Source organism: Camelus bactrianus, chromosome 20 (genome assembly GCF_048773025.1).
Source record: "Camelus bactrianus isolate YW-2024 breed Bactrian camel chromosome 20, ASM4877302v1, whole genome shotgun sequence".
Classification (NCBI taxonomy): domain Eukaryota; kingdom Metazoa; phylum Chordata; class Mammalia; order Artiodactyla; family Camelidae; genus Camelus; species Camelus bactrianus.
The window spans coordinates 37,066,977-38,162,285 of NC_133558.1; the positions used below are offsets into that span (position 1 = coordinate 37,066,977).

Genomic DNA, 1,095,309 nt, shown 5'->3' on the forward strand with positions numbered 1-1,095,309 from the left:
CAGTAACTGACTCAGAAGTGAGCCCGTCTGTGGGCCCTAAGAAGGATCATGAGCACGCCACGGGTTGGGTCACTGCTCAGCGCAGTCAGGACTTCCTCTCCCTGCAGGCTGTCTCAGCGCTGTGGGAGCCTGGAGATAAACCGGGCCATAACCAGTCCGCGTGTAAAACTGAAGGCTGACCCACAACCTGCGGCAGTCCGCCCAGGAAACCAAGCCCCTTATCCACAGTAAACAGCTCAGGAAGCCAGCCTGCTCTGGGTCAGAGCTGCAGGAAAAGCCAGACTGCCGTCTCTATGGACAATCCAGGAAGCTAAACAATAATTTCTGTAACCACCAGCCACTTGTTTGATAAACGACAGCTCCCAACCTAGGACCAACTAGTGAAAGAAAAAGCTCCGCCCTAAACAATCACGTAGGATGTTCTGCTTCTGGTGAGCCCGCCAGCAGCTTCCCCTGACCCCAGCCTCCGATCGGCGCACACTTGACACTCTTCTTTTCTTCCACCAGGAAGCTTTCCCACTCCTCTGTCTGCCCTTGAGTCTCTGCCAAAACGCAGGTGATGGAGGCGGATCCTCTGCTCTTCCCGTTTGGTTGGTCTTGGTTCATTTCCACAGCCGCGTGGGTAAGCCAGGCGAGCTGCCCGCGGGGAGGCATGGATACCTGTTCTGGTTTGTCCCCTAGTCATCGCTCAGGATGCCCCCATTCTGGTTATTAGCATTATTGTTTTTTAACTGTGACAGTTTGGGGACTGCCTGGCTGTGGATTCCTTTCATTACCTATCTGGTGAGGAGGAGGACAAAGGGTGCGGCACTAACATCTCTGGGACGCTTGCAGTGTGTCTGGTCCTCTGATGACCACTTCAATCTGGGTTTCCAGTTAAGACTCATTCTCTGCCCTGTAACCTGGGGCCTCTCTCTGTGACTCAGTTTTGCTGTCTGTGAAATGGACATGAGGATAAAGTCTGTGAGGATAGTATGAGATGACATACGTGTAACCAGGTCACTGCTGTGTTGAACGAAACTCAGTGCAATACAAACAAAATGTTTGTCTCTTCTTCCATGTGCTACATTTATAGCGTGCCGTATCATCTTCTAACTTTATTTTGGAGAGACCTCATTGATTTGGGATCATGTATACAAACTGAAATTAAGAAATCCCATCTAATCCAGACCAATTTAAAATTATAGTCTCTCATTCACTCTAATGCTAATTTCTTCCCCTGAAGTGTCGTTAACAGTCACTGATTTTTTAAATGGTCATTCTTCCTCCCCTGTTCCAAACAGCATGACTTGAGTTCCACTGTTCGCACCTAATGCTAAACAAAGTTATGTGGGACTCTGGTTTGGAAGCTTTGCCTACGTATCCTCATTTGAATGCAGAATTCAATCTAGTTCTAGTTTCTGCAAACAAAAACTTAGAAAAATAAAAACCTTGGCTTCTGCCATACCTTGGGGAAGGAGAGGGGAAGTCAGAAGCAGGCAAACATCAGGAAAATTACAAGTTTGATTCCAGACATGTATGCACGTGATTTGTACTAGAAAAGCTGCTCTAAACATCCTGGATTACTTTTAGTGCATCACTGGGCTCCATCCAGATTGTCTCAGCGTTAATTATATTCCTTCACCTCCTCCTCATGTCCATATCATTAGTTCCATTCATCTGGAGATGAGACTGAGTCCTGCACCTGGCAGTCCACTGCCCATGGGAGCAAGCAAAGGAATCCTGGGGGAAGCGGGTGGCTGACTCGCCCGTGTGCCCACTGCCTGGACCCTATACTGACAAGACTGCATCACCCTCTAAAACACCCTCACAGGCACTGGAATTTTACCATCCGGCATAGGTATCACCTACTTCCGCTTTACAGATGGGAATGTGGCTTGGCCAGTGAACACTGTAGCTGGAAAACAGAAATCTAAAATTAACATTGTCATCTCCTTTTCTGCTAAAAGGAGATCGAGACACAGAGACCTTATAAGGGGTGCCTGCAAGTTAATGAGACCAGCCAAACAGGGGTCTGAACCTCTTTTCTTCCATGGACACAGTTTTGCCAACATACCACGCTGAGAGGTCTGCACCCCTGGGGTTACTGTTCTCAGTTCTCAGCACGTGTGGGCCAGGAATCCTGGAGAAGGCGTCCAGTGAGACGCCTCCTGGGACCGCAGTCCATTTCTCAGCAGGAAAGAAGCTCTCTGGAAGCTCAGGACTGTGGGACCCACTGCTGACAATTCAGTGAAGTTTTCAATGACTTCAATCCCAGAGCTGGCAATTCAATTGAAGCTTTAAGGTGGAAACTGCTAAAGGAGGGACTCCCGTGCCTGGAGAGGGACGGAGCCTGCAACTGTTTCTCAAGGCAGCCCCAGGAAAGTGGTGCTTGCACTCCTGTAGGCCCACCTGTGAAACATCCCTAAGAGCGGGGGGAGGATTTCCTTTAAAAGGAATCATAATTGGTGATACACACACACACACACACGTGCGTGCGCACACACACACACACACACACACAGTGGAATGCTACTCAGCCATTAAAAAAGAATGAAATAATACAATTGCAGCAACATGGATGGACCTAGAGATGATCATATGAAGTGAAGTAAATCAGACAGAGGAGGACAAATATCAAATAATATCGCTTATATGTGGAATCTTAAAAATGACACAAATGAACTTATTTACAAAACAGAAACAGACTCACAGACACAAAAAACAAACTTATGGTTACCAAAGGGGAAAGACGGGGGAGGAATAAATTAGGAGTTTGGGATTAGCACATACAAACTACTACATATAAAACAGATAAACCACAAGGTCCTACTGTACAGCACAGGGAACTATATTCAATATCTTGTGCAAATATACAATGAAAAAGAATATGCAAAAAATATATGTATATGTATAACTGAATCACTCTACTGTACACCAGAAACTAACACAGCATTGTAAATCAACTCTGCTTCAGTAAAATAAAATTTTAAAGTCTAAGATCTGATTAAGGCTAAAAATAAAGTAAGCATCACGGGGCGGGGGGGGGGCGGTGTGCAGGCAGACAGGGCAGGTAGTTTGGTAAGTGGCTAAATTGTCTGTATCTGGTCTATGAGAAGACCCACAATTGTGTGAGCCCTACTCCACCTGCTGCCTCCAGGAAGGGGCGGTTCACCAGCACCAGTGAAGACCCTGCAAGTTACCCCCTGCCTTCCCAGTGGTCCTCAACATAACCTCCAGGATCTCAACAAAAATCAATGGCAAGCTTTAAAAAACTGCATTTTTCTTGTCTATGGGAGCAACAACTGTCAACTTCCTTTGCAATTTAAATGCTGAAACTTAACTCTATCGTTGACCACGTGTGGTTTTTGTCCGGGGGAGTGGTGTTTATCCGATACTGCCCCGGCTGGTACACATTTGCTGGGATGGGGTGGGGGCTGCTGTGGTCTGTCTCGGATGCCTCTGATTTAGAGCAAAGTCACCTTCACAATGAGAACGGATGGTAAACCAACGGGAAGTTGAGAGACCATCACATCTGACTGTTGATTTCAGCCAGTTTTCATTGTGAAGAGCGACTCCAATTTCAGAGTTCAAATTTGCCTTCAAAGGTCTTTTACATTTCAATTTCATAGCTCAAGTTAGACAAACTAAGTACATTACTCAATATTATAGAGATCAAAAACATTATGTTTCCTACAGTCGTTGACACGGAGCAACTGAACTTGTGATCTTTCTTGTGTGCTTCACCAAGGACACTTTCCCACAGTGGGCCCGCTCTCATGTAATAGTAATAGTTTCCTACAACTTGCTATTAAAATGAAAATACAAAACTATTTCCAGAACTAACGTTTCCAACAGAATTACATTTTTTCTTTTTCCTTTCATGACTCTGCTATACAAAGAAGAAAAAGAAATGTTTCATGAGAAACTACATGCAAAAAAAATTCTCAAAAGTAAATTCTTCAGATATTTAAGTACAAAATTAAGTTAATACTCATCTAACTACAAAACAAGCTTTTCTGAACATTAGTGATTAACAGTGTGTTATCCTGTGGATATTTACATAACAGACTAAGACCCCTATAGTTTGTTTATAATAAGTTGTATGAGAGATCAATTATTGTGCAAACTCCAAACTTATTCATTGATTTCTCATTTATTTTTTTAAACATCAACCACATGCCAGGTACTGTTCTGACTCCGCGGATACAGCCGTGAACGAAAAAAAAACTTCCCTCAGGAAATTGACTCTACAGGAGGGTATTTCTACTGTTGTCCTTTGCTTTTTAAATTTCTAGCCCCTTTATTCCAGCCCTAAAGCCCTCTAAAGCTGGCCTTTCGAGGGTCCTCCAGCGGGCTGCTTTGTTACACGGCTCAAGAGGACACGCACACTCAGATGCCAACCATGCCTCTGTCGTTGTACCACCCAGCGGTCCCACAGGTGGAGTCAGCCTCAGAATGTCCAACTGTCCTGAAGGAAGTGCATGGAATAGGGTCTACCTAATCCCTGGTCCCAGAGTATGGTGTCTACCTCCAAGCTGGCCCCAGTGATCCTCACTGCATGGTATCCAGGCCCCTGGGTAGTCAGCATGCACACCAAATCAGAGCAGATTTGTGTGACCAACAGAATATGGCAGATGAGATACTGAATGACTTCCAAGGCTGGTTCAGAGAAGCACTGCATTTTCTGCCTAGTTTCTTGAACTGCTCACTCTCGTAACCAGGGGCCATGATGTGAGGACACTTAAGCAGCCCTGTTGGAGAGGCCCACATGCAGAGGAGCTGAGGCCAGGGCTAATTCTGACAGTGAACACCTTGTAAGTGGAAACTTCAGCCCCAGTCCAGCTTTCGGATGACTGCAGCCCCGCCTGACAGCTAACAAGTCAGAACCATGCAGCTACGCTGCTCCCAAATTCCCCACTCTCACTGTCTGTGAGAGACAATAAATGATTTATTGCTATGTTAAACCACTGAGTTTCGGGGAGGTTTTCACAGAGGAATAGGTTAACTAAGACACGGAGTTAATGACAGCCAATCTTGCCAGTCTGAGACACTACCATCTCCTCCCATAAAGCCTCTGTTGGAGCATCTTCTTCCCAACATCAGGAAACACTCTATGGTGTTAATAACAAGTTGATAATGATAAACTAATAAATACAAAGTAATATGTAAAACACTTCTAAGATATTAATAGCATGTGTTTTTTCTGCTACAACATTAGTATTATTAAAGAATCTTTTCAAGTTAACAAACATTAGTTGTTTACCTGTATAAATCACTGGGCTGAACCTTCTATGAGGTGGACAGGGGAACAGAAAAGGGAGTCTCCCTTTAAATATCTTATAAAGTAACAAGGGAGACAAAATGTCATCTGCCTCCGAGTTGGAAGTAGAAAGAGGAAGAAAATTGCAAAGGAGAACAACTGCCCACGACTGATGGTGATGTTGGCTAGGCGGTCTTTTGAAATCCTCAAATAACAATAGTAATACAGACTCGTTTGTCGAGAGCCTGTCACATGCCAAACACTTATATATGATCTAATTCAACCTCAGAGCACCATCAAAGGTTCTGAAAGACCAAGCAGTTTTCCTAAGATCACCGGAAAGGGCTGAACTCCTGTCTCTGTGACGTCGAAGCCAACATTCCTCCCTCCACGGCCCACACTGAAAAGAAACAACTTCCCCGGGACTCAGAACGTCCACGTGCATGATCCCTGCGTCCTCCAGGGCCCTTGTGTCACCAATCTTCCCTCCAAAACAGGCCATTCGGATGTGTTGACAGCTTAGTTTTGATTTTAAAGGAGCCAGTGTGTCTTTAGACAAATCAGTTCCAGGAGGAGCGTTCTGGAAGAATGCTGTGGTAACATAATGACATCTAAAAATTTCCGAGGGAGACAGACGTTGTCAGAGGAGGCCCAGGGGATCTTGGTGAAAACATATTTTCCTGATGGTTCATATCTCAGCCCCCTGTCTTCTATCTGACTGACTGAGTCAACCCCAGGCGGACTCGAGCAACACCTATATTTTTATCTGGCATCATTCACTTTTCCACACTTGGCTTTTTATTTCAACAATTTAGCCCATGTCTTTGGGTGAAAAATGAGTAGGACTGTTTTCTTATCTACCCCTTACTTCTTTTAGTACTTTTTGAATTACAGTTTATATAGAATAAAACACACAGCTCTTAAGTGGACAGCTCAGTGTTATTTACATGTGATACATCTGTACGTCCACCACCGTGATCAAGACATGGACGAGACAAGATCAAGACATCAACCCAGAAAGCCCCTTGTGCCCTTCCGGTCAATAACACCACCCCCACCCCAGGGGGCGCTGCTGTTCTGATTCTGTCCCCACCCATTGTTTTGACTGTTCCTCAAATTCATATTCAGGAATTCGGCAACAGAATGAGATAAGCCATCTAAAGCATTATACATTTAAGCAGTTCCAAACACCGTATAGCCATGGATGACACTGGGAAGTTATTTAGGTCTTCTTTGCCTGTATCTGACTTAAGGTGGTATTTTTACCACCTTAAAAGTTTACACACCACAACTCAGACATAAGAAACATCCCTTCTTTATTATCTGTAACTGTGCTCAGCTTGCCCTCTTGCCCCAGCTCTCACGGATAGCAGAAGAAAAACACTGATAAGACAATTAAAACAAACTCAGTATCTTCTGGCTTAAAATAGCACATGTTGGTCTAAATGGATTTGGGGTGAATATTAATGCAACTAAAATTCCAGCGCCCAGTGAGGATTTCTCAGAGTCCTGGCTGGATGGCGGGGAGGTGTTCCCATCCTCAGGGTTGCAAGAGGTTTCAGACAAGAACCACGCCCCAGGTTTTGCTGGTCAGCTGCCGCCTCAGTCTCTGAAGGATGATGGGCTGTGAGGGGCTTCTTTCCGGCCCACTTACTTAGTCACCACCCTGGATATTCCTAAAATACCCCCTGGGCGGCCCCAGGCTCAGCACCACATTCCCTACGTGACCCGGAACCATCCTGTGACCCCCAGAGAAGCTGCGACTATGCCCCACACCAGGCACCCCCAGCCTTTCTGGGTGGTCCCACTGCCCACCCCTGCGCCAGGGCTCAGCCCTCAGGAGGGAGTCAGACCCCCCTGTCTGACCTCTTGGCCCTGCTACCCTGTGTTTCCCCCTCCTGTGTGAAGGGGCCCCTCCCTAAGTCCCACAGTCCAGCCTTCAAACCCTGCAGTTTACAGAAGTGTTCTCAACAGGGGCTGCACAGAGCATCACCCGGGAAACATTTCAGGCATCTGACACGTTTCCAGCCCAGATTTCTGGTAAAATGAGGATGGAGAGATCCTTCCGTGGCCCGGGAAGGCGAGCTGGGTGGAATTCCAGGGCGGTGAGAGAGGCCAGTGAGCAAGGAGCACTCGCTGGGAGAGAGAAAGTGTTGATTACTGACGGCAGTCAGGAAGGCGGGGAAGGCAGCGCGGTCTCCCTCACAGTTCAGCCCGGGCCAGCCGCCCTCCAAACACCCTGGGATTAGATAGCAGGAGAATTTCCCTGCTTTGGGAAGACGGGGGGTGGTCTTTGACAACCCTGTCATTTCGCCTCTTGTGGACTTTTCTTGTTTGAACCAGAATTTACCACCAGTTTTATCCCATCATGGATCTATGAACTTCAGAAAGGCGAAAAGGGACCGGTGTTTTCATTTAATCCACAGAAGATGGAGTCAGGTAGGGGATAAAAATGCAATGTAGACGTCTAGACGGGTTAGGTCAGAAGATTACGATGCTACCAGGAGAGGAAGGGGAAAGAGACTTCCCATTTACAGAGTTCCTTCTGGAGAAAAATGCCCTGCAGCAGAGACAGATCAAAGAATAATTTCCGGAGAAGAGAAATTCAAAAGACGTTCTTTCTAACCCTTGGCTAGGGCACTAAAAAAAAAAAATGAACCTTGAAAAGAATTCACCACATCGATAATTATCAGTTTAGTAAGACAGGAAACTTCCTGTTGACACCTTAATATTAAACAGAATGAAATGAATTGAGGTAAGAGAAGGCAATATAGTTGCTTCAATTTCATGCTTTTTGAAGACCGAGTTGGGTAATCCATGAAGACCCCAGCCCCCCAACACACACAAAAACTGTAACCACACAGATTGAGAAGTCAAGTCATCATAAATCAAAATAACCTTCAGAAAACAAACTCGGCGCACAAAGCCATAATTATCTGACATCGCATTCCTGCCAAAAAGTGGTTTTTGACCAAAGAAATTGGAGACGCTACGGACTATCACCAAAGTGGCGAAAGATATTCCTACATGATTAAACTTCTTAAAATCATCAATCGGAAATAAAATAATTGAAAAATTCAGGACACAACTTTTTCACTTTCACCTTTAGGAATGTGGGGCGGGAGAACACAGCGATAATTTAGAGAAGGTGTAAACCCACACGCCTGTCTTCTGACTTAACCGTCACAGCTGTCTGCTGGGTTTTCTTTTATATCATTGTTCATACTTCTGTTTAGCTTGTATTTCATGTTGGTGGTTTGTTTTGTTTTGTTTTCATGTTAATCAAGAAACTTTTCATTGTTGAAAGAAAACAAACCACCGAGAAATCCACTCCGGCTGACACGCACAGTTTTATCACAAGGAAATGGGTGGAACGGAATCCAAGGACAGAAGCGGAGCTGGCCCTGTAGGGGGCCGGGGCGCCCCCAAGAACCCGGCGGGGTTCTCTCTGCATCTCTCGGAGGCTGACTTGGCCTCTCTCTTCAGATCCCCCTCCACTCTCTTCTCCCTTTCCTTCTGCAGTGTAGATAACACATCGCCCTTGCTAACTAGGATGAAGGGGGAAGATGCCCACCTCTTGGACCACCTGTACTATCATCAGGGCTGAGCTGTTCTGACCTCCAGGAGAACGTTAGCTGGCCGCCCAGCAGTCCCCATAGCTTTTTAATACATACTTTTATCCCTCAAAGGGTGTTGCTGCCTCTCACAAAATAGGCATGAAGCAATGTGTACTGAAGGAATAAACACAAGGCAAGCTGAAATACATTTCAGGGAAATATTACTCAACGAGAACATTGCTGATTTTTCAGTTTAGTTTGTTTTCTGGCCCTTCCTCAAAGGGCTTTAAGATCTAATAGTTCTCTTGCAGATGACCCAACTAGTAATCTAGAAGCAGAGGTTACAAACATTGCTGGGCACGTCCCACAATTGTATTCCAAGCTTCCCGGCCAGCTGGGTTTACTTTCTACCAGTTAGTAACCTGGGGCTTCGGACTAGAGGCCAGCACAGGGCCAGGCTGGGGCATGACTGCTGAACCTTCAGGCCAAGGACGCCCAGCCAGCCAGCCAGCCAGCCAGCCGAGTTCCCAGTTTCTGTCTTTGACAACAGAGACACTGGCAGAATATAATACTGGCTCACAAATAAATTTTAAAACTTTGGAAATATAATTTTCTGCAGTCAAACTTTCAGTGGTTGTGGTGCTGAAGCTGTCACCAGAACATTCAAAAGATATTCATTTACTCCCCACCCTGCACCCAGCCTGGTGCCACATGTCAGAGACACAGCCTGGACCGCAGGGGCGTGAAACTTACATTCTAGCCGGGACCACAGATTCTACAGATGACCAGCTGCCAGATCCCACGTGGACAGTCTCCTGGGCACTCTGTGACTTCCACAGCTCTGCTAAGTCCCCCGTGGGCTTTTACTGTATTCCCTGAGGGCCACCGCCAAAGAAAATGGTAGACTTCACACATCTCTTTGTCGTGGGGTGACTGATGCGGAGGGATACAGGGAAAGATACTGTGGAAAGAGAATGGTGGGACATTCACAGTATTTTTTTTCCCCTTTCTCGTGTCTGTTGCAGCCTCTCCTGCGAGCCGGCCCGGTCCCTTGTAACTGTACATCCACAAGCAGGCAAAACTCTGAGAGAAGCTCACCTTGCTGGACAGTTTAAGTGGGAGCTGGGAGCTGCAATCTGAGGGTGGGATCCTCGCACTCTGAGTACCAGGTGGCACATGTCCTGGGGTCTGCATGAGCATTTAATACACGCAAAGCAGCAGAGCAGAGAGGCCTGGAGAACTGAGCTAGGACGCAAACAGCACCCAGCTTATCTGGGGCTGGGGGTGAACCTCAAAGCAAGGCCAAGCCTCCCCAGTCCGCACGGACGGCGGAACCGCCACCAGAAGACGGGGGACCCACTCGCAGTCTGAACCTCCCCGGGCAGATCACCTGCTAAAACCAAGCACACGAAATCAACAGTCTGCAGGTGATTTCAGCAGGAGGCAGAGTCCTGTCACCTAATATTTAAAGCATCGGTGCTGGGACTAGGGTGAGGTCAATGAGGCACTTGCTTTGGGTGGAAATTTTAAAGAATGGGGGACCCCAAAACTCAGTCATTGAGATAACTAATGGGAAAGCAATTCTTAAAGAGTCAACATCGATGTGGGGTAGGGCGGAGGGTATAGAGCGTGCTTAGCATGCACATGGTCCTGGGTTCAATCCCCAGTACCTCCTCCAAAAAAACCAATAAATAAACCTAATTACCTCCTTCCAACCCTTCCAATTTTTTTTAATTTAAAAAAAAAGCCAAAAATTTCATGAACTTTTAAATAATATTACATATATTTTAAATTTAATATTAAATTAATTTTATTTAAATAAAATTTAAATCAATTTAATTATTAATATTTAAATTAATTTTAAATAAAGCCAAGATCAGGATTTTTTTTTTCTTTTGCGTCAGACTCTAAGATGGCTCTGCATCATTTCTGATGCTGCGAGGAGACGGTGAGGGAGCCCCAGGGGTAATCTGGATAGCCCACCTCCCAGGGCCCCGAGCAGGGCAGGGCAGAGACGAAAGTAAACCCAGAGAAGCAAGCAGAGGGTGCCCAGTACACATCGGACTCGCAGGCACCAAGTGTCATAAAGACAGGCAGATGCCCGTCTGAAAACGGGGACGTGTTGAGAGGGTTTCTGTGGAGCAGGTAGACGCCCTGGCTCCATCCAGCAGGAGACCAGAGCTCCCAGGGAATTTGAATTAAGAGGATGGCGCTGAGGAAAGCTAAATGTAGTTAAGGAAGGAAGGATTAAATGAAAATCTGTATTCTGACCGATGGGACACTCTGCCAAGCAAACTGGTGTCGACTGAGGTAAAACGCATAAAAGTTGAGAGTTACAGTTTATTCGTCAGACTTTTTGAGGACTCAGCGCAGCACACAGCCTCTCAGATCGCTCGAAGAGATTGTTCCAAAGTGGCGAGGGAGGGGCCAGGATATATAAGTTTTTGTAACGAAGACCAGGTAGTGGGAACATCAAAAGATTACTGTTAATTAAAGAAAACCAAATATCTCAAATTAAGGAATTTAGTGCTTTTCTATGTAAGGAAGGTGCACAAGCCTGGGCTCACTGAAAGCATCCCTTTGACGTGCACCTGGCTGTCTAGGGCCACTGTCCTGTTCTTTCCCATCCTGAGTTCCCTCAGGGGGCACCGGTAGGGGTGGCAGCAGAGGCCAGGCTGCCTGCTTGTCTTCATCCTGAGATCCCCCCGCTCACCGTCAGGGGTGGTGACAGCGGCTGATGACTTGCTGGCCGCAGCATCCTTTGTTTACTGATATGGCTGGTAATACTTTTCATTCACACTGGCATCACCTTTCTCTCTGCTCCCTGGCCTAAGAGAGCGGGCAGGCAGAGCCAACACCAACTCACCCACATCCTCGCCAGCGACTGGAGGGCTCATCCTGGGAAGGACCCAGGAGTCCTAAAGGGAAGACCTGCCGATACTGCCTGTGGTGGTTTCAAATCTGACTATTTGGCGTCATTTCTGGAATTTTTGCCATCAGCTTCTTTGCTGTAAATATCTTTGCTGCAAACATTTTCACTGCATAACTAATTGGCTGTTAAAGCAATTTTGCCATGAAGGATAAAGTAACTGGTTTGACTGGTTTGGTTTCAAGTGTTTGCAATGCGTGAGCCTGTCTCCCAGGTTGTGAGGGTGCTGACGGCTTTACTGAGCTGACAGATGATGATGACCTGCCCCAAGATTTGGTTCCTTATTTTGAAACACACTCTCTTGGGAGAGAAAGAGACCCAGGGCCTCGAAGGCTCAGCGTGAATCCATGTTCCCCACAGAACTCTGGAACGGCTATAGGTGGATCATGTGACAACATGCCATGAACACCCAGCAGTGCAGAGGCCTTCACAATGTAATGAAAAGTTTGGTTACAAAGCCGCATCCTAGAGCTTAGAAACTGACGCCTCTCTTAGTGACGGAAGAAATGTAAGTGAAAGAAAGTGTGATAGCAAACAGGGAGACAAATCACAAGCAAAAAAAAAAAAAAAAAATATATATATATATATATATAAAAACACAAATATAACAAATATAAAGTATAAATATAAATATATATAGCAAATATAACAAATAAAGAATATAAATATAAATACATATAACAAATATAAAAAATATATATATGTATATATATATGTGTATGTATATAAAAATACTATGAACAAAAGACTTGGGAGACAAGTGCCTAAGCATAGCCCACAAAATAAGATCATTCATTCGTGCAGTGTTGCCATGAATCTGCACACACTTCAAATGTACTCAGAAATTTTGTATTTTACAATAAGGTCTCTTAGTTTTGTTATTCACTTTTCATGTTTCATTATCTCTTTTTAATAGTCTTTCTTTTTTGTTATTTTCTCTTTTATGGCAAAATTGCCTTACAACCAATTAGTTATGCAGTGAAAATGCTTCCAAATGGCTATTTAGTCCTTACATTTAAATACGAATAACTGGAGACACAAATCATCTCAGGATGGCCTGTAACATAAAAGACAAAGACCGAAACAATGAGGAAAAAAAAGGAACCTTGAACAGAGACAACGCAGGGAACGGAAGAAAACCTAAACACAAAGTTGAGAGAATCTACCCAAAGGGAGAACCAAAAATGTTAAACCCCAGAAATGCAAGAGAAGAGAATAAAAATGTAGACATGGGTCCAAGAGACTCAACATCTGATAACAGAATAAAGTATTACTTCACACAAGAACATGGATGAATTTCACAAACAAAAAGCTGACGAAGAGAAAGCAAGCATAGAAGGGAACTTATGGTATGATTTCATGTGTACAAAGTCAAAGCAGGTAAGATGAGTCCCCGGGGCTAGAGGTCAGGCGGCGGTCGCCTCTGAAGGCATGATCACCCGTGACGGGGGAGGGCCAAGGCCTGCTGGGCGCTGTCTCCTTCTTGACATGAGCCCTGGGCACACAGGTGCGTTCATCAATTAAAATCTAAGCTGTAGCTTCATCAATTGTGCATTTTTCTGTATATATGTTGTACTTCAATAAAAAATATATTTGGCATTTTTCATAGAACTAGAACAAACAGTTTTTTAATTTGTATGGAAACACAAGACCCCAAATAGCCAACACAATCTTGAGAAAGACGAATGGAGCTGGAGGAATCACAGTCCCCTGACTTCAGACTAGACAACAGAGCTACAGTAATCAAAACAGAATGGTACTGGCACAAAAGCAGACACATAAATCAGTGGAACAGGACAGAAAACTCAGAAATAAGCTCATGCACTTACGGTCCATTAATCTACCACAAAGGAGGTAAGAATGTACAATGGAGAAAAGACAGTCTCTTCAGTAAGTGGTGGTGGGAAAACTGGACAGTTACATGTAAAAGAATGAAATTAGAACATCTCTAACACCATATACAAAAATAAACTCAAAATGGATTAAAGACCCAAGGTAAGACTGGATACTCTAAAACTCCTAAAGGAAAACATAAGCAGAATACTCTAATATAAAACCGCAGCAATGTTTTCTTCGATCTGTCTCCTAGAGTAATGGAAACAAAAGCAAAAATAAGCAAATGGGACCTGATTAAACTGAAAATCTTTTGCTTTTAAGCAAAGGAAACCATAAACAAAACGAAAAGTCAACCTTACGGAATGAGAAAATAACTGCAAATGATGCAACTGACAAGGGATTAATTTCCAAAATATACAAACAGCTCATACAGCTTAGTATCAGAGAAACAAACAACCCAATCAAAAAATGGGCAGAAAACCCACATAAACATGTCTCCAAAGAAGACATACAGATGGCCAACAGGCACATGAAAAGATGCTTGATGTCGCTAATTATTAGAAAAATGCAAATCAAAACTATATATACGGAGGTATCATCTCACACCAGTCAAAGTGGTCATTAAAAAATTTTACAAATAATAAATGCTGGAGAGGGTATGGAGAAAAAGGAACCCTCCTATACTGTTGGTGGGAATGTAGTTTGGTGCAGCTATTAGGGATATAGTATAGAGAGATTCCTTAAAAAACTAAAAATAGACTTACCATATGATCCAGCAATCCCACTCCTGGGCATATATCTAGAGGTCTAATTAGAAAAGATACATGCACCCCAATGCTCATAGTAGCACTGTTTACAATGGCCAAGACATGGAAGCAACCTAAATGTCCATTGACACATGAATGGATAAGGAAGATGTGGTATATTTATACAAAGGAATACTACTCAGCCATTAAAAAGAATAAAATAATGCCATCTGCAGCAACATGGATGGACCTGGAGATTGTCATACTAAGTGAAGGAAGTCAGACAGAGAAAGACAAATATCATATGATGTACTTATATGTGGAATCTAAAAAATTATACAAATGAACTTATTTACAAAACAGAAACAGACTCACTGACATAGAAAACAAACTTATGGTTACCAAAGGGGAAAGATGGGGGGGAATAAATTTGGAGCTTGGGATTAACATATACACACTCCTATCCATAAAATAGATAAACAAGGACCTACTGTAGAGCACAGGGAACTATATTCAATATCTTCTAATAACCTATAATGGAAAAGAATCTGGAAAAGAAAAAAATATATATATATATATAACTGAATTACTTTGTTGTACACCTGAAACTAACACAACATTGTAAATCAACTACACTTCAATATTTTTTAAGTATCTAAAAAATCAAGTGAGAAAATCAATCCATGCATTTACATTACGATGTACCACCAATGACAATCAATGGTGTCCATTTTAGAAATCACACAGCTGTCTCTTTTTTTTTTTTTAAAGACTTGGGAACTGTCTTGAATAGATTCCTCCTGGCCACAAATGGGACATCCTAATTTGAACATTAAGGATACTAAGAATAATAAATAAAATGGAATAAAACAAACCTAATGTGTTTAAGTCCATGAGAATAAAAAGCAATTCTCATTTCACCACTGGACAGCGATGGGAAAACCAATCCATTCTTTTAAATAAAGGGAACAAATCAGGTCTTTCTTCTGCCGTTTCTTTACAGACTAAAACTCAGCGGGACTCCAGTGTTGATGAAGGGCTTTCTCTTTGTATCCCTCCAGCTAACCAGTTAAGGGGGAAGACAGACCTCTCATACCATCACTTTGCAATCCCTACTAAATTAGCGGAATGAAACAGAGCAAACGGGCATCACGTGCCGCGTGGTGGAAGCACTCACCGCCTCCTGTGGAACGGTCCTGCTGAGCGTCAGACCTGAATCCGGCCAAACCTCTACACCCAGCTGCCAATTTCCAGAAACAGACTGCACAGAGAAGCTCATTAAACAATACCACGGAGATGCAACCAGCAGAATCCAGACCGTGGGAAACTCCAAAGGACAAGTAACCAGTGTTCAGTGAAAAATTACAAGGGGAAAAAAGAAAGAGAAAGATGGAGGGGAACCTATAGATGTCAAGAGAATTAAGAGACACAACAACCAATTGTAATGGATGAAGCTTATTTGAGTTCTGATGCCAAGAACATTGTAAAAGATAGATGGATGGATGGATAGATGATAGATAGATAGGCAGACAGATAAGCAAATAAATAAGGCAATCAGAAATGTGAACCCTGTCTGGCGATTTGATGATATTAAGGAAATATTGCTTATTTTTGAGACCTGGTAATGGCACTGTGATTTTTCTAAGCATCTTCCTCCTTCGGAGACACACCAAGTTCAGACACAATTTGCTTGGGTGATCGGTAAAGACGGCGGAGTGGACTGGACGGAGGTACAGGGGTGCAGAAGAAACCACGACCTGATGGTTGTTACCCGGCTGATTCGCCCAGAGGCAGTCTCTCTATTCTTGGTTGTAACTTTCTGTAATCATATAGACCCTTTCTTATCTCACATGTTATAGTCTTGAAGGAAAAGGCCCTGTGGAAGCCTCTACACCTGCAAGCCCTCAACTGAAGCCTTGGCATCAAATCTGAGCCCCCCAAATTGTGGAGGAGCAGAGAGGAAGACGCTGCAGGGAAGCGGGGTGGGGGCGCTGCGTGAGCACCCCTCCCCTCCCGGCCCGTAGCCCCAGGCATCACTACCTCAAAAAGCTGTGTCAGAGCCAAAGCTCTGTGAAAATTAACTGCGTAAGGCCAAGTGTAATTAAAATGCCTACAATGTTACTGTTATTTTTTACATTTAGTAAGTGGTTTGTATTTTTTATTTTAATAAGTAGTGCCTTGGCGTTATTAAGTTTCTTTCTCCAAAGTCACATGGATAATTAAACAACAGAGCAATGCAGCTGTACTTTTATTTCTTGATCACAATTTTTCATTTCCCTGCTTCTCGCTCCTTCAAGAAACTCGTCCTTTGACGCCGTGTGGCTTCTGGGGAGCAATTATTCACATCGTAAGAGCGGTCATGAGATGCAGGTGCGCCAGTCAGAAGTTCCCATGCTCCAAACCACAGGAATCGGTCAATGTTGGGTCCAAGATCCAAGAAAAGTCAATCAGAGTTTTTTTCAGATACTGACACATGGGACTGGTCTCCTTCACGGCTGAACCGGGAAGACGCGAGTCCAGGGCTCCCTGCGGCTGCCTTTCTCAGTAGGTGGGGAGTCTCCCAGCGGAAGCTACGCCGTATCTTCACGGTAACATCAGAGGGTGAGCGGCGGGGAGGGTGGCCCGTGTCAAACAATGACTGCCTTACGGAGTAAGAGCTATTTCCTCATAAAAGGTATCCTTTGAGGCCAGATGTTGACAGCTTGCTAACAGCCTACATTCCTCACGCAGCGCCTTGGAGCAGCCTTGGGAAATTTGTTGACACATTCTTGTTTCAAGAGGCTTCCTTAGCCACCAAGTCCTGCCGGGAACCACTTCCTTCTGAAGAGGCTTTTGTGTCTTTGCTGGAGATGATTCAATTTTCTCCATGGAGGAGCCTTGCTGCCTGTTTACAAAAATAATGCCCACAGCCCAGCCTCCAAGATCCTGAAGCGATCATGGCAGCTTCGCTGATTTTCTTTCCAGATACGGTGCAAAAATGTTCTGGAACGCCTCTCTATTGGCTTTTTGGAAATCACAACCACAACCCAAGGCCACTAACGTTTTATCAGAGCTTTTGCAAATTCTGCAGAATCCTGTGAAACCTTTTTTCTGGGTACTCTGAATATGTCATTCATAAGAAACACGTTTCTTTGGAAATGGGCAACTGACGGCGGGGAACATGAATTGGCACTATGCCACTTTTCATGTCTTCTGGTCACTTCAAGGCAACCAAGCCTCTTATAAAGTCTATTTTCTATACTCTTGAATCTTCCTTCAGGGCTAAAGTTTCATAGAATGATATATATCAGAGAAAACCTACCGACCTCAGAGGGTTGTAATAAACAGGAAAGGGTACCGCGGTACCAAGGGTACCACAGTGACGTTTGGAAAGGCACGCTTCCCCCGCCTCTGAGCATCCCCAGAGAGGGAAGGCATCTTACAGTCCACAGCATCTTTCGTCACCATCAGGAAGAAGCAGTCACGATCCAGCTGTCATCGCCTGTCCATGCACAAACTTTGCTGTTAACCCTGGTGGCAGGACTGGCGACTCAGCTTCCAGGCAAAGGGCCACTTCAGAACCATCTGAGGAAGGCGTGTGCGTCCCGGTTACTGTCTGAAAACCTTCTGCTGAGACTTAAGAAAGCACCACACCAATCCTTGCAGAACAGGTATCCACATCTCGGAGGGAAATCCCAGAAGTCATCAGGAAATGGTGGGTAGAGAAGCAAGAACCTTGACAACTCTGTAAAAAGTGATTCAGCGATGATAAACTGAATGCAAAAAACAAGCAAAACTCTTAGGAACTCCTTAACCAATTGAATTTGCTTGTGTTTTCTTTCTTCTCTACGCACAACGCAGACACACCATAAAATAAACCAACGTTTAGCTAAGTCCAAAACAACTCTTTCCACATTTATACAATAAAAACGCTACGTGATGAGGCATTTAGTAATACTTTGATTGCACATTTTTTTCTTCCTTGGCGACACAGAAAATGATGGTGTATCTCACATTTGTTTAAGATTTGAGGGGATACAAGTCAGAAGAGGTCACTACCGTGGCTCACACCTAATTGGTTTTCAACAAACTGCGGAAGTTGTTGTCAGGGCTTAATAGTTGTCAAACCTGGCTGAATCAAGAGGCAACATTTGAGGATCATCTGCAAATTCATTGTGTACAAAATCCCCCGAGTCAAGTGTGGGACAGATGACACTGATTTATAACCTCCACATCCTCCACATCAAAGTGTAATTTGACCCACATTCTCCCTTGGCCTCTCTCCCTGGTTATCTTGTCTGTGTGATGGGGAGTGCAACAGCCTCAGGAGGCAGACGGAGCAAGAGAACTAGAAACCAGAACCACTCAAACCCGCTGGCTTCGCACCCATTACTCAGTCTGGTATGTCGATGAGCTTCTAGTATCTGTGATTTCATCTCACTGGAACTGCAAGGAATTCGGAAGAAAGGACCAACATCTGAGTATGGAAGATTGCCCCCAACACAGCCCCGTATCAGGAAAGCTACTCAAAGAATACAACATAAAGAGGAAAAGAAAATATCTAAAATCTCCACGTAGTCTGGGAAAACAAGTCACATTTATTAACACTATTTTAAATTGCATAAAAATACCTGTTATGATCAAGTGGATAAACAGAAGGATCGAAATGTGTGTCGAACCTTTATTTTATACAAACAGTGAAATGTGGGGTATTTTCCCTTCTGGATGGCAAAAGGCTTCTATTCAGCAGACGTTTACCTAAAGCAAAGCACATTTTATATTCTCAATAGTAAATTTCTACCTACCCTATACTGAATAATTTTTATTAAACCTTTCATAGAATTTAATAAGAACTGACAATGATTATCAATTCCAAAATAGAGCTTTCTGCCAAAAGTTATAGAACACATCAGCTCATTCCACATCAAAATTACTCTGCAGAATTTTCCTGGTATTTTCTGAAAACTGAGCCACATCCGTGTTGTGGAGACGACTGACCGCCAGAGGGCAGCAAAGCACCTCAATACTTTTCCTCCGCTGTCAGTCCGCCAAGTGAGGTCATGGAATCAGGGTGTGTTCCTCTGTTTATTTCTTGTAAGTCTTTCATTATATAACTAATAAAGTTACATTTTTTTAAAACCTGAAAGTATGAGGCATTAGAACGTTTGTCATGGATTTTTCTAAACGCTGTGTCTGAACACGCCCTCAAATTTCTCTTGGTGAATAATGTTCTGTTTTTCCTTGGATTGACATGTGAATGGAGGATGGAGGAGAAAGGCTCGCAGCCCTAACCACGCAGCCTGTTAAAAGCAAGGATCCTGTGCAAGACTGAGGCTGCAGTATGCGAGTCTGAGAAGCAAGAGAAAAGAATTCCCGGCGCCTCTGGCGTCCCATCCAAGTCCCATGTCAGAGGAAACGAAACTGTTGCTTAAGCTAATTCGTGACCCTCTCCGAGTGTAAAGTCCCTGCAAACTGACCAACAGTAAACCAGCGAGATGTGATGTGCTCGGAACACCCCTGAATAATCATTTTATTTTTACTGCGAATAAACAACTGCATCAATTTTTAAAAAATGTCTATTGATCATCTTAAAAAGATGAGAGCTGGGGTATCGCAGCCCTGATTTTTTCATAGGATTCTAAGTCATCCCCCTGGAATCAGAGACACACACACACACACACACACACACACACACACACACACACACACACGGGATGAGAGCGCAGAGGGCAGGGAGGGGAGGGCGCGCCACGCATCCTGCCCACATCCTCCGGGGTCACGTGGGGAGGCGGCTGGACCACTCTGAGGGTCACAAAGGCTGGATTCAAAACCGCAGCGTCAGGGAGAACAGACTCAGAGATGGGCCTGAGATCACTGCAAACCCAGTGAAGGTCGAGAAAAGGCCCTTTTATTAAATTCAAGAAGAAATCCCTGCCACGCAAGTGTTGTGACCCTGGGCACTAACTGAGGTGACCAGGGCAGCAGAGTTCCCCCAAAATAGGAGGAAATGGAACAGGCAACGGGCAGGTGAAAGGGTCTTGGCAAAAAGTCGGCAGCACAGATATAAAAGGCACTGAAAAGATTTAAAATTAAAATGTTGTGGGTTGAAGAGAGAAAACACTCCATGGTACCTTTCGGGGGCACCATCCCTCAGAAATGAATGGAAATGTATTTAAATAACAAAAACATATTTTGATAAGCCTCTGGTAGAGAGAATGCTGAAACTGTTCTTGGCAACCTCCACCTTCTTCTTTTCTTGTTGATTTAATTTTTACATCTGAGGATATTGAATTTAAAGGCTAACCAGATGATGGTTACAAGGCAGGAAGTCGGGAACCCGTAGTTTTTATTACCTGCTTGTCCTGTGATTGTGTTAGGCGGTTGGATAGAAATGAGCAGGGGGCAGGGGAAGGGGAACAATCCAGCAGATAACAGTAGCCAGGGCTCAGGATAAGGGGCTTCAAAGAGTTTTACTTTCTCTAAATGAGGGCCAACAAAGAAGCCGGTTAGAATCGGACGCTGCAGCAGCTCAGCAGAGAGAAGGACCTGACTTAACAGAACCCAATGTTCATTATAATGAAACTAGCATCGCGGTGTGGCCCCTCCGCAGGTTTTCCTGTGTGCATCCTGGGTGAGAGCACGGGCAAAGGAGACCAGCATGCTCGAACACTCAAGGGACGTGGGCTGTCCCTCTATCACCAGAGCGCCCTGCGCCAGGACACAGGACAGGACAATCAAAGGAGCTGCTCCACTTCCTTTCCTCTCTCGGGCTGGCCTGCCTTCAGTTCTCAAAGATGGACTCTACTAACTTTTGCTCTATTAGTCAAATTTTCTGTTTACATCACGCTTTCAGTCTCCCGTTTGAATTCCTTCTCTCAGGTAAGACAAAGAACCGAGGCCTTTTTCCCTCCTCGTGGTGACAGCTGGGACAGGTAGCTTAGCTTTGCTGACTCGCTCAGTTTCCTACAGCGTGAAAAATGGGGTTAGACTAAACGCAGCCTCCCAAAGCAGAGCCCGGGGGCATGTCCGCCTCCTGAGGGTCTAGCATGGGCTGTGTCTCACACGTGAATAACCAGGGCGTTCATTCATCGTGATCTTGTTTGCAGGTTACACAATTATTTGCTTAACTTTATTTTTAATACGGAAAACACTATTTGAAAACATGCCTCAATAAGGTCACACTGTACAGCACAGGGAGCTATATTCAATATCTTGTAGTAACTCCTGGTGAAAAAGAATATGAAAATGAATATATGTATGTTCATGTATGACTGAAGCACTGTGCTATACGCCAGAAACTGATACATTGTAAACTGACTATATATATATATAGTATACCCAAAAATGCCTAAAGTTGGAAATGAGCTAAATGCTCAACGACAGGAAATTCTTTTCCATTATTACAATACAGTAAGAGACTACCAGGCATTCACTTGAAATGACGTAGCTCATCCAGTGCTCGGGGAAAATGCTCAGGTGGGGTTGCTACAGGGAGAAAAGGAAGCTGCCAGATAGGCTGATCACACTTCTGTTTCAAACAAATGGCGACTCTTTGCTGTTGATAATGTTCATCGCTACTCGACAGGGTTGCTTTAAATTAAGAACTAGCCTAAAGCACAAAAATCCAACATTTAACAGCAGTTTCTGACCTGTGGGAGTGATTTTTCTGCCTTGTGTCTGGGCGAGTGTGCTTTGCCACAACATGAACAAAGACCCCTGATACCTTTTTGCAGCCTCTGAGTGTCCCAGCCCTACGGAAGCCGGTGCCAGGAAGCAAAGCTGGGGCCCCAGGTTCATCCACGAGGGCCCTGGGCGCCGTTTCCAAGCAGACGGAACCGCGTCCTTTGGCTCCCTGGCCTTTTGGCCTCCCTTGCAGAACAGCCCCCTCCCTGGGCTGCGGGCGGATATGAGTCAGGTCTCCAGGTCACCGCGGCACAAAGAGCACTTTCCCCTGGAAACGCTGGCCCGCCCCGCCCCCTGACCCGTCCACCACCTCACTCCACGTGGAGGCCCCCCTCCCCAGCCCGCCAGGTGGCCAAACACAGAGAAGTGGCAAATTCAGCCAAACTAGAAAGATACAGTCTTGCAAGTGAAAAAAGAAAAAAAGCATCAAATGATGTTAGGGTTTGTTTGTTTGTTTTTAAACTTAATAGATCAGTAATAACACGGGAAGGAAATTCACCCGGACATGAATCATGGTTCTCTCTCTGAAGTGGAACACTTAAGTTCCTTAAATGTTCTTATTTTTGCTTCTCTCTAGTTTCTACACAAAAGATATATGATTTTTTTAATTTTAAATAAAATGAATAAGTTACTTTGTCAAGGTAATGGAACCAATAACGTGGAATTCCACACAAGTAAGACCAAGAGAAGTAACAGATCTCTGAATGGTTTAAAATATTAGGATTTGATCAGAAGCTTCGTGGTGAATTTTTGCATGAGATGTGAACAGTGACACCTGGTAACGCGCAGCCCTGAGTGGAGAGACAAACTGTTTCCCGTAAACTGATGAAAGAATGGGAGACCCTTGACCTTTGGGGACCAGAAGCCTCTGTTTTCTAAGTCAGTGTCTCAGACAGCAGAGGTGTCAGTAACGGGTATCACGTGCTCGCACACTCGGCTCCTGTTCAATGCTCACAGCCGTGCCAGGTAGGTTTCAATACCTTCCTTTTCCTGACCTAGAAACCAAGGCTGCCAGGGGTTAAGGCATCCTGCACAAGTCACACCACTGGCAAATGTCAGAGGCGTCAGTACACGTCGTTTGGCTTCAGACTAGGTGGCTTCTGTTGTATCACAGTCACTGTGGGGGCTGTTCTGAGGTTGCTCACCTGTGACCTTACCAGTTGGTTCTGTTTCAGAAGATTTGCTTCTGGTGGTCAGAAGTGGATCCTAGGAGGACCCAACCCAGGTCTGAGAGGTAGGTACTGGGCAGTACATCTCAGTTTCTACTCACCTGGGACATCTGGGGTGAGATGGTCCTTCCTTGGATGAGTCTGTCCCACGCATTTCAAGGTGGTGAGCATCCCTGATCCCACTCTCCTAAAATCTGACTGGGACAATCCAAAATGCCCCCAGACGTTTCCAAACGCCCCTGGGGAAAGGGAGTATGCCGCCCCCTGATGAGAATTCCTGCAGGAATCTGAGAACTTCTGATTTAAAGCAATGCCCACATTGCTAATAGGTGACAACTCAGAACAGTAATCAGATCCAAGGAAGCTAATTACTGGAGCAGGGCAGATAATTTGAACTGGACTGACCTGGACTAATTTGGAGCTTGCACAGAGCATCAGAGCTGATGGCTGATGTAATCAGTACGCGTTCACTGGGTTGGCTGCCAAGATAAATGCATCATGAGCATAATGAGGTGGTATGATTTCATGAGAACGGAGAAAACAAACATCTAAATCTTTGACAAAGACTGAGTCCCTCTGAGTTGTCCCTCAAGTTGGCAGTGATGCTCTCTTTACTGGCTCAGACCCTTTTTTGGGGTTAAATTCTCTCTAACTGGCCGAGAGAACCATCAAGGCGGTACTAACGGATCCCGGCAGAAGTAGCAGCATGAGGTGCTGTAAATGAGAAGATCCAGGCAGTGGCCTGTCAGAGAGGAGGCGCACGAGAACGAGAAGCCTCGGCAATTCGCCCACCTGCACGGAAACTAGCCATTCCTTTTACCAGCTCGCAACGTCTTTGCCCAGATACCGTCGTTACCCAGGGCCATTTTCTCCTGGGTGTTGTTAACAGATGAATGACTTTCCTGGTTGACTAGGAGAGGGGATTGCGGGCCAGACCCTCTGGGGAGACCCTCCCCCGCCTCTATAAATCCACCTTATCTCCGTCTGTAGCCAACCATCTGAATCCCACAGGCAGCTGGTGAAAGGGCTTTGTGCTGCTCGGTCCTCCCATCTCAAGGTCTGCCCGGTTCCCAGACAGCTGAGCTGGGTGCCTCCTGTTTTTCTCTTGGATGGATTTGGGGCTACAATTTGCTTTGCCCTGAGTAAAGAGTACATGGCAAAAGCAGCTCTTTATCTGATTCTATCCAATTTGCTAGATGTTATCTCTCCTTCAAGAGCACAGGGAAAGATATTCAATATCTTGCAATAACCTTTAATGAAAACGAATATGAAAATGAATATCTGTATATGTATATATGCATGACTGGGACATGATGCTGTGCACCAGAAATTGACACGTTGTAACTGACTACACTTCAATTTTAAAAAATGCCCAGAAACAAACAAAAAGATTCAGAAATTCAAGCCGTCTGCTCTTTCCTGCCCAAGGCACCGTTGTTCACTATGGTTACTTGGGGGCAGCTTTTCAGGCTTATACAAGAGGGACTATACACGTTTAAAGAAAGTATTTGATTCCATTTTTACCCCTAAGTCACTGCAAACTGAATAGTCTAACAGCCCTGTGGGGTTGTATAAAATCTTTCCCCCAGAGAGGATGCCAGAGTGTTCAGGTCATCTCTCCAGAACCTGGCTCCTAGGTAACATTCCAGGAAATATTTTTCTGAGGCTCTTAAAATAGGTTCAATTACCTCCTTTAATCTCAGGAATCCTAAACAGTCAAGAGTCATATTTATCAGGAAAAACCAATGACAGCTCACCATCAACCTCTCTGTCCCCCAACGTCTCAAGTCTCTAATAATTTCAAATAGCTATCCACATTTGACCAAAATGACTCTCCAGGAATAAATCATCTTCTCTTCAGTGTTGTTCAGTGTTCTCTATATACAATCCTACATGACAGATTCCTTCCTGAGTTGAGAGCTAGGACTTTTTTTTTTTCTCTCCTGATGGATGATCAGGAAGATAATGAAGACTGTGCACCCTCAACTGACTCTTGATTCTCAGGTCAGCACTAAGCTTCATGCTCCAAAGAATGGTTTCATATGAGTCATTTTCTGGTATAAAAGTACTCTGACCCTTTAACGTCTTGGTTCTTGAATCTTTTTGTTTTCTCTTATTTTAATGGTTTTGCTCTTTTATTGCTTGAGATTTTTTTTCTTTTCTTTTCCTTTTTCTTTCTTTTTTTGATTGATGTATAGTCAGGTTACAATGTTGTATGATTTCTTGTGTATAGCATAATGTTTCAGTCATACATGTACATACATTTCTTTTCATATTCTTTTTCATTATAGGTTGCAACAAGATATTGAATATAGTTCCCTGTGCTCTACAGTATGAACTTGTTGTTTATCTATTTAATATATAGTAGTTAGTATCTGCAAATCTCAAACTCCTAATTTATCCCTTCCCACCCCCCTTTCCCCTCTGGTTTGTTTTCTATGTCTGTGAGTCTGCTTCTGTTTTGTAAGTAAGTTCATTTGTGTCTCTTTTTTAGATTCCACATATAAGTGATATCATATGGTATTTTTCTTTCTCTTTATGGCTTACTTCACTTAGAATGACAATTTCCAAATCCATCCATGTTGCTGCAAATGACATTACTTTATTCTTTTTTATGGCTGAATAGTATTCCATTGTATAAATATACCACAACTTCTTTATCCAGTCATCTGTTGATGGACATTTAGGTTGTGTCCATGTCTTGGCTATTGTAAATAGCTGCTATGAACATTGGGGTACATGTATCTTTTCAAATTAGAATTCCTTCCAGATATATGCCCAGGAGTGGGATTGCTGGATCATACAGTAACTATATTTTTAGTTTTTTAAGAAGTCTCCATACTGTTTTCCATGATGGCTGCATCAATTTACATTCCCACCAACAGTGTAAGAGGGTTCCCTTTTCATCACTTCCTGCTTGAGATGTTTTAACATAAGCTGTCTCCCCTCTGCTATGTCTGTAGGGAGGACATAAATATGGTGTTTAGGATTTTCTAAGATATTCCTAATCTAAGATGTATTCCTGATAGTTGAGTTCACGAATAAGCCAGAAGACCACCCAGGGTCATACACCCATGAGTCCTAACGTGGCAGTGAAAAGCTCTCCCAGTCCTCATTGGTCAAACCACACAGGTGGGGAGAGGGGAGCTGGGTTGCCACTGAGTAGTTCCATTCATCTGAGGATTTGACTCTGAACCTTTAGATAATCTGTAACAATCATTTCTTTCCCAGTCTGTTTTCATTTTGCCATAGCCCCCCCTCTTGGGGTAGGAAGACACCTCAGTACATGCGACGGTTTCAAGGTCTCCAGGAAAAATTCCAACCTCTGAAAAAGCGAAAAAAAAAAAAAAAAAGAAGAAGAAGAAGAAGAAAGAAAAGAAAATGGGAAGAAGAAATAAAACCTTTCTTACTGGCTTTCATGGAAGTCTAAAATGTCACAATGAGAAATGTATCCTTTGACTTAGGGATTTGTCTCGCTTGAAAATTCCTCGGAAGGATGAATGCAAACATGACTCTAACCTTGTAGCATTTACTCTTGTGTATTGTTGAGTTTATTGGATCCTTTTTCTGAAATCACATTTTGACAGAAGAAAAGGGATTTTTTAAAGGATGAAAGATATGAAAGCTGCAATGGGAGGGAACAAGTAGATGCCAGAGGGCTAAAAGGTGAGACGATCTGACTCAACAGACAAACCACGAGTGCGGCCCCGTCTTCCAAGGCTGAGTCTGTGCAGGCTTGTTCCTCCCGTGACACTTCTCTCTGCAGATCGGGAGGCCCACAGGGCCCGGGCAGGGGCAGGCTTTTAGCTTCGAAGGCCAAGTCTTACAACAGGAAACTCTGACGAGTGTCTGGTTGAGATCACGTCGATTCTCAGAGGCCGAGTATCAGGAGCACGCGCGGGCTGCTCTCCTTTGAAAAGAAATATGTTTTGTAAAGTGCAGCAACATCCAAACGTATAACCGAGCAGTGCCAAAAACGCAACTGAACCAGGAGGAGGGTGTCACGTCCAGTCGTATTTCTCTCCTCTTTTGCAGGCAATGCATCTTGGGGAGCCCTGCCCCTTCGTCAGGTTGCAAACAAAGGGAGAATTCTTCACTCCTGAGGCCATGTGGCAGGAGCAATTAGGTTGATGGGAGTTGGTTTGAACCCTAGGCCAGCACCTCTCAAGCAGACAAGCGCAGGTTTCTTCCAGATGAGTGTTTCCACAGCACCACGAGTGGAAAATTGTTTCATGGCAAGAAAAAGAGTGCAGTGAGTTTAGCAACTGATGGAGCAATGGCTGGTAAGGGGTTCCCTTCCCACTGGGCCAATTTGTGTTTGGCGGGAGAACTGGTCAACCACAGTAGACTAATGGCACTTCCAAGGTTTGAGGTGTTCTTTGTATTATTAAAAATGCACCTGTATACATTCTACCTTAATTTACTTAACAAAAAAAATAAAATAAAATCTTCTCAAAGACACACCTAGATTAGAAGCTTAGGGGGCAGGGTGTATCTCAGTGGTAGAGTGCATGCTTAGCATGCACGAGGTCCTGGGTTCAATCCCCAGTACCTCCATTAAATAAATGAATAAATAAACAAATAAATAAATCTAACTACCTCCCCTCTCTCCAAAAAAACCATGAACAACAGCAAGAAGTAATAAAATGAAAAACTGAATTCAAAAAAAATAGAAAAGCTTAAAATTTCAAGAATATGTAAGCTCTCTGTGATCTTACAAATAAATACAAAATTTAATGGCATATCAGAAACACGTAGTTCAGTAGCTTGCCCTTTTTACTTAAGTCAGCATCAAAATACTGAGAACTGATTTAAAATGCCACTATTCTTTGCTTATTCTGACTGTGTGATACCTGAAAAACTGCTCTCCAATGCTGATTCTTCAGTCAAAAGCCTCCTCCTTCCTTCTTGCTGCAATGACCCCAATTTCGTTTGCTGGTTCATCGCCCACGTGACTCAGAGTGTAAACCCTGGTTAGTCTGGACCCACAGTGATCATCTTATTTCCCTTGTTAGTGACTGGTTCAGGAGTGGTCACATGGCCCGGATCTGGCCATGAGACATGAGGGCAAGTCTTCTGGGGACTCCTGGAAAAAAATCTCCTCCCTCTCAAAAAGCAGAAATAAAACAGTCACATTCTTCCACAGGACAATTTTGTGTCTGGAAATGATGCTTTGAGACAGTGATGGGAGATGGCAAACCCCTCCCTGCCCACCGAGACCAGAGCGGAGAGGAAGATTCCGGAGGCTGAAGCCAGTGAGCTCGCCTTCTCTGGAACGTCTTCCTCTGAACTTCCTGTTGTAGGAGATAATAAACGTCCTCACTGTGTAAGCCCATTCATCCTGGTCTCTACTACTGGGGAGTGAAATTATTCTTAAAGGTGCATTATAATCGCCATGAACATTCGAGTCCAATTGCTTTAGTTGAAAGACGACTCGAGGAGACCGAGCATTTTCAGTCTGTGCTAATCTCAACACTCTGATCAGGATCTGCTCAGCAATCTCTGCTTGGACTCAGTAAGGTGGGGACGGGGCTGGTATTTGCAGAGTATTTATATTTTTGTATTTGAGAAAAGAGGTGACTCTAAAAGCGAAGATAAATAAGTCATTCTAGAAGAACCTCACCCTTTACAGTTATTCCTCATTTGTTGGTATATAACTTAACGATTCCTGGACTAAACACAAATAAAATGTTTCTGCTTCTACCGACTTTAAAGGTATATCCTGCAGGTACATAGATTAATCAAAAAGCGATAAAATGGCATTTTTAATAGTGATTTTAGATGGATGATGAAAGACACATTGATATTACTAGACTCATTTCAGTGGGAAAAACTAAACACTGAATGGTCTGATGTTTCTGTGGTTTGATTTGAAAGGGCTCTCGGTTAAGATGCATAAGTGGACACGCAGGGCAGTGACCGCTTTGTTTCCTGATTAAAATTCCGGGTGGTCATACTTGCAACCGGGTCCTCACTCCACACTTCCCACTCCCATGAAAGTTCATTCACACCTCCCTTTGTTTCAGAAGGATCTGCCTTCAGCTGCCAGGGAAAGTTTGTTTATAGTTCTTGGGAACATGAAGTTTTAAGGTCATTTCCTACCATTAATTCCCTGTCAGCAAGTGTCACCTGGGGCAGTTCCTGTCCCTGTTCTCAACAGTGCTGAGGAAGATGTTCTCAGTGGTCTCCAATTTTCAGTCCTCTACTACAATCTTCAAAAGTAAGTGCTGGTTTACCATTCATTTCACTTAACCGGGACTATTTGGGTAGGAAAATGTCAGCGTGATTCCTCTAGGATAAGTCTTGTATGTTCCTTGCTAAGACCATCACAACACAGTATTTTCTTCCATCTTTGGAAACAAACCAGGTTGAGTACAAATTGCTTAGAAGTCAATGCAAATGAGCACTAATTATAAATACAGAATATCTCCTATTAGCTGAACATCAAGAAACAATTGCTTTGGTCATCTTATTAGCTAGGCCCTTTGATTCAATTGAAAGCAGTCAATTAAGTTAAAAAAATTATCTTAATCATTGATGGCTTTGTAAAGAAGGGATAACCTATTAACAGAATGATTGCCTTCACTTTGATTGGATATTCAAGATCGTAAGGTCAAAGCTTATTGAAATTTTCCAGTAAATACATATTAAATCATAGACAGCCTTAAATATCTGATCTTGTTTGACATATTTGGTAGAAAAGAAAAAGCTTTTAAAACTCCTGAGTTGATATATTCAGCTATCAGAAGTCATTCTGCTCAGAATATCTCAACAGGGCATAACTGGCCTGTGGAATAGCAAATTGTCAGCGACTGTGTTTTATTTCCACCCCAAGCTGATTTTTTAAAACACGAAATTAGTTTTTCGTTTGTGTTTTGGTTTTGTCCCCACAGGCTACCTGTGTTAAGATGCTGGTGAGAAAAACTACAAAACAGCAGGGAAGACTAGGAGGACTATTTCAGTGAACGGAGAGACACATTATGTTCCTAAAGAGGAACATTTTCCAAAGGAAATTTGACAGAATGATTATAAAATGTATCAAGAAAAGCTAAACTGGCCTAAAGAGCCAAGCAAATTTCAAAACCGATAGTTAAAAAGGAGGAAGGACCCTCAGCAATGAAGGCACATTCGTAAGTTATAAGAATTAAATCACTGTGGCCATGGTATCAGAAGAACACAAATCAACTCAAAACAGGAAAGAACACTTCACAAATGCAAGAACAATTAAAAACCATCCTGCACATCACACAGCAGAAGGATTTCCAGATGTGAGAGGGATTTTAATGTAAAGTGTCTGAGGAAAAGCTGGAAGAAGGTGGGTGAAAAGGATTTTTCACTCTTGGGGTCCAGAGGATTTTTGAGGCATAAAAGCAGAAGACGTAAAGAAAAAAAAAAAAACAAAAACTGAGGTATGTGATTGCATACCATTGTAAATCTTCCTACCTTAAGAATAAAAACCTTGAACAAAATAAAATGGCAAACAACTGTAAAATACATGTTCGTATGTGTAACAGAGGGAGATCTTTCCAATAAACCAGGATGAAGTCAAGCTCCCCCAACAGACATATTGTCAAAGACATGACTCGATTGTTCACCAAAGAAGAATTACATAAATGGCCATAAATATACAAAAAAAAAAAAATTGCTCAACCTCAGTGATTTTCAAAGAAACACAAAATAAAACCACCACAGTGGGGAGGGTACAGCTCAAGTGGTAGAGCGCATGCTTAGCATGCACGAGGTCCTGGGTTCAGTCCCCAGTACCTCCTCTAAAAATAAATAAGTAAACCTAATTACCTCCTCCCACCTAAAAAATTAAAAAAATTAAACCACCACCACATATATGTACACAAAACCTAATATTCCAAGTGCTTGCATAGCTGATAAGTGTAATCATCTCCAGTCATTAAAAGTTGTTTCCTTTGAATTAATAGCCAGGGAAACGTTTATGATACATTCTAGTTGAAAAAGTCTATTACAAAACAGTTTAGCTGAATCACTGTAATTATTCAAGATATGCGCAGAAAAGACTGGAAGGTTCACAGGCGTTCTCTCCGGGCACTGGAGTGGGGTATACAAGGCACTTTGAAACGTCTTTTCATGGTTTTCTGTATTTGTCTTTTAATTTACTAATCAAAAAAGATGGTCTGGCGTCAGACTCTCTCGCCTGCATCCCTGCTCTCACGCGAGGTCACTTGATGCTTCTGTTCCAGGGCTGCCTGACTCAGACCCGGGTCTGGAATAAAAGCCTTTGTCCCCCAGCTCCTTCCTCACAGGGCTTAGCTTCCACACCCCTCCCAGAGCCCACACCGGGAGAACTCCTCAGAGCCTTCCTGCAAAATGTCCGATGCGTCAAATGTATGAAAATCAAGCAGTCAGATGCTGAAACACCCGGTCCCTCGGAGGAGGGCACCGCACATCACCAACGCAGAACTTCCCCCGACGGCCAATGTGATTTCTGCATTTTTCAAATGCTTCTACTTGGACCTTTTCAAAATAAACCGGAGAATCGGCCTTTATGAGCTTATATGGCAAGGTTGCTCTCTGAGATCCCGTCCCAAGGCTAAAGCATAAAATCTAGTTACGAGTTCTTGCCAAAGCATGAATCAGGGACAGTGTAATATTCTGAACTCTGGTCTTCTTCTTTTTTTTTTTCCATTCTCTAATATGTCTTCACATCACAGCCCAATTAATCAATCGCTCGTAATTAAACCGAGGGAAGGAGCGGGCCTGGCAGGAAGCTATTTGGCCGGGATCCGGGAGTCCTCATCTTCCACAGAACAATTACATCAGTTCCTCCCATTTCCAGGGAAGGGCCGGTTTTGCAGAGCCACAGACGGAAATAAGAGGCAGGAGGCAGCTTATTTACATATTTCTAATCAGGTTAATATACAGTGCTTTTATGGGAAGAGGAAATGCCCTAAAGACTTGAAAGGTCCTTTTAAAAACCGGCTTTCCCTTCCTCCAGGATCCACATCCCATGCTGACCACCACCTCTGCTCACCAGTTACATCAGCTGTAAAAAAAAAACCACCAAGTTCAAAGGCAAATGTGGCGAACAAGTGTGATACAGCCCAGAGTCTGGACGTTTCCACAGAAGTAAAATGCCCCGTGTTTGAAAAGATGAAAAAACGCATCATCACGCACTTCTTCAACCTCTGCAGTTTACAAAGTAGAGTCACTGCAGATCCGAAAGCAGAAAGAGGATTTAGAGTCTGAATGTGTGCACCGAGGTGGGGATGAAATGAGGGATGTCTTCAGAGTTGTCTGGCTTCGGTTCAGCCTCAGGACACAGCATCGCAGCCATCCTGCTGTTTCTTGAGGACAAACACCCCATCGGCTCACAGGTGCGCTAGGGCTCGGGTGCCCGGGGGTCCAGCAGGTGAGGGGCGGTCCGTGCCTCTTAGGTTTACCTCATCCCTTCCTCTTCTGCCCGGTCACCACCTCTCGGCAGCCCGAAATTTACCACGGTTCCCCAGGAAAGGACAGTTTGGGTTCAGGGGCGGGTTCACAACCCCCACACATGCTGGAGACGTGCAGAATCTGCTGTCTAGCCTCCCAGGGAGACCCGACGAGGGAGCCCCGCCCTCCACAGTGTCTCAGCCATCAGGAGGAAGGGGAGGCCAAGGAGACATGAGGCTTCCCTCCTTTTGGCCCCTAAATTCCTTTACCTCTCACCTGCTTCTCCTGGGCCAAAGTCCCAGGGCCATCAGAGAAGCGAAGACTCTGGCAGGCAAACAGGAAGGGTCTCCCTCATCCCCCATCGCTGTTCCACCAAGCTGGGGTGAGGCCCCTGGTCACCAGGGCATCCCTGTGAGGTAAGGGGCCAGAGGATGAAAGGGGGGCCAGCAACGAGAGATCGGCCCTGGGGACCGGTGCACACCTCCAAGGCACACATCCCTCCACAGAATCAATCTCTGGGTGCGCCCTACGCCAGAAAACGAGCTCCGTGGGGCCCAGCTACGCCCGTTCCTGGAAGGATACGACTTCCAATTGTGTGCTTACAAACAGATCCCTGCACAGATCCCTGCACAAATCCACACGTTTTGGAGATGCGTGAACCTCTTGCCCCTGTAACTGGACACAGAGCATAGGGTACTGGAGGGAGCATGTCCCAGCCAACCTAGGAGACTGGCTGAAGGGCAGGGCGGGTCCCCTCCTCACCCAGGCCTGTCCACTCGCCAACACATCAGTGTGTTCAGAAGGCACTGGCAGAGGGAACTCAGAGGAAATGTCCCGGTAAAGCAGCGAGAATATGATTGCAACACTAGTAGTGAAAGCAGGACCATATAAGGCAGGAGGCTCTCGTTTACGAGTGACAGATGCTCAACTCAAAAGGGAGTTTGTAACATAGGCCAAAAAGAGGAATTTATCAGCTAACAGAAATAGGCCAGCGTTTAAAAAAAAAAAAGCTGAGGCACATCTAGATTCAGAGGCTTCAAAAACATCATCTGGGTTTTGTCCATCTCTCACGTCTTGGCTTTTCTTCCTTCCCTACCTTGGCTTCGTCCTGCAGACCGCTTGTCCTGGCGAGGAAAGGCGGCTGTTGCCACAGTACCGGGCACTCTGGTTCTGCAGCATCTGAACTCCTCTGGGTTTAGGGAACCTTTCACCTCCTGAATCTCGGCGGGGCATCTCCCCACTGCAGATGCTAAAGATGTCAGATGCTGCATTTCCCAAAGTCCTTTGCAGCGCAGGCTCAGGCATGTATCCCGGAGACACCAACCAAACACAGCTGTCCTAAATTTGGAACTAGACGCAGGAAAAAAAAAAAAGTAAAGAAAGAGCAGGGAACGTGGAGCGGCCTTTGGCCCTAGGAGCTCAGGTTCCGGGTGGCGGCAGCAGCCCGGAGGTGGTGTCAGGGGTCCTGTGCTCAGGGTCAGCTCTGCAGGTCCCAGGCCTTCGTGCTCAGCCACGGTGGCAGCAGTGTCCTCACTGGGTATCTTCAGGGGCGTAACTGGGGGGCCACAGTCCCAGCTGTTGAACATACTAACTGATTCTCCTGCCATCTCAGGGACTCCTCTGATACCCAGGAACCATTATGTAAATTTCTTTTCTGCCTAAATCATCCCGGGTGGCTTTCTCTTGTTTGCAAATAAGAACCTGACTGCAAACAGCTGTCCCAGGGTCACACCGACCCAGCTTAACAACCTCAGATGAAAAGGAACTTCTCTCTTTTAAGTGTGTGTATCAGTCCAGGCAAGGATCTTTATTGGTCTTTTGAGATCACTATGCTGACTCTCCCCCAATTGTGTCGCCAGAGTAATGACTTTCTGATTGTCCCGGCCTGTGGGAGATGCTCATTTCTATGGCCAAGGTCAGTGTGCCTGTGACAGATGGCCTCACAAGTACCTTGTGGATGGAGGAGGTGACATTTCCCAAGGAAAACAGCTGTCTGTGGCAAAGGCTTTCCTTTTACATAGAACTCTCCCTGATTATTCACAAGTCTTTTAAAACTCACAGATAGCAAACTGCAAAGAATTGAGAAAGCAGGTCTTGTCTGCCAGTTCCACCTCTTCAGAAGAACAAAATAGGATGCCTTAAAGTGAAGAAATCAAGAACTGTGGTAAGCAGAAGGGAGCTTATGTGTGGAATTTCTCAAAATAGGCTATGTTATGTTTTCTTGTCTCTGAAGCTCTGAAAGTTTGCGGGAAAGACGTTCAGTCACATCGAGACATTATTAGGAAATCACTGCTTCTGAACAAAGTCCCCACTGCCCCCCCTCACCCATTTCAGGTCACCCTTGAATCTCGTGGGGTTCTTGGGAAGGTTCTCTATGGGAAGATGACTCTCCCAGTGGAAGTTTGTCAGGAAACCCATCTTTGCTGGGGGAAATGTGCATCTTCAATCACCACATGGCGGCACGTGCCCCAGAGAGCAGGAAGCCCTCCGTGTGCCGGGTACGGCTTTGCAGGATGCTAAACTCTCGGGAAGTCCAGGCTAGCCAGAGGCAGAAAGCCAGTTTAGAAGAAAAGTGGGAGAAAGTCCAAAGGGAATAGGACGGAAAGACTGTTAAGGAGCGAGAAAAGGAACATGCATTAATGGTATCAAAGTTGGCAAAACCCTAACATAAACAGTGATGACGGGATGCTGCGTCCCTGAGGAAGGAGTCAGTGCTCTCCAGATCTGCTCTCTGTGCTTCTCCACTTTGCTCACCGGCCAAGAAGGCTGATCTACAAGGCTGCACTGATCGGCTTCTGTTCGCTTGCTCCCAGTAGGTTCAGCCCATGGGAGGCACCAGAGTTACAGGGAAACGTAGGAGGAAAAGTGAGGTCTGAGATTTTGCTTCCCGCATCCTTCCCCATGAGGTCACAGCTCCCCTCGGGCAGTCTCCTCAGGACTCCCACTCTCTCCAGACCCCACTCACAGCCCCTTCAGGACCAGGGAGGAAGGCACTCTCTGCTGTGCCCTGCTCCATCCCTTGCTGGTTTCCCCAAGCCACTCCGACACTTTGTAAACACCTCCTTCACACAGTGGCTTTTACACCCTTGTTCGTTACAGCGTGTGAACATGCTCTTGGTTTCCTTCTGGGACCACGACTGATGCAGTCAGAACATTCTTTGAAAGACTTAGTGACTGATCACTAAGGCTTGGGGTGGGTAGGGGAGCAAATGCATAAATCCAAAGGCAAAAAGTGAACAAGTAGAATGGCGATGAGGATATCAGGTGCGGATGTGTTCCCATGTGGCATCCAAGTGGGGATGTTAAAGACCGCACGGGTGGAGGAGTCACCACTGGAGATGAAGTTTAGGAATTGTTCCCATGTAGGTACTTAATAAACCTTGGAAAGAAGACAGCATTGTTTAGGAAAACAGGGTGAGAAGAAATGATAAACTAATGAAAGTCTCAAAGAGCTTAAATCTCAAGTGGACAACTTAGAGAAACCTATATTTCATTCACCAACGTTTACAACTGAAATCCCTGTAAATGCTAGGTACCGTTTCTTTGGATCAAGGAAGTGCTTTGTCGGAGGCATCTGGTTTACTTATAGGTCAGTGTGCATTTCTATAGAAATCTTCATCACTGCTGCCATCACAGTGACGAAATGTTCCGTAGATAAACATGACCTCCAGAGGAAAGGATTACACATTCTTAATTAGAAGCAATTTCCTTTGGGAAATGCAGGTGTACCTTGGCTTGGAGATATCATGGGTTCAGGTCCAGACCACCTCAATGAAGCAATTATCACTATAAAGCAGGTCACAGGAATTTTTTGCTTTCCCAGTACATATAAAAGTTACGTTTACACTGTAGTCTGTTAAATGTGCAATGGCATTATGTCTAAAAATGACGTTCAGACATTAACTTACAAATATTTTACTGCTTAAAAAATGCTAACTATCACCTGAGCCTTCAGTGAGCCATGGTAGTAACATCAAAGGTCACTGATCACAGATCACTGTAACAAATAATAATGACACAGTCTGAAATACTGTGCGAATCACCAAAATGTGACCTAGAGACACAAAGGGAGCACACGCTGTTGGAAACATATCGGTGAGGGACTTGCCTGACATAGGGTTGCCGTGAACCTTCAATTTATAAAAACAAAACCCAGTGGTCTGTGCACGAGAATAAAGCAAAGCACAACGAAATGCACTATTCCTGAAATCATTAAAAACTAAAAATTATTTAAAGTCCTAAGTAAATCCAGTTAAATATATACGTCCTTTATGTATTTTTGGTTTTGTTTTGTTTTTGATATATTTTTATGGGAGTAGAGTAGGTTTACAATGCTGTGTCAGTTTCTGGTGTACAGCACCATGCTTCGGTCAGATAGGAACATTCATATTTTGTTTTCATATTCTTTTTCACTGTAAGTTACTACAAGATATTGAATATGGTTCCCTGTGGTCTACAGTATGAACTTGTTTATCTATTTGATGTTTATTAGTTAGTATCTGTAAATCTCGAACTCCCAATTTCCTTTATGTACTTTTAATCATATTTTTGTTTTCTTGTAGCACGTAGAACCATAGTAAAAGACAAAAGATGAATGAAACAATTAGCAAGCGGCCCTCAGAACAAGATTTGGGGAAAAAACCATCATAACTAGAAATGTAGATATCCATCAAGAAACGACCAGATGAAGAAATTGTGACATATTCATACGTCATTCTCACAATAAAAAGAAATTAACTGTTGATAGACTCAAAACCAGTGTAAGTCAAACATTCTGCTCAGTGAAAGTGGCCAGAAACAAAAAAGTGTATGATTCCACTTATACAAAATTCTAGAAGCGGCAAACTCATCTATAGTGAACCAACGGGGATTTCACTGGTTGCTGGGGTCATGGATCAGACAGAGAAACAAGCAGCAATGGCAGCTGGTGAGTTTCCCAAAACACCTGTTTAATGGGCAGAAGGCAGAATGCGGCTGACACGGAGCAGTGGGGGGGAGGGACCTGGAGGGATGTGGCCCGCGTGGCAGGGGTGGGGGGTTGTAAGAGGAAAGAATTGACTGGTTGATAGTGTGAATCTAAGATCGTGGTTGAAACGCATCCATTGGCTGCAACATTTGAGGGGACATCGACTACCTTTGTCAGAGCAGTTTCTGAAGAGCAGGACCATGGACACCAGTAGCCTGGGACTCCCTCAGTGAGGAAGGAATGGGGGAGGGAGGGTGGATGCAGACATGGGTTTCGGCGTCTTGCGTGAGAAAAGAAGATAAAGACACGACAGTAACCAGAAGGGGAGAAGAGGAAGGGGAGAGAATTTTTCTTTATGAGAGAAGCATGAGCATCTTTACACACAAAAGGGAATAAACAAGCAGAGAGGGAACAATTCGACACAGGAGGCCAAGGAGAGGCAGGCTCCAGGAAGGCTGAGTGGGTGGGTAGACAGATTTTTTGAAGAGGGACAACAAGGAGGGACATGGTGTATCTTATGGCCTCAATTTTATCAATAAATTAGGACGTGATGAAATTTGACGTGAGCTGTTGCAATAGGATAGGGGTCTTGGGAGGTTACAGATAAGACAAAACAAGGAGGGGTCACTGGAAACACTCTGGGCTAGTCTCAAAGGGAGATGACACATGACCTAGGATTTTCATCATCGAAGACCCAGGGGATGGAGAGTGCGGGTCCACTTCAGGAAGAGAGAATTAAATATAGATAAGATATAGATGAAAATAGATAATAAATAGATAAGTAGGCTTCAGCAAAATAACATGTACTCATTGTTGCTCCCCACCCTACTCTCCTGCCCAGAAATTTATATTCATACAAGTTAAATCTTTAAGATTAAAGGACGAGGGGATGGGGAGAAGAGGGCTCCAGGACCCCAAGGACCCACAGGGGATCACATAATGTTGTGTATGACCTTGATGAAAATAAACCAGAAGTTAGAAGACTGCTAAGCCTTGTGTGCCATTTAGACTGCAAACACACACACACACACACGTACACATGTGCACACACAGTGATCACAGACTGCACACCTTTTTCTTGGAGGGAGGAGGAGGTAATTAAGTTTGTTTGTGTGTTTATAGAGGAGGTGCTGGGGGTTGAACCCAGGACCTCATGCACGCTAAGCATGCGCTCTACCACTTGAGCTGTATCCTCCCCCTGCACACGTTTTTAATTCAATACAGCTCAGTGAGTTTTCTCATTCTTTTATAAAGCTGAGTATTTCCTATTCTTAATGTATCATCGTTCCTTGAACCAGAGAGTTGTTTTTTAAAGAGGATTTGTCTTTTGTCCACTTTTGAGTCATTTTTTTTTTTATTTTATGAGACTTGTTGATGGATATTTACATTGTTGTCAGGGCTTTTTCCCTTTATAGACAATGCTGCACTGAATAACTTTGTACTTATGGCCTTTTGCCTGGATACAAATGTATCTGGGAAATGAATTCCTGGAAATGGAATTGGCAGGCGATGGAGCAGGCGACCTCACATTTGATACCGTATCATTTTACACTCCCAGGCAAACATGAGGGCACCTCTCTCCTCACAACCTCCCCAACACGATATTTTAACAAAATTTTCTATCTTCACTAATCAGACAGGTTTAAAAATGGCATCTCAATGTAATTTCAGTTTAATCTGCATTCCTCTGTATGCAAGGATACTGAGCACCTTTCCATATATTTGGGAGTCACTTTGTGTTTCCTGTTCTGAGATCTGTCTATTCATTCCCTTTGCCCATGTATGTTCCTTTGGGCAGTCGGTCTTTTCCTTACTGATTTTTATAAACTCTTTATATATACCATAGATACTTACTATTCAAGAATTGTCTATCTGTGAATTTACCCCCTTGGTAAAATTTATTTGTAATCCTCAAATCAATGCTCCAAGTGCTTTTGTGCTCATTCACAGAGACGCACAGAGGGGTGAAAAATCCGAGTCACCCAGTGTGCATGTTCCCGGCTGAGGTCAAACAAGGCCATATCCTGCCTTCTTGTTTCAGCTCCCATGCTACAAAAAAGTGTTCCTTTCATGGTCGACTTAGTGCCACACTTTTCACATTTTTGTGGTTTTTTTTTTTAATTGAAGTGTAGTTAGTTAACAAAGTTGTACCAATTTCTGGTGTCCAGCACAATGCTTGTCATGCATGAACACACATATATTCATTTTCATATTCTTTTTCACTGTAAGCTATTACAAGATATTGAATATAGTTCCCTGTGGACACAGTATAAACTTGCTTATCAGACTTGTGGCGAATTTTGTCTTTTGAAGAAGGCGATGTTCTGTCGAAGTTCAGCAGGTGTTCTGAGTGGATGGCTGGGTCTGTGGGTGTCCCTCTTGGTGTATTCGTGGGAGAGGGTGAGCTAACAGCGTCCTTCCACTCCGCCATCTTGGCCGCTCCTCTCCATTGTTGTGTTTTTCTTAATTGGTGATTTGGCTATTGAAAATATTCCTTCTACGTGCAGTGCTAAAGTCTGTCTACAGTTCCTAAGAGCAAGAAGGCTGTGAAGTGCCCTGGGGACAAAATCTGTGTGTTTGATATGCTTCATTCAGTCATGAGCTATAGTGCTGGTGGCTATGAATATACTGCATCAGGTGTCCTTAAACAGAAACACACCTAAAACAGGTAAGGTTATTTACTGACTGGCTGACAAAAATACCATGACCAAAAGCTCGCAGGAAAAGACCGCTGTATCTCCTCAGGAGCAATGGCTCAGTATTTGATAGCACAGTGTGGCCGTGACTTCATAGAGCACAACTACCTAGAATAATGCAACCATTTGAGAAATTAGCTCTTCATGGCGTAAGTTGCAATAATCGTGTCTAGCTTGTCATCTGTCTTTTCATTTTGCTTATTTTTTGGCAGGGATGTTTTTATGTGGTCAAATTGATGAAGTTATATTTACTATGCACTTCTGGCTGTTGTGATTTAGTTAGAAGGGGGGAAAATGAGTGAATAGAAAAAGCACCTGAATCCAGGTGTTACCCATCGACTTGTCTGCAGACCTCTGCCCAAGCGGAAATGAGCGATCTCTCCAAACATTCAAATAAAGCCCACCCGACAGAGAGGTAAAGAGAGATTATACGACTGTTACTTCAAAGAGAAGCAACTGGACTCCCAGGGGTACTATTTCACTTCGTCCTTGAAATATTTATCTGGGAACGGCATGAGCTCATGGCCTCAGTTACGTGCATGAAATAAAGGAAAGCTTTCACTTCCGTTTCTACATCATTTGCAGTAGGAATATTTTTGGTGTTACCTTTACCTTCACTCAACATAAGCTACAAAAGTTGCTTTGGGTAATCATCATCCCACAAAAGAATGAAGAGGTACCTTCTGGCAAAGAGAGAGGTATTTTGTCAATTAACAGCTAAGAGAGTCCACAAGTTGTATTTCAATCAAGTTGCAAGTGGCAAGCTGACTCCAAATTGGGAGTCACACTTCCAGCACCTCAGCTCCTCAAATCTCAGGTGGTGGCTGCTTTTCAGGCTCCAGTAGCAAGTCCCTTACACAATAGCACCATGCAAACCTTCTCCTGGTCCACAGTCCCCTTTGCCAGTAACTTGACCTCAGCAACAGATATGCATCTGTGACCTACGTGCAAATTATTCCTGATGACAAGGATACAGAACGGTAAAAAGGAGACTAACAAAAGCATCTGATCTGACCAGCAGTCAAGTTTACCACCACTAGGGCAATAAGCAGACCACACCTGTCAGAGCTGGTGAGCTTTATTATGTATATGTGTTGGATTTCCCACATTTGTGCATTTTAATGCCCAGGCACTGCATGTGGAATGCCCAAGTCCTCCCTTCTAATTCACCATTGGTTATTCCAAAATACTTGTGTTTCATATGAGACAATAGCACGGTATTGTCTCCAGGTTCCCATAATTTTATAGACAAATCTAGTGGAGGTACTGCTGTTCTTTAAGAAGACAGGCTTATGAAGAGGCAGGTATCACTGGAGGTAAGGTTAGAGAGTAGGGTCTTAGGTCCCCCCAGCCTCCTTCCCTTTCTGCCAGCAACAGACTGAACTGTGTCCTCCCAGAATTCAGATGTTGAAGCCCTAACATCCAATGTGACTGCATTTGGTGATAGGCTTTTAGGAGGTAATTAAGGTTGAGGTCATAAGGGTGGGGCCCTAATCCGATAGGGTTGGTGGCTTCACCCATAAGACGAGGAAGAGCTAGCTTGCTCTCACTCTCTGGCTCTCTCCACTCGCACAGGGAGGAAAAGCCATGTGATTACAAATCACCATGGGCCGTCTGCAAGCTGGGAGGGAGCGCTCACCAGAACATGATGTGTGGCAGGACACAAATGTCTGCTGTCCAAGCCCCCAGTCTGTGGTGTTTGCTGCGGCAGTGCGAGCTGACTGGGGCACTGCCTCTGCTTGACTCAAGGGGCTGGTGCTCCCATGCTGGTTCTGAACACTTTTCCCCATGTGGCCCCCAGCCCCACCTCAATACACCCATGGTCCTAACCGTTTAAGCAACTTCCTCCTCCTCTTCTCACTGTTCTTGGAGCCCTGTTCTCTGAGGTGATGGATGATCTGATCAACTACTGCCTGCTACATTGTCACATTTATTTAATACCCTCCTAACCCAGGTACCTAGAGGTAGAGCAGATCTCCTGATACCTGTCCAAGTTCCTTGCACATATTTGATAATGGCCCAACAATCCTGACAACCCTGAGCTTCTCTGGAATCTGGCAAAAGAAGAGGACAAAGAAGCAATGAGCTGGGAGGGTCACCATCCAAGGCAAACTACCACCTTCATCATCTGGTCCCTGCTCCTGGGAACAGCCCAGTTCTCTGGCTTCCTATTCGACAGCCCTTCCACACACATCATTGCCTTCCTCAGTAACTTGAAGATGCTAATAATTTTTTAAAAGCTAAAATGTGATCACTTCAGATGCTGAAGCAGATCTTCTCATTAGAGAGTAAAGGGGCCTTTCAGACTCTCTCCCCATAGCTTGATGCTTTTATTCCAGTTACCCACATGTAAGTGAGTATGCATCTTGGTCCACAAATTCAAAGATGCAAGAAGTACCCATTTTAAAACTTTTTTTCCTGAGATTAAGCAAAATACAATTCCTAGCCCCTTTCCGGTCAATCTGTGGGGGCACTCGTCCCTCCAAAACCCTGCTCAGTTTGCAGTCACACCAGGATCCAAAAGGTCATGGAAGATTTGTGACAGTTTGTTGCAATGCCCTGACGTCCTCATTGGTGAATCCCCTGCCTTAAACAGGCATCTCTTAGATGCTTCTGCACCACCAATGGGTAGCGCACCTAAGTTACAGCTCACATGCACCCTGCTTTTCTCCTTTCATCTAAGGAAAAAAAATCTCTCCTCCTCAGACTGTCCTGAAAAGAGCTTAGCAGATTTGTCAAAGCCGAGGCTTTACAAAAACAAAAGCCAGGAAGAGAAATATCTCACTGACAACTTCTGTTTCCGGCCCAATTACAGAAACTTTCTCCAAGCCAAAAGAACATCAAAGGGCTTGGTTACCCTTGAGGAACAACAGAGAAAAGGGAAAATACAGAGAGAAAAAGTAATATTTTCCCATAGTATCCTGGTCCACAAAAAAACAGGTCCTGACAAGAAATATCTGACACGATTACTGGCAAGTTCTTTTTTTTTTAATTATTATTTTTTACATTGAAGTATAGTCAATGTGTCAATTTCTGGGGTACAGCATAATGTCCCAGTCATGCATATATATACACATATTCATTTTCATATTCTTTTTCTTCAAGGTTATCACAAATTATTGAATATAGTTCCTCGTAACAGCATCAGCCCAAGAGGAAAACTCACTCCCAGCTCTTAGTAATTCCCTAGAAGCCACTTCATCTCTCTGGACTACATCTTGTCTATTTATGCCTTCAACACACTTTCATAAGCACTCCTCTCCACAGGAATCTGGGGAGAGTGTGGTGTAGGTCTTGGGGCTTAAAGACATGCCTTGACCTCAAGCTACACAGAATCAGCACAGATCCGGTTGCCAGGACAGCCACGTGTCCAGGATGCTACAGGAGTGCCAAGGAAGGGAGTACGATGTGACCTGGTGCGAGCAGTGTGCACTGAGTCTCGCACAGTAGACGGCACCCAGGCCAGGGTGCTGGAAGGACAGCTCTAAGGGAGCAGCACCAGCAAGAAAAGTGATATATAAGGAGTCAGCAGGGACCCAGTCCCAGTGCTGCTCACCTCCACGGTGATGTCTCCTCATGGCAGTAAGGTAACTTGGAATAGCTTAAGGGAACGAAGTTATATGCTAAGATCTGCCTAGCAGCTTAAACAACACGTTAAACAACATTTTATTATCTTGCAGGTCTGCAGGTTACAAGTCTGACACAGATCTCATGGGGCTAAAGTCAAGGTGTTGGCAGAGCTGAGTTCCTTCTGGAATTTCTAGAGGAAAATCCATTTCCTTGCCTTTTCTGGCTTTCTTAGCACATGAGCCCCTTCTTCCTTCTTCAAAGCCAGCAAAGGCAAGTCAAGTCTTTCTCATACTGCATCACCATGACCTTTTCTGTCCCCTTCCCCTGATACAGGAAAATGAAGCATGGGAGGATGGCCATGTCCCAGGTCTTTGGCGAGTCCCTGGGAGGCACCACATCAAGTGAGGGTCCTTGGCTTCATGCAGGAAAGAATTCAAGAGCGAATCACGGTAGAGTGAAGGCAGATTTATTCAAGAGAGATGCATACTCCATAGACAGAGTGAGGGCCGCCTCAGAAGGCGAGAAAAAGGCCACAAGGTGTGGAGTTGCTGGTTTTTATGGGCTTGGTAATTTCATACGCTGACAACTAGCGGGATTATTCCAACTACTTTGGGGAAGGGGCTGGGATTCCTGGGAACTGGGCCACCACCCACTTTTTGACCCTTTATGGTCAGCCTTGGAACTGTCATGGCATCTGGGAGGTCATTCACCACGCTAATGTATTATAATGACTGTATAATGAAGCACAAGGTCTAACGGGAGTCAAATCTCCCGCCATCTTGATCCTCAAGGTCTACCGGGAGTTGAAACTCTCACCATCTTGATGCTAATGCCTGTGTCCTTCTTTTAATGGTTGTGCCCTGCCCCCTTCCCTCCTATCTCACATCCACTTAACAAATTTTTGTTACTGAAGTGAAATTCACGAAACATAAAATTACCATTTGAAAGTGTACAACTCACTGACATTTAACAGATTCACAATGTTGTGCAACCACCATTTATATCAAGTTCCAAAATATTTTAATTACCTAAAAACAAAACTCATTAAGCAGTCACTTCCCCCCTGCCCCAGTTCCTGACAACCACTCATCTTATTTCTGTCTCTACAGATTTACCTGTTCTGAGTACCTCATATAAATGGAATCCTACAATAGGTGACCTTTGGGGTCTGGCTTCTTTCACTGAGTGTGTTTTCAAGGTTCCATGTGTAGCACCTATCAGTACTACTTCATTGCTTTTTATGGCCGAATGGTATCCCAGTGTATGGCGAGGCCACACTTTGTCTATCTGTTCACCCTTGGATGAGCATTTGGGTGGTTTCCACTTTTAGCTCATGTGAATTGTGATGCTATGAGCATTTGCGTTCAAATGTTTGAGTGCCTGTTTTTAGTTCTTCCAAGTAGATTCTCAGGACTGGAATTGCTGGATCATATCAAAACTCTTTTGAAGAAACCACCAACCTATTTTCTCCAGCAACTTCATCATTTTACATTCTTTCCATTAATGCGTGAGGGTTCCAATCTCTCCAAGTCCTTGTCAACACCTCCTGGTTTTGGGGGGGGGGGTGTATTACAGTTAGTCTGCTGCGTGTGAGGTGGTATCTTCTTGTGCTTTTGATTTGTGTTTCCTTAGTGATTAATGATGCTGAGCATCTTTTCAAGATTTGCTTTTAAATAACTGAATTTGGAGGTGGTGAAAGATTTTAAAGGAAGTGAAAAGGAAGGTAGGAAAATCAGTTTTACAGATTGACTCTGATGAAGCCATGAACAAACCATGGGAGTGGGGAAAGAGAAGAGGAAACAAACTGGAGAAAAATTTAAAAAGTAAAATTGTCGGAATTTAGGGAACAGTTGACCTGCGTGTTAAAGGGAAGGGAGACGTCAAAGGGCTCCACCCTCCTCATCCATCCCTAACAGGGAAGGGCGGGGCCAGGTGGCCCAGACGCGCCCAGCACTGATGGTCTATCTCAGAGGGACTTGACCTCACAAATATCAAGAAGGCTTATGAGGTGAAATTTACCCAGAGCTCCATAAAATTGATGTTGCACTTATATATTACCTCCTTCTAAGAAAAAGCCCTTCTCAGGACAGGGACAGCTGAGACAGGACAACATTTAAGTGGAAACAATTGAACTTAATTATTTAAAAATTGTTAATTTAAGTAATTAATTTAAAGCAATGTAGCCCCTAAATATCAGTCATCGTGTTTTACATAACTTTCCACTAGTCAAGCACCAGGGATTGGTCACCTGGATTAAGCCTACTGCCCTGTCAAAATGGGAATATGGATTCTAATAGGAATTTTTAAACTCTGCACAATGACAATAAGCCAATGCTCCAATTCCCAATTAAAGATGTAAGAGTTTTATTTTAAAGTAGCATAATTCCCTGATAAGAAAGGCCAAGGTTACATTAGGATTAACCAATTATATAATGTGCAGTTTCTTTGATTTGGGTTCTGGTTCTCTCCATTCTTACAGAAAAATGCCAACGTTGTCACTCTTCAAAACTTAATTTAGCCCTGCCTTGATTAGAGCCCAAAAAGTTTCAGTAAGAATGATTCTTCCAAGCTCTACGTGAATCATCAGGAAATTGTTCATTCTACAATTCTTCTCTTCACAATTTAGGGATGAATTTAATCCATAAATAAATTTAAGTGATGTAATCTCAACAAAGAAGAGCACCTACTTTGAAAAAAAACAGAAGTGATAATTGTATCATCTGCCTTAAAGCTAAATAAAAACCATTTGATGGCGCCATGGTGAACACAGGATATTAGGTGCTACAACCCACCTAGTCACTATAAAACTGTCTTTTTTGAAAGACTGATGCCTCCTTTGGTTTTACCATCCTGTCACTAACATAGCAAAAGAATGAAAGGATTTTGCCCTCCATAAGCTGTATTAAAACATCTTTCATTTTCTCCAGTGCTTTTCTTCCATTCGTTCACAACTGTTTGTCATTTCTCTCTTGGCTTAGTCATCTTCAAAGCACACAATTCCATTCAACCATTAAATTGAATTACCATCCAACCAAGCAATTTATATTCCCTCAATCTTATTCCTAATAAGATATAAAATACACATTTTTCTAGGATTCAATGTGAACAGGAAATCATTTCCACTGAGGGTTCATAGGGAGGCCAGGATAAAAGTTACAGGTTGAACTGCACAGTCTGTAAAGAAAGGAATCAGAGGAAACATCTTCCTGATCTCGCCTCCCCAGCTCATATACCCAAACAACGTTTACCCTAACGGACCCTGCTCTTACTGAGGACTGCCGAGTTCCTGAACCAGTCCCATAGGGTAGGCAAGCATCGCAACTTCTGACTCTCCCATTCTTTCCATCTTCCAATTCCACTTTGCAGGATATTAGGGAATTATAAGATGTCCTTCTTTGCCCTAGCCACATTTCGTCTTAAAGTCCATTCTGTCTCATTATAGTACAGATACTCTAGCTCTCTTATGGTTGCCGTTTGCATGCAGTATCTTTTTCTATCTGTGGTGGAAAATAATAATATAAATGTTTGGTCTTTGTTCCTGGTATCTGGCATAGAGATCCTAAAACCCCTGGCACTCACTGTTTTTTGTATGCTAATGAAAGGACTCGGGTTGAGGGAGAGTGGTACCTAAATAGCTTCAGGATGGGAGCTGGTTGTTAAAAAACCAACTATATGATTAGAGGGCTTGAAATTTCAGCCCTAATCCCCAACCTCTGGAACTAGAGATGAAGTTCAGTCACCCATGCCAAGCAATTTAATCAGTCGTGCCCACACAAGTGAAATGGGTAAAACCCACGGGTGATGGGGTTTGGAGAGCTTCTGATTTGGTGAACACATCCATGTGCCAGGAGGGTGGCACAGCCTGCCTCCATGAGGACAGAGGCTCTTGTACTTGGGATACTCCCAGACCCCACTCTATGTACCTCTTCATCTGGCCATTTATTTGTATCTTTTATAATAAACTATAATTGTAAGTAGAGCACTTTCTTGAGTTCTAGGTTGTTCTACAAATTATTGAAACGAGATGGTGGGGGTGCTGGTCAGTGGAAACTCCAGATTTGCTGTCAGTTGAGCACTAGTGTGGGGTGCCCGGGAACCCATACTTGCAGCTAGGTTTGAAGTGGGAGAAGCTTTTGGGATTAAACCCTTTAACTTGTGGGAAAAAATGCTAACTTCAGATAGGTTGTGTCAGAATAGGATTGGATTGTTGGACACCCAGTTGATGTGAGAGGACTGGAGAATTGATGTGAGGGATAACATGCATTTGGCGTCCAAAAATACACACAGCATCCTTTTATTTCAACCCAGTTGTTGTGTGAGTCTAAAGCATGTCTGTTTTAGATATCAGATAGTTGGATCTTGTTTTTTTTATCGGTCTGATAATTACTACCTTCTGACTGGATTGTTCTATTCCTTCATATTTAACATTATTATTGATATACAGGCATACTTCAGAGATATCACGGGTTCAGTTCTAGGCCACCACAATAAAGTGAATGTCACAATTAAGTGAGTCATGGCAATTTTTTGCTTCTCCAGGGCATATGAAATGTTTGTGTTTACACTCTAATGTAGTCTTTTAAGACATAGCATTATGTTAAAAAAAATGGACATAATTCAGAAATACCTTACTGCTAAAAACTGCTAACCATCATCCGAGCCTTCATCAAGACATAATTTTTTTGCTGGTGGAGAGTTTCTCCTTGATGTTGGTGGCTGCTAACTGATCAGGGTTGTGGCTGCCGAGGTTTGGGGTGGCTGTGGCAATTTCTTAAAACAAGACAACAATGAAATTTGCCACATCAGCTGACTCCCTTTCACGATTTCTTTGCAGCATGCGATGCTGTTTGATAGCATTTCACCCAGAACAGAAATTCTTTCAGCATTGGAGTCAATCCTCTCAAACTCTGCTGCTGCTTCATCAGTTACATTTATGTAATATTCTGATCCTGTGTTGTCATTTCAACAATGTTCACAGTGTCTTCACCAGGAGTAGTTCCCATCGGAAGAAACCATGTTCTTTGCTCATCCAGAAGAAGCACCGCCTCGTCATTCAGGTTGTATCCTGAGATTTCAGCAATTCATTCACATCTTCAGACTCCACTTCTAATGCTGGCTTCTCTTGAGATTTCCACCACATCTGCAGTTACTTTGTCCACTAGGGTCTTGAACCCCTCAGTCGTCCATGAAGATGGGAGTCGATTTCTTCTAAACTCCTGCTAATGTCTGTTGGTATTCTGGCCTCTTCTCGTGAATCAAAAATGTTCTTAATGCATCTAGAAGGGTGAATCCTTTCCAGAAGGTTTTCAATTGACTTTGCCCAGATCCATTAGAGGAATCACTGTCTGTGGCAGCTGTATCCTTATGAAATCTTTCTTAAACAATGAGAATTGAAAGTCAAAATTACTCTTCAATTCATGGGGCTGCAGAATGAATGTTGCATTAACAGGCATGAAAACAACATGAATCTTATTGTCCATCTCCATCAGAGCTCTTGGGTGACCAGGTACATTGTCAATGAGCAGTAATATTTTGAAAAGAAATTTTTTCTGAGCAGTACATCTCAATAATAGGCTTAAAATAATCAGTAAATCATGTTGTAAACAGATATGCTGTCATCCAGGCTTTGCTGTCCCATGTATAGAGCACAGGCAGAGTGGATAGCCTAATTCTTAAGGGCCGTGGGATTTTCAGATTGGTATATGAGCAATTATATTTAAAGTCGCTTCAATTTAAGTCGCCAGCTGAGGAGGGGGCCAAGATGGCAGAGTAGTGCTTTAACTCCTAACAAGAGAGTCCATCTGTGTTTTGAAGCCAGGAATTGACTTCTCCTCTCTGGCTATGAAAGTCCTAGATGGCATCTTCTTCCCATAGAAGGCTGACACTCTGTTTTTCAGTGGAGCCACCTTCATGAGTGATCTGAGCTACATCTTCTGGACAACTTGCCGCAGCTCCTACATCAGCTCCTGCTGCTCCGCCTTGCACTGTACGTGATGGAGGCGGCTTCTTTCCTTAAACCTCATGAACCAGCCTCTCCTGGCTTCAGACTTTCCTTCTGCAGCTTCCTCACCTCTCTCAGCCTTCACAGAATTGAAGGGACTTAGGGCCTAGCTCTGGATGGGGCTTTGGCTTAAGAGAATGTTGTGGCTGGTTTGATCCTCTCTCCAGACACTAAATCTTTCTCCGTATCAGCAACAAGGCTGCTTCACTTTATGATTTATGTGTTCGCTGGAGTAGCACTTTGAATTTCCTTCAAAAACTATTCCTCTGCCTTCACAACTTGCCTAACTATTTGGCACAAGAGGAGTAGCTTTCTGCCTATCGTGGCTTTTGACGTGCCTTCCTCGCTAAGCTTAATCATTGCTTTTAAATCATAGCTTTTCACTTAAAGTGAGAGGCATGCAGCTCTTCCTTCCACTTGCACACTTAGAGGCCACTGAAGGATTATTAATTGGCCTGGTTTCAATATATTTGTGTCTTGGGGAATAGGGAGGCCCAAGGAAAGAGAGAGAGACAGGAAAATGGACTGTCAGCGGAGCAGTCAGAACCCACACGTTTACTGACTAAGTTCATGGTGTGGTTCTTGGTCCTCAAAACAACTACAATAGTAACATCAAAGATCGCTGATCACAGATCCCATAACAAATAGAATAATAATGAAAAAGCTTGAAATATTGTGAGAATCACCAAAGTGTGACAGAGACACAAAGTAAGCAAGTGCTGTTAGAAAAATGGCACCAGTCGACTTGCTCAATGCCAGGTTGCCACAAACCTTCAACTTGTAAAACCCGCGTTGAGTGCAATAAACACAGCACAACAAGACAGGTCATGCCTGTCGCTGGACTTATGTCTCATTTTGCTTTATAGTTTCCACAAATCCCTTGTCATTTTTGTTCCTCTGTTGTTCCTTTACTGTTTTTTTGCATTAAGCGGACATTTTCTTGCATATGATTTAAATTACTTTAATGATTTTTAAAAAGATTTTTTGTTACTTTATTAGTGCTTGCTCTAAGATAAATAATATTTTAACTTATTAGAATCTACTTCAGAATTATACTATATTTAAATCTATCTACCTATCTAATCTAGAATCTATATACACTTTCTATAATAAATAGAAGCTTTTCTCCAGTAGAGCTCCACTCTTATTCCCTAACTTTTTGTGTTATTATTATCAGATATATTAAAGCTATGTATGTTACAAACCCAAATTATGCAGTGCTATAGTTATTATTTTATATAATATGCCTAAGAGATAAAAAGGGGAAAATGTATTCAAAGAGTTTTCTATATTCACTGTCTGATTCACCAGTTCTGGTTCTCTTCATTTCTTTCTGTGGGTGGGGTACCATCTGATTTCATTTTCTTACTCCAAGACAGTTTCCTTTCCTCTCCCCCTACGCCTCTGTGCTGTTATTGCCAAATATATTATACTTCCATATGTTACAGGTCCAGTAATACAATTTCATAGTTACTGTTCTATGCAATTTTTAAATTAGTTAATAAACAAAACATGTAATTATGCTTTCTTTTATAGCTACCTACATATGTTACAGGTCCAATAATATAATTTCATACATACTGCTCTATGCAATTTTTAAATTAGTTAATAAACAAAACATATAATTACACTTTCTTTTACAGTTACCTACATAATTACCTTTACCACATACTTCATTTTCCTATGTGAAATCAAATGACTCTCTGGCTTAATTTCGTTTCAGCATGAAGAACATCTTTTAGTATTGCTTCTAAGCCAAGCATGCTGGCAGTGAATTATCTCAGTTTTTCTTCATCTGGAAGTTCTCTATTTTGCCTCCATTTTTGAAAGATAGTTTTGCTGGATAGAGGATTCTTGGATGACAATCTTTTTTTTTCTTTCATCACATTGAATATATTATCCCATTTTCTACTGGACTCCATTGTTTCTGGAAAAAAGCCAACTGTTAACTTTACTGGGATTCACTTACATGTGTTGAGTCATTTTTCTTGCTGCTTTCAAGATTTTCTCTTTTTGATTATGAGGTGTCTGAGTGCGAGTATTTTTGTGTTTAACCTTTTTGAGGTTCATTGAGCTTTTTAAAGAGTAGGTTAATGTTTTGTTTTTATAAAATCTGGGAAATTTTCACTCATTACTTCTTTGAATATTTTTCTGCCTCTTCTCTGTCCTCTCCTTTTGACATTCCCATTACACATCTTTGGTGCAATTAATGCTGTCCCTCCCACACTTCTCTGAGAATCTGTCCATTTATTTTTTCTTCTGACTCCATAATCTCTGTTAATCTAGATTCAAGTCTGCTGATTTTTTCTCCTGCCAACAAAAATACACTGTTGGATCCCTCTAGTTCCTATCAGAATAGTTCATTTGTTCCTGCCGATTCCTTTTCCTAAGCCCAGCAGTCCCATTCTGCCCTCCAGAGGTGACCTAAGCCTGACTCCCAGGTACATCCCTCCTGGGAGATTTCAGGACCTTGTCTCTACCAGCTTTCTTGGAAGTGTGGTCAGCATCTTTGGATTCAAACTACAACCATCTACTGTCTGTGAGGCAAATGCCATTATTCCTGTCTTAAATAAATGAGAAAATTTAAACAAAGAATAGAACAGTAATTTGTCCAGAAAATAAAGGACTGGGTCCCAGTTCTTCAGAGTTTTAACCAAGCCAGTTATTAAGTGTGTATAAGAATCAATTAGGAATTTGTTTAAAATCTGCGAACACTACCACAATAGGCAACTAGTTAAGGTTCAAAAGCACTTAGGAGAGAGAAACAGCCTAGCCAGGCAGATCCAGATGCAGAAAATAAAAAGAAGAGAAAACACCCTCATTTTCCAATAGAGACATTGTCACTACACTGGAGTCAAAAGAAAGGACTCCAAGCTGGGACTTCATGACCAGAGAGTTTTTACCCAGTAAGAACCAAGGAAGAACATCATCCTAGTAAGAACACTATCCTGAATATGACTGACTTTCCCAACTCAAACCACTTTAAAGAAAAGCCTGACAATTAGAACATTTACCCATCATTAGCAGAAATGAGAATTTCACAGCAACCACTTTAGATCACATCTGGAGTCGGATGAGTCCCCGAATTATTATTATTATTTTAATGTTACACCCTATCTTATTCCAACAAGGCTTAAGATTATTTCTGGAATTTATTTTGGTACAAACATTTACCAAGTGTCTGTGATGGCAGGTTTTTTAAAATATAAATGAACAGAACAAGGGCCTGCCCCCAATGACTTAGAAACAGGGAGTTGAACACATTGGTTCAAACCTGGCCTGTGGAATCAGGCAGCCCTAGGTCCTTTCCATATCAAGGTGAAAACTTGGACTGGTTATTTGACCTCTTCAATTCTCACCTTATTTGTAAAACAGAGAAAACCGTATCTTCTACTTTACTGGACTTAAGTTGTGGGAATTAAGTTGCATAATTCTCAAAATGTTAAAGATGTGACTGTCCTCCAAAACTACACTGAACGTGACCCAAAGAGTTATTTACCTCACAAAGGGTCACAAAACTGATTCAGAGGAGTATGGGAGAGACTGGTACACAGAACAAATGAAAGAAAGTGCTAGAATAAGATTGCTAAATTATTTTCTTAACTGGCTCTATCCTATAGAGTAATATAACTTGATATTATGGGTTATCTTTTCTATGGAAATTATTTGCATCTCTGCCATCCGAAAAAATTATCTGAAATGTATCGTTCAGTTACAAGTTGGCATCTAATTCCATCTGGGCCTGAATCAACAGTAAATAGGAAGTAGTTAACCACTGTATGTAAAAGTAGATAAAAATCACATTTCTTCTGTAAGCACAGGGAACTATGCTCAATATCTTGTAATAACCTTTAATGAAAAAGAATAGGAAAACGAATATATGTATGTATGTGCATGGCTGGGACATGATGCTGTACACCAGAAATTGATACATTGTAACTGACTATTCTCTAATTTAAAAAAAGAAAGTAAATAGGAAGTCAAACAAGGATGTATTCCTAGAGAATTAGATAGTCCTTGGGTGGTCCTGTTAGACAATATTCCAGCATGAAAGGACACACAGTCATCATTTTGCCTAACTGTCAAGTCTGGGGTAATTTTTCTTAATACACCTAAAGTGTTTAGCACAGTCTGCTACATACGAAGTCCTGAAAATATGACAGCGTATTTATTATTTCTGTCTTTATAATCCTAGCTCTGCTGCATCTCAGCTGGGTGGACTTCTGCAGTGTTCGCTCTCTGCCTTAGTTTTTTCATCTATAAAACAGGGATAATGGTGTTTTCTCCCTCATGGGGCTGGCATGAGGATTAAGGAAGCATGAGGTATGCACAGAAACACTGAGTGTCTGGCACGTAGTAATCACTAAATACCTAAAAGTGAGTGCCGTCATTCTCCAGGACACTTGATATCACTCTCCAGCCAACACCTTCACAATATAAGGAAGTGAAAAGGGGGGGAAATTGCTGTGATGTGGGGTCGATGGGCACAGCCGGTCAGAGGATGCCCAACGACTTTTTGCAGCTTGAACTTGGACTAAAGAACAGGCTATTTTTAGCTGCGCTGGGAAACCAGCTCACCCTTGCCTTAAATATTATTAAAATGGACCCGTTCCAGAGTCCTGAAGGCAAAGATAAATTTCATACTCTTGTTTGTCTACTTTTTGCCCTCATCCTGACGCAGTAATAATATGCAGCACATATTCACAGGTTACTTTGGGATCTGCCCGATGCTTCTAGACCAAACCTAGGTCTCTTGTGACCATGATATCTTTCCTGGGGATGAAAATATGAATTACTTTTACTAAGAGCAGCTTCCTCTATGTTTCACTGCCTTATTTGATGTAGACCGGAAAGCAAATGTTATCACCCACCACACACTCTACACAATCATAGCCCAAACAGCCAGGAAGCTACACTATTTTCAGATTTTCCCTTCTATGTGAGGAGCCTCTGGAATATGCACAGAGAAGACAAATTATCCTCTTCCCAGCAATCTTTTCCCGGCACTGGCACTCTGGGGAACACACTGTAGACCAACGATCAACTTATGCTGGTGTAAATAATACACCCGCTTGAGCGTTGTGGGTTTCTCTTTTCCATGAGTCATTATATGAAGGATTATAAATACCCAGAACCCAGAGTCAGTCCAGCTATTTTCCCAAAGCACACAAATATTGATAAAAATAAGTTTAGTGGCAGTTCTAGTGGGTACAAGTTACTAGGTGGCCTCCTGGAGTCATGTCTTTCCCCTCCCAGGTTGTGGTTCCTACATTGGATGCAGTTCTATGAAGCCAGAGAGCTCAGCGCACCATGACCATCCAAGAAGACGTGCATTTTAACAAGCACTTTTCAAGAGCGCAATGGGCTATAATGCATCACCCTGTCAACAGGTGATTTATGTTAAAAGGTTATCACCACCTTTTCAGTGATTCATCCTTCCCTATTTGTTTATTCATTTGTTGACTGTCTCTGACAATAGAAGCAATATTACCAATTTCAGATAATCTGTATATCATGGAAAAGCACAAGGGAATAGCCAAAAATTCTGCACAATTCCACCACCCAAATATAATCCTGGCAACATGTTTTTGTTCTGTGTGCTTCGAGAGTCTTTCGTGAGAGAATGAGAAAGAGACAGATCAGACTTTCATACATTCATTTGTTCATATGTTTGCAACCTTCCTGGCAGGTAAGGGTTCACTGCAATTAACTAAGTCTGCATAATAAGCCACTTCCAAATTTAGTGGCTTTAAAAACACGGATATTTATTTTGCTCACAAATCTGCAACGTGGGCAGGGCTTGATGGGGACAGTTTGTCTGTGCTTGACTCAGTGGCTGTGGGTGGGGTGGGGGTGGGGCTCTAGCACGGTAGCTTCAGGTGGGTTGGACTTCCTACATGTCAACTTAGGGTTCCCGAAGCTTGTGTACTGTCTGGGGTGGGGGACACTGTGTCACCTTTTATGACTTAGCTTTGGAAGTACACAGCATCACTCCCACCACATTCTACTCCTTAAAAACAGGTCACTAGTGCCAGCCCATAATCACGGGGAAAGCAGCCTGGAATCCGTCTTTTTAGAGGGAGCGTCAAAGAGTGTTTGAGCATGTTTTAAAACCTCAAGGAACTTAGCAACGAAATGAATAGTTGAATAAATAAATAGGGAAGCATGAACCACTTCTGAGAAAGGCTGTGAAAATCTTTTAACACTAGTCAATTGTTACTACTGTGTGACATTATAACATATCTGATTCTTGAAATGTACCTATTAAAGAAACGCATACCATGTGTGGCAGTAAACACCTGCTGGCTGAATGGACTTAGCCAGTCATGAGTATTTTCCTTTATCAATGAGTATTTTTATAGCATACTTTTAAGGGTTGCATTGTAAGTTTATCATAATTTATTTAACTAATTTCCAGTCACGCAATGTTAGATATTTGGACCATTTACTTTGTTGTATAGATAACTCTAGGATTACGCTTTTCTGTTTTCTTTTGATAATTACATAAGCATAGAATTTCTGGATGAAAGGGATATATATTTTTAAGTTTTTGAAAAGCTACTGCAAAAAAATGGCCTAGATTTTTTAACACTAGACTCCAGTTTTTTACAAAATTTTACAAAATTGAGCAGAAGACAGAGATTTCCCACATGGTCCTACATTACCAACAGTTGGTACATTTGTTGTAATTGATGTACCTGCACTGACACATCATAATCACTCAGAGTCTACAGTTTACACCAGGGTTCATCCTTGGGGTTGCACATTCTATGGGTTTGCACAACTGTGTAATGATATATATATCCATCATTGTAAAATCACACAGAGTATTTTCAGGATAGTGACATGTATCCACCATTATAGTAACAGACAGAACAGTTTCACTGCCTTAAAATTTCTCTATTCTCTGCCTTTTCTCCATCCCTCCCACCAAACCCTGGCAACCACTGACATTTCTACTGTCTCCATGGGTTTGTGTTTTCCAGAACGTCATAAAGTTGGAATCAAAAAGTATGTAGACTTCTCAGAATGGCTTCTTTCACTTAGTAATATTTATTAATGTTTCCTTCATGTTGTTTCATGGCCTGATAGCTCATTTCTTTTCAGCACTAATTAATATTCCATCAATACCATATGCCTTGTCTGAATGTACCAGTTTATTTATCCATTTACCTAACTGAAGAACATTTTGGTTGCTTTCAGGTTTTGACAATTATGAGTAAAGATGCTTTAACATCTATGTGCAGGTTTTTGTGTGAATATAATTTCTCAGCTCCTTTGGCTGTCTACCAGGGAGCATGATTGCTGGGTCACACGATAAGCCAATGTTTCGTTTTCTGAGAAACTGTCTTCCAAAGTAACTGTATCACTTTGTATTCCCAGCAGTAATGAATAAGAGTTCCCGTTGCTCCATATCCTCACCAGCATTTGGTGCTGTCAGTATTCTGGATTTTGGTCATTCTAGTAGATGTGCTGTTGTCTCTTCTTGTTGCAATATACATTTCTCTAATGATGTAGGACAGGGAGCATTTTTTGATATGCTTATTTTCCATTTGTATATCTTCTTTGGTGAGATCTTTGGCCCATTTTTTAATCAGGTTGTTTTGTTTTTTTAATTGTTGACCTTTAAGAGTTCTTTGTATATTTTGGATAACAGTCCTCTTTCAGATGTGTCTTTTGAAAATATTTTCCCCCAGTCTGTGGCTTGCATTTTCATTCTCTTGACAGTGTCTTTTACAAAACAGAAGTTTTACTTTTAATGAAATCCAGCTTATTGATAATTTATTTTCATGGACCACACCTTTGGTATTGTTTCTAAACAGTCTGTGCCAAATCCAAAGTCATCCAGATTGTCACTGTTATCTTCTACAAGTTTTATAGTTTTGCATCATACATTTAGGTCTGTGGTCCATTTCAAGTTAACTTTGGTGAACAGTGTATCATCTGTGTCTAGATTCATGTGCTGTCCAGTTGTTCCAGTTCCGTTTGCTGAAGAAACTATTTTTCCTCCACTGTATTATTTTTGCTCCTTTGCCAAAATTAATCTGACTATATTTATGTGGGTCTACTTCTGGGCTTTCTGTTCTGTTCCGTTAATCTGTCTGTCTATTCTTTTGCCAATACAATACTGTCTTCATTATTTTAGCTTTACAGTAAGTTTTGAAGTCAGATAGTGTCAGCCCTCCAACTTTGTTCTTGCCCCTCAATATTGTTTTGGTTATTCTGAGTCTTTTGCCTGTCCATATAAACTTTAGAATCAATTTACTGATCTCCACATAACTCGCTGGTATCTTGATTGGGAATGCACTGAATCTATAAGCCACGCTGGAAAGAACTGACATCTTGACAACATTGAGTTTTCCTACCTGTTAATATGGTATATACCCACTTATTTAGTTCTTCTGATTTCTTTCATCAGAATTTTGTAGCCTTACTCATACAGAGCTTGTACATATTTTGTTACATTTGTATCTAAGTATTTTATACTTTGGAGTGCTAATGTAAATGGTATTACGTTTTAAAATTTCAAATTCCACTTGTTCATTGCTGGTATATAGGGAACCAATTGACTTTTGTGTGTTAACTTTGCATCCCACAAACTTGTTATAATCACTTATGAGTTTCAAAAGATTTTTTGTTAGTTCTTTCAGATTTTCTCCACAATCATGTCATTTGAAAACACACAGTTTTACTTCTTTCTTCCTAACCTGAATACATTGTCTCTCCTCTTCTTGTCTTACTGCATTAGCTAGCACTTCCAGTGTGATGCTGAAAGGCAGCAGTAAGAGGAGACATCCTTGCCTTATTCTTGCTCTTAGTGAGAAAGCTTTGAATGTCTCAACTTTATGTATAACATTCGTTGCAGGTTTTTTGTCAATATTCTTTATCAAGTTGAGGAAGTTCAAGTTCCTAGTTTACTGAGAGCTTTTTTTTTTAAATCATAAACAGGTGTTACATATTATCATATGCTTTTTCTAAATCTATTGATAAGAGCATGTGATTTTTCCTTCTTTAGTCTGTGAATGTGTTGGATTACATTAATTGATTTAAACTGCTGAACTAGCCTTGCGTACCCGGGATAAATCCCACTTGGTCCTGGTATCTAATTCTGTGTATACATTATTGCATTTGACTTGTTAATACTTCACTGAGGATATTTGCATCTATGTTCATGAGAGATATTGGTCTATAGTTTTCTTGTAATGCCTTTTTCTGCTTTTGATAGAAGGGTGATGCTGCATTAAGAAGCATGCCCTCTGCTTCTATCTTCTGAAAGAAACTATAGATAATTGGTATAATTTCTTCTTTAGATGTTTGGTGGAATTTACTCCAACTGAGACTGGTTATTTCTGTTTTGGAAGGTTATTAATTATTGATTCAATTTCTTTAATACATATAGGCCTGTTCAGACGGTATATTTCTTTTTTTTAACATTTTTTATTGATTTATAATCATTTTACAATGTGTCAAATTCCAGTGTTCAGCACAATTTTTCAGTCATTCATGGACATATACACACTCATTGTCACATTTTTTTCTCTGTGAGTTATCATAACATTTTGTGTATATTTCCCTGTGCTATACAGTGTAATCTTGTTTATCTATTCTACAATTTTGAAATCCCAGTCAGATGGTATATTTCTTCTGTGAGTTTTGGCAGACTGTGTAGTTCAAGGTATTGATCCATTTAGGTTATCAAAATCGTGGGCATAGAGTTGTTCGTGGTATTTCTTTATTATCCTTTTAACATCCATAGGATCCTTAGTAATGTGCCATCTTTCATTACTGATATTGGCAATTTTTGTTGTCTCTTTTATGGAGGCTTATCAATTTTATTGATCTTTTCAGAGCACCAGGCTTTGGCTTCATTGCTATTATTTGGGGGGAAATACTGTTAAGTGTTAGATCATTTACAAACAAGAAAAATAAGTTTTATAGTTTATTTTCATTTATTCCTTCTTCGACATTCTTTTTTGTATAGACCTGAGCTGCTAACCTATATCATTTTCTTTCTCTCTAAAGAACTTGACATTTCTTGCAAGGCAAGTCTACTGGCAATAAATTCCCTCAATTTTTGTTTGTCTGAAAAAGTCTTCATTTCTGCTTCACTTTTGAAGGATGACTTCACAGGGTACTGAATTCTAGGTTGGTTGGGGAAGGGTATCTCTCAACAATTTAAATATTTCACTCCAGTCTCTTCTTGCTTGCATGGTTTCTGAGGAGATGTCAGATGTAATTCGTATCTCCACTGCTCCATAGGTAAAGTGTTTTTCCCCTCTGGCTTCTTTCAGGATTTTCCCTTAATCTTCAATTTTCTGTAGTTTGAAAGTAATATGCCTTGTTGTAGGTTTGGGAGGTTTTGGCAGGGTTTGCAGGTTGGTTGGTTTGTTTCTGCATTTACCCTGCTTGGTATTCGCTAACCTTCCTGGTTCTGTGGTTTAGTGTCTGAGATTAATCTGGGGAAATTCTCAGTCATTACTGTTTCAAATATTATTTCTGCTCCTTTCTTTTTCTGGCGTTTCCATTATGCATATATTATACTTTTTGTTGTTGTTCCACAATTCTTGGATATTCTGCTCTGTTTTATTTTCCAGTCTTTATTCTCTTTGTTTTTTGGTTTGGGCATCCTATCACTATAACCTCAAGCTCTGAGATTCTTTCCTCAACTATGTCCAGTTTATTAAAAGCCCATTAAAGTACTCTTCATTCTTGTTACAGTGTTTTTTAATCTCTATCATTCCTTTATTTTTTTCTTAGAATTTTCATCTCTCTGCTTACATTGCCCTTTGTTCCTACACACTGTCTACTTTATCCATTAGAGCTCTTAGTATGTTAATCATAGTTCTTTTAAATTCCTAGTGTGATCATCCCAACATCTCTGCCTTATGTGAGGCTGGTTCTGATGCTTCTTCTGTCTCTTTAAACTAATGTCTTTTCATGTGTCTTGTCATTTTTTTCTTGATAGCCTAGCATGATGTACTGGGCGAAAGAAACTGTTGTAAATAGACCTTCAGTGATGTAGTAGTGAGGTATAGCGGAAAGGGAAGCATTCTATAATCCTTTAATTAAGTTTCAGTGTTGTGTTTACTTGGATCACGATTCCTGCTGATATCTAATGCATAAGCTGCAGAAAATGTAATTAAAAAATAACAGGATCCATGTCAAAATAATGTCTGTTCTGACATCACTTTTCAAACCAGTCATGCTTCTCAATCTAGCATTATTTTTATTCCTTTCCCTATTAACTTCTTTGCTGTGGACAATTTTTTAAAGTGTGCATAACAATTTCTCTTACTTACCTATGAATGATACTAAATATATAAGATTTTACCCTGTGCCTCTCAATTTGCTTCCATTCTTTGGAATGAATTCCTTCCTATTGATCTATTTCTAATTTTGTTTAAAAGTATGGCCTGGTCTTGATATGTACTATAAATGGCTTTTGTTGGAACTGAAAATTTTATTTTCCACCCCAGCTTTCCTCTAGCTCTGCTTTCAATTAAAGTTCAATTTCACTCCATTGTTGGCCATATTATGAGATGTACTATATAAAAATCTAATTTGCATATACCGAAACATTAGAAGCACACCAGAGGCACTTTTTATTTATTTGAATTCTAAAATGATTCCCTTAGCCCACATCTGGTAGAATCATGTAATGTTCTTTTTTTTTTTTTTTCTTATCCTCTGAAATTCTCCTGTGAGCTATTAGCTTTAGATTAAATCATCCTCAAAGGCTCTGAAAAGAACCTTATCAAAGAGTCAAACCTTTAGCATCATGCTTTGTTTTATTCACACATAAGAAGTCAATATTCACATGAACAATTTAGCTTTACTTATTTCTACAAGCACAATGGCCTATTTAGACTTAAGAAAGTGAGAAGGACCAGTGATTTCTTGGAATTCTCTCTCTCTCACACACACACACACCCCCAAGGTCCTGTATATATCCTTCTTTGGTTATGACCCCTATGGTTGCACAGAGCAAACTAATTTAACCAAGTGAAAATTCATGTAACCACAGAGTCCAAGGGCAGATTTTCAGGCGCTGATGGACCAAGGAGTCTGGCAACATTGTTAACATTATCAGGCCTCAGTCTCAATCTTAATCTCTCTCTAGTTCACTCTTGCACAAGCATTTCCCTGCATGGGGTCAGGGTGGCCACCAGGACCTTTGGCCTTATAGCCTGCCAGCCTTGTGACCACAGTGGGAAAGACCGTTTCTCCCTGAAAAGTTCCAACAAAAGTTCTGGATGGTGCTAATCAGGTGTTCATCCTTGAACCAACCCCTGTGGCGAAGGGGTGAACCTTGTCCATGGAACAAGTCAGGCCATGCATGTCTCCTGGCTCCAGGCTCACCCAAACACTTGGACCAAGAGGGGAGGAGGGGTGTTTCCATGGGAAAAAATCAAACTGATTGCCAGAAAATGGCACTGTACTGTGGGAGGTACACAAAATAAATATCCGCTAGAATCCCTAGATAGTTTGGAGAATCAAGCATCCCTCCAAACCAGATCTGACTCTCAGCCCTCTTACTCAACTTCTGTGCTTAAATAGACCACATGATTCAGTCCACTAATCAGGTCAGCGAAAAACCTTTGAAGACTTGCACTGTGTTGAAATATGGTGCCTCCAAGTATTTCTCTTTTCAAAGGGTAGGCTGTCATCACACATACCAACACGGTAGCCTACCATAGTCATCACAGTGATAAGCGGGTCAGCACCAATGAAAAAGAAGGGTTAATCATTCCAGTTCAAGTTAAAGCAACGTATTTATCTCATCCATCTTCCAGTAAGAAAAAAAATTGTGAAGCATAAACTCAATAGTACAAAGAGAATCGTAGGCAAGATGACAGCAAAAAGATCTCGGAAGCTGGAAAGCAGATGGACAAGACTTGTGAAAGGTGAAAATGAGGCCAGCAGTGAGTGTAGGATCTAGGAGCAAGTCAAATCAAAGCAGAATGGATGCAAGCTTGGGGCTTGGAGTGGAGTGGCGTGGACGTGGGGATGAGGACAGAAGAATCTGATCAAAGTTAGGTGGAGAAACAGATAGACATCCAGACCTTCTTTCCAATCCAGAGTAGCCTGGGGGCTGGCTTATAGCACACAGGTGGAAGACTGGAGGTGTCCTCTCTGGAGGGGTCCCCGAATATAGGGACACTAGGCAGGGCTGAAAAATGTGGTCCTTAGGAGAGGTCTTTACTGAAAGGAGAGTCTCCAGCACCTTTTCTCTCAAGACTTCTAAATTTGATTTGTATATATATATAACTTGTTAGAGTCAGTTTACAATGTGTCAATTTCTGGTGTACAGCATAATGCTTCAGTCATTTCTTTCACAAATGATAGATGCTGGAGAGGGTGTAGAGAAAAGGGAACCCTCTTGCACTGTTAGTGGGAATGTAGTTTGGTGCAGCTTTTATGGAAAACAGTATGTAGATTCCTCAAAGGACTAAAAATAAGACTTATCATTTGATCCAACAATCCCACTCCTGGGCATATATTCAAAATGATACACACACACCCCAATGTTCACAGCAGCACTATTTACAAAAGCCAAGATACCAGAGAAGCAGTCTAAATGTCCATTGACAGATGAATGGATAAAGATGTGGTATATATATATACACACACAACAGAATATTACTCAGCCACAAAAAAGAATGAAATAATGCCATTTGCAGCAACATGGATGGACCTAGATATGGTCATAAAAAGTGAAGTAAGTCAGAGAGAGAAAGACAAATACCATATGATATTACTTATATGTGAAATCTTAAAAAAAATGACACAAATGAACTTATTTACAAAACAGAAAGATGCTCACAGACATAGAAAACAAACTTATGGTTACCAAAGGGGAAGGTGGGGAGGGATATATTAGGAGTTTGGGATAAATAGGTACAAACTACTACATATAAAATAGATAAACAACAAGGTCCTACTGTAGAGCACAGGAAACTACATTCAGTATTTTGTAATAACCTATAATGAAAAAGAATATGAAAAAGAAAATATATATGTATAACTGAATCACTGTACTGCACACCAGAAACTAACACATTGTAGACTGACTATACTTCAACCACAAAAAAAGTTTAAAAAAAAATTTCTCTACCGAGCAAAACTTGAAATTCCAGAGTTCCACAGACTTCCTGAGGCCCATTTATGAAACCACTGGACACCCACATATCACAAGTTAAGAACTCTTACTTTGGAGGAAATAATAAATACACAGACACATGGAAGAGCTTCTCTGCTCACCCGAGGAGCATTCAAGGAACAGGCTGGGACTGCGGGCACCGGGGGCGCCATGACAGGTCACTCTCCCAACCAGATCTCAAGGAGAGCAAGACTGTGAACCTCTGAAATTATTTCCTACCCTCACTGGTTCTGAGACCAGAGAGCAGTGCTCCTCTCCTGCACTCAGTAGTTCTCTTCGTTTCCAGGGTGAAGGAGAGCGAACCTCGGAGATCTCACTGCACCCATCCCATGTCCACAAGTTTCCTCCCCACTACCAATGCTGCTTGTAGTCGGAAAGTGTGTGTTTGTGGTTTCATCTTCTGGACCCAATGGCCAGAAAAGGTGAAAGAAACCCAAAAGAGATTTTTTTTTCCCCCATTAAAAATGATGACGGCCCCATGAAATTTGGTACATGAATGTTTGCACTTAGCATAGAAAGTCTTCAAAATGCTACGAAGGCAAACCAGAATTGGCCAGGAAAGCATTTTTTCCAGATTTTTCAAGGGGGTCATTTTCAGGGGTCCGTTTTAGATTTGTGAGGCACGCTAGAAAAGACACACACAGGAAAAAAAAACCCACTATATTATGAAATATTAGGTTAAGTACTGGTTTAGAGTGGCTTTGAAACAACAAGTTTTCACATTGACTGGCTGTTGAATTAAGAGTTTACACCAATTGCTCCTTTTATTGAGCTGTAATCCACAAAGAGCCTGATGCCAAGTTAAAGAGAAGCCAAGTCACATTAGTTATCAAATACAGAAGATTTAAAGTGCTCTTTTTTGCATGCTGACAGGCATCCCTACCTGAGAGCAAGAAATTAAGGAAGATTTTGCCAGACGCTCACACAACAGAAAAGAAACTCCATTTACTTTTCAGCCTTTCTAGAACTGATCAATTGCAAAGCTACCCTGTCCATCCCAATTTTTTTTTTTGAGAAACATAAAAAGCTACTTCAGAAAGTACTGATTTTTACCATATTTGGGCCTGTATTCCATTGAATTTCACTAAAGCCTTCTCAGTTTCTTTGCTCTTTCCAACAAAAGCCCTTGTAAACAGGAATATTCCGTGAAATTATTTTTCACTATCAAGAGATGGCCCTTCCATGTTTTCCCACATTAAACAGAAACAAAGAATCCTAGAAGAATTAAAAACTAAGAAGAGTAAAATCCGAAAAAGAATATATTGATCGCATGCAACGAATCATAGGGATGTGATAACAGACACCTCAAATCGTTTAGCACAGAAGAGGAGACCCCTCCAACGGCAGTTTAAGGAGCCACACACCTGTAGTCAGCATGACCTTCAGAATTACAGCTCAGAACCCAGCCATGCCGCCTTGCCAGCCCGCCTCGCCAGCCCACGTGCCCTCAGTCAGAGGCAAAGCGGAAGCACATGTTTAATCCTGTCAGTCATCTTTTAACTGACCTCCCTCAGTACCAGAACCTGGTAATTGGCAAGTGGCTGTTTAACAGTATTTTTTTTAAAGTGGGCAATGGCGATTGGAAACATAAATGAAATCTTCCACTAATTCAGAAAAGTCCATTTGCACGAATGTCATTAGCATTTTACCACCAAGGCTTTTTCTCTACTTGTTTACTGGTTTGCTAACTGGAAGATGGATCGAGGCCGTCAAACCTTTCAGAGTTAGAACTCGCTCCTGGATGGCCTCATCAGGACAGAAACTTACTTCAGCTCTGTAATCCCAGTCTTTTTGTGTCCTGCCTAGGGCCCCCATCCTTCAAATGTTTCAGGCTTCTTGTGGCTTCTGGACCCACACTCATCCACCTAGAAAAAAGTCAAGAACTCTATTTACCTTTCTTCTCTTCCAACAGCCTCCCCCTGATGGTCCTCTAAGGGCATAGCTGAAGTTCTTGGTTGCCCACACCAAACCCCAGTTTTATCTGGATCACCTGCTTCCTCCAAAGAGCCGAAGGCTTCACCAACCTTCCACGGCAGTCCCACCCCCTTGTTACTGATTGGTGTAGAAGTAGTCCTCTGATGCCCTTTTGACCTCTCACTTGCCAAGAGGTCTCCTTGTACCCGGGAAAGATACACTCTTCCAATACATACAGGAAAAAAGGACCCACAACCCTCTGGGTCATCCTGGAGCTGATACCTCGGATTGTCGTAGCCTCTCGTTACCCTCCACAAAGGTAAGGCCAAGAGGGTCACTGAGAAGCAAATCAGAGCTTAACAAACAGCACCTGCAATCTGCCCGCCCTCAGGGCATCTTGTGAAGGGAATGGATGAATCCCCAGTTGTTCAAGCCAGCTGGGTCGTGGTGCTCAGCTCCCTTCAGCAGACAGCAGCCGAACATATTCTGAGGGTAAATCTGGGGGACCTTTACCCAGAGGATATTCCTTCTTTGGTCTTTGTTCTTCATTAATATTCTCAAAAATTCCACCCCCAGGGTATCATAAGCAGTTAAATAAACCACAGAGGAAAACATCTCTAGGTCAGAACACTCATAAAATTTCCCTTCGTATCATCTGAAATAGACCAGATTTTCAAAAGGAAAAAAAAAAAATCTCAGTGTGTATGACTGGGAAAAGCTGGGAAAGTAAGCTGTACTAATTACTAATGATGTAAAGTAGCCCCTCTAGGGGGTGAGCTTGCAGGTAATAATATTTCATCTACACTTACATTCACGTTGGGACTTACAGGAAAAAAGTGAAAGTGCAACAGGGAGAGCTTAGTGGCAGAGTGTACGCTTAGCATGCACGAGGTCCTGGGTTCGATCCCCAGTCCCTCCATTAAATAAACCTAATTACCTCCCCCCTCAAAAAATAAAAAATAAATTTAAAAAACTTTTAAGGAAAAAAGGTGACAACTTAAAAACATAAATAAAAGAGAACTATCCAGAAGTCACAGAATTCAGGATAAAGTAAGGAGGCATACATTTAAAAAGAAAAAACAGCAAATATAACAAAAGGATACAGTCCTCCCCAACCAAGAGAGCTTCATACCGTTTGCTGGGGAGCTTTCATTTCTAAATAAGTCGTATTGGAAAGTCACCAATGGAAAAGGGCCAACAACCGCTTAATGACCAGTTGTAGATTATTAGCATTAAAATCCACAACTCATGCTTCTTCAAGTGGGCTCCTGAACATCGTGGGGGACTCTGCAGAGAGCTAGATCCCCCAGCTTACACGGGCAGCAGGCTCTTGGAAGGATGTACACGTGGAGCAAGAGCGACGCCCGGGTGCCGTGGGCTTCAGCTCGCTGCTGGGGTGACACAGCACACCCAGGGAGGAACAGAGGCCCAGCCAGCTCCCTGCCCTTCCCTGGAACATCTGGGTGAGTCCCACGCTGCTTTCTTTTGAACAGATGGAACTGATTCTTTAAGTGGAACTGACAGAGTCAAAGATGGAGTCTAATGTGGTAAGAAGCTGTTAAGAGATTAGCGCTGGCTTTTGGTGGAAAAACAATGAGGCCGAATTACAGACACATCTGCCACACACTCAGCAAACCATCAGAGGAAGCCAGAATTTCCTCCCATTTGGCTTCTTGGACCCTTTTCAATTTTCAAATAGAATATAGTGTCCTAGTTATTCCCTACATGCATTTTCTTTAAATAAACCCGGAACAAACTTAGAAGGCCTGACAGTGATTCCTAGAGGAACTCTCTTTATTTTTTTCCAACCACTTACCCAGCAGGGAGTCAGAGTCACACCCTCTATTTCTGTAGTGCTTTACAGCTTTCAAAATTCTTCAAAGGGCGTTCATCTGATAAAGAACAACAAGCTTCAGCTCTTTAACGTCTCTGCATAGAGCAATGCTGCAAAGCCAGGGCGTACATTCTTGTCTGCTGTCCCGTTCATTCATTCATTCAGTAAACATTGCCTACGACGCTCCAGACACAGTTCTAAACCCTGGGAACACAGCAGTGGGAAAAGAAATAGACAAAACCCCTGACCCCCTGTCACTGACATCTTCATCAACACAACATGACTGTTTTACATACTTCTGGTCAGTTATGGGCCCACAGATAGCAAATGGCTTAGTTTTCCTCTGTGCCGCATTAAGTATGAAAGGGGGTTTAAATAATTTTTTGAAGGCACAAGACCCCAAAACTGATATATCGAGAAGGATGAGCTCTCAACACTATGGGGAAAGCTTATTAATTCATGAGGGAATAAAAAAATCCAGCTCCTTTGAAGTATTTCTCAAGTAGGAGAGCAGATTTCCCATTCATCATCAATCTGGCAAAGAACAAGGAACATCCCAGGACTTCTTACAGCCATTCATCACACATAGATTTGCAGCCCAGACTGCATTTGTCTTCACTTGAATACGTACATCAACTCTTAGACATTAGTAAAATCATCTAAATTTTCTAGACTAAGCCCACACACCACACACACGTGCTCACATCTCGGAAAAGCAAAGTGAAGTTTGCTGTCAGCATTCTATAAGTTAATAATACGATATGCTTAAAACAGCACCTGGCAAAGAACAAGCATTCAAGAAATGTTACCTAGTATTATTATTTCACCACATTTAAAGATGAGAAAACGGAAGTCCGGAGAGGGAACTTGCCCAAGGTGCAAAGCTGGCAGGTGACTGAAGAGGGACCTGGTCCTTCTGGGGCTACTCCTGTCCAGTCCATCCTGCACACTGTGGAATCAGGTGGCCATATCATCTTAAGGAACAAGAATGGAGCAGGTAATCCAGCATCCATTAGTCATAAGCCTAACCCCTTGCTCCTTTAGAAAGGGGACAATAGGGTTCTGGAAATATCAGGCATAAGATCCTCCTTTTAGGGGAGAAGGGCCAAGGTCACAGTGACCAATGGGTCTGGGGAGGGTGACGTTCTCCCCTGGGGAGCCAGGACAAGTCTAAGGGAAACACTAGAGACAGACCTGCCAGCTTTGTGACTTGCCTGGGGATTTCACTTTTTCTGAAACTTACCAGACAAATGTCCTGGAAATGAGACAAAAACAAGGAGACAAGGAGGAAACATCGCAGCTATGAAACTCCTGATGTTTGGGAACCTCTTCACGCCCGGGTACTGGAAACCTGTCTCTGGAAGGTCTCTGGGAATGGGCACAGCTGGTGAGGGGGGAAGAGAAATAAGAGTCAAAGCTTCAGGGGAAAATCTGTCCTTCAGTTCCAATTGGTCATCTAAACATTTGATCTACGTTAGCCCTCTTCTCACCCTTCATATGGCTCCGTACTGCTAAACTTTTGTCAACACTGCTGACCTTGCTCAAGCACCATTCTCCCAGATTTGCTTTAATTACTGAAACACTTACCCAGTGGAATAGAGGCATGGCTAGTTAGCATTTCTAATTTTTTAGACCTACCCTGCTGGAGAATAGAAGGGACCTTGAGGGGGATGCATTTTTAGTTTAAAGGCATCTATCCCTTCCGAGGCTCAGTGATAGGGGGTTCATCACCCAAGGACACAGACTCTGTGCTACAACTGCCCACCATAAAGCCTACTGGGAGAGTATCTTCCCTGTCTGCAGCTGGCTCTGGGGGTTATAGGAAGAAAGGACTCTAACTCCAGTCTGCTGCATCTTTGGGACTATCGGAACCTCTTCACCCTGGAGGGGCTGTCAGACCTGGAACCACCTCCTGGAATGGTCCCTGCAGAGTGAGGATCAAAGTTTCATCTGCATGTGTGGTCTGACCATTGTCGCCCTGTACGTTCAGTCTCTCGTTTTCACCCTTGGTGGGGGGCTGCTACAGCCCTCCAAACACTGAAGGCTCACCCCTCTCATGCTGCTGCTTGTAAGTGGTTTCAATTTGTCTGAAAGCTGGATACTAGATAAGTTCTGGCTTTAGTTACAAAACCCAAAGGACGCTGGAGAGCCAGGCACGTGTGCCAAGCCACTCTGACCATGATCATTGAGGACCTGGTTTGCAACTATAATCCTTACAGTTTTAGAAAGGAATGTCACTAAGAGGCCAGAAAGAATCATCTGGTGTCACATGTGGTGGATTTATTGGTTAAAAAAAAAAAGTCTAATGATAAGAGAATTATGAACTCTTTGTGACTTAAAAGATGCAAAATCATCAAGCATCCTTCAGATGACAAAAAGCATATACAAAAGTTTAAGAGATTCTGTTGCCCTCTGTAAGTACCCCCATGAGCCCAGGGAAGACTTTGGACCCTTGAGAGAACTGTGTCGAGGAGATAATCCTCCGGGGACAGGAGGTGACAGATGTACTGAACCCTCCTTGAGAACTGCTTTTCCTCCAGCAGCACCAAGTCACGGAATAACGGAGCCGTGCGCCTTGGCAAAGCCCCTTGACTCACGCTAGTCCTCAAGTTCAAAAGAAGGTTAAGAGTCGTATAGTGCGCACAACCCATTACAGGCTATTTGTGGAAAAGCCTAATGTGTATTTTCCTTAAAGGACGAACATATGTTGAGGAGATGAAGTTGGCCATCTGCTGTTTAAAGGATCCACATCATAAACAAAGCGAGGAAGGGCAAAAGGACAGTTTCACAAACAAGTATTTGACTCAAGGGGAGACGTGCTGAGAGGACAGATGAAAATGATCTACGTGGAGCACTGAGTGAGGTCACAGTGCCCAAGGTGAAAGGAAAGTCCCGCCTGCTCCAGCGATGCGTTCACTTCCCTGCCGACCACAAGCCTACCCAGTAAGCCATGAAATTGCATCTGGAGGCAAACTGTGGCCAATTCCAGGAAGATCATTTATCACTTTCAGGACTGGCTTTTAAAAATTAAAAATAGGAAAGACTCCCTGAAAAACTAGATACTTCATGGTGGGACGAGTTTCACTGGAAGAAGAAAGAAGCTGCATTTAACTTGCTAGTTACAGAACTAGAGCTGATGTGAGGATTATCTAAAAGGACCTCCAAATATGTTAGTTGACCCCCTCCCCCAATGTTTTCAGATCCTGGCCTTCTGCACCCAGGGGCTACCTGGTGAGTGCTGTGAGGTGTTTCCGTACCTTCCAGAAAGAATGACACCCAGTCAGACTATCTCTGCTTCCTGATGGCATCTTCCTTGAACCCGCACCAAAATCCCCTACCACCAGCCCAAATCCCATAATAAGTGATTTCTAAACCCCCTTACTGAGATATCCCATCATGCCCTGTGGAGTGAAGCCGCCCTCGCTGGAAAGAACTGGTAAGTGCAAACTTTCTCCCACTGCAGGTGGATTTCTGGCCATCTCTGACTGGAGGGCACTAGCAGTGTAATAACAGACCAAAGTGCTGGTACCATCTTACAGTTCAAACGGAGGCAGGCAGCTCGCTTGCACTGTGTACATACGTATCACCCAAAAGCTAGCTAATATGGGAAGCCCAGCCAAATTTCTCTTTTAAGATTTATCCTGAATCATTCTTTAAAACGGTATCAAAAATCTCTAGTCAATGTATATTTGTAGCTTGTTTCCCCGTCTCTATGTCTAAGGAGGATTCTAGGTCATCCTTCCTCTCTGCACACGTTTCAGAGTAGGAGAGATGCTGACGGGCTTGTGGCTCAGCTCTGGGCCTTAGATGGTTCAATCCGGGCAGTGATGAGAACCACAAAGCAAATGATACTCGTGGGAGGTGAAATTAACCCGGGTGATCAATCAACCCAGGGGCTGGAAAATGGAGGCGGGAAGAGAGTCTGCATCAGTGGGGTTTAGAAGGGCCAATTTTGGAGGTGACTTTGGAGTCAGGAAAGTTAAGACTTTGAAGCAGCTGCAGTTGTGGAGAACTCAGATGTGTAAATGATGAGGGAAAATAAGTTTAAAGAAACGTTCCTGTGTTTTTATAAAATACCACCCACCCCTCCACCATCTCTCCCCGTTTGCCTTCTTAAAAATTATAAAAAACCTGGTCTTCTGGAGATTTAGAGAACAAACTAGTGGTTATCAGAGGGGAGAAGGAAGGGGGAGGGGCAAGGAAGGGGGAGAGGATTAAGAGATTTAAACTATTATGTATAAAATAAGCTACAAGGATGTATTACACAACACCGGGAAGCTAGGCAATATTTTATGATAACTATAAATGGAGTATAAAATTTTGAATTACTAGATTGCACACCTGTAACATACAATACTGCTCGGCAACTATACCTCAACAAAAAAGAAATTACATTGTGTGAAGCGCCCATGGGCGGCTGGACGCGGCGCTCGGGCTCAAGCTCGTCCCTCCCGAGACCACCACGGCTGTCGTCCCTCCGTCCTTGTCCAGTCATCTCAGGGGCCCTCCGGACCCCCGTCAACTGTACGGTAGCGATGACTCGAGGGCAGGTAAGCAAGCGACGGAGTTGGGAAGGGGCGTCTTCTCCTGGTGCCTTCCCGTGCAGCACGCCGTGATGACGTGGCGAGGGCGGGCTGGGGGCGGGGCGTAGCGCTCCGTGATGACGTATCGCCGGCGTGCTGGGTGGGGCGTAGCGCTCCGTGATGACGTGGTGCGGGCAGGCTAGGGGCGGGGCGCAGAGCCGGGGGGAAGCCGGATGAGGCTGGGGGCGGTCAAAATGGGAGTGGTGAGCATGATAAATGTGTGAAGCCTCTCAGCCATTGCTGACCCACCGTGGGCGCTCAGGGAAAGGTGCTGCTTGCTGTTAGGAGTCGCTCAGCCACGGAGCCGGGCTAGTCCCGGGCCGCTAGCTGTGTGGCCACTTAAGCTCTCTGGCTTAGGATGGGCCCCTGACTCGGCGCACGCGCGGTCCCCTGAAAGGCTTTGTTAAATGGAGGAACAGATTCCACTTTGGGAGGAGCAAGTCACCCAGGGCTGCAGGCCGAGCTTGGCCGAGAGAGAGAGAGAGAGAGAAGAGATGAGTGAAAGGAAGGCCCACGGACAACCTCATGGTCCCACACTGGCCTTCTGACCTTCTTGATGGCCACCATTCCTGCCCCACCCCTTCTTCCCCTTTCTGTCCTAAACATGTCTTTTGTCCCTTGGAAGAGCATCCCCAATTTACATCAACTGAAACAGAAGGAAAAAAGGAAAGAAGGAAAGAAAAGAAAGAAAAAGAAAAAGAAAGAAAAAGAGAAAGAAAGAAAGAGGAAGGAAAAGAGAGAGGAATGGAGGGAGGAAGAAAGAAAGACATTATTAAAAATTTTAAAAATAAAAAGCAACTTTCTCTTTTGGGACAGATGGTGGGAAAGGTTTCACTTTCTTTTAATTGCTGTTGGTGGTGTTTTGTTTTATTTTGTTTTAATCCTCCCCTCCCCACCAGTGACTGTGCCATAGGACAGCTCAGCCTTACACAAATTATATTGAAAAGTGGGCTCAATCATAAAAAAAGAATAAAATAATGTTGTTTGCAGCAACATGGATGGACCCAGAGATGACTGTACTGAGTGAAGTAAGTCAGACAGAGACAGACAAATACCATATTTCTATGTGGAATCTTAAAAAATGATACAAATGAACTTATCTACAAAAGAGAAACAGACTCACAGACATAGAAAACAAACATGGTTACCTGCGGAGGAAGGGGGTGGGGAGGGATGAATAAGGAGTTCTAAATTTTTCTTTTTCTTTCTGGCTTACTTCACTTAGAAATATGATCTCCAGGCCCATCTATGTTGCTGCAAATGGCATTATTTTATCCTTTTTTATGGCTGAGTAGTATTCCATTGTGTATATATACCACATTCTTCTTTATCCAGTCATCTGTCGATGGGCATTTGGGTTGTTTCCATGTCTTGGCTGTTGTAAATAGTGCTGCTGTGAACATTGGCATGCATGTAGTTTTTCAAATTAGAATTCCCTCTGGATATATACCCATGAGTGGGATTGCTGGATCATAGCGTAAGTCTATTTTTAGTTTTTTGAGGAATCTCCATACTGTTTTCTATAGTGGCTGCACAAAACTACATTCCCACCAACAGTGTAGGAGAGTTCCCTTTTCTCCACACCCTCTGCAGCATTTGTTTCTGGATATTTTAATGATGGCCATTCTGACTGGTGCGAGGTGATATCTCATTGTGCTTTTGATTTGCATTTCTCTGATAATTAGCGATATTGAGCCACATGAGAGCGGTTTTCCTGCACAACTGGTACTTCACCCTCTTTACTTCTCCAAAGAGGCAGAGTAACAGCAAACACTTAGACTTACTGGGCATCTGGGAAACAGCTAAGTGCTGTTCATATATTGAGTTGCTGAATCCTTATACTAACTCCACAAGGTCTGTGTCACAGCATCGAGGGGTCAGGAAACCTGCCTGGGGTCACAAAACCCACATGTGGCAGCAGCAGGGTCTGACCTTTGACCCACACCATCCAGTGCCAGTGCCCCGGCCAGGAGCCCTTGGGCCAGGCTGCCTGCATGTGGCAAGACATCAGGAAGTGTTTTCCGAGTCAAAGAATGAATGAACACTCAACAAAACAAATGCAAGGCAACCTATCTGGTGTGCAGTTAGCCAACCCAGCCACAGTGGTTGGCTTATCTGACATCCAGTTGCCTCAAATTCACCGCATTGGGAAGAATTTTTAGGCAGTCATCGCTCACTTTTTTCATTCATCCAACATTTTCTGCAGACTGTGCCAGGCTCAGGGCTGGAAGCACATGAGTTTGTGCCCTTGAGAGTCCACATCCTTCTGTGAGAGGAGCTTGCAGGTGCTCACCATTTGCATTGGGGGTGGGGAGTGTAGAAATACAAAACTAGCTGAAGTGTTGGCTTTTTCCCTGCTGAGCCATGACTGAGGAGTGGTTCAGTCCAGGGTGAGTCTCCCCTCCCCAGCTGGCACTTCCTGGAGACATTTTTGGTGTCACAACTTGGTGGTGCTGCATCAGGGTGGGTGGGACCAGGGAAGCTACCAAACATCCCACGGTGCCCAGGACAGGACAGGCTCCATGGCAAAGAGTTATATTGCCTCCCAAATGTGCCAAGATCGAGAAACCTGGTACCAAGTCCTGGAAACCTAATACACACTCCAGTGATTACAGACAACAAAATGGCACTATAAACACTCAACTTTGGTGGGGAGGGTACAGCTCAGTGGTAGAGCGTATGCTCAGCATGCATGAGGTCCTGGGTTCAATCCCTAATACTTCCATTAAAATAAATAAGTAAATAAACCTAATTACCTCCCCCTCAAAACAAACATTCAAGAAAACAAGCAAACAATAAATAAAATTTTTAAAAATTCAACTTGCTAAGAGACTAGACCTTAGTTGTTTCCAACACTAGAAGAAATGAGAACCATATGACGTTATAAAGGTGTTAAGTGATGCTGCAATTGTCATAGAAATACATCAGATCAATATGTTGTACACCTTAAACTTTCACAAGGTCGTGTATCAAATATAACTCAATTTTTTAAAATCAAAGATGAACCAAAAAAAAAAAAACCTCTCATTTAAAAGGGGGCTTCTCAGACTCCTTAGGGAAAAGGCCTGAGTAACACTGAGGAAAATAAACCGCAGCACTGATAAGGAAATAAACAAAGCAGCCACAGCAAAATAAAATCCAGTTTAAAATACACCTTGAATCTGCAGTCTTGGCAAGTTAATCTTATCACTGGGAATTGGGCAAGTGCTGTCCATCAGGCTCTCGGGCTGGAAGGAGGGAGATTCAATTTCCAGCCACCCCCAGAAGTGCCCTCGGGAAGCTCTGTTAGCTCGCCTGCGTGCCACAGGGCGGAGGTTTTAAAAGGAGAAACTGCTTCGTGGGAGGTGGAACAGACTTCTAAACCTGAGGTGGACAGGACACCTGGCTCAGAACACCCATCCTATTTCAGAGGTTAAAGATGGACCCAGAGACCAACCTGCAGACCAGGCCTCTGGAGAAGGGAGACATGGTGACTGACCCTTTCCTGACTGCACAGGACGCCCCCAGCATGGGCTGCTCTTGGGGCTCAAGGTGGAGGTCCTTACCCCCTAAATACTCCCACCCAACCCTCCAGGAGAGGATGCAGTCACTCACACAGGACAAAAGGGGGTAACAGACAGAACAGCATTAGCATCCCTGCATCCAGATCCCAGCTCTATTCAGTATCTTGTAGTGACTCACGGTGGAAAAGAGTATGACAATGAATATATGTGTGTTCATGTATGACTGAAGCATCGTGCTGGGCACCAGAAACAGACACAACACTGTAAACTGACTATACTTCAATAAAAAAAATATACAAAGAGATTAGTAAACATCTCCCTTCACACCTTTTGCTCTGTTTAGACCTGTCTACATCCCCCTCACAGCTCAAAAGCATGAAAACGTTGTCCTTCTTGAGCATTTTCATCTCTGATTGCCCCTACTTGGACCTCTGTTCCTTAAAATAATTCTATCCACAACCTCATCACTGCATCTGTCCCTCCCGATGCTAATCCATACAGATACACAGCATTTTCCAAAATGTGAACTTCGGGGGAAACACAGGATTAAACAACGTTCAACAGAAGTGAGATGTTTCATTTTAGCAGGATGCCGCAAAACTTTGGTTATGCATCACATTATGAGTCTCCAAGAGGGAACTCTAAACTTGCAGTATATTTTTCAAAGCTGTTGGAACTTTGGAACGCCCCTTTTCCTGGAGTATCTCTGGGTCCCAGTGGTCTGCAGATCACACGTTTGGAAATGCTACTGAAAGGGCTTGATGGAAATGAAATGGCTTCATTGCTAGAGAGGGAGCATCTTGGAGACTGTATCTCCAATAATCTCACATTGTCCGTTGATGTTGATCTGGAGTTTCAGTATGATACAACACTTAAACTTGAGCATGAAATTATCGGAGCTAAATGTGCCTATTGTACCCACTTAATTATATTATGATAAAAACATTTTGGCAACATCACAGCTAAAATAACTTCATAGACAGCAAAATCTGAATAACCTAAATTTCCCAGCATACCAAGTACCTGACTATATTGAGTCTTCCAGTTAATTTTAGCATAAAAATATTTATACTTTAGGCATAAAAATATTTTTACTATGTATAAAATCTTAAAGGTCTACTTAAAACATGTTTTTATGATTTGAACTATTTATTTATGCAGGATGTTTGTTTTATTCAGTGATAATTATACAGTCCTACAAAAGTGCAGGGTTCTGAGGGTTTGGCTTGACTCTTTCCTGATCCCCAACATATCCTAGAAGCTTTTTTTTTTTTTAAATCAACAAAAGCTAGTTTTCTGGACATTTGTGTTGCATCTCAGCATTTCTGGCAGGCTAATAATTCCCAGAACACCCGTATCCTATTGCTAATGAACCTGCAACATTGACCATCTTTAGATAAAGCAACTCTCTGTGTCACATAGACCTCCTTTTCTGACACTCCCCCACCAAAACCCCAGCCGCAGACAATTGGACCAGGCTGGGTAGCTCACCCAAGCTTCGCCAATCAGATTCCTTTTCATCAAAATTTGAAAATGGAAACTCAAAGTTGGAGTTGGTTGGACAATGGTGAGCACCTGCACTAAAGTAATATTTATTTTGGATCAAGGGATGCTGAAGTCACAAGCCAAATGACTCATCTATCAGGACACAGATTCAACCACTGGAATAAAGACAAAAATAAAATTGACTTAAACAAGATAAGAGATCATGCTTTTCTTTCCAGGTAATTTATTTTCTCTCTCAGGTAACAATCTGAACAGAAACTGTCCAAACTTGATATCGCAACTCCTCTTTGGCAGGGACCCAGGCTCTTCTGAATTTGTGGCCATCCATCCTTAGAGTCACATCACTGCCATATCCGTGATCAAGGCAGGATGGAGAAAGGAACATGCCCCTTTTCTCTAATCACAAAGTTGCAGACAGGGCTTCCACATCAAACCAGAACTTGGTCATGTGGCCACACCTGGGTATTAGAGAACAAGTAGTTATCTCTGTTTCAGGCTGGGAGAAAGGTGAGAAGGGAGGTGCTCAAAGAGAATCAGGAGCCAGGAATCTACATGCAGTAAGAAGCAGAAATGACACACAGAGAGAGACAGATGGAATCAGAGGACCAGGGAGTGGCTGTCTGTGACTTCCCAAGTCCTAGACATCTGTCTGTCCTTACTGAGATGGAAACCAGGTTCTGTGAAATTCTTCTGTAGCCTTTTGACCAGCCCCGTTGTTTCTAGAGCTAGATTGGGTCAGTTTATGTTTGTTGCAACTGAGACCTGCAGATAACATTCATTGCACTTACTGAGCACTTTGGGCTGAGTCACTAAAGCGAGGCAGGATCTGTGTGACCTGCGAGGAAGCTCAGCTGGAGGCAGGGACTCCATGCCTGGGGACACAGAGAGAAGTGGGTGGGTTGGTCTCACCGGAGTGGTTCAGTGTCTATCAGGCACAGGGATGGTAGATTCCGGAGGAGGCAGGAAGGCTGGCAGGTGGAAGGCAGTGAGTAACATCAGTAGAGATCCTGAACACTGATGAGGTCAAGGCACAGAGAAGGGCTGTAAAAGACTGCATGTTCTGTCCTCCCCAAATTCACCTGCCGAAACCCTAATCCCAATGTGATGGGAGTAGGAGAGGGAGGCCTTTGGGGTGATTAGGTCAGGAGAGTGGGACCCTCATGATGGGATTAGTGCCCTTATAAGACACCCAAGAAAGCTTGCTTCTCTGCTTCCCATCAGGGGAAGATACAAGGAGAAGGCAACCATCTGTGGATCAGAAGGTGGGCTCTCAGCGAGAACTAAATCTGCTGGCACCTTGATCTTGGACTCCTCAGCCTTCAGAACTATGAGAAATAAAGATCTGTTGTTTAAGCCACTTAGTCTGCTAGTTTGTTTCAGCTGCCTAAGCTGACTAACCTCCCAAAGACATGCAGAGTCTAAACAATCCTTTTCTCCTTCCAGGGAAAGGGAGTTGAAGGGCTCCAGCGAGCACGTAAATTACATCTTGACTAATTACATTTTTTGCTGAGTCATGTTGACCTCCGATTACTGGAAGAGCTCTGGCCGGTTGACTTGTTCGCTAGAGACGTAGCTATCACCACACCTTCTGACCTCATATGGCCCAAGCAGCCCGAATCAGGGCTGCTGTTGGGACTTAAAGCAAAGATGACGTCCACAAAGCAGCCCCTGTGACTGCAGAAGGGAAACCATTGAGAGAAACCAGTAAGTAATCCACACACGCGCTAATTCATATGAAGTAGAAAGCATTTAATATGCTGAAGTCACAGATTCTAGAGGTGGTACACCTGAAAGCAATCGTGGGCACTGACCTCAGAGCCAGGAATTCTGAAGTCCTCAAGGAGAGGTAAACCGACTTACTTTCAAAGCGCTCCGATTGTCAATCTTCCTCGGTAGGGTCCGGCCATCCAAGAAGGCTGCGGTCTTGCTCCCATTACATCCGCTGCTCAGCGAGTCCCTGCTTCTCTCACACGACTATCCAATCCTCTTAATTAGAGGACTTCATTAGTAACTGCCTCGCCCCGCCCCCCCAGCCGCTGGTTTCCCTGGTAACTGATGAGCCAACCGGACGTCAGTTCCGCCTATACGTGGACACCTCCTCCCCAGGTGGTGAAGGCTGCTATCGCGTCTGTCCTGCGGCTGCCGCACGCGATGGGGGGCCGCTCCAGGATCCTCCTTCAGACACGTAAGATACCCCCATTTATTAAACCACTGATGTCTCTGACGCTCCCTCCTGGCTCTTCCTTCCGCCTCAAGACCGGGCAACTACAAGACTTGCGAGCCTGCAGGGTGCAGACCAACATCCCCCCTGTGTTATTTCTACCCATTTTCCTGCTAGACTCGAAGTTTCTTGCCTTTGCAGCTGCGTGTGTGTCTTTACCGCAGCAAATGCCAGTTGGATGTATTTAGAAATAGGTAATTTTTAGTTGAATTCTAGAATCATAGGCTTCAGGTTCCACAGTTTTTTCCAACAAGCCTTGGACCTAATATTTGACAATGTGTATTCCTGCCTGTAAGAGGGGTTCAAGGCGGGGTAGGAAAGATATTTACTTCTACTCTGTTCCTGAAGACTCAAGAGATATGAAAGATCAAAAGCGGTGCACTCCTTTTACGCCTGCAGTTGGGAGGGGGACTTGTGATTAAATCATAGAAGAAGCCTGGGGGCCAAAGATAATTAGCAGAGGATCAGACCTTGGAGAGGCAACTGGGGTAACCCCCAGAGAGAGCCCACGCTAGGATGCTTTCGAGGGATGAGTTAAGGTTTATTAATACCAGTCATTAATTAATTTATTAATGCCATTCGATAATTAATCATCCCCAAAATTTAGGTGAGTAGTTCTCAACTGGATCGCACATTGGAATCCTGATGCCTAGGCTACAGTTGGGCCAATTGAGTAAAAGCCTCTGGGGGTGGAACCCAGGTGTTAGTCTTTAAAACTGTCTCCAGCTGATTCCAAAGTGCAGCCGATAATTGAGAACCACTGATGTAGGCAGTTTGGAGAAAGGTTGAGAAGATCAGGACATGTTTTTTCAAGCATTATTAAGTGAGTTTCAGAACTCAAGAGTCGGAAGGTGGAAGTATTGATCATCTTCAAGGGATGGTGCCCAGGTCCAGGTGAGACCTAGCAAGCCCCTTGGAGCGGCAGGTAACAAAACATCAAGCAGGGAGCAGGAATGTCTCAGCCGTTTAGGTTGTTTAAACAAAGGAGGTGTTCAGCAGACCCAGAATTTATTGGCTTCCTCTCTCCCTCAGGATGGTGCCTATCACATAATTCAGAATCTGGAGGATGGAGGGGAATCTGGAGGAATCCTACAGAATGGGAAAAGTTAAGGTAATGAAGACGCCGTGATTCAGAAGGGTCTTTTTTCTTTTTTTAACTGAAGTACAGTTGATTTACAATGTTCTGTTTGTTTCTGGTGCACAGCAGATTCAGTTACACATAACTTTATATATTCTTTTTCACATTCTGTTTCATTATAGTTTATTATAGGATATGAATCTGTTTTATATATAATAATGTGTATCTGTTAATCCCAAACTCATAATTTATCCCTCCTCCCCTTTCCCCTTTGGTAACCATATGTTTGTTTTCTATGTCTGTGTCTGTTTCTGTTTTGTAGAGAAGTTCACTTGTGTCTTTTTTTTTTGTTGATTCCACACGTAAGTGATATCATGTGATACTTGTCTTTCTCTCTCTGATTTGCTTAGTATGATAATTCCGAGGTCCATGCACGTTGCTGCCAATGGCATTGTTTCTTTTTATGGCTGAATAGTAGTCCATTGTACATATATATCAAATTTTCTGTATCCTGTCACCTGGAAATGGACATTTAGGTTGTTTTCGTGTCTTGACTATTATAAATAGTGTTGCTTGGAACATTGGGGTGCATGTTACCTTTTCAAATTGGAGTTTCCTCTGAATATATGCCCAGGAGAGGAATCCCTGGATTATAAAGTATCTCTATTTTTAGTTTTTTAAGGAATCTCCGTACTGTTTTCCATAGTAGCTGCACCAAAGTACATTGCCACCAACAGTGTAGGAGGGTTCCCTTTTCTGCACACTCTCTCCAGCATTTATCATTTGTAGACATTTTAATGAAGGCCATTCTGACCAGTATGAGGTGATACCTCATTGTAGTTTTGATTTGCATTTCTCTAATAATTAGCGATATTGAGCATTTTTTTCATGAGCCTATAGGCTATCTGTATGTCTTCTTTGGAGAACTGTCAATTTAGGTCTCCTGAACATTTTTTGATTGAGTGGTTTGCTTTTTTTTTGCTATTGAGACGTATGAACTGTTTGTGTATTTTGGAAATTAAGCTCTTGTCAGTTGCATTGTTTGCAAATATTTTCTCCCATTCTGTAGGTCTTTTCGTTTTGTTTGTGGTTTCCTTTGGTATGCAAAAGCTTAAAAGTTTAATTAGGGCTCATTTTGTTTATTTTTGCGTTTTTTTCTATTGACTTGGTAGACTTACCTAAGAAACACCGGTACAGTTTGAGAGTATTTTGTCTATGTTCTCTTCTAGAAAGTTCATGATGTCCTATCTTACATTTAAGTCTTTAAGCCATTTTGAGTTTATTTTTGTGTATGGTGTAAGGGAGTGTTCTAGCTCCATTGATTTACATGCTGCTGTCCAGTCTTCCCAACACCACTTGCTAAAGAGACTGTCTTTTCTCTATTGTATATTCTTGCCTCCTTTGTTGGTGATTAATTGACCATAAGTCTCTGGGTTCATTTCTGGGCTCTCTGTTCTGTTCCATTGATCCATACGTCTGCTTTTGGGCCAATAGCACGCTGTTTTGGTGACTGTAGCTCTGTGGTAGTGAAGAGTTTTTGCTTTCTGGAATCTGAGAGGGTTATTCCTCCAGCTTCATTTGTTCTTACTGCTTTGGCAGTTGTGGGTCTTTTGTGCTTCCATATAAATTTCAGGATTATTTATTCTGGTTCTGTGAAAAAAGTCCTGGGTAATTTTATAGGGATTGCATTAAATCTGTGGATTGTTTTGGGTAGTATGGCCGTTTTAACAATATCAATTCTTCCAATCCAAGAGCATGGATATCTTTCTGTTTCTTTAAATCATACTCAGTTTCCTTAAGCAATGTTTTATGATTCTCTGTGTGAAAGTCTTTCATCTTCTTGGTCAGGTTTATTCCTGAAGTATCTTATTTTTTATATGATTTTAAAAGGGATTTTTTTCTTTTTTTACTTTCCTTTTCTGATATTTCGTTATTAGTGTAAAGACACACAACAGATTTCTGTATGGTAATCTTGTATTCTGCTACCTTGCCAAATTCTTTTATCACTTTCAGTAGTTTTTGTGGGGTCTTTAGGGTTTTCTATATATAGTATTATGTCATCTGCATATAATGACAATTTAACCTCTTCCTTTCCAATTTGGATCTCTTGTTCCTTGTCTGAGTGCTGTGGCTAGGACTTCCAATACTATGTTGAATACAAGTGTTGAAATTGGGCATCCTTGTCTTGTTCCAGATTTGAGGGAGAAGGCTTCCAGCTCTTCATCGTTTGAGTGTTATGTTGGCTGTGAGTTTGTCATAAGTAGCTTTCATTCTGTTGAGATATGCCCCTGTGTACCCACTTTGGTAAGGGTTTTTTTATCATGAATGGATGTTGAATTTTGTTAAATGCTTTTTCTATATCTACTGGGAAGATCATGTGATTTTTGTCGTTTGTTGTTGCTGATATGGTGTATCATGCTGATTTGCATATAGAGCCACCCTTGTGTCCCTGGGATGACTGCAGCTTGATCGTGGTGTATGGTACGATTTTTTTTTATGCGTTATTGGATTCAGTTTGCCAATATTTTGTTGAGAATGTTTGCATCTATGTTCATCAAAGATATTAGCCTGTAATTTTCTTTTTTAGGATTGTCTTTGTCTGGTTTTGGTATCTGGGTGATGGTGGCTTCACAGAATAAGTTTGGAGGTCTTCTCTCCTCTTCAATCTTTTGGAAGAGTTTGAGAATGATCCGCATAAGTTCTTTTCTGTGTGTTTGGTAGAATTACCCAGTGAAGTCACCTGGTCCTGGACTTTAGTTTTCAGGGAGGTTTTGTTTCTGTTTTAATTACAGATTCATTTTACTTCTAGTGATCAGTCTGTTGAAATTACCTATTTCTTCTTGATTCAGTTTTGGTGGGCAGTGTATTTCTAGAAATGTGCCCATTTCTCCCAGATTGTCGTATTTATTGGCACGTAATTGTCCACGGTACTCTTAGGGCTTTTCGTATTTCTTCAGTATCGGTTGTTATTTCTCTAATTTCATTTCTTATTTCGTCTTTTGGGTCCTCTCTCTTTTCTGCTTGGTGAGCCTGGACGGAGGTTTGTCAATTTTGTTTACTCTCAGGGAACCAGCTCTTGGGTGTTCTTTGAATCCTTTTCTGTTGCTTTTTTAATCTGTATCTTTTAATTTCCTCTCTGATATTTTTTTTTCCATCGTACTCCTGAATTTAGGGTTTGTTTTTATTTTTCTGATTCTTTTAGGTGGTAGGTTAGGTTGTCTATTCGAGTTTTTTTTTTTTTTTTTTTGAGGAAGGCTTGTATCACTATGGACTTCCCTCTCAGGACTGTTTTTGCTGCATCCCATGGATTTTGTATGGTTGTGTTTTCATTGTAGTTTGTCTCAAAGTGTTTTTTAAGTTCCCTAGATTTAATTGTGATGCATTGGTTTTTGAGTAGCATGTTGTTTAGTCTCCATGTAATCAATTTTTTTCTCCTTTCACATTCTGTGGTTGATTTCTAGTTTCATCCCGTTGTGGTCAAAAAGATGCTTGAAATAATTTCTGTCCTCTTAAATTTGTTGAGGATTATTTTGTGTCCTATGTTATGTATCCTACAGAATGTTCCTTGTGCACTTGAACAAAAATGTATATTCTGGGGTTTGTTTTTTTTTTTTTGATGCAATGTCCTGAAAATATCAATTAAGTCTAATTATTCTATTGTGTCATTTAGTATCTCTGTTGCCTTATTGATTTTCCATCTGAAAGATCTGTCCATTGATGAAGAGCAATGTTAAAGTCTTTTATTGTTACTGTATTCCCATCCAGTTCTCCCTTTATGTCTGTTAGTATTTCTTTTATGTATTTAAGTGCTCCTCTATTGGATGCATGTATGTCAATGAGTGTTATACCCTCTTCTTGGTTTGCTCCTTTGATCATTATATAGTGTCCTCCTTTATCCTTCTTTACAGCCTTTTTACAGTCTATTTTGTCTGATATGAGTATTGCTACCCCTGCTTTCTTGTCATTTCCATTTGCATGAAATATCTTTTTCCATCCTCTACTTTAATCTATGTGTGTCCTTCGCCCCAAAGTGGATCTTTTGGAGGCAGCATATTGTAGGCTCTTGTTTTAGTATCTAATCTGCCACTGTTTTTTTAATTGAAGCATTTAGTCCATTGACATGTATGGTAACTATTAATAGATGTGTATTTATTGCCATTTTAAAGCTTATTTTCCATTTGACTTTGTATTTCTTTGTTGTTCCTTTCTTTTTCTTTTGTTTTTCTGTTTGTGATTTGATGATTTTCTTTTGTATTATGCTTGAGTTATCTTCTTTTTGGCTTACTTCAATCTATTATATGTTTTTGACTTGTGGTTAACCTGTTTTTCAAGTAACTTTGCCCCATACTGTATCTACTTGCTTTAGACTGGTAGTCACATAGGTTCAAATATATTCTTTAAAAAGATCTACGTTCTTACCCCCTCCTCCACACTTTATGATTTTGATGTCCTTTTTTACATCTTCATGTTTATCCTCTTGCTGTTCATTGTAGTTACTGCTTTCACAAAATTTTTGTAATTTTTTAAAAAAAATTCTATACTGTCTTATTTAAGTGCTTTACTTTCCAATTGTGATTTTTTCTTCCCTGTAGATTCTTGCTTCTTTTCTATTTAGGGAAGACTATCCAATATTTTTTAGAATCAGTTTTTAGGATGGGATAGACTTTGGGGATAGGTTTTATAGGACAGGATTTTTTTTAGGATAGTTTTAGACCTTTCAGCATTTTTTAGGATAGGTTTGCTGTATTCTTTTAGTTTTTGCTTGCCTAAGAAATGGTTTATCTCTTCTATTCTAAATGATACTCTTGCTGGGTAGAGAATCTTAGGTTGCAGGTTTTCTCTTTTATGACTTTGTAGATCCTGCCACTCCCCTCTGACCTGCAACATTTCTGTAGAGAAATCAGCTGATAACCTTATGGGGGTTCCCTTGTAACTAACTCTTTTTCTCTTGCTTCCTGTAGAATCCTCTCCTTAACTTTTACCATTTTAATTATAATGTCTTGGTATAGACATTGTTTGGGACCCTCTGTGTTTCCTGTACCTCGATATCTGTTTCCTTTGTTAGGTTTGGGAAGTTTTTGGTCATAATTTCTCCAAAAACGTTTTCAGTCCTCTTTTCTCCTTCTCCTTCTGGGATCCCTATTATGTGTCGATTGACTCACTTTATATTGTCCCATAAATCTTGTATATTCCTTTTGTTGTTTGCATTTTTCTTTATGTCTGCTCTTCTGATTGTGTGACTTCCATTACTCTCTCTTCCAGATCACTTATGCATTCTTCTGCATTATTTACTTTGTTATTCGTTGCCTTTAGTTAGGCTTTTGTCTCAGCAAATGAGTTTTCTAATTTTGTCTCCTCCTTATAGTTTCTACTTCCTTAGTACAGTCATCTGCATTTCTATTGATAACTTTAAACTTTTTTTCTTCAGTATTTTCATTACCTCCTTTTGAACTTGGGGTCTGGTAGACTGCACAGATCTGTTTCATTGTTTGTTCTTTCCTGGGATTTCTCTGTTCTTTTAATTGGAAGTGGTTGCTCTGCTTCCTTATATTTCTCTGATTCCATAAATTTAGGAGAAACAGTTTCTACTGTGTTCTTGGTGAGCTGTTTTTATGTGGGAGCATCTGTGTGTAGCCTGCATGAGTCTAGTATTTTTGTTGCGAGGGCTGTTTTTAGTATGGATGGCTGCCACGTCTTTCCCCTGTGTGTGCTGGGTGTTATCCCCGTGATGGGGGTGTGATTGGTGTTGTGGTGACCAGAGCGCGCACTGGATGTTGAGTGGGGCCTCCCCTTTGCTCTGCGATTCTCTCAGCCCTGGCAGGGGCAGGGTCTGCTCCCCAGTTGTTGGAGCAGAAGCCCCCAGATCTGTTTCTGAGCTGCAGTGTGAGGTGTGCGAGGCAGGAGCGCCCCCACTGGGAGAGGAGCCACTGAGCATCCCTCAGTAGAAACTGTCCACTGGGAAGGGCTCTGTGGGTTGCCCATCACCCGCTGTGTGTGCTCTCAAAGTGCACTGCTGTTGACATTGCCCTTGACCCCGCCTCAGCTGTGGGGCTACAGGCAATCAGACTGGATGTCCCTTGGGCGCTGTTCCCACAGACCTGCTGGTGCAGATCTGCTGTAGCTGGGCACCCGGACACACCATGGGGGCCACCGAGTCTGCCGAGACCCCAGCCCCACCCCCATGTGCATGTAGCTGCTAATGCCAGGGCCACCCCAGCCCCGGGAGTGCTAGTCACCTGCTCGGATGTCCCACAGGCACTGAGCTTACAAAGCCACTGGTGGTTTAAATCTGCCAGTGCTGCCAGGACGCAGTTCAGACTTCAGCCCTGCTTCTGAAGCCATGTGGGCCCTGGGGATGCGTTCTGATTTCAGCCCATCTCTGCATGGGGGCCACCCACGGGGTCCGTGGGCTCCCAGAGCTCTCAGAGGCAGGGCCACACCTGCTGTGAGCACACCAAGAATGAGGCTGTTATGATGCGGGCTGCCTCTCCCTTTGTGCATGCATGAACAATGGGGCTTCTCTGGTGGACCCGGGCCCCATCCTGCATACTCCCCCAGTTGTGGCTCAGACCACACCCCAGCCCCTTTGTGCTGTCTCTGCACAGCCAGCCCCAATATTATCCTTAAACATGTTTGCTGAAGCCCAAGTTTCAGCACCCAGCCACGATGCACACCAGCAGGTACACATCTCTGGCTAGGGACCTTCTGTGCCAGTCCCCCTCTGTTCTGCCTGGGGCAGGCTGGCTGCTCTGAGCCTCCTCTGAGCCTCTGAAGCTCCCTGTCTGTCCTGGCTGATCTGCCCGCTGGTGAAGGGGGTTGCCAGGGTAAGGGAAACTTCCCTCTTTCATAGCTTCCTCTTCGGGGCAAAGATCCCATCCTGATTCCTTTTTTTTTTTTTTTTTCTTCCTTCCATTCTATCTGGATACATGGTAGTCTTTCTTGCAGCTCTAGTTGTATGAGATCTGCCTGCATTCCATAGAATCGGTTAGAATTCTGTGAGAATTATTCCACATGTAGATGTATTTATGATGTATTTGTGGGAGGAGCTAAGCTCTGCATCCTTCTTTTCTGCCATCTTTATCTCTCCCTCCTCAGCAGTGTCTTTACAGCCAGTAAAGTGGGGCAAGAACTAACCTTAGAAGTAGAAGAAGATTGTAAACATTCAGCTGAAAGGAGTAGGGAAATAAAATATTATGGAATATCGCAAAGAAGGGGGCCAAAGTATTTCTGTTGCCACTAAGCTGGTAAGTTATTCAAGGCCTGGAATAGTCAGAAGCTGGGACAAAATGGCCAACAGGTGCATGAAAAGATGCTCAAGATCACTAACCATGAGGGAAATGCAAGTCAAAACTGCAGTGAGATATCACCACACATCCATTAGGATGGCTACTATCAAAAGCAAAACACAAAACAGAAAATAACAAATGTTGGCAGGAACGTGGAGAAATTGTAATCCGAGGGCACTGCAGATGGGAATGAAAAGGTACAGCCACTACAGAAAAGAGTATGGAGTTTTCTTCAAAAACTTAAAAATAGAACTACCATATGACCCAGCAGTTCTGCACATTGACTCAAAAGGAATTGAGGATATTTTGGAGAGATGCGTACATCTCTGTTTATAGTGGCATAATTCACAGTAGTCAAAAAATGGAAGCAGCCCAAATGCTCATTGATGGATGAATTGATATACAAAACATGGTCTATACATACAGTGGAATATTATTCAGCCCCGAAAAAGAAGGAATTTATGACACAAGCTACAGTCATGAATAAGCCTGAAGGATGTTATGCTAAGTGAAGCAAGCTAGTCCCCAAAAGTCAAATACTGTGTGATTCCACTTATATGAGGAATCTAGAGTAGTCATACTCATAAAAGCACAGGAGAATCGAGATTGCAAGGGCTTGCGGGAAGGGAGAAATAGGGAATTGTTGGTTAATGAGTACAGAATTTCAGTTTTGCAAGATGAAGAGACTTCTGGAGATTGGTTGCCCAACAATGTGATTATAATTAACACTACTGAGCTATATACATTACAGAATTTACCATCTTAACCATTTTTATGTGTATTTTGTCACATTAAATATGTGTGTGTATACATATGTATAAAACCAGATATTTTTATGTAAAAAAGGAAAAGTATAGTACAGTTAATATAAAATTAAATTTTGGAGTTAAGGGGGGTAAAAGTTAGCATAATCTCCTTCATGCATTGGTTTATTTGTGTGTGTGTATATATACATATATACACACACAGGCATGCTCAGGTCAAGAACCGTTGGAAGAAGAAATAGGAAACTAGTAAAATGGGATGGAATGCTGTGGAACTGAGACTTCTTGTGTGCATCTTTTTATAGTGTTAACTTTTGAATCATGTAAATACATTTCCCATTAAAAATATGATGTTAACAAAACTAAGAAACAGCAAAGCTGAGGACAGAGGAGAGCTGGTGGAGCAAAGGCTGGTCCTCCCAGAAGCCTTGGGAACCAGGACTGAACGGGCACTTCAACAGTGGCTCCTCGCTAAGTGTCAGCTGAGACAGATGTGAGATTAGAGGGAAACTCTCCTAGGAGATGAGGTGTGAAGGTCTGAGAATTCCAGAGCAGGAGGCAGTGGCTCCTGCAGGGGACCACAGAGGCCCAGCGTCCTGCTGAGGATGGAGGAATTCAGAGGATGGGGGACTGGAAATGTTGCAGATTTGCAAGATGTAAACGTGGGAACAGTAGTCCCAGGAGGGAGTGAAGCTCCTGTCAGCTGGTGGAGCAGGGAACGTGGGACTCAAAGGGGAAAGAGCAAAGAAGAAGTTGCAAATATTGGGCTAGATTCAAAGCGGAAGAATCCTGGAGTGTCTCCAGTGCCCCCTGCAAGAGGGATGAGTGTGTGTAGGCGCCCTCTCCCCGCAACGTGGAAGTGCGTGTCCCCGCCTGACATCTCCATGGACCAGCTCTCTCCGTGGCCATTCAGGCTGTGAGCTCACCCTGGCTTCCAGCTCAGCTGAACTGCATCCCGACGGGTGTGACGCCAGGAACACCTGCTCTCCCGTGTCGCCCTCCCCTCCGCCCGCAGGCAGTGCCGAGTCACCACCTGGGTCTTTGGCTGGCAGAGCAACTGGGTCCGATGAGGGGGAATATTCTTTATCCTGGAAAACGGCTCCAGGGTAGCCCACGTTCTTGTTGGAGACGTTTCCAGAAGCAGCGTTGCTAAGGCACCCGCCCTTAAAGCGCTGACACAGCCCGCTGGGCGGCAGGGTGCCAGGTGGGCGGCCACCGCGTCCGGCCCGCGCTGTGCGCGGTCGGACTCTCGCACGCCTGCCGGACAGCTAAGGAGGAATGAAATGCGCTCTCATAACTCTTACCTTTGAGTAAGTTACCCATTCATGCTCCTCTGATGTGAATTGTATTCTCACGTATGTTTAGAACGTGTTATCCTTTATGTTACGTTATCCTTATGTAATATGCTGTAATATTTCCCCCAGTCTGTCTTTTGACTTGGGGACAATTTGTGCTGGACAAACACTTATCCTTCTTCCCTTCATGGTGTTAGGTGTCTTGCTTAGGAAAGCCTTCCCCACTCTAAAAGTCTGTATTTTTAAATTCTCTCTTGTATTGTCAGACTTTTTCAGTTTCCCTCTGCATGGGGAACATTAGTCTTATTGTGAGGGAAAGTAGGTCTCTACCAGTTAAAATAAGGAAAACATTTCACAAAGTTGGGTATTTTCTTGTCTATTGGGTCCCCAAAGCCATTGTGGCTCTGGCCCCAGGTTCTCCGGGGGTGCTGTCATTTTCCTCATCGCTGTAATCTCAGAATACATCTCAAGCAACATCCCTTCCACCAAGTATGTGCGCAGCTGGATTTTCATGCCTTGGGCAGCCTGCGCTCTGTCCCGACACCCAGCCGGAGGCTGTTTTTGCAGCCTTAACAACAGTCTCCAGTCAACAGATCACACCGCCTGGGAGAACCGAACCCAAAAGGGACCTCAGCTGAACTCTTGTTGTTTGTCAGTTATCAACAGGGAGTGACTTCAGGATTTCACGTGACAAGTCGTTAAAACCATGCGCTGTACAGCCTCCTTTAAGGAAGACGCCTCCTAAAGTGCTTTATTCGGAAACATTAAGAAATGTTTCCAAAGTGGTGGATTCATCGACTTCAAAACAGGGCCAACTTTTAACTTCTCTTCTTATGTGATTTAGAGGCCCTGCCAGAATTTATTTACCCTGATCCCCATCTGTGGGAAGGGTTCTTCCTATGCCGTATTCTTTTAGGAGCAAAACAGAAAAATATAGGGGACAGGCTGCATCTTGGTGGTGAAAATTGCAAAACTGCTGGTAGGAACACCATCCTCTCAATAAACAGGTTCCCAAGCAACTCCCACCAGTTCAAGAAACATTCGTAAGGAGCAAACTGCTGTTCTCTTTTGCACTCTTCACTGTCCCCTGTACCTCCTACGGGCTGGAGAGCTGTTGGGTTGATCCTTCTAAAGGAGCAAGAAACAAAGAAAATGGAAATAGCATGAAAAGCCACTGTGCCTTTAAGTTATAAACTGTAGTCAGTTGTTTCCCACCCACGCCCCCCACCTCCCGCCGCCCGCCCACGTGTAGCAGAGCTCTGTCTCAGAGGAGGCACCCATGAAGATGATGAAACCCGGACCCTGCGCTCCTCCGTACAATCCCAGCTCTCCTTCCTGACTCTCGGACCCTCAATACCACACCTCCGTGTGATCTTTGTGTTTTTTTTTTCATCACCAGCACCTGGTGATAAGAACAACCGTTTCCAAATAGGTAGCCAGATTTAGCAGGTTAAGATGACAGGATTAAGTTTGAATTCTAGATACACAGTGAATAATATTTAGTATAAGAATGTCTTATGGAATGTTTGGGACTGACTGATACTAAAATTTTTCACCACTTATTCAGATTTTGCTGGTGTCCTGTATTTTATCTGGTAATTCTACTTACAAGGCAGCCCCCTTAGGAAAGCTGTGATAGATAAAAAGTCCTTTCTCATGATGAAATAAAGATCTGTCGCCTACTCACTGGTGGTCCTGTAGAATGTTATTGGCCCAGTTAAATGATTTGGCCCAGTTAAAGGGCCATAATTCCACAGCTTTTTTTTTTATTGAAGTATAGTTGATTTACAGTATTGTGTTAATTTCTGGTATACAGCATAGTGATTCAGTTATACATATACATTCCTTTTTATATTCTTTTTCATTATAGGTTATTACAAGATATTGAATATAGTTCCCTGTGCTATACTGTAGGACCTTGTTATGTATCTGTTTTATGTATAGTAGTTTGTATCTGCTATTCCCAAACTCGTAATGTATCCCTCCCACTTCCTTTCCACTTTGGTATCCATCAGTTTGTTTTCTATGTCTGTGAGTCTGTTTCTGTTTGGTAAATAAATTCACTTGTACCATTTTTTAGATTCCACATTTGAGTGGTATCATATGATACTTGTCTTTCTCTGTCTGACTTAACTTCACTTAGTGTGATCATCTCCAGGTCCATCCGTGTTGCTGCAAATGGCATTATTTCATTCCTTCTTATGGCTGAGTAGTATTTCATTGTATACATACACCACATCTTCATTATCCATTTATCTGTCAGTGGGCAGTTAGGTTGCTTCCATGTCTTGGCTATTGTAAATAATGCTGCTATAAACATTGGGGTGCATATGTCTTTTCAAATTAGTTTTCTCTAGGTATATGCCCAGAAGTGGGATTGCTGGATCATAGGGTAAGTCTGTTTTTAAATTTTTTTAAGGAAACTCCATACTGTTTTTCATAGTGGCTGCACTAAATTACATTCCTACCAGCAGTGTAGGTGGGTTCCCTTTTCTCCAGCATTTATCATTTGTGTACTTTTTAATGATGGTCATTCTGACTGGTGTGAGGTGACACCCCATTGTAGTTTTGTGTTTCTCTGATAATTAGTGATACCGAGCATAACTTTTCATGTGCCTCTTGGCCATCTGTGTGTCTTCACTGGAGAAATGTCTGTTTAGGTCTTCTGCCCATTTTCGGATTGGGTTCTTTTTTGTTGTTGCTACTAAGTTGTACAAACTGTTTATATATTCTGGAAATCAAACCCTTGTCAGTCACATCATTTGCAAATATTTTTTCCCATTCCATATGCTGTCATTTTGTTTTGCTTATGGTTTCCTTTGCTCTGCAAAAGCTTATAAGTTTAATTGGGTCTCATTTGTTTATTTGTGCTTTTATTTCTGTTGCCTGGGTAGACGCCCTAGGAGAACATTGCTATAATTTATGTCAGAGAATATTTTCCCAATGTTGTCTTCTAGGAGATTTATGGTGTTCTATCTTGTATTTCAGTCTTTAAACCATTTTGAGTTTATTTTTGTGTATGGTGTGAGGGAGTGTTCTAACTTCATTGATTTACACATGGCTGTCCAGCTTTCCCAACACCACTTTCTGAAGAAACTTGTCTTTACTCCATTGTACATTCTTGCCTCCTTTGTCAAAGAGTAATTGACCATAGGTGTGTAGGTTTATTTCTGGGCTCTCTGTTCTGTTTCATGGATCCATATGTCTGTTTTTGTGCCAATACCGTGCTTTTTGATTACTGTAGCTCTGTAGTATTGCCTGAAGTCTAGGAGGGTTGTGCCTTCATCTTTGCTCTTTTTTTTCCATATTGCTCTGGCAATTCTGAGTCTTGTAATTCCATATAAATTTGGGGATTATTTGTTCTAGTTCTGTGAAAAGTGTCCTGGGTAATTTGATAGGGATCACATTAAATCTGTAGATTGCTTTGGGTAATTTGGCCATTTAAACAATATTAATTCTTCAAATCTAAGAGCATCTTTCTATTTCTGTAAACTGTCTCCAGTTTCCTTTATCAATGTTTGATAGTCGCAATTCCATATTCTGAATAATGTTAACGGAAACCTAGAAAAGACTGTCTTCACAAGGGTAAACTACTCAGATTGCTGCTCTCCCTTTCTTGGGGGATGGGGAGGAATATCAGAGAAATGGTTAGAGGATCTTTAGCCACTGATTACTCTTAGATACATTCTGTGTCTAGGCGTCATGAAGTCGGATTCCTAAATCTGTCATTTTTGAAGCATGAAGAGCCTTCTGTAATATTCAGAGGTTTTACCAGTTATTTCTCAAATCCATTGAGTGTAACCTTGAGAGTATGTTTGAGAGAATCAATGTTAGTTGTTGGAAAATGATTTATCAGTCCACTTAGAAGTTTAAGAGAATTTTTTCATCAGATTTGCAGTAAGTAACCTGTTAACTGTGGTTAACTTGTTATCATTAAAGCTAACTTGTTATCCTTAAAGTAAGCAGTATCCAAGCTGTATCATTTCTTTTGCAAAAAATGAGTTTCCTTGGAATAATTAACTTGCAGGCACTTACATTAAAACATAAGATAAAATCTTACTCTTCTGTATTCTTGCGTCCATTCCCAATATGGTTCTGAGCTGTACCCTGCCGGAAGTGCCCGGGTGCCCACACCTTACAATGGTGAGGTACTGCAGTGGAGCAGGGCTTTCTCCAACTCCTCCATACTGGGCACTACATTTCTATTAAGGCAGTTCAAGGTCATTTACACGTCATCCAATGTCTACCATTGAGCAGTCAACCTACTTTTTTTTCTTATATGCTATAGATAAAGTTTATCTTATATCCTATCATTGGCTTTCTCATTCCCATTTATAAAACCCTATCTTTGCTTTTACCTATAGGTCGTCAGTCTTGCATGCCCAGATTGCTTTTGCACTCTTCTAAAGCTTCACCTGCCTTTTATTTGTTTTTAAATACTCCATGATATAGACACTCAAGCTTTGAGATGGATGATTGAGGATTCTTGGGTTGGATTAAAAACGAAAAGAGACCCCCCCAAGTGCATGGCGTGTATATATATGGGAGTGTGTGGGGAGGGTTCTTACCAGAAATTGTTTGGTCACCCTCACCACTCAGGTCAATTACCAGACAACGTGGGTGACCAGATGATCAGTCACTCCAGTGCATCTATTTCACAGGGAGGCCATGACTGGAGGGCAACTGACAAAGATAACGGGTCTTTGCAGTATTCTAGCTCCGTAGAAAAGTAGATAAGATTTACTTCGCATTTTCAAATCTGTGTTCTAGAATGTGTACTAGAATCAGGTGGTGGTTCTTCTTCAGCATTTTTTCACAAACCTGTTGGTAGGTGCACTTGAGAAATGTTGTAGTTCTGGCATTTGCAGCCATATATCCAGCTTGGGAGCAGTTTTCTCTCTGGCAGTAGGCAAGAAGAAGATGCTTTGCTCCAAAAGCTGTCCTTGATCTTAAGAGACCCAAGCACCACACGTCAAAGAGATAAGAGGCAACCATAAACCAAGATCACTGATTCTTGGCACAGAAAGTGGACTCCTCTGCTCACTTGGAACCATAATTCAGCCTAATCCTAAACAGCGTTTACACATGATCCTCTGAAGCCAAGGATTTCCCTGCAAAGCTGAGCATAGATCAGTTGCGTCGTTTGAATTGACTTCACGATGTTCAAGACCCACATTTCTTGTTGCTTCCCCACTGGCATCTTAAATCCTTCTGCTTTTGTCTTTCTAATCTCTCCCCAGGGGTAACTCTTAAGGATGTAATGTTTGCATAAACTAGGTGAATTCTGTGTTTTTAAAATACGCACTTTATGCTACTTTTTTTGTTGGTGGTGGTGGGGTAAGCAGGATGGGGAATATATTTTCAGGTTTTTTGTAAGTTGCTTAAGCACCCAATACTGATGAATAGGTGTGTGGCCAGGACACAAAAAATACATCTGAAAAATAATGGCTCACGCAGGTAGCGAGGTATCTACTGTGGAACAACCGTAGGCTTTGGTTCAGCCAGAACTGGACTGGTAAACAGGTTCCTCTATGTATTAACTGGTGGCCTTGGACATGTAGTTCTCAGAGCCTGGGCTTCATCAAATTCCTAAGCAGCAGTGTCAGATAATTCTGTTCTCAAAGGGTTGGATGAGAATTGAGAAAACGAGGTTTCTAGTGCAGAGACCTTCAGGAACAGCTGGTTCCAGTCATCCTTTCACTGCAATCCACAGTGTGTCAGGGAAGGGGTGGGAAGGAGTCAAGCTCTCCAAAATGGCTCCAGTACCTTTTGGCTTTTCTCTAAGAAGTAATGAAAATTGGAAAACAGCTCTGCCTGCCCCTGAAAGCCAACGTATGTATATAGTATGAAAAGTGAGATCTCAATTGTTTTTTTTTCCACGGTGGACGAAGGCACCAAACTTCATTTTTGTTAAATGTAAGTTTTTCAAGGAAATAATATCTTCTTTGTACAATACACTTTGAAAGCCATTATTGTTAGTAACAAAAGTCATATAAGCTAACTGAATGACATTTGCATGGTATAACACAGAAAAAGCAGGAGCAAAAATCATCTATAATCAAAGAATATCCTATTCTGTTTTTTTATAGGTACATATAGACATGCAGGCACAGGCATATATTTAAAAGAGAATTACATTGTATTTAGTATTTCATGAACTTCTTTAAAAGCCTTACATCTTTAGTGGCGAGGGTATAGCTCAAGTGGTAGAGCACATGCTTAGCGTGCACGAGGTCCCGGGTTATAAATTAACACAAATTTATAGGCAGGCTGGCTCACGGCTGCTGCAGAAATCCCCAAGTAGTGTCATTTCATTATGCATACAATTTCTTGGATGAAATTTGATTCCAAGTCCATAAAACAGTGCCTGTCAATGAGGTGTTTTCTAGGAAACGTGTTTCTCTGAAGCAGTTCCTCTGAATCGGAAAGCAATCTCACCGGCACAAATCCAATGTCAAACTGCGCTGGGACACAGTACGAGGAGGGGGCCCTCGGGGTGTATTTAATCTTACACCAAATTTACTTCCCCTGCTTCACCAGGGTATGAGCCTTTAGAATGCGGGTGCTGCATATGTCAGATCCCTTGGAAGAAAATTTGAATGAGATTAACCCCAACCAGTTAGCTAATTCCTGGGAGCGCCTAGGTCAGCAGAGGAGCATTTAGGTGCCAGTGACCACAGGCACGGGTGCCCAGCCATGAGAACTAGGTGTCCCCAGTGGAGAGAATCGAATGTGTCCGTGTGACAGCAGCATGGCGCCTCCTGGGTTACAGGGGGGAGGGACCTAGAGGAGGAGAACGAGGCAAGACAGCATTTAACCGAGACAGGGTGAGGTGGTTCTCCTTCGTTCCCCGTCCGTCCTCTCACCGTATTTGGGGAATGCTGCTCATTCGCTGCCCGGGGCCTCTCCGTTGACCCTTTTAGGGAGTCACTCATGCCCATGTGTACTCCAGTCTGTCTTTGTTTGTCCTTTCCGTGTTAGACAACGCTCCCGTGGCTTGGGGTAGACAATCTTTGCTGGGATGTTTGTGTTGCTTCTTCCCAGTATTTTTTTTTAATTGAAGCACAGTTGATTTACAATGTTGTGTTAGTTTCCGCTGTACAGCAAAGTGATTCAGATATATATATATATATACTTTTTCATTATAGGGTATTATAAGATATTGAATATAGTTCCCTGTGCTCTGCAGTAGGACCTTATGTTTATTCTGTATATAGTAGTGTGTATCTGCAAATCCTAGACTCCTAATTTATCCCTCCCCTTCCTTTCCCCCGCTGGTAACTATAAGTTTGGTTTCTATGTCTTTGAGTATGTTTCTGTTTTCTAAGTAAGTTTACTTGTGTCATTTTAAAAAAAAATTTCCACATATAAGTGATATCATGTCATATTTGTCTTTTTCTGACAGTATGAGAATCTTTAAGTCCATCCATGTTGTTGCAAATGGCATTGTTTTATTCTTTTTATGGCTGTGTAGTATTCCATTGTATAAATATACCACAGCTTCTTTATCCAGTCATCTGTTGATGGGCATTTAGGCTGCTTCCATGTCTTGGCTGTTGTAAATAGCGCTGCTGTGAACATTAGGGTGCGTGTATATTTTCGAATTAGAATTTTCTCTGGATATATGCCCAGGAGTGGGATTGCTAGATCATATGGTAGTCTTTTTTTAGTTTTTTAAGGAATCTCCTTACTGTTTTCCATAGTGGCTGCACCAAATTACATTCCTACCATCAGCGTATGTGGATTCCCTTTTCTCCACACAGTCTCTGGCATTTATCATTTGTGGACTTTTTAATGATGGCCATTCTGAATGGTACGAGGTGGTATCTCATTGTAGTTTTGATTTGTTTCTCTGAAAATTAGCAATGTTGACCCTTTCATGTGCCTGTTGGCCATCTGTATGTTGTCTTTGGAGAAATGTCTATTTAGTTCTGTGTATTTTTTTATTGGGTTGTTTGGTTTTTTTGTTATTAGTTATATGAGCTGTTTATATATTATGGAAATTAAGCCCTTGTCACATTGTTTGCAAATATTTCCTCCCATTCTGTAGGTTGTCTTTAGGGTGTCTTTTTGTTTTGTTCATGTTTTCCTTTACTGTGCAAAAACTTGCAAGTTTAATTAGGTTCCATTTGTTTATTTTTGCTGTTATTTCTATTGCCTTGGTAGACTGCCCTAGGGGAACATTGCTATGGTTTATGTCAGAGAATGTTTTGTCTGTGTTCTCTTCTAGGGGATTTATGATGTCACTCTTTAGTAGAGTTTTGAAGAAACATTCCTCTTCCAATCTAGGTGGTGTTGAACTAGTAATTGAATTTTTGGTGTGTCATACCTCAAACCATAGGATGATGAAAGGGACTTTGAAGTGTTTAAAATCAGTATCTTCATTACATAAAGAAGTTAGTGGATTAGAACAGTTTTTCTAACTGAGTACTATGGTAAGTGGCTGTCAAAGATGGCCCTCACCAACCCTTCCTCCTGGTAGTCATGGCCTGTGCAGCCCCCTGCCCTTAGGTGGGCGCTGGACCTGGTAATTTGCTTCTAAGGGAGAAGATGGCTGCAGTAGTAGGACATCATTTTTGTGCTCAGATGATGACACACTGTGACTGTCGTGTCAGACTCCACCGCCCTCTTGGCTTTCCTAGTGTGATGAAACAAGCCGCCATGTTGGAGGGGCCCACGTGGCGAGAACAGTTAGCGAGGACTGAGGCCCTTAGTCTCACAACCCATGAGGGCTGGAATCTTGACAGCCAACCAGCCAACCAACCAAGCAGTGAATCTGAAAGTAGACCCTGCCTCAAATGAAGTGTGACGCAGATGTCTGTGGCCCCAGCTGAAACTTTGACTGCAGCCTTGCAGTAAGAGACCCTGAAGCTTGGCCTGAATTCCTGTCCACAGAAAATGTGACATTAGTTGTTTGAAATCACCCACGTCGTAGGACAGTTGTTGTCCAGCAATGGAAGGCAATGTAAGTACCACCCCATTTCCAGTTTTAAAGACTGAAATAACTACGGATCAATAATTTACAATGCTTTTGGCCTTTTTTAGCTTAAGTGCGTACTTGGGGACACCAAAATGGAAGTACAGTATGACATCAAAAATTTAAAACAAAATAATAGTCACCCCAAAATTGATCAGTTTTATTCTTAGTAAGTTGATGGGTGATTTAGCTTCCTTTTTGTACTTTTATGTATTTACTGCATTTTCTGCAATTAACAAGTATAGAGTTGTAATAATCAGACATTGATAACACAATGTATCAGTGAATGTATAAAATACCCCACTCCCAAAATGGAGTCAGCGTAAATAAAAGTTCTTCACCGAATTAACTACTTTTCAAACATGGTTTGGCAAAAACCAAAGGATTCTGATATTGGTATATTAAACTGATACTTAAAAGATACAGAATATGAAAACGAATCTATGTATGTATATGCATGACTGGGAAGTTGTGCTGTATACCAGAAATTGACACATTGTAACTGACTATACTTCAATTAAAAAAAATAAATTTAAAAGATACAAATTCAGAGGTAGGTAAGAGTGAGCGAAAGAACACATGTATGAAAGTATGAACATGACTTGGACTATATTTGAGTGACAGAATCAGGACACATGCCTAGGACCACCTTGTAAAGCCCTATAGTGAAACTGACCAAAAATGAAGCAGGAAAACTTGATAGTACATCATTCCTTATGTATCTTTATTACACCTTTTTTGGTTAGGTCACATCATATGTCTCCACAGCTGAAATAAATTTTTGGAAACACTGCACCGTCACATACTGAAGAGTTCAAGCATTTATCTGCATACATTACTAGTGACCTTAAGCAAAATATAATATATTCCAAAGTCTAATTCGAGGAAGCCGTTCAGGATACCTATGTGGCAGCAGGAGGAATTGGGACCCTTTGGTAGCTAAGTGATGAAGCAACTTTACAGGGGAACTCATTACACATCTTGCAATGGTTGGAAGGAAAAGGGTGTTTAAATATTAGCTGCCTTGAATCAGACCATCTTACTCAGCAAACCAATTTTAGAAGGTCACTGCATTTTTGGAAGCAGATAATTTGATGAGACAATGGAAAACGAATGTAGTTTTGGAAGCCAAGTCATTTCCAGCACTCCAAAGGAAGAGTCTAAAGCTATCTCGAGATGAAGTTTGAGGCTCTGGAAAATGCAGATGTGGTGTGGTTCCTCAGAGGTCATGACCACACTGTCCTCATGAAGTCACCTTCTCAGACAGGAGCACAGAGTTCCTGGGGTAATGGTGAGGTGTACTGGGATGATTACTAGTCTCAGCATGAAAATATTTATTTACTTGGTCATTTTTAGCTATGTGAGCCTGGGCAAATAACAACCTCTCTAGCTTTGTTTAAATTTTTCATAAAATTCACATACTACTTATCTACTGTTTCAATAACTGGTTAGGAACCTCATATAAGACATATATTTGTGTCTTGAGCTTTGTAAACCAAAGAGCTTTGTAAACCAAAACTGACTTCAAAAAATCAATCTGGGCATAGTCAAGTGTACCTAAAAAAAAAAAAAAAAAAAAAAAAGCAAAAGCTTTCCCAGGAGAAACAATTCCAAATTAATCCATGATCATTGTAACGTTTATGTGTTATATCTGAAGACATTGCTTCAAACCGAGTCTGTTCCCTGAATTCACTGGTCAACTGTCAAGCAGGTGTTTTGTGACTCACTTGTCAACCAGAACATACGTCACCGACTGGTTGTTTTTGAAACAAACTTTTCGACACTAGCCATTAAAAATATAACCATGTACGTTTTTCTACCAAGTTGGCCCTTCTTTCAGAAACGTAGTCTTGATGTTAATCCATTTTTAACTCATGCCCACAGTCAGATCTGATAGGTATTTATCAACATACCACATTCCTAAGACTTACGCCTTCTTGAAAAGCCAGATTCCTCCCCTGCACACACACACACACACACACATCCCTCAATCTACTTAAATCTTTGATGCACAACCAATCCCAGCTGAAAGGCAGGCTCTTCACCCTGTCCGCCTCCCTAGCAGGTGACTATGACTGATTTCTCCATGGAGACTACCATAAGCACCATGAAAATTAATATAGACTTGGACCAGCCGAGACTCATTTTTAACGAAATGCTGAGGGCTCCCAAAAGTTCACATTCTTGCAACCCTGAGACAATGCCCCGAGTCTGAGTCCTTCTCGGTCATACACCTACTCCTGTGTGCTCATTATTGGAGCAGAGGAAGTAGGATTCTTGATAGCATCCTTCCATCCTGTGGGAAAATGATGGCCAAGAAGAGGTAGAAGAAAAGTGCAGAACAGTGATCACTAAAACAGGACGACGTGGGAAGAAAACAAGATGTCTGCTTATATTTTTATTTACACTTCATCTAAGAGGAGGAGGGGGAATCAACCTCCGTGGACGTCCTGCAGACCACAGTGGTGCGCCCTGTGGTGGTACCCACAGCATCCTCTCACGGGCTGCATCCCAGGTCACAGGAGGACAGGGTGGGAAAATCAACAGCTCCCAGCTCCTCACTTGGCTCTGGGCACGTACAGTCGACTGCGCTCTGTCTCCGTCAAGCTCAACAAATGTATAGATTTTATCTCTTTTTAATGATCTTTACAAAATGTAGCTTCAGTGGATCCCTGCAAATAAACTAGACTCAAGGCAGCACTTAAAATGCAAGGACCAAACAAGAAAACGGCAGAATGACACTTGTAGAACAAGCCCTTCACCAGCCACGTTGTGAGTTAAACTAGGGAGGGTCTCATCAGGTTTGACCAGACTGGCGCCAAAAACTTGTCAAGACTATTTGAAATAAGTATATAACCCTTCAGCAATGTTGTTACAGACAAATCTCACTCTTAAGATTATATTGAGCCTTGAGAAATTAGTGAAAAACATCCAATAGACACCCATTGGAAGTGTTTGCTCAGAAAACTCTCATTGATGGAAATAGGCCATCAAAGAAGTGTGGAGCCCACTGGCAGAGAAGTTAGGGTCTCAGGCTGTGGGAACTAAATTTCCTGGCCCTGGGACAAAAACAGCTCTACCTTAAGATGAATAATATTCTCAAAGAACGTTATGTTTTGACCCCAGGATAACTTTTGGAAACTTCTGAATCTCTTTTTATTCTCATCTCCTTTGCACCCTTTCATTTCAAATGATGAGGTACCATAAAAGTGTGGGTAAACAAGTAACAGAATTTCTTTGAACACATTTTGCTGTGCACGGGTTCCTCATTCAGCATGTTGGTGGTAGAAGCAAGGAAGACAGACCCTGTATTTTTGTTGTCCTTCATCCTAGCTAGCTAGTCAGCATTTCCGCAGACACCAGAATTATATAAAATCAACCGAAGCTGAACAATTTGGTGAAGTAGGTCAGATATTGTCAATAGTCATACGAACTATGTCTTGCGCACACAACTCATCCACGACTCTGTTGACTCCCAAGTGGGTTTTGGTAGCCATCAAGTCAACCCCAAGGGACTCAAGGGAACTTAGTTACTAAAGGAATGAAAGATAAAGTTAGTATCCTTGCCCCCTTTGTGGGCCCCCAGAGGTAAGTTCACAGCCAGCTGGCCGCATCATCGGACACACCCTGCAGCTTGGGCACCTGTGCGTGTATGGTTGGTGACGTCAGAGTGCTTTTTGACCAAAACAAGCACATGCATTTGAGCCTTTTGTCCAAGTAGTAAGTAACTGGACCTCATTATAATTTCCTTTGTTGCAAATATGTAAAGCAGGTTTTAAAATGATTAAAAAGCATTGTTTACTGTGGTTACCAGGGAAAGGGGGTGGGAAGGGCTAAATTTGGGAGTTTTAGAGATTTACAAATGTTAGTCACTATATAAAAAAATAGATAAAAAACCAGATTTCTTCTGTAGAGCACAGGGAACTATATTCAATATCTTGTTAACAACCTTTAATGAAAAAGAATATATGTATGTATGTGCATGACTGGGACGTGATGCTGTGCACCAGAGATTGACACAGTGTAACTGACTATACTTCAGTTTAAAAAAAATTGGAAAGGAAATGACCTTTCCTCAGCCTCCCTTCCTTTCCAGTCTTACAGGTCAATCCCCCACGGCCAGCAGGGCGCTTCCCAAGCTCCTCCACCCTGATGTGCTGTGAAAGGAACCACATCTGTGGTTGAGCTGGGCCCCTCTACTTTGCACTCCATTTTTTTCAAAAGAAGGTAACCCGTATGTGAGAATGAGTAGTTTTAAATTTTAAGACAAAAAAGTCCATTGCAGGATTCGGCTTCCTTAATGCTGAAGAACCATTTACTTCATTAGACAAGGAGCCTTTAGACCCAGGTGGCTCTAATGGCTTGGGGGCCTGGGAAAGCAAACCAAAATGAAATTCTGTAAATGCCTCCAGGTGACCAATGACAGTCACAAGATATTGAATATAGCTCCCTGTGTTATACAGGATGAAATTGCTGTTTATCTATTTTATATATATTAGTATCTGCAAATATCAAACTCCCAATTTATCCCTTCCCACCCTCTTCCCCCCTAGTCACCATAAGTTTGTTTTCTATGTCTGTCTGTTTCTGTTTTGTAAATAAGTTCATTTGTCTTTTTTTTTTTTTTTTTTTAGATTCCACATATGAGTGATATCACACGGTATTTTTCTTTCTTTCTGGCTTACTTCACTTAGAATGACGATCTCTAGGTCCATCCATGTTGCTGCAAATGGCATTGTTCTATTATTTTTTATGGCTGAGTAGTATTCCCTTGTATAAATGCACTACAGCTTCTTTATCCAGTCATCTGTCGATGGACATTTATGTTGTTTCCATGTCTTGGCTATTGTAACTAGTTCTGCTGTGAACATTGGGGTGCATGTATCTTTTTGAATTAAGATTCCTCTGGATATATGCCCAGGAGTGGGGTTGCTGGATCATATGGTAAGTCTATTTTTAGTCTTTTGAGGAACCTCCATACTGTTTTCCATAATGGCTGCACCAAACTACAATCCCTAGCTCTTTAGTGGGGTGGGGGAGGAGGGTTCAAGCAGGCTGAGCTGAAGTCATTCCCTTCCTTCTAATTATATTTGAGGCCGTTTTTATATTTAAGAAGATACTATCATTCGATTTTTAAATGTACACAGGCCAGAATAACACAACTACATTAACAAAACCAGGCACCTGTCACACATCCCCTGGTTTCAGCTCATGTTTCTTTAGTGATTTATTAACTTTTCCCCCTGAACATAAGAGGGCCAGGACCCTGTATAGCCTTACGATCACCAACAGTAGCTTGGCCCAAAATATGGGGGGGTGGATAGAGCTCAGTGGTAGAGCACGCACTTAGCATACACGAGGTCCTAGGTTCAACCCCCAGTACCGCCTTAAAAAAAAAAAAAAAAACTAATAAACAGACCTAATGACCTTCCCCCCAAAATAAAATGTTTGTAGAATGACTGATTAATGTTATTTTTATTATTTATTTGTTATATATTATATCCTTGTTTCATGTCCCCCAAACTTAGCCTGTCAGTTACTTAAAAGATACTGTACATATAACCTTTATTTAGAACCAACAAACAGAAAGTTCACTTTAAATAATCAGGTATTCCACATGTTCCAGTGAATATGTTTTATTAAATGCATACTAGTATCTTTCTATAGTATGTGAGTATACATAATAAATTAAAATGTATATATTTATTAAATATAGATATAATACCAGAACATGATTATTTCAGATGAGAAATCAAAATAAACCCATTTTTAAGTCTCTTTTGGTCACTCCAAATTGATATTGCTCATAAAAAAATACACTGATTTTTCCCGGGGGCGGGGGCAGGGTGGGGGGGATTAATTCGATCGCAATGTAGTTAGGGGACATGTTTTATTTCATAGCTTTCTACAAGCAAAATTGCTCTGATACAAAAATGAGTTCAATGATATGGGTGCTACTGTCCACTCAAGCAAAAGAAAACCTCACATTTATATGAATGCACTTTATCACGATATTCTTACAGGGTAACAGGTCTAATGTCCAGGACGTCTCTGGCCTCATGTCAAGCAACGGCACAGAAACGCGGCAAGAGTCTTGGAATCGCCTGGCATTGGCAGGTGCTTAAAGGAACTTCCTGTGAGTTCTGTGTCTGTCAGGTAGGACGGTAAGAACTGTGGTGGGTGTGTTTGTCTTTTTGCCCCACACCTCCCATCTTTCAGTTTACACTTAAGTCATCTCGGAATATATATACATATACATATATCCCTGTGGGTGTCTTTGGGCTTTTCAGAGTTTCCAGAAAAGCAAGAACGTGTCATGAGGTATCCTTAACGTCAGGCACTCGGCTGGAGTGCTGTCGGAGAGGAGGTGGACTTACCTGCAGGTGCGGTGACTGATCCTAGCGTGTGCGCCACGCGTTCCAGTGCAGAAATGACAGTGCATGTTGTGAATGCGCTCCCCCCTCGCCCGGGATGCGGCTTTCTCCCCAGAACATCGGACCAAAAATTATACAGATAAAATAAAAAGACCAATACACAAATAAGGCCATCCGCAGAATTTTAAACTCACCTCTTGGCAATATTTCACAATAATTTCTACAGCATATTGTACATCCTTCACACTTTTAAATATTAAACGCTCAAGGAAGGGGCCGCGGTGGAACCAACTGCACTATCTCTTGGAGGACTTGTCCAGTTTGCCGGCAGCTGGTTTCCTCTGGGGCGTGGGGATTCTGGAAGGCTTGCCCGTGGACGGCCGGGAGCTTGCCCGGGGTGTGGGCCTGTGTGTCGGCGGGGTGGCCTCCACGTCTGAGCACACGGACTGGATTTCTGAAATGTCGAAGTCTGATGCGTCACTGCCTCGGCGGCTGCTGGTCCGGCTGCCGGCCCGGCTGCCAGCCCGGCTGCCGGCTTTGCTTCCTGGGCGGCTGGGGGTCCTCCTGGGATCTGAGGAGAGAGGGCAGAAAAGGGGGGGGGTCACCCTTGAGACCGGGGTCCACCTGCAGTGGACTCTGGAAGCCCGGTGCCACGCTGAATCTCAGCAATTCTGCAGGACTCACAGGAGGCACTCAGGACATCCTCATGGGTTCAAGGAGGCAATAAGGAGCCTCTGCTTAAGTAGACAAAACACACCAACAGCCAGATTTGCAAACAGGGAAGCACGTCTGGGGCTACCCCACTTAGAACGGAACTTTGCTGGCCACACGGATGGATCGTGTAGACTGCTTTCCAGGCTGCCCCTCTGGCCTTCTGAGGCCGTCTACACTCTGTCTACGGAGTGTGTATCTCCGTGCATAAATACACTTTTACAGTTTTTTAAAAACAATTTCCAAAGCTGAGCATGTGTGACCCAGGGAAGTGTGCAGAGCCCGAGGATAAGCAATTCAAAACACAAAGGGATTTCAGAGCGAGGACCTGGAACTCTGAAGAAGCTTCTTGCCTGCTGCCCTCAGAACCCTGGGGGGGACAGTTCCCCTCTCTGTGAAGAACTCTCAGAAGCACTGGGGTCCGGGCCAGTGTGGCCGGGTCTTCCAGCCACCTGAGATAGAGCGCAGTGCAATTTCCAAGCAGACAGAAGAGGTCAGACCTTCCAGCCTGAAGGGCTGGGTCCTGCTGGAGTCTTCCTTCTGTTCTGCAGTCACTCTGTCATCACTCTTGTCATCTTTCTTTGGGACTTTCCAAAAGGGATTTCGAGGGGAGGGTGTGGCTCAGTGGTAGAGTGCGTACTTGGCATGCATGAGGTCCTGGGTTCAATCCCCAGTACTTCCATTAAAAATAAACAAAGCAAATAAATAAACTTAATCCCTCCTCCTCCAAAAAAAACCCCCCAAAAAACCCAAAAGGGATTTTTCGAGTCACTGATGCCAATGACTCACGTATCCCTGACTGCGGATGGAGGACCGGGACTACTGATCATTTCAGAGGAACACAGTGGCCTCGATCGGCGACAGCTCCCCCAAGGAGGAAATGGGACCGGAATTTTCAGACCGCACCACACAGCCATTAAGGAAGGAAGACCCCCACACTCACCAGCAAACTGGGTCCGCACTCGGGCAGCTGCCGTGGTGATCAGGCCGCTGTCCTCCCCGGAGTGGAAACCCTTCCCTGATAAATATCCAGGAAGTCGAAGCTTGCTTCCTTGGATGGGTGTTCCCTGCATTGAATCAGAGAAACGACATCTCAGGGTACTGTTCCCGGCCCATGATTCTCCACCGACAGCCCTGCACAGATGGGTGGAGGCCTCCGGCAGACACGCGGGAGGTGGAGGGGAGAAGCCTTGCAGGCAAACGAGGCATGGGGTTCCCGCTTGCTTTTTTCTCTCCACTAATTGCTCGCTCTCTCCCTGAATTCAAAGGGGACCTTCTAAAGGGAATGAATTCAGGCTGAAGAGAAAACACAAAAATGGAGATCCTCCCCAGGAAAACAAAACAGACAAACTGTGAGTACGTTAGTATCTTTCAGATTGCCGGTGGCTATTACACAGAGTTAAGAGCGTACAGCCAGAAAGATGGTGGTGACTGCACGGTACAGAGAGAAACACTGTACTCAGAAACACTGTGCTGGGCTGCCCTGCTGCCTGCAGTGCTTTTCGAGCTAGACAGACGCGAACAAGCAGAGACAGGAGTGTTGCCTAGAGAGTCATCGTTTAAACAAACATAACTAACTGCCCCCCCCCCCAAAGTGGCATTTTATAACTTGGTAGGATGTCCCTTCGTCTCTTGAATCTGTCACCTTCTGGGGTCTTTATACACTAGATACCTAGGCAACATTTAGGGGTGAGTTTTAAAAAAATTCTTACGGGACTTTGTAGAGAAATATCTAAAATCACATCTGTGAAGTTTCATTCTAAGGCTAAAATCACTGTACTTTTTCTAGATCACTATTAACATTTGGAAAATTCTCCCAAAGTTAAAAAAAATAAACAGATCCCCTGAGAAGTAAAAGGGTGTCACATTCCTCAAAGAACTCGCAGTCAGAGTTTAGAGGAAATAAATCTATACAAATTATATATGCATTTAAAAAAATATTTTTTCCTTAATCGTTTTAAATGGTTAATAAAATATATGTAGACCTTTTGTACACATCAGAGTTGCAATTAATGATAACATTAACAATGTTCATAATTTGTTTCTGTATTTTACACATACATTTAAGTATGGAATTTATATAGAACTTGTATCCGTCTAAGTTTTCAAGATACTCTCACACTTCTAACCACAAGTAGTCCTCACACTTACCTAGTCGCTTTTTCACAAACGTGAAAAGTGAGGGCCCGTGATGGTGAGTAATTTGCCCGAGATCTGAACGCTCTGACCCAGTGGAATCCTTAACTCAGAATCTCAACCATGCAGGAGGGAGTGAGGACCCTCAGTATGAAATACATCACAGGAGGGGGCAGAGTCCGTAATCCAAAAGGACCAAAATCATTCTCTTCAGCTGCCTTGATTGCCCTGATTTTTATTGTCACTATAAAATTATACTCTTGTTTTGTCTTACGAGGCTATTAGAAATGAAACCTAGTAGCCAAAATAATACGCTTAGACTTTCATTTGGGGGAGTTTCCACTTGTTAAAAATGTGAACTAACAGAGCAGTGGAGTAGATATTTAAAACAATGTGTCACCCAAGGTTCCGTCAGCCGTTTCTCAGTTTTGGCTACAACAGGTCCACAATAAGTGACGGACACCTCAGAGGTAACGTGACGCTAACACCGCCCACTTGAAGGGGTGGGGACGGGGTGGGAAAGAGTTGAAGAATGGGTTTCTGCCCCCAATTCTACCACCATCAGCAACAGTTCCATCACACCAGTCTGAGAGATGAGGGCCACGGCATTTTTCTCTGCTGACCTCTCATGACTGGGGTGAGGATTCAAGGATGTAAGAGTTCTGAAAAGCATAAAAGGCTTTCTAAAGGTCCTATATTACTTTGGTAAAGGGGCCTTGGCTTTAATGTAAAACACCTCCTTGGTTTAAAACTGTGAACTCATCTACAAAATAGAAACAGACTCACAGACACAGTAAATAATCGTATGGTTACCGAGAAGGGATAAATTTGGGAGTCTGAGATTTACAAATGTTAGCCACTAGATACAAAAGAAACTTTTTTTAAAAAAATCTACTTCTGTATAGCACAGGGAACTATGTTCAAAATCTTGTAATAACCTTTAATAAAAAAATGAATACATATGTATATGCATGGCTGGGACACTGTACTGTACACCAGAAATCTACACATTATAATTGACTATACTTAAATGAAAAAAATCTTATTTAGGGATCCCCTCCCACCCCCAAGCACAGTGATTCTAATCAAATATGTGATTATTTGGTGCCTTTGTCTGTCATTTGACAGACATTTCTTTAAAAGAATGTATGGTTGACTTTCAATTGAATGTGAATAATATGATATATGACTTAATCCTGGCAAATCTTATATCACCTAAGTATCTTATCTCCACAGATAAGCCATTAAAAAAAAACCGAGCACACTGAATGATAATCATGACTGAATGATAAAGATACAGGTACCTTTTGAAAATGACAGATAACTTTCTGCGTCCCTCAGCCCCCCGGCCCCTGCACTGATAACTTAAAGATTATGTCTCGTTTCTGGGGCAGAAATAAATGAACCAGACATTCAGAAGGACCTTGGCCTTAGTGAACACTCAATACACATTCTTTTCATTTAAGCGACTGTCTTGCAAATGACACGGCCTCCCTCTCTCCCCTCAAGGGGGTTATGTAACATTTCTTGCCCAAATTGTATCTAGAAGCCAAAGCACACCATCACCTTTCAAAGAAACATTGCTTAGGTCTGGGTATAATCTCCTGTACTGCACTCTCCCAGGACAGAGAAGCAAAATTAAGTATGAGGAAGAGGAAAAACAGAAAACAAACAAAAAACAAAGGAGGTACAGGGCCTGCGGGTGTGTCTACGTTAAGCTGACACCAAAGAGCCATAACCTGTTTTCTCTGTTCACCCCTGCCTCTGTCTTCCTGGAAACGCTGGGTCAAGACTTATTTTGGAGACGTCTGTAAAAAGCCCCAGTACCATCAGAAGTACATTTATTAAGAGGCAGTGTTAGTAGGTGATTGCTTCGATTAAAGGAGGCGGTTAGACTGCAAGCTGGAGCCTTACGATACCTCTGCAGACGACACGGTAAAGTCTGAGCACTCGGCTGGCTTACAGGGAGGTGACCCTTTGCTGTTGGTCAACCACGGTTTACCGTAATTGCGTGTTAAAGGATGGAGAATCTGTATGGAACAACGGCAAATCAAACAAACGTGAAGGAGAGCAGGTGACAACCAAGGCAGCAGAGAGAGACATTCATGGCCAAGAGTCACATTTCGTGGGAAGAATAATAATGCAAAAAAAAAAAAAAATCAATGGAAAGGTTTGAGGGCAAATTGTATATATGTCAAAATACAAAAATAAAAATAAATTGAAAAAAATGAAGCTTTAAAAAGAAAAACCAATCTGAAAAGTAACCAAAGCCCCTAAGGAGACAATCTCCAGGTGGGTCTCTCTCTAGATTGTAAATCCTTCCTTTGCCACATTGTGAGGAGGAGTGCATTTGGAGAAAGCGGGTACCCCAGCTTGAGGATGCTGGGGCCTTCGGGGGCGGCGGGGAGGGCACGCCTACCTTGGGTGTGCTGGTGGCAGGGACCTGCGGGGAGGCCGCCTGGCCGGCCTGGCTGGACACCGACGTCGATCGGCTGGGTGAGGCTCCCCGTGACGAGGGCCGCGATCTCCGGCCGCGGGGGCGGAAGGCCGCCATGCCCTGAGTGGTTCCATCCGCCAGGATGAACTTCTCCCGCAGCTCCACGTTGGTCCTGCCTTTGGCTGCATGGCGTCACCCACGACAAGGCACCCGGACGAGAGAGAGAGAGAGAAGGGGGAAAGACAGGCGCTCAGCCGCGGGCGGGGGGACCCCCCCACCACCCGGCCGCACAGACCACGGGGCGGGTTCCAAGGACACCCTCTCTGCCATGCCAACTCCCTCAGCGGAACAAAAAAAAATCAAATGCATTCCTGGACAATGCATTCCTTTTGGCGACAAGTCAGTCGGGGAGGGAAAAAAAAAAATAAAGTAGTGTTTATTCTAACACTAGACGCCAGCAAGGATAACCACTATTAAAGAGTCAGCGAGCGTGGCGATGAGGAAGAAGCTCATGCTCAGATACTGTTAATCCACCCGCCGCGGATGCCTGCTAGGTTTCGCCACCCTGTCCCCACCCCGAGGGGACAAGCCAGTAAAGCTGGGGCTGTGTCTTTTGCATGTCCTACTGAGGTGCGGGGAAGGCCAGTATTTTACCGATGGGGTTAATTACCATACAATTACACAGAACCAGAGATGGTTTGTTAATCAGAAGGACCACACGAAAACGTTCAGGTTTGTCACTTATATGGGCGCAGCTGTAATTTTTTTTTTTTTTTCTTTTTGGATGCCTTAAAAATTCTGGTCTTACAACATGCAATCACAAACACCAGACCCAAGGATCCGTGAGGGGATCGGTGATGCAACGCGCAGACCGACACACGTGCACGCGGAGGACTTGCCCCCGGGACGTGGCGTGCAGCGTGCGAGCGCGGGTTCGTCACCGCACCACCCCTGCACTGGCCACGCTCACTGCAGGGCTGTCAAATTTCCGGACACTGAAATTTGGAAGCACCAGCTCAGTTGGATGTGAGTTAAGCCATACGCGATGGATGAAGCGTGTTATTGTGAAACAAACGATTAAAAGCGAGGATGTAAACAGAGGGGAAGAGAAGAGGTCAGAGGGGAGAGGCCAAGAGAGGGGTCGCCAACCTAGAGTAGGCTGAGTGGTAGTAATTGAAGAGTTTGATTCCGAACGTAACATTTTACTCCCATGATGATGAACTAGAAAAAATGACAGGATACCAGTCACATTCAAGAATACTGTTAGCAAGAGCAGAAACAAAGTCAGCAGCTGACTACGCGAAGGTCACTCAGCCCGGGCCTTAGCACACAGCTCAGAAGAAGAGTCGCATGAGGGGAAAGCAGCGCTCAAAGGTCCGACTCGCGGAGAGAAAGGTACTTGGGAGACTTGGCCACGGCCCCGCTAACGTCCCTGAGCAGCCCCGGGGAACACGGCGCGCGCTCACTTGCTTGTTTCACAAATCGGACTGCACTATCTTAGCTGCATCGTTTTCAAAATGTAAAACAAAAGGGAGCCTTTTTCTTTTTGCTCCTTTTGTGGGTGTATGCGTGACTTGGCAGAGAGCAGGGGTGTGTAACCACCCAGGGTGGGTGGCCCTGCCAAGGAGGCTGGCTGGCGGGCTGCCTGGAACTCACTCCAGTATACTTGAGAGCTATGGTGTTCCACATGCATTTAAAATAATTTTTTGTTTTATTTTTATTTTGGGGGTGGGAATTAGATTTATTTATTTTTTAATGGAGGCACTGGGGATTGAACCTAGGACGTGTGCATGCTAAGCACATGCTTTACCACTGAGCTACACCCTCCCACCTTATACGTGCATATTTTTAATGCTCTAACTTGTGACTTCAAAATAAGAGTCAAGTTATCACTTTATTATTACTTTTTAAAAAATTTTAAACACTGCTCTCCTCACCTCCCCTTAATTTCATAAAAACGTTCACTTTTATACTTTTCATTATACGGTCTCTTCAATCCCTGTCACTCAACTTTCTTTCCTTTTAACTTTGCTATTTAATGACAGATGAACTTTCCCTGGTTGGTACAACTGCCCCTTTTGAAAACTGCAAGGGCGGGGGCCATCTCATCAAGAAAAAAATCTGTTCTAGTGTTTCCTGCCTACCAGTCCATTTTTCCAGGATTTTACCAACGAGAGGAACGTGGTTTACACGACTGCCACAAGTTCTCTGGGAACTTCAGACTGACAGACCCATGTGAAATGTCCCTCATTGTAAGGACCAAAACTAGACCCAATGTGTTTTTGACGCTGAGAAAATAATACAAAACATCCATTTTCACAGAGGTATTATCTTGACACAAGTATCTTCTTACCCCTGCAAGGATCGTTTTTCACTAAGAACTCATCCAGGGCCATCCATCCACCTCCGACCCGAACCATCACGGTACTTCGCAGGATTCGGACAAGTCGCAGTTGCTGGGAGTCTCCAAACTGTGAAGATGAAGACAGAAGACCCTCTAATTGTCAAGGGTAATTCTCAACTCAAGTGGGAGGTGCGATCTGCATAGGCACCCCACTCTAACTTCTTGCTTAGTTCACAGCGATTAGTAAAATCTCAGAAGAGAGGGGTTTGTGATGATCTGCGTTAGATTGGCTGCATGCTGATTTAGCCCAGAGTTTGAAAAAAAGACGAGGGTTACCACGTGTAATCCTGAAGCTCTCCTCTAAAAATGACCTCCTTTCTCCTGACAGAAATGACATTCGTAAGGCAGTAACCAAAAAAAAAGTTTCTAGAAATAACACAGCCTTGAAAAGCATCACTGGCCCCCTTGCCCAGGGCTTCTAAGGAATGAAATGATGCTACAGGAAATGTAACGAAGTCTGATTCTTCTTCATTAAAACTTCCTCTTACACCTAAAACTGCCACTGAAATCCATGGGAGAGATCTTCAGAAACTCATTCTGGTTTCTCTGAGCACTTCTGACTTAACGTAGTAAATGAACATGACTAACAGAGACTTCACAGTTAAATAAAACTCCTGCATCACTAATGATCTGGGGGACTAATCTGTTAAAGGCTGGATTAGTGTGCTGTTTTAGTTACTGTAAGATTAGAACGGTAACTGACACATAATTATACATCTAGAGCTTTCAAGTCTAAAAGGCTTTCTCCTAAGCTGTGCGTCCCAAAACTGCCGACACTGAGCAGCACGCCTTTTTCTTATCCTCTCAGTGGATCGCCCATCACCCGAACCCGCTACAGGTTCTGCAAGTCTTGAATGAATGTCTTGCCTGCATGTGGCTTCTGATCGTAAACGTTATTTATTACGAAAGCCCATGAGAAATGATCTTTATACTTTCAAATCATTTCTAATAAGCTCGAGTCCCACTTATAAAAACCACCATGCTGAATTTCCTGGTTGCCAACCCAGTGGATACCAGAGCAGAGAGAGAGTCAATCAGACATAAATAGCTTCTTTTTAAGGCAGGTAAGATACAGTGGTGACTATCTGTCTGGTCTCACGATGGAGAAACAGAAAACTAAGTAAAACCAATCTGCTACTTTTCCATAAAGTTGAATGCTGAGTTTCAGGAAAAACAAAGAACAAAGCCAACCATCCCAGACCCTGAAACTCAGAAGGACCTGGAAAGCATGTAAAATGCACAGTGGGTCTGCGTGTGTTTACGTCAAACCCTTTCATACTGCTCCCTCTGAGACAGTCTTTTAAGCCTTCAGACTTAAAGCTTTCCTGTATCTGAATCTGCTCTTGAAATGTACACTGAAATTTAAGAATCAAAATACAGATTTATTTTGTTAGAAAAAAAAATCTGGTGCTGCTAATAAGCAAAGGGAAAGGAGGGGGGTTAAAGAAAATTACCCTTAAGGAACCAGATAATTAGACGATACACTTTGGGTCCAAGATTATGTTCAAAAAAGTTTTAGGGAAATAAGTTATCTTCTACACATATTTCAAGTATCATAAAAGCGAAGGTTCAGTTTTATTTTGAGAAGGCATTCTCTAGACAACGAACACTGTCTTTAGAATCTTCCTAATTTTCTCAGCTAAATCCTGAGACAAAAAACAACAACAAAACCCTACGGCTGTTCTTTGTGCTTTCAGTGAATTAAACCTTTTGAGGTATTTCATCCTTTCCATAAACGAAAGATGCTGTCCCAACTACTAACTCAGAAAATAACACGACTGGAAAGGTAACTTAATGGAAACTAACAGAAATTTTTCAAAATGTCTACTCAAAATAACTGAAAAATTTTATTTGAAAAACCTAAGTTGTTTGCAGTCAATGAGGATAATAGATGATTTGAAACTTGAGATGGAAGATGGCTTAAAAACTGAGTGGGGGCGTAATATCCAACATGATATGGTCGGGTGCTATGAACAGCATGGTTCTTTTGAAAAGCGTGGAGTTAAAAAAACCGAAAAACAAAAACTCTTCTTTAAACATGGTGGTTTCTCTTGTCTTCAGTTCTAGAATTCTGATCGTGAGGCAGTGCCCCTGCGCAGTTGGTACTGGCTCAAATGGGAGGTCAAAATGGCAGAAAGTTGTGACTGAAATTTCACAGACGTTACAAGAGGTGATGTGGAGCTGGAGCTGACATCACTGAAAACCTCCAGTGTTGAACTTTCTGCTCAGGATGCTAAGCCCTACATCCCCAATGGGCAGCAGCTGCTTTGGGGAGAACGTATTACTAAAGCCGAGTGTCATGGAGATGTCCCATGGCTATGTCCTCCCACGTCACTCTGCCGGATGCTCCCTGTCTCTCCCTACCTGACCCCACACTGTACATCCTCGATGGTTAAACACCAGCGAGGCTGCCAAGAGACGTGTGGACAATCAAATCTGCATTGCAAGGAGTACTCGTCTGAGATCTACATGAATCGTATTATTAAAAATAGGAACTGAAAATGGCATTTGTCACACTGTACCAAGCTACAGTTCATTTGTAGCCAAGCTACAATTCATTATCTGGTTTGCTTAAAGGTAATCTCCTCATTTGAGACACAAGGCAGAGAGGAATCCAGGATCAAGGACCCTTAGAGCGTTTACAGAAACACCACGCCAACCAACAAGGTAGTAGCTGGGGGAACAGCACGGGGAAGATTGGCCAGGGCAAGCTTTGATGACCATGAATTAAAGTTAAAAAAAAAAATCATTGGGAACTTGAGAATACATTCCACTGGTTTATACCTGATTTCCCAGGAAGAACTGATAAAAAAAAAAAAATGAAAAATGGAAGAAAGACACAATTAGTTCAACAGGAAACTTTCTATATGATTCTAGAACACACACACGCTCACAGTTTGGGCTTCTGGATAAGAATATCCAGTTTAGAGATGTGCAGAGTACCCATTTTTCCCAACTTCAAACCAAATAATCAGAAAACTTGCTACCCAGATTTTCTGGAAAGTCTTTGGGTTTCAAATTTAAGTTAAAAATTCAACTAGGCAGATGAACATTGTCCCATGGGGAAATATAAAAGGAAAATGAATAATGTTTCATTTGTAAGTAACATACTGTATGAAGGAAACTCAGCACATTTCCTATCTACCTACTACAAACGAGATGTTCCAAAAAAGAAAAAAGACAGAGAAAGAGGGACAAAGTCACAAGGGTCTTCAAGTAATTGTTTTGAAGGTAACAATGGGCTATGGAGATTGAAATTTTTAAATATTTCTGCAAAAGTGGAAAACACTGCCTTTTTTCACATTTATAGAAATGAGTCAACATTTTAACTTCATTTCCTGGCTTGGAAGAGCTTTGTTACTGAAAATATAAGAACTTACCTCTAATTGCAGTAAAATATATTAAAGTAATAGGAAGGACCCTGAATATACAAGATGTGTCTTCCTGTGAATACTTTTCTCCTTAAAAGTAACGTATGTGTCAGAGAGATGTTCTGACGTACAAAACACAAGCTATCTTTGTATCACTTAAAATGACAAAAGTTGGAATTTCATAGATCATTAAATTTTGATAGAAGGTAAAAATAAAGAATTAGCGTTCCTGGGAAACAATGCAGCTCGAACTGCGTACAAATCTCAATTTTTATCCTGTGAAGGAACTGCACGGCTGTTTTGAAAACTTACCCTGTATTTGTTGTCTCCGATCTGTTCCACCTGGAATCGTTTCGCACACTTGCACTTAGCCACCTGCCTCGTCACCTGCCAGACACAAACGGTGGTATTCCCTTTAACATGACTTCGTGGGAGCCTGAAAACCTCGACATAGCAACTCAATAGGGACACCAAACAACTGCACGAATGGGGCGCGATGTTTGGGCAGGACACGCTGTCACCGTTGAAACGTGGTAGAAAGGGAATTGGTACCTCATCTTCAATTTTGTCGGCATCCGTGATGGGTTTGTAGGCATCCTTATTCGGGTGAAGAGCGGCTACAAACTCGTAGTAGTCGATGTACCCATCGCCATCGCGGTCAAAGATGTCTGCGACCGCGCTCATCTCCAGACGGCTGGTCGGGAACTCTGACATTTTCCAAACGACAGGAAGCAGTGTCACTGAAGTGTCACTGACATGTACAATTATAAGATATTCAAAGAATAACGGTAATAATTTGCTATAGGCACACATCGTCGGGGGATCCCCCACATCTATTTAATGAAGACGTCCATCACCTTATACAGTTCTCTTTCACTCTCTTTTGTGAGTGCAGATATTTAAATTCTAATCTCTCAGCAAAGTTCAGTTATACAAGACAGTGCTGTCAACCACAGTCGCCATGTTATATGTTAGATCCTCAGACCTTATTCATCTTAGAGCTAAAAATCTGCACCTTTTTACCAGACTCTCCCTCATTTCCCCACCTTCCAGCCCCTGGCAACCATTTTTCTACTTTCTGTGAGTTTGGCTTCTTGTTGACATTCCACGTACAAGTGATAACTAACATATTTTCTCAGCAAAGGTCATCCCAGAGCCCCACTGAAAGGTAAGATCTACTTACAATAAAATTTGAAAAGAGATTTTAAGTTTAGAAAAAGAGAAAGTAGCATTAACTTGTTACTTCTAACCCAAGACATTCTTGATTGTACATTTCAATCCTAGTGTGGTCAGTTATGTTACTAGGATGATCAAATAAATTAAAGTCCTTAAAAACTGAAACCCTGATTTACATCATACAAATACAACCACACTATCTATATATATGTGGCCTCAATTTATCTTGAATTACTATGAATTAGGGTGAATCTTATGAAACTGCTCTTTTTCTAGGCAAAGAACTATTTAATGTTAGCAAATTTCATGCGGGTCAACTACCACTTTATTCAGGGACTAGTTGTATGGAATTGACTTTAAGAATGGCTTCCAGTAACATCTGCCAGAGAAATCACAGACACGGCGAAACTGTTACACAAGATGACGACACAACCTTAAGAATTTTTCTAGCATTTTCATTTCCTACTGGTGACAATGCTAGATCAGAATGTGAACAGAATGAAGACGAAAGAGTCTGACTTGCATTTACTGATTCTCCATTTTATGTCAGGCAACACCACCTAAGAGTTAAGCGTTATTAGCCTCATGCCACCACAGGAGGACACAGCTCCAGAGGAGAGGAGTTGATCTGTGGTTACACAATTACTAAGCGTGCCTGACTCCAAAGCCGTGAATTTTAACCAAGGACCCCCCCCCCCAACCGCCCCTGCTTTTTTTTTTGGAGGGTAGCGACTTCATCGCCAAGTTTAAAGAGGATGCTGCATTGGTAACACAAGTTTACTGGCTCCACAGTTTTAAACTGGGCTCGTTTTCCTTACAGATTACATCAGTCACGGCCACCTCTCTCGGGACTTACTTGAGGAAAGAATTCCGTCAATAAATTCTTGTCGGGTTATTTTCCCATCCTGATCTTTGTCGATCCTCCTGAAAAAGTCCATCACTCGGGACTTCTTGTGATTCATCCATCGCATGTACTTTTTGCGCCAGATATCAAAGTCAAAGTTTGCAAATTCCCTCAGCTGCAAAGGAAAAAAGGCATTTTGGCCGAGTTAGCGTGATGCGCAGATTACATCTCGTACAACGCGAGTAAAGTTAGGTTTAATGATCCTCCAGATAACATATGCACCATTCCTTCAACGAGACGTATGATCTTGCAGAGGGGACCTGAAGGTTTTTTTCCTGTAAAGTATTACTTTGTTACTCTCTCTGTTTTTTCTTTACAAAGAGGGAAGACCAAGAAAACTCCTTGAACAGTTAAACTGAAATTTGACGATGCTGAGGTCACAAAGGTATGGCCCAAGGTGACACCAGCACTGGGTCCCTGGGGGGCTGGCCCAGCTCAACATCACCATTTAAGGCCTCGCTCTCTCTACCCCCAGCCACTCTCAACTCCCCTACTTCTAAAAACCTACCAATTCCAGAATCAGAGACTCTATACCTCAGGTCACAAAATATTCACGATGAAAAGATTTGCATTATAAATGATCATAGTTGCCAGGCGATGCTGCCAGCAGACGTATGTCAAGCCAGACTTTCTCCTAAGGAGTTAGTTTCTGTTTTATGTTAAAACATATTTGCGTTTTACTTCGATTCCCTCAATCCAGGTCCCACAGATCAGTTTTATTCCCCCCTACAAAAACATACACACTCGTTGCATTAATTTTAGAAGCCAGATATGCACTCAGACAGCAAAGAGTTCGCTTAGCTATTATCAGAAACATTGAAAAATCAAGATGCGGGCAGTGCGTTATGGCGGGCGAGGGCAAGGGACAACCCGGGGGCAGATGTCTGAGTTCCCGAACCTCCTCCAGTCTGTCCAGGGCGTCGTTTAGCTTCCTCCTCCTCTCCAGGGCCAGCAGCCAGACTTGCTGCCACTTGCTCACCAGGAGGTTGACCCGGGGGTTCTTGGTTTCGATTTGCGTCTGGGACCCAGAGGGATACAGGCTGGAAGCTGGGAAGCGTTTTCCTGTGAAAACAGAGCTTTAGTTATTAGCACGGAAAAGTGTCCATGGTTCTGAAACACATGAAGGCGTGACTTTCAGTGTTCCTAGTTAAGGCTGCACCAGCTTCATTGCTGGGGTGACAAGCAGAAACCCCCTAATTTAGATGACGCACGATGTCAGGGTCCAAACGTATTTTTACTTAACAAGGTTCACACGCGGCTCAGAGACAGTAGAGAAGAAATGTATTTTGACAGGAGCCTGGAATGCTCTCTCAATAAATTTAGGCTTAAAACGTTTTCTAGCCTAAAATGTGTGCTGTTTTAATGACAAAGATGTACCCCAGGATCTTCCTCTCCGCCACCACCAGGGCGATGCAAGGTCGGTGAGAATCAGTCCCAGCAAATCCAGCTGCACTTCTTGGAGAATGAGGCTGGGAGGAGGGCAGGTGGGGGCAGGGGGCACCGGGTGTTCGCTGGAGTCGGAGCAAGAAACGCTACAAATTTCCCATCAACCATGGAAGTGCACGTTTCAGATTCCAGCCCTCTTCCAAGTCCATTTTCCACCAAGATTGTGCGTTTCTTGTGCACGTTCCCACACCCTAATTTACCGCCTTACTAAAGTTTCCTCCGTCTTTCTGGCTGTTATTCACAAATGTGCGTAACTTCACAGAGCAATTTATCTCAGTGCATTTTCCTCGTCTGACTAAATGATGAGATGTGACCTAGAAAAATAAACTAACTGGCCTAAGGTTATGTAGGAAGTTAGGGTCCATGTGGAGATTTACCCAGAACTCCTAACTCCCAGGGGACTATGTAAAAATATTAATAGCTAATATTTATTGAGTGTTTAACCATATTCCAGGAAGTATGCTAAGGACTTGAGACACATTAGCTCATTTAGTCTTCGCCACAGTCCAATGAGGGTTTATAGTTCTCCTTTATAGATGAGGAAATTAAGGCTCAGGGAGGATTTAGGTGACGTGTCCATGGTTGTGTTTCCCAATGGGTGAGTGGTGGGAACAGCCAAGAGGTCTGTCTCCAGAGTTCGTAACCATGGTTACCTCGCCTCCTGGTGCAATCACAACTATGACAGATCCAGGATGGTTTTTCACTAAGGTACCATTCAGAAATACACAAAGCGGTGTAAATTGTGCTTGTTTTAAATCTTATCCAGGCTAGCTAGGATCGCACGGAATGTCATTTCGTGGGGCCAAGGTAGCCCGAGAAGTAAGTAAACAGAGCCTGATGTCATGGGAACACGACCGAAATCTATTCAGATTTCTTTATCGCTATATATTTATTTATCACTCATGAACAGTTAGGTCATGACCTTTATCCAGGTCACGGTCATCTCTGTTCCACTCCACTTTAAGGTTATTTCTATCACAGAAGCAAAAGGGGACAGTTTAGAGCGGGTGATGAGTCCCGATCTTGTTACCTGTCTAATTCCTTCCGGCTAATCTGAAAGAGACACCTCGAGCAAACCAAGTTACATATAGAGACCTAGATTTATCTTTTTATTTTTAAATAAGTGGCTATCAAACTTGAGCCCAGGGATTCTTTCAAGAAAACCTCATAGGGAACTCCTGGAGAATCACCGATTGCTCCAAAATTTCAAACACTAACTCAAAACAAAAGGAAACTAACTTCCTTGCTTAACCATCTTCATTTTATTTTTATTTATTTATTTATTGGTGGGGGGGGTTAATGCGATTTATTTGTGTATTTATTTTTGAATGGAAGTACTGGGGATTGAACCCAGGACCTTGTGCGTGCTAAGCACGCGCCCTACCATGGAGCTCTCCCCTCCTCGTTAACCACCTTCATTTTAAAGAAACTGGCCATTGCTTACTTCCTGCTCGCCCCTTGTCCAGGACAGGGATGTGGGACTGCAAGGCGGAAGGGTCTGCCGCCCGCCTCTTGTAGGTCTTGGTGACTTTATCCACGTCAGGCTGTTTCCTGGTCATTTCCTCCATGAAGGCCTGAAAGGAAAGACACGGGGTCAGTCAGATGCCGCTACACCAGAGGAAAGCATCTCTAGAAATGCACTAAAAACAAGAGGATAAAAGGACTGCACTGTCATTTCTGAATAAAAGAATAAAACAGCATGTTTCATCTAGAGGGGAAAAAAACCCTAACCACCATCATACAGCCTGTACTCATTTCTGAAGACCGCAGAAGGTGTCAGGTGGCCAGGAGCATTAACAGAGCGATTTGCTCTAGTCTGAAGACCACTCACGGGGTGCAGCGGTGGGCGTACCACCACCTGTCTGTGCACCAGCCAGGACCGAGCTTCCAGGCTCTCCCCGAAGCACCTCGGAGTGAGCGTCTGTCTGCAAAGGGGCAAGTCAGCGGGGGTGTCCCTAGGAGTTTCCTGTGGCACAGCTCACCCACGTGTCTGAAATGTTCACGACGGCGTTGACAGACGGGGACATCCAGCATCCACTTAAATGTGGATACACCTTCAGTGTTCCTGTCCATACAGACGCTCTGCCCAGGAGCGTCAATGCCATTCAGGTTAATTAACTTATCTTGCCCTGGATCTCACTTCCCGAGGCTTACTATCACGGTTGACTGGGTACCGGTGTGTCTAGAACACATGGCCAAGGCGGTGGCTTAGGTGACAAGTGATGGGGAAAGGAGGAGGGGGACACATGTGAGAAGTGAAGTAACACATGGCTGGAACGCCCGTTCCCTTGGAGGATGCTGATCACTCTCACGTATCGGGTGACAGAGAACACGGCCCAGACCCTCCGGGGCCGTCACGGGCACCCGTAACTTACACTTTAATTACAACGCGACAGCAGCGCTAACTGCTTTGCCAACCAAGCTGACGCTTAATGGTTCTCCCTGTAAATGCATAGTAAACAAACTAACAAGCAGACAGGTAAGTCAGGGTGACGCCCATCATTTCAGAGTTGAAAACAGGTAGGACACATAAGAGAAGTCTTTTTTTTTCTTTTTTTTTGGAGCAAGACAACATGTCCCCTTGAACATGGGATGTATCTGAACTGCTCACGGTCCTCTCGGGAGATGTTAGCAGCAGAGCACAGAAGATGCAAACAAGGGACGGTAAGCGAGGGAGGGCGAGGGCACCGAGAGAGCAGAAATGAAAGTCATGGAACCGAGGGGGAAGAGGCAGCGAAAAGCAGGAGGTGGGCTGGGAGCCCCTGAGACCCGGGCCCGGCTCCACGGGTGCCAGAAGGGAGGAGTGAGGGCCAGTCACACAGGGACAGGAGACACTGTTGAGACCAGGAGACAGAGGAGAGGTGGTTCAGGGCGGTGGTGGGACCAGAAACGCAGAGGAAGGAGTGGAGGAGCAGGTCTGTGGCCGGGAAGGGAAGATGCGCAGAGCCGTCTTCTGAGAAGACGGGGTCTGGGGAGCTGGGGGCGGACGACGGCTGCCCACCTGGTGCTCGGCGATGAGGGCCTTCACCTCCTCCATCTCCTGCGGGATGGGCTCCTTGTCCTTCTCACTCAGGGTCGTCTCTGCCCACTGCAGCCAGGCCAGCAGGGCTTCCAGCAGCTCCTGTTTGGCGATGAGCCCGGCCAGCGCGCTGGCCAACCTCTGCTGGTGCTGCTTCGCCCAGGCCAACACCTGGTGGGGAGACAGAAACTTCTATGAGTGTCTTCCATCTTAACCGATGTAAAGGACACACAATTGAAATGTCACCTGGGGTCGACCCTGGCTAGACGCACAATTCCAGTCTTTCTATTTTTTTTTTCCAAATTGAAGTATAGTTGGTTTACAATGTCGTTAATTCCTGGTGTACATACAGCATAGCGATTCAATTAGACAACATGTATGTAAATATTCCTTTTCAGATTCCTTTTCATTACAAGCCATTACAAGGTACTGAATACAGTTCCCTGTGCTCTACAGTAGGACCCTGTTGTTTAATTCCCATCAGTAGTACTAAGGACCAGCCTGTGGAGGATACAGGAGCCCCCTGCGATGCTAGGAGGTGGGAAGGGGTCACCCTTGGGAGCTTAGAGATGCCCTTTGCCTTCCAGTTTAAGTTCAGATAATGCATCCCCTGAAGGATCAAGGATGGTCACTCCATGTAGCAAGGAGCGGAAATAAAAATAGCTAAGATCTCAGATACAGGATGAATTCACCTATATGTGCAATTCATTCCATGAGCATATGCTGCTCTGAGAAACCTACTCAACGGACACGACAGGGAAGTGGGACAGACATTTTGAAAGGGAGCCAAATGCTGGCCTTTTCTTGTTTCAGGGACATAGCTGCAAAACGCCTTTAACTTTTTAAAGCAAAGGGGATTGCAGAGACAGGGGATGCATATTGGAACAGTCTCGTGAGGAACATTTCCCTCTCCAGGGGCCTCCTGTTACTCCAAGGCCATAAATGCATCGTTAACTGCTCAAGATTCCATGCCCCGCCCCCCCATGCCCATGACTCTCAAAGCCAGTGCCGCTGGAAAGATGGCCCGGGACACACTGACCTCCTCGAACCTGGCCCGGATGATGGTCATCCAGTGCTTGATGGTGGTGATGGAGTCCGGGTGGCAGAGGGCCAGGAGAGCGTCCCCCATGCTGGTGGCTTTATTGAGGGCAGCTCGCTTCTCCTCCAGTCTCTTCATGAATTCCTACAGCAGAAACAAAGACATAACTCAGCTGTGGGCACGGGCTGAAAACCAAACGCCGGTGACGTCCAACTGGACTGCTAGAGTTCAATCAACACACATGAGCTTCGATCGGTTTATTCCCAGCTGGAAAGCATCCTGTAAGTGAGGAATTCAGGGAGGAAAAGGGACAAAAATTGCATAAAGTGCCTTCTCACAGGATTTCAAAACACAAGTGTAGGATAATCTCTCTGTCACGTACCTCCTAGTCTGGCTCTTTGCACAGATGAAATGATTTGTTTACACACACAGCTGCTAGGTGCTCTGGTCCTCAAGATCCCAAGACTGTGTCTTATTCAATTTTGCATAATAAATGCTTTTTAACTGTTTCTTTCTGCATCTTTGCTGTTGCAGGGTCCAGGTTCAATGCCTCCGCTTACATGACCTACTTTAAAAAATCTTCTCATTCTTCCCAATAGAGGCCCCCGTTAAGTGAAAGAATAAAAAAACAACTAATAGGGAGATTGGAAACCAGAGGTTGATACCAGCTGTGCTTCGCCAAAGGCCAGCTGACCCCATCGTGCACTGATCACTCCCACACCGGGAGCCTGCATCCCTGCCGGAGCTCTGGGGACTGGGTACCAACATCCCCCTGCATCCCGGCCTCTTCCAGGATGAGTGCTGCCTCCGTGGTTTGTGCTCGCGTGGGAAAGAGCGCCATTGTTGCAAACTGGATTATTCTGAGACGTCTCTAGTCTTGTGACTAAGAAACTAAATATTCTGGTTTCCTTCTGCTGGTGAATATGTGAAGGGAGGCAGAGGACATGAAGAAGCACGCATGATGCTACTGCAAAATGTGATGATTACAAAGAAGCCCTTCCTATAACTGCGGGTAATTCTACGCTATTTAAAAACATTTAGAGATAAGTGGTTGTTAAAACTCCTATCCCTGCTCTGGATACCTGCCCCCTGCTATTTCTGGGGGGTTCCTGGCCCTGCTGGGAGGGTGCTGATACCACAGGTGGGCTCTGTTCTGTAGGGCACACGCGCAACCCTGGGCTTCGAGGGGCCCTCGGAGACCCAAACCCAAATACGTTCATGGAACTCAGTGCTGGTGATGGTCAGCCTATGGTAACATAATACAAACCAGATTTTCAAAATACTGAACTGAGTCAAACATTTACATAAATTTGATGTAATTCTCCTACTCTTACAGTCTACCTTCAACTTTTTAAAACCTGTTTCCTCTTAAGTTACTTACTTATTTATTTTCCATTAAAACTAGTGGTCATCTATCATTCATTTTTAGAATCTCTCTTTTTTTTAAATTGGCAGCACTGGGGATTGAACCCAGGACCTCATGCATGCTAGGCATGTGCCCTACCACTGGGCTCTACCCCCACCTCCTAGCTTCAGCTTTAAAAGGAGTACAGATCATTTGGCCCCTCCAGATAACGTTACACAAACTTGCATCCCTTTTATTAACAACAAGGCAATGAATACTCCGTTGCTACAAGTCAGGTAACCCATGGTGGAGAGAGCACGGTGACTTAAAATAAGAAGTCTTGGCAGACGATGTCATCCGTGCCACCCTGGAATTAATGACGCACGTCCAGCTTGACCTTGAAAGACAAGGTTATTCAGTGGTGTTAAACAGATCCTTTCAAGCTAGCAGGAAAAGCTGACATCAATACTACACTGAGGATTAGCATTGCAAATTCCTGACTTTGACTCTTTGACTCCCACTCTTTCCTCTGACTCTTCAAAGGTTTAAAAAAAAAAAAATCTGTTAAGAGCTATCTGAGAGGAGGAATACAGCCCAAGTGGTAGAGAGCATGCTTAGCATGCACAAGGTCACAAGGTCCTGGGTTCAATCCCCAGTACCTCCTCTAAATAAATAAACCTAATTACCACCCCTCGCACCAAAAAAAACAAAACTGAAAAGAGCTATCTGGACCACTCTCTTTAGGGTTTTGCTAGTTCTGTCTCGTCAGGAAAAATCTTGACCTGAAAACTCAGTGGCTAGATTTTTACTTGGTTAATTGTATCAACTTACATAACGCGCCCCCTCTTCCTTTTTTTTTTTTTTTTTTTTTTTACATAACCCATTTTTAATTTATACTTTATACTGTGGGTTACATCTCAAAAGAATTTAAAGTGGCTGGACTGAAAACACAATTGAAAGAGGCTTAGAAATAAAATTTGAAGACCAGTTATCAAACTACTTGCTTGTCTTGCTTACAAAGGTAACAATGATTAATTTACAATTTTAATGGTATAATTTTTATAAATGACACACTGCTTTGAAATGCACATACAAGTGCAACAAAATTGACCAGTTTTGGTCAGGAGCCAAATAACCCCCTAGAAAAATCCTAGAGATAGGAAACAGTGACTAATTTTAGAATAACTACCTTCTATAAAGAAAACATAAAAAGGCAGCTATACATACTTGTGCACAGGGGCACTGGGACACATCTACGTAAGCAAAAAAGTCCTCAAATGTACACGATCTTCCACTACTTCTCAGGAAGGAAAATGTCCACTCAGTTGATGTTTGCAATCACGAGCCCACTTTCGCTACTCTGTGTGGATTTCCCAGTTAGATCTCCCAAGCACTCATGTGACTCACTTTATGCTGATCGATGAGCGTGCGCAGAGCATCCTCATCGTCGGGGAGCGCGCCGTGGAAACGAAGTGTCTGCTCCGCTTCTGCCAGCCACTCCAGCAGGGCGTGTACCACCGAGTGAAATTCCTCTGCCTAACGGTTCACACACACCCGCCAAAAGAGATTCCCGAATATGTTTGTTAGTACGGGAGATTCTTCCTCTCAATGAAAAAAAAAAAAACGGTCTGAAATCTAAATTGGTTAATTATATGCATCGTTCCCATTAAAGAGACAAGAGATATATGGTGCTGCATTTCACAAATGTCAGAAGACATCCAATATGTCAAAAAGAAAGAAAGCCTACATGGTTACAATGAAGAATAATTCAGCATTTTAAGAATCTGATTTTAGGTGAATGGCTGTGCATCATATATTCAAGCTGAAAAAAAAATACTCAAACAGCACTTTCACGGGAAGATTAGAAAACTTCCCTCAGTGAGTTATTTAAATTCATCGTCGGGGAGGCGGGGGAGGCAACCAGGCAATGATGGGCTAAGAACTTCCTCTTCCACGACCCATGCTGGTTGAGACGGAGGTGGGGGGAGCCCCGTGGTCCTTCAGGAGAGTGGCTCCTGTTGGGATGCAGGACCCTCCTGAGCACCACCCAGCGGCCGGAACCCCAGGACTTCACCTGGCGCAGAGCTGCTTCTAGCCGAGTCTGCTTGGATACAGAGAGAGCACACACGCTCTCCCAGCGCGTGCTCAGCTCCTGCATCTGGACCCGGACCCAGGAGGAGTCGTCCCGGCTGCCCTCCATGAGCTCCCGGGCCGAGCGCTTCAGCGCCTGCACGCTGCTCGTCCGCTTCCCCAGCTCCTTCTGGAAGGCCTAGGAAGACGGTGTTTTACAAAATTAATCTGAAATCAGCCCGAAGAGCAAAACATACCCTTTGAAATACACCTGCGCACATCACATCGCGTACCGCTAAGATCTACAGTTGAATGACCCGGTTTCCACAGAACCGTCAGAAAATGAGACAAAACACGCTTACTCCTGTTAAGAGCACCATCAAGACCAGTCTCGCATCAATTTGCTCGATCTTGTAGCAGTCTCCCGAATGAACTATGTTTCAGAACGACACGCTGGATTTAAATAATGGTGGTCACCTTTCTTTTGTTTGTTGTGTCTGTTGGTTTAATTTTTAAACATTTTAAAAACTTCAGTATAATTGATTTAGTGTTGTGTTATTTTCAGGGGTACAGCAGAGTGATTCAGTTATACACACACAAACATATTTATATTCCTTTTCATATTCTTTTTCATTATAGGCTATTACAAGATATTGAATATAGCTCCCTGTGCTGTACAGTAGGACCTTGCTGTTTATCTATTTTGTATATAGTAGTGTGCATCTGCAAACCCTGAACTCCCAATTTATTCCTCCCTTCCCTTCCCCCCTGGTAATCATAAGTTTGTTTTCTATGTCTGTGAGTCTATTTCTGGTTTGCAGATAAGTTTGTGTCATTTTTTTAGATGCCACATATAAGTGATTTCATATGGTATTTTTCTTTCTCTGTTTGACTTACTTCACTTAGAATGATCATCTCCAGGTCCACCCATATTGCAGCAAATGGTATCGTTTTATTCTTTTTTATGGCTGAGTAGTATTCCTTTGTATAAATATACCACAAGTTCTTTATCCAGTCATCTGCTAATGGACACTTAGTTTTCTTCCACGTCTTGACTATTGTAAATAGTGCTGCTATGAACAGTGGGGTGCATGTATCTTTTCAAATTAGACTTCCCTCTGGATATAAGCCCAGGAGTGGGATTGCTGGATCATATGGTAAGTCTATCTTTAGTGTTTTAAGTAATCGCCATACTGTTTTCCCTAATGGCTGCATGGTCGCCCTTCTGTATTTCAGTTCCACACAAAGGTGCATCATTCTTTCTATGATTCTTTATTATGGTGTCTCAATTCTTCCTGAGTCACTAGTGTGCCTGCCCTGGGTGTGCGGGCCACCGTGCTGCTTTCTAGCTGTAAACACACCTAAGAGACTGACCAATAACTACACAGCCCTTGGAGACCCCGGCACCAGGGAAAGAGCAACTTTTTCTTCTGTAACATGCCTTCATCTTGTCTTTCACAGCACCCTGAGCACTAACCCACGATGTCAAATGTTAGAAGCTTGAATCCTTGTCTGTCACCTCGGAAGGAAAAGCTTTTTATTCTTCTCTCCCACTCAATTTTGATGAGCTTTGGTGTGCCAGGAGTTTAAAAATAGCTTCTTCTGGCCATTTCCGACCCAAGAGTCTATCTAGGCAACCAGATCTTTCACATAACCCAACTTTATAGATAAGATAAAATTAACGTATTTTTCTAAGAAATCATCACAAATGAATATGACCAGGCACGTTTCGTAGTTCTGGTTATATCTGGGGGTTTCTATTGTGATACTCGGATCATTCACAAAAGTGAGCCCGTCAAAAATAATGAAGTATAAAAATATAATAATCCAAGAACGGTGTGATGAATTCTTTGCTGATTTCATTCTGATAGTGTTAGGTGTGCCTGCAGACAGATACACACACACACACGGACAGAAAGTACAGTGTCTAACTGCTCCATCTGAGACAGGACTAGCCCACAGTTCTGAGCGGACCTGCCAGTGTGCTCTGCATACTCTAACTTTTTACTGGGCTTTCCAATTGTATTACTAATGCCGAATGATTAATCCATTTCTGTTGACCTCTCAAGACAAAAAAAAGAAAAACCTGGCACAAGTGCCTAGGGGAGTAAATATTTAGACACTGAGCTTATAAAAACAGCATTTATGTAAAAAGTAACATTACATTTTCATTACTTATTGAATGAATGCCAGGGGGGGAGAAAGTCTGTATTAATCATGCATAAAACATGTGTTCCAATATAGGCAAAGCCACATAACTGAAAGTTTTTAAAATTTTTCTAGGCCTGATCAATGTTCTTCATTTATTACTTTTATTTTCTGTTAACGTTCCGACGTCACAAACTCTCTTCTCCTATGGACATGAGATAATGGACCCAGAAAAGGGGAGATAAATGTACAAAAAGACCAACTATTTTAAAAAGAACAGGTAAGATCAAAATAACATACCCAAGGAAGTACAAAGAGACATTGTAAAACAGATTCTGTGAACTCAAAGATTATAGGGAAGCCATACATGAATTCATGAATTCAGTGCTATCAAGTGTCTGCACATAAAGCCAACTCTGAAACCACCTTTCCAGTTAGTACCAGGCCTCACGTTGTTTTCAAGGTTCTTTAAGTTGAAATACAGTGTTTGATCATAATTTAGGACCCTACACGCAGCATCAGTGGGATGTCTCAGTGTCGCCTTTGATTTGCACACGAGTAGAACACACGTATCAGTAGATGGCAGGGAAACCAGTTTTCTCGAGGTAATTAATAATCCAATAACGGCACAAACTGCTATCTCATACACGGCTACAGTTCAAGGGGCAAGGTTAACACTGGTTTTGGAAAAAATGAAGCAGCTGATCATGGCCCCCACGGATCATGTCACAAATCTGATGTTTAAGCGATGACCTGGTTCCAGGTCATGGGATGAATGATTTTAAATTATATTAATAATTATTTAAATTAATAACAAGCGATAGTAAAAATTATTTAAATGAATAAAAGATAGTAAAAATTATCTAAACGAGTAAGAAAAGGTAGTAAAACAGACAATGAAATCACTTTCCCAGCTCGGGAAAGGTGTTAGCCAGGGAAATTTAAAACCAAAGCATTTCAGTGATACCAAAGTAATCTCCCTACCTCACTTTTATTTTTAAATTTTTTATATGTTGAAATTTTAATAACAGAGCGAACATGTTTTTTAATTGAAGTATAATCAGTTACAACGTGTCAATTTCTGGTGTACAGCACAGTGTCCCCAGTCATGCATATACATACATATATTCATCTTCGTATTCTTTTTCATTAAAGGTTATTACAAGATACTGAACAGATATTTACAGTTCCCTGTGCTATACAGAAGAAATTTGTTTTTTATCTTTTTTTTATATAAAGTGGTTAACATTCCTTCCTCACTTTTAAAGCTGGCTCCCAGGTTCTGCTCAAACGTACACATATTTCCATATTAAAGACTGTTACATAGTATGGCTTATAGTCTCCCCATTTTATAAGGCTAAATTAAGTGGTTACAGCCCCCCCTACCCAGTTCAGAACAAACAAACGAGATAAAATTAAATGTCCGGATAACAATACCTTGTGATTGTCGATGAGGTTCATGACTAAGTCGATGTCCCCGTGGACAGGCTGGTCCTCGGCCAGCTGGGGTTCAACCCTGTACAGCCAGTCAATGAGGGCCTGCAGGGCGTCTGTGAATTGTCCAGAAAATAAGAGGGCCTCCTCCAGTTTGTTTTGTCTAGGGGGAAAAAAAAGAGGAAAAAAAAATCAACGTGAGCAATAAAAATGCCACCCTGTACATAAGAACACTTGAAATTCGTCTACGAAGGCTGAGCAGACCTCAAGCAGAAAAGCAGTATTTTCACTGCTGTTTCTCTGCTTTCCTCGGAAAACAACAAAACTTTCCTCAAGTTCCCTTTTCTCTTCCTTAAATACACAGCATCTGCTCCAGGACAATTCCCTCATCATCACCTCTGGAAATCACAGGCCTTTCGGTTTCTTCATAAAAATTTGCCTGTTCAATTGAAAAATCTATAATTTATGTTTTAAATTATTATAAGGGTGTATATATAGTCCCACAGATTTTCACACATGTATGTATTCGTGTGACATCATCAAGATCGGGATACAGAACAGTCTGTTGCCCCTGACGCCCCTCAGGCTGGCTCTGATGGTCACAGTCTGCTCCCACCTCTAACGCCTGCCACTCACGGACTTGTTCCTCATCACTGTGATTTTTGGTCTTTCCAAGACTGTCATACAAATTCTCATGAAATCACTTACGGGACATGGTAAAAAAGTACTGGAGAAGATTTTAAAGATTTTAAAAAACGAACACTATTAAAAAAAAACAAACAACTGCTTATAAAGCTCCCAAAACAGAGTCTCATATTCTGCTTAATCTTGATACTGATCAAAGTAATCAGACTAAGGGTCAAGGACAAGTTTGAAAACAATTAAGACAGTTGAACTTTTCTACTACTATTTTACGTTCTTAGTTGCTTAAAAAAATTTTTTTTAAAGCTTCGGCTCTTCATAGTTGCAGTGTACTGAGGACAAGGGAGACTGGGGAGAGGTGGGAGGGGTCAGACTGGTGGGACCCTGGCGTATCCCAGTCCACACCCAAGAGTAGGTCCCTAAAGGGTACAGAGCAGGGGTGGGGGTGGGGTGGGGTGGACAACAAGATTCCAGGTATATTTTAAGACGACGGGCCTGGTGGTGATGTGCAAGCGGGACTGAGGAGGGCGACAGCAGACCAGGACCCTGGTACCAGTCCAAAGGCAGGCGCTGGACTCGGGTCAGGGATGTCGGAGGCTGGGAGGAGGATGTCCTCTTCGAGTGAGCCAAGCACTTAAAAATGGATTAACAGACACACACTACTGTATATAAAATAGACAAACAACAAGGACCTACTGTAGAGCACGGGGACCTGTATTCAATTTCTTGTAATAACCTACAATGAAAAAGATCTGAAAAGAATATATATATATATATATATACGTGTATGTGTATGTATCACTGAATCACTCTGCTGCACACCTGAAACTAACACTGTAAATCAACTACACGCTGATAAAAAATAATAATGAACAGCAAAGACTTCTCGGTGTGGCCACCGTGTGCAGCATGGGGCATCGAGGATGAGCGGAAGTCCTCCAGCAAAGAAAGGAGAGAGTCTTCAAGGTCCCCACGCCTCCCGGCAAAGCACGGTGACCGTGGTGCTTGACGGGGTCTAGCAACGTGGGCGAGCGAGCAGCCCGCCGGCAGGGATGAGCGCCTCACCTTTCCACCGACTTCCCGCAGACCGTGTCCCACTTGTCCCTGAGCTCGCTCAGCATGTCGTCCAGCTTCAGGTTGTCGTCGGCTAGGGAGGTCTTCTCCTTCAGAGAACGCCCAGTCCTGTTGGTGGTGTCATAGACGGAGTGCTTGGCTCCCAGGGCTTTCTGGAACTCCTGCACATTCAACAAGAGGACAGCGTGCATTGCTACTCGGGACCGACACACAGAGAGCTCAGGGTCAGCGAAGGAGGCGTCCCTGGACACAGAAACGGAGTCCAAAGACGGGGGACATCGGCAGTAATCAAGTCGGGTGGTGCCGTGAGTCCTCTCCCCAGAAACACACCCGGGGAGAGAGGAGCCCCTGCACCTTCCATTGGAAGGATTAACTTTTTCCCGAAGCCCAGTGTCTGTAAGAACACCTCCTATTATTAAAAAAAAAAAAAGAATTTCAAAGCAAAACGTATGCTGAAACTCTTGCAGATATAAACCGCAAACAGTATAAACAGTTAGATAAAATGGAAAATCATTGAAAAATCATTGAAAAACCCAAGAGTTTGGAGAGGAAGCTGTAGCTAATTAATACTCTGAGTCAGTACGGGTCCAGTGCGGCCACAGGATGACCCAATAGTGTATAAATTTACTACACTTGGTTTTTATTATCAAACAGATTTGTTGCCACACAATTTGGATTTTCACAAAGACGCTACATGTACTTTATCTGTGAGCCAGGATGGGAGGCAAAGAAAAGCCACAACTCTGGGCTCCTGTGTTCGGACCCGCTCATTCCACGCCCCCCTTGGGAAGGCCACGCCCCTCCTCCCCACACCCACCATGTCCTACCCGGGTCTCCCAAGGTCTCCAGACGACTTGCCACCGTCCGACGGCCGCCTGGCTAATATGGTATCTATACTCCGCAGTTTCTCCAGGGTTAGGGCACCTTTCATGTGTGTGTGTGTGTATGTGCACGTGTGGGAGGGGTGAATTACAACCTTTCTGTATAACTCAGTTATATGCTTTTACAAAGCAGGGGTATTAGCTTTGCTGTAGGACCCTTATAACCATCTTATGTTTTGTGGGTCTTTGTAAGGATTTAATAGAAAAAATAAGACAACTGCCATTAAATATATAACCTCAGCGATGAGACGAAAAGAGGTCAACTTAATGGGCAGCTTAAAAACTCATAAAATGACAAGGAAACACTCATACAGTGACTTTCAATCCTGGTATCATGTCAGAATCACCCCAGGCAGTAAAAATGCTATGCAAATGTGTAATTTTCCAAAATAACCTTGAGGTTACAATTACCTACTACATTTTATTTCCTTAAAAAAAGCTACACATTTAATAATGCATCTTAATAATACTACACAATTTATTTTTCTTGTAGTAGGAGGCAATTATATCTGGGAATTTGGGGGCAATAAACACCATTACAATATCTCATTATTTCTGTAGTTTGTTTTCTGTAATGATTATTTTTTCACATTACTCTAAACAGAACACTAGCTTTAGAATCACAGTTTTGACCGAGATTTTATTCAGAGTAAATGTTATAGCTGAATACAGGATGGATGAAAACTTTTTCAAGACAAAAAAAGCACCCAAAGGATGAACAGAAAAGACCTCTTTTAAAAACCTGGCTTAATGGACCTTTTATCTTTATCTCAGAGAAATGGTGACTGGCAACAGGTCACACTAGGAAAAAAAGATTTCATCAAATAGAGTTCTTCACACGTTTTTATTTCCAGGATTCTCTAACTGAAATAGGCAATAAGCTTCCCTAAGACCACATGACACATCATCTAAGTTCAAGTTCAAATAAGGTGCTCTATTTTGAGAAGGGGGCGGTGCTGATCTCAGCCCTCTACTCTTGGTACTGGATGCGGCAGCTCCCGGGCCGAGGAGCCAGCAGACAGGCCACTCGTCAGCCCTCACCCACCCGAGAAAGGCCCTCCCCGTGTCCCCCCTTCCATCTAGGATTACGACCCCCAAGGTTAGTCCTGCCCACCAGTGGAAGCAACCAACCTGTGTGAAGATTGACAGCTAGAATTTTCTGACAATGATAAACTCACATCACCCAATTTTCCCCCTGCCTTTTAAACATCATCAGTTTCAAGCAGTGATTTCTCTGCAGGTGCCAAAAATCATAAAACGGTCTACAGGAACCCCATATCCTCACCCCAAGGGCTACTGAGCACTTTGCAAACAGAAAGAAAGACAGAAAGACCCAAATTCAGAAGAGTTGGGAGAATGGGGGGGATGCTCTTTGAAAGGCATGTGGTAGGAATTATATAAGGTAGAAAATACAGAAAACAATGTTTCTCTATCTTCTTGTCTACACGGGGAAGGCAGCGTCTTTGAGGGCAGGGATGGAATTTCATACACATACATGATGCCACTAATTTAGGAAGGGGCAAACCAACTTCCCCCACAGAACCGATGAAAGGAATCTCAATAGCAAAATATATACGACTTTTAGTGCAGAATTCTCTTTTGCGTGGCATTTCGTCTGTGAAAGAAATTACAAGACAAGACAGCGGTAGAGAACTGAAATGCCACCGTCTGGCCTCTACAAATCCTTTGTGCATCTTAGATCGCAGAAGACTTCCGGTTTTAATTTTGTACGTTTCCTTTTAACCATTAACCCAGGAATCAGAATGGAATGATCACCAGAGAGTAAAGATGCCACTGCCACTTGACCACAGGGCAGGGTAACTGGTTTTAAGTGTCGTATAGGTCCACGCTGGACAGCCTTTCTTCTCTAGTGATGAATGAACACACAATCAGGTTAGAATGTTAATTAGAAGTGACCTTGAGACCCACAACGACACAACGTCCTTTTCTTAATTGCAGACCTACCTTATGCTGTGCGAGTTGGGTTTTGATTTTGTCCGGGTCGTTGGCTATTTCCAGTTCAGAATCCAAAGACTTTTCCGACTCCTCCAGCCACTCCATCAGCTTACTCCATGCTTCGTGGAACTGTAAGAGAAATTCCCATCTTTGTCCAGAAGATGTGCAGGTACCCCCTGAAATGGCGTTTGAAATCTAGTACTTTTTAAAAACAGAAACTAGTATTAATAGAATTCTTAAAGATGATGAATTCAAAATTTTCCCCCAAGAAAAAAAGAAGGAGTATTTTCATCAGCAGATCACAACATGTCATGTTCACACGTGGCCCCTGTGGTCATGCCCACCATGGTCATTTTGTTGGTAACTCATTCAAAAATAGAAATGAACGTAGAAGACATTTAGGGAGCATCAGGCAGAATGACCTGCCCTTTCTTTTGCTTAATAAATAATAGAAACACTCCGAGAATTTTTTTTACCCCACTATCGTCTCCTGACAGATGTGCGTTTACCTCAAAGGTGTTCAATGCCTATGTTAAAAAAGAGTTATGAAAAAAGAAGAGGTAAGGATCAAGTCGTAAATTCATTTTAACAGAAAGAGGCCATCACGTCCCTGTTTAATGCAAAGCTCATTCAACCTCTTCCCTGCTGCCATCAAAATTTTCAAATTAACGTCTGTGCCTTTAACACCATCAGTTTTATATGTTAAGAGAACCCACAATACTTGAGTTCTCACAAAACAGAATTTTCTTTTGCATCGATGACCCTGAAATATTCCGGTGCCATACAGATTTGATTTCAGCCGTGGTCGCTTCTCTATTAATCATAAATAGTAGGGACTATTCTGGGACACCAAATTGGTTCTAAATTACTTCTTAAAGGGAATGGAAGTGAACAGATACACAACGCCAACTTGAGTCATTCAACTGAAGTCTGTTTTGTATCAAAGAACATTACTAATGAAATAAGAAGAAAGGCATTTAACAGTCAGCACAGTGGGAGCACAGGAGCACAGGGCTGGAAAGGTCCACGGGAGACCACATCCCTACAGACTGGCGTCCCCCACGCATCCCTCCTACAACTCCGGTCCGCTCACATGTGACAGCAGGGAGGCCAGAGCAGGCACATAAACTGCCCGAGTCAGAGAACTATGGCCAACATCCGAGCCAAACACTGAGATATCAGCATAAACAAAGGAAGAAAAGAAACAGCTAGTCATGGTGACAGGTCGTCCTGGGACACTTAAAAAACCATCAGAGACCGATTCTACTCCAGAGACTCTCTGACAACACTGAACACACCATACCTCCCCCTCAAAGAGGGACATGGGACATGTAACCCCATCACAGTGCGAGTGGTCATTTCTCAAGCCCTTAAACATCTCACGCTGTTAGCTTCCAACACTGAAACGCTGGACTCCCACGCCACCCTCTGCATGGCCCACGGGAGCCTCGCTCCCCAGACAATGGAGTCCAACACCAGTGACACACAAATGCAGCTGATCAGGGCAGGAAGAGTAATTACAAAATTCAGCCTCGGTATTATTACACAAAGCTCCTAATGAAATAAAATCAAAGCTATATGCCAAGCAAGGTGGGTGCACACCCCTCCTCCCTGGAGTACAGAGATGTGAAATTTTACTTCTCCGTGTTTAGAGCAGACCAGATAGAGGAAGGAAGAAAAGCTCCTTATGCGATTCCCCAGGTTAAGGGAAAAAAAAGAAGCCCCCAGAGATTCAAACAATTAATTTAAAGGTGGGATGGAGCTGTATCCAAATCCGAGAGAAGACATGAAGGTTTGCCCTCGAGTGTGCACATTCGAAGAGGGAAAGAGAACCAGCCCACTCAGACACAGCAGGTACCTTCAGAAAGCTGTCGGGGGTGGCGGGATGTGAACGTGAGAGAGTCTGGTTTAGGAACTGAGCCTCTTTCTGGGCCTGAATGATAACCGTGCATCTGTGAGATCGAGCTACGACCAGTCTTTGCAAGACGGGTCCCCAGGGCCTGACGTCACTGCCAGGTCAGAAGGTGATGTCACCATCCAAACTAAGGCCACAGCCCTTTCAGGAAATAAACACCTTGGCCCCGTGCCGTGATACTGTGACGCGAAGTACAGCCTGTGGTCAAAGTCCTTTAGTACCGTGACATGCATTTCAAAAGCTAGAAGTGACTTGCTTCCAAGTTCAGAGAACGTTTAGGAAGGTTTACCTGCTTGGCCCTCTTCCGTGCCTCGTCCAGAGACCTTCCTCTCTCCACTAAGCGCTGGACCACTTTCTCCCATCGACTCTGGACGCTGATGAGTAGGTTCTTAATGAGGACGACATCTTGTTTCTGACTGAAGTATTTCAGGTGGGTTCCAGTTTTGTCCAGCTCTATTATCTGCTCACGGTGAGAGTTTACTTCATTGGCAAAGACCTTCTCCAAAGAGAAAAAAAAAGGAGGGTGGGGAAGGGTTGCGATCAGAAACAAACGAAAAACGCATCTATCTTGAAAACGCTTCTGGTATCAGAAGCTGAAACTGCTTCAAAGGACGAAAGAAAAGTGTTCAAACCACCACGTTCAGGCTTTTGCCTTAAAGGGTGTGAGACGGGAGGGCGACCCACCTGAGACGGAGCCTACCTTGTGTTCGTCGATTTGAAACAAGACTGTGTCCAAGATAAGACTTGGCCGAGAAGCCACATTGAGGGTCTGCTCCGCCTGGGTGAGCCAGTTGATAAAGTCCTGGAGAGAATTGTGGAACTCCATGGCCAACGTCAGGGCCTCTTCCAGTTTAATCTGCAAAGACAGACTATTTAGTATTTCATGGTATTTTAAGTTTTGTTTTTCTTTTCTTTTTTCCATTTTAAGTGCTCTCTGGCAGGTTTTCTTCCTGTCCCTGCTTTATTCGTGCACAGTCCATCTCCCAAACAGTTGTGCAAATACTGGCAAATCAAGTCCCTAGAAGTGGAGTGAGAAGCATCTCACTGCAGAAAAAAAAAAAAAAAATTGATATGCACTCAAGTCGTGGTTTGGGAACAATTAAACCACAGAACAGAATTGCTAAACAGAATCTATAAAAAGAAGACTTGGATTGTGTATGATTCATTCTGTGGGTCAAAACACTATAAACACTATACACCGTAAGCTCAGTGTCAGTGAGGGCCTACAATCTGGTATTTCTAGCCTCTCGTTTTTCTTACAGCATTAAACAGTAATATTTTTAATCCCCTCTCACGGATTTTTATAAATGTAAGTGCTTATTAAATATACAATCATTTCACTCTCTCAGTTTCCCTTTCTCCCTCGCCGTTACAGACCATCTGCCTTTTGCCTAGTGAGCTTGATTAGAATTATTTAACCACCAAGTATTCGAGTGGTTCACGGATTTTAAAACACACCTGGTAACACTTGATCTATGCTACACCTTCATCTATGTTTCAATGGATGCCTTCAACTCTGCTCTCCTGGGGTAAGAGAGAATACTCTTTTTCAGCTGACCCCACGAGACGTCCAAACGCACACAAAAACAATATAAACACGGATCATTCAGCGTTCCACGGACAAGTCTACTCAGAGAAAAGGCAGAGCCCACGCAATGAAACAACGAACACGTTCCCTCTACACTATTCATCCAGGCACGTACTTTCCTTTCGTTGAGTTTGGTTTCCACCGATTCCCATTTTTCTTTCAGGTTATTGATGTCCTGGTCGATATTTGTCTCGGCAGATTTGGGGCATCTTGCAAGCATCTGCTGGCCTTTCTGCATCAGGTTCTTATATGTTTCTTCCTTCACGTGAAAGGCAGCACAGATTTCCTAAACAGAGATATCCCCCCAAAGTTAGACCATTTTTAAGACAGCACAGTCTCCGAGTTCTTTTTCCAGGTCATCAGCCCCAAGCCCTCATCATACACTCATCTCTGTCCAGCACACAGAATAATCCTGACACACCCAAGCTTTCCACTGCACGGAAGGAACACCTAAACCCGCGGCTGCACCCTGCCTACTGAGAAACCTCAGAGATGGCGCTGTCAGGAGTGAGAGTGCTGAGAGTTATAAGGCAGTATTTTTAAATGTTATCAAGAAAGGTATCAGCTCTGTGACCTTGGGCAAGTAACTTAACTTCCCTGAGCCTCCACTGCCACCTCTGTTAAGATGGGTTCTCTTAAGTTGCTCCTTGGAATGCAATATGATGACTGTAATTTTTTTTTGGTATAATTTAATTCTGAGCTCAGAAGACATGCAGTAGATAGATGATAAAGACCCAGTATAGTGAGACATTTAAGTTGATTGATGACTCACACTGTGGACTCACAGAAGCCAAATTGGTGGTACTATGAATATTAGTCTCATTTTCAATATTTTTAAAGCTTTCAACTAGAATGCAGTGAGTATCTTTTATAGAGAATACACAAAAAAAGAAAAAACCTGCTTAAACAAATTCAGAATTTAAGATAAATGAAACCAGTTATAGTCATGTAAAAAAACTGAGAATAGTTCTATTCCATTGATTATGAGTCAAATCGCAGCTCCCACTGAAAAATTATAAATGAACATTTTCAATTTTATATTTTTAATATTGAGATGTAACCCATAAAATTCACCATTTTACAGTGTAGCATTCACTGTTTTTTCAGTATATTCATAAAGATTTGAACCATCACTACTAATTCATTTCCGTTACCTCAAAACTTTGTAATTTCTTAAGCCTTAAAAAAAAAAAACACCCTTTCTAAACACATTTATAATATTCTTTGCCAAAAAGCTTTTAATCAAATCAAAGCCAAGCCTCTAAATATAGCTAAATCTTAGGAAAGTGTAATATTCCATGTTTTCCACTTTCCTTCATTCCTAACACAACCAAATCAAAAACACATTACTAAAATGGTATTGCAAATATCACTATTCTTTAGAGTTCTTTAAATCACGGAATTTCTAAAATCGGGCAAATGACATCATCAAATTCATTTTAAACGTCCCACCCAAACCAAATACGCTCATACGTACTATTTTTCTAAAATAAAATGTTCTAAAGATAAGCTCTTTGCGTTCCAACTTTTTACTTATACTCTTCTGAATTAAACTTTAAAGAAGTATTTGTTATTATTAGAGAATCACCCCAAGCATGTTTGTTCAAGAACTACTCATTAAACCTGTACCTCGTTGACACTGACAGCTAAGAAGTGCTTCCAGGAGACTAAGGAGGCACCTGGAAGACAGCCAGCTTCGATGGAAAAGAAAGACATGTGCTCCCAAGTTTAGTCAATTACTTTTCCAGTGAAACAGATGGGTCCCTCGCGGCACCAAAAAAACAATGACAATGAGAAAACCACCTAGACAATAATTTTCTAAAACAATGACTAAAGGATTCTAGAAAATTCTACCCTGGATTAATAGGTTTTTTTTTTCCTAAAACAATGACTAAAGGATTCTAGAAAATTCTACCCTGGATTAATAGGATTTTTTTTTTCTAAAACAATGACTAAAGGATTCTAGAAAATTCTACCCTGGATTAATAGGTTTTTTTTTTCTAAAACAATGACTAAAGGATTCTAGAAAATTCTACCCTGGATTAACAGGATTTATTTTAAGTGCTCACGGCAACTGTGACGTGAGTAAGACGTTAGCTCTGTTGTATTTCTTCACAACACCTACAAGGTGACACTTCCTCTCCAAATCACCAAATGCAAAATTATTCCCAGATAAGTGTAGTTCTACTTATTTGGGTTTTTTTGGGGGGGGGGCAGTGTTGGGACGGGAGAAATTAGATTTTTTAAAAAAATTGTTTTTTTATTTGTAACAGAGGTCCTGGGGATCGAACCCAGGCCCTTGTGCATGCTAAGCACGTGCTCTACCACTGAGCTATACCCTCCCCTCAAATGCAGTTTTCTTGGTAAGATCTTACAGTAACACCAGACATTACTAAAGGGTACAGACGCTCATGGGCAATGGCCCATTTCTTGCACCAAATCCCTCAGTACTTTTATTTCCTACAATGCTAATCCAGAGCATTTGACTATTAAAAAAAAGTCATCTGATGTGGGGGGAGGATGTAGCTCAGTGGTAGAATGCATGCCTAGCATGAAGAAGGTCCTGGGTTCAGTCCCTAGTACCTCCATTAAAAATAAATAAATCAATAAAGCTAATTACCCCCCCAACAAAAGAGTCATCTGATGCAAATTCACCAGTATAAAAATTAGAATATTTTGCAAAATCTGAAACACGACTGTCTTCTCTTAGAACTCTGCGAGCTGACTGAGAACGGGACATGAACAGGAAATGGATCACAGGTAGTCTGAATGTCACCTGTCAGTCCCTACTGCTACGAAAGAAAGCCAGTCTCAAGTTTCGCTGCTTTTCTTCCTTATCCTTAAGAGCCGACAGGACACACAACACAGGTGGGAACAGCCTGCAGGCAGAACACTCCAGATCGGACAGGTAGGCAGAAGCCGCCTCCTGTCCAAACCTGCTGGGCGTGAGACTGAAGACGCAGCCCCACCACCACGGAAAGGGGCAGACACGTAACTTTAACACAACAAGAACACGTTTTCCAGCCTTCCCGGAAACTAGGGACTATCCGCTCACGGCAATAACCTCTGAAGTCACTTCTGACTCCTTGAGGGGTTTTTCTTCTCACTCAGGTTGTAACAGTTTAGGATTCACCCCAATGCTCTATTACTATCCATACAATGTTTTTATGGGGGAAGGTTTGCTTCTGAAACCTGCCTAAACTTCTAAAACCCCTTTTCATTTGCTGACGCACTAAGCTTTAAAATAAAGAATAGGTTCTAAAAACCAAATTTCTTCTGTGTAGCACAGGGAACGATATTCAATATCTTGTCATAACCTTTAATGAAAAAGAACATGAAAATGAATATATGTATGTATATGCATGACTGGGACATGATGCTGAACACCAGGAATTGACACGTTGTAACTGACTATACTTCAATTAATTTTTTAAAATAAATAAATAAAAACAAAAAAATAAAAATAAAGGATAGGTTCTGACTTTAAGAACGTCATCAATCAACAGCGTGTCTGGCACTGACACACAGAGATGTCTGCCGTAAAACTGTGTATCCTTTCAACCTTCTCCCACGATTTATTTCTCACCAGGGCCAACACCAAACGGTCAGTTACTTAATCTGAGGCTAGAGCTGGAGGAAATACTGTACTCACCATGTGGGCATTAAGCTGCTCCCTGGCTGTTTCCGGTAAACCTCCCAGAGGCTTGGAGGCTAAGAGATGCCTCTCCGTGTCTGTCAGCCACTGCTGCAAGTCCTCGATCTCGCCGTGGAACCCTTTGGCCTGGAGTGAGAGAGAGAGGGAGCTTCAAGTGTGGGCCCCAAACACTATCATTTTCAAGCAGAAAAGGCGGCCAGCACAATCCCCGCCTGCTAAGCCCCTCGGCGCATTCTCAGCGACGGCAGGGCTGCTGGACGCCTGCCTTTCAGCCTCAGGAGAGCCAGCGATAAGGCTCTTAGGCTAAGAACGGGCGGGCTCATTGTCATCAGCTCTGTTCTCTACCCGACTCATTTTCACTCCCCACCCGGGGCGTACACAATTAACCAGGGGTCTGTCAGCCTGAACAGGGATGCTATGCCGTCCTGGCCTTGAAGGCTAAGGCAGTTTCCGACTTGATGGCTTTTTTTCACCTGGCGCAAGGCACCATCCAGCTGCTGCTTCCTCTGTTCTGTCTTTTCCAAAACATTTTGCCAGCGCTGATTTAGAACCTCCAGCTTGTTCTGAAGATTGCTCGCTTCTTCCCCTGCACTTGATTCAATTAAGTCATTTCCTGCTTTATTAACGGCTTCCACTGTGGACTGATGGGCCAATACGTCATTTTGGAGCACCTGAAGATATTAAGATAACACAATGTTTTATCAACGTTTACCAATGTTTACAAAATGTTTACCAATGTCGGTTGGTAACACGTTAACATCCCTTCTAACACAATTGTCTTGTTTCCTGGTTATGAAACATTCTGAAACAGAAATATCCTATACATAGAATCTTAATACTAATAAACTTTTTAAATGAGGGGCTTCTTTTCCTTAACTTTACAGCTTTATTGGATATACCTTCAGTCTACCCACATCCCCTGAAATGATTATGTTGAGAACATTGCCAGTTCTTCCCATCAGGAAAGCTTTACAATGGATGACATTAAGGATCTAGAGATTATAGTTAAAAGGTTCTAAAAGTATTCACTGGGTTCAGGCTCACTGAATTTTCACGTCATGAGTAAACAATTTAAAAGATACTTATGTCTATATATTCAAATGTAAAATGGATACATTGCCGTGCTTTGTAATCAGCAACTCTAAAAAGGAAACGGATTATCACAGTGTTCTTTTATCATCTCTGGATTTAAGGGTGTCAGAATCAACTGCTAAGTCAGCAGAGATCCCAGACGGCCCTAACACTAGAGGGAAAGGCGTTTCACCACACAGCGGGGACATCCAGGTCCAGCGTCCCAGGACTTAGCTGTTGTCTTACTAGAAAGTACGCACATGAAACACCTATGACAGATCCCAGTAAACGACGCCTTCCTATTCTATTACCCAGTGGAAATAGAAGAAGAGATGAATAATGATCCAGCAATCCCATTCCTGGGCATACATCCAGAGGGAACTCTAATTCAAAAAGATACATGCACCCCAATGTTCACAGCAGCACTATTTACAATAGCCAAGACATGGAAGCAACCTAAGTGTCCACTGACAGATGACTGGATAAAGAGGTTGTGATATATTTATACAACAGAATACTACTCAGCCATTAAAAAGAATAAAGTAATGCCATTTGCAGCAACATGGATGGACCTGCAGATCGTCAGTCTAAGTGAAGTAAGCCAGAAAGAGAAAGAAAAATACCATATGATATCAGTCATATGTGGAATCTAAAAAGAGAAAAAAAGAGGAAACTAATGAACTCATCTATGAAACAGAAACAGACTTGCAGACATAGCCAGCAATCTTTTGGTTACCAGGAGAAAGGGAGTGGGAAGGGATAAATTTGGGAGTTTGAGATTTGCAAATGTTAACCACTATATATAAACATAGATTTAAAAAAAATCGAATTTCTTCTGCATAACACAGGAAACTATATTCAATATCTTATAATAACCTTTAATGAAAAAGAATAGGAAAATGAATATATGTATGTATATGCATGACTGAGACATGATGCTGTGCACCAGAGACTGACACACTGTAACTGATTATACTTCAATAAAAAAGAAGAGATGAATAACACTTAAATGCAGCAGCATGGCGCTGGAATGGAAAGTGCAGAGAGCAACCACAAGGCTGAAACCAGTTTCCTGTACCAAGAAGAACGACACTTCAAAGAACAAATAGAGCTTAGTAATCACTTCCTTTCAAGAAGACTGTGTTATGCTTTTGGACACCAGAAGAAACTCTCCTCTGACATGAGTAAAAGTCAATGCTGACCCTGCTCTGCACTCCCAGACTCGGGCTGACAACAGGAAAGAAGAGAAGCATCGCCTGCCGCCCTGTGAAGGACGACATCCCACGCCGGAGACACCCAGACCAGGAGGACTTCAGCCAGGAGCACCGACCAGCTGCGATCGCTGGTTCTCGGCTACACTCACTCACGTTCCTCAGCACCTGGTGAGGCAGTGTTTTTCAAAGGCTCTAACATCAACTGAGTAAGGAGCCATCCTTCTAAAAAGCACGCGCTTTGATATGTTAACGGTAGGAACCGCTTTCAAAACGTAAGAGTTAAAATCCTCGTGGTCAAAACATCAAAGGGTCATTCTGCAACATTCATGCCTCTAAATGGTTGCAGCCCCGCTGCACAAGCCCCGGCCTGGGAGCCAGAGAAGAAGGCAGGACAGGGGTGAGAAAGCCCATCCCTTCCTCCGCAGCTGTGCCGGCAGCTCTGGGGCCTTTAACATTGACTTTGGAAATGGAAGGAGGGAATGGGGCATTCCTAACTGCTCAAAGACAGACACACAGAAACTAAAGGCCCCTAACTCAACCCCACCAAAATAACTGGACCACCTGCTCATTTCCCACCTCTACCGTATCCTGCACAGCTCCTGTCCCCGACGTACGTGACTTTAAGGACAACTAAGGACAGCTAAGTTGATGAAAATGTAAATGCCATAAACTCAACAGTGTGAGAATAAAGGTTCTGTTCACGTGCAGAGTGAGTCTGACTGGTCATTACTGCTCTGAGCAAAGGTGTGATACAGACATTCAAGAAAGATAAATGTTAGTGATCCGAAACAAGCCCTAATAGTTAATCAGACAAGGTTGGGCAAGGACTAGACAGAATGAGGTTAAAAAAAAGGAAGAAGAATTTAAATTAGGGACCAATTACTGTCGGAAAAGTACAAAAGAAAGAGAACTAAAGAATAGTCAAAAACTGTAGGTCATGCTCTTAAAGTGCAAAAAAACCCTTTGTTTTAAAACGCTATGAAACATAGATAGCATAGAAACAGTAAAATAATCAAATTTTTCTATTTGAGAATCAAGGAAAATTTATTTAAGATTAGGACTAGGGACTGAACTTTAAATAAGATGCCCCTACAATGTGAATGTTGAAAATTCTATGAAAGATTGTTGAACGTCAGGATAAACTCTACTGGGCATAACCTTTATTCCTCAAGCCTGGTGACTTCACAGAGGGGGAGTTTTCCACCAAGAATTGTCAACCAAATGCCCCGAAGATGGCAACAATATATAACTGTTTTGCGTGGATCTCTAGATAAAAATTTTCAACTTATAAGCCTTAAGTCAAGCACAGGACATGTGAAAATTCTTCTAAACCTAGTATTTTTCAAAACTAATTCAGAAAGGAAAGGACTAAGATACAAAAAGCCAATGAAAAGTAAGAGAAAGGAGGAAACAGGATAAACTCCAACACAATAAGAGATGTACAGACAGACAGAAATACGTAAGAGAAGCCAAAAAGCAGGCAGTGATGGAGGGGAGGGTGACCCGAGGAAACACACATCCTGCAGTGGAACTGTGACCTGGTCACGCCACAGCTTTTAAAACTACGCCACCTCAATCCAAGGACAGGTAGAACCAGGGATTTAAACCTCCAGGGTTGGGCATGCAATCCTCATAGAAACTGAGCCAGAAATTTGCCATTCTTGCCTTGACCAAAGAGATAAACACTGATTATAACCCTTTTAAGGAGGCGTGTTTTAGGTAGCTCAACCTTCAGTTGCCAATGTCCAATGTGAACTAGTGTTAAAATCATAAACGCACACAAAAGGGAGATGGACCAAACACATCCGGTGATGCTGTAAATGCAGGGAGTTTGCAGTAACAGCTACGTACGTGATGCTTGGCGAGCTCAATCTCGATGGCCTTGGGGTCTCCCCCGACGGGCTTCTGTTCACTGAGCAAGCCCTCGGTGTGCGTCAGCCAGGCCAGCAGCTCGTCCAGAGCGTGCTGGAACTGCCCCAGCGCTAGCAGAGCGCCCTCCAGCTTGTGCTGCGGGAAGAGCGACAGGAAGGGAATCAATCGCCACGTTCGAGATCATGGATGACACACGTTTATAAAACAAGAGCAAAAAGTCAATGGCATCATGCTGCGTCAGCCTGTAAGCAAATCCAAGGAACCTCAACCATCATATCCTTCTACATTTTAAGTCTTAAATGCTTTCAGGTTAAAAAAAAAAATGGCAGGAAAAACAGGAAAAGGTCTAATGAAATAAGAGAATCTAGGGGCTTCGGAAGTTGATCTACAGGATCGCCCAGTCTTACTTTTTAATAGTTATTTGACATTCATCAATGAAGCTGAAGCGTGATGATGTCCTAACAAAGGCCTTGGCATTTACCTGTCTGTTGATGATCCTCTCGCCCAGACTGTCCCATATCAACTTCAGCTCCATCAGTGGGTCCTGAACGGTGTGCTTGTCACTCTCCTCGGTTACTTTCTTCAGCAGAAGCTCGGCCTGATGGTTCAGCCTCTCCATCTCTATCTGTTGTTGGTAAGCCTCTGACTTAAATTGCTATTTTTTAGAAAAGAGAGACACAAGGAAAACTTGTCATATGTCAGGAACTTGTAAATAAACAAAAATTCTAGGGGCTAGGTCTTGATTCTAATTCACACTTCTTAGTGGGGTGGGGTGAAGGGGAATAAAAATCTAACAGAGTTTAGTGATGAAAACATTATAGATAAAAAATGATCAAAGAAATCTTTTATTTTTATGCAACATTTTCACATGGAAAGATGTTTTTCTTTATAATTCTGATACCTCACTTTTGTTCTCTACAATAAAAAATTAACACATTTTGGGGATTAGCACTATATATAACACTGCTATATATAAAATAGATAAACAACAAGGTCCTACTGAGTAGCATAGGGAACTACATTCAATAGCTTACAGTAATCTATAATAAAAAAGAATATATATAGTATATATATATATGTATAACTGACTCCCTACGCTGTACACCAGAAACTAACACAACATTGTAAATCAACTACACTCCGATAAAAAATAACAAATTTCAGGGCTTAACTTATTCTAATGTCTAATTATATACAGCCGGTGAGTTTTTAAATTATAGGAAAGAAGAAAACAAAATATATCTTGACATACATGAAACTCAGAAAAAATAAATCTCAAAGAAACTCAGTATTTCCTGCTCAAAACATACACACATCTTGCATCCACTGAACTTTATGTGTTTTCTGCAGCTATGCTGTGTTTATTAATATCTATTTATCCCTTGCTTCACCCACTGCTGGCTCGGAATAACATTACTCTCTCTCCTGGTGCTCACTGACATATATTTAATCATCTTGGCTTTGCCAACGAACACAGGTTAGCCAATGGTTGCTTGTAATGGGAAACTGTCCTTTCATAAAGTATTCATTTTATTCTGGAATAGTAAATTATTAAATAGTGAATAATTAATGGCTAAGCAGTCCCTTAATTTATTCAAGCAAATTAAAATAATTCAAAACTAATAACAAAGGTATAGTGAACACTTGCTGTATTCAAGCTGTTCTCAACAAACTTGTAAAGAAAATAATTTTACCCTCAAACAATCTAAGGACACAGAGGTGAGAATGGTTAGGTAACTGCTCCGGATGAAGGAGGATGCCATCTGAGACGCCTGGTTTCAGGGCAAGGACCCCAACCAGTCTGCGATATGCAAACCACTGAGATATTTGCAAACCCTTACATAATCTCTCCCCCCAACCTGTAACTCCCCCGCATCTGTAACCATACATAAGGGATATCAAGTATTTACTTCATAAGCAGCCAGAGTTAAAAAAAAAAACAACAAAACACAGTCTAATAATTATAACAGTAAAGTTCTCAAAAAGAAACATCTTTTCCAAACGAGATATTCTACAAGTACACTTAGAGATGAAAATGCTACAATTTTAAAGCCAGAGAGTAATTTTACGTAGAAATCTAGCAGAGTTCCTTGAAAGGGGTGTGATGTCTCTGAGACTTAAAATCAGGGAGGAAGTAGCTGATCCCACTTTGATAAGCGATCATCAGCACAGAGGAACTCAAAGGAAAAAGTCCAGCCTTTTTCACAGCTGGACATCAGGAACCACAAAAGAAAGAAAAATGACGGAGGAAAGCAGATGGCAAACAAACATTTACAAAACAAACGCTCTGGGAAACACTATTACCCCATCCACCCACGGGACCCTTCTTTTAGCCTGTTAGACGAACTGAGTTACTCTGAACACAAGGAAGAAAATGCAAATATCGCTGTATACGCATCAACAACATAATACACTACTGAATAATAAAGTTATAAAAATCCTCACAGTATGATCTACATATGTAAAACACACACACACACACACACACACACACACACACACACACACACACCCATGCCTCACCCTACCCTCAACCTGAGGATATCTGAAAGGCTATAATCACATCTCAAGAGTGGTTGCCTCTGGGTACACAACATTTTGGGTGGCTTTCAAAAAGCCACCTTTTTGCTTCTTTGCATTTTCTGATTTTTCCATGACGAACAGGCACTGATTTAGTAAGAAAAACTACTAGCATTTTACACCCTTTATTCAATGAGCACTTACACACTGCTCACTACATGCGGGCACAGTGTGAAACCAGTTTCATAATCAAAATGTGAAACTTCAAGTGTGGAGAGTAAATTAAGTTTGCGGAAAGCAGCCGGTGAATCAAGAACTTAAAAATGCAAAGTCTCTGATGAAGTTCTCGGCCCCTCCCCCTACCTTGAGCTCTTCGATCTGCTGCTTGACAGTTTCAAGGTCCGTCCCGATGGGAGACATGGAAGCCAGTTTACCACCTGCAATATCTACCCAGTCGAATATTGCCTGAAACACACAGTAGTTCATGTCAGTATCACAGCACATCCAAAAGGACTGCACCGCCTCAATTGTGATGGAAAATAGAATCATCAAGTCTATAAAGATGCTATGCCACGAGCCTGTTTTACAAATAAAGGCAGCAATATATGGAAAGTTATCTCAAACATGAGACATGTGAAGCCTCCAATTTTGCACCCAAATTTGCAAAAGAAATTCTATCTTAAATGGAATCTTAGAATATTGAGAACTTTTCAGTCCATTTGGGAAAAACTTTAATCAAGTCACCCCATGAAATAAAATTCTCTACACTCTCTTATGTCTGTCTGGAAGGCAGATTGTGTCAATACAGTGAAAGAAAAAGCCTCAAATCCATGTGTTTATTCAAATAATCACGAAGTTTATTGTTTGGCACTTGAGGAAACCATTTGTCTCACATAAACTTTTATGCATTATTTAGATTAGCATTAAAATCCTGCACATAGAAAGATTAGGACCATTATTCTGAATTGCAACAAAACTTCAAAATTTCCTATTTTCCTAGTTCTTTTTCAGTGATATAAACATTCTAAAAAAGACTCCACTCATATTCTTTTCCAGGTTGAAGACACAAAATTATTTTGTAATTTAATAAAAGTTGCTGGCCCATATAGGAAAGAAAAAAAAAAAAAAACCTTGGCAAATGTCTGGTATTTTCAAGTTATCAGTAATGAACCTCAGTACTTAAGTGGCAACTCGGAAAATAAAATGTATTTGACTTTACAATCAAACCTGGAAGACTCTGGAGGGTCTGCAGCTTTCAACATCCAGCTGCAGCCCTTCAAATGATCACGGTCCTTTGTCCCCACAGGTGATGTAACTAACCCACCGACCAGCAGGACCTGCGGGAGACCTTGTTTTCCAGTAGCGGGGATGAGACAAGCCACAGTGTCCGGCTGTGACCTCCTGAGGGCTAGTGGCCCCTGAGATTTCAGAGGCTGCAACGGGTGGCAGTGCCATCTTCAACCATGGGACAGACACAGCCCCAGTGACTCGCCAAACATATGTGAAAATCACCATCTGGCCCCACAGACGGAGCTGGAACCTGGCTGGTTACAGGCCATTGATAACGTAACCAATAAATAATCACTTTGCTTAAAAGCAGGAGGGAGGGCAAGGTTATAACAAGGTGTTACCTGTAGTGAATTTTTTTTTTTAATGTATTTCCAGAGTTCAAAACACTTTGCAGCTGGGCATGAAGCTGGGCTCATATTTATTTTTACAAATATAGAAACGAAGTAGCCTCATAAAAAGGAAAAGATGTTCTCATCTGAGCTTTAAAAATAATATTCTCTTGGTGTTATGGAAATACTTAGGACTTTTTCCATATGGTGGTTGGATAGAAGATTAAACTCCTGCCAGCTGGTTAGGAAATGGGACAACGTTAAGGAAGGTGGGGAAGAAATATCACCGAGTTGGCCTCGCCTGACAGGAGAATTTTTAATATAAAAAAAAAAAAGAAACTTCAAGACTGGTTAATGAACTGACCGAGAACCCTTTAGGGATGTGGAAAACAACTATTAAAAGGAATTATATATATGGGGAAAAAGAATACACTTTTTTACACGACAGATCATGACATAAAATAGACGTCTATTTGAATTCACGGGGACTGCTGGCTTCAAATCCAATTTCTTTACTTCTGACTTGAGCCCAGCTTGGTGGTATTTTTAGACAGTGTTTACGCCTTTCATCTTAATCCACTCAACTTCAGAGCAGAACTCAGACTCACCTCCACTCCACTGTCTGGTGTCAAGCCATTTAGGAAAAATACCGGGTGGGTATATTGACTTCCACTTTTAAAAAAAAAATTAGAATATTGCTTCTCAAAGTAAATCTCACAGAATGTGTGTGTGAAAATGTTCTGAGGTGTGTGTATAAATCTGTACTCATCACAAGGGTCAGAAACAGCTTCTAAAAGGCAAGAGGGGGAACGAAGCAGGTGAGGCAATAGCATCACACCTGCAGCTCTGGGGCGATCCCAGCGCACGACTCTGTGAGCATCACTTAACGCGACCCCTGCCCCACCCCCGGTGGACACTGCGACCCGTACCTGCAGTCCATCCTGGTACTGAACGGCGGCCTGCATCGCCTCCTCCAGCCTGTCCACCCGGTCTTTCCAAGCTTTATTTAGAGAATCCCACGCTGAATTTAACTACGATATAAATATTAGAACTCTTTCAGTGTCCTGTGTTAAGTGTTCAACCACTTCTATTAAATATGCTTTAGTGAACAAAATGCTTAAAAAAACCAAACTATTCTGATAAGCATAGACGGGAGCCGTACCTCGTCTATGCTCTTCTTGACGATGGGTTTGTCAGGCTCCCCACACGCGGCGATGAGTTCAGAACCCAGGTTAATGACCATGTCCAGCTCTTCCTGCAGTCCATCAATCTCCTCCCTTATGACCTGGGATAAGAAATGGCAGCCTTAAAAAAGGAAACCCTCCTACACTTGTTGGTGGGAATGCAAATTGGTGCAGCCACTGTGGAGGACAGTATGGAGGTTCCTTAAAAAACTAAAAATAGACTTATCCTATGGTCCAGCAATCCCACTCCGGGGCATATATCCAGAGAAAATGTAATTCAAAGAGACACATGCACCCCACTGTTCACAGCAGCACTATTTACAATGGCCAAGACGGGGAAACACCCCAAATGTCTATCAAGAGATGACTGGATAAAGAAGATGTGGTGCGCGCACACACACGCAAATGGAATACTACTCAGCCATAAAAAAGAATAAAGTAATGCCATTTGCAGCAACATGGATGGACCTGGAGATTGTCATTCTAAGTGAAGTCAGCCAGAAAGAGGAAGAAAAATACTATATGAGATCGCTCATATGTGGAATCTAAAAAGAAAGGACACAAATGAACTTATCTATAAAACAGAAACAGACTCACAGACATAGAGAACAAACTTATGGTTACCAGGGGTTAAAGGGGGTGGGAAGGGGTAAATTGGGAATTTGAAAATTGCACCTCTTGGGGAGTGATGGAAATGTGAGCTATCTTGATTGTGGTGGTGGCTTCATGGGTGTAGACATTTATCAAAATTCATCAAAGTGTACATCTGAAATATGTGTAGTTTGCTGTACAGGAACCAGACCACAACAAAGGTGTTAAAAAAAAAAAAGAAATGGTAGCTTTAGTTTTGAGCAAAACCACAGTGAAACTAAAAAGATGCCCACAGACATTAATGGTAGTTACTTCTACGACGTGCGACTGCAATCAATTTTTATTTTCTTCTTTCTATTCCTTAACTTTCTGCACTAAATTTTTCACCAAGAAAAAGAGAAGAACTACTTTAAAGAAAAAACTGTCCTTTGAGTAACAAATGTCAACTGTTTACTATAGAGACAATATTTAGGAAATAATTCCACATAACAAATACCAGAGTAAGTTTCTTAAAAAATACTGAAAAGCACAAAGACATTTTGTGTTTGTTTCTCAAACCAATGAGTTTGGCAATTCACTCTTACAACAGATGTAATTATCACATGAGTTCAAAGACTTCATGCAAATTACTGTATCTTCTTAGTAGATTTAGGATAGTCTAGCTCTGTATTTTCACTTTTACCCTGGCACAAGTAAACTACCAAAAACAAAACAAAAAAACTATGACAGAAATGCAGTCTTCTCCCTTTGCTTTCATCTTCTTTGTTAAATATATTTATTCATTTGAGATGCACTTATTTACCAAATATGAACCAAGCCCTCGAGCAGGGATTGGAGATGCAGAGAAAATGAGATCTGACTGTCCCACTCAAGGGGCCCTGACAGAGCATGGTCGATCGACCACAAGTCCTACTCTGTGTACAGTCCTTCGTGTGATGAGAATGTTATGGGGACAAACTCCGCTGAGTACGCAAGAAATAGGGAAAACAATGGCTTTGGAAACACAGGCATCGGCTCGACTGGGATGTAACCGGCTGGTACCCTGTCTAGGTAGCGTGGACTTTCAGCAGGAGGCAGTGCACACTCCGGAGGGGTGTAAATCAGCAGCAGAGTAAGGGCAGATCTAGAGGTCCGACCGGCACCAAGGTTAGAGGCTGGCGGGGAAAAAGCCTCTGCAGACGGGGGACCACTCAGATTACTTCAGAAGCCATGAAAAGAGATAAGGAGGCCCCGACATAAGGCAGAAGCATCGGGGATGGAGTGAAACTTCCTAAATACACATTCTTCCAGTGAAATCTGTGGGTGTCCTCTGTCTCCACCCACATCGCTATGCATTCCTCTTTCAGAATCAAATTTAATAGATTCAAAATATTTACCAAAGGAACCCAGGGATTCACGATACCACAACCGATTCTTTACCCCTAAATGGGATTTTTCTGCATACCTCTGCTGCTTCCTGCTGCTGCTTCACTACTGAGGGATCGATTCCAGGGTCTTCCAGGTCCCGGATGAAATCCTGGGTATCTTTGGTGGTAACCACCAGGGACATGTGATCACACCAGAACTTCTCTGCTAATTCCATCACATCCAAGAGTTTGGCTTCTCTTTCTTCCACCAGTGTGTGTATGTTCTCCCAGATGAAAACCATTTGGTCAAGCTTGTCCTGAACAGCTACAGAGCAAAACAGAATCAAAAAGACACCCCGTAAGCAATAAAGCAGAGCATTTTTGTCTACACAGGAATGGTGATTCAACTCACCAGGTTTCTAAACCTGGATCAAATCTGAGTTGAGCCCAGTCTACTGGGTATCGCTGGGCTCAATGGCCTTTCCAGACAAACTCAGGGTGTCCTGCTCCTCCTGAACCAAGGTTTCCTGACAAAAGATGATGCTCGGAGAGGCATGTGAGCTCAGAGCAGGGGGACCTGAGTTTACCAAGGCGGGCCTTACTGCTAAGAAAGAGAAATAACCACGCAAGTATGTGCCCTCCCAGTCAAGACTTGAGATGTTGGCTCAGTCCTGGGAACACAACAACGTGGGATACGTATTTTGGGCTTGCTTCCAGTGCACCCTCACCACGAATTTCCACTGACCTCTGCACAGGCTCTCCTCTTTGACCCCAGCTCATACCTTTAAGGTCCCAGTTGCCATTTCTGTGGCTATGGAATAGAGCGCCAGTTAGGTCAGTTGGCGTAGGCAGTGAGGAGGAAAAAACACCCCTAGGTTTGGTCTTCGGAGCATTATGCTTTAACCAACTGATTTGAAGGGCTTGGAGAACATGTGGCTTTTGTATTATGGGACATGATGTATTTAACCAACTGATGTCACCAACACAGGAAGACAGGAACAACAGCCCCTCCACCCAAGACACATTGGATCTGCGAAACCTTTTCTAAAACCGGGCGCGTTGATGGTGAGCACTCAGAATGGTCGTACGAGTCGAGACCGATGGTTCGCCCATCCCGACCAGCTTACCTTTGGCAGATGTGTCCTTGTCCGTGCCCTGGGACCGCGCGATCATCTCCTCTCCCCTCTGCCTGAGCGTCTCGTACAGGGGCTGCAGCTTCTCCATGTCCACCACCAACACGTTCTTGTTCTCGCTGATCTGCTCCCGGATCTTCTCCACCTCCGCCGAGATGGACGGGGGCTGCCTCAGGCGCTCCGCAATGCGCTCCAGGCTCTCCAGGGTCTGGTCGATCTTGTCGTGGAACTGGTGGTGACACAGAGCGATCGATCGATCATAAGGCAAAGGACCCGGGGTGCCAAGTGTGGCATTTAAGTGGAAAACATCTATTTCATGCCACAATCAAGAACTAAATAAACCTTAGTCCTTTTGTTAACAGCCCTCCGAAGAGCTACAACCAGCTGGCACGGGAAGACGTTTCTTAAAAATCACGACTTACACACACCTGTCTGTGTCACATGGCTAATGGAGGCTGGACTGCTTCTTGCAGATAACTGAGTGTATTCATTAAGAAATGGAATATGCTAATACATAACTGGGCCACCTGAGAGCAGCATCCTACATACTGCTTCACCTGATCACAATTCAAATTAAGTTTAAAAATTAGGGTCAGAGATTTGCAGATACTAACTACGATCTATTAAACAGAACAAGTCTCTACTGCATAGCACAGGGAACTCTATTCAATCTCTTGTAGTGACCTATAATGAAAAAGAGTATGAAAACAAACATACATGTGCATATGTGTGACTGGGACATTGTGCTGTACACCAGAAACTGGCATATTGTGACTGACCACACTTCACCAAAATAATTAAAATAAATAAAAATTAGGTTAAATAACCTCAGTCTGAGTCTATCAAAATTTACTGTTTATTCACATTTACTGATTATTTTGGCCTCCAAAAAAAGTAACATTATTAAATGTGAAACTCATGGGCAGTTTTGACCAGATTAAAGGGATTTCTTAAGTCACGAGTTTCCTGAACTAACAAATGTTAAAAAAAAAAAATTAAACAAAACAAAAACCACCCTGATATTGCAATGGAAGTTTGTATTTAACTCATAATCGGATTCATGAAGGAATTTTCAACTCCTGTTTGCAAAGGTACCGCAGACAACAGAGCAAAGTTATAAAACCTCGCTCATTTATCGAGGCCACGCCATCTTCCACACTGAAGGACTCGCCACTCAGGATTACAGACAGTGGACCACTCTAACGCCAGCAACTCTAATGATGAGAATCAAACCTTCACGACAACTCTGTAGATAACTGCAAATCAACTTCTTGAAAGAATTTATTTTCAATCAAGGGAAAAAAGAAGTCCAACTTTCTATTTTTTCCCTTCTGACTCAGCCTGCCATTCACAGTATTTCTTCTTACTGCCGTCCTGGGAGTGCTTTATCAGCAACGACAGTGACACTTTCTTTTATCTGTCCCAGTGGCAAACACTGACTTCCACTCCGGATGGACACTTACTTAGATATCTGGACAATGATGACAACTGTATGTTTCTTCAGTCACTGGAAATTATGTTTTATTTATATAGAAGGAGGCTGGGAGATACAAGGACTGGACGCAGGCAAGCATCGCACCTGGGACAGACACCAGTGCTCAGAGTCACCGCAGTGGGACCGTTTTAGCTGACACTGACCCAGGAGAGGCAGGACCCGGCGCCCCACGCTGCACCCCACCCCCAGCGTCGAGCATTACCTGCGTGGACTGGGCCATGGCTTCATCCAGCGCCACTGCCCGCTTCTTGACGTCCTCCTTGATCTGACTGTAGAGGCTGTCAGCCGCCATGTACTTCTCTCGGATGGAAAAGCCCTCCCTCGGGCTCAGTTCCAGCAACTGCGGCCCGGTCTTGTTCATCTTGTCGATGTGAGGCTTGTGCTCTGCGATCAGCTCTCGCAGTTGCTGTAACGAAGCAGACAGCATCTCAGTATCTTCGGGGCGCCTGTCCCCAGGTTATAGCTGTCAACACCCTGCCCCGGGGCACCCAGCTGGCAAGAAACTCCAAACACACACCCCACCCACCCCGTCCCCAGGCATGTAATGTACAGCTCTTCACCCGGAAGAGACACCCTCGACACAAAGATCACACAACAGTCTGGTCGTGTCCAAGTCCCTTCTAGGGCACACGTGAAGATGCTGGGGAGCTGAAATCACGGATCCCAATCCACTGAGCGCTTTCTCCCCAAAGCAGGACGTTATGATCAGGGTAGAAGCCAAGGGCCACATTACATAGAAGGATTACGAGCTCCCTGGGTCCCAACCTACAGACACCAAGCCACAACTCCCGGGGTTCCTTTCCGCACTTTCACGGTAGGCACCGAAAATTATTTAAAAGGATGGAAAGAAGGGAGAGGCAGGGAGGGGGAGGAAGGAAAAGGAAAGCAGCTCAGGAGAAGGCAGACACAATGCTGAGAGAAAAAACCACAGATAAAGCTAAGTCAGGCAGATGTAAGCCTATGAGGCACTGTGATTACACGTAAACCAGTTTAAAATGTGCACGTACGTATTACACTACATATGTATGAATCTATTCTATGTACGTATATGATACAGATAATACACATCTATAAACACATAAATAAATCTACTTATATTTATTTTTAAATCTTAATGGCTACAAGAGTAATCAGTCTTTCACACACACAGCTGCACACTGAGCATTACCTGTAAGGTATATTTATGCAAAAATACGTGACGTGAATATTTTGCATAATGTCATCTAATCAAGAGATACACTGATGTTGACAGTAATGAGTGAGTGTGGACTCACCCAAGTGGAGCCCCATTCCTTCCAGGCAGCTGGATCAATCTGGAACCTCCACATTGCATGGAACCTGGGGCCCCCCACTGCCTGCCTGCGGGGTCCTCTGAGGCCGGCCTCCTTGTGGCAATGGGGTGCCCTCTCTTACCCCACTATCCATGAGGGTCCCTAATCAGCACCTCCTTGTCCTCACCAGAGGGTGTACCTCCAAACTGTTTGCTACCCAGCCCCCAATAAAAGCTTCTCTGAGGGAAATTACATTTGGGGAAGATAGTCTAGAGAAAAGCTATCTTTTCCTGTAAAAGTTTCACCTTCTATCATTTATCAAAGAGAACCACCAGGAAGGCCACATACCTGGATTTTTATTAAAAGTGTTCACTCAAATCAGTCCTACGAATTATTTCCAAAGTGGTTAAGAAAATCGGTCCATTACATCATTAACGATCCCCAATGTAACACACTATTTTTGAAGTTTTTCTGAAGGTCGTCTCAAAACTCTTGGAAAAGAGCTAAATAAAAATAAATTCAACTTTACAAAAAAAAAAAAAAAAGGAGGAGGAAGGTGTCATCCACCCACTGTGCTGTGTGTAGCCCCTGGGTGGTCCAGGCTGAGAGTCCCCGTTTCTGTTTTACATCAGCACCTTCATGCTGTTCTACAGAACAGAGGTGGCGACAGTAATATCAGCTAATATGTAATCTCACAGAAAAGAAATGTGTTGCCCAAGTTCTGGTTTCCGTGTTCTCTAAGGTATGCTTGTAAAAATAAGCTCATGCTTTGATCATCAAGAGACTCTCAGTCAAATGAGGGATCTCGGCCGAGCTTCTTGAGTGGCCCAGCGTCTAAGGGGTGTCATCTCTGCAGCACCACCGCGGGCACCTGTGCCGGGAAGCGGTTGGATGCACCTTCCTAAGACCCTTCCACGACAGACAAGAAAAGAGCCAAGGGCAGCCTACTTGGCCACGGGTGTGCATGAAAGGGCCCAAGAGGAGGTGCCTTTGGCCTCACGTGTAACAAAATGATTCTTGGCAAGCATCCAAGAGCCCACTTGTGCCAGAGATGCTCAGTGTGACTTCGAGATATCTACCATCTGTACCCTGGTTCTTGGGGCCCTTTCATTCCTGGCTAGAACAACCTCGAAGATGCTCCCCAGCACAGCTGGACAGCAATGTGGTGAAGCTGCAGAAGAAACGCCGTTCTAGAAGGTGGCGAATAATCTGAACAATTTAGTTGGAACAATCTGAAGACTCGTCTAACAAAGTTACTCAGGTTCCCTTTGTAAGTAAAATCATACCCTTGTTTTGAGAGTTGAAAGATGAGGCAAAAAAGGAAAATTTATTTTCCGTTCAATAATGGTCCTTCCCGTACTATTTGATGTTAGGCTAGAAAAGAGCTGTTCAAATCCCACCTTGAAGTAGAAGAAACCCATGAAACATTTTATATTAAAAAAATCACTCAGTGGGGCGGCATCGGGATTTCTGCCAAAAATAATCTTTACACTAAAATTAAATTTAATTCTACATAGTTTATAAGGCTTCCTCCCACCGAACGATGCAGACAGAAGGCCATAAAATTTCCATTTTGCATTCAAGGGTTCTCTAAAGCTCTTCTAAACAAAACAAATACTGAGGGATCATCTCCAATGCCAATACATTAAAAAAGTAAACAAGTTAAGATTAATAAGTATGTAACATACTTCAAACAATGATGTAATACAGCCTGATTAAGCGTTGCACACATATGCACACAATGATTAGTCTCAGAGTACATCTTGTACAGATCTGGGAGAGCAATGAGGTTCCCAAGACCATAAATAACAGGAATTCCAGATTTTTCTGTTTCCCGACAGTCTTGAATCCTCTCACTCAAGACTTTGCAAAATTTTAAGCTACATTAACATTTAAGTGACTGCTGGAAGGAGGGCTTCATAATGCCATCTTGAAAGTTTCAAACATGGTGTATTTGTAGATAGATGTAAGTTACTCGATAGTTTACTCACGTAAACTTACAAGAGCAGAGAACTTCAAAAGATTTCCATGTATATAAGGTTAAAGGAAAAAAAAAAAAAAGAGGACGGGGAAATAACCTGTCTTTAAACTTCAGCATGTTTTCCTTTACACACAGTTAGATTTCATGACAACGCTACTCCAGCTACGCTATACTTTAATACTATAGTACACCTAACATTTACTTATGTACTTACTATAGAATGCTTACATATTTAATACTATGGTATAGAAATAGACTGTATTTGCTGTATCGTACGTTTTCCCCAAGCTCAATGGTCTTGTCTGTGTGACGTCCCTTCCCTGTATTTCTACCCCTTGTTCACATTCTAGGCGGCTCCAACCACCATGTATATAAAATATAAAACTTAATCAACGTGGAAGTTGAAAGCAATTCAACATGATCAGTTGGAAAGGACTTTAAATGCATCTCTCTCTAACATTTTTCTTGGAGGGGGGAGGTAATTAGGTTTATTTATCTGGTTAGTTATTTCAATGGAGGGACTGGGGATTGAACCCAGGACCTTGTGCATGCTAAGCATGTGCTCTAATCATTGAGCTATCCCCCACCCCCTCCTCTCTAACATGTTAAAATGAGGATTTTGAGCAGGGAAGGTATAGCTCAGTGGTTGAGTGTGTGCTTAGCACGCACAAGGTCCCGGGTTCAATTCCCAGTACCTCTATTAAAATAAAGTAATAAGCCTCGTTACACCCCCCCCAAAATAAAAATCTTTTTAAATAAAAAGAGGATTTGTGGTGGAGGGTATAGCTCAGTGGGAGAGTGTGTGTTTATTAGCATGCGTGAGGTCCTGGGTTCAACCCCCCATAATTCCATTAAAAATAAACAAATAAATAAATAAACAAACCTAATTACCTCCCCAAAAATAAAATAAAATGAAGATTTTGTTTTCGCACTCAGTTTATACTGAGTCTGCCCACAGGAGTCTTCCCACGGTAAAGCTGGACAGCAGGGCGGCAGGGCGAACGGCGCAGACCCAAAGGCAGCACCGCCCCGCCGTCCCCATCACACGAGGCGTCTGCATTCAGCACACCCCGAGCGTCGTGACTCCCTTTCCGTGGGGCCCCCCGCGCTCCCCGCGGCGCCGAGCTCACCCGGTGTTCCTCCTGCTGCTGCCGCAGGGTTTCGTACTCGAGGGCGGGGGCGGGAAGCTGGGCGATGATGCTCTGCGTGTCCATCAGCCACGGCCAAAGCTCTTCGTATGTTTCCCAGAACTGACTCGCCAGGGACTGGGCGCGTTCTAACTGCAGGTACCTCTCCGAGTTCACCTGGCAGATGGCGTCGTAGTTCTTCAGTACCTTGTCCAGCTTTTTCTAGAAGATGAGATGATAAGACGTGGTTAACTGGTCAGGCAGGCCAAGGAAGCAGCTCACGTCCCCGGGGATGCTCTGTCCAGGACCGCGCAACAGGCAGGTGTGGAGCGAGCGCTCGACTGTGCACGTTACATGAAGGAACCAACAGAGGCCATTCAGATTGTAACTGCTGCTATGCATACAAGTTCAGATTAAAGAAAGGCCCTCCATGTTGTTGCATATGGCAGGAATTCCCTCCTTTTTAAGGCTGAATACTAAATACTAGTCCACTGTATGCTAATGGGGTGCTCTTACTACAAAGAAAAAAAATTCAGATAAACAACAACAACCTACTGTACAGCACAGGGAACTATATTCAATATCTCATAATAACACATAATGGAAAAGGATCTGAAAAGAAAAAAAATATACAGGCATGTATACGTAAAACTGAATCACTTTGCCGTACACCTGAAACTAACACTGTAAATCAATTACACTTCAGTAAAAAATAAAATCTTAAAAATTTTCATATACACATGGAGAAACTAGGGAAAAGGCAGAAAACATCTTAACATTACAACAGGAGGAGCTCAGGCTTGGAGAACAGCCTTCAAGTGTTTATGCATGAGACAGGGGGCTCTCCAAACACAGTACGCAAAATTCTCCAGCCGTTCTTCTAGGTGAGAAAAGTAAGTCCCATATAAGCCTGGCAACCTTTATGTTACTTTCTGTTAAAACGTGAGGACTGTTTTCCACAACTGAAATTCTAAGAGGAACTGCTGGTCAGGGAAATTAATCACATAGATTAGAAGCATTATGCTATAATATGGATTCTAAGTAGGGCATTATGCTATATATGGCTTCCATGGGGTGGTCACAATAATCTTGGTTGTGGTATAAGTTCATTTCATAACTTAATAGCAGAAGACAAAGCCCAAAAGTAATCCAACCGACCACAGAGTAACACCGAAATTACTTCATGATCATCTGTATTTCTCATGTCAGAATCTTTGCAAAAATACTAAGGAAAGATTAAATTATATACAAGTGAACTGCCATTGTAGAGTATTTGATTTAAAAGAAGAATCCACATATAGTGTACATTCTATCATTTTGCTTATGGCATACCTTAAAAGCAATGCACACGCTTTTAAATATGACCTGAGGCATAGACATCTGTATATGTATTTCTGCCATGAGATATTTTCCTACCCAGAAGCATTAATATACATTAATTTCTTTAGGCTGTTCAGATGTCTGAAGATGAAGTGAACTAAACATTTTCATTTGTAGCTGGTTTCCCATCAACCAAAAGGATTATTAAAACTGCATACACTGAAAGCTTCCTTAATAATTCTGCTCATTTTTTCTCCTATGTGGATTACTATAACTTTACACAGAATGGATTTCAGCCAGAGAGGACCACATATTTGGGGTTTTGTTTCAGCTCCAGAGGCCCAAGTGTTCCTGAAGCGGAGAAACCACAGTTGACACATATCATAACAATTTACCCATGATAATCGCGATAATACAGCTAACATCAATTGAACGCTTAACGGGGGCCAGTTACTCAAGGACTCAACCCTTAAGAGCTTTGCCATCTATTAAAAAAGATTATCCCCTGGGTGTTTCCCTTAAGGCGTATTCCTTTCACTGTTATCCTATAAGCCTGAAAAACACTTTATTTAAAACTAATGATTTAGCTGTGGAAACCGCAGCTGTGGATAAAGGAAAAGTGCTTTTCTAGGGGAGTGTGTGCACCAGTCTCACACCCGCCACGGAGACGGGGCGTTACCTTCATCGACTGTTTTTCCTCTTCGCTGCACATGCTCATAATTTGGTGTCCAGACTCAACAAGCTCATCGATAACGTCCTTGTGCCGCAAAATCTCCATGGTGAATGCCTGTGTTTACCAAGACAAAGAGTTTTACAGCTAAAATAAAACCAACCAGGCAAAGCGGTTAGAACGACTTAGCAGGTTACACCAGACGTCTCGCAGACGCCATCACGGGAGCAAGCGTGTTGCCGGGACGCGGGGCACACGGACCAATCACGGATGCAACTGGGAATAAACGTGTGCCTTCACCTTCTGAACCTGCAGCTGAGCAGAGGTCTGGTCTTGCTCAAGCCTGATGTCACCCAGGGAAGTCAGTTTCTTCTCCATTTCAGTAATCCAGGATAACTCCGCATCGGCCGCCTGGTCAAACTAAACGAAAAGATAAATAATCCGGTCAGCAAGCTCCTGCAACTGGGGCCAGAAAAACGCCTAGCTACGTTTCTTTCAAATGTCCCTACTGCCCGGGTGGAAACTCTGAGCTCGCCGCTTCGTGACAATCTGAAATAATCCATGGTAAGGACTGTAGTTATTTTTTTTAAAAGGAGAACTTTCTGCAGAGAAATTAAACACAACCTCTTGAAATGGACTGAGACCCTAACAAGGCATTGATGATTTGAGGAGAGCTAACCCTGCTACCTTCTCTTTGGTAGAAGTAAGGCTTTCTCCCTAAAGATACAATCCAAATTGAACGGCTGTGAAAATCAATAGCTGGATAACATCTTCCAGTCACTTCACCCTTCACTTTAACCTGTATGATAGGCAGACAGCATTCTGCTAGCAAAGTACACGATTCCCAGCAAAAAGAATGAAATATTCCATTTATTATACTATGTGTGTATATGGAAAATATGTTCCCCTGTATGTAGCATATACCCCCAAACGTCTCATGTACAATTTTTTCTACATCTCATTTAATAACAACAGAAAGCATTTTCAAGACCATTCTTAAATATTTTAAGAGATTTTCTTATCCTGATCATAACAGTAAGGCATGGGGAGAAATTCATAAACTACAGAAAAATACACAGAAGAAAATTAAAACTCAGGAGTTAATACTGTTGGTATTTTAGTGAATCTTCTTCCAGCAGTTGAGACTTATAATAAAAGTCTCGGATAATATTGGATAAACAGTTTCATATCCTGCTTTTTAATTTATCATGAACACTTCCCATGTCACAGAAATGTGATTTTTTAAAAATAACATCATTGTATTCCAGCATACCTGAATATTTTCATTTAGGCTCCCTGCATTTTTTGCCATTATATAAACAACCCTGGAACGACTATCCTTGTATGTAAATCTCCGTTGGCATCTCTAATTAGTTCCTGAGGGTGGATTCCTAGAAGCTGACTTCCAAGTCAAAGAGCATGGAGATTTTCAGTAACTTGCATCAGATAAACCCCAAAGCCTCCCAGTTTTCATAAATGAGTAAAGTGGGTAAGGGACACCCCAGCACCAACCGTGAACGGTGACTAGAACGCCTCAGTGGGAGGAGTTAAGGGGGAATGGACATTGTGATTGTCAAGTCTGGCACAGCCAGAACCCCTCATTTTTCAAGAGCATCTGAAAATCCAGGCTGGGATGGGCGATAACCAGGTGAGGGGAGAGAAGGGTGAAGGTAAGAAACTAAACTGGAAAATAATTCATAAACAACTTAAATGTCCATCTACAGATGACTGGATAAAGAAGTTGTGGTATATATATATATACACACACACACACACACACACACACACACACACACACACACACACAATGGAATACTACTCAGCCATAAAAAATAATAAAATAATGTCCTTTGCAGCAGCATGGATGAAACTGTAGATCATCATTCTGAGTGAAGTCAGCCAGAAACAGAAAGAAAAATACCTATGATATCACTTATATGTGGAATCTTTAAAAAAAAATGACACAAATGAAGTTATTTACAAAACAGAAACAGACTCACAGACACAAAAAACAAACTTACGGTTACCAGGGGGGAAGAGGGTGGTGGAGAGAGAGAAATTGGAAGTTGGAGATTTACATATACTAACTAGTATATTTAAAATAGATACACGACAAGTTTCTACTGTACAGCACAGGGAACTATATTCAATATCTCGTAGTAACCTGCAATGAAAAAGACTGTGTATGCATATGGATAACTGAAACGTGGTGCTGCGTATCAGAAGTTGACACAACATTGTAAACTGACTATAATTCATACTTTTAAGACATGATGCAACACTCCAGATTCACAGGAAGACAGGGCAGACATACTTCTCCCTCTTCCACACAAGTACACCTCAGAGCCCTGAGCACTATCAGAGCCCTAAGCACTACACACACACACACACACACACACACACACACACACACAGAGCCTCTAGGCAGAGGGAGAAGAGAATGGAGCTGCTACAGACCGAGGAACAGCCCAGGGGCAAATTCCCAGTTCCCTGGGTTTTCTTTTCACCTCACATGACCTAGACTGGATGCTGGGGAAACTGGCCACCCAAAAGCACCAAGAGGCATGGGCCATGCCCCAGGAAAGCCTGGTCTCTCTGATCAAAGGAGCAGGAAAGGGCAGCCTGGCAGGACAGAAAACTTTCAGACACTATCTGCTCTACTCCAACCACACACCACGTAACAAAGCCCTGCCTCCCTACGCTCATGCCAACAAAGGCTGATGGGAGCCCTGATGCCCACCCTGCCAGGTGAGGTCAGCCAAAGCCAAAGAGGCAACCAGGGGGCCCTGGCTCCCAGGGTCTGTGGAGACCACGTGGGGAGCCTGGACCTCCACTCACCCAGCGTCCAGGGGCAGACCCTGCTTCTCTCCTCGGGAGTGGTAGCATCAGGGAAGGCCAGGCAGTCAGGATTCTCACGTCACTCAGTGGTACTGTGGCCCTGCACCACGGTGTCCAGGAGCTAAACCTCCCACTCCCACCAGCAGAAGTGAGGACCCCTTAGGGGTCGTGCGAGGTTGCCCAGGGGACCCGGGCTTCTGCCTCCCCAACACCGGGCAGCATCCCCGTAGCTTCCACCAGAGCTGGGTCACAGAAAGCCAACTGCAACAGGGAGCTTCATCAAGACCCAAAACTCACAACACCAAGAACCAAGAAGAATGTGAACTGAACAAAGGAGGGATACTAGCAGATGCTTATACCCAGCAGGTGCTCATCCCCAGAAGATGCTCATCCCTGGCAGGTGCTCATCCCTGGCAGGTGCTCATCCCCGGCAGGTGCTCATCCCCGGCAGGTGCTCACATCCAGATGCCCGGGATGTGAGGGCTGTCTGACAGCTCTTTAAGCAGCCAGGATGAAAATGCTTCAATGAGCAATGTCCAACACAGCTGAAACGACTGAAAACTTGGAAGTCCAAAGGGACAAAACCTGAAGTGTCAGCAAAGACTGAATGGAAACACTGGAACTTGGAAGTCTAACAACTGAAATAAAAGCCCAGGGGACGAGGTCAAAGAAGACAGAATCAGTGAAGAAAGAGACAGATCAACAGAAGTCGTCCAACCTGGATAACAGAAAACAGACTAACAACAGTAACGGAACTCAGGGCCTGAGAGATTATAATAAAAGAGCTAACATTCAAGTCACTGCCATCCCAGCAGGAGAAAGTGGCTGTGGCGGAAAAGTGCTCAAACTTTCTTGAAATCATAAAATGATAGAAACAGAGACCAGATTTGTGGTGGCCAGGAGCTGAGGCGGAGGGAGAGGTGGAGGGGAATGGATATGGCTACGAAAGGGCAGCCTGAGGCTCCTTGTGATGGAAACGTTCCGTATCTTGGCGGCGGCGGGATCAGCGTCCTGCTTGTGATACGGTACCAGAATCCTGCACGATGCTGCCATTGGGGAAACTGGGACAACGGTCCAACGGGACCTCTGCGTTATTTCTTACAACTGCATGTGAGTCTACGGTTATCATAAACAACTTAAAAAAAAAACACTCTGTGTGGGTAATTTCTCATCCGTAAGTCCTGTTTGCATTTTCTCTTTGAGATACACGCTACCCAGCTGCCCTTCAGAAAGGATGTATTGATTCACACTCCCCTAAGCGGTCCTCTCATCAACATGGGGCATAAGTTATTTTTTAAGTATTTTTTTCGAGCCTATCAGTGGACTTTCCTTAATTAAAAGGACGTAACCTGCCCCCAAAGCCTGGCATAAACAATGACAGCACGTATCAAGAACACGGTTAATAGCTTCAACCTCACGAAATAAAAAAATTAAAACTTATAGAAGTGAAAAAATTCGTAATAATACCACCGAATTATTGTGAAGATTTTCTCCCCTATACATCATGAACCCACCTGTTTTCACCTTTACCAAGTAACAGAGTAAATAAATACTGAAGCTGTTTGCAGGTCAATTTCTTTGGGGCAATAGTTTAGACAGAAAAAAATTCCAGTAATCATCGAAATACGGGCCCAAAGCAGAACTATAACAAGGGTTAAAGAAATATTTTGACATGTATCTTTAAAAACAAATCACCTAAGGACATGAAAGGGAAGATACGGTTCAAGGGACCTTTCCTTCAGCATCTCTGAAAGTGTTACCTGCACAAAATCTGAATATAAACCAACTTCAAACTAAAAGAGAGGCCAAGTCAGGCTGCTTTGAGACTCCTCCAGTGTCACACTGTCGCGTCTGCTGCGTGGACACGTGTCCTTCGAAAGCCACGCATCTAAGAGGGTCACAGAAAATCATAGCTTTAGAGTCATCAGAGTGGGCAACTCTCACATGAGGACAGTGCTTCGAAAATGACTCTGCACATTTGTGCGCTCAAATAGAAAGGTTTATTTTTCCTGTGTTTCCCTTAACCTCCTGCACTGGTTTTTGAAGCTGCCTCACGGTTTGTACGTAGTGTAAAACACACGTTTTGCTCGTGAATTCGTTACTTCCAAGGCTGCAGATGCAAGTCGGAACCACGTGGACTCCAGAAGGAATCCTGATAAGCCATTTGAAAAATTCTATCTTAATCTGGTTCAACAGTTGTTATGACATGACTTAAGTTTCAAATGGAACTACTCATGAGCAATTTTTGATCACCGGGAAAAAGAAAAAAAAATTCATCAACCAGTTCAGCAGCGTCAGCTGTGCAAAAAAGAAATCTTCCAAGCAGACAAATGGAAGTGTCTTCTCTGCACAGGTCGTGAACTTTTGGGCTGCACAGGATGAAACTCCAAGGCAAAATTCTACGTGATGCCCTCAAAGAGTACAAAACTGAGAAAAAAAAACAGTCCAGGCTTCTCCACCTGAGCACAAATGCTGCAAGAAGTTGGAATAAAATTTAACAGCACTGACTTGTTTCTTTCCTTCTACTGGTCCCTGAAAAAAACTCAAAGTGATGCCCCACCCCTCTAATTTGTGTCCAGGCTATTTTTAGTATTTATATGACAGTCCTAGTAAAGAAAGTCAGGCTCTTAGTGTTAATATTAGTTTAATACTAAGTCTCCTTTTCTTTAAAAAAAAAAAAAAAGTCTCCAACAACAACAAAAAAAACAAACAGTACAAGGATACCATCCAAGTTGCCAAAACAGAAAGCTGAAACTCAAACATGGTTTCTTTAACCAAGGCAAATATTTGCCTGCTGAAAGAAAACAAGACTTCAAGTGGAAGCTTCCCTTCTGCCTTTGAAATTTTTTTTTTCATTAAATGAGAAAAATATTTATTGCTGAGAAACAAAAGGAACACCCCCCAGGGTCTCCATGAAACGATTACGGTCGAGCAAGGCATGTTATTCCTGTCTGGGTCTCTTCCAAATGACTTGCCGTGTGTATTTCTAACAGACTATCAAAATGGCTTATTTCACACGTGAGTGACGTGGACAGCAAGCTCACTACACCAAATTTTCCATCTTTTTTGGGGAGGAGGGGGGTAATTAGGTTTAGTTTTTTGTTTATTTATTTTTAGAGAAGGTAGTGGGGTTTGAACCCAGAACCTCGTGCACGCTAGGCATGCACTTTACCACGTGAGCTATATCCTCCCCCGACTCTACACCAAATTTTAATAAGTTTGCTTGCTGCTCATAGAAGTAGCAAAAAACGGCTTCCAATGAATGGCAGACAATGTTAGCATCCCTAACTGCATTCGGGGGACGTATTTTAACGGGGGTGGTCAGTGGCATGTGACTATCAACCTGAGCTACTGAAGTTCCTATTAGAGGTGAACCAGCGTCCCAGAGATTTCCTACAAGCTGGTGAGAGACACTCCAACTGGCCAATCTCTAAATGTTCCTGGAAAACACTCTGAAACAGTAACAGGCAACATTCATCTGAACATACTGTTCTAAGTGCTTAAGATGCAGTAACATCTCCTTTGATCCTGACAACAGCTGTGTGATGTGGGTATTAGCACTAGTTCCATTCACAGCCCAGGAAGCCAAGGCAGAGAGAAGCGAACTGACCCACCAGAGGTTACCCGGGTTGAAGGAGAATTAATAACATGGCCGTGCTTGGGCTAACAGCTTGCTTATTCTTCCGCTTGCTCTCAAACTGGCCAACTAACCTGAAGGGCCGGTTGCTACTCTCAGCTCCAGGACCACTGTTAAAATGAAGCTATTAATTTTACTGTCACCGCTTTATTCCAGTAATCAAAAGCAGAAATCATTCTTGGTTTCTGAGTCGTTCCCCGAGGAAAAGGTCACAGAATTGCAATCTTACAAAACAGCCTGAATTACCAAGAAGACCATGCCTTGGGTACTTATAAGATAGAGATGGAAAGAGTGGCAACTACTAGCCTCTGCAGACTTGGTCACCTGGAGACACCATGATGCCACTCTGAACCTTATGAGAAGAAAATAATTCTGTTGGTGGTTATCGATGCTTTATTGTTTGAGCTGTGGCCGTATAACCACCCTGCCCCATCCCCAAAGTGGACTCACAGTTTTGAAGGCACTACCCTGCTGTGAGTCCCCTTTGCCTGGCAAAGTAATAAAGCTACCTCTTTTCTTCTATGCTCTTAAGACCCTGTCTCTGAGTTTCAATTCGGCTCGTCAGGGATGGGGGCCGACCTTTCAGCAACAAGGGCGTAAACACTGGGGCTGAGATTCGAACCACGGTGGTCTGACCCCTGCACTCGTGGTTACCCTGTCACATTGCTTGGGCTTGTCTACGGTTTGGGCTCAAGAACTCAAAAATAATCATGTGAGTTCACCAAAACTGGCTCAAATGCCACCACTGTCAAAAAAAAAAAAAAAAAAAAAAAAAAGCGGTAGGTTTTAATTTACTGTTTAAACTTTTCTCCAATCTCCGACACATCGCTTTTGTACTTATCTAGAAAGTTTCCCTTGAGTGGAAGCAGAGGTTTAAGTCAGACAGAGTGATAAGCAAACCTTTACCTCAAGGACATCCTTTTACTCCCTTCCCCTGGGGAGGACCTTATCACTTTCTTTTGATTAGCATTTCCTTCCATTTTGTTCCCTCATATTATTCATAATGCAGCTTGCATTCTCCCACGCCAACACCTGGACAGGCTAAACAAATCTCCCTTCCTTCTCATTCTTTAAAAGAAATAAACAGGTGTTATTTTTCTCCAAGGCTGATTTGTAACAACCCAATGAGCTGTTTATTTTAACTGCATTATGTGCCTCTATATTGGGGGATGATGATGGTGCAATAAAATAAGCCAGGCGACTGGAACAGCCAAAAAGTGCCTGGGATTCCCAGACCCAGTGAGATATAAGCTTGTAGCATCTTCTGATAACTCCACGTTTGTTAACTGTATATGAATAACTGCACGACAAGCTGCTCTGGGTTTAAACAATCCAGTGACCTGAATTCCAGCTGTACGTCTGTACAACATCTTAAAGTAAACATGCCTTTCCCCGTTTCCACGTGGCTCGTTTGGTTCAGTGTGCAATTCGAGAAAAGAAAACCAGCAGAGATGTAAGACCCTGCGTAGGCGTGACACACAAAACTATGTCCAGTTTCTAACTCAGATAACGGCATGTCCTGTCAGAGGAGGCAGCTGTTTTGTTTCTTTGTAAAGCACAACATCACTATTTACCAAGCTGCCTCCATCCAGTTTGATCTTTCCCAAAAGTTATGAATGGGCCCGATTTAAAAAAAAAAAAAAAAGCAAAATCAGTATCTTTTTCAGGATATCGGTGCCTGCAAATCGGAGAGCCAGATTTGGGGGCTTTTAACAGGAAGCACTGAATGCACACAGTCCCCACGCACTTGCTCGGGACTGAGGCTGTCCCATTATTTCCCAAATAACAATAAATGTCATTTGGATTTGCATAAGGCTGTTGGCCTTGTGAAATCAAACTTCAGTGACACAGCTTCTCACAACTGTTATTAGAATTAACATGAGAAATGTAAGCATGTCCAATCAGAACTTTTTGGAAAACTGAATTTGCAGGGTGGTTATGAAGTACATGCTAATCAGGTTATCTGTATGTTTCCTTCCCTAATCGCTTCCAACCTTAACCTTTTTCCATGTCTGACATCTTTCATGTCAAGGTTGGGAAGCCAATACCCTCTGAGATGACGGCCTGACCGTTCCCCTGAAGTCCCTCCACACCTGAATTTCAAAACGCAGGTTATCACCTTATAAAGGAGGTAGGTCTGTTCGTAAACAAGCTTAATGTCAAAAGATTGGAACATCTTAAGAGAAATCTGCTTGGAAAGCAGCACATTTGGGTATTTTAAATCTAGTTTCATTTCATCAGGTTATTCAGGGACAAATGATTAAATCTATACATTGGAAAATTCTCCAGTCATGTTCCAGGCACCCATCCTCACCCCATCACTTGTGGCTGGATAGGTGGGGGGAGGGATCTGGGAGGAGAAGCTGTCAATAAAACAAATAGATGGGCTGTGGTCAGATTATGTCCACGTTTCGGATGGAGAAGAAACAGAACAGCAGGTGATGCGTTTATATAACGTAAAACAAACAGTACAAAGTATGTGGCTGACATCCAAGTCTGAAGATTTTTTTTTTTTGCATCATTCTTTTTTTTAATATTCTTTTTTAAAAAAAATTTGGGGGGGTAATTAGGTTTACTTACTTTTTTTGGAGAAGGTACTGGGGATTAAACCCAGGATCTTGGCTATGCTAAGCCATGTGCTCTACGACTTGAGCTACACCCTCCCCCTTCTGCATCATTTTTTTTGTATTTCATGGAAGTATTATCATTGGGTAAACAGAAAACAAATGTTTTAGTATCAAACCGTCCTCTGGTCCTACCTAATTCCAAACATCTCTACGGGGGCAAGGTTATAAAATAATTTCAGTGACATATCAGCTCCTTATTAAACTTGAAAATTAGGGGTTTGGAAACTACTCTTTTGAGTGTAAAACTGAATTTCTGCCAAACCAGAAAGGCAGGTACCAGTTTGTTCTTAAATTTGCCTAGAGAGTAAGAGATGTTTCATGACCCTTTCAGTGCACAAGCCATGTCTCAAAGTCCTTATGGTTGGAAATACCTTTGTTACATACCTCCATCTTGCTAAAACAATGGGACCTTCCTTACGATTATTGAGGGAGATTATCAAAAAAAAAAAAAAATCACCCCATAGGACTTTCCCTCTCTATCTGATTTACACAGAGGCACTCCAATGAGGTAGAATGAGATCCAGATTAAGTTCTGGTTGAAATGCCTACGGGGACTGCAGTCAAGTCACCTCATCCCACACTGTCCACACCCCTCCCAGCTCTAAATGGTGCAGCTCAGCCTTACCGGAAAGGTCTATCTCTTTTTCTTTCCTTTTGTTTTTTTTTTTTTTTTTTTGGAATTGGTTTAAGTGCTTTTTGTTGGTTTTCTTTATTACTGGGAGGTTACTTCTCTGGGCAGACTTGCAGGCATGTCAAAGGAACGCACATGTAAGTGCAGAATAAATACATACGAACAACCAGAAGATGGTAATACAGGGATGCCCCTAATGTTAGCTGCATGACTTTCTGGCAGAAAGATGCTTTCCCTAAACCCTCTCCATTCTCTCTCACAAGGACGGCTTGGAGGATACAGACCACAGTGTTCACACTGTCTTTCTTCCATGAGTTTTTCTGTATTCGTTGAGAAAATCTTGAAACTTTCAATAAGGGATGATTTTATTAGGGGAAAAAAAACCCAATTATTGTTATTTTCCTAAAGATGTTCTGGGTTCTAGAAAAACACATACCGACCCGGTGACTTTCATGTTGAAAATATGTGCAAAACCTTGAATAGAACTGGGCGACAGTTTAATGACCTTGGCACAGGGCAGAGCTTTGAGCCTGCCACCTGCCCTCGTGGCTGCCTTCCTTCAAGGGACAAGCCAACCACAGTCTGCTTCTCAAGAAAAATCATACTCCCAAGAGGATAGGCTCTCTGTCTATTTAGAGAAGTCTTCAGTGCCAACCTTGAAAGGATAAAATACATTCTGGTGAAAAACATTCAACTATTTTCCAATAGTTGAATAAACTTCGTGAATCAACAGGCTTACTTCCCTGTGCTAATGAGGCACTCAAATTCCTCCAGACTTTGAAAACGGAGCCGTGCACACGCAGCCCTCGGGTATCAAGGCCTCCCTGGCAGAGCTGTCTCAGGCAGGCCTTTTGCTGGCATTATTTCATCTGTTTTGTGATGAGAGCACACTTTTTTTTCCAGAGAGCACACCACTGAAATGAGGAGCGAGGCATCAAGGCTTCGGAACTAGATAAATCACACTTCTACGGTCAGCTGCGAAAATGAATTTTGGATGCTCCCGCACCATCTGATTTGTGTTCCTTGCTTTTGGCTTGGACAAGTAAAAGCTTAGTCACCTACCTTCCCCAGCTCTGGCCTACAGTTCACGGCAAAACCACACCGACCCCGGCAGAGAAAGCCCGCAATGACAGTCTGATGACTTAATGAATACTCAGAGATTTCCATAAAAGTTAATCAAAACCTGTGTTACAAGCTTGGGTTTCCAGGACCCCACGCGTTGCCCACAGTGTCCTGAGAGGGCTGTGGTTCACGGCGGGGGCCTAGGAAACTCTGGAACTCTAAACCCTGTACGAGCTGCAGACGGGTCAGAAAGGATCATTTTTTCCCCCTTCAGTCATCTTCAGAGAAAGTCTCCATTACCAACACCACTGCTTCCTTTTTAGAAAGGACACAGCCTCTCCTGGCCACATAGGAAGATGCAGAGTTAATAACTCAAAATACTGACTCACACACAGAGGAGACTTAACCAGGGTGCAAAGTTACCATGAGCGATGTGCACCCGTGCCGATGAAAGGCATTCTGTCTGGAGAGCAGGGGGCAGGGCTGGTCCTCCAGGTGGATGACCTGGTGAGGACGAGGTTCGGGGACCCGGAGGCAGCCAGCCATCAGCTCACTACAGATCAGCTTTGCCTGGCACTCGGATGTCCTCGGAACCCCGCTGGATCCCTTTCCAATCCCTCCTCTTTTGTGAAGCATGACCAACAAGTGGTGACACTACCGATGGCAACCTCTGCCCGGGGGGCGGCTCTGGGAACACGGGGAGGAGAGGCCCTGCCTAGAGGCCCGCCCACCCGCCCGCCATACCTGCTGGGATCTCAGGACGGCCGCGTCCATCTCCTCCACCTTCTGCGTGATGGTGTCGCTCACCAGGCGGTAGCGCTCGTTGTCCTCGGCCACCATCTTCTCCAGCCCCTCCCGCGCCCTCCAGGGCACCAGCTCCAGCAGGGCGCTGCTCACTTCGTTAAGCGAGTCCAGCAGGGCTTTGCTGTTCTTGGCTTCCTTCTTCAGCTCCTGGAAACGGGAGGAAGGAAACGTCCACACCCGTGGGCAACGCTGAGGAGTCTGGACAGGCCCTTCCCCTAACTGTGCTCGGGGCTGAAGCCCTTCGCAGGCCAATGCGATGTGCTGGCGTGGTCCCCTACGTCTCAGTCAGCTCTATAAACCTCAGTTGCTTAAAGCTATTTTGCAGAAAAGAAAGTGTTTCCTGAGGTGTTCAAAAGAGCCAATCATTTGTCAACACCGCAGGAGTTTTATCTTTGAAATGTATGATAAATGTTTAAAAGTTGGGAACCCAAATCAAGCAAGTTCCACATGTATTCATTCTTTGCTCGCTGATAACCTCTCAGTAATCAGGTAGCAGAAAAGTAAAACAAAAAGTAAAGTCCAAGCCCAGAGTCAAGTCACCCTCAAAACGAGGACCCACGTCGGCTTTAAATCACGCCCGTGGAATCATTACAGGCTTGGTGAGCTGGACCCCAGCAACTTCCTCCTCCCCCGTGCTCCTCCTTCAGGGATGATGAAAACAGACGCCGAGACCCCTGAGAAGGATGATCAGCAGGGGGGAAAAGACACTATTGCAGCGTAATTAGAGAAGCCACCTCATGTTTTCCATCTGTCCTGTAGAGATACTGTTATTCTAACGAAGGTATGTATTCTCTCTAAAACAATGATCATTTTCCTTTTTTTTTCCCTCTGTTTTCATCATTCTGTTCCTAGGGTAATAAATTTGACTCCCACCCTAAGAGTCGAGAAACAAATGCAAACATGCCATTTTCATCTTTCGGGGCTCCTTGAAATACCAAGAGCTGATATGTTGTCCATTTCGGATGGGTCCCCGCCCACCAAGGCATCCCTCAGCACGTTAGAAATGACGTGTGATAAATACGGTCTCGTTCCTGTGCAAGTAACACTCCCCGAAAGGTAGCGAGAGGACCCCCCCCGCCCCGAGCACAAAGCAGAGCGTACTTTCTGCCTGGCGTGTGCCTGGCTGGCGGCGTCTCCCATCAGATCCTGCGTCTCGTAGGACAGCAACTCCACCTCCACCTTGTCCAGCCAGGCGCACACCTCCTCGTGTGTGGTGTGCAGCCGCCGCGCCAGCTGCAGGGCCTGCTCCAGGGTCCCGGCCACCTCCGTGCTCAGTCGGGTGATGTCTCGGTACCTGGCTTTAATGGCCTCCAACTTGTCTTGAATGATTAAAACTTCGTCACCTAAAATTTCAAAGGCATGTTACATCTCAGGAAAGGGGCTGGGGGTGTGTATAGCTCAGGCGGAGAATGTGTGCTCAGCATGCACGAGGTGCTGGGTTCGATCCCCAGCACCTCCATTAAATAAATAAATCTAATTACCCCCACCCCCCAAAAAAAAAAAAAAAAACGAAAGGGGAAGAGGGGGTCCTTTAGATACTGTGATACGCTGATGAGATTTTCGGGGCTGGGGGTGAGGAGACCTTTCTCTAAAGAGGTGCTGACCCCAGAAAAGCCCCTCCCTCAATTTGAATCTTTCCCAGGATTTTGCGGCGAAGGCAAACAGCTCTGAAAATGTAAATATAAAACCGGTAAAGGGCTGCGGTGCCTTCCGTGACATGGGAAGGACCGCCGTGGCACGATGCTTTCCGTGTTCAAGCACAGGGGCTAACCACAGCCTGGGGTCCAAACGCCGACTTTGTGGCTTATTATCTTGCACGAGACACAGAACCTCCGTGTCCCTGGTGACGCATCATTGCGTGAGGAGAAGGAGAGAACCTATTTCATAAGGTTGGGATAAAAATGCAATGAGTTTCTATCTGCAAAGTGTTTAGAACAGTGCCTGGCACATGTGTGCACATGTGTATAATCTATGTACGTGCGTGTGTGTTCATAATAAACTCTTCTGTGCTATTCCATTACGTCTTCTTGTGCCTCCATTTAATTTCAGACACACAGAGGAACTGTGTCCTGGGCTTCAGACTTCAGGGCAAGGCTCTAAATACTAAACCAAACCCCTCCAGTTCATAATGAACTGGTACTCGCCCCTTCCAAGTACATACACTGAATTCAGTATAGGTCCAGTGAGACTCTCCTATGCCCAGTGGAATGACTTAAACAAGCTAGGGTCTGTTTCCTTAGTGAGTTCAAGCATGGAGAATGAAGCCTCGGGCAGTCACACTGTGTGCCACGGAATGCCGTCTATCTTAAAATTAAAAAACAAAAAACCATCCACAACCTACGTGCTCATTTGAACAATTGCCTCCCGTAAGTGGAAAACTAACATAACTCCACCGAGGGAGCCTCTGACCACCTCCTGGGCCCCAGTGCTTGGCGTTATGAGTAATTCACAAAACTTCTGTTAAGAACTCAGTGAGATCATGAGAAAAAAAAAAAAAGTGAAATCATATTCCAAAAACCTCCTTGATCGGCCTTCAAAGCATTCTCCAGGATGAAGTCTTGGAGCGGCCCCCGAATTATAAACTGTTTTTTTTTTTTTTTTAAAACCCCGTCTCTAAAATATTTTGAAAGCAAGGCAAAATGCTCACTGCTCGATGATTTGTCTTAGAGACGTCTCACCTGTTGTCTGTTTAAGTAGTTCTAGACCATTCAGTAACGCCTGATCTACGTTTTGTTTTCTGAGTAGGATGTCCTCTTGCAGAACCTAAAACACAGGTACCATTTTACGTGGAGAAAAGAAATTTAAAGACGCATAGGCATTACCTGTTAACCCCAGAGAATTTTAATTAGGTTTCATTTGGACCAGACACCTCACATTTTCAAATACCCCTCACTGTTCTCGCGTTTACCCCGCCTTTCTCCACCACTGTGCCCCCGTCCTGTGTTCATAATTCACTCCCCTCTTCAGAAAACGTGGCCAAGTGGGGACATCAGAGGATTGGTTTATTATGTACGGGTCTGCGTATACAATGATGACATGACAAAACGAAAGGTGAAAAATCCACCGACTGGATCAATTCAGTCTCTTTTAAACGTGACTTCACTGGGAGTTTGGGGTTTGCAGATACTAACTACTTGTATGTATAAAACAGATAAACAGCAAGGCCCTACTGTAGAGCACGGGGAACCAAAACCAATACTTTGGAATGGCCTATAATGAAAAAAAATATGAAAATGTATAGATGTATAACTGAATCACTATGCTGTACACCAGAAATTAATACAGCATTGTAAATCGACTATACTTCAATAAAAAACTGTGTTTTAATTAAAAAAAATTTAATTAAAAAAAAGCAAAAAGAAATGATGGGTAACATAACCAAAAACTAAAAAAAATAAAAGTAATTGTAAACCCAGGCCAAGTCTTCTTTGGAGTGTGTAGCGAGTCATCTAAGTCATAACGAGGAACATAAAATAATACAGAAATCAGGAGAACTGAGAAAACAAAGATAACTGAAATGAACAAAAACGAAATAAATCAAAATACCCGAAGCTCGGCCTGCTGCGTGCCCAGCCCCACGGGGCCGTAGTCCTGGACCGAGAGCCTGCTCAGCCTGTCGTGTGCTTCGTGCAGCCAATTCATCAGCTCCACTTCGTCTTCCCCAAAAATCTTAGCATTGCACAGGGCCTGCTGGAGCAGCTCAGACCTGCAGCGGCTCTTCTCCTGCATCTCAATGTACCACACTTGACACGAGTCTAATTTCTGCTGCACCGAATCTTTATCCTCCCTGGAGCTCAAAACCTTTAAGGACTGGCCGATGCTAACGGCCTGGTGTAAATGTTTACTGTGACTGAGGATGTCATCTTCTAAGGCCTAAATGAAGTTGAGAAAAAGAGAAACGAAAAAGAAAAAAAAAAAAAAGAGAGAATGGACAAATAAAAATGGAAACATAAAGCAGAACAAAAGGATGGCTCATGAAGCGGGTCTACGTCTGCAGTGATGCAGACGGGATGCAAACGTATGTCATAAAACCACAAAGGAAATGGAAAACAGGGTCTCGCTGACACGGGGTGGGAAGCTCACTTTGTGCTGCGTGATCTGTTCCTCCAGCTTGGATGCCTGGGTTCCGATGGGCTCGCAATTTGCCAGCTTCTTCTCCACGGTCGTCAGCCACTCATTGAGCGGTTCTAAGGTTTCATGAAATTGCTGGGCTACCACTGAGATACCTTCCAACTGACGATTCCTATAAACGGGCCAAGATGCAGGGCATTCAGGAATGAGGAACGTGGGAGAGCAGTCAACAGAAATCCCCACTCGGGCCCTTGCAACCCACGCTGAGCAGTTTGTGCACAAAACATCTTGGGTTAGAATGAAAATCTCTCACATCTAAAAGGCACTTTAAAGGGGGGGAGGGTATAGCTCAAATGGTAGAGCACGTGCTTAGCATGCACGAGGTCCTGGGTTCAATCCCCAGGACCTCCACCAAAAAACCAAATAAATAAATAAACCTAACTACCTACCCCCTGCAAAAAAAAAAAAAAAAAAAAAAAATCTGTAAAAGATATTTTAAAATAGTTCCACTATTAAATAAAATTAGTTCTCTTATTAACTAAAATTATAGTTGAACACACCAACCTCCAGTGCCTGAATATTACAAACATTTTAAGTTACCTGGTTATAATTCTTACAGTGATAACAGTTATAATAATAGTAAAGTTGTAATCCCAAGAGCAGTAATAATGATGGTTAAGAATAGGTAATATTTACTGAACACACATCCTGTGCTTTATCATAAACTAACTTCAGGCAGAGCCCCAGTCACTGAGCTGGCTTTAATCAAATGGTCAAAATTGGATGCAAACAGCATTCACAGTGGATTATGGGTGGTTCCTCCTTTAAAAAGCACACTGGCAGGTATATTTCCCCAAAGCAATAGTTAATGATCCTTGGGCTAAGACATCACGAAAGAGGAGAAACATGCCCTCAGACTCTTGCTTGTCGTGTAGTTTGAAATGCTTTTCGAAAACTCACCGTTCCCTCCGTTAAAAAGGTACCTCGGAAGGTGAAACCTACCTCCACTGTCCTCAGTGTTTATCGAGGGCAAGTGATTTCCTGGCCTGTGTACAGAGGACCTGATTCAGTGCCCAGTCCTGCGACTTACTTCGATGGGGACCCAGAGTGGCTGTCTTGTCAGCACATTTAATTCTTAGGGAATTACATGATTTGAGAAATGAGCTTTCTATGGGGATGAAGGGAATTATGGAAAACTGGTACATGCCACTGAATACAATTTCTCTATCATTACATCGCCAACTACATGTGCATATATTTTAAAATATGCATAAATATGCACATATGTAAAAATATTCAGTTGAAATACACTTGATCTTCCAAAAATGAAAAAAATCACCATACTATTTTTGACTTCTGCATTATCATTTCCTATGACTCTTTTTGCTAAATTCTAATGTCCAATCATCTAGAATCAGTGGAAATTACTTTGTGATTAGGTTTAATTCACTATGATTTAAATTGTGAGGGAATCTATTGATCTGTGTGTGAATCATAATACGACCACCATCTTTCTCCAGTTCAATACCGCTGTGAGGAAGGGTTAGGAAAAGGCCAGAGATCGAGACACTCACTCATCTATTTACAAAAAGGACTGAGAGTCCCTCTCACGGCAGCCAGGGAACAAGGCCCTGGGGCTTCACACAGAAGGAATAATCTACTGACACACACGCAACTTCCATGATAACATGAAACTTCCACCTCCTTAAGAACACCTGAGTCGGTCCTAGAATGGTAAATCCTTCTACTCCGTACTTCAGGATTAGACAAACCCTTCTCTGCACCATTTTAGTTCCAGAGGAGGTAGGAATGTCTGGAGAATCTCCTTCTGTTCCACGGCTCTTCTATTTCCAACCCAACCAGCCTATGGAGCGACATTTCGATGCCGCTACAACGTGACACTGGTCAACGCGATACCAGGGAAGAAAACGAAGGGATGTAATCAAAGAGCATGGAGCGCAGATGCCCGGGGAGGGCCATGCTCCCGGCTTCCACCCTGGTAACATCACAGCGCCCTCCACCTGCCTCGTTGCCGAACCGACTCCCGCTCCTCCTGCAAAACAGAGCTCAGCTGTCACCTTCCCACCCCAGGCTGGCTCTTCTTATGAAAACTTCCACCGTGCCCTGAGTGCGGGTTTTGCTTTGAACCACCACATCTGTATCACCCGTCAGTGGCTATGTAGCCCTGCCAGCTGTGTCCTGTCTGCGGGCAGAGAGGATCCAGCCAGCTCACCCCGATGAGACGCGTGGCAGGCAGGCAGCGACTACCTAATACACAGATGAATGAATGACCCCCCCCCCCGGGGGGAAACACTTAAAGCGCTGGCATCTCTCTGGGGACCACAAGACATTTTACCACCAGAGGGATGAGGAGGGAGACACCACAGCCCTAGGTTCACAAGCATGATAAACACAGGAGAAGAGCAATTCAGAGGGAAGCACTACCCAAAGACAAGAAATCTGGATTAAAGCCACCGCTGCTCTTCCAGAAGACGGGAGGCACGGGGTTACCTCGTTTCGGCCTTACTGAGCAGCGCCTCCCATCTGCTGTCCAGCAGATTCAGCTGTTTCAGGATCTTCACTTTATCCGCGGGTTCTGCTGTGTCGGCAATTTTTTCTCCCTCCCGTTTGATCACCTCCACGGTGGATTTGCGGTCATCCAGCAACCTCTGGAGAAGCTGAGGGCAGAGCATTGAGTTTAAAAAAGAATTAACAAACAGAAAGGAAGCCGAGGAATAACTGTATCAACATGTGGAAGACATACGCTAAGTACTTTGGGTGTGCGATGGGTTCACACACAAAAAGGGTCTGAGAAGTAGGACTGAAAAAAAAACTCATTTTGTTTAATGATTCATTACTACTATTGTGTCAGACTCTGTGGTGGGGGCTTTTCGTAGTAAATGAAACTAACATCGGGGGAGGGGACAGCTCAGTGGGAGAGCGCGTGCTTAACACGCACGGGGTCCTGGGTTCAATCGGTAGTACCGCCATTAAAAATAACAATAATTAAATAAATAGAAAAACCTAATTATGTCTCTTCCCAAAAAATAATTTAAAAAATAAATAAGATTAAAAAATAAACGTAAAAACAGCTTTAAAAATAAAAAATAAAACTAATATCAATAAGGCCACTAAACCATTCATTACTTGTTTTTTAATATACAATAATGGCGTAGAAGGTGCCACGGGGGAGACTCCACTGCACTGAAAAGTGCAAAATCCCCATTACCGCAATGAAACGGGGATGCCCTAGGCTCCCAACCACTGTCTGTGCCACGGAGACAGAAAAGGCCACCACAAATCTTTGCTGCTTTCAGAACCTCTTCCCATGTTAGCCAATCCATCATAACAGACAGGGAAGCTGAGACTGGGACCAAGTTCACGAGCTACTGAGGCTAAAATGAGAGGCTCCTGGCTCCTTTTACAAGGTTGGACTGGCTCCTAAAGTCCTTTATGAGGGTGGAAACTAATAAGAGCCTTGAAATACCATCTCCAGAATGAAAACAGGGTGAAACGTGGCAGAAATCGCCAAAGCTGGCTAAATAAGACGAATATTTCAGGATTTAGCAGCAGCGGCAAAAAAAAAAAAAAAAGAATTCAATTTAATTCTTCATTGCAAGAAGGCTGGAATGGAATGCTTGACACAGGGAGCCAGAAATCGGATTACCTTCCTCCAAAGGAATCAGAACAAGTATTTCAGAGGACGAGTGCGGGGCACAGGCGCTGTGCTGAGAGTGGCAGAGAAGGCACAGGTGTACAGACCCCTGGGGACCCCCCCCCCCATCCTGACTGATGCTTACGGACTGACGGGCACGGACAGTCACCGGAAGTAACAAGCTGAAAGGGTGTCCTCTCCTGGTCACTCTGAGACCAAGACCACCCAGCAGGGGGGAGAGGAAAGTGTTCAAAGAGAAGGGGGGACACGCCCTCTCCTGACACAGGTTAGAGTCATTATACGAAGCACGACAGGTGGCTCAGCCAGTAAAAAGAACAATTAAGGAGATTACTTGGGGTAAACGTTACATCAGAGGCCCTAGCAATGAAGAAGGCAGAGTCAACAAACAGGTTCTGTCAGTTAGTCACAGGTTATCAACTCTGGGAGAATAATGAAAGTTTAAATTAAATCGTGAATGGTCACAGTTATATCACACCACGTCATAGAATATTATATCTATTTATTCTATTCATTAAGTATATTATAAAAATTATAAAATACATCATTATACTTTATTGTTATAAATTACATAAACTATAAATTATTTTATTACATATCATATACTAGTTTTTTCCAAAAATTACACAAATGCAGTGTGTTTCCTGTTATGTTTCTTTAATCCTCACCGCTAAATCTATTTCCAATAGGTTAATTTTCCCACATTATAAAGACTTGAGAGAATTTTTAGACAGAGTAGCACTGAATGTTAAAACTCAGTTAAGACTGTTAATCCTTTCCCTTCTTTTCAAAGAGAAACCTTGTCAATGTGCTGTGTGATAGGTGTCCCCCCCCCGCCTTCTGTCATTTCAAGTCACGGCTGATAAATTAATTCTGCAAAGGTCACTAAATGCTTCCTAACTGACCATGAAAGTTGTACGTGTGGCTCCAAGTAGTCACCATCCCTCTGAGGAGTGTCCTTCCAACCTGGTCCTGTGTTTGTGGTGTCAAAAGACACCAGAACCTACTGTCTAGCACAGGGAACTATATTCAGTTTCTTGTAATAATATATAATGGAAAAGACTCTGAAAAGAAAATACATATGTATGTACGTATGTGTATAACTGAATCACTTTGCTGTACACCTGAAACTAACATTGTAAATCAATTACACTTCAATTAAAAAAAAGTTTTTTTTTTAAAGACAGCAGAGCACGTCTCTCAGCATGTGTGAATTAGCTTTCTGCCTCATTAGTACAGGCTGAAGCGTAAGAAACTGCCCGTATTGAATCCAGAAAAAAGGCAACTTCACATGCAGCAACCAACTGTATGGGGGAACAAGGGTATTTCCTCTCCAAGTCACCTGTTCGGTGAGTGAGGTCTCCCGTGAGTTCTCTAGTTTTTAAAACTGCACACACACCCCCTCCACTCAGCACTTCCTGTCAGCCACCCTTACCTGTCACTTCCTAACCCTTATCTCCCTCCTGCTTTGTTTATCACTTGCTAATGTATCTCCACTGACTCGTTTACTTCGCTTATTGCCTCTCCCTGTTCCTCCCTTCCAACTAAACCTGAAACTCAATGAGGAACTCTGATCGTTTTTATTCGATCCTGTATCTCCAGCCCCTGGAACCATGGCTGACCTGCGGCAGATGGTCAATAAATGTTTGTTGAATGACTAACAGAATAATGCCTAGAGCATTGATAAGCAGTTACCTAGGATATCCTAGTCACATGGTAAATTCTTACTCTCATTAAGATTTAACATGGAACCAAACAAAAGCTCCCTTACCTTTTGCTCTTGTATCTGGGCCTTCACCACCTTGAACTCGGCGGACGGGGGCTTCTGATTGGCCACCAGCTCCTCGGTGTCCACCATCCAGCTGAGCAGGGACTCCAGTGCATCCTGGAACCTCCCGCAGTGCAGGAGGGCCTCCTGTAGCTGGGCTGCTCGCTGGGCAACCTGCACAGTCGTGGGGAGGGGGGTTCAAATGATCTGCTTTGTTCACAAAAATAAGATCCCCCCACCAGCCAGCACTGTCCATGCCCATCTTCCCATTTGGTCCCAAATTTTCTTTCCTTTTCCACTTCAAATGTACCCAAAGCACTGACAGTGGGCAGGACAGGGATGGGAAAGAGACAACTTAGCAAGTAAACCGAGGAGATAAGGTTACCACCCCAACTACTCAACGCAAAAGGGGAGATCTTTGAGGTCTCGGAAATGTCCAGTACCTTTATGATTAGCAATCAATGTTCAAATATTTTAAGGTTACTGAAACAAACAATGCCTTCTTCATTTTTCTCATTATCCCTGGGATTCATCTGTTACTTCCTACTGACGAGTATCAAGGACAATGATTTTTCAAGAGACTTGTATTTTTAAAAAAACATTATCGTACAGAGAATCAGAATTACATTTTGCAAGGCCAACTAACTACGAAGTAACCAATTAAACTCTGCAAGCTTTTAGCTCTCGAGTCCCTTCCTGACAATCCAGGGCCTTTGTCTTCCAGTAAACGGAGTCTCTGTGTCCTGCACAGAGATATCCAATAGCCCCTCTCAAAAGTCTCTTCTGCTTGGTCTGCAAAAGTCATTGGCAAGGTATTTTAAGTGGCATGGAGTATATTTCCACCTCACACTGCCGCCCAGTTGTGTTTGGGGACCACTGAGATATGAATCGGACTTTAAAGAAGGATCCCCTAGACACGGGAGCATATTTTCCAGTGTTTTCCGTCATGGTTTAGAAAAAGGTGGGAGCCACATCTTACAAGTAAAATGATATTTGGGGTTCACGATCTCTAGGGAGGAGGCAAACCTTTCATCCAGGGCAGACAGGCTCACAGGGGCTATGACCTGCACTGTGTGACCTATGATACAGTGCGGAGTGGGTGGCTGATGCCTGAAAATTAGGTTTCACATTAGAAGTGAGATTTCCGAGTTCTTCTGCAAGTCAGCTGACGATGTGGCGACAGGGGGCCCAGGCCCCTGGGTGGCACTGATCTGTGCCCTTCGAGGTGCACGTGCTCCCCCAGCCCAGGGCCGTCACAGCTGCATGGCCGGGTCCCTGCCCTGAGGGGGACCCTGTCCCACCCAGCTCGCTTCCTGCATTTATGCCGCCTACCGAGTCCCTCGGGCGTCAAGTGTGGGCCACCCAGGTCCCAGTGATGTCAAAGAGGGGATGGTTTTCGGGGAGCCTGGCTACTCTAAGTACAGTCGCAACAAACTCGAGAGCCACCAGCAGGAACGGCAACGAAGGGGGACGCAGACATCACCTTCTTATTGAGGGTCTTCCACCGCGTGCTGGCGTCGTCCAGGTCCCGCTCCAGAGCCTGGGTGCTGGCGCCCTTGGCTGCGCTCTGAATGAGGCCTTGACCCAGCCAGTTCACGTCCTGCTGCTTGACCTGCAAGGGTTCAATCTCTTCTTTTTGGAAGACCTGCAGTCGGAAGAGCAACAGTTACATGAATTGTAGGACCTAACAACCAGCCCACAGAACAGCTGCTCATCAGGAGATCAAGGCAAGTTCTGCTGCCTACTCACACGTTGCCGCCGCCCTGCGAAGAACAGTAAGAGAGTGAACTAAATACAAATTCACAGTGTTATCAAAACCACTCAGGAATAGTAAAGGATGATACCCAAGTGCATTTAATCAGATTACCTATGAAACCAAGAGAAGAGTACGTAAGACTTCTCTCCATCGCTTCATTATCACAGCACTAGGAATTTCCCATCATTCCAATTTAACTCTAGTAAAAAACATACAGAAAAAGCTAAGGAGCAAAATGATACGATGGGCCCTAACAGGCTCTCCAAGGATGCCTGCTGCTTGCTGGCAAATGACACTCAAATTGGAAGTGGGAGTCACGCACAAGATGATGAGGTGAACTGGAGGGGCCAAATATCGGGACAGGAACAGAAAAATGGTGCAGGCAGGCACTGGAATAGTGTGAATCCCTGCACATCCACCCTTCAGGGTCTGTCAAGACGCCAATGGGCTTGGCTTGCAAGAAGCACAGAGACCTCCCCTCCTGGACCTGATCACACATCACCAGCACAGCAACTCTGGTCGCTCTCTGGTCACCGCCTGCACGGTCAGTGGTTTTCCAGCACCCTCCCTAACGACTCTCCATCCCATTCAATTTGCAGGCCCTGTTGCCCATAACTGGCAAAAGACCTAATTAATGTGTTAGAGTAAAACACAAGTTTCATGAAAGCACAGATTCCTGTTTCCCTTATAGCAAGTCCCATACCCCAGACCCACCACAGTACCAAGCTTGTAATTATTTGCCAAATGATTACCAGTATAGAAAATTTTATTTATACCTTGAGGTGAATGGTGATAAATCCTCCATAGATAGTACAGGGGAGGCACATCGACTCTTTCATAGATAATACAAATGTTCTTAACATGGGGCTTGAAGGAGGCCGTGAGGGGAATCAGTTAGCTTAACTGAGGAAGGCAAGTTTCAGCTGGATGACAAGGCAAGACAAGGTGTGGGGCACTGAGTCATTACACTCCAGGCCACGATGTAAATACATCAACAGTCCAAGTGAATGAACAGTTAACACAGAATATTCGTAAACACGATAAAAGCAGACATCAAAATGGTACTTAAAGAAAAAAGTTATAAGCACAGTATGGAAACTAATTTTCAAAGACGCAGAGGCAGCAAGAGGTAAACTCCCCAGACTTTGGGCCAAGCCTAGCACACTGGATACATCCGTGTTACGGAGTGAATGAGGAAAGCAAGGAACAGCAAGCAAATAAGCAATCATCTCTTCTTAAAGTCCTCTCTTAGCAGAAAGCCCCAGTGTCTTCGTCCACAGAAAGTCCATACAATTTCCACACTGGTGAACTGTTTCTATATAACAATCCTAAATATACAAAGTCAATGACAGCTAAACAGGTAAGAATTCCCCAAATCATTGGGGAAAAAAACATACATTTTCATAATTTTTTTAAAAAAGGCATTAATTTCCCTAGTAAGTCAATAGAAACTTACAGCGAGGTAGCAAAAACAGAGTTTGGCGGTATGATTGATTCTACAATTTTTCTTTACCACTTTTTAAGTTACTACTTCTCGAACTAACAGCTGTAGACAGGTTTTTACTACTTACAGAAAAAGAGGGGGAGGAAGAAAACTGCTACATTTTTAATTCCAGGGACTTGTCTGGTATCTAAGAATTCAGGGGAAAGTTTTATTCTCCCTCGCAGCTCATTTTCAGGGCAAAAAGAAAAAAAAAACTAATAAAAATGATCCAGTAAATTGCCTTAACCTCTAGTCTTGGTTTTACAGAAATGAACAGAGGAGTTCTAGATGAGTTAGTGGTCATTTTCTAAACAGCTCCCCCCCCCCAAAATACACTAAGGGTTTAAAAAAAAAAGACATCCACTAATTTATATACTAAGAGTTTAATTACTTTCTACAAATCAACTGCAAAACCCTTCACAGGAAAAAAGGACCTTGCTGAGCTTTGAAACTAGCGTGCCATTTCACGCACACTCACAGAAAAGGGCATCGCTGATAAGAGCGATGATTTCACAGACTGAGAGGGAGCTTTTCTGGTATTGTCCGAATTCCTTATCTCTCGGTAACAAAATACCTAGGGAGAGAGCCACTCCCCCAAATGGAACCCACAAGCACACAAACACAAGAGAAGCTTAAAATAAAACGCAATTACCTCTGAGGCAAAGTTTACCAGAAGAGCCTAGGAGAAAAGGACCAAATATAGCTGAACTTCAATCTAAGTGGGAAGAAAAAAATTACAGGCTGGACAGACAACCTCTCCTTATGACAAGGCTGCACCCTTTACTTTCTTACCTCACTCACCACTCACAGAAAGTCTGGATCTGTCACGACTGCAGAATAGGGTACGGGAACGTCTCCCCTCCCACACACCCAGCCCCTGGGGGAACATTCTCAGCACATTTCCAAAGTCCTCACTCTGCGGGGAGCACTTCTCAGACCACAACAATATAACACTGTGCTTGTACTCTCATGACTAAGCCTGTTCGAGCTTAATAAATCCAATATAACTGCCCTTAAATGGCAGGGTCTTAGACCACAATTTGTGTAAAAGCCCAAGGTTGACATAAATTCACAGTGGAGGCATTCTAAGTGACGGGGGACAGCCACCATTTCCACCATCAGTAGCAGGACTCTATGAACAGCTGGGAATGATCCTTCTCAAAGGCGGTCCCCCCCTAGTTAATCTGTTGTCTTGGTCAACTGAGCAACAGCTACCATCTTGGAGGGTACCAGTCAAGCCCCGCCCCCAATAAAAGACCGGATTGATCATTATTAGAAACACCAGTGACCCCTTTACAACAGAACCACAGACTTTCGGCATCATAGTTCCCCATTCTCATTAATTACCTGACCAGAGGGAAAGCCATTACAGACGGTATCCAATATTCCCACCTGCGCCCGTGTTTTTCTGGGAGCCGCTTTCCTTTTTACCGCTCTGAATTTCGGGGAGCACTCCATACAGATCACCTCCATCTCCTGGGCAGAAAGGGACACCTCCATTTCCTCTTTAGGTGCGACGCTGGATTCTTCTGAATCATACTGTGTCAAGAGTGTCAGGTTTTCCACTAAACTTGCACTACCGTGATCTCCATCATTTCCCCCCAGATCAGGGTGAGAGAGAGCTAAGTCCTCGGGAGACCCTCCCATCAGCTCCCTCCTGTGTGCTGGGATGTGGCGTTCCCCCGATCTGTATGTCTTCCCTTCTTCTCCAGGGTTAGAAATACACTTGCTTTCCCCATCTCTTGGCACAGGAGATGGGTCACACTGAACGGTGCTCTCTTTGAAATCGTGCCTCAGGCAGCAATTTTCAGCGCAGATCCCCCTTGGACCGTGTGCATGTTTTCTTTCCTCTAGTGGGAAAGCCTCCTGTAAGATCAGTTTAAAGTTCTCAACGGGGTGGGCACTTCCACACGAAAGCAGGGGCATCTTCTGTTCACTGACGGAACTGGCAGAAAAAAAGGGTGTCTGTTGCTCCGCTGTGTGAATGTCTTCAGCCGAAGACAGGCTTCTCATGTGTGACTGGTCTCCGGTTAAAATGCCCTGTTTTTCTTCCCTCTCTGCCGGAGGGCTGCACAACCCGGAGTCCTCCTCCTCCGACGTGAGGGAGTTAGTCCCCCACCTGCACCTGCCCACCTTGGTTACAGCATCTGACACATCAGTAGGTTCCACAAAAGAGCTTTCACTTTTGTTCGCGTAATCCATCAGATTGGCTGGAACAAACATTCGCCAGGACCGTCTGTGCTCTCTCTTTTCCGCGTGGGGTTTGGCTTTGGGTAACCCTGCTGTTCGGACGATATCGCTGTTGAGCTTGAGGGCATCAAAGATCATCTTTTCATCTAGCTTGTGGGCTTCACGGCCTCTGAGCTCGAACACGCTGGAGGGAGCCAGGGCACCGTTGGAGCAGAGAGAGCTCACGTCCAGTGTTCGGTGACTGTAGGGCAGAGTCCTGTCTGTAAAATGCCTGGAGGACAGGCTCCCTTTGGAACCAGAGTCGATCTGCTCGTTCAGCCTGACCGTGTCATAGATGGAGCGCTGCGGGACGTAACAGTCCTCGATGTTCAGGTCCTCCTCTTCCTCACCCTTCCCCACACACGGGGGATTCTGACGTAAACAGTCCGGCCTGCTCAGTGGCTTCCCCATGACGAAGACAGTCAAAACAAATATTGCAGCTCTCGACACAGACAGCAGGAAATAAGGCAGAGCATCTTGCAGCAAAGCACGCTTCTGAACGCAACTATCAAGTGTCTTCAGCACCAAGACACATCTCAAATAGCACAGGTTGGAACCAACGAGCGGTTGAAGGCCAGCATCAGTGCACCAGTCTAAATGCAACTATCCCTTTACCTGGGTGTTTCAGAGTGAGTCTAAAAAATAAAGTGCCTCAAGAACAGAGAACAGAACTCTCCTTCCTCCCCCTCCCCCCAGCCTCCCAAGTTCCCTTTCACACACTCCAAAACACAGAAAAAAAAAAAAAAGAAAACAAATAAACACTTAACAGTGGCTCAAACACTCAGGACATTCCATTGTCAGTCCATTTCCCTTTTTATTCTAATTTTGCAGCTGAGATTTCCAGACTAAAATTTCCAAGCAAGCACTCCAGCAGGCTGAAGGCGACTTTCAGCAGCGCTCTGGTTGACTGTAATCCACTTAAAGATGGCTTGCAAAACTCCATCTCTTTCTTTTATAAATAAACCAAGGTTCCGAAACTTAAAAGGCAAACGCAGGGACCACGTATTGTTCAGAGGAAGGCACAGAACAAGTCTTCAGAGAAAAAAAATAAGTTAAGTCTAACGCTGTTAGAAAGTTAAACTTTTCTTCTCCTTGTTTTGGGAGTAGCTATAAATAATCCTGATTCAAAGGCAGTTTCTCTTCCCATATTAAGCTTCTTCGAGGCTATTCAGAACCACCCGAAGGGGGAAAAAATAGACTTTTTGGACGGCCAAGCCAGTACAATCCAGCAACCGTTTAAAGTAAACAGAAAGCCTGGTGCACTATAAATTCCCCTTTTTAAAAAAAAGCCATTTTCAGAGTCTTATCTGAGCCTCCTTAAGACGACTCATTCCACCTGAGGCAACTGCAGCACAGAAGAGCTCCGGGCTCCCTCTAAGGCACGGGCAGAGCTGGGAAAGCGCGCCGACTCCCGCGTCTGAAGGGGACCGACTGCGGCCGCAGCGCCGCTTGCATCGCAGCCGGAGCCGGAGGTAGGAGGAGGAGGCGGCGGCGGCGGCGGCGGCGGCCGCAGAGGAGGGCGGCCCGGAGGCCCCGAGCCCCGGCGCTCCGCGCCACGGGCCGCATCCGCTCCGCGCGCCCCTCGCTCCCGCTCGGCCGCTACGCGCTCCCGCGCCTGGGCTCCGCAGGCATCTCCCCGGACTCCCGGCGCGGCCCCGGCCCCCGCCAGCCCTTCAGGGGGAGGGACCTCGGGGCCGCGCCGCTGCGATGCAAACGCCTGCTGGTGACATCAGCGCGAAGCAGCCCCGGTGCTGGAACTGGGGAGAGGGCGGCGCGGGTTCACCGCTCGCCCGGCGCCACCGCCGGCTTCTAACCCGGGAGGGGAGGGGAGGGAGGGCTGGGGAGGGGAGGGGAGGGGAGAGATTGGGAGAGGAGGGGAGGGGAGGGGTTGGCGAGGATAGGGGTGGGGTCGGGAGGGGAGGGGTCGGGAAGGGAGGGACGGGCGAGCAAAGGCGGAACCTGACACCCGGAGCCCCGCCGGGGGCCGCGCCCACGTGGATCCTGAGCGGGGAGAGGAGCTAACCGGTCCCCATCCTTCTGCGGAAGCCACACTCCGTGCGCTGAGGTCGCGGGCTCCCAAACGTTTAATATCTGCGATGCAGAGCGCACAACACTTTGAAGCCGAAAATGTGTCATTTTTGTAAAAGCCCAAGTTCAAGTTCAACTGTTCGCCAAAGTAAATAATCCCTGAGGGCACGGAGCCCTGCGCACCGCTGACACGAATATTAGTAGTTAGTACTAACCATGCCGTCCTCCTGAGTTTGGTGCAGGACATGGGCGAAGATCAAGGGCAGTTAAGTGACTGCATATTTAATAAACAAAATCACATCCACAGATTTCTATCTATTAAACAAACACTCTTTAAAAGCACCGTTTAAAATAAACTCCGCAAGACAAACTTTAACCTTGTGTGGGGGGGGGAGGGGATTAATAGTTTTATTTAAATAAAATAAAATCTATCCATCCTTTACGAAATAAGCAACATTGTCAGAATAGCAGATAGAGGACAGATTTTTCCCCCCCAATCTCACAAGATAATCATTTGAACATAAGTAAAACTGTGCTGATCCCAAGTGAAGACAGTTCTAGTAAAAACAACCATTTCCTTTCCCTGGTGATTTTACAGAAAAGATGTGGGAGGGAACTTTTGTACCTTTCATAAGAAAATATTATTCCAAAATGATTTTTATAACCCTAAGAACTGAACCTTTTAAAAATAAAATCCATCTGTAACCAGAACTCTAGAGGTAACACACCCATTCAACAGTTATTAGATGCAACTCAGTACGTGGCCATCATTACGCTGGAAAAATATATACACAGCCATCTGTAAGGAAAAATATAAGCAACTACCCGGCAACGTCACAATAGCAATGCCCACTTTTCACAGTCAAGAAGTGAAATATTTCAACAAGCATGTGACCCCGTGGTGTTTGAGCACACAGGCTGTTCCGACGTGTTGATTACAAGACAGAAAAAGGTGCCCACAGTTACCATGTTTGAACAGTGGGTTGGACACAAGGCAAACACGAAAGGTTTGACCACTGACTGTCACTACCTTGCTATGTAAACCTGGAAAGCTACTTATTCCTGGCTCTGTGAACAGTAACATTTCCACAGAATGTGGACAGCTGCCTTTCTCCAAACATTCTGAGAGCCTCACTGAACTTTTCCTAAGAAAGAATGTCTCTGATTCAGCCCACCTTAGACTCCTAACTCTGAATCATGAGCACGATTCTGTTCCAGTCTTCCAGCCTTATGTAGAGCTAAGAAGACCGACCTCATGTTTGAGGCGGGCAGCACATTTTTAAAACTGCACAGATAATTCGTGCATAAATTCAACCACTCCTCAGACAGTGCCTCCTCTCTGCCAAACAGCCCGGTGAGCACTGGCCAAGTGCAGGTGCACCACCGTCCCTGCACAACTGATAGCACAGTGGAGGAAAGGGATGGGAGAAGGCGCGCAGTACGGCCAGGGAGCGGGGAAGGCTGCGGGAGAATGTCCTCCAGTAGATGATGTTTAAGTACACGCCATTTATTTAATAACTGAGTTCCTATTTCATTAAACTGATTTCAACTAACCCTACCAACGATGATCCCAATAGTTCTGATTCAAGATGAAATGTGTCCTATTAATATTATATTGGTATTTATGACAACCGCCTCAATATTTCTCTTTGTGACTTGGTATCAGATCCCAAAGATCTATCTGAATAACATAAAAGAACTCACAGTTAGGGCAGAACTGGACTGGTTTCTCTTTTCTTCCTAAATTTGATTTATAACTGCTCTAATGTTAATATAAGTAAGATGTATTAAACTGTTTTCAATATTAATCATGATGCCTAGATCTCTCATATTTTCGTGAAAGAAATACACAATGAATATAATGAGCAACGTTTTTCTGACGAGTCGTCAGTAAGCACTATTTCACACATACGGAAATCACAGTGTTAAACTGTTCTCAAAACGTAACTTGACCTACTCAACACAGCCTACGAGCAGCTGGATGTGATCCAGCTACGGTATCTTCTACAGGCAGGTGATTTTGGAAAAGCATAAAAATACTACCTGAATTATAGGCAGAATGGTACCCCTTTCTCGTTTTAAAGCTCTAAAATGAAATTAAATCTTTCAAAATGAAAGTTCCTGAAAAATCTTCCCACTAAGTACAATGACCCACTTGACAGAAAAGTTAAAAGGCCAAATTTATCCACTGAAACATGAAGTTTTTGGAGCTGAAAGGCTGGAGATATTAGGAAACTCAAGTGCAGTTAAGTGGGAAATATCTGTATGAGTAAATTATTATCCGTAAAGCCTGACAAAAATATCTTCCTAGCCTACCAGATGCTGAAATCCGGCTTAGAAGCCAAGCAAGAGATGTGTGGGGTCTTTGCTGTGAGCACAAAAACCAGGCCTTCGGAGCAACAATTTCTATTACTCTTTCTAAAACAGATATGCCATTAGCTAAGGAAAGCGGAAAGCATCCTATGTTTTTAGTTTTCAAACTGATAAACTTCTTCACAGAAATGGGTCAAGCGTTTTCAAGGCTATTCATCAGGTAAATATGCAATCACTATTTATTTCAGGGGGAAATAATTCCTATTTGAAGGAAAGCGGGGTATTCAGACCCCACAACAAAAGCAAACAAATTCAGACACTTAACAGGTTCACCGTGTGATCTTGCTGGGAATTCGTCTTGATAAACTCCTTTTCTTTCTCTGTTACCATCACAGCCTTTCCCTATCCGAACTATTATTAAATGAAGGATTAGAGACCTAGATAAACATTTAAAAAACGTCAGATTTGCTTATCAAGAAACCAACGTATAATTGCAAAAACAAAGCGAATCCCTCCCTCTCCGTTCCTGTCTCTCACACACATAGACAACCACATCTTTAAGCAACTTTGCAAATATGATCCCAGTGACCGTAAGGCAGCCCCTGCTGAGTACCAGGGAAATAGCTGTTATGTCTCAGAACTACTCTGAAGGCAGCTTATTTTATATTACGAAAAACCGTTACAAGATTTTATCCACGACATCAGGTTAAACTAAAGCTACCAGAGAGAGTCACGTCAAACGCGATTATATTTCAAAGTCTACCATGAAAATAGACCCAGTTCTTCAGCTCTTCTCTGCTTCATTTTTAGAAATTATTAAATAACAAAACACTAGTCTTTCACTCGATACAAATTACGCCACTTAGAAAAATGTTTACGCCTCCCTAAAATAGGATGTCAAAACTAACGGTCAACAAAAGCTTATAGCCCAACAAAAACGAAATTAAGATGGAACTGAGTTAATCTACGGCTTCGATCAAGAAAGCCACAATCGCTGAGACGAGGAAACGTCCAGCGCTGGTGGTGATGGTCACTGACCTCAGCCCAGCATCCACATATCTGTTCCCAGGGCAGTTTCACACACAGTCACCTCGTGGTCCCACAGCAGCCAGCTCTCCAGGACACGTTCCTCGGGTGAGCGTTCCTGCTGTTCTGGATTTAAATAAACAACGGCTGGTTGCTCAAAGCCACCCTAATCAGTTGATGGCAAAGACGATCTGAAAATTTCCCAGAGAAAATAGAAGAAATGCCACAGGAGGAATAAAGTTTGGCCAAAACACTGCCTTACATCCGCCAAAACAGCCAGGCTCTGACGCTCACCTGCGGTGGGACTCTGGGCAAGCCACTTACCCTCCCCAGGGGTCTGCTTCCTCACCGTAAGGTGGGGGTGACATCAACACCCACCTCTCACGGCTGCCAACAGGATTACAGGCAGTCTAGGGTCACACTTGACACACAGTCAGCCCACAATTAATGTTAACTGTCGTGACTGTGATTTTTAGACCCTATGCACGCAAGCATACACACACAAAATAAAATTAATGACTGTGCAAGCTGCTATCTTTATTTATCATAATATTCTTGGTTTTTGTTTGTTTGTTTTTACCTATGGCACTGGGATATGCCAAATGCAGGTGACTGTCCACTTGGCAAACCTTTATTTTAGTCACTGGGTCTCCAGACCCTGAAGGTATATCATGATATTCTTTGTTCCTGAATTTCATTAAAATCAATCAACTCCTTCCAAAATAATCAGAAAACAGACACACACAGTCTGAAGTGGCTGAAGAGGACACGATCACCTTATTTTTCTTCACAATCAAAGAAAACAGTCACCATAACCGTTAATGGTAATGATGCGTATTTAGTGTGTTTCAGTTTGCAAAATGCTTCCAAAGCAATGGTGAGGGAACCCTTCCTCCTTCCTAAATTTTTTTTAATGGAGGTGCTGGGGATTGAACCCAGGACCCTGTGCGTGCTTATCACAGGCTCTACCACTGAGTTACTCCCTCTTGCTTTTGCTTACTTTCCAAAGAATTCCCCACAAGCAGAGCCACATTTTCCACCAGACTCACAACTGGGGACCCAAAGAGCAGGACCAAAATGATCGCTTTTGCCCATTTTCTTACAAGTAGTGAAGCAGCGGAGAGATACAAAAATCTTTTTTTTTTCCCTACACAAATTCGCAGAAAATCCAGAGAAACGATAGCGTTTCACAAAGGCGCTGAGCGCGCTTAACTTTCATTAGTACAAAGACTGCTTGGTTACTGTCATTTAAGCCCTCAAGCTTTAGGGCTGCACAGAAAATTCCAGAGACTCACTCCTCAAATCCTCCCCCGTCTTTGAAGCAGCAACTGCCACAGAACTTGACTTTTCTCATAGAGAATTCTCTGATATGAAATCTTTCTTTTGCAAACCAGAAGTGTGAAAGTTTGATAGAGAAATGAAGGAAGTCAGGCCAACGGTGAGGCAGTGTCCCTCCCCGTCAGGAATCAAGACCTACATTCAGAATCACGGCTTTTGCAGTCCCGAAGGACCTGAGCTTCAAAGGCACTTTACAAACAGCAAACAACTGTAATAGGAACCAAGGAGGAGAAAGCAGCAGCAGCTACTTTGAAGTTCTTTTGCAAAATTCAGTCACCTAAAAATAAAGTTAATCAGGAGGAACAAAGGAAAACGCTTTGTCAAATACATCAGCACAAAATCTGGAAGTCTGTTTGATTTCTAGTCACTTCTCCTGGGAAACAGTATGGTTTTGCCAATTCTGTTTCTTCTTGATCCTATTTCATCCTTCATGTGCTAGTGGTGGGGCTTTTAACATCACACCAGCCTTTACTGGACTGCCGTCTCCTCCCTCTGCCCCATCACCAGGCATCACTGGGGGCCACCGGGTGTAGACGTCTCTTGGCACCAAGGCACTCACAGTCCCATCAGAAACATTTTACTCCCAGCCCTCTGGGATGTGAGCCCATGATTTTGGTTTTTGAAAACCTGGATAACAGCAGGGAACTCTGCCCTGCCTTTGAAAATAGGAACTTTGGGAAGAAATTAAATTAATAAGGCTAAGATGACGATTAAAAAAAGAAAAAAAGGGAAAGAGCAGGAAAAGACTAGAATTCACCATTAAAGAAAATGCTGGGAGGCAAACACAAAGAGGACAAGATTTTTATGGGATGAACAAGCCACCTCTGCAATCAAGTTCAAAGCACGGCCGTGGTCACTCAGGAGGTCAGCCGCAAGCAACACCAGAAACAGACGCCGGCTTTCTAACCATCCTTCGACCTCCTAACTCATCTCAGGCTTCATTCCACGAGGCCCAGATCCCCGGGAAGCTTGGAGCCACCCCCGTGCCTGGATACCGCCCCCTCCACGTACCCTCATCCAAGCTCCAGCACCACTGGAAGGTGCTACCTAACATGCCACCTCCTTCTGAATCCATCAGTACTTTCCTTGTTTTTTTTATTTAACTTAATTTTTTTTTTGAAGTATAGTCAGTTACCACCACTCAGGAAAAAAGAAGCACGCCCTACCTTGAACACATCAAGCTGTTGGTTAATCGTCTCCGTTTCCATCCCGACAGGGCCTTGAGACTCCTCATGCTCTTCCGCCTTCTGGAGCAGAGAGGAGAACTCGCCCAGTTTGCTGTAGAATTCCTCCAGACGCACGATGGTCCCTTCCACCTGCTCTCGTCTGGCTTGAGCGCGGTCCAGCAGTTTGTTGCACTGTTTGCTCAGCGCCTCCAGGTCCCGTTTGATTCCCACGAGGTCGGGAGAGGCCTCCTCTGTGGCCAGCAGCATCTTGCAGGCTTTGTTGGCGTTGGCGTTGCTCGCCATGAGCGCTTCCAGCTTCTGCAGGAAGGCCTGGATGTCCTCCTTCTGCCTCTGCAGTGTTTCCGCATCTCTCCCCACCGGGGCCATGCTGTCAAGGTCGTCGTCGAACTCGGCAAACTGAGAGAACATCTCCCGGATGGTGTTCTGGAAATGCCCAATGCCCTGCAGCTTGGTTTCTAAGAACGAGCACCTGTCACCCACCTGCTGGCTGAGCACACTGTGCTCCTGGGCCAACGTCTCCACCTGTAGTAACATGTCGGAGGTGCCCTTCGAGTCCGACGCCCCTGCCACGAGGTCCTGGGCGAGCCCTCTGGCCAGATCGACCTGCGGTTTCAAGGTCTGAAGCGCCTTCTGCTGGGTCTGCAATATGGTCAGGGACTTGCTGCTGTAAGCCTGGGGCCCCAGGGCGTCGTGGGCTGCTAGCTGTTCCTTTGCACCCTGAAGCTGCCTTCCAGCCTCTTTGGAAACTTCTTGAAACTCTTTAAACTTCTGGACCAGGTTCTCCAGGGAGGACTTTCTACTGTGCAGTTGCTCAGTGACCACGTCCACCTTCTGGAGCAGTGACTGTTCCTCCTCTGCAATCAACTCCTGGTCCACGTCGCAGACGCGGAGCAGGCTGCTGGCCGCGCCGTGTAACTGCTCCACCGTCCCAAAGTGCTGGTCCAGCTCCTTCTGCAGAGACGCCACCTGGGCAAGAGCCTTCTCCATCTCAGCGGGATCCAAGCCACACTGTATCTCCTCCAGGCAGCTCTGGCATCGGTCCGTCCACGGCCGGAGCGTCTGCACGAGCTCTTTGTGCTTGACGGCTTTTTCCAGCGCCCCTTTGGCCCTGTCTTCTCTCTCTTTCACCTGCTTATTAAGTCCATCCCAACTGGTTTTCATCGTGTTAAGTCGTGACTGCAGGGCGACCTTCTCTGACCCTTGCGTTTTCAGTAACAGACTTTCACCCTCCGCCATGGCTTTCTCATAAATATGGGACTGGGCGGTCAAAGTTCTCCGGAAGTCTTCCTGATCTTTGACTAATGACTCCAAGACCTCGAGTCGGGCAGAGATGGGGGGAGACTTGCTCTGCTCTTCCTTCTTGGTATCCAGCCAAGCCTGGAAATCCTGAGACGTCTGCTGAAACTGATGGGAGCTGGCACAGGCCGACTGAAGGTGCTGGACGTGGTTCTCTAAAAATGAAATCACAGACATGTTTGTTTCACATCATGGCGTCGAGCTAAGAAGCCCAGAGAAAAGCCACCAGATAAATGCACAGAACAGTCCGAAGGCAGAGGCTGTTCACACTGACTATGAAGACTACAGGGGAGCCTAAGTTATTGACAAAGGGGGGAAAAGTCACAACGGGAAGGAATGAAGGAGACCACCTACGCCAGGGCTGGGGCCACCTCCTCTCCAGGGCAGGGGAGCGACCACTGCGCGAAGCTCAAGGTGAGTGAACACTCCACCTCTTAGCAAATAGGACTTTTCCACTTGTGAGATTTCTACCCATCACAGAGGCCAATACAAGGCAGCGCATGGGAAGGACACGGGTCTGGATCCCAACCTAACCTCTCCGGAGCCGGAGGACCCAGGATGAATGATGAAACATCCAAGCCTCCTTTCCCCTAACGGGAGTTGTCAGCGTTGATCGAAGCTGTCGTGGGAATGAAATGACAGCACGCACCCATAGTTCCAAGCTCAGTGCCCTTCACTTAAGAGTGTTGATCATGATCATCGTCATCGTAAGGGCTCGTGTTTCTTACCCACATGTTGTCAACAAGAAACAGTTAGTCTGAAATGGCTGCTATGATTTGTAAGCAAACCCAATCAATTAACAAACACAAATAGCACCTAGTGATACTTTTCAAATAACAAACACAGCAGCCAGTGGGCTCTCCCCTGGCTGGCCCGTCTTGAGCCCAGTAATTCACTGCTGCTCCCGCAGACAAGCTTAGACACAGCGGCCATGGATTGATGGCCACGGGGTGATGGCCATGGGGCAATGGCCACAAAGTGATGGCCACAGTAAGCAAGAGAAGAAAACGTGCTTGATGCTTCTCTCTCACACGTGTCTCTGGAAAAGCTTCTATGACAGAGCCAGACAAGCTAAGCACTGGCAAGAAAACGATGCCCGGCCTTTTTAATAACCGTGCTCATTTCCGCTTCCCATGAAACAAGACTGTCACATAGCATAACCATTTCCACCTTTAAAAACCAACTTAGGAGATCTGGCATCTTAACAGGCCTCTATTACGTGGACTTTGCCGGGGTTCGGTCCCCCCGCATCCATGTGGACGCCCCCCCGACGCCATGCGTGCCCGTCTCTGTGGGCAGGTCCCCTGCAGGGGCCCGGATCAGCCCGCAGCTCAGAAACCAGCAGCTCACTGATCCCTACTTCCGGGAAGCACGTGCATTAAGAGCAGACACACAAACCTGCTTTTTGCTCGATATCCTTAAATGACTTTAAGATGCCTTCCAGCTGCCGACTGAGTTCTGCTTTCAAGTACTCCTCTTTAACCAGGGCCGACAGGTCATCGCACAGGGCCTGGGCCACCTGGATCTGCTTCGTTTGCTGCTCTATCTCCTGCTTCAGCTCGCGGGCGGCTTCCAGCTGCTGGTTCATTGCGTCAGGGAGGGGGCCCCCAGCCATGCTGCTGCTCAGTCTGTGATCCAAGTCACCCAGTCTGTCGGACAGGCTTCTCAGGAGGCCCTGGTACTGCGTGCTTTTAACAATGGCCTGGTCAATCCGGTCACATCTGTCAGTCAGTTGTCCTGTGAGGCTGTCCCACTTTTGGGTCACGGCTGCCAGTTGCTCCTTCACGATCCCGTGGAAAGAAGGGTGCTCCCCGGGCCTGCACAGGATGCCCTGACCAGCCGCTGTCAGCTGCTCGTACTGAGGTTTCCTGGTATCAAATTCTTGCAGCAGAATCTAAGGGAAAGAGGTAACGAGGGTGAGTGTACACATGAATGATGGGATAATTAATTACAGAAAACACAGCTGTAAGCTTCCAAACAGACAGGAATGGTAGATATTTATCTAGTTTTTGTTTGTTTGTTTGTTTTCTGTTACTGTTTCCTAGAGTGTATTTCAAAGGCACCGCAATTATCCTAACCTAATCCAAAGAGCAGTGGTGCTTCTAGAGATGACATTCTGCCTAAAATAATATTTAAAAAAAGAGAATAAATATTTTTGCTGCTCTGGGAAACATGAACTCTTACTCATTTTGTTCATTTATGTACGACCTTTCACATACAAGTGCTGCTTTGAGACAGGTTCACATCACACGAACACCAAATTTGATTTTTCCAACTTGTATTTTCCTTTTTGTAGGATTTTTTAAAATACTCTATAGCAACTGACACCACAGGAAATGCACAGTACCAACAGTGATTGTTAGGATGTAGTAACTCATGTGCATTGATTTACAAAGGTTCTTCTTAAACATAAGATTGATGTTTACAGTCTTTATTGAAAAGATCTAAGCTGATGGGAGCAGGGAGGGTGTAGCTCAAGTGGTAGAGCACATGCTTAGCATGCATGATGTCCTGGGTTCCGTCCCCAGTACCCTCCTCTAGAAATAAATAAGGAAGACTACTTACCTCCCCCACCAAGTTTTTTTTTAATTAAAAAAAAAAAAGATTTAGCCAATAAATCACATTGCTTCAAGGGTGCAGGCTCACACTGGCCCTACTTATGAAACAAACGATCTCCAAGTGCCCTTCTTTTAGTAGAATATTTTCTCTCTCCCTGGGAGACTACGGACAGTTCTCTCTCCTCAAATATTTGTTTGTATCTTTTGTTTCCATTCTATTCAGACTTAGAACATACAAGACCAGGACAGCACTGTGACTCTCAGTTATGAAGACTGATCTGTGTTTTCAGGGAGTACAGACCAGCCTCCTGCTCCAACAGCAACCACTCGGACGTCAAGAAAACTAACTGTAACCACGCGGGGCTTCTGCGATCACATCTGACTTACGGTTTCTGGATTTTTCTCCCCTTGTGAATTTATCAATTTATAATGAGACAAGTCTAACTAACCCTCCGGGTTTCAAGGTTCCTTTCCTGCCCCCCTAATTCTGTCTCCTCTTCTTAGCCTTCCCAACTCGGGGCTGTAATGCACAAGCTTTGTAAATTTCATTATCTACCACCACAATCAATGTGAATAAAACCTCAAAGGAATAATCTCTAAACAATAAAAAGCATATTAATAGTGTCTCATAAAAATGTCATTACTTACGCAATCACATTAATACTTCAAAGGTCCCTCTTTAACAGGGGCCGCACAAACTGCCATATGACGCTAACGATCAGGGGACCCGACCACTGGTGGGCTCAGTGGGCCACTCAGAGACGCTCAGAGCGTTAGCTCTCTGGGACTTTCCCACCAGCCTCACGACGAAACCTTATGGGCACGTGAAATACGACAAACACACTCCAAGGCAGGAAGAGAATATCTGGTCCAAGCAAATGCGGCTGTAATGGAAGCACCCATCCTGTGAAGTCAGGCAACACTCACCTGCACCTGCTGCCTTTGTGTGTTCAGCATATTGGGGTCGATGGACAAGGGCCCAAGGACACTGACCATCAGTTCTTTTTCGACGAGCCACTGTTTAAGTTGAGCCTCTACCGTCTGGAATTGGGTTAGATTATCTGAGGATTCTTGCAGTTTCTGTTGTCTGTCAACTGTTAACTGATTGAGCTCTTGCCACTTGGAATCTAAAACCCAAAGATAAAGGATGAGATGGGTTTGGTTTTTCATGCACCCAACGCAACTACATCTATGAAGACCGTAGGAAAGACAAAAATGAAACATGGTGGTGTCATTCCCTCTTCATAACGCTTCTTTGATCACTGATTAAGACCTAACTGCATTTGTGGATACAGATTTTTTTGGATCTGATGGATGTGTGTCAACTGAGGTGTAAGAAAAAAAAATCTGAATCTGATTTTGGAAGATAGTTCAGATTATGGAACATTCCTGAAAACCTCCTTCCTTCCAGAAGTCCAGCCGAGTCTGTTTACTCCACTGTAACAGACCTGCTAGAAACAACGGCAGATCTTCGATGACGCTCAACCATTCTTTTTGATGCAAACCACACATTAGCAACCAGCTGCTCCAGTGTTACACCAGGAAAATTCACCAACCCTTTAAACTCAACACTGGGTGGGAAAAAAAGCTTATGATCTTCCTATCAAAGCGGGTGGGTTTTTCCGTCTTAGATTTCTTTCTAAGGTTATCCTCGGGCACATTGTGGGATGCAATAATTCAGGACGCTCCTTCGTGCGTCTCCTAACTGTCCTATATCTCCATCACAAAACCTTAAACCCACCTGCCTTCCATCCCCAATACCCCAGTAACTCCGTGTTGGTCCTCATCGTGTTCTGCCCAGACCTGTAGTTCTCAAACTTCAGTTGTGTCAGAGTCCCCTGGAGGGACGACCACTGACACGCTGGCCCACCCCTAGCGTGACCCATGCAGCAGGTCCGAGGTGAGGCCCAATGGCTGCATTTCGAACACATCCCCAGGTGATGCTCCGCTCTTGCTCCCAGGAACACACTTCGGAGAACTGCAGACCCAGACTGCCGGCCTTGCATCCAGTTTCCCTGTGATTAGTGTTCCTCAACTGCAATTTATTTGGTTCTACTATCATTTCCCTAAGAAATCGCTTAAAGATGTCACTTCTGCGCTCAGACCCTTCAGTAATCCATTCCTCACCACCTGGATGGGGAAATCTGAATTCTTCTTCTTGACGTCCAAAGTCTCCCCATAACTGGCCCTCATCTGCTAGTCCGAGAGGGTCTGTCCAATGAAGGAAGCCGCTAGTCTAGCCCTGCCAATTTCCCCATCCTTATCCAAACCTGTTCACACAGGCCCCAGCCCCACCAGCTCCAGCCCCCACCCGTCCACCCCCACCTTCTTCACGGGTCCACTGTCCACTGGGTCTCACCCTCTGCCAGGACACCCTCCCTGCCCTTCTCCCTGAAGCCAGAGTGACTGATCATTGCCTGAACACACTGGTCACGCAATTAGTCACTCAACAGTCGCTTGTGGTGTGTGATTAGCTCCTTTGACAGATTTTTTTTTCACCTAGCATAATACATGGAAGAGCTGCTTTTAATAGAACCCAATCCCTGAAACCTTACCTAATGGCATCATTCTATATGGCATGTCTTAGTCAAACACAATCTGACAACAAAATAATGCAATTAAAGCCACAGAATGAGAAGGAGAAATATCCAAATCTCATCAGGAAGCTTTTTTGAAATATACATTCCTTACTCCCAGCCCTCTTCTAAAACACCTTGAGAATGCGCCAAGTAATTCTCATATTCCCGGTGAGACCCCCTGAATTAGAGACCAATTAATTGTAATGCAACAGGAGACTCTATCATTGGATTAAATATGTGTTGTAACATTAAGATCCCTTAGGAGGGCCCTTATCAAACTGAAACGTACTTAGAGACATCTAAATTTATCACAGCCTAGCTGACTCAAAAAGAAGGACAATATTTAGCTGAATACAATGGAACACTTGAAAGTCAAGTAATTCTTATTACAGTCACTGTAAACACGCAGCACTTACGACGTGCCAGGTGACGTTTGAGCTGCACACACGTTAACTCACTGAATTCTCCAAATGACACTGTGAAGTTGGGTGGGGATGAGCATCACTGTCTGACACTCATTTCCGTATCATTAAAATAATGAAAAGCAGTGATAAGATCATAGGGCTCGTGAAGGAAATTCTGCATCTACGAGGAAGAATTTACACCAGGAAGGGATGGAGATGGGAGGAGAACTCTGAATACAGAGTCCAAACCCCAGACTTCCTATGCCGGTTGGAGAAGAGACGGACTGCAAGAAGTTGGGGCTGGAGGGGCCCAGTAGAAACTTCACACAGGAGAAGGGACCCACGTTTTCCAGACGAACAAAAAGGAGTATCTACACTAAACTATAATACAGTAGAAAAAATTAGAAGCACAACTCTAGTTTAAAAAAATGCACCCCAATGTTCATAGTAGCACTATTTACAATAGCCAAGACATGGAAGCAACCTAAATGTCCATCGACAGATGACTGGACAAAGAAGTTGTGGTATATTTATACAATGGAATACTACTCAGCCATAAAAAAGAATAAAATAATGCCATTTGCAGCAACATGGAAGGACTTGGAGACGGTCATTCCAAGTGAAGTAAGTCAGACAAAGAAAAATACCATATGGTATCATTTATATGTGGAATCTTCGGGGAAAAAAAGACAAATGAACTTATTTATGAGACAGAAACAGACTCACAGACATTGAAAACAAACTTATGGTTATGGTGGGGGAGGGGGGTGGGAAGGGATAAATTGGGACTTTGAGATTTGCAGATACTAACATATGTAAAACAGATGAACAAGTTCATACTGAATAGCACAGGGAACTATATTCAATATTTTGTAGAAACTTATGGTGAAAAAGAATATGAAAATGAATATATATATGTTCATGTATGACTGAAGCATTGTGCTGTACACCAGAAATTAACACAGCATTGTAAACTGACTAGACTTCAATAAAATGTATATATATATACAAAAATCTAATTTAAAAGAAACCAACTTTAAGGAAAACGTGGTGCTCAAGGCAGAGCACCTACCTTCTTCACAAAAATCAATACTGTGCTGAGCAAGAAGAACACACGACAGGCTGAGCCCCAGGACCAGGCAATCTGAAGTGACATTGTGGAACATGCAAAAATAGGTTCTGAGACCTGAAAGCCAATCCCAAAGTAAGGGAGGCAGGTGGACAGATGTTTTCTGATAAGCATGATGACAAAAGAACACTGGAGCCTCCGTGCACGGCCGTGGGTGTCGGTAATAACGTACCTATTTCTGTCAACATCCGCTTCCACTTGGGGGCCTCCGGGGTCTCGGGGTTCTCCTCCAAGAGCTCAGTCAGTTTGTCCTTCAGCTCCTGCACTTTGTTTACATTTTGCTTCAGTTCTGCCTCGAATAACTAACAGAGGAAAAAACAAAAAAAGTAACCACATTAAAGCATGTCAACCTCCAGAGACAAAATCAGTCACAGCAGAGCATCTTTTCTTTCACGTGACCCAGAGGGGGAAATAAAACCACTGTTAAAGGCTGAAGTGCGCGCAGGACTTGGAGTCAGCAGCTAATTTCTACATGCCTTTCTTCTTCTTAACTAGTCTTCAAATATCTGATAAAAGAATCCTGGGGAGTGGGGGAGGGTCTAGCTCAGTGGTAGAGCACGTGCTTAGCATGCACAAGGTCCTGGGTTCAATCTCTAGTCCCTCCATTAAATAAATAAATAAACCTAATTACCTACCCCCCTTTAAAAAAAGGCTAAGTTAGTAATCTGTAGACATTTTTGTGAGTATTGCCACAGTCTAAAACCATTTTCCCAATCCTGACAGTTGCAGAAAGAACAGAATACTACTGAGCCATAAAAAAGAATAAAATAATGCCATTTGCAGCAACATGGATGGACCTGGAGATCGTCATTCTAAGTGAAGTGAGCCAGAAAGAGAAAGAAAAACACCATACGATATCAATTATATGTGGAATCTAAATAAAAAAGACGCAAATGAACCTATTTACAAAACAGAAACAGACTCACAGACACAGAAAACAAACTGATGGTTACCAGTGGGGGAAGTGGGTGGGAAGGGATAAAATGGGAGTTCAAGACTTGTAGATACTAACTACTATATATAAAATAGACAAACAGCAAGTTTCTACTGCATAGCACAGGGAACTATATTCAGTATCTTGCAGTAACCTATAACGAAAAAGAATATGAAAAGGAATCTATGTATGTACGTGTATGACTGAAACATGATGCTGTGCACCAGAAATTGACACCACATTGTAAACTGACTATACTTCAATTAAAAAAAAAGAAAGGAAATACACAGACTCCTCTACCTTCCACTGGACAGAAAAGCTGACACCCTCAGCTCTTCAATCAATCTTTTCCAATAGTGCGCTAGTTAAAATCCCGCACTGAAACTGACTTAAAGGTGGCAGAGTCACTCACACCCAACAGTTCACTCATCTTTATAACGTCTGTGAGCAGACACAGGTGACGGTCATCCCCCGTCTGTACAGAAAGGCGCCTTAAACATGGCTAGCCAACTATCTGCTGAAGGTTATGGAGCCAGAAATCCGAACCAGGTCCCAGGGCTCGGCTCTGCAGGCTAGAAAGGTACCCGCGGGCTCTACCTTGTTCTGCTCCACCTGACTCTTTACGGCTTCGGCATCCGTGGGTGCGGGTGCCTGGTGCCACTTTGCTGCAGTTCTGTTCATCTCATGCAGCCACTGCATCATCGCGCTCGAGTCTTCCTGCGCCTTCTGCAGTTTGGAGAGTTTGGTACTCAGTTCGGCTATTTTGTCCTTAAGTAAGAGGCCAAGATCTTCGTAGCCATGGCTTATGTCTGTCATGTCCTTTTTAATGGATGTTAATCCTAAACGTAAGAAAAAAAAATCATACGGACACATTTTCAGGGCCTTGAGAGGAGAGCTCTAGAAATAGAAATTTGCTTTATATGATGTTGCCTTCCGTTTTGTCAATATTAAGTCTACTAGGAGAAAGTCAGAGACTTTTTGGAACTAAAATGTGACATCCAGTGCTATGCAACGGCAAATCATTTAGGGACACTGCATCATACAGGTGAAGTGAGACAGATACTTTAAATGGAACAAAACACTCAAACAGTGAAATGTTACTTATTAATTCCTCAGGCATCAAATTCAAGAAAAAATAGCCCAAATCATGTTATCCCAAGTGACAAAATGTCTCAAGTTAACCAAAAAGAAGAAAACATAACCAAATGCCAAACTGAATGACTAGATCTCACTAATTTCAGATGAACAAAATAGCGTGGAATAAATACATTACTGATGGAGCACATGATCATACCAGTATCATTTTAACTCAAGCCTGAAATTTCGATATAACTACTGTTCATCCCACAAAGGATTTCCTCTTGGAAGAAACCAAACCACATTATTTTAATCAATAGGCATTTAATTTAATTTAATTTAATCAGTAAGTTGCTCTTTACCTTTATTTGCCAAAATTTCCTGAGTATCTGCGGCTGTTGCTTCACCATTTAATATCACTCCACCTGCAAAAATATTAACACTGAAGTCATATAGGTTCCTGTATGTCTATACATTAATAGCAGGCGGTGTTAAATCAAACCCCATACACAATCCTTTTCAACTGTCATTCTATTTGAAAATGCAAAGTACTGATTCAATTTCAAAATCACATGAAGGTCTAAAATGTAAAGACCAAGCTATATCCTCTCTTCTATATAAAATTTATTCTTTAATTGATTACCTGATCAACTTCAACAAGAGCGTTTCGGTAAGTTTAGATGATATACTTGGATCATTAAATATTAATTTAGAAGACAATTTTATGATAAAGTTGTTTTAATGCTCAAGTAATTTTAGGGGTAAGTTCCTGGTCGCTACGTGTGTTGCATGAAACACAAATGCCAGACGCATACACAAACGTCTGTCTTGGAAGGAACAAAAGATTGTTTGCTGCAGTTACACTGTGTGATCATGCGTTTACCAGAGGTGGAATGACGTGAAAAAACACAAAAGAGAAGTTGAAAGTGAAAAAAAAAAAAAGCCTACACCGTGTCCACACAGGGAGAGGAGGCACAGTGGCTGGGGGCCCCGGGCTCTGGTGCACGACTCGCCTGAACTTAAATCCCAGCCCCACTCATCACTCCCCCAGCGCCGGGACAGGCTCATCACCACCCCACCAAACTGAGCAAGATAGTAATACCCATCTCGGGAGACCACGGTGGGAATTAGAGACAGTTACCCTCTTGCCTAAGAAACAGGACTGCTCAGTGAGCAGCAGTCATTATTATTTCTCTTTAATTATATACTTAGCTGTACACTAGAAACTGACACACTGCAACTGACTATACTTCAATAAAAAAAAATCACATGCACATCCAGTACTGGTACCCTTTTCATAATCAGAATATTAAAGAATCAATTAGCCCTTCTCCTGTTGGTATGCATTGGTTCCCTACCCAAGACTCAAAGACATTTCTGCAAACTGACCACAGAACAGGTCTAAACAAACAAAAACACTGAAATATCTGAATCTTAATCTAAGTTTGGTCCCTTTCAAAAAAACAAATTGCACACAATGGCATTTTGGATGGAAGTGAAAATATCCTTGTAGAGGCTCAGGATTGGTTCCTACCACGCTTGGGAGTTGTCAAGAGGTGGAAAAAACACTTTTTACTTATTATAAGTATAAAGTGGGCACAAAGAATGAATATGAAACATGCTAGAATTCCTTTCCTTCTCTTAAAAAAAGACTTGACATTTCAGGAAATCTGATTAGGAAAGAAAGAAGAGACCATCTTCCACATATGCTATGAGGGTGCCCTGAAAAGGGATTAACAGAGCGGAATAAATGGTGGGTTGCAAGGGGTCCAGCTGGACCATCAGTCTCACAATAGGGCCAGCTGGGGGCTGGGCAGAGCAGATCAGCCACAGACGAGCCTCAGAAACTCTCAGAGCAAAGATGTGGGATCTGCCTTCTGCCCATTCTTGGGATTATTTTAAACCTGATATAATAATATAAACATGTTTGAAACTTAAAACTCTATCCACAACTTCAATTAATTTTAGAACCATTATCTATACGTGACTCCCCTTCTGGTGAGACGTGTGGTTCAGAGATAAGACTGTGATTCAGACGCGTTGGTGAACACGCGTTAGAACTACTTTCTCTGGGAACCGTGCAAGGAATAAAGAAGATGCGAATAAGTTAAGAAAGGTTCACCTGACAGAAAGGTACCTGCTTCCTTCCCTCACTGCCTTCCTCCCCGGGAGCCAAGCCTCATTTCTTTAGCAAATATTTGACACAGAATTTCTACATCTCCATCAATCAAGGTAAAAAGAAACAAACAGGAATCTGATCTTTCCCCTTCCCCAGTATAATGCTCCTTATTCTTACCCACTAATCTGGCTAACACTTTAAATTGTAGTCTTTAAGAAGATGAAACATAAATGACCTGAAATCTGACCAGCACACATACTTCTCCAGGGCAGCTTTTAGAGTGCTGTAGATGTCACTTTCCCTTGGGCTCTCTGAGGTCACGTATGCATTCATTTAAAAAAAATAACACACACAACTAAAATCAACGTAGGCGGGCCCAATTCTTACAGGTTTTGCTGTGAATGTCAACAAAGCACATACCTGATTTAACTGCGGCCAGGGCCTTTGCAGGGGTAGTCACAGCACTTATTAGGTTACATAGTGAGGTCCCACTGTGGCTGACTTTCTGGATCTCTGGTGTTTTTAAGCTCCACTTTTCTTGTAATTTCTTGAGATATAAAAACACATTATTTTTCAGTCTTTGTAACAGTTTCCAAGTTACACATTAGAATTCAGTTTCTTAAACATATCTTAAAACAGCACTGATTGTGGGTCCTGACTGATGGGGGAGTGGATGGAAGAAAAGGGCACCATGCCCATTTGTTCCAACAGCCCAGGTGACTGTTAGCACTGTTGGCAGTGAGGAGCGGGGTGGGGGGGGGGTCCATCCTGCATTCTGCTCTAGCCACAGTGGAAGCCAGGCTCATCCCAGCAGCCATGAGTTCCAAAGTAACTGTCAACTGAAAGTCTGCAAGACCGTCCCAGGTGACAGCCAAGCTACTAAAAGAAATGGACTAGAAATAATTTTTAAAAAATGGAAATTCAGAATTCCATTTAATAGTGAATTTTAACCATCAAAATTACAACAAATTTTAAAAAACACACAACTCCATCAATTCGGAGTGGAAAGGCTGCTGTAACTGGTGTTAAGTCTTTGCGACTTGAGTCAGACGACAAAAGACTCGTCCGCTATTCGTACTAGAGATTCAAATAACTCTCATCTTCAAATACTGGGTAGAGTGTGATACATCCAAGGTGGAGTAAAAGCCTCCACTGAAGAGAAGCATCTTTCATTTAACATTATGAGAAACAGTATTAAAAAATAACTGAAACTAAGTAGAGATGCGGTGGGGGAAGAAACTTGGAAGCCAGGACAATCAGCAATACAATTCTTTAAAAAAAAAAAAAAAAGCAAATTAACTGAAACTGTGTGTCCTTCCTCAAAAGGGTCAGTTAAGCCCGTGTCATGATTTCCATCTCTCACCAGAATACACTGATACATACATGAGGATCGAACATATGCAATATCAGATAAAAGGAAATCTCTCATTACTAACAGAGGCAAACGAGGAACTGGCATGAGATACAGACACTCACCTTCGTTTCCTCCAAAGATTTCTCTAAATCCTCTGCCCCAAAAGAAGGCTGCACCATGGGAACGCTTTCCGTGGTTTCCTTTATCCAGGACTTCAATGATTTAACAAGGACTTGAAAGGTGTTCATCTGCTCTTGACAAGAAGACACAGCTTCTTTTCTAGATCACAAAAATCATTGACGAAGTTAAGCCCCAAAAGGAGATACTGCAAAGGACTGACTACTAGTAAATAAACTATTATTATCCCCCTATTAGCCTTAATAGTACAAAAAAAAAATCTCCCCCCATGCACACTGCCACCCTCGGATACAGGAGGAAAGCTTTCAACAACAGGTGGCAGGTGGAGTCCGCTCAGCAGCTCCCTGTCTACTCCTCAGGTAACGTCTGCAGGTAAAGCTGCAGTTGAGAAATCTGTAACCCGTACGTAAAGGCACTCTGTAACACTACAGAAACCCTAAGGCCGCCGTATAAACAGTTTTAACATTATTTGGATTCGGTGAGCTTTGATCTGTCCAATTTACAGGATGCTTAATGCTTCACAGCCCGCACAGAACCAGGAGGGAAACACAGCGCCACTTAGTGGTGTCTACACAACACTACAGGCATTTTAGCGGACGGGTCAACAGGGTGCCTTGGAGAAGACAGGTGTTAAGTCTCCAAGAAGGAGGTGAGAGCTAGCGATGTGGAATTTGAATGGATGCCTCCCCCATGGATACTCAGAAAGCTAGCTCCACGGTGAACTATGTGGATCTCTCTGTACGCTCAGCGCCACGGAGGAAGGGCACACGCCCAGCACACGAACCGCTCTGAGGACAGTCAGGCGTGGTACCTGGCGGACACTGGTGGATGACCTGTGGATGGGGGACGACATGTGGATGGCGTGTGCGAGTGTGTGGGATGTTGGCACCTGAGAGTCACTGAACTAAGCACTGATGACGACTCTTCCCTAGGAAAACCAAGGACATCTCTTCCACACAATGTGAGCTAAATACAATGGAAACTCCGGCTCTGAGGGTGCAGACAACACCCAGAGATCCAGGCAGAGAATTCTGAAGAACCGAAGAAGAATAGCAGAAAGACAAAGGACGAGTTTCTATCTCTTGGGGGCCTTCTTATAAACTTCAGCAAAACCAGATATACATTCTAAAAGCACATGAGGTCAGAAATATAACAGCTCAGTCACCAGGCTCACGTCCCTGGATAGCTGTTTAGCTCAACTGAGGTTCATTCTCTTGTTTCTTATCTTGTTTGTTCATGGCATCATGTCTTATCTACAACTCTTCCAAAAGTAAACTATTTTCTAAAATGTTAAAAAAAAAAAAAAAGAAAACTGTTTTACAAAAAAAAAAAAAAAAAGCCATCCAGAACTATACTGGAATCTTGCATTGTTTCTGAACTGAGCCCAGAAAACAATGAACCGCAGGCTATATTTCTGCCTTCGCAAATAAAAATGTAATTGCCAAAGGCTTCAGACCACAGTGAGTTTAGATTAGTTTCAGGAAAACAATACGACAGCCACTGTTTTACATAATGCTTTCCATTTTCATGTAAGAAGTGCTGAATTCCCTTCCTAAATGTTTTAACAAAAATATACTTCATTTTAACAGCAAACAAATTATCAATATAAAAGCACTTATTAAGTAGCCCTAGGCTTATTCTCAAGTTTCAGAATTGTTTCCAGTATCTACAGAAGTAAATCCCAGTCACTCGTGCTCATTAGTGTCAAGCAGAACACAATCCAGTTCCTTCAGCGGTGCTTACTTTTCTCTGACAGCGTCCTCCATTTCCTTGAATTTCTTTGACAGATTATTTGTTTTTTCAAAAACCAGAGCCTTATCGCCTGGCAAACCGTGCCTGGAGATCTCCTTCAAGAGATTCTGCAAAACTTCTAGATCTTTCTTACGTTCCAGCAACTCAGAAGTTGATTCCTACAAAGCATGTAGATATTTCATTAATGCAGGATGTTGTGAGATCTTTAAATGGCATCGCGTGGAGATGTATGTCTGGGACCAGAGCAGTTCTACTCAAGAGTTTCACAGAACGATCCTACCTGGGGTCCGTCCTTGAAATATAAACAGGCAGGCTCTTTGAAAAAGAACACTGTAAACTTTACTAAATTTAAAAAAGCTCTCTTAACAATTCTATCCCTTTGTGGGTTCTGGCACGTGAGGGACGCACATTATCTATGATTTGCATAAAATGAGAGACGCTCGTTTCTAACCAAGCCTTCAAGGAGAAGGTGGGCTTTGAAGTTTTTAAAGGAGGAAAGCAGAGATCTTTACTATTTCATCAGCAATTAAAAAGATGCTAATTAATTACAATTCTGCCAATAAAAGCAAATATGAGCTTGTTGTAGCTGCTAATGTATCCGATCAGCCTTGCGAATCCCATGGAAGACATACCTGCATATACTGGGACAATTCAGTTACGTCCTTCCCCGGCACATCCGCCTCTGTGAGAGCCTGGGGTTTTGTTTCTAAGAACGTTTGGAGCTTTTCGGAGAGGTTCTCAAACAGCTCTACTTTGGTTTTCAGTTCCTCCATTTTGACAAGCTTTTCTTTGTGTTTGTGACTTGCTTCTGAGAACCGACGGGACAAGTCCTTCATCCTGGCTTGGAGCGAGGACGCAGTGGACGGGTCTGCGGTCTCCGTGAACGTCTTCACTTTCTCATTCATGGCATTTATGCTGCTCTGCCGACCCGCTATGTCCTGCTCCAGCATCTGCAATGAACCAGACACCCAGCGCGTTTTATACCATAAAGAGGGTTTCAGATACCATCACACCCAGAGTGTTAAAAATTACTCTTTGTAACCACAAAAGCTTGAAGCACCTGAGACTGAAGAAGCTAAGGGTTGGGACTGACCAACAAGGCTGATCTGTCCCCAGAGGAATCCCATCCCCGGTCCCCGCAGGAGAGCGGGGAAAAGCTGGCCCGCTGCCTGGGCGAGGCAGAAGGTGGCCGCCACGCAGCGACCCTGGGGATCTCCTGGGGCCCAGGGATTAGCCACGGTCCTGATTTTTAAAAGGCTGGACAACAACAAGACTGATCTGATTAACGTCTGTGCAGCTGGCAGAAGGCACGTCGAACAAGACAGGAGGCAGTGAGCGGTGACACTGTCTGTGATGAGTGAATGATATTCATGAAAAGTACACACAGGCCCTCCGGGCGCCTTCATAGAAAATTGCTCCACACGCTCAGCCCTGGCCAAGCACCCCTTTCCATGCCGTTATATTCAGGAAACATCTCTTTACATCTTAAATTTAGCCTAAATTTACCCAAAATTGGAGCTTATTAAGCTGTTTTTTTTCCCCATCTGAAAGTTGTTTTTTTTTTTTAAGTCACTTACGATGCTTTTACTGATGATGTCCTGCAGAGCGGTGGAGTTCAGAGGCACCTGGCCCTGCTCCCCCAGGGAGCGCTCCACACCCCCCATCCAGTCCAGCATCTCGTCCAGGCCGTCCTGCACACTCAGGGAGCGCGTCAGGGTCATCTGCAGTTTTTCATTTCGTTCACCAACAGACTTGGCCAGGTCATCGTATCTGCCAACAATGTCACCTGGTCCAAAAGGATGGGGGATGTTAACACAGAGTCCTCCCTGCCCTGTTCCTTTCAAAACATGCTAATAGGAATCACAAAATTCCCAGGCTAAAAGTGGAAAAGAAAGAGCGTTTAAATGATATGTGCATCATGCACCATCAGAGCACCACCAACACCTGAAAAAAGAAAGAAAGAAAAGGGGGAGAGGGTATAGCTCAGTGGTAGAGCGTGTGCTTAGAAAGCATGAGGTCCTGGGTTCAACCCCCAGCACCTCCATTAAAGATAAATAAATAAATGAACATAATTATCTCCCCCCCCAAAAAAAACAAACAGAAAGAATTAAATGAAAATGTGCAAAATCATTAATAAGGCAGCTCAAAAAAGTTTAACAGAAAGAAAAGATCGCAGTGGCAAATAAAAAGCTACAAATTTTCAACTAGTCAATACATATACACGTATCATCTGCATTTGAAAAAAGACTTTTGGGTGCATGAATATGTGAATTGTCCCAGAGAAATGGAAAGTGATCCAAACAGCCAACCTCTAGAGTAAATACTGGTTCTTAATCTGATATTTCAAATTAGCCACACTTGATAACTATATGGGAAAAAAAAAGGTGACTATTTCATACAAAGCTATTCTCAAGGAACAATACACAGTTATAAAGATTTCTCAAGAATTAACCTTTACATATAAAAATTATCACTCACACATACGTTTAAGTGTTTGTCATCCTTCACATCGTAAGCAAGGTACTCAAATGCACAGAGGTTGGCAGAGGCAAATGTAACATGGATGACAAGGAAAATTCATGTAAAAGAAATAAAGTTGAGATTATGCTTCTAAAACAACACAAATAGAATTTATTCAATAAGTTTAAGAGCAAACAAAAGGGAAAAATAAAGTTGACAGGTTAACCTAGCTCTGATGAGATTAAATTTACTTTCAATTCTAAAGACTGAAGATGCTAAAAACAAACAAACAAACAAAAAAACCCCAAAACAAAACAAAAACCTCTTTCTGGCTAGTTTGCATTCATACATAAAACTCTGTATTTTAACATCCTACATTCTACACTGAAAACCAATGAGAAGTTCAAAGAACAATGGTTTTTCATGCATTCACCTCTCTCCCTCTTTCTCTAGAAATCAATCTGTTTTTAATCAATTTATCACTTCTTGTCCAAGAATCTGAAAAGGATTTTCATTATTTCTGAATGTTTTTGTCTGCTACGCTGTATCATGTTTCAATGGAATAAAACTTTGACCTGAAAGATCTCTCTAAAAAGGAAAAAGCTTACCTGCTTGTGTTTGGCCCAAAGAACACAATCCATATAAACAAATCATACTTCTTTTTGGTGGTTCTAACATTATATCATGAGAAAACAGTTTGACAACTTTTCACTGAATTGAGATTATTAAGTGTGGGTGACTTAAAGGGACAATCACGCTCCTATTGTGAAAACAATGAAGCCCCCCAGAATGCAGATGAGGGAAGAGACAGCGTTTAACAGGCACCAAGATGTGGAGGGCAGACAAGTTGGGGGTCCAAGCAGGAGCCCTGACCCAAAAGCCACAGAGCAGATAATCTGAACTGCAGGTGATGATTGGCAGGTGAGCTGTTTCTCAAATGTGTGTCCACAGAGCAAGGCTGGTTATTCCTTGAGCCCTGGTGGGTGAGTTCCCAAGCAAAGTCAGCTATTTCAATAACAACGCACACGACATTGCCAGTCAACTATAATGTAATCGAAAAAAATTTTTAATTAACACACTGTGAGTGTTAGTTTATTTTTAGACTTCTTGGTGTTAAAATACTGTCACAGAGGTAAATTCATAATTTCAGTCATCAAACATTCTTTTAGAAAAAGGTACAAACACAATTGACTATAAGAATGTTATTTTCTTCAGTGGTTGCTTTTCTTAGACATCAAATAACCTCCTCTATATCCTAAACATACCTCTCATTTTCCTAGAAAACTATGCCAGAGAGCATTTTAGTTTTCCAGTAATGCAACATATGGATTTTAAACAAATAAAAGTGACCCTGTGTACAATTAACAATGGGAACAAATGTCAAAACGCCTGTTCAGATAACAGCATTCCACGTAATATAGTCTTTTTTCCTCCCCCAAGTCCTTGTGTAGCAATGGCTGCCAACGCAAGATGTCAAGACTGAGATACAGGGACAAAATGTGAGATCTTCCACTCATATTTTTATTTCATATGTTTGTTTTTATATTTTTGTGTCTTATAATTATAATGCATATAAGATAATAATATGTATATATAATTTATAAATACATGTGCATCCATGAATATCTCTACACACATGGGTGCATGATCAAAAGACTCTGAATGTAAGAATGGAAAAAAGGTTCCCCTTGTGTGGAGGGGTTTATTTATTTTGGGGGGGGGAGATAATTGGGTTTATTCACTGAATTATTTTCTTAATGGAGGTACAGGGGATTGAACCCAGGACCTCGTGCGTGCTGAGCACACGCTCTACCCCTGAGCTACACCCTCCCCCGTGGCGGGGTCTCAGAGGAGCAAAGTCTCACTCTTCTCTTCATCTAAAATTTCCACTCAGATTTTCATGCAAGCGCTCTTGGGGTGAAACATGTTACTCATATGCTGTGTTAAGTTTTTCATTTCATGCGTAGACATGTGTAATAACCACAAACCACACATTTATATATATAGAAAGCAGCAAAGTCAAAACAAAAAAATACAATAATGAGCAATGTTAACTGGTACCCACCGTGCACTTAGTTTAAACTAGATACTGTGAGTAGATAAAAAAATATATAAGGATAATATACAACAGCTGTTCTCTCAAGAAATGTACTCCACAGGGAAATAAAGAGTTTTTGCCTCATTTCCTAAATATGAACTAAGCACGTAAGGACCCTGCTCCCCAGACCCTCGTACACCTGCCACGGAAGATGTGCATGGCTTCTCCCAGACCTTCCTGCAGTGAAAGGACACGGCAACCCAGACTCCACTAGCGGTGTCTCTGTATCCCTTAAAGACCCCTCCCACCCGGAACGTGCCTGTGAGGCCGGAAACGAGGAAGTGGACACTCACCCAGCGTCTTCTGGATGTCGCTCTTGGCCGGCAGAAGAGAGCCCCTGGCATCTAAGAGCACTTCAGCAGTTTTTTTCAGTTTCTCGACAGCAACCTGCTGACTTGATATCTGTCCCTGCAGAGCCTGGAGGATGGAAGGCCTCAGTTAGACTCAGGAGGACTGAGTACCAGATTCCCAACATGAAAAAAAACAAGATTCACAGTGAGACAGTGAAACCGGACAGAGCCAACTTGTCCTCGGTGGAAACTTACACCGGAACTTGTGGAACAAGGTCAGTGGTACAGTGGCAGCGGGGGGCATTCAAATGCAGCCCTGAAACCCACCCTCCGCATACGGCCATAATACTGAGCCTGATTCCCGCTCCTGCGACCTCTCCCCTCAGCCTGGGAGCCCGTCAGGCTTTGTGCAAGAGCCCCCCTCCCACCAGAACACAGGGACAGACACGAAACCAACAAGCCGAAGACCTTCGGGGCCATTTCTGACTCAGGGTAAGGAGGTAGTTCAGGGCTTCATTTCGGTAGATCCTGACTCAGTGCGGAGTCGTATTTATTTCTGTCAATTCAACAGAAGGTGTAACAAATTCAGAAACGCGTGCAACGTTTTGTGAAAATACAAAAGTCCAAACAGACACCAACAGACCTCCCTGGGGGTGGCCCTGGGGAGGGGCCAGGAGAAAGCGTGGATTTGGGCAGAAGAGGAAAGAAAGGAAATGTCCCTGCAGGATGCACAGAAGGAAGAAAAACGGAGACAGAACACAGAGGAGGCGGGAGGGTCTCCTGCAAGCTGTGTGTGTGTGTGTGTGATAAGGAAACAGTTACAGGACTGGAAAGGCCTCAGCGTCGGGCTGAGGGGTTCACATCTCATCCGCCCACAACGGGGACATGTTCAAGGCCCTGGGGGAGGGCTGGGCGTGCTCATTGTCCTGTGGGAAGGCGAAATCAGTCACGCTGTGAGGGGCGTAGTAAGTGGGGAAGAAATGAAGCAGAGACACCTGTTCGGGGCAATTTCAGCAGCAAAAAAAGTGTGGAGGGCCTGCTGAGCCAGGAAAGCAGACCCGGTCTGGGTCTGGGGAAGAGTCCCCAGGACTTGATGATTGACTACCTAGCACTGTGGTCGCCACTAACGACAGGTGGCCTTCAAGTTTAAATGAACTGAAATCAAGTAAACCTAGATCCCCCGTTCCTCAGCTGGACAGGCCACGGCTCCAGTGCTAAGCAGCCAGGTGTGACCTGTGGGTACCACGCTGGACGGAGCAGACTGTAGAACGTGTCCATCACTGCAGAACGTCCTGCCGGGCACCCCCGCTTGAGAGGACAGCAACCAAGGGCGAGAGGCGACCAGAGAGAAGGAGGACCAAAGTTTTTGAGCCTTGGTAATTAGCCCAGTTTTTTTTTTTAAAGTAGGAACGAGTGGAGGAACGAAGGAGAGTGTATTTAGAGACAATGACTTGAATGTGCTTTCAGGACCCTCACATGGAAAGAGCCAAGCTGGAAGGGGAGGCGACTCAGGACGCGGGCGGGAACAGACGGAAAGCACTGAGGTCAAGACCCACGAGGATGCAGGGAGTACACAGACTCACGGAGGATGCTCATGTGTGAGTGACGTGGGAACGAGGGAGAGATGGAACCAATGAGGTTGAGGGGGATGGAAATGAGCCTGGGACGGGTCTGTCCCCAAAGCTTAAAGGAAGAGGGACGGTGAAAAAGGTTGGCAGAGTCAGCCGCTTCAGAGGGGATCGCGGAACCCTGACCTGCTTAGCAGAGGCCCCTGTGGCTCCATGAAGGAGCAGAGGCCCGGCCAGGATGCCGAGTCTGGCCCTGCATTCCCGACACCTCGGTCCACGCGGGCTGCCTGGCACTTCACCGGGGGTGCGTGAGCCCTTTCTAGCCTCACGTGCTATTTCAGGTTCAAAGTCCCACCTTTCCAACAGCAGATGGGCTCAGCCCTGGTGTGGGACCCAGTTCCCCGGGGCCCTTGAATGTTTCCATGTGGGAGTAAACCTAACTCCAACATCTCTTTCCCTTCATCACCACCCAGGTGGAACCTGGGGCTCTTCCGTCCTTCCCACACGCAAAGCATCCAGCGAGCCCTGACCAACTCACCCACTTAATATCATCTCCTGTTCCATCAGGCTTGCGCTCTGTGTTTCTGGGTCACTGCAGGATAATCTCCCGCATGAATGGAAACGCACCCTAATCACGCTCTCTGCGTCTGGTCTCTCCCCTGCTGCGGCCCCCGGTGGGTTTTATGGAGGACGCACGCCTAACCGTCTCACTCTCATACCTTCCCACTGCTTCCTAGTAAAGGGTATCCTGCAGCCTGCCATCAGTGGTCCGACAAAATCCATCCCTAATTCTATCTTCAGTCTCCTCTTTCTGCACCTGCCGTTCCAGAAACGTGTGTATGTCCGGAGGCCCAACAAACCATGACCAGGACAGGATCCGCGACCTGAATCCCAGAGCCGACAGCTGTGCCAAGAGGCCCGAGACTCCGCCTCAGACTGATCAGTCTGGGGAATTCTCCCACAGGTTTAATTACAGTTAAGTATCAGAAATTCTTCAAGACAGCGACGTTCCCCATAACCCACTGCAGTCTGAACCACACGGACAGCTTACTCGCCTCGCACGGCTATTTAGGAAATGAAATAAACTTAGAGGCCCCTCCCCCAAAATATTTTTTTTTAGAATGCGAGTTCTCCGAGGGCAGAGAGAGGGTTTTAACATCTTCGCGTCTTCACAAAACCTAACAGTGGGCCTAGCATGTATATGTCTCTGAACGAATAAATTTATGTTTATAAAAACATCCAGTTCCAGAGATGGCCCTACCATCCTGAAACTTAGAAACGGATTACAAAAGTGTATCTTCTTCACTTCTTCTCTTCCTAATTATGTTCAAGAGAGCCAAGAGTTTTGAGTTCCTGAACTAATGGTACCAGGTTTTAATTCAGCTACAGTGGTGGTTTATAACACCACTTTGGGGGTGGAGGGTGTAGCTCAGTGGCAGAGTACACATGTTACATGTACAAGGTCCTGGGTTCAATCCCCAGTGCCTCCGTTGAGGAAAAAAACAGTTCTCTGAAAAAAAATTAATACCACTTTGGAACAAAACTGCAAATTAAAGTGTTCATCTGTTGTTTTGAATGTATTTCAATAAATTAAAACAGGAGAGAAGCGTCTGAGGCAGGGCACACTGTAAGGCCGTGACCTGGTCTCCAGCCTGGGCCAGAGAAGGGTCAAGTCTCTAAAGCTGCGGGCACTCGTCCATCCTCTCCCGGAGGTCGGAGCAAGCCTGGAGCTGTCAGTCAGGGTGACCTGGCCAGTACCCGGCTCTGAACCCAGGCTTCCAGACGGGGCCCAGGATCCTGCCTTTCTGTGCTTCGCAAGGAATGAAGGCTTCATTTTGTCCGCTGGGTTCCCTGGAAGCAGATCTGGCTACTGTCATTACAGCCCAGTGGCATCAGAATGCTGACCACACCACCAACAGTTATTTGATAGTAATGCTGGTGTCCATGTGTCATTGGACAAAAATATTTCAAATGAAGCGCCTGGGTGCCCAACTCACATGCTTCATACAGCAGGGTCTAAGGAGAAGTTAGTGTCATAAATGCAGAAAAGACGGATTGTTCTGCAGTGGTCTTAAGTGTTTATATTATTGTTAAAGGAAAAATGGGAGGGTAGGCATGCACGAGGCCCTGGGTTCAATCCCCAGGACCTCCATTAAAAAATAAATAAAAAATAAAAATAAGCCTAGAATTAACCCATGCCTTTTTTTTTTCATTAAAAAGCCATAGCATTCATTTTGTTGGGTGTTTTTTTTTTTTTGCTTTAGTTACATTAAAATTACTTTTATACAGGAGGCAATCGGTTTTCTAATACAGATCTAACTGAAAATGTGTTCTCTCTACTGAATCTACTTTCCTATACGAACAATACCTAACTTCCTAATTCAGTGTAACCTGGACCATCTTAACAATTATTTCCAGCTCCCGGCTTTTCCTGTTAAAATCGTGGCCTCAATGTCACAACATCTCCTCTGCCGGACACAACACTGTCCTTGGACAAGTCATCCAGGTGGGACTGAAAACTTAATCAAGACAAGTCTGTTCTTATGCTTGTGGGAAAGAGAGAGAAACAAACAAACAAAAACCCCTCAGGACTGAAAATGCACCCCTGAAGGGAGGCGGCAACCCCTGGGGGCTACATCACCATCTATGTGGGACGCTGACCCGGGACCCAGGACATCGTCCTGGCACCTTGTGTGGGGTCAGGTAAACCAGCCCAGGAAAACGACAGTGCCCTCCACCCCTCACCCCAGCCCCCCTCCCTCCTCTCACCCAATGATCCTCGCCCTTCCTCTGCTTGGCCTCAACCCGCCACATTTCACTCCAGAGTACAACTTAGCTTTCTTCCAGCCGGAAGCCACTGGTCTCAGGCAATACCTAATATTAAGCTGAGTCAGTAGGGTACCTGTTTCCCTCGTTAACAGCACAGGAATGATTTTTGACTCTGTAACCAACAGGTGCAACCAAACTCTGAGAAGCAGTAGTTTAACTGGCAATACAGTGTTTATTTTCTCTCTAGGGCAGCAACCAGCTACTGCTACCCACCTGCTAAAAGGAAGCACGGAATAAATTTAAGAAAGGAAGCTTCCAAAGGCAAAATTATTGGCCAGGTGTAATAAGAATGAAATGTGTCAAAATCTTCTCCCCTTACGTTAGCATTTTAAAACAAGCTTGAAATGCAAAGAATATGGCCCTCACTCCATGGAATTTATTATCTCTGGGAAGATTTTTTTTTTTTTTAAGTGTGAGATAGTTGACATATAATATTATGTTAGTATCAGGTGTACAACATAATGATTTCACATTAGTAGATTTTGCAAAATGATCACCAACAATGTCTTGTTAATATCTGTCACTATACATAGTTACAAACTTTTTTCTAGAGCTTCCAAATGTAAAGATTAAATGTTAGAAAATAAAAGTGAGTTTACTGTAAATTAATAGATAAAACTACTGAAATTCTAATTTTAAAAAATAAAAATCAGGTAAGCTTGACATGTACAAAATGGACTAGACTCTCTCAGTGTGTGTGTGGCTGAGATCTGTACAGTTACAACATTCCCACGTTGAGTCTGCACTTTCAAAAGGGCAGGTAGTGTCCTGGAGAAGTGGGTTAGGTGATCAATCAAGTCTGTACGTCTGTGAATCGGGGCAGGCGGGGAATTCAACAGGAACTCACGCTGAGTGTGACAGGGGCACCCCCTCCGTCCCCTGTCCATTCGTGAACAGACATTCATCGAGGACCTAAGAGGCCCAGGCACTGTTCTAGGCCCTGGGGAGACAGCAGTGAACATGCGATGAACAAAATGAATCAGTCTAAAGACCATCAGTGGCCCAGACAGCGCTGGTCTCCGGGAAGGAGGAAGTGGTGGATACAAACCACAACAGCCACGTCCCACAAGCCAAACCACAGAGAAGAAATGATCTCATCGGAAAGAGAAGTGAACGGATGGTGGAGAACCAAGCAGTGTCCACCCCGCACTCCAGGGAGACGGACACTCTTCCCTTCCCTTGGGGGAATAATCACAGAAGTGGGGAGACGGAAGGTTTCCAGTGGGACGACGGTGGGGTGGGGTCCCTCCTTTGCTCACCTTGGTCTCTTCCAGTTGCCTCTGCAGGTTTTTAGGGTCCACAGCGATGGGCTCAGATAAGTGTTTGCTCGCTGCAGCCTCGCAGGCCTGGAGCCCGGAAAGAAGGCCACATGAAGCATCTTCATAGTGTTGGTATTTGTCCACCAGATCTTTGAGGTTATTCCCAAGGACGTTGCACTAAAAAAGCAAGAGAGATCCGGGTGGGGATTAAAATCCACTGCTTGATGTCGAATACCTGGGAGCCTATGCATTATATGACCTGCAACACACCAGGCTTCAACCAAAGCTAGTGAAAACAGTAGGGCTCAGTATGAAGACACAGCCTCTAACAAATCAAAAAGTCCCCGTAAAAACAAGGAGAGAGCTTAGGTTTATACCAGCTCAAACACACACACGTGCACAAGGGCTGAGTCTTCCCCCAAATGCGAGGATTCAGGTACCAATCAGCAGAGGCAGCTCGTCTTCCAGGGTTCAACCCCACGGGGGCCACACGCCAGGTGTACAGATTCGTATCTGGTGCCTCACGGACCACTTCTACATGCCGCACAAGACTGACTGACGCGAGGAGGGAGAACAAACTAGACCAGAGCGACGCCAAGGCCGAGAGACAACGACGCTCGTCAAGCCCAGCGGTGTAGCTGGGGCGCTCTGTTCAGCTCACATTGTAAACAGGGAAATGTTTCCTTAGTTTTGGGTTGTTTTAAACAAAACTCCTACTAGCCCACAAGGATAACAGAGGCTGAAACAGTCTGTTAGCAATTAAGTATTAAAATAATACACCGATCAAATGTATCTGTAAAGCAAAGACGTGGGAAGGGGAATTACCGGAGAGGAAGCTTGAGTTCAAACCGCAGCCCAGTCGGCTTAGAGCCAGAGTGCGAACGCCCCCTGGTGGTCACCTTGGGGAAATACAGCATCTTATACGTAGGGAAGCCCGGAAACCACCCAAAACCAAATACAGAACTGTACGTTGCTACTTTTTAAGCACATCTTTCCGAAGTAGCAGACGCATAAGACTGAGAGAAGTGGGATGAAAATATCTTATTTTCCCTGCTACAGCTTTCAAGCTTCTGACTCCAAAACGGAAGGTCAGGGGACAGTGGAAACTGCTGGCACAGACTCGCCATCCCTTTAGCAGCAGAAAATCAAACTACCTTGGTGTAGAGAGTCCGGAAGCGCTCGGTGGCGCGGTCCAGCCTGCCCTGGACCTCTCTTTGGGCGGCGGAGGCGTCCAGGTGGCCCCGCTCGGCCCCGCCGCACGAGCTGGCGGCTTCCAGCACTCTGTTCCCGGAGATGGTGATGTACCGCAGGTCCCCTTTGTGAGAGATGACGTCCTCCGAGAAACTCCGCTGCCTCTGCAGCTTGGCCATCAGGCCCCCGAGGTCGTCGGCGCCCGCCTCCAGGTTCTCCAGCTCCTGCTCCGCCTGCTGCAGCCAGAGCTCGAACTCGCCCGCGTCGCCGGCGAACTTGTCCAGCTCCTCCCACAGCGAGCGGCTCAGGCGCACCCGCGTCTCGGCCGCCGCCAGGGCGGCGTCGTACTGCGTCTGCAGCTCCCGCGCGGTGCTCTGCAGCTTCTCCCGGTCCTCCGGGGGCAGGTGGTGGCCCTGCTTCTCCAGCAAGGCCTGGGCCGCCTGGGTGGCCACGAGGACGGCCTGCTGCTGGGCGGCGATCTCCTCGTGCCGGGCCTGCGGGGGACAGCAGACGGCCAGGTGGTCAGAGGGGGCGCAGGGGCGGGGACGGGGGAACCTGCCGCCTCGAGTTCTCTCACCCCTGAGCCGGTCTGCAAAGCCGACTGAGCCCAGTTTTAAATCCAAACTCCATCCCTTACTGGATGTGCACCCTCCAGCAAGATACCTCACTTCTGGAAGTTATGGTTTCCCCGGGTGTAAAATGATAATAATGATAATAACCACCACCACCATTTCCGCATCAGGACAATGACAGCCTCACTCTACAGAGCGCTGGGGAGGGCGGCGTGAGTCCAGATGGGAGGAGCTCAGAAGATGCCTGGCCCCCTGTGACTGCTCCGTAAACCTTCGCTATTACTATTACTTCTGTGAATTCCTTACAACCGTGCTTCAGGTAGAACACCACATAAGTCAGACCAAGAAGGACAACTATCATATGATATCGCCTCTGTGTGGAATTGAAAAATAAAATTAAAAAAGATACAAATTCTATTTTCACGGGCATAGAAAACAAACTATGGTTACCAAAGGGGACAGGGCAGGGGAGGGATAAATTAGGGGTTGGGGCTTAACGGACTCTCATTTCTAGATACAAAATAGACAGCTTAGGGCCGCAACTGAGTCTATGAGCCCCCCAGGAGCCGAAACTGGCATATCCCCTCTACTTTAAGTTCTCGTTGCAAACAATAAAGGCTGTTTGCACCAAATAAAATAAAATAAAACAAAACAGATAAGCAACCAGGACCTACTGTCTAGCACAGGGAACTATATTCAATTTCTTGTAATAACCTATAATGGAAAAGAACCTGAAAAGAAAATTTATATACATGTATATGTATCATTGAATCACTTTGCTGTACACCTGAAACTAACAATGTAAATTAACTACACTTCAATAAAAAAAATCAAATACTCAAAAGTTAATAAAAAATAAAATAAATTTAAAAAATAGAAGAACGCCACAGCCATGAGTTTATTTCCCATTGTTCTTGACTTGCTTAGAACTCTCACAGTAACTTACATCGACATAATGACAGACCTAGAAAAAGGACTTGCCCCTCAATGGTCACTGAGGTCTGAAACGGTAACTCACGGGCTAAGTCCTTCCTGTCTTTACAGGCCTGAGAAGAGAATCTAACTCGAGTCATCTGTTTCAAACAACGCACCTTCATCTTCTGGTACTGCTGGTTCAGATTCTCCTCGGTGGTTCCAACTCGCCCGTCAACCTCCATCTCCAACACGTTACCATTAACTTCATCCTCTTCTCCAATCACTGACGTGCCATCCCCTTCTCGAAAATGCATCCCGTTCTGTTCCATCACCTGTTTCTGTTCCATGCCTGCCCTTTCAGAGTCTCTGTCAACACTGGACAACCAGTCCAAAAGGTTCTCTATTCTGCTTCTGTTCTCTTCCAGCTGTTTCACAGCTGCAACCTGGGCAGGGAAAGTTCACAGCAGGGATTCCTCAGTGTGGGCCAAGGCTTTCGTTTCAAGACATCCCCAATGCAAGTACTAAGATCTTTTAACATTAGAGTGGGGAACCTGAACACACACACACGCTGAAAACTGAACACACTGAAATTAAGCCTTTCAGCCACTGGCAGTCACTTTCAAGTTTTCATCATTCTTAAAAACACATTCCAAAATTTTTCATTGCCATCGATGAGACCACACACATTTCACACGCAGAAAGCCTCACAATGCCACGTAAACTTTTTTAAAAAGTTCAACCCAGCCTACAAACTACTATGTATAAAATAAATAAGCTACAAGGATGTATTGTACAGCACAGGGAAGAGGGCCAGTATGTTGTAACAGCCATACAGAGTATAACCTTTAAAAATTGTGAATCACTATGCTGTACACCTGAAACATGTAATACTGTACATCGACCCTACCTCAATTTAAGAAAAACATTTTTTTTTTAAGTTCAACAAAGCCAACTCTTCAAACTTTGTAGTTTGGTCAGTTACATCCATGAAAACCCAGAATTCTAGTCCCTGGTGCTAACTATACCCTTCGTGAATTGAGGTGCTATTACATCTATCATTTTCTTCTTTTTTTTTTAAACACCTGTCATTTTCAATAAAGCCCCAGAACAGGGCACCACATATTTGAATAAGGACCTTTTCCGTTTCTTCCTTGATCGCCGTCTTCACCACTTTCTCCAGCTCTTTTTTCGACTGTTCTGCCTTCAAATTAAGCTGTTCACACTTCATCTTTGCTTCTTTCAGTTTCTGCTCAATCAGAGCCTTGTCTTCTCCTGACAGCCTTTCCCCGCTCTCTTTTAAGAAGTTCTCTGTGTTTTTCACTATTTCCGCCAATGCCTGGGCACTTCCTTGCATGTCTTTCTGTAATTCCTGATAACATGAAAGAAAAAATAAATCTTAGTAAATTACTGCCCACTTCATTCCTCCAGAACTGCACTTCGAAAAGAGGGGGCGAGCAGAGGGGGACCCAGCACATACAGGTTAAAAAAGCATACTGAACAATATGTTAATTTGAGTTGGTTTTTAAAAATCACAATATTTAAGATCATTTGAAATCTTAAACGCAGCATGAAAGGTAGGAGATTTCACATTATCAAATGGATGTGGTCTGTAAAACACTGAAAACAAGAATGTACTGAGTATATAATCCAGGCAAATTCGTACACACCAGATTTTTTTTTTACATTACGTGAGTCCATTTATAAAAGCTTTTAAATATAAGGTAATATTATTTATTCTGTTTCTAAACATTTATTTTTAACATATACCTATTGCTCAGGATAAAAACAAATAGTTCTCTAAGTTATGAACAAAGCTGTTCCTAAGATAATTTCTATACTAAGATGGTTTCGTCGTCTACACGCCAGAGCTCTATGACATGTAATGTCTGCTCCGCCCTGGCAGGTAAGAAGCTCAAGGCTAAGGTCCCTCAACAGTCAGGGCTCCCCTCTGTCTAGATTTCTCGGTCAGTTTTTCTTTCCTTGTCCTTTACTTTACACTTTCAGTCCATATATTGTACTATGTTTGAGCCTTTGTATTATTTTTTCTCCATACTTTTTTAAGCCTCCCCAAGTTTTTCTGGGACGTATCTGAATTGAAAGAGATACTGTCCAGTTTTCCCAGCAGCACATATTGAAGAGACTGTCTTTTCCCCACTGTGTATTTTTGCCTCCTTTGTCATAGATTAATTGGCCTTATAAGCGTGGGTTTATTTCTGGGCTCTCTATTCTGTTCCATTGTTCTCGGTGTCTGTTTTTTGTGCCAGCACCATACTGTTTTGATTCCTACAGCTTTGCAGGATAGTTTGAAATCCAGGCACATGATAACTCTAGCTCTGCCGTTCCTAAAGGCTGCATTGGGTACCTGGAGTCTTTTGTGGTTCCATACACATTTGAGAATGATTTGCCCTAGTGCTGTGAAAAATGTCATGGGCATTTTGATAGGGATTGCATTGAATCTGCAGATTGCTTTGGGTAGGATGGCCATTTTAACAATATTGATTCTTCCAATCCATTAATACAACATATAAAATAAGTAAGGCACAAGGATATATTGTACAGCACAGGGAATACAGCCAACACTTCATAATAACTTTAAATGGAGTATAATCTACACAAATGTTGAATCACTGTGTTGTACACCTGAAATGAATATAATATGGTAAATCAACTATACTTTCACATAAACAAAATGTTTTTAAAGAAAGAGATACTCTTTACTGAGCAACGACTATGTGACAGCGACTGCTGGTCACTTCACACACAATATTTACTTGACTCTGACAATAACAAAGCAATGGGAGTGTAAGTAATGAAGACACTGAGGCTCGGAGAGATTAAGTCATAAACCCGACAACCTGCAGAATCTGGGAGTTGAACCAAGAGCTATCTCATTACAAGGAGATTGTTCTTTCTCCTGACACCAAAAGAAAGATTTCTTTCTCTGTCATGATTGTTTGCTCCTTCAAAAGAGCAAACTTCAGAGAAAGATGACAGGAATGAGAAGGAGCTGGGAAAGAGGAAGACCCCAAACTGAAGGCTATTTCTCCTGACTTCAGGTGAATGAGTTGGTCTCCAATGGATCCTGATTTTAACTCATCACACAAGGTTATTTCCACGATCAAACCTCCTTTATGTCTCCTCTACTCAATATCTCACCCCCAGAACAGTCCAGAAAACTACCTGGCTGGCTGCAGATGGAAATGTAACTCTCGGGATGAAGTTTCAAGCTCCGGCCTGGGGGAGGGGGGGCGGTCTTAGCTGTGCCTTGCCTCAGGAAAGCTAAAATGATGGCTCCCTCCCAATAAGCCCCACTGCTCTCCAACTACCCGTCATCGAACTTCCCATCGGCCAGACCCACTGATGCGAGACTCCGCCCTACCTCTTGCTTGGACTGGTATTTCTTCAACTCAGCCGTGCCGTCTCCGATCACGAAGGCCTCCTGGTGGCCTATCAGGCGGTTCTCGGTTTGGGTGAGGAGATCGCATATCCCCTGGAGCTTCTCCTTGTACTCCTGCTGGCGTTCTGCCACCATCTGAAATGGGCGAAACCAAAGCATCGGAAATGTGGCCACCGACTCAACTTCACTCAAACACATCCTGCAAGCTTCCCCTACACGAGCCTCCCTACGTATGCTGTAAACATGATGGCAGTGGGGTGCAGAGCACGCAGGCGACGTGGAAAGTGAGCGCGTGTCTCAGACACGAGGAGGGAGACCGTGTTTGGACGACACTGCTCAACAGAATACTGGCCATGCATAGGTGTCAGAGATGGAGCTTCTGACCGACAGACAGGAAGAGACGTTCCATTTTCTCAAGCTCTGGAAACCTGCGACACACACAATTAATTCTGCAAAAGGATATCAAAACAGAAGTTAGTCGTGATTTGTCTGTTAACATATTTGATACGTGTAGATAGGTTATCATGCTGGAGACAGAGCCTGTGCTTCTGAAAGTTAAAATAAAATAAAATAAAATAAAATAAAATAAAATAAAATAAAATAAAATAAAATAAAATAAAATAAAATAAAATAAAACAAAATAAAACAAAACAAAACAGGAGCACTGCATGCGAGATCACTATGTAATCACTCTAGCTAATTCCATTCCCACCTCTTTGCTCAGTAGTGCCATTAGTCATGGCACTGTAATAGAATTCGTTCAGTCTTTCTAAGAGATTAATTTAGTGATGACCTGCATCTTTCATTTTCCTATTATGTATACACTCGTTACTCATTCTCTAGTCACATATGACATTTACCAGGAGCTGGGCAAGGTCTTGAGGGTTCTGAACTCTTTCTTTTATCAATGTCCCCAGCACCACGGGGTAAGCACTGTTGCTCCTTCCAAGAGCCCAAAGAGAAAACTGGTTAAGGGACTTGCCCTGGGTCACACAGCGAGGGAGTGGTGAAACTGGGGTGTAACTCAGGCAGCCTGGCCCAGGGCCTGGCCCTAAACCTGCTATGACATTCCACCTCCCAGAGGTAAAAGACATCCTTAACCTTCTCCATCCGCACGTTCATCAGTTTATCCCTGGAAATTTCTCACTGCCTTCAGACTTCCTCCTCCTAGGAAAAAAAATCCAAACTCTCCCTTGAAAACAGTAGTTTTAGGGAGTCATGAAAATTAAAATGGACAAATGAAAGCATTACTGTGGGAAATAATACTTGCATCCGTGGCAGCATCTCTACCTTATACCCTGTCCATCAGTCTCCGTTCCAGAAAACCTTTCCTGTCTTCTCCTACCCGTGAGCCTTGGTGTCTACACCACAGGTTTCACACCGAAGAACTAAAAGCAGAGCATTCCAACTCCACAAAGAAAGGCAGACCTTCTGGTCATCGAGAGCTTGTTCGAGCTGTAACTGAGTCTCTAAATGTTCCACCTGGGTAGTTACTGATTCCCGGACGTCAAGAAAGCACTTCTGAGTCGTGTTTAAGAGCCTGAGCAGTTGTTTGCTTTGGGTGGGAGACAGGTCTTGTGCGTGTTCAGAGATGAAAAACTGCACATCAAAGGCAGTGGTCTCCAGCTGTGTTTTGCTGTGTCCAAGGTCTTTCAACACATTCTGCAAACAAAACGGTATGCGTCACCAACAGGGAGCTAAGCCATAATAGAAAGTTTGTATTAACTATAACATTTATTATAAAATATGCTTCTTATATCAGGAACTCAAGCTTCTGCCAACATTTTCTCCGTGATTCAATCAACCTATTCATTAGTAATAACTGATAGTGATGAAATTATTTAAATACTGAGACAATTAATATTCTATAAAAATAATCTCTTTCTGAATATTTTAACACTGGCAGAGACAGTTCCTTAAAATGTAACTCCGACAAAAGGGAAAGATCTCACTTGTGTACATTTAGCACACTGAAGGGAAATCGCAACATTAAAATACTATTTGCTGACGTTTACAGTATCCGTGTAACTGTGGTGGCACATAAACTAGACTATGGGGAACTTGCAACATAAATTTAACAGGGCAGAATTTTTGACTCGCAGGCCAGGTGTGTAACTGATCTCCATTCATGAATGTGCTGTTCAAGTCAAGAACTTGGAAGGGAAAAAAAAGCATGACAAAAGTGACTACTACTATGATGTATTTATGTGACTGACTTAAATTACTATGTCTTTATGCGACTGATACATAAATAAGTACACAAATACAAATCTCAACGTTCAGTGGAAGTATGAGTTGTATTAAGGCAGCAGGGACAGTGTCATAAAGCTGTGATGATTTCACAGCTGTGTCGCTATGAACAAACATCTCTTAGAAAGAAAGGAAAAGCTGGAAGCCTTTCTGCTAAAATCTGGAACAAGACAAGAATGCCCACTCTCACCACTTCCATTCAACACAGTATTGGAAGTCCTAGCCAAAGCAATCAGACAAGAAAAAAAAAAAACAAAAAAAACCCAGGATCCAAATAGGAAGAGAAGAGGTAAAATGGCCACTATATGCAGATGACATGATACTATATAGAAATATGAAAACGAATTTATGTATGTATGTGCATGACTGGGACATGGTGCTGTACACCAGAAATTGACACATTGTAATTGACTATACTTCAATAAAAAATAAATAAATAAAATAAGATACTACATAGAGAGAAAGAAAAGTTTATAGCTTTAGCAAAGTCACAAACATCTTTTCTAAACATGAACAACATTTCTAAACATGTTATATTAAATCCACAGGTTTTTTTTTTTTAACTTACTTGTCTTACTTATTTTGACACTTGCCTTGAGAAACTCCAAGCTTTTCTTTATACGTTCAGTGTCCCGAATGCTCACGGTCTCAATACCCTCCACAGACTGGCTCTTCTCTGATATCCAACTGGAGAATGACTTCAGTTTGTGCAGAAACTCCCCATGAGAAACTGCTAGTTTAGACTAGAAAATAAAACTGTGTGTTCATTTCGGTCTGTCCCCAAACTTCGAATTCCTACAAAACCTGATTATGTCTTAAGGGCTTAACAATTTAAAAATAAAATGCTTCATCCTGTGGCTAAATTTCCAACTTATCAATTTTCTTTCCAAACCCAAGTTGTGACCCTGTGGGAGACCTACCGTTTCAGAGTCGATGGCGAGTGTGATGCGGTTCATTCTTTCTGAGGATGTGGCCCTGAGGGAGGAGAAGGCTGTCTCTAAACTCTGGAGGCTCATACTCAGTTCCTTCAGAGGTCCCCTGGGGAAGTCACCAGGCAGAGACTTTAAAAAGTCCTCTGTCAACTTCATGTCTTTTCTTAAAATCACAGCCATTGGAGCCAACCCCAATTCAAAGGTCTGCAAAACATACATATCCCAGGATCCATTCAGTGAGCAACACTAAATGTAGCCAACATTCCAAACATAAAAGTGCTCTGCTTAATTTTCCAAATTAACACCAGCCCACTACCCTCCATAACTGGCAGCAGACAATTCTTACCTCTAACTGTTTCAGTTGGTTCTTCAAAGCTTCCAGGTTGCTGTCCGGAGACTGCTGGTTGTCCAAGGGGGGCTTCATATCTTGAAGCAAAGCCAAATACTGGGACATTTTTGACGTGTGCTGTAGACACTGCTGCAGCTCGCTGGCAAACTAAACACAAATTCAGACATTCTAATTCAACAGCCTTTATGCGGGGCTTGAAAGCAAAGAAGACAGATGGGGTTATTCCCAAATGTTCCATGCAGCTATTTTGTACAAAAGGTAAAGTCAACTTACTTGTTCCATCGAGCTGTCTCCAGAAGCCATTTCTTTTGACCCTGAAGCACATTCCAGGTGGTCTGGAGATTCAGGGCACGGATCCCCCAGCCTCTTATCTCCCGGCTGTGCTGATGCACCAACAGGAGGGTTTCCTGGCCCACCTCCTCTCACATTTTGTAAATGAAGGGGGCACTGGTCTCTTCCCTTGCTTGGAAGATCATCAAGTGTGTGTGGCTTCTCATCCACCATCCCGGAACCAGTGGGTGATTTTTGATTCAAGTCTCCAAACTGTCCTACTCTCTCTGAACATCCATCCGCAAGCAGTGTGGAGAAAATACTTTCAAGGTGCAGTCGCAGCCCTGTAGATGTAACACCTCTTTCCTCTGGTTCGCACTCCATCTGAGTCAATTCTTTCATCAGTTCAAACACTCCTGGCGTTTTTTGGCCACACTGATTTTGCTTAAGCACATCAAGCAGCAGCTCCGACTTCAGATCTGCAGTCCAGCGTGGATCATCTCTGCTCCCTGTTTTTAGTTCTGGTGAGTTATTCATGGGGGACACGACAGAATAGTCCCTGGTTTCAGAGTCGCCAGGAATATCAGATGCTTCGTTTATCAACTGTGCTGTGCAAACCCTTTTCATTAAGTTTTTTATTAAAATTTTAGTATCTGCATGGGCTGAAGGGTCTCCAGCCTCTTGAGGATTCAGATGACCATCTCTCAGTCGATCTTGTAAGATATCCTTCACATCCTCAACAAACACTGGAGACAGCTCAGGACTCGGAACCTCGTTTTCCTGGAGTCCTGGAGACGAGGCTCGTTCCGTTCTTGGTTGCTGAGCAATTATTTCTTCCTCATTGTTAATTTCTAAAGATGAGTAGCCGGTGCTTAAAGTGTCCCTGGAGTTGCTATTTATTATTCCACTTGTGCAAAGTTCTGACGGCACAGAATCAGCATGCTTCCCGAAGCCTCCCACACTTCCGAGAGGTAAGACTGAAGGCGTGCTTTCGTCAATTTCTGGTGTGAACTCGGGAATTCCTGTTCCTCCTTCTGAGATGCTTTCTTTAGAACAAAGATCCTTCCGTTGGACCATCTCATTCGGGGGAGAGGCTTCTTGCACGAGAGCTGCCTTCTCTTTGGCATCCTTAACTCCTAACTGTAAGTGATCCTTTGGGGGAGGGGGAGCTATTGGAAAACAGCCTGGGGCATCTTCATTTGGTTTCCACCCAGCTTCTGCTTTTACATTTCGAGCACAATGGTTTAAAAAAGCAAACAGATCCAGCTCTTCCTCAGGTCCATCAGTGAATGAATCTTTCTCAATACTTGGAGACCCTTCAGACACCGTGACGTCTGGAGCAATCTCATCGCTGATTCCATGGGAAGCTGCTGACTCAAATATTTCTTCAAGATTCTCAAACTGAACAGGACTTTGACTGACTACTGTTGGCAGATTCTTTGGTTCATCTTCAAAGGCCACTGTCGCTTTTTTAATGCTTCCTTTCTGATGTTCGCTCTCTGTGATCTGCGGGTGTGGAAACTGACTGCTGACTAAATCAAGGCTCTCCCTTGTGCTTTCCCTGGGCAAAGGTTGGAGATATTTATCATCTTCTACAGGATCTTCTAAAAGCACTTCTCCTTTATCCACGCCCATTTTACAAATCGAGGCTTCCTCTTCCATCAGGGTACCGGTCTTGTCATCTCTCTCTCTAATCGGATCGCCTCCACTTCCGTGATGACCTCTGTCAGTTACAGAGACTATGGGTGACAAACGGCCTTCCTCCGCAGGGTTTCCTAGGAAACCGGGCTCAGGACTAATGATTTCATCAGAAGATGGGTCAGTCGCTAGTGGCACCTTCTCAAAATCTGGACCGCTGCCTTTCAAAGGCTCCGCAGAGCCTGGCACTCGGGTCAACCTAGCCCCCGCGTTCTTCCGATCACCATCCAGCCCCGAAGCTATACTTCGGACACCGATGGGGCCAGAGTTGTTTTCCGACTCAGCAGCCTTCACAACAGGCAGCAGTGTATCCTTAAGGACCACCTCATGATTCCACAGATTTTCTTTGCTTTTCTGAACAGCCTCCGTCGTATATTCTGGGAGGCTGCTTCTTTCCATAACCGAGCTACTCTGACGACTCGATTCAAGCCATAAAACGTTTACACTTGGCTGTTTCTCTAAAGAACTCTGATCGTGCTTTTTATGCAGGAGAATCACTTCACTGCGACGTTGACTTCCGTGACCGTCTTCCTCCTCGAGTGCCGCGGTGGCACGTGCCTGGACATCCGTGTGGTCAGCCTGGTCCTGGCACGCGGGCTGTCCATCCTCACCTCCCGCTCCTTCGTCTTCAGTGTCACCACCGTCATCGTCATAATCGTCACTGTTTTCCAGATCATTACTGTCACACAGAGGGTCCCCATAACTTTCTTCACTCTGCACAGATTCTAAATGATCGGTATCAGATCTAAATTCTTGTCCAGTTACACTCTCCTCTTCTCTCCAGCAGCCAGCGTCCTCAGGTTTTAGTGCCGCTCGGAAGCTCCCTTCTCTTCCTACAACGTTGTGGTCAGTCCACGAGTCCGACTCCGCACCCTGCAGGCTATGTGTGCTGTCCCTTTCTGAGACGGTTTCCATCGCTGGTCCGTTCATCTCGGACAAGCCAACTGAATGGAAGTGTCTTCTTTCACCAGAATCTGGTTCCGCTTTCTCGGCACCGATGAGAAAATCCTGCAGGGATCCTACTGCCCCCTGGACCCCCATGGAATGTTCACTCCCTTTAGCGACATCGTAAAAAACCTCTCCAGGAGGGGCCGGCCCATCGTCTTCCTCTCCCAGGATGTCGCAGTCCTCAGGCTGCAGACCATCCCTGTCATCGCCCTCAAGAAGCAGAGAATCATGGTCATCGTCCTCAGACAAAGGAGTGTCATAGAAGTCATCCTCGCTGTCACTGTCTGTCTCTGTGTCGCTCTGCCGACCGACCAGCAGGGACGTTTCGTAGTCGCCAGCACTGGTGCTGGCCAATTCTCCCAACACCGATGGACCAGTGCGAGCCAGGCTGACGTGATCACCGCCGCCCCCCGGGGTCATGGCACAGGGGTCCTCCTCCACCGCGGACTCAGGCCACTTGTCCTGGGAAGCAGCGAGAACTTTTTCACCTTCACCATAAGTATCCGAACCATACTGATCATCCTGATGCTGCCCCTGAGGATGACTGGAAGCAAGATTTAGAGATTTCTGCACAGCGTGTTCCCCCTGTAAACTGATGTTAATCGCTGCAATGCCCAGAAACTCGTCTTGAAACTTGTCTCCCATTCCTGGATCCAGTAACGTGGTTTGGTCCTTGAACGGCAGTGAAGAGGCTTCACGCTTATTTCCACTGCTCCCTGTGGCGTGTACATCGCGTAAACTTCTCTGCTCGGTCCTCAGTTTATCGTGACTTAACAGGGCGCTTAGGCGGGGGGAGTAGTCAAAGATGGCTGGACCCCTGCTAATGTTATCTTCAGTCTCCATTTCATTCAAATCACAGATCCTACTAGTTTTTGCCTCCACCATAGGGCTTGTTATCAAATCACCTGCAAAGTTTTGAACATATTTAGAATGACCACATTCACCTGCATGTTCCTGTGTTTCCATGGGACTTTGCTTTTCACCATTTTTAAGTATGTTTTCAGAGCCTGGTCTCAGCACACTAACTCCAGCCAGTCGGGGCTGTGTGAGGTCTGATCCCAATCTGGGAACACACACACTGGAGGAGTTCTGAACTTTAGGATCGGCTGCTATCATACCTGCCGGATTTTCTGACTGGCCAAATTCACTCCTGATAGCGTTGCTTCCCATTTCATGAAATTCTTCATCTATGACATGTTTTCTGTTTTCAGGGATTTCTTGATGCTGGGGTTCTCTGCGAGGACATTTCTCCAGACTACTTGGTGAAGCTGCACCTTCATCCATTTCTTGACCTGAAGCATTATTCAGAAACACACCAGGGTGTCTTAAGACATCAGGACGTTCTTTTCCGGGCATGTCCTCATCAAATTCTGCAGCACAGCCTTCCAGGAGCATCCCGACTGCTTCGTCCAGGTCTCCATCGTACAGCAAGAGCCTCTGCCCGGTGTTGGCGTCCATGTAACTGTTGATCATCAAATAAGACAGGAATAATTTTTTAGTCTGTTCTGAGCTCTGAGTCTCCACTGGCTCCTCTCCCTCAAAGACATCCTCCTCCTGCCTGTAGTCCTGGACCATGGATGGCTGGAATTTACAAAAAGAGAGCCACCGTCTGGCATTTCTGCAAGCTTCCACGTCTCCCAAGTCTGGCATCTGATCAGGCAGTATTATACTTTTCAAAATCGCTGCTGTGCCGTGATCTATAATTCCCAGTTCCATAGCAACATCCAAATCGAGGACTTGAGAAGTTTCGGGAATATACAGAGCAGCTATCTTCTGCCTGCCGTCCAGGATCTTGTACGCCAGTTCGTTCGTAATCAGCTCCTGCTGCAAGGAAGATGACGTGGGGAAGATTTCTCCAGAGTGAGGCCAGATGAGGCCCACGTAGCCTCGCTGAGCCTCCAGGACCAGGAGAGCACTGCTGGGCGTTATTAAATCGCACTGGACCGCCTCGTCCACCGTCAAACGCTTGGCGGGGCTGGAGCGGATGATCCCGCCGGTTTCGACCTGGTAGGTGAGGATGCTGTTGGCCATGTCCCTGTCCATCAGCCCCTCCGCCACCGCCTCTTCCACTGTCAGCCGCTGGCCAGACGTGCCGCCGATCAGACCCCCCGAAAGCAGCTGTGCGCCCAGTAACCTAAACACGGTCTCGCGGTCGATGAGGCCTTCGTGAGCCGCCCTTAAAACGCTCACGCTTCTTCCACCTTTTAACGTGACCCTGCCTCCTTCTTGCGGCCTCACGGGCAGCAGCCGCACCCCGGTGTTTTCCTGCAAAATACTCCTTTGCATCATGGCTCCCAGAGACAGCTTCTCAGCGGTCGAGGGGTCGATGAGATCTTGGCTCGTGTTCTGCCTCTCCAGGACTTTGGAAAACAACGCCGAGGAAACCAAGCGCTGCTGGAAAGCCTTCTGCAGGGTTAGCTGTTCTCCCGTGGCTGGGCTGACCAGGCAGCCCGTGGACAGGAGCATGTCGAGAATTCTGACAGCCGTGGGCTCTGATATCACGCCTTCAGCCAGAGCCTCGAGCACCGGCAGCGTGGAGGACGACGGCACAGCGGAAATGATCTCCTTGGTCTCATTCAGCTCCTGGAGGCGGCTCAGAATTTGCTCATCAATAAGGCCGTGACTTTCAGCATCTTCGAGGCCAAAGCACTTCCTTGATTCTGGTGAGATGAGACCGGAAATCATCAGCTGCGTCTCCAGCAACCGGATTCCTGTGTCGTAATCGAGGAGGCCTCTTAAAACTGCCTGGAAGACGGAGAGGACCTCTCCTGTGGTCTGGTCAATGGTGCCCGCGATCACTTTCTCCAGCTACAAGGAAAACACGAAACTCTCAGTCGGTGACACGAGGGTGGACAGGGCATCGTGAAACTTCATTTTTTTTTTTTTTAATAAATAACACACATCAACAGAAAATCCTCTACTTACCGGGGCGCAGGCAGTGCTGTGAGTGTTAGGCAGCTCAAATGCACAAGTGATCTATGTCAGTGATCTATTCAACAGCACAGGATGTGATAAAAGCTTTGAAAACGACATGCATCTGTGAATTGAAAACTTAACATCGTGTACATTAACAAGGTTAGTGAGCACACAACGGAGGAGATGGTGAGGGTGAGGAAACAGGACGCACACCTAGAAGGCAAACCATGCTTTCTGCAACTGGATGAGATTAGTCTACCGACGTGAAAGAGAGTTTTATACCCCATGCTATCGATGTTTACAGCATACCGACTTTTGCACAGATAACTCAAAACTAACGAACCCGAAAAATTGGTACATACCCCCAAAATGCGACCCATAGTGCGTAAAATATTCCAGGGAGTAGGGAATTGAATATAAAGATAACTTTTTGAATATGGACTATTGCATTGAATATTGTGACTATGCAATGTCAAGTTTTAAAAGTTTAAGGATAGGCAAATTTTCAGTGATTTCTATTACAGTTTAAGAAAATGCTGGAGCATCCTTCACTGTCCAGTATGGTCCAGAATGACAAATAAATCTCCTGGTTATCTCTGAAAATCAGACACACCCCCGACCCTCCAACGTCACCTCTCGAGCGGACTCTCAGACTATTTCATACATCATATTTATACAGTAAAATACCTACAACAGCAGTAGAAGGATGGCTTTTAGAGAGAAGTTAGAAAAATGAATGCTTCTTTCTTTTTACCATGCAAGGCAGAGATTAAGATATCACAGAAACTGATGAGAGCAAGTGTAAGATTTTGCATTTTACCAACAACACTGAAATCTCCAGATACTTCCTCCCCTCCCCCACCTGCGTTTTTCCCACGAACCCCATTCAAGGTCATTTCTTGGTCACTGACATGTTATTTCTACAATCATGCGATTAAACTAAGAATCTTGAAACAGCGTCACGTTCTAAACAAGTAACATTACCTTCTCCTCTCCCTTTATGTCTTGTAAGGTTTGTGATTGCTGTAGTTGTTTGAGAGATTCATTAAATACATTAGAACTTTCTTGGAGCGTTTTCACTTGTTTTTCCAGTTCATTTCTTTCTTCATCTGTCATTCTAAAATAATCAGAAAGTATGAAAACAGGAATGCAAGTCTGCAAGTGATAAAAGAAGACATACTAGGCTCAATGATTTTGGTAAAGAATGCTTTTCTAAATAAGCACATGGTCATAAAATAAAATCTCGTGTAACCTCACACACAGATGGCTCGGGACACAGAGTGCACACGAAATTGCCGTGTATGAAAACTAAGCCTGGCCCTGACGGCCCTAAAAACATCCTGCCTGAAAAAGGGACTGAAGGAAAGAGTGTCAAGTAGTGTCCCAGCGCCTCTCTGGCATATCCAAAGTTCTAAAACAATAATGGACGTTGTCTGACAGGGGGAAGGAACCACTGTCAGCCCCAACGTGGAAACGGGACGGTAAGGCACCACGACTCAAGACAGATCTTGTTAAAGCAGCAGGAGGAACAGAAAGGAAATGTGTGAGGAAATTAACCCGACTTGGTAAGATGCGCTGCAGAATCATTCCAGGGTAAGTCTAGAGATGACAGCCAAAAAAGGATTTCAGAAAAGGGCAGATCCCTTGCCTGCCTGAGGCAGTAGCTGAAATACATGAAATGCCTTGTTGCACAAAGTAGGACCAAACCAGGAGACATCAAGTTGCCAAAGGTCTCAGCTAAGGACGCGTAGAACATGTCTACATATATTTTCCAAAAGCTAAGTCCTGGAGGAACTTGGCTTGGTGTGTTTACAACTCACTAACCACGGATCCTTAACTCTCTGAGTTAAGCAATCTCTTACCAGCGATCTGTTTTCTTATCAGCACTAGATGTGGATAAGAAGTACATTTTCAGGCTTTTGGTAAAGACGAAGGGCGACTAAAAATGACATTAATTAAATTGCTAAATTTATCACCTTAGGTTATTACATTTCGAAGTAAATGTGTGACCAAGTTCCATTTTCAAACTGCCAGTTGAAATTTACCACCTTCTGCCTTGCTGAGCGTTTATAAGACCACTTCCTTCCTTCGACTAGAAGAGCTAAGGAAAACCAACGTACTTGTCTCCGTGTTTAGCCAGAAATAGCTGCATGGTTTGAAGGGTTTCAGATAATTGTTCCTTCTTGATCGAGATTTCCTCACTGGAAATCTGCAAGGAAAAGAGAACACACTCAAACTCTTCCTTCGTAAAGACTTGAACAGAAATCTTCAAAAATTAATCCAGGGGGAGGAACTATCTCAGTGGTAGAGCGCGTGCTTAGCAGGCAGGTCCTGGGTTCAATCCCCAGTTCCTCCATTAAATTAAATTAAATTAAATTAAATTAAATTAAATTAAATTAAATTAAATTAAATTAAAATTAAAGAAACAAACAAATCTAATTCCAGGTTTGCATCAAGACCCACATAATGGGTCTATTTTCAAGCCAGTAACGCATCCGTTACTAGTCTGCAGGGCTGGATAAGGAGGAGGCTTTATGCAGAATGGATGACTGAGGAAGCTCCTCCCTCTGACCCTAATGCCATCATTTCCACTAGGAAATAATACATTATATCTTGCATCTGTCCCAGCCCAGCCACCAGTAAAGATTGTCACAGTCTTCCTAAAGACACGTGAATAAAAAAAAGGGCATCTTCCTCCCCTCCCCTGCCAAGCTCCTGGATGCAATGCTCCTTTTGAAAAAATTACAGTAGACATTATGTATTCATGTCTAGATCTGCAGATCAAGACTAAAATAATTTCTATTACCAAGACGTTCATTTGCCAAAGTCGCCTGTGACAGTCAGAGAAGTAAAAAATTGACTTGTTTGAGGGAAAGCAAACTGTTGTAATAGTCTCCCTTAAATCCTTTCTCAAGACCTAATATCGAAAGTCACTGCCATTCTCTGAAGTGAGCAGAAAGTACGATGGGACAGTGAAAAGGTCCATTCCCCCGGAAGTCTATTTCTCATGGTTACAGATAGTCATGAGGCCATACTGACTTTTTTAAGGCCACATTTATTATTCACATCAAATTACCTGAAATTCCCTTTAACAGAGGAACCATGAAGTGTTATTCAAGATTCGTCATTTATTCCATGATCTGCATGCGAAAGGTACCTGTCTACTTTCATGTCTGCTAAGTCTGAAACTAAAACTGATCTGTGAACTTGTGGAGAATTTAAAACTACAGAATGAGAAATCACGAAGGCTTTATAAACTACGTTCCCCAAAAGAAACTTGTTCTCCCCAGAAATCCTGGTGAAGATTTATGTCCCTGATTTAGCTCTTTTCCTATCTGGCAGAGGGGAAACCAAAAAAAAAAAAAGGTATTTTAAACTAAATATTTGCATAAAATTACTTTGAGGGTTTTGGGTTTAAAAGACCACCAGTAACTGCTTGCAAACTTATTTCTTCCACACTATATAAAAGACAGTGCGCTGGACCTGTGAGCTAAGCTGGCTTTATTTCAACTGAGTCAGAATTCGAGTAAATCCTCGGGTCTATAAGCCTCTCCAAGGGGGAGACCCAGGTAAGGCACAGCCGCCTCACAGGCAAAATGAGACAAGACACGAAGTCTTCTGCTGTTTACTGATGTCCACAGCACCCGCTTCCACTGATGACCAGTGAGGGACCCTGCAGAACCAGGAGGGGAAGATAACGATCTTATCTGTCATGGCCACGGGTCAGGCGGGAGCAGAAGGGCAAGGCAGGAAAAATACAAACGCCATTGCACTTGGCGGAAATTGATTTTTTAAAATATAGCGGCAGTTCCAGTGTTAGCACTGGTGGCATCAGGACTGCTTAACTTAACCCAGTGCCCTAAGAGCTTCAAGGGGGACGGTCCAAGGGACATTTAGGTCACGGAAAGAACCTAGAATTTCCGGGCGGGGACGGGGGGATGATTGGAGAACACTTCTTATGGAACAGAAAAGATCAGAAGGGCATTGGATCCTCAGAAATGTTAATATCTTGGTTTGTATTTTGTGGTTCTTGAAACATTCTGTTTATATCTCTAAGAATGAAACTGTGTTATCTTTGTGATACGGAGTGCGTGGATGTCCTCTGGGAACAGAACAGGACTCCGATCTTTGGCAACTCTCATCAAGATAATCCAGAAGGAGATCTAACTGTTAGGAAAAGCAGCCCTGCACACTGGTTTACTAACAGCAAGGCTAATATTTACATAGTTCAGGTTTGGAATCAGAGGCACCGTCTTCTGCCGCATACTGTGACTCCTTGGGCAAGTTCCCTAACCTCTCCGATCCTCATTATAATTGCCTATAAAAATTTAGGGACAACTAAAGAATTAAAGGGGTTTTTAGGTGGACTGCAGCAACTCAGTAAATTCTCCCCCCCTTCCCCAACTGTGATTATTAAACCAGGACTTCGGGGAATACCTTTTGCTTAAAGAGGGAAGCCTTTCCAGCCTTCTCCCCATCTCTCAATGTCTTGCTGATATTTGATACCCACTTCTGTAATTCTTTGGCTTTTTCAACATGCTCTTTCTTTTCTTCTTCCAGTGACTTCTGTCAGGTGTAAGTGATAAAAAAAAAAAAAAAAGATATATCCCAATAAATGACTAAGCTATTGAAGTGACCTCTCCGTAGAAATCAAGAATGTAAAAATAGTTTTGCATCACACACAGGTTACCGAGATGCTTTATTCATTCACTTAACCATGTGTATCACGTCACACACCAGATGTACTTCCAAAATGTTTATGTAGCAAAGGAAACTGTGACAGACAGTCTTGAATGATCAGTAGAACCTGCCAGCTGGTCTACCAACATGACACGTTTAAAAACTCAACTTTATTCATGAAGCACTGGGCGATCTCTGAATTGCTGCCTTTGCATTAGCATCACAAGCACAATTGTCTGGACAGAAAAGTATCAGACAATGGAAATCTGAAACAGTGGAGAAAGTCTGCACACGTAGGAAAATTACACAGAACGAAGAAAAATCATCTGCCTTCCTCCAACACATAACCCAGTCATGATGCTGCTTCCAATGACAAAGTCGTGACTAGAAATGGGAGACGGTGGTGAACAGGTAATAGGCAAAGAAGGTTATATACACACACACAGAAAAATCCCAAACTTTCATTTTTCAAGGCGATCTAAAACAATATAGCCTCACGGATGCTGGAACAAATGGGCACTTTTCCCTCGGATTCCACGACGCTTTCTGAAGTGCTCTGTTAGTGAGTGCAATGAATCGTTCAATAAATGGGAAGGAACCCTGACACCAGGCTGGATCTGGTCAGGAATGGAGGGCTCGGAAGGGGGGATGCTGGAAACCTGCTGGAGTTCCTCAAGCTTATCCCATACTCTAGGTAAAATATTTCTGAGTGTAGGTAAGAGTCAAAATACAAATCTCAAAGGTAAATGGAATTGGGGCAGTAAGTCTTTGGATATTTTCAGTTTAAAAAGTATTCTCTCCCCTCAGCAGTTAGCTCTTTCCAGCCCTCAAGAAAGCAACTGGTGCTTTGAGTATGTGATACAATTTCTGGACTGTGTGTTTCATCGTGGGAATTGGACCTGTTCCAGGTAATCTACACACGTCCTATCACGAAGCATAGTAGAGGCTGGAGATTCCTGTCATCAGGGGTTCAGACACTTCTAAGAGTTTCAGTCCCGTGTGGAAATCGAAATCGGCTTTTTCTAACGCTTCTTTGTATGTCAACTTTCTTTTTGTCTGCGGACACAGGATGTTTCTGATGTAGGACTTCTGGTCTTTGAGTTTTGTTGCAATGGAGACATCTATCATACCCACTTGGAGAGCCTCCTCTATGGACAACCGGGTCTGAGCCTGGGGCTCCATCAGCCCCCCTGTCAAGTACTGAAATTCCAAACACCGGACTCCCATGTCCTTACTTATGATGTTTGCATTCACAGCTTCCAACACTGACATCACTTTGTTAGTGACAGGATGACTGATCCCCGCCACCACCAACTCACACTGTCGCAGCTGCTGGGCAAAACCCTCGTCCAGCAGGCCTCTGTGCAGAGCCTCGGCCACGCGGTATCTCTTGCCGGTCAGGGGATCAAGGATGCCCCCGGTGCTGACCTGGGCTTCGAGGCATCGCAGGGCGGTGATCCGATCCACCAGATTCCTGCGGGAGGCCTTCAGGACTGAGATCCTCTCCCCACTGGATGTCAGCCAATACCCCGCAACGGGACTGTGCACATCCTTCTTGGGAACGAGCCGGCTGAGCAGGAAGTCCGCAAGCTCTGTGAGCGTGATAAGGCCCTCCTGGTACTTTCTGACCGAGGCTTTGTCGACAGTTCCCTGCTCTACCGCCTCATCAATGTTGAGCTGCAACCCGGTCTTAGCATCCCTCAACACGCGAGAAGGATGCCCGTAGGATTCAAAAAAGGTGGCCTCCTTCCACTGATACTGCAGCCCTGACAGCTCAAGATAGGTACTTTTGTCGATCAGGTTTCTCTGGAAAGCCTCGTACGTGGTCAGTTCTGCTCCCGTCTTGGTGTCTACGACCGAGATCCTGTGCGTTTTCGCCACATTGAGGTTGGAAATGTTCCTCTCCCCAAACGGAAGCAGCAAGCACTGGCAGTCGACGTCGAACACACACATGCGCAGTAATTCCGCGTAATACAGCGCTTGCTTGTTATTGGGATTAGGAAAGACCCTTGTGTTGCTGGACGGCTCGTGTAAAAACTGCAGGATGGCGTTATTCAACAAGCCCTGCTGCAGAGCGACTTCTGGAGGAACGCGAATGCCTCGCGCGGGGTCGATGACGCCCCCGCTGGCGATCTGCGCTTCCAACATATGTTTGCCCCTTTGCCTGTCAAGCATCCTATTTTCCATAGCTTGAAACACTGACAGCATCTTGGAGGAACACGGATACCCCAGGGCTGCCTTCTCTGCCTCAAGGAGCCGAATTCTGAATTCGGGGTCAATCACTCCCTGAAGAATTGCATCTTCAACCGAATAGGTCTGACCTGAAAGGGGATCGATTATGAAACCCGTGGCAGCCTGAGCTTCCAAAAAGGCCAACGCCATCATCTTGTCTATTACGATTTTCTTGGCTGCTGAAGAAAATGACATCTTTTCTTTTGTGGCTTCGAGGTAAAGCCCTGCAATGGCGGTGGCTTTGGTTAAAAACTTGCTGAGAGTCTTCTGAACCTCTTCGACCGTCTTAAGACCGCGTCGCAGCTGCTCGACTGTCTTCATGTCCAGAAGCTTAGCTTCGACCAACTGCCTGGCAGTCACAGGGTGCCGGAGCCCCTGGAATTGAAACTCATCGTCCCTGACTGAACACGCGAGATCTCCATCTACGTGCTGGAAGGTCTCTGGTTCTGAGCCCTTCTGAAGCTCTCCTCTCTTGAATCCACCCCCTTCAAGCATCCATCCCTCAGCACTGGAGCCGGGGTTCTTCCCTTGCTTTAAGGCTGTGACTTCTGTGTGCAAATCATACTGCTTGCTCTTAGCTATCTGTAACAGGAATTGATAAGGCGTTAAGAGTCATCTGAAGAACGCTATGTCACTTCACCCATTCTTAATCCAAATACGATTCCCAGAGCATCAAAGATGAGACAAGAGGAGAAAATGTTCAAGCCAAAGAGGGTTCAGGAGCAAGTAAATACTTTGGAGAGTCTGAACTTTAAACTTTAGATGACAATGAAGGTATGAAAGTGGTTTGTCTTAAGAAGAGATGAAATTTTGCTGACAGACAGAACTTGTTAGAAATTAAACTTAATGTCTTGGTTTTTCTAGCTTTTTTGTGGTCAAATTTTTCAGAATCTTGTCCCGTAGATACACAACAGTATAGTCCTCCCATCTGGGTTTTTAATCTCAAAGATTTAAGAGTGAAAGAATATAGTTTGGAGTAAAGATTCAAGTAAGTCACTAGAAAATGATAGTATTATTTTTTGTCAGAACTATGAAGAGCCGATCACATGCAACACTGTTAGGAAAAAGAAAAAAACTTGAATCTAGCAGAGAAAGGAGACAAGAGCAGAAACCTGATGGAGGGGAGCAGGCAAGGTCTCAGAATCCAGAGTATACCTCCAAGGGCGCCAAAAGCGCCACCAGGTCCACTTCACACTTGTCATCTTGATACCTGGCAGGTGGTCTGGAACCGTACAGAGCCTGATCTCTTAGCATCTCTATTTCTGACAGTCTTGTAAGAGGGTTCGTCTCATCAAAAGTTATCTGCAATTCGGTGCTTGTTTGAGAAAAGTACTCAGAGTAACACTGCTGGCTTTTCTCTTTCTCAGCTGGAACCCTCGGCAGCCTGACCTGGACCTCCTGCATCTGTTCAGCAACCCGACGCTGCCATCCCTCCTCGGACGGCTGCGGTTCCGGAGCCCAGCTCTGCAGAAGGGCCCTGGCCCCGGGGGGCCCGGCGGGCAGCGCTCCCGAACCCCGGGAGGAGAGGTCCCCAGGGGGCTGGCACCCCTTCGCGGCCGTCTCGGGATCTGGCTTGAGGGCGCCGTCTTCCGCTGGGCTCTGTTTTTGGATCTCACACTGGAGCAGCACCAGCTGATGCTCGTGCTCCTTCATCTGCTGGTCCATCTTGCGCTTCAGGTTCTCCACCTCCCGCTTCTGGGCGACCAGCTCGCCTTCGAGCTCGCGGCACTTGCGGTCGTGCGGCGCCTGCGCGCGGTACCGCCTGAGCTGCCGCTCAAGCTCGCGGAGGCTCGTTTCGCAGAGCCTGGCGTTCTCCTGCGCCCGGCAGTTTTCCCGCTGAAGGGACACAAAGTCGAGCTTGATGCCCGAGATGTCGTTCTCGGTGATGACTTCGGACTGCATCAGCTTCTCCATTTTCTTCCGAAACTCCTCCGCCGAGCGTTTGAATTTCTCGGATTCCTCCTGAAACAGAACCATCTTCCTGTGGGTCACCTGCTCCTCTATGGTCTTCAGGTGCAGCTCGTCTTGGACCTTCCTCAACCTGTCGTTCAGCTCCTGCACCTGCGCCTGCTGCTGCTGCACCTTCTGCTCCCCGAGGCGCTTCTCCTCCTGGGAGGCACTCAGCTCTGCGTTCAGGTTCCTCACCTCCTTCTCCGTCTTCTGGATAATGATGTTCTGCTGGTCACACTTCTGCTTAAATTCGCTCACTAAATTCTGGCTTTTGGCCAGGTCTTCTTCCAGGCACTTGATTCTCCTCTGGAAATCTTGTTCCGTTCTCGTCTGTTTGTGCAGATGCTCGTTTGTGTGGCGCAGCTGGTCTTTAAAACCGTCCGCCTGAATTTTCAGGGCTTCGCATCTTTGCTGGATGGCCTGTTTCTCTGAAACCACGTTGGCCGATTCGGCCTGAATCCGCTGCATCATTAATCTGGTTTCGTTGTTCTGCCTGGTGAGCTCGTCCACCTTCTGTTTCAGCACGTCTGCGCACTCGTTACTCTTCGCCAGCTCCTCCTGAAGCTTCCGGATTTTCTCGTGATTTTCTTTTTCGGCCTTAATATTTTGAAGCAACTGCGCGTGGCTTTTCTCAAACTGTGCTCTCAGGTGATCTGATTTTCTCCGGCAGGATCCCTCGTCACCCTGAAGAGGAGAGACCTGGGAATTTAATTGCTGGATGCTGCTCTCGGTGACAGCCTGGGTCCGAGTGATCCTGTCCGCCTCTCTCTGCAACTTCCCTTTCTCCTGCTGAAGAGATGCCAACTCTTGCTCATAGTTGTGCTTGAGCCTCCGGAGGTCATCGGCCTCCTGCATGGCCTCCTCGGCCCTCCCCGTGGTCCGGCTCAGCTGCCGGCCCAGCTCTCGGAGCTGCCGCGAGTACCCCTCCTCCGCCTGGTCCTTGGTTTCCAGCTCCCGCTGCAGGCGTCTCAGGGTTTGATTTGTTTCCTCCAGTTTCTCTTGGAGCAGGCGGGCCTTTTCCTCCGAGGACGCTTTCTCCAGCTGCAGGGAGCCGAGTTCATACTGCAGCTCCCGCACGTCCTTCTCGGCCTTCCTGTTGGCGGCCGTCAGCTCCTCCACCTGCTGCTGCAGGTCCCCCGCCTGCGCGGGCGCACAAGCCAGCGAGGAGGCGCTGTCTGCGCACGAATACTGCATCTCGGCTATTCGCCTCCGGGCTTCCGATTCGATCTTCTGCTTTTCTTTCAGCTGTTCCTCCGCCACCTGCGTCTGAAACGTGAGGTCCCGCTCCATCTGCTGGATCAGCTTCAGGAGCTCCTCCTCCTTGTCTCTCTTCCTCCTCAGCTCCTCCGTCAGCTTCTTTTGCTGATGCTCCAGGTCGTGGAGGCTGGAGTCTTTTCTCTTCAGGTGATCTTCCAGGGTCCTCCTGGTGAGGCTGTGCTCCTCCAGCTGGCTCCGGAAGCGCTGCAGGTTCTCCTCCACGGAAGCCCGCCGGGCCTCGGCCTCGGCCGTGAGCCGCCGCACGCGCTCCAGCTCGCGCCGCGCCGCCTCCCTCTCCTCCACGCTGGCCTCCAGCTCGCGCCGGTACCGCTGGGCCTCACTCTCCGCGCGCATCTTCTGCAGAGTGATGTCCGCCGCGTTCCGCTTCTGCTTCCTCAGCTCGTGCTCCGCCGCCTCCCGGACCCTGGGCAGCTCCTCCTCCACGCGGGACTTCTGCTTCTCCAGGTCGGCCACCATGCTCTCCAGCTCGCGGATCTTGCCCGTGAGCCTGCAGTTCTCCTGCACCGTCGCCTTCTGGCGCTCGAGCAGATCTGAGTACGCCCCGTGCTCGGAAGTCTCCTGACCCCTTTTCATCTACAAGAGACGTTCAGAAGCGTCAAAGCCCTTGGGTTCCAATCCAGCATCTTCAGACACCAACGCAAGGCTCCTAAAAGCACTGCTAAAAACCAGCGAAACCCAAGGCAGAGCAGGCACCACCACCATCACCATCACCACCACCACCGTCTTCAGAGAAGCAGCTTCAGAAAGCCAGCTATGGGAGAAGACCAAAAAAAAAAAAAAAAAAAAAACCAAAAAAACCTTCCTGGCAGGTTTTTCTAAACCGAGGAGTCTTTTTTTCTTCTTCTTCTTTTTCTGTCTCTTAAGAAGAATTTTTTTTTTTAAATTAGCTAGCTCAGGACTTCACAGCAAGAAATCAAGAAATAACCTTATAGCATGAGGAAACTGAGGTCCAAGGAGTTAGATAATTTTGACAAAGGAGGAACCAAAACTCTCACAACCGTATATACATGCTGCATCTTCTTTATCCATTCATCTAGTGATGTGCACTTAGGATGCTTCCGTATCTTGACAATTACAAATAATGATGCTGTTAAGAGCAAGGTGTATATATCTTTTGGAATTAATTCTTACTTTGTAGTTGGCTTTATTCCTTTGTAACTATGCAAGTTTAAAAAGCTAAAGCTCTAAATGTTCTTAGAAAGAATAAACTACATATATGTAAAATTTTTAAAATATGTACAGTATGTTGTGTATATGTATTTACATGCAACATATTGTATACGTGCAGTCAAACTGTAACAATTCTACCTAATAAAACTGAAAAAACAGAAACCAAAAACCTCTCACAACAGTGCTCTTTCTGCCCTCACACACAGCTTAGTCCTACAAGCTAAGAACATGCAATGTATAGGAACTGAATGACATTAAGAGAATTTAGTTTTCAGTGTCTACCCCAATGGAAATTTAAAATGATGTTTTCATCCTTCAGTCTTAGGATTGAAGAAACAAAATACAGAACTTTAGAACAGAGAGCCGAATCAGGAAATAATACTTAACATGAGGAAGGAGGAAAATTATATAAAAATTGGTAGTTTCAGCACATTCCTTACTATTTGCCTACGACAACTATACTCATCAGAATTGCTAATGCAAAGGCAGCTTTAGTCGCTGGTGGCTTTAGAAAAGATGTGCTTCATATACTCACAGATTTCATTGTTGCTGTTAATGACATGCCTCCTATGAATCCACCTTGACAAGTACCTTTAGATACTCCATAAACATAAAGATATTTGTTAAATACAGATGCTCAGCAATTTAGTGCCAATTAAGAAAATGTGGTCACTCTATTGATTACAGAATCAGTCTCAGCTGGGAGGGATCCACTGCGGGGACTACAGAACAATGTACTCAGGGCTACTTTATAATCACTGGTAGTAGTAATTCCTCTTTATTAATACTTAAGGTTATTAGTGTCATATCATCAACTCGCAATCATCAGAATTAGAATAATTTAAATCAAAATAGAGAAGTTATTCTAAACAGATTTTTTTTTCATTGCAAAGCCTTGGCAAATCTCAAGAATATAATTTGTATGATACCCCATTGCATCTTATTTTGCTTCCTCTAATTTCTTGACCCCCAAGAATCTGGGTAACAATTTCAGCTGTTTCCTTTGCTAATATGACTTTGAATGGGAATTTCATATAAAAAGAAATCTCATCACAGTCTGCAATATTCAGTGCTCTGTTTTCTGTTTTCTTATCAGGGTCACTCTGAGTGACACTGAAGCATTTTGTCTGCTTGGACATTAAGTATTCAGTATATTTTGAGTGGATGATTTCTAAAAAGGTTTTCCTCAATTCCTCATCAAATTTCTTTTAAAACTTAGCTGCTGCTAAGACGTTTGAGCCTCTTCATTTTTCTTCTTAGTCATGATCTGAGGTTTAAAAGAATGAAAATTCTCTCAGAAAAAAAATGTTGAAATCTCAGTGTCTGAGTTATTTTATGGACTGCTCATAATCTCACGTTGCCTGGATAACTGAAATTTTTTAGCAAATACTACAAAAGTTACTCGAAATAATTTAGTCCTGTTGCTGATTTGCTTTATTGTAGATCTCAAACTTATTCATATAAAAGTAGCTTCAAGTTTTATCTAAATGTTCTCCAAGGAGACACGTTCGCCTTTAAACTCAGCAATTAACATTTAATAAATTTTGCTGTCCACACAGACTAGAAAAATCTCTTTATCCACCTAATATCCATTACAGATACCCTATTAACATGTTTGTAACTAATTGAGTATTGTCTTTGAAATTAACTTGACTAACTTGACTCCCTCATGTTTATTATGGAAAATTCTACTCTCAGGCCAAGATTTCTCACATGAGTCTCCATGGACCCATTTCAAAAACACTACTGTTTGGAGTCTGAAAACTGAGCTATGACTCTTTTATAAGATATTCCGTATTAAGATCCTTAAGTAGTGAATTTTTAATAAAGAATTTTTTAAATTTTAAGTGATAACAGCCTCGGTGTGGTCTTCCATAAACTATGTTCTTTTCACTTTCAAGTCAATATAATTGTTCACATTTCAAAGGATGACAAGCATAATTTGGATGTATTTTAGGCTCTGTGACGTATCTCTTTTGGGTCTATCAACTTCTAGTATTCTACCACGTCAGGTAAACTGAGAAGGTGCCCATATATGTGCAATCAGATATACATTATAAAAAAGCAGAGGTCTTAAATCATTTTATTTTATGTTTAAGTACTAAATAGACAATTTAAAAGATCTGCATACCACTTAAAATGGGAGTCATAGCTCTTAAAAACTAAAAAATGTAAAAAAGAATTATGGACTTTTCCATAGATGAGAAGTGTAGGCTAATTATTCGGACACTCAAAATATTCTGGTTCTCCCTTCTAAGCCCAAAGGAAGCTAGTTATAAAGACTTGGCAAGCAGCTATGTTAGTGTTTTAGCGGCAGAAAACTGTTAACTCTGAACAGACAAAAATAGTTTACAAAAGCAGTCACACTTTTAGAAACTGAGACGTAATATCTATCAGACATTCACTGCCATTCTGGTTCTCTCATTATATGAATGGAATTATACTAAGTACAGTTGTCTTCAGGATTCCAACCACAGTCTAATCGAAATGGCAAATGCCCCACAGTTTACTGACTGGAGCACTCAGTTTACCATTTTTGTCTGTTCTGAGGTTAGGAATAGAAAAGCATATCAAGACACGCATGGATAGCATAATAGCTTCAAAATTAGATAAAATGGACTTTTATGAAAATATATTTTCATAAAGGACTCCTTATTCTTTCTATTTCTGAATATATATATATATATTTTTTTTTTAAATGCATAATCAAAGGTACTGAAGTCCTCCAAATTAAAATGGCATTTAAACAGTCTTTTTTAACATACACCATAATACCTTTTTGGCAAAAATTAAAACAAAAACAAAACAAAAAACCTCACAGTTCTTAAAAAGTATTAACTGTTTTGTATAAACACCTGCTACTTTTAACTTCATGGCTTTTATGTTTTAAATACTTGAAGATGTAAATTTTAAATGCACAAAACAGGGAGGGAGGGTTGAGCTCGGGTGGTAGAGAGCATGCTTGGCATGCACGGGGTCCTGGGTTCAATCCACAGTACCTCCACTGAATAAATAAATAAATCTAATTACCTCCTCCCACGAAAAAATTTTTTAACATTAAGAAAAGCACATAAGAATATGAATACGAATGCATGTATGTATATGCATAACTGGGACATTGTGCTGTACGCCAGAAACTGACACGTTGTAACTGACTGTACTTCAATTAAAAAAAATTTTTTTTAAAGCACAAAACAAATGTGTTTATGTAGCATTTCTGCAGACATCATAACAGCACTAACTAGACTTCAAAAAAGTGTACTTCTCAATTGTGCAATATCTGCAAATTCTGCCAAACTACCAACATTTCATAATTTACATAGAGCCATTTAAGACATCAGCCCTATTATCTCAGAGTCCTGGAGTGAAAATATATGTTTTTCAATTTGAGAACATCTTAATAACAAACCAAATTATTCTAGGCCTCTATTCTTTTTCACTGTAATTGTATCATTAAATAATCCCTTATATGTCAGCTATCAACCACGTGAACGTTATCATGAAATTTTCTTGTTTTCCCAGCCCATTTCGTGGTGCCCGTTCAGGGAGCTGTCCTTAGTTAATGGTTACCTCCTCCTCTTCCAGCCTCTTCAACGAGTCACCAGCAAATTTAATATATTGTGTCATAAGGGTGACCAGAGCAGTATACCGGGTCCTCAGGTCCATGAACTGCACAGAAGAAAAAAAAAACAAAAAACATCACCTCCAGTTGCCCTAAACGAGTTGAATGAGCACTGAGTAATAATTAAAATGCCAGCTAGGCTTTGAGACAGGGAGGGACACAGCCTCCCAGTAGCGACAGCTGGGTAGGAATGAGATGAGTGTTGTGCAAACCGCACTAAATGACAATCTTCTCTTAAATTTAATCATGACCTACACTTACTATTCTCTGCCACGAATTAATCTTGAATGCAGATTCTCAGAGCGTTCTTTAGAACCCTTAATAAAATATATTGTTACAGGTAGTGAGCTTTTAAATGGGAAGATGAAGTTGGGAAGGAGAGAGGTCAAGGTTGCTTAATATTACGAATGCACTGAACGTCACTGAATTGCACACTTAAGGATGGTTAAAATGGTAAATTTCCTGTTACGCATTTGTTATCACAATGCAAATGTACAAATACAAAATTGCTGGAGTGTTGCTTCTCTGTTTTGTGGCCTCCCCCGTCTCCCGCCCTCCCCTCACCTCTTGAATGACGAGATCCGCTGAGCTCTGCATCCTTCGCCGTTTCACTGGAGACTTCTGTTGTGAATCCACCATGGCCCGGTAGGTCATTGTTTGTAATTCGTAGTCCTGTATAAAGGAATAGGGAAGGTCAGAGGAATTAAAGCGAAGCACTAACACTTCATCCTACCGTGATCAGACGCAGAGAAATGGAGTCTCGTTTCACTGAATACCTTGACATAAAGTTGCAAGACTACATTTTCAAGAATCAGTACAACCTGAGATGCTTCAAAGTGGTAATAAAAATCAAACATTTAGGGGAGAGGGTATATAGCTCAGCAGTAGAGTGTGTGCTTAGCATGCACAAGGTCCTGGGTTCAATCCCCGGTACCTCCACTAAAAAATTAAATTAAATTAAAAATTAATTTAAAAATACATGAAAGAAACCTAATCACCGCCCGCAGAAACAACAAAAACAAACAAACAAAATCAAACATTTAGGGTGGTCAGGAGAGTTCTGAAGTCTCTTTAGAAGCTCGTGGAAAAATCCAGGGACAATGAGCTCATTCTGGTTCGCCTCTGAAAGGACCAGGGGTCATCCGGTGCCTCACATTTCACAAAGAATTATTAGACAAGTGGCAAAGAGGTTCAAGTGAAGATTCCCTGTTTTACTCTTAACCCAGACCAAACGATTTGCAAAGGTTTTAAAAGTGCACTGGAGAAACACATCCCTGAACATTAAATTTGACACAAGGTCGAGGAGGGTATAGCTCAGTGGCAGAGCACGTGCTCAGCATGTAGGAGGTCCTGGGTTCAATCTGGAGTGCCTCCACTACATAAATACATACATACATAAACAAAACTATTACCCCCCCCCAAAAAAAAACTTTAAAAAAAGGTTACTTAAAAAAAAATTGAAAAAAAACTGACGCAAGGAACTGGCCTTCTCACCTTGACTGCAGTGGAGTATTGTTCTGCGTATTTCTGACACTCGTCCATTTTGCTCTGTTTCATTTCTATTTCTGACACCAGCATCTATAAAGGCACAGTTTAGACGAGAAATGACCAGGAATTCTATGCTATCCAACAACTTAACATCTCGGGCACTAAGAAATATCTACATTACATTAAATCATAGCCCTTTGTGCTGAAATGTCATTTGTCTTATGGATAAAGTACAAACTTCCAAGAGTAAGCCACTAAGGGACACACCCTCTGGGGCTTCCAAAGCAGAAGTTACTAAACTCCAGGAATTATCCAAAAGTAGACTTGAAACCCTCGGCTCTCACCTCTTCCTGATCAAAAGAGATCTAGGAAGAACCAGCCCCTCAAGATGGAGCAAAAATCTCAAAGCGTTTAACTCTTTGTCAAAGGTGGCCGTTTAATTTTCGACAGCTATTTTTATTTACTGAGGAGCCCATAAAACCACTGCAGCCTGGGAAGTACCAGAGAGATTTCCATGCCTATGATTAAATGATTATCAGAGATTTGAAAACTGTCCCAACAGGCTACATTCTCTTCCTTATGCTTCAAAAATGACTTCCAAGAAATCAAAGTAGGTAATGCCTGTCAGTTTTAGTGCAGGATTTTAATATTAATGGCTTATTCCCTGCCTTCCTCGAAATAGTGGCTGACTTCCCTTCTCATCAAGAGAAAGGAAGGTAAGGGTCACGAGGGACCAGACGCAGACACAACCTCAGGACGTGGAACTGTTTTTACGCACCTTCTGTTGATTCAACTGTGTGGCAAGGGTTTTACTATTTTCAGGCTGATTTTCCTGAATCTTTCTCTGAGTCGTTTCCACCTGCTGGATCCAATCATCCAACGGGTGATAGGTGTCTCTGTAGTACTTCAGCGACTTGCCAATGCCTTCTAAGTCCCGTAACCTGAGAGATGAACAGAACAACAGTCACACTTTCCAACAGGCACCATTAGGAGGGTGGACGGGGGTGAGACAAAGTCACTGTACCAGGATGCAGTGAGCTATCAGCAGGGCTGGGTGTCAAGAATTCAAGGTCAACAGACTCGCAGGCAGTCAACAATCTTGTGGTAACCGGGGAAAGGGGGTGGGAAGGGATAAATTTGGGAGTTTGAGATTTACAAATGTTCGCCACTATACATAAAAGTAGATTTTTTTAAAAAAAAGTTTCTTCTGTATAGCACAGAGAACTATGTTCAATGTCTCATAATTTGGAAGTTAAATGTCTTGCTAACATATAAAAAAAGAAATATAATTAGGCAGAGCTCTTACACAATTAACTATATATCTTTATACGGGAATTAACTCTCTGGAATTAATTACAGATGGCAGTAAAAAGCGTACTACATGCAGACTGTACCTAGAATGCACAGAGAGAGATGAAGTCTGGGCTAAAACTGAATGGAAAGGGTACTAACCGGTTGTCAATCTGAACCTGGACATTCTGCCACCTCTCAACCAGCTGATCTGCTTTTTCCTTGTGCCAGTCAAAGTCAAGGTCACGCTCTTTGTAGGTTTTGAACATCTCATCGCTGATGGTCTTGGCTCTCTGCAGCTCATCCTCCAGCGCGTGGAAAACCTCTCTCTTTTCATCAACCTCAGATCGCCATTGCTAAGATTGGTGAAAGTCAAAAATGTGTCAGCCACTCATCGGGTAAACACATTGTTCACCTGAATTTTACAGTCCATATACAGATGACTGATACAAAATCAGACAATGGAAAGAATATATTTCACATACACAAATATTACATTACGTTAAACGTTATAAAATTGCCAATGTTTGACTCTACTTTTTAAAAAGATTTTTTTTTTTTGGTTTGCTTTTCTTTCCAGGGGGAGGTAATTAGGCTTATTTATTTATTTTTAATGGAGGTACTGGGGGTTGAACCCAGGACCTCATGCGTGCTAAGCATGCACTCTACCACTGAGCTACACCCTCCCCCTTATTTGACTGTATTTTGATGTAAAAAAAAAATCAATTTTATAAAGTCTGGCTTCATGGAATGTGCAGATCAATCAGATAAAATCTATTCCGTAAGTCAGCTACCTCAATAAGTCTTTTTCATTGTTTATTTCTTAAATATCTGCTAATCTTGTTTAAAAATGAATGCATGTCTTAAAAATCACTGACATAACTTTTCATGATTATTTTGCAAGAGATTCACTCAGTGCTTTACAAACAGAAGAACAGAAACAGACAAGCAGGACTGCCAGTCTTTTTCCCTCTTAGATCCAGTCCTCTGTGTACCTCCTCAATTTCTTAAAACACCTGCCTCTTTCAGCAAGAGAACCTCTTACAAATAATTTACTTTTCAGCATCAACTCCTCTTGCTGCCAACACGAACTGACGGTAAAAACCTACTATCGAAAAGAGTCACACCTGAAATGAGAAGAACTCCCCTAAAGCTAAAAATGACGGCACATTCTGATTCACAGGAAGCCACGGTTTTTATAGGGATACGAGATGGAAAGACCAGCAGTGCACACAAGTTGAGATGTTTCATGCCTGATGTCAAAGACCCAACTCGAGTGCCAGAGAAATACTTTTTTAGAGGACAATCTGGAAAAACAGCCAGCCATAAGACTCCTACCTTTAAAGTACTTATTAGATTCTCAATATTGTTCTTGTCAGCTATAACTGCTTCCTCTTCACACAGTTTTGTTTCATAGAGTTTTACAAGGGCTTCTGCAGCCTGACTGTTTTTTAACACCAGATTCACAGTTTTCAACCTGAAAAAGAGAATGAGACGATTGTCCCTGATGCCCTAGAAGGCAGTCTCGAGGCGCCACTGGGGCACAGGATCAAGGATGTTCTTTCTCTCATTTGTTACAAGACTAACATCTCACTCACTGTCTTCTAACGGGCACTTCTAACGCCCCAGCCCCCCCACGAGTGGTCTTTAGCGAGAGATTCCAAAATAAGACAGGCTTCTTTCAAACCCTGTTTACAGACCAAACTTGGGAGGAAAATCCTGTAGGCTGAGCTCCCAAAATTATAGGCAAAATGTGGGAAGATCCTACCTTATGCCCTAATCTCTGAATCTCTTCCCTTCCAACATGAGGAAGCATCATAAAGCCACAGAACTACTTAGTACGTTTGTTATGAAGACAAAAAGTCCTATTCTTAAAAATGGGTATTTTTAGATAAAACAGCATATATACACACACACACACACACACACACACACACACACACAAAACATGGCAACTGTAGGAAGCCAATTTATACTCTGTATATTGAGACCAGGGGCGCCTACTTCTCTATGTAGGTGGAGGACATGGAGTAAACTTGGGTCATGTTCTGAACGACCACGCTGAGCTCGGACCGCAAGGTGGGGACTGAGGAAGAGGCCGCCGCCTGGCTGAAAAATTCTTCGCACTTATTTGTGATCGTGGCCAGATCGTCCTTCAGTCGCTCTAGCTCTTTCTTCAGTTTCTATAAAACAGGGAACAAACTCAGGTGCTTTGCTGTCACTCCAGACGGAGCCTCTTTCTTCAAACACTTTGAAAATCCACATTTCACGTGATGATCGTTGACTTAAAGAGGCACGTATTCTCTACTTTATCAAAGAAAGCAAGCCATGGGATTCGAGTTTGATAGTCAGTCATTTCCCTTATGGCCCCTCCCCAAAATCTAACGGGAGCTTTTGCGTTGATAAATGCACAGGTGATAAACACATAGTGACTTTGTGCAAAGCCTTCACGGCCTCCACGGGTAAGAAAGGACCTGTCCCTGGGTTTCCCGAACTGAATCACGGACTCCTCATCCTCAGTCAGCAGCACACACATCGTCAGGGCTCACACAGTGACCCCTGAGCAGAGGGGAGCGCGTGTGAAGTCACAGGCGCTGACAATACAGGGCGTCAGGACGGTGACGTGTGCTGGCTTCGTCCCAGCACGTTTCCCGGCCTCACCTCCTGCTCCGTGATTCTGAACACGCTCTCGTGCACGTCGTCCCTCTCCAGGGGGGTGCGGATCTGTCTGATGAGACGGTCCTCACAGGTCTCCAGGCGGAGTCTGATGTTTCGCACTTCCGAGATGTACAGATTATACACCGATTCCTCTTGCTCCTCTGTGCAAGTAAACGTAATATTTAAAAATCAGCTTGGTCTCCATCTTTTGGATGCTCCTGTTCATGTGTTAATACGGCACTTTGATTACTATGGGGACACAGGAAGTCCAACTAACGTTACCAGGTTATCAACAACCCACCCCACAGATGCACACCTTGAAACCAGCAGACATCACAATTTACAAAGAGTTAATAAAGTTTCCCTAACGCCACTTACAGTACCAATGTCTGATTAGTGATGGCTAAGGAAAGTAACGTACTGTTCTGTTTTATGTTCACAAAAACGTGAATCATATTAATAGCAGACTAGTTATAAAAATTAAATTAAAATCCATTAAAAGGAAAGGAAAGGATTGCGTTAATGAATAATTTTTAAATAGGGTATTACTAACATAGGGTTGTTTTTTTTTTTTTTTTTTTTTTTTTTTGGTCTGTAAGCAGTATCAGGCATTTGGAATAAAAATTTTTATTTAACAAAAGTTAACCAGACACAATCTCTTCCTTTAACCCCTGTATAAAATCCAGGTTTGATTCTGGGAAATCTCTGCACCTTGCTCTCAATTTTGCTGTGAATCTAAAACTGCTCTAAAAAGAAGTTTTTAAAAAAAATCCAAGTTTGGTACATGGGAAAAATCACTGAACCTTTTCTGAAACTAAAAGGTCACCATTCTAAAATAATGCCATCTACAGCAACATGGATGGACCTGAGATGGTCATTCTAAGTGAAGTCAGCCAGAAAGGGAAAGAAGAATGCCATATGATATCACTCATTTGTGGAATCTAAAAAAAAAAAGACACAAACGAATTTATCTACAAAACAGAAACAGACTCACAGACATAGAGAACAAACTTATGGTTTCCAGGGGATAAAGCGGGTGGGAAGGGATAAATTGGGAATTCAAAAATTGCACCTCTTGGGGAGTGATGGAAATGTGAGCTATATCTTGACTGTGGTGGTGGTTTCATGGCTGTATACATCTATCAAAATTCATCAAGTTGTACATCTGAAATACGTGTAGTTTACTGTATAGGAACCATACCACAATAAAAGCGTTAAAAAATAAAATAAATAAAATTAAAATAAAGGTTAAAAAAAAGATCATCATTCTGAACACGACATTTCAAAATAGTGAAAATGTTCAAAAGCAGATTCATCAAGACTTCATAGTTTGTCACACTACCTGAGTGGGATCTTTTGATTAATTCATCATTCGGAAATAAATGAATCTGTTCCTGAATCTCCCTACCTCAGACACGCATTTAACGTCCAAGCAGCAGTGCCTACCTATCCCAGGCTGAGTGACAAAATATACCTAAGACTGAGTGTCCCACTGAGAGCAGAAAATAGCTCGGACCAAGCACCCATGGGGGGAAAAGGGCAGGAACTCCCACGCTTTACCTCTTTCTGCAGATTTCAGAAGTTCCTGGTAATACTGCTTACACACAGTGACCTCCTTTTCCAGCTGTGTTATATCTGAGCCAGAAAATATCTGGGACTCCTGGCTGTCTTCCAGGAAGTCTTCAAAGCGCGACTGCAGGTTACTCAGGACTTGCTGGTGTTCACCAGGTAACATTGTCTTTATCTAAAGCAGACCAGCGATCCAAGTAAGTAAGTGATTATGGTACTAAGAGCTAAATTTAAATAGGACAGATCTCAAGTCGGCCTCACGGTAGATGCCAGTTTATAGTAACAGTTATCAACAGAAAACCATTGGAAATTCATTTTTTCCTTTCATTAGCAATTTCAGGTTTTCAAAGACAAGGAGAAACAAGGCTATAAAATTTAATCAGTGAAATCAAAGGCCACCCATCTCTCTGTGCCCAAGCACTACCCTGTCTCCCTGGGAAAATGAAAGCTCTGAATGAAAGACATGATCTACAGATCCCTCCGTTCTTAGAAAAGGCCTCGCACACCGCAGACAGATAATGGATGTCCACTGAACGAGGGACTGTCCGTCAGCAGGGATCTGCTGGGCTCCTCCCACTGAGGAACAAACACAAAACCCACTCCTCAGAGCGACCCGGGGCCCCACACTGCTGCACAGGTCCGGCTGCTGGGGAGATTCATCCTTACTGAGGCCACATTGCTGGCTCGGATGCGGTCGATTTCACTGACAAGATAGTGCCAGGACACCACACTCTTCATGTTGGTGTGAGACTCATGCCACAGGGTCAGGACGTTCTGATACTGTTGCTCGATCCTGAAATACACGGAAGAACGCGCAGATGAAGCCTCTTCCCTCCCTCTGAGAACATGCTGCAGTGCTGTCTTTCTGTTTGTGAAACATCCCAGGTTTACTAGCCCTGGGCCCTTCAGACCCTCTGGGCGTGAAAAGGAACGGACTGCCTGTTTCACGCTGAGAGCCTCCAGCACGGGGCTGCGCTGGACCCCGTGCACACACACCTGTTTGCAAAGTCGACCGCGTCCTTGTTGGGCGGAGGGATGGTAAAGCACACGGAGGGGACCATGGCCTCGTTCCCGGTGGGGCTGATCACCTTCCACTTCGCGCGGTGGGAGTTGTTCGCCAAGACACACTCATCGTCTTTGAAAATGGTGATCTGGTTTTCAAGAACAGAATAACCCAGTGAGGTCCCTGTTGACCACTTTTCCATACTCAATCTTGGGGTTGTTTTTATTGTGTGTGTGTGTTTTTTTTTAATTGGAAATCTTTACCACTGGTGAGCAACATGACCTCATTTTTTAAATATATGAATAATGCCAGCAACTGGTCTGTTTCTCGGAGTTGGAGTACCTCGATCTGTCTGTAGTCACAGATGGCTCTGATCGGAATAGAAGTTTTGAGCGGACAGTCAGGACTCCTTGGCTTTAGCTGGATTATCGCTTTGGCTCTTCCCATCAGGCTTGCTATGGTGCTTTTATACTGCAAAAGCTCTTCTTTCTCCTCCTAGGTGAGAAAAAAGACGGATTTTAAAAAGTTGAACAACGTGTGCTCTGTGTTGTCTCAGGGACACACAAACGAGAAAGCACCAAAAGAAAAAGCACATAGGCAACGTCATCAGAAAAGTCTTCCCTGACCATCTTGGTCTCAACGATTTCAACCCCTCTGCTCCCTCTTCCGAGACCTCTCTCCCCGTTTTGCTTGGTGCTTTTCCTCCGTAGCATTTACCACCATCTAACACACGACATGTATTTTACTTCTTTATCCTGGTCATTACCTCCTCCCCTCCTCCAGGGTGTAAGCACCAGGAAAAAAGAGATTTTTTTCTTATTTATAAGTTTGTTTTCTTTTTTTATTTTCCATTTTATTCTTTTTGGGGGGGAGGGAGGAATTAGGTTTATTTATTTCTGTATTTTTATTACTTTTTTTTTTTTTTTACCTTTTTTTGTTTTTGTTTTGAGGGAGGAGGTAATTAGGGGTTTTTGTTTCTGTTTTTGTTTTTTTAAAGGTGATACTGGGGATTGAACCCAGGACCTCGTGCATTCTAGGCACGTGCTCTACCTCTGAGCTATGCCCTCCCCCTTCAGGGCAGAAACTCTTGTCTGTTTTGTTCCTGTCTCTAGTGCCTGGGACACAGAAAGTGTTTAACAAGTATTTACAGAATGAATGACTTAATACACACACACACACACACACACACACACAAAATGCTGTTAAAGTATTTTACAATATCCAGGCAATCACATAAAAAGCACTTCTGTTGTACTTGTAACCAGAAAACACTAAAACCGAGTATTTAAATGCTTGGTGGAGTGAGGTGGAAATTTCAAGAGGACCCATGAAATGTGAGGCTCTGCACGTGGAAAACATACTAAGACACGAATCTAGTCCCCACTGGACATGACAGTTGAAACACAAGTTTTCGAGTCAGTACCATGGACTCCTGAACGAGGTCCTCCAGCTTGTGGACGCTGCTCGACCTGTCACAGCTGTACTTCCGCTGGATGGCATCTTTTAGGTTCCGCAAGTAGTCAGTCACTTCTTTGGCATCGTTGAAAAACTGCGGAAAGGAAAATGGGCCGTTTAAGCGTCTGAAAGGTCAGCAAAGCGCAGAGCCGGCGAGCAGGGCACCAGGTCTCTGTGTGCACCCCTCACGCGCGGGGACAGAATCCACTCACGAGACCACGTGACCAACATATTTCCTTTAACCACACAACTCTTGGGCTTGGCTGATGATGAAAGATTGCTGACTGCCTGAAGCGTGCGTGTCTACTGCTGTTTTGGCCCTGTATTATTTTTACTGAGAGTCTATTCTGCTCTAGGGTCCAGTTGTTAAGTAGGGGTGAAATTCCAAGAATATTTTAAAACTTCCGAAGAACAGGGAAGAAAAAGCTCTCTGTAGTAAAATAGTTCCTTAACAAGAGAAGCATGTAGAAAAATTAAGTTTTTTTTCTAGATTAAATGGCAACAAACTCTCAAAAAAAAAAAAAGTTAAGATTTTCAGACATTTTAAGCAGTTTTTTTTTCTATATTACTTCTTTTTATTTTTATTTTTAGAATTGATGTATAGTCAGTTACAATGTGTCAATTTCTGGTGTCCAGCACAATGTCCCAGTCATGCATATACATACATGTATTCATTTTCTTATTCTTTTTCATTAAAGGTTATTATAAGATATTGAATATAGCCTCTTGTGCTGTACAGAACAAATTTGTTTTGTTAATCTATTTAAGCAGTTTTTAAAGTACTTCCTCCTTAAGTCAGAAAGAAAAAGAAAAATGTCATATGATATCGCTCATATGTGGAATCTAAAAAATAAAGGGGCACAAATGAACTACTTATTATTTGTAACTTAGATAACTGATTTCTTGAATATGTGTGAGCACATCTGACTGTCCTTTATGGTTGGATTACTGTATTCTGTTGATTCTTATTTGGTGGTTGGCTTTATTCCTTCGATAACTACGTAAGTTTAAAAAGCTAAAGCTCTAAACTGTTCTTCGAAACAATGATCATATGTAAACTAAATAACACATGTGCAATATATTGAATATATGTATTTACATGCAATATAATGTATATGTGCAAACTGTAATAATTCTACCTAATAAAACTGAAAAAGGGGGAAAAAGAGAAAATAATGCATCTGGTTGAATTTGTTAATCCTGAATTAATCATTATGTGCTGTATGCCAGAAACTGACACAACACTGTAAACCGACTATACTTCAATTTGAAAAAAATGAATTTAAAAAAAATCTGAAAAAAAATAAAATAAAGTAAAATAAAATATTTCCTCCTTCCTAGAATGCATCCGTTTATCCTAAAGGACAAGTAGCCCTTACATCCTACGAAGAAAAGATTTCGGTTTATTTCCCCTGAACACAGCACGTATGTGTCTTAACAATACGTGACGGCAGTATGTTCTGATTCAGCCGAAGCTGTGACAGCATCTCCTGATGTGGGGACCGTCTCCGTACCTCGAAGTAGGTGCCGTTGTCCTTTAAGTGCTGCTCCACGCACTGGCAGAGCTGCAGGATCCAGCTCCACTGCGTCTGCATCGCGGCGCGGTAAGCCTTGCAGAGAAAACACAGCCGTATGACCGTCTAGGGAGGAAGGACGCACAGCCTGCTTCTCCAGAACAAGACCCTCCTATCTACAGAGACCTCCTTTAACTGAGGAAGACCTGAAAATCAGGGCAGTGCGACATCCCTGTGTCTCAGAGCCAGCCCTCAGCGTGTCAACATCGATGTTTTAACTCAGTCCAGTCAATTTCTTTCCAACCTTAAATGTCTTGGTGATTTTTCTTAAAATAGACGAAGCTAACCTTGACTTTTTTACTGGAAAAAATCTACCTAATACTGGAAACGGAGACAAGCTACCTGGCTTTTCAGAAAACCACCTTCCACTCCTCCCCGCTGCAACAACACTTCACTGTGTGGAATCCTCACACGTGCCTCCTTCCGGCCACTTTCCTTCATCTTTCTTGTCTCCAAATGTTTATATTACTAGGTCACAAAATAGGCCTTCTGACGCAAAAACACAGTCTGGAGTTTTCTGTCTTTGCTTCCAAAACTAGACTGGAAGCTCTTGGTGGATGTGGGGGGTCATTTCATTGTCCGTTTCTACCCAGGACTGTCTAGGGGGCGGGTGGAGAAGGGCATATGCAATCCCACATCAGTGAAATTCTGGAATCCCAATAATTATAATACTCGGGATTTTTGTTTAAGATGTTTGTTACTGGAATTTTTTTATTTATTATCAGGTGCACCGTTTCACACGAGCAAAGATACTGTAGAAAAGACGCCTACTTGTTAGGGAAACATGAAACACCCTTTAAGACTTTAAGGTGCAATCCACTGGCTTCCAGAAGAGGGCGCCCTAGATGCGCTCACAACTGTCTTATGTCAGCCTGTCAGTCCTGGAAAAACTCACTCCCACGGAGCTAAGCCCAGGCAGGCTTCCTGCGTGGAATGCACAACGCAGCCCTGGAAACCTGGCCGCGCATCTTAATCGTATTAACCCGCTCCCTCCAATGAAGCTGCTTTGAGTAAATTGGCTATAAAAGGCGTATCGTGCGCGGTTAGACTATTAGCTGCATTTTCACATAAAGTATGAGATGGTGTTGACAATTAACTCTGCCCCATTACCCGCAAGACACTGGATGGGCCGAAGGAATCGTAATGATGACTAATACGACTTCATTTTATTCTTCAAGGAACTTTCAGTTAATTAGACTAACACCTCCGCATACAAGTAATGAGGTTCACTCCACATTTTCCATTCCCACCAGAACCCTCAACCTGCAGCACTTCCCAGCAGCTTTCCTCTCTCTAGGGAACATCCCACTTTCAATCTGTCCCCTTACAAACGCCATGTCCACACCCCTCATGACTCTGATCTCCTTTCCCTCGTGCCCCTCCTGCGCTTCCACGGCTTCAACATTCCTACACGGCACTTCCTGAGACGCAAAATCACCTATCTATCTGAGAGAAGGTCGCCTGTAACATTCCCCAAACTCCCCAATGAGGCCTAGAAGTTTCCTAATCTTCTGTGTCACAGTGACGTAGTTCAGAGAACAGAGGCCATCAGATTCCTTTCCTCAGCGGCAGGCCACGTTCCAAGCACAGCTTTGCTTTTTCCCCCCGACAATAAACCACATTTGTCCAAGCTGGGTGCTCCTCACCCCCTTCCACAACCCCCTTTGCATTAAGAAAGTCGCTAACTTGAAGCAGTGTAGACCTCAGGCCTGACACTTAGCCCCTGACTCCAGCCACCACCACATGGGCAGCCTCCACTTCTGGGCCTGAAATGTGTGCCTGGTGTTGTTCCCACGCGCGTCACAAAATCGGATCATGAACACAATTCCTCAATCAAATCACAGTAACTGTGGAGCTGGCTCCCTGAAGTCCATAAAACCCCACTCCTGGGCTCTCCGAGTACCTGGAGCCTACTGACACCCTGAGCTCCGACTCCCCACGGCAGGACCCTCCGTGTGCCTGCACTTCTGCAAGATAAACACATCTTCCCCGGATGTGTGTTCACCCTAACAACACTAACGGCCCCAGGAAATGGCTAGCCTCACACTACCCTGGGCGGACGGGCCTCACTGCACCGCTGCCCTCATCAGAGCCCTGAATCCCATCACTCAGAGGAGCCCCTGGCAAGTCTTGCCTCACTTACGACCCACCAGGTACCTGTGCGCGAAGTGACCTTGCGGCCCCTCCCCCAGTAACAGACCCTCCACATTCACCTCTTGTCCGTGTGGCCCGCTGCTGCCTGGAGCAGCGTCCCCATTAAACTGTTTCTTGTCCCTTAAACTTCCCCTTGTCTTTGGTAAATTCTTTTACCACCCGCAACACTGGCCCACTGCGTCCCCCGGCAGTAACGAGCACTTCCTGAGAACACACTGCAGACCAAGCCCTGGTCTAAGTCGTGAGAGTATATTATCCTCCCTCCCACTTCAGGTCAGTGGATGGGGCTGAGCCAGGTGACGGCACGGCTGCGACATCACCCAGTCGGGAAGAAGCCAGCGTCAAGTCAAGGCTGCCGAGTCAGCCCTCCGTAGTTACTGCAACACATCCCTCTGGCCACGGGGGCTCACAAAGTGCCTTCAGTGTAAGTGGTGAGTGAGTGGCACACTCAGAGCAGGAGGACTAAAGGCCAATCAGTACGACTTGTCAGAAACGGTCTTGTTGAGCCGGGTGGTGATAAAGCTGCACAGTTTGCACTTTTCGATTTATCAGCCAATCAAAGGCTCTGGAGGGTCATAATCAGATGCCCACGTTTGACCGACTTTCTGACCTACCTCAATGGTCAGTCGGGCAGGGTGATTTTCCACAAGCAGCTGCTCTGCTATCTCCTGGACAGATTTGATGTTTTCTTCTTTTTGATCAAGTTCTCTCATTAATTCCTAATGGAAAGAAAGAAGTAAGAAATGTGTTAAGAAAAAAAAAGACAGAACCTGCGTCTTTACGGTGCGGTGACGGAAGTCGCACTTACCGCGTGGTACTCTCTCTTCCGGGCTATGCTGGTGTTTCTCTCGCTCCAGTCGTAAGCAACCTCCTCCTCTTCTTTTTCATTCAACCAAATCAGTTCCTTAGTGGCACGAGTTACAAAATTATAGAGGGTATCCAGGTGCCGTTCCTGATTCCTGGATGTATTCTTTGTAAGGAGAATCATGGTAAGAATCGTGTCTTTGCCACCCAGGGACAGATAATAAGGGAAAAGGAAGGTTGAAAAGAACTTACCAAGAGCTTTGCATACTGACTCTCCAGTCTGTGCAACTTCTCTGCGTAAGTTAGCTTAAGAGGTGCGGTCATCTGGATCTACGTCGTGGGATGAAAAGAGGTTAGGAATTCTGACCTGTAGTCAGTATATCTATATTCCTGTTACAGAGTCTTTATAGGAAGGGCAAAACAAAAATGGAGATGAAGTATATACAGATTTGGGGGGGTGATAATTAGGTCTATTTATTTATTTATTTTAATGGAGGTGCTGGGGATTGAACCCAGGACCTCGTGCACGCTAAGCACGTGCTCTACCCCGAGCTATACCCTCCCCCTCATACAAATTTTAAATTCACATACCTCACTGATCTTCGCTTCTTTAAGGCTAGATTCAAATTCTTCAATAGCTCGGTGAACATTTTTATGATTCTCCAAATGGCTTTCAACACTTGGCAAATCTGATCCCCATTCAGTGCGGTCCAGTTGCATCTTTCAACAGAAAGATATCAGGTTAAAAAAAAACTGGTATCAAGACTGAGACTCTAAGGGGTAGAGCGCATGCTTAGCATGCACAAGGTTCTGGGTTCAATCCCCAGTACCTCCACTAAAAGTAAATAAATAAACTTAATTACCTCTCCCCCCCAAAAAAATTTAAAAAAATAAATAAAAGACCAAGACTCTCAGGCAAAGTAAGTATTTTTTTACCTGCATCTCATCGACCCAATTCAAAAGATCCTGAACAAATTTCATGTTGATCTCCTCTTCGGTTAAATTCTGATCCAGCAAAGATGACTTGAGAAGGGGCTTCCTGATCTGCATCAGTTTCAGAGTCTGCAGGGAATTCGCCTCGACTCCTGAGCTGAAGCTGGGAACTACTCCTGGTGGGACGCCGGGTGTGAAGGCGGGAGTGACGGCCGGGGTCAGGCGAGACGTCAGCCCCGAGGACAGGCCCGAGGTCACGCTGGACGGGGTCAGGGAGGGTGTCAGCCCCTGTGTCAAGCTCTGAGTGATGCCTGATATCATGAGCTTTGTCTGCTCGGTGGTCAGCACGCGGCCTTTGCTGTACACTGAGGAACATTCATTCCTTAGGGCCAGAATTTCATCACGCAGTTTTGCAACCCTGAAGAGAAACACACACGGGATGAGCTAGAATACAAGAAGCATTCTTCACAAAGGTGAACCCTAAGGGCAGCCAAGGACTCTAATGAACAGCAGCACATCAGTGCTGCTCCACAGCCGGAACAAAGGCCTCGCATTAACGCAGGATCTTGTAACGGGGGAGGGGGGCCGGGGAGGGGACCTGGGACCTCTGCACCTTCCACTCAGCTTTTCTGCAAACCTAAACTGCTCAAATAAACAAAGCCCATTTTTTCCTTAATTTGGGGTGGGGGGTAATTAGGTCTATTCATTTATTTTGATGGAGGTCCTGGGGATTGAACCCAGGACCTCGTGCATGCTAAGCACACATTCTATCTCTGAGCTATACCTTCCCCCTACAAAGTCTATTTTAAAATGGCATGTAATCACATTGATAAAAGTTTATGTCACGAATTTTCTCACTGAACGTTGTTACTATAAGCACTGCCCATATTATCACATAATCTTCAGAAATGTAACTGATAATGAACGTGATTACTCCACTATAATATTATTTTCCTATTATTTGACATGTAGGGGTCTAAATTTTTGTTATGATAAAATATTTTTGACTTAAAAGCTTTTTTTCTATGTTTTTAGATATTTTCTCTTTTTTCTGCTTTTTAAATATATCTTCTATATTAAGAATTAATACAGATTTCTAAAAGTGGAATTACTGGGTCAAAGCATCATTTATAATTTTCGCTTTATATATCTCATATATGTATAAATTTACATGTATTTTATTTACATATATATATATATAAAACACAACTAGAAAGGTTCCATTCCTACCCTGAAACCTACTTCTCAGAGACACAGACTTTTATACACATACATTTTTCCAGTATCTTGTTCCAAGATATTTTCATAAGATAGACAACTGAAAGACTGACTTAAAGGATACTTTCCTTGGATTTTCCCTTCTTCAAAAACCACACATGAATATTTCAACTATATGTTAGTTACTACAGTAGTAAATACTGCATGTGTCATAGAATTTTCCCCAGCACTTATCTTTGAAGAACAAAACCTACTTAACACACCAGCACATAACAGAATTAATGTGACACGCATTTTCAACAAAAAAGAGCCCGAGAAATGTACTTCATGGAAGGGTCACCCTCAGCGCTCTCCTCCCAAGCGCCAGGAAACGGTCACACAGAGGGCGCCGCTCTCACCTCTGCACCAGCTGGTCCGCCTGGTAGTATTTCCCATCGATAAGAATCTGTACATCAATGACGTGCTGGCGCAACAGGTTCTCACACTCAAGGACGTAGCCGGCAATTTCTGCTTCGTTCTGAAACTGCACCCCTGATTCTAATCTTTTCGAATCCTGTGTTTTAGAAGAACTCAGTATTAATTCTGTGAAACAAAGTTTTAAAACTAGCCTCAAATATAAAACTCAAAATATTGGGGCAGAAAGCTACTTGGGTGTTCTCTGTTTTCCCTTTTGGTTCAAAAATCTGTTTTCCGTCAAGAGAGCAAAGGGATCATAGTCTTTAACACACTTTAGGTTTCAGGAGACAGACTGACCCAATGTTAGGCAAAGTTTTAGCTCATCCGAAGGCACAGCCGCCTCCGCCACAACCCCAGCGGCTCCTGAAACTGACTTACAGACTGGAGAGCGTTGCGGGCAAGTATCAGTTTGTCTTCACAGATGACGCTGTCCCTCTGAACTCGGTTGGCAATTTGCTGCAACATTTCCAACCTAAGAGAAGGGACAGACAGAATAACGTAAAGCCTCTCCTTTGAAGTCGCAGTCTTCGCCACCCCTGGAAAAAGCAGCCCACCGGAAGCAAAACACGATCCCACGCCAGTGACTCCGTACCTGTGACCATCGACAGATTCATTGCCAAAGCTGATGCAGGAGTTGATCAGCGTCGGACCACAATGAACAGAGAGGAAATTTTCATTTGAATCGAGACTGGTTCGGGTGCTAGTCGTGTTACTGAACACAGAATCGCTGCTATGGTAGCTGTAACTACTGCTGTGCATTTTTACCCCTGAAATGATGCTCCTTCTTCGACAGTGAAAAGTAAACTAGAAAGCAGACGGTCTGCAAAAACTTCTACTTCTAACAGTGAAAAGGGGTGGCTGAATGTTACAACGTTAACGGCTCCTTAAATAGTCTCCAAGATGCATATTCCACACACAGCAAATAAATACGCTGATAGCTATTCAAAAGAGTCTCGCCTCCAGCCCTGTGTTTGCTGGCGGAGGGCTGCCTTTTGTAGCCTGCACGGAAGCCCGGCATGTACGAACAAGGCAGGTTGTTCGGGGCGTCACTGGAAAAGACTTGCCAAATATTTTCACCCAGAGTCATCCGCCTGCAACCGCCTCAAAAACAACTCAGATGTCTCACCGAAGCCCAGCGACCATTAGCAAAGGTGATTCTGGCAATACCAATTGTCAGCCAGAAGAATCCATCAGAGCCTGACCACAGCCTTCTGGAAAGGACCAGGTCGGTACTGAGCAACAGGGCTAAAACCTGGGACGGGAAAGCGCCTGCCAAAAGATGAGTGTGACAGTAAACCGAGTACAGACACTTCCAGGGTAACCACCAGGTCATTCGTTTATGAGGTTCAATGTCCTGAAAAAGTATCCACTTACCATTTACTTGCTCCCAAGGACGTTATGCCTTACTAAAGTTCCTTCGCATTTTTAAAAGCCAAGCACTAAGCAGAACATCAGTGTGATGCTTGCAAGTTCCATCTGTCTGTACTTGCTTTGTCTTTCTAGAGGTGATTGCCTGGCGTAAGAACGTTGTCTCTTTCTCTTTTGTCTTTCACGTGCTCCCACGCCACACAGCTATTATTTTGCAATACAGACTTCCTGCCAAAAAACTTGTTGCATCAAGAAAAATGAAGGCTTTATCTAGCCCAGCTCCGAAATATTTTCCTACGCCCAACGCTACAAAGCCAAACTGCTGCTTCTCCACTTGGAGGGAGATAACTGTTCTTTTCAGAAAGCAAAGGGGAATCCGAGAGCGCCCTGTCACGTATAGTCAGCGCACAGAAAAGCACAAATTACTAAGAGCAGCGCCTAACGCTTCTTCAGCAGCTGTGACGTGTCAGGAAACCGACGATTTTAGAGACACACTCATAACCCGCAAATGCGGTAGGTAGTATTATGTCCCGTTTACAAGCGAGGAGACTGAAGCTTTGAGAGCTCAGTGAACCTGAGATTCCCCCGCTTGCAAACCGAGCTAATAATTCATCCAGGACTGACTGGCTCCTGGACCCTGAACTCAACCACATGATCTTTTATTAACATATATTCAAACCCAGCTGCTACTCTGATGACGGACATCTGCCACGTACCCCCTCTGGCGTATTTGCCCTTATTTCGGAGGATAAGCTGAGTATTCTAACCACCCAGAATCATCTCCTCCATGAAAGGTCCCTCCTGGGTAGTCCTGGCGTGTTCTGGTTCTAGTGATCCAGCTGTGCAGGTACAATAATGTACTTTAAGAAGGGCATTAGATTCATCAGCAGTTTAATGAAGGCCTCACTACACAGACTTGCGCCTGCGTCTTCAATGCATCAGTGCATTCTTCTTTCATGTGGACGTGACGAGGGGGCCCTCAGGACCCCGAGGGCCCCCGTGGAGCAGGCCCGGTGTTAACTCTGCCAACACAAGAGATGACCAAAAAAAAAAGGGGGGGGGTTGTCTTCATGTAATGAAGGCTCACAGCTGTGGAACAGGCAGCCCTTACCCCAGCAATCACAGAAATGAACACAAAATTACAACCGAGATAAGGAACAACAGCTAGGAAGCAACAGCACGTGAACGAGGAAAGTTACAATCAAGACGCCTGGACCAGCCTGGGAGGCCGCGGGAAGTCTCTGGAGGAAACGACATGTGGGAGCTGAGATCTGAGAAAGATGAGGAGTCAAGAGAGATGGGGAGGGTGAAACTGACTTCCCTGCCGAAGGAACGCATGGTGCAAAGACCCCGTAAATGGGACAGGGTGGGCCCTGGCACATCAGGGCGACTCAGAGGCAGGCAGCGTGGCTGCCCCGCAGACATGGGAGGTGTGACACCAGGGGCCTGAGGGCTACGCCTGTCCTGGCCTCCAGGCTGTAAGACCAGCCCCATGGGCTCAGGCCACAAGCCCCATTCACTACGAGTCAGGCTGCGACACACAGACTACGATGGAGACAGATCCATCCCCCAACGTCTCCTGAGGGCTACACGGTACCTTCCTGGGCACGTGGGTGTAGTGGGAGAGACAGGTTGAGGTCAGTGATGACTTTCTGGAGTAAGTGCATTCGTGGACATGGGATGAGGGGAACGTGAGCTGGCATTTACTAAGTGTTCTCCAGATGCCACCTCACTGCCCTTCAAACAGAGGTCTTGCAGGGAAGGTATAGCTCAGTGGTAGGGCGCACGCTTAACATGCACGAGGTCCCGGGTTCAATCCCCAGTACCTCCGTTAAAGAATAAATACATAAATAAACCTAACCACCCACCCCCAAAAATAAAACAAACAAAAAAACAAATAGAGGTCTCATTGCCCCATGGGAAGAGGGCCACAGCCAAAAATGTAACAAGAAATAAACTAAGTTAACTGCTGATCTATGTATGAGTGTCCAGACCCAGGCCTTGGAGACTTAAATCAGTTTGAGAACTCCTCACTGGTAATCCTGATTGACTTTAAAACTGTAACCACCCATTACACATGGATGTGTGAATAGCTGTTGTATGTAACAGTCACATGTGTATATACTATGTATGTATAACAGTCACAGATGTATCACTGAATCACTTTGCTGAACACCTGAAACTAACATGGTACATCAACTACACTTCAATAAAAAATAAACAAATATATAAAACAACCAATCAAAAAAAAGCTGTAGCCACCATACTGAATGAGACTTCACGCGCCAACCGAGCCGAGCAGGCCCTCTCTGACATTTCTCCACTGAGTCAACTCCTCAAACCCCAAAGAAGAGCTTCTCGATGAGAAAATGAAGCAGCAGAAAGACCAAGGTCACACAGCCAAGCAAGTGGAAAAGGGAGATCAATGCTGGTCCCAGGCCAGCCAGCCTCCAGAGCTTAAGTTCTTCCCACGTGAGAAGAGCCCCCTCCCACGGCGACACCCGGGGCACAAAACACCCCCATCACCTTTCCACCTCGGGACGCAGAGCCTTCTCCCTCTCCAGCATGGCGATGATGAGCTTCCCCCATTCTTTTTCTATGTCGTTTGGGTGATAACCTTGAAGGAGTTTGATGCGTCCAAACTCTATCCAAATCTAGAGAAAAGGAAAAAAGGTTAACATGAAGCAAAGATGTCAGAACTTATGTTTTTTTAAATAAAGACAGATTATTAATAAAGATGATGTTGACAACACAAAGGAAGCTTCTGCTCACCTCCAATAATTTATACAGGCGTTTAATTTTTGATTTTTCTGTCTCCTTTGGTGGAATTTCTGTTTCTTTAAACTGTAAGTACTGATTATAAAGTGCCTGAAATGAAAGGGAAAATAAATAGAGAGACAAACTTCAAAGACCGGTTTTCATCATCACATCATGTGGACACTTCAGACGCAGTCTCCTCTGTCACCTGCATTCGGTGGACACTTGGGACACCAACAATTCCCAGCCAGCTGGTAACCAGATTGTGTGAGGTCTGAGAAGGGTGTGATTATTGCTGTGAGCCCAGATTCAACACGTGACACACAAGGATCTGGATAATAAAAACCACAGCAGTGTCTCCAGCAGCTCCACTATCAAACTCTTTTCGTCCAAACAAGAAGACTTATCCTTTAAAAGATGCATTTTCGGGGTGAGGGAAGCTGGTAGGGAGGGTATAGCTCAGGGGTAGAGCACGTGCTTTGCATGCACAAGGTCCTGGGTTCAATCCCCAGTACCTTCGTTAAAAAAAAAAAAAAAAAAAATTTTTTTTTTGAAGATGCACCTTCCAAATGCTGTACTTTTTTAGCTTTTAGGTTTTAGAAAAATAATCTGATGCAATTCCCATAATAGGGGGTGGGGGACATTCTCCTCTATTTCACGGTCTATCCTTGAAAACAGAATTCTTATCAGATAAATAGGAGTAAAATTTGGTTTTAATGTCCCATTGGCCAAATCAAGCAGCTCCTGTAGTGAATGAAGACACATGCTCTTGGTTGCTGCTACTGTCATGTAAGCTGAAACCATATAATTAAATTACTATCTAATTTATAGATATTAACTTAGGAATCTCTTAAATATGTTTATTATATTTATTTAAAAGGACCTTACTGAACTACATTCAATATCTTCTTATAACCTTTAATGGTAAAGAATATGAAAACAAATATATGTGTTATATATACATGACTGGGAAATTGTGTTGCACACCAGAAATTGACACATTGTAACTGACTGTGCTTCAATTTAAAAAGAGCACCTTATAAAAATTATGTTGATACAGTGTCACCACATTTAATAAGTAGAATGTAGACTAATTATTGCAAACTAATTCATGCTGCTTTAAAACAAGTCCCTGCAAATCTTCAGGCAGACAGATTTCCCCGAAGGATTCCATTCAAGGTTTTGCTGGCTAACAAAATTACTAGGTCTTTCCCCTCGATATATTTTTTTTTCCTGCGTCATGTTCTATTCTAGGCACCAGCAAGGAATCTGTGTGGTCACTCCAACTTCTTTAATTACTTAGAAATCTGCATTAATCAGAAGCCAGCATGAATTTGCCCAAATGTCTGGACAACAGGAATCCATCTGGAAGTAAGTGGAACTTGAAATCTGAAAAATTGTTTAAAACTCAGCAACGTTTCAGGATGTCCAGCGGTGAATAAGCGTGGAATGCCCCTATGTCTAAACACTGTTCTCAGTCTATGCGGTGACAGGGGAGGCAGGAAAGCGTTCCTGCCCAGGGAGCTCCCATCCGCATAGGGAGACGCCACACAAGCAATTCAGAGAACTCAGAGAGCAGCACATCAACACACGCCAAGGAACCACGTGCCAAGGACACACTCCCCGTGGCAACGGGAATAAAACTGTTCCGCAGATGTTCTGAACAGACACATGGACGCAATTAATAACTTTAACAGGGCCGATCCTGGGTGAGGTCTGTTTCTGTCATTCTAGTCCGATCAGGAAAACAAAGTCTACATTCAAGGAATGTAGAGCTAATAATTCACATTGTCCACGTCTCGAAAGAAAGCACAGTACTTTGCTACGAGAAACTACACACAAAACAGGACAACTCATTTTCATGGAAGTTTATGTATCTGTACTGTCTTTTAATGTTTCTCTAATGTCTTGGCCTCAGAGAGATGGACTGAGGTTCTCAGGTAGGAGTACATGTTTACCAAACCATGAACTCATTTACATTGCGAGTCAGGTCTGTACTTTCAAATTCATGGTGAAATATCATATGCACCTCCTGCCACACAACAGAAGCCTCCGGGGTGGTTTTTTTTAACAGGATGCGACCACAGGCACATGCCCAGCCATGGCCGTACTGGGACAGGCTTCCGACCCCTCCTGCCTGAGCCATCTGCCGGCTCCAGGCAGCTCCCGTGCACCAAAAACAACTTGGCAATGTCACTTCCAGAGACCCTCTCAAATTAAACCTTTAACTCTCAACAACTCAAACTTCAGGGACTATACACATTTCTTTCAGATATAAGGTAAATAAACAGATTAAGGTTTACTTCCACTTTCTCTGTATAATAGGAAATGAATAAATTTTTTTAAATGTATCTACTGATCAGTAGCTTGTCAAGGGCAATGCTTGTTGAACTTCGGAAATGAGAGGACCCGTCTGGCATTATTTGCAAGTTTCACCATAAGCCCCTCCCTCTCGACGTCTACAGGGGCACAGACCTTGAGTTCTACAGGATTATTAGGAAATGTTCTCTCGGACATCATGGTCACGTGGTGTCGGATCCACTGGACGAGGTAGTTCACCATATTCTGGTACTCAATCCATTTGACTTCCACATCCTGGAACAAGAAAATGGCAGAGAAGATGTGTTATCGTCCGCATCTGCAGATACTAACATTCACAGCACACATGACTGAGTCACAGGTCATTCTGCGGATGGACACGTCTTTAAGCCTGACAGGACCAGCTGGATGTTTTCTTACTTTCCACCCAGTTCCAACCCTTTCCACATAAACAGCTTTAAAAGCAGGCTATCCACATCTGACCACGAAGACTGGCTTAATGAGTGCCAATTCTGATCCAGGCCTTGTGGTGCCCAGAAGCACCAGGCTGAGAAGTCTTCTGAGGCTGCACTGAAATGTAGCAGGAAAAACACTGTGATCAATTTTGTTTTTTTTTCCCCAGGCACTCAATACACGGTGTAAGCCAGGGTAGTTTCCATCTCTGCCAGCCTTTCTCAAATCCACCTTAAATCTGAGACTCAAAGAGTTATGCAATATGTAGGAAATGAGATGGCGATGAAAGCTACGGGAGATGTGTATGGTGGGGTTATTCAAGTCCTCATTAAGAAAACTTTCTTTTTTAAATGGAGGACTGAAAGACTGTCACTTGTGATATTCAATTAAGTATTTGATGAGTGCGTATCCTGTTCAAAGCACCGTGCGAAGTGTTATAATAAGAACACAATACTTGAAGACAATACCTTTGAGCAGAGTTACTGTCTAGATGACGAGGCAAGAGAGAGTCATAATATAGACAGTTAAGCAAAAAGAAAAGCAGCATTTAACAAGCGTTGAGGTAACTGAAGCAGTTTGTATATGTGAGGCATTGAAATAAGCACCAAGCAAGCAAAACTTTGCCTCAGAAGGGTCACTCGAGGCTTCCTGGGAGAGGGAGTCCCTGAGCAGTTCTAACATGACCAGTAACTGCTGGTGGGTGCAGGAAGCAGCAGATAAAAGACGGGGGAGGTCCCAAGGGGAGTCAGGACTCTGAAACAGAAACACCCTGGACACCACAAACGGTTTGTGCTGGGACGTCACCGGTAAGACACAGGTAACTAACACATGCCGAGCTGTGGATGTCAGAATGGCCTGGCTGATTCCATCCGGTCAGCCGTGTGGAGCCTGGAATGTGTCCAGGCTAACCTGATGACAATGTGCAGAATTGACGGGAAGAGGAAAACAAATGGAGACAGAACCCCGAAAGACAGTTCACACCCTCATTCTATGCGAAGGGCTGAGAGTGAGGAACTGGGCGGACGCCGAGATCAAGCAAGGAATGGCCGCTAGAACCTTCTGAGGCAACGCTCAGCCCTGAATGACTGGCAGACACTGGAGGGAAGGAGGAGCGAGGGAGCAAGTCACTCGGGGATCAGCCTTCGGGACAAAGAACAAGAGGAGAGAATAGAAATATGCCTAGGACGACAGCACACAGAGGCGAAACAGGAGACCAGAGAGGGGAGCTCCTAGGTCCTCTAAGTGAAACAGGATGGAGGAGGGGTAGGGTATAGCTCAGTGGTAGAGCGCCTGCTTAGCATGCACAAGGACCTCCTCTAAAAATAAATAAACAAACCTAATTACCCCGCCCCCCCCCAAAAAAGGTGGCAACTCAGAATAAAGGAGGTATCTGCAGGAGGCGTGGGGCAGCCAGGGGGAGGGGGAGGGAGGGCTCCCCGCCAGACACACGACCCATGACAGCGTGTCCTGTTTTCCTCCAGAAACGCACAGGCACAAAACACACGGCTGCAATGAACTGCACAAACCTTGGGGACCAATAAAGAGCCCAAAGCTACGTGTCAAGAGACTTTGCCCTGCTATGAAGTAGCTCTGTTCCTTTGTTCAAATCAAATCACTTTCCTTCGAGCCTCACCTTTAAATCAGAAAACAGTTATCTCCTGGGGTCACCTAAGGCCATAAACCTGAAAGAGACTTCAGAAGGGGGATATTCTGCACGTGCAGAAGGACACCAAACAGAGCAGCTGCACAACAGCGGCAAGTGAAACCCTCTCACTGCAGCGGTTATGGCTTCTACTCATAAAGTGAGGGGGGAGGGCACAGCTCAAGCGGCAGAGCGCATGCTGAGCGCAGCACGGTCCTGGGTTGCATCCCCAGCACCTCCTCTAAAAATAAAATATGTAAGTAAGCCTAATTCCCAGTACCTCATCTAAAAATAAATAAGTAAACCTAATTACCTCCCCCTAAAAAAATAAAATATGTTTTTTAAATAAATAAAATTAAAATTTTAAAAAGTAGATAAAATGACATGCAACTCTCAACAGCCTACTATACTGACAACACAAATACATTTTTTTGTGTTCTACTTCAATTGTAATAGTGGAATGGCGCCCTTCAAATGCACATGGTATCAATTTATTGAAGAGTGTAATAACCCAAATCCTTTAAAAAATACGTGATATTTTAAAACTGTACCAAGCACTATCAGAGAATTCAGTCAACCGGTCTTTTCTGAGTGAACAGCTTCTGGGTAGAAAAATCAGTACTCACATTTGCACCAATGCCTTCTCCGCCCTCAGGGACTTTGGGGAATGCATCATAGAGAGATGACACGTAAGTTATTACTGACTTTTCATCAGGTGAGGAGACGTCAACATCTGAAAGCAGCGACATGAATTATTTCAAAATGCTGATAAATTTCTGCAGATCAGACTTTCAAGCCAGGCTCCATCTAATCGAGACGGTCACTCACCTTCAGGATCCAGAAGTCTTATGACACCGATTTTTTCGGCCACGTAAAAAGCGTGCTCTAAATTTGCAAGGTTGCTTTGAACAGCAACAGTATTCATGTCTATCAGGTCCGGCCTAGGAAAAAATTCACCGTGTTAATTACATCCCTAGCTTGCCAATTTGATATGAAATTCACATGTGTGTCTATTTATAGAACAACTCCTGCAAATACTAACACTACACCTGTGCTGAAATATAGAGATTTTCATCAAACCTCTAACATTGCCCACTTCTCTCAGAAACTTTAGTGGAAGCAACCTGAGCGTCCATCGACAGATAACTGGATAAAGAAGATGCAGTATATTTATACAATGGAATGCTACTTGGTCATAAAAAAATAATGAAATCATGCCATTTGCAGGCACATGGATGGACCTGGAGGTTATGATACTAAGTAAGTCAGAGAAAGACAAAATATCATATGATACCACTTATATGTGGAATCTAAAAAAATGACACAAATGAACTTATTTATAAACCAGAAGCAGACTCACAGGTATGGAAAACAAACTTACGGTTACCAAAGGGGAAAAGGGTCGGGGGATAAATTGGGAGTTTGGATTTGCAGACAAAGACTACTATATACGATAAAAGAGATAAACAACAAGGTCCTACTGTACGGCACAGGGCACTGATACAATGTATCAACATATCCCCTGTGCTATATAGGGTGTATATTACAAGATAGTGAATGTATCAGTATTCAGGGAATATATCACTATCTTGTAATAGCCCCATAATGAAAAAGAATATATATATGTGTAACTGAATCACTATGCTGTACACTGGAAACTAATAGAGCATTGTAAATCAATTAAACTTCAATTTTAAAAAAAGAGAGACACTTTTTTTGGCCAAAGCAAACGGAACAAGGAAAATAAAACAATCATAATGTATAAACTTTCAGCAAATTCTACAACTTCCTCGTAATCAGAATACATCGGAGTATCTGCCCCATTTAACTGATTTAAGCTCCACTCCTTCAATGGGATCCTTCTAACCCAACTAGCATCTCCTCGGCATTTCTTCCCGGACACAAAGATCTCACTCCCACTTCCCTGTCACTCCCACGGCACACCCCCCACCCCCCTGCAGGGCACCCTTTCCAGACACTGCTGTATTCCACAATCTAACTCATCCTGCGGGCAGAGATCAGGTCCTACCTCCTCTATGGGGCCCTCCCTAACCTCCTCAGCCCTCATTTTTCTCTCTGTTCTCTGAACTCCTTATACTCCTGGGCCTGGGCCCATTAATCTGGCATTTGGAATAATCACATTCTTCTTTGCCCTATAGATTCACTGTGTAATGTGCAGGTACATCTTGTTTCTCCCAACTGGTCAACTTCCAGGACTGCAAGAACCACATGGTATTAGTAAACTTTTGCACCTTACCCCTCTGCTGACATAGAGGGGCATCGACATTGCAGACGCTCAGTAGTACCTACAGATGAGTCGGTAAGTAGGTTGGTTAGTTAGTCAATTGAATCCTAAATGAAAGACCAAAGTAAGCACTAGCTTATAGCTTCACAAGCATTGTATTACACACACACACACACACACACACACACACACACACACACACACACACACACACACACACACTGTCATATACCAGAGACTGCACCTCTTTCTAATTAGTGAGACTTGTATGATCCTCTAAGCCACAGGGCTCACTGGAAGCGAGCTGTGTCTACATAATAGACAAGAAAAGACTTCCCAAATACTCCTTGAACAAACAGGGTACTTGGAAACTTAACGCAAGGCCAGAAGCCAGTCAGGAAACCTTCCTCTCAAAAAACAAAGCACTACAAGAATGCAGACATCCATGTGGAAACAGGAAAGCCTTCAACAAGAGCACTCCAAAAATCTCTGAGTTAAGAACCCGCTTCTCCACTTCCAAAGAAAGGCTCTCTCTACCCTCCCCAGGCATTCTGGTTTTCTCAAAATAGCCATTTGGGGATCTGCAGACAGAGTGGGAGGGCTTAGAGGCAGGGTGGGAGGGTGACATGCAATTACTCTGAGTACTATTAGCAGGCTGTTTACATGAGAAACTCTTTGAAAATATATCATTAATCTTAGGAAGGTAAACACCAATTTGCACTCTGATTTTTATCTGCTGAGAAAGCAGACCTCCAAAGAAGTCCACTTCCAGCTTTTAAAGCACTTTGAAGTGCTCAAAATCTTGAAATGTGACCACTATCTACCTACCTATTTCCTAGGAAACTATTAGGAAATTCCTTAGTGCTTTTCACCTTGCCACCACCGAGATCCCTGAGAAGGAATCCTACGTTGATTAGGGGAACAAGAAATCCACTGACAACAATAGAGGTAAATGACATACCTCTCAAAATAACACTTTTTACTCCCACGGAAGCATCTGAAAGAAGCTGCCAACCTCAAGATTACTAAACAGGTGTGTAAAACAGACTCGAGCAAAATAAACACCTGAAGTTCAAAAAACTGGTCTCCATAAAGCTCAGACATTCTGAAGGGACAAAAAGCAGCATTTCTGCGTTCGCCAAATCTCCCAACAAGAAGGGGCATGCTGTCCTGCAAGCCTGCCATTAGCGAGAAAACCAAACACTGAGTCATCCCCGAGAGAATGAATACAGTCATTGAACAACCCAGTTTCCAACTCAGAGAATAAAACAGAAAAGCTGCCTTCAGGATGACACAGTCCCTTCAGCACAAAGGCGGCTGTGTAATGCCCTGATTTGGGGTAAGTCACCTCTCCTAGCGTCATATTTAACACTTTAAAGGAAATAAGACTTCAGTGGTTTCCCTCCATTCAAATGACGCAGTGGACAAAAATGAACAAATAAGCAAGAAGTTTTTTAAGACCACTCTGAAAAAGCAGCAGGCGGAACGTGCTCAGAATCCCACCCCTCCTCCAGGGCCTCCTTTCAGCCCCCACCCTGCCTCTCTGTTTGTCTGAAGGTTCCAGAAGGTGCACATGCTGTGACCTGTCTACCTGCCTTCTAGAAGCTTCCAGAAGCTGCCTTCCTGGGACCACACAACCCTTACAAACAAACTTCAGCTTTCTCCCACCTCCAGGATATTTTCATTTTCACTCCAAAGGTTTCATTTCGCTGTAATTTCTCCTTTTTGTGGAACTTTAACTGGAAATTTGATTCCATCTTGGGTTTGACAAAGCAAAGACCGCTACACTGTGGGTAGCCACGTTCCTGAATTACAGACTAGACGGTCGAGCATTCACTCTTCTGATTTCCCCTGTTTTCTGGAAACCCTTCAAAATGATATAATGTAACCCTCTGCCACCTAAAATCCTATACACTAGTCTTGCATGGGGGGGAAAAAAAAGCCATTCCAACTCTTACTCGTATAAGGTAATCTTGTCTGAATGACCCAATCTTCTTGGATGGCACGTTCTAAAAACATTTATTTATATTTATATCCCACCTCTTCTTCATTAAATGATTAAAAACGGCTTACAAAGAAATAAAAACATGAAGTGATATGGTGATTTTTAAATCAGACGTACAAAACCAAGATAAGGCCAAAAAGTGTCACCCACTCATTCACACGCTGGAGCGCCTTTAATTTGTTCCCAAAATGTAGGACAAAAAGGTATCAAATAAAGCGGCTATTGCCACGATACAAAATAATTTTGGCTAAAAGTAGTTCTTATCTCTCCTACAATATCCATCTTAAAAGAGCATTCTCCCTGGAATAAGCAGATATATACACCCCCACAAGTATATACATATATGTTTATATGCATATACATATACACACAGGCGTTTATATACAGGTGTGTATGTGGATATATACACATACATACATAGTATGCACACTATATAGATGAATATACATGCTATTCACATGTATCTATATTCATACATGTATATTTTTTCATTTATCTGTAATACAAGATATCACCAGCCACCAACAGCCAAACTAGCAGAATATTAAAACTATATAAGAGATTTTTTGGTATCAACACCCCAAAGTAACTCTGCAGTCCTCAGACACTTTGCCAATATATTAGCTCACATAAGAACTAGACAGGGTTCCGAGAGAATGTGATTTACACAGAGTCATAAATGGCTGAAGACCAGCACAAGAGACACCCTAAAGCTTCCACGTTACATCAAGTCAAACTCCAAAGAGCCCAACTGCAAGGGACGTGACACAAAATCAAAACACCTGGAAAGTCCGTCCTTGGAAATGGACATTGGCACTCACTAGAAGGGACACTGATAAAAGCCAGCTGGGAGAATCCATTAGTGCAGACAGAAGATTACCAAATCCTAGTCAACAATCTTATGGTTACCAGGGAAAGGGGTGGGAAGGGATAAATTTGGGAGTTTGAGACTTGCAAATGTTAACCACTATATATAAAAATAGATTTAAAAAAAAAACCAAACTTCTTCTGTATATAGCACAGGGAACTATATTCAATATCTTGTCATAACCTTTAATGAAAAAGAATATGAAAAGGAATATATGTCTGTATATGCATAACTGGGACACTGTGCTGTACACCAGAAATTGACACATTGTAACTGATTATATACTTCAATTAAAAAAAAAAATTTTTTTAAAGCGCACATGGAACAAGACACGTCACAGCTCCTGCATCACCTAAACACACACACACACACGGTTTGGAGGTTTCCTGAGGGCTTTTCTGTGCTGAAAACAATCTGGAAAATAGGCATAGAGTGAAAACAACATACAAGCCATAAATGACAGCTTTTCAAATAGCATAAATTACTGCTCCTCGGTTCTGAACCCTCCCTTCTTCAGCTTGCGGTGAAGTTACCAGCTGGATGTCTTATAAAATAATAACAGTAACAAAAACCACAGCAGGAATTACTATATGTTGATACCTACTGTTGCAGCAGGCAATGCACTGAGGGCTTTAAAAGCATTATCTCATTGAATCCTCTCAACAGCCCTAAGCAGTAGGGTGTGTGATCATCCTGAACTTACAGAGGGAAAAAACTGAAGCTTAAGGCGCTTACATAACTTGAACACAAAGCAGAATCTGACAAGAGGCAGTCCGTACTTGAACCCAGGTCTGTCTCCGTGCAAAGCCCGGGCAATATGCTGCATTATAAACTGAGAACTAATCAAACAGGAACATCCAAGATGAAGCTGAGAAATTAAGATAAAGCACAGAGGCATTCTGGGGAAAATGATGGTGACAGTAACGCCCATGAAGAAACACAGGAAAGTGTACGTGTGAATGTGTGTGCGCACCAGCACACTCAGAAAAATAAACCCTAAGAAATAAGACGTAGTTCCAGCTTGTTACCAAAACAGTGCTCATCGGCATATACTATACAGACGGTTCCCACACTTGGAATGGGTTTATCCAGACTGAAGAAGGCTTGGTCATCTGATTTTTAACAAGGTTCGCCCCTTCCAGCAGGTGATTCTTATCAGGGAAGTTGGCAACTAAGCCAACTTAGAAATCCTCTTGTCTCTAATAAATCTTTCATTTTCTTTCAAAATTATTAACATTTTGTATTGGGAAAAAAAATCCTCACTAACATAATTCTATATAACAAGACAAAGACATATCACAGAAACAAATATGCCTTATGCCCCCAACCAGGAGACGGGGGACCTTTTCACTCTTTTCCAGTGTTGGTTTTTATTGTTTAAATCTAGCGGTAAAGAACATATTTAGGATTGGGGGTGGCGGCAATTCATGCTGGTCTAACTCTAGAATATACTATGAAATGATGGTGTCTGGGAAAGACACTATTTTGGTAACAGATTTTTTTTTAATTAAAATCCAAACCACTTATATAAACTTTGTGATTTGAGATATTTGATCACCTGAAAGGACACTGAGCAACAATTTTCCTTCTCAATCGGACAAAAAAAAAAAGAAAAAGAAAGTAGAATGGTGGGTGCCAGGTTCTGGGGGGTAGGAGGAGTGAGGAGTTACTGTTTAATGAGCGCAGAGTTTCAGTTTTGCAAGAGGAAGAGTTCTGGAGACGCATGGTGGTGATGACGGCTGACAGCACCGTGAAGGTACTTAATACCGTGAACTGTCCTCTTAAAAATGGTTAAGATGGTAAACTTTATGCTCTGCACCATGGTCCCTCAGATTCTGAGGCAGGCTGGCTCCAGGACCCCCCTAGATCCCCAAGTCCGAGGATGCTCAAGTCCCTAACCGTCCCCACGGTACTGGTGTTTCCGTATCAGTGGATTCAACCAACCCCAGATGGACTGTGTAGTATTTTTGATCAGCTGAATCGCAGATCTGGGACCTACGGATCCCAGAGGGCCAACCATGTATTTCATGTATATTTTAAAACTTGGACAGAACTGTTAAAGACAATTGTTACATACTTGAGGGGAAAGGTGATACTGTGGTGGGAAAAAAAATGAACAGGGCTGTGATTCAGGTGTCCTATGGTTCAGTCTGAACTTGCTGTGACTTTGAACACACATCCAGACACCTGGGTCTCAGTTCCCGTTCACAAAAAATGAAAATCTGAAATCACCAAGAATCATCTAGAATTCCAGTCATCCGGAGGGAGCATCCGGAAATGGGGGGGGAGGGGAGAGTGGGCATTTGGGGGGTTGCCGCTGCCATGAGATTTGAAGAATCCACTGACTTGTCCAAGGTCTCAGTAGAGGATTCTTGTGAAAGGACGTGTGAAACTTCATATAAAGAGCCATGGACACAGGGTAATGGGGTGCTGTTAAGAAAGACACTAATAGGTACTAATAGCATCCAATAGCTGCTATACTACTGAGAAGTACCCACTGGATACCTCAACTAACATTTTTTTTAAATTTTTAATTAAAATCTTTGAATTTAAATAAGTTTTTGATTAAATTCAAAAATTTAATAAAAATTTTTCATTAAAATTTAAAATTGAATTAAATTTAACTAAAAATTTTAAATTAATTTCATTAATTTTAATCAAAACTTAAATTATTTTTAATTTTTAATTAAAAATTTTAAATTCTTGAATTTTTTTAATTAAATTTTTTTAAATTTTTGAAGTACCTATTGTCAGGTGAACAATGTAACAAAATGTAATCAGAGAAGGCATAACTTGGTGCTTTAGTATGCTAATTACAGATAATTCTCCCATCAACCAAGGAGCAGTGCATCCACTCGCTCAGTATTTAACAAGCGTCTACCACATGCAGGGCACTGAGGCGCTAAGCGCAGGGGGCTGCGCAGACAGGGAGCAAGGAGCTCAATGCTCCAAGGGGAGCTGGGAGGAAACCAGGAGAGCACGTGGTGGAAGAGCCCCACGGGGACAGATGAGGCTGGATGGATGGCAGGGAGCCCAGTGATGCCGAATCTCACGAACTTCTTCCAAGATTTTGAATGTTTTGCCAAGAACTATGGAAAACCACTGAAATGCATGAAGGAGGATTCAGAGATTAAAGGGTCAGATCCGAGGACAGAAGGAGAAGAAACTTAGAGTGGTGAAAATGCCCCCCCAGAGTCCAGGCAGAGCCCAGGGTGCCTTGCAAAAAACAGGGCAGTGGTGGGGAGAGGGGGCGGATGGGAGATACCCAGAAGGTCAAATGCACGGAGCTTAGTTTTACAGCACTGGTTCCAGGAACCAGGGCGGAGGCCTGGACGAGAGTCCACACAGAGAAGAGAGAAAGGCAAACTGGGGACCTCGAAGAACCACCCCCCGCCCCTATCCACTGTCCTGCAGAAGGGGCCAAGTCTGGAAAGGGCGCTGAGCCACAACCGCCCCAGTACCAGGAGGAAAAGTAGGGCAAAAAAAGAAAAAGAGCATTTCACCAAGAAAAGACGGTCAGCAGGGCCAAATGCTGAGCAGCAGGATGAGGCCTGGAAAACATGCCCTGGATTCATCCACATTTACCCTGAAATCACTCGTGACCCTGGCAGAAGTGGTGTGGGCGGATTACGGCAGATGGGAGTGGAGGGAAGAAATGAACACGGAGGGTGTGGACAAAACTCTTGAGACGTTCAGCCTCTGAAGAAAGAAATGATGTAAGGCAGGAGATGGGAAAAAGCGTGGTTTTTTTTTTTAATTGTGTGTTATTTTCAAATGAACTTACTCACAAAACAGAAACAGACTCACAGACATAGAGAACAAACATATGATTACCAGTGGGGAAGGGGGTGGGAGGGGATAAACTGGGAGTTCGAGATTTGCAGATACAAACTACTATATATAAAATAGATAAACAACAAGTTTCTACTGTATAGCCCAGGGAACTATATTCAATATCTTGTAGTAACCTATAAAGAGAAAGAATGTGAAAAAAGTGTATGTATGCATATGCATAACTGAAACATGATGCTGTACACCAGAAATTGACACACTGTAACTAACTATAAAAATAAATAAATGGTGTGTTGTTTTATTAATAAAGAGGCTTCAGGGTGCTTACAATCTAATGAAGAAGATCTGCGGAGAGAGAAAAGTTTACTCTAGCGAGAAGGGAAGTTTCTGAGGTAGGAGTTGAGATGCGATCTAGGACAGGAGAGGAGGGGGACTGGCCTCAGACAGGTGGACAGAGGATTCCCGCCAAGCCAGCTACGTGGATGCAGAGGAAGGTGGGTTTGCATCTTTGGTAGCAAAAAGAAAGTCTTCCCACTTGCTGGCTTCAAAACCCTCTGGAAGCAGGAGTTGAGGTCATCAGGGAGGAGGTGAAGGTGGTATGAGGGAGAGAAGGGGTGGATTAACACGTGGGGAAAGAGGCCGCTGCTCAGAGCCACGTGAGCCAGGAGCCCGCCCTGAAGTCTAACTGTCTCCGCCATGCGTCACTGCCTAGGGACAGGCACAGACCAAGCAGACACCTGGGCTCACACAGGTCGGGCTCTGCTGGAAAACTGGTATGTACTCAGCAGCAGGCAGGAAACCGAAAGGGATTTTGTGGGAGTTTAAAAAAAAAAAAAGAGAGAGAGAGAAAAGAAAAAGAAAAAAATCCACTCCATTTACTTAGAGATTAGTCTAAGCATAACCGCTGCCCTCCAGAACACAGCTCACCAACTCTGCCACTGACATCTGTGCTCAGAGAGGTCACACAGTAAGAAAATACATTCAATGTGTCTATATACGCATGGCTGGGACCACTGTGCTGTACAGCAGAAATTGACACATTGTAACTGACTGTACTTCAATTTAAAAAAAATACATTCAGATGCCTCGCTTGTCCTCTGAGGGCAGGACAGCTAGCATAACAAATTCCTGAAGATGACTCTTTGGACTAAATCATGTTCAGGCTTAGCGTAATCTTACTGTTCTTATTGGTGGAAAAAGCATCTCCCCTCGGACCCGCCCCTCAGAGAAAAAAAAAAAAGATCTGGAACGTGGTCCTCCCCTTCCCCCTGCAAATAAACCTGAACGGGAAGGAGACCCACCCACGGCTGGGTGTAGCTACTGCTTTATGTTCATATTTGGGTACATTCTGTTGGAGAAACAAAGCTAACAGCCCCAACGTAGCAACAGGCTATGAAGGTGACTTTTTCTCTCCAAACTAGATGCCTGAATTTACTTCAAACATTCTTCTGATTTTTTTTTCTACAAAGGGACTCTCAACCAGCAACAAGGCAGAACGCAAAGGCTGAGAAACACTGTAATTCACAGCAAGCTTTGTTAGCGCTTCAAAATTAGAATCTAACGCTGGACATTTTTAAAAGCTACCTAATGAATTGCGACTCTGGCTTCCCAAAGAGCAATTAACCCCATAACAGCCTCATGGACTTTAATTAAAGCACAGAGAATGGGACTGATTTTGGTAGAGGAGTAACTTCTTCAGGGCCTACATTTAAGTGAACTTATGAGAGTAAACTGTAAGTAAATCTAGGAGTTAGATACCACCCTCTCCCGCAAAAAATAAAGGGGGGGGAGGGGTGCATCAACTTATTTACTCTGGTAGAAACTATTAAACTACTGCTGTCAGAGAGTAACATGAGACTCTGAGTCTAAAAATGAGCCCAAAGAAGAGATGCTGCAACAAAACAGAGGGACCTATTAAAGAGCAGCAGATGCTGGATTCAGAGTTCAGAGTGCTCACCATCACACCATGGAGCCATATGATCCAGCCATCTCACTCCTGGGCACATATCTGGAGGGAACTCTAATTCAAAAAGACACCTGCACCCCAGTGTTCACAGCAGCACTATTTACAATAGCCAAGACATGGAAGCAACCTAAGTGTCCATCGACAGATGACTGGATAAAGAAGTTGTAGTGTGTTTATACAATGGACTACTACTCAGCCATAAAAAAGAATAAAATAATGCCGTTTGCAGCAATATGGATGGACCTGGAGATGGTTATTCTAAGTGAAGTTAGTCAGAAAGAGAAAGAAAAATACCACAGGATATCACTTATATGTGAAATCTTAAAAAAAAAAAAAGACAAATGAACTTATTTACAAAACAGAAACAGACTTGCAGATATAGAAAACAAATTTATGGTTACTGGGGAGGAAGCAGGGGAGGGACACATTGGGAGTTCAAGATTTGCAGATTCTAACTACTATATATAAAACAGATAAACAAGTTTCTACTGTAGAGCACAGGGAACTATATTCAATATCTTGTAGTAACCTGTAACGAAAAAGAATATGAAAATGAATCTATGTATGTATGTGCATGTCTGGGACATGATGCTGTACACCAGAAATTGACACAACACTGTAAACTGACTATACTTCAATAAAAAAAAAAAAACAAGCAGATATTTCCTCTCAATATTTACATGCTAAACTGCATTCCCCAGTTGCAAGGAAAAATACACAGAAAAATACTAAAAGGAGTCAGCAAATGTGGACACTAACTCACTCGCTTGGCTACAGATGGATTAAAAGCAGCCATGTGAGTTCTTCAAGATTTTAAAGTGTGAGAATGCTTAGACGCTACCCATTTATGCTCTCAGAGTTCAACCGTTTTAAGTTTATTTATTAAGGGAAATAAGGAATTTGATTCTGACTCCCAAATTGAAAAGTTTATGACTTTAAAAACAATTAAGAACCATCAGGGCCCTGCCTGCGGCCACACACACCTTACCTGGTGTGCACGCCCACATCCTCACATGCGTATACACCCTCCTACCTCTGGTTCTGCAGCCTGAGGGCAGACCAGGTTCTGGCAGAAAAGAATCACCAAAGTCAACAGTAATCTTACTTCCTGTGGGAATATTTCAAACCCTACAGGGCCTCCTCCCAGTATTAAACTAGTCCAACCCAGTTTAGCCTGTAAGGTGTGACTGAATCCAAAGTACAGGCTGAATCACCACCTCCAGGTCCTATGAAACGAACTGACTCAGACCACAGCCCTCACTCTCACCTGCCCAATGAACATCTTTGAACACTTCCTATAACAAAACGTGATGGTCTCATTAAGTTCTAATTCAGAATGCAAATAATGAACCAAATAGTCGCTACTCAGCTCCACACTCGGACAAGTGAAAAACTCCTGAAGTAAGAGAATATTTACATTCCCGCTCCTGAACACAACCTATTCCAAAAATTGTTGAGTCTTGCTTGGGGGATATATTTAAAGCATGCTTGTGCAAAGAAATGCCAGGGGCCTTAAAAGGAGATTTAATAAATGAATGAAGGGCAAGCAGAAACTAGTGAGCAGAAAGAATCTCTTCATAACAGCCTCAGCATTTCAGGCCTGACATGCTTGGTGTCTTGTCGTGTGGCCACCCCAGGCTCGCCCGGCCCCAGGGCACTGCCGCGCGGTTCTCCCTGGCCTGTGGGCGTCCATTCGTGTCCCTGCCTGTCAGATGGGCCAGTTTTCCACGCTGAGCGATGCTGGGTGCTGCTGTGTTGGAGCTTGGCTTCCATCAGTGTTCCAGGGCAGACAGCTACTTGGAGAGGCTGATAAAGTCAGACCAGCTGGGGACTGAGCTTCAGGCTGGAAATAACTTATTTCCCACAGAAGAAAAAGGTCCATTTTACCGTGACTCTGAGCACATGTCAGTGACAGCACAGAGCTCTCGGCTGAACCTCGGCTCTACCACCTGCCCCTGAAGCACGTGGACCACCTACCGCCAGGAATTTCCTTCTATATCTGTCTTACGCTTGGCGGCTTATTAGCCGACTGGTGTCTAGAGGATACTTCTAGAATCCCTTGGCTACTGGGTCTCCGTTAATTCGGTTTGATCCTCTCTTGCTTTTAAGCTCCTTACTCATCAAATGCTCGTGACATCCTTTTGATCTAAGTCCGGCAAATCCAAGTCTTCTTTGTCATTCTTTGGAATGAAAAGCAAGGTGAGGGGCAACAGTGAGGCTTATTTATGAAGATTTCTTAACCGGTGTGGTTTTCAGTGAAAAGGTTTCAATAGGCTTGAAAGACAATTTAAACACTACAAACCAAACAAGCAGAAACGAGTGCAGATACATGCACTAGTATTTCTCTTATTTGAACCCTTTGCACTGAAAACCGAACATAGCAAATGGACGTTCCTAGGAGGAACTGGGAACAGAATTTCCTAAGTCGGAATTCATATAAAACCAATGCCTTTCTCAGTGACCTATTTAAACAGAACCTATAGAAAGCATCCCCTGCAATCTCTTCCACTAAATCCTATTACTTTATCCTTCTGCCTACCCATTGCCCAACCCAGGCTCTCCATCCTCTGGAGGAAAACATGATGCACTAAAACTACAGAAAAGCTCATTTGTGAATTTCCTCTTACTGCTACTGAGTGTTTGAATGTTCTCTCATCATCCACAATTTCCCTCACTATGTGAAGTTGTTGGCGACGCTGTTTTCAGAAATGGTGGATTCTAAGTCAAACAATTAATGTGGTCCCTTGATAATTTCTTACAAGGGACCAAGATCTTAGTTGGCCGTTATATATGGTACTATTTATTGGATAGGTCAGGGGTCCCTGGAGAAAGAGAACCAGGCATGGCTTTCTTGACATAAGAGATGCCATCTTGGTTCAAGCCATTTGGGGAGCTAAGCCTGGCCACCAAGCTTGCCCTTAAACAGGTCTCAGTAATAACGATCTTAAGGGAACAGAAGAATGCAGAAACAAGACTGTTACCAGGCAAGAGAAGTAACAGCAAAGATAATACACTGTAAAGACCTCCCGTTCTGTTTCAGTGGTAAAGACTGGCCTGAAGCCTCAACCACCAGATCAACTGGAACCTAAGGGAGAATGATGCTGACCTAGAATTTCTGACTTCAATCAACTAACTAAAGCTTGGACCCTGTCAACCGCCCAAGCCCCTTCATGAATATGCACATACCCTTAGCTTAAAATTTCCCTAATTTTGTTGTTCAGGGAGATCTCTGGCCAAAATCCCCAGCGTTCTCCGTACTTGCTGCCAGTAATAAATCCTGCGTTCTCCACTCTTTGGCTTGGCTGTGTCTTTTGGCTCGACGCCCACCCAGAGGCGAGCCCAGTTTTCGGGTAACAATTTCTTAAATTCATCAAGCATTTTCATATGTCTTTGCTGAATGCCGTTGGTCTCCAAGGATGCATTACCACAACTGCTCTGGGCAACAGTTCCATTATCTGGATATCCACGCTGTCTACGGGGAATTACGCATTTATACAGAAGTTTATGAGGACTTGAGAATCCAGAGCAATCATTTCCATTATGTGAAAGGCATGTGATCTGTACTAGCTACCCTTTTGAGCCTCAGTTTAACAATTTAACAATTTGACAACTTAATAAATTATTGATCAAATGGAAACAGAGCCATCTATTTTGCAGGATTGTGGTATTTAAAAAAAAAAAAAACAACAGAAACTGACGCATGGTCAACATCCTGCAACTATTTCTTGGGCACCTGCTACGTGATGGTTTCTTTTTACCTGCATGGAACATTTTTGTTGCATAACATCTACAAATTAGTCTCATTATGTAAATTTCTCTTCATTTGCATTTCACATGATAGTTCTTTGAAGAAACAGAATTTTAGAAAATTAAGTTTCTGTGGAACTTTTAAAACAACTACATTGTTAGTAAACGGCTATTCACTGGGGTTAGCAAACACTGGCTCTGATTTCAAAAGTCATATCTGTGTGGGACACTAATAGAAATAGGCTAGACAGTCCAAATTAATGTGCTTGACTAACAGCTTTTGACAGTATTTACATTAATATGGAATCCAAAGGATGTTAGTACTCTGCCCATTTCAGGCCAATATTTCTAAATCTTTGGATAACATCATGTACATTACGTACAGACGTTATTATGTATCTCTGTATCTGCGGTTTCTGCATCCTCAGATTCAACTAACCACAGATCAGAAATATTTGGGAAAAAAATTCCAGAAAGTTCCAAAAAGCAAAACTAGAACTTGCTGTGTGCTGGCAGCTATTTACACAGCATTTACATTGCATTAGATATCAAAAGCAACCTAGAGATGACTTAAAGTACGCAGAGGATGTGTATTGGTTACATGTGAACACTGCACCATTTCACATAGGGGACTGGAGCATCCTGGCACCTTGTAACCTGCAGGGGCCAAGAACCAAACCCCATGGATACCAAGAGACAACTATACACAAAAATCTTACTAAATCACTTATCACAAATTATACTGGCTTATTCTTAAATGACAAATACTATTTTCCTTCTCATCTCCAGAGAAATCGCCCACACTCTATCCAGGGCAGATGAACTGGCCAAACAGAGGCACCACACCCCTCTTTCCATCCACTGCCCCGATCATGAGGTTATTTCTTATGAAGCCCTCACGCCTTCTTAGCAACCTTCTCAAAAAAGTCTCCCATCTGCTCAGACTTGGCGTTTGAGTAGAAACCAACCCCGTGTACCACCTCAGATAATTTTTTAATTTTAATTTCAGAGGTCAAATAAAATTCATACAACTAATAAAACTTTTTATTTTAAAAAAAACCCCAAAGCCTAGTTAAGTGGGTATCTTTCCCCAGCAAATCCAAAGACATCGCAAAATTTACGAGAGTCATTATCAAGTAAAAACAACTGTTCAATGAAACACTGCTCTCTAACATGTGATTATTACTGTCCAATGGCCAGAAATCTGCTTACAAGGATTTCTCAGTCGTTCACAACTTTGCCTCTTTCGTCTTTAGAGTAAACCAAGGCATTCAATCACGAAAACTATGCGGAGTTGAGTGCCATCTGTTTAATTATTGCACACACTAGGAAAAAAGTAGTCAATTGTTTTTTTAAGTAAAAAGGAAGGTCCAAGGACTTTAAAAGAAAAAAAAAAAATACAGTTCTACAGATGAAAGGTTTCTTCTAATAAAAGAAACCATAGTAAAAGAAAGAAAGAAAGCAAGAAAAGAAACCACAGTAATATTTTTGGCACAAGACAATTTTACAAAACTTCAGCAAGGAAAAAATCTTTTAAGTATTTAAACCTGCTATTCAGTATTTTTACATGAATTCTAACAGAGGAAAAGCAAATCACTAGGAAATCAAAGTTCCAAGTTAACGCTAAACAACCTCCTAAAACGATCTCTCTGCCCAAAGAAAAGTTCAAGACAAATAACATTCGCAAGATCCAAATCCTCCCCTAAAGTGACGTGAGCTCTGTGACTAAATTAAACAGGAAATTTTAGGATCTTTGACACAGCAGTGACCCATTTAAGTACTTCGGAGAAAAACACACAGCAGGAATATACCAATTTGTACTCTTAATCCTTCCTGAGTATTGAAGAGGCAACGCCTAGAGAGCATGGTTTTTAAGAGACAGTGATTTTAGAAGGACAGCCGGCTTCTAAATGTTTTGCTTCTACCTAGAAAACTTCAAAAGGAGAGATCAGGGCACACCTTCAAAATGCATCACGGCACCAGCCCTTCGGTTTAACCATCCAAACACTGTCATTCAAAGGCTAAGGTTTCATCATTCTGGGTATCAAATGTGTCCAGCCTTCTGAGGGCTTGGGTTTTAGAAAGCCACGTGGGAAGAGCAGTGCGACCATCACGATGTCTGTACCAGGAAACCCTCCCAGCAGTGAGTCACTCAAGGGAAGCTGGCACCTTATTCTGGACAAGTGGAGGCGAGTCGATCCTGGTTTTCCTAATTTTTGTCTTTTTTTTTGGAAGTATAATCAGTTACAATGTGTCAGTTTCTGCTGTACAGCAGCATGTCCCAGTCATGCATGTACATACATGTATTCATTTTCATATTCTTTTTCATTGAAGGTTATTACAGGATATTGAATATAGTTCCCTGTGTCCTGATTTTTCTTTTTAACTCAGCAGCCTACACCTACTTCTACGGAATGCTGTTCTGTAAAGGAAGCAGATTATTACAATGTTTACAGGGGGCACGGGTGTGGACACGTGGGAGGCTCATTATAGGTTTCTAGGTGTCAAAGTCTCCAAAATAAAAAAAAAAAGAGGGAGAGAAGGGGAGGAGGCAGGGGAGAGAAACGAAAGGAAGAAAGGGAGAGAATAGGGGAGACGGGGTTTCCAGGCAAACAGACTGAATGAGACCTTAGCTCTGCACCTTGGCAAACCTGAGGTTCCCCACTTGCAAAGGTGGGTAACAGCAGCTCCTGCTCTAAGGGTCTCTGGGAGACGTGAAGGAGGTAACGCAACAGAAGGCCCTTAACAGAATGCCTCACATGCAGAAAGTTGTCAAAATATTAACTATCCCAGTGACTATCATTTTTGTCATAATCGAATACGTCTGTCAGTACGAGGCCTCTATTTACAAAGAGGTCCAGTTCTTCAACAACATGATACAATCTTTGCAAAACTAAGATAAATCACTGAGATCAAGAAATACATTGTTTCAGCCACTATATATAAACACAGATTAAAAAACACAAATTTCTTCTCTATAGCACAGAGAACTATATTCAGTATTTTGTAATAACCTTTAATGAAAAGGAATATGAAAACAAATACATGCATGCATATGCATGACTGGGACACTGTGCTGTACACCAGAAACTGACACATTGTAACTGACTGTACTTCAATGAAAAATATTTTTTCAAAAAGAAATACTTCGTTTCCAACCAAGATTTTCTGGGGATTTAGCTTCTTCTAAGGCAACAGGAGCGTGGACTCAGCAGCCAAGTGCTGGGGTTTGAATCCCAAGTCTGCCACTTGCTGGCTGGGTGACTTTAAGCAAGTGTTTACTCTGGTTTCATTTCTATCTGTAACCAGTGGAGGACAAGATTCCCTTATGGATGCTGTGAGGGTTAAATGAATTAATACATGTAAACTGCTTAGGACAGTAAGTGCTGTGTGAGTGTTAACTGGAGAGCTCATGGTTATCAGTTCTTACTGGGAAACTGTTTGCCACCCCAAACTTGGCCACTGTTAAACCCGGCTACTCACTAGAGTAACTAGGCAAGGGGGCTATGATTTGGAAGCTTGTGAGCTGAGTCTGAACTAAATCCTGACCTCACTAACCATCAAAGCTCCCTAGATATAATCTTGGTCCCCTCCTGGTAGAGTGTGTATCGGAGTTTACTGTCTGCTAAGTCACCGGCAAAATCCAAAGACGTACCATAGCTCTGTGTGTCTGATTTTTTAAAACATTTTTGTTTGTTTGTTTTGTTTTGATTTGGGGGGGGGGTAATTACATTTATTTATTTATTTTAATGGAGGCACTGGGGATTGAACCCAGGACCTCATGCATGCTACACACGCACTCTACCACCGAGCTATACCCTCCCCTCGTAGTGATTTTTTTTAATCGAACGTTTTATTATAAAATCACTGTAAATTTATAGGCAGTTGTAAGGAATAATACAGAGCAATCCTGTGTAGCCCTACCCAGTTCCCTCAAGACAGGAGGGAAGCAGGCAGGGCACAACCATGGAAGGAATGACACAGCCACTGAAGACAGGATGCAAACTGGTTGGAGCCAAGATGGAGGAAGGTCCAACTCCCAGTAGACCTGGAGGCCCAGGGTGGCGGAAGGCTCGACTTCCGGTCGATTTTCTTTTTACTTGTCTGTATTTGTTAATGTTCTGCCTTCCACATGCATTGCTTTTATAATAATAATAATAGCTTATTTTTAAATTTAGAAATGAAAGAAACACTTCTCATATTTGTCTAAGGAAAAAAAACATAACACCAAGTCCATACCTGTATTTATGAATGATGGCATTAAATAGTTTTCCATCTCTCCAGCAGGTAGTGAAATTCTCACACCGAATGCCCGCATAACCCTCTGTTGCCTGCTGGGTCCACAGTAACAGTCTCTCTTTCGCGGACATGTCCTCCGACTCTCCAGTAACATGGATATCAGATATCTGAACGTAATAACAGAAAAGGTTAAACCATTAGGAAGGAAGGAAGCTAAGGCAGATTAAGAACCTACTACGTGCCAAGCACTTTACAAGTGCTATTGTATTCCGTCCTTGTTGTAAGCCGAGTATATGTTCCCCATTTCTCATACAGGGGAAGTGAGTTTCAAAGAGGTTAATAGATTGAAAAGTCAGATTTAACCCAAGCATCTCAGTTTTTTTTCATATCGAAACATCCCAACACTGAAAGTTCCACATTCCTCTTTACTAATCAGATCTGTTAAAACAACTTAAGCGAATGTTTTACCACGTTCAAATGGATCAAAGTAGAGCCTACAAAGTGATCCTACGTTACTGCCCGCAGAGCAGAACTGGACCCAACAGGTGTTCTGCGTAAAGAACAAAGAAGGAAAACACATCTCTCCAGTGAACCACATTACAGAGCTGTTTGGCCTAAAGTCTAATTTTCTCATGAGTCCTCGCTCATCTTACGCAACATGAACCCTCCAGAAAATGACTTCCCTCTATACTTTGTATTCACTAATTTTTTGAAAAGTCTCTTCCATCAAATGATAATAAAACAGGTCACCAGTTCACACGACTTGCGTTTTCTCAAGCAGCCCTTTGGCAAGGGCCCTACTTAACCTGGATGATGGCATGAAGACCCAGTGGCCCTGGCAGGCCCCCACAGAGATTCCCAAACTGGGACTCACACCGACGGACAGCCGCTCCCTCAATCAGCATAGGCTACAAAGCCCTGTTGAGGGCCAGCGGGGGGCCAGCCAGGGTCAGGAGGAGCAAACAGAGCCAGGAAGCCAGGCGCAGGGAGGGGCTCAACCTGCAGCAGGAAAAAAAAATCCCTGAAGTCACAACACTGGTCTCACAGCTTTGAACGCGTCACTTCACATCTGTGAGTCAGCATCCTTATCTACCAAGGAGGAGGCAGGAGGCAGAAGCAGATAACATTTAAGACTCTTTTCAGAGAATATGAAAATGAATCTATGTATGTATATGCATGACTGGGACACTGTGCTGTACACCAGAAACTGACACATTGTAACTGACTGTACTTCAATTTTTAAAAATTGGGGGGAAAAAAGACTCTTTTCAGTCTGAAGTCTGAGAGACTGAGAGACTATAAATACAACATGGAAGGCAGAGGTCCAAACAGGCAGTCAAGCAACTGAAAGTAGAAAACTTCAAAATCCAGACTAAAGAAAGCCTTTACGCTGGGCGATGCTGGGCTCAAGCAGGAAGCCCTTTACTCCTACTGCGGCCACAGGAGCCAGAGGCCCGCCAACCCGGGGACCTGCAGCAGGGACGAGCAGCAGTTAAGTCCACACCAGACCCACCAGCCCTGACAGCAACCCCTGGGGGGCGGGGACACAGGCCCACCAGCCTCTCTCCATCCAGTACTGGGCAGGGCAGCCCTGCCATGGGAGCTCCCCTCCCAGCCACAGCCATAGATGGCCAGGATTTGAAAGTGGAACAGTGTTTCATGCACCTCAATTTTCACAGCAGCACTATTTACAACAGCCAAGACACGGAAACAACCTAAATGTCCATCGACAGATGACTGCATAAATAAGTTGTGGTATTATACACACACACACACACACACACACACACACACAATGGACTACTACTCAGCCATAAAAAATAATGAAATGATGCCATTTGCAGCAACATGGATGTCCCTAGAGATTGTCATTCTAAGTCAAGCAGGCCAGAAAGAGAAAGAAAAATTTCATACGGTATCACTTATATGTAGAATCTTAAAAAAAGGACACAAATGAACTTATTTACAAACAGAAATAGAGTCACAGACATAGAGAACACACTTACAGTTACCAGCAGGGAAAGGGGGTGGGAAGGGATAAACTGGGGGTCTGAAATTCGCACCTCTTGGGGAGTGAAGGAAATGTGAGCTATCTTGACTGTGGTGGTGGTTTCGTGGGCGTATACATCTACCAAAGTTCATCCAATTGTACATCTGAAGTATGTATAGTTCACTGTACAGGAACCATACAACAATAAAGGTGCTAAAGAAAGAAAGAAAGAAAGTGGAGCGGTGTCTCAAAGCAGTATCTCTCCTAGGAATCTGTCCTAATCTCCACGGCACAGGAAAGAACTGTGTGTGTAAACATGTTATATACAATATATGTGTAAAGGATCTCTCTCTCTCTCTTTTTTCAACATGGGGGAAGAAAAGAGCAGAAAACTACCCAACTTCCAGCTGATAGTCTAGCCTAGAATCACACTGCCAAGCCTCTCTGGCGCATCCCGGGAGTCCAAACCCCATCTCTCCCACCACCTCCATGTTCAGGTTAGTCACCTGCCCCAGGACTACGCTCTCGTCTGTAAAACTGGGTTGACAACAGTTATCACTGTGTTGTGAAAATTCAACAACACGGACCCAGAGTCATGCCTGGCACATGGTAAGTACGCGCTCAATTTGTTGGCCATTTTATTGCTGTGGTGGTTAGTACTCTTTTTGACAAAAGGAGAAGCAAAAAACTTGGCTTTATTAGTCTTCTGATTCTCTTAGGAAAAGGAGTGAAAGATAAGGTTTTTAAATTTGCTGCCTCCAGCGAACTGAAATCTTGGCAAGCCAGGTTCCGAGAAACCAGTCAAGGAGACTGCAAATGAAAAGCTGAACCCCTAGGTAAAATTTCACAACAGCTTTGACAGATTATAAAAATCAGTTGCCTCTGGAAACTCTGAGGACGCTGGATGAAGCTATGTGGGTGGTATTTACAGCTAAATAAAGAGGATGATAGCTGGGCAGAGGTGGGGACTGGTTTCTGCCGGGTCAAGAACATTCCACACTAGTCCAGTCACAAAGGTGGCTCCTATTGACAAAGGAAGCCAGCTCATTTTGACCAAAGGTAAGTTTAATAGGATGCAGTACAGCCCAGCACACCAGGGGAAGGATATTAAGGAAGAAGAGTTTAGAGGTCTGAAAATGGCTACATACCAACCAGGAGAAAATAATATTCTTTTTTTTTTAGGGGGTGGGTAATTAGGTTTATTTATTTAGTCACTTTTTTAATAGAGGTAATGGGGATTGAACCCAGGACCTCGTGCATGCTAAGCATGCATTCTACCACTGAGCTATACCCTCCCCCTAGAAAATAATACATTCTTACTAAATAAGTCCCCAGAAGTGGAATTTCAGAACGTTACTCTCACACACACTATAGGAGACCATTAGGCATGGATACGCTATTTTAAAGGCTATCATTTTAAAGTGTGTATTCAAACCTGTTAGGAACCAAACTTCAACATCTCAAAGACAGGTAACAAGTTAACTCCTTCAGCTTCTCCTGTGATTTCCAATTATTTGAGTATTACCCCCACGTGGAAATCAAGGCATTTTTAGATACAGTGTTACCATCAGCCACTATCTATATGAGTATGTCAAACTTTTTGTGATACAGTGACACCAAAAATAAAACTAAAATCAAACGCTAAGCACTGTGAGTCTGCAGCTGTCACTCAAGACTCCTATGGTAAAATGTGAGCATTCAGCAAAGTAGCATGAAGCCTCCACCCATGGCAGGCCAGGTCAGATTCTGGGAGGTAAGCAAGACTCCTCCCTTCAAATCCTGGAGGCACACAGAGATCAGAGAAGGTGTCAATTCTGCTGCCCGGGTTTAAATCCCACGTCCAACAATTAACGGGATTATGACCCAAGAGCGACTCACATTGTCTCTCCAAAATCCATTTTGCTCATCTGTAAAACTTAAATGATGACGTCATAATGTCTACATCCACATCTGTAATGGAGTATTACTCAGTCATAAAAAGAGGGAACTACTGACACAGGCAACAACTTGGATAAATGTCCAGGAACTTTTGTTGAGTGAGGAAAGTCAATCTTAGAGGTTATATATGCTTCTATGTATATATCATTCTGGAAATGACAGAATTACAGAAATGGGTAACAGATGGTTGCCAGGGGTTATGGTGAGAATGGGGGTGGGAGGGAGGTGGATGTGGCTACAAAAGGGCACCTTGACATGACTCGTGGTCATCTTGTGGTGACGGAAGTGACTTCTGTCTTTACTGTATCAATGTCAGTACTGTATCCATGTTGTGACATTGTTCCGTGATCTGGAAGGTGTTAGTTACCATCGAGGGGAAATTGCATAAAGTATAGACAGGATATCTCTGCATTATTTCTTGGGTTTTTTTTCTTGTTTTTTCTTTTTCTTTTTTCTTCTCCTTTTTTTTCTTCTTTTTTCTTTTCTTTGCTTTTTCTTTTGTTTTTTCTTTTTTTTTTTTTTTAATGGCGGTACTGGGGATTGAACCCAGGACCTCATGCATGCTAAACATGCACTCTACCACTGAGCTATCCCCTCTCCCCACCGCTTTATTTCTTGTAACTGAGTGTAAATCTACAACCATCTCCAAATAATAAACATCTAAATAAAATAAATAAGTAAATGTCTACCTCCCCGAGCGGTTCTAAAGATTGGATAAAATAATTCCCAGCAAGGGCTTAGCACAGTGCGCGGCAGGCAGAAAATCCCTACAACAAATACTAGCTTCTTCCACTGCAGTTTCATTAGCAGGATCTGCAGCTTTCAGCCTCCTCCCGACAATCCGTCAGCAAGCATCAAACACAAACAAAATGCTTTCAACCCGAGTTCCTTTCAGAAACTCGAAGCCCTCATTCCTCTCATCCAGGTCACTGCTGGCTGCCACCCAAGGGCAAGTTCTTCCTGCCACTGAGCCTCTCTGGCCGCATTTCATTTCTGCTTCAGCTCTCCTGACCCAGCTGACCTCCACTCCCAACTTTCCAGAAGGATCTATTCCATGGGAAACAAAGTCTCCTCCCCCTTCAAGACCGTGCGTGCACTGCATCTACCTTTATAATGAAGCAGGTCTCCCCACTGCATTAACCCAAGCCCCAGACACCACTAGGCCCACAGGCAGGGCAAGAGTTTTCTAACTCCCCCAATGATGCAAAACCAGTCGTTTTCACACCTCTACCCCAGGGGACAAAGACGCGTTTCCACCTGGCAGGCCATCTTGGGGGCCACCTTCTTCACCTTCTCAAAATGATGCCCACATTCCCCAAAGGTCAGACACCAGGCAGAGTGCATGCACCCGGCTCCATCCAGCACCCCATCCTCACCCCACCCTTTGTCTTCTCTCCACTTGGACCGTTGGCGCATCCTGCATCTCATAGCCTGGAACCAGACCGAGCCCACCTCGGGGACTTAACCTCCGACAGCAGGGTCCTGTTCTTCTAGTACGTGCTTTCCCTGCCTCCACCTAAACCAACGGGCAGGCCCGTCGACAGCTCACGTTCCTCGAGTGGCCCAGCTGTGCCCCAGTCTTTGAGCCTGGCTGTATCTCCACCTCCTCCTCTATCCGCTCGGTTCCGCGCAACCCATCACTTGGATACCCTCAGCTCCCTCACACCCTGTCCTGACGCTGCCACCACTCAGCCAAACCGCAACCTGATCATGGCCGCGGTACGCCGTCTCCACCCTTGCCCGCGGTAAAAACTGGTGTAGAGAAAGCCGCACCAGCCATGGACCACTGCCTCCGTGAGCCCCAGGTCTGATCCGGCCCGGCTCTCCAAGCGCCCCGGCCATCCTCCTCCGTGTCCTGGACGGCTGGGTGTCTGTCCCTCCCAGTCTCTCCGTCAGTGCTTCAGCACTTGCTGAAACTCCTACCCCACCACCTCTTCTTCCACGTTCAGCATCACTTTCGCGTCTCCTTCTTTACAGAGAGAACATCACACGCTGTTGGCCGTGAACCAGGCTTCCGCTCCTGTGACACCCCCCCCACCTCCTGGGGGTCTCGCTATCAGTTCACCCCCTCATCTGGGTCTTTGCTCTCAGTATGTAAAACTGCCCGAGTCTCTTCCACCCTAAAACAAATTAAAATAAATTACTTCCATCAACTCCCTTCCTTCCGCACTTATCACCGTCTCTCTCTCTCCTCTGTGAAGCAACTGGAAAAAAACAGTCCGTAATTTTTCATCTTCATGATCTTTACGCCTCACGCTGTTGAGACTTCGCTCCAATGCCAGTCCCTCCACGAAAACGAAGGAGGTGACCAGACAAAAGGGAAGAGCTCTTGCTCTATGCTCCGTTTTCCCAATAAGGACGGAAATCAGATCGTTTGTGGAACGTAACAGAGGAACGGGTTCAGGAGGAGACCGGGCACTGAACCATGTCGTGGGGGTCAGCTGTCACCTCCCCGTTACAGTCTCACTAACTCAAGGACACTCACGAGTGTCTGCCTGCACCACTGCTAGGCTGGGTCACAGCCCATCCTCACGGAGCTTCCAGTCCAGTGACAGAAAGACAACGTGGACAAGGAGTCCAGCCCCTCCAGTTTGAACCTGATCTCGCTGAGGCATGCGTCCCTGGGGGTCACTCCTCCCTGACTCTCCTGCCGTCCTGGCCAGCCCCCCGCTGCCCACCCTTTAATGCCGCTCCCGGGGCTCCGCCCCCAGCCCTCCTTTCTCGCTTTCCCAGGGATAATCGCAGCTCCTGCCCTGGCTCTGACCACCCCCTTCACACTGCAGACTCCCAGATCCTGACCTCCCACCCACACCTTCCCCAAAACTCAAGATCTGTAACTTCCAACTCCCTAGCAAATATCTCTGTTGAAATTGTGAAACTAACCACTGACAAAGCATTTAGTCAGACGTTGTGCAGAGCACTTCACGCGTATGCCCTCTTACCATCCTCACAACGTGAATCTCATTTTATAAACGTGAGAGAGGCACAGAGTGGCCACACGCCTCGCTCAAGTTCACACACCACTACTGACAGGTAAAGGAGAACTTGAACTTGAACCTACAGGCTTCAGGGCTGCTACCCTTAACAACCTTGCGGCATCTCACCATCTCTTCAAGCTGACTTTCTCTGGCCCCAGCCCATGCTTCCTTCCGTATTCCTAGCCCAGAGAAAGGCCCCACCTTCACCCAGCTGCCCCCAAATCAAAGGTCTGATCTGAAGTCACCCTTGATGCCTCTTCCCCGCCTGCACCTGCATCCAGTGGGTCCCACCACCCCAAGCAGCCACATCTCTCTTCCCTCCCCTTCCACACCCCCTCTAAAAACTCCTCATGCCCAGCCACACGGCTTCTACCTCCTGTCCCTGCAGAACACCCTCCCTGCTCCGTCTGCCCCTCCACTCCCCCTTCTCCTGGAGAAGCCTCGCTGACTCCACCTCCAGGGTCTGCGTGAGATGTTCCATCATCCCCAGTGCTTGCGGCGCACGTGCGTCCTGTTACGACAACAGCACATCTGCACATCACTATTACCTGTCGGTGTGTCCCATTCTCCCTCTAAGAGGCGCAAATATATTCAAAAGAACAGGGTCTTAAAGACACCTGCACCCCCATGTTCACAGCAGCACTATTTACAACAGCCAAGACACAGAAACAACTTACATGTCCATCAACAGAGGACTGGATAAAGAAGCTGTGATACATATATAAATGGAATGCTACTCAGCCATAAAAATAATAAAATAATGCCATTTGCAGCAACATGGATGGACCTGGAGAATGTCATTCTAAGTGAAGTAAGCCAGAAAGAGAAAGAACAATACTATATGATATCATTTATATATGGAATCTTAAAAAAAAAAAAAAGCCAAATGGACTTACTTACAAAACAGAAACAGATTCACAGACACAGAAAACAAACTTATGGTTACTGGGGGGGGGGGGAAGGGAGTGGGAAGGGATAAATTGGGAGTTCAAGATTTTCAGATACTAATATATATAAAATAGATAAACAAGTTTGTACTGTAGAGCACATGGAACCATATTCAGTATCTTGTAGTAACTTACGGTGAAAAAGAATATGAAAACGAATATATGTCTGCTCCTGTATGACTGAAACATCGTGCTGTGCACCAGAAATTGACGTAACATTGTAAACTGACTATACTTCAATAAAAATATATTTAAATTTTTTAAAAATTAAAAATTAAAACCTAAACACACAAAAATAAAAGGGTCTTGGTCCTCTCAGTACTAACGGTGCCCACCTCAGCTGGCGCCTGGCACATACTAGACGCTCAGTAAATGCCCAGTGAACCCAGGACTCCATGACTGAGCTGGGCACTCTGGGAACCTGCGTTAACTCACCAGACCATCAGGACATCCACATTCCTTCCTCTTTACCGTACACGCCAGGGTCCCACACGGGGAGGAGAGGCTTATTGACCTGCGCTGGACATGCGGTCCCCGACCAGCAAAACTGCCCCACTCCTAAAAGCAGGTGTGTGTCTGCTTCCTATTTACACAATAGAAATGATATACCTGACCACACTTCTCAAAAATTTATTTTGGCAATGTGTTAAAAGAACAAATATCTAGCATTAGTTCCCCCAAGTCCAAGGAGAGGGTGATGGGAGGAGGTCGACACACTTGAATTAAGACGCCTCCGTGTCGTAAGTCCAGTGCACACCCATGTCAGTCTCAACAGTATCTTTTAAGACACCATCGCAATGGGTCTAAAGTGATACCTCAGGAAAGCTTCCACCCTCCTCCAGAACTGAGTCTCGCTGTCAGAAACCTGAGGTTCGTATGAACTGTAACGTCTTGGTCTGCAACTCAAGAGCTTCCAAGTCTACTGATATTCAAAAAAATTCTTGTGGCTTATTTTAACTTTTCAACTGAACAGGCGACTTCACTGACCTTTTTTCAGGCTTAGCTGCTTTAAATGTGAAATACCAGTTAGCAGTGGATCACAGACGCTGCTTCAAGTTTACTTTTTTTTTTTTTTTTTGCTTTCAATTTACTTTTATTATCAGATACAACTCATTCCACTCCCGTAAGAAGATGGTAATTGGGTTAAAGGAAATTAGCAAACGCCCACGCTTGGCATACTCTTTGCTACACAGACAGACAACGCACAGGCCAAATCTTTATTCTGCTTGAGTTGCCAGGGTCTAATGTCCTTTCCTCCCCAAAGAGTAAAACATGGAACCTAGGGGTCCCACCATACAAGGTGGACAAGAAATGGCCCCGAGAATAAAGAGGCCACCATTTCTGTTTGTCTTTTCACTCCATGTAAGCAAGACCAAAAACTGGAATTTAAATAAAAGGAGGGGGGAGGGTATAGCTCGGTGGTAGAGTGTGCGCTGACCAGGCACAAGGTCCTGGGTTCAATCCCCAGCACCTCCATCATAGACAAACAAACAAACAGACCTAATTACACCCCCCAAAATACATAAATAAATAAATAAAAATAGTAATAAATACACTTTAAAAAACTGGAATAAAAAAAACTGAAAACAAACAAAAAATTGCTACCAACAGCAAAAGCCCTCACAGCCTTTCCTCCATTCGCCTCTCTGCCCACGGCCCCTCCAGCCTCACGCACAACTCTGCTGCCCCCGCTCCTCGCTCTTGGCCGAGCTGGGACAGCATCCTCTGATGGAAACCCTAAGAACTGGAACTGGAAACTGGAAGAAGAGGGTGCAGGGGCTGCGGGAGAGGCTGGCGGTGGGGGCGCGGGGACTGGCTATTGGATTCCAACACAGGAAACTTCAATTCCTGACCCCAGTGGACATTGCCAGACCCAGGCCTGCTCTCGGTGAATCAAAGATGAGCTAGTTTCACTGGGCAGCCCTGACCGCGTGCCTCAGAGAGCCTCCAGGGCCACAGGCTCAGCACACCGCTGAAGAACACAGTAAATTCCCACAAACAAGCAGATCACTGGGCTTCTGCAATCTGGGAGCCGAAGACACCAGCGCTGGAACTCAAAGCCTAAAAGGATGAGTTGCTCCAAGTCTTCTTAAACGGCCTCACGAGTGCCGAGTTGTCCTGCCAAATACATGCTCACCTGCGAGGGTCCCACAAACCTGGGGGAAAAGTTCCCAACACCAGGGGTGCGTTAGCTGCCCCAAGCCTGTCCTCAAGGGAGAAGAGGGTCTTCTAAGAGCCCCGTTTCCTCCCTTTCCCCACTACCAACGACTGAGATGAAGAAACCATTATCTTTACTCTGGACCACTTCCTCTAGTCTCCGGTGTCAACACCAACATCTTTTAAGACACAGTTACATGGGGGAAGGGGGTGGGGAATACAGCTCAAGTGGTAGAGCGCATGCCTAGCATGCACGAGGTCCTGGGTTCAATCCCCAGTGCCTCCTCCAAATATAAATAAATAAGTAAACATAATTACCTCTGCCTCATAAAACAAGCAAAAAAGTTAAAAAAAAAAAAAGTCTTAAAAAAAAAGACACAGGACAGACCTAGAATAACATGGGGCTCGGGAGAGCTCCCCCCTTCTTCTGGAACGAAGCCTCCGTGTCTGGACTAGTGACAGTCTCCTGGCTAGTCTCGCCGCACGGAGGCATGCCCTCCGCTCCCCTCCCGACTCAGCTGCTCCTTACTCCGCAGACACACAACTCCAGTTCAGTCTCGGCTGGTGGGTCCAGACTCGAGCCACTCTCTTTCTAGTCCACGATCAAACCACGTGGACTTCAAACCATGTGGACAAACCACGTGGACCACACACGCCCTCTCTCCTAGGGTCCTCTCTCCAAGCTCCTTCTCCCCTTGAAACATTCTCTCTCTACTCTGTCCAACGGGCACAGGCTAGATGCTCAGTAATTATCTGCTGAATAAGGGGCAGGAGGGAGGGAGGGAGAGAGGACGGAAGGAAAGGAAGAAGGAAGGGAGGGAGGATGGAAGGAAGGAAGGGAAGGGAAGGAAAGAAGGAAGGGTGGGAGGGAGAGAGGAAGGATGGAAGGGAGGGAGAGAGGAAGGATGGAAGGGAGGGAGGGATGGAGGGAGAGAGAGAGGACCAGAATCACATGTCATGTTTTCACTGGTATGAATGAGTTTTAACCTCTCATGTAAACCTTGTCATCTTAGAAAGTCAATCATTTCCAAGAACCTCACCATCCGATAATCACAGGACACCTGGACCACCGCACAGAAGTGCCCAGCAGAGACTCCTCAGTGAGAGCCCAACATTACCTAAGCTTCATCGGAATAATTTTTGTAAAACAATTTCATAAACCTGACACAGTACATGAGCCTTGAAATGTCCTTCCAGCAAAAGGAGACAAGCCCACGCGAATCCATCTCAGAGCGCACTGTGATTTCATTCACTGCCGACAGCAGGGTGACCCGCTCACTGCTCAGTGAATTGCAAATGCCTCACTGCGCCGGGGGGAGCTGAGGCTGCAAACCGGAAAGTCCTCTGAGCAAAGCCAATGCCACCAGACCACTGGGTGACAGCGACACTCTGTTTTTACAGATGTGGTCACAGTTCTGGCATGCAGGGAGTCCACAACGACTGCCAGCTTCCACCGATGAGTCACACGCTCCCTAAGAGGTGACTCACATTTGCATTTTATTTCCTCCTATGCCAGGCAAGCAATGCAACTTTTAAAAAATTTCTAAATAACAGTAACTTATGGAAAAGATTAAAACGTCTCATTAAATTGACTATTTGAATAATCTGTTGTACGACTGCAAAAGGCAACATCTTTGAAGTGAAGAAAACAAAAGAAATTCAGCTTGGAGAGGCTAGAATTCATCAAATTGTAGGGAAAAAAATTTAAGCCTCTCAACTTAGGAGTTCCTATTCCTGAGTCCTTTTTTCTCTGCCACATCTACAGCAACTCCCTACAATAATTTTGGAAGAAATTTTTTTTAAACACTTTTATTGTGGTATGATTCCTGTACAATAAACTACACATATTTCAGATGTACAATCTGATGAATCTGGATAGATGTATATACACCCAGGAAAGCACCGCCACGGTCAAGACAGCTAACGTTTCCATCACGCCCCAAGTGGTGCAAATTTCGAACTCCCCATTTATCCCTTCCCACTTCTGGGCATATATCTGGAGAAAATTATAATTCAAAAAGACATGCACCCCAATGTTCACAGCAGCACTATTTACAACAGCCAAGACACGGAAACAACCTAGTGTCCATCAACAGATGACTGGATAAAGAAGTTATGGTATATTTATACAATGGAATACTACTCGGCCACTAAAAATAATAAAATAATGCCATTTGCAGCAACATGGATGGACCTGGAGATCATCATTCTAAGTGAATTAAGCCAGAAAGAGAAAAATACCCTATAGTATCACTTTCATGTGGAATCTTTAAAAAAAAAAAAAGGACACAAATAAACTTAACTACAAAACAGAAACAGACTCAGAGACATAGAAAACAAACTTATGGTTACCAGAGGGGGAAGGGGGTGGGAAGGGATAAATCGGGAGTTCAGAAGAGTTTTATCTCTCAGTGAATCAGCTCATTTTACAGATGCAAAAACTGATTTAAGGGACACACAGGCTATGGAAGTAGCAGCCTGTCCAACAAGCTTCCTTGCAGAACACAAAACCCCTACTGTCCCAAGGGTTAGTGTTATCAAAGGAATTTCAATTCCTTCATATATTTTTGTCGAAATAAACAGAAGAGTTTATACTCTAGTTCTGGAGGGTTTTTTTGAGGTGGGTGGAGGTAATTAGGTTTATTTACTGACTTATTTTTAACACCTTTATTGTAGTATAATTTCTATACAGTAAACTACATATATTTCAGATGTACAATTTGGTGAATTTTGATAGATGTATGTACCTATGAAACCACTACCACAATCAAGATACCTGACATTTCCATCATTATTTTATTTTACAACTTTTATTTATTTTTAATGGAGGGACTGGGGATTGAACCCAGGACCTGGAGGGTAGTGACCTGACCCCACCACCAACTACGCCTCTGTTTCCTCTCACCGAGATGTTGAAAAACTAAGTGGATGTGCACACAGGGCTCAGGACGGCGCCTGCCCCACGGGGAGTGGAGGCACCTGCACTGGGGCAAGGATTCGTGCTTAAACTCTTTGGCTCATTCTTCTTGACACTGCAGTCAGACAAAAAGCAAATCCCATACTGAATCTGTCAAAACAGACAACTATTTCCAAGCCAGGATGTTTGCATCCAAAGACAATCTCGTCAAGGATGTTTTAACTATTTTGGCAGAAACAAATGTAATCAACAGATTTTTAGTGGCTGCTTCCAAGTTTCAAAAACGTGTGAAAATGCTCCACACAATATTTCTTAACTGCAAAGATAGCATGCGGATTTTGAAAATTCTATGCTGTTAAAAAAAATCGCTCCCCTAAAAGCAAAGTTCAATAGAGTTTTAAACGCAAAAAAAGTTGATGAAGTTGTGCTAATTTCTAACTTGATGGCTATCTTTAGCAAATGCTCACTTATTTATTCAGATACCAGGGTAAACTAACATAGGTACAATTATTTCCCTTGCACAGCAAAGGATTTTAAACTTCTGCACATCCTTCCTTTACCTGAAAAGATAGAGTCGTCCAAATGCTGATAGCCAAATTCTACACAACAATTTTACAACTAAAGTTTCACAAACTGTTTACGACATCCAAACGATGACTAAAATTTTTTTAAAAATCAGTAAATGCATTTTCACTAAAAAAAAGATGAAATGGTTCGGAAAGAATGAGTTAATGAGTCAACAGTAAACCAAATGACCTTTGCTCTCAAGATCTGCAGAGCCAAGCTACCCCAGAAAACCAGGAACATTTAGATTTTATCCTAGTCCTTGAATTCCAAGTAAGATTCTGTAGCCTAAGAGTCATAGAAGACTTGGTTAAAGAAAAAAATATTGAATAAATATTACAATTCAGTGAGGTTGAATGTTATCATATCATCTAACATTGTGAGATGGTTCTCAATTATTTTAAGTTTTTATAACATGAAACTCAATTAATGAAAATATCCAGCCCTTCAACACTCAGGTACTGACAATGGAATTTGTACAATATTTACATTCCTCCCCCAGCCTTCCCTCCTTGGCTTCTCTCCTTTACGTCCCTGCCCCCTTCACTGCAATTCTCCAAAGGATGAAAAGGAACATGAAACAGGTCAGTTTCAGGAGTTAACATGGCAACATGAGGCAGCAGGAAGTTAAAATTACAGCAGACAGTCCCCCTTTATCCACAGTTTGGCTTTCCGCAGTTTCGATGACCCACGGTCAACCACAGTCTGAAAACACAACATGAAAAATCCCAGAAATAAAGGCTTCTTAAATTTTAAGTTGTGCGCAGCTCTGAGCAGCGTGATGACATCTCACACCGTCCAGCTCCCTCCCTGCCTGGGATGTGAACCGTCCCTCGGTCCAGTGTCTCCGCCCACTAGTCACTCAGTAGCCACCTCGGTTGTGAGACTGTCACAGTACCACAGTGCTTGTGTTCACGGAACCCTTATTTTACTTAATCGTGGCCCCGAAGTGCAGGAGTAGTGGCACTGGCTATTCAGATATTCTCCTGCTGTGCCTAATTTATAGATTATCATGGTATGTATGTATGCATAGGAAAAAATACAGTATGTACATATAGGGTTCTGTACTATCTACAGTTTCAGGCATCCACTGGGGGTCTTGGAACATATCCCTTACAAATAAGGGAAGACAACGGTATCCATGATCATCACCCCCAAAGCCTAACTTTCAGGCGACTAAGGTTACAGCCATGGTCCCTGCCATTTGTCATGAACGCACAATGGGATGTAAGTGCTGCGTGTTGGTTCAATATGTAACCGGTACAATAATAATGTTTTGTAGAGAAATAAAAGAAGGGAGAGAGGGAGGAAGGGGTGAGAACACTAAACAAAAAGGTGTGCAGTGACACACGTGGCCTCGTAGAAATTTAAAACTGAAAGGGACGTATGTGGGGTGGGGCGGGGGACCGCGTCAGTTCAGAGTTCAGCTCGGTGGATAATCCCGGCTGAGACCCAAGCTCTCCCAGGTACGGGCTGGGTGACCTGAGCGGGTCATTTACATCTCCTGAGGCTCCGTTTCCTTCTCTGTCCATGGAGCTAACAACAGAACCGTTACTGGACGGTTAAACACAACGGCGGGGCGTCTGGCACGTGGTAGGACTCCACAAGGACCATTACTATCACTCGTGGTACCATCGTCAGGTCCAGCATCCTCCTTTTCTGGAAGATGAAGCTGAGACCCGGAGAGGCAAAGATGACACCCCAGGCACACAGCTCTCCAGCGGCAAAGCTTGGCGAGAACTCACTCCTCCTGCCCAGGGCCCGTGATCCACACCGCATGCCAGAAAACCAATGTGGAGAAGAGAATGAGGTGGGAAATGCTAAGCAAGGGTGAAGCTGGTTCTCAGAATTCAGTGTGTTTTCAAGAAACACGTGAGAGGGTGCCTAAAACACATGCAGTGTTCATGCACGTGCCACCAGGAGACATTCTGGTCCAGTTAAACCAGGAGGAGGGTGGTCTCAAAAGGCATCATCTGGAGAAGACTCCACTGCAGGGACCCGGGGGTCCGCTCATAGAAGCACTGTGCTGAGCTGCAGTCTAGACCATCAGAACCACCTATGCAGCCCCACCCTGATTTGGGATCGTGGGTTGATCCCAACATGCAGGCACCTGTACCTTTTAAATGCTCCTTAGGTGACACTCACATGTGGTCACGTAGGCAACCAACACCTGATAAACAGAGAAGACGATCACCTTTGCTGAGATCAACATAACAAGACTGGGAAGAGGTGGGGTTTGTGCAACTAATGGAAGAAGACAGCTTTGTGGGAAGGGCTCGAGGGCAGAGGCAGGAGACCCTGTCACAAGTCAGATAAAGCGGGGTCCCTGAAGGAGGTGCAGACAATGAGCTCACTGCTCCCCATCCCCAAACGTGGCCACCTCTCCACCTCTGTTGATAACACGCATTCTCCACAGGTGAACACCAGCTCCTAGAAACGTCACCCCTGCTCCAAGCTCGCAGCAACCTCCTTCCAAACTCTAACAGTGGATGAAAGTAGGATGCTGGGCCGTGGTTAAACTCAGCGACTCCCACTGGCTGTGTTGCCTTAAGGTTGCTATTTAACCTGAGCTTCTACTTCTTCATTCCCTAAAAGAGGAGCTATCTATTTGGCATATTTAATACAGTTGTTAGGATGACCGAAAGACACAATGTGTCTGAAAGCATTTTTTCAGTTCCAAAGCAACAGGCAAGTCTGAGATATTTCTGTTTTTACTTACACCTCCTTACCCTACTGAAGAGACAACATGCTATGAGACTTACAGTCAGTACATTCAGCCCCAAGGCAGGGCCGGCTGAGCCACCTCCACAGAATCCCTGAGCCTGGAGGGCTGCTCGAGGTCAGCTTACCATGGCAATGATTAAAGAGGAGATGGCTGTGGTATACATATACAATGGAATACTACTCAGTCATGAAAAAGAACAAACCAATGCCATTTACAGCAACGGGGATGGACCTGGAGATTGTCATTCTAAGTGAAGTCAGCCAGAAAGAGAGAAAAATACCGTATGATATCACTTACATGTGGAATCTAAAAAAATGACACAAACGAACATATTTACAAAACAGAAACAGACTCACAGACATAGAAAAGAAACTTATGATTACCAGAGGGGGAAAGGGGTGGGAAGGGATAAATTGGGAGTTCAAGATTTGCAGATACTAACTACCATATATAAAACAGATAAACAACAAGGTTCTACTGCATAGCACAGGGAACTAATTTCAATATCTTGTAGTAACCTATAATGAAAAAGAATATTAAAAGGAATATATGTATGTGTATGTGTGACTGAAATACGATGCTGTACACCAGAGACTGACACAACATTGTAACGGACTATACCTCAATTTAAAATAAATAAATTAGCATGGTCTTTCTTGAAGAAAGAAGGCTAAAAACTAAAAATAAAATATTGAATATTGATCTAAACATACCAACAAATAAATAAATGAGGAGGAGGTGGTCTGGTCACCTAGACTAAGAAGGACAAATATCACAGGAGCAGGGGAGTTCAAGTCAGAAACCTGAACTAAGTCAAAGGTGAAGATACGTTCCAAAAATTGTACACTAATCCACTTGGAGATTAACTCAAAAAACATTGAGCCCCACCCTGCACACAAATGGATGTGATTAAAATGGCTCAGATAGGGAAGATATCGTAAGACACTGAAGGGACAAGATCCTGCAAAGGAATGCTGGCTAACAGGCCATTTGTGGGCTGTAACACTGAGGAGGGAACTGCATGCTAGGAATACTAAGGAACTGCATCTAATTCTGCAGTGAAAAATGCAGACTCCCATGCAAGATAAAAAGCGCCGTGCACCGTCCAATGGAAGCTAATTAAGCAGAGTCAAGCAGCCAAGCCCCTCCAAGGTGATGGGGAAAAGTCACTAGGAGGAACAGCTCAGCTGTTGGTCCAACTCTATTTGCCATAGAATGGTCTGTATCTGGACCACAGGGAAGTGAGACGTTCAGCTCCTCAGATAAAATAAGGACTATCCCGTTCAGCGTCTCCCTGGGCGACGTGAGGCTCCGCTAAGTGCCTCTGCATCACGATCCTTGAACAAATCTGCCTGACAGGTTGACGACTTACTTTCACGTGTATTTTCCATTGACGTTTCAAAAATCATTAGACACACAAATGAGAAAGAAGGGGTAAAATCCTTGGCATGAGGAGAATACAAAGGTGGGGGGCAGAGGGGGGAGGCTTACATGCCACTTAGGAAACAGATTTTAAGAGTTTCCACCAATGAAAACAATTAAGGCTTCCTCGAAGCCAAATTCTGCAGGAAAACAGATGGAAAACACGTGAGCAAGGCTCGTGGTTACAGATAAACACAGAGCAGCCAAGCGGCTGCCTTTGGCTCTGACCTTCATGCCAGACCTACAGAGGTCCTGGCACAGAGCAGATGCTTTCTTTTTTAAATGTAACCACTGTATAATGTAAATAGAACGATGACATAACCGTGGCCAGGCGTGGCGGTGTATACAAACGGGAGCCGGCCTCCGGGGACCAGCAACCGTGGCCAAGGGTGATCCCGCAACCTGACTCTAATAAAACATCGGAGCACTGGGCAAAGGAGCCCTGCCCAGCGATGACCTTGTCATGAATGCTTCACATCACATCACCCACTTCGGGTGAAAGGCAGAGTCAGGATCAGCTTAAAGAAAAAGCCACCAACTGCCAACTAGTTAACACGTCGGGGAGGCTGCCTGAGTCACGCACTTCTCCAGCAAGTAAAGAAACATTCGCTGACGAGGAAAAACCTCAGCGAAGGAATTTGTCTAAAGCTAAATGTCCGTGTTAGGAAAAAAGATCGCCACTTCCTGGCAGTCTGTGTCTGAGTCATACTCAAATAATATGACCCGCTCACTGCCCAAGGGACTTCTGATTTTAGACAGGGGCCGGGGGGAATAACTCACGTAGCAAAGGGACAGAGTAGATTTGGGCAGTTTTCATCTGTGTCTGCCACCCCCAACATGCGCGCACACACGCACAGAACTGAGAGCAATTATGTGAGTGTCCCTCTGCATGGAAACTGGTTGAGACCCAGACTCTGGCTATTCAAGCTTACAGATCAGCAAGTCAGTACTGCTTGATAACATACTGTCTCCCACTACCTGTGTCATGAAGCTATTGTCTTGGGATTTTTTTGGGGGGGTGGGGGGGTGGGTAATAATTAGGTTTGTTTGTTTATTTGTTTATTTAAATGGAGATTCTGGAAACTGAACCCAGGCCCTCATGCCTGCTAAGCATGTGCTCTACCATTGAGTTACATCCTCACCCCAGCTATTATCTTGTCATATTGCTTTTTTTTTTAAATTATAATCAGTTTACAATGTTGCGTTAGTTTCTGGTGTACAGCATAGGGATTCAGTTATACATATACATATATATTCCTTTCCTATTCTGCTCCATTATAGGCAATCACAGGGTATTGAATATAGTTCCCTGTTCTGTACAGGAGGTCCTTGCTGTTTATATAACTGCTTTGGGATTAAACTTCTGTCCCCAAAGGCTATTCCCTAGGAAAAGTCAAAAAACACAAACAACGGAAATTCAAAAGATGTGCATTCTCTTAGAGCAGGGGTTTACTAAGTCTTCCAACCCTAACAAAAATGTATAGGGTTTGAAATACAGATGTGATTAAAGAATGTGGGTATCACCAAAAAATAAAATCATAACAATCAAACCTGAGGCTACAAAATACACTGCACCCAGAACTTCACAGCTTTCACATAAAAATAGCTTTCACAGGAAAATAACTTTTACAAAGGACAGACTGCAGAACCTCAGTCAGGCGGGGGCGTCTGGAGGCCTGATTTACACGTTAAACTCAGGGTCCCGTTACACTTACCTCATTTCCATCTGTGTCTCTGGAAGCAAAGGACACATCAGTACCGAGGGAGTGACATCTCTTTTGTTCAAACCGGAAACAGTGTGTGGCATGTGGGCAAAATCTCCCCGCATTTTGCTTTCCTTGAACCCTGCTATGGTGTTTGGCTGGGGCTTCAGAAAATCCACTTTCTTCAAGGGCTGTCTCTGCACCATGGGGAATGGAACTTAAGCTGGCTGCCTTTCGGGAAGAAAAAACATCAGCTCTTCTCTGGAATGTTATTTCCCTCGTGTTGACATCAGCCAAATGTTTCTTCCTCTCCGCCCGGGACGCAGCGCTGTCTTCTGAGAGCCTCTCCTGGAGGTCACTCACTTTTACTTGTGTTTCACCATGTGGGGCAGGAGACGTGTTTGCAGGGTGGGACCCCCCGCTCGCAGCCCCGGGCAGGAGTAGGACTTCTGTCTTCTCGTGCGGAAGCCCCTCTTCCAGGGGGAGGTGGGGGCTGGCAGACCCCTCCCGCCCCAGCCCCCTGGACGTGGACCGAGGGGCCGCCTGCTCTCTGGATGGCGGGATGCTGACTCCTCTGCCTTCATGTTCCTGGTTGGGATCCACTGACGCTGCGTCCCCTACAGTTTTCTTGGTCGTGTCTCTTCTGAAGTATCTTCTTCCTCCAGCAGGGTATCTTTCAGGGCTCAAAGGAGTTTTGGCAGGATCTAAAAACTGTTCTTCTTTCTCAGCCCTGACACATCCACAGACATTCCCCATCTGACTTGCAGGAAATCACAGCTCCAGACTCTCACTCATTTCAAAATCCGGGGCATTCTCAGATCTTCTCCATGCAGTCCGAGAAGTCCACTCGGACCTCTTATTCCTCAGACTTTAAGACCATCCTCTTCAGCATGAGGCCATTTTGCTTATGAGAAAGGCACACGCAAGAAACGCCGTGGCATCCTGCCCGGCCGGTCCCTGGGTCTCATTAGACACCGTGGCTTATTTCTGGCCACCAATCCTCTTAGACAAACACGGCTGCTCACTGTCAAATTACACGCTGGGGAGCTTTCAAGGCAGACCCTGAACTTTACTGCACGAAAAAATTCTGACCCTCACTTTAACTTTCAGTTTTCTGAAATGAGGTTACCCTAATGAAGTCTGCACTAACCTTTGGAACTGCTCGTGATTCAACAGATCTGAGCGCAAACAGAAAGCAAATGCCAGCCAGGAGACATTTAGCAAAGTGCCTTTCAAACTCAGTCTCAAAGTGCCTTTCCAACGTAGTTTCAAAAAGTCGCTACAATATAATTTTTTTTCTTAAGAAACACAAACTCATTTTGGTACTTGCCTCCCCCTAAAAGGCTCAAAAAACCTCTATAAATTGTATTAAGACTCATTCAAAATCAGCAGTTGGAAAAAAATAACAGGATGATTCAACAGCTGAAGGAAAGATAATGCTAAATGCCTAAAATACTCTATTCAAACTGTTTCTAAAATCAATCTTTTCAAATACTTTGTGATATTTTTCATATGATGTATTTCCAAGCCATTTCTTTTTTATGATCTTTAGGATTTTCATATAAGCACCTTGATAAATTTTATGACTTAAAACACGGAACACTTAGCCAAAAGAAACACCTGTGTGTTCTTATGCATGAATTAAGGCAGCTCAACTTTATGTGTAACTTTTATAATTGAACCCTAGTTAAATATTACACAATTTTACTAGGGCCTTGCTGTATAAATAGTAAGTCAGTTTGCAAGCTGATTATCGAATGTGTGCATATTTCTGACATTGAGTCACAGATACAGTAAAAAGGAAATTAGTAGGGCCTGACTGGACTTACACGTAAGCTGAAACCATGTGACTAATAAAAAAAATTGATAATTTCTCTAGGTTGTCTTCAGACTGATCAAAGGTGGAACTCATTGTATTTGTTCCAGTAAAAATATTCAATTAAACAGTCAAGTTAGCAATGTTGCTGGTATTTGTCAGTAACAGATCTGTATGGTAAGGTTTTCCCCTCATCACTTCCAGAGGAAATTAAACAATATTCATCAGCAAAAACTGAATATCCTAGAAGACAAACTGGCAAAAATAAAGCTTCCAGTTGATTTGATTTTCAGTGTCTTCACTGGCAATGGAACATCATTCAAGAGAACTTCACAATAAGGCTGGTATTTGTACAGACACGACAGAGACTCCACCAGGGGTCTGCACGCCCTCCTGGCCCTGCCAGACCCAGGAGCTGTCTGTTCGCAGGCCACTGCACACGGCTGTCTCTCCCAGAAATGGCCCAATTTTTAGCCTCTGTCTGTTAGCCAGCAATCATCTTGCAAAGCCTACTGTAATATCAGTGACAATCTCCTTTATTCTCTAAGAACTTTCTTTTTTTTTTTTTAATTCAAGTATAGTCAGTTACAATGTGTCAATTTCTGGTGTACAGCATCATGTTTCAGTCATATAGATATATTCCTTTTCATATTCTTTTTCATTATATGTTACTACAAGATACTGAATATAGTTCCCTGTGCTACACAGTAGAAACTGGTTGTTTATCTATTTTATATATAGCAGTTAGTATCTGCAAATCTCGAACTCCCAATTTATCCCTTCCCACCCCCTCTCTCCCTTGGTGACCATAAGTTTGTTTTCTGTATCTGTGAGTCTGTTTCTGTTTTGTAACTGAGTTCATTTGTGTCTTTCTTCTCATATCATATGGTATTTTTCCCTCTCTTTCTGGCTGACTTCACTTAGAATGACAATCTTCAGGTCCACTTCTATTGCTGCAAATGGAATGATTTTATTCTTTTTTATGGCTGAGTAGTATTCCATTGTATACATATACCACAGATTCTTCATCTGGTCACCTGCTCTAAGGCCTTCCTGATCCTACTCAATACCCTCCTCTACATCCCAGTAGATTCATCACCCTAGATTACAGTCAGTTTTACCAACATTTTCCCAAAAGACAGAATAGCATATTTTATTATCTTAGTATCTCTGGACCTAGGATATAGTAGTTAACACATGATTACTAGATTGATAATGCTTACTTCAGACAGCCCAACTAGAAAAGAGATGCAATTTGTGATGCTCATGACAAATATTTTAAAACAAATAAATATACTGGTCTTCTGAAATTACTTCCCTTATTTATGTAAAGTACAGAGTGAAAAAAAAGGCCCAGTCACTTGGAGTGGGGAAGATTACCACTGCTATAAATAACCTTCTATCTCAGCACAACCAGTAAAATTGTTCTAGTCTTAAGTTATCATAGTACTAAAAAAAAAGTTATTTCTTTAAATAAAAAGGAGTATTTCTATTTTACCAACACTTGATAGGTTCCATTTTTTAAATATATATTTTTTTGATATACAGTTTACAACATTGTGTCAATTTCTGGTGTACAACATAATGCTTCAGTCATATAGGAACATACATATATATTCGTTTTCATATTCTTTTTCACCATAAGTTACTACAAGGCATTGAATGTGGTTCCCTGCACTATACAGTATAAACATGTTGTTGATAGATTCCATTTTAAGTAAGTCTTGGTCTACTTTGTAAATATTGGTGACCATTTCACAGTCATAGTATCTTGTAATTCAGGTCCTAAAATACACTGGCTTCTGTAACACAGGCAACAGGATCACAGAAGAAGCAAAACTCCTCTTGGTCCTCCCAGGGCTGGTCCTCTTTGCTCCTCCAAAGACACCCGAACCCCAGAGAGCTTTCTTAACATGGAATCTTCTTCTGAATGACCTTTTGCTTTCAATGTCCTCAAACCTAAGGTCTACACAGACCGCCTCTCATGTCCAACCATTTCCTCACGTTGGATCTGCTACTTCCTGGTTTCTGCTCCCAGGAGGTTGGGAGCACCTTCTCCAAGGTCCCCCGTGTCTTCCTTCCAGACAAACCAGCACTCAACCTTAACTTCCCCGCACTCTCCAGTGGCCCTTCCCACTGCTCACCGTTCCTTCTTACTGGAAATTCTCGCCCCTTGGATTCACAAACACTACGTCTTCTTGTTGCTACAAGAACTGAAGTATGGGAGGAGGAGGGCATAGCTCAGTGGTAGAGCACATGCCTAGCACGCTCGAGGTCCTGGGTCCAGTCCCTAGTACTTCCATTAAAAATATAAACAAATAAGTAAACAAATAAACCCAGTTACCTCCTTCCCCCGCTTAAAAACAAAACAATTTAGAAGCAAGCATGTTGCTCCGTCTATTGGGCCAAGGTGCATGAAACTGACTAACCTCTAGGCTGATGAATCCATTGCAAGAGAAATAAAACTAGGGGAGAGGAGGGCTGTGGTGGGACCGATCAGGGTCTTAGAGAGAAAGGGAGACCGGCACTGATACTAGGGGCTTTCTTTGCAAGGTGAATGCTGGCTACCAGGCAGAGGTCCACCCATGTGCCTTTTCTGTTTCCCCAGATGACTCTCCCCTCCTGCACCCCAAACTGCTGTCCTTTGTCCTCTGCTCTTCTCCACACACACTCCCCCGGGGCCCTCTGAAGACCCCTCTCTCTGAGGGATTCAGCCATCACTGGTATTCTGGTAACTTTCAGGTTTATCATCTGCATCCGCGACTTCCCAGCTCTGCTCAAGCAGCATCTCCAACTGCTCAGCAGACAGAAGCCCTGGGTACCAACCCCCCGCCCCAGGCCATCAAACCCATGGAGAAGGTCATCAGTTTTCCCTTCACCATCACCGCCGTCTCCCTCAGGCGTCTGCGGGGCTCGTATCTCCAGGCTAACAGTTCAGACTCTCGTTAATCCCCCTCCTCCATCCGCCATGCCCTGCCCCAAAGCCCTCCCTTTCCTACTTCAAAACACCACCCCTGGATTCAACTTTTCATCCCACCTGAGTGCTGGACTTCACCCCTCATTCAGAGGGCACCACCCCAGCCTCTCAGCTTCTCCCCCTGACGATGGACTGTTCACTTCGGTGGATTTCACTAGAGTCCGCAGCCTGAGTTTCCTAAAACATGATGTTGCAGGCTAGGAGAGCTTCAGTGACCTGCTCCGCACTGTCAAGGCCACAGGTGAACAAGCGATCCAACAGTGACGCGCAGCTCCGTATCCCCACAGTGGTTCTCCCTCTGACATTCAAAACCCAGACCCCGCCTGTATCCTCGGCTGTCAGCTCCATTCCAACAGGCCTCTCGCCTCTCCAAGCAGGGCTCTTACAGTTTCAACCCTCCTAACCCTGGATCCCTGAGAAACCGGCTGAGAAACTCCACGTGAAGTCTGCCCTGGGGGCCGGTTCTACTTAGTCTGCAGCCAGTTCTGGTGACAAGGTCTGGGGTCTGGCTTGATGCCCAAATCCCTGCCCTGGTCAGTGCTCAGGGCCCCAGGGCCCTTCAGGATGGGGGTCCTCCAGGAATGAGGACCCACCGGCCTTCGGGGTCCTCCTCCAGTTCCTGGTACTGGATCTCCAGACATCAGAAGCCCAGCTGAGCTGACACTCACCTGTATTGGCCGCCCTGTCGCCTGGCTAGCTGACCCCTGGTTACCTGGTCTCCTGCTACCTCTGACTTCCAGGTCTGGGAACCTGCCAAGACGCTGCTTCCTGTAACTCTCCACACCTGTCAGATTTATCCTGTTCCCTAATGAGCCCCAGGTATATTATTTTCCACCATTCTCCTATAAACCCAGTATTCCAGTCAGATTTTTAAAAAATAAGAAGTAAGCCTTATTCCTTCCAAGAGCTGATTCAAAACGCCAGCTCCTTTTGGAAGCTGGCAAATTCTCTCTTCCTCCTTGCAGGCCCTCCTGCACAGGAGTCAATGAGTCAGACACACTGGGTACATCCTACAGGCCAGGCCCCGTGCGCTGCACACACAATGTCCTGTGGTTAGGCAAGCAGTCAAGGAACTACAGCAAGTTCTAAAATTAGGACTCATCTTGAATCAAATGAAGATGATTTTTTAATGCATCATTTTATAAAAACCAGAAATCAAAATGGGCCCTGGTTTATTAGATAATAATTCATAGCTGATAAATTTCCTTTTTCTCTCCTTAAATCTAGCCTGAGAAAGTGCGCCTCTACACGAAACATGCATAGTTCTAAGTCAGGAAAGTGCTTTATGAGAACTCTACCGCCATCTAGTGTCTGTCAAAACTAGCAGAAAATGGTTGACATAGTTGAGAAACCACAATGAAAACCATTCTAAATAAAAATTGAAATTTTTACGTACCTAAGTCAGGCGATACTGTCCAGTAAGCAAAAGAAAGGTGTCTTCATGCAATAAAAAAAAAAAAACTTTTGTCTTTCAACTTTGAGACAACGGAGATTGTCCTAAAAACATTTTAAGCTTTTGGGGTGCCAAGCTCACAAGCAGCAAGTCATTGAAAGGAACAATACAAATACATTGTTTAAGAAACAAAGCCTGAAATGTATTTTCTTCTGCTGGATGCAAAGTCATAATTCACCCTTCATACAAACCACTTTTCAATGAGCAACAAGAGGCTGAAAGAAATGACAATTCAGAAAAGCGGGCTTACCTGGAAGTGCAAAATTATTGTCCAAATTAACCCCAAAGTCAATTTGGGATTTCCGTCTGTTATGTCATCATTTCTGATATTCACTAATTTCACCTGTTTTGTATGTGAAGAAGAGATAAAACAGACTGTTTTTAAAACCAGTAACATGACCTATCTTCATCTACATAAAAATGATTCTAAATAACATAGTACAAAACCCAAATAATTTAAATTCCGGTAATCCTTAACATACTGTTTTACTCCCTTATTTTCACTCATTTTAGATTGTAAATTACAGAGTAACCACAAAGGAAAAATTGGTATTATTTTGGTTCTGTCTTCTACAGCAAGTATTAAATGTACACTCACTTGTCAAAACAAAAATACCACTCAAGCGTGAAGTCCTAAATATTTAAGATTTTAAAATTACAAATAATTTTGTCTTTTGAAAATAACCTTTATTTTACAATTAAGTAGGAAACTATTCTGAATCATCAAATAACTTTAACAACTTTCTCACAGTTCTGTCACAAAAAGTGTAAAAAAAAAAAAATCCTAGTATTATTATTCATTTTGTCTACCATAAATTGTTACCAAGATAAGCCCCTGGATTTTTGGAAGACTGTTCAAAGCTTTAAAAATAATATAACAATTGCACTTAAAGCTCATCAAATGTTAAATTATGCATTCAGGTACATAAATGTAATGATGATATTCACCATTTACTTCCTGGGAAAAGAATTAAATCCCATGAATTAAAGACAATGATACCCAACATTTTACTGCCTGGGCAAATCACTGCCAAAAATATTTCAACAAGGAGACATAATTAACCATTAATCCTTCTGGAAACTTGCAGAGAATGAACAAGAGTAAGGCAAATACCAGTAACATTTAAAATATAAGCGCTGAGTATTTGCTACAACGTAATAACTAAAAGCACTTTGCTGTTCACAAACAAGCACTAATATATCATTCTGTCTCCTCCTCCTCCTCACTCTCCTTTCTTTCCTTCCTACTCCATTAAAAAGCAGAACTGTTACCACCTCTGGTTTCTGTTTCCAGTAAGTCTGAATTCTCCTGAACTTCTCTCCTTTTTTCTCCTAACTGAAAATTACCAATCATTTGGCTTGTACCACTGTGAGCCACAGTGTTACCAAATCAAGGTCACGACTAATACCTTCCATTGTTCATTCAGTGTACATTTCATCATACATTGCAATGTGTTCATTCTTCTCCATGATTTCTTCTGAAACCTCAAGCCAGCTGGAGGCTGTTGTCAGAACGGTTCCAATTTTAACCACTTCTAAATTACCCAGTGGTAACTACTTATACAAAATAAGTGAGTGCCTCCTCACTACTAAGTATTGAAAATACACACACAAAGTCTCCTTAAAAGCATGAAACTCTCTTTTATAAAAATAAGGTAATTTAATGAACTGCGTATAAAAAATACTGCCTCCCCACTACTAAGAACTGTTCATAGACATTCCTAACATTCCGGTGCTACTAAAATGCCATTAACGTCCTAGGCAAAAAGCATTCCAATTCCACAGACAGAAAATCAGCAGCCCTTATTCAGACGGAAATGGGGCCACTTATAATTCCTCTGGGTTGACACTTGCTATTAACTTCCTCTTCTTTGGAGCAAATGTTTAAAAAACATTTAAAAATCTCTGTCTCACAAAAGCACAGGCTTAAGGATTATAATTCACAGTCAGGTTTAACCTTTTCATTCCCTGGCACAGTTCTGTGCAGGCTTATTCAGTCACGTGTGTTTATTTGACTATAACCTTTGAAAAACATCATACCTGGCGTCGTTTCAAATAGTCAAGTGCAATTTGTACATTCTGCAGTCTGTGAAAGCGCATCCGACCTTTCTCTCTGGGCTAAGAATAGAAAAATGCAGAGTATAAAACACACCATAGTTTCTGATGCCACTGACCATGCTACATGCTACGCATACCTAAGCTGTGTATATGTTATATATTATATATAACACAGTGTATCACTATATAGATAGACTGCCCATCTTAATATGCCAAAAGAGCATTTACTCTGTTTAGATAAATCCACTAAATTTTTTAGAGATATTTAAAATTTTTTTTTGTATTATCTGAAATTGAACCTAAACTGGGGATGTTTCTGAATAGGTTATATTTAAACAGATGCTAATTTATTCCAAATGTTTTATTTAAATACAAGGAGAAGAGAAAATACCATATTACATATAGACTTTCTGTATTCACTATACTATGTTTCTAGCCTACAGTTATTTAGCTATGGAGACACAAAAAGAATTAAATACCATCCCCCATTCTGCCTTCTCAACAAACCAACTATTATCGAGAGCGTGTTTTGTAATTATATATGTATGGCATGTTAATGAAAATGAAATAAAGTAGCATGCAGTTAGTATAAAAATCACCAAGAAGGAGAAAGACAGTGGAGTTTTATACTTAGCCATGACAGAGGAAGAGAGAAAAGCAATTAAAGCCATATAATATATTTCCTCTTTATTTCATTTTAGCTTTTTCTACAAAATCAGGGGGACTCTACTGGTTTGAACCTGCTTGGGGATGGGCATGGTTATCTGTGGTCTCAGGAAAACTGACAAACCATCATTCTTCCCCTCGGTGCTGTTTCCCTTAAGAAATATTACACATTAGTGGAAGGAAAACAGAAGGAAACAGAGCTGAGAAGATGTTTAACAAAAATACAAAGAATGGAGCTGAAAGTTACCACATAAGATCTTCCAAAGGGGGGTGGGGGGAGAAAAAAGAAAACTGACAGCTTAGCTACTCAAACATGAATTGTCTGCTGAAGCCAAAGGCAGCCCTCATAAAACAGACGGCAGGAAAAGAATGGGAAAACAAGCTCCACTTAACAGGAGAAACAATGGCGGTGAATTTCCCCACTGCGTCCATAAAAGCTCAAATTCCAGTGGAATCCGGGCACTGGGGACGTAATGACAAAAGCAGTACACCTGTCTCGCGAAGATGGGTTGTGTCAGCCGAGTGTCACGTGGATTAAACAGCTCTGGGAGTTCTGGGGGGGCGCTAGCATTTAAAATCTCTCCCCCACCCCCAGCAAAAAAATAAAACGATGCATACAAGATAGGTAAAGGATATCCATCCACTACCTGCTGCCAACAGGTAGGATTTAAAGCATAATCTTAAATGTTAAATAAATGCCCATAAGTTCCTTCCAATAAAGCAAGAGGTATGTTTGATGTCTCAACTCCAGCAGTGGAACAGACCAGCGTAAAAATCAGCCGGCTGATTGTAACAGTTCCATCCTCTAGAAAATGTTCGTAACATTGCTTAGCTAAAAACTATATATAATTCAAGCACATATGTTCAAATATCATGCAGTGCCCAGGTAATCTACAAAAATCAACTTTAAAGAGAAAATATTTCCTTGGTCCAATTTCTTGGCACACACGCAAACACATCTACATCACTGTGGGTTTGGGTCCTTTCTATAGTTTTTCACAAAGGAGCCGGAACCCGTGGGTTAATCTCCATCGCGTTAGCGCTCACCGCACAGTAACCGCTAGGTTAGTCGAGTTACGGGGGCGACACCTACCCCCTTATCCTCATCCTCCACATCCTCATGCTGCTCATATTCGCATGCTTCTGTGGCACTCACCAATCGTAAGGTCTTCAAAAAATCTCGCTCCCTTGGCTAATGAATATAACAGACAGAAGATAGGACAGCAGAGACACAAGACAGACCACAAATGAAAAGGAGAGCATGAACAGAACGTAATGAAGGGCAGGTAACCGAGAAGGGGGGTCATGTTCACAGCAGAACAAGATGGCACCTGTGGAGGGGGTTAGACCGTGTTTTCAGAAAGCCGTGTTTGTTTCCATTTGTGAGTCTTTTAATAGGTGGTTATAGTATGCATCCAACTTCTGCTAAGCCAAAACCAAAACAAAACCAAACCAAAAATCCAAAGGTAAAAAAAGAAATCAGAACAAAAGGAGTATTTTAATTACAGAACTGATTATATAAGCCAGGTAAGCGAAGTGTCTCAATCTCCCAAATTCACATCATCTGAAGTCCGGAGCGGCTTAGGGATCTAAACCAGAACTCTTTTCACAGGCAGAATTCACAGCTTAAAAGACAAATGCTGCAAAAATCTGACCAGTCTGTGCTGAAAACCCAATAGTCAGAGGGCAAAGAGGATGACACGTTCTTCAAAATAAACTAAGAACTTTTAAAACTTACCAAGGTGTCTCCTGAAAGAACCTCTAAAAGAGAGATCAAATTGTGTCCGTCCCTTAAGTCTTCGTAGAGGTCGTTCACGTGTTTTCGAACCTACAGAGAGAAAAGCAATTTAAAACGTTTGGTCCTAGAACCCAGGATCATTCTTAACACTCAAAAAAGAAAGAGGACGAGGAGAAAACATTCTTTGTGGGATCATTCACCCAGTGATTTTAAAAACACTTTCAGGATAAACTGGGAGTTCGAGATTTGCAAATATTTACTTTATATAAAATCGAGAAAAAAGCAAAATTCTTCTGTACAGCACAGGGAACTATATTCAATATCTTATAGTAACCTATAATGAAAAAGAATATGAAAAGGAATCTATATATGTACATGCATGACTGAGACATGATGCTGGACACCAGAAATTGACACATTGTAACTGACTATATACTTCAGTTTTTTTAAGAAGTCCAAAAAAACCCAAAAAACAAAAAAGCTTATACAGGATTTACATACAGAAACCTACACAACACAGATGAAAAAAAGAGAAAAGACTTAAAGAAAAAAAATATTTTATTCTCCCACTACTTAAAAAATTAAAATTAAAAACTAAATAAAAGTCAGTATCATATGAGTCATTCAGAAAGACAAGTAGAATTATTACTTCTTTTTTTTTTAACACATTAGAATAAATAAAAGCCTAGACAATGACCTGGAGTTATAATTTTTACAACACAAGCAATGCCTTGGCCTTAATCATGATTCCTGATAGAGTAACCAGCACCACTGAGCAAGAGGGGCGAGTTTTTACCCCCACGCCCTGCTGATGGTCTTCCTACTCTCCAGGCCCCAAGATCCAGGATGCCAAAGGTACACACTCTACACCTTAAAAATTCACAGATGTAAGCTGGGCAAATGGTACATGACTTCATACACTATTTTTTAAAAATTCTGTTGCGTCTATGATTATTTCAAAATTAAAATTTTTTTTAAATTCATGTATGTGAGGTTATAAGACCTCTGTCCAAAGTTCCTCTGCACAACATAGATGTTCTGTGTTGGAGGGTTTTCACAACCACATTGACAACAACACGAAGTTAACACTCAGCCTGTAACGACAGCCCCTCCCTCCGTTCCACAGGCCTGGTTTAACCTTGAGAGTTTAGAGCTCCGATCACCAAAGATTTCCCCAAAGCTCCACTCCGTCTGCCACGCGGGGACACCTCCTGCCAACACTCGGCCCACCGTGAGGGTTCTGCCAGACAGACAGCCAGCTGTCGGAGCAGCCTGGCAGGAGGGCCGTCCCTCCATGGGCTGGCCTGTTTCCACCTTCTCCCCTTGGAGTGATTCTGGGCTGCATTACTCTGTGCTGCTCCCAGAAGTGGTCTAGAAAGAGGCAGAGACCAGAATCCCACCTGCATCACATGGGCACAGCCCCGAAAGGAAGCAGGACCCTGTCGGCGCCCCCCTCCACCCAACCCCTGCCTCTTGGTTATAGAGAAAAGCTGACGTCTCCAGGCCGCCTTGAGTCACAGAAGAGCAGGCTCAAGCCATTGATGAGGACAAGCCTGCAGGCCCTGGGGGATGGCAACAATTCTGACCACCTACTCAGCGATGAACTGAGACCACTCCTCCGTTTCTCTTTAGAACCTTCATGGCTGAACAGAATCTTTGGAGATTTTTCTTTTTTTTGAGGAGGATGCTGGGTCCACCAGACTGTAGGCATTCTGATTAAAAATAACTTTTTTTTTTTTTATTACCAAGGCTGTTGCCCCCAGGATCATCCCCCGGCCCCTCCCTTGACTAGAAACCAATTACTCTTATCTAAGTCTCAGGAGACAGCTGCTGAGAAGAAACCAGAGCTGGTTAGAACGGAGGCCAAGATGGCAGAGGATCTGACGTCCAGTGGACCTTCAGCCTCATTATACGCTCACTGTAATGTATCAGCTGCTGAACGACACCCCCACCAGCACCATGACAGGTGACGGTTGCCGTGACAACAGCCGGAAAAGCCCACACAAGGAGTGACTGGCTCTGTAACACACCACGAGCAGGAACATGATGGTGCAAGCCTCCCATAAAAGTCCACGTGGCCCGACCTGGGCCGGCGCCGTCCCTGCTGCCCATCTTGGCGGACGGCTCCCCACTGGAGCGCGCCTTCCTCCCTCGAGCACTTTCCTTCCATTTCCGCTTCTGAGCAACAAGCAGCTGTTCACTTCGCCCCTCTGCCTCGCTGCGTGAATTCTTTCACAGCAGGCAGCAAGGACCCACACTTCGGTGGGCTTCCTAATTTAGGGGTCCCTCCATCCGCTAACAGCCCTAGCTGCTTCCTGTCTGCACGGCACACTCCGAACGTTTATATGTATGAGTCAAACTTCTCTGCCCTTGCAAAATGTCAAGTAAATAGACAGCACAAAGTCAAGGTCCAAAATATGATCAAAACGCTCTGACTACAAAAGAACCAGCAGGAAAGGGCCTAATAAAAACTGAAAGCAAGTCTTTGATGGTTAAGTCTTCTAATTCTAAAAATACCACTAAACTTTATCAGTTTAACTGACTATATTTTCTGCTATCTTTTATGGTCAGGAAATATTTTTTGATTAGTGAAGAAAAAATTCCCTTAAGTGTTTTCATATCAAATGCACCAGCTCTTATTACCCTGTGTTTTGGAATAAGTCACAGAACTTTTAATATACAATGAATTTAATGTTTAATTATCCATCTACACATCATTAACTACAAATAATACAAGTATTGAACTCAGGCTCAAGACCTCTAAGTAACAGCTACTGTCAATAGTACCTATAAAATGGCCAGCAAAACAAACTGAGTCAAATTACTTTTAATCAAGTGTCCCCATCTTCACAAATGACATTTTTATTTTGATTTCCTAATTCCCAAGGAAGATCAGCTGATTCTTCAGTGTCATAAGATAAATATATAAGTAAGTAGAAAGCTTAAAAAATACTTCATTTTTCTTAAAAAAAAGCGTATCATAACACATTTTAAATAATCCTGATTTTGAAAATCCATAAATATCCAAATAAGTTACAAAGAGATTATTCCTCCCATTAAATATTTACTTTCTACTCAGTAAATACCATTAAATGATAATCCCCTCAAGTATTCAATTATATTTCAGAGATGAATCAATTTCTAAGGATGTTTTCAGAAACATGTCTATGATATATATTCATGACACACATGCATGCAGATAATCAACTTAATGAAATGAATGCTAATACTTAATTTTCTATGTACATATAGACACTGTAAGAATTCACTTAGTCTCATCCCAAGCCATGAGCTTGAATTTATAAGGCTAAGGGCTATTTAAAAACAAGGCAGAAGAGTGTCCACCCATGGACGAATGGATAAAGATGTGGTGTGACCATATATAATGGAATATTACTTGGCTGTTAAAAATGAAATCTTGCCATTTGCAACAACATGGACCTTGAGGGAATTATTCTAAGTGAAAAGAGTCAGAGAAGAATAAATACCATAGGGTTTCACTCATCAGTGGAATCTAAAAAACAACAAATGAGCAAACAAAACAACATAGATACTGAGAACAGAATGGTGGTTGCCAGAGGGGAAGGGAGGTGGGGAGTGGGTGGAACAGGTGAAAGGGATCAAAAGGTATAAACTTTCAGTTGTAAAATATAAATCATGGGAATATAATGTACAGCATGGTGACTACAGTCAGTAACACTGTAGCACATACTCAGGAATGTAATGTACAGCATGGTCAATATTACAGTCAACAACATTGTAGCATGTACTCAAAAGATGCCAAGATAATAAATCCTGAAAGTTAGCTCTGTCTGGTGATGGGTGGTAACTAGACTTTTTGTGCTGATCATCTTGAGTGCATGCAAATACCAAATCATCATGTTCGACAACAGAAACCAATATAACATTATCTGTCAATTATACCTTGACTAAAAAAACAAGGCTAGAGAGCTGAGCTCGTGAACTTCACACACACCAGTGCATCTAAATCTCTGTCCTCCTCTGTGTCTCCAGTGTGCCCAGAAAGCAGACTCACTCTAAGAGCCTAAACATGGCCATGAGAGATCACACTGATAGAAACGTATTATGCAGCTCCCAACCCTCAGCCAGCGGCTTCATCTCTCAAAACAGACGACTTCATTGTACAGATCGGACATCCTCCGCATGCAAGGAGGGACAGTGGAACATGGCACACGATCGGGACTCCTGCCAGAGTCACATTTCAATCCAGATCCACTTCCTTTGTCTTTCTCACTCCAGGACGGTTCATGATGATGGGGTGTGAATCTGAACACTTATTTCACAGGAAAGCAATTTCACGACTCGCTTTGCCAGACTGAACCAAACCATCTGAATCAGGGAAACTTTCCGCAACAAAGTGTCCTTCTCCACCATCATATTTAGGCAACAATAAAGATCAAATTTGGCATGTTTACAGAAGAAGATGATTATGCTAAGCAAAACCAAGTTATTAGGAAAAGAGAAAACATGTTTTGGGGGGAAAAGAATTAGGAGTTTAGCTTTGCTTCTGTTCCAGTCTCGTGAACTGACACGAGCTGCCCAAACTCTCTGAGCCTCAACTGTCTGCAAAATAAATTTTGAAAATCTGCAAAATAGAAGTTTGAGAACTGAAGGTCTCTAGTTCAAACTACAGAACAAAACGTCTAGGATCTAAAAATAAAATTGTCATCGTTTAAAAAAATCAATGTGTCACCTTTAAAGAAAATATGTAAAAAGGAAAAGCTGCTCTTAAGCTTTGTGGCTTGATTTCTTAAGAATTTTAGGGGAAAAAAGTACAGAAATAGACTAATTTAACTTCTGTACTGCTTAAAAAAGCTGGAGTCATTGGTTATCATGTAATGTGGTTTATTTTTTCCTGTCTCAGGTGACTATTCCAAGGGTCCAGAGAAATACCGTATACAAAAAATGCTACACAAATGTAAGATATCATTATTACCATCTCTACCATCCTACATAAAACAAACATCCCCATTACTAACAATAATAAACAGAAATACATCCACAAGGGATTATTTCTAGGTACCTGACCCCTATCAGTGTTTTATCAATACTGACTTATCTTCCTCACCACAAAAGAATGGGCTAAAAGAGAATGTTAATTAAAAATTTAAAAACCAACATTATGGGGAAGAAGTGGTAATGAATGGGTGAGCCGGGTGCAAACAACTGGGGTTCGTGAGAAATAGCTGATCATGTGATCAATCTGGGGTGCAAAAAGGGAGGAATTAAACAGTTAAGCTGACACAGAAAAGCCTTTTATTTTGTCCAAAGTCTGAGTCATAGACACTTGGCCTCCACAGATGACTACACGAACTGCAGCCAACAGTCTGACTCTTCCGTACCCACTTTTTAATAAAACATTCTTTCTTCTCATTTTGGGTACGTGCTCTCCCTGTGGAGCAAAAAAGCTGTCTGAATAAATAGTGCCAGAGGGCGTGAGAAGCCAAGTGGAAGCACTCTGAGAGACTCTGGGATTAAATTATATAACTTGAATTACATAACAAGGACGAAGCATCATTTTCTGTACCTCATACAATTCTCCCAGAATTTTCCAGGGCTTTTTAGAAGTGTGGACTGCGCTGTACCAGCAGGTCACCCCTAGAGGGCACCGATCTTTTGCTGAAGAAGGGTTTCCTAAGGAAAGGAAAGGAAGTAGATGGGGGCGGGGGCTGGGGAGACAGATTCTAAAGAAGCCCCTGGTGATGATGACACAGGCGATTTTTCCAGTTTTATTTGTGACAGAGAATAGAGCAGATTATGCCAAATCTGTACTCTCTAAATGGCTTAACTGTTCAAAATACTACCCTAAAATTTTTATTCTGTGTTAACTTGTAACTGTTTGATCTTACATGGGTTAAATCAAATCCAACTTGGAAGATAAGGTCAACTAAATGACACAACAGAACAGTTGGACTTAATTGATATTTTTAGGATATTAGATCCCAAAGAAGCAGAATGCACATTCAAGTGCACGTGGAACATTCTCTAAGGGCAAGAACACGTACTTGGACATAAAAGAAGCCTCCACAAATTTAAGAGGATAGAAAGGATTTCAAGCATCTTTCCTGGCCACAGTGGCATGAAACTAGAAATCAACCAACACGGGGGGGAAAAAACGTGACGATAAGGTCATCAGTGAGCTGCATATTTAATGTTTAAGGATGCATTTTTCCCTAAAGTCTGCCTCTAGCGGTCGATGTGAATCTAGACAAATTCCACAAAAATGTTACTTCCCATATTTCGACTTACTGCTACAACGTCACTGAAGTTCAGGTCACTAGGTATTTGCTGAGCATCACATGCCAGGGCATTGATGCAAAGGTGAAGATGAAGGGTGAGCCACCGCTAGAAGCCTGCAGTCTGGGATGACAGAAATTAGACGGGAGTCTGAGGTCTAAGAAGTCCTCCCACGAGGGCAGGAGTGTTCTGGGTGCAGGGAGGAGGGAGGTGGGGGGGAAAGAGCCAGAATCAAGAGACAAGGCGAGGGTGCCTGCACCTGTAGGGTGAGTTCTCAGGAAGGAATGCAGCCATGAAACCAGGAACAAGGATGGGGAGGAAGCGGGGGTAAGGGGGGCTGGGCGTGGAGGGCGGCTTTTCTTTAAGGAGACCTGACTTCCCCTGAGCAAAGCAAAGACAGCCACTGAAGGCGTCCAAGCACAGTGAGGATGCATATCTCTGACCAGTATAAAAGCTTCTAGATTATCGTTTTTTTTAATTGAAGTGTAGTTGATGTACAATGTTGGTTTCAGGTGTACAGTAAAGTGATTCAGTTACATGTACATATACACTTTTTTTAGGTTCTTTTCCATTACATATTATTACAAGATATTGAATGTAGCTCCCTCTGCTAGACAGTAGGTCCTTGTTATTTATCTGTTCTATATACAGTAATGTGTATGTGTCAATCCCAAACTCCTAATTTATCCCTTCCTCCCTCTTCCCCTTTGGTCACCAAAGAAAAATACAGAATGCTTCACGAATCTGTCATCCTTGCACAGAGGCCATGCTAACCTTCTTGAGCAAAACACAGATACAGCCACCTAAGGTCCAATCTGTCAGCAATGAGGGAGGAAAGCTCCCTTGGCCGGGGGTGGGGGCGGGGAGTGGGGGAAGCAAACAGAAGCCACTGAATCAGTGAACCTGGGGTAAAATGCACGCCCTCCTGCACAGCAGCACAAAGCAAAACCATGAGGCACAGCAAGGACCCACAGCCCTACACCTGAAGGACACAGTATTCTGGAAACAACCACTATCTTTAGAAAGGCACATAAATAATCAAAGTAGGCTCGTCCCCAGTGAGAGCGCCTCAGTGCCTTGTACGATGGGGTAAAGAGAAGGGAAACAGCTTCAGGGAAAACGACGAGTTAGTGTTTTTCAAGGCAATTTTTTTCTTTTTTACTTCAAACAAATACACTCAGGAAAAACAGGGAACCACATTCTCCTGCGAGAGCTCCTTACAAGTTCTACTTCAAAAAATAAATATAAATAATCTATGAATATGTTACCCTATCAATTATTGATAAGTAAATTGATGCTTTAAGAATACACAGAAACGCTGAAAAACCATGTATTTGCTTAGGTAGTTGCCTTTTCTGAACAGCTGTTTACTACAAACTTATTTCAGTACCATTTCTTCAAGAGCTCTGACAGAATAAAACCACAGCTTAGACTCTTCCTAAATTACCATAAATTCATGATCAGAACAGGTAAATATAATGGAGAAATATCCTTATCTGATGTAATAAAAAAAGTGGTCATGCTTTTTTCTAGTCAATATGTTAGGTCAGCATTAAGGCTACACATAATTCATCTCTTTCACTGGTTTTTAATTATAAAATAAAAATATACATCATACATCTTAAGGTATTAATGAATAAAATAATGAACAGGCATATATCTGGAGAAAACTCCCAATTCAAAATGATGGGGGTTTTTTGGAATGGAATACTACTCAGCCTTAAAAAGAAATGAAATAATGCCATTTGCAGCAACATGAATGGAGCTAGAGATTATCATACTAAATGAAGAAAGTCAGACAAAGACAAATATCACATAAAATCATTATATGTGGAATCTTAGAAAATGATACAAATGAACTTACTTACAAAACAGAAACAGACTCACAGACATAGAAAACAAACTACAGTTACCAAAGGGGAAAGTGGGGAGATAAATTGGGAGTTTGGGATTAGCAGATACAAACTACTATATACAGAACAGATAAACAGCAAGGTCCTACTGTACAGCACAGGGAACCACATTCAACAGCTTATAATAACATACAATGGAAAAGCATAAGAAAAAGAATACTTATATGTGTAACTGAATCACTTTGCTGTACACCTGAAACTAACACAGCATCGTAAATCAACTATACTTGATTTTTTTAAATTTAATTAAAATTTTAAAAATAATGAAGAATTTTAAACAACTCGGTGTTGGCCCTAAACAGTACAAATAATCTGTCTACGTATTGGACCTGACTAGTTCTTTGACATAGAAGATTTCGCTTTTAAGCTTTCAGGGTAATGATCTACCATCAATTAAAAAAATGGGGGGAGGATATAGCTCAAGTGGCAGAGCACATGCTTAACATACACAAGGTCCTGGGTTCAATCCCCAGCACCTCCTCTAAAAATAAATAAATAAACCTAATCACCTCCCGCCACCAAAAAAAGAGAAACAAAGAAACAAAAGGCTTTCTCTAGCCTTTCAATACAAGGCAGAGCTATAGGTCATTAAATAAAATTAAAACATCTGTATCACTGATACACATTTTAAGATTTGGGGGTATCTGAGTTAAGTTTCAGCCAGGCAATTTCTACATCCTCTTCTATACAGTTTCACCACTGTCATATGAATCATTATAAACAAAGTTTATTTCAATTTTTAGACATTTTAAAGCATGAAGCCCTTTTCTATAACAATTTGCTCAGGATTTGGGTGAACTGGTTCCAGTTCAGTTTGGTTTCATTTGGGTCTACCTTTTCTGCCATTTCTTCCCTTCTGTCCACAGGAAGACACAAAAATCAATTTCTCCATGTGTCTTGCAGGTTTTTTGGTCGCCTGCAGAGCTGTATAGGTCTTGGTGTTGAGCGATTATGAATAACGTAATTGAAAGAGAAAAATAAACTCGGAAATCAGTGATTCTGCATGTTAATGATTTCATATCTGCCCACTGTTTTTTTGAGCTAATTTTCATTAAAGATGTGGTCTAAACAACCCCCACACTACAATGTCAAACAAACTGGTTAACAAAGGCATCAGCGTTATGCACTCCACATAGTCTTTAAAAAGCAAAGGCATGTTTTTTTAGTGGAGGTACTGGGGATTGAACCCAGGACCTCATGCATGCTTAGCATGCCTCAAGGAGGGGGTGTTTTGTTTTGCAGTTTTTATTTTTTTTTAATTGAAGTACAGTCAGTTTACCATGTTGTGTCAATTTCCAGTGTACAGAACCATGTTTCAGCCATACATATAGATACATATTTCATATTCTTTTTCACTGTAGGTTACAACAAGATATTGAATATAGTTTCCTACACTGTACAGTAGAAACTGGTTGTTTAATCTATTTTATATATAGCAGTTAGTATCTGCAAATCCCGAACTCCCAATTTATCCCTTCCCACCCCCTTTCACCAAGAGGGGTAATATTTTTACGTGCAACTAAATAATGTTTCTGCCTAGGAAGGAAACCCATCACTGAGGGGCAAACCCTCCTTTTAAAAGTTTTCCCAGTAATTCCCTTGCTCATCACCCACATAAACCTTTCTCTGAACCATTTACCACTTCAAGAAATCACTGTAAGTGCTACCTACTCTATCAAGAGCAGTTTTCAGTCATCACATAAGAAAAAGAGAAGGAGCCAATCCCTGGCATTTTTATGCTTACCTCTTTTCCCATTCACCTTCTCACAATTTGGGCAAAAGGAAGAAAAAAGCTAGGGAAAGTGGGGGTACCAATCACTTAACGTCTCTAATAAATAAATTTGGGAGTCTGAGATTTGCAAATGCTAACCACTATATATAAAAATAGATTAAAAAATTTTCTTCTGCATAGCACAGGGAACTCTATTCAATATCTTGTAATAACCTTTAATGAAAATGAATATGAAAACGAATATATGTATGTACATGCATGACTGGGACATGATGCTGTGCACCAGGAAGTGACACACTGTAACTGATTATACGTCAATAAAAAATTTTTAGTTTTTTTAATTTTAAATAATTAATAAGCTAGTCAGTGAAACAAAATTTTGATATAAATAGGTGAATACAGTGATGTCACAAGACAAATCAGGGCAACTACTCAGAACTATTATAATAGGTACACACTACATGAGTTCTTATGTGCTGAGTCCTAAAATCAGAACTAGACATAAAATGAGCCTGTTTGGGGGGGGAGGGTGTAGCTCAAGTGGTAGAGCGCATGCTTAGCACGTGCAAGGTCCTGGGTTCAATCCCCAGCACCTCCTCTATAAGTAAATAAATAGACTTAATTACCTCCCCCCAGAAAAATAAACAAATAAATACTTTTTCCTTAAAAAAATGAGCCTGTTCGACACAGGTAGCCTGTAACTATAGGATCAATGTCCTGTTCCTTTATCCCCAACGTTTTAAACAGGTTCCACTGTACTTTAAAATTCTAGCTTTTACTGGAAAAGCTTTGAAACAGAATTGTGTCTATGTTTCAATAAAAATCACATGAAATTATGTTTTTCAAATTTACATTAGTTCTTTTTAAATTATAGACATGACCAAAGTTCACAACCAGTTCCGAAACATACAGCTCCTCAATCAACCCCCACTTAACGACGCCAACTACTCAGTGAGGTTTTCAGATACATTATTAGAACCTGGAGATGCGCTCACGTAAATACATTCGGTTCCTACATAAAAATAAAGGTGGCACCTGGGACGGAGCAACCAATCCGTCTTTGCCCCTTCATGCCAAATCACCTCATCAGACTGATCTTCTTCTTAACGCCTGTCATCAATTTCACAGCAGCTCTAGCCATGGCTGGGGATAAGATGCAATCACTGTGGGGGCTGGGGGCAGGGCAGGGCAGAATTCCAGAGTAAGACCTCTGACCACTGAGAAGACAGCTGGAGGACCCTGAGCAGCTGCTGGGTGGGGAGAGAAGAGACCAGGAGGGGGGGTGGAGGGGCGTGACAAAATTTCCCCACTCTGCAATTCTAATTAAAATGCCAGTATGACACCTGCACACTGAATACCTCTGAGCTGAGTCATCTCCTTGGGGGCTTTTGTCAAACACCCTATGGGCTGTCAATTACACAGTTAATTCAACAACCACGTGGACCCCTGTCCCAGCTAAGAACTGTCCTCTCTCCTTTGGGCACCATTTAAAATATCTTTTATGAACATAGCTGTTTATAGCGAAATCTCAGCACACCCCAAAGAGCAAGAAACCAACTGAGTCCTCGAGGAGTAACTTGATCTGCCTCGTGGACCATGACCAGCAGGGACCTGCCACGTGCTGGACTGGCCGTAACACGAGCCAGCTCCGGGGGCAGGGGGTCCAAGCAGGGCGATCTTCTGGTCACCCCGACACCACCACTTCCTGGTGTCCCTTTCAGAACGCCGGGCGAGACCTTTCCAAGGCGGAGTAATGACCCAAGTGTTTGCTCCATCTCTCTGTCAGTCTCAAGGATGGGAAAATCTATGAGGTCTCTCAGGAGCACATTTTGTAGTTTTGAGGGCTTTCGAATACTGGGATAGTCTCTGATACTTCATTTGCAAACGAATTCACCCTTCTTTAAACATAAGTCCATCTCCCCGAGTCCTTACAAGTAAACAAAGGACAACAACTGGTTGCATCCTTTTCATTTAAACCTTTGAAATAACCCAGGATTACGATCAAGACAACTGTCACAGGGAGATGAACCCTGGGACTATTTTTAAAGACACCCCCAGATGCCGCAGTTCCGCTGCCTCTGTTCCCATCCCTGCTAATGCTTAAAATCTCTTCCCTGTTGAGACGTTTCCTTAAACCCAGATGAAACTCCAAGGCCCCCAAGTACCATGATTTGTATTTTCCAAAACAAAACCACTGCAAAACGTATCGAGGAAGCTGACATGTTTGGATGAAATCATAGATACCGGTTGATTCCATTACTTACTTAATGAAAAAAAAATTGACAGATGTTACATCATGCTGTTGTTAAACTTAATCTCTGCAACAGAATTGCATCTTCTGTGGGAGGAGTAAAACTTTCAAAGATGACATCGATTCCTTAAGAGCGATCAGCTCCTACATGACATTCGTTTGACAAATTTCCAGATTCCAGTCTGCTCAGCAGAGACCGAGCCCTTCCAGGTGTTCATGACCAGAATCAGAGGCGATGCCCACATAGGCAACAGCCCAAAACCGAAGTGACTTTCCCTCCAGCCCCTGTTCTGAGCACCCTCTCTTCTAAACGAGAGTAGGCTTGAGCCAGGTACCACCTAGCAAGTCAGGGGCCGCATTTCCAAAGATGAACCCGGGACACAGCTGTGGGTTTCCCACAAGACATGTAGGGCCTAAGAGGATTTGAAAAGAATGTCACTGAATGGCTGAGGTCACAACTCTCAAGTCCCCCTTGTCGTATTTCTCTGCTTGCACTCATTGTATTTCTTCTGCCTGAAATGCTGTTCTGTCTCCTCGCCTCTGGCCACTGAACTTCACTTTTCCTTCAAGGTCAAGCTCTGAGGTCATCCACCCCGCAAAGGCTCCCCCCCTCTTACGCACTCCCATATTCCTTGGTTTATACCAGGACACCAATCATCATTTTCCTTAAAGAATAGTTTTATGTGTGTGACATATATAAACAAAAGCCCCTTAAAAAGAGAGCCGTGTCTGAGGTCCTCACTGAAAATGCCTCCTGTTTTGCACAGGACCTCTCATCCAGTAGACATTCAAAGAACTTTTGTTCCATAAATAAAAGATCAGTCATCTGCACTTTGCCTGGGACCTTAGCCATGCCCTCAGTTGTGGGCCCAGTGATGGGGGAAAAAAGAGAGACTCAGGAAATAGATTCATGAACTCCTCCATCAAGCCACTTTCCAGTAGGGACACCGTTTTTGCCCCCAGGGCTCATGAAGCATCTATGAGACTTAATACCTGGCACCATGTCTTATCGCACAGTTGGAGCTAAATAAATGCTGCCGAATGACTACGGCACGGAGGAGAAACGTCCCCTTCCACGTGCCAAATCTTCTAAGTATCCCCCTGGCCCACCTTAATTGGTTTGAAATAAATGACTGACAGAATGAGAATGGTGTTCCGATAAATCAAATTTCAAGACTTAATAAAGAATCTTTTTGAAAAGTTTTTGATAAAAATAGGCACATGGATCAATGGAACAGAACAGAGGGTCCAGACATAGATGCACACATTTACAGACAATTGGTTTAGACCAAAGAACAAAAGCAAGTCAGTGTTGAATCTTTTTAACACATGACACTGGGAAACTAATTACTACGTGCAAAATGATTCTTTTGAACTTTTTCCTCAAAATGGATCAGAGACCCAAATATAAAAGCTGAAACTATAAAACTAGTAGCTGAAAACATAGGAGTATATCTGTGTGACCGTGCGTTAGGTGAAGATATCTTATACATGACACCAACAGCATAAGCGATTTTAAAGAAAACCCAATAATAAGGCATAGAACCCAAATAAAAAACAGGCAAAATCTGAAACAGACACTTCACCAAAGAAGATACACAAAACAGACAAGCAGCACATGAAGAGACTCAATGTCATTAGTTGTTACAGAAACACAAAGCAAAATCACAAGATAGCCTTTCACACCCACTAGGATAGCTAAAATCAAAAGGACAGACAGTAACAAGTACTAGCAAGGATTTAGAGAAACTGGAACCTCACACGTCACACAGCGTGGCAGCATGAAAACAGTGCAACCACTTTGGAAAACAGTTTGGCAGTTTCTTAAACTGGTAACCTAGGTTTGTCAGGTGACCCAACAATTTCATTCCTATTTCATTCAAAATAAATGAAAATGTGCCCATACAAAGACCTGGATGTTCATGTTTACAGCAGCATTGCTCATAGCAGCCAAAAAGTGGAAACAACCCAAATGCCAATCAACTCTTAAATGGGTAAACAAACTGTGATATATGCGTGGAATGGAATACTACTTGGCAGTAAAAAAGGAATAAAGAGACAGGCTACCGCAGAGATGAATCTCAAAAAAATCTATGCTAAGTGGGAGAAGCCAGAACCAAAAACACCATATATTATATGATGCTGTTTATGTGAAATCTCCAGATAGGGAAATCTATTGAGATAGAAAATTTATCAGTGATTTCCTAGGGCTGAGGGGAGTGGGGAGAACACAGCAATTGGAGACAGGGTTTCTTTTTATGGAGATGGAAGTGCTTTAAAATTAGACTGGTGATAACTGCATAGTTCTGTGAATTTGCTAAAAATTGTTCAACTTTTTACACTTAGAACAAGTGAATTTTATGGTCTGTAAAACAGACCTCCAAAAAGCTGCCCTTAAAAATATTTAACTCAAAAATAAAAAAATGTAACTCACACTCCGTTTGGGTTACTGAGTGGTAGCGATGTTTACACATGGGGAATGTTTACGCTTGTCACAGCAAGAAGTAATAATAGCAGAGGGCAGGGTATGGTTCAAGCGGCAGAGCGCATGCCTAGCCTGCATGAGGTCCTGGCTTCAATCCCCACTACCTCCTCTAAAAATACATAAATAAACCGAATTACCTCCCCTCACAAAAAAGAAAAAAAAAAAAGAATTAATAATAATGCCCAGAATACAGGACAGGATGTTCTTAAATAAATAAACCGAATTACCTCCCCTCACAAAAAAGAAAAAAAAAAAAAAGAATTAATAACAATGCCCAGAATACAGGACAGGATGTTCTTCTAACCTGGGAGTACACACAACTGAAATACGTTTTAAAAGGATAATTTGTAACTATTGAAAAAAGGTCCAAACATAATCAATTAATACTTAATTAAACAAAAGGACTGATCATAATACTCATAAAGCAAAAGCCGGCAATGCCAACCACAACTAAACCTTTCAAGTACCCCAAAGAGAAGATGTATGTTAAAAGAGCAAAAAGCAAATGGAACAGTAGGCTTCCAAGATGGCCCGCGCTCTGCCCATGGAGTGTGCATCTCCCTGAATAAATCTGCCTTTGCTCTACTATGGCTCCCTCTTAAATTCTTTCCTGTGTGAAGACAAGGACCTTCACCTGATGGGATGCATCCCGGGACTCGCCTGAGACCCGGGACAGGGCCACCCTCTCGCCCCATTTTTCCTGTATCAAGGCCACTCCTGTGAAGGAGACGATTTACCCGACTGCCTTACCTTCCCACAGCCAGTTAAGAGTGGGAAAGACTAAGATTTTACACAATGACATTATCTTGCTCTTTCTGATAATAAAAGTAATACATGTTCTTTGTAGAAAAACTGGAAAATCGTTAAGACTAATGGAGTTAAATTACAATGCAGGGAAGGAAACAAAAACAAAAACAAAAATCCAAACAGGTCAGTAACTAGCTTAACAGCTGAACATGACTAAGGCAGCAGGGAGGTGAAGGGCTGGAGATAATTTAAAGGGAGCTGAGCCACAGAGTAGGGAACTTTTGCCCACGTTCTTGTTGTCCAGCTATGATTACCTGGTAGATTTTCCTTCAACTCATGGTCTAACTCAACAGTCTTAACAATTTCAGATGTAAAAACTCAAAGAGAACACGGTAGAAAAAAAATATATATACACTACATAAAAACTGCGTAATATAAAAATGAAATAAAGGAAATGGAAGACCTTGATTGACAAGAGAAGTTTGCAGAAAGGGACAAAATAGCTTCTCCACATCGTTAAGAGCTGACATAGATGTTTTACACCATTCTGGGAGGCTGATCCCGAGATAAGCAGGGCGTGAGTTACAGTAAGCAAATTCTGGACAATGAAAGAAATAGCTCAGTTACAGCTCAAGCAGACCAAAGGTCTAAGTTGGCCATAAATTGGAAAATCAATGACCCATAAGAAAGGCTGTGAGAAAACATTTCTGCACTGACAACCAAATTAACTAGCTCCTGTCCAAATCCGGGATGCAAATTAACACAAAATTAATTAAATCTGCTTAAAAGCAGTCACTTTTAAAACCCTCCTGCAGGATTTCCCAAAGGGATGTTAATAGATACTTTTTGATAAAAAGAATCCATGACCAAGTGAATTTGTGAAACACTGGATTAAACAGGGTCCTTTACCACAGTGGTTCCGTCTCTCATATGCTAATATGCACCGTAAATCTCTTCAATCTGGGTAGGCTGCCTTCCAGCCGCTTTTGGCAATGGAAACTTTTCTTCCCCCCCCCCCCCCAAGCATCTCAAAACACTGGTGCTCCTGGGAGCCTGACTTGAAAAATGCTACTCTTCAGCCCCCTGACCCCACACAAAAAAAGTGTTTAGTTGATCTGGTCAAGTTTGGAAAATTTAATTTTAAAACCCAGCAGGAAATGTCTTCATCAGAAATTAAATTTACAAGACAAAAGTTTGGAATTTAACAACTGGGAAAAAACATTACAATTGCTCTGTTCTAGACTCGCAAATATAGAAAACAAACTAGTGGCTGGTGGGGGGGAGGGCAAGACAGGGGTAGGGGATGAAGAGGTACGAACTATTATATACAAAATAAATCAGCTACAAAGATATATTGTACCACATAGGGAATATAGCCAATATTTTACGATAACTACTAATGGAGTATAAGCTTTACAAATACCTGAAACTTTTACATTGTACATCAACTATATTTCAATTTTTAAAAATTGCTCTGGTGTATACAATGCTCAGTAAAATCAAAGTGTCTATAAATATAGTTTCTTACGGGATTTTTGTTTGTTTTTCTTTCTTTTTTTTTTTGTAGGGGAGGTAATTAGGCTTATTTATTTAATTACTTTTTCAATGGAGCTACTGGCAATTGAACCTGGAACCACCTGAGCTGTATACCCTCCCCTCCTTACGTGTTTTTAAGTTTATGTAAAAATAAAAAATGTTTAAAACCTTTGGGAACAATAACAAATTGTGAAATGTAAAAACAAAAATACATAACACAAACTCATTAACTTGGACAACATTTCTACCTTTCGAACTTGTCAAGGCCCCTCTGTGTTCTGTCTTTCTGGTAGAACTGCAATAAATCTAAGAGATGACATTTTTACACTATTCTTCAAGAAGTCAGTAAGGAGCAGTTTTTTGGAGATTTTAAAGTATCAGGGTTTTGTTTTGTTCTTAAATACTGGAAGGCCGCTAATGCTTTTATAGGAAACCTGAGTGACAGGTTCTCTGCTCAGGCGGAAGGTGGAAATGCTACGTTGTGTCTGTGGCTCTTTTGGGTCCTTGCTCTGTGATTACTTCATCTAGGCTACACCCCACCAGGGAAGTGATGGTTCACTAATAATCCAGGGGACTGCCAAGCACATACAGCATCTCACCTCCCACTGTGACACCCACTGGAGAGAAAACGGTGTTAGCCTGGGCCTGGGGCAGACTGAAAACACACCCCTTTACTTAGACGTCACTATTTAACAGGCATCCAACACCACAATGCAAAACCACCACTGCTGCACAGACGGGACATCTCCTCTTGTCAACCTGTAGCCAGTTTTATGACTCACATCCATAAAAATGCAGACAGCAGGCCCACAGCCACCACTGTTAGGGACGAGAGGAGGACAAACCTGATGATCTTCAAAGTCTCTAAAGAGGGCACCATTCTCTATTTTATGGATGGGAAAACAAAGGCTTAGAAAGGGTCCAGGTCACAGCTCTAGCGTGTGAGCCACAGCGCTCGGTCCAGGGGCCCCGAGCTCTCAATCATCACACGGTACCACTTCCCGGACCACGAGGGAAGATGCTGAGAAAAGTAGGAACAGCTTAGAAGAACCACCCAGCAGGACAGAGTCCAGGCATGACTTGCTTACTCCCATGCTGCCCTCCTACCCCCAACCAATGTTTCTTCTTGAGTCTCTCTGAGATTCCACCAGAGATTTCTTTTCCAGCAGGATGGCAGACTGCTCTGTTACTTATGGACCATGGTGAATCAATGCCCATCAGTCTTTGCCATCAGGACATCCCCCGATCCGTGCAGAGGCCAGCTGCCCCCCAAGTCCAGGATGGAGCATGGAGAGGCTGGAAATGCGAGTGTCAGCAGGACACATGCAGGAGCTGGGCCCCTGGGGACAGAGGGGGGGGGGCTAAGAAATGGATGGAGAAAAGAGTGAGGTTTGAAACCTAAACCTGCGTGGGGACAGGAAGGGCCCTCTTTCTCCTCTAAAGAATTATGGTCCATGATCTCCAGACTTCAGTTCCTCACATTCATACAAGAGGATGTGCAGAGACAGCGTCAGGGGGGCCAGCAAGAGGAGCACAGTTCCCTATTCCAGCCACACAGGGAAATGCAGTTCTCCAAACTGACCAACAGATGTCCCCACTCATATGTGAAGGACTCTACATGTATGGTATCAAAAAATGATACGGGCAAGGTATAGCTCAGTGGGGGAGCGCATGCATAGCATGCACAAGGTCCTAGATTCAATGCCCAGTATCCCCAGTAAAGAAAAAAAAAAGATCTGATCACAAAGCCCATGGGCTCCTTAAACTTTATTTGAAAGCTAACTATATTTCCATGATTTTTTTAAAACTCACACACAATAGTACTTGAACATTTTTACTAAGAAATTCTTTAAAATAATATATTTAGAAGTTTCTAATATAAGGCATGTAGGTTGCCAATAAATATGATTTCCCACACCCCCATAATGGACATTCAATTTAAAGGTTGGCACATTCCTGGGCCAATTTTGTTTTCATGACAATGGAATCCAAAAATGTTGGCAGGGAATGAATAAAGTGCATTGTAAGGAAGTAATTAAAATACAACATATTCTTGCCCATGTTATGTTTGTAGATATTTTAACATTTATTTCAGTTATTGATTCTCCCTCACAAATGCATCTCAACACCACGCATAAATATTAAGCAATGGCACTGCAGGAATGTGCTGTATTTCCTCTACAGCATATGATACACCTCTTGTAGGAAAATCCCAAAGCAAGGTAGAGTTTTTGCTACTTCCACTGGTGAAATGTATCTCTCTTTTAATTTAAAATAAAGTAGGTAACTAAACGGGTTGTTCAAAGTGGATATTTTACATGAATGCATCATAAGTGAAAAGATTAACATTAAGCTAGAGTTGTCTGATGTAAATTTAACCTATAAATTTGGAAAGATACATGCACCCCAGTGTTCATAGCAGCACTGTATACAACAGCCAAGACATGGAAACAGCCTAAATGTCCATCGGCAGAGGACTGGATAAAGAAGCTGTGGTATATTTATACAATGGAATACTACTCAGCCATAAAAATAATAAAATAATGCCATTTGCAGCAACATGAATGGACCTATAGGCTATCATACTAAGTGAAGTAAGTCAGAAAGAGAAACGAAAAAAACCACATGATATCACTTATATGTGGAATCTAAAAAAATGACACATGAACTTATTGATAAAATAGAAACAGAGTCACAGAGAAAACAAACTTGTGGTTACCAAAGGGGAAGGAGGGTAGGGATAAACCAGGAGTTAGAGATTAGTAGATACTAACTACTATGTATAAAATAGATAAACAACAAGGTCCTACTGTAGAGCACAGGAAATTATATTCAGTATCTTATAATAACCTATAATGGAAAAGAATATGAAGAATTATACACATATATAACTGAATCACTATGCTGTGTGCCTGAAACTAACACAACCTTGTAAATCAACTGTACTTCAACAAAACAACTAAATAAAAAAGGACCTATGATTTAAAAGTTCCTCAGAACATGTCACTCGATAGCAACTATTCCAGTGAAGTGACAAGACTCAGAGAAAGCACCAATAAAAGAGAGACTTGTCTGTCAGCTGTCCTTTCAAGACTACGAGGTGACTGAGCTGACCTGTCTGGTAAATGTAAATAACTACTTTACAGCTAAGAACACACAGCCTCAAAAGTGCCACATCACTTAAGGGCACAAATGAACTACTTATCATCCGTAACTCAGATGACTGATGTCCTGAACATGCGTGAGCACATCTGACCGCCCCTTATGGTGGGACCGCCACATCCTGTGGATTCTCGCCTTGCGGTTGGCTCTTCTCCTTTGATGACTATGTAAGTTTCAAAAGCTAAAGCTCTGATCTGTTCTTAGGAACAATGATCAGCACACATCTGTAAACTAAAAAAAAATGTGCAGTACATTGTACATATGTATTTACATGTAATATAATGTGTATGAGCAACTGTAATAACTCTGTCTAATAAAACTGGGGTGGGAAATGAAGGAAGTGAGACTATCACTTCGAAGAAAACAACTGAAAAAAAAAAAAAGCTGTATCACTTGACCAAGTTTGCACATCTTTAAACTCAGGCTTAGACTCCACAGTTGTTACCAGTTTTCTACCCATTGTGATTAGTGAGGGTGGTGTAGCTTTAACACACACGTGGACCCTTGCAGATGAAAGAACAGTTAAAATCCTGCGTGAAATTGACCTTATGACCCTGTCAACCACCTCAGTTAAATAAAACTCTTAAATACGTACTAGGAATGTGATACACAACATGACTGATACAATTAACACTGCTACATGTCCTATAGGAAACTCGTTAAGAGAATAAATCCTAAGATCCGATCATCAGAAAATTGTTTTCTTTTTATTTAGTATCTCTACGAGATGACGGATGTCCACTAAATCTACTGTGGTCATCATTTCCTGACGTGTGGGAGTCAGATCAATCTGCTGTACATGCCACACTTGTACAGGGCTGTATGCCAGTTATACCTCAGCAAAGCTGGAAGAGGAAAAAAACGGAAATTCTTTCAGCCAATGTCAGCGTCAGAACATGTCAGCTCCGTGAGTCAACGGCCCAGGCCGTCAGGCACTCAGTTCAGCATCTTTAGAAGTCAAGTCTTGCCTTTTCTCACAGCACAGACATTTCTTCTCCCTTCCATTAAGAATCAAATGACTCTATTATGTAGGCAACAGTTTCCAAACTCCTAGGCAAGTCCAATGTGACCCATCACGGCCTCTGACACCCCGACCACCTTCAGTGTCAAATTCTGCCCCTGCAGGGCATGGCCCCCTCACCCCTCTCTCATTACTGGCTTCTGCCTCCTTTGCTCCTTGGCTTCCTCTATCAGCCCCTTTTAAAGCCAGTTTCTGGGGGCAGGGTATAGCTCAGTGGTAGAGTGTGTACTTAGCATGCACAAGGTCCTGGGTCAATCCCCAGTACCTCCATTAAAATAGAAATAAACAAACAAATAAACCTAATAACCTCTCCACCAAAACAAAAAAAAAAAAAAAAAAGAAAAAGAAGTCTCCAGATTTTTCCTCAGGTTTGCAGCACAGCCAACCCTGACCAGGGCCTGGAAACAGGTTTTTCTATTAGATTCTCTGAAAAGGAATTTCTTAGATAACCTTCAAAGAAACCCAACTCCCCCTACAAGACAGGGCCCAGGGAGGGGAGGGTGTAGCTCAAGTGGTAGAGTGCATTCTTAGCAAGCATGAGGTCCTGGGTTCAATCCCCAGCGTCTCCTCTAAAAATAAACAAATAAACCTAATTACCTCCCCCCGTCAAAAACACAAATAAAAAAAATTTTAAAAAAAGTAACTTTACCAGAAATAAAAAAACTTTTTTAAAAAGACAGGGCTCAGGACACACCACCCTAAACTCAGCGCCTTGGCACACTGGATGTTTTCAGCCCAAGGAGCAGGGCAACAGCAGGTGCTGGACATCCCGCCTCCTCCCCCTCCCCTGGAGCAGGTCATGAGACCTTCATGGGAGAGATGCCCTCGCTGGACCCGGAGGAAGCGAGCATCGTTATCTCAGAAGGCAGAGGGACAGTGAGAGGAGTCCGAACACACAGGCCTGCCTAAGCTCCCCATTGATTACCCTTGGCTTTTGTCTGGTCACATTTCCCCATGACTCTCCACTCTTCATCAAATCTAGTACCAAAAACACTTAGATGTAACCATCTCTTCCGGTCCTCACCTCTTCCTGGATCACACAAAACTTTCATGAAATACGTTTGTACGCTTTTCTCTTGTTCATCTGTCTTTCGTGATAGAGCCCCGCCAAGAACCTGGAAGAATAGCAGGGAAAGGCCTCCTTCCTTCCCTACATGCAGTAAGGCTGCAGAGAACCCCCTTAATTTTGTCCACCTGTTAAGAGAGAATTTCCAAGCGAGAAAAATCTAGCTCAAGCCAACACCCTTCTAAATTCTGAACAGATGAAAGGAACAGTAGATAAGCGTGCAGAGCTAATTAGTAACCTTAGATACAGAAATGAATCTCCTTTATTAGTATGAGCGAACTTCATACGACCTACAAGAACCGGGAAAACATGAGAGGGACCAGAAGGATGACAGGAACGTGGTCCTTGCTGAGCCACCTGTTGACTTGGGGCCTCGGCTTCTATACCTAGAATGAAACAGGGGTCCTCAGCTTTAAACGAAGGATGTCATCACAAAGTTCTTTCTCTTCCACACTGACTTTCAGCTCGCTCCTCACAAAGCAACACTTTTACTTCCCTATCTAGGGTAGTCAGCAGGTCTATGTTACACCAAAAATGAAACAAAACAAAACAAGCAAACAAAAAATCCGCCCCCCACCACACACACACAAAACCTAGAAAAAAGTCCTCACCAAAAAAACAAAAACAAAAAAAAACCTAAAAACAAAAACAAAAAGAAATTCCCACCAAAAAAAAAAAAAAAAAAAAGAAACCAAACAACAAAAAAACTGAAAAAAAAATCCCCACCAAAAAAAAAAAAAAAAAAACCTAAAAAAAAAGAAGAGTTCTATATTATAACCTAGGAAGAAAAGCTGCGTTTGCTTTCAGAATCACTCATCCAGCAGCAAACCCCTCAGTGGTCTGAGGGGAACAGTGTATCAGACACTGAGATACACTGTTGAGTGAAACAGACACAGCCCTGTCCTCACGCACGTCGGGACGCGGACATATTTTCTGATGTGAAGCCCTATGTATCATGATTTAGACTACGTTTACACCACTGATCAAAGTGTTCAGTTTTTCTTCTTTGAAAATGCCTTAGTCAGTGCCCTTCTCCGGCTAAAAGGGTGACCCTTCAGGAACGCTGCTTGGCTTTTTCACATATACTTTCATCTGTATCTCTAAGTTCTTACAAAGTCTATTGATTAGAGAAGAATGCAAATAAAAATTTATGGCCATTTAAAGAGGCCAAACCATAACGGTAAAGGACTTGAAGTAATGCTGGGGGAAATTAGAGCGGGGGAAGAGCAATGCACCTGTCTTCTCCTGACTTCTCTGTCTTCACTTCTTGATCATTCTTCAACCATTTGACTGTCTAGGGTGGCAAGCTGTGCAGTATGATGTAGTTTTCCTGCGGACCCAGAAGGACCGAGGACTGACTCAGCTCTGCCACATCCCGCCCCTTCAGGCTGGGCAGGCACCCGTCTTCCCTGAGCCTCCTGAACATCACTGGTTATGCAAGGATTCAGCCAGACAACCTGCATACTGCATCCACCCAGGATCCAGCCCAGAGCAGGCACTCAAAAAATGGTAGTGATGGTAGCAGAAGGAACGACGAGAATAAGGAAATCAAGAGGAAGAAGAAAGTGTTAATGGAGGTGCTGGGGATTGAACCCAGGACCTCACGCATGCTAAGCACACACTCTACCACTGACCTATACCCACTCCTCAAGAGGAAGAAAAAGTATATTTGACCACAAGAAGGAACTAAAGTTATCTGATGGAATCACTGAGTAAAATTTGGGGGTTCTTAATTCGAAAAGGCAGTTCACCATTTTTATCAATAAACACTAAAATCACTTGTAATTGCTCCAACGACTCTCACAAGGAGAAAGGAAATGGTTTGTCTTCTTGCCATAAATTAACTTGAAGTTCAAAATATAGTTTACTATTTTAAAAAATATTTTTAAATTGAAGTATAGTCAGTTTACAATGTTGTATCAATTTCCGGTGTATAGCATCATGTCCCAGTCATGCATGTACATACATAGATTCCTTTTCATATTCTTTTTCATTATAGGTTACTACAAGATATTGAATATAGCTCCCTGTGCTATACAGTAGAAACTTGTTTATCCATTTACATATAGTAGTTAGTATCTGCAAATCCCAAACCCTAATTTATCTCTTCCCACCCCATTCTCCCCCTGGTAACCGTAAGTTTATTTTCTATTGGACTATTTTTTTAATTCATCAGGAATTTATCACAAAGAAATCATTAATTTTCACAATGAGAAGATATTCAGAATTTCTCAGTCCCAAGCTACTGTTCATCTACATGGAACCACATCAGACTCCTCTATGTTCTCTCTTACTGTCTTGAAATTGTCAAAATTACCAAATCAACTATTTTTCACATTTAGAAAAACCTGATTTGCTTCTAAGTCCTACACTTTGGGCCTTTACCCAGACATTTCCCAAAACAGCTATCAACCTTTCCCACACTGGATACACTATCTCTTATACCACAACAGAAATAACTCACATGTCACGTCGTATTTGTAAAGATATTAGACCAAAGTCCAAAGCCAAGCTCAGCCTCCCCCTCTAGGTTTAATTGCTCAACTCCAAATTCACCCTTAAGGTTTTAATGCAAGATCTGGAGTCGGGCAGACGGGGGTGTAATCCTCACTCCCTCCTCAGACAGTTGTCCAACCTACGTAATCCCTCTTAGCCTTATCTTCCACACGCATCCTGGGAATTATTACCCACATGACCTGGGGAAATTATAGACCCTCTCTGGGCATCAGTTTTATCATCTGTAATGCGGGGAATTAAGAATAGTCAGGACCTGCCTGTAAGAACTGTTGTGAGAGTTAAATACATTAAGACATGAAGTGACAGGTCCTGACACGTGGTTTGCTCTCAAATAGTGTCAGCGGTTAACGTTACGATCATGATCGGTGTCAGTACTAACACTGTGAAGTGCCTACCATGCAGCAGAGAGGCAACAGCTACTGCTGTTTTCTAAACCTTATCAGCACATTTGTTGGTTAGATCAAATGAGACTGATGGTTCATTACAGTATTTATCATTTCATCTACAACCAGTGCTCTCCTAGTCTGGCCCCAGCTCAGCAGTATCAGCATTTTGGGAGAAACCCAATTTCTGGGAAGTTGTTAGAAACGGAACTTTTCAGGCCCACCCCCAGATCCAGTGAACCAGAAGCCCTTGGGAGGGGCCGGATAATCTATTTTAACCAGCCCCCCATGTGAATCTGATGCAGCTGAAGTTTAAGAACCACGTGTGTAAGTCGAAGGTCTTGAAAAACTATCTGATTTGCAAAACTTCAGAACCAAAACCTGCATTATCCTTGCAGGAAACGTATCTCTCGTTAGCCCTTTGCAAAGTCAATGCTTCAAAAATTCTCCTATCTCACCTGTGCCCAGAGCTGATTAAGGGACTCACAAAACATGCAATGGGCAAGAGCACAGAGCAAACAGCTTTTTTTCTGGTCCCTAAAAGTCATCACTGTGTTCTCAGCTTGGGGACTTACATTTCCTTCCAGCCACCAAATCACAAAACAAAGAATAGTGTGAAAGATTCAATGCAGCCAGGAAGTTGCTGGCTTCACAATGTGCATAGGCTATCTATGCCATAAGTAAGTCAAGCCTTCCAAAGACCAGATGGGACAGAGATTAAAATGTAATAGTCAGTTAGGTGCCTCCCGCACGGTAACCAAACAGGTTAGTAACAGGGTGTGGTTCAACACTGGAATCCAGGCCTCTTGGTCTCCAAATACATTTGCATATCAATAAAGTGAAATTTAGACTGAACATCCTATTACACAGCGTGAAGGAATAAATTGACAGTACAGATAACCAGTGTTGAAGGACATATTTCCACTCTAAATTGGCAGTTACGTGGATCCAATGCAAGGAAGACACACTATATGAACTTCTCCAGACTCCAACCTGGTAAAAATTGTTCCTCCCCTTACATGATTTCTCCTGAATGTGGCTTCTCAGTCATGGCTCAAGTTGTAACTCTGGGTCCATGCAAACAATGAATTAAAAAGAATCTTCTAATCTGTAAAGGGTTCAGGAAAACACTGAGAAGGTACTTAGACCTTGGGCACCATCTGTTACATGATCACCTTACAAAGTTCTAGACAGCAAGACAGAACTGCGCGTGATCAGTCGTGACAAAACTAAATAAAAGTAAAACACAAGTTTATACTGTATAGCACAGGGAACTGTATTGTATTATAATATCTTGCAGTAACTTACAATTAAAAAGACCATGAAAACAAACATATGTATGTTCCTATATGACTGAAGTATTCTGCTGTACACCAGAAATTGACACATTGAAACCTGACTATACTTCAATAAAAATATATTTAAAAAAAAATTTTTTTAAATAGACCATGCTAAGAATTTGTAATTTAATTTTAAGACCAGTAGACAACCATTAAAGGGGTTTTTTTTAAATAACATTTTTATTGATTTATAATCATTTTACAATGTTGTGTCAAATTCCAGTGTTCAGCACAATTTTTCAGTCATACATGGACATATACACACTCAGAGAGCCCAGAAATGAACCCACAAACTTTTGGTCAACTCATCTTTGACAAAGGAGGCAAGAATATACAATGGAATAAAGACAGTCTTTTCAGCAAATGGTGTTGGGAAAACCGGACAGCAGCATGTAAAACAATGAAGCTAGAACACTCCCTTACACCTTATACAAAAATCAACTCAAAGTGGATCAAAGACTTAAACATAAGACAAGATACAATAAACCACCTAGAGGAAAACATAGGCAAAACATTATCTGACATACATCTCAAAAATTTTCTCCTAGAAGAAATAAAAGCAAGAATAAACAAATGGGACCTAATGAAACCTAGAACAAGCTTCTGCATTAAAGGGTTTTAAGTAAAGGAAAATAAATAAAACAAAAACAAAAATTCAAAATCAAAATAAATAAAACTAAAGAGTGACATAAGATCTTCTAGTGTATAAAGTACCACAGGTAGAATGGACATAAATAAATACTGTAAAATATGGAAGAAGGCTGTAAACTGTATTTTAGAACGATTCTCGGGGGTAAGATTTAGCTAACTGAAGTCTGTCACGGGTATTTCCAATAACAATCAGCTAATGTTTTAGTACTATTATTTAAATTACGCTAAAGACTAATCTGTAAGTGTTGCTGACAACAACAGTTCACCTCAAGAACATGATATTCAAGGTAAATAATCCAGTGTATCCAGTGTGTGAGGAGACTTGTCGAGGCAGCAGATGTGAGTGTGTTAACTAGACTTTATTCTTAAATCTATTCCGAAGAGTGATGAATCAAAAGGGAAAAGTTCTCTGCCAGACAATCAGTTTAAGGACAGTCTGAGTCACACAACTGAATGAGCAGACCGCTAAAATTCAAATACGTTTGGAAAAAAGCCACAGACGTCTCCTCACCAGCAAAATATACGTTTTAATTAAGCAATCTGTTTACTTTCAACAAATGTAATTTTAGCTCTGATAAATAAAATAAGGCTATATTAATTTTTTTCTGGAGAAAAAGCTCTATTAAAAAATCCAAACCAAGTATTTTAAGGAACAACGTTTACACATATGGTCATAAGCGTAACTTAAGCAATTATCTAAAAGTGCCACAATGTTTCCTTTTCTCAGTCATACAAACTTTTAAAAATCAACCACACCATATGGAATGGCAGAAAATATTTGCAAACTATGCCAATGACAAGGGCTTAATTTCCAGAATATACAAACAGCTCATACGAGTCAATGACAAGAAAACAAACAACCCAATCCAAAAATGGGCAGAAGATCTAAGCAAGCAATTCTCCAATGAAGACTTGTAATGGCCAATAGGCATGTGGAAAAAAAATGCTCAATATCATTAGTTATTAGAGAAATGCAAATCAAAACTACAATGAGGTATCACCTCACACCAGTCAGAATGGCCATCATTCAAAAGTCCACAAATGACAAATGCTGGAGAGGCTGTGGAGAAAGGGGAACCCTCCTACACTGCTGCTGGGAATGCAGTTTGCTGCAGCCACTATGGAAAACAGTATGGAGATTCCTCAAAAAACTAAAAATAGACTTACCATATGATCCAGAAATCCTACTCCTGGACATATATCCAGAGTGAACTCTAATTCAAAAAGATACATGCACCCCAATGTTCAGAGCAGCACTATTTACAACAGCCAAGACATGGAAGCAGCCTAAATGTTCCCTGACAGATGCCTGGATAAAGAAGTTGTGGTATATTTATACAATGGAATACTACTCAGCTGGACAGGGGAGCTGCGGCAAGTTTCCCCTTCCTTAAGTGAAGGAAGCACACCCTCACCTGAGTCAGCCCTCCCAGGGAGCTAAGCCAAGGGCAGAGTCTCCAGAATTTGGTCCCAACACACAGAACTCCAGGGCTGTGGGGGGTGGCCCAGGACACGGGGCAGACATCCCTCGCCCTTTCCTGCTTTGAACTCCCCCTTTCTTCTCTCTTTTCTCCTCCAGCCCCTCTTCCCTACGGTTTAAGGGGAAGGACTACAGTTAAACTGACAAAACAGACCAAATATGCACAGAATGACCCAAATGTTATCTCGGTGATTTGAGTCCCACTTTTCTCCTCTCCTTCCGCAGCCATCACTCTTTCACTCTGTGTTGACTCACTTCTCACGGTCACCCTTTCCCTGAACATTCATACAACGTGATCTCATTTTATTAAAGGCTCTTCAAATAACAGACTTTTCATTCACGGAAAAGGGACACGGTCAGGCAAGAAAGATACGGGACCTGCTTCCCTCCTGTCCCTGTTCCTCCCTGAATATGTTCCCTATTTCAGGTGAAAGATGGCAAAATCAATACAGGAGAAATATCTAATATTAAGATTTTTATCTAAAATCCATATACTTATTTTATAGTTCCTGCTGATCGGATGATGATCAAATGGCCACCTACAGCGAAAGTGTCCAGAATTTCTCTCATCATCACTTGGGTGGAACGCAGAGAGGCTCACACGAAGGCCGAACTGCCTCTGATTAATTCACAACACGAGTCTAAACAGCCTGGTGTCCCAGAACGTTTCGGGATGTTTAATTATTTTTCTTCACTTGAGGTTAACGCGGTAACTTCTAGCCATAAAAGTATAGAAGATTTAAAAACCATGTTCTCCCATGTTTGAGTTTTGTGTCAGAAACTTGAGAGCACAGCTCTAAGGATTACAAGGCAAGGCTGCTTTGAGCTGATTCCACAGCAAAACGGAACAAGAGGCTCAGGAGCGACAGTGAGGCAGCCAAGATGGCCATCCGGCTGTCCCCCTCTCTAAAGCAGCTCTTCGTTTAGTGGGAGTAAATTTTAACTTCTGACCTACTTCAAGAAACAAATAAGCTAATTTGATTAAAACCCTAACCAAGTGGACTGGCATCTAACTAATGACCTGTGCATAACATACTTACTTTCCTAATTCGTACTATGTTGCAGCGAAAGGAAGCCTTAAATCTTTGAGATTTGTCTTCTGATCAAAGAAAGAGGTCACATATTCCAGGTAAATCGAGATTTGAAGCCTTGCCGTCTGACTCTGCGGGCTATGTGTGTGTAACCACTGAGCTACACCACCTCGGAGGGCTGTCGGAAGTGAGTTCACATGCGTAATGCGGGTTACACACGATGAGAACACGCCTGCCAGGCACCAGGATGCGCCCTAGGGGTGAACAAGGCAGCCTCTGTCCTCAAACAGCTCAACCAGTGTTTTGAATTTTTAGCTAAAGGCAGCCTCCTAATGCTCATTCACCCCAATGACGGGCCGCTCCTAGGACGAGTGGTCCAGCCCGGCACGCCAGGGTCACAGCAGATCCTCAGTGGACACCTGTCTTGTGCCAGCTCCCAGGGGAGTCAGCACCAGCACCCCGCACCCCCACCCTCACATCAGCGCGTCTCTGCTCCAACCCGTGGAAGAGTCCCTCTCCCATGATATACGTGGAACACGCAGGGTGAGACCAAAGCCTGGGGGAGAGGGGGACACTGCTGGTCTGCCTTCATTAGAATTCACCATATGCTCCTCCCAAGAGCATCGTAAGGCAGACGGTCTCCATCTTTTATCTCCCGCCAACACCCCAGAAGATTCAGCCCCCAAAAGTAACAGAAGCTCCTTATGGAAGTGAGTCTCAGATGGCGTCGGGATGGCATGACCTCCCTGAAGGACATGTCAGAATCTGGGAAAAGGATTTTGTCAGACAGTGACGAGAGAGAGGACTAAAACTTCTCTCAGGCAATTCTGATATGCCTTCTGAAATAAACATCACTTTTAGAGAAGGTCGTTAGGTGCTGTTACATTATTAGCACCATCCCTCTATGCTCCATGCTGGTTTAAAGGAGATCTGGAGGACCGCTTAAGAATATAACATTAAAATAATGTTTCTGCGGGAGAAAACGCTTTCCAAGTCCCAAACAACAGACTTAACACAGTACCTTCTCTCCAACTTTAGGACTGTCCACAAAAGGGGGAAAAAGTGACTAAGAGTTCATTGTAATACGATAAAATAGATTTTTTTAAAGTTTCTGCTGTATAGCATAGAGAACTATGCTCAATATCTTATAATAACCTTTGATGAAAAAAAAAAGAAAATGAATATATGGAAAAAAAGCTAATTGTGAAATTCCATGCGCTCTTTAGTTGAGATTTAAAGAACACCTTCGGTCGGATCCAGTAATTCCATGAAATTGTATGTAAATTTTGTACACGTGTGTTTTTTTTGGAGAGCTTACATCAGCTTCTCAGTGACCGGTGGCACACAAGAATCTTAATTTAAGAACCATGACCATTAACTGCTTCACAGAGACACAAAGACTGAAGCATCACTTTTTGGGTTGTACTAAGTACAGGAAATAAACAGAGTCTAGGCTTCTGTCTCTATAATCCAACCTTATTCCTACCTAACTCTGCCACCCACATAAATCTGATGCCAAAACTTGGTTTGACTCTTCAGAGGAAGGAAAAAACTCTTACTGAGAATTGCAGCTTTTCTGTGACCAAATAAATCAATATTTACATATTCCTTAAACTGCTGAGATTTTTTTTTTTTGAGTCCTATCATGGAGAGGTTTTACTAACGTCGCAGAATGCCCTGCAATCACCGCGTACCCATCCTCCCGCCCCGCACCATTACCCACAGGCCACACACCAGATAACTACGGATGCCTGAAATGCACGTGAAATACGCTAGGAGTTAACCTTTCCAGTTGATAGTGATAGTTTCAGGGCTATCCAATCAGGAACAGCACGATACTCTACAGGAGGTAAACCCATCCCCAGATGCGAAAGAAATATGCACTGACCTTCATGAGATGCTGATTGATCCATTTTGTAAACGTTTTCTTTTGAACTTTGTCCCGTTCATCTGCAAAAAAAAAAAAAAAAAAAAAAAGATGTAAAATAAGGAAGTGTGAGGAGACTTTCACTGTGACTACGCACACAAACAAAAATAACGCGTTTCAAACTCCTGCTTAGCGCATGTGAATTCTCTTGTTGAATTCTGTGCGTTAAGGCCACCCGTAAGGAAGATCGGACTCTTCCCAGGGTGGCATTTGGCCATGTCGCTCCACTGAGGGAATGCCCTCTGCAGCTCTGCTGCAGAGCGCCCCCCTCCCACCGCTGCCACCACCGGAAGTGTCCTTGAACTTAGCATCCGTGAACTTCCTGAAGCACCTGACCACATGCTTCATCCCATCTGGTCTTCACAACCACAAGAGAGAGGGGGAGGCAGGGTCACTGCCATCTCACAGAAGAGGAACCCAAGACACCTCGAAAGGTGAAAAGACTCAGCCACGATCATCCAGCAAGACGCTTAAAGTTGCAATAAAAGGCAGGACTGAATCCAGGTCCCCTGGCTGGAAGGGGACACTGGGCTAATTACTGACCATGCTGCTTCTCTCCGAGAGTCCCCGTGTTGAACTGTCCGGTAAAAACGAAACGCCCCCAACTAGACCCTTGCCCACAGAGAGTGACACTGTCCTGGTTACTAGGCGGTGCAGAGAGGGGGTGAGAGGAGGCTGGTGATTTAAGGAGAAACAGTCCCAGAATTCATCACGTTACTATTTCAAAGTCTGCAACATCTAGAGATGCGTTTGAAGTCACGCCCCCTCGGCCCTCCTGCTCCCAGGTGGCTTCCTGTGGTCCTGTGTCCTCCCTGGCTCTCTCTGCATCTGGGAACAGTCCCTCTCCCTCCTCAGTGGTCCTCCTTCCTTCCCCTCCACAGTCCCACATCTCCAGCCCTTCCCTGGGGCCAAACAGCTCTCTCTCTTCATCTCTTTCACCCTCATTCTTCATCCCGGAGCCCCTAGAAACTACTTTAAATGGACAAAAGTTTCTTTGAAAATGCCTATTTTAATTATTAAAAGTATTTACAATAATTTCAGTATAAACCAAAACACTTAACTATGTCAACTGGGAAAAATACTGGGAAAAATACTGGTAAAATGAGACAAAGGTTACTAATATTAATACCAGAAAAACAAATAAAAAAGGAAAAGATGAACATCTTAAAGTATAACTGGGCAACAGCGGCAATGAAAACGTTTAAAAATTTATGAAATGAAATTAATGAAATTAGTTTTAAAAATGAAAAAAAAAATTAAACGCCCTCAGGTATTCAACCTCACTAGCAAATACTACAATAAAATAATACAAATAAGCTTTTCAGTCGAATTGTCAAGATTTTATGAAAAAAAGGTTCACATTGACAAAGGCATAGGGAACAGATACTCGTATTTTGCTAGTGGAAGTGTAATTTGGTTTCAGTCTTCTAGATCTGCACTGTCAATCGTAGCCACTAGTCACATACATGGTTACTTAACTTTAAACCAAAATTAACTAAAACAAAATAACATTGAACAACTCAGTTCCTTGGTTACACTGGCCACAATTCAAGTACGCACGAGCTAACAGTCCAGATACAGAACATCCCCACCATCGCAAAAGTCTCTATTGGACAGCCGTGCTCTAGGACAATTTGCCAATAAATATCAAAAGCCTTCAAAATATATACGCCCCTTTCCCAGCAAGTCCACTTCTAACATTTATCCTAAAACTGTAATTAGGGCTGTGCACAAAATGTATCTATGAGGACATAAATCAGAATGTTATTATTTCAAAATGAAAGTTTTGAAGGAAACCATAAAGGTTCCATGATAAGGAAGTAGATACATCAGTTTGAGGAAAGCAACCCCATGGTTCGTTCAAATTCGATTCTCTGCAAGGCTACCCAGTGATGGCATGTTACTAGAGCTGTCTCCCCTCTAAGGGCAACATGAAAGGGCAGGGGAGGGACCACGTCACCTCGTTTGTATTTCACAAGTATTTCTTCTTCAAAGTCCCCCCTGGAAACCCTTTCCACTTCTTATCCTCAGGAAGAACCAAAAGGCACCTAAACAGAGCCGATCGTTTGGTACTTACTGCCTGTAACAAACTCCTTCTCAGTGCCCCAAACGTCTCATCTCATTCTTGACTTAACACTGGGTATTAAAAATTGGAGATGTTGACCCGGAAGATAGAAGCTTGCTACATTTTAATATAAATACTCAGAACTTTGTTCAAACTGTTCAATCTGCCTGAGCCCCAATGTAAAATCCGCAGGCACTTTGCATATAGCTACTCTGCCAAGAACAATTGTATCAATCATTGTTAACCAACATTATCATCCACAAAATATTCATTAATTCCCTCTTTGGCCGTATCGGGGCATGATCTATACCTCAGTCGTCTAGTCTACCCAGTAGTAGGTGCCATGATGCTTTGATGCACTCAACAAACATGCCCATGATGTGAATTAATTATGCTTCCCAAGGATAATCCAAGTCAGGATAACAAGGCATAATTACTTATATAGATACAATACGTTACTACATCTCTTAAAGTAATGATGATGTAGTGAATGTCTTTCAGCCTTGCTCTTCTTAAAGAGTTCAGAATGAACCTCACTAACTAATTAGTATGTGAGGCAAGAACAAAGAAAGAGAAGCAGTCTATTAGTGCCAGCATCCCTCCCTCCCACCCTCATCCCAGCATCTACCCAGTCCTTTGATGAGCCCAGCACCATGGGATGCTGGGACCATCAGGCTGGACAGAAAGAGCAGCTGGTCCTTGCTCCCTGGAGCTCGTCCATTGGAGAGGGCACCTGACACAAGCAGTGTGACGGGCAGACAGCCGGGCAGAGGGCGTGCACTCACCAGGCAAGCGGCACAAGTGAGAGAAAGACCGCCCTGCCAGGGGCAGGCGGATGGGGCTCCAGACGATTAGCAGGGCGGAAGCCAGCCCTGTGCAGGCGTCTCCATCACAAAGACGCCCTGATCTAATAACTTCAGAATGAAAGAGAGCCCTCGCTCGAACCCACGTGTTATGACTCCCCCCAGAGTCACTTTCATACCCCCAAGAACTACCCCCTCAACTCCGTCTTTCAAACGGAAGTGCCGAGCACACGCCAAACACAGGCAGATGCTGGGGAACCTGGCCCTCCTGCTGGCTGCGGACTTTGGACCAGTGAGTGCAAACGAGGGGACCTCCGCAGCAAAGTCTAGCACTCCTGCCACATTTCAGCAGCGTTTTTCTAACCAACAGCAAAGAAAACAGAGTGGGGGCGGGGCGGGGGGAGTACTTCCTAGGTAATGTCCGTATTAGCACCATCCAATTAATAACCTGGGACCCTAACGTTAAATCATCAAGGAAAACACATTCAAGTGTATTACTAATTAAAAATCCTTACAGTTCAAGAAGAGACAGCTTCCATATCAACTTACAAAACATGAGACGAAGGCATCCCTGTGGCTATCTTCTCAAACTTTATGAATTCATTAAATCACCATGTAATAATATGAGCTCTAACGAGTTTACTCTGTCTCATTACATTTAACATATTGTGTGTATTACAGAAACTCCTCTTGGTATATAACAGTTAATAAAATATATTTGTTTTCTTTTTTTTAAATTGAAGCATAGTCAGTTACAATGCATCAATTTCTGGTGTACAGCATCCTGTTTCAGTCAAACATATACATACATGTATTCATTTTCTTTTTTTTCCATTATAGGTTACTGTAAGATACTGAATATAGTTCCCTGTTCTGTTTTCTAAATTAATTTTTAAAAAAGAAAAAACTGGTCCTGTATTGTAAGGAGCATGAAGAATAGAGCATACATTCTTTAAAACTAATCACTTATTAATTTCTTAGCCACATAGTATATCGAGAAAGCTGAGCTAATCAAATAATGAGATTCACTGAAATAATACAACCATAAAAAGGCTTTTCTGAACCCTGAGGTTTTGCTGTGGTGGTTGTTCCTGGAGGCTCAAAAGCACTGCTGAGACTATTAGATGGGTGCTAACCATTTGGCAGGGAAATACTGAGGTAATATCTGGGGCTTATGATCACAACTAAACCACTGAGTAAGGTACAAAGACTAACGCTAACTATGAAACACATGATTCAGAACTTCTGACACTGGTTTCTGGCCGTAACACCTAATCTCCTCTTTTAAACATGATAAACCCAGATGAGTGCCCTTCAGTTACACCAAGGGAAGTTCTGGAACACTCAGGCTCCCACGACCTACAGTAAAGAGAGGAGGTCACGTGGACTTGAAGGGCTCAACTTGCTTCCGAAAAGCAACTTACAATCAGGGAATCATTGAAGTCTAGGTGGCTGTGATTCGCCACTTTCCATACACATTATTTCAAAGGGGAGTATTCCAGGTGACACTACCTAATTTTCCAATTACAAGTCCCAGAATGGTTCCCTGGTTCATTTCAGTGAGGGATGTCTAACACCGAAATGTGTATTTAGGGCAACTTTGCTAAGACAACAGAAAGGAAAAATCACTCCTGAGATTGTAACCGATTCCATTGGTTTTACAGATGATCCAATTATTTTTCTCAATGAAGTTTTATTACGTTCCTCTACTGGAAAATTATTTCACTTACAGAGTATGTTTTAAATGGAATATACATTTATGGTCACCTTATAAAGTATAATGTGGCCGACAGATAAATAAGAAGGTCCTGCTGTAAAGCACAGGGAACTATATTCAACAGCTTGTAATCACCTATAATGAAAAAGAATATGAAAAAATATATATGTATGTATAATTGAATTACTATGCTGTACAACAGAAACTAATGCTATGTTGTAAATCACCTATATTTCAATAAAGTTTATTTAATTTTTAAAAATTTTTTAAAAAGGAACTTCTTATCAGGGTAGCTATGATAAGAAAATACATGAAAAGAAAGTATAACGTGGCTAAAAATCCTGTAATGACATAGAACACAAAGGATAACAGAATTTGAAAAAAAAAATTAAAAAGTACCAAAAAAGCACTGAGTATTACAATGGACACTGGTTTTCAGTAAAATCCATTCAAAGTTAAATCCACTTAGTATCACTCACAAAATAACTATTATTTCAACGCATATCTGATGCCCAAGAAAAGGAGGAATGTTCTGTCCGGGGAGCCTCAGGCTGTCCCAGCAGCCTGTCCAGATTTCTGAAAGGTGCCAAACTCCCTCTGTGCAAACCAGCTCAGGGACGGCGACTTCCCTCTCCCAGTTCTGAAACACGAAAGTCAGGGGACAGGTGGCACTACTAACCCATGCAGCACATCAGCCCCACCAGCCTCGCATTCCAGTCGTGGTCGTCTCTCCAGACCTGCCCCATCCTCCAGGGCAAATCTGTCCCGCAGCTCCCTGAACTTTCCATGCAAACTCCGAGGTGTCAGAGTCCTGTTCACTTTCAGAGTAGAAAGGAAAACACAGACTAGACACGCCCACTGACCAGCTGAAAACCAGTCAACTCTCCCTTTTAGACAAACATTAGAGAAGCCAGCCTCCTCCACCTTCCGCTACTGCTAAGAAGAAACTAAATGATCTGTTTATTTCTCCTTTTAATCTGAAAGCGGTTCAAAGAAGCCCCTTAAAAAGAGGGTTCTGATTTCCTAATTTTTTATTTTTTCAACAAGGCAAACCAACAGGAGGTCAGATTTCAGGGCTGCACTCTCATCACATTCCCCCTCTAGCCCCCCAGGCGGGATTCCTGGGGAATAAAAACCAACAACCAGCTCAGCCCGTTTAACTCATCCCTGAAATGTGCTCTGTGAGGGTGGCTTTTGGAAGCCGACTTTACAGGCTTGACATGTCTCCTTCGGGGAGAACACTGCTATCAAAATGTGTGCCTTTGCGTGTATTTCCCCTTGAAGCTCACAACAGCTCTCTGAGCTGGGCGGCACCTCTTTTCTCTTTTTAAAGATGCAAAAAACAAAGTTTGGGGAGATGAAGAAACTAGCCTGAGATGCCACCGCCTACGTAGAATCTTAAAATTTGATTTCAAACCTCGCTTTTTTCCCTACACCGTCGAATAATAGACAGGAAAAACAAGAAGGCCTCCATTTATGAGAATCTTGCTTCCGAGCATGAAGGAAACAAAACACGTCACGAAAGGAGAATCCTTGTTCTAAGGAAGCACCAGCCCAGCAGCCTCATCACTCCTATGTTTGTCTGAGACATTAGACAAACAGACTTGCCCGCACAGAAATTGTACAAACAGTAACTCCACAGACATCAAACAAAAAGTGATCACTACTTATATTTGGCAACGTGGCAGCAGCAAACTGGATCAGGTCAAGGGAAAAGACACTGCTCAGTTAACAGTGGCTTTGGACAGTGCTTTTTAACATCTAAGTATGACTTCGAACTCAACGCTAAATAGACTGTAAATGACAAAATGATACCAACTTCTGCAGAAGTATAAAGTGTTCTGCACTTTCCCTCCGTTTCCAGCTGCCTGTCTGAGAGCCCCCTACCTATTTCACTGAAAGAGGATGATTATAATAGCAAACATCCGAGAAGTACGAGCTCTGTGACAGGGCCTCTACTCGCTTACATGCAGGTAACTCACAGAGACTGCACATCATCCTCACACATCCCATAATGAGATGATGCTCACTCACAGGACCAGAAACACAGAGAGGTTAAACATTTGCCTAAGGTCACACAGCAGGGGGTGGAGCGAAGATGCAGTTTGCAAAAGCATACCCAGTATTATAATTTCATACCTGGAAAACAAAATGCTAACTTAAAAATAAATAAGTTAAACAACAAAAAGGAAAAAGTGAGGCTTGGTGAAATCTTGAGAGGTGAGGATACACAAGACATGAAATTCACTTTCTGCAGGTCAGTGATCCTCAGGAGTAGTGGAAGGGTCATCAGAGGAGGTTTACTAGATTTACTAGGAGGTCACATCAGAATTTAGGACCAGGATGAGATTTCTGCAATTATTAAAAAAGGTCAGGTGTGAATTTTAGAGAAGACTGGGAAACACTTGGCAAAAGGCCCTATCTACAAAAAGAAAGAGAGGGAGACTAGAAATCTCTTTCATTACAGGAGCAAAACTGGCTGGAAGAAGTCACTGGGATCAGTGAGAAGACCAGCTCCTGAACCTGATGGACAATGTCCAGCTGTGACCCAGGAGCTGGGTGACAGGGGTTCAGACCTGCGGCCATGGCCACCCCTCGCCCCCCTCAGCCCCCCAGGTCCCCTGTTACCTGCAGCCTCCCCCATCACTGGGGACCCCACGCCTCACCCCAGTACAAGTCTTGCCCACTTGACAGGATTTTCACCCACAGTGGCCTCGGCCAACATCACCCAGGACTGGAGGTTACAGACACGATGGGTAAGAGATGGGGGTCTCCACTCCCACTCAGGTTGAAAACTTGTACCAAAAACTCCCACAGAAACATCACCATGTTCCCATGAGTACAAAGCTACAACTGACATGCATTTTCCGGTTAATCCGTTGATCTATGTGTCCTGTGTCTGCAGGACCATCGATATACAAGAAGAAACTTAACATCTCCAAGCCAAGATACAACGCCACCACCATACTTTGTTAAAAGCAAGATTCTTTTCAGGAATATTCCACCAAAATTATGCCATTAATTTATTCATCATAAAAAAAAAGTTTGCAAAATATTCCAGGACCACAGATGAAAGTATACCAATGTTATTTCCCAGTGATTTCTAAGCTTAGTCTCAACTGCCAAGCCCCATATACGTCAAGCCTAGAGCTGGTCGTCCAGTGAGTCCTGCTCTGCCTGGCTCTGCCATCACTACTTTTCCCAACAGCAAATCTCTTGCATGGTGCAGAGACACAGTTTCACACTCTGCTGGAGACAGACCCTCTCATTTCATTCCCAAGGACCAGTTCTTGGCTTAAACAGCGTTCTTCCTCTTCTAAGAGAAAGAATAGCAGAAAACGTTCAAGGGCTGTCCTTTTCTTATCACTGGTTTTATCAATTTAAAATTCCCAATGTTAAATAAAGAAGTAAATAAATAAGCTTAATTACCCCCCCCAAAAAAATGCTTAAAATTTTTTTGGAAAATTATACAAAATTCCCAATGTTGATGATTTGCTTAGGTTTCATTTTCGTTTTTTTATAACTATTATTTGTTAAGATCTGACTCTAAATAAAATGAACTTTATTTTCTGTTGATCAGAGCATAATTAATCTACTGCTTCTGTGCTAAATCCAAGTATGGTTGAAAACTACATTTAAAAGGGAATTACTGGATAAACAGTAAGTTTATACTGTATAGAACAAGGAACTATATTCAGTATCTTGTAGTAACTTATAGTTAAAAAGAATATTAAAATGAATATATGTATGTTCCTATATGACTGAAAGATGGTGCTGTACACCAGAAATTGACACAACATTGTAAATTGACTAGACTTCAACAAAAATATATTAAAAAATTTGCAAAGGGAATTCTTGGCATATCTAAATTCTAATCTTGATAAAGAAGTTCTTCACATGTTCAGAAATCCTTCAACCTTCTGCCAAGGAAATGAAGACAGCGTAAACAGGAGACGGAACAGACAATGCATCTCTGACACACAGTATTATAAACCCTTCCGATTTCTGCTCCCTGGCAGGACATGAGGAAATTATACAATATTAGAAATGAGAATGAGAAGAATTTAAGAGAAACCATTTAGAAGAAAATACAGGAAATTATGTTTTAAAAATAGTCGGGTAGGAAGAAAAGTGTTATCAAAACTCGTTACAAAACCCAAAAGAAACTGAACATACAATGGCTGACAAATTTGAGGAAGCTATAAATGAAGTTAAAAACCAATGATGGGCAGGGGAGGGTACAGTGGTAGAGCACGCGCTTAGCATGCACAAGGTCTTGGGTTCGATCCCCAGTGCCTCCATTAAATAAATAAATAAATAAACCTGATTGCTCCCCCCAAAAAACAATGATGGACAAAGAAAATATATGCTACATATATAATACACACCAAGACCATCCAAAATGGATGGATAAATCCTGTCAGTAAGAAAACAAGACAGCCCCTCCCCAAATGATGCAAGCATACAATTCAAAGAAGGAACGCAAATGACCAATAGAGATTTGGGGGGCTGCTCCCCCAGCCTTCCAATCCGGAAAGGCGCCGAAAGCAAGGGACTTCCCACTAGCATAAATGTCTAAGAATGACAACAACTAACGCAGAGACAGAATGTCCCAAACAACACTGGTGGATGTGTACAATGGCAAAAAAAAAATTCTGAGGGCATTCTGGCAGTATTCATTACACATTAAAATGCATACCGTTTTCAGGGGAGGGTATAGCTCAGTGGTAGAGTGCATGCTTAGCGTGCATGAGGTCCTGGGTTCAATTCCCCAGTATCTCCATTAAAAATAAACACATAAACCTAATTAACTTCCCCCCCCCCAAAATGCATACCATTTTATGAACCAGCAATTCCACGTGGAGGAACTCTAAAGAAATGCTTGCATATATGTGATTCACATAGGAAGACACGTACTATAGCAAAATATCTCAAACCATTTAAATGTCAGTCACCAGGAGTCTGGATGATGAATTATACTTCACCCATCTTACAGAACACTAATAAGGGGAAACTTGCCCAGAGCGACATAAAAAGATTCCAAGATACACAGTTAAGGGGGAAAAATGCAAAATGATCAATATATATAAAGTCCATCAAATGGAGAAAGAGCACTTCCGTCAGAAGAGTAGCTAGAAGGGAGGGGCGGGTGTGATAACTTCCGATTTCTCTTTCCAGATGGAAGGGTGCAACCCGTTACAGGGAAGATATGTTTGTGCATTACTGTTAACAAGGACTGTGCGGAAAAAAGTGTTTCCAGGGTCTGTATTCATTTCTGTGTTTCACTCTCTGGTAGACTCTGGAGAAGACAGAGACAAAAGACAAAGGCCAGAGCACGGAGCACCCCCACTCAGATGGGAAAACAGAAACACCTCAGGTGGGGGCGATCTGCTCTGAGGCTGGGGTGGCAGAAGGGGGAGAGAGGAGGGAGGAGGGGAGGGGGAGGGGAGGGGACAGGAGGGAGAAGGAGAAAGGGGAGGGAGGAGGGGAGAAAGGTGGGGGGACGGGGAGGGAAAGGAGAGGACCGAGAGGCTGGGGGAAGAGGTGGACCCAGATAGCTCTAGGAGGATGGCTGCCCAGGCTGGGATCCAAAGTGATGAGGCTTTAGTGAGTCTCTGGGAGGAGAATCAGTAACTGAGAATATATTCCGAAACTGCCCTGCCCGGAGGGTATCCTCCTTTCACTTCCAGGGAACGAAACACAGCGTGGTGTTGCCCTGGTTGTCATGAACCCAGAAACAGGACAAGCGTGGAACGTGCTAAATAAGCCGAGGCACATCTGGTGCAGAACAGCAGATCCCGCAAATCCTCCCCGCAGATGCGGTTTTGCGTCTCTCCCGCCCCGCCCCCACCCGGGATCCGGGATCCGGGATCCGGGATCCGGGATCCGGGATCTGGTCACACGCCCCACGGTCAGCGTGGCGGCTGCGGATCCACACACAGCGCGAGCCCAGCATCCGATCGCCAGTATCCGCGGCCGGAACAACGAGGTCCTATCGGGCTCTGCTCTGCAGAGGAATTTACTGGTACCTGTGCTCACGACTGGCCAAGAATTGAATATAAAACTTCCCGAATCTTGCTTCTAATCTGCTTTCTCCTCGCTGAGCACCCTAAGGACACGTGAGCATGAAGGTGCCGGTTACGCTGGGGGACCCTGCGGGACTGTGGACGCCGGGCACCGTCAGGACGGAAAGTTTCTGCGATTCCGTCTGCTACACTGACTTCTCTCTCGTCCACGGAAATGACAGGGTGACTCATATGCACAGCATCTGCACTCCTCTGACACGGCCAGGCCAGACAGCGAGTCAGCGGCAGGGATAAAGAGGTGGGAACACCGAAGCCGACGACCCTGACCCACTGGAAAAAAATGTTAGCCTAGGCTCCTTTCGTAAGAAGATAGCCTCCTACCCAGTTTTTACTTAAATGTGGGGGTTTACAGCTCCATTACAGAAGCACCAAGCAGGCTTCAGAAGCCCCACATCAGGTGACCCACCCCAGGTGACCCATCCCATCCCGGAGGGGCTTCACAGCAGCTGCCTCTGTGGCTTCCACCCCCCACCCCCATCCCTCCACCACTGCACCCCCACCCCATCACCCCCACCACTGCACTCCCCACCCCCATCCCCACCACCACTGCACCTCCCCACCCCTCACCTCCACCCCCAACACCCCTCCCACAGGTGCTCCCAGGAGCACTGAAGAACAAAAGGAGAGGCACACAGATGACTAAGTGTCTGGGGTGCCAGAAGAGGGCTCCCCGAGGCTTACTTCCTCATGCACAGAGATCTTCAAACCTGTCTTAGCCATCCTCCCAACCTGCGCTCACCCAGAACAACACGGTAACACAGAGATCAAGTGGCTCCAACTGAAGTCAGAGTAGCAAAGCGTTCCCCCCGTTACCCACTATACTAGAGAGTAGCTCCTTGGGCTGGTCATTCCCACTCTCCACTTTCTACAGAACCCTTGCCTTGTCCACTTGCTTTTCTTCCTTGAAAACCAAAGGCCACATCTGAAGAAGTGGATCCTCTTCACAGAGATTCTTCCCCCCATTTTTAAATACTCCTTGCACCTTTATCATCTACAATGAGAACAGTGGTCCCCCACTTTGCAATTCCACGACCCCTCCCACCCATCTTTCTGAGAAAGCAAAATGTCCATCCTAGCCCCTAAAAAAAACACACATATATATAAGCAAATAGTCAATGCATACTTTCATTAATGATAAATTATATAATGAAAAATAAGGCTCATAAAGACAAATTGGACAAGCGTGTGCCAGTAACAGCACATGGTCACAAGGAAACTCCAGCTGACTGTGTGAAAAACAGGCACCCTGGGGTGTGCTGATGGGAGACCCCACCAGTATTATCTTTGGGAATTTGACATGAGTGATAAAGAAGCTTTTATTTTTTAATTTTTTTTCTATTGAAGTATAGTTAGTTAACAGTGTGGTGTCAATTTCTGATGTACAGCACCATGTTTCAGTCATACATGTACCTACATAGATTCCTTTTTATATTCTATTTCCACTAGTTACAAGATATTGAATACAGGTCGCCGTGCTATACAGTAGAAATTTGTTGTTTATCTATTTTATATATAGTAGTTAGTATCTGCAAATCTCGAACTCTCAGTTTATCCCTTCCCACTCCCTTCTCTGCCTCCCTCCCCGTCACCGTAAGTCATATGCATGATATCATATGGTATTTTTCTTTCTCCTTCTGGCTGACTTCACTTAGTATGAGGATCTCCAGGTCCAGTAAGTTTTTTAAATGTTCGTAACATACATGTGTTCTGACTCAGTAACTACGATGCTTGGCATTTATACAGCACTTCTGCACCAAGAAGTGTAAAGTTAACCTTATACTTTAAGCATTTTATATATTAGCTTTGCTCCACCTGCACAGTGGAGGACACTGAGGCACTGAGAAGTCATCTGGCCAAGGTCAGAAAGGAATACAGAAAGCAAGAAAAATAAGGTTATCTGCTTGCCTCCTGTCCCTGTTTCTCCCTGAATATGTTCAATATTTTGAATGAAGAATATAAGAAAACCCACACAGAAGAAATATTCCTTTCTAATGTTAAGATTTTCTGTCTAAAATTCATATACTTATTTTATATTTTCTAGTAACTGGATGAGTAGAGAATCTGAGACAAACCAGAGCAGCTGTACTCTTGACCACGGAGCCGCACCACCTCTGGAATAGAGTCTGCGGAAAGTCTAAAGTCCAGACTGCGATGTATGTCAGAAAATACTCATCTCAACGTTAAATATAATTTTTTCCGGATAATAAATACTAAAAATTTATAAAGGTATTATTCCTGATTACCTATTAACAGAAAAATGTGACTTAGTCTCAAAATCTGAGGATTGAAAAGCGATCAACTCAGTCACGGCATGGCCGTAAAAGGACCACACTTTCATGCAGTAACCACCACAGCGTCTCCATGACAACATCAGTATTTTTCTTCCCATTTTCCTTCGGGCATCCTTGTGAGAATTTTGTTTTGGGAACCCTTCCATCAGCACAATACTTCTTTTTTAAAATGTCCTCAACCTTCTCTTCCTCGCTGCTACTGGCGTCATCTTTTATTTTTTTAACTTTATGTATTTATTTTACAATATCGTATTTTTAAAACTGTAGTACAGTTGATGTACTATATTATATGTTGCAGGTATACAATATAGTAATGCACAATTTTTAAAGGTTGCACTCCTTTTATAGTTATTATAAGATATTGGCTATATTCCCCATGGTGTACAATACATCCGTGGAGCTGATTTTACACCTGATGGTTTGTAGCGTTTCTCCTCCACCTCCATCTTGCCCCTCCCCCTCCACTCTCCCCACCAGTTCCTTCTCTACATCTGTGAATCTGTCTCTTTTCTATTATATTCACTAGTTTGTTATATTTTTTTTAGATTCCATGTGTCAGTGATATCTTACAGTATTTGTCTTTCTCTGACTTATTTCACTTAGCATAATGCCCTCCAAATCCATCCATGCTGTGCACCAGAAACTAATACAACATTTTAAATCAAGCAAACAACCCATTTAAAATATAGGCGGAAAAACTGAACAGACATTTTTCCAAAAGAGGAAATGCAGATGGTCCACAACAACACGAAAAGGTGTTCAACATCACTAATATCAGGGAAACGCAGATCAAAAATCACCATGAAACACCATCTCACACCCGTCTGCTGCTGGTGTCATCTTAACCATGTGTGACTGACACTGAAATTCCAGACTCAGCCAGACTTTTCCAGAGCCGAGGAGTCTTTCCCAGAAGACAAGCTACTGGGTTCCCCTGCCCCCGGAGACCAGGGCACCAGCACGTGGCTCCCTAGCCAAAAATCAACAGAGCATTCAGCCCCTCTGCCTGGCTGCTGGAAGGAAATGTGTAAACTAAGATTCATTTCATTTATAAAGTACTTTCAAGGTCCCTAAGGCCAGAGGTGTTGGCTCAGGGATCTGCATCAGCTCTAATCTCGTCCTTAAAAAAATGGGGGTGGGGTGGCGGCGTACAGAAACGAGGTTAGTTTAAACTTCAGACATCACCTGACACCTAGAGACTAAAACACTCAGAGCAAACCACTAAAAATACACGCACTCGGGCTCCACTTTTTTGGTATGCAAATCTCTGTAATGAACTCAATTCATAAAGGCTTGAACTGCATCTCCTATGAAGCTTAGATTTACATGCACCTAAAGGTGGTATGAAACATCCCACTATTTCCAAACCTACTTTTTTTTTTTTTAAATAGGCCAGACTTTTTCAGAAGGTAGCATTCCAAGCATTCAACCGAGCACCTTTTGAGAATCCACGGCAGGGGAGCAGAATTTGCCAACCCCCAAATGTCTCTTTGGCATGTGGATTATTTCCAGCTGAAAACAATCAAGGCCCAAAAGACTCAGGAAGAAACTTTGACCCTCCTCCTAACTGAAGGATTTAGATAGAGGGCCTGTTCCCAGAACAGCGCTATCTGCACCAGAGCTATCTGCAGAGAACATGGGCTACGTGCAGTCGGGCCTGGAGATCAGAGTCCACGCTGTGTTCCACTGTCTCTGCCTGGCCCAGCAAACACTTACCCACCGAACATTCGCTTTTCCATCTTCATGTGAATTGCCTTCCTCCCGTCTGAAGTCCCAAACCACTTCCCGCAACATACTCTTCTGGTATTTGAGGTGAGGTTTTCAGCAAACTGAAGGCAAATTAGCGTTCCTGGTCTCTCTCCCATCTATACCTGGTATTAAACTGTTGTCTGACTTTTTCCTGTTAATCTGTCTCGTGTCAATTGAATTCTTTGACCAGCCAGAACCTAGCGTGGTAGAGGATTATTTCTTCCTCCCTAGAACCACACAGGGCCAGGCAAGGGCTAGGCTTGAGTCCCACAGCCCGCCTCCATCCAGCAGGAAAGAGGCTTGAAAGCTAGAATTGTCCACATTGTGTAAGGAACACTACGAAAGAATGATGCAAAAGGCCCTTAGCCTGACTGGATTTTTTAAACTGAGGTTTAACTAACAAAATAAAATAAATAAACGTGAAATGTTCAATTCAGAGAGTTCTGATGTTTTTTTTTTTTTCTTTTCAGTTTTCCTGCTTGAGTTTTGTGGGGGTTTTTTTAATTGAAGTATAGTCAGTTACAGTATGTTGTAATAACCTTTAATGAAAAAGAATATGGAAATGAATCTAGGTATGTATATCCATGACTGGGACACTGCTGTATCCAGAAACGGACACACTGTAATTCAGTCTTGACAACTGTTTGTATCCTATACCCAGAACCCCAAGATGTCAAACATCTCCACCACCCTGTACTCTCTGCAACCCAGTCCCACATCCCTCCTGGGGGCACGTGACTTTTATCATTAGAGTTCCACTTGTTCTAAAATTTCACATCAAAAGAATCTATTTGAGTCTAGCTTCTTTCACTCAGCATAACATTTTTTAGATTCATCCATGCCACTCCACGTATCACCCATTATTCATTCCGTGTGATTATGGAGAACTGTTTCACTGTATGGACAGACCAGTTTGCTTATTTATCCACCTGCCAGTGGATGTTAGGCACTTTCCAACTGTATAGTAGCAATTTGTGCTACTAGGAATAAGGTTGAGATTAATCTGTTGTGATTCATCTCTTTGATTTATATTCATATGTGGTTTTTTTTTAATTAAAGTATAGTCGATTTACAATGTTGTGTCAATTTCTGGTGTACAGCATCATGTTTCAGTCATACGTAGATTCCTTTCCATATTCTTTTTTCATTATAGGCTATTACAAGGTATTGAATATAGGTCCCCGTGCTGCACAGTAGGACCATGTTGTTTATGCTATATGTAATAGTGCCTGCAAATCCCAAACTTCCAATTTATCCCTCCCCACTCCTTTTCCCCACTGGTAACCATGTTTGTTTTCTATGTCTGTGAGGCTGTTTCTGTTTTGTAAGTAAGTTCATTTGTATCTTTTTCTTTCTTTCTTTCTTTCTTTCTTTCTTTCTTTCTTTCTTTCTTTCCTTTTTTTTTTTTTTGATTCCACATATAAGTAATACCATACAGTATTTTTCTTTCTCTTTCTGGCTTACTTCACTTAGAATAACATTCTCCAGATCCATCTATGTAGCTGCAAATGGCATTATTTTATTATTTTTATGGCTGAGTAGTATTCCATTGTATAAATATACCACAGCTTCTTTATCCAGTCATCTGTCAATGGACACTTAGGTCATTTCCTTGTCTTGGCTATTGTAAACAGTGCTGCTATGAACACTCGGGTGCATGTGTCTTTCTGAATTAGAGATTTTTTTTAATTTTTACCTTATGAAACGTATGTGTCTTCAGTGTAGAGGGCAGGAAGGTGAAGAGTGTACGTTTGGAACAAATAGGTGCCCAAAGAAGATACAGATCAGGGAGGAGGCACAATCCTGAGAGAATCAAAGGTGTAACACCAGGCATGGCTAAAGCATGGGGAGAACACAGAAGGACCCTGACGGCTGGGCCAGGACAGACGGCCTGTAAAGATGAGCCCCGTTAAGGAGCTGGGCCTCCGTGAGGATGGAAGGCATCAAGACAGTGACCAGAACTTCACTTTTCCTTCCAACCTCAGGCAGGTGGTTTGAAAGCACACCTGCTCTGAAGGCAGAAGGACCTGGCTTCATGTCCCCTCTCCTGCTACTAATTCTGTGGGCTGGAGCCAGTTGGTAAAGCTCCCTTAGAGATTTTTTTTCTTCATCTGTGAAATGGAGAAAATAACCACTCATTTCAAAAACCTGTGGAGAGGCTGAATGGAAGCAATGAAGGCCACAGCATTAAGGGAACTCTCAGCATAAAATGGGAGCCCCCTCAGTGCTGCGGGATGGATTTAATGCACTCACCGCCAACAGGTCCTGGAAGCTAAGTCACAGCATCCTCAAAAGTGCCCCGGCTGGCCCCTGCTCACCCCACACTGCCGCAGAAACTGCGGAGTTACCCCGGGGAACCAGTTTTTGAAGCTATTTTTAAATTGAGTTAACCCATTTTCTCTGGAGAAGATTTTTAGGGAGATGTGAAAAAGTTGAGTGCAAGTGAACAAAATGAGGTCGCAAGAAGACATGAATTGGGGCTACACATTCAACTAGACCTTGTTCCCAGGTCACTGCTACCGTGAAAAACAGAAAGCCTGCTTATCCAGAACAGGACGAGAATACAGCCACTTAAAACGCCCGCAAACTCAAAAACCCAGCCTGCAGCAGACAACACAGCAATGCTTCTTAAAACAGAACTTTTTGATTATATAAACCAATTCAGAAATCCACTTCTCCTGATAATGAAATCTTCAACTGCAAAAGAAACAAAACTTTCGGTGCCTTTCAGCAATACGGATGGACAATCAAAGTATCAGATAGTGATCTATGCCCTCCAAGTGACCTCTGGTCGAAGTCCTGTCACATTTATAAAGTGAAACTTTTTAAAGGATATTAATTCAACAGAAGAAATATAAAGCTTAGGTGCAGATGCTGACTCTTTAAAAAGTATAAGCAAAATACACCTGCTTTCAGAGTAAAAGCAGATTTTTGTCTCATGTCATACAATGCGTTTTCTATTTTTCATTGAGCTTTTTTTGAGGTACAGCTGATGTAAGGTATTATGTAAGTTACAGGTGTAACTTATACATAGTGCATAACAGTGATTCACAACTTTTAAAGGTTGTGTTCCATTTATAGTTATTGTAAAATGTTGGCTGTGTTCCCTGCCCTGTAGCATATTTATTTATACATAGTTTGTAATTCTTAATCCGTCACTCCTGTCTTGCCCCGCCCCGCTTCCTTCTCCCCTCACTAGTTTGTTCTCTACATCCGCACAACTTTTAAATTCTATTTCCGCAGATGGGGTCTGCGTGACTCATTCTCTTGAGAGTCTGCACTCTTCACTGAGAGATCCAGACTTAATTTAATTTACTTTAGCAGGTCATCCACCACAGGAACTTAAGAGTAAACGTGTTCACCTGACTCTGAACACAGACCATCTTCTTGATCATTTCCTGTGCCTCATGAATATTAATAAGCTAAATATATATGAAAGCTGAGATGGCTTAATTACAGTAACTGAGGATATAGCCCTAGAGAAAATCTAAGTGCTCTGTCAACACGGCCACCAAAATCCAAATGTCACATATATTAGATCTGGATTCACACAAACCAACGGTAAAAAAAAAAAAAAAAAAGTTTGAGCCATAAATATTTCAGTGTGAAAAGAGAAATGACTTCATGGTGCTAAGATAAATTTCTTAAACCTAAAAATACTTCTCAGTCAAAACTGCATACAGAAAAAAGTATTTCAATTAAGACATGCTTTTTCTTATAAGTCCTGAATGATTTCATCTAGGAACAAGTTATTCAGAGGTTGGAGACTTCAGAATCAGGAAGGAATCAAGAAACAGGATTATAAAGGAAATACGGTCAGATTATCCTTTCAATTTCACAAGTTTATGGTAATCCCAACCAATGCGTATTTTTTTCCAGCTGCAAAGTGTGCCCCTGAACTACAGAAAATACGCAGACATACTGAGTAGAGGGGACACCAGCAGAAGCAGCCCCCGGGTGACCAGACATGAGTGGGGTACCAGCATCAGTGAGGTCACACTGCACCCCAGACTTCGCCAAATGCTTTCAACAGTCACCCCACTTCACCCCACATCTGTTTTATGCTGTAGGTAGTAATTCACATGTAAAGATGAAAAAACTGACACAGCGGCAGATGAGAGTGGTTTATCCAGCATCACCTAGCTGGGAAGCAGGACCTGAACCTGGGTCTCTGTATAACCAAACCTCATCTTCTTGCTAAAACTACCAGCAAATAGACTGACTTAGACAACGCAAAGTTTAAGAACTCTGAAATGTTCACACCTCTGAAAATCAACTGTAATAAGGTAATATTTTGAAAAGTATTCCTATGTTCTCCTTTGCCTTTGGACATAAAATGTTCATCAGCCTAAAAAAAAAAGAAAGAAAAGAAAAATCATAGAAATGCTACAAAAGGATGGTTTTCAGCTTGCAAACTAGGATCACTTAGCAAGACTACCTAACTTTGCTAGCCATGCTAGTCTCTAGAGAGAGTTTTACAAATTACAAATTTATTCGTTTCCCCTTCCCTGCCTCCTTTTTATCAGGAGTTCAAAGAATTTTCCTCCAGGGTAGAAAAGATGGCCCTTCCAGCTGATACCAACTAGGTGAAAACGAGTGACAGGTTCCCTGTGGAGGTGGGTGGGCTGGTCCCTTAAATGGGGTCGGTGGTGGGCGTTAGGGGGTCTGCCCACGCCCTTGCTGGGCGGTGAGCAGGGGTCACTGCTTCAGCTTCCAACACCTGACAAGTGGCACTTGGTTTGTGGCCTTTTTGTATCTTACAGTTTCTAAGTGCCCCAACCCCTTCCTCCCAAAACAAGAACAATCTCGAATAAACAACCTAGCTTACCATCTAAAAGGATTAGAAAACGAAGAACAAACAAAATCTAAAGTTAGCAGAAGGAAAGAAATAACGAAGATCAGAGGAAAGAACTATGACTCCCCAGCTGCGCACGCGTGCAGGTAGGTTTCGCCCCGAGGGCTTCCTCGGTTTGAGGAGACGTTTGTCCAGGTGCCAGTGCGAGCGCCGGGGAAGGGGCCCCAGGTCCCAGCCCGTCTCCAGCTCTGACAGCACAGCCTCCGGGTGATGAAACAAGCAGAACATTGGGGGAGACGGGAGAGGAAGTCGGGGTGGGGCTTAGACCGACCTCCCCCGTCCAGGCTGCAGGGTGGGAGGAGCAGCTGGAGTGTAGCGGCGACCCCCGGCCTCCCTCCCTGTCTGGGACCCCGGGAAGGCGGCCGCCCCCGGCTCTGCGTGGTGCAGACCGAGGGGGCGCGGCAGCGAGGGCCGCGTGGGCCGGGGCGCCCGGAGCACCCCAGCCAGCCCTCCCGGGGCGCGGGCAGCGCCAGCAGGGCCCCGGGCCAAGGCACGGAAACAAAGCGCGCGGCCTGAGCCACGAGATCGGGCCCCACGTTCACTGGTTTCCGGCTTGGGAACCAGTGGCCAACAGAATGCCAGGGGTCAGGCCGAAAGGGGCATCGCCTGGGAGGCAGAGGCACTAAAAAAGCCAGGATCAAGACTCTGCGGGTGCGAGCACATTGCTTCCCCAGGGAGGTGAGGTCGCAGAAGCCACCTCTCTCCCCAGCGTGCCCAGGGGAAAGGCAGGAGGGCGGGCCACCGGTCAGACCAGCACCTTTAACCAGGAGAGACAGCTCAGCAGAGGCTGTCATGTCACCACAGGAGACTCAAGTGTCGCACTTTTTCTCTATTCATCAGAGGGCGGAACTTATGCAGACAACTCTAAGATGAAAGAAAAAAAATTTTTTTGCATTTCCGGGTTTAATTGTGAATTCCGTCTTTCCAGCCAACTCCACGGGCAGAAGAGAGTCCTGGTGTTCTCTCAAGAGAGGGACGCAAACCAAAGTTATGTAGCAACTGTATGTGGTACCGCGAAGAATCTGTCTCACAACCAGGTCCGTCTTGAGCCAGAAATGGCTAAAATATTCATTCAGACTATTTCAATTCTAAAACAAAGCAGGGGAAAAAGTCCTTCCAGGGAGGAAAGAAAAAAAAAAGAAGAAGAAAGTACACTTTTAGAATCTCAAACAATGCAACTTTGGACTAGTGTGACATGGTGACAGGCAGGCCCATTATGAACACACTGGAAACGGGATTGTTCTTTCTCAGGAAAGGCTTTGAGGGGTGAGACTGAAACAGTGATGGTCTGTACCCGGCCATGTGCAGTTGGCCAGTAAACAGCAGATGTCCCTCCAAACCCGAGCGCCTGGAACAATGCGGGAGGAAAGGCTGCAGGTTCCGTGTGAACACACATGTACATCCACACAGTCTCACTCTGCATTTTCTAACCATTTTCTGTCTGTGTTGCAACGTATCATGCAGACTAGCTCACTGTTCTCAAATTGACAGTGTGTGGCAGACCCTGCCGGTGACTCTCACCATATCCCTTAGTGACAGAAACGTGATTTTTGATGGGTCCCCCGGTTGCCTGGAATACAAACCACACTTCCCCAGCCGTACCTTCAGCAAGCATGGCCCAAAGGCCAAGGGCCAGTCGGTGAAATGAAAGCAGAAGTGTCAACTGCACCTTTTAGGGATTTTCTATGAAAGACACCTGGTTCCTCTTTTTTAGCCCTTCTTCCTTACTTCCTACCAGTTGGGAAGCTGACCTGATGGATAAGGTGCAAGCAGCCATCCTGGACCCGGACCACAAGGCAGCTACGCGAGGCGGCCGCAGGAGGCTGGGCTGGTGATGCTGGTGGAGTTAACCAGTATTCGTACTGTCAGCGCTCGGCCACCCGGACTGCCTCTGGCTGGACTTTTACACAGGAGACAAGGGAACTTCATTTCCTTTAAGTTGTTGTTACTTTGTTTTAATCTGCAAAATAGGGAGATTATAAGCTGATTCTAATCCTAACCAAAATAGTGTTTTCCAGCAAATCTGCGACAGAGAGCAATCTGAAATGGAAAATTTCCTAGAAGATTAACAGACACTATTTTACAAAGTGCAAAGTAAAGAATTTAGTATAATCAAGCCAACACAACTCTGTGCTCTCCCAAAGAAATAGCCCCCCTAATTTTTAGGTGGGTGCCTGATCACTAGGAACAAATACACACTCCCCAGGCTGCGCTGAGCTGGATATGGCCGCGCTCTGGCTAAGCTCCGGCCCATGAGATGTGAGCAGAAGTGCCCGTGCTACGTCAGGGGCGTGTCCTTAAAGGGAAAGGCGGTGCCTTCCTCAGTACATCCTCAGTCCAAATGGCTAGTGGCCGAATAGCTAAGAACCATGCGAGGCTATCAGCCAGGAAGGCAAAGTCCAGTGACAGAAGGACCCCGGGCCCTGCTCCAGGCAAGGCGGCTAACAAACCACTCCAAAACTGAGCTCTGTATAACAACCATCTCATTAGGCTCACGAATCCCGTAGGTCAGAAATTCACACCAGGCGCAGGGGGCCATCTTGTCTCTGTTCCATGATGTCTGAGTCTCAGCTCGTCAAACTCAACAGCCGGAATGGCTTGCCGGCTGGAGGCTGGAATCACACAGAGGCATCTTCACGCTTCTGTCTGGTGGTTGATGCTCACTATTAGCTGGGACCTCCTCCAGGGCAGAGCTGGGACCTCACTGGGGCCACCAGCCAGACCACTGACAGGTGGCCTTGACACGTGGCCTGACAGATTGGTGACCTCAGGGTTCTGGAAGCAAGTGTCCCAGGGAACAAGGCAGAAGCTGCACCACCTTTCCTGACCTAACTTGGCAAGTCCCCTAGCACCACTGACCCCACAGTCTGCTGGTGACAAATGTGCCAGGTGCCCCACAGACTGAACAGGGGAGACAAAGGCCTATTTCCTTCAATGGGAAAAGCAGCAAAGAAACTGCACACATGTTATAAAACCACAACCATCTGTGCCCCTAAGCATCACACCTGCCTGGACGCCCACCTCTGCACTGCCACCTGAGTGGAAATAAAAGCGATCATTTTTAGCCACTTGTTCTTGTGGGACCCCTGAGCAAATTTTAAAGACATTCTTATGCACCCCAACATTTAAAAATAAAGCCTCAAACACAAATAGCAACAATGTCTCTCTCTAGAAACTAATTTTATAAATACTAGAATGACTTTGTAGCTGTAATTTATTTTGCATTATCAGCTGTTGGCGTATTTTCTCCATCCAAAAGTATTATGGACTATCAGAAACCCCCAATACAGCGCAATCCTGCTGCTGCTGGGAGGCTGCCAATTCCCTTCCTGGTTTGGTGCACGGAGGGGTTTCTGAGCCCAGACAATAAAGATGCTGACGTAGCCAAGAACCTGCAGCCTGAAACCTAAGAGTTCTGGATGCGAACGTGACTGAACGGTCCTGAAGCCTCTCCTATCAGAGCCGCTCCCCCAAAGACCCTACTCTGGGCCAAGTGGAAGGCTTGTTTCCCCCCCCGCCCCTGGTCATCCACGTAGAACTAAGCAAAGCAAACCCTTAAATCAGTTCACAGTCTAATCACTTAGTACACATCGGATACATCATTATCCCTTTTTTTTTTTAATGAATGGACAATAGGATTTCACCTCCTCAAGCCCACTCAAAGCAAAGCATGTAAAAGTGTTAGAGCAGGCAGAGAGCTAGATACGAGCAGAGAAAGGAGGACTCAGGCCAAATGGCAGGAACTGGGCAGAAAGGAGGGGTACAGGCCAAATGCAGGAAACCCTACATCATGTAAGCACCAGGGGCCCCTGGGCAGAGAAAGACAAGCAGGAACCTCTGGGCTGATGAGCGGTCACACCGTTTGGGGTGACAAGTGGCCTGGAGGTCGAGAAAGAAAGGCGGGAAAAGGCAGGACTCTCCAGTGTCTGAATGGAACCTTTTGCTCATTATGCCCTCATTTCAATAAAATTAGCCTTGCCGATCAGAAGTGCCCATTATGCACCGACACCATGACACTTCCGATCCAGACTAAATTAGGAGAAAACCCCTCCTCCCCTCGGGAAGGTGGAGCTGGGATGAAAATCAGGGAATATGACCCCAAACCCTTCCCTCCCCAATGAATATTCCACCCATTCATTTTTACACCGGATGTAACCAACTTGCCAAAGACACTCAGGGCAGCCGCTCACCTGAGCCTGCCCTCTCTCCCCCTGAGAGTGTACCATCCATCCCTGAATAAATCCTCACTTTACTTTCTTACCCTCCCTGTCTCATCTCTGAATTGTTTCTGGGACGGGACAAGAACCTAGTCACCACCGGTAACAAAAGGATCACTGGTTCCTTTACGTCCCCACAAAACAAAAAAGAAAGGAAACTCTGAGAGCATGCTAGGAACCTGGGAGAGTCTGATCATCTCAAAATACATTCAAGACCGCACATGACTTTGAAATATGTACCGAGAGAATGCTTTAATATCTAAATCTCTGAATGCAGAATTCAGAAAAATACAGGCTTCAGAAACAGAGTTAAAATCAAGTTCTTCCACTTAACCAGCTACGTGAGCTGAGGGACTCGACTTAACCCTCCCTGAGCCCCAGGTGACACAGGTCTATTAGACGGAACCAAGTGCTAGGAGATGCCACAGGAAGACAGCCTGACCATTAACTCATAAGATGACTGTGCACCCCCAACCCCTCCACTGTCTCCTTCCCAAATCACAAAAAGTCCATCTCACGTCCCAAAGGTTGTATACAACCGTGCTGGGGTTTTAGCAGAGAACAGAGGCAGTATTCACTTAAACAGAAAAGCATGTATCTCCTTGACACAATGGCACAGTAATCAGATCATTTCATGAAATGCTGCAGCTGGATGACAAAAACTATATCCCTAAGAAAAGGCCAATAGATCTGCCTCTTCTCTGCTGTCTTTATTCGTCAATCCCAGCCTGGACCAAAAGACCACTGTTGCATCTGCAGACAGATGTGGTCCTCAAGGGGTCCGCACGGTGCTTCCTACTGGAGCAGACCAGAGACGGCACGGTGGTCACAGTGGACAAGGTGGCCAGCACTGCTTCTTCCACACGGTTTTGGGTTTCATCTCCCTCACAGGTTTCTACCTGTGTTTAACAACTAAGATTAAGAGCTGTGTTTGTCTAAAAACAGACTTACCCCATGATCCAGCAATAACACTCCTGGGCATATATCCAGAGGGAACTTTAATTTGAAAAGATACATGCACCCCAGTGTTCACAGCAGCACTATTTACAATAGCCAAGACATGGACACAACCTAAATGTCCATCGACAGATGACTGGATAAAGAAGATGTGCTATATTTATATAATAGAATAACTACTCGGCCATAAAGAAGAATGAAATAATGTCATTTGCATTCTATATGGATGGAACCAGAGATTATCATATTAAGTGAAGTAAATCAGAAAGAGAACGAAAAATTCCATATGATATCACTTATATGTGGAATCTAAAATAAAAGGACATAAATGAACTTATTTATGAAACAGAAACAGACTCACAGACATAGAAAACAAACTTATGGTTACCGAGGGTAAAGGGGGGGAGGATAACTGGGAGTTTGGGATTTGCAGATACTAACTACTATATATAAAACAGATAAACCACATTGTCCTACTGTACAGCACAGGGAACTATATTCAATACCTTGTAATAGCCTATAATGAAAAGAATATGAAAAGGAATATATATATGTATAACTGAATCACTATGCTGTACACCAGAAATTAACACAACACTGTAACTCAAGTATACTTCAGTTTAAAAAATTTATATATGTGTATGTGTGTGTGTGTGTGTGTGTGTGTGTGTGTGTGTGTGTGTGTGTGTGTGTGTGTGTGTGTATATGTTTGCCTTGAGGTTTAGGTACAGTTCATACAAGTAAATGCTTGGTTCTCTCCCTTTATTTCAAGTTTTCAAAATAGTAAGTTGGTTCCCTAGACTCTTCCAGGACTAGATGGCTAAAAGACAGATGGGGGGGGGGAGTAAGGGGGAAGCTTTATATTCCTAAATTTCTAGGTTTTGATGAGCTATATTTTGATTTTGAGTTAGAGAAAACACAAGAAAAGTGTAACAAGGAAACAGATGCTCCGTTTTGATCACAGAAAGTTAAGTAGGTGGATACAGTGGTCTGAATGTCTCTTATATTTTAGATTTTTGGTTCTGATATATATTCTGTAGTTTATAGTTAGTAAATCTCTGGTAAATCACATGCTAATTGCTAAAGGAAAATATGATGAAACCTGAAAAAAAAGTTTAAAAATGTTTTTGCCTTTTAGAAAATAATGTGCTGGCTTTTCCATTCTCCTTTAAGTAATGAGTTTTTAAAAATACTCTGCAAAAAAAAATATGACCTTGTTTTTCAATCTCATGCATTTTGTGAGAAAATATGGGAAGAATGTAAATAAAACATTCACACTAGTCATCACGGGAAAAGGAGGATTGCGTGAGAGAGAAACAACTTTAATTGGTCCACCTGTTCCAACAACTGTGTGTTACTTTCATTAATTGAAAGATGATTGACAGCAACAATTTACAAGGGAGACAATTTTTCAGAGTCCAAGAACGATGGGCGATTCCTTTGCTCTCAGATGTTGAAAGACTATCTACGCCTTGATAAGCCAGCAATGATGAGACAAAGGAGAATTTGCAGTGCCTCTGGGGGCCCTGCTGATGGACTGATTACTGAAAAGTTAGGAAAGACCACAAAATCACTTCATAAGCCTGGGGAGGGTAAGTGATAAGCTAATAGCTTTTATTTTGCACAAGAGGAGACCCTCAAGGGAAGAACTGACCCTCTCTATCAAAAAGGTTTGCACCGAAATTTAGATCTGCAAAGTTAACCACTATATACAAAAATAAATAAAAAACAAATTTCTTCTGTAGAGCACAAGGAACTATATTCAATACCTTATAATAACCTTTAATGAAAAAGAACATGAAAACGAATATATGTATATATATATGCATGACTGGGACACGATCTGTAGACCAGAAATTGACACATTATAACTGACTATACTTCAGTTAAAAAAAAAAAAAAAAAAAAACAGGTTTGCACTGGAGCTTTGAAATGTTTCCGTTTGCTTTCTTAAATGGTATTCCAATGACTTAAATTACTAAATTGTTTGGTATTTAAATATGGGATTTTTTTTAACACCTTTATTAAGAAATAAAGGAAATTATGTCTGTTTATCTAAATGGCCCAACCAGAAGGCTACCACCACTGGCTTTGAGTCACTGAAGGAGTCAGGGGAGGAAAAGAGGACAATAAGGTGCAGACACGTTACGCTGGCCTCGCCCCCACCCCCATCCACCACGGGCTCGCATCTAGACCCGTCTGAAGATTTTCCTCTCTGTTGTGATAGTGTGCATTCAAAAGGAACCTCACTCTAACAGAAAAATATCAAGAGAATATTAATTCTGAACCTCTGAACATGAACATTTTCAATGAAAATGCACCACATAAATACTTCAAATGCAAACATAACCTGCAGAAACAGAATCTAGAGATTCATCCGAAATCGATCTGCTAGGTAAATAAACACCAGTGTAGTAGAAACGATAACTCCCTTTAAAAAAAAAAGAATTACATAATTGTAATGACTCCAAGATGACTAACGGAATCAAAGGATGGTTCCATACACAGCGAGCATCACTGCAGGTGGCATCTGTCAGTCACGCCCTTCCTGGATCCCTCATCTTCCCATCACAGCAATAGTCCTGTTTTGGTTTTGGGGTTTTTTTTTGAGGTGGGTGATTAGGTTTATTTATTTATTTATTTTAATGGCAGCACTGGGGATTGAATCCAGGACCTCCTCATGCTAAGCACAGACTCTACCCACGGAGCTATACCCCTCCCCTCTCTGCAATAGTCTTTCTTTGAAAGATCAACCCTTCCAGGGTGCAGGGTTTCTTTGGAAGGATGATAAAAATATTCTAAAATTGATTACAGTGGTGGTTGCACAATTCTGTGAATATTCTAAAAACCACTGAATTGTACACTTTAAATGAGTGAAATGCACGTATGTGAATTATATCTCAGTAAAGCCACTACCAAAAAAAAAAAAAAACCAGAAAAAAAACAACTAGGGGGTAGTTAGTTCTTTATAAACACGTTCCTTACAGAAACAAAGATATAGAATAATTCATTCTTAAAATGAGACTCTGACTACAGAAAGATGACACTTCCAAGCAAGACGGCAGAAAAAGGACTTAATTGATGAACTTAGTACTAGAGAAGAGGCAACTCTGTCTTAATTTCTTACACAGGAAAAATGACACTTTCTCATTCCCTAACATTCCCTAAATTCAAGTAAAATCCACCCTGATCCATGAAGACGTGCAATCGCTGTATATTACAAATCTACTTACAGATACATTTGCAATTTTTACTTAAATTTTAATTTCGAAATAATTTCAGACTTACAAAAATTGTACAAAGAATTCCCATATACCCCTTCATCCACATGCCCCAAATGTTAAGACCTTCCTCCGTCATCATATTAGCAACCCACTGAAGTGACTTAAAATGCCTACAGTGATAGATCAGAAGAAGCAAAAAAAGTTATTAAAGAGAAATACTCCATTTCCATAAGTTATAAGCTTTCTTGGAGGCGAGGGGAGATTAAGAAGTCGACGTGAGCCTTCATCGGAAAATACACTCCTTTAATGGCTTCTCCCTGGCTAATCACTAAATGGAAACGCCAACTGCACACGCAAATGGAACGCCGCTGTCAGATGCTGATCAGGGGAGAGGGGACTGCAGTCTAGGGAATTAAAACTCGCTGCTGCCCTACAGGCAAGAGGTGGGGGCAAATACAATGCCTGCCCGTGCTCATAATCATCCTGGCACCAGACGTCAGTGTGTCAAATGAACACATGGTACGCTTTACATTTCCACGATGTTAATGTCAGTTATGTCTCAAAAAAGCTTAAAAACCATTCCTGCAACTTTTTAAAAAGAGAGATCCTTAAGCTTCACCTTCAAAGATGCATACAGATGTGGGGTGGGGTCCTGGCGTCTCAACCCCAGGTTACAAAGCTGTGACAAAAACAAGCTTGAACTCTCACAGTGGCTTAAACCTCCTTCTGACAACTTGGAAAAAGATGAATCAGGCTGCCACTCACTGAGCCCTCAAATCAAGAAATAAGATCTTAACATCACAATCACTTTTCACCAAATAATCATACACAGAAGCTTGACTTATGAACTGAATAGAGGGGGTGGGAACATGGCTCGGTTGCTGGAGCACATGCTGAACATGCGCAAGGTAAATGATTCGTCCCCAGTACCTCTATTTTTAAAAAAGAAAAAAAAGTGGGGGAGGGTACAGCATGCAGGAGGTCCTGGGTTCAATCCCCAGTACCTCTACTTAAACAAACAAACAAACCTAATTTCCTTGCCCCCCCACACACAAAAAAATTTTTTTAAAGCAGGCAGGAAAAATAAAAGAAAAAGAAACGAAAATAAACTAAATAGAGCTTTTGCTTTCAGTACTCATTAATGTATTAATGCACCTTACAGCTGAGCATCTAAAACCTCAAAAGGAATTTCTATTAGGTACCCAGTCTTCTGCCTGCTCACGGCACAGATGTCAACCTTAAGCATTAGTGAGAATATTTTAAAACACTCACTCACATAACTTGAAAGTTAAAAGCAGCTTTAGAAACCATCCTACGTGGCCTGCTCCCTTCTCCCGACCCCAGCAGAGACTCACACAACAGAAATGGGCTTCAGAAGTAGCTCCTCCAGGGTCCAGCACCAGAGCTGCCGTTGCAAACCTTGAATACGGAGACCCCCCCCCATTCACGTCTAGTACTGCACCCCTTAATGCAGTCTGTGCACGTCTGTCTCCATCAAGAGCATACTTCTCTGGAGACGGGCATCCTGCCTTAACTCCTTTGTACTCCCCTTTCAGGGTCACCCCCTCAATAAATGTCTGCCTAACAAGACACCATGAAAACAACAAGAAAGTGATTTTTCTTGATTATTTCATCACATTCATTCAACAAGCACTTATTTTAACACCTAGTCTGTCCTGGACCACGGATAAAACAAATTTATGAGAATAACTAACACCTTGGCAGAAATCAGTTCCTCCTTGTCTTTCCTTAGGAGTTTGGCCTCTGTGGCCATATGTTGTACCTTCTTTTAATGTATATATTTTATTGACGTATAGTCAGTTTACAATGTTGTGTCAATTTCTGGTGTACAGCACAATGCTTCAGTCATATAGGAGCACACATATATTCGTTTTCATATTCTCTTTCGCCATAAGTTACTACAAGATATTGAATATAGTTCCCATGTGTTGTAACTTTCTCCTTACATAGTCCAGACATATTCACATATGCATTAATTCATGCCTCATGGCTCTGATTATTTACCTAATCACGTCAAAGTGCTTCCTCTCTCTGCCTGGATCAAGCCAACAGGTCCTAGATTTTCCCTATGATCCATGTAAGAGAGAGAGAGAAATAGAGAGAAGTCTAACGGGGTCACCTTATAAACTACCATTTACTCCAAGAAATACTGGTCCGATCTCACAAGGACCTCTCCTGGTGTATCACGACGTGTTCAGACCATTCAAGAATGTACTCACATTAAATACTCAGTTACCTAAGATTTGGAAACATTTTGGTTACTCTAATGTGATTGAGCAGAATACACACACAGATTCATAACAATCCAACCTAACTAGCAGTGCTTACAGTTCAATAAGAAGAAGTCATCCGCTAATTTAACCATCTGTGCCTCAGTACCCTTCCTGATAGCCAAGGCCTTTCCCACCACACGCACACGCACACGCACACGCAGTCCCAGATGCCTCGGGAAGAGACAGAGACACCGCCGTGGCCTGACCCCTCCCACCTGGACAGCAGCCGCTCTCAAAGTCACTGCCCAATGGCCCTGCGCCGCCTAGCGGCCAGCCTGAAAAGTGCAAGTAGCCCACCTGCAAAGGAGCAAGCATATTTTCCAAGATTATTTTTTCGGTCAAACCACTTTAACAGCAAATAACGTTTGCTCTTCTGCTTGGCCACCTCCTTCGGTCACCGTCACTCTTCTCTAACTTCAGATGCCATCCCGGGCTTTGCCTTTCAGGCTCCCTCGGCACCGGAGGCCTGGGGTCCCCGGCTGCAGGATCAGGTCTCTCTGTACAAGCCCAGCTGCCCCGCCGCTCACTCACAGCACGATTTGGGACCGACGGCCCTGTATCCTCTGTCTCTGTAGTCCAGCAGAAAGCATACTGCCTAGTAGAGAGAAGTATTCAAGTATTCGTGTAGAAAGAAAGAAGACAATTAGGATAGGAGCGAGCAAGGAAGGAGATCAGGAAGGAAGCATGTCAGAAGAAGCAGGCAAAGGAAGATGTAAAAGACACTACATTCAGACTCAGCAAACCTGTGTGTGATCACCGGCCACCGGCTCGCTGCGTGGGCAGGGACAGCTCCCTCCCTGGGCCGGGGCTCCTCATCTGTAGGAATGACAGGGCTGTGGTCCAGGATCCCGGAGACCCCACGACCTCAAGGTCCCAATACCTTATTGTCTCAAATAAATGCGCGTCATGCTTTTGAGGGCCACACGGGAAACACCTATTTTCAATGAGATTTTCCAAAGCCCAGCCGCCACCGCCTTTACCACTTAACCTCTCTGCAGATGTCATTCCCCACCCAACCCCCAATTCTGTGTTTCAAACATAGTTTTCGTTTCATCACAGATGTGGCCATGGAGGTGCAATAACTCAGGACTTGTGAGTGTTCTCTTCAACGGACCACCCTAGAATTACGGTAAGACGTCAATGCAGGAAGAAGTCAGGCAACAGCTAGAACCTCCAGCAAAGAGAACGAATCCCACCCCACGACCCGGTAGAAATACCACCGGTCACAGAGGTGAGCCAGGCACCATAAAGGGGGAGGGGAGAGAACAGAGGTACGTGCACAAGTCAGATGGGAAACTGGCGGTTTCTGGGTCTCAAGGCAGAGGTGGTAAGTGGCAGCAGAAACCGCCCTGCTTCGGGAGTGGATGTCCAGCGATGGTGGAGGATGGATTGTGAGACCTGACGGAGATTCTGCAGCGCCACCAGACAGACCCAAGTCAAAGAAAAGACTAGTGTCTGGAAGATGCCTCCAAGGGTCTGAGTGAGACTTCAATTTTTGGTCCCTGACAACCAGCAGGAGGAGATTTTCTAGCCGTGGGGCTCCAGCAGCCTCCCGTCCACCTGCCCAAGCAGGAACAAAGGCATCCTTCCCTTCAAAGAAACACCAAAACCGAACCTTCTCTAAACACCTCAATAGCATTTCCTCTCCCGACTTACTGGGCCGATTTGGCTTGGGATCCACTCTATTTTCAGGAACCACATGCGGGCGGAGAAACTCTGGTCTGGGTCTGGCTCAGCTGAGCATGTGCACCACACACACCACGACCTCGTGGCCCCAAACCCACTGTCGGGGCTCACAGTGGAAGCTGGACCTTGTTTTCAAAGACCACTAACCGAAGCATGGCCACACACTGGGTGAACACGGGCTGGCCTGAGACTTTAAGTCAAAGGCCACTTACTTAGTATGACTTCTGTGGTAAAGGATGAAAAGCATTTTCTTGTAACACAAAAGCACGTGGGTATAATGGCCCCCACGTTTCATGACCTGCCCGGATCCTCAGTATCATGGTCATTCGTGGACAATGCACTGCCTCTGATAATATGCATTCTTTCAACACTTAATGAGCACCTACTGCATGCCAAGTACCAAGCAGGCTGGACACCGGGATACAAAGGTGGGTAAATCAGATCTGGCTTTGAAATCCTGGCTATCATGTTGTTCAGGAAGACAGCAGATACACAGGCCTTCCTCTGCCATTTCTGCAGTGTCTTTAACGGTCCTGGTCACTCAGGGAAATTCCAATTCTCTTAACTGAGAAACACAAGTGGAAAACTTGTTTTAAAAATCTAATGAGTCAGTGGTTTTTCTTCTATTTTGACGTGACTGGGGCTGTTAAGCTTCTCATGAACAACACAGTCACGAAGACCTATTATTATCACCACAAGCAGCTGCACCTTGTCAGAAATCAATATATTCCCTCAAACATTAGCTTAGTTTGGTTTCGATTTCAACTTCCTCGCATGAGGCCCTGAGTTGAAGGGTCAGGTAAGATCAGACACATTGGCACCAGGCATCCCCTATGGGATGCCAGCTCATTCATGCATTCATTGACTTTTGAAAATGAATATTTATTGAAAATCTGCTATGTTTTATCTGCTGAAGACACAAGAGCCAACGGGACAAAGAGCCCTGCCATTTGGAAGTAAATTCTAGCAGAGAGAGATGATAAGCAACAGCAGTAAACCTAGAAATAAGTATGTAGAGGGTTTTAAAAGTGGTAATGGGGGAGGGTATAGCTCAGTGGTAGAGCACATGCTTAGCATGTGCAAGGCCCTGGGTTCAATCCCCAGTACTGCCATTAAAGATTTTTAAAAACAAGGAATTACCTCCCCCCTAAATAAAATTTAAAAATAAGTTAGAATTTTAAAAATAAAATATAATTTTTTTAAAGTGATGATGGCTATGAAGAAAATGAGCTGGTTAGGAGAGACTGAGGGTGTCTAATTTGAAAAGACACATGCACCCCAGTGTTCACAGAGCACTATTTACAATAGCCAAGACATGGATGCAACCTAAATGTCCATCAAAAGATGACTAGACAAAGAAGTTGTGGTTTATTTATACAATGGAATACTACTTAGCCATAAAAAAGAAAAAATAATGCCATTTGCAGCAACATGTATGAACCTGAGATGGTCATTCTAAGTGAAGTAAGTAAGCCATATCACTCATACATGGAATCTTAAAAAAAAAAAAAGACACAAATGAACTTATTTACAAAACAGAAACAGACTCACATACTTATGGTGACCAGGGGGGAAAGAAGGTGAGAAGGGATAAATTGGGAGTTCAAGATTTGCAGATAGTAACTACCATATATAAAATAGATTTTTAAAAAACAGATTTCTTCTCTATAGCACAGGGAACTATATTCAATATCTTGCAGTAACCTATAATGAAAAAGACTATGAAAAGACTATGTATGTATATGTATGACTGAAACATGATGTTGTACACCAGAAATTGACACAATATTGTAAACTGACTATACTTCAATAAAAATGTTTTAAAAAGAGAGAGAGAGATTGAGAGTGTAGAGGTTGAAGGGGAGAAGGGGACAAGCTGGAATTTCAAATAAGATGACCAGAAAGTCCCTCCTGGAAGCTGGTGAGGGACTAAGACCTGAAAGAGATGGAGGCAGTAGCCATGCAGGCATCCGGGAGAAAGACATTCCAGGCAGAAGCAACAGCTACTGCTGAGGCCCCAAGACAGGGCATGCTGGTATGTTCCAGCAAGACCAAGGAGGCTGCTGCGTGTAGAAGGAAAAGGCTGAGGGGCAGAGTATTCAGCGATGAGGTCCAAGAGGTAACAGGAGAGCTGGAGGACCACGTAAGTCATTTCAGGGAGCTTCCGTTTGCCTCTCCCTGAAATGGGAAGCCACTGGAGGGATTCTGGCAGAGTCACAGATCTGACTTATGTTTTAAAAGACCCCCATTGCTGCTATATTGGAAAAAAATTCTCAACAAAGAATATTTACCAAGTGCTTATTCTTGAGTTATAAAAAAAAAAATGATTCCAACCCAGAATGGCCAACACAATACTGAAGAGTAACAAAGTCGGAAGACTGACACTACTCAACGTCAAGACTGAGGTTAGAAAGCTGCAGTGATGAAGACAGCAAGTACTGGAGAGAAAGCAGACCTGCAGATCAGCAGGACAGAACAGAAACCCTAGAAACAGAACAGCACAAATGCAGCTAACTGATCTTCGACAAAGAAGCAAAGGCAGCTCAACAGAGAAAGGACAATCTGTTCAACAAATAATGCTGGAACTGGACACTCACATGCAAAATACGCGAGTCCAGGCACAGATCGTTCACAAAAATTGACTGAAAATGGATCACAGACCTACATGTAAAACTAGAAAACGTCTGGAAGAAAACATAGAAGAAAATCTAAGTGACCTTGGATTTGGTGATGCCTTCTTTTTTTTTTTTTTTTAACATTTTTTATTCTGTTAACAACCCAAGAAAGAGAAAACCCATAAGGTGGACCTCAGTAAGGTTCAAAACTTCTATTCATTAAGAGAACAAAAAGACAAAGCCACAGACTGAGAGAAAACATTTGCAAAACACATTTCTGAACAAGGACCCTTATTCAAAATATACAAAGAACTCTTAAAACTCAACAGTAAGAAAGCAAACAACCCAACTGCAAAACAGGCGAAAGATCTGAACAGACACCTCCCCAAAGGAGAGAGACAAATGGAAAAGAAGCACATGCAGAGATGCTCCAAATCATATGGCATCAGGGAACACGAACCAAAACAACAACGAGATGCCACTACGCACCCGTTAGGGTGGCCAAACTCGAAAACACTGGACAACACCAGATGCTGACAAGTACACGGAGCAACAGAAACGCTCATTCACTTTTTTTAAACATTTTTTTATTGAGTTATAGTCATTTCACAATGTTGTGTCAAATTCATTGTTGACAGAAATGCAAACAGTGCAGCCAACGTGGAAGACAAGTTAGCAGTTTCTTCGAAAGTTAAACAGTCTTACCACGCAATCCGTTAACTACACTCATAGCTATTTACTCAAGTGAACTGAAAACAAGTGCACACAACAGTATGGGCACGAATGTTTATAGGAACTTTACTCATAATTGACAAAAAAATCGAAAGCAATCAAGAAGTCCTTCAACAGGTCAATGGTGTAAACATCCAGATAATGGAATATTATTCACGATTGAGGACACACATTTTTTAAATTTTTAAATGCTAAAAAAATATGAAGAAAGAAAGAAAAGAAAAAATGAGCTATCAAGCCACGGGAAGATACAGAGGAACCTTAATAATATATTGCTAAGTGAACAAAGCCAATCTGTAAAGGCTACCTACTGTATGAGGCCAACTATAGAACATTCTAGAAAAGGCAAACCTAAAGAGAAAGAGAAAAAGTGAGTGAGGGGAGGGAGGAAGAGAGGGATAAACAGGTGGAGCCCAGAGAAATTTTAGGGCCATTCTGGACGATACTGTCATGGTAGGTAAGAGACGTTACCCATTTGTCAGAACCCACAGGGCTTTACAACACCCTGATGGGAACTATGCATTTTGGTTAATAATAATAATACATCACTGCTGGTTCATCATTTATAATCACTGTACCACACAAATACAGAATGTTAACTGAACAACAAGGGACACTGTGGGGGAGAATGCGGTCTATGGGGACTCTCTGTATTTTATGCTCAACTTTTCTGCCAACTTAAAACTGCTCTAAAAGTCTATTAATCGAAAAAATGACTCCTGCCCTCCAAACGCGTAGCCTCACGGCACTTTATTATCCACATCCTGCCCACTTCCAAAACGGGGTTAAGACAACATACAGAAAAAGGGAACGAAAAGTAGAAATAAAACACCAAGCACCATGAGGAAGGAAAGCGATCGCAACTCTTTCAGAGGTTTTAGCTGAAGAGTTACTTCCCTATATCCCTTGGCTGACTTCCCTCCATCAGATGCCACCCGTCCGCCCACCGCCCCACGCATCCGCCCTTCACAGCGCCCGCCCCGAGCATAACTTCACAGGTGTGTGAGGATTCCATCAACGGCTGCTCCACATGGACCCCTCAAAACCAGATACAGGAGTTCAGGGATCCGACAGGAACCAGGAAGCAGGAAATCTAGTAAACCGCGGAACAGAGAAGTTAAATAACAGAAGATCCCAGCTGAAAAAGGCACAGCCAGGACTTTCACAGCTGGACTGCGACTCCAAGGCCTCGTGGTCTTGCTGCTGTGAAGGATGACATAATTTTTGTTCTGAATGTTATCTTCAAGCTGTCCAAGGCAGTGAGCGATGCCACCAATATGGCTTAGTGGTCAAGCTGGAAACCAGCCTGATTTAATCAAAAAGGAGATAATGGCTCCTAATTTCAAACCCTGTGAGTCAATGAAAACCCAGAGTGTGAGGGTTCCTATTTTATTGTGTACATCTTCCGGGGGCTGGGGCTCTGGTCCGCTACCGATACATCACTCCGCCACGCAGGATGTACTCCGTCCTGCAAAGTCATAAGGGCTTAAAAAGATAAGCTAGAATCTTCCCCAGATGAATTTTTGCTGGGCCTTTAAAACATGACTTAGAAAAAAAATTAATTTAATTAAATATTTTAAAAATGTGACTCGGTAAAACCTGCTGCCTTTAACATGTAAACAAGGAAATGACCAGCCAGGAAACTCAGTTATCGAGAAGTAAGGCAGAAGCTGGAGAAGCAAGAGCTCTATTGGGAGAGGGAGGGAGGGAGGGAGGGACGCATAGATGGAGCACAAGGGATTTTCAGGGCAACGAAATTAGTCTGTGTGATGCTATAGTGGTGGCTACACGTCATTATGCACTTGTCAAAACCCACAGAATGTACAACGTAAGAGTGAACCCTAATGTAAACTATGGAATTTGGTTGATAATAATGTGTGCATGTTGGTTCATCTATTGTACCAAATAAGCCACACTGATGAGGGATGTCGAGGGTGGGGAGTATATATGTGTGGGTGGGGAGGGCTATGTGCGAACTCTGTATTTTCTGCTCAATTCTGCTGCAAACCTGAAACTGCTCTAAAAAAATAAAGTCTATTAAAAACAACAACAAAAAGCATCTCTTCTGGACAACACATGCACAGCCTCAGACCTACCGCATCCCAAAATAACTTATCTTTTAAAATGACTCTGACCATGCAATTACCAGGCAATGTCTCAACCACATTCCTGATAGATAACAGATTCTCTTCAAAAGGGAATAGAATGATAAACATTACCTAAGAAAACCGGGTATCACTTTAGATGTTCATAACTTCTCTTCCACGGGGCCCCCCAATCGAGACCAATGCTAATCCTCACACTGGCATGTGACTAAAATTGTCTGCAAAGAGCAGATGTCCAAGTGACATTGTGGCCCTGTCTGAAATATAATAGTTAGAGAATGTGGTGTCATTTAAGGAGACACTATAATTTCCTGAATCGAACGTAAAGCGTTAAAACATGTGTGGAACATTCAATTGTAAAAATTATTATTTCTCACAATACTAAATGTACAAATGATCATCCAAGAAGTATAAAAGCCCTGGGTCAAAAAAAAATGTGACAATGAATATATGTATGTTCATGTATAACTGAAAAAGTGTGCTCTACACAGGAATTTGACACAACATTGTCAAATGACTGTAACTCAATAAAAAAAAATGTTTTTAAAAAAAAAAAGCCCCGGGTCGAAAGTATATGTTTTGGTTGTGAGTTATTTATGGGCAAAACTCGGAGACTCCATTTTCCTATCCAGAAATTAGACATATCGGCACACTGTGTGCCAGAAACACATTTACTCTCAACTCTGGGACAAAACTGCATCAAACACTGAAAGTCATTCCCAGTTTCTGGATCACAGGTGACTTCAGGAATCTGATAAAGTCTGTGGGCTTCCTTCTAAATGCACACAGCACGTGCAAACGAAAACAAAATTTTACCTACAGATGGAGGGAACACGTGACCTTTTAACGTCAGCTTAAAAATTTCTAACCTGGAGGTCTAGCTCAGTGGTAGAGTGTGTGCTTAGCACGCACGAGGTCCTGGGTTCCATTCCTGGCACCCCCATTAAAAACAACGAGTAGTAAATAAATAAACCTAAATTACCTCTCCCGCCTCACAAAAGCAAGCAAAAACAGAACACTTCAGCAAAAACCTGGAGGAAAACCCCACTGCAAGATTACATCAGAGTCACAGACAAGTGCCCTGGCCTGTAAGATAACAGGACGGAGATTTACACGCAAAGGGCTAATAGTCCAATGAGAAAAATACCAGTGTTACCAACAAAATGCCTCCGAAAGACAAAGTATAGTTGTTTTACAACGGCGTGTCAATTTCTGGTGGGCAGCAGAGTGATTCAGCTGTACACATATTAATGCCTTTTTGTATTCTTTTTCCTTACAGGCTATTACAGGGCATTGAATACAGTTCCCTGTGTTGTACAGTAGGACCTTGTTGTTTCTCTGTTTTATATATGGTAGGTAGAATCTGCAAATTTACGCCTCCACCACCCCCTTTTTAAAACTCCTAATTAGTTTTATTTTAGATTTATAAGTCTATCAAAAGCAAGCAATGAGAGCCAGGGTCAGTTAGTGGCAAGAACAATTAGAATCACAAGGAATTTTGTTACAGGGTGATCTGAAGCAGCATCACTCCCACATCCCTCAAGAAGGCGGCTGCCCCAGGGATGTGGTCTGTCAGTCACCGTGGTGGCCAGCCCCCCAAGGTCACCCCCCCAGGAGAGGCCCCGGGACTCCCCATCTTCTGCTGGTCACACCCTTATGCAGTCTTTTCTCACATGTGACCAACTGCATGTGGCCAAGTGGACATGTCACTTGGCGGTTAGGTTGCACAGGACGGAGCCTTCCTCTCGGTACCCATGCCCTACCCTTCTCCTGGGTCTCTGACCCCCTAGAAAGTCAGCTGCCGGGCTCTGGGCATATGAGGCTTCTGGGGACAGTGAGTGGGGTCCGGGAGCCTGGAGGCCGATTCTCTGAGGCCCCTGACGAGCCTGGAGATGCCACCTGATGAGAAACCAGGGGGCCACAAACTCCCAGCTAAGCCCCTCCTAGATTCCTGGTGAAATAGTGAAACTTCACTGCCCAAAGCTTCTAGATTGTTGAGTAATTCGTTACACAGAGCGGATAACTGATATCATTATCTTTGTCTTTTCTTTTCTTTTCTGAGTCTTCTTGGCCCTTAAAAGTAATTGGTCACCTAGAATTTGACACAACAGTGTAAAATGACTATAACGCAATAAAAAATGTTAAAAATAGAAAATTTAAAAAAAAGTATCAAAAAATAAAAAAAATTTTTTAATTAAAAAAAAAAAAATTGGTCACCAGTGAGCTTTTCTTACACTGTGTGTCCTATATAACCACCCTCCAATACCCACACCTTCTTCACTTCCTCCACCCAGACGTGGGTCCCTTGTATCTTACCATTACAAACGCCACAAAAGCCTACACACCCGTACACAAAGGGCAAAGCCTACACACCTCTGAACCACGGACCCCCACCCAAATGCACACAGGAGACATGCAGGTGATGTCAATGACCAGGTAAGCTGGGCAGAGTTTAAGGTAACAGGGATGTGGGGGGCCAGGTAACGATCATGATGATCTCAAGGGCGTATGTTCTGCTCAGTTTCTGCCAACTGTTGCCTTTTGAGTACGTGGACCCACTGTTACCAGATGACCTTTTTTCCCCAAGAAGCGCCTACATTCTGAATGTTCAAATAAAACGTCCCAATTTTTTAAATATTGGTTTAAAATTTTGCCACAGTACATGGGATAAAACATACCTGCAGTCCAGATTTAGCCTGTGAGCCACCAATTTCCACCCGCTACTCTAGATTTTTTTCCCTCTTTCCCCACCTTTCTCCCTTTTTCCCTTTTTAAATATATATATATTTTATTGAAGTCTAGTCAGTTTACAACGTTGCGTCAGTTTCTGGTGTACAGCACAATGCTTCAGCCATGCATGAACATCCATACATTCATTTTCATATACTCTAGATTAATGTCTCTAGAATTCCTCTGCTCAGAATCTTCAATGGTTGCCCATGATCACTTCACCCGGCTTTGACACACCTCTTCAGTATGACCTCAACTTACTTTTCCAGGCCTCCAATCTCATTCTGGAATGTCCTATCACAGCAGACCTTCTGCCCAACACCCTCCGGAAGAGCCTGTGTTGCCCACTCACGGCGTTCCCGTGCACACCCTACACACAATTGCCGGCTTCAGGGAGCTCGCGGGTTCCTGGGAAAGCGGGGCGCGCACAAGCCCTCAGCGTCCGCGGAAACGCGCGCGGCGGCACCTTGCACGGAGCGGAGGCAGAGCCGCCGGGCGGAGGGGCCGCGAGCGGCGCGAGGACACGCCACGGCTCAGCGCAGCACGCGGCGTCCCAGCGCTCCTCGGCCGGGGCCCGGGCGCTGCCCACTCGGCCCGCCGGCGCCTCAGCGCTCACAGACCTCGACGCCGCTTTGGTACCTGACCTTCAACGTCTCCTTCCTGCCTCTAAATGAAACTGCGGCCACCATAATTACGCATAGAACTGGTGTCCGTAGATACTTCGCTTATTAACTGAAAACCAGTCCATGACGCTTTATAAGATACGGTTCCAAAATACGAGCACCACTCTTAAAAACAGACGACAAAACACGTCCAGGTCCTGGTTTCTAAAACCAGCCTCCGAAAAAACGGAACCAAGGCTCCTGGGAGAAATGGCTGATTCCAGGACTGGGGTAGGAAATACACAAAATGAGCCTAGAACGTTCCGTAACGTCAGAAAAGTAAGGAAGTGGGACGTGTCAAAGGCAGGGAGGACCCTCCTGGTGTCCCACACTGGGGTAATTCTGACAACAAAATAAGTAACATCATGTTGGATTGTAACTCAAAGTATGAAATAAATATCGCTAAGTCCATACTGATCCAAATAAATGACCAGGTGGATACAAAGATAAATGGGGGAGAAGACACACATTTCCTTCCCAGAAGAATCCCAAGCGACGTACGCAGACCCTCTCCACTCGAGGGCGTGAGGCTCAACTCCCCACCCCTCGAGGATGGGCTGCGCATCCCATCCCAAGGTGCCAAGAATAACCTGCGTCCTAAGAACAGAGGATGCAGGGCTGGGGAGGGGAGGGGCCCGGCAAACACAGCCCCAGCCACGCCATCAAGGTGACCGACGCAGGAGGTCATCTTGGGAGCATGTGCCCTTGCTATGATGTGCTGAGAATGACACTTCACGAACCCTGTCGTCTTTCCTGTAGAAACTCACGAGAAAAACATCAGACAAACCCCAACGGAAAGACACACTACACCACACCCAACCAGAACTCCAAATGGTCAAGGTCATGAGGAATTGGGAAAATCTCAGAAAACGTCAGAGACTAGACAAGACTAAAGGGACAGGATAACTAAGCATAATGTGGTCTCCTCCAAAGGATCCTGGAGGAGAAACAGGGTTATTACGGAAAAAGTCATGAAATTCAAATCAAGGATGGAGGTTAGTTGAAGGTAATGGACCTGCGTTGGCCCATTAGCTGTGATAAACATACACACTAACATAAGACGTTAACAACAGAGGAAACTCTCTGTACTCTCTTTGCGGCGTTTCTGTAAACTAAAAACTATTCTAAAATTAAAAGTTCATTTCAAGGGATGCACAGCAATTCCAGGTCAGAGGTTGCCACCACGTGGGACTGGAAACCAGTTCAATGAACTTTTTTTTAGCATTATCAGTAACTTTTTTCTTTTACTGAAAAACAAAATCTAGGCAAGTATTTAAAACAAAATGTTAATATTCACTTAAACTTAGCGGTGAGATACCACTGCATTTTGTTCTAATATCTTTCGGTAATTTAAATTTCTTTTTTGAATTAAAAAATTTCAAGAAGGGGGAGGGAAGTCCATGTTAAGTTTTTAAAAAAATTTCAGAGGACTGACGTTATCTGAAATTCTTTTCTGAGCAAAAAAGAGGACTCTGGATTTAAGCTTTAGGCTAAAAGTATTTTTTAAAGATTAAAACACTAATGTAAATTTTTTTTTGGAGCAATGGAACTATTCTTTATTCTGAATGTTGTGGTGATTACACAAACCTATATATGTGGGGAAATTCATAGAATTGTACACCAAAAAATAAAATTTAATTTATGGATGTAAACTTTCAAGTTTAATTTTTCTTTAATCGAAGTATATAGTCAGTTTACAATGTGTCAATTTCTGGCGTACACTAACCTAAATTTTTTATTTTTTAAATCTTTAAAAATTTTTCTTGCTCACTAACCCTTTATCACATGTAGAGATTTTATTTTGAATAAAACCACAAAAACAAGTTGTTTATTCAAAGATCACAGTCAAATCAAGACCTGGAGGAAGGTTAAATTCTGAGCATACAGGCACCAAGACAGCTCACTCTGAAATGTTGACAATTACAGAAGTGGAAGGCCCAGGCAAACAGGAACACGCTCTCAAGGGGCCCTTTACGCTCTACAGATTAATGTACTAGAAACTGAGAATATCGCTCATCTTCGTGCAGAGGTGAACGTGCTGCCTTCACTGCTAAGTCTCCTCTCCTCGGCTCTGGCTCCTAACACTTTACTTGAATTAACCCTGGTTTCTCTATGTACAGAATAAACGGCAAGTAATTAGACCCAGAAACACAAGGTGTAGGAAAAACAAGGCATCTGTGTCTTAACGGGATCCAGCAACTAGGGAACAATGCTTCCCATCCAGACTCTGAGCCAGTTCAGAAATGAGATAAAACAGATGAGAAGTGAAGAGAACAAATGGACAAGAGGGGAGAAATAAGAAGGCAAACCAAGGACCAAAGTGTCACCTTTACTCCTCATAAGTCCTAAACTGGAGAACATGGCTCACCACAGACAAGGAGATGGTCTCCAAACACTGAGCTCCCCCCACCGGCAGAACAGACTCAGGTCCCCGTCACAGGCAGCAGGTGCCCTGGGGGTGGGATAGCCGGTCCCCAGAGCATCGGCAGCAGAGCCGAGCAGACTGAGGACAGAGGGATGGTGAGCACCACGCCTGCCTTCTCACCCCAAACCCACCCGTTGGGCTGAGCCCCCTTGACTCCCCCAAGAGGGGACGGGAGGCAGCAGTGCTAGACTGTGGAACCTCCACACACGAAGCAAAACACTGGGAACTGAGAGGAAGTCTTTCTCTCCAAAGGAATCACAATCACAAGGGAAACAATCACCACTTACCTCGCTGCAGCTTGTCAGGTGTTACAAACAATATTTTAAAATGCAAATGAAAAGTCTAACATTTTAAATATGCACACTCCTTGGCTCGTTATGTTAAGGATGGCCAACTGAGTCCCTGGATGTGAAAGCATGAAGGCTGAGTAGATCTAAGAAGAACTTGGATTCCAAGGGAGCCCTTCCTTCATCTCTGTCTCCTCTAAGCAATATCATGAATTTGGACACAAATAAAAATAAACTGTCCCGGCAGGAATGCAAGGAGGATGACAGACCTGGTGGCCTCCGGGTACCCAGTCTTCCTCGTTTGCCATTTTGCTCTTAACCTCGTTTCCTTACACGTGAAGGACTGAGCGGCTCAGGCCTCGTGGGCCCACGTTATCATCCTCTGTCTCGTCACCGTGTTACATTAACCCCCTCCGGGAATCGTCTGCTCGTCCTCCCCTCTCACCTGGGCGCCTGTCACACAGGAGTCAAAGCACGTGCCTGTGCGTCTTCAATTTTGGAAAAACAAAACTTGCTCCCGAGCCGTATCCACTCCCCCTCCAAGACGCGGAGTATGACAAGATGGAATCCTTACAACTTGCAGGCTCATTCCTTTTCTGTGATCCCTTGCATTCGATACATGTGTGTCTGTTCTCCTAGTGGGTGGGAGATCTGAATTCTCCTGAATTTAACTCTAATCTTGTCTGAGCCTGTTCCAGTGTCTGAGTTTCTGATCAGTTAATAACGAGAGCCAAAGACCTGCTGGTTGACCTCTGTGTTTATCACCAAGCCCCTTGGTTCCGGGTTATTCCTTCCCTTAATGTCACGCTCCGAGCATTCCCGTCCTAGGACATTTTTCACCCAAGATGCACCTAAGAATAGCAGGGTGTCCTACTGTCCCAAGCACTGACATCAAAGGTCCATCAGTGACAGGGCAGAAACCACCCGGAATGTGGGCCACGTGCTGCCCTTTTTTGAATTCGTGCGCTAGAGGATCGGAGGGCATGGCTGAGAAAATGGGTTCAGGAGGACTTTATGGACCGATTTTTAGGAATCTTCTGCTTCTTCTGGCCTTAGTCCACCACAGCAGGACATTAGTTCCCTGGAAAAGCAGGCTTGAAGTTGATCACTAGGCAGAGAGCCATTTCCCTGAAACTGTGATTTGTTGCATAGTGAAAACTATACCAGTTTGTAAGCTCTTCTTCATGGAAACATTCAAAGTTTCAAATGATAAAGTACCACCACAAGTAAGCCAGAAAGAAAAAGAAAAATACCATATGGTATCACTCATATGCAAAATCTAAAAAATTCTTAAACGACACAAATGAACTTATTTACAAAGTAGAAACAGACTCACAGACGTAGAAAACAAACATGGTTACCAGGGGTTCAGAAGGGGGTGGGAAGGGATAAATTGTGAGTTTGAGGTTTGCAGATACTACCAACTATATATAAAATAGATAAACAAATTCATACTGTAGAGCACAGGAAACTATATTCAGTATCCTGTAGTAACCTTTAATGAAAAAGAATATGAAAAGGAATATATGTATGTATATGTATGACTAACATATTACGCTGCACACCAGAAACTTACACAATGTTGTAAACTGACTGTACTTCAATAAAAAAAAATTTTTTTTTAAGATTTAGATAAACATTTAAAAGAATACAGTACCATCACAGACTTTGAACTAATAACAGTAACATTCACTGCATCACTGAGCTACCATGAGGCACTCTTGCAAGAAATCTACACGCACTCACTCATTCCCCTCACAACAGCTCTGTGAAGTGGTACAATTCCTCCTCCCATTTTGTAAGCGAGGGCCCTGAGGCACAAAGATGTTCAAACTGTTGGCACATGGCTGGTGCAGTGGACCCTGTGTCTGGGCTCACAGAGGGAACCTGCCTAAGGTAAATGTGCCTGGAATGAATAATATTCTATTCACAAAAATTGCATATGTAATTATTATTATCCTCTCTGCTTTCATTTCTGATAGTAACCTGATGCTCAGAGAGACAAAGTAATTTAATCAAGGTCACTTAAATCAAGACTCGACTTGGAAGGTCAGGATCTCTAAAACAAACTAGACTAAATGCTTCGCATTCCTAGACACTGCACAAAATGATACAAAATAGCTTAGGTACTTTATGGGCTTAAGCACTTCATTATTTAAGACAGGCTGCAATTCTCACCAGAGTCAGCACAGAAAAATATGAAAGACTGTAACAGACACCACAAAAGATAAAATTAGACTTCCATCTCTTCAGAAGGAAACCCAAAGCTTATAGAGAAGCATACTAATTAAACATGGGTATTTCTTGTCTTACTTCGAGATTATTAATGACCAAATAAATGCCAGGCTTTAAAAAAAGAAAGAAAGAAAGAAAGAAAAAGAAGTATGGCTATTAAGAGAGTCTAACATGTAACTGTTTAGTAATTTTCTCTGTACAAGTGAGTAATGTTAATGTGATAAAATGATTATTAGAAAAGGAGAAAAGACAACTTTCATGAAATATACACTCTTAAAAATCAGACTCCGAACAACACTTAAATTTAATTATGATGGTCATAAAGAAAAATGCTATTAAGTTCTTAGTCATCAAATATTTTCAGAAGCAAAAGCTTATCAAAAATTAAACTGTATAAAATATACTTCTATTAGCTGGTCCCAACTTTTGAAAAAGGGACTAGAATAATTTGTATAGTCAAGAGAATTCCGGTTATAGTGGCTATGGCACAATGCACAGAGGTTAAGAAACTTGAGTTCTGTCATTTATACATGGAACCTACATTTTTTTTTAAGTATAAACAGAATCAAGGTATGTTTCAACATCAAGATATACCTCTACAACAGTATAGTCCAATGAAATAATGGATGGACTGTGTTCTAACCAATTCTCCAATACTGAGCAATTAGAATCACTTCCAACTTTTCACTACTATTATAAACAGGGCTGTAACCGGTACCCTTTTTAAACTTTCACGTATACTGATGTTCCCTTCTAATAAATTCTTAAAAGTGAAATTTCAGTCAACATGAATATGTATGTTGTCCGGCAGAAAGAATCTATCATTTTTAGTCTTAGAAATACTGTCTAAAGTTGTGGTATATTTATACAACGGAATACTACTCAGCCATAAAAAAGAATAGAATAATGCCATTTGCAGCAACATGGATGGACCTGGAGATCGTCATTCTAAATGAAGTAAGCCAGAAAGAGAAAGAAAAATACCATACGATATCACTCACATGTGGAATCTAAAAAGGAAAAAAGAAAAAAGAGGACACTAATGAACTCACTAGAAAAGAAACAGACAGTAAACAGTCTTATGGTTACCAGGGAAAAGGGGTTGAAAGGGATAAATTTGGGAATTTGAGATTTGCAAATGTTAACCACTATATATAAAAATAGATTAAAAAAAGAAATTTCTTCTGTATAGCACAGGGAAATATATTCATTATCTTATAATCACCTTTAATGAAAAAGAAAATGAAAACAAATACATGTGTATATATATGCATGACCAGGACATGATACTGTACACGAGAAATTGACACACTGTAACTGACTATGCTTCAATTTAAAAAAAAAAAAGTATCCAGAAATACTGTCTGAAATAGCACAATATAAGTCTGGACTAATTTTTAAATATTTGTACATTATAACCATAAATACATAGATACGTATGTTTGTACGTGACATATGTGTATACATATACACAAATCTCTATTATATAAACAGTATCTTGTAAAATACTGTCCTTTTTTATTGTGGTAAAAAAATGTATAGCATAAAATTTACCATCTTAATCACTTTTAAGTGTACACAGTTCATTAGTGTTAAATATATTCACGTTGCTGTGCAGCGCATCCCCAGAACTTTTTCATATCACAGAACTGAAACCCTGTACCCATCAAACAGCAACTCCCCATTCCCGCCCCAAGCCCCACCCCGCCCACCGTCCCTGGTCACCACCCTTGTGCTGTTTCTAAGCAATTTGACTACTCTCGATACCACAAACAAGTGGGATCAAATGGGGTCTGTCTTCTTGTGACTGGCTTATTTCACCAGCATTGTGTCCCCAAGGTCCCGCCATGTTGTAGACGTGCCAGAACTTCCTTCCTTATTAAGACTGAGTATCATTCCAGTGTCTGTACAGCCACCTTCTGTTTATTCAGCCATCGATGGGCATGTGGGTTGCTCCCACCTCTTGGCTACTGTGAACAGTGCTGCTGTATAAAATATCATGCTTATTTACAAAGATCGATAAACACGGTAAAATTTTATGGTAGAAGTCCTTGGCACCAAGAATGCCAATTACGTCATTAAAGAGAGAGGAGAATTCCACTTGACGTGGTCTACAACATCAGCTTACTGTCTAGACCAGAACATGTGCCACTGGTGAGCACGTGCAACACATTTTAGAAAGAAATCACACACGAGGCAGGAAAAATTAACAAGCATCATGTCCCCTGGGTGGGGGCGGAAGGATAAGGAAGCCCAGCCCTTCCACCACTCAGCCCCCAGAGCTCCCACACGGAGCAGGGACTCACTCAGTCACTCGTGGGAACAGGACGTCCTCACCTGCCCTCACGAGGGGTCAGAGCCCTGCCCCTCCCATCCAGTCCCACCCGCTGTCCCCCCTGCACCGGCTGCTCCTGGGTGTTCAGATCACACTTCTTAGAGAAGGTCCTCCTGTTACTTTTCCTGCCACACTTTCACTCGCTGACATTGGGCACAGCCTTTATTTCTCCAGAGCTGAGCTTTCTGTCTTACCAGGAAGTAAGGTTAAAAAAATGGTTTTAATGGAAAAGAATCTGAAAATACGTGTGTGTGTGTGTGTGTGTGTGTGCGCGTGTGTATAATATAAATACCCGAATCGCTTTGCTGTCCACCTGAAACTAACATTGTAAATCAACTACACATCATTTAAAAAAATTAAAAATAAACAGAATGAATGAATAAAATAGGTAAAACTTTTTTAAAAAAAGGGTTCATCTAATCCTCTATGATTTCTCGCTTATAGTCACCATGGTAAGTTAACAGTTATGATGCCCATTTTACGAAAGAGGAAAACTGAGGCTCAGAATGTGTGAGTCATTTACCCGTGTGACAGAGTTTGAATAAACCAAGCCGTCTGGAACTTACATCTGTTAAGTTTCAAGCTCATGTTCTCTGTACTACCTTATGCTGCAGTAAACAAAATGTCTTGTTACTTCTAAGTCACTAACACCTATGATAGATAAAAGCCATTATTCTTCTCAAAACATCAAGTTTACACACTTTGAGCTTCTCATTTACTTTCCCTCCTCATTCAGAAATCCAGGGAGAACACACGCCTTCTTCCTCCTCTGGAGCTCCGTCTAAGAATGCGTCATCGGTAACTAAATACATCTGCTGTGTATTGACTTTCATTTGCTCGGAAAGAGACTCACGTCTGCTGGTTAGCAAGCTGGAAAGCAAACACGTTTACTGCATTATTTTCTAAATTACTCAGGAGCTTAAAACATACCACTAACCACGCTTCTGGGTGAAGGCTTCTACAGCTATCATAAGAAAAATAAAAACCAGTTTGTACCAGTCCACAAAACCTGAAAGTGTCCAATGATCACACTGCTCCAACCAAAGAAATCAGCTGGGTGCTTCCAAAAGAAGAAATCCCCGCTGCCCAGCCCTGGGCCAACACCACCAAAGGTCCCGCCCAACGAGAATGCTACAGATGAGATGGTACATCGTCAGCCTGATCCATTCCTCCAAGCCTGGGAAGGCTGAAGGTGGGAGGTGAGAAGCCGAGAGACCAGGGATGAAAATGAAACGCCCATCAAGGTCAAGAGAGCAGGAGGCCAGAAGGAGCTGCTCACAAGCTGCCTTAGATCCGGCCACTATGCACCTCTACACTAAGTCCTGTATCCCTTCATCCTTTCCAGGAAGGAGCCTGAGGGAGGCTCTGCACCTCGAACCAGACCAGACCAGTAAGGATACAATGCAGTAATGCAGACACTATTTCGTGTGTATTGCAGGAGAGAGCAGTCAGGTAAACATATGAATGTTCAGGAACCAGGAGGATACAAAGTAAGAAGGTGAAGAAGCCCGTGGTGTCAGGTGCAAATCGTGAGCATCACTATTAAACTTACGTCAGAAAAAAGGTGTCTGCCTCCTAGCTGTTGCCATTAAAGGGACCTAGACGCAGGGGTAACCGGGTAGCAACACGCACACCAAGCAGCCAGATCGTGATGTCTGAAAAGCGAATCCCCACTGAAATAAACTAGGACTCCCTGGAGAAGTAACTGACGGCAGATCTGGGGCAGGGAACGCACAAGGCAGAGCCCGAAACACCCTGTGCCAGAAAGCAAAGGAGTGCTTAAAGATTAATAAGAACATGGTGAAAAGGCACGGAAGGCAGCCTCGAGGGGCTCCCGCTAGCCCAGCGTGGGATGACTGAAGCATCAAACAGAAGAGAAATGGTGGTGGATTCTAACACACTGAATAAAAAAGGAACCCATGAGTCACCAGTGATGTTTAAAAAAGAAAAGGGAGGAAGAGAGGAAAGTCCTTCTTTACAGAAGAACGCCAGCTGATCAGTGAGAAAGATCTGGATCACAGTAACTGGATCAGGCAGGGTTCAGGGCACGCTCACCACTGGGTGAACGGTTCCTGGGGAGCAGGACAGACACAGCTCACTCACAGATGGTGCATGCATACAAGAGAGGAAAAGTACCCAAAAGGGACTTTTACAGCAGACAGATCTAGCAGACAGCACCTTAACTAGGAGACTGAATTTCACACCACCATCAGTGGGACGTGCGGCACGTGCCTGATATGGTGCAATAAGAAATACACACCATCAGCTCTAACGTTTTTCGTTTGGTTGGGTTTTTGTTTTTGTTTTTTGGGGGCGAGGGTAGGGGGGCATGGGGATTAGGTTTATTCATTTATTTATTTCAATGAAGGTACTGGGAATTGAACCCAGGACCTCGTGCACGCTCAGTATGTGTCCTACCCCTGAGCTGTACTCTCCCCCCAACCATTACCTCTAACATTTTTGCCAAAAAAATGTTTAACCTAAATCCAAGCATGAGGAAATAATAAAAATCCAGACTGTGGGACATTCTGTTGGACAACTGGGGAAGAGGGGGGCTTTTTCTAGAATAAATGAGACTAAAGACGTATACCAACCAGATGCAGCATACGATCCTATTTGGATCCAGGAGTCCTGGGAGTCAGGGGAGAGTGGTGGGGGCTGAAGGCTGGGGGAAATCAGGGAGGGATGTGTGTTACGTATGAGATGCTACCATAGACATTTTCTTAGGGATGAAGGCGGTGTGTCGGTTATGTTAGAGAACGCCTGTAATTTGTGTACTCAATTATTTAGGGACAAACTGTCATGATGTGTAAACAATTTTTAATGGTTCAGTAAAAACTAAAGATACAGAGACAGAGCACAAAGGCATCAAAATGTTAATAAATCAGCAAACCTAGGTGAAGGGTGTACACAGTGTTCCTTTAAGTCTTCTTTCAACTTTCCTCTAGATTTTATGTTTTTCAAAATAAAAGGGGTGGGGAGGATTTGCAGTCAAGATAGCAGGGCAGCAGGACCACGAGCTCGCCTCCTCTCCCAGTCACAGAAAAACCACGACTGACGGCGACACAGCCATCAACAGACGACTGGAACCTAGCAAAAAAGATCCTCTTCAACTGGAAACATAAAGAGGGAACCACAGCAGGATGGCAAACAACAAGTTTCTTCTGTAGAGCACAGGGAACTATATTCAATATCTTGTAGTAACTTGTGGTGAAGAAGAATACAAAAACGAATATATGTGTGTTCCTATATGACTGAAGTACCGTGCTGTGCACCAGAAATTGACATAACATGGTAAACTGACTATACTTCAATTAAAAGATAGATGATAGATAGATAGATAGATAGATAGATAGATAGATAGATAGATAGGGTCCAAGAATGAATAAAGAAAATGTGATGTATCCTTATACAGTGGAAGATTATTCTGCCATAGAAAAGGAAATCCTGCCATTTGCAACAACACAGATGAACACTGAGGGCATTATGCTAAGTAAAATAAGTCAGGCAGAGAAAGACACATATTATGCTACTCCTTTTATGTGTAATCTAAAAAAACCAAACTTGCAGAAACAGAGTAGGCTGATGGCTGCCAGAGGTGTGGGAAATGGTGGGGGATCCTGGTCGAAAGGCACACACTTTCAGTTGTAAGATGAGTGAGTTCTGGGGGTCTAATGTGCAGCGTGGCAGCTGTGGTCAACAACACTGCGTCATGTATCTCAAAGGTGCTGAGATACGTAACGGCATCACACAAAGAATGGTGCCTATGTGCGCTGATGGATGTGTTAACTCACCTTAACGTGGTCATTATTCACAATATATACAAATATTACATCCTCACCTTGTTCACCTTAAACTTACACAGCGGTACACGTCAATTACCACACCTCTCAGTAAAGATGGGGGAAGCACAGGAGTCCACGATCAGGGCACAAAAAATTAACTCTTGGAAAACAAAAATATAATAAAGAAGAAAATGTCAATGGCAGGGTTGGAAGATCAAACTGAGGAAATCACTCAGAAACTCAAACAAAAAGGAAAAAGTTGTAGAAAACAGAGGAGAGGAACAGAGCGCCTACAAACAACAGGACAGCAGAATGTGAAGGAAGAAAGTCAAAAACTCCCCAAATTTAAAAAACATAAATTTCCAGATGAATGGGACGATCAAGCACTGAGCACAGTGGGTAAAGAGAGCATCATGAAATGCCACAGTATTGGAGACCGGGACCCTGAAGGACCCTGAAACAGGGGTTCTTAACCCCGATGGCATAGCCAAATTACCAGGGAACTTTCCAGAAAAATACCAGTGTTTGGGCTCCACACCAGAGCCATTATTTTGAAATCTCTCATCCTAGGATTTGGTCAAAGTCCCCTGACAATTCTAAAGTGGAGCCAGGGTTGAGAATCTGTCCTAAAATTGTCCAGGAAGAAAAGAAAAGAAAAGAAAAAAAGAAGAAGAAAGAGAGAAAGAAATAGAAGGAAGGAGAATGACTGGAATTTCTTTTTTTTTAATTGAAGTATAGTTGGTTTACAATATTATGTTAGTTTCTGGAGTACAGCACAGTAATTCAGTTACACATACATATATACACACCTTCCTTTTCATCCTCTTTTTCAGAAAAAGAAAGATAAAAACCATATGGTATTACTTATATGTGGAATCTAAAAAGAAAAAAAAACTGACATAAATGAACTGATTTCTGCAACAGAAATAAATTCTGCGATTTCTTAACAGCAATAGTGAAAACCCAAAGACAAGAAACCAGCACTTTCAAAATTCAGAAGAGAAATGTATTTTCAACCTAGAGATTAGCTATCAAGTACAAGCATGTCCTAAAACTTCCAGACCCCTGAGGTCTCAGAGAATTTACCCTCCCTGCACCTTTCCTCTCCCTGCTACCTGAGAATGCAATTCACCAAAGTCCGGCTGCAAAGCAAGAAAGAGGAAGGTGTGAGACTCTGCAAACAGGGATCTAGCCCCGGGGCCAGGAACGGTCCCCCAGGGACGGTGGAGTGCCCCAGGGATAGAACCCAACTGATGAACAGAGAACAGTGTCCAAAAGTTATCTGATGTATCTGAATGTATTGGAGAGAAAATTTTAACAACTGGAGAACAATCTGGGGGTGGACGTGTGATAACCACACAGAAAACTAAGCAGAGCAGCAAGGCAATGATTAACTGGAGAGAACACAAAAGGTTTTCTGAGGAAGAGAAAGTCATATTTATTCCGTGCCTCAGCTGTGAATAGCACTTACTAAATCGTAAGTGTGAACACAGAATACTGACCTGGACGAATGAATGACAGAACCACACTGGGAGGGTGGAGTGTGATGTGTCTGATGGGGCGGGGGTGTGTGTGTAAGATAAACGCTCACCTTCCAGGGAAAGGGTCCAAAAGATAACACACAAAACAGAAACTCAACAAGTCCGCCTGAAAACACATTATGTCATAATGTGATTTAAATGTCAAAGGAAACAGCCAGAAGTCCGAAGTCCTTGTCTCCAGGTGCAAACAGTGGAAGGGCGCTGGGGTGCGGGGTTTAAGAAGGAACTGCCGGTTTCTGTAAACACGCGGTGCAGACCATTCCCTCGTAAACTGTGCGCATGAACGATGTAGGTAGCATTGGGAGTTGGAGACTTGCAGATACCAATATATAAAAAGTAGATAAACAACAAGTTTCTACCGTGTAGCACAGGGAACTGTATTCAATATCTCGCAGTAACCTCTGGTGAAAAAATATGAAAACAAATATATGTACGTTGATGTACGACTGAAGCATTGTGCTGTACGCCAGAAACTGACACGACATTGTAAACTGACTAGACTTCAATAAAAATACATATATTATATATACATAAAAAAACCTAAATTACAGAAAAGCACTCTATAAGCAGGTAGTTCTTTACTTACCATAACAGGAATTAATAGAAAATATCTGCATTAGTATGGTTTTAAAAATAGCAATATAAACATTTTCTTCAGAGATTTGGAAGCAATCACCAGAAAACCCAAAACACTGTTCCAGATGGCTTTCAGGACAGGGAAGGACAAGGTGGTGCTGAAACGCTTCATTTTCATTATAAATCCTCTGTACTGCTGGGCTTTCTAATGATGTGCATATAGTGTAATGCTTAAATAAAGCAAGTGTTTTAAAAATAATCAGAAAGAAGGGTTTGGGGGATAACCTGCTTTATTTGCTGACACTGGCTTTAGAGTTGACACAATTCTAGTTCACTTTTCTAGCCAACGTGTAGCTCACTGCCCCAGTTGTGGAAAAATGTACGATCATCTCTTTTTCCATCATAACACTGACAGGCATTTAGGTTATTTCCAAAGTTTCTCTATTAAAAGCAACAGCACGGTTTTAAAAAAAAACTCTTCTCTCTACTTGCACACATGGTATTTTCACCTGCTCGGTTGCCTTCACACTTTCTGTCTTCTGTTGCCCAAAGAATTTTTAACTCCTTACACTTAAAAAAAAAAAAAAAAAGGAAGGAAGGAAGGAAGGAAAGGAAAGAGAGGAAAGGAAAGGAAGGAAAGAGAGAAAGGAAAGAGAGAGAGAAAGAAAGAAAGAGAAAGAAAGAGAGAAAGAGAGAAAGAGAGAAAGAGAGAAAGAGAGAGAGAGAGAGAAAGAAAGAAAGAAAGAAAGAAAGAAAGAAAGAAAGAAAGAAAGAAAGAAAGAAAGAAAGAAAGAAAGAAAGAAAGAAAGAAAGACACTCCAGCCTTTATTTGGATTTCACTAGTTTTTCCATTAATGTCCTCTTTTTGTTCCAGGATCCCATCCAGAGTACAACAGAGCACTCATCCAGCAGCCACATCTTCCCAGTCTCAAGACTTGTTTTTCACTTACACTCAGAAGAACTTTGTTTAAGCAGTGTCAGCTATTAAACCCAAACAAATCATTTCAACCTCTCTGAGCCCTGGGTCCCTTTGCTGTTAAATAAGCAAATACCATTACTTGAGAATATCTAGTAAGATAATGCTATGAAAGATCTCCATAAACTATATTTTCCCCTCTGGGAGTATGTATTTGCTTAATATGTATTATTCACAAGCTAGACAAGGAACAGAAATATCTTCTTTTGTAAAACGTCTAGAAGAGAATTCAGTTTAAAGCCTCCTCTTTCTCTGGAACATGCAACTTCATCTTTATAATACCATGCAGAAAACCAAAGACTCTTGACATGCTCATAAAGGACTTGTATATAATGACATTTTTGAGAAACTCTAGGGGAAAAACTTGTAAGTCCAAAGAAACGATAATGTGAAACTTACTCAATGTTCTAATCTTACTGATGTATGTCACATAGTAAGTCTTAAGGGAGAAACTAAAGCTGATTTCTAATTTCTTTTTGGGGGGGGGTGTAATTCGGTTTGTTTGTTTGTTTATTTATTTATTTTAATGGAGTTTCTGGGGCTTGAACCCAGGACCTCAGGCATGCTAAGCACATGCTCTACCACTGAGCTACACCCTCTCCCCGCCCTGATTTCTAATTTCTTAATATCTACTCCTGCTTCTACTTCTTGATTATTTGTTTGACAATACTTAAGTTTTATATTTAAGAAATGGTCAGGAAATGGGTTTGAAAACTGAACATTGTAAGTAGAACGAATTATGACATGAATTAAATGACATAAGGAGAAATACATTTAAACGTTAGAACAGAAGTCTATAAAATATTAGAATGGCATTTTCTGGTCGCCATGGACAATGAGAGAAATTTTTCTCAACTTTCTGGATTCAAGTAAACTTATCTTAAAACTCTTGGGGAAAATGATTTACATCAATCTTTTAACTTTGGTAACAAGAATAAACTCCTGAGTTGCAGAGAACTAAGTACTACATTTAAAATAGATACACAGTAAGTTTCTTCTCTGTAGCACAGGAAACTATATTCAGTATCTTGTAGTAACCTATAATGAAAAAGAATATGAAAAGGAATATATGTATGTATACATATGACTGGGACATGATGCTGGACACCAGAAATCGACACATTGTAACTGACTACACTTCAATTTTAAAAAAATTTTTTTTATAAAGAATAAACTCCTTAGCAAACATCACTTTAACAAAGTGTAACATGTAAGATATTAATAACCATTTCTGTTTAGGTTTTTAATATCACCAGTGTTCTGACAAACTCAGAACATCCCAGTAACACTTAATCACTGAGAATTATACCAAATATTGATTCTTTACTGCTAGCGAGACTCTGAGGGCCTCGAGACAAAGATACCTTTGAGGACAAACATGAGTCCATGGGAACACACAAATTTATCTCACACAGCACAGGGCCCTACGTGTAGCACCAAGACCTTTCCCTGCTCCACACACACAACACCCATTGATACCCAGGGGGCCCTGATGCCAGCAAGGGGCACCATGTGGCCTCTCGCAAGGGGAAAAATTGATGTCTGCATTTGAATGGTGTTTGCCCCCTGGCTCCCAGCCAATCCAATACAAACATCACCATTCATGACGTGTGGGATAACTCTTTGTCTTCAGTGAATTCCAGACTTTTGAAAAGGTCAAAATTCAATTTGAAAAGAAGAAAATCATTATATTTAAGAAAGCCTGGAACATAGAGAGACTATCGCACAGTATTGTACAATAATGACAAATGACCCCCAAATCCTCCACTGTGGTTGCCATGGAAACCTACTCAATAGTGGCTGCCTTTGGGGGTGTCTGTGATCTGATAAGCATTACGCTAAATGCTTTACCTGTATCATCCCATGAAAAATCTTGTGAGTGGATAGGAATCATATTTTGCCGGTGAAGAAACTGAAATTTATAGAGACAGAAACTGGCAGAACCAAGATTATAAAACTCTTGTCATCTTTAAATACTATGGCATATCTGGGGAGGCTATAGCTAAGTGGTAGAGCGTGTGCTTAGCATGCACAGGGTCCTGGATTCAATCCCCTGTACCTCCATTAAATAAATAAACCTAATTACCTCTCCCCCCAAAAATAAAATGCAAATACTATGGCATTTCTGCTATTAATTCTAGAACATGAGCAATGACATTAACTATTCAGAAATATCCTTCCTTTGAAAATACTTTTAAAACTTATGCTACAGTCTTATTTGATACTTTATTTTCCAGAGGCAGTGGCTTTCTTTTTCTTCCCTTCCTTAATCTCTATAACAGTGACACGACCGCTTACAGACACCTTCAGTCTCTTAAGTGTTCAGGAGACTGCAAAACATAATAGGGAAGAATTTATAGGATCGTCTTGGATTAAATAATCTGAGGAGAAGCATCATCTATTTAAGTTCACCAGGGCGATTTTCTTTTGCATAAAATTATCAAACATCTATCAAACATCTCCCTGTCAGAGGCAGGACTCCCTTCAGTGAGAAAGCTGGGAGGAAATGCTGATATGAATCTTACCAGGAGACCAAATCGGCCAGCAAGTGGACACCCATCCTAAGAGGGCCAGAGCTCAAGCCCCGATGTGGTGGGGAGACCCAGACCTGCAGACTGCTCCAAGATGCCACCCTCTTCTGTTACAGATTTAAGGCAATTCTCTAGAACACAGTGCACAGAAGTTTCTGTGGTTCATGGGTAATCTAGAGGGCACAGGTGCGATTTCTTTGCAGCCCACCTTCCTAAAGTCGGAATCATGGCGCCGGAAACAGAGGTGGTTTTCCCATCAAATACACGCAAAGAACAGAGGTCGAGGGCTGTGATTCCATCTCGGTGACTCTCCAAACACCTGACCACATCCAGGCTTCCAAAGTATCACAACTGAGCTGCTTACTTTACCGCACGAATTTCAACATATCATTTACATTACAGATTTCATTCATGAAACCAAACTATCAAGACACAGGCCCCACTCGTGTGTGAATGAGTAAGTAGCAAAACAGGCCCAGGGCTCTAACTACAATTAGCTTTTACTCTGAGGATTGAACGGCTGATAATCGGACAGACCATCTGTGACTCGGCAATCTGTAGTATTTAGACAATTTCCAATCTGAACAGGTTACTGCAATGATTTTGGAATCCAGTTTTGGGGTAAGGTGTCATTAAATAAGATTAAAAAAATGTAAAAAAAAAAAAAGGTAGCTTTAAGGAAGTTATGGCCCTAGATACCCAGAGATAAACATTTTGGCACTAAGGAAGTTTCTCACTGATACACTAATTTAAAGAGAAGGAAGAAACAAACAGGGAATATGTCACTGCTTACCCCCAAAACTTATCAATCTCCCAGAGCTTTTAACTATATCTCAGTCTCTTCTGACAATTAGTTTGCAAAGATAAAATACAGATTTACCTGAAATTGCACTCCAGTCCTTCATTTCTCAAGGACCATATCACAGAAGAGACAGTGCCTTAAAGACCACACGGAAGGAGCTCCATTCAGTACATTTTTGCAGAGGACACGTGCATCACTGTATTAAACCAAATCTGATCCTCCACAGATCTGCTCAGAGCAAGTCTTTTAATTTGGCGATAATAATTATCAATAGTAATTGGTAATCCCTTACAGATAACATTTTTCCCCCACGACAAATTCATAAACAGCAGGATCAGCAACTTCTGCTACTGTACTTTTGCGTGTGAAAATTGAAATCTGGTTTCTATTCAATGCCCTATTTTCCCTTTTAAATTTTTCTTTGTGGAACATTTTTCCCAGCAGTATTTTACGTTGTTAACTATCTTTTAAGGGCCATGGTCTTGAAAGAACACCTCTTGAATGACACAGTCTGGATGGTTGGCTTTAAGTCAGCCATATCTGTTATTTCAAGATGAAACTGATTTTAACTGATTTTTGAATTCACTGTGCAAAAGTGTGTAAGTGGTATTGATCCCTTTGAATTCTGAATTATTTTCCATCCAATTTCCTTCTGGAGTATAAAATGTGGAGGGTTTTGATTAATAAAGATCATTTCTATATTTTTAACTTAACATTTTAATTTTAAATCTTTAAATAAATGTATACTTATTCATAAAATTGCTCAGATTATTTTTTAAGTGTTTAAAAGCAGTTCCAAATCAAAACTATAAGGTATATCTCCTCACACCAATCAGACCAGCCATCATGCAAAAGTCCACAAACAGTAAATGCTGGGAAGGGTGTGGAGAAAAGGGAGCCCCCTCATGCTGTTGGTAGGAATGTAGTTTGGTGCAGCCATTATGGAAAACAGTATGGAGATTCCTTAAAAAACTAAAAATAAACTTACCCTATGATCCAGCAATCCTACTCCTGGGCATGTATTTGGATAAAACTCTAATTTGAAAAGATACTTGCATCCCAAAGTACACAGTAGCACCATTTACAACAGCCAAGACATTGAAACAACCAACCCATATGTATGTCAACAGATGACTGGATAAAGATGTGGTATATATATACACATACGCACACACAGTGGAATACTACTCAGTCATAAAAGAGAATAAAATGCCATTTGCAGCAACATGGATGGACCTGGAGATTATCATTCTAAGTGAAGTCAGCCAGAAACAGAAAGGCAAGTATCATATGATAACACTCATATGTGGAATCTAAAAAAAGAAGAAAAAGACACAAATGAACTTATTTACAAAACAGAAACAGACTCACAGACACAGAAAACAAACTCATGGTTACCAGAAGGGAAAGAGGATGGATAGAAAGGGATAAATTGGGAATTCGGTATTTGCAGATACTAAATACTATATATAAAATAGATAAACAAGTTTATACTGTATAGCACAGGGAATTATATTCAATATCTTGTAGTAACCTTTAATGAAAAAGAACATGAAAAGGAATATATGTATGTATATGCATGACTGAAACATTATGCTGTACACCAAAAACTGATACATTATAAACTTACCATACTTCAATTAAAACAAACAAATAAATAAATAGTAAAATAAAACCAGTTCCAAATAACTGAGAGAGTTCTTAAGCTAACCTGATCCACAATTCAAAAACCATCAGGCAGTTCCTAAGGACACTGAATCATCTGAGACTGGAGAAACCAAGGGGCCAAGAGTTCCGATTTCCAATGTGGCTGAATGAACAAATAAAATATCTTCCTCATGACTCAGTCAGTTTATGTAGAAACAAGGTAAAACACAGCATCTTTGGAAAATCAGATTCAATATTTGAATATAAAATTTCCATGTTATTTTTAAAAAATGAAACTTAACTTGACATGATCTATTATTTGAAAATACTATCACCATGGAGTCAAAAGATGTCTCTGAGCCACTACAGGAGTTTTTCCAGCTCCTAAGTAAAAACAAGGACATTCACATTTAAACAGAACAAAAACTTCAGTATTTCCTAGTTAAGCAGGATGATTAAAGAATGAAATAACTAGTTAAACCATCAGTTTGGCTAAATGAGCTTTACCGAACAAAGCAAGGAGAGAATGTCACCCTGCAAAGAACTGGAATAAAACAGGCTGCCAACATTCTCTGAGAACCTAGCACGCTCAACACTGTTCAGAGAGTTCAACTTAATGTAATGGTCAAAACAGACGGGCACAAGTTCCCTCTGATTCTCATCTTAGAGATGAGGAAGCATGCACAGATGGGATATGCGCTGTGCCCAGAATTACACGGGGAGGGAGTGGCATATTTTATTCTAAAGCCACTACTGAATAACACATAAAAATATCTGGTGATTCAGAAAAGAGTAGACACATGAAAAAGATGCTCAATATCGCTAATTATCAGAGAAATGCAAATAAAAATCACCATAAGGTATCACCTTACACCAGTCAGAATGGCCATCATTCAAAAGTCCACAAATGACAAATGCTGGAGAGGCTGTGGAGAAAAGGGAACCCTCCTACACTGTTGGTGGGAATGTGGTTTGCTGCAACCACTTTGGAGAACAATATGGAGATTCCTCAAAAAACTAAAAACATACTTACCATATGACCCAGCAATTCCACTCCTGGGCATATATCCAGAGGGAACTCTAATTTGAAAAAAATATATGTATCCCTAATGTTCACAGCAGCACTATTTACAATAGCCAAGACATGGGAGTAACCTAAATGTGCATTGATAGATGACTGGATTAAGAAGCTGTGGTATATTTATACAATGGAATACTACTCAGCTATAAAAAAAGAATGAACTTCCATTTGCAGCAACATGGATGAATCTAGAGATTATCATACTAAGTGAAGTAAGTCAAGCAGAGAAAGGCAAATGTCATATGATATCACTTATATGTGGAATCTAAAAAAATGACACAAATGAACTTATTTATGAAACAGAAAGAGACTCACAGACATAGAAGACAAACTTATGGTTACCGAAGGGGAAAGGGGAGGAGGGATAAATTAGGAGTTTGGGATTAGCAGATACAAACTACTATATACAGATAAACAATAAGGTCCTACTATATAGCAGAGGGAACTATATTCAATATCTTGTAATAACCTATAATGATAAAGATTATAAAAAAGAATAGATATATATAACTGAATCACTATGCTATACACCAAAAACTAACACAAACTTGTAAATCAACAATACTTAAATTTTTTAAAAAAGAGTAGAATATTTAGGGTTAAATAGAGAATCCTCATTCTGAGTATGTGTACACCAGGTAGACACAGGATAGGGGTCCCAAATCTGCGCGTGAGAGACTCCTTCCACTGCCCTGTGACCCTGGGAGGGAGGGTGCCACCTCTCCCTCATGGGGATGGGGTAAGGGGGCAGGTCCTACCTCCTAGACAGCAGGCTTTCTGAATTCGTACGACTCAGAGGAACAGCACAACCACAAGCTGATTTAGACATTATCAATTTATTTTCTATGACAGCACTCACATCTTTAAAACACTTTAGAAGAAAAATAACTAAAAATCTCATCCTGTTTTTCCCCGCTTTCCCATAAATGAGGCAAAATTTACAAATACATATCCTGTGTAAACATTTAAAATAGGCTATCCTAAGAAACTGAAATTAATGTACAACTTACAAAACGTTCCAATAGAGACCGAGGGAATGGTGAGTGAGGCTGCCCCCAAACTCCACAACTGAACCCCATGAAACAAACGCACAACAGGAGAATTCATCACACACAGTCAAGGCAGAAGAACTCAGGACAAAATCTTCCAAGCAAAAGCTGAGAACGAGATTAGAAAATCGAGAAAAGATTGAAGAAAAGCTGGGGTCTAATAAATGGTATGAGCACAGCCCAAAGAAAGACGCCGTGACAGCGCCCGCTGGAGAAGTCCAGGGGCACAGAGAAGAGCAGGCGTCCACAGTGGTCCCCAGCCACGCCAGTGAGCAAGGCAGCCTGAGCAAGTGGGTGCATAAGGACGGCTGGGGCAGAGCCGGCTGTATCAGGCTGTCCCTCCTGGTGGTGAAGACCAGGATGCTGACGATGACAACAGCTCACTTTTACTGCACACCTAACTCTGCCAGGCACAACGTGAGGCCCTCTACACACATTATTTCCTTTAACCCTTATGCGGGGCCAGTGAGGCACTCCCCCCATTTTATAGATGAGGAAACCGAGGCTCACAGAAGCTCAAGTCACTTGCCCGAGGTCCCTCACAGAATCACTGCATAGCCATAATCTGGACCCAGATCAGAGCTCACAGGGTACGTTCTACGAAGCATTAAAATAATACACCTGTAAAGACTGCTAAGAGAAATTAAAGGAGATCTAAATAAATACTGTGTTCACAGATCAGAAGGCTCAATATTGGTCACATTCAATTTTCCCCAATTGATGTAGAGATTCAATACAATCACAATCAAAGTCGCAGCAAACATTTTTATGGAAATGAATAAGCCAATCAAAAAAATTATATGGAAATAGAAAGGGAAAGAAACGCCAAAACAATTTTGTAAAAGCACAAAACTGCAGGACTGGCGCTGCCTATTTGCAACACTTAAACCTATAATGGTGCAGTCAAGGAAAAAAAATTAGACCCATGGTTCAATGGGAAAGAACAGAGTCCAGAAAGACCCAACCATACGGGGTCAATACATCCTTAACAAAGGTGCCAATGTCACTCAATGGGGAAAAGTAGTCTTTTCAACAAATGGCGCTAGAAACACCAGCATACAGCACCATATACGAAAATGAATTCAAAATGGGCCACATTCCTCAATTCAACAGACAAAATTTTAAAAACTTCTCAAAGAAAATATGGGTGAAAATCTTAATGATCTTGGGTTGGACTTCTTAACTATGACATCAAAAGACGAATCAGAAAAGCAAACACTGAGGAACTGGACTTCATCAAAAGACAAATTTTGCTCTCCAAAAGGATGTAGGTAGTTGTCACTTCTGTGTACAGCATGCCTCTCCTATAGCTTTTCTGATGGGGGACACACACCGGGGTTCCACTCAGTCCACGTGACAGATGCATCCTTTCACTGTATGCGAATCAAATGACATCTGCTTTACACACCAGTGTCCTGAGACATCAGTGTCCTGAGGGCTCATCTCCCTAGAACAAGTCAGTCCCCCTCCACAGGGAGCATTAACAAGACTCGGTGCGTACACCCACAAAACTAAAACCAGACCCCAGGCTATGACGACTTCAGCCAGGTAACAGCCCACTGACTCCTAGCCACCCCCCCACATCCTAGTAAAATCTCTCTCCTTCCACCTATTTTTTAACTATAACAAACAGTACTTTTGAAAACCTCTACTCTGTTTAAGAAATCAATTGAAATTTCCCACACTGGTTTTTTGTTGTTCAAAGATACAAAAAGTCTCCTTCGGTCTGTTGGAATAGTTAACACCTGCTGCCAAATGCGCCAGCAAGCCTGGGAACAGACAGGGCAAGGAAAAAAAAAAAAAAAAAAGAATAGTTTGAAAAGAAAACCAAGTCGTGAATCCACAAAATCTGATACAGTGGAGGAAAAAAACCTTAAAATACGTTTTCCACACTCATAAAGGAAAAAAGAATGGGTAAGAAGGGGAGAAAATGGTCAACCATTTACCTAATATTTTGTGATCTTTTCCTAAATTAAAATGAAATATATGCAACTGAGTTTAACCAACATTTTTTAAACAAAGAAGACGAAGGCTATGGCTACTCAGAAGCAGCATGAAATGGCATTTTATTTACTAATTGCTATTCAGGTCAAATATTTAAATGATTTCCCGTAACCAGTAAGAAATATTCTACCATATTTTCCCTTAGTAAGTTTTAATTGAGAGGTTAAAAAAAAATGAAGCACTGATATTTTTATAATTAGCAGATGAAGCACAATCTAATAATAGAACCCGGACAACATTTTCTACCACTTGCTAGTGGTCTGTGTGTATCAGTCAGTGATGAGGATTTCAATGATTTCCGAATAATGGCTAGTTGGCAAAGGTGTTTCACGCAGCCCTAATATGATGGCAGACGCTGGACCCTGTGCTGTGGGCACCTTGGTGCTGCTCTGCCCTCCCCATCACCCACCGCCCTCTGAGCTGTCAGTCACTCAGCATCTGGGGGCACCTGGGAAGCGGGACGATGTGAAGACTACCTCTACCCACTGTTAGTTATTCCTCCCAAATCTCCCACCCTCTCTTAGAAGACACGACTCGCTCTTTTGCCCCCACGATTTACCGCTTTATGTCTCTCCTTCCATCTCCAGGATACCACCCCACCCCAAATTCCTTCAGTCTCTCCCCTCCGAGTCAGCCGCCTCCATCACAAGCATGCCAGGAATGGGGCTGGCCCCAGGGATCAACCCTGCACCGCCCCTCCCTGAGGGAAGCTAGCTTCTGGAGTGTTCTAGTCTCTTGGGGTGGAGGGCAGGGTGCTGTCTGAAAAGAGGGGTACAAACCTTTCCGTACCGTAGCACACAACCTTGTTTCCCCATCCAGCCATCTGGGTGGGAGCATAAATGAAATTTTTAAACACTGCCACCTTGTAATTAATTTATGATGCAGTGAAATATGAGAAACCCAACAATTCAGAGCCTCCAATACACCGTCCCTCAGAAAAGAAAAAAGGCCCATGATTAAACTACAAATTGACTGTTGGTTGGTATCAGCAAACATTAGCTTAACCTCCCACCTTCCACATGGACAGCTGGTGAAGCTATAGTAAATGCCCCCCTGATGACTCGCCTGTGACAATAGAAACCTTCAGTGACGTCTGCCACCTCAAATTACATAAGACCCAGAAAAGAGAGCAATATATTTTAGATAGATTTTCAGTCACAAGAGGATAACTTTTAAAAAAATCTTTCTTCTGGTTCACTTTCTCGTAATCAATTCCACGGGCCATTTCGATTTGGCAAACCTTTAGAGATTTTAAATATGACATTTTTATTTATCAATACTACTTCACTCCCTGTAGCACTTAATATGTGAGATTACAGAAAATGACAGAATGACCACCTGTACTTCCAGTAAACAGCTAGCGAGCACATTTTAGGCATTATTATTAATGTCGTATTTCTGTACAGCATGGTATCAGCCCCTCCAGACACCATGGTGTGTCACTGGTAATGCACTGAGATGATAATGTCAGTTACTCAACTGCAAGGTTAGTTGACTGTAATGTCAATTACAGCTGAGTAACTAACATCCTAATTGAAAGGCATATCTTGTTTAACCATGGGTAAGTTTGTGTATTTTACATTAAAAAATAAATATAATAATAATAGTAGTAATAATAATAATAATACTGTTTCCTATCTTTTAAGCACCTAATCCTTTGTAAACCCCCTTCTGAACTATGTGATCATTGCAATTAAAGCAGGAAGGGACATCAGAGGCAGCCCAGTGCAACCAAGTCACCAGATACACTAAGTACCATCACCACGCCCCAAAAAGTTAAATGATGTGCCCAAGGTCTCGCAGCAAGGAAGCAGCAGCATTATGCTAACTCCAGATAACTCGTCTTATTTCTCCTGACACACCGTGTTGCCTTCATTAAACAGAACAAGCGGCAGCACCCCTCGGGCTGGAAAGCCTCAGGTTTACAAGGGACCCTCCCCAGCCAAGCAGCCCCGCCTCCCCCTGCAGCTGCCACGGCCACCGCCGGGGAAGGCGCGGTGGGAGGCCGGTTCCCAGCCCCAAGGAGGCAGGAAACACTGGACCCCTGGCGTGTGGGGGCGGAAGCCAACAGTCTGGGCGGGCAGACAGGGGAGGGGTCAGGGAAGAGCCAGCTCTTCTCCTCCTGCTCCAGAAGGAACGGGGCCGGCTGGGCTGAGGAGGAGGGAGGACCTAACGCAGACCTTGCGCCCAGATGCTGACTTCGCCAGGGGGCCTACGGGTGTGCTCTTCCCAGAGAAGCACAGGAGAAGCCAGGGCTTCCCAGCACCGCTGAGGTCCAGAAAGCGCACTGATAGGAAACCTGGAAACAAACCCATTTGTACACTAGATACCGACTGTTCTTCCTTGAAAATGGAGGGGAGGGGCGAATGCGGTGCAGGAGCTGGTGATTAAACTGTGTCCATTTCATCCTCCCGTTTGCCAGGTAAATGCAGCGACCTGTCACGGGGCGTCCTCGCCGTCAGCGGGAGCCAGAATCTGACACATCAGTGACAAGATAAGGAACTCCTTGGTGGGAAAACAACAAATTCTGCCCTTCTAAATGATTATGGTAATGGATACAAGTCAAACAACATATATATTGTGTACATTATATCTACATAACAAAATACACGTCTAACAAGATATATATCTCAGCAGATAATACGGGAGGCCTTTTAGTTACTTAATTTTAAATTAAGCTTTTCTTTCTAATTGTTTATTTGAAACTAAAATTACTCTGAAAATTAAACCCTAATATAATACTAATAATATAAATCAATCATACTTCAACTAAATATAAAATAAAATAATTTTAAAATAAGTAAAATAAACTCAAATATTTTACCTGTTTTAAGTTATTCTAACTAGGATGAGAATTTACTAATAAATCTAAAATAATTTTTTTCATAAATAAGTCTAAAAATAGAAGAAAATACAAACCAAAAACATAAACTACATTCCACAAAAGGAGAAAATACCCTGTAATAAGGCTGATTAAGAGGCAAAAATTTTCAAAGGGCAGGACTACACTGATACCTCTTTGCCAAAAATCACTTTTAATCTTGTAAAACACACTAAATAAAGCTAATGTTTGAAATGTGAGACAGTATCAAAAACTTTAAATTCTTCTGTAAAACACTTAATTGAGACAATTAAAATATTTTGAGTATCTTCAAACTTCAGAGTATATTTAAACAAGCCTTGATGCAACCATACTCATTTCATGTGAGCTGTTCACTTACAAAGCAAAGATATTTTAAATCCTGTTTTAATATAGTTCATCCTTATGCAACTTAATACATATTTGCCTGAACGAAGCACAAATACTAAACACATTCCAGCTTTTCTCTCCCAACAGCCAACCTTTCTCAAATAATGTAAGTGAAATCGCCATCTTTCATTACTCATTTTTAAAAATTACTGAGCCTGAACATGCCTTCCGTATCACTAACTCAAAATAAGCCGATTCCCAAAGAGAAAATAAGTAAGAACATGAATGCAATCACTGTGAGGGTATCAACAGCCAAACTAAATTACTCATTATTATTTACTATTACATAGATCTACAAATATAAGTTTATATAAGGAAAGTGTGCTTTCTATGACTTCATTTTTAAAGTACAAAATTCATGTCTGTGAAAAACTAGCAAAGAAAATAAGCTCTTTTACTTTAAACCTTATTTTTACCATCTCACGAGGCATTTCTATATGAAATCTGAAGCTGTCTCACTAAGTAAACAAGAAGCAGAAAGCTGTCTTTGATCAAAATCCTCCCACAAGTGGAAGGAGAGAGAGAATGACAGAATGCTTCTATTTGGGGATGTCACTGCATTAAGAATTAGCAGGGATGGACCATCCTGGTGACAGAAACAGCACCTGCCACTAACCGTCCTTCGGAGCAGGATTTGACCCCTGAAGTCTGTGACAGACCAGGGAAGACACATCACTGCAGCAATCTCCTCCAACCCCGCCCACCCGGCAGAGTGCCTCCAACAGCGTTCGTCAAGTGACAGTTCCAACTGTGCTCTCAGAGGAAGCCAGCTTACTGACCACACAGCACAACCATCAAAAGCAAATCCTTCACCTCACAGGAGTCACAGTGGCCATCATTAAAATGTCCACAAACAATAAATGCTGGAGAGGGTGTGGAGCAAAGGGAACCCTCCTACACTGTTGGTGGGAATGTAGTTTGGTGCAGCCATTATGGAAAACAGTATGGAGATTCCTCAAAAAACTAAAATACACTTACTTTATGGTCCAGCCATCCCACCTAATTTTAAAAGTACATGCACCCCAATTTCACAGCAGCACTATTTACAATAGCCAAGACACAGAAACAACCTAAATGTCCATCAACAGATAGATGAATGGATAAAGAAGATGTGGTATATAATATATAAATGGAATACTACTCAGGCATGAAAAATAAAATAATGCCATTTGCAGCAACATGGATGGACCTGGAGATCATCATTCTAAGTGAAGTAAGCCAGAAAGAGAAAGAAAAATACTATAAGATATCACTTATATGTGGAATTTAAAAAAAAAAAAAGACATAAATGAACTTATGTATGAAACAAAAACAGACTCACAGACATAGAAAACAGACTTACTGTTACCAGGGGTGGGGAGGATAGGATAAATTGAGAGTTTGAGATTTACAGACACTAACTATTATGTATAAAACAGATTAACAACAAGGGAACTATATTCAACCTATAACCTGTAATGAAAAAGAACATGAAAATAAATATGTATGTATATGTATGACAGAAACGTTAAGCTGTATACCAGAAACTAACACATTGTAAGCTGACCATAATTCAATTAAAAAAAAAAGAAAGAAAAGAAAGCAAACCCTGAACAGTGGGAAACAAATTTTTCAGTCCCCAGACATCCGCCAGAACATAAGAGGACTCCAAAGCTGATTCTTGAGGTGTATTTTGGTCGAGGTAGCTCAGGCTATCTTAAGAAGATTCATTGCTCAATTGGAGTATTACCAAACAAAAATAGTCAGAGGCAAAATACATGCTGAAGTTTCATACAGTTTCATCTGTTTACTGGGACTCTCACCATGTTCCAAAAATGATATGAAGTGACTTACTAAATTACAGCCACATGTTATACATTAGAAGTGGGACCGTGGTAGACACAGTGCTGGCGGGAGACCCAGGAGCCGGAATCACAGCTCTGCCCGTCACTACGTCCCCATGTGACCTTGGGTGACGCTGGGCTGGTCCCTCCCCCTCTCCATGCACCCAATTCCTCATCTGTAAAATGGGGATGCTGGCAGTTACCTGGTGGGGCTGTCATGCATAATAACTTAACACGTGTAAAGCATCTAGAACAGCACGTGGCAAGTCGTAAATTCTACAGAACTGTCAGCCCAGAAGGAAAGGTGGGGAGGGAAGACCCTAGGAACAGAAACTGGGCGGATGCACACAGCCATCTATAACGTGCTATGTATATACGTCTTGTTTTTATTTTATCCACATGGGCCCATCACACCCAGGTGTATAAATTCAAATTTAAAACTGTGGGCACTGATCTCCGTTCTATTTTAACAGGACAAGACAGCTGTAGTGTATGATGTCTTTATCGGCCACATTAATTAGGCACTGGCTTCAGCGGACATGAGATCGGCCACCACATTCCAAACAGGAGTATGACTGATTCGGGCAATTTTTACAGCGGAAGTGCTCTGCTTTTAGAACTGTGTGAAAGGTCTGCGCATGTGTCCTTTAAAGACGATCCCCACAAAGGGGATGAAAGATCCCGGGAAGCCCGAAGCCCAGCATCCCGCCTCCCCTAACCCGAGGGCGTGGGGCCACCGCAGAGGCCGAGGGGAGGGCAAATGAGGTCAAGACGGAACAGCCAACCCTGAAAGTAACTTATAAAGTACTGTGAACTCCCAAGAGGGGAGGGTATAGCTCCGCGGGAGGGCCCGTGCTTAGCAGGCACGAGGTCCTGGGTTCAATCCCCAGTACCGGCAACGTAATAAATAAAAATAAACCTAACTGCCCCCTCAAAGAATATTGTAAACTTCCGATTTCCCACTCTTTCTACTTCAAATATTTTAGCCGATGATAACTCAAATAACAGTCTCAATTATATTCAAATAAAAAGCACTGCAAAATCGTTATATAAAAATGTATTTTCATCTATTAAATATTTGCTAGCACCTAAATAAATACAGACATCCAGGACACATTGGTTATTCCATCTGATTTAGGTATTGGGTAATAAAGTGATGGAGGTTTAAGGCCTCATGCTCCAACTCTGAACAAAACGAGGATTGAGTCATTTATTTCATTTTTCTTTTTTTCTCTGCTTTCCATGAGAACTTATGGTTCTAATAATAGAATGTCTATACTGGGCATCCCTGAGTTTTGATCACAGAGGTAACTTTAGGGTAGAAAAGGAACCAGTGTCATTCATGTCACCATTCCTCTTTCTCCCGATAACTGCCTGCTGACTCAGCTCCGGCTTGTAACACCGTTTAATGAATTCAGTTCTGTAACCGGAGGTAAACCCAAAGTCGCAGGCCGGAGGGTGTTAACGAACGGATAAAAATTTATGAACCTCAGAAAACTGCTTATCTGACACTTTTTAACTTTCCATAAAGCCAAACCAACGCAAAAAGCAGTGCAGTCCTCCTCCCAGAAACCGGTGAGACCCACGTGCCTCCAGCCCCTGGGGTCCGCCCCGCTTTAGGTGGAGAGGAGGCTGCGTCCACTTTACAAGACTCAGGAAAGGGGTCGGGTCGGGAGGGGCTGTGGCACGTGTGACAACCCTCATCGCTGTCCCTCAAGTATCAACACAGGCCTGCAGGTCAACTGCCTAGCGATAGCCTGCATTGTAATCGCTCCGGTCACTCATTTACAAGCATCCCGACAGTTTATCACAGAGCCTCACCCACAAAATAAACAGGAGCCGAGGAATCCCCCACCCGTGAGGGCTCAGGCAGGTCAGTTAGCAGGAGGCGCTCGACAAGCCTCAAAGTTCCCAGTCTGGCTGGTCTACATCTCCCTTAATCTCACTTTGTTGTGGTGGTGGGTTTTGGCGGGGAGGTGGGGAGGGGTTAGGTTTACTTATTTATTTGCTTATTTTAATGGAGGCACTGGGGATTGAACCCAGGACCTCCTGCAAGCTAAGTGCACCCTCTACCACTGAGCCATACCCACTCTCCTCCCTTAGTTCAAACTCCTATTTCCAGAAATACATTCGAAGTAGAAGAAACTGCAATAGACCACTTTTCTGCCTTTTATCTACTCTGCATGGTGTTCTCGCCACGTAGAAAGTGGGGCTTGTTAGCAAATACGTTCGTATTTAGTGTTCAAATTCTCTCCTACCGAAGATCTTGTGATTCCAAGGTCACATGGTTCTAAAAACCAAGGAGAAATGCAGTCTGTGAGATGCTGGGCAGAGAACTTAACCTGCCACCCAATGTCCAGACTCCTGACCCAAGGACACTGGGTGTAGTTTTAAGCCCCTTAAAAAAAAAATACAGGGAATTAAAGAGATACTGGGGAAAATGAGGGAAAAAAAAGAGAGAGAGGCCTGCAGTGAGGACTCTCACTCTTCACTCTGGCATCTCCCCTTCTAAAGAGAGCGTCCCTTCGCCTCACCTGGCCAGTTGGTCATTTTCTTGCATGAATATGAATTTAAATAGCCCTGAAGGCAACTTCAACCAACTGAGAAAACAATACAGCCTTTCCAAGAGAATCTAGGGGCCATTTGATTTTATTTTCCTTTCCCGATGAAGATGGAAGATGTTCTTTATACCCACGGACTGGACACTTGAAAAGCAATTTGTGAAAATAAGAATTCTGAGGGGACGTGGCGGGAGAGGCTTTAGGCTTCCTTCTCAGGAGCCTTACTATTCTAGCACTAAACTCTACGGCAAAATAGCAAATCCTATTTCCTTTGGGATGTTTTCCCCCATTTTAACTCAAAACAGCCAATACAAATTAGCCAAACTAGTCATTCTGTTATTGTTTAATTAAATCATGTTTATGTGTTAAGGAAATCATGATGACTTTTCTAAAGGTTAGTGGACACCATCTCTGGTCTCCATTATGATCAACTAAGAAAGGAAAGGTTGTGCTCTCTGGCATTTCACCAGAAAGTTCTAAAAGAAGTCTGTGGCAGGCAGAATACTGCTTCCCCAAAGATATCCACACCCTATTCTGCAGAACCTGCAAATACGTTACCGTACGTGGAAAAGAGACACTGCCAGTGCGATCAAGCTAAGGGCCGTGAGATGGGAGAGGAGCCTGGGTCACCTGGCTGGTCCAGTGTCATCCCAGGGAGGGGCCCCCACGAGAACAAAGCAGGAGGTCAGCGTGAGGGAAGATGCAAAGAACAGCAGTGGTGGGAGTGGCTTGTCAAGGAGCCAAGGGACGAGGGCAGTTTCTAGGACCCAGAAAAGGCAAGGAAACGGATTCTCCCCAACGACACCCCGAAGGAACAGTTCTGCTGACACCCAGAGCTCAGCCCCTGAGACCCACCGTGGACTCCTGACCACCAACGTGGCACGGTAACAAATTGGTGGTATTTAAGCCATTGGGTTGGTGGTCCTTTGGTGCAGAGCAGTTAACCTTTTCAAAGCTGAGTCCCTAAAGGACCACACACCCTTGTCTATAACTGCGCCAGACAGAGGCCTTGCCTTTTCTGCACAGTCAGAGCCCGGCGGATTCAGTATTCTTTAAAAATAACAGAGCTAATTTGCCCTGTTCAAGACGGAGGCCACCCCAAGGAGGTAAAAGCGAAGTGCCAAACTGTCATCAGATACAGTCCACGCGTGTCTTAAAACTGTCGTGACCTTCTGACATGACTCGGCAACTCAAGTCAGTATCAGAAAGGCCCACAGGCGCTCCAGCTGAAACGCAAATACTAACTTTCAAAATAACGGTCCAACACATGACTGTATGTAAAATAGATAAACAACAAGGGCCTGCTGTACAGCACAGGGAGCTATATTCAATTTCTTGTAATCACATATAACGGAAAAGAATCTGGAAAGATAATATATACACGTATGTATAATGTATCACTCAATCACTTTGCTGGGCACCTGAAACTAACACTGTAAATCAACAACACATCAATAAAAAATTTTTAAAAATAATAATGGTCAAGCACTCAACTGCCTTCCAACTGCTCACTGGACCTAATGCAACACACCCGTGAATAACGTGCTCAGGGGAGTGACTAAATGCTCCGATGCCTGCCGGAAGGGCAGCAGTGTTTACACAGCACAGACGAAACCTGCAGGAACTCGGGCTGCTGGGCCATGCAGACTTCACCGAGCACGGTCAGTCGGGACCAGGAGGAGGAGGAAGTTCAGTGCATGCATCTGGGTGCTTGGAAGGACAAAGACAACATGGTTGAGTGGAAAAAGCAATAAAGCAGAAATTCAGAGCTCCTGGGCTCCAGTTCTAAGCCCGGTTCTAACTAGTTCTGTGACCTTAGTATCTCTCAGCCTTGTTCTTCTCCGACATAAAAAATGCAAGAGCTAAATTATACAACCTCAGCTCTCCGATTCTGCTCTATTTCTCAGAATAAACGTGCTGTCACTACAAAAAAGAATCTTTCCTCTCTTCCTGCCCGACTATGATAACTTAGTTCTATCAAACTGATTCCAATTTAAATATCACATGAATAGAAATATCACGTTGATGTGACAATACAGAGATCGTCTGTGTCACGTCTTCTTCCTCCGGCTGTGCAGAGATGCTCACAGCTCAGGGTGGTACTAATGCGAAGGCAGCGCACGAACAAGGATCATGCTTTTCCCTCCCGTACTTTGACCAGCTGAGTCTGGAGCACCCATCAAACGGAACATAATGAACATGTGGATGAACTGTGCAGGAAGGACTTTGAGGGTTTTAAGTCTATATTTCCAAAACCCATCTAATGATGATAAAAGAAAATTTAAGCACAATTGATATGCACATGAGCCTTCTTTAAAGAGAAAAGGAAAACCTCCCACCTCTGGCCATGATGGAGGAACAGGAACTGGTTTTACCCTTCCACTGGACACAACTACTTTTGTCTCTAAAAAGAGAGACAAAATTTATGGAACCATCGTTTTCAGACATGTGACAATAGACAGAGCAGACACAGTGATTTCTGAAAAATGGGAGACAATTAAGGTGAGCCCAACCACCCCTAGCTTACTGCCTGGAGCGAGTTTCCAGGCTATGGTGCAGGCATGCGGTGGGGGACTAGGGTGAGCGATGGAGGGCGGTCTCCCCCAGAGGAGGAGAGAGTTAGCACAATGAGGTCAAGACCATCCGTCGGAAATTGCAGCACAGAGAACAGGAAAGAGCTGCATGAAGGCCAGCCGTGGAGATCCCCGAAGGGTGGCACTTACCTCCAGGAAGGAGCAGGCAGAACGCAAAAGGTGCTGCCCCAGCCGTGCAGAAAGCGAGCCGTGGGCTCAAGCCCACCTGGTCCTGCCAAACAGAGCTTCAGAAGCAAACCTCACAAGCATCAATCTAGTCTAACAAAACTCAGAAACCCTAAAAAGAACACTGCAAAAATTCAGCACCTAATTAAGTCAAATTAACCACATATGGCATCTATATAAAAAATTACCAGGCATGCAGTGAAACTGGAAAATGTGACCCATAATGTGGAGAAACAGTAACCAAAGAAACAGACCCAAAAAATGACACAGAAGACAGAAGGGCTAGACCAGAATACTAGAACAGCTATTATTAATATACTCCACGTGTCCCAAAAGACAGAAGAAACCAAGAGTATGTTAAGGAGAGACACAGAAGTGAGAAAAAACCCAAACTGAACATCTAGACATGAAAAATACACTCGATGGAGTTAACAACAGATTACACAAAAGAAAATATTCTTGAAACTTAAGACAGTAAGTCTACTTGGGTACATTAAGAAACCAAATTCAGAAAGTCTGAAAGCCCAAATTCCTCAGTAGAAGTTCACTCATTCAATCATTAAAAAAAAACAAAATAATTACTAGGCATCCACAATGTGCCAAGTCCCATGATAAGCACTGGAAACATTTAAAAGACTTTAAAAAGATTTTCTGTAGTTTCCCACCTTATCACAAGTATTCAATATTCCCTTCTTTGATGCTTCTATAAACAAACACGCAATCTCTTTTCCTTCGTCTTCCTACTGTATTTCCATATATCGGTTAGCATTAGGGACGGAATTCCTTATAATCCTGGGGTTACGTTCCATTCCAATCCACGGGGGAAAAGTTGTACTATATTTGGGCTCTCCTATCATTTCTTTACTCCTACTTGTCAGAGAAATGAAACATCAAGAAACAAGCTAAGGGACACAGGACATGCTGGCCTCACCAGGTAAGGATGTTAAGAGAGTCATGCATAGGACAGTTTATTCATACTGAATGACAGCATCTTAACTGTTCCATAATTCATCGTGCTGCTTCTCCTTTTAAAAAAAAAAAAAACGCAACACCACTTTTTCACCTTTGTGTATGTCATGGGCACGCAATACATTTTTAGTTAATCTGTTAAATAAATGAGTTAAAAAAAAAAAAAATGAAGCCAGAGAAAACAAAGACAGCACACTCCTTGGAGACCACAGTTCCATCTGCCTGACCTACTCGAGTCACTGCCTTCCTGCCCCACTGGACTCTGCCTGCAAGTCTCTGCTCAAATCAGCTGCTAAGAATGACAGCTGAGGTCACAATGAACCACCGCGGCCATACAAGACCACACAAACCGTAAGTCTGTAAATTGTTTATGAAAGTGCCAGATGGTCTGTTAAGTCAATGTTACTTAATACTCACAATGTTGCTTACAAACGATACCCATGTCAGAGTCACACAAAGGAAGCTTTTCTCAAACACCAGCACCGTTTCTTCACATACGTGCAAATATTTAATTATCTTCCTCTTTTAAACTTTCTGCTTTATTTGTGGTGGTATTTATATTTATTACAGAAGTAATAGATACTTTTTTTTAAATGTCACATAAAATATACCGAGATTTAAAAAAAGAATCTTACCCCCTGGAGTTCACCACTATTAACAGTTCAGTTTCTAACCTTCATCTCTCTCCTTACATTTCAATATAGAATTTTCTTTTTTCTTTTTTTTATAAAAATTCCATCCACATTAGTCCTCTGCCTTTTAATTTTTCTTTAGAACATATCAGGGAAATGTTCCAGGTCAAAAACCAGACATTTAATTCATTTTTTTATTAGTTCCTTTGTATTCCGAGGTATCAAAGTAAAATTTATTCAACCACCCCCTCCTGAGAGTCATTCAGGTTGTTTCCAACATTTTATATTATAAACAATGTCACAGTATGTATCACGAATTCGAGCAGCTACCTCTCTTCCCCAAAGATGGTTAACAATGTCAGAAGCACAAGTACTGTTTCCCATCCCTGCCAGTCCCTGTAGAAGACGGTAAAATTTAAAAAAAAAAAAAAAAAGCGTTGCTAACTTTTAAAAAAACATATATTTCTAACTTTTTTCTAAAATCCTTTAAATTTCTCCATAGACTTGCCCCCAGTCAAAAATTTGCCCGTGAAAATTTTATTATAGAAATGTTTGTAAATTCCAAACAACCAACTTAGAACACATATTCACTTAAAAGTTCTGTTTCAATAAAGATTAGATATTCCAGGCTAATGCAAAGCTGTATTTTTAATTTAAAAAATGGTAAAACAACATGATGGCTATACAATATATGTTGACCTTTTCTAGTCAATATAGAATAATTAAAATATATTATATTGGATCCATAAAAAAAGTTTAATAAATACATACCACAGGCTTGTTGCTATTGGAACACAATTTCCAAATCACAACCTTCCAACCACATAGTTACCTGCTGTCACAGGGGAGCTGAGGAGCCTGGACCAGCAAGGAAAGCACACCTGGGGCAGGGAGGATGCGGGGGAGGTAAAGGTATGCCCAGAGAAGGACAGATCAGCAACGGAGTCAGGCCCCCATTCGCCTAAAACCTCCACCTCCATCTTCCCAGAAACAGCAAGAGACAGGCTCCCTCTCCTCTTTCCTGACCCTCCTTCTGCACAACTCCCTCCCCTCAATGCATCACCACACACACCACCACATGCCCAACTGAGATGTGAGCAAACCCAGACTTTCTACCCCTTCCACTGCTGGCCCACTCGCTACATGGACCCGAACTGAGGTCATAAAGCATCATCACCAAAAGCAGAAGGGACGTCCTAGATCCCAGAAGATGCTCATTAGACAGGCCAGGGGCAAGGGTGAAAGTTGGGAGTGCTCAGTGGTCCAGATCCACCTGCCTGGAGCCTGAATCTTGGAATTAACAAGGAAACAGCCAGGTATCCTCATGCTGACGCAAGGCTGCAGCCAAACTGTCACTGAATCTTTCAAGATGGAGGATTTTTTTTTTAATGACTTTATTGTGTTCTGGTTCCTATACAGTAAACTACACATATTTCAGATATACACTTTGATGAATTTTGATAGATGTATATACCCATGAAACCACCACCACAATCAAGACAGCTCACATTTCCATCACTCCCCACAGGTGCAATTCTCGAATTCCCAGTTTATCCCTTCCCACCCCCTTTCCCCTCTGGTAACCGTAAGTGTGTTCTCTATGTCTGTGAGTCTGTTTCTGTTTTGTAGATAAGTTCATTTGTGTCCTTATTTTTTTCAGATTCCACATATAAGCGATATCATATGGCCTTTTTCTTTCTCTTTCTGGCTTACTTCACTTAGAATGACCATCTCCAGGTCCATCCATGTTGCTGCAAATGACATTATTTTATTATTTTTTATGGCTGAGTAGTATTCCATTGTATAAATATACTATATCCTCTTTATCCAGTCATCTGCTGATGGACATTTAGGTTACTTCCATGTCTTGGCTATTGTATATAGTGCTGCTGTAAACACTGGGGTGCATGTGTCTTTCTGAATTGTATTTTTCTAGGATGGAGGAATATTTTAACTGCTTATTATAAACCCAATTTATATTATGCCTGATCTATTTCTTAGAGCCCCAGAACAAGGATGAGCCTGTTGCATGCAACTTATCATCACCAACCTCCTGCCAAAGTCCATCAGCAAACACGACACTGAAAACCGAGCACCCCTCTCATCCTGTGTCTAGAACGACACTGTCACACTACTTCCAGCTCTGCTGCTCCGTCCTTATTTCACTCATTCCTTCTGCGTTCATTCCCTTACTAATTCTCCTGTAAGCCATGGCTTTTTCATTAAGTGACTGAGAGCCAATGAGAACACGACTTCTGTCTACCAGGATAGAAAAGGAGACAGAGCCGGTGGACGCGGAGATCAGGCCACGGTGTAGATCTTGCTTTTTGCTCCACTGACCCCTTCCGTCTCTGGACTTGTTTTCTCAAGCAGAAAAGGAAAGGAGGGGAAATCAGCACACTCACCACCATTTCTGTCTTTTCTCTGTATCAACCACCAGCCGTGGTAATACTTGAAAACAAGACAGGCAGGTGGGTGGAGGGGGAACCACGGCTCTGTTAACTGGCAGGGGTGGGGGAGTAAATAATAAAGGAACAGAAAAACAAATCAAACAGCTTACACAACCCCCCAAACTGAAGTCACTTCAAATCCAAAGGCCACAGTCCCTAATCCCAAGGGGATAGCTTCGCCCAAAGAATGGGCCACTGGGAATTTTCTGTTCACGTTCATTTCTAAAGTGAAGAATTCAAAGTACCACAAAAGAAAGCTTCCATTTAACCAGAGACAGAAGGAGGAAGCTTGGAGGGGATGACATGTGGCTTTCCCTCCAGTGGTACATGGTCTTCATTTAACTAAACACAAAAGAAACACAGACCCTGACATACAAGAACACACAGTGACTAAGACAGATGACAATTTAAAATCCTCCCCCAAAAGGCCATTTGCACACACTCAAAGGCACCAAGTTCATATATCGCTAATGCACTGGATGAGACTGGAAAAGGTTTTAAACTATCCAGTTTCTTCCAAAGTTCTACTTCAGTCAATGTTACAAAAAAATGTGACAATGAATATATATATGTTCATGTATGACTGAAAAAATTGTGCTCTACACTGGAATTTGACACAACATTGTAAAATGATTATAAATCAATAAAAAAAATTTTAAAAATAAATAGCATACCCTTAATGGCCAAAAAAAAAAAAAGTTACAGATAAGCCTAATTCCTCACAGTGCTGCTTAATTCAGTCCTATTAGCAAATAGTATGGTCTTGAAGACCAGCTCAAGTCATGAAACACAAACGCAGTGATTACAATCTGTATCAAAAGCCCCGAAGGCATTTTAAATCAGGTTTTCAAAAGAAATCAATAATAGTTTCAGAAAAAAATTAAAACTACGAATATGGTGATCATTTCAAATAATACGAGGTGGATGCCAAAAACAGGCAATGGAAAGTGATCAGAATGACGTCAAGGATGACCAGAGAGATCGCATCCACAACTCAACAAGAAAAACAAAATACCACTAACGTTCTCATATCCATCACCCTAAGGCCCTGATATACTTGCTGGCACACAAGAAATACTCAGTAAGTCTTTTCCAAATGAATAAACGATGAATTAATTCATTAAGGCAAATACTATAGGATGATTGGGCAACATTTGCTTTGTATATGAGCCCATCCAATACTAGCGAGTTAGTATCGAGAGCCAGGAGTGGAAACCAGACCTCTAAATTCTTAGCCATTGCTTCATTGTGGAATTTCTAGAATTCAGAGTGACTAGAATTTTTTAGTTGGATATACAACTCAAGAATCTACTCAATCATGAATTAGGCAGTAACTGATACAATAGTGGTTTATCTAATTCAAACGATTTTTTTCTTACCTTGAAAACTGAAGTTTGTAATTAGATCAAAAGATACCAATGTAATAATACTAACCAAATCCGTAAGGATAGAAAATTGCTTAAATGTTGTTATGACTTAATCACCCACTACGTAATAGAATCATTAAAAATATCTTGAAATAATACTTAATGGCATTAGAAAATGCCATGACATATTAAGTGGAAAAAGCAGGATACAGAACTTTACACACATGATCCAAATTTTTAAATGTTACATATTAAGGAGAAAAGAGAAATGGAAAAGGAGCGGAAATATGTCAGAATATTTAGTATATTTGGACAATGAACAACAGATTATTTTTTATTCATATTTTATACACTTCTTTATTTTCCAAAAATGTTAGCTAGTTTGGGTTATAGATTTTTCTTTTCATACTCCCTCAAACACTTACATAGTTCCTCCTTTTCCACTGAGTAAAACAGAAATTACATCGTTAATCAATGCGATAGTTTTTCTGTCTGAATGTAAAACCCTACAATTGTTAAGAGCTGCTTCAATTAACAATAGAAATAAAAGACAATGGAGTTTTTCCCTCAAGTCACTAAATCTCCAGTAGCCAGGAAGAGGATTTTTCACTGATGTTTATAGATTAAGGACAGCCCGAAACAATGCTGAACATATTTATCTCCTTCCTAAATACAGACTTCCACGAATAATTCCAGGACATATTACATAGCTGTTTGCTTAAACTGAGTCTATTCACCTCTCATCACATACATGACTTATAATACCATTAATAATATCTCTGAATTCTTATAAAAATGGTCCACAATTGCCTATATAGAGGGCACTGCAGACTGGCTGTCAGAACTCCAGTCCGCCACCTGCTCAATGCAATTTTGGGAACCTGGTTTCCTTGGTTATAAAACCGGAGAATTGGTGCTTATGTTACCTGTCTCAGAGAGGAGGCAGGAATGAAATTATATCACATATGAAAAAATATGACAAATATGTAAGGTGTTATAAACATTATGACCATTGATCTAACTCAGCATTGCCCACACCATGTTAAGGTCATCTCCTTCGGTGGGGAGGGTATAGCTCAGTGGTACAGCGCATGCTTAGCATGCACAAGGTCCTGGGTTCAATCCCCAGTGCCTCCATTAAATAAATGAATAAATAAACAAATAAATAAGCCTAATTACCTCCCTCCAAAAGAAAATAAATACTTGAAAAAACAGATATAAAAAAAAAGATTGTCTCCTTTGATGTTGACCTTTGCTGAGACACACCCAAAAATTTTTTCTCACTACTGAAGCCTCAGATTTGATAATATACTCATGGTATTAGCAGAGTTCTTAAAAATAGAGGATTAAAATGTACCACTTACAACACTGCCTACGAACACAATCTGCCTGGTTTATATTAAAGTATTGATTAAATCATTATGATAGTATCCTGCCCGCCATGCAAAGAGTGAAACGCAAGGTCAGACAGCCCAGATTGAAACGGTTAGATGCAGAAAACCCTCCACTGACACCACCCACCCTCGCCAACACCACAGAGCCTCCCCTGCCTGGTATCCTGCCTCCCTTCAGACGCCAGCCCCACCTGTGAGACTCCTGGATGCCCAGATTTCTCGTCTTGTGTGGCTCCTGCTTACACTGAGGAGTGGTGGCCCACCGTCCCTGCCCTCACCCACCTCTACTCTCCTAGGGGCTCCAAGTGATCGATTAGCATTTAGAATTCAACCACAGATTTCAAAATAGTGAAGCTCAATTTCTCCGGTTCCAGGTGTTTCATCTCTCCCCAGCCTTTGTACTGAGCAGAAATCATGATAGAGAGGCAGGGAGGGTGTAAATCACATGGTAATTTGTTCTCCTGAATCATTAGTCAATTTCTGATTCGAACTATGAGGTTGGGAACAATGTGGCTTGGGTGTTTTCAATGAAATGCTAATTACCAAAGTATTTTATGCTGTTTATTTTTATCATTTTAATTCTACTGAAGCACAAATTTAAATTTCTATTTAAAAATATTTCTATAGAGATTCTTAAATGGGAAAGCATGGAGATTAAGTACATCTGTTTTTCCACAAGAAACATAAAGAACCCTTGCATTCTGCCTTCTGTAATTTAGCATTCTTCAAGCCTTCTTTAGTTTTTCAAAGAAAAGGATAAAGACTAAGTTATCTGTAGGAGCTAAATTGTTATAGCTTCTGAGATTGCTTGAAAGACACATTCAAATACCACCACAAACACCTTGGTAAACATAAGCCCCTCCCTTAAAAAGATTGTAACATTCACACTATGTGCAAAATCCAGCTCTGAATTTCACCCACTCTGGCTTTTATCTACCAAGTATTTTCGATATTCTCTAGTTTCTGTTACGCAGATAAAGTTATCACAAAGATCACAAAAGGAACAGTAGTGTTCCAGCATTCATAAACATTTATGGGCCGTGGCTCTCCTAAAACACGCTAACAGAAAAATCACGTAATCTTGCTGTCCTTCATAAGTCATGGTTTTAAAACTCAAACATGATCACCTACCCGGTGCTTAACTCTAAGTGGTAAAACTTTGTGTTCTTAGACAATATACATATATATTCAGCATTACACCCCAGCTATAATCAAATCACCGTAACAAAAATTTTCAAAAAAATTATACAAACTACTTTCACTGTGGCCCTACTTGTGATTAACATTTGAAAAGAAGTAATTCAATACCCTAAGAGTTTAACTTTCACATGTTTTGCAAGACATGGATTGCTAATTTCAGCCTATCCTTAAAATAGAACAGTTCAACTAATTTTAGACTCAAGTGTTATAAAGCATCTCAGCTGCCAGTTAACTGGACACCTGACCTGCAGCAACAGAACATGCAGATACACCAAAGCAAACTGTCAGATTGCTGAACTCTGAGCGACCATATGCCAACTCTATGAAAGCCACATAATGTATGTACCCAAAACAAAATGATATTGATGAACACTATGCCCACATGAAAGGAAATCATAAGGGCCTTGTTTATTTACGTAACATCTGTAATATGCAATGGTTCAAAAGTGTCAAAAGGCATATATCCAGAAGGAACTCTAATTCGAAAAGATACATGCAAAGATACAGTGTTCAAAGCAGCACTACTTACCATAGCTAAGACATGGAAGCAACCTAAACGTCCAGTGACAGATGACTGGATAAAGAAGTTGTAGTATGTATATACAATGGAATACTACTCAGTCATAAAAAAGACTAAAATAATGGCATTTGCACCAACATGGATGGACCTGGAGACGTCATGCTAAGTGAAGTAAACCAGAAATAGAAAGAAAAATACCATATGATATCACTTATATGTGGAATCTTAAAAAAAAAAAAAAAAAAGGACACTAATGAACTCATCTACAAAAGAAGCAGACTTGAAGACGTAATAAACAAGCTTATGATTACCCGGGGGAGGAAAGGGAGTGGGAAGGGATAAAGCTGAGGGTCTGAGATTTGCAAATGTTAACCACTATATATAAAAATAGATTAAAAAAACAAATTTCTTCTGTATAGTGCAGGGAACTATAGTCAATATCTTGTAATAACCTTTAATGAAAAAGAAAATGAAAACAAATATATGTATATATATGCTTGACTGGGACATGATGCTGTACACCAGAAACTGACACATTGTAACTGACTATACTTCAATATAAAATGAATGAATGAATGAATGAATGAATGGAAAATAAATAAATAAATAAATAAAAGATACAGAAGACTTAAAACTCAACAATAAAAGAAAAAAACCCCAATGAAAAAGTGGACAAAAGATGTGAACAGACAACTCACCAAAGGAGACAGAGACGCAAATAAACATATGAAAAGATGCTCCACATCATATGTCACAGGGAAATGCAAATTAAAACTATATACCTATCAGAATGGCTAAAATCCAAAACACTGACAACACCAAATGCTGGTGAGGATGTGGTCAACAAGAACCCTCATTCACTGCTGGTGGAAATGAAAACCAGTACAGCCACTTTGGAAGACAGGGCGTTTAGCGGCTTCTCACAAGGTAAACACAGTCTCACCTACAATCCAGCAGTCACACTCCCCGGTATTTATTCAAATGAGTTGGAAACTTATGTCCACACTAAAAGCTGCACACAAATGTTTAGGGCAGCTTTATTCAAAACTGACAAAAGTTGAAAGCAACCAAGATGTCCTTCCAAAGATGAATGAATAAACTGTGGTACATCCATACAATGGAATATTATTCAGCAATAAAAAGAAATGAGCTAAATAAAAAGCCATGAAGAGACATGGAGGAACCTTCAATGCATATTTCTAAGTGAAAGAAACCAGTCTGAAGAGGCTACATACTGTATGAGTCCAACCACAGGAAGTTCTGGAGAAGATAAAACTACACAGAGACAATAAAAAGATCAGTGGTTGCCAGAGGTATGGGCATGGGGAAGATGAACAAGTAGAGCACAGGATTTTGGGGCTCTGAAACTATTCTATACGATACTGCAGTGGTGGACACATGACACGCATTTGTCAGCTCCCGTTGAACTGCACATATTCAACATAGTATTGGAAGTTGTAGCCACAGCAATCAAACAAGAAAAAGAAATCAAAGGAATCCAAATTGGAAAGGAAGAAGTAAAACTGTCACTGTTTTCAGACAACATGATACTATACACAGAAAATCTTATTAAAGATTCACCAAAAATAACTAGAGCTCATCAATGAATTTAGTAAAGTTGCAGGATACAAAATTAATATACAGAAATCTATTGCATTTCTATGCACTAACAATGAACTATCAGAAAGAGAAATTAAGGGGGAAAATTCCATTTATGATGACATCAAAAAGATAAAATACCTAGGAATAAACTTACCTAAAGAGGTCAAAGACTTATACTCAGACACTGTAAGTTGTTGATGAAAGAAACTGAAGATGGCACAAACAGACAGAAAGATACACTGTGTTTATGGAGTGGAAGAATTCATATTGTTAAATGACCACACTACCCAAGGCAATCTACAGATTCAGTGCAATCCCTTATCAAGATACCAATGCCATTTTTCAGAGAACTAGAACAAATAATTTTAAAATTGTATGGAAACCCTGAATAGCCAAACCAATCCTGAGAAAAAAGAACACAACTGGAGGAATGAAGCTTCCCAACTTCAGACTTTACTATAAGCTACAGCCATCAAAGCAGTGTGGGGCTGGCACAAAAACACACACACAGATCAATTGTACAGGAGAGAGAGCCCAGAAAGAAATGCACGATGTTACTAACATAAACTGGATCTTAGTTAATAATGACAAGTTGATACTGGTTCATCAATTAAAACAAAGGTACCACACGAATGCAAGATGTCAAAAGGTGAAACTGGGCGGGGGGTGGGGGGTGGGGAGAAGTATACAGGAACTCTGTACTGTCTGCTCAATTTTTCTGTAAAACTAGAACTACTCTAAAAATAGTCTTTAAAAAAAAAAAAAAGGCTACTATCCTAGGAGGAGTCGGAGGACTTGAGTTCCTAGGCCTACCTCACTTGTTGACTGACTATGTAATCTCTACTCTTCAAAATACTTCATATGCCCTATTTCATCCCACCTTTATTAACCCAGAAAGGGGGAGAGTGAGGAAGACCCTCACTGCCGGAATAATAAAATAAGCCACCAAACATTATTATTTTATGCCCAAAATCAAGGATACAAATTGTCGGGGGAGGGGATAGCTCAGTGGTAGAGTGCGTGCCTACCATGCGTGAGGTCCCGGGTTCAATTCCCAGTACGTCCATCAAAAAAATAAATAAGTAAGTAAACCTAATTACCTCCTCTGGCAAAAAAAGAAAAGAAAGAAAAAAATTATTTAAAAAAAGAAAGAAAGAAAAGAAAAGAATACAAATGGTCACACTAGCACAGCCAGCATGGAGAACCGTAATACTGAACACTGGGGCATGTTTTTAATTCACTGGGACAATAGTATCTTTGTATAATGTCTTTAATGCCAGGATTCACTGGGGAACATTTTCACCCACTAGAGAAAAATCAGGACTTTGTCAGTTCCCTTTGACGATTCTTTCCAGGAAACATCTCAGGCATCTATCAAAGGAGCCACATTCACTGGTGACATTTACAAACTTAATTCTTTTCAATATGAAAAAGAATATATATATGTATATGTGTATATAATATATATATATTATATATGTATATGTGTATATAATATATATATATATATAAAAAACTGAATCACTATGCTGTACAACAGAAACTAACACAACATTGTAAATGGATTAAACTTCAAAAAAAGCTTTATCCTTTTCAAAATTTCCTCAACCTCAATACACACTGGAAATGCTCACATTAAAATTTTATGTTCTTTTCATGCATACCCACTCATTAGAATTTACAATCCAGCTGAGATATAACAGTTCAACCTCCAAAGTCTATTTAATATTTGAATTGAAATATACCTCTGTGAATGTTTAAGCTATTAATTTTTATTTCATGTATCCATTTAACACACCTCAGAAAGTTCCAGTATTACTCAAAACATAATAAAAATATGCTCATAAAAACTATTTCTGCAACATTTCCTGGTCAAGGTAACAAAACTCAAAATATACAGTTAATGTCAAATACACACCTGATGTTCAGATGTCATTGCTGCTACTTTTAGCTATGTGATTTTAGGAAAGTTAACTTCTCTATGTCTCTATTTCCATATTGGTAAAATAACAGTAGATCTGGTTAAGATAAAGAGCTAGGAGATTTAGAAATCAGGGGGGAGGGTATAGCTCAAGTGGTAGAGTGCATGCGTGGCATGCATGAGGTCCTGGGTTCAATCCCCAGTACCTCCTCCAAGAGTAAATAAATAAACCTCATTACCTCCCCCCACCAAAAAAAAATTTTTTTTTCAAAGAAATGATAAGTAACTCATTTGCATCACCAAGGACTGTGCCTGTCACACAAGTAGGTCGGCGTATAAATGGTAGCTATTATTTTTACTGTTTTAAGTTAAAAACTAAAAGCTTAACACATAAATGCAAGAATGGCTTAGAACTTATAGTCAATGATCGTAACCACGGGCCTTCTCATATACCGAACAAAACTGCCTCTAGAAATTTGCTGAAGTTTATGTATAAAGAAATAGCAAATAAAAGGGTTTTTTTTTAAAGTAAAACCAAGCCAAAAAAAATTGCTGAAATATATTAAAAGGTTGGTTTTTAATTATTAATACTTACTTTTAAAAAGGATCTGAAACCAGTAATTTTATTTGCTTTCAGAAAACAGATTCACTGCTCTAAGATACCACATTTAAATCATGCTCAGAGGTTTCCCAACAAGAAGACCAGTAAGGTATTTCTTCAGGAGCCTACATTAAATAGAACGTCCCAGTTTTCTAGGTCACACTATCGCTGCATTTCCAAGGTCAAGCAAAACAGCAATGAGTCTATTTCTTTAACAAGTAAGGTCTAACAACGACCAATATTAAGAATTTGTTTCTAATGTTATGTCAAGTATACATCAATTTTAAAAAAGAGAAATTGTTTCAAAAACATATTTTCTACTAAAAATAGAGTTACCATGTGATCCAGCCATCCCAATCCTGGGCATATACCCAGAGAAAACTCTAATTCGAAAAGATACACGCACCCCAATGTTCACAGCAGCGCTATTTGCAATAGCCAAGGCTTGGAAGCAACCTAAATGTCCAGGGACGGATGACTGGATAAAGAAGTAACATACAATGGAAGTGAAAGTCAGCCAAAAAAAGAAAGACAAACACCACACGGTATCACTTACATGTGGAATCTAAAAAAAATGACACAAATGAACTTATTTACAAAACAGACACAGATTCACAGACATAGAAAACAAACTTACGGTTAATGCAGGGGAAAGGGGGGGCGGATAATTAGGAGTTTCGGATTAGCAGATACAGACTATTGTATGTAAAATAGATAAATAACAAGGTATCACTGTAGAGCACAGGGAACTATTTCAATATCTTGTAATAACCTATAATAAAAAGGAGTATGAAAAAGGATGTATATGTGTACAACTGAATCACTATGCTGTACACCAGAAACTAACACAACATTGTAAATCAACTATACCTCAACTAAAAATATACGTATTTTCTCATGAACACATAACCACAATTTTTTTTACAAACTAAAAAGAAAACGCTCCACGTTTCCTCGACTACGACTTCAACAGCGAAGTCGCTGCAGCCCCTCCTGTCCCCACACTCAGAGCCAATGGGACAGCCGTGTCCGTTTCTGAGGTTTCGCTCGCATCAGCTTCCATTCCAAGCATCCTAACTTTCCAGTGGCCTCCCACCCTGTCTCCCTGCTTCCTGAGTCTCGCCGCCCGCTCAGTCCTCCAGCCTGCTACCAGAGTCACCTTCCTAAAGCCTGTCTCACGGTCAACATCCTGCTGATGCTCATGAGAGCTCTGGAGAATAAACCCCAGCCCTGGTGCTGGCTGCAACATCACCCGAGGCTCTTTTCGATCTGGGCCAACATCACCCTCTATATTCACCCATGTCCATCCTCGCATAACCCCCGCCACCCCATTCCATCCCTAAAACCTACTAAAGCCTACCTGCACTTCAGCCAAACTTCCAAAATGGATTCCGTGGTTGTGCTAGCAAAGTGGAATAGCCCTTCTCCTGAGGGTTCCCTCCCTGGTACTTTCGCCCTCTCACGGGGTAAAATCTTACTCGATTCTAAGGACGGCGCTTTCCCCAACACCCACCCCAGGCAGAACTATTGGCTTCCTCTTCTGTGAGAGAAGAAAGTAAGATGGGAAACTATAGCAAAGGAAACTGCAGTAAAAGCATACACCAAAAATAAATATATAAATTTTTAAAAAGCCTTATCACTTAAAGAAATGCTATGCTATAGCAGACAGTTAGCTGGAATTCCTCTTTGGTAGTAGGTAGGTGATCTCTAAGTTAACTAAGAGCTGAGAAACTGACACTGACGACTTTCTTCAAGAGCTACTGTAGAGAGAGGAGTCCCAGATAACAGAACCAACTTGAGTTTCTTTTCAATTAACATGAAATACTAAATACTGTACCAGAAACTAACATGACGATTGTGAACCAACTATACTTCAATTAAAAAGTAAACAGAAACATTCTGAACGACAAATCTTCTCACTCAATTCACAGGGTTATAGAGTCAGGTAATCTTAATGCATTTTATACATTCTTCTACTCAGTTGCGGTGCTAAAACAGAAAGGAACACATGACAGCCGAGATACTCCATCTTCGTGTCACCTCTCTAGCTTCCCATGTTTCATAATCTCAGTCTCAAGAAGATGCTTTGTGGACCCTCCAGCTCCCCACAGAACCAGACTCCTGGGCACACATGACCCCAAGGCAGAAACACAAACACTTTTTTGCCTCCTACAGAATAACATTAAGACAACACATTGTTCTCATCACCTCTCCTTACATGTTGTTGTTTATTACCTGAAATCATCAACAAACCAGAAAAATTAGCATCTCCAAATCGCTCAAATGGAAAGTTTTTAAAAAGCATAAAGCTTTTGCGGAAAGACTCTGACTAAATAAACTTGCAGACATCTGTACAAGGCTAAGTTAGAACAAAAACAAAACAAAAAACTAAAGGAGCATGGGTGTGATGTTTTGTCTTCCAAGTTAAATTCACTAACAGTATCTAATAACTGGTTACATTCGATATGTGTTCCTTATGGTGTAAGGCAATGAACAAACTCTTTGGCCAATTTAAATCTAATTATTTGGTAGAAGTAACTTTTCAAATCCACACTGTAACATGAAACACCCAACTATGTCATTTGGAAAATCCCCGTCCATGGAGGGCTCAGACATTTTCTCCAGCTAAAACAAAGTCAAATACATTGTGTCATGGCTGTTACTGAGTCCAGACTTCAGGTTTCCAATCTCAGAACAGACATTGCTGGTTGCAAACGCAATACATATTCTTTCCTTATTCTTTACCAACAGAACTTGAATTTTGTTCAGGGCACTAAATGAGGCCAGCTAAAATGTCTGTATTTTCCTAGTTTGCTCAGCAGATCGCAGTGGCCCCTTAACAGGTCTGGCTAGTGAAATTCAAGCGAAAATTGCTAAGTGGGCTTCTGAAAAAGCTCTTTAAAAGGAGGCTGAACCAACTAGTCTGCATCTTTGGTCCTTTGTCCTTGCACCTCTTCTTCTTCCCATCTGGAATTGAGACGCAAAGGCTGGAACAGCAGCAGCCATGCTGAAATGACAGAAAGACCACACGATGCACTTCAAGTGGCAGAGAAGAATAGGGTAAGACTGGGTCCTGCTGGCAAACATAAGTATCCGACAGCCCTGCCATCCTACCTGGGGTATCTCAGTCCCCGAGAAAAAGAAAGCATCAACATCTGTTTTCTGCTACAACAGCCAGACACAATCTTGACTAACACTCATTACCAGACTAAGCCTATTTCATTTTCTAAAAGAAAAGAAGAAGCCCAGATTAATACTGTTATAACCAGCTACCATGTAACACTATCATGGCATAGCCCAGTTAAAGGTCACTTGTTACACAACTGACTATAAAGCCACACAAGCAGATGAAATCTGAAAGCAAGTTTTTGCAGAATCCTGAAGCCAGCTGAAAACCACCAAGGTCACACTGTGCAAAGGGGAGAAAATTTCTGGAAAACTTTATATACCAGCTTTCAAGTCAACTGGCACCAGAGTTAGTTTACACGATAAAAAGACCAGATTTTTACTATTCACATATCTACACAGGCTGTAAAATTGAACTGAAAATGCAAACTATGGCTGGAATAGCTCTCAGTTCCTTTTGACACCAGGCACAAAAGCAGAATTACATAGCCCTAATGAGAGAAGGGCCTAAAGCAATTATTCAACGTTTGCATGAAAAACAGAAAATGTTCCATTTTTTCTTAATCGAAGAGGGTTTTTTGGTGAGATCTGTGTGTATAATCATAAATAAGTAAGAAATCTGCCAGTCAATTTCCATGGAGAATAATAACCAAACACTTTTTATAGTCATCCGGGGATAACTGATTAATTTCAGGGTCAATGGAATAATATTCATTCAGTTAGACCAAAATAATCTTCCTTCTTTTTTAGCGAAGTCTAAAATATACAGAAGAAAATTTACTGAGTTCACACTAATGATCTCATTTTCACACTTAACATCAATTTTAAAAAGTACCAAAGTGTTGAGGAAATGAAATCTTCTAATGATAAGACTCAAACAGCAGACTTTCATAGATTAAAGTGAAAGCTATTTAATATTAATAATTTAATAATATATAATAATTAATTAGTTTCCTCATCCTGACAGGTGAGACAAGAAGGATGTTCTATATCTTCCATGTTAAGCAACTGAAAATATTTTGTAACTCATGGTAAATACACTGGATAATTCACTATAGATATAAAAGAAAAGCCATTGACATGGGCAATTTCTAGCATAAACAATCATAAAGAAATGTTTTATTTGTAAATAAACGTGTTTATTCACCCTGATTGTGGTATCAGCTGAAGTAATGTGACTTTTTTTTTAATCAGATGCCCTGAATAGCCTGCCTGCGAATATACTTTATAAGAGGACTGGAATATGAATTAGAACACTGCATCCTTCTGTCGCAAATAGCTCTTTCTGTGTTATTCTCATTCAACAAACAGTTGCCTATTTTCACTTAGAAGTAAAGGACGAAAGCAAGACACAAGAATAGACCACACCATAAATAATTAGGGCTCACTGGCTCGCCAGAGTTCTTGCCTTTCTATGGAAGGCTAGGTCCAAAGCCCAAGAAAGCTCTCAACTTCTAAACCTCACGTTCATAATCACCAACATTATAGATTATCGTAATTCTGACATTTCTGACAGACGGGTTCTGAATGTGTTCCAGCTGACTCCACCACTTACACATTCAACAGCTGGGGCATAAGGGTAACTTGGCAACCTGATAATACTCCAGCCAAATGCAAAGTCATTCTGTAACCAAGGAACTCTGTCAGGGATAAAAATCAAAATAACCTCTCCTCAGTCCAAATAGGAATGTAAAATGTTTTGAACAATGCAGGATTTCAGAAAAGGGAACCACCGTACTTTGGGAGGTTCGTGAACTGACACTCCCTATTCAAAGCCTACCATTCTTTTCTGATTAGATCAGCCCCACAGCGAGTCACCAGGATAACAGGCACTGCAGTGAAGTCATCGGACTGGACACTGATGGGAAATCATAACCGGCTTCAAAACACATCGGGAAACAATGATTTTTCCAGGTCTCCAGCTTTTCAAGTAATACGCTGGCCACTACTCTTACCTTCCTGCCCAACACCAAATGAAACATACCACAGCTATAAAGCCAAGCACAAATCCATGACCTCAGCATTTTAAAACCGCAGAGAAAATGAAGGAAACAACCCTGACTTTTTCAGTGAAACCTGGGACTATATGTTTGGAAAAGCGTACGTTTCAGTGTGATACTGATCATTCAGTTACAATTAAAAAGAAGTGTAGTCAAAATGGCCATGGCCTTCAGATCTTTAGTTTCCTTTTATTTCCAAAGGCAAATAACAAGCTTTTATAAAACGTCCGCTTCCTCAAGACCAGTCAAATCAGCACTTCAGTTATTTCTGTTTGCAAAGTCACCTGAAATCACCCACCTGTCACTGAGCTAAAACTTCATGGGACAAAAATTCATACAGCTAGGATTGTTTTCAAAAGTAAAACACGTATATACTTTAGAACTCTCAGGACTTTTTCCTTTCTGACCTTAAAGAGCATGGTATACGTCTTCCCTAAAGCTTATTAGTATATTAGTATATTGCAATGTTGCTCATTTTTAAAGTTCTGGGACAACTGATTGAGAACTTTATTTTAAAATGGACAGACAGATGTGAATATGAGTGCACTGCACGTGAACACACACACACAGATGCTACAAATGTGTGTTCACCTAAAATATCATAGCACTTGTTCAGTGGCGATATTACACACCAGAGTCTTAGCACAAAGGAATTCTGATTGTGCTGTTTACAGAATTGTACATGGGTTAAAAGAATATCGATAATAAAACATGTTCTGGAAGAAGATGAACTAAATTTGTAGGCAGATGTTGCACTTCTGGAGGATCTGGAATTTAATTATTCAGTACAGAATTCTGTGTTTCTACTTTCTACTAGCAGAAAACATGCATTTTTAACCATATAATCTCCATTCAATTTACAGAAATTGAGTTTCTTAAAACCATAGCAAATATTCAAAAGATGCAAAATCACTGGAATCCAACCTATGAAATAAGTCACTATTCACCATGAACATATTAAGGCCCCTGGGTGTGGACCCTTCCCAAGCCACAGTAAGGAGACCGTCTGCACACACTGAAAAATAATTTCCAGAGACAAAAAGACTTCAAGATGAGAAGGTACACTTTGTCTAAGGTTTTATTTAACTATGAAGTCAAAATAAACATAATACTAAAATATCAATATTTATCAGGTTGGCATAGAATTTCCTCAACATAAAGGATAGGCGGAAAAATATCTCAAAACATCCTCCTTCACGATGAAATTTCCAAGAGACTCACTGACTAAAGTCTTTCATCCATCACACCATCAAATAATATTTATGATGTGTAAGAATAGATATACAGTCACAAGTCATAAAGTTTTTTCAAATAATGCCATTTTAAGAAAAATGATTCGATGATGCTCTCAGTGGTGAAACAGTCATTTATTTAAGACCCCAAGAACCCTTTTGATAGGGTTAACCAATACTCCATACCAAGCAAGGGCAGCAATGCCTTAGTAATCCCACGGAGAATTAACCGTACCCACCCTCCCAGGAAGAATTATGATTATGCGTAGTGCTTAAAAGCTTTTGCAAGGCAGAGAAAATGCAACGTGCTTCTTAGAAATCGAACCCCTCCCCCGCGCTGTATTGCCCATCCTAGGGCGTCTCCGGACCGACGCCCACCCTACCACCCTCCCTGCCTCGGGGCACTGAATTCCATCCAAAAAAGACCTGGTCCATTCTCAAGACTGGCCCAGACACCTGTTTACTTGTGCCCAAGCAGTGGTGGCTCAGGTTAAGCAGAGGCAATGGTCACCCGCTCGCCGGTGCCAAGCCCCACCGCCCGAGCACGGGGGGAGCACATACCTTTGTACCTTTCCAGGACATCCTCGTAGGCCTGGAGGTACTCCTGCTCCTCCACGTACAGGTAAGCGGCTGGGGAGAGGTACCCCGCCATGCCCAAGTTTATCTAAGCGATGACTGGCCGATTCCCCTCTCCCACTCGTAACCCCGGACAGTATCGCAGTCAGCAAGACGCAGCCTTGGGAATGGAAAAGCGGAAGGCAGGCAGGCTGATGGGGCGCAGAGCCAGGGACGCAGAGCCGGGGCCGCGGGGGGCCGCGCACGCCGGAACCGGCCAAGGAGACGCCCAGGCCCCCTGGCTGGCCGCGGGTGCCGGGCCGCCCGGCCGCTGGGAGCCACCGTCCCTCTCGGGTTTCAGCAGCGGCCAATCTCGGCGAGCCCAGGGGCGGCGACCAGCAGCGCCACGCCGCGCGGAGGAGCCTGGAGGCCGGCGGGGGCGGGCGGGGGACAGCGGGAGCCGGGATCCTCGGAGGCCAAAGCGGCCGCCAGCCTGGCCCTGCGCTGGGAGCCTGCTCGGGGCCGGGAGGACGCGCGCTCTGCCTCCGCCCGGGATGCCGCGCGGCGCATCTGCGGCATTTCCTGGCCGCCGCGCCGCAGACACTCGCCCGCGCCCCGAAGGGAGGGAGGGAGGAGGGTGGGCGGAAGGGAGGGGGCGAAGCGGCGGTCAGCGCCCCGGCTGGCTCGGCTCCGACCCGCGTCGCCCGGCCCCTCCCGCAGGCAGCACCGCGGCGCCGGGCCCCCTCCCCGGCCCGCCCACCGGGTCCACCGCGCGGCCAAGCCCGCCCACCCCGGACACTGGCCGGCCGGCCCGGATCCCAGGGGCAAGGTTTCTATTTGGGACCCACAACAGGTGCCTGGGAAACAAAGCCGCGGGTCGCCGCCACTGGCGTGCGCAGCCACCAGCCGGTGGCACAGAAGGACCGGGTCACTGCGGCAGCGCGGAGCGAGGAGGGCCGGGGGTCCGCGCCCTGGGCGCATCTAGGGACGGGCGGGCAGTGGGGCGGGGGTGGGGGGGGGCCTCTGCAGGTGGCCTCGCACGGCAGGCCTGACAGCCTGGGGGCGCCTGCGCGCCCCGCAGCCCCGCGACCCGGAGACCAGACGCGGTCCCTCCCTTCCGCCCCCCAGAGCCGGGCGGCGCATCTGCCGCGCGCTCCGGGAAGGCAGCCACAGCCCGGGTCGATTCCCAACACCCGGGCTTACTCTGTCACCTCCCCCTTTATCCCTACCATTACTCACTCCACACTGCCCTGGTATCCACTGAATGTGAGTAAAATGGGTACAGTTCCCTTCACTTTGGCACATCACATACTGAAGTGGTGAGTTTAAGGGTCCCCTGGAGAAACAGACTGGTACTCAGACATGTTAGCTGTTTATTATTATTAGAAGAGCCATTGTTGGCCTCTGACTTCTGACAACTTCACCTCCGCCCACATCTCCCTCTCTACTTCTTCCCTTCATAAGTCCTGACCTTTTGTCCTTGGTGATTCTTTTGTCTTTGTCAATGTTGTGAATCAATCACCTTTCATTAACTCTTCGATGGGAATGAGTCCTCTAAAAAAAACTGTATACACGTGAATAAAACTTACTTAAGTTAGAATCAAGAGCTTTACTTCTTATCAGCAATTGGCCCATTTTGGTTACTCCAGAGGAAGCAAGACCACACCTCTCTTTTCTGTCCTGGCCACTGGTTCATGATCTGAGTCTGACCCCACGTCCCATGCAGCCTTTAGGATCACTGGAGTTTTCCTGCAACTTGGCACACATTTCTGTACGCATTAGTTCACGAAGTAATAAATACGCTTCGTCCTGGACACTTCCTTGAAATTATAGGGTTAGCAATTAGGTCCCAAAGAGTCACTCCATATACAGCCCACACATGTATAAACACGGATCTCAAAACTGTCTCCCTCAAAATGAGTAAGGTCACTGAGGGCCCAGTCTGAGCCTTCATCAGAAACTGACACCCAGTAGCGCCCAGTTTTATGAGTATAATCACAGCACACTTAAGTGATGTTAACTGTCCATTCAAGGAACCAGTCAAAATGAACAGAAGCAGCATATGGCACTGTCGGTACAAACAGCCTTTACTCCATGCATTTTGGAGTGATGATACTGGATCAATCTGCTAATAGTAACAGTGTATTTTCAGGGAAGCAGCGAAGGCAGGGCAGTTAAGAGGTAGGCCTCTGGAGCCAAGACTGCCTGAATTCGGATCCTAACTCTGCCACTTCCTACGACCTTGGGGAGAGTCTTCGCTCTCAGCAGACCTCGGGGCTGAAAAATGGAGAAGATAACAGTACCTACTTCCTGGGGTTGTTGGGAGCCTAAACAAGGTAACATATTAGGTGCTTCTGAGAACATTTGCCATCACAGTCAACTCTCACCAACAGAGCATCTTCCATGAGCCAAAGAATTTGCAAAATATTTTGCATTAACTACTTTGTTTAATCACCACAACCACAACCCTTTGATAGAGAAAATGAAGCTGAGAAGTGTTCAGTAAGTTGTCCAAGAAAACAAAACAATTAAAGTTCAAAATCTGACTCAGTCTAAGATCCCTCAATTCTAATGTCAAAGGATTCACATGGGACAAAGACCCAAGTTTTAAAACAGCACTGTCACTATCAAACCATGTACCTTTACAGGCACTTCCAGACTGAAAAACCCAACTTACAATACCCTGTAGATAAAAATAGCAGATCTGTTATATTGTTATGTTAAAGGCATTTATACAATGGGTACCACAAAGCCCTATCCTTACATTTTATCACATCATTCTCACCTTGACCCCGAGAGGCTAGAAGGGCATTTATGAGAGACTCTGATTTTTAAATAAAGACACGAAAATAAATGCAAAAGCGCTTTTAAAACTATAAAGTATCCGATGTGTGACCCCATCATCAGTAAGACTTTCTGAAATGTAAATCTGATGATGTCATTGCACTGCTTAAAAATTGTTCAGTGATTTCCCACCACTGACAGCATAAAGCGTCCAGTCTCCTCAGAATGGCCCGAAAGCATCCTCGCCGTTCCCGCTATCCCCTACATGTCCCCCACTGATGACTTGCAGTTTCCATCTGAGCCCATTTTCCTACTGTGTCCTGGAGCCCCATCCCTCTGAAGTGACCCTCCCTTTCACCCTAACTCCGTCAACCGCACCTCAAGTGATGGTCCCCTCAGAGCCTTTCTGGAGCCTCCCTCGCCTCCCCACTCCAGCAAGTTAATCAGCAAGTTAATCTGAGTTCTTTTAATACAGGTCCTCACAGCCATCACATCACAAATGATCTCTTTGTAACTGGCTCCCAGCACATCCCTTGTCAGGTTAGACTAGGACATATTTAAAGGCAGAATTCTGTGCTTATCTTCATTTTATTCCACGGGCTCAATAAATATGTATTAAACGTGAGTGACTGACGGAATCCCACAGACCACATGGTCTTTCTGACTCTAGACACTAGCACCTTCAATTCTATTTTTACAACCTAAGCGACAAATAAGAATCTCAAACTTTCAATTACTTTCTTACCAAGTAACAAACACTACGGACATCCTCACATCATTTTGTACCCTCACCCCGTCTCTTACTAGGGATGAACTTCACAGGCGGGCTGAGTTTCAGGCAAAATGTGAACATGTCTAATAAAATTAGAAGTTGAAGTCTTCGTGGTATGTTTTCACAGCATGAAATTCCCTCAGATGCCCTGTTCCCTCATGCTGGGTGACCTGTGGCAAATTTAACACCTAATATATCTGAATTTCATATTTTAGCCATGTTATGATTAAACAGATATTTGTAGCCTGGCCCCTGAGTGTACATTCCATGTGTAATTATTGTTATGATTTATGCAGTCAATTTGCCAATATTTATTTTAAACAAGGTGAGTAGTACCCTTCCATACCAGGGCTGCTCATTCTGTTTGTGGGGTTTTGTTCAGTTCTATTTTTTGAAGAATAAATATAATCTCCAAACTACGAAACTCTTGAGGTCGCAAGTGCACCACTGATTTCATGGCAAACGTTTTACAATGAGGAAGATGTGGCCCCTGCCCTCACGTAGCCTACAGCCCGTTTGTCCACTGCACCCCATCAGAACCCCCCATTCCTACACTCCCTCTCCACCGACGGGATTCTGACCCTAGTGCCAGCAGCTTCTCATGAGTCTGTCTAGTAGTTTATATGATCTCATTCCCCCAACAAACACCTCCCCTTCCTTCTCTCAGAGCCCTTCCTTCAGGGGGAGGGTTTGGCTCAGTGGTAGAGCGCGTGCCTAGCATGCATGAGGTCCTGGGTTCAATCCCCATTCCCTCCATTCAAATAAATAAATGAACCTAATTACCTGCCCCCACAAATATTTTTAAAAACTAAAAAAAAATTTTTAAAAAGAGCCCCTCCTTCACTACCAGAAGCAAAAGCAAACTCTCCATCCCTCCCACCTCCATCTAAACACTCAGGCCAGGAGAACCTTCTTCTTTCCATTAAAAATGCCAAGAACAAGCATCCTGTCTTGATGGCCCAGGCTTTTTACAAAGCCCAGTAACTTCCCATCACCCTGCTTTCACCATCTTCCCTTTCCGCTGAGGCAGATACCTGGTACCCGCACTGTTTCCTCCTCTCCCCTGCGAGGGTATCCTGACAGGGCCAGGAGTAAGGCCTGGGTGACTAAACATTTTCTGGTACTCACCCAGCTCTCCCCTCTCTCCCAGGCCACCCCCTCACTCTCACTTGGCTCCCAGACTGTCTCCATCCCCCACTCCGGTGCCACCCACCTCTTCAAAGGCCTGGGGTGAGACCAGCCAGCATCTCACAACAGAAGCCAGAAGAAACTCAAGGCTGTTGCCCCAGAAACCCAGACTAGAGACTGGCTGGCTGGGCGCTGTTTGTTTTTCCCGGAATCAGAAAACCCCACGGTGGGGACGCTAGGGGGACTCTCAGCCGCCATGGTGGCTGGGATCTGAGCTAGTCCCCTCCAGCCCCCCGGAAGGAAGACAGGTACCAAGTGTGCATCATGGTGGGAGGCAGAAACTGGGTGGGAAGGGCTCCAGAGTCGAGACTGGGAGAGGGCGGTGGGCGGGGAGTGTGTGGGGGGCCAGATCTGCTGCAAAAACCAACTCTGATAAACACCAGGCCTTTGGTGTTTGGCCTTTGGCCTTTGCAAGAGAGCCCCAAAAAACACACCCCAACCTATCCATTACCATGCCTGGGGGAAAACAATCATTGAGGGAGGGAGAGCCACCCCAGAACGCAAGTCGCACGCGCAGATCACAGACACACAAAGCACCCAGGCACCGCAGGCTGGAGGATTGATTTCCACAGGGGCTCATCTTTCAGCTGGGTAGAACAAGCCATCACTTCTGGGACTTACAGCCAGCGCAAGGGAACACCGGGTAACAACAGAAACACTGGCGCCTCCCATATATTAATTAATCAGGAATGCAGGATGGCTAAACTCTCAAAAGCACCAGAACAGAAGCTGCTACGAACAGGATGCTGACAGAGATGTTACATTTAAAAAAAAAAAAAAAAAACCCACCCAGAAACAGCATCTAGGTTGCTAGAACACCCTCTGCAGTCCTGGGTACCAGAACCCGGGGATCTACCCCTACTCTGAATCTGGTCAGTGTTCCTGGGCAAGAGTGGAAACGAAGCTTCCAGCAAACACACTGGGAATCACTGAGTGAATACTTTCAGATTGTCACGATGGCTACTGCACATATAGAGGAAACTTTAATGCAGATGCCTGTCAATATCCCCTTACATTTCCAAAATATCGATTCATCCAACCAGAAGACAGGGCCAAACAGCTTAGTCACCAGCAGGCAGCGCAAATCGCTCTTTCGATAAATCGGGACATAGAGTAAACATGGCCCTCCTCCCCTCCACCCACCTTGAGCACAGATCTCTGCCCGGCGCCTCAGCTCCCAGCCAGATACGGCCCCCCCTCCCCGGCACCCCTCCCCGGGGAGCAGATGGGTAAATTTCCGCAAATCTCCCCCTCCCCCCGGGCTCCATCCCCTCCCCACCCCAAGGCTCTTACCTGCTATCCTGAGCACTGCTCTCTCCGCGGGGTCCAACACCGAGCCCCCGTGGATCTTTCTCTTCGATCTCTCATGTTTAGGCAAATTCCAGGGTAAGGTGTCTCCGGGAGCTGGAGATGCAGAGCCGGATTTCTGACTGAAATCATCCTCGTCGGAAAAATCCGCAGAGGAAGACATGGAACAGCGATAGGACGCGTTGCCGGAACTCTACAGAGGACGACACGGAAAACAAGAGTCAGCAGCCAGACACTCGCGTCTGCCCGTGCGTTTCAGCAGCCCCGTCCCGGCCCCCACGCCGAGTCCGGCGTCCCGCACCATCCCCTGCGCGGAGGGGGTCCCCACCCCGGGGGCGGACGCCCAGGGCTCACCATCTCCCCTCCGCCGCCGCGCCGACACCAGCCACGACACCGGGGCGGTTCCGATTCATGGACGATTCACACACAAGTGTGTGGCCTGTGGGTCCGGCCACCGGCTCACAAATGACTGGCCCAACAATGAAGCCAGAATCAACAGCCTTCCTGTGCCGAATCTATAGTATCTGGCTCCCCCACCCGGCCGGGACACACATTTTCCATCACTAGACTGCTGGTTAATTCATTAGCGCAACTCACTCCAAGTCTCAAAAACAAAGCACAAATGCAGGATGTCGGGTCCCAATTCCTTTCCGTTCCAATTGCCTCCCCCACCCCGGAGTCTCCCCTCTGACCAGGTCTGAGCCTCTACGTCCTCTTTATTGGATTTTCTTCGTGAGAGAAAGCTGGTACCCCGAGCGGCGCGAGGAGGGAGGAAGGACCGATTGCCAGAAGAGCCTTTTCTTAAGACCCGGAGGACACAAAAGGCAGAATCCGAAGGCAGCGCCAATAAACAAACATCTGAACTCAGTTTAGAGTTCTTGGGATAATTTAAACTTCTAGCAAAGGAACAGCTGCCAGTGATGTAAATGAGAATGATGCAGTGCAGTGACAGGAAACAGCTCCTCTCCGCCCCGGGTCCTTACACGGTGAACCGAGAAACACGGTGCTCTGACCCTCGTGCTGTGCCCGCGCCCGGTCCTCCCTCCACGGAGCAGCAGGAGCAGCTCTGCAGGGCGTTACCTCACATCAAAGGGCTGTGTCCCCGCAGGGGAAAAGGCACCCAGACGTCGTTCCTTCCTCCTCGGTGGGGTTAAGTTTGTGATGATTTAGGGGGCCGCCGGCTTACCATGGAAACAAGGATGCTGACGGTCTGTGCTGTGGACGGGGTTCTCAGTAAGATCAAGCACCCAAGGGAAATCGCCACTTTCCCATGGAGAGCTCTGCTGAGGCTCACGCTCAGGAAGCAAACTGGAATTCCTGAAACGCCTCAGGTCCCTAAGAAGCGAGTGGCAGGCAGGAGCCAGTGCGGGCTGCTCCGATTGGAGCAGAAACCCTGGGCTGCTCACCAGACCAGTGACAACGGCAGCAAAAAACAGGCCGTGTGACAACATCCCAAGGCAGGTGGAATAGAGCGTAAGTGAACTGGGACCTCACCTTGGTCTATTCAGCCATGTCCCTATGCACTGTCAACACCACCATCTTTTTTAACTTCTGATTTTTTATTGAAGTCTAGTCAGTTTATAATGTGTTAATTTCAGGTGTACAGCATAGTGATTCAGTTTTGTATTTATATATATATATATATATATATATATATATATATATATATATATATATATATATATATATATATATATACACACATACACATTCCCTTTCAGATTCTTTTTCATTACAGGCTATTACGAGGCATTGAATATAGCTAGCTCCCTGTGCTATACCGTAGGACCTTGTCATTTATCTATTTTATATAACACCGTCATTTTAAAAGTACACATAACATTTCCTGGAAAATAAAGCATCCAAAATTTCTCTTTAGGTTTACTCCTTCCTCCAAAAGCAGTCTTCCATTTTCTTTTACATGACATGTCATCACTTTGGCTACTCTAATTAATTTATTTAGCTTTTGTGTGTTTTCCTCGTGGCAATAATGTATTCAGCAAATAAATAAGTAAAATTGATTTTCTGTATTCGCTGGAGTCCCCAGAGAGTGGTGAGTGGCAGCAAGTCAGGCTCGGCAGGCTACTTTCAACCTACTTTATTTTCCAGGCTTTGCTGAAAATTCACCTTGAGCTCTCTGGGGTTGTGTTGGCTGGATCCGTGGAAAGTGGGGACATTCTTAAAGACTTTCTCAAGAAGTGATTGGGTTCCCTTGGTTGCCTTCTGTCTTCCTGAAAGTGGCTTCCTACCTACCTGTCCTTACGTAAGGTCATCCTTTATCCGTGAGGTTCAATTTCTTGTAGTTGCCTGCACCCTTTCAGTGAGTATAGTAATTTGATTGTTTACCTCTACAGACAGATGTGGGGAGTAACTGTGAAAGGACTGCTCCTTTCCCAAAACCACTGGGGGCTGATTTTTGTAGAGAGAGTAAATGTTTTTAATGGGAGAGTCTCAGCTGATTGAACAGCAAAATGTGATTGATACCATGACATAAGACCCATTCATCACATGTAGCCAGATGGGAACAGGGACTCCCCTGGACCCAAGGGTGTTGGCTGGGGCCGCCTTCTCATCTGGAGGTATCCTTGGTAAATGGATAAAAGAGAAATGAAACAAGACAACCAGCAACACCTCTTTCAGCAACACAGAGGGAAATACAGACACACAGACAGAGGGAAATCATGCTGATGCACATGTGGTAAAGTCCCTCCCAAGCTACATGACTCAAGTGTTTTCGCACTATTCAGTTTTAAAAGCATTATTCAGTTCTTCCCCACAATAACTGTCATCAACACTTCTTACATATAAGGTAAATGATCCACCATTAGGCCCAATGGAACCTTGAAAATTGAGAATGGATTTAAATGACACTGCTTTGAAGTCCACTGATCCTCTAAAACTATTCTTTATTGATTTGAAATGACTTGCCGATTCACGTCACTACTTTAAAGGTTGTAAGTGTGAGTGTGAGAGGACTCAGACATAGAAAACAAACTATGGTTACCAAGGGGGAAAGGGCGGGGAGGGATAAATTAGGGGTTGGGGAGTAACAGATCCACACTACTGTATATAAAATAGATAAACAACAAGGACCTACTGTAGAGCACAGGGAACTCTATTCAATTTCTTGTGATAACATATAATGGAAAAGAATCTGCAAAGAAAATACATATAAAAAAAGTCAACAAAAAATTTTTAAAAAGAGTATAAGAGGATAGCTCTCCTTTCTTTTGGAAAAAGCAACCAGGTTCTCTAACCCGAAGTCCAGAGCCTTAACTTTGATCTGGGGCTTGGAAAGTAAGACAAAGCAGGACGGCCCTTGGGACCAGCAGAAGCTCCAAGTCCCTGTTAAAATAAATATATGTCCATCAACAGGAGATTGGTGAAATAAAGGACAATATATCCATACCAGGGACTACTCTGCAGTAATTAAACAAAAATGTTATTGAGCTACATTTAGCAAAGTGAAAAGAGTTCACATAGAATGATTCCTTTATGGGGAGGGTACGGCTCAGGGGTAGAGTGTGTGCCTAGCATGCACAAGGTCCTGGGTTCAATCCCCAGGACCTCCATATAAGTCAATAAATAAATAAAAAGCCTAATTACCTCCCTCCCCCAACAAAAAAAATTTTTTAAGAGTTTTTAAAAATGTTAATGGGAATTTTTTTTAAAGAATGATTCCTTGAATGTGTGAGGGGGAGGCATAGACAGATAGATGATTTACAGATAAACAGGTAGACAGGTGATCGGTAGTTAACTATTTACCAGCATGTAAACAGCAGTGATCTCTGGGTGATGACTAATATTATTAATGAATTTAATTTTATTCCTTACAGTGTTTTAATCCAAGACAAACAGGACACAAAAAGATGGCTAAAAAGAAAAAGACACTATATCAAGGATCAAAGAAAAAAATCTCAAAGGCTGTGGGAGGAAGTTACTATCTAAGATGGTGTTTTTAACTGTTCGGGGGCTCACTAACACCTCTGAAAAGTTGATGAAATCTGGGGAAACCTCTCGTTGACACAAAACACATAAGCAAACACACACAAGCTCTGCATATGATTTTATGGGGTTCACTGACCCACTGACCCCAGGTTAAGCTCCTAATTTTCACCATCAACTATCATCACCATGTGGCGTGTGTGCTGAGACCAAGAGAAACAGTTAAGAGTGCAGAGTATTCAGAAGAAAGGTAATTACGCTAGAAAGACAAAGCTGAGCTAGGTCATCATGTTTTTAACATTTGGCCTTTTTTTTTTTTAAACTATGTAAAGCCCTATTAAATCTTTTTTCTTTTTAATTGAAGTATAGTCGGTTACAATGTGTCAATTTCTGGTGTACAGCATCATGTCCCTGTCATGCATATACATACATATATTTGTTTTCATATTCTTTTTCATTAAAGGTTATTTTAAGATATTGAGTATAGTTCCCTGTGCTCTACAGAAGTTATATATATATATATATATATTATATATATGACTGAGACACCTCTGGACTGACATTAGATCTCTAGACCAAAAAAAAAAACCCACCAGGTTGTGAGAAACCAAAAATCCATGTATTGTGTCTCATTACAACCTAGCCATTAAGGCAGTTTCAACAATTGAATTAGATCACCAAAAGCTTTAAAATGATTTTCCGAAATGCCAACCCATTCACATGGTATAAAAACAACTCAAATCTCCTAAAGCCAGGATAATTACATAATGTGATATTTTTAGAAGGGGAACTAAACAATAACTTCGCTAACTGAAACCCCGGTGGGGGAGCTGAGGTAGATACAATGGACCTGCCTCCCCTGGAAACCGGCCAGGCTTAGCACCCTGGTCTGCAGGAAATTACCTCTGCACCCAGCATCCTCTAAGGGCGACGAGAAACAAGTGCAGAGATTAGGGCTTTCAAGTAGCCAGACTTCTAGAATCCCAGAGGCTGGACAGTGGACTTTCACAAACCCACGTGCTTGAGATTCATGAATATTTCTGTAAGCATATTTCCAAAAATTTAACCAAAAGAATAAAAAGCATCTGAGGAATCAGTAAGACAAATTCAGGCTGCGAGGTACTCTACAAGATAATTATCCTGGACTTCTCAAAAAAAAATAGGAAAAAGGTCAATGTCAGGAAACAGACACACCCCAGAAGCAGGGACTGTTTAAATGGAAAAAGACAAAGTGTAACAACCTTGATGGGAGTCTGTATTTCTTTTTGAGCTCAAAAGTCACATTAGGGATAACTGGGAGACTCTGAAAGTGGACCACGGATTGCCTTCAAATTTTCTGTACACCTAAATGTTTTCAAAATGAAGAGTTGCAAAGAAACACAAAATAAGGGCTTTTTTTTTTTTTAAGTGTTGCTCAGTCCAGGCCTGTTCTGACCAGATCAGATCCACCCAACCCACCCCATTCCAAGCACACGGTGACAGCACCCAGCTAAGTGACCTCTCGTCACATTTCCTCATAGACACTTGGAGAAGCATGGAAGCCGGACCGACAACAAGACCTCAGAGCAAGGTGGTCTGCCTGCCTCAGTCCTGAGCACAGTGGATGGAAGCCGAGAAAAGTGCCCCTGGGTTAGGCATTCAACACACAATCCAGTGAACACAAAAGCTGGTTTCATATCGCATCATTGATTGTATTTTATATAAACTGAAAAAAAGACATCAAAATTTCAAATAAGTGTACCACTGTATATAGCACAGGAAACTATATTCAATTTCTTGTAATAACATCTAATGGAAAAGAATCTGAAAAGAATATAAATGTATGTACCTATGTGTATAACTGAATCACTTTGCTGGACGCCTGAAACTAACATTGTAAATCAACTACACTTCAATAAAAAAATGTTTTAAAAATTCAGAATAAGTGAAGATCCAATTTTATTTAAAATTCCACTGCTTAGGTAAGTACAAAAACTCACTTCTTGCATAGGGTATAAAAATACATGATATGGCCCAAGACTATTCTTCCATACTCATTTTCTATTTGGAAATAAGTCAAAAAGCAAGGGCATGTTATCTGATTTTAGGGATGCCCAGGAAAACCATCCCTCTCACAAATCAAGAGATAACAGAAGAAAACAGTTAAGGAAAATGGGGGGGGGGGGGTTTAACCCCTTGAAGACAAAATGACTTACGGAAAACTTTGGGGATCATGTGCTTGTTTCTGTTTAAAATTTTTTCAGAGCGAGCTGAATCACGCAATTCAAGCACTCTTTCATCAGATAAGTAACTCTTTTTAAAATTATTTTATTTCTTTTAAAATTGAAGTATAGTCAGTTACAATGTGTCAGTTTCTGGTATATAGCACAATGTCAAATAAATAACTCTTAATCAGCCTCTCAACTGGAAACCACCTTTAAACAGTAAAGGCGGGAGGGGGCCTTTTTGGTGGGGTCTAGACTGGTTCTCAGTCTCTCCTTTGAGGGGAGACTTGCGGGAGCCTTAACTCAAAGAGGATGGGGAATCTGGTGGAGCTGGAGAAGAGAGGTCAGAGGGAGGGGAGGCTGGAAGGTTCCTGGATCTGATCAGGGAGAAGGTTTTGGGCAGAGAGTTAGGGAAGTCAAAGGTTTCTTTCTGGGTGGAAGGCCCAGTTCATCAGCCCCTGAAATGAGAGCACTGGGGTTTAGGACACAAATTCTGCAGGGTAGAAAGATTGTGCACTGGTTAGAGTGTTCCTTGGTGTTCTGTTTCTGGGCCGACAGGGCTCGCCAATGGGACACAGGGAGGAGGACCTCACCATCTTTCTCCTCCTGCTGGCTGAGACGCTCTGCAAGGTAAGTATCAAAGGCTCACTTCCCCAGCAGCCTGGCTTAGGATTCTAGGCAGTCTTGGCTCAGCTCCAAGACATTCTGCAAGACTTCCTTCCTTTCAGTTTAACCAGCAAGTTCTAACTCTGCACATCACTTACTGAGTGACTGCAGTCAGCGGCCATACGATGCATTTTCACTCATTATCTTATTTAATACTCTGGAACCCAATAAGGAAACATGTTTAGGGAGGGTAAGTCTCTTATACACAGTCATGCTGTGAGTAGAAGGCAGAGCCTGGATCTCCATCTTGGTCCTTTGGGCCCCAAAGCCTGTGTCATCAAGGGCCCTGGAACGTGGTCCCAGGCACTTGGAGGAACATCCCTCAACGATCTTACCAGGTATTTGGAGCCCCCAAAAGGATCAGACTAGTTCTGTGTTCAGTTCAGCCCAAAGCATGGAAGGTGACCCGGAGACAGGTATCTATCTGTTCACAATAAGGAAAAACCATCCAAAAAGATGCAACTGCTCATAAGAGGAAAGGTCAGCTTTGGGTGGCAGTGGGCTCCTTCCAACTGGAGGGACCAAGCCTTCCCTGAGGGGAACAGTTATCTCTCAACACCAAGATTCTCTGGTCCTGTGGGCTCTCACACCTCCATAATCCTCTCCCCCAATAAATTACAAATGAAAGAAAAACTGTGTTCAGTATCAAAACGCCACAGTTTTTGAAAACTGTAAAAAATCTTTCACATGTTTTTGCAAGTCCACCTTAACAAAATCATCTTAAAATTGGAGAAACAGAGGCATCAAGAACCGGTTTGTATTTGGGCATCAGCAAATAGACTTTCCAAACTGAGGAAGGACACTGTAAAGAATGTGCTTAAAAGAAAAGCAAAACAGAGCTCTGAAAGTAGCCCCACAAAACAGAAACATGTTAGGAAGACAATGAAAAACATCTTTACCTAGAGAATGCTTAATCTTCTGTTTCAAATGGATGTTTGTTTATGTCAATCAATTCAAAATATGTCTTAATAACCCACAAGCTTCTGCCTTGGAGGAGCTTAACAGCTAACTGGGAGAGTGAAGGTGATAAGTCAGCCAACGTATAATTAAATATTTTCATCTTGTCTTTACACATTACGCTGAAAAATACGGCTTCTAGTGGAATAATATACATATATACATAAAAATATGGCTTATCACACAAAGTCAATTAGGAGAGAGGGCTGGTTCAGGAACAGACTGGAGAATCTGTGGTCCTTTTGGAAGCCAGGATGGAGATGCAGGTGTTCCCTCAACACCTTCCTTCCTCCATCAGCGACATACCCAAACCTGTCCACACTGATAGAGCCACCCTGCAGATGCATGACGCTGGCCTGCCCACTTTTAAAAACAAATTAATAGCAAACATTTTTTTAAACTTTATTTATTTTATCTCTAGGGGAGAGGGAGGTAATTAGGTTTATTTATTTATTTATTTTTGGAGGAGGGACTGGGGACTGAACCCAGGACCTCCTGCACGCTAAGCATGCGCTCTACCACTTGAACTATACCCTCCCCTCAATGGCAAACATTTCTTAAAAATTGGGCACTTGACATGAAAATGCAGGTGTGCAATGTCAGTTCTAGCAGTAGTTTCCCCTTTTTTAGAAAGAACGTAACGCTATCCAGGCTGACACAGTCCCTACCTGGCCACGTTATCCATTTATGACACCTGCCCCTGCAGGCATCTGATTCTGCACCCCTGGCAGAAATGAAGGCACGGGTGATGTTGTTGCATTCAGAGATGAAGAAATGACAAGAGCGGGGGAATGCAGGGATACTGGTGATAAACAAAAAAAAGTGGATGGCGGTTTAAACATAAAGGAGAAGAGAACTGGAGAGGAGGAGACAAAACAAAACAAAAAGAAGAGGGCTCCCTAAAGATCTCAGTTAAATTAGTGTCAAGATGAAATGGGTGGCACCCTGTTCCTACTGACGTCCCAGTGCTGATCAATTCTGCTCCATCCCCCGCCAAGAACCAGGAAACGGACCCGCTAGGGGGCTCGGGCAGCACTGGCTCATAATCTCTGTGAATCGCGCTGGACCACCTCCCTCACCACTGCTGCTGAGTTGGCAGCTTTTGGTCCTGCCCCTACCTGCGGTCAAGCCTGCTCCCCCCAGGTTTCTCCTGTCCTTGTCTAGGTCACAGGGAAGCTGGGATACCAAGGACTCTAGACAGCCAGGACCTGCTCTGACTTCTGTTAGGGAAAAGACGTGGGCTCTGATCACTCACGCAGATCTCTCAGGTATTAGCCCAGGATGTTCTCAGAGACCGAGCCCCAGCCAGCATCTTCGCTGTCTGGTCGTAAGGTTAAAGACGTGCCCGACACGGTAGAGACTGGACATCGGGTAAACGCTTTATGACCCTGGGAAACTGCTGGGCCTTGCTGGGCTTTGTTTTCTTATCTGAGAAATGGGGAACAGTACATAAGACACAGGGCTGGTGTGGCAGAATCAGCAGTAAGAATAAGTCGATCTGCAAAGTGCTAAGAGCAACACGCAATGGGTAGAAACTTCAGCATCATGTGATGTGAGCTACTCACACTTGTGTGATCCGGGCACAGAGGACTAAGTCCAGCTGAGCCAATGTGACTGTCACTCCAGGAAATTCAAAACAATAAACAGAGACGCAGACACTGGAAGTTACTGGCACGAGGTCATGTGAATAGCCGCTCTCAGGAGGCGAGGTCCATGTCGTCCCCTCATGCTCCCTTCCCAACCTCGGTTTCTGAACCTTCAGTTCTTTGGGATACCCTTGTATCTGTCCAATACATTCCTCTCTTTCTATTCTTTTAAATTCAATTAGGGGTCGGCAGGAGAGTATAGCTCAGTGGTAGGGTACATGCCTAGCATGCAAGAGGTCTTGGGTTCAATCCCCAGGACCTCCATTTAAAGATAAATAAGTAAATAAATCTAATTCTGCCCCCCCCAAAAAATAAAAAAAAAAATGCAATTGTTTTTTCCTTTAAATTCATTGTCTCTGTTGTTGGAGATGACAATAACAAAAAACTTAGACAAATACATTATATAAAACAAGCAATTATACTCAGTTCTTCCCTGTTGAAACATAAGCAAGGCTATGTCTCTGTACCTTCATTTTCATTACCTGCCTTCATTAATGAGACTGCGAATAACAGCTTTTACACAGCTATTCTCTCCCTGCACTTACTGCTGCAATTAAGTGGCACAATTACTTTTCCATTTAAAAAAAGGTTGTTCTTATTGCACTGAAGCCAAGTCCCTGTAACTTTAAGTGCCTGAGGGCATTTCCATCGCCACTTCCTGAGGACAACGAAGTCTGTTCCATGTATGTTCAGCGAAAAATAACCCGGTGCCATAAGCCACAGCTGACTGGGACGTGAGGAGGTCCACTGCCTCAGGGCTGGCTTGCTGGAAAACGCTGCCCTCATAATGAGGATGCTTCGGGCTGGAGGGTGGACCCCGTCCAATCACAGCCTCCCTTCTGGGGAATAAGGGCTACGTGCATCCCAAATGCCCTTAACGAAGAGTTGAGTGTCCCTAAGATCTGCTGCCCATCCTGGTCTCTCAGCACTTGAGATGCATCCACGTGGTCCAGAGCCCCTGCATCTCCGCTAAGGGCCACCCCAGGTTTCCTTTGGTCTTTGAAACAGATCTCTCTTTCAGAAGGTCATGTGGGTCTGTCCCTTTCTCGCTCTATCCCTGGGGGAGGCTAGGCATCTGGGAAGGAAACAGAAACAGCCTGCACGCATCATACCTGACTTTTATCCTCCACGAATTTAAACCTGCTGAGGCTAAGTAGTTACAGTAAAAGGCAGAGGGCTCTGGGGAAGAAGACTTTCCCCAGCCTAAAAAAGAGGCCCTCGGGCTAGATGGAGCATCTGTGGATCCTGGAGGATGCTTCTTGAGTCCCAGAAGACGATCAGAGACAGTGGTGCCTAGTGTCCAGGGGGACGGGCCACGTGGTTAACCTCTCAAAAGACCCCTGTCCTGAGAGTGACCCACAGCATCCTCGGGGCCCGTGGAGCAGCCAGGGGGTTGGGGGGGACAGCACAACCTGCAGGCACACATGTTCCCTCCTATCCCGGCACCCTGACCTCGTATAGGACCGTGGAACCTTAACACAACTCTAAGAGCTCCGAGGTGGAGGAAGTGAGTTGCCAGGTGGGCAACCGGGAGTCAGACCCTAAGTTGAGAGGAAAAAAGAGAAAGTGATTTATCTCACAGCAGAGCTTACAGCCTAAGAGTCAAACTTGCTGTGTGCATGCATCCTGACTTTGGATCCCAGGCATAGGAGTGGCCCCCATGACCATCTGCTGAATGCACCCAGGGGCCCAGCAGCGGGTCCCGGGGGCGGAGAGACCCAGAGAAGACGTCCTGCCAAGCAGGGTGAGAAATGCCCTGAGTGTCTGTCTGTCTGTCTGTCTGTCTGTCTCTCACGCACACTCACACAACAAGACCACCTCCTCCCACCTCTCCTCCTTGCTCCAGCAGCATTTTTCATTTTAAGGCTCCTTTGGATGATTCTAGTACCAGAGAAGAGGGAGCGTGCTTGCTGACTGCCACCTCGTTCCAAAACGGGTATCAGGTAACTAACAAGGTGGCAGTGGGGAGAGGGGAGAAGGCTGTGGGGACTGACAAGTTCTCTAGTCGGTGCCCCAGAGCTGGGGAGAGCGTGGGGTGCTTAGACAGATAAGGTGGGAGCAGCAGCAGGTGAGGCTGGGGAAGCAGGTGGCGGGTGGAGGTCATGCAGCGCTGGAGCCTGACTGGACAGTGTAGGAGTCGGACTGCCAAGGAAGGTGGGTGGTAAGTGTGCGTCCTGATAGACTGGTGACCGTGACAGCCATGGAGGGACTGGACTGGGGAGTCTAACTCAGACAAGATTAGGTGGCAGTTACTGTGACTGTCCAGCAAATGATGACATTTGAACTGAACCACGGCCGTGAAGGATGGAAGGATGTTGGAGAAATACTGAGAGACTGGAAAAAGGGCAGGTGAGAGGCAGGCTGGGCTGCAGCTGCTGCAGCAGAGGTCAAGGCAGTGACCTGGAAGGAGCAAGAAGGTTGGGAGTCAGGCCTTGGTGTTCCCAGCGGGGAGCTAGAGAGGGGCCAGGGAGAAATGAGGGGGTCCCAGACCCATCATACAAGGAGGCACGAGGCAGCCAGCCCTCCAATGAGCCCCGGAATGAGTGCATGTTGATTCAGACTGGCTTAAGGAGAAGGCTGGCCACCCTCCAGGAGACCCTCATTTCCCTCCAACTTGGACCCTGGCCCTTGGCACTGCAGGGAGTGACCCAGGAGCTGCCCTGAGGGAAGCTGTGAGGCTCTGTGGACCAAAGCATCCTGCATCTGTCCCCGCCTCCCACATGGACCAAAGCATCCTGCATCTGTCTCCGCCTCCCACATGGACCAAAGCATCCTGCATCTGTCCCCGCCCCCCACATGGACCAAAGCATCCTGCATCTGTCCCCGCCTCCCACATGGACCAAAGCATCCTGCATCCATCCCCGCCTCCCACATGGACTAAAGAATCCTGCAACTGTCCCTGCCTCCCACATGGACCAAAGCATCCAGCATCTGTCCTCCCTCCCTCCTGCACACAAGAACAGGCATGTGCTACCAATCATGCTCACTGTCCTTTCACACAGAGATTGTACCGAAGAAGCTCATAGACCATAGACAGACATGCCATTTACATATATTTCTTGTGACGTTGTATGAGCCGTGATATTACATGACTTAAAAACCCCAAAACAATACTCATATTTTTCTGACTTTCATTGTCTCTAACAAGTAAACATGTCAACTCTCCCCCCTATGCTTTAAAAACAAATTCATTCCTTCTTCCACAGAGCCTTCTGCACAGTTCTTATCATTTATAATCCTGTGTCCCTCCACCCCATCACCCTTAGTCATATTGAACACTTAGGATTTGTGTGAATTCCAGTGTCCACTTTCCTCCCCTTCCCAGCTGCACTCCTGACCCCGAAATACTGCTTGAGGGTTTTTTCCTCCTCTCTTCCTCAACTGGTGCTTTCCCAGCCAGTCTGAGAGCTTCCACCAACAATAACAAAACACCAAGAATTTTTCTAAATTCCAGAAAACCACATGACAAATCCTATCAGAAACACAAACACAACATGGAATAAATGGGGAGCCCGTGTGGCCCACTATATTTCTTCCTGAACTGGTCCTGTGTCTGTATCCACAGTACAGCTGGATACAGCTGGAAAGTTAGCAGGTGAAGAATCCTGCTCTCTTAAAAAATCTATTCAATGAAAATCATTATTTATTAGTATGATGGTTAATTTTACACATCAACTTGGTAAGGTCATGGCACACAGTTTTTGGCAAAACATCAGTCTAGATGTTGCCGTGAAGGTACTTTTTTAAATATGGTTTTGAGTACAGCAACTCCATACTGTGGGTGGGCCTTGTCCAAGCAGTTGAAGGCCTTCAGAGCAAAGACTAAGGTTTTCTGACAAAGAAGAAATACTTCTCAAGAATGCAACACAGAAACCCAACCTGAGGTTCCAGCCTGACATCCTGCAGAATTCGGACTCAAGACTGCAACATCAACTCTTATGTGAATTTCCACCTGCTGACCTGTCCTGCAGGTTATAGATTTGCCAGCCCCATGAACACGTGAGATAATTCTTCCAAATAAATCCATGTGTGTGTGTCCCACAGGTTCTGTTTCTCTGAAGAACCCTAACTTTACTCACATCCCCCGCAATCCAAGGAAGGAGAAAAACCTAGTATAATTCACATTTCACGGGAAGGGAGACCAGGCAGGACTCTCACCAGACTGAGTGAGGGGCCATGGCGTTTCCTCCAGCCCCTTTGTTCAGCACCTCTTCTACCACAAGAACATGATTTATTCTCACTGACCTCATATTCTGAATGCGGTTGATCACACCTAATTCCTTGGCTGTTAGACAGTCTTAAAATGAGACACTGTGTGTAAAACATCTAACACAACACCTGCCCAGCACATGATACTCAGTACGTTTTTACAGCATTTCATTCTAAGAGAAAATGATAAACTGAAAACCAGATTAAAAGTACTTACAACGGCAGTGATTGTATTACAAAAAGTGTTATCATTCTGAGGACTCAAAAAAATGTTTTCACCTCCCTTCACACCCCCTGTACACTGATGCCTAAAATCCCAGCAAAAACAAAATTCAGTCTTTTGGTTTAAAGCCTTTTATGTCTGAGCCACCTTCTCGTAGACAGAAAATAGTAAGTGCTATCAGTCATTCACATTTTAGTATGAATAAGGTCATGAGCATAACTGCTGAGGGATATTTTGATAAAAGGAAGAGGGAACATGGAGGCTCCTACAGGTAAAGCAAAATTAACTCTATTTCCCCTAGGGCCAGTCCTGAGTCTCAGAGACACAGATTCAAGGAGCCAAATGAGTCTCTGTACTAACAGAACAACAGCCTGGCCCTAATTCAGAGTACAGCTCAAGAGAATACTGCCTGGGTGGGGCAGAGGCTGTTCATTTAAATGTGAAGATTGTCTCCTCGGCTTCCCTAGCGCAGAATTCAGGCTCTCACTCCCACTTTGCTGAGCCACAGAGGCAGACAGCCTCATCCTCTCACCTGCCTTCCCAGTTCTCCAGGGAGAACACAGTCTTTCTTGGGATCTAATGGAGTCAGATCTGCTACCAAACCCGGTGCCACAATGTCTGAACTTCTATTAGAGACTCACTCTGCAGGGTTCCTCGCCCTGTGACAGGCGTGTTAACGGAACAGACTTACTGGAGGGTTAATAAAATACATAAAGGCACCCTAAGCTATTAGTAAATTGGACAGTTTCCCCCCAGGTAAGAATGGTGTGGGTCACCTGAAAGCAATCAAAGCCAAGGGGAAAAGGCAGAAGACTGAAAAGGAGCACAACTGTTCACAGCCTTCTAACTTCTCTGCCGAACCGCCGCGAAGCAGGCGACCCACGGGTCAGGACTTCGGTTCCCAGCTGGGCCACTTACTGGTTTCGCGGCCCTGTGGCAAGTCCTAAGTCACAACTTCTGTGAACCCTGGATTTCTGGTCTAAGAATGGGAGTAACACCTGCCTCTCAGACTTGTTCTACAAAGGTAATACATCCAAGGGACTGAGGACCAAATCTAGCAAACAGGGGGACACTTTAAATGACAGCTATCATTTCAAAGAGCTGCCCCAAATCTGTCGACTGGGCAGAGAGTTCCTACAATCAGAGCTGCAAAGCCCTGGGCAAACTTCTAAGCCACTGGGAGGTTTTTAGTCCTTTTTTTTTTTTTTAATTATTAAAGTACAGTTGATTTACAATGTTGTGTTAGTTTCTAGTGCACAGCATATACTTTCAGTTATACACATATATATTCTTCTTCATATTCTTTCTCATTATAGGTTATTACAAAATATTGAATATAGTTCCCTGCGTTATACAGTAGGACCTTGTTGTTTACGTATAGTAGTGTGTACCTGTTAATCCCCAGTTCCTAATTTATCCCTCCCTCTCTTCCCCTTTGGTAACCATAAGTTTGTTTTCTATGTCTGTGAGTCTGTTTCTGTTTTGTAGATAAATTCATTTGTGTCCTTCTTTTAGATTCCACATATAAATGATATCACATAATATTTATGTTTCTCTGTCTGACTTATTTCACTTAAAATGATAATCTCTAAGTCCACGCATGTTGCTGCAAGGGGCATTATTTAATTCTTGTTTATGGCTAAGTAATATTCTATTGTATATACACCACATCTTCTTTATCCAATCATCTTGGATAGTGCTACTATGAACACTGGGGTGCATGTATCTTTTTGAATTAGAGTTTTCTCCAAATACATGCCCAGGAGTGAGATTGCTGGATCATAGGGTAACTCTATTTTTTAGTTTTTTAAAGAATCTCAATGCTGTTTTCTATAATGGCTGCACCAAATTATATTCTCACCAACAGTGTAGGAGGGTTCCCTTTTCTCTACATCCTCTCCAGCATTTATTGTTTGTGAACTATTTAATAATGTCCATTCTGACTGGAGTGAGGTAATACCTCACAGTAGTTTTGATTTGCATGTCTCTGACAATAGCAATGTTGAGCGTCTTTTCATGTGCCTGTTGGCCATCTGGATGTCTTCTTTGGAGATATGTCTATTTAGGTCTTCTGCCCATTTTTGGATTGGGTTGTTTGCTTTTTTATTTTTGAGTTGTGTGAGCTGTTTATATATTCTGGAACTTAAGCCCTTGTCAGTCGCATCATTTGCAAATATTTTCTCCTATTCTGTAGGCTGTCTTTTCGTTTTGTTTATGGTTTCCTTTCCTGTGCAAAAGCTTATAAATCTGATTAGGTCCCATTAGCCAGTCCTATCTTAATTCATAACTTAATTCAACTGGATTACTAAAAGGATTAGAAGTGATGGACAGAAAGCACGTAGTAGGTATTGAAAGAATGACAGCCATGCCATTCTTACTCCAAGTCCATTCTCTCCCTGTCCCTCAGCGGTCTCTCCCCTACAGAGGCTGGACTGAGTCTTTAAAAGCATCTCGGAGAATGTCATGCCCGCCCCCAAACCCTGCAGTGGCATCCTACTGCACCCCAAACCTTGTGCCCTCACAATCTGTCTTTAGACTTTTGCTCAAATGTCACCTTTTTAAAGAAAGTTCTTCCCTGACAACCTTATACTGTAACATTACCCTCCCCCATCACTCCACACCTCCCAACCAGCCGTGAACTTCCCCACAGCTCTGATCACCACCTGACACACTGTATCCATATACGTTCATCTGTGTGTTGTTTGTCTCCCCTGCTGGAAAATATGCTCCGGAAGTCCAGGGGCTTTGTTTTATTCCTGGTTTAGTCACCAGTTTCCCAGGGACCAACCCAGAGCATGCGCTCAGTAAATATTTGTGCAATGAAAAAATGAACTGAATGGAATCTGCAAAAGCATTTGTACCGCCTACCACACAGTAAGTGCTCAGTAAACACCGACTGCCTTCAAAAAGTCCCGTCCCTTCTGACTTCTCCTCCTGCTCCCCCCAATCAGTGCCTGTTTACTTGCCCTGAAGCTTGTCTTGGTTCAAAGCACAACAGAGTCTCACGACCCACAGTAGACGTTCCTGATCACACAGTGGAAGCGAAACCGTTCTCAGCAAGCTCACTGGGAGAACTAGAGACCCCAAGATCAGACGCAGCCCAGAGGGCTGGCAGGGCACCGTGCACCCTGCCCAGCCTCCCTACTCACCATCCAGGACTGTGGACAGGCCACCGAACCACTCTGAGCTCTGGTTTCCTAATCTAGAAAGAGGATCTGCTTCCTAGGGCTGCTGTCAAGACTACTAACAGGTGAGCTAATTAACACCCCCTGCCCAGCACAGAGCCCGGCTTACAGAGGAAGCGCTTCAGAAAAGCCAGCCAAGTGTTATTAGCATGACTCAGCACCAGCAAAGATGCTGTTGACGTGGAAGGTCTGTGTGTCTTTACAACTTTTCTTGTAGGAAAAAAGAACCACTTATTTATGGTTATCTCTGGAGCTACAGAGAGCTAATGATGTTCCAAAACAGGTTTTCACTGGATCTTAAGACAGGAAATAACGATAGTCCTTTGCTTATAAAAAGCAGCATTCTCATTTCCCAAGGCATTTCTCACTTCCTTGGTATCCTGAAATGTCCACACCTCAGACCTTCTGGTTCTTCTTGCTCTAATAACAAGATGAATTTGCCTGGAGTCATGGAGATTGCACGTATTCTAGAAACAAACGTAAGACATCTGTGTTGCCTGCTTAACACTCCCATAAATTCCAGAGACTATTATACAGGTTTTTTTCATGTAAAATGTCTGGGTTTTCTAAACTAATTTAAAACATGGGGGAGTCAGTTCATTTGATAAAACATATAAATACACATTTTTAATGTATATAAACCAGAAACTGACATATTGTAACTGACTATACTTTAATTTCTTTAAAAAGTATAGATATAAAAAATTTGAAATGTTTTAGCTATACTTGGCATATAAACAGAGAAACAACACAGCACAGAACAGAGAACGTTCAACCAGGAGGCCCTGTTTCCAGTTGTGAGTCTGAAAGTCACCAGGTACCTGATGTTTGGCCTCTCAGGTCACTTTCTGGGCCTCATTTCCTCCAAGTGACAATTCAGGCTGAATGATTTTTGAGGTCCCTCAATTGTCCACAACTTCATTATTTCTAAAGTTTTTTGATGCACAAGTTCCAGTATCTTTAATATCTTGTCCTCAAACTTATAAAGACCCTATTTATGTAACGTATTTATCCTGAATTAAGTTTAAAAGCTAATGAATTATGAAAAGATACATGCACCCCAATGTTCACAGCAGCACTATATACAATAGCCAAGACGTGGAAACAACCTAAATGTCCATTAGCAGATGAGTGGATAAAGAAGTTGTGGTATATTTATACAATGGAATATTACTCGGTCATAAAGAATAAAATCATGCCATTTGCAGCAACATGGATGGACCTGGAGATTGTCATTCTAAGTGAGGTAAGCCAGAAAGAGAAAAATATATATAATATAATACCACTCATATGTGGAATCTAGAAAAAGAAGAAAGAAGACACTAATGAACTCATCTACAAAACAGAAACAGACCCACAGACATAATAAACTACCTCATGGCTACTTGGGGAAAAGGAGTGGGAAGGGATAAATCTGGGAGTTTGAGATTTGCAGATATTAACTACTATATATAAAAACAGATAAACAAATTTTTTCTGTAGAGCACAGGGGACTATATTCAATATCTTGCAATAACCATTAATGAAAAAGAATATGAAAATGAATATATGTATGTATACACACTACTGGGACATGATGCTGTACACTAGAAATTGACACATTGTAACTGACTATACGTAAGCTAAAAAAAAAAAAAAAAAGAACACCTGCGGAAAAAAAAAGGTAAATGGAAAATATCCTCTCCTAATCCCATAACTCATCCTCCCCTTTGGAAGTAAGTGCCTTTTGCAATATAACATTTTTCAGCAAGTCTTTAATTCTCAAAAACAATAAATAAATAATAAATAAAACAGCTCAACAACCACAACTGCTGTTTCATAACTTATCTTGACTTTTTGGTATAAAAATATTACATCAATATTTTCTCCACTTGGGGTTTTATGTTCAGCTCCAAAGTGTAACAAATATTGTGCAATTAGGAAGTGGATTTGGCTCAGCTTGAAATGACAAATCTGTACTGAAATCTGAGATTTGAAAATAAGTGAGTCACTTAAGAACTTCTCAGTAGCCTATGTAAGCATGAGTTCAGCTGCGGGAAATGAAGGTCCTGTGTCATCTGCTTTAAGACTAAGAGATAAGCAGCAATGCCCACCCCCACCCACGTACTGCACAGCCCTAAGGAGAAATGAACTAGAAACGTACTAGATATGTAATACAAAGGGGATAAAAGTCATGTCCGGGCCCCCTGTCTGGGGGCGGGGGTCTACTTGGGCCCAGAAGCACAGCGGGAGCCAGGCTTTCCATGGCTATAGGGATGGAGGCTAGAGCTTTGGGGGACACACAGCTCTGATCTGAGAGACCTATTCTGGGAACTTCCTGAGTCCTACAAAAACAAGACAAGGGCTTCTCAGATATACTGCAGACTTGACATCCTAATATGCCTTCTCACTACACAATGCCTAAAATTACAGATAAAATAAACATAATGTAGTTTTTACTGCATCAGTGAGGTGGCAGGAAGGTGAGGTAAAGCCCCAGAAGCCAGAGAGACAGGAAGTTAAAGCACAAACACAGAGGTGAACCCGCTCATCCCTGTGACCTAAAGCTTCACCTTGATGGCCAAGCACCTGGGCGTGGAAGAGGGGAGAGCAAATCTGACTCCATGTTAGATCTGTTCCTTTGGTTCTAACCCTGGGCTCTGTTTTCTGTGCTGAGTCATGCTGGTTCCGCACCTTTTGTAAAAGAATGTTGCCTAGAGCCTGAAAAAGACAGGAGAGCCCACTCTCAAGACTCTGATCTGTAAGGGTGTAACACTTTTCCATTCATATAGAGGTAAAAAGCAGCAGAACAGAAAATAATACTTGTCTTGTTGGAGGTTTACAGCCATAACCTGACCATCTTCCCCAAGTCACAATTCACATATGGCTAGTGAACATATGAAAAGATGTTTTTGGCATCATTAGTGACCAGAGTAAACCAAATCCAACCCACAATAACATATTACATGTGTCCAATTGGCAAAAACTTTTAAAGTGTAACACAACTCTGTTACTAACGGCAAGTTCGTGTGCCCGCCGCACCAGGAGGCCAAACAAACTGAAACATGTAAGTTTGAAGCAGAGAGAGGTTTATTGCAGGGCCGAGTAAGGACAGGGTGGCACATGCCTAAGAAAACTCTGAACTCCCCAAAGGATTTCAACAAAGCACATTTAAAGGCCAGGTAAGGGAGGTGGGTCACAGGGTACATGATCAGCTCGTGCACAATCCTCTGACTGATTGATGTGGAAGTAACAGGGCAGTCAACACCATCAACCCCCAGGCGCCAAAAGATTTCGATCATTAAGTAGTTAATTCCTTCCCTTTGGTGGTGGTTTTAAGGCCTGAAAAACTCAGGAAATATACATGAGATACTATTATCTGGGTCCTTCAGAGAGGAGCTGCAGCAGAGGATGGGGGGGGGGTGTCCTGATCCTGGAAGGGCCCCCAGGGTCCTGCTTGGTTATAACTCTGGGCTGAAAAGAACATGGCTCCTGGTGATTGCTTCTCTGGGGCGGATGCAAGTACTCTGAAGAAAGGTTTGGTGTTACTCCCTAACATTTAACTTCCATGTATAGGCTACAACCTAGCCATTCAGCCAAGAACATACCCAAGAAAAACTCATGCACGTGCAGAATCAGAGACCTATCCACGAAAACCTGGAGCAGCCCTCAAACGAGTCCAGGTCTGGAAACCAACACCCACTCACAAGCGAGTCTGAACAAACTATGGGACCTTCACACATGAACACCCTACAGTCACACGCAGTAGTATGGGTGAGTACCAGCAACGTAGTCTTTCGTGCAAAAAAGTAAGTTCCAAATAATCAGATAAAGGAGGATCGTCCTTTTTTATTAAGCTCAAACCACTAAAACTTTTCACTATAAACTTTTGAGGATGACATAGAGATGCAACAAAATCTGGGAGAAAGGGAAAAGAAGAATGATAAAGGTGTTTGGGAATGACGGTTACCTTGAGTGGGGAGTCAGGCGGCTGGGAGAGGGGGCCCACAGGGTCAGACATAGATAGGTCACTGCCAGGATCCGAGCCTTTGCTGTGATGGGGGGGGGGGGTTGAGTGCTTATTGGGCTAATTCATCAATTAATTAAACCAGGCAGAGCACAAGCCAACGAGCATGGGTCAGATGGGTCAGATGGGTCAGCTGTCTTTCTTTCTTTTTATCCCAGCATCCCAGCTAAACCTCCAGTCAATCACAACTCCTTTGGTGTGGCATTTAACAGCTCAGAAAATCTTGTCAAAATATCCTCTCATTTAAGCCCTGTGACAATCCCATAAGGCACACACTGCCACGGTTCTCATTCTGTATCAAAGAAAACTCAGAGCAATGAAGTTACTGTTCCAGTTGAAGCCTAAATATTAAGCCTCTAAATTCTGTACTCTTCCCTACGTGAGCCTAAAGAACGCCTGTCCTTTTTTTGGGGGGGGGGGGTGATCGGGTTTTTATTTGTATTTATTTATCTTTAATGGAGTGACCGGGGATAGAACCCGGGACCTTGTGCATGCTAGACACGCACTCTACCGCTGAGCTATACTGTCCCCCAATGCCTGTCCTTTATAGTCCTTCCCACCACCCGCTTCAAATCATGTGATATTTAAGAGATAGGCAAGAAAAAATAAAATGAGTTCTCCAAATCACCAAAGGCAGATGTCCAAACTAAAACCCTAGAGAGAGAAGGTTCTTCGGAAGACCGGATCTGCTTCCTAACCACCCAAAGGAGCTCATGGTCACTGACACCATTTCCAGCTGCACATCAACACCTCTGGGCAAACTCTCACAGAGGTTCTAGGTGGACCCCAAGGCAGAGAGGCTGTCAGAGGTTCACAGGGCCTAGTCGCCCTTTCACAGGCTTTCTCCAGGCCACAGCAGACACATGTAATACATTTTTCCACTTAGTGTTTGAAAGGGCTTTATTATTTAAATAAATGTGGTTAAAATAATTTCTTGTAATTTTACATTTCATTTATGTACAATTATATAAAAGTTGAATTGCAACTGCCCAGAAATGATACACTTTGTATCATTTAATTAAAAGATCACTTTAAAAAAAAAAAAGTTGGGGGGTAGGAATTAATTAGGTTTACTTGTTTATTTATTTATTTTTTAAGGGAGGCACTGGGGATTGAACCCAGGACCTTGTGCATGCTAAGCATGTGCTCTATACCCTGCCCCCGCAAAGGATCACTTTTAAAGTTCAAGTTCCAGACTTCTTATTTTGGAATCAGTAATACACTTAGGTCGGCCTTTGAGGAGCTCACACTCCAAGCACTGACTGACTAGCATGTCTAGGGGATACACCCCGACCAGAAGCAAAGACTGCAGAGTATCTGTGTGGGTGGCAGAGGGCTGCCCACCCCCACCACCCAGGTCCAGCCCCAGAGGTGCTGGGCCCTCACCCTTCACATCGAGCACCCCTACCGCCCTTGGCTACTGCCCCAAATCCAAACCAAAGCACCTGTCCTGTCAAAGATGATCGTCCTCCTGCTACCTGAGCCTCCCCCACCGATGCCCTCCAGGCCAACTTCTTCCAGGTGTCCTGCAGAACCTTCACGCCACTGTCAACAAGCTCCACCCTCCTCAGAGACGGCCTGTCTTACCTCAATCGCGTGCTCTATCACAGGTTATTACAAAATACTGGGCAGAATGCCTGTATTGCTGGAAAGCTTAAGTCTTAGCTGAAGCAAAACTTAACTGGGCTGAGCCCACAGGTCACCCAGGTAGTCCTGTAGTATATGGCATACAGTGTTCATTTACATTTCTTTCCCCATGATGAGTAGATTTTCAAAAGCGTACCAAGAAAGGTACTTTTAGGTATATAAAATACTATCTACCTTGGTAACTTGCCATGGTAGCTCAGCCTGATTTTCCTTTCCTTTTTTTTTTTTTTTTTTTTGCAATTGAAGTATAGTCATTTTACAATGTTGTGTCAATTTCTGGTGTACAGCATAATATACAGTCGTATCATATACATACATATATTCGTTTTCATACTCTTTTTGATTACAGGTTACTACAAGATATTGACAATTCCCTGTGCTACACAGTAAAAACTTGTTGGTTACCTATTTTATATATAGGACTTTCCTTTTCTCCATTCCTCCTCACCCTGGTTTCTCACAACTTTCTTACTCCATGATGACTAAGCTGTGACTATTCAGATAAAAAAAGAGATCAGAGATTCGTTATTTAAGATGTATTGCAATCCCACAATTCCCCAGGGCTGAGGTTTAGAACACAAAGCCCAGTCTCCTTCTTCTAAGGGGATCATTCTTCTCATTAAAGTCAGAGTAGGGACAGGACTGCAATGAAGCGATGACTTTGCAAAGACAGTTTGAGTGTGTTTCTAAGAAAGCAGGTCTGTTCTGTTTTTCAACCTACCTGGCTCCACAATTAGTGAAAAAGACATTTTAAAATATCAGCTGATGAAATACTTATACAATGTCTAGTAACACAAACTACTCTCTTACTCAAAGTTATATACACCTAGGGAGATACAAAGAATCAGTGAAAATAACTAAGAACAAAAGGCAAACATTAAGCCACTCCCAGAAGAATCAGACGATGCCTGACACCCTGCTGATTCGTCTTCCACTCCGCCTCCATCTTCAGACCCAAAGCTTATCTTTATTATATTAAAAAAAGAAGCATCCAGGTTTTTAGGAGCAGACCATGGGCCAGACAATTCTAAGACCCTCCAACCACACTCAGTCTTTTTCTCCTGAGGATAGACCATAACCACTCAAAAGGCAGATCAACAATTCGATATTTAATCCAAATGATATTTTTTATTGGTTTTGAAAATCAAAAATGTCTATGATTCCTCAACAGTAGAAGAAATCAAGTCTTGTTCATACTTTAGTAAATGAGAAGCTAATCTTCTGTTTCACAGAGACCAGGGACAAGGGGGGTGGGGGGACACCACCCAACAAAAGGATGGAGAAGTTACCAAGAACGGATCCTAGCTAATGACTTTTCTGATTTCTCTTCTTTAAAACGCCAAAGAGCTGAAGAGCACGTGGAATTCCACTTTAAAATATATGTTCAAGTTAAATGTATAATTTTTGCCCTTCTGAACTCTTGAGACAAAGGTTTATGCTCAATAATGTTTAACCTTCTTGGAACGCAGGAGGAGAAAAGGCTGACAGTGCTATGTCACAGGTGCTTAGAGTCACAGTTCAAGGGACACAGTCACCCTGACAGCTAAGGAACAGGAGCGCATTTACAACACTTACGCTGCCTATTTAAAAAGAAGCTTTTTTTTTTTTTTTGGCCGCAGCAGCAAGTTATACAGATTAATAGCATGAAAGCACACGTCCTGTAAGGACACCATTGCTTCTTAAAGATCCACACTTAGCTATCCAGTTTTAGTGAAGATTAACAGAGTTGGTTTTTGGTTTTTCAGCTTTTTTACATTTGGCAAAGCAGCTGAAAATTATAATCGATTCTCAATTATCCACGCCTACCTCTAACAGGGCTTAGATAGAAATAAAACTCAAAGGAAGGAAGGAAGGAAGGAAGGAAGGAAGGAAGGAAGGAAGGAAGGAAGGAAGGAAATTCGCAGCTAACGATGGTTTCGAGCTGTCTTAAGCTTGTAACGAGCTAGAAACGTATCAGTTATCAGCTCACAGCCTTGTTTCGCAGCAGAGAAGTACCAGTGTGAGCAGCAGAATGAAAGCAATACTCTAGCTCTGGAAAACCACCTCCTGAGCAGAGTCCCATAATGGAACGTGATGTCAATATTAAAGATGAACTCAAATCGATCGGGCACCTCAGCAGCCTGCATTTCAGCCATCATCAAAATTTCATGAGCCCTGTGAGAAGGCACAAAGTGCAATTTGCTGGAATAAAGTAACCCTGGGATGGAAGAACTCCACTTACTAAGGAAAACTGTCAGCCTAGGCATCCTCTGCATTTCAGCAAGACAAAGTCACACTATGTGATGACATGTTGCCTCTGGGTCAGTTTCATTTCAGAAACGCTTCTATTTTCATATCAATAAGTCTACACAGAACAAAGATAGCCATCTCGGGGGAAATCAGCTTTTAGATATTAAAGTGTAAGAATATGCCTATATAATTGCGTCGTCTGTCTTGCAGTATTTGTTTAAATTTTAAAAAAGCACATTTTTAAACTATTCACCACGATGGTGTTATAAAATGTTTCAAGTAAAAAAGCTGACAGATAAGCAAACAGTCCTTTGTTAAGAGGAAAAAAGAAATACAAAGCATCAAAAGACAGCGATGAGAATGTTGCCCCCTTCCGTCTTTCTAAAAACCTTCTGATGCTAAATATCTGAAATCGGGCAATGTTATTAACAGAAATTTAAGCTCACTCTATGGAAAACAAAAGCCAGAAGAGGGACTTGAAGCCGAGTGATGATGATGTAAACTGTAAATAAAGATGTGTTTCTTTTTTTTTTTTTTAAGATGTGTTGTTTTTTGTTATGGGAAAACTTGAAGCTTATGCAATAATTCAAAATTGTAAAGAATGACCGTTTACACACACCCATCTTCAGCAGCTACCACCTCCCGGTCGGTGCTGTTTGGACGAGACCCCACCCCCGTTTCCTCTTCCCTCCCTCCCTCACCCCTCACCACACTGGATTATTTTTGAAGCAACCCCTAAGAATCTTATTATCTCATTACTAAATATTGTAGTCCATATCTCTTAAAGATAAGAACTGTTCTTAACAAAATCACAAAACCATTATCAATCAAAACATTAATATAAATTTCTTAATACCATCAAATACCCAATTGGTCCCCAATTTTCTCAAGAATTCTTTTTTACATTTGTTTTGTTCATCCAAACAAGCCTGACCCATGATGTTGGTTGGGGGGGGTCTCTTCAATCTCTTTTGACCTACAGATCACCCGCCTGCTTTTTAGTTCTTACAATTTATGTGTTGAAGAAATAGGAGTGTTTGCCCCAAACTTCCCCCAGAATCTGGATTTTGCTAACTGTATCTTCAGCATCATTTCAGACGTCGCTCCGCCCTCCGTCTCTTGTGTGCACCTCTCCTTAGCACTTAGATCATGTGTTACTCCCTCTGGTCAGCAGGAGGCACGTGATGTGTGGCTGTCTCTCCTGCAGGTGTCAGCAGTCGCTGCCCATCACTGTCCAGGTCACAGTTCCTTAGGGTTCGCAACATGTGACATCTCATTCCATCATTCCTTCCTCCCTCCGCAACTATCTGCTGACCGTGTAGATTAAGTCTTCCAGCAAACACACGATGATGCTTGATTCTTTCCCTTCACCATTTTCCAGAACGTGAGTTAGTTCATTTAGCATTCTCCAAAGGGCAGTAATGAGGGTGTGCTTGTTTTTTCAATAGCATAAGTCATGGATTTTACACACTGATGTGAGCCAGTCACTGCGGTAGTTATGCTTCCTGGTGGGGCAGTAGGAGCCTCTCCAAGTTTACTCCTGGTTCTTCCGAAGAGACCATGGTAATCTCTGATGCTTCCTTGTCTTCTCGTGTGACTAGATGTGCCGGGTTCCTTCTACCCTTCTCCTTCCAGACCTGAAATCAGCCATTTCTCCAGGGAGCCTGTGACAGCTGCTGAGTGCCCGGCGCCCCGCCCTCTATCCACCCGTGCACCCTCGAGCTGCTGGAGTGCTGGCCACTTATGCTCACAGCTGCCCCCTGTGCAAAGCACTCCCCTGGGCCACACCGAGCCTCCCCGCAATCCCTGCTCGGGAGTCCACAGCCAGTGACTAACGCCGGTGGCAACAAACGGCAGGTTTCCAGTCAAGACGAACTCTGTCCTGCAATTCATGCCCCAGAGCCAACGTGGGACCAGGGAGGGCCAAGCCCCACCCCAAGCCCGCACCCTGGCTCGCTGGCTCTGCCCCCACCCATCCTGCTCACCTTACTCCCCTCCTGACATTCTCCCTCCACAAATCACTTTCACAGCAGCGCCACTGACCCAAGATCCAAGGCTTAGTTTGTTTCTGTAAGAAATGACAAAGGGAATTATAGCCATTGTCTTGTAATAACCTACAGCTGAGTATAATCTGCAAAAATGCTGAATCACTATGCTGCACACCTGAAACTAACATAATACTGTAAGTCCACATATAAAACAGGGAAACAACAAGGTCCTACTATACAGCACAGGGAACTGTATTCAATTACTTTGTAATAGCCTATAATGAAAAAGAAAACGAAAAGGAATATATGTATGTATAACTGAATCACTAAGCTGTATGCTGGAAATAAACACATTGTAAATCAACTATACTTCGATGATAAAAAACATCGTAAGTCAACTATACGTCAATTTAAAAAGCTAATTTTTTTTAAAGAAATGGTATTTGGATACATAACATAGGCATCTCTACTAGACTGGTCACTGTTTCCAGTCCTGTTCAGTGGGCAGAGACAGGAAACACATTTTTTTAAAGAAAAAATTCATTATGAGCTCAAACTGACATTTCCAGTTCAATTTAGGGTTACAGGGATTTAGTTACCTAACTTCTCTGATTTCACACCTCATCTCCTCTCTCTCCCAACTGAAGATCCTGGCTCTGAACAACATCAGTGTATCTATTTGCTAAATAAAGTTAATAAACGGATTATGAAATAATACAATCTTTCGAATTGAAATACAGGTTTACAGTGTTAAAACGATGATCAATCTTGCTTATTCCAGAATATGTTTTAACTCACATTCCAATGCATTCTACAATAGCCTTTTTTTTTAAGTACAGTCAGTTATGTGTCAACTGCTGGTGTCCAGCACAATGTCCCAGTCATGCATGTACATACATACGTTCATTTTCATATTCTTTTTCATTAAAGGTTATTACAAGATATTGAATATAGTTCCCTGTGTTCTACAGAAGAAATCTGTTTTTCCACAATAGCCCCTAAAACTTCAACTAAGACTTCACATTAAGTAGTTTCTCATTTTTAAGGATAATGATACTAACCGTCATTTCACTCGTATGACACAGCGTCTTCCCTCGTGACATTCAATCACAGTCGCGCCCACACTGGCTGTATAAGGACATGTCCTCCAGTTAGTAAGTCTGTCTTTTTCTTTGCATTTGCTGCTTGTAATTATCTCTTATTTACCTTGTGCCGTTTTATGTAAAATAAAGTAAATGCGTCTTCTCTGATGTTCTTATCGTTTGAGCCCTTATTCTATGAACATTTATTGTTGTTCTTCTGCTTGTTTCCCTGCATTTACTGTTTAAACTCAATTTCTTTTCAATTGCAGTCAAATGCATAAAACATAAAATCTACCGTCTTAACTTTTTTAAAGTATAGTTCAGTAATATACAGCACATTCACCTTGTGGGGCAACCCATCTCCAAACTCTTAATCTCTCAAGACTGAAATGTCAGATTTACCCAACAACTCCCTGTTCCCTCCTCCCATCAGCCCCTGGTGAGACAGGAGGTGGGGGCAGTGCACCACCTTTAAAAGAACGACACGGCCTTCAAGGATACAACACGCACTGGTTAGAACCAACTAGCCCCAAGATGGCGGAGGATTCAACTTCCAGGAGACTCTGAGCCTCATTATAAGCTCGCTGCAATACACCAGCTGCTAAAAGACACACCCACAGGCCCCATGACAGTTCCTAGGCTGACCATGAAAGGCCCAAAAGTGGGTGGTGGCCCAATTCATGGAAATCGTCACCTCTTCCCCCAAAGAGTTGGAATAATCCTCCCACTCATTAGCATATGAAAATACCCAGCCCATAAAAGCTAACCACACCCACACCCCGAGGCCTCCTGGCCTTCTGAGACAGCCCACACTCTGTCTATGGAGTGTGAATCTCTATGAATAAATCTTCCTTCACTCTTGAATTCCTGCCTGCCTAAAACCAAGGACCCTCACTTGGCATGGCACGTCCCGGGGACTCACCCAAGCCTGGGACACAGCCATCCTCTCACGCCTGCATTCTCCTGCAACACTGGTACCCACCATTCTACTTTCTGTCTCTACAAGTTTGCTATTCTAGGGACCTCATACACTATCGGTCCTTTTGCGACTGGCTCGTTTCACTTAGCATAATGTCCGCAAGGTCCATCCGTGTAACATGTGAGTCAGAATTTCCTCCCATTTTAAGGCTGAATGATATTCCACTGCACGTACACACCACATTTTGTTTATTTATTATTCACTGATGCACACTTGGGTTGCTGCTACCTTTTGGCTAGCACAGATAATGCCGCTGTGAACATGGGTGCCCAAATGTCTCTTCAAGACCCTGCTTCCACTCCTTTGGGGTGTATATCCAGAAGTGAGATTGCTAGACCTTATAGTTTCTGCTTTTGATTTTTTTTTTTTTTTGAGAAACTGCCACACCATCTTCCATAGCAGCCGCACCATTTTACCTTCCCAGTAACAGTGCACAGAGTATTTAAATCTCCCTTGACCATCCGATTGACTTAGGGATCTGACCGTCGTCCACCACAGTGATGCTGAGCGACACGTGGCAGGGTCAATGCTGACAGGTCAGTGACATTCCCCAGCGTCAGAGCTGCTTCGCTACTTTGCCATTTGATAATGGAGCAGGATGTGCAGAGGCTGTGGCACGGGCTTGGTAGGAACAGACCAAAGCGGACTTGCCGATACATTGCTCCCAAGGGCGGCCAGTTCAGATCGTGCGGGCTGTGAGCACGCGCTCAAAGATAAACAGCCACTCCTTGGGAATGAGTCAGGATAGAACGCGTGTGATCCCTCCAGTCTACTGGACTCTGTAGCCTTGTTCCTGAAATCTCTCACCCAGCTCCCCAAACAGACTGCAGGGCCAAGGATGCCCGCCTCCATCCAGACTTACGACCTGGGTCCGCCCCTCACTGAGACTCGGCTTTGTCAGAACGGGTTAACGATATATGCTCCACCCAACGTACAAACTGGCCGTGCAGATTAAATGAGATAATGAGCGTGAACACACTTTTTAAAATGTGACACGTTCCTGCCAAGCAGCAGTCTTCCTGAAACATCCCTGTCATCTCCAGGACTGACCTCTCCTCTCCCAAGGCGCAAACTAAATTCTCTTTGGATATGCTCAACAGTTCCATTTCGCTAGTTTGATTTCCTCAAGCCACACTCATCACCTCACAACAGAAAAAAAAAGAGAGAGAGAGCGAGAAGGGAAAAAACCCCACAACATTGTAAACCGACCATATATCAATTATATATATAAAATATAACTTTATAAATATAGAGATATATAATATGGGGCATTACACTATAAAGAGAATCAGATGGATTTTTACAACTCACCAGGATGTGGGGCCAAGTGGTGACCCACAAGTCCAGTGACCCCTATTCCTGGGCTCTCAGAAGTCTGCCTGAGATCCCTCAACAGATAAAGTACATTATTTACTGGGCATGTTTCCCCTAACAAACGAATAGCCCTAGGGAATGCCTAATCTCACAATAGCTCGGCTGGCTTGTGTCAGCCCACCTGATCAGAGTCATAAACCCCACCACCCCTTCCTGGACGACCTTATAAAACACCCCAATAACCCGCCCTCAGTGCTCACACAGGCACTCCCGCCTGCGTGGCCTGCTGTGGTCTATGTCAGGGTAACCTAATAAAGCCCTTTCCTATTTTCATTCTTTGTCTTTGGTAAGTTCTTTTCCTACCCACGACACCGGCCCACCTTGTCTTGTCCCTGACACAGGAGGGGTCCAGCAGTGACATCTGGGAGAACTGAGAGTTAGATCGAGGAGAAAAGGTCCAGAGAGATGGAATCAGCCCAGAAAAGAAACAGCTCTTTGATTCTCAAGTACAATTAACTTGCTACCAATTCCAGCCAGTAAACAAAGGGAGCTCTCATCCCTGAAAGCACTGGAGGGAAGGGCAACCAGACAAGCTCGAGGTCTCTTAACAGCTCGATTTCTCAAGACTGAGAGGAACACAGAGCAGTGGGGCTGCTTCACCCTCTTCCAAGATGATGCAACAGGAAATCGTCTTTAGTTATAACCCACGAGATCTGGGGCCACGATCAAGGAGTCATTCCAGGCCAAGACGGCTGTCAAATAGATTTCCCAGGGAAACTCTGAGTGTGTCCTTTAAAAGAAAGACGTTTAGAATACATGTGTGTATATATATATATGTGTGCATGATTGGGACAATGTGCTGTACACCAGAAATTGACACATTGTAAACTGATGGTACTTCAATTAATAAATAATTAAATATAAAATAAAATAAAGAGGCTTATCCCCATCTTCCTGGAGCAATTTGAAGATCATTCAGGTGAGAGGCAACGTAATAAACTAGACCATCTTTGAAGGTGCTTTCTTTTTAGGGCTTTGATCCACAGTTGTCCATGAAAACTGGGAAAGCATGCGTGGCGATCTAGAAGTTTTTTTTAAGTTTCCTTCGTTCAGAGATTAAAGAATTTAAGGTTTTTAAGACAACGAGTGAGGCTGAGTAGAAGACAGACAGAAAGATTGGTGACAGGCCCTGCTGCGTCAAAGTGCTGACTGGGAAGAGAATCGTCAGCGGGGAGATGTGCCTAATGTCCTCCGAGGAGAACGCGTGAATCCCCTCCCCGAGTTCATCTGGTCTCATGAACCGTGTGAGAAACTAAACTCTACCCGCGTGAGCAGTGTTCATTTAACACAGTCCACCTCCCCTGCATGCTCCTGTGCACCAATTATTGTACACCTACTGAGAGCAGATTCATAATAAACGAAACCTTCTGCGAGGTTCTGGAAGGGAGACGTAGCAATGTGTAGCAAAGGCCAGTTAGTTGAAAGGACATAATTCCATAATAATCCTTTTGAGGCAGCTAGCAAAAGAAATCTGACTCTATTTATTCAACTAACTCTCTAGAAGTCCAAAGAGGAAGAGGAAACAAACATTTCCCCTAGAAGCGTCGTCTTTGCCAATTAATTAAGCCCAAGTAGGGTATGGGCTATAGGTCAAGCCTTCCAGAGGAAGTGACAGGTCCGGAGGTTATGCAAATAAAGCCGCCTGGGGTGAAGCGCTGCAGAAGGAAAGGGAAAGGGAGACCGCTTCACAACCGGAACCGAGCAACACCCTACTCCTCTACTCCTCGGTCAGCGCCATCGAGGGCACGTGTGGTCAGTCTCCTTGACGCTGCCGCAAGCTCCCAACTGCAAAGCCTGTTAACACTGATTTAAAAATATAAAAACTATGCAATGTTCCAAAATACCTGCAGCCTCTCCATGACCTCAGCTGCAATCAGAGAAGCAGAAAATTCTGCAAAGCCTGTTAACGCTGATTTAAAAATATAAAAACTATGCAATGTTCCAAAATACCTGCAGCCTCTCCATGACCTCAGCTGCAATCAGAGAAGCAGAAAATTGTCCCAAGACTCAAACACCAAAGCCAACAACTGAAGGAAATGGAGGGTGAGGTCAAGGAAGTGGCTAAGAGCAAGGCTGGGAAGGGGCCATCAGTGTCCTTTCCTGCAACTCTCTCCCGTCTCTACCTGACATGCCTTAGATGAACATCCTTAACTGCAAGTCAAGAGCCCTGGACTCTGCCTAAGGCATCAGTGTTTCTTTCCTTTTTTTTTTTTTTTTTCTTTTTTTTTTTTTTTTGGTGTACTCAAGGGTATGTTTTCTGTCACTGAAAACAACAGATGTATTCAGAAGTGTGTACTTTATTAAACTGTATTTCCCCCACCCCACCCCCTACCTCTGGCAACCACCCATCAGCTGTCAGCATCTGTACTTCTGAGGGAGGGGCAGGAAGTTAAAGGGAACCTCAGTCCCCTTCCTGACCGCTCAGCTCTGAAGGACCCCAACTCAGCCCCCAACTCCCTTCTCCATCAGTATTCACTTCCTAGGTCACCGGACCAGGCTCATGGATTTGATAACATCCACGTACAAACAACTCCATGATATCCAGAGCCTAGGGAATCTAGCAGATACTTCAGACTTCACATATCCAAACTGGAAGTGTGATTTCCATCTCTCAACCCAAACCCACTTCTGCGTTCAGACACCATATGTGGGAGATGCTCTAGACCAGGTGACGTGGTCCCCGGAGAAGTCAAGGTCTAGGGGAAGAACGGGAGGAAGGAAGGAATTACTGTCACTGCGTGTTCATTCCATGTGTCAGCTCATCCTCACCCCCCAGTGAGGTCGCCACTGTCATCGCCACTTCACAGCAGGAAGGCTGAGTCTCAAGGAGCTGAACAGCTGGGCAGAGATTACCACATAAGTTTTGTACTCTCCACGGTCCCCATCTGTCCCCTCTGAACCTGCCCATTCCTGCCCTGCTCTGTCCCCGGGATCCTGATGTCTGTCATGCACATCACCCAACACCCCACCCCCACAACGGAAAGGACCAGCAGGAGCTGGGAGGGCAGCACAGTGACTCCTACCTCCCAGCCCCCGGGCTCCTTTCCTGACTCCCTGGGTTCTGACCAGGTTGCACTTCTCAGCCCAGCCCCGCTCCTTACCAGGACCCAGTAGGACCACGGCCTTCTGCTGCCCCTGTAGGCCAGCAGTGGTAAGAGGGAGGGTCTACTTGAAGGCTGGGGATCAACCTCAGCCCCACCCATACTTCTGGAGATAGTCCTTCTGATACGAGCAGGACTATTTCTTTATTTTTTAATAGAGATACTGGGGATTGAACCCAGGACCTTGTGCATGTTAAGCATGCCCTCTGCCACTGAGCTACACCTTCTCCGCTCTGTCTCCCCAGTTCTTGTTTGTAGGAACTAGGCTTCATTCAGCCTCCTTGAGTTCCCTGAGGTCCAAAGGGCAGATTCAAACAGTTGTTAGTCAGGGAAGGGAGGAACAGCCAAGAAACAATAGCACAGCCTTGGCGCAGGGTCCTGGTTCCTCCTCAAGGAACAGATAGAACAATATCTTTAAGTTCTTCTGCAGGAACTAAGGCCCCCAACTCCCTCCTGCCTCTCGTTTACAGCTGGGCAGAATCTTCAGAGATGGTTTTTTGAGCGGACATTAGGTCCACCAGCTTGCCAGCATTCTGGTTAAAAGCAACTTTCCTTTTTGTTACTAAGTCTGTTGCCCCCAGGATCATATCCCAGCCCCTCCCTTGACTAGAAACCAATGACCCTTACCCGTCTCAGGAGAAGAAGCCAGAACTGGTTAGAACCAATGGACCCCAAGATGGCAGAGGATCTGACGTCCAGTGGACCTTGAGCCTCATTATATGCTCACTGTAATGTATTAGGTGCTAAACAACACACCCACCAGCACCATGACAGGTGATGGTTGCCATGACAACAGCCAGAAAAGCCCACACAAGGACAGAAAAGAAGGTGATTGGCTCCATCACACCAGCAGGAGGACATGATGGCGGAAGCCTCCCATAAAAGTCCACATGGCCGAGCCAGAGGTGGAGCTGTCCTGGCTGACGGCTCCACCCTCGAGAGCCTTTCTTTTCCTTTCCCCTTCCAAGCAATAAACTGGCTGTTCACTTTGTCTCTCTGCCTCTGCTGCACGAATTCTTTCACAGCCAGCAGCAAGGACCCACCCTCTGGTGGGCTTCCTAATAATTTAGGGGTCCCTCTGTCTGCTAACACCTCCATCAGACTCTCAGCGTGCCAACTGCTTCCTGCCAGACACACAAAGCAGGAGTTGAACCCAGGTCCCCCTTACGACCGAGCCTGCCTTCTTCACTGGAGTAACTGCTACCTGTGTTGGAGACGTGCACAAAGCGCGGAGGACCACAGCAAAACGCACCTCACTCTGATAAGAAGGATCGGAAAAGGCTTTTCTGAACCAGTCGCCTGATCATGAGCCTGTCAGTCCCAAGAGGTGAAACAGGCAAACAGGGAGTGAGGAGAGGCGTGAGGACTGTGTCTCATTACCCAGAGCAGTTACAGAGCCCGCTCACGAGACAGTGACGGTGCTTGAGAAACCTTCTCAGTGATGATCACTTACTTCTCCATCCTGATCCACTCGGGGAGATGAGAAGAGAGAATCAGCTCAATTCTGAGCAAGAGAACAAATGGTCTGTTCCCTCCCTTCAACAGATCCCCTGTCACTGAAGATAAACCTGACTCATTAGCATAATATACAACCCCTTGAGGATGTGCCCTGCCTGACCCTCGGGTCTCATCTACCAGCTCCCCCTCCTGTTGTCCCTCGAGCCTGCTGCTCCCCCCCACCCCATCATGCCTCTGTGTTTGCGTTCACGATCTCCTCGTCAGAGCTGCCTCCCTCCACGCCCCACCCGATAAACATCTCTTCCAGACTCATCTCAGGCATCTGCTTCTCTGCGAGTACTCCTGGCCCTGAGATGTTTCCCTAGTGCCTCATGCAGAGCCCCAGACAGCACGTCTGCAGCACAGACCGGCGCTGTGCTCACTCGTGGGCAGGTCTGTCCACCCACCCAGCTGTGAGGTCCTGGGAGCAGGTTGCCCAGTAAGTGCTTGGGCTCTGGAGGCCGGCTGCCTAGACCCACACCCTAGACTCTGCCCCCAACAACTAGGTCTACTTACACAAGTAACATACCCAAGCCTCAGTTTCGTCATCCAGAAAATGGGGATAATTAACAGCATCTATCTCCTAGGGCTGTTAAGGGACTCGTGTAGAATAATCCCTGTTTCATAGTAAGCCCTCTGTAATGGTTAGTTATTAATATGTATCTGCACATAACTTCTTTCCTGTATAAAAAAGCTGATGTCTGTTGAATGAATAAATGTTCTTACTATTACATTTTGCGCCACATAGATACCACATTCTCCTTGGCCCTTGTTTTATTAAATCATGAAGGGAAGACTCTTGTCTCTAAATAGGTGCTTAGTCCACAACTGGTGAAACGGGACCTTTTCTGTACAGGAGTTCAAGCTTCCTGCCATTCCGTTGGCCTGGTCACTGAGACATTCTCCTGGGCTCCCAGCAATCTCCACACGCATCTGCCACACATCTACCCACCAAAGGGCAGGTTGGCTTTAATAGTGTACAGAGGCGTATTATCACAGCACAGGAGGGACTCACAGGGAAACTTTTTTTCATGCTAACGCAGCACAAAATTACTGCAGTCATGAGAGACTTTGTAGAAGTTCTAAAATGTGAGTTTCTAAGCCCTGCATCCTTAACTGTCACAGCCCTGGCACAAAGGCCTGGTGGGAGAGCCCCAGCCAAGACAAAAGATCAGGAGGTGAGCAGGGTTGGGGACCAGCTCCCGAGTGGGCCCGGAACGGTCCAGGTAACTTCCTAGGTAAGGCAGCACCCCGGGGCACCAGGCTAAGGACAGTGTGGCCACCTGGGTGCAACATCGAGGCCACACCCTCCCCGCAAGGATTCATCAGTTTCCAGTCCCACCCCCCTACCTCGCAGCACCCGCCTCTCCAACGACTGCCCCCGGGGCTTCCTGTGAAACCACCGACCTCGCTCTCCGGAGGTCACGGCCACTTGTTAGGGACAATAAGAGGCTAACCTGATTATTTACAGTTAACCTGATGGTGTGTTAAGACGCAGAGAACGACCGCACCCTCTGGCAAGCATCTCCCACTCATAAAAGGCAGCGCTCCACTTACGGGCCTCCTGGCGGGGGCGCCTTGAACTGAGTGGTAGAAGTCGGGCTGCACGCGGCTGCTCTTCTTGAGTCTCCGCTTCCGGGCGGCGATCTCCTGCTCGCTCTGGTGGTGCAGCTCCACCGCCGGCTTCGCCTCTTCCAGCCGGGCGGCCGCGGCCGCCGCAGCGCGTCTCCGAAGGTGCCGCGGGCTGGCTCGGAAGCCCTGCGCGGGAAACACAAGCACAGAAGCGCAGGTTGGTCCCGAGCGTCCGGAGGTTCTCTGGGGCTAGTGTTAGTGCTGAAGGGCGCTCCAAAGGCACCAGCTCGGTGAGCTCATTTATGACTCCAAAGTGAGCTCAACGTGAGCAAGGCTTGTGCGTTCCGTAAAGGGTCCAGAATCATTTTCCATTCAGAGATGCTTTTAATCCAAAATGCCAGTTAAAAAAAAAATTTGGCAGAGAGGGGCAGGTATAGCTCAGTGGTACAGTGCATGTTTAGCATGCATGAGGTCCTGGGTTTAATCCCCAGTACCTCCATTAAATAAATAAATAGATCTAATTACCCCCCCCAAATAAATACATGAATAACAAATTTTTTTAATTAAAAAAAAAAACACTGGTGGGCACATTGCTTTCCTTATGTGTGTACAAGGCAGACTAAGTGTGAAGAGGGGGGTCTCCAGGTGGGCGTGAAGAGGGTCTGGGGACAGGACTGAGTATTACCCCAGGGAAAGGGCCACTCTGTCTCCCTGGGAGTGGACTCCGCAGGAAGCAAGGCAGGGGAGCAAGGCGTTGTCATAAAACACCTTCAAGTGAAGATCTACAACTAAACAGAGGGAGTGCATGGAGGGGAGGGTGTGCGTGTTGGGGTCAGGCGGGCCTGCGTCCAAATGCTGCCCTGTTCATTACAGTGCCACATTTATTAAACGTTTCTGGACACAGAAAACAAATTTATGGTTACGAGCCGGGCAAGGGAGTGGGAAGGGATAAATTGGGAGTTTAAGACATGCAGATCCTAACTACTATATATAAAATAGATATACAACAAGGTTCTTCTGTACAGCACGGGGAACTATATTCAATATCTTATAGTAACCTATAATGAAAAGGAATCTGAAAAAAATCTATGTATGTGTATGTATGACTGAAGCATTGTGCTGTACACCAGAAACTGACACAACACTGTAAACTGACTATACTTCAATAAAAGAAACACATAATACATTTAAAGATTTTTTAATTCATGATCTAATTTTTCTAACAGAAATGGATAACACTCCACTCACAGGGTTTTTAGGTTTTAAATAAGGCAACAGATGTAAAATTCTAAAGTACAGTATCTGGCAAATAGCAGGTACTCAATAAAACGTTGTTTTTCCTTCTCTTTTAAAGTAAGGTGAGTCTAAGTACATACTGGCTAGACAAGAAACAAGTTCAGCTGAGACATACTGTGCACCTGGGTGTGTGCAAATAGTTCTGGAAAATGATGTCTGTCCTCGTGTGGCTGACGATTTACTGCAGAACAGACTGGAATGTGCAGTGAAGGAAGAGGGGAAGGGGTGGTGGAGGGCACTCCATGGGGCAGGAGGAATCAATCCATGAAGCTGAGCTTAGTGGAGCCAGTGGCATTTGAAGTGAGTAGAATTTATGGTCCAAGGCAAGGGAAACAACATAAGGCAAGAATGAATAGGTAAATGATGTATGGATGGACAGACGGATGGATGGATGCATGGAATGTTTATGCAGCAATAAGCAATATTATTTGACGATGTGCCACGACTAGAACACAAGCCACACACGAAATCTGGTGAGAATTAGAGGGGACGAGGTGTCAAGACTACAAGGAGGGCTTCTCTGAGGTTGTAGGTCTTCTGAATTATAAAAGATGTATAAAGACTAAAGACTGCAGTAAAGGCATAAAGAACAGAGAGCATGAATTTCAGAGGGAGCAACAGGAGGAGGCGAGGCCATGTGGGGACTGAAGATCCACGTGCACAGGAAGGGTCTCGCGGAGGGACTCCGGGGAGGGCCTGCCGTCTGACCAGGGCGCCCTAGACACCAGACTGAGGACATGATGGAGAAAAAGATGGAAGTACGGGGTGACCTTCCAGTCGGAGGAACGCGGGTCTCAACAGAAATCAACAAGGAAGAAATGCAAAACTGAGGTCACACTTTGGGCACTTTCTTCTCTTCCCAAACCCCTCCTCTGTGTGCAGGCTCCGCGGGGGCCTCCCCTGCCCCAAATAGGCCCAGAACACGCCCGGCTCCCACGGAATCCAAGGGCTGCTGCAGCAGCCGTGGTGAAGAGGATGGAGGAGAAGGAGCCCGACGAGGCCCACACCGCGTTCCAGAGCAGAGTCACGCCGCACGGCTGCTTTTTACACAGCAAGCATTGCTGGTTCATTTTATTTTTTATTTTTATTTAATGGAGGTAATGGGGATCGAACCCAGAACCTCATGCATGCTAAGCACGTGCTCTACCATTGGGCCATTCCCTGCCCCCAAATGCTTTTTAAATTTGTAGGTTCCTGGACGCCCCAACACACGTACACCTTCCTTAGGAATTAGACTCACTCGGGGCGGGGCCCAGAATCTGCTCTTCCATCCAGCCCGCCTGGGCGTTGTTGCCGCTCCTGAACTGTAGAGGCGCTTAGTCACCACTAGGTGGCACTGATTCCCACAGCCCCCGCTCTCCTAGCTCAGAAGCCGGTGCGCTGGCAGAATTAAGTGTATTAGATCCCATACTAGCTTCCGTCCTAGTGGAGTGAGCTGAGCATGTTTCTTTGGTAAGAAAGCAGATTCTCCTTTGCTTATACTCTTAGGAGTAATATGCAACCGGATTTTGCTTAACTTCTATTATTATCAATAGTCCTTGGTGGCCCACAAATTCTAGAAACACAAAAACTACATAAAACTCAAAGTGACGAAAAAATTAAAACATGTTGGTACATTATGGAGAGCAATAACCCAATAAATCAACATCCCTTTATCTACTCGAGGAGAAAGTTTGCCAAGTACGCCCAAGAAGATACTCAAGCATCACTTAATAATGAAAATCAGAAACCGTTTTAAGCAGTCTTTCCTAAATTTCAGTCATTTTCATTCCACCTTCACATTTTCTTCAGATCTGAGCACATCATCCAGGTCTCTTTGATTTATCTTATATCCAAATACACTTGTACTATTTTAACATAACTTCTTATAAGCACGATAGTGTAGGACACAGACTGCCATCAGAAAAAATGTGGGTTCATATCCTGCCTCTGTTACTTCCTAGCTGTGTGATCTTAAATAGTTTCTTAACCATTTCGTCATCTGTAAAACAGAGATTAAAAATTGTACTTAATTGGGGAGAGGGGGTATAGCTCAGTGGTAAAGCACATACTTCAGCATGCACGAGGTCCTGGATTCAATCTCCAGTACCTCCACTAAAAAAAAAAAAAGCACATAATTTCATAGGGATGTTGAGAAGAATAAATCAATGAATGTATGTAAAGTACTTAGAAGTGTGCCTAGCAGGCAGTGATATGTAAGAGTTTACTTGTTGAATAAAAGATGTTCTTTTTAAAAATATGTATGTTTACTATATTTTTTAATTTTGGGAGGAGGAGTAAATAAGTTTTTATTTATTTGCATGGAGGTAGTGGGGATTGAACCCAAGACCTCATGCATGCTAGGCACATGCTATATACCACTGAGCTATACCCTCCCCGCCAAAAGGTGTTCTTAAAGACAAAAGTGAGTTCTTAATCAGATGTAAAAGGAAAAAGCATCCCACTGCAGGGGTGCCTCGCTGACAGATACCCGAGGTACCAGCCACCTGATTATCAGGAGAGAGTTCTTTCCCCAGAAGAGTCCCAGGCACTTGCTGTCCTGTGAGTCAAACTGTCTGGGCTCAGACCCAGCTCTCCCACTCACTAGGTGTGTGATCTTGGCCAAGTTACTCCTCCGGGCCTCACTTTCTTCATCTGCCAAATATAGATAATAACACCTCTCTCACAGAGTCCTGTGGTGTTTAAATGAGATCATCACACTAGCCTGTTAGAACAGTACACAGACGACAGTAATAGTCAACACACCATCCCCGTTACGATTACGGTTTCACTTCCACGAAGCTGCCGCAGTTCAGAGCCAGGATTACAAACACGGTAAACAGCAAGGAGTCATCACTGAGCAGTCACCTCGCTTTATTTCCCTAAACCACGGCATAGAATTATAGGTTTGTGGTTTATTACACTTGCTTTGTCCTAAGTCCTATAAAAAGTAAGCCCTGACTTTTAAAACAGAAGGCAATTTTCTTTTAAAACAGTAGGTGGCGCTCTTACAGGCGTTACTTAAGATTTGATGGTGTCAGTATAAAGTCCGTTTCTCTCTACCCATTTGATCTTGCCAGCAATGCCCTTCAACCTGTGGGTGATGGGCACTTGGGAGTCTCTTGGTAGTGGACTTCTGCCACTTTCAAGCCACCTCGTTTTATCAGCACCTCTAGGTAATAGGTAATAACTTCTCAGCTGCGGGGTGTTGATAACAGGCCAAGTCAGGGTGCTCCACGGCCCCTCTAGACCTCGCCCCTTAATAACCAGGTCCGGTCCCTGGGGACGCAAGTGGCCAGGATGCAACCGACTGCAACCAACTGCTCTCTACTTGGATGCTTGGACAATGAATGCCAACCGGGGGGCTTTAAGGACCGAAAACTACAGTAGGAGTTCATCAGCTGCTGCGCCCAAGACTTTCTGAAGCTTCCAACCACACGTCATCTTTTTTTTATCTTACTACATTTTTTGTGTGTAGGTGGTAGGTAATTAGGTTTACCTATGTATTTTATTTTTAGAGGCAGTAAGCATGCACCCTACCACTGAGCTATACCCTCCCCCTCAGACATTCAGTCTTGATTGTGATCTTTACCATTTATCTGCACTAAACTCTCTTTTGGTTTAAGTCCGAGTCCAATTCCACTGCCTGTAAACAAAACCCCTGCTGGACACTCTTTCTGTTAGATTTCAAGTGGCTATTTTCCTTGCACATTCAATATTCAGACTTAATCGGGCTGTTTGTGGAGACTGGGGATAAAAAAAAGGGGGGGATAAGGTATTAATAGCAGTGAGTTACTAAGCACTATTTAGGGGCAAAGCCTATGTGTCTACTTCACAGACAGGCAAACTGAGGCTTATAAGGATTACGTAATCTACCTAAGGCGAAAACTGGCCATTAGAAAAACTCAGGTCTCCAAACCAGTGTCCTTTCCACTTTGCTCTCAGGTAAAGAGATTACAAAGTAACGCTGCATTTCAGAGCAAATCTTCTACATATATTCACAGGCCTGGGCCCCAGGGAAGTGCCCAGGAAAGTATGTTGACTGATTAAAACAATAAATGTTGGGAAAGGTGTAGCTCAGTGGTAGAGTGCATGCTTAGCATGCACAAGGTCCTGGGTTCAATCCCCAGTACCTCCATTAAAGATAAATAAATGAATAAAAACCTAATTACCTCCCTCCCAAAAAAATGTAAAAAAAAAAATGTCTACAAACATTTTCGATAAGTCAGGCAGAAATTGAAAAAGTTAACATTTTCAGGTAAGAATTTTTATTATGTAAGATCAAACTACCACCAAGTTTACTGACAAAGTATCTGAACAAATGGAAACAACGCATGAATCACTGAGCTTTTATATATTTGTGGGTTATGTCTGCCTGAGGAACTAAGCTTTACAGGGACACAAGGTACAGACTTCCCATATTCAAGTATTATGAAGCTCAAGAAACTGATGTTTATAAAGCATATAATATCCCATCTCTGGGATGCACCTTGCCAAGTAAGGGTCCTTGGCCTCACGTGGTAAAGAATTCAAGTGCAAGCTATCCTCCAGTAAAAGTAGATTAATTTAGAGAGATACATACTCCAGACAGTGCGGGCTGTCTCAGAAGGCGAGAGAGAGAGAGAGAGAGAGAGACAGAGACGCAGAGACAGAGAGAGACAGAGAGACAGAGACAGAGCGAGAGAGCTTGTGTGACCATGAGGTGCGGTGTTGCTAGTTTTTATGGGCTTGGAAGCTTCATATGCTAACATGCAGGAGGATTATTCCAACTACTCTGGGGAAGGGGTGGAGATCCCCAGGAACTGGGCCACCGCCCTCACTCTGACCTTTCACGGGCAGCTTCAGAACTGTTCTGGCGCCTGTGGGTGTGTCGTTCACCAGGCTCGGACTTTATAGTGCATCTAATGATGCTCAGGGTCCGCTGGAGGGCAAACATCCTGCCACCTTGGTTCCTCCAGGTCCACTGGGGGTTGACTCCTCCCCCATCTTGGTGCTGGTGGCTGTGTCATTCCTTCAATAGTTGTGCCCTGCCCCCTTCCCTCCTGCCTTATGATGACAGCAAAAAAAAACTACTGTTAATCTTTGCAAAGTCTAAGGAATTCACTTCTGTCAGACAAGGTTTCACAGGTTAGTAATGTAACTGTGTTTCTTTCATATTGTATGATATGGTTACTAGTTCCTGGATCAGAAGCTCTGAGGAGCAGAGAAGACTTGATGTTTTGTCAACTGCAGATGAATTATGACTCAAATGCGGTTCTGTAAATCTCTTCCTGATGCCAATCATCCCCCTCGGGATATATGCCCCTCCCAGAGCCCCTGCTGCCTGGGGGAGTGTGTTTTGCACCACGCATGCCCCCACCGCCTCCTCCCATCCTGGCTACTAGGTCTTGATACATGGGCAACGTCCCTCCCTTTAGAGTTTGATGGAGAAATAGTAAGAGCTGGGGCCACTTAGCACGGAATTTGAAATCAACAAAACAAAACCAAAAAAAAAGCAAAAACAAAAACCATTCTGTAGACCAGTGCTTCTCAAATTTTACTGTGTACACGCATAGCCTAGGATTCTTACTAAGATGCAGATGGTGGGGCCTGAGACTCTGAATTCCTTTAACAAGAGTCCAGGGAACCCCAATGTTGCTGGTCTGCAGACCAAACTTTGGGGAACCAGGATGCAGACCCTGGTACAGGCAGAGGGAGAAAAATAACGAAACCACGCACTGAGGAGAGAAAATCAGCTGACGGAGAGAGGAGTGGCAGAAGCTGATGGCGTAAACCTGAGTCGAAGTTTCACCACTTCCCTCCGCCAAGGAGGCTGTACATCCACAACCAACCACAGCTCTGATCTCTGGGGAGCCTGACCCTGTGATGAGTCTTTTTCTTAAATTCTGTCAAATGACACACAGACCCTTACAACACGCCCTAAAATACAGCAGGTCTCTGACTCTGCACCCAAATGAGCCTGAGACACAAAACACGCCCTCCCTGGTCGGGGCGGGGGGAAAGCGCACAGGAGAGTCTGAGGTTGGAGCTAGCTGATACACCTCCTGTAAGGAGGTTAAAGTGGTTTTTCATTATAAATGTTAGATTAACCTAAGCAGGTTCATGGGGTCCACTCAGAAAATTAGCCAAATTCTCTCTCCCAGCCATCCTTCAAATCCACCAGAAGGAGTTTGTTTTCTCCCAACCCTACAGAAAATTTTGCATAGAACCTGTCGTTTGTCTGGTCGTTTTCAGATCATTAAAAAGTCCTCTCATCACTGACAGTGACAAAAAACAGGGCCATTCTGATGAGGTCATGCCACCCCCCCAAGGCTTCCTCTCGGGCAGGGTTTAAAGTGATTCCAGGCTCTTCCTCCCAAGAGATACACAAGAAATAACCCATCCATCCTTCACCAAAACACACTCTGGGAGGGCAGGCTGTTCCCCATGCAGCCATGGCCACTCGCTCCCCCACCAGAGCAGCCAGCCAGCCATGGTCTCTGGTCCTTTGCAATGATCACATCAACCTGGGCACCCTGAGGACCCCAGTCAAGCTTTCCTAGGGGTCTCCTTAAACTTGTTTCTCTAAGCTTCAGAGGGCGTGGGAGGAGACTCGGTGCACTGCTGAGACATTTCTCAAACACTGAACGAAAAATACGGCCAGCCATATCAGTACACAAAGGATGCTGTGGCCATCAAGTCATCAGCCACTGCTGCCACCCCACAACAGTGAGTGGGGGGATCTCAGGATGCAGACAAACAGGCTGCCCGGCCTCTGCTGCCACCTTCAACGGTGCCCCCTGGGGGAACTCAGGATGGGAAAGAACAGGACAGTGGCGCTAGACAGCCAGGTGCACATCAAAGGGATGATCTCAATGAGCCCAGACCTTTGCACCTTCCCATACACAGAAAAGTGCCAAATTCCTTAACTTGAACTACCTGGTCTTCTTTAATTAATAGTAACCTTTTGATGTTCCGATTACCTGATCTTTCTTGTAAAAACTCCTATATATCCTGGCCCCTCCCCCACCCCTTCAGAGCAGTTCCTCAGAGCGATCTGAGAGGCTGTCATCCTGGGCTTACATCCTCAGAAATGTCCACCAGATAAAACATAACTCTCAATTTCTAGGTTGTGCATTTTATTTCAGTCAACAGCTAATAGGGTAGCCACTCGGCACATGTCACTATTTGCATTTAGATTTTAATTCATTAAAATTCAACTAAAAATTCAGTTCCTCAGACGTGTGAGCCACAGTCCAAGTGCTCAGTGCCACATGTGGCCGGTGGTTTCTGTATTGGATGATGCCGGTAAAACATTTCCATTAACACAGAAAGTTTTACTGAACAGCAATGCTCTAAGCTTCCAATGCTGGATACCCAGCCTTTACCCACAGAGCCTAAAGTGGGTGACGGGAGACTATGAATGTCAGTGCAGGTGAACTGCTGTAGACAGCCACACCACAGTCTCCTATCTCAACACAACAGAAGTCAAGGTCCCGCTCGTGGCACTGTCACCCATGATCACCAAGGGGGACGGCCACTCTGCTCCACGCGGTCATTACGGCAGCCGGCACTTTCCACCTTGTGGCTCGTTACGTGCCCAGTGTCCCCTCCCCTCTGCGAGTTTGTGGGGGAAGAGCCGGGATTGTGTGTGGATGGTTTCAACGGGCACACAGCACACACTACTTCTCACAGCTCATCCATTCGAACCCGGGTCCATGGCCATCACTGAAGGTCAAGGGAAACAAAAACGCAGTAAGGCCACATGCCCTGGAGAAGAGAAGACAGATACTGGGGGGGGCACAGTGGACACTGCTACGGAGCTGGTCCCAAACCAAGTCCACAGCCACCCACCTCCTTTGCGAGCCCTCCTCTGCTCTCTGGCAATGTGATTCTTACCAAGTCCAACTCCAACAAAGACCCAAAGCGTGCACACGTCTTGTTACAGAGCCAAATATAATTCTGGGAAGGGGTCGGTAATTAGGTTTACTGTACTTAGTTGTTTCATTTTAAAGGAGGGGCTGGGGCTTGAACCGAGGACCTAGTGCATGCTAATCACACACTCTACCACTGAGCTGTACCCTGCCCCCACTCCCCGAGCCAAGCATAACTTGAGCCCCATCAATATAACACTTTTCCCACACTGTCCAGCTGGTGAGCCACATCCAACGCAAACTCTTTACAGGAGCACCAATAATAGTCATTTCTAGCTATGGAGCATTTCCCAAGTGCCAAATACAGTGCATGCTTTATTTCATGATTTCTGGTAGTATTCCTAGGAAGTAAATATTTTAATGCCATTTTACAGATTAAAAAAAAAAAGACATTTAGAAGTTTGCCTAAGCCTTAGCAGGTATCGGCTCTCGGATTGAAACTCTGGCAATCAGACCTGTCCTCTCCAGCCGGGTCAGCAAACTACAGCCCTCAGGCCAAGTCTGCCCCGCTATCTGTTTTTGCAAAGTTTAAATGGAACAGAGCCAGGTCCATTCAAGTTCCTTGCCTGTGGCTACTTCTGTCCTAGAAAGGAGCACAGTTAGGCGGCTGCCTCAGAGCTCACAAGCCCTGCAAAGTCATCGGTGGCCCATTACAATAAGATCTTTGCCACCCCCTGCTCTACAAGTATCATGCCAGATACTTGAACATCCCGCTTCCATCACAGACTGAAAAGTCATTCTGACTCGGAGTTTGGGTCCGCTGTCTGCGCGGATCATCACATCCACAGGCAGGGCTGTGAGATACACAGGTTAGTCAGTCTGATTTCCTCCGGTAGCCACCGCCACCCCGCCTGTTTGTGGTTTCAAAGGCAGATTAAACAACATGTGTTACACTGTTTCACCAGACACAGAGACGACACTCTCACAGAGGCACGTGCATTACTGTCTAATAATCACCCTGCGTTTTCCCTGATGATTTTTTAAAAAATATTTGGACTGGAACTACCGAGCAAAAGATGCGCACAAAATTTATCAACCCTCAGGTTGATACAACAGGTTTCACCCCTCCTCTACTCTCCCCACCTCCTTTGATTTTTAGAGACAAAGCCATCAGTACCAAGTGACAGTGGGTTTTATGGGCAGTGGCCGCCCACTGTGGTAATAAGGCTTATTAGTCTGTTGTAAATGGCCTGTGCTGTTTTTTCTTAGATGGAATTCATCAGCCTCGTGGTTTTTGTTTTGGGGGGGGGGGTGTTTGTATTTTGATTTGGTTTTGTTTTGTTTGAACCAAAATGAACCATAAAAAAAATATAAACATGCTTGGCTTTTAAGAGACTTTTAAGTATGGAACACACATTGCATTGATATTAAAATCAAGATAAAAGTAGGACAGAACCTGGGCGGGGTAGAGCTCAGTGGTAGAGCGCAGGCTTAGTGTACACAGTGTCCTGGGTTCTATCCCCAGTACCTCCGGTAAAAAGGTAAAAAAAAAAAAAAAAATGTAGGGTAGAAATTGCATCTACTTACATAAAACTATGACAAAGACATATTAGTGGATGCTGGAAGGCACAACCCAAAACCCCTACCTTCCTGGGCCAGCTACCAGGACTGCTGGCAGCCCCAGGCTTTTAGCTCATCCCCTTGCCTGAGAGCTCCCTGGGGGCAGAGCATCATGCCGCCTCCCCCAGGGCCCATGCTGGTCGGCAGAAATGCGGGTGGGGGTGGGGGAGTGTGCTTGCCTCTATTAGAAATGACTTATGCATCACAATTCAACTCCTCCTGCTGCCAGAGCCTGCATCCCTTGCTCCCTTTAAGTGCTCCCTCCCCAGGGCACCCTCCCCCTGCACAGAATCTCCATCTCACAGTCTCTTCCCACCCCCCCACCCACCCCCACCCCACCCCCCGGCAGCGGACCTGCCACAAACAAGAAGTCTGATTTCTCAAACAGTGCCCTCTACAACCAATGCGCCACAAACAGCCCATGACAGCAAAGAATCAGCCATCAAGAGCTTCCAGGGGACGGCAAATCCACTGGGACAAAAAATGACAGTCACAGCCAAACACTGGGCGGTGCCCACATCAAACACAGAAGCAGCAGGCGTCTGGGAAGAGAGGGGGGCACAGACAGAGTCCTAGAGGGAAGGTGCGGACAGGGACACCGGGAAGGCTGCCTGCGAAACAGGACAGCATCAGCCTAATCAGAGCTCAGCCAGAGCGCCGGGCACAGACATGCGCAATGACAGGCTCTATAAATAGCAAAGCCGGCAGCAAATCTCAGCCCAGCCTTCATAATTGCAGACCCGGGGGTCTCAGATGATGCTGTGCACGTGAGTGCTGTCTGTCTGCAGACTGAGCCGCCCACTCACACAGTAGCCAGGACCCTGTCTGCAAAATAAAAGAAGCACAGTTTAAAACACCAATACACCAGGGATAACATCCTTTTCAAGAAAGAAGCCAGATAATATAAAATAAGGAAGCACGTTTCATAGAGTGCTTACAACCTCCCAGCTGCTCAGACGCCAAACAGCACCCAAACAGCAAGATTACTGCCGTGTTGGACAGTCACACAGAGCAGTCGCAGGAAGGAAGACAGCACAAAGGGATGTGACTTGAAAAAGGGCTCAGGGAGGGAAAGAGGGGGAGATGGGTGAGGCCGTGCAGCCCCTAGTGTGCAGGATAAAACGGAGGTGGGGAAGGAAAGATGGAAAACAGGAAACGGGGGAGGGGGGCAGGAATCCAACATGTGCTAATTTGCAGCAAGTCACAGCAAAGTCCTAACAAGTGGACAAGTGGTCATTGTGTCTTTGCAAGGGGCCTCCTTAGTCTCTTCAATACCGGTTACAAAATCAGCATCTTTAAGAGACTAACGTCAATCTATCAGACAGCGCATCAGAAACAGCTCAGGACACAGGAGAGGGCGGTGGGCTACGACCAAGAGGACAAAAGACAAGACCCAGACCAGACGGAGAAGCAAACTGAACAGCAAACACCTGTGCACAGGAAGAGAGCTGGCTAAATTCATCCTATCAACAGCATCCCCAACAAGCTAGTCTCAAGGAAGAGCTCAGTCTTAAGGTCCAGCTTCATCACAGTAAGATAGTGTCTCTATGAGACATTCTGGAATTGAGGCTGATGGCTATCATGACTCAGGACAACTCAGGCACGAGACAGAGGGGGTCACACCAGTTCCGGCAGCAGGCAGGTGATGGGGAGGCCAGCCAGGCCTGCCGAGGGTCAGGAGCCTGTTCAGCAAGAGCCCGTGGGAGACTGCCAAAGCTGTGGGAGACCGCAGCCGGGGTGCAGGGGTGCCAGGGCACCGGGTGATTAGTTCAGGCAGAGCGGGACCTGGGTGGCCGTAAGGGGTAAAGGATCCATGGTCCCCGGGGTGTCCTCACCATTGCCCACTTCCCTCCCAGTCTGAGCTCTGGAACTTCCCCCAGGGTCTAGCAGCTCCTGACGCATCAGTGCCCACCTTCTACTGGTTGTTAAATCTTCTGACCATCATCCCTGCCAACGTATAAAGTTAACAAAAGCTGTTCAGGCTTTGGGGCTGGGGTTCAGGGCAGGATTTCAAGTCCCAAAGTGAGCCCCTGCACGCACACAGGCACATGGGGTCGTCATTTACCAAGCCCCAGGCCAAGGGTCAGGGTGCAAGCTTGTCAAAGTTCACCATCAAGCCCCAAGCACTTGCCTGGGAAACAAACCTAAGAATTCGAGGGGCAGAAGCTTCCAGCACACGGGGTTACGACTGGAAATGTCTCAGAAGCACGGACAGCCCCTACTGGGGACCCACAGAGCAGGAAGGACTGACCATTCCCGCCCACCATCTGAAGGCTGAATCTTTGCCCCCAAGAAACTCACTGAATGTGTATTTGGTCCAAGTTCAAGTCTTGAATGCTTGTCTGGCACTACGGTCCCTTCTCCAAGTCTTACTCTGAAGACATGTTTATCAGCAAGAAGGAAAAAAAAAAATGTTTTCACGACCTAATACCTTCTGATCATTTCTACTCAGTAAAGAGAGAGAAAAACAAAACCAGCCAATCAGAGACTGAGATGTGAGGCTGGTCCAGGCAGGGGGGCAGCTACAGCCCTACTTCCTGTTCATTTCTGCTGCCTTTGATGCACTTATCACAGGCACATCAGCGAGATCTGTGCATGAGGAGTCACCTTGGACCGGCTCCTTTTCCTGAGATGATGACACTGAACAGCCGCTATGAGCTTCAAACAGATTTGGTTACCCTCCCCTGCAGGTATCTGGGCAAGTGCTTTGAACTTTTTAACCCAGATCATATGATCCTGTTGACTCTCAGCAGACTGATTTAAGTGCTGTTTATTTTGGCGTGGCTTTTTTTTTTTTTTTAACAGCATTTATCACAGTTTGACTCTTTTAAAATGTATCCGTGGCTATGAGGGCAGGACCGAGGTTCTTTTTCCTGGGTACCCTTCATTGTTCCCACTTGCACACCTGTTCACGGTTCCCATTCAGTTTGGGGCTTGATTTTTTTTCTTTTTCAAAGACTATTTGTCTAGACGTTTCAGGGGAAAAAAATTAGAAACTTAAACCCTCCAAAAAGAATACACCATGTTCTTTTTAAAGCATGTAAGTAAATGTCCCTTGAAACACATTCTTCTAAGAGTAATACCTGGAAAATGAGTCAACAGCACCCTGATTTTTTTTCTGATGCTTATACAGGTATTTATAGATCAGTAATTTTTAACAAAAATTGATCTTGTTACATGTATTGCGCTGCACTTTGCTCTTTTTAGCAATAATGTAGATAGCAGTTCAGATGCACATTCTTTTTTTTATTGAAGTGTAGTCAGTTACAATGTGTCCATTTCTGCTGTACAGCACAATGTCCCAGTCATGCATATACACATATGTATTCATTTTCATATTTTTGTCATTAAAGGTTATTACAAGATATTGAAAAGTTCCCTGTGCTGTACAGCAGAAACTTTCTTTTTTTCAATGTGGTTGTTTATTTTAAAACAGAGAAACATAAAAATTTTTATAAAAACAAAAGGAATATACTCTATACTACATTACAATGAGATGACAGGTATAGTAAAATGCATGCCAATCACTGTAGCAAATAAATCCAAAAACACAGTGATTTGAACAAGATAGAAATTCATCTTCCTCGTGGCTAGTTTTTGTGGTTGACAGGTGGCTCTGACCCGTGAGGTCATCAAGGACCACAATCCAACTCCATCACTGCTCTGCCTTCCCTGCAGGTACTCCTGGTCCACAGGGTTGAACCTGGCTAACCACCGCCACAATTCCTCTCCAGAGTGGAGCAAAGAAAGGGACTACAGGAGACAAGCAGCTCCCTCCTGCGGACTTGACCTGGAACGAGCCTACGTCACTTCCACTTACCTCCAACTGGCCAGGACTTAACAATTCACTGCAGGAGAGGCTGAGAAATGGAGGCTGTAGCTGCTTCACCATATGCCCAGTTACAACAAGGGCATTTATACTACAAAACTAAGAGAAGAATGAATTGTGGGGGAAATTTCATCATCATTACTACAAAAATGAGTAAAAATTTTGCGCCAGAGTTTTATTGATTATCTTTAAAGGCACATAGAAGTTACCAAGTTATACAGTAAATTCTGCTATTTCATATTATAGAAAGACAAGAATTCCAAAACTGCCTTCAGTGATGATAGGAGGCCACGAGTAGCAGATATATTCAGGCAAATCAAACAAATAAAGGTGATGTTTCAATATTAAATGAAAAAGTAACTGCTCTTTTAAATTTGTGGAACAGAAAGAGCATTTTGAAAACGGATTTTTGGATATATTTTTATTAACACATGACTTTGTTCCCCTAAAAAAAGTAAGTTTATTATCTAGAAAATTTGTAATTTTACACATTTTAAAACCTGAAAACACAGTTCTTCAACTGTAGAACCACCCGAATGATTTTCAATGAGTTTTGGCATCTTTTGTTAAAAATATAAAAACCAACTGATCTTGGGAAAAAAATGAAAATTTACTAGTAAATTTTATTTTTAAATAATTTTGCATAATCAATGGAGGAAACTGAAAAATAAATGTCATAATTAGCCAGGACAGTTACCAGCACATGTTCTCCATTCAAATCTATTTTTTGTTATCTTTTTCAACTGTAACAATGGCTAAAACCAAACATTAACATAAATGGAGCTTAAAATAACTGACATTTAATTACTAAATCACATAGTGTTAAGCAAAGATTTTTTTGTTTGTTTTTGTTTGTTTTTGTGGAGGAGGTAATTGGGTTTATTCATTTTCAGAGAAGGTACCAGGGATTGAGCCCAGGTCCTTGTGCACGCTAAGCATGTGCTCTACCAGTCGAGCTACACCCTCCCCCTCTAAATAACTTCTCATTACAGTAAAAACAAATCAAGGTGGGTTCAATGAGAGGCTCTGTCCTTTCACGATGGTAAGACGCTGGCCCCACTCACCCCTTTGTGGTGAGAACACCTCCCACAGAAAAGGGGACATCACACTTCCATGAGCATCGTGGGAGAGTTCTCTGTGTGGCCATTTGAGTTTAAAGAAAAATCCAAAGTACAAATACTTGCTTTAAAAAAAATTATTTTCCTTAATCCTATGAGGTCAGAGAAGGAGGACCCCGACATTCCGTCTCCTGCCAAACTTTGAATTGGCTGACATATTTGGGTCTGCTTTTTTTTTTTTTCCAACCAGGATTGAGGATAATTCACTTGGGCACCCTAATGGTTGGCTAATCTAAAAAGCTTTCTTAGCCTAGGAATGTGGGGCCACCGGGTCACAAAAATATCCAGTCCAAATAGCACTGAGTAAGAAGGGTGTGACTTTCTCATCCAGACCCTGCAGAGACTGCAAAGCCAGCAGTCATGAGTCAGAGCTCACCCTGCGCTTCTCAGAGGCGGCACAAAATGAGAAAAGGGGACAAGCACCACCTTCCCAGGATGCCTGATGGTGGGGGGGGTGCAAAGTCTAGGACAGAGAAATGAGAAGAGAGGACGCCTGTGCTTAGGATGTAGACAGACCAAGAAACCACAGAAGAGTTGAGGAATAAAGGCGATCTGAAGGCCTGGGCATGGCCCGGGTGGGCCCTTGAAGGAGCCTTGGTCCACCCCCCTCCGACTGCAAGGCAGTTTGGAGCGTCAGTGAAAGCCTAGCCTAGCATTCCAGCACTGCTAGAACTCTCACCGGGGTCCCGTGCACACCGCCTTCAAGGAAAGCAGGCAGCAGCAGTGACTTCCACGCTGCGTGCCCTTGGAGATGCGGAGGGCACCTGGGCTGGAGAAACCACCTGATGGACTCCCTAGGGCTCTGTCCTGCCCCCACGGCCCCCACTCCCCACCAGAAAACAGAAGCGAGCTCTGTGGGGGGTTGTGGGGGGAGGAGAAGGCAGTCATTCTGATTTACAGGTAAGAATTAGCCATCTTATATCACAGCTGATACAGTGAAAAGGAAAAACACTTCTGAATTAAGGTTGTAACATCAGCAAATACATCCTGTCACCATTGAACAATATTCCTTCCCTTTGGAGTGATGCTGAACTCTTTAAAAAGACTACTTTTGATGGTTAATGCAATTCAAGAAGAAGCCGAGGTTAAGTATGCAAGGCTTCTCCAAAACTGTCCCTGCACGATTCAGCCTGACTAAACAGAATTTAATACATCGATAAGGAAGAGAAAACTGGCACATGAAATTTCTACCCAGAAAGCAGAGAACAAAGAACACACAAGAGGGAGGATGTAGCTCAGTGGTAGAGTGTGTGCTTAGTATGCACGAGGTCCTGGGTTCAATCCCCAGTCTCTCCATTGAAATAAATAAATTATTAAAAAAAAAAAAAAAGCACACACAAATCCCCTGGGATGCACTGTGGGTGGTACCATCTGTGGAGCAGTGAGAGAAGGATAGCGATGCTTACATGGCCCTGAATCCTTTCCGTGGCTACGGTGGGTCCCCAAAATTCTAAGTTCCTCCCTCTGTCATCCAAAGACAGACTGCCAGTTAAAAATTTTCCAGCCACTCAAGACGGGAACACATTCAAGCAAAACATAATCCCGTGTTCTATTTATATTTCTATCTGCAGGTGGAGGCACCGTGGAAAGAGCTTCGATTTCCCGCAAACCCCTCAACATAATTCTCCGCTTTCAGGTCAACCCATCTCCCATCAGACCTCGTCTCAGCCTCCCTGAGACTCCCTTCCATCCTGCATCTCTCTATCATCATTTCTGGACGCAGGAAGGCAAAACACAAATTTGCTGATACAAAAGGTGAATGATTATAAAGCTGCCAGAGCATTTTAGATTTTCATGCCCCTGAAAACTGTCTTTCTGACTTATCCTGACATACATCTTCCAAGTAAGCAGATTGAAAACGTGTGTTGCTGGAAAAGCAACTGGCATGTAAACGTATCAAATATAAATTAAATTCCCTCTGAAGGGAAACAGGACATTTACTCTCGGTTGCAAGTGCATTATTTAACACTCCCTCTCGCATTTTAGCATCTGGCACGTGGTATGAAAGCCCCTTCAGGGTCCATTCATCCATTTGCCATTCATCTTTCTTTTAGTCCGCTTTTGCTTGGGTTTCATTTATTCAATAATTCAAACTAAGATTTTCTGAGGCCAGCTGTGTGCAGCAGTGTCCTAAGCCCTGGCAACAAAAGAGAAGTGAGGCAGGGTACAGCTCAGCGGGAGAGCAAGTGTCTAGCATGCACAAGGTCCCAGGTTTGATCCCCAGTGCCTCCGTTAAAAAATAATAATAAATAAATAAATAGTGGTAAGCAGAACTATTTACAACAGCCAAGACACGAAAACAACCTAAATGTCCATCGACAGATGTCTGGATAAAGAAGTTGTGGTATATTTATACAATGGAATACTACTCAGCCATAAAAAAGAATAAAACCATGCCATTTGCATCAACATGGATGGACCCAGAGATCGTCATTCTAAGTGAAGTAAGCAAGAAAGAGAAAGAAAAATACCATATGACCTCATTTATATGTGGAATCTAAAAAAAGAAAGAAGATATAATGAACTCATCTACAAATAGAAAGAGACTCACAGACATGGTAAACAATCTTATGTTTACGGCGGGGGGAGGGAATGGGAAGGGATTAATTGAGTTCAAGATTTGCAGATACTAACATTACTTATATAAACTAGATAAACAGCAAGTTCATACTGTATAGCACAGGGAACTATATTCAATGTCTTGCAGTAACCTATAATGAAAAAGATTTTGAGAACAAATATACATGTATGTATATGTATGACTGGGACATGATGCTGTGCACCAGAAATTGATGCATTGTAACTGACTATAATTTTTTAAAAAAGAGAGAATGAAACATGAGAATCCTACCATTTTTTTAAAAGGAGAAATAAATAAATAAACCTGATTACCTCCCTCCTCACAAATAAAGCTTTAAAAAAAAAAAAAAAGGACACAGAACACGGCCTGGGGGCACCCAGTCCAGAGGGAACTCAGGCATGAAGCAAGGGCTGCCATGAAGGTAACAGGAAGTGTGCTCGGGAGACAGTGCAGGGCAACTGGGGAGGTGGTCAGTTCACGGGGGAAGGAACCACTGCCTGAGAGGCCAGGGTCACGGCTTCAAAAATGATTCAAGGGCAAGGAGAGGCCTGTTGGTCAGAGAGAGGATGAAAATAAATGATGAGCTAAGAGGTGAGAGCTGAGATGAGAACTCGGCAAGGTGTTATTCCACCTTTTTCTTCACTGACTCTGAGGTAGCGAGGTGATGACCCTGATGGTTTTTTTTAAAGAAGGCTGGAGACCATCCCCCTCAAGGTTTCCAAGTGGAAATCTTATTAACTGAGTCCACGGGAGGATGCACTCTCCCCAGCCTGGTGCATTCACGCCTCAGCTCAGACAGAGCGTACCTGGAGAATTTAAAGAAAACAGAGGGGACACATCACATAAAATACTAGGACCCAAGACTCAGTCATGACCGCATCCATGATTCCGCTATTAAAATGCAAGCTCATCCATGCAGAGTCACATCTCAAAAACTGTATCAGTTTAGTAGTAAACCTAAGCAGACACTGGCTTCAGAATAGGATGGACAAGAGGAGCAGGTGAGAGAGAGAATTAGTTAGAGACATGAGTACAGCAATGATGGGGTTAAAAGGGTACGGTACCCAAGACACACTGCCGATTTCACAGCCTGGTTTGGACCAGCCCTGGTACCCACAAAAGCTTTTCTCAACTGGCCCGGCTAATGCAGCATCAAACATTTTTTTTTTTTTTGCGTAGGTCATTGGACTGATTCAAATAATCAAACAGATCTCCCAATATATGATACCAAACGAACACCAATCCCAGAGAGTCTCATAAAGGAATAGCACCAAACTATAGGAAACAAAATAAGATAAGTCAACAGACACTGGGAAAGGTTAATGTTAAGTGCTATCTGAACCATTCTGGAGCTGAGAAGAACATGGGAAAATTCAAATTTGTATAAAGCAAATAACAGCACTGAGATAAAAACCTGACACAGATTAACCCAAAAAAGAAAACTTCAGACCCATCTCATATGGAACTATGAGTGCAAAACTCCTAGTGAAAATGCCAGCAAGTAGAATCAGCAGCCTATCAGAAGAACACACCATGATGAAATGGAATTTATTCCAGTAATTCAAGAAGAGCCCAGTGTTAGAAAATCCATTATGATATTTCATGGGTCTAAAGAAGGAAAAAACACACAGTCACACCCACTGGCACAGAACAAGCACTGGGGGGGAAATTTCAAAAGCAATTGATGAAGAACAGTAGGTAAAATAGAAACAGAGGCGTCATCAGGCTGGGAACTGTCAGGAAAGCAGGAAGTGTTTCAACAGAGGGGATTTAATACAGGGAATTGGTGGAACAGGAGCTGGAGGCCTGGAACAGAAAAAGAAGGTCACCTAGCAGCAATAAGGGCAGGAACCCGTTCCCAGCCGTAGAGTTAGGGGAGAAGAAGAGATTAGGTCACAAGAACGTGGGAGCTCAGAGGAGAGGCCCCACAAAGCTGGGGCTCAGGGCCGAGACAAGCGCACACTGCTCAGGTGCTGTCAGTCCCCAGGAGAGCAGAGCGGGGATCATACCTCTGGGGAGGGAGGGGGTACCTCGGAGGGGGAGTGGTGAGGCTGGTTCTCAAAGCCTAGCAAAAAAGCTACAGTCTGTGGTGAGAGCCTCTCCTGAGGCCCCTCTGACAAGAACGGAAGGGACGGGACATGCTCCTGCCCCCTCCTGCCCTCCAGGCTCCCTGGAGCGCCCCCTAGTGACAGATCCCAGCAGGAGCAGCTGTCAAGCATCTGGGAAACGCAGTCTGCAGAGTCCGGGCTCCACAGCCCAGCACAGTATTCCAGGGCAACCAAGGGTAAACGCCCAGCCCAGAGGGATGCTTCTGAAGCGTAATAAAATGCACTTATCTCATCCCAAAACCAGCTTACGCTTCACAGAGAAACATCAAAAACATTCTCGGGAAGTCGGGAACAGGAAAAGGATACCTTCTCATCGCTGCTATTTACCACTCGGCTGGAGGTCCTCGTCAATACAAGCGCACGAGGGAAATGAACAAGAAATCTAAACGCTGGAGAGGAGGACATACAATAATCTCTACTCTCATATGATATGTGTTGTACACCTGGAAAATCCAAAGAGGCTCCCCTGAGAAGTACCACAAACAGTAAAATAATCAAGTAGGTGAGAAGACTATGAGAGTAAGATAATGCAACCAATGGTTTTCATGCACAGAAACTGTAAACAGAAGACATCATGGAAAAGAGAGAAATGTAAATCACTTTTAATCACGACCAAAAAGATAAAATGCTAGAAATCATCTGAACCCAAAATGTGGAAGAACTACATGAAAAAAAACTCTTCCACCAAAGGAGAGTTGAACTAATAGAAAGACACATGGATTTTTTAGACAGGAAAACTCAAAATGAAAAGATTCAATTCTCCTTTAACAAAATTCACATTTAACATGGTCTCAAGTAAAAATACTAATTTTTTTCTTAGCATTAGACAATCTGAAAGAAATTTTAAATAATAGCAAAGCAAAGGTGTATTTCAGTAAGAAGAAAACAACACGTTATGAAGCCTCAATAATGAAAACAAACCATTATGGAGGGCCATAGGATAAAACTTACCAAAATGAAAACATACAGACTTTTGACCCATAATTGTTCTGAGTTCACCCCACAGATAACATTTGCACACACGAGAAATGGCTAGGTTTTACATTTAAGCACTGTTTATAATAACAAAAGATCAGACTACTCCCAAACGTCATTAATAGAATGGTTAATTAAATTATAGGTACGAGTTTGTTTTCTATGTCTGCTAGTGAGAACGGGTAAATTGGGAGTTCAAGATTTGCAGATACTAGCTACTATATACAACGTAGATAAACAACAAGTTTATACTGTAGCACACAGGGAACTATATTCAATATCTTGTTATAATGAAAAAGAATCTGAAAAGGAATCTATGTATGTACATGTATGACTGAAACATGATGCTGTACACCAGAGATTGACACATTGTAAACTGACTATACTTCAATTTTAAAAAATAAATTTAAAAAAGAGGAAAAAATAAATTATATAATGCATCTAATGGACTATTATGTAGCTATAAAAAGAAGTAAAATGCTCTCTATATGGAAAGCTCTCCAGGGTGATTAAGTGAATAAAACAAGATGCAAACAGGGCATACAGTTACTATCCATATAAAAAAAGAGGAAAATAAAATTTAAAATTTTACTTTTGTTTCCTTCTATATAGAAAAATAAATAATGAAAAGATTCACAAGAAGCTGATTATCTAAAAGATTTCCTAAAAAATGAAGAACAAGAAGGGGAGAAAGAATTCTCACTGACACATTTTTATATATTTAAATTTTGAATCATGTGAACATGTTACCCATGCAAAAATGAAAATATAAAAATTACAATAAATGAGCAATAACAGCAAATGCTGCCAAACTAAACGGAAGAGATACCAGCACACGGAAAGTTCCTCCTGTTACCTTTCCCCACTACCCCATTACTAAAATCTTATGCGTAGTGTCAGAAAACACACACACACACGCACACACACACACACGCACACACACACACACGCACAGAGCCAGATAATCCCAAGGGACCCTCTGACTCTACACTCAAGATACAGAAACTCAGGAAAATGCAGGTACCGCCAAAAAAGAGATCAAAGGAAGACAACACTAATTTCCATGAATGACAAATTTCTCGTCGGATCACACACCACTGCAAGATCAAAAAAAAAAGAGAGTTCCTCAAAGGAAGGGGCAGATCTTATTCAACTTGATTTTACTCCAAAGCTTCTGACCAAGGGTCCCCCTCAGTCAGTTGGGTTCCCTCCCCTGGTGAGACCCAGCCCTTCAGAGCTAATGGCCCAGAGTAAGCTGCCCTCTGGGCCCTGGTGGTCCCGGGATGTGCAAGGACAACAGCTAAGGAAAGCGGTGATGGTTTGCAGAGCCTCTGGCCTCATCATGTGGGTCCCAGTACCTACCCCAGGGCCAATGCCACCCTGGCCTTGGGATCTAGTCAAGCAGTTGCAGCCAAGGAATTAGTAGATTCCAGCTGCCAGACAGGCTGAAAGCAAGAGTCAGTAACACCTGAGAGCAGCAGCTTGAAGGAGACCCAGGCACCTCTTCCTTACCTTTTACAGGAAGTCCCTTGTCTGTACAGAATACTTCTCTGCACAAAAGGACCATGTGCAGAAGTCACATAAGAGATTTAGATTTCAGGCCCGGAAACTAACACATAAGATTAAAAAATCCTTAGTAACAGCTCCCCTTTCGCATAAAACCTTCAAGGACAGAATCCAAGAATTCCAGGCATGTCCCTTGCTTTGGTTTCTTTCTTTTTTTTTTTCCTTCCGTAAGTAATAAAAGACTACAAGTGGACTTCCACTCTGTGAGCATCCATTTGAGGCTAAGAATGGATGCTTTTGCCTCACAGGCTGATTTTTTATATCTTTGTCCAAAGGACATTCGCTGTATGAGACTGAATCTCCTACCACCAGTATTAGGAGTCATTTTCCCAATGTTCAGTCATTCATTTAAAAAAAAGATACCAAAAAGCAATAAAATATTCAAATAATTGCACAAATGTGGCTGAACAAAGACAGTAATTTTGCTGAAACCAGTTCCCAGGCAGACAGCTCTCAAAATATTCCTTTGTCAGGACTGAATGACATAATCCGAAATCCTGGCATAAAAACCTGCGTAGAGACAGCATTCATATCCTGTATGAAAGGGAAGGTAATATACTCAGTCAGAGATCTGAACAGACAAGGAACCCCGTATACTGTGGAATGCAAATCTCAGACACTTCCTGCGGCCTCCCTGTCAGTCTTTTATAACCTGAAATGAATTAAGCTGACGTGATTAGCCTCTAACTCCATCCAGCTGCACTCTGCCTTATGGAAAAGGCATTGTGACTGGAGTTGTGGGTAGAAGTTTGGGGAGGAAAGGTAAGGGGGATTGTGGGACCTCAAGGGCACCTAGGGGTGGGGCAGGCCTAGGTTAGCCCCCGAGGAAGTGTTCTGGGAGGCCAAAAACCAGCCTGACAGCAGTGGTACCCAGAGGTACCACTAGACACGTGGTACCCTAGCACATAGATGCTACCCATCCCTACAGCAGAGGATGAAGAAGAGGAGGGAAAAACAGCAGAACCGAACTTCGACAACTCTGGGTTTTCCAAATAAGCCCTAGTGACTCCAATTATTTTCCCCCACTTAATCCCATTCATCCATCCATCACATATTTACCAAACATCACAGTGAGTACCCGTCCCAGGCCAAATGCCACCCACAGCTACAGAGACTAGATGTAAACGACATGGTACCTGCCTTGGGAAGACAGGTGGGTAAGTCCCCACCCCTGGTGCCCTCACCCAGTCCCAGAGGGGAGAAGGTCTGGAAGCATGAAGGGAGGATTCTGAGATAAATGGAGGAAAGAGGCGATGTTTAATCCTCATTTGGGAGTATGAGGAGGAATTACCATACACACAACAAAGCAGTGGCACATTCCAGCACTAGCCACGGTATGGAAACACAGAAGGGGACAGTGACATGGAGCAGCCAGGCCTCGTCTGAGTTTAGGGTACCAGTGCATTCGGGATGGGTTGGAGCTGAGGGTTAGGAAAGGTGCGCTCATCCCGCAGGTAAACAAAGTGGAGGGTCCGATCTTACTCTTCCAACATATAGCAAGAGGCAGACAGGAAGCCAGAGGCAAGGAGACCAGAAAACAGACTATTCTGAGAACTGGTTCCTTCCCTGTTCCCAGTTCAGAGATTTTCATCTGTCACTATTACATTGTGGTTTTTCAGGGATTTTTTTTTTTTTTTTTTTTTTGGAGGAGGGAGGTAACTAGGTTCTTTTTTTTTTTTTTAATGGAGGTGCTAGGTACACACTCTACCGCTAAGCTGTATCCTCCCCCAGTGTTACACTGTATTCCATTAGATGCCACTCCTCTCTCCAGCCATTGCCCTTACCAGGTGACTATACAGTTCATCTCCCAGACAGGTACCTTTCTAAGAGTGAACGGGCACACCAATCAGACAGATGTTAAAACAACACGCCCAGAAACTCAAATTCTTTCTGGCCAATTCTTTCTGATCAAATCTGTCCGTCCCTGGGGGTGGTTAGCACAATGCATATTTTTGATCCAAGAAAAAAATGGCAACTCTTGCTTTTCCGTTCAGTTTCTGGGGTTTCTTTAAGTTACTTTTTGATAGGCTCTGAGTTTATAAATCCAAATATGTTGGCTGTGAATGGTTCAGCTCAGGATGGGGACAGTTTACTAATTTGTTACTCACCAGCCTACCAGTGCGTTTTACTGGGGCACCTCAAATGTCTCCATCATCCATATTGCAAATATCACCCATTCTGCGACCAATCTCAGGTTGGCTGCCCCCGGGGCTGGCCTTCCACACTGTCAGTTAACGCGTACTCAGGAAATACACATTTATTTGAATATTAATCTTAAAAACATAATTAGGGAAACTATACCCTCTTAAAACATATATATAACACATTTCAAAGTCAAACATCAATATCCACTAAAAGCATTTCCTACCATTTCTTTGAACAATAGAGATAACAAAGAGTTACTGAATGTATCTAGAATGGAATTTTTTTTTTAGTTGCCTGGATTATGCTCACACAGTCTCCCGATCAGCTGGCGGTATCTCTCCGTTTTCCTAAGCTACACACGCTGCTTCAGCTTTAATTAAAGGGCCCGTTGCCATAGTTTCTCAGAGAACAGCCCGCAGCATGCTTGAGTCCGTTATTTTCTGGAGGTTTCTAGAGAAATTGTAAACCAGCAGTAGCCAGCCCAAATTTCCCAGTTGTACCTCCCACCCAGCACAGTAGATGACTCAGCCAGATAGCTAGGTATTCTGAATCTTTCCAGGGAGTCTAAACAACGAGGAATGTTATTTAAAATTCAGCCTTTGGTTTCTTCTGTTCTGCCACGTCGGTCATGGAACCAGCAGACTGCAACTGAGTCAAAGACAGCAGAGCCACACCAAGGGGGGAATTCAGCGGAACGCCCACCCTGCCTGCATCTGTGCAAACACCAGCACATTTTCCTTTCTAATAATAATGGAGAAAATGCACCGTATTTTCATGTTATTATCATCATATTGCTTCCTTTTTTCTAAGAACTCAGAAATGCACATTCCAGTATGCTTGCAAAAAAAAAAAAAAAAAAGGCTCTCCCAGAAAATAGATTAAATCATGGAAATTCCTCCCTTAAGGATTTCAAAAATTAAAAAGTGGAGCTCAGAAAACCTTATTTCTTAAAGGGAAAACTTGATTCCAAGCTGGCCTCATAAACTGAGACTTAGATAAGAATTTTGTGGGCCCTAAAAAAACCCAAAAAGACAAAAAAAAGAAAGAAAGAAACCAACACCTTGATTCCATCAGTATCTCCACCCTGCTTTTTTTTTTAATTAATTTTAATTTTAATTTTCTTTTGCCGGGGGGTGGTGGTAATTGGGTTTATTTATTTTGATGGAGGTACTGGGGATCAAACCCAGGACCTCATGCAGGCTAAGCATGCACTCTACCACTGAGCTATAGCCTCCCCTCTCCATCCTGCTTTTTGATGGCAATCACCACACTCTCTCTGAGTCCTGAAAAGCCAGCTGAAAGACTACTCTGAGCTTTCAAGATCAAAGAATGTGAATTAACACTGACCCCTATAAAGCTTAGAAAGGCAAATGCCAGTTCAGCTCCTTTTAAGTGGCCCCACTCTCCTGCGTCTGAGGCTCTGAGCACCAGCTCTGCAGGTCAAAGAACCAGGGCTGGCATTTCAGCCCTGGGAGCCGCTGGACCTCAGGTGGGTGGTGATTAAATGAGATGGGACGTCTGTAAGGACAGGAAAGCACTCAGAAAATGGCGGCTATCATCACGCCCCATAACTAGGTCATCTCCAGGACAGGAAGTGGGGCAGGACGAGCTCCCACTATTTTCAGGAGAGCCTCACCCCACCCCCTCTGCCTGTCACTTTAGGAGTGAATGTAACGACTCCATCCCTGATCTTTCCAACTTAAATGTTGCACAAGCCATTTGACTTCCTCATTGCCTGTCACCAAACTTCCTTTCATTCTCTCTTTTCTACATACGATGAAGAGGTTCTAGAATGTATTTGAGAGATAGATGGGCCACGCTCCCAACCAGGAACACAGGGAATTTAAAGGCGCCTGGTGGGTGTTCGATTATAGGTGTTTACTAATGATTAAATGCACAGTGAAGGACCGGAGGTTCCTTCTGTCATAGCTACTATGCTTTGTGTCCCTTTATTTTTCAATCTGATAAGCCTATGTGGGTTTTTATTAATGTTTTTAATTTTTTTTTTTTTTTTTACTGGAGGTCCTTGGGTTTGAACCCAGGACCCTGTGCGTGCTAAGCACGCATGCTACCACTGAGCTATACCCCACCTCCAGGCTTATGTGTTTTAAAAAACACATATTTTTTTAATTTTGTTTTTATTGACGTGTAGTTGATTTACAATGTTAGTTTCAGGTGTATGGCAAAGCGATTCAGTTACACATAGACATACGTATTTTTCCTCCAGATTCTGTTCCACTATAGAAAAACCACATTATTTTGTCACGGATTCTCACAACATCCTGTAAAAAGATAGACCAGGTATTGCCATTTCTAGTTTACCAAGAGAGTGAATCTCAGAAATATGAAGTGACTTACCCAAGGTCAGCAAAGGAACAGGCTTGATCTCAGGTCTCCAATGCCTAAGTCAGGCGCCTCTACACAACCCACCGCTCCGTGTGGTCAGGGAACGGGACTCCTCCCCCCAGTGCACCTGTCCCGTGGCCCTATCGCCGCAGCACTGAGAAGGGAGGCTGAGAATCATCTCCCTGGGGAGTTTGTGTCCCTCTCTCCCCCCATGCATTCCTGAATCCACACTTCTTCAACTGCCAAAACAAGCAAACAAACTCAGAACAGGCACAGCAGCCTGAAGGGTTCCTCCTACCTCTGGGCTGCAGGAGAAAGATCTGAGAGGGTGTTTCAAGCTGTAGACTGTGGACTGGGGATGGCTGTGAATTATTATTTCTCCAAGTAGCACGGGTAATTTACAGAAGGTTCTCTATAACCTCCCACACCTGAGCCACAGTGGGAATTAAAGCTCAACCTCCTCTGCCAGGGCGCTGCCCAGGGCGACCCTAACCAGACAAGGAAATCACATCACCTGCCTGCAGGAGTTCCTAACCAGGGTCCACCTCTGCCCTGGGAATCCACAGACGAGCATGCAGAAGGCCCTTGCAGGCACTCGGAAATCTATACAAAAGTACCTATCTCTGTATCTCCAATTTTTCTAAAGCTGTGACCCACGGCTTTCATCAGAGTCTCAGAACGCCCCTCAGAGCTTAAGATCCCAAGAAAGGACTTCAGAACAGTAGAAATTACTTAGACTTCATTATTATTACTTAATTTTTAAAAATTGTAAGTTTCTATGTTTGTACCACTCAAAAAAAAAAAAGCTGGACAGTTTCACTAAATCTTCCCTAATATATTTGGGATTCCTTCGGGATGCTCTACAGCAGCTTTCAAAACAAATTAGTTGGAAATGCTCCCAGGTGCCGGCTGCCTCCTCCCTGCCGCAACGTGGGTCAGGGCAGGAATGTACACACTGGACACCTGTTAATGATCTCCAGAATTGGTCAGTTAGTTACGTGAAACTTGTTAACAGTCTGTTGCTTAATAACTTTTTTTTTTTAAGTATAGTTGATTTACAATGTTGTATTAGTTTCTGGTGTACAGCATAATGATTTAGTCATATATATATATATATTCTTTTTCATATTCTTTTTCATTATAGGTTATCACAAATTATTGAATAGAGCTCCCTGGGCTGTAAAGGGGAGGGATAAATTGGAAGTTGGGGATTAGTAGACACAAACCACTATATACAGAATAAACAACAAGCTGTTTAATTACTTCTTGATGCAAGAGTTCTATTCTCTTTGTAAATGACATCAGTAAACATGATGAAATGTATTGTTTTCTCTAAAATCTACTGGTAGCTCTCAGTCTCAATCTATTTGGTTTTCAAGATAGAGGGAAAGCCAGAAAAATCTGGAGAATGATGAGACTGAACAAAACGAAGAGAAATTGTTTTCAAATGACAAAATATTGAAGTTAGATTCCTAAAAATTCTGTGTAATGATCAAAGAGATGAAATCTTCAGTATTGTGTGAGTTATATGTAACCATACACAACCCTACCAGAATCATCTCACTAGATGGCAAAATGTTATGAGATTTTCCCAAAAGGAAATAAAAGGAGAAAAGCAATGGGCTTCAGGTGGAGGGGGACAGACTGATTAAAAACACACTGCGGTTCTGGTTACAGTAAATTAGGACAAGCACATGCCTCCCACTGAGCGCAGCTACATACCTGCACAGAGCGCACTGAGCAGATTCCGAGGATTCTGAAAAGAGTCACGAGGGGCTTGAAGTTAAAAAGCTAGAACTCTAAGGACCACCAAACCAGTGATGAGTCTCCATGTTTGACCTCCAGTGTCCTCCAGACTGAAGCCCAGAGCTGGGCACGGAGGCTTAAGCAGAGGCAGCCCCAGGAGCACCTCCTTATTCTGTCTTGACGAGTGAGGAAAGGAAATCTTCAGACTCAGAATGCAGGAATCCCTGCTTTTTCTCCTCTGAGTTCTCTTAAGCCCCAGCCCTCAATCAGTCCCACGGGCAGTGACATCAGAAGTCCACTGGAAGTAAAACCCTTAGGAAGGAGATCTTCCTCTCTGGCCCTAAGAAAGTGGACAAACTCCCACTGCTTTATATTGTTGCTCCCTCTTCCTGCCACATGGCCCTGGATGCAAACATATCCCTGAAGTGTGCAACATAACAGAAGAAACCCCAGCTTTCTGGCTGGCTGAACACAAAAGGAACCTGAAAGTACTACCAACCTTACAGAAATTAAAAGGAGTAAAAGAGAATCCTGTTAAGCCAACAAATTAAACAATTTAGAGAAAATGAACAAATTTCTAAAAGGCACGAATTACCAAACTGACTCAAGGAAAAACAGAAAATCTTAATAGGCATATACAAAGTAAAGAATTTGAATACCTTTCTTTTAAATTTTTTAAAAGTTTTTTTGGGGTTGTGGGGAGATAATTAGGTTTATTTATTTATTTATTTATTTATTCATTTATTTATTTTTAATGGAGGTACTGGGGATTGAACCCAGGACCTCATGCATGCTAAGTGTGCACTCTACCACTGAGCTATACCTTCCCTGCTGAATAGCTAAATTTTATTTTTATTTATTTATTTATTTTGAATACCTAAATTTTAAATTGATAATTTAAAACATTCCCAAACACCAGCTTCAAATAGCTTCACTGATGAATGGCATCAAATATTTAAAGAATTAATACCAATAATTCACAAACTCAGAAAATACAGAAAAACTCAAAGTGGACTGTAGTCTACATGTAAGAATCAGAACTGTAAAATCTCTAGAAAAAAAACAACAGAAAATTTTCATGACTTTGGGTGATACAATGTTCTCAGATATGACACCAAAAGAACGATAATAAAGGAAAACAACTGATAAATGTGACTTATTAAAAGTTTAAAATTCTTGCACTTAAAAACATACCATTAAGTAAATGAAAAGACAAACCACACACTGTAAGAAAGCATTTGCAAATCATGTATCTCTTAAAGGACTTGTATTCAGAACATATAAAGAACACTTACAACTCAATGGGAAGACACAGAACCAATTCGAAAATGGGCAAAGACTAGCCCTGGTGTGATTCATCCTGTACCACTGTTCCCTGGAACAGTAATCAAGTACCTCTCCGCCTGCTTTCCCGCCTAAGTGTGTGCCACCATCCATGGAATGCTACCACCACTCAATGGACATGGACATGAGGCCCCCTGGGGCCCCAGAACTAGCTATTTTGTTGTGAACTAAAGGCCAACAAAGATTATCACTTTAAGGTGCATAAAGATGAAAATGAGCAACTATCTTTAAAAATGGTCAGTTTAACCTTCCTACACTGTTGATGGGAATGTAGTCTGATACAGCCATTATGGAAAACAGTATGGAGATTCCTCAAAAGACTAAAAATAGACACTGTATGATCCAGCAATCGCACGCCTGGGCATATATGCGGAGGAAACTTTAATTCGAAAAGATACATGCATCCCAATGTTCATAGCAGCACTATTTACAATAGCTAAGACATGGAAGCAACCTAAATGTCTATCGACAGAGGACTAGATAAAGAAGATGTGGTATATTTATACAATGGAATACTACTCAGCCATAAAAAAAGAATAAAATAATGCCATTTGCAGCAACATGGATGGACTTGGAGATCATCATTCGAACTGAAATCAGCCAGAAAGAAGAAGAAAAATACCATATGACATCACTCATATGTGGAATCTTAGGAAAAAAAGACTTTTTTTTAAATTTACAAAAAAGAAACAGACTCACAGACAGAAAACAAACTTACGGTTACTGGGGGAATGGGGTGGGAAGGGATAAATTGGGAGTTCAAGACTTGCAGATACTAACTAATACATATAAAACAGATAAACAACAAGTTCATACTGTATAGCACAGGGAACTATATTCAGTATCTAATAATAACCTATAATGAAGAAGAACATGAAAACAAATATATGTATGTATATGTATGACTAAACTATTATGCTGTAATAATACCAGAAATTGACACAACATTGTAAACGGACTATACTTCAATTAAGAAAAAAAAAAGGTCAGTTTAGGGGCTGCTGCAAACAACGAATTGCACACTGTTGAAGCAGAGGCAATGAATTATGAAGGCATCTAAAGTAATACTGGCAACTTTGATAATATCTTTACAGCTAATGGTTTCCCCTGGGTACTTTGAAAGAACACCACCTACAGCCTTAAAGGTGAATTGTGGTTCAAGGCCTGTGCATATTTGTGGGCAGCACGTAGTAGCTGTGGAGGAAGATACAGAGTAAAAAGATGAAGAGGAGGAGGAGGTGAAACTTCTAAGTGTATCTGGAAAGCAGTCTGCCCCTGGAAATGGTAACAAGTTTCCCAGAAAAAAGCAAAACTTGCCGCTGATGAAACAATGATGATGATTTTGATGATAAAAAAGCTAAACAGCTCCAGTAAAAAAATCTATACGAGATACTCAAGCCAAAAATGCACAAAAACCAAACTAGAATGAAAAAGACTCAAAATCATCAGCACCAAAATCAAAAGGTCAAGAATACTAAAAAAAATGGGGGGGGGGGGTAAAAACCCTCCTAAAACACAGAAAGGACCTAGTTCTATAGAAGACATTAAAGCAAAAATGCAAGCAAGTATAGAAAAAGATGGTTATCTCCAAGAAGTGGGAACCAAACTCATCAGTTATGTGAAGAATGGCTCCAGATCACTGGCCAGGAGGCTATTCAAGATTTCCTGCAGTGGAGGAAATGTCTTTTAAGAAAATAATTTTAATAGTCTGTTAAAACCTTCCACCTTATTTCATTTCAATAACAGCTGATACCTGGCTGTACTTTTTTAAATTGAAGTACAGTCAATTTCCAGAGGAAACTCTAATTCAAAAAGATACATGCACCCCAATGTTCACAGCAGCACTATACACTGCACAATAATCTCTACTCTCAGATGATATGTGTTGTACACCTGGAAAATCCAAAGGGACTCCACTAAGAAGTACCACAAACTGTAAAATAATTAAGTAGGTGAGACGATTACAAGATTAAGATAATGCAACCAATAGTTTTCATGTACAGAAACTGTAAATAGAAGATATGATGGAAAAGAAACACCCACTTTTAATCACAAACAAAAAGAAAATACTAGAAATCATCTGAACCAAAAAAGAGGACGACAACCCATTATGAAGCCTCAATAATTCAAAGAGACCGTTTGGAGGGCCATAGGATAAAACTTACCAGAATGGAAGTATATAGACTTCTGCCAACAGGACTCTATTTCCCCCACTCCCTGTGACTTGCTTTGGCCAAAATAACATGTGAACAGAGGCAGAAGTACCAGCTGAGAGCCTAGACCACAAGAGGCCTCGTGCACTTCCACCCTTGCTGCTTTTGGAACCCGAATCTACCCACACATGAGCCAATCCGGGTTGGCTTCATGGAAGAGGACAGACCATGTCGAGACAAACTTCATTGGTCGAAGCTGACCAACGATGCACGACTGAGGGCCGGCTGTGATAAGCCAAGACTGACTCAGGTCAGTACAACTGCCCAGCTGAGCACAGCCTGAACTGCCCACCCCCAGAGCTGTGAGTAAACAGTTCCTGCCTGAACTGCTGTTCGTTGTCACAAAGCAGGAGCTAGCTGATACCCCAAAGAGGCAGACATGACTACTGGATGAATATAATGAACCAAGTGGCGGGGTTCTGTGAAGCTGTCCAGTAAGGACAGACCTCCCTTTACGCACAAGAATAGAAAAACAGTCAATGAGATTGACTCAGATCTGCTAATTGTTAAAAGTCCCTGCAGCAGAGGAATTAACTGCATGACCAAAGTGAGGATAATAGTGGAAGCTTCTCTGTAGAGTTGATTAAGGGATTTACCGAGCAGAAAGGCACGTGAAATGAAGTCAGAAAGTGCTGCCAGGCTGACACCTAGGAAAGGTTTAGGACAAGAGGTCAAGGTCAAGGGAAGCAAGAAACTCATTAAGAGCTCATGATGAGATGCAGAGACAGGCAGGTGTGTGGTCCAAGAGAGGTCTGTCAGAACTCAAGATCCGGGAGTTAGAGCAGTTAAAAGACATGATGAAATATGCACAGGTCAGATGAGTGGATAATTATAGAGCTGTACGTAGATATTTGTCCATTTCATCTAAGTTGTCACATTTCTTGGCATAAAGTTATACAGAATATTCCCTTTCCTTTTAATGTCTGTGCGTTCTACAGTTATAACCTCTCTTCCAAGTGTCATGCCAGTGGTGTGTGCTTTTCTTGATCGATCTAGCTTGATGTTCATAAACTTCGTTGGTCTTTTCCAAAAACAAACTTTGGCTTGGTTAATCTTCCCCATTGTATGTCTTTTCTTTATTTCATCAGTGTCTACTCTTATTTTTATTATTTCCTTCCTTCTACTAATTTTGCATTTACTTTTCCTTTCTTATCCTCTAGCTTCATGGAGTTGAAAATTTGTTAGATTTTAGGCCTTTCTTCTTTTCAATATAAGCATGTAAAGCAATACATTCTCCTCTGAGCATTGCTTTGGCTGCATCTCGTAATTCTGAGATGTTTTCACTTCCATTCAGTTCAAAATATTTTCTACTTTCTCTTATGGCTTCTTTTTTGATGAATTTTTTGGAGTATGTTATTTAATTTCCAAAAATTTGAGGTTTTCCTAATGCTATTATTGTTACTGATTCCTAGTTTGACTGTGTTATGATCAGAGAACATACTCTATATGATTTCAGTTCTTTAAAATGTATTGTGAACTGATTTACAGCCTAGAATGTAGTCTGTCACTGTGAATGTCATGTGTGTATGCTGTTCTAGAAATATCAAATAGGTCAAGATAGTTGATAGGGTTATTAAGATCACTTAACATCTTTACTGATTTTCTGTATGGATGTTCTATCTATTGCTGAGAGAAAGACATTAAAATCATCAACTATGATTACAAAATTGTCCATATTTCACTTTAATTATGACAATGTTTACTCCATGCATTTTAAGGCTCTGTATTAGGTATATACACATTTATGATGACATCTTCCTGAACAGTTAGTCTTTTTACTATTATGGAAAACCCCTCTTTATCTCTGGTAACACTATCTGCCTTGACATCTATTTTACTTGAAATTAATATAGACACTTCAGTCTTCTGCTTATTGTTTACCATCCTTTATGTTTTTCCATCCCTTCTCTATCAATCTATGTCTTTAAGTGCATCTCTTGTAAATAGCATACTATTTACACACTCTGATAATCTCTGTCTCTTAATTGGAGGGTTTAGCCCATTAATGTTTAGTATAATCATCGATATGATTGGATTTAGGTCCACCATCTTACTATCATTTTCAGTCTATCCCCTCTGTTTTTTCCTCTTTTGTTCCTTTGTCCCTTTCTTTGGATCATTGGTGTATTTTTTAGAATTCAGTATGGGTTCATCTATTGGCTTTGCATTGTTTTTGTTGATTTCTCTGAGGATTAAAATATGCATCCTTAACTTTTCATTCTACTTAGAGTTAATATACCACTTCATATAAAATGTGGAAACCTTGCAATCATATGGGAAGTCCATTTACTCCCCTGTACTTTTCTACACTATAGTTGCCAAACCTTGGTCATACATTACAAAACCCACAACACATTATAATTTTTGCTTTAAGCAATTATATATGTTTTAAAGAAATTAAGAGGAATAAAATTGTATTTTATATTTACTTTGGTATTTAGCATTCTGATGCTCTTGATTCAAATTTATCACCACATTTCTTATAACTAGTCAAAGAAAGACAACCAAAGCACACACATTTAGCCTGCACCTGGCATGAATGCATAAAAATACACACTGAAATTGTCCCGGTCTTTTCTCTTAAGATCATGACAATTAATGCAATACCACTTGGCACCAATTTGATTGTGAACAAAACATAAAATCAGGCACATAATACTGGTGACAAAGTCAATTTGTCACAAGATAATTCAGAATATACTTATGTTAATTTTTCAGATTACATATTGAAATTAAAACATTAAATATTAAAACTTTTGTTCAAAGTTCTCACATCAAAGTATAAAAATCTTTCCAATAATAAATTCAAATGTCGTGAAATATTTTCAGCTCATTTTAAAAAGTGCCTGAATCTGCGTATTTTTGAAGTAAACACAGGATGCTAACTAAGGCACAACTGTGAGTATGTCTGAAATAAAAAATGAAAAGCATCTGTCTCTTTCCCTTTAAAAGTAAAAGAGGGATACTGGAATATTTGAAAGTCAGAATCCATGAGAACTGAGAGTTAAACTGACTTTAGAAAACGTCAAGTATATTCACTTATTCCACAAACATGCAATGAGCATTATTCTGTACCAGACACTGAGCCAAAAACAAGGATTCAGATACTCATAGTCTTGAAGGAGGGACAAACAGAAAACCCAATTATTATGAGGAGGAGAGAGGTAAGAAAGTTTCCTGGAGACAACCTACGAACTGGGTTTGGAAGGAAGAGCAGGAGTCCGCCTTTTATGCCTGAATATTTTTTGCTTTAGTTAGGGTTGGGTGGGCAAAGAGAGAAAAGGAAGACGGAGAAGGGCTTTCTCGGTTGGAAATATCATGGACAACAACAATAATCCTAAAAGGTCTGTTTGGAGAATTACAAGAAGTGAAGACAAATGGTTAGACTAGAACCATCACCAAGGTGTCAGTACCAGGATCTCCCTGATGTCGTATTAAGAAGGTGGAACTTCATTACCGGGAAGGAAGAGGAAGTCCACTGGGCGATTTTAAGTGGATCTAAGGGAAAGCATTTAAGAATTTGAGGGGGTAAATATGGCTTCCCCAACCCTCTCTCCCTGCCCACCTCTATCACAGAAGCCCAGGAAAATAAAAGCTCATAGCCCAGGCTTCCCCTGCAGGGAGGGACGGCCTTGTAACAGTTCCGACCAGGGATGTGTAAGAAGAAATCTAACTGGAAAGGCTTCGGCCAAGATTTTGATTTCCTGATGAACACCCTTCCTTGGCTGGCTCTGCCCTTTCCCCCTCCTTCCTTCCTTGACTTTGGGCATGGCGTCTGGAACAGTGCCAGCCATCCTGCAACCACGGGGGAAGGCCGGGATTATCCCAATTACCCCAGCACTGACACACAAAAGCCTGCAGCATCTCTAGACTTCCTGCCGCCAGGGAACATTAATCCTGGTTATTAATAACCCATTTGGGGGAAAGGTATAGCTCAGTGGTAGAGTGCGTGCTCAGCATGCAGGAGGTCCTGAGTTTAATCCGTAACACCTCCACTTAAACAAACAAACAATCCAAATTGCCTCCCTCATCCCCCCCTTAAAAAAAAAAGCTAAAAAAAAATGATAACAACCCATCTTTTGTTGGGATCACTTAAATCTGAATGCCTCTCTGACTAATGGAAGTTTTAAGAATTAATTTTTATTTTAGAATGATCCTTATTAAACCAGCATGTATGGATTGGGGGTGGGGAGGCCGAGAGGTGTGCAGGTTGGAGGTGGGAGGCAGACGCGGAGAGGCTGGAACAAGTACGGGGTTTCTTTGGGGGATAAGGGAAATGTATTAAATTCTGTGATGAGATGTAGAGAAGGAACTAGTGGTTGCCAGCGGAGAGAGGGAAGGGGAAGGGGCAATATTGGGGGAAGGGATTAAGAAGTACAAACTCTCAGGTATAAAATAAGCTACAAGAATGTATTGTACATATGGGAATATAGCCAATATTTTATAATAACTGTAAGTGGAGCATAACCTTTAAAAACTGTGAATTACTATATTGCATACCTGTAACATGTAATACTGTACATCAACTATACTTCAATTAAAAAATATGATATTGTAAAATAAATACATAAATTTTTAAAAAATGGTAAAGATGGTAAAAAAAATGGGATCACAGAATTTGACATTTTAACAGATATCTACGATGATAAAAATGGAAGATTCAGTTTAAGTTCCAGATTAACTATGAATTAAGCAATTTTTGTTTTACTTGGTTAAAATCCTTCATTTCTTGGTATATCTTCATACATAGTGACAATCTGAAAATGATCTCCTTTTTTCCAATAAATACTTTAATAAAAATAAATAAATTCTGGGATGGCTGCACGACCTTGCAAACACACTAAAAATCACTGATTTGTGCACTGTAAATGGGGGAATGTATAGTGTGGGAATTCCACCTCAGTAAAGCCTTTTTAATAATTAGGCACAAGGGAATACGCTGGGACCATCAATATCTAAGTAGGAAGAGGGTCCAATGCAGGAAAAATGGGATCTGTGGCCAGAAAACAAGGCGGGGGGTTGCTTCAAGAGGGGATTGGTGGCCAAGAAAGTCCAACACAAGCATAGGTTCATGAAGTTAAAGATGGAAAGGTCTGATGTAGCAATTTGGGACTCACTGCTAAGCCAAGGGTGAGTGGCAGCAGCAGCAGAAGCCAGATGATACTAAATTGAGGAATAAATGAGAAGCGAGGAATAGGAGGTAACAGATAAAGAACCTCTCTGGAAACTTTTCTTGCCAAGAGAAGAGTATGGGGAGATGTGTGTTGTTTTCAGAAGGACATGTGATGTTTACGTGTAAGGAAGAGGAGTCATGAGAGAAGGAACAACAGACGGCTAACGGAACAGCCCCCAAGAAACAGGAATGACAAGGAATTCATGGCATAAGCATAAAATATGAGTAGGGAGGACACAGCAGTTTTTCACTGGGCTGGGAGGGAAGTTGAGGACGCCATTTAGCTTGCAGAGGCAAGAAGTTTAAGGTGCTACTACTTGATGGCACTGATGTCCTCTGTGAGTTGGGGACAGAAGTCACCGGCTGTGGGCGGGGTGGGAGGCCTGAGCATTTGAGGAGTACACAAACATTTAGAATAATTATTGTTGGCGAGGGATGCTTGAGGAAGAAGTTCAAGAGCAGGGACACATTTCAAACACTTTTAAAAAACCGTAATATATTTCGTAGCTGATAAAAAATGACCTTGTACATAATGAATTGCCTGCAAATGTATTATGCTCTGCATTGGGATTTATCATGACCACAAGGAACACACGAGCAGGTTGTCACAAATCCCTGGACATATGGTGCCTGCAGTCAAATATAACCCAGTGATGCTTGAGCACTGGACCTGAAACACACAGCACCCTGAAAGCATGCAACTTCCAGTTGACCAGTAAGCCCATAGCCAGTCACTGTCCCAGCCTCTGCAGCCAAGGCCACAAATTTTCACTCTTCCTGACAGAGAAAAAAGAGTGATCAGGCTGTTTGGCCGCAGTTGTTAGAAAAGAAATCAAAAGGCAGTTCTTTGCTTCTCTTGAGAAGGCTCACAGCAGGTGCCCTCCTAAGGCATTCAAACAAAATAATATGTCAAAGCCTCTGTCACCTGTCAAGTGGTACACGAAAGTTATTTCTATTACAGCTGGCACCTCCTTATATTTCCAGTTCGATATTCCTTCATGTGATCTCAAGAACCCTTTCTTCTAATCATATGGGTGTGTTCTGAGCGCTGAAAACAGGCGTGTATGTTCCTAAATTGATATCTATTCTCATGAGGTTCTGTTGGCCTGGAGGTTTGCTCTCAGCCCCTTTGTGTCTAGCCAGGTACTACTCAACCTGCATGCTACAGCATAAATATCACCTCCTCTTGGAAGGCTTCCCTGATCACACCAGCTAGGAGCAATCGCATCATCAGAATTATTCCAACCCTTTTGTACACGTGTTACTTGGCATTTATGCTAATTACATCTTTACCTTTACCTGCCTTAAGTTCCTAGAAGGCAGAAACCAAGTTTTCCAAGATGCCTTTTGAGCATGAAACCTGGCCTGCTACTCGAAGGGGCTTCAGAGATCATCTTCACGTTACCAGTGAGAACAGCCAGTCTGAGTCTCAGAGGCTGGGCCAAGGTCGCGCACTGAGGTAGTGGCGGAGCTGGAACCCCAAGCCAGGATTTTGAACTCTTATTCCTGTATTCATTTCATTAAGCCAGTACTTGCTATTAGCCTGGTTCTATTTTGTAATAGAAATCTTATAAAGAGTCCTTCTTAAGTCCTAAGGTTAGACAAAGATTCAGACTTCTCTGAAAAAGCTTTTGTTTCAACTTTCATCTAGATTGGACTGAAAAGGCTTAGATGCGTGGAAAAAAAAGAAAGTGAGTTTTTCCCTTTCTTCCTTTTCTTTTCTTTTGCTTTCAGCATTCTGTTTTGTCGCCATGTAGCTGGAGTCAGGGTAAATGATATGGCGGTGGTGACTCTGGTGAACAGGGTGAATTTGTCTTTTTCACAAACGTACTGGCTGTACTTGCACAGCACGGCCTCGGAGGCACCCATCACATCTGTGATTCATAGTTGGAAACCGCATAGCAGTTCAGTTACCGGAACAGAAGAAACCAGCAACTATAAAATTTCAGCCCTGACACTGGGAGTGACCTAGAAGCAATTGCCAAGGGCAGGGGCTAGTCCTCAGACCTTCTGTTACACCTACTCTCTGATATCACACCTCGCAAAGAATGAAAAACATAAATGTTTATTTTTAAAATAACTGAGGGAAGGGGGAGGGTACGGCTAAACGGTAGAGTGTGTGCTTGGCACGCACAAGGTCCTGGGTTCAATCCCCACTACCTCCATTAAAAAATAATAATAAAAATAAGTAAATAAACCTAATTACCCCCCCCCCAAAAAAAGAACACAAAAAAAAATTTTTTTAAATAAAAAAGCTAAAATAACTGAGGGGAACAAAATGAACACTATATCATGTGTAGAGTTCCACTTAAGACTGATTTAGTTAGTATAAACTAATTTAGACTTACAATGTAACTAACTCTAGACAAAGAATTTATTTACAAAGATAACCTAATTGTAAAAGACGGCAAAATAATAAACAATTATTTTCTCTAATCCACTAAATTGGATAATCCTTAATGAAAGATGCAATTTCTGTGAGAAGCTGTAAACTGTGGTTACTTTGCTGAGCATCCCTGGTTTGGTGCAGGGACTCTGGGAGTGTAGTGAGGCTGGGGCGGGGCAGGGCAGCATGGGGGTCTGTGTGGACCACCCTTTCACCCAGGATAACGTGGGTAACACTAGAAAAACCTAAAGGACTTGCCTATTGTTTTGTAAGGAATGTCTGCTAAAAATTCATTCAACTTCGCTTCTCTCCTTCATGGAGAATTTTGGGCATATGAGTCTCTGGGCTGTGAGTGACACAGTTAACCACCACCAGGCAAACAAACGTAGGCAGGGAGCTCCTGTCTCACCAAGTCCTTATCTGGCTATGTGACTCTCTGGGAACTGCTTAACTTAACTCCTTTGATCCCTTTACCTGAAACAGGAAGTGAAGATATTCACTCAATCCTCATGGACACAAAACACACTCCTCCCTCCCCTCCTGTCCAACAAGGCTTCCCTTATCCCACTGGGCTGGTGAACAGGGATCAAGTACCACTGGTCCCTCCGGGCGTCCTCCAAGGGCAGTCTGCGTAATTGTCTTCAGCCTCCCGTGGCACTCCCGAGGCTCTGTCTTGTAATCTAATGGTACCTCAATTACCCATATCGCTTTCTGAAATTTCCTTAAAACCAGGACTGCCACTGCCTGATTTCACCCCAGAAATCTAGGGTAACAGTTAAGCCTTGTGTAAAGTCACAGCACCAACATTATAAAAGGAAAAGTACATTTCTTAGAGACCCACAGACGTGGTTTCTAGACTGTGTCCCACATCAATGTGAAATCACTTCTCTTCATCAGCTGTGTACAAGGGTGTGTGTGTGTGTGTGTGTGGCACAAGTACTTTATATTCATACACAAAGCACCTACTTCTCCCTATCTGACAGGACATTTTCTCTGTCTGTGGATTGGGGTTACACTGTTGAGCCTTTGCTGGGTGGATTAATTAATAATTTCACATTCTCATGTACTATTACTAAAATGTAGAGAACTATTAAGTCCATCAAGATGAGTTTGCCAGTATGTGAAAATTAAAAGGGCTGTTGGTGGTTACGCCGCCCAAACATCACATAAATATTGCTATCATTTATTTCTAGCTCCAGGAGGAAGAAACTGAGTTGAAGAAAGGTGTTTATGAAACACTTAGTGAGGAGTAAAAAGCTAGAACCCCTCAGATGAGAGACGTGGCTTTTTTTTCCCTGCTGCAGAACTTCCCCAAAGCACACGGGGTCCTGATGCCACGGATCCGCTCCCCCCCCCCCCCCCCCCCGCCAGGGAAGTATCTCTTTCACTACCTGGGAAGAAACATTCTGAAATTTCCTGTCCAACTGGACTCCCCCCAGACGTCTGGATAGCAGAAGCAATACATTCCACCAAAAAAAAAAAAAAAAAAAAAGAACCCAGCCAAGTGCTAACTGAACTTCTTCATGTGTTCCAGGGCTTTCCCCAAGCTCCTTCACATTTCAAAATGAGTCAGCAGATCGCAAACCCATTCTCCTCACTTGACCACTAGAAAACTGCTGAAAGTGAATCATCTACTTACTGAGACTGGGATGGAGAATAGAATATTGAATGCGACTAGAAGTTGGGAGGAAAATCAAAACATTTTCTTTCATCCTTATTTTGCAGCAGCTACTGATAAAAAGCAACAAAAAGACTATCCATTATGCTGCACAAGTACTCATTTTTAATATGCTACAATCCAAAACATTCAGAGGTATTTCTCAAGGAGAAAATCCTGCAGGAAAGGGTATTTTGATAGAAACGAAGAAAAAAAAAATCCCTGTTTTCCCTAGGGGGAAATGTTTTATTTGCAGTGAACACAAAACAGTGATGATATAGGACATTCTCAGGATTTTCTCTTATGAAATAACATTCTTTGAGTAGCTTAACAAAGGAACTTGGGATAAAGGGGAACACGGGTGGCCTATCAACAAATTAAGCTAATGCTGCATTCAATTTTCTGAGAAAAAAGAATTCTAACCAAATCTATTTTGTTATAATTAATGATTTACATTTTTTAAGTTTTTAAAAATATTTTATACATTTTTTTTTTAACTCTCTTTTTTAAAGGAGGGACTGGGGATTGAACTCAGGACCTCGTGCATGCTAAGCATGCACTCAACCACTGAGCTACAACCTCTCCCACCCAGTGATTTCTGTTTCTGATGCAAAGTCTAGGGCAATTTTTTTTAAAATCTAGAAAGGTAAAATAAGAATTGGGATTCAGCAAATGTTGAGTTCTGAGCAATGTCCTGAGAATGTGCATTTTTCTTTTCTACCCAATACTGAGTTGTACTCGCCCTGGTATGGGAACTGGCATTCCTCGAGGAATTTATGACAAATATTATTACGAGCCCATGATTCAGCAGGCAGTGGGGATACAGCCCTAAACAAGAGAGATGTGGTCCATGCCCTCAAGGCGCTCACAGCAGAGCAGATGAGGTGCATACAAAGCACACACTGGATGTCAACCTGTCCCAGGAATCTGTGAAATGAGTTTCGACATTAAATAACCGCTCCCAGCCTTCCTAACCAAATGCCAGTTCATGACAAGTGCTCAACTCAGAGATAACTAAACAAGACGTAGTTCTATCTCAGTCCTCCGTCTGGACTTCAGCTGACATGCTTGATGGCTCATCTAAGAACCCATAACAGGATTTTTACTCTGGTTCTGTCATTTACGTGTACTGGACTGGTAACCTCTCAAAATCCTGAATTGTGATGTTCGCACCCAGACCATTGTTTATTTTTGTCACCTCTAAATGGGTTATTCTATTAAATGAATAGATATTCAAAAAGCATTGCTTCATAATAGACTTTATATTGTTTCCCGTAAATTTGATTTTTTTGGGGGGGGGAGAGTAATTAGGTTTATTTGGGGTTTATTTTTTTTTTTGGAGGTACTGGGGATTGAACCCAGGACTCTGTGCATGCTAAGCACGCGCTCTACCACTGACCTATACCCTCCCCTTTTCCCATAAATTTGAATTAATTAATCTAATAAAGACTTTAAAATTTTCAAAGAGACCTTCTATTTTACACATTTTTAATTCTATTTTACAATATGTAATTATAACTATCAAGTACTGAATACCTACTATAAACTGAGGGGTTTTTTTTTTTAACATAACTACTTGTCAACCCTGCCCTCCCCTACAGTCCTACTCGGTACTACTGGTCCCATTTTCCAGATGAGAAACTGAGGTGCTGAGGAGTTTAGTTTCCCAGCACCACACAGCTAGTTAGTGTAAAGCCAGGATGGAACCTCGGATTGTCTGACTGGTTACGTTACTATCTTCAGGGCCCTACGCTGAGAACAGAGTTCTCACCCCCTGGGCCACATACAGAATTACTCGTTGTGCAGCATTATAATGCTGTTATAATAATGCAGGGAGAGCTTTCAAGCAACCAGGGTCCAAAAATACATCTCGGGTGCAGTAACACATCGGATTCACTAGTGAAATGAAATGTGAAATAACTTCTCAGGTAAATGGCGAGTAAATGGAGGGTGTCTCATCTATGAAGTCTTTGCTAAGATGAGTAAACCGCACCAGCCTGGCTACCAGTAACCTCCTGGCTGTGTGAATCTCTCCCGAAAAGAGAGAAAGTCATCTCCCATCAAGTGGGGGCTGTCTTGGAAACTCAGAAACGCTGGGTCAGGGAGAGCTTGTGTTTCTTGTTTTGTTCTATTCTCCAGCCCAAACAGCCCTACAGCAGTTCCGCCCAATCGCGGCAGCCAGGTCACCTGTTCATGGAGGGATGGTCTGCGTTTGGAGAGTAAAGCCAGAAAAGATCACCACCACCGCCACTTTGCAAAAATCATCAGCTGTCCCCAGTAAAACATGGAGGGCTTTCTGGGTGAACAGGAGCCTAAAGTGAAATAAATGCATACGGATCAAATTGCTCTGCACTCTCTAAAAGCTCCTGAGCCTCGTTGGATACGCAACCACAGCCAGCTGACGGCACCCAGAAAGCTTCTATCGGTGCCTTACAGAGGCCAAAGGACCCTGAGATCCACCCCCGAGGCTAATTTCCTAAGACATGGCCACTTTCAGGGGCTGTCTTTCCCACCTTCTGGTACTACACAAGAAACCTGCTAAAACCGTTCGCTGGGCACTCATGTTGGGGAGTCGCTTAGAAAGAAACGCGGCCCTTTCGGCTTGAGGGCATCGCCATTCAACGCCCTACTGGTTTCCTAACTCGCATACGATTAATATTGTTACTCAGGAAAGAGAACTTCCTCTGACCTTGAGCGTGCGCGCTAAGTAAATTACCTCAGAACGATAGTGGTGAGATCTCAGAACAGCATCTGGGGAGAAAAAAGAAGAACGAGACTTCATTTAACTCCTTGTTCATCACCTGCCGAGTCACCGATGACTCACCTAGGGGACAAGGGTCAGGAAGGGGCGTTCTAGACGCCTCGAAGGCAGTGGGGACACCCTGCCGGGCGGGGTGGTTACTAGGCCAGCGGTCTCTAGGTGATTCCTCCGCGAGAAGTTTCAGGGAAAGTTCTAGGGGAGTTGGGGAGCGCCGGATCTCTATGCTTCACTTTCGGACCCCACGCTCCAGCCCTGGGTGGGTGGAGGGAGACTGCCGCAGCCCGGACTCCGTTCCGATCCCCAGCAGGGATTAAGCAAACTGACTCTAAGCATCTGCGTCCGTTTCTCCTCACCCGGCGCCCTACTCGTCGCGGCTACCCCAACCCCGGAGACGCAGGAGGGGGAGAGGGATGTCAGACACACAAACGCACTCGGCTGGGGGAGCGCGCGGGGATGGGGTCTGGGCGGCAGCGCGGAAAGGAGCCAGCCGCGCTTCCCTCTCCAAATCGGCTTAAAGCTTCCTCCCGGCCCGAGGAAGCCCGTCGCGGCGTGTCTTACCTCGGCTCCTTGAACGACCCGAAAAGACCGATTTCATCGGATGCCTCCCCTTCTGGAGCCTGCGGTGCCAGCAGCAGAAAAAGATGATGGTGGCGATGGTGCCCACCAGAAGCAACAAGAGGAAGAGGGCACATTGTATACTGTAGGGTCTCAGCAAGACGAGGAAAGCGGCGGCGATCATGGTGCGGGCGAGGCGGGGGCGGCTGGCGGCGGGGCTGGAGGGCGGCGGCACAGGCACCCGCGCGGGGCGCACGCGGAGCGGCGGGCACGGGCGAGCGCGGCTCAGCGCGTCATGCCCGGCGCTCGCGGCCCCGCGCCCGGCCCAATAGCTGCGCACCCGCGCCCGCCGCGCTACAAGAGTGATCCCAGGCTGCGGGCAGCACTGGCCATGACTCAGCAGACGGCGACCCGGCAGGCACTTGGCGGCGGGGAGCCCTCCCCGCCCTCCGCAGGCGCCCCCGCCCCCGTCTGTGCGCAGCCCCTGGGCGCAGCCCCGCCAGAGACGCGGCGGGCGGGGAGGGGCAGCGCTGCCGCCGCGGCGGCCACCTGGGCTCCACGCATCGTCCTGCGGCCACCGCCGGCCTCGGCATCCCCGAAGCCGGGAGCACGTGGGGCGGGGCGGGGCCGCGGCAGCCCGCGGCGGGCGGGAGTTGGGCGCCGCGGCGGGGGCTCGGCGGATGACATCACGGCCGGGCTGCGGCAGCGCGGGCGCGCGGACATGGCTGCGGCGGCTCCGGTGGCGGCCGCGGGCTGCGCCCGGGCCTGAGAGCCCAGCGCCCTCCAGCGGGGCAGCCCGCGGGGCCGCGCCGTCCCGGGGGTCACGGGCCGGGCGCCCCTCCGCTCTCGGAAACCCGGGTTGCCGCCTTTCCAGCCTCCCGTGGCCGATTGCTGGGGAGCCCGGCGATAGGGGGCGCCGCGGAGCCGGGGGGAAACTGTGAGGCGCTGGCGGGAGCCTGCAGGCGGTGCTGCCCCCCACCTCCCACCTCCCCGCGCCCCGCCCCGAGGCTGGGGCTCTGGAGGATGCAGCCGGGTGAGCTATTGTTTGCGGGGGGTTCCTCGCACGCCGAAGCCTGAGCCCCGGGCAGGGCCTTTCCTGGGCATCGGGGTCCCCCGGAACGGGAGGCCCGCCCCCTCCAGCCCCTCTGGACCCGGCGCGCTCCCCATTAGGGCACTCGGGTCTGCAGACATGAACTCTCCCACCCCTAACTTGGCGCTGTGTCGCAGCCGAGAAATGGGCACTTTGGATCCTCGTGCATCCCTGCGTTGACCATAAAGCCTTGACTCCTTTCGTGCACTTGAAGGGAGAGGCAATTTCAGATTTAGGGAACTGGCAGATGGAAGAAGTTGGAGATTGGTCTCTGTGTATTTTGAGGAGCAGTTTTTTAGGAGTGTGAGGAGATAATGATCTATCACATTCAAGACGCACACACTCCCTCTCTTCCCTCCTGCCCCCTCCCCTTTCTTCATAAGCAGCAAAAGGTATCCTGTAGTTGGCGTCCGGGAGGCTTTCCCGGGGTCGCTGGCGCAGTGCGGACGCGGGAGACGCGGCGGCGGCGGCGGCGGCGGCGCTGCAGTCGCCTCCCTGCGGCCACCAGGACACCTGGCCCGGGCTTGCTGCGGCAGCGGCCTCGGCCGGCCAGTGCTGTGCCCATCCTGCGGCTCCCAAGCCAGTGCTGCCTTTTCCTGTGTGGGGTTGGTTTTTGCTTGTTTTGTTTTCTTACTCGCATAATGAAACTGCAGTTAGAGCGGCAAGGAGCAAGCGGCATGACTGAATTTGTGCAGTTGCAAATAACCACTAAGGTGGACTCTTACTTTGGAAGACTTAGGAGATTGGAGAAATTGGGTCATAAAAAAGTAATTTGTAAAATTCAGGAGAACAGTTCAAGAATCTGACAATACTTAAGTTTTGTTACTTGCTTGTAGGATCTCAAAATCAGTGTGGTTTGCTAACAATACAAAATCAAGCGTACAGCTCTGCATAGAGGCTCAACCAGTGATGTTCTTAGGGCCTGCAACGTATTACCATGTGTAAGCATTAAAGGAAGCTCCAAAAGGCGTTGCCTAATGCATTTCTTAAATGCCAGAATCATTAAGATGGGAAACAAGAGATCGAGTTTTCTTACGTGCAACTTGTTTCCTAAAAAGAAATAAGAATTCTCTCATTCGGCTGTTCTGATTTGAAGCTGAAAGGGCCTTGCTTGCAGACTCTGTGTACAGTGAGGATGCTGGATCGGGGCGCTGCCTGCACTACAAGTCAGGTGGACTTCTTCGGTCCCTGGCACTCGGGCTGACGGGTAGAACCTCGTCGCGTGTAGGTAGCTCACAGGATTCATGATACCGCAGCCCACTGCAGTGAGCCCACATTCCCATCCGCTGTGGGGTGGTTTTTGAGGAGAGTTCCGGAGTCTGCCTTGCAGGGCACATCAGGACGGGAATTCTATACCGAATTGCCTCACAGTGGTCTGGTGGAGTAATTTAAAGCAACAGCAAAACTGAATTAACCTCCTGCAAACAGAGGGGGAGAAATAATTAACAGAAAGGTAGGAAGGTCGTCTTTACTTTCTATTTCTCATTGACTAAGGTTTGTGAGTGAGCTGAAATGGACTGCAGATCCTTGAAACACTCCACAGGCACAGCATAGTAACTAATTTGCCCCAAACTCTGCATTTATAACAACAAAAAGAAACTAAATAGCAATGATGGTTTTCTGAGCTATTACTTCAGTACACTTGTTACCATCCTGAGTCTTGCTGCAGCCATTTGTAAGTTTCAAGTACACACAAGAACATCATTTATCTCTTTTGGCAGCCAAATGCCGGACTGCCCTGCAGTCGGATTACAGATATTTCTTTTTAGATGCGTTCATTTCTGTTCTTTGCATCAGTTTTCTCAAGGATACTAGTAATAAGCAGACTAAGCCATTGAGAGAATGTGGTATTTAGGTTCCATTGTTATTTTCTGATTTGTTTGTTGCTAATTGATCATTTCCTTCTCCAAGTAATGGCATGTTATTAATTGTTTCTTACCTGTAAGTTTATGTGATGCTAATGCATTGCAGAATTCAATAAATATTAAATCAGCCAATCAGTCCTTTTCAGAATTTAATTTAGCAGAATTCATACCTTTTTCTTTCTGGTAGGTTTTCATTAAAAAAGAGTAATTGACATCAGCTCCAAGTTATACATTTAAAGTTTGGGGGTCAGGATGGAGGAGGATGGTCCACAGCCAAATCTTTCAGTCCAAGAAGTGAAAATCAAGATGGAAAGGTATATATAATGTTTTGACTTTTTATGATAGTTAGCAGTGTCACCCAAGAGAAGACAAAAGCATCGGGGAAAACAGTTAAGAGAGTTTGCTATCAGGTATGTGGAAGATGATCCACCAAGCCCTTTTACCCTTTAGAGTCTCAACCAGATTGAGAACACCCAGGAGAAACCAGAAGGAAATTAACACACTAACTTTATTCAGGGTAAAGTCAGGCTGAAGAGCATGGCTTGGGCTCAAGTCCAAAATGGCACATCTTGGTCCTTTTCCCTAACTCTGCACACCCTCCCAGTCACCCCTGAAGGACTACAGTCCTTCCCAACACAAGGGCAGGAAGGGCACAAATTCCTAATTGATGGGTTGGGAAGACACATCAGGAAGAAGAGACATCTCCATCCTAAGCTGTGTTGCGACCAATTCAGGGAGAAGGAGGAATTGCAGATGACTCATATTTTGAGCCCCAGTGCAGGAAGTTTTGGAGGAAAAGGTGACCGAGCCACACTGAGTTGCACACCCATTGCAGCAGGGGTGTCAGAGGGCATCCGTGTGAAACTGGACATCCGTGGAAACATGGGTGGAGAGGTCAGAACCAGAGACGGATAGGAGTCACCAGCATAAATTCTAGTTGAAGTCATGGACATGTACGAAATGACTAAGGAAGAGAAAGCGTGGAAAGAATGGAATCGTAGCTTCGGAGACGACATCCACTTGTAGACCGAAGAAAGGGGGAGCAGTAGCTCGGTGGGAAGTGCCCTGGTTGAGGGTCTTCCTAGAACAGAGGCACAGCCGGGGAAAGGAGGCTGTGGACGGAGGAGACCTCTGGACACCTTCCAGAGAACTGGCTCATCATAGTGGGAGAGGCTGAACCCAGACGGGAATGGGTTGGAGAGAGACCAGGGGGAAAAAAAGAGGCAAGAGGGCTGTCTACAGTCTTTGGAGAAATTTGATTCTAGAAGGCATGGGTAGAAATGCAACTGAGTAAAAGCCAACAAATGTCCTTTTGTCAGGATAGGGGTGCACTTGTCCTCACGCACCTGAGTCCCCCAGACGGTTCCTTCTGCTCTCAAGCTGCTTTTGACTCTGCAGAGTTAAAACTGACCCTGACTAGTGGTGATGGCTCCCTGCACCTGGGCTCCCTCCACCAACCCTGGCTAGCAGTGCTCAGAATAGAAAAATTTTTAAAGAAAACTAAGGAATACCTTGGAATGTAACCTAAGTTGTCCGTGAGTGTCTATTACAAACCTGCATGAATGTAGGAAATGAGTAGATTACAGACTGATAATCCCACAAAGACAGTACATTGGAATGTTACCCCCTTGAAAACAAAAAGGTTAGCTAAGAATGGCTCTCGCAATGAATTCTTTAATTGAAGTATAGTTGCTTTACAATGTTGTGTTAGTGTCAGGTGTAGAGCAAAGTGATTCAGTTATACACATACATATATATTCTTTTTCAGATTCTTTTCCATTATAGGTTATTACAAGATATTGAATACAGTTCCCTGTGCTCTACAGTAGGTCTTTGTTGGTTATCTATTTTATGTATAGTAGCATGTATATGTTAATCCCAAACTCCTGATTTATCCATCCCCACCACCCCTTTCCCCTTTGATAACCGTGTCTGAGTCTATTTCCAGTTTGTATATAAGTTCATTTGTATCATTTGTTTTAGATTACACATAAAAGTGATATCACATGATATTTCTGTCTCTATCTGACTTACTTCACTTATATGATAATCTCTAGGTCCATCCATGTTGCTGCAAATGGCATTATTTTATTCTTTTTTATGACTGAGTAGTATTCCATTGTATAAATATACCACCTTTTCTTTATCTAGTCACCTCTCGGTGGACACTTAGTTTGCTTCCAAGTCTTGGCTATTGTTCATAGTGCTGCTGTGAACATTGAGGTGCACGTATCTTTTTTGAGTTAGAGCTTTCTCTGGATAGATGTCCAGGAGTGGGATTTTTAGTGACAAGTTATTAGAAATAAATCATACTGATTTTGGACTGGTAAACTACTTGATCCTAGATGAAGATTTTTACTCTCAAAAATCAATGGCATTGAAGGAATTGGGAGGAATCGAGGAAACGTGTTGTATGCCTGTTTATTCCCAAATGGTTTTCATGACTGTCTGAGACCAGGGCCTGTGCCAACAATGTCTGTGTTCTGGTATTGAAAGGTCAAGGAGCTATGTGGTTTGGGAGAAACTACCGCATCTGCTGTAATCTTGGGGGCGATTTCCAGAGTCCAGAATCTTGGAGGGCGGGGGCCACCGCATGGATGGATCATTATTATCTTTTTAAATTCTGAGTTTTTGAAGGAAAAACAATTGTTATTTGCAATAGTATCAAATATTATTTTCAGCCACTATATCCCAGGAAAGGATTTATAATTATTTTACCATAATAAAAAACTTTTAAAATAACTTAAAGTTATCATTGTAAGAAAAAATATTGCCAACAGGATCATCCCAAATTGTTCTTTTAACATTTTGGAAATTTTAGAGCCTAATTAGGATTTCTTGTCCTACGATTTGCAAAATCCTTGATAAAGCTGGTGGGGGGAGGCGATGTTCTTTTTTGTGAGCATTACAGACTTTTCAAAAGTCTGCTGAGTTTGAGAGTTTAAAAAACATCAATAGAATTGAATTCATCTACTCTCTAATGCTTTGCAGACAGTTTTTAGAAAGTAGTCATTTATTATCCACAAGCAAATCGAATTCATTTATATAGTTTCCACATTGAGTGTGGGATTAGTCATGCAGCAAAATTCTGAGTCATTTGACCAGAAAATTTACTCATGGTTGTATGAACCGCCAGTGGAAAAGTGGAGAGCTCTTCATAAGTCAAATTACAAAGCTCTCGGAGTTATAAATCACGGAGCCGCCTTGTTCATTATGATTCAGAGAGCGTAAAGTATTTCCACCATTTCTAAAACGGGCAACTTGCGAAGCAAGTTTGAAAGCTGAAGTCATTGCTAAGTTCTTGATTAACTAATGTTTATGAATTAAATTCCAGATTGTCTTAATAAAATGACAGCAATATTTAGTAGCTAAATTATCTCCATTTCTTACAATAATGTTTTGTAGGACTTTTGCATTAAACGTTGGGTGGTAATAGATCTGTATGCTAATGCATCGCGGTGCGGAGAGCCTGAAGGAATGTCCCTAAAAGAGCAGAGGTAGCCAAGTGCACCAAGGAGCACGAGAATTGCAATGAGGAAAAGATGTTTCAATGACACACAGTTCCAGAGGGTATTGAAATTATCCCAGTGTCATGATATCCCACGGATCTAGGAACAGAAAGAAAAGCCAGTCTTAAAATGTCTTCGTGGCTCCAAAATACTTTTTGGCGTCAAATGGGAACGAGTAGCAAACAGACTAAATGAGAATAAAGTTTCTGTTTCAAAGAAGAAAGCCAAAAACCTAAAGTCTGCTCTTTCTGGCCCTGTCTCTTCTGTGGGAGTTTGTAACCAATTGATGAACAAGATTCTTGGGACCTGAAATTGTGTGTAAAACTGTGGGTCTCTTTAGGGGGACATGACCCATAGTTTTCACCAGGTTCTTAAGGAAAGAAACAGAGAATTATCAGAACCTTACACAAGTGCACAGATAACAAGGCTTCTGCAGCATCAAATCATTCTCCCACTGCATCAGCACCACATCACCTGAGTACCTCCCCTGAGACTGGGAGAAGGGGCTGGAGCACCATCAGTCTAGGATGAGCAGAGGAAGCCCTCAGCTCTAACCCACAGAGGTTCAGGGACATGTCCCCAATACACGCAGATGCCGCCCACCCTCCGACTGAGTGGAGACAGCGCGCTGTGAGTTTCCTTGTCCTCTTGCAAGATTGGGAGAGGGACAAATGAGTTCCCTCATTACCTTTCATTGGGATGTCGGTTCTAACTCTGAGAAGGGAGACCGCGTTAACTACCTAGGACCACTCCACAGGCTTCTGTCACGGGAAGAAGGGCTGACTTGATTCCTGGGCTGCCTTCAGGCCAGTTAAGTGTCCCAACTTCAATCTAGATGTTTGGCTGGATAAGCCCGTTTTTGAGCGAAAAACACTGGTCCTAAAATTTAGTCTTGAGCTCACAGTCTGCAAGGATCTCCACAGTCTTAAAGCTTAAAAGAGCGGCGGAAGGACTCCCAGAAACTATTCCTACACATCCTGGTGCATGTAGCAGCTTTCCTCCTAAATCTGCTCCACGCCACAGCTTGTAAGGCTTTTCAACATTCAGCCTTCCCCAGAGATCTGGGAACTGGATCCCGCCAGGATAACTGGGTTCCTGCCTGCGGTATGGAAGACCGCCCATCCATCCCATTATCTCTGATCTTCCACACTTGCCATGCCTTCCTCCAACTTCTCCCCCCACCATCACTACATTCTCAGGACGCTAGGTCCTAATGTCCCATCACTGGGATCATTCTGTCACACCACAAGGCTCGTTGTTTTCATCCTGTGACTTCCTCACTTCAAGTCCAGTTTCCAGGGTGTCCTGATCTCTCCATCTGGCTGGTTCTATTTCCTCCAAGTTCCCTTCTGACCCTATATGCTGGGAAGGGTTTAGTGGTAAAGCATCCACGCAGTCCACACAGAGACTTGCAACCAATGCCATTCCCTGAGGGTCCCAGATCCGTCTGGTCTAGCAGGCACTGTTCTTTGCACAATTTTGTTCTGTGGCCATCTGTAGTGAGGTGGGAACGCACCATGAGAAGATACTGCAGGGCCACAATTAGTGTCCCCCACCTCATGGTCATCTGCTGCATGGTGAGCTGTTGGGAGTCTGGGTCTTGGTGCCTGGATTCAGGGCATTAGCAGCACCCTGGGAGTTGGCTGGTATGACCACTGTTCACCTCTGCCCAACACTCAAGGGCACAGGACAACACGCTCTGGACTTCCTCATTGCGGAATGTAGTGTTGCTTCAACACGGTACCAAGGAATATTAGAGCAAGAAAATTATTGATAAGGGGGAAAGGGGCAAACCAGTTAAGATGATTTATTGAATAAATTATCTGAAATATGACTCAACAGTTAATTATGTTTAGACCTAAACTTTCTTCTTTTTTTAATTTATTTTTGGGAGGGGAGGTCATTAGGTCTATTTATTGATTTATCATTAGTTTATTTTTTATTTTTTAATGGAGGTACTGAGGATTGAACCCAGGACCTCATGCATGCTAAGCACATGCTCTGCCACTTGAGCTATACCTTCCCCCCAAACCTAAACTTTCAAGACTATTAAAGTACAAAATTAATAGAGATATTGGTAAATGGTAAACACCTACTTCATTAGGGTATGATATTAATATAGAGTGCAATGGGGCAGATAGTTCAAAGAGAAATTAGCTTGTCCTTCCACATTATAATTGATAGGATAACTTTCATATTTGAAAGTTGAATCGCTCCTGATTTTTATGCAGAGACATTGATTCTTCGCTCAGAATTATTACATTTTGTGAGTTTTTAAAATCGGTCTAAAACTTAATCACGTTCTAGAATACGGTTACTTGGAACCAAAAGGATAATGATTCCATCTGGCACTCAACTTTCAAGATGAATAGAATGTTCTCCATTAATTAAAAAAATGTTAAGTGGAAGATGATCTTACATGCCTTAACAGTTATCCTAAAACAGAACTTTTAATTGGCTCTGACTCTCCTTTCCACTTAACTCTGCATCTGCGTTTCTGATACATGGGGAAAAGGCACTTAAGTATTGGGGGTCGAGGGGAGGACAGGTAATAACAGAAGAATAGGCGAGGGGAAGACACAAAACCCGGTATTCATTAGAAAAGACTCTGGAGGCCTTAGAAGCGTAGGGCAACTTTCCCAGGGCTCCTCCAAGCTTTGCGTGCACTTTGCTGTGCAGACTCTCAGGCGGTTCCAAACGCGGCGGCAGGCTTTCCGTAGACTTGATGGGGACAGGCGACACCGTGGAGACCGTCTTCCTCGGCTCCCAGCCTCTGACGTTCGTGCCCTCCTCTGTCGATGCCCCTTCCTGAACGCGTCGAGATGACAGTGAGCCCGTCTCAGCGCCGAACTTCAGGTCAGACGGAGCCTGGGTCGCTTAGCACCTGCCTGTCTTGCCGGGTCAGGAGCAGCAGAGAGAGTCTCTGGGTCCAGATGAGGAAGCCGGTGTCTTTGTTCAGGCTGCCTTCACAAAATACCAGAGACGGCATGGTTGATAAACAACGGGAATCTATTTCACAAGCTCCTGGAGGCCGGGGGTCAGAGATCGGAGTGCCCGCCTGGTCGGGTTCCAGTAAAGGTCGTCTTCCAGGCTGCAGACTGCCGACTTCGCACTGTGTCCTCACGTGGCAGAAGGGGCTAGGGAGCTCTCGGAGCCTCTTTTATGGGAGCACTCATCCCGTTCATGAGGGCCTCCCCCACATCATGACCTAATCACCTCCCAAAGGGCCCAAGCCCTGACACCATCACCTGCAAGCGTTAGGATTTCAATGTATGGATTTGGGGAGGGACCCATTCGGACCACAGCAGCAGGGAATACGGAAACCAGGAGGATCAGTGCTGTAGCTCAGAGCAGTCAGAATGGAAACCTTACCAGCTGTCTGCCCAAAGGGAGAGGGGGCCAGGGTCCACGGGGAGCCCCAGTTCCCCCGGTTCCCTCATCTGTAAAGTGTAACTGGAGAGCGACTGGGGGGGTTAAATGAAGCGGCACAGGTTAAATGCGTAGAAGTATACCTTACACGTAGTAAGCGCTCAGTAATTGTTAGCTGTCTTTTTCTTGTTATTAAGAGAAGGAGATAGGATAGGGAAGATCTGAGGATGTCCAGTAGGGCAGGATGGGGAGCTAAACACATTCCTTCCCCACATCACAGTGACATGCATGACAACGTGTGACACCACAGCTTATTGGTAACATTGGCTTTAGTAGAAGTACATCCACAAACTCTGGCCGGATGAGACTGTTTCCTTTTCCTTTCCTATCATGGGACGTTGAAAGTGGTTCAGGTCTAAAGTCCCTCAGACACACTTAGGGTTTCTTAGGTTCCTGCGCTGTCTCCAGTCCAGTCTAAGTCACACACAACGGAGTTGGCAGCACGGCTCAGTCCTCCTAACGTGTACTGATCATCTTTTTAATCAGGGTATTTCCGGATACAACTTGGACATTGAAAACATGTTAAATGTCTTTTGGAAATAGAGAGAGAGAGACAAGAGTGAGTTGAAATGCTCCCCAGAGTTATTAGTAAAACCCAGAAATTTTTATCTAGAAGTCAAGAACACTGGGATGAGAACGCTCTGCTCAGTAGAGCGCTGTGGGTACTTACAGGAGAAGGCACCCAGCCATTCAGAGTCACTCAGATCTTGATCTGCCTTCCTCTAGTAAATACATAATTTAATTAAAATAAATAAATATGGACATCTCCCTCCACCATGTCCCACCTGGCCAGAGGCTGAGCTGAAACTAGTAGCCCATTTCACAGAGAACGTTAAGCCAGCCACTGAATATTTAGAATTACTTTGACAGTATTTTCCTGGGATTTTGGAGCGCAGAGAGGAGGCTTCAGCTTATAATCTGACTTGAGTACTGCAAAGGGACCTATTATGTCTATACATTCCAAAACTGATACACATTAGAAAACAATTGAAAACTTTTAGATATGAAAGTTTATGAAATTATAGGGGTTTTTTTTGTAGTCCTGTACTTGCCTTTCAGGGTTTTTATTTAATTCATAACAGAGAAATTACATTTAAATACAAAAGTGGATGAGATACCTGAATTATATTTTGATTTTCATTTAGTTTCCTTAAATTTGATAATTTTTGTTTTTTAGAATTTCAGAGGTGGCTTTTGCATTTTTGAATCCTGCATTAATTGTATCATTGACAATATTAAAAGTAAACCTAAATGCATTAATAGTTCATATTTTAATTGAATTCATTTGCTTTCATTGGCTGCATGGTTCCCCTTTCTCTATACCTTATTTCTCAGCTATGTTTTTCACAATTTGGATGTTGCTTAGAACATTGTTTTTCAACTATGAGTTATAACACATTAGTGAGTTGTGAAATCAATTTAATGTGCTGTGATTGGCATTGGCTAAAATGAAATAAAATATAGTAGACAGAATAGAAACTGAGAGAATGCATCACATGTGGTAGGGTATGCTCCGTGAAATTTTGTTTTAGGGGTGAGTATGTGTGTGTGTGTGTGTGTGTATGTTTTCTGGATCAAAACATAGTATGTAAAAAAAAAAACATAGTATGTATATTTTCCTGTGAGCTACAATCAAAAAAGATTGAAAGCCATTGGCTTACATTATTCATCCAACCACATATCTTGGAGCAAAGGTCTTATTTAATCTCATCCCCTATAACTACTTGGAGAATTAATTACGTGGTTTCTGTTAGCAAAAAAATAAAAATAAAAAATAAAGAGGAGCAGATAACTACATGGCGAATTTTTTTTTACTAACTATAGGAACTAGCAGTGTTTACTGTATAGCCATATTCATAATATCCCTTCTGAATTTGCTAATTGGCAGATAATATGAACATTGAATCACCTGTTTGTGGAGGTTACAATAGTGGCCTGAAATCTCCTGAAAAGTAGTCATTTTAAAAGAGGTCTGACATGTCCATTCTGGTTGGTCTTGAATGAATTATGTGTTTGTGAAGAAACTGGAGAATTTGCTCTTTAACTAAACCATATCAGCAGGAGGAAATTTTAGTACAGTTAAGGATATTACGCAAACTATGTTTCTGTAAACAGATTTTTCCCATTTTTTTTTTTTTTACTGCAGTGAAAACACATAGCATCAAATTTACACCTTAACTCATTTTTAAGTGTATATAGTGCAGGAGCATAAGGCGCGGTCACATTGTTGTGCAACCATCACCACCATCTGTCTCCAGAACCCTTCATCTTGCAAAAATGAAACTCTAGACCCATTAATCAGTAATTTCCCAGTCCCCTTTCCCCCTCAGCCCTGGGCTTATTTAGTAATATTGTGCATTTAAGTAAGGCACTGGGGAGGAAGATGTTAAAGCAGATGGCCTGCTCTCCGGGAAAAGGAATGAAGAGGAAAGAAAATAAAGCAGGTGATATAGCTTAACTCCTTTTAAATATGGTAACTGAGCCCCTAGGTCAGGGTTTAGCAAACTACTCCTTGTCTGCCTGCCTCCTGTTTCTGTACAGCCTGTAAATTAATAGGTTTTACAGTTTTAAACAGTTGAAAGAAATCAGTACAAGAATAGCATGTTGACACATTGTGACTTGACTATATTTCAATTTTTTAAAAATAGCATATCATGATATGTGAAAACGACATACAATGCAAGTTTCAGCGTCCACAAATAAAGTTTTATTGGAACACATCCACACTTATGTGTTTGCAGATTGCCTGTGGCTGCTTTCCTGCTCTAAGGGCAGAGTTGAGTAGTTGTGACGGAGACCACGTGGGGCAGCCTCATCACTCCGCACTGCTGCTCAGTGCGGCACAGATCACAGGCAACTGTAATAAGGCAACACTGTGTTAGCGCCCTGCATACTGTCATACGGTTGTATGAGATTTTATTTTTTATTACCAGTGCCTGCCAAAGTAAGAAAAGAAAGAGAAAGCTAGACTTAGTGCTTTTAAAGCAGAGTGGAGTATGGGTTATTTTGTTATCAAATTAGAAGGCAGCGCATTTGTGTATTATAGAGTGACACTGTAGCTGTGCTAAAAGAACAGGATGTATGTCAACATTACCGAACTCAGCACTCATCACAGTATTTCCAACTCACAGGACAGCCAGTCCAAAACGCTAGATAGTTTAAAATGAAATATCACAGCAGAATTTCATCACAAAAATTAAAAATGAAAACGAGTCTATAACCAAAATGTTTTTGAGTGGTTCATTTGTTAGCCAAACAAGGAAGGACATTTACCTATAGTGAGTTAATTAAATTGTGCTTTATTGCAGTAGCAATATTCACAGGGCTGGGCAACAAGCACCAATTTTTTTAAAAACATTTTTGTCCCTATTAAAAGAAACCCTAATTGGTGGGGAGGATATAGCTCAGTGGTAGAGCATGTGCTTGGCACGCACAAGGTCCTGGGTTCAATCCCCAGTACTGCCATTAAAAATAAATAAGTCAATAAATAAATACCTAACCGCCTGCATCACAAAAAATAAAACAAAAAAATTTTAATAAAAAAGAAATCCTAGCGGGAATGCAATTTGGTATAGCCACTATGAAAAACAGTATGGAGATTCCTTTAAAAACTAAAAATAGAGTTACCATATGATCCCGCAATCTCACCCCTGGGCATATATTTGGAGAAAACTGTCATTTGAAAAGATATATGTGCCCCAATGTTCACAGCAGCACTCTTTACAATAGCCAAGACATGGAAACAGCCTAAATGTCCTTCGACAGATGATTGGATAAAGAAGTTGTGAGATATAGATATATATATATATCTATATCTCAGCCAGAAAAGAATGAAATAATGCTATCTGCAACAACATGGATGGACCTAGAGCTTATCATACTAAGTGAAGTAAGTTAGACAGAGAAAGACAAATATCACATGATATCACTTATATGTGGAATCTGAAAAAATGAGACAAATGAATTTATTTACAGAACAGACTTGCAGACAGAAAACAAACTTATGGTTACCAAAGGGGAAAGGTGCGGAGGATCAATTAGGAGTTTGGGGCTAGTAGATACAGATTACTATATATAAAACACATAAACAACAAGGTCCTTACTGTATAGCACAGGGAACTATATTCAATATCTTGTAATAACCTATAATGAAAAAGAATATGTATGTACAACTCGATTACTATACTGTACACCTGAAACTAACACAACACTGTAAATCAACTATACTCAGTTAAAATTAAAAAAAACCTATACCCATTAGCAGGCATTCCTTCCTCTACTCCCAAATTTATCACCCCTAAGAAACCACTAATCTATTTTCTGTCTCTATAAATTTGACAATTCTTGACATTTTGTATAAAGGGGACTCACACAATGTGTGGTCTTTTGTGACTGATGTCTTCTACTTAGTGTAACGTTTCCAAGGCTCACTCATGTCATAGCTTGCCTTGGAACCTCATTTCTTCTTGCTGCTGAGCCATATTTCACTGTACGGATATATTACATTCTATTTACCTCTTCGTGAGTTGATAGACATTGGGGTTTTTCTACTTTTTAGGGGTTATGAATAACACTGCTATGAACATTTGTGTACAAGCTTCGTGTGGGTGTATGTTTTCATTTCTGTTGGGTATATACTTAGGAGTGGAACTGATATGTCATATGGTGACTCAATATTTAACTTTTGGGGGAACTCCCATATTGTTTTCCAAAATGCCTGCACTCTTTTACAATCCTACCAACAAAATGTAAGGGCTTTGATTTCCCCCTTTACCATCACTTTTTGTTTTCTGTCTTTTTTGAGTATAGCCGTCTCAGTGGCCGTGAGGAGGCATCTCGTAGTGTTTGTGAGCATTTCTGTAGCGATTAATGACACTGAGCATCTTTTCATGTGCTTATTGGTTATTCGTATATCTTCTTTGAAGAACTGTCTGTTTAAATCCTTTGTCCATTTAAAACGTTGGGTTGTCTTTTTACCATTGCAAGAGTTCTTTATATATCTTGTATACATGTCCCTTATGAGATCTGTTTTCAAATATTTTCTCAGATTGTGTAGGTTGTCTCTTTACTTTCTTGATGGTATTAATGTAATAACAAATTACAAAGCAAAGCAAGTAATTATATGGAAAACTTACACTGAGGAGGTAAAGTCATTTCAGGAACAACTAAGGTGTGACTCATAAGTATGATTTGTGAAAATGTTTTTGTTGTCATATCTGTGAAATCATCGCCTAACCCAAGATCACAGAATTTACCCCGATGTTTTCTTCTAAGAGTTTATGGTTTTAGTTCGTACGTTTAGGTCTATGATCTAAAATTACATTTTGAGTTAATTTGTGTGTCTGTTGTGAGGTGGGATTCCTTTTGCATATGAATATTCACTTGTTCCCGTACCATCTGTTGCAAAGATTCTTCTTTTCCTCATTTAATTGTCTCGGCATTCTTGTCAAAAACTAACTGACCATATATGTAAGGATTTAGTTCTGGACTCTTAATTCTGTTCCAGTGATTTACATGTCAATCCTTTTACAGTACCACACTGTCTTAATTTCTGTAGCTTTGTGGTAAGGTTTCAAATAGGGAAGTGTAAGTCTTCCAAGTTTCTTCTTTTTTAAGATTGTTTTGGCCATTTTGAATCTCTTGCATTTCCACATAAGTTTTGAGACCATCTTGGCAATTTCTGAAAATATCATGTATTATTGAACCAATAACGTCAATGGTGAGCTTCATTCTTGTGGACTTGACCATCATCAGTTCCATGAATTTTTTTCAGATGTAGAAGTTGAATATTCTAACTTGCCCTGTCATACAGCATTTCAGTAGCTTAGCAGTGGTAAATCTTGAGGCTAACATTTGAGTTCAGGGGCAAAACTGAAATTTCTGTGAATAAGAACTGCCCTCAGCTACTTCTATGGAACAGTGAATGGCTTTGGAAATTAGCTTTTGCTGCAGACTTGATAATGCTGACAATTAGCTCATTAACAAATTACAAGGCAAAATTACAAGGCAAAGCAAGTAATTACATGGAAAACTTACAATGAGGAGGTAAAGTCATTTCAATAACAACTAAGGTGTGACTCATAATTAATGTCAAGTGCTTATACACTTCCCCTGCTGTCAGAAGTTAAACAAGGAATGAGATGTTCATCCCCACTCATATCTGCACTGGATATATTTTTCAAGTCCAAATTACATTGCCAGCATTGTCTTTCAGACATCAATGCAAATGCAAAGGAAATTTCCATATTTTGAAATACATTTTTACTATGCGATTGAAGAGTTTCCACTTAACCTTTAATCAGAAGTAATTAATCCACAAGGTAATGGCACACTGAAAGGCAAATATAAAAGAATTTAACAGAAGTCTATAAAAGTCTACTAAGAGATGAATATACTCAGTTAAAGTTATGAATTCATATTGAGAGTTACGGACTTTCTTGATAATGGTTGTATAACATTGTGAATTTGAGAAAGAAAGGAAGGGGGCAGGGCATAACCATTAAAAGAATGAAACAACAATTAACACTAAGATAGCAGAAGATTTAACTCCTGGTAGACCTTGAGGCCCAGGATGGCGGGAGATTTGACTTCCAGTAGACCTTGAGTTTCATTATATGTTCATTGTAATATTAACATGGTGAATGACACACCCACAGGCACCATGACAGTTCTGAGGCTGACCATAAAAGGTCAAAAAGTGGATGACGGCCCAATTCCTGGGAATCCCAGCCCCTTCCCCCAAAGTAGCTGGAATCATCCTCCTAGTTGTTAGCACGTGAAATCACCCAGCCCATAAAAACTAACAACTCCCACACCCCTTGGTCACTCTCTGGCCTTCTGAGATGGCCTACACTCTGTCTATGGAGTGTGCGTCTCTCTGAATAAATCTGTCTTCATTCAGCTAGGGCTCACTCTTGAATTCTTTCCTGTGGAAAGACAAGTGCCCTCACTTGACGGGGTGCATCCCAGGGACTCACCTGGGACATGGCCATCCTCTTGTGCCCCATTTTCCTGTATCAAATATACTAAAAGCCACTGGAAATACTCTTAAAATGGTTAAAAGGGTAAAGATTTAGGTTACGTGAATTTTATCTCAATAAAGAACATAATAAGTTCGTGGATTAATATCAGTACATGGTAGTCCAGTGTGACTTAATTACAAATAATAGACTTTATCAGTGTGAAAGACATTTTCAAGGATAAAATACATAAAATCTCATTACAAGTCAGCATTAGCAAGTGAGCATTTGCAATTAATTTTGATGGTAGGGAACTTTTGAACTCCAATTAAACAAGACGTTATTTTTAAAATTCCATTTTCATTAGCAGAGCTGTCTTAGAAAAGGTTGTACTCCATTATTACTAGTACACATTCAGTTTTATGAATAAAATTTCGTGAAGATTTATTTTCTCTCTTGCTGATAAGCACCTACATGATACCCTTGATTTGGCCTCTCGGCCTGCAAAGCCTAAATAAAATATTTACTATCTGACCCTTCACAGAAAATGTCTTTGACCTTGCTCTGAGTAAACAGATTCAGATATTCGCTAGGAGGGGAGCATTTGTCTCCAGAAGGTTCATACTTGTATATAGCCCTGATTTAAGATTGCTTATGGCAAACACACCCAGAACCTATGGATTTATAACTCCCTGGAGAAGGTCATGTGAGCTATGCAACTCAGAGGTATACAATGGAGATGTGTCATAACTTAAACACACCCACTGTGTGAGGTGACCCCAAACTTCAGGGAGGCCCCACCTACCATTCTAGACCACAGAGCACCTATGTCATATGAGAAGGAAGAACCTACAAAGCCAGCAGGATTTCCTCGACGTCTCCCCACTCTGCCTCTGCCCTCCCATTGCTGGTATCTTTGAAATTATTAACAGAGCTTAGTACTGGGTAAGAGCTCTGATATTCGTGAGTGAGGTGTGATAGTCCAGCACGTGTTAGCTGAAGCACTCTTCAGGTATTTGAAAACCTAAAGTAAGTCTACAAAGAGTCACAACAAACAATTTTGGCAAGGCCGTCCCAAATGTTATTTTATGCTTGAAGTAGAGAATAATGAGTATCTTTTAAAATAGGTAAAAGAACCATATATTCTAAAAGCATTACTTGGTGTAATTTGGTAAGGGGCATAGTTACTTTCTGTTCAACAGTTCCTTTAAGCACAGTCTCTTCTATAGTTAAAGTTTATTATTTGTAATTAAGTATCTTTTTGAGACAGGAGAAAAGGGGGCAAGGCACACTCATTAAAAGAATGACACAGCAATTGGGGAAAACAGGATGAGGCATAAACTGGTTAGAACTAGCTTGGCCCAACATGGCAGAAGGTTCAACTTCCAGTAGACCTTGAACTTCATTATATACTCATTGTAATACATCAGCTGCTAAGTGACACACCCACAGGTGCCATGACAGTTCCGAGGCTGACTAAAAGGCCACAAAGCAGGCGGGGGGGCGGGGGGGGGGCAATTTCTGGAAATCCCCTTCCTTTCCCCAAAACAGTTGGAATAATCCTCCCACTTGTTAGCATATGAAACTACCCAGCCCATTAAAAACTAACCACTACCACCACCACCCTTCTCCGGGGCTGCTCTCCCTTCTGAGATGGCCGTGCTCTGTCTATGGAGTGTGCATCTCCCTGACTAAATCCGCTTTCACTTTATTATGGCTTGCTCTTGAATTCTTTCCTGTGCAAGATGAGATGAGGTGCACTCTCCAGTAATACCTTCATGAAAACAAATCAACGTATGCAAGTAATTAGGATGCTAAGACCAAATGTGCTACATCATGCATACACAGCAAGAGCTAGATTTGCTCATTTTAACCATATTCTACCTAAGAACGATCATCTGCTTTACCAGATTTTGAAAAAAAATGATTCTCCCTTAAAACTTTTATGAAATGTATTGTTGCCTTTGAGATTTTGTTTCCCGTTTTTTTTTTTTTTGCTTTGTTTTGTGGGGGTAAGTAATCAGGTTTTTCTTTTATTTAATAGAGGTACCAGGGATTGAACCCAGGACCTCATGCATGCTAAGCACACACTTTACCACTGACCTATACCCTCCCTGCCATTTCCCCTTCTTTATGGCACTATTCTTAAAATTGCACCAAAGGAAAATCTTCTATCTCAAATCTTTAGAATTTTCAGAAAAACACAAAACAAATGTCTAGGCATTTCTTATTGCTCTCTCTTGGAATGTTTTGATCCTGATGAGATCTGCTATTATTAATGTCTTTTTCCTAAAGATACATAACTTCAGTCCTCAGATAATTTCCATAATTTTGTAATATTCCTACTTTGTTTTTCAGACTCCTCATAACCGATTCACAAGAAAAAAACTTAGGAAGATGGAAAAAATTTATACTATTTGATTTTTTAAGTGATAACTGCCTGCATCTCACATCCTGGAAACATCCTTGGGATGGGGATGAGTTCAAAGACTTCTGAATCAAGTGCAAATGTGTCTTAAATTGGTCCATGGGAGAAAGAACAATCAGAAATATAGAGTGAAATAGGTTACCTGAGTGACGGTGCTATTGTGAAACATACAGCTGGAAATACATCATATTTCCTTTGGTTTGTTTTTCATTGTAAGGAAAAACAGGAACATTTGGACTACGTCCAGAGTAGCACCATCTCATGAGCATTCCCTTTTCCTACAATTTCAGAAAACCTTTGGTAACTAACTGAGAAAATGCAGAAGATCTTGCAAACTGAGGAAATTACCAATACTCAAGCTCTCAGAAAAGGGAAGAGGAAACGGACGGAGACAATGGACTCAGAAAACGCGAACAGTGACGTGGATAAGGGGCAGGTTGGTGTTCTGTGACCATGGCATCACTTTATCACCTCTCTCCACCACAATTCCATAATTCCTCGTAGTTGATTAGTGTTTTCCCCCTCTTCTATTTACTCTTCCCTTTAATTCTTTATTCAACTGGAGGAATAAAGTTCCATATCCTCTTTTTAATGTGGAACAAGTTGAATTAGGAACATACTCAGAAGACGTTTTACCTGCCTCTAGCTGAGTGTGGTCAGTTATGCATTGCTCGACCTTTCCTTGATATTCTGGGAAATTAAGATCAGCAGACTGTCAGGAAATATTTTTTCTGCTCGCAAACCACTGGAGACATTGGACTACCTCTTCCCAAAATGTACTGTCCGCTTTTCCATTTTGATGCCAATTTGTAACCCATTCTCGTCACAGGCTTGGCCAGGATCCCCTTCTTATTGGTGTTTTGTTCATTTATTCCTTTTTGACCCGAATCCACCACTCCCATTCTCCTCCTACACTTAGGACAAACTATCAATGTGTTTATTCTTTTTTTTTTTTTATTGCAGTATAATCAGCTACAATGTGTCGACTTCTGGTGTACAGTATCATGTCCCAGTCATGCATAAACATACATATATTCGTTTTCATATACCTTTCCATTATAGGCTATTACAGGATATTAAATACTGTTCCCCGTGCTATACAGAAGAAATATTTTTTATCTATTTTTATATACAGTGGTTAACATTTGCAAATCTCAAATTCCCAAAGTTATCCCTGCCCATCCCCTCTCCCCCGAATGTGTTTATTCTTTTATCAATGTGTTTATATCTTTTTCTTTGTGCGTCTTTGTACTGCATGTAGTGTTTGTGTACATGTATTTTTGTCTAATTTTTAAAATACATACTCAGGGTTTGAAATTTTTTTTAGTCTGAGTATGGTTCTATGGACATTCAGAATGGTCCAGCATCTGGCATCCTGTCTGTCACAGGCTGTCCCACAATACGGCCTCTAACAAAACTAGGCTGTCCCGACCCGCTGGTAATAGATTTGTTTACCTTTATATCAAGAAGCTTAGGAAAGCACCAAAACCCTCATGTGAAATGTGCCCAAGCTGAATTTAAGAAGTTGGTTCAGTGAGACCCAAAGTTTCTAGAGATTTTCTGAAATGAAACATGTCAGCAGGGCCCGTGGTGGCTCTGTGTCTGCCAAGTGTGTCCGTGACCAGATCACACATGCTTTCCTCACCGAGGAGCTGAAAATCCTCGTCAAAGTGTTGAAGACACAAGCAGAGTCAGAAAGGTAAATTGAAAATGAAGCTTTTGAGGGTAATAAAAAAACCAAAAGGCTAAAAAATATATATCCATTTATCTGGAGAGAGAGAGAGAGAGTGTGTGTGTGTGTGTGTGTGAGTCTCCCTTAGACCCTGTCTCCAGCCACCCTGTGCCCACCTCCCACAGGTAAATACATTTACTGCTTTCTTGTTTGTCCTCCCAGCGTTTCTTTGTTCAAATAAAGCAAACATGAATGTAGATACGCTTCTGTCTTTTGCACAAGAAGTAAATTACTAGATATGCTGCTTTGAACTTTGCTTTTTTACTTAATATATTTTGACAATCTTTCCATTAGCATGTAAAGAACTCTCTCTTTTTTACAAAACCCTGTTATTTCTCTGGGTATATGTATGCTTTTTAAAAAATTTTTAAACGTTTATTTATTTTGTGGGGGGAGGTAATTAGGCTTATTTATTTATGTTATAATGGAGGTACTAGGGGTTGAACCCAGGACCTCATGCATGCTAAGCACACGCTCTACCCCTGAGCTGTCCCCTCCCCTCTGCACTGCTCTTTATTTAACCAGTCCCCTAGGACGGATCCGGCTTGTTTCCAATCTTTTTCTTTGTACACGCTGCCCTGTGGCTACAACCATGTGGCTACATCATTTCGTACATCGTTTAGTACATTGGTATCGTAATGTGCAACTCGGTCTGTTTCTGATTTTTCAGTCAGCGCTGCTTTTAACATCTGTCTGTATCACTATTATACATGATCCGTTGTGTCTAACGCAGCTTAGCGTATTGGACTTATCCTTTTTTCCGATGAGGAAAACCTAGATTACCTCCAGTATCTCGGTGCTACAAACAATAACAAAATAAATCCCCCCATACATGTCTTTTTAAGAAAACAGTGTGAGCACGTGTCTGGAATAATCACATAGGAGGGTGAGTACTGGCTTGCATGACAATGAAATTTTTTTCCAGAATGTCCGCATCAGTCTACATGCCCAGCAGCAGGGCATGAGGCGTTCCTCTGTTTGTACTTCCCTGCCAACACTTAGCACTTATATCCATATTTCATATTTTTGGCCATTGATGGAAGAAAATGATTTCTTGTTTATTTTTCCTGGTGCAGGTTTTGCGGGTCCAGTGGTTCCTCCAGGGTGAAACAGTCACCTGCCCTTGCAGGCCGGTAGTGTGATTTCTTCTGCAATTAGTTTTTCTCGAAAACTGAATAGCGTTCCAAACTATTTATTTCGATTTGGTTTCAGGGCAAGTAACTACAGCCAGAGATCTCATTTGATCATAAATAAGCCTGAAAACTCTCCTCTCTTATTAGAGCGGCTCAGCCTCTTTCCCTCCAGCTGAGGGTGATTACTTAATTGCCGGATCAAACAAAAAGCTCACGCACTGAATGTGATGCTTACCGATGGGGGTGGATTTCAGCATCTGGTAGAGAGCACTTGAAGAGAAGGTCTTGAAAAAGCCTTGAGGTCACAGTCTCACCTCTCACTATTTAGATGTAGGAGTAATTGGCTTTTTCAAACCTTGAACACTGAACATTCTTGGACTCAGTTTAGTCCAACTGCTGCATTCTAAATGCAGGCGGAAGGAGAAAGCCTTCCATTTCTGCAAACCAGCTAGCCCTGACAAGACGTCGCTGACACACACCAACATTCTTTCTTTTTCCAAGCTCGGTAAGCACGTGGTCTGCCTTCCAAAGTATTGCAGGTGACAGTGTTAGCAAATATGTCATCACCAGGGTCTAACAAGAGTCTGGGACCTTCCAGCATGTCATACCTTTGCCCACAGCCTGACCTCTTAGTAGTTCAAACATATGTCAAGCCTTGAGTATCCTGCTTCTGGGTACCAAAACCTGCATTCGTTAGGATGCGTGTTGCAAAGATTGTAACAAAGACCCAAATGTAACAGTGGCTTATAAAGATGGAAGTTAATTTCCCTTTCACACAACAGCAGGAGCCGTCCTGCGTTGCTATAGCAGCGCCACAATGTTGAGGATCCCTCTTATCTTGTTCATCCATCTTCCCTAACTCCCAGCCTCTATCTCTGGGCCAAGGTGATCCTCCAGCTCCCACCCCCATGCCTTCCTCTCTGCCCATGGGAAAAAGAGACTTCAGGCAGGAGAAGACATGCGCATCCCTTCTAAGGTCATGATCCAGCAGTGGTACACACGGTTTCCACTCATATTTGATGGGCGGAAACAGTCACACAGCCATGATGCACTGCCTGGGAGTCTGGGGAATGTAATGGAGCTGGAAGCTACCTGCTCAGCTAAAAACCTCGTTACAAACTGTAACAAATGGAAGGTCAGCTACCTGGAGACAGCTAGCAGTCTCTGCCACTGTCCATTTTCCTACTGAGTTTTTACATACTCTGCGGGATTTCTTGGTCTATCTGGTGGTTTTCCTGTTTTACTCTTACTGATTTGAACAAATACCTCATCTATTGTAGAACTCAGTCTCTTATGGTTTTAGATTTTGTAGATATCTTCTCCTGATCTATTTGTCTATTAACTTTGTCTTCCATTGATGCTTACAAGTGGATTCACCTTTGCTTGATTTCATTTCTCTCTTGCAGGAACTTGCTACAAGAACTAGATCATACATTCTCATTTCTTCCCAATTATTCTGCATAGAACTATGATCTCAGTAGGTATCCTTCAGTTTTTTTTAAAGAATATTTCTTTTCTTTTTCTTTTTTAAGAATATTTCATTTCTATTTAACCAAATCCATCATTTTTTTCTTTAGGATTTGTGTATCTAGGGCAATTACATTAGTCAGTTGCACACACAGGACAACAGTAATTTTCATTACCATTATATATATCTGTCACACACATATATGGAATAATAAAATATATACACATATATAGATTTGTATATGTGTAAAATAAGGATTTAGGTTGAATGTGTTCATTACCAATCATACAAAAATGTATTGTATTTTCTACAACTGATCTCATCTGGTTTTTAATTCTCCATCCCTGCTTGACAAGAAAGAGGGGGAAAAGGCTTAAACTTGTCCACTGACAGTGAATTACAGTTAGTGTTCTGGCATTTAAAAGTCCCTTTGAGCTGTTGGTGTAGTTTCAGTCAAGTCAGGATTTAAGTGTCAGTGGAGACTAGGTTCTCAGCCTCCCCTGCTTCCTGTTTTTTTTCCTGGGAAGTGATTCAGCTTTTCAGGAGTGTTACATATCATCCCAGCATCTGGGGAGGGGTGGCTGGTCTTCTGCCCAGGCTGACTTTTCTGCCTGGTTCCTAGGTGTCCAGGGCTGTCAGTCCCTCCAGCATCTCGGGGTTCTGGTGGCACCAGCGGCTGAAGTTCGCCGTGCGGGTACCCACCACCATTGTCTTCAAGGCTCCAGCACTCCGTGGCCTCTCTGTCTACATCCTAAATGACTCCTGTTTCACCAGTTCCCTCAGTACTTACCTATTTCCTGACCGGGACACGGGGAACATTCAGATTCTCTGGCTGCTTTGCACAAGCTCTGGAGAGTCTCCATTTGTCTAGACACTAATTTTGGCCATTTCTGATCTACAGCCCAGAGAGATGTTGCCCTGATGTTGTGGGACATGGGGCCTCATTAGGGAGTTTATGATGCACTGAGAAGCACGGAGGTGGCCTCTCATTTCTCTGGATGTTTCCATCATCTACCCTGACCCCTGAGATCCACCTCCCTTCCTCCTCAAAGGAGGAGCAAAATCACTGGAACCTGACTTCCTGCCTCTCCAGTTCCGTATTCCTCCTAATGCTCAAACCCACTACCGGGATATCTCTACCCTTCCTTCAGCAGGAACTTTCTGGATGCCATGCCTTTATCTCTTCCACTCTAAAGTTTATTTTTATACACTTGATAGCCCAGGCTTCTAGGTTTGGATCTTTATAAATTCCATTCTGTGCGCCAATTTTCCAGATTTGGATTTATAGAAATATAAATGCCAGCTTCGTTACTGGAGAAAATTCTTTTCTATTCTTAACACAGCTGGGGTTTTACAACACAAACGCACACGTTTGCAGGCTATTGTCCTGATGTCCTTAAAAATATTTTTTAAAGAAAAGGGGAACCTCAGTGCTTGTTCCGGGTGAATCCTCTCCCTCCTTTGTCTGAGGCAGTGAACCCCAAAGTTGGCCTCATGGCAGAATCTGGACAGAAAGGCTGTGAATGAAGGTCGGGGGGAGATGGAGGATGGGGGTGGGCTACAGGATCTGAGTGGCGGTCTGGTTGATTTTCCTCAGTTGTACTAATTTTCTACTTTGTATTTTTCACTGAAGTTGGGTGGAAAGTCAGGATTCTGGTTGCTGTCCCACAGGGGATGTGTGCGTGAACCCTTGACGTCCTTGCTTGTTCTGTGCTCCCCTGGGTGTGGGAGCTGAGGCTAGGGCACTCGTGGGCCCAGCTCGGCTCCTGGAAGAGCAGGAACCTGAGGTCTAACAACGTCCCATCGGTGTACAGAAGGCGGGATAACCACTTTGCGCTGCCTTGATGCTCCCTTTGTCGTGTCTGCCTTGTGTTTCAGAGAGACCCATACTCCGGAAATGCCTTTCTGCCCGGCGAGAGCTCCAGTGAGGATGAACAGCCTCTAGCCGAACTGTCCAAGGAGGAACTGTGCACGAAAGTAAAGAGCCTGAAACAAAAACTAACGAACACACGGAAAGAAAACAGCCGCCTTCGACAATCTTTGGTCATGCTTCAAGGTAAACTTAGAGAAAACCGACTTTTTTTGAAACTGAATTACCTACCCTCTGCCAAAATAAAATAATTAAGTAATACAATAATAAATAAATAAAATATTAAAAAAGCATTAAATTTAAAAAAATTATACAAGAGGGGGAGGATATGGCTCAAATGGTAGAGTGTGTGCTTAGCGTGCACGAGGTCCGGGGTTCAATCCCCAGTGCCTCCTCCAAAAACAAATAAACTTAATTACCTACCCCCCTGCCAAAATAAAATAATTAAATAATACAATAATAAATAAACAACATATTAAAAAATCATTAGAGAAAATCGACATTTTTGGATGAAAGGAAGAGTACATGATGAATGGAAAGTATTGCAAGTCAGCCGTCAAGAATTTAAAACTCAGTGTCTTAGATCTCATTTGTTTATATTTGCTTTTATTTTTACTGTACAGTACAGGGAACTATATTCAATATCTTGTAGCAATTTATGGTTAAAAAGAACATGAAAATGAAGATATGTATGTTCATATATGACTGAAGCATTGTGCTGTACACCAGAAACTGACACAACATTGTAAACTGACTATACTTCAATAAAAATTTATTTTAAAAAATCAGTACCTTAGAGAAAGAAAATCAAAAACCACATTTTAAGAAAAGCTGTGATTACATAATTTAATACGGAAGCACCCTATTGAAGCTTCTAGTTTATTGCCTAAAAAATTTTAGATTATTCCTACAAAATACCAAATGTCATATTCACTTAATAATGTCCAACAAATATTTATTGAGCATTTAATAAAGGCCTGGAGAGAAAAGATCTGTAAGACAGACTATGTCAAGATGTTCACGATGTACTTATCTCGCTCCCCTCTGCTAAGGGAAGCACTAGACAAAGGGGCCTGCTGTCATCCCTCACAGAACCACTGGCATTAAAGATTTTATAGATGACATTCTAGGTTTGGGGGTGGGAGGAGTGGTCTGGAAAATAGTCACATTGCACTGAAGACTTATCAAGGAGCAAGAGAGGCCTAAGCAAATTCAAAACCACTTGGCATACTGCCCTTTTTGTTGAATCTTACACTGTGTTTAAGTGTTTACTTTTTGAAAATGACATTTTCCATTTGTAGTTAAGCATCACGCACTGTTCTGTATAGCTGAATACACGGCAGTTATATCCTCTGTTGGGGCAGCATTCTGTTACTAAACAGCAAACGTACAGAGGATTTTGAAAATATGTCCCTCTGGCGACTGTGTAAGGAAGTACACAGCGCCTGCCTGCGGGGAAGGACCACTTTTGAAAGGTATCACGGTCATCAGACAACCTGGGTAGCAGCCCAGCCCAGAGCGAGGGCTATGGAAATAAAGAAGACCATTCCACAAACAGTCTGGGAGGGAGAACTGAGAGGAGACAGGACATTGCGGTGGGCTAGGTTGACAGTAAAGGCCCGTAAGCTTGTCTGCGAGTATGTATTAAATCAAAGGCGTCACAGGCAGAGGAACAGCTCAATGGCAGAGCGCATGCTCAGCATGCACAAGGGCCTGGGTTCAATCCCTAGTGCCTCTAATTAACCTAATTACCCGCCCCCACAAAATGAAGGCTTCATAGTTTTAAGTAGAAACAGCCACATGTGAATGGAAATAAGATGTTTATTCCATCAACAAGTCATCCTCTCTTTATTTTTTGAACTTTAAATATTGCCTTTTTATAACTGATGGTTTTTCCTGCCGAGGTTTTTGCAACTTTCAAAGAACAGATCATTCTTATTTTTACATAATCTGTTTCAGAACTCACAGTAAGATGAAAAGCTAGCTGATAAAGTTAGCAGAAATTGCTGGTTAAAGTCTGGATCTTGGAGTCACACACCTTGGGTTGAATCCCAGCTCTGCTGACCTGCTTTACAACTGTGCCCTCAGCCTCAACTTCACTTTCCCTGTCTACAAAATGGGTGCAATTTTTCATGTCCTTCTTGCCAAGATGATTAAAGTAGCTAATTGGAAGATATGCTTTACCAGGACCTGGTCCATGACAGGTGGTCAGCAATCATAGTTAGTGTTACAGTCTCTGTTTTTATTGGCACCAGAACTTGACCCACAGACCCCAAAAGAGAAAATTAGACCAATTTTTCTCATAAATGTAGATGAGAAAATTCCAAATGAGAGTGTAGAAAATCAGTTTCAATAGTCTGTGAACTGACACAGCATTGCAAACTGACTATACTTCAACAATAAAAAAAAGAAAAACTGAGGCTGTGGAAAGAATCACTACTACGGCCGGTTTCTCTCTCCCCACACACCGGGATTTCCTTTTCTCCTGTCTCCGCCAGCCTCCCACGCCTCCTTCCAGAGCCTGACTCCCAGCCGATGGCTTGGCCTCACTGAGCAGTTGGAGGATGCGGAGAGACTGTTAGCTCCCCGCAGCCGTGCTTGTATTAATCTCCACTTTCTCCCCTGTCCTCTTGTCCAGACAGAGGCAGTGCCTCCATCTGTGCATCAGGTCCCCACCCTCTTTGGCCAAACGGGAGACAGAGCTCTGGGGATTCTCCCCCTTCTCTGCAAGATCACGGTTGCCTTCTCTAATGAGTCATTCTCAGTAGCATCAGGCATAACATTGTTTCTCCCATTAAAAACAACAGCAAAAAAAAAAAAACAAAGGAACATTGCGGGAAGGGTATGGCTGGCATACATGAGGTCTGGGTTCAATCCCGGTACCTCCATTAATAAATAAATAAATAAACGTAACTATTTCCCCCTACCCCCAAAAACCCCCAACCCTCTTTCAGGTCATTGCTTCTCTGCCTGCTACCCTATTTCTCTCCTTCCCTTTATAGGAAAACTCCTTCAGTGTTGCGTCTACACATTCAATTTTCCCTCTTTTATTGTCTCTGGATCCTACTTCCATTGGTCCTAATCATTCTGCTATAACTTCTCCAACTGCAACAACAGAAATGTCTGGTCTCCCGGTTCTGGAAGCTAGAATCCCAAAACCGAGGTGTCAGCAGGGCCAGGCGTCCTCTGAAGGCACTGGGGAAGGTCCCCACCTTAGCTTCTGGCTCTTCCCGTCTTCACAAGATGGTCTCTCTATGTGCTTGTCTATATCTGTGTCCAAACTACACCCCGTTTTTAATTTAAATTTTTACTTAAATTTTTACACTTAAATTAATTTTATTTAAATTTTATTTAAAATTTTTTATTGAAGTGTAGTTGCTTTACAATGTTAGTTTCAGGTGTACAGCAAAACAATTTGGTTACACATATACATACATACATGTTTTTTCTTTTCAGATTCTTTTCCATTGTATGTTACTAAAGATATTGAATAGAGTTCCCTGTGCTCTACAGTAGGTCCTTGTTGTTTATCTATTTTACATGTAGTAGTGTGCACCCGTTAATCCCAAACTCCTAATTTATCCCTCCCCTGCCATTTCCCCTTTGGTAACCATAGTCTGTTTTCTATGTCCAGGAGTCTGTTTTTGGTTTATAAACAGAATTTGTATCTTTTTTTTTAGATCCCACATATAACTGATATCATATGATATTTGTGTTTCTCTGTCTGACTCACTTCACTTACTATCATAGTCTCTAGGTAGGTCCATCCATGTTGCTGCAAATGGCATCATTTCATTCTTTCTTATGGCTGAGTAGTATTCCACTATATATATAGACCATATCTTCTTTATCCATCATCTGTCGATGGACTTTTACAAACTTCCCCCATTTATGAGGACATCAGTCATACTGGATTAGGGCCCACAGTAATGACCTCAGTTTAACTTGATTACATCTGTAAAGACCCTATTTCAAATAAGTCACATTCTGAGATACTAGGGGTGGGACTTCAACCTATCTTTTTGAGGCGGACATAGTTCAACCCATAGTATTCCATATTGCTAACCCCAAAGGCCATTCCTCAAGGATCATCTTAAGTGCCCATATCCAGCGCCTGACACGTGTGGCTATCTCTCTTTCCTTGAAAGATTTCTTCGTTTGACTTCTAGGACACAACATTCACCTGTTTTCTCCTCCACTGCTGCGCTTTCCATCTGGGTCTGTTTGTCTGTTTCATTTCATCATCTTACCCTCTAAGTACCTGAGGATGCCCCAGGTGCAGCCCTGGGACTTCTCTCCTTTCTATCTACATTCACTCCATGGGGGATCATATACAATTCTATGGTGTGAAAATCCATCAGTAATTCTGCTTCTCAGATTTATCTCTGGCCTGGACTGCTCCCTGTAACTCCTGGCCCACTGTTCAAGACATGATGGACAGGTATCTCAGACTAACATGCCCCAAACCACGTTTCCGACCTTCTCCTGCACCCACTCCTCTCTGTCTCCCTCGTCTTGGTTAATGCTGACTGCCTTGTTCCAGTTTCCCAAGCCAAAACCCACAGTGTGATCTTGTATTTCTATTCTTTCTTTTACAATCTACATTCACTCCATTGGCAAATCTTACTGGCTTTATCTTCAAAATATTTCTGCAACACAATCCTTTTTACTACTCCCACTGCGGCCACTCTAGTCCCTCACCCAGTTATCATGGCGGCCCCCCCACTGGGGTCACCCCTCCTGCTGTTGCTCCTGGGCAGCCCGTTCCCCACACAGCAGCAAGAACGATCGGCTCGCCATAGTCAGACCCCTCCAGTGCACGTCCACTGCATGCAGGGCAAATCCAAAATCCTTTTTACGATCTTTGAGTCCTTAGTGGTCTGGCCACTTCCCTTCCACCTCCCTCTCTCCCCCCGTCCTCCTCTGTGATCCAGCCCCACTGGACCACACGCTTTCCCTTTGAAGACATCCGTTGTGATCTTACTTTGCTGTCTTTGACCTGGCCAGTCCCTCAGCCTGGGCTCTTCTTCCCCAACCACATGGTTTGCACCCTAGGTAATGTAAGTCTTCGTTCTAAATGCATCTTTCCCCTGACCTCTCCCTCTGTCTAAACTTTTAACCTCTCTCCCCTACAGCATTTTTTATCCCCCTTCCCTGCTTCGTTTCCTCTCTGGCACTTAAAACTTCATATCCTCCACTCTCTATTTAATACTGTCTGCCCCCCGCATGCACATGCACACGAGAATGTACCCTTGGAAACCGAGTAGTAAACTTGGCTATTGGCTGGACTTCGGGGAACGAGAAAGGTCAGGAACCACCAACTCCCACTGCAGGATTCATGCAGGCATTTATTTATTCAGTAAATATAAAGTCCTCTGTCTGTTGGGCACTGCTCTAAATACCTGGGAAAACCCAGTGAACAAAACAGGCCAAGATCCTGACCCTCACGGGGCTCACATTCCAGTGAGGCAAGACAGTCAAAATCATGAAAAAGAACAACTGAGTAAATCATCTAATATGTTAGCTAGTGGTAAAGGCTATGGAGAAAATAGGAGAGGTAAAGGAGGGTTGGGATTTCAGGGAGGGGGGTGTTTTGCAGTTTTAAACAACATGGTCCCAGCAGGCCTCCTTGTGAAGCTGCAGCTGGGAACGAGGAGGCGATGAGAAAATTGAAATTTCATGTGTAATCCAAACAAGAAAGGGGTCCGAGAGAAGGGGGCAGGGTTCTTAGTGCTCTTTTGCTCAGTGGTGTTCCTAGTGGCTCTTTGAACTAAGCATCAGGACTGTGTGTCTGTTTATAAGGCCTGCTAACTAAGAAAAATGGCAGAATTTACAGGCCATTCTAGACGTTCGGAAAGGCAAACCTGTGTGTGCTATACGTGTGTGTGTTATAAACATCTGACCCATATCTTGTGGACCACAACCGACCAGCCCAATAAGATGTAAAAGGAGAAAATTGTTGTATCTATTGTACAGGAGGCTATGAAACTGTCATTATTTACAGAGAATGAAGGTATGCCTGGGAAAAGCAATGATTAGCTGGAAACTCAACTCTATTAAACTAATGAGATTTCAGGAAAGAATGAAAAATCAATTAAGTTTTGCCCAGTTTCATTTAAATGGAGCAGAAAGCTGTCAAAGGTTCAGAAATAGCCAAAGTAAAACCAATGAATCACCAAAGTAATAATTAGTAAAAGTTTATTGTAAATGTATCAAAAAGACAGCTTGCAAACCAAAACATGGGTTGAGGCTCAGGGGTGTATTGTTATAAAGCAGGTTTTTTAAATTTTATTTTATTTTGCTTTCCTTTATTTATTTGATGCAGTGCTGGGGAGTGTACCCAGAGCCTCATGCATGCTAAGCACACACTCTGCCACCGAGCTATACCCTCCCCCACTACAGCAGCTTTTATATATAGCGAGAAAGCGGTGACGTTTATCCTTTGCAGTGATTGGTTATAATGTTAGAATTTTCTTAAATGATAGGGAGTTGGTCAGCGGTTGCCTCATAGTCAACCCTGGGAAACAGGTAAAGGTTTGCTTCTGATTTCCAGGGGCACAAGCAAGAAATGGCCCAGGTCAGGTTAGTCTCACAAAACAAGCTAAATTAAGCCTTGTTTATGTGACTAAATTGGTTTTGTCTGTGCGGGGAGTTGTCAAGGCTGTGGTCTCCCTTTGTTTCTGATTCTAACAAAGCTTAAATTAAATTTCTGTGAATCTCCCTCCTTTGTTGAAATCCCACCAAAAACCAACTTAAAATGCATAAAAGCACAAGAACCAAGAAATCTCAAGAGAAGACCACAGCAGACAAAAGATGCCAATACCGTTTTAGAAGCAGAAAGCAGAGGGAGGAGTGGTGACTGGGGAGAAATCTGGAGAGGCCCAGTGTCTGTGACTGACGGGGGTGGGGGGTGGGCAGAGCTAGAGAAATTAAAAAGAAACAAGCCAAATCACACCACAGGACTACAGGAGGTTTGGAAAAAACCCGGAAGAGACTGTGGTAGTGCCAGTCATGGGAAACTGGAGGACTCTTTGGGAAACCTACATGGAGACCCTTTTGGACCACAAAGTCACACTCTTCCCCAGAGCACAAGATGGGGGTTTGCTCTCAGGAGAGACTGAACAAGAGCCATGAACTCAGGGACACTGGGCGCAGCTGAGGGAAGTGGTGTGATCATTTGAGGACCTCCTCCAACATGGAACACGGAGATCAAAACAAAGAAAGAGAAAAATAAGGTCGAAGGAAACGGGAACAATGCAGGCAGCAGCAGGGGGCTCCAAGAAGCAAGAAGAGGGTAGTTTAAGAAAGATATATTCCAAGAGAAAGAGGTGGGGACCTAGGAATTCAGTAAAACGAGTGGAAGTTAAAGTTAAGAAAATCTTGTAGATATTGGAGCAAGGAGACAAAGAAAAGGAAGATAAAAGAGATGAGGAAAAATAGAGAATTAGTCCAGGAGGTCAGACATCCAAAGACATCCTAAAAGAGAGGAGGAAAAAAAGAGGGAGAAGTTATTTTTTAAAAACTAATACAATAAACTTCTAGAACTGAAGGCACAAATTTCTGGATTACAAGATACCACCAAAAGCAAAAAGGCTTGTCCAAGGCATAACCTTGTGAAATTTCAGAACACCATGAAGGGAGAATCCAAGAGCTTTCAGACAGACCGGGCATGTGATGCACGAAGGACTGGGAGCCAGACAGCTCAGGAGTTTCACCAGTGATACTGGGAGCTCCAAGATAACTATGCAATTGATGCCTTTGAAATTTCTCATGAAAGTGATTTTGGGGGGGGTTGATAATTAGTGATTGATGCCTTACAATTTTGCACAGAAGTGATTTGGGGGTAATTAGCTTTATTTATTTGTTTTTAATGGAGGTACTGGGGACTGAAGCCAGGACCTCATGCACGCCAAGCACACACTCTGCCACTGAGCTATACCCTTCCCCTGCACAGAAATGATTTAAACCTAGACTTCTCTACCCAGTGAAATGACCAACCAAGTATGAAGGTAGAATAATAATATTTTCACTCTAACAGATCTCTCAATAATATACTTCCTGCGCTTTCCTCCAAAATGAAAGTGACTCTAGAAGGTAAATCAGAAAACAGGTGGTGCAGCTCAGGACAGGGACGGGGAGGGGGGTGGCGCCACAGAATGATAGTGAGAGGAGGCCCCAGGATGGCAGGTCCACAGTGGCCTGGAAGCCGCTGGTCCAGAGGTACGGGGAGCTCCAGGACAGAGATCGCCAAGAACAGCAGGAAACATGATGTCACCTACCAAACATCCTGAAAGGAGATTTTGCACCTCTGGGAGGATATTTAGAGATGCATAAGTGAGAGAAACAGTTAAAATGATGATAATAAGCCAACTTTTAAAAAATGAGCTAATTTTGACTCTAGGGGGAAAAGTCATGTTTTAAAGGGAATGCACTGGAAATGACATCACTCTAATAATGTAAGCACAATATTGACTGAACGAACAATGGTGTCACCCACCATGTGTTCGCACATGTGGGCACCACGTGTGCGTTTCTGTGGGTCTGGGGGAGGGTGCTGAAAGAGGGCTGCCCTGCCATGTTACATAGTGGAAAGTCAAGAAATAATTATATGAACCTGAAAAAGAAGAGTTGTATATGCTTATTATGATTTAAGACCACGCACGTAACTACAGGTAAATGGATTACAAGTGCTCCCCCTAGGAGCGGGGGGTAATCCAGGGAGGTGAGCGGTGGGGCAGAGGAGTATGTTTCATTATAAGCCCTATTGAGTGTAAAAAATAATAAATGCCTGTACATAATAGGTGCCCCCAATCTAGTAACTACCATTTTTTTTAAATCAGTAATTTCCTTATAGATCAGAAACTGCCAGTTAAAAAATAAAAGAAATAAAAAAGAATCTACTCATATTCATTACAAACAACTATATAATATCTACTAACCACCCTAACAAGAAATGGGTAGGATCTATGAAGAAAAATTAAAAACTCAATGGAGAGATACACAAACCTGAATAAATAGAGCGACGTCTCATCCACAGATGAGAAGGTGCCAGTTCATCTCCCAATAACTAACAGTCCGAATGGAATCCCAGTCAGAATGCCAATAATTGTTTGGTTTGGGTTTTGATTTTTGCAGTCATTTGACAATTACTCTTATAAAGTTAACCGGAAAGGACATTCTGAAAAAGAATTTGAGGACATAGCTGTCAACATGAAATCATACAAGGTTCCAGTAACTAAAAGGGACTTGCTAGCACAAGAGCCAACGGGTCAAGGGAACAGAGCACGTGTCCCCAGACAGAACCCCACGTCGGGGGAGAAACTGTCCCAGAGGCTCTGTGGCATGGAGACCAAGAGCATGGCTGGAGAGGGGCCAAACCACCTGGGTGCAGACCCTGGCTCTGCCCCCACGAGCTGTGTGTCGGAGTGTGAGTTGTTGAACCACTCTGTGCCTCAGTTTTCCCATTTCAAATATGGAAATCATAAAAAGTCCCTCTCTGGGTGACATGTAAGGATTCAGAGCAGAGCCTTGCTTACCATTGTGGTGTTTACCAACACAAGCCCGCAGGGCCAGCTTCATGGCGGTGTGACCGGTGCAGTCACACAGGGCCTGCTCTTAGAGAGGCCCTGCTGTCACCGTATTAAAACTGTTAAGAAGCTTTGATCAAGGAGTCTTGTGTTTTCATTTTGCAGTGGGCCTGGCAATTTATATAGTGAGTCCGGCAAGTTGTTCAGGACAAGGATGAATTATTCAACCAATGGTGCTGAGGAAACTGAGATCCCCTCACGGGGGAGAGGGGGCAGGTTTAAGTTAGGTCCTCATTTCACACCATGTGGTGCGCTAAGAACGTAACTGCACAGCTTACATCAAAACTCCATGTTCTGAATTTGAATGAGCACTGGTTTAAACCCATGATGAATTTTATCTTTAAAAATCAATGATGTGTATTTTCTAATACTGTTCACGGAATAGGCCTAGAAACAAGAACCCAATAGCAAGGAACACGCCTAGTCCCTGCATATGGTCTCGTAACACCACTTCCCAATAAAGGGAGCTCAGTCCCCTAAGAAGTGGCTGATTCCAGAACTTGCACAGGAAATGTGCAAGATGAGCCTCCGTGGAGCCTGGAACAGGAACTGCAGATGAAAATCCTGTCATCCCAGAAAGGAAGTCAGCAAAGACCATGTGGACGTGTCAGCTAGAAGAGGTTCCCACTGGCCAAAGATGGGACGATCTGAGCAGCAGTGAGAATGATCACCGCAGTGGGTGATCATATATGTTTAAGTTCATGAGTGCATGTGGTTGTTCAAAAGAGAAAACCTTCATGATCATCTGAAAGAACCAACTCATTATTTTGCAAACTGACAAATACAGACTGAAAAAAATCAAGCATTTATCCTGCCGTTATTAGATGAAATGAACCTCAGGGTAACCAAACAACTCATAAGAGGAAGTTTCTCTTTGTAGAGGAATTCTAGCTAAATGACGAAGAATTGGAGTATCACCATTTTGCAACCCCTTATGACAGTGAATCTAGGCAGTGATCATCAGTGACCACCAATATCACAAAAAAACTAACCGTGCATTAAATGCCGCCTGATGGAAGTTAAAACACTGATCAAGCCTTTAGATCTATTACAGCAAATACAGGGGACAGAAGGACATGTTAAATGCCACTTTTAGGATGCAATCAGCAAAATCTAGACTATGGGAAACCTTGCAGGATGAATGACCCTGTTTCTTCAACTAATAAATTGCAAGGAAAAAACTCGGAGAGGGAAAGGAAACCTCTAGGTGATAAAAGAGACAGCAACTCATTGGAATGTCTGGACCTTATCTGTACTCTGATTCAAACTATAAACAACAACAACAACAACAAGGAGACAGAGAAATCTGAACATTTGCTAGCTTTTAAAAAATGATATTCAAGAACTATTGATAAGTATTTCTGGCTGTGACAGTGGTGTTATGTATTTTTTTTTTCAATTTCTTACCTTTCGAGATATACATGAACATATTTACAGATAAAATCAAATGATACCTGTGATTTGTTTAAAGTAATATTGAGGGTGGGGAGAAAGTAGATGGGGTATAGGTAAAACAAGACTGGCCATGAGTTGAAACTGGAGCATGGGATATATGGGAGTTTACTATTTTGTGTCTGTGTTTACATTTTTCCATTAAAAGTTAGAAAACATATGTCCAGGCAGGAAAAAACGTTTACTTGTGAGAAGATGTTTACACTGTATGAAATATATAAGTAAATATTTCACTGATTTGAGTGACTTTCTAAGTGTAAAATAAATGAATAACATACTAAGGAAAAGACTGCTACTTTACACAACACTGTAAAATGACTATAACTCAATAAAAAAAGTTAAAAAAAGGAATAGTTACTAATGCCACAAAAAAAGACTGCTACTTTAAAATAAAAACTAAAAATGTGTGCATGCTTTTAAAACATCATAAAATTAAAATAAACACTAAGAAAAAAATACTTGCAACATAGGACAAATAAAAGGCTATAGTGTTTAAAATATAAGGGAATTAATAATAATAGCTAATACAGTGTGCTTATAATGCACTAGGCACTTGTATAAGCACTTTATAAAACCCATCAGCTATTATAAAATGGAAAAAGTACTAATATTCCTTGGTCTAATAGGTATCTCCTAGAAGAAGTTCAAATAACCAATAAACAAATAAGTATATATTTAACTTCATAATAGTCAAATAGTCGCAATTTAAATTGTCATAAGATTTTAACCCATCAACATAGTGAAGACTGGTGTCAATGATTAACACCTCTTGTAGATGGTGCAGGGAAGTAGCTGACTTCTTACCTTGCTAGTGGGCATGTAAGTCGGAAGAATCTTTTTTGGAGAGCCATTCAGCAGTATTAACTGAGTCTGGAAAACATTTTTACCTTTGAGCACATTATTACGCTCTCAGGAATTCACAGCATTGACATGATCAGAGATGCATATAAAGACGTGAGTGTTAGGCAGTTAGTAAGAGTTTTCTCTGCAATCAAGAAAAATTGGGTGGGGGGTATAGTTCAATGGTAGAGTGCATGCTTAGCATGCACAAGGTCCTGGGTTCAATCCCCAGTACCTCTATTAAATAAATAAATAAACCTAATTACCTTACCCCCCAAAGACAAATTAAAAATGATTTTTTCAATTATGAAAAAAAGAAAAATTGGAAGCAACCCAAATTCCAAAAAGGAAAAAGGAGCATTTAAATAAATTGTAAAACATCAATACCTTAGAATACTAGGGAATTATTCAAGTCATGTTGTCAAGTGGAAAATAACCCATCAACAAGTGAATGGGTACTTTAATTGTGGAGTATCTATGTAATGAAACATTACTCAGCAACAAAAAAGAATAAATAACTGACATACACAGCAGCATGAATGAGTCTCAAAACATTATACAGAGCAAAAAAAAAGAGTCAGACAAAAAAGGGAGAATATACTGTTTGAATCCATTCATATGGAATTCTAGAACAGGTAAAACATATCTCTAACTAAAAGAAGTCACATTCGTGGTTGCCTCTCAGGTGAGTCCAGGGGTTAATCTGGAAGGAACACGAGGCACCTTTCTGGAAGGATGGAAATGTTCTATTTCTTGATGGGTGTGCATTAATTGGGTATATCCTTTTGTCAGACTCACTCCCCTTTACCTACTTAACTTCTGCTCTGACTTCATGTAAGCTCTTGCCTTTGATTCTAAATAAATTCGACCTCAAAAGATATTTTCCAAGATTTAATAAAATAGGTAAGATTTTCAAATTACAGTCTTAATAGAAAAAAAATGCTATGCATATAACACAATCCTAATTATATTTTAAAAATACATGAAAATGGGTAAAGATACAGAGATAGAAATGGCAGGAAGGATATATTCCACTCAACATGTACACCTTTCATCATTAGAGAAAACAGTGAGTATTCTCCAAACCATGCTTTATGCAGAATTCCCCCTTTTACCTTTACATTCCAGCTTTGGCCTCCTTGCCGTTCCTCAAATACAGAACTTGTTTCCTGTGCCCCGACAACCTCCTCCTCCGCCACCCTCCAGCTACTTAATTCCCGCTGCATCTGGAGTCAGCCAAGCCACAAGGTTAAGGGTGCGTCCTCTAGCCTGCCAAGTCGGCTGAGACGTCTGATACTGACTGCAAGCCTAGCGGTTTCCCAGAACCACCCTCAGAGTCAGTCAGCTGCCACAGGAGCTCAATTCCCAGAAACCTATTATACTCGTGGCTCCATTTAGTACAGAGAAAGAATACAAATAAGAAACAGCCAAAGTTGGGAGAGAGGCACAGGGCAGCCTGGTCAGTTTCCAAACGTGGCGCTTCTGTCGTCCTTGGGAACGTTACCCTCCTAGTATTTATATGTTACAATATGCATGGAGCATTGTCCACCCAGGAAGCTCACTGAGCTCTGGTGTCCTAAGTTTTTATTGAGGGTTCATTCCATAAGCATGACTGATTGATCAATTGCCGACATGGCTGAATTCAGTCTAAGTCTTTCCGGCTTCCTGGCCGTGGTCAGCTTCCACTCTAAGACTATTGGGTGTGTTTGTCCCCACCCTGAGAAACTCCTTAGCATGAACATGAATCAGGTGTGTTCTGAGGGGCTCACCATGAATAACAAAGACATTTTTGCTGTTGCCCAGGAAACTCCAGGGTTTACAGGTTACTTCCTGGGAACTGGGTGGGGCGGGGTTAGGACGGGAGGCCAGACTTCACATTCTTATACACAGCATGGGCATGTAAATAATGCTCTCCACCCCCTCCCAGTTCCAAAACTCTAGGATCATATCTGATTTTGCTCCCAGTCTCATTCCTGGCGCCTAACTGGTAGCAGACGTTGAGAGTGTATAACATAGAAGTTGATAGCATGGAATTGGCGGAGTCTGAATTTGAATGTTGGCTCTTCTTTTCACGAACTGGGTTAACCCTGACGGGTTACTTAACCTCTCGTTGCGTAACTGTCCTCATCTATAAATCGGGGGTAAGGGCAGTACCTATTTTGGAGAGTTGCAATGAGTATTAAATGAACATCAGACATCGGTTAAGTTCACAAAATAGCACCTGGCACAGAGTAAAAGCTAGATAAATGTCTGATATTATTAAGTGCTCAATAAATGATCGCTGATTGAATAGCTGTCTGGCATATGAGAGAGGCTTAGCAAATATTAATGGAAAGAATATAAAATAAGATTTTCTTCTCTAGCAGATTTTCTATTTCTCTATTAACAATGTATTAATTTCCTCAATAGGCCTGATTTTCAGCTCTCAAATCAAGTATCATTCTAAAGATTATACAGCTCAATAAAATGTCTAGAAAAGTACAGAAAAGTTCCAGAGTGTTTTTGCCTCTCCAGCAGTCTGTACCCTCAACTGTAGAGTGAGGGGCTGAATTACACAGGGTTCAAAGTGTCTCCCAATGCCAACAAAATGTTATTTGTCCTTAGGAAACAAACTAGATATAACAACAGAGAAGATCATTTTACAAGGAGGCATGAAACCTTTGAATGTGTAAGTTTACATTAAAAAATAAATAAATAAAGGAACAAAGAGAACATTCAGTTGATTACCAAAACCCATCTTTAACAAGTGAAAACATAGACCTGAACTGTGGCAATGAATTTTTATTAATTTGATGGCATTTGACTCCCTGGCAAACCATACACTAAGGCCACAGAAATGGTTTATTTTATCTTCTCACTTAAACTGGCCTACTGTGCATGTCTGGAAGGTGACATAATAGAATCAGTAATGTCTCCAGCGGGGGAGGGTGTAGCTCAGTGGTAGAGCGCACGCTTAGCATGCACAAGGTCCTGGGTTCAATCCCCAGTCCCTCCATTAAATAAGTAAGTGAATAAACATAATTACCACCCCCCCCCAAAAAGCAAACAAAAACAGTAATGTCACCAAACAACTGGTGAAATACCGTCAGATAATACCATTCACAACTAGAAAAAGTTCATTTTGGTTACAAATTCATGCACGTACATTTGAATACAATAACCAAACGTCTGTAAGTTACGATTCAGCAATTACTAACTTATTTAATAATGAAAAGTAAAGATGTCCCAACCACTCCTCTTACCATGCTCATTTCCCCAAGGTAGCGAGTGTTACCAATGGGTTCTCCCTGCTTCTCTGCATGTACACACAATAAAAATAGATGCCCCTGTTGTGCAAGGTACTTGTAAAATGTTACTTTTTCTTGCCATTGTAGTGTTGCCACAGGCGGTCACCCAGTTTGAAGAGCTGGTGGGGATGGCCGAGGCCCTGCTCAAGGGCGGAGGAACCCTGACCACGGCGGCGTCCACCCTCTGGAGAGCAACAAATAACTCCTCACCAGACTCATTTGCCTCCACGTGCAGCAATTCTAATTCTAATTCCAGTTCACCGATTTCCCTGAAAGCTGAAGAGGAGCATCACGCGGACGAGAAACAGGTCAGCTGGACAACCTGCCCTACCTTCCCCTGGGACACGGTTACACACAAAATTCAAGGGAGAGCCCAAATGATCATGGGTGACTTCAAGTCGATCACCATGTTCTGACTACATAAAACCACCTTTGACAATAAATCTAACATCTGTGAAAGAAATTTCCGACTTGGAAAATTAAAGCCAAATTGTGGACAATGATGAAGTTAAGCCAGAAAATTCCTAGGGGGGAGGCTACAGCTCAGTGGTAGAGCGCATGCTTAACGTACATGAGTTCCTGGGTTCAATCCCCAGTATCTCCATTAAAGTAAGTAAATAAACTTAATCACCTCCCCACCCTCCAAACAACAAAAAACTAGAAAATTCTTAAACCAGTGGCAGAGGGACAATTACACATGAAGGGTCCTAAAACTACACCAGGGAGACGAGGTGAGTCTCATCCCGTGCCTGCCGGCTGAACACAGTTCTACTCTCTCAGCTTCTCTTAATCGAGAAACAGAGGCTAAGAAAGAGGAAGAAAAATACCATGTGATATCATATGTGAATCTAAAAAGAAAAAAGAAAAAAGAGGACACTAATGAACTCAGCTACAAAACAGAAACAGGCTCACAGACGTAGTCAATAATCTTATGGTTACTGGGGGGAAGGGGGTGCGAAGGGATAAATTTGGGTGTTTGAGATTTGCAAATGTTAACCACTATGTATAAAAACAGATAAAAACAAAAAAATTAATCAAATGATACCAAATGAAAAAAAGAAAAAAAGAAAGAGTGGCTAGAGGTATAAGTTCTGTTAGAATCAGGTATCAGCCTGGGAAAATATGTCTTCATGAGACAACAGTCAAATCCTCACAATCTAACGTTCAGAATATTTGAATCTTAGTGCGCTGGTTTCCTTTTGCTATGTAACAGATCACTGCACACTCAGTGATTTATAACAATGCAAACGTATTACCCCAGCGTTCTGCAGGTCCCAAGTGTGGTGCTGGCAGGCGCACTCCTTTCTGGAGGCTTGGAGAGGAGTCTGTTTCCTGCCCACGGGGGTTGCTGAAGAATTCAGTTTCTCGTGGCTGTAGAGCTGTTTAACGGCCGACTGTAACCTGAACACCGTTCCCTGGTTCATGGCCCACTTCCAACCGTCTTCCAAGTCAGCCCTGCACGCCAAGTCCCCCTCATTCTTCAAATTTCTCCTCCTTCCTCCGTGTCTTTTTTCTGACCTACTCTTCTGTCTCCCTCTTCTGTATTAAAGGGCTCTTGTGATGCGATTGGGCCCACGTGGATAATCCAGGAATCCAGCATCTCAAAGTTCTTTAATGATATTTACAAAGTTGATTTCCCCCATAAGCTAACATATTCGCACGTCCCAGGGATTACAATGTGGATATTGCCAGTTGACCATTACTCTGCTGACCACACTTAACAGGAAGTGCTGGGGATGGACCAGGCCTTAAGGCATCAATCCAGGTTACATGACAAGAATTTGTATACACTCTGGAACAAATACGTCATAAATATGGGGCATTCTCTCAAAGATAACATTACCCTCTAACCCTTGAAATGTAAAATACATATTAAAAGCATAATAGATCACCTTAAAGAATGTTGATTTTGTTTCCTGGTATATCTTCAGATATTTTTCCTTTTCTTTCTCAATTGTTTCAATTATTACTTTTAATTATTTTAGTTCAAGATTGAGAAATGGCAGATTGCCCGCTGTAACAAGAGCAAGCCTCAGAAGTTCATCAATGATTTAATGCAAGTGCTTTACACAAATGAATACATGGCCACACACAGCCTGACGGGGGCCAAATCCTCTACTTCGAGGGACAAGGCGGTAAAACCAGCTATGAATCAGAATGAAGTTCAAGAGATCATAGGTGATGATATGATTGCATTGCACTGTCAGATGAATTTGAAATTATTTTGCCATCCAAGTTTAAGGTGTTCTTTCATCATCTTTTTTTTCCCTTCAAATTTCTTTTTCTTTTTTTCTCCCTTTTTTTTTAATTGAAGTATAGTCAGTTTACAATATTACGTCAATTTCTGGTGTACAGAATAAGGTTCCAGTCATACATATGCATACATAGATTCGTTTTCATTCTTTTTCATTATAGGTTATTATAAGATATTGAATATAGTTCCCTGTGCTCTACAGAAAAAACTTGTATGTCCAAATTTGTCTTTGAGAGAAAAATCTTAGGATAGCCTAAAACCTCTTATTATATTTGGGGAATTTTGTGGAAAAAACTTTACGTTAAAAGTAGTTAGTCAGATAAAAATAAATTTTATACCAGTAAAGAGTTTGGATTCATATAATTAATAGCTTTAGAAAAGTGAATTTTATCAAATCTTCTTGAACAAAATTTTAGTAACAGCTTATATCTTATTTTCTCTTCCTTATCTTGATTATATATATATATTATTTCTAATTCAGAAAAATAGGTTATGGTTTTCATCCTATTTGTGGTTTTTAAGTTAATCTCCTTAAATAAAATAATCTATATGATCAAGTAATTTTTTTTTGCAAATATCCAACAAATTTAGAGAATCACTGAATCCAAACTCTCTATATGTTAATCATATGTCATTTATCAGTTAGAAAAGAGTCAATCACAATCTACCTGTTTCAACTGATGTTGGGAACAGATAAAAATAAATTCCTCGCATTTTGGATCAAGGGCGTTTAGCATTCAGAGCAGTACCAAGGTCAAAGCTGAGCGGAAGACCAGCATGTATGCTCTGAGTTTATGATACAGACCTTTGCTATGTCTTGCTTCGCTTTGAAAAATCTGCCTGTAGATTCTTCAATTTAAATCCCTCATGGGTGTTTGGGCTGCTTTTTCAAGATGGAGACGAAGTTATAACGTGAATTGCTTGATGCTTTATCTCAGCTCGTACCTTAAGATGCAAAGGCCTGATAAAGTGGGGTTTTTTTTAATTAATTAATTAATTTTTATCAAAGTACAGTTGATGTATGTTATGTAAATTATAGGTGTACAATATGGCGATTCACAAGTTTTCATGTTTATGCTCCATTTTTAGCTATTATAAAATACTTGCTATATAGTCCCCGTGTTGTACAGTAGATCCTCATGGCCTATTTCATACCTGAGAGTTTGTACCTCTTCTCCCTCCCCAACCTGCCCCTCCCACCCCCTTCCGACTAGTAACCACCGGTGTGTTCTCTGTATCTGTGAGTCTGCTTCTTCCTTCTGATAAAGTGTTTTTGTATGTTTGGTTGTTGTTTTTGTTTTGTTTTGTTTTTTTACAGGAGTCACAAAACAGTTATTTCCCAACACAGACGATGTTTCAATTAGGAGAATGATAGGGCAAAAGCTAAACAACTGCACCAAGAAGCCAAATTTAAGCAAAAATCTGAACTCTCAGGATGTTAAGTAGAGCCTTTTGGTAAGTCTTGCAAATCTTCACAATCCTTTCTGTGGGGCAAGAAGATGTAATACCTGTGCTCACAGAACAGCACGGATCTACACACACACCCCTAGAGAAGACCAGAGGCCTGGGAGATGCTCACAGGTGTTCCTGGGGGCAGAGGCAGGGGCAGGGAAGGGGGGCTGCATGTGGGAAGTGCTGCATCAGTTACCCAGATTTTCCTTTCCCCGAGCCTCTCACATATTTTGATACCCTCTAAACATGCCCAAGTGCACCAGAGTCTTAAGAAGGGGAGAGGGTAGGTGGTGTTTTCCAGGTGTATTTTGCTGAGGAACTTGTCTTCTTCACAGAACATTTGTTACCTTGTGGGTGTGTTGCCAATGGGGAGGGTCTTGTCTCGCTGCAGAAAGAATTCAGAGATGGAACGCGGAGGTTAAGAAAGTAAAGTGAGGATTTATTAAGGGATGGAGAGCACCCTCTCAAAGGGAGGTGGGCAGGCTCAGGTGAGCGGCTGCCCTGAGTGTCTTTGGCAAGTTGGTTACAGAGGGTGTAAAATGAATGGGCGGAATATTCACTGGAGAGGGAAGCGTTTGGGGTCATATTCCCTGATTTTTATCCCAGCTCCACCTTCCCAAGGGGAGGAGGTGTTTTTGTCGTTATTTAGTCTGAGTCAGAAGTGTAATGGCATCGGTGCATGATGGGTAGTTCTGACCAGCAAGGCTAATTTTATTGAAATCAGGGCATAATGAGCAAAAGGTTACATTCGTACACTGGAGATTCCTGCCTTTTCCCACCTTTCCTTGTTGGCCTCCAGGGCCCTTGTCACCCCAAACTGTGTGACCACTCATCAGCCCAGAGGTTCCTGCTTGTCTTTCTCTGCCCAGGGACCCCTGGTGCTTACACGATGTAGGGTTTCCTGCATTTGGCCGGTGCCCTTCCTTTGTGCCCAATTCCTGCCATTTGGCCTGCATCCCCTTTCTCTGCTCATATGTAGCTATCTGCCTGCTCTCACCGGTGGGGGTAGAAAGGAACCTGAGGAGGGACGCACGACAGTTCAGGAGGTGTTTCTCTAGAACAAGGGAGATACAGACCCTGGGGAATCTCTGAAGCACATGACCAGGACTGACTGACAACACTAACAGTGGTTCGACCTGTGTACAAACCATGGGCTGGAAGTCCCCAGGGGTCTCCTCTCCCTCCCCACTCTGCTTCTCCATGCTTGAAATCTTTAAGTCAGTGGTTGCAGTCTGTATTGGTTTGAGAGGGATTCTACCAATATGTTTGCATTACACTAAAAGGAAGAATGATTTGTTTTTAGCGAGTTCTGAAGGAAATACACATTATGGTCAGGTCCTGCCTAGGTGAGACTGGGACGTGGAATTTAGTGTTTGCTTTGGCCACTCAAAGTCCTGGCCCTTTCACTTGTTCTCACCCTCCCTCTCCATCATGTTGATGGAAACTATGTGACAAATATGCACTGTTGTGCTATTAATATTTTATTTGATAAACAGGTATATGATAAACAAGAGGGCAGGTTTTCCTTCCCTTTTCTTTTTTTTTTTTAATTGAAGTATATAGTCAGTTACAATGCATCAGTTTCTGGTGTACAGCAGCATGTCCCAGTCATGCGTATATATACTTGAATTCGTTTTCATATTCGTTTTCGTATTCTTTTTCATTAAAAGTTATTACAAGATGTTGAATATAGTTCCCTGTGCTGGACAGAAGAAATTTGTTTATCTGTTTTTCTTCCTCCCCTTTTCTTTACTTCCACCTTTGATTCCCATTTTCCTGCTTTTCACCGGCCACCCTGAGGCCATGCCACGTGTCCTTTTCTTCTGGCTGGGATGTGGAACTGCGTGTAATGCAGTGACTCCCCACCTCCACCACCCACCCACTGCCGACTCCCACCCCCTCCTCCTCGAGGGTCCTTTACTATCTTGCTCTACAATTAAGGCGACCACCGATGAGATGCAACAATACTCTCTCGTCCTTAAAAAAACAAAACACAATAACCGCCCCAAACAAAAAAAATCTACTTATAACAGCTACAGGGTAATTCTTTCCCTTGGCTCATACATATTCATAGACCGACTTGACGATCTATAGAAGATAAGGAAATTTGTAGCCTTTTTCTCCCCCAAGGGAATAAAAATGTTGGTTGACTGTGAGTTTCACAGCCTCCCAGTTAGGAGATCATTGCTTAATTGAGGCCTTAGAATTTCTGATTTTGGCATGAGGACCCAGTTATCCTGGTGTGTAACAGCCAAGCTCCCTGTCTAAAAGCCATGTAACCACACCTTCAGGTCACAGGGCTGTCCTCTGGAGCACATTATTGTATTTCAGAGCTCTGCAAAGCAATTTGATATCCTAACTTCTGCCTTTTTCATCTCTCAGGCTGCCAAGGGTACGCACAAAACTCATCTCTGACAATGGTCAGCAGAGTATTGAAGAAATTAAAGTTAAAAGGTTTTTATATCAGTTTTGCTTGTACTTGCCAGTAGTGGTATTATTAAATCACCTGGCTATGACATTAATTAAAATAGAAAAAAGGAAGAAATCTTATTTTATCCACACAGTATGTTCTGGCACCTTCCAGGCCTGGCTTGTGCTTGGTTGCCATAATGCTTGGAATAGAAATGCATAAAATTTGAGTCAGAAGTAGAGATTAACACTAAAATGGAATTTCTTTAAATTAGCAGGTATCTTTCATGTGAAGAATAGTTAAATCCAAATTATTTCAAAAGGACTGAGAAAATACCCTAGGAAAGGCAGGGTCGCATAAAACCAACCTCATTCAGCCATGCCTGCTGCATGGGTCAGATAAAGCACCACCTGGTGGAACGCTGCTGTAATTTCTCTTGTTGCTCCTGTTACTAACAGGAGCCTAAAGTGACTGCATTTATTCAGGCGAACCACAGTCCCTCCTCACCCCGACCCCAAAAGTATTCCTTGGAAAAATAATTTTCCTTCCACTCCTGTAAGCAAGGCAGTAGGTAGTGCAGAACCACGTACACTTCTGCGAATTCCAGTACACCCGAGAAAAACCGAGCAACCCCGCCGTGCGTCCTGGTAGGCTGTGCCCTCCACCCAGTGCGGAGCTCAAAGCTGCCGCTGGCTTGGATTTGAAACGACAACCGTTTCCCAGCTGAGACTTATGTCTGTGACGAGGAGAGCTAAATTCCACGCAGCCCCTTTCTTCGCCCGTTCATTCGCACGCCTCCAGCTGCTCTCAAGTTACCTGCAGCTCACGCCTGGCCTTGAGCTTGAGGCTGTCAATCTCCCTGGCCTCGCTCCATTATTTTGCTTCTTTCTTACAAGAGCTGAAGGAGATTTTATTTCTAAGAATTACAGGTTATTAGAATATCACCTCTGTAACACCCCACGAAGGGGTCAAACAGCCTTCTCTTGAAATTTCCGTGACGGCCCCAGTTTACATAATGTCTACCGTAGTGTTGCATCTGCGTGTAACTGAAAGATGATCGAATACAATGGCACTGAAACTAAGTGGGAGGCATTGCGTCCCTGCCCCTGAAATAGGGGATATTTGAAAATGTCCAGAGGTAACTTTGGGTTGTCATAACTGGGTGATACTACTGGCCTCTAGTGGATAGGAGCCAGGGATACTGTGGTACATCTTACAAGGCATAGGACAGCCCCCACAACAAAGAATTACCCAGTCTAAAATGTCAGTTCTGGTCTAAAATGTTTTCTTGGCCACCAAGATGGCGGGGTAGGAAGACCCAGAGCTCAGAGGGCACACCCAAACTACACCTGTTTACAGACCATCCATCAATGCAAGCAACCCGAAGACTAGCAGAAAAGATCTTCTACAACTAAGGATATACAGAAGGAACCCAAATAAGAAGGGTGGAGATGCGGTACAGTCAAACACACATGCCCAGGTGGGTGACTCACAAATGGGAGGATATCACAATTGTAGAGGTTCTCCCCAAGAAGTGAGGGGTCCAAGACTCATATCGAGCTTCCCAGGCCTGGAGTCCTTCATCAGGAAGACGAGCCCCTAGAACGTCTTGCCTTGAAGGCCAGTGGGGCTTGCATTCAGGAGACGCAATGGGCTGTAGGAAATGGAGACTCCACTTTTAAAGGGCTCATGCAGAACTGCACACACTCCAGGTCCCAGCTCAGAGGCAATAATCCGAAAGGAGCCTGGGTCAGAACCAGCTGCTGATTTTAAGAGTCTCCAGGAGAGACAGGAGGCAACTTGGACTCCCCCTGTGGACACAGATACTGGAAGCAGACATTTTGGGGAGCTCTTTCTACCACGAGGACACTGGTGCTGGCAAGTCCTCCCTCTTGCCTGTTAGTGTGGAGGCTTACCCGCCCGCCAGCTGGTCACCACCAGTCCTGGGACCACCTCAGGCTGAGCAGAGACCTGGCCCTGCCCACTAGCAGGCCTGAACCAGCCCTGGGAGCCCCTGGCCCCATAGCTAGCATGCCAGGACCCAGCACTGCACACCAGTGGGCTGCCCCATAGCCAGCTGCCCTAGGACACCCCGGGACACCCCAGGGCTGCAGCCAGCCTCCCCAGGACCCTGCCTCACTCACCAGTGGGCCAGCACCAGCCCAGGGATGCCACGGGCCTTGCAGCCAGCTGTGCCAGGACACAGCCCCACCTACCAGCAGCCGGGAGCTTCTGCAGGAGGCAGGGCCTGGTAGCCAAGTGGACCAGGGGCCAGCCCCATGTTCCAGCGCACCCACAGTAGTCAGCCCTGCCACAACAGAAGGGCCCACCCAGCCCACATGGGGGCACGCCTACCGCAAGTAGCCCTGGTGACCAGACGGGAGTGCACTGCTGGGCCCACAGGAGGACTCCTACAAGGAGAAGACTCTCCAAGATTGGGAGATACAACCAACCTACCTAATACATACAAATAACAAAGGGAATTGGGCAAAATGAGGTGACAAAGGAAGGAGCAAGATAAAACCCCAAAAGAAGAACTAAGTGAAGTGCAGATAAGCAATCAACCCCATAAAGAGTTCATGGTAATCATAAAGATGCTAACAAACTGGGAGAAGAACGGATGAACACACTGACACGTTTAATGAAGGGTTGGAAAATACAAAGAAGAACCAGAGCTGAAGCATACAATAACTGAGATGAAAAATGAAAAATATACTAGAAGGAATTAACAGGAGATTAGATAATACAGAGGAACAGATAAGTGAACTGGAAGACAGAGAGGTGGAAATTACCCAAGCTGAACAGGAAAAAAAGAAACAAAAGAATTTTAAAAAATAGGGACAGTTTTAAAGACTTCTAAGACAACATCAGATGTACTAATGTTCGCATTTTTGAGGTCCCAGAAGAAGAAGAGAGACAGAAAGGGGAGAGAACTTACTTGAAGTGATAACAACTGAACATTTTCCTAACCTAGGAAAGGAAACACATCCATGTCCCAGTAGCAATAGAGAGTCCCAAACAAGATGACTAGGGCACACTATAATTGAAATGACAAAAATTAAAGATAAAGAGAGAATCGTAAAAGCAGCAAGGAAAAAACAACCAGTTGTATACAAGGGAACTTCCGTAAGACTGTCAGCTGACTTTTTAGCAGAAACTTTGCAGGCCAGAAAGGTGTGGCATGATATATTTAGAGTGATGAAAGGAAAAAAACCTAAATCAAACCTAAATACTCCACTCAGCAGGGCTATCATTGAGATCTGAAGTAGAGATGAATTTCCCAAATGAGCAAAATCTAAAAGAGTTTAGCACCACCAAACCATCTTTACAAGCCATGTTAAAGGGACTTCTCTAAGTGGAAAAGAAAGACCACAGCTAGAAATATAAAATTACAAAAGGAGAAAATCTCATTGGTAAGGGCAAACATACAGTGAAGGTACCCACTACTTATAAAGTAGGAAGGTTAAAAGACAGAATCGTCTGTATCCACAATAAGTAGTTAAGGGATACACAAACACAAAGGATGTCAAAAACATTGGTGGGGAAGAGTAAAAATGCAGTGTTGTTAGAATGCGTTTGAATTTAGGAGATTATCAACTTAAAATAATCATGTATGTGTAGGTTGCTATATATAAACCTCATGGTAACTACAAAGCAAAAATTGATAATAGATACACATACAAAAAAAGAGAAAGGAATCCAAACTTAGCTCTAAAGATAGTCATCAAATCACAAGGGAAGAGGGGGAAGGGTATAGCTCAAGTGGTAGAGCACACGCTCAGCACCCAAGAGGTCAGGGGTTCGATCCCCAGTACCTCCTCCAAGCAGAAATCAATGAAGAAACCTAATTACCTCCCCCACATAAATCACAAGGAAAGAGCACAAAAGAAGAGCAAAGAACAGGGGGTAAAAAAAGAACAGTGGGGTGGAGGGTGGGAAGGGATAGACTGGGATTTCAAAATTGTAGAATAGATAAATAAGATTACACTGTATAGCACAGGGAAATATACACAAAACGTTATGATAACTCACAGAGAAAAAAATGTGACAATGAGTGTGTCCATGAATGACTGAAAAATGTGCTGAACACTGGAATTTGACACAATATTGTAAAATGATTATAAATCAATAAAAAATGTTAAAAAAAAAAAAAAAGAACCGTGAAGGAAACTATCAACAAAATGAAAAGGCAGCCTACTGAACGGGAGCGTATACTTGCAAATGACATACACAATAAGAAGTTAATATCCAAAATATACAAAGAACTCTTGCAACTCAACATTAAAAAAAAAAAAGCAATTAAAAAATAGGTAGAGGAACTGAGTAGACATTTTTCTAAAGAAGACATAAAGATGGCCAACAGGCACATGAAAAGATGCTCAGCATCACTAGTCATCAGAAATGCAAATCAGAACCACAACGAGATAACACTTCACGCTTGTCAGAATGGCTGTCACCAAAAGACAGCAAATAACAAGTGCTGGCAAGGATGTAGAGAAAAGGGAACTGTCGTACACGGTTGGTGGGAATGTAAATTGATGCAGCCACTATGCAAAACAATACGAAGATTCCTCAAGTAATTAAAAATAGAACTGCCATACAATCCAGCAATTCAACTTCTGGATATTTTTCGAAAGAAAACAAAAACACTAATTGGAAAGGATATATGCACCCCTATGTTCATTGCAGCATTATTCACAACAGCCAGTGTATGGAAGCAACCTAAGTGCCCACGGACAGATGAATAGATAAAGATGTTTAGATAGATAGATATGTAGTTAGATATCCATTAAAAAGAATGAAATCCTGCCATTTGTGACAACATGGATGGACCTAGAGGGTATTATACTAAGTTAAAGTCAGACAGAGAAAGACAAATATATGTTTTCACATATATGTAGAATCTAAAAAAACAAAACAAACAAATAAACATAAACTAGCAGAGTCATAGATACAGAACAAATATTTGCCAGAAAGGAGGGCTGGTGGGATGAGTGAAATCAATGAGGGAGACTGAGGTATGGATTTCCAGTTACAAAATAAATAAATGATGGGGACGGAACGTACATCGTGGGGAATATAGTCAATAATAATGTAATGTCTTTGTGTGGTGACAGATGGTAATGAGACTTATTGTGGTGATCACTTTGAAGTGTATAGAAGTATTGAATCACTATGTTGTACACCAGGAACTAACACAGTGTGGTAGATCAACTATACTTAAAAAAAAACAACAAAACACCCAAACCAAATAAACTCATAGAAAAAGACATGAGATTTGTGCCTGGTGTTACCAGAGGCAGTGGATAGAGGGAAAGAGAACTGGATGAATGATATTCAAACTGTACAAACTTCCAACTATAAGATAAATAAATACTAGGGATGTGATGGACAACATGATAAATAAAATTAACACTGCTGAGTGTTACATATGAAAATTGTTAAAAGAGTAAATCCTAAGAGTTCTCATCACAAGGGAAAAAATTCCTTTTTCTTTTATTTTGTATTATATGAGATGATGAATGTTCACTAAACTTGTGGTAATCATTTCATGATGATGTAAGTCAAATTATTATGCTGTACACCTGACAAATGTATATCAATTATATCTCAATAATACTGGAAGAAAAAAATGAATTCCTTCTTTTGGAGATAATAAAACTCAAACTAAAAAGGTTAAGCGAACTGCCAAAGTTACACGATTAGTAACTATTAGAGAGCCAACGCTAGCATGTAGTTCTTTGCATTTCTTACTGCATTAGTCTTGGTTCTCCAGAATTAGTCATGGTTCTCCAGAGAAACAGAACCAGTAGGATGTTTATTTAGATTTATTTTAAGGAGTTGGCATAGACTATTTGCAGGGCAGACTAGCAGGCTGGAGACCCAGGGAAGAGTGGATGTTGCAGTCTTGATTCCAAAGACTATCTGGACTTTTAAGGATTCCTCTTCCTTGGAGGATCTCAGTCTTTTTGTTTAAGGCTTTCAACTTATTGGATGAGACCCACCCACATTATGGAGGGTAATATGCTTTACTGAAAATCTACTGATTTACATGTTAATCTTATCTAAAAATTACCTTCCCAGCAACATCTAGCCTGGCATTCGACCGAACAACTGGGTACCTTAGCCTAGCCAAGTTGAAAAATTAAACGTTCTAGGGTCAGAAAGTCTGGTGTTTTATTTTTAGAAAGTCTGATTTTGAAGCCTGTTCCACGTCATAATAAATGCGTGGCTTCTGAGGAATTCTTGACATCTCTGAACTTTGAGTTAAACAGGGATAATAATACTATCTACCTCAGTGATGGAGCCAGAATTTGTGGGACCTGAAGCTTAATAGAATTGGGAGAACTCTCTTTAAGAAAGAAACACAAAATTATGAAGGTGCCATCAGTAACAACTCTGTAAATTAATTCAGAATAAATAAATCATGAAAACTACATGATATTTAAAAGTTAGCAAATTTCTCAAATATCACATAATATAGGGAAAATTACATAATATGTTTATTAGTAACTCCATAGTACTTTCATTTTTTTTGCATAAATGTTGACTGCCTCTTCATTTGACAATTTTATAATAGTTTTTTCTATAGAAAGAATAGAAAAATAACTTAGATCATTCTCTAGCATAGTTGGTGGAAAATTGCTTTTTTTTCTTTTTGACAATTTACAGAGTTTTTTTCAAATTCTCAACTCTACAATGTAATTTTTAGGATTGTTGTCAAATTTGAGGAAAACATTATTGAGTTTCTTTGATATCTGAGTTGTAAGATTTCAGGGCATTTCAGGTTTTCTATGGAGTGCGTGCTCTTAAATATTCTTTGAATTGACCACATTCATAGTATTCCTACAAGACACTGCATACTGGAATGGCCAGCACTAATGTAACTATACACAGAAGAGATTATAAAGCACAAAAATATGTCCCAGTCAATCCTTAACCAAATCTCAGAAGCGCCCACTGCCACTTCCTGGTTATAATCGGAGGAGAAAATATGACTGGAGAGCAATTAAAATGGAAAGAGAAAAACAGAGGTCTTAACTGAGGATGGCTGAAATATATAATTTTGGCAAATTTAACAAAAATTTATAAACATATGAAGATATTGCTAGGGTCGTATTTTTTGGAAGTTACCTATATAAGTAAGCTTTATCAGCTTCCCAGTAATTCCACCTCTGACCTAACTCATTGGTATGACTTTGGGTTTTTGGGGCTTTTGGGAGGAGGTTTTTTGGGGTTTTTTTTTTTTTTTGAGTTGTGAAAGAGGTAAGGCAGATTTAGGAAATTGCCTGATATTTGAACAATCAATAAACGTAACTGAAGAATGACAAACAGTTGACAATTTTTAAGATGATTGATGGATATGTGGGGATTGTTCATTTTACTTTGTGCGATCTGAGTTTTTAAAAAGTCATTTGAGATAAAAAATATACATATATATTAAACGTTTTAGCTGTTATCTACGCTTGAATTCCTCTGAACAGAGCATAAAAATAATTCCTAAGTCACCTCAATAGTAATAGTTCTTATTAACAATTTGTATTTTTAAGCGAAAACTTGTTGTTGACATAAAAATAAATAACTCATACTCATGAATAACTCAAATTATAAGTCAACCGTTAAAAATACTATAAGAATACTAACAAATTTGTTTCTTTTTTTTAACATTTTTTATTGATTTATAATCATTTTACAATGTTGTGTCAAATTCCAGTGTTCAGCACAATTTTTCAGTTATTCATGGACATATACACACTCATTGTCACATTTTTTTCTCTGTGAGTTACCATAACATTTTGTGTATATTTCCCTGTGCTATACAGTGTAGTCTATTCTACAATTTTGAAATCCCAGTCTATCCCTTCCCACCCTCCACCCCCCTGGTAACCACAAGTCTGTATTCTCTGTCTGTGAGTGTATTTCTGTCCTTTATTTACGCTTTGTTTTTGTTTGTTTGTTTGTTAAATTTGTCTCTTATAGGTAGTACAAGTACCTGAAACAAAAGCACCTTCAGTTGTCACCCTGACCTTGGACCTTGTGGGTGGCCCTGCAGCCTCCCTGGCAGTGAGCACAGAGACAGGTGCGGTGACGGCTGGGGACCCTGGGACATCGCAGGGCTGTCCTGGTGGAGCGCGAGCTCACTGAAGAAGCTGCATGTGGATTCCTCCCTCAACACCAGTGATGCATCAGACCAGAGAATTTCTAGCAGTTTTATAAGCATGCATTATGGTTTCTTGGAAATACGCATTTTCCCCTCCCAAAGAGCTTCCCTTCAGTACAGCTAACTTAACAGGATAATCAGAGCTCCGGTCATAGCAACACAAACTCCAGCCCCTAAGATTCCTCATTGTCCTAATTCACTACTGTATATTTACTATTACCAATGACTTCCCCTTATAGTTTTTGGACCTTGAGCATAAGCACATATTTTAGAAAAGTACACAGTGTGATAATCAATATTCACAAACATGAAAGCGTCAGAATCAGCCTAAAATCTGATAATCATACCTAACCAAGTAATAGTGTTTTAGCAATAAAGTTATAGGATTATTCTCTTATGTAAAAAATGTATAAAGTAGCAATCTGGAAAAAAAAAGAGAGCTGCAAGACCTTTTTATTTTAACATGCAACTATTCCACTGCACTCCTGAAAAAGAAATAAGCCCAAGTTTTGTGATTGTGAAAGTAATGCATCAACTTTTTAAAAAGTCTTTTTTTACATTTGTTTACATGCTTCTAACTTTTTATTGCCCGAAGTATATTAAATACACGTGTGTAATTTAAGACATCAGTACCATCTACAAAATCCTATATGAGATATAACGTCATATTGTTTTTGGTGGGTTATATTACTACACTGCTTAGTTTTTACTGATTTGTTTTCACAGTATCAGAAGAGAAAATAACTGAAAACAAAATCTTATGGGTTTAACAATCTCTCTCTCTCACACACAAATATCATTTTGTAAATGAATGGAAGATAGAACCTTCTTCATCAACAGGCTTCTCCTTCAACGTCAGGTTGTCACATGTTGACAACTCGGCAATGCCAAGCCATGCTCCTTCAGTGCACAAGGTCATGTTCAAACTTAGAAAGGAGGATGCATGAGATGGAGAGTCCGGTACTGTGGACCCAGGAACATTCCATAAGTGTTGCCTGATAACAATGTGGTTGAACAAAATAAATATTCTTCAGGAAATAACTTGTGTTAACATTTGCTACTTTTACTTAAATATAAATAAATCCCACTGAAAACATAAAGGCATTTGCTTATTTCTTATTAATTTACAAAATCCAGGGAGAAAGTCATCTTCTAGGCTGAGGACTTCTCTCAAACATTGAGACATTACCATTATCATCAGACTGTCTTTTTTTTGTTTGTTTTTTTCTTAATTGAAGTATAGTTGACTTACAACATTGCATTAATTTCTGGTGTACAGCATAGTGATTCAGTTATATATATATATATTCGTTTTCCTATTCTTTTTCATTACAGGCTATTACAAGATATGGAATATGGTTCCCTGTGCTGTACAGTAGGACCTTGTTTCCACATTTTTTCTTATAAAATCACTGATGTTGTGCCACAGCCTTTCCTGAATGCCTGTGTTTTAATGACAAGGTTTTTCCGGGTCCAGCTGTCTGCAACCAGGTCCTGGGTAGTGGGCAGGCCCTCTGCGGGCACAGACACCACTGACTGGCTGCTGTGGCTCGTCTGGGACAGTGCTGTGTAGCCCTGCTCCCTCAGGTCGCCTGACCGCACCGAGTATGGAGGGACTTCCGGCCCTGGCCCTGCATCCCAGGTCCCCCAGCAGCAGCAGCAGCAGCATCCAAAAGGACACAGCCCTGCACCCCCAGACGCGCCTGCACCTCAGGGAGTGTGTTTTTGCAGGATCTCTCTGAGATCCACCGCTGGGAGCCCTCCAGGTGCCCCCGTGCCTTTTCTCTCTGCACCCCGACCTTGTGACGAGTGCTGAGGTCGGCTAACCTCACCCTTAGTGCTTAGAGCCACAGCTTCTAGCCTCTGCATTTCTCGAGGAGTTTCTCCTTCTCAGGAAGGGCACTTCACTGGTACTTTCTGAGACTGGCCACTCAGGAGGCCCCCTTGATGTTCTTCTTGCATTTTTTGCCCAATTTAACGCCTTGTAGCAATTTTTTAAAGTTTTTGGATTCTGCAGATTTTATCTATTGCCTATTTTGCTAAAAATAGCAGGGGACAGGAGGTTTTGTTGTTGTTTCCATTTCTCCTTGCTGCTTTATTTGATTTCTTACACTAAGGGGAAAGGAATTAAGACTACTCGCATGTTCTTCCTGGAGACTTACATCCAGTGCTGCTGCTGTAGGGTCACTGGCTGAAATACAAGACTCCCAGGTAAATCTGAATCAGATAAACAGCAACAAAATTCTGTTTTAGTGTAAGTATACCCCTTGCAATATTTGGGATATACTTATACTAAATAATTACCCATGCATCTTAAATCTTAATTTACCTGGATGTTCTATATTTTTATGTGTTGAATCTGGCACCCCTCTGCCATCAAGAGTCTAATGTAATTCTGATTCTCATTCTTTTATTCAGAATATGTTTCCCCATCCTCCCCAAGGTTCTTTTGATCTTTTCTTTCCCTGATATCTAGAATTTGATGAAAATATGTTGTGTATCCTTTTTCATCCATCATGCTAGGTATATGATGGATCCTTTCAATTTGGATACTTGTAGCCTTTAATTCTGGGAAACATATATGGGGTATATTTGATATGTATATAATACTTATTTTATGAATAATATGTTTATATAATTTTAATTCTGGGAAATACGTTTGGGATATATATACAGTATATATTTACATATAATATATGAAGTACGTATAAGTATATGTAATAAATTCAAGATACATAATACTATTATATAACACCTATATTACTTGTATTATATTAAATAGCATTATTACATAAACCATCAGTGTCCCAATTGGTCCTGGTTACAATCATTCCACTGATGATAGTGGAAATGACACATGCCTCTCTGTCCCTCCACCCAAATTCTTCCTTGCATTGCTGTCCTTTGGGTTTATTAATTTCTCTATATTCCTTTTAGCAAGGAGTCAGGAGAAAAAGGAACTATCACTCAGCATTCTTTTTCGCAAATTCCCTGACTATTTTCATAATGGTCACAAAGTTATTCTTCTAGATGAATTTCTAAATCCTTTTGTCAACTTTCCACTCTCAAAAAAAAAATCCTGCTGAAATTTTTGTTGCGATTATACTTAAGTAATTTTCTAGTTTGTAGAGAATCTATGTATACAAAATTGATTCTTCCTACCTAAAAACAAAGTCAGCTTTAAATTACGGTTTTTCCAGTTTTTCCAGTCCTCAGTAATCATTCACATTTTCTCATGAAGATCCCACAGAGTTCTTGTCATTGTAATGCCTAGGTGTTGCGTTTTGTTGTTGCTATATAATTGATCACTGCTACACAGTGATTGTCTGTTTGTGTGTCTTTCTTCTTTAAGCATCTACTTTACTACATCTATCTTTCTCTATTCTTTCTTCCCTCTTGGTTTTTCCCAACAAAAAAAATTACTCAAATAATGATAGTTTTGCGTCCACTTTTGAAAATTTTTTTGCTGTTTTCTCACCCTTTTTCACTGCATTGCTTACAATTCCCAAAACAATGTTGGGGGGGGTTAGTTCATTTGGTTGATTGGTTTGATTTGCATACATTGTGAAATGATTACTCAGATAGGCTCAGCTGTCATCCGTCTTCTCATGTAGATACAATAAAAAGAAAAGAAAGAAAAAAGGAAAAAATTTCTCCTTATGATGAGAACTCTTAGGATTAATACTCTTAACAACTTTCGTATACATTACACAGCAGTGTTACTGTAGTTACCATGTTGTGCATCACATCCTGAGCTCTTATTTATCTTATAACTGAAAGCTTGTACCTTTTGACCACCATCTTCCAATTCCCCTTCCCCAAACCTTGTGCCTCTGGTAGCCACAAATCTAATCTCTTTTTCTATGAGTTTTGTACTTGTTTGTTTTAGATTCTACATGTAAATAAGATCATACATATATGGGGTATATTTTATATGTATATAAAGTATATGTTGTCTTTCTCTGTCTGACCTATATCACTTCACATAATGCTTCCAGTTCCATCCATATTGTTGCAAACAGTAGGATTTCCTCATTTTTTATGGCTGAATAACATGCCATTGTGTCTATCTATCACAGCTTCTTTATCCATTCGTCCATTGATGGACATTTAAGTTGCTTCCACATCTTGGCTATCATGAATAATTCTGCTATAAACATGGGATGCAGGTATCTTTTCAAGTTAGTGGTTTTGTTTCCTTTGGATATATCTGTTTTCTTTGGATATATTCTTAGCAGTGGAATTGCTGGACCATATGGTAGTTCTATTTTTACTTTTTTGAGGAACTTCCATATTGTTTTCCATAGAGGCTGCACCAACTTACATTCCCACCAACAATGTACAAGGGTTCCCTTTTCTCCACATCCATACAGCATTCATCTTTTTTTAATCTAAAAAAAATTTTTTTAATTGTAGTCAGTTACGATGTGTAAACTTCTGGTGTACAGCATCATGTCCCAGTCACAGCTTTCATCTTTTTGATGATAGCCATTCTAACAAGGGTGAGGTGATATCTCACTGTGGTTTTGATTTTCATTTCCCTAATGACTTGTGTGTTGGGCATCTTTTCGTGTACCTGTTGGCTTTTCATACATCTTCTTTGGAGAAATGACTATTCAGGTCTTTGCCTATTTTTAAATTAGGTTATTTGGTTTGGGTTTTTTGTTTTTTTGGTTTTTTTAGTTCTTATGAGTTCTTTATGAGTTTTATGAGTTCCTTCTGTACTCTGTATCTTAAACTTTAAGTAGATATACGGTTTGCAAATATTTTTTCCTATTCTGTTGCCCATCTTTTCATTCTGTTGATGGTAACAATGTTACATAATAGTGGTGGTAGTGGGCATTTTCATTTTATCCCTCACTTGGTTCTGTCAACATGATAGAGAATGAATGGTATTTATCTCATTTCTCTCAATGGTATTTATCTCATCATAGTTTAGTTTACATTTCTCTATTTATGGATATTTAAGGGAGAATTTGTATTACTTGTAAACAGTCTGTTCATCTGTTTGCTTGTGAACTTACTTAAAACCTCAAGTTTTTAAAAGCTAGAAAGGATCCCAGAGTCTATTTCCTCCTTTTACAGATGTGGGAGTTAATCCCAGAGAAGTTAAGGGTCCAGGTATTGTTGTGTTTCAGAATCATAAGGTTACCAGATTCAGGACTTCTAGATAAGTATGGTTGGCGTGTCCAGGAAAAAAACGCAAAGTGAGGGAAGAGAGGATGAGAAATGAGTTCATGGACCCCTTATAGTATCTAAACTCAAATCATCAACTCAGAGCACACGTAAAGACTCAGGAAATATTTCCCTGTAGTCACATAAGATACATTACCCCAAAAGTTAAAAAATAAAAATCTTGCTTTGAACCCTGAACCAATCAACAACCAACTGCCTCTTTTTCCAATCTTTCTATTCTGCCCAGTTCCTTACTTCACAAAACACCCGCTAAGGGCACAGATCCAAACACTAATACTCACTTTAGAGTCCTCCCTGAACTTGCCAGACGGGGACGCTCCTTCCCAGACCGGGACGCTCCATCCCAGAACGGACGCTCCTTCCCAGACGGGAACGCTCCTTCCCAGACCGGACGCTCCTTCCCAGGCGGGGACGCTCCTTCCCAGACCGGACGTCCTTCCCAGACTGGACGCACCTTCCCAGACGAGGACGCTCCTTAAAAGACGGGGACGCTCCTTAAAAGACGGGGACGCTCCTTCCCAGTCGGGGACGCTCCTTGCCAGACGTGGACGCTCCTTCCCAGACGGGGACGCTCCTTCCCAGACCGGACGCTCCTTCCCAGTCGGGGACGTTCCTTCCCAGACGAGGACGCTCCTTGCCAGACGTGGACGCTGCTTCCCAGACCGGGACGCTCCTTGCCAGACGGGGACGCTCCTTCCCAGACGAGGACGCTCCTTTCCCGACCGGGACGCTCCTTGCCAGACGGGGACGCTCCTTCCCAGACCGGACGCTACTTCCTAGACCGGGACGCTCCCTTGGTTCAGCAGGCCAAGTGCACTGGGTTTACTGCAGCAGAGAGAGCTCTCCGATGGTCTTTCTTTGTTGAGTTTCAACAATTTGGAGGTCCTGCCTAGACTCTGTTGAGATCCCCTTCTCCACACACAATGTGGTGATAAGGAGCACATCTGAGAATCCTTGGGTTTGCACTCATTCAAAGCCACTTGCCCAAAATGATGAGGTAAGTTTCACAATGAATCTGAGCTCTGAACTTTGCTGAGCTCTTTGACACAGAGTTTATTTTTCATTCCTGATTTTAAGAATAACATTTTGGATTCTAATTATAGCTACTACCCTTTGCTCTTTGGTTTAAAATGCCCTGTATCTTTGTCTCCTGTTCAGTTTTTCCGTTTGTTTTGTTTTAATTTGTTTTTCTCTAAGAAGTCTACTGGGAGAGGGCAGGCATAGATCTGGTGACCCCACTATTCAAGTTGGCTCTGAAGAACAAGGAATGGAATCCTTTGGATAAACTTGCTCTAGGCCACCTTTCAAAAGCCTGTGAGAACACTCCTTGGTCTTATCTTATGTGTTTCTTGAAAACTGTCTTGATTATTTTCAAATGCCTGCACTGGGACTGTAGGTTTCCATGCCTAGTGTTGACGACAGGTAGCCACTGGTCAGGACGTGGGGACACAGAGGCCATACGCAACACTTCATCTTTTTAATTTCTCATCTTTTTCTTTTCTCACAGGCATCTGCACCTATACAAGGTCAATACAGTCCTTATTCATCAGACTATCTTCTCAAATAGCACAATTTCACCAAGAGTAATTGAGAATTACAGTGGTATCTTGGGAGAACCTTTAATTATGACTAAGATTATTCTTTCCAGAGGGGACTTAATGACAAAAAAGTGATAAAATATCTAACCAAGGAAGGTCAACTTTCTTCGGTTGATATAAGAAAGAATCAGAGCTTAGTTCTAACTACAAAATTGTTTCCCAGAAGAGTCTATGGCTAAAGCTAATGAAAAACGTGATAAACAGTATTGCTTCACTCTTGGAAATTCCTGTTCATCTTCTGTGCCTTCCTCCAGCCCATGAAACAGCCTTCCTTCTTTTTATGTCCCACCAACATTCTAATATGCAAAGGTCGTCTCCTTTCCCACCTATACTTGTATTGGTGACTACAAAGTTGCAATTTCCACTTAAAATTATGGAGGGTAGATTTTTAAGCAGGACAAAAGGAGTTCTGAGAGCCATATTTTAAAAATTCCTGCTTCTTTAGGAGGAATTAGGTATATTTAAAAGGAATTTTGAATATTCCTAAGTACTCAAAATCTCAGTGTCCCTGATTTAAACCAATCAGTGCATTTATCACATGCGCCTCAGGAAAGAAATGCTTAGTTGCCATAGATGAACTGGAGAAGATCAGAAAATGATCTAAGTATTCTGGAAAACTATAGAACTGAAGAATATTTTTAAAAAATGCTCAAATAATTAGATTAACGCTTCTTAAGGTTATATTTCAAATCTTCCCATCCAAAAGTGATCAGAAATTGACCCAGTCTTATAATAAAGGCAAGGGGAATCCAGTGGGGGACTTAAAGGATCACCTAGTCATAATTCTCAGGTAATATTCTGGAATGGATCCAACTATAGATGTCCCCATATCATGTCCACCTTCTTTATAAATGGATCAAAATGTAAATTTTTAAATTAACCATGTAAACAAGAGATTGTGTGGTAGATAAGCCCTTGATCAGAGATATAACAAATTTCAGAGTCTTTTGTAAATGTTCTACAGAGGAAAGGACCTAGATTCAGAATAAAGCACTGACTTTGCAATAGCTCAATGACAACGAATACACCTAACACCCAGATCTTGATTTCTAAATACCATTTCCCACCAAAAGGAAAAGGGTCCCTTGTCACAATGCCTGCTTCCAGGGCAGGGGCAGAGAAGGTACAAGATGCGCTTGAAACATTTTATGTTAATGCCAGGAAATAAGGAACTGCTCAAAAAATGATGGCCACATGAGCCAGCAAAAGGGACTCCAGCTGGCCAGAGCGAGGACAAACTGAGCATCAAAATAAATGATGACTCTGGCAATGTAACAGAATGTCAAGTGAAAATACGGAACGATTGACAGAGTTAGAAAATTCCTAATTGAAACCATCACAGTAAAGATTGATCAGGCAACAATTATCAGAGGGTACTAAGTCAGGAAGCGTTAAGTGTCATGAGGAGAGAATATTCACATGTTCTCAACGTATTTCCCCACAGATTGGATCTTGTTCTGGAGGGAAAATACTATAAAGGACAACTGACAAAATGAGATATGGACTGTAGATTATAAATTAAAATTCATTATTTTGATAATTGTACTTGGTTATATAAGAGAATAGCCTGTTTCTCAGGAAATACACACTGAAGTATTAAGGAGTAAAAAGGCAGGGTATGTACAACTTACTCTTTTCTTTTTAGGTAAAAGATTATTTTAATATAATACAAAGAATGTAAATAGAGAAAACACTCCCTAATTGTCCATGAGGCTATGTGCCATAATGGTCAGCAAAGCTGATGTGTTACTGGTATGCAGCCTATTCTTAAATGGATCAAAAATATGTGTGTGTATATACACATAAATACATATATACACATGTATATACACAGAGAGAGAGAGACTGGGGTGTGCAGGGAAGGATAATAAAGCAAATGTTGCAAAATATTAAAAACATGAAACTCTGAACAGTTTATGGAGTTCTCTGTCTTAGTCTTGTGGTTATTTATTAGCAGGAAATCACAGATCCTTCTGACTTCCCTTTAGGATGTAGAAAGCTGAGAGTATCCGTCTCACCCTTGCAATTACAACAAAGCCACACGATGTCCAAATGTACACCTACTTACACCACATTTAAATCCACGACCTGAGGTTTTTTCAGGGCCATTAGCAAACTCGAAACCTAAAGACAGGCATCCAAGGACTAATAAGATGTGAGCACTTGCTTACCTGGAGCAGAGGCTGCTGGACAGTCGGAAGGCATCAGCTGGAAGTCTCCACAGATCACTGCAGGTTGAGCAGGGGCTAGAAAGCAAATATAATACTCCTGAGGTGACAGACACAGAGGCGTTTGTGTCCACTTGCAGACTGTTCTGCACGGACTTCATAAAAGAGACAGGAGGCAGAGTCCCAAGAAGACATCCTTTGTGGGGTGGGCAGTGGGGTGGGGCTATTGGGAGGCAGGCGGAAAACAGAGGCAAGAAGCCCCTTCCATGGATCCGGTCCCCATATCCCCTACGGACTAAAGGTCTTCAGCTGCTGGGAAAGGGCAGCAAACTCAGTTACCCTTGGGGCCTTAGTGAAGCCCCACCGCAGGTAGAAGGGAAAAGGAAAAACCCACGTCCCCTGTAAGGGGAAGAACACAAGTTGAGGCCACACTCACAGCTGGGGACAGGGCAGGATGGCCGAGAAGCCCCCACCTAGAGACGCCAGGACACCATGCCTGACTGAGCTAGAGTCATTTTTTTTCCTTTTTTTTCCAGCTTTACTGAGATAGTACTGACATATAACCTATATATGTTAAAGGTGTACAATGTGATGATTTGACAGACGAAATGTTATAGAAACCTGAATCCTGTCAAGAGACCAAGCGACACTCAGATGGTTGGAGAACTCAGGTTTACTGTACCGGCAGGCCCAGAGGAGTTAACACTCCCAAGCTCTGGACCCCGTCTATAGGTTTACACAGGCTTTTATAAGGTTTTAGGTTTCAATTAAGTTCGTGTCATATGCAAATGAGGTGTTAGAAATGGACCAATCAGGAGTGAGCTTTTGGGAACTAATGGAATTTTAGAGGTAAGTTTTGTTTTCCTAGAAGCAAGCTGTTTTACAGAAGCGCAAAAGCCGGAAGGCAATGGCCCTATCTGGGAGGTCTTGCCGGTCCCTTTGTGGGTTTTCCCCCTTCAGTACGTACTGCAAAGTGATTACCACAATAAGGTTCGTTAACGCCTCCATCCCCTCACATCCCCTTTCCTTGTGTGTTGATAACATTTAAGATCTACTCTGTTAACAGCTTCTAAATGTAGAATACGGTACTGTACATTGTAGTCACCACGCTGTCCCAGAGCATGTTCATCCCACACTAGGAGTCTGTGCCTTTGACCAGCATCCCCCTACTTCCCCCACCCTCCTCCAGCCCCTAGCAACCACCATCCACTCTGTGCTTCTATGAGTTTGGCTCTTGCAGATCCTGCTTGTAAGTGAGAACATACAGTATTTCTCTTTCCCTGTCTGACTTCCTTCACTGAGCATAGTGCCCTCGAGGTCCACCCATGCTGTCACAGAAAGGCGGAATTCCCTTCTTTTTTATGGTTGAATAATATTCCATTGAATAAATACACAACACATTTTCTTGGTCGTTTCCATGTCTTGGCTATTGTGAATAACGCAGCAATGAACATAGGGATGTGGGTATCTGTCTGAGACAGTGTTTTCATTTCCTTCGGATATGTACCCAGAAGTGGGATTACTGGATCACTTGGTAGTTCTATTTTTAATTTTTTTGAGGAATTTCCATACTCTTTTTCATAGTGGTTGCACCAATCTGCACCCCCAGAAACAGTGCACAGGGGTTCCCTTTTCTGAGACAGGGTCTTAATCAGAACAGAGAAGGCCACCTGTCTTTATCCCATAACCAGGAAAACAAGCATCAAATAACAGGCAACAGCAGTCTGCTCCTGGACCACTGGGCAAGGGGCAGGAACGTGGGGGAGAGACCCTCTCTGAGGCACACCAAAAAGAGAAGACCTAACTGTGAGGTCGGAGCAGACATTCAGATAAATGCTCTAGAAAACGAGCCCCCCCCCGAAGCACAAGGTAAGGCAATGCTGGAGGGATTTGAAGACTGTGGTGCTCCAGGGGCGAAAGTGACAACAGCAAATCCCACACATTGCCCACCGCCTGATTAGTGACTCAACTCCACACACCAAAGGCCTCCCAGAAGGAAGGAAGTACGCATTTCCAGGCATGAGAACTATTTCACTGATTTCTGCTTTGGGTGAAGATTCACTGTCCCACCTACAACTGAAACACTGTATAAACTGTATCAAACAGCAGCTCTTAAGATACTGCAGGTCAAGCAATGGAGGACAGTGGCCCTTGCAAGGCAGAAAAACCTACAACTGGCCCTGCTTTCTGCTTGGAGAAAGTTTCCAGACCAAGGAGCAGAAAAGGAAACCCAGGAAGAACCTGAAGTGGGGACATGGACCGGGGTCCAGGGAAGCCAAGGTGTCTACATCACCCAGGGAAGACCACCAGCGAGGAGAGAGGCACAGAGAAGGGACTCCGGAGACCCCGGAGGACCCCGAGTATTCCGCTGGGTCTGATCCGCACGTGCCCCGTGAAGCAACAACTCAGGCAAGAACCTACACTGCCCAGATTTCACAGGAGGAGTGCCTGCTGCCGGTGAGGAAGGGCACATCCTTGGCATCCACCCTACCCTTCCCTCCTGCCCCATCCTTGGTGTCCGGATAACAGAGGACTCTCAGACCTGCCCCCCTTGGAGACATGTCATTGCTGCTGACCTTTCGTGTCCGGCTTTCTGGACAATTCGTGCCTGTTATCACAGAAGTTATTGACACCGAGCTGACAGTGTGACTCTACTGCCGCCACCCTCTCCTGTTACACCCTCCTTAGTAAGTCAGTTTAATTATTAAATGCAGCCAACCCCACAACGAGATGATCCTTCACCAGGCAGCCACTGGGTGTGATTGGAATGAAACAAGGGGGAGCTTGTGGGGATCAGTCTTGAAATTTCTGAAAATTCAGGATTTCGTCCTGATCTAGCATTTTTCTCTTTCATACGCCTGGCTGAAGAGAGCCTAGGAGATTCAGACTTAATTCTAGTTATGTTGTATGGAAATTTTCTCTATGAAATGGTTTTCTGCCTCTTATATCCAACCTTTCTGGACAAAAGTTCTGGATGACAGTAGTTCTGGGATGGTTGGGAAAAAAAGTAAATATATATACATATTTATAGTTAGTGATTTTATATATACGTGTGTGTGTGTATACACACACATATATATATGTATATATATATATACATACAGTTAGTGAAATGGGACACACAGATTGGGTAAAAATGGAGGGAGAGCAACCCTGGCATCTAAAGAGGTAACCTTTACATCCTGGAAAGCAAGAGTGGGGGAGGGGAAGGCAATAATGATTTATTTTTATTTTTAAGAACTGCTCTTGGAAGCCTTCTCCTCCTGAAAAACAAAACAGCATAACTCCTTGTGCTACTTTGCCCAAACTTACTGCAAAACCCATAAATTAAACTAGCTGACTAAGCCTGCCATTCCTGCCTGCCTATGAGACCAGAGGAGGTGGCCCCAACTCCCCCCTTTTTCACCCAGAATACCCCATGTGAAGTGCAGTGCACACCTCCTGCGGAGTATGACTCACTACTCTGGACAAGCATTCCCTCTGAAACCAAGGACCAAACGAAGTTATTTAGACTGAATTAGGGGGCCCTAGGGCTTATGAGATTTCAAGTAGATTTCAGAGCAAAGAACATTCCCAGGGGTACAGAAGGCTAATTCATAATGATAAAAGAGTCGATTCATCAAGAAGACATTTCTAGATATTTAAGTGCCAAATAACAGAGCTTGAAGACACATGAAGCAAAAGCTGATAAATAGACAAATCCACAAACATAACTGGAGATTTCAAGACTCTTCTGAGTAATTCCTCAGCATTCCTCTACAAGTCTCAAATTTAGTTGGTACAAATGCACCTGTAGTTTTAGTGCACTTTGTGGAAATGCAAAAAAAAATTTAATCTAATGCATCTAATACTAGCTATAAATATAAGTAATCACATGTCATGTTCTCATTTAGATGGGCAAAAACAGGCCTCCGACTGAGAAATGAAATATCCGCTGGGCTAAAGTAACACACATTGATGAAGTCAGCTGAAAAATTAACAAGGGACAATATTTCTCCCAAAGAAACACTGCACAAAGTCAAAACGACTTTGATAACTATTGAATTCTCACTTACTCAACGAGAAACTTTGTTCTCTAAAACCAGAGTACGAGACACTTGGTTCTTTGAAAATGTATCAATAAGAATGAAATATCCCTCTCTTTGCTTATCTCTTTGACAGAGAACCAGTCTCATATCTCAAACCTGGCACAGGGGTTTCTGGACACATTTAGTATCTATTTTAACTTTGTAGTTCCCAAAGTTCCCTGAAAATTTCCCACTTGTGGTACAGACGTCATGTTGCGCTCTTTACGCACAGCCCTCATCGCCTTTGAACCTGTCAGCACACGACTTCACTTAAATTTCACCTACTCCCACCCTTCCTTAAAATCTCAGAACTCCACTCCCTTGTCCTGTGAGATGTTCCACTGCTCACTGAAGGCCAGGGTCAAATCCTCAAGGCGATTCTGGAAGAGTGGGAAACTAGCTCACAAAATGCCTTCCCTGAGGCTAGAGCTGTTTGCTGATTCTTCCTGCTTTAAAATTCTTGCAACTTACTTTTCTCTTTTCTCTGACAAACCCCCATCTTTGCAGTACATCCTCCACTTGTAATAGAAAAGAACAAATCTGACTGCATAGTACATCTGTTCCTTTGACTTTAACCCTGTGCTGTTTCCTAGGCTCAGTCTTGCTAACTCTGCACCTTTTATAAAAGAATGTTGCCTAGAGCCTGAAATAGACAGGACAGCCCAGTCTCAAAGCTCTGACCTTTAAGGGTGTAACACTTTCTCATTCATATAAAGATAACAAGTTGCAGAGTAGAAAATAACATTTGTTTTGTTGGATGTTTTACAGGGGCACCATGACCTGATCCACGTAGAGGGCTGCAAGAACAAAGGATTCAGAACAAAGAAGTCTGCACCAACCAACCAGATCCACTCCCCCTTTTCAGCAGACAAGGAGCCTGAATTCTGACTTGGGGAAGATGGTTCTCCAGGACATTAGTCTGCCATCTTCTTGGCCTGCTGACTTTATGAATAAAGTCGCTATTCCTTGCCCCAACACACCCCGTCTCCTGATTTATTCTCTTGCGGTGTCTATCAGCCTGGACTCAGTAACACCCTCCCTATACATTCTTTACCCAGAATAGCTTATCCTTTAACCCAGAAGCTGTGCCCCAGGAAGGTGGTCAGGGGCGGGTAGCCTCAGAAGAAGGAACAGACCCTACGGAGTTTCTCTGTGAGGCCAGGCAGATGCATCAAGACTGCGAAGAATACAGCACCCCGAAACCCCGTTCGTGGTCCCTTTCTGTTCCGCCCTGCTTGTCTCTCAAACCTCAGGACACCAACCCCAAGACAGACTCACAGTCCCTAAGGCATGAGCCTGCTGTGACCCCCTTTGCCTGGCAGCGCCATAAAGCGGCTCTTTTCTCATTCCCCCCCAAACCCAGTCTCTGGGTCTGAATTCGTGTCTCTGGGTCCAGAGGCCGGTGTTTGGGCAACAATGCTGCGGGACGACGGCCCCGTCAGGCCATAGGCGATCCTAGGCTGACAGGGCTGGCAGAAAACGCTTTACAAGAATGTTCTCAATTAACACTTGTTTCATACATTTCATCTATTCACGATCATCTGTGTGGAAATATTTAGAAGAAAAGGGCCGCAGGAAGAGGTTTTTCCGAAAGGAACCGACTAGGAGAGCTCTGGAGGCAGTATCAGAGCAAACCACTAGAAAGCACCTTAACACCATTCATTTATTATCTGGATCACTATTTGACCATAAAAAAGAAAAGAGGGAGAGAGACTGAGGAAGGTCACCCGCATTCTACCTCAGAACACGAACCTTCTTGAGCGCACACTCCGGAGCTCAATCCTCCCGCGCTCCTCAGCCGGCGGGGCGCTCTCGCGCGGCCCGAACTACAATTCCCAGCGGCCCGCGCGGCGGGAGGCCGGGACTGTGTGAGGGCGGCCGGAGTTCTGCGGGCTGGGTCGCTCCTCCTTGGGAAGCGGTTTGCAGCCCTTTCCGCCCGGGGCGTCTGCAGCTCGGCCCGCACGCCGGGGCGGGTCACGGCAGCGCGCTGCGAGCTGGGCGGGCAGGTGGCGGCGGAGGCGCCTGTGCTGTCAGGCAGGCTGTCGGGGAGATGGGCGACCCGGGGCCAGAGGTGAGTGGCGGGCGTTGTGCGGGGCCCGAGGGCGGTGCAGCCACAGTAGCCGTGACAAAGACTGTGGCCTGCAGTATTAGTGGCACTCTGAGCCACGCTTCCCCGCTTCGCTTAGAGCCATCTGATGCTTGATGCACGCACAGTTCTGGTCTCCTAAGACCGTGTTTTGAAGGGGGGCAAGAGCGTCTTGTATACGATGGCACCCAGGTTAGGGAGAAGGGACGGCTGGTGGTGAGGAAGGAGGTGAAAACCAGAAGGGCTGCAGGAAGTCCAGATCTGAGCACAGGTGTCAACATAACATGAAGGCAGGTAGCCTGGGGACCTACTTCCCTCACCTTTGAGGTCATGGCTCCACAGTACAGCAGTGATGTTCACAGTGGAGGCCCCGCATCACCGGGAGCGTGGTGTGTCCTTGTGCGGTTATTTCGCTCTGGGACAGTGGTTCTCAGGCATTACTAAGTGGAAGCTTGCGGATTCCTGATCCCACTCCAGACCTGTGGAATCAGCATTCGGAGGTGGAGCCCAGGGATCTTCATTTGGGCACAGATGCAGGAGTATATGAATCTCTGGACACACTTTGTAAAGCATTGGCTCCAGAAACCCAAGGGGGTGCTCTGATAGGTTTAGGGATAATTTCCACCCAGAACTGTTAAAGTTTTACAAAGGCTCTGCTTCAAGTAGTATCTTAGTAACTTAGTTAGCTAGAGGTTATTTTTTACTGCAAACTACTCTTCAAGTACTGTAGGTAGTTGAGGTTTGCTCTTAAAGGGGTTTACTCTTTCTTTAGATGGGTGCCTGTTTAGTGTTTGTGTGTTTTTTGGTTGCTGTAGGTTATGGCAACCATGTAAATCACTTGTTTTTAAATCAAAATTCCCTTCATAAACATTGTGGTAACATTGTTTTTGCAGCTGTAGTAGGGTTATATAGAAATTCTTTACAAGATCATTTCCTTGGCATTCCTCCCAATTAATAGTACATATACGGTGCTCTTTTCTTGACACTGGGAAATGTTGCAAGTTTAGAGGTACCAAGAAGGGCTGTGTGCCGACTTTACCCCCCATGTGGTGAGGGCTAAGTGAGTAGTAGTGGAAATTGAAGAACCATGGTATCTGTTTTTGTACTGAAAACATTTGGAAAGAGGATTCCGTGGGGCATTAGGAAAAATAATTTAGGTTCTTCCTGACCGTGGTATAAAGACACAATGAATAGGATACAGTGACCTTGATGCAGTTTTGAGCAGCTACAAATGTTTGTGATCTGTGTGCCTCGCTTTGAGAAACAGCAGGAATCTACAAAATTAAGCTTGGAAAAATAAATTGATATAACATTGTGTCATACTCTGAGGATTAAATGCATAATTATATTGTAAATTCTGACTGAGTTAAAATATCAGCTGGTGTCCAGCTGAGGTTTAGAAGTCTTGATTCAAATTTTATTTTAAATATAGAGAATCTTTTGTGTCTTTGCATCCAGAGTGGTGTACATCCAGCTTGACAGAACCTTTTATTTTTAGCCTTGTTTCCAAATAGAGGATTAAGACTTGACAGCTCCATAAGAAGTGAATTACATGCTCTAAGGGAAATTGCAGTACCAGAAGAATCTAGTCAGGATATTCCTAGTGCATTTAAATGGTGCCACATACAAAACAATGATAATTTAATTGTTTTTTGTATTTTAATATTTTATCTTTTTCTCAATTATTTTTTGGGAAGGGGGAGGTAATTAGGTTTGTTTACTTATTATTTTGTTTGGGGAGGGTAATTAGGTTTATTTACTCATTTACCCTTGGAGAAAATACTGGGGATTGAACCCAGGACCTTGTGCATGCTAAGCATGCACTCTACCAGTTGAGCTGTACCCCTCTCCCCATTGAACTTTAAACTACAGAGACAGAGTTTACTTTCCTCTGCTGGGTTCCTATTACTGGGTTCCACCAGGATATGTTTATTACTTTTTTTTATAGTACCATCCAGAAAAGATGAAATGCTACTGGGTATATAGTTCTTTCTTTGCTTGAGGCTTCTCAGATTCAAAAAAATGTTTGTGTTGTTTGTATATGTTTCATCAAGAAGCGTGTGACTACTTGATGTGCTCTGGTTTGGATTTCCTGGTCTTTTCACATAAATCTTATTTTCCAGCCTTCAGTCTGCATTGTGGCCCAGCACCCTCTTCGTATGCAGCCATGTTATGCATGAGCCCCAGGCTAAACAGAATGTGCTGAAAGAAAGGGATGATGAAAAGCGGGGTGCAGAAGAGCCTTGTCCTTGGTGTAGGTCTTGCTGAAGAGCAGCACGCCAGCGGAGGAGGGCACCTGCTCCCTGCTCTCCCGGACCGGCTCTCTTTAGTGTCATGTGGCCACTTCTCTGGATGACTGTCTTATGAGTCATCCCACGCTTCGCACTCTCCTCATCTTCTTGCAACACAGCTCCAGTGTGGCTCCCATCTCAACACTACTTGTTGATTCCTTTGCCTGTAGAATAAAATCTTAAGTTTTTGACGGGGATATTTAAGACCTGGTCTCTGTTGAAGGCAGTATGTGTAAAAAAAGGATTGAGAAGATTCAGGGTTTGATGTAGGTATAAGGATACAGAGGATGAAGCAGAGCTGGCAAAGAACGCCATGATTCTGAGCTTAGATGTCTAAAATATTACTAATAACCATCCCAGTGACGAGGTACTGTACTTTTTTTTTTTTAACATTATCCTGGGCTGTTTACCATTTCCAGAGGCTTTTTTTCCTCTGTGTAGATTTAAGCTCTTTTTGGGTTTTGTTGTCATTACATAATCATTTTCTTTGACTCTTTTCTTCTGCTGTTTTGTTTTTGATTATTCTGTGCCACCTGTAAGGCCTCCTCTTCATAGGAATTCTTGTTAATTCTAACCAAAAAACGCAACTGATTGTAAATGCACATTTAGTTTGCATGATTATTCATGACTTGTAAATTTGCTGGCTTCCTTTTCAGGAAGGACCATCATGACCTGTTCTTGAATACAGTGATCTGGTCTGTGGTGACAGCAAGGAGCCTAACGCCTGTCATAGTGACATAAGTATATTATTTTTGTGTCTTCAGTTCTGTCACTAAGTGCAGTGATGTGCTGATCTGGCTTGTGGTGTGGCTTGATCTGGCTCGCAAGAATAGATTGTTAAATTTGAACTGATTGTTACACATAGCCACTATTAAAAATTCAAGTATATAAATTTAAAAGTAAATAGATGATCATCACACTTAAGGTGGTAAGTGCTCAAAAATCTTCATATCCTAATGTTTACACACTTGAGGTTATTTACATCTGTTGTACTGTATGGTAGAAATACTATGTAACAGTGTGGTCCTGAAGGATGATGGAAGTATTTACACCAAGGTAATTGGCAAACTACAAAGCAGGGCTTGATTTATTATTTGTTGATTGTCTAAACTGAAGAAAGTGACAGATTAAATGTTAGTGAGGATTAAGCCCAAAAAGGTGGTATGTTTCTACTGCTAGACTGCATGCTGTATGAAAAATTGAGGAAGTCTTGTAATATTTGAAAACTCATTGATTGAACAAAGATGTTAGTGTCATCGATGAATGAGTGGAGTTCTGATGTACATCTTTTTTTGCTTTCCTCTTATTCATTAATGTAAATGAAAAGATCAACCACTCTTCACATTAGAACTGTATTTACTTGTGAATCATAAGAGCAACTTCTTTGTTGAATCAGGTGATAATCAAAAATTCAGCCAGATTTTGTGACATTATTATTGGCTATAGATTTTAAAAACTGATAAGTGGATCTTTTAAGGAATAGCAAGTCGAACTGAAGTCATAGGTATAAACTGAAAATCAAGGTAAGTGTTCTAGCTTAAAATTTATTTCTAAAATCATATAAAGAACTCTAACAAACATTTTACATTAATTCTAGAAGTAGTTTCATAGATTTTACTTACATGTGTGCAATTCTTTTTTCAGATTTTGTCCCCTAAAATGCCAAAACGATAGAGTGATTTTTTGCATTTGTCAAATGTGAAGAAGATGAAAACAGACACAGGAAGTAACAATAAGAACAAAACCATTGTCGATTGCGTTGATGGAATCAAATTACAAACATGTTGAACAACCAATCATTGAAGAAAAACCATCATGTTCATCAAAAGAAGAAATAGATAATCTTGTGCTTCCAGATTGTTGGAATGAAAAACAAGCATCTATGTTCGCAGAGCGGTACAAATGGCTCGGAATAAAAGAAGGTAAATTAGGATGTGGGGATTGCTCCACAGTTCGGCATTTGGGATCTAGGGCAGAAAAGCATGTTCACGTGTCCAAGGAGTGGGTTGCATGTTTAGTAACCCCGAATGGCAGTAGTAAGTCTACCAGACAAGCTTCTCTGTGGAAAAAAATGAGGGAGCACGATGTTTCTAAAGCCCATGGTTTTAAATTCAGGATTTGTTAAAGGAATCAGTTAATGACTCAATTTCTAATTTAGTACATAAACAAAGTAATAGAAGTATTGATGCTATTGTAAAAATTTTCAGTACTGTTTATAGTTTAGTAAAACGTAACAGACCTTTATCTGATATTGAGGGAGCAATAGAATTACAAGAGAAAAATGGAGACGTCAGTTGTTTAAATACACGATACAGTGCAACAAGAATAGCAGAGCATATTGCAAAAGAAATGAAGATGAAGATATTTAAGAATATTTTGGAAAAGAATGCCAAAATCTGTATTATAATTGATGAGGTATCTACAGTTCCAAAGAAAAGCACCCTAGTGATTTATCTCCAGTGCACAGTCCAGTCAACTCCTGCACCAGTTATGTTATTTGTTGTTTTAAAAGAATTGGCGTCAACCACAGCAGAGTGTATTTTCAATACGTTACTGAGTACTTTAAATGATTGTGGCTTCACCAATGAATATTTGAAAGCAAACTTAATTGCATTTTGTTCTGATGGTGCTAATACAACGTTGGGGAGAAAGTCTGGAATAGCTTCAAAGTTGTTAGAAAATTTTCCTGAAATCGTTGTTTGGAACTGTTTAACCCATCGATTGCATTTGTCACTTGATGATTCAATATCTGAAATAAAACAAGTTAATCATTTAAAAATATTTCTTGATAACATTTATTCCAGTTATCATCAATCTAATAAAAAGCAGAACAAGCTTTTAGAAAATGTAGCTAAAGATCTTGAAATTGAAATTGTTAAAATTGACCAGGTAATGGGACCAAAATGGGCGGCATGTAGTTTACAAGCCGCAACCACTGTATGGTGAGCTTATCTTGTGTTATATATGCACTTTTCCTCATTCTTATTCTGGCTTGGCAGAGAGATTAGCTAACATTAATTTCTTGCAAGATCTTGCTTTAATGATTGACATTCTTGAAGAATTTTCAGTCCTTTCAACAGCATTACATTCAGAAAGCACAAAAACTGATCAAACGCACCATGAGAGCCTTGGAAAATTTAAAAATTGGTACTAGAAAGCATGAATCTCAAATTGAAGGTTTGATTAAGTCAGATAAGTTTAAAGATATTCCATTTAATAAAAATAATAAATTTAATGCCCTTCCTAGGAATACATTACTAGAAAATAAAATTCAACACATGAACTTAACGTCTTTTATCTGACAGAAATCATGATATTTTTAATTATTTTGATTTGCTAGAACCTTCTCCGTGGCCTTATGAAGAAACCTCACCATGGGTAATTGGTGAAAAAAAAATTATTTCATCTGTGTGAAATTTTAAAATTTGAAATTGATTTGAATGATTTTCGGGAATTTGTAAATAATAATATAAAGTCAAACAATGTTTCAATTCCTGCAACTGTACAAAAAGCTAAAAAGGTAGTTAGCATCATTGCAGTCAACAGTGCTGAAGCTGAAAGAGGTGGTCCATTTAATGAACATAATTTGTACAAGGGTGAGAAATAGTTTAACAATAGATCATGTATCAGATTTAATGACAGTAAATTTGTTGGGAAAAGAGTTAGCCGATTGGGATGCAATTCCCTTTGTAAAATCCTGGTCAAATTGCAACCATAGGGTGGCTATGGATACAAGAGTTCGGCAAAAGTCAGCAAAAGCCTCTGAGAATCAGTTCGCTATATGGAACTTACAATAAAGAGTGTTGAATATGCTTTTATATTTGGAAATTGTGTGCTACACATCATATATATATATATATATATATATTTTTTTTTATTTTGAAAGCCAGTTATTAAACTTTTATTATCAGCATGTTACTGTTGAAAAAGCATTCTCCAGGGCAGGGAGGGTATAGCTCAATTGTAGAGAACGTGCTTGCACGAGGTCCTGGGTGCAAACCCCAGTACCTCCTCTGAAAATAAATAAATAAACCTGATTACCTTCCCCCACCTCCAAAAAAAAAAAAAAAAAAAAAAAGGCATTTGCCAAAGAGATAAACTTGATTGTTTTTAGGAGCTGTGGTTTTTTAGAAGTTGGCCCGTGTCTGCTAGAGTGGGCCATCATAATACATATTTCAAGGAGTCCTGTACAGAACATCCAACAATTTTCACTTTTGCTTTGTTGTACTTTTCGTGAGGCTACTAAAGAGTAACATAACCCAGGTAACTTCTAAGCCCTGGGGGTTGTATCAAATAAAAGAGAAATGGAAGAAAAACCGCAAGCATTTTGGCTTATGTTTCTCACTTCCGTGTCTGTGTTATCTAATACGGTAACCACTAGCAACGTGTGGCTATTTGAAATAAGTGCCTTAGAACTAAGAAAGTAGACTTTATTCAATTAATTTCGATTAAATGTAAAAACTAGAGCCGTGTAACATTTTTGTTTAACTCAACTTGAGTTTTTTTAGAAATACATTTCGCTTTGCTACCTTTGTAAGAGGTGCTTGTTGTGCAATGTGCCTGTGTGATGTCTAAGGTTACGCATAAACACTGATTGAGTTGGTGTCAACAGGTGGATTAAGCGTAAATTAATTTTTTCCATGACTCAATGTAACGTAGTGTGTTTACCTAAATATTTTATACAGACAACATGAATTAGTGATTACTTATGTAAATCATAATTGGTAATTAAATTGAAGTACTTGTTTTAATTATTTTTTTTTTAGTGTAGACATGGATATGGACACATGTTAAAATTTTAAATGAAGGCATACTGAAAAAGTCAAGTAGAGCTGCAGAAGCCAATACTCCAACTGGAACAGTAAACAAAAAGGCCGGAAGAAGATATGTTGCAGATGAATGACAATTGCAGTTCGCTTTGGCAGAGGAAAACAAGCTATTGTTTAACAAAAAATAAGATAGTGAAGTGGACAAAATTGAGACAGTTCCAGCAAATGTGTAATGAATGAAGTTATCTCTCAAAGGTCAAAAAAGAATTGAAATTTAGTCACTTGAAATCACAATGAAACGTTTTTAAGCAATGTTTAAAAGGATTGACTTAGTTAAGTTTGGTCAGATATGAAACAGCTTGGATTCCTACATGAAAAAGAACTCATTTTAGATGGGCAGGTAGCAAAATAAATTATTTCAGTTAGAGAAATTGTCAGAGAATTAGGAGTTAAAGCCTAAAAATGTTTTCTAATTAAAGTACAAAATCTTTATTTGTCACCAAATGTTGCTTGTAATATACAGGGATTTCTAACAAAAGTAAAAATTGATTGATTCAAAATCTGAAAAATTACAGGTACTTTAGCTTTAGGTAAATAATGTAATAGAAGAGATCCTGTCCAAGTAATATTTGGAGTACATTTTGTCTCATAAGATGTAAAAATTTATGAGTCAATTTCAATTCGTGGCCTGAGAAATCAAACTTGTATAGCTATATTTTAATCTTTTAAATGTATCAGAAGAGTTTCAGCTAGATAAGAAAAAATTATTTTCTATCACAATAAATAGCATTCCAGTTCGGTTAGGTCCAAAGTCAGAGATTTCATTGGAATTTTTTTAATAAGCCTGATATTTTCTCTTATTTCTTCATCCCTCTGTGTGATTGGTGCAGTTTTCTGAAATGGTCCCTATGACAGGTGTCCTGGGTACAGCCGTTAAGTGCTAAGTGCCGTGAGTCCACATCAGTTTATAGGGTTGCTGAAGAACTAAAGGGCAGTGAGTTTAGTGATCTTGTGTACTCTGCCAGTTGGTTGATTTGTGGAAGAGTCTACAAAACTTACTGTACTGTTGCTAACACCAGTTCAAGATTTTCTTGCAACAACAGAAATGCTAGCCAGATATTAACAGTCAAAGGGAAATGGCAGTTTGCTTAGTCCCCAGTACCACATGGCGTGTGAATGGTGTAAATCTGAAGCTCCAAGGAAGGGAAAATGCCTGCCTGCGCTACCTAGACAAGTACTAGGATTTACTTTGAAACTGAAACTTTAAAAAATAAAAATCAGAATAATTTTACATTTTTCTAATACGAATCAGTGTGCATAGGATTTTAACTGTTTTGACATTGTTATATAAATTTTCTATAAAAACCACAAGAAAATTTTGGAAAATGTTTCATTTATTGATAAATTTAGAGTTGCTTTTCAGTTTACTTGGTAACTCTAAATTCAGTCTTAACAAGACTGAGCGTCGACACAAGATTTATTGGATTTACTTAACTTGGACAAAGGTAGTTTCCAAACTGATGTGCTTTTGCTCTGAAGGCAAATCAATTTAAAAAATGAGTAGGTTTTTTTTTTTTTGGTGTGGATTTAAACAATAAAGGAAATTATTTTCTTTCAGTTGTTGGCAAACTTAACTGTGTTTGGAACAATTTGGATATATGAATCTACTTTTTTCAAATGTAAATTTTGTGAAATTTATGTACAAATCAAGTACTTGTGATGAAAAAGGCACTGAGATAAATCCAGATAAGCTTTAAGTATAAAACACATGTAGCATGTAAATTATTCACATTTACAACTATATTGATAATGTGTTGAAGTAATATTATGGGTAAGTTGAGTTAAATAAAATATTAAAGTTAATGTCATCTATTTATTTTAACTTTAGAATTACATATAAGGCTTATATCATAGTTCTGGTGCCCAGTAGTGCTCTGTATGATGTTAGTGTCAAATCTGGGTTTCTCTAATCCAGACCTCTCTTGACTTCAGGATCCATAGTCACCTGCCTTGTCATTTTCACAGGTTGTCCCATAGGTGTCCCAGCCTGCCTATGTCCAAAGCTGAACTTAGTCCCTCACCATGTCTGTTTTGGAGAATGGCACAACTGTCCATCTTGTTTCTCAAACTAGAACCTCAGAAGATATTTGAAACCTTTTCTTCATCTTCTTGCCTTCTCTCTTTCACCTTTTAAGTATCTCTGAATCTGTATTTTCCTCATTGTCACCACTGCAGTTATCTTAGTCCAAGCCCTTGTTTTTTTTGCATAGGGTAACATAACATAATAACTTCCCAACAAGTCTCCCTACCGTCACCCTTGCCCCTTCCTAATCTGTACTTCACAGTAACTCAGGACTGGCCATTCCGAAATCCACATTTATTCTTACAACTTTTATTGGTCAAGAAGATACTCAGACTCATCTCCGGCCATACCACCCTGAACGCGCCCCATCTCGTCTGATCTTGGAAGAAGACATTCAAACTCAGATAACAGAAAACCCTGGTTAAATCACTTAGGTGGACTTATCTTGAATGACAGGAAAGCTGGAGAAGGCTGCAGGCTTTGCTCGAGTGTCTCGATGGCATCATTGCTGAGTTATCCGGGATGCTTTGGGCCTTTCCCCGGAGGGTTACAGGATGGCTGGTTTTACACAAGCTGGTTTTGAGGCAAGAAGGCAAGGGGAGGAGCAAGCCCTGAATATCAGGAAATCAAAAGCTTCACGGGAGCCTTTTCAAGCAGATTTGCATTTCACTGGCCAGAGCTGTATCAGCACGGCCATCCCTCATTGCAGCGGAGGCTTGGATGCTGAGCCTTCACCTCTCCTAGCGTCCATAGTAAAGTTAGGCAAGGGAGAGAGGGGACAGGGTGGTGGGTGAGCCAGTCTGAGAGGGGTGCCATGTTTCCCCCCCACTGAAAGTCCTTCACTACTTCCCCACTTTCTTCAGGATAGTAAAGTTCAACCTTTCTGGTCCCCTTAATAACAGTTCAGTTTGTTTTGTCCTTCCCCCCTACTAGGTAGTGAGTTTCTTGAAAAGAATCTGTACCTGGTTATTAGCAGTGGCTAGCACATGGTAGAGGCTCAGTAAACGCTTGCTTAGTATTTAAAGTTTCCTATATCAGTTCATTTTTATGACTTGTTTACACCTCTAAATATTCCTGTTTTCCAGTGAACTAAGGGAAAGAAGATAACTTTTCAGTTTTTAATTTCAGATATGTAGTTGTGCCTTAATTAGCATTTCATGTTTGCTCTGAAGATATATTGAGGTACTCTTAAAAATGAGTTGGAAATATTTCCTGTTTACTATTGAAGAGATGTTCATGGTTTGGACAGAATTTTCAAGATTTTTATATTTAGCATTAAAAAAATTGCAGTTGATAACGTGGAAAACTAACATTTTATAACCAATTTACTTTATAATTGATACTGGTCTCTGATTTTATTGCCTAAATTTGTATTTCAGTTTACAAACACATTGATGCCAAATGATATTTATTTGTCATGAGTTAATGAGGAAGGTCAGCAACAGTCTTATGTAATTTATGTGTTTATCCACATTAGGGGAATATGGTGCACTTTGGTAATCTTAACATTTTGAGAAGTGGTGCAGTTTTGATGGAAAAGCATGAGAAATTATAAATAGGCCAGTATAAAAGACCATTTTTCTTGTTAATTTATTTAAAATAAAGCAAAAGTTATAACTGTCGACTGAAATAAATGCGCAGCCTAAAAGTTGAGAGTTATGGTTTATTTGGCAGGAGGACTCCAGCTGGGATGACAGCCTCTCAGGTCGCTCTGAGGGGCTGCTCCGAAGAGCTAGGGGAGGAGCAGGATATACAGGAGCTTTACAACAAAGACCAGGTAGTTGGAACAATAAAAGATTACTTGTTATCTAAAGAAAACCAGTCATCTCAAGTTAAAAGAATTTAGTGCTTTTCTATGTATGGGAGGAAGCAAACATTTGGGCCCATTGAATTGATTCCTTTGACAAGCACCTAGCTATCTAGGGCCAGTATCCTGTCCTTTCTTATTCTGAGTCCCCTCAGGGTGCACCACTGTGAGTGGCTGCAGAGGCCGGGCTGCAGGCTTGTCTTCACGGGGGTGGGGTGGGGGTGGGGGGCAGGCGCTGATGACTTGATGGCTTCAGCGTTCTTTGTTTACTGATGTGGTTTGCAGTACAACTAAAACCCCTGAACATTATGTATAAACATAAGAAAATGGAAAGACGGAGAGAAGGCAGACCAGCTAGGGACCTTAGAACTCATAGAATGACAGAGCGGTGAGTTCCCTGAATTTTCTGTTTGCCTCATATATCTCAGGCTTGGAACTGAAGAAGCTGGCAACCTGTAAATGCTAATGGATGCAGACAGAAAAAGCCTGCCCTCTGTGGTCAAAGGATCAGGAAAGGGCAGGCTAGCAAGACAGAAAACATTATTTTATACATTAACCTTGCTACTTCAGCCAGATACAACAGAAGACACCGTAGCTTCACCCAAACCACCAGAGGCCAAGTGAGGAGCCTGGACTTCCATCTCTGCCGGCTTCTAATGAGGTATCACTGACCTGCAGCCCAACCCACTGGGGTGGTGTCAGAGGAGGCCTACTGGAGAGTCATGACTTTGACCTTTGCTCAGCATTAAGGAGCCCCATCCCCTTCAGGTGCTAACAGAAGCTAACTAGGCAGCCTGGACTTCCTCACTCCCCGGGAGTAACGAGGCAACAAACAGCATCCCCCTTTTTGCTCCTGAAGTGTGACTGAGGAAACCAAGTGAGCAGGAAGTTTATGATCTAGAGTCTCCTAATATGATAACCAATATGTCTATGTCGGTTTCAATAAACAGTCAGTGTCATTCCTAGAACCAGGAATCTCTTGAATAAAAAAAGACAACCAATAGATACCAACCCTGAGTTGACATAGATGTCTGACAGAGATTTCAAAGCAGCCGTTAAGTGCTTCAATAAACAATTAAGAACATGCTTGACACAGAAGAAAACACAGAATTATTCAGCACAGAAATAGAAGTCTCAGCAGAGAGGGAGGAACCAAATGGAAATTTTAGTAATGAAAAACACAGTAACTCAAATAAAAAACTCAGCGGATTGATTCAACAGAAGAGGAAGGAATCAGTGAACTTGAAGATAAAAACAATCCAAATAGCACAATCTGAACAACAGAGGAAATAGACTAGGGGGGGAAGAAAGAACCCAGCCAGCCACAGGGGCCTGGGCGACTGTAACAGCTGATCTAATCTTCAAGTGGTGAGAGGGCCAGGAGGGGAGGGCAGAGGGCAGAGCTGAAAAAGTATATGAAGAAACATGGTCTGAAAACTTCCCCCATTGAGCAAAGACAAACCTCAATTCAGGAAGCTGGGTGAATTTTCAACAGGATAAATCCACAGAAATTCAGACCAACATATGTCAGAGTCAAACTTTGGAAAGCTAAAGACAAAAATCTTGAAAGCGCTGAGGGAGAAAGACCTTATATACAGAGGAAACTAATTTGAATGGCAGAAGAGGCCACAAGGAAGTGACACAACGTTTTTCAAATACTGAAAGAACTGTCAACACAGAGTACTGAATCTGGTGAAAATTTCCTTCATGGATGAAGGAGAAATCAAAACATTCTTACATGAAGGAAAACAGAAAATTTGTCGTCAACAGACCAATGCTGAATGAATAGTTAAAGGAAGTTCTGTAAACAAATGATTAAGGGAGGAATCTTGGAACATCATGAAGGAAGAAAACATATTATATATTATATATGTTCATGTATAACTGAAAAAATTGTGCTGAACACTGGAATTTAACACAACATTGTAAAATTATTATAAATCAATAAAAAATGTTTTAAAAAATGAAGGAAGAAAATACAGTAAATAAAAAATAAGGGTAAGCGTTAAGCAGTATTGTGTTATTTGGAAGTGGACTCAGATTTGTTGTAAATGTATGTTGCAAACACTAGAGAAACAACGTAAATTTTTTAAAAGTGTAGTTGATATATTAAGAGAGGAGATACAATAGAATATATAAAATGCTCAGTTAAAACCAGAAAAAGCAGGAAAAGCATGAAAAACAAAACACAAACACACACAAAAGAAAAGAACAAGGTAACACAAAATTTACAAATCTAGTAAATATACTAATTAAAAGAGATTATCGAGTAGATTTTTTAATTTTTTAATTAAATTTTTAAACAAGATCCAACTATGTGTTGTCTACAAGAAGTACACAGGTATAAATCTTACAAAATGTGTAAGAGGTATATGAGGAAAACTAAAATTCAGATTAAAAAAATCAAAGAAGATCTAAATAAATGGAGGGATATTCTAGGTTCATGAATAGCAAGCCTCAATTAAGGTATCTGTTATTCCAATTTAATTTATAAATTCAATACAATCCTGATCAAAATTCCAGCAAGTTATTTTTTGGATATCAGCAGACTTGAGTCTCAAGTTTATATGGAGAGGCAGAGACTCAGAATAGCCAACAGTTTTGAAGAAAAAGAACAAAGTTGGAGGCGTGACTCTATCCAACTTCGTGACTTATTATAAAGCAACAGTTTTGTATTGGCAAAAGAGTAGACAAACAGATAAACAGAACAGAATACAGAACCCAGAAACAGACCCACAAATATGTAATTTACTGATCTTTGACACCAGAGCAGAAGCAATTCAGTGGGAGAAGGGTAGTCTTTTCAGCAGGTGGTGCTGACACAAACGAACGTCCACATGCACAAAAAGCCTGTGGTACATTTACAGCATCAAATACTCAGCAATAAAAGGGAACAAACTGTTGCTCTTTAAACAACTTAGATGAATCTCTAGAAAATCATCCTGAGTGAAAAAAGTCAATCTCAGATGATTACATATTGTATGATTCCATTTGCATAACATTCTTGAAATGACAAAATCCTTAAAATGGAGAGCAGATTAGTGGTTGCCAGGGGTTAAGGAGGTGGTGAGAATGGGAGGGAAGTGAGTGTGACTATAACAGGGCAACGTTAGGGGTCTTGTGGTGGAAATATTCTGCATCTTGACTGTATCTCTCAGTATCCTGGTCGTGAATCTGTACCGTAGTTTTGCAGGATTCACCAAGGTGGGGCTGAGAAGATGCATGATTATCCCTGGGTAGTGAACTCCTTACAACCACATGTGATTCTACAATTATCTCAAAAGAAAAATTTAATTAAAAAAAATCCTAATCTAGACATGCTTTATGAGTTAATCAAATACAGCACCGCCCAGTAGTACACTGTTTTGTTTTGTTTTTTTTCTTCTTCTCTTAAGTTGGCTAACTCAACAGAAACCTTGGTGTAATTACATTTCTTTACCTCTATGTATTCTTTTTGGTGAGGAGGCAGGCTATTTTCCTAGAGTCCTTATAAGTAAAGCAATGTATACTAAAAGTCATCAGATTTTTACAAATTTTAATGTGTCCAAAAGTCTAGCAACCCTTGTCCCTTGCCCTGTGACAGACTGCACCCTCCACCCAACACTGAGTCTAACATAGCTGGGAGTGGTCCAGTGTTGAAGGGGCAACTTAAAGGCAATCTCTTTTTGTACACAGTGACACTGAGGTTTCCAGAGGTTAAGTGAATTGCCAGGCACAACTTTGTAATGTACTTTTCTATAACACAGGAGTAACAGAAGTGATTTAGAGTGTCTTCTAACATGGTTGATGGCAATTTGCTTTTTATTTTTGACAGTTTACAGAGGTTTCTTTCAAATTATTAACCGTTTGCTAATAATACAGATTAATTTTTCAACTATTGTCAAATTTGAGGAACCCTCTATTGAGTTTCTTTGGAATCTGAGCTGTAAGACTTCAGTGCATTTTGAATTTTCTACGGAGGGAGTGCTCTTAAATATTCTTTAAACTGACCACATTCAGCATACTTCTAGAAGACATCCTGAACCCAGATGGCCAGCTACCATGTAATAATTATACATGGAAGAGGTTGCAGAACACAAAAATATGTCCCAGTCAGTTCTTAACAAAATCTTAGAAACACCCACTGCCACTTCGTGGTTAGAGCAGAAGGAGAAAGTGCAAACGAGGCGCAGCTGAAGTGGAAAGAGACAGAGCTTTTAACAGATGATGGTCGAAATGTCTCATTTTTGCCAATTTTATAAAAACATATAAACGTGAAGATATTTCTAGGGCCCCTTATTTGGAAGGTATCCGTGCAAGTCAACTATTAACTTCACATTAATTCTACCACTGACCTAGTTCATTGGGTTTACTTGAGTTTTAAATGGGGTAAGGCAGGCTTGGAAATTTTCCAGAAACTTAACAAGCAATCAATAAATGTTACTGGAAGAAAGATAGGATTGTTGAAAATTTTTTAAAGATGGTGGTTATGAATGAGCGTACTAGGGGATTTATTTCACCTTGTGCTTTAAAATTTCTGTAATAAAATTTTTAAAGTCACTTGCGACAAAAATACATTTAAAATATTCTACAGTTTTCTCTGCTGAAATTTCTCTGAATGAATTACACAGTTCTCAATTCACCTCATAAATAATGGTTATTAACAATTTGTATATTTAAGCAAAAAAATATTGTAGTAGATAGAAAAATAACATTCCAGCTATTGAAAGTATTATAAAACAATGCCACAAATTTGCCCTGTTTTTAAAAATTTGTTTTTTTATAGGTAGTACAAGCACCTGAATCAAAAGCACATTCAGTTGTCACCCTGACCTTGGACCTTGTGGGTGGCCCTGCAGCCTCCCTGGCAGTGAGCACAGAGACAGGTGCGGTGACGGCTGGGGACCCTGGGACATCGCAGGGCTGTCCTGGTGGAGCAGGAGCTCACTGAAGAAGCTGCATGTGGATTCCTCCCTCAACACCAGTGATGCATCAGACCAGAGAATTTCTAGCAGATGGATAAGCATCAAGTGTGTTTCCACTGGAAATACTCATTTCCCCATCCCCAAATAAAACAGGTGTTTATTTTTAAGTTACATTCTTGCCTCAAACCAAATTCCAGAAAAAAGTTAAAGATGGAAAAGATAGTAAAGATAGTTAAAGATAGTAAAGAACTAAAATTGAAGCTATAAAAGAAAAGTAAACAATGAATATTTTTATGTTCTCTGAAGTGAAAGGACTTTCTAAGTCTACAGTTAGTTCAGCAAAAGTGTCAAAGAAAAATTTACTGATGTCCGAGCTCCTGCCTGTGTCTTCTGTGGCCGTCCTAGGTGGCACTGAGAGGTTCACCCTGTGCACTCAGCATTTATCTGTTCCCTGACAGTGTTTTTCTGTGACGGTCTTTCATGCATCTGTCAGTTTGCAGCTCTTTTCTGCACTTTTTTAATGTCAATCTTTTGTTTATTTTTTTAATTGATGTATCATTGATTTACACTGTGTGTTAGTTTCTGGTGTACAGCATTGTGATTCAGTTATACATATATATTCTTTTTCGGATTCTTTTTCATTACAGGTTATTACAAGCTGTTGAAGATGGGTCCCTGTGCTCTACAGTAGGACCTTGTTGTTTATCTATTCCGTATATTGTAGTTTGTATCTGCAAATCCCAAACTCCTAGTTTATCCCTCCTCCCCCATTCCCCTCTGGTCACCATAAGTTTGTTTTCCTTATTGCCTGTTTTTTAAAAAGAAGGTTTTTCTGGGTCCAGCTCTCTGTAGCTGGGTCCCGAGTGGTGGGCAGGCCCTCTGCGGGCACAGACACCACTACTGGCTGCTGTGGCTCGTCTGGGACAGTGCTGTGTAGCCCTGCTCCCTCAGGTCGCCTGACCGCACCGAGTCTGGAGGGACTTCAGGCCCTGGCCCTGCATCCCAGGTCCCCCAGCAGCAGCAGCAACAGCATCCAAAAGGACACAGCCCTGCACCCCCAGGCGCGCCTGCACCTCAGGGAGTGTGTTTTTGCAGGATCTCTCTGAGATCCGCTGCTGGGAGCCCTCCAGGTGCCCCCGTGCCTTTTCTCTCTGCACCCCGACCTCGTGACGAGTGCTGAGGCCAGCTAACCTCACCCTCAGTGCTTAGAGCCACAGCTTCTGGCCTTTGCATTTCTGGAGGAGTTTCTCCTTCTCAGGAAGTGCACTTCGCTGGTACTTTCTGAGACCAGCCACTCAGGAAGCCCCCTTGACATTCTCTTTGCATTTGCTGTTTAATTTCAATTGTGTTTCTTTGCGGTTTGGCAGAGGTTTTTCAGTTTCCTATTGGCTGAGAAAGTGGGGCACTTAAAAAAAATCTTTATTTGTTTAGCTGTTTCTAACTTTTTCTTGTTGTTTTGTCTGCTTTCTTAGGAAGGGAGAAAGATGGCGAGGTCATCAGTGTTTATAGCAGAGTTATGTCCAGTGTTGCTATTGGAAAGCCCAGCGCAACTCTGATTCTCCTTTTATCTAGAACCTATTTCCTCGCACTCCTTGGGGCTCTTTTAATCTTCTTTTTCTCTGATGTACTAGCGTTGGATGAAAATGTGCCTGTTGTTTATCTTTTAAAATTTATTTCAATCAAAATCCCAGCAAGCTTTGTAGATTTAGACAAGATTATTCTAAAATTTATATGGAAAGGCAAAGGAACTAGAGTAGCTAAAACTGTTCTGAAAAAGAAGAATAAAGTGAGGATAGTCAGTCTATTTGATTTAAAGACTTGTTACACAGCTGTAGTAATCAAGATTGTGTGGTATTGGTGGACAGACAGACATAGATTCGTGGAACAGAACAGAAACTGCGGAAATTAGACTCATAAATACTTCCAGCTGTTTTTTGACAGAAGAGTAAATTAAAAAAAAAAGACAGAAAGTAGGTTTTTCAACAAATACTGCTGGAGCAAGTGGGCATCAATGGTCCAGAAAAATGAACCTCAATCTAAACCTCACACCGTATACAGAATTAACTCAAAATGAATCATGAACTGAAAGGTAAAACGAGAAACTTAAATCTTTTAGAAAAAAAATAGGATAAATTCTTTGGGCTCTTAAGCTGGCGATAAAGGGTTCTTAGCGTTGACACCAAAAGCATGATCCATAAAGGGAAAAACTGATAAACTGGACTTCCTCAAAATTAAAAATTTTGCTCTGTGAAATCCATTGTTGAGAGAACGAAAGACAAGCTATAGACTGAGAAAATATTTACAGACCACATATGTGATGAGGGACTAAATATCTACAATATATAAAGAGCTCTCAAACTCAATAATAAAAAAATTCAGTTAGAAAATTGGCAAAAGACACGAAGAGACATTTCTCGACACACAGAATATACAGGCGGCAAGCTCATAAAAAGGTGGTCAATATCGTCACTGGCAGGAAAATACAAATTAAACCTACAATGTAACATCATTACAGTCTTATCAGAATGGTTAAAATAAAAAATAATGGCAAATGTTGGTAAGATTGTGGAGAAAACTTAAAGTTTTCGATGGTGGGAACGTAAAATGGTACAGCCATAGTCTGGGAAATGGGAGGAAGAGGAGGAATTGGGTGAAGGTGGTCCAAAGGTACAAACTTCCAGTTATAAATATTAACGATGTAATTATGTACCACATGGTAAATATAATTCACACTGCCATATGTTATATATGAAAATTGAGAGAGTTAATCCTAAGAGTTCTCATCACAAGGAAATTTTTTCTCTATTTAATTTTGTATCTATATGAGATGATAGATGTTCACTAAGCTCACTGTGATCATCATCTCATGATGTACGGAAGTCAAATCTTGATGCTCTACACCTTAAACACATACAGGGCTGTACGTCAATTATGTCTCAATGTAACTGGAAAAGTTAACACGCTAAACAATAAGATCCAAGAATTGACCTCTTGGGCATTCAAGAAATGAAAACTTACATTTCACATTTATTTTAATGGAGCAGGGGATTGAATCCAGGACCTTGTGCATGCTAAGCATGCACTCTACTGCTGAGCTATACCCTCCCCCACCCCACAGAACATTTCTTGAAATGACAAAATTAAAGAAATGGAGAACAGATTAGTGGTTGCCAGGGGTTCAGGAGGAGGAGGCGCTGGGAGGTATGACTATAACAGGGCAACAGTGAGAAATCCTTGTGAGGACAGAATGTTCAGTGACTACATCTCTCTCAGCATCCTGGTTGTGGTACTGCACTATAGTTTTTCCAGGTGTTACCACTGGGGGAAACTGGGAAAGGGTATATACAGTGTCTCGTTCTTTCTTGTTTGAAACAGGTTTATAATAATAATTCACACACCAAACAAGCCATTTAAAGTGTAGAATTAAATGTTTTTTAGTATATTCACAGATACACACAACTATCACCACAGTTAATTTTAGATGATAACATTTTATCCATACACCCCTCTTCCCAGCTATAAGCAATCACTAAGCTACGTTAATTTCTCTGTAGATGTTTCTATTGTAGATGTTTAATGTGAATGGAATCATATAATTCACGGTATTTTTGTGACTACCTTCTTTCACTTAGCGTAATGTTTGAAGGCTCATCTGTCTTGTATCAGCACTTCATTCATTTTATGGATGAGTGATATTCAATTGCACATAAATATATTACATTTTATTTATCCATTCATCAAGTGGTGAATATTTGGTTTGCTTTCACCGATTGGCTATTATGAATAATGCTGCTATAAAACTTCTTGGACATGTTTTTTGTATGGACATATGTTTTCACTTCTTATGGGTATATATCCAGGAGTGGAATTGCTGGGTCATGTGGTAACTCATGTTCAGTCATTTGAGAAATTGCCACACAACTTTCCAAAGTGGCTGCAAAATTTTACATTCCCCCAGCAGTGTATGAGGGTTACTGTTTCTCCACATCCTTGTCAACTCTTGTTACCTGACTTTTTGATCTTAGCCATCCTAGTGGGTGTGATGTGGTATCTCATCCTGGTTTTGATTCACACTTACCTAATGACTAATGATGTCAAGCGTATTTTTTGTAATAGAGAAGAACAAATCTGACTGCATATTAGATCTGTTCCTTTGGCTTTAACCCTGTGCCCTGTTTTCTAGGCTTAGTCTTGCTAGCTCTGCACTCATGTAAAGATAGTAAGTTGCAGAATAGAGAATAACATTTGTTTTGTTGGAGGTTTTGCAGAAGCACTGTGACCTGGCCCACATGGACAGCTGCTGGAACAAAGAATTCCCACACCAACAAGTTTGCAACAACCAACCACACCCCCTCTCCTTTTTTTTGTATACAAGGAGGCTGTATTCTGACTGGGGGAGGATGGTTCTCCAAGACAGTCCGCCATCCTCTTAGTCTGCCAGCTTTCCGAATAAACTCAGTATTCCTGGCCCCAACACCTCATCTCTGGATTTATTGGCCTGTCAGGCGGTGAGCAGAACGAGTCTGGACTCGGTAACAGTACTGCTACCCAGAGAAAGTTACTATTATTGCTGAGGTAGGTTTCCTATTTCAGGCATGGTTTGCTTGGTGGTTTTATGTGGTTCTGATCATATCTATATCTATCTGTATATCTTGCATTTAAAAAAATATGCTTTTAGAAATTTTAGCTAAACATTAAATGGAGGTAAAAACACTCTATAGTCTTATGTTGATAGAGCATGTGCCAAATTTTAACCATTCCATTCCCAGTCATTAGACTTTTAGATGTTTTACAATTTCTGCTATTACAAATAAATCTGTGGTAAGTTACATTTTGCATGATGCTTTCCCTACAGATTAAATTATGTCCTCAGGATAAATCCTTGCAATGACAAGGTTTGAAGGGTATGAGTTTATTTAGGCTCTTGTTTTCCAAGAGTTTTGCCCATTAACTTCTTACCTGCAAAAGATTAAATGTTCCACTGAACTTTCACCAGCACATTAGGAGAATCTTAGATATTGCCTAGATATTTTAAAGTTTCAGAAATACTTACTTTACATACAGCTTTTGAGTAAGACAACAGGCAGGTCTCTCATTCTTAACTTGCCTCTACAGTTCTCAAAATTACCAAGTAGAAAACAGCTGAAGTCATAAAGCACTGGTGGAAATGCAGGAAATATCCAATATTAAGCAATAATTACTACCAGTATAGGTAATAGGTTATTGGATGTTGGGCATGTATGCAGACAGGCAAAGACAGGCAGTTAAGATTTAAAAGAATTTTCCGACTTCTTTCTGAAACCTTTACTGACCATTGATGTGTAAAAAAATGTGGGTTTTTTTGGTAAGGCAGTTAAATGAAAAAAAAAAATTTTAATATGAGTGAACTATTTCATAGACTTTCTGAGTATGAACACTGAAAAAGTCAACTATCCTATTTTTACTAAGGTAATAGCTGAGAATATCTGTAAAAAGTACGTTGTATTATCAGGATCAAGGGCTCAGAGATAAGTTGGCGAGGCCTCGGCATCCTGTCCCACTGGGTCCAGGACTCTCCAGCCTCTCCAGCTTTCTTCGGGTCAACCTGGAGACTGGAGCGCTGGGCCTCAATTTCCTTCCTCAGGCCTATTAACACATGCTCTGAGCGGAGACCGAAGACGCAGGACAGGTGAGTAATGGAAGGACACCTCGGATTTCTGTCCTGATCTTAGAATTCTTTCAGCTAAACATCCACATTTCCAGCCCTATGAGGAAAATGGAAACTGACGAATTAGTCTCCACCATCTGCCTTAGGGCTAAAGAAGAAATCACTGCGCTTCGCTTACGCAACGAAACTCAACTCCAAGCTCCCCACCCCATCCTCGTCTCCGCCCTTCACTATGAAAGAGGACCCAACACGCCCACCGCGGGCGAGCGGCAGTGACGTCAGCCTCAAGAGGCGCGTGCGCTGTGCTTTGGGTCCCTTTCTGCGCTTTTCCACCTAGGGGCCTGACGGTCTCGGTGCGGCCGGAACTACAGTTCCCAGCGGCCCGTGCGGGGCGGTCTCGGTGCGGCTGGAACTACAGTTCCTAGCGGCCCGCGCGGCGGGGGCGGGAGGCCGGGACTGCGTGAGGGAGGCCAGGGCACAGCGGGCTGAGCGGCCCGCTCCTCCTCGGGAAGCGGTTTGCTGCTCTTTCCGCTCGCGGCGTCGGCGGCGTCGGCGGCTCGGCGCGCACGCGGGGGCGGGTCAAGGCGGCGCGCGGCGGGCTGGGCGGGTGGGCAGGTGGTGGCGGCGGCAGCAGCGGCACTGGTGCTGTCAGGCAGGCTGTCGGGGAGATGGGCGACCCGGGGCCGGAGGTGAGTAGCGGGCGTCGTGCGGGGCCCGAAGGCGGTGCTGGGCCGCGCGTCCCGGGTCGGGGGCCTCCGGGCCAGGGCCCCGCAGCAACAATGGCCGCCCCGGCCCGGCCCGGCTCCCGGGGGCGGCCGCTCGGCCCTGGCGGGGCGTTCCGAGGCCGGGGTGCCCTTCGGAGGGGCGTGCGCTCCTGGTCGAGGCGCGGAGCTCGAAGGGGTCACTGCAGCCCACGTAGGCGGAGGCGCAGCCCGACTCCATCCAGGACCTGTGCTCGTCAGGTCTCCTCGAGAGCTCTCCTTGTCGGTTCGTTTTTGAAAAACCTCTTCCTGCGAGGCGGGGCTCTACAGATAAGCGTGTTTTGGCTTCTTTTTGTAGATAATAGAGTCTGTCCCTCCTGCTGGGCCTGAGGCATCCGAGTCCCCGGCGGATGAAAATGAAGATGACATTCAGTTTGTGAGTGTAAGTAGTGGCGATATTCGGGTTTTCCCGAGTCCCAGACTGTGTGTGGTAAGCCGTTCTGTGATTATACCTCACCTGTTCATTCAATGTCCAGAAAACACGTGTGAACGTCTGATAGAGACTAGATCTCGTGGAGCGTGGGGAAGGATTAGGGAATTTGCCAGAGGGGTCCCTGAGCAACCACAGTGGCCGTGATAAAGACTGTGGCCTGCAGTATTAGTGGCACTCTGAGCCACGCTTCCCCGCTTCACTTAGAGCCATCTGATGCTTGATGCACTCACAGTTCTAGTCTCCTAAGACCGTGTTTTAAAGTGGGGCAAGAGCGTCTTGTATACGATGGCACCCAGGTTAGGGAGAAGGGACGGCTGGTGACGAGGAAGGAGGTCGAAAACCAGAATGGCTGCAGGAAGTCCAGATCTGAGCACAGGTGTCAACATAACATGAAGGCAGGTAGCCTGAGGGCCTACTTCCCTCACCTTTGAGGTCATGGCTCCACAGTACAGCAGTGATGTTCACAGTGGAGGCCCCGCATCACCGGGAGCGTGGTGTGTCCTTGTGCGGTTATTTCGCTCTGGGACAGTGGTTCTCAGGCATTACTAAGTGGAAGCTTGCGGATTCCTGATCCCACTCCAGACCTGTGGAATTAGCATTCGGAGGTGGAGCCCAGGGATCTTAATTTGGGCAGAGATGCAGGAGTATATGAATCTCTGGACACACTTTGTAAAGCATTGGCTCCAGAAACCCGAGTGGATGCTCTGATCGGTTTCGGGACAATTTCCACCTAGAACTGTTGAAGTTTTACAAAGGTTCTGCTTAAAGTGGTATCTTAGTATCTTATTAGCTAGAGAATATTCCTACTGTAAACTACTCTGAGTCCTGTAGTTAGTTGAGGTTTGCTGTTCAAGGTGTATAATCTTTAATAGATTGATGTGTATTTGTGTTTGTTGGTTCTTGGACAGTTTTAAAAAACTGGTTATTAAGCAGTGTCCTCTGCACCACAGCATGAGCCATTGTGGTGACCCAGTGTTGTGTTGTGTGTTAGTGGGTTTGTTTTGGTGTCTTCACAAGATAATTTCTTGACTTTCTTCACCTTTGCCCGTGCTTATGGTACTCTGTCCTTTTCATTTTTAATTTTTAAGATTTTTGGTGGGTAGAAAAATTGTATCCTGCTCCTTCCATTACTGTGAATTCAAGTACGTTTGGCTCTTCAGGACAGATATTTCCGGTTCTCTCTGAATATTGGTGTATTTGTGAACGGAGAATATTTACCTTAATATTTTGTGGGTATCGAAGTAAGAATGACACACTTTATGAACTATGGGCCTTACTTTAAGAATCTCAGATGGAATCTACGAAAATAAGATTTAAAAAATTTATGTATTTTTGGTACTCTGGAATGAAGAGGTATAGGGTCGCTTGTGAGTAGTAAGCTTGTGTTAGACTGAAGTTTAAGAATATCGTTTTAATTTAAATATTATTTTTAACGTAGAGAATCTGTCTTTTCATCAGACATTAAAAAATACAGTGTATCCATCTTTATATATCTTATATTTATCTCTGTTTCCAAATACAGATTCAAAGGTTTGGTAGTTCCAAATGGAGACATGAATTATATGTATTAAATGCAGTTACAATACTACAAGAAAGCTATTGAAAACATTTCTTCTGCCTTTTCAGTGATAACACTTCAATGACAATAATAGCTTAGTTCTATTTAAAACTCATTAGAGACAGAATCTTCTACTTTTCTCTGTAACCCAATCTTAATCCTTGATTCCTCTGGGTAATGCTTGTCCAGTAAAGTAGTAGATAGTTCTCTGCTTCAGATTTCTTCAGATGCAAAAAGAATATTGTGATATTACTTCTTGAATACTCTGGTGTGGATTTCCTGGTTCGCTTTTAGTCAGATTTTCCCATCTTTAATCCACATGGTGGCTCAGCAGTCTTTCTGTGGTTTGGAAAATGTCACGTTCGAAACTAAACATAGCATGCTGAAGGGAAGGAAGTTCATAGATGTGGAGGTGCAAAAATGAGCCCCTTCATTTAAATTTTATTGAAATATACATACAGAGAACTGCACAGTTCATCAGGGTACTTACTGTTTTATTTTTGCAAAATGATACACATGTGTAGATAGCACTTCAATAAAGAGACAGTGTTACTGGGAAGACTTCATTTGCATGTTTTGCTCTAGTTTTCTGTTTAATTTAGTAATGTGGTCCCTTATTCAGCCCCCATCCTTATTCTCTGCAGTCTTTGCAACTACAGATATGTTAATTTACCCCCAGAAAATTGTTTTAGCTAAGAGATAATGACATTCTTCCCAGTGCTACTCTAGATACAAAAGTATAAAAACTGCTGATGCAGCCTGTCATAATCTCGCTGTAACTGCACAGGAGATTGAGGCTTCAGCCAAGATTGTTGGTACAATGTGGAATCATTGAACATGTGAAAATAGTGAAGGATATCAAGGTATAGTTTCATAAATTACATGAGATGCACATGGTCAAGTGATAATACTTGTAACTGCACAAGTGGGTCATGGACAAATGAGGGTGTGTATCTTTTGGCTCAGTATCTTGGGGCCAATTAGCTCAGTAAATAAAAATAATGTTGGCGCTCATAATATGTATAGTCGTGAGTTAAGTACCTTAGAGCCACAGAGATGAATTGGAAATACATCCTACCCATAAGTGTCAGTATTTCAGTGTGAGAGATGAGATAGCGTGAGAACTCTGTAAATAGTTCTAGCAGATAGTAGAATGTTCTTTTATCAAAAGTACATGGTTCTCTTAAAAAAAAAAGATGTGTGGTTTACAGTTGTATGTTACTTTTGCATAGGTAGCATTTAGTGTTTGTGTGCGTTTAAAAGGGTATTTTGAGAAGAAATGAGGAAAGTCATCAAAACAGAAAAGCAGAGAGGATTATGCTGAATTCTGGAGGATACTTTTTTTTAAGTGGGAGAGGGAAGGATGGGCCAGATAGTATAGACTGAATTGTGACTCAATTTGAACTTAAAGCAGACATTTGGGAATTTTTTGACATTTTTAAATTGGGCAGGACAGCATAAGTAAACTCTGTCCTTAACTTTGTGAGAAAAAAACCCCCCATGAATTATTTAGAGTTTTAGATTAGATTTTTGCGTCTATGCTCAAATCCATTTTCTTTGTTTTAGACTAGGGTAAAACTACTTTTTCTGTAGACCATATTTTAGTGTATTGACATCACTTCCCAATTACTAGGTAATTGGTGTTTTGGCTTTGATTATCCGAATCAATTTTCTAATAACGGGAATGAAAGTTTTTTATTTCATTGAAAATATTTTGAAAAACTTAGGATATCAATTCAAGTGTGTTCCTAAACTGTTTTGCAGGTGCCTACATTCCTGGCCCTAACTTGTGTGTCGTTGGAGTAGAATCTTTTGATTTTGTTACTGGTGCAGAGCAGTTGAGGATGATCATTGGGTGACGGATGGAGCAGATTTAAATAAGATACTTTGTAATTGGAGGACCACATGCATTTATACTTTTTAAGGATATAAGCAGTCATAAACGTAGTAAGAGATTACGTTTTCTTGATACTTGTATATTGATATTTGTATATTACTTTTTTGTGAGAATTAATAACTTACTTTTTGGTCAGTGTTATGAGTTATTCAGAGTTGGGGATAGTAGCAGGTAGTCTTTTTTCTCATACTGAAGGAAGAGAAAGTATCTTATCTCAGAAATTAGGAAATAAGCATTGGCTTAAAAATAGTACATATGCTTTGAACTGCCTCAGAATTACAGTGACCATACGACCAATTATGCCGTTAGTGAACCAGGAGCACCTCGCCTAGTTTTCTCGATTGTTAAATGGTGTAATAGAAAGGTAATTGTGGGGATTAAATGAGATGACATACTGAAAAGTTTAGCACCATGCCTTACGGGACTCAATGACAAGTGTTACTGATGAGGGTAAAATAAATGGAGTACCAGAGTGTTTGGATTCCTTAAGTTCATTATGGTGGAAGTTTGTCCATACCCACTGTGAAAATTAGCTCAACTGTAGAGTGTTTGTTTATAAGTAATATTTTCCCTTGGGTTATTTAATCTTTTGTTATTTTTCCACTCAGCCTCTCTGCCTTTTTAGGTCTCAAACACATGCTGTCTTCTACCATTCTATACTTATAACTCCATAATTGTTTGTTGAGTGAATGAATAAATACTCTAAGTGACCCCTGCTTTTTCTAATATATGGATTTCCTATCCTGATTCTTTTTATTCTACTCTCTTAATTAACGTGGACTGTAAGTTGTCATCGTTCCGCAGTTCAGAAGGACTGCATGTTGGCAAAATGGTTGACCCCAACAGGAAATTTCTAGTAGTTGTCTCTCACTTGTTCCCACTCCTGCTTTTTCTGTTTCTGCAGCTACTTGTTAATCTTACTCGTGACCGTTCCCTTATGGTGTTTTTTCCTGCCCATTGTACTTTTTGCTTTGTGCTCTCTTACCTTTTTTCATCTCCCTTTCCTCTACCTGCTCTCTGTTCACGGGAGCTCTGCTTCAGCCTCTGTATTCCTGGTAACTTGGGGACTTTGTTTGTGTGCTATTTCAGTGGGTATGTAACAAAAGTTCCTAATATATGTTTCTTGGAAAGAGCAAGCTATTATATTTTCATCTCCTCTGCTACCTTCCTGGATTGAATGTATGATCTTGACAATCTTAATACAAGTGGTAGGTTTTAGTCTTAAAGTAGGTGTTTCATCTCTGTTGACCATGCATTGGAGAATATCCGTCCCTCTATCCTCTTTCTATTTTTCCAGTCTTAAAATTTTTCATTTTTACAGCTCAGGCATTAATCCTAATTACTTTATTATATAATCCCTGTGCAGAAGTTTTGCTCTCTGGTTTTATCTTGGTGGCTAAATCCCTGCCTGCAGGGAAGGCACTTTGCTGGTCTGAGAGCGGCTGTGGCCCAGGGGAGAAACAAGCTGTCTTTGAGACTGGACACTCCTTCTCAGGAAGGGGAACTTTAGCTAGCGCTCAGCTTCTGTCCCCTGACCCCAGAGTCTTTTTCTGTTAGTTTTTCCACTGAATGTATATCACTATGGCTTGCCAACGGCCATCTTTCCCCATCCTAGGAAATCTTTCCCTCAGCCATATTCTTCCGCTGTGTTCCTATCTCTTGTTCTCAACGTATTAGAATTTTTTAAAGAATAATCTTTACTCCTGGCTCTTACTGCCTCATTTTCTACTTAATTTTTTAGAGCCTGACTTCTGTGCTTACTACTTTCTTGAAGATTGCCCTCTCAGAGACATTGTAAAATCTCCTTGTTGCTAAATTCAGTGGCAGCTTTTCAATGCTCAGTGCTTTTGGCCACATTTAGCACTGACAGCTTTTCATTAAGGCTTTCTTTTTCTTCAGCTTCTTTGAATTTATGCATTCCTGATTCTTAGATTTCTGATTACCTGCTTAGCTCTTCTTCCTGAATCCTGAAATCCTGTCTTTTCAAGAGCCTCCTTGAATCTCTTCTTTCCCCTCTTTGCTGTCTTCCTTGGCAAGATCACAGTTTGAGTGTAGTTCTGGAGTTAATAGTGTTCTCTGAGGAGAGTTGTCCTCAGCGATGGCTGTGTTTAGGCCTCTTGTGCCTTAGAGAATGGGCCTTAGGAGGTGGTCCAGGGAGCAGCTTTCAAATCTCCATTTCCAGTTGTGTCTGTGGATCCAGATTACAGGCCTGCAAGTCCAGCTGGCTGCAGGTTTCTCTGTGTGCCACTGGCACATCAACCCGTCACGTCCAGAAGAACGTTTCTGTTTCTGTGTTCCAAATTTACAGTGATGGCATCAGCATCCCTCAGTCATCCAAGCTTGAAATTTTAGGGACCACTTAGTCTCCTTGTTACTGTTGGGTATTTTTTACAGCCAGTCATTGTGGGCTTTGTTTCCGTTTTACCTGTGTACTCTCTTGTACATGCACCATGCCGACACTCTTCTCTTTGCCATGACTGCTACTTCAGTTCTGCGTCCCTGTGTCCCTGGACTGATTAATCACCCTGCTTTCCCTGCTCTCAGCACTTCTCTGTGTGATTCATCTTCTTAAAGGAAGCTCTCATGATATTATTCCCATCTTACTGGTTATTGGTTCCCTTTTGCCTATAGAATAAAATCTAGACTTTTAAGCTTAGCATCCAAGGCCTGGCGTATGGTGGAGTCAGTGTGGATGGAAGGAAAGTTTGGAGAAGAACCAGGTTTGATGTTTGACTCTGTAAGGGTTTGGAGATGCAGCCCAGCTGCAATTCAGAGAACTGCACGTGTTTGAGCTTGGATGTCTGAGAGACACCACTGATACCTGTCCCATTTGAAAAGCATTGGCTCGTGGTATCTGTGTCTTTGTATGTAGCGCTATTCCTGTATTAAACATCCTCTTCCCAGGGCATTGACACAGTCCTAACACCTCACTGGGGCTTAGGCTCTTCCAGGTCCTGTCATGTTGAGTGTTTTCCTCTGCATTTGCTCCCACCTGTAAGGCTGAAGGAGGAACAATAAAATGGCCACATTTAGGCTAACAGATGGCTTATTCTTATGCTTGCCCTTAAAATGGTCAACTGACCTGCCTGATCGGTTGCTACTCACAGTTCCAGGCTCACTGTTAAAACTGAAGCTATGGATCTTACTGTTTCTATTTCAGTCCAGTATCAGAAGCTATAATCGTGCTTGGTCTCTGAGTTGATCTCCAGGGAGAAGGTCACAGAACAGTAACCTTACAAAGTAACCTGAATACCAAGAAGACGGCACCTTGAGTGCTTATGAGATAAAGAGATCGAAAAGGCGACAACTGGCTTCCTTAGAACTGGTCGCCTGGAGGCATCATGATGCCTCTCTAAGTCTTTTGATGAGAAAATGATTCTGTTGACTGTTACCGATGCTTTATTGTTTGAGCTCTGGCTCTGTAACCACCCCACCCCATCCCCAAGATGGGCTCACAGCTGTGAAGGCACCGGCCTGCTGTGATTCCCCTTTGCCCGGCACAGTAATAAAGCTGCCACTTTCCTTCTAAGCTCCAAGACCTGATCTCTGAGTTACTTGGCTCGTCAGGGACGGGGGTGATCTTTCGGCAGCAAGGCTTCCTCTTCAGAGGAATTCTTGCCAGTCGCAACGTCAACAGGAAGGATTGTTTTAAATGCTGGGTTAGTTGAATAACTCTTCGTGATTTGTTAATTTGTCTGTTCTTTCATAGGAAGGACCTTTAAGGCCTGTCCTCGAATACATCGATCTGGTCAGCAGTGATGATGAAGAGCCGAGCACCTCTCGCAGTGATGTAAGTACATTACATGTGATTTGCATTTCCTCACATCGGGCATTTAAGCAGCACTCTCTGAAGAGAGTTATCAAGTCAGCGATGGCTGTGTTTACACCTGTTGTGCTTTAAAGACTGTCCCATTGCTGTTAGGATGGGCCGGAAGATGTGGTCTCAGGGTCCTTTGCCCTGGAGCTCTCCTACTCCCAGTTTTGTTACTCTACCTTGAGTGAGGATGTGAAAGGGCTACGTGACACAGGGAAGTTCTAAGCCTTGGAGGTATCATCTTGATAAATGGGAAATAGGATAAAAACTGCAGGCTTTTTGGCTCCCTTCTCCTTTCCTGTCTCTCCTCAGGTGCCCTGCAGAAGTGGGTCCTTTTCTCCCAGAACCATGGGGCCACAGAAAATTGGTTTTATCTTAGAAGAAAGCTAATGCGAAGATCTTGTAGGAAATGGAATGCGGGGAAGGGTTATGGGTCATTCGGGCGTCCTTCCTTTTCACCCTCTCCGTCCCCGCATATTTGGAGTCTTCTTTCTTACCTGTGATTTGTTGGCTGTGGGTTGGACTCTTAAACTAATACTTCCCTCACTCTGAGGTCCAGGGTAGCCGAGCCCTTTGTAGCAATCTTGTTTTTCATTTGTCTTGGCCCAGGTTTCTATTAATGGACTGTTTCCTTGCTGGGTTAGCGAACTCCTGGCTCTGCGTTCCAGGTGGCCAGAAAACTTCCTGCCCTATGATACAAGGAATTGAGACTTGGACTTGAAATAAAAATGCCTAGGTTTTCGTCTTTACTTTACTCCTTATGAATTCTGTGAATTTGGGTAAATTAAGTAGCCTTTTGGCCTCAGTTTCTTTATCACATAAGGATGACACCTACCTCACAGGGTTGTTGTGAGGCTGAAATGAGGTAGCAGGTATATACGTGAGCTCCTTGAAAACTACAAACCATTAAGCAGAACCATGCAACTGAAACGTTTTGTTCTTCATGAAAAGCGAATCAGAGAATTTTTAAAGGGTCTTAAAACTGCAGTGGGGGACTTTTAGAAACTTTTTTCCTCTCGATGGGACTTTTTCCAAGTTCTCTGCCCTTATTAAGGTCTCCTTGTTGACTTACACATGCTGAATGAGATTTTTAAAAACACTGTTGTCACCAGTAGTCGCGCTCCCTCTTACCCTAGCAGTGGGGACAAGCTGTAGGCTGGCATGGCACCGCTCGAACTGGGCTCGTCTTGACTCCTTTTTCACAGAGAGCGCCAGTTTAATGCCAGTAGCTGTATCGGGCCTTCGGGGTAGTAAAAACGTGTGGGTTTGACTTCGGCGGTCCCCTTGCTGACTTGTAGTGGATTGCAACTTTTGTTGTTAATTATAATAGTTTAAAAAATTGAGTTCTACTTACTGGACATGCATCTCTGCACTTGAAAGTTAACATATTAAAAGCGTATTTTTTTTCTTCCTTGGTTTTCTTGTTCATGTGGATAACCCAGAGAATGCCTGAGTCTAAGGTGCCATCCTCTGAGAGTCATCGCCCAGAAATGTGCTCTAGCTGCAGTGTTCCTCTTTCCATTGGAGACAGCAGCTCCTCCTCTGGGAGTTGCACCAGCAGTCCACAAAGGATAGTTTCTCAGCCTTCCTCTGTTGAGAACCCATTGGAGAACCAGAAAAATGATCCAAATAATTCCGATATTAAGATCTCTGAGACAGAGACACTTAAACCATCACACAGTTATCAGACTCTGCCTTCATCTCCACTTCTGGTCCCCCAAGAATCTTTGGCCTCTTCAGAGGTCAAGGAGGATTTACCTGTAGAGTCTTCAGCTTCACAGCACGGACAGGATGCCATCCTCTATCTCCAGACACAGGTGGCTGAGATGTCCCGAGTGATACGGGACCTGCAGTCCAGGAGCTGTTTTAGATTTCATCATTCTAGGCCAAGTGAGAACTCCTCGGTTCCTTGGGACATCTCCACCTCCAAGGAAGAACATTTATCCACAGTGGAAGAAGAAGCTGACTGCAAGTCCCCCTCTGCCGATGACAAAGGGCAGCCAGCTGACCCCAGTCAGTCAAGTTTCACAGGTCTCTTAAAGAGAATGGAGCAGCGAGGAGTTATAAAGAGAGTCACATTGCAGTCTGAAGCGGAACCATGTGAAGGGAAGCCTGATTGTGTGACCTCTAAGAAACGTTTGGTTCCTCCCCTGCATCCTCTTCTGAGAATTGCCACCACTGAGGTTTTCAAAGACCCTGCTGATTGCCATCCTTCTTCTTTCATGGGACACAGGGTATATCCTGTGGCCAAGGATACCTCTCCCTTCCAACCGAATCCACCCGCCGGGGGCCCCATTGTAGAAGCGCTGGCGCACAGCCGAAGAGGGAGCGCAGTGTCTCCGCTCGATTCTGCCTCAAAAGAAATGGAGGTCATGGGTTGTAGGTTCTACCACGCCGCTTCCATCGCGGCCCGGGCTGCTAGCTACATGGCCTACATGACTCAGTACCAGCGTAAACTCTGGGAAGACATGGAGGATCTGGTCCACGACCCAGAGTTTGATCGTGGAAAAGCGAGGTGTATAATATCAGACGGTATGGATGCAGGCCTCTGGCAGCTTTGTACTACCAGGGACATCATGGACTCTGTGGTCAGAGTGATGGCGATGGCAATAGACTACAGAAGGCAAGCCTGGCTCCGACTCACATCGCTCACCAAGAAGACCCAGGAGAAGATCTCACACTTGCCCTTTGATGGTACTTCCCTCTTTGGGCAAGATGTCAATGCTGTTGTTGCTGAAGAAAACAGTATAAAAGAAAATGACTATAAAGACCACAACAAGTACTATAACCAACATCGATACTTTTATAGTCATGATCAGAAAGCACACTGTCACAGTAAAGGATACTCGAGAGGGGATTGGTACAAATCCCGAAACCACCCCTATAGATACAGGAAGAAGGGAGACTCTCCAGAACGCCACGGGTACAAGAACTAGTAACCCGCTCACGTTCAGCCGCGTAGCATCTGAGATGCTGCCTGTTTTACTTGCTCCTCCCCCCTCACGTGGGTCTGCGGGTGGGAGGCCACCTCGCAGACTGAACATTTGTCTGGAGTTGTCACAGCTGACAGTTGACTTCTAGACTTTTGGAATGAAGTAGATAATAAAGAGACTCATGCTTTATTGGCCAACTGAGCAGTAGAGACTTTAAGCAGGGTCGGACAAGGGTTTACCTGTGATTTCTAGTCCAGAATAAGTCGAGGGAGGGGACTCAGGAATCTGAGTCCTCTTGTGATTAAGGGAAAATATGACGACTTCTTCCTCAGGAAAATCTTGCTGATAAACTGAGGACTAGCAGATTTGGAACTTGGAAATAACCTGCTAATAGATCTAACACCAGAGGCAAATCCTTCATTTTTAGGTCGTCAGTGCTTCCTTGTTTAGGCTTTGGTTTGTCAGATCTTCACAGAGTGACAAATCTCTTATAATCTCTTTGTCAGGATAATTAGCTCACCGGGGGTCCGTCCTACTCTCAGGCTCTGTGAGACTTCAGAATCTGCCTTGAAGCTATGTGTCAAGAAGTGGAATTCAAGTCAAAATTTGCCAAATCCAGTTTGCTTCCAGTGGGATGGCTAGATGTCACAAGTCTGCTGTGGACACCGGCTGGAAGAAGACTTTCCTACCTGTGACATCTCTGTAGAAACTTTCACAGAAATTGTCTCAGCAAGACTGAGGCCTGCTATACCAGTCACCCACCACTCAGAGCTGCACGTGAGAGAGTTCTCTAGTCGTCACTCCTGGTCTGTGACCTGGCAAGCTCCGTGTATCAGCAGGCTGTGAGACCCAGTCATGGTGTTCTCTCAGGATAATCCGGGCCTTGAGCCAAAATGACCTTGACTGCCTTCTACACTTTTTTGAACTTGATAATTCATCACACTCTAAATACAAAAACGATATGCACATTAGTGCTGTGGAAATTAAGGATGTTACACCATCCAGGCATGCAAATCTGAACTCTTTAAAGAGCAAGAATTCCAAACATGCCTGACAGTCCGGCCTTCTTATCGTAATAGAGTGGGATGCTGTCAATCTCGATGTTACTGAGACATGCTTAAGATGTAGAGGACAACTGTGGGTGTTGGAAAGAGAACGTCTCACACAGTTCTCTTTCTGGGATCTCCTTGAACGATTTCTTGAAAGTCTGAAGTCAAGACTTCAGTGACATACTCTGGGTTTATTGGTCCCTTAATCTAGTCAGACTCTTAACCGTGAGAGACGGCTTATCTTTTTGTGTCCAATTCTTTGCATTAATATTTCTCTATCATACTGGAACTGGCAGCAGATACCTCACTTACATGTCCGACAGTATCTTCAATCTCAAGGCAGTGGCTGTATGTATACCAGCCCTTAGATCCTGGTCTTTGCAACGTGACTTCAGAAACGGAGAAAATGTCAGATTTGAGGGGTCTGAGCACATCATCTAGTATTATTTGCTTGGCCAAATAGGAAAAAGAATTTATTGACAGACAGAATTTTGTAATTTCTTGGTTCGTCAGACGTGTGCGTTGTTTTTCCCGTCTGCTTGATTGTGGTATTCTTGAGTTTGCTGTTAGTGGAACAGAGCGCTGTTTGAGGGTTTGTGTGGCTTTTGTTTCTCGCCATGGGTCTTGTGCAGTGGTGACTGACGTTCTCCCGGGTGCCCCATTTGTTTCATAGTTACTGGAAGCTCATTCCCCCTCCTAACCATATTCAGCACCCTTTTTGTCTGCTTTTCTTTCTCACTCTGTTTGTGCTATAGAGGTTGAAGACGCAAATATCCCTGCTTGGAAGAAGTTATTTTGTCAGGTAGTTTCAGGGTACTGTATTGATTCTTTTGTCCCATTTGTAGATTAAATTTAAGCTGCAGTCTTGGTGGAGTCTCCTCTTGGCAAATTTGGTCAAGTCATGTCTAGAGTTAACAATTCCCTTTAATTTCTCTATATTTCTCACAGTTTTCTACTTTTTTAGGTCTGTGCTAGTGCTCTGGAAACTGTCTTTCAAATTGAGCTCTCGAAGAGCATTGATGACTATCTGAAAACAAACGAGGGCCTGAGGAATCATAGCAAGGTGTTTGTAGTTCATGATACGTGCGGCACCAGTTCCGCGGTCTGGTGCGCCCTGGACATGGTGCTGTAGTTTCTTCTGTGAAAGGACGAGCCGCTGGGGAACTCGCTTGGCACGTTTCTGTAGGGCTGCACACAGGTGTTACTGGATTACAAACTTGATGACTTTTGAGGTACCTTTATTTTTAAAAAATCAAGCCAGAATAAATGATGCTTAAAGCCCTGATTCTCTGAAACTGCTTTGGCATTTCCACTTAATGTGCTCCTCCTTTTTAAGTTTTTTAGTTTTAATTGTGGTCAAAAAAAGACATAGCATAAAATTTACCATGGTAACCATTAAAGTGTAGAGTTGAGTAGGGTTGGCTACGTTCACATTGTTGGTGGACACCTCCTCCTGTCCTGCATGCTTATAAAGTGGGATTGCCATTTTCTTCCTTTTGCGTTACGTTGCTCAGTGAAAGATAAGTAGCGTTGCTCTCCTGTTCTGATGTGCCCAGGCATCTCCAGAGATTTTTCCTGAAAACAAAAAGGGTATTGAGCAATCACTGAACTGGTGGTCAGGTAGCTGGGCTTCTCGCTTCTGAACAGGATTTGGTGTTGCTTGGGGGTGGGTCTAGCGATATACTGGTCTTTTGACTGTAGGAGAAACAAGACTGGTCTCTTCCTGTTTGTTTTGTATTTTAGAGTCTTTAGCGTACTGGAATGATGATGGTGTTACAAAACTAAGAATGGGGGGTTGGTCTAGAGAAGCAGCCCCAGTAGACACCCGCAGTAGTGTGTGGAACTCAGAATTAGTCAGCTAACACGTTTTCATAACGTGCCTGCCCCGTGCAGGGCCTTTGACAGATTCTCCATCAGGCCAGCCTCTGTCAGCTGGGGTACCTCTAGGTTTTCTAGGAGGCCGTGGAGTCACCACGAGTTGAACAATTTGGTGTTCTCAAAAGGGATGCATCTAATGATCCTTTTACTTCAAAGTGTTATTGTTTGACTAGATGTAAAATGTATGTGGAGACAAGATGATTTCTTGTAGTTACCGTGTGTACACGGAAATGCTGTTTCCATTCATTGTTCTTGAAGTGCCTTTTTAAATTTCACACTATTGTTTAAAACTTAACATTGGAATATCTTGCGTATGTTGCTAGTGATATTTATGTGAATTCTGTACCGTGATTTTAAATTTTGTAGTAGTTTATGCATCGTCTGTACAATTGCACTATCTAAATGTACTCTCCTTCTGAATGCTAATTTGTTTTCTTTACAGCACTGTTGATCCATTTCAGAAGGTTGTAGAGTATGTCCCTCCCCCTTTATTTAAATAACTTCACAGTAGTTCTTTTAGTTGTTAGTGATTGGCTCAGTTTTCTGGGCATTAAGACAGCTTTGTTTTCTATCTGTAGGTTCTAAGTTTCTGATTGAATCGATTTTCTCACACCTGACCTTGTTCTTAGCCATGGTAACACTACTTATATTTGATAAGTGGGTATGTTTACTTGGTAAGAAGAAACAAAGACATTAGGAAAAAGCAGTAAATTTGCTGACACTTTATCTTTTTTTTTTTTTTAAGTTTGTATGACAGTTTCCTTATCAGTGTCATGGCATTTGAACTTTTTACTGTGTGGCAGCTTCTTTAGCAGTATAATTCCATTTACTTAGCCCTCAAAATGGCATTTTGAGGGGAGCATAAGCTCAGGCCGCTTGGGTGCTATGTAGTGTGATGGATCAGTACTACACTGATAGCGTACTGAGTGATACCTGAGCGACATGACTGATACTGTCCTCAAGGGCCTGCTCCATCCAGGATAACCTCTCAGGTACTGCGAACGAGGAGGTTGGAATAGACGCAATCCAGAATCCCTTCTAGCTGTGAAGTTGGCTACAGAGTTAAATGACATGGAGGAACAGAGTTAAAATGCCAAATTCAGTATTCTTGAGGACATGATTTGTTGACTGGGATTCTGGTGAAGGTGAGAAGTTACGGATTAGATCTTTGTAGAAACAGTTTAAAGATTGCAATAACTGAAAACTTTTTTTTTTTTTTTTTAATGTGAGGCATATTTTGCCCAGACTTGCACTGTTTAGGTTCCCTTGTCTCCTGAAACTTACCATTCCTTACTTAGTGTTAGCGGCTAGCCCAGTGATTGGTCGTCATAGCTGTGTGCATCTCATGCATGTCCTTCAGTTGGCTGGACCTGTTCTCTGTAGTTTTTTATTAGCGGATACACCAAACAGGTCTTCATTTTTCACTTTAGAAAATATACAGTTGGAAGTTATCAGTAAACTGATGATGATCATTGTATTGAATGCAAATCTTTTAGTTATTTCCCTGGATATAATGAGTTTTATAAGCCATTAAAATATTCCTTTATGTAATTTCCCTTCCTGAATGAGTGATGAGAATATTGTTTTATTGAACTTTTTTTTCTTGTATTGATTAGTGGGATGATATTTTGGTACTACTTTGTCTTTTCATTTGCTTGATTTTATAGGAATGAAAAACTTTTTTATAGCAGTGTTTGGTACCATTGAGATATCTTACTACTGGAAGTGATAGTTGCTTCCAGTGGGATGTGTCTGGAAGTGACCACAGTCCAACCGTGTCCTTTTGATGTTACCATATCAGTTACTTCATTCTTTGTGTTGATTGTTTCTTCCCCTTTGTGTGGCACCTCTCTCTCACAGGATGTCTGATCTTCCTAGCCTCTTTGATGTGGACTGTGTTTCTTATTCTACCAGTACACACTAGCCAGGATTTTCATGTGGCTTTGTGTGTTTAAATACAATGCCTTCAGCATTATTGTAAGAGATTTTTCTAGTTCTTTCTTAAAAATGTCCTTTTTTTTTTTTTTTTAAAGTAACCAGTCCAGTCTTTCACACTATTCTTTGGCTATCGAACTTTCATCAGTTAATGCCTTCTTGTTTAATGGTAGTATTATTTTCTCATTTCTGCATAGTCTTTATACAAATGTATTATTACATGTAGTTTCTGGTCAGTTGCATCTTTTCTCTCATAAAAATTTTAAGCCCATCACCATGAATAGTTCAGCTCTGACATACTGTATCTTAAAGTTAATCAGTTTATCTAGGTCATAAGGGCTTTACTGGTTTTGTTAACAATTTCAAATGGTCTGTTAAATTTGCTTATCCCTTGTCAAGAATTCAGTAGGCGTTCTCAGGTGGTCTGTAGTTTCCTTTAGGACTTTGGCGATCTCTCAAGTTGTATTGCGTTTTCTCATGTTCCTGAGTAGTATATTCCTTGGTAGAAGTGAAAGTAAATACTTTATATCTGGTAATATTAAAAAAAAAACTTTGACTTTGAATGCTTCAGGTGTTAGGAGTTCTGTTAGTAGTCCCTTTGTAAGACTGCCTTCCAAACGCTGCTTTTTTCCCCATGAGCTGTCCTGGGCTTTCCGTTTTCTTTCATTCCCCGTAAGAGTGGCTCTGTCACAGCATTCGGTTGTAAGGGCTGCGGTTAGACCTCCTGTCGGGTCCCGCTTTTACCTGTGATGGCTGTGTTTCGCACTGCCTTGATTTCCAGTGTAGTAATGTGCTGAGTAACGGTCATGTTTGTGGCCCCTTTATCTGTACCGCTTTTAATTAGGCGACAGTGATGGGGTTGATGGGGGAAAAGCATGTTCCAGGTCACTAAATACAGTGTTAAACTTTCAGTTCCATTTTAAAAACATTCAGTTAGACTAAGCTTCCTGCCATAGGGTGTGCAGCCCACTCCCTTCTGCCGTGGGTAGAATATAGTTAATTTGTAATTAGTCTCGTTTAGATTCTTAGCACAGAGTTGGATGTGTGTTGGTCTTTGTTTAATGGCTTATAATTGCTCCTGTTTTATTTCACTTTTGGCAAAAATATACTTTGAGAGACTTTGAAAGCTCCACGCTAGTATTGGGTCCAGTAATTGTCATCTTCCTAGCTGGGAAAGGGTAGAGGGGAGAACCTCCCTGGTGGAGCTTCTGGATGCTTGGCCCTGTGCTGGTGGCACGGTGCTCGTGAGGCAGAGATCACCCTAAGGGTTGCAGATGAGGAAATGGAACCTGCATGAAGCATCTTGCTCAGGTGGTGGAACCGAGCTTTGAATATACTCTCTTGCCCCAAGTCTCAGTTCAGCATTGTGCTCGGCTGCCTTCATTTGGCTTTCAAGGCTCCACTCAAGTCTTCACCTCTCTGAGAAGCTAATTTGACAAATTCTACCTTTTTTTCTTCCCTGGATTTTGTGTTTATGGCTATACTCTCATCCCTTATCACTTGATGTCTCGTATTAACTAATTCCTGGTTATTTCCCCTGTCAGGTCAGAGACTCTAACCTTAATTCTTGCATCGAGGTTCTCTGTGCTGGACTAAGAGGACTCAGATGCGTTGTTCTTGGCTTCTGTTTCAGGTATCCTGACGTGCAGCCTGTTCATTTCCAGCACTGATCGTTTCAGTCATGGTTCTTGATGCTTGTTTTTGTTGTTGTACTTTTTTTGTTTGTTATACCCATTTCATTTCACATGTACACTTAAATTTTTTTTTAAGCTGGTGTCTTGAGGATACTGGCTTAGTGAAAGGAAGGTGGAATGATGCAAAGCACATGATCAAGATCAGAGACCTTGACCTGATTATTAGCAAGTCAGTTACTCTCCGAGACTCAGTTTCTCTCAAATGAGGTGATGCCTGGAAGTGCTTTGAAAACTTCAAAGCCCAATACAGATTTCATTTCTTGAGTAGTTAGGCTGTTTCTGCCCACATTTGTAGATTTCTTATTACTATGGAATGGTATTGATATAAATACAGACACTTTAAGATGTATTTAATAGCATGTATAGTTCATTTCATGTCATCACATCATGTTCCGCTTGTTTGCAATTTTTTAAGGCTGAATTATTCAGCTTCACGTAGTACAAGCCCAACAGTGGATTAAGTCATTGAAAGATGTATTTAAAGTAGTCTCTTAAGTGCAAGCTAGGAAACGCTCATAAGAAATGATAAGAAACAGAAAAATATAGAATGAAGAGCTGAGGTGTGTAGGTATGTGTACAGTTTTTGATGGATGGTACTTTGTCATTTTGTGTCTCTGTTGGAAACAATCTGTTTATTTGTAAAACATCTTTTTCAGTACCTGCTATGTGCAGGCAGGCACTGAGGAGGGTCTGGGGATACTGGGAGTTAATAAGAGATGGTATATTCTCTTAAGAAGAGAAAGAAATACCAGTAGAATGTAGTTGTCCTGTTTAGAGGAATGCCTGTAATGAGGTTAGAACAAAAGAGGGGCCCATCTAGAGGGTCAAGGAAGCCTTTCTTACCAAGTGCTCGAGCTTGGTTTGGAACATGGTTAGAGAAGGGTTAGTTGGACTAGTGGAGAAACAGGAGCCAGGCATCAGGTGAAGGAAGCAATGTGTGCAGAAGCGTGGGGAACATCGTGTTTGTGGTTTCAGAATCGTAGGGAACGGCCTTTATGGGCACAGTTGGAGGAGATTAGGTTGAAGAAAGGATAAATTCCCCATGAGAACGTATTGGGTCCTACCTATTCAAAGCGTGCCCAGTTTGCACAGCCATTTCTTGTAAGGTTATAGAAGTAGTCTGTCTAGAAGTTGGCTTGTGCACGATGCACGTCTAGAGCAATTCCTTTTCTTCCTTGAACCGAGCCAGTGGAGGCTCTCAGTCAGCGCACCTGTAGCCGCAGGGACAGCTCTGGCAATGGAGAAGAACTGGGGCCCCCGTGGAGAGCAGCTTGGACGACGAGGGTGCTGCTCCTGAAGTGGGAGGGACACCCCGTCATGGGTGGGCAGGTGCACACTGCAGGACCACCTGTGGGCAGTGTGCTCTCAGTGCGGCTGAACATGGCTCATCTCCCTGTGTGTCCGCTGGAAGATAATGTGAGGGTGGACTTGGGGAAGATGAGGGTGTTTCCTTAAAATGTTGCTTCATTGGAGTTTGGAGGTGTATTGAAGACGGGCCTGTGAACCTTGTGCCAGTGGCATCTCCAGCAGCACCCAGAACGCATTTTGTCAGCTTCCTTTTCGTTCCTTCTCTGCTTTGAGTTTCCTTGCTCTGGTTGCCAGTTTCACCTTCATAATTCATCCTTTTTCTTACTGTGCCAGAGGTCGCGCATTGGCGCTCAGGGTTAGAAAACTGTTAACTCCCCTTTGCTTTGTCACAGCTTCATATTAGGAGATACTTTAGAATTCTCCTAAGTTCCAAGGTTGTTTTTTTGGAGGTGGGGTGGGGTGTGCGTCCTGTATCAAAGGAGAATCAAAGTCATTCTTCCTGGGAGGGAATTTTTACAAATACAGATATTGGCGATTTGCCCAAAAGGCAGTGCAGGAAGAATCTTACTTAACAGTTTTGGTGGTCCTGGCCTCCTTAACTGAGTAGTACTTCACAGAATGGGGTGTATCTATATGTCCTTTTTAAATTTGTTCCTGCAAAGCATATGTTCTGTGTACTTTGTATTTGTAAACAATAACCAGTTTGGGGGTGGGAAGGAGATTGCTTTGTACAAAAAGGTTGTTTCCTGGTTCCAAAGCTTTGCTGCTGGAGATGGTAAATAAATATTGTCCTGCTTTGCTGTGTGTATCTCTTCTACTCTGTCTGTATTTGATTATAAAATTCTTGGGGGGAAAATGTCGCTTTTTAAAATATTGTTTCTGGTGTGGTTTCAGCTCTGAGTTGGGCCAAGGGGATTCTGGTAAAACAGAACTTACTCTGGGGGCATAAGCCTCATAAGACCAAACAGACCAAGGCCTTGGGATGGGCAGCCGTAAGCAGGCTCTGAAACTGGAGCTTGTATGAGGTGAGGCAGTCGTTTGAGGAAGCCTCATCAGACCAGGTGCATTCGTCAGATGGATGCTGTGCTGACTGGCAGAGTCACTTCATTCCACTTTCACAGTTGGTGGCACCACTGAGCTTTCTTTGAACTTGGGATGCCTTATGTAGCCGGTAAAGATGATGGAGGAACTGATCCCCCTCCAGTGGGTGCCCCTCTGACCCGTCAGTGCCAGCTGACCTTCAGGAGAGGGAGGAACAACAAGCCCCTGCCTGAGGTGGTTCTGTGTGATCCCACGTCCTGGTCTCCTGTTCTCCCCCACCCTGCCCGCCTACAGACTTCATCTTTTATTACTGGCTTTTTCAGTAGCCAAAAAAATGCCTTTGGTTAAAAAAAAAAAAGCCTTTGGTGAGTCAGTTTGGGAACTTGGTTTTGATCGCCTCTGGGTAGTAACTATTCTCACAGGTGCTTCCTCGTAGCTTCTGTCGCCCTGTGTGGTAGATGGAGCAGAGTGATTCCCCTTCACAGGGAAGTTCAGTGACTACAGCCGTATTTCTAATAAAGTAATTCTGTGGAAAAAGTCAAAGTTGATCATTTTGTTCTTTAAGAACTAGAGTGCTTTTTTTGAGATTAATGATTTAAAAATTTACATCATTTGCTCATCATAAAAAAGCCGCAGAGTAGTCCAGTGCCACGGCTATTATAATATATACTAGTATTGTGTTTCTGGAAATTGCTTTACAAAAGCAGATAGACTCTTAATTCTGCATTTCCTTTCATGTGATCATGGCAAATATTTCTAGGAAACTATTTAGCCAGTTAGGGCAATAAGAAGTAACTTAGAAACTCAACTTGTGGGTGAGGAGATGAGAGAAGGGTCCCTTGAAGTGAAAGACCTGCTTGTATTTAATATTTGAGAAAATTTATTCATGAGACCTTCTTAGGGAAGTTTTACAGAACAGTTCATAGCTAGTTTTCTCAGCATTCGATACCAAGCCAGTCCTTAACTACAAAGTGGGATTGGCAAGCGTATGGTACTTGGCTTCCTAAACCATAATACATTTCAGGGTTGAGAGTGAATGGTTCAAGAAGTAGTCATTTGTAGGTGAACTTTAAAAGGAAGTCCACCTGTGAAGTCAGTTCTGAGTATGCATTCATCTGAGACTAGTCAGGTGAACAGAAATTCAGGGTCTAGTAAAAATTTCTTTTGGAACATAATTAACTTTTGAGTAAATCTGTTAATATTGAGGAATTACCATTGTGATTGGAAAAGCTAAGAATCTTGCTTTATTTATATTGCAAACAGGAAAAGAGGAAGGTCAGGTCAAAGCTGAATAAACTAATATTTTTAAGTCTCAACTTTTAATTTGACTAAATGTACTTTGAATATTTGAAATACACTTTAAAATACAAGTCATACACATGGTTTGGGTTTTTTTTTAAAGCATATATTAAAGAAAAATTAAAGAAAAATACTTATTTATATGTATTAGCTAAGTGCTTCAAAGTTGAAGTGGTGTTTGACATCAAAACTGTAAAAATCCTTTTCCAGGAGCCATTAAGCTTCTTGAACTGAAAATGACTTGCCCTAATTCTTGATTGATATCTGTTTCTGTTAGATTTGGGGAATAATGCAATCTAATCATTGCATTTCTAGAGAAAAAACCTGGACGGAAAAAGTTAATACAATTTACTAATAGATTATGTTCCTTTTAGATACAAAATTTACATCTGCTTTTATGAAGGATAGACATTAAACTTATATTTTTATAAGGCATGACGTAGTGATTTCAACCAAGTCCATTATGTTCTCAGAGGACTGAGGTCAACACTTTATACAGTCTTGTTATTAGTAAGTGAAGTTTTATTAACAATTTTACTACATATTTTGATTGTAGATGTTAGAAAATAGAGATTAAAACAGGAAAAAACTCTAGACAAATAACTAGTGTTAACATGTTGATTTATAGCCTTCTAGATTTTACTTAAATATTTTAATTAAAAACGGGATCATTTTCACTTAAAAACAAATATAAGTGATAGGGAAAAAAGACATTGAAATAGATACAGATTATAGCTTTATTGGTGAGTGGGATTTTGTGCCATGTCATTAATTCCCCTGTCTAATGATTTTGCATGCATTTATTTTATAGTTCACGTAACGGATCATAGTTTAATAGCAATGTTAGAGATTTTAGTAGTTTCCAGGAAATCTTGGTTAGCTCATCAGCTTGATTAGTATATGAAAGTATTAATTACTGTGGGAGGTTTTGCCCGAATAGTGGAATTCTCTTTGGCTGTGCTTCCTGCTGACCTTTATGATCAGGATTGGGAGTTCACGGTCAGAACTTATTTCAAGTTCAGCTGAACTGATTTCAAGTTTGAAGTGGTTATTGGTCTGTAGCAAAAAAAAGAAAAAAAAAAAGAAAAATCAGAACAGGGCAACTAGTGTTATGAGACCCCTAAGGGAAATTTTGAAGTATAGCTTAAGTTTGTGTGTTCGTTCATGTGAAATGAAAAGACACAATGCTGACCATTGATACTAGTTCCTTTTAAAAAATGCCCTTACTTGATAAAACAAGGGAATCCTGTATCAGACTTTCCTCTGCGCTACACCAGCCCCCAACTGTAGAGACCCACTGAATCCCACTGTTTTGGATTAGATAGTATAAGAAAGTGCTCTTCCTTTCCTGCCCAAGTTGCATATTTCTAGACTTGGGATTTTTGCTGTAACTGTATGAAGCTCCATTAAAAGATACACATTGTCCTCTAGAATAAAACAGTTCTTTCTTCCTTTCTCTGGTATAAGCTTACTTTCCGTGGATATGTGCACTCAGATTTAACCAGTGTCTATAATCTGACTGCCCGTTCTAGGACACAACCCAAATTTGCTTTGTACGTGTTTCACCTCAAGATTTAAATAAAAATGTGGAGTATACTTGAAAATACAAGAGTTGCCTATTGTCCAGGGATGAACACAGACAGGACTGCAGGAAGAGAGACCCAGACTGCAGGAAGAGAGACCTGGCTCCTGAGGTTCTGGAACAGTTTTCCTTCCTGGACCCAGTGTGACCCTCATTCTGTAACCTTCTAACTCCTGATTACCCATGGGATTTGTATGTTGGACTGTGTCATTGGAATCATACCTCTGGTTCCCATTTAAAAAAACCATCATTTTAGTTAAAACTTTTTTTTTTTCATAAGGACTGAAACTCGAATCTACTTTTTAACCTTTTCTGGCTTTACAACTTTCTCCTTAATTATGTTATGACCCCACACAAGTTCCTCAATGGGAGTGGCTGGGCGTGGAAGAAAAACTGATGCAGAGAGTGATCTAAAATACTGGCAAATAGAGACCTCTGTCTCCCTAGAAGTTAATCCAGGGTGATGACAGCAAGTGCTTCAAGAAGGGTGACTGAAGATCCCACAGCTGCTAACATTCTAAATGAAACTGAAAGCCCATTGTCCTTGCGTTGAGAGCCAGTCCATTTCTAACTTGAGAAGTTACACACCTGAAAGGCTGACCTTTCTTAGAAAAGCTCAAGGGCCTGAATCCTTATTCAGACTAGAGGCTTTGGGAGAGAGTGGCAAATCCACCCTAGGAAGAGCCCTGGAATTTTGTGATTTCACATTAAATCACAGTTCAGCACTGTGGCACTAACAGGATGGTGGAAATGCCCAAACCTAAGACTGCCGTGGCCCCTTTTCATCTTAGTTCTACGGGAAGCATTTAAGAGATTTTCATCCAGCCTGAAATCAGTTCATTTTCTGCCCATGTTCCTGACAATACCATAGCTTTTGGCTCTGCAGTAAGTATTTCCCTGCTTGTGTTCTGATAAGTTAAAATTTGTTTCTGAACACATTGATTCTTTGAATTACTTGTTAAACTTCCATGCAAAATAAGGCCTCTGACCCAGTGGGTAAAATCCCTAACATGGCATTTTAATATCAATGATCCCTCTGCCTTTCAGTGCCAGTGTGTTCTCCCAGAACCACAGAGGAATGTGTCAGTAAGATCTAGAGGCCAAGTCATTTTGGATCACTAACGATAGAAGTCCAGGGGACTTGGCTTTCTGGAGAGAGTGAGTGTTCACAGATAACTTCTTACTAATGCTGGCTTTACCCAGCAACTTTGATCCCCAGACCCAAGGTTGTGATGGGAAAATATTAAATGAATATCACTCTGCCACCGCACTTGCTTTTTTTCCCCCCTCTTTAAGAAAAAACATTCTTATTTAAAATACTTCAATTTTGTCATTTTTAAATGGCAAAGTTTTCAAAGTCAAAGTTCCTCCTTTCTCTAGTTACCATTTCTTTTCATCTGCTCCCAACAGATTGTCTCCCAGATCTAAGTAATCTACTTTCAAGATCAGTAACCAGAATTCTTTTTTTCTTTTTTTCCTTAGAAGAAAATGGAAACTAACTCCCCTAGAGGGGAAGGAGAAGGAGCCCAAACACAATTCTAATTGCTGTTTGTTTTCAGCATCAGGGCTCTTAGGTTTTTTGAGCCCTTCAAAGTCTTGAAAGTTAATAAACACATCAGTGGAATTAGTTGGAAACAACATAAATGTGTTGTTGATGTGACTATACAGTTAAATAAAAGATAACAGGCTACTGATAGCTAAATATAAGAAAAAGAATTTTAACAGACAATAATACAAACGACTTATACTTACTTGACCTTCAAAAGGTAAAATTTTAGGTCTGGAGAATAATTTTAGAATAAAGTTGAAGAGATCCAAACAAAAGTTTAAATGTTGGTTAAAGGGCTGAATAATTTATCTCCCTAGCTATGTGTATAGTTTGAAGGGAGTAAAGTTTTAGGAACATACTTATATGTTGTGGCTAGTGGATTACAAAAAAATTTTCCCTTTGGGTGCATAATCGCTGTATTTCTGACATTTTCATTTAACTTTGTGTCCAGAGTTTATTTATAATTTACACTATAAATTAGAGAATCACTACTTGTACTTTAATGTAAACTTTAAGAGGAATAAATATCCTGTAAAGTCTTCCTATATGAGCACAACTTCAGGAGGCACTCAGAATGGCAGTTTTATTGTGGCCTAGGAAAAGGGAAAATGATGGTGGAACCATTGATTCAAGGTTCCTTCCTGGATTAGGATTACTTTAGTTAATCCAGAACATCGCCTTCCCCCTGTCTCCAGAATATTCACGTTGTGGTGACAAAACAATGTACTTTGTAGGTAAGCCCTGGTCTGTACCTTGTCTATCTCATGTGTCAATATGACCTTGGTTTACCTGGCCTTCCAAGCATGACTTTTGCTAGCATTTAAAACTTTAAAAAAAGTCACCTCTGTCAGGAAAACTAACACACTCTAGGCCTGTGTTTAAATGTTACTAATTTTGTTAAATAAAAAAAGTTTTTTGAATCTACTCTGAACTTCCTTCTCAGGGTAGTAACTACATTTTAAATAGAGAGATATGGGGAGAAGGGGATAGCTCAGTGGTAGAGCACACGCTTAGCATGCACAAGGTCCTGGGTTCATTCCCCAGCACCTCCATTAAAAAAATAATAATAAATAAATGAACCTAGCTACCCCCCCCCAAAAAAACCCCAAAAGAAATAGATACTGATTTTTTTATCTTCCCAAAGAGTAAAGAGTAAATTTAATTTGCTTTTAAAACAGATGAACTTGCCTATTCTAAAGGATCAGAGCTCAGATAGCTTTTTATGAGTGTCATTTTTAATAAGCTGCATTGCCCTATGACTTGTGAAAGGGCATTTTGAAGTTAGTAGAATGCTACTTCCTACCTGGTGCAGTGGTATAGGCTGGCCAAGTGGTCAGAAAGTTAGTTTGGGACTGCTTCTACCCACAGTGATCCTGCGAGCATCCGTTACTGCAAGGACGTAGCCTTGTACTACTAAAAATACCAGTTGGGCCTTGTTACATGTGCTCACTTCAGTGGACCTTCTGTGTACTTGCAAAATCACACCTGCTGCTTGATTTGCAACTCTACCCACTTTAGATGAAATTTGGGTTGTACATATATGACTGATTTGCCCAAAGAGTCATATTTTAGCTAGTAACCCAGTCTTCCTAGTTGAAAAACAAATTCAGTAAGGCTTACTTTTTAGAAAAGTTGTAGGTTCTAGACAAAACGGAGAGGAAGAGATTTCCCATATATCTCCTCCCCCTACACATGTAGAGCTTCCCCCATTATCAGCTTCCCCCAGCACAGTGATACATGTGTTATAATCAGTGAACCTATGGTGACACATTATCACCCAAAGTCCATAGTTTACATCAGGGTTCACTCTTGGTGGTGTACATTCTGTGGGTTTGGACAGATGTGTAGTGACATGTAGCCACTTTATAGTGTCATACAGAATAGCTTTCCTGCCCTAAAAATCCTCTGTGCTCTGCCCGTTCATCCCTCCCACTTCCCTCACCCCTGGCAACCACTGATCTTTTTTTTTTTACTGTCACCATAGTTTTGTCTTTTCCAAGATGTCATATAATTAGAATCATACAGAATGTAGCCTTTTCAGATTGACTGACTTCATTTAGTAATAATGTATTTAGGTTTTCCTCCATGTCTTTTCATGGCTTGGTAGCTCATTTCTTTCTTTCTTTTTTTTTTAATGAAGGTACTAGGGATTGAACCCAGGACTTTGTGCATGCTAAGCACATGGTCTACCACTGAGCTATATACCCCTCTCATTTCTTTTTAGCACTGAATAATACTCCATCATCTGGATGTACACAGTTTATTTTTCCATTCGCCTGCTAAAGGATATTTTGATTGCTCCCAAGTTTTGGCGATTATGAATAAAGCTGCTGTAAATATCTCCTTACACAGGTTACTTCACCCGTGACTGCTGTTTGCTTTATTTGCATGTTGTTTTTGTTAGGAAGATGATTGTCATCTGCAAAGAAAGAAGGTTTTATTTCTTCCTTGATTGATTTGTGGTTTGATGTCTGGCACTGATTTGGGGAAACAGGTATTCTGTTGCTTTGACTCTGTCATCTCCTGGTGTTCTCATTATGTATGTGCTACATCTTTTGTAACTGTTCTTGGATATTCTGTTTTTTTCAGCGTTTTTTCTTTTTTCTTTTTTGGTTTTGCGGTTTCTGTGGACACATCCTCAGGCACAGTGACTCTTTCCTCAGTGGTGCGCAGTCTGCTAGTGAGCCTTCAAAGGCACTGTTCATTTCTGTTGTAGTGGTTTTGATCTCTGATTACCTTCTGGTTCTTCTTAGGATTTCTGTCTCGTTACACATCTATTCTTGCCTGAGGTCAGCTTTTTCCCTTAGAGGCCTTAGCGTATTAATCATGGTAGTTTTTAATTCCTGGCCTGATGAGTCCTGCATCCCTGCCTGGCTTGTCATTCTGTGCTCGCCCTGACACTTCTGACTGTGTTTTGCCCGTTGGTATCCCTGTGATTTTTTCGTTGACAGGTGGACATGCTGTACCAGGTAGAAGGAAGTGTGCTTGATGAGCCTTTAGTAATGTCGTGGTCAGGTCTGCAAAAGTGGTGGTGTTCTGTGTGACAAGGTCTCAGTCGTGGAGAGCCTGCACCCTGGACTGGGAGCTTCACCAGAGCGTCTCAGTCCTTCCTCTCACGGGGCACGGATGGCTGGAGTGGCCTGAAATTGCCTGTTTGTCTTGAGCCAGTTCGGTTAGGTTCTTGTGAAGTAGTTTCTCGTGAGGACAGGCGTTGTTAAGAACAGAATGCTCTGGCGTATTTCAAAATGGTTACGTTTCTTCTCCTCCTGTTCCTTTTAATCAAGAATTTCTCTTACGTAAATACTGTCCAGGCATTGCCGAAAAGCCAGAGCCAAGGGTGTGGGTGCCATGAGACCTTTTGGGGGCTGGACTAATAGCTTGGCAGTACCATATAGGCTCAGGGCAAAGCAGTGCCAGACTTTTCAATATCCAGATGACTATACAGTAAATAATGGTGGTAAACAGTTTATCTAGATTTGAAAACCAGAAATGATGGCTGATTGGCTGACCTACAAAATACCACGCAGAATATAAAACACATAAGACAGGTTCTTAGAAATTTGATGATGATAAAAATAAATGATTCTTCAGCACCGTAGCTCTTTGGTAAGTGGATATATGCTATCCCAAAGCTAATTTGTTAGCTAAAAGGAGTGAAAATTGTTTTTTCCAATTGTAGGGTAATGTTGCGCATAAAGACCACATCGACCATCAGAAGGACAAAGTTGCTTTAACCCTGGCTCGTCTAGCCCGCCATGTCGAAGTGGAGAAGCAGCAGAAAGAAGAGAAGAACAGAGCATTCAGGGTACTTGGCTGTTTTTAATTGGTCTTTTACCAAATTACAGAATTGTTTATACAAAGTTAAGGAGAAACTTGTGTAATCAAAAAATGTATAATTGAATCCAAGTTCACCATGAACTCTAGGTCGCCGATTTAGTAGCAATTCATGGTAGCTTTTTACATCTGTTCTTAGTTTGTTGGATTCTGGTTATATACGAATAGAGACAAAGGAAAAATAGAATTGAGTGGACTCTATTTTGGGGAATTAGAAATCATGGGATTTCTTAAGCTGATGAGCAGTTAAGGGTGTCTGGTACTTTATCACAAGTTTATCAGGGCTTTTGTAGATACAGCTGGTGAAAGACTGTTTTCTGCTGAATAAAGCCGGACCACTTTCGCTCTCACCTGTCTCTTCAGATTATTGAATCAGGGTTGTAGAAGAGCTGCTGTGTGGACAAGGAAGCCTGATTTAGAATCTTGCCTGATATAAATCTTTTAAAAGCTTGACTTGCTTTACAAGACACCAAATAAAATTATCTTAAAGAACTCCCCTAATACCGACAAGTGTCCATTAGGAGTAGAATGTCCGCAAGCTAGGTAAAGAAAGCTTCCTTGGGGGGAGCTTAAAAATGGAAATAGAAGTCATGGCACAATTTTACCATCTATGTTTTTGATTCCTTGTTCCATTGGTTATTATGAAGGAATTTATGTGTTTCTGCAGCCTCTGTTTTAGTGTCTCTAATCTGATATGGAATACATTAATCTTTAAATTCAGAAGTAGGTTTGTTTGGGGACTTTTAACCTTATGTAATACCAATTAAATTAGAGCATAGTATTCTAATCATATGTTTAAAATGCATAATACGTTAGTGATTTTTTTTTTAAAGGGATTATTTTTTTCCTGGCAGAAGCACTACTCAGTTTTAAGGAAGATTCTTTTCCAAAACTGTGTGAAGTGTGCTGTTTATGGGTCGTGGGGAAAATCTCTTTGAGAGAGAAGTGCTTTGCAAGCTGTCTTTTTCTGCAGATTTCCTCAGTGATGCTGCTGACTTCTTTTCCCAGGCAGCGTTAACGGCCACATAGGGAATGAAGCTTTTGCGATGAGTTCAGAATCTTACAGTCACTCTGACAGCTAGGGTTTTTTTCAGGGGTGGTCTCGACTGAAAAAGACGCACAGCCTAAAAGTTGAGAGTTATGTTTTATTCGGTGGACTTGAGGACTGCATGCCCAGGAGGCAGCCTCTCGGATAACCCTGAGGGACTGTTCTGAAGACGTAAGAGAGGAGCCAGGATATATAGGAGTTTTGCGACAAAAACCAAGTAGTCAGAACAGCAAAAGATTATAGTTATTAAAGAAAGCCAGACATCTCAAGGCTACGTATGGGGAGATGTAAGAGTCTGGGCTCACTGAAGTCACTACTGTGACGTGCGGTACCCTGTTCTTTCTCCTGAGTCCCCTCTGGGCGCAGTGTTGGGGGTGGCTGCAGAGGCCGCGGGCTTGGCGGCGCACAGCCTGTCTCCATCCTGCGAGCCCTCTGGGCTCACTGAGGGGGTGGCTGTAGTGGCCGATGGCCTGATGGCCGCAGCATCTTCTGCTTGCTGATGTGACAGGTAACATTTTTTCACCTGCAGCAGTTCAGATTTCACCCATGTAAGTGTTCATTCAGTGTATTAAAGACTTTACCTTAGCACTGAAGAAAGTTTTTTGAAATTAGGAAGTTCTTGTTTAACCAGTCGTAAACAGTAAATTCACTAGATTTTGTTCTTTTCTAAGGGAGAAACTGACTCACACAGATGCTTTAGCTCATTGCTTGCTGTATTCATGATTTTTTTTCTTATCTGGTTCTCTCTCTAAACTTGTTTTTTAAAACTAGATGACAGATACCACAATAAAGTTGTTAAAAAATAAAAAAATTAACCCCCCCCCAAAAAACTAGATGACAGAAAACAAAAACAAAGCAAACTAGCTAGAAAGGAAGACAATGAAACTGAAATAAAACTAATTCTTGAGGAATTCTAGTAGGTGTTGACTGTGACTAAAATAGATACAGTGCAAAATGTCTTCCAACTCTCCTAGGCCTTTGTGAATTGTTGGTTTCGCACTATTAAAGTGGATTGTCCACCTTTTCTGATGGAAAGGATTTAAAGAAAACAGTCATTAAAGCCTTCACAGGATAAATCACTTTCAGAGGAAGTATGTTGTGCTTGACTGGTTGAGCAGTGACCAGCTCGGCTTACTGATATTCCAGGAGTCAAGATGACTTGTAAGAAGGGGTGTCCCCTTAAAGTGTGTGGAAATAGCTGTGTGTAGAGGGGAGTAGTGGTTACTTTGGGGGTAATTTCAGCCAGCAGATGTTTTTTGAGCATTGACTACGTGTAGCCACAGAGTCCCAATTCTAAGAAATGCCAGAGAACTTCTTTTAAAAAATTGTATATTTTTAATTACTGGCAGTAGTTTAAAATTAAATAAGCTATTGGCTGGCATGCAGTAATATTTAATCTCAGTTATATTTTGTCTAATTTAAGGGTTTTTATTGTGATAGATTTTTGTAAAGAACTTTGATAGAGGGTTTAATTTTGTAGATAAGAAAATGTCTTTATAGTCTACCAGAGGCTTGCTATATTGCTTTCTTTAGATAAACTCATTTTCTTTCCCATAGCATGTTATTCAGAACACTGATCCTGTAGGATGCACTTTGAGAGAAAAGAAGTATTTGATGACTTATCAAGTTGAGATACTGTATACTCAAACTGCGTGGAAAATCACATGTACATTAGCTTTAAGGCTTTGGAAGTCCTGCGCTGAAGGAACTCTTTAAACTCTGTATTGAAACCAGTGTTTCTATATTTACTTAACTTTATTACAGAGAATTTTAAAAAATGTATATAATGCATACTAACAGCTTTGAGAATTACTATTCTATGGCCATACTTAGAACAATGTTGTGTAGAAGATTTTTTTCAGGTTAAAGTCGTGACTTTTGCTGTCTCTCTTCTTTCCCCTTCCTGATAGAAGATCCTGTTGTATTGCTGACGAGGCCATTCAGTATTCTGGCCTCTATCTTGCAAATCCAGTGTTTGTGGCTTTGTGATTTCTTTTTACAAATGTAACAACCTTTTTGAGATACACTATGGTGTACTGCTTAAGTGCATGGATTCTAGAATCAGATTGGAGAACGAACATTTAAATCCTGGCATTATTATTTATCCTGGTGCACTTTATTTGACTGTCCTGTGCCTCAGTTTTACCGTCATAAAATGGGAACAATACTGGGTACCTATCTCATAGAATTATTGTGAGAATTAAATCTGAAATGCTTTTAGAATAGTGCCTGGCACATGGTAAGTGGTTCATAAGTGTCAGTTATTATATACAACACGGTTAGAGAGTATGCAGGTAGATTTATAGATAACATAGCTGGATGGATTTAGAGACTGAAACAGTCTAGAGCATCTGGCTTAGTGCTTGGCACTGGCCCACTGCCTGTTTCTCTAAATAAAGCTTTATTGGAACATAGCCATGCCCATTTGTTGGCATCTTATCTGTGGCTGCTTTCGTGCTGCAGCAGCAGAGTTGAGTAGTTGTGAAAGAGACTATATGGGGTGCAAAGCCTGAGATATTTGCTGCCTGGCCCTTTATGGGAAAAGTTTGCCACCCCTTGGTATAGATGGCAGTGGATGCGTTCTTCTGGCACATGTTAAATGCTACTGCGTGTCTGCTCTTTTTAGCACTATTCACCGAACAAATATTTAACAGGCTCTTGTGTGCTTTACACTATAATATGGAGACTTTGAAAAAATGCATGAAAGTTTAAAATTGAAAATAATCATTCATATTTGCATTCCATAGGTAGCCGTTGACATTTATCATATTTATTTTCTGCCTTTTTCCTTCACTGCAGATAGGGTTTCATCTTGAAATAATCTTTGTTTATATTTGGCCCCATTTGTTTAATATTGATAACCTACTTGATATCAAAAGTATATTCCTACTTCATTGAAAACATTGGTTAGTGTTTCTAATGACTTTCATGAAATGCACATACCAACTGCACCCTCTTATGTGCACACAGTACCCTCTTGTTGGAGATTAAGCTGTTTTGAACTTTGTGCAAACGTTAGCTGTCACTGGAATCAACCTCTTAGAGCATGAACCTTAGTTTTGACCTACCTCTTTAGATAAGATAGGATAGATTTCTAGCAGTGGAGTTACAGGAATAAAGAATTGTCAGTATTTTCTGACCGTTGATGTGACAAAATCATTTTCTTAAGGAAACCAGGTTAGTAATCATAGGTTAATTGATTTTTTTCTTAATATCTTTAGGAAAAAGTCGATTTTCAGCATGCCCATGGGTTACAAGAATTGGAATTTATTCGAGGACATTCTGATACTGAAGCAGCAAGACTGTGTGTGGACCAGTGGTTAAAAATGCCAGGTATTCTTTAGAGATCAGAGTGGGACACTGAGGTTACCGAGCTTGTCTGAAGCCTTAAGGCATTATGTCTGTTCTATTCAGTGGCTAGTAAGTATATAAAGTGTTGAAATTTAGTTTCAGTGATACTTAATAGGGAGCCTCCTTTACCAATTGTCTTCCTACTTTGGCAAAAGTATATTTTGAGTATAAGTAATCCTTGAGCTGATTAGATATTGTTTATTTATTCATTCCTAGGTTTCGTACATGTTATTACATGAAGTAGTTCAAACAGACATAGGAGAGGGTGTGTAACAGGTTATCTGCGGTCAGGAAAGGCTTCTCTAAGGAAATGGAATTTAACCTAAGATTAAAAGAATTAGCGTTTACTTGTTTATTTGTCAGTGCAATCTGTGACAAGCTAACAAAGCCTTAATTTTGTTGAAGTGTCCACACGGGAGGCCCTTCTGAAGCCCTGGGTAGCTTCTTCGTCACTAACTCTTTGTGGACCTGAGATTCCTGGAAGAGTCACTGTGGAGCATTTTCCTCTCACCAGATAATTTGGTAGAATGTTTAAGAATCAGTAGTTCAGTCCTACCGTGGCAGCTCTTCTTGCCTGTCTTGTAGAACACCCCGAGCCCTTAAAGGCTTGGCATAGCCACAGCAACCTCTAGCTGTGGGTTTAGTCCAGCAGGAAGTTTAATTGTTAAAAGTCCTAGAAATATCAATGTATGCAATGCTCAGCTTTGAACCTCGATGTCTTCTTGTTCTGTAGTTTTCTGAGGGCTTTGAATAGAATCAAATTGCCACTTTTAAAATAATTCAGTAACTTGTAGAAGTTTTGACACCTGGGTACTTCCTGAAGCTATATTTCCTTCTTACTCTCCCAAGTGTGTTTGTGCCTGGCAGACTCCCACCTTGCCCCATCCTTCCTTTTAAGTACTTTTTCCTCGTTCCTTGTCTGTCTTGCCTGTAGGGTGAGCCACAGTACTAGAGGTTGCTCAGTTTATTGATTCTGCCTGAGTTTGGTTGCTCAGCCGTCTTTGATCCCACAGCCCCATAAATCCCACTGTTAGGTTGGATTGATATGTTTACATGTCTGTCTCTTCTACTAGATTGACATGCTCTGTGGGGGCAGAGACCAAGGCTTATTAATCCTTTTTAGTGTCAGTGCCTAAAAAGAAGGCCTAGCACAGAGATGCTCTTGAAGTGTTGGTTGATTATGATACCAGAATGGGCCATAAACATTTGCACACAAACACAGAAGAGAGGCCTAGAACTTGTTTCCAAGTGTGATTGTCATTCAGCTAAACAAAAGAATCATTTGGCATTCCAGGCCTATATTAGAAAAGATACTTCGAAATTATGATTCTTAGCTGCATCAGAATTCACCTGGAGTTTTAAATACATCCCTGAGCCTCACCTCCAGAGATAATTCTGGGGCATCTGTAGATTTGGGAAGATTCCCAAGAGGGAAAATGGGCTAGAACTGTAAGGCTTTATCTGCAAGATCTCTGCTAAGAATTGTTTATCTCACTTTCAAGTCTTGTCTAGAATGGTTGTTGGGCCAGTAATATGTCCCTTCAGGCCTAGTCTCTGGCCTCCAGACTGATTCAGAGTATTTTAATTCATTGTGAATTGAATTCACGAGCACTTATTTCCATATTTCTCCGCTCCTTCCCCCTCCCGGCTACATTGTTTGACAGTGTTTGACATTGAGATCCCAGATCCTCTGTAATATAACTGAGCCTTATAATGTGTTTAAGATAGTTAAAAGAGAAAATAAGAATGAGAAGGAGGGATCTTTGCCAGCTCATAGAAGTGAAAAGAAGGCAGGCTGGGATAGGGGTTCTGCAGAGCAACTGATTTTCTAATATATTTCACCTTTGATGTTTCTTGGCTGTTGAACTTAAGGAAACAGTTGTTTTCCTCAAGATAATGTTCTTGGAGATGTTAATGGCTTTCCTCGTCTAAATAGCTATTTACTTATAAGTACTGTATCTTGTGTAAGGATGTAATTACAGTTAGGATTACCTAGTTGATGCTGCACCCTATTTTTCATTGATTTTTCATAATTTTGATTATCAGTCCAAAGGACAAGTATCTGAAATAGAAACTTAAGAATTTGTATTCCAATGATGCAGGACTCAAAGCAGGCACAATTAATTCTGGAACAAAAAGTTCATTCCGAAGAGGAGGCCAAATACGAGTGTCTGGGAAACCAATTTCATGTCCCATAATGCACTGTAACAAGGAATTTGATAATGGGCACCTTCTCTTAGGACATTTGAAAAGGTAAGCGTGGTATTCAGAATAGAGATGCTGAAGGTGAAATGAGTTACAAAGTGATTTCGGTGAAATGAAAGCGTGATGCACCCCTGCCGTTGTGATTATAGCTTTATGTCCCAAACTCATCATTTTGTGCTATTATAATTTTTTCTAGTTTACATTTCTTAGGTTTTCTGTAAAGCTTGAAGTCAGATTATTCTAGTGATATTCTATCCTAATATGTCTCATAAAATTCTGACCAGACTTTTGCCTTAATGTGCATTTGGATCAGTTGTAGAGAAATCTAGCATTTAGCAAATTTCAGGAGACACATAGTACTTATGGGTATTTGGTCTAGTCTAAGGAAAGCTAATACGGCATTACAAAACAAATGCTAGAGGCAAACCAGATGTAGCAAAATTAATAATAAATATCCTCTTTATGAAATCCTTCGTATTAATTTACTGAATTTTTGAGAGGTAGAGCTTGAGAAGGTAAATATCAAGGAAAGGCAGTGTTAAAGGCATTAAACTTTCCATTAAAGCCTTTCCTTCAGCCTCCCCTCTGCTAGTTCAGAGGTGGGAACTGAAAGTTTGGGGCTCTAAGCCTTCTCTTTTACAGCTGTCTCAGCCTCCTTATGCCTAACCCTACCCACAGAGCCTTCTAGAAGGGCTTCAGCGTTCTGCACATAAATGGGTGGCACACTGTGCTCTAAGTATTTTTTATAAGTCTTTGAGGCAGTTTTAAATGACAGATTTGTTAAATGGTTAAAGTGACATTAAAAGGATCAATGCCATCTTTGGAGATAGACGTGTACCAGCAGTCTTGACGTGAGATTATTATTCCAGTGGTTCATTTAAAGTTATCTGTGAGTTTTATGGGCGATAAGGCAAGAAGCAAAAGATGACGGCTCTACCGTTTTCAAGGCGGGAGTTACCAGCTTGGCAAGACTGCGTAAACCCGTTTTATTGGATCTTGAGCACTTTTATGAAAGCTGAAGCTGTTGGTCACTGTTTAAAGACGTTGCATGGCATATGGGAGCTGCTTTATATTTCTTGAATGTAAAGAACATTATTTAATTTTTCAGTAGAAAGTGTGAAGTTCGGAGTGTGTGTATGTGTGTGTGTGTGTGGCTTAACAGGTGAAGCATCGCAGTCCTGCCCCTGGACTGTCAGGTGTTCTGATGTTGCCTCTCTTTGCGGAGCAGGTTTGATCACTCTCCGTGTGATCCAACAATTACGCTACATGGACCCTTCATCAGCTCCTTTGCCTGTGTAGTGTGTTATAAAAATTTCGTTACTCAGCAGCAATACAGGGATCACCTTTTTGCTAAGGTAAGTGCATGTCCTTAGGTAAGAGTAGGTGTTCTTTGTCTGGAGAACCCCAGAGTGGGATATAGGTGTTTTCTTACTGCTCTTAAGCTTGCAGTCGACAGTGATGCACGTAAGGATCAACACTGTGATTGTCTATGGAGAGTAGAAGGACTGGGATCATGCACTTACTGTGGGCAGGCAAACTTGATAGCTGAAAGCCAGCTGTCCTAAAATGATCATAAAGACCCTTCCTTTTATGGAGTTGCTCTGTGAAATTAACTGTGAGTTAGTCATGTGATGAGAACTGGAACCTTATTTTTACATGCACTGCCGGTCACTGCTAGTGGAAATGTTGGAGTCATGTGGTAAATAACAGTTCCTTTATTAATGCTAGTGTGAAGAAATAGACCTGGTATTTATTTAAAAGGCTGTGTTATGTGACTCTCATTAAGTGTTAAATCTCAAGGACGTGAGACTGATTAATGTTATTAGCAAATTCATGTAATAAATAATTCTGTAATGAGTGTTTGCTATATTTGGTATTAGATACCTTTAGTGACTTATTAATATTACAAAAATGTTAATTGTGCAGTATGTTCACTGTGGAAAATTTTAAAATACCAACAAATAGAAAATAAGAAATCACTCTTAATCTCACTTATAGAGATAACCATTGTTGACATTTTTATGTGTTTGTGCTGTTTCTCCATATATAAATATTTTTTAGGTAGGATAAAGTATCTAAATTGTTTTGTAATTAAGAAAAGCAGTGTATTGTAAACATAAGTTTAAATAATTTGTTGGATCATTTTCAGTGAATGGCATTCTACTGTGTGACTATATTATAGTTCATTTAATTTTCTATTAGATGTATCATTTAAATTTTTGTATTATTAAAAACAATAACACATTAAACAACCTTGTAGCTAAAAACCTATGAGAAGATCCATGTTTGATGTATTTGCTGGGTAAATATAAGATTTTGAAATAGTAAAATGGTAACATTCAGGGAGTAATAGGGTTTTTCTTTAAATCATGTTTTCAGAATTTGCTAATACCTAGGCCTAAACTTGAAATGTAACATGGGTAATAACGTGGATCCTGTATAGGTGCCCATAGGAAGTGAAGACTTGTGCTGTCAAGGGTCTCTGACGGAGCTCTGCTCTGGTGCTGGATAATGTGCTCGGTCGTTAGTGCGGGGAGCCTGTATCCTGTATGGAGAAATCAACCATAGTTCTTACACGCAGGGAGCTTGTGCTCGAGAATGAACAAACCTTAATGGTGCATCACCAGGTGATACAGAAATTAGAGGATGGGGAGAGAAGCCCTGTGGAGGAGAAGAGGTCCTCAGGGACTGGATTTGGATAGACAGAAAGTACAAGTGATAATTCCAGGAAAGTGTGAGTGAAAGCCCAGACAGGATAGTGAATGTGGGAGCGGGTAGCGTGCAGAGAACACTTAACCCAGCAGGCCTGAGACTTCTGTCCTTAGGCTTGCTTGCAAGGTTGGCGCTTAGCTTGTGTCTGGGAACTTAGACCTTGGCGGGTTCCTGCCGTTCTTGATGTGAGTGCCTTGTTGTGCCTGAACTGTTGGAGCAAACAGCATGGTGTACGCTGACCACCTGCTTGCCGGGTGGGAGTCTGGAGCTCTGTACTTATAGGCAGAGGTGACCCAGCCCAGCATGACTGCTGTTCACATGCCTTGTCGCAGTTCATTGCTGGAGGAATTGTGTCCTGTGTGACTCCATGGGGAGAGGACCCTTGGAATCTCACACCTGGTTTCCTGGACTCTGCCCAGTGTGCCTTTTCCTCTTGCTGATTTCGCTTTGTAGCCTCTCCTGTGATAAATCACGGCATTAGTACAGCTGTACGCCAAGTCCCGTGAGTCCTCGCCAGCCTTGGAACCCGGGATGGCCTTGGGGACTCCCAACATAAGTAGTAACTTGACTATAAAGGCACAAGATTTTACACTTGATGTTGGGAAGGTATTGGCACTATCATAGAACAGCGGCATGATGAAAATAATGCTTATATCTTCAGAGCTACAAGGGCTTTCAATTCTAGAACCTAATTTCTGCTCCTTTTTCAGGGACACCAAAGAGATTGGGTGGACTTAGAATGGCACCAGTGTTCAGGGTGGATTCAAAGATGTGGACAAGGAGACCAGTTTAGGCGACTCTGGCAGTAATTTAGCTTTGAGATGAGAAAAGGATTTACTTAGGTAATGACATTTAGAACAAAGACCTTAAAGTGGAGCCAAAAGACATAGAGAAGAAATACATGATAGGGCACTCTGTGGCCCTGACGGAGGTTTGGGGGGAGAAGTGGAAAGGGCACAACTACATTCCGCAGTTTTTAGTGTTTGCAATGGGCCACTCATATTCTGCCTTTTTCAGAATTAGATTCCTCTCAGGGCATGTTTCCATACTCCATGCCGTTATCTTTTTTCTTCAGTAAATCTGAATAGGTATTTCAGATTTGATTGAATACTCTCATTTGTGTTTTCCCAGATTTCATTAATTTGCGTCCTTTTTTCTGGGAATCGCTCACTGTATCCTGTTTTGCCCTCCCTCTTGCCATCTCCCCAGGAAGTAAATGTATGACATTTGGCCTCTGGGAGGCAGCGTGGTAAAGCAGAGCAAAGGCTTTGGCGTCAGACAGACCTGGATTCCACTGTCGCTTGTACTAGCTGTGTGTTCTCCCCAAGTTCCTGAACATCTGTGAGCTCAGTTCTCATCCCTGAAGCGGAATTGTTACTCTTCCACACAGATTGTTGAGAGAAAGTGTAATAGGATGTAAAGCACTTAGGGCCTGACATATAGTGATCAAGAAAAGCTCCTTATTGCTTATTCTTTGGAGTGTCTGTCACAGGACTGGCGGGAACCGGTGCGCTTAGGTTGTAATTCCGTATCTTAAATCAGCCAGAAGAGGTCGCTAGAAGATCGTATACCTACGAATTCTGTTCCGTGAAGGTGACGTTCTTCAAAGAGAGTGAAACTAGCCACAGTCTGCATTGTTTGCCTTGTTGCTCTCCCTTTTTATCTCCAGTTTCTTTGGTCTAGACTAGTGCCACTCAAACTTTAATGTGAGTCACTTGGAATCTTATTAAAATGCAGGTTCGGACTCGGGATCTGATACGGGGCCTTAGATTCAAGATTTCTAACAAGCTTCTAGGTGATGGCAGTGCTTGCTGGTCTTTGGGTCAGACTTTGAGTAGCAAGTGTTCAGTGTTTTCTGACACTAAAGCTATCCAGCGGGCATGTCACCAGCTCGCTGCCCGCTCTTCCCCCTGTGGGTGCAGGTGAGGACTGTGGAGGGCGTGCTGTGAGCCCCGGTGCGCCTCAGCGTCTCACTCTGCTCCGAGGGCCACTCTGCCCTCCAAGGCGACTTTCCCCCTGTCATCCCATCCTCCCCAGCCCTAGGCAATCAGGAAACTACTTTCTGTCTCTCTGGCTTTCCCTTTTCTGGACATTTCATTTAAATGACTTCTGTGACGAGGTTCTTTGACTTGGCACCGTGTTTTCTGGGCTTCTGTGTGCGTGGCCTGTGTTGGCGCTCACCCCATCACTGCGGTGACACTCCAGCCTGCGGGCGGAGGCCACTTTCTGTGTATCAGTGCATCAGTCGTGCCCACTTTGTGACTATTGTGAATAATGCTGATGTAAACAAAGGTCCAAGTCTTTGTGTAATCATATATTTCCACTTCCCTAACGAGTTAACGTTGGCTCACATGGTTATTGAGTTTAAGTTTTCGAAGAACTGCCAAGTTGTTATTCAACACAGTGCCCCATTTTACTTTCCCACCAGCAGTGTGTGTGGGTTCCAGTTTCTTCGCGTCCTTGCCACTTATTATCTGTCTTTTAAAATAGCCGTCCCAGTGAGTGTCTGTGAAGTGGCATCTTACTGTGGCTCTAATTTTTTATGTATGTGCACAGATTTGTATGGTGTGTGTGTGTGTGTTTTTAATGTAACTGGAAATAAAACCGTAAAAGGGAACTGAGTATGTTAACTTGCCAGACATCCTATATCCCGTTCCTTCCCCAGTTTGTAGAAGGTATTTACAAATATGCTATACTTTTGCAATAGGTATAGCCCAGTAAAATTGTATGTAGAATCACAGTTTTGTTCTCTTGAGCAAACAATTTAAACAAACTTATTTTGAATCCATTTATAACTCATAATTGAACTAAAGCTTCTTAGAGTTCTTCGAGTAGGGGACACTTGTGGTTAGTAAACTGGTGGTTAGTCATGCTTCTAGTGCTCTTATTTGAAACCTTCTAATTGGAATGCAAGACATACTGGGTGTTATTTCTGCATGGCACTCACCACAATAAGATGGGGTGAGGAGGAGTGGAAGGAGCATACGATTTACCACCAAAGACAGAAAGCTGGATGTGATGGTAGCTTTGTCTCTCCTGAGGGTGCAGCTTGGAGGGGCGTGGTGATTTTGTTGACTTACCTAAACTTCAGTTTCCTCACTTGTAAATGATGAAGATAGTACTTTTTGGGGTTACTGTAAGGATTAAGTGGGCAAGCACATTTGAACCCCAGTGTGGTGTGTGACATGTGCTCGGTATACATGTAAATTTCCTGTCCCCCCTCCTGCTGCATCTCATAAGCAGCTACTATTCTAATATCCCTAACATCAGTGGTAGTAAAGTTAAGAAGACGCAATACAGCTTTTAAGACTATTACTCTAAGTACCATTAACAGGAGGTTAAATTTTTGTTGTACACAAGCGCATATACATATATGTACCCACATAAATATACACTGAAAACTATTCTAATTTTGGGATGGAGGAGGCTCTTATCCAAGTTTGGAAACCTAGACGCTAGAAAAGGTCTACCTGTTTGTATCAAAATTTTAAAGTGACCATATACAAAATTAATAGACAGATGTTTGATGAAAAATGTTTGAAAAATAGAGGATGAGACAGAGTTAGTTTTGATAACAAAGAATGGGTACAGGTTGACCAGAGGGAAAAAAACAAAAACAGTTGAAACATGCGCCTAAAGGACATGGAGTAAACAATCCACAGAATATGGAATATCTGTAGAACTGCACGGATAAGTGCTCAGACTCACTAGTAGACGGGAAGTGTCCACTAAAGTATCAGGGAGTTCACAGCATCTGTAAGACTGCAGATGTGAGAGTAAGGTCTGTGACAGCTGTTGTGCCAGGCTCATCCGGTGCCAGGGGATACGTCCACTGGTGGAGCCTTTGTGGAAAGCAATTACACAATGTCTTTTAATATTCAAATAATAAACCTTTTAACCCAGTAGGACCACTCCTGATAATGAGAGAAAAGCACCTTTAAATAAGGATATATATTCAACGATATTTACAAAATCTTTGTTTATAGTGGCCAAAAAAAAAAAAGAGAGAGAGAGCCTGGAAATGGATAGTTGACTACATCTTAGTAGATCCACACCAGGGAGTAGTTTGTAACCATTAAGAAGAGTAAGCTAGAGCTGTGAGAGTTGATTTTTAGGGATTTCCATTAAGTATTGTGGAATAAAAAAACTAAGAAGCAGAGGAATCTGTAAGATGACAGTATTTGATGAAACAATGCCAACTCCCTTTGTATGTTTATTTCTGTGTATTTTTGTAAATGATTAAACATAGAGAATTTTATGGAAGAATACATATTTGTAAACATAGGCTATATTGTTGAGTACAGTGAACAAAGTAAAACATAAGGAGAAGTGTATGTGATGTGAAAACAATTATGCATTTAAATAATATTGCATATGGATGTGTATGTATAAAGAAAAATGTATAGAGAGCAAACATATGTTTATTGTCACAGAAAGATGGTCATAATTTGTTTTTAAGGAAAAAAATGAAAAATTTCATATATGGGACCTCATTTATGATTAAAAATTGTAGTTCACACTCAGGGAAGAAAAGTTTTCATGTTAAAAGTTGATACAGAATATTCCAAGTAAATAATAAGTTGGACATTTTGAAAGTTGATGTAAGAAATTGAATATTGATTTTAGTTGTCTGTAATACGGCTTTGCCTTATGTTTTAGGAAGCTGCAGATGATGGACATAAAAACAACCTTCTTCCTCAGATTATTCAGTGTTTTGCGTGTCCAAATTGCTTCCTCCTTTTTAGCAGCAAGGATGAGTGTTTGAAGCATATGTCTGGGAAGAATCATTTCCATCAGAGTTTTAAACTGGGTGGTATGTCAATACTCTCTTCTGCTGAAAATTGTTAAACTGTTTTAATCTTTGCTGGTTTACTGTACTTCGCAGATAATTCTTGAGGTATTATCCTCATGTTAGTTTGAGAACTGTGAAAGGGAAACATTTTTATCTCAGTTTTTCTTTTTCAAGCAAGAGTCTCAGTCTCTGATCTGTACCTAAGAGTAAGGTTTACTTTGAGGGATGAAGAGAAACTTGGGAAGAAAACATTTATTCAGGGTAATGGTTTTGTATATCTGTGGTATCTGGGAAGTTGGGGTGTTTTTCTGCATTTAAGACTCAGATTCTAGTTTGAGCATGAGTTCCGCATCCATTGCAGTTAACTGAGAGTAGAAAATGACTTCTCTTAGGATTTTTAGCACGTAAATAACTATCTTGTTTTACTTACTACGACTGATGTTGAGAAAGCCAAGGCGGGGGAAGGCTGGGTCACTCTACTCAAACCTTTGCAAGTTATAGTTTATTTTGTCTTTCAGATGACAAGGGACTGGCACACCCAATATCATTTCCATCTTTTGCAAAGAAACTCTTGATCTCTCTGTGCAAAGACGTCCCATTTCAAGTCAGGTGTGTGGCCTGCCACCAGACGCTGCGTTCCCACATGGAGCTCACGGCCCATTTCAGGTTTGTACTGGTCTAGTCTTGGGCTGTAAGGAAATCCTCCCACCCCATAAGCTCTTCACCAGCAGGCAGAGTCAACAAATCCTTTTCTAGTCCATGTGTCTCTCCTTCTAAAATGAGAATGCATATTTGCCCTGGAAACTAACCAAATTTAAAGAAATGAGAGAAGTGAGAGGTGTGGGAAAGGTGGATATGTTTATATTGCCGTGAACCTTAAGCAGGCTAACAGTTCTCAGTTCTGTGCGTTTTCTGAGTGTCATACCTCTGGGAGGAGAGGGTTAACACACACCCTTGCCTTTGAGTCAGCCAGAGTGGAAAATATCGCAGACATGTTGAAATATTATATTTCAGTGAAAGGCCACATTTGTCAAATAATCAAGTATGGTTTTTTGTCTTTATAATGGAAATTACCAGGAAATATGCAGAAGTAAGGAGAGCGGTATAATGAACCCCCTTGTACCTCTCACCAGGCTTCAGTAGTTACCAACACGTGACAGGTGTGTTTCATTTACACTCTCATAAAGTTACATTTTACTTTGATTTATACTCTCACCTCTCAACAAAGTAGAACAGCTATTTTCACAAACACTCAAGTGAAATATGTTCACAAAAAAATGGAGGCAGTGGAGTATAATTCCTCTGTATATACTCAATATAATTACTGATGTTACCAGTCCTGGTTCTGACTTACATATCGTTAGTTCAAATCCTTGTTCTGCACTGTGTGAAAGTCAACAGAATATAAGACAAACCTCCATTTACCCATCACCAGCTTCAATAACAATCAGCACTGCCATTCTTGTTTTATTTATACATCTTTATGAGCCTTACCCCCTTAATTATTTTTAAAGTTATTTGTTTTTGAGATACAGTGGCGATTTATTGAAGTGTGCCAATCTTAACCTTGATGATTTTGAAGACTGGAGACATTTGTTAACCCACACTTTTGTCATCCTGTGTTACCTCTCCATGGAAAGTCCCACTGTGTCCCTTCTCAGTCACCTCCCACTCTCTCACCACGGACGGTCTTTATTCTGACACTTCTTCCACCTTACATTGGTGTTACCTCCTCTAGAACTTGATGTAAACGGAATCATGTACAGTGTGTGCTCTCGTGTTTGTCATGGTATCTGTAGGATTCATCCATATTGTTTAATACATTGTTCCCTTATATTTGTGAGTAGTATTCCATTGTGTGAATATAGCACAATTTGTTTGTTAATGCTCATGTTGCTAGGCATTTGGATTATTTATAGTTTTTAGCTACTGTGCAGAAAGCTGCTGTGTGCATTTTGTACAAGTCTTTTTATAGACATGTCTTTCCACTTCTCTTGGATGAATATCTAAGAATGAAATTGCTGAATCAAAGAGTAGGTGTGTATTTAATCTTACAACTAGAAACTACTTTTCCCAGAGTGTCTGTGCCAGCGTACGTTCCCCTCAGCGAGGTGTGAGAGTTCCACTTCCTCCTCATCCTTGCCCAGGTTTGCTGTTGCTAGTCTTTTTCATTTTAGTTATTCTCTTGAGTGTCCCATTGTGGCTTTAATCTGGATTTCCCTGATGAACAGTGACGTCAGACACTTCTTCATGTGCTTGTAGGACATGCACTGATCTTTATGAAATGTCTGTTTAAGTCTTTTGCTGATTTTAAGAATTGGATTGTCTTTTTAATAGTGAGTTGGGGTTCTTGATATATTCTAGATACAAATCTTTTGTCAAATGTGTGAATATATTCTCTCCCAGTCTCGACTTGCGTATTTATATTGTTAATTATGTCAGAAGCGTTTAGTCTCATTAAGTGTAATTGATTGATTGTTCTTTTGGTTTTATAGTTATGCTTTCTGTATGCAGTATGAGAAACCTTTGATTATTCTTACTTCAGGAATATATTTTGTTTCTTCATTTTTAAAAAATTCAGGCTTAAAAAAACTTTTTTAGCTTCTTTATTTATTTCTATAATTGATCTCAAAAATTTTTAATAGATTTTGAAAACAACCAGCATTTGATTTTACTGGTGCTTCTCTGTTGTTTGCCCATTTTTTAGTTTGTTGAGTTCTACTCTTTAAACTTTGAGTTTAATTTGCTTATATTTTTCTAGCTTCTTAGATAAACATGTAAAGTTACAGGTTTCTCTCTAAGCATTGCTTTACCTGCATCCCTCAGATTTTGATAAGTTGTTTTCTTTTCTACTCAGTTAAAATATTTTACCTTTTACCTTTTGGTTTCTTTTTTTGACCCATAGATTTATTAGAAATGTGTTGTTTAACTTCTAAAAATTTAGGGATTTAATTTCCTAATATTTAGGGGGGGTTATTATTATTTCTTATTTCCAATTTAATTCCACTATAATTAGAAAGCATACTTTGTATAATTTCCCACTTTTGGTAGCAGATCTGTTCTCTCTGAGGTTTGGTAGCAAAGGGAAGACAGTTGAAGCACAGTTGTTCCATTTTCTTTTCTTCTAGAGAAGTTGACTTATTTTGAGTAAAATTTTGGAAGTGTGTGGTCTTAATTGAGCCTGGTTCATTAGTATGAAAGCAACCTCTGGCGTGGCATTTACTAACATAAAATTAATCTGTTCTTAAAGAGTAAGCGCCAGGCTGTTGAGACTCTTCCTGTAGTGGTCCTCGGTACTGCTGTATTACCACAGAGAAGTTAATTATTTGTTTGTCTCATAAGGTCCCTTTCAGTGCCTTTGGTATTGTTTTTAGTTCTATAAAGTTTCTCTATTTTTTTTCTTTTTTACTCTTTTGGGTCTAGTTTTATCCTTTGATATGTGGATTGGAAACATACAAACTGTAGGTTATGTTCGGGTATTTGAGTTGATGGAATATTATATAATCTGCATCTTTACTGAAAAACATTTTTAGTGCTTATATATACATAGTTTATAACTCCTGTAATACAAAGCAGAGATACAGTATTCAGAAAACGCTTACGAGTGTGTTTTTTTGCCCAATTTAGAGTTCGTTGTCGAAATGCTGGTCCTGTAGCTGTGGCTGAGAAGAGCATTGCTCAGGTGGCAGAGAAATTCATATTACGAGGCTATTGTCTACATTGCAACCATGTCTTTGTGGACGAAACCAGTACCCGGAATCACAAACAGAATTCAGGACACACAGTCCGAGTCATCACCTCGATGGAAGAGTCAGTCCTGCTTTACTGCCACAGCAGCGAAGGGAGCAGACCCCAGTCTGACTTGAACCTGTTGCAAGATCCATCCAAGTTTTCATCACTTAAAAGAACTATGTCAGTTCAAAACTCTAGCTCACAAGATTGCAGCACCATTCCAAAAAAGAAGATGAATTTAGGAGGTAAAAGCCATGAAGGTGTGGTTTCTGTTCAGCGGGCAAAGCCAGCTGTTAAGGCCTGGTTTTGTGAATGCCGTCAACGGTTCCCAAGTGAGGATGCAGTAGAAAAGCACGTGTTCTCAGCAAACACCATGTGTTACAAGTGTGTGGTCTGTGGGAAGGTGTGTGAAGATTCAGGAGTCATCCGTTTACATATGAGCCGCATCCATGGAGGGGCACATTTAAATAATTTTCTTTTCTGGTGTCGGACATGCAAAAAGGAGTTAAGGAGGAAAGAGGCGATAATGGCACATGTGACCGAGTTTCATAATGGACACAGGTACTTCTATGAGACGGATGAGGAGGAAGGGGAGACTCTGCCACCGTCCTCCGCAGCGTCGGTGAGCGGTTTGACTGCGGAGAGTCCTTCATCTGTCACCATTGCGGATCACTCCCGGGCAAGCAGCCCCCCAAGGGGTAAGTGGCAGTGCCGGATCTGTGAAGATATGTTCGATTCCCAGGACGCTGCGAGACAGCACTGCATGTCTTTGGCAAGTCACCAGTTTCACAGGTACAGCTGTGCCCACTGCAAGAAGACGTTCCACAAGAGGGAGACGCTGTCCCGGCACTGCCAGGACGAGCACGACAGCGAGGTGCAGAGCCGCTCTTTCTGCGGGCTCTGCGACCTGACCTTTGACGCGGAGGAAGCTTTTCTGAGTCATTACAAGGAGCGGCACAGCACAGATTATGTGTTTGTGTCGGAGAAAACGGCCGTGTCGATTAAAACCGAGAGCGACTTCCCGGTGGCGGAGACCAGCGGCCTGCTGACCTGCGGCTGCCGTGAGAGCTACATCTGCAAAGTGAACAGGAAGGAGGACTACGGCCGGTGCCTCCAGGCCATGCTGGACAAAGGCCGGCTGTGGTTTCGCTGCGGCCTGTGTTCGGCGACAGCGCAGAACGTGGCCGACCTGAACGTGCACGTGCAGCAGGCGCACGGCGGGGAGCGGGGCGCCGAGGCCGGGGGGCCGTGGTTCACGATCAAGTGCGGCACGTGCACCAAGGCCTTCCAGGACCCGGAGAGCGCGCAGCAGCACTTCCACAGGAAGCACTGCTTCCTCCAGAAGCCCAGCCTGGCGCACTTCGGCTCGGAGAAGGCAAGCCCGTACACGTTTGCCGCCGGTGCCTCCCGTCCAGAGAGAAAACCCAAGCCGGCGGTGAGCCACCCAAAGAATTCAGAGCCGGAGCCGGGAGCCGAGAGTGAGCGAGGCGGCCAGAGTGTAGGTACGGCCTCCCAGCCCTGCCGCCGTCTGCGCGGGTCCCCCTCCCTTCCCGGGTGGCAGCCGTTGGGCTGTGAAAACTGACGGGGAGACCCCGCAGGGAGACAGCCAGCCAGTTACTGCCGCGGGGCCTCCCGAGGGGGGTGTGTTCCTGCTGCTTCATTCAGCCGCTCTCAACTTCAGGGGACAAAATTTATGTTGGCTTCAAATAATAGGGGTTTCAGACAACATTTTCTTTTCTTTTCCAAACGGCACGGGGATTTTGCAAGAGAAGGGAAGCAGACGTCTTTCTCAAAGTCAGACTTGAAAGTTATTCTGCACATCACTGCCACTTAGATTCAGGTCCACTGAAAAGATAAGTCAGGTGAATTCTCTTAGTTTCTGTTTTGGCCTTATTCTGTAAGTATGAGAAGGAGCATTTGGGAACTTGTACCTCTTTGTTAGGGGTTTTTTGGAAGCAAAGCTTTTACTTACTGTTGAAATAACAATTAGAGAAATAGAGCTGTAAATGGCGGCGGGAAACCAGGGAGAAAGCCGAGGCCCGGATGCCCTTGTTTGTGCCACTCTAGACGCTCCTTCCTCCGTATGAGCAGATTAAGGAAGTCCAGAGGAACACAGTGTTTTTATTTTGCTCAGAAGTGTAATTGTTTTCCCTAGAGTATAATTTTAAGTACAACTTTTAGATAGTTATTAACTCATCGTAAGTTACATGGTGTAGAGTGGGACATGAGGACATGTGAAAGTTTTGGCTAATAAAGCATTTTTATGAACGACTGAACTTTTATAGACCTGTTCTGTAGCGTACACAGAGCTCAGCATTAACTTGAGTCGCAGCATGTTTTATGTGAGAAATTAAATGATATGCTGTGGACCCATTCAGCTCTACTTGAGACAGTGAAGCTGTGTTCACACTGTTTTATGTTCTGTGGTTTTTCTTTTGCTCATTAGACGACTTTTGGGAATTTGTGTTGGTCTCTGGTGGGTTGAAGGTCATTTAATATCTAAAGCTACAGCTGCTGAGTATTTTAAGAAGAGGTATAAGGAGGTGGCTGGTTGGAAATGGGAGGAGAGTATGGCAGTGGTATATTTGAGAAGGTCTCTATTAGATGGATAAGGAACTATTTATTTTTAAAACAATTAAAAATTTTAAGATTTGCATTGCACCTCTAAAAACTGTAAGACCTTGTCCAGGTGGAGAGATGTGAAAGACGGGACAGGAAGGAGAAAGAGAGCTGGAGGACGGCAGCAGGTGAAGGACTGGAGAGCCAAGAAAGATATGTCCGTGTGGGGTGGTGCCCGTGTGCCCCCCGGTTACCTGTTATGCACTGCTTGATGGTAGCAGGCTGGCAGGTTGTCTCATTTCTGCTCTCCAGGTATCTGATAGAGAGCCGGAGGGCCACTAATGAAATCAGTCTAGATTAGGAAAAAAGCACAAGCCTGGTGGGGAGAAAAGTTCTTAGCAAGTAACCTTGAAATTCTGTTTTGACTGATGGTGCAAGTTTTTTACGTAGCCTTAGAACTTGGTCTTCTGTATCTTCCAGTACACTAATTTAAAAAAAAATTCCTTTCATAAGTGACTTTTAAAGAAAGTCTGAGGATCAGTGGCACATATCTGTAGAAAGGATAATCATTTCTGAAATAGTCAAAATATTTTTTATCCGATGTAAATATACTATGTTTTGTACAGGTTTGGGTTTCATGAAATGGTTTAGATAGAAATAAATAACGTGCAAGATTAATACTCAGTTGACAAAGTAAAATGTTTCAGCCAGTTGTTATCACATACATATTCACGTTTGTTTCTACCCAGACGAAGACATTGAGCTTCCAGATTTGGATTACCTGCGGACCATGACGCACATAGTCTTTGTAGACTTCGATAACTGGTCAAACTTTTTTGGTCATCTACCAGGGCATCTGAACCAAGGAACATTTATCTGGGGCTTTCAAGGTATGGTTAACAACGAAAACATTTGAGACAACCTCCCCCTTTATTCCCCCTCCCCTTAGAATATGGTTTGTTTTAAAAGGACTCCTCTTGAACCTTCCTGAACGGAGCACGGGAACATAATTGGAATTTTGTCACGTTGCATTATAGTTACTCTGCTACAGTGTCTTCTCTCTACAGTTCTCTTGTGTACATGTTGGCTCTGTTTGGTGACCCACAGTTCGTGGGTTGTTCGATACCGATTGAAGGAGCGTTTATTCAGTACCTGCGACACGCCAGCTGCTGTGCTTGCGCCTAACGCAAGCTTACTAATTATTACCATTTCCCCCCTTTTCAGATAAAAGGAAGTAGGCTGAGAAGTTTATTTTTTCCCAAGTACAAAAATAATAAATAGTAGAGTTAGCTTTTGAACTTGGGCCTTGTGACTACAGGACTAGTGTTATTTTTAACGTAACTGCCTCTTCGGTTCATTCTTACTGTTCGTAAATGTGCATCTTCATATAAATCTCTTTGCAAACCATTGACCAAACCTGAGAGAGAGACAACTTCTTGATTAACAGAAGTTTAGTATAATGAGCACCTGACATGCAGGCTTACCTCGGAGATACTGTGGGTCCAGACCACTGCAGTAAAGCAAGTCACGTGAATTTTTTGGTTTCCCACTGCATATAAAAATTATGTTTATACTCTGTTGTAGTCTGTTGAGTGGGCAACAGTATTATCTCTAAAAAAACAACATCTTAATGAAAAAACACCTTATTGCTAAAAAGTGCTAGCCATCACCCAAGCCTTCAGCTGGTTGTAATCTTTTTGCTGGTGAGGGGTCCTGCCTCCATGTTGGTGGCTGCTGACTGGTCAGGGCGGTGGTTGCTGAGGTTGGGGTGGCTGTGGCAATTTCTTAAAACAAGACAACAATGAAGCTTGCTGAATCAGTTGTTCCTTACACAAATGAGCTCTCTGTAGCATGTAATGCTGTTTGATAGCATTTTACCCACAGGAGAGCTGTTTCCAAAACTGAGTGTCAATCTACTTAAGCTCTGCCACTGCTTTACCAACTATGTATATGTGATTTTCTAAATCTTTTGTTGACATTCAACAGTCTAAACAGCATCTTCACCAGAAGTAGATTCCGTCTCAAGAAGCAACTTCCTTTTCTCATCCATAAGAAGCAGCTCCTCATCCATTAAAGTTTTATCATGAGATTTCAGCATCTCAGTCAAATCTTCAGGTTCCATTTCTAATTCTGATCCTCTCACTGTTTCCACTACTTTGTCCACTGAAGTCTTAAACTCCTTCAAGTCATTCATGAAGGTTGGAATCAACTTCTTTCAAATTCCTTTTGATGTTGTTTTGACCTCATCCCATCTTCTCAGTCATGAATATCCTTAATGGCATCCAGAATGGTGAAGCCTTTCCAAAGGTTTTCAGTCAGAGGAATCACTGTCTATGGCAGCTGTAGCCTTACGAAATGTATTTCTTAACTAAAAAGACTTCAAAGTCAAAAGTACTCCTTGATCTATCAGCTGCAGAATGAATGTTGCATTAGCAGGCATGACAACATGCACCTCACTGTCCATCCCCATCAGAGCTCTTAGGTGATCAATGCATTGTCAATGAGCCATAATATCTTGAAAGGATTCTTTTATTCTGAGCAGTAGATCTCAAAAGTGGGCTTAAAATATTCAATAAACCATGTTATAAACATGTGCTGTCATCCAGGCTTTGTTGTTCCATGTATAGAGCACACAGTCAATTTAGCTTAATTCTTGAGGGCCCTAGGATTTTCAGAATGGTAAATAAACATTGGCTTCAAGTTAAAGTCACCAGCTGCATTAGCCCCTAATAAGAGAGTCAGCCTGTGCTTTGAAGCTTTGAAGCCAGGAACTACTTCTCCTCTCTGGCTATGAAAGTCCTAGATGGCATCTTCTTCCCATAGAAGTCTGACACTCTGTTGTTTAGTGACGCCACCTTCATGAGTGATCTGAGCTACATCTTCTGGACAACTTGCTGCAGCTCCTAACCTACATCAGCACCTGCTGCTCCGCCTTGCACTGTATGTGATGGAGGCGGCTTCTTTCCTTAAACCTCATGAACCAGCCTCTCCTGGCTTCAGACTTTCCTTCTGCAGCTACCTCACCTCTCTCAGCCTTCACAGAATTGAAGGGAGTTAGGGCCTTGCTGTGGGTGGGGCCTTGGTGTAAGGGAATGTGTGGCTGGCTTGATGTATCCAGATGCTAAAACTTTCTCTAATCAGCAGTAAGGTTGCTGCACTTTCTTATTGTTCCTGTGTTCACTGGAGCAGCATTTGCATTTCCCACACGAGCTTTTCCTTTGTATTTACAACTTGGCTGACTGTTCGGTGCAGGAGGCCTAGCTTTCTGCCTGTCTCCCTCACTAAGCCTAATCATTGCTAACTTTTGATTTAAAGTGATAAAAGTCTGACTCTTTCTTTCACTTGAACACTGAGAAGCCATTGTAGGGTTATTAGTTGGCCTAATTTCAATATTTTTGTGTTTCGGGGAATAGGGAGGCCAGAGGGGAGAGAGAGAGAGACAGGGGAGAGGCCAGTCAGCGGAGCAGTCAGATCACACATTGATCGATCAAGTTTGCCATCTTGTGTGGGCACGATTCATGGTGTCCCAAACAATTACAGTTAGTGACATCAAAGATCACTGACCACAGAGCACCATAACACATACAATAATGATGAAAAAGCTTGAAATACTGTGACTGTTACTAAAATATGACACACAGTGAGCAAATGCTGTTGGGAAAATGATGCTGGTAAACTTGCTTGATGCAAGGTTGCCACAAACGTTGAATTTGTAAGAAACACAATGTCTGCAAAGCACAGTAAAGCAAAGCGCAGTGAAACATGGTGTGCCTGTCACGTTTGATAGGAAACAGCGTATAAAGAGGAGGATTAGTTCCTGAGGTGCTCAGTGTAAAAAATATGATAAAAAATAAACACGTTAAAATACAGAGGAGGGTTAGGACTTAAGGTGGAAACGTGCTGACCTGGAGGAGGAGGCCAGTACAGCCCTTTGGTAAGTCCTGCTTTCCTGACTGCCCATCGTCGTACCCCCTGAACAGCCTTGACATACTTGACTTGAAAACCTCTGAGCTAGCATTCATGTAGAATAATACCATTCTGGGAATTTTCACACGCACTACTTCTGATTCTGTGAGATTTCAGATTAATGGGCAGACTTGGGGAAGTTGGTCTACTTTCCCGAGATTTAGGCGACAGGATGGTGACACCTGGCCTAGAACTGCCTTGTTCTGCTCCAGTCTGGGACTTTTCCCTCTAGAAGCATTTTTTTCTAGTGTTTGTTTTTCCTTAGAGAATTTTCGGTTGTATCTACTGTTCTGTTCTTTTTCTCCCCTGTTTGACTCTCACTTATGCCTTTTCTAAAAATAATAGGAGGAAACACCAACTGGAAGCCTCCAGTCAACTGTAAGATCTATAATTACCTGAACAGGATCGGCTGCTTCTTCCTCCATCCTCGCTGTAGTAAGAGGAAAGACGCTGCGGACTTTGCCATATGTATGCATGTGAGTCATTGCTTTATTCAGAGGCTAACGTGGCTTTGGGACCGACCCACTGGGATTTTCTCCCGCTTGACTCATAACACTGTAGGTTCCTTTTCTGTGCTGTATTTTTGTACAAAACCTTTTGTGTCAGGTTCTACTTACGACTCTTGAGGGGGCAGGATCCCAGATCACGTATTCACTGCTTCACCCCAGTTCCCAGCAGACTCCCTGCTGCACGTAGTAGGCCCTCAGCTGCGTGTGGAATAAATGACCCAGAGAAGGCGCTGTGCTGCTGCGTGCTAAGGCAGTTCGCGTTTTAACACCTCTGAGACCTGGGGGCACCCTCACAGTCACTGTTGGCCCAGGTGGGATTTGCATTTGCTTCTGTCTCTACCAGCCACCTGAGACCTGGTTTAAATGAAAGTCTCTGCATAGGGGTCTGTGTGTGACACAGTTAATATGAGTTTACTCTGCTATTTATTGGCTACTGCTTATGTTTTAAACCACAAGGTGATTCCTTTTTCCGCCCAGCCAGTGCTGAGCCTGAGTCATGCAGATCCCTTTGCGTGCTTTTCTCTGCGGCAGGTCTGTTTCTCATTTACCCTTAGACTGAGTGTGTAGCCCTTGCAGCATTCCACCTTTATGGGGGGGCCTTCTGTTAGATTCTGCCTTTTTTTTCTTTCTTTCTTAGTGGCACATAAAATAGCTTATTTTATAATTGGCGGCATTTTATATTTGATTAAATGTGGTATGTTTCGTTTATGCATGAGATTTCTATATTGTACTTTAGTGGGAGCTAGGGAGCAAACTAAATACACCTTTCTAGCCGTGTGTTCATTCTGACATAGATGTAACGTGACTGGAAACTCAAATGCTGATTTTGATCAATATGTGCCATTTGTTCCAACTTAGGCTGGCCGTCTAGATGAGCAGCTACCCAAGCAGATTCCTTTCACCATCCTCTCAGGAGATCAAGGCTTTCTGGAGCTAGAGAATCAATTTAAGAAGACTCAGAGGCCAGCACATATACTCAACCCTCACCACTTAGAGGGAGATATGATGTGTGCCTTGTTAAATAGCATATCTGACACCACCAAAGGTACGCAGCTGCAGTCACAGTGCAAGCCGCCCAAGAGGAGGAGACTCCACTGCTGAGCAAAGCCAATAAACTGCTGTCCCCCCGCCCTGCTGCCTGCTCACTAAACCGCCGTGCGCGCGCACTGCTGCCATGTTCTTGTCTTATCTCACTTCCATTTTTAGTCTGTTAGAAGAAGAATGAATTCATAATTTTCTGGAGCCTTTTTTTTTAATCTAATGGATAAAATTCATATTCTTGTATATAAAACACACATTTATGGTTTGAAATATGTTAGTACAGTTTTGCAGAGCTCAGAATCCAGATCTTCATTTTGTTTCTAAAATTCCAAATTTATCTTCAGTTTTTCAGAAAGCAAAGTGCTTCTAGGAGAAACCAGAAAGCAGTAAGTGATAACATGGCAATACCAAAAAAAAAAAAAAAAAAAAAAAACAAAACCCCAAAAAACAAACCCAGTTAAGAGGTTGACAGTGAGAAAATGAAGCCCTGAGAGGTCTTTATTTCCTTGAAGAGTTGGGCACCCCCTGGCCTGTTCTTGGGACTTCCGCTCTCTTCTCGGCCTTGCTGAGATGGTTCAGTGAAAGGACGTGCTCATGTCCATTCTCACTAACCAATATTTAAGAAAGAATGTGACTCCAGGCATTCGGACGGGGCTTTTCTTTTTCTTTTTTTTTTTTTCATAATTTCTGAAATAAATATGGATAGAAGAGAATAAAAGTAATTTTTAAATATCCTAATATTTAAAGCTGTGAATAGGATTTGAAGGTATTGGTGAAGGACCTCAATGGGAAAACTGACTGCTCTTTGGAATTCTTATTATATGCCTTTAAGTTTTTCAGGTCTGCTCTCCTAGCTGTTTTTTTTTTCTCCCACTGTATTCAGAGCCACATTGTGACTGAAAATCCATTCCAAAGAATGTTGCTCTGATCACGCATAATGATGGGTCAGTTCACTTCTGCAGAGTTAGGACTCACTAAGCTACCAGCACCGCTGTGCTCTTTACAGGAAGCATTTCTTTTTTGCATATTTGTTATGCTTTAGTGCTGAATTTTACCTTCGTATTCTGTAATTTTTGTTTTCATTCAGTTGCTTTTTCTATCTTTGGCTTTTTCAACCTCTTTTTCTTCCTCACTTTTACATCAAATTAATATCTTGTAAAATATTTAAAATTTTTACCTTTGCCACCAAGGCCAACCCCCTTCTCTTTCTCCTGTGACACTGCTTTGGGGAGCGTGACTTAGGTCATTTAGAACATGAAGCCTGTTACGGGTAATGCCTTTTTCTCAACTTTATTTGGAATGAGAGCTGCCTATGAGTAGGTCTGTGGGTACATTAGGGTTGGAGGTAGGACACAGGTTATTGTTGTAAACTGATCTTTTCTGAATGGCACCTATGTTCTAGGCTTTTTTTTTTTAAATTCATTCATTTGTAGTCAGTGCTTATTTGAACTTAATGCTTTTTAGGGGCACCTCTGCACTTTATTCTGAGTTTTTGTGAAATGCAGAGATCACGCAGTGCAGAAGGAAGGGCGTGGGCTTTGGTTCGCATGCTAACTCTGCTTCCTCGCTGTGTGGTTTCAGGTGAGTTGCTCAGCTGCTTCTGAGCCTCACTTTTCCTGTCTGTAAGGTCAGAAGAGTTAGTGTTACGTGTAGTGTCTGGCAGGGCGTGGGAAAGCCCTGCAGGTGCTCAGTAAGCAGCTGCTGTTCATCATTATTGTCGTGAAGAGGAAGTATGGTTCCCAGCCACTGTGTCTGCTTCTTTAGGTTTTCTTTGCAATTTTTTTTTATTGTGGTAAAATATACATAAGATGTACCATCACAAGCATTCTGAAGTGTACGGTTGTGTGGGTTTAACTACACTTACAGCTGTCACTGCCCTTCATCTTGCAGAAGGGAAACTCCATGCCCGTAAGCAGTAGCTCCCCAATCCCGTCTCCCTCAGCCCCTGGTAACCACCACTCTGTCTCCTGTCTGTGAATCTGACTACTCTAAGTACTTCGTGTAAGTGAAATCATACAGCCTTTATCTTTCTGTGACTGGCTTATTTCACTGAGCATTATGTCCTCAGGTTTCATCCAGGTTTCCTTCCTTCCTCTTTAAGGCTGAATAGTGTTCCAATGGGTGTATAATGCCCCATTTTGCTTATCCATTTACAACTGATGGACACTTGGGCTGCGTCCACACTTTAGCTATTGTGAATAATGCTGCTATGAACAAGGGTGTAGAAATATCTCCTTGAGACTTTGGGACCCTCCTTTCAGTTCTTATGAGTATATACCCAGAAGTAGCATTGCTGGATCATAGGGCAGTTCTGTTTTTAATATTTTGAGAAACCTCCATGCTGTTTTCCACTTGGACTGCACCATTTTACATTCCTACTAATAATGCACAAGGGTTCCCGTTTCTCTCCATCCTTGCCAACACTTGTTATTTTCTGGTTTTTGTTTGTTTTGATAGTAGCCCTCCTAAAGGGTGTGAAGGGGTATCTCATTGTGGTTTTGATTTCCATTTCCTTAATGGTTAGTGATGTTGAGCATCTTTTCATGTGCTGTAGCCACTACATTTTAAAAGTAATGAAAATTAATAAAATTAAGTAGCCAGAGAAGTGTAGTCTTTAAGTCACATATTTTATTCAGACCTAGATTTAAAGATGATTTTGTAACTCTGTTGTTACGCTGAATCATAATACGTTCAGTTTCATTTTAAGACAAAATTATTTTCTCTATTGAAGACTGAAAGGCATCAAATTGCCTGGTAATAAACTTTATAATAAAATCAAGGGACAGCAACGCTCTTGGATAACTTTATTCTTTCACCTTTCCTAACAAATGACTTTGTGAATAGTACAATAATGGTTTTTGTTAAGTGATATTTAATATGCACTGAGACTGAGGAAAATCAGTGTCCACAAGTGCCGCAGTTCCCGGTGGGCCTGGAGGGTAGTTTCGGCTACCACCAGCATGCCCGGGCGACTGCTTCCATCTAGCTTCGCGCAGCGTCCCTGTCTTCGGGTCTGACCACAGTGTGGTTTTAGGGTAGGAGTCGGTGGACCTTTCTGAGACTCTGACAGAACCTCTTTCCCCCAGAGTGGACCTGCATTCACAACATCACGTCCGGTTTCAGGGGATTGGTAGTTTCAAGGCTCCTAGTTACCAACCACCCAACCCGCAAAACTCTCCTCTTTAGGATGTGACCGAACTTCATACTGCAAGTAACATACAGTGAGAAGTTCTCTAATATTTAATCACGATTTTATATAAGCAGTGTGGTGATTTTTCAGGTTTTTAAAATATCCACCAAGCATAGACAAACTATGTAAGTTTGAACCTCTGATTTCTTTCTAACTTTTCAGAAATTGTGCATTATTAGGACCAGGACGTGGTTTATTTATTACTCCTGTGTGAGCAGGAAGAATCTGCCGAATAGTGTCATGAGAATCAGTGATCATATGGTATCTTGTATCATATGGTTTCTTTGCAAACTTCTCAGTTAATTGAAGGTTTTTTTTCAGGAGGTAATACCTCAGTAGACAGGGATATTCGGAGGTTGCTGGTTCCATACATGAATGTCCAGTCCCTTGGCCATAAGGTCTCACATCTCTGCTTGGTAGGGAGGGGACAGGTAAGTCGCTTTACTGCTGGCACTTTTTTTTTAGATCTCTGACTTGGTTAGGGCAAATCAGTTACTCTGTAGCAAGCTGAGCCTTTGGACCAAGTTTGGGACTTGAATGTGTCATGATTTTTGCCCTTGATAAACTCTCTCTCCTTCTGTGCATCAGGGTTCCAGTACCAGTATTTTGATTACAGCTATGATACATGTATAAATCCCTGTAGAGATACATAAAATATTAACCTGTCCTCAACTGACACCCTTGGTCCCCTTACCCTTCATCTCAATTCTGTTTTACACTGTACTCATTTTTCCTTTTTAAAACTTTGTCAAGATACATGGATCTTTTTTGGTGATCTTAATCAGAGGAACCAGGTAGACTTTTTCTTCTTTTAAACCTTTTACATTTTATTCACAAATACATGTTTATTCTAACTCAAGCCTCCTGTTTCAGAGATGCAGATATCCCTTGTCACTTAAGTGTTATTTTAAAGAAGGAAAAGGGAGCTAACCTTTATTGAAGGCCTACTACGTGCCGGCCACCATTCTAGCTGCGTTTTATACTTGTAGTGCTTGAGGATGTTTAAACACATGTTTAATGCTCTTTGCAGCACTGTGAGGTAGGGTGTGTCAGATGGCCCTGTCCACAGATGAGGGAGCAGAGGTCCGGAAAGGTTAAAGCAGGCCACCTGTGGCCACACAGCAAGTGTTTTTCTCCATCAGTGGTGCCCGCAAAGGCTGAGGCTTTCACTGACTCAAATTCCTGACGTTACGATGTAGAGAACCCATCGTGAGTTGTCGGCTCTTACCGTGTCCTTGAAGAATGAAGGTCGTGAGAGGCATTCTGCTACAGACTAATGCCATTGCAGTGTGTGAAGTGCCAAATACGAGAGTTGTTTTTTTTTTTTTTTAAATAACATTTAGGAAGATGGTTTTATATTTTGTTTTTTGTTTGTTTGTGTTCTGTGTTTTTTTGGTAGAAGATAAAAAGACTTGTCGGTTCTGGTACTTCAAAAAGTAAGCTGGTTATGTGTCAGACATAGCCCAGGAAAGATTATCATTGTAAGTTCCCTGGGATCTTTCGTCTTGTAAGTAAACCGAGAAGCCCGTTTTCTGTTAGAAATGCAGGCTCAGAGCGCATCTGAGTTAAAGGCGCCACGCCAACCCCATTTTTTATTTACCCTGTGGCCCCGCTCCCCGGCTTACAGTGTGTTGTCCGAAGGAACAAGTTAACTGTGCTGCTTGTTTTCACTTCCCTGACTTACATTTTAGGTTGGTTTGTTTGCTTTTACTCTACAGAGTGTTGGATTATCGCCCCTACTTCAGCCACACTGTGATGCCTGAGTTGCTGGATTGCCGTTCTCCGTGATCTCATTAGTGCCCACCGCTGGTTATATGAAATACTCTGTAGGCTCTTAAAGATCTGTTTATACAATAACTCGACCATACCTTGTAGCTTTGTTCAAGAACGTTGATTTATGTAATATTTTCTTTTTAAAAACGCAGTTTTGTGAATTCAGTTGTTGATAGTCCTTCAGAAATGAAACATCTTCCTTCCAATGCTGTGTAAAGTATGACCTTTCCTAGAATAGTAGTTCTTGGGTAATGCAGGGGCGAACTTGAGCATAGGCTGTTGTGAACTAGTGAATTCAAATTGAAAACAGACTGTCCTATGCTTCAAGATAATTTTTGTTGCTTCTGAATGCTCTCTTGGACTGTCTGATTCATGGCCCAGGAACTCTGTTGTAACTTTCGTTTGAGTCTTCATTGTGGAATGAATGGGGTGGAGGCGTTAAGTATGGTTGGTATCTGTCAAGTCATACCAATTACACAGGTTTGTGAGGCCATCTTGGAAGTTGAACATTGATGTTCTTTCACCCACGCTGTGGAAGTGAGGATGGTTGAAGCAGTGTCATGCTCTGTTGAATAGGCACTATGTAAAGTAATTGTTGAACCTAATTCTCAGCGCCTATCTGGCTGTTGTTAGCTCAGCCTGTTAATGAGACTACATAGGTTGTTGCTTTGGGTGCCATCCTAAAAATCTATATGATGCAATTAAGTCTGTGCAAGATGTTGAAAATAGGAAAGAATATTCATGATTTTCTCTGTTCTACAGGTGGGGCCGATTGAGGCAAAGGAAACCTTTAAAATTTTTTTGCAACCTAGTATCAAGCTAATCTTTATGCTTCAGACCTGCAGTTGTGCCCTAGGCCTGTCTGCAGCGATGAGTTGTTCAGGCCGGTTACAACATGCTGCTCTCCCCTGGCCTGGACTTTGAGTGTAATTACAGAACCCCTGCGTATTTTCTCTTTGTTCCTAGTGTTTTAAGACTTAATTTGTTGTTCTTCAAACTGTAAACGTAATGTTTCTTATTTCCCTAAAACACCACTTGAAAGATTCAAAGTTGTAGGTGTATATAACAGATTGTAGAAAAGCAGTAGTTTTTGTAATAAATTTTTGTGGCAGAAGGAATATAAGGGAAATTCAGCTATTTTTATTTACAATGATAAATCTTTAATTTTTAAACGTATATTTAGTTTTTACGTATTTTCACAGAAGCAGATGTGTCCATGCGATTGGTGTACAGTTATTTAACCCCTGATTTGGCCACTCTGGTGTATAGCGATTTCAGTGTAGTTAAAGTGATAAGCCCAGTGCTGGGTCCCTGATGGTGCCATGAGCACATGCTAAGTGACTTTCGTAATACGTGTCAGTCATGTCATTAATTTAAAGCCTTCGGTTTCTCATTAGGAAGCATGTAAAGACCTGAGATGGGTCTGTGCCAGGCAGGGACACTGGGAACATAAACCTGTGGTTTCAATAGAGATGAAGGTGTATGATTTTCAAAATATAGGAAAATTTTATCTGTCACCATTTAAAAATTTTTAAGATGATTTCATGCAAATGAAACTTTGGAATTTATTTGCTAGATCCAAATAAACATACTCGCTTTTTAAAATGTATACTTAAAAAAAATACTAGAATGTTATATTTCCTCAACATGCTAAGAACACTTTTTCAAACTTTTTTTTGAATGCAGAGCTAAAATTGAATTGCCTATTTCGGTTTTTTTTTCTTGATTAAAGTAATATTTGATAAGCATCAAAGAAAAAACACAAAACAAACCTATAGGGAAAGTGGCGTCATACACATTGTAATGAGTCAGCTTGGGCACAGGAGCAGTCATTGAAAATAATACTGTTTTAGAATACGTAAATTGTGGCATGATAACTTTTTCAGAAATACATTTGCATTTATTGATTCTGCCTTGCAGAGTGTGACAGTGATGATAACCTGGGTGTAGAAAGCGCTTCAGTGGGAGAAGAATTCAGATCTGCAGAAGGTAACCTAATGGAGCCAGTCCTGTTCCCGCTTGACTGTGATTTCCCCCTCTCACCCTATACCCCCCGCCGCTCCCTCCCACCCCTGAGTTTGAAAAATAGTCGTTCTCTCAACTGGAGGGTAGTTTGCATTTTCTCATGGAAGATGAGCTAGGGACTAGGACAGGAATCCGCGAGTCCACTCCCTGGGTTGGTAAGTAAGGTTTTATTGGAGCCCAGCTGCACACTCTTGCTGAAGGATTGTCTGTGCTGTTGCTCCAGGGTGAGGGGTTGTGACACAAACAGTATAGATCCCCCCATCCCACAAACCAGCCTAAAATAATTATTTTCTGACCCTGGGTAGGAAAAGGTTGCTATCCCCTGGGAGAAGATTTGGGCTTTCTAATTTTTATGTCTTTTGAGTAGTAATTAAATTAAGAATATTCAAAGTTATGCAGTGGAACTATGAAAACAAGCACTTATATCTGAATTTTTTATTTTTTAAAAAACTCTGGGGTTTTGTTGTTGTTGTTTTGGGGGAAGCGAGATAATTAAATTTAGTTATTTATGTATTTTTTTAGAGGAGGTACTGGGGATTGAACCCAGGACCTTGTGCATGCTAAACATGCACTCTACCACTTGAGCTATACCCTTATATCTGAATTTATTAATGAGCTTTTTCTATAAACTAAATTTTTTCCCTCTTAAAGGAGAAGATATTCCCTTCTGTAGGATTAAATAGAACCTTCTGTATTAACTTCACATCAAGTCATTTACTGGCTGACCACTATTTGGTTGTGTCATGTGTCCATTTTTTACTTTGTTTTTTTCATAACAGACCGTTCTTTTTAATAACCATGGGGGAAAATGAAACAACAGGTTTTAGAAAGTACTTCAGCTTCACCGAAGAAGTTGAAGCTCTTCTGTCGGCATCTTTGACATTAAAGGGTGACACAGCAGTGTTAATACACATTCCAGCGTGGTCTTTGCTGGTGGGGACTTGAGAGGTGTGTCTGCAGGAGCGCGGAGGGAGCTGCCCGCCGGTTGGTTCCAGCGCCGTTCCCTGCGCTGCCCTGTACCGCCGAGTAGTCTGCCTCAGAGCGCACCAGAGCCCGTGCTGTTAGGAGCTAGGGGCTTGAGTCTGGCGCTGGAACTGATCCATCTATTCAATCAAGTAGAAAACTCTGATCTCTCTCTCAGTCAGATTCACTGGCTGAGCAAAGTTGGCAGTAAATTTACTGCCTAATTGGAAGCAAGTTTTCTGACCAACTTGTTTTCCCAACATGGTCTGGTACAGTGCTTAGCATCCACATAATGGTGAGTTAAACAAATGAAGGCACTTTGGTGAGTTTTAAACAAAAACTGCCAGCTAAGTTGTTTATTGAGGCCACTAAAAGATAAACACCATTGAGCATCTAAGTAGTTCAGATTTTGCAACCTTCATTTGCTACCTATGACTAATGCCTTGGAAAATGCCAGACAAAATTACAGCTTTTAAATAACCACCCTTGGGAATCCTTCACAGTTTTGTGGCTCCTAGCTAACCCAGGAAATCTGAGATGTGTTAACTCAATATATACCAGAATTTCTAGCATTTTGTTATCTGTGTGATATATTTTATGGTTGGGAGATTCTGAGAGTTTCCACATTTTCATCATTCTTTAGTTTGGTAAAAGGATGACCATGAAAGGATTCGAGAAAAGATACTTTAAACTTTTAACTAGTTGCCATATGAAGTAGGGATATAATGCTCTAATTTCAAGAAAAGTCAAAGTGGTGAGATGTGCATGTTTTCTTTCATTTCCTGATGATTTTTGTCAAATGAGTGTGAGAAGCGCATAGTGTTCCATTTGTAAGTTAAGGAGTATGGTCTTCTCTGTACTTCTCCTGATACCTTCCTTTCCCCTCCTTTCACCCAACAGGAAGTAGCTCGGATATCATCTCTTACGTTGAACCCTACAGAACTACCACTTCTGTAGACAGTTTTGTATGATCACTGCCTCTTAGATTTTCCATCGTTAGAGAGAGCTAACCACCTCTAGACTCACTCCGTATCATACCGAGCGGATTTAAACATTTTCTGTCCGCATCTCTCATCCCCACTAGATTATGAGTGCTGCAAGGGGTAGGATCATGTTTTATTTCTCTTTATTTCAACAACACCTAGCACAATGTTTGGCACTAAATGATTGTTGAGTAAATAAACTTACAACAAACTTAGAACAGGTTAGAGCTACCAGGGCCCATCTCCCTATAACTGAATAAGGGAAATTAAGACAGATGCCATTTGGCTGGGAGAATATTGGGTGATTTTGTTGACCCTGCACTATGGAATCAAAATGATGTTCTAAGTCCTGACCTGAGTTTTGAGCAAAACTTCTCAAATCTCTTCTCATCCCTTCCCTTCCCAACACACTTTAAAAGTCTGACACATGGGTGGCAAAAGGCAAGAGGAATTTGCTTGTGGCTTTTTGCCTTGGGGACAGGCAGCTCCTCCCGTCGCCTCCCACCCCCGAACCCCCCCACCCCCGCTCATTCTTTGTTCTCTGTAGACCAATATCAGATTCTAACTACCCAAGACCGTCATAAAGACCCTATGTAATCTCAGCTCTGCTGCTTACAAGGTATGGAACGTTGGGCACGTCATTTCACCGTGTGTTCGTTTCTTCATTTTAAAATCAGGAATACTTGTCTGCCTACCTTGCTAGAGTAGCCTGGCCCGTGGTAAGCAGTGTATGTGTTGGCTGCTGCTGCTGTTACTGTGACTCTAATCATGGCCATTATTCCCTGTTACCTGCATGTAAGGTCTGCTCTGGAAGTTTACATACTCATAACAGAGGTATTCTGACTCCAATCACTGGGAAAGGAAGAAGACAGCATTATGTGTTGTCCATTTTTCTGTAAATGTCAGCAATTTGCCTTAGAGCTCCTTCAGTTAATAGCAGTCATCAGTATTAACATCATAACATAAGCTGTAAAACTTCATACTGTAGCCAGTTTAAAAAATAAGAGAGACTAATGTGTTTATTTTTTACTTCAGTTAATGTTATGAAAAATGTAATACTTTCAAAGCGGCTCTTAACGACTTATGAGAGTCAGAATATTCCCATTATTTTACGTAAAAACTTAGTTTTTCAAACATGAAGTAATTTGCCTTCAGATTCACAGCCTCAGTATTATTGGAGCATGATTTGTATATAGGTTTTCTAACGCCTGTTACTGGGTTCTTATTTTGTCACATGACCTCTCTTCAAAGAGAATGAAATTAAGGCAGAGAGAAGGGAGAGTAAGAGAAACACAGACTTAGCCATAAAAAAGGAAACAAGGGTATGTTTGCCGTAAGCGTTCTTTATTTCTTCATACAGCTTTGAGTCACTGTCTGGTGTTCTTTCATTTCAACCTGAGGGATTCCCTTTAGCATTTCTTGTACAGCAGGTCTGCTAGTGGCAACCCCTCTTAACTTTTGTTTTTCTGGAAATGTCTTGATTTCTTCTCCATTCTTGCTAGATACAGATTTCTTGCTTTTTTTTTTTCTTTCACCACTTTAAATATGTCATCTCACTGCCTTCTGGCCTTCATGATTTTTGATGAAAAATAAGCTATTAATCTTATTGAGAATCTCTTACATTAATGAGTTGCTTCTTTCTTGCTGCTTTTATTGATTTTGACTTTTCACACTTTAACTATAGTGTGTCTCAGTGTGAATCTCTTTGAATTTCTCCTGCTTGGAATTTGTTGAGCTTCTTGAATGTGTGGATTCATATCTTTCATCAAATTTGGGACATTTTTCAGCCATTATTTCTTCAAATATTCTTTCTGCCCTTTTCTTCTCTTTTTGGGACCCCATAGTGTGGATCTTAGTCCATTTAATGATATCCCGCAGGTCCCTTAGGCTCTGCTTACTTTTCTTCAGTTTTCTTTCTGTTCTTCAAACTGTATAAGTTGTCCTGTCTTCAAGTATGCTGATTCTTTTTTCTTTCCACTTAAATTTGTTAAGCTCCTGTAATGAATTTTTAATTTATTCTGTCTCTTTATTGCTGTTCTCATTTTGTTCATACATTGTTTTTCTGGCTTCCTTTAGTTCTTTGTCCATGGTTTACTCAAGCTCTTAGAACATATTTAAGATAATTGGTTTAAAGTCTTTGTCTAGTAAGTTCAATGTCTAGGCGTCCTCTGGGACAATTTAACTCAATTTTTTTTCCCTTCAGATGGGTCATACTTTCCTGTTTCTTTGTATTATTTGTGCTTTTGTTGTTGTTGAAGATTTGATATGTAAACATTATAATGTAGTACCTCTGGAAATCAGATTCTGTCTCTTCCCCGGAGTTCACTGTTCTTGTCCATTTGTTTAGTTACTTTTCCAAACTGTTTTTGCAAAAACTGTATTCCTTTTTGTGTCTAGTCATTGAAGTCTTTGTTCAGCTTGTATTTTGACAGAGATTTCCTTGAATACAAGGAGCTAAAAAACCCAAAAAAACAGGCCCTCCCAGGCTTTGCAGATTTGCTCTGTGCTGGGGCCCTTCAGCACTTAGCCAGGCTTGCACTGAGCTTTCAGATCAGCCAGTGGCGAAAGCTTAGTGTCTTCGCAGGTATTTTCTGAGCACGTATCCTGTCCTCAGTGTGTACCTGGCTGTTGTCCAGTACACATGAGTGCTTTTGAATGCCCTGATTTCCCTTATCAGTTACTACAGTGGGAACAATGAACTTCTGCATCAGTGATTGTAGATGTATTTTTTCTCTTTAGTTCGGTCACTTCATATTTTTATATTTTGAAGTTCTGTTTTTAGTTGCATATATGTTTCTGATGCATCTTTCTAATGAACTGATCTGTTTATCATTATGATATTATGAAATGTTCTTTATCTCTGTAATGCCTTTTATCATGAAATCTTTTTTATCTGATATTAATATAGCCACTCAAGCTTTCTTATGCTTAAAGTTTACACAGTATATATTTTTCTGTCCTTTTACTTTCAATCTATTTTTGTCTTTATTTTGAAACTATGTCTCATACAGACACCATAAAATTCAATCTTACTTTTTGATTTACTCTAACAATCTCTACTGTTTAATAATGGATTGTTTAGTCCATTAACATTTAATGTAATTTCTTACATGGTTGGATTCCTGTCTGCCATTTTGTTTTCTCTTTGTCTCTTCTTTTGCCTCTTAGCCTCCCTTTCTTGCCTTCTTTTGGATTATTATAATATTTATACTTTCTCCATTATATTTACTATTTATATTTATATTTAATATTATAGTATGTACTATTTTATCTATTGGCTTTTTTTTAGCCCTTTAATTTTTATGGTTGATCTAAAAGTTACAATATATATTTTTTGCTTTTGTTATAAACTCTAAAAGAAAATGTTGTTTTGTGAGTTTTAAAGAAAGAAGGAATATATAGTCTTTTATATTTATCCATGTAGTTACCCATTTCCAGTGACTTTCATTCTTTCCAATAGATTACAGTTTCCATCTGGTATCATTTTTCTTCAGCCTAAAGAACTTCCTTTCTTTTTTATGTAATACAGTTTTGCTAGTGTTGAATATTCTGTTTTCTTTTATGTGAAAACATCTTTACTTTCTCTTTAATTTTGAAGGATATTTTCTCTGGCTTTAGAATCCTGGCTGACTAGTATTTTTTCTCTTCATCACTTTAAAGATGTTACGCTATTGTCTTGTGGCCTCCACTGTTTGTCATGACAAGTAACCGTGATTTGTATTGTATTTATCCTACTTGGAGTTGTCTTAGCTCCTTGTATCTGTAAGTTTATTGGTTCCCTCCAGTTATTTTGGCCCACTTTCTGTCTCTCTCCTTTTCTTTTGGAACTCCAATTAAACATTTGTTAGGCAGCTTAAACTTATCCACAGGTTTTTTTCATTTTCTTCCGGTATCTTTTTTCTCTGTTCTTTATTTTGGATAATTTCTGTTGTTCAATCTTCAAGTTTATTATTGTTCAGCCTTCTACTGCCTCCAATGTTAAGCTGACCTAGTAAGTTTTCCATTTTAAATACTGTATTTCTCAGTTCTAGAATTTCCATTTAGTTTTTAAAAATAGTTTTCACTTCTCTGTTGAGATTTCCCATCCACCAACCTTAAGTCCTTGAAAATATTTATAACTTTTCTAAAATCCTTTTTCTGCTAATTCCAACAGCTTGATTATCTTGGGGGGTTAGTTTCCTTTGACTACTCTTCTTGAATGTGGGTCACATTTCTTGTTTCTTTGCAAGTCAAGTGATTTTTTTTTTTTTTAATGTATACTGGATATTGTGGATGTCTACTACAGATTCTCCGAATTCTGTTAACTTCATATGAGGAACATTGGTTGTTTTTTTCCTTATAGGCAGTTAACTTGCCAGACTCAAACTCCAAACTCTGCCTCCTCCACAGCAGGCATCAGCTAAAATTATTTTCTTCTTTTAGCTTTCCAACTGTTGTTTTTCATTGAGAATCTTGGCTCCTCTCTTGTGTCTGCACAGTTTAGGAGTCAACCAAGGATCTGTAGATTTGGAGGACCCCCTTCTGATACTCTCTCACTTCTGCTGGAATCTCTTCCTTCTCCAGTCCTCTGCCCCTGTGCCTCCGCCCTCCCCCGCCCCCCACGGCTTCTCTTCCCAGCTTCTCTGTAAGACCCAGATTCTGTCTTTAACTCCTTGAGCCACAAAGAGCTTGGCTTCCCTGGTGAAGGTCTGCCATCTTGTTTCACAAGGATTTGGGAATGCCCTAAGGCAAAAACCAAAACAAAACTGTAAAACTACAAAATCAACCCTGTGCTATTCACTTCTTTCAGTGATCAACTCCTGTCCTGTTTCTGCTTGATTTTTGTTGCTCTTCAATGCCTTAGAATAGTTGATAATTGTTATCTGTGGGGGAGTTAATCCGATATAAGCTACTCCACTGTTAATGGAAGTGGAACCATTTAGTTGGTTTTGTTTTTATCCAGTCTTTTAAGTGGCAAGTTTAATTTGTGTAAGTTCATGGCAGATATTAATATTTTTGTATTTATTTCTACTATTTTATTCTTAGCTTCCTCTTTTTGTTTTTTAAGCATGTTGTCCATATCTGTGCGACAGTAAGAGGACTCTAGAACACTTCACCTCCGATCCTTTCCCCTACCTTACATGCTGGTATTCTCCAGTATTTTGATTCTCCGTGTGTGTGTATGTGTATAGTATAATGACACAAAAATTGTACAGAACGCTTTACAAAGCAGGCGACCATCTTTCAGGTTAAAAAAAAATAGAGCATTACCAACATACTGATTTCCTAGGGCCACTGTAACTGAGTACTACAAACCAGGTGGCTTAAAATAAGAGAAATTGTCTCACAGTTCTAGAGGTCAGACATCCAAGGTCAGGCTGTTGGTGGGGCCATGGTCCCTCTTCTCGCTTCCTTCTGATTAATGGCAACGTAGACATTCCTTGGCTTCTAGGTGCATCACTCTAATCTCTGCCTCATTCATCATGAGGCCATCTTCTGCCTGTGTGTCTGTGTTTGCATGGCATTTTCTTCCAGTGAGGACACCAGTCATAATTGAATTAGGGCTCATGCTCGCTGCCTCATCTTACTTTGATTACACCTGCAAAGTCCCTATGTCCAAATTAGGTCACATTCTCAGGTACCAGGGGTAAGAAGATATCTTTTAGGGGGACACAATTCACCCTATAACAACCAATGCCCTAGAAGCATCCCCCTCATTCCATTTTCCAGTTACTTCCCTTGCATTCCTTCCCACATCTGGAAACACTAGGTCAGTAGTGCTTGACTTTGAACTTTATCTAGAAGGGCTCATATAGGCCATCCTGTCCAATAGAATTTCCTGTGATGATGAAGATGTGCTATATCTGCACCAGTATGGTTGCTAATAGTTACACATGGCTATTAAACACTTGAAATGTGGTTTAACTGAGGAACTGAATCTTAAATTTTATTGAATTTTAGTTAATCAAAATATAAATAGCCACGTATAGTCAGTGTTATCATATTGGACAGCACAGGTATGGTCTGTATTTTGGGTCTGTATGCCTTCAGTCAGCATCATTTTACGATTCATCTGATTCTTAGCACGTGGCTTCGGTTTGTTCATTTCCAGAACCTGTATAATAATTTTACATACAAATCATAATTCATGTATTATTTATGGACACTTGGTTGGCTGTTACGAGTAGTGCTCCTGTGACCATTCTCACCCGTGTCTGTTGGTGCACAGATGTCCACATTTCTGGGAATGTAAACCGAGGCATGGACTTACTAATGTTGACTTTAGTGGGTAATGCCAAGGTTTGTTTCCAAAGTGGTGGTTCCACTTTCTTTCATTCCAGTGGTGACTGTGCGTACCAGTTGGTCTACATCTTCAGACTAATCATGGTATCATTGGTCTTTTAAATTTTAGCTAGTGATGGGGTATTTCCTTGTAGTTTGAATTCACATGTTTACATGTTTCTGAGGAGTAATGTTTATTGACCATTTTGACATCTTTTGCCAGTGCCTTTCCAGATTTCTTGACAGTTTTCTTTTAGACTGTCTTTTTATTGATTTTTCTGGGTTGAAAATCTTTCAGTTCTTCCTGGGTTCAAGATCCCTGTATTGCAGATATTTCTCTCACTGTGTGTCTTGTCTTTTTTACTCATTTAATGGTGCTTTTGATGGATAAAAGTAATTTTAATCCATTCTAAACTACCATTCTTTTCTATAATGTTTTTTGAGTCCTATTGAATAAGTGTTTATTCCCTTATGTTATCTTCTAGAAGCTTTGTTGTTTATCTTTCACAGTTATATATACAGTAAGTCTGAAATTTATTTTTGTATATTCCACAAAGTAGTGGTAAATTTTTATTGTTTTTCCCATATGACCTTCCAATTGACCCACCACCATTTATTAAAAATACCATCTCTTTCCACCATTCTGCAGTGCCACCTTTGTGATCAGTCAAGTTTTCCTACGTGCATGGGTCTGCTTCTGAGCTGTCTATGCTGTTCTTTTGGTCTATTCATCTGTTCTTGCACTGGTACCACACTTAATTACTGTAACTTATTATAGTGAGTTTTCATATCTTTTACAAGTCTTGTCACCTTTTTCTTCTTTGCTTAGAGCATCTTGGCTTTTCTTTGCATGTCTTCATCCCTTGGCATTCATCTTAGTGCAACTCACTGACCTACAGTCTAGCTTTAACTTAACACAGTATGTAGTAGTTTGTAATATTTTTAATTGGAGACAACGTAACACCAGTGCCCCAGCTCAGAGGAAGGTGCAGCTGCATCTTAGAGGAATTACTGGTGCCTGTGAACTAAGTAGGTTCTGGGAGACTGGACTGGATGAGATGAGATAAACCTGGGGTGAGAATCTAGTGAAGACCAAGAAAGTGACACCTAATTCCACCCTCTTGGACTTGAGTGTCATTCTCAGGAAATAGAGAAAGACCTGTGAACCGAAGAATGTGTGTCTTGTTCACTCTCGTATTCCTGTGCCTGGCGTACAGTGGACGTTGAACAGATGGCTGCTAAATGTGTGCCTGTGCGTATATAATGTATGCCCCTCGGAGAACAGTGCAAAGCCATGAGCTCCACTTCTTGCCTTAGATACTAGAAAGCTTAAAACTAAATTTTTAATAGCCTTTGAGGTTTTTGCCATTTCATGGTTTTTTCTTTCTATTTCTAAGTCATATATGCATTACCTCAAGTCTTTTTGGAAATACATAGATTTTTTTTTTCATGTTGAATCTAGTGGTTACCTGTCAGTAATTCCAGAAGTTTGTTGACTTTCTGCGTCCCTCAGTGGAAATAACTCACAAGTTCTTTAGCATATTAAGCTCATATATATCATAATTCAGTTTGAGATTATATCCAGATTCTCATATTTCAAAATACTCAAATTTTATGATGAAGAAACTGCCAGGTTACCCTCAGTTCCTCCAACTTGTATTTCCTTTTCTTCCTGAATAGAGAGAGGTAGTTGATGAGACTTGCATAAAGCACATCTTTGTTGGTTTTCTGCCCTAAATATTAAAATTCTCTGTTTCTTAATGCAGATGTGGAATTAGAAGAAGCGATTAGAAGAAGTCTTGAGGAAATGTAATTAAAGATATTACCACACAGCATCAAGTGGCCTTGAAGAGACTCAGGATAATGAAGTCTTGAGTTTGTTTTCTAAAGGAGACCAGAAATCTGCTGGTGCACATGTATTTGAAAACATGCTTTTTTTGCTTTCATATGTTCAAAATCTGATACTGCTTTGTATTTTTGTGCTATTTTGCAAAAATGTATAGAGGAATAGAATACATGTTAATGCAGATACAGACCATGTGTTCCAATACTGGTATCACTGTTACCCAGTTAATTTTGAATTCATATATTTAGGTTTAAAGAATTAAAAAAAAAAAAAAGCAGCAGCAGCTCTTGACTTGTTTATATGTTCCCAAATAAAATTGGTTCTTTAATTTTATTTATACTGTACAGATGATTCTAGTTTATTTTTTTAGGAGTGAAAATGAATATAAATAAAGCTGTCATAGTTCACTTTTTCTGTAAATTCAGCTTCTGATGTGGCGCTAATGTATGATACCTTTGAGAATTTTGTTTATGGTTATTGAAAGGGAGCAATGGAAACTGATCATGGAAACAGATTAAAAATTTTATCAGCAGTGTTCTTTGTGGGTTTCACTCAGATGTATATCCCTGCTTTAATTAGAGCAGCACATGGCTGGAATTAAAAAAAAAAAAAAGAAACCCTAATTTCTTTGAAAGTATTAAAAAGAAACTTTTTCCATTCCTTTTCCCTGCTTAGACTTTTATGTGACTTCTATTATCTGCTGTTTAAAGGGAAGGATGTCAAAATATTTGCATAGAATTAAACTTATTTTTAATAATATTAGCCCTTTATATATATATATTTGTGTAAACATAGTATTCTTCAGAAAATAATATTGAAGGTCTACTCAGGAGTAATCTCCCTTAATCCTTTAAATTTTTAATTTCATATGGAAGTATCTTCATTACACTTATTCATTAAGTTGTCAGTTTCCTACAGATGATATTACATATTTAATTTTTAAATGTTGAGACCGCATTGTGAATAATAAAAAATATTATATAATCAGAAGACTGAGAAGGGGCTTGTCGTACTACCTTTGTGTGGACGCTTCATGTTATTTGACCAGAAATTTTGTGTAGTAATTACTTACCCAACTTAAAATTGTCTGTAAATACAAATTTTTCTTTAAGACAAAAAAAAAAAAAAAGATAGAACTTTGGTCTTTCTCTGCAACTAGATAATTTAGTGTGTAAATAGTATTACTCTTTTTTTTATTATATAGTCTTTTCAATCCACATTGGAAACCAATTTGTGTTTTTTATTTCTTAAGATGTTACTTCCTTCCCACCTGCTTGCCTCTATTTTAAAGCAGACATCGTAGTTTGAGATTGTACTCGTCATTTTTCCGAAAGGACCATATTGTACTTCTGTTTGTTAAAGTAGTCAAGCAAGGTTTCAGGAGTCACGGAGCAGGATCTTAAGGACACCCGCAGGTGCTTGATCATTAGTGAGGAGTGGAAAGGATGTTCCAGAAGGAGGAGCAGTCAAACAGATGTGGGGAGGAGACAGCGCCACACCCGGCCGCGATGCTTCGGGACGTCCTGTGAAGAAGCTTTTGTGGTGTGTGGTCGAGGGTAGCTTTCCATGGGGCAGGAGGGTATTTCATCATGACCCTTAAAATAAGGTAATTGGGTTGTTGTTTAATGTTTTAATTAATAATTGTCACTGATTGTATTTTTACTCATTAAGCAATTAAAAATCACTTTAAATTACTTCATAATTTGAACTGAATTTAGACACGAGGAGAGGTGGATAGTACATGGATGAAGTTATGTGGATTATTATCAAGAGTAAATGTTTCTAACACTGACAGTGATGCTTATCTTTTCATTTTTATTCGTTTTTCATTTTACTGTGATCCCTTGTTGGTTTTTTTTTTTCTTTTAAAAAGTTTTTATTGTGATCCCTTATTTTTATACCTGAATAACAGCTTTCCCCAAAGGGATGATGGCTAGCATAACGTATATTATAAAAAGGATATATAGATAACGTATTGATAGCATCTGGTCAGTGGTATCACTGATTGTCGTAAATAAAAGTTCCTCAGTTAATAAAATAAAATTCCTCCTTTTTCTTTTCTTTTCTTTTCTCTTTTTTTTTTTTTTTTGGTTTCGTTTTGTTTTGATCCTTGGCCTCACACCTGCCCAGCCAGCCCCTTGTTCCTGCTGCTTACTCTCCCAAGACCTGGCTCCGAACCCTGACCTCTCTCGAGTGCAAGACGCAGGGACTTGTCCTGCCCTTGGACAAGTGCACTGGAATCCTCAACAGGTTGGGCCTCAACTTAAAGAGCTTGTTTCTCATAATTTTTTCTTTTAAATCACTCATTTATTCATCACAAAGTATTTATTGAATCCTTACCACGTGCCAGCACTTGAGATACACCAGTGAGCAAAACAAAGCCCGCACCCTCTGTGGCGCCCACCCTGGGGGAGGGGGGTTGGGCGGAGCATCAAGGTGCATGAAGACCGACGGGAAAGATGGAGTGGGGCGGGGTGCTGGCTAGCTGTAGTGGGAAGGATCCTGACAAGGTGAACTTGAGCAGAGACTCGAAGGTAAGGAGTGAGCCAGGCAGGTCTGTATGGGGAGGACTTGTAGGCAGACGGTGAACAGGTGTGGAAGTGAGCTTGGTGACCCGTGGGGAAGCCAGCCGGCTAGTGCCCGATGAGCTGGAAGAGAATAGGAGGTGCAGTTCTTTTGAGAAGTTTTCTAAAGTTGGCTTTCACTCTGAAATGAGCCACCGAGGGTTTCTGAGAATACGTGGTGCGACCTGCCTTTAGAAGGACTGCTGTAGGGTTAGAGCAGAGCCCGGAGGACCAGGTAGGAGGCACTGCAGTAGCGGGGGAGAACGGATGGTGGAGTGAGACTGACGACCGTGCGGGCCGGAGACAAGATGCGTGTGCTCTGAAGGTGGAGCTGACGGCATTTACATGTGGACGGGTTCTGGGATACCAGAGGAATAGAGTCCAGGTTCATTCTAAAGTCGCCATAGATTTTCAAAGCGCTCGCAAAATGTCTAAGGATCCCAAGTTTGTGTCACATGAAAGAACATTTAATGAGGCCAAATAATCCCCCACGCCAATAGTTCATTAGTGTTTAGACTGAGTTCAGAGGAATTCGGCTCCAGCCTTAAGGGCCTCCTCTCTGCTCAAGTACTGAAATGGCTTTGATCTCAGATGAAAGGCTGTGCTCCAGCTCTGAACTGCTGTTATGCCGGCTTTGGTGCCCTTGCAGCGAGAGGCGACGGCAAGCCGGGCGCCGCGCGCGGGTGTTCGGCGGACGAGGCTCGGCTCCGGCCCCGCCCCGGGGCGGGCTCCTCGAGTCCGCCTGGCGCCCGCTGCGTCCCGGCACTCCTACCGGGAGACTTCGGGACACTGGGTGTCAAACGGCCCTAAATAAGAACGATTATTTCACTCAAATTCCAACAAATAATTTATAACAAAAAAAAAGTCATTAAGAACCCCTTTATTAGAGTAGGTGTAAATAAAGGAAGTCCTGCATCCACTGGACAGGGAATGAGGGGCAGCTTTTTCCTTCCTGCGCTGTTAGCTTCAGTGTGGCGTCCGGCTTTCCTGATTCTCCTGCCGGAAAGAGCCGGTACCGGCGCCGGTCAGGAGGGTGCGGCCCGCCCGGGAGCCGCCGCACCACAGAGGGCCCTTTCCGCCCGCGTCGCAGGGCCCGAGCGCTGTCCTCGCGCAGAGTCCTGTGCCCGGAGAGCGGGGCGGCAGCGACAACCCAGCGGCAGTTAGCGCCCGGGAGGGCGGGGCCGGGGGCCGGGGGCGGGGCCGAGCGGGCCGCGGGGCGGCGGGGCCGCCTTCCCGGGCTGACCGAGGCTCCGCGCCACGTGAGGCCTCCCCTCCGCGCCAGCCCGGCGCCCGTCCGAGCCGCGGACAGCGAGCGCCGAGCGCTCCCGAGCCCGGTTCGGCCCCGGCGGCGGCGCGTCACAGGGTGGCGCGCGGTGACGGCGACGCCTGCGGCCGCGGGACCGACGGTGACCTCGGGCCGCCCGCGCGGGGCTCAGATGGCTCAGGCGAAGATCAGCGCCAAGGCCAACGAGGGCCGCTTCTGCCGCTCCTCGTCCATGGCCGACCGCTCCAGCCGCCTGCTGGAGAGCCTGGACCAGCTGGAGCTCAGGTGCGCGGGGCGGCCGGGGCGGCCGGGAGCAGAGAGCGGGGAACCGGGAGCGGGGGGCGCGCGGCGGCGGGCGAGGCGCGGTGAGGCGGCTTCGGCGGAGCAGGTGCGGCGCGTTCGCTCTGGCGGGTCCCCGAGTCCCGGAGCGGCGCGTGAGGTGCAGCGGACCCGCGCTCGGGCGGCCGCGTCCTCTCGGAACCAGACCCCCGCGGTGGGAGCAGGAGAATCAGAGAAGGGAAAGTTACGGGGACGGGACTTGAGATTAGCGCTGTGACACTGCGGGTCCACCGAGCTTCTCGAATCTTCTGTGAGCCAGCTGTTTTCAACCCACTCTGTTCCTCTTATGCATTCTTACGACAGGCGGCAGTTTAGTGGTCGCCGCTGTGAATGATCGAGATCTTTACTCCCAAACACTTAAGAGCAAAATAGAAAAATAGAATCCAGGAATCTGTCTGATCCCAGGACCAGAGAGGAGTAGGGTCGGTGAGGGCCCGCGGGGTGGGGGTCAGCGGGGCCCCCCAACCCCCTGCCGCAACCAGCCCGGTGTCCGGGTGCAGAGGGCTCCTTCCCCCACGACCCTGCTCACACCTGCCCTCCAGGGGCCGACCACTGGCCCGAAAACACAGTCAGAGTTTTCCCTTCTTACCTGATTTTAAGGTTTCATTGAGGGATCAATGTGAGGATTGAAATGAAAACGCACAGGGTGAGAGCAGGGCGTTGGTTATGGGGGTCCGTGCGGATCCGAGTCAGCACAGAGCACAGCCTGGGGGGAAGAGGGGGGCCGGCCGGGCGCGCGTTTGGTAGCAGGTTACCGCTGGTCGGAGGGCAGATGTCTTGGCTAATGGTTTTCGCGCTTAGCTTTGGGAAGATACAAGAATGTGGCTTCATTAACAATTTCCTGAAAATCTCTCGAAAGGCCTGTTCTGCCAGTTTTGCCGGAGCACAGGGTGCCTCATTCCCATCCTTCTCCTAAATTCTTTCCAGGACGTGCGGTCAGTTCCTGTAGAACCGGGTGGCCAGGGACACTCTAGCCGCACGTGTAGTGGTAGGCTTGTATGGAATTACGAAATAATTTGTAAGAAATTTTGGAAAAACTTCCCTTAGTGTAGGGAAACTTTGAGGTACTTCCTGGAAGCGTTTATGCCACTAAAGTTACTGTGTAAATTGCGTGCAGGTGTAGTTAAATGACAGCCTCACTGAGGCACCACAACTCCCTGAAACCGCACAGAATTTTTTCCCATAGTTTTCACCAGGTTCTGGATGAACAAAGGCGTGTGTAACACAGAAATTTGAAGAAACTCTGCATGTATCTCCCTTGATTGATCTACCAAAACAAGAAGAGGTCTGTTTGCCAAGAAAGTTCATTAATAACCAAATGAGACATTTATTATAATTTGTTAACGTTTATTTTTAAATTGTTATTTATTATTACATACTCATTTTTAATTATTAGTATTATGGCAAGAAACAGTGTCTAATCAGAAAATGAGAAATTCTGTGGCACAGTGATTTCACGGGCAGCAACGGGCAGAGAAATGTGAGGCCAAAGCCGGTTTTGGGGTTCAGCTTGGAATGAGACAGATTCAGGAGTGGGATGGATGTGGGAGTGGACAGATGCAAGAAGAGAAATGCAGGGCGTCCTTCCCGTGGTTGGACCTGACGCTTTCAGTCCCCAGAGAAGGGGGAGCAAACCTGGGGCTACTTTCTTTCCTTTCAGATAGCTAACAAGTGACTCAGCATGGTGCCTGGTCTCTAGCAGACACCCTCGACCATTTCAGGGGCCTCTCTGCCCAAGTCAGAAAGAAAGGATTTTTTTCTTAGAGGAACGAGGAGACGTTGCCCCGCCTCTCCTCAAGCTGAGTCACTGTCCTCACACTTGAATTAATGCCCTACCCTGGGAGGTATGAACGCAGTCAGGTCCTCAGCTTGAAAAGAAAGCCTCTGGTTTGGAACATGATTATGTTCTGAAGTTTGATGACTGTAAAGTGAATTCTGATTCCTGGGTACAAGTGATAATAACCTGTGCTAGGGGGGAAGACTGACTAATAGGTGTCTAATTGTTCATTTTAAGAACTTTTCTAGTCATTTTAGATTTTTGTGAGCTTTGTTTTTTCCTTAAAAAAAAAAAAAAGAATGCTGACTGAAGGCTAAGGCAGTGTTTCAGAAGGTAAGAGAACAGAGAAGTTGATGAAACCGCAAGGTGGGGGATGCGCGAGAGCACTGCGTCGTCAAAAACCGGAATTGTGCCTCGAAGATCAAGTTTAAAAAGGAAACATGAGGTTCATGCCTCACTTTATCGAGTAGATGTGAAACTGTGAACAGAATTATGCTAAATGCTTTATGACCTGGAGTGTGACCTGGAGACACGATGTTTAAACTGCTTTCAGCTGTTGGGCGAGATTCTGCAGCTCGTTCGGGAAGCAACGCCAGCCTTTCTTTTGTGGCCCCGACTCACCTCCTTTTTCGCTTCCACCTAAAAAGGTGATGCTTTCTGTCCCGATTTTCATGACTAGTTCACGTGGTGTCTGAGTTTCCCATTCGTTGGTGGCTCAGAACCCTTTGCTTATGATCGTTGCTGTTTACTTGAGCAGTAATCATAATTTATAACTAACACCCGCTGACAGTTATTCGGGCGACGAGCAGACCAGCAGGTCCCACGCCTTCGTGGAAACTACTGTTACCTCCATTCTCCAGCTGGGAAGTTGAGGCTCGAGAAGTTAGATGTGTCTGAGGCCGCACAGCGGGAACCCGGGAAGACTGGCCGTAGAGCCTACTGCTTCATGCCTGAGTTTTGTTAGAGTTAAATATGGCATGTTTCCAAATGCAGGAGTAGAACACGGGTGGATACGTGATTCTGCAGAAGGAGGTCAACACGGAACACCCACTCTGTGCCAGGAACTGAGTGGCTCCCAGAGGCTCCGGATGGTGATGGAGATGACTGGGATGTGGGGCGTGGAGAAGGCAGAAGGGAAACCATGGGACTGGGAGAGCAGCTGTTCACAGATTTCCCCAAACTGGTCGTGCTGTGGCCCCTTCCCCACCTTGCAGCCAGTGGCGGTGGCTTCTGTGGGGCCGGGGAGTGGAGGATGGGGCAGGGGTGATGTGGATCTTTGAGCTGCAAGTTTCCCATGTCGTAAAGCTTCTCGGGGTGTGCCGACGTCCCAGGAGTCACAAGGCAAGGTGGCATCACAGTTAATATTACATTAGAGCCTATAACTGAAAAGGTCACCTCTCACAGACGTCATCATTTGAAACTTCCAAAACACTGTGAGGCAAGGGGAGGACCTGGAGTATCTCCTGCAGAAGTGAGGGCCTTGCAGTCCAGAGGGTTGGGGTGGCCGGCCTGAGGCTGGACTGCTAACAAGTAGCTCCTAACACTCAACACTGTCCCGTTTTTACACTGAAGTGCCTCAGGAGTGAATGTAATTTATTTTGGTGATGGTTTAGGATGCCTGTCAGAATCGTAACTTTGCCTAAAATTTAAGTGATCACTCTAGTATTTTGATACAAGAGTATTGAATGAGAGACAAGACTATGACTTTAAGAACCTGTTTTAGAAATTATTTCTTTGAAATAAGTCCATTTGCCATTTCCCCTCCTTTTTATGAAAGCACAGATTCTTGTTTTTTAGAAGCCTGAGTTTGTGACAGTAAGTATGTGATAAAGAACAGGAAGCCAGTGTTTTCCGGCCCTTGGGCACAGAGCATGGTCCCCCAGTATCCTCGCAGGTTGGTTCAGGGCCCCCTAGGTTACCAGAATCCATGGATGCGCCAATCTTTTGTAGAAAACGGCGTAGGAGCAGGCCCTCCGCACCCATGGGTTCTGCACCTGTATTAACACATAACTTTTTTTAGTTGATGCTGTCAGTCACTGTGTTGAAATCTTTACTTCACTGAGTGACAAGCACTGTCTCATGATCCCTATTTCGTAAATGAGGACATTGAGGCAAAGAGAACTGAAGTCTGTGGTGGCAGTGCTGGTTTGAGCAGCAGGACTGAGGTCCCGGCAGTCCCCACACCCCTACATCGTATAAGAGGACATGTCGGGTGGCCAGACACTGATGTCACCTCCCAGCACCTTGTCCCTGTGGTCCCCAGACTGCGGGAGGCCAGCCGAGGCAGGGTGCACTTCAGTCCCGTCCTCACGGCAACGCTCTGACCACAGCTTCTTTTGGTTTCAGCCTGCCTAGCCGTGATTTCATGCAGAGAGTTTTCCGGGAGCACAGCCCGGGCCAGCCTGGATGTGAGGAGAAGTTTTCCCGATTTGGGCATGTAGCTCTTCCAGGCTCTGCTAGTAAAAACAGAACTGCCCTCTCCGCCAAGAGCAGCGTAGTCAAGTGATGTGTTCCAAACGTGAAGGATTCGGTCAGGCGACCTGGCGCTCGTCCGCGCAGAGTTCCAGAAGGAACAACAGAATGGCGGGTGGGGGATATTTGAAGATATAATGGCTAACAGTTTTCTAGAACTAATAGAAGGGGTATAGACAGAAGGATGCATATGTGAGTTGAAGTTAAAGATCCCAACAGCAGATAAACAGTACACATACTAGGTAAACGATGTAGAGACGTGGGTTCAGCTCTTTTAAGGAAAAAAAAAAAGCCGATGACGTAGTCCGTACCCTAGACGGCCGCAAGCTGACTGTGTGGAGGGGAAGGAGGAGGTTGCTAAGGAAACAGTTCCTGCCAAAAGGATTGGGTTTTGGAAAAGGATCAGCCTGTAGGCAGGGGTCAGGGAAAAAGAATGTTGCAGATGAAAGGACCGTGATGCCAGTCCCCCACCCCCGGAACATTTTCTGAAGAATGACATTTTACTGCTGCCACGAAATGAGACAGGTTTACATAAAATCATATATAAGAAGTTCTATGAAAGATGAAATCTGTTTTTCACAGGGGATATGCCCTGGCGATTTATCTAGCCTTGTGGGGAAAAAAATGAGCAGAACTTTGAAGTTCCATCTGATTTCCTGTGTATTTGGTCTCATTTAATGACAGAATATCTTCTGTATAGGACAGATTTATTTTTTTTTTTTTCCAGAGTGTCTCCTTTCAAACCACTTTCTTGTTAACAACTCCATGAACATTCTCTTGTGACTAATTATAGTAAATGAAGCAGCCTTCTTTAGAGTAACACTCAGTTCTCTTGATCGCCCTACACTGGAATACAAACTCAGGAAAACCGGGAAGTTAACCCCTTCTTTCAGTGTCTTCTCATTTCCCAAGCAGCTGGTTCTTGTGTGCCATTTCAATGCCAGAGTCGTGGGTAGTGTTTTCAGCACAAACGTGTCACACTCGGGCCAGCCCGGCCCCTGCTGTGTGTGCTGAGTCTCTCGTGTGAAGCGTGGAGCGCGCCGTGAGCCCGGGGAAGGGCAGCCTGATGTCGAACTGTTACTATTTATACAGTGCGGGTGCTGGCCGTGCGGTCCACCCAAATTGGTTGCGTAAGATTCTCGCTCCTGCCGGCTCTCATAAACACAAAGCCCAGCATATATTTAGTATCTTGATGCACAGAGACCCTGTGACTGTACATGGGTCGGTGCTATTTTGGGGGCTAACAGGTGGGTGCCCGCTGGGGAAAAGGCGGATGTGTAGCTGGGGTGAGGGGGGGACATCCTTATATGGAAGGAACACGTGTCAGTTACACGCTGCTGAAGTTGTTCCTCCCGCTGGTTCCGGTCCTCTGTGATCTTGTGCTTCTCAGACCGTCTGAATGCTGGAGAGAAGTCTGGCACTATTTATTTTGCAAAAGTCAGCAACTTACTTACTTGTGTTGTGATGGGTAATGAGAGAGGGACCTGGAGACAGAGCACTTCAGACCTACAGGATTTTGTTTTCTTTTGCTCTCATGATTCCACAGCCTAATTTGTTTTGTTTGTTTTCCAAATGTAGTTCCCTGTGCTATACTGTTGGACCCTGTTGTTTATCTGTTTTCTATGCAGTAGTTTGTATCTGCTAATCCCAAACTCCTAATTTATCCCTCCCCACCCTCCTTTCCCCTTTGGTAACCGTACGTTTGTTTTTTATGTCTGTGTGTCTGTTTCTGTTTTGTAAATAGGTTCATTTGCATCTTTTCTTTTTTTAAGATTCCACATATAAGTGGTATCATATGGTATTTGACCTCACTTAGTCTAATCATCTTTAGGTCCATCCATGTTGCTGCAGATGGCATTATTTCATTCTTTTTTATGGCTGAATAGTATTCCATTGTGTGTGTGTGTGACAACTTCTTTATCCAGTCATGTGTTGATGGACTTTTAGGTTATTTCCATGTCTTGGCTGTTGTAAATAGTGCTGGTGTGGACACTGGGGAGCATGTATATAGAACTTCCACAGCCTCGTTTTTTAGCGGCTGGGTGTGCTCAGTGTAAGGGCATGTGTGTATAGTTGGGGGAGCTGGAGAAAGTGGTGCTATGAAGTTTGATTAGGGCTTTATACCAAAAACTTGCAGAGAGGCATTTCCTTTAAATTCAGGATAAGACAAAGATGCCCGCTGTCACACCACTGTCTAATATAGTACAGGACGACTTCAGTCAGCCCTATAGAGAAAGAAAAACAGGAGCTCATAGGGTTGAAGAGGAAGAGGTAAGAACTAATCATTTTTTGCTGATGATATGAGCATCAATCTAGAAGAAACAGTAGAGTAAAAAACCATTAAAATTAATAGGTGTACATTAGGGTTGCCAGCTACAACATGAAGCCACAGGAACAGCATTTCTGTAACCATCAATAGCCAACTAGAAAATGTGGTTAAAATGTTATTCACAGTAGAAACAATATCCAAAGTATGGGAAGAGCCTTAAGAGTGCCATTCAGACTTCAGAGCTCTAACCAAGAACAGAGCAGGCTCTGAATAAAGGGGGAATGACAGTGCTCTACAGATGTCAGACGTCCTCCAGTTTTGTGAGACACCCAAGAAACTGACGCTAGGGTTTAGGGAGGAATGAAAGTCTAAATATTAGCTCAGTTACCTTTAAAGATTAGGCGACTAGTTCTACCAAATATTACAAAGCAGGTGCTATTTTTTAAAAAGTGGGTGTTGGTGTAAGAATAGTCAAAACGCTAACGGGTGGGATAGAGATTTTGGAGGTGGATAACCCACAGACCACTGAGGGAAAGATGGGTTGTTGATGGATAATGTTGGGGAAATGGTTCACTGGAGAAAAATGAAGCCCTTACCTAACCACACACAAAGGTGGATTCTAGATGGATGAAGACGTAAGTATGAGAAAGATCAAGTTAGTAGAAGGGGCTGTAGGAAAATCTCCTATGACCTCGGGATGGGAGGACCCGGAAACAGAACTTCCACAGCAGGAACCATGAGGCAAAACAAAACCAAGAAAAGATGGACTGGGTCGCTTCAGAGTAGGGCTGTCTGCCCAGGGAAGGGCATCTCAGACACAGCCGTCCCTCAGAGGATGGGAGGAGATGGTCGCAGTGTCACCAACAAGGGAGCAATACTTTGTGCAAATCAGCAAGAGGACAGAAACCCCAGTTTAAAAAAGAAACCGAACAGGCAAAGGCTGAGACAGGCTCACAGGACAGAGAGACGCCCAAAATGAGTAGTGATGAAAGAAATGCAGATTATAGCACTTACGGGACTGGCAGCAAATGGTGAGAAGGTTGGGAAGTGCTGAGTGTCGCAGGGCTATGGGGGCACAGGGTCTCGGCCCTGCTGTCCTGGAGGAGCCAGGAGGGAGTCAGCTGGATGGTCTACAGAGGCATGGCAGGCCCTCCCCAGGATGGATGCTGATGGGGGCCATGCAGGGGCAGGGACTCGCTGAGCGGGACGGGCGGTGTCCCCGCTGAGCCAGTGTACAGGATGGCAGGGTGGTGTGTGTGTGTGTGTGTCTCTGTGTCTGTCTGCGGGTCCCACACACCTGCAAGAAGCTGCTAATCACACGTACACACAGCGACCTGGGTGGCTCTTCGTAAATTACTCTGAGCGAGAAAACAAACAGACAGAAACACGCTGAAAATAGACAAGTACACCAAATTTTTCTGTAAGAACAAATACAGGCAGATAAGCGCTGAATAGACTGCTGGGCCTGGGAGCGGGGAGGGAACCGAAGCAAAGGGCACCCAGACTAAAAAGAATAGAAAAAAACAAGGAATAAAGAATTTTTGATTATCATCGTAATCATCTTTTTTTAAAAGCTGAAGTCTAGTTGACTTACAGTGTCAGTTTCTGGCGTATAGCACAGTGATTCCGCTCCACATACATATATTCCTTTTCATTATAGGCCATTACAAGGTAGTGAATATAGTTACAGCTCCCTGTGCTCTACAGTAGGCCCCTATTGTTTAGCTATTTTATGTACAGCAGTGTGTATCTGCAAGCCTTGAACTCCTGATCTACCTGCGCCAGCCCCCCCCCCCCCCCGCCACGAGTTGGACAGGGTGGCAGATGGAGAGGTGAGGACCGCTAATGTCTGTCCAGTCACTGTCTTGTGTCCCCGTGACACAGGGTGGAGGCTCTGCGGGAGGCGGCCACCGCTGTGGAGCAGGAGAAGGAGGTCCTCCTGGAGATGATCCACAGCATCCAGAACAGCCAGGACATGCGGCAGATCAGCGAGGGTGAGCACGGCAGGGGCGGGGCGGGGGGCCGGGGGCCGGGGGTGGCCTGCGGCCTCAGGTTCCCACGCCCCAGTCCTTCATTCTGGGCTTTAGAAGTGCCTGGACTGGACAAGACGCGAAGGCAGAGGACAGGGTGAGAGGCTAGAAGCAGAGAGGACGGAGGAGATGCGCTGAGGTGTCACAGGGAGGGGAGAAATGCAGAGAACAGATTAGGACCCAGCACAGCTATTTCCATGTGGAGAGCGAGCCGGCCTGTGCTGGCCGTGGTCCCCACTGTGCTCCAGCCCCAGACCGCTCCATCCATGGTGGGTCTGTCTCTTCACCGTCCCCAGGAAGGAATAGACTGGGAAGGGAGGGACAGGTTGCCGATGCCCCTATAAACAGTGAGATGCTGGCACAGCACCTTTCCCCACCCAGTCCTCCTCCCCCTGGCCAGGACTCAGACCACTGCCTGCCTGAGTCTGTCCGCAGGGGGTAAAGTCAGCACCTCATTCTGAGAGCTTTTCCTCCAGTATCAGGGCTGTTTTCTCAGCCAAAATTGAGGCATTGTACTCTGATACACATGCCGAACGTGCAAATATGCCTCTTTGACGTAAGGATTATCTTGAGCTGATTATTTTTGAGAGACTGCAGACACAGGAGAAGCTCTGAAAACAGAACAGAAGTTACTCCTTTGTCAGGGAAGTTTACATTTATAAAGGAAATTTCCATCTGGAAGGGCATCTCCCTCTTTGTACCAGGGAGAGGGTGACGTAAATTACAGGAAACTCATCAGTGGAGAAGCACCCACTACAGCTACATAAAAACCTGACCTCTGTTTACTGTGCCTTCCTGTTGCCTCTTCCCTCCCCAGCATCTCGGGCTGAGGATGGTACTTAAGGTGGAGGTTTGGCCATATCGGGAGTCACTCAGTTTCCCTGGGGATCTCCCTGTATAAGGGATGTATACATGTTGCTAAACTTAGGGTTTTTCCCTGTTAATCTGTCTTTTACTACAGGGGGTCTCAGTCAAAAGCTCAGAAAGGTGGAGGGACAGTAATTTTTCCTCACCTACATGCACAACCTCACGGAGACCCAGGACACCTGCTCTCCTTGTCTGACCAGCACAAAACCGCAGTTACACTCACTGTTCACTCTATTAAGACCGGTCTCCTTCCCAGTTACAAATGCACATCTGCCCAAGTTCTGCAGACTTGACAGCCTGAGAAGTCACCTGGTGTCCTTCAGGGAAACACCTTCAGGGAGACACAGTCTGCAGCCTGTCAGTCATCTGATGCCCCCTGTAAGCCAATCGCATTGCTGTGGTTTTACCTCTCACCTGTAAGAAATTCACAGGTGCTTCCAGAATAGATTTAACCACAAATGAACGCCTTAGTGTTCTCGACATAGATGAGTTTCTGTCTCATACTGATTGATATTTCACACTCTTTATGTTTAGGAGAAAGAGAAGAATTAAATCTGACTGCAAACCGCTTGATGGGACGAACCCTGACAGTTGAAGTTTCGGTGGAAACAATACGGAACCCCCAGCAGCAGGAGTCCCTCAAGCACGCCACCAGGATCATCGACGAGGTGGTCAGCAAGTTCCTGGACGACCTGGGAAACGCCAAGAGCCACCTCATGTCGCTATACAGCGCGTGCTCGTCTGAGGTGCCGCCTGGGCCGGTGGACCAGAAGTTTCAGTCCATAGTCATTGGCTGTGCTCTTGAAGATCAGAAGAAAATTAAGAGACGCCTGGAGACTCTGCTTAGAAACATTGAGAACTCTGACAAGGCCATCAAGCTGCTGGAGCATTCGAAAGGCGCGGGGTCCAAAGCCCTGCAGCAGAACGCCGAGGGCAGGTTCAACTAGTTTCAAGCCTAAGAGCCCTTCTAAACGATGACCTAAAGATGGTAAGATACTGTTTTAAGTGATAACTAGTTCTTTCTGTTAGGCGTAGCAACGGATTTGGTATTGATAGCTGTTTCCGGCGAGGAAAATATTCCAGTGTTGTTAGTTTTATGAATAACAAAGCTAGAAATATTTTGATTATACCTTTCTAGAAGTTTTTAGATGGGATTCTTGTCTTATACTAGGCTCGAGCACTCATACATGTGTATTTTTACTCTTCTGTGGATGAACACTCCGCTCGCGAGGGGCCAAAGCACCACGGTCCTCTTGTGGGCTTTGTGCGGCGCGCACGCGCTGGACCAGACACGCTGCACCAAGGGGGAGGCGCTCCCGCACCGCCGCCGGCCGCCAGGCATCTGCGTCACAGCGTTTTGAACCTTCTCAAGATTTATGCATCTCATGATATGAATGTATTTCTTGATATACAGGAAAATGTGATGTGAGAGAATTCACCTCTGTACCACTGTCAACAACCGGATCTCCATGTTTCCAAATGCATCATTTCTTCCAATGTTTAATCATTACAGAAAGACAATGTTGTAACTTGCTTTTAGAAAGAAAAATTAAATGCTTTTTATAAAGTCTGCTTTTAATTCTCAGCTGACAGACCTCTACTCTGCGTAGCTGCACACTTTGCTGACCCGCTGCCCTAACCGGTCACTTAGGTTGCTTCCAGTTTGCTGCTTGTTCCTGCCACGTACTTGTGTGCGTGGAGCTTTCCCCTTCTCTCTTGTGTTTTTTATTTTCTTTGTATCAATTCCCAGCAATGGGATTTAATGGGTCAAAGGGTACATACACTTTAATGGTCGGTATGTTTCCAGTTTTTTGTATAAAAGTTAAATCAATTTATACTTTCCTCAGTAATTAAAGAGTAGCTATTTCACTGAAAGCTTTTCAGCACTGAGCATTTTTTCCTAATATTAGGTTTAAAACACCTTAATTTAGATTGCACTTTGTTCTCTAACAAGGTTGCCAGTGTACTGACTGTTCTTTTATCTGTGACAAATGAAGCAACCAGAACACTTTCATTTGTTCAAAGAAACTAGTGCTGTTGATACACAAAAACTTCCAACTTCCCCAAACACTGCTTCAAAATGAACACATCAAATTCAGTTTTCATTAAAAGGGAGATATTCTTTCGCAGTTTTTTTCTTCTTTTCAGTAAAGGTAGATTTAGAGACGCATACGGCGCAGAGCGTGGTCTCTTGCAGAAGGCACTTTCACACTGGTTTTCACACGGTGGTTTTATGCGTTTATGTCTCTCTTCATAAAAGGCAGTTACAGTCTGAGGACAGTCACAGTTTTCATCGCCAGCCCGAGGCAGCCTCACCTGAGTCTTTGCATGTCACGGGAACAGTCACTGTCACTCATACTGACTTGTCAGACTAGTCTGCTCCCATCAGGGTCACTGTTACAGGTTTTCCTTTGGTGCCATCTTTTTCTTTATAAGCTTTCTGAAAATTCAGCAGGCAATCCAGTGTTCCTCAAGTTCTCAAAGGCTGTCGGCATCCTTTACTTGCCCCCTCCCCTTCCTGGTCCTTCCTCTCTGGGGAGCACCCCCTTCCCGCTCACCCACGTCAGCCCAGGCCTTTCTCTGCCTCCTCTGTACTCACCCCGCTTTGCAGACCCAAGAGCTGCCCCAGGCCCTGGTCTGCAGGGCCCCACCGCCAGCTCAGGGGGCCTCACTGTGTCCCTTCATTATTTATTTACAAGAATGGAAATGTAATTTAATTTCAGGGGATGAAACTCCCTAGAGTCACACAAATCTTCATTTCACCTCACCCCACGGAGCATGGGACAGACCGGCTCGCCCCGCACGGGAGCAGGAGGGCGTCAGGCACACTGGGTGGACGAGGGTCCGGTCCGGCTTAGCGTGCCTTGTCCCGGGGTGAGCAGAACTGGGTACGTGGGGCACAGTTTGCGCAGGCACTGGACAGAGGGTGTCAGAAAAGACTGAACTGGAAACTGTCCTGGCGCTTGGATCCAGGGCGCACCATGAGCACATCTCCAAATGCAGTCCAGACCTCAGGTCTGAAGAGGACACCGGCCACGGCGGGGGGTGGGGGGACAACACGCAGGCAGGGGGTGAGCCAGGGACTGACGAGCGTTGTGCCCGTGGCCGACACAGAAAGCCCCTGTGCAGTCAGTCTGAGCTGTGGCTACTCTGTGCCACAGCACAAAGTAAATGCATTTATTATGGGGGGCGGGGGTTGGGAAACAAAGCCTCAAAACAAGACAAAACAACTCTTCTTTAAAACAATGATACTGATAATCAGAAGAGAAACAATTTCCAAAGCAAAATGATCTAAATCACAGTGCTACTAAGTTGCATTAAGTATCAATAAAATAAATAGGCTAAATATTGGCAGAGTACCTGAAAGATGACATATTTATAAAGAAGTCACTTACTGTCTGGTCCCACACTGGTGATACAGATCACAAAATTCTCGTGTTGAGACGCATTCACTTGTTGCTTACCCGCATTCGTCTTTCATGACATTTTTGAGGCGTATGTGTTAAACTAAGCTTGAGGGCACACGTGCAACCAACAGCCACACACACAGTGGCTTCCCACTCAGATGTACACAAGCAGTATTGAGTAGTAATGAAAATACAGACGGGGGTTCAGTTTTCCTTTAAACCCAAAGTTTCTGTTTTTAGGAGACCGTTTACCAACATCCTACAGATCTTCCGAGAGAGAAGAAAGGGAAACACTACCTGACTAAGGTTCTTACAGCCAGCCACCCAGGGGCCTGGGCCCTTCAGGCCCCACTGCGGCTTCAGGTTCTTCCTGTCAGCAAGTAGACTCACTTGTGTGACAGGCTCCCACGTTGGGGTGAGAACCTAAGCAAGCGCTCGTGTGGTTCATGACTGATACTAAGACTGAGTACGTCTGCCTGACCGCGGTGCGGGACAAAGTTTCAGTTCATTTTGTTTTCAGAGAAGCAGACACCCTAATGATGTGGTGATGGGGACACTTCAGCAAGTTACCAGTAGCTACTTCAAAGGTTTTAAAAAGGATGCTGACAGTTAACGACTTCTGACGTTGAAGCAGTTCACCTGAAGCTGCGAGTCAGGTCCTGAGGGCCAATGCCCGACTCCACGGTCTTCAGAGAAGGCCCAGCCCCCGGGAGCCGGGACACAGGGGCCCAGGCTCCTGCGACAACCGGACAAGCACGGGACTCAGTCCCTGGTGAGGGGACGGCGCCTCCTTCGGGCTGTCAGTTTTACTTTATTTTGAAGAAGTACAAGCGCGCCAGCAACTTGGGGCAGGTAAGAAGGGAACCGTTCAGCCAGGTTTTATTTAGTTATGTCGCCTGTCTCACATGCTATCACCTCGGTGGGCGCACGGAGCGGAGGAGGGACCCGAGGGAGACACGGCCACCGCTCCCCGCCCTCCGTCTGTGAGCTGGAGATGAGCCCGGCCCACTGGTGCACAGCGTGCTGGGTTCTCGGACAAGCTTCCTCTTGCGTCTGTGGTTCAGTAGGGACTGACAGTTACAACTTAACGTCAGTTTTGAAGGTTTTAGAAGGAATTAAATGGAGAAGGTATTTGACAGGTCACTTGTGATTGATTTTCAGGCCTACTTAATTATTTAAAATGACTATGGTTGAGTTTAAAATAGAGAAGTGCAAATAAAAAATTCAAATGTGGAACAAAGATCTCTCTTCAGTTGTTTAAAAAAAAAAGGACAAAACTAAGCACATAAAATTATATTATGAGTATCGGGGGAACTGCAACCATCATCAGAGATTACATTTTTTATATAGAAAAATAACGAGCTTCTATCTACACACGTTGAATTAACGTGGAACAGAATTACAACCTGCTACATAACGGGATTTTCCTGCTACTAAAGACCACCTATCTGCTGCAAAATGTATTCTGTGCAAAAATTAAAGACACTGTATTTCCAGAGAGCAGGAAAGGGAAGACGGCCACAGCGGCCCCACCATGAGGAGCCGAGGTTCTCCCCACACCCAGCCCACTGCCAGCGACGGGGGTGGTAACCACTGAGGACAGAAAAACAGACCTTTTCACCACTCTGAAATAGATGGCGCCAGCACGTCACTGTTAAGAGGAGCACACATCTCACTCGTGACCCCTCAACGACACGCCCCAGAAAATCCTATTCTGTTCTCAACATGAACTTGGGCAGGGATGAGGGCGGTGTGGACGGAAGACTTAACAAAACAGAAACATACAAAAGGAATATATAAAACATGCATTCAGCCCAAATGAGGAGTGACTTCACGATACATTTTCTAAGAGAAGTTATTTTTACATATTTTAAAATCCTGTAAAAACCAGGTATATTGCAAGGGTTTAAAAACAAAGTCAGTGATGAATGACGGTTAATTTTAACAGAGTTCATGCAGTTATCTTAGTGGGAAAGCCACTGTCCCAAGTCACAAAATTTATGCCCCGTCACATGATTACATATTAAAACCATTTCTTAAAAGAAGTTACTTTGCACTTGGTGCTGACAGAGCTCTTGAGAAAGTGCTGTACAAATGGAAGGCTATAGAAATTTTTAAGTGATAATTTAAAAATACCGTACAAAAAACGTGTAAACAATAAGATGCTTTAGTGTTGCAGGGCGTTATAAAATCCATCATATGGATTAAGACAACAGATCATTTCTTGTGCATTTTATAAAATTGTTAGCATAATCCTGTAAGTTCAAAATTGCATTGTCAGCAGCAAAAGGTGCTGGGGGCGTGGCCGAACGCACAGGATGGGGAGTCCCCGCGGCTGCCGCGTCTCTCCTGAAGGACCCGCCAGGCGTGCGGAAGGCCAGTCCCACCTGGGAGCTGCTCCAGCACTAAGACATTTATCCTCCTGTCACCCACCCTGGCAGAGTGGAAAACTGCTCTTAAAAGACTTTATAAACAGTACAAATTCAGGTAAAGCACTGAAAGTTAGGTATGATATTTTTTGGCACAAAGCACTTTTAAAATCTGAGCTCACTTTGCAAAATATATGTCTGGAATTTCTTATTAAAAATAAAAACTTAGAATGGTCAATGGTTCTATGAATGAATGAATGAATGAATGAGAGTCTACGTGTCCTTACACACCACACTCCCCTCCGGCTCACTTCAGTACCAGGCATTGGCGTGCGCACCCCACATTCTAGCGTCTACAGATATTGCACAAGGGACATCGCCAAAGTACACACGGACGCACTCTGGCAAGATCAGAGGGTTACCTTTCGGTAGTATTTTCTGTAAGTGTTCAGATCCAATACCATTTCCCGAAAAGCGAGATGACCAATCTCAGAGAAAGAAGGCTCGCTGTCTTTCCTTGGCCCATAATATTAAAATCTGTACCAATATACTTAGGCATTTCCTTTATGTTTTCCAGCATGTAAAATTCAGCAAAACCTGTTTCTGCTATTTCTTATAGCATTCCTTCAAAAACAGGAGAAGCTTCGTCTAATGTAAAACAATTAAAATGAGTCCACAGGGCAGAAAGTTTTCCCCCAAATATCTTGTTCCATCCTGAAAAGCACTGCGGGACAGGTAAGCCCGTCAGCTCCCAGAGAACCACTGGGTGCAAAGTCTGCTGAGAAATCGTGTCACATGCCACGACAGCCGGGTGTCCATCTTGCCGCACAATGTAATTCAATCCTCTTTCTCCTTAAGATGTTTTAGGGTATGCTACAGCTGCTAAAAGGATTTCTGTTTTTCTTGGTCCTCTGTTTGTTGGGTCTAAGATTGATGACATCTCCACCATTAAGGGTGCTTGAATTCTGACCCAAGTGACTTCCACCAGATGCGCTAAAGACACCTGCGTAAATGGAGGGAAACACAGAGATCGACACTGATCCACCTCAGGGTACCTACTGCGCCCTGTGCGCCCAGCTTCTTAGTAACTCAGCAGTATTTGCAAGCATTCACACTTTAAGCTTTTGTTTTCATTTCACTTATTCTTAATGGCCAGCACGCGTGGTTCGGAGTTCGCAGGGCACAGAAGGCGTCACAGTGAAGTCTCCCTGCCAGCCCACCACTGCCCCGCCGCTGTGTCAGTGCTCCTATGCATCCTCTCAAGAGAGCTGGCGCATCTGAGGGCAGACGTGCTAATGTATTCTCTCTTCCTCCCTTTGCTACCCAACCAGGGACATACTCCACGTGCTGTTCTGCAACTGTTCACTAACAACCTATTTTTGAAATTTGGATCTGAAAATATGATCATTTTAGTAACTTCACTTATTTAACTCCACATCATATAACTTCAAGGACCTGGCAATGCCCTGTAGTGAGGTCTGTTTTAGAGAAGTGAAGGCCGTGGCTTCAGCTGACAGACAGCTGAGAGCCTTCTGGAGAGTCCTCGAGGAACGCACAGTTCTCTGACAGATGGGAAGGGAGCTCACTGTTGATGGAAGAGCCACGGAAGCAAAGTGAGGAAGGTGATCCTGAAGGGCCCAGGAGACGCGGGCCTACTGGGGGGACAGTGGGGCCTGAGGCCGCACAGCGAGGTGGACCAAACTGTTTTTACAAGCTGGGAGGAGAGACCCGCATGTGACGGGTTCCCCAGTGAGAATCTACCGCAGGGAGGGCCTTGCTCAGCGCCCTGGAAGGAGATGGGTGGGCCCAGGAGCCCAGATCAGAGAGCAGCTGGTCACGACGGCCTGTCGTTTCTCAGGGCGCTTGAGAACCATGTCTGCCAGGAGGAGCACATGCATTAAGGGGAGAGTAAAGAAAAGGTAAAATAGGTCCAGAAAATGCTGTGTGTGTAGTGAGGGGTGGGTTGCAGACGGGGGTTCTCAGGAGACCACGCACAGGACCCTCAGGGCAGAGAGCAGGTGCGCACCTCCCCGGGAGCCGCGGCCACAGTGAGAGGCGGAGAGCTGACTGATCCCCAGGGAAAGCGGAACTCCACCCACACTGGTTAAACACCAGGGGTGCGTGATCAGCAAGGCGGCAGGAGAGGGGAAAGGTGTGGAAATGGTGCAAGTTGCAACCAGAGAAACAAGGGTTCAGAAGGACAGGCCTCTACAGAAAGTCCTCCCTGCTGTCAATGTATCGGATGGGCTTCGAAAATTCATCAAGTATCTTTTAACTCAATATACCTTTTAATAAGAGACTTGATACTCCTAAGTTCAATAATCACTGTTCTAACACTTTCCAGTCACATTTCATAAAGAAACGAGCACACTGCACTAAAAACAAAAAACGGCAAGCATGACACTAACGAACAGAAAGGAAGTCTCCCAGGCAGACGTGGGGCTAAGACTCCCCAGGTACTTACCAATCTTGTTCCTACTTGAATGCACCGACTCTGGACCCTCAGCTATCTGCTGTTTAAGTTTTTGAAGGTATTTTTCTGCCAAATATTTAAAAACTAGAATGAAAGCAAAAACAAAAACCTTACCAAGTCAGTAGAATTTATGCACGTAAAATCTGTTATTTCACATCATTTACTACAATATTTATACTTACTAAACAAATTTAAAATTAAATTACAAGTATATAATCTAGCTGAAAAACTTCAACTTCTGAAACTTATCTGAGTGACACTGAAGTACAGTGATGGTACCAGTAAGTGCCCAGAGGCACTTCATCAGCAAAGAAAGAAAATGCTACTCATAGTCACAGGCTCTTTAGTTCTCAGAACCTGAAAAGTGATTAGTATTCAGCAAAACTAAATGACTCAGTCTTAAAAAGACGTCACTTTCTCTAGGTGAAAAGTACTACTCAGAGGGCATGGGAGCAACAGTCGGGCTGCAGCCTAATAAAATGAGCAGCAATCCTGGAATGAGAAAACGAGCCATCTTCCCCTAACCTCAGTCTTAAACTAGGAAGTGTTACTAACAAGTTAAGGTCACTGGAACTGCCTAGCAGGGCGCCCACTACTGTGAGTCCCAGGACAACGCAGCGATCTTAGGAGGCACGCATCAGGCACACGCACGCACGAACACTCACATATGTCCAGCTGTAATTTTAAAGACAAAAAACAAAACGAGTCTGCCAGGGTTTTGCTGCAGAGTAACAACTATTCAAAGACATTAGTGCATAATTAAGGACTAACCCAAAGTAGCATCAAGCCTTTAAATTTTACTTAATGATCCATGACAAGAAAATTCTATTCTCGTTACCAGTATGATTTCTAAATTAAAAAAAGGCACGAGAAGAGCAGAGCGACTTCCTGTGTCAGGGCTTAAGCAGGTGCTTTACCCTCGCTCACGTGCAGGTCCTCCTTCACCGACGTCCTGTAGAACCTCAGCTTCAGCTTCTTCGCCAGGGCCTCAGCCTCCTCACTGCACAGCAATTTTAAAAATGCATATAAAGCTACTTGTATTAATAAAATACATTTATTTTAAAAAGTCACTTTTATTACATCTGCTGAATACAGCTTGGGGCGGGGGTCAGACCTGCCAGACCAGTCAAAAGCTACGTTCTTGGGGCTTGAACGGGATTTCCGGTTTTCACTACTCTGGGGGACAAACACCAGCCACCACACTGTAACTGTAAAGACACTTTTCTATACACTCACTAAACTCCAGCCTTAAAACGGTTAAGTATCATTTTTCTTTATTTAATACTTTAATTTTCTCTCTTCTGCTTTTAGAAACACTTGAATTTAACCCTACTCTGGAAGTCTTACTGCATTTACTTACTTTACTCTTACTGGCTGTGAAACTACTTTGTTGCTGAAGTCAGTACACTGGTGTGTCTACAAGCGTGGACTCCTAATTTTAGTTTCATTGTGACTCCTGCTTCCCTGAAATGGTCCCCCAAATCCTACCACCACCCCCCCCAGCCACCCTGGAACCACGCTGGTCTGTGTGATGAGCACACTCAGAAGTGGTGGGTGTGACTTCTGAGACTCCATCGTAAGAGACAGAGTGGTTTCTGCCTTGGCCTTGGCCGTGGCCTCTCCTGGATCGCATGCTGTGATGGGGAGGCCCGCGAGGCTGGGAGCTGAGGCCTCCTGCCCACCGCCACGTGAGGGAGCCCTCCCCGCACGGACCCTCCAGCCCCAGCAATGTTTTGACAGCAACCTCGGGAAAAACTCAACCAGAACCATCAGCCAAGCCCTCCCCAATTCCTGACCCACAAAAACTGGGAAATAATAAATGTGCTATTTTAACCCACTAGGTTTTGGGCTAATTTGTTATGCAGCAACAGATGGCTAATACAAGAACATGTTAAAAAAAATAAAGTAAAAACCAAGCCAAGATCTTCAAAGCCAGCAACATATTAATAATGCAATAAGCAAATACTTATAGACAGAAATTATCTGGACGCTAAACTCTGCTCACAAATTTGAGCATAATTGTTCTGAACATACAAAACAATATGAATCCAAGCTGCTTACCAGTTTAAACTCATCAACATACTTATCCTAGATATCAGAAGATCTAAGGACGTTTTTCTTAACATTCACCCTGTCTAGATTTGACCTCATGTGAAGAGCTGATTTGTGCTGCAGGGACCTAAGGCTGGAATTCTCACAGGGCCTTCAAAATGATTCCTTTAATTCTCCTTACTTATGGTTCAGTGTGAACTTTTTTTTAATCCAAATCAATCACAGAGACTAGCTCACAGAACTTTTAAGTATAAGGCAGTCTTTTCAGAAACGTTCCTAAATTTTGTTAAGTCTATGCAAAAATTAAAGCAGGTTTTAACTATGCAGAACTACCACTGCCCCCTCAAGAGCAGACCCCTTACTTCTTTATACAAGAGTCATCCAGGAGGTCAATCTTGTTTTGCACAAGGACGGTTGGGATGTCTCCAACTTCAGCCACCACTTTCTCTCTCCAGCTGGAGATTGCTTCGAAAGATTCCCTGTCTGTGGTGGAAAAGACAAGCACGCAAGCCTGGGCTCCTGTAAGGTTACAAAATAGAAACGTTACTTATGTTAACAAGACAGTCCTCCGTAGGGTGAGGGTAACTTTTACGTATTCAAAACAATCTTTATGTAAATAAATATTGAACTTATCTTTGTAGCCCTGCTTATTTTTTAACATATAAACTCCATTTTCTAATTCAAAGAACCAATTTTTACCAAGAACAGTGACTCTTAAATTTGCACAAGCGTCAGAGCTATACTGATTCTTTGTGGAACCACAAAATGCTGATGTTTCATGACATTACAAGGGCCAGAGAGAAGAGAAAGTAGGCATGAATGACCGGCTGCTACCCGCTTCTTCCTGGTAACAACTGTCTTTGCTTTTTTTTTTTTTTTTTTTGGTGGGGGGAGGTAATTAGGTTTATTTATTTATTCTTGGAGGAGGTACTGGGGATTGAACCCAGGACCTCATGCATGCCAAGCATGCATTCTACCACTTGAGCTATACCCTCCCCATTGTCATTTGCTTCTTAATTCCTTCTAACACTGATTTAAGAAAAATCTATGAGAAAAAAATAATTTTCTCATTCTATTTACTTTTAAAAAAAATCTATATTATTTTATTCTCGTAGAGTACCAGTGATGCTAAGGAATGTACTTTCAGAACCAGTGCCAGGGGCAGGATATAGCCAGGTGGCAGAGGTGTGCTTGGCATGCATGAAGTCCTGGGTTCAATCCCCAGTACCTCCTCTAAAAATAATGATAATAATTAAATAAATAAACATAATTACCACGCCCCACCCCACTCCCTGAAAAAGAACTAGTGCCAACTTGTAGACACAGTGAATAATCTTATAGTTACCTGGGGGAAGAGATAAATTTGGCAGTTTGATGTGCAAATGATAACCACTACATATAAAAAGATAAAAAACAAATTTCTTCTGTACAGCACAGGGAACTACATTCAATATCTTGTAAAAGCTTTAATGAAAAAGAATATGAAAATGAAACTATGTATGGATATGCATGACTGGGACATGCTGCTGTATGCCAGAAATTGACACACTGAAACTGACTCTACTTCAGTTAAATAAAAAAGCACCAGTGACAAGAGAAAAATATTTACATTTAATCAAGAGAAAAGAAGTTCAGGTTTTCACCCTGTTCAACTGCACAATACCCATACTACACTGACTGACGATATTTTAACTATCAACTATCACATTAAGTTGATAATATCTAAGATTAAAAATAAGCAGCAACCTTCTGGGAGAGGGTTTCATAAATGATCAGCAGTTGATCAGGCAGCGTGGAGACAGAAGCAGGTGACAAGAGAAACCCGTCCTAGAGTCAAGAGGATTTCTCACTGTTACTCCTGACTTCCAGACCCCTCAGGTCCAAGAGTTTCCTACTAAGACTCAAGACACACACACCAGGGCCACCTAAGACACTCCAGGGCCAGGAAAGCTTTGTTCACCACCTGAGGGAATAGGGAAGAAAGCCAAAGAACAACTAATGAAAGAGAAGACCAGCAGTTCCCTATTACTGTAAAAGCAGAGGATTCTGGAAAAATCCTTCCTGCTTTAGAATAGGATTTAAACCAACACAATAAATTAATTACGCATAGCTCAGGGGTGGGGCACAGGCAGATTAAGAGACACACCCTGAGACTTCCTCAGAATTTAAGGAGAAATAAAACTGGAGCCATCACACTACAATACTGAAAAGTAAATTCATATTTACTTGAACTCTAATATTGCTTAACCTATAAATAAAACATTATTTAATCATGCTTTAAGAAACTCTTCTTTACTATAAAACTCTGTCAGCCTCAAACCTAGAATTTTATATCCAGTCAACTGCCATTTATGTTTGAGGGTCTAATAGGGTATTTCTAGGTACACAAGGTCTCAGACACAAACCAAAAAACTCTTAAGAGAAGCACATTAAAACAACAACAAAAACAAAGCAAGTGGTACCAGAGATACACGTACCAAGAATGATTAACTAAAAAAGCACACTGCTGTTTAAAAAATCAAGACAGAAAGGATAAAAGAAAAAGTATGTTCATAAAACCCAAAATCATTTAGTGGGGTACTTAGTGGAGAGAGACCAAAGGAACGGGGAAGTGCCCAGGGAAGAGGAGGACTGACCAGGGTCCAGTTAAGTCCTCAAAGGAGGGGAACAAGGTGCCCTCGGCCCGCACAGTCCCAGCAGCCCTGAAGGACAGGCCTGTTTCCAGGACCCCACCCTCCGGCACCTGCTGCAGGGGGGTCTGCTTTCCTGCCTGGGCTTCTTCTGATGCTTCAGAAGGGCCCTGATTTAGTGCATCCCTAAGGAGATGCGATGCCTGGTTGGGAGGGGGATAAAAACCTCGGCCTCACTGCGGTCACCGGGAGGCGGTCTCTGGGCTTCCTCACGGAGATGGACCCCAACTGCCCATATTAATAACTGGCTCATGAACACAGCCTATGGGTCCTAGTCTGGGATCACCTCCCAAATAAACCCCGCCCCCGACCAGCTGTTGGGGGGAGGGGACACCCAGACAGTGTGTTACATCAAAGGCAATCACTCAAAGAACAAAAAGAATGCGTGACTATTAAACCGCTGGAGAAAAGGAGATTTATAAAACCTGCCCTAAAATGACAGAAGAAAGTCATACAAGAGAATCAGTGGTACACGCATCTCTGAGGAGGGGCGGTTCACCTGCTGCTCAGTCTTCACGCTGCATACTGCAACCACCTCATCTTACCGAACCCAAATATACTGCCAAAATGAAAAACAAGAAACAAAGCAAACAACTTGGATTACTTTTACAGTCACGGTAATTCTGACAAACGCTGGACAACTACTTGTTTTAAATTCCTCTAACTGAATGCTATCCATCCATCCAGATTAAAATGTGATGCATTATAGTTCTTTTATGTTTAGGAAAACCCTAAAAATAAAAACCCCAATGCTTCTCTATTATATTCTAAAACAAGTTAGAAAAAAGACCCTTTTAACAAAACTTTGACTGAGGTATCAATAAAACAGACGACAAATACCAGATTCCAAAATGTGTGCGAATTAAATTTGCAGAATTTATAAAGAAAATGCCTAGAAACCCATTACACAACTCTGAAACTCCCTTGAGCTTTTCAAGAATTTTTTCTAAGAACTGAGAAAAAGGAGTAGGACCACGAGCTTGCCTCCCCTCGCTACAGCAAAACCACAACTGACTGCTAGACAAGCATTTGGAAAAAAGACTGGAGCCTAACAAAAAAGACCTTCAACTGGACACATAAAGAGGGAACCACAGCAGGACAGTAGGAGGGGCGTGCTCTCTATGTAATCGGGCCTCATACCCCCAGGGTGGATGACCTACAAGCTGAAGAATAAAGTGTAAAGCAGAGGCTCTCCACAGGAGTGAGAGTTCTGAGCCCCACGTCAGGCTCCCCAGCCTGGGGTTCAGGCATTGGGGGAAGGAGACCTCAGGACATCTGGTTTCGAAGGCCAGCGGGACTTAACTCCAGGAGCCCCAAGGGACTGGGGAAACAAAGACACTTGTTCAAGTTAGGAAGAGCACAGAATCACGTGTGCTGGGTTCAAGGGCAGAGGCAGTGATTTCATAGAACCTGGGCCAGACCTGCCTGCTGATTTTGGAAGGTATTCTGGGGACATAGCGGGTGGCTGCGGCTCACCCAGGGGACATAAAAGCTGGTGGTGGACATTCCAAGAGTGTTCATCTACAAGAGCTTTCCTGGAGGCTGACATCTTACTTGGGTCCTTAGCACCAAGACCCGGCCGCAACCAACAGCCTGTAGGGAAGCCTCAGGCCAAACAGCACACTGGGTGAGAACACAGCCCTACCCACCACTGGTCCAGGACCAAGCTCCACCCAGCAGTGGGCAGGCACCACTCCTCCAGCCAGGAAATCTGCATAAGCCTCCAGTTCAGCCTCACCCATCAGGGGGCAGATACCAGCGGTAAGGAAACAACAATCCCATAGCCTATGGAAGGAATCCACAAACACAGGCCAGACTCTACCAGGGACCAGCTGCACCCTGGCCCTTGGGTGACAAGAGAGGAGTGTACTTCTTGGACACATAGGACATCACTCACAGAGGGCCACCTCTCCAGGGTCAAGAAACATAACTGACCTACCTAAAAATACAAATAGAAAGATCAACAATATAAAGCATCAGAGGAGTATCTCCCAGGCCAAGGCACAAGATAAAATCCCAGAAAAAATAAGTGATGAGGAGACAGGCAATCTATCTGAGAAAGAGTTTAAAGTTATGATGGTGAATCACGATGTTCAGAGAACAGGGGAGGAGTATAGTTGCACATATAGAGGGTGAGGTTTTTAGCAAAGAGTTAGAAAATATAAAGAACACCCAAACAGCATTGAAGAATACAATCACTGAAATGAAAAATACACTAGAAGGAACCAAAAATAGAATAAATGAGGCAGAAGAACAGATCAGTGAGCTAGAAGCCAGATTAATGGAAATCAGTACCACAGAAGAGAAAAAAGAAGAAATGAGGATAGTTTAAGAGAACTCTGGGACAACATGAAGTGCACTAGGAAATTAAAGAGGACTTAAAAGAAATGGAAAGATCCCATGCTCTTGGATTGGAAGAATCAGTATCGTTAAGATGGCCATACTGCCCAAGGCACTCTACAGATTTAATGCAATCCTTATCAAATTACCCAGGACATTTTTCACAGAACTAGAACAAACAATCCTAAAACTTACATAGAATCACAAAAGACCCAAAACTGCCAAAGCAATATTGAAGAAAAAAAGAGCGAAGCTGGAGGAATAACCCTCCCAGACTTCAGAAGATACTCCAGAGCTACAATAATCAAAACAGCATGGTACTGGCATAAAAACAGACATGGATCAATGGAACAGAACAGAGAGCCCAGAAATAAACCCATAGACCTATGGTCAATTAACCTTCGACAAAGGGGGCAAGAATATACAATGGAGAAAAGACAGTCTCTTCAACAAGTGGTGTTGGGAAAATGGAATAACAGCATGTAAATCAATGAAGTTGGAACACTCCCTCACTCCATACACAAAAATAAACTCAAAATGGCTTAAAGACTTAAATATAAGACAAGATATGATGAATCTTAGGAAAAAAACATAGGCAAAACATTCTCCGACATAAATCTTAGCAATGTTCTCCTTGAGCAGTCTACCGAAAAAAATAAACAAATGGGACCTAATTAAACTTATAAGCTTTTGCACAGCAAAGGAAACTATAAGCAAAACAAAAAGACAACCTACAGAATGGGAGAAAATATTTGCAAATGATGCAACTGACAAAGGCCTAATTTCCAGAATATACAAACAGCTCATATAATTTAATAACAAAAAACCCCAAACAACCCAATCGAAAAATGGGCAGAAGACCTAAACAAGCAATTCTCCAATGAAGACATACTAATGGCCAATAGGCACATGAAAAAAATTGGCCAATGTCACTAATTATCAGAGAAATGCAAATCAAAAAAACTACAATGAGGTATCACCTCACACCAGTCAGAATGGTCATCATTTAAAAGTCCATGAACAATAAATGCTGGAAAGGGTGTGTAGAAAAGGGAACCCTCCTACACTGTTGGTGGGAACATAGTTTGGTGCAGCCATTATAGAAAACAGTATGGAGATTCCTCAAAAAACTAAAAACAGACCTACCATATGATCCGGCAATCTCACTTCTGGGTAGATATCTGAAGGGAACTCTAATTTGAAAAGATACATGCACCCCAATGTTCACAGCAGCACTATTTCCAATAGCCAAGACATGGAAACAACCTAAATGTCCATCGACAGATGACTGGATAAAGAAGCTTTGGTATATTTATACAATGGAATACTACTCAGCCACAAAAAAGAATAATATAATGCCACTGGCAGCAACATGGCTGGATCTAAAGATCATCATTCTAAGTGAAGTCAGCCAGAAAGAGAAAGAAAAATACCATTATGATATCACTTATATGTGGAATCTAAAAGACAAATGAACTTATTTACAAAACAGAAACAGTCTCACAGACATAGAAAATGGACTTATGGTTACCAGAGGGGGAAGGAGGTGGAAAGGGATAAATTGGGAGTTTGAGATTTGCAGATAATAACTACCATATATAAAATAGATGAACACAAATTATACTGTATAGCACAGGGAACTATATTCAATATCTTATAGTAACCTATGATGAAAAATATGAAAACAAAAATAAATAAATAAACCTAATTACCCCCTCCAAAAGAAAACTGCAAACACATGAAGGCTAAACAATATGCCACTAAACCACCAATGGATCACTGAAGATATCAAAGACGAAATAAAAAGATACTTTGAGACAAATGAAAACATAAACACAATGATCCAAAATCTCTGGGACGCAGCCAAAGCTAAGAGGGAAGTTTATAGCAATACAAGTTTACCTCAGGAAACAAGAAAAATCTCAAACAACTTAACCTTACACCTAAAGCAACTAGAGAAAGAAGAACAAACAAAACCCAAAGTTAGCAGAAGGAAAGAAATCATAAAGATTAGAGCAGAAATAAAAGAAATAGAGACTAAAACAATAGAAAAAAAATCAATGAAACTGAAAGCTGGTTCTCTGAAAAGAGAAACAAAATTGATAAACCTTTAGTCAGATTCATCAAGAAAAAAAGGGAGAGACCCCAAATTAATAAGATCAGAAGTGAAAAAGGAGAAGTCACAACATCCAACACCACAGAAATACAAGGGATCATAAGAGGCTACTATGAGCAACTATATGCCAACAAAAAGAACAACACAGAAGAAACAGACAGTTTCTTAGAAGAGTACAATTTGCCAAGACTGAATCAGGAAGAAACAGAAAATACGAAGAGACCAATTACCAGTACTGAAATTGAATCAGTAATTTAAAAACTCCCAAAAAACCAAAGCCCAGGACCAGATGGTCTCACAGGTGAATTCTACCAAACACATTTAAAGAAGAGTTAACACCTATCCTTATCAAACTATTCAAAAAGTTGCAGAGGAAGGAACACTTATGAACTCATTATATGAGGCCACCATCACCCTGATACCAAAACCAGGCAAAGATATCACAAAAAAAGAAAATTACAGGCCAATATCACTTATGAATACAGATGCAAAAATCCCCAAAATCCTAGCAAATTGACTCCAACAATACATTAAATGGATCATACACCACGATCAAGTGGGATTTATCCCAGTGATGCAAGGGTTTTTCAAGATCCTCAAATTAATCAATGTGATACACCACATTAACAAATTGAAGAATAAAAACCATATGATCATCTGAATAGATGCAGAAAAAGCTTTTGATAAAATTCAACATCCATTTATGATAAAAACTCTCCAGAAGGTGGGCACAGAGGGAACATATCTCAACATAATAAAGGCCATATATGACAAACCCACAGCTAACATCATAGTTGATGGTGAAAAGCTGAAAGCATTTCCTCTAAAATCAGGAACAAGACAAGGATACCCACTCTCACCACTTTTATTCAACAGTTTTGGAAGTCCTAGCCACAGCAATCAGAGAACAAAAACAAACAATGGGAATCCACTCCCCTCACAGACCACAACGACTGACCTGCACAAACCCCGGACAGGAGAGATTTAATGCTAAATTACATTTGGAGTGTTGACTGCTGCCCCAGGACTGGCTGTTCAAATGCCAAACTGAGATTATGTTCATGACTAGAAATCACTGAGCTGGTTGAGAAAAATTGCTTAAGAGTGACCAGAACAGACGGGAGCTGAAGGTACCATCAAAAAAGGACCTCCCCTCCTTCTATTGCCTAGTAAAATATAAAGGGATGGGGAGACCCACACACAAAAGCTGCACTTTGGGACCTTCATGAGCTGTGCCTGTTCGACGCACCAACCAACTCTTCATTCGACACGGGCCCTACACTGCTCCCAGTCGCTTCGTCCCTGGACCTCCAGCTCTGCGTCGGTACCAGCCATCTTCAGGAGAGTTAATGCTTTCATTTCTCTGCTGTTGATACTCTGCTGACATTCAAAGGCAGTTGTGTTTTCTGTTCATATAATTCACAAAGACCTTTATTTTCCTACTGTTCTATCTTCTTTCAGTGCTACCTACCCTGAGAATCGCACCACGGAAAGTTCCCCATCATCGCAGACAGCGGTACGCCACCCACAAATGGGTCCCTGCTAATAGTTAACAGACTCCACTTACCCACACGTCAGAAACACAGAGACCTGAATAAATTTGTTTTCAGCGATAGGATCACCAACAGCAAGTATTTATTCCCAATTAATAAGATCATTCCCAAAAGGTGACTATATTTTAATGCAATTCAGAAACTACCCACCACAACACATAAGGTGCAGAGGGTGACAGTCCTCCGATCACTGGAACAGCTTACAAGAGTCTGATCTCTAGGCTGGTTCTGAGAACCAGCAGCACCCAGGTCACCCGGGAGGTCAGAGAAATGCAGAATCTCAGAGCCATGCACAGATCTACTAAATTAAGTCTGCATTTTTAACAAGCTCCCAGGGGCTTTAATGTGCACATTAAAGTTTAAGAAACACTGCTCTGGAGAATACCAGCAAAGGCCAATCAGAAACGCAAGGCTTTAAAAATACTATTGTAGATATTACTGTGGATTTAAATGCTATCCCTTTCCCTTTTGACACTCTATATAATCTAAAGCACACAAATTATTCAATGAACCAATCTATCCCAGATTCCAAGCTCAGATAATTTCAAAACAAACCTGAGACATGCATAGTCTAATTCGGTTGTTCCCTAATTCTTGCATTTTATAATTATAATTTTTATTGAAATATAGATATAATTATAATTTATAAATAGCTTATTTTCCAGAGCTATTTTATTTCTAAAAATTTTGTTTTGTGAAAGTTATTTTGTTAAAAAAAGTTTTCTTCTGCTTATGTGCATAATCTAAAATAATAGGTCTCAAGGCTATAAACTCACTTCCATATACCACTAGTCAGAAGCATTTTTTTCCCACATAACCAAGTCACAGTAAAAAAAAAAAAAACTATAATAAAAGTCCATTTTATGTTGTATATAACTTTCTGTATGGTTTCTACTGCCTAGGGTGGGCTTTCTTAAGAGTTTAAGAGTCATCTGGGATCCGAAAGGCCTCCTAATATGATCTGTGCTCTGTTCTATTCTATTTACAAGGACGTCACCTTTCAACATGTCTCACTATACAATTAAGCCAGCACTCTAAGAATACAATGATATCTTTAAGCAACGGTCTTAATATAATAGGTCTTTTAAATGAGCTATAATAATTTTTATAATTTTTATGCATCTTGAATAATACATATCTAGGACATAAATCAGTATGTCATAATTTTATAAGAGACACACTAAATCCTTATCTTAATTCATTCTTCCCACCCTTATCTTTTCCTCCTAGCCTTTATTTACATTTAACTACATCATCATCTGATCTGTATCTGCAGATATTACCTGGTTGTCTAGCTGCCATCCAGTTCTCCCCTCTCCCTGAGAACACCTCTCCCCCATTGTACCCTATGGTTTAGGCCAATAACCCTACCCTCCGCTCGGGGGAGGCCCCGGTGCACCAAGCCAATTAGGGTAATCACACTCCTCTAACTACTTACTGTAATCTGGTCAAGGGTGGTCTAATCAGATAAAAGCTCAGGACTTTAGATCCACCTTTGTGGGAAGTAACTCTGTGTCCCCAAGGAAGTGAACAAAGCACATGGCTTCCACTGTTGGTGGTGGCAATCTTGCAACCAAGAGGAAGATCAGCAGGAGGAAGAACCCCACGTGGGGAGGATGGCAAGCCCAGAGGATCAGGGAGGTTACAGTCAGAACAAACCGCGCCTGAAAGCCACTCTGCTCGCACTAGCAAGTCAACAGTGAGTCAGTTTGAAACTGCTTTTCTGCTGTCAGCAACCAAGAGCATCAAGATAGAACCCAAAGGAAAGCACAGAAGCGTGTTCAATGTGCTGCTTCTCAATTCACGTAACATCACACCGTCTGTCCCCTAATTGGTAAGCGAGGGAGAAGAGCTGGCACCTAAGACTCGTCTCAGCACCCCATTCTCTGTGCCCCTTTGACATAGCTGGCTAAAAAGGTTACATTTTAAGAAAAGCTTTTAACAGATCTATTTATACATTTACGATTGTTTTGAGTCAGAACATTAAGTACAGGAGCATCAAAGCTCTTTAAAGTCTTTTAGTCCAAACGAAACAAAGTGGAAAGAAATTTAAACATCACCCACAGCAAATTAAGACGTAAATACTAATAATTATGGGCTCTCTTTTTACTTTCTGGCAAAATAAACATATGAAAGAGAAACAGTATGATCTGTGCATGCCTAACAAGTCAAACAAGAAGTATGCAACTGACTGGATGAGCCAAGTTAAAAAAAATTAAAAGATAGTAATGTTGAACAGTCTTATGGCAAAGATTGGAGAAAGCACTCATACCTCAACTACAGCGGAAAATAAAATATTTTTAGCTACCTGGTCTTCTTTAAATTAGGGACCCAAATAATTTACTGAATTGTACAGTTCTCATGCTTTCTCCATTTTATTTATATTCAAATCAAATCATTTTTCACATTGGACCAGTTTTTTTTCTTTAAGTCAAACTTTATTTTGATTTGCCTTTTTTTAAGTCAAATTTTATTTTGAGATAACTGTAGACTCAGTTTTGCCTTTTTAAGTTACAGACACAGAAAAACTTAAAAATAACCATATTAGTTGAAAAGGAATACTGCCGTATCAAATTGTTAAAAGCTTAAAAAGAAATAAGCCAACTCACTTTTTTCCTCCCCCACACAACCCCCATATATTTCATGCTGCGAATTTAGAGACAAAGCGAGGTATATAAAAAGAGGAATTTCACCCCAGTTTAGGGTCTCCAGTCCTATCATCGTGGTCTTCCCGCTTCTCTCAACTCCCAGAGCCCTGAAAAGGCTTGGTCCCGGCACTTGAACTTGACATAGCCAAATGCTACCCTGTCTGCAGGGGCTTCACTTCTCCTTATGTTAGTTTCCGCTCACTTCCCCGGAGTCCGAGAAGGCACTCCCCTGGGTCTGCCGTACTAGGTCCGGGAGGGCCCGCGTGAGTCCCCTGATGCTAACACAGACAAACGGGCTACAGTACAAAGTATACATTTACTACTCGGCAAGATCTTTAGAAGAATAATGGCCTGGGGGCTCTAAAAAATGGTTTGGAATTAAACATTCTTTAAGGGCAACCCTTGTGCAGAAGCCAAAAAAGCAAAGGTCTTTGTTCAGCCAAAAGAACATGTTGGAACAGATTACAAATGCCCACGATACCTCGGTAGTAGGCCTTTGTTATGGCATCAAATTCCTCCTGACCCGCCGTATCCCACAGCATCAGCCTGATGTCTTCATCGTTAACTCTGAAACGAGATGAATTAACTTCACGTGCCAAGAAACGGTCTTTATTTGTCAAATCTTGAGGCATTAAAACTACATTGTTGGTTCCACCCTGAAAAAAATCTGAGTGCTTTTCAACGCTGATACCTTGATCGACAGTGAGAGTTACGGGTGAGACACTCCCTAAAGCTATAGTTTTACACGATTGGGATTTTCCTGCCGTGTTTTTTCCTTCCATAGCCACAGACCGTGGTGGCTGAGACCAGGATCCCAGGGCTCCACACCTGCGGATTCAACCAACGGCAGACAGAGAATATTTGGGGAAAAAAAATTCTAGAAGTTTCCAAAAAGCAAAACTTGAATTTGCCCCATGACTATTCACATAGTATGTATGTATGTATGTATGCATGTATGTATAAAACTGAATTGCTTTGTTGTACACCTGAAACTAACATTGTAAACTGACTACACTTCAATAAAAAATAAGAATTTTTTTAAAATGGGGAAATCACGAACAATTAGGGTCAACTGTATTAATTTGGTTCAGATAACAAGTAAAAAAAAATAAACATCATCATGACCTAAAATGAATCCTCTTAAAATATCTAAGAAAGGAAACAATAAAAAAATTTTTTAAAAAGAGAGTAATAAAATACAGATTAGAAATTCAACAATCTTGAAAGCAATGAACGCATCTTTGATGCTAATGTCTGGGATAGTTATGTCAGATTTATTTAATGTTACTCATTTCTCTGTAATATATTTTAGTTTGCCTCCTACAATTTAAAATATCCTTAGAAGTTCTCAGGACAAACGACAAAAAGTATTACTTTGTTGTGTTTTAGAATTCAATTGATTTCCTTTTCATAGGAGTACATAATCCTCTCAGATCTGTTTTCTCTTATTTCTTTAAAGTAAAAACAAATTATTAATTCTCTAACTTCTATATAGTCTTGCCCGGTTTTAAAAGAGAAGAGACATTCTAAACAAATAGATCCCATAATATAAGAGATGAAAACTATTCTGAGGTAGGTAACTTTCCTTCCAAATAAAATAGTGGACAGAAATCACAGTAGAATCAAGCATCAGTCTGTGTTTAAGAAGCGCCCAAGGTGCCACCAATAAATATAAAACAGATGTAAGACAGAAAAAGAGAGAAGGGGGAGAGGAGTAGGAAAAAAAGAAGAAAAGATGAGAGAGGAAGGGAAGAGATGGGGGAGGAGGGAGGAAGAAGGGTGAAGGCACACAAAGGGATGTGAAAACTACTGCCGCTGGATAATCAGGTGCCATGATACATTATTCTGATGACACTCTTGGTCACCGCTCACAAATCAAAACTGAGAGGATAAAATGGCCAAGTACATACTGGATTTGTCGCTCCAAAAAATCAACTCCAATGGTTTTCTTGTAGTCTTTTGTAAAAATGCCTTTGCAATACCGCTGAATCATACTTGATTTTCCAACCGCTCCATTCCCTACGACCACCACCTTGATGGCCACTTCCATATCTTCCTCCAACATGTTTGGAATGGAAAAGGTTTCTGTACCAACTTTAATTCCAGGTGATCAGATCTTCTCTCTTAAATCTGTGGTTTAAAATGAAATGATTTTTTCATGACATAAAAATTATTAAAAAATCAAATAAGCTATGATTGTTTTATCAAGAAGTAATTATATTGCATTGCAAGAATTTATTTCCATGAGGGAGACCCATTCCTCACCCTGTTCAGATAATGTAAAGTCTTTGGAAAGAGGGACAATAAGACAATTTACTTTTGAATCCTTATCAACAGCATAGTGAACCGAGATTACATAGTTCTACCTTTCACAGAGACTACGGGCATCAGAGTCAAGGCCTGATTTAAAGCTGTCATTTACTAGTTCTGTGCTCTTTGTGAAGTTACTGCTTAACCTTTAAGCTTCAGTCTCCTGAGAATGCTTACCTCAAAGGACTGCTGATCAATGACACAGATAAAGCACTTAGCACAGTGAAAGTGAACAAACAAAAAATGGCAGTTTTATATACCATGATAAATCCTCCACAGGCAGTTACCACCAAAACGGCAGCAAACACAAAATCTAAGGAAAGGGCTTTTCATCCTCACAGGTAGTAATTAACACCCCTAGAAGAGCAGCCTCAAGAAGGGTTGTGTGTAATACCACACAACCACGTGGCACCGCTGGGCTCTTGGTTACAGTGCCTTAGTGTCGGGCTGCAAAGAGTCCTCTACAACCTTATCCCGCCCACTTTTTCTTCAGTTTCAGACTAGTTATAGTTGCTCATAGAATGAAAGTAATAGAATGTGTACTGTTTGCATCTTAGACTGAAAAGAACAGAAAGCCAATTTCTTCATACTTCTTAAAATTACTAGTTAAGCTCCTGCCTACTTAGCTATTATATTCCAACAACCATAACTGAAAATCCATTTATACAACCACTACACAAAACATGCTGAAATGTGAAGAATGTTCCTTTCTTTGTCCCTAATGGAGTCTTAGTAATTGTCCCTAGTGCTTCACAAACTTGCACGATTATAAGAATCACCTAGGAGCACTTGTTAAAGAATAGTTTCTAGGTCTCCACTTCAGAAAGAATTAAATGATTACACAGAGAGACACTCAAAAATACTACAATAAAACAAAATGAAATTCTAAAAACAAAATTAAACTATCAGAATCTAATCAATGTTTATAGAACTGTCCACACAACAGAAGATACTTCAAACACCCACTGAACATATACCAAGACAGAACACTTATGCCATTAAAGAAACCTCAAAAAACTTAAAATAATGGGGCCACCATGAAATCAAACTAGAAATCAGTAACAGAAAGATAACAGGAAAATCTCCAAACATTTGGAAATTAAACACACAGAAGTCTCATCAACCCATGGGCCAAAGAAGAAGCTCAAGAGAAATTTTTAAAATAATTGAATTGAATGAAAATAAAAATACAATATGTCAAAATGTGTGGGACACAGCTAATGTACAGCTGAGAGGGAAAATTTACACACTAATTGCTTACCTTAGAACAGAAGAAAAGTCTCAGATCAATAATCTAAGCTCCCACCTCAAGAAGCTAGAAAAATAAGAGCAAAGGAAACCCAAAGCAAGCAAAAGAATGGAAATAATAAAAAAGCAGAAATCAATGAGACTGATACAACAGTTTAAAAAAATTGAATTCATAATATAAAAACTCAAAAGGAAACCTACAGGCTCAGGTAATTTCACTGGAGAATTCTACGAAACTTTTCAAGAATGATACACAATCTCTCCCAGAATATAGAAGAGGAAACATTCCTTAACTTTGGAAAACCAGCGTTATCTTGATACAGGCACCATACAAAGACAGTACAGAAAAGAAAACCAGACAACATCTCCTCAGGAACACAGATGCAAAAATCCTCAACAAGATACTAGTAAACTGAATCCAGCAATACATAAAAAAATCACATTGCCATATCAACTGATGCAGAGGGACTATTTAACACAATTCAACATCCATTTGTGAGAAAAATTCTCAGCAAACTAGAGACAAAAGAAGGTTTTTTCAACCTGATAAGGGGCATCTATTAAAAAAAAAACAACCTACAGCTAATATCACACTTTTGCTTTTTACCGCTTAGATTGAGAACAAGGTAGGATGTCCACTCTCACTACTCCTATGTATCATACGCTAAGTCCTAGGCAGACAACAGGCAACAAAAATACATAAAATACTTACAAATTAGGGAAAAGACTGTATTCACAGATGACATGACTGTGTAGAAAACTCCAAGGAGTCAAACAATCCTGTGACTAAAAAGTGAATTTAGCAAGGACACAGGATACAAGAACAACACAGAACACTCCACTGTATTTCTAATATGCCAATAATGTACAATTTGAAACAAAAAAAAACTTTAAATGACAATTATAATAACAGTTGCAAAAAAAAGATACTTTCTTGGTATAAATCTAACACAACATGTATAGGATCTGTATGCTGAAAACTACAAAACACTAATGAAACAAAGACCGAAATAAATGGAAAGATTCATCATGCGCATAGATTGGAAGATTCAGTAAGGTAAAAACAGCAATTATCCTCAAATTGATGTATGGTTTAACAGAACTTCAAAGTACCAGCAGGACATTTTGCAGTTAGAGACAACCCGTTTCTAAACTTTATATGGAAAGGCAAAAGAACTAGCACAGCTAAAACAATTTTGAAAAAGAATAAAATTGGAGGAAATCAAACTACCCAATTCTAAGACACTATAAAGTTACATTCATCAAGAATGTGTGATACTGGCATAGAGAAAGATACATAAATCAATGGAACAGAACACAGGGCCTGAAAATAGACCCACACAAATAAAGCCAATTGATTTTTGACAAAGGTGCAGAAACTATTAAATGGAGAAAAGACAAGTTTTGTTTGGTGATAGAATAACTGGACATTCATATGCAAAAAAATTATCTTTCACTTAAACCTCACACCTTGTACAAATAACTCAAAATGGATCATGGATCTAAATGTAAAACTATTATTTTTTGAAGATGAAAATCTTCTTAACATGGGATTTGGCAAAGTTCTTAGACATGATCCCAAAATATGTACACACGAAAAAATGGATAAATTACATTTCATCAAAATTAAAAACATTTGCTTTGTGAAAGACAGTTAAAACAATGAACAGCTATAGACTGCAAGAAAAATATTTGCAAGACATGTCGAACAAATAACTTGTATTGAGAACACACACAGAATCCTCAAAACTCAACATAAGAAAGCAAACAATCTAACTTAAAAAATAGGCAAAACTCTTGGCCAGATAACCCACCCAAGATTATACATACTAAGTAAGCAGATGAAAAGATATTCAACATCTTCAGCCATTAGTTAAAGACACATTCAGACTGTGAGACATCACTACATGCCTATTAGAACAGCTAAATTTAAAAACAGGACAATACCAAGTGCTAGAGAGAAGGTGGAGCAACCGGAACTCTGACGTTGCTAGTGAGAATGAAAAATGATACAGCCACTCTGGAAATCAGTGTGACGATTTCTTATAACGTTAAAGGTACTTTATATGACCCTATAATCCTACTCTAATCAACACCCTAGAGAAAGGAAAACTTTTGTTGACACAAAAAAACCTGTATACGAAATGCTCACAGCAGCTATAGTCATAATCACCAAAAGCTGGAAACAATCCCAATGTCCTTCAGTGTGTGGATGTGTAAACAAACTGTGGCATATCCACCCAACGGACTACTACTCAGCATTAAAAAAGAATAAACTGTTGATCCAACAACTGGGAGGAATCTCAAAGGCATTATACTGATTGAAAGAACGTTACATGTTGTTATGATCCCATTTGTATGACCTTCTGGAAAAGATCAGTAATTTCCAGCGGTAAGGGGAAGGATATAAAAGCACAGAACAAGTTTTTTGGAGATAGAACGGTTCTATATTCTGATTGTTATGGTGGTTACATGAATCTAAAATTCACTGAACTGCACACCACCTAACAAGTCAATTCTACCATATAATGTTAAAAATAAACTTTAGAGAAAAAATAAATGCAATCAGATTTTAACACAGGCAGCCTGACTCCTGTGATTAACAGCCACGACTCGAGACCTAAAGAACTATACCAAAACAATTTAGTTCTTAGAAAATAAGCATAATTCCGAAGTCAACCATTTAAAACCCTGACACTAATACATAAGCGCTCTTTTCCCCGAATTTTAATTTTAAAAGATTTTGCCAACCAACAGCAGTCCAATAACTTAGAAAACGATGAGCTAACTCCCCTATCAAAAGGGTGGTTTTTTCATCACAGACTGTACTTCAATGCAGGTGTGGCGATATTTATGAAAATACTGAAAAACTTCTTAGGTTCAATGAAGTTATCTAGAAGAAGTCAGGCATTCTAGAAAACCTACAGAAGCAAACAGCCCTTTTCAGGCTCTACTGCCACTCGACGAGACCGTGAGAGTGAAGTTACTGCTCTCAGGTTCCAGTGCCTGGGAGCTGCCGGTGGCTCCGGGATCCCGGAGTAAAGTGATGCTGCGGCCGCCGGTGTCAAGGAGACCGCGCACTCAGGCTCATTCATATTCCGGCAGAATCCGAGCAAAACTCCGGGAAGGGTGGGGCCGCGGGCGGGGAGGGGGCCCACGGCCGAGGAGGGGTCGGGGAGCCGGGGTGGAGCTTGGGCCCTTTCCCCGCCAACCCTAACCCGGCACCTAACTCCCGGTCCCCGCCGCCCCGCGCTCCTTCCCGCCCAGAGCCCACGCCCCGGGAGCCGGGGGCCGGGGGAGGGGAGGGGGCGCCGGGCAGGCTGCCGCCCGCCGCCCACCGCCCGCCGCCGGAACCCGGCCCCGCGCTGGAGGCGGGCGCGCGGCAGCCGGGCCGGGGGATGGGAGCCCGGCCTGGTGGCCCCCGCTGAGCCCTGCCTAGCCGCCGGGCGGGCGCCTCCCGGGCCGCGGGGACCGGCGGGCCCGCCCCCGGGGCCAGGGCGCCGAGTGCGGCCGGCCGCCCCGCTGCGAGCCGCTACTCACCGGCCCCGCCGCCCGGCGCGACGGCTCCCCGGCGGGGCCTCCGACCGCCTCGCGCCCTCTTTTCTCGCTCTTTTCCGAACGACTCGGATTTTTTTCACCAACTTTGCCGGCAGCCAGGGGTCAGGACGAGCGGCTCGGCAGCAGCCCCGCCGGGGAGGGTCGGGCGCGGGAGACTCGACTCCCCTCAGCGGCAGCCGCGCCGCGCTCGGAGCATGCGCCGGGCTTGCTGTGCGCACGCGCCGCGCCGACCGGCCCCGCGCCGACCGGCCCCGCCCCGCCCGCTCTCGGGCGGAGCGGGCGGGGGGCGCGCCGCGTTCCTGGTGGGGCACCTGGGGACCCCTGGGGCGACCGGAGCCGGCGGGAGAGGACGTGATCGGAGAAGGTCTGCTAAGTTTCGTCTGCACGGTGATCAGACTTCCAGATGCTTGGAGGACGTGCCGGCCTTGGGCGCACACCTAATGTTCCTGACCGCAGGACATCCGAGTGGCGGAGTGAGCAAAACTGTGGAGCAAAGTCGAAAACGCCCTCAGTCCGCACCCGGGGGCTGGACAAAGCGGATGTCTGGGATGGTTAATAATTCAGAGAACCAAACCGAAAACGAAAAGCTCCCAAACTTTGCTGCAGTTGTTTTAATTTTTAAAAAAGAATAGAAGGGTGGGGGTGGAGAGAAAAATACCAAGTGTTGGGAGGATGTGGAGTAACTGAATTCTCCTCTCCTGCTGCAGGAATGAAATCTGCAGCAACTCCTTTAAAAAGCTATTTGGCACTGTATTAAAGAGGCATACCGTATGATCCAGCAGCTCCACATCTTCGTGTACAGCCCAGAGAAATGCGTTACTAGAATATTCACAGCTGCATTTGTTTTAATAACCCCAAAGACCACCAACAATAGAATAAATTCATAAATTCACAGTGTTCGTATAATGGAGTACTACTCAGCAGTGGGAAGAGTGGTCTGCAACTACAGGGATGGGTGAACAAAGTTGAGAATAAAACGTCAAGACATGAAAGTACATATAAGTAGTCCACTTCTATAAAGGACAAAAACAGGAAAAATCTGCCAAAAGTTAGGATAATGGTTCCCTTGGTGGGGTAGTGAATGGGAGGGGGCTTCCAAGGTGCTGGTGAGGCTGTGTCTGTTGATCTTGGTGCTAGTTATACACGTGTCCATTCGTGAAAATTCACCAAACAGTACTCTGATGCACATTTTTCTGTCTGTGAATTATACTTTATATGCAGTATTTTTTTAATTTTTAAATTTAGAAAAACATTTACTTATATGTTCAATGTAGTTTTGTAAATATAAACATAGTGATTATTTGTAAGAAATTTAATGTCACATAGCCAACTTATCACTAAGATTTGGCTGGTATTGTCTCTCAAACTTGAGTAATGTCCTGACCCTCTTTAAAAGGAAAAAACCTCGGTTAAGAAATAGACAAATGATTTGAATAGACATTTCTCCGAAGAAAATATACAATAGTTAACATGAAAAGAGGCTTAATATCACTAACCATCAGGGAAATGCAAATCAAAACCACAATGAGATGCCACTTCACACCCATTAGGAGGGCTATTGTAAAACAAACAAACAAAAAGCAGAAAATAACAAGTGTTGGCAAGGATATTGAGAGATTATAACCCTTATGTGCTGCTTGCTGGTAGGAATGTAAAATGGAGCAGCCACTATGGAAAACAGTCTGGCAGTTCCTAAAAAAAAAAAAAAAAAAAATTAAAAATAGAACTTACCATATGATCCAGCAATTCCACTTCTGGGTGGAACTCAAAGAAATTGAAAGCCAGGACTCAAACAGGTATTTGTACAATCATGTGCATTGCAACATTATTCACATTAGCCAAAAATTAGGAGCAACCAAAGTGTCCATCAACAGATGAATTGATGAACAAAATGTCAAACAGACTCACAGACATAGAAAACAAACTCATGGTTACCAGGGGGGAAGGAAGTGGGAAGGGATAAACTGGGAGTTTAAGATTTGCAGGTACTAACTAATATATAAAAAATAGATGAACAAGTTTATACTGTACAGCACAGGGAACTATATTCAATATCTTGTAGTAACTTATGGTGAAAGAGAATATGAAAACAAATATATGTATGTTCCTACATGACTGAAGTATTGTGCTGTACACCAGAAATTGGCACATTGTAAACTGACTATACTTCAATTAAAATGTCATGTATACACACAATGGAATATTATTCAGTCTTTAAAAAGGAGGAAATTCTAACACATGCTATACCGTGGATAAACCTTGAAGACATTTTGCCAAGTAAAATAAACCAGTCATAACAGGACAAATTCTATATGATTCCATTTATATAAGTTACTAAATTCAGAGACACAAAATAGAATGGTAGATGCCAGAGGCAGAGAGGATTTGAGAACTGGATGTTAGTGTTTAATGGGTACAGTTTCAGTTTTGCAAGATGAAAAAAGTTCCAGGGATGGATCGTAATAGTGGTTGGGCAACAGTGTAAATGGACTTAATGCCCCTGACCTGTCCACAGGAGAATGCTCAAAATGGTAAATTTTATGTTAAGTATATTTTACCACAATTTTTTTAAAGGATAAAGAGAAAACCCTTGTGGGTCTCAGAGAATAAATCTGATTCAAATTTGAGAGTAACTTCTTTTGAGAAAAACTTTTTGAAGGGGACCCTCCCCAAATCATTCTTTTTCTCCCCCACCCACCCTCCACCCCGCTTTCCATTTCAAGTGGGATTGTTGGACATTCTCAGTGCAATTAAGTCACCTTTTGTTTGACTCAAGGCTGTACTCAAGGACACAGCCTTGAGTGAGATCTCCCTTCAGTGAGATAATGTAAGCCCATGTGAAAAACTGGCTTTGTGCTTAGCAAAAACGGCAATAAAATTAATTTGAAGGGCTCTGAAAGACATGTTACCTGCCGTGACCAGAGGCACACAAAATGAGAGTGGCAGAAAATTATTTTAGGGAAAACCTTCTGAAAAGTTGTATTTTTAAGTCATTTTAATGATTGTTTGAATGTAGTACCTTCACCACCCAGCAGAAAAAAGCCCATTGTCCTTTGCTAATTGTTTCTCTGTGTCTGACTCAATGAGCGAAATACTTTTCAGGAATCAGAAATTGTAAAGGGGGAGGGTGTAGCTTAACGGTAGAGTGCATCCCTAGCATGCACAAGGTCCTGGGTTCAGTCCTCAGTGCCTCCATTAAGAATAAATAAATAAAAACCTAATTACCTCCCCCCTCAAAAGAAGAATTTTTAAAAATTAAGGAAAAAAAAGAAAATTGTAGGTGAGTGAAATGAAAAACATTAAGGAAAGATTAGAACATATTCTTAAGGAAGAAATCCTGGAAAATTTTACTACTTGGACGAGAAGTCTGCAAATACACATGAATAAATTCATGGGCTTCATGAGAAGCCTGGTAGAAATGACAGTATTAGCCTAAACAGGAATAATCTAAGTGTACAGAATCAAACATATGATGCTGGAAAAGAAAAAATTTTAATACTTGCTAGTTAGCCATGAGAGGGCTGTTCCATTTCTGGGTCACTCTGGGTCATAGTGTCCTCACCTAAAATAATGGAATAATTTACCTTACAGGGTCATTCATTCACAAAAATATTTGTTTGGCCAGGTACTGTGCTGGGCATCAGGTAGTTAGTGATGGACAAAAGGGACATGATTTATGCCCTCTTGGAGCTTATAGTCTGGTAAGGAAGACCACTATTATGTATATATGTAATTGTACTTGTAATTATATGAACGGAAATAGCCTGTGGAATGGAAGTGGCTAAAAATATAAATTGGAGCCAGAGAGGCCTTTCTGACAAAATGGCATTTAATTCTTATTTGAAGTATAAATGAGTCAGCTGGGTAAGGAATAGGCAGACAAAGATTTTAAGAAGAGGGATGGGGGAGAGTAGAGCTCAGTTGTAAAACGTGTGCATAGCACGCATGAGGTCCTGGGTTCAATCCCCAGTACCTCCATTAAAAAATAAAATAAATAAATAAAAAACCCCAATTACCTCCCCCCCCCCAAATAAAATAGAAGTCTCAACAAGCATGACGGCCCAAGGCAGGAAATAATTTGGTGGGTTTGAGGAATTGAAAGGGAGCCCACGTGCAGGAGTGAGGTGCAAAGTGGTATAAAATGAACACCTGAGGGAGGCAGGGGCCACATCGTGAAGGCCTTGTGTGTCACATAAGCAAGACAGATTATATCTCAAGTCTGCTGGGAACCCTTTGAAAGACTTTTAATGAGAGGATAAGGAGATCCACTTTGGAAGATTCCTCTGGCTGCTAACGAAAGCAGAGAGTGGAGGAAAATGGGAGACCGGTGGAAGGCCAGGTGAGAGATGATGGAGGCTTAACGGAGGTGGTAAGAGAGGTGGTACGGAAAAGTGGATGTATTTGTTTTTAACTTTGGAGGTAAAATTCCTGGATGTGGCTCTGGATCAGGAACCAGAAGAAATGTCAACAGTGACTCATGAGTTTCTTGAATGGCCCCCTGAGATTCTGTTTTTTTCCCCACACTACCAAGCAATTCTCAGACACCAGCTAGGGGTCGACAGTTCAACACAATTCTGATACTACCTACCTAAGATGCCGTCGGGTTCTGTAGGTCAGGGGATCAGTCCTCTAGGACTTCCCCATCCTTTCCCACGTCAGATGCCAATCCCAAATCGGGCTTATACCTGTGTTTCTAACAGACTGTCTACGGATGGGAGATTCGCACGACCCTCTCCTTGGGGGCAATTAATTTGCTAAAGTGACTCACAGAACTCAGAGAAACATTTTACTTACTGGATACTGGTTATATCCATTATAAAAGGATGTAACTCGGAACAGCCAGATGGAAAAGACGCACAGGACAAGGTCTGGGGAAAGAGGGGAGAGCTCACTGTTCTCTCAGCACCTCCACGTGTTCACGAACCAGAAGCTCTCCAGACTGGTTATTTTCAGGTTTAATGGAGGCGTCATTACATATGGATAATTGACTAAATCCTTGGCCATTGGTTACTGAACTCCATCTGCAGCCCCTCTCCCCTCCTGGGAGGTCAGGGCACAGAACTGAAAGTTCCAACCCTCTGATCCCTGGATTGGTTCCCCTGGCAACCAGCCTCCATCTTTATGTGATTTAGGGATTTTCCAGAAGCCAACTCAGGAACATAACAAAAGCTCTCAACATATAGGAAATTCCAATGGTTTCAGGAGCTCTGTTCCAGGAGCTAGTGGGAACAAAGACCAAATATATTTTTCTGATTGTAAATCACAATATCACACCACCTTGCTAATAGTGGTTACTACAAACACTAGTTACAACCCTGAACCAGTGTGAGTCAGGAAATAGTTCATTCTAGATTCCTTTTTGGTTTTTCACAGATTGTTCTAGTCTCACATGGACTAGTCTGGATTTAGGGTGCTTATCAATAAAGGAACTGTTAGAACATAAAAATCTTATTTTCCTTCACTGTCCAGGTCTTTCTCATTTAAACGTTTGTTTTGCTGAAATAGTCTTAATGTGATGAGAGATCTGCTCTCTGAAAGGGCTGGATTGTTTGGACAACACTGATTTTTTTTTTAATTGAAGTATAGTCAGTTATAATGTGTCAATTTCTGGTGTACAGCATCTTGTCCTAGTCATGCATATACATATGTTCATTTTCATACTCTTTTTCATTAACGGTTACAAGATATTGAATACAGTTCCTTGTGCTATACAGAAGAAATTTTTTTTTAAATCTACTTTATATATACTAGTTTATATTTGCAAATCTCGAACTCCCAATTTATCCCTTCCCACCCTCTTTTCCCCGGGTAACCATAAGATTTTTTACTATGTCTGTGAGTCTGTTTCTCTTTTGTAGATGAGATCATTAGTGTCTTCTTTTTTCTTTTTTTAGATTACACATATGAGTGATATCATATGGTATTTTTTTTCTCTTTCTGGCTGACTTCACTTAGAATTACGATCTCTAGGTCCATCCATGTTGCCACAAATGGCATTATTTTATTCCTTTTTATGGCTGAGTAGTATTCCACTGTATAAATACACCACATCTTCCTTATCCAGTCATCTGTTGATGGACATTTAGGTTGCTTCCATGTCTTGGCTATTGGAAATAGTGCTGATATGAACATTGGGGTGCAGGTGTCTTTTTGAGTCAGAGTTCCCTCTGGATATATGTCAGGATTAGGATTGCTGGATAATATGGTAAGTCTATTTTTAGTTTTTTAAGGAACCTCCATACTGTTTTCCATAGTGGGTGCACCAAAGTACATTCCCACCAACAGTATAGGAGGCCTCCCTTTTCTTCACATCCTCTCCAGCATCTATCATTTGGAGTATGTGACATGTTTGAAAAGCATGTTGAGAGACAACATATTTCTAGAAGAGAGTTCAAGGTAAATAAGTATCAGATACACCAAAAACTAAGCAAATGACAAAACAAATACTAGGAAAACAAAAATTTAAATATAATCAAACTCCGTGGCTCAGCAGTGAGAAACACTTCATCATCACAGCAACATAAATACTGTTGATCTAATCAAAAGATGAGCCATAGGAGGAGGGGATCTATGAATGAATATATATGAGGGGGGAGGGGATAGCTCAAGTGAGAGAGCGCCTGCTTAGCATGTGCGAGGTCCTGGGTTCAATCCCCAGCACCTCCTCCAGAAATGAAAAAGCAAATGAATAAACCTAATTACCTTAGCCCCCACCCCAGAAAATGAATATATGTGGGTGTAGCGGGCAGTTAGTGTATAAGAGAACCCAATTCTCACCTTCCATAACAAGAAGTTGATAGATACGCAAAAGTGAGGGAAAAACCATGCAGTTCATCAGGTATAGAAATATAGCTGCAGCTATAAATATAGCTATAAATACTTAAAGAAACAGTGAAGAAGGTGAAACTGCTCCTTTGGAAACAAGGATCAGGAAGGAAGACATGAAACTTTTGCATTACTGTTTTTCACAATAAACTTGGTGGAACAATTTGATTTTTAAAACTATGACTATACAAACTCATAAAGATAAAATCACATTAAAATTTCTTTGTAAACTGTAAAGTGACAGAGACCATCCTTATTATTAATAAGGTTAACAATAAACTTTCTTCAGTTGGTTTGACACAATATTTATGCCAATTAAGTGAGATCATATACATTAATGTCTAGAACACTGCTTCGCACATCATACCTGCTCAATAAGTAAAGATTTCTTTCTTCCAGAATTGTGGATAAAAGTACCTAAAAACTTTCCTCATATCAAAATATATTAAAAGCCTCTATTAAAGCATTAATCACTTCCCGGCAATAAAATGTAACACCCTATTGGGTTGACAAGGATAATGTTTTAAAAAGAAATAATAGAAAAAAGTGAGATGTTTTGATCTTTTTGATCTACCAACAAATATTCCTTGAGAGAATTATTATAATATAAATCAGGTTATTTTTATAAACAATAATTTAATACTGAAAAAAATATTGTTCTGTAGCTACAACATGGAAATCAAATAGCTTACAATTGACTTAAATTATTTCGTGTTTCCCCAAACCAATGACAGTTACCAAATCAAAAGGAAAACATGCTAGTTAATCATAGCATAAGCTCTTTTCCTAAGACAGTATGAACAAATTTAAAGTTCTTACTGTATGACATCTTAGGGTGTGTATTTTCTTAACTCTCAGAGGAAGATTAGTAACATATCATGTGCCTATTTTGTTTTTTTTAAACCAAGCTGCTACCCAGACTGTTCAGAGATTTGAAAAGTCCAGTCTCCTTCCCTTATAATTAAGTGATGATGTAGGCTGACCTGGATTTGTTTGTGAAGTAATCACAGGTGATCTCATAGTTGGTTTGAGTTTTGTGTTTTAGGGATGAATTCTCATGGGAAAGAAGACCTTTCTAGAAATTCTGTTGTAAATGGCTTTTGGGAATTTCAGATACATTCTCAAACAATAGGGTACTAATTGTTCCAACACCCATGCTCCCTCATTTGGTATCAACTATCAATCCCTCTCACCAAGGCCAGCCACCTGTACATGAGATTCTTAGAAGGTTCCCAATATTGCCGCACTCTCATCTGCAATCCACAACTCATCATTTCACGTTTTCACACTTTCCGAACGTCAAGGTTACATAGCCTCTTAAAACGCAAATGGTGATGGCAGAATGAGGCCTTGACTCAGACTTTAGGCTCATGATCTATTTCTTTCTATGTCATTTGAATCTAGCTAATATAACGTGGAACCACAGATACCCAATTGCCTAGGAAGGCCTTTCTCAACCTCCTCCACCCTCCCAACCATATTCTTTTCTTCCACTTGTTTACTGAAGTTGAATTTTACACATATTTATGTGATTCTTTATTATTCACACCCACTAGACTATAAGTTTCCCAAGAAGAAGCACCTTATCATTTTTGGCTCAGAATTGTAATCCAGTGTAACCCAGGACTATGCCTGGCACATGATAGATGCTCTGAAATGGTTACTGAATGAATCGACAAGAATATATTTTAGAGCCAAGACATGGAAACAACCTAAATGTCCGTTGACAGATGACTGGATAAAGAAGCTATGGTACACACACACACACACACACACACACACACACACGTATATAATGGAATACTACTCAGCCATAAAAAGAATAAAATAATGCCATTTGCAGCAACACGGAAAAACCTGGAAATCGTCATTCTAAGCGAAGTCAGCCAGAAAGAGAAATAAAAATACCATTTGATATCACTTACATGTGGAATCTAAAAAAGAACACAAAGGAACTTATTTATAAAACAGAAAAAGACTCAGACATAGAGAACAAACTATGGTTACTGGGGGAGAAAGAGAGTGGGAAGGGATAAATTGGGAGTTGAAGATCTGCACATACTAACTACTATATATAAAATAGATAAACAAGTTTCTAGTGTATAGCACAGGGAACTATATTCAATATCTTGTGGTAACTTTTAATGAAAAAGAGTGAGAAGAAATCTATGTATGTATGTGTATGACTGAAACATGATGCTGTACACCAGAAATTGACCCAACATTGTAAACTGACTATACTTCTGTAAAAAAAAAAATGTTTTTTTAATTATACATATCAAGAGAGTGAGCTCACCTCCTCCCATGGGCACACCCAAATCCCAACTTTTTTTATGACAAAAATAGCAACTCTTAATGAGAAAGACCTGAAGACTAGCAGAAAAGACCTTCTACAATGACAGATGTAAACAAGGAGCCCTCAAGGAGATAGGTGAGAGGGGCAGATACACGGAGCAGTCAAGTCCCGCACCCCATGGTGGGCGACCCACAAGCAGGAGGATGATCACAATTGCAGAAGCAAGGTCCTGCGTTCAACCCCCAGTACCTCCATTAAAAATAAAATAAAATAACAATTAATTTAAAAATACATAAAGAAATCTAGTTACTTCCCCTCTCAAAAATAAATAAATAAACAAAAACCTAATTACCCCACCAAGAAAAAAACATAATTATAATTTTCAAATTATTGAGAAAGACTAGGAGTGTTAAGCTAGAAAGAGAAAACATACAAATCTAGTCCTGGTTTTGTGTCAGAAGAGCCTTGTTATTGTGGTGGTGTCTCACTTCCTGTGTCACATCTGTCTCTATTAATCCTTATGTCATGGAACTGAACAGTCTAAAAGTTTTAAATTTCCTTATAAACTTTTATTTTCGCCTTTTCCTATTCTAAAATTTTCCCCAGTAACTCATTTAAATGTTAAATCGTGTGGCGGAAACCTGTGTTGTATGTTCGATAGGCCGTTTATGCATGCAAGAGGGGGAAAAGCATGAAAAAAATGATCAAAGCAGACAATCAGGTGATGCAAAGAAACTTTAACCCTTCATGAAGTGGACCATCTCCACCATTCAGAAAACTGCAGAATGCGGAGAGTGGCAGGCGGAAGGATGGAAACTGACAGGAGAAAGAATAAAGAATAAGGAAGAGAAGAAAAGAAAATATCTGATTGTCTGGGGCCCCACGGCCAACCTTGTTTAGAGTGAGAAAACCCAGAGTTGTTTGGCCTTTGGGGACTGGCTGGCTGGATACTCTGGTCACGCAGAGTATTTACGGGGATGCAGGAAAGTTACTGAAGTTTGGATCTGCTGACCTGGACCCCCCATAGGAGTGGCTCCATCTTGGGCTTAGAAGTGTATTTCAAACCCGACTGTTCCCAGTCTGTGTTTCAAAGGCATCAGTTCTATTTGTTCCTGTGTAACTTCTTACCTCTTCAAGTGACAAACAATAGGAAATCACATGATTTCCTTTCTCCCAGAGGCCGACAGAAAATGGCTTGGAAACTAGAGAGAATGCTCACTAACTCTCGCTGGTTTCTGGGTTTCCTAGGATATTAACGAGATACAGCTGGAGAGAGGCTTCACCTGGGAAGAAAAGGGAACGTTCATTTCCTCTTCTGGTCTAACTCTCACAGACAACTTGCTTTCTCCAATCTCCTCCCATCTGCATGCTCCTTCCTGTGGGGCTGACATCTGTGGACACAATTTCTAGATCACCTGCACCCGGGGTACCCACCGTCTCTTCCACTTTGCTGGAAGACTTAGCTCTTTACCATCACATCCAGGGGTGACGTCGATTAAGCATGTAAGGTTATTCATCACGTCTCTGTTCTGGATACACTGTATAATGAATTTTAGGGCTTGTCATATTTCAAGGCTCGGTTTCATAGCACACATATTGTTAGGAATTTGAAAAGTGCTTAATAATTATCCATCACTGAGTCAGCTTTGATGGAAGATCAGAAGTGTTATGAAATAAATGCAAAGTGATAATTGAGGCTGATTCAGGGCAAAATTATTTTTGGTATATTTTGAGCACCAGATAAATGTCAAGGAAATCGATGAGAAACAGCAAAAACTGCTGAATAACATAAATTCACGTGCGTAGCTGCTGTAGACAAAACAGAGATGCTCTCTACAATGTCTGTGTGAGAAGTGTTTCACTGGACTATTGTGTCTTAAAATGTAATTTAGGATCCTAAATTTTCAAGTAGCAATTTGAAGATCTTGGGGTTTTCTTTGGACATGGCCTAGAAACCTCTGGCAGGTAATTTCTGTATGACTCAAAGAATTTCCCCTAGCAAGGGAAGCCACTATTTGAGCTTTTAAAAAAATAAACCGTTACTCTGGACGGACTTGTAACCCTAGCTAGCGAGTGAGCATGAGATTATCTCTGAAATCCTTAGAAAACAGTGAGTTGCAGGAAAAATCAAGACACTGAGTCAATAACACTAGTTAACATAGCATGTAATTCAATCTATGCTTGGGAATTTTTAATTTAACCAAAAAAAAAAAAAAAAAAGAATTGGGTCTATTACAGGTGCCAATGATCAGACTGAGACCAAGTGGGGAGTTAAAAATGCACATAAAATCTTGGGTTATGGTATATGTCGCACAGCATAACCAAATGGATCCAAGTGTTGATACACGTGGCTTTGAATTGTAACAGCAGAGTCACTCAGGAAGGAGCGGTACCCAGGCACTTGGCAAATTAACGCTGGAAACGGATGGTGGGAGCAGTAAGAAGTTGAGCCAAGCCCTTTGGGTTACCGTCTCCCCAGGGTCAGAAAGACTCTGGATGCCAAAGCATCAGAAACACAGGCTATAAACAGGCATGATTAATAACAATTAGTGATCATGCTTTATCTTTTTTAATCTTCCTCTCAGCTAGATCTCATTTTCTGTTTCTTCCCGATCCCCCAATTCACGCCCTATTACATGGATTCTAGATGTCGGTGTTAGATTTAAATCTGATCTCTCTGTCCATTTTCTCTTTCCCCTTGATCCATCTTTCAGATCATCTTTAGATAGATTTCTAAAAAATCTGACTTCCATCAAGAAATCGAAGAGTGCAAAGGAATGTTTAGAGATGATCGAGTCTGACTTACTGTGTTGGTCAAGCTAGGTGAACCATGGCTACAGACAACCCTCAGATTTTGACACAATGAAGGTTATTTCCTGCAGGGTCACAGTCTAATCAGTTTGGTGGGAGATGCTCGGCTCCACGCAGTCATTTGGTGGCTCAGGTCACTTCCATTTACTGGGTCACTCACCTCTAGGTTTTTGACTCCTCTGCTGGACCCATCTCAGATGGCCAGAGAGAATCTGAATGCCTAGCTTAGATTAGATGCTTTCTTTGGTCCAATCAGCTGAGGCCATGGATGGGGGGAGGGGGTTAAGCATTTCAAACATGGGTGCAGGGGCCATTTTTGTGGATTTACACAGAAAGGGGAATGAGGTGAGCAGATACCATCAAACTAGGTGTTACTCAGACAACTGCTTTCCCTTTGTATGATAGATCTTCAAAGAGTTGAAGAAAATCACTCAAGCCTCTGCTTCCCTGACAGCTTCCTTCTCTTCTTATTGGAGTAAACACTGTCTGCTTCCTCGAGCCTGCACAATCTGGGTTATTTACATCAGCTCATCCTTCCCCAAATTCCAATTGTAAATTTCCTTCAGACTTCACCTCCTCTAGGGAGAGGTCCTTAATGAACTCCCCTTCTCACTAATTATTCCCTGGTCATCAATTCTTACGTGGCTCAATCCACCCGATCAAGCAGCCCTTCACTTTGCTTGTACAATTGCATAGCATTCATCTTCAGCTTTTAAAATTCCATGTCTTACTTTCCACCCTTCACAAAAACTAATTCGAAATGGACCATAAAGCTAAATGTAAAATGCAAAGCTATCAAACTCTTAGAAGATAACATAGGAGGAAGTCTAGATGACCGTAAGTATGGTGGTACTTTTTTAAATACAACACCAAAGGCACAATCCATGAAAGAAAAAATTGAGGAATTGGACTTCAGTAAAACAGAAAATTTCTGCTCTGTGAATGTCAAGACAATTAGAAGGTCAGCCACAGACTGGGAGAAAATGTTGGCAAAAGACATATCTGATAAATGACTGTTATCCAAAATAGACAAAGAACTCAAACTCAACAATAAGAAAACAAACAACCCAATTTAAAAAATGGGCCAGTGACCTTAACAGACACCTCATCAAAGAAGATATATAGATGGCAAATAAGCCTATAAAAAGATGTTCCACGTCATATGTCATCAGGGAAATAGAAATTGAAACAACAGTGTGGGGGAGAGTATAGTTAAGTGGTAGAGTGTGTGCTTAGCATGCACGAGGTCCTGGATTCAATCCCCAGTACCTCCATTAAAATAAATAAATAAATAAATAAACAAACCTAATTGCCCCCCAAAAAAGATAAAAAATAAAATTAAAACAAAAAACAATAATGAGATAATACTACACAACTATTAGAAGGACCAAAATCCAGGACACTGACAACACCAAATGCTGGTGAGGATGCAAAGCAGGAAGAACTCTCATATACTGCTGATGGGAGTGCAAAATGGAACCACCAGTTTGGAAGACGATTTGGCAGTTTCTTACAAAACTAAGCAGCACACTCTTACCGTACAATCCAGGAATTGAACTCCTTGATGTTTGCCCAAAGGAGTTGAAAAATTTGTCCACACAAAAACCCACACACAGATGTTTATAGACACTTTATTCATAATTGCCAAACTTGGAAGCAACCGAGATGTTCTTCAGTAGGTGTTTGGATAAACTGTGGTTCATGCAGACAGTGGAAATATTATTCAGCACTAAAAAGATATGAGCTATCAAGCCATGAAAGGACATGGAAGAAACTTAAATGCACGTTACTAAATACAAGACGCCAATCAGAAAAGGCTGCAGGTTGTATGGTTCCAACTATGGGAAATTCTGGAAAAGGCAAAACTATGGAGACAATAAAAAGACCAGCGAGTTGCAAGGATGGGAGTGGGGAGAAAGGAATAGGCAGTGAATAGAGAGTTTCCAGGACACTGAAAACATTTTGTATGATATTTTAATGATGGACATATGTCATTTTGTCCAACTCCATAGAGTGTACAATACCAAAAGTCAACCATGAAGTAAACTATGAACTTTGGGTAACTATGTTGTATCAATGTAGGTTCATCTTTTGTAAAAAAAAATATCACTCTGGTGAGTGATGTTGATATTGGGGGGAGGCTATGCAGGTAGGGTGAGGTAGGGCATATTAGGAAATTTCTATACCTCTCAATTTTGTTGTAAACCTGAAACTCCTCTAAAAAACAAAGTCTTAAAAAATTCCATGTCTTGCCCCATTGAGGGTGAAGACCGCGTTGTCTTCTCCCTTTGGATACATCACAACCTAGTGCTGACTGTGTTTCTTCCTGAATCCTATTCAAAACCTTAATGGTATCTCCCTCCTCGTGAATATTTCATGTTTATAGAAAGCGATAACTACTCACTTATCACTTGATTCTGTATTGTGCACTGTCTTTTAATTGGCCTAAGGGATGGTGTAGTTTGCTCATGAGAAATGCAAACTCATGTTACCATTTATTCAGGTGGAACCTGCCATGTATTTTTAAATGCATTATCATTTAACCATCATAACAAGCCTATGAGCCCACTATTATTATTTCTAGGATCACACAGCTAATAATTATCTAATTCTGGAATCTGAGTCTAAGTCTCCGAGCTCTTGCCTTCACCGCGATGCTCACTAATAAACTGGTAAAGTGACATTCTCACCAGCTGTGTCCTTTCTTGGTCCTGACACTCCTCATGATGGATTCCTCATCCCACCTTCTTGCCTTGTCCACTGTGGGTTGTATTGCTCAGAAAGGAGACTTGTTTTATTTTATTTTTACTTTCAGTTTTTAAATCTCACTTATTTTTTGGAAGGTGCTGGAAAATTTTTTAAAATTTTATTTTGTATTGAAGTGTAGTTGATTTACAATATTAGTTTCAGGTGTGCGACAAAGCAATTCCGTTACACATATAGATACATATGTACTTTTTCTTTTCAGATTCTTTTCCACTATGTATTATTACAAGAGATTTAATATCATTCCCTGTGCTGTACAGTAGGTTCTAGCTGTTCATCTACTTTATGTATAGTAATGTGTATATGTTAATCCTCAGCTCCTAATTTACCCCTCCCCACCCTTTCCTCTTTGGTAACCACAGTTTGTTTTCTATGTCTGTGGATCATTTTTGGTTTGTAAATAGAATTTGTGTCATTTTTTTAGGTTACACATATAAATGATATCATATGATATCTCTCTTTCTCTGTCTGACTTAGTATGATAATCTCTAAGTCCATCCATATTGCTACAAATGGCAGTTTCCCATTCTTTTTTATGGCCGAGTAGTATTCCGTTATATATATATAAATATATATATATATATATACACACACACACACCCCCAAATCTTCTTTCCTAGTCATCTGTCAATGGACATTTAGGTTGTTTCCTTGTCTTGACTATTGTAAATAGTGCTGCTATGAACATTGGGGTGTATGTGTCTTTTTGAATTAGAGTTTTTTCTCTGGATATATGCCCAGGAGTGGGATTGCTGGATCATATTTAAGTCTAATTTTAGTATTTTAAGGAAACTCCACACTGTTCTCTATAGTGGCTGCACCAATCTACACTCCCACCAGCAGTGTAGGAAGGTTCCCTTTTCTCCACACCCTCTCTAGCATTTATCGTTCATGGACTTTTGAATGATGGCCATTCTGGCTGGTGTGAGGTGCTATACATCCCTGTAGTTTTGATTTGCATGTCTCTGATAACTAGCGATGTTGAGCATCTTTTCATGTGCCTGCTGGCCATCTGGATGTATTCTTTGGAGAAATGTCTACTTAGAGATCTATTTCATTGAAGGAAGTGTACTTGGGGGGACGTTGGAAGTAACAGCCAAGATCATCTGGTGGGCTCCCCCAGCGTTTACACCCCTGGGACTCAGGAGTGCAGACAGCACAGCTGCCGCGCAGCCAGGAGGAGGAGGAGACGGTCTGGCTGTGATGGACTTCACAGGCGCTGCTGGCTCTCTAGGTTTCAGGACCCCCTTCTCAGTTTCCTAAGAAAAACAACACGCAAATGATGTAAACAGCTGTTAGGAGTAAAGGAACCCATGTACTTAGAGCCGAAGCCACCTGTGGTAGGGTAGGTTCCACAGGGGAGTCATCTTGGTGGTGGTTTGAGAGGGGTTTGTGTCACAGCCAAGGAGAAGGCTGCAAGGACAAGACTCGGTGTATAAATTGAAAGTCGACCTGGATTCCGTGAACTGAAGTGCTTCCTAGGTACCACTGGCTTGCTGATACGCTACGGGACTGATTCGGCTCATCTGAGGCTGAGCTGAAAGCTCACTGGTCTGTGTGGCTGTATCTGCTCCATCTGACATCATAGCTGCACAAACCAGCACTGCCTCCTTCAGCACTAGGAGACCAGGAGCCTGATCTTCCTGCTGGTTTCTATGATTGGACTTGGTTAACAGTTACTGGTTATCTGTAGTTATTAACAGCATGACGACGGCTATTATAACACATTGACATTTTGGTTATTCATCCAGATCATCCCTAGTTTCTACCATGAGGGCTGAGCCTGCACAAGGGCTGGGACAGGAAGGAGGAGGGGCAACATTCAGGCTCTCCTTGGAATTCTTGTTGCACTGCAACCTCCCTCCAGTTCTTGGCTGCAATTGAAATCCCGCTTTCACAGGTGACTACAGAGATGGCCACGATGGTCAGAAGGCGGTGCTGACTCGCCCTTCAGTTCCCTCCATGGCAACTTCTGGACAAGTGTCTGTTGAACGTTGGTAAGCATTGCATCACCTGGAGGGCTTGTTCAAACACCAATTTCTGAGCCCTGGTCTGAGTTTCTGATTTTGTAAATCTGGGGAGGAGCTGAGAATGTGCATTTTAACAAATTTCCAGGTGACACTGGTGCTGTGGCTCTGAGAACCATGCTTTGAGAACCACTGTGAGGATTCATGACTCTTTTCCCTGGTGAAAGTGTTCATCTTCCTTTTCTGCCTCTGACATTATGCTATGCACTCTCCAACTTGTGGCTGTTGTCCACCGACATCTTGGTCACCCCCCCCCTCACACACGTTCTGGTGTGGCATCAAGCTTACCATTTTCCCTGCTACTCCAACCCCTGAATTTGTCCTAGGCACTTCGATATCCATGGGACCTTCCAACATCCTGGCTATTAGAATGTGTTTACTGGGGGCGGGTGGGTATGTTGCCTCTGTACCCTGCTTATCGAACTGAAATTCAAAGACAGAGTTTTGGATGAAGTAGAAAAGGCAGCTTTATTTCTTTGCCACAGTGGGCTAATGTATCCAAGACTGTCAGCCTGCAGGGGAGGGAAGGCAGGGGGCTTTATAGTAAAAGTTCAAGGGGTAGAGCTAGTTTCTATAAAGATCGCATACAGGATAACAAATTGTTGCAAAGTTGTTCTTGTTTTTGCAGATGCAGTGGTCCCCTTCCCTCTGCTGGGTGTGAAGTTCACCTCCAGTTTTGGGACTCTTCTAATATTCTTGTGCCTGGAACAAAGTGTGTTTAGGAAGAGGGTCTGTGGAAGAATGCTGTAGGGAAAAACATGTGCAGTTTAAAGTCAGGTTGATAAATGCTTCTAGCATTTTAGGCAGCCTGAGGGCTGAGACCTCTAGCTGTAGGCTGAGACCTGCACCTCGAACAGTAGGATACAAAGAAACCAAAAGGGGCTAAAAATAGCTGCAGACTTGTACAATTGGGGTGAGTTATACCAATAAGATGCACAAAACACCCAACTGCCCTTTCTGAGGTGTCAGGGTCAAAAGCAGGGCACTGAACATGATCCCTGCACACAGCATCAGGAGGGGGTTGGGAGGACCACCCACGCCTCCCCGCTCTCCAGTCTAACCCTAGTCAGCAAGAGCATGGGAAAAACCCTTTATTACACAGTTAAGCAGTTACAAACACCATTACAAATACCAGATGGTCACTGATGACAGTAGGGTCCTTCCCAGTTACAGGTATAGCTCAGTGGAAGAGCGTGTGCTTTAGCATGTGTGAGGTCCTGGGTTCAACCCCCAGTACCTCAATTAAAAAAAATAATCAAGATAGAATGTATTTACCTCTTCAGTTCAACAGATTTTCACATCAACTCTTAAATCTCATTTCCATCTCCCACTTGGAGAGTCATATCATGACTCTTGTCATCACTCTGGATTTTTCTACCATGTTACAATATGAATTTGACTTTTCTTCTATGTAACCCTAAGTCCCATTCCTTTCAAGTCCCATATCCACTGCAGTGACACCTTCCCCTGAGCACAAGGAAAGCTTCATCACCATTATCCCCTTTATTTAATTCACCCTTCATCCCTCGGCTTCTAGCCCTTCTCTGTACAGCCTGGAGCCCACGGCTGATCCTTACACTCACTCTGTTTATTTGCAATCTTATCTTTCCACCACTGTTTCCGGTGACCAGTGCTGGGTCATGCCACAGCCTATTGTCTGTTTCTCAATGTGCTGGAAGAGGTGATAAGATATAAACAAATAACCACTGTATGCAGCAGCGTCCCATGAAAATGAGAGGCTAATACAGAAATTCATGACCTTGAAAAGTGGGAAAGACTAGCTCTAACTGGGATGATCAGAGAAAGCTTCAAGACACAAATACAAAAAAGACGCTACTAGTCTGTAAAGATTTTTTAGTCTAAGAATGGTTTAATGTATATTCATTTCACCAACAGTACCTAACTCTTTTAAAAAGAGAATTAATGAGTTGTGTCTCCTCTAAATGTGATTCTTTATCTGTTGTGAAGTACAGTGTGAAATACCTTAGGGCTGTTCCAATGAATAAATTTTAAAAGGCGATTTATCACTGTGTGTGTGTGTGTAGATACTCACACACATATATTTATTCTATAAGCATAGAAAAATCTGGGGAGGAAGATAAATATTGTCTTGCTTTCTCTATCAGCATGTTGTTTTCATATATAATGAGGTGAATGCCCCCTTTTGCAACTTACAGTCTTGCAGTGAAAATTAAAATATTATTTTGAAGAAGAAGGAAGTCAACTTGTTTTTGGCAAAAGGAGTAGAAATAATAATACTTTTGATGTTTCTTGAGGACCTACCATGTTAATGGTCCCTTATCTCGTTTGGACCCCGCCATCACCCTGTATTATGCATTATCTCCATTTTGCAAATAGGATTCAGAGAAATTTATTGTGTTTAATCAATTCCAAGATGAAATCTAAAAAATATTTTAGATCCTTTAAATCTGAATGAATCTTATAATTGATGGTGTCTTAGATTTGATAAAATATGATGAGATGATCTGAACTCTTAATAAGTTTTACATGTAATTTTTCATTCATGGTGGAAATGTGCTTAAATCGTGTAGTTTTCCCCATTCAAGTGCATTATCTTTTATAAGAAAAGCAGACTTTTTGCTCCTTCTCCAAATTTTTTTTCTCTCTCCATCTTACACACACACACACACACACACACTTTCTTCCTCTCTCTCTCTTCTCTCTCACATGTCCTTATATCTCAGGCCAAACTAAAAATATCCCACTCATAAGATGCTCTGCCTTATGTCAAGCCTTCTGTTTATTTCTAGTTTAGCCATGGGGAACTTCATCCAACTCTTACCTTAGCCTCCTTTCTCCTGCGAAATTACTGTTAATCTACTTTGTTCAACTCCATTTTACCCACAACCCTTTAGAATTAGTTGCCTTGACTTTGGGGAAAAAAACTAATCTTTCTTAACTATTTGGATAATTGGACAAATTAATTATGATTGATACAACAAAAGTATTTTTATTTTTTGCAGGGGCAAGTTAGCTGCCCTGGGCCAGAGTTTCTCAAACTGAGCACACCAGCACAATCTTCTTGGAGCATTAGTTTTACTTGGAAGGGAAATAGGACATTGGAAAATGTAGATAAAAATCTTTAAATAAGAAGTATTTTTTTTATCTTAAAGCAAATGTATAAATATCACAGACTGTTAGAGCAGACAGTTAGCTAGATACAAGCAGAGAAAGGGGGACACAGACCAAATGGCAGGATTTGGGCAGAAAGGAGGGGCACAAGCCAAATGCAGGAAACATACAGAAGCACCAGGGGCCCCTGGGCAGAGAAAGAAAAGCAGGAGTCTTTGGGCCGATAAGGGGCCACACCTTTTGGCCTAGAGACCAAGAAATAAAGGTCAGAAAAGGCAGGAATTTCCAGTGTCTGAATGTAACCTTTTGCTCATTATGCCCTCATTTCAATAAAATTAGCCTTGCAGATCAGAAGTACCCATCATGCACCGACGCCACGACACTTCTGATCCAGACTAAATAAGGACAAAAATCCCTCCTCCCTTTGGGAAGGTGGAGTTGGGATCATAATCAGGAAATATGACCCTAAGCCCTTCCCTCCCCGGTGAATATTCCGCCCATTCATTTTACACCCTATGTAAGTAACTTACGTAAGAAACTCAGGGCAGCCGCTCACCTGAGCCTGCCTGCTCTCGCCTTGAGAGTGTGCTATCCATCCTTTAATAAATCCTCTCTTTACTTTTTTAACCTCTGTGTCTTGTCTCTGAATTCTTTCTGGGACGGAACAAGAACCTGGAACACCGGTTGGATCCACTGGCAAGAGGACTAGAATGAAATATCCACATGCATCTTTAAGCTGGCGGTGGACCACTCATGGCAACTCATGGTTGAAACACAGGATTTGGAGCAAGACTTCGCATCTCAGCTCCACCTTTTCTAGCTGTGTGCCTTGGTACGTTGCTTAACCTCCCTGGGTCTTCGTTTCTCAATCTTCTCATCTATTTGCTAGTATTTTGTTGAGGACTTTTGCATCCATATTCATAAGTGATATTGGCCTGTAATTTTCTTTTTTGGTGATATCTTTGTCTGTGTTTTGGTATTAGGGTGATGGTGGCCTTGTAGAATGAGTTTGGAATGCTCCTTCCTCTGCATTTTTTTGGAATAGTTTCAGAACAGGTGTTAACTTCAATCTTCTCATCTATAAGATAGGAGTCATAGTGTCCTCGGCCTCATTGGGTAGTCAGGAGAATAAATGACAAGGACACATGAAATGGGAGAAGGGTGAGTGCTCACTAGTGTTGGGAATTTTCATTTTTGTTTATCCTTCCAGATGCCCCAGGGGCCACCCTTTGGTTTTCCTCTTTTGTTAAAGCGTCTTGGCATAAAAGACCAAGGCTTCCCCAGGATGCTCTCCAGTATGCTGTCCTGGCTTGTCTTCTGTTTGTCTTTCATAATGTTTCAGGAATGCACTGTTTTCTTTTCTTCTCTTGTTTTCGTTCTTTCTTTTTTTTCCCCCAGCACCATTAAAAACAACGAGTAGCTGTTTTAGGAATTTGGGAGGTGAAGGGGAGTGACTCACAGTTTCACTCAGGTTTCAAATGAAATCGTCTCATAATTGGGAAGCGCGTGCCGTGGTGAAAATGCTGGAGGCAGAGTCGTGAAGGATTTCAAACTCTCAACTCCCTTTGGAACCAAAACTTGGACCCACTGGTCATCACATATGAAGTCTGTGATTAGAACTTTCTCTTATAAGACTCAGGCTACGTGTAGTCCCAGCTGGTTACGGCTCATTTGGGAATGGATTTTCTGACGCAAAAGAGGTTTGAAAAAAAAAAAAAAGCAGGGTGTTTCTTTATTTGGTGAGCATGATTTCTGCCCTTTGCTTCTCTTTGTCAGCTTTAAAAGGAAGAGAAAAAAAGCAAAGCATGCTGCCAAAAGTTGGCAGTAGAATTTCAGGGAGCAGAATTCCTCCACCAACAGCAGCGTTTGAAGTGGTTGCTCAGAGAGGCCCCCGTGGGCTGATGTGATGTGAAGTGAAGAAAGCCCCAGAGCCTGGAAGTCCCAGGAAAAGACCTATGTGGGACTAGAGGCACCTGCCCCCGGGGTCATTCTTGCTTCTTTCAGCTGATATTGTCTTTGGCTCAATGGTCCAGGAATCCGAGGGCAGACACTCCAATTTACTATTGGCATTACCGCACCCAACTTGATCACCTCCTCTACTGGCCGAACTCAAGTATGTGGAGGGCAGTGGGCAGGATGGGGCAGCCTGAGGGTCTGCAAGGCAGTGGGAACTGGCCCATTCTTTGCCACCCCCCATCACCCACAATATCTTCCAGGCTCCTGATCTTTGCACCTAGAAATAAAAGCAAATGAACATTGACCATAACTTATAGGTGTGAACTAAAAATACTGCAAATGTAACCAGTAAAGAAAGAACGCTGAAGCCATCAGGTCGTCAGCAGCTGCTGCCACTCCCCAGTGAAGACAAGCCTGCAGCCTGGCCTCTGCAGCCACTCACAGTGGTGCACTCTGAGGGGACTCAGAATAATAAAGGACAGGATGCTGGCCCTAGATAGCTAGGTGCTTGTCAAAGGAATCAATTCAATGAGCCGATATATTTGCTCACTCCCATACATAGAAAAGCGCCAAATTCTGTAACGTGAGATGTCTGGTTTTCTTCAGTTAACAAGTGATCTTTTAATGTTCCAACTACCTGGTCTTTGTTGTAAAGCTCCTGTATATCCTGGGTCCTCCCCTGCCTTTTCGGAGCAGCCCCTCAGAGCGATCTGGGAGGTGTCACCCTGAGCTCAAAGGGGTTCATGTCCTCAGAAATGTCTGCCAAATAAAACATAACTCTCAACTTTCAGGCTGTGCATTTATTTCAGTCGTCATAGGAGTGGAGTGCATTTAAGTTGCCACGTGGAGATGTGTTACGAGGAATCGTCTTACACAACTGTGGAGGCTGAGAAGTCCCATGAGAAGATGGGATCTGCCATCTGCAAGCTGGAGTCCCAGGAAAGCCAGTGGTGTGGTTCAGTCCAAGTTCAAAGGCCTGAGAACCAGAGATGCTGATGCTGTAAACCCTGTCTGAGAGCCCGAGGAGATGAGATGTCCCAGCTCCTGGAGTGAGGCAGGGAAAAAAAAAGGATGAATTCTTCCTTCCTCTCCCTTTTGTTCTAGTCAGGGCCTTAACGGATTGGATGATGTCCACTCCACCTGGGGGTGCAGTTTACTCTACTGAGTCTGCTGATTCAAATGCTAATCTCATCTGGAAACAGCCTCAAAGACACACTGGAAACCCAAGTTAATCTGCGCACCCACAGCCAGTCAAGTTGACACAAAGTTTAACCGTCATGAGTACTGGATGTTGGGACCGATGGGTCAAGTCAGAACCTGTGGAATGGACGTGCCATCAAATCGTAACAAACCTCATCACACACAAGCAAGAGCTTATTTCTATAGGGACCCTCGGTCATCTTGAGGCTCGCTGGTCTAATCTGGGCTCGCTGGCTGGCTGGCTCCTCCCCCTCCCTCCCCCTCCCCTCCCCCTTTTTCTCCTGGGGCTGTATTCCGAGTGCCTCTCACTTGCGTGAGGCCAGCAGGTTAGCCTGGTCAAGTGTAAGAAGGAAGTTGTCCAAAGGCCTACACTCAGAACCGGCACATTCACTTTTTCCTTGAGCCGTTGGTCCAGGCAAGTCACGAGGCCAAACTCCACGTCAAGAAGCAGAGAGACATCCTCACCCTCACTGGGTGTCGTGGGAACTGTGCTGCCCCTCCTGATCCCCTTCCAGAACCGAGGCTCTGGTTCCCTCAGTTGCTGGGACTATGGCTCGAGATGACGGCTCACAGACAGCCCCTACCCACTTCCGTCTTCACTGCCTACCCGGCACTGCCCTCAGCTGAAGGACATGGCTTTGCTCAAGGGTGTCCCCAAGGCAGCCCACATGTGCTGACTGGTCAGACATAAGAAGGCAAGGCCCCTTGCGTCAATTCAAAACATCTCTGAACGGCCTTCCCAGCCCCAGAGCCCTCCATGGGATTAGCTGCAGCCTCAGTTGGAACTCAGCCCCTCTTTTCTCTCTGCCTGGTCTCGCTTCCTCACTCTGTTAAAAGTATTGTTCCTAAGAGACTCCTCAACCACCACCACATGCAAACCTGATGGGCAGTGTGGGAGAAATTCCAGAGACCGTGGCAAAGGGCACGGGCGGAGTGTGGGAAAGATTCACACCAAGACATGCAACTAACCACGAATCGCAGCTCTGCATTCAGCAGCCAGACTAGACTGCATCCCAGCTTAAAACAGAAGTGATGCCCTGGAGAGAACACTGAACCTCTGTCTGAACATCCTGACATGTGTTTGAAGTGTGGATTTGAGACGGAACTCGGTTTACAAAGGCAGGTGGTCCTGCCTGAAGAGTCGGGAGCAAATGAAAACTCTGTAAATTCAATTAAATGCCAAATGCATGGTGGGAGTTGGGTATTCTAATGTGCAAAGTACAGTGATTTGCTTTGTGGATAATCATTTTAATAACTTACTGATTTTTCCATGTCAGGTTTTCTCTAGCACCATTTATTTAACTTTTCTCAACCCATTCTAGCTTTTTATAATTCCATGGGTGAAATTATAGTGTCTTAGGGGCTTGGTTTCTCAGTGGGTTTCCTTTGCACCAATTTTATGTATGTATGTATTTATACTTTTATTGTGGTATGATTCTTGTACAGTAAGCCACACATATTTCAGATGTACAGTTTGATGAATTTATATATATATATATATACACATACCTATGAAACCACCGCCACAATCAAGATAGTTAATATTAATTCAAAAAAACACATGTACCCCAATGTTCACAACAGCACTATTTACAATAGCCAAGACACAGAAACAACCCAAATGCCCATCTACAGATGACTGGATAAAGAAGCTGTGGTATATATCTATACATATTGGAATACTACTCAGCCATAAAAAAGAATAAAATAATTCCACTTGCAGCAACATGGATGGACCTGGAGATAGTCATTCTAAGTGAAGTCAGCCAGAAAAAGAGAGAAAAATACCATATGATATCACTTAGATATGGAATCTTAAAAAAAAAGAGAACACAAATGAACTTATCAACAAAACAGAAGCAGACTCACAGACATAGAGAACAAACTTATGGTTACCAGGGGGTAAAGGGGGTGGGAAGGGATAAATTGGGAGTTTGAAAATTGCACCTCTTGGGGAGTGATGAAAATGTGAGCTATCTTGATTGTGATGTGATAGCATGTGTGTATACATTTATTGAAATTCATCAAATTGTACATCTGAAATATGTGTAGTTTACAAGAATCATACCATAATAAAGGTTTTAAAAAAAAAAGCTAGCTAACATTTCCATCACTCCCCAAGAGGTCCTTTGCACCAATTTTAATTGGATAGAAACCTTAGTGGATTCAAGGGACTCTGGGGAGAGGTATGGGGGCAGGACCATTGGAAATGGGAGTTATGGATATAATGAATGGAGGAGATGGACATTCCAGGAGAAGAAACTTTTGGCCATGTAGTGTTTCCCCAGTAAACAAGCAGGAAGAGAAAGGAGATGATTTGCTCTACTCAGGGATGGTATTGATAACACAGCTATAGCAGAAGGACAAGTCAGCAAGAAAACTGAGTTCTAACAGTTTTTTTTTAACTATTTTTTTTTGACGTAGGTACTGGGGATTGAACCCAGGACCTCATGCATGCTAAGCATGTGCTCTACCATTGAGCTATAACCACTCCTAAAAGGTATGTCTTCCTTTTCTTCCTTCTGCCTCCCCTCCCAGGATCCCCTGACAGCTGGTGTCCAGCTGGGCAAGGCTGGTAGGTGGCACCTGCAGATTGGGAGTCAGAGGAGGGAGCAGAGTCTTGTCCACTCTCTCCCTGCTTTGCTGTGGCGTCCCTGGCAGGGCAGGGTCCCTCCAGGACCACACATCCGGCTGGCAGCCTCTCCTCCGTGGCTCCGGTTCCTGTGAGGGCTCACTAGGACTGTAAAGACTTCCGCCTGCTCCTGGTCTCTGTGTGGTGTCTTTCTTTCTTTTTTTTTAATTGAAGTATAGTCAGTTACAATGTGTCAATTTCTGGTGTCCAGCATCATGTCCCAGTCATGCGTACACATACAGATACTCATTTTCATATTCTTTTCCATTAAAGATTACTACAAGACATTGAATATAGTTCCCTATGCTAGACAGAAGAAATTTGTTTTTAAATCTACTTTTATATACAGTAGTTAATATTTGCAAATCTCAAACTCCCAATTTATCCCCTCCCACCCCCTCTCCCCGGTAACCATAAGGTTGTTTACTATGTCTGCGAGTCTGTTTCTGTTCTGCAGATGAGTTCATAGTGCCCTGGGTGTCTTCATATTCCCTGCTGGTTCGCTTCATCCTGCCCACAGCTGTGTTAGAGCATCTTTATTCGTCTCTTCATTTGAACAACCTGGGTTGCCTTCTGTTTCTTGCCAGGACCCCGGCTGGTATCCTGCCCAACTGCACTCTTTCCCAAATTCCTTGCAAGTGTCATGCTTTCCCCCGTTTAGATCAACAAGTGTGTAACAGCAGAAAGAGCAGAGCCTGAGTGACACACAGACACGATTTGATTTCTGGTTCAGTCACTGAGTGACTGGGGAACAGGATGGGAAAGATATTTAAGCTCCGGAGCCTCAGTTTTCTTGCCTCTAGAGTGGGAATAATGATGGGTTTCAGCTGCATTAAATGGGAAAATCTGTGCCTCACCAGTGTGTTCCAGGCCTCATCAGCCGGTTGTCACAAAACAAGTCTCACATTATTTTCGTATTCCAATTTTTCGGGCATGAATCTCCAGCATACTTGACTGCAGGCAATGAACTCCCTTCAGAGTCTTCCCAGCTAGAAGTTTCCTTGTGTGAGGGGAGGGTCTAGCTCAGTTGGAAGAGTGCACGAGGTCCTGGGTTGAATCCCCAGTACCTCCATTAAAATAATAAACAAGTAAATAAGTAAAAGCTAATTACCTCCGCCTAAATCAAAAAGTCGTAATTAATTAAAACTGCCGACCTGCCTCTGTGGGCGTGGTGGTGGCCCCTGTGCACTTTGGGCCCAGGTGCCATATGCCCACCATCGGCTTGCAGGGCAACTGGCTATGGCTTTGCCACGGCTGGAGCTTCTCCAGGGTCACTGGGTCACAGTCTGTGGTGAGGGCACAGCCCACGCCAAGGGTGCTGACACCTGCTGTTCCTGGAACGCCCAGTCCTTAGGTGCCTCCCTGTGGGCCGGGTTCTGTGGGAGGAGGGGAGAGGCCTCCCTGCGCTCTAAGCCGTCTCAGCCCCAGAGGCAGAGCCTCTCAGACCTCTGCCTGGTTCCTCACCTGTTTCACGGGAAAACAAAACAACTCACTCTGGAGCTCGCTTCCTTCCACCCTCTCTTCCGCATGGGTGTCAGGGCCAGGGAACAGATAATGTGCCATCTGCTCCATTTTTCTCCCCTCCCACCCCAGTCCTCTTCTGTCTGTCAAACTGAAGCTTCTATACATATCAACCATGCTGGGGTGGAGGGGAGGGTCAGCTGGGGAGGTGAGGTCTGGATGCCCTCTGCATAGGAGCTGGAATCCACTCCGGTTACACGTGAAGGATTCCTGGTACTATACTTGGCGCATGGTGGGACCTCAAGGAATGGTAGATGCTATGATCATATAAAGAGGAAGTTCCATTTCCTACCATTTAGAGGCTACAAGTTCTTCAAGGTGCAGTTTAGATGTACTTCGAAAACAGTACAGAAATTCCTCAAAAGAATAAAAACAGACTTACTGTATGATCCAGCAGTCCCATTCCTGGGCATATAGCCAGAGGGAACTCTCATTCGAAAACATACATGTACCCCAATGTTCACAGCAGACTATTTCCAATAGCCAAGACATGGAAGCAACTTAAATGTCCATCGACAGATGACTGGATAAAGAAGCTGTGGTATTTTTATACAATGGAATACTACTCAGCCATAAAAAATAATAAAATAATGCTATTTGCAGCAACTTGGATGGGCCTGGAGATGGTCATACTAAGTGAAGTAAGCCAGAAAGAGAAAAATACCATATGATATCACTTATATGTGGAACCAAAAAAAAAAAAAAGACAAATGAACTTATTTATAAAACAGAAACAGACTCACAGACATAGAAAACAAGCTTATGATTACCAGGTGGAAGGGGGTGGGAAGGGATAAATTGAGAGTTTGAGATTTGCAAATACTGACCTATATTTATATAGTAGATAAATAACATGTTTCTACTGTATAGCACAGGGGACTATATTCAACATCTTGTAGTAACTTATAATGAAAAATAGTATGAAAACGAGTATGTGTATATACATGTATGACTGAACTATTGTGCTGTACACCAGAAATTGAAAGTAACATTGTAAACTGACTATACATCAATTAAAAAAAAATCTGTGGGGGATGGTATAGCTCAGTGGTAGAGTGCCTGCTTAGCATGCACAAGGTCCTGGGTTCGATCCCCAGCACATCCACTAAAAAATACATAAATGCATATGCTTAATTCCACTGCCACCAAAAAGAATCTATTTAGTACGACAAAATATTCTCTCCCTGTGTATTAGCTTCCTGGGGCTGTGTTTACAAACTATCCAAAACTGGGTGACTTAAAACAACAGAAATTTATCTTCACAGTTCTGAGATTTAATTTTTTTTCCTAATTTCTTTTTGTGGGGGAGGTAATTAAGTTTGTTTGTTTGTTTATTTAATGGAGGAACTGGGGGATTGAACCCAGGACCTCGTGCGTGCTAAGCACGTGCTCTGCCACTGAGCTACACACCTCCCCCCACCCCATTTTAACTTGATTGTATTTGCAAAGACCCTATTTCTAAACCAAGTCATATTCTGGGGTACTAGGGTTTAGGATTTTAACATATCTTTTTTTGGGGAACATAATTCAACCCATAAGACCCTCCAATGATCTAAAATCTAATAGCAAGAATCTGATTTTTCTTTTGACATCTATCATATTCTAGTTGATTTTCATAGAAATTTACCTTTCATTTCTCCCTGCAACACTGAACACTCCCAGGACAGAATCTATGTCTGATTCTTGTCTGTGTGCCGGACAATACCTGTCTGGCCATAAGAGGTTTCACAGTTAATAAGTGATTTGTCTCCTTTCTTGCCTCGTAACCAATCCATTAAGTCTAGAGCTGCCACGTTCCCTGGTACCTGCATTCCTGAGTTCCTTGTGTTTTCAACTCTTTGGTTGATTTCTTTTCTTAAAAGAATACAGATGAGGAGGATGGGTTTGGCCAGCTGAAATAGCTGGGTACAGCCTGCCTCAGGTGGGTAAATATTTCTGTTTCCTGGGAGCAAACAGTGGGCTTCACTCCACCAGGAAACAATCCTGTTTGTCCCCAGTTTATGGTTCTTTCTCCTTCCTGAGCATTTTTAACATCCTGATGATGTCTTTAGTTACCGTTGCTATGGAAATATTTTGGTGTTTCCTGCAGAGCAGGGTGGAGTGGCGCCTGGAGCCTCTTTCTTTTTCGTTTTCATTTTCTTTTCCATTATAGGTTATTACCAGATATTGAATATAGTTCCTTGTGCTAAACAGAAGAAACTTGTTGTTCATCTATTTTATACATAGTAGTTAGTATCTGCAAATCTTAAACCCCCAATTTATCCCTTTCCACCCCCTTTCCCCCTTGGTAATCGTAAGTTTGTTCTCTATGTTTGTGAGTCTGTTTCTGTTTTGTAAATAAGTTCATTTGTCTTTTTTTTTTTAGATTCCATATGTAAGTGATATCATATGGTATTTTTCTTTCTCTTTCTGGCTGACTTCACTTAGAATGACTTCTCCAGGTCCATCCATGTTGCTGCATATGGCATTATTTTGCTCTTCTTTATGGCTGAGTAGTACTCTGTTGTATAAATATACCACAACTTCTTTATCCAGTCATCTATCAATGGACATTTAGGTTGTTTCCATGTCTTGGCCATTGTAAGTAGTGCTGCTATGAACATTGGGATGCATGTATCTTTTTGAATTAGAGTTCCCTCTGGCTATATGGCCAGGAGTGGGGTTATTGGATCATATAGTAAGTCTAGTTTTAGTTTTTTGAGGAATCTCCATACTGTTTTCCACAATGGCTGCACCAAACTGCATTCCCACCGACAGTGTAGGAGGGTCCCTTTTCTCCACAGCCTCTCCTGGTGCCTCTTCATTGCAGGTTCATGATGATGTCCAAGCCCAGGGCCTCATTTGCTAGTTTTTTTTTTTTAAATGGAAGTATAATCGATTTACAATGTTGTGTTAGTTTCTGGTGTACAGTATAGTGATTCAGTTACACATTTATACATATATTCTTTTTCATTATAGGTCACTACAAGCCACTCATTTGCTAGTTTTCTGGCCTCATATCTGGTTGTCATCAGAGGAGTGATGTGTCTTTATTTTAGTCCTCTGATTTGATCACACTGTTGTTTTTTTTTTTCATTGGTTCTGAAGTGATCTTCATCTTCTTAAATAATCCACCCATTATTTCGTCGAATGACAGAGCCAGCCTTGTCTTCTTGGCATTGAATACATCAGTAAACAGGTGCAGTGCCTCTGACAGCAGTGTGGTGTGGGACAATCTAAGCTTCTGAAAGCACTTGAAATCTATTAGGGACCTACAGTTTAAGGACTGAGACTGAGTAGTGGTTGGAGGAGAGAAAACTGGGCTCTCTGGAGACTTGGGCTCCGGTCTCTTCTGTAGAATGGCGACAGTAATATTAATACACGTCCCAGCGGCTTGATAGGATTGTTATGATTAAGGTGCGTGCAAGCTCTCCAGGGCTATAAATGCTCACGACTGTCCTTGTGAATAGCAGCTGCTAGAATCACAAGTGTCCTGGCTCTCCCTTTGACCTGGGTGGCCATGGGCAGCAACTCAATCTCCTGTGAGGACCTGAGTTGGCCTCTTTACTAAATTGTCTGGGCAAACAGGCCATTTTGCAGCCTTTTGTGTGCCATTTTGTGTGTGCATTTCATTTCTTCTTCATTTTTTCACTTTTAAAGAAAAAATATTTAATTATTTAATTTATTTATTGAAGTACAGTCAATTACAATGTGTCAATTTCTGGTGTACGGCACAGTGTCCCAGTCATGCATGAACATACGTATATTCATTTTCATGTTCTTTTTCATTAAAGGTTATTACAAGATATTGAATATAGTTCCCTGTACTACGCAGAAGAAACTTGTTTTTTAAAATCTATTTTTATATATTGGCTAACATTTGCAAATCTCAAATTCTCCAATTTATCCCTTCCCAACCCCTTTCCCTTTGTAACTATAAGATTGTTGACTATGTCTGCAAGTCTGTTTCTATTTTGTAGATGAGTTCATTAGTGTCTTCTTTTTTTCTTTTTTTAGATTCCACATATGAGTGGTATCATATGGTATTTTTCTTTCTCTTTCTGGCTGACTTCAGCTAGGATGACAATCTCTAGGTCTATCATTTCATCTATTCCTATATTGGGGAGGGAAGGGATAATGTGACTTTGATTATTAGGATGAAGAGGAGAAAAATATCTTGAAATTTTGGATATCTTTGTCAAAGTTAGCTGTTTAATATAAAGTCTCTGTGATGCATTTGTTGCTCATTTGGCATGTTGGAATGTGCCATTATAATTTTCCTCCTCCAAAAAGGGTTTTTTTTTTTTTTTTAACGTCTTCTTTGTTTCGGGTGGACACTCAGTGGGTTACCAGAACACATTTAGGCATTCAGCCTCTGACAATTCTAGGTAAAAGTTCTGAATGCATTTAGTGAGTTGATTTATGGAATTTAGGTTTTTTTTTTTTAAATCCATCAATGTATTCCAGAGATGCTCCAGAAACTGATGTCATTGCAATTAACTGGAATTCTTTATAAAGAACTTCCTGCCTGACAACTCTAGATATATTTATCATGCTGCTTCTCTTGAAGCATTTTCAATTTGCTCACTTGGAGCAAATTTTGTGTGTTGAATGCGGTCGGTTTCTAGGCACTGACTCATTTTCCAAAGACGCGTTCACTTTTTTTTTTTCCAATTGACTTTCTCCTGTCAGTATGTCGTCCAGCTCTTCTTTAAAGGACTGTCAACTCGTCATTAGCAGGAAACAGGATTTGTGGCCCATTCTTACAAAAGTAGAATGAAGTGAGATAATTTGATTTTTTTTGTATATGCATATTTTTATTGAAGTATAGTCAGTTTACAATGTTGTGTCAATTTCTGGTGTACAGCACAATGCTTCAGTCATACATGAACACACGTGTTTGTTTTCATATTCTTTTTCTCCGTAAGTTACGACAAGATATTGAATATAGTTCCCTGTGATTTTTAAATGATAAGGAAATAAAAAAAAAAAAAGGGAACCTCCAGAAACCTAACTAATTTCCAGGCTTGGAACTATTATTATAAGAAGCTTAAATAAACGGGACACCCGGAAACAAAAAGAAAATCTGCAACTTGCATGAGTTGGAGCAGAATACATTAAAATTTCCATTTTACTTTAAATATCAAGTAGCTGTAGTGTGAGTCAGTGTAAACAAACCACAGAGCCCAGGCTTCATGGAGGATGACAGCTATTTCATGTGGGCAGACAAGTGTTGCAGCATCTCAACACGAAAACTTGGCTGTATGCCCAGGACTCTTTCTCTGTATTTAGAATTTTGGGGGAGGAGGGTATAGCTCAGTGGTAGAGTGCATGCTTATCATGCACAAGGTCCTGGGTTCAATCCCCAGTACCTCCATCAAAAGTAAATGAGTAAACCTAATTACTCCCCCCCAACAAAAAGATCAAAAAAAAAAAAAAAAAAAAAAAGGAAGAAGAAGAAGAATAATTTTGGTGCAAATTCCATCTATGTATCTAGAAAACAAACCCAGAAAGCCTACAAAGTCAAGAATAAACAGCTCATTTTACTATAGTTCCGATGACGTCAGCTCTAAAAACACCCAAGTTTTCAGTTTTACCTAATCAGACAATCACCTTAACAACTTTTGTAGCCTCAGTTGCTTAGGTGACACACCGAAGTGGCCATTTGTTTAAGATAAAGTCCAAAGTTAGCTAAATGTACAATAGATAGTGAAAGTTTGATTCAACTACATGGATAGTTCACCCCAAAAATGTTCTTCATGACCTAAACAGATTTCTCCAATGAAGACATACAGATGGCCAACAGGCACATGAAAAGATGCTCAATATCGCTAATGATCAGAGAAATGCAAATGAAAACTACGATGAGGTATCACCTCACACCAGTCAGAACGTCCATCATTCAAAAGTCCACAAATGACAAATGCTGGAGAGGCTGTGGAGAAAAGGGAACCCTCCTACACTGCTGGTGGGAATGCAGTTTGGTGCAGCCACTGTGGAAAACAGTATGGAGATTTCTCAAAAGACTAGGAATAGACTTACCATATGACCCAGGAATTCCACTCCTGGGCATATATCCAGAAGGAACCCTACTTCAAAGTGACACCTGCACCCCAATGTTCATAGCAGCACTATTTACAATAGCCAAGACATAGAGACAGCCTAAATGTCCATTGACAGATTATTGGATAAATAAGATATGTATGTGCACACACACACACACACACACGCACAGACAATGGAATACTATTCAGCCACAAAAATAAGAAAATAATGCTATTTGCAGCAGCATAGATGGATCTAGAGATACATACTAAGGGAGGTAAGTAAGACAGAGAAAGACAAATATCATGTGATATCACTTATAATGTGAAATCTTAAAAAAGGACACAAATGAACTTATCCACAAAACAGAAACAGACTCACAGACATAGAGAACAAACTTATGGTTACCAGAGGGGAAGAAAGGGAGGGATAAATTGGGAGTTCAAGACTTGCAGTTACACACTAGTATGTATGAAATAGATAAATAACAAGGTCCCACTGTACAGCACAGGGAAACATATTCAATATCTTGTAATAACCAATAAACAGAATATGAAAAAGTATATGTATCTATATCTATATATAAAACTGAATCACTATGCTATACCAGAAACTAACACAACATTGTAAATCAACCATACTGCAATAAAAAATGTTCTTCATAAACTGTGGAGAAAAGGGGTAATTTGTTGTTGTTTTGTTATCGGGTTACCTGCCCCCGTCTTCCTCTTCACTGCAGGTGTATATGTAACCATTATTAGAATAACACTTTGTAGGGTAAAAACAATTTATCCTGCCAAAGCTTTTCCATTTGCCAGTTCAAAACTTCTCCCTTTAATTTTTGATTGATGCAGAATTGAAGCCAATCTCTTTAAGCATCAATGTTTGCATTTGTGGAGCGGGGTATAATAACACCTCGAACATAATATAAAACTGTTGCTACAATTAGTGGAGTGACCCTGATCATTTAACACAGGGCCTGGCATATAGTAAATGCTCGATAAATATTAACTATTTGTACTTCTACCATTAAAGATGTGATCTTGGAAGTCATTAAATCTTTTACAGCCTAGTTCTTTAGCTATGAAAAAAGATGTTTTCAGTCTGGAAATGCATTTAAAATACACTACGTCCACATGCAAAGTGAAGTATAGAATTTGAGCCATTACCCTCATTAATTAATCAAGACAATTTTTTAAAAAGTTTTTTAAAAAAACTTAAGTATGGTCAGTTACAATATGTCAATCTCTGGTGTACAGCATCATATTTCAATCATACATATACATACATAGATTCCTTTTCATATTCTTTTTCATTATAGGTTACTACAAGGTACTGAATATAGTTCCCTGTGCTATATAGAAGAAATCTGACTTCTTTTCTATTTTATATATAGTAGTTAACATTTGCGAATCTCGAACTCCCAATTTATCCCTTCCCACCTCCTAGACCCCTGGTAACCATAGGATTGTTTACTAGAGTCTGTTTCTGTTTTGTAGATAAGTTCATTAGTGCAAGACACTTTTTTAGCGGGGGAGGTAATCAGGTTTGTTTGTTTGTTTGTTTGTTTATTCACTTATTATTTTTTAATGAAGGCACTGGGGATGGAACCCAGGACCTTGTGCGTGCTAGGCATGTGCTCTACCATTGAGCTCTACCCTTCCCTCCAAGACACTTCTTTGACCTTAGTGATCGATATATGCTTTGGAGAAGAGCTTGATGAATAAAGGTTTACTTTGCTTGCATACTATTTTTATTACCGTATTGCCAGTTTTATTTTATTTTTTTTGGTATTCAATATTTACTAGGATGTGATAGGAATTTGGGTGCAAATGGCTTTTTTGGGGAGGTGGTCCCAGCACGCATGATCAGGGAGGGATGCCGTCCAGGGCAGCCTGGTGAGTAGGTCACTGCAGCAGGCAGGTGGGCTCAGCCCCACGGGGTTCCTCTGAGAGATGGTGTGAAACCTGTGGGTTCCGAGCAGCCTCATCCATCCAGCCCAGCACTGGGCACATCTCATCACGTCCCTGGAGGGTACCACATACAGAAGTTTGGGAAGCACTGCCATGAAGAATAGTTGAGGGAAATGAAGAGCCCTATCCGGGAGGGTGGAAGATGTGAGTTAAGTGGGGGGGTGGGTCCGAAGGCGTCAGGTCGGAAGTTGGAGGCTTATGTTCTTTGGATACTTGGAAACCTATCTGGGAAAGAGAAATTCAGGTAAAAACAGTGTCAATGGGTGGAAAACGCAGCGAGGTAAATATAAGTTCCTATCAGAGCCGTCTCCAAGTGAAACGGATCACTCGTGAAGAACAGTGTGTGAGCTCATTTAATTCTATAACAATCTTGGCCATTGACATCTTTACTTTCTCCCTCAACCTCCAATCAAACCGTCTTATAGATGAGAAAAGGGACCTTCCAGAGGCTTGTTATTTACCCAAAGTCACAAAGCCAGTAACGCAAGGGCACGGATTAGGACTTGAGTTTGTTTGATGTAGGAGCCCATTCACTTTCCTTCCTTTCAGATGAAGCTTGTCCTCTCTCCCACAAAGTGTTCAAGCAGAGACTGGTCAACGACCTGGACATTCAGAGGGATTCCTCCACCGTGGAAAGGAACCAGATGACTTCCAAGCTTTCTGCCATGAATGAGTCCATGATACGTGAAACAGCTGTCACATGCCGAGCCCTCAATATTCCTTCCTTTAATTTAGAAATTATTTCTTAAATTGAGAAGTTAAGTTCATTAATCTTCATAGACATTGAATATTTTTTAATTACCTTTGATATTTTTGAATTACCTTTGATTTTATCCTAATAAAACCTGTTTGGTGAGTTGTTGAAAGCATTCTTTATTACCATCTCTCTTTAATTAGACTGAAATATGCTGTGTGAATCAGCTTAGGGAAGCAGAGGGGATTCCAAAGAATCAAGCAAAAAAAGGTTGTAAATTAGTAAAGGCTGCAGGGGTAAGTCCAGATGTAGAAAATGCAGAAGGACAGATGACACGGAACTGTGTCCCAGGAAGGAAGTGACAGACACACAGCCTGTTGGGAAGAGAAGCGCTGAGCTGCAGGATTTAGGGGCAGAAGCACCATCCTGTTAGTCTACTGGGTGTTGCTTGGCGTTAGAAGGATGACGGCTCTTGTTTCTGGCTTTGCAGTTTAAGTGGGATGGATTTAGAAGAGTCCCATGAACGTTGTTAAAGTGTTGAGGTGGGTGGAAGGCTCTATGAATCACGTAGGTTGTCACTCAGTCCCCAGAAGCAGGGAGAGGAGGCATCTACAGTCAACTCTGCCTCGGTCTCAATAAACTGCTTTATTACTGTTTCCTTCCATGCCCGCTAGGTGGTGCTCAAATTACTGCACAGAATTCCTTGACCTCTAGCAGGATACAAAGGTGTTAACCCTTAGAACCCAAGGCAGATGGTATTCTTCGATTTGAGCTCATATGAAGATCTCGTATTTCGAGAGGACCATCAAGACTTTTAAAATATTGTGTGATATAAAAATATCTATGTACAAAAGTTGAAAAAAAATGCTACCTCAGAGTCAAGGTTAGCATTGTTGGTGGAAGTGGATTTCGTTCAATATTTTTTCTATTAAGCTTCTGTTACACTAGGTTCTGGGGCATTTATGAGGATTTCAATTTATGTTTTTTTATCTTTTGACTAGGAACACTGTTAAGAAGTTGTTCTTCCACATTTGTACATAGTTTTTCAATGTCATCTCCAAAATGGATAAACTACAGATCAATAATTCTGCCAAATGCAATGATTTGGAGGAAAAAGAGAAAAAGGCAAGCAGAATGAAATACCAATTGCGGAATCAAGAAAATAAGACTAGAGGTAAAAGTAGATAGTGTTACTATTACTGAGTCCAAAGTTCATGCTGCTTGCCCCTCGGCTGACCAATACATTGAGAGACGAGGTGTTGAGGCAAGAAATAGCGACTTTGTTCAGAAAGTCAGCAGACTGAGAAGATGGTGGACTAGTGTCCAAAGAACTATCTTGCCTGAGTTAGAATTCAGGCTTCTTTTATACTAAAAGGGGACAGAGTGTGGCTGCTTGTTGCAAACTTCTTGGTGCTGGCCAGCCCCCGGAGGGGATGTGGTAATCCTTTATTCTTGCAGCCTTCCACATTGGTACGATCATGATGTTCCTGGAATCCTCCAGCAAGACAAATGTTACTCCCTGTTCTGCAACTTTTTATCTCTATGTGAATGAAAACTCTCACACTTTAAAAGGTCAAGCCTGGGTGGCAGAGCCTTGAGAATGGGCTCTCCTATCTACTTCAGGCTGAAGGCAACATTCCTTTACAAAGGTGCAGAACCAGAATGACTGAGCACAAAGATTAGCATTAATGGAACAGATCCAATATGGAGTCAGGTTTGTTCTTCTCTGTTACATCACTACTGGATGGTTTCAGACTACCTGAGGCACAATTGTACAATAATTTTTTTCCCTCTCAAACCCAGCCCTGGATCAATCCAGATACTTGCTTTCTCTAGTCCTACACTTGAACTGCCAGTTTGGTGCCATGAGGATGTCAGAGTTTTGTACAGGGGGCTGGAGTTCTGGAAAGATGGCAGCTTGAATGCGTTCCTCCTCACTGTTGCTGCCAGCCCAGCACAGCGCCCTCTCTGAGCCACTATATATATATGTATATATATATATATACACACACACATATATACACACATACATACATACATACATACATACATATATGTATTTTAAAAAAGGGATAGTGGCAACTGTCAGGAAGAGAAAAGCACGCTGTGAGGGCAGAGCTTGAGCTGGGAAAGTCAGATGAACCAGAAAAGATGAGAAGGCACCCTTTCAAATAGAGCAGATTCACACTCGACATGTATTTGTTAACTTATGTGCTTTGCACTGTTTCAGGACACAGCAGAGGACAAAACAGCCAAAAATGTACCCTCATGGGGCCGAGGTGTCAGAGGTCAATTTGTTCTGTGTCCAACCTGCTTGAGTGTGAACGTCCCAGCGAGGCACCCGAAAGGAGAGGGAGGTTTGTTCATTTTGCAAATATGTACTGACCATTTCGGGGACGGCCCAGAATTTTGCTGGGTGCTGGGGGTGGGGTGGGGTGGAGCGCATCCTGGCTTTGTAGAGCCCATGATCCATGGGGGAGAGCCACGTATGCACTCACGCATTTGCAGCTCAGTGTGTGGGTAGAACACTCAAGGGGCCCTGGGGACACAGAAGCGGTGGGGCTGTCGGGAGTTGGCTGCTGCCTGGAAATAGAGTTGGTGATCTTGCAGAATCGTGATGGGAACTAAGTCAGCATCAGGTAGTTCATTAGCATGGGTTTAAGATTCTGCCTGTGGAGCAGGTACCTAAGGTTAGCTGCCTGCACTAGGGCACTGGAAGGGTCAGTTACCCAAACCTGTCCCCTGACCCTGTGTCTGCTCTCCCAGCACCAGAACGTCACCCCATTGCCTCAGGACATTTTAATTTTTATCTCTCTCTCTCTTCCAGTTTTATTGAGACATGATTGGCATGCAGGACTGTATCAATTTAAGATGTACAGCATAATGATCTGACTTACATACATCATGAAATGAGGACCATAATAGGTTCAGTGAACATCCATCACCTCATATAAATATAATATTGAATGAGATGCAGTGAGAATCCGGGATCTGCTCTCCTGACAACTTTCGTATATAACATGCAGCGGTGTTAGTTATATTTATCGTGCTGTACTCGACACTTACTTATCTTATAACTGGGAGTTTGTGTCTTTGATTGCCTTCCTCCAATTCCCACTCCCCCTACCCTTTGCCTCTGGTAACCACAAATCTCGTCTCTTTTCCTATGAGTTTGTTTGTTTTTGAAGTGTAATTGACCCACAACACCATGTTAGTTCCTGTTACACAACAGTGATTCGGTATTTCTGTACATTACAAAATGATCACTATGATAAGTTACCATCTGTCAACATACAAAATTATGTGTATTACATAATTATGGACTATATTTCCCACACTGTACATTTCATCCCTGTGACTCATTTATTTTGCAACTGGAAGGTTGTGCCTCGTAATGTCCCTCAACGATTTCTCTCCTTTCCTCTGCTCCCTGCTTTCTGGCAACCACCTGTTTGTTCTCTGTATCTATGATTCTGTTTCTATTTAGTTACGTTTGTTCATTTGTTTGGTTTTTAGATTCCACGTATAGGTGAAATCATATGGCATTTGTCTTTCTCTGCTTGACTTATTTCACTTAGCATAGTACCTGTAGGTCCACCCATCTTGTTGCAAATGGCAAGATTTCATCATTTTTTATGGCTGAGTAATATCCCATTGTATATATGCACCACATCTTTATCCATTCATCTATTAATGGGCACTTGGTTGCTTCCATATCTTGGCTGTTGTAAATAATGCTGCAGTGGACATAGGGGTGCATATATATTTTCAAATTAGTGTTTCTGTTTTCTTAAGATAGATAGACTGAAGTGGGATTGCTGGATCATATGGTGGCTCTATTTTTAATTTTTGGAGGAATCTCCATACTGTTTTCCATAGTGGTGGCACCAATTTACATTCCCACCAACAGTGTACAAGGTGCCTTTTCTCCACATCCTCATCAACACTTGTTATTTCTTGTCTTTTTGATAATAGCCATTCTGACAGATGTGAGGTGGTATCTCACTGAGATTTAGATTTGCATTTCCCTGATGATTAGTGATGTTGAGCATCTTTTCATGTCTGTTGTCCATCTATATGTCTTCTTTGGGAAAATGTCTATTCAGGTCCTCTGCCCATTTTTTAACTGGGTTTTTTTTTTTTTTTGATATTGAGTTATGTGTTATCTTTGTATATGTTGGATATTAACTTCTTAAAAGTTAATAAACCAGATATATGGTTTGCAACTATCTTCTCTCATTCAGTAGGCTGCTTTTTTGTCTGTTGATATATTCCTCTACTGTGCAGAAACTTTTTGGTTTGATGTAGTTCATTTGTTTATTTCTGTTTTTGTTTCCCATGATAGAGGAGACATATCCAAAAAAAATCACTAAGACCAACATCAAAGAACATACTGTCTATGTCTTCTTCTAAAAGTTTTATGGTTTCAGGTCTTACATTTAAGTCTTTAATCCATTTTGAGTTTATTTTTGTATATGGTGTAAGAGAGTAGTCTAGTTTGAATCTTTTGCATGTAGCTGTTCAGTTTTTACAACATCATTTATTGAAAAGATTGTTTTTGCCCATTGTATATTCTTGACTGCTTTGTCATAGATTAATTAACCACAGAAGTGTGGGTTCATTTCTGGGCTCTCTAGTCTGTTCCATTGATCTGTGTGTCTGTTTTTGTGCCAGTACCATACTGTTTTGATGACTGTAGCTTTGTAGTATGGTTTGAAATCAGGGAACACGATACCTCCACTTTTGTTCTTCTTTCTTATGATTGTCTTGGCTATTTGAGGACTTCTGTGTTTCAATACAAATTTTAGAATTATTTGTTCTAGTTCTGTGAAAAATTCCAGTTGTATTTTGATAGGGATTGCATTGAATCTGTAGATTGCCTTGGATTGTATGGTCATTTTTATTATTCTCCCAATATTAATTCTCCCAATCTTTCCATCTGTTTGTGTCATTTTCAATTTCTTTAATCAGTGTCAGTTTTCTGAGTACAGGTCTTTTACCATCTTAGATTTATTCCCAGGTATTTTATTCTAATGGATGCAACTGTAAATGGGATTGTTTCCTTAATTTCTCTCTTATAATTCATTGTTAGCATATAGAAATGCAACAGATGTCTGTATATTAGTTTTGTGTCATGCAACTTTATTGAATTCATTGATGAGTTTTTAGGTAACAAATTTAGGATTTTCTATGTATATATCATACCATCTGCAAACTGTGACAGTTTTTCCACAAATTTGTATTATTTTGAATGCAAGCTATTGTATTGACAGATATTTTATAAAGCCAACTCTTTATATTCTAATTTGTAACTTTAATGTTTTGACAGGAGCCACGTCCTAAAATGTCTCATTAACAAAATCACATAAGTATCCATGACATCCTGAGGGATACAATATAATATTAAATAGGACACGATGTATCTATGTTTTTGTTTTCTTGTTTTTTTCTTTATGTTCTCCAAGGTTTGAAGGGTACTGCAGGGAGAAGCGGAGCTGTGGAAAAGGGAGTGTCTTCAGCCAGGAAAGGATCCATGAAGTGGGTGGGAAAGGGTATCAGAATTTAGGGTAGGAAGAGGGGGCCCTCATTGTGAACCAAGAGTCAGACCTGAAGGCCCCTTTCATTGCCAGGTGCGTGCGGGGCGCCGTGCTGGGCCCCCAGGCAGGGCCTGATACATGCGTTACAGATGGTAACAGACGGTACAGACGGTTGTGACTGCGTGTCGCGTTTGTTCTGCTGCCCAGAATGGTTAAGTTATCATCTGTGAAACCCAACGCCAACTCACTGAAGCCACAGTACTAGACTTTTAGCTTCCAGAATGGTTTAAAATCTTCTTTCAAGTCCCGTCTCAAGAAGAGCTTGACTAGGGAGGTATATCTCAGTGGCAGAGGGCATGCTTAGCATGTACAAGGTCCTGGGTTCAATCCCCAGTACCTCCATCAAATAAATAAACCTAATTACTTCCCTCTTCCAAAACAGAAAAAAAAGAAAAGAGGAAGGACTGGAACTTGTAAAGATTTTTATATGGGGGAAACCACATGTTAGGGCTGGAAAATCTTACTGCTTCCTTGACTGGTTTTTTCTCTCTCTGTCTCTCTAACTTCTGGAAACTGCATTCCCTAGGTCTGGGAGGAAAAGTTAATCTCTGCTTCTCTCCTCTGCAATTTCCAGAGAGAGTAGTTGGCTTTTAAGCTGTAGGGAAACAGTTTAGGGAAATACTGGAGAACTTTCTGTCAGCATTTTGAACACGGAAACCTTTTGTGGGTGAGTAACTGCAGTGCCCTTAGGAGAATTTCCAGGAATTTGTGACTGTTGGTTTCACCTACCCCAGGCAAGATGCAGTCATCCCCTTTCTGGAGAACTATATGACTAGACAGAGGTAAATTTCTCTTTGCACATAGGGACTTAGGGGAAGATGGGGTGAGCTCAAGGGGAAGTAATGAATATGATGAATGAAATTAGCATCATTCAAAAAATGTTTGAGGCTGGACTCAGTGCCAGGCCTGTGCTGAGCTCCAAAGTGGACAGTGACACAGAGCTGTGTCCTCAAGGAGCTGGCTGACAAGTGGGTGAGACATTTCCATGTGTAGTTGGAGCTGACTGGGCATCAGGGAAGGTCTGAGCTGAATCCCGAGGGCGGGGTCCTTGATCAGGGGAAAGCATGGGGGAAGGGCGTTCACACTGCAGACCGACCGTCCTATGCACGCGAGGTGGGCTGGGGCCTGCGGGTGGCTCAGGATGACCAGCAGGGAAGCAGAAGATGAGCTGAAGAGGGAGGCAGAGCCCAGCTGTCATGAGGTCCCTCATCCTCTGCCCTGAGACAGCCCTCACCTCCTCCAGGGAGATGGCAGGGGTGGGGGTAGGGGGAGGTCCTGGGTGAGACGGTGAGCTTTCCCAAGGCTTCGTTTACTTCATATTTATATTTTCTCTTACGAAATTAAAAAATTCTCATTGGAGAAAAGTTGGAAGTGAGCAATGTGGAAAGAGAAATGCAAAATCTCCTTGAATCCGACCACACAGAGATAACCATCGCTGTCTGTTTTGGTATATTTGGTACGTAACTTTGGACATGTTTGTGATCATTTTCTAGATAAAATGATGTTTTCCCTTTTTCATTAATATGAATTCCGGGACACGTCCTTACTTTCTATTCTTTTTAGTAATACAATTAAAAATGTGAAATTGTGTTAGAGTCACAGATGATTTCTGAGGGCTACGCAAGGGTTCTGGCGCGTCCTTCACCCAGCTCTTCCCAACTTTAGCATTTTAATTTCAATCACTCACTCATCTCTCCGTCAAAATGTACTTACCTCCCTCATATTTCCACTGAGTTTTCTAAAATGACTGATAACTAAACTGGAACACTGGCCTGTAGAACTGTGGATGTTCCCAGCCTGAAACATCATTGTCCCGGGACAGGGGTCTCCTGGAGTCACCGCACACCCACCTGGAGGAGCGGGAATTGTGGGGAAAGCAGCTGGGGGTGGGGCCGGGCTCCTGGCGGATGGGACTCCGGACGTGCTGCCTGGCCTGGTAGGAGAGCCATGAACATTGCTTCCAGATGAATTCTCACAAAGATGGTGATGAGTGATCTGCAGCTGTTTCTCCTTAGAGTTGAGAAAAGTAATAAAGCAGAGTGTCTGCATGGTCTTGGGCAGTTTAAACTCTGAGTCTGGTCCAGCCTTCACTGGCATTGCTCAAAGCCAATATGAAAAGATTAAGGATCTATTCTGAAGTCCTGGGTTAAATCACTTGGTCCTCACACGTCATCCAAGGAAAACATCAAGTCCTGGAGGAAATCATCACTCATGATGGAAACAGACTGTCGCTAAGCCTCAGTCCCAGACCTTCTGGCCCTTCCTTTTCACCAACCAGTGTGATGTCTTCCTTTGAAACACCCTGAGCACTTATTTGCTCTCTCGGGGTTGTTTTCATGTTATGCTATGTGTGTGTCTGTGTATTTATTACATTGCACATTTTTGGAGAGGAAGCCAAAATATTTTTATTTCATTTTTACATATTGCACAGTGCTCAGCACAGCACCTCGGTATTATGTGCTAAATAAAACTTTCATCATTTAAATTTATTATCTCTATACCCTCTCTCTTGGAGAAGTCATGGAGTCTCACAGCTTCACTGAAAATGTTTTAGTACATACATTTAATACATCAATTCTGGGATCTCCAACTGCTTCCTGACTAGTTTTACTTTAATCATCTAATTTCACTGCCAATTACAAAAGGCTAATATTGAAATAATCCCCTCTTTCAGTTTCTTCCTGGGATGGGCTGAATTGTGTCTCCTTCAGATTCAAATGTTGGAGTCCCAACCTCTAGTATCGCAGAATGTGGCTATATTTGGGGATAGGGTCCTTGCAGGGGTGAATAAAGTAAGATGAGATCCCATGGGTAGGCCCTCATCTCCTATGACTGGTGTCCCTGTAAGAAGAGGAGATTAGGACACAGACAAGCACAGACAGAGGAGACGGCGGTTTACAGGCAAGGAGAGAGGCCTCAGAAGAACCAACCCTGCTGACACCTCAATTTTGGACTTTTTGCCTGCAGAACGGTGAGGGAATACATTTCTTACTGAGTCCAGCCAGTCTGCGGTATGCTATGGCGGCCCAAGCAAATGAACGCACATCCTCCAGCTGGTTTCCCAGTGCACCTCCAGTCCTGCGCCCGCCAACGCGCCCTCAGGCACGCACGGCTGAAGGTCTCTTTCCCAGTTCCTCTTATCATCACTAAGCATCGTTTTGCACTTTCTTCCCCTGCGCTGGCACTGCTGCTGTCGATCCTCACTGTTGATCCTGATTTAATAGCCATAACACGTTTCTCTTCCTACACAGACCTTGGTCTCCGATTTCTCTCTTAGGATACATGCCCATATGTACTCTGAGTGCAACTCACACTGGATGGCTGATGTCGGACCACATCTGTGCCCCTGTCGCTGCCTCTCCTGGGAGTGCCCTTTCTTCTCTTCCCCATGGGCTAGTAATTCGTGGATCCGGACATGTAACGACATGCCTTCTTGTTAACCACGCATCTGACCTCTACTTCTGACGTTGGTGTGTGTCCTTGACGCCCTAATCTCAGCCTCCTCATTTGCCTTTTGTTCTTTTCCACACTATCTATAATCTAAAGTGTTAAATCACTATTGCATACCCCCGTAACCAAACAGGTGCTTCTCCATGTAGTCTGCCACAAACACGGTGGCAAATACTGATTAATATAGGGGCATGCTAAGAGTTTTGGGTTTCAACTCAGTCTTTGGGAGAGTCCTGTAACTTTTTTTTTCAACTTCAACTCTAAAGTGAGGATAACAAAGTTTAAATTCACTAGAGTATCATGAAGAAAAATACATGGAATATGTTTTAAAGACGTGTCAGGCCCTAAGACAGCGAGGTTCCGTGTTATTTGTTGCTGTTGGCGCTCTTGAAATTTCCCACACAGCCTTTTATTGCCACTGATGGTGTCTTCCCCAGCACCTGGGAACCTCTTTGTGAGCCCAGAGCGTGTGTCATATATTCTTTCCGATTCTTACAGTGCTTAGTTATGTCTTATAAACATCGGGAAAAAATTTAAAAGCTAAGTCCTAAAATCACAGTGGTTGAAAAGTAAGGTGATCGTTCAATGTACTTGGCACGAGACGGCCCTGGTTTACCCTTGCGTTTCAGCATGGTTCTTATAGCACCCCCTCTCACCCGCAAAAGTGAGCTTGTTTGGACAATGAGTTACATGGTCACTCTCCCCATGAGTGACTCTGCTTAAGGAGAATTGTGGTAGTTTATTTCACACAGATAAAGGGGCACAGGGCAAACTCCCTCTGCAGGAAGAAACACCTGAAGGTAAAGACAGTTGAAGCCAAAAGTAAAAGTTCTATTCAGAAGACGATTTCAACTAATGGACATTATACACCCTGTGGGTAAGTGTGTTTTCCTAACACGTCCGAATGTCGGACAAGACGAACCAGCTGCCCTTTGCTGCCGAATTTAGTGTCTGTGGTAACTCCTGGCAGGCACACTTGAAGGCTGTACAGCTCAAAAGCTATTCATCATGGGTGGGGGGTGGAAAGAGGCAGAATGGGATTTCAAAATTTGTAGATACTGACAGGCATATGTAGACTAGATAAACAAGATTGTACTGTATAGCACAGGGAAATATACACAAGATCTTGTGGTTGCTCACAGCAAAAAAAGTGACAATGAATATATGTATGTTCATGGATAACTGAAAAATTGTGCTCTACATTGGAATTTGACACGACATTGTAAAATGACTATAACTCAATAAAAAATGTAAAAAACATGGGTAACAGTAAAGGGCATGTCTTACAGTGAAAAAAAAAAGGAATTAAAAAAAAGCTATTCATCACACTGCTAACATGTGTGTCATTAAAAGTTAAAGATGTCATCTGTATTCTGATTTTAAGTAGCTTTTGTGTGTTGTTAATTACCCAAGTAATACTTGTACACATTTTTGTTGTGTCTAGTTTAAACGATTATCAAAATATGGAGTGAAAAATTAAATTTTCCCTCCATTACATCTCATTTATCCAATCTCACTTTTCCACCTGTAGGCCAATTTTAACCAAAAACAACCCCAAAATAAAGATTGAGTACAAGTAAGTTATCAATATTAAAATATTCTATAAAGATGACAAATTAGTAATTTTTAACAAGTGGTCCAACTTTCAAGAAGGTAATTTGGCAAAAACATCAAAATGTCAACATGCATATTCTTTGACTCAGCAATTTCAGTTCAAAGAAATAGGCCGTTATACAAAGATGACTATAGAATGAAAAGAAGAATATTCATTGCAATGTAGTTAGTACTAGTGAAAATCTAGACGTGATTTAATGTAAGGAAATTGGTTAAATATATTATGGTATAGTCATTCAACAAGTAACATAGAGTCATTAAAGATGACATAGTGCTACATTTATTGATAGGAAGAGAGGTCCACAATATGTAACTAAATGAGCAAAGGCAGACGCAAAAGGCTTTATAAAGTATGATCACATTTATAAATATTTATATGTAAATATACATGTATAAACCCACATTATACATATATAAATAAACTTTAAGCATTTATGTAAATCCATTAAAAATACATGGAGGCACAGGTGGCCAAGATGGCGGAGTAGGAAGACCCTGAACTCACTTCCTTCCATGGGCACACCAAAATTACAACTACTTACAGAGCAACTATCTATGGAATGACTGAAGACCAGCAGAAAAGACTTTCCACAATTAAAGACATAAAGAAGGAACCACAATGAGATAGGTAGGAGGGCTGGAGACGTGGTCTAGTTGAGACTGACACCTCCGGGAGGTGATGTACAAATGGGAGGGCTATCACAGTTGCAGAGTTTCCCCCCAGGGAGCAAGGGGTCCGAGCCCCACGCTGGGCTCCTTAGCCCAGGGGTTCTAATCGGAGGATGAGCTCACAGAACACTTGCTTTGAAAACCAGCGGGGCTTATGTTTGGAGAGCTGGAGGCATGTAAGAAACAGAGACCCTGCTCTCAAAGGGCATGTTCAAAATCTGACACACTTTCCAGTTCCAAAAACTGAAGAGTAAGGAAAGCTTTCGAGCTCATTCTAGGACAGCATTACCCTGATACCCAAATCAAAGACACCACAGAAAAAGAAAATTACAGGCCAATATCATTGATGAACATAGATGCAAAAACCCTCAACAAAATGTTACCAAGTGAATTCAACAATATATTAAAAGGATTATACACCATGATCAAGTGGAATTTATCCCAGGGATGCAAGGATGGTTGAACATCTGCAATTCAATCAACACAAAGCACCATATTAAGAAATTGAAGAATAAAAATCACATGATCATCTCAATATATGCAGAAAAATCTTTTTACAAAATTCAACATCCATTTATGATAAAAACTCTCAAAAAAGTAGGTATAGAGGAAATACACCTCAACATAATAAAGGCTATATATGACAGACATACAGCCAGCATGATACTCAATGGTGAAAAGCCAAAAGCATTTCTTCTAAGACCAGGAGCAAGACAAAGATGTAGACTCTTGCCACTTTTATTCAACATAGTACTGGAAGTTGTAGCTACAGCAATCAGACAAGAAAGTGAAATAAAAGGAATTCAAATTGGAAAGGAAGAAGTAAAACTGTCACTGTTGGCAGATGACATCATATTGCCCATAGAAAATCTTAAAGATACTCTCAAAAAATGATTAGAACTAATAATTAAATTGAGGAAAGCTGCAGGATACAAAATTAATATTCAGAAAATTGTTGCATTTCTATTCACTAACAATGAATTATCAGAAAGAGAAATTAAGAAAACAATCTCCAATATCTTGTAGTAATGTATAATGGAAAAGAATATGAAAAGAAATATATATATATACATATGTTTGACTGAAACATTATGCTGTACACCAGAAACTGACACATTGTAAACTAATATACTTCAATTAAAAAAAAGAAAACAATCTCAGTTATAATTGTATCAATAAGAATAAAATACCTAAGAATGACTCTAACTAAGGAGGTAAAAGACCTGTACTCAGAAAACTATAAGACACTGATGAAAGAAATTGAAGATGACATAGACACATGGAAAGATACACTGTGTTCATGGATTGGGAGAATTAATAGTGTTAAAGTCACTATACTACCCAAGGCAATCTACAGTTCAGTTCAAGCCCTATCAAAATAACAATGGCACCAATGGCATTTTTCACAGAACTAGAACAAATAATTCTAAAATTTGTATTGAAACACAGAAGACCCTGAGTAGCCAAAGCAATCTTGAGAAAGAAGGACAAAGCCCTGACTTCAAACTACACTACAAAGCTACAGTAATCAAAACAGCATGGTACTGGCACAAAAACAGACACACAGATCAATGGAACAGAATAGAGAGCCTAGAAATGAACCCACATTTACATGGTTAAGTTAACATATGACAAAGGAGGGAAGAATATTACAACGGAGGAAAAGACAGCCTCTTCAATAAATGGTGCTGGGAACACTGGACAGCCACCTGCAAAAGAATCAAACTGGACTGCTTTCTCACAGCGTGTACAAAAAAACCTTAAAATGGATAAAAGACTTAAATGTAAGACCTGAAATCATTAAACTCCTAGAAGAAAACATAGGCAGTTTTCTCTTTCATGTTGGTCTTAGCAATATTTTTTTGGATATGTCGCCTCCATCAAGGGAAACAAAAGCAAAAATAAACAAATGGGACTACCTCAAGCCAAAAAGTTTTTACACAGTGAAGGAATCTATCAACAAAACAAAAAGTGGCCTACTGAATGGGAGAAGATATTTGCAAAGAATATCTGATAAGGAGTTAATATTCAAAACATACTAAGAATCCATCCAACTCAACATGAAAAAAACAAACAACCAGATTTAAAAATGAACAGAGAGCCTACATAGGCATTTTTCCTAAGAAGACATACAGACGGCCAGAAGGTGCGTGAAAGGTTGCTCTTCGTCACTAATCATCAGGGAAATGCAAGTCAAAACCACAATGAGATGTCACCTCACACCCACCAGAATGTCTATTATGAAAAAGACAACAAAAAACAAGTAAAGGATGTGGAGAAAAGAGAACCCTCGTGCACCACTGATGGGATTGTAAATTGGCGCAGGCACTATGTAAAACAGTATGGAGTTCCTTAAAAAATTTAAACTAGAGTTGCCATATCATCCAGCAATGTAACATCCGGGTATTTACCCGAAGGAAAGATCTCCACTAATTTGAAAATATGTATGCACCCCAATATTCATTGCAGCATTATTAACAATAGCTAAGATATGGAAGGAACCTACGTGTCCATTATAGATGAATGGATAAGGAAGATGTGATATATATATATATATATATATATATATATATATATATATATATATATACAATGAATATATATATATATATAATGAATATTACTCAGCCATAGCAAATGAAATCCTCCCATTTGTGACAACATGGATAACTCTAAAGTGTATTACATTAAGTGAAATAAGTCAGACAGAGAAAGGCAAATATCATGTGACCTCACTTATGTGTGGAATCTAAGAAACAAAACAGAGTTATATGTACAGAGGATAAACAGGTGGTTGCCGGGGGTCGGGGAGGCGAGTGAAATAAGTGAAGCGATTAAGGGGTACAAACCTCTTGTTATATGACAGATAGTCTCAGGGGTGTAATATACAGCATAGGGAATATGGTCAATAATATTGTAGTAGCTTTTATAGGGACAGATGGTTACTAGAATTAAGTGGTGATCACTTCATAGTGTATGCAAACACCAAATCACTATGTAATATACCTGAAACTAACACAATATTGTGTGTCAACTATAATTCAATCAGAAAATGCATGGGAGTGAAATGCAGTAATTTAATAGTAGTTATTTCCGGGTGTTAGACTGTTAGGATTTTTTAACTTTGTCATTTTTATAGCAAATATTTTTATAATAAAGACATATATCACCTTTATAATCAAAAACAGGAGAAACTCTTACTTTTTTTGTTTTAAAAAATTAGTAAAATTCTAGTTTAAACAATTTCCCTTAAGTCGTCTATTCAAGAGTTGTTTGTTTCTTCCCCCAGCTGGTGTGTGGAAATGCTGCCAACATTTCCGGTGCCAATAATTCCCTCTACACATCAAATACATCTCCATTCTGAAGCAAGACTATCTTTTATCAACAAGAAGTGGATTTTGTAAAAATAACAGTTCGGATGGGGAACATCTGATCCAGGGCATAGAGATTTAGCCGGCAGCATACTGCCATTTTACTTTGGAGTGAATTAGTCTACATTAATTCTAAACAAAAAGAGCTCTAAATTTCTTTTCTGCCGAAAGAAATACTTGGCATGAGAAAAGGCCAGTTATATATTTGGTTGATAGCATGTCGTGGTTAGAATGATAAATCCTTAGCTTTGTTCTTAATGAACTGACTGATTTTAGGGAAATGAGAAGAAAGTGCCTGGGGTGGGGGATAAAAGAAAACACACATTTTGCAGACACTGACAGAAGGACTATTTCTCTCCTTGCTTTTCTTCTCTTCTGGGTGGCAATTCTTATTTGCCAAATCCTGGGCTCATCACATGAACAGATCCACAGGCACCTTGACTCCTTCTGGTTACCGGGGGAAAGGGGTGGGAAGGGATAAATTGGGGAGTTCCAGATTTGCAAATGTTAACCACTATAGACAAAAAGCAAATTTCTTCTGTAGAGCACAGGGAACTATATTCAATATCTTGTAATAACTTTTAAAATGAAAAAGAATACGGCTAAGACATAGATACATACATATAAAATGTGTTAGTGATCAAAGTACTATCTTGATCTCTCAAAGGCATAACTACTAAACACATTTTCTTAGTATTTTGTAAATCCATTAGGGTTAATGGATGTTCTAAACAACCTTGAGCCATTTAGAAGTGTGCTTTTAAGTAACAACCTTGTTTCCTTGTTTATCTCCCACAAAGTAAATCTTCCAAAGGCCTGGTACTTCCATCCCTAAGCCAATACGTTCTGGAAATAACTCAGTCATAAAAGCCCATTATCTCTAATTCAAACAAAATAATTACTGGGGCAGAAAGTAACAATCGATTTTAAAATGTTAAATTGATTTAAAATTTAAATAAATTTAAAATTTCTAACTTGTTAAAAGTGTTTTAAATGACTGTGGGAAGCATTTATCCTGAGTAGCATTGTAAATCAAAAGGTTTATGGGTAACCTTAATTCTGATTAGATTTCCTCAAACTTGAGTAATGGAAAGAAGCCCTTAAAAGGAAGAAATTATTGGGGCTACCCAGAGTTGATGTACACCATTTTGATGTCGTTGTCCTGTTGTGATAGTGTGTAGAGCTTAGATGTGTAGAGCTAAGATGCCCACAAAAACCTCAGTCCCTTTACATGTTAAACACCAACAAAATTGTAAAGTTGATACAATTTCAGTGAGCAATATTAACTTAATTTGCTAGATGATATTTTGTTGAAATTAAAGAGCATACGTTGAGGTTAATTCTAGAAAGATTTAGTCACTTGTTTGCTTCATGTTTTTTACTTTGAGCACAGTGGACCATCATCTGAATCACTTTCATTACCACAGTTGGTTTTTCATTTCTTTATGTTTTAAGAATGAGTTTGTTTTAACCACCACAGTTGATTGGCGGACCAAGCAAGTTAATTGTTCACTGCAATACAGGAGAGAAAAATTTAGGAATGACACCAACTGAAAAATCCTTCATTCTAGGATGACTTCTATATATATGGTGTGTGGACATGACTACTTTTAAAAAAATCCTTTTAACCTTATCATTAAAAAATGGAAGGGGGGAAAAAATAGAAATTATAGTTGAATGGAAGAACCCCAGTGATTCAATTGCTTGGAGAAATCCTGGGTTAGATCACATAAAGGGAATGACCATGAAAACTATAATGTGCTCCATAAATGCTTGTACTTTTATTATTAGGAAACAAATAAAGTTGGAAAAGTCTGGAGCTAATATAATATAAAAAAATTGGATTAACTCTACATAGTAGACAGAAAATTCCCGCAGTGAAGTTCATTAAATTGAGTTTCCAGGAAAACAGCTGCTCCTTATCCTTCCCTGGAAAGGGGGCAAAACAACCTAATTCTTTCATAAATCTACGCTGGGGAAGCCTGACCTTGGGTCTGGGAGTGGCCTGTGTGGCCTGAGTGTGTGGGCTGGGTGAGGAGGAGGTGGGGTTGCATGTCCCCATGGAAGAGGCTGGAGCATTTGGTTTGGGGTGACTGCATGTGCCTTAGGAAGGCCCCTTTCCTGTCCTTACAATGACCCCAGACATTGCTCCTGGGGCGCTGAGATCAGTCAGGGTGAGGCAGATTTCTTTTTATTTTTAAATTTCCACTTTCTGAAGTGTTAAAACCATTTTCTAGCTGAGAACGCTAAGCTTTCGGACGTGATGAGCTGTTGGCTTGTCAAGTTGGAATTAAATCTTGGCCTCACAACCGGATCGTATTGACACCTACTTCAGTTTCCTAAAACCAAGCCAACTGAGAGAAAATATTTTGATGGGGAATTTCAATGGGAAAGCCAAACTCTGGAGTGAAAACACATCTCCTGCGAAGGATTACATCATAAAGCATTTGAGAGCCCATCTGGAATCAGGGATAAATTCAGAAGAGTTCAGTTCAGTTCAGCAGACAGCTCTGGAGTCTCTGTTCTGTGCGGGGGACAGGGGCAGGAATGCAGGTGGCTTGGTGTCCAGGAGCTCAAGGGCTACTAACCGGTGTCACATTAAAAATCTAAATATTCAGAGATGTTTGGGCCCAAAGAACAATGCTGCCAAGATCTAGGTGAATTCATGCAAAATAACCAATTCATTTTAGAAGTTCCCATTAGCAGGCCGCACGGACAGTACATGGACGACGCCATCAGTGACAGAGCATGTAACAAATTGTGTCTGAGGGTCATTCCTTGATTATTTACATTCTTTTCTTATGCCCCCTTCCTTTTAATACCAAAAGATGATTCTAAAGTGATGGGCTAGCTCAGTGACTCCAGTCAGCTTAAAGTTAAATAGAGAGGAATAAGGGACATTCTACTGAATTGTTAGGCCCCAAATTGGGTTGTGTGCTGATCTAAAACAGGCATTTCTTACAATCTTCGGATGCTCTGAATGATTAGTACTGTAATAAAACACAGTACTAATGAAGAATGAGCTGGCATGAATAATTAGTACTGTCAGTGAAATAAATTCTGCCCAAAATTAATCTGGCACGGAGCGCTAGAATGCCTAAAGTTATGGTGCATAGGAAGTTATCCATAACTGGTGAGTGGTGCTCGTAAATACCAGTGTTGAAAATACTTCCACACGGCTAATCCGAGGTCAGATTTTTTTCCGTGCTGTTGACTAGTCTCCGGTTTGTATAAGCAGCACCAGGAGTAAACGGCTTTACTAGACACTATGTTCGTTGTGAATTCAGTCCACACCCATTTCCCCTCCACCCCTAGACTCAGTTACCACACAGATAAACTCAAAGCAGAAGCACTGGGGTAAACCCCGTATAGTTCCTAACCCACGTCTGCTCCTTCCACCCTGGGCTGATGCAGGATTCTGTGCTCTGGTCCAGACTCTGCAGCTCGAGTGAGAGGGTCAGGCTAGTACTCTACCTCCTCACTGCTCCCTGCAGGTGTCTCCAGGTGCTCAGTGCGGGGAGCTCAGGCCATCACCCTCCAGGTCATTGTAGCAAGGGGTGGATTACAGTGCCATGTGGGGGTGAGGATCTGGGCAAGGGTGGTGAGTGTCAGTACAAAGCACCTGTGGATGTGGGCAACTGAGGGGTTCGGAGACAAGGGAGACAGGTGGACAGGAGGAGGGCTTGGGGTGCCAGAGTGGGCGACTGGTTCCAGGACCTCGGGCGGAAGGCAGGGGACCTCAGATGTGAACATTTGACTGCAGGAAACCCCCACACCTTCTGCTGACCATCCCTACTCTGAAACCTCAGTCCCTCCTATGACGTCAGACCTGTCTTGGGTACAGAAGGAGAGAAGGAAGAGGACATAAGGGGTTTGGAGGGTGGGAAGTGGGGATGAGGTGTGGGGTGGAGGGAGTAGGAAATGGGAGTGAAATCTACTCCAAAAATTTCCCAAAGGATTCTGAGAGGAGGATGATCGATCATGCTCTCCTGTTCCATGTCCCTGCTGTTTATTCCTTTCCTTTTTAAATTTCCACTACACACACACATACTGTTTAAAGAAGAATGTTAAAAGGAAAGTTCATGTACTCGCTGTTGAGCATAAGCACCGGAATACCAGAACCTCCATTCGAAGCGCCACGTGTCCCCAACAGCGCGCCCTCTCCCCTCCCCGCAGAGTTAACCACTGTCCTGAACTCGTGTAAATTTCTCTCTTGCTTTTCTGATCATTTCCCTCTGCAGTATGTATCCCTGAACAATATATTATTTCACTTTTTTTTTAAAGCTTTCATATAAATGCTGACTTATATCCATCAAGGTCCAACAAGAGACAGGTGGTTCTTTGCAGCAACGTGGATGGATCTGGAGATGATCATACTGAGTGAGGTAATTCAGACAAAGACAAATATCATATGATAGCACTTATAGGTTATAGGAATCTAAAAAAATGACACCAATAAACTTATTTACAAAATGGAAACAGACTCACAGACACGGAAAACAAACTTGTGGTTACCAAAGGGGGGAGATGGGGAGGGAGGGACAGATTAGGAATTTGGGATTAGCGGATACAAACTACTGTATATAAAATACATAACAACAAAGACCTACTGTACAGCACAGGGAACTATACTCAATACCTTATAATAGCCTATAATGAAAAAGAACATGAAAAAGAATATATATATAACTGAATCACTATGCTGTACACCAGAAACCAACACAACATTGTGAATCAATGATATTTCAATTAAAAAAAAAAAGAAGCAGATTGCACACTCAAAACAGGCTAATTCAACAGTGGTTTTTTGCAGACTATTTGCAAAGGTGTGGGAGCAGGGAACCATATGGATGGACAGTGCGATCAAGGAGGGCTTCAGTGAAGTCAGCATGTGACTGTGGAGAACTGAAAGGAAGAGGGAAGGGAGTCCTTTTGAATTGGGCACCTTGAGGCGAACAATGACAGGATGAGGGACACAGGCAGCCCTGAGGGGAGGCAGCTAGGGGTCCTCATTGTCTCACCTTCTTCTCTCCTTCCCACCTCCTGCTGGGGCTCTAGAATTGCCTTTAGAAGTTCTGGAAGCAGACAGCATAGAAGGGCGATTCACACAGGCCAGGGGCAGGGTCGAGAGTGAGTGTGTGTGGTGAGGGGTGGAACTGAAGATATCTGGCACGTAGATGCAGTCTCCTGGGATGTGCTTCTTCAGTTAACACTATGTTTTTGAGATTCATCAGTGTTGATATGTTTCACTGTAGTTCAGTCAGTCTTACTGTTGTTTTGTACATTCCACTGTGTGAATCTGAGACAGGCTGCAGTGCTTGCACCTGGACAAATGTCTCCTAGAGCAACAGAACACAAAGAAACTATGAGGGATTAAAATTCACCATGTGCACGCACAATTGGGGCAAATTATGAACATCAAGATACAAAAAGACCAAAAACCCAACTGCCATTTCTGAGGTGTCAGGAGCAAAAGCAGGGGACTGGGCATGACCCCTGCACAAGGACCACCTTGCCGCCCCTCCAGCCCCTCCCCTGGACCCCTGCCCCAGCCCCACCGAAGGGGTCGGCCGACCTCCTAAGCCCCCCTCTGGCTCCACCCCTCCCTCACCCCATCTAAGGGACCAGCTCGCCCCCACTCAGGGAGCAAGCCTGTTACTTGTTTTTGCTCCCTCTTACCGCAGCACGAGTCCCAGTGAAGCCTCGCCTGAACTTCTTATCTGGCCTCTCATCAATTTCTATTGATTAAGGAGTCCAAGAACCCTGGCCGGTAACAAATGGACTGTAATTTATTTACCATTTTCCTGATGTTGGGTAGTTTCCAGTGTTTCACTGTTTTAATGTTGCTATGAACATTCTTGTCAGTGGTTTTTGATGTCTATGTACTAAACTGTCTCTAGAGAATGTACTCAGAGTAAAACTACTCTTAACTGGGACAAAGAATCCAATTTACTGGATGAGGCCAAATTGTTTTCGAAGTAGTTTCATCAACTAATACTTCTACTGGCAGTATACGAGTTCCTTGTCAACACGGTATTTTCAGATTAAAAAATTTTTGTTCATCTGGTGGGTGTACAATATTCATCTCATTCTGGGTTTAATTTGCATTCCCCCAATTACTAATGTGGTTGAATGTATTTTCATACTTTGATTGGTCATTTGTTTCCCATGTTGTGAAACATTCGTTTAGGGTTGTTTTTTTTTTTTTTTGCCCTCTTTTCTATTGTGTTTTTACCTTTCTCTTATTGCTTATATGCTGATAACAACCCCATGTTAATTATTTCTGACAATTTTTCTCAACTTTCAGATCATTTAAAATATGTATGTTTATGTATTTTTGAAAGTTTTTAATTTTAATGTACTTAATATTATCAATCCCACCTTTTTTAACTTGGGCTTTTAAAAAAGAAAGTGTGTTAAAATATACATAGCACAAAATTTACCATTTTAAAGCATACAATTAAGTATATTCACATTGTCATGCAGCCATCTTCACTATCCATCTTCCTGTTTGTGCTTTTAAAAAATGGTTTCTTTAAGAAATTCTTTGCTACATCAAGACTATCTATATATTTGTTCTAAATTCTTAGTTTTGCCATTCACATTTAAGTCATTAAATCATCTGGAATTGATTTTTGTATATAGGGGGATGTAGGAAATACACTTTCCCCCCCACAGCTAATGGTTCCAGCACTATTTAGAACTGCCATCTTTTCTCTGTTGATTTGTAAGTGGACCTGTCATATACTAGGCTGCTTCACAGGTGTGGGTCCATTTCTGGGTTCCTTGTACTGTTCCAGGGGTTGCTTTGTCTATTCCTAGACCAATATCCTATTGTCTTAAATACTGTGGAGTTATGATAAGCCTTCCATCTGCCTGAAATGCTAGTCTCCTAAAGATGCACATGACTAAATCCTTTATTTTCTGCTGGTCTCTGCTTCAGGGTTGTGTTCTTAGCCAGCCTTTCCTGGCTACCCTTTCTAATATATCAGTACCTCCTCTAAAATCTTAATATCCTCTTCCCCTGTTTATTTCCCAGCCTAGCAGTTCTTACTCAACACAGTAATGCATACAGTTCTCTTGTTTATTCTTTCTTTTTCCCACTAGAATATAAGGTTTACAAGGGCAGGGATTTTGGCTGTTTCATCACTTTTGTACCCCAGGCACAGAAGACCTTGTCTGGCACTTAGCAGGCGTTTGATTACTATTCCTGGAACAAGTTACATGATGTTGATATATAGAAGGGCGCCCCTCCCTCTCTGTACTTCCCTTTAAGATACGCTTTATCTCTAGGTCCCTTGCTTCTTGATGTTAGACTAATAGAAGCAATTTGAAAGAAAGGGAAAAGAACAAAGTTTCAGGTTTCTCCCCAGAGGTGGGTAGTGAAATAGAAAAGGGTGGGAGGATCAGGGTGGACAGAGTTGGACTGACACACAGTTTAGCCCTGGCAGCCAAGACGCATATAAATCACAGGCTCCAAGCCCAAAACCAGCATCTGGGTAAGAGTGCTTTAGCTTTTATGGGCTGGCTATTCTGCTGGAGATGCCTCCTGTTCCCGTTTTTCACAGGTGGTGGGCAGAGCTGGCAGGACCTATAGTTTATAGTGTCCTCACTGGGTGAGGAAACTTACCACGCCTTTGGGTTTTAAGGTGACACACCCTGCAAGCGTGGCAACGACCATCTCGGCTGTGAGTGTGACCCACGACAAGCCAGGACTCCTGGAGCTGGAGTCGTCTAAGGGTGAAAGCTCTGTGGGGCAGTCTGCCGGCGGCTGGGTAGCACCGGGGGCAGGCCTGGAATTGAGCAGTGATGATTCATGGAAATTCCCTCAGAGAAGGTACTCTGGGCTTTATTCCAGGCCAAACTGGGGAGCCAAGTCATTCTGGAAGGAATGTGTACAACGTTTTCAGATGAGGACTTGAAGTTTTATAGGCTGGAATCACATTTGATTCAAACCATCTGTTGACCATCAAGCTGAACCCATCACTTTTTTCCCTCCATCTCTTACATCAGCTCAGGATAATAAATATTTGCTGAGGGCCCATGGAGTGCCACCAGGCACCAGGGTCATAAAGGTGAATGACACAGTGCTCCTCGTTTTTGAGACGGTTTTGGTCTTGTGGAAGTAAAAGCTATATGTTTATATGTGTTTCCTCTCCCTGATTGTAAGGTTGGGGGTCTGCAATTTATATATAATTTATATCACAGTTGCCCAGAGCTGGTCAGTCCATTTTTGTTGATGAAATAAACATATGGAGGGCTTCCAGTGATTTATCAAGTATGGCTATCAAGTTGTACAGCATTGTTGTTCATTCTTGGTACTGTGGTACATAGATTTCGTATTGCAGTCACCTCTAGATACAGAAAGCCTTCTTCGCTGAGAGGCAGTGGCTAAAGCTGTGACATGAGAAAACAATAAAGATGCTAAAATAGCTGAAACAGACACAGGCTATTTCGTACCCCAAGAATTAAAGTAGATGATGAAAAGGCAGTTCTTAATGTGACGTGCTTAGTAAGCTCTCGGTAATGTCAAACATGAGCATATTTTTCCAATTCTCTCTGAGATGGTCAAAAAATTACATTCATGGCCTCATCTTTTAATTTGGAAGATACCATGGCAGGCACTTTAGGGAATCAGAAAAACAGAAAAAAGAGCTTAGAATTTGGTAGTGTTTCTTAACCAGCCATACATGCATTCACAAGCCTTTTGAAAGAGTGAACAAAGTTGGTGGGTGGGTGCATTTTTCTGAGGAGTGCATTCATCAGATCACCCTGTGGCTTTTGTTTCCCAAAGATGAAGACCCTCTGTCATAAGTGGGGTGTAGCTAGAGAAAGAATTATGGAGTATGGAAGTATTGAGGGTTTAAACCAGGAGCAACTCGGGTGGTATAAGCAAAGGCCCAATAGGATGGAAGAAGGTAGCAATGACGACCGACTGACCGACCGACCATGGTATTGAAGGACAGGCAGGATTCCAACAGGAGGGAGGTGGCAGGGCTCTGGAAGTGGGGAGGTCACCAGAAAGACAGACATAGCGTGGGGAGTGCAAGGCCTTCTTTGGGGAAGAGCTGGTGGTTCAATGCATAAGCTAGGGGGTGGGGAATCCATAGGCAATAAAGTCATCAAATCTTGGGGCCATGCTGTGGGAAGCTTTCAAGTGTTTGCTGAATGATTAAAATTGAACTTTAAAAATATTGTCAGATGGTTCACTGTCAGTGTCTTAGTTGCCACGAATGTAAACATTTTAATGTTTCCAACAGAATGTTTTAAATTATCCAAAGAAGTGTTTAATATCAATAATTACAAAGAGGCATTGACATTTATATTTAAAGAGGACCAGTTTAAGTGGGGGAGGGTATAGGTCAAGAGGTACAGTGCATGCTTAGCACGCAGGAGGTCCTAGGTTCAATCCCTAGTACCTCCTCTAAATAAATAAATAAATAAATAATAAATAAACCTAATTACCTCTCCCTAAAAGTTGAAAAAAAAATAAAAAGGTAAAAAGAGGACCAGTGTAAGACCAGACTGAAGATACAGCCAAGAAAAGTAGAAACAAGAATAGTGCAGACATTTTAGGTGTATCTTGCACCTAAAATTTGATCAGGATGAGTAACACACGCGTAGGTTGTATAAAGGGGGTAGGAAAGGGACTGGTGCACATCTGGAGGGGAGGAGTTGCAGGGAGCAGCCTACTTGCAGAGTCAGAGGCACTGCAGAAAACTGTGTGCTCTTTTTACAAATTGGGATCATATGGCATACATAGTTTTATGTATTCTGCTGTTAGCTTTGCAGCATCCTGAATATTTTCCCAGGTCAATATTCTTCAAAAACATGTATTTTGAAAGTCTGTGTAACGTCCCATGATATGAATATATCATCATTTATTGACTCTTTTTCCTTGGTTTTCACTCTTATGATAGTGCAATGATGTTCCTTGAAATCAACAAGATTTTGAACAAATAAAAATTTTTGCGTCTACTTCTGGACAGATTCACGTAAGTGAAATTATCTGGTCAAACTGTATAAATTCTTTTAGGATTCATAATACATACGTCTATAGTGTACTCCAGAATTGTAGCACGGCAATCAATTCCTACGTCAGCCCATCATCCTGTGCTTTGCTCAATACTGAGTGTTTTCATTGTAAAATCTTTGCCAATTTTGTAGGGGAAATTTTCTTTGCTGCCAATATTTTTTCACACTTTATCATCCGTATTTTGTCTATGAGTTATCTGTTGTTCCTTTTCCATTTGTGTCTTATGATTTTTTTTCCAATTTAGTTTATGTAAGTTCTTTGCAGCTTGATGGTATTAGCCTTTTGAGACAATATTACGGTCAACCTTTCCCCCATTTTGATGACTGCAATTTTTTTTGCTTTTTTTAGATGCACAACTTAATATTTTATAGTCAAATCTTTAGATACTTTCTCTGTAATTTATTATATTTAGATTACTTCCCTAGCCAGAGATCCGATATTCATATAACTGTTCTTATGGTCTGTGCTCCAGGATTTTTCAGGCAGTTCTCATGCTTTCTGGTGTCTTCTGCCCAGGTGATGTTAATTATCTGTCTGATACAAAGAAGGAATTAAGGTGAGGCACTGACGTCATATTAGTGGCATTGGTATAGTGCAGTGGTTAGTAGTGTGGTGTTTGGAGTCAATCTCCCAGACTTTGAACCTGGCCCCACCACTTAATATGGGATCTTTGAAGTCACTTACTTTCCCTGCTGTACAGTTTCCTTATCTGTAAAATAGGTTAATAACAGAACTTTTCTCAACTGGTTTCGGGAATAAAATGATGTGTAAGTCACTTAGAACAAGTCCTGGTGCAAGGTCAGCGCCAGCCAGTTTGGTCCATGCTAGGTAGGTGCTCTGAATCTTGGTTCTGTTTCAGTACAGTCTGCATGTCTAAAATCTGGAACACTGCAACGCGCTCTTCACCGTCAGTCTTCACTAGAGCGGCCCATGGCCACTTTCGTAAGCCAGACGCGCCTCCTGGAGGCTACAAGTGAAGTTTACTCCTAGTTCTGGAAAACCCTCCAGACCAGTCCGCAGCCCCATATCCACTTTCCCCCAGCGCTTTCCACCTGCAGGACTGTACTGCCCAGAGCCTGATCTACTTTCTGCAGACTGGGAGCGATTTCTGTGTGCACGTATGCGTGCATTCACGCATTCATTTTAGTTCCCTGCAGATACTCTGCGGGGCGTCCACCGCGCACGGGGCGTTGCTGGACACAGATCTGTCCTCATCCAAGAGAAACAGACCACGCATCGTACGCAGATGGGCAGAATAGCCAAGACCTAGCTCCGGGTTGCTCATCTGTAAGATGAGGGCAATACGACCTACCCTACAGGGAGAGCCCCTGGCATAGAGCCGGGCGCAGTAACAGGGCCGGGGGACACCCGCTCTCCGCCCACCGCCCGACCCGGCGACCCGATGGGTCTCTGTCAGCGCCCGACCACTTCCCGTCGGGCCGCTCCGGCGCGCGGGGACGCTCGCCGCCAGCTTTCCAGTACCCAGCTGTCAACCGTCCAAAGCAGGCGACTGCACGCACGGAAGCGCAGCTAGAAACGCACACTCGTAGGAGACTCCCTAAACCTGGCGCAGTGATGAAACCCCTTGCGGCGACCAGAAACCCTCCCTTTTTACAGGACTCGCATGAGACCGGAAGCGGAAGCAGCTGGAGCACAAAGCCCGCCCTCCGAGGCCTCGCCCACCGCGGGCGCTGCTTCCGCTTCCGGCCCCGTACGAACTCTCCCGCCAAGCGGGAAAAGGGCAGTCTTCGTGTGTGTTTGTGTGTGTTTCCTCGTTCAGTGCGGGTGCAGGTACGGAAACTCCCACGGGTTTGCGACGCACAGTAATGCCGGCTTTAAGGCTTGCGAGTCCTGTAAAAAGGGAGGGCAGTCTGGGGCGACGGGCGCAGTACCCAGTATTGGTCCAGTATCGGTTGCTTGTCCGGGCAGAGACGCCGGCGCCAGTGGGCTGACAGACGGCCCCGCCGGGGGAAGGGTCGTCACCGGGAACCTGGATGCCCCTCGGAAGAGTTCCCGGAGGCGGGGCTTGGAAGGCAGTTGTCCGCTTCCCAGGTTCTCAAAGTAGAAAGCGAGTCAGTGGACCCAGTCCGCTAAGTCTCCTGTCTAGCCGGAACCTACCGCGGTTTCGTCCGAACTCAGGATTGCAACCTTTTGGACATCTCATCGTTGCTCTTGGGACTGCGGAGACCTAGGGGGGGTGGCACCTGACATTGATGTTGCTGGAAGTTAGGACCCCTACCTGCGTCTCCCCCAGCTCGCACCTCTCTCCACCCCCGTCACGCAGTTGTTAACAGGTGTATTGTTCCAAATCAGGAAAGTACAGAAGGCATCACTCTGGGTTACTGCTGTTAACATTTTGTGCATGCTCTTCAAACTCAGTTTTTTTTTTCCTGTGGATGTGGAGTAATTTTTTGCATTTTTTGTCTGTTTTTTGTTTTTAACTCAACTTTTCATCATTTTAACCATTTGATGTGCTTCCTTCCAAGGTAATAAGATGGAGTTTTCAGGAGTAAAGCGGAGGAAACCGAGGCTGGTCGATAACCAGAAGAACGCTTGCTACCCACATAGCCTTCAGTTTTACTTGCAGCCCCCTTCTGAAAACATATCTTTGATAGAGTTTGAAAACTTGGCTATCGATAGAGTTAAATGTGAGTGATTTGAATTTGAATTTATCTGTTTTCGAGAGCCTCACTTCGTACTTTGTGGGGATGAATTAGAATAACTTATTTCCTTAATTTAACAAATACATATTCAGAGTTTTCTATTGAGATTTGGTATTCATTCATTTATTCAATGTACAGTGCCTATTTATTGAATGCCACTGTATTCTAGGTGGCAGGAATTTTGAGATGAGTAATATAATTCTTATTTCTGTTGAAGCTGTATTCTAGTACATGGAGACAGATGTCCAAAATAATAATTTAGTATTTTGAGTGCTCTAGTAGAGGCAAATAATAATGCCGTAGAGGTGGGGGTGGTTGACCTAGTCTGATTGAGACTTCTCAAGAGAAGTTGAAATGGACCTTGAAGGATGAGTAGAAATTTCTCAAAAGAGAGGAAGTGATGGGTTTTTCCAACTCTAGATAATGGCCTGTGCTAAGACTTGGAGGCATGAGAGAGACTGTCATTTTTGAGGGGACAGTGACAAGTTCAGGATAGATGGAGAAGTATGGCTAACTGAGGGCATTTTGTGCCATGCTAATGGTGTAATATTGGGGTGTGAGAAGGGTGTGGCAGTTGTACTGTGGGCCTTTTTTTGTGTGTTGGTGGAAGAAAGAAAGAAGTTAGGTGTGACCTGAAACTGCGGAGTTCATGTTCCGGGATATCCTGGTGGGAATATCAGAAGGAGAGGTGAGATACTGCTCATCGTTCTTAGAGGAGCAGAGTGAGAACTTTTAGTACAGAGAGCCAGGCTCAGTAGCTGTTTGCTGAATGAAAGAGGGAAGGCAAAGGAGAAAGGGTTTGGGGAAGCTTAGCAGTGTCAGATGCTTCACAGAGGTTATGATGATGATTGAAAAGCGCCCCCTTGGGTCTGACACTTAAGAGGCGAGATGAAGGGGCCTGAACTAAGGCAGTGGCAGTGGCAGCAATAGGAAGGGAGAGATTTAAGGGTTACTGAGAAGGGGTAATGGATGGAATTTGATGACCGCTTGGGTGTAAGGAGGGAGGGGGTAAATGGGGGTGGCTGCAGGTCCTGTGTGGTGATCTGGTGGCTAGAAACTGCTGGCAGAGTTGGGGATGGCAGGAAGAGGAGGAGACTTAGTTTGATTTGAGTACCGTAATAAGGAGGTACCTGTGGGTTTATGTTCTAGATTCATTTTAGAAGCTTTTCATTCTTGAATTTTAAAAGTGCCTCTCTTTATGTTGATGGGAGAAGAATTCACCTGAGGAAGGGCTGACAAGGGCGCCAGGAGCCTTTGGAGAGTGTGTTGCGTGTAGTCAAGATGGCTCATTTGGGTGATGGGAGGGCCCTGTGGCTTCCCTGTTGCGACTTCTCTGCTTCTCCAGGAAAGGAAGGGCTGCCTTTTTTGGATGAGTCTGTGCTTAGTCAATGAGGCAGACCGCCTCACATACAGCTCCATGCCAGGGTGCCGGTGTGGGCACACTTCCTCATCCCTGGGCGGTGGTGTTCAGCAGAGCAGTGATGATCCCCCCATCCCTCTCTCCCTTCTGGTTGAGACCCTGATGTGAGGTTATGCTGTGGGATGCGGGTACTTTCTGCACGTGGATGGAAATTATCCTCTTATAAACATATAATGTATATAATATGATTGCAGAAAATAGAACTTCCATATGTCATCTTTTGAAACAAGTAATTACGGAATTGCTATCCATAGATTTTATTTGTCTTGGATTTAGTTTTTTAAAATTATCTTGCATCTATACTTTTTTTTTTTTCTTTTGTCTGTTCTTGACATTTTTCCCAGTGCTGAAGTCAGTGGAGAACCTGGGCGTGAGCCATATGAAGGGAACCGAGCAGTACCAGAGCAAGCTGGAAGCAGAGCTTCGGAAGCTCAAGTTTTCCTACAGAGTGAGTAAGAGGGAAAGAGATGTCCCTCCGGGTTGTGCGTATTCACGTACTGGGTATCGGTTGTGGGAAAAGCCTTGTATTCAGCACAGGACTTAAAAAAAGACTGTGCCTGAAAGCACCCGCACTCTGCGAGGGGTGATTAACATGCCGTCAGATGTCTGCAGTGTGGCAGGGTTTCTCCACCTCGGACCGCCGACACTTGGAGCCTGATAACTCCATGGTGTGTTTAGGGTGCTTCTACCCAGTCCGTGTCCCCAGACATCGCCAGCTGTGCCCTGTGCAGTACAGGGTGGTCAGTACTAGGTGTGTGCTCCAGCAACGCCAAGAGCACAGAGAGCCAGCTCAGACTCGGGAGGTTTGGGAGGGCCTCCCAGAGGAAGTGGGGCTGGAACCAAATCTTGGTGAATGTGATTAGATTTTTATTTTGGGAGGATGGCTGTTTATAGCAGATTGACAGGGTCATGTCTGTCAGGGAAAACCAGTTAGGAGCTTGGAAGTGATGAGAGTGAATTGAATGGAGGGAAGAGGAGTGATTGAGAGATAGTAGGAAGTTAGAATTGAAAGATCTGAGTGCCTGATTGCAGGGAGGAGGGAGACAGAAGAGTTCCGAAGACACCGGGGTTTCTGGTGAGGACAGCTAGCAAGATGGCGATGATGCCTACAGGAGGGGAAGCAAGTCACATCAGAAGGGAGATGCTGAGTTTAGTTGTAGACGTGACTTCAAGGTGCTTGAGGAGCTGTCTAGAGGACAGCTAGGTATGCACAGGTCTGGCCTTGGGGACATCTGGAGTTGGCGTGTGGATTCAGGAGGAAGGATGGAATCAGCAGGAGTAGGGGAGAGCACCCTCGGAGATATTTGAGCGAGAAGAGAAGGCGATGGTGGACAGGCTGTGAGGAGTACCAATATCCAGTGGGGTGGGACTGGGCGAGTCGAGGAAGGTGATTGAGGGACATTGCCTGAGAGGTGGGAGCTCAGCCAGGATGGTAGTGTCCGGGCAGCCAAGGAGGCCTGGAGCTTCGAGGATAACGGTAATGATGTAAGTAATGATACCGTAGGGAGAGCAGCAGCAAACATTCGTGTGATTACCACGGCCCGCAGTTTGTTGCAAGTGCACTGCATGCAGTAGCCCGTGTAATCCGGACAGCAGTCTTAGGAGGGGTCGGTGCTGCCGTCATGCCTGTTTCATAGGCGAGGCCACTGCATTGTCGCTAGGCTAGGTAGCCTGCCCAAGCTCATAAGGTGGTAAGAGGTGGAGCCAAGATTTGAATCTGGTCATCTTGTCTTCAAGGCGGTGCTCTTAATCACACAATTTCGGAAGCTTGAGGTAGATCCTGTAAGACGAATTGTATAGAATCCATTGGATTTATCAACTGGGTGGAACCTTGTGGGTAGAGACAGAGCCAGGGCAGGGTGTCTGGAGGAGAGCGGTGGGCGTGGAATGCATCCTCTTCTAACAGGTTCAGCTGAAAAGATGGGTGAGGGAGGGGAGGAGACAGGTCTGAATATGGAAAAATTTGAGAGAAAGAGAAGATAACACACACACACACACACACACACACACACACACACACACACACACGACAGCAGTACTTGAACATGTGTGTCAGCTGAGCAGAAAGATCTAGAAGAGAAAGCGGAGGGGAGCTTAAAGATTCTTGGAGGGATTTGATAAATCACGGTCCTTACCAGGCAAGAGCAGACGGGTGCAGGCTTTAGGTGTGGAGACTGGCTTTCTGTGGGAGGAGGGAGGGAGATATGTCCACGGAGGTGGGAGGGAAGGCAGTACAACCTGTGGCTGCAGAAGCTTCGAGCTGAGCGGGTCGGCCTGGTGGCCTTTATTTTCTGTAAGGAAAGTCCTGTGATGAGAGAGGGGGGAGGGCGGTGTGGCAGAGAGCGTGGTGGGCCAACTAGCGAAGATTGAAACTGCTCTTCTGAGAAGTGGGGAAAGAGATGGTCATGTGTCAGATCCCAGCTGTGCGGCTCCGCGCACTGTGACCCTGGGCAAAATGATGTGACTTCCTTGTGCCTCAGTTTCCTCGCCTTTAAAGTAGGGATATAGTGGTGCCCACCTCATAGGGCTTTTAAAGGATTACATGGGCTAATGGATTAAAGATGCTTGTAACAGGGCCTGGTACCTCAGGAGTGCTCAGGGCATGTTTGCTCTCACGGTGTTGACCTTGAATGAGGACTCCTTGGTGTTGGTAAAGGTCCAGGGGAGGTCAGAGGCTGTGAATTTTTAATCCTCCACATTCGTTTAATTGTGGGTTTTCCCCAGATGTTCTCAGCGTTTTGGGAACAGGACTGCAGACGGTAGCTGTGGACTTATTTAGAATCTAGGTTTTGCCAAATGGTTGAAATGAAAGCAGTTGAGGGTTTGGTGTTGAAGTGGGAGAGGTGAGTACCTGGGTGTAGGCTGGATGGGAAGGAAAGGTAAGAGAGGGGGAGCTGATAGGAAGGAAATAGTGGGGTCCAGTCCCAGGAGGTTTGTCGTTGAGTTCTCAGCTTCACCTGATGGCTGAACCTCAGTGAAGTGATGTTTATCCTGGGAAGCAAATTAGGAAATCTGTGTCACTGAAACTTACTCTGCCATTGGTCACCGCTGACTCGGTGTTTCTTTACTCCTCTTACCATTCTCATGCATTTATTTTGTCCATGTGCCCGTTTTTAGGAAAACCTGGAAGATGAGTATGAACCGCGAAGAAGAGATCACATTTCTCACTTTATTTTGCGCCTAGCTTATTGCCAGTCGTGAGTACACATTTGTCACTCTCTCGGTCAAATCTGGTTATCTTGGGTTATAAACTGTACAGGATGGCTGACCTGTAGTTTACTGAACATAGGAAGTCTCGGAATAACATCAGAAACCAGTGGTTCATGGACTGAGCTCTGTTGCAGTGAATTTTTTGAAACAACTTGTTAACTAAAAAAATATCAAAAGCATTTCTTATTGCAGAATTTTGCCTGTTGAAACACGATTTTTTTTTAATAATGTGGAGTTAAAAAATGTTAAACTTTATTTTATCATCCAGATTCTATTTTTATTTACTGGGAATTTTTTTGATGGGAAGGGTAGTAATTAGGTTTTTATTTATTTAATGGAGGGACCAGGGATTGAACTGGGAGCTCGTGCATGCTAGGAACACACTGTACCACTGAGCTGGACCCTCTCCCCCAAACACTAAATTTTTAACTTTATGGGAAAGACTTCATTTGGGATTTAAAATTGGAGGGGATTTCATTAGGAAGAAGGACTTCTGATATTTTTTTTTTCTGAGAAAAAAAGTGGTACTATTTTTGAGAAATAGTGTATCAAACACATAATTGAATCTGTACAGGCTTTTAGAAGTTGAGATGTGTGGACTAGTGACATGAGTCAGGGCTTCTCCTTTAGTAGCGGTTTCTTGTCGGTCAACAGTGCCACCCAGAGGAAGAAGGAGTTAGTAGCTTTTGTTTTTCCAAACTCTTTTTTTCTGCATTAATTTTGACTAATTTACATGCTTATTTTTCTGTTTCTTTTTCTGTTCCTTTTGTTAATAGGTTTATCAAATGGGAATCTTGAATTGTTTACTATCCCAATTTAATAACTGAGAAACTATTAATCAGCTTTGGTCCTAGAGTTTTCCTTTGTAAAAAAAAGCATATGCACTTTAAGCAATTTGTGTAGTAACTGAATTGCTGACAATGTGTTTATTTGGGGAGAGAACACTAAATCATATTTTATATTCGGTAGCATAATTGTTTTGTAACAGCAGTAATAATGCCCATTGTGTATCTGTCTCATAAATTAATATATTGTATGTTGTCTTTTAAACGATTGAGGCATACTATAGCATTATAAAATTACAGAAATTATAACTAGAAAGCTGTATGCAAAGTTTACTTTGCAAAGTTGACCTGATCATAATCCATTCAGAGATAAATTTCCTTTAAAAACTTTGATGTTTATTTGGCATTGGTGGCACCATCTTAGACAGAAGGAATACCCTGTTTTCTAATGCAAATGACTACTTTGCAGTTACACCAAACGCAGTGCAGTCTTTTCTCTTAGGTTATTTGATAATAATGCGGCTAGGCTTGAAGTACTCTGTATTTAATTCTTCTAACTTTTATGTTTATATCACCTTTCTCCCCCATATTCTGCTCATCCCTGGGAGATTGTGGCACATGATGTGTATCCACGCTATTTATCATGATAGAGGGTTGTGTGCTTGTAACTTCTGTCTGTTGGCTTCTTGCTCATGTTTGAATATTGCTCTATAGAAATTTCAGGGAACTTTTAAAATAATCATTGGACCTTTCATTTATGCTTGTAATTTTCTTATCCCCATTTCAGTGAAGATCTTAGGCGCTGGTTCATTCAACAAGAAATGGATCTCCTTCGATTTCGATTCAGTATTTTACCCAAGGACAAAGTTCAGAGTTTCTTAAAGGATAGCCATTTGCAGTTTGAGGCTGTAAGTATATTTTTAGAGCCATTTCCAATTGTTATCACTGTTCGTCCCTCCCTGCTGCCTTACGTGCTGGTATTAGTGTGTGGAGTTTGTTCTCTTTACATTTTTTCCTAAGTACCAGCTTGGAAAAAATAGCTGTTGGCTTTGCACAGCAATGAACCTTTCCTTTTCCATGACCAGAAAGGGGCTCCTTAGTACCAACGCTTCACACTGAGTTGCTTTATTAAATATGTGATTTATGAAAGCTCAAAACAGTTTAATTTATAAAAGTTCACCTTTAACCCAAATCTTCCAGGCCCAAAATTGAAAGCTAATAATGTTCTAAAGAAAACAGAGAAGTGGTAGTAGTTATTTGGAAGTCAGTTGTCAATAAAATCCCTGAATAGTTTTAAGATACAGTTTTGTAGGCAAATCTGAATGAGTTATGTATAGTAATTATATAAAAAAGAAGAAATGTCTGGCACATATTTAGCAGGGATAATTATTGTGGGTGGAGATATAATTTATGTCTTTCAGGTGGATCTGTGCCGCAGCGGGAAGATAGAAAATTCTATTTTGGAAAACTTAGAGCAGTCATGTGGTCGTAGGACTGGTTGAGACTATTTTGGTGTTAGAATGGGTGACCTGAGGTCAAAGTAAAAAAAGTAGAAGCTGGAGTAGGTGAAAGACATTGTCCTGTTTGAGAAGTGGATGTGCCTGCCGGAGCGAGAGTCGGTGTGTCTTACTGAGTCGGGGGAAGGAGTTTGCGGGAGGGAAGTAAATAAACCCTGGGTAGACATTTAGTGTCTATCCTGTGCTAGGAAGGGGCTGTCCACACTTTCTCTTAAGTTCTGAGCGCCCTTTGAGGTTTCTGAATAACGTAGACCTGGGCAATAGGAAAGTGCCAGTCCCGGAACCTGCTCACCCAAACCCCGTGCTTTTTCCCCTTTGCTCTTAACTCTGGTCCTTAGTGAAGTGCATCATTGCTAGTACCAGGTGGTTAATTTGCCCTTTCGTATTGAAAATAGTTGATTTATTTTTTGCTGTTGTTGAAATTATGGTATTAGGTCATACAGAAAAAGTGTTTTTTGAAGATTTACTCTTTGTTCTAGAGTGTGTGAGTATGTCAAGTAGAAATTAAAAAAAATTTTTTTTTAATTGAAGTATAGTCAGTTTACAATGTTGTCTCCATTTCCGGTGTACAGCACAATGCTTCAGTCATACATGAACACATATATTCGTTTTCATGTTCTTTTTCACCGTGAGCTACTGCAAGATACTGAATGTAGTTCCCTGTGCTATACGGTATAAACTTATTTATCTTTTATATATACCAGTCAGTATCTGCAAACTCGACCATCTAGTTTCTTAAGGTAGAAATCTAAGTTACTGATTTGAGATATTTTTCCTTTTTTTTAACAAGTAGTATAGTTGATGTACAATGTTATGTTGGTTTCAGGAGTACTGTATAATGAGTTGACGTTTGTGTACATTATGAAATGATCACCGCAGTGTCCCGTAACCATCTGACCCATACAAAATTATTACCATATTATTGACTATGTTCCTTATTCACATCTGCATGACTTATTTGTTATAAACTGGATATCTGTAGCTCTTAATCCCCTTTACCTATTTCACACACCTCCTGCCCTCTCCCTTTTGGCAAACACCTGTTCTCTGTGTCGGTGAGTCTGTTTTCATTTTGTTTGTTACTTTTCTTTTTTTAGATTTTATATATAAATGAGATCACACCATGTTAGTTTTTCTCTGTTTCATTTATTTCACTTAGCATAATACCCTCTATATCCCTCTGTGTTGTTGCAAATGGCAAGATTTCATTTTTTAAATGACTGAGTAATATTCCATTGTGTGTATATATACACACATATATATATACACTTACAATATATATAACGCTTACATACCACATCTTTATTCATTCATCTATCGGTGGACACTTATGTTACTTCCATGTCTTGGTTAAGGTAAATAATGCTGCGATAAACATTGGAATGCATATATCTTTTCAAATTAGTTTTTGCTTTCTTCTGGTAAATACCTGGAAGTGAAATTTCTGGATGATGGAAGTTCTGTTTCTAATTTATTGGGGAACCTTTGTACTGTTTTCCATAGTGGCTGCACCAACTTCCAATCCTATCAGCGGTGCACAATGGCTCCCTTTTCTGCACATCCTCACCAGCACTTGTTATTTGCTGTCTTTTTAGTGGTAGCTATTCTGACAAGTGTGAGGTGATACCTCACTATGGTTTTGATTTGCATTTCCCTGATGAGTGGTGATGCTGAACATCTTTTCATGTGCTTGTTGACCACTGTATGTCTTCTTTGGGAAAATGTCTATTCAGGATCTTTGTTCATTTTTTAATATGGTGGTTTGTTTTTTTGATATTGAGTTGTATGAGTTCTTTGTATACTTTGGATATTACCCCTCATCAGATATGTTGTTAGTAAATGTCTTCTCCCATTTAGTAAGCTACCTTTTTGTTTTCTTGAGTTTCTTTTGCTGTGCAAAAGCTTTTAAATTTCATGTCACATTTGTTAATTTTTGCTTTTGTTTCCCTTGCCTGAGGAGACATACACAAACACTATTGCTAAGACCAGTGTCAAAGAATCTACTGCCTGTGTTTTCTTCTGAGAGTTTTGTGGATTCAAGTCTTACATTTAAGTCTTTAATCCATTTTGAGTTGATTTTTGTGCATGGTGTGAGAGGGTGGTCCAGTTTGATTCTTTTACGTGTAGCTGTCCAGTTTCCCCAACACTGTTTAGTTAAGAGGCTGTCTTTTCCCCATTATACATTTTTAATTTCTTTGTTTTAGATTAACTGACCACATAAGTGTGGGTTTATTTCTGGGCTTTCTGTTTTGTTCCATCGATCTATGTATCTACTTTTGTACCAGTGTCAGACTGTTTTGATTACTGTAGGTTTATAGTATAGCTTGAAATCAGCTTTGTTCTTTTTTCTTAAGATTGTTTTAGCTATTTCAGGTCTTCAGTGTTTCCATACAAACTTTAGAATTATTTGTTTTAGTGCTGTGAAAAATGCTGTTGGTATTTTGATAGAGAATGCACTGACTGTAGATTGCCTTGGGTACTGTAGTCATTTTAGCGACATTTTTCCCATCTGTGAGCATGGTATATCTTTCCATCTGTTTGTGCCGTCTTCACTTTCTTTCATCAATGTCTTACAGTTTTCCAAGTACAGGTCTTTTACCTCCTTGGTTAGATTTACTCCTTGGTATTTTATTCTTCTGGATGCAGTTGTAAATGAGATGGTTTTCTTCATTTTTGCCATTTTAATTATGATCTGTCTTGGTGTGGACCTGTTTGGGTTCATCTTGTTTACAATTCTGTGCTTCCTGGAACTGAACATCTGTTTTCTTTCTTTAGTTAAGGACATTTTCAGCTATTAATTCTTCGAGTATGTGTTCTGCTCTTGAGTGGAGTTAACTTTGGTACACAGTTCAAGGTTGGAAATTTCTCCTCAGGATTTTGAACGTATTACTGTATTACCTTTTAGCTTCCAGAGTTGCTCTTGAAAAGACTGATCCCTGATTCTGCGTGTCTCACTTTGTGTAGTTTGGCCCTCCCACCTCCCACTCTGGTTTGTGAAATTTCCTAATGATGTCTGAATGGTTTTTCATTCTTTGGGATGGGAACTTGGTGGGCCCTTTTAATCTGAAGACTTCGGTTCTTCTGTTTAGAAAAGTTTTTTTTTTTTTTTTTTATTGAGTTGATAATTTCCTCCTTTTTGTTTTTTATTACTCTTTCTTTATAATTTCTTGCTTGTTAGAATTCGGACCTCCTGGGTTTGTCCGATTCTTTTTTTTTTTCCCTGACATTTAATCTTTGTCTTTTGTTTTACTTTCTCGGAAAGTTCTTCAACTGTTTCATAAATTTCTTTTTTTCTCTGCTCTCCTATCATTAATTTCTTTTTATTTGCTTGTTTATTAATTTTTAATTTTATCTTTTATTTTTATGCAATTTTTAAAGATTACTTTCCATTTACAATTAATATAAAATATTGGCTATATTCCCTGTGTTGTACAGTACATCCTTGAGCTTGTCTTACACCCAGTAATTTGTGCCTCCCACTCCCCCACGCCTGTATTTTCTCCCTCTGCCCCAGCCCCACTGATAACCACTAGTTTGTTCTCTTTCATTCTCTATATCCGTGAGTCTGCTGCTGCTTTGTTATAGTCTCTGGTTAGTTGTATTTTTTAGATTCCACATACAATATTTGTCTCTCTCTGTCTGACTTATTTCACTTAGCATAATGCCCTCCAAGTCCATCCATGTTGCTGCAAATGGCAAAATCTCATTCTTTTTTTATGAATGAGTAGTATTCTATCACGCATATATTACCACACCTTTATCCAGTCATCTGTTGATGAACGCTCAGGTTGCTTCCGTATCTTGGCAATTGTAAATAATGCTGCTATGAACATCAAGTGCATGTATCTTTTCAAATTAGTGTTTTTGTATTGTTTAGGTATATACCTAGGAGTGGAATTGCTGGATCATGTGGTAGTTCTATTTTCAGTTTTTTTGAGAAACTTCCATTCTGCTTTCCACAGCGGCTGCAGCAATTTGCATCTCCACCAACAGGGAACAAGGGTTTCCTTTCTTCCACATCGTCACCAACGTTTGTTATTTGTGTTGTTTCTGATGTCCTGTCTTTAATTTCTAACAGACCTTTCTGGTTCCCCTTTTTACAGCTTCTGTTTTTGTTTCATGAATACATCTTCTCTTTTCTGTTAAAGTTTGCTGATTGTGTTCCTCTGCTTCCTTGGTTGTCTGTTCCCCTCTCATTCCTTTGTTTAGTTCATCAGTTGTGGATGGTCTTTCATGTTGAATGTTTTCCTCGAGTGTTTAATGGTCCTTTAATGGTTTGTTTTTGTTTCAGATTGAGCTATTAAAAAGTAGATTGGAAGATTGAGGTTTATGTGCACATGCAGATGCATGAGATACTTATTTACTTGATCTGTTTTTAAAAAAAAAATTGGTTGTTGGATGACCCTTGCAAATTCAGTATTTCAGAGGAAGCCTCCAATCTTCTTTCAGAGTGATTTTTGTCTAAATGCTGGTCTTATATCTGAGAGCCAGGAGCCCACTGTTACTATGGTGACTTGATTTTTTTTCCTTACTTGACTTATATCTTTGATCTTTTATATACAGTGCTTCTAATTCATGATTTTCTCCTGCTCTCTGCAGTCATATCAGCTTTCTTCTTTTCAGTGTCCTTTTCTCTAGCGATTGAGTTATAGGTTCCTCTTTTTTTCTAAATCATTTAATGCACTTTGATCTACTTTCCAGAAACATGTTGACCTTTCTCTTCCACCACTTTGTTTGTCCTTTGTGTTTTATATCTTTTTTTTATACCGTTATTGTCATTTAAATTTTGTTGTGGGGGTAAAGGAAATAAATACAAATGTTTGGCTTGACATTTTTACCAGGAGCCTCAGTGATCTCCACAATTACAGTTCTAAATTTAGGGGACAAAGTTAGACTTCTAAATGTGTTTTATTAATACTGGTTAGCGGTCCAGGCTGTGGTGTTGTGTCGTTGAGTTTGATTTTCCCCTCCAGCACGTATCCGTGTTGGGAAAACCCTCCTCTACGGGTCTCTTCTGTCCCTGCACGTCTTGCTGGGTATTTCAAGAGTGCAGGGTCGTGAGGACTCTTTCCCTGGACCATGCTGGTTCTTTGGTTGATTCCTGTCATGTGGGTAATAAAGTTCCTTTTCTCTAATGCAGGGGTCTGTGTCTTCTGCTAGCATCCATTAAACAGTAAGAGGCTAACTTACTGGCTTATAAGTAGCACAAAATTCAGTTCAGACGACAGCCAGCTGTGTGATTTTTTGAATCTGTACTGCAGTTTAAAATGGGGCTAATCCCAGTCCCTACTTGACAGATTTTGTGAGGTTTCAGTGAGACAGAGTATACAGAGTGCTTAGTACTGTGCCTGGCATGTGTGTTCTCCAGTGGTATTAGGATACAGAGCAGCAAATGCCTGTATGTTGGAGACGTCTGGGGTTAATTAGGTGGATGTGTTTTGCTCCAAATTAAAAAAAATCTGTTTTGGGTCTTTTTATTTTAGGAAACAGGAATTTATGGGAAATATATGAATACTTCTAACAAGTGTGCTGGAGTCATGTTTGGTTTTTACTACTACTCTGGTTGCTTCTAGTCTGTTTGCTGTAATTATTACTTTATCTGTTTATTTGCTTCCTGTTTCATTCTCCAGGTCATTTGAGGTACATCATGATAAAGATACACATTAAAATGTAGACTATGGATAAAATTGGACGATTGACTGAAGGGAATGTTAATATCCACATTTGTCCATCATGGCAGCGAGGGGTTGATACAGTTTCTAAGATGAACAGTAAGTTTGGCTTCTTGTGTGACTGGTTTTTCTAGTTCAGTGATTCTCAGTGGGCAGATAAGATACAATCCTCCAGGGGCATTTATCAGAACCTGGGATAGAGGTGTGTAGAGTGTGAAAAACGTTACGATATGCCTTTTCTTTTTTAAATAAACACTGTAGATAAAACTTGATCAGGTGTTTGTAGCTGTTGGGGATTCATGGCAGACAGAGTGAGAGAGCATTGGAGGAGGCCTGGCAGAAAAGTCATTCCTGTGACAGACTGTAGTTGCTTTCCTGGCGGAGACCTGTCCCCGCCTTCTGGTTCTCTCACAGGGCACCTGATCCTGGCAGGTACGACACTGAGTGCAGGTGCTATTGACTTCGTGCCCCCTGATCCCTGAAGTCCTTCCAGTTTCCAGCCTTTTGCAATTTAGGGACACGCACATTTCCTTCCCTTTGGTTAGACTATTTGGTTTGCATTTGAAAACTATCGTGTTAAAACAGGTTTAGTGATGCTTTTTAGACTCAGGACAAAGCAAGGGTTAGGGAGAGGTTACTAGCATGTGTCTCATAAGCTGGTGCTGAATGCAGGCCAGGCCCTGCTGCCGGAGTCGAGGCAGAAGGAAGCAGCAGGAGCGGAGGGCCGAGGCCATCCTGGTTTCACGTTGCAGCAGCTGGATTGCTGGCCCACGCGTTTTAGAGTCGGCCTGGCTTCGAGGGCCAGTGTGCTGTGTTTGTGTGCGTTTCCCCATCTTCGGCTTCATTAAAGCTGCAGTGACTTTACTTTGATTTACTTCCATAAAATAAATGTAGTTTTACATTAGGAGGAGATGCAGTGTTAGAACTAAATTGCATGATGTTTGCTTTGATGGAGAAATACGTACGGAAAAAGAGCTAATTAATTCCTTTGTATAGTTTTTTGTTTTACATTTTACTTTTGTTCGGTTTGCCAAAGTTGTTGTAATTTTATCGGATAAAAATTTGGAGAAGGTGAAAATGGGGCCAGTTACCCAATGTGGGACTCCTGTGTTCTGTTCCTGGCTCCGGCCATCCTTTGGTACTTTGGCTTTTTTCGTCTATTTTTGGGTTTCTAGTGGATGGTAGATTCTGAATCTTCACGACATACAACAGAAAGCCTAACATGAAGTATTCGAAAAGGAAAAACTGTTGTTTTTCATTCTTGGGTGTAGGTGTAAAAAACTTGGATTTTTAAATCTGAAATTTCTAGGAAGGATTAGAAATGGGAAGATGTTGCTGTCTATGGGGACCGTTTTGGACCTCTGATTGCTGCATCGATTGACTTAACTTTGTGTCCCTTTAAAGGTGAGCAGATGAGGTTAGGCGGATTCTGTTAGTGCTTCCTGAGTGGACCAGGGGGGGAAGGTCAGCTCTGATGGCGGACAGGCCCCCGCGCAAAGGGTCTCTGTGCCGTTGCAGTGCAGAGTCCGACAGCAGCTCCTAATTGACCTTGATGTTTTTTGAAAACCTTGGACAGTCAGATACTTTTTATTTGATTTGAAACACATGGATCTGTCTCACGACAGGCTGCTTTTCATGAGAGGAGTACTGAATGGCAGCGAAGGTGAGCACCCAGCCGATCACCTCTGTGTCACAGGTGAAGACCCCACTGCACATGAAATAGAACACATGCTGTTCAGTGTCCAGATATGTTCAGGAAGTGGGGGTTTTTGAGAGAAAGCAGGTGTGGTTGGTAGCCTTACTGCCTGGCTCACTGAAAACAAGTACGTGTAACTTTGAATGGCTTGTTTTTATTTATTTTAAAATAGTTTTCCTGAACCTGACGTTTAAAACTGGTTTCTTATCCCTTGTAGTTTGAAATCTGAATTTCTTCTCAATTATTTTATGTCACTGTTGACTATAAATTCTTTTTGCTGGACATGAATTGGAGTTTAATATTTCACTGGTTATTGAAACTGTCAGTTACGTGAATTTATTAGGCACTTTGGGACGCTTTTTTCCAGTTAACATTGGAACGTTGATTTTACACTGGCTTCGTGGTTCTATGTGTGTAGAGTTTTAAAACAGTTTTTGATGTTTCCTTGTGGATCATTATTTCTTAGATATTTGCAAGTTGGCCTCGAGGTGGCCACGGTTTTCTGATCATTTTGGCCCTTGGCTGTGGTTTCCATTGTTGGTTGACCCCGTTTGGGTTCTTGTCATTGTTGGTTGACGCCGTTTGGGTTCTTGTAGCTCTTTCAGAATGTGCGTGCACCATGCAGTTAGCTCCATTTCTATTACTTAAAATATGAAAATGCCATTTGTCTGATGTACATGACTGCCTTTATACCTTGCCCTCTGTGATATGTTTACATGTTATTGTAAGACCATTAATAAGTTGTAAAGTGATTTTAATGTGGTGCCTGCAAAATGAAGACATGTGTACCTTTAATCTCTCCTTTTGACACAGGGTCCATTTTAGCCAATAGGGAGGCCGTCTGATGACATAGCTGAGGCAGGACACACAGGCGGAAGAAGGGAACACACTGGGGAGCACGTGCGTGGCAGTCTGGAAGCCTTCGCAGGGTTCCTGACGAGGCATTGCCTGGGACAGGAGTGGAAAGGGGCCTGGCGGAGGGCGGAGCGGGCCGTTAGCCACACTCTCAGCACTCATCGGGAGTTCCAGACCTGAAAGGAACCGAGGGAAAGGATGCATAATCAGACGAAGGGTCACGTTTATCTTCGGAGTGGGGAAGCAAATTGCTTTATGGTCCAAAAGCATGGAGTAGGCACACTGGAGTCGAATTGTCTAAGGGTTCCAAGCACAGTGTTCTCTCTGAGAGCTGACTAAATGTTTGAGTTAATTTTTAGAGAAAATAGTAGTCAGTTCAAAAGATTTGCCTCTGTTCTGTTTCATGAGCACTGGGTAATCTTTAAGATCCGTACAGTAGTGTGGACTGCTTATCCTTTCTCGGGGTTAAATAGTAGATGTTTTATGTATGTATATACATATACATGTTATGTATGAAATGAGCTTTTTCTATAAACTGAATTTGATGGATTCTGCTGGTTAGCAGATTTCACTTTGTTCTGTATTCTATGTAGGAAAATTTGTGATTTAGACAGAGCTCTTTGTATTCCTGTTACAACTGGACCTTTAACTTCTCTCCCGATGATTTAAACGAAGGCATTAAAACAGGGCTTCCTCTCCATAGACAGACTCCACAAATATGATACCTTTATTCTCACAATGTTTTTTGACATCAAATAATTACGGAAGTCAGCCTTGTATTATTTTATATGTTTGCTGGGTAGCTATAGTATAGTATGTGAGGAAAAGTTTCACTGAATTTCCTAGTTAATTGAGGCCTGACCACTTATGCACATAGTTGTGAAAAATACACCATGGCAGATGGTGTATTTTTAGTGGCAATATTTTAGAAGTTCACAGAATTTAGATTTTCCTTACCAAGCTACAAAACTAGATTCTGCACATTATAAGATAGTTTAAACCTAAAGATGCTCTGACTGGCTGTGAAACTTCAGGCTGAATTGACTTTGAAGGCTAAAATTAACATAGGCAAAAAATTTTTAAAATAACTTGCTAAAGTCATCTTTTAAAAGATTTTCCTGCAGCTTTTGAACACAGAATCCCTTGTATTCTCATGGTTGATGACTCCATGTCTATAATTTTGCCTGTGAAAAATGTATGACTGTAAATTAGCTGGAGTTGCCCACATATAGAGCTATACCCTGATTGTGTTATACTGTTATGTATATAGGATATATGTTACTATTTAGATCCTAAGAGAATGAAATTAATTTTACTAAATGCCATCTTTAGTGTTCTGCTATTTTCTGTAGTTAAACATTTACATTGTAAAGTGGTACTCATGTTTTCTGAAGGTGTTCCCCGAAAGAAGCCACTTAGTTTCTTAATGTTTATATTCTTTCATTCCATAATCTTTCTAGCCTTTTCCTATTACCCCGAGGACCCCTGAAAATTTAATTCTTTTCAGCTGAAGTCGTATCATGGCCTAGTTCAGAGGCTGGGTCAGATCACCTTACCCTTGTGTTTGGATGAGAATGAGAACCAGGGCTGTGGAGGGCCAGTGGAGTTGCAGAGGAAAGCATCTGTGTTCCCGGTCATTGGGCGGTGAACTCAGAGTCACAGAGGCAGGAGGAAGTAGTTGCAGTAATGACAGTTGGCCAGTTAGCTCAGGTCCTATCAGTGCAAGCATCCGGCTGCTCCCATCCACTGAAGCAGCCTGACAGGGCGTTAAATTCTTTAGTTACTGATACCTGCCAACTGTCTGGTTTTCTTTCCTTTATTCTTCTTTGGTTAAAGTATGCTTTCCCAATGTCTGAGTCCCATGCAGCTTTTGGGGAAGACCATCTTCCTGTTGTCTGTATTAGAGCCTGGTAGCCAGTATGTTCCAGGTTCCTTCAGCTGATCCAGGGAGTGAGGCCTCTGTACGAATGCTGGGAAGACCAGAGGACTGTTTCGGAACTTGCACAGATTCCTTGCTCCCTAGGGAAGGAATACTTGTGGATGAACTTACTGAGGTTTTGGTCTGCCCAGTGAGCTAAGGAGACACAGGGAGAAAGTTAGTCACTAGTGGCTGACACTGCAGTGTGTTTACCGAGTGCCAGGCACTAAGCTTCCCGGGATTATAGAATTTAATCCTCATAACAGCTCCACGAGGAAACTGAAGCTCAGAGAGGTTAAATAACCTCCCCAGAGTTGAGGGATAGAGCTGGAACCCCAAAATCAGACCTCTAGATTTTTTTGCAGTGTGCAAATCACAAAGCTTGTTACTCAGCACGTGAGCAGATTTCTTCCCAGCCAGCCCTTAACTGGCCCTGAAATGAAGTGGAGTCGATGCTGACATGGCCCATCGAAGGGACACACACACACAGATTACAGATTTACATCAAGGTAGGATATTAAAACACTGATTTAAAGTTTACTAAGCTGTTTTATTTTAGCTGCCCATTTTTGGCAGAAATGGAAACCAAATTCATTAAGTATACCATAAGTAGTTTTTGCAGTGTAACTTGTGCGCTGCCTCTCGGGAAGACGTTGCCTTCCCACAGCCTTGTAGGTGCGGGGCTCGTTACCTGGCCCGTGGCTTTTCCATACCTCTTGTTGCTTTTCTCTCTGGGCCCTTCTTTTAAACATTTCTTTGATCACATTACATGTTTTAGTTCATGTTCAGCCGGAGACTCATGTAATATTCAAAGATGAGTGTAAACCAAAATCCAGGAGTAGATTTTATTCTGAGATAGGGGTAAATTAATTGAACTGGTCAGGACAAGAAAAGTTATGGAGGTCCACTGTTGTCTCAGGTTGGGCCTTTTAGGAGGATAGCTTCTTAGTTCAGCCTAGGGGCTCTGGACTCTCGGGGCTGTATTTATTCCCCAGCCCGATATTCTGGACATCTCTCTGGAATTTTGGTGGTTGTGACAGTGAGGGTGGGTGCTACTGGCGTTCCATGATGGAGACTGGGTGTTGCAGTGCTGGTGGTGCACCGGATAGTTCTGGACAGCAGTGACTTTCCCCTGTCCTTGACTTTTTTTAGAAAAAAAAATTTTTTAATTGAAGTATAGTCAGTTACAATATGTCAGTTTCTGGTGCACAGCATCATGTCCCAGTCATGCACATATGTACACATATTCACTTTCATATTCTTTTTCTTTAAAAGTTATTACAAGATATTAAATACAGTGAAGAAACTTTTTTAAAAATCTATTTTTATATATAGTGGGTAACATTTGCAAATCTCAAACTTCCTAATTTATCCCTTCATTATCATTGTCATTAGGTTATGGGGGAGAGCGGAAGTGAGGCTCACAGAATCGGACCGGGCAGGAGGGGATTGATGGAGGGTTATGGGGCCTGGGCTGCCGGGTTATAACCCAGGGTGATGAAGGTGACTGCAGGAGCCCACTGAGTGAGGAAGTGGAGAGGCCAGACCCAATCTGAGATGTGTGACTGCCAGGTTATACTGACACCTCTTCACGCATCTGTTGGTGAACCTGCCTGCTAACCGCACATGAGAATGAGTGTATTAAAGTCTATTAATTAATGAGATGAATTAATTAGCACTAAGACCCTCAGGGTAAAAATAACTCCTGTCACTCGTGGTTGTCTCACAGATCAACAGATGTGATGCGGTGGCAGGGAGGTGGACCCGCACATCGTACTAGTTGTGGTCCTGGTCTAGCTATTGTGGGATGGTTGTGAAAGATGGGGCCCTTGAGGGACATGGCGGGGAGGGTACATGGGACCTCTCTGTATCCTCTTTGCAACTTCTTGTGAGTCTCTAATTTTAAAATTAAAAATTAAAGAAGAAAAAAGGATCGTCAAGTGATAGGATGTCAAGACTTATGGTGGAACTCTTTTAGGATTTTGCCAGTTTCTTTTTTAAGGATGAGAATTTGTTGAGTGAATGACTGACCACATGAAGACCTGAGTGAGGGTCTGAACTGTAGCCAAGGCTGTGGCAGTGGGAAGAAGTGGGCAAGTTCAGTAGTCGATACGGAAGTAGCCTGAAGGTTTGATGACTAAAGGAATGTGAATCGAGGATGCCTTCAAGCTTTTTGATACATAGAATACAAGAATAGTGTAATGCCAGTGACGTAGGGAAGGTAGAGATAGGGGAATGTGTTTGGGATAGGAAAGTACTTTTGGTTCTGAAGGTATTGCTTGTGAATGCTGGTGGGCCAAGTAAAACAGGCAGTGGACAATTCAAAATGTTCAGCTGTGTTCAAGAAGTTGTGGTTGGAAGTATATAATCAAAATACCACATGACAGTAATATTTGAAATGATCAGAAAGAAGATTGCTGAGGGAGAGGGTATGAGTGAGAAGACCTGGGAAAATTAATCTCTTAGTGGATTTCTTATGCCCCTGGGTAAGTTACCTAACTTTTCAAAGCCTCATGTTCTTCTCCATAGAGTAGAGAACATCATAGTTTATCCCTCACAGGATTGTTGTGAAACTGAGTGAAGTTATCTGTGTAAACTGCATAATGCTTGGCATGCAGTAAATACTTACAGTTAGCTAATCTTATTATTTATTAAGCACTTCAATTATGCATATAAAACCAAAACTGGGCAATACTTCTAATTTTAAAAGTTTTATTGAATGTTTAAAATTAAGCAAGTGATCTAATTAGCAGAGGCATTTGGTTTTTGAAGCTCTGGTCAGTTGTAACCTTAGGATTAATTTTGGTGATAATTACAGTTGGTCCTTGAACAACGCGGGGGGCGGAGACGATGGTCTCTGCCCTATTCTCGCAGTCACGCATCCACTTAAAGCTTTACGGTCGGCCGAATCTGCAGCTTCCCATCCTCGGACTCAACAGACCATAGATAGTGCAGAACTGTAAAAAAAATTCCCACGTCAGTGGTGCTACGTGGTTTAAACCCGTGTTGTTCAAGTGCCAACTGTATATAATTCACTTTAAGGTTTTTACAGAACGCTCTCATTTTTCTTGACTATTAATACCGCTGTGATGCAAACTTTAGTACAGCAGCTTCACCTTCCCCTTTCTTCTCTGCTTTCCAATTATATAATTCCTTCATCTTTTGGGACTTAGAAACTCTTGGTTGAGTGTATTTTCCTTTGATTAGGTTGAGAAGGGGCTAAATGAGGGACGATGATACTGAAATTGAATCTTGTACTTGCCGGTTTCTGCTGAGGACGCTTGCTGCTTGTGGCGTGTTTCTTTTCTCCGTGCAGGACTGTTATGCTCTGCAAGTGTCATGTGGGGGAGCTGGAGCACTGGGCTTTACCTCTGCAGTCCAGGCAGTGTAGGCGGCAGAGTGCCGAGATGGAGTTCTCGCTGGGCAAGTGTTCATGTTTCTTCCTTCTGCTTCAGTAGTAAATGGTCAGAGGGGTTTATTAAATAGTAAATGAGTAAGACCAAATGTTAGGCACCAAATACCTAGAGTTTGAACTGTTTCCATTTGCATTTTAGTTGTCCTGTTGGTATTTTAAGGGTTAGGAGAAATCAGTATTTTCATCTGGATGTATGTCATACCACTTCAGAGCCCCAGTTGCTCCGAATTAGGCTGTCGATTCCTTGCCTAATTGAGGCCCACTATGAAATGCTTAAAAAAAAGCAGCCTTTCTGGATGTAGGCTTGATTTTTTTCCAGTCAGTGAGCTGACTGCTGTTTTCTGAGGGCCTGGAGATGCGGAGCACTGTAAGTTGTATTAAAGATACTTCCACTTGAGCAAGTCCTTCAAGAGACAACTTAGGTACTGTTTGGTTGATGGGTGTATGTCAGAGCTGTTGTCTGGGTTTTCCAGATACAGGGTGTTCAGAGATTCAGTAGGATCTGTGTACAGATGGACTGGAATTTGGATTTGGAGAGGACAGTCCCTTGTTCATTTTACTCTGTCTTATTTTTTTGTTTCGTTTGTTCTATACCCTTGAAAATGGATTAGAATTCGTTTTAGTGTCCCTTTTGAATATAACCTTGGCATGATTTCTTTTTTTCTTTTTATTTACCACTTCCTCTGACATACAGGCATGCGTACACACACGCACATAAATGGAGAGCTACAGTTTGGGCAGAATTTATAGCAGGATAAAGATATGATTTATTTGAAGTTTTTAGTAGGTTGCTGTCTGTAGTCATGGGAAAAGTGCTTTCCAATTTGCTGCCTCTTTTTTTTTTTTCTTTTTTTGGCAAGAGGATTGATTCTAGAATAGAGGGGCTGTCTCCAAGACCACATCTTCATCCGAAGCTGGCTTCAGTACATGTTAGAAATCATACATGCTTCCTTCACTGGCCCTTAATCGCTTGCTATTTATTACCTGACTAATGTTCATCAAATCCCAGAGTTGCTTACTTTTGTTTTGTTAGCTAATGGGGTGTTTTGGGTCAGTGAAGAGAGGAAATAGTTTTTTAAAAAAGTCAGCGTCACTCTTTCTTTTAGACAATGTGGTTGCTGTAGGTGAAAGTAATGGGCTAGCTTGGTTTGTTGTGACAGCAGCTTGGCTGCCTTACTGTGTGCTGGTTTCTCTTTGTCTGACAAAGAAAACTGACAGGTTGCACACCTTTTTATGAGTGCTTTTCTTTAAAACTGTGTGCTTGAATGCCTAGTGACGTTAACTTTGGCTTCTGCATTACTGGATGGCTAAAATGTCCCCTCCCTCCCTCTCTCCTCCTTCCTTCCTTTTTTTTTTTTTTTTTTTTTTTTCATTTTTCAGTTTTATTAGGTAGAATTGTTACAGTTTGACTGCACATATACAATATATTGCATGTAAATACGTAAACACAATATACCGCACATATTTAAAAAAATTTACATGTATGTACTGTTCATTGTTTCTAAGAATGTTTAGAGCTCTAGACTTACATAGTTATTAAAGGAATAAAGCCAACCACAAAATAAGAATTAATTCAAAAAGATACATACACCCTGCTATTAACAGCAGCATTCTTTATAATTGCCAAGATATGGAAGATCTTAGGTGCACATCAATAGATGAATGGATAAAGAAGATGCAGCATATATATATATGTAATAGAATACAACTCAGCCATTAGAAAGAAAGATATTTTGCCATTTGCTTTTTTTTCCTTTTCACTTCAAATACCAGAATTTTATAACTGGCATAAACATTTCTATTTTATCAAAAACCAACAAAATACCTAGAAATAAACTTAACCAAGGAGGTTACCTATACTCTGAAAACTGTAAAACATTGGTGAAGGAAATTGAAGATGATGCAAAGAAATGGAAAGATGTCTTGTGCTCTTGGACTGGAAGCATCAACACCATTAAAATGTCCGTGCTACCCAAAGCCATCCACAGATCCAGTGCAACCCCTGTCAACACTCATGACATTTTTTACAGAACTAGAACAAAGAAAACTTTTTTTTTTAAAAAATGCTATTTGAATTTAGTTTGGGTAAAATTGACCTCTGGAGGAGTTGATGGAGAAAATGAAATAAAATATGAATTTTTCTTCTCTTCTGGGCATTGTGTTAATTTGCCTCAAATGACAGAATTAGCCTAAATGTTGTGAAATGCTAGGTTTTAGCTCTTAATTTATGTTTCTTTTAACTATATGTGGTAAAATTGTATAATCAATAAAGATGTAAAGAAATATCTAACTGATAAATTCACCGTTTCACCTTCTTAAACCTAAGAAGCATACTTTGCTTAAATTATGCAAAATGCTAATTAGTTTAATTTGCTAATCATCTCGGTTTGATTAGAGGCAGATGCTGATTATCTGTGCAAGTCTAAATGGACCTTTCAAAGATGGCTTTTGTTATTTAAAATCAACTTGTCAAACTAATGAAGACATAAACTTAAGGAGTAACAAATACCAGTAGTAATCCATAGACTTTCCGTGTAATGCAGGGCTGGGTAATCCACAAGCGCTGTGCGCCGAGGACTTGACTTGATATATACAATGTCATTATGAATTTAATTATTCCCAGAGTTGAAGACTTGAACTTTGTTTGGCTTTTTTACTGAGCTCATTAGAGTCTCTGGTCATAACTTTGTTGGTCCTTTGGGTCTCTGATTTTTTTTTATTGGCTCTTTTTACCCCTTACTGTGAGTCAGACAGCGCAAGGGGGCCCATGCAGCCCTGTGCATGTGCATTCAAACCAAGTGCAGAAACAGGCCGGTGTTTCGGACGGGTCTGCGACTTCTCACAGTTGATCACATCTTTCCCTTAACAGATCTGAGTGTCGTGGCAGGAAGTAGTCCACAGGTATGGGTCAGCGTTGATGCCTGGAAGCTGGGGGAGCATCTTAGCTCAAAAACTGGGCAAGAATTTGAATCCTAGTCTTTGCATTCTCTTTAGCTTGTCTTTGTCTCAGGAAGAGCAAAGACAGAGGACTATTCATAGACTGGTCAAGTGTCTGTGGCTGATTTAAGGTTAAGACGAGGGAAGGCAGAGTATAAACTGCATTACCCCTAAAATCTGAGTCAGATGCAAAAGGCTCAGTAACAGAAAATGTCTGGGGTTTTGCATTGGAGACCTAGGGTGTCAGGAAAGGGGGTCTGAGGGGCAGGGTCTGAATCCTGCTTTGACCTGCACTGGATCAAGGGCAGTGTGCTGTTTCGGTGGGGATAATCCGAGGGCATCTGGCCCGGGGGTGAAAAGCGCAGGGTCTGTGCCGGGCCCCCCACCACCGAGTGGCATACGGCGCTGCCACTGACTAGTTTCTCTTTTCCCATTTGGTTTCCTTGCCTGCAAATAGAAAATGTAACAGTGCTCCCTCCAGAAGTTTGGGAGGCTTCAATAAGGTAATATATGTAAGGTGCTTAGAGTAGTGCCTGGCAGGTGGTAAGCACACAGTGAGTGCTAACTCATATTAATGTTTTTATTTTTAGTTGCCAGTCTAACTTCTGCGCGAGATTCACAATAGATGGTGTATGTGGAGAATGCTGGGTTCTTTCCCCCAACATCCCTTTGAGTCATTTAAAAATGATGGCTCCAAGTACATGCACACTAACAAAAAATTATAAGAACTTCAGTCATATAAGATAAGCCAACAGAATTAGGAATATTAAGAGTTTTATTACAATAAATAAGCACAGATTTGAGTCCAAATCTTGCTGTTTTATATGTCACGTGAGGGGTTAGGGATATGTACGGATAAGTGTTTGACAAGTGGGTGATCTCCGACCGTGAGCACTTTTTACAGTTTAATTCAGAGGGTAAAAGGAGAAGTTACTTTAAAATTCAGTTATTTTCTAGCTCCCAGAAGATGAAAAGCAGGTTACTGTGTAAGAGGATTAAGGGAAATAGAGAGCTGTGGGTTTTGCTCCTGCAGGTCCTTTGACACCTGGAATGTGGTGGGAGTGGCAGGCCACCCGTGTCTGGGTGCAGACCTGGAGAACTGTCAGCTTCCACCTCCTGAGTCTGACGCACTTTCTTGGGAGTCCTGCTCGAGATACCCTGTAAGAAGTCAAACTAGAATTGCTAAACTGACTTGCAGGGCAGATCTGTTCTGAAACTAGCATAAACCAGCAGCTGCCAAGCTGAAGAGACTGTGTCTCGTGCATCAGCAGTGCCAGCTGAGCCCAGCGCTGAAACAGTCCCCACCACAGGGCCAGACATGTGCGCGATGCCCCCTTGGACTCTTCAAATTCATCTCTTCACTAGCTCTGTGCCCCCTGTAACCCCATTTAAGGCCACATGGAGCAGATGAATTGCCAGCTATATCCTGTCCTAATTTCTGAGCAATAAAATTGGGAGATAGAATAAAATGATTATTGTTTTAAGCTTTGGGGTCATTTGTAATGCAGTAATAGATAGCTGAAATCGATAGCTAAACTTGAGCTTTTGGTTTCTTGAATTTGAGCTGAAAACAAAACAAAGTACCCTCAAACAACCCTTCCGTGATTTGGAAAGACTATGAAATGTAGTGAAAATAATCTGACTCAAAACTATGGCTCATAGTATGAAAAATGAGATTCTGATAATTAGGTGAGTAGAGAGAGAACTCTGAGGGAGAGCAGATTACTCAGAGGGGGCAGAAATGGGAAAGCTGTTGATAAATGGTTTCGCCCTTTTGGAAATTTGATTGCTGGAGCTGCTTGGAAAGAGCTCGCTGAGACGTTTACGGCTTTTTAGTTTTGAGGAAGAGTGGCTTGCCACATCCCTGAGACCTGCCAGGAGCCTCAGGGTCCTTTGAGGTCTTCTTAGTCCCAGAGATACCTTTTTATTATACAGTGCTCTTACCCCGTCAGAGTTTGCCAGAATTTAAAGTAGACCGAATTACTGCGTTTATTTCATATAGACTAGATTGTGTCTAGCCCTTTCTTCTTGCTAACGTCAGTTGAGCTAAGAAATAGTGAACTGAGAGATGTGTTCAGGGCACTGTGAGGTGCGACGGGCTATTTAAGGCACTTTCTTAAGTAGAAAGGGGTATTGATAAATGAGTAAAAGCAGTCATCAGTTAGACCCCATACCATACAGGCACCTTGACTTTTGTGTGCCTTTTTGAAATGGTTGCAGATTTTTATTTTTTTTTATTTTCAGCATTTAATAGCTTTGTATTGGCTCTTAATGTACGGAGTTTGGATTATGGTAGGTAAGGGAGAGAGACTTTAATTTATGTGGCAAATCTGTTGAAGTTATTTCTTACTGAAAGACTGAAAATAAAAAACCATTTTATAAGTCCAGGGAAGGAGGACAGTTGAGGCCTAAGAAAACCCCTTTGTGTTGGCAGACACATTTGCTGCTATTGTAACACTTTGCTTAAGAAATAGGAGAATCGTGGGTGAAAGCAAACCCATACACAGCTGTTTACATTTGCTGCTCAGCTTCCTGGATTCCTTAAGCGGTATCACTTCTGGGTCGTAATGATCTTCCTGGAGGCAAGAAAAAAAGTGAATGAGATGTAGCATAAACTCCCCTTGTAAATTTCCAAGGCTGCTCTTACTGATTTTTCTATAAAAGAGAAGTAATAATTAATCATTTTGCCCTTTTTGGTAGCTTAAAAGTAACAGTAGCAGGGAAAACATAGATAAGGAACCAAGTGGCTGATATTTTGAATAAAAGATCGGTGTTAAGTTCATTGCAGAGAACAATGTATGAATTCAGTGTATTCACTCTCTTTCTGCAATTTTGAGGCCGTAGAATGAAAATGTCTACGCTGACATAGGGGAGGATTCAGGCTTTGGAGGGAGATTGTATTATATAATATAATACAGTGTGGATAGGATACATACTTATAATATTATGAGAATGATGGCTGTTACAGAGAGGCTCACATTAATGTTGTAGGTTCCTCATGGCTGAAATGAGCTCTTTCCTCCTATTTCTGCTGCAGAGGAGTGGAAGGAGGGCTGTGAATGGGCGGGGCCCAGAGGAGTGGCCTGCCGGTGCAGGTGGTGCTGCTTCCTGTCCTGCCCTAGGGTGGGCGTCCCTGAGAGTCAGAGAGCTGGATGTCCCTGCGGGGTGGTGTCATGGCCTCTTCCTGTATTTGAGTCCACATCGTAAGTGCAGATGAAGCATTGAACATTTAGGAGTGTAATTAGGGGTGGAACTGTAAGTTGAGTTGAGGGTATAAAGGAGGGGAGGACTTGAAGTAGGATGAATGGGTGAGTGGTGTCTGTATGAGGTGATGGGGACACTTGTCTGAGTGTCTCAGCATCAGGAGGTGGCTTTGAAGAACCTGAATCTACAACCCCCTTCCTACCAGGGTACCCTAAATTAACACACAGTTTGTAAGAAGTATGCTTGCTAGGCAAATGTGTCCTTTAGATCGGTCCCCAAGCTGCCAGAACTCTACTCTGAAAGTCCATGCTACATTGAAATTCTGGAGCCATGGCTGTCCTTTATATTACTTGATAGCCAATGTTTAATACATGCTTTATGTGTATCCAGCATTAGGTTGTGTGTGCTGGAGGGTTTGCACGAACATGTTTATAGCTTGGGAGAGCAGGAAGAGACTTCAGAAACAGAACAAGGTAAAATATTTGATGGAGTCAGTGAGAGTTACGAAAAAAGTAAAGAGGATATTGCTGTGGGCTGGGTTAATCTAGGAAGGCATCATTGAGCTAATAGTATTTCAACTGAATCTAAAAGACAAAAAGGCAGAGAGGAGGTGACAGAGATACTCTGATGCTGGAGTATCCTGCCAGCCACAGCCTCAGATGATGGAATAATTTTCTAAAGAACTGAAATTGTTGAATTCGGTCAACAAATAGGACACCTTTTTCAAAGCCATAAAACTGATTTCTAATATTTTCAGTTACAGATACATGTATTTGAGCGTCTTTTGGAATAAACATCTCCTTTCCCTTCGTCCAGGCACAAAAAATATGTAGTGTTCTCCTGTCTGCTTGGATTTGAAATATACAATAGAAATATAAATTTAATCACACCTAAGTTATTAAAAAGCTGGATTTCCAAAGATTTGATTTCCCATGGCCCATAAGAGAAAATGTAAACAACTCATTTTTTTTTACGACCTTATTTTCTCCTACTCTTTTATTTCATTCTCCATTTGCTTGAATACATACGACTTTACCACTGGTCAATATTGACTCTAAGCAGGTTTCTTCCTTTCCTCTTCAGCTAAGTAGAGCCTTATTTTTGTAATATCCTACTGTTAGCTGCTTATGTTGGAAAGCTTCCATTGTATCCCGTCTTTCATGAAATTGGAGTTTGGCTGCCTCTCTTCCACTGATCTTGAAAATATCCAAAATGCTGCATAGTTAAAAAACTCAGAACTAAGTAAAGTTGAACAATTTTCTACTGGGCTGCATTGTAAAAGTGGGAGGGAAAATGACTTTCTTTTGTTTTTTTTCAAGACATTTGCCAGTTGGAGCCTAAACAGAGATTGAGTTTGGAGGCCTTTAATTGTGCACCAAAAGGTTATTGCAGAAGATAACATAAGGGAGATGTCATAAAGCAGAAAATTTGAAGCTCAGTAATAGAAAGCTGTGTGAAGACGTAGGCATTCTGCCAATTAACTGGGTGCTTGAAATAAATAGTTTGGAATTAAAGAAACAGTTGCAGATTTCATAGACTTGATTAACTTAGTTCACAGGAAAACTGGAGATGGGGAACCCACTTCAGATAACTTCAGTTGCCAGAAACTAACAATACTGTAAATAACTAAACTTCAATTTAAAAAAAAAAAAAGAGGGGGGATATAAATGAAATAGACACTAAAAAAAAAAAAAATAGAAAAGATCAATGAAAGTAAAGCTGGTTCTGTGAAAAGATAAATAAAATAGACAAACCATTAGCCAGAATCATCAAGGAGGAAAAAAAAAAAAAAAAAAAAAAAAAAAGAAAGGACCCAAATAGATAAAATCACAAATGAAAGAGAATTTACAAACAATACCACAGAAGTACAGTAATAAAAGACTACTACAATTATATGCTAACAAATTGGACAACCTAGAAATAATGGATAAGCTCCTAGACATACACAATTTTCCAAAACTGAATCAGAAAGAAATAGAAAATCTGAACAGAATTACCTGTAATGAAATTGAATCAGTAATCAAAAAACACAAGTCCAGGACCAGTTGGCTTCACAGAGGAATTCTACCAGATACTTAAGAGTTAATACCTGTCCTCAAACTATTCCAAGAAATTGAGGAAATGTTTTCAAACATATTCAACAAGTAGCATGTTGTGCAGCCTCCATGTGTTCTTGCTTTTCTAATTTTCTTCTTGTAACTGATTTCAGGTTTCATACTGTTGTTGTCAGAAGAGGTGCTTGCTGGGAATTCAGTCTTCTTTAGTTTATTGAGACCTGTGTTGGGGCCTAGCATGTGATCTATCCTGGAGAATGTTCCATGTGCCCTTGAAAAGAATGTGCATTCTTCTGCTTTTGGATGGAATGTTTTATCTATCTATCTATCTATCTATCTATCTATCTATCTATCTATCTATCTATCTGCCTACCAAGTCCATCTAGTCTAATGTGTTGTTTAAGGTCACTGTTTCCTTACTGATTTTCTGTCTATCCATTAATGTAAGTGGGGTCTTAAAGTCCCCTACTATTACTGTATTACTGTCAGTTTCTCCCTTTATGTTTGTTAATATTTGCTTTATATATTTACATGCTGCTATGTTGGGTTCATAAGTATTTACAAATAATATATTTTCTTATTGGAGTGACCTGTTTATTGTTATGTAGTGTCCTTTGTCTTTTGTTATGGTCTTTGTTTCAAGAAATCTTTCATCTGATGTAAGATTATTTACCCGAGCTTTCTTTTCGTTTTCATGGAATATCTTTTTTCATCTCTTCACTTTCAGCCTGTGTGTCTCTTTAGATCTGAAGTGAGTCTCTTGTAGGGAGTCTATTAGATAGGTCTTACTGTTTTTTATCCATTTAGCCACCTTATATCTTTTTATTTGAGAGGTTAGTTCATTTTAATTTTAAGTATTTTTTGTTTGTTTGTTTTTGGTAGGGGGGAGATAATTAAATGTTTTATTTATTTATTATTGTTTTATTTAATTATTTTTATTTGGGAAGGGAGGTAATTAGGTTTATTTATTTTAGTGGAGGTACAGGGGATTGAACCCAGGACCTCTTGCATGCTAAGCATGCACTCTACCACTGGAGCTATACCTTACCCTCTAAAGTAACTGTTGATTGGTATATACTTATTGCCATTTTGTTGTTGTTTTCTGGTTGTTTTTGTGGTTCTTCTCTGTTCCTTTCTTCTCTTGTTCTCTTCTCTTGTAGTTTGATGTTTTTCTTCAGTGTTATGTTTGGATTCCTTTATTTTTTGTGTATCTCTTGTACGGTTTTGGTTTGTCATTACCATGAGGTTCATATATGTTGACATATATATATATATAGAGAGAGAGAGCTGTTTGTTTTAACTTGATATTTGCTTGAGTTCAAATGCATTCTAAAAGCATTACATTTTTGTTTCCCCTTCATGTTTTATGTCATATTTTACATCTTTTTACTTTGTGTATTTCTTAACTGTGTATTATAATTATGGTTGATTTTATGACTTTTTTCTTTCAGTCTTAATACTAGCTTTTTAAGTGGGTAATCCACTGTCTACTATATATTTGCCTTTAGCTGGGAGTATTTTCTCATTTTTAAGTATAGCCTTTTCTTCTTAAAAACCCTCTAACATTTCTTGTAAGACTGGTTTAGTGTTAATGAACTCCTAGTTTTTTCTTGTCTGGGAAGCTCTTTCCCTCTCTTTCAGTTCTGAATGAGAGCCTTGCTGGGTGGAATATTCTTGGTTGTATGTTTTCCCCTTTCATCACTTTAAATATATCATACCACTCCCTTCTGACCGGCAGAGTTGCTGCAAAAAGTCACCTGGTAGCCTTATGGGGGGTTCCTTTGTATGTGGCTCAATGTTTTTCTCTTGCTGCTTTAAAATTCTCTCTCTTTAAATTTTCCCATTTTAATTACTATCTGTCTTGGTGTGGGCCTCTTCAGGTTCATCTTGTTTGGGACTCCATGCGTCCTGGACCTGGATTATGTTTCTTTCTCCAGTATAGAGAACTTTTCAGCCATTTTGTTTTGGAACTAAGTGTTCTGCCCCTTTCTCTTTTTCCCTTCTGGGACCCTATCATGTGAATGTCAGTGCTCTTGATGTTGTCCCAGAGTTCCTTAAACTGTTCTCATTTTTAAAAATTCTTTTTTCTTTTAGCTGTTCTGATTGGATGAGTTTAACTAGTCTTACTTCCTTGTTGCTTATGTGGTCTTCCGTATTATCTGATCTTCTGTTTATTCCCTCTAGTGTATTTTTCATTTCAGTTGTTGTATGTTTTAGCTCTGATTTTTTTTCCCCATATTTTCAAACTCTTTTCATTGAAAAGTTCTCATTCTGTTCCTCCATTCTTCTCCTGAGTTCTGTGAGCATCTTTGTGACCATTGCTTTGAACTCTTTATCGGGTAAGATACTTATCTCCATTTCGTTAGGGTTTTTCTCTGGGATTTGATCTTGTTCTTTTGTTTGGAAGAAATCTCTCTGTCTCCTCGTTTTGTTTGACTTCCTGCATTTGTCCCTATGAGTTGGATGGAACAGTTACCGCTCCTGGTTTTGAAGGTGCGGTCTTATGTAGCAGTATCCTCAGTGTAGGCTGTGTGTGCTGCTTTGCTTTGACTGACTGGGTGGAGCTGCTGTGTGGGTGGGCTGCGGCTTTTCCAGGACATGCTGGGGCTGCCGACTTGGGTCGGTTGGTGCTGGAGTTGGCGTGGGCTTGGGGTTTGCTGGGGTGGCCCCGGCAAGCTGTCTAGAACACCAGGCTCTTTTTAAACCCTGACTCTGTGCTGGGACTCCCAGTGAGTGAATTTGTGTGTGAGCCCTTTAAGAGTGGAATTTCAGTTTCCTATAGCCCTCCAGCTGTCCCGCATGTAAACCCTGCTGGTTCTCAAAGCTAGTTAAGTGGACTCACCCACCCAGTGCCAGTCCCCAGGTCTGAGGCGTCCGATATGGGGCTCAAAGCCCTTGCTCCTTAGGGAGGACCTCTGAGTCTGTGGTGTCTTCTCCTGCTGCACTGGGGGTGTGGGTCTTAACTGGATGGTGTCTCTGCCCCTCCTGCCCTTCTCAGTGTGCTTTTTCCTTTATATCCTCAATTGCACAAGAGCTGTTCTGCAGGTCTTCAGGTCCTTCTCAGAGAGATTGTTCTGTATGTAGGTGTAGTTTTAGCGTGTTTGTAGGAGGTGAGCTCATGCTCTTCCTTCTTCACCATCTTGATCACTTGGGTCAGAAACCTTTCAGTGCATTCCTGGAAAAAGCCCAGGAAAACAAGCTGATCAAAATGTACATCACCAGTAATAGTAATAAATACTTACCATTTATTAAAGGCCTGCTCTATTTAGGCCTGTTCTAGACGGTTTACATACTTGATTTGATTGTGACAAAAAGTACATGAAACATATTTTCTTCACTTTACCAGTGAAGGAACAGCGTGTAAAGAGCTTAATTTGCATGTTAAGATTTGAACTTAGGCCTCTGCAATTATAAAAGCTACACTCTTTCTGTCCTTGTGCTCTGCTCTTACAATTATTCCACTGAATCTGTTTTCACTCCTACATAAGATCCTCTGTTAGAAGCAGGAGGCTGTTTAATCTTATCTTGCTCTTTGAGAGGATGATTTTTTCCTAGGTATCCAGTAGTTAACCTCATTAGGGGAGCTTGAGAAAATGAAATATGCTCGTATTTTTCACGGTAGTTTTTATACTGAAAGCAGAAGAGAATAGCAAGATTATTTTAGAAATTTGAAATAAGTCAGTAGAAGTTTATAATAATTAACAAAGTTTTAGTCAGGCATCTTGCATTTTTCAGCGAGAAGTCTCTTACTTTGGTCTTTTAAGTTATGTTTATTATTAAATAGATAAATGAAGGTTTAGAATGTGTGTGACAAATGGATGAAGTTTTTAATTCACCAAGGAAAAACAACATATTTATTGAAAGGCTATAACATAGGAAATGACATTAATTTTAGATAGAATGTACATTATTCAGAATGCGCCTGGTTACTTTGGGTGAACAGTTTAGAAACACATCGAATTCCTTAGAGTTTTATTCATTGTTTCTACTCTGTAGATCTGAAGAGTGCAGGATTCTTTGCTCACATGTCTGTCCTCACATGAAGGCTGAGAAACCTGTGGTTCTTCCGTCCCTAGTCCTTCAGGGCCCCAGAGAGGAGGGGGTAGTTTATCCACTTTTGGCAGAGTCTCTTTGAAGTTGCTTTCCCAGAGTTAGCAAAAATAAAAGTCTCTTTCTCTTGGACTTGTTTTCCCCTCCCGACCCCTCCTCAGATCCCCTTTTAGACTTTTCCATTCATACGGATATCATTACCCTTGTCTTTCATTTCCTTTTGCATCCTAGCGTAGTTGTTACCTATGCACTTTATGAGTCTTTTTCTTCTTTTTGCTCACGAAGCGATGTTTTATTATTTGCCGTGTTATAAAATACAGTGTGCCTGATGCTGTGTGAAAATGTATCTGCAGGAGTCCTCTGGGGCAGGCTGTGAATGCACGTTCCCCAGAGAGGATCTGAGTTTTCTTCTGCTAGGTGTCTGGGGCTTTTGATGCAGGGGCAACCTTAAAACCAGTTCAAGGCTTACGATTTCATTGAAGACCCATGGCTTTAGAGCAGGAGGCTCTCTTGTTAGATACCCCACTTCAAGTGGGCCTGACTCTGTATATTAATCCTCTGCGCTTTAAAGAAGATGCTTTAAAAATTTTTATCAGTGTGTTTTCTTTGATTTCTCTGAGAGCTTGATCTGAATAATGTAGCTTGCTTTACTGAAACGTCACGTTCTACTTCTACTGCACTTTATTTAACCAAATACCTGTTGTTGGGCATTTAGTTTTTTAAAAAAATTATTCCAAATAACTTTGTGATGAAGAGAAATTTTTCCTGTATTTGTTCTGTTACTAAGTTTAATTCTGGAAGTAAAATTGTTAGGGTCTGCATATTTTAAGGCTTTATGAGGTACATTGTCAAAGTGCCCTGCACAAAGAGTGTCCCAACCCCGTGGATTCAAAATCGTTTTAACTATTGCCATTTTAATAGGTAGAAAATAATGCTACATTATTATTTTTAATTTCCTTTTATTATTTTCACTTCTATGAATCTTGGCTGTGGTTTACTTCTGGATTACTAGTTGTTACGTCCTGCTACTTAGGGGGTGTGTTGAGAGTAATCAGATGTCATATGACATAAATGTTTCCCACAGTTTGTCATTTATATTTCATCTTCATGTATAGATCTTTTACTTTTCTGTACAGAAGTTTAAAATTTGTATCTACTCAGCTCTGTCAATCTTACAGGAGATAATAGAGCTATTGTTGTTCCTACAAATACTAGTGCTTTAGGTTTGGAATTGTTTTATGTGGCTAGAAAGTTCAGAAATAGTTAAACCGCTCGTAACTGCAAATAGAGATTTTAATAAATTAACATAATCCCAAATTGGGATAATGCTCATATTTAGTCTCTGTTACCTTAATTTTTATTGTAACTTCTTTCTTACTATAATACTTTCTGTTCCCCTGCTACTGTTCTTTTGATATGTGCCCTCAGAGATTGTCAGAGTAGAAATTTGAAAGTATATTAAGTTTTCTTCCCTATTTGGGCTTCATTAATGATAGCAATGATTTAGTAATATTAGGGATGACTTGACATATCAGGTTTTAACGTTTTTCAAAAAAGTATAGTATCTTCCCTGGAACAGGGAAGTATTTTATTGAAACTGAAGAAAGAGTTTTAATTTTTAAGTGATAAGAAATATGTTTCCTTTTAGATAAGTGATGGAGAGAAGACTCTCCGAGAACAGGATCTCATCGCTTCATCACCCAGCTTAAGCGGGGCTCAGCTGGACTTGGAGTCAGTTTATAAGGTATATAAACTTTTGAAATCCTTCTTAGGTTTTGTTACGTATATCACATTAGGCTTATCTACGTGTTTAATTAACCCGTTCGTATTGCCTCTTGTCGGCACAGCCTCTCCCTCTCCTGCTCTGGTCATGTTCACCCGACCAGGGACGCACCACCTTTCTGTGCTGGGCTGTCCTCGCTGACCCCCTTCCAACCCCCACTGCGGGCCAGTCTCTTGAAGCAAGTCCTCCCTTTTGTCCCTGTGCTCGGCTTCTGTGCCCCACGATGGGTGCCCCAGCAAGGGTCCTCTCGTCACCCCCTGACCGCGACTCCTTGTTCTGTATCCCTGCCTGGCTTGGGAGGCTGTCTGTGCCCGTGTGCCCATGAGCCTGGCACCGGGCCTGGACTGAGTGCCCCCATGCACGGTCTCATCTGTCTGGGCCCTGCTGCCTGCTTGCTCTCCCGCCGCAAGGCCTTCCTCACCCACTCAGGTTCCGGCCCCTCGCCCCGGGCCACGTCTGTCTCCCTCTGCCCCTCAGCCTGGACACCTGCTTTGCTTGAACCCACTGGGTGGCTTTGGGACTGAAGAGGTCCAGAACGGGGAGAGGGGGCTGAAATTCATCTTAAAATTTGATAGCTCCTGCACCACCGATTCCTCTGACAAGAGTGGCTGCTTCTTGGTGGGTGCCAGGAGTCTAGAATCCTGCCTCCACATTGGCGCTCTTATGACCTCCCTGTGGAAGCGCGCAGCCTTCCACGTGCAGAGCGAGGCCCTCAGCATTCCTCCTCCCACACCACGCATTGCCCTCACATCAGCCTTTGCTTCTGCTTGGGCATCTCCACCTCCACCGTGACCCCCTCATAAGCTGGAATCTTGGAATATTGGAGCTGAAGAACCCAGCCCTCAGGGGCGTGTAAACCATCTCCCCACCCCTTGCCTGGGTTTATAGACCTGGGGGTTTAGAAGTGTTCGTTGAGGGTCCCGGAATCCCAAGTCTAGTCAGTAAAGAGTGTGGACTAGAACCCACTTTTTCAGACTCTCTCCTTCTCTTGCCTGGATTAGTGGACTAAACCCTGGCACCCCCATCATGTGTCCTGTGTGAGGTCCTGTCTTGGGCTGGGACACCCCAGCTGCTCTGCAGAGATGCCTGACTTTCCATGTGTGTCTGTCTTGTTTCCCTCAGCTAAGCACTGAACCTCTCAGGGCAGGGGCTGTGTGCTGGTTGTAGAAATCTGTAAAAGAATCAAACCTTTCTGTAAAAACACATGATCTGATATTGTGTGGTGTCACTGAGTATGTAGAAGAATCATGGGCATACAGACTTAACTCTTCCCTAAAACTTGGGTGAACAGGCAATTTGAGGATTTTTTTTTTAAACCTAATTTTTTACATCATTTTTAAGAAGGAGAAAAACTTGAAGAGTAAGAATGATTTTCACAATTTACTGATACCGTAATCTGCTCATCTCTTAGAGTTTTACGATAGTCATAAGACTTTAAAAATAGTATGAGGTTTTTAGAAAAATATTTCCTGGCAAATATTTATTTTCATAAGAAAACTGGACACTTATTATTTCTATTTCTTAGTGTTGAGATTAGCTTTCCCAATATATTTCTCTAGAGAAAAAGTGGAAACATAGATGAAGGAATTTGGAATTACTTTTACGTATTAGTAATTTTTAGCATTGGACATAGTGTATACACATTGGATTCTGCTTGATGCAGAATAAAATGTGGAATATGTCATAAGAGGGGACTGCAGGGTACTCAGAGGGCTTTGAAATCCTGGTGATTATAATTTGTAAACTCATGAGTTAAGAGTAAAAATAAAATTTTCTAACTTGGCTTATTTTTAAAACATCTACTTTGAAACAAGCACATGTTTGGGTAGGGGGAGGGTATAGCTCAGTGGTAGAGCACTGCTTGGCATGCATGAGGTCCTGAGTTCAATTGCCAGTCCCTCCACTTACAAAATCAATCAATCAATCAATCAATCAATCAATCAATCTAGTTACTTTCCCACCTCTGGCAAAAAAAAAAAAGAAAAAAAACCTCAATCAGTTTGGACTCCCACTCCACCTAGTACTGTTGGTTATTGTTTAAGAGTATAAATTGATCTTTGTGTGTTTTTCTTTCTATTCTTTTTTTTTTTGATGTGCTGGGACTAAGGACCTTCTCTTAGGACGGATTTTGTTTGGACTTGGCATGAAGACTAGGAGGATGTTGTAATGACTGACTTATTTTCCCTGTTTGACTCTGAATTCAGATCCCTTTTGCGGATGCCCTGGACTTGTTCCGAGGAAGGAAAGTCTATTTGGAAAATGGCTTTGCTTATGTACCACTCAGGGACATTGTGGCGATCATCCTGAATGACTTTAGAACCAAACTGTCCAAGGCTTTGGCGGTAAGTATTTACTTTGTTTCCATGTTTCCATCTTCACTTTATTTCCATGTGTTCACATTTTTCACTTATGTACTCTTGGTAGTTTTGTTCTCTATCTTCTTAAGAAATAAGTTAATTTAATTTTTATGATGATACTCAGATTGCTCATGATGCTGTACTGTTATTTCTAGAACTTCTATATTTTTGTTACTACCCATTGTTAATTTTGCCATTTTTTTCTTTCTCATAGTAATACTAATGGTGAGATGATTAACTTTGTGAATGGCCTCTGTGTCTTCAAAGATGTGTCTTTTTTTCCTTGAAAATGGATTTCATATATGGTCCTTAACAATTAGTGTGGCCTGCGGTGGATACACCCCCTAGATTTCTGTTCTAAATTGGTGTTTTGTGTCAGTGGAGGGCAATATAGAACAAAGTCTTCATATTTAAATCCTAAAAACAGTGATATGTTAGTGCTACAATAAACAGCCCACTGCTGGGTGAAATCGGAGGCAGCTGAGTTGAATAAATGATATAATCAGCACTTTTTAAAGAGATTTGTTAAAAGCAGACACTTAAATGATAGCATCTTAAAAGTATACAAATTTTTCATAGCTGCTGTCTTTTAATCTGAGTCTGGGTTTCTTTTGTACTTTTGTAGGGGTACTTTTTTGTGTACTTAATGTTTAGTACATAACTTCAAAGTTACGCTCTTTTTAAGCTGTACTGATTAAAGTATACACCAAGTCCAGCCTTTCCTTTTGTGTTAAAACTTGTAATTATTTTCTGGTATAAGTAATTTTTATTACTGACTCCCTGGAGTTACCTACACAGGTATAATTCAGCTGTGTCAGCATTTGGGAAGACTTAAATATTAACTGTGGTTGTATTAAATGAGGCAGTTTATGAAAACACCTAGCATAATTGACGTTCTTCCTCCCTCTCTATTTGTGTGTGTGTGTGTGTGTGTGTGTGTGTGTTTTATCCTCGGTAAGTTAGTGTTTTTGCATAGTTTCCTAACTGTTTAGTAGTAGTTACCACTGTGACTTACCCTGGACCATGAGGTACGTGCAGGTAAGTTCAGTGTCTCCACCACTGAGAGTCTCTGTGGCAGATGCTCATGTCTGCCTGTTGGTTGGCTGTTCCCCGTCTTTTATTAAGACTGGTTTTGTTCACTCCTCTCTCTCGACATTTTGGATAGCACTTCTTTGTGGGAGTCTGGCCTTTACTTTTCAGGACATTGGGCATCTCACCCACCCAATGCCAGTCTTGGTCCCCTGGCCCCAAGATGGCCACACACATCACCGTGCATTTGAGGAAGCTCGTGGTACCGTCTCAAGTTGATACTGGCTGTTTCCTTCTTCCAAATTCTGACTGCAAGTATAAGCAATTGTTTGAGGGGGTTTTTGAGAAGAGTTTTCAGTGGAAGGAGGGTATAGCTCAGTGGTAGAGTGCCTGCTTAGCATGCAGGAGGTTCTGGGTTCAATCTCTAGTCCCTCCACCAAGAAATATATACATAAAATAAACAAAATTACTTCTCCCCACCTCAAAAAAAGAAAAAAAGAATGAATGAAAAAAGTTTTCTTTGCTGGTAAAAATGATCTAAATTTTTTCCTACTTTTTCTGGGCAGAAGATGGAGTATCTAAATATGCCGAGATTAAAGATATAAAACTCTATGATTTTCTAAGTTAGTAATTCACTTTTTCCAACAAATTGCACTGAATCTTTATATTGGTAAAAATATAGCATATGGATTTTGAATTCCTTTCTCCTACCCGACCTCCTGCTCATTCTTTCTTGCTTCAACATACAATTTAAAAATATATATAATAATTTTTTAGAATTTTGAAACAATCAGAAACTTACAGAAAAATTGCGGATAAAAACAGTAACTTTTCCCCTAAACCATTTGAGATTAAGTTCCCAACCTGATACCTCATCACCCCCAATACTTACGTCCTGCAAATAAGGATGTCCTCCCACGTTACCTCAGTTTAGCTGTCAAAATGAGAAGTTAGTGTCAGTACGTGACAACCACCTAATCCTCAGACCCCGTTCAGGTTTCACTACTTGTTTCAATCATGTCCTTTATTTCAGAGGGACCTAATCCTTAATCACATGTGCTACTTACGTATGTCTTCTTAGTCTCCTTTGGTCTGGACCAGGTTCTTAATTTCTCCTTGACTTTCGTGACTGTCACTTTTGAAGATTACAGGCTGGTTATTTTGTAGAATCTCAATTTGAGTTTGATGTTTCTGTGCGTTTAGAGTCAAGTTCCCACCTTGAGCAGGAATGTTGTAGAGGTGATGCTGTTCTTTGCACCGCATCCTAACAGGTGACACATGGTTTTGATTCATCCCAGTTCCAATGGGCTTTATTACAGGTTATCCCAATCTGTGGTTGATAGGGTTTTGTTTTCTTTCTTTTGGTTATGACTAATACTGCTGCTCGGAACACTCTAGGACATCTTTGACAGACACATTTCAGTGGGTTACAGGCCTAGGAGTGGAGCTGCAGGGTGTAGGGCACATCAGTGTTCTGCTTTAGTGGACTCGGACTCTAATGCATTTGTCCTGCTGGCCTGTGGGTTGAGGAGAGTTCTGGCCTCAGTATCTTTGGGTTGAAAGAAGAGGGACAGTGACTTGCTGCCCAGGCTGTGCTTGGCTTTCTCCTGGGTCGGTCAGGGCCAAGTCTGGCTGAGAGGTTGTCCTTATCATGCAGGAGAGGGGATGGAGTGTGTCGTCTGGGAAGCTTTCCTGACTCCTGTGCACAGCTGAGGGCTGGGAGGAGAGAAGGGGTTTCTTTCCGGGCTGTGACAATGGAGACATCTAAGCCTCTTACAGTGGTTTCTTGATTACTGTCCTTCCCGGTGAGGAAGGTTTTGACCTTGGAGTATGTAACTGAAAACTTTGGAAATATTCTCACAGGATGAGAAGAATTGCCCTAAACGCTTAGAAAAAGGTATTTTAATTAGCACTAGAGGGTGAAATAAATGGTGCTGGGGGAAGTCTTAAGATGATAGAAGAAATTTACCCCAGGTGATAGCTGAACGCTTGTTTTTAACCTTTGATCGTGTGATTTTTATTAGAATATAACAAATCTGGCTTCTGAACATGCTGTAGGGCGAGGAGAGGTTGGGCGTTGTGTTCTCTTTTGATGAGAACTCTTTCCTCACCTGGTTGGTCCTTTGAGACTCCGCCGTAGCACCACTTCCTCCAGGAAGCCTCCCTGAGCCCAGGATTGTGCTGAGTGTCCCTCCTTTGTGCTCGCACAGCGCCCTGCATTCAACCAAACCACAGTGGAATTATTCCGACTAGTGTTTTTCTCCTCAGCTAAAACGTAAGCTCTTTGAGAGGCAGGGGTTGGTCTTAATTAACATTTCTGTTTGGTGTAACACAGGGTCGGTGCTCATTAACAGTTTGTGGAGCTGACAGTTACTATAATAACAATGATGGCTTCCACTTGTCCATGTGTAGTTTATGCCTTATCTCATTTGATCCGCACCCCAGGCCTCTGACGTAGACAGAATGACAGCGTGCACTGTGTGGACCAGGAAAGAGCCGCTCAGAGAGCCTAAGTGATTTGTCCGGCGTTTTGTTGGCCGGGGTCTGCTGGGGCCATGACTGGGCCTCGGGCTTTCTGACTGACCCCTCGGGTCTTCTGCTGATATCTGTGCCTTTGCGATGAGTTGTATTATCTGAGGATTTAGATCCTCAAACTCTGAAAGAAATATTCAAAGGTGAGTATATTAGGGTCCAGTTACAGAGCAGGCAAAAAGGGTGAATTTGGAGCCGAGATGTAATCAGTCAACGATCAGTTAGGGAGAAGAGCAAGGGGAAGTTACATTTCTTTGCTTTCACATAACAGTTTGAGAAGCTTTAGCCAGTTCTTTCAGTTAATTGTTTTTTTAATAACTTTTTGTTCACCCACATGTTGTTTTCGGTACTAGGAGCACAATACTTAACAAGAGAGAGGGAATTTCTTCTCTTACAGAGCATATATTCTAGTGGGAGGTAGGCAGTGACCAAGGAAGTGGACGATAATGATACGACAGGGAGGAGCCAGCTGAGCAGGCGTCCAGGGAAGTGCATTCTGGGCAGGAGTCATGATGCCGAGGCCCCGGGGAGGGAAGGGCGGCGTTTTGGTGGGATGAGGAAGGCGGGTGCAGCTGGAGGGGAGTGAGCTTGCCGCGGGCGGTACCCGGGGAGAAGGCGGCGGCTGCGCGTGGGACTTGGAGTCGACCAGGGTGGGGAGTTTGATGTGTAGCCTAAAGCAGTGGAAACCCACTGGATGGTTTTGAAAAAGGGAGTGATATGACCTGATTAATATTTAATGTCGGTTATTGTGGCTGCTGTTTGAAAACCACTTTGGAAGTTCTTGGAAGGATGGAAGCGGAAGGCCCTCTCCTGGTTTATCACTTTAATGTAGATGGTGGCTTGCAGTAGGGTGGCTGTGGTGGTGATGGTCCAGAGAAGTCCCTGGATTTCAGTTACTTGTTTGAACTGCTGTTCACATGGCAGATTGGGTGTGAGAGAAAAAGAGGAATCAGGATGGTAATGATAATGATGCATAAACTTAGTGAAAACTTAGTATTTGCCAGGTGCTCTTCTAAATGCTCTATGTGAGTTAGCACATTTACTCTCTGTAGTAACCCGGTGAGGTGGGTACCACTGTCACTCTCGGAGGTGTATAGTATCTTTGCCCAGGTAGTGATGTCTTTTACTAGGATGTGGAAGACTGTGAGAGTTGTCCACAGAAGAAAACCAAGAGTTCTGCTCTGATCACGTTCAGTGGGAGGTGCTGAACTGTCATCCCAGTGGAGGTGGCAGGTGTGAAGTTGGGCTTACGTCTGGGTTTCTGGGGAGGATGAGTGAAGCCGTGAGACTGGGGATCACGCAGGAGGTCGTGGGAAGAGGAAGCCCACAGTGGATCTCGGGTTTCCACATGCCACACTCTGTGTCACTGGTGGGGCATGCTTGCTTTGTTTCTAAAAAATGGGATAGTTTCTTAAGTTGTAGCTGAATGTCTTTAAGATAGATTCTTTTTCCTACACGGTGTGACTAATTTCACTTTCTGTTTGTGAGATTCATTATTAGAAGGTGCTGGTAAAACTTTGAAAAACAGACTTTCAGAAAACATGTATACACTTCTCATTTAGCTGCAGAAGGAAGGACTTTGAAAAGCTCCCTAGCAAACACTGACAGTGAGTAAGCAGCTCTTTCTTGGAATCACAGAGCAAAGTAAGGATTTTCTTTTTTTGAAAAGGATATTCTTTTTCACCTTTCTAGAATAGTAGCTGAATCGGTGGCTCACCAAGTATTTGTTGCTTTGGAAAAATATTCTTTGTAGGCTCTTGATCAAGTAATTTGTATTTCTGCAGAGCTTAGAATCCTCTTAAATCTTTTATCCTCTTTTTAAAAGCAGTGTTCAGTTTAGTTCCTTAAGCTGTGGTTAAACATATTAATTTTCTTGAATGGTTACTTACTTCGTAACCGTTCTAAGAATCTTCCTTGTCTTATTTGTGTCTGTCTAGTTGATTTCCTTGGGTTTTGGGGTTGATTAGTATGTCTTTTCTAATATTACATCCCAGTTATTTAATGTTATTTTAAAGTGATTAGAACAGAACAGTCAGGGCTGCTGCTAATCCTTCACCTCTGCCTTTGCTCTCAGGCGCCAGCCCATCATTCTCCCCTGGTGCTGAGATCTGGGAAGCAAAACATTGCCTTTGAAAGCCATGAAACTAACAGCAAGAAATCACGCATTTTGGGGGAAAAAATATGCATCCTCTGTTTACTTTGAGACACGCTTGTTGACTAAGGGTGCTACGCTGGACTTGGTCGTTGCTCTGTTTGTGAGATACTGGTTTGTTGAGCCCTTTACAATGTCGTGTTTACAACTTGTCTGGTTGTCAACATTTATCAGATTTACTACATCGGGCCTGCGTAGTATGGGAAGTCAGAAGTCTATGAGATGGGACCCTGGCCTTCAGGAACCCTCCTGTGTAGTGGGGGGAGCTAAAATGTACGCTAAGGACTCAGTGACTAGGTTGAAAATGGGGAGTGTCCTGAGAGTTGTATCACCTAAGCTCAGGGAATTTTGAGAAAGGGTAGGGCTGACACTGGCTTTAAATGATTTGACTGTAAGTAGATGAACAGTTTGCAGAGAGCATTAGAGGTAAATGTTTCTGTGCTGGAAAGCTTGGGCTGTGTTTGGGGGATGGTTAGTGGTTTGTTTGCTTGGATTCAGTGCCTGTGAGGAGCAGATCAAATTGGAACAGTTTGAGTTTGAGAATGCTAGTGGTTTGCAAACTTTCTGAATGCTCTGCCTTAGTTAAAATATTACATATCTCTGATGTACAGATGTAGACACGAGAAATGGGCGGTTTTAAGTAAGAATTAGGAAAAAATAAGAATAGGTGTTTGATTATTTCTTTCCCCACCTCAGTAGGTCATCTTGTATGATTCACTTTGGAAACCCTTTTTATACACTTGCTGGTGTTATCACTGGAGATGTGTTCCAGCAATAGGGACGTGAGGCAGAGCTACTGGGAGAGAAAAGGATTTTGGTATCGGGTGTGTTGACTGGATTAATAGGACATGCTAGTGGATTTGGGTTGGAACTCAGAAGACTGCTTAGGACATAGATTTGGGAGTCACCTACATGGTTGTGAAATTTGAAGCCAAGCCACTGGATGCAAATTCTAAGGAGTAAGAAGAGTAAAGAGATATGAGGACCGAGTAACCAGACTAGGTATTTTAAGGATGGGTGTGGGGTCGGGCGGGTGCAGTGAGTTGGATCCTACAAATGAACAAGTCATTTGAGTCTTGGCATCTTTCTCCACGTGCATTTTATTTTAGAAAATGAAGCTTTTAGGACCATTCACAGGATATAATTGAATCAAGTTATTGTTTTAGTGAAATAATCTAAGTTTTTGATAGAATAGGTTTCATTCACTGAAAAAGTCAGTTTTTTGTAATATATAAATAAAATTGCTTTAAAAATTCCAAGTATATTTTGCTATATATTTTTCAGGTGTTCATTTGAATGGACTAATTCATGTGAAGAGTAATACTTTGAGGTTTTGATTTTTCTTTTTATTTCTCCCTGTGGTGCTTAGTACAGTTTTGCATTTTGTATTTATGGGAAATTATCGGTGGCAAGAATTTTAATGATTCACTTATTTCAAGTTTCCTTGGCTTTCTAATCGCTAGCAAACGTTAGCAGCACACAGACACGGACTTCTTAGAGCAGGAAAGGATTTCAGAATTGCCATGGTGACCATTTGTGTATCCTGCCCTGTTTCTTGGCAGTTAGAACCCAAACTGGAGGGCCACATGCTGCTTTGTCCTCTTTCTTTTGTAAGCTCTCAGGAAACCTCACCAGTCAGGCCTCTTCATTGTGCCCGTGAAAGCTGAGCCTCAGAAAGGTCGGATGGCTTAGGGACGCTCAGGCAGCTGTCAGAGAAGGAGCAGGCCCTTCACGGTGGGTCTTCCCTGACTCAGGTCTGCTGGGTACCTGGTAGGAGCTGCAGGTGCGTCTCTTCTCCAGCGTGGCCGAGAGAATGAAGTCAAACGGGGCCGCACTCCAGTATCTGGTTTAAGAGGAGCGAGTGATGATGTGTGCGAAGCGCGGCGCGCAGAGCGATTCTGGAATCTCAGTGTGAACGTCGGTCCCGGGGCGGTCGTGGGGTGTGGGGTGCTGCGGTCCTCGCAGGGTTAACGTTGCTGCTCTTTTGACAGTTTTTCTTTGGACCATGCGAGCTGGGAGTTTTATATTTTGTCTAGAAACTTACGATGCAGGGTAAACCAGGTTGGAAGTCTGGCTCCCTTGAGAATAGCAGCTTCATTTTTCATGGTTGAACTCGCTCTCTGGTTTTTGTGGTCACCTCTGTGTCGTCTGTGCACCCTTCCCCCATTCACAGAAAAATGCCCCCCTCCCCACTCCTTGATAAACACTCCTGTTCCTCAGATCATGCATTATATTTAAGAATTATAATTACCCCTTTTGGAGCTTCAGCCCAGAGTGGCTAGAAAATACTTAGTATTTTTGCACACTTATTTATAGTGTTTTTCCCCCACTGAGCTGCATTGCTTTCATTGACACCTGAGTGCACCGAAACACACTTTTTTTTAATCCCTGTTACTCACTTGTGATGAGAAAATATCTGCAGATTCGGTTGCTAGGAAACAGCTGAATACTGAAATAGTTTTTTGGGGGGAGGGTACTTGTAAATTCAGTTCTTTGACAGTTCTGTTCTCATAGAGGAAAAATTTATTCAGTCACTACAAAGAAAGATGCATCACCTGTTAGTTTTCCAATTTAAAAATTTTGCACAGGAAGAACTAGGAATACAAAAAATGTACCAGGATTGATTAAGTGTTGAGAGTGTAATTTTTTAACAATGACTGGACATGGAGAAGTAATGATTATGTGTACATCTTGGAGTTTCAGTTTCCTTAAAGTTTTCTGGTTCATCATTAATGAGAAAGAATGAGAACAAGACCCCCCCCCCCACCCCTCCCAGAGGAAGTTAAACCAAAGTAAAATATTGTATTAATTAATCCAACTTTATCTCATAGGAATAGGGTTGGCCAATCGTGTATTAAATAACCTGGGTTTGCTTTTTTCTCATCTGTGACACTTAATTGTGTGCCAGAGAAGGAATAAATATTAGAAAGAAGTGTTTGGTTCTATGTAATCAGTTGGCTTTCTTGTGTAACTGACTCTCATTTGTTTTTGTCATAATTACATAATGTTTAGAAAAAGATTTTTATTCAAGGTCAGTATAGTCACTTTTTGTGAGTATTCACTACATGCCAGGCAAAAAAAAAAAAACAGAGGGCACAGGCATAGGTAAGCTTTCAGTGCTCGGAATGGTTGGGGGGCAGCAGTGGGGCAGGGATGTAAACTGCCCTTGTCCACGGTGGTCGGTGGAAGAGCAGTGTGTCCTGGGCGCAGAGGCGGCGTAGGAGGACTGCAGGGAAGGCCTCAGGGAGGGGGCCAGCTCCCAGCTGAGTTTTGCTGGGCTCTTTCTTAGGTGCAAACAGTCCTTTGACCTTGTCTTTTTTTGGGCGGGTTGGGGAGGGAAGAGAGGGAGGGTTGGGGATGGGGAGTAAGACCAGTATTATTTGTCTTCATTTTTAAGTTCCCTCTTTGTTTCTTCCTTGTCTGGTGTTTCTCTTCCCAGCCGGCACCATTCAGGCAGGTGAGTCCTGTCCATATGCCAGTTTCTAATTCTATTTCTTCAAATTTCACTGCTTGTCTGTTTAATTGCACACATACATCTGAGGAACTTGTCAGGGAGTGTGGAATCCATCTTCTGATTTACATGCATTGAGAATCTTTTATCTCAGAAATAGAAATCTTATTAAGGCTTTATGTCTTAATCCAAGTGACAGAGAGAGAACTCTGAACTCAAGTAGGTGGCATATAAACCAGAAACTAAAATTGGAGTGGGGCAGAAAATATTGTCTGCAGTGTTTGAGGCGAGTAATGTGTGAGTTCAAAACAAACAAAAACAAATGAAAATTGCCCCAGTCTGGTTGATACTAGAAATAATCAAGGATTGATAGAATTGAGAATAACTAAATGCACAGGTTTGGTTTTCCTTAAATTTTTAAAAAGGTAGTGCCTTTTAGTGTTGGAGTAAATGTTTGAGACTTTTGCTGCTTGTATAAATCCCTTTTTATCTTTAATAATTTTATACTTTTGGGGTATGTTTTAAAACATGATATTACATGAATTTCAGCATTTTCATGCCTACATTTTAAATTAGAAACCTGCCATAGAGTTATGAGACTTTAATAATATGGAAAGCACTTAAGCTCTGGTTTAAAAAAATTTACCATTGTCCTTTGAGCAACAATGCTTTTGTTCGTATGTAAGACTGTCTTTGTTGAGTTGCAAAGCATTAAGGTGAACAGTGGGGTTGTAATCTAGGAAATAGAGAGGTGAAGCTGGAAACAGATGGAGAAGGCAGATTTCTTTCTCACAAATTTGGAAACAGAATAACAAACAAGATTGGTAACCAGGATATTATTCCATCCAAAATCCCGCAGTTATCATATTGACTATTAAAGGCTAAAATAATGGAGAGAAGGTGAAATAGTATGTAATCTTTGAGGAAAAAACAAACTAATACAGCTTTGGATTTTGTCAGGCTAGCTATAATCCCAAAGAAAGAGAATAATAATTTGCATTTATAGTCTTTTCTTCCAAGTAGCTTTAAAGCTTTGTAAGTACATTTTCATTAATCCTTTGGACTGCTTTTGAGCTTTGTTTGAAATATTAAGAAGGAAATCATCTGTAATTCTTGAGGATGCTTAAAAAAATACATATTGAAAGTCATAGAAATGACTGCTTTACCTTGATGGCTTCAGTGTTTTATGTATTTCTGCTCTCATTTTTTTTAACACTTTGGTTCAGGAATTTGTCCTTTGGGAAATGTTTATCGGTTGCATCCTGTGGGTTAGACCTGAGGCAGTGTGAATGCACACGCGTACGCGCACAGACACATACGCAGATACACTTGAAACTGTTCTCCCCTTCAGTTTCGCGTGATGCTGAATCATTCTTTTAGGTCCAGGGCCTCTGAGCTTTACTTATTTTAGCCGGAGAATTGGCCTGCTGTATGGGAGTGGTGGTAGTGGTTAGAAGCAGGTTTCTCACTTTTTACCGGGCACTTACTGGATGCCAGACGCTGTTAAATTTGTTACACGCGTTGCTGATTTAGTCATGTCAGTAGTGAATAAGGTGGTTAACTAGCTTGGTTTTTGCAGATCCGGGAACCGAGGCTTTGGGAGGTCGAGCAGCGTACCCAGGATCGCAGTGCTGGTTAGTCGCTGAGCCAGAGTCTGTGGCGATCTGTGGTGATGTTTTCCTGTTTGTGGGAAGCGGCACAATGATTCCTTTTTCCTTTTTGGATCATTGTTGATTAATGTAAATGTATCAGTCAATACCTTTACTGTAGAGCAACGGTAGGATTGGGAATTTTGCTAGTTGGGAATATCTCAAGCAAGTAGTTTAAGATTATTTAACTAAAATGGGAGTACTTTTCTTACCCATCCTGAGCTCGGAGTTTGCTCACCGAACTGCAGTGACTTGACAACGTTGGGGCTTGTCTCTTAATTCCCTTACACCCCCTCAAGTTGATTGCCCCCGTGCTGCAGGGTTCCTGGCCTCTTAGCTTCAGTTACCATGTCTTCATTAGAAAGATCAGCTACTTCTGCTCCTCACTGGGGGGTGGGGGGTGGGGGGTGGGGTGGGGATGGCGGGTGCATGCTTTCCCAGAATCGTTATCCCTTACTCCTCCTCCCGAGCAAAATTCTGTCTCACTCCTCTTTGGCCAGAACTGTGTCTCATGGATCCGTTGTTTGGGAGCGCAGATATTTTATTTCATCAGCCACTTTTGGTAGGAGCAGGCGAGGATGTGGGTGATGGAGAGTTTGCCACAAGACTGATAACCTTTGTGTCTAGATGAGATGGCATGTACTTAAATGCGCATGGATTGGAAGAGGATGTTTCTTTTTTTTTTTTTTTAAATTGAGGTATTAAAAATTATGGCATAATTGACATATCGGTCTCAAGAGTACAGCAAAGCGATTCAGGATTTGCACATACTGCACAACGAGTGCCACAGTAAGTCCAGTTAACACCCGTCACCGCATACAGCTGTTTATTTAGTTTTTCCTAGGATGAGGGCTTCCTTGTTCTCTTAGGAAAGAGGACTTTCTAAATGTGTGCCTGGCAGGCGTGAGCTGTATTCCACAGGGGATGGTGGTACTTGGCGGTGAGAGTACTGCTGATGCCTTGAGGGACCACACCTCGTGTTCAGCTACGTGGGCTGGTGGTCTTCAGCAAGTTGAAGAGTGGAGAGGGCTTTGCAGGCAGAGGAGCTTGGAATTTATTTTCGAGAGAAACTGGATTGAGGGAGAGAAACTAACAAGCATGTGTTGAGTGCATGTGACCCTTGTCTGTACTGGGGACTCAGTAATAAAGTACTAGCCATTCTTTTTTTTTTTTAAAGCAGGTGTTTTTGCATTATTTATTTAGCAGGTGTTTTTTAGCAGGTAGAATTATTGCTCGAATACTAAATCCCAATTGGTTACTCTCTAGAGAAGTGGAGTGAGGGCGGCCACTCTCTGGAGTGATGGAGTGAGGGTGGTCACCCTGTCTGGATACTCTTGGGAATGGATTGTCTCTGATCCTTCCTGCTTTCTTGTTCCAAGTTTCCATGCGTGGCTGTAGAAGGTAGCAAAGGAAGGCAGAAAAACACCCTCTCTGTTATAACTTAGTGTCCTCTGAGTTTACTCACTGAATAAAGGAAGAGTCTGCAGACAGTGGAGGGCATTGCAACAAATACCATATCATTATTGTCATTTGCTCTGTTGGGCCCGAGTGCCTGGCTGGTGACAAGGTGGCCTTTGTCTGTATCAGTTACCCCGTTAGTATATCCTCACTTAAAAAGAATAAGTTTCTTTCTTTATAGTTCTTTCATGTTAGATTGCTTCATTGGCTAAGGTCTCTTAATTCATTACTATTTTAGAGCAGGAACTTTGTAGTGTCTTTGTCTTTTGTTTTTATTTTTTTTGACAAAATATGATATGTTTTATACCAGCTTGATCTTCGGTGTGAAAAGTTCAATAGATATTCTTAACTGTTCAAACCGTCTCTCCCTGTGTCCTCACCCCCGCTTTCCATACCCACCCCATGTCTTACATCCCTTAGAGTCATCTTTATCCCTTACAAATTGCCTGAGCTTTCAGCTCCATGTTTTCTATCATTGCTTCTCTCATCCCTATTTTTTTCCAATTTTTAAATTGTGGTAAAATACATGTAACATAAAATTTACTGTCTGAACCGTTTTTAAGTGGGGCATTTGTACCTGGTTCTGAATGACCCGCGAGCACAGCCCCCATGCACTGACCTTGCTGCTGCTTTTTCTATTTCTGGTGCTGAACCCCAGTTGTAGTTCTTAGCTTGATCACAACTTTTTCTCTTTTATTTTTGTGGCCAAATGTAACTTAAGAGTCCTCCAGTCCCAAGTTGTAATTTCTCCATGTACTGTTGCTAAAAGTACATAATGCATGAAGGATTTTTCAAAAATCTGTGAGTGGTGCTTGTTAACTGGACTAGCCAACAATTTGACATTTATTTTTGCCTTCAGTTAAGTTCTCAACTTTTAAGAATACCATATAGGTGAACCCATTGTTCTATTTACAAAGAAAAATGTCTGTGTTACATAGAATATTGTAAGTATCTTTTTAAAAAAAATACAGTGTGGAACTTGAGATTTCATATTACAATGCCAGACGGTTCAGTGGCCCTCTTGCATCATTGTTTATTATGTTGCTAGAATACTTCAACACGTTTTAAACTCAATTCATAATTCAGGTTCTTGGACATGAATCCATTGTCCAGTGTGTATAGACACACACACACACACACACACACACTCCAGTTCTGTTTTTTAAACTTTTTCCCTCATATCTGTCCTAGTTTATCACAGTATTATGGTAAGAAAGATGAACATTTTACAGGAAGATGCGCTAGACAATAACATGTAGTTTAATTTCGGGTAGCTTAGCCCTAACGGACTTTAGCTTAGATAATGTCTGTTGCTATATTAATATGTAGGTCTTCACGAAAGAAACATCCACAGATTGATTACATCTTACTTTTGGCAGAGAACTGTTGAAGATTTAGGAGAAATTTGAACGCCGTAGTTTAAATTGAAATGCCCTTCTTGCTTCACTGTAAGCTTTGTTGGTAGGAAACTGTTTCTGTCCTTTATATGCATGGTGGGCTATTTTCTCTTTCTAGGTCACGTCTGGAAATTGTTAAAACTCTTATTCCCAGTTGTGTGTGTGTGTCCCTTTGGGAACAGTGTTAGTGATCTTCTTTGTTCTTATTAGGCTGTTTGCTGTAACTGTGCTTAGCATTTCCCTTTAAGGCCATCCTTGGTGTCTGAGGCATTGAAGCTGACACTTTGTTACCAATGCCTCACAATGGGGCCTCCTTTTCAGCAGCTGGGACCCAATTCACTTAAGAATCCCTCACTCCTGGTTTCACAATCCTGTTCTTTAAAGATCACATATACTTTCCCCATGACTATCAAACAGAAGCCATCAAACAGAATAGAAACTATCTGAAATAAGAGTGTAGGTTCTTTTAGTTGTTAAAGATTTGCAGGAGCATATTCTTGGAGAATAAGTAGTAAGATCAGAATTACATGTGCCTACATTGTACCTTAGGTTAGTGATACATGCAGGTTATATTTCAGTGTGTATGAGCGGTATTTTTTCTTTTTAATGATTGTTTCCCTTTTCTTTTTATGAGATTGGAACTGTGCTTTTTATAAGTATTAAGTTTGAATTTTTGAAATGGCTTTATTGAGGTATAAGTAAAATACATAAAATTCATCAGTTTTACGTGTATGATTGGATGAGTTTTGACATCTGTGTGTGGCTGTGTAACCATCACCACAATCAAGGTATGTAATATTTCCATCACTCCCCCAAATTCCTGGTCTCTTAAGCATTTAATCCCCTCCTCTTGCACCTGGCCTTGGGCAAACACTCACCTGCTTTCTATCATGAAAATTTTGTTGGTTTAGAATTTCACATAAATTGAATCTTATCAATATGTATTCTTCTGTGTTTGGCTTCTTTGATACGCATTATATTTTCAGTATTCATCTATGTCACTTCATATATTGGTAGTTCATTCTTTTTTTTTTTCAAATTATTATGTAGTATTTCACTGTATAAATGTACCACAGTTTGTTTATCCCATCCCCACTGGATGGACATTTGGATTGTTTCTAGTTTTTGGTTACTATGAATAAAACTACTGTGAACATTTGGATAAATATTTGAGTGGGATTTCTGGGTGTATGGTAGGTATGTTTAAGGTGTGTTTAATTTTACAAGAAACTTCCAAACTGTTTATGCAGTGGCTAGAATCTTTTGCATTCCCACCAGTAGTGTATGAGTTCCAGTTACTCTGCAACCTTGCCAAAAGTTGACATTATCAGAGTTTTAAATTTTCACGATTCTAGTGGGTGTAGGATGACATCTCATCGTGCTTTTAATTTCCCTAAAGACTAATGATGTTGAACATCTACTCAGTCCTTATCTGTGATTCATGTGTCTCCATTGATTAAGTATCTGTTTATACCCCTTTCTCATTGTAAAGACTGGGTTTGTCTTGTTGGGCTTTACGAGTTCTGTATACATTCTGCAGATAAGTTGTTATGTGTATATATGTATATAATTTTCTCTATATGGCATTGTCTGTAGACACAGAAAGAATTATGCATGTATACACATACCCATGTATAAGTATGTTTGTGTGTGTGGTTTGTGAATATTTTCTCCTGGTATACACTTGCCTTTTTATTGTTTTAAAAATACCTTTTGAAGAGCAAAAGTTTTAAGTATTGATAAAATCCATTTTATCAGTTTTTTCTTTCATGATTTATTTTCCATCTAAGCAATATTTGCCTATCAACTATACTTCAATTAAAAAAAAGAAATACTTGCCTAACCCAAGGACAAAAAAAGAGTTTCTACTGTATTTTAGAAATTTTATAGCTTTAGTTCTTATTTAGCTCTGTGATTCATTTTGGGTAGGTTTTAAGAAAGGGTGTAAGGTAAAGGTGAATGTTCACTTTTTTCCATATGAATTTTCAGTTGTATCAGCACCACCATTGGTCTTTTCTAGATTAGATTAGCTACTCTAGTTAGATGGCCTCGGCACCTTGTTAAATCATCTGATCGTGTAAGCATGGGTGTATTTCTGTACTTCTGTTCCGTGGATGCATATGTCTGTCCTTGTAACACTATTACCCTGTCTTGATTACTGTAGATTCATCATAAGTTGTGAAATCAGGTAGTGTAAGTGTTTCAACGTTGGTCTTTTTCAGAATTGTTTTGGCCCCTCTAGATCTTTCTATTTCCATATACATTTTAGAATCAGCTTGTCAGTTTCTACAAAGAAATCTGCCAGAATTTTGATTGAGATTGCATTGAATCTATAGATCAATTTGGAGAGGATTGATATCTTAATGATACTGAGTCTTTTAATCCATAAGCATTGTATGTATCCAGTTTAGTAATGTTTTTAAAATTTCTCCTGGCAGCGTTTTGTAGTTTTCAGTGTAGAGGTTTTTTCACATATTTTAATTTATTTCTTAGTATTTTATGTTTTTGATCCTTTATTAAAGAGCATTATAATTTTTTTCATTGTCAGATATTTTGTTGCTAGTGTATGGAAATAGAATTGATTTTTTAATATTTGTATCTTGAAATTTTGCTAAAATCTCTTAATTAATTGACCTCTTGGTATGTTCTTTAGGATTTTCTGTATAGATGCCCATGTAGACTATGAATAAAGACAGTTTTACTTCTTTGCTTCTAATCTCTCTGCCTTTTATCTTTTTCTCGCCTGTTGCACTGGCTGGGACTTCCAGTACAGTGTTACATAGAAGTGGTGACTGAAGGTGGGGCATCCTTGCCTTGCTCCTGATTTTAGGAGGAACACTTTTAGTCCTGCACTAGTAAGTGGTGTCTTGGTACCACCAGTGCCGAAGTCTGGTGACGCTGATGTGGTTTTGGGTGCTCTGCCTTGCGTGGGGGAGGAACTGGCTGTGGTGAGGTTGGGGGTGATGGTCTCAGGAGCCAGGTGTCCTCTCTCAGGGCCTGGAGGCTGGCCGCACTCAGGCAGGGATCTGGGCCACAGAGTGGGTCCCTTTCCGGCAAGCGCGTTGAAGTGTGCCCACCCCCGTCCTGCGGGATCTTGGGTGGATCCACTCGGGCTTGCGGGCAGGGGCAGGAAGGGCGGGTGGTATGCAGTAGTACTTGCATACCTCACCTTTCTTTCTTTCTTTTTTTTTTTTTTTTAGGTTCATTTTTGCTTTTATTTGCCAGTGTAACTTAATTGTAGTGGCTTACAAACTTTTTTGACCTAAAAATATATTTTACATCATAATCCAACAAACACACACATATAGAATATATGTATCTAACTGAGACCAAAGGTTTGCTCAAAACGTTTACCCTGAGTCTTCCTGTTTTTAAGAGGTTTTTTTAGGTTTACAATGAAATTGATAGGAAGGTACAGAAATTTCCCATGTACCCCCTCTCCACACACATACATAGTCATTATTTTTATTTACCAGAGCGGTACTTTTTTTTTTTAAACTAAGGATGAATGTACACTGACACATCATAATCCCCAGAGCCCGCAGTTCACCTTAGTCTTGCCTCACCTGTTGAGTAGTCTTTTGTATTTGGGCACGTTTTCCCCGTGTAAGTTTAACCCTGCTGACGTAGGAGTCTCACCAGTACAGAAGACTGTACTCAAATTTTCCTCCTCTTTATAGCCAGATCATAGGCACATGACTTAGACTGGTTAGACTTACACCCCGCAAGACTTTGATAAGAACTGAGGCAGCAAGATTCCGCGTGGCTTCCATTTTGCCGGTGGGGGTGGCAGGTGGCGGCAGGGCTCCCCAGTGGCTGCAAGGTGAATTGTGGGGAAGACCGCTTCCGGATGACCCTGTTTTGTGGCAGGATTCGGACATTGTTCTTGGAAGGTTAACTCTGAGCATCTATCTTCATCTTCCCAACAATCTTGTGAGGTGCCCAGTGACCTCTTCAACTCCTTTTCTGTTCATCAGCCAGGGCCAACTTCTTCTGTGTCCCACTGAGAACCATAGCTGGTCCCGACTTGGCTGGGAGGTAAGGCAGCAGTGCGGACAGGGCTTTGATACCTGCTGGGCGTCCTCCGAGTCCACCCAGTAAGTGGTTGAGCTGAGCCCGTGGGGGTCCGCCGATCAGTGCCCGCCGCTGAGTAAGAGTGAGGAAGGCTGCGGATCGACCCCACGTCCACCCGGACTCATTTTATATTGTGTTCTGGGGATGAACTGGAGGCGAAATGGAGAATAACTGTGGTGAGTATTGGTTTGTTCCAATGTTGTGTGTATGGAACAATGATTTTAGTTTGGGACATGTTTAGTTTGAGATTCCAGTAGAAATACTCACTTTTGGGGCTGTCTGGCATCTAACTGGAGACACAGTTCTGGCATTTAGAAGGGAGATGGGGATAGAAGTGATTTATTCACCTAACAGTGACTTCAAGGCTCTGTCGAAGTTGGGGGAGAGAGGCAGGGTGAGGGCAGATTTTGGGAATGTGCAGGTCGGGGGAAGAGCCTGGAATGAAGTGTTCTGGAAGGATGGAACAGCGCTCGGAGGGTGTGCTCCTGAGGAGCTGAAGGAAGGTAGGGGAATCCCAGTTGCAGACAAGGCGTAAAGACTGCGAAGAGGCTATTGGTGTTTCTGGGACTGTGGAGAAGAGCCTTAGAGCAGCCGAGCGAAGGATGGAGGTCAGGCCTGCACCAACAAGAGGTGAAGTGGAGGTTCCCGTCGCGTTTTGTTAGACAGATCTGGAGTCTAAATCATAGGTGCTGAGACCAGAGAAGAACCCCGTATCCTTTGTCCTTAACAATGTTTTTATCTGGCTAGTTGTTAAGTTCGTCTGAGTAGTTACCCCGATGTATCAAATCCTCTGGTTTTAATGAGGCAGCAGTGCGCTGGTGTGGAAAACTTGGGCAAATATTTCACTTTACGATTTTAGCGTTCATTAAACCTTATTATGGAAGCTGTAAACAAATGCTAGAGAATTTAAATGTGTGTGACATCTGTGTTTTTATCGTGAATATACGGTTTTCTCTTGTAAGTGTCGCAGTGATCATTGTTAACAGTCTGACCTAGCTCTGCATTTTTGCCAGACTGTTCAGTGGTTGCTATTTGCGTTCTTTCCTTTCTTCCTTTTACTCTAGTTTTCTCCCTGTCTTCGGAAACAGAGACTTCATTATTACTGAGTGAGAAGCTTGGCTGCTGTCATTGGTTACAGCTTCTGTGGCTCCAGATTTTCCTTTTTTTCCTGTACTTTGAAGTGCTGTCTTTTTATATTTTCGTTTTCTCTATTTTAAAGAGCTGTCTCCTCATGTTTGATATTCTGATGGAATTATCTGCTCAAAATGAAAGTCTGTGCTCCTCGAATTCTGGCTTCAAAATAATCATCTAGAATAGATGTAAGGTCCTGGAGCAAGATGAAGGGTGCGGAGATGCCAGTCTTCATTTACAGAGGTTTACTATCAACAAGCCTGGAGCTTGGCTTGTACCGGTCTTACAGATGTGTCCTGCATTGTAATTTAAGCTCTGGTATTTTACCAAACATACAGTTCAACATCTGTAGAACCCTGTTTTTTTGCCTTAACTTATGTAGTCAAATAGAAGACATTAAGTTCAAAAAGTGTTTCTTAAAATAAAGATTTATTTGTACGTTCTATCATTATTTTTGTGCAGAGTTTTAAAAAATTAATTGCAGTTCACTTTTAATATATGGAAAATGATCTGAATATTATTACATATCACAAAACTTTTAAAAATTCTTCAGTGCTCATCAAGTTCAGAATCTAAGCCCTTCTATAAATTATTCCTTTATGTAAATGAAAGCTTAAAATATCTTTTAGTTACTGGTTTTTTATATGACATAACCCAGGCAGCATGTGCAGTAAGTGTAATCTCACATGTCCCTAGTGATAGATCTATTCCTGTCCCTGTCCCCAGGACGAAGAAAGTGAGGCCCAGTGAAGTTGACTTGCCACCTGGGTGGTGTCTGGTGAACAGTGGCTGTCTTCTAGGGATTTTGAATTCCTAGCCTGATATTTGTTTTGTTTTAATAAACTATTCTAGCAGAGGTGTTTATAAGATAATTCATATAGTCTAAGAAATTAAATATTTTTCATGCTTTTGTCAGTAGCTGTATTGAGTATGCTGACTACTGAAATTTAGAATTATGCAACAAAGCTGCTGTGTATATTAAAAAAAACACTTTAAAATCACTTTATTAGAGCTCATATGTCAGAATTCAGTGGCAGTAATAATACATTTACATTTTTTTTTGATGGAATTTGTTCCCCGTGTAGTGTATCGCTCGTCTCCAAACGACAGTGTTCTATGCTAAACAGGTTTTTTCCTAGGTACAGCAGAACGGCCTCTACACTGTGACCTTTCAGGATAGGTTGGCAAGCTTGTCAGATGCGAAGAGCAGAGAAGGGTTGGAAAAACAGTTTTTTGCAGATGACTCTTTGGGATGCTCTGCTGACTTGAAATTTTAAACAGTGAAGCTTAAGGACCATGTTGAAACACAAATGTTTCAAAATGATGATTAATGGTGAGCTTGTCTCTTGGAATTCACGTCAGGCACTCTTGTTTCCAGTGTCGGCCCAGAGTCCTTCCTTGTAACACAAATGGATGATTTTTATAACGTGCGTGTACAAGGTTAGTCTAGTAAGGCGGTAATTTAGCAACACAATAAAAGCCTGGTGTCCTTTGTCTCCCTTTTCACTTTGCAGTTGGCTTGTTAGCCTATCAGAAAACTTATTCTCATTTCTTCATTAATCTTATACTGAGGTATTGAGGAATTTTCTGATAATTTTTTTTTTTTTGTCTGAGAGGTTCTAGGTTTAGGAACTTTTTTTTAAATTGACTTATAGTCAGTTGACAATGTTGTGTCAATTTCTGGTGTACAGCACAATTCTGCATACATGACTGGAGCTTGGATATCATACATGAATATACATTTATTCATTTTCATATTCTTTTTCACCATGAGCTACTACAAGATATTGAATATATTTCCCTGTGCTATATGGTATAAACTTGTTATCTGTTTTATATGTACCAATCAGTATCTGCAAATCTTAAACTCTCAGTTTATCCCTTCCTGCCCCCTCCCCTCTGGCAACCACAAGTCTGTATTCTATGTCTGTGAGTCTGTTTCTGTTTTGTATATAAGTTCATTTGTCTCTCTCTTTTTTTTTTTTAGATTCCACATATAAGCGATCTCATATGGTATTCTTCTTTCTCTTTCTGGCTTACTTCACTTAGAATGACATTCTCCAGGAACATCCATGTTGCTGCAAATAGTGTTATGTTGTTGGTTTTTATGGCTGAATAGTATTCCTTTGTATAAATATACCACATCTTCTTTATCCAGTCATCTATCAATGGACATTTAGGCTGTTTCTATGTCTTGGCTATTGTAAATAGTGCTGCTATGAACATTGGGGTGCAGGTGTCTTTTTGAATTAGGGTTCTTTCTGGATACATGCCCAGGAGTGGGATTGCTGGGTCATATGGTAAGTCTATTTTTAGTCTTTTGAGGAATCTCCATACTGTTTTAGGAATGTATTTTAATAGACTTTTATGTGCTTTTGCATAGTTCATCATTATTCACATAAGCTCGTGTGTAAGCTTCATTTTAGCCCCGGGAGCTGAGGCGTGCCACAGTGACAGTATGTAAACTTCATCAGAACCAGTCAGGTGATGGTTGACACCCCAGGGCAAAATGTTAGACAACACAAACTGTGCGGTAGACGCTGGTGCCCTGAATGGGGTTGAGGGATTGGAACCTTGACGTTTGGAACAGTGTGAGTGCAGTGGGTGAGGCTATGGCTAAGTCAGGAAGCTTGAGGGCAGCAGAATTGGGTTCTGGTAGAGTGCCAGCAGTGACTGGGCAGTAGGATCTAAGTTAAAGTTCAGGGCTTAAGACGTGTCACTGTCAGGTCCTTCTGAGATAGTTACGGAGAAGCAGCACACTAAGCGTGGTGTGTGCAAAACCAGCGGAAGCTTCACGTTGCCTTAATAACCGGTTCAGTGCTGACGGACTAGGGCTGTCTGGTGGCAGTCGCTCCCGGACTAATGCTCACCGCGGGTAAGGGTGCAGGTTAGTTCAGCCAGTCAGTCGTCCAGGTAGTGCTGGAGCTCGAAGGGTCCCTGTCTGAAGGTGCACTCACGCCTTTGGCTCTGTTTGGAGCTCGTGTGTGTGTGTGTGTGTGTGTGTGTGTGTGTGTGTGTATGCGTGTGTGCACGCCCATGCTGTATGCATGCCTCTGGGTGCACCTGGCGGGGTGTGTGTGTGGATCCCACCTGCAGGGTTTCAGCTTGATTGAAGCCCTGTCAATACTCTTGAAGCTTTGTTCTGAACATTTTCTGACACCTTATTGCTTAAGAGTGGCATTCTTCCTTTTTGATTTTGGGCTGACCAGAAATCTTGGTCTGTGAGGCCAGCTGTGGGTGGATGGGTGCAGAAGTAGAAATGGGTGTGTCTTAACCAGCATGGATTGTGAAATTCCAAAACAAAACAAACAAAACATGGATTTAAATTAAACAACATCAGATACTCCCAGAAAGTAGATTCTTTCTCTGTTTATTTACTCAGGTCAGCTCTCTAGGGTGTAACTAAAAGACCAAGACAAATTCTTGTTTGCCATAACCACATCGTACAGTGCTTGAAGTAGTGTAATTTATTAATGCAAAGATTGTAAACGCTTCTTAAATTTTAAGCATCAAAAGGAGAGTTAAACAAAATTCAGTCTGGCCAAAGAAAAGCAACCAGACTTTAAATATTTAGTTAATTATATGAGAACGGATGTAAAAGATATTAGTAAGTGCCTTACTCCAGAAGATAACCTGAGAAAGTGCTAAGATAAAGGTTTTTAAACTTGTAATCTGTAACAACGGATCAAGGACAGAGATCTTTGCAATAGCTTCGTTAAAAGACTCCATCAAATTGGGGAAAGTTTTATATTAAGGGAATAAATTACCATTAAATAAAAGAAATGCTTAAACAGTAATTCTGATCTGTAACTTAAGGGGATCTTATTTATGCAGAATAACATGTTAGAAAGACTGTCAAATTGGAGAATTCAAATGGATGAGATTGGAATGTGCATTTCTGACTTAAGTTTTTGCACCTGATACTACAAATACCTTTTTGGATCCGCAAAGTCTTAATGAAAAAGTTACTATTAATTTTGATGCAGACAATATAATTTGAGACAACTAAAATATACTATTAATTATTAAATAAATGAGAGTCTCTTTAAATCTTTTATACATATGCAAATAAATTCTATTCAAATAACTAAAAAAGCCTTGAATCGTATTCCCTCAAGTATAAAGTAGAGGAATAATGAATGAATGAATGACTGAACAAACATACATGCACATAAAACATTGTTTTTCTTGGTTAAGTAGGTAACTATAGATTTTACTTAGGAGTAGCTTTGACTTTTCAAACTTACCTCACATAAAATACGTACTGTGTCTGTCTTTTTTTTGGTCTGATTGTGTGTTTAGTTATATTTTAATTTCCTTTCCTTTTTGAGCAAATGATTAATATTCCTTTGATTTGGATTCTAGACACATTTTTTTCTTGGAGGTATTTTAAGTTGTTCTTAGTGTGGTTTAATTTATAACATTAGACACTTGAAATATTATTCAAAGACTAAAAACCTCCTTCAAGCATGTGAAACATTTGGTCAGCATAAAGTTTAATGATCTCTTTAAAGATCAGACAAATAATTCTCAGAAGCTAGAAATCATTAATAATCTGAGTAGCGATGAGGGTCATTTAGGAATACAATTCCACGGTGCTTTGGGAGGCTGAGGATCTGGCGAACAGAGAAAGGCAGACACAACAGTGCGTCATTGCTCTCAGAAACAGTGAACCTTTTTATTAATTCACTTTCTCTCCAATGGTCAGTTGAAGTGTTTTCAAATGGTTGGAAATTCAGAGTGATAGAATCTTGGAGTCAAATTTAAACCTTTTTGTGCCCAGAAGGGACCCTGAACCTAGACTTCAGAGTCAGGGACCAGTTTCCTGTTATGAAGGAGACTTAGAACCCACGTCTGCGTGGACAGCTGGCTCAGCGCTTCTGTCGCACAGGAAACGCAGCTCACACAGGGTGTGAGAAGGCGGATACAGAGGCTCATGTCTTGTTTACTCGTATCTAATTTACATAGAATGGACTTCATACATTTAAAATATTCAGGTCTCTAACTTTTGGCAAAAGTGTACATTCAGGTAACCACATGCCCAGATGCAGTATAGAACCTTTCTGTCTTCCCCGAAAATACCCTGGTGCCCTTTTAGTCATTCTTTTCAGCTCTCCGCCCCAAGCAACCACTGAGTGATTTTGCATATTATCAATTAATTTTGCTTACTTTAGGATTTTATGGAAGTGGGATCATACATTGGTGTCTGGTTTCTTTTGCTCAGCAGGATGCCCACATGGTTCACCATTTGTTGTGTTTCCTTCCTCTGTATTGCTGTGCAATATTCCGGTGTGTGAATATCCCCAAATGGGGAAGAGATTTGGACGTTTTACAAAGGCGTGTCTACTAATGGCCTATGAGTATGTGAAAATGACCCTTTGCATCAACTTGAAAGCAAGTCAACCATAACCGTACGTGGACTTGTTAATGAATGTAGGAGTTTTATCCATAATGTCTCCAGTCTGGAAACAACCAAGATGCCTGCCAACAAGTGCACAGATGAATACATTCTGACACAGATTTGCCTTTGTTTTGTACCTGAGGTGTGTCCTTGGCTAACTTAGAAACGTGTAGAATTTCCGGAAATGTAATACAGAAAGATTGTTGAAAAAAATAGCCAGGCCTTTGTTAAGCCAAAAGCTGAGAGAATCTTATTTCATTTCATTCCTAACACGTTAAAAACCAGTGGCTCTCCGTGTTGTGTACGTGACCTGGAAGAAGCCAGAGAACCTGATTGAAAATGTGGCCCAGCCACGTTCCTGTCTGAACGTAGTTCCCCTCTCCTGGGTTAGAACCGAGCCGTCCAGACATGTGCTCACCCTGGCACAAACTGGCTTAAACAGGGAAGTGGTCTGTCGTGATTCCTCTCACATTGCTTCAGTCTCAGATACTGTGTTACAAGCTTTCTTACTTTCCACATTTCGTAAGTATTTAATGTGATGTAGGAATGGGTGTGTCAAGAAGTATTAGGTTGTCTTTTACGTATGTATGTATTTATCTTGGGGGTGGGGAGGTAATTAGGTCTATTAAAAATTTTTTTTTTAGGAGAAGGTACTGGGGATTGAATCCAGGACCTCATGCGTGCTACGCACACACTGTACTGCTTGAGCTGTACCCTCCTCCCAGATGGTCTTTTAAATCAAAAACTTTCCTGGAATTGTATTTTAACTGTATCACTCAATTCTCAGCCTTATTGAATGGTGAAGTTATATCAGTGCTGTCTGTAGTTATAATCTCATTTGGTTTTGTTGGTTTATTTATAAATGAAATTAAGCTGAATTGTATGAATTCATTAAGGATGATGAATTGAGAGCCCTATTAGGAATACTTTCTCCGATGGTAGAAAATTGTAAGGTCAGAAGTCAGAATTCCTGGATCTTTTACATACGGTTGATGTATTGTAATGCTGCTTTTTCTTGAAATAAGAATACTATAAATTTGAACCTTATTCTTATAAATGAATCTTTGCAGACTAACTGCAGATTTCAAGCTGTTTCAAATTAATTTAAATTTGTATGGAAAACTCAGATAGTGATTGTTTCCTCGGGGCTTTCTAGGACTCCTGTGGCTACATTTAGACAGTAGAGTTTAAAAACTAACTTTAAAAAGATTGTATTAAGTGTGTGGCTTAATTTTAGATGATTAGAATGAATGTGTGTGTGTATATATATATTTTTTAATTGAGGATAATTTATGCCCTGATTTTCTTTAAGAAAAATTATACACACAACAAGTGTGTTAAACCTGTCAGTGTCTTACTGCTGAAGTATAATCAGTTACTCTCCAGTGATTGACTATGAGTCAATACAGAGACTTCGAGTTGTTTACTGTTCCTCTCCACCATTGTTTCTAAAATTAAATCTAGGGAGAATGAAGTTAGGCAACAGAAATTGGTGTGAAATTGCTCTCGAAATCCTGGGCTGTTTATTTCAAGGTATATTATTCAAATCCTAACATAAAGATGTTTTGAAGAAACATAATGAAACCATTGATAATCTTTGCCTAAAACATGGATTTTCAAATATTTTTCACAAGGACCCCCTGTTCAGGTTTTTCTCAGCCACTTGGCAGCATTCCCAAAACATCGTGGCAGGTCTCAGGTGTTTGCGATGGGGGCACCCTAATATTGTTATAGTTTCTTTTGGGGGTGTGTGGAGGGCGGGCAGGTGCTTGGCAGCCGTGCTACTAAAAGCATGGTTCTCCAGAGACCCTGTGAGCCATGAATATATATTTCTAAACTTTGTATTTAGAAATGAGTTTAGACTCTCATGGAAGTTGCAGAAATAGCGCAGAGTCCTACTGTACTGCAGAGCTATACTGTAGAGTCCTGGTGCCCTCCCCACGGAGCTTTCCCCGAAGGCAAGACCTTACATAGTGGTAGCACTCTGTCAGCTAGGCTGCAGACCTTTTTTCAGATTTCACCAGTTTTTAACCTGTACTCTTTGTGTGTGTGTTCTGTGAAATTTTACCACGTGCATTGAGACTTGGAACCACCATAGTCAGGATACAGAACGTTTCCATCACACCAAAGACATTTCCTCATGCTGCGCCTTTATAGAAACACCTTCCCTCCAACCCTGGTAACCCCTGATCTCTTCTCCATCACTGTAATTTTGTCATATTGAGAATGTATACAAGTGGAACCATGCCATTTTCGGCTTTTTTTGTGTCTCCCCAAAATTCATATGTTGAAACTCGAGCACTCAGTACCTTGGCATGTGACTGTATTTGGAAGACAGGGCCTTTAAAGAGGTGATTGAGTTAAAATGAGGTTGTTTGGATGGGCCTTGATCCAATCTGACCCTGTCCTTGTAAGAAGAAAAAAACTGGGGCACACAGAGAGACACCAGGGGTGCACATGCACAGAGAGGAGACCATGTGAAGACAGTCCTGCCAGCACCTTGACTTTGAACTTTTAGCCTCCAGAACTGTTGAAAAAAATAATTTCTGTTGTTTAAGCCCATCAGTCTGGTATTTTGTTATGGCAGCCCAGCCAGCTAATACACACACAGCCTACAGCCTTTTCAGATTGCGTTCTAACTGAACGTAATTCTCCGTCCAATGTGTATCAGCAGTGCTCTCCTGTAATGGCTGAGTGGAATTCCACTGTGTGGATGTCCCACGGCTTGTCTGTGCGTTCACTCATTCAAGGACATTGGGTTGCTTCTAGTTTTTGGCCCCTCAGAATAGCGCTGCTATGAATAGTCATGTCCAGGTTTTTGTGCAGACGTGCTCATTTCTCTAGTGCAAACACTCGGGAATGAGATTGTAGAGTCATGGGGTGACTGTATGTTTAACTTCATAAGAAACTACCTAGCAGGTTCCCAGAGTAGCTGAAGCATTTTATGTGCCCATGCGCAGCGTGTGAGAGGTCCGGTTGCTCTGCATTCTTACCAGCACTTGATATTGTCAGCGTTTTTCATTACAGCCATTCTCCTAGGTACGTGCTGGTCTCTCATCACGGTTTTGACTTGCCTTGCCCTGATGGCTAAGGACGTTTCAGATCTTTCATTTACTCACCGCCATCCCTGTGTCCTCTTCGGTGAAGTAGTGGCTTCTTTTAGCTCAGATGCGGAGCTTTGCAAGCCTAGAGTCAGGGCCAGGAAGTTGACCTTGAGGGTGGGGATAAAGATCATCTGACTTAGGGCGAGTGGGACACTTCAGGGACTGGTGAGTTACTAGTTTGGTGCTTTGAATTGAGTTCTGCAGCGGGGGTCCATCCTTGGTGTTGCGCTTTGAATGAAGTCCTTCTTGCTAGAGACTTAAAACGTGTGCATGTTATTCAGGAAGAGTAATGGGTGAGCTAATCCTCCCCCTTTACACGTTTGCTCGTAGTGTCCTATGGGTTAGTTGGTAAGAAGCTAGTAAAAACTAGAGTCCTGGAGACACTGAATTAAAATCTGAGTCTTTAAATAAGTAATGGAAAACAGAAAGCAATTTTATATGAAATGTCAGCTTCTCACACAAGGTTCTCACATCTTGAAAAGCTCCTGTTGAGAGAAGCCAGTTGGACTAAAGGAGTAAATACATATAATTGAATCTCATAAAGTAGGTTTTCAAGATTATTTGGATAATGAATAATTTTAAAATGTATCCTCTGTTGGCTTCAGGCATTTTCTTTCAAATAAGCGTGTCCTAGTTTTAATGGGACCGATTGCAGAAAACCAAAACAGAAAAGCTTTTGCATGTTTTGAAGAGAAATCGTTTCAAATGTAACCACTTTTTCACATAGAATTTCATAACTGTTGTGGATTTTGTAAGGAGGGAAATTTTGGAAATTAGAATGGGTGTGATAAAATACCAGGAATTGCATTCATCTATTTTTGTGAAGCAGGAAGACCAAGATGTATTGACTGAGGAATCTGGAGGCCAGAGATTGTCCTCTTTGTTCTGTGATGGGGACTGGTGCAGCTAAGAGGGGTGACACTTAGTCCCTTCTTAAAAACTGAACAAAAGAAGACCCATTTGCCTTGATTGTAGCCAATTAGCAAGGAAAATATTTGTACTAAAAATCTATGAATAGATTTATAATGACATTAAAATAAAAATTTCATTTTTTCTGCTTTAGTCTTAAAAGTATGACAGTTAAATGTAATTTTGGAAAGAATTTCTATAATTCATAGATGCATGTAACAGTGTTTTCAGTCTTTTCCTTATAAAAAGCCTTATTCTATTATATGGTTTACAGAACGTTAAGCGCTTTTAAAATTGCTGGGGAACCTTGAGGAACTGTGTAATCCTTTGTCATCTACATACTAGGCTGTTGGGTATTTGTTTATCTGATTTGAAAAAGTAAATTTTCCTATGGCTTAGCAATGTTAGAATGCCCAAAGAGTTAGTCCATACACAGCACATAGCTTAAGCAGGAAATTTCCAAGAAGTAGTTAGGAATTTTAGTTGACAAAACAAGCGATACAACTTTTCCTAAATTCTTCTGGCATTAAGTACCTGCTAAATCAGGAGCTGGCACACTACAGGGCCACACACCGAATAGGTCAGTTGCTTATTTTTTGTAAATAAAGTTTTACTGGAACACGGCCATGCCGTTTGTTATGTACGGTCCATGGCTTTGGTGGCAGAGTTGAATCGCTGTGGTGGAGACCCTGTGGGTTTCACAGCCTAAAATGTTTGCTGTCAGACTGCTGACACAGTGCTGCATGACAGCATAAAACAGCAGTATGTAAATCTTTGTTTTGTTTTAAATTGTGCTGAAAGACTAGAGCTCTTTCCTGGTTAGGAGATCAAGCTGTCCCTTTACACTGAAGGGAGCAGGGCACATGTGTTGGCAGCGTTTGGGGTCCTCTGGGAGAAGATTCATTCTCTCAGTGTGCAGCTGAAATTACCAAGCGAGCTTTACCGTAACCAGCAATTACGTATAACCTTAAACAGCAGCCACAAGTTTTAGTCATTGAGTACACGTGACAGACCAGTGTCCTAAGAAGTTAACCGCTGAATTATACAAAGCACTCAAAGCAGGTGGGTAGAACCATTTATTTTCACATTTTATTTTGCTCGCTCCACAGTTTACAGCAAATTGTCTTGTTGATATTTTATGATGTGAGAATCGGATTTTATTTTATTTTTTCCCTGAAGCCCGTATATGAGCCTATTTTGTGGCATATCTAGAGAGACGTGGGTTCGAATCCAGCTCTCTCCACTTAATAGTTGTGTAGGCAGGTAGCTTGACTTCTCTGTGGCCTAGTTTTCTTATCTGTAAAATGGGACCCCAGTAAGACCTACCTCACAGGGCTGTTGGGTTAATCAGTGTGAAGGATGTAGGATTGTGTATTGTAATTGCTTGCTGTGTGTTATGACTGTACAGTTCGCTTTGATGACACTTTATCGAAGCTTCTCCAGTCACAGGGTGGCAGCCTGTTACCGAAAGCAGTGTGCTTGGAGGAAGGTGAACAAAACTCACAAGACTTTGCCCTGAGCCCTCAGCTCTTCCTGTAGCAGCAGTAACTGTCAAGTGACGCTGTTCCTGTGAGTCACTAGCATTGAAAACCAACCGAGGACCTACATTTCTCAAGTAACACGAAGGTTATCCATACAGTACAATCAATTTTAATTATCGAATAACAAATCAATTGAGGCAAATACTGCTTTTAATCCTTTGATTTAATTTTTTGTTTCTGTTGTTGGCTTTCTGCCATTTGAATATTCTCCCCCACAACTTGAGCCTCTGAAAATGTGGTGTGCTTTTTAACAGATCCGATTCTTGGGTCTCTGCGCTGACCTTCCTGGACCACAGTCTCTCGGGATGGAGCCCAGGTCTCAGGCACACTGAAGTCTGAGAACCAGATCGGGGAACAAAATGATTCAAGATGCTAACTGTTGAGTTCTCTTTTTCAATGTTTTTGTTATGGGCTGCACTGCAGAGGAGAAGGGATTTCTGTCAGTGCCCCAGGCTTTGCTGAGGTTTGCACAGGGACTCGGAGGAAGACGGGGACGGACATGGTGCCTGAATGTGGACCATTCTTCCTCTTTTTTTGGGGGAGGGAGGTAATTAAGTTTATTTATTTATCTATTTCAAATGGAGGTGCTGGGGATTGAACCCAGGACCTTGTGCATGCTAGGCAAGAACTCTGCCACTGAGCTACACCCTCCCCACTACCCTTCCACCATTATTCCTCCTTCTTGCTGCCCTGGCCCGGGCCTCCCTTCCATCACTGAAATTAGGTTACTCCTTCCCGCTTGACCTCCAGCCTAAACGGTGCGTACACCGAGCTAACCCTGTTAGGACAGCCTGAGGATGCCAAGGGAACTTCGGAGACTAAGGAGAAAAAAGGTGCTTAACAGGAGAGACAAGCACTGTGTACTGTGGGCTCCTGCTTCCGAGAGGGCTGAAGACAGGACTGCAGAAGGCCGGGAGCCGTAGCCCCTTCTTCCCGCAGCCGGTGAGCTGGTGTGCCGTGCTTGGCTGGACGTCGCCTCCAGGCTCATCCCGTGGGCACCGCCGCCTTTATTCACATCGAGGCCGCCCACTTGCCCACTTTGCTTCACCTCCAGACATTGCCCACTGGCAGTCTCCTTTGAAAATTTCCCAATTTAGCTTCAAGAGTCTTACCAAATTCAGTATTTCTTTGTAGATCAGGGGTGGTTGATCCTTAAAGAATCTTAATAAATGCTAGATTTGCTTCTCCTTTACTTTTCTGGGGCATTCAATTATTACAACTCCCACAAAAGGAAATTTCTTCTTTATCAAGCCACCAATATAGGTAGGGAAGTATCATAATATAACAATACTTTATCTCGTGTTAGTTTGTTGTGTGATTGTCTGCAGAATTAAGGCACCGCTGAGGAAGGGCAGGGCTGTTCTTTTGACCTGTGACTTCTGGTCCCCGAGGTTGTGGATGGTTGAGGTCCTCAGCCACCAGCATTGTTGGATGTGCGTCTGCTGTGAGTGTCACAGGTGTGGCTGGGGACCCTGAGCGCTGGAGGGCCTTCCTGTGTCTCCTGGCTCTGGAGAGGCCCGAGTTGAAACTATTCTAATTTATCTTTTAGTCTCTTAAGAAAGACAGTTTCACAAGCTGCCATGATAATCTGTTCCAGTGTTTAATTGGCATTATAGATTTTAATACACTTCTTCTGTGCCACTCTCCAGCTGTATTTCTCATGAGGTTTCCCTTAAATAGTTTTTTAATGCTGATTGATTAAACTTGTGGTCCCTTCTGACTCTGAGCTCTTTCCTTGCTCCCATGTTTGTGTGACTAGACGCTGCCCCATAACACTTTTGGGGCATTGATTCTTTTAATCCATCAACAGGCCTTATATTTCATGAGTACAGTGACCGATCATTTTTAATGCTGAATTCTCTGGAGCTGCTGATTGATTCTTCTTGTCAGCAGCTGGCAAATTACATTCAGATTCTATCAAAATTATGCATCCTCTTTTCATTACTAAAATGGGGTGTAAGTTCAGCTGGTGAGTTTCTTCTCCCCGTTCCTCCTTTAGTTCTGACCCGTCTTCCCTTTTCATGTTTCTCTTTCCCTTGAATTCACTCTCTCTCCTCTCCCGTGTTAGAATGAGGAGGCTAATATTCGATTTTGGAGCTTTTGCTGAGTTTGCCGACGGTGGTATTGACTAGGTTGTAATTTTTAAGAACTGTAGGGACAGCTTTATTTAGGATGAGGAGGATTGAATGAGTAAAGGTGTGAAAAAACTGCATCATACTTTATAAATCCTTATAAGGCCCCTCAGCCCCTTCCAGAGTGCAATGTGATTTGTCAGGTGTCACCCTCCGTGAGCTGCAGGTGCCGTTAATCATGAGAGAGAAAAATGCCTATTCAAATGTTTGATCATTTGTCTTCAGAGAACGTGATTTTCAACCTTTTTAGAGTCACAGAACTTACAAGCAATAATGAGTTGGATTCCCCTTGGCCGTGCTGACCCCTGGGGAGCGTTTGGAGTGAAATACAGACCGACTTGCCTTAGATTGGATGCTGCTTACCCAGCCCTTACTTAGGGCCTTCAACCTGTGCACTGGGCTTGAGTGTGGATGTGCAGAGGACCCGTGTTGAAATACGTTTCTGTGTGTTGCATTCCATGTAAAGGTTTAACCCTTTTTGGTTGTTGTAATAAACCGGTTTACTTTACTGCTGACCAAGAATTTGAGTGAACGAATAAAAACAGGACATTTTCTTCCTAGATCCTTTTCTTTAATGACATTGCACAAGCGCTGGGAGTCTTGTGGGTGTGTACATAACCTAACAAAAGTTGTTTCATGCACCGGTTGTGAAATTGGAAGAAAATGATACTACTTTAGAATTCTCTATTTCTTGTTTTTGCAGTTTTTATAGAAAATAATTATGCAGACTAGGCATTTTATTTTTTTGCTTAGGGGTAAGGTTTTAGAATGCTATTATTATTTCCCTGCCTTTGCTCGCTCTTTGTGTTTTCAGTTACTCTGTTTTCAGCTGGTTGGTGCCTCTGCTGTTGCTCAAGCTTTGCCTACTGCGGGCAGAGCGACAGGGGTGCAAAAAATTTTTGGAGAGGATGGTGAAGACTTAGAATTCATTTTCAGTGTAGAGTTTTGAGAGAAAGTGATTGGGATTAAACCTATTTTTTGGGAGGTGGGTATTTAGGTTTATTTATTTATTTTTAGAGGAGGTGCTGGGCATTGAACCCAGGACCTCATGCAGGCTAGGCATGCGCTCTACCACTTAAGCAGGTGGATTTTTGACTGGGTTTGGTGGGGAGATCCATACCTCTAACCCCCGTGATGTTCAAGGGTCAGCTGTATATTCTTCCCCCAATTCCACTCCCTTTTTAAATGGCATATGTCACTAAAAGAAGTGAAATGTTTTCCTAACAGCGTTTAAAAAAATTAGTTCAAGAAAGTCTCTTTTCAATTTGGAGATATTTAAAATGTAGTCTTTTGCCTGAATGAATAAATTAAAAATCCGTTGGTTATTTCTGTCAAATACTAGGCTTGCGCTTTAAGACTTCTTCCAAAACCCCAAAGAACCTTGATGGTAGTCTATCAGTGACCAGAGCTTTTCCTGTTGAAATGTTCAGGTTCCCAAGCTTTGTTGCTTTGAAACTAAAAGTCCTTCAAGGAGGGGTTACTGTTTGTAACCAGCTTCACATTCTCTTGAATCGTAGGGGCTGTGTGCAAGGAGATGAGGAGAAGGAAAACTGCTGATGAAATTGGCGTGGGCAGCGCTTTCCTGGCTCCTGCAACTCCAGTGAGGAGGTGATGGCCTCCGACATTACCTCCCAGGCCGGGCCTGGAGTCGTAGCTCTCTTTGAGCTTGATGAATACGAGCACATTTGAAAATTATTTCAGAAATCATCCTAATTCTGGCTGGATACTGGTGCATAGAAGTCATATAACCTCGAGCATGAAGGAAAATAGAATACATTTAAATGCTCCGTGAGAGGTTTAGTTGAAAATGATCCGTTTCTGAAACTTGGAGCATTTTGTGGAGTCTAACAGTGTTGTTTATCCAAGCAGAAATCTGTGCTCTCTCCGGTGGGTGGTCCCTGCCTCACTAGGTTGATTCCCCCACGTTAGTGAACCTTCAGTCTTGCTTTTGTGCTAATTTTTAAGGGAGTTCAGGAGCCATTAACTTGGATTTATTATATTGTTACGATTAGGCTCTTCACTGTTTTAAAAAAAATTTAGTTATAGCCACATTGCCTTCTGATTTATGTTGAAGGCTTTTTTTTTGTCTTTTCAGTGGAGTTGTATGGCAAAAATTACATATTTATTTTAACATTTTTCTTTAATCGAGTCTAAACTAGGCAAACCCTTCTTTTTCTCAGAGCGTTCTCCCTTTCCTGATGAGCAGTCTGAATTATTTTATTGCTTTTATCCTATGTTGAGAGGATTAGGTTGCCATGAACTTTGAGAACAGATACCTTTTTCTTGTGAAAACTTAAAATCCTGTCACTTTATAAGCTTTATTTAAGATTATGTAAAATATGTTTAAAGCAGATGCCAGAATTTTAGTTTCCATGCATCAAACGTAATAGTTGGATTTTTTTGAAGCCGCTTTTTTTTTTAAGCTTCTTTTTTTTTAAGCTAATAACTAGATTATCAATTTAAAATTCAGGCTTATTTAATGTGGAAAACTTTTGAATGATCAGTGCTCATTTAAAATATTTTAAATTACATATATATGCATAAGTGTATAAATGTGTGTGTGTATAATTGTCTGTGTTTTCTGGTGACTAGAGTAATATATGTCCCCTTTGGAAATTTCAGAAAATACAGAAAAATGCCAAGAAGAAAATTAAAGTTACTTACAATCCCATCACATTGAAATAACAGCAGTTTACACTCTGATAAATAGCTTTCCATTACTTTTTCTAGTTCACGTTGTTTTTTTACCCTTAGAACCTTCTAAGCCAAACTTCCCACCAAGGACCCTGTAAAGAGCATTGATTACTAGTTGGTAACAAGAGAGAAATGTAAGAAAAGGAGTAAGAGATCGGTACTTGGTTTGGGATCATATTCCCCTTTAATTCTGTCCTTTGAAAAAGCAGCTGTTTGTAAACAGCTGAGTTATTTTGAAGCATACACATCCACTTCACAATGCCCTGAGTTTTCTCTGGTTGCAGCGTATCCAGTACCCTGACTAATCCAGGCTTCGTGAAATCGCCTGTCATTTAGGGAATACCTCTGACTTTTGACTGGCAGCACTTTGAGTGATTCCATCAGCTAACAAGATTGTCCCGTAACTGTGTTTGTTGACCAAAGTGAATTGCTTCCCAGTAGCCTTATTTGTTTGTTCACTGTGAAGCTCACTCAGTCTAAATCTTTTCCCTATAGAAATTCCTACAGAAAAATCTTAAAGTCAGACCTTTCCCCTTTCCATTTAATAGCAAAAGTCAAATAGTATCTTGGTGCAAAATACACATAGCAGAACAGAAGGGATGCTGGTTTGACATAAACAGCCCCCGAGCATCTGCTTGAGCCCCTGTGACGTCAGGAAACGCCTGCACGTCTGACCTGGCATCTCCGCGAAAGAGATGGAATTACAGGGGCTGTTTATTGTTTGCTGAAGTCAAGTGCATCTTGCCAGTTAGTGAGTCGATGACATTGTGCTGACTGTAGCTGCAGAGGCCCCGTTGCTCATCAGCCCGAGTATTTGCGTGGGCTCTCACATCGCCAGGTGCCCTTTCATTCTCCGGTGTAATTTTTTCTAATTAAAAATTTTAATTTTATATACAAGATCTTGTGGTAGCTCATGGCGAAAAAGAATGAGACAGTGAACGTATGTATGTTCATGTATAACTGAAAAATTGTGCCCTACACTGGAAATTGACAACATTGTAAACTGACTATATAACTCAATAAAATAAAATTTTAAAATTGTATTTTATTTTATTTTTTAGGTGGGGGGAGGTAGTTAGGTTTATTTATTTATTCTTGGAGGAGGTACTGGGGACTGAACAGAGGACCTCGTGCATGCTAATACTAAGCATGGGCTCTACCACTTGAGCTATGCCCCACCCCACCTCCGAGGTGATTTAAAGAGAACCCTTGTCTGCTGCTCTGCTGTTGCCCTCTTGGCTATGAGTTGTTCATTCCGCCAGACTTCACGGTCAACACCTTTTTCTTTCTCAGTTTTCTGAGCTTACCAGAAAATTGCAAAAAACTCGGAGAAAATAAACCAGTACATTTTTCAAAATTACGGGTTTTTTGTTTTTTGTTTTTTTGCTTTTTCACACTGAAAATGATTCCCATAAGGGAAGTAATAACACATTATAGTATGTAAATGGTTTTGTTTTTTATCAGCATTTGTTTAAGCAGTTAATTAGGAACAGTGGTTAGGTAAACAGACTTATAATTCCTTACAGATGTGGTTTCTGGTTTTACAAGTGTTAACGGATAATTTTCAAAAAGGTGAAATCATCACTGTCAGGTAAATATGAAATGAACCTGTGTCAGAGATCCTATTTAAGGCATAAAATTAATGAGGAGGTCAGCAAGATGTTATGGATGGTTGAAGGAGCATTTGAGAGGTTAGGTGTATAGTCAGTTTAACAAGGAAAGGTTTCTGGGTTAGATAGAAGATTGGTTAATGCCCACCAGAGTCCTTGTGGTTGTCTGTTCCACCAGACAGGCACTTTTTGCATTTCATGTGGATAAATATCTACAAGTTCACAGGCTGCTTCTGTCATTTTGGGACTTTTGTCAAGAGTAAACAGTGAGTTGCACTAGGTATGTTTGCTTGATGTACCTTTTACCTTTTTCTGATATGAAGAAAAGGAAGAAAATAAAAAAGAAGGGACATGATGTTTACTTTTATCAACAAGAAAACGAAGGCAGAAAGTTTAGGTGAAAAGAAATGGATTAGGTAAGAAATTTTTACTTTGATAATATTTGATGTAAAAAACCAAACTCATCTTAGGTTATAGAAGAAACACCTTCTTTCCTTTTCTCCTGGTCTGCAATGTCAGTCCTTCTCCAGAAACCAGTGGAGAAGCTTAGCTGTTGCTGACTCATTCATGTTCCAGGGCCTGTGTTTGCCCCCTAGCTGAGTAGAATAAATTCTCAGTAGACCCACGATCCAGTTAACATTTGAGGAGTTGGCTTACTGAGTCACTATGTATTTTGATTCATTTGTCAGACCCAGCTCTGTTATCAGAAATAAAAATTATTTGAAAAAAGTGTTAAAAATGTCAAAAATAGCCATGTAATTCTATTATAATAATACTAAATAAACCTTGTATTAACTCCGTGATATGAAATCTTAGACACTGAGGATGGAGTGGGACTTCAGAGGTCATCGTTTTATGTGGCCGAGGAGACTGAAGCCCAGTGAGGGTAGGTGGCTCGTAGCTAATTCTGGTAAGAACGAGAACGAAAATGCCTGATGTGTGCAAAGTTGTGAAATATAGGACATAGAAAACTATAATCCTTTTACTATTTATTTTGTGCTTATTATTTTGCAAGCTGTGTGCAAGATATTTAAATTACAGAAAAGATATTACGCAGTCTGTACTCTTGAAGGGCTTAAGATCTAGCTGAAGAGAGTGAATATTATTAGTTTTCAAGGAATTCATAGCATAAGAAATGACAGACACAGTACTTAATGAGTGATTAACAGAAATAAGTTATTCAGAATTCAGAAGGAAGGAATTCAGAAGGAAGTGGTCAGGGATGAAGGTACTAAAAAGGTAGAAAGCCACTCAGAGGAGCACGTGGTAGGTGTCCTAAGGCTAGAGGGTCGTGATCAGGAAGCACCCCATCTCTTCTCCGGGGGCCGACGTGGTGCAGTGCCTCGCTCACCTTTGTCAGCTCATTTAATCCCGGGGGTATCATTCTGGCTCTGCTGTTGGCCTGATGCTTTTACGTGCTGGTGCTATTAAAGGTTAATTGAATTTTGGTTACTTTATTCATATATTTAAAAACCGTGGGTGACCCAGACAATCCATCAAGGTGCATTTGCTGGTGATGGTGGCTCTGTGGAATCCTGTCTAATCACGTGGTCAGGAATGGCTGGTGAACGCATCCTTCCTGAGAGAATCGCGTAGAGTGAGAGCTCTGGTATTACGTGTCTACATTTAGATTTGTTTCTGTTACTTTTAGGAGGGGCAGAGTTGTAAAACCAGGTAGGAGAGTTCAGAGACCCGTGCTCACTTTACAAGGGTGTTTTGTACTTTAGTTTGAGCAGCAGTTTTAACATTTTGATTGATGTGTTTATCAACGTTATAAGAAGCAAAAGCTAAAATTAATATTTCACAATTCTAATTGCTTTCACTTGGCTCCACTCTGCATGTTATACATTCTGGTTTTTAAATATTTAAAATTTCACCTCTAGGGTGAAGTGGAGGTGAAATAACTTAGAGGGTAGCTTTTTGTCAGTGACTGTCTTCCCTGTCCCCTTTTAAAGCAGGGTGATGTTCACGTTGTGTCGTAGCGTTAAGAGAAATTATTTGCTACCGTGACAGTTTTTCTAAGCGCTAACAACACCTAGAGAGTGAACATTTATGAGGTGCGACTTCATGGTGTGAGTTGTGTGGTAGATATAATTGATAATTCTGCCTTCTCCTGTTGAATGTCTAATTTCTAACGGTCACGACATGTCTTTCCTAAATATTATTTTTGGTATGTTTAGACAGGTCTTAGAAAGATGGGCATTTTTGTGTTTGCCAACATTCAAATCCTGGAAGGGATCCAGGGTAACTCTGAGGTAGCCCTTCATTTTTGTAATTGAAGAAAAGGAGACCCTGTTTGAGGACCAGGGGAAAAAAAATATAAAACCCCCCATGAACATATATACACATCTATAAATGTTTCTATGTCTATCTGTGTGTATAATAAAATCCTGAGTTCATAATGATACCTTCAGTCTAACTTAGCATCCAGGGCGTGCGGACATAAGGGGTGGGAAGGCGTCAGCGGTGAAGTAAACCCCGGGAAATAGTGATCATGTTGATTTAACTGAAGCAGAGAGTCTGCTAGGAGCACAGATGGAAATACAGTTGACTAGGATGAGATAGGGTGAGACGTTCTAATAGGAGGCCAAAGAAGCAAGGCCGAGAGACGTTGTAGGTTGAAAGTACGGTATTTTAGGCGACTGTTAAATTAAGCTTCTCAGCAGTAGCTTCTTTACAGATAGAATTTGTTTCGAATGATTTGTTCCAAATTGAGGAAATGTTAGGGAATTAGGGAAACTTTCTACCTTCTTATTAAAATGGCCCATAACTCAAAAATATGTATATATGTTTTGATATTTTGATAAAATAGTTTCATACAATAATTGTGGAAGAAAAACAGTTGGAAGGCAGAACCTTCTGCTCTCGGTGTCATCCTAGTAAGCAGCAAAACGGTTCCCAGCGTCCGAGGTTAATTTTGGCAGCAGTTCATCTTGAAGTACTTTTATCACTTGTTTCTTCTGGAAAGTGGAACAACCAAATTGTCATGTGGTTTTCTGAAGTGAATTTGGAATAATTAAGAGTTACTGACTTCAGATGGACAGCAAGCCCTTTTGAAAGCGCACACCTAAGACTACTTATTGAGGCAGTGGTATGTGGAAATCTATAGAAAAATCTATCACAGTGTGTTCCTGGCAAGAGATTTGAATCCAAATAGATTACTTTTAAATCTAGTAACTTTTATAAGGTGTCTAGATTTTCAGATCAGCAAGAGTTTCACAATATCGTATAATGACACTAAAATGTCTGTCTGCTTAAATATATGATTTCTTTGAGAGTAAATTCTGTAATAGGATGGGGATTAGATGGCAAGAGGGAGGGAATTCAAAGGGATGCACTTTTGTCTGAGAGTTAACATTTTTATGTTTTAAACATGATAAGTTTAACATATGTTTTAAACCTGGGATTACGTGAAAAAAAAAATTGAACCATCTTTAAGTCAAACTGAGGTTTATGTTTTTGTTTTGATCAGTAGGGATTAATTTAGAAAGAAAACAGTAATGCGCTGATACCATGTGTTAATTTCTGCTGAAGAGTTGACAGCTTAGCTGTAGGAAATGAGTTGGTATCAAAGAATTATGATCAAATAATTTCTCATTAAATTGGCAAACATTTGCTTTAAACAGTCTTCTAGAACAATTACAATTACTTTATTGTTGTTCTTATGTTTGACTTTAAACTTGAGAAACTAAATCTTCTAATTGCCAGGAGAAGAAAATGACAAAATGTGTCAGTTAGGGATATTCAATTATTTTATGTAAATACAAACCCATTTACTTTGAGGAGAACCCATTACACCTTTTAAAATGGCATCAGTCCACACCTTTCTTACAATTGCTTTCATTGAGCTAATGAACAGATATTTTTATTCTTGAAATACTGCATTTTTATTCTCCTTATTAATGGTCCTCCCTGCATAGGAGTAAATAAATCACTGGGCTGCTAGTAGTTTTAAGTGCTTTTCAAAGAGCATTTAAGTGCCTGTAATCACTAAGCAAAGGAACACTATAGATTAAATGTGTTATAAACCACACATGCAAGCAGTGTCTTTTTTTTTTTTATTATCTGTAACTTTAATGGAAAGAAAATGTTAATTTAGGGTAATGAAACAGACCTCCAAGTATGATCAGTGAATAGACCATTAGGTTAACTAAAATGAGGATATGTATCACCGCTGTCCTGGAGCTCTCATTGTGGCAGACAGTTCATTTAGTGCTTGAATAGTAAAATTCAGAATGTGTCACTCCCACACTAGATTTACTACACAAAGGAACACGATTGATGACCAGGGTAATTCAGTTTTGTTTCATTTACTTTTACCTGCCACACTACTTGTCATTGTAGAGAGCTTGTCACATAAAGGTGAACATTTGTCCTGCCTTTTAAAAATCGATTAAGTGGAAATTTTGTTACTCTCCTCTCTGTCTAGCATCCTACCTGAATTAAACACAAAAATGAGATTTCAGTTATAGGCAACGTATAGATTGTAATACGACTTTCAAAAAGTTAGCAACTTTAAATTTATTAATTTGTAAAGATGCAGTTGAAACAATGGCTACAACTGTTTGGTTATTCGTTCTTTTCAGTGTCCGGTGTCCAACCCGGTTGGAAACTAATTTTGTATCGTTATCCACTTGGCCAATTTACTATTTGAATTTACTATAAAGGCTTTTTGATGTGTTTTGCTTCTTCCCTATGAAAAGTCTTAGCGTGGTGCCAACTGTAAGGTACCTTTTCAGTAAGTACTTCCTACTTTGATTTTTGAAAGGCTTGGCATGTGTTGAGACAGAAATTAAGTTCAGTATACTCTTGAGCTGCTCAGTTTCCCCCTCATAGGCCTGAGTAGCACATGAACTTCTACTCAGATCTTAGAGCTAGAATTACAGCAGATGGCACAGTAGTCATCCAGTGTGAGCATCACCGGTCGCTTTTCGTGTGGGATCTGAAATACGAATGTGGGTGCTGAGTGATTTATAAAGTGAATGCTTTCCCCAGGGATTTATATGATCAGTCGGTCAACCTAGTATTTACTGAGTTCTAGGGCTGAGCCCCTATTGGAGTGGGCGCTTCCGCGTGCTTAAGGCTTTCTCTGGGAGGTTGTGCGTGATCAGTGTGTGCTTATGAAAGAAGTGCCTTCTCTGCTTAGCTTTATAAATAAGGACACTTTCAAGAAGGTGACATTCTCTCTTGTTTTAGCGTCTTGATTCTGGGAAATTCTTTCCTTGTTTTTGCCTTGCTTCTCCATTTTCCTGAAATTTACCTAGGTGATATTTAGTAGGAGACAGTTGATGAGTTTATGTAAGTACATATATTTAATATTTTTGATTATTTGTGAATAGTACCTTAGCTAAACTTGATACAGGAAAAAACACTTAGTGATTATATTAAGAAGTGAATCTTTATTCTGTGATTGGGTTCACTGTAGAATTTTTCTGAGTAATTGCCTTAGAGCATCTGACAGGTTTCATTTGGTCCCACTTTCTTCCTTGAAGACTTACAGGGCTTATGATGATTTGGTCATTCTGAGTGGGGCCGGAAAGCTGTCTGAAAAGCTCTGGGGCTTGGAGGCTCTCACCAGCATTCTCAGGAGCCCGTGGTCTCTCCTGGTATGTCTGCTCCACTGTGAGAATTCTGACTGCAGACTGTCTTCATCATCTTCTAGTTTGTCTCTCTTTTTTGTGTCTCACAGCTTTTGCTTCCTCGTAGTTTAGCTTTGGCTTGTCATCAGCATCTTGGCTTCAGCCTTGGCATTTGTCATCCAGGGCACATCACCCAGTTCTTTTTCTCGGTTTATATTCCTCAAGGAAATAATCTAATTGACGTGTGTATTCTGACTGATACAGAATAAGCAAATGCATGTTGAGGTGACAGACGATCCACGTGCCTTCTTGTTCGTGCTGTGTGTTGTCGTGGACTGGTGTGGGGCTCCAACCTGCACTGTCTGCATTCAGGGACCCAGGCTGTGGGCATCGCTAGGAGCACAGTCAGAAACAGAGTGCCCAGGTGTGCACCAGCGCGTCCAGCTTTTGCCCAGAGGTGACACACCACCCTGGCTCACATCTCACCGACCACAGCAAGCTCTCCACGGCTTTAGTGGAATGTGGACGCGCAGTCCGTCCACAGGCCCTGGAAGAGAACAGCACTAGTGACCATTGCATTTGGCCCCTCCCGCTGCCGGCTGCTCCCTCACTTTCCTTGCCACACGGAATACACTCTCTCTTGTCCCGGGAGACAGTCCACGTCCTTGGCTGTGTGGCTTCTCCAGACTGCCGGAGGCGAAGTGTCCTCTCCCCTCCCATGGGAAGGCCTCCATGTGACCTGCTTTGGCTGGTGGAGCACATGCAGACATACTAATGCCAGCTCGGAGCAGAAGCTTTCAGTGTGGCTTGTGTGACTGGGCTTGAATTCTGTCCAGAGAGGGAAGGAGCCTGTGCTGGTGGGAGAAGAGATGGAACAACAGATGATCATAGTGTGCGTGTGCTTTAACATAAAAACGAGGTGAAGTACCCAGTTCACAAATAGGCATGAAAAAGTACGTGGTGTCTACACGTTTTGAGCCCTGCAGGATAGAAGGAGACAGGCTGATTTTCAGTCCCAGTGGTAAGGGTAAAACTGAGAAAGACAAAGATGAGTGAAAGTTCAGCTCTGTGGCCAGGATCAGTCAGGAGTATGGGGTTAATGGAAGAACGAGGTGGCAGAGATGGCACGGGGCTTCCAAGACTCACACGCTCTGGGCACTGCGCCACCCTCCTGTTCCCGCTCTCACATGGCTCACGTGGAGAGGGGCCAGCTGCCCTGTTGGGAGGACACTCAGGCTGCCCTCTGGAAGGGCCACGTGCGGAAGAACTGAGGCCTCCTGCGAGTGCAGACGACCCATCTTGGACACAGATCTCCAGCCCAGCCAGCCCCAGTCAAGTCCTTGGATGAGTGCAGCTCGCACCATGGGCTTGACTGCAGCAGCGTGGGACCTGGAGCCAGAGCCTCCTGGCCGCAGCACGTCTGGACTCATGGCCTCAGAAGCTGCGGGACGGTCCATTCTAGATACAGCAGGGGATAAGTGATGCTTTGTGATATTTCTGAGTAGATGGAAATACCGTCTCAGTGACAGCCAGTGTACCCTTTAAATATACAGTGTGTCCTGGGCAAAATGACTCAGAAAAAAGAGTTGGTACATTATAATTTACGTTTCATTTGTTCTTGGTTAAAAACAATTTTTTTTTTTTTTTTTTTTTACGTAAAACACTAAAAGGGGTACAGGGATTAAAAGTGTAGCCTATTTTGGAAAAAGAAAGGTATTAAGTGTTTTGCTTTATTCTTATCTGAAGTCTTTTTTTTTTTTTTTTTTAATTGTTGATAGTTTTTTGTTTCATTTTCTACCCGGGTGATTTTCCAAATATTTCCTGACCTGATATTTAAAACAGGTTGCATCAGGCTGGATTCTCCAGAATAACAGACCCAATAGAAGATAATATGGGGGGAGGGTAGGGGGGGAGAGAGAGAGATTAAGGAATTGGCTCGCAGGATTGGGGAGGCTCTCAGTCTGAAATGAGTGGTGTGTGTGTGGGGAGGTGTGGTCAGCTGGCCAGCTGGAAACTCAGGTAAGGACCGAAGCTGTAGTCTTGAGTCTGAAGTATGTCGGCCAGGCCCCCATACTGGAAACTCTGGGCGCATCTCTAGGTTACCATCTCCAGGCAGTATACTTTCTTCTCCAGGAAACTTGTTTCTGCTCTTGGGACCTTCAGCTGACTGAATGAGGCTCACCCGTATTCTCAGGGGGTCATCTTGTCAAAGTCCACCGACTGGAACTGTTGACCACATCTACAAAGTGCCCGCACAGCGATGCCTACATTAGTGTTTGACCAAATAGCTGAGCAGCGTAGCCTCTCCAGGTTGACACGCAGAGTTAGTTACCCTAGAGGTGAGCAGGGCGGGAGGCGGGGTGAGGTGCATCTCTCGCGTTTCTTGCCCCGTGGGAGGGGGCAGCAATGTGTAGACCAGTGGGAACAGCATTTGTTGCGGTCTCCAAACTGGGGGCTCTGTTTCTCAGATTTACATTTAAAGAAAAGGTATATTTTCAATGTCTATGAGTCTGTTTCTGATCTGTATTTATGTTTTTTTGTTTTGTTTTGTTTTTTGTTTTTAGATTCCACACATGAGCGATCTCATATGGTATTTTTCTTTCTCTTTCTGGCTTACTTCACTTAGAATGACATTCTCCAGGAACATCCATGTTGCTGCAAATGACGTTATGTTGTTGGTTTTTATGGCTGAGTAGTATTCCATTGTATAAATATACCACATCTTCTTTATCCAGTCATGTGTTGATGGACATTTAGGCTATTTCCATGTCTTGGCTATTGTAAATAGTGCTGCTATGAACATTGGGGTGCGGGTGTCATTTTGAAGTAGGGTTCCCTCTGGATACATGCCCAGGAGCGGGATTCCTGGGTCACATGGTAAGTCTATTCCTAGTCTTTTGAGGAACCTCCATACTGTTTTCCACAGTGGCTGCAGCAAACTGCACTCCCATCAGCAGTATAGGAAGGTTCCCTTTTCTCCGCAGCTTCTCCAGCATTTGTCATTTGTGGATTTTTGAATGATGGCCATTCTGACTGGTGTGAGTTGATACCTCATCGTAGTTTTGATTTGCATTTCTCTGATAATTAGTGATATTGAGCATTTTTTCATGTGCCTTTTGATCATTTGTATGTCTTCCTTGGAGAATTGCTTGTTTAGGTCTTCTGCCCATTTTTGGATTGGGGTGTTTTATTTTTTTCTTATTAAGTCGTATGAGCTGCTTATATACTTTGGAGATCAAGCCTTTGTTGGTTTCATTTGCAAAAATTTTCTCCCACTCCGTAGGTTGTTGTTTTGTTTTACTTATGGTTTCCTTTGCTGTGCAGCAGCTTGTGGTTGCCAAGGGGGCGAGGGGTGGGAAGGGACAGATTGGGATTTCAAAATGTAGAATAGATAAACAAAATTACACTGTATAGCACAGGAAAATATATACAAGATCTTACAGTAGCTCACAGGAAAAAATGTGACAATGAATATATATATGTTCATGTGTAACTGAAAAATTGTGCTCTACACTGGAATTTGACACAACATTGTAAAATGATTATAACTCAATTAAAAAATGTTAAAAAAAACTAAAAAAAAAAAAGAGAAGGTACATTTTGTTCAGAATTAGAGCTAAAAGGAGCTTGTTAGATATCAGAGGGTGGATGGGTCTAGAAAAAGCTTTTCTACTGCTGGTCACCTGCCACCACTAGAGAAGTCAGGGGCGTGTTACGCTTGCTGGAGTGCTTACTTTAGTGATGGTTTACGCTGGGCCCTTGCTGAGCCTTCAGAGGTGTTCAGAAATGGGCCCAAGCTCAGTACGCTTCCCCCGTGAGCATCCAGCAGTCTCTGCGATTTCTCAGACGACTGTACTTGTGAAAACCACCTGGAGGACACTCTTCTGTAATGCTGAAGTTCTGTCTTCTTTAGCAGATTAAATATTATATCTACTGGACTTTAAACCTCTGTCATTTTAAAGAGTGCCTTTTAAGAGTCTGCTGATTTCAGTCTTTTGATAGGCTTGGCTTATGGCTGTCAGCTTGGTTTTGCTTTTTTTTTTTTTTTTTTAATGCCTTGAAGTTGAACTTTAAGGTTGACTTCTAGGTATAACCTCTGAGATCTCTCTGTGCATTTGATTTATTGCAGAAGTAATATTACTGATTTTTTATAAGATTGCTTCTAAGCTGTGTTTTCCTTGCTCTTGGACTTTTCCCAATGAAAAATGCAGGAGGACTCCTTAACCAGGTTTTATTGGGGGTAAGATCAGCTTTATGAAGCCTGACGACTTCTTATTCTGAGTTTTACCCGAGCAATGTTCCAACTCAGCTGAGTGTCTCTCTCGTCAGCGCCTTTATTGATTAATGACACGGATAAGAAGAATGTCCCTCGTTGCTGCAGGATTAGAATCAAGGAAGCTGGGAGTCCCTCATCTGACGACAGGTGAAAGTCACTATTTAAGGATGACATGATCCATGTAAGAAAGAGAGGGAGAAGTCAGGGTTAGTTAAGCAACGTGGAGGGAGAACGGAGAAGGCTCCAGTCGGGATGGGGTTTTTGAAAATAACTTGTGGGAAGGGGAGGGGGAGCTGTCTGGGCAGCCTGCTAACGGGGCACAAAACCCTTGGGATGTACGTGGCTCTGCTGCCTTAGGGGAAGGCTGAGCTTTGCTGCGGACCGTCCGCTTGTGCCGCTGTCGGAGAGGTGGCCCGCTTCCTGCCCCCAGCCCCATGGCCTGCCTGGCTCGCCCCGTCTCTCTCAGGTGGATAACCTTGTAGTTCAGGACTTCCGAGGGCACCGCAGTGAGTGCTAAATCATCTTCGCTCTGACAGCTTCTGGCAGCAGACGCTTCTGGCAGACGTGCACGTTCATTCTCGGTGTGCCTGTGTGGGGCCGCTTCTTGACCCGATAGTGAAGTCAGGGTAAGCCAGCTTTTAGAAGAGGAGAAATGCTGGAAATCAAGAGGGCTGTTGAGGTTCTCTTCCGCTAATCGTGGTCACCTTTGGTTAATTTTTTTTTTTTAACTTTAGGTTAATTTTGAGGGTATATGCCTTTACTAAGGTAACAGAGAGTTCGTGCAAAAAGAATTTGTATATACAAATGTTGGCGTGTCTTGAACAGTCAGTGCCGCTTTTCTCTCCTCATAGTACTGAAGTAGCCGTTCTGGAATAGCACGCACGTAAAATGATGGCAAGTGTAATCAATCTCCATAGACCAGTACCTGGAAAATAAGAAGAGCTACCTGAGGAATTAAAACGTTAGGGAGTGAAAATGTCTGCCATGAAAGACAAGCTGTAGTGCAGGGTTGGAGAGCGTGGGCTCTGGCCCTGACCGCTTGGGTTCAGATCCCCGTTTCATGTCGCTTTCTGCGGTGGTGGCCGGAATAGCAGGAGAGTTGTAAGCAGCGGTGTTAGTAAGAGGTGCCTGACTGAAGGCCTGCTTGCTGTGCGTTGGTGGTCCTGCGGTGGCGGTAAAGGCGATGCTCCCATTCTCCTTGCCTGAGTAAGTCAAGACAGATGCAGAAGCTGGATCTCTTAAAAGCTGAGGCTGCCGTAACAGATCCAGAGATGGGGAGGCTTGGACAACAAACATGAGGTTTCTCACAGACTTGTAGGCTAGGACATCCAGGATGGAAGTGTGGGCCAGCTCGGTTCCCGAGGAGGCCCCTTCCCTGGCTTGTGGTCGGGCGGGGAGATGGACATGCTCTCTTCTTAGACAGCCTGTGTCATATATTAGATTCCACATGTAAGTGAGAATCATATGATGTCTTTCTCTGTCTGACTTACTTCACTTAGTATGATAATCTCTAGGTTCATCCATGTTGCTGCAAATGGCATTATTTCATTCTTTTTTATGACAAATATTTCATTTTACATATATATATATATATATATATATACACGTACATATTTCTGTATCTATATCCCACAACTTCTTTATCCAGTCATCTCTCAATGGACATTTAGGTTGCTTCCATGTCTTGGCTGTCGTAAATAGTAAAAGCACGTATCTTATTAGCAGGTTATTTTTCCTGCTGGAGTTGACAGGTTGGAGTCTGTTGATTACAACCTTGTACTCTGATGGATGACACAGCACACATCTGTTGAGTGATGACTATGGGTGGGGTCTAGTAGAATCGGGTTTCTTTTTAGGGGGTATTTATAGAACTATTTCCTCCTTCATGGCTGGGGCCAAAGCACGCATTACTTTTACTGAAATGCTGAACTCACTGGCTCCCATTTCTTTCGGATTTACTGCTTGGTTCAAGACCCCAGGTTAGACTCCCAGCCTGTGGCAGTGTTTGATCACGAACTACAGCCAAGCCTCCCTGGGGTGGGGGGGTTCTGAGGGAGGCTTCTTGTGTGGGGACATGTGGGGTGCAGGGTCCCCACCCATGTGCATCACTTTGCCTGGGTGTCCTACTCTCCCTCTCCCTGCAGCACCCCCTGCTCGGGAGCATGTGCAGCTCGCACCCCTGCTCGGGAGCACAGGGCAGCCCCTCCCCTGCTCGGGAGCACGGTCAGCCCCGCCCCTGCTCCGAGCACGCTGCCTCCAGCTGGTTAGTGCTCAGTCCCAGGGAGCCTACACTTTCACACGGGGAAATGTCACCCAGGGTGGACAGTGGGTGTTTTCACAGCAGGCAGACTCACCACCCTCCGTCTGAAAACACTCCTGAATCACATTCATGGTTTTGTCACCGTCACGATGAGCACGGAGAGTGACACTGAAACCTGGGAAAACTTACCTCCTGATATTGACTGTTAATGTGAAAAACTTGAAAAAGCTCACATCACCGTGACCTGAGATGATGTGAATTCTCTCATCAGAGCATCCAGAGCAGTGAAATATTTGACTTACTGACTTTTGGAGAAGTGAGCTGTTCTATATGCAAGGTATGAAAATAGAGTTTTTGTCCTTGATTCAGAATAAGCACCAAGAGCCAGGGTCCTCTGCTGGAGACTGGAGTTTCTGTGGAGTATTTTAAACAAATATTAACAGCGGGGATACTCAGTTTTAAGTGTGTTTACAGCTATGTGTTTAAAACGTATTAATTTGTATTTACATATTCTGTTTTGATCATGGTATTAACCTATTAATGAACATATACTGTTACTAGGACCCTAGCAAAGTGTCTTAAATCTGACAATGACTCCAGCTGCACAGGATTATAAACTCCCCTGCCCACATTTGAACATACATACTTCTTTCTGTACGCTCTTCTAAATTTGCTCTTCTGTAAAATTACCCATCAGGAGCTTTATCTGTCGATTTCTGGTACATTGGACGCTAGAAATTCAGTAGGTTGAGTCACCCTGACATGGTAGGGAAGGCATTTCCTTTTAACTTAAGCTCACCCTTCAGAAACATAGGTTATCTGTCGGACATATAGTGGTCAGTAAATTCTACTTCCTAAAACAACGTGGGTGGATTTTAATTTGAGCATTGTGGCATTTTCTCAGAAGTGCTTTCCATTTTCCCTTAATCTTTTCAGTCTTACAAATATCTGAAAACACTTTTATTCCCTCCCTCTGGATAACCCTCTTGTCCTGGCTGCCTCCTCTTCTCTGTGGTGCTGTGTTCTGCAGCTGGCTCCTCATTTAAATCCCATCACCAATTAGTTGGCTTGGGTTTTTAGTGCGCTAATTGCTTTAAGTAAGATATGAGGGAAAATTTCTTTTTGTTTCTGGTTTTTTTTTGTTTTTTGTTTTTTTTTTGGCAGAGGGTAGTGTTCAGGTGATTTCTGACAAAGCTTAAGCCTGGAGCATTGCTGCTTTGGTAGAGTAATGTGTAGAGGGTAAATGTGAATTGCTGTATTTCAGAATGACTTTGGAAACCTGAGATCCCAGAATTCCACTTTGATCTTTAAATGCCAGTGAGAATTTGTGCTGGAAAAGGTATTTATTCAATAACTGCATGTAGCCTACTGGCTAGCGGCTATTAATTGTAGTTTGGTGGGATTAAATTACCTTGCTTTCTTAAAGTCTTACAGATTTCAGTCACAGTGAGCTTTAGTTATAATCTGTTGTTTTGTGCTTTCATTTTTATGGTTCAAATAGCACCTGGGTTCTGGATTTTCATGAAGACCTGGTATCTTCTGGGGTCAGCCACAGAGATGAGTAAAACCATGTACTTAATTCTGTGTGATCAGAATCTAATTCTCTCTGCTCAGTTTTTCTAAAAGTATTGGTGGGAAATTATAATTGTGTTGGTCCCATGTGACACTGATTTATAGTGTGAGATACTAGCTTTTTTCCCCCCTTTAAAATCCAGAGTCTAGTTTTTCTAGTCCCTTGGAATTTTGGATCTTACCTTTCTCCAGGGAGCACCTGCTTTGGATGGTGAAATGAGGTGTGAGCACATGGTAGGGACACCAGGACACCGAACGAATGGTGGAGGAGAGGCTAAGGCAGGAGGGGGAGCTGAGCCTCGGGTGGGGGAGTCACAGGCCGGAGGACAGAAAGGCGGGGTGGGGCTGGAAGAGGTCGCCCGGAGACAGGGAGGAGGAGGCTGGAGAGAGAATCTAGCAAGAAGTCAGCGGTGAAAAAAAGAATGGAAGTAGAATGTGTTCAGGGTAAGGCAGAAACAGTATGAAAGAGCAGTTAAAGGAGAGTAGGAGGTATGGAATAGGGAAGTGAGAAAGGCAGGTTGGAGGGGTGGGGAGGGACGAAGAGACCGATTCGTGTCGAGTTCTGCTGAAGTGGGCGGTGGCCCCTGCCAACGGCTATGCTGTCTCTTTGCGTGGAAGGTGGGACCCCAGCAGCGCAGGGTGGGCCAGTGGTGTGGTTAGTGCCTCCCGGCTCTTAAAGGAGCCCGGAGAAACAGTGGACAGGCGTCCTTCCATGTTTGCGAGGGCTTGTAAGGTTAAACTGAACGAGGTGAGTCACCAAGTCACCTTTTTTGCCTTGGAAAAAACTAAGCGTAACGCTTCAGTAAGAGACTTGCTTTGTGTGATGATAATGTTTATTCCATACATGAAAACTTGAATTTCCCATATTTCATCCAAGATATGAGAGAAAGGAAAACTTAAGGCAAACCTTTGAAAAGATGTAAGTTATAATAAAGCAGCTTTTGGTAGCGTTTAGAACAAGAGCACTTGTTCCAGGGTGCTCTGTTTTTCTGGAGGACCTGTGAATAAGACCCGTCTTAAGCTGGAGTTATTCTGGAGTCAGTTACCAGTTAGATGGCTTTGTTAGATGGGATAGGATAGATGGATGGATGGATGGATGGATGGAAGGAAGGGAAAGACCTTAAGAAGGTGTCCCTGGGGCTTTAAGCAGGAATTTTACCCAGGAGGGTGGACAGGGGCCTCAGAAGAGCCCCTGTGTGTTAAAGCCGAGTTCTTCCCTGGGCTGGCCTTCCCTGCCGAGTGGGGGTCGAGTGTGGAGCAGATACTGCCAGTCTGCTGGCTGCTGGCCTCCAGTGGGTTCCTACCAGGGTACTCTGCTCTGCTCGTTATGTGCTAAAAATGGTGCTTTTCAAGTTCTTCTTGATGTGAATTTTTATGTTGGGGCAGTTTTACCTAATGTATCATTGTATTGGGGGAATAGAGGAATTTAATCAGCATGAAATCTTAGAATGTTCAAGTCTCAGGATAGCTAATTCAATATATAATAAGCAAATGTGAAAATCTGTCTTCACTGTTCTATTAGATTAAATATGAAAGGGATAGTCGAAGGAAAATTATTTTGCTTAGAACAAAAACATACTTTTAAACGTTTGCTTTGGAGAGCAGGGAGCAATTGTGTTGTAAGTGTGTGTAATTATCTGCATTACTTTCCACCCTCTTTGGGATCAAATTGGTTTTCTCCAAGAAAGGCAATTATATGCGGGAGGCCACTTTTTTGTTGAATTACTGTGTGTTGCACGCAGTGCATCCCACAAACCTGCAATCATAGATGTGCCGCTATGATTTATAATACCCGCTAATTACAGCTTTGTATTAAAGGCTTTTGGTTTTCTGCTTCAGTAAACCTAAATTCTCCTTTTGAAGAATTGCTTTACATTAGGTCTTAGGCCAAATAGTGAATCCTGTCTTTTGGAATCTCATCAGAGGTACTTGGTGCAGAAAGGACTTCTTGGTTGGCTTTAAATGTGTGGCGCCCAAGCCGGCTGGCTTCGTGGGGTGATTAAATAGAAGTGCTGGCCTGGTGGTGAGGGGGCCGCCCGCCGCACGGCGCAGAGGGGAAACCACAGAGCCCTCATCAGGTGTGTTTATCCTCTGGCGTTCCCCAGCCCTGAGCCCCTGTGTGGCACCAGGCGCGGTCCTCGCAGCCGGCTCGTGGTCCTCGCCCCAGCCGCGCTTTACAGAGCCCTCCAGCCCCACCCGGAGCACTCGGGCCTGGGTGTGCTCGAGGGCTTCTTGTTGAGTCTGATGTGTAGCCAAGACTGAAGACACACGTCTGTTCAGTCCAGTTTGGTGGCTTTTCACTTGAAACATTATTCTTTCTTTCTTTTGTTTCGACTTCATATTTCCACATTCCTCCTAGAAGCAGAAAATATGACCAAGCGAAACAGACAAACAAAATCAGGTTGTGTTCCTTCCCCTTGGGCTTCTGTGATGGTCTAGTTCTAGTCAGGGACAAACACTTCCCTGGTGACTCCCTTACTGTTCGTAACTTCACCATTTTTTTTTTTCCATACGAAGAATATCTAACCCAAGGTTTCTTTGCTAAACTCATTCGTTTTTTAACCCTGTTGGGGACCTGCTTCTCAGTGAGACTTTACCAGTTTTTTCCTCTGAATATTTAAGATTACATTTTGACCTGGAAAAGTTTTAAAAATAAGGATTTGCAGTCTTTTCCATTACATCTTTCTTGCTAATTACTCATTAAAGTTAATTTTGTTTAGGTGTCACACCCCTGAGGAATTGATAAGCGTTATCCATCCTTTTTACAAGGAGAGGAGGCAGAGTTAAGTACCGATTCATCTTGAATTTAAAAATGAAGTTAGTGTTTGTCACCTACTAAAGCTGCTGGGCCATCTTTTGTTTGAATCTAACTGAATCTAATCTAGTTGTGGCAGGTGGTCCAAGGCGCCCTCAGAAGTTCTGCAGGGGGAATATTAGTAACGGTAGTAACAGTGCTGCGGGCAGCTACAGTTATGGGACCTTCCGGTGTGGGGCCGTGCTGAGGGCCCCACGCGCTGGCCGGTGGGAGCCGCGCACTGACCTTACAGGTGGACGTACTGTTGCTGTCCCGAGTTCACGGGTGAGAACAAAGGGAGGGCGGGTGGAGGAGCAGGTTGGCGACTCCCCCCCACGCCTGTGCGCTCCCCGCCCGCATTTCCCTGCGCACACCCCTTTCCTTCCAGGGGAGCTGCTCCCCCTCTCCTCCCTTCCGGGGCGTCAGGCAGCCCCCAGCTTGGGCAGCCTTTCTTTCCCGGGAGAGGAGGCAGGCTCCCGGCTCGGCGGAGGGAGGGCTCCCAGAGGCCTGGGAGAGCCGAAGTGCAGTGTAGTTACTGTCGTCGTCGTCTTTTTTTTTTTTTGCTGACAGTTTTATTAAGATACAATTCATATCCTACACAATCCACCTATTTAAAGAGCACAGTTGATCGGTTTTTCGTATGTCCATAAAGTTGTGTCTCCACCACCTCAGTCCGGAGCATTCCATCACTGCAGCCGGCCGTCCCCTGCGCTCCAGGTTGGCCTCTCCTGGGAATTTCATGTCAGTGGACCTCATCGTGCAGGACGTGGCCTTTGGGGACTGGCTTCTCTCACTCATAATGTTTTCGGGTTCACCTTGTGCGGCATGCGTCTGTGTGTCTGTCCCTTTAGTTACCTGGTCGTACTCCATCGCGTGTGAGGGGGTGAGCTGCTGTGGGGGAGCAGACAGCTGGCTGTGCTGGCGTCTCCATCCCCCTCCTCTGACCCCCAGCCTTGCTCCAGCTGTGGCAGCTGTGGCCCCGCTTCTGGTCACACCCAGACCGGCGCTGGCACAACTCGCGGGTGGAGGGGGGCCCGCCCCCCTGCGCCTTTACGGCATCCACAGAGTGCTCAGTGTGAGTGTGTGGCGGGATGGTCGGGGGTCCGCGCGCGATGTTCATGGTACGTGTCTGTAAGCACGTGGAAGACCCGGCTTGGACATCTGACCTGGGCTGCCAGCAGGTCCCTGGCTCCGAGGCCCCACTTCTCCCTGAGGTGACTTTGGGGCCCACATACCAGCCATATGCAACAAGTTCATCCCCTCCCCAAGGGAGTTTAAATGTTCAAGTATGAGTCTGAGGTTTTGGAAACCTTTGTAGTAAAACTAATAAGTATTCAAATATTAGAATCTTGAAGGTCATGGGGTCATAATGGATCAGAAAACTTAAGAGTTCTTGTTGGTACCAAGTTATACAGAAAAGTCCAGAAATGGTAATTTAGGTAATGGTAATACATTCAGCCACCAAAATGGCAAAATGATAATATCCTATTTAATTCTGCCAGAATTCCAGCTAAAGGCAAGTTTAATGGATGAGAGACCTCGTGGCTTCTGCGTGTTCTAATAAGCTTTGCATAGGTACCAGCCGTAGCCCTTGAGTGAACTGCAGATCCACAAGAGCAGGTCTCTTTAGGGCACTCTGAAACACATTCATCTGCTTCAGTTAGATTTTATAGCTAGCATGTCTTCTTTTCCTGTTTGTTAATGTTTTTAATATTATACCTTATAAAACTATTCACAATTTCACTGTCATTGTATTACATTGTATCTGTAGTGTAACATCATTGGCTGTGAAAGATGAACGTTCAGCTGTGTACTTACCTTGTTCTTTGCTAAAAATCCTGCAGGTCCTCTTGATTCATCGATTTAAATATCATACAGTTTAAATAATATGATTATGTGGCTTAAAACTTTATAATAAACTGTAAGAAACCGGGAAAAGATTTTAGTTACTAATTTGGTGAATGAGTTGGATTTTAAGTATTTTGTGAAATGTAATACCTACTTTTTGAAGTTGGTAATGTTAGCTATTACTTACAAATAGTACTGCATGGTTACAGTTTGAAGCCCGCGTACTTGTTTAAAAGCAGTATAAAGCTGTCTTCAGAATTAATAGCATCAAATATCAAAAGTGTTCTTTAAAACTTGAAATCCATAGAAAATAGCCTTTCTTCCACTCTTCAAAGGAAACCAAAATGCCTTCCAATTTGTATAGCATTTTGTTTAAAATGAGTGTTTTTAGAACTCTGTTCGCATGCAGCTTTTCACATTCACACATCTCTAAGCTGTGTACTGCCACTGCTAACAGCAGCAATGATAGTAATGGATATTGAGTTAAGTAGTAAATGACTGTCGAGTTTTTAAGAGTAGAATAATGGACAGGAAGCTATAGTAGTGGGAGTGAGTGGTGATAACGGATTTGAAAGTCAGCATAAAACAAGTATTGTGTGTATGTGAATCTAAGTAGTATTTTTTCAAGTGAGAATCACATACCCCACTGAAGTTGTAAGCTGTTTACTTCCTGGAAAGCTCAGTATTCCTCGCTCACAGCCGCAATGGTCATCGTGCCAGTGGTAATTCAGAACCATGCGCTGCTTAAAGTGTAAATAGGAATCAATATTAAAATAACAGAATGGCTGGCGTTGGTTGTTTACTGTGCTCCAGATGACGCGCGGATATTTCCCACCCACAACCCCATGAGGTGTAGGGCTTTCCCGCTTTACAGATGAAGAAACTGAGGCACAGAGAGGTTAAGCAACGTGCCAAAGGTCACTTGAATTTGACCATTATCTGTGTTCATGACTCCTGTCATATTGCTTTGTTTAGTCGTTTTCTATTAGATTCTTTTTCTTACAGGATGAAACACTGTACATTTGTTGTCACAGGTTGAACAAGTAGGAGGTATGTCACCTCTTCCGAGTATATTTCCTGATACACACAGAAACACGTATGAGATAGAGATGAACGTTACTCTACTAACATTATTTAATTTTGCCTTTGTAAGAATCTTTTCTTAGCTGGAAATTTGAAGTGAACTTTAGTTGGGGGTGAGGGTGACTAGAATTTGTGTCTACCCTGGAGGCAGACAGACCTGAGTTTGAAGCGTTAAGTAACGCTGGTCTACCAGCTGCTCCCTTGGGCAGGCTCTGAGCATCTCCAGCCTGAGCTCCTCAGCTGTGAAGCGGTTGCCATTATCCCGTGGTTCTATTACTGACTGTCCTAGAGACTGAAGAGGATTGATTCAACTGTATTCTAGGTTAAACATTTATTATTGTCATTCCATATACATTTTAGCAGCTGGTCTGAAAATGGAAAGAAAGCTTGTGAATTAAGAATAGATCATCCTTTCCATAATGTATACAAATGGCAAATCACGATATTGTGTAACCGGAACTAACACAGTGTTGTAGGTCAGTTATACCACAAGGAAACAAGTAAACAAACAAATGAACTCATAGGAAAAAAGATCAGATTCGTGGCTACCAGATGAAGGGAGTGGGGAGAGAGGAATTGGATGAAGGTGGTCCAAAGGTGCAAAGTTGCAGTCGTAAGATTAACACATACTAGGGATGTAATAAGGCACCACATGAGAAATATAATTAACGCTGCTCTGTGTTATATCTGATAGTGGTTAAGGGAGTAAATCCTGAGAGTTCTCACAAGAAAAATGTATTTTTTATTTTATTTTCTATTTATATGCGATGATGGATATTTACTAAACTGATTGTGGTCATCATTGCATGATGTATGTAAGCCACATCATTATGTTATGCATCTTAAACTGATCAAATTCTGTTTGCCAGTTCTCTCTCAATAACACTAGAAGGAAAGGAAAAGAATAGAACATGTGAACTGATTTATGGGAATGTTAGTTGATAACTCTGAGCAGTAAGCAATTGTCTTTCTAATATAGTGACACATTCCAAATTGCTTTATTGACCATAGTTACTTGGTTACTGTGTTAGTGAACTACTCTAAAAGATGCATCAAAACTTAAAATAATTCTTTCAAGAACAGGAATAGGAAAACTTACATATCCGTTGCTTTTCTTCATACCCTTTTCATGATCCGTCTTGTTTCTTAGCTCTTAACTTGAGTAGAGAGAGAACTAATGATTTTTCCCATCTGAGTAGGAGATAATTTGCAGCCTTGGGAGATTTCTAAAAGGTAGACTTTTAAGTGTAATCTAAAATGCTCTTATAGCTGTCTTGCAAGGGAAGAAAGCCTTTTCTTTCTCTGTCTCTCACAGCTGGATATACTGTCCCATATATACGTGGTCTTTAGAGAACAGTCAGATGCACCAGAGAACTTATAATGGTGCTGAGACGGCTAAGGGAATAGTGGATCCAGACCTGACAACATATCTAAGGGTGTGTGTGTGTGTATGTATGTGTGTGTGTGTGTGTGTGTGTATGTATGTAAGATTTGCAGAACACTTTGCCTGTTGAAACTCCAGCCAATGTGTGTTGTCTACCATCTCCAAGGTCACCAGCCAGATGCTGGGCAAGATAAAAAGATGAGTAATCCAGCCACGAATACAGAGAACCACAGGGTCTGACGAGGAGCTGAAACAAACAACCACATTGTCAGGCAGGACGTGGCCATTTCCATCAGAGAATAAGTCCTCCTGCCTCTCAGCGGGAGGAGGGGCAGCATCTGGAAGCAGAAAAGCTGTTAGGGAAGAGGAGACAATTTGACGTGCACCTTCAGGGAGGACGAGTAGGATGTCCTCAGCTGGGTATGGAAGGGAGAGGGCAGTCAGGCAGATGATCAAGGTGGGGAGAACCCTGTGAGAGTTGGAGTCACAAATGTGTGGCTTGTGTTTTAAGGTTTAGCAGATGTTGGCTGGGAAGCAGAGAGGGTGAGGAGCAGGGGATGGTGAGAGGACCGTGTGGTTGGAGTTCATTTGTGCTTAATTCACTAGGCAATGGAAAACCATCTGGGACATTTAAAATTTAGTTTTTTCCTTTTTTCTGAGGTTTTAAACTGTGTAGTTTGAAATAATTGTCGATTTGCAGGATGTTGCCCCCCACCCCCAAGAAATGTAGAGGCAGGTCCCGTGTGTCCTTCACTCAGTTTCCCACAGTGAAAGCGTCCCGCACCCAGGATACAGCACAGCACTGAAACTAGGAAACTACACTCTGCTGTGCACAGAACCATTCAAAGTTCACCGGTTTTACCTGCACTTGTGTGTATGCATGTGTGCATGTGCGTGTGTGGGTTTTATGTAATTTTATCACATGCATAGATCCATGTAAGCATCACCCCAGGCTTCCCATTGTAGCTACACTGACTCTTTTTTCCTTCACTCCATCGTTCACTTCCTGAAGTTTTGTATTTTAGGAATGTTACATAGAGTCATGGAATACGTGTTTAAACAAAAAAAACCCTTTTATTTTTAAATAATCATAGATTGATAGGAAGTCCAAATACAGTACAGGGAGGTCCCTCCCATGTACCCTTCACTTGGTTTGCCCCAGGGGTTGCATCTTACATACCTGTATCTTAGTGTCAACCCCAGGAGTTCGGCCTTGGTACAGTGTGTGTGTCGTTCCCGAGGTGGCCACTGTGAGCAGAGGATGGCAGGGGTATTTGTGGATGTGGACAGTAAAGACAACAGAGAGGCAAAGGACGAAGGAGATTTGGGTATTGGTATTTAGTGATGAAAGTTTGGGGTACTATAGATAAAAAGCGATCGTTCAGAATTTTCTTTTTAATTTAGGAAAATGACAAATTTGGTTTCAGCCTGATCATTTTGAGAGCAGCTGGGTTATTTGGGTGGAGGTGTCCAGAAGGACGTTGTAACTCTGAGTCTGTAGCTTAAAAAGGTTAGGGCTAGAATTATTTGAAGATCAAATATAGAGCGATAATACTTCACCTTTTGCTTGGAGATGGGCGGTGGTAAGCAGAAGAGATTCATGAACCTAGGAGGGACCAGTGTGATAGACATTGGTGGTCCTCAGGGTCACCTCCCATAGCAGATGGGAGAAGATAAGGCTGGAAGAACGGTGTTGAGGACAGTCCACTGTACGTGCAGATGCCTGACCCGAGGGGACTGAGGTGTAACTGTAAGCAGTAATTTTGGGGATTTTTTTTTTAAACCCAGAAGAAGTAAGCATGCTTATGTAAAGAGGAGGGAGGAGCCCGTAAGATCATGAATGATTTATATCGATGCATGTGAGAGCAGACCATCTCAAAGCTGCAGAGCAAAGGTACCTGGTAGGAAGAAGCAAGAGGAGACGGCGTGTTAGGGCAGCATCAAGAGACAGGAGAGAGAATTGTCTTTGCTGAGGAAATGAACTGTATCCTCTGTGGACCCAGGAGGCAAGGAAGCAGAGGATGTGCCAAATACAGAGATTGTGCAGGAAGGGGACTGAGGACCAATGTCAGACGGCCTCCGTGATCCTCTTGGGAAAATAGATTGTTTTCTAGGAGACATTTTCATGATTCCAGATTATTTATTTTGTAAAGAGTGGCTTTGATTAAAGCCTCAGGACATGAGCACAATACAATCTTTCATTAAAATGTTTGAGCAGCAGCAGCAGCAGCAGCAAAAAAGAAATGCCAGCAGCATAAACACTGTATGCTTATAATCCTGTCGTGGGCTTGTTTTAAAAGGGAAACACACATGTCCAAAAAGAAATTGTAGTAAAAAAATTATGGTGAACATGAAAACACACTCATCACCTATGATCCATGCTTAAAGAAACCCCACCCCAACCCAAATTTATGACTGTCAGATGAACGGGAAGCTAGGGTTTTCTAGTGATGCAGCACAGAGGAAAGGCAGTAGCACTACTGACTGTTAGTTTGGTGCAGATTACGAGATTCTGTGGGCTGAGAAAGCAATCATAGGGCCAGCCTTGGGGAAGAGATGGGGCAGTGGGGCAACCCCATTGCTGTGGTCTATGTGGGATGTGAGTGGGAGAGGCGGTGCCTGTTGGCGCTAAGGCATCGTCAATCACTGAGACGTGGTGTTTCGTCCAGCAGAAGTACCTTTGTTGTGAAGGGAGATATTTCTTTTCTTTGAAATGTAAGGTTACATAACTTGCAATGAAATGTGAACCAGTACTGGGCTAAACAAAGGTGCAGGAAGACAATTGTGATGTAGAAGTAGTTAAAAAAAAAGTAAATAAATGAAGTGGCCTGAGTTTGATGCTTAAGTGATTAAGATGTTAAGCAGTTCTGGCAGCGTTAAAATAGTATTAGGCTTTGCCTCATTCATGGATTTAACAGTACCTTATGCTCTTTCAAATATTTGATCCTATAATTGCTGGTTACTATCAATAGTTAACATTTATTTGCTTCATTCTGTTTGTTCGCAGATGGTATTGTGACCTTGCTTGAACTTTATAGATTTACAGGCTTAGAACTTGGGAAATTAAAACCATGTTTTGCACTCGGATGATTGTACAAAATCTTTTTGTACCAGATTCAAAAACCTGGTGCATTACAGCACTGGCGCAGGTGTGCAGACAGTAAGTAATCGGTGGGGCTGGCCGTAGGGATTATTCCGCCGTTCGCTGTGGTAGTTGCTCTGTTGTCGTCTGGACTGAGAAGGATTAGATACGCCTGTCACCCGGGAGCAGTTGGGAATGAGGAGACACTCACGTGGCTTCTTATCACACTCGGGATAACAAGTCCCGCCTCCTTGCCATGATCCAAAAGCAGGGCACGGTTCCTGCCTGTCTGCTCAGCTTCATCTTGTGGGACCCCCGTCTCCTGACTGTTCTGCGGCTGCTCCATCCCGTCCCAGGACCGTCCTTCCCGGTCTTCCTTCCCTGGGGACTGCTCCTTCTCCAGCTTCCTGGGTCCACACCTGGACTTCAGGCCCTTAGCATTTGTTTTTCCCTCATCCTGGAATGTCTCCCCCGCAGATACTGAGATGGTTTGGGTCCTCAGCGTATTCAGGTCTCTCTCTTCAGATGTCATGTTCTCAGCGGGAACTCCCCTGCTTACAGCAGCCAGGCCCTCTCAGCCTTCCTCACCGCCTGTCCCCGTGCCTTGTTGTTTTCACTGCTGCACTTAATCGTCCTGATGTTAGACTTTATATTCGCTTACCGTCTCCACTATTAGGGGGCAGGGACTTTGCCTGTTCACGTTTCTCTCCGTAGCATCCAGAACAGTGACTGAAGGGGGAGACGTTCAGATGAAGACTGGTGAGTGGATGGATGCTCGCTCAATTAAATTGTAAAGACGAGTCACTGGGGAGCCGGTGTTCTGGAGATACTTAAATAGTGGGTTAGCTGTGTGGGGCGATTAGGCGAGGGATCGGCATCCACAGTGGAGGTCCAGGTTCTGTGATGTCACGTAGCCAGGAGATGAGTTTCACATCCTCCTGGCCACCCTGATTAGTCCAGGGTATCTTTACAAACACAACGCCTGGCTGTGCTTGCACGTCCTCCGTTGCCCTGTTTGCTGTAGCTCTGCCTTAGATTCTGTGAGCTGCTCCAGCCTCGACTCCTTTTAACAATCACTAGTTTCCTCCTCTGCTGGTTAGAGTGTGGGGGTCTGTTCCTTGCCTCTAAGAGTTCTGCCTGCTGTAGGTGGACAGAGACAGGTCGTGTAAATTAGCTCAGTGTTTGATGTTTGTAACTATTAACATTAGATCTGAATGGGTATTGCTCTGTGGAAAGGGCTGATAAGTAAAATGCTGCATTCTCTTGCTCTTTGAGTTTTAGGTCTCCAAGCAGAGTGGAAGATAAGAAAAAAAATTATGTCTGTATTTCAGGAACTCTTAGGTTATAGGAAATAGGAATGTCTGTCGTGGTCCACACATTACCAATGGCTAGAGAATTGTCCATTTATTCGTTTATTCAGGAGATGTTGAATGAGTGCTTACCGTGTATAGGACATTTTCCCTATATGCAAGGGCCAATTAATTCATGTGACAGTCATTTATTGAGTGAAGGCTTGATATGGTGTTTATGGGGCATGGATGAACAAGCCCCGGCTTCTGCCCTCAAGGAGCCTGGAGTCCAGGAGAGAGAGAGTGATGGGCACACGTACGTGTGGGAGCAAAGGAGGGGTCATCAACTGTAAGGCTAAGGGACAGACAGAGAGGCTTTCTGGAAGGCTGGAGCAGGTGACACATGTGACCACCTGCAGAGGAGGGGTCCCACCCTATGGAGAGAGCACGGGCGTGACAGCAGCTGCTACCAGGAGCAGCCGTCCCAGGATGTGGCGTGCAGCTGTCAGAGTCACCAAAGAAGGCACAGCTCACACGGACAAGGGATGAAACAGCTCTCACCCACCTAGAGAGGAGGCAGGCCCGGATCAGCTTCAGCACTAAATACTGGTCCCCCGGCCAGCAGGCCTGGCAGGGAGGTGGTTGATTTGCACCCCTGTGTCCTGCAGGTGGAGGGCCTGTCCTTTCCCTGCCCGCGACAGTGACGGTAGTGGGGTTAGCCAGGCACCGCAGGACACACGGGCTCGAGCAGGTCAAAAAAGCACATGACAAACCCAGAACGAGGAGAGATTCCCAGACAGGGCAACGGGCATGGCAGGCTGTGAGGGCTGGTCCTAGTAAGGAGATGGTGCCGGCCCAGGACGTGGCCTCCCGCAGCCGCGTGGGGGGGGGGCGCCCCTCCCAGACATCTCATGGGCAGGAGTGGTGTCGGAGAGTTTGACTCTATTTTAAGAATTATTCTTAATTGTTGGCGTTAGTCTGACAATTGGATTAGAGGTTTGTTTATAATTTTAAGTGTGTGTGTCATGCTTTGAAAGAGTCAGATTATTTATCCTCAGTGTCATCAGTTAATCCTTACAGATTGTCCCGATTTCTGACATTTGACCAGTTTCCTACACTGTGGCGCAGGGAGCTTCTTCCTCTGCTAAGTTGTCTGATGTTCTGGCGGGATGGAGAGGTCACGTGGGCTGTGGGCTCCTTTTCCCAAAACCAACTGTGGAGAAACTTCAGAGGTAAGAGGAAAGCATGGATCTGAGGAAATACAGCAACTGTGGAAAACTTGGGGGCTGACGGAGGCTCTTGTGGGTTGGTGTGTGTGTTTAGTCCAGGGTGTAGGGCAGCCCGAGAACCCGGGAGAAGATGCACTGTTTTCCGATTTTTCCTTTTAAGTTGTGTTTTTGACCTTTCTCCAGTTGCCTTGAAGTGACGCTTGCTGCTGGTCTGCTGCAGAAATTGGTGGCGCAGGGTCCTGTCAGGGCAGCACAGGGTCCGGGTTGGGTGAGGAGCTGAGAAAACAGGTACCAGCCAGCCAGCGACCCCAGGGCACTTGCTTCTCCTGGGGCTCATGGATTATGCCGAATGGAGGCTGCTGCCGCTTTTAAGAGGTCGAAGGCTGACCCCATCCAGTAAACAGAAAGGGTCAAGGTGGTAATCTGGTGCCTGTGGCTCATCCCCCTCCTCCTCCCACCCCCTGCTGCCTCCTCAAAGTCACAGGGAGAGATAATACTACTAGGACTTGAGTTTGGGTCGTTTTCACACGTTTTCAGAGCTATTAGCTCATATCCTTCGGTGAAATGACCTTATAGGCCAAAATAATTAGACTCATAAAGAGTATAGTGTAGCCACGATTGAAAACATAAAAGGATAAACTGAATGCCTCATGAAGCAGCATCATTAGAACAGAGGGATTAATAATGTAAAACAAACATAATCAACATACTCAGTGACCACGGAGGATGCTTAATAGCGTTTAGAAGGAACACAAAGTCATAAAAAGAACGAAGTGGAAATACTAGATATGACAAGTTTAGTAGTTGAAGTAAAGAATTTAATAAATCAGATAAACAGGATGGATACAAGTGAAAAATGATTTTTTTGAACTTGAGGATCATGTTGAGGAATTCTGAAGGCAGAGGAAAAGCAGAGAGAGAAAATATCGAATAAGCTAAGAAATACAGAGGAGAGAGGCAATGGGTCCAATGTTCAAATAATAGGATTCCAGAGGGGAGGAAAGAGACTGGCAGAGAGAAGAATATTTAAAGAAGTAATGATGGTAAATTATTCATAATTAAGAAAGAATAAAGACTTCAGATTGAAGAGACTAATCGAATACCAAGGAGCAAAGATAAAAACTCATATCTCAGTGGATGAGTGAAATTTAAGAACATCATAGCCATTCCCATCTAAAGGCCTTGGGCCAACATGGCGAAGAGAAAAAGACCCTGAGCTCACCTCCTCTCAGGAGTGGACCAGAGTCATAACTATCTCTGGAGCAGCCATCCATGGAAAAGACTGGAACCTATCAGAAAAGATCTTCTACAGCTAAAGACATGAGGAAGGAACCACAAGGAGACAATAGGAGGGACGGACACGTGATATAATTAAATCCTATACACCCCGGGTGGGTGACCCACACGCTGGAGAATAATTACATTGCAGAGGCCCTCCCATAGAAGTGAGGGTTCTGAGCCCCACGTCATGCTACCAGCCTGGGGGTCTGGCACCGAGAAGACGAGCTCCCAGAGCATTTGGCTTTGAAGGCCAGTGGGGCTTAATTGCAGGAGCCCCAAAGGACTGGGGGAAATAGGGACTTCACTTTTAAAGGGAGCACACAAAATCTCACTCGTACCAGAACACAGGGCAAAAGAAGTAATTTGATAGAAACGTGGGCCAGACCTACCTGCTGGTCTTGGAGAGTCTCCTGGAGAGGTGGGGGACAACTGCGGCTCACCCCGGACAACCAACCAGACCAGGTGGAAGACATATTGGGGAGCATTCAGCTATGTGAACACTGCTGCTGTGGTGGCTGCCATCTTGGCTCATTGGCTCCAAGACCTGGCTTCGCCCAACAGCCTGTGGGCAACAGTGCCAGGACACCTGAGGCCAAACACCTATCTGGGTGAGGACACAGCCCCACCCTTCAGCAGACAGGCTGCCCCAAAATAAAGAGCCCACGGCCACCTCTAGACACAGCCCAGCCCACCAGAGGGCCAACACCCAGCTCTGCACACCAGTGGGCAGGTCCCAGCCCCTCCCACCGGAAACCAGACCAAGCCTCCAGACCAGCCTCATCTACCAGAGGCAGACACCGGAAGCAGGAAAACTGACATCCTGCAGCACAGACCAGACCCTACCCTGGGACCAGCTGGGCCTGGCCCAGCCCACGAGCAGACCAACGCAGCCTTCAGGACAACCCAGGGCCTCAGGAAGTGACCCCCACCTCCTCCAATGATCTAAAACAAACTCTGGGGTCCCTAGGCCCTGCAGCCAGACTCCAGGAACCAGCTCTGCCTGCCAGGATTCCGGCACTAACCGCAGGATCTGGCTTACCTGCTAGTGAGTGGGCAACAGCCCCAGGGTCTTCAAGACCCTGACTTTACCCACCAGGGAGCCAGCACTAACCTGGGGGCCCCTAGGATTCTGCAGCCAGCCACCTTGTGACCAGGTCCTGCCAAACAGCAGCCAGCAGCATCCACACAAGGCAGTGCCTGGCAACCAACCAGACCAGGGGCGTACCATTCCTCCCAGACCACCCCCACAGTCAGCCCACCACAACAGACAGACCCACGCAGCCCTCTTGAGGTGAATCCCTAGAGCGTGTAGCCTGGGTGACAAAAGGGCGTGTACTGCTAGGACCCACAGGACGTCTCGAGACCCACAGAGGGCTACTTCTCTGAGGCTGAGAAACATAACTACCCTATCACATGCATAAAAATACAAATAACAGCTTACACAAAATGAGGCAGCAGAGGAATGCATTTCAAATGAGTAAGATAAAACTCCTCAAGAACTAAGTGAAATGGAACTAGTCCATCTACTCGAGAGAGAGTTCACAGTAATGATTACAAAGATGATCAGAGAACTTGGGAGGGGAAAGGATACACAGAGCGAGAGGTTAGAATTTTTTAACAAAGAGAATATAAAGAACAACCAAACAGATGTAGAATACAATAATTGAAATGAAAAATACACTGGAAAGAATCAATAGTAGATCAGTGAGCTGGGAGACAGAGTAGTGGAAGTCACTGCCACTGCACAAAGAATAAAAAGAAATGCGGACAGTCTGAGAGAACTCTGGGACAACATTAAGTGCACTAATATTCGCATTATAGAGGTGGAGGAGAAGAGAGAGAAAAGGACCTGAGGGAATACTTGAAGAGGCGATAGCTGAAAACTTCCCTAATCTGGGAAAGGAAACAGTCACCCAAGTCCAGTAAGCACAGAGTGCCTCATACAAGAGTAATCCGAAGAGGAATATGCCAAGACACACTATAATCAAAATGACAAAAATTAAATATAAAGAGAGAATGCTAAAAGCAGCAAGGGAGAAACAACAAGTAACACACAAGGGAACTCGCATAAGACCATTAGCTGATTTTTCAGCAAGAACTCCGCAGCCCAGGAGGGAGTGGCATGATGTGTGTAAAGGGATGAAAGGGAAAAACCTGCAACCAAGACTACTCCGCCCAGTGAGGCTCTTACTCAGATTTGATGGAGAAATCAAAAGCTTTACAGACAAGCAAAAGCCAAAGGAATTCAGCACCACCAAACCAGCTTTACAGTGAATGTTAAGGGAACTTCCCTGGGTGGAAAAGGAAAGGCCACAACTAGAAACAAGAAGATTACGAAATGAAAAAGCTCAGCAGTAAAGGTAAACATACCGTAAAGGTAGGAAAACATCCACATACAAAGCTAGTAGGGAGATTAAAAGACAGAAGTAGTAGAATCATCTGGTTCCACCATAAACAGTTAAGGGCTACACAGAACAACTGGATGTAAAATATGAGATCAAAAACAGGAATCATGAGGGGAGGAGAGTGCACACACACAATTTTTAAAATGCAGTTGAAATCAAGAGATCAGCAACTTAAAACAATCATATATGTATAGACTGCCACACAGAAACCTCAAGGCAAACCAGAAGTCTGTAATAGGTGGACACACAAAAGAGAAAAAGGAATCCAAACATAACATTAAAGATAGTCACCAAATTACAAGAGAAGAGAACGAAAGAAGAAAGGGGGAAAAGGACCTACAAAAACAAATCCAAAACAGTTAACGAAATGGCAGTATGAACATACATATTGATAATTACTTTAAGTGTAAACGAACTAAATGCTCCAACCAGAAGACACAGACTTGGCTGAATGGATACAAAAACAAGACCCGTGTATGCGCTGTCTACAAGAGACCCACCTCAGAGCTAGAGACACACACAGACTGAAACTGAGAGGATGGAAAGAGATACTCCATGCAAATGGAAATCAAAAGAAAGCTGGAGTAACAATACTTGTATCAGAGAAAATAGACTTTCAAATAAAGAATCCGTTAGAAAAGACAAAGAAGGACACTACATAATGATCGAGGGATCGATCCAAGATAACAATTGTAAATATATATGCACCCAACATAGGAGCACCTCAATGTATAAGGCAAATAATAACAGACATAACAGGAGAAACTAACAAAGACACAATAATAGTAGAGGACTTTAACACCCTGCTTACATTGATGGACAGATCTGAGAATGACTGACTGGTTTTACAGCTTTATTTCTAAGGTCCAGATAGTTCTCCTTGGGTGTTTAACCGGCAGTTCAAACTTAATATGACACAACTGAACCCTGACCTTTCCTTCCTGCTTTGCTGTGCCCCGTCCTCGTGAATAGCATCTCTCTCTCTCTCCTGCACACAGGCCAGCACCTCTTTCTTTGACTCCCAGCTAGAATATTGGCAAGTCAGTTTATCGTTGCAGGTGTCCAGTTCCCTGAAGTCCTTTGTTGCCTGGGCTTTTACAATAGGTCTCTAATGAAAAAAGTTTGCTGAGTACTTTTACATAATGTTAAAGTCACTTAAAAAAAACTTTAAACTCGATGGAGAGTTAAGACAAATATATGTGTTTTTCATTAGTTGATTTTTAAATTTTATCAGCTGTGTGCTGGTTCGTGTGTCGGCACTGCTGAAGCATCTTGTTGGTAGGAGTGATTTCAGTTCATGCTGCCAGTCATTTGCACTTGAGTGAAATGAGCAAACTGAGGGGGAATGTGAGTCAGGCACAAATAGCAGAATAGAACCAAATCCAGCTTTGCATTTGGCGAGCTGTGCTTTGGCTGTGGGTGGGTGGGGGGTGTCTTGTGGCTGCTCATTGTATTGGAGAAAGTGAACTAGAACTAAGAAACGTAAGATGCAAATCTCTCCTTCGCCCCAGTTTGAAAACTGTTGATGATTCTTTCATTGCAGGAAAATGCATTTTTACTTAAGGATTGGCTGCTTCAGAATAGTGCTGCTCTAGGCTCTTCTGTGTGTGGTGAGGTCTTTTGGGACCGCCATTGCCTATGGGTTTTTGTTCCCTTTCCCTTTTCCTGAGATACGTAGTAAAACATGCAGATGTCAGGTATAAAGGATGGCCGTTGCTCAGACTTGTCCTTTGCTTGTCTGGTTATCCATCAAACACTTGCAGCCTGATTGTGCCAGAAAGTATGAAATAATGTCTTTGGAAGGCTATCGGTCAAATGTATGTCAAGGTCTTTTAAAAGTCTCAGCTAGCTCTTCTGATATCAAAGGATGTTTTACAAATGTGATATGCTAAAATGATTACTCTTAGGAAATGTATCTTTAAACATGCTTACTTTATCCCCGTCTTGATTTCGTTTCTTGGTGCTTCGAGGCAGATTAAGGAGCCCTGTGTCACAGTATGTCAAGCGATCTGGAATCCATGCCCTAGGCAGCTTGCAGGAAAGTATTAGCAAGGGTCCATTCTGTCACTCAAGTGGCAGCTCGTAATTTTGGGGCTGTCAGAACCATAGGCAGTTGTTATAATAGCCACATTATTTTTCTTTTTTTGGAAACTTCCAGCTAAGCAAGCAGGTTAGGATTCTTTCAGTTTTCAGACAAGCTTCTCTTCTTTACCACAGAGTCTAGTTATTGTCTCCAGCTTTACAGAAGAAGGTCATAACCACGGGAAAAATAAGGAATAAGAAAATTTTTACCTTTCTTAGGAAAATGGAATTTTATGTGCAACTTTCATTTACTGGTGATCTAAATTAATTATGACCTGCTTTATATTTTATATTAATAAATGAAATTCAGGGGTTTGTTGCTGTTTTTAAGGGGATTGCATGCTATTTGAAACTTCTCTGAGTTTAGAAATGAGAAGACATCAGGGACCCAGGTTGCTGCCTGTGATAATTCCTAATTTGGGGATGCAAAAAGGAAGAAAGGAAAGGGGATTTGGGAAACTCTGCTGTGCTGGTTGAAATACTTCAAAATACATCTATTTCATTTTCCGTCATACTTCTTCATTTGTATTAAATGAGTTTTGTCTCCAAATTTATGATGAATTAAAGCTTGTTTGAAAATCATCTTCTCTGATGTTGGAGTGTTGAGCTGAAGAGTCCTGTTGGCATTGTTTAAGTGTCCTTACCACAAAAAGAGATTATACTTCTGTTTCCTTTCATAATGGATGGTGGTTATTGATTTTTACGTCCTAGTGATGGAAAGTATTTTTTTCTGTTCTGATTTGTTTTAAATATAGTAATCAGAAATTTTGCAATTAATCACAAGGCTCTAGTCGATGTAGGCAAAACATGCCTCTGTGGGCATAACTGAAAGCTGGTCAAATATTTTAAGAAGCTCCTTGCAGAATGGCTTAAATATAGAACTTCTTAAGTAGAGGAACACAATTATATAATAGTCCTTTTTCTTGGGTATATATATATATATATTTTATTGAAGTATAGTCAGTTTACAATGTTGTATCAATTTCTGGTGTCATGTGTGAACATACATATATTCATTTTCATATTCTTTTTCACCATAAGTTACTATAAGATGTTGAATGTAGTTTCCTGTGCTATACAGTATAAACTTGTTTTTTACCTAATTTATATATAGTAGTTAGTATCTGCAAATCTCCAACTCCCGATTTATCCCTTCCCACCCTCTTCCCCCTGATAGCCATAAGTTTGTTTTCTATGTCTGTGAGTCTGTTTCTATGTCTGTGAATCTGTGAGTCTTTTAGATTCCTCATATAAGTGATGTCATATGGTATTTTTTCTTTCTCTTTCTGGCTTTCTTTACTTAGAATAGATGATGATCTCCAGGTCCATCCATGTTGCTGCAAATGACATTATTTTACTAGTTCTTATGGCTGCATAGTATTCCATTGTATAAAGATACCACATCTTCTTTATCCAGTCATTTGTTGATGGACATTTAGGTTGTTTCCATGGCTTGGCTATTGTAAATAGTGCTGCTATGAACATTGAGGTGCAGGTATCTTTTTGAATTAAGTTTCCCTCTGGATATATGCCCAGAAGTGGGATTGCTGGATCATATGGTAAGTCTGTTTTTAGTCTTTTGAGGAATCTCCATACTGTTTTCCATAATGGCTTCACGAAACTACATTCTCATCAGCAGTGTAGGAGGGTTCCCTGTTCTCCACAGCCTCTCCAGTATTTATCGTTTGTGGACTTGTGAATGATGGCCATTCTGACTGGTGTGAGGTGATACCTCACTGTAGTTTTGATTTGCATTTCTCTGGTAATTAGTGATATGAGCATTTTTTCATGTGCCTATTGGCCACTTGTATGTCTTCATTGGAGAATTGCTTGTTTAGGTCTTCTGCCCATTTTTGGATTGGATTGTTTGTTTTTTTCTTATTAAGTTGTATGAGCTGCTTATATATTCTGGAAATTATGTCCTTCTAGTCCTACTTATTTTTAAAGGAAAACCATTTCATTTCTCTCATGAATGGAGCAAATAGCTTAAGTTTCAACTAAATTGAGTGACTCCAAAAATAGTACAAAATGTGATTATTTCAGGTTAGAGGAAAAAACTGCGAGTGAGGTACAGAGGCCTGTGGGGCTGTTTTACACTCAACTGCAAACATTTGCCGCAGCTACAAGAGCAGGGTCTCTGCAGGAAGAAGCGAGGGAGCCCAGAGCCGGCAGGGAGGCTGAGTCACAAGGCAGGGCTGAAGCACTCAGCGACCGAGTGCTCTCTGCGGCATCTGGAAACACAAACGCGAGAGGGGTGTCGTTAGCCATCTGGGGCTGCCACCCCGGAATGAGACGTTTGGTTCAGTGGTTTGACGTTCGGCTGTGGAGGGAAATGGGGTTGTTTTTAATCACCTCAGGTCCTCCGAGTCTTCAAGTGCCTCCCCAAGGACTGTGTTCCGTCACACAGTGCAGCACTGTCACTGCGGCTCCAGTCACAGTCCTTGTCCACCCCTTCGCTCCAGTCCTGCCGGCTCTGTCTCCACTTCCGTGCGTCCGTGAAAGACCAGATCAAGGGGAAAAGAGTCCTTGTATAAAGATGAAAGTACCTATCTTTTGCGTATCTCTTCACTTTGGTAGTTAAATACAACTGTGGATCCTTTGACATTAATTTCAGATTATTTAATAAATAAATTTGAGCCTGTAAGTGCAGGACAGGTTGTTTAATTTGGTGATTACTGCATTAGAAGTGGCACGCCTTTTGGTAATATTTAGGAAAGAGGTAAGATCGCCAATTTAACGGGCAGCTTATGTCTGTCATTTATAACAGGGAGTAGACTCAGTGGGAAGTTGAAGAATCGTGGACTCGACTATTTAAAGAAGATAAAGCACATGGCCTGGGAAGGCCACTCTTCTGTCTGGGTAGACATAAGCATTTTCTAGAAGCCCATAGATACATCTGGCAGCTCCAGTGTGTAGAGTAGAATTTATGTGCATATATAGGAAGCTTTATGAGAAACTTCCACATAATAAGATTCTATTGAAGAGTCATGCTTACAACAAGCAGTAAAGGAATAGTTTTATTCTGTAAAACCCAGAGAAATGTATTTCTTACATTAAATAAGAAATTGACCAGTGTAAATTTAGGTAAAGATGGTAGAGGTGTTTTGGGAGACAAAAATGGTGAACAAAATACGATAATAATGAAGGAGGAACGTTAGAACTTCAGTTATGGCCTCATAAGTTTATGAAATGAATGAGAAACCTGGGAATTTAAATGATGTTTAGAGTCTTTGCGTGTAAAGATATGTGGCTGAAACAGATGTCAGTCTGGCTCTCTGTAATTGTGATAGGTGTATGAAATGACACGGGACGTGGCCAGTGAAATGTAGCAGGAGCCAGTGTCACCTCAGCCAGCCCCCCAGTCCCAGATGTGCCACCGGAGGTGCTTCCGGGGGGCTGTAAGGGGTGGAATTGCTGGCATGTGTTTTCCTAAAGCTGCAAGATGGCCAGATATACGGGACTCGATATACCAGGGAATACACAAAGTGTACATAGCAGAACAGTGGTATAATAATGTTTTACTTAATGGTAAAATAATTAGACATTATGTTTATAGTAAACCCAAGAAGGACACGTTCTAGAATCGAAATGCAAGTTTTGGCTACATGTTTAAGATAAGTACACGAGACTAAAAGATTAGGGCATAAAGGTCACCTGTTCACTGGTGCCTTGGGCTGAAGGCTGTGAAGCCCTAGGGTTCCTCGGGGGTAATCTCACTTTTAGAGAATATTGTGCAGACTGGAGTCTGTGTAGAACTCCTAGTGGGACTTTCTGCACGTAGTAAAACCATGAGGAACGCTGGCTGTGTCCCTGCTACTCTCATTCCTGCTCCTCCAGAGCAGTCCTTTAAGAGGACAGGGGAGGGCACAGCTCAAGTGGTAGAGCGCATACTTAGAGTGCACAAGGTCCTGGGTTCAATCCCCAGCGCCTCCTCTAAAAGTAAATAAATAAACCTAATTACCTACACCCCCAAAAACCAAACAAGCAAAACTAAGGGGACAAACAAAAAGGTGACCATTCAGTCTCTTGGGTGCCAATGGGAAAAACAATACATGTTGAATTACACTTGCCAGATCTTTGTCTCGCTGGTGAGAAGTCTCACTGTGAAACTCTTTTCTGTAGTAACTTGAAAATTGGGTTCTCAAATTATCAGATATTCTAGAAGTAAAATGATTTTATGGGTGTTTTACTCGAAGGGAGAAAATTCAGCGATCCGTGTACATTTATCACCACGTGTCTCTGAACACCTCTTTTTCTTGCTTGAGCAATTGTGTTCCATGTTTAAATGATGTAGAATCAGGAAGGTGCTTAGGTTAGCCTTTGCATAACAAGCTGCTTTTCACACCATAGGTTTCATGATCAAAATTCAGCACTGGGATGTCTGCTTGCACTATTCCCGGGTTTACTCTCATTTCTTCATATCATCCAGACCCCTGAACTGAAAATATCTGGTTAACGCCGCACTGTTTAATATTCTTTGGAAATTAAACTACTTGGGCATGTTTAGAGCTCAGATGGAATCTATGCATTTTGCTTGTCAAGGTGGGTGGTTGGTTTTTAGAGCCTCTGTATTAAAAGTCGTGTTTGCGGCCAGCTGATAGAGAAATTTCCATGTGCTGAAGCATCGTACCGATGAAACCTCTTCTGCGGTGAAGGTCAAGTAAGATGAAGATGATGTGTATGAACCCAAAGAAAACCAGGAAGGACTGTGGGCATCTGAGCTCAAGGCCGTGGACTGGGGACGAGCATCTCAGCTGGCCCAGGGGTGCAGGAACCCTGGGCACAAGTTGGGTTCCAGGACCTGGGGGAATATAACGTGGATTCTCACAGCCTGGGGTTGCAACTGGGATTCGTTGCTATGATGAGAAAATGTATTCAAAAACACTCAGGATTTTCCGTCGTTAAAGTCAATGAAGTTAAAAGAGCAGCTGCCTGTAAAAAAGTTCATTTTACTTGACATCTGCCTTGGTCCCAGGAATAAGGAGATAGTTCTGTTGAACAACCTGTTCTCTCTAGAGATGTATCTTTTTGTTATTGTGAGGTCTCTGTTTAAATTGTTGCCTTTCGGTTTCACAGATGATTTTCTCGACCTATAAATTGCGTGTCTCTTAGAATATACGCACCAGCACAGTCCGTGCGTCTTCAGTTCAGTAGAAAAGGGTTGCTGGGTGTTGAGTTGCCATTCCTGGGGAGACACGAAGTGCAAGTAGGAGCCGTCTCAGCTCTTGTGTGAAGTGAGGAGAACGTAAAGACATTTTTGAAAAGCGTTCCCCGTTTGTTTTTCATAAAAAACCCCCAAAACACCTATTAGAAATGTGGCATCTGTACAAAAACCTGCACACAGATGTTTGCAGCAGCTTTATTCATAATTGCTAAAACTTGGAAGCAACCAAGATGCCCCTCAGGTGGTGAGCAGAAAAATAAAGCATGGTCCATCCAGATGACGGAGTTCTAAAAGGAAGTGAGCTATCGAGCCACAGAAAGACACTGAGCCAAAGAAGTCAATCTGAAAAGGCTACATGCCGTGCAATTCCAACTACATGACATTCTGGAAAAGGCAAAACTATGGAGACAGTAAAAAGATAGTGGTTACCAGGAGTTAGAGGGGAGGAAAGGTTGACTGAGTAGAGCTCAGAGGGGTTTTAGGGCAGTGAGACTATCCTGTATGACACTGCAGTGGTGGGTAAGTGTCATTAAATGTTTGTCTAAACCCACAGAATTAATGTACAGTAGCAAAAGTGAATCCTGTGAAACCTTATTGTAAACTCTGGACGGTGGTGATAACGATGTGTCAGTGGAGGTTCGTCAGTTGTAATAAATGTACCACTTTCATGGGGGTAACAGGGCAGGCTATGCGTGTGTGGGGCAGGGGGTGTATGGGAAATCTTGTACCTTCCTCTCAGTTTTGCTGTGAACGTAAAACTATGCTAAAAAAAATTCTTTGCAAAAACAAAACAAAACAATACAAAACCAAACCAAACCAAACCAAAAAACCCAAGCCCGAACAAAAACTACCTTCCTTTGGTACTTTGGTTATTTGTGAATCACGCAATGCCGCCACCCTCACACCCCTGGAAGGGTGCTTAGTCTGCTTCTCTGTGTAGACCAAGATTGTATGGAAAAAAGGTCTACCGTGTGCTGATCACCTAGCTTGGATTTCTTTTAAGGTACAGCTTGGATATTACTGCACATTGTCGTTCCTCTGGAGTTTGTAAGGAAGTTGGGGTGAGTGGTAGAGGGTCAAACCACCAGAGAACAAAATTGAGCAGTATTTTCCAAGTGAGCATTGTTTTCCTGTCATTTTTATGTGTTTTAATTTAGCCAGTGTTGGGTGAGTAGTTCAGAGAGAAGGGATTTATTATTTTAAAGCAAAGCCACCCTCTTGCTCTTCATTTTCAACTGATTGTCACCTTTGTTTTCCAGACGTCTGTTGACTCTTGAAAAACCATGTTCCGTGTTCACTTACAGAGTTTTAACTCCTTGACTTTGCTCATTCCCTCCCTTCGTGCCCATCCTCTGAAGAAGGAAACCGTGAACGTTTTTTTCTTTCCCTAGGCCCTTTTCCGAAATTATTCTCAGTAGTAACCGACCAGCAGCAGTCTGCTCTGGGATTTGCAGAGGAACAGTCAGCCTCACAGCTGGCGGCTGAGCGGTTTCCCCGGGGAACATGCCTTTCAGAGATGTTCCCTGTGTGCAACGAAAGAGTTAAATGCAGGTTAAATCTCTCTTCCTCATCCTTCTTTTGTCTTTGTCTCTGTCTCTCTCACAAATCTGTAATTGCATAAAATCATTACTGTAAAACGTCTGTTCTCTCGCTCCTGCCGGGGGAGCACAGACCTGGTGGGTGTCTCTGATTTCCTGTCTGAATCCAGAGCGGACGTTGTCATCAGTCCTCTCTCCGGGGTGGGCCTTGAACACATGCTCTGACAAACCACTGCCAGTGCGTGGCAAGCGGACATCCCTGCTTTACGCATGATCCCTAGGACCCCCCAGCTGGTCCATGGCTTCCCTGCTGCTTACTTACTGATAATGCCTGAATCTAAACCTTCATTTAGCTCCATACCCTCTCCTGGGCTTGAGATCCAGGTATCTTCAGTTCCCTCTTGGTTATTCAAAAGCACCTCAAAGTCAGCATGCCTGGAAATAGTCATTTTCTTTCCTCTCCCCATCCTCCTCTTCCTGTCACCACTGTATTGCAGTTACTAAAACAGTCTACCCACCCGGATGTCCTCTGTAGCTTCTTCTGTTTTAGGCATGAAGTTATATAGAGGGTACCGCCTTCTTATTTCCCACTTCATGTCTTCCTTTTTGTTGCTGCTGCCTTGTTCTGCCCCTTGGATCCCTGGGTCACCCTCCTCCAAGCCACTCCTCTAACTGTCGAAAATCCATCGGCCCCCCTCACCTCCTCCCCTGAACTACTTCAGACACAAATATACACGAGGTAATATACACATACGCCCATGTACTCACCTCCAGGATCTTGATTCTAAAAATTTTTTCCTCCATGCCAGTCTAGTTTAAATGGGACGTCTGAGAATTTGTTTTCCATGTTTGTCTTCCTCTGTTTTTTTGAACTGAAGTATAGTCGGTTACAGTGTGTCAGTTTCTGCTGTACAGCATCATGTCCCAGTCACTTACATACATGCATAGGTTCGTTTTCATATTCTTTTTCATTGAAGGTTACTACAAGATACTGCATATACTTTCCTGTGCCATACAGAAGAAATTTGCTTTTTAATCTATTTTTATATAGGTAGGCTAAAAGTTTATAAAAGGTTAACCTTTATAGTGTTCGCCTCACTCTTGAAAAGGTGTGAGAACTCAGCCTGCTCTTCCACCAGGCTTTCCCATCCTGGAGGAGATTCGTCTTCTAATTGCTGTTTGGATTTCACTGGTTTTTTTTGCAACTATACGTCCTTTTAGGGTAGGAGTGTTTTGAGATAAATATTTTGGACTCCTTTTCAAAATAACTTACCTACCAGAAACTGCAACCCATAGTATAGGGAGTAAGCAAAAATATCTCGAAAGGTATTTACCATAGTGCTTTAATTTCAGCGTCATTACATAAACGACACAGGATGTTTCTCTACATCTCAGTGAGTCTTGTTGGAGTGGAGTCACGTTTACAATGTCTGTTCCTTGTCAGTAAAGTTTTTTTTTTTAATAAACTTTTAAAATTATTATTTTTATTTGTTTATTTTGGGGGGTGATGATTAGGTTCATTTATTTTTTTAATGGAGCTACTGGAGATTGAACCCAGGACCCTGTGCATGCTAAGCACACACTCTACCACTGAGCTATATGCCCTCCCCCTCAGGGAAAATTTTTTTGGTGAGTGTTCACTGTAAAGACTTTGAACTTCGATGTATGTTTTAAATTTTTAGTGATATTGGAAAAATATTTAGTTGATATTTCTGCTTTATTTGTAACTATTAGTTAATGAAAAAAAAACCCACAAAAAACCCCCCAAAAGACATAGAGTAGAAGGAGGGAACTATGACATGATTGCTTTTGGGTACTGCCTGGTAGAGTGCATTGGCTGCTTGAGTTTTGCTCCGTTAGTTTTGGGCTACTTGTTTCCTTTAACTAGGGACCACAGTTTCCAGTGTGTTGAGGGGTGGGGCATTTGCCCCCCTTTAAAGGGAGAACTTGAGATACTCAATTCAGTTAGAAGTGGAAAGATGCATGTGGCCTCGTTGATAGGTCATAGTTACATATGTAAACTTGAGGGATGCAAGACCAAAAGGGCCAGTGTCTCAAGCAGACTCTTCTAAACCCATGCTGCTATTGGAAGTATTGAGAGAGGGGAAGCTTTCATTCCCTCTGCAGTATTTATTGAGTGCCTGCTGCATGCCCTACCACATGCTGTTCTAAGCAGTAGGGGGAAGGTGGTGGGCACGGCAGAAAAAGTTCCTGCCCTGATGGAACTTACATTTTCATGGGGAGAGAAAGACAGAACACAAGTGAGCGAACCAGTTACTTAATATGACTTTAGAAAGTGATGAATGTTGAGAGATACCTGTGGGGAGGGGCTGCTCTGCCAGGGGTGGTTAGGGAAGGCCTCTGGGAGGGGGTTACATTTGAGCCAAATTACAAACGATATAAAGGAAACTTCGGTGCAAAATTTGGGAATTTTCAGCCTGAGCTGAGCCCCTAGGTGGCTCACACGCGCAGTGTGGGGTGGCGGGGCAGGCGCGCTGTCCCGGGTCCTGACCTCAGCGGCTCACACAGGCTCTTGGGATGCCAGCACCTGGTGCTTGGGCCTCGAGGCTGCTTTCCTTCAGGCAGAATGGCAAGTTGGACCAGACACCTCCAGACTTGCTGTCATCTCTCTTATGCCTTTGAATCTATGTGGTGTTTATTGTCATTAAAAGGAGAATTATAGTCGGCAAAGTGCAGTATTAATTTTTGTACCCAAATATGTGGTAAAATGCAAGATTTACTCAATGATAGTAATCTTTGAAATGAGATTTATTTAAGAATCAGTGGTCTGTAATACTTGCCTAAAAATGGCACAAACCTCGCATGGGTTAATTCAGCGTACTAGATATATTCTTAATAATGGAAAGAGATCTTAACAGGTCACCTTTGGCGGGAGGGAGGTATAGCTCAGTGGTAAAGTGTGTGCTTAGCATGCACGAGGTCCTGGGTTCAATCCCCAGTGCCTCTGTTAAAAATAAATAATTATGTTTTTATTTATCTCCCCCCCACAAAAAGAAGTTACCTCTGACCTCTCAACAATAAGAAGTAAGGTGCGTGCCATGCCAACTTTTATAATGGTTTTCGTGAAGCAGCCCTAACTCAGACACCCCACTTAAGGCTTTGCAGATGTGACATATGATAGATCTTCTTTCTCTTTCATATTTGTTGATTTATGTGTCAAGGACAGTGTTGTACTTTCTAGCAAAACAAACAACCAACTATGACGTATGTGGAAATCAAAGTCTATTTAAACTAGACAAACACTCATTTCAGGTTGTAGAGGAAAGTCTTTAATGCCAAACATCTTGTTATGGTTGTGTATTGCTTTCTTGGAAGACTGACAGTTGTGATTTATTAGTTTTGATTTAGATTTAGCTTTACTCAAAGCAGAAATCTGAAAAGCTTTAACGATGAAATGTAGCTGTACATATGCTTTTGTTTTCGTCAGTTAATGGAATTATGCAGTTGCGAGTTTTTAGATTTGTCGCACATTCAGTAAATATTTATTAAACATCTGTTATGTTGGGAGTGTTAGGGAATGCAGTGCCCCTCCTAGTCCGGTGGATGTAGTACTAGCTCCTTGGGCTCAGAGAAAATTCCAGAAGAAATGATGGAGCCAGCAGTCCCTAAAGTGAAGTTTGCATTCTGTCAGCAAAAGGTCAGCAGATGGCTTTGCCACTTTGCGGAGGTTTGAAATGGCTCGGTTGCCTCATCCCCTTTGCTGTGAAGAGACATGTGCTCTTTTTGAAAATGCTATTTGTTTTACAAGTTGAAAGCAGAACCTTTGGAAAACTCCAAATCTTCCTCGAAATAATTGTACTCAGAACCTTGACCCTTGTTTTAGGAATTACTCTTCTCAGTCTTTCAAACTTGAAAAGAAGTCGTCGGGGTGGGGAGGGGTGGGGACAGAATCAAATCGTTGAGTGTAGGTGTTCCGGGAACTGAAGCCCTGATCTGCTCCTGCGTGTCTAGTGGGGTTGGCCCAGCTGCCTCCTCAGTTATCCTGTGCCGGGTTCCAGCACCCTGGTCCAAGAAAAGGTTTTTTTTTTTTTTTAAATTGAAGTATAGTCAGTTACAGTGTCAATTTCTGGTGTACAGCATCATGTTTAGTCACACATATACATACATATATTCATTTTCATCTTCTTTTTTATTGTAGGTTACTACAAGATATTGAATGTAGTTCCCTGTGCTATCCAGAAAAAATTTTAAATCTGTTTTTATATATAATGATTAACATTTGCAAATCTTCAAACTCCCAAGTTTATCCCTTCCCACCCCCTTTCACCTCGTAACCATAAGATTGTTTACTATGTTTGTGAGTCTGTTTTGTTTCGTAGATGAGTTCATTAGTGTCCTCTTTTTTCTTCCTTCCTCCCTCCCTCCCTCCTTTCTTTCTTTTCTTTCTCCTTTTTCTTTCTTTCCGCATATGAGTGATCTCATATGGTATTTTTCTTTCCAAGAGGAGGATTTTAAGAAGCTGTCAGATGAAAGGGTTGGTGTGATAACGTTAGCCTGAGGGAATCTTAAGTGGCTCTAACTGGGGGAATGGGTAATTTTTATCCTTAAAATCTCACTCTGGTCTTGGTGTAGAGAATAATTAGGGGAGAGGCAGGAATGGAGGTGGACAGGACAGTGACCAGAGATGCTGTGTTCGCAGTTTAGGACGAAGGGAATGAGGGCTGGTCTTGAGAAGGGGGTGTAGTTGAGGATTTCCTGTGTGGGATGAAGAGACATTGAGAAATATTTTGCTGTCACCGAGGTGTTTTTGTTGGCTTGCTTTCATTTAGAAAACATGGGTTGATGACAAATCACGCCGTACAGATTGACAGACGCAGCAGAAAAAGCCTAGTTTGTCTGCTCCATCTGTTTTCAGAAAATTGACTTTTGAAATATCTAGATAAATGATTTTAATCTTTTTAGAGCATAGCTTTGGTTCTGAGCCATGAAATCTGTTGAACAATGAAAATGACATTTTGTAAGGGGATTTGAATTAGCAGATATGGGGTTTATTAAAGTGATTTGTTTATAAAACCTTGATGACATTTTATATGTCATGAAATACTAGACTTAATGTTTCTTAGGGATACTGAGAATCTTTTGATTGAGCTAAATTTGCAGCAGACTGTCACTTTATTGTACTTTAAGTTAATAACTGTCATATGTTTTGACTCACAAAATTGAGAATGTTTCTCCATTATTATTAGATATGATTTAATAAAAATGACTTAATATTTGGCATTTTGGTCCATGTTTTTTCATAAATATTATTTTTATTAGATGCTTTAAAAGTGATAGCTTGGCACAACACTGTAAACTGACTAACTCAATAAAAAAAAGTGATAGCTTTATTTGCATGATGTTGAAACTTAGGTTTGATGAGTTAATTGATAAATTACTTTTAATTGACAGGATAATTAAAGAGACAGGATACCCCTATATAAAAGCAAAGGATATCCTTCGGTTTGCTTTTTGTCTTGAGAAGTTTCTCTTTTGTGAATTGTCAGATGATTTACTAGTAGAATGTAAGAACTATGTATTTGACACAATTGAAACTAGAAGAAATCTATCGTTAACTTTTGGTGTTTTATTTAGGTTACTTCAAGCTGTCTAATTACTTGGAATGAATGTTTTTAATTTCTTTGGTTCAAATTCTTATAGTGTAAGAGAGCTTTCTCAGGAAAAGAGAAATACAGAGCTACACAGACGTATAATTGATACTATTGCAGTAAAGTGTATCAGAGGCTGGCATTTCTCCGATATACTGTCAGCCTGACCCACAGTATTTAGGAATAAGGCCCTGGTCTTACATTTTGTTTCCTAGACTAGTTGGGGGTCGTATTTGAGTATTAAATACTTTGAATTGCCTTGGTGTGTTTATAAGATATTCTTGGTTTCTTATGGTAACTTGGTTGTCAAAATGAGGGAATACACGTCTGTGTGTGTGTGTGTGTGTGTGTGTGTGTGCATACACTTGTGCCAGTTTCACAGTAACTTCATGATAAATGAAAGTCTCTCTCCCCAGTTTCTTCGTAACCCCTGGATTCAGTGCTACAAGATTGGTTGCTGTAAACTTAGAAGTTTTTCCATCTTTATTTGCAAAGATAATTATTTTCGTGACTAGAAGCTTTTTCATGAGCTCAGGTGGATACTCCTCCCTTATTTCTTTGTTTTGCCTCCTTTTCCCTCTAAACTTAGTGACATGCTCTACAAACCTTGTCTTAGATTAAAAAAAAAAACAGCATCCTTCCATTTCAGGCATGCCCTCTCCTCCTGCTCGCCCCGCCCCCATTTTATGCAGTGTTCACGCGTGCTCAGGATTTGACCTTGGCTGTTCTTCCTAACCCTCCTCTCTGCTTTCAGTTAACAGCCAGGTCCTTGCCTGCTGTGCAGTCGGACGAGAGACTCCAGCCGCTGCTCAACCACCTCAGGTAAAACCAAGGCTCAGCCCCGTCGTGCTGGTAAACCCCCCTGCATTAAAGTGGGTCAGGTAGACTGATGTGCTTATTAAAACTCCTCCGATTTCTAAAAACTTTACGGAGTTTTTCTTTGCTTTAATTCTGTGATTTCAGTTCGAGTTCTTGGTGTGATACACTTGTTACTCTTGACTTTGTGGTGCCACAGAAAGCTCTTCCAGTTCAATAAAAGTGTGCAGCGCTGGTTGACAAGCTGAAGTTAAAATGAGGAGCAATGACTGAACGCAGAAAGATCTCGAAGGAATGGCCTATTTACTTAACCACGAGGCTAAGGTCAACTCTGGGAACCCGCACATATTTTATTAGTGGTAGTAGAAATAAGTTATATTTGTTTTCTAAATACAAAAATAATATATCCTCATTATTTGAAAAAGCAAACTTAGAAAATACAGGAAAGGGAGATGGAAAACCTTTCATCCTACTCAGAAATACTTCTTTCCTCTGCACTGTTCTAAAACTCAGTGTTGAAATTATACTTTTACATAGTTGGCTATTTGTTATTTCAAAATAAACATTATAAGACTTCTGTTATTAAAATCTCTCTAAAACCATAATTTTTAGTGACGTTATTTTCTTATAAGATGTTTTCTTAATATGATATTTTCTTATATGACTATCCTGTGGTGCATTTATCTCCCTTTGGGGAGCATCTAGACCATTTCTTATTCTTTTCACTAGTGTGAAAAATGCTGTATTTTTTATCATTTCCTTAGCAGAGGTTTTCAGAAATGGAATCACTTTGTCAAAGCATATGAACCATTTTTAAAGATTTAAATATATTTCTTTTCCAAAAACGTTACTCTACTCATACTTTCATATTGTACAAGATCCCCCATGTTACTGTACCCCGAACAAGACGGGGCAGCCAGAACGTTGCTGATTTAATAGGTTTATCATAGAGATATTGTTGGTGTCATGTACGTTGCACTGATTATTATTAAGAATGATTTGAAAACACCTTATTATCCGTTCTTATTTTGGGATGGGATTAGCTATCTGTATTGTTGTCCATTTACTGACAGCATCTCTTGATTTTATTTGATCGTATATACTTTAGACATAAAGGATAGTAACTCTTTGTTGTATTTGATAGATTTTTCTTTCCTGAAAGGTTTTTGATAATGCTGCATTATCCAGCATACCTCCATTTTCAAGTTTTATGTAGCCAAGCACCATTACTGTTTTCCTTTATGGTTTCTTTTTATTCTTTTAAAACTCTGAATGCTACTTCTCATTTGGAAGTCAGGGTAGACCTGAATCTCTCACATCCTCTAGTGGCCTTCGTTCCTACTTGTTGAATTCCTGAGAGCTTCGTATTCATGAGTCCTATCCCTGATCTGAGACTCTCTCTCCAGCAGCCTCTTACCTGTGCCCGACTTACCCTCTCTGAAATTTCTCACTCCCTGCTGGAGCGATTCTCTTATTCCTCAGTTTAAAACCACTCTGCCTTCCCCAGTTTCACCCGGGCTCAAGGGAGAAGCCCGTAGCCTGGCACATGAGGTCCTTCTGGCAGGAAGGAGCCTGGCCTGCCTGCGCCCTGGCGGCAGGTGCCTGGACGTCCTCCTGGCCAGCACGCCCTGTGCCTCTGCCCTTGCCGGTGCTTCCCTCCCGCCCGGCCTGCTCCTCTCCCTGCCTCCACTTCTGTCACTTGACCGAATGTGGCTTGCTCTTCAGAACTGAGTCTGCTGCCTCCTCTGATCCGCCTTCCCTGACCGCTTAGTTCTCTGCCGCCCCTACCTGTCTCAGCCTCCTGTTTTGTGCATGTGCTCCTGTAACACCATGTGCCCCCCCCCCAACCATATTACAGAGCCGGTGATACTGCCCTCGCTGGTTTCCTTAATTCTGCTTGAGAGCTTACAGAGTCACCTTCATGAGAGGTATGCATTATGTGTTTTGCTGAGTGAAGTGGTGTTTTATACCCATGATATTTTGTTGGTTTTTTTTTCCTGCATGAAGTTTCTATAATTTATAAATCGTATCATGACAGTTCTTTTCCCTATAAATCCACTGATTCACAAGACGTAAACCTAAAGGGCTGACCCTCACCCCTAGTCCACGCTTGGTTCTGGGTGATAGTGATGGATTCTCCTTCCTCCACCTCCATAGTGTGGTAATTGTCAACTAGAATTTAGATGAACTACCGACACGTTTATGAGTCCTTGGAGCTTGCACAAACTGTGCACTCGCTCAGAGCTTTCACTCTCTGTGCAGGTCACTCGTGGCTGGTTGCTAGGCAACGAGGGATAGACGCTACGTGTGATACGCACCAACTGATGTTGCTTTTTTTGTTGTTGTTATTAAACCAAATGGTTTCTCATTTTATTACCGTGTCAAAGACATCTGTATACAGGGTGGCAGGTGATGTTTGACACTTCCCATTGTATGAAGTAACCTTGTGGAAGCCTTTCAGGCGTATTGAATTGCCTCTTTTGGCTGTCTAAATGTAACGTGTTTCTTTTGCCTTCCTTTTGCTTAGGCCCAAATAGGAGAGAATAATACTCTTTGGTTTGAAAGATTCAAATGATAATCTTGTTAGGGAAAAATAATCATCACTGATTTGCAGGAACTGTATAGTGTAAATCTTACCTAGAGGGGACGGACAATAGGAGGCTGAAACTGAAATCATGACTAGTTCTAATTTTGTTTAGTGTGTCTAATGGTCGAAGAGGAATGACGAATGACGAATGACATTTTGATTAAATTTGTCAATAAAGCTAATTTGGGAGAGGACACCCATACCTGTAAGAACTGACGGAGCAATACAGAGAAATCCCCAAGTCATTTTTACAGGACTGAGGCATTCAGAAAGAATCGGTATGACACTTTGCCAACCTAAGAATTTAGGATATTGCTTAACAGTATATAGCATTCGGAGGACATAGAAGTGATGTGTCCAGGTTTTCTTAGTTGAACCTAGTTCTATAGTTAAAAGTTAAATTAACCGCAGGAAAACATTTCATCAGTTTCTGACGGAAATGCAAGCTTATTTCTCATCATTAGTAGCATCCATCCACTCATCAGTAACTGAGTGCCTTTTATGTGCTTGGAATAAAAAAAAGACACAATTTCTGTTCTCAAGGAATTTACAGTTTTGATTTCATTTGAGAGATAGGCACTTAAACACGTTACAACATTGGTAAACCTTTTGAATGGAATTAAACACAAAGTATATAATTTTATTAATCAAACCGTGTCCCCCACTGAATTATTTGCCTTAAGTAATGGGGCCATGACTTGGTTGTTTTGGATTTCCTGCTCCTTAGCACAGAGGTGGCTCCTGGTGGCTACTCAGATTGGACTGACCTTTAATCTCACTTGGGGCACGACATTGTCATTAACCGGGAAGGAGAATGCAGAAAGACAAAGGGGTTAGGGAGTGAATATAGCTACTGAGATTGCAGCACGGTGGTTTCAGGTATTTTAAAGTTGAGATGCCCATGGAGCACGTGGAGGGAGTGTTTAGTAAGTGGCTGCGTATAGACCTGCAGTTTAAGACTGAGGTTTATATTAGAGAGAGACGTTTGCCGGTCACCACTACATAGGTGGTGGTGAAAATCAGGGGAATGATTGATATCCCTCAGGGAGAGAGTGTGGAGTGATGAGAAAAGGGGAAATGGCCCTGAAGAGAACCCATAGCACGTCGGGGGGTGTGTGCCTGTGACGGGCAGTGATGGAGGTAGAAGATGAGTTAAAAGAGAAACCAGTAAAAGAACCAGGGGAGGACCTTGAATGAAGCAGGAACACAGCAAGGCATCGTGGGGTCAGAGATGCTGAGGCAGAGAGTTCACAAAGGAAAGGTGGACACTGTTCACTGCCGTGGGACAGTCGGGTCAGAACTGCTTAATGTCAGCTGGATTAGGCACACGGGGGCCACTGGTGGCCTAGCCTGCACCTTGCCGTGGTACCGGTGCACTTCTGGTTCCTGAGAGGAGTCGAGGAGGAAGTGAGACACAGCGGGTGTAGGCTGCTCTGGGCGGAGCCGGGAGGGAGCCGGGGCTGTACCCATGCGCTGCACGCTTGAAGTGAGTGTGTTGTTCTCCCCACACAACTGGAAAGTTGTGCATGTTTATAGGTTAGGGAGGAATGAGGTCGGTGGGAATATGAGGAACCAATTAAAGGAGCAGGTATTTACATAGGAGGAGATGAGACCGAGAAACTAAACTGGCGAGTGTACAAAGTGCTTTCCCACCTGGCTTTCGAAAGTTCATACTCAGAACAACCCAGTGAGGACGGCAGATGGTCATTTATCATTCTTCCTATTTTAAAATTTTGGGATGGGGCCTCAGGAAGTTCCCATTAAATTCCAAAATGCCAGAGGGAGTTTGTGTAAATCATAATTCCTGCTCTCCTCAAACTGCACATCATTAGGTATGTCATCCAACGGGTCCACGTCTCAGTGTGACGCTGCTGTCATCCTCACACGTCCCTGCGTTTTCTAGGGTGAATTATATAGTGGACTCATTTCCTACCCGGGAGAAGTATGGAGGTCTTGGGGTACGTTGCTATGGGTGTAGAAGGTTGTTGTAAACGCATAGCTTTGCTACCAGGACGGTGGTTCCTGTAGGGCAACATTTACAGCAGTGCATTGGACTGCAGAGGGCGTCCGTGTTAAAGATGGTTCTTCTTGTTGATTGCGTTAAAGAGGTGAGACCAGCCCACTTCCTACATGTGATGGCTCTAGTTGTGTGCATATGACTTTTTGCCCTTAAAAGCAGTGCCTTTCCCCACAGTGTGTGTCTTCCTCTCTGACCTCTCCATCTCAAGACATGAATATTGTTCCCATTTAATGTTTTGCTTTTAATTAAGGAATAATTTCAGGAATATGTGTTTGTTATACTGTTTTCCTCATTTTATTAGCATATTTCAGCACAACAGTAAAATAGAAGTCAAAGATGAGACAAGCTAGCAGAGGGAAGTATTACCTACAGTAAACACTTGGACTGTATCACATAGATTAACTTGTAATGTGCTCTGAGTTTTTTAAGCAGATGTTTACATTGGCCTTTATTTGAAAATCACTGGGAATAATGAAAGCATCTTCCATCAGTCAGTATTATTACCAACGATTACTTCGTAATTTTTCCCCCTCTAATGCAGTTCATTTGGTTGACACGTACACGTTTTTGTTTATTCCTCTAAAGAACATACTGTCACAGATTTTCTATCAGAAAGGCGGGCTCTTTAAGAAAGCTTTTCCCAGTACCCATGGCGGACAATTCTCAGTGTCTTCTTTTCAAACTAGTTCTTGTTTTGAAATCAGAAAATCCATGGGCATTCAGGTGGCTCCTGCTGGCAGTCAGTGCTTTCTCATCGCCTGTTTGCAGGCTCTGGCGTGGCCCTGAGCTGTGCTCACTTCCTTTCCTACACGCAGTGCGTAAGCTTTTAGCTCAGTGGTTATTGTGAAGATGCTCCAGGTGCCTTGTGAGATGTTAATACATTAGAAATAATGTATTCTTTTCCATCATGTATTGTCTTTGGCTTATTATTGTTCACATCTGTATTAAAATTGTTTATGCCTCTTTAGAGATGTGCTTGTCAAGAGTCAGCATTTTATTTAAATCAGCCCGTGGTGCTAAGGGCACTGTAAAGGACACTCTGTGAACAAAGGAGCTGGCTGATGTGGGCCTTAAGTTGGGAAGCTTCTGTACTGCCGGGGAAAGAAGACCAGTTTATACACACACGTAACCCCCCAGCCCCCCACGGCTCTGCTGGAATGGTTGCTGCAGCTTAATCGAGTGAAGACAGAGGAGGTATCTGTGTGTGGATTATGTTACAAGTTTGATGTCATTTTAGTGTTTTTTTGATAAAATTTATAGTCACATTATGTAAAATTTGGAAAAATAGAAGAAACGAATCCTGCCTCAAGACTATAACCACTGCTAGGCTTTTGTTGTAATTTCTCTGCATATTTTCATGTAATTGTAACTTAAATGGCAGACTTTTAAAACTTTCCTTTTCACTTAATCTGAAATTGCATTCCATGGTTCTAATTTTAAGTGACTGCATAGTATTCAGTTGAGGATAGGCATGTCTATTTTGACTTACCATTCCCATTTTATTGGGTATTTAAGCTTTTTTGGTTGAATAAACCTGTGACGTGAAATTACAGCGTTAGCAGCTTCTGTTCGGCCAGGTGAGGTGAAGTGGGGAGAGGAGCTGCTGTAATGGCGTCCTTAAGAAGGGATCGTAGCGCAGGAGGAGGTAAGAGCGCAGAGCAGCAGCAGACTGGGTGGTGTGCAGCTTTGAAGATACAGGAGCATCCGTTACCCTGGTGGGAAAGCGCAGAGTTCTTAACACGAGAATCAGTGACTTGAAGGAGATGGAACTCAGGAGCCTGAATTTTAAACCCTCTTAGTGCATCTAGCAATTTTTGTTGTAGCTCTAACAAAGTACCACCGATTTAATGGATTAAAACAGCACTCCTTTATTAGCCTACTGCTCGATGGGTTAGAAATCTGACACGGGTCTCACTGAGCCCAAATCAGGTTGACAGCAGGGCTGTGGTTCTTACTGGACACTCTCAGGGAGAGTCTCCTTCTAAGCTTGTTCAGGTTGTTGGCCAGATTTAGTTCCTCGCAGTGGTGGGTCTGAGGTCCCCATTTCCTTGCTGGCTGTCAGCCAGGGGCCCGTCTCTGCCCCTGGAGGCGGCCCACCTGCCCCTGTGCTTTCCGTGAGCCCCCGAGCCTCTCTCTGTTCTTTGCGTGTGGGTCCCGTCTCAGAGCCCCCGGCGGTGCCTCAGGCCCTTCTGCTTCAGACCGAGCTTCTCCTGCTGCCTCTCTGCCTCCGCCCGAGAAAGCTCTCGGCTTTTACAGGCTCTTGTGGTTAGACTGGCCCATGTGGGTAACAGGCTCACCCCCCCACCTCGAGGTCCTTAATCGTAATTACATCTTCATCGTCCTTTTCGCCACGTAACCTGTTTATGGGTTCTAGGGATTAGGGTGTGAATGTCTTTGGAGGCCATCGATCTGCCTGTTACTGTGAGAGTCTTCTCTCGAGGGGGTTGAAAACAACTTTTTACATTACTTTTCATCGGATTTACAACAAAACCATCACTCTTAGTTTGAGTAGAATACTAACTTTCCCTGGGTTTTTGTAGTTAGGGTAATTCACTTTGCTAGCTTCACATGTTTTAAAGTTGAAAAAGGGGTTAACAGTGACTTTTACAAAAATATAAATAAGTACTGATTTTCTTTTCAGCGACATAGAAAGGAGGTAGGAAAGCCTTTGCTGTCTCTTGGACTGGCTTTAGCCAGGGTGAACAGGTACCTCTGTACCTTTGCAAATAGTAGGCTTTGTAATGAGGTGGTTTGAGTGGCTGTGACTTGTGGAGGGACTCCGGTGTGAGAGCTGTTTGGTAAATACATGGCCACAGACCTTTTAGCATCCTAAGAGTTTGTTTTATTTCTTGTTAATTAAACACACATTACGGGAACCCCTAGTCGGTGCCAGACGTGGTGTTAGGTTCAGAGGTACGTATTTATTTCTGCTCTTACAGGATTCAGTGTTGATCAGGACGGGGAATCTTAGCTGAAGTGACTACAGCAAGTTACGACGGCCGTTAGCTCGGCAGAGGGTTGACTCCGTGGGCACACAGGTGTGTGTATCACAGTGTTCTTGCGGCTTGTCCCCAACTAGAAGTTTCAGATTTCTGTTCGCCCTCTGACTCCAGGGTGTCTTAGGGATTTCTGGAATGTGGATGCTGTCAGTCTTCCTGAAGAGCAAAGTTTGTGACTTTTATATTTTGCAAGTAGTTTTATTGTTTGCGGTTATTAAATTTCCTATTCTCTACTCATTGGGTTTCTTTAGAACGTTGATTGTCCTTTGGTTAAGTAATAAAGAAAGTTAGTTATTTTACACTGTGTTCGGCATAAAGTGCTAACAAAGTACAAAACGGTGACGATGCTTTGGGAAGTAACTTTCTTAAGAAGCCAGAGAAAGCCTTGTAGTTAGTGTGATACGTTAGCAGCTAAGAAATCTTTTGTTTGGTCCTGGGCAGTAGCATTTTCTGTGTTGATGAAAATGTTCTGTACCTGTGCTGTTCAACTCTGTAGCCAGTAGCTACTTAGGGCTGTCGAATGCTTTAATACAGCTAGTGGGGTTGAAGAATTCAGGTGTGTGTTTGTTTTTTAATGGAGGTAATGCGAATTAAACCCAGGACCTTGTGCAAGCTAAGCATGCCCTCTACCACTGAGCTGTACCCTCCCCTGAAGAATTCAGTTTTTACTTTTATTTTAATTAATTTAAATTTAAATAGCCTTTGTAGCCGATGGTTACCAGATTGGACAGCACGCTTCTTTGTCGTGTTTGAAATGCATTTAGATAATCATATATTTTGTAAAGCGTAATAATGGTTTGAGATTCATGGATTCTGGAGCTCCAAATCTGAGGTGGCCGTGGAAGTTGTTATGAGGGCTTGTGGCCATGCAGGGTTGTGAGGCCCCCGAGCCACGACAGCCCCGCTCTTCCTGGTGTGGCTGTCGCCTCCCTGTCCCTGAGCCGTCCACCTATGCAGGTGTTGCAGGAAATCCATGGAAGGGGGCACGTGGCATTGCCCAGAGGACACGCTGGGGTTCCCATCCCGGGTCTCTCTGGGCCAACTGGTGCCACATGTGGCCTGTGGTAATCTGGTGAGTCTAAATATTTACTTATCCTAGGAAGACTCCCTGACATCAAATACACAGTTCGCCTTCGCTCATTCAGAGGAAGAACAGAACGACGCTTGGTAGACTGGGCTGAGGAAAGACTGCCGAGACTCGCCGGAGGGGCAGTGCCCCCTGTAATTTATAACCACTGTTTACAAAGTAGCCCCACGAAAGATAATACGCGGTGCGTAAAAAGCCCGCTTGTAATTGAGCGGCCGCGGTGCTTGATGTCGGTCATCCCCACGTCTGCGGGAGGCCACCGGGTGGGCCCCCCAGGCTGGCTCCTGGTCGCCCAGCTCCCCGCCCCACCCCAGGGCTCTGTGATGCTGCCTTCTCTGCGGTGCTCAGAGCGGCGCCGCTGGCTGCAGCGATCGCTCTTGTGCGCTCACTTATTGGCTTGATGTTGGATTGTCTGCAGCGTAAGCTCCGTGGGGACGAGGAATTCGCCCTCTTGTTGGCCACTCTTTCTCCGTTACTGTGACAATGGCTGGACCTCAGGGACAGTCCCGAGTGAGTGAACGAATGGGAGAAAACACTCTTGGGTTTTAGAACTTTGCCTCTCAGTGAGATTTTCCTAAGTTACTGAATGTCGAGACTGAATGAGATGGTAGTTTGGACGAAGCCTTGGTGGATATTCTGTCACTTTCAAGAAAAACCACTGGTAGAGAAATGCTCTTTGCCTTCGCAGAAGCTCAGCGCTGGTTTTGTCTTTTGTCTGGGGGCTCTGGGCTCTTTCTCCTGGAATCGGGAACTAACCGAGGAGGATGGAGGGTCCTTCCTGTATCTCAGTGTGACCTCAGGAGGACCCCCTTTTTTCCCTCTCCAATGACCTATTCAAACATCGAAAACATGTATTTAAAAACAAAATGGAACTACGAAGCTTGCTGTTTAGACCTATGAACGAAAGCCTTAAGCATGGTCCGCCATCATTAATGGCGGTAAAGGAGTGTCTAGGAGAGTTATGTAATGTGACCTCTGGGCTGTGACTTGGAGTCATAGTCCTCGCTAGTGGTCCCTTCGTCTCCTCTTCCCCCCAAACCCCCAAACGCTGTGTCCCCGGTTCGCTACTGTTACTAGGGAACAAATGTACGAGGGTAATCGTAGAGTGCCGTAAACTTGCGATAGCCCATCTCAGAAGCATCCCACTCTGTAAACTGCTCGTGGGGTGGAGAAGACATCCATCCACGTTCCTCAGTAACTGCTGGGTGTCAGAACTTATTGCACGCCCACCCTACCCTCAGTTTTTTCTAGTCCACCTTTCTTTATTGTTATCATTTGACCATCCAGGATCAGAACCAAATCAAAACAGCCTGTACTTAGGGGGTCATTATATTACCAGAATATACTAACAATGTAAAGGAATATAACAAGTGTACTCATGAAAATAGAGGTATTTGCTGGGGCTTTGAGTGTGTATGGTGGAAATACCGATGTCGCGCTGTAGAGTGAGTATCTTATCGGAATGCATGTGTGTATTGCACTTTTTAAATCAGTTTTATTGAGGTATAATTTACATACAATGAAATGCAGTCATTTTCAGGGTGCATTTCCTTGACTTTTGACAATTGCAAGGTACAGATATTTTTGATAGAAAAATGAGATGCAACTTTCAAGTCCTTTGCAGCTCACTGGGTTGTTGCAGCTTAGAAATTGAAAAAAGTAGTAAAATATGTACCACGTGGGAAAAGATGAGGCCAATGTAAACAAAGAAGAGTAGCGGTTGTGCCGTTTGTAGTTCTTACCTGACTCGGAAACCCATGTAATCCTGATTTTTTTTATTGGCTATCTGAGCCTCTTGGGATCATACAGTGTCTCTCAGTTGTAGAGAAATATAGATCATCATACTGCATGTTGGCCGGTGGTAGTTTTTTGGCGAGAATTTTTCTTACGCAAAATTGAGTAAACTTCATGCTCGTGGAAAAATAATTTACAACAGAATTTTATTGATTGTGTTCTCATTTGGAATAACAGCAGGGCAGATCACCTAGGCCAGCGCAAGTTGGATCCCATTTCCTGGGGAGTTAGCTGTGAGAACAAACTCATTTCAATTTCAGTGGTGACAGCTGTTGAGTGAATTTTCCTGTGATACCCTTCACAGCAGGAAATGATATATTGTAACTTGGGCTCCCTTGACTTCCTGCACACCCAGCAAGTCCAGACAGCAGGGAGTGTGCTTTCTAAATGTCTGAATAGCCTAGCTTACGGGGACAGAGCATTTGTTTGTAACGTCTGAAGTGGGTTTAAAATTGTGATTGCAAAATTGGATATATGGATGATACACAAAACTTTTGTTTCCTTTTTTTGCAATTTGTTTTTCCACTTGTGCTGTGATTATACCTGACTCTACGTTGTATTGGAACTTGGTCTACTTTTATAGACTAATGTGGGAAATTACAGTCATTTTGAAAGCTGTATTTGCTTACTTTTAAATTTAAGCAAATAAATATGTTTTCTTGATGCAGAGATCAGCTTCAATTACCTGCGATGCTTTCTTCACTGCTTTTTTATTTTATCCAGTTTTTGAAATATGGTTAAGTATAGCTGCCAGATAGAAAGGATAAGCTCGTATTAACCTCTTTCAAGAGTCCTGGGAAATATTGCTAGAGAAAGGAAATGTGTTTTCTATGTTTCTGTTTTATGAACCTCAGAATCTGTCTGTTGGGGGGATGGAAGGCATCAAGATACTCCTAGAGGCTGGGAGGCAGATTCTGTCCAGTCTGGCCCAGGGTCCTGCTGTCATCTGCACTCATATCCCACCCAGCACGGCTTCTGACAAAGGACTGAAGAATGGACCTTGTAACTCAGTGCTGAGGTGGGCACGCAGCCCCGAAGACTTCCAAATAGAAATGCGTCACAGCTTTATCCACCCCCACTTCCAAAAAAAAGATTCAAGTTACCTCCAAGCTAATCAGAATTCAAGATTGCTTCCTGAAGACTTTAAATGGCAAACTGTGGCTCAGGTTTAGAGCCTTGATTCCCGAGTACAGTGCTGAGAAAACAAGCCTACTTGCAGTAAACTTGGGGCACTTGCTTTTGGCCCCAATGCAGCGTGTTTTCCGCTCATGACCAGCAGAGACTGATCCTAGTGTGGTAAATAGGAGTCGGGGTAGGGCAGTTGGCTTTTCTACAGGCATCCTTGGCCCTCAGGAGAACCGTCGGATGGCCTCACCCCCCTGTCCTCACCCATATAGTGAGTGACCTATGAGAACCCAAATAGGGGCCACAGGTTTACTTTTCAGTTACTTCAGTGCAATTCATTTTACTAATATCTTATTTCACTCATAGTCCAAATATTTCAACATGTTACCAATATGAAATTTTATTAATGAAATGTTTTACATTATTTTTTCATACTAAGTCTTTGAACTCCAGTGCCTACTCTATACTTTGTGGACATCTCAATTCTGACGAAGCTTCGTTTCCAGGGCTCAGTGGTCACGGTTGGCTAGTGGCTGCTGTGTGGGATAGAGCAGCTCCACAAGGTGGGGCCCCATTGAAATCTGCAGGGTTTGAGGCTGTTTGCAGCGTGCAGACTTCCTAAGAGTATAAACCTTCCAGATCATAAGGTTATTCAAAGACGTCTAAATTCTACTTCAAGATTCAGTATTTTATGTGATAGTATAAAGAAGATAGGAAAGAAATACAGTTTTCTCCCCCTGAAGTTCAAGGGGAGAAACTAGTACACGTTAAGAGTAGAGAGAAACAACCACCAACATGTTCAAGTGTAATAAACTGAGGCTCAGATGGTGGTGATGACAATTTGAGTGCAAAATACTGTGGTGGACGCCTACCAGCATCTGCTTCAATTCTCACAGCAGCCCTTTAAGAGGGGTGCGTTCATGATCCCTTTTAGGGTCCCTGTGTACCAGGGAGGAAACTGAAAGTAATTAAGAGGTTTTCGCCAAGTTACATGGACAGTGAGTGCAAGCGGACCCATGACCAGTGGATCCTGAAGCCAGTGCTCTTGGTCACTCTGTTCTGCTCGCTCCTTTCTGCTGTTCTGCCTCCGTGATTGCTTTTGGCCACTTGGACTTGGAAAAATGATGCAAATATGGAGGAACGGCAGCCAGTTCCTAACATGTTGCAGCCAGTCCACGACTTCCTGTTTACCTCCCTCAATTTTCATCACTGATGGGAACCGGAGAAAATGATTGGAGAGATAATCACCCCTGAAGGGCCTTTTGCCCCCTGTTTTGTCCGCTGTGTCCCGTGGCGTGGATGTCCCCAAGCTAGAGCTGGTGAAGCCACTTGAGTGGAGGTGTGATGGTCTGCCCTCTGCTGAGCTCAGTGCCACAGCATGGAAAGACTTCCTCCTCCCTTAACAGCTCATCTGGTCGTGAGACCCACAAGTCCACTTTTGTAGAATTCCTTCTTTTTGTTTTCAGCTCTTCTTTGGCGGCTCTCAAAAACAATTCCCCAATTTTTTTTTAAACACCTTTTTTTTGTGGTATGATTCCTGTGCAGTAAACTATACATATTTCAGATGTACACTTTGATGAATTTTGATAGATGTACACACCCATGAAACCACCACCACAATCAAGACAGTTTACATTTCCATCACTCCCCAAGAGGTGTAATTTTTGAAAGCCCAATTTATCCCTTCCCACCCCTTTATCCCCTGGTAACCATAAGTTTGTTCTCTGTCTATAAGTCTGTTTCTGTTTTTTAGATAAGTTTATTTGTGTCCTTTTTTCTAGATTCCACATATGGGTAATAACGATACGGCATTTTTCTTTCTCTTTCTGGCTGACTTCACTTAGAATGACAGTCTCCAGGTCCATCCATGTTGCTGCATATGGCATTACTTTATTCTTTTTTATGGCTGAGTAGTATTCCATTGTGTATGTGTGTGTGTATGTGTACATCTTCTTTATCCAGTCATCTGTTGATGGACACTTGGGTTGTTTCTATGTCTTGGCTATTGGAAATAGTGCTGCTGTGAACATGAGGGTGCATGTGTCTTTTTGAATTATATTTTTATCTGAATATATACCCAGGAGTGGGATTACTGGATCATACAGTAAGTCTATTTTTAGTTTTTTAAGGACCCTCCATACTGTCCTCCATAGTGGCTGCAGCAGTTTATATCCCCACCAACAGTGTAGAAGGTTCCAAAAACAATTCCCTGTTGAGACCTCAGTGTTTGCATTGATATTGGTGGTGCATCGAATGGGACTTAAATGTCTCTTGTTTCTACGAAGACCTTTCACTGTCTGCCTTTCACAGATGAGATGTGTGCAGAAGTCTCAGTTTCTGATTTACCTGTTTACATATCCGCTGTGTTTGCATTCTGTAAGCTAGATGTCTGTGTGGTAAGCTGGTTCCATGAGGGTGTGATTAATCGTACCTTCCTGTCTCACTTATCCCCAGCCCTCCTCCTATGCTGCCGTGGATTGGTGTCATTGGATTGAAAGCAGAATCATGTCAAATTTAGTTACATAGACACGTGTTACAGGTATTTCAAAAGTCTCTTCTCCTTTCAGCTTTTAATTTGTTGAAACTGTTAGCTTTACAGTGTTCTATTTACTGTGACTTTTAGCTGTGTTGGAAAAGTAACTGTGCTTACCTCTTACTGTTTAATGAGCGCGATAATGTGGGAGGAAAAAGTTCCTCAGATGTGACTGAGTTTTAATTAAGTTGCAGGCAGGCCTAGTAAACAAATACTACAGTGAGAAAATGCTTGTATATATTTTGTGTACCATTAGTTCTCCTACGGTAGCCTGGATGACTTAGGACCACCAGCTCAAAACAAAACAAAGGAACCAAGGACACACACCCAAGTACCTCTGTGTCAGCAAAGGGTTTGTGACACACAGCTGCAAGCTTCAGTCTTCTTAGAGAGTACTGTTATGCACAAGTTCAGGTTTTTAAAGGTTTTAAACTTGACAGAGCCTCACATTTTTATTAAAATGGTGATTCAGCGCTATGTTATTGCAGACGGAGATAGGATTTGTTTTTATTTTCATGGTTTCATGGACCTGCATTTCAGGACCTACATACCCAATTTTAGCTCTTTTTTTCCCCCTTTGCCTCTGTTTGACTTTTTGGCCACCTAACCCAGCCTCCTCCTCTAGAAGCCGTGAGATTTCCTTGGCTTTGCTTATCTCTTTCTGCCTGTCCATCTGACACGTGCGAGCCCTCTGGATCCTGAGGAAAACAGCCGTTTTATTATCCCCAAAGCCACCTCCTTCTCACGCTTGTATTTTTAAACCCCTCCAACAACCTCAGTAAACTCAAATCACATGCTCCTGTGAGCCTGGTCAAAACTTAAGGATGTTTTAATGCGTATAAAATTACTCAGCTACCGCTGGTGAAGACATTGGAATAGCCGGGCCTGTGACTTCTCTATGGTCATCGCATCCCGCTCCTAAGCCTCCAGACGCAGCCCTTCCTTGACCGTGACCTCCCTTGCTTCCCCTTCCCCGCCCCATCCCTCATCCTCCCTGACTGGAGTCTTCCTGTCTTTCAGCCTTTTGCTGGTCCCGTTGGCCTGGCAGGCTTGTCTCCTCAGCCTCAACTTCTAGTGATACTCAGGGCCCTGTGCCCTGTCCCTGCGCGCTCCCTCTTCGTGACGTCTCAGGGCTGCCCGTGGCTCTGTCCTCCCCTTCTTGGGCCGGGCGTGCTCCCTGTGGCCTGGCCGTGTCACCCATCTCTCGTCCTGCCGCGGGGGCCAGATCCGGGCCCAGCCCCGTGGTGTGACTCTTCCTTGGTCCCCGAGATGCTTAGTGAGTGCACGCAGAGGGGTTGAGGAGCCCCACTCTTGAAAGCTTTCTTCTTTTTAGGGTGATTAGAAAAGGACAACCACTGGGATTTAGGAAAGCTCTGTTATGGAGTCTGACAGTCTAACGGCATTTAAAAAAATAAAGTTTTGGGAGGGTGGGAATAGCTCAGTGGTAGACAGAGCACATGTTTAGCATGCATGAGGTCATGGGTTCAATCCCTGGTACCTCCATTATTAAAAAAAAATCAGAACCTTTATAAAAAAATTTTTTTTTTGCCCTCGGTTTTGTGCATTTGTATAGTCCTGTTTGGGGGAATGAAGGTGTTTATTTTCCTTTTTTGGGGGGCTGGGATTAGGTTTATTGATTGATTGATTGATTGATTGAAGTCTGGGGATTGAACCCAGGACCTCGTGCATGCTCAGCCCGCGCTCTGTCGCTGAGCTAGTCCCACCCCTTCTTCTGCTCTTCCAGTGCGACGTAGTTGTTGCATTTTACAAGCACACACTGTATCCCTTCACAGCTCAGTATCTTCAGACAGTCTTGTATTATGACTGAATGCTCATTGAAGCACATCTGTCGTTTTCCTTGCTTTTCTGACTTTTTGGTAACTTGAGAAGATGATAGCGTTTTACCTTTAGTGCCTTTCACCTGCTACTCTGGCAAATAAAAGATGAATCATACAGACAGTGTGTGAATAAATCACTGCAGCTGCTCTTCCTGACCACCCAGGTTCTTGGGGAACGACTGACGCTGAGTTAGACTTACCTTTTTTCTTTGTAACTTGTGGCAAATTAGTGGCTAAATGGAGAATTAGAGAAATTAAATCTCCACTTTTCAGGATTCTCTTAATTAATCAAAAATTCCTTTTTATTGTTGGCAAATTTCGTGGCCCATTAAAATGTTTTTTGGGCTGCCGTACTGAAAAAAAACATGGCATTTGTGTTACGTCTCAATTTCTTCTTTTATGGAAGTTTAGAAGCAGGAAAGCTTTTGTGCCTACTAAATCCCCCTTGTACATCAGCGACAGTGAGTGTTTCTCCAAATAAAGCTGTGATTATTTAAATAATAACCACATGCTGAGTTTGCGTGTGTGTAGCCAATTAGAAACGGTTTTTGCTGTTAAGAATTAATTTTTCTAGGGAGGGAGGGTATAGCTCAAGTGGTGCATGCTTAGCATGCATGAGGTCCTGGGTTCAATCCTCTGTGCCTCCACTTAAAAAAAATTTAATTAATTAAATAAACCTAATTACCTCTTCCTTGCCCCCCCCCGAAATTACTTTTTCTGTGTTTCCCCAATACAATGATTAAGAATGTTCATTCATAACATTGATCTATTTTTTTAATTGTAAAAACAAGACTGTGTTTCAGCAGTTCACCGTGTGTCTTTTTGCTCATTGGTGTAGCGGCTGTGCTCGCTTAGAAGCGGTATGATACCAGCAGACACCAGCTCTGAGTGTGGTAGAGGGTGCCCCACCCCCTGTCCAGGGCGCCGCCATCAAGCTCCTCTGCTAACATCCCTTGGTGCTTCCAAAGGCCAAAGGTCCAGTTTCATGAGCTAATGCGAATTGTTCCGAAGGGTTTCATTCTCTGATGGCAACACTATTTGTTTCTTTCTCCGTCTGCTGCGGGCTTCTACAAAAACTTCTCTTGCCTGGAATATCGCAGTATCTTTCCAACTGATTTCCCATTGTTCCTTTCCCGAGCATAATCCTGATGGTGTGAATTCTTGCCCCAGATCTTTTTGTGGTTCTTTACTGCCCATAGACCATCGGATACAGTGCTTCTCCCGGTTTGCCTTTCTTGTGTCTGAAAATTCCCCCCCCCCCACTTTGGCTTCATCTACTCCTAACTAGCTCAAATATGCATTAAATACCTGGGCTGTACCAGCTCCTTCAGCCAAGACGTAAGTTAGCCCTTCTGGTCACGGGTGAGAGGCGGAGGAATCTCATTCCCAGTTCTCATGCCCGAGCTCTTCATTTCCATCACTTTTCCTCCTGGGGGTTCCACGCTTGCCCTGACTGGGCTGGCTGGTAGCCATCTTCCTTCTAATAATATTTTTAGAAGTATGGTGTCTGTAGTTACCTTACATTCTCCGTGTAGTTAATTTACACCCAGTAAATTCTTTATTAATCATTGCTACTATTCTCTTTTTTACTTTTTTCTTAGAATTTAGCCCTTTTACACATTACTGGAGGGGGGCATTGCTTGTTTGTTTGCTTTTGGGGGGAAGTAATTCAATTTATTCATTTGTTTTTATGGAAGGATTGAACCCAGGACCTCGTGCATGCTAGGTACACGCTCTACCACTGAACTGCACCCTCCCTCTCTGTTGCATGTTCTGTCAGAGCCTTGAGGAACAACCGTTTATACTGCTGCTCAGGCAAACATGTGTCCTCTTTCTGTATCTTCTCTTTGTACTGAGTCCACTGCAGCTATCTGGGCTGAGAAACCTATATGCTCAGTAACACTAGAATCATGTTTGTACATCATTTTACCATTTATAGAGGAATTCTGTGTTAACCTTGTCGAGTTGGAAGATGGTGATCAACTTCTGGCTGAAGAGGCCTAAGCTTGTAGGGGCCAGCGCCTCCCAGCTGGGAGAGGACTCCATGCTGCCGCCCTTCCCTTCCTGGCCCTCCCCTCCCCCGCCCCCTACACTTACTGGTCAAGACTGCAGTCGCTCTGTGTCCCGGACTGTGCTTTACTGGTTTTAATGACCACTTCGAATATATTATTTCATTTGGTTTCCCCAGGGTGTCTGCCAGTCAGGCAGGCCTGGCATCACTAGTGCCATTTTACAAATGAGAATAGTGCAAGCTGCCACCGTTTGCCAAACTAACGATTTAAAAGACAGAAGCAAGAGCAGGCCTTCAGACTTCTCCCAACGCTGTTTTCATCGCCCCATGTGTAAGAGATACCGGCAATTAAACAGTCGTCTGGTTGCGTCCGACATTAAAATGTAAGATATTAAAGCTAAGCGGCAGCTGTTGGTTTAACTTAGCGTCAGCTCTGTGCCGTGGCACTGCTGTGATAAAAGGAGTGGGCAGAGCCTGGGGAGACGCTGCCCCAGGTCTGTGCCTGGAGGGAGAAGTAACAGCAGCGTGAGAAGCCGTGCCTGGGCGCAGGTCGTCCATGTCTCCGCATTCTGCTCATCCTGCTCCCAGTGACTCTGAGGCCCTCTTAGCCCATGGAGGGCGGGCTACAGAGAGGGAAATCTACGCTTATGACAGCCCCCTGGCCAGCGACTGCAGCGTCCCAAGGTAGGCCGTGGTTCTGCTTCATAATCCAGGAACCCATTGTTCAGTCAGTGACTTGACTGACTGGAAACAACAGCCTTTCTACAGAGCATCTTGAGAGCATGTGTTTTTCAGCATAAAGAATCTATACTTCACATACCGAGCAGACAGCAAGTGGAGCATCTGGAATTCTGTGCACCTGTAGTGGTACCTTACTCCAGAGCTCCCCTCTCGCCGTGGCATCTGCGTGAACCAGGATGTGGTCGTGGCCTTCTGTGTGCCGGTGCACCTGCCCGTGTCTGATCTGTGTCAGTACTGATGGAGTTGGATGTGGGTGTGGAGTTGTGTCAAGGGGATGAAAATGTGCCCAGGTGGATGTATGCCGTGTTTTATTTCTCATTTCTAAAGAATTCAGCAGGAAGTATATCCTCGAGGGGAGAATGGCAGGGGATGGTGAACAAACAGCAAGCTGGGAGTCAGGAAGTTTGAGTCCAGTGAGATTGTAACGTTTGGAAACAAGACACACAGTGGTGAATGGTGAGAGGGGAGAGACTGAGTTTTGGAGACCAGAATGAATGGGTTGCCTTCCTGTTTGAAAAATTATCAAGTACTTGCCATTAATGTATCTAGAAAGAACAGTACGATTGCACTGCTCACCTGCTCTGATCTAACAGCTTCCTCATTTCTCAGATGTAAAATAAACATGCTCTCTGGGGTTGTCGTGAGGGTGTAATGAGAGGAAATAGATATGGAATCTCTGCACAGGTAAAGGGCTGTTCTGATGTCACTTGTTTTAATGAATAGTGATTACTGTATGTCAGGTCCTTTAACAAAAACTATTTCGATCCAGACGTCCTGTCGGCACCGTAGAGCAGGCACTGTCATCTCTGTCTGACAGGAGGGAGCCTGGGGTACAGAGAGTCGAGGTGACCTACTCAGGGGCCTACTGAGCGGTGGCCCTGGACGTCAGCTCCAGGCTGGTCTCAGCTCGGCCGCCGTGCTGTTAATAAGGGGTCAGTGGAAGAGGCTGGACCTTCAGCAGTGGTTTGCATTGTGCTTCCCCTGGAACTGGCGTCCAGGAGGCCCAGATGAGTGCTGTATTTTTGTGTCATTAATACCGTATAAAATCCCTTTAAAACACTTGGCTGCGTTTCTCCTAAGGTTTGTATGTAAAGTGTTCTCTCACTGTGACTTTATATCAGAATGAAACATTTCCTTTGAAGTGATCAAACTATGTTTTACAGATCCTCTTTTAATATTTTGTTCTCTTTATTTTTAGTCATTCCTACACTGGTCAAGATTACAGCACCCAGGGGAACGCCGGGAAGATTTCTTTAGATCAGATCGATTCAGTAAGCACCTCATCCTTTTAAACTTAGACCTCTGTCGATGGCGTCAGCACAGATTTTCTTCAACCAAAGATTATTTTGGGTGGGGAGATGGGCGAGAACGTCATTCCATTGCTTGCTGTTCATTTTTAAAGGAAATCCGGTGTGCTACACGTAGGATTTTTTTTTTTTAATCATAGGAAAACCAAACAGTCTGAAAATTATTTGTAGTCTGGTAGAGACAGAATTTAATTATTTTTTCAAAGGGGAATTCTTTTTAGTAATGATAGCTAAATAGTAGCTGTGTGTTTGTATTTAAATACTATATACATTTAGAAAAGGAAGAATGGGAAATACTGGGGCTGTCAGCTTGCCAGGGCTGCCGTAACACAGTAACCACAGGCTGGGGGCCTTAAGCGACAGAAACTTACTTTGTCACAGTTACGGAGGCGAGAGTTCCACGATCTGAGGCCTCTCTCCTTGGCGTCTAGGTGGCCGCCGCCTCCTCCCCGCACCGTGTTCTCTGGGGTCTTTCCTCGTGCTCCCACCTCCCTGGGTCTCCTCCTCTGCTCAAGGGTGCCAGGCTCACTGGACCAGGGCCGCAGCCCCGTGGCTTCACGCGGCCTTCATTTCCTCCTTTCAGGTCAGGCCCCACCTCTGAGCACAGTCACGTTCTGAGGTCGTGGGGTTGGGACTTGGGCGCAGAAGCTTGGGGAGGATGTGATTCATTCCATAACACTAGGTGCAGGCTCCCCGCCTCGGGCTGCTGCTCCATCAGTGGGTGGTGCATTTCAGCATCACTCCATGGTTCCGTAGCAGAAAGAAAGAGTGGCACACTTGACTCTGCTTCTGATTTGTAGAATTTCCCTTCGGTACGTTGTAGAATTTCTGCTTTACTCATCAGAGGGAAACTAAATAAGCCATTAATAATCTTTGTTTAGACATTTACCACATTATTTACAATAGATTACAAATACACTGAGATTGAAAAAAATACACTGAGACTTTAATGTTTGGAAGCAAGACATACAGTGGTGAGTGAGGAGAGACCATGAGTCTTTGGAGACCAGAATGAATAGGTCACCTTCCTATCTGAATAATTATCATCAAGTACTTACTGTTAATGTATCTAGAAATACCTGTAGGATTGCCCACCTTGTACACTTGGTTTGAAATTTGTTCCCAAGAATATCCCACCCTTTACTTTTTTCACACGGTTGTTTCAGCACTTCCTCCCCGCCGTATCATTCGTGTTTATATTACCTTATGAATGGTTGGAGGTTGATTCTGTTCCTAGTCTTACCAGGGTGTTTTCCCATTCGCAAGCAGATGGGAATTCGGCTGGACACTGTGGGGAGACATAGAAAAATAATCACTAATTCACTTGGTGAATGTATATTGAGCCCATCAAGTACATACCAGCCACTGAGCTGTGAATGCGGAGGTGAAAAAAAACCAAAAATGCCCCTACCTTCGTGAGCCTTACCCGAGGGAGGCTGAAAAGATAGTGAATAGTAAATAAGCAACCTAATTATAAAGCATGTCAGGTGTGGTGGTGACATCTCCACTCTGCCTGGGACTCTGGGCCACATGACAGAGATGTGTCTGCATCTGGACGTCTTCCAAACTGTGTCCCTACTGCGTCGTCCTCACAACAGCCTGTCATTAGCACACTCTTCAGCACCCTCAGTTTATTCTCCAAATGTTCCCTCTAGATTTTTCTTCTAACTGAAATCTGGCTCCTTCAGGGACACTGTCTCCTCTATGGCCCCTTCAAGCAGTGGCCGCTTTCCCCCCACACCCCGTGTAGTTATGGGGTGAATGTCTTCATCGGTCCGCATCACCACTTCCAAACCATCTCTCTGCCTTCCGCTGCCGTGCCAGCTCCCGTGAGCCCCGGCGGTCGCATCCTACCACCTGGTAGGTCTCCGTGGTGCTGGCACCGCCCACCCTGTCTCAGGTCGGGGCCTCTGCGCGGACACGACTCCTGATGTCCCTGGGCCCGGCAACATCCCTGGGGATAACTGTGGAATATGACTCAGCAGGACAAGAGGAGCGAGCTGTTGATACCTGCAGCAACCTTGATGAATTTTGTGGGACTGATGCTGAGTAAAAAAGCCAATGTCAAAACATCACACACTATGTGATTTTATTTATATAACACTCTTGAAATGACAGAATTATAGAGATGGAGACAGGTTAGTGGTTGCCAAGGGTTAGGGGATGGTGGGAGGTGGCGTGCAGGGTTCAGAAGATCGAGGTTATAAAAGGGAAACACGAGGGGCTCTTGTGATGGTGGATGCATGAAACATTACATACCCAGAAATGGGCACATGAGCAGCTGAGAAAATCTAGGACTAGAGGATTGTGTCAACGTCAGTGTCTTGGTTGTGATAATATACTATGGTTGTGCAAGATGTTACCTTTGGGGGAAACTCAGTACATGACATCTCTCTGTATTACTTCTTACAACTGCACAGAAATCTATAGTTATCTCGAAAGAAGAAGTTTAATTAAAAATTTAAAAAAAAAGAAATAGGTGAAATGCATTTTAATTATATATTTTATTTAGCCTAATATATCTATCTAAGTGATAATATCTAAAATGCTATCATTTCAACCTGTAATCTCTATAAAAATATTAAATAGTTCATCTTTAATCACAGAGAGACGATCATACTTCCTTACGGTTTTTGTTTTTACTCCAATTAGACTGAATTTACAATTTGCAAATTAAATTGACTTTGCAACAGACTGTGTGGGGGACCTGATAAATCTCCACCTAACAAAGCACGCTTTTTTCCTTGTAGCTTTCTACCAAATCCTTCCCGCCTTGCATGCGCCAGCTGCACAAAGCCCTGCGGGAGAATCACCACCTTCGTCACGGGGGCCGCATGCAGTACGGCCTCTTCCTGAAGGGCATCGGCTTGACCTTGGAACAGGCTTTGCAGTTCTGGAAGCAAGAATTTGTCAGAGGAAAGATGGATCCGGACAAGGTAATTTTGAAAAATCAGAGCAGTAGCTAAAATTGTAATTTGGTCTGAAAACTAAAAGGTTTCTTTTTGGAATACACCCCTGAAATATTGTTGAAGATTCTAAAAGGTAAGTCTGTCTACGATTTCACTGGGGCAAAAAGAAGCTCACATATGAAGCTAATAGTTGCCACACAAAAGACTGGGAAGGTTAACTTAATTCGCAGGGTAAGATTGAAGCAGTAATGTAAGATACAAAGTAATGCTTGAATGAAGTCTTTTCCTTCTGTAGTCGTTATAGCGAAATTGCTGTCTGAGTTATATTTCTATAGGAATGTGTGTGTGTATCTGCCTACCTGTCTGTCTGTCTGACTCCCTGTATTTGTCTATATATAATATGTATACACATGTATCCATACACGCACATATAATGTTATTTTCAGGACTAGGAAATACTGGGAACAAATGAAGTGAAGACAATTCAGGATGCATTCTGTTGTGTCATGCAGAATCTTTCACAGAGAGTTTTTAGACAGACATTTATCACTGTAAACCCGAAAGCTGCTTCTCGATCTGTTCGTCGTACTCAGATTCCCACTCCTATTCCTTGTCTCTCTTCAAGAGTACTAGCTGATCACCTTTTATTTTGGAAATAAGGATCTCTTGTCCCTTCTATGCCATGGCATTGTGGTATGAAGTCAGTTTTTTATTGTTTATTTCTTGGTTTGCTTCTTTCCTGGGAGAGATGAATGATAGGACAGAGGATATTTACTGAGTGATGTTTATAATGACACTTTGTTACATCTTGTATCAGTTTGCTAGGGCTGCGTAACAAAGTACACGGACTGGTTGTCTAAACAGCAGGACTGTGTTCCCCAGCTGTGGAGGCGGAAGTGCAGGTCCAGCTGTGGGCAGATTCAGTGTCCCCCCCAGCCTCTTTCCTTCTGGGCTGTGTCCTCATGTGGCTTTTTCTCTATGTCCACTTCTCTGGTGTTTCTTCCTCTTCTTAGAAGGACACCAGTCCTGCCCACCATTATGACCTCATTTAACTTTAAGTACCTCTCTAAAGGCCCCAATACATAGAGTTAGGGCCTCAATATATGAATTTTAGGATGCAGTTCAGTCCATAACACAACTCTAGCTTTATACTTTTTAAAAAATAGTTCAGCCTCTTTTATTTATAATATATTATAAAAAGGCTTACAGATTTTTACGGATTTGTTTTAAAACCTGTCTTCACTGATAATTAAGCTCTGTCCTCTGGGCATTGACAGCCTGATCAGTGACTGTCTCTTTCTCCCACGTCCCTTTGCTTGGTCTGTTGCAGGCCTTAATATTTAGTTGTCTTTTTTTTTTTTAATATTTTGAATACTTTTCTGTCTAAGTTTATGCTTGATGTTGGAAGGGAACTTCTTGTCTGTATTATAAAATTATCTAAAACTGTATGTGTTCATTTTTGTCACTGTCATCCAGAGTATAAATATCACAGTAGCATGTCCCTAGATACCTTTTATTAAGGAGAAGCAATTTTTGTATTACAGTCTACAAATTCTTGTGTTCTCTGATAGCCATTTTTTAAAAGTTTGTATAGTCAGTTACAGTGTGTCAGTTCCTGGTGCACAGCGCCATGTTTTAGTCATCCACGTACACACAGAAGTATGGAGCGCTTCATGAGTTTGAGTGTCACCCTTGCACAGGGGCCATGCTAATCTCTGTATTGTCTCAGCTTTAGTATCTGTGCTGCCGAAGCGAGGGCTCTGGTAGTCGTTCTGGACTGGTAGTAATGTGACTGTGGAAGCAGCTGAAGTTTCTGATGCTCATGTTAAGTTATTTTTTATTAGGAATTCGATGTACTAAGTCCCTCTGTGTATGTGAAAAGTAGTCATCTGTCTACAGAATGCTTCTTCAGGGCTGTTAGTTTGGATTGGTTATTTTTCTTTTCTTTCAAAACTGTTTCCAGACTAGCATACAGACTCCAGGAGATGGTATTAATGATACATAGAGGTACCACCTTATATGGCTCCTGGTTACTTGTTCCCAGATTACGCTCTTACAACTTTCGGCACTTAACCATATTTATTGTTTGGTTATGTATTTATTTATTACCTGTCACCTACAATTAGAATAAAACTATAGAGAAGCAGATAGCTTATCTTTCTTGTTCACTGCTGTGTGTGCAGGCACCTGGAACATAAACTCATAGTAGGAACTTAATAAATGTTTATTGAATGAGCTAGATCATAAGTCCCCATAAGTACACAGAAAACTAGAAAATTTGGTCAACTTTTCCCAAATTCCTTCATGAATCAGAGCACGGTACTATACAATTATTTGTTAACGTGCTGTCGTTCTATTTATAGTGAACTTGAAGATGAATTAAACCAAGAATTTTAGTATAGCCTGAAATTTGCAGAAGTTGTTGATTTCATAATTTGAAGGGGTTTCTCATCATTGACTTGCCCAGGGGCCCATGATGTAAAAGGCAGTCCTAGCAGAGGACAGGGCTTCTAGTGTGCTGCCTTATGCGTGGTCTGTTGTTCAGAAATTGCAGGTCTTGTTTCCCCTGCTGTATTAGGAATAGAATACCTGTATTGATCTACCCTCATTGAACTTTGTGCACATCATCTGTATCACTGTTATCAGCTTGTAGTATTTTTGTTGGCACGTGTGTCTTAAGAGTGAATTTTGAGCTACCTGAATGCAGGGACTAGGATTTTTCCACTGTGGGTCCTGGGGGCTTAGCACCAGACCTGGCAGCTGCTAGGTGTTTGCTGGGTATGTGGTGACTCCTGCCAAAGTTTAAACAGTGGCTTTCAGTATGAGAAAATAAATCCTTTTTTTTTTTTCCTTTTTAGATAGAAGTACATTTTTGACAAACTGTAAAATATTAGTAGTCATTTTAGCAGCTAGCCAGATCTGTTGTCTTTCATGTACTTTTCTAAATCAGAATATAGGTTGCAAGAATATACAAACATGTAAGAAATGGTAACCAATTATCATCATTATTATTTAGTGAAATACAGTATATACTTAGTTACTAATATTTAAATAATATATTAGTCAAGTTATGATTCTTATTAAAAGTACAGAGAAGTATGGGGACGTGTGTGTGTGTGTGTGTGTACACGTACGTGCATATTCCATCAGTCAACAGACTGCCCTGACTAGAGATACTGCAATAAAAGCCCAGCCCTTATTTATGAGAACTTCACAGTCTCCTGGGAAAAAACAGGTGACTAGAAATACGCAAAGTCATTATGATAATTGCTGGGGGAGAGGTGGTCGTGGATTCTAGCAGAGCAGAGGAGGGGCTGACAGGAGTAGCTGCGGGGTGTGTCCCCAAGTGAGGAGGCCCTACTTGGCAGGTGAACTTAGGGAGTTTGCCGGGGAGACAAGGGAATTCCACGTGGAGGGGGGCGGCGTTCTGCAGGGATCGCAGATGAGAGAGTGTGGCCCATCTTGGAGATGGCAGGAATCTGTAATTACGTGATTACCAAAGGCAGACGGATTAGATGAGTGGGCCAGCAGGAAGTGGTCTTGCTAAACAGATGGCTGCCAGCCAGGGTCAGCGGTGGAGGCTCGTTGATAACTTCAAAGATACACAGTTTCATAACTCTGAACATTTACTAGGATTGTATAGTGAATCTGGGATGTTACGGGAGTTAACGGACAGAAAGAAAGTAGTATGAACAAAGTTTCCACTTACTCCATTTAAAATAGTTCAAACGAACTCAGCATGTTTAAATATAGATTTTTGATTATATGGACCAACATTGAGTTTTTAAAAGCATTTTTTTAACCAAATAGATTAAAATCTATTAAAATAATAGGGTGAATTGAGAGATAGAAGTAACTCGAAAACAGTTTACACAACAGGATGAAAAGGAGAGGTTTGGTGGGTGCCGTGGCGTCAGGGAGTTGTTACAGGGTTGTGTTAGAGGAGTTGTGCTGACCGTCAGTCTGGGATCAGGACTCGGAGGAAGTGAGGCCGTGGATTAGCAGAGAGAAGGGATGGCAGCACAGGGACAGGGAGCCAGGGGAAGGCAGGCAGAGCACGCCCACGCGTGATTTTATCCTCTTTCCGTAACTTCTTGTTGCGCACTCACCACGTCTGTATTTTTGTCAGCTGGTGTGGGGGTTGTGATCATCGGTGGTTGTCATTTGTAAGTCTCTGCTTTCAGACTTCTCCGTGGACTTGACCTCGTCACTATCTTCTAATACCAATTTTATTTGGATACACATTGTGCTAGAGGGTAAGGGATTTTAGTATTAAAATGTCAACCATTTCTGGAGAACGTTCTGTTGTTATGAACGATCTTGTAGCAGACTAATTGCTTTAGGGTATACCTTACTCCCAAATACTAGTTTCATAATAGAGGCTTTTTATTCCTAGACTTAATTGTATCAAGTATAAATATTTATGATATATTAAAAATGTAACAGTAAAGTTTTATCGGTTAACTTTTGTCAGTGAGGGTTGGGGACATTTGAAAATTGCACTTAAGTGTCGGATAGGATTCTTTGGATTTGTGACTGATTCTGTAAGAGGAATTCAAAGCTTTGAATGTCTAATTTCCTAAATAATTTCTGAGATTTCTGAAATAAATGCATCTTTGCTTTATGCAAACAAAATATATTTAATTAATCATAGTGCAATTTTATGCAAGTTTTTCTTGGTTGAAGTTATTTACATGCCGGTCTACCTGAGAAAAAGCCTCACCCTGTGTGCAAGAGATAAAATTAATCAAACCTCTATGGAAAGCAAGAAAAAACTTACCACTAAAGTATTCTTTCACTTGGGACTTGGATATTTAATCACTTCAGCCATGAGCTTTGTTAAGAATTAAATTGAACCAGATAATTCTTCTAATAAATTCAAAGCAATGTGTCCTCTTAATCAGATTGCTTGTAGCATTGTTGTCCTGAATTTGTTTTGACCTGGCCCTATTGGATGTGAAACACGCCACAGATCAAGGCCGTGTCGTGTAGTTGGACTTCCTGTCCCTGGTGAGAATGTACCTGAGGTCTGCTACGTGTTCGTATAATTGGGTCAAGCAGCATTTAGCGCTGTGCAAAAAGCGTATCTTTTGTCCCAGAATCCAGCCAACTAGGACCTGCGTCAGTAGAAATTGGCTGCCTGAGGATTGCATATTTGGCTGGTGGGCTGTGCATATACGAAGCACATTTATCACTGGGGCTTTCTTTTTAAGACCAGAGGTTCTCCCAGGACCCAGACCAGCCATATCAGCTTCAGCACGACCTGGGAATTTGTCAGAAATGCTAACTCTCTGAATCAGGCTCCAGAGGCGGGTGGTTTCACAAGCCTTCCAGGTGAAGGTGAAACTGACTCCCACTGAAGACTGAGAGCCCGTCTTTGAGTTATTGCCCTGACAGAAATCAGTGTGGTTACTGGGGTATCAAAATAACCACTGAGCATCTTCAGCTATTTGTTCTGTCCATTTCTGTTGGTGATTTGAGTATGCTGTTGTCCTTTATCCATAACCCCCACACACACGTTTGAATCCCCGCAGCATGTCAGGTACTGGCCCATAGTAAATGGATACGTACAGCAGAGTCCCTCTGCCGATGCACTGCTGATGACTCCCTGTGCTCCCGGACGTCAATCCCAGGAACCCTCGAGGAAGCGAGGCTGGGCCGGGGGTTCTCCAAGTTAGCTGCCTTCAACTCTGAGTAGCTTCCTCCATTTCTTCTAGAGTGCCTTACAAATATCATTTCCTATGTGCTTAGTGACATGAAAAAGGTTGGAAAGAACTAATACAGAGTACAGACTTCGAGTCAGACTGAGTTCCCATGTGGTTCCTCTGTGTGCAGGCCTGGGCAGAGTGCCTGCTCCGTGTGCTTACGGAGGAGGAGCACCTTCCTGGCGTGTGCACAGGAGTTCACACGTGATCAGTGCGAAGGGGGAAAAGCCGTGAGACGATTACAGTTTGACCATCTCCTGCCTGCCTAGCACATGCCGGACACTGTAGTTCATCCTTTACATATACCATCTTGTGGAATCCTTAAAACAGTCCTGGGAGACGGGTGTTATTTATTATTTACGTCTCGTTTGCTGCTGAGAGAAGCTGTGCTAGACCATAAATTTGTAATCGGCTAGGTCAGCACTGTTCTCTTGCTTCCTCCAGCAATCCTTGTGGCCTTAGAACAGAAGCAGAGAGGACATAAGGTAGAATTTATCCAGGTTTAGGAACCGGCCAGGCAGGCGTGCTGTTATTCAGTCCTTTCTGTGTTCCTTATTTCATTTACTCTCACAACAACCCTGTGAGATAGATACCCTCCGTTTGTAGAGAGTTTCGTGACTTTTCTGTGGGCAGCAGGGGTAGTTCCTGATCAGACCTGAGTCAGAACCCAGATGTGTTTTGTTCCAGACCGTGCGCTGTCCCCGGTGCTCCCAAGGGGAGAACAGACAGGCACGCTGTTTAGAAGATGGGCATGTGTGACCCAGTTACACCCAGGTGGGAACAGTTTAGAGTGGAGGTTTTTGGTTCTATGTTTCATCACCAGGGCTTCCATCACATCGTCATTAAAAAGGGAACAACAGTAATGTAATGCTGACTAAAACTTTGCAAAGAAATAAGAATATCCATGAAATACTATGTAATTTGTGAAGTGCTAAACCAATGGTAGTTAATACATTTTAAAACATTGGTAAATGAGTTAGTCTATAATCATTTGCATGTTTTCTCGGTATATTTGTAAACCTGTGAACTTGTAGATGCAAACCTTAATTAGTTTAATTGGTTACATTTTTGGCTTTTCTTTTGAAGAAAACTTGATTTTGCCTGAAAATTCACATTAGCTGTATCCTAGGAAAGTAACTGAATGTAGCAAAAGTAGTTTCTTGTAAAAGAAGTCTAATTTTTGTCCCTGTTGTTCCTGAGTTACAGTTTTAAAGGTAGCCTTAGCTGTTACCATGTCTCTAGAATGTTTTTTTTTTAAAGTTTCATGCTACGACGTTTCTGTTACATTGTCTCTTCTAAGTACTTTAATGTGCAATAAAGATGTGAAGGGTCCACCTCGTCTCTGTGCCTTGCGTCGCATTTGGAAGACAAAGTCTAGGGAGCACAGGGTAGGATTAATATTTAAACACAGGCTTGAGCAGGATGCACTTGCTTTCATGGATTGTCAAGGGGCTAGCTGGTCAGATTTTCAGTTCAGTTATGTATTGTGTTAAGTCAATCATCAGAATAAAACAGGTGACGTCAGCCCTCCCTTCCAACACGATTCTGGTAAAAGTAGCTTTAGTAATAATTGCTTTTCAAGCCTCAAATTATGAAAATGAGATAACAGGTAGAAGACTTCCACTTGAATCGTTCATTTAGAGCTGTTGTCTTATCAGCGACACCTTATGGATTACGCTGCATTAAAATGACATTGTACCCAGCATTTTACAAGGCAGGCTGAATTTTTGTTGTTAGTCCGTGCAGTGCTCTCAGGAGAGAGTGACAATAAGGAGGTCCGAGGTGAAGGTTCCAGGGTATACCCTGGTAGTACGTTTCCCCAGATAAGTTGAGTGTATAAGCTCCAGGATGGGTCAGATTTCTGACGCGAGGGGATGTTCCCTCTGAAAGATTTATTAAACTGAAGAATCTCGAGGGGTCACAAGTGGTTTTCTTCCATGACCCACTGTGTCTTTATCACTCATCATGTTCTTGTAAATCTGTCTTGATTAATTTTTTCTTGTTTTTGCTTAAAAAAAATTACTTGGCACCATCTTTCCAGTTACTTCACTTCTTTGTCAAGTAGGATTTCATTTTATTAAAAAAAAATAACCAAATAGCTATTTCACACCTGTCCACGTGCATTTCTCTTTATATAGTAAGAGGCTGTAAGTTCCCACAGCTGTGGGGACCCAGAGAGTGGCTGTGTTTTAATAGTGCAATTGTGTGCAGCTTAGTCAGGAGAGGAGGAATCCCAACCAGCTAAGGAACCGGAGGGATGTTTACTCAAGGGGAGGTCTCCACGGTTCATGTTTTGGACCGGCAAGAATGCCAGCTTTTAAGGGTGAGCAAGGCTTTTAAGTGAGAATACAGGTTCAGAGGAGAATGAGGTGTCAATGTTCGGGTGAAAAGGTGGTGAGGGCCACGTTGATGCGACCCCTGAGAGGTAGATTGCTTTTGACTTGGGAGCCTTAGAAGAGTCTTGTCCTTTTCTTTGGTGCTCTCCAGATCTGCCCAAGCCACCCGTCTTTGCCTCAGTGGCTGTGTAAGACTGTGTTTTATTTATCCATTTCACAAGTGTTCATAGAGCATCTGCTGTATCCCAGAACCTCTTCTAGATGCTAGAGGCACAGCAGTGAGCAAACAGACAGAAGGGCCAGCGCCTCTGGAGTTCATATTTTGGTGGGGGAGATACAGTAAACAAGTATATATTAGTCGATGATAAATGCTAAGGAGAAAATTTTGCAGGGAAAAGTTAGGGAGTGTAGTTTTGACTAGGGTAGTCGGGGAAGGTGACCAACGACAGGTGACATTTTGCTCACAACTTGCATTTTGCATGAGAGTTCTGGGTTTGGCATTGTTGGCAACCAAGAACTCTCAGGCAAAACTGGTGAGATTTACCACGTCTTAGTGGGTACAGAGGAGCAAACGTCAGTCCTCGCCGTTTCAGGATGAGGAAAACTGGACGCAAGGAAAGCTGTCCAGATTTACCCACAAGTTGCAGACACTGGATCTTCGAGCCCTTGGCTGCGGTGACAGGACTTTCTGTAAGTTGAGCTGCAATGTAACCAGATCCTGCCAAAAGTCAGGGGCTGAGGGAGGGCCAGGCAGAGACAGCGGAGCACGGGGGAGTCAGGCAGGAAGCAGGGCTGGGCGGCCAGGCAGACATCCAGCCCGCGCCAGGCCCACGGCACCTCGGGTTTCAGCCAGGGAGGCCGTGTTGGACCCTTTGTTTTCAGGGGTGATGGTTTAAAGGGGGTACCGGGCTTTGGGGTCACTCTATGACTGACTGGGGCGGACTCTCTTGTCCTCAGACCTCTGATCCATTCAGCCTAGAGGGATGAGCACAGCAAGGCTCAGCCACCCCTCCACACGAGGGTCCCGTGATTTAGTCAAGGTCCTAAGTGAGAGGGAGAAAGGTGATGTTCCTGCTAACTTCCCTAAATCTCAAAAGAATTCCTGCCTTTTCCCCTCACTAGAAAGATACCCAAAAGAGAAATGCTTGATGCCTACAGGATGGGCTATGGGTCTTGGGCTAAATTAATCCTTTAGCTACAGTATCCTTTATTTTTCCTTCACATCTTTGCAGCTAAAAAGGCCCTTTATATCAACCTTCTGTTTCTCTTTCTTCTTCGCTTCGGCCCCTTATACTTTTTCCACTCTGCAGGTGGATCCCCGAGCGCCACCCTCACTGTGCGCTGGGAAGCAAAGCACTGGCCAGAAAGAGTGAATGTCAGGAAGTAATACAATGCAGCACCGTCGTTAGCTGGTGGTGGCGAACAGTGTTGTCCATTTGATGCATGTGTCAAGGTAAAGTCAGAGTGGTGAAGACTGACTTTTCTCTGGAAACGTGGAGATTAAAGACATGCTTAGGGGTATAAATATGATAATTTAGATATGACTACTTTTAAACCCACTTGAAGATGAATTTTGCTTTCCACTTTGATGTTTTTAAATTTTATCATAGATGTGATGTTTCTTTATCAACAGAGGGAAAGAATGTATGTGGATTAATTCTCTTAGATCCAAGTTTTATCACAGTTACGCTTTTGTCTCTACTTTTGGTTTTAAACCATTAAAAAATTCCCCTTGAAAACTATATTTAGAAAAATATAAATCTAGGACATGGTCATTTTATCAGTATATTGGAATGTATTATTTGCTACCAAAAATGATTTCATTCAAGGTAATTCGAGAGATCATAAAGTATTTTTCCTGTTTTCTTATTTTTCCAAGAAGTGTCGCATTCTTTATTCTTTGGAGGTGGGCGTGGTTCCTTCCTAGTGCTGCGGGGGCTTCGGTGGCCCTTGCTTCCCGCTTCCTGCTGTGCCTGGTGTTAGCTCACCAGCAAGGCCGTGGCTCTCCCGCTTGCTTGGGGGTCTGGGTCTCCCCATCCTTCAGTGACACTGTGACAGCACAAACACTTAGCTTGATTCTTGGAATTTCAAGGATGTCCTAACACTTAAGGCTACTTCTGGTCCCCTCTTCCTGCTTCTGTTTCCCTTTCCCAGTGTTGCCTTGGCCGCACAGAAGTGCAGGCAGATGCTTCTGCAGTTTCCAAGTTCTTACTGCAAAGAACCAGAGCCAAGAGGATTCCCGAAAAGTACCTGACATAAGGCGTTCTCCGTCTCTTACTGTTTTTTTTCAATTTATGGGCCTTCTGAAATAGCACCAAAAAAATCTGTCTTAATAATGGGCTCTTTCTGATAAGTCAACAGTTAAACATTACTTTAGCACAATTTTATGGTCTTTGTTGTCTGCTACAGTTTTATGTGTTTTAATTATTAACGTATTGATTGTACCTTGAGGCCTTTCACACAAAGGACGCAATTTGAATAATGCTGTGGTAATGCCATTTAATCCCTGTTTACAGCCGTATTATGTTTCATTTCAGCCAGTTAACGATAACTCCTTTTAGTGGAGCCCATGACACCTACGGTTTACTTGTAAACGTTGTTTTCAAAGCTATATTTTTGTTACATTTAGATGCTCACATTCAAGGTCGTTCCTAGAACTTCATGTGATTTTTTTAAAGATAATTTTAGTCCGTCTCTAGGTTGGATAAATTGATTGCCTGGAGAAAAGGGGGAGGCTGTACTCTGATGGGAGAGGTAATTCTGAAGGATCTGTGGGCAGCTGGCTAGAATTAATTTCAGTACTACTGAGGAGGAATTAGATTTGGTTTGAGCCACTGTTGGTCGGAGCCAGAGAAGCCTTCCTGTCTATCTAATAAGGCCCAGCCCCCGCCCCCCCCATGTTGGTTTTCTCCTAAATGTCTGAGCCAGCAGTGACCATGCGCCTCAGCACCCCTTTTAAGAATGTCAACCAGATTTTAAGTGTCTGAGTAGCAGGGACTCTACCTTACAGCATTTATCCTCTCCCCGCCCTCATTGCAGAGACAGAAAGCTGTGTACCCAGTCTTTCCATGATATGTATTCGTTGGTTAACAATGGTGCTCGTGTGTCAAGCTGTTCGTTTCCCTCAGTAAGAGTTGCAGGCTCTGCTACTTCCCACCCCTTCGTATTTGAACTTCTGTGTAGTAATAGAGACATAGGTTTCATGTAAAGGTATAGCTGATCAGGAGCGTGTGGTCGCTGTGTTAGGGAAGCCCTCCCGCGGGTAACTTGCCCTCCTGACCTCTGCTTATCCTTAGACAAGCGGACCCTGAGTGCCGGACTGAATGGCGTGTACTGTTTTCTCTTCATCCAGATAAACCCAACCCGAAAAGAGAACATTTCCTTTACTGTCTGTAAGGTTTATCAGCAGTGAGGGGGAAAAACAGCTATCAATAAGGGATATGACATTGGAGGTTGTTGACAGAGGCATATGAAGTAAAAAAAAAAAAGTTACTTCTTTTCTTAGGAACATGTTTAGTGCTTTAAATGGCTCTTAGAAAAGAGGACGGATGTGGCGTAAACCCGCTGTCCCCGGCATGGATCAGCTGTTTGGAGGAATTTGTTAAAGTGAGGGTTGCTACTAGCATTTACTGAGTCCTGCAGTGTGCCTGGCACTTTATGTAAATGTTCTTATTTGGTCGTCAGGAATTCACATGAGAGTGGGCATTGTGATTATCTGAATCTTTCAAAGAGGCACCCTGAAGCTCTGGGAATTTCCTAGTGAGTGGAAGGTCCAGGGTTCACGGGACCCTCCTGTCTCCCGGATAGGCCATTCCGCCGACGCTCAGGATGCTCTGATGGAGTTGTCCTCTTCATTTAGAAAGATGAAAAATAAAAAACAAATTGTATGAAACAGAAGTAGGCATTGCTGAACACCTAGGTAACTTCACTGCCCTAAATTTAGCTGAGGGGGGAAGGAAGACCCCATTATCCTCATTTTTGGAGTGAAATCAAATTTTATTAGTATTTAAACTCTCTGTGTATCAAAGCTTTAAAGACTGTGAGTGAAAAAATATGCCTAAGACATGACTCAAGGGATACAGTCCAGACCAGACTGATACAACTTCTTTCTTCTTATAACACAACCACTGGATCACCTTCTCATTAATTGTGAGCTTTCTGAGGTGGGGAGACCATTTATTTTTCAGGTTTAAACTCAAGTAGCATTTATTGGATACCTGGAAATCTTTCCCATACCTTAATAAATAAAACTCTAGAATCTTGAGCGGAGTAGGTCAGGAAGGGGAGGAAATGTGGTATGAGAGGGAAAACCTAGACTTTGGAGTCAGACCAGAGCTCGGACCCCATCTGCTGATGATTAGTTGTGTGACCTGGAAAAGTGAGCATCTCCCAGCTTCGGTTTTCTCATCCCTCAAATAAGGATCGTGATGGAATTACGCTTGACGATACTCTTAGCCTACTGCTTATTAGCCCAGTGTCTAGTGTATAGATGATGATCAATAAAACACCCCCCTTTAGTCCTCATTTAATGTGAGGCACACAGTGATAAGTACAGTGTGAGGGCAGAGTCATGAGACATTACATCCCCCAGGCGCTCGGAGAGGTCTTCATGGGAAATGGGTATTTGAATTGAACTTGAACGGCGTGGGATTTGAGCATGTGGAGTTGGGGCTTGCATTTCGCGGTCCATGTAGGATTTGTGTAAAGGCTGTTGCTGACACAGTGGAGGACCTTTCCTACCACGGTCTGGCTGCAGACTCAGCTTCATTTCTCAAGTGGATCAGTCTGATATCGAACCTTTGTAAAAGCTGACTGTGAGTGCATGGTGTTATTCAGTCTCAGTGAAAGTATTCTCGCTGGACCCTGAGAAGTTGCAGGCCAGTTTCATTGCTGTGTGGTGATCTGTTAAGATCAGGGAGAGAGATTAGAAGATCTGAGCGAGCGGTTCCTTGATACATGACTTTGGATTCTCCTTTAGAATGTCAGATGTCCAAAGAACGTTGGTGGTGAGCGCTGAGATGAGATCTTTTCAGAGCTCAGTGTTTCTAATGAGTGCCGAAATGCTAACTTTTAGGTAGTCACTTAAAATCTACCTTTTAGGCCTTGAGGTGATCCACGGATGATTGAGATCAGTGCCTCTCAGATATTTCGTGTTTGTCACACAGGTTTGGATACTTGACTTAGGGGGGCACGCGGAGAGGATTTGGGTTGACCGTGGAAGTTGTCGCGGCAGAGAGCACTTGGGTCTCCCATCAGCCTGTGTCGTCATCTCAGTAGAGCTGTTACCACCTGACTCCATGAGTCACCTCTTGTAGGGAATTCACCGTCGTTCCTCGGCCTTGCCCATGCCTCTGCTTTCAGCAACTTGTGCCTTTCCCAGAATCATATCCGAAGTGGGAGGGTACAGCTCAGAGGTAGAGCACCATGCCTAGCATGCACGAGGTCCTGGGTTCCATCCCCAGTCCCTCCATTCAATAAATAAATAAACCTAATTACCTCCCCCATCAAAAAAAAAATTGTATCCAAGGAGCTACTCAGCGCACGGCCCCATCTGGTTGATGTCACAGTAACCATCTTTCTTCGGTTGCAGCAAAGACGAATTTACCCTTTGATCAGAATTTGAAGGACTGGTTCGGGAGAGTTCGTGGGGTACTTGAAGGGCTTGATCACCGTAGACAGTCAGCATCTCCGTGGCGGTGTTCTTCTTTTTCAGTAGTTCTGTGACCTGGGACACAGCATAGTCTTTTTCTTTCTTTCATTTTTTAAAATCTGTACTGACTCCCTAGATGAACTCATCCTTTTTGAAGGCTTCTAGTGTATCTCCCCAGGCTGTCCTTCTCTGTGAAGTCCATGTGCCTCCTTATGATGTAGATTCTAGATCATACAAATGCAATAATATTTGAAGCAAAGTCTCCAGAAGTGAGCTCCTGGTCCACCAGCCTGCCCCAAACCGACTCCAGCCCTTGCCACCTCAGATGACTGCGGTTCTGTTCTCCCAGTTGCTCAGATCAGAAACCTCGTTGACCCTTGTTTTCTCTCGTGCCTAAGCTCTCAGCGAGTCCTTTTGGCTCAGCCTTGAAAGTCTCCCTTCTCACCGTCCCAGCTGCTGCAGCGCTGGTCCACACCCTCCCCACCGCTCATTTGGGTTATTGCAGTGGCTTCCCAATTGCTTTTCCAGCTCTTATCTCGGAAGATTTGATCAGTGTCAATAGAGCAGGGGGAAGAAGGGCCACTGTTCAGGCCAGTATTTTCTCTAAAAGCGATTTAAAATTCCTTCAAGCCCTTAGAAGGATTTCTATTAGTGCCCCAAAGAGTTTCATGCCCCAGATTTTGAGAGTGATGTTCCCCCCTGTGAGTTATTGACCGTAATATAAGAGCTTCTCAGTATGGCCCCTGTGCGTGCCTGACTTTGACTTGAACAGCGTCTCGGTTGGCCGTTGCCCCGTATACGTTAAATACATGACTAATCTTAAAATAATGAGAATATTATGAAGTGTGCTCACTACCAGAAGTACACTGAACATGCTCTCATCTCTTGTTTAATGAGTTAGGATGAACTTCAGGATTTGGACCTGCTGCAGGCTGAGCGTTACAGACATCACTTGCCATCACATAGTAAAGATAGTGCGGGTTAGGAGGGGCGTCCAGTTGAGTTAGTGCCGGAGGAAGCAGCCTTTCCTCTGTGATATTAAACGTAGTCTATTGAATCTTTCTGCTTACTTTTTCCCCCGGGAACTTGGGGCATAAGGTCACCTACAGTAAGTATTACGGTAGTATATTTTGTTGTGGATGCGCTAACAGTGAAGGGTGACTGGTGGATTTTATGTATCACCTAAAAAAGGAAAGTTCACTAGCTGAATTGTGCAGGTATTTTATTTGACTTGTATATGTCTTCACTTTGTAATTTTTTATTTATTTCCCAACCGTGTAGACCTGAGGCCCTTTCTGGTTTAGTGGCAGAGTAAAAGATACTAATGAGAATGTCTTTGGGACATAATTATGTAGATTTAAAGGAGTGATGTCGTTTTAATTATGCCCCTTAGCTAGTGCACTTGCATATTAAACCCATTCCCGTCTCAGTATATTTCCCTCTGAAACTTTGCTTTTCTCAGGCCTTAAATTACTAATCAGCTCATGGGTGTACCCGAAGGTTATGTAAGCTAAGTTGAAGACTGCCAAAGAATGTGTTTAAACTATTAATCCAAAATACACAGAAGTTTACAGTTAGAAAAAGTGGCCCGTGGGCTTACAGTGCTCTTTGCTGATTCACAAGGAGAAATTCCAGCATCTTATGTGAGTGTGAGTTTTCTCTTCCTTCCCTCCCTAAGTGAAGAGACCCCTTCGGTTGTAATGTGTCAAAACAGGTAATATATCGTTTCCCTTGGGTTGTTTTATTAAACCCAGTGAACTTGAAGTCAAATAATAATAATAATAATAAATAATTTATTATTATTTTTCTGTAAGTTTTTATTATAATTATTTTTTACACCTTGGCTTTTTTGGCTTATTTGCTTTCATTATAAACTTCTAGATTTAGCAGGAAAATAACTGCCTTAAAGCTATAAAATGATTTATTCACTTATGGAACAAAAGTATGAGGCTAGCTAAGCCCTACTTTGTGAGCAGTTTTGTTTTTATTTGTCAGAAGCTAACATAGGGAAAATCCTTGGTAAATTTTCAGGAGAAAGGCTCCCCAAAAATCTTTCAAGGCTAAATTTCCTTTCAAAGAGATGGTGAAAATATAGAATTTAGCATAGGGGTAAGTAAACTTTGTTTACAGGGAGCGATGGTAGATATTTTTGGCTTTGTAGCGCATGTGTTTCCATTACACTTACTCTGACGTCGCGTGTAGCCTGCAAACACCCACAGACAACAGCTAAACCAATGGGTGAGACGATGTTATTACGACAAAAACAGGTGATTGTCTGTATGTGACCTGTGGTCCTGGCATAGTTTGCAGACGCTGAAGTTAGAGCATGGATTCTTTAATTTTTTTTTTCTTTATTCATTTTCTAAACTCACATTCATCAGATACCTGATGGGTGTTTTAGCTACTTTGCATACTTTTAATCAATGATCATCACAGGGGCTTCTGAAACAGGTGGAGGAAATACTTCTTAAAATTTTCACATTATGAAAAACTTCAAACATGTACAAACGCAAATCTGCACGTGCCGGGGTGCAGCCAACAAACCTGGGACCTGGCTATAGAGAGGAGGCTGTGACCAGAGCTGGAGGGGGTCTGGCCGGGGGTAAAAGCTCTGCTCCCGCCTGACAAGGAAAACCAGCCGGTTTGGGGTCTCCGCCTTTGCCTCTAAGTCCCGAGGGGACTTTCCCCGCAGTGTTGCTAATTAAAGAGAAACATTTTAAGCACATAGTTTCTTGATGTGTCTTAAAATAAAACATATCAATTTTTAGTATTTCCATATTTGTCTTATTTATCCCTTTTCATTCTTTGTATTTTAGCTGGAGTATTTTAAGGCAAGTTCTAGACAGTGTCATGTGATACCTATACTTCAGTTTGTATCTCGAGAATATATGGACATTTCTCTCACATAATTGTAGCACCATTATCTTAGCACTTGGCAAAAGTAACAGTAATTTTTTTGGATAACATCTAGTATCTAGGGCACGTTCAAATTTGCCTAAAAATACATCTTTTTCACATCTGATTTATTTGAACCGGGATCTACACATGTTACACTTGGCTGTTGTCTCATTAATCTCTTCTAGTGATCCATCATTTACCTCCCCTTTTCTTTCTTTTTTCTTTTTGCTTGTTTTATCAGTCTATAGCTTGTTGAAGAAATGAACCAGTTATTCTATAGAATGTTTCACATTCTGGATTTATTTGTTTGCTTCCTGTGGCATCATTTAATTTGTTACCATTTTTCCTGTAAATTGAAGTTAGCTGTAAAGACTTTCGTAAATTTTAGGTTCAACCTTTGTGGCGAGAATCCTTCGTAAGTGGTACTTTGTTTTTCGAATCTTGTGTCCCGTTAGGAGGCGTATCGGTAGCCTGAACCTTCTGTTGTAAAGTTCCCGTAACTTCCCATCTAGTGGTTTTATCCGTTGACTGCCTATTGATTTCCCAGATTAGCTGTCTTACTTTCACTTCTACATTTATGAGCTGGAATTCTTCTGTGAAAAACGTTCCCTCTCTGTCTTGGGTATTTGCTTTATCACGAAGGCAGTATTTTTGAATCACAATTTATAGTTTGGGATCAAATCTCAAAAAAGTTGAATGAATTGCCTAAAGTCACAAACCTACTAACGTGCACATCTCAGAATTAGACCGAAGACCACTTCTAGTTATCTCGGACGCACCGCCAATGGGAGCCAGTGGGCCTACAGCGTAACAAGTTCTTGCTTCAGAAGTTCTAGAGTGAGATTTAGGGCGACTTAGGGTAATTCCTCTTTCCTCTCTTTGTTTCCCCGCCCCCTAAATAAATTTAGGAAAGAGTCAGTCTTTTTACCTGATAAACTACAGAGGTAGTTTCCCAGAGCGGTTGAGTGCTTGGAAATCAGATTGCTTGGATTCATATTTCTGCTGTAGATCTGTCCACTTAGCAGCTGTAACCTGATTTTTGGCAGATTTCTTAAACTTTCCACAATCTAGTTTCCTTGTCTGTAAAATGAGGATCCTAATAGTGTCCGCCTTAAAGGACTGTTGTAGTGATTAAATGAAGTTGATGCAAGGAAAGGGCTGAGAACCGTGCCTTACATATAATCAACACTCAGTAGCTGTCAGTTCGCTTTTTAGAGATGAAACTGTCCCACACTTGCATTTTTAATTCTACCAGCCACCCAAACCAGATATTCAAAAACTGTAGTAACTGTTAGGAAAACAGTATTATCTTGTGCTGTTGATGCTTAAAAGCGATGGCAGGTCAGAATTGAGGTGGTCTCAATTATTTTGCAGACGTAAGAAATATCAGCCTGAAAAATGGAAACTCCGGCTGCTGCATGTCCAGAGCAGTTGTAACTGCAGAGAAACATTGTTTTAAATTCTTACTTGTGTTAGTAGGATTATTTAGTGAATTTGTGGATAGTGGTTGAAGAGATGTATGTTATCTGAATGGTGTGCATTTTAGATCTTTTATGTTTGAATTTCTTAATGTAAAGAATATTTCTTTCTGGAGTCTTAAAGCTTTTCTCTGAGCACAGTAGGAAAAGCTGTCACTTGTCATATTTTCAACAGGATGGAAAAAGCAAAATGTACACACCCCCTGCTTCCATTACCTCCATTTCTACTTGTTGGAGTTGTGGATAGCCTCACTGTATTTAAGTTGTATTTATAATCATATCTTAGTTGTTTGGGGAGGAATTTTAAAGACCAATTTTAAAAGATCCTTTTAGCAGAGTATTTTAAATCATTTTCTAAGGCAATGGAAATCATTCTGTTTTTCAAGATGTACTGCAGTAAAATCTACTCATAACTTTATCATTGTGCATTATTTTCTTGTGATTGGCATTTTTAAGACTGGGCTGAAAGTATGTGCATGCATTTGATTTGATCATAGACTACTCCTGTTTGTTCTTAGCCATTTCTTCTCTGATTTGTTGCACAATATTATGAAAGGTTTTCACTGTTCATTTCTTGAGTTGTCAGGTGTCTTTTGAACCATATTCAAAAGGGACAGTTAGACTATAAGGATGTGCTCTACCTCATTCAGAGTTTCTCGGAGTACTTGAAAGTGTTTCCTGTTTGGCCATGGAGTGCAGATGGGTGCCGGGGTCCAGTTTTCTAGATGTCTGTGTAGAGATGTTTGTCCGTGACCGGTAAGGTGATTTGTTATGATGTGACCGAAATGCAGTGAGTATCTTGGTTTAATTCCTATAAAGATCCAACTGTTTTTATTGGTCTTTCCCTCATTATTTACGTGAGCTCACATCACTCAGCCTGAAGTGGGAAGAGATAGCACGCCCAGAGCTGCAGGTCTGCAGGCCTGTGTTCATATTCTGTGAAAGAAAACGCTGTTTATCCCTGAAGCCAGCTTTTCAGGACTGTCTGTTTACTTCCTGCCCCAGGATGTCTATATTTGCGAGTGAAACACCATTATAGAAAGTTCTGATTGAGTAGAATACAGTGGGGAGCAGCATTCATAGCTTTTTAATTTTAACAGTTTTGATTTTCAAATAAAGGAAAATATATATAAAGTTCTATTCTTGCAAAGACACTAAGGAAATAATAGTAAAGATGGTAAGCAAGTGTGTGAGCCAACGTGCAGATCAGAGAGCTCTCAGTCCTCCTGGGGCCGCGCCAGCCCCCCATCTCTGGTGCTGACACCCCTCTCGTCCACCCCCGGCCAGGCCTGGGCGCCGGGAGGGGCGCTGGGCTGAAGGCTGAAGGTCGCACAGCCGGCCCTTGCCTTGGCCTGGGGAGCTCTGCGCCTCTGTTTTTCTCTTCTACAAAAAGAAGGACAAGAATACCTGCTGTTTTGGTGAGGATCAAAGGTTAAGTAAGCGTCTTGCAGCGGAAACTCTGAAGTACAGGTGCATGGGGTCGGAGTCGGGGCGAGCTGCACCAGGTGTGGGCGAGTGCGGTGATGGCTCGTTGGGTTGGTGAAGGTTGGCTTGGGCCGTCTCACCATCTTGCTCAAGAGAGACACCTTCCCCAAGGCCGGTCTCGTGTGCGGGGCCTGTGACCCCTGGCTTGCGTCGGCTCTGGTGAGGAGCAGCGAAGTTGTCTGCCAGGTGCCCCGCGCACGGCCGGCACCCGGAGGTGCTCTGAACAGAGTGGTTAAATACTCATTTTGTGCACGTCGGTCTGAAGGCGACGGAACCCTTTTGGTAGAAAGAGGATGTTGTAAATATTAACTAACACGTGGCACTGGGGGAGAGTGTCAGCTTCTAACCACTATGTTTTTTAAGTGAATAACATTAATGAAAAATCAGTGTTGCCAAACTAAGTGAACACTATTGACTTTTCTTGCAACCAAAACATTGACGATGAAACTAAGCAAGGAAGTTCGAAGGTTAGGTTTCACTTATACTGAAGGTCTTTCCTTTCTCCCTGAATGATACCATCTGCCGTGTTCATTATTCAGACTTCTTCAAGAAAATAGAATTTGAGCGTAAGGTTGTAGAAGTAAAAGTATAATTGAATGAGAGAAACTTGTATGTTCAAGTTCAGTTTCTGCTTTGAGCTGTAAGGTGAATTCACAGACCTCCAGCTTTCCTGTGGTTCTCGCTCTTTGGTGAACTCTGTTACGTTTTAATTCTCTTTTGTGTGGATTTGTAGTACAAGCCAAATGCCTTTCTTTGATCCCTTATCAGTATTGTGGAGTGGGAGATGATTTCTTACCATTTCTGTTGTGATCACTTAATTAACAAACGTCTTTAACTTCCTCTTAGGACCCGTGAACTTGAGCATGTTTCCCCACTCGCCATCAGCAATCTAGTCCGTCACAGTTCCCTGAATTCTCGGCTTTCTCCCGGGACCTGTAGACAGCCTTGTTTTTCTAGCAGTGAGATAATTTTTCAGACTGTGAGTGTTCTGAAATACTTGGGTTGATTCCTTCCTGGGGATTTGCATGAAAAGGTATGAAGCGGCTTTCCAGGATGGCCTACATAAACAGCAAAGATTGCCTCAGCCTTTTGCCTATAAAACTGCAGTTTAGTTAGGAGGGAAATAAACCATGGCGTTTAACGTATTTTCAGTAATTGGCTTAATTGCATGGTTGGAATTAAAGCATTGGAATTGTTGTTCAAAAGATAAAAATCCCTTGTCCTACATGGAAAGTCAAAGCTCGGTGTGCCACTGTGATGTTTCATACGCTGTGATTCACAGCAGCCACTTATCCTTTCAAACATCACATCTCAGGGTAGTTTGGGAGATGTTGTGAAAATGTTGTGGGTATTTCTGCTAGCAAAACTGATTTGCCTTTTTATTTACATAAAGCAGGTCTAATCTTACAACTAAAAGATACCTTTTGGTGTAGTTATTACTACATATATATGTATGAACAGTATGATTTAGAAAAAAATAATTGACTATGACATCTGCTTTTCAATCTGGCGAAATAGGAGGAATAATCTAATACCTTGAAAACATTGTTACATGCCACTTAATTTTTTTGATTTTGTTTTTAATTGAAGTCTAATATATGTACAATATTATTTAACTTACAGGTGTTTTTGTACATCATGATTCATAATTTTTATATTCATTTATAGTTATTATCAACCATTGCCTATATTCCCCGCGTTGTGTAATAAATAGACCCTTGCAGCCCGTTTCGTGCCTAATTGTTTGTACCTCTTAATCCCCTCCCCCCTCCTCTACTGGTAGCCACTGCTTTGTTCTCTACATCTGTGAGTCTGTTTCTTTTTTGTTGTATTTACTAGTTTGCTTTATTTTTCAGATTCCACAAATAAGTTATATCATATGTGCTGGTTAAATTTTGTATTCCAGGTTTGAAACACATTTAATTTGATTAAAAAAAAAAAAACCACTTTCAAAGCAAGTGCTCTAGAGTTAGTCAGACCTGAATTCAGATTTGAGTTCCACCACGGACCAGCTGTGCAGGCTTTGTGAAGCAAGTTGCTTTATTTCTCTAAACCTCAGTCCCCTTATCTGTAAAATGGGACTGAAGCCTTTATCTTAGCGTTGTTAGGACTTAAGCAAAATAAAATATGTGGAAAAAAAAAAGTACCTAGACTGGAGTGAGTGCTCAATAAAAGCTAGCTCTTACTGTGGTTAGAAAATAACTTCCCTTTGCCAGAAAGTAAAGCACAAATGTTGGAATATGAATTCAAGATTATTGTTTGATTTGAGTTTTGGAATCACTGTTTCACGAGCGATGAGAAGATATAGTTCACACTACATCTTTAGTGAGAGAGTTTTTAGTGAGAGACTTCGAGAGTGTGTAACGTTTCTTAACCTTCAGGTTATAAAACTGAAGAGTATTTTTAATCAAAACTACTATCAAGCTGGCATCATTCCTGTGATTATTTTGCCCCCAAGATATTTACATTGGTAATTTACATGGAGAACTTTTATTGGAAAAGAAAATCTCTTTGATTTCCAAATGATAAAGCAGTAAAGAATGCTGGTCTAGTTCTCGTGTATTGAGGTATCAAAAACCCAGATCAAAGATACATGAAAAGCATTTTCTTTTCTTCTTCTTCTTTTTTTTTTTTTTACCTTTTAGTCATTTCCCTTTAGAACACCTGTCTTTCTGTCAGAAGATTTTGCATAAACTTAGACTATTATTGCATTATTGAGTTTTAAGGTGGCAAGATTGGAAGTGACATATCTTTTTTTTTTTTAATTGAAGTATAGTCAGTTACAATGTGTCAGTTTCTGGTGTACAGCATCATGTCCCAGGCATGCATATACATACATATATTCGTTTTCATATTTATTCTTTAAATTATTATTGAAGCAATAGTTCCTCCATATCAATTAGGTGATAAATAAGAGTTATGGATCCTCCCCACCCCCATGATCTCCCTACCCTGACTATTATTAGACAGAGCAAACAGCAGTGAATACATTCTTTTCTTAAGTGAGAAACACAATGAAAGTCAGCTCACAAAACCAAAACTTGTTTGTGAGTATCTGGCAAGTTTGGCAAATCCCACTTGTGATTAACTGGGGTCATAGTTCCTAAAGGCCTACAATCGTAACCCTGCCTCCTTAGGGGAGGGCGACAGTGGGCCAGGCAGGTCACCTCTGTGAGTCACAGAGCCTTCTGGATTTCACGAGTCGCCTGTGTGCTTAGCCTCCAGCCCCCGCGGCCTCTCCCTCTGGCCCCTCCTGCCTATGTGACCTTCCTGGCTCACCCTGTATCTGCTAACACCTCTCTGGGTGTGTCTTATCATGGATGCATATGCATCTCTAACTAGAATTTTTAAAACCCAGATTTTCTTTTGCCTTTTGTTTCCTGCCTTCTTCCTCCAGTGTCCAGTATAGGACGCTCCAGTCTATTTCTTTAAGGAAAAAAGTTTAATTAATGAACAGGATGCTGTCAGTGTGGTATAGCAAAACGCAGAGAAAAGACATATTAAAGCTGCTCTTTATTTCTCTCTGTTCAATCCCCAGTTGAATGGAATGGTGTTGAGCAGCAGCCAAAGCTGTGGCAGTGGAAATTACTTGTTTCAATATTGAATGAAGGCTCAGCTGAGAGAGACGAGTTTTAGGGCTGTTTATTTCCCTTCGTGGAATTAAGGTGACTTCCCTTTGCACAGTGTGTCTCCTCGATTTAGGAGCTAAACAGCCTGTGCCTGTTGGTCAGGTCCGCTTAATTCTGCATCCTTGGCGGACGTGATGTTTTCATAACAGAAGGGAAAGGTAGGCAGCAATCCTCAGAGCCTTTAAGGAATTCAGATTTGACAATTTGTTACCCATTTATATGCGATTTTGTGTGCATACCTATGGAATTTAATTTGTAACTTTTGAAGGCCCTCACTCTGCAGGATAGTGGGTGAAAAGTGGAGAGATGGAAAGAAGCAGAAGCCCCTGCCATCACAATTCACCGTCTGCATTGGATTTGATGCAGCTAAGGAAGGGAAACCTAAACCACGTGACGGGGTACGTGTGTAGCCCGGCACAGACCAGCATGTGTTGTGAAACATGAGCCATTTAGTATTAGAAGACAAAGCACATGCTGTTTTCCACCGTGGCTGCACCAAACTGCATTCCCACCAGCAGAGTAGGAGGGTTCCCTTTTCTCCACAGCCTCTCCAGCATTTGTCATTTGTGGACTTTTGAATGATGGCCATTCTGACTGGTGTGAGGTGATAACCTCATTGTAGTTTTGATTTGCATTTCTCTGATAATTAGTGATACTGAGCATTTTTCATGTGCCTATTGACCATTTGTATGTCTTCCTTGGAGAATTGCTTGTTTAGGTCTTCTGTCCATTTTTCGATTGGGTTGTTTGTTTTTTTCTTATTAAGTTGTATGAGCTGCTTATAGATTCTGGAGATCAAGCCTTTAAAAGACTAGGAATAGACTTACCATATGACCCAATAATCCCGCTCCTGGGCTTATATCCAGAAGGAACCCTACTTCAGAAAGACACCTGCACCCTAATGTTCATAGCAGCACTGCTTACAATAGCCAAGACATGAAAACAGCCTAAATGTCCATCAACAGATGACTGGATAAAGAAGATGTGGTATATTTATACAATGGAATACTATTCAGCCATAAAAACTGACCACATAATTCCATTTGCAGCAACATGGATGTTCCTGGAGAATGTCATTCTAAGTGAAGTAAGCCAGAAAAAGAAAGAAAAATACCATAGGAGATCACTCATACCATGAGATGGGAATCTAAAAAAAAAGGAAAGGAAGGAAGAAAGAAAGAAAAAGAAAAAGATAAATGAACATAAATACAAAACAGAAACAGACTCATAGACATAGAATATAAACTTGTGGTTGCTGGGGGGGAGAGGGGTGGGAAGGGACAGACTGAGAGTTCAAAATTTTTAGATACTGACAGGCATATGTAGAATAGATAAACAAGATTATATTGTATAGCACAGGGAAATGTATACAAGATCTTGTGGTAGCTCAGTGAAAAAGAATGCGACAATGAACATATGTATGTTCATGTATAACTGAAAAATTGTGCTCTACATTGGAAATTGACACAACATTGTAAACTGACTATAACTAAAAAAAAAAAAAACCACATTCTTCTGCATTGATATAAATCATCTGATGTTGCAGCTGCTTGGTGAAAGCGTTCTCATTATCAGCTATTTAAATTTCAGAAGTGATACTGTGCTTTTATTTCTTTGGAAACAAATTAAGTGCACCAACCTGATTTGGGGGTTATTAGTATTCAGCAAATTACTCCTTAGAGCCATGCATCAAAATATTATTATTCCTGTAATTTTACATGTGTTAACCCTCCTCATTACTGTTCTGCTCATTTGCGTGCTGCATATATAGAACCCCAGGAGCAGTTTTCGGATTTTAAAGAAAATTGATCTACGGTGGTATGTGGCTAGCAGACTTGTGATCCTAACAGTTGTCACATCAGAGCAGCAGGCTTCGATGTTCACAGCTGTCTACAGTTTAATTTTTTGGTTATTACTCTTGTTATTTAAATCATCAAGTCTGAATTAATGTTTGCTAAGAGTTCTTAGTTCAGGAATCGCTTTTCTTTATAAAGCAGAAATGGAAATAATTTCTAGTAAATGTTGAATTTATGACACGAGAAACTGAGAAAGATAGCTACGCAAGAAATTTTTTTATAGCAGTATGGTAATTTAAGGCATTATTTGTATACATATTTTAAAGATCATAAATGGATGTGAGTGTGTGTGCACGCACGTGTGTGTATGTGTGTGTGCGTGTACGTGTATTACGTGTATGTGTGTGCGTGTGTGTGTGTATGCATGCGTGTGTGTGTATGTGCGTGTGTGTGTGTGTGTATTTCAGGAGGAAAATGTTTCACATGATAACCTACGTAGGTAACTATCCAGGCAAAAGCAATGCAGTTTTTTTTTCCCCTCAAAGTTTCTAAATGTGACATAGCATAGAAAAAAAGTGAAGAGAGGAAGATCCCTTAATAATTAATTGCCTGAGGGGCATGCCTGTCTATCCACATGTTTAATATTTCTGTATGGTTGGTGACAGAGACAGGTTGTAATGAATTGAACAGAAAGTGAACATGGCCACTTGGATTTTATTTCTGTACTCTTTTGCTCTGGTTTTGGAGAATTAATCCTCCTGTTAGTTCTTTTACTATAAAATAGTGATTATGGTACTGAGAAAGGTATTGCAAATTATTCAAAGACAACTGCTTATAGAACTTTCAAGTGGCTGTCTTTGAACTTTCTAGTAATTACTTATAGGAGATACCAGGGAAAGGTAATTAGTGGTATCAATAAATGTTTACTCAGGGCCTCTAAGGCACCGGGCAGGAGCAGGGAGCCCAAGATCCTAGAGGTCTGCAGGTCAGCAGGGACAGCCTCGGCTCCCCCACCATGCTGTCTGCCACCCTTTTTCTAGGAAGATGGCGATTTTCCTAGCTCACGCCCAGAAAAGAGACTGAAGTGAAAAGTCATTCATTTGATAAGTATTAGATGGAACAATACGGCCAGAGGATTGTGAAGGTGTGACCTCGCCTGATGGCTCTCTCCCTCTCCGTCTGTGTCCGTCAAGATAGCAGAGCCAGTCAGTGACAGTCAGTTCTCTCGCCCCAGACGGTGATTTTTATCTGTTGAGTTTTAACGTGTGCCCAGTCATGACAGTGGAGCCTGGGAGACCACTGAACACCGCTGGGATGCACTTGCCCTTCCTGCTGCTTGGGGACAGGCGGTTCTGGGTCCGGCGCTACACAGGGCAGGCAGCCGAGACGTGTTGGGTCCAGCGAGTGGGCCCAGGAGAGGGGGCCACAGCCAGACCGCGGTTTCAGACATGCTGCCGGGGAAGTCGTTCCTTGGGGTCCGTCAGGGAATACAGTGAGTTAAGTGCTTTTATGTACTTCAGCAATACAGTAGAAATACATGAACTGGTAATCACCAAGTGGCTTGAAAATTCACTCTTGATAGGGGAGAATTTTATGTAAAATATAGATACAGTAGTTTTCATATTCACAGTTTGACATAAGCTGCCTGCTTTCTGGTTTGGCTTTTGTCTTCCTTGATTAAGGTACTGTGGGCTTCACAATCTTATTCTGAACAAAACTCAAAACATTCTGTTTTGGAATGTGGCAAGCTACCCGAGTTCACCTCGGCTCAGCAGGCCGGGGCCTCCCAGCTGCTCTGCGGACCGGACGGCGCATGCTGCGATGCCTCACTCACACGTGCATCTCCAAGTTCCGTTCCCACGAGTGGATGTGTGAGATTGCTGGGCTATTTAAAGTGTCTTCTAACACTTGAAAATATGTGCTTTAAACTTTTTTAAGTTGATGGAATTGGGGAAAAAAAGATGCATTTTCCTGTTTTGTCTTGGCCTTTTCTGTTAGCACGTCCCTGGTGAGTAGTTCATTTGAAAGAACAGCACGGCAAAATAAATTCAGTTTCTTAATGAGATAGCACATCAGAGTTAGAGGCAAACAGATAACCTGAAGCCATGCAGGAAGTTTACACAGCCTTCCCTTGGCGGGGCCATCTTCCTGCATTGCTGAAAACACAATCCATCAATAATTCAGTGGAGTTACATTTGGTTATAAGAAGGCAGCCAGTTGGTTTTGAGACTTTCGTTCCGATCCTTTATCATAATTCACAAGATGGAGTGGCTCCTGTCACATACTAATAAAGGGCCAAGAGGGACGTATTTCTCGTTTTATTATTTCTCTGATACTTGCCTTGACTTTGATATGCTGCTTCTTTGTCTTAAATAATACCTGTATGTTGCTTGCGTATGTAAGTGGTATAATGTGACCAGGGAAAAAACCCACTAAAATAAGTATGAAAATTCACTTGAGTTTTCTGAGCTAGAGACCTTTGAACTGTTTAAGAAAACGCCTCTGCTTGTTAGAGGTGAATGACCCTTCTTTCTGGTACTTGGGACTGGGAGGCGTAGGGTTCCGTAGGGTGATCTGTAGGGTTCTGCGAGGTTTGCTAGATGTTACAGTAAATTAAAAGGGCTTTACTTATTAGTAACACGGTCGAAACCCTTTTTTGTTTCCCTAATACCACATACTTTAAGGAAATTGAAACTTAACGCTAAGTTCTAAAAAGAGCTTCAGCTAATTGTCGACACTTAAAAATTTTTTCTCTAATTTCCGAAGAGATCACTGTGCTTCCTGGGGGATAAATGCATTTACGTGTGTTTCTCATAAAGTGATAGAAGGAACATGGACGTTGAGCAAGTCATAAAGTGGCTTCAGTCCCGACACAACATTGTACTGTGTGCGTTTGAATGTTCCACTTAATCGTTCCAGGCCTAAACTTGCCAGGCTGTAAGATAGAGATAACCACACCAATTCTGCAGGGTTGTTGTGAGAATCAGATGCGATAGCCTGTTTTCGCCTAGTCCATTGCCTGGTATGTAGATTTTTTATTTTGAAAAAATTTTAGACTTAACAGAAGAATTGCAAAAATGTTACCAAGAGTTCCCTGTGGCACTCAGCTTCCCCCGATAATAACTACACAGGTATTAAAATCAGCACATTAATGCTGGTGCAGTACCATTGATGGAGACTTGATCCAGATGTCACCGGTTTCTCACAGATGTCCCTCTGCTGTTCGAGGTTCCACCCAGTGTTGCATCTGGGACAGTTTCTGTCTTTCCTTGTCTTTCGTGACCTTAGTACTTTTGAAAGGAACTGGTCAGCTTTTCATAGATTGTCTCTCGCTTTGGGTTTATTCACTGCTTTCTCAGGATTAGATGGAGGTTGTCTGTTTTTGGCAGGAACACCCTCCTGACCACATCGTGTCAAGGGGTGTGTGATGCCCATGTAACTTACAACTGGTGGTGTCAACCGTGACCGCTGGGTTCAGGTGCTGTCCTCGGGGCCTCTCCCCTGCGGGTTTCCCCTTTTCCCCTCAGAGTGTCTTGGGGAAGGCGTTTTAGACTGCACACATCCTGTGCCCCCACTGATTTTAGCATCCCTAGTGGACTTTGCCTGCAACTGTTATTTTATGATGCTCTAATGGTTATTTTCTTTTTCTCTGTCCTCCATTTATCAGTTTCAATTCTTCTTTAAGGAAAAGCTGCCCCTTCTTCCCCTGTTTACTTATTTATTCAGTAATTTGTAACACTGTGTGCCCATGGCTACTCGATGAATTATACATTTCATTCTGTGGGTTATAATTCGGTGCTGTTGCTGTTGGTTTTATTGCTGAAGTGGTCCAGCTCTGGACATTGGGAGCCCCCTCAGACCGGTTCCCAGGCCCTCGCCAGGCCCGCATCCTCTCTCTGAGCACATCCTCTCTAGCACCACGGGATGCTCCAGGCACCTGTCCTGTTTTTCCCTGCCTTGGTCCTGGAATCACCCAGTTCTTCAAAAGGCCTTGTAAACTCCCCTGAAAAATAAATTAGCCATCTGTCACTCAAAATACATTATTCTAACTCTTGATGTAATATTTTGTGTATTTCTCTTTTGGTCTCCGGATGCAGTCTTAGGGAGTTGAGTCTCGCCCAGTGGGAATGACTGCTTTCCAGCCTCTAGAAGAGAAACAGAACACCTTCCTGCAACAGGCACCGTCGTCTCCTTTTTGTCCCCGAAATCGTCAGGGAACAGTCTGGCTAGTTGCTGAAAATTAAAACTTGATCGTGTGCCCTTTGTTCTTTCAGGGCTCGATGCATTCTGTCATTTATTGCTACCTTTTAAAGTCTAGTGTGATGTTTCCTTTCGGTCATCTGTTATGTAGCCACACTTAGATGACTAGAAGATGACGTACCATCTACTAAGTGAAATATCTACCTCTGTTATTATGACTCTGGGAAAATCAAGAGCTCCTTTTAGCCGTTCTTTTGTAAAGTTCTTCTGGAGCTGATTTTATAATTATGATGGAAGTAAGAGTGTACTAGAGATCTTGTCTGTTTTGTAGAGTCTGGCTCATTTTGGACATTGATAGGAAAATGTGTATTTTAATATGCTGTGAGTCACCACTAGAGGGTGGTCCTGGGCAGCCAGTTACCCACTTGCTGTTTATTACGGATTTCCTGAGGCGGAAGGATTGACAGCAAAGGTGGAGAGAGGAAGGCCAGCAAGCGGGATCAAAAAGAAAACCGGAGTGGCCATGTTAATATTGCACAAAACGGAGTGCAAGAAAAAGAGAACTTAACAGGAAAAACAGTTACATTTGTATATGTTGATAAACGACACCTTTTATCCGCCAGGAATATATGACAATTCTGGACCTTTATGAACTCAGAAAGATATCACAGAACTATTATCAATATATATGTAAATGTTTAAGGGTTTATTATGAAAAATACTTAGCTAGTTCCTAACATTTGTAAGATTCAGGAGTTATATTTTTCCAATAATCCTGGTAACTCTTCAAAACCTTAGATTTATGGCACATTATACACACACACACACACACACACACACACACTAGATTATGAGTAGTTTTTTTTTTTTTTTTTTGGCAGGGGCAGGTAATCAGGTTTATTTATTTTTAGAGGAGGCACTGGGGATTGAACCCAGGCCCTCGTGCATGCTAAGCATGTGCTCTACCACTGAGCTATACCCTCCCCCCAAGTGAGTAGTATCTTGAGACATCTTTTTAATGATAAAGCTAGAGCTTTAAAATTCCGTCACAAAAGTTCAGTTCTAGGAAATATGAATACTGTGGATGAAAGTACTCAGATGAGGTAATCTAGAAAAGCAGAGTATAAAAAAAATTGGCAAAAACCAAATCTAGGAAGTGAGTGAACAGGATGAAACAAATCTAGCAGAAGCTGAATAAATGTACATTTATTGCTACTTCAAAAAGTGGGTAAGAATCAGCACTCTGCCTGGGGGGACAAAGGAGCCCTTCCCTGGGGCGTGCAGCCCCGCGTCAGCTCGCGCCCTGCGTGCCGGCCCAGGTGGTATTTCCGGCCTTTTCTCTGTTCCCCGGGGTGGAAAGCCCAGCGCAGCCCCGGCTAGAGGGCACGACGGCAGGCCGCCTCCTCTGCTTCTCAGGGTGTCGGGCCGGGCCTTTGGCTATAGTGAGATGGAGATAAATGAGCCGCCTTTGAAGGGCTACTAAGTTTAGTCTTTTGGGCTCTGAGTCCGTGATTCAGGAAGTGCTTTTGTTTCAGTGAAGGAAGGGTTGCCTGTGGTTCCTGCCTTTGAACTTGGGATCTGAACACGTCTCCCGTCACTGCTGTGTCAGCGGCGTGCATAGCAGTGAGCAGGGCAGGCTTTCTGGAGCCAGCGTTCCTGGCGGGATGCTGAGATTCCATCCCGAGCCTGTCCTTCTGAGTGCCGGGCACGCCGGCTGAACAGAGGGCCAAGTGACCCACCACACGGCTCCCCCCGCCCGGCCGGCGTCTCCTTGGGGTTGGCTCGTGGAGGCCTCTGTTTAAATCGTGTGAGGCTCACCCTGGCTCCAGCTCCGAAATTCTGACTGATCCGGAAGGTACACTTGCTCAAGCTCCCGACCCAGTTGCCAGGGAGGGGCGCCCCCTCTCCTCTTCCCCTGGGCTTGCCCTCCTGTTCCCCGTCATGCCCCAGCTAGGGTGTCAGAGGGGGAGGCCTGTCAAGAGTGCCCGGTAATTTGAAAACAGATGAAACACTATTTAGTGTTTTTTCATTTCTGATGTTTAACTTCAAGTTTACCATTGTTAGTGGTTCTAAAATTCTGGCGAATTAGGAAGTAAATGAGTGCTCCGTGAGTGTCTTGGTGGAGTTACCGTTTCTTTGAGAGCAGACAGTTTTCCCCGCTATTCAGGACGTCTTTTTTCACCCGGACTCAGTGTGACTGTCAGATGTCGCTGTGCAGTTGAGTGACAGTGGGGAAGCAGCCTGCAGGGGAATGTTTGCTGTGGATAACTGACATCACCTGCATTTTTTTTTTTTCATTCCCTCCATTTATAATTCTGTAGTAGTTTACTGAAAGTAGAAGACTAAGAATTTTAACTCCGTCTCTTTTCCACCAAGTAATCCAAATAACTGTTCACTTGCCCTCTTGAAACCTTAGTTTGCACGGTTATGACATAGGGCACCTAACTTCCGTATCTTACAAGTAGTAAAGAGTCTAAGAAGAACCACTGTGTCACTGCTGGGGACCTGTGGAAAGGAAGCCTTTATTACTGAAACATCACCAAGCATTGCTTTGGTTTCTATTGCTAATAACAGGGCACAGTTGTCCTAAATTGCCCTTTAGGAATTTAGAAATGATGTTCTTTATTTAATAGCTGCAGATAGAACGATGGAGACAGCCCTGGGGCACAGAAGACCCTCGAGTCTTGTTTTCTGAGTCTGTTTGGGGGCAGTCCCTATAGCAGAGCATGAGGAAGATGAACCCAGTAGCGCTGCACCTCCCGCAGCCTCGGGGGACGGGGCAGGGTTCTGACAGAGCCACCGCTGATCTTTCATTTTTGCTCTCTTGGCTTCCCTGAAAGTGGTCTGCTTGATCAACTACCTTATAAAACTACATGGGATCATTTTATTTCATACTTTTTTCTGTGGATTTCTAGCATTTCACTGTTTTTCCATTTTCTAACAAAGCGGTGACTCAGAATTTTTGCTTGACCCTGCCTCAAGGGGGAATTCGAAGGAAGGAAGCTCTGCCTGTCCTGGAGTCTAGAACTGAAAATGTTCTCCGTGGCTTCAGGGAATGGGATCAGGCTGTGAAGACGGAGAATTCATGTCCTGCTTTCCGAGATGAAACCATAGGCGAGGAATGGAGCCTCCAGGGAGACTGGCCAAAGACAGACTAAAACGAACGGAGGTTCACTGACTCCTTCGTCACTCGTACACCCGGGACGCCCAGGGATGAGTAAGCAAAGGGGTGGTTTCAGTTTGAGCTCAGATGCTAAATAAAGGAAAAGGAGTCGGGGGCTCCTGGGCCTGGGGGGCAAGTGTGGGAAGCTGACAATGAAAAGTATAGTAAACATGGGTTATTTAGGGAAGTTCGTGAAGAAGATTAAAGCCCGCCTTCTCCATTTCATAAGAGTTATTGAGAGTCCTCCTTTTTCAGGAGGAGACACCTTGGAAAACTTGTGGGCTGTTTTTAGAGTTTTTCCTGCAACAGTTTCTCAGTGGCCTTTAACTCAAAATAACCCATCTGCCCAGAAGGCTTACTTCGGTGCGGTGTGCCCTGGTCCCCCCAGACTCTTCTGGTGGGTGATCCACACTCTTTCAAGTGAACTCCCAGGAGTACTCAGAGATACACTTGAATAAAAAGTGGAACTTATTTTTAAAATTTCACCTTTCAAACACGGCACAAACTAGTGTATACAAGTTTTATACAAATACTTGTAGCAAATAATCATAATATATACCTAGCATTTTACAGTTTACAAAGTGCTTTTGCACAAGAGTGAAGGACAGGGCTCATGATTACAGGATGAAAAAGGGGAAAAAGAGACCGAGGTAATTTGTAATTGTCTAACGTTCCTCCTGTCACTGGCGGGGCTAGAAAGTCTGGGTTCTCTCTCTAACACCTCTGCCACCTCACCACCTGCTGAGTTCTCACCAATGAGAAGTGAACAAACTTACAGAGCAGAAGAAATATTTAGCACACCCTAGGAGGTAGTTTACTGAATTAAAGTAACAGCAACCGTACCTTCCAGCTGTGCTACAGACATCAGCTTGCTTAGCTGATTTAAGGCCCTCTAAGAGTTAGAGGGGGTAACTGGACTTCAGGTTTTTCTGATGAGGAAGCTGGAGGCAAAATGCAGAAGTAATTTAAGGAATATTAAACAACGCGCCGGGGCTGACCCAATAGTTAATAGTGCTGGCTACAAACCGTCACCCGCCATCTGCTCCTACAAGAAGGAAGTCGCAGTGCCGGAGGGTCCCCTTTCTCCACACCCTCTCCAGCGTTTATTACTTGTAGACCTTTTGATGATGGCCATTCTGGCTGGTGTGAGGTGATACCTCCTTGTAGTTCTGATTTGCACGTCTCTGCTTATCAGCGATGCTGAGCATCTTTTCATGTGCTTGTTGGCCATCTGGATGGCTTCTTTGGGGAAACGTCTATTTAGGTCTTCTGGCCATTTTTGGATTGGGTTATTTGCTTTTTTGGTATTGGTAACTCTGAAGTATATTCGATTCAAAGCTTATTCTGTGCTAGACGCTGTGCGCAGTGCTTTGTGAAGATGAGCTCTTGGCTTACCCCCACACCAACCCCACGTGTTAGGTATCACTCCTTTGTATGTGCTGTATAAGGGAACTGTTATAAAGAGGCTGAGTCACCTGTCCAGGGTCACACAGCCAGCATGTGGTAGCGACAAGATTGAAACTCAGGTATCTGACTTAGAGCCCTTGTCTTAACTATTAGCCTTGGTCTCTAGGCTCCCTCAGTGTGTTATTTGCTTAGAATGTGTGTGATATTTCAGCGACCTCACTGAGTTAAACTGTGGTTAAAGTTAAGAGTTAAAGTATTTGGAATCTGTAGGTGACTGATGGCAAAATTCATTTTACAGATCGTAGTTAGTTGAGTAGTTTAGAAAGTAAGCATTTAAAAGGGGGCTACTATGTATTCAGTGCCTATACCATGCCTTCTGGTTGTCAGCATTGTTAAGTAAAACTTTAGGGAAGTCGCACAAGAAGGGACAGTCTAAAGCTGGAGGAGAGTCAGCAAGAACGGGAGTCAGCAAGAATGGGTGTCGGCAGAGGTCGTGGGGTGATTGCACGGCCTCTCCCAGTCCGGGTCCCTTTACCTGTGCGGGCCTGCTGCTGAGCTGTGAGTTCCTGTGGGCATTTATGATGACAAAACTTCCTGGATTCCGGGCATTAAAGGAGGTCCCCTGGACTTGGCAGACCCTCCCTCTGGGTGTTTTTAAATGTGTAAGTTAGGGTTCTGGGTCCGTGTGAGTAGGAAACAGCTCACCAAAAAGGGATAGAAAATGTCTTTGTCAAAACCTGTCATATCCTTACCCTGTTCTCTGCCCCTGTGTACGTGGCTGTTTGGCTGGTGTAGGTCAGGGAGAGTTTCCTTTTTGGAATTCAGTCTCTGAAGGGTACCTGGTGTTCACCGTTCTCACACTGTCATGTAAGCTGAGCCTGACTGATGACTGGTGGTGTTTGTTGTTTTGACAGTAGGACTGATGTTTGGTCTTGGGGCCCTTCGTGGCAGGAAAGACTTTCTTCTGAGGAAGACCAGGCACTGCTCTTGGCAATTAGAGGCTTACAGCATGGTCTCTGAGTCCATGTACTCGTGGTTTCTGAGTAGATTAGGTATAAACACTTCTCAGCATGTGACAGGATGAGATCCCTAGGCCATGGGTGGGACTAGGATGGAAGGCAGGGGCATCAGAGAGACTCTGAATGAGACGGGGCAGGGGCACAGTGAAGCTGTGCCTGCCGCATCGTTTATCTTGAGTTCCAGGGAAACATTATGGCCCAGAAAAGAATTTGCTGGTGTCTTTGTCAGTAAAACGGATTGCAGTGCTACAGCTGGGCTGTCAGGACCAACTTGGGAGGGTGCCAGCTTGCACTCCTCCACCTTCAGACCATTTCCCATCCCCGGGCGGAGTGGGATGGAGGCTTCAAGATGGAAGAGTGTGTTTTCCATTTGGTTCTCGCCACCTCTTCCCACGTGAACACTTAGAGGTGTTCCTCTGAGTGGTGGATGGGGACGCCTGGAGTGTTCTCTAAAAGACATCACCCAGTCAAGGTACCTCTGCACGATATTTCAAGACTTTGCCAGTCTGAAAACTAGAGAAGATAACCTGTATGATAAATACGTGAATAGTCTGAGAGCTTGGTGAGGTCCAAAATTTAGATATACGTAGACACGGGTGGTAAATACATTGGAAAAGAAAGCAAGGAGAAAGATGCAAATTTTAGCTTTTCTTCCTTTAGTGAGAGTAGCTTTCCATGACCTTAACAGAATGACTGATCAGAAGGCTCTTTGAGTATTTTCTGATGAACACACAGAAACCTTGTATCTAATTCAATTCAATTCATACCTAAAAGTTTGCACAAAGAGATTGATTATGGTTACTGTAACAAACAGAAGCTGTTTATAAAAGCTGTTTGCTGAACTTCTAACATTCTTGTTTTCACCAATGAAATTTAATGATATTTGGAAATCTGGGTGGGGGGAGTTTTCTTTTGTTGAAATTCCATTTGTTTTCCTGCTTGTAGAGGTAGTTAAGAAACCATAAGCTACCGATTGCTGAAAATTCCAGCAGTCTTTTTTTTTTTTTAGTAGAAATTCTGAAATGTATGTGGCAATAAATGCAAAGACATAGAATAGCCAAAATCCTATTGAAAAAGAACACAGCAGGAGGACTTAACATTATCTGAATTTGAGACTTAACGCTAAAGATTTTATAACCAAGACAGTGAGGCATTGGCAAAACGGGAGACAGACCTAGAGAGCAGTGGTCTAACCCAGCATCCGAAAGTAGACCACTCGTGCATGGTCAAACTTAACAAGGGTGCCAAAGTGATTTATTTAATAAGGAAAGGAAAATACCTTCAATAAATGGTGTTGGAAAAAGTGTTAGGCAGTTCACGTTGGGTGAAGGGCACTGGAATATGCCATCCCAGAATACCCCACTTTGTTGACTGGACATGAGAATCGTGATTTAAGTTTTATCTGGGGCAAAATGAGGACTATAGCTCGGGAGACAGCCTCTCAGACAGCTCTGAGGAACTGCTCCGAAGAGGTGGGGACGTCAATATCGATGTGATTTTGGTGACGGGGACACGTGCAGTCAAGCACACGTTTTGACCGAAGGCTGCAGCCAGTCAGGAGGAGCAGGTGTCTCCATGAATGATTTCTGTGCTTCTCTAGTTGGGAGAAGATGTGAGAATTGGGGCTCGTAAAATCTCCTCCTGAATATATCTGACCATCTGAAGGCCTGTTCAGCCAGTTTTCTCAGAGCACAGAGCACCTCACTCCTGATCTCCACCCTGAACTCCTTTCGGGGTGTGTCGAAGGTCAGCGACCGCAGTGGCTCGTGACCTCATCCTTGTAGAGACAGATGGCGAGTGACAATATGCACTTGGCAGGAGGAGGATTATTTTGGACTAAAGGCGACAGAGAACCAGCAGATGCAGGAAAAGCTCTCTACCTCCCCTAACTGCCTTAAAATGCAGTGTAAATGCCCCCTTTCATAAAGGAAATGTACATTTGTGATGATATCTCCGTTCCAGGAAGAAGGCTACTCCAGGTGAGTCTTATCCCCCAAGACTCTTGTCCTGGGACAAGACAGCCCTATTTACCATGTATTTCCCCCTCACCTTCTCATAACTTGCCTCCCCAGTTTGGGATTCCCAAGCCGCTTTTCCTTTACTCAGCCTAAGACTGTCCATAAGCCTCCTTGAATCTTACCTCTTTGTTAGACTGCCATGCATGTGCTTAGGTACACGTGTAATTAAGCTGTTTTTTCCTTGTTAATCTCTTTTATTTTTGTGTGCATTTCACTCAGTGTAAATTATAACCATGAATGTAAAAATCTCACCCAAATAACCCACAGAATTTTTGCATTTCTTATTCTGATCCTCTGTCCTGCTTTCCTTAAAGTATCAGACAGCTTAGACCCACCAGACCGGGCCTTTCCATAAGTGTGAGTTCCTTTTTTTCCCCTACCCTACCTAGTTTAAATTCTGCCGTCATCTTGCTTTACGGACATGGAGTCAGGAATTCGAGGCAGTCACAGTAGCTCATTTGTTCCTCCGGCGTTTGCTGACTACTTGCTCTGTGCGGTGAACGTGCAGAGGAAGGCCTTGCTTGCGTTGAGAGGCTGTGCAGGAATGGAACAGGCCGGATGGGGGAGCTCAGGGGAGACCCGGATAAGGGATGGACAAAATGATTTACATCCAGCGTAATCTTTGGAATCAAACCAGGAAATGGGCAAATCGATGATTCTTCTCAGGAAAGGATTATCCTCATCTTTAAACACATAAACTTAAATTTTAGCTCTCTTCATCTGAGAAATTTGTTTCCTTCAAGTTTTGTACCTTTAAAAAAGTTATTTGCGTAAAGGACCCAAGTGTCGTACATGATATAAATGTACATCTGCCCACAAATGCTGAGTATATTTTAGAAAATATCCCTTTGTACCTTTGATCCCAGCTGGTGGGACCATGCTGGCTCACCTTGCCTTTTCTTCTTTCTTTTCCCTCCAATCAGTTTGATAAAGGCTACTCTTACAACATCCGTCACAGCTTCGGGAAGGAAGGCAAGAGGACAGACTATACACCTTACAGCTGCATGAAGATTATCCTGACCAACCCCCCAGGCCAGGGGGACTACCACGGTAAGCGCCTCCGCTGGCTGTGTTGTGAGGTCTAGAAACCAGAGCTCTGTGGGAACCACTGCAACGGTGGAATGGTCTTTGCGTTCCCGACAGGAGTGGGTTAGTGGCTTGTGTCCATCGTCAGGGTCAAGCCAGAGCCCCATTAGCTTCTGGCAACTTGTCTTGTTACTGAGCTGGGTCGGGCGAGAGGAAGCGGTTCGGCGCTTGGCTGGACCCGGCTCTTAGTCCTCTGCTCCCCCTTCACCGCTGTTCTCTTCCGCTGTTCTGCAGGTGTCTTAGAAGCTGATGTGAGTTCTTCAAAGCTTTCGATAATTGAGTGCCTCGAATTTTAGGCTAGTAGATTCCTCAATTTTCAAAAACTACGGAGGAAAAGTTTTTTATTCTCATTACTGTTATCTGACTAACAAAGATGAAGTGACGGATTTAACAAGTCATGGTGTCAGACATCTACCTATTTACCTAAGTCGTAGGTTAAAAAATCTATTTTCTGTAGATTTCTAAGTTTAAAAGCTTTTTTCTAAGATAGTTCTCTGAGCATACCTTGAAAAGCTCCCCATCTGTCTGGTACACCAGAGAATGACTTAATAGTCAACATCAGTAAATTTTCAGTATTACCAAAGCTCACTGTCAAATATGTCAATGGTTTCTTTTGTTTGTTTGTTTGTTTGTTTTAGCATCTTGAAACTCTTTTTCAGACGATCACACACTTTCAGGCTCCTAAAGATCAGATAATCCCAAGTGGAATTTTATGCTTTGTGTGTCCAGGGCATTCGTGCTTAATACAGAAGGGTGGCCAGGGCTGGAGCACATGGTGAGTGGTTCTCACCACTCCTTTAGACATGCAGACTCCTAGGCTCCACCCTCAGGTGGATAAAATCAGATGGACTTGCAAGTTCCCTGGATGATTTTTATGGCTTCTAAATTCTGAAAACAACTGACAGATACTTGTGTTGAGAAAGCCTGTCACCACTTAATCTAGTTGATTTTTATTAGCTTAAAGGCAGGATTTTGCATTTCTTATTCCTGGTGTTGTATCTTGTTTATTCCAGTCTATTCTGTTTGTTTTATTTTGTTTTCAATTTAAACTCCATCCATTAGAAAATAACATACAGCTCCCTCCTGAACATCACAGCTTTGAACTGTGCAAGTCTGTCTTACACGTGGGTGTTTTCCCCAGGGAGTACGTGCAGGACTGAGTGATCCCAGGCTGGCAGAACCTGAGGATGCGGGATTAGGATACGAGGCCCATGTCTGAGGTTCCCCATCCTCAGGTGTGGCGTCCCCGGCAGGTCCTGACCCAGCCCCTGCAGACGCTGAGGGCAGCGGTACTTAGCAAACACTCAGTGAGCTCCTGCTATTTATCAGACACATGGGTCTATCCTTTTTTAAAATGAATAAGCTTTACCTTTTCGAGCAGTGTTAGGTCCGCAGCAGTGCTGAGCCCGAGCCTAGAACCCCCACGCAACCCCTGCCCCAGACTTGCACAGCCTTCCCCGGCCTTCCCCGCTGTAGGCGCCACCTGCAGCGGTGCCCTCTCCACGTCGCAGGGAGGGACGCGCCGTTGGCCGCGGTCGGGTCGTGGACTCCAGTTCTGCCCTTGATTGGTGGTGCTCGTGAGTTCACCTGTATCGTTGCTGGTCCTCGGCCTCCTGGGTCCCCAGCTCTGAGGAGGCTGTGGGAGGCTCCAGCAGAGAGTTCAGCAAGGCTCCTTGACGTCCTGCCAGGTTTGCTGCGTGTGTTTTGGTGCTCTGCTGCCTTGTGCAGACGCAGTACTCATGGTGATCCTCCTGGGGTATTCACCCTTGTGTCACTGTGTGATGCCCCCTTTTTATCTTGGATAAACTTCCTTGTTCTGAAGTCGGCTCTGTCCGAAACTAATGTAGCTGCTCCCACTTCTTTGATTTGTGTTTCTCTGTCTCTTTACTTTCAATCCGTATGTCTCTGTATTTTAAGTGGCTCTCTCGTATACAACATAGAGCTGGGTCTGGTCCTTCGATCCACTCTGACAATCTTTATTTCTAATAGGTGTTTTTAATTCGTGACCACTGACGTTTCAAGTAGTCATGGATATAGTTGGGTTAACATCTACCATATTTGTGACTGTTTTCTGTTTGTTGCCCATATTCTTTGTTCTACTTTTTGTCTTCCACACTTTTTCTGTCTTGTGGTTTTAACTGAGCATTTTTTGATTCCATTTTTTCTCCTTTCTTAGCATATCCATTATGCTTCTTTTTGTCACTTTTTAAAAATTGGTTTTACTTTTTAAAGAGACTAATCCAGGTCTTTTTTCAAATTGCTGCATTGGGTACTGTGAGTACCTTAAAATAGCGAGTATTTCTAATTCCCTTGTATCATTCTGTCATTCATTTCAGTTATACATGAGAATACATAAACTCACAGATGTGTACATAAACATACATAATAGAATACATTGTTCCCATTATCTTGAACAGACTTATTTGTTAGATCAATTAGGAATGAGAAAAACAGAAGTTTTTATATTACCTTTCCTTATCATTCTCTGACATTGAGATTTTCTTAAGGTAAATCTGAGGTTCTGGTTCATATCATTTTACTTCTCTTTGAAGAACTTTTAACATGTCCTGCCCTGCAGATCTGGCAACAGACTACCTCAATTGTTGTTTGTCTGAGAAAGTCCTGATTTCTGGTCTTTTGAAGGAGAATTTTGCAGGGTACGGAATTCTAGGTTTGTGCGATTTTTTTTTCAGCCCACTGTCTTCTTACTTGCATGATTTTTGAGGATAAGTTAGATGTAATTGTTTTCTTTGCTCCTCCGTAGGTAAGATATCTTCCTCTCTGGCTTCTTTCAAGACTTCTTTACTTTTGATCTTCTGACGTACGCATATGTATGCCTAGCTGTCCTGCTGGGTGTTCTGTGCGCCTCCTGGATCTGCAGTTTGGTGTCTGACATTAATCAGGGGGAGAGTCTTTGTCATTACTGCCTCTCCTCCTTTCTCTCTCTCCTCCTTCTCATATTCCTGTTCTCATATCTAACACCATAGTTGTGCATAGTTCTTGAATATTCTGTTCTTGTTTTTCTTCAGTGGTTTTTCTTTCTGTTTTCTCGATTTTGGAAGTTTCTGCTGACTATCTTCAAGCTCAGGGTTTCTTTCCTCAGCTGTGCCTGTAATAAGCCCATCAAAGGCGTCCTCCATTTCCGTTACAGAGTGTGATGCCTGGCGTCTCTTTTTGATTCTTAGAATTCCCAACCCTCTTACATCGCCCGTCTGTTCTTGCACGTTGTCTGCTTTTTCCAGTAGAGCCCTCAGCATGTTGATCATAGTTAATTTAAATTCCCTGTCTGAAAGTTCCAACAGCCCTGCCATGTCTGGCTCTAGTTCAGATACTCGTTCAGTATCTTCACACTGTATTTTTTTCCTTTTCATATGCTTTGTAATTTTTTTTAAAGGAAGACGTGATATCCAGGGTGTGAAGAACTCCAGGAAACAGGCCCTCAGGAGTGCGATGGGAGGTGGGGGGGTGGTGTTCGCTAGTCCTGTGATAGGTCTCGGTTTTCCAGTGAGTCCGTAGCTGTGGGCTGTGACCTCAACAGTGATTCTCAGTCTCCCCCTGTTGGGTGGGACATGATGGCTGGAAGAGGCTGTGGTTGGGTGTTTCCCTTCCCTTGGGTAGGTTAGGCTCTGATAAAAGCCCAGCAGTTTAGATCATGGTAAAATAGTTTCTCCTTTGGGCAGCCTGGCTGAGAACAGATGGCTGTAGAGTATTCAAAAATAGTAACTTTTCGTATCCCCAGGCCAGAAGCAAGAGGGGCTTTCTGTGTCACTAACTGTGAGCACCTGGTAGAGCTCCTGGAGGTTAAGCTTACAAAGTCTGGGGCCCCTGCTATGACTGGGCCTCCCTGGAGTTTTTAACTCGCAGGCATGACCATGATGAGACTAGAAATTTATCAATTACAGGTTAGGTTTTTCCTGCCCCAGCACTGATCCCATGGAGATTGCTGCGCTGGGATGTCATGATTCTCTGTATCTGCTTCTCTCTCAGGTTTGGGGGGTAGTAGTTTGCCCTGTGACCCCATTTCTCTGACAGAGTCTGAGAAAAGTTGTTGATTTTTCAGCCGGTTGAGCTATTTACTTGTCAGGATGGAACAACTGCCTCTAAGCTCTTTATGTGCCAGACTGGAAACCAGAAGCCTCTATCGTTTTGGGTTCATGTAATTTGCAAAACCTACGTAATCCCAGAGGTTGACGTTGTTTCATTAACCAGCGCTGCCTGGAGTAACCAGTCCTGAGTCCGTGTGGGTGTATCTGTGTTCCAGGCTGTGGTCATCCTTCTCGTCCACAAGTGCGTGCTGGGAGGTTCTGTTACACGCTCGGTGGAATCAGTGTTAGCTGTGTCTGTGTTCACTTCGCTTTCAGTTACCTTGTGAGTTCAGCCCTTCCCAGGTTCAAAGATCATGCTCTTTGACGTGGAGGACAGAAAGCAAGTAGGAGTCGTTTTCTCCTTGTTGTGAGCACAGCTTTGAAAGCTTTTTTGTCATCTTTGGTTTGTTTGTCGGTCTTCAGTTTCTTCTTGGCTTTGCCCTTTCTGACCCTTTTCACACAGGTATAGCCATTAGTTCAGATGTAATTGGGCCAATTCAATTAGTCTGTCTCTTTTCTGGTGTCCTTTAATCATTCTGGGCTTCACCAAGCCTCATTTCTTTCTCATTGGGATCCTTTGCGATTCCCTTGTCAGGCTTTTTTTAGCATCAAAATGTTAGCTAGCACATGTTCAGGGCTTAATGTGTGCCGGGAGCGGGTAAGAGCTTCTCTTCCATTCTCACGGGGCTGTGTGAGCGATTGTCCCACATTTCCCCCAGAAGGTGAGGCTGAGTCAACAGCAGGCACAGGCTCTGCCCCAGGTCTCCCAGTGCTCAGCGGGGAGCTGGGTCCAGGCACAGGCGGTACAGCTCCTGGCTCCCAGCTACGCGCGACACAGCTTCTCGCCACGTTTCCTCGCACTGCAAAGTAGTACAGTTTTCATCTTAATAAACTGTGCTCTGTGACTTTTGTAATTTGTAGGAATCCAGTGTTATCATGGGTGGTTTTATTCATTGTTAAGACTTTCAGTAAGATGTTTATTTAGCATCTAGGCTCTTTTCTATTATTTTTTCTGCAAACAATTTTCCATTTTTTTTTAAATTGAAGTATGGTCAATCACAATGTGTCAATTTCTGGTGTGCAGCACAATGTCCCAGTCTTGCATATACATACATATATTCATTTTCATGTTTTTTCCATTAAAGGTTATTACAAGATGTTGAGCATAGTTCCCTGTGCTGTACAAAAGAAACTTTTTTAAAAAATCTATTTTTATATATAGTGGCTAACATTTGTAAACTGACTATAACTCAATAAAAAAAAGTTAAAAAAAAAAAGAGAAAAAGAATTTGGAGTACTCTGAACTCTGTTTTTCATTTTCCAGTAATTTCTCTTGTCCATTCATAGCAAAACAGACAAATCACATGTCTATGTGAATCATCATCAAGTCAGTTTAGTAAAAGTCTAACTATGTATAAAATGAAAAACTACAGGGATATATTGTATGGAAAAGGGAATATAACCAGTATTTTATAATAACTATAAATGGAATATAACCTTTAAAAATTGTACACCTGAAACTTATACAATATTGTAAATCAACTCTACCTCAATTAAAAAATTAGTAAAATTAAAAAAAATTTATAAATATCTAACTCCCAGATTTATCCCCTCCCGCCTCCTTTCCCCGGTAACCATAAGATTGTGTACTATGTCTGCGAGTCTGTTTCTGTTTTGTAGATGAGTTCATAGTGTCTTTTTTTTTTTTTTAAGATTCTACATGTGAATGATACCATATTGATTTTCCATTGATTTATACTGCACAGTTGTTTCTAATTAACTTACAGGGCCATCATTTTATGATTAAAAAAAATGATCTAACTTCCTGTATTAAATTTTAAAATAAGTATTTTTGACTTATTGCAGTTTCTTATTAAAATATCTTGAATTTTCTAGATTTTGGCCTAATATAGTTTTTACATTTCAATTCTGTGTTCTTGTTTATGCAAATATTTTTAGTAGTCCATCTTTCCTTCTCTCATGAAATAATACAGAGATGACATGCACAGGCTATGAGTTGTTTTTCTATGAAAGCGTTTCCTGTTTGTTCATCTCATTCCCATCCGTGATTCGTCTAACTTTACATGGATTCTGCTCTGTGGGAAATAGGCATAAAGTTAATATCTGAAAGTGAAGTGATGTGAGATTTTTATATTTCTTAGAGTTTGCACGTTTTTCTTTTTGTTTACTTCCTTCTCTCGTGTGCTTTTCTGTGGTTTTGTTTTTTTAAGCTAGAAAACAATGTGAGATTATATAAATAAAGTTTTCAGAGAACCCGTTCCGTAGCCACTCCGTGATTATCTCTGCTTGGTAGCAAGTAGCGCGATTAAAACTGGTTCCTCCTCCCGGTCAAGGGCGCCTCAGCCTGAGAACGCGCTGGCCCTTTATGGAGCTCTTGAACCTGTGCTCCCTGACAGCCGTGCAGCCAAGTCGTTGTGGGTAAAACAAGAGAGGAAAGCGGTTGCACCCACGGGCAACTGACTTTTTTTTTTTTTTTTTTTTTTAATAAGCTGTTAGACGGTGCAGGGGAGCCGAGACAGCCTCTCGGGGGTGGTACCGCGCCAAGTCCTGTGAAATAACCTCGTGTGCGCCTTGTTTTCCGTCGTCAGGGTGCCCGTTCCGTCACAGCGACCCGGAGCTGCTGAGGCAGAAGCTGGAGTCGTACAGAGCCTCTCCCGCCGGGATGGACCAGGTAGGCCAGCCCGCCCCGCCCGCAGGCCCCAGGTGGCCGCGGCCGCCCTCCGTTCCGCTTGCTGGTCTCTGCGCGGCACCGGCCGCTCCTTGTCGGGCCTCACGCCAGGCAGCCTGTCTTCCCGGTGAACTAAGCTAACGCTTTGGCTTTTAGAAAATTCTACTTCTTCTGCTTGCTAGGCTGCATTTTTGTTTTTCTTAGTAATAAGGGAAGCAGAAAACCTTTAAAATTTTTTTTTCTCTCTCAATTTGTTTTATTATCTCAATTGAGGACATTTAACAAAATAAATTTTTGGAGGACTGCATTGAACCTTATCAGCAAAGCTAAAAGGTAATGACATCGTGTTTCCTTTTGGAAAGTCGCTTTCTGTGCCGCGTGCGGGTTAATAAGGGAGGCAGCGCCCCGTGTGTCGCTCAGGGTCCCAGCATCCCCCATTGCTCTGTCACATCTGCACTCTGACGCCAGTTCATTCGGTCCGGCAGTTTATCGGGATACTTTGTCTTGTAAACAACTTGGATAAAAAAAAGAAATGCTCAAATGTAAAACCACATATTTAAGAGCCTATCTTTTTATAAATAAAAAGCACATGACCTCGCAAAGATGCCATCTCCAGTGTGCTCTGCGAATTGGCTTGGATGTTGAAGGGGTTTAAGAGGACCTTTTACTTCCTTAGCTTAAGAATATCAGTTTTAGAGCCAGAACAGCTAAGTCGGTATGTTTCCTTATTTTTTTCTTGAAGAAAATAATTACTCTAGGAAACTCTGCTGCTTCTACTGTATCCAGAGTTTAGACTGCGTTTAGTTAACTCAGCTCAAATCTTATGGTTGTTCGGTCCTCTGGGTAAGGCAGTGTCAAGGTGCTGTTTGCAGAGGCAAAGAAGGATCAGGTATATAGCCAACTCCTACAGAACCAGAGTCTGGAGGGAAGCATGCCAAGCAAGTGTTAGGAGAGAGCACATACAGGGTGTGTTGGTTCTTCAGAAGGTGGGGGATGGTAATCAGATGGGAAGGCCAAAGAGCACTTTCTGGAAGAGATGCTTTTTGAATTAGTGTGAGTCAGGGGTGGAAAGGTTATTAGGAAGAGAGAAAGCAAGAACAAAAGGCTGCAAGTGCATAGGATTGTTAGATTTCAAGTTTAAGATATTGGTGGCACCAGTACATAAACACGAGTAGGCGGCTTAAAAGAAGTTGTTGGTTTGAGAGACTGGGTTTAGAGCTGGGACATTTAAATGGCACACAGAATGAGGATTTGTAGTGCACTAGAGACGTTACAACTGGAAATTTAATGTTTTTTCGGTTTAGGATTGTAGATCTGTTAGTTTAGAAGGAACGGGAGAGGGTGCAGCTCAGTGGTAGAGCACGTGCTTAGCGTGCATGAGGTCCTGGGTTCAATGCCCAGTACCTCCTCCAAGAATAAATAAATAAATAAACCTAATCGCCTCCCCCTACCAAAAAAAAAAGGAACATTAGAAAGCTCTTCACTTTTATGGAGTTGCAGGGTGTTACCTGCCCACGGGTGCACAGCTATTAAGTCGGTGGAACCAGAGACTAAAGCCAGGCCTTCTGGCTGGATTTTTCTCTCAAGTCCAGTCTCTGTTAGTGCTATCATGAGTTTTCTGTGGGAGAAGGGGGAGCACCTACCGGGGAGGCAGGGCAGGGAGTCAAAGCCACAACTCAAAACGGAGTCTTGGCGCATCCTCCCCTTTTTCAGGCAGTAGAAGGAAGTGGAATCCGTGTAGATTAGACAGGAGAGGGAGGAGGTCCATTAGGGAATTGGAGTGTTAGCAAAACTGAAGAGAGAATTTTGAGAAGAGGGCGTGGTCCACAGGGTCCCCGTCACAGAGAGGCTGGAGACCAGGACTGAGAAGAGGTGGTGAGTGGGCTGTGGGGTTTCTCCGCTTCCACCTGGTGAGAGGAGTCAGTGTAGTACTGGCAGCCAGAGCACGGTCACCGTCACTTACCAGGTGAACGAAGGAAAGACGGTGGATTGGATTTGCAGACACCGAGCACGTTTCAAAAACTGTGCTGGTGAAAGGGGTGGCAGCGATACTAGCTTAAGCCCCATGGGGTGGTTTATTTGTGTGTTTTAGGCTAGAGGAGGCCTCGGCCTGTTTGTAGGAAGAGAAGAGAAGAACCCATCAGTGAGGGTGGGCTTCATAAAGATATAAAAAAAGATAATCCGTCTCTAACCAAGCAGAATTAAGATCTCTTTCCATTACAACACAACTGTACAGATAAGTGAACACCCATCTCATATAGATAAGAAGTTTAAAAAATCGAACGGTAGTGACATTTGTACATTCTTAGCTTTTGAGTCCATTGCATTTCTCCACTTATTATGCTCAGTCCACAAGTAGATCCCTCACTTAGCGGGAGCTTGATAGTAATTTCCACATCATCCTTTGGACTTGCGTTGTAACCTTTCGTCTGAGATGGACACAGATGTATAGTGCACGTGGGCAAGCTGTAAGGAATGTTTTGCTTTCATTTAATGTCTTTATTGAGTAGATCTCAGTAGAGTGAAGCAGCTGGGGGACTATGTTCTAAAGGGCAGAAAGCTGATGAATGAAAAATCCATGTAAAACAGCTTGATAAATGCTTGGTTGCAAGTTGGCATAAGTGCAAAGTGATCTTAAAACCTCCATGCGCATGTTAAATGTTGAAAGAAAGTCAAGAAAAATATCATTTAAATGCATGTAAGGTAAAACTCAGTGGACCTACTTTTATTTCAGAGAAAAACCACTTGAAAAAGATACTTTCAACATTAAGAAATCCTTAGATCTTAATAAGCAGAATTTTGATGATCAAAAGAGCGATCATTGTGACCTAACTGGCATTACCTACTTTTTTTTAAAAAATGCATATTTATGGGATCACATTTCATCATTCTTTTTTGAATGAGCTTGGTTCCCAGCTTAGGAAGACTGGAACTGAACAACAGAATAAAGCCAGAGAGAATGGGCAGCCCTGTGTTCATTCCTCATCCCTCCCCCAAAAGAGAGAGACATGGAGGTCAGGTCACCAGCAAGACACCAAAATCCTGGATGTCTGTACCCCAACAACATAGCTTAAAAATACATGAAGTAGAAACAGGACGAGACACACCCACAGTCACACTGGAGACGTCAGCAGTTTCTTTCCTCTTTGAGTAATTGCTGGAACAAGGAGATGGAGAATCAGTAGGGACAGAGAAGACTTGGGCAACACTATCAACCATTTTGACCTAATAACGTCTATAAAACTTACTGCCCAACAACAGGGGGATACACATTTATCTTCCATGTTTACATGAAACATTAACCCAGGTAGATCACATCTACTCTGCCTGTGCTCTATACACGGAACAGTCAATATATGTATATAGGGGTCCAACCTCATTCTGTTTCACATGGATAGCCAGTTGTCCCAGTACCATTTACTGAAAAGACCATCGTAATGGTCTGACACCCTTGTCACAACTTAGTTGGACGGAGGCATATGGGTTTATTTCTGGACTCTCGATTCTACCATGTTGGGTCAATATGTCTATCTTTTTGCCAATACGACACTTTTTGGATTACTTTAGCATTGGGGTAGGTTTTGAAATCAGAAAGCTTGACTTCTCCAACTTTGTTCTCCTTTTTCAATATCGTTTTGGCCATTTGGAGTCCCTTCCAATTTCCACATGACCTTGAGGATTGACTTTTCCATCTGCAGAAAAAGCCATTGGAACTTTCATAGGAATTGCATTGGGTAGTGTTGCTTTGGGTGGTACTGATAATCTGAACAATATGATCGTTCAATCTGTGAACAAGGGATTTTTTTCTGTTTGTTTAGGTCTTTAATTCAACAGCGTTTTGCAGTGTTCAGCATACATGTCTTTCACCTCCTGAGCTAAATTTACTCTTAGGTATTTGATTCTTTTGAATGCTGTTGTAAACGGAACATTTTCCTCATTTCCTTTTCTGATTGTTCATTGCTAGTTTTAGAACTGCCAGTGATTTCTTTGTTTTGTTCTTGTATCCAGCAACTTTGGTGAGTTCGTTTATTAGTTTTAATAGTTTTTAAAATGGATTTTTTAGGATTTGTGTGCTTATCAGACCCCCGTCATCACCCCTATCATCTGGGAGTAGGTATAGTTTTGCCTTTCCGTTCCGTTTGGACGCGTTTTTGTGTTGCCTAATTGCTCTGTCTAGGACTTCCCTACATTGTTGAACAGCAGTGGTGAAAGCGGGCGTCCTCGTCTTGCTCCTGATCTCAGGGGGAGGACTTTCAGTCTTTCACCATGAGTATGGTGTTGGCTATGAGTGGTTCATAAATGCCCTATTATGTTAAGGAAGTTCCCTTCTATTCTGTGTGTGCTTTTAGTCATGAAAGTGTGTTGGATGTTTTCAGATGTTTTTTCAGCTGAAATGATCCTGTGGCTTTTGTCCTTCATTCTATTAACGTGGTGTATTACATTGATTCATATTCATATGTTGACCACCCTGGCATCACTGGGATAAATCCCACTTGGTCATGGTTTTTAATACTTCAAATGTGCTGCTGGATTTGGTTTGCCAGTATTTTGTTGAGAATCTTTTCCACCCTATATTCATAAGGGATATTGGTCTGTAATTTTCTTTGTTTGGCTTTGCTATCAAGGTAATGCTGACCTCACGGAATGAGTTAGGAAGTGTTGACTCTTTTTTTCGAGGAGTTTGAGAAGCATTCGCACTAATTCTTCTTTAAGTGTTTGGTGCCGTCTAGTCCTGGGCTCTTCCTTGTTGGGAGGTTTTAAATGCTCACTCATTCTCTTTGGCTGTTACAGGTTTGTTCAGATTTTCTGTGTCTTCTCTTTTTTTCTGTCTTCTTTTTTTCTGTCAGTTTTGGTAATCTATGTGTTTTTAGGAATTTGTCCATTTCATCGAGGTTGTTCGTGTGAAGTTGCTCATAGTATTCCCTTTATAATCCCTTTCATTTCAGTGAAGTCCTTAGTAATGTCTCTACTTTCATTTCTGATTTTAGACATTTGAGTCTTCTCTCATTGTTTTTCTTAGTTAATCTTTACCAGTTTTGTTGATTCTTTCAAAAAATCAACTTTAAAAAATTTTTTTCTCTATTATATTTCCCTTCTCTATTTTGTTTATCTCGACTCTGATCTTTATTTCCTTTGGCTTTGGGTTTAGTTTGCTCTCCTTTTTCTAGTTACTAAAGTATAAAGTGAGGTTATTGATTAGAGATCTTTTTCTTTTTTACTGTAGTATTTACAGCTAGAAATGTCCCCATGAGCACTGCTTACTCTATATTCTATAAGGTTTGGTATCTTTTATTTTTGTTTTCACTTGTCTCAGAGTATTTCCCAGTTTCCATTTTGGTTTTCTTCTCCTTGACCCATTGGTTGTTTATGAATGAGTTGTTTAATTGTTACGTATTTTTTAATTTTCCAATTTTCTTTTTGTAATTTCTTATTTTATCCCATTGGGGTCAGAGAAGATGCCTTCTAGAATTTCAGTGTTCTTAAATGTATGAAGACTTACTTTGTCACCTAACATACGGTCCGTCCTGGAGAATGTTCCCTGTGCACTGGAGGAGAGTGCGTATTTGTCTGTTTAGTTGGCTGTAGTGGTGTTTCTTGTAGCCCGTGTGTCTAGCTGTCCTGCCCGTTTACCAGAGTGGGGAGCAGGCTCCAGCTTGGCCGCAGGCGCTGTCTGTTGCCACCTTCAGCTCTTTCAGTTTTCGGGCCTACGTTCTGGGTCTCTGCTTTTCCGCGCGCTTGTGTTTATAATTGTTGCGTCTTTCCCCCGGTGACCCTTGTATCAGTGCATAATGCCCTTTTTTGTCTCCTGCAACATTTTTTGACTTAAAACCTGTTCGGCCTGATGTTAGTAGAGCCATCCCAGCTCTCTTTTGGTTACTGTTTTCATGGAACATCTTTCCATTCTTCCACTTTCAACCTGTTTTTGTCTTTGGGTCTAAAGTGAATCTCTTGTAGAAAGCAGAGAGTTTGGTTATGTAACTTTGTCCATTTTTTCCACTCTCTGAGATTGGAGAGTTTAATCTATTTACACTTAAAATAATTACTGATAAAAAAGGATTTGCTTTTTTTCCCCTGTATGTCTTATATCTTTTTTGTCCCTCAATTCCTCCATTCCTGCCTTCTTTTGCAATTGATATTTTTGCAGTGTACTTTTTGATTCTCTTCATTTCATTTTCTGTGTGTGTGTGTATGTGTGTGTGTATATATATATATATGTAAAAGTTGTTTTATATATATGTTTTATATATATATGTTTCTGTGTGTGTGTATGTGTGTGTGTGTATGTATGTGTAAATATATATATATATATATATATATATATATATATAAATATAAAGTTGTTTTCTTAATGATTAACCTGGGGATTGCAATTAACCTCTTAAACTTACGACGATTAATATGAACCTAACCTCTGTAAGATACAAAAACCCTGCTTCTGTATAGTTCTTTCCCTCCCCCTTTGTGTTGTTGTCACAGATTACAGCTTTATACATTGTGTGCTCATTAATATCACTTTATAATTATTGTTTTATGCATTTGTCTTTTAAATCTTATTGGAAGAAAAAGAGGACTTACATATCAAAAATACAATAATACTAGCTCTTATATATCCCTGTGTAGTTACGTGTACCAGTGGTCTATATTTTCATGTGGCTTTGCGTACCTGTGACCTTTCACCTCTGCCTGAAAGACACTCTCCAGCATTTCTTGTAGGGCAGGTCTACTAGCAACCAACTCCCTTCAGCTCTTGTTTATCTGGGAATATGGTAATTTCTCCTTCATTACTGAAGGATAGTTTTGTCAAACATACAAATCTTGGTTGACAGCTTTGTTCTTTGAGTGGAATATATTACCCCACTGCTCTGTGGCCTCTGTGGGTTCTGCTGAGAGGTCAGCTGTCACTCCTGCTCCCTCTTGTGTGTGACGAGCAGTTCCTCTTGCTCCTGCCAGAATTCTCTTTTGTCTTTGTCTCTCTGTGGTTTTTTTTATAATGTGTTTCTGTGTGGTTCTCTTCGTGTTGGTCCTTCTAGTTTACTGAGCTACTTGGAAGCGTAGGTGTACATCTTGTATCAAGTGTGGGAGATGTCCAGCCATTTTTTCTTCAGCTATTCTCTGTACCCCTTTCTGTCTCTGTTCCTTCTCAGTGTCCCACGTGCAGTTGTTGGTGTACCAGATGGTGTCCCACATGTCTCTTTGGCTCTATTCATGTTTCTTCATCCTTTATTCTTTCTACTCTTCAGACTGGATCTCAACAGTCCTACTTCCAAGTTTGCTGATCCTTTTTTCTGCCTGCTGAAATTGGCTGTCTTTTTTCATCTTAATTACAAGTTTCAGCTCCAGAATTTCTCTCTGGTTCTTTTTTTTTTTTTTTTTTTAATAGTCTTATTCTCTTTATTGCTATTTTCTGTTTCTTAAGACAGCATTCTTCCAGTTTCCTTTAGCTTTTGGTCTGTAATTTCGTTTAGCTTTTTGACGATATTTAAGAAAACTGATTTAAAGTCTTTGTCTGGTAACTCCAGTGCCTGTGCTTCTCTGGGGACAGTTTGTATTAATTTCTTCTGTAAATGTACCCTACTTTCTTGTTTCTTTCCATGCTTTGTGATAATTTCTAGAAAACTGGGCATTTCAAATACAACAATTTGCCAGTTCTGGAAGTCTGACTCTCTCTGTATGCCTGGTCTGCACCGTCCAGTGCAGAAGCCACCAGCTACATGTAGTGACTGTTTAGCACATGAAGTGTGGGTGGTCCACACTGAGATGTGCTGAAGACAGTGGTGTATTGGTTAACAAGCACTCTGGGGAGAAAAGCCCTGATTTATGTCATTTGCTGATACCTGTTACGTAAGTGCCCCTACTGTGACTGATGTCAAACTACCAGTGTGACGTTGCAGACCCCGCCTTGGGAAGAGATGTGCACAGTCAACTCTCACAAGCGGTCGGAGTCAGCTCCAGCACGCTGCCTGCTTTAAGTGTAAAACATGCCAGTTTGAAAAGAATTAGTATGAAAATGCATTGTAAAAGGTCTTAGTGATGACATTTTTATATTGATGACACATTGAAGTGGTAATAAACAATATTTAAATAAGATGGATTGTTAAAATTAATGTCATGTTTCTTTTTACCTTTTTAATTATAACTGTAGAAATTTTTAAATTACAGATGTTACTCATAATTCCATTGGAGTGTATTGCTCTAAAAGGTTGAGACTATTGAGTGTTCGAGTTACTAGGTTCTATTTCCATATCATATTTTAATATTTGCTTCTAGCATCCAGTTGTATTTGACCTGTTACAGTGAATATTTGCTTTTATATGTTCACCCATAAATGAGTATGAATAAGGGTACTCATTTTTCAAGTTATTTGGTTGAAATGATGCATTATTTACAAAGGTATTTCTGTACTAATATTGTTTAAGCTGTCTTTTTTATTTCTCATCTTAGTGTTTTTTTTAAAGAGAGGAAGAAAACATGTTTAAGAGTTTTTCTCAGCATAACCATTAATGATCATTTTAAAATCAAATCTAATTGGTGCTTCCAAGAAAATTAATTGTGATATTAAAACCTTGAAATATGGAAAAATGTACGCTCACTATACTTTTCAAGAGTTTGGTTAATGTCTCTTTTTCACAGTCCTGAAATTCTCAAGAAGTTAGTGACCATATTAAATCTAAAACTGGCAAATGCCTTTTAATGAAGAAATCTTTCAAAATGGACAGTTTAAAAGACTTAAAAGTAACACTGTGTCAAGACGATTTTATGGCCAAGATAAATCTCAATGACTCCTTACTCAGTGTTCATATAAATCTGAACTCCCCAGAACGCCCATGGTTTTTAGGTAAGGAGTGCTCATCATAGGTGATGGTATCAGCCTGTCCATTACTTTGTGAACAGTCACTGCTTTCAAGAGCAGCTTTTCTGTCCATTCCACCTCCATGAGCATCTCTTCTGATTTAGGGGAATTGCTGCACTTAGCTTTGCTTTCTCCGTGTGTAGTTGAAAATGTGTACATTGTTCTTGGTAAATCTTAGAAGTGCACTAAGGAAAAGATGGGAAGTCGAGTATTAGAATTGGTGTCAGGAGGATGTGGTTCTATTTTTGACTTTATCATAAAAATCACTGAACATCTAACTCGATCTAACATCATTTAATAGGCTGAAGATAAGTGGTCATTCAGAGATTATTTAATATTGTTCAAGGTGGTTCAGAGAAGAATCACTTTGAAAGTCAAATAATGGATGTCATTTGTTAGCCAAAGCGATTCAAGTTTGCTTTCATTAAAGTTGCATTAAAGTGGAAAACATAGTCTTTACTAAAAGAAATACTCTGTTTACAGTTAAGTGTCTTTCTATAATTATTTTATTATTTATTCATTACCTGAGAAATGGCTGGTATCTATAGAGGAATTTCCTTCAGTAACATATGGTACTGTCACTTACGATACAATAAAATCCAGCCTGCCCACCTCAGGATATAAAACATTCTCCTACTACCTTAGTTCTGTTTCATGATCAGTTTTATAGAGTAGTCTCCCAGAGACCGCCCTGCCCCCGTTTTTGGAGGAGGGTACTTAAAGTGTCCAGAAAATTAAGTAGTTAATCTTTTTTTCATAAAGCTAGTGTTTCATATTCTTAGTCTGCTTCGCATTAAGCCATTTCAGACTTCTTGGAAGTGGTTAGCATCAATTTACAATGTATTTCTTGTTAGACAAAGTTTCTATTTCTAAATATATATAAAAAATCTATTAGTATGTAAAGCTATGTATCTATATATTTATATGTAAACATATATATATATATATTATTTCTCTCTTGATTCTCTATTCCTTGGAAAAAACATTTAAGTGACAGATTTTAAGTTTAGTTTATTGAAGTTCAAGTTTCTGTTTCAATGGCGTGCCTGATATGATGCATCTTTTTTTATAAGTAAGATCTTTGAAAATAATTATTAAACTAGAATAAATCTTTTTCATCATTTCCATAAAGATCATAGGACATAGTGATTCTGAAGTGGTTTGCTTTTATATTAGGCAAAAAAAAAAATACAAAAACAGGACACTGGAAGCAGTTATGATCAATGAGTAACCGTGGGGAGAGGTCTGGCCATATCCTTCTATCTCTCCAGGTGGATGGAAGTAAGGAAAGACGTTTATTTTATGGCTCGGTAAACATTTCCTGAGCACTGTACATGCTACTGAATTTCCAGTGTGTTCGAATCTGGGAACAGAAAAATGACTACGAAACTGTGTTAGAGCTCTTAGTCTGGCAGAGTTCAAAGGCATAATTAACCATAATACAGCTTGATAAGTGTCTAAAAATTCCTTCTGAGTGCTAGTTGTAGTCAGAGGGGAAGGATCTGCTGAGGAGAGGGAGATGTGACTCCAGGGAGCTCTTCATGTGGGATGTGACATTTGAGCTGGGTTGGAAAGTGGGGTAGGAGTCCCCATCGCAGGGACGTCGGGCTCATCAGGAAGAGGAATGGCTCCACCCAAGATCAGCACATCATAGTTGAGTGAGGACTGTCTTCCAGTTACTGTGACCCTAGAGACAAACTAAAGTGACAAGACCTGCACAGAATGAGATTCGGAGAAGGTGGCAGGGATGAGCACGTTTGGATAAGGTGGTGGTGGTGTGTTTTGTGGAACCCTGGTCCTGGGAGGGCCCTGCAGACAGGTTCTGTGGACAAACTAGTTGAGAAACACCACCTAGATAAGTCCTGCCCTAAAGAAACGTAGGTAATTCTGGACTAAACCCAGTTAAATAATGCATCAGACAGCAGAACCCTCTGAGTCATCACTCAGGTTTTGTGAGCTAAAATTCCAAAGACCCCTGCTGTGGGAGAAGCTGGACTAGAGAGTGAGGACCCCAGTGGCCAGGTGGGGTGGGAGGAGGTCCAGAGAGAGATACTGTGGCCTGATGGTCACGGCCTTTGGAACCAGCCGGGGTTAGACTTGGACTTGAGAAAAGTTACAAGGGTGGCAATTTGGAAGTTGTCTTGAGTGAGGAAGGGATAAATCAAGAGACTTTGCAATAAAAGGAGAGTGATGAGGACCTGAGCAATGCAGAAGAAAAAAAATGGTTTTAAAGACTTTCAGAGGTAGAATCAATTCAATCAGATAACTGTGTTTATAGACAATGAAGAGTGAGTCAGAAACATCCTTGGCATATAATGTTTTAAACAAATGCAAGTACATCTTCAAGACAGGGAACTTGCCCTGACCCACCAGTAGGTGAAGGTCACAGCAGGGTGGTCAGGAGGCAGCCGCTAAGCTCTGCTGAGTGTGGGAGAAACAGGAACAAAGTAATAAGATCAGAAGTGTCCCAGACTCGGGGGGAAGGTATAGCTCAAGTGGTAGAGTGTGTGCTTAGCATGCACGAGGTCCTGGGTTCAATCGCCAGTGCCTCCATCAGAGGAAAAAAAATTTAAATAAGTAAACCTAATTACCTCCCCACCCCTGCAAAAAAAAAAAGAAAAAAAAAAAAAAAGGAAGTGAAAGTGTTCCAGACTTCATCTCCACTGCATCTTCTCTCCCCTTTGAAATGAAGGAGGGGCTAGAAATGGAGCTGAAAAATACCAGCAGATGTCTACCCTTGAAAGGTTGAACTTTCTGAAGAAGAAATAAGCTTGTTGTTCCTCTGAAATAAAACCAAATATGACCTTGAGTTAGAGACAGATTAGAGACAGATGAGCCGCGTGTCTGGTTGGCGAGTGCAGCAGCCCTAGCTGTGCGGGCTCTGCTCATCGCGGCCAAGGTCGGGCAGGTGGCTGTGTTCCACTGCCAGGCAGTCATCTAGGCCTCACCAGCAGGCAGCGAAACAAAGGCAGATGACAGGGAGCATGAGCACTGGGGAGGGAGAGGGAAGTGTGGCTCGAAGTTGAAAAATGTTGCCTGTATTTCTATCTTATGTAGGTGTATATGTGTATCCGTATAAATACAGCGTTGCTCATCAGTGCTGTGTATCACATATGTTTGTCAGCTGGCTCTAATCAGTCATCAGCGAAACGGGAAAAATATGGCCTTATTTGCTCCCTGTGCGGCCCCACCCCCACCCCCCGTAAGGATATCTTGGTTAGCCACTTGATTAGGATTCAAACAAAACAGTAATTTGCCTTAAGGGTGAAATAGTAGATGAAGTGTAATGAAGGTTTTCACCCAGCTCAGCAAACACAAATCTGACGAATGTTTTCTGGTAAAGATGACAAGCTGCATTGCTTTAAAAAAAAAAAATCTGATGTTCTTCTTGGTGGACTTTGGTCAGCTGATAAGTAGTTTAAAATTTAGAGAGAAAAAGACTATAGGTTGAAGACTATAGGTTAAGAAAATATAGGTGTTTGATATCACTCCTCTGCTTGATTTTCTTAGCCTCTTGGCTATAGATGTATTACATTAGAACAATAAATGGATTGTTACGCTTGACATTCTGTACTTCTGTCCGGAAATATTGGCATTAAAAACCAAACTCAGATTGCCACTTGAGCAATATTCTTAGATCATCATAGGAATTTTCACTTTAAATAGTAAGCTTGTGTTTTCAAATAGGCCTTTATTTGCTGCGACTGTTCAAATTGTTTGTCTTTCTCTAAAGCAGAATTAGGATGCTTGTAGCCATGCACCAGAACTGGCAGTTGAGTTGGTTTCCCCCTGAAGGAACTGTTCTTTAGGCATTGATGCTGCGTCTAGGAGGAAGCAGTGGTGTGCTCTGGTTCTTCCAGAACAGGACGTGGACACTGGAGGACGGGGTTCGGGCTGGTGACGCGCAGTGGCGGGCTGTGGGCGCACGCTGACCGTCACAGGCCGTGGGCTGCATCTCACTGACCACGCTTCTCTGGGTTCCCGGTTTCCTCCCACCTGGCTCTTTGCTCTTCCTACTTATCTTCTCTTGACTCCTTACATCCCTCCCAGCTCTGTGTAGGCTGTGTTTCCAGCCCTCACTCTGGCCAGTCCTGCCCCCAAGCCCCCCGCTGGGGAACCGGCCCCCCTCAAAGCTTGACTCCGAACGCACACTGTCCAGAAAGCACTGTTCCCTGACCACACCTTAACCCTGGCTTCTCCACAGAATTGTTTTTTTTTTGAAAAAAGTTTTGATATCATATTTGCCATATGACTAACACACACAAAATATATAAATATAAACAAGCACATTATGAACTAACTGGCTAGACTCCCCCTACTCCTAAAAGCATATTAAAAAAAAAAACAGGTTAGGTAGGTGAGTTCAGAATTAACACACTGCAAAATCCACATCCAGTATCTCTTCATTCTTGAGAAAACATAAAAGAAAAATTTCCGTTTCAAAGACAAGCGCACCACTTCTGCTGGAACGTGATCTCTCAATCAAGTTCACAATGTCTAAGTCAGACATATCTGTCCACAGCCCAGGGACGTGGACTCTTCTATTAAAACTTAGTACTTTTAAAAAAGGTTACCTGACTTCATGCCTACACAAAAAATTTAAAATCTAAGGGAGACCAACTATTCCCAAGACCCTGACTTTCAGGGAGGACGGCTGGGGCAGTCATCACGGGCACCTGCGTTTCAGCCCTCACTGGAGAACCGTCCTCGTGTAGCCTTAGAGTCAGCAGTCATCCTTCTCAGCGCCCTGGCATTTTAGCATCTTCCTCAGACCTCAGTTCTCCTTTCTTTTCCTTTGATTTTCAGCTTTGTATTTCCCAATGGGAGTCATCCTACCCATCAGCAAATTGCACCAGCAGCATCCTCAACGTAGACAGACCTGCAGGATGTCTTAGTACAGTGTTTGCCAGGGATGTTAAGATCAGAACATTCAAGAAGGCGCAGAGATGGTCTCCAGTTGTGCCCTACAGACAAACAGTAGGGCAGGAGAATCACTTGTGAAAATTGTGACGTCTGCAGAGAGCGGGGCACCTGCGCCTTGAGGTGGCCCCCTCGTGTGTTCTGCATGAAGAACGTCTGTTAGTCATATTGCTTAGTGACTAGTAAGTGTTCTTGTGGTATTTTGCATATATTTTATATGATGATTCATATATATTGGCATTTTACTGAGTTTCACAATTAGTTTTATTTAGGAAACCAGTAGGGGCGGGGGTAAGAGGGGAGGGTGGTAGGTGACGCTTTACTCCCGAGCGCCTGGGAGCAGGCTCTGGTTCACGTACAACAGGTGTTGTTCAAGAACAGTTCATGGCCATTAAGTGGGAATTGCGTCTGTCTCAAGTCTGCCCACTTCTCATCAGCAGGCCTGTCAGCTCCTGGTCCAGGCCTCCCTCCTCTGTTCCCTGGGGTCTGGGGATGGGCTCACGCTTCCCACCCCACCCCTGGTCTGCTGCCAGCACCGCAGACAGAGTGTCCGGCTGAAGATGACAGTCGCTCCTGTCACAGAACGCGGCAGGGCCGCCCCGCCCACTCGGAAAGAAGCCGCGCTTCCACGAGACCCTTCTCTTTTCTTTTTGTCTTTTCCTGTATCTCTGTAGTGTCGATCATAAGGTGAAATTAAAGTATATATTTTTATTAGTTGTTGGATTTTTTAAAAAGTAATGTTTCACATTTTTTAACTTACTTTAAAATGTGTCTGTTTTTTAAGGAGAAAATCTCTCTCTTAAGGACAAGATCATTGAGTCACATATGAGCTTTCAATTTTTGATCCTTTCCGCAGTTCAATGGTCCTCTCTAGACAGACCCCCCCCCCCATTTTAAGAGGATGTGTGTCTTCATCTCTGAAGGGACCCCGTGTCCTCAGAGCAGTCCCGCTGCACCGCCTCCCCTGCTGGCTCGCTCCCTGTCTCCCTGGTCCTTTAGCTGCTGTCCGGGGCCTTCTCGCTTCTCCTTAGGCCCGAGTTTCTCTCTCTCGCTGAATAGCTTTTCCAGACAGTGAAAAACACCTTATTGCCTTTTTCCCCCATTACACCTTTACGTATGTGCTGTGTGACATGATCGGTAAACTTGCTTACGGATAGATGGGCAAATGATTTATTTATGGATTTGCAAGGAAGCTTCAACTAAAAATTCTTTCTAGAAAGATGAAGTTAAAAGTCAGAGGAAAAGTAAGCGATTTTCGGTAAGGAAGAGCCTCGTCTGTGGAGTGGAGTGGGGATTGTTGTGTGATGAACCTAAATTTAATTTTTTGATGGAATCTAAAATTTCAAGATATACCAGCTTTTCTCACATTCTGTGGCTTATATGTCAATTTCCCATAATTTAAAAAATATGTGTATGTCACCCAATTAGTATTTTTATTAATACCTTTCCTATAAGTGTTTCTTTATAGCATGTTTCCCAAATATATATGTATATTAGGTTGTATGTATATAAAATACATATTTACTTTGCAAGGAAGATACTTAAATATATCATATATATAAACAAGAAATTTATATACATAGAATAAGATGTTAGATTTATTGTTTTGTTTTTACATAAAGGGAATTTATTATATATCACACAGTTGAGATATTTGCTTTTCTGTGAATTTATTTTCTCTTCAGGTAGTTCATGGAATCATTTAAATTTAAGTTTATTATTTACAAAGCAAACAGACTCAGACAGAAAACAAACTATGGTCACTAAAGGGGAAAGTGGGGGGATAAAAAATTATGAGTTTGGGATTTAACAGATACACACTACTGTATATAAAACAGATAAACAACAAGGACCTACTGTGTAGTACAGGGAATATATTCAATACCTTGTAATATATTCGATATATATTCAATACCTTGTAATAACCTGTAATGAAAAAGAATATGAAGAATATACATATGTATATGTATAATTGAATCACTATGCTGTGCACCAAAAACTGATACAACATTGTAAGTCAAATATATTTCAATTAAAAAAATAGATTAACTACACAAATAAATTTATGTTTGAAGTCTTTGCGTCTCCAGAATTGTCATTCACAGATTTCATATATTGGTATCATTGCTGTTTGCCAGTAAGTAATTGCAAGTTCATCTCAACACAGATTGAATTATCTGTGTGTAAAAACATTGGCGAATGTGAGCTCAGAATGCTAGAATTACTTGAAAAACTTTGTGACTTCCTTCATTTTAAACATCTATAGTCATTCATTTAAAATTGATTTATTTCTCATTTTTGCTCTAATAATTCAAGAAAAGTGGACGGGCCAAGTAGGCAGATAGGCGGGATCCTGGGTGCTGTGAATGGCTGGCAGCTACGTCGGTCTTTCATGCGTAGGATTAAAAAAAAAGTGACCTGAAATTTAGAAATACAATCTAGAAGACAATCAGAAAGTTCTTGTAAGCATAACCTTGCCATGTTACATGGCGCCGGTTCCGCACTGCTGCGCTGTGGCTTGCGTGTGCGTCTGTCAGATGGCGTGAGCTGTATCCAGCAGTGAGGGTGGCGGGGGTTCATATACATTTCTTCTTGTCGTAGGAAGGTCGGTCTTTTGAAACGGGCTAGAAATGAACATTTCTCCAGAATTACATTTTCCTTCATTTGAGGCTCTCTCTTCATTCCAGCATTTTACTTCGTTTTATAAACAGGCCAAATACACATTTCATTTATTTGTCAGGGGAGGTGATGAAACCTTACAAATTTCAACTGGATTTGCACTCTGCTGATAAGAACAGGAGTCTGCAGCGCTCTGAAGAGATTACACGGAGTAGAAATGAAAAGCAAATTGTATTTACGAAAGATAGGATGGTGTTCCTAACAGGGCTTCAGAATAGACCATTCACTCTCATATTCTGCTGAGCTTAACTAGAAATAACTTGCAAAGAAAGGACAAATCTGATTGGAGGCAGAAGCGTCCCCTCTCCACAGATTCTCATCTGGAGGGTTTACTCTGAGTCGCCCTGATGGGCGCACAGCTGTATTTTATGCTCTATCTGTATAAACTAGTAACGTGGAAAATAAAAATCTAAATAGTATCCTTGATTGCTTCACACGCCAACCATTTAGATTACGAGATTTATATCTACAATTTTGGAAGAGACGTTGCAGTGTGATACCCTGACAGTAACTGTCAAAGTCATAATACTGGGATCTGTTCTCATCTTGTTGTCAAGGTCAGGTTATTGAAATTCACAGTTGGTAGGTCAGAAACATCTCTTACTATCTCTTGTCACCTGTGGTTTAATGCTGACTTAAACAGCTCCTGTATAATGTCAAAATTATCACAGTGTCCAGACTGCAGCGGCACCACACGCTCCATGATTTAATGCGTTTCCTGTCTGGAATGAAGATTATGAAGAGGCCAGCAACCAGGAGCTACGGTGGTTTTGAAGAACCATAATTTCTAACTTTTCTTTCTCTTTTTTTCCCCTTCATTTTAGATTTTGGATTTAGTAAAAGGGACACATTACCAGGTAGCCTGTCAGAAGTACTTCGAGATGACACATAATGTAAGTACCTTTTTGAGCTTTGTCACCCAAATTCTTTGTCTTTCGTTATACTGTGTTTCACTTAGGGTTTTCAGCTGTAGCATTAGAAACTACTCCAGCTGCTTTGAGTAGAAAGGGATTTATTACACGGGATTCGGTAGCTTAGAAAATGGATAGAAGGGCCAGGGAATTAGGCGTGGAGGCTGCAGAACCAGGAATATTGTAACTGGGAGGCGCTCCGTCCTTACTTTCCTGCAGCTGCACCCAGCACCCCACTTCTAGGGGTGAGGCCGGGGGCAGCAGCCTCTTTCTGTAAAGGGCCAGATCCTGAAAGTCTTAGCTCTGTGGTCCACATGGCCTCTGTCATAGCTGCTCCCCGCTGCAGTTGCCGCACCCAGCCAGCCCCAGACAGTACGAAAGGAGCGGGCATGCTTGTGACCCCATATCCCTTTATTTACAAAAGAAATTCTGCACCAGGCTGGACCCACAGGCCTTAGGTAGCCCATCCCCAGAGTAGGACCTGAACACTGGCTGCCGCTGTCCAGCAGAACCAACGGCTCTCGCCACCTTCCATGCAGAACATCTGGCGCTCTTACTTGTGCCTGCCACCTCCTGATCCCCTAATCTCTCTGTCAGGTCCCATGGTCGTGTCTACCTGCATGGCGGAACCTGGGTACCCTGGCGGGCTCCTAGCGGCAAGGGGGTCAGGGAAATGAGTATGGTTGTTATCTTTTCAGCCTCCTTAGCACAAAAGGCCTGCCAGTAGGTTCTGAGAGCTGTAAGCATAGGTCACAAACTCAAAGGCCTGCGGGGGTCAGGCACATAACCCAAAAAAGTAAAGCTGGCTGACATGAACACCGGACAAAACTCATGCTATTAGAGGCATTCACACTGACAAGTTTTAGGACCCTGGGCAGGGCATCAGGACACATCTGCAGGGGGCTTTAGCCCACAGACTCACAGTTTGCAACAAGATCTGGACAGTGGCTTGCTTACCTAGGACAGATGTCCAGGAATGAACTCAGAGGTCCATGCCCCTCTCGAAACATTTCTTTCTGTAAGTACGCATGTGCCTTTTCTGGAGTCTGGTATTAGTCAGGCTTCAAAGGGATCCGTGACCCTCCCAAAAAAGGTGTTTCATTTATCGAACTCATCGTCAGCTACCATGCTGTGCTTAGTTAGTCATTTTTATGTTTACTGGCTTTCATGAAATGATATTTCTTTTTTAAAAAAATTTTTTTTGTAATGGTGTTTTTCAGGAGGAGGTAATTAGAGACGGTACTGGGGATTGCACCCCAGAGCTCAGGCATGCTAAGCATGCGCTCTACCACTGAGCTGTATACCCTCCCCACTTCTGTTGTGGTTATATAATTGTGGAATTTCATACTTGGTATTTCATAGAAAAAATATATCCTAGAACATCACTGATCGTAATGGGAGTAATTATGGTAACATCAGCCAGATCTACAGAACCCATAACGCGTTCCAGGCACAGGAGTCAGTGCTCCAGCCACGCTGGCCCTTTGGGTCCGCACTGCAGCACCGTGGCTCAGACAGGCGGGCACGGCCCGCTCCTGCGCGTGCGGCGCGGAGCCTGGATCTGGACCGGGCTGCCAGGGAGCTCGTCTGAAGCTCGTGAACTGAACCGTGACTGCCCCTCTGTAGGACCTGGGACTGTGTCGTGTCTGTAAAAACAAGTGTGGACTCATAAGCACTTCCCTTCTAGACTCATGATCCAACCTTTATAGTTCACTTAAAAACAAAACAAAACAAAAACCAGGCTTAGCATTCTGCCTGACTTGCCCCGGGCCCCCCAGCTGGCTAGTGGGAGATGGAGCCAGACCCTTGTCTGCTGGGGCCGTGGGTCTAGTCCTCTTCCTGTTAAACCCAACTATTGAAAACAGCCTTCTTACTGAGAAGCATAAAAATGGTATTTTTTTTACAAAATGTAAAGGACTAACCCTCAGTAAAGCAGCAAACAACAGATTCTCATCAGTTTTATCCGAATAGGTGTCTGCCCAGATGACTCACGTCTGTTTGGTATTTTCAGCGCCAGCTTTGCACACCTTTTTCCCTTGTCGGCTGTGTTCCTACATTTGCTTGCTCAGCTTGAAAGTTTTAATTTAATACATGTTTTTAATTGTCTGCTGACCCTTTTAATTAAGAGGCCTCAACTTTCACAAATTGAGGCTTAGTATTCAACCTTTCTTTTAAAATTAAAAAATTAAAAAAATTTTTAAATACTCCCTTTTAAAATAAGATATGAAAATTAGATTTAAATACTGAGTTTGTGACACAATCACTAGCACGTAAGAAGTGTTCTTTCTCAAATTTGTTTTGTGGCATCTCTCCCATTGTTCATTCCTACATGAATATTACTAGCATTGTCAATTTTTAAAACTTGCCTTAGATTTAAAGAAGATACTAAACAGACATGCGTCCAAATCATCCCACATACAGAAGTAGTCCACCTTAAACCACATATAAATCAATGGAATAAAAAGGCTGTTTGCATTCACTGGAAGGCACACTATAGATTTTTCATTGTGAATATCTCTCTTCGTGTATTATTTTTCTGATTTCATTTAAAAGCAGAATCTATTTTTATTGTCAGGTTGCTGCCATCCTGCTTGCCACCCCCGCCCCAAAAAAACCCCCAAAAACCCCTGTGTTTATTTTCTTGAGGCCTCTGTGATCAAACTCACTTTAATGAGAGCTTTGAAAATGAACCAGTTAGCTGGTAGCATTTACAGCAGCGCAATGATAGTTCCATGTGGCTTTTTCGGTAATGCCAGCTGCCTCCTTATAAGCTGTCATTGCAAAACCTCTTGATTAAACCCCAGACATCCCATAGGAAGAACAATATTGCTTCAGTCTCTCAAAATCCACATTCTGAGTGGCAGAAATAGGAGACCTATGCTTGTGTGAAGGTCGCTGTGTGCAAAACGTGTTGCTTCCGAGCAAATGCTTGGGAGAGATTCACTTAATAGGTGTCAAAAGCTGGCCTGCTTGAAATCTGTTCTCTTCAGTGTTTTTAGGGAGCAATGTTTTATATTGTCTTTTTTGTTGTTGTTGTTGTTGTTGTTTTGGCATACTCCATGTGTAAATGAAAACACTAGGCCTTGTGTGGATTAATCTCTGGATTTTAATTGAAAATAGCTGCCTCAGAAATAGACCTCTTTAGGCACTGTGTCATTCTGGTACTTACTTTCGAAATAGCTGAGTGTAATTTTCTTCCGCTATAGGAATCTCTACAAAAATCTTGTTAAAATCTATCACACATTTTCCTACAGTCTTAAACAGGATATACCAACTACAGTTAAGCTTTTTTATAACCACTCAGGATCATTATGCATGTCAGTTAGAGCGCTGGGCTGGGAGCCACCAGCATGTCTCACTTGGACCAGGGCGGGAGCTGCCTGACTCACTTCCAGCATCTACAGCTCATTCCAGTTCCTTCTCCTCCACGCAGCTGCTGGGGGGGATCTTGAAAACAGAGAAATCTGGTCATCTCAGTCACCTGCTTTTTTTTTAAACACCTTTTTTGTGGTATGACTCCTGTACAGTGAACTACACATATTTCAGGTGTGCACTGGATGAATAGTGATAGATGTATACGCCCATGAAACCACCACCACAGTCAAGACAGCTCACATTTCCATCACTCCCCAAGAGGTGCAATTTTCGAATTCCCAATTTATCCCTTCCCACCCCCTTCCCCCTCTGGTAGCCGTAAGTTTGTTTTCTATGTGAGTCTGTTTCTGTTTTGTAGATAATTTCATCTGTGTTCTCCAGATGTTCTTGAGGTCTCCTTCTCCCAGTGCCACCCCAGGCTGGGGAGCCTGACATGGGGCCCAGAACTCTCGCTCTTGTGGGAGGGCCTCTGCGATGTAATTTTTCTTCAGCTTGTGGGTCGCCCACCAGCGGGTATGAGGCCCGATTATATCTCGAACATGCCCCTCCTGCCGTCCTGCTGTGGTTCCCTCTTTGTGTGTCCAGTTGAAGATCTTTCTTGTAGGTTCCAGTCTTATTTTTCTCGATGGTTGTTTAGCAGTCAGTTGTGGTTTTGTTGTGGGTGTGAGGAGATCTGAGCCCGTGGTCCTACTACTCCGCCATCCTGACCGGAAATCCCAAAAGACATTTTCTCTCAGTAACCTGCTTTTAAAAAAATCATAAAAGGCATTCCCATCACTCTTAAGATGAAATCCAAAATTTATAGTGTAGACTAGGAAGGCCTCCAACCCACCTCTCCCTTCTAGACTCCAGATCTACTGGTCTTGCTGTAGAGGCCTGACTGTACTTTGGAACTTCCAAGGGAATGTGACCAAATACAGATGCATCACAGAATTCCCTTCTTCCAGTAGTTAACAAAATGTACAAAACATTAGAGAAAAAAAATCATCAACTGCAAAGGAACACATCACCAATAGCAATTAATGAAGGAAAAAAAGCAAGGAAAGAAACAGAAGAGTCACTGCAGACAGAATTGTGAAAATTCTCATTTAATACCTCCAAATCCAGAATGAAGCAAACTGTGTTCCCTTTTTTTTTTTTTTTTTTTTTAATGAGTAAAGGAAACAGCTGCCTGACTCTTAAGCAGAAATAAGTGAAATGGGGTATTTGGATGTGGACAAATCTCTTTCTCTATTCTTTTTACTAATTTGATTTTAGAGTAAATCTATTTTCATTCTATTTGGTTTATGCTTCTCCCCTTCCTCCCTAAAAGTCCCCAGTTTTACTTTCCTGGGCAAGATGAAAGGAAACTGAATGACAACAATAGACCCTTCCTGCCAAAAATAAAAGTGAAAGAAAGAAAACATTGAAAAGACAAAGGCCCCACCTAGAAGAAACACAATCCAGGAAACAAGGAAACGTCATAATTTCATCACACTACCAGGCCTCTTAATAGATGTTCAGTAAAATGAGCTTATTTAACAAAAGGAGTCAAGAAAGGGCGATTGTAGGCCTGAGAGAGAAAGTTGGGAACACACGGAACCATGGCACAGGCCCTCAGTTCAAGATTGTCAGCGCTGTTTTAGTTGGTGAATAAAAATATTAATTAAAACAGGAATTTATAAAAAAAAATGTATTCTTTAAACATTCCATTTTAAAGTTAAAGCATTGAAATGTCATTTATTTGCTAATCTTTTGATCTAAAGGCAAGGCCTTTTGTTTGAATGTAGTTTTTGGATTTGAATTTGATTTCATCTTTTTTCACAAACCATACACATAATACACCATCCCTAATTTCCAGTTTGGGTTTCTTTCAAGTGGAAAAGGAACTTAATGATAGTACAAAGCAATATGATTTTTCTCCCTATCTTTTTGGAATTCAAGGTTTTTTTTGTTTTTTAAGTAACTTGCCTTTTTTGAATCTTTCTAAAGCATTTAATTTAGATTTCATGGAACCAACAACTCTTTCTTTTTGGTTTTCCTCATAGTAACCCTATGACAGCCAACATTATTATTTCCATTTCATCAGTGAGGAAACTGAGGCTTATTATAAAGATGACTGTGTTTTATTTGATCCACACTGAAGTCTAATCATTCAGTTTAATCCAGAGAGTTATATTCTGTGAGAACAGATATACTGAAAATTTTAACAACTTGAAGCAAGGTATAGAAAATACCCAATGTGTAATTAATATTCACACAAGGTGCTAGATTCTCTTTGCATGAAATGACACCACTAAGTTCTCATAATAATCATAGCCAAGTTAAGCTCTAGAAGTAATATTCTTAATGATTATAAGTTTACTTGACTGGGCGTAAAATCTCTTAAAATCATATATATGTATAACTGAATCACTGTGCTGTACACTTGAAACACAACATTGTAAATCAACCATACTTCAATTCAGAAAATAAACATTTCAGAGTAACTAAGTGGTCTAGTCAAAAGGCCCGAATTCTAATTCAGACAAAACTGGTTACTAGTTCTGTGACTCTGCATAAACTGTGTAATGTCTTTGGGCCCCATTTTCCTAGTCTGAACATGGAGGAGATTCAATTTAGAGGAGTCCCTAGGTCTTTCCTATCTCTAATATTCTCTGTTTATTAAAAAAAAAAAGTAAAATAAAGCCCTCTGATTGAAATGTGCTAGACAATAAATTTACTTTTCATGGAACCCTTTGTAAAATGCGAACTTCATATTGGATCTCCCAGTTCTTAATGAATTAGGTAAAAAACCCAATATAATAATAGATGAAAAATATATAATATAATAATATATGAATGTAATAAAGAAGTTCACAAATGACTCCAGTATTAATAAAAATTATATCAAACATTTAGGAAACATTTTGAAATTAAGCAGCAAAGTAGTAGGTAAAAATTTATTCTTAACTTAAAATAAATCAGCCTTACGCAATCACTTTGCTGTACACTGAATTATTATAAAATTACTGGCCCAACACGTATCAAAAACTGACCAAGAGAATCAGAAACTCCAGAGCATCTAGAGTCGGTGTTACCAGAAAGGACCTTGTTTCTGTTTTTTGGCCCACCTGTGAGGAAGGTTCGTTCTGCACCATGATAGCAGCTTCTAACCCCCTGCTCACCCATTTTACTCCACCTTAAGATTATCCATAGCTTTCATCCCCTCACCTCCCTCTTAAGAAATTTTAATGATTCCCTGATGCCAGCGAAATTAGGCCCAGGCTACTTAGCCGGCTTTTCAAGGCTCTCCCAGGTCTGGTCCCAGCCTGTCTTTCCCACCTCACTTCCGGTGCCCATCAGGCCACGCCATCCGCACTGCTTCCCGGCCAGCCCTCTTTGCCTCCGCCTCCTTCTCTAACGTGGGGAGTAATAAGCCTTCTCCCGGGACCCTTGCCACTTCACTCTTTTTGTTTTTAGCTTTTGAATTCTTTCTTTTTTGACTTTTTTTTTTTTTTTTTTTTTTTTTTTACAATTTCACATTTTATTTTTTATTTAGGGGGTGGTAATTAGGTTTTTATTTACTTATTTTAGTGGAGGTACTGGGGACCTTGTGCATGCTAAGCACACGCTCTACCACTGAGCTGTACCCTCCCCCTTTCACTCTTGATGGAGGTTTTTAAGTACATGACTTACTAGGCTAGAGGTTTCTTTAGAGTTAGTCTCAGTCCAGTGCATTTGTATGCTGGAAAATTACTGCCTTGTAACATGGCCTCGTACATAGCAAGTCTTCAATTAATATGTGAAAAATACAGGACTGGTACACACTGGTTAGTTCTGGCCTCAACTCACCAAATATTTATTAGATACCTACTCTGTACAAGTCGCTTCAGGACAGAGAGCGAGACATAAAAGCAGATGACCAAAACAAGTGTAATGGTGTCTCAGTTTATTAAAAATATGAAGTGAAAATGCTCCCTAACCAAAAACCCACAGTAACTAACTGAAGCGAAATGGTAATGGTCTGGTGGTCGACTCCAGCTGCAGAGTCAGCGAGGACAGGGGTTTGAGTCCAGCTGAGCAGAAGCGAGTCACGCAGGAGGTGCACAGTATCAAACTCCCTTGTAAGCGTTACCTTGCTCCTGGGTCGCGCCCCAGTAGAAAACATAACTAATGAACTCATCTACACAACAGAAACAGACTCCCAGACATAGTCAACAATCTTATGGTTACGGGGGGAAAGGGAGTGGGAACGGATAAGTTTGGGAGTTTGAAATTTGCAAATGTTAACCACTATATATAAAATTAGATAAAAACAAATTTCTTCTGTATAGCACAGAGAACTATATTCAATATCTTGTAATAACCTTTCATGAAAACGAATATATGTATGTGTGTGCATGACTGGGACGTTGTGCTGTACATCAGAAACTGGCACATTGTAACTGACTGTACTTTAGTTAAAAAAAAAAGAGTAGTGGGTTCCGTGTTTTTAGGAATGAATACAAGGTGAAGTTGCTGCCCTTGGTACAAGCACGCAGCAGCAGAGAGTCCTGGTCGGACTCCGCCAACTCTCGTCCCAGCTCCAGCCCTGCTGGTGTGTGGTGGTGGGCAAGTCGCTGAACCTCTCTCATTCTCAGATGCCTCAGCTGAAAAGCTGGGGAGATAACTGCTAACCTGCCTCCAGAAGGCCCTCCTGGGAGTTAACTTAGTGTGTGTGTGTGTTTGTGCCACTTGGAATAACACAAGCCTGGCACACAGCAGGCACTAAATAAGTGCTTGCTCCTATTAAGGAATATATTTTTCTTCACCATTAGTACATCTTTAGAACCGAAATGTAGAAAAAGGAGTGCTTGCTGAATCTTCAAATACAAAAAGTATTAGTACTTTAAAGGCTCATTGAGTATTAAAGGCAGAGTAATGCATAATTTGAAATGATAGTCAGATTTTAATTTAAAGTTTAGTGACAGTATTTGAAAAAAGAAATAGCATAAAACCCGGACCCTGGTCATGTTTGCGTTAAGCCACAATGAAAATTACAAAAAGAAAAAGACTGTCGATAAAAAGTAAGACCAGAAAAGCCCAAGATTGGAATGAAGAAATCTCATTAAATGAGGCTGCTTTTTCAGAGTTTGCATTAAACTCCATGGGATTAAATATGGCAGACTTACAAACAGGCTGTAAAATACGTGTGGTATCGGGAAGCAGTGTCAGAGCGGCGTCTGTGTTTATATCCATTCCCTGTGATTCCGGAATGTTTAAAGATCCAACCCCTCTCCCCCTTTTTCCTTCTTTTTTTTTTTTTTTTTTCTTTAAACAAATGGTTATTGGAGCTGCCTTAGAGCCGTCTGAGCCGTTGGGGGGGCGTCGGATGGGGAAGTGGTTCCTGGCCCTATATAGTATTAACTCGATGCGCATTTGCTCCCCTGGGCAGGTGGACGATTGTGGCTTTTCCTTGAGTCATCCAAATCAGTTCTTTTTTGAGAGCCAACGGATTCTCAGTGGTGGTAAAGACCTCAAGAAAGAATCCAGCCAGCCAGACACTCCCCAGCCCAAGCTGGGTGTCCAGAAAACCAAGGACGCGTCGTCTGCTCTGGCCTCGCTGAACTCCTCTCTGGAGGTGGACGTGGAGGAGCTCGAGGAACTACTTCAGTGAACGATGCTCGGGCCGTGGGCTTTTATTTCCTGCTTTTGCGATTTTGCCTTTTTCTGTCTGCCTTCTCCCTCCCCCCGACCCCACCTTAATCCCCCCCCCCCCCCCCCCCCCGAGTGTGCCCCACTTCTCAGGATAGCAGGCCTGCAGGGAAAAACAAGGACCTCCTCCCTGTTTTGCTTTGGCAAAAGAGAAGAATTTGTTTTGAAATTCAGCACTTGATGGTGTCAATTCAGTCCTGTTTTAGGAGCTAACAGCTTTCTATGGTGACAGCTGGTTACAGTCCCCTAGAAACAGTGCCCCTGGGCACAGCTTTTAACCCTCATCACTGGCATTTTGACCCAGCCCTTCTCTGGACTATCTCTGTTAATAAAATAATGAAATGTTTAATGAGTGTGTCTGTGTAAATGGCAGGAGTCACGTCGTAACACGCTAGGCGTCACCTCAGGGTTTAAAGTGATATTTTGGAATATCCAACACGCTTGCCAAATCACCAGTGAAGATTTTGAACTGTGTTTTTCTTTTTTCCTTTTTCTCTCCAGTTGGTTGTGTGTGGCTATCCCACATCAGCTGGGAGAACTTTTGCCCCTTTGACTGGTAGCAGCTCTCCTGAAATGAGTCGTGACTTGGGAATCAGGGAAACTGAGGGTGGACAGTCAGTTATACGACGTGCAGTGATGGCCTCGCCCACTGTCATCTGCGTTCGCTCTGGGGAGGACACTCACCAGAGCGAGAAGGTTCCGAGGATAATCTGACGTGTTTTTTCATCCCCTCCCCCCGCCCGGCGTCCCTGCCTTCTTGCTTCTGGGGTTGCTGTGAATTGCCAAGTTGGTTTGGTAAATTTGTTAACTTCATTTTTAAATATTTTAAAATTTTTTATTTATTTTTATTTTATTTTTTAAATTAAAAAAATTTTTTTCCATTGACTTCAGTAACATGTTCTGATGTTCATAGTCAGGCCTCTTTTCAGTGCTGACAGTGGGGGTTGGTGAACGCTGTGGATGGTTTCAGATGCACTCGGTGAGCGCCTCCCTCTGACACGCACGTGTGCGCTGTGGGACTTGGGGAGGCCCTGGTCTGACATATTTCCTCCCCGTGGTCTTTGCTCGAGGGTTCGGGCTCTTAGCAGGGAGACGCAGGTTGAAACATACCCCTGCCTCACCAATGACCTTGGTTTACGTAAAAACATGTTTCTATTTCAGTCCTCTTTTCCTGGGCCAGAGGGCACTTCCCCTGTACCCTCCTGAATCACACCAGATACCGCCTACACTGAAAAGAGGGCACGGCATTCAGAAAGCTGGACTGTTAGAAGCAGCGCCTTCCACGTCCTGTGGGTGCAGCCCTGTGGGAGGGGTTTCAGCAGGATCGGATCATCAGAACCTAAAAATCTCAGCCGCTCGAATTTCTCTTTGAGGCTGCTGAGCAAAGATTTCTTGGAATATTTAGTAACGTACAATTAAATGAGAGACTCTGAACCGTTACTTGTCTTGAGAATTATTATTACCTCGTTGAGAAAAACAGCTTTATTCCACCACTCGTGACCTCCAGCCGTCTGTCCCTTCTGACACCATCCACTATTCCTTTTGTCATTCAGTTCCCAGCAGGAGTTGGCTGGCTGCCGACAGCCTCATCCATGAACTGCTACCCGCCCCCCTTTTTTAATGTTAAGAACAAGTGTTAGTGTGGCCCTTTTAACCACAGGATGAAGTAAGCGACAGAAAGCCAGGCACAGACGAGTCAGTCTCTGCTGTATTAAAAGAAGGCAAACTGACTGCAGTGGTTCAGTGAGAAATCTTAGGACGAGATACTTCATGTCCTGCATCATTTGCATGACTTTTAATTTTGTTTTTTAATTTTTAAAAAATAAAAATTTTTTTTTAATTTTTGAAGGGAAGGTAATTAGGTTTATTTATTTATTTTATTTGTTTTTGGGAGGAAGGCAAATTAGGCTTATTTATTTATCAATTTCATTTATTTTTTAATGGAGGTCCTGGGGATTGAACCCAGGACCTTGTGTATGCTAAGCACGTCCCCTACCACTGAGCTGTATACATACCCTCCGCCTTGCACAACTAGCTTTTCCCACCGCCTCCTGTTCCCCCTGAGGCTGGTGCCCACCAACAGACAGACCAGAGCCATCCACAGCACAGCTCATGTGTCTCAGTTGACTATCTTATCCTGGTGGCCTCAAGAATTTGAATGTTTTATGGGAGTCTAGTCAAACTCCAAAATCACACTTGTTTACATATTAGCTGTATTACCAGTTCAGTTTCTTTGCCATAAGGCTCGCTCCCCTGTTGCGCATTATCCAGAGGAATATAAATATTTTGTGAAGTGTGTACATTAGAAGATGGGGGTAGAGGTTTATAGAAGATCGACATGAATGCCTTTCTGGTGCCTTTTCGGAGTTGGAAAAAGCAATTTATTTTTCACGCTTCACAGGTCTTGACAATTTTGATTTGTTTTCTCTGAAAGACCTGTTGGAACTGGATGATGTAGGAAAAACCCCGAAAGAAAAAAAAATCATCAAAAGCCAACAGCCTCTTTTCAAAAGAAGATGAGCCTTTCAGATCTTTTAGCTTCTGGTCTTTTATTACCTCTTCAAGGAGGAGAAGCTGTATGATGATCAGACAGGAGAAGAGACAGCAGAAGCCAGAGACCAGGCTGGAAATTTGCCGCTGGAGGAAGTACCAGCCTTGTTCGTGGAGGTTCTGCGCCATTTCTTTCATCCTGTTTCTCCGTAATGTTGCTCACTCCGCCCAGACAGTATGAAACTCTTAATTGCAATGTGCACAGAAGAGAAGATTTTAAGTAAACTTTTTTAGGACTGCTTATAAAATTATAGTCATGACAGTGAATCGTTCTAGACTTTGAATGAGAAGGAGCAAAATCAAGCCACGTGAATTGCTTTATTGTGAATTAAAGATCTTTACTTCCCATGGAATTTTAAGCTGAGGAATTTATTCTCTCACTCAAAGCATCCGGACCGTTTTGCTTGTTACCCTTTGCTGCCTCGCTGATGCTCAGGGTCTTTGCAAACCAACTCCTGTAATTCTCTGCGAAGAAGAAAACTTCTGGGATTTTAGCTGGAAAGGCGAAATGAGACAACTCTGAAATTCTGGTTCGCAGAGAGCCTGTTTGCAAATTTAATCAAGGTCTTCCAAGAGGTGTCAGCTTGACATGAAATTTAAGTGCCTATTAAAGTGTGAGTTGACAGCAGCTCAGCACAGGATGCTCAGCCTGAGGACATCTTTACGGCTGGAAGGGAAAGAAAGTTGAGAAGCCTCAAACCACCGTGCTAATTAGATCCATTTGTTACCTTCTTTTCTAACGCTGGCAAAGGAGGGGGAGAGAAGGTTGGCAGGGAGGTGGGGGGCTGAAGTCGGGAAGGGGTCCGGTGCCCCCTGTAGAAATCGGGCAGACAACACGGCGGCCGTCCCCTCTGACAAACGGCTCTGCCTCGTGTCTCTTTCAACGCACAGACGGAGCCACCGTGTCAGAAAGGTGCGTTTGAAACAGGTGTGCCTGTGGGTTGTCAGGCCCTGGGGAAGCTGCACAGCCTTACCTGGGGGTGGGCTTCCCAGATACGTGAGTCAGGGTTGCTCACGAGGGTCTCCTGACTTACACCCAGGTAATCACTTATTTATCCAAAGCATCTGGCCTTCTTTTCAATACTGACTTCCTCTTGGACAGGTAGCTGTTGGCCTCATCTAAGGCTTTTCACCACAATTGGCATCGTAGGCAATTAGCTTTGTGACTCTATGGAAGTCTTGTCGCCTGGAGGATAGTACCTTCCCGCCTCATCTCCCCTTCCTGCCAAAGTACCCTGTTTCCTGTTTTTGGATTTGCTTTCTACCCCATAAGTGATTTTTGTCCATTGCTTCATAACATTCTATATTCTCTCAGAATTATCACTGTAGAACCTTAAAGCTAAAGAATCCGTCTGTACCTCGAGCTTCTGTATTTCCCCTGAGCCTCCAGTTGCCAGCCTGTTTCTGGACGTGGATGACAAGGTAGGGAAGCAGCACTGCTAATAAATGTGTGATGGAGTCTCCAGTTCCGCCCCGTGTGTCTAGGTCCTCATGCACCGTCACAGAACCATGAGGCTCTTTAAAGGGTTTGGGGTTTTTGAATTTTAGCACTGAAAGCATGGAGGGGAAATAAATTCAGCAAATAATGCGTTTAGTTTAAGAATCTGTTTAATAAAACTAAGCTTCTCTTGCAAAATTTTCCTGATCCCACACCGTTTTTTCTTTTTTTTAATTTTAGCTTCCACTTGGGTCATAGAGACCACCAAGATCTTCATTAATGATGAAAAAGATCACAGTGCTATGTGCTTCTCTTTTCAATATATGTTTAAATTTTTACTATTTTTGATGAGAGGAGGTAATTAGGTTTATTTACTTTTTTATTTAACAGGGGCACTGGGGATTGAACCCAAGACCTTGTGCGTGCTAGGCATGCGCTCTGCCACTGAGCTATACCCTCCCCACCACGTGCTTCATTCATCTTCCTTTTCAGTGTAGAAAATCTGACTTAATCCTCCTCCACCACCCTTAGCGCTTGGTTCTCTCCGTAGTTCTAGCCTATCCTCTTCTCACTCGTGAATCTCCTGAGATCTCAGCCATCTCTACGCAGATGACCCCCAAATCTGCATCTCCAGCTGAGATCCCCCTCTGAGCCCAGACCCCTCCATCCAGCCGCCGCCACTGGGGCCTCTCCGTGCGGATGTCCCACAAGCACCTCTGACGAGTCCCCACCGAGCTGTTCTTTCCCCCCGGGAGTTTGTCGCTGTAGAAGTTCTGACGTTCACCTTGACTGTTCTCTTACTTTTTGTACACGTCCAAGTCCAGTTGATTCTGTTTTAATACCATCATATCTGAACCAGTGGATTTCAAGTGGGGGCCGTGGTGCCCGTGGAAGACATTTGATAATGTCTGGAGACATTTCTGGTTGTCACGGCTGGAGGGGGCCTGCTGCTGGCATCTAGTGAGACAGGTCCCTACGCATGGGACATACAGCCCCCGAAGCACGGGACAGCCAGCCGCCAGCTCATGGGACAGACAGCCCCACACCCACCCCGACACAAGGCACAGATTCCACAAGCGAGAAATGCCTGGCTCAGGACATCAGTGGTGCCGAGTCGGGGAGCCTCAGCAGACCCTGTCCCGTCTCCTGCCCCGCACGGCAGGGCACCCCGTTCCCTCCCCGCGGATGTCATCACCGCAATGATCTTACTCCCCTGGTCACCACTTCCCGCATCCTTCGAAATGTAGCCCGAGTACTTTTCCCCTAAAGTGTTTATCTCCTTAGTCATGGCTCCCCCTTCCCGACCCGGAGGCCCTGGCGGCGGGACCCCGCCCTCGGGTCCAGCCCTCCTTCTGCGGCCTCTGCAGCATCCTCTGGTCCCGCCCCGCCGGGCGGTGCCGCGCGCATGCGCCCCGCTGACTCCTCCCGGGTCCTGCGCGCTTCCCGCCGGGGACACCGCCCCCTCCCTGCCCTGCAGACCTGCTTCCCCACTCGGGTGAGGTCAGGTGCGCGCCGTGCAGCCTGCGCTGGTGACCCAGTGTGGATCCGCGGCCTCTGCTAGGCCGGCGAACGGATTCCTGCCGCAGGCTCACTGCGGTTTATAACCATCCATTTACTTAGCTCCCCTTCACTGGACCGTAAGGTCCTTGCCGGCCGGGACTGTATCACTTCCGTATTTGAACCCCCAATTTTTTTTAATGTCAGTAAGTATTTTACAAGGTGCCACTGTAGGTAACCATCAGAGGACACGCTGTTTTCGCATGTGCAAAACCGAACAGAAGCATTTTAGCGAGCCGCCCGACGGGACGGAGAAAGCCGGTGAGCATCCCCGGAGGCCAAGACTAGGAGCTAACCCGGAGGGCGCCCCGTGGCGAGGGGTGTATGAGCCACTCAGCAGGCAGCAGAGGCTTGTTTTACCTGTCGCTCGGGCAGCCTCTGGGCCATTCTGAACTGCAGGTGTCGCGACGTTACAACAGGCAAGCAAGAGACAAGTCCCATTCCGAAGGGAGCAGGTTTGGAGCCTGGCTTGGCAGAGTTTAAGAGTTGATACGGGGGGAGGGTATAGCTCAGTGGTCGGGAAAGTGCGTAGTGTGCCGTTTTAACAGCTTCAGATCGAGTTTCCCTCACCACGTAAGTTGGCAATCAGCATAACTGAGAGTTTCTGAACTGGGTAGTTGTAGAGTTGTCTGTAGAACACAATTGCTGTTTAACTCCTTTGCCGGTTTCTCACCAGTTGTCCTGCAGAAACCTCGCACGGGCTGGATCACCAACCACCTGATGATGTTGGCGCTGGGACTCTGGCCCATGTCACTTCCTGCCCCATTTCTGGTTTTCAAAGGGGCTGAGGGTCCGGGACCAGCCACAGTGGCTGAGCAGTCCAGATTAGCGCCCCATATGGACCAGCTCTTGTCCATTGTCTTTGGAGAGTTTACTAACCCTCCTGCTTCAATTTCCTCCGTTGTAAGTTTGGGATAGTCATATCACCTGCCTGCGTTTCAGGGTCAGTGTGAGATCAAATGAGATAACTTCTAGTGACATGCTTCGCAAGTGGTCCGACACGTGGTGAACATTAAACACGTGTTAGCTGTTCTTATATAGGGGTCCTGTTCAGTTTTATTTGAAGAATGTGTTTACCCAAAATAAAATTTGGCAGCTACAATATTAGAATATTTTTTGTATTAAAGGGGAATTCTAATTTTGCTCTATAGAATAAAAATTCCATATTTATTCCTTAGTTCTTCAGACAAAATCAAACCACAGACTCCCAACATTATAAGAAGTTTATACTACCAGGATAAGCTATGGCTTTTCAAACTCTGGTTACTTTGAGATCATAGAATCATCTAGAAAAAGTAGAACCAGAAAATCACGGAAGGTTTTATATGTCTTGTGTTGTCTGTTGGCTTCTCAAAGCAGAATTAACAAACCACCTTGAGCCTTGGTTGGAGGACTGCACCTTAATGCCTTTGTCTCATCCACGGCATTGTCCTGGCCATCTCCATCCAGACACCCTTCCCAGAGCATTAAAGGAATCAGAGAGAAGCTTTGGATTTTTCTCTTTTGATATCCCATCTGGGCCCTAGGGTTATGATGACAGATGTCCCCCAACAGTACCGTTAAGAAGCCAGAAGCTTTGGGGCGCACCCAACTTCTTGGTACTAATCACACCACTTAAATCTGTGCACAACTTAATAACTGGACGTGTACAACAAAATAAAATCAGCGCCAGAGTCACAGCTTCTCTCCAGACTTAACTTGCAGGTGCAAAAAGCACCAAGGTGATGGGGGTCCCTTCCACCTCCGTGTGGCCCTGCCCTCATGTTAGGAAAAACAGCCTGTCTGTGAAGGTGCTGTTCGTTATTTAGGAGGACAAGCAGATTCCTGACACTTAGGCTGGGGAAATACAGCCACCCCAAGTCTGGGTATTTCGTCCTTTGAAGCCTGCCTAAGAGCAGGCTTAGTAGAGGTGCCCTAATTCAACCTCTAACTCGATCTAGTAAATATTTTCCTCTTGTGGGTCCTGTGGTCTCTGTTGCAACTACTCCACTGCAAAAGCCACCGGAGGCAACATAGGAACAAACAGTCGTTGCTGGACTTGCCTGAAGCCTGCTCCAGGCTGCAGCTCCAGGACCAGTGAGCAGGTCAAGCTCACAGGAGGCCCGGGGTAGGGCGCTTCTGTCTGCTGTCTGCACTGTGCTTGGGGTGGTAGCTGGCCAAAATTTGTCACTTAGATGGTTTTAGTCCCAAGGAACCCAGGACACCCCAAGGGCATCCCTGGATGGCAGCCAAAAACCTGGACCCCCAAAGGGAAAAACCAGGTCACCAAAGGCATGGACAGCCTTCCCTCCCAGAGATGCCAGAACTCTGGAGATGGCAGGGGGAGCGCAAAATTAGCCCTGCCCTCTGATTGGAAGAATTCATATTGTTAAGATGTTTGTACTACCCAAAGCAATGTCCAGAGTCAATATTATCCCTATAAAATCCCAAGGCATTTTTCACAGAAACAGGAGAAACATTCTTAACATTTGTATGGAGCCACCAAAGACCTCAAACAGCCAAAGCAACCTTGATGAAGAATAAAGCTGGAGGCATCATGTTGCTTGATTTCAAATCATATTACAAAGCTATCCTACTCAAAAGGGTGTGGCGTTGGCAGAAAAACAGACATACAGATCAATGGAACAGAACAGGGAGTCCAGAAATAAACCCACACAATTAACTCATGACAAAGAAGCCAAGAACAGTGAGGAAAGGGCAGCCCCTTTAATAAATGGTGGTAGGAAAACTGGAAGGCCACATGCAAAAGAATGAAACTGGACAACTAACATGATACGCAAAGCTGTCTCAGAACGGAGTGAAGGCTTGAATGGAAGACCTGAAACCACAGCACTCCTAGAAGCAAACGTCAGTGGTAAGACCTTTGACATTGGTCTTGGCAGTGATTTTTAGATTTCACAGCAAAAAACAAAGGCAACAAAAAAAATAATTAAAGACATGGGGCAACATCAAAGCAAAGAGCTTCTGTACAGCAAAGAAAACCATCCGAAAAATGGAAAGGCAGCCTACTGAGTGAGAGAAAAAAGCTGCAAGTCATGTATCTGATAAGGGGTTAATATTCAATATAGATAAAGAACTCATACAACTCAACAGCAAAAAAAAAAAAAAAAAAAAAGATCTGATTAAAAAAAATGGGCAGAGGATCTGAACAGACATTTTTCTAAAGAAGACACACGGATGGCCAACAGGCACATGGAAAGGTGCTCAGCATCACTACTCATCAGAGAAATGCAAATCAGGACCACAGTGAGCGGTCGCCTCGCACCTGTCAGAATGGTTAACGTCAGAAGACAAGCAGACTGAGAAACAGTCCTTCAAGGGCTCCGCGCACAGACTCACCCATCTCAGGGCCCAGCGCAGAGGCAGCCCGGGACTAGCTCCCACACCCTCTGTGAATGAGGCTCACCTGCTGATCTTAAAGTGTCAGCCCGAGGGGCAGGCCCCTGATTTCACGCACACCTAGGAACCCACGGAAAAGCTCTCCAGAGACAGCCTGCCAGCCCCTCCTGGGAAGGGGCTTGGGCGCTCACCTCACTCCCTGAGATCTGCGGCTGCTGCCCCGGGGCCCCCCACATCCCCTGGGTCTGGTGGTCAGCGGGGCTTCCACTCAGGCCTCCCCAGGCCTGTAACGGTGATAGGTTCCCAACTGGCCACCAGCCCAGGGCACAGTCTCTGTGTGAAAGGCCTGTCCTGTGTCTGGGGCCCTGGTTTCTGTGGCTGCTGCCCAGGGGACAACCATCCATCACCTCCTCCCGTGGCCAGTGGAGCCGGCATCTGTGGGTCCCCTGGGATGGTGACAAACAGGCCATTCTCAGGCACAGTGCAGACAGGCCACACTGGCCACAGGCCACTGGTGCTACTGAACGCACACTGGGCTTCTAAAATCCCTGCTCCTTAAGTTACAGGGCAGTAGATGGACTCCCGAGTGGACCTCCCGGCTGCCAGAGGCACTGACCGCTTTAAACGCTGGGCTGCGTGGCCGCTGCCCTCCTCCCACCCCCTGGGCTTGCCGCCCCGCTGCCTGTGATCCTTGTCACGGGACAACCTGGCGCCTTTGTCTTAGGGGACAATATTATTTACACTTCCCCTGACAGTTCTGAGTTCCCTTACAGATTTTTTTAAAAAACTCTAATCCTATATTTATTCCTATTTTTATTTTTTTGTTTTGTTTTTTGTGGGGGTTTTTTTGGTGTGTGTGTGTGGGTAACTAGGTTTATTTTTTTATTTAAGTGGAGGTAGTGGGGCTTGAACCCAGGACCTCGTGCGTGCTAAGCACAAGCTTCACCATTGGGCTCTACCCTCCCTGGCCCCTTACAGATTTAAAACATCAGCCATCTCGCCTTGGCCACCTGAGCCGGGACGGGTGGGTGGTGAGCTACAATCGATCGCCGGCCACAGATAGTCCCGGCTCTTTGGAGGAACACGGACCCACCAAGAGGCCACTGGACCTTCCCTTACCTGCTTGATATGCAAATTCCTGCTGAAATTCCAAAGTGTAGGGGCTGGAGCTGAGGGTTCACTTCTCCTAACGGTACCTCCCTGCTGGAAATTTGAATAACTGCACCGGGGTGTGGAGGGGGGTGAAGGGAGGGTGTAGCTCAGTGGGAGAGCACATGCTCAGCATGTAGGAGGTCCTGGGTTCCAGCCCCAGTGCCTCCGTCCATCCATCCCGAAATCAGTCAATCAGTCAATCAGTCAATGCATCAATCACCCAGGCCCACCCAGGCAGCAGTGTGGGTCCACAGGGCGGAAGGAGGTCATCAGCTTGGTTGGCACCGGCAACAGTGGACAATGACACTGTAGTGACAGGCTCCCCCCACTTGGCCCCACCCCACCTGGAGGCGGCCACCGGGGAGCTGCTTACTCCTGGGTCGTCATTGGCGGGGGGGGGGGTGTGAGAATCTATGAAGTGCAGGTGCTTTTCTCTGTACCTTTGTGCCCTCTGGGTCAGGGGGCTTCTCCTCCACCCCAGAGAGGCAGCTCTAGGAAGATGTTGGAACCGTGCAGCACACCTCGGGGGTGTGGGGGGAGGCGCGGGTTGCACGTCAGCCTGAAGGAGGCTGCGGCCACAGCGCTGCCAGGCTGGGTGACTGCAGCCCTCAATCTTAAACGGGACAAATGACACGAACGCTAAAGTCTGCCAGCCCTGCCCAAGCAGTGCCTGACACCCCGGGCTCCGGGCACTGGCCAGGACGCCCTAATTCAGCCCTAATGGATGGAGAGCCTTATGCAGTTCAGACCCACCTCTGGTAACACAGGACCAAAGCAAACATTAGCCTGTCAGGTTGTGTGACTGCATCTTCTTTAAACCAAGGCTACACACGTGCCTCCAGCCTTTGCTGTTTGTGGAGGGGGACCTCACGCCTCTACCACTGAGCTACACCTTCCCCGCCTTACCTATGTCTTTAACCAAATATCCACCTTAACCTTGCCCAAGGGCTCTGACTTGTTTCTTGGCTGGACCCCAGCAAACAGGAGGGATGGTTACGGACAGGACTTTAGAATATCGTTTGTCTTCTGGTGTTGCTGATCGGCATTTTGTTTTTGCTCAGATGTTTCATGCACTGGATGACAAAACCTTGCCAGTAGTTTTAAGAATCTCCACCATCCAGACAGTGCACATGATTTTTCCTAAACACTAAAGACTAGTCATCTTGGGGTCAGTGGTGACGAGAAAACAGCGATTCCGAGTGGGCGCCTAGGCGTTTGCCGTGTAAAAGCCCAGCTCACACCCGGAGTCTGGACATTGAGATAAGAACCTGTGCTTAGAATTCCTGCCACAATTTCCTGTTTTGCTTTTCCTGAGGCACATTTGAAAATAACCACTTAGAACTGAGCTTACAAAAATTTAGTGACTGCTGCCCCAACCGCATTGTAAAGTGGTTATACCCCGTTCGCTGAATCTTGCTTGCTCGTGGCCTGGAGTGGAGGGCCGCCCGTCCCCCAGCTCATCGTGCCCCTTCCCCTAGCTCGGGATCTGGAGGTAATACATCTTGTGAATTCATCCTTGGCATGAGTGTCTTGGCACTGCGCCTTCAATCAAAATGGTGCTGGGATCTTCACGTCCCCAAAGTGGGGGCTGGGATGCAGAGGGGGCTCTCTGCCGCCCCCTGTGGGTGGCTTGTACCTCCTCAGTCAGCAGGTCAAATCTGCATAATTTTAACTTGGTACACTGGCCACAGGCCTCCCAACACAATCCAAGCACTGACTCCCAAAAAAACTCTATGCATGCTCTTATTCATTGCAGCATTATTCACAATGGCCAAGACATGGAAGCAACCTGTGTCCATTGATGAATGAATGGAGATATATATATACACACACACACATATATAACATGTTATATTATAGGTGTAGTTCTATGTATAACTACTCAAGACAATTAGTAAAAATGTGAGGAAATGCCTGCTAATTCAAATGTGGAAACAGCAATGGAAAATGCCAAGGAATATGAAGACTTAAAGAAACATGTGGACCAAAAGACAATGATAATCCTCTAGTAACCAAATTCAGTGACATGGAATTTAGTGATTTAGCTGATGAAGACTTCAAAGTAGTGATTTTGATGAAATTCAGTGAGCTACAAGAAAACACAGAGAGACAATTCAACAAAATCATGAAAACAATACATGAACCAAATGAAAAGATTAACAAAGAGATAGAAATCATTAAAAAAAAAACAACAGATATTCTGGAGCTAAATAATTCAATGAATGAAATGAAAAATGCAGTAGAGAGCATTTATAGCAGAATACAACAAATGAAAGAATCCGTGAGCTGAAGTTAGGTACTTGGAAATTACTCAAAGAAGAACAAACAAACAAAAAAGGAATGAGAAAAAGCAAAGAAAGCTTACATGATCTATAGGGAACCATCAAATACACAAATATTAGAATAATAAATGATGGAGAAGGTGTGGAGAAAAGGGAACCCTCCTACGCTGTTAATGGGAATGTAGTTTGGTGTTTTCCCGTTAGGGAAAACAGTATGGAGTTTCCTCAAAAGACTGAAAATAGACTTACCATATGATCGAGCAATCCCACTCCTGGGCTTATTTCTGGAGGGAATTCTCATTTGAAAAGATACATGTACCCCAATGGTCATAGCAGCACCTTATACAATAGTCAAGACATGCAAGCAACCAAAATGTCCATCAACAGATGACTGGATAAGGAAGATGTGGTATATTTATACAATGGGATACCACTCAGCGATAAAAAAGAATAAAATCATGCCATTTGCAGCAACATGGATGGACTTGGAGATTGTCATTCTAAGTGAAGTAAGCTAGAAAGAGAAAGAAAAATACCATATGATACCACTTATATGTGGAATCTAAAAAAAGAAGACACTAATGAACTCATCTACAAAACAGAAACAGATTCATAGACATAGTAAACAACCTTATAGTTATCAGGGAAAGGGGGTGGGGAGGGATAGAGTTGGGAGTTTGAGATTTGCAAATATTAACTACCATACATAAAAATAGTTAAAAAACAGATTTCTTCTGTATAGCACAGGCAACTATATTCAATATTTTGTAATAACTGTTAATGAAAAAGAACATGAAAATGAATATATGTGTGTGTGTGTGTGTGTGTGTGTGTGTGTATATATGACTGGGACATGATGCTGCACACCAGAAACTGACACATTGTAACTGACTATATTTCAATAAAAGAGTAGATGAACTAGAGAAAGTATACAAATCACCACAATGTACACTTTAAATATTTTATCATTTTGTTTATCAGTTATACCTCAATGAAGTAGAAAAAAATTATAAAATATAAGAGAAACCAGGGCACGGCAAGGCTAGGTCTTTGTGACAATTGGCCTTTTTTATTTATCCTTAACAATAAATAACAAGATATGACTCCTAAAATATAATTTTGGGATACTTCTTTCAGTAAGTTGGAGAGTATTTTATCCATAGATTAGGGGTACAGGGATCTGATGGCGGGCAAAACACTTTTTTCAAATTGAAGTACAGTCAGTTACAATGTGTCAATTTCTGGTGTACAGCACAGTGTCCCGGTCATGCACATACATGCATATACTCGCAAAACACATTATAAAAGTGCTTAGGAAGCCAGATTAAGAAAGCAGGATATATAAAGATGATTATATAACCATAACACTACTAGCTGGCATTTACTGGGTGAACCAAAATTCTTGGATCCATTCAGTTCTGATCTTCCTCTCACATCCTACACTCAATCACTCTGCAAATCCCGTGTCTATGTGTATATATATCATCAAAACATTCCCATAATGTGACCATTTCCCACCACCCCTACTGTCCCCACCCTGTTCAAAGGTCTTATCAATTTTTGCCCGAATTATTGCAATGACCTTTAACTGCTATAAACTAAATTGTTATTCCTAAATTTGTTGAACATTTAGTTACAGTTTGAGAAAAGACTGTTTTTTAAACTTGCTTATTAACAGGAAGTTGAGTAAAATTAACAGCTGTTTTCTAAGCTTTTGCATGGTGAAGGGGAAAGCTATTGGGGGCAGAGATAAGGAGAGGCAGACGATGGTCAGCCAGGCGAAGCCTTGCTGCGTGTTTTTGTAAATAAAGTTTTATTGGCACACAACCATGCCCACTCAGTGCATAGTGTATATATGGCTGTCCACCCTGCAATGGCCAGGTCGAGCCGTGCAAACAGAGACCAGGTAATCTGCAAGGCTTAAAATATTTACCATTTGAAATAAAACCACACCAAACTCATAGAAAAAGAGATCAGATATGTGGCTACCAGAGGCAGGGGGTGCAGGGACGACGTATTGGGGGAAAGTGGTCCAAAGGCACAAACTTCCGGTTATGAGAATAAATAGCCCTTAGGATGTAATGTACATGATGACACAGTCACCCCTGCGTTAACGATGTGGCAAATAGGGACGTTGTTAAGAGAGTAAAAGCGAAGGGCTCTCGTCACAAGGACAGGTTTTCTTCTTGTCTTTTTTTTTTTTTTTTTGGTGTCTATATGAAATGACGGATGTTAACTCAACCTACCGTGGTCACCCTAAGAAGCATCATGAGAGCAGCATAATCCTTCTTCCCAAACCAGCCTCCAGCCCTGGTGTTCTTCACTTTCCCTTCAGAGTCTCCTTCACTGGTAAGAGCCCTCGGAGGCAAGGCACGGATGAGAATCTCCACCCACGTGAGCTCCCTGGTGCCCGACCTCTTCCTCTGAGCTCATCCACAGTCCCTGGCCCCCGTCCACTCACTCAGTGGAGTGACCCAGAATCATTTGCCTTTTGCGTTGACAGACTGGTCATTAACATAAAGCCACTATGCGTGACTTTCCGAAGGAGGGACGGGATGTTCATGGGCAGCTGAGCTGCGAATTTCATAGAGAATTTAAATTATTCAAAATTAAACTTCTGGGTCTCATATCGTGCCCCTTGTTTTAACTGTGAAAAACCAGTTGGACAAGCGAGCCCCGTTAAATGACTCAGTTTCAAAACTACCAGAGAAGGGAACCCAGATTTTTCAGGTAGGGAGTTACTTACTGAGGCTGAACTTCCGGTGAGGCAGCCTGAGGAAATGCAATCCACTGGGAGACATTTGTTCATGTGTTTTATTCTTTATTCTTTCATCAGGTGGTCCTTTAGGAACTACAAACTGCAGGGGATGTTCTGGATACTGTGTACACAGAAGCGAACAAGACGGACAAAGTCTGTCCTGTTATGAGGCTTGCATTGGGTGATCATTTCGTAATATATGTATATTTAATCAAACCATCACACTGCACGCCTTCAACTTATAAGGTGATGTACGTCGATTATTTCTCAGTAAAACTGGAAAAAAACCTATTTGACATTTAATGGAAAAGCTTGCCAATCCTTGAGCTGTATCGTCTCTCTCATGTTCTTGTAAAACCACCGTGAAAGGGCTTGCTGTGTCCACTTTTCTTTAGTCTAGCCAGTAAATTTCTAGATATATTATTCTCAAATTTCCAGAATATTTGTGTAAAGACATTTTGTTAAAAAATCAAGTCCAGTAAAAGTTGCCTTCCCTAACGCAACCCTAGATGTGTTTTCAAGAAGTATAGAGCTCGGCTCCAGTGAGCTGGAACCCAGTATTCTGTCAATTGAAGTAATTAAAATCCTCAGGCCGCCACAATTTAAAATTAGTGCTCTGGCCAAACGGCAACAAATGTTCTCCGTGGTTGCATTTATGATTTGGATTCGACTCTGTTTTTCACTAGAGCAGACCAGTTTTTGGAAGAAATCATTCCGTTCAGGAAGCTTCCTGCGATGTTCATTTATTGCGTGATACGGGATGCTCTTGGTGCGCTAACTACGTCACTCCCACGTTGCGTCATCCGGCCCCAAGGCTTTAAATATCCAATATAAACTCTATGTTCTTGGGGGCCTCCAGTCACACCACTCCCTTCAGCTTCCCCCCGTCTTATATTTGTCCATAAACTCTCCATGTCAACCCCTCTCCCCCGCAAAGCCACTTCGCTTCAGTCCCCGACTAGTCGCGGTAACTCCATCCCTCCAGCGACTCAGGCTAACAGCTGGGACTCCTCCTCCTCCCTCTCTCGTCCATATTCTAGATCTGCACACAGCCAGATAATCTCATCAGCTTCAGACTATACCCAGAATCTTGTCACTTCTCCCTGGTAACACCTTGGCCCTCTCTCCTCTTTGATGAATTGGTAGCCTCCTGGCTGGTCTCCAAACGCAGCAGCCAGAGTGATTCCACCAACCTCGAGTCTGATCCGGCCTCTCCCCTGCTCCAGACCCTCCCATGAAAGTCAGCTCGGAAGTCCCTGCAGCGGCCGTGAGGTCTAGGTCCCCGTGGCCTCCCTGGCCCCATCTCCTTACCCGCTCCGCCCGTCCTGCTGTGGCTGCATAGACCTCTTCCTTATCTGGGGACATGCCAAGCACACCCCGCTTTGTGCTGGCTCTTCTCTCCAGCTGGACATCCACGTAGCTCCCTTCCTCCCGCACTTCTCGTCTCTGCTCGGGTGTCCCTTTATTCCTGACCGCTCTCTTCCCCACCGTCACTCTCCTAGAATATCCGCACCTTGATTATATCACCTACCACCTGGTTTGTGCTTTTCACTTTTAGGATCTTAGACTAGAGGCGTTGTTCACGGCTGTAGGCCCAGTACCTAGTGTAGGGCCTGATATATGGGAGGTTTTTAATTCGTATTTTTGAATGAATGAATCAGCACTCAACTCTGTTCCAGGTTCTGTGTTAAATATTTTACATACACTTTCTTACCGAATCCTCAAGGCAAAAGATGAGCCCACATTGCCCCAGCCTTCTGATGCTGGTGAGGGATTTTTTCCAAAGTCATACAGACGGTAAGTACACCGAGATGTGTTGGCTTCAAATCGCTAACCTTTATCATCACTTCTACTGCTTCTTATGAGATGCTTACGAGAAACTTACAAACAGATCACCAATGTTCTTAGACGTGAAAATTGAACCACGGGTAATTCTTGGACTCAGAGCAGATTTGTGTTAGCAGTGAGAAGAGTTCAGTTTCCACCTCACATTCCAAACTCTGCAGCACCTGCAAATCTCATGAACAAAAACTAGTTTCCTGACTGTTAGCCGTGCTTTCACAGTGAGGGAGTAAAAGGGTTTGATCGGCCAAGGAATTGGAGGAGAGGATGGGTTTCTTCAGAGAGACTTAGTACCTGCCATCGTAGGGGTGGAGAGATTTTCCTGCTAGCTAATGTGAAAGTTTAATAAAGGACTGTGAACCAAGGTGCAGGAAGTGGTTCCTGCTTGGAAACCACCAGGTGTGCTGCAGAAGTCCAGGGGTGGAGAACAGAGCTGGGGGCTAGAAAGGAGATCCAGCACAGCAGAGAAGGCTGAAACTTGGGTTTTCCAAACATTTGGATAGATTCTTTAAGACCTAGTGGCTATTGTATATATACTTTTATATTATTCAACACTATATACAAAGCCAAGACAAGGAAACAACCTAAATGTCCGTCAAAAGATGACTGGATAAAGAAGATGTGGTATATATAACACAATGGAATACTACTCAGCCATAAAAAAGAATAAAACAATGCCATTTGCAGCAACATGGATGGACCTGGAGATAGTCATTCTAAGTGAAGGAAGCCAGAAAGAGAAAGAAAAATACCATATGATATCACTCATATGTGGAATCTAAAAAAAAGAAGAAGAAGAAAAAGAAGAAACTAATGAACTCATCTACAAAACAGAGGGAGACTCACAGATAGGGTAAACAATCTTATGGTTACCAGGGGGAAAGGGTATGGAAAGGGATAAATTTGGGAGTTTGAGATTTGCAGATGTCAACCATTATATATAAAAATAGATTAAAAAACAAATTTCTTCTGTACAGCACAGGGAACTATGTTCAGTATCTTGTAATAACTTTTAAATGAAAAATAATAAGAAAACGAATATATGTATGTATATGCATGACTGGGACATGATGCTGTGCACCAGAGATTGCCACACTGTAACTAACTATACTCCAACAACAACAACAAAAAGACCTAGTGGCAGCCACTCTGAACTCTGGCCTCAGGAAGAAGCGTAGACACTTACAGAACAGGCTGAAAGTGCCAGCAGAAGGGACACCCCAGAGCCGCCCTGAACCAGGGGCAGACGTGAGTTGGTGACAGCCATCCGGGCTCCCTTTGTCCCTGGCAGGATGGCTCCCAGTCCCCGGCAGGTAGAGCCCAGTGGCCTCCAGCAGTGACTCCCTCATCAGAGCACCCTCTAGCGGCGTCTCTCCCTTTTCTGCCCCCCTCCCTCAGTCTCCCACTGGTGTTTCTCGGGATCACATCCCAAATAAACTGCCAGCCCTCAAATCCTAGTCTCAAGATCGACTTCTGGGAACCTAACCTAAATGTCAAAAATCTACGATCTGTGATGGGCTGGAGTTCAGGAAGAGTTGACACTGGCATCCAAACGGAATCACGCCATTAGGCCACTGGTATAATTCTGAAACCAATAAAGAAAGGGTACATTTTCTTGCTGACTGGGTCACCTTCCCCAAAGAATGGACATGGAGCAAAGCGGAGAGGGAGCCTTGCAACCACAGGCTCCGTGTCCCTGGGGCCTCTGAGTGGCACAGGGGAGGGGGCGGGAGGATGGGGAAGGAGCGCTCCCAGCCCTGGGTTCACCAGGGGCAGAGTCAGCGGGTGTCTGTGGGAAGGACAGGCAGGCCCCGCCCGGCCCCTGTGTTCTCCCTCAGGGGAGAGGGCGGAGGGCAGGACCGGAGGAGTGAGGAGCTGCACTGTGTCAGAGCAGGGTCCCTTCACGTGGTCCGCGATCACTGACCAGCCACGAGGAGATGCCAGGTAGATGCTGACAAGGATGTGAGTGGTACCCACTAACACACTTTAGAAGGTGACCGCAGGAGGAGAACTCGGTCCAAACGTGAGAAGACTAGAAAGTGACCCCACTCAACCACCTGTCCTCTAGGACCCTTCCGAACGACACGGTTCAGAGGAACTGCAGGTTCTAAGGCCATTCTGCACATTGAAGATGAAAACAATTTTATGATTCCTCAGAGATGGTATAAATGGATACTATTTTAAGAAGTTAAAATTTCTCCTTATTCAAATTCTATCAGTCTGCAAAGTGATTTTGTAAGGGCCAGAAATCTCACTCTATATGACACTTTTACTTAGAGTTCACTTGTCAGATCTCTCTTGGTCTCTGTTAGTCATGTGTTCATCTTCCTACCTTATTTTCTGGTTAAAAAAACAACCCAAAAAACCTTCAGCGTGGTTCTTAAAATTCTAAACCATCTTTCTTTTCCAACCTTAGCATTCACGGTTCAATAATACTAGGTTGTATCTAACCTAGTACACACATTTCATGTGCAGGCGACTGATTCTTCAGAACATGTTAACATCCCCTCTTAGATTTCCCATTGTAAGCACTTTGCCTCATTTGAAGAAATTAGTATTCTTCTCCACCATGCATTTCTTTACTCTCTGAGCAACCTACCCACCATATTTCAATATATTTCTCTTATTTTGGAAATACATCTTAGCGGTAGGGTACAGCTCAAGGGGTAGAGCGCGTGCTTAGCATGCACAAGGTCCTGGGTTCAATCCCCAGTACCTCCTCTAAAAATAAATAAACCTGATTACCTATCCCCTGCCAAAATAAAATAAACAATACAATAAAATAAAAAATAAATGGAAATACATTCTAAAGCACATATTCCATAATGATGTAATTTAAATAATCTGTTAAAATATACACATACATTTTTCCTCATAGAGGGTCAGTCCACTACTATGGCATTAAAGCTTTTGTATGTTAAATACCATGAGGTACAGTATTGAATCTCATGCTAGATCTTCAGTGCGTTTACTGATACATAACCATGCTATTTTGCCTCTTAAATTTCATTGTTTTACATATATGTATGAAACATATATATTTATAAATATATACACATAGTATATATTATATACTTATGTCAAAGTATGTATGAAATATGTAAATATGTGTTATATATAAATATAAATACCATATTAATATGTGTACTATATATTTTATACACATATATATTCATTTCATATGACCTATATGACATATATTTACACCCTATACCAATATATATTTATACACATATATATTTATCTCACATAACACATATAATGTACACATATATGTCATATATATTACATGTCTGTTTTACACCCACATCTATGACTTCAGTTTCAGGTGTTTCACTTTCTCTCTCTCTTGTTCATTCCTTAAAAGTCCTCTCCTTCCTCACCTCACCTCCGTCTTGGGGGCAGGAGCACTTTACTTTGGGGTTTGACCCCTTCAGTGACATTTGCAGGGCCTCTGTGACGTGGAATGTGTTATCCTAGTCCATTTAGAGAGTAATCAGGTCCCGTCCCTCCGGGGGGGGGGCTGACTGGTCCTCGGGGGGCAGATGCGGGTCACCTGGGAGAGGCAGCAGCCTCCCCCGTGCTCATTCCCATCCTGAAATACAGTTTACTCTGGGTTTTAGCTAAGTTACTTCAGCTTTACTTGAATGTACAAAGCTGCTTAATAGTATCTGAGGGCACATAACTGAGTTTCTAGCTTTTGCCCATGGAATTAACCTTGGGCAAGCAGCTGAAAACATCTCTCTACTTTGTGTTGTCAGGGTGAGAAATGAGAACAATAATGCTGCCCACTTTACAAGGGGCGCCTTAATGAGCTTTACTTTCACGGAGCGTTAGGAGAGCCCGAGGCACGGGGTGCTGGAGGGGCCGCCTGCGGTGGAAATCGACCAGTGCCTATCATTTGGTATTTCAAAGGGACCCTCCCAGGGTTACAGCAGTGTCACGCCATCGGGTTTTTGAGTTATTGTTGAGTAAGAAGCGGAATCTCAGAAAAAATTGGAATCTTGAGTTAAATGTTCATATTTGCTTCAGACTTGAGTTTTTGTGTGTGTAACTATGTGATTTTATGAAATTAATTAGCTTGGAGAGTCTCTGTAAAAATGAAAACAAAAACAAAGCCTGGAAATATCCATCACAAGCCTCCGCACCCAGATGTCCACAGTCGAGGCAAGGCCAGCAGTGAGGGAAGAGGGTGTCGGTGGTGCAATGAGCATCCATTCTGGGAGCCGCCCCCATGGACGTGGGTGGTGACAGGGACAGCAGCATCCCGTGAATCTCTGCTGTAAACTGTATCATAAGAAATAGGATGGTCTTATTTCTGTAGTGAGACTGTCACTCTTGGTCTAGAGATTCGGTGTATTCTCCCTATGACTTCAAGAAAGTCTTTCTGCTCCTCTGTTTCTGCGGCTGATTGGACCAGATGGATGTGCAAATACAATTTAGGCTCCGTGTTGCAAACGGCAAGCGGTGTGACAAAGAGCAGCTGGCCCTCTGCTCTGCTGGGGCCCCCTCCATGGTCTCCCTCCCGCCCGCCCATCCTCGTCCCCTCCACGCTTGCTGCCATCTTCCTCCTCGAAACAAATCCCAGCCTCCCTACCTCCTGCTTGAACCCCGCCCCCCAATCCAGGCTGTTGCCTACACCCTACAGTCTAGCTTTAGTACATTTCCTAAACGAATATATGTATATACATGCATGACAGGGACATGATGCTGTACACCAGAAATAGACACATTGTAACTGATTATACTTCAATGAAAAACAAAATGAAACAAAAAAGCAGCGCCCTTCACTCTGCCTTTCTCCAAACGGTTCCTTTTGCTGGAAACCGCTCTTTGCTCATTACTATCCTACAAACCTTCCTGCCTCGAAGGCTGCGCAGCCTTCCCGGAACACTCTCCCCACCTGCAGGGAGCGCACCCCTCCGCCTGCCGCCTCAGCCCTGCCTGGCATCCCCTCTACGGCTCCCAGGGCACACGCTGTTGCTGCCGCCTAGAGGTAAGGGCCACACCTTTCATGTTCACGTCCCCAGCTCCAGATGGAGCCTGGCATCAGGTCTGCAACACAGAGGCGTGTTGTTAAGCCTTGTGGGAGATGCAGCGTCCTCTACCGAGCTCGGGTGGATCTTGTTTTAGGCGACAGCTTTAGATGAGACACTGGGCTCCCCCGAGGTCCCCCTGCTACACTCAGGCAAGGTCCCACAGGAAGAAAGTGTCCCGGATCCCACCCGGGGCAGTCTCTGTTCAGCAAGGCTCGGGTCAGGAGCGGAGCAACACGTGTAACAGCAGGTGTTCCAGCTGGAGGTGGTCGTATTGGGCTCACTTGTCTCATCCCGAGGAAACTGAGGCCAGGAAGGTTGGGCAGAGCTCCAACAAGCTTGTATCAAGACCTGAATTTGGAGCCCGGAATCCCCCGCCCCCACTGCGGGCGACCCATTGCTTTCCCATCCGGCCCTGGCCCCTCCCAGGCACTTTCTCTGCTTCTCTCAGCAATTATGGGGAGGGGGCGTGGGGGGGGGGCCGCGCAGGCAGAGGGGACGGTGTTCAAATTTTCTTCCTTCAAAGGAGAGCAACTGGACCTGGAAGGCAACTGGGGGTCTGTCTAGCAGCGACTCCTGCTTCTCCTCGTGGCCAGTCCCCTGCACATCTTCTCAGGCGGAGGGTGGGGGCGGGGCCGGCAGGACACGGGGTCGGCAGGACACGGAGCTGGGCTCTGCCCCTGCCCCTCCTCCAGCGACCCCGCACCCCCAGTTCTCACCCGCGCCTTCTATGGTTTTGCCTTGTCCCCATCCCACAGCCCTCGGTGCTCCTCGGCATGCAGGTCTCTCAGAATCAAATATTTGATGTGCTTTTTCTAATGTTGACTCAAGAAAGGTCATTGCCTTAGAGATTTAAGGAGGAAAGACACAAAGGAAATCACATCATGCGTAATGAGCACATCCCGTGTAACTTTCAAAGTGGATGTTCCTGCACAAACGTTCATACGCGTGGGAAGTCTCAAATAGAGGCGTCTGTCCACGCCAGTAAATGAGGCAAATAAAACTAGGAAGGGGACATTGCTGAACGAGACGATGTCTAAAGATATTTCCAGGGAAAACCTCTGTGATTCTTTCAAGTGATGGAATCCAGCGAGGAAAAAGCCTGAAAGCTTCCACTCTAGCTGTTTGCTTCTTCTCATGAGCAAATAGGCAATCAAATCTAAGCCAAACCCATTTAACCTTCCTTTGATGCCCGTCAGGTGCCCGCCGGGCTCGCTCAGGTCGCTTGTACGTGCGTGCACCCTACGGTCATTTGTTAGATGTTATAAATGCCTTTGGTGAGGAGCTCGCCCTCCGGTCCTGCCACGGAGAGGCCCCTGCAGATCCTCACACGGTGGGAACACACATCACACCCCCTATGGTCCTAGCTTCTCTGCCTTGCGCCTCATCAGGACCCACATGATGGGCGAGTGAACACATTTCAGAGGGCGGATTTCAACGTTCAAAAGCAGTGTCCTACTCAATTTGCTTTGGTGATAAGATCAAGTGATACAGTATATATAATAACGGATTAGAATTGAATGTGTATAATCTGTCCAAACAAACTGGCTAATAAGTGTTTAAAGGGTTCAAAAGGAAACTAGAGACAAATTCAATTATAAGGTCATTATAAAAGAGTCCCATAATTTACATAAGATTACAAACTTGATAAACTGAAATGAGAAATATCCTTTGAATACTGAAAATATTTTTTTTAAAGGTTTCATATTAGCTCTAGGAAAGAACTTACATGGGAATGGATAAAATTTTTCTTACAATTCCAGGGGTGGGTGTAGCTCAGTGGTAGAGTGTGTGCATGCAGTGTGTGCATGCAGATGTCCTGGGTTCAATCCGCAATACCGCCATTAAAATAAATAAACTTACTTATCCTCCCAGCAAAAAGCCTAAAAAGAAGAATTTAAGAGGAAAAAATGTTAAGAATAATTGTGTCTTAGGTCACTAAGTTTGTGGTAATATATTATACACATAAATAGAAATAGAAATATTTACACAGTAAATAGAAACTAATATAGTGGTCTTCAAATATTTTTGCCCACATAACTCTCAAATAAATTTTTAAAAACTGGGTATCTCATCACATATTTTCATGCAAATATCTAAAAATTTTCATCATAAGTTGAAATAGTTGAAAAGGATGTAATTTCTGCTGCACATAAATATCTCATCTAAGTGTTACATCACTTCATATAAACAAGGAAATCTGAATTTCATAATGATTTGATATTCACCATTATCTATTAAAAATGCACATATGAGCTCTTCTTTTACAGACGAAACATTTCCATTAATATCTTTTCTCCTTGAAATATTTTCATCCCGATTTCCCCAAAGAATTGTATCATAATATAATTTTATGCTTAAATTATTAGGTATCATTCTATCCAACTTCTCTGCAATAAAAATATGTATATAAATGGAAATTTTAATATTTTTCTCAGAGACAAGGCTGTGTGTCTTAGCATAAGTTATAATGATTTTACATACATGATTATCAAATCAATATAGGCATTAAAGATCATGATGATTATTTAATCTAGAAAGTAAAATTTTATGGGAACTGCATTGCTTTGTGAGCTGAATAGTTTTTTTTCTCTAATTAGGTATCCATAGATAAGTACGACTTACTGCTAGAATGGGACAGGATTCAGCATTAATTGTATTCCAATTTCTTGTGTGTTAAATTAGAAATATTGTTTACATAGTAAATAGAAGAAAATTGAATAATTTTTTTATAACATCACTCAATTCTTAGGAATTCACTGTATACTCAGATTCATGGTGATGTAGCAAAAATAATATTTTATAATCTAGCTTTTGACTACTGTTATACCTACTTTTAATTTTGTTGAAGGCAAAAAATAGAAAAGTGCTGACTTTGTCAAAGTGTTTTCTACTTAGTTTTTAGAATTATTAACCATCTCGTTTCCTGAGAAATACACCAAGAGGTCTTCATCAAGGCTTATCAAATGCCCCTTAATTATGCCTTTTTTCTTTCATTCAGAGACTCCTGTGTATGGAGCTAAGTAAGACTAGGTGATGACTGAATAAATACCAAACCCGCAAACTAGAAAGTGTGTATTTTAAGATTTTTTCCCATTGGCTGTGAATGGAGACCTGTATATTCATCTAAACTTTAATTTTCTATGTCATCTCAAACTGCCTTAAAAATACACGGAGATCAGAGAGAGTCACACGGTTCAGTGTCGTACATACATAGGTTGGCAATTTCATTTCAAGTTGAAGATAATTATCTTTATACATTGAGAGAATTAAACAGTGTCTCTGTTTCAGAGAAGGATAAATTAATATTAATTAGAATAGTTTTTCTAAATTTTGGGAGCTTTGCATCCTAGACTGATTTGGGAAACATTTTATCCCATTTCCATTCACCAGGAAATACCTTGTTTTAAAGGTGCAGATTAACCTGGTTTGTGGAAATTTATAGCAGAGAGAAAAGAAGATATTGGGCCACCGGTTAATGTGGGGCTTGTCAGAGATCAATGAATGATTAATAACATTATTTACAGTGAAATCAATAACATATTTCTCTTAAGTTAATCTAAATTTAATATATGCATGCTAGCAATGAATAAATGAGCAGACGAGTGATTGACAAGGGGCAGCAAATAGGAGGCTGGCATCTAAGAAAAAAATACATAAGAATTCAGTAATATTTTAGTCCAAGTTAATGCAACTGTTTCTCCTACACATCCGGATAAACGGTGAGGATGCTACAAGATGCTAACTCACCTACACGAATGTTCTTTCACCTGAAGCTGTAACACTGACTGGCTGGGGAACTTTTTCACTTCCTCCTCCAGATGGTGAAGTCACACATCTGAATCTCACCAAATGCTGTTGATGGAAACATGCAGAGATGGTAAGCCCGAGGCTGGCTGGATTTCCCTGCGTGCCTTCCCGCAGCTCGGATACTCTCAGTCAGACAGAAGGAAGGACAGACAGAAGGGTTGGAGCCTTGCCTTGAGTCTGTCACCTGGCAAGACAAGGCACTGAGGCTGGTGGTGCTTTTCCCCGTTCTGTGATCTGCCTCAGGGGACGGGCCTTTTGGTAATCGTCCATGGATGGAAGACAGGAAGTTGTCAAATGTCAAAAGTGAAGGAGTCAGAAAGAGAAAGAAAAATACCATAGGGTATCACTTATATGTGGAATCTTAAAAAAAAAAAAAAAGACACAAATAAACTTATTTACAAAACAGAAACAGACTCACAGACATAGAAAGCAAACTGATGGGGGGAAAGGGGTGGGAAGGGATAAACTGGGAGTTTGAGATTTGCAGATACACTACTATACATAAAGTAGATAAACAAAAAGGTCCTGCTGTACAGCATGGGGAACTACATTCGGTATCTTGTAATGGCCTATAATGCAAAAGAACATGAAAAGGAATATATATATATGTGTGTGTGTGTGTGTGTGTATAACTGAATCACTATAATGCTGTACACCAGAAACTAACACAACATTGCCAATTGACTAGACTTCAATTTAAAATAATTATTTTAAAAAAGTGGATTTGAAGATAAGTTCAGATGAAATTGTCTTCACCCTTCTGCTCCACCTGACAAAATATCTGAATTCCGAACACCCCAACTGGGTTCCTGGGTTCCCCCCACCACGGGGCCTGGCACAAAGGCTTGCCTGCAGGGACCAGCGCATCGGGAGGAGGGAGGCCAATAAGGGGGCTTCAGCAGGCGGCCACGGCTCCAGAAGCCTGGCTGCTGTAAAGTGTGTGTCAGCGCCACCTCTCTGTGAATACGGGCGGGGCCGACTTTATCTGCCTGTGTCACGGCTCCAGGGTCGCTCAGAGAGTCACCTCCCTTATCTGTGGAGTTTCACTCTGTGTGAGTTTTCCCCCACCCCCCAGAGAAGCTGGGGCCAGGAGCTTCTAGGCTGTCCCTGCAGGAACCTGGTCAAAGCCTATGTGGAATGGAGCATGGGGATGCGAGGGGAGATGGAGAGGACTGGAAGTGGTCACAAAAGTGGATGCAGAGCCCAGGGTGCTGGAGCCATGCTGAGCTCCTCCCAGAAATAGGCAGGCTGGGTGAACACACGGCCCAACTGATTCAAGAAGGTGTTGTTGAGACTAAATTCTTCTGCTGTCTCTTTGGCTTTTTGGAGGTGTTTATACCCTATGGAAATGTATCCAAGTACAATTAAGAATGGGTGAGGAGAATGCCTTTCTTTCTTTTTTAAAAAACTGAAGTATAGTCAGTTACAATGTGTCAATTTCTGATGTAAGCACAATGTCCCAGTCATGCACATACGTACAGATACTCGTTCTCATATTCTTTCTCATAGGTTACTACGAGATATTGAATATAGTTCCCTGTGCTCTACAGTATAAACTTGTTGTTTATCTATTTTATACATAGTAGTTAGGATCTGCAAATCTTGAGCCCCCAGTTTACCCCTTCCCACCCCTTTCCCCCCAGTAACCACAGGTTTGTATTCTATGTCTGTGAGTCTGTTTCTGTTTTATAAATAAGTTCATTTGTGTCACTTTTTTAGATTTCAGATATGAGTGATATCATATGGTATTTTTATTTCTCTTTCTGGCTTACTTCACTTAGAATGACCATCTCCAGGGTCATCCATGTTGCTGCAAATGGTATTATTTTATTCTCTTTTATGGATGAGTAGTATTCCATTATATGCATATGTATGTGTGTACATGTATATATGTGTGTGATATATATCACGTCTTCTTTATCCATTCATCTGTTGATGGACACTTAGGTTGCTTCCATGTCTTGGCTGTTGTAAATAGTGCTGCTGTGAACATTTGGGTGCATATGTCTTTGGAATTAGAGTTCCTTCCAGGTATGTCCAGGAATGGAATTGCTGGATCACATGGTAAGTCTATTTTTAGTTTTTTAGGGAATCTCCACACCGTTTTCCATAATGGCTGCACCAAATTGCCTTCCCACCAGCAGTGTAGGAGGGTTCCCTTTTCTCCACAGCCTCTCCCATGAAAGTCTTCACTGACTTTTGAATGGTGGCCATCCTGACTGGTGGGAGGTGATACCTCATTGTAGTTTTGATTTGCATTTCTCTGATAATTAGTGATATTGAGCATTTTTTTTCTTGTGCCTACTGAGAATGCCTTTCTTATGTGAAGAGGAAAGAAAATAACTGTGGATGGGTAAATAGGAAAGTATTTGTCTAATGCCAAAGTATATTCCTAGGCAGGTCATAAACAGGGGTCACATGGAATTTGAGGATCTGGAAATTGACCCCCTTAAGACTTTTCTTGACAACGTATCCAATGTTTTTCATGGGTTTTCATATCTACTTTTTAAAATAATTTTTAAAATTGAAGTAGAGTTGCTTTACAATGCTGTGTTATTTTCTGGTGTACAGCATAGTTTATATATATATATATATATATATATATATATATATATATATATATATATATATATATATATATATATGTATATCTATGCTTTTTCATTATAGGTTATTACTAGATGTTGAATGTAGTTCCCTGTGCCATACAGTGGGATCTTGTTGTTTATCTATTCTATATATAGTAGTGTGCATTTGCTAATCCCAAACTCCCAGTTTATCCCTTCCCACCCTCTTTCCCCTTTGGTCACCATGAATTTGTTTTCTATGTCTGTGAGTCTGTTTCTGTTTTATAAATGAGTTCGTTTGTCATTTTTTTTTAAGACTCCACATATAAGTGATATCACATGGTATTTTTCTTTCTCTCTCTGACTTACTTCACTTAGTGCGTACACACTTTTAAGTCGCCCAAAGCCCAGGTGGAGAAATTCATTTTCAAAAGGAGGAGCTGGTTTTCAGCCACTCAGATGCAGGGTAGGCAGGGGCTTGTGCTGACCATTCCAGCTCTCAGGCTTCATGGCATGCAGTTTCCTTCCACAATCACTGGATTCTTCCTGCACACTCCCACCCATTTCTACTCAGTCTTCTCCACGGGATCCTCTTTGGCATCTCCCTTCCAGCGCGTGATCTCAGAGTTCCTTCATTCTCGTCTCTCCTTAATCTCTGGTCTCCACCTTCTCCAGACAGCTCTCACTGCTTCCATGGATGGACACTAAAGATTTATCTTTAGCTCTGAATATTCTCCCAGAGCTGCAGACCCGGCGATACGCCTGCTTCCTGGACATCCTCCCCAGTGATGTCTCACCGATGGCTGGAATTCAACATGGATGAAGCCCTGGTCTCCCCTGCCGCTCCCAAATCTGCACTTAACCCGAGCTCACTATGCTAGTGGTTGCAATCATCACCCATGCATTCCAACAAGCCGGAAACTTGTAAGGCACCCTGGACGTGTCCTCCTGCACTGTGTCCATCAGAGTCCTGTTGACTTAATTTCCCCAATACTTTACCATTTGTCTGCTTTCCACCATCCCCATGCTATTCACAGTCCATGACTGCCTTCTCTGTCGCCTGGATCATTGTAAAAACCTCCAAACTGGTCTTATTACCTCCAGTCACTTCACTCCTCCTTTCACTCCCCCCAATTTCTCCCCAAGAGTGAGCTCACTAAAGTGTAAATCGAATCACGTTACTCCCTGGCTTAAAATTCAATGACCTTCCGTTAGGGGAACGGTATAGCTCAGTGGTTGGGCACATGCTTAGTGTGCACGAGGTCCTGGGGATTGAACTTATTTAAAAAATAAGTAAATAAACTTAATTACCTCCCCCTCAAATAAAAAAAAAAAAAGAAGTCAAAATTCAATGACCTGTTGCCAACAGAATAAAATTCTAACTGCTTAGCATGACTTAAAAGAAATTCCTTACTGATTTGATTCTGACGACTCATGTTAGCCCAGATAAGCAATTATGCAAACACAATTTTCTCCACCTAGAATGCCCTTGTAAATGTAATCAAGCTTCATGGACACCACCCTGGGTTAAGGGGGCCGTTTATCTGGGTTTTTGCTACTTTGGGGAACAGAATTCTTTCTACTAGGAAATATTTCAAGCACGTAGGGAAGCAAGGAGAAATAACGAGAAACAGCCCAAGGCACTGGAGCATCTTAAAAGCGCGACGCATTTCCTTCAGAAATCTTGCAGGTACGGTTAAGACCTTCGTCTCCCTCCTTCCATCCCACCCCATCCAGAGGTAGCCCCCTTCCTGAATTTGGTGTTTGTCATTTTGTACTTCTACCCTGCTGTTTTTGTCTCCGTAAATTCTCTCTCGTATTGTGTCACACGCTTTTCAGCTTTATAAAGTGGGGGGTGTTCCATGGCATGTCTCCAGCAACTTGCTCGTTTGCTTAACAATGCTTTTGAGATTTCTCCAAGCTGATGAATAAGGCTGTAACTCTGAAGGCTACTTAGTAACCTGCAGCATGAAAATCCCGCGGTCTATACGTCCATTCTCCTAAATATGGTGGATATTTAGTTTGTTTCCAATTTCCCTCTACTACAAAAATGCTGCAGTAAACACTTTGCATTCACTTCTCCTTGTAAACACATGGTACGCTAGGCTATATGCCTACTGTAGGAATCTAGGTTATATGCGTAGAGTGGAATTCCAGGTGGAAAGACATATACATCTTAAATTTGAGTACCTATTTTTCTCCAAAAATTCTTCAAGAAACGTTCAGATCAATGTTTCTCCAGAGGCAGTAGAACCTTGAGTTTACTATTCTGATAAGGTCCAAGCGTGTGTCCGGTCCAAGTGCAAAATGTAAGAACATGTAAGACGAGGTCCTGAAACTAGCAGCTTTATAAAGTTTATCAGGGGACCTTATAAATGACTGCAGCTGTATTCAGTTATGAGAATTCCAGTACCTACTGTGTGTGTGTTTTGTTTGTAGAAGTAAGAAAGGAATTGTGTCTCCAGCTCTTCTGTATCTTCTCTCTGGAGGAACTGGTATGGATGGTGTTCTGAAGAATTGGCTTTTTTCTGAGTGTGCAGGTGTAAGAACTATTTCTGTTTATTCACATAGTCAGTCAATAATACATTTTTACTGGATTCCCACTATACAGCTGGTACCATTCTGAGAGCTGCGGGTACACCACTGAACACAGGAGACAAAGCTTTGGCCCTCACAGAACTTATATTCTGGTGGAGGTAGACAGGGCAGTAAGTACACACAAAAACATATACTATGTTAGCTGGTAATAAACGCAATTTAGGAAAAGCAGGGAGTGGGGAGAGGGGATGCTGGAGTAAGGGGGTGGAGTTGCTCTCTTACACAAAGTGGTTGTGGAAGACCTTGCTGCAAAGGTGGTATTTAAGTAGGTTCTAAAGAAAGCGGGAATGTGAGCCATGCGATTCCAGGAGGGAAGAGCTTTAGAAGCAGAGGGCAGAGTCAGTACAAAGGCTCCGAAGCGGGAGGATGCCCTGTGTGCTTGAGGACCAGCGAGGAAAGCTGAGTGGCTGAGACGGAGCCATCAGGGAGCGGGTGGAAGCGACGGGGGTGAGGTGAGGGCAGCAGCGTTAGGAGGAAAGTGCCCACTTTACTGTGACTTGGGTGGGAAGCCCCTGGAGGGACTGGGGCAGGGAACACCATGAACTGATTTAAGCTTCTGATCACAAGCGCAGAAGCAGGGAGGGCCATTGTGGAGGGCATTACAATATTCCCAGTGAGGGGTGATTGGGGCTTGGACCAAGATTTGAGCAGTGGAGGTGCTGAGAAGAGATCAGACTCCGGATGAATTTTGAGAGATTTTTTTGTTGGCTTGGATGTGGGATGTAAGAGAAAGAAAAGACTCATGGGTGATACCAAGATTTCTGCCACGAACAAAGGAAAAAATGGAGCTACTAGTAACTAAGATGGGTGAGATCGGAGCAGTGACAGGTCGGGGGCTTCTTTTGGGCTGAGGTAAGGCTGAGTTTTCTATGAGATTCCCATGAGAAGTGTAAATGTTTACTAGGCAGTGAGCTATTTGAACTTGGAGTCCATGGTGGAGGTCTAGGCTGGAGGTATAAACGTGGGCATCATCAGCATTGCTTTTGAAAAGTGTGAGACCGAGTGAGCTATCCTAGGAAGCTAGTTTGACTAGAGCCAAGAGGTCTGAGGGTGAGTCCTGGGGCTCTCCGACACTTAGAGTGCAGGGAAATGAGAAAGGAGCCACCAAGGAGATGGAGAACAGGTCTCTGAGGTTGGAGGGGGAGTTGAGGGACTCGTTTCCCAGAAGCCACAGGAAGAAAGTGTTTCCAGAAAGAAGATGTGGTAATTCTATTAAATGCTGTTGGTAGATCAAACTTTTAAGGGTTGGAAAGTGACTATGGATTTGGCAACATAAAGATGACTGGTGACCTTGGCAGCAGCTATTTCAGCAGAGCGGTGGAGCCCAGTGCCTCTTCGGAGTAGGTTCAAGGGAAAATGAAAAAAGGAATGAGAGGGGGTGGAGAGGGTATAGCTTAAGTGGTAGAGCACATGTTTAGCTTGCATGAGGTCCTGGGTTCAATTCCCAGTACCTCCACTGAAAAACCAAAGAAATCAATATACTTAATTACCTCCTCCCTGGAAAGAAAAAAAAAAAAAGGAATGAAAAAAAAAAAAAAAAGAAAGAAAATGGTAACTCTTTCAAGGGAAGATTTTATTGGAGAGTCTCTATTAATGTGGAGGGTCTAAACTTAAAGGACACCCACAGTTGGAGAGCACCCTGACCCTTGCTGAAGGATGCCCTCAGTGTCCTTGGGAATAGCAACCTGGATTTTTCACATCAATGGCTTCCTTCTTGGGCTCAGGTGGGCATCCCCGCCTCTGCCTTAGCTCATGGTGAACTCACGTTCATGCTGAAACATCGCCCTTAGGCGTCGCCATATCTGTGAGTTCTCCCGATGGAAAAAAAAAGTCATTTGGACTGTATGTGTGTTTTTAGTGTAATCACATTGTAGTCTTATAATTTATCCCCCAGTAGGCAGTGACTTATGAAAATAAGGGTTGTGACTTGCAGGGTCCTCAGTGCCAAGGACAGTGTGTTCCTAGTACATAGTAGTGTTCAGTTAGTATTGGTTGAACTAAACAGAATTATTTTAAAGAACTGTAGGGTTCAGGCTTCCCTTCCCTTTACAAGAGGACAGCAGGGCACCCCATTATTTCTGTCGGGAAAGGTGCAATAGTTACTAATAGCTCCCTCCATTTTCCCATTGTTCACGGCAGAAACCTTGGTATCACCTATGACTCTCTTTCTCTTATATCCCACATCCACGCAAACACAAAATCTCCTTCAAAATCCTCAGGGGATTTGGAAACAGGATGCTGGTGGAGAGTTTGATGAAGCTCTGTTTTTTGTTTTTTTGTCCTTACCCCAAGTACTTCCAGGTGGTGGGGGAGGGTATAGCTCAGAGTGCATACTTAGCATGCACAAGATCCTGGGTTCAATCCTCAGTACCTCCATTAAGAAAATAATTAAAATAAATAAATAAACCTAATCCCCCCACCCCCAATAAACAAGCCAAGAATTTCCAGTTGAAGTCAAGGGGCCTCACTGACATGCTCCACCAAGGATGTGTGCCCCCTCATGGCGATGTGAGGTGGTGCATCCCTGGGGGACCCTGGGAGATGCCTTCCCCACATTCCATGAGGCCAGCCGGAGGACTCTGTTAATTTCTTACCCAAGCAACTGTGTTTTCCTGATGTGCCTTGACCACGTGCTGAAGTCATTTCATTCCCAGAATCATTTCAATTAGACTTCGAATGGTCTTCTATTGCCCTTTGGAAGTCTTTTGAGATGACAGATTTTTTTTACATTCAATCTGCTGTTCTTGTCTTTTCTCCACTTCCTCATGGCTGAAAGCCCCGGGTGCTATGTTTTGCGTCTTATTTTGCCAGCTGGGAGTTGTCTGAAATACAGTTCGACACCATTCCTAACGAATGCTATCCTATTGCATTTGTTCTCTCTGGTTATTCTTTGGCTTCTACTATTAATTAGCGAATTCATTTCCTGATGGCCACAGTGAGGTTAGAATAAATGTACCGAGCTAGGGATTGAGCAAAGCCCAATGTATTCAGAGTGGTAACAGGAGACCAATTCTATTCTGATAAACACCATTAAAAGGAACCGATAAATCAAATCTTATTGCCGTACTCAGCAAGTTTTACTCTGCAAAAGGAATTTACGCTGCACCGCAGCTGTCATGTGGAGCCTTGGCTCAGAGTGACTGCTTTGTGTTTTTCTCAAGGGTGGGAAAAGTCAAATCTGTATTCTGCTGGTCAGGCACGCCGTAAACACTGCCCCCTTCACCTGGGTTGTCGGGAAGGCCCATAAGTCTTGGTAACTTGGTGGATTTCGATGCACAGCCATGGGTTCCACAGGGCATTAATTCTGCTCCATTGCTTGTCCCTTTGAAATAAAAAGTAATGGTGAATACATTACACGTGGGGACCTCTAAATCCCTCTTTAGTTTGCTGTCATTCTTAAGGTCACCGATCTCCTTTGCTATCATAATTTCTGCATCCAGAGCACATTTGAAGTTTGCTCCTATTGTGTCTTTTTTTTTCCCCTTTTATCTCTGACAACTGTATCAGCGCCTCCTCTTGAGGAAATTAACATTGCCTTTGTTCACAGAGCAAGATTATTTGGAAAGGTCAATGGATAGAGCACATCGCTATTTTTCTAGAGAGTATATTTCTAGAGAGACATGCCCTGGGTTAAGCGTCTAGGTTATTTAGGGTGAATAGCCATGTAGAAATGATCATCATAAATTCATTTATAATTTGAAAGAAACTAATTTCATTTAGAAGATTTTATGAGTGGCTCTATTAGAGAAAATAGAACCAAACCAGTTGCTACAGAATTAGCTCCATGGGAAGGGTAACTTCCGTCCAGTTACCCTCAGGGAACTTTCCTTTTTTCTTTTTTAAAAATTTTTTATTTATTTATTTGTTTATTTACCTTTTAATTGAAGTATAATCAGTTACCATGTGTCAGTTTCTGGTGTCCAGCATCATGTGCCAGTCATGCGGGTACACACATAGATTTGCTTTCCTTTTCTTCTCAGGAACCATTTCTTGAGTGGGAAGGTCCATGGTTACCTACTTTCAGCCCATTTAGGGAGCTTGCTTAATACTCTTCTCACTTATATTAGGTATTTCTGTTTCAGTGACTTGGGTTACACAGTGGTAGGTTTACTGTATTTCCACCTACTTTTTTGTAATAGTGGACATTCTCTCATATCATTGATTCTACCGATGTTTAGGCCAGAATACAAATTGTAAAGGATGGAATTTTTACCTAGAAAAAGTGAACAACATATGTCAGTTAATTCCTGAGGATAAATAGAGGTATATAGAAATGAAACTGGGGGAGGGGTTTGGAAAGTGGTCAACTGAAAGTTCAAGATTTGGAGATGCTGACTGGCATACATAAAATAGATAAACAAGTTTATACTGTACAGCACAGGGAAGTATATTCAATATGTTGTAGCAGCTCACGGTGAAAAAGAATAAGAGAATGAATATGTGGATGTTCATGTATGACTGAAGCGTTGTGCTGGACACCAGGAACTGACGCAGCATTGTAAACTGACTATAGCTCGATAGAAAACAAAACAAAACAAAAACAAAAACAAACAGACAAAAAAGAAATGAAACTGGAGGTTGTAAGAAATCTTTTTTTCAACAAGAAGCATCTGAATTACAGCAGTAGGAGACCACCTGATCAGAAATTCATACGGGTAGGAGGTACGCCCGTGTTTTATTGAGAACAATGTTGGGTCAAGAAGGGCGCAGGCTTGGCGTATGAACAGCAGGTGAAAACCAAGTGCATAGGTGTTATTAATAGTTGCTCACTTTGATTTGGTCAGGAAGCTTTCCTAATACTCCAGTTACATGACATGATTTTAGGGGAATTAAATGTAACTGCTCTGACTTACAGAATTGATCGCATTCAGCCTTTGTTCCATTTGCCGGAACTGTAACAGTTTGGCCTTTTAGGATTGAGTGGCACGGTGAATTGGCTAGATCATGAGTGCCAGCTCGGGGGGAAGATTCCTTCAGTGATGCTTTGAGTAAAAGCTGATCTTCATTTGGTCTACAAACAAGGTAAACATATAATTTACCACCCAAAGTAGGAGAATTTTGTAAGTAAGCAGGGGTGCCCTTAGGGATTAAATTAGGACATAGGCAACCCCATGTGGTCAGAGATTTTCTTAGAAATGACATGGCTTTAAAATACATCTGTTGCTGTGAAAACATTTTCTTCTTGGATCGGTTTTAACAGAGAATTGAATTCACCCAACACAGGCTTGACCCCAGCAGAGTAACTTTATTGTAGAAAATTCTGGGAAAGTTTTATCTGGGAACAATAAATGTTGAGCTGTGAAAAAGAACATTTACTTTGGTTTTATCTTGATGGACTTAAGTGTGATCCCTACTAAGCCAGATTGGAAAACACAGACTATTCCTCCTGATTAGCAGGACAGTGACTCCGAATGTGTCACCAAGGGCGGGGGCAAGTGCTGGCCCACTGGTGGACGAGGAGGTCCTGGGGTCTCTGGCTACAGTGCCCCGGGGGTCCTGGAGCTGGCGCCGGCCTGCTGGTGAGTAGGCTGGAGGTCCTCTATGGTTCAGGGGCTGGTGTCTAACCACTGATGGGTGGGGCTGGGTGCTGGGTGTCTGGCTGTGGGACCAGGGGGCCTGGAGCGGGTGCTGCCTGGCTGGCAGGAGGGGCCAGGGCCTTTCTGGTGGTCAGGGCTGGGCGGGGCAGCTGGAGGCTCAGGGGGCTCTGTGCAGCTGGCTTGCTGGTGGATGTGGCTGTGTCCCTGCTTGGCCTGCGGCATCCTAGGACTGGTGCCAGCAGGCTTGTGGGTGGGCCTGGGTCCCGGCACTAACAGGCTAGAGGGAAGACTCCGAAATAGTGCTTGCCAGCACCAGTGTCCTTGTGGTGGGAGGAGCTCCCCAAAATGGCTGTGCCAATGTCTGTGTCCGCAGGGGGAGCGGCAGTGACCTCCTGCCTCTCCAGAAGGCTCTCCAAGATCAGCAGGTGGATCTGACCCAGGCTCCTTTCAAATGACTGCTTCTGCCCTGGGTCGCCCCACATGTGAGGCTGTGAGCATCCTGTAAGAGTGGCGTCTCTATTTCCCGCAGCCCTGCGTCTCTCCTGAAAGTAAGCCCCACTGGCCTTCAAAGCCAGATGTCCTTAGGGCTCGTCCTCCGGGTGCAGGTTGTGGGCTGGGGAGCCCGACACAGTGCTCAGACCCCTCGGTCCGTGGGGAGAGCCTCTACAATTGTGATTATCCACCCATTTGTGGGTCACCCACTGGGTGTCTCCGCCCCTCCTGCCCGTTTCATCATGGTTCCTTCTTTATATCTTCAGTCGTAGAAGATCTCTTCTGCTAGACTTTGGGTCGTTCTCATCGCTAGTTGCTCTGTAACTAGTTGTAATCTTGGTGCGCCCGTGGGAGGAGGTGAGCTCAGGGTCTCCCTGCTCCACCTTGGCCACTCTCCCCTATTTTGTCTCTTGTGAGTGATGCTCCCATGAATGTGGGAGGGTGGATATCTCTTTGATATCCTGATTTGTTTTCCTTTGGATAGATCCCCAAAAGGGGGATTGCTGGATTGTACAGTAGTTCTATTTTATTTTTCTTGAGGACCCTTCATGCTGTTTTCCATCATTGCTATACCAATTTCCATTTCCACCAACAGTATACCCTTTTCACCACATCCTTGCCAACATTTATCTTTTGTCTTTTTGATAATAGCTATTTTAATGTCTGTGTGGTGATGTCTCACTTTGGTTTTGATTTGCATTTTCCTGATGATAGTGATGTTGAGAATTTTTTTGTATGCCTGCTGGCCATCTGTATGTCTTCTTTTGAGAATGTCTATTCAGACCCTTTGTTCATTTTTTTTTTTTTTTAGCAGAAGTACTGGGGATTGAACCCAAGACCTCATGGATGCTAAGCACACACTCTACCACTGAGCTATACCCTCCCCCAAATTTTTTTGTGGGGGGGCAGAGGCCATTAGGTTTGTTTGTTTGTTTGTTTGTTTGTTTATTTATTTATTTATTTATTTATTTATTTATTTATTTATTTATTATTATTATTTTTAATGGAGGCACTGGGGATTGAACCCAGGACCTCGTGCATGCTAAGCAGGCACTCTGCCATTTGAGCTACACCCTCCCCCCACTTTTAGTTTTTATTCAAATAAATTTGAATAAAATTTGTTGAAGTATAGTCAGTTACAATGTGTCAGTTTCTGGCGTACAGCACATCATTTAAAGCTTTTAAATGTTTTCTTGCTACTTGAGTTGTTTGAGTTCTTCCTATATTTTAGATGTTATCCCTTATCAGATGCATGGTTTGCAAATATGTTCTCCCTTTCTGCAAACTGTCTCTTCAGTCTGCCGATGGTTCCCTCTGATGTGCAGAACCTTTTGGTCTGATATTGCAGGGTTTTAAAAATTCCATTTTTTTGCCCTCCCACCTGGCCTGGAAGTCACACACTCCATTTCCATTCTCTTAGTGATTACATTTGAGATTATTATATAATATACCTAAAGCCTAAGGATAATTGTTCTTTTCCCAAGCAATAAAAGACCCTAGAGCATTTTAATTTCAATCATGCTCTTGTACCTTATAACTAATTTTTTGCCCAATATTTTAGGTCTATCTTATTTTAAACCCTAAAAGTTAGATATTATTTTTGGATGGATGTACTTTAGATTTATTATCATGTTACCAATATCTTTGCTCCTTATTCTTGTACCCCAAGTTCTTTTTTTTTTTCCTGAAGTCTTTCCTATAGACATTCATTAAGTGAAGATATTTTGGTGATCATTTCTTTCAGTTTTTATTTGTCTGAAAAAAATACTTTACCTTTATTTTTTGAAATCATTTGTTGTCATTGTTGTGTACACAGTTCTAGAATGGTAGCTGTTTCCCCCAATATTTGGGAAACATTCTAATGGTTTCCACTTGGCTGTTGAGAAGTCTGTTGTCAGCAAGGTTATGATTCCTTTGAAGACCAGCTGTCTTTTCTTTCTGGACCTCTGAAGATCTCCTTTTTATTTGTTATTGTTGTTTTCTAGTTTTACTTAAATGGCATTATAGAAGTTGTTCTGTCTGTCTCATTGGATTTATTTTTTCTCTAACAATTCTGGGCAATTCTGAGCTATTATTTCTGTATATATTACCATTCCTTTTGTGCTCTCTCCTTTTGGAAGAGCTGTTAAATGTAAATCATGTTTTCTTATTTTATATACCCTGTTCTCCTTGTTGCATTCATCAGAACTGTCTTCCAAGTCCCTAATGCTTTCTCCAGCTGTATCTAATTTCCACTTTCTATTATCTCCTAAATTTTTATTTTCATGATAAGTTATAATTTCTTCATTAACTGAAATTTTGGTGTCTCATTCTTTTGCTATTTCCTTGGACTCATTTTTTTTTTTCTGTAACTTTTTTCTTTTTGAACACAAGCCAATATTTACTAAAATTGTATCTATAGATACACCTCATGGCCTGTGTTGAGGGTTTGCTTTTGCTTCTTCCAGGCAGCCCCAAAGTATTGTAGGCCTGAGGCCACTGTAATTTCTCATCTTGTGGTTTCCTAGTCATGAAGCATCGCTTCAACCCCCAAACCAAAATGTTTAGCTGTGGTTATTTATTCTTTGTTGTTAGATCTCTTTTGGTTGGTCTCTGAGAATTTTCTTTTCTTATAACATCAGCTAGCTGTTCATAAGAATCTTTTTCTGTGTATTTTTTATCATAAAGTTTTCCTGGATGTCTAATCTACCATGTTGGTAGAAAAAAATATATTAGAGATAAATCTTTCACATGTTTAAAGTTATGTTTTTCTGTGAACGTCCAGAGTTACTAAGTAAGACAAAGGCTCTAGTGTGCTTTTCTTTTCCTTGCTGTCTTCTTAGCTTCTGTAAAACCCTGGTGATTCCTGTGTATGGTTAAGTTTGAGAATAAGTGGTATAAATGATCAAAAGGAAAACAGAGATGGGAAAACCTCCAGGACTGCTATTATCCCCCAAGACTCAATTCTGTCACACCAAGAAGATAAGAAAAGACAGGAGTGAAGACCTATGTATCAGTACAGATAAGTAGAATGATGGCAAATTAAATTGAATATCAAAACAGAATTATAAAATAGTCACATACCTATTCTGTACAAAGAAGAAAAATTATGGTTGTTGCCCAAAGACAAAGAATTATTACAGAATTAATCTGATGACATCGGATTAATGTTTGACTACAAGTTAAAATGCTTGGCATTTTTATAAAGGAAATTAGAAATTTCACAGAAAATATTCTATTACTCTCTCGTACTATTTTCAGCTGAAATCTTGAAGGCATGGTCAAATCTGATGCATCTCAAGAAGAATATAGTAGATTAAGATACAATGATGACTTCTGTCATTGATTAAGATTAAGATACAAAGTCTTTTGCCTTTTGGTGGTAATATCTGGTCTATAAAGGATGACTGAAACCTTCAGTCTAGGGAGTTGAAGCTGAAATAGGACATGACTAAAACTTATAAATTAAGCAATGGATAAGATGACATACAATCTTCATCAGACTGTGAAGAAATACTATGTCATTTTTAGAAACCTGAGTGAAGAACATTTAGGTAAATGAAAGAAGCAGTTGTGGAGGATGTGTGGAGCGTGTGGGGGCAGGTGAAGAATGACTCGAATCCATTTATAAATGGTGGGGCTTCAGGGGGCTAGAAAAAGAGGCTGGGTATGAATATGAACATATGAATATATGCCCACACACTCTCTCCCTGTAGCATGTAGCTTGGAGCATCTATTTTGTAACATAATACTAGACTGGATTGTCTAGTGTGAAATTGTCATAGTTTGATGTTGATGTGAGAGGATAAAAGAGGCACTTTGGAATAGATGTCAAGAAAAGACATACTGGAATGTTGGGACCCGAGTAAATTCTTAATGAATCATTGAGACAGGGAAGGGATAAGCTATTCCAAGAGATGAAAAGATTGAGATCAGAGCAGCCAGTCTGAGTCTTTGTTACCTTATTAGCACATGAGAACTGAATTGAAACCATCCTGAGAGCTGGGTTAGTATAGTGGTTCAGAGGAAAGGCTTTGGGCCAGTATGTCTGTTTATTTTTGGGGGTGGGGTGGGGTGACTAGGTTTGTTTGTTTGTTTCTTTCTTTCTTTATTTTGATGGAGGGACTGGGGATTGAACCCAGGACCTCGTGCATGCTAAGCATACACTCTACCACTGAGCTATACCCTCCCTGCCCTGGGCCAGGATGTCCAATAGACATATAATGTGAGCCACATCTGTAACTTAAATTTTTCTAATAGATACATTAAAAAAGTAAAAAGAAATAGGTAAAACTAATTGTAATATTATATTTTTATTAAACCCAATACACCTCAAATATCACTTCAAATGTATCATTTCAACGTATGTTTTCAACATAAAAAAAAGATCTATGAGCTATTTTACATCCTTTTTTGCCATACGAGGTCTTCAGAATCTGCCTTTTTTTTCCTTTTTCATTACAACCCATATCAACTTGGAAGCTAATTTTCAACAGAATTACTTGCTCTGTATTTTGATTTCATAACATTTACAGTTAAAAATAACTGAGTAAAATATTCATCTTTAAAATTCAACTCAACTAAAACTTTAGCTTCTTAGTTTGCATTAGTCAAATTTCAGATGCTCAGTGGTCACACGTGCTACTGGACAGGGTAGCCCTGGAGCCTGATTTTCAAAACCTGCCTACATCTACCACTTTCTAGTTATTTGGGCTTGTTACTTAACCCCTCTACTAAGTCTTGGTTTCTTTATTTGTAGAAGAGACCAATAATAGAATGAAGTTCATAGGAATATTGTGAAAGTTAAATCCAGTAATCTGTGGGACACACCATGCCATGCCTGATCGTATGCGATCACTGTTGGTTATTGTTTTGAGGATGAAGGATGTAGGAACGGGAACCAGACTGGAGTTGGGAAGGAGGCAGAATCTGCTCTGAACCCCCTGACTTTGAGGTGAAGATGGGAGATCCCATGGATTAGAAGAAATAGATTAGGATTCAGGAGAAAGACTTGGGCCCAGAGAAACCACAGGGGAAGGAAGCCTCGTGGACACTCTCATGACCATGGTCACACGCTCATTCACTTTCCTTTCTTTCCTACCAGACTGTGAACTCTTCCCTGTCTCTTACATGTGGCTGGTGTGATTTACAAATGGAATTTTTAATTTAATAATTTTAAGTACCTGAAATTATGGTTGCACATAGTAGATGTTTAAGAAATGTCTACTGAATGGAGGGAGGGTACAGCTCCAGTGGTGGAGCACATGCTTAACATGCACGAGGTCCTGGGTTGAATCCCCATCACCTCCATTAAATAATAAATAGATAAATATAACTAATTACCTACCCCCTCAAAATAAAACAAAACAAACAAAAAGAAATGTCTACTGAATGAACAAACTGAACTTAACAGGAGACTAAACACAACAAGAGAATAGAGAATTGAATACTTAAATATTTTAGAGGACTTCGGCCAATTACTACCTGACCATATGCTTTTAAAGTAATGACATAGTTGCAATTTACATTTTGGCATACTCTCAGATATACCTTTGAAATGGATCAAAAACATCAATTTTGTGCTGGAAGTTTGGTGTATAGGTGGTTCTCTTGAGATGTTAAAAAAAAAAAAAACTATCATTCTCCAAAGGGCCCTGTGTTTTAATTCAAAATAATACAGCCTTTAAAATTTTTCTTCTCCTTATTTGCCTTTTTAAGACAATCTCTATGCTTTTGAGAGTTTGAAGACCATGAAAGTCATATGAAAGTACAAAGGGAAATTACCCAACCCCGCTCCCTTTTAGCAAACCTTTCTCTCTCAAGAGTACATGTCAGGGAATTCTATTAGTGGACGACAAGGAGGCAGTCTGGTTAGTGTGACGTCGCTTCCCCGTTTGGTGACACTTTTCTATAGCGTCCTTCAGGCTCTCTCGTTTGACACTTCAGCACCCCTGCCAAGTCCCTTCCTGCTGTCTGTAAACAAGGCTGTCACTCACCGAGCCTTCCCCTCACCTCCGGCAGGGAAGGGAGGTTAATGACTTTGCAAATGGAAAACAGAACAGCCATCAAAAGGACTTTTAATACCAGGAGAATTATAGGAGAATAATTGAATCAAATCAAATAAGAATATAAATAGACCGTATTACAAGCTGCCTTGGTTAAAAGGGTTCACATCAGTTGAAGTTTCGTGTTACCTGGGAAGAGTAATAAAAAGAAATAAAATAGATTGAAAATGGTTACCCTTGAGAAGCTATTCCGACTTTTTGGCAGGATTCCCCTGGGCTCCTGGTGCCCGTATAACGTGTCTCATTTCTGCTTTTTTTCCCCAACTTCAATTCTGCTTTACAAGTAAGACTTCTGATAGTCCCCCGCCCCCACCCCTTCGAGTGTCTTTCATTTATCGTTTAGTTTTGTGGGCAAGGAGATGAGATAAGCCTCTGCATCTGGGGAGATGCTGGCATTTCTAGGCTTCTGATAGGTGGTCTTTTAAGGTCAAATAGTCTAGGAGGAATCAAGAGCATTTTGGGGGGGCAGATCTTATTTGATCTGAATCAGAAGGTGCTGGAAACAGGAATTAGAAGAACAGAAAAGGACTTTTAAGAAAGAAACATAACCTTATACCACCCCCCCGACACACACAAGTATGTGACTGGAGGAGCTGGGAGTGTTGTAGTTTTGCATTATTGTATTTAATAAACTTTTTTTGTTTTTTTATGTCAGTTACAATGTGTCAATTTCTGGCATACAGCATCATGTCCCAGTCATGCATATACATACACAGATTCATTTTCCTGTTCTTTTTCAAGTAAAGGTTATTACAAAATATTGAATATAGTTCTCTGTACTATACAGAGGAAATTTGTTTTTCCAAACTGTTTTTATATACAGTAGCTATCATCTGCAAATCTCAAACCCTCAGATTTATCCCTTCCCACCCCTTCCCCCCACCCACCCCACCCATAACTATGATTGTTTACTATGTCTGCAAGTCTGTTTCTGTTTTGTAGATGAGTTCATTAGTGTCCTTTTCTTTCTTCCTTCCTTCCTTTCTTCCTTTCTTTCTTCCTTCCTTCCCTTTCTTCCTTCCTTCCTTCCCTCCTTCCTTTCTCCCTCCCTCCCTCCCTCCTTTTCTTTTCTTTTCTTCTTTTCTTTTCTTTTCTTTTCTTTTCTTTTCTTTTCTTTTCTTTTCTTTCTTTCTTTCTTTCTTTCTTTCTTTCTTTCTTTCTTTCTTTCTTTCTTTCTTTCTTTCTTTCTTTCTTTCTTTCTTTCTTTCTTTCTTTCTTTCTTTCCTTTCTTTCTTTCTTTCTCTCTCTCTTTCTTTCTTTTCTTTCTTTCCCTCTCTCTTTCTTTCATAGATTTCACATATGAGTGATACCATGTAAGTGATGATATTTTCCTTTCTCTTTCTGGCTGACTTCATTTAGAATGACAATCTCAGGTCCAACCATGTTGCTGCAAATGGCGTTATTTCATTCTTGTTTATGGCTGAGTAATATTCCATTGTAGAAATATACCACAACTTCTTTATCTGGTCATCTGTTGATGGACATTTAGGTTGCTTCCATGTCCTGGCTATTGTGAATAGTGCTGCTATGAACACTGGGGTGCATGTATCTTTTTGAATTAAAGTTCCCTCTGGATATATACCCAGAAGTGGTATATATTGCTGAATTATATGGTAAGTCTATTTTTCATCTTTTGTGGAATCTCCATACTATTCTCCATAATGGCTGCACCAACTACATTCCCATGCACAGTGTAGGAGGGTTCCCTTTTCTCCACACCCTCTCCAGCATTTATTCTTTGTGGACTTTTTAATGATGGCCATTCTGGTTGGTGTGAGGTGATACCTCATTGTGGTTTTGATTTGCATTTCTCTGCTAATTAGTGATATTGAGCATTTTTTCATGTGCCTATTGGCCATTTGCATGTCTTCATTCGAGAATTGCTTGTTTAGCTCTTCTGCCCATTTTTGGACTGGGTCATTTTTTTTTTTATTTGTTTAATAAATTTCTTAAATGCAAGGCATACTGATAACATACCTACCTTTTGCAAAAGAATGAGTAGCTTTCTTATAAAAGTCTTTTGATTTTGCAGTTCTTAAGCTGAATAACTTTTTGATTCTATGAATCTCATATAGTCTTCTCATGATTGTTAATTCAACAAATATTAATAAGGGCTTAATATGTTCAGAGCACTGTTCCAGACACTGGGTTTGGGATGAAGACTAAAGGAGATATGGTAGTTTGCTTATGGAGTTTACAGTCTAGTAGTGGGAGAGGTGCAATAGACAGGTAAATACATTTACAATAATAAACTGTGAAGAACTTATAAAAAGAGAGATTAAGAGCCCTGAGAGCTGGTCAGGAAATTAGATGATGTTTCATTTAAAATGTATAAGATAATAAGAAACTAATCAGGTAAAAGAACCTGATGAGTGAGACAGGGGTGAGGGCTCATTTCAGACAGAGTGAAATTGGGGAAATTTGTTACACAGCAATAGATAACTAATACACTCTTCTGCTCTTTCCACTCTACAGGCTGCCTCCGCTCTGGGAACTGTTAAATATTTATGATTTACAATGATAATGGTGGTGCTCCCCAAACAGGAAAGACCATAATTTGCTCCAGGGAGTGGAAGTTCCATGTGATTATAGTTCACAAGCGAAGAGAGTGGTACTAGGTGGGGTTGCAGAAGTAGGTGGCAAGATGTGAGCTTGTGGTTGAGATTGTTAAGTATGATCTTCCTGGATGATTTTTTTTGGCCAGCCAGAAAAATAGATTGGAAGGAAAAAAACTGAGAAAGGGAGCTGTTGCAGTATTTCAGAAGAAAGGTAGTGGTGCTGGTACTAGGTTGGTGGCATTTGACATCAGGGGCATGCGTTCAAGACACATTTCAAGGTGGCCTCGGGGGGACTTGCTGTTGATTGAACATGGATGGAGGTTAAAGGAGAGAGAGGAATTGTGGACAACATTCCAGTTGGTTTCAGGCTTGAAGACCTGTGTAGAAGGAGATGCCTGGAGGTAATTTGTCAGGAAATTAAGAGTTCTGCTTTAGGCATGTTGAGTTGAGTGTGCACATGGCAAGTAGGGATCTCAAGTTGACAGCTGGGTATGTGAATCTGGAGGCATAAATGTGGGGTTCTGTGGCATTTTATGTACCTTTACTTTTCAGGAGACAGAAGAGATGTCCTTGGGCTGAACCCTGAGGAATGTCAATATTTGGAAAGCAGGCAGAAAAGAAGTTTGTTTTCTATACCTGTGAGTCTGTTTCTTTTTTTGCTATATTCACTAATTTGTTTTACTTTTTAGAGTCTGCCTATAAGAGGTAATATACAGTATTTGTCTTTTTCTTGCCTTATTTCACAAAGCATGCTACCCTCCAAGTCCATCCACTGGACTTGGAAATTGTTGCAGATGGCATAATTTTATTCTTTTTTTATGGTTAAGTAGTATCAGTGTAGTTTTAACTTGCTTTGCTCTTATTATGAATGAGGGTAAACGTCTTTTCGTGTGGTCAGGAGCCACTCACATTTCCCCTATGATCTCTCAGTTCACATCTTTATTACATATCATGTTCTTAGAAGTGTTATTGGCCTCTTCTCTGTTTCCAGATGATTTGTATATATATGAAGGACATTAACCCTTTGTTTATGAAAAAGTTGCAAGTAGTTTTTCCTACTTGGTCACTGAGTGGGGTTGTTCTTTACTAGACCCGCTGCATGACGGTGTCGGACACTGTGCCCAAGCTCCTCCTTGGCCTCACTCTCCAGGCCTCCCATCCAACACTTCTATGGATAATCATATATTTTTTTTTTTGCTTTAGCACCAGTGTCAATTTCCATTGCTTTTAACCAAGAATCTTGACTGAGCCACACGGGAAGGAGAGAGAAAGTAGAATTCCGGGTAATGAATTGCACTTCATTTTGCATAGAACTTGGTCCAACAACTCCTACTGGCTTTTGAGAGGGAGACATAGAGGACATTCTTACAAATAGTGTCTGCTTTAAGCCAGACAGGTGAAACCGTGGGTATTCTGTCCATGGCTAAGTTAAAGACAAGCAGTGGACTCCATGATCCAAAGTTGCACAGATGTTTTATACACCATCTCCGACCAGCTCTGCTCCAGTCTTCTCCTGCCCCGGATTCTTGGCTCCATCCCATACTCAGGCCGGCACGAGGTTCTTGGTTGAATGTTGGACTCGCATCTCCTCCTTGGGACCTGATGGATGTCTCTGACTCATTGGGTCATCAAATTGTCCTGTTGACTTGCCCCTTTGGACCTAATCCCTGGCCTCCTGGCAGGTGGAAGGGCCACCGTGCCATCCTAGCTTGATCCATTTTCCTCCAGTCTCTGGATTCATGGGGCAGGCCAGTTGCTCCAGGGAGCAGAGATAGATTTTACCTCATGGGAAACTTGACCTGGAGGGAGTGGAACACTTACATTTGAGGGGAGACAGCAGCTCTATTGAACGGGGCTGACGGAGTGACAGCAAGTCACCAGCACTTACAGGGCCCCCTACCTATATCCTCCCTGAGGGGGTTCCCAGTTCCACTCCAACTCCTTTCTCCTGGAAAAAAGGATTAGGTCAACTAGACAAAGGGCTTTACAAATTCTTAAGAAACAAAGCCCACCATTTTTTAATGAATTCAAAGTGTTGGCCTTTTTTATGTTTTGTCCGTGAGGGGAGTAGACTAAATATGTCACCAGAATCCTCTATTCTCTTGAAATTCCATATTCCATATTTCCTATTTCTCTTCACCATGAAATTCACACTTCAGGGCTCTGAAGCCTTTTATATTGACAACCTTAATAGCTACAAAAAATAGTCTGGAGATGAGTTGGGGTGGGGTGGTGGGGGGAGAGGAGAGAGATTACTCCAAGGACCTCACAAAGAGATTACTCCAAGGCCGGGGCGCCCCCTTGAGCTGCCACAGTGGTTGCTGGGTAACGCAATACTGATGGTTCCTGACAGGGAGATGCATTGCATATTCTCTGTCCATCCTGGAGAGTTGAATTCTACTGTCATTTTCTTTTCGCCTCATAGACGATCAGCTTAAATCTCTGCCTGTGTTGTTAAAAACTAGAATCAGTGTGAACAGTGTCATCGGGAAAAGTTAGACATTTCTGAGCGTGTGAACCAAGAAAAACAGATTGGTAAAAGTAATGTGAAATGATCTCTATCGAAGTCATTATGTTTGATCGGTTTTTCTAAGGCATTAACCTCAGTGGTGTCTTCGAGGGATGCTTTCAAGACACAGCACTCTTATAAAAGATGACAGCAAAGTCAGTGGGCTAAAAGACAGACTGGGACCTGGAGGACCCCACTTGAAATTCCATCTTCCTCCTGAATCTCAGAGGAGCAATGGCACAGTCATGTAGGCTGTCGCTGCTTTGGTTTTGCTGTCTGTAAATGGGAACATTAGCTTCTTATATAGTATAACAGCTTATAATTTCTTCACATTGCAGAAGCGTTGTACATTTATTTGGAAAAAATGCAGACAGGCAAGAAGAATGCAAAATACATCCTCAGTCCTCCTTTCTCAGCCCCGAGGAAATGATTACTACTCTTTGGTGGGTACCCTTTGAGAAGCGCAGATTATCTTCTTTGCATCCTGAGTCTTGAGAACCATTCTTGAGCAATGACTGGTGAACCCTGAACAGTCAGTCAGATTTCACCCCATTTCAGTCTGTCACCTTTCTCTTTCTTCTTAAAGTATGAAGGTCTTGAAGGAAAATAAGGTCAATCATACCAAAAGATCCATATGATTGGTTTATGAAATAGACTTCACATTACATCATGAAATTGTTAATTTGTGCCACGTGAAGTAGGTAAAATTTCAGACATGGATAATATGCCCAGGGCAACCATATTGGCAAACACCGATCCTGTGGAACTTTGTGGAATGTCTATAAATGGTTCTCAGTCAATTGTGTAGGGGAGAGTGACATCTTTGCTAATGGGGCTACACGGGGTAGAACAAGGTCTTGGCTGATGGAAAAACCCTCCTAGGGTGGGTTCAGGAGTTGAGAAAGACCTTGACCTCTCTGTGATGCTGCAAAGGCCAGCCCTTGGGGACCATGGTGACACAGTGGCCACACCAGGCTGGCCAGCTGATTTAAGCCTTTGTTGCTCTTGTGAAATGGTGTATCTCCTAACATGCCTGGGGGCCTCTCTGGGTTTGTTTTGTTGTCTGTAAAGAGGCAAGTAGGGTCCTTCCAATGTTATTCCCTCAGGGTAGGGAGGGGGAGGCTGAGGGCTGGAATCCAAGATGGCTCCTGACGGCTCATGGATTGGGAGCCAGTTGCCTGGGAAGAGGCATGGGAGGGAACTTTTACACAGAACACCGTGTGCATTTGAGTTCTCTAACATGTACAAATGCTATCTATTCTGAAAATAAATCAACTTTAACATTTAAAAAAATCCAAACAGACAAATGTCAGTGAAAAAGAAATCTGGCATTTCAGGTGGAGGTTAGATTGCTATACAGAATTTTAAAAGCCTGAATGCAATTTAGTTCTTTTGGAATCATCCAAGGAATATGACAAAATATTCCCTCATGGAAAATGCTACATCCTCTAACACCTTGGCTTAATGAAAAAAAAAATCTAGACCATTCCAGTTTGGTGCTCTGACCACAGGATTCAAACCACCCTAACTAAGCCCCCCTAAAGAATGCAGGAGGATTTCCTCCTGACGAAGCTATGAACCGAGCCCTCGTCCAGTGATGAAATGGGTTCTACGTTATCTACACCAGAGAAGCTCCTCTAATGCTTAACCATATTTTGTTATTTAAATTTTATAATGAGTTTTCAGGCTAACGGGCACTTCTTGAGGCTCTCTGAGAGAGAGTGTCTCTTGGTTCATTAGACTGTGCACAGCAGCAGTTGGAATGTCACTGTGCTAGCAGGTCATTCGTGTCATCTGTGTGATTTGAATACATGCAACCAGCGGTCCTAGATTAGTGTCTGTAGTTCTTACCCACGGTAGATCACACCGCTACTCAATCAGTCTTTGTTCCTCCCATAATCTATATTTATTTTCCAGAAATTTTGCATTTTGCTTTTAATTTGGGCAAGGAATGTGCTTGCCCGCTAGAAAACACACTGAACCCAGACTGTATTGTGATAAGCTTTCTTTGTTTAGCAATTTCTTTTATAGTTCTGGGCAAGAAACCATTATGTATTTCCTACCTACTTGTCTCAATCATTGAGATTTCATGAGGATTATCCAGAAGTCGATAACCAAAAGGAGACATCAAATGAAATTGTTTCCACGTTAAGAACGCAAGGCCAGATGTAAGCATACATTTGTTTGGACCCTTTTGCATCCACGTGCCTTTTCAACGCTTCACTTGATTTTGGGTATTTCCAAAATCTTTTTTCGGATTCCCTTTTCATGCTCAGTGTGCCCTCTCGCAGTCTGTCCAGTTCCCTGTGTTCTTGCCTTTCGTTCTATTCCCCTCTGGGCCAATGAGAACACCCGCAGGCTTGTAAACAAATATCCTGGTTCAATCTCAGTACAATCAGAGGAAGCCGAGTTTTCAACAGTCCTGCTTTCTGCTTTTCTCTCTGAACTGTGTGAGGTTGATTAAATGATACACTTGACGCCTATGTTCTTAAAAGAGACGCTCATTCAATGGGATGCAGCCACCAAATACAATTTCCCCCTTATTTTATTTTTCTCTGAGCTGTTTTTATCGTGAACAATGACAAACGTACTGTAAAAATACGTAAAGCATAAAGATACTGCTTAATAAGTTATTGTAAGGCAAAGAGTGTTAAACATCACCCAGGTACATAGAGCATTGCCAGCAACCCAGAAGGCCCTCTCTTGTTCCTTTCCAATCACATCTCTCTCCCTTCCCACCAATTAACTGATAGCCTGCCCTCCCACCTGCCCTCCCACCTGCCTCTTCTTACTGGTGAGATCCCAGCAGAAGCCAGAGGGCAGGTGGCCCATGTGAAGAAATCCACGCTGGCCACAGGAGTGGGTGGAGAACGGTGGAGACCAGATCTGGAGGGGCATGTGGAGCGTGTCCAGAACAGGCTCCTTTTGCTTGACCTTACCTGGAGAGATTTACTCACCTCGTTGTACATAACTCTGTTTTGTTTATTTTCACGGCTGTGTGCTGCTCTACTGTGTGAGTTTATTATTTATCCGTTTACTGTTGATGGACTTCTCGGCTGGACCTTGGCTCTGGCTTTCAGAACTGATGTCTTCCACTGGGGCACATGCCTGGTTTCTGTTGTCAGAATCATGGAATATGTCCAGGATCAGAATCGCTGGGAAATGTGGCTTACATATATTCAGCTTCAGGACACAATGATAAAGCGTTTTGTAGACGTTGATGCGCTCATTTGCACTTCCACCAGCAGTTCATGAGATTTCTGTTGTCTCATAGGGTTGCAAATCTTAGGTTCTGTCAATCTTTTAAATTTCAACCATACTGTGTGTAATATTCCTTATTATAAAAAATCCTCATATGTAGGTATGTGTGTGTATATATATATATATATATATATATATATATATATATATATATATATATATATATATATATGTCTTCCTACTTTATGGCTTTTTTCCCCTGTCTTAATCATGTATTTTTATGGCTAGAAGCTTTAAAATTTATTACAGCCTAATTTATCAATATTTTCTTTTATAGTTAGTGCTTGTATGTTCCATATAAAAATGATTCCCTCTTTATTTAGATTTTCCAATTTCTCCTCATAGTGTTTTATAGTTTTCTGTGTGGAAGATTGTCATATTTTTCATTAGTTTTATTGCCAGGTATTTTATATTTTTGATGCTATTGCAAATAATATCTTTTTTAAACTTCATTTTCTAATTGTTTGTGGCTGTTACAGAGAAGCTAAGTTAATTTTTGTATATTGATTTTGTATTACATAGCAACTTGTTTTCCAGCCAGGAAAACAGAAACTAGTCTAAGTATTTTATACAGAGAAAACTTAATATAAAGGGTTTATAACAGGTGATAGAGGAACTGAGAATTGAAAGAAGAGAATTAATGGGATGACCCAAATGATAAAAAAACCAAAACAAAACAGTAAGCTGTTTCCACGTCTAGACTGGAAGAATTCAAAAAGAAGATAGTATTTTTTTATTACTAATTTTTTTATTGACTTATAGTCAGTTTACAATGTTGTGTCAATTTCTGGTGTATAGCAAAATTCTTCAGTCATACATGAATATACATATATTCATTTTCATATTCTTTTTCACAATGAGCTACCATAAGATATTGAATATATTTCCCTGTGCAATACAGTATAAACTTGTTTATCTATTTATATATACCAGTCAGTATCTGCAAATCTTGAACTCCCGGTTTATCCCTTCCTACCACCCTCTCCACTGACAACCACAAGTCTGTAGTCTATGTCTGTGAGTCTGTTTCTGTTTTATATACAAGTTCATTTGTCTTTTTTTTAAGATTCCACATATGAGTGATGTCATATGGTATTTTTCTTTCTCTTTCTGGCTTACTTCACTTAGAATGATGTTCTCCAGGGCAATCCATGTTGCTAAAAATGGCATTATTTTATCTTTTTTATGGCTGAGTAGTATTCCACCACACACACACACACACACACACACACACACACACACACACACCAAAATTAGTAGTATTATTGAACCCAGAGACCAGCATTATTCAGCAGAAGTGGAACCAGAGACAGCGTGTGCTACAGAAGCTGGAAAGAATCAGTAGTTCCCTGAGATGTCCCATGAAGCAGAGAGAGAAAAAGACCCTGTTCCAGCCCCCACCTCCTACTAATATTCAGCCAACGCCTTCCATTGGCTGAATGAATGTAGGAGCCAGAGGGCAAGAGAGATTGCAAAATTGTATTCCCTTCAGTCCATACAGGACAGGAGAGGAATGGAATGGATCCAAGGTGAATAGATAGCTGACCAGCTGATGCTTACTTATCCTGATAATTTCTCTCTCTCTCTCTGTGAACACACATTGTATCTTCCACAATTAATGACAGTTTTATTACTTCCTTGTCAAAGCTTAGACTGTTTATTTTTCTTGCCTTATTGCACTGTCAGATGTGGGAAGATTTATTGGCTCAGAGACCATCAAAGCATTCTGAGTGGCCCTCAGATCTTTTGGACCAATCCACAGGCTCTTCCTGGACATTGCAGGCCTATCTTATTAGGACTAACTCTGCCGACCTCATTTTTGGAATTTCAGAGCTAGAGGAGGTGGAAGAAGTCATCCTGTCCAGGCGTGGGCAAACTACAGCTCTACAGCCCTTAGGTCAAATTCAGCCTGCTCCTTGTTCTTGTAAATAAAGTTTTATTGGGACATAGTCACACTTCCTTGAGTATGAATATCTGTGGCTGCTTTTATTTGAGTAGTTGGACAAAGACCACGTGGCCCTCAGAGCCCCAAATCTTTCTTACGTGGCTCTTTACAGAGTAAGTTTGCCAATCCCTGATCGAGTCCATCCTCTTCATTTGACAGATGAGGAAATTGGTCACCACCCACGGTCACCCAGCTGTTAGTGGCAGAGGGTGGATTAGATCCCAGACCTCCAGACTCCCAAACTAGTGTTGTTTACACTGCACTGTATAATGAAAAGCCTCTCCCTGGTCCAACATGAAAGTCTGTGTTGTAAGATGGGGCATATCCTGGGCAGAATGGAGGTCCTAATGTGGAGATGGGCGGGGGCCCTACCAATCAGATGGGAGGCTCAACATCCCATTAACGCAGTGGGCGCAACCCTCCCGACGGTCATGGGCTTTCTCTCTGTCAACGGATAAGACCCTGACAAAAATAGCTCTCCTTGTCCTTGGAGCAATAAAAACAGGGAAAAACATAAAGAATGAGCCTCTTCTCTTCTCGTCCGAAGCCGTCTTGCTCACAAGCAGTACCAGGACGATGTTAGGTTCTTCCACTGAAAGTATCAGACAAGTTAAATTTGTTAATGTCAACTGGGAAGTATCGTGTTACTGTGTTTTGAAAGTTAAAGGACCTGGAATTATTATTTACTCTCCTTGTTGCCATTGTTCACAGCTCCCGAGGCATAGAAAGCATTCAACTAAATTCTCAAGTAGCGCTGTTGGGTGATGGATACAGGGAGAATTTCTGCTGAAACAGGAATGATCTCACATTTGCTTTTCTCAATATTGAGGCTTGAGCCTTCTTCTCTTTGAAAAGACATAATTATTAAAGAACACGTTAAACTATTTTACACTTTTTCCTTTCTCCTGTTCCTTAATCTCCCACGTTCTCACTTTCTAATAAAACACAGGAGTCTTCAAGTGGAAAGACTGATTCTGGGTATCAAGTTTGTCCTTGTTCTTTGCTGTTTGCCGCTGCCTTGTTCTGGGGTTTAATTGCCAATTACCGTAAAAGAGCATTTACTTAACTAGATATTCCCATAAGTGAGGACCTCATAGTAAGACTGATAAAGAACTTAACTTGGTTTCTGTTAACCTAAACTTGTCATTTACTTTTTTTTTTTATTACTCTCTAGAAGAATTCTCTTTCTTAAAGGTCCCTTCAAGTTCTTCTGCTCTGACATCTTTGCAAACTATGACTTCAGTTGGAAAATTTTAGAACCCAAATGTTGGATTTAATTTTTTGAAACTCTTGAGGAAGAAGTGAGAAGAGACAATTTGAGGGGTTTGCCATGTTATTATTTTTGAAACTCTGGAACGAGCAGCTGTACATTGTGTAAGGTTTTCATTATGCTGTGATTCCAAAAAGCAGGCTAGATGCTTTGCTTCAGAAGTGGGGAGAGGGGGACAGGTGACATTAAGTTTAGCAGGAAATCAACTGTCCTCTTTTCCCTCTTTGACACGGGTCCCCAGAGCCAACAACCTGAACCGATTCCCTCCTGACTGTGTAATGGAAAAGTTGTGGGCTTTGACCATCTATTACTAAAATGAGGCCACAGTTACGGTAATTTCCAAATTTCTCTCTCTTAAGGTTCTAACTTCTTGACCAAAGACAGTATAGTCAGTTCCCCCCACCCCCATAGTTCCTCCTAGTTGATTTCTGAGAATCCTCAGCGGCTGATCTGTCTTACTTCTGGCCATTGTCCGCACCTGCTGTCGGGAGAGGAAGGATGTCACAGTATCTCCCCTGCCGAACTCACAGGTACCCGTAGCCCCACACCCCCACCTCATTCAGACGTTTCCTCCTCTTCCCTCTCCTCGTCTGCTGGTGCCTCAATCACTGCTGAGGCCAGACTTCAGCTCTGTGCCAGACTTAGAGCTCAATGCCATTTCCACTTGAGTGGAACTGGAGGCCTGGAGGGTCTGCGGTGATCCGACATTCGAAGGGAAGAGGATGAGGTTCCGTTCACACTGTGCCCCTCACACCGGCTGGGTGTACATCCCCACTGCCCCAACATCACAGTTCTCCCAACCTGTCTTGATCTGGCAATTCCCTTTTAGGCGAACAGCTCTAATTAAGATCTTGCTGGCTTCATGGGAGATTTCAGCCAATTCATCTTCAGAATCATGGTATTATGAGTTGAGAGAGCACCCTTCTCTCTGAAGGATGTTTGGTCCGTGTAAGTGTCAGAGTTCTCAGTGGTCGAGCTCTTTCAATTCATAAGATGCCACTCCCAGGGCCCCTCCCCATCCGGGGGCGTCATGTGTATTCAGTGCAGCTGGAGAGAAGCAAGTGCAGAAACCAGCTGTGTCAGAGGTGTTCCCAGGGGAAGCCCGGGGATGGGCAGGGCTGGACGCAGGGCTAGGACCTTTGACTTAGAGGGAAGCAAATGCTTTAAAAGATGCTACATTTTTTTTTAAATTGAAGTATAGTCAGTTTACAATGTTGTGTCAATTTCTGGTGGACAGCATCATGTTTCAGTCATACACGTACATACACAGATTCCTTTTCATCTTCTTTTTCATTACAGGTTACTACAAGGTATTGAATAAAGTTCCCTGGGCTGTGCAGTAAAGACTTGTTGTTTATCTATTTTATACATAGTAGTTTGTATCTGCAAATCCCAAACTCCTAATTTATCCCTTCCCACCCACTTTCCCTGGCAACCATAAGATTGTTTACTATGTCTGTGAGTCTGTTTCTGTTTTGTAGATGAGTTCATAGTGTCCTTTTTTTTTTTTTTTAAGATTCCACATATGAATTATATATGGTATTTTTCTTTCACTTTCTAGCTTACTTCACATAGAATGACGATCTCCAGGTCCATCCACCTTGCTGCAAATGGCATAATTTCATTCTTTTTTAGGGCTGAATAGTATTCCATTGCATAAATATATCACAACTTCTTTATCCAGTCATCTGTCAATGGACATGTAGGTTGCTTCCATGTCTTGGCTATTGTAAGTAGTGCTGCTGTGAACATTGGGGTGCATGTATCTTTTCAAATTAGAGTTCCTTCCAGCTCCATGCCCAGGAGGGGGATTGCTGGGTCATAGGGTAAGTCTATTTTTAGTTCTTTGAGGAAAAAAGATGCTACCTTTGATTGCCTTCTCTCTGTGACTCAAGACCCTGTATTCCTATTGATTCCTTCCATCACAATCTTAAAAAGGATTGCATCACATGTTACCTTAAAAAATGCTGCCACTCTTGGATAACATGCTTAGAGGGAAACTGTTGCCCCTCTCATCCCCTGTCTCAGCTACCTTCTGGATTCTTTCACTGTATTCAGAGCAAGTGCCCCTCTGGATTTCACGTTTGGTGCTGAGTCTGACTTCTAAACCTTTACAGCCAGCGGTTCTTAATTTTCAGTGCCGTGGACCGCTTTGGCAGTCGGAAGCCTGTGTACCTTTCTCAGGGTTGCTCACTGAAATGTGTAACATTAGATATATAGGATGATAAAGGAGCCTAATTCGAATGAAATACAGTTGACCAAATATTTTTAAACAATTTCCTGCTTCTTTATTTACACATTTAATAACAAGTTTCAGTGGAGGGTCTAATACCCAGTTTTGAAATGGTGATAAAGTGATACTTTGAATGAACAGCAATGACTGTAACATGATAGGAAAATATCTGTGTTTTCTCTAAATGACAAAGTCACAGATACTGCTAACACTGCTCTGGTTTGTGACAGAAGGAAATGCTATACTGCTGTTAAAGATTAGTGATAATGAAGGTGCATTTTTTTTTCCTCTGCAAGTTCCTGATTTGGGATTCACTGGTTAGTGTGTGAGCTCTGGGCAGGCTTCCCGTGGTCCTTTCAGTGGTCTGCTCTTGGTCAAGGTCACTGCAGTCTAGGTGCCAGACTGTGGTATCTTTGGCCCTTGAAGGGATCAGAGTTTCTGGCTCCCTGATTCAAGTAGCATTTTTTGCCCCTTAGGAAATTAGAGGATACCAGTTGGTACCTAGAGACGGATGCTGCTTGGCTGCCCAGCTAAGAAGAATCTAGCCTGCAAGGACAGATGGGGCTGGGCAAGCGGGGAGGACGGCTGGCCACCACTTCTCTCTCTGGCAGCATCAGAACCCAGCTGCCCCCTCCCCCACAGCTGTGAGGATTTTCAGGCCTCCTGGTGCTTCTGCAGGGGAGACAGAGACCGTTCCATCCTCCCTTACAGAATGCCTGCATCCCAGCAAATCTGGTTCTCTCGATGTCTTCTCTCCCTTCCCTCTTCTGTGCCTTGCCATGTGCTGTTCTCCACCCCCCCAAGAAGGTACCTCCCTCCCATCACACAGAGGAGCTGAGATCTGGGGGCGGCGGGGCCTCGGGACTATTTGCTTCGTTTTCTCACTTGATTAAAATACCCTCTTGCCTTGAGGATTAACAGACACACAATACTGTATATAAAAGAGATAAACAACAAAGGCCTACTGTAGAGCACAGGGAACTCTATTCAATTTCTTGTAATAACCTATAATGGAAAAGAATCTGAAAAGAAAAAATATATATGTATGCATATCTATAACTAAATCACTTTGCTATACACCTAACATTAACATTGTAAATCAACAACATTTCAATGAAAAATTTTAAAAAAATCCCCCTGCGAATGGCTACCATTTATGCTGTGAGTCTGCACTAACCTTTTGGGCAAAGTGTGTAATATTTATTTCAAGCTATTTACCAATCTATCCAGGCCCTGTTGGAACCCATCGCCTCTTCCTTGATGCCTCCCCTGATACCTTCAGTCCCCAAGGACTCCTGACCTGGTTCTCAGCTTCCCCTGTGCTCATCACAACCTGTGTGGAATAGATGGTTTCTCTCATCTCTTCCTCCAGATCGTAAGTCCTTAGAAGAGAGTGCTTACATGTTTATTTATTGACGCATGCTTCCAGTATCCAGCCTAGTGTCTTGCACATAATATCCTATTTTATCATATTCTACTTATGTAATTAATATGCCAGAACGTAAATCCTTAACGAAAAAAAAACAAAACACTTGTGGCAACATTTTGACTGTAAATGATGATTGATAACAGTTGGGTTGAATTCATACAAGTTTGTCTTGAAAAAAGCCACTACTTACCGTAATAAGAGCCATTTTTTGGGAGGGAGCATTCCTACCCATCTGTGCATCAGACTGGCCTCAGCCTAGACCTCTCTTGGCTCTATACAAGCAAGGAGAAGTTTTTTGTTAATCAGAATTGGCCAGGCCATTTGTTGAGTTACAGGTTAGGAAGGAAGGCATTTCCTCCCTGATCTGTGGACTCCAACCATCCTAGATTATGGAGGGGAAAGGTAAGAGTTAGGGGAGGAAGAAAGAACTCTCTTGGGTCTTGGAGCCTATGTTGTGTTTTCCAATCTAACCTTTGCCAAAAAGTCACTGTACTGCGAGTACTGGAAATCTTCCTAGTTCTTATTTAGGTTTTACTTTGCTTCCCAGGCTTCTGTTGTATTTTGCACATCACTCCCTTAGTCCAGACTTTCTCAGGAAAGTTGGGTGAACAAGGCAGGAACTGGTTATTTCTGGATCTTCTGCCCATAAGTCCATCAGAATTTTGCCAAAATCTCACCTGGAACTGAAACATCACAGAGGAGAACCACAATGGGGAGTCGACTGTAACCTGTTCATTACTTGGGCAGCTGTGTTTTCTGTTGACTTTGGATTTTAGAGCATCATGAAAAACGATCCAATTTCATAATACTGATAGCGGGAAGTACTGTCTGCAGGCTCTAGACCCTCACGGCAAGTTTGGGCTGGATTTGGAGATTTGTGCAGTGAGAGGTGATGCAGACGACACAGACTTTCCCTGAGGATGTTTCTCCCCGTGTTCAGTAACGAGGAGAGCAGATGGGGTTCACCGTGGGGGGGGAGGACTCATTCTACCTGACGAGGTGATCAGGGGAATCCCGGAGATGGCACTTCCAGGTGACGTGCTCTGGGTGCGCCTCGCTCGTATGTTATTTATCAGCATGTATTTCCTTTTGCTGGAGCTGTGACCTGGTTTTACAGCTTATCCCACTGTGATATAAATGACAGGGACAAAAATCCACCAACATCACAGAAGAATGCGCGTGGAGTACCCATGGCATGGTCTGGTAAGATCTCAAAGGGTTAGAACTTAAACTTCTTACACCATGAACCATATTTGGGGTTTACCCTCCCCTTCGGAACACTGTCCCTCCGGCAGTAGGTAGCAGTCATGGACGCCGGGGACGGGGTTAACCAGCTGGCAGCATCTAGGGTTTAACTTAGCAGTTTTCCAAGTGAAAGTTTCTTAGAAGTTCTTAAATATTTTATAAGCTGATTTTTTTTTGTCCAACAATGTATTGCAGGAATCAGGTGAAACAGAAGGGAGATTGTGGTCTGTGGGAAATGAGACCTTGAGCTCCAGGGGCATAATTTTCTTCACCTGTAATAACTTGTTTTAAAGTCAAAAAGCTTTTAAATCAGTTTGTGGGCTTAACTACTCCTAGGGGGAAATATTTTGCTGAATTTCTGTTCCTGTCCTTTTCTTCCAACATGAAATTGCAGGTGGTTTTCAGAATGCTGGTGAAACTAGAGAACCCAGGAGAGTTCTGGAAATAAGCAGGCTTGGTCCTGTAGGCTCCGTCATCCATGTGGAAATGGTTAAGAGGGAAGATGATGCACTTTTGCACTGGGCTCCACAGAAAGTTAGCCAGAGAGTGCCAGACGTGTACTGGGTATTTCAAAGACAACCAGAACCAGAATCGGGGTCTCCTGCCTCAAATGTGGTCATCTTATGACGTTCCTTACCCTGGTGACCTATCGCCAGGTATCACCCTTCATCCAGTGCAACATGGCAGAATAATGTGCTGAAATGTTGGGTTGTGCCTTTTGTCCTCGTGCTCTTCCTTTCCTGATCCTTTAAAAAGTGAGGGTCTCTTGGTGTGACTCCGAGCCTCAGGGATCCTGCCTGAGTCTGAAGTTGTGTGGCTGGAATCCAAGACTGGTCTTTGGGAATGGCTTCAGTCAGTTGCAGAGGGGGCCTTGAGGAGGGGACAGGTTTTGAGGACCAGGAGAGAGGAAGGAGAGGACCCCAACTAGGAAGGGAGGGAGAAGCCCACTAGCTCTCTGCAGGGGACCTGTGTGGCAGTTCCATGGCTGTGTCCCTAGGAGGTGGCAGCCCTCAGGGAAAGACGTTGTGTCCTTAGGGACTTAGCCCCATCAGAGGTTCCTGTGATCTGGACGTAGTAATGAGGTAGGAGCCAAAGAGATGAAGAAGGGTCAGGACAGTGGACAGCTCAGTGGTAACTGTGTGGACAACCATCCAGCCAGGGGGAAGATTTCTTGGCACAACCCAGGAGAAGAGCCCATGTGGCTGAGAGGAGAGGGCAAGGTGGAGGGTGATGCAAAGTACAGAGAGAGGGAAGCTCTCCTGGTACCCAGGCCTGTCCTGATGCTCGGCTCAGTTTACAGGCTTCTTGAAACCAGAATTACCTGGTTGGTTTCATCCATCACCCCTCAGGGAAGTGTCCCTCTTCCTGAGGGTAAATGCATAGGGTCTCATCTGCTCCCATCCTCCTCCCCTCTCCCTTTCCTTCCTGTCCTTTCTTCTGCTTTGATGAAGGAAGCCCAGAATAGGCATTTATCAAGGGCTGCCGGGGAGACAGGAGCGTCAGGCTCTCCCACTCAGTAACCGTGTGACTTCGGGTGAGTCACCTAATCAGGCTAGGCCTGGCTTGCTTCCTTCATAAAGGGAATAAGAGCCACTCCCAGTGGACTGTGGGGAGGGACACTGTCTGTCGGCGGAGCAGTGATCACAGCCCCTGTCTCAGTGCACAATGGTCCCCGTGCGGGTCGTTGTGTCCCTGACACTGGGACTCGGTAGTGAACTAGTCAGGGTCCCCGAGCTCACGGAACACCCCCAATGCCCTTGGCTTCCGCCTCGGCTCTGACTCCCTGGACACGCGTGCCTGCCGGTGTGGTTCTCATCTGTTCATCTCCGACTGAGCACATCCTTGTACTCCCACAAGAGCATCTCCCAAGGATGGCAAGTAATTTTCCAAGGCTTAAGTTAGAATGAGTCTGTCATAAAGAATATTATTAAAGCAGGAGGAAATCTTCCATTGAAAACATATCAGTTGAAAAAAATGTGAGCTGCATTCTTTTTGCTGTTCTTGAACTTAATAGTAAGACGTGGACGTAAACTTCTAATAGTTTATGGTTTGAATGCATACACATTTTTTTAAGGCTATAAGCTAAAATAAAATCACTGACAACATACAGTCCTCTGACAGGTGACACTTCATTTCTTACTGGTTATAATACTCTCTTTCTTCTCCATTTGGGAATTCTTGCATTTTTACCTCCAACATCTCTGCAATAGTTAATTACATTCTGCGTACAGGTAAGTTGGCCATGAGGCTAGTAAAATTTAAGCTCTAGGACCTCTTATTTGCAGTGGCCTTTCTAAGACCTTATTTTTAATTGGGTTACTATAATTTGTATTATTTTTCTTAAAAAAAAATGACTTCAGTGCAAACCCCACAAAAGCTGGGGCTGTTCCTGGTTCTGTAGGAAGAGCTTTTGTCCCGTTGGTGGGAGCTGGGGCCACTCACTGTTCTTGCTGTCTTCTCTGAAGTGAACTTGTGGCTCACATCGCTGTTGTGGCCGGCAGCTTCCCCTCCACTTTTTTCAGTGGAAGCACTGGGGAACCCAGGACCTTGTGCATGCTAAGCCTGCATTTTACCACTGAGCTATACCCTCCCCTCTCTGGAAAAACTTTTTATGTAACTGTATCTAAGATATCTTTCTATCCGGTACATATAGGTCTAACTCATTCTTTTTTTAACTCTTAGGTAATTTTCATTCATTTTTTGTTAATTGATTTATTTTATTTTATTTTATTTTAAATTTTAAAAGTCATTTATTGAAGTAGAACTTACATTCAATAAAATTCACCCCCTAATTTGACACATGCAATCACCACCGTAATCAAAGTGTAGAACAGTTCTTCAAAACTCCCCAAGCCCTTTGCAACAAACTCCTCCCTGACCCCTTAGGAATCCAATCATCTTTCAAGAGGATCAAATTCAATCATTAGCATGATCTATTATAGAAAAAACTGTAAGCACATAAAGTTTTTAAAAGGATACCTTGGGACATATAATCTTTAAAACAGTCAAAAGAAATGGGACTTAAAATTAAAGCGGCCAACAAAGTTGTCTTATGGAAGTTGTAGACTACATCAGTCTAGTTACTGTGTCAGGCTTCAGGCTGGGGCCGGTTGGTAGAAAAACTATTTTAAATAATAGAACTGAATTCTACAGACATTCTCTATGGGGCAGATATATGCTGTTACAGATATTTGGCACCTTCTCAAACGTTCACCCCTGTTACCACCATGAAAGGGACAAAGGAAGCCAAAACCTCTATTCCATGTGTGTCAATCGTCACACGTTCAAACACACCTCATCTTCTTGAAAAGCTTCTTTAAAGCACCAGTCCTGAAATTTGTCAGCATCTTGAACTGGGCTGAGCCGAGTCGAGCACCATGGCAGAAAGGCTCATTGATTTTTAAATTAACCATTCAGCAATTAATAATATTCACGCTGAGAAGTCAGCTGATAATCTTACGAGAGTTCCCTTGTAACACACTAGTTGCGTTTCTCTTGGTGCTTTTAAGAGTCTCTCTTTATCCTTAATTTTTATCATTTCAATGATAATGTGTCTTGGTGTGGACCAATTTGAGTTCATCCTGTTTGGGACTGTCTGTGATTCCTGGACCTGGATGTTTGTTTCCTCTCCCAGGTTAGGGCATTTTTCTACTGTTATTTCTTCAAAGTCTATGCTCCTTTCTCCTCTTTTTCCCTCCTGGGATCCCTTTAACACTTGATATAGTCCCAGAGTTCTCTTAAACTATCCTCATTTTTTAAAATTCTTTTTTCTGTTTCCTGTTCACGTTGGGTGATTTCCACCTCTCTGTCTTCCAGTTCTCTGATTCCTCTGTGTCACTTAATCTACTGTTGATTCCTTCTAGAGTGTTTTTAATTTCCGATTTTGTATTCCTCAGCTCCGTTGGGTTCTTTATAGTTTCTGCCTCTTTGCTGAGCTTCTCACTGTGTCCATCTGGTTTCCTCTGGAGTTCACTGAGCATCTTTACCTTGAATTCTTTATCAGGTAGATTCCTTATCTCCACTTTGCTTTGTTTTTCTCCTGGGGTTTTGTCTTGTCTCTTCTTTTGGAACATATTCCTCTGTGTCCTCATATCCTAATTATCTGTGTGTATGTCTACGTATTTGGTATATAGGTTCTTTTTCCCAATCTTGGAGAAGTAGCCTTACGTAGGAGACATCCCATGGGGCACTGCAGCACGCTCCCCTCTGGTCAGCAGAGCTACATGCTTTAGGGGTGCCCCTAGGTGGCCTGCCTGCGCTCTTCTGTTGTTGCCAGGACAACGAATGTGTGTGTGCTGGTGGGCAGGGCTGGCCCTGCCCAGCTGGCTGCCAGGCCCAGCCTCCCATGATGGCTGTTGGCTTGCTGGTGGGCAAGGCTCTGTCATGGCATAACTGGCCATGTGGCTGTGGGGGGTGCTGGGGCTGACACTGGCCTGCTGGTGTGTGGGTGATTACATTGAACCCATAAATCAATTTAGGGAGAATTAGCACCTGAAAAAATATGGAATCTTCTGACCCATAAACATGGTATATCTCTCCATTTGTTTTATCTTTAATGTATTTTAGCAATATTTTGTCATTTTCAGTGTACAAGTCTTGCACACCTTTTGACAGATTAATCCCTAAATATTTCATATTTTTGATTTACTGTAAATGGTATTTTTTGTTAATTATAATTTGTTAATTGCTAGAATATTGGAAATATAATTGATTTTTGTATTTGTGCTTTTTTCCTGTAACAATACTAAACATGTATTACTTTTGATAACTTTTCTATAGATTCATTGGGATTTCCTACATAGACAATCATGTAATTTGCAAATACAAGGAATTTTACTTTTCTTACAATCTGGATGCCTTATATTTCTTTTTCTTGCCTTATTGCACTGGCTAGATTCTCCACTACAGTTCTAAATAGAAGTGGTGAGAATGAACATCCTTTCTTTGTTTGAGTGTTAGAAGAAAAGTATTTATTCTTTTACCATAAGCATGATGTTAGCTATAAAAATTTATGGATGTCTTTTCTCAGGCTGAGGAGATTCTCTTCTATTTCTAATTCTCTGAGAGTTTTTTTTTAAAAATCAGGAATGAATATTGGATTTTTTTTCAAAAATTTTTTGCTGTATCTATTGAGATAATCATATTTTTTTTTCTTTTTTAGTGTGTTAATAAGATCAGTTACATTGGTTGATTTTGGCTTGCTGGTTTGTTGATTGGGATTTTTTTAAATATTAAAAAAAGAATTAGTATCTTTCCAATAATGAGGTCTTCAATTTATGAATCTTGTTAATGTTTGGTAGTTTTTTGTGTAGAGGTCTGCATGCATTTCTCTTCCTCCCTCCTTCTTCTCTCTCTCTCTCTCTTTTTCTTTTGAACTCTTTAACATATTGCCTACGTATTTGTTTTAAAATATGCCCACATAATTTTGGCACTCCTTCCATCAAATGGTAGGGTACCTGCCCACTTCCCTTGAATCTGGGTGGGTCTTAGTGACCGGCTGTAATCCGTGGAAGGCAGCAGTACTAATGCTGTGTTGTTTTTCAGGCCAGGTCAGAAAAGGCCAGATCTCATCATGGACATTCTCTTTTAAAACATGGCATTGTATTATTTTTAGTGATTCAGCCTTTACCATGGTGTGTGGCATTAGATTCTATAAATATGTTTAAAATAATTTTAAAAATAGTGTCTTGTTGTACCTCTAGGGACTTGATAAACCTGGAAGTGGTGGGATGGGGGTGGGAGGGGTGGGAGAGAGGGTATGGAAGCAAACCTTGTGAAGGAAATATTTTTATTATAACTCTACATACCGGAACACTAAGACCAAGAGGGTTAAGTTACTTGCCCATGTAAAGGTTGACCCAAAATGGAAGCCTTCAACTCATATCTGGCTCCAGTGTTCTTGATCCTTCCTCACTATGCTCCTTAGAGGCAGGCAGACCATCTCACCAAGGAGAATGGGATCAATCCGCTCTATCTTCCTGGAAAACATTTCATTTAAAAGCAATTATTTTACTTCTTTCTTTCTTTTTTTTTTTTTTTTTGATTTTTTTGGTTGGGGGAGGTAGTTAGGTTTATTTATTTACTTTTGATGGAGGTACTGGGGATTGAACGCAGGACTTTGTGCATGCTAAGCATGCACTCTACCACTGAGCTATCCCCTCCTCCCTAAGAGCAATTATTTTAAATCTTAAAATATACATGATGAAGTTTGGAGAATAACAAATAATCTACCATCTTTTAAAAAGATGAAACAGGAGAATGCTAAGAAACATCCTTCTTACAGCTGCTTATTTTGGATGGTAACTCCCAAATCATCGAGTTAGCTCTTCTCCTTTGATAGAAATTTTTAAGATTCATTCTGCTGTGCCTTACTTATTATTTCTGGTCAAGGGAAACAATGAAGTGTTTTTGTGCCGTGATTTGCAGGGCGCTGTTTATACAGTTCTAAAAGTAACTAATACACCTTTGGTTGTTGGTACCTGCCAAACACCGCACTCATCACGTGTCCTCATTTGTACTTACAACATTCCTTCATAGCGTTAGGTTTTAGGTGAAGCACCGAGTCTGAGAGAGGCTCAGCAATTTGCCTGCATTTTCACAGAGAGAGCAAGGGATTCAACATCAGGTCTGTTTGTCTCCTAGGACTCTGCTCTTAACCGCTAATATTGTTTAACCAAAGGATCTCTTGAACGGAAGCTCCTTGGGGAAATATTAGTTGTAGATGTGGGCAGTCCTTGATTAGGCTCCAGCGTAGTTGGAATGGGACCATTCTGTACAAGATGGATCTCTGATCTCCCTGGGCAGAATTCATAATTGCTTCAGAATGCAGTTCTCAACTCCTCTCTGATTGGCTGGCCAGTCTGCAGCGAGATGTCATACCTGTGTGCACATCTGCTCCGCCATCTGTAGCGGGAGATGTTGTCAATCATCCTTACCTCAGGGAAACCACGCGATTTTAGTTTCGGAAAATTCCTGTCCTGCAGAAGGAGAAAGCAGGAAGCCAGTGGTAAAGATATTTCAACAGCATGTCTTACTTCAGATGGCTTTCTGGATATATAGATTGTAGACTTAAAATTTTAAAGTATGTGAATAATCTCCCAGCATAAGAAAGCAGGTAATCTTATGCCTCTGGGATCCCTGGGTCATAAGCTTTCCTTCCTAGGACAGACTGTGTTATCAAGTCTGATAGGCAAGCTTCTCAAGACAGATGAGACCACAGTGCCACTGGGATGTCATAAATTGTTGAAATCAACTCTTAGGTCATTCTGTGAGTTCTCTGTTTTTGACAGATGTGGTTGTGGCAGAGAGTGGGGGCTGCCGAAAAGGGGTAGATTGAGCCAGAAACCTGCTGGTAATTCTGTAGTTGCTCAGAAGGGACCTCAGCTGAGTGAGGTGGAAAGTCTTCTAGTTGGTGATTTATTTTTTTAAAAAGACCCGAAACCATTACACGTACCATCCCCTCACTACCCTACTATTGCCACGCCAGTGCACTTCCAGTAACTATGTGCTGTGCATATCCAGCCAACACAGACTGGCTTTTCAGATTTATTTGTGTCTTAGTTCACAACTGTTGAGGGTCCATGTCCATAGTGAGGTTTTATTTTAGCTTCCAGTGATGACTCTCAGAGCTGAGGGGACTGGACAGGGTCAGGAGACCTGGGGCTACTTCTGTCCCAGATTCACAGTTTTGGCTCCTTTTGGATGTATTTTCATGATTCCCTGCTACCTTTGTGGACAGCGTTCGCAGCTTGTGTTTGTATAAGTGGGAGCTGTCTCTGCTGCCACGATGTGACCTTCCTCCTCACAACTGGCCCTTTTCCCGGTCTCAATGAATGGGGCTGTCATCTGCCCGGTGGCTCATGCCAAAAACCTAGGAGCCATCCTGACACCTTTTTCTGCCTTTGGCTGTATGCGATCCATCACCATGTCCTTCCATTTGGTTCTGAAATAGCCCTTCAGTGGCCTCCCTTGCACCCTCTCGCTCCCCCTTCCAAACAGCATGCTCCAGACTGTAGCCAGAGTGAATTTCTCCAAAGTTTTCTATTAATGTGTTGGTTCATCCCATATATATATGTATATATATATATTTTAATATCTACTGTGTGTAGGAATCCAGAGGAGACAACGATAAAGTTCTTCCCTCGTGAAAACGCACCACAAACTGTGTCAGGCTCCCAACTCCCCCTCCCTGCCCCCAACTCCCCACCACTTCATGTTAAAGTACTTCAATAGATTTCTGGTTGTCCTTAGGGTGAAACCCAGTGTCTTCCCAGTGGACTTCACAGTCAGGTCCCCATGCCTCTAGCCTCACCTTTCGTCAATATTCACTCCACTCTAAAAACAGTGTGGAGATTCCTCAAAAGACTAGGAATAGACTTGCCATATGACCCAGGAATCCCGCTCCTGGGCATATATCCAGAAGGAACCCTACTTCAGGATGACACCTGCACCCCAATGTTCACAGCAGCACTATTTACAACAGCCAAGACATGGAAACAGCCTAAATGTCCATCAACGTATGACTGGCTAAAGAAGAGGTGGTATATTTATACAATGGAATACTACTCAGCCATAAAAACCGACAACATAATGCCATTTGCAGCAACATGGATGCTCCTGGAGAATGTCATTCTAAGTGAAGTAAGCCAGAAAGAGAAAGAAAAATACCATATGAGATCACTCATATGTGGAATCTAAAAAAAAAAAACCAAAACACAAAGCATAAATACAAAACAGAAATAGACTCATAGACATAGAATACAAACTTGTGGTTGCCAAGGGGGCTGAGGGTGGGAAGGGATAGACTGGGATTTCAAAATGCAGAATAGATAAACAAGATTATACTGTATAGCACAGGGGAATATATACAAGATCTTATGGTAACTCACAGAGAAAAAAATGTGGCAATGAATATATATATGTTCATGTATAACTGAAAAATTGTACTGAACACTGGAATTTGACACAACATTGTAAAATGATTATAAATCAATAAAAAATGTTTTTAAAAAAATATTCACTCCAGTCTAATGACCCATCCTTGTTTCTGTTCCCTAATTATGCCACCTGCCTGCCACTTTGGGGCCTTTGCACATGCTGCACTTTTTGTCCAGAATACTTTCAGCCTCCACTGCCCAACATCAACCCTTAGATCTCAGTCCAAGTGTCTCTTCCAGAGGGAAGCCTTCCCAGACCCACCAGACTAGGTGGGGACTCTCTGTGCTTTTGCGGTGACATGGAGATTCCCTTGGTGGACGTCATCGCAGTTATTCTTGGGATAAGTTGATTGCTGACGTGACCTTTACAAGTCTCCAAGCACCATGAGTTTTTTGCTCCCCATTTGTAGCCCGAGAGGCCAGCCTGCTTCATGGGTAATAAATGTGCTCAAATGACATTTTTTTTCTTGTGGTAGCTCACAGCAACAACAACAAAAAAAGTGACAATGAATACATGTATGTTCATGTACAACTGAAAAATTGTGCTCTACACTGGAATTTGTCACAACATTGTAAAATGACTATAACTCAATAAAAATGTTTAAAAAATGATATTTTTTAAAAATAAATCATCATTTGAACAAATGGGCAGACTGGATCTTATTGGGCCTTTGCTTGCTCATCCAGCCTTGGTGTGGCTGCGTGTGCTGATGGCCTGTGAGACCGCAGGCTCTTGTGATGCGTTTACCTACGAAGCCATTCCGTCTCCTCTAATTATTAGCAAGTGATTCACCCTCTGAGGGCCTCATATCATATCATTGTCGGCACCAATATCATAAGGTTATTGTGAGGATTAAATGGAACAGTGACAAAAACCCCTCAGTGCTGTGACTGGGATGTAGGAAGCATTCAAGGAGTGATGGTCAAAATGATAAGAAAAAATCATTATCACTGAACATGGCTTCCATCTACACACTCAAGTAACAGCACGGCCTTTACTGTTGTCAGTGATGAGCATGGACCAAGTGTTCCTCGGGGGAGAAAGGCTTCAGAAATCCCAACTGTCATTCTTCTTGGTATTTCAGACTCCACTTCCACTCAGGAGGCTTTGCTCTTGGAGCAGAGACAACTGTGGTCCCCCAGTGTCCACTAACTCCTTCTGTTCTAATGTAAGAATTTTTAAGGACACTCACTGGCCAGGAGAAAGTCCATGTTTACTAGTCTTCACTGCCCTGGGGTGTGTCCCTTTGACTCAGTTCTGGCCAGGGGGATAATGTTTGTGGCAATTCTGGGAACATTCTCCAAAGGACAACTGATGTATATCCCCTACCCTTTTAATTATTTTCCCCTTTCTTTCTACCTTTTGCTTGGAGTGCTGGGGTGATGGCTGGACCCAGAGCAGCCATCCGGGACTATAATGTGACTGTGGGAGTGGAGGCCTTGCACAGCAGAGCTGCGAGGCAGAGCCCGGATTCCCACCACCTGTAGGTTAAAAACTTGCTCTTTGGAGCAGAGCCACCGAACGACTCTGACCTCTCTCCCTCCCAACTTTTAAATTAGAGAGAAACAGCTCATACAATTCAATGACAAGAAAACAAACAACCCAATCAAAAAATGAGCAGAAGTTCTAAACAGATACTTCTTCAACAGAGACATCCAGATGGCCAACAGGTACATGAAAAAATGCTCAATCTTGCTAATTACCTGAGAGGTGTAAATTAAAAGGACAATGAGGTATCACCACACACCAGTCAGAATGGCCATCGTTCAAAAGTCCGCACCCACAGTGTAGGAGGGTGCCCTTTCTCCACACCCTCGCCAGCATTTACTGTTTGCAGTCCTGGTCTATTCTTGATGACTGTGGGCAGAACATCCCCAGAAGAGGACCTTGCTTCCTCTGGCTCAGCCCCAGCCACCCCACGCCAGCCCGAAAAGAGCCCTGCCTTTCTCAGCATCTTGGTACCCAGGGCCCATCTAGGTAGCCTGGTGTTCCTTTTCATTCTAATGGAACCAGACTTGCTGCCTTCTGATGCCCCGAATTGTTGTTTGTCTAGTGACTAAGGCTTCAAGTTGGCTGTACAGCAGCCTCAAGTATTTCTTTACGTTTTCATTCCTAATTCAGGCAGATAGTACCCCTGGCTTTTTTCTTGCCTGAGCAAAGTTAGTTTCTGAGGATTCCAGCTCTGTTTTTCAAAAGCATAAAAAACTGAGTGGGATAGGATCGCCAGAGAGAGGAAAGCTGTATGATTGCTCTCTGTGCTTTGTTGTGCTCAGGATGTGGCAGGAGTCAGGGAGGCTACCTGATGGACATCTTGGAGGCTGCGTCCTAGTCTTCTGGGTCCTTGAGTGTCTTGGAAGCAGCAGACCAGGGAGCCTGATAGACCAGGGAACCACCCAGGCAGGTGCCTATGATTTAGAAATGACCCCTGTGGAGGGATGTCCAGCAACAGGAGGCCACCCCGATGCTGGGCACCGTCTATGATCTTAGGACTCCTGGTGGGTGTGCACAGGGGGAGCCCTGAGAACGAGCTGTTCAGGTGGGAGCTTGCAGTGGAATTTAAGGAGAATTTATGGAAAATAAAGCATGTGTTACCTGCTGTGTGCCTTTTAGTGCCCTGGAGTGGACTCTGATGGAGAGAGTGTGGGCTCAGGACTGGCCTGCTGCTCGTGGCTGTGTGACTTTACGCAAAATCAGTTAACAATGATGACTGTGCCTCAGTTATCTCATCTGTACAATGGAGCAGGTGTAGCCTTTACAGCTGACCTTTGTTATAAGAATCAAATTACTTAATCCATACGACTCTCAGCACATAGCACGCATGCTATGCATTAGTAGCTAGGGTTGCCTGCCCGTATGCTTTTGGTTGTTTGGTTATATTGTTTGGTTGCTATTGGCTATGGTCTTTTAAAACAGATTTTCCCGTAACTCTGAGAGGGAAATAGATTGGAAAAGAAATGTAAAGTGATGGTATTAGGAAAACATTGATCGCTGAAAAGCAGTGAGAACTGAAACTCAATTTTTGAAGTGTTTTTTTTTTTTTTAAAAAAAAAACTCAAGAAATGGTATTGAGGTCACAGAAATTTGGCATTTTCTGAAAAACGCTTATTTGGCGCAATAAGGAATGCCTATAGTAGGTAATTCTGTGTGTTGTAACGGCCACTTTTGTTTAATCTGTGGCCAAACTTTGCAGAAGCTGCTCCTTCCTCCCCTTCAAACCGCTTCAGGAAACATGCCCTCCCAGCCCCATTTTCTGGGGGCACCCGCCCCCCCACCGGCCTTGGGGACTTCGATCAGAACCTGGTGTGGGATCAACACCAACAGATCTTTGTGGCTTGATCATTGATTCCTAAAGTCCCTAATGTGGTCGGGAGAAACCTTCAGTTATGTTCTGCATTTCAGTCCAAGCCTAGTTCTGAGTTTATGACTTGTAAACACTTGTTTCCCATTTAGATCCTTGGCCTGATCTGTTAAGAAGGAGCTTCACAAACTTTCACGTGCCCAAGAGCAGCCTGGGTCCTTGTTAAAATGCAGGTGCTGATCCGGAAAGACTAGGTGGTTCCAGAGTCTGCATGTCTGCCAAGCCCCCGTGGGATTCCCATACTTCTGGTCAAGGACCCACTTTGAAGAGCCAGGGCTTGGGTTCTGGCAGGAGAAATGCACTCACTGGCGTGTTGTGAGAAGCTGGGACCCGTTACCAAGGCAACTGGCTTCTCCTTTTCCTGGAGAACTTATGCATTGAGTCTGTCACAGCCTGATAGGAATTTTTCAGATGCAGATTTCTCTGGAGGCTGGACTCTGACAGTTACTACCCTGTCTGCAGTTTTATGATTAGATTATAGACCACTGTTTATATTGTGTGAATATCAATGTGTGATATTCAATCCCACTCTCTTTCACGTGCCCACGCGGTACACAGCATCCTACCAGTTGCATAAATTTCAAATCAATAAATTTCCAATATTTCAACATTTTAAAATTTTGCTCGGAGTTTGCTTATAATTCTCACTGGCCGAGTGGAAGGTAAAAGTCCTATGTTTTCTTTCCTTTTGATCTTATTTGACATTTTGCTACAGTGCTGAGGACAATATATTTTTAGGTGTCAGCTGCCCATGGCATGAAAGAATGTTGATACATATCTATTTGTGAGCACTGTAACTGACACCAGCAGCAAAATATCCAGAGGGGACACTCTTGAAAGTTATCAAATGGAAAATAGCATAAACGTATACAGGATACCATAGGATTAATGATCGGGTGATATATACACTCATCATGTGCTATTCTATGACAGCCCCCAAGTTCGGTGTATTTGTTCCCCCGACCCTAATTTTTTTAGTCACTGATTTTATCATTTTTTATTTTTAACCTCTTTATTGTGATATGGTTCCTGTGCAGTAAACTATGCATATCTCAGATGTACAATTTGATGAATTTTAATAGCTGGACACACCCATGAAACCAACACTACAAACAAGATAGCTCATATTTCCATCACTCCCCAAGAAGTACAAATGTCTTTTTCTTTTTAATTTATCAAATTAAGTTTTTATTATGGATATTGCTAGAACAGACTATAAAACAAATGATAAAAGTTTCTTCTAAGAGTACAATTTAACTTCACCTTAAAAAAGTTCATCTATTTTTTTAAACTATTTTTATTTAAACTATTAAACTATTTTTTTAAACTATTTAACTCAGGTTTAAAAAAGGCTCTTTGACTGAAACTTATGACTTCAGAATTAAACTCTAGAAATAAATGCTATGGCCA

General features: G+C 42.6%; 7 protein-coding genes, 6 long non-coding RNA genes, 7 other non-coding genes and 1 pseudogene across 51 annotated transcripts; 14 read left to right on the forward strand and 7 right to left on the reverse strand.

Annotated features, from left to right (window-relative positions):
- Positions 1 to 25,172: 25,172 nt before the first annotated feature.
- Positions 25,173 to 72,330, reverse strand: LOC105083887 (uncharacterized). Of its 3 annotated transcripts, XR_006721331.2 has the most exons (7): positions 72,079 to 72,330; positions 68,929 to 69,069; positions 68,495 to 68,659; positions 67,668 to 67,889; positions 65,705 to 65,802; positions 33,640 to 33,893; positions 25,173 to 27,051 (listed from the first exon to the last, which is right to left on the reverse strand). It is a non-coding gene; the product is annotated as an uncharacterized LOC105083887 (long non-coding RNA). The 3 variants fall into 3 exon arrangements; XR_012501167.1 differs by having other exon boundaries at positions 25,173 to 33,893; XR_012501168.1 differs by lacking the exon at positions 68,495 to 68,659 and having other exon boundaries at positions 25,173 to 33,893.
- On the forward strand, positions 32,361 to 37,961 carry LOC141574253 (uncharacterized). Its single transcript, XR_012501169.1, has 3 exons — positions 32,361 to 32,488; positions 34,605 to 34,707; positions 37,106 to 37,961. It is a non-coding gene; the product is annotated as an uncharacterized LOC141574253 (long non-coding RNA).
- Positions 72,331 to 105,437: 33,107 nt separating the features above from the next.
- Positions 105,438 to 541,310, reverse strand: DST (dystonin). 21 transcript variants are annotated; one of them, XM_074348950.1, is made up of 104 exons: positions 541,115 to 541,310; positions 540,512 to 540,546; positions 495,846 to 496,046; positions 459,336 to 459,543; positions 359,236 to 359,297; positions 327,775 to 327,864; positions 325,353 to 325,430; positions 323,563 to 323,655; positions 297,726 to 297,892; positions 279,692 to 279,804; positions 279,490 to 279,596; positions 276,925 to 277,044; positions 274,465 to 274,560; positions 274,219 to 274,346; positions 270,703 to 270,796; positions 270,267 to 270,421; positions 268,654 to 269,068; positions 268,309 to 268,437; positions 267,970 to 268,047; positions 267,722 to 267,883; positions 267,528 to 267,632; positions 264,700 to 264,795; positions 263,154 to 263,279; positions 262,073 to 262,225; positions 261,724 to 261,878; positions 261,394 to 261,520; positions 260,719 to 260,902; positions 259,162 to 259,319; positions 258,505 to 258,683; positions 257,839 to 257,977; positions 256,663 to 256,856; positions 255,989 to 256,151; positions 255,217 to 255,300; positions 254,287 to 254,394; positions 253,671 to 253,769; positions 246,858 to 249,503; positions 243,228 to 243,356; positions 240,911 to 240,999; positions 239,775 to 239,907; positions 233,232 to 238,682; positions 232,956 to 233,105; positions 232,598 to 232,813; positions 232,271 to 232,420; positions 230,856 to 231,089; positions 229,410 to 229,562; positions 227,166 to 227,399; positions 226,207 to 226,473; positions 224,507 to 225,037; positions 223,353 to 223,529; positions 217,700 to 217,823; positions 214,426 to 214,634; positions 213,481 to 213,798; positions 212,840 to 213,006; positions 211,081 to 211,237; positions 210,025 to 210,151; positions 207,848 to 207,910; positions 207,006 to 207,247; positions 205,647 to 205,776; positions 202,290 to 202,489; positions 200,203 to 200,698; positions 197,488 to 198,959; positions 185,632 to 185,793; positions 184,152 to 184,322; positions 181,219 to 181,385; positions 178,720 to 178,879; positions 178,183 to 178,509; positions 177,315 to 177,399; positions 175,738 to 175,979; positions 174,577 to 174,783; positions 163,338 to 163,457; positions 163,047 to 163,154; positions 161,051 to 161,269; positions 156,871 to 157,074; positions 155,168 to 155,402; positions 154,139 to 154,365; positions 152,082 to 152,204; positions 151,849 to 151,950; positions 149,664 to 149,765; positions 147,262 to 147,435; positions 146,760 to 146,915; positions 143,097 to 143,294; positions 142,621 to 142,749; positions 139,084 to 139,254; positions 138,081 to 138,236; positions 137,670 to 137,876; positions 135,475 to 135,594; positions 132,620 to 132,789; positions 130,916 to 131,075; positions 127,335 to 127,529; positions 126,668 to 126,796; positions 123,916 to 124,059; positions 122,859 to 123,047; positions 121,302 to 121,431; positions 119,310 to 119,473; positions 118,364 to 118,526; positions 116,884 to 117,038; positions 116,644 to 116,718; positions 115,745 to 115,762; positions 112,910 to 113,027; positions 111,706 to 111,777; positions 110,539 to 110,738; positions 110,039 to 110,149; positions 106,927 to 107,050; positions 105,438 to 105,843 (listed from the first exon to the last, which is right to left on the reverse strand). In XM_074348950.1, exons 1-104 carry the CDS (start codon positions 541,293 to 541,295, stop codon positions 105,569 to 105,571), a joined length of 25,911 nt encoding a protein of 8,636 aa, XP_074205051.1. In that variant the 5' UTR covers positions 541,296 to 541,310; the 3' UTR covers positions 105,438 to 105,568. The 21 variants fall into 21 exon arrangements, with proteins under 21 accessions (XP_074205051.1, XP_074205059.1, XP_074205050.1 ...); XM_074348958.1 differs by lacking the exon at positions 246,858 to 249,503 and adding an exon at positions 327,130 to 327,228; XM_074348949.1 differs by lacking the exon at positions 111,706 to 111,777 and adding an exon at positions 327,130 to 327,228.
- TRNAS-AGA (transfer RNA serine (anticodon AGA)) lies at positions 214,818 to 214,892 on the forward strand. Its single transcript has one exon. It is a non-coding gene; the product is annotated as a tRNA-Ser (tRNA).
- On the reverse strand, positions 262,726 to 262,794 carry TRNAS-AGA (transfer RNA serine (anticodon AGA)). The gene has a single exon. It is a non-coding gene; the product is annotated as a tRNA-Ser (tRNA).
- Positions 274,898 to 274,969, forward strand: TRNAA-UGC (transfer RNA alanine (anticodon UGC)). The gene has a single exon. It is a non-coding gene; the product is annotated as a tRNA-Ala (tRNA).
- Positions 512,778 to 512,851, forward strand: TRNAT-AGU (transfer RNA threonine (anticodon AGU)). Its single transcript has one exon. It is a non-coding gene; the product is annotated as a tRNA-Thr (tRNA).
- On the forward strand, positions 526,585 to 528,116 carry LOC105083888 (nucleophosmin-like; annotated as a pseudogene).
- BEND6 (BEN domain containing 6) lies at positions 540,669 to 598,721 on the forward strand. Of its 2 annotated transcripts, XM_010973920.3 has the most exons (7): positions 540,675 to 542,144; positions 560,682 to 560,827; positions 566,603 to 566,780; positions 581,848 to 582,068; positions 583,746 to 583,938; positions 585,333 to 585,469; positions 595,857 to 598,721. In XM_010973920.3, exons 2-6 carry the CDS (start codon positions 560,708 to 560,710, stop codon positions 585,458 to 585,460), a joined length of 840 nt encoding a protein of 279 aa, XP_010972222.1. In that variant the 5' UTR covers positions 540,675 to 542,144; positions 560,682 to 560,707; the 3' UTR covers positions 585,461 to 585,469; positions 595,857 to 598,721. The 2 variants fall into 2 exon arrangements, with proteins under 2 accessions (XP_074205073.1, XP_010972222.1); XM_074348972.1 differs by lacking the exons at positions 585,333 to 585,469; positions 595,857 to 598,721 and having other exon boundaries at positions 540,669 to 542,144; positions 583,746 to 585,297.
- Positions 554,396 to 554,469, forward strand: TRNAA-GGC (transfer RNA alanine (anticodon GGC)). The gene has a single exon. It is a non-coding gene; the product is annotated as a tRNA-Ala (tRNA).
- Positions 562,169 to 579,693, reverse strand: LOC141574254 (uncharacterized). The gene is made up of 4 exons (XR_012501170.1): positions 579,589 to 579,693; positions 578,438 to 578,618; positions 575,601 to 575,772; positions 562,169 to 566,689 (listed from the first exon to the last, which is right to left on the reverse strand). It is a non-coding gene; the product is annotated as an uncharacterized LOC141574254 (long non-coding RNA).
- Positions 598,722 to 601,519: 2,798 nt separating the features above from the next.
- LOC123613933 (uncharacterized) lies at positions 601,520 to 610,041 on the forward strand. Its single transcript, XR_006721373.2, has 2 exons — positions 601,520 to 602,230; positions 609,835 to 610,041. It is a non-coding gene; the product is annotated as an uncharacterized LOC123613933 (long non-coding RNA).
- Positions 610,042 to 614,377: 4,336 nt separating this feature from the next.
- On the forward strand, positions 614,378 to 618,194 carry KIAA1586 (KIAA1586 ortholog). Its single transcript, XM_074348973.1, is given in 9 exon segments — positions 614,378 to 615,175; positions 615,178 to 615,198; positions 615,201 to 615,550; positions 615,553 to 616,419; positions 616,421 to 616,527; positions 616,529 to 616,730; positions 616,732 to 616,833; positions 616,835 to 617,008; positions 617,010 to 618,194. Coding segments are annotated over 9 exon segments (2,127 nt in total). The 5' UTR covers positions 614,378 to 615,102; the 3' UTR covers positions 617,241 to 618,194.
- Positions 618,195 to 632,989: 14,795 nt separating this feature from the next.
- ZNF451 (zinc finger protein 451) lies at positions 632,990 to 705,868 on the forward strand. 5 transcript variants are annotated; one of them, XM_074348975.1, is made up of 16 exons: positions 633,125 to 633,342; positions 633,713 to 633,796; positions 641,012 to 641,092; positions 661,064 to 661,189; positions 665,488 to 665,599; positions 667,720 to 667,870; positions 669,051 to 669,177; positions 675,194 to 675,347; positions 675,845 to 675,992; positions 678,954 to 680,560; positions 682,367 to 682,507; positions 685,929 to 686,059; positions 686,951 to 687,137; positions 690,645 to 690,754; positions 694,017 to 694,085; positions 704,095 to 705,868. In XM_074348975.1, exons 1-15 carry the CDS (start codon positions 633,322 to 633,324, stop codon positions 694,044 to 694,046), a joined length of 3,210 nt encoding a protein of 1,069 aa, XP_074205076.1. In that variant the 5' UTR covers positions 633,125 to 633,321; the 3' UTR covers positions 694,047 to 694,085; positions 704,095 to 705,868. The 5 variants fall into 5 exon arrangements, with proteins under 5 accessions (XP_074205080.1, XP_074205076.1, XP_074205079.1 ...); XM_074348976.1 differs by lacking the exon at positions 690,645 to 690,754 and having other exon boundaries at positions 633,132 to 633,342; XM_074348978.1 differs by lacking the exons at positions 686,951 to 687,137; positions 690,645 to 690,754 and having other exon boundaries at positions 633,126 to 633,342.
- A 1,734-nt stretch (positions 705,869 to 707,602) lies between these two features.
- Positions 707,603 to 709,236, reverse strand: LOC141574256 (uncharacterized). The gene is made up of 2 exons (XR_012501171.1): positions 708,931 to 709,236; positions 707,603 to 708,697 (listed from the first exon to the last, which is right to left on the reverse strand). It is a non-coding gene; the product is annotated as an uncharacterized LOC141574256 (long non-coding RNA).
- Positions 707,995 to 719,631, forward strand: BAG2 (BAG cochaperone 2). The gene is made up of 4 exons (XM_074348981.1): positions 707,995 to 708,287; positions 716,744 to 716,853; positions 718,291 to 718,744; positions 718,928 to 719,631. Exons 1-3 carry the CDS (start codon positions 708,175 to 708,177, stop codon positions 718,701 to 718,703), a joined length of 636 nt encoding a protein of 211 aa, XP_074205082.1. The 5' UTR covers positions 707,995 to 708,174; the 3' UTR covers positions 718,704 to 718,744; positions 718,928 to 719,631.
- Positions 719,632 to 722,441: 2,810 nt separating this feature from the next.
- RAB23 (RAB23, member RAS oncogene family) lies at positions 722,442 to 746,735 on the reverse strand. Its single transcript, XM_074348980.1, has 7 exons — positions 746,503 to 746,735; positions 741,315 to 741,534; positions 739,886 to 739,971; positions 728,420 to 728,576; positions 726,923 to 727,005; positions 725,997 to 726,089; positions 722,442 to 724,535 (listed from the first exon to the last, which is right to left on the reverse strand). The coding sequence occupies exons 2-7, from the start codon at positions 741,467 to 741,469 to the stop codon at positions 724,396 to 724,398; spliced, it is 714 nt and encodes a 237-aa protein (XP_074205081.1). The 5' UTR covers positions 741,470 to 741,534; positions 746,503 to 746,735; the 3' UTR covers positions 722,442 to 724,395.
- A 20,127-nt stretch (positions 746,736 to 766,862) lies between these two features.
- LOC123613938 (uncharacterized) lies at positions 766,863 to 787,746 on the forward strand. 3 transcript variants are annotated; one of them, XR_012501173.1, is made up of 6 exons: positions 766,863 to 767,170; positions 771,919 to 771,994; positions 782,194 to 783,221; positions 783,340 to 783,512; positions 784,569 to 784,695; positions 785,166 to 787,746. It is a non-coding gene; the product is annotated as an uncharacterized LOC123613938 (long non-coding RNA). The 3 variants fall into 3 exon arrangements; XR_012501172.1 differs by having other exon boundaries at positions 782,194 to 783,512; XR_006721378.2 differs by lacking the exon at positions 771,919 to 771,994 and having other exon boundaries at positions 782,194 to 783,512.
- TRNAD-AUC (transfer RNA aspartic acid (anticodon AUC)) lies at positions 778,931 to 779,003 on the forward strand. The gene has a single exon. It is a non-coding gene; the product is annotated as a tRNA-Asp (tRNA).
- A 20,983-nt stretch (positions 787,747 to 808,729) lies between the features above and the next one.
- On the forward strand, positions 808,730 to 1,022,501 carry PRIM2 (DNA primase subunit 2). 3 transcript variants are annotated; one of them, XM_010973924.3, is made up of 14 exons: positions 808,730 to 808,866; positions 809,562 to 809,723; positions 811,503 to 811,606; positions 814,276 to 814,355; positions 815,941 to 816,061; positions 844,120 to 844,215; positions 846,459 to 846,596; positions 928,105 to 928,172; positions 948,100 to 948,172; positions 950,959 to 951,144; positions 988,825 to 988,951; positions 995,682 to 995,764; positions 1,013,036 to 1,013,104; positions 1,021,893 to 1,022,501. In XM_010973924.3, the coding sequence occupies exons 2-14, from the start codon at positions 809,570 to 809,572 to the stop codon at positions 1,022,112 to 1,022,114; spliced, it is 1,521 nt and encodes a 506-aa protein (XP_010972226.2). In that variant the 5' UTR covers positions 808,730 to 808,866; positions 809,562 to 809,569; the 3' UTR covers positions 1,022,115 to 1,022,501. The 3 variants fall into 3 exon arrangements, 2 of the variants coding, with proteins under 2 accessions (XP_010972226.2, XP_045365243.1); XR_012501174.1 differs by lacking the exons at positions 928,105 to 928,172; positions 1,013,036 to 1,013,104; positions 1,021,893 to 1,022,501 and having other exon boundaries at positions 995,682 to 995,693; XM_045509287.2 differs by lacking the exons at positions 928,105 to 928,172; positions 948,100 to 948,172; positions 950,959 to 951,144; ... (2 more) ...; positions 1,013,036 to 1,013,104; positions 1,021,893 to 1,022,501 and adding an exon at positions 880,089 to 882,273.
- LOC123613954 (U6 spliceosomal RNA) lies at positions 952,773 to 952,876 on the reverse strand. Its single transcript, XR_006721394.1, has one exon. It is a non-coding gene; the product is annotated as a U6 spliceosomal RNA (small nuclear RNA).
- Positions 1,022,502 to 1,095,309: the final 72,808 nt, after the last annotated feature.

Excerpts from the sequence above, each read along its gene's own strand:
- DST (XM_074348949.1), bottom strand. The coding sequence starts at position 541,295 with ATGATCGCCGCCGCTTTCCTCGTCTTGCTGAGACCCTACAGTATACAA. Across the intron at positions 233,106-233,231 it reads GAGACAGCTCGATGGAACAA|TTTGCCAGCGAGCTGCAGCA; the intron begins GTAAGTTGACTT and ends ATTTGTGTTTAG. Across the intron at positions 198,960-200,202 it reads GGATATCGAGCAAAAAGCAG|AGAACCACGTCCAGCACCTT; the intron begins GTTTGTGTGTCT and ends TTTCATTTTTAG.
- BEND6 (XM_074348972.1), top strand. The coding sequence starts at position 560,708 with ATGCAGAAGATCTTGCAAACTGAGGAAATTACCAATACTCAAGCTCTC. Across the intron at positions 560,828-566,602 it reads GTGACGTGGATAAGGGGCAG|AGAGACCCATACTCCGGAAA; the intron begins GTTGGTGTTCTG and ends CTTGTGTTTCAG. Across the intron at positions 566,781-581,847 it reads ATCTTTGGTCATGCTTCAAG|TGTTGCCACAGGCGGTCACC; the intron begins GTAAACTTAGAG and ends TTGCCATTGTAG.
- ZNF451 (XM_074348975.1), top strand. The coding sequence starts at position 633,322 with ATGGGCGACCCGGGGCCGGAG. Across the intron at positions 633,343-633,712 it reads TGGGCGACCCGGGGCCGGAG|ATAATAGAGTCTGTCCCTCC; the intron begins GTGAGTAGCGGG and ends TTCTTTTTGTAG. Across the intron at positions 682,508-685,928 it reads ATTTATCTGGGGCTTTCAAG|GAGGAAACACCAACTGGAAG; the intron begins GTATGGTTAACA and ends TAAAAATAATAG.
- BAG2 (XM_074348981.1), top strand. The coding sequence starts at position 708,175 with ATGGCTCAGGCGAAGATCAGCGCCAAGGCCAACGAGGGCCGCTTCTGC. Across the intron at positions 708,288-716,743 it reads CTGGACCAGCTGGAGCTCAG|GGTGGAGGCTCTGCGGGAGG; the intron begins GTGCGCGGGGCG and ends CCCGTGACACAG. Across the intron at positions 716,854-718,290 it reads CATGCGGCAGATCAGCGAGG|GAGAAAGAGAAGAATTAAAT; the intron begins GTGAGCACGGCA and ends CTTTATGTTTAG.
- RAB23 (XM_074348980.1), bottom strand. The coding sequence starts at position 741,469 with ATGTTGGAGGAAGATATGGAAGTGGCCATCAAGGTGGTGGTCGTAGGG. Across the intron at positions 727,006-728,419 it reads GATGACTCTTGTATAAAGAA|TGAGGAGGCTGAGGCCCTGG; the intron begins GTAAGGGGTCTG and ends ATTGCTGTGCAG. Across the intron at positions 726,090-726,922 it reads GGACCTGCACGTGAGCGAGG|TTTTTAAATATTTGGCAGAA; the intron begins GTAAAGCACCTG and ends CTTTCATTCTAG.
- PRIM2 (XM_010973924.3), top strand. The coding sequence starts at position 809,570 with ATGGAGTTTTCAGGAGTAAAGCGGAGGAAACCGAGGCTGGTCGATAAC. Across the intron at positions 811,607-814,275 it reads AGCTCAAGTTTTCCTACAGA|GAAAACCTGGAAGATGAGTA; the intron begins GTGAGTAAGAGG and ends GCCCGTTTTTAG. Across the intron at positions 988,952-995,681 it reads AGGCCAGGGGGACTACCACG|GGTGCCCGTTCCGTCACAGC; the intron begins GTAAGCGCCTCC and ends TTCCGTCGTCAG.